This window comes from Ambystoma mexicanum, chromosome 1p (genome assembly GCF_040938575.1).
Source record: "Ambystoma mexicanum isolate Mex_15411 chromosome 1p, UKY_AmexF1_1, whole genome shotgun sequence".
Taxonomy (NCBI): domain Eukaryota; kingdom Metazoa; phylum Chordata; class Amphibia; order Caudata; family Ambystomatidae; genus Ambystoma; species Ambystoma mexicanum.
This window is the reverse complement of record NC_090921.1, coordinates 730,226,477-731,379,909: the sequence shown is the minus strand read 5'-3', so window position 1 is coordinate 731,379,909 and position 1,153,433 is coordinate 730,226,477. Positions and strand designations below refer to the sequence as shown.

The following is a 1,153,433-nucleotide window of genomic DNA, read 5'->3' as shown; positions in this document are numbered from 1 at the left end:
GATCTTATTGTGAAGTGCGGACGGGTTCTCGGACACGTCATCATGCCGCGCGCCAGCGTATAGTCATGTCGCAATGTCCAGAAGGTCCGCAATGAAGTCAGATGTTCGTAGACGTCTACGGATGCAAAACTCGTTGAAAAAGTCTATAAAAGTTTTAAAAATGATTCTAGAAGGTGGGAAATGGCAGAGTTTTAAGGTGACACTTTGTAAATTGGACACAAATATTGCTATATTGGATAAGTATGATATTAGTAAGTTGTAGGAAAATAGCTTGCACTGGTAAAAACCCATGAAATTCACTGAAAAAACTTTGTTAAAGGGACATTATGGTTAAGTTGGACTAATAAAAACTTATGAAATTCAATGAAAAAACTTTGCTAAAGGGATGTTATGGTTAAGTTGCACTAATAAAAATCTATGAAATTCAATAACATTTTTTTGTTAAAGGGACGTTATGGTTACAAGTAAAACCGGAAAACCCCAGAAATTCGCCAGTTATGGTAAGCTAAGCAACCATAACTCGCACCACCACCGTGCACTGCTAAGACTAACACCCAGGATACCAAAGATGAGATCACAAATGTCACTGATGACATCACATGTGAAATAAATTTTGATGAAAAGTCCCTACAAGGAGTTGTGTTTATATTGTTGGTAACAAGATGTCAGGGGTGATCGGGAGACCTATCATGAACTACTTAATCAATTAAAGAATGTACTCATCTAAAATCATTGTATTGGAGTGTTGTTAGAAACCTAATCATATATAAACATAGGCAATGACTGTAGCTTGCACCATAAATGTACACTATTTATAATCTTGTTATTTTGGATAGTACAATAATGAATGCTACTTTATCAGAGTTTTGAGTAATGTTAAACATGTAATAACTAGCTAACAATTCAAGACTTACAACACTTGTGCTGGTACAAACAATACATATGAAGAACCACAATGCAGAGGCACATACAGGGAAATTAAAGTAAGGAAGAAAGAAACAGCATCGTCAGAAAATGTTAATGACATTAAAGTTTATCTTCATGTATACAAATGAACTGTGTGTTTGAGGCCTGCTCATTTCCCCATGTATGTGCACAATGAGCTGAGACCAAACCCTAAGGAAAGTACTTAAAGAACATATGGCCAGATTAACGTGTAGATATATATCCCCTTTTTCAATTTTAATATTTTGACTGTCAGTGAACAAAACCACCTCGCCTATATGTGTCAGTGACCAAAAACAAATTGCCCAGATATGTGATGTCATCAGTGATGTCATCAATGATATTTGTGATACCATCTTTGATGTCCTGGGTGTTAGTCTTATTAGTGCACGGTGGTGGCGCGAGTTATGGTTGCTTAGCTTACCATAACTGGCGAATTTCTGTTTTTTTTTCGGTTTTACTTGTAACCATAATGTCCCTTTAACAAAGTCATTTCATTGAATATATATATATATATATGCATATATATATATATATATATATATATACATATATATTACACGGCCCACGGTAGCGGCCGTGTAGTCATGGTTAAGTTGCTAAACTCATAGGAACACCACTTTTTTTGCGGCTTATAACTTCGCTCCCCCTGGAGCAATCATCACCAAACATTTCATAAAATGTATATGGCCAGGTATCAATTTTATCGCCAAGTTGGGTGAGGTTTCGTGCAGGGGGGGCAAAGTTATAGGGGGGTTCCCAAATATTTTTTTTTCCATAGACTGAATGGGCAAAAACTTGAAGGGCTGGACGGATTTGCACCAAATTTGCAGCAGGAGCGGGGGCTTGGGTCAGAAAGCGTGCTTTTGTATATTTTGTGGCCATCCGATCAGTACTTTTGTTGCAAACAACTGAAATGTACGTCTCTAAAAATTAGTGATAGCTGGGTCCGCTCCGCAGACTCATTTCCCTGTTCGCTCCGCGGACAGAATTGTCATTGGCTTGCGGAACGGCGTGCTGTCTGAGAACTTTGGACGCGGCCGGTGGTTGGCTGGAGGGAAGCGTGCTGTGCGTCAACATTTTTTGGCTAACGCCTCCATAGTGTATCGGAGGACAGTGCGCCGGCAGAAGGGTCTGGAAAATATACTGTATGCCATGTGTTGGCGGGAAGAAGGGAGGGAAAGGGTAGGGGAGTGAGAAGTGGTTCATGTGACATATGTAAATAGGTGGGAGAAGACGGAGGAGTGCCTACAGTATTCGTGCGTTTTGCGCCACTTCGCGGTTACCTAGACAGGCAACTACTTTGTGTGGTGATTGGAGACAGCTGTCGTAACGGCCGATTGCTTGTGCCGTGACCTGTTTGCGTTGACCTCTTTCCGAGGTGAGTGGTGGAAGAGGAATTTCAGAAGAGGAGTGAATAGCACATGATATAGGTTGGGTGGGAGCGCGGGTGGCTGCGCTCTGTGGTGGGGTTTCCGGTAGTTGGGCACATGGGCACATGGTGGCATGCATGGGTGCATGAAGTAGCGGTGGATCTATTGAAGGATTAGACTATTGGGTGCATGGCCAAAGTCCGTAGACCGTAGGGCATGCACTCAAGAGTCTAGGGCTTCAGCACACCCACTACAGCAATAGATGTCTGACTCTGCATCCGGTGGAGGGTGGTGCTTGCAAAGTGTGGTGTGTGCAGATTGGTTGGAGTAGGGCCAATGTTGCGAACAGTATGTGGGTAGATTAGCAGTGACACAGTACTTTGTGAATGGAAGTGGCTACGCCCATAGTATGTGAATGAAAGTGCGCAGGGGTGCAGAAGACAGTGTTTTCTTTCTACATAATGGTAACTGTTGCAATTTATTGCTGCATAGCTCCACGGCGATGCACCGGTTGGGTAGGAGGGCTGGTGGCAGTGGTGTGTATGTGGATTGTCGTAGTTGGTGACATGGTGACATGCATGGTGGCATTATGTTGCGGTGGGTGTGTTCCAGGCCTAGACTATTGGGTGCATATGTGCATAGTGGTAGTTGGTGACATGCTGACATGCACGTTTGCATTACGGTGCAGAGAATGTGTGCTAGGAGCACACGCACTGCAGCAATACGTTTGACAGTGCATCAGGCACAGGGTGGTGATCTTTGGAGAATGGGTGTGGAGCACATTGTAGACATGCTACAGCAGCACAAGTAAGTTGAAAAGCAAGTCTTGTGCGTTCCATGGTTGTGATTATAGTTGCAACATGCTACAGTATTTGGTGTACGGCAGGAGATGGTGCAGTGATAAGTTGTGCAGTGTGGGCACAGGGTGCAGTGTTTATATAATGTGAGTATGGAAGAAGGTATGGTTGAAGTGCAGCTTATAGGCACAGGGTGGTGATCTTTGGAGAATGGGTGTGGAGCACATTGTAGACGTGCTACAGCAGCACAAGTGTGTTGAAAAGCGTGTATTGTTTGTTCCATGGTTGTGGTGATAGTTGCAACATGCTACAGTATTTGGTGTACGGCAGGAGATGGTGCAGTGATAAATTGTGCAGTGTGGGCACAGGGTGCAGTGTTTATATAATGTGAGTATGGAAGAAGGTCTGGTTGAAGTGCAGCTTATAGGCACAGGGTGGTGATCTTTGGAAAATGGGTGTGGAGCACATTGTAGACGTGCTACAGCAGCACAAGTGTGTTGAAAAGATTGTATTGTTCGTTCCATGGTTGTGGTGATAGTTGCAACATGCTACGGTATTTTCTGTACGGCAGGAGATGGTGCATTGAGAAGTTGTGCAGTGTGGCCACAGGGTGCAGTGTTTATATAATGTGAGTATGGAAGAGGGTATGGTCGAAGTGCAGCTTATATGTGCTTGGTTACTCTGCTGTGTGCAGATTTATTGAAGTAGGCCCAATGTTGAGAAGATGTTGTCCTTAGGTTGCCAGTGACACAATACTTTGTGAATGGTAGCGGGTAGAGGTGGTGCAGGCTTTGGTATGTTTGTGGATTCTGCTAATTGTGACACGTTTTCATGAATGGGTGTTTTATGGTGTGAAGGAGTTGGGTAGAAGTGCTGCTACGTATGTTACGTTTTTGCATAATGTTAGCTGCCCACATGGTCTAATGCATGGATCCATAGTGTTCTGGTGGGTGTGAGCAAGGGCTGCACTGTTGTGTGCATGGCCAAAGGTGTGCTGGGTGCGCCTCAGGATGTTTGTGAATGCTGTAATTGTGCATTCTTTAGCAGAGGTTTTTGGTGGAGGGGCTTTGGAATCAAATGGAACATGCTCTGAGAGTGTTTAACGGTAAATATGGAGTGGTGTACAGAAATGATAGTGTGCAATGCAGAGGTTTGGTATGTGATTGCTGCATGCGTGTTTGGAAATTTGACAGCACCCAATGAGGGAGTGCTGCAAAAATGCCAGGGGGAAGAAGTATTGTGTCTGCTTTACTGGGCCGTAGCCCTCACTGTAGATCGGAAAGCGCACGTGTCATCTCCTACCATTATGAGCATGGTGACCATGGAAATGGAATTGTGGGAAATAGACAATTAGGTGTTTAGGGTGTGGTTGATGGAAGGGGCGGTACCATTTCTTCCCAATACTGTGTCGTGAGGTTGGTCGAGATGGAGAGACGCACAGTGCTTATCGTTGGTGATACCTTTGTGCGCCATCTGCACAGGTGTTTTGTGCAAAGAGGCGTTGCTGGTAATTTCGGGTTGGAAGGAGTGGACGCTTTCTGGGGCTGTCAGGGTGACTGCAGTTTTGGCGGGATGGTCAGCCTTTGCAGATATGTGGCCTCCGTCACGAACGTAAAATTTGTCGTGATGCACTATGGAAGTCTACATTTGGGTTACATGTCGTGTGGACATTTAATCCGTCACCTGAAGAGGTTGTTGAACGCAGTGATGTGGATTTTTCCTACTGCCAAGGTAGTTTTCTCATGCATAACACCAAGAGGAGTATGGGCCCATGCCGGTGTAATTTGTCCCCAGCCAGAGGTCGGAAGATGTGTTATAAACAGAAGCATGTGTGAATTTATGCAAACTGCTGTCATGTTCTCCACCCACTATGAGATGAGGTCGCAAAATATGAAGTGGTTCCGTAGAAATGGCATTTATTTGAGCGCCATTGGCAATGCCGTTTTCCTTTACACTGTGCAAGAAGTATTGACCAGAATGTGGTAAAAATGTGAGGAGAGGCAAACAGAAACTCATATAAAGAGAAAAAACAAAAAAAGTTGCTCGCTCGCACGCACGCACGCACGCAAAAAATAATTTTAAAAAAATTAAACCTTTATACATCTACAATAGAAGACCCAATCCCCTACCCAGCTTGATATTGCTGCCAAGGTGCTTTTCTTATGTATACCACCAAGATTACTATGCACCTATTGCAATGATAGCCGTCACCAGCTAGACGTCCGAAGGGGTCTCATCAACATAAGCATGTATACTTTTTTGTCTGTTCGTGGGATGTTCTTCTGCAACAATGACCCCATCAGTTGAGGAAGTGCAGAGTTGTTCCAAGCAAATTGGATTTTGTTGTCGTCCATTGGTAATGCAGTTTTCTTTGCTCGTCTACAGGATGCACTGAAGAGTTTACTGTAATAATGTGAGCACAAAAAACACAAAATCAAATAAAATTAGATAAAAGGGTGTTTCTCTCGAAGCATCCATAAAAAAAGCTCTTTTCACAGCTGCCCCTTACAATGAACTCCCCCTACCCTGGTTGCAATTTATTCCCCCACGCCTGCACGCAGAAGGAAAGCCACATCCGAGGACTTTCAGGATGGCGGTAATGTAAATGGGACTGAGGAGGCAGAGCGATTGCTCAATAACGTTTCTGGGCATGGTGTGTATGCAGAGGACTGTTCTACAGAACTGATACTGTTACATGGGGAGCTTGTCAATGTTATTGGTGGATGCGTGTGGAACCTTTTAACAGTGCTCCATGACGGCATGCTGGAAAGAAGGCAGTAGAAAGGGAAGAAGGAATGTCTCTGTTTTATTGGGGGCATGGCCCTTGCCGTCCTTGGGGAAATGCACGTGCACACACTCCCAGTTTCAGCTTGCTACCCATGACATTGGGACAGTGGGGACTATCATACCTGCGGATGTGGGTCACAGGAAGGGCCATTCTTAATTTTCTACATTACTGTGGACACTGAGCCGGACCCACATGGTTGCAATTACTTGCAAACGCAATGTAGCACAGCCCATTTGGTCCAACATCACTTACAAGCCAAACCTATGTGGCCTTCTACTGTGTTCTGAAAAGCTGCAAACAGATCGTGGATCAGCTCCGGGCTGTGGCCTTTTGTAGGGCTGCTGTGGAAAACTTGCACCCGGAAATCAGTACTACATTGTTCAAAAATCTACATACATGTACAACGGCCCATTGTGGTGTGTTTGTAAGTGTGTACTTTCCAAAAAGACACTCCCTACGTTCCTCAACACTGTACTTTGCCGCTGTCCATGGGTCTGGATCGTGTCACTGAAATAAGGGTCCATGTGCAGCATGGGTGCGGTTACATGGTGATGTCGCCACTGAGCACCGCAACCTAATTAACGTTATTTCGCATATGCTGCACAGTAGCAGTGTTACCAGGATACAGAGGAACAGATACACATGCGTGTACTTGCACAACGAGCAAATGTCCACTCCCACACATCAACGTAGGTGGAGGACAACATGCAGACTTGCGGAGCGTGCAGGCGTTGTTCAGATGCCTCCATTGTCATTGTGTATAGGCCAGGCAACTGCTGTGTCCGTAGTACACCTACCTTTTCCTTAATTGCAGTCATTCCAACGAGGACTGTGTGCCGCTGAGTGAGAACGGCATTTCAACAACAAAAAACATATTACATATGCACGCAACAACCTTTTACTTATTAACATTTACTTGTACACATTCATACACACCATTAGCAAAGGGTTGAGGGTAGCATAAGTGGATACTTATTGTGGGGGATTGAGGAAGACATTGAGGTATCACCTTAACGTCTAGCATCACACATATTTTGAGGGGATGGCACCCTTTGACATGGGGAAGGGGTACACGTGCAGGTCTGCTAGAGCTGTTTATTTTGTCAGTAATACACCCTTGTATGCAACCTTTCAACTGGCACAATTGTTCACCAATGTTTCCATTTTGGCTACCAGCCTGTCCTTTTTGCTATGCACAGAGTTTCTTTCCTTTGCTATGGCCGTATGCTGTTGTGGAAGGGTTGCTGCTTGTGCTGCCCTGCCTTCCTTTCCAATATGTTCTCTCACAGAAAAGAAAATGTGTTTGCTGCACATATAGCAATATATATTACATAACGTACGCTTCACAGTACTGTGTGTGCCAGTGGGGTTAGTAGTGTAAGTCATTGCTACATGAGGGGAATTTTCTTCCAGCCACTCTAAGGTGCCTGCCATTGCTCCATAATAAATGAGACATTATGCTTCTCTGCTATTGTTTACTGCAGCACCTATGCAGTTAGTAGACAAACTTCAGTGTGCTTACTATATTGTAGTGACATTCTGGTCTTGGTACTTTCCAGTCCGTAGTCTCTGGAAACACGTTGTTAAAGGGACGTTATGGTTAAGTTACGCTACTAAAAAACGATTGCCTTTACTGAAAATACTATGCTAAAGCAACATTCTGGTTACAGTGCCCTACTAAAAACCTATGAAATTCACTAACTAAAAAAGTTGTTAAAGGGACGTTATGGTTAGGTTGCAGTAGCAAAAACCTATGAAATTCAATGGAAAAACGTTGTTACAGGGACATTATGGTTACAGGTAAAACCGAAACCCCCCTGAAATTCGCCAGTTATGGTAAGCTCAGCAATCATAACTCGTGCCACCAGTATGCACTGCAAGGACTAACACCAATGACATCAAAGATGCCATCACAAATTTCATTGATGACATCACTGATGACATCACATGCGCATTTAGTTTTCATGGAAAGCCTCCACAAGGGATAGTTATTGTAATGGTGACAGAAAACTATCAAAGATCATTGGAAGAACTATCATGAGATAATTTGTTCATTGCGCAATGCATTGCTATACACACCATTGTATTACAGACTTCTTTGCAGTACATGAAACAACTCATGTGGACACGTAGCCATTGTCTGCATCATGCCCTATAGAAGTGTAATCTTGAAAATCTTTCCATGTTACATAGTGAAATCATGAATGCTTTGGTTTTAGAGTTTCAGGTACTGTGAAACATGTAAGAAGTAGCTACCATTGCCTTAATAACTACATACTTGCACTACTGCACAAAAAGCATAAAGACACCACAATGCATACAAATATGCGCATATACAGTGAAATTACAGTAAGGAAAAAAGGAGCAGTATTACCAGAAACTGTTCATAACATAACTGATTTTCTTCATGCACAGAAATGATTGCTGTGTTTTACACTTTCTTCTTCCCCTATATGTATATGTATCATATGATATGAGTGAACCCTGAGGAAAATAGTGCAAGAACATATGAGAAGGGTGCTGTACACAAAGATAGAACCTTTTGAATTGTTAGTTCCTGACTGTTAGTAAAGAAAAGTACCTGGCCTACTTATGTCAGTGAACAAAAAAGGGGCAGCCACACATGTGATGTCATCAATGAGATTTGTGATGGCATCTTTGATGTCATGGGTGTTAGTCCTTGCAGTGCACACTGGTGGCACGAGTTATGGTTGCTTAGCTTACCATAACAGGCGAATTTTGTGGTTTTTTCGGTTTTACCTGTAACAATAACGTCCCTGTAACAACGTTTTTCCATTGAATTTCATAGGTTTTTGCTAGTGCAACTTAACCATAACGTCCCTTTAATGTTTTTTGTTAGTGAATATAGATATATATATGTATATATATATATATATGTATATATATATATATATATTACACGGCCCGCAGTAGCTCAACTCATAGGAAGAGCACCTTTTGGGTGGCTTATAACTTTGCTCCCCCTGGACGAATCCTCACCAAACTTTGCAGAGAAAGTATATTTTTGGGAAATTTGGTGAGGTTTGGTCCAGGGGGGGCCAAAGTTAGAGGGGGGTCCCAAAAAATGTTTTTTCCATAGACTGAATGGACAAAAACGTTGTGCACGCATATAGGCCAAACCGTTGGACGGATTTTCATAAAAGTTGCAGCAGGAGCGGCGGTTTGGTCCTGAAAGCGTGCTTTTGTAAATTTTGTGATGATCAGCCATGTACTTTTTTAAAAAGCAGGTAAAATGTACATCTCCAAAAATGTGTGATATCTGGCTCTGCACTGTGGTCCCATTTCCCTGTTCGCTCCGCGGTCAAAAGTCTGATTGGGTTGGAGTGTGGCATGATGTCAGCGGACATTGGTCGCGCCCGGTGGTTGGCTGGAGGGAAGCGTGATGAGCGTAATAAGTTTATGTAACACCGCCATACTGTAGCCACGGATACTGCGGCGCAGAAAGGTGCAGGCAAACATGCATTTCGGCATATGGTGGTGGGAAGAGGGGATGGCAAGGGTGGGGGAGTGTATGCGCTCGTACTGCACCAATTTGCAGGTACCTACTCAGGCGACTAGCTTGTATGGTGACTGCAGGCAGCCTTCGTTACGGCACGATACACTCTGAGGCGACCTGTTTTTGTGGTGAGTGCTGGCAGGCTCAATTGCAAATAGGAAGTGGATTGCACATGACATGAGCATTTTCGCATAGGGTGTATTGGTTTGTGAGTGGTAAGCCACTCGTGCCTTCGATGTATGGCTTGAACATGTCCTCATGCATTTTCGATGCGAAGTACACCAGTTACGTACAACTTCCTTGTCCACTAGTTGCAAGTAGGTTTCACATTGTTGCCTTGTGTGTGTGTGTGGTGTGTCAGCATTGGGCATATTGTTGGTTGAATGGGTGAGGAGATTGTTCCATCCTACAGTTTGCCTGGACATGATGGAGTCAACAGTCCTGCAGTGTGTGGACTGGGTGATGTGTTGGAATACAGTGTGTCTAGAAGTGCATAGGGGTCCAGTGGATGTTTTATGCAGCCGGGTTGTGGCCATTGCACAGAATACAGAGTACTGCACTGTATTATGATGTATTGGGTCTGTGTACTTAATAGACTGCTGGGAGAAGGGGCAATGTTCTGAAGATTGTGGCCATTGCATAGATTACTGATTACTGTACTGTACTATGATGTATTGGTTCTGTGTAATTAATAGACTGCTGGGAGGAGGGGCAATGTTGTGCACATTTTGTGGTTTGGTTGGCAGTAGAAAAATACTATGTGAGTGGAAGTGGGTAGATGTGCTGGAGGCTGTGTTATGTTTGTGGATTTTGCCAAGTACCTACATATTTTCATGCATGGTTGTATTATTGTGCTGGGGTTAGGTAGCAGTGCCAGTGGCTGTAATACATTTGTGGCTTCTGGTACCTGGCCACATGTTCACATGCATGGCTGCATAACGTTGCTGTGGGTGTGGCCAAGGCCTAAGTGCTTGGGTGCATGGCCAAAGGCCATAGGCGTGCTGGTGGCTGTATTACATTTGTGGGTTCTGGTACCTGGCCACATGTTCGCATGCATGGCTGAATAAAATTGCGGTTGGTGTGTCCAAAGTCTAGGCTCTTGGGTGCATGGCCAAAGACAGTAGGCCGTAGGCCATGCACCCAAGAGCACAGGCCTTGGCCACACCCACCGCAACGTTAGGTATCCATACATGCGAACACTCTGATACTGCTATATGGATTTTCTTTTTCAATTACATAGAAGCTTTACATTTGGTGCAATTCATGTGTTCCACTGAAGCCTATTTTACAATGAGCTCTTCCCCTGTTGATAGAGAGGTATGGCAGGTTTCCATTTCCTCTCACCATGCGGCTACAAAAACAAGATCAGGTGGCAACGTGTTACCATGTCATTGTGCATGTCCGATGCGAAGTACTCCAGTTACGTACAACTGCCTTGTCCACTAGTTGCAAGTAGGTTTCACATTGTTGCCTTGTATGTGTGGTGTGTCAGCATTGTATATATTGTTGGTTGAATGGGTGTGGTGATTGTTGTTCCATCCTATAGTTTTGGGTCCATGGCTGGACATGATGGAACCAACAGTTCTGCAGTGTGTCCACTGGGTGTTGTGTTGGAATACTGTGTGTATAGAAGTACATAGGGTTCCAGTGCATGTTTATGTGGTTGAGTTGTGGCCATTGCCCAGATTACAGAGTACTGCACTGTACTATGATGTGTTGGGTCTGTGTACTTCATAGAGTACTGGGAGCAGGGGCAATGTTCTGAAAGGTTTGTGGTTTGGTTGGCAGTACAAAAATACTATGTGAGTGGAAGTGGGTAGAGGTGCCGGAGGCTGTGTTATGTTTGTGGATTTTACTAACTACCTACATGTTTGCATGCATAGCTGTATTATGGTGCGGGGTTGCGTAGGAGTGCCGGTGACTGTATTACATTTATGGGTTCTGGTCCCTGGCCACATGTTCAGATGCATGGCTGCATAACCTTGCAGTGGGTGTGGCCAAGGCCTAGGCTCTTGGGTGCATGGCCAAAGGCCGTAGGCCGTAGCCCATGCACCGAAGAAGGTAGGCCTTGGCCACATCCATGGCAGTGTTATGCAGCCATGAATGCCAACACTGTGATACTGGTATATGGATTTTGTTTTTCAATTGTATGGAACCGCTGCGCAATTCATGCGTACCACTGAAGCCTATTTTACAATTACCTTTTCCCCGTGTTGATAGAGAGGTATGACAGGTTTCCATTTCTGGCCACAATGCGGCTACAAAAACAAAATCAGACGGCAATGTGTTCCCATTTCATCGTGCATTTCCTATGCTAAGCATTCCAGTTACGTAGAACCTCCTTTTACGTACATGGAGACATGTTGGTACCTTATACATGATGCAATGAATGTACAGCTGGCACAATATATACATGTACATTTATGGCCTCTATCTGCTATTTATATGTGCAGTGAGTTACGAATCAATGGTGTATGTTGGCAGACTCTGTGTGCAATGGCTGCGCATACGTGGGTGTCAGGGCCATCTTAGGCACTGTAGTGCCTTTGGGGAAGGACATTTTTGGGCCTCTCCTTCATGAAAAGAAACAAAATTATTTACAACATCTTCAAAAATTGTACGTGCTTTCTAATGTATGAAGCACAGTGACCTGAAATGGTTGTGTCGCCTGTGTGGTACATTACGGCTATTGGTGTGAACCTTTTCTTGCCAAATGACACCTGTCCATGTGTGACGGTAGTAAGGTTGCAGTTACTTTTTTCCCATCTTCATTGTACGTTGAAAGCATTTGTATTATGTATTGCCTATGCGATTGTATATGTAAGGTCGAACGGAATTGGAAGGCCTACATAATATGCTATGGTTTGCATTTTGTACCACCTGTTGAAGTGGAATGGAATCACAGATCACAGTTAGGTATACATACAGAAAGAAATTGTTCGTTAGGGACTTCTTCCTGAATGACATGATTGCAGAGAGTGCATGTATGTTTGCACATGTAGGAAATCGGAAGGATTTCATTTATGGGTATGTTTTTGATTTCCAATAACTGCAGTAAGTACATTACCACTTCCTGTGGATTTACTTGTCTATTTAATGTGCATTTTCCATTGCAGCACAATAGCCCAATCCCTGCCTTATTTCTGAGCCCCTGTAACTGTTTCCAGGATTGTGTGCAGCATTTCTGTGCAGCCCTATTACTTGTAAACGCAACTGGGGTGAGCCGTTTTAATAAATGTTTTAAACAATTAGTGCCATTTGCAATAGACCATTGCTTGCTATGCGTACATACTCATTTGCAGTACTTGTGTAGGAAAATTTGAATGGACCAGGCAGTTTTTTGTGTGAGTACTATTTGCTTAGTACACTTTGTAAACAAGATTTCTTACAGTACAAAGGTGTGTTGCTAACATTTGGAGATGGGGGAAGGTGCTTTTGCTAGCAGGTCCAGAAATGGAGGCTAACAAATGTCCTTATTCTCCTGGGTATTTGTTCACTGGACAGGAGTTCACAGTTTGTAGTATTTAACTTTTTCCGTTATTGCTGACTTTTACATGGTGCTTGAGCAACTGCTGCAACGACTTCATAGAGTTGTGGCGAGCGTTACAAATTGATGTGCAAGGCGATTTGAAGCTCCACCACATTGGTTTGGTACCATAGACAGTGGCATCTAACTTTGCTGGGGATATTTCTGAAAGCAGTGTTTCTTCTTCCATTATACTATTGTGTACCTTTTCATACCCTGGTATAGTGCTATGTATGGCAATTTACTTTCTTTGCTCTTGTTTGTATGATTTCTCATTGAAGTATGCCTCTGTGCTGGTGGTGTGCCTCCACTGACCTGTATTGATGTGAAGGTATCCATGCTGTTAATGCATTTGCTTCTACTAGTGGTGGTAGTTTACAGAGTAATTTTGTTAGTGCCTTCATTCTCATTAAATTTAACTGAAATATTTTGTGTTTTAATGGCATTGCACTGTCTACAACAGTTTACAGGATTAGTTTTGTGTGGTAAGGTTTAAGGGTTGAGCGAGATTTCTCTTCTCTACTTATAAGGGTCTGAAGGACTCTGTGGTGGAACATTTTCTGTAAAAATACTTTCTTGGAATGCTTCCTTGTGGTATCATTAGCATTTCCACATACTCCATTACCAGTAGGGACAGTTGCACTCTTTTCAGTACCTTTCAGTACCTTTATTTTCATTTCTAAATTTTGATAGAGGCATTACATTCTCCTCATTGGTAGGTGCGTTCATTTTCCTTTGTGTCTGTATTAGCTGTTCTCTTTCAACTTTATGTACAAAATCTGCTATGGGTGCATGGCTACTTTCTATGCTTTTAGGTACAGCTGGGCTATTTTTGCATTGTTTTCTACTGAGTTCCTTTTTGCTAGGCATCCTGTAGCAGTTGCTGGATACAAAAAGAAACCTGTAGGTCTGCACATTTTGTGATGTATATGTGTGCATCTCTGCATGAATGGATGAATATGAGGGTAGGGATGCAGCTAGAGGTATGTGATTGTGTAATGCTGTGTTATTGTACAGTGGGAACGTTACATTGCTATTTGGAAGTTACTATAATGCCGGCGACATGATAACACAATGTGAGCAACTGCTGAGGTGCACTTAGTAAGCATGAAGCAAATACCAGTGGGTTGATGCTATTGTGTACATTTATATACAAGAACACTGCAATGTCTTAGTAAGAGGTGCACCTCCACAATACCATTGCACTTGCTTTGTTGGCTGTTGACAGTAGACTTCCTCTGGGTTGCATTTTGAAGTTGACACACCACTGGCCTTTAGGACAGAGGTGGTTACTACAACTGTTAAAGAAGACCTTAAGACAATTTGTTTGTTAATGGCATACTGACTGCATTTGGAGAATGCGTGACATGACAGGTAGGGGTAAGTGTTGGCAGGAACAGTGTGTGTCTTTAATTGGACAGCTTTTTGTATGATTGAGGATTTGGGGGCAGTAGCGTTGTTGGTAAGGGGGTACGTGGTTGATTTGTAAGCGTACCGTATGATGTGCCATTTAGCAAGTGTGTGCATTGGAGTAGGACTATTTACTTTTCAAATGGATTAGTCCTAGTTGTTGAAGGGTGAGAAAAAGGTTGGGAAAGTTGTACAGCTTGGAAAGGACAATGTGTTTGTGTGTGAAATTCCATTAACTTTTCTGCACATATATGCTTCCTACATGTGTACAGCAATTATTAAACTTCTTGGATTTATGTATCCACATTTACGCTTGGTACTGTTGTCAATGCACACATACATTTTGTTGCCTTTCTAACTAATGTTACATTCTGTGAAGTGTGCAACGTAAGTTGCAGGCACCCTGATTTGATGCATGCAATGTATGTACTTGGTTTAGGTTGGTAGGATACATTCAGTGCTGTTTTTGTGCGATAATTTTACTAATTTTGTAGGAGATGCGTTAGTGCAGAAACAGATTTGTACCATTGTCAGAAGGAAATAAGAGAGTTCCTGTTTGGATATTGCAATGGCTGAAATGGGTAAATTAAAACTTTCAAAGCACATACCAATGAGGTGGCACTTGATGGTAGGTGATGGGAGAAATTACAGTATGCTTTTGAGAACGTTGTGGAGGTTTAGTGGCAGATAACCTGTTCAGAGGCACTTATAACATAGTTGTAAAAATACTGAAGAAACAATATTTATACCTGTAATTTGTGGTGATGTGTGCCGATGAGGTTGAATCTGGATGCAGAAATATTGGATAGTTTCACAGAACATTTAACTGTGATGACACGAGGCTTGCATTCTGAATGTTTAATGGTACATATGGAGTGTTGTACAGAGCTGCTAGTATTACATGCAGAGTGCTTGGATGTGATTGGTGGATGTGTGTGTGACTATTTAACAATACCCAATGAGGGAGTGGTGGAAAAAAGATAGTGGAAATGGAAGAAGGACTGCCACGGCTTTACTGGGGCGCGGCCCTTGTGGTACTTGGGAAAGCGCATGTGCCATATCCTGACCTTCTCAGCATGCTGGCCATGGGAATGGGACCGTGGGGATCATCCAATCAGGTGCTGAGGGTGTGCTTTACAGGAAGGGGCGGTAATACTTTATATTCCATTACATTTACATTCACATTTATTTATTTATTTATTTATTTATATAGCGCACAATGGACCCATAGGCATGATGGCGCGTAACAGAACAGACAACATACAAACAACAGGTAACATGAAACACAAGCATAATAAAGTGCATCCTAAAAAAAAGAGACTAGTGTAGCCCCGCTAGACGAAAGGAACAACAGGCTCATACTATGACCATGTACATAATAGAGATAAAAAGTGACTTAGGAATGTAAAACTAACCAGATGCTTAAAGAATTATTTTACCCTGTGTAGTGAGGGTGGCAGACATGGAGAGATGTACAGTGTTGATCGTGGGTGATGCCTTTGTGCTACATCTGCACAGGTATGCCCTTGAAAGAGACTTTGATGTCAATTTCGATTTGTAAGGCGTGGAGGTTTTGTGGTGCAGTGCCGATGTGTGCAGTTTTGGCATTGTGCTAGCAATTTGCAGAGAAGTGGCCACTTTCGTAACTGTTGATGTTGCCATGGTGCACTATGGCGGCCAGCATTTGGGTTACGTGGGTCGTTCACGTTTGTTCCATCAACTAAAGAGGTTGATGAAAGCAGTGAAGCATCTTTTTCCCACTGCCAAGGTGATTTTCTCTTCCATACCACCAAGAAGAGTATGGGACTATTCCAATATTCTTTGTTCACAGACAGAGGTCGGAAGGTGTCTTATGAACAGAAGCATGTGTGATTTTTCTGTGCACTGCTGGGATGTTCTTCTGTAACAATGACATCATTGATTCTCGAAGTGTGAACCTTTTCGATTGGAAATGGTATTTTGTTTCACCATCTATAGGATGTGTTGAAGAGGTTATTGTAAGAATGTGAGGAGGAGAAGAAAACACACAAACCCCTATAAAAACCGGAAAAAGGTGATTGTTTACAAGCACCAAAAAAAAAACATTAAAGGCTCTTTTCAGAGCCACCACTAAAGCTGAAATGCCCTATCCTGGTTGAAATGTGTTCACCCACTCCCGTACACAGCACAACGTGTCTGCGGATATTGTGATATTTGCAGGATCGCACGTGCCACAGCTGGGCCTTTTGGAAATGGGACTGTGGAGGCTAACGGATTGGCCAATAAGGTTTCCGGGTGTGGTGTGTAAGCAGAGAGAGAGTGTTGTGAAGTTGGCAACTTTCTTGCTATATTTTGTGAGAAATCACGCCCCCCCCCTAGTGACTTTGTACTGTAAAAGTGGCTAGCTCGAAATCTACCTACTTTCTTGCACTGGTTTGGAAATGTACACTTTTTTCTATTGCTTTCCAATCCAAATACAAATAGGTGCTACATTTCTTGTTAGCCGTGGGGCTAGTAGTTGACCATTGTTACTGAATAAAAACTCTGTAAAGTGCACAATTTGCATCACATTTCATCACAAACTCCCAGTTGCGTACTATTTAAAAAAGTCTGCCACAAAAAGAAGGAAGAGCCATTTGCAACTGTGGCCCACTTTTTCATTGGTACCCGAGACAATTTTATGCCCCAGTCCAACTGTGACGCTGATCTAGTAGGGATTTCTGCACATCAGAAACAGGTAAGTGAGGTGCTTTGGTGGAGCAGTGCATTGTGTCAGTACTGGAACCGTGAACGTTCGGGCGCTTTGAGGTTCCTACAGCATTGAAACCTGTGGAGCTATTTAGGAGTGAAATAGTTTCTGGTTTGGAAGCGGACAAGGGCCCTGCAGAGGAATTTTACACGTTTTTATCTTTTTCCTGCAAATCATAAAGAAGCTAAATATAGTTATTACTATTTCTAATAGGTATTTACTTCTGGCTATGACATATCGACATGCATGCTGTACTGCACTTATGCATTATGTTTTGTACTGTCATCTGTAGGTCATCAGACCATACCCCACTTATACTTGGGCAGCTAGCTGGGTGGAAAATTGAATCAGAGGCTATAACAACCATTCCCTTGGTAATTACCCATTACGCAGATGGCCAATTATGCAAATTAGTGGATCACGCTATTTAGCTACTTCTAGATACTTTTAGGACAGTAAATAGCTACTTTCCTTACTGAGGAGTTGACAAGACTGAGAGACAGAAGGTCTGTTTGTAGAGAGGAATGCAGAAGCGTATGGTTATGGTTGTCTGCTTCAGGAGGCTGAGTGTATGTGTTTTGGGGGACTCTTTGTAACGCTTACCTGATTCCCACAGAGACGCTGACCCGAACTGGACTGCTACCGTTTCTTCTATCGTGAGGCGCAGGGCCCGGAAGATGCTCTGGACGGGGCCTCCGAATTTGGATTGCCTGGTTTGTAGAGTAAGTTTTCTGCAGGTGGAAGAAAAGGGATTGATTACCAGCTGGGGTGGATATGTGTTCCCACCAATCTCCTGTTTCTCACTCTTCTTGACCCCCACATGGTTTCTGCGAGCTCTCACCTTAGGTATTGTAAAGATGAGCTCTCCATCCTGCTTCAGGTGCAGGGGTGCGTAGGATCCAGTTACGTCACTGGATGGGAAATAGTTGCGGACACTGTGTCCTTTCGTCTCTCCTGCGGTAGCCGTAAGTGTGAGTGTCTTTTCTCCACAGGAGCCAGGGCCCAGAAACCTAAAGCAGGTAAGTCTCTTGGTGAGTATTTGTTCTCTGTGCTTAGTTAGTGCTCACCATGTATTCCTCTTATGCAGGTGCTGGGATGTAGCTGGCGTCGTGGCCGCGGTGGAGGAAGGTAAGTGAAAGAAAAGCGACTGCTTACTTCTAATGATTGTCTTTTTCTGCTTACAGGTGCCGAGATGCTGCCGGCCACACAGCCGCTGTCGCGCGTGATGAAGCACATAAGTAAGGGGAAGAAATGTGGCCGCTTTAGAGCGGGCACCTCTAATGACTGTCTTTTTCTGTCTTTCAGGTGCCGAGATGCTGCTGGCGACACAGCCGCTGTCGCGCGTGATGAAGCACATAAGTAAGTGGAAGAAATGTGGCCGCTTTAGAGCGGGCACCTCTAATGACTGTCTTTTTCTGTCTTTCAGGTGCCGAGATGCTGCCGGCGTCGTGGCAGCGGTGGAGTTCGGCGAGGCCACGGATGGGTAAGGCAAGGCGGCGCGGCTGCGAGCGTTTGAGAGCGCTGCTAATCTTGTACCTTTCCTTTGCAGGATCGTCGGAGGTAGGATTGCTGAGGCCGGATTCCGGTAAGTATAATTTCTAATGCTCACCTTCTCTTTTCTTGTCTGTTTGCAGGTGTTCCGGGTGCTGGCGGGCGTGTCAGGAGCCAGGATGCAGGAGCCGACTCGGTGAGCGTCCTGCTGCTGATGCAGAATAACACGAAGCACGTGTATTCCATCGGGCGTGGTTTAAATAGCAGAGAAGTGCTTCAGGTGTGTGTTCTTCCACCGGCCCCACCCAGGTAAGAAAAGAGTTCCTGAATAGAGGAAATAGTTCCTCCCAGCCATGATGGCTGGGGACTTCAGCCAGACTGGATTGTTGTGGGTAAGTATGCAGCATGGTCTGCCTCAGGTAAGTCCACCCAAGCATTATTACACAGTTTATCAATATGAGCCCGGCGCCTATGGCGCCGGGACTGAAGTCCTTTATGAGCCTGGCGCCAAAGGCGCCAGGACATGGTCCAAAGGGCCCCTGTAGGGGTCTGCTGGGTCCGGAGATGTGGAAGAAGGGTCTGCTTCCGGGGGCGCTGGGCCAGTCCTGGCTCCTCGGGAGTAGTGCTCATGACAGCACCCCCCCTCAAGGCCCCTCCCAAAATTGTCTTCCCCGGGGGTTTTGGTTTATCCGGAAAGGTTCGGTGAAATTTCTTGATTAGATGAGGAGCATGGACGTGGTCATAGCGTTCCCATGACCTCTCTTGAGGCCCGTAACCCTTCCAGTCAATCTGGTAGAACAGCTTTGATCTGATGATCTTAGAGTCCAAAATGTTTTTAATCTCTAATTCTCCATTCACTTGAATTGGTTCTGGAGGTTTGGTAAGTCTGGTTCTAGATTGCATGGGTTTCAAAAGCGATACGTGAAAAACAGGATGTATTCGCATATGAGCTGGCAATCCTAGTTTAACGGCCACTGGGTTTATTATGGCCGTAACTGGATATGGCCCCAGATATTTGGGATTAAAAGTGCGAGGTCCTTTGAGTGATAAGTGTTTGGTGGACAACCAGACCTGGCCCCCAATCTGGTATTGAGGGGCCTCGCTTCGGTGTTGATCTGCTCCTCTCTTGTACCTTTCTTTAGCTTGTTGTAAATGTGCAGCAGCTTCTTTGAAGGCTTTGGTAATAGCAGTGTGTAACTGATCCACGGCGGTTGTTCCAAGATCTTGAGGTGGATCGAGGTTGGAAGTTCGAGGATGAATTCCATACAAAGTGTAGAAGGGGCTTTGCCCGGTTCCAGAGTGAACAGAATTATTGTATGCATACTCAGCTATCCAAAGGATGTCCTTCCAGTTACTCACTGACTGTTGTAGTATGCATCGTAAATATTGTTCGAGAGTCTGGTTAGTTCTTTCAGTTTGACCATCGGTCTGGGGGTGATGGCTGGTTGAGAGTCTTACATCGATTTGAGCCAATTGACAGCAACTACGCCGAAAATGGGAAATAAACTGGCTTCCTCTATCTGAGATTAGTACCGATGGGAATCTGTGTAACCGGACAATGTTTTCAAGGAATTCTCTGGCTAGTACCGAAGCTGAGGGTAAGCCTTTTAACGGAATGAAGTGGGCCATCTTGGAAAACAAATCCACAATAACGAGAATAGTGTTGTACCCGGAGCAGGAGGGTAAGTCTGTGATAAAATCCATAGAAAGGGTGTGCCAGGGAGACGGTGGAATGTCTAATGGTTGGAGAAGACCAGCCGGTCTTTTCTTTTGACCCTTGTTTTGAGCGCACACACCACAGGACATCACAAATTCTTTTATGTCTTTTCTCCACGAAGGCCACCAGAATTGTCTTCTCACTTTCTCTTCTGTTTTGGCAATGCCAGGGTGGCCCTCTATCAATGAATCGTGATAGCAGGAGATTACTTGCCTTTGCAAATCGGCGTGTGGTAGGAATAATCGTCCTCGGAAATAAGACAAGTCATTGTTTAAAGTGAAATCCATTCCTTTTTGTAGCCAGTTCTGCAAGTCTGTTGGGTTCAGAAATTGTTTAACTTTTGCCTCAATGTCCTCGATGGATTGTGAAGAAATCAGGCCCAAGATCCTTTGTTCAGGAATTATTGGTACAGGCTCTGGGTTGACAATGGTGTCTCCCATTCCAATCCGGGAAAGAGCATCTGTTTTGCCATTTTTGCTGCCGGGGCGGTAAGTGATCACAAAGTCAAATTCGGCAAAGAACAGGGCCCAGCAGAGCTGTCGAGAGGATTGAGCCTTGGCGGTTTTCAGATACTGTAAATTCCGATGATCGGTGATCACCGTGATGGTGTGTCTGGCCCCAAGGAGATAATGACGCCAGGCCTTAAAGGCGGATTTAATAGCTAACAGTTCCTTATCTGTGATGGCGTAGTTAACCTCAGGCGCCGAGAATTTTCGAGACCAGAACGCCACGGGATGTAACTGGTTAGTCTCTGGGTCTCTTTGTGAGAGGACCGCTCCCATTGCTAAGCTGGATGCATCGGTTTCGACGATATAAGGGAGATCTGGGCGTGGGTGCTTCAGTATTGGCGCAGAAGTAAACTTGGCTTTTAGCTCTTGGAAGGCTTGTTCAGCTTCTTCAGACCACTCAAAACGTTTATTCTTTCTTAAGAGAGCCGTGATGGGTTGTACCACTCGTGAAAACTCCGGAATGAATCTACGATAAAAATTGGCAAAGCCTAACATGCTCTGAACGCCTTTTACAGAAGTAGGTGATGGCCATTTGAGAATAGCGTCCACCTTTAGCGAGTCCATGTGGACTCCTTTGGGTGTCAGGATAAAACCCAGAAATTCGACTTCAGTGGCATGGAAAACACATTTTTCCAGTTTGGCAAATAGTTTGTGTTGGCGAAGTTTTTCAAGTACTGTTCTAACATGATTTCAGTGATCTGCTTCCGAAAGAGGAGTAAACAAGAATGTCATCTATGTAGACGACAACACAGACGTCAATGAGCTCCCTGAGGACATCATTCATAAAATATTGGAAGGCGGCCGGTGCATTACATAGTCCGAAAGGCATCACTTGGTACTCAAATAACCCATATTTAGTGCGAAACGCCGTTTTCCATTCATCGCCTTCCTTGATCCGTACCAAGTGATAAGCCCCCCGTAGGTCTAGTTTTGTATATATGCAAGCATCCTTCACCTGGTCAAGGAGTTCCGGGATCAGAGGTAAAGGGTATCTGTTTTTTACCGTTATCTGATTCAGAGCGCGGTAGTCTATACAGGTTCTGAGGTCACCTTCTTTTTTTGGCACGAAGAACAGAGCCAAGGATGCAGGGGACTTCGATGGACGAATAAAACCATTGGCCAAGTACTGGTCCAGGTACTGTCGCAGGTGAAGATTCTCGGGCTCGGTAAGGGCGTAGATCCTGCTGCAAAGAGGAGTTGCACCGGGTAGTAGATCTATCTGGCAATCGTATGACCTGTGGGGCGGTAAGGTGTTAGCCTGTTCCTTTTGGAAAACATCTTGAAACTCTCGATACTCTAGCGGTAATTGCAAACTTCGGCCGTTACTGACGCTAGGCCAATGTCTGATCGTAGATAGCAGGTTTGTGCACACTCTGGGAACGTTATCGTCTTTGCTCGCCAATCAATCTGAGGATTGTGTTTTTCCAACCAAGGGATTCCCAGAATTATTTGAAATTGCGGAGCCTTGATCACGTCGAACACTATTACCTCCCGATGCCCGTCTTGGCCTAGTAATGTCACTTCAGTAGTGGTATGGGTTACCGGCCCGGAGGCGATCTCAGTCCCATCCACAGTGGTGATGACATCTTTAACAGCTTTTGGGCAAAGAGGTAGGTTCATCCTGGAAGCCAACTCGCGGTCCACGTAATTTCCTATAGCTCCACTGTCCACGTATGCCTTAATTGCATGCAATCTTTCTGGCTGCTTCGGATTTACGAGGACCATTGGCATAATGAAGTGCGAGGTCAAAGAACTGGTTTTTAAGCTCGGCAAGCGGACCTCTACGTTTGTCGGGCAAGGTCGTTTCCCGGCTAAGACTTTTCGGACCTCCTACAGTCTTCTTAGGTGGTTTTACAGGGCAGTCTCGAAGGAAATGTCCCGAGTTCCCACAATAGAGACACAGTTGCATTTGCTGTCTTCTGTCACGCTCTTTCTGGGTTAAGGGGCCCTTTACAACCCCAATCTGCATAGGTTTGGTGCCACCGACACTTTTGGAGTTGCTCTGAGTCTAAGTGAAGATTCGGGTTTCAAACCTGGATCGATCCGCCTTCCTGTTTTGAAGCCTGTGATCTAATTGGACCACCAAATCAATATAATCCGAACAGTCCTGAGGTGGATTTACGACCTGGGCCAGGACGTCTTTGAGTTTGCCGCATAGACCACAGTGAAATAGCGTGATTCTTTTCTCCTCGGGCCATCCAGTTTCCACAACTAACCTATTGAAGGATGCAATGTAGGCTAAGAGATCCTGGTTGCCCTGTCGTAGGGAAAGGAGTTCATTGTCCAAGGCCTGCCCCTTGGAATGCCTTGCAAAAAGTCTTTCCATACTCGTCTGGAAGGCTTGGAAATTCCGAAGGATTGGATCATCTTGTGTAACCAGTGGAATTGTCCAATCGGCGGCACTGCCGCTAAGATACGAAAGTACAAATGCTACCTTGGTCTGGTCATTCGGGAAGGCCGCGGGCCTGCAGAGAAAGTGCAATCAGCATTGATTTATGAACACTGCAAATCTTTTAGGGTCTCCAGCAAAACGTTCAGGTGGTGCCAGTTGCACATTTCCAGGTAGGTTGATTTGAACAGGATTGGTTGAAGTAACTGGGGTAAAATTCCCCCCTGGATTGGGCAGAGGGGTTTGCCCAACTTGGCCCTGTAATAACTGTCTGGCAAGATCGTCAGTTCGTTCCTTTGACACTATTAACTCTCTCCTGAGGGCGTTCGTCTCCTGGCGAGCAGCATGAACTTCAGCCCTTAATTCCCCCAGTAGCTGGGCCAGTTGATCTGTATCAGAAGTTTCCATAGCGCCTGGGTAGGAGATTATTGGTAGGCTTAGCGTTCTGTAACGCTCACCTGAATCCCACAGAGACGCTGACCCGAACTGGACTGCTACCGTTTCTTCTATCGTGAGGCACAGGGCCCGGAAGATGCTCTGGACGGGGCCTCCGAATTTGGATTGCCTGGCTTGTAGAGTAAGTTTTCTGCAGGTGGAAGAAAAGGGATTGATTACCAGCTGGGGTGGATATGTGTTCCCACCAATCTCCCGTTTCTCACTCTTCTTGACCCCCAACTTGGTTTCTGCGAGCTCTCACCTTAGGTATTGTAAAGATGAGCTCTCCATCCTGCTTCAGGTGCAGGGGTGCGTAGGATCCAGTTACGTCACTGGATGGGAAATAGTTGCGGACACTGTGTCCTTTCGTCTCTCCTGCGGCAGCCGTAAGTATGAGTGTCTTTTCTCCACAGGAGCCGGGGCCCAGAAAGCTAAAGCAGGTAAGTCTCTTGGTGAGTATTTGTTCTCCGTGCTTAGTTAGTGCTCACCACGTATTCCTCTTATGCAGGTGCTGGGATGTAGCTGGCGCGTGGCCGCGGTGGAGGAAGGTAAGTGAAAGAAAAGCGACTGCTTACTTCTAATGATTGTCTTTTTCTGCTTACAGGTGCCGAGATGCTGCCGGCGACACAGCTGCTGTCGCGCGTGATGAAGCACGTAAGTAAGTGGAAGAAATGTGGCCGCTTTAGAGCGGGCACCTCTAATGACTGTCTTTTTCTGTCTTTCAGGTGCCGAGATGCTGCCGGCGTCATGGCCACGGTGGAGTTCGGCGAGGCCACGGATGGGTAAGGGAAGGCGGCGCGGCTGCGAGCGTTTGAGAGCGCTGCTAATCTTGTACCTTTCCTTTGCAGGATCGTCAGAGGTAGGAATGCTGAGGCCGGATTCCGGTAAGTATAATTTCTAATGCTCGCCTTCTCTTTTCTTGTCTGTTTGCAGGTGTTCCGGGTGCTGGCGGGCGTGTCAGGAGCCAGGATGCAGGAGCCGACTCGGTGAGCGTCCTGCTGCTGATGCAGAATAACACGAAGCATGTGTATTCCATCGGGCGTGGTTTAAATAGCAGAGAAGTGCTTCAGGTGTGTGTTCTTCCACCGGCCCCACCCAGGTAAGAAAAGAGTTCCTGAATAGAGGAAATAGTTCCTCCCAGCCCTGATGGCTGGGGACTTCAGCCAGACTTGATTGTTCTGGGTAAGTATGCAGCATGGTCTGCCTCAGGTAAGTCCACCCAAGCATTATTACACAGTTTATCAATATGAGCCTGGCGCCAATGGCGCCGGGCCTGAAGTCCTTTATGAGCCTGGCGCCAAAGGTGCCAGGACACGGTCCAAAGGGCTCCTGTAGGGGTCTGCTGGGTCCGTAGATGTGGAAGAAGGGTCTGCTTCCGGGGGCGCTGGGCCAGTCCTGGCTCCTCGGGAGTAGTGCTCATGACACTCTTAGATACATTTGTTGGAAGTGAATGCAAAACAGTGTGCAGTGGCTGCACATTTTGGATTCTATCATGTGCATGTGCACTGGTATGGAGTATGTGCAATGAAGTGGCTGATTTTGGTTCCTCTTTCTTCCACTTTGGTGATGCTCAGTCATCCAGTCATTCTTATTCTTCATTGTGGAGGAAATAGTTTAATACATGTTACCGGAATTTCTGTGCAATTTGCGATGAAAGAGGCACTTGGCTAGCTCATGGGTATGTTTCCGAACTCCTGAGTTATTTGTTTCTTGCATTGCGCAGACAGATGTGGCTGCCTTCTTCTTGCTTTGGTGCGTAAATGGAGAAGGCATAGTGCAATGTCAAGAAGGGTGTTTGTGCCTTTTTGCAAGATGTTGCCATGTTGTACTTCCACAATGCCAACATTGCGTTTAGTAGCAAAACCATTTTTCCCACAGATGGAGTTCATCTTACTGATGCTGGTAATCAGCTTTGTCTGCGAAATATGACAAATGCATTGCTACCCTTTCTGCAAGACGCCATTCTTCCAGGCGCTTCCAGGCGCTTCTTCCAGGCGCTGCACAGGTGAGTGAGGCCCCACACGAGACCCTCCAGGGCTCGTTTATTTAAGAATCCGAGGCCCGGTGTGCCTCCTGGTACCAGCGCCCCACGTGGTCCCATCTCCCTGCTCCCACCTGCTTCCCCTATGCCTCCCTCCCTCCTCCGACCTCCCAGACCGGCCCCGTCCGTTGATTGGCCCAAAGGCCATGTTTACTAGGGCCTTAGAGGCCGCAGGACCCGTGCAGACGCCATTCTTCCAGGCGCTGCACAGGTGAGTGAGGCCCTACACGAGACCCTCCAGGGCTTGTTTATTTAAGAATCCGAGGCCCAGTGTGCCTCCTGGCACCAGTGCCCCAAATGGTCCCATCTCCCTGCTCCCATCCACTTCCCCTATTCCTCCCCTCCCTCCTCCCAGACCGGCCCCGTCCCGTGATTGGCCCAAAGGCCATGTTTACTAGGGCCTTAGAGGCCGCAGGACCCGTTCAGACGCCATTCTTCCAGGCGCTGCACAGGTGAGTGAGGCCCCACATGAGATCCTCCAGGGCTCGTTTATTTAAGAATCCGAGGCCCGTTGTGCCTCCTAGTACTGGCGCCCCACGTGGTCCCATCTCCCTGCTCCCATCCGCTTCCCCTATACCTCCTCTCGCCTCCCAGACCGCCCCCGTCCCGTGATTGGCCCAAAGGCCGTGTTTACTAGGGCCTTAGAGGCCGCAGGACCCGTGCAGACGCCATTCTTCCAGGCGCTGCACAGATGAGTGAGGCCCCACACGAGACCCTCCAGGGCTCGTTTATTTAAGAATCCGAGGCCCGGTGTGCCTCTTGGTACCGGCGCCCCACGTAGTCCCATCTCCATGCTCCCATCCGCTTCCCCTATTCCTCCCCTCCCTCCTCCCACCTCCCAGACCGCCCCTGTCCCGTGATTGGCCCAAAGGCCATGTTTACTAGGGCCTTAGAGGCCACAGGACCCGTGCAGATGCCATTCTTCCAGGCGCTGCACAGGTGAGTGAGGCCCCACACGAGACCCTCCAGGGCTCATTTATTTAAGAATCCGAGGCCCGGTGTGCCTCCTGGTACCGGCGCCCCACATGGTCCCATCTCCCTGCTCCCATCCGCTTCCCCTTTTCCTCCCTCCCTCCTCCCGCCTCCCAGACCGCCCCCGTCCCGTGATTGGCCCAAAGGCCATGTTTACTAGGGCCTTAGAGGCCGCAGGACCTGTGCAGACGCCATTCTTCCAGGCGCTGCACAGGTGAGTGCGGCCCCGCACGAGACCCTCGAGGGCTCGTTTATTTAAGAATCCGAGGCCCGGTGTGCCTCCTGGTACCAGCGTCCCACGTGGTCCCATCTCCTTGTTCTCATCCGCTTCCCCTATTCCTCCCCTCCCTCCTCCCGCCTCCCAGACCACCCCCTCACCCTGATTGGCTCATTCTACACTTTTAAAGCCATCTCCCCAGGGCAGCCCTCTGCCTGGCAGCCCCCGTGGCTAAGGACCCCGAGGCAAAGGGCGGCTCCTACATTGGCGGCTCCAAAATGTGTCTGCAGGTGTCCGCAGGGGAAGCCAAGGAAGCCAGACACCAACAAAACTGTGAGTGTGGCATGGGTGGGGTGTAGAGCACTTACTCTACTCCAGAAAGCCCCTGTCACTCTACCTTACCTCCATAGCGTAGACTGCCATAGACTTAAACAATACATACTTAGGAAGACTTGTGATCACTCTAAATGGACTGTAAATTTTGCCTTGAGATGTATATGCTAGTGCCACACATGTAGGGAAATGAACTTTAGTGTGCGCCGCATCTAGATAGAAATGTGATTGTCTAGAACACACCAAATTTAGAATTCTGAACTTTCGCTTGCGCCGCAGCTAGATAAAAATGTGATTGTTAGCATGTGCCTCACTCAGGATTCTTAACTTTAGCTTGCGCTGCATCTAGATAGAAATGTGATTGTTAGCATGTGCCTCACTCAGGATTCTTAACTTTCGCTTGCGCCGCATCGAGATAGAAATGTGATGGTTAACATGTGCCTCACTCAGGATTCTTAACTTTCGCTTGCGCCGCATCTAGATAGAAATGTGATTGTCTAGAACACACCAAACAGAATTCTGAACTTTCGCTTGCGCCGCATCTAAATAGAAATGTGATTGTCTAGAACACACCAAACTTAGAATTCTGAACTTTCGCTTGCACCGCATCTAGATAGAAATTTGATTGTCTAGAACACACCAAACCTAGAATTCTGAACTTTCACTTGCGCCGCATCTAGATAGAAATATGATTGACTAGAACACACCAAACTTAGAATTCTGAACTTTCGCTTGCGCCGTATCTATATAGAAATGTGAATGTCAGCATGTACCTCACCTAGTTGGAATCCCATAATTGCAAGGACAGCAATGCTAACTAACCAACCAACTAACAATTCCATCCCTCTGCATACACCTCTCAAACTCTAACCAAACACAACCACAAGCCTAAAACGCAGCAATCCGCACAAACTTCACAACAATGCAACAACAAAACAAACTACACATAGACTTGCACAACAGCACACAACGACTACGGACCGTAAAACACCCCAAGCCCAGCCAATGGACCCACCGGGCTGAGGCTGCCAACAGCACATCACTGCTCTCTTGCACTTTTCCAGCTTATTCCCACTAACCCAACCCCTCTCCTCCCCTTTTTCAGAGCTGCCAGAGCACCAGGGGACCACTTCGGTGGTGATAGTGCGCGGTACAAATGTCCTTTAACATTAACATTAACATTAACAAGTACAGCAAGTATTGCTGTAGTAGGTGTTGCTCATTTCAACCCTTCGAAAGACACTGAAACACCAGAAAAAGCCTTTTTTTTGAGCCAGGACTTTCTCCCGGAAATGACTACAATGTTTTTGACTGAGCTACCACTCCCATTATTCATTGTGCAATCGGTAGATCTTATCGGCTGCGTGTCAGCCTGCATCGGTTCATTGGCAATTCTATTTGTGAACTTTGAAAGGTGGCTCTGAAAAGAGCTTTTGTTAACTTTTTTTCTTTTTTGGTTGTTTTGTATCTTCCTTGGTCTTGTAACACATGACACAGAAGAAAAGGAAGGGAAGGGATGGTATGGAAGGGGCACCAACCACAGGGATAAGATAAGGCACGTGCACAGAGCAGAAGATGTTGGGTGGCCCTCAGTTAGGTAGGGGACACTCATTTGCATGCTCCCAGACTGACCCCTCAAACACACTTTGAATTTGCTCCTCCTTGCAGAGTAGCGCATCACAGTACATGCACAATACAATGACCTTTGAAAGGTAAGGGTCTGCTATGGTGCATATAGCCTGCAAGGCTGATTTAGGGATGTGTTGCCCCACAGGAGTGTCCCTGGTGGTGGCAGGAGCAGATGCGGAGGATGCTGTAGTAGAAAGTAGCCTATTGTCTTGTTTGAAGGGCACTACCATCTGAATTGCTGCCTTCTGGTTCGCTTTGAGATCTTGTTGCATTGAGGTGGTGCTGTAATTGTACACGCCAGGTTTTCCCCAACTGAGTGAGTGCATCTTACTTGGTTAGCATGACATTTCGGCACGTCTCCTACGCTGCTAAACAGTTTGCACACCCAGCACTCACGCTGCCCGTAGGTATTGGGAATTTGCTCTACTTCATTCTCGTTCTCCTCTTAATGTATATGTGCAACACCACGTCTGTTCCCTTGTGCAGGCTCTTCGGAAGGAGGTGGTGGTGTTGAGGGTCAGGGTGTTCGTGCTGGTGATTTAGAGGCAGTAGCAGCAGTAATGGTTGCCATTAGTTGCAAAGGTAATATAGCACAGTAGAAATAATGAGAAAGCAATTCCAGCACAAAGCAACGTGGCCTCCTACGTCTGCTCTGTAAGGACGCAAACTGAATGCGGAGCACCTCTGGGATGTGGATTTTTGTAGGGCTGCTGTGCAGCACTTGGAGCTGGAAAGCGGGCCTAAATCATTCAAATAAATAGTTACATGCACAGTGGCACAGTGTGGGATGTTTGTAAATGTGTACTTTCACAATAGCACAATAGCACTCTTTATATTGCAGAAAACACACCTTTTCCATTTCCCGGGGGCTCCGAGTGTGTGCGGCAAATAAGGGTCTACGCGCAGCGTGGATGCGGTCACATGCTGATGCTGTGAATGTTCTCCACTGGAACTGCTGTTTGCAGGACCTGTATTGGGCAGAATACTTTGTGCGCATGTGCATAGGTGTCCTACGAACAGGCTTGGCCTCCATGGACTTATTAAAAGTGCGACACATGTCCGGGGACCCTTTTTGCAAAAGCTGGTTGCTTGTAGGCTACAGCCAGTGCAATGTTCGTGTGCACCGCTGTCCGTAGGACATGGGTGGACGCTTCGAAGTACTGAAAGTACTTCACAACTTGTTCCTACCATGCTGCACAGGGCCGGTGTTACCAGGACACCGAGGATGATATACGCAAACGCATAGCTATGGGAAGGACAGACGTGTGCTCCCACAGCTAATTAAAGGTGCATTACAAGATGTGGACATGAGGCCAGTTCTGGCGTGCTACGGATACCTGCATTGTGATTGCACATACATTGGGCAGGTGCAGTGCTTACATGCAGCCATCCCAGACAGTACTTTGCGCTACAGACTTATAATGGAATTTTAAAATAAAAGGAAAATCCACTCAAACACCCAGTAACACTTTTCATCTACACCTTTAATTTCTGACATACATAGACACTATTCAGAAAGGGAAGGGGTACCTGAAATGGATACATACACAGGGGAATTGGGGATTTGTACAAGGTCGTCATGAGGGGAGGAAAGCATTGAGGTCTCATTGTAATGTCTGTGCTCACAGGGATGTTGTTGCGGATGGTGGGCTGGGAAATGGGGAAAGGGTACATGTGCAGGTGGGGCAGTGGTATTTTAAGAAGTGCCCTTTGCGGTGCATTAATTTCATTTCCACTATGGCCTCTTAAGAATAAAAATATTTGTTAGGTATATATGAAGCAATACATATTAACTGTCTTACTTTTCAGATAGTGCTGCGTACCAATGGAGTTACTATTGTTACTCACTTTGTCATGAGGGAAATTCTCTTGTAGCCCATTCCAAGGTGCTTGGTATTGCTGAGTACAAAAGAAAACTCATGGTTTTCCACTATTGTGCACTGCACAAGCTGTGTAATCATAGAAGAAACTTCAGTGTACTTACTGCATTGTAGTGATGTTCTGCTGTCAATACTTTGCAGTCCTTACTCTGTCATTTGCTTCTTCATTCCCATGTACAGTCGCAGTGCTGTAATATTGTTCCATGCAGACGTTATTTCCCTTATTGGTACATTCCTAGTACCAACTTTGCAGATCTACTCTATTTTTCCTTGCAATGCACGCACATGGTGCTCTTTGTATATGTGTCTTGTCTTTGCTGAATGCTATTACTATGTAAGATAACCCTTGCCTTTTCCAGCAGTTTGATTGCTAACTGCTATCTGCTCACAGATGCATAGTCTGCAGTTACTCTGCCCATCGTTGTGCCGACATCCATTTGGTATGGTGTATGGTACATTTATACAAACTAAGGGTATCCTGGTAAAAAACTATGAAATTCAGTTAAAAAACGTTGTTAAAAGGGACGTTATGGTTAAGGTGCGCTACTAAAAATCTATCAAATTCAGTGAAAATGTTTGTTAAAGGGACGTTACGGTTCAGATGCTCTAAGAAAAACCTATCAAACCTGTTCACATTATGGTTACAAGTAAAACCAAAACAAAACACAAATTCGCTAAGCAACCATAACTCGCGCTACCACCATGCACTACAAGGGCTAACACTCATGACATGAAAGATGACATCACAAATGTCATTGATATCATCATTGATGACATTACATGTGCATTTAGTTTTCATGAAAAGCCTCCACAAGGGATTGTCATTATAATCTTGGCAGAAAACTATTAGAGATCATTGTAAAAACCATCATGAGATAAATAGTTCATTAAGCAATGCATTGCTATAAACACCATTGCATTACAGAGTTCTTTCCAGTACATGAACCAACTCATGTAGAATCGTAGGCATTGTCTGTTGCATGCACCACAGAGATGCAATATTCAAAATCTTCCCATGTTGGATAGTAAAATGATGAATGCTTTCGTTTCAGAGTTTTGTGTACTGTGAAACATGTACTAAGTAGCTAATACTTTCTCACTTACTACATAATTGTACTACTAAACACAAACCCTAAAGAGACCACAACACATACAAATATGACCATATACAGGGAAAGTCAAGGAAACAAAAAAACAGCAGTATTAAAACAGCAGTATTACCAGAAAGTTTTCATAAACTAACTGATTATCTTCATGCACAGAAATGATTGCTATGTTTCAGGCTTGCTTCTTCCCCTATGTTTATGTATCATATGATGTGACTGACTCCTAAAGAAAGTAGTCTAAGGACATATGAGAAGGGTACAGTCTACAAATGTAGTACCTTTTGAATTTTCAGTTCGTGACTGTCAGTAAAGAAAACCACCTGGCGTAGATATGTCAGTGCAGAAAAAAAGAGAGAGCCAGACATGTGATGTCATCAGGGATGTCATCAATGACATTTGTGATGTCATCTTTCATGTCATGGGTGTTAGTCCTTGCAGTGTACAGTGGTAGCGCGAGATATGTTTGCTTAGCTTATCATGACTGGCAAATTTCAGGTTTTTTTTGGTTTTACTTGTAACCATAATGTGGATAGGTTGTTATTAGTGCAAAGTAAGTCTGATTTCCCTTTAAAAAAGGTTTTGCACTGAATATTATTGTTTTTTTTTAGAGCAACTGAACCATAAAGTCCCTTTAACAACGGTTTTTCACTGAATTTGATAGGTTTTTAGTAGCGCAACTTAACCATAACTACCATTTAACAACGTTTTTTCACTAAATATATACATACATATATATATTCCTTTGCGCTAGCGCAAGGCATAGTTAAGGTTAAGACGAACTCTCTATGGTGTTTCAGAAAATGACTTTGCTTAATAACGTTTGAATGCTTGTATTAAAAAATCAGAAAATATTCCAGAGTAATATTTTCAGACAGCCGTTGGAACACGCAACATTTCTGATTTTTACATCAATGGCTTCATAGTTCAAAAAATGTATACTTTGATTGCGTTCTGAACAGCTTTAACATAGGGTTTTCCTTAGCAAAAAGAAATACTTTTTCGGTCCACTTATCGCAAGATTGGCTGCTTCAGTTCTCTTCATTGTTTGCAGGCCCATGATTTTATCTGGAATTGGTGAAGTGAAGAAAACTGTTGAGATTTAACATTTGAACTGTATCGATATAAGCTGCATGTGCTGAATGAATGTGCCTTTTTCATACGAGCTGTACAAAGAGTGTATGACTTTTAAGGTACATACATTATGCAATCAACATTTTGTACATTACACAATTAACTTCTCCTTAAAACTCAAATTAAAGGCAAGTCTCAATTGACGTTAATGTGAGTTTTAAGGTCATGAATAAATGTACACTTTCAATAAGAGCTGTCGACTGAGCGTATAAGTTTTACAAGACGTACATTATACAATGAACATCTCCAAAAAACTCAAATTAAAGGGAAGTCTCAGCAGAGGCTAGGAAGGTGAGCCCGCTTTGAAACACCCTCCCTAAGGGTCGAGGCAAGAGGTTCCTCACCTTTAGAGACTCCCCCTGTGGGGACACAGACTACTATGCCTGTGAGGGATTCCCTAAAGGATATCCTGAAATAACCTCCTTAGGAATACCATACAGAGACTTGTATGAAGAGAGAACGACCATATGTTACTGTCGACAAGAAACAGTGCATGTCACTTTAAATGGAAAGCTCCATTTAACTGGGACGAGGAGGATGGGGCAAGGAGAGACGCCACAAGTGGAGAGAGAGACAAACATCTGCCAAGGAAGCCCCACTGCAACGTAGTACCTGAGAGGGGAGGAGACTGTGAGACTGAGAAAACCTGTCTGTTACAAAATTGCTCCCCAAAACTACGCTGTAACCACTATACTATCAAAACAATACAACGTTCTGATCCCTGAAGAGCTAGACGTCCGTCCAGAAAGAGAATACAGAATATGGGACATTGAAGGAGTAAGAGAATTGTGCAGGCGGGGAACGGAACACACCATGAGCGAAGAGAGGCCCCAGTGATGTAATTGTGAGAATACCAGGTAACGGGGAAACCGGGAGACCCGCGAGGCAGTCGGGAGTCGTTATGGGACGGCTCATACTTGTGTCAGCTAAGTTAACAAAATTACAGTATGGAAAGCAAGAGAATTAAATGATGGGAAGGAGAAAATCCTGAAAGCATTTAAGAGAGAAAATACAACTGCAGGAGAAACGCCTGGGGAGGAAGGCAGAGTGACATATATGTCCAAAGACAAAGACTATAAAGAGAAAGAATATTATGAATTAAGCAGAAGAGAAGAGAATCTCAAGAAAGAGAATTGTAAAGGTTGGATATCACTGCCCTGAGTAGAGGGAAAAATACCCCTTTATTGTAAAAGGAAAAAGAGGAACTACAAGAAAATGGAAACATGTAATACAGAACAAGATACAAGTATAAGATCAAAGAGACTTGGTTTAAAGAAGAAACAAAAGTATAATACAATCCTGAAAGAGTTACATGAACAGACCAAAGAAGTCACAAAAGACTACTTGAAAATCACCTATTAAGAAGAAGTTTGCATGAAGCAAAGCCCAGGGGAAGGGAGTCATTATCGTGTCTTTAGCTGTCAGAACAGTGGTAGGGTCAATTAAGGTTAGTATGGACTGTGGACAGATTCTTTTGGACATTCACAGATGTCTGATGAGCACCTTAGTTAGTTTGTTAGGAAGGGAACACCCCATAACAATAGGGAAAGTTAAGTGTTATTCTTTAATAAAGAACAGCTTTGAATGTCCTCTAAGTGTCTGTGTCCATCTTCTGACCTGCCACGTATGGTGTCAGTAGCAGGATATTAGGTCCCAAAATAGAGACAACCTTTACCCCTCTAACACTATATGGCCACACCCATAGACAATCTCTCATCCATTGGGTTCTTAAGGACACAACCTTCCCTATGAAGGAAATCTGTTGTTCCCCTATTGGAAGCTATAGACCACACTGACTGGACATCCCAATTACCAGACAAGTCTGACCAGGAAGATGAGGACATACATAGTGATAGGATGGTTTCCCAAAAACAATCCAAAATGCAAAATAATCACTGCACCTCTTTGCAAGGAAAAACAAAGGTGTATAGCATGCAAAAAGGGTCTGAGATGGTTCCATAGAACGGAAATGACATGGAGCTCATCTTATCTCAAGAGGTTACAGGTTATATAGCGGAGAAACTGCAAATTAACAATACTATGCATAATAATGAGTACAGCATAATTCCTCCACCCTCACTGGCACCCACCTATAGAAAATGTTAATCTCTCCCTATAGTCCCTGGACCGATTGCCTACATCTATACTACCCCCATTTGCCTAGAAACATGGTCCCCTACATCGTCATTTCCTAATCCAAGTATGGGATTTGTTTGTTTGTTTGTTTTATTATTTCTAATGCGCGCCAGACCCAAAGGTATCAGGGTGCAGAGGCATCAAGAGGGTTGTTAAACTTAAGTTACATTACATTACTGAGCACATTTTTTTGTGAGTTACTCGAGATGTTACATCACCCAATGATAATTGTCACGAGATGTCCCGACATGCTGAATATACTAATGAAGTCAGCTCTGCAGTGATCAGACAATAGGCCTTCTCATGTTTCCAGACGCCACAGCACCCACATGCTGCACCCCGACATTGTACTAAATTTATTGGCATCACCTCTGCTCCTCTTATCCCGAATCACAAGATGTTCCAGACAAGGCTCCCCTGTATCTCCTACCAACCACAGGTGCACAGGAAAGACGTGATCAGGGCACCACTCTCAAGTCTGAATTTCGAGGATGTGTTTGCTTAGGTTATGTGTCTAGGTATAATTCATATGGGGTGATCAACCCAGGTGAGGGCTGTTGAGTTGTAAATCTTCTTCTGACTCATTGGCATCACAGCAACTTGTGCCCTATTCTCATGAATTTGTCCTTCAAAGTGTGCATCCATTTCTGCTCTTTTATGATGATATGATATGAGATGGCATTTATAACAAGCCTATAGACAAGTGTTTCAAGGCGCGATGAGGCAAGGGAGGGGGATCAGAGGGAAGACAAACAACAATCCTACTAGGCCAGGTGTCATTCATATCACGCATACCAGCTAACATTCCATTCACACCATGTTCAGGCCCCGCAGCTAGATACAATTAGTGCTTTTCTGCGCATCATGGGTGCTCTGACCTCGGCCTCTCTCCTGGGGGACGGGAAGTGTTTTGTTTGTCAGAGCTGACTAACAAAGCCACAGCGCCACATCACAGCCTGTGTGCTATTTTATTCATAGTGTTCTAGGCCTTAACATCCAAAAAGGCGATACTCCTGTCATGTTAACACACCAACCTCGCTTCTACCCTGACACCTGGATGATTCCATGTTCCACCTAATTTGGCTTTTCCCACCTATCACACTATACTACATTACTAAAAGTAAACACTCGGCCTATATACTGACCTATGTATGACCTCTGCAACTGACCTATGTATGACCTCTGCAACTGCAACAATGATACATTTTGTTTCTCCTTCGGTGTTGCTATATCTGAGCGTCTAATATGTGTCAAACCTAACTAAACAATGTGTGCTTCCGTGATAATTGAGTTTTATAGGTCTTTCTAAACCGGAATCGTCTGGCCTGACTGGAATGCTGTACGTGCATCCCAACATTCTCCCCTTTAGTTAATACTCCCTTAACTAACCCTTCTTTCCTTCCTTCTATAGGTATCATCCTCTGGGAACAATGCTGTACACACATGGTGCAAACCCTCCCCCACCTTGGGCATATGCTTCTGGGGTACCAGTCATATAACAGCATCCCCCAACACCTTCTAGATCCACCCAGCACTTAACATAATCTTTTGGGTCTGATGCTGTGTGGTCAATGTTCCCAGAGGTACCAAAGCCTGCTCTATTTTTACCATTCTTGGTGTTGCACCCCATCCCATCTATCAGTCTGGGTATACTTGTGTTTTGTGAGAGGAGGAGCAAGCAGCAAAACCACAATGGGAACAAGCATTTTTACTGTTATTTCCAACCACAATGGCGCCCAAGAAAACATGGTATCAAACCAGTGATCGCCTTCACTCCAGCTTCTTTCTCCATGGCAGTCTTCGAGTTGTGGAGGGCCCCTTTTGCATGGAATAAGGATCCATTGTCCAGGTCATTTCAGGGATGTGCGAGCAACAAGAGAGACCAATTTTCTTACAAACGGCCCCTTCCATGGTTGTTAGCAAATCCAGACCATATCTGTTCTGGGGTCATCAATCTTATGGCCCTTAATTCACTTTTGATTGAGTTATGGGCCTGTTCTCTCTGGTTCGCCGTATGAATCATCTCCCACCTGGTAATCTGCAACCACTTAGCATTGGCTGCAGTCTAGATACCTGGCACCATGAGGAAGGCAAAAAATGTTTCTGTTTTTGTAAGTGTTCAGCGAGCATATGCCCCTCCATGATGGTGGAAGGTGCATGTATGCATATTGTCCACACACCCAATACACATCCATTTACAGTGTTGTACCTTCAGTCAAATCAGGAATAAACAGAGTCTTATTACAATGGCTGTTGGTTCCTATAGGTATAGTGCCATTCCCTCCGAAAAACACAAGGAATACTCCACTGGTCTTTGTACTTTCCCTGGGATCTCATTAAACTGAATCCATGTTAGCTTCGGCACCTAGGAACCCCATATTTTGTGAGGGTTAAGGCTCATCTGAGGTTTTGATGATGGTTACCTAGATGGGCTTTGTTGGTATTTTTGCTGTAAACGGGAGTCCTGCAGAAATGGGTGATCCTCTTGGGATGCCACACCGTCCAGCGAGGTGCAACAGAGGGGTTGCGCCCAGAGCAAACCTTCAGAAAGAGAAAAAAAAACCTTCAGGGGAGAAACCTTGGTTGATATCCAGGTAAGACGGATGGACGGTCACAGGCCGTGGCTGAATGGTGTTGATTCCAGGTAAGAGAGACATGCAGTAGATTCCGTGAGAGCAGCAGGACGGTAGAATCCCAGGTTAGAGAGAGAGCAGAGAAGAGAGAGAGCACCTGCGGTAGCAACAGGACACAGAAATTCCAGGAGAGAGAGAACGAGGGGGGAAAACAGGCTAAAGAACAAGAAGGCAGGTAAGTCAACACGAGGCTAAAGTGTCCAGAGCAGAGAGAAAGGAAGCACTGAGCTAAGTATTACCGTAGCACTGAGACGCAAAGGCTCCTGTCTCGGTGATCCTTTTCAAGAAGCTGGACACTTCCGCGATCGGGTGCAGAATGATGACAGTGTTCTCAGGAGTGTTGACACAAACAAAGGACTATTGCATTGAGAGAAGACGGCGGCTATGTTGGTAGTCCCTCTGATCACATTGGTAGTACAGGAAGCCAATTCAGGACCGAATCGCCACCTACCCCAGAGGGACCTCCGTGGGAGGCTGCGCACCATTACATAATTTGCCAGTTCTGGTTCACCCATGTCACTAGTTCTTCAGGAAACCCCAGCAAGCCTCCACCTGCACAGCTCACTACTCCTGTCACCCATCTATTGTTGGAGAACAACCCTCCCTCCAACTTCAACAATGGCCATATTTTGCACCATGCTTGTTCTTTCTTCTTGGCACATTCCTCATCGTCTCTGTCCATAATCACTGCTTAGACAGTGTGCCCCTGGAAAAGATTTCCTACTCTGCACAAGGCTAGGTGTACCAGGCAGTGGGTTACATGAGGCAGCATTTATTGAGGAATAAACAACTTCGGTGCATCCATCGTGTGAAGTATCAAGGAGCATACATAGCAGCTCTCATTTGATCTCTCCCTCACCACTTTGAACATGTGATTGTACCACATGTTGTCGGATTCGGGGTGGTGCACATCTGAAACAGTAGTAAATATGACCCCCTTGTACTGTTTGTACTCCATCTCTTCCTCTGTGTTCCTCCTAATTCATGCCTAAATGTGTATATCTTTCAAAAAAGTCATCCCAGCCATCCCATAACCACACAAAATCAATTTACAACCTGCAAATAAAAACAGTTTATTTAAAATAACATACATATTACACGACGTCTGTAGTGCTGATCCTGCAGACGGAGACAAAAAACAGACATCCACGCAAACAAATGCAAATCCTTCATCATGAAAAAGGTACTGCGATTAGCTATAATATTAAAAAGAGGACCTTGTGTACTATGCACTTTAATCTCAGTCTCCAAATGTGTCAAAAGGGAATGTGGTGTATAACAAACTTCAATGGGATAATAAGTGAGCGTAAGGCAAGATGCACTTCAAAAGGTCAATGGGAAACGTGATGCAAGATACTGCTTAATCTTGGTCAACAGGTGGGTCAGTGTCACAGGAAGGTGGAATGGCGCCTGGTGCCTTCCAAACATTCGATAGATGGACCCAATACTGAAACTCCTTCACCTTAACTGCAAAGGGGGTTGAAAATACAACAGGATAGGGGCCCTGAAAGCTCTGTTGATTCCAGCGACGCACACAATAAATTCGGAATAAAATAAAATAAAAATCAAATCACCAGAGAAGAGCTGGCACGGTGGAAAATTCAGTTAATCAGTCGTTGGTGTTGCAGGTGTATCTTATCTTCTAGGAGCAATCTGGCCAGACATTACTTTAATACACCTGGTTAGTTCTCGCAAAGTATCCCTGAAACTCCTCCCACAAAACTCCTGCTGCCCTTTGAGCATCTGATGCCGCGTGTGTAGGAGTAAAAGGCATGTTCATCCTTCTCCCTGTCACTATTTCGTGTGGGGACAAGAGGTGGTCTTTGCTGGGCTGCCTTCTTAGGCTAAACAAAGCCAAAGGGAGACATTGCACCCAGTTCCTCCATAATGTTACACAAATCCTCGACAGTTTATGCTTCAAAGGCCTGTTCATCTTCTCAACAATCCTGTTGGCTTGAAGATGGTAAATTGAGCACAGTTATGATATGATATGATATTTTATTTATAGCGTGACTATACACAAGCGTTTCAAGGCGCGACGAGGCAAGGGAGGACAAGACAACAATCTTACTAGGCCCAGTAACATTGAACTCGCACAAGTGCAGGGGAGAGGGAATGGGGAGAGTGCAGGTGGAAGGGGAGGAGTGGAAAGTGCTGTACAAGGGATCAAGACAACAACAAGTAGTGCAGCCATTAGGTGGCAATTGCAAGAGTTAAGCGCGGACAACGTATGTCAATAAGTGCAGGTAAGGGGACTGTAGGGTCTCAGATACAGACCCAAGTGCAAGGGTCCAGTAGGCAGTACGGGTATGCAGCTGGGTGGGCAGGGACCTGGGCCCGATTTCAGAGAGTAACCAGGTGCCCAGTTGCAATAGCAGTCAGAGATCAGCAGGGGAGAGGAAGAAAGGAGGCAGAAGCAAAAAGGAAGGACTTGGGTTGCTTCCGGAACCAAAGATTTTTCTCCTCAAGTTTCAGAGAGGCAGGGAGGCTGTTCCAGAGGGAGGCCCCAGCCAAAGAAAGAGATCTACCGCCAACTTGTTGTTTGGAGAAGCAAATGATCCTGAGGGAGTTGGAAGTGGAGGAGCGAAGAGCTCAAGTAGGAAGGTATTTCCGAAGGGAGAGTTGAAAGTATTGTGGGCCCAGGCCCCAGAAGGCCTTGTGGACAATGCAGAGGGTCTTGAACTTAATCCTTGCAGCCCCTGGGAGATTTCAGAGCTGGAGAGATACGATCCCTGGGCTTGAGGCCAAGGACAAGTCTCGCAGTCCTGTTCTTGATGAGTTGCAGAGGGCGGAGAGTAGAAGCAGGAAGATTTGGAAAGAGGCTGTTGCAGTAGTTCAGCCTAGAGAGATCCATAGCTCTAGAGACAGTGAGCTTCTGGGGGAAGGAGAGGGAAGGACGAATACCTCTATGCTTAATCCCCAATAGGGACACTATTTCTTTAAATAGGCCATTAAAAAGTGGGTTCCGTTGTCAGATTTGAGGACCTTACACACACCCCAATGAGAAAATACCTTGCATGATACAGATTTTGCAGCTGACTTTGCATCAGGTTGTGTGCAGGGGCCAGTTAGATTGTTTTAATGGAAATTATATTTGTATGCTTTCCTTTTATCCACTTTGTACTGTGGCACAGGTTAAATTACTCCTCCTTGTGGTCAGGTAATTTTCCTTAAATCAAAGATTTTCCCTGGATGCGATTGTCCAAGCATACAAATATAATTTTCATTAAAACAATCAAATAGGACAGTTTCTCTCCTGAGGAACCATGGATATACACCTATGGAGGAACACGTGTCGAGAGACTAATTAATCAGCGAGTACACAATTGATGACTAACCAATCAAGAGAGACTTATTAATCAATGAGGACACAATTGATGACTAAACAATTAAAAGAGACTAATTAACCAATAAGGGCACAATTGATAAATGATAGTAAGGACAAACACATTTGGAAAAAACTTTGATTAATCAATGAGGATACAATTGATGACTAATTAATCAATAAGGATATAACAGACAAACAATCACAAGGACAAACAACTAACCTGAGTGTAATATGTGGAATGCTTTGTAATACATCAAAAATCAATGAGGATACAATTGATGAATGATACCAAGAACAAACAACTAAACTGAATGTGATATGTGGAATGCTTTGTAATATACACTAAATAAATAACTTAACTTAAGCAAAAACAATACATGTGAGCATGTACTTTGTGAAAGAAAATAGCCAGCGCACAGCTTGACTGGCTCAGACAAGAAGTAAGACGTTAATGTTTTGATAATCTTTTCTGAACAAGAACCTTATGTTACCCATCTATGAGGCGTACCACTGGTGCACCCATGTGTCTCTGGCCAGTCTCCTGATCAATTGTCGATGAACCACCAACAAAATGCACCTCCCCTCCTCCAGTGTGTCCTCCCGTGCCTGCACTAAATCATCTTCGGGGGCTTCATAAGTAACTCAATCATGCATGCTCTCTACTTCCTCAACAGGTATTGCAATAAACGTGGCAGGGTTTACTGTGCGGCATCTTACAATATGAATGGATGGGCTGGATGAAATCACTTCATATGCAGAGTCCCTTTGGGTAGTAAATGATGGATTTGGAATATTTGAGAATTGCATACACAGTGTGCTCTACATATAATGTCAATGAGCACCCCATAGTTATTTTTGAGGACTTCTCAATAGAAAACGCTTCAGGGGTCAGTGCTTGCTCACAAGGGAATTGCCCCTGCTTTACTGAGTCTAAGATACCACAGTAATATACTAGGGGCTTGTGCCCCAGGGTTGTTTGTTAAGCTAATACAGCAGTCATTACTTGTCCGTTAGAATGTGAAAATAAATGGGGGGCACTGTTGCGCACGTAGTGAACGGCTGCTTGAAGGGAGAGCGCCGACCCGAACAATATCCTTAAAGAAACTGATCCTTCCAGGGGCCACCCGGACATCAGGCACATCAGGGAACTAAACTCGGAAGGTCTATAGAATATCTCCTGAAAACCGCCGTTAAAATCTGCCAAATATCCACGCAGGTATTGGTCGCGGAATCCTAAGAGGTTGCGCGGCGTGCGAGAAGCCGCACGGGAGCTCCAGGAAAAAGCTACGCTAGACCGTGGGCGGAGACTGGTGGAAGGCCGTGTGGGCGAGGGGCTCTGTGGAGACATCGCAGAGCCAGCAAGCCCATGATACTGCAATAGAGGCTGAAATACTTGAAAAACAAGTTCAAAGATGGAGTAACCGTCGATACCTGCCCCACAAGAGAGCCGTGCAGACCCACACTCAGCGAGAGAAAAAACATACCGAAAGACCGGGACCGGAGACTACAGCTGCCACCCCGGCAGCGGTCCGGTGAACCCAACAAGTTGGATACGATCCTTGGGGTGCGCCCCAGGGGTGGACGGCTGCCCCTGCCAACAAACACCCAGGGACAGGCGGTGTCCAGAGGTGGGTGTGAAAAATGGTGCAGGGGCTCAAGGACCAAATGCAACCCGTATTGAGGCGCCCATGAATATGCGTGCTGAGGAAGGCACCTACCCGGCTGTGCTAATATTCTTCACCTCCCCTTCCCGCCGAGCCCCACGGGCATAGAACGCTGCTTGAGGGGGCTGCTGCCACGCACCGAGGGGTCACGTTGGAGGCCCCGTGCGGCTGGCGATGCCATCTGCTGCAGCATAGCGGCTCTACAGGCCACCAGATCCGAGCAGGAGCAGAGCAGTCACCGAGGGCAGCACCCTGTTGGGTGTGTGTGACGGCGCACAGGGAACCCCACCGGACCACATCAATGGGCAGTGCACCAGACCAAGAACCGAAACACGAAAGGGTAAATGCTGACTCACGTATATATATTTTGTAACGTGTGAGCATTTTGCAACGTGTGAGCATCTACACCCGGTGCGATCAAGGGGAGCCGCCTGAGACCTCCTAGATTCTGCCTGTTAATCACGTTGATGGAAGGGAGGGGGCAAAACAAAGCAAACGAGAAAGCTGGAAGCTGGAGACTAAGTTGTTTTGGATATTGAAGGCTCACCGGACCACATCAAGGGGCAGTGCGCCAGACCGAGAACCAAAACACGAAAGGGTAAATGCTGATTCAAGTATATATATTTTGTAACATGTGAGTGTTAGGAAAGATTTCAGAATTGTAGGTAATTTTGCTTCCATGTGGCAACCCCCAAACTTGTTGCTGTTGTTTTACACCCTGATCTAGACTTTGCCAGAGAAGCGCAGCCTTCCACCGCACTCCTCTGGGCTTTCGCTCCATTCTTACGGGGAAACTGACATGCCCTTAAGACAGTCAGTACCGGGGGACTCGTTTCCCTTAGTCCTTTCCTCATGTTGCAGCTTTTGAGCAACATGAAACAAGAGTGCACCGTAACTTACATTACCGCGCTCTTGGGTCTCTAGTCATTCCAATGGCCCTAGAAACTCTCGTTGGACTTATCATGAAATGTGCAAGTGTGTCACGGACGGGACTGGTGGCAGCTATCGTTTCTTTGTGTTTTGAACCCCTTTTTGGCATGTTAACCGCGCTGCCCGTGTTTGGCCCAAATGGGTGGCGTGGCCTCCAAAATGGCCATGCCACAAGGTTCTTTGTCCTGTCCGCTGACCGTCTTGCCCCTTCACCTTCCCCCAGGACGAGCCGACCCGGGGCAGTCCTTATTTGGTCATGCACTTTCCCGCGAAACACTACGCTTTCGCGGGCTTCTGCATGCCTTGTGTGTGCCTCCAGGATGTGGGCTGGGATGTCTGTTCCCAATACACATCCTGGGTGCCAGAGAGTCTAGAGTGTCTTGAATGCCTGGGACCACCGTGGTCCGTGATAGGTCCACGCATGGTGTGAGTGTTTTGTGAGCAGATCTCCCATTGGGTCCTCTCCGTTTTGGCACGAAGGGAACTCTGGATAAGAGGAGGCTGGAAACAACACTACCATGTTGATCTCCTGAGTTCTCACGAATGAAGGATAAAGGAGCCAAGTATCCTGCAACTAAGAAGCTGAGACGAGGAATCGCTGGTGACCCGCTGAAGGTTTGGCACCCTGCACTGCTGTCGTCCTGTGAGACCCCCTGCCTCTGATCGAACAGGAAGGCCTGTACTGGCGCTTCGACCCTTTAGAATAATGGGAACAACTATTCTCGGCATCTTCACCAAATCCTGTACGTAAGCCTTCGGAAGCGTCCCTGGGCCATCCAGTGGACTGACCAGCCTACACAGGAACCTTGCTCTGTCACCGCCGTCTGGCTTACTACTAATCCCGTGTCCTCGGCACTCTCACACGATTCGTACACTTGGAATTCGCAGGTCTGAAGTGAGACGTGTGCTTTGGGACCGGAATACCTGCGGTTGCCGAGTTGCCCTGCTGTGGTAACAAACCTGTGCGTGTTCGCTGCATTTGGGACACCCTCGACCCTGACTCCTGCTGTCGCAGAATCTACATGGCGTCGAGACATCCTGCTGATCGCATCTGAACCTGCCAGTACCGAAACGGAACCGGAGAAGCCTGGGTCTGCCTGCATCGGGGACCGGTGAGTAGTCAATACCCTAACCGGTCGCCCTCCCGCAGGAGCCTGTGGTTCTCCACTGCTGTCGTAAACAGCAACCCTTTTCCGCACTCGCGCCCTGCTTCTGCCCACAAGTGGAGGCCACACTTGAGTAGCGGGGAACTGTTCATCATCGTTTTGTTCACCTCTCTGAACTGCCTGATCTCCCTGAAGAGACTCTTCTTTGCCTGTTGGCACCCGCGTGTGCAGGTACTTTTGAGCACAAAACTCCACTCTTCGTAGGGCTCGGACTTCCTTCTAGTTAGGTCGCCTCTGATGTCGAACTGGGTCTAACGATTACTTGCACTGCCTGTTTTCTTCCCCATCTAGGTGGTCTGCATATTTCGTGCTTCTAACTCTTTAGACCCGCTGGTCTTGTATATAGATTGTATTGCTTGTGATGTGTTGGTTTACTTGAGTTTTATCGTGATTCTTTACTATGGTCGATGTTACAAAGGCCTTGTAATAAATGTGTCTATATTTTTAATATAACACCTGTCTGGAGTGATTTGTAAGCATCCTTGCTTTGTGTGCTCATTGCGGGCTTTCAGTCACCCTCACCCCTCTTGAGACCTAGTCTTGACCGCCGCCATCGCTACCCTGATTGGTGTGGCTTGTCCAGAGGTTACCCTGTTCCAGGAAACTAGGCTGGCCTTCTGAACCTCTGCCCCTCCAGGACAGAGTTCAGAAATCCATCTTAACAAATTGGCGTACAGCGGTGGGATACAACTGAAGGTATCCAGTGTTGCGCACGAGCAAGGGCATTTCAAGTTATTCCTAACAGGACATGTAGTGAATTGTCGTAGTGTAATTCTTTAAAGGCCATAGTCCTATCAAACAGTATGGAAACAGGTACCTTGTTAACTTTAAATGCTTCTAAATCCGAAACATTGAAAAAGATGTGTGCTGAAAGAGGTGTCTCCTCGCAAGGCACAAAAATGGAAATGATCCAAAGAATCATGGCGTGGCAAGAAGCTCAGCTTGATGCTATAGCTTCCGAGGACAATGCAGAAGGAGGTGAGGCTGCTCTCACTGGTAGAACTGACAATTCTGCCACTGCACTAGTCCACCACGACCATGAGGACAGGGAGGATGAAATGTCCAATGTTTCCTCTGCCAGTGTCGATGGGGAAGCCATGCTTGAATTCAAGAAGCAAGAGCTGCTGTTTAGGCAGAAGGAGCTTTAGTTCAATATGACCAAACTCCAGGAAGAGCTTGAGTTCAATAGGGTCAAGCTAAAAATCGAACAGGCAGAAAAACAGAAAGACAGGGATCACCAGTTGGAACTGGCCAAGCTTCAAGTTGCCAATGGATCCAAGGGTCCTGGACATGGGTCTGGGGCCTCCTCTCATCCACGGTCTCCAAAAGATCTGCTCAGTGTGTATGAGGAAAGGAATGACATTATGGACTGGCTGAATACATTTGAGTATGCATGTGAAGTTCAACAAGTTGACAATGCTGATAAAATTGCCTGGTTACTCAGCAGACTGCCCCATTCTGTCTGCAGTGCCATTATGGAAATGTCGAAGGCTGAACAAGCAGAATTTGCAATGTTGAAGCAAACTCTCATTTTAAGGTTTGGAAAGACTCCTGCCCAATATTTAAAACGATACCGAGAGTATAAGAACAAAGAAGGTGGTACTTGGGTATCTTATGTAACCGAATCCTTAAAAAACTTGACTGGCTGGGTCGAAGGTTATAAGGTTTCTACCTTTGAAGGTATGATAAGTCTTGTCATGCTGGAACATATTTTTGCATCTTCTTCCCCTGAGCTTAAGCAGCATTTGGCAGATTCAAAGGAGATAGATCCTAAGAAGCTTGCCATTGCAGCAGATTTATGGGTGTAACATCGAGTGCCCCATAAGGACAAAACTCATCCTGGTAAGCAGGAGGAAGGGAAAAAGTCCAAAGATAAGGAGGGTGGATAATCTGATAAATCTTCTTCTCAAAAGGGCCACAAAAAGAAAAATAAGGGCAAGACACAAGAGAACTCACAGGGTAGTGCAGGTCAGCCTCCGAAACAGAACTCTGGTTTTAGTAAGCCTCCCTGTGTAAACAGACCCAATGGATCTTGTTTTGCTTGTGGAGCAACTGACCACGTGAAGGGGGATCCCCGGTGTAAGGTTAACCCTTTGGGGGTCCACTCCGCTAATCTGGCCTTCTCCTCCTACGAGGAAGAATAGATTACAGGAGCATCCTTCTCCTCAGACTCCTTCCCCAGTGGGATAGAAGCTGAGGTAGTTTTAGTTTCCCTGGGTTCCTGGGAGCCTAAAGTCGCAGAGGCTTATGCTAGGATTCCAGATAACACCAAGCACTACTTTAAAGACAGTGTGCTGATCAATGGAGTAGATACTCCAGTTCTTAGGGATAGTGGGTGCAGTCGAACTGTAGTGGATTCTACCTTGGTAGACTCAGAGGAAGTTGCCAGAGCTACTCTGATGCCCACTAAATTGGCTGACGGCCCACCTCGCATGTTTCCGCTAATACCTGTAAATCTTACTCTCAATGGTACAGCAGTCAGGATTCCAGTGAGCATTCAGAGGAACATCCCAGGAAAGGTCTTGTTGGGCAACAATCTCAGAGCTTTAGGGCTTGTGGGAGACACTGCTGACAGACCCTGCACACGGTCTCAAACAAGGGCAGCATTGGCTAAGACCAATGCGCTGCCCCAGCCAAAGGGGAAACCCAAGGCTAAAGGAGTAACAAAACCAAAACGAGGGAAAGAAAATATTCCCCCGAACTCACCTATCACTGCGGTGGAGGAAGTTGGTCAGTCGCCCAGACCTAATGAGGAGGCAGCGATACTTGAAGTGTTTGACCCTAATGACCATCCTGAACTAAACGACTTGTTAGTAGAAGGTGGTCATGACACAGAAGAATTCAGTAAAGGCCAACATGAGTGCCCATCTCTGGAAGGCCTAAGGAGACAGGCCTGCTCCCAGCTTGAGGGTGAACCTCCTGGGAAGCATCAGATTTATTGTGAAGGTGGACTCCTGTATAGTGAGCCCACAGAGTCTACAGAAGGAGACCATAGGAGGTTGGTGGTTTCCCTTGCTGTAAGACCATTCCTCCTGCAGCTGGTGCATGAAGTGCCCCTTGCTGGTCACCTTGGTATTAAGAGGACCAAGCAAAGGTTATCCATGCACTTCTACTGGCCCAAGATGGGGGTGCAAATAGAAAGTCACTGCAGGAGTTGTGCCTCCTGCCAGTTATCTGGTAAGAGTGGCTCAACAATCCAAGCTCCATTGGTACCTCTCCCAGTTGTGGGAATGCCATTCGAAAGGGTAGGGATCGACATCGTTGGTCCCCTTGACCTGCAAACATCCTCAGGCAATAGGTTTATCCTGGTGCTGGTCGACCATGCTACCAGATATCCTGAGGCCATCCCATTAAAAACTGTAACTGCCAAGTCAGTTGCAAAAGCGTTCATTGGCATCTTTACTAGGGTTGGCTTCCCTAAAGAATTTGTGTCTGACAGAGGCAGCAACTTTATGTCAAAGTATATGCAGGCTATGTGGAAGGAATGTGGGGTCATCTACAAGTTCTCTTCCGCATACCACCCCCAGACCAATGGTCTGGTGGAACGGTTCAACAGAACGTTAAAGAGTATGATTGGGGCTCTGGAAGAACTTCAAAGAAGAAAATGGGATCTTCTTTTACCATGCTTACTGTTTACCTACCGAGAGGTACCACAGGAGGGTGTTGGCTTCAGCCCCTTCGGACTTCTGTTTGGTCACCCTGTGCGGGGACCCTTAGCCATAGTCAAGGAGGGATGAGAGATGCCCACTCCCCCTATTACTACCAACGTAGTAGACTATGTGTTAGGGCTCATAAAACGGATGGTACTTCTGATGGGTCTGGCTAGTGACAAGTTAAAGGCAGGACAAGTGCTGATGAAACATTGGTACGACCAGAAAGCTTCCCTCGTCAACTTTACACCTGGTCAGCAAGTCCTGATCATGAATCCCATAAGGCTTAGAGCTTTACAGGATAAATGGTCAGGCCCTTACACAGTGGTGGAGCCCCTGGGTGAAGTCAATTATTTAGTGGACCTTGGAAGGCCTGGACAGGCTCCAAAAGTGTTCCATGTAAATAGGCTAAAGGCTTGCGTCCCAAGAGTCGAAATTGCAGCACTGCTACTGGCTTCAGATGTTGAGGAAGAGGAGTCTGAACCTCTTCCCAACCTGTTCCAAAGCAGTCCTTCAGACAGCTCCTTTGAGGGTGTCCGAGTGGCCCCTCACCTGACTTCTGATCAGCAGGCTGAGGTGAAAGGTTTGCTTAGGCAATTTTCCCCCCTGTTTTCGCAGTCCCCTGGTTGAACACCATGGTGCAAACATAACATAGACACAGGAGACAGCGTTCCTACCAAAAGTAGAGGATACAGAATGTCAGACAAAGTACGGTCTTAGATTACGACAGAGGTCAACAAAATGTTAGATCTTGGGGTGATTGAACCCTCTAGTAGTCCTTGGTCCAGCCCTGTGGTTTTGGTTCCAAAAGCAGGCACTTCTGAACTGAGGTTCTGCGTGGATTACAGGGCTCTGAATGCTGTCACCAAGACAGATGCACACCCCTTGCCTCGAACAGATGAGCTGGTGGATACCTTGGGTGCCTCCAAGTACCTCAGCACGTTTGACCTCACTGCGGGCTATTGGCAAATAGCCTTAGCAGAACATGCCAAGGAGAAGACAGCGTTTTCCACTCCATACGGTCTTTACCAATTCAGGGTAGTGCCGTTTGGGTTGAAGAATGCACCTGCCACTTTCCAGAGGCTTGTGAATCATGTGTTGAATGGGTTGGATGAATTCTGTCTTGCATATCTGGACGATATAGCAGTTTTCTGCGCCACCTGGGAAGACCATGTGAAACACCTTGGGATTGTGATACAGACTCTTCAGAAAGCACACTTGACCAAAAAGGCTAGTAAATGCCAGATTGGACAAGGCTCAGTGGTTTACCTTGGACATGAAGTAGGTGGAGGGAGGATACAGCCTCTACCCAGTAAAGTGCAAGCAGTACAAGACTGGCCTACCCCCACTACACAGACCCAAGTGAGAGCCTTCTTAGGACTCACGGGGTGTTACCGCAACTTCATGGCAGACTATGGTACCATAGCTGCCCCTCTGACTGCTCTCACCACTCCGAAGAAAACCAAGAAGGTAACTTGGACCGACGAGTGTGAGAAGGCCTTCAACGGCTTAAAAGACTCCTTGTGCCAGGCCCCTGTTCTAAGGGCCCCTGATTACCAAAGACCTTTTATTGTGCAGACAGATGCCTCTGACACTGAGATAGGAGCTGTGCTATCACAAGTAGATGAGAAGGACAAGGAACACCCTATTGGTTTCATTAGTCGCCAGTTTACGGACAGAGAGCTCAGATGGTCCACAGTAGAGAAAGAATGTTTCTCTGTTGTGTGGGCCCTACGGAAGCTGAGGCCCTACCTCTATGGGACCCACTTCACTGTGCACACTGGCCATAAGCCCTTAAAGTGGCAAATGTACATGAAGGGAGAGAATCCAAAGTTGCTTAGGTGGTCCATAAGTCTGCAAGGCTTTGACTTCACTATTGAGCATAGGCCAGGTGTCCAACATAGCAATGCTGATGTGTTGTCCAGAGTGTTTAACCGACTTGAACAAGAAACTCATCCAGGGGTGGATTAGTTCCCCCTGTCCTTAGTCTGGGAGGGGCGAGTATTAGGAAAGATTTCATAATTGTAGGTAATTTTCCTTCCATGTGGCAACCCCCAACTTTTTGCTGTTGTTTTACACCCTGATCTAGACTTTGCCAGAGAAACGCAGCCTTCCGCGCACTCCTCTGGGCTTTCGCACCATTCTTATGGGGAAACTGACATGCCCTTAAAACAGTCAGTACCGGGGGACTCGTTTCCCTTAGTCCTTTCCTCATGTTGCAGCTTTTGAGCAACATGAAACAAGAGTGCACTGTAACTTACATTACCGCACTCTTGGGTCTCTAGTCATTCCAATGGCCCTAGAAACTCTCGTTGGACTTATCATGAAATGTGCAAGTGTGTCACGGACGGTGGCAGCTATCGTTTCTTTGTGTTTTGAACCCCTTTTTGCCATGTTAACTGCGCTTCCCGCGTTTGGCCCAAATGGGTGGCCTGGCCTCCAAAATGGCCATGCCACGAGGTTCTTTGTCCTGTCCGCTGACCGTCTTGCCCCTTCACCTTCCCCCAGGTCGAGCCAACCCGGGGCAGTCCTTATTTGTTCATGCACTTTCCCGTGAAACACAACGCTTTCGTGGGATTCTGCATGCCTTGTGTGTGCCTCCAGAATGTGGGCTGGGATGTCTGTTCCCAATACACATCCTGTGTTCCAGAGAGTCTAGAGTGTCTTGAATGCCTGGGACCACCATGGTGTGAGTGTTTTGTGAGCAGATCTCCCATTGCGTCCTCTACGTTTTGGCGCGAAGGGAACTCTGGATAAGAGGAGGCTGGAAACACCACTACCATGTCGATCTCCTGAGTTCTCACTAACGAAGGATAAAGGAGCCAAGTATCCTGCAACTAAGAAGCTAAGTCGAGGAATCGCTGGTGATCCGCTGAAGGTTTGGCACCCTGCACTGCTGTCGTCCTGTGAGACCCCTCTGCCTCTGATCGAACGGGAAGGCCTGTACTGGCGCTTCGACCCTTTAGAATAATGGGAACAACTATTCTCGGCATCTTCACCAAATCCTGTACGTAAGCCTTCGGAAGCGTCCCTGGGCCATCCAGTGGACTGACCAGCCTACACAGGAACCTTGCTCTGTCACCGCCGTCTGGTTTACTGCTAATCCCGTGTCCTCGGCACTCTTACACGATTCGTACACTTGGCATTCCCAGGTCTGAAGTGAGACGTGTGCTTTGGGACCGGAATACCTGCGGTTGCTGAGTTGCCCTGCTGTGGTAACAAACCTGTGCGTGTTCGCTGCATTTGGTACACCCTCGACCCTGACTCCTGCTGTTGCGGAATCTACACGGTGTTGAGACATCCTGCTGATCGCATCTGAACCTTCCAGCACCGAAACGGCATCGGAGAAGCCTGGGTCTGCCTGCATCGGGGACCGGTGAGTAGTCAATACCCCAACCCGTCGCCCTCCCGCAGGAGCCTGTGGTTCTCCACCGCTGTCGAAAACAGCAACCCTTTTCTGCACTCGCGCCCTGCTTCTGCCCACAAGTGGAGGCCGCGCTTGAGTAGCGGGGAACTGTTCATCATCGTTTTGTTCACCTCTCTGAACTGCCTGATTTCCCTGAAGAGACTTTCCTTTGCCCGTTGGCACCCACGTGTGCAGGTACTTTTGAGCACAAGGCTCCACTCTTCGTAGGGCTTGGACTTCCTTCTAGTTAGGTGGCCTCTGCTGTCGAACTGGGTCTAACGATTACTTGCACTGACTTTTTTCCTCCCCATCTAGGTGGTCTGCATTTCGTGCTTCTAACTCTTTAGACCCCTTGGTCTTGTATATATATTGTATTGCTTGTGATGTGTTGGTTTACTTGAGTTTTATCGTGATTCTTTACTATGGTCGATGTTACAAAGGCCTTGTAATAAATGTGTCTATATTTTTAATATAACACCTGTCTGGAGTAATTTGTAAGCATCCTTGCTTTGTGTGCTCATTGCGGGCTTTCAGTCACCCTCACCCCTCTTGAGACCTAGTCTTGACCGCCGCCATCGCTACCCTGATTGGTGTGGCTTGTCCAGAGGTTACCCTGTTCCAGGAAACTAGGCTGGCCTTCTGAACCTCTGCCCCTCCAGGACAGAGTTCAGAAATCCATCTTAACATTGAGCATTTTGCAACATGTGAACATCTACACCCGGTGCGGTCGGGGCCAGCCGTCTGAGACCTCCAAGATTCTGCCTGTTAATCACATTGATGGAAGGGATGGGGCAAAACAAAGCAAACGATAAAGGAGACTGAGTTGTTTTGGATATTGAAGGCTAGACATCGGCGCTTACTGACCCTGGGACCATACTAAAGGATAACCAAACGTTTGCATAAGGTAACTACGGCCTGCATCATATAAACCACATATACGCTTCACAAATTCTATAAGGAAACGCAGCCTCACAACCTCACCAAACGTCGTCTGCGACCATGTGTGTGTGAAACTTCATAGGACAGGACTGTGAAATACGATGTGGCAAAGGCAATAGGTGAGGAACAAGTGGTCTACACTGAACCACCACCACACACCCACAGGACTCCTACAAGGGCAATCTAGAAAGCGCACTGATACGACGGAAGCCCTATTATCAGCAGCCGCCAAAGTGATCCCTACTACAATTCTATCCCATTTTGATGTTCGGGTTTGGGGGATGACCTCCTTATAAGCAACACATAACTGTCTGGGGGACAAATTCGGCTGCTTCGTAGCTCGGGTCGCCATCCACAATGCAGCAGATCCTCTTGGGCAGGATTGAGATACACCGATATCATGTCGGAAACAACTCCAGTGAAGCCAAATCCATAATAATCCGAGAGTGCTATAAGCGTCACAACGCCATCGGAAACGGCTGGGGCGGGCTCATGGGTTGAGAGCAGAGTGTGAATCAACCACTTGATTTAATAGAACCTACCCTGTGCCAAGAACAGCAGAACGAAGTAGCCCCATACAGGTACGAATACGTGGGAGAACACAGTCCACTCTCGGGTGGAAAGCTGCACTTTATGGGCTGCCATGAGAAAAAAGGGTCAGGAGCCAAGAAAACCGGCCCAATGCATTCTTTTGCTAGCTGCCAGCCACACGGGTCGACCGCGGTGTCACCATCCACATCTGACAGTCTGGCCGAGACCCCCACCGACACAAGAGAGGATCGCCTAGTGATAATTGTACAAAACGGCTTCCTAGCAGTAAATGTCAAGCTAGATGACATAGTGGCAACCATCGGCTCCCTGAAAGCAAGGGTAGAGAAGGAGAGTGCACGTATCACAGAGGCAGAAAATAGGATTAGCACAAACAAAGACACAATAACTCAACACAGCTGTGAAATAGCGCAACTTAAAAATTACCTACACAAAACTCTAAACAAGTGCGAGGATCTCAAATTGAGATCCAGGAGAAATGATATCCAGATTGTCGTAGTCTCAGAGTCCTTCTGCAAAGGCCCGATGGAGAGGCATGTGGAAAACCTTCTGAAATCCCTTCCGGGCGCGCAATCCTTCTCAGATCACTTCCTTGCTGAGAGGGCCCACTGAACCCTAGCACCACCTCCCAGGCCTGCGCACCGCCTCGCACAATAATAGCCCGCCTCCTCAACTATAGGGATAGAGAGGCAGCCTGCATTATGAGGAAAATAGAGTGCACATATACCCAGACTTCCCGGCTAATATTCAAACACAGAGATGGTCATTTGAACTGGTCAAGAGACAACTCAGATTGTGCCACGTTCCCTGCACTCTCATCTTCCCAGCGAAGATGAGAATCCAGCACGGAGGAAGAGCACATTTTTTTGAGAATCCTGCGGAAGCCATGGCATACGTAGAGGCCTCCATCCCTTTGCCCCCCAGAGACCGGGCAGTTGATCAAAATATGCGACCACAACCAGGCGAGGCAAGAAAAGACCCTACAGACTGAGATACGTTGTGAGCTATATCCTTTATAATACCTGAGATTTTCAGTTAAGATAGGTGGTCCCAAAAGATGATTGTTAGATTCGGGGTTGTGAGCCTCCGTTGAGGGCAGCCATGTAGCTGCAACGAGTGACCCTCAGGAGATCTCCATAAGTTAAGGGGATGCCCTTTGGGAAGTTCTTGCGTAACCCTGAGGAGTTCCAAAGGTTAATGAGAGGGTCTCATCATCAGGTTGGGGTTGATGGTGTGGGTGGGGGTGGGGTAGGGCATGGAGAATGGATGTGGGTTCGGGTAGAGGGGGGTAAGTTTGCAAGTTGATGTTAATGTTTTGGGACAGGAAAAAAGAACATTGGGGATGCCAATATCTGCCTCGAGTACTGAAGTTAAGATATTTAAAGTGTGTGCTCACGTCGCCACACGCTACACCAGACCGGGAAAAATTGCTTTAATCCTTGTTTATTTGATTATACATGAATGGCACATCATACTGTATTGCCACGGGGTTGAAGCTCAAACTTCTTACTTGGTATGTCCGTGGACTCAAAAACCGATCGGAATCTAGGAAAGTCGGAGCACACATTACTAGGCACCACCCTCATATTGTTATGTTACAAGAAACACATGCACTGCACAACGTGAATACTGACAGCCTACAGCAATGGGGAAACAATAGATACTACACTGAATATTCATCACAAAACAAAGGAATGCTTACATTGATACACCCCTCGCTGAGTTTTAAGTTCGAGAAAAGCAAAATCTATCCTCAAGGCAGATATGTAATTGTGTGGGGAAGGTGGCGGGTAAGGAAATGGTCCTTGTTAACACCTATGGGCCTAATATGGATGCCCCGATTTTTATGTAAATGTAACCAACAATATAGGCCTAGTGGAAAATGCATGTATATTGTGCGGAGGGGACTTCAACACTATACTCAATGTGTCTCTGGACCGATCCTCTGTCAAACAAAGGGGCCTCACCAGGGCTGCTAGCGTACTACATCAGGTTTTGATGCAACTCTCCCTCATAGATGCCTTTAGGGCGCTGCACCCACTGGAGAGGCAATATTCATTCTATTCCTCGGTACGACACAGAGTCACGAATCGACTACTGGTTTATTTCAACCCACCTGGCCAATGTGGTAGATAATTGCGACATTTAACCCGGCACCCTGTCAGATCATTCCCCAATCACCTTAGAGGTAACACTGCGAAACATCAAGCCCCCTACCAGAAGATGGAGGATGCCACCAGACATCCCCAAAGATCCGAATGTGAGAGAATCACTACACATTGAAATCAAAGAATTTTTACAGATAAATAAAGGGTTTGTAGACAAAATCACAACACTTTGGGAAATTTTTAAAGTATGGGTGAGGGGGGCCATAATGCCGAAAACCTCGGGACTCTTGAAAGCTGGCAGATTAGAATTAGCAGATACAGAAAAAAAACACCTGAAAGACCTTGAGAATAAATATGGTGAAATGCATGAGAAGGGAACCCTTGCTGAGATCAATGGCCTTCTGCATAAATTCAATGATGAGTTAGCAGCTAGGGAGCTGCAGTACATGACATCGCCCATTAGGGCGCATAGATACGGAGAGGGTAGCAAGGCAGGACGCACCCTAGCAAATCTTTTCAAGAATGAACAGAACCATACACCGATCACTAGCATTATGGGGGAAACAGGAAGGTCATAAACGGTGAGGAGGGGATTAACAAAGAATTCACTAAATTTTACACCGATCTTTATGCAAATCATGACACACTCCTAGAAATGGAAATGAGGGGCTATTCAAACGGAATCACATTTACATCACTTTCAATAGAAAATGCCCTAATCCTGGAGCAACCAATAACATGTGAGGAAATCGCTGAAGCGATTAAATCATTAACATCTGGCAGAGCCCCGGGGACGGATGGACTAGGTGCAGAATTATATAAAGAATACTGTTCTGAACTAGCCCCAATATTGACTCTGGTATGGGAAGAAGCGATGACGCGTGGATCGCTGCCTGAAACAATGAGGGAGGCAATCATCACAGTGTTATTGAAACTCAGACGCCTCACCCATGAGATGTCCTCCTACCGGCCCCTCTTCTTGATTAATTTGGACACGTAAATATATGCTAAAGTACTTGTCACCAGACTGCTACCCAATATGACCACGTTGGTCCATCCGGACCAATGCGGCTTTATCCCCACCAGATCCACTGCGCTGAACTTACGCAGATTGTGTGGAGTCACGGCCCAGATCAAGCCGGAGGCACAAGCCGTGGTCATATCACTAGATGCCGAAAAGGCCTTCGACTCTGTATCCTGGTTATATCTATTTGCGGTACTTGAGAAATTTGGGATGGGACCATATTTTGTTCGATGTGTCAGACTACTGTACGCTTCCCCGGAGGCGATGGTCCTCACCAATCATACGGTCTCCAACTCCTTCGGCTTGGGCAGAGGCACAAGGCAGGGCTGCCCATTCTCTCCCATTCTGTTTGCCCTGACGATAGAACCGGTAGCTGCAGCTGTCAGACAAAGACAGGAGCAAAGGGAGATCAGAATGGCTGGAATTACCGAGTCCATATCTTTATAGGCAGATGATACTCTGCTGTACAGCTGCGAGCCGGACAAGAACCTCAGCCCCTTACTGGAAGTCATGCATGAATTCACAGTATACTCGGGATAAAAGATAAACACTTCTAAATACGAAATTTTCCCACTAACACCTGCTACCATTTGCCCAACCAACACTTATGGTCTCTGGTGGTCACCATCGAGTATAAGATACATGGGAATTTGTATATCCACGGATAGGATGTCCCTATATATCGATAATTATGAACAACTCCTACATACGGTCATGACCAAACTCCAACTTTGGGCTAAGCTCCCCATTTAATTGATTGGCCTGGTTGCAGTGCTTAAAATGGTGATTCTTCCTAAGCTCCTGTACGTGTTCAGTAACGTTCCAATCTGGCCGAGCAGACCGTTCTTCGATAATCTACGTTCAATGGTGACGACGAAGTGGGAGAAACTAGTTCAGCCATATGAGATTGGTGGCATTGCGGCACCGGATTTTGAGATGTATTATTTAGCAGCCTAGGCACAGTATGCCAAGTATTGGCAGGATCCAGAAGGCACTGCACCACATATCCCTGTACAGCACCACTCAGTACGTCCAACAGACCTACGCTCCATAGTATTCACAACATGTCACAAAGATACATGCAGGTTTGACCCTGTAAGCACCACGGTCAATGCATGGGCTATGATCTGTAGACGGCTAAAAATAGATACACCTTACGACTCAGAGGCCCCGTTATGGAACATCCCGGGGATCAAGCCTACATACGATGAAGGCATACAAAAGATATGAGTCCCGGATGACGAGATTAAGATGAGGGCCATGTTCCCGAATGGGAAATTTGTTACACCAGAAGACTTTGCAACTACAGTGGGGGGAGGACAGCTTGCAATACTGCAATACCACCGCATGAAGTCTGCATTCAGAGCAAAATGGCCATCGTTTCCGGATGAACCCACATCACACAAATGTTTTCAATCCCTATATTCACAAACCGGAACCGGTGTATCTAAACTATATAACATAATACAAGCACACACGCCATTGTTAAATACGATCAAAGCCTTCTGGGAAGCAGATATGGGGGTGGTCATTGATGAGGAAAAATGGAAAAGAGATTGTTTGATGTCGAAAAAAGTGTTGTTGAATGCAGGTCTTCGTTTAATACAGTTTAAAGTATTGAACAAATAGCACTACACACCGGCTAGGATGGCCAGATTCACAGGTATCTGGAGGATGTCAGAAATGTGGAAACCCTGTGGCTGATTCGTTCCATATGTACTGGGCCTGCCCAATGATTGCTGAGTTCTGGAGGGGGGTGACAGGAATACTTGAGGAAATAACACAGACACCAGCGGACCTCACACCCCAGAAATATCTGTTCGGTGATATAGGGAAAAGGGCAGAGGTGACTAGAAGGTTGTTTAATGTTACATGTGCTGTAGCTAAGAAATGCATACTCCAAAATTGGAAAAGCCCACATGCACCACGCATGGACCACTTTCTTCGAGAACTCACTTATGTAAACGAATGTGAGGAACAGTATGTACTGATGTTGCCCAGAACAAATAGGCCAAAATACACTTAGACTCTGTTAAGAATATATATGTGTGATATGCTGTCAGATGAAGACAGCCCCACGAGAACATAAATTGGTCTTGTCAAATCGGAGAGCCATGATATGTATAATATAATATGTAAGTATAATATATGTATAATAGGTAAAGTATAGTATAATACCCATCTGTATTGTATACTGATTACTATAGAACATGTGTTGTAGCTGTAACGTGATGCACAATTAATGAAGTTTTTTAAAAAAAGAATGTGGAAATAAATCAAACTCTTCTGTCTAATCAGGAGGGTTACTTATAGCATTTTTCAATTCTGCAAAACATGTCATCATTTCGCCTGTCCATGTCAATGAGCCCTTCCTCTTCTGCGTTTCTTTGAGTCCCTGCAGGAGAGGTTTTGTGTAACTCGAATAGTCAAAGATTCATGCTCTACAGTAGTTACATAAACCCCCAAAATCTTTGCATTTCCTTTACTGTAACATGTTATGGTGTATTCTGCACTGCAGATGCCCTTTCCGGAGTTACTCTTTTCCCTGCCGATAAAGGTATCTGTTCCATACACACAACTTCTTACTGACAATATTACATTTTCTCCTTATCTACTTTGTATCCTTTGTCTGCAAGCAATGTCACTAGTATAATTGAATCTGCTCTGCACATCTCTTCTGTGTTGTTGCATACTAAAAGGTCATCTACGTACTGAATGATCCTACTTGGTACATGTATGTTACCCAAATCCATGTGCAATACTCTGTTGAAAATACTAGGGGACTCTCAGTACCCCTGTGGACGTCTGGCGTGTTGGAATCTATGCACACAGTAAATAAATGAGGTCAGATATTGAGTGAGAATTAGGGTGTAATGGGATAGAAAATAACACATTTTTCAAATAAATTACAGTAAAATGTGTGGCCTCTTTTGGTATGTTGCAAAGAATCATAGTGGGATTTGGTACAATTGTAAACTCAGCCTCCACTATACTATTCGATGGCCATAAATCTTTTATGAACCTCTAACTTGACCCCTTTGCTTTTTTGACAGGGTATATCAGCATATTACACGGGGACCCTGGTGGTACTATAAGGCCCTGCTGCCATATCACAACAATTGTGTCATTTATCCCTTCATCTGCTTCTCTCGACAATGGGTTCTGTCGCACTCTGGAAACACTGCTCCCTGCTTCAACTTAATACGTACCGCTCCTACGCTCTTCAGGAGCCCAACGTCATGGGGGTTTTCCATCCATAAAGTGCTTGGGTCCTGTAAGAGGCCACCTTATAAGTGTGCAGCCATTCTTTTAGGTATAAATACTGGACATGGGACATTCCTATGCTGAATCTTTATCTGACACGGAACGCACACCTCTAGAATCCTCTCACTGTCATTATCAACATATTCAAACAGCTGCCCATCTGCCCCCCATGGTTGAGCTGGATCAATACAGACAACTGTGCGCCATTCACCTCCGTCTTCATCCGTCCCTATAAGCACACATTTATAATACACAATCAACACCCCCTCTAAATCTACCATAATAACGGTACCCGGGACATGGTCTTGGGGAACTGCTGGTCTAAACAGAAATTCTGACGGCACTCTCCATGGCTTGTTTTGGACACCCGTTTCTCAGCTCAACAACACAATTACTCCATACATAAACAAATCTCGGTTCACGGGTACCCTCTTGTAGTGCTGTCACTGAACAATGCTCTTGTTATTGCTAGGGCTCTAGCATATCCAATCCCTTGTGTGGAACACACTACCCCTTCTTCTGAGAATGAAATTGTCATATTCTATTTACTTAACAAATCTCTTCCCAACAGGTTTCCTGGTGTCCCCTTTGAAAATAATAGTGGTTACCTAGCTTTGTGGGTAAATCTTCTGTGAATGGAAGTAAATGCATTGCCCCAGAGAATTCCTGTGTGTCCATTACTCTACCTGATATGGGGGGGAAGCACCGTTCTTGTATGCATGATTTTTTTGCACCTGTGTCAATCATAAAAACAAATGATGGGTTGCCTATCTCCACACCTACCAGGGCTTCCTCTTCTGGGTTGGCAATGACTGACTGGATTGGGCACATCATTGCTCTCTGTAGGCTGTCCAAATCGGGATAGGTGCACAGTCCTGGAAATACAAAGGGGTTACCACCCACCACAATTGCCCCACGTACATTGTCACTGTGCCATGCGGCAAAGCATTGTTGTCTCAAACTTGTGGGTCTTGTTGTGTCTGCTCCTGTGCATACACTGGTGCATTATTGGGCACTGGAAGTTGCATCCGCTTGGATATGGGTGCTTGATAATGATGCTGGGACTGTTGTATCTGCTGGACACTTGCGTGGGCATCGTGCCATACAAGATGCTTGCAGGAATCATCCCATACTATTGTTGATAACTAACTGGGCTGTCGGTCCATTGAGATATGCTCTGGGATTATATGCATAAGCTTGCCTGCTCCTACATTCTTGTGCAAAATGACCAATTTTCCCACATGACCAACACGGTAATGGCCAACCAAATCTCAGCCACATCACACAAAATCCTTCTCTTCCTCCTCACCCCCCTTGAAACCCTCCTCTTACCCGCAGATATCTCTGGTGCCATTCTCGTTTCTACCGCAGCCGTCCTTTGTTCCACCTGCTGTACATGTGAACCCGTAATCACTGCTCCTTCTATGCACAATTTCACCAATTTCTTTTGTACTAACTTTGCTTCAGGCTTTTGCGCATTATCAACCACTTCCTTTTCCTTCTCCTGCTGCCTTTTGCAATGATGCACTATAATTGCCGGAATCTCTGCCAATCTCTTTGCCTCAATCCCTACTACCTTATCCGAATCCTTATGCACCTCTTTTGGCAGTCCCTTCTTCAACATGTGATAGAATATTGCTATTGTCTTGACCCATGATTCCCCTGTCTCAGCCCTCCCCATTTCCTGTGTCTGTAATATGTACTCACTGGATCTTCATCTTCCTTCATATTATGCACCATTATTGAATGTATATACAGTGTGTCAGGATATGCTGTTCTTAATGTAGCCCGACAATCATTCAAGTGTGCCCCATCATGTTTGTCATCCCCCATCCGTACCCCTGGATATCTTGCCTTTTTCCAGATGTCCTCTGCTTGATCCCCCAATACTGTGGCAAACAAGCTTTTCATATCTCCTATTGTCAATGCTGTGCCTGCAGTCTGTTTCTCGAGTGCATATATCCACTTGCTCGCTCCAGCGGCAAGCGAGGGCAATGCCTTAATCAAGTTGTTTATATCCATGTGTGCCCTGCCGGGACCTTTATGTAAAGATGGAAACCTCTTTCCCACCTGCTTCGCTGATAACTTTCTCCGTCCTCGCTTCCCTTTTACCACTCCTATGCGACCTGGTCGTGCACTTAACCTCGGGTCCACAAACTCTCCACTCTTGGTGTCACACTGGGTGGCACCTCGCCACCCTACTCCTCCTCTGTTCCCCACTCTTCCTCCTCCTCTGCAACTCTTGCATCACCATCTGATCTAATTGATTCATAATGAAAGCTACCTGCGTGTGGCCACCCTTCCCTGTATCTCTCATCATTGTGACCATCATTCCTCATTTCAACATGCACATCTCTAATCGCAGGACTGTCAATTCTAATATCGCCCGCCCTCCATTCATCGGTACCTAACGGTGCTCTTCGCCATCATCCTTGCTCCTGCATTACCCACGCAAGCTCTGCTTCTGTCCTTCGGAGCACTGTTTCCAAATATCTCTGTACCCTAGTCCCCGTTTCCATAACTAATGGGTTTCGTGTGGCACTCGCTATTGAGGGTTGCAGAACATTTTCATAGGTTGCAGGGGCATGCTGTTGCGGAGTTGCGTGGGGCACATTCTCAGGGTTAGTATACCCTGCAGCTGCTTGCATAGGGTAACACCGGTGTGGGGTCGTAGGACTCTAGGGGTTGTGTCACAAACATTATTGGTGGTTTGATGGGCCTCGACGTTACACTAGGTGCGGGAATGACACAAGACACTTGTATTACTATTTCTCCCCTTTTGGGATCCTTGGGGACATCTTCCAAATCCTCTACCATTCTTCGAAGCTCAAGAATGCCCTTCCTATTCCTCAACTTCTTCCCCTTATAATTTGCTGCCAAATGAGTATACATGTGACCCAAAACCTATCTGTTATTTGTTGCTTCTTCGGGCCAGGGTTTATACATTCCCCCTCTCTTATCAACAACCCACTCGTGATACTTCATCGTTTTTTCCAGGTACACTGCAAGTGCTGTACACATATATTCGAGTAGCGTCAAAGAATGCATGTTGTAACCAAGCCTATCCTCATAGCGTTATTTCACTTCCTGAACACGGACCCAGTAGTATCAATTTCTATTGCCCTCCCAATATTGTCCACACCTCCCGTTACCGCTCCCTCCCCTTATCGTACCACAAACCACTCACACCCACACAACTCTTCACTCAACTCAACAATCACCACTTCATACCACAACAATTCAATACATACCTTGAACCAGACATGCTCCTACCACACATGCAGGAGGATCACCTGGGTGAGGGGTCTTTGGGGAGAGGGAGTGGGACACTGGATGGTGAGATGCGGTATCCCCTTCTCTGTAACACCTTTACCCATCCTACCCAGTAGAATATTTAGGCGCTCTAGCCCGCCCCTTTTACAACACAAACACTTTCTCACTGACAGCCTTCTCTAAGGCGAAAACAGACTAACACCTGAGAGGTGTACCTGTCATGTTCCAATACTATGGTCAGGCAATTATCGTCAATCACTCACACCTGACTTCCATTACACTTCACCACACGGATAAAAGGTGGAGCACAAGAGCACACTCTGAGCGAGGCAAGGCACACGAGGAAACAGCAGTTTCAAAACGGCAGCTGAGAAAGAGGGGAAAGGTGGCAAAACCAAAGGGGATCAAAAGGAGGGAAATTTCCTTGACTTTTTCAACAAGGAACCGTTACTTTCCCAAAACCTCGAGAGAAAGCGTAAGACCAGGAAACCAGGCTGAAGAATCCTGCATTGTGTGTCAGAGATACCCAGGGCCCTGCCACATCAATAATCAAGATTGTGAGAAAAACCAGCCACTGTGGTATCGTCTTTAGCTCCAAGAACAAAACTACTTCAGTGATAGCAACAAAGCCGGTGAGTTGGGGAGACCAATACAAGACAGGTCTGTGTTGAAGCCAAGGTTGCAAGCAGCAACATTGTATGGCAAGTGCTGGAACGAACATTGTTAAAAAGCGAGTGATAAGAGATGCAAGTGAAGTTAAGCTGCTGATGAGTGATCGAACTGTAGAGAAGCAACCAAATAGCCCTGCAGGAAGTCCCACCCCCCTATCATCTGTATGCTGGAAGCCTGAAATTGTGCCATGCTTGACACAAGCGGATGTGACCATTCTGCTGCAAATCTTAGAGAGAAGGTATACACTAAGAAAACTTTATCAGATGTATGACAATCTCATGGAGGAAATCCCTGAAGAAATATAAAAAGAGCTGGTGTGTCACAAGTAATGAGCGTGAGGCACAGAGAAGACTGGCTGAAGAAAAGAGTGTATGGACCTTATAGAAACTGATGATGAAGTAAAGAATCGAGTGAAATTTCATATCCGAAAAAAAGATTGCACATGTGATGAGCACTGCAGAAAATGCAAAGTGTTCAATAACTATACAGATGCAGTAACGCAAGTAGACTAAGTGATCATATAATCTGGATATAAATAGTGGATATGTTAAAACATATCCATTTTGCATTATAATGATGGCCTAAGCACGTACACATTGGACCACGCTATCACGGCCTCCAAAAGCCATCTTGGTTTTTTTGCTCTCTTTTCTAAGTTTTCATTCTGAACGTGGTACAGATTCACATAATCACTGCTTCTGAAACTCCTCAAACATGCCCCTGCACAGGAATTCTGAAACTGCAGAGCATATTGTTTGTCTTTACCCTTGAAGTACTGGCACAAACAAATAGCTAATCTGTAAATTAGGTGCCTGCCTGTCTTCCTGAGCTCTCTTGCCCTTTCCGCAGCTAATTGTGAATGCACATTGAGACCATTAAATGAAGCACAATTCATGGCATAAGTTGTTCTGAAAGACCGAGCTACTGAGTAGAAATACAGACTGACCTTTTTAGTCCAGAAACAACGTAGATAAAGTAGCGTGAGGAATGTTACCTTGTGTTAGGGATACGATATACTCCTACACCCCACTCTGCGCTGCTTCCCAGACAGTAAATTGTCTGCAAGATGATGCTGAGTGTTCCAGCATATGTTGCTATGGTGAAATGCTCACGTTGCAGGTCATGAACCCTCATCACGGGATGAGTTCGCATGAATCCACCATGATGTTGTAGTGTATAAAGTATGCTTACTCCCCCCTGTCTTAGCTCACTTCCTCCGTGCCTGTATACATGCATTGATGAATCTGAGACCGCTTAAGCGATAATAAACGGTTGTTTATATATTTTATATATTTTTTCCTTGTGACTGGTGTATCTTCATTTCTTTGCACTAGTCTGATAGCTTTGGACTAACAAATAGATTGCAGGCAGAGCCGCCATTACATAGAAGCTAGGCATTTGTGTCACAACTTTAGTAAGTTCAAATCCATGGAGGGAAGGGCCGAAAGCTGTGTCGCAGCAAAGAATTAGCTGGGATTGTGGAAGAAGCTGTCAAGCCTGGTGACAAGGCTGGAGCAGCCAAGACTGGTTATCTATTCTTGAAGGCAGTAAACATGAGATGCTGAATCATCCCTTGTTAAGGTGCAAAGAAAGAACACCATGAGTGCCAAATTTTATTCACTTAAGACAATTAAATGCTGCGAGATGGGCCGAATTGTGGTCTCCTGTCACGTGAGCCAAGGATGGAAATAGAGTTGGGCATGCAGTACCAGACTAGGATAGCATGTGCTCGTACTCCCATATATTCTCAGAGTCAAGGATACTTGCAAGGTCAAGTTCAAAGATAATCTTCATGGCAGAAGGCATGGGTGATGAGAGATGTTGGGCTAATTGGGTGGGGAGGTACAGTCAAGTCCACCTTCTGGCACCTGGGTATGAGCTAACCTTCTGCTAGTGAGCCGAATGTTCTAGACTGGCACGAGCATGCCAATCAATTGTAGAGGGCCATACAACGAAGGGCCTTATAGTTTGAGAGCAAATAATATAGCGTGTATCTAATAATTTTTGAAGATGACTTGCACTGGGATGGGCATGAGTTGTCCACCTGACAGTAGATGTCCAATCACAACCCAACCCCTTATAGAAAGTATAATTAGATGTTTCCCTTGAACGTATCACGACCCCTGTGGGTTTCTCTTATTTTGCTACGTAGTGTGATTTTTTTATAAAATGCTTCACAACATGCTTGTGTGACGTCCTTTGATGTCCGTTGTAACTCCCTGTTTTAGACAATTGATAATAAAACAGACGAGCTTTGCCATCTTCCTGAGTTGGTTCCGTTATTTGGTGTAAGAATTACTATGCTTCCCATCCACTGCATGATACGCTACATAAAGGACCATATGTTCATAACTTTAAAGCAAGCTACAATACCTTTGACGGAGTGGTCCGGCACCACGTGGGTGCTCAATTGAAGGTCTCTGTAAGGTATTCAGCTGAGGAGTGACGAAAGTAGATAAATTTGATCCGAGCACGGCAGAGGGAGATTATGTGAAAGTGAACTAATGAATGTGAATTGAAGTGGTGCTGCGACGGATTAAGCAAAATCATGCACACAAGTGAAAGTTTGGAAAAGTATGTGAATTTGGGCTGAGCCCGGCAGAGGGAGACCAATTGGAGGTCTTTTGTTAAAGTGGGTTTGAGCCCGGAGGAGGGGGCCCTGGGGTGAACAGCAAATCACCTGAGAAGTTATATAAAGTCAAACTACTAAGAAGAAAGGAAATGCACTGTTTTGTCATGTTGCATCAGGCCCTCTGAAATAAGAGAATTTGAATGACAACAAGAATTTGGCAGAGAAGGTCCTGATGTTGAAGTCTTGAACTGCACCCTCGTGCTAGGGAAGCCAGGGACTGTGCTAAGCTCGAGTGTGCCGCCTTGTCCTGTGCTGAAAATGTGGGGAAGGGAAGCCAACGGCTTGAATATTCATACATATCATTTCTTGAACACTTTTCTTTTGCATAACATTGTTTCCCACACTATTTGAATTTTGAAGTAAGGATTGGTAATAGGTTTATTAGTATAAGCCCTTTTCTTTTGACAAGACACCACTAAGACTGCGTTATTGTTATTTGATGGTTGTAGCTTGCTCCCATCTTTATATTGAGGATTAGATCAGCGTTTTTCAAACCCAGTTGAAGTTCAATGAACACCTTTGAACTGTGATCACTTGTGTCTGTCTTAGTGTTTGATACCATGCCTTCCTTACACCATGCACCATAGCAGGATTTCTGCCCACACCCTTACATACACTTGGGCCGGCCTGCTATACGAATCTATTAGGAGATCTCAATGAGTGTAAAATTGTCATTCACAAATTACTGGAATGAGTCAATAATGTTAGGTTCCACACAGCTCGAGAATCGTGGGCAGCCCTTTACAACTGTCGACTTGGAATTTAATCTCGGTAGGGGCAAGTTACGCTAAAGATATCCAAAAATTGCAATGGGGGCTCACAAGCAGCCTCTCCCACACTCCAGCCTTGAAGGTGGGTGGGGGCTCAAGCTCATCCACTGGCTTGCAGCGTTACACCAGAGAGACCGCCGTTCCACCACAAGGCACACTCACAGCCCGGGGAGCACAACACGCACGGTCCCAGGATTCAAAAAGACCTGCACATGGATCCAAAAGCAGCACCGGAGCAACACCACTACAATCCCTAGGTCTCAGCAAGTTGTCATCTGCCTCCGAGGTAAATTATAGCTGCATTATTGTTGTTGTGCTACACCTACAAAGCAGTGGCGGCTGGTATCATAGGGCGGCCGGACGCCGCCCCCCCCAGAAAAAAAGAGAGAGGCTAAAAGAGATTCAATCAGTGTATAGGCTGGCCCGGCTTTCACAGCGGGGCGCGTCCCAATTTAGTATATTTATTTCTATAGTAGAGTGCGTGGAGCTCAGAGCTCCACGCACTCTACGTAGCCCCTTTAATTAGAAGCCTGGTGGGGCGCTTCAGTGGTGGCCCAACCAGCATAAAATGTGCGCAAACAGCATTCTTATTCCCCCCCCTGCCATGGATACAGTAATGTCATTGGCTGGCAAACAGCCAATGACATTACTGTATCTATGACTGGCGCCGCAGGGTGTGTGCGTGCGCCTGCGCTGCCTTCACACGTCTGTTGACTGTTTCTCTTTATTTTCTTTCAGCCTGACGATGAGTCAACAACAACACACGAGTGTGCTGCTGCAGAGTGACCAACCCAGCGGCACCGCGGTAAGTACCCCATTGTTTCTTCTCTGTTTGGGCCCGGGGACTCGGGAGTGTTACACTTACACTCCCCTCCCCGGGCCCAAACTATGTGGTCCACCACGGCCCACGCCCAGTCAACACTGAACGACGTGTAGGCTGCTCAGGACCAAAAGAATTGTTTGAGGCAGCCCTTGGAAATGGGGTCAGTATTGGAGCAATGACTGCATTAGTTTACCTCGCTGAAAGGGCTGCATATTGGATTGGCCAACATCTTGGCTTCGGATCCCTGTCTGAGGATATGATTGGTTATTTATACCGCACGTAATACCCAGAGGTTTCTAAGTGCGGACCTGGGGATCGAACCTGTGTCGCTCTACTCGTCTTGCTTTTAAGGCAAGCACGGTGCCCCTGAGCTATCCTCCCGAGACAACTTCTCTTGGACTTAATGAACTTGCTCCACACTGATTGGGTCCGGTTGATCAGACTGCAATAGAGATGTTGGTCGACAGGCGATTGATTCTCTGGGCAGTCTGTACCAGAGCACAGGGGAGCAGCGTAAGGGGAGCGCTTGCAAGCTTCTAGGCGCACATGCACAGAATATCTCACAAGAGCTCTGTGAGGTGGGTGAAAAATATAGGAAGTGTGAGAAATTCACTTCAGAGGTTACGTGCTTTGATGCGGTGCCCAGAGGTCTTTGCTTAGTTGCCCAAATGCGGGGGGCACGGTTTGTCACGGATGTCCTTTTCTTGTTGGTTTAATCTGTTACAGCTGGGGTGGCATGTTTCCCTACTCGGCACTTCTGAAGTCAGAGCCACGTGGCTGGCATCCCCTCAGTAATTAAGCACCAGAACAATATGCAAGTTCATAGTCCTTACAATGAACATTTGCAGTGAGAAATGTGTGATTAACATGTGGCCCAGGAATGCTTAAAACCTGTCAGTGTGTATTATTTACTGGGCTGTTTCTGTCACGATGCACTGCTGACAGATACACCTCAGACACCCCAACAATAAATTCAACCAAACATTGCCATCCTCGTGGTAGATACATCTGCTCCTGTGCGCGTGTGCATAAGCAGAGCTCCGATGTCTCCCATGGCCATGCAGCGAGAAGGCCATAGAGTCCTGTTGGAATTCTGGGACTTGTAGTTTTCGTACCTTTCAAATGGGTAAGAAAGACAATTTCCAGACTCCAAAGGGAAAACGCAAGACTGGTTGTCCTTCTCGTGCACGACCACGCGGAAGCTTGAGAGCGAAGTAGAAGAGATGCTCATCCAGTCGTTTTTTTCTGTGCATTTTTGTCTTGTGGTATGTTTTTTCCACCAACCATAAATCTGTAACTACAAGTCCCAGAATGCAGAGCAAAAGCAAGGACTAGATGAGCAACTCCAAAACAACATGGCAGATGTTGATGTGTATGTTGTAAGTGCTTGTTTGGTTGCTTGCGAGCATCCCTCTGTTACTTGAGGGCGATGTAATGCGAGGTGGGAATTTCCACACCACCACAGTGGGAGAGCATCACCCCTCAACAGTCACAGGCGACAGACTGGATCAGTTGCTTGGGGCAAACATTTTACAGCGTGCATGCATGTTTGGTTTCTTCCATAGATATTTGCGTACAATTCGTAACAGAGGCGTAGTGAGGGGAACACGAGATCCAGAAGGGGCGATTTCTCTGCCAGTGCAGGTGGCACACATTTCACTTGGGGACTCTCGTGGACTCTTTAGAGAGGATGCGTTTTGTCTGCCACGTGAAATGCTAGCAGGGAGCGGGGTACTCCCTACGAAGCGCGCGTCCTCCAATGAAAGAATGCCCTGCACTTCAGGAGCAGTGGCTGCCTGCCTCGGTACACCCTGTTTCGGCGCTGCTGGTTCTGCGCGGGCCGATTCGCCGCAGCCAGTTCGGCGCAACCAGTTGGGCGATGGGATATTTTGGTGCTGGGACGTTTTGGCGCGCCGCACACTTGATAACATAAGCGTGAAATCCATTCTACAGAAATGCAATACACACGTAGAAAGTACGCAGACCTGCAAACATTGTAGGAAACTGCAGAACGTGAAACATAGCATGCCTCACAGAACTGAAACTGTTGACACCCCCCAGATTTGTGAGTGAAATACTGCACAACTAACTGCTTTTCGGAAAAGTGGTATTACCACTCGAAACAGGAAAATTAAGAGACTGTGTTGCTTCATTTTACTTAGTGTAAAATAGTGAGCGTTGCTTTCAGTATTAAAGCAAGCAACAGGGTACCCGTGTATACACTTACATTTACATTAAAGAGAGGCTCTAATTGAGCAATGGGGTGAACACAACAAGATGAGGGTGATGGGGAGCGGAATACAAAGGATTGATGACGGAACTGTGATTGCCTGTACTTCGTTATTTTATTTAAAATGGGCTTTCTTATCACCGGGCTGTATAATTTTTATCACGTTCAGCGGGCAGGATATTTCAGTGTGGCCAGTTCGGCGTGGGCTGCCGCGCCGAACCGGCTCCTTCGCCGAACCGGCTGCACCAAATCGGCCTGCGCTGAACCGGCTGCGCCTAATCGCCCAGCTCCGGCCTGCCTGGGGCACGGAGGAATGTCATGTTTTTGTGGTACCATTAAGGGTTCAGGCAGGTACTTCCTCCAGAATTCTCCTGTAAAGAATGCCCCAGGGGGGTTGGGGCAGGGTTGTCCCTTTGGAGGCACAGCTCATCCACCATTGATGTCACATATTTTGCTGCTGAATTGTCAATTACTAGCATAACCTGAGAACAGTGGGCTAAGTCTGTGAAAAGACATACAATCTTATTGCATAAAAGTACCTCTAGGGATATTAAAAGTGACTGTGTCAGCCGCTTCTGTTTACTTAAGCCCTTGTCCTCTAGGCAATGAGAAGCAGGCCCTATAAGGATGAGACAACAGTATCAGGGCAGACATGAGTGAGCGCAAGAAGCTTAGACAATCCGCCTACCCTCCCTAACTGACAGCTGATATCATTTTTAAGGACGCTTGCTGAGAGCGGTGAGTCTGAAACGCTTGAGTAGCAGCCTGCTGCTCATGCTCTATGGTAGCTTGTGAATGCATGGGTTTTTAATGTTCTGGGAGTGTTTGAGGCACATACAGAGGAGAGCCTTAAGGTGGCTGATTAGGAGCGCACAGCGTAGACTCTGCTACTGCTATTGTAATCAACAGCCACAAACTTTCCGTCGATGGACCCCACATGCCAGGATGACGCAATGGCTGTGTAGAGTATGGATGCTACTGTCCAGGCTGGCCATTCAGTCCTACAAGAAAATCATGTTACTGCCGCCATAGTCAGCGCATCAAACACCGATCGTGCATGTGCAAAGACTTTTAGGGCCCAATTCACAGAAGCGTTTCATAATGGCAAAACCCCATTGGAAAACGTTCTGTGAATCAGGGCCTTAGAGTAATTGGCTGTGTGTGTGAATGCTTCAGATGAGTCTAGTTAGCATGTAAGTCCGTTATCTCTCTCTTTGGCACACAATGTTTAAATGGCTGCGTGCCAGAAGCAGCCTGTGATCAGGTATTTCTCTGCAATAAATAGCCTGTTTGAAATTTGATGAAACACACTTTCCATTTGCAGGCTGGCAGCCACTCCCAGTAAAAGGGCAGGGAATGTGCATACCACGTGTTGCAACTTTGAGCAACTGAAGCAATGGAAACTCAGCGAGGCAGACAGCCATTAGAGGTAGGACAAATGTCGCATTAATTAAGTGGTTAAAAACGAAAGTAATATTTTTGCTTAGTTTCCCCCTTTCAGAAAATGCCTAAAATCCTACCTTAGTAAGAGGATGAACGCGTGTGAATGCCAGTAACAGCATGACAAACATATGTTATCATCATTACTGACTATATAATGAATTTCTTTATGCATACACCATGGTACCAGCTATTCTCAATATAAGCTGCTGTAAAATACGCCATCACACTTGCACACGTAAGAATAGTGTACCACCATTAATATGTAAAACCGAATGCTTATTTCATATTTCGGTGGGTTTTTTGGACAGTAAATTGCGCATTTTCTAGGCCATTTTTCCAAAGATTTTGCGGGGGAGAACCCCCCCGCACTCCCCTTGGGGGGGGGGGTGGGCTTGCGCGCTGTGCACGCTCGCTACTAAATTCGCCCTGGGAAATTTACGCCCCACCACCTTTCAAACTCACCAGCCGCCACTGCTACACAGCAAAGGAGAATATTAAGGGCGCAGCAAAGTTCTCAGATGAAGAGACCGCCATGTTCGGTCGACCAACAGCACCACAAGCACTTTCTTTTTTCTATATTGTTAACCAACCCCCTTCCTCTTAGAGATGTCACAAAATGTATTCAACGTCAATTGTAATGCCAGGGGGGTTTTAGAAATTAAGGGCCTAATTCACAGAGCATTTTTCAATGGCACTGTGCCATTGTAAAACGTTCCTGTGAATCAGGCACTAAGGCTGCGCTGACAGCAAAAAGGAAGATTGCAAAACGTATTCTGTTAAGACGTGGAGATGAAGATTTCTTCTACTACCTCTCGACTAACCTAACCCATTCCTCTCTCTATCGGACCCACCATATTGCTTGCATTGTATTGTATTGTATTGGACTTGTCATTTGTATTGCTCCAATTTTTACCATTATTATAGTTCCAATGCGCTGTTAGTGGGAACACCGTGAACGACCAGAGTGTTAGAGGTACTGGGGCACGATGATGATGCGTGTGTACATTTGGCCGAAAAAGGCTTGGCAGGGCTGGCCAGGCTCTGGTAGAAAAGCAACCCATGCGGTCAGGCATGTGGATGAGTGCCGAGAAGTAAAAGGGTGTCAATGCTAGTGACTCACTATGTGTTCAGCGTGCCCGAAATGATCGTAGGACTGCGCTGCATTCTGCTGTCACGAGGTGTCGAGCCGTAGTCGGGTGTAGGTAGACAGAGAATTTATGTGAACAGCACGACCACATATTTGTCGTAGTCCTTGCTGTAGATGTGTGTGGTTAGCCGTGCCTGCGGCCGGTGGAGTGGTGTATTATACTTACCATTTCCTCCAATAGGAAGCGCTTTGATGTTAGGGCGCCTGCTCAGGTATTTGGCTTCTTCTGTTGGTTCTTGCGGCTTGGAATTCTGTTGAAGAACACGCAAACGGTAGCAGTGCGCGGTATAATACTCAATGAAATAACACCACTTGTGAAGACAGGCAAGAGATGTGGAGATAACACGCAGGCCTGCCTGGCTCCTATCTGCACGGGGAAGCTTCTCGAGGTTTCCCTCCTTGTTCCCATGCCACTATGGCAGAATTATCACAACATGAGTTTTGGATTGCCGTCAAAATTGCATGTCAAAAAGGCAGGTTCTTTCACAACGCCGAAGTGCCGCATTAGACTCTGTTTTTGGGTCAGCAAACGTTTTGTCTAACACCTGTGTTTTTCGGAACATGAACTTTTGCAATACAGTGTTTGACTGGAAACATACCTGCCTACATTTGAAAATAAAAATTCCTGAGATGTATGCCCCGCCCACAGACGCACAAGACTCCGCCCATTTGCACACGGCTCTGCTCACACGCCCCGCCCACCTGCCAAAAAGGTAAACTCGTTTGTTGTAGCCATCATTTTGCTTACAATAGCACTGAAAATCATTAATTCAATGCTATAGTAAGCAAAATTAAGCAGGCGCTGCAGCAGAAATAATGCTGCTTTCAATCCAATGACATGGATTGAAAGCAGAATTATTTCGGATGTGGCGCAGTCTTCATTTTGCTTACTATAGCATTGAATGAATGATTTTCAGTGCTATGGTAAGCAAAATGAACGTGGCACCGCCGCCGTAAAAATACTGCTTCCAGTCCAATGACATGGATTGAAAGCACAATTATTATAGTGGTGCAGGCACATTTCGCGCCGTTTCCGGGTCCCGTCATATTCTCCACATGACTGGCTAGCGGCGGCAGCCAATCAGGTGGAGAATATGAGGGACCCGGAAAGAATCTCAAAATTCCTGAGATTCAAGGGACTTTTTCGGAGACCCGGAGAAATGCTTAAAATTGCGGAGTTTGCAAAAAAATCCAGAGGTTAGGCTGGTATGGGGTAAAGATGTGCACATCAAGTTTAGAGCCACCACCCCATAAAGTTAGAAGTTGGCAGCCCCACTCACCGTTGCCTGCTTCCATGATGGTCAGAAAGACCACACAGTTTGGTGTATTTAAACGATCACTGGGGAGCATACCTGCCTACATTTGAAAATCAAAATTCCTGAGATGTATGCCCCGCCCACAGCCACACAAGACTCCGCCCATTTGCACATGGCTCCGCCCACACGCCCAACAGGTAAACTCGGTTGTTGTATGCTTCAGTTTGCTTACTATAGCATTGAAAATAATTCATTCAATGCTATAGTAAGCAAACTGAAGGTGCCGCCACTGCCGAAATAATGCTGCTTTTAATCCAAGTCACTGGATTGAAAGCCGCATTATTACTGCTGCGGTGCCGCCTTCATTTTGCTAACTATAGCATTGAATGAATGATTTTGGTAAGCAAAATGAACGTGGCACCGCCGCCGTAATACTGCTTTCAATCCAATTATATGGATTGAAAGCACTATTGCAGGGGTCGGGGGTCGCATTGAGCGCCGTTTCCGGGTCCCGGCCACTTCTCCACCCGATTGGCTACCGGCGGCAGCCAATCAGGTGGAGAATATGACGGGATCCGGAAAGAATCTCAAAATTCCTGAGATTCACAGGACTTTTCCGGAGACCCGGAGAAATGCTTAAAATTCCGGAGTCTCCGGAAAAATTCCGGAGGTTAGGCAGGTATGACTGGAAAGCCTGATCAACAGCACCCACCCCCTTGAAGACCCTGCTTGAAGTTACACCAGGTGTCTGACCACTCCTGTGGTGCCAAGAAACTCCTCTACGCAGCCTCTGGGAGAGCTGTCACGAGAGCGTGCTGCTGACAGAAAGGTACCCAGCCGTTCCTCCATTGGGCCCTGATTATGCGGATTATTAACCCAGCTCTCTGCTTCCAACAAAGCACTGCAGCAGTTTTGATAATGGTTTCTGCAAAGACCACACAGAGTGAAGGAGCTGCCCATTCCTCTAGCCACGGCCACTGTGAAGTGGTAATGTTGAATGGTTTCAGGTGCAAATGTGCAGAATTCTGCATGACAAGCCCGTGTCAAGTGGTGACTTCAAGCAGGTGTCTTTATCACAAAGGCTTTTCTAGGGATGGGGGTAGTAGCTAGTAGCATGATTTCAAAGTTCTGTTTGGGCATGTTTTAAAGAAACACGTGTGAATGAATTGGTGAAAAGCTCCCAGTGGTTCGTGGACATCGTTAGCTGCACTCGCCAGCAACTTTGCATGCATCGGCTTGCGGAAGAGGAAGCCTGTACTTCGGCCAGTTACGAGGGTTCTTAGCTTGGGGACATGCACACACATAGGTGTTGAGTAAACGGGCTTAAGGCCCCCCCTCCGAGGGGGACTTCTGCTGTGAATTCCGTGATTTTCCAGTATTGACCAGTGTCATGGGATGGGCATTCAATGTTGAATTCTTTGAAAGATCACTAATGAGTCCTGCACAACAAAGCCTGAAAGGCAGTGGTCAAACGGTAAGAAAAGAAGTAGTGGAACCCCTGCTGGCCTGCCCCCCGCCCCCACAATCCCTAGGGCCATGCCCCCCATCCCACGCACAACCCAAACCCCCAAATAAACACACCTGCTGTCCCAAACCCCCAAATAAACACACCTGCTGTTTAAGGGAATGTTCGGTGCAGTGCATTGGAGTGCAAGTTTAAACTTCTTCCTACACTTTTATTTTAAAACGAAACGATCCAGGAACAGTTTATTTTTCAAATTAAAGTATAGGAACAGTAAAACGTTTTTTTTTTTTAAAGCAGAGGGGCACTGCTCCCAACTGCTCCTCCCCACTTCGCCCGCTGTTGAAAGGTAGCTCGGCAGGTTGTAGCTCGGCAGGTTGAACGATTGATGTTAAGAGTCAATGTTCAGAATTACCTGTAAATCCTGTGATTTTTTTAAATTGTTCTAGAAAATACACCTTCTAGACCCATTCTTTGAAATGAAACCCCCCCCCCCCCAAAAAAATGCTGTGGGGAAGTCCTGGACTCCCTCACTTAACTCAGTCAATTTTCTATATTCAGAGGTGGACAAATGGGGTGGGGGTTTGTGGGGAGTGGAATTTCTGCTTCCATACGGGAAATTGAAAATTGGTGCCTAGGGCATCACATATGTGCAGTAGCACCCTACACATCTGACTGCACCCCATGTGCATTTGTTGGAATTCTGGCGGGGCTGTCCGGTTCTTTCATCATTATGCAGTTGATAGACTCGGAGGCCAACTACCCTACTGCCCACATTCCACTGATCTCTCACAACCACAACACATCTAGCATTAGAGTGCGGCCACCGCCGCGCAAACCGCACCGGCTGCACACATGCCGAGTGCACACAAGCACTATATGCTACCCTACTCTCTCCACTAACCTGGACTACGGTCCCCAAGGGCATTCAACCCACAGCGCTTTGAGATCATACCAGTGGTATATAAGGCGCTATACAAATGCACAATAACGTCAAATGAGTACCATTGCATTGGTGTTATGTCACCTTCTGCTGATAAAATGACTGGCACGCAGTGTGGTGCGGTAAAGTGTATACCTTGCACCAAGTTGCCGCTGGACTGTGGTGGGGGATTTGGAGTCAGCCGTGGGGGCTCAAGGACGTGACTTCACAGTTCCCACTCCATTCTTCGTCCACACATTGTGAACCCCAGATTCCCCCACAACCCAGAAAAAAAACAGCAAATTTCCCAAAGCCCCCAGTCCTGCCATGCTGCCATGCTGGGTACTACTCATATAATGCATTCAGCAGACTTTCACGCCCCCTCACCCCCACTAGAATGTAAACTGTGTATTCACATGACTTCGAAGCACTATGCATGTCAGTGACTTCGAAGCGCTGGGATTAGCACCTACTTAATCCCCACGACTCCAACGCAGAAGTACACAAGGCACACACGCATACGGCTGTCAGGCACTATACACTTTGCTTGTAGGCGTTGATGCCCTGCCATTTCCTACTCTGAAGCCCCCCTGCCTGCCCCCTCATTCCCTTATTGCTAGGATGCCCCCATGCGATACCCCATAGCCCCTTCTGCCAGCCCCATTGTTGGTCAGATGTCAGCACTCCCCCTCTCAGACAAGCCATAGCGTCTGGAGTTTTAATCAATGAATTCGCCCTCACCCCTTGGATCCCAAGTAACAAATAGGGATCGACGGCAAGCAAGAAGGGGTGGGGGTGTGCTGGGCGGGGGGCCATTAGTCTGTCCGGGGTGAGACCATAAAACAGAGTGAGGGCGGCCACTGGTACTGGGGTGGGCCGCAGAGAGATGGTCACGCAGGTCTAAGCAAGCTGACCACAGTCTTACAGAAGCAGGAAGAGAAGGAGGGGCTGAAGAGGAGGTGGGCCGGGGAGTGGAAGGAGCTGCAGCAGGAGGGTCGGCTCTCAGCAGCAGAAGGAGCAGAGTAGTCAGGCTCGCCCGCCCTACGGGCTGAGGAAGGAGAGGAGAACCAAAGTGAACAAGTACTGAAGTGCGGGGCTGCCGCGAAGAAGCACTGCGGGAGTACCGACGCGCCATAGGAGTGTCAACGAAGTGCTGCCCAAGGAGCAACATGAAGCGCCCCCGCTGTCCCACCGTGCTGAGGGGAGGCGTGGAACAGTGAGGGGCTATTAACGGTGCTCAGGACATGGAAGAATAACGGAGGACCTGACCGAGCCCCGCCCACACACCTGCGCTCCACCCAGAAGGACTTGCACTGGGACTGAGAACCTCGGAGACCTCAGGAGAGCCCCATACCCAAGGAGTGCGGAAGGACGTGTGACCCTATTCAAGGACAGCTCCCACAAGGAGGTGAGGCATGAACACGGATCCTAGCCCCTTACCCGCTTGCACTCACTTCTGAAACCGATTCCGTTATGTTATTGAAGTTTTAATAGCGCGCAACTTTCACTGAAAGACACCTTGCCGCTATGCTTCCTAAAGGAGAGCAGGTTGTTGTAATTACGCAGCTGTAGAGGTAATGAATTCCAGATCTTAGATGCCTGCACTGAAATGGATCGAGCACTTTTTTCATCGAGCCATGCTGTGTGGTGCGACCCCTCTCCCCCCCATCCCCCAACACCCCTCCCCTCACCCCCGCTCCCGCTCTGCCACTCGCTTATTTCTGTGCTTCTTGCTCTTTCTGAGTCTACTGGCCTTGCAAATGACCTCTTGACTCACTCCATGTGTACTTGTATTTATTTGAAGAACAGGGATGTCAATTTCAAGCAGAAATGACTTACAATAACTCATTATCACAGGGTGGAGGCAGTCCCTGTTGCCTGTACAAGAGCACAAGCATGAGCACTGAGCACACGCATGAGCACAAGCCGCCAGCCAGTTTATGAGGGTGCAAGGAAGGTGAGCAATAGACCAGGGACAAACCAAACAAAATAACTGGTGACTTCTAAATGTAACACTAATCTAGGGGCAAGTGCTGCAAACTAAAGAGGAGTACTGTACAAATATACACAATTACATTATTACATGCCACTTGAGGGAGTGGTCAGGCAGGTAGGATGGAGAAGGGAGTGGGGGGCTGCTGCTGCTTCTTGGCCAAGTAGGCGCAGTTGAAGCCGAGCTTTAATAGCGGTGGGATTGGGGAAAGAAAGGGCAAGTGGGGCAAGAAAGGAGAAAGAGTAGAAGTGGTGGAAAACACAGGGGGCATGTGATAGTGAGGTTGGGTGCAGAGAAAGAGAGGACGGAACGAGATGTGATTAGACAGAGATATGTTCAGCCAGGTAATGAGGAGTAAGCCCACTGATGGCTTTGTAAAGTAGAAGAAGGAACCTGAAAACCGAGCCATCCAGCATGGTGTCACCGTGTAGAAGTGGGGGGTATCTTGGTAGGTTGAAGAGTAGAAAGTGTAGGTAGCGAAGTTGAGGACCTCGTCTATAGGGAGGAAGGAGTAGAAAGGTAGGCCAAGGAGTAGGTATGAGGAGAAGTCAAGTTTGCTGAGCACGAGGGTGGAGTTTAGAATTTTCGTAGAGTGTTCAGTAAGACATTGACACATTTTCCGAATGCTGAGGAGGTTACTACGAGCGGCAGAGGAGGTGCTGTGAATTGTTGCAGTTGGAGGCCGCTATCAACGCGCACCCGAGATTGCGAGACTTGGGCAAGAAGAAATAGGAGAGGTGAGGGATGCCGTTGGAAACCAGGAAAAAGAGGACTTCTGCATTTGAAGAGTTCAGCATGAGGCAGTGAAGAGCCATCCAGTGATAGATTGCAGTGAGCCAGTTGATAATCGCTTCCAAAATGGCTGGAGTGAAAGAAGTAAAGAAGAATAAGATTTGAGTGTCATCAGCAAAGCGGTAAAAGCCAAAAGATGAGATAAGTCTTCCTATGGTGGTGGTATAGAGGGTGAGGATTAGAAGTCCAAGGGCTCATCCGTAGGGGACACAGCCAGGGTGATGGGTGTGGTCAGAGGTTTGTGAATTCCAAGAGCGAACTTCCAGGAAGCAGGCAATCCAGGCTAAAGAAGATTTGCAAATCCCAAGTTTCTGGAGAGTGAGGAAGAGAGAGGAATTCAGAGAGGTCCAAAGGGATGATTATTGAAAAGAGCTTGGAGTGGTGAGCCTCAGAAAGAAAGTTGGAGACACGCATGAGACACGCATGCGTGCAGTCTCGGTGGAGTGTTTACGGAAGGCATATTGAAGTCGATATCCAAGGCCATCATTGTCAAGATACTTAGTGAACTTAGACCACCCGCTCAAGGACTTGCGGAAGTAGGCAAACTGGGAGGCATTTCATGGGGATGTTTGGGTCAGCAGAGGGTTTCTTCAAAAGGGGTAAGACTTGAAGGAGGCAGGATAGAGGTTAAAGAGCTCAGACAGATGAGGGCAGGTGATTGGGACTAAGTGTTTGACCATTTGAGGAGCAAACGGGTTGACAAATGACAGGAGCAACAATCATGTTGGGTTGACGCTGTGAAGCACAGGTGCTAATTCAGTAGGCAGGGTAGGGGAGAAGTAGTAGAGAGTAGGGGGAGAGAGGGCAGAAGCTGTATGGGGAAGGAGAGGGAGCTGGGCTGTGAGGGTGTCTGACATTATGGAGATTGCAGAGGAAAAGTACTAAGCAAAGGCATTAGCAGAGAGGGCGGAGGCAGTGTATACTGGCTTGTGAGGTGTGAGCAAAGCGTGTAGGGTAGGTGAAAGTGTGCGGCATTCATTGGGAAGGGAGGAGATTCGGTTTGTGAAATGGGAAGATTTGGCAAAGCCCAGTGCAGAGGAGAGGGCAGCAAGGGAATATTTGTAGACTAGGAAAAGGGTCTGGGTCTGGGACTTGCACCAGCATCCTAGGTCCCAGTGCATGTTTATTTTGAGGGAGTGGATCTCAGAGGGGGTTCAGGGCTGAGGATGGGGACAGGAAGGTGTGCATGTGCGGGCAGGATAGTGTTTGTCAAAGGAAGTCATACGTAGAATGAATAGGGGAAAGAGATATGAGAGAGGTCCTCACATAATCAAGATAAGGAGCCATGAGAGTCCTGGTTGATTTGCCTCTTGATCATGGGAGAGATGAAAAGAGGAACAGAGAGTGGAGGGAGCGAGATGGTAGCAGAGGGGGTAGGCTGGCTGTGGAGGGAGTAGAGGGACTGATCACAGTTAATTTCAAGGTAGGTGGCTTCAGAGGGCTTTGGAAGGTTAAAGTCCCAAAACACGATAAGGTGGATGTCAGTGGGAAGTGACTCAACGTCAAGGTTTAGGTGTGGGAAGTAGTTGAGAAGGGCATAGGGGCATATAGAGGGTCAGAGCAGTGAGAAGAGTAGGGGGAAAGGACTTGAATAGTGGCTTATTCAAAAGAGGAGGCAGTGATGTTGAAGGGGGGGGCAGAAGAGCAGTGGTGAGGCCCTTATTGATAAATAACCCCTCTCTACTGCCTTTCCCAGCAGCTAGATAGAGAGGGAGAGGGTAGCGGAGGTAGTGTGGAGAGCTGCTAGTGTAGCAGAGTCACGAGGGAAGATCCAGGTTGTGTGACAGCGAGAAGTGAAAGTTAAGCGTGATGAGTGTCGAAGTGGTCAGTGATGCAGAAACACATGTTGCACAGGGATTGTGCATTCCAGAGGCCAAGTGAAAGAGTGATATCAGGTGGGTGAGAGGAACAGGTGTTGTGTGGTAGGTGAGGGGGATAGTTGAGGTGGGAGATTCTGGGAGAATAAAAGCGCTGGGTTTGAGGGCTGGAAGGTGGGGAGATGAGGGGGAGGTGGAACCTAGACATAGACATGGCTGATGGCTCCTAGAGAAGGGCAGAAGAAGAGTGAGCACAAGGAGGAAGGGAGCACAGTCAAGGTGCATGATGGAGAGTAAAAGAAGCGGGCAAGTGAGGACAGTGAAGGAAGGATTCCGCCCGAGAGTGTGAGGGTAGCTGAGTGAGCAGGGAGTGAAGGGGGTAGGGAGAAAAGGCTGGCTGGGAATGAGTTATATAAGTGCTGAGTTAGACTGGAATGGGGATATAGTCGACCAAAAGTCAGTTATCAGACTCAGAGCAGGGCTGTGTGTTAGTTCTTTAAGGTAATAACAGCTCCGCAGTGAATGGAGAGTCGCTGCTTTGAAGGAACCCTGTGTGTGGAAGCAGGAGTCCGGCTATCGACGAGCATGGGGCAGTCCTGGCTTCAGCAGGGGTTCTGGCCCTAGTGCCTGTCACGTCCAAAGAGGCCCAAACCGGGAGTGGCCCTGTTTGGTTACTTGGCAGTGGGATTTCTGTGATGGAGCCGTAGTTCACCTTCCTCTTGAAAGCGATATCACATTCATAACATAAAAATGGTTGCTCTCCAGTGCGATTTCTCTGGTGTATCAATAGATTACACTTTCACGTTAAAGACTACCTGGCCCCATGCTTGCACCCTGGCTCACTGCTGTGCACCGGGCTTCTTGCTGAAGGCCCTAGCTCTGTGTTTCACCCCCTGGCCCAGTGTATGTCCCCAGGCCCATTACTGTGCCCCTAGCGCCATGCTGATGCCCTTGGCCCTATGTATATCAGCTCAATGCTGGGCACCTGGCTCCTTGATTAGGTCTCTGGCCTCATGTGTGCCTGCTGTGCACCTGGCTCCTTGCTGAGGAACCAGCCCTGCGTATTGCCACAACTTCATTGGTGTGCACTTGCCTTCTTCCTCTGGCCCCCCACCTCGTGCATGCCCCTTGCACCATTCCTGGCTCCTTGCTGAGGCCTCTGGCATCATGTGTGCCCCTCTGCTCATTGCCGTCCGCCTTGCTGAGGACCATGGCTCTGTGTATGTCCACTGGCTTTTTAGTGCGCACCTGGCTGCTTGTGGAGGCCTTGTTCCTGTGTATGTTCCTAAGGTCATTGCTGTGCACCCGGCTCCTTGCCGAGGCCCCTAACCGCATGTATGCCCCTCTGAGTGTTCCTGGATCCTTGCTGAAGCCCCTGGCCCTGTGTATGTCCCTTGTCTCCTTGCCGTGCAGCTGTATCCTTGCCACTTCACTGGCTGCTTCAATGCTGTCTTCTTGGTTCCCTAGCCATTTGCCATGTTATTGGTTCTTAACTGTGCAACTTAGCTATTGCTGTTGCCCCTGGCTCCTGTTAGGTCTCCCGACTCCTTGCTGTGTCTTTCCGGGATCCTTGATGTTTTACTGGCTGCCTCGATATACCAATCTCAATGCAGTGCGCTGCCTCTGTGATGTTGTCCCTAGCTCTGACTCCTGCCTCCAATCCAGCCCCAAGGTTGTAGAACCATTAGTCCCAAAGTTGCAGCCATTGTACCATTTTTCTAGCTGCTCTACTAGTTCTGTGCTATATTTGTATTCCCTGCCTTTTTGATATGATATGTTATTTATAACGCGCTTAATACCCAGAGGTTTCTAAGTGCAGACCCGGGAATCGAACCTGTGGTGCTCCATGTCGTCTTTCTTCCCAGGCTATCACGTTGCCCCTGAGCTATCCTCCCAATTCCTTATTGCATTACTGCCTCCTTGTTGTGTTGCGGGCTTCATGCAGTGTCCCCTATTGTTTTTGCCGTGCTTTTAGCTGTTAATTGGGTTACTCTCTTTACTACTTTTTTTTGCTATGTCTTCTATTTTTGTTCACCATACTGTGTCCACTGACTCTTTGCTGTGGCGACTGGCTCCTTACTGTGTCTTCATTCCGTTTCTGTGATTCTGGCTCATTGCTGTGTTCCTGGCTCCTTGCTATGCTGCATGATTTCTTGTTGTGTCCCCTGGTGCCTGCTTGCACTCCCTGACATCTTGCAGTGTTTGAGGCTCTTTGTTATGTCCCCTTGCTGCGTTGCCTGCCTCCTTGCTGTTACTCTGCTTGCTTGCTGTGCCCCTGGCTACTTGCTATGCTGCATGACTCCTTGTTGTGTCCCCTGGTGCCTTCCTGCACTCCCTGACATCTTGCTGTGTTTCAGAGTCCTTGTTCAGTCCCCTTGTTGCATTTCCTGCCTTCTTGCTGTGACTCTGTTTGCTTGCCGTGCCCCTGGCTACTTGCTATGCTGCATGAATCCTTGTTGGGTCCCCTGGTGCCTTCTTGCATTCCCTGACATCTTGCAGTGTTTCAGGCTCCTTGTTCTGTCGCCTTGCTGTGTTTCCTGCCTCCTTGCTGTGATGCTGCTTGCTTGCTGCGCCGCTGGCTCCTTGTTGTGTCTCCTGGTGCCTTCTTCCACTCCCTGACATCTTGCAGTGCTCCAGGCTCCTTGTTCTGTCCTCTTGCTGCGTTGCCCGACTCCTTGCTGTGACTCTGCTTGCTTGCTGTGCCCCTGGCTACCTGCTATGCTGCATGACTCCTTGTTATGTCCCATGGTGCCTTCTTGCACTCCCTGACATCTTCCAGTGTTTCAGGCACCTTGTTCTGTCCCCTTGCTGCGTTGCCGGCCTACTTGCTGTGACTCTGCTTGCTTGCTGTACCCCTGGCTACCTGCTATGCTGCATGACTCCTCTTTGTGTCCCCTGGTGCCTTCTTGCACTCCTGACATATTGCAGTATTTCAGGCTCCTTGTTCTGGCCCCTTGCTGTATTGCCTGCCTCTTTGCTGTGACTCTGCTTGCTTGCTGTGCCCCTGGCTACTTGCTATGCTGCACGACTCCTTGTTGTGTCCCCTGGTGCCTTCTTGCACTCCCTGACATCTTGCTGTGTTTCAGGCTCTTTGTTCTGTCCCCTTGCTGCATTGTCTGCCTCCTTGCTGTGACCTTGCTTGCTTGCTGTGCCCCTGGCTACTTGCTGTGCTGCATGACTCCTTGTTGTGTCCCCTGGTGCCTCCTTTCACTCCCTGACATCTTGCAGTGTTTCAGGCCCCTTGTTCTGTCCCCTTACTGCATTGCCTGCCTCGTTGCTGTGACTCTGCTTGCTTGCTGTGCCCCTAGCTACTGGCTATGCTGCATGACTCCTTGTTGTTTCCTCTTGTGCCTTCTTCCACTCCCTGACTTCTTGCAGTGTTTCAGGCTGCTTGTTCTGTCCCCGTGCTGCGTTGCCTGCCTCCTTTCTGTGACTCTGCTTGCTTGCTGTGCCCCTGGCTACTTGCTATGCTGCATGACTCCTTGCTGTGTCCCCTCGTGCCGTCTTGCACTCCTTGGCATCTTGCAGTTTTTCAGGCTCCTTGTTCTGTACCCTTGCAGCGTTGCCTGCCTCCTTGTTGTGACTCTGCTTGCTTGCTCTGCCCCTGGCTACTGGCTATGCTGCATGGCTCCTTGTTGTTTCCCCTTGTGCCTTATTCCACTCCCTGGCATCTTGCTGTGTTTCGGGCTCCTTGTTCTGTCCCCTTGCTGCGTTGCCTGCCTCCTTGCTGTGACTCTGCTTGCTTGCTGTGCCCCTGGCTACTTGCTATGCTGCATGACTCCTTGTTGTGTCCCCTGGTGCCTTCTTGCACTACATCTTGCAGTGTTTCAGGCGCCTTGTTCTGTCCCCTTGCTGCGTTGCCTGCCTCCTTGCTGTGACTCTGCTTGCTTGCTGTGCCCCTATCTACTGTCTCTACGCTGTATGACTCCTTGTTGTTTCCCCTTGTGCCTTCTTCCACTCCCTGACATCTTGCAGTGTTTCGGGCTCCTTGTTCTGTCCCCTTGCTGCGTTTCCTGCCTACTTACTGTGACTCTGCTTGTGTGCTGTGCCTCTGGCCCCTTGCTATGCTGCATGACTCATTGGTGTTTCCCCTTTTGTCTTCCTGCACTCCCTGACATCTTTATGTGCTTCAGGCCCCTTGTTCTGTCCCCTTGCTGCGTTGCCTGCCTCCTTGCTGTGACTCCGCTTGTGTGCTGTGCCTCTGGCCCCTTGCTATGCTGCATGACTCATTGGTGTTTCCCCTTGTGTCTTCCTGCACTCCCTGACATCTTTGTGTGCTTCAGGCCCCTTGTTCTGTCCCCTTGCTGCGTTGCCTGCCTCCTTGCTGTGACTCTGCTTGTTTTCTGTGCCCCTGGCTACTTGATATGCTGCATGAATCCTTGTTGTGTCCCCTGGTGCCTTCTTGCACGCCCTGACATCTTGCAGTGTTTTGGGCTCCTTGTTCTGCCCCCTTGCTGCGTTGCCTGCCTCCCTGCTGTGACTCTGCGTGCTTGCTTCGCCCTGGCTACTTGTTACGCTGCATGACCCATTGTTGTGTTTCTGGTGCCTTCCTGCACTCCCTGACATCTTGCAGTGTTTCAGGCTCCTTCTTATGTCCCCATGCTGCGTTGCCTGCCTCCTTGCTGTGACTATGCTTGCTTGCTGTGCCCCTGTCTACTTGCTATGTTCCTGCTTCTTGGGATGTCTCTTGGCTCTTGCTACAGCCCCTGTTCATTTATTAGTTTTGGTTCATGGAGGTGGCACTAAGCCACCTGTCTGGAAAAAAAGAACTACTAGTGTAGAAAGTATATGTGTGAGTGGCACTTTATGTATGCCACCACACAAGTGGCAGAAAATAAGGTATTAGCATGATCAGAGGCACGTGTTTGTGCCATCTAATACTTGTCACATTAGGGTGATTTAAAACAACCCTTTCTGCCCACAAAACTGGTTTCTGAAAGGGAATGGGTTAACTCCATCTGCTTAGCTCCAAAGTATCTAAACCCCTCTCACATTAAGGTTATTTAAAACAGTGATGCATGCCTGCAAAAGCATCCGTTAGGAAGGTAATTGGGTAACCACTGCTATCAAGCAGCTCTTGCTGTAACAAAAACATCTCCCTGAGCTAGGTTTGTTCTCATTAAATACCCTAATAATAATAGTAAATAGGCAGAGACATGTTGAATGATGGTCATAGGCAGAGCGGTGGCAAATAATGTGGCTTTCATGCCCTGCCAGGAGGGCAGACATGGCCTTTAATGGCCTGCCAGACTCAGTTAAGGCAGGGCAAAGCTTGGGCCTCAGCTCAGGCTGTGGGCTGTTAAAGGCCATGTCTGCCTGATTGACAGGTCATGAAAGCCATTCACGCCCAGGGGTTCCATGTCTATGGCGGCTGCCAAATAAGAGGTGTGCCGGGACGGGAGCATAATGCTCCGGTCCGCAAGTAAGTGGAGGGGGTGATGAGGCAGCAGGGAGAGACTCCCTGTTTGCTCCACGCAGTTGAAAAATGAGAGGAGAAAAAACGGCATCACGGCCGGGAAGGGCCTCGGGTGGCTGGGACAGCGGGCATTGATTCTGTATTCTCACCCGCTGTGTGGCTGGGACAGCGGGCGTTGATTGTGTATTCTCACCCGCTGTGTGGCTGGGACAGCGGGGGACAGCGGCCGTTGATTTTGTATTCACGCCCGGTGTGTGGCTGGGACAGCGGGCGTTGATTGTGTATTCTCGCCCGCTGTGTGGCTGGGACAGCGGGCGTTGATTGTGTATTCTCGCCCGCTGTTCCAGCCACCAGATTGGTTGAGTGCCCTTTGCCAGATGCGAATGATTGTAGGCGAGAGATGGTGAACGATGGTTGTGGGCACAGAGATGGTAAATGATGGTCATAGGCCGAGAGAAGGCACATGATGGTCATAGGCCGGGAGAAGGCACATGATGGTCATAGGCCGAGAGAAGGCAAATGATGGTCATAGGCCGAGAGAAGGCACATGATGGTCATAGGCCGGGAGAAGGCACATGATGGTCATAGGCCGGGAGAAGGCAAATGATGGTCATAGGCCGAGAGAAGGCACATGATGGTCATAGGCTGAGAGATGGCAAATGATGGTCATTGGCAGAGAGAAGGCACATGATGGTCATAGGCCGAGAGATGGCAAATGATGGTCATATGCCGGGAGAAGGCACATGATGGTCATAGGCCGGGAGAGGGCACATGATGGTCATAGGCCGAGAGAAGGCACATGATGGTCATAGGCCGAGAGATGGCAAATGATGGTGATAGGCCGAGAGAAGGCACATGATGGTCATAGGCCGAGAGAAGACACATGATGGTCATAGGCCGAGAGATGGTAAATGATGGTGATAGGCCGAGAGAAGGCACATGATGGTCATAGGCCGAGAGAAGGCACATGATGGTCATAGGCCGAGAGATGGCAAATGATGGTCATAGGCCGAGAGATGGCAAATGATGGTGATAGGCCGAGAGAAGGCACATGATGGTCATAGGCCGAGAGAAGACACATGATGGTCATAGGCCGAGAGAAGGCACATGATGGTCATAGGCCGAGAGATGGCAAATGATGGTCATAAGCCGAGAGATGGCAAATGATGGTCATAGGCAGAGAGAAGGCACATGATGGTCATAGGCAGAGAGAAGGCGCATGATGGTCATAGGCCGGGAGAAGGCAAATGATGGTCATAGGCCGAGAGAAGGCACATGATGGTCATAGGCCGAGAGAAGGAAAATGATGGTCATAGGCCGAGAGATGGCAAATGATGGTCATAGGCCGAGAGAAGGCACATGGTGGTCATAGGCCGAGAGATGGCAAATGATGGTCCTAGGATGAGAGAAGGCAAATGATGGTCATAGGCAGAGAGAAGGCACATGATGGTCATAGGCCGAGAGAAGGCACATGATGGTCATAGGCCGAGAGATGGCAAATGATGGTCATAGGCCGAGAGAAGGCAAATGGTGAGATTGGGGCAAGGCGATTGTTGAGCTAGAAACAAATGCACCAGTTCCACAGGGCCAGCGCTTTTTACACTATCACAGAAAAATACTGAATGTTGGAGTGAAGCCCCTCCGGGAAGACCTTCAATGCCTTCTTGAGGGAAACAGGTGCTCCAGTTAGATTAAGGCATTTCGCGGACACTGACCACAATATGTCTTGCCCTCCCTCCCCCTTAGTATTGCATCAGGGCTGGGCTAGATTGAGATTGAATCAGGGAGAACATGGAAACACATTCTGCATTGTGTTGCATTTGAGATAATATAATGCGCCCCATCCCCTATTCTTCCTTGGTATTTGTCCCTTTTTACGGCATGCTGCCATTAGACCGAGGGAACCTGCTATGTTGGGCCTTCTACGGCATGCTGCCATTAGACCGAGGGAACCTGCTATGTTGGGCCTTCTACAGACCGAGGGAAGCTGTTATGTTGGGCCTTCTACGGCATGCTGCCATTAGACCGAGGGAACCTGCTATGTTGGGCCTTCTACAGACCGAGGGAAGCTGTTATGTTGGGCCTTCTACGGCATGCTGCCATTAGACCGAGGGAACCTGCTATGTTGGGCCTTCTACGGCATGCTGCCATTAGACCGAGGGAACCTGGTATGTTGGACCTTCTACAGCATGCTGCCATTAGACCGAGGGACCCTGTTATGTTGGGCCTTCTACGGCATGCTGCCATTAGACCGAGGGAACCTGCTATGTTGGGCCTTCTACGGCATGCTGCCATTAGACCGAGGGAACCTGCTATGTTGGGCCTTCTACAGCATGCTGCCATTAGACAGATGGAACCTGCTATGTTGGGTCTTCTATCTTGTATACGCCGCCATGGTATTGCCTTTGATTACCCATCTCTTCACATTTCATGTTTCCATTGGCGCCTTTTGTTTAGGGGTCTTCCATCCCGGAATACAGGTGCTCATGTAGGCCGGTACTCTTTGCATTGTCTCGGAAGGATAGCTCAGGGGCAACGTGCTCGCCTTGAAAGCAAGACGACAGGAGCAACACAGGTTCGATCCCCGGGACCGCCCCTAGAAACCTCTGGGTATTAAGCGCGTTATAAGTAACCTATCATATCATATCGCTGCCCTTCCTCCCTCGCTATCCTCATCCCCTGTTGGTTTACTCAGGATACAACTGGTTCTACCTCATGTTACTGTGTTTACGTGTGTTCTTCCTTCCCTCTTCATGACAAGGTATAGAAAGGTTGGTTTAGGAAACATTTCGAGCCAGGCACACTCATCCACTTTCCTCGTATGCGTGTACTCTGGCAATGTATATACTCTACCTAGTGCCGAGATAGGCCGCTGGTTTTGGAATATTAATTCAAAGCCGTCTCATTTAGGGTGTGGGGAGGCTGACGCACGTTCGGTTGAGATGAGGAGAGAGAGACCGGCCCCTCCTTGCCAAACCCATCACAATCGCTTGCAAAACACATGCACAATTGCACGTAGCAAAATGAAAAGCCTCGGCGTGCGCACTGCTTTAAGGAGAAGTTCTGCATCTTGTATTCTGCCCATTGAAGATGGCGTTTAAAATCCGCTCCCCGGGTCCCTCCCCAAAGTGTGCGCGCGAAATAAGAAGTGCGTGGCTGCCTCCCCGGGAGGTATTCAAAATAACTAGAAGCCAGAAATAAAATCACCCGTTCAAAAAAAGAACAGATGTGTCATCTTTAAGGTACTTTCACGCTTGGTTGAGCTTCTATGAAATTACTTTGGGTTGGCTAATATTTGCATATAAACATGTAAAACGTACATTGTTATTACTATTTGTCGAACGAAGCACTCTCTTCAGGCTGCTGTCCAGGTGTGTGAACATGTTGATTTCTTCTTGTATTTGTTTGGCTCAGGACAGCGCAGAAGTGACTGCCACCCAGCGCCAACCAATCGTCACATTATGGCTATTATCAATATTCATCCATACAATGGCCGATAGGTGGCGTTTAGCAAGTGACCCACCCTTCCCCCCGCCTTTAGGAAAGCCCTTTTCTATCTATCACAAAGCTGCCAAATCCATTTCCCTACACATTTCATTCACATCATGCATTACCACAAGATAAGAAGCCAGTGGTTTAAGTGGACAGGGGCTAGCCAGAGCTCAGTCCCTGCAGTGTCCAAAAATTGCCCTTGAGTCAGGGCAGTTCCAGGGCTCTGCGCCTGATTTCTCAGCGGTATCATTCAATAAAAAGTGAGGAATGAGAACACTGCTTTTTGCCAGTGGATGTCACCATCACATGTATTTACAATCACATCAGCAGTTCCAGATATTTAGAGTTAGATTATTTGTTTTGTAATACTATGAAGGAAACATATAATATAGAGAATACAGTGCTTGATATTTTCAGATTGTTATTTTGAAGTCAACAAAATAAATGAACACACAGGAATCACAGATTTCATTCAAAAGAACTGAGGAATTAGGACATGTATTGACTTATTTTGATTTGATTTCGTTTCCATATTTTAATATTTAATGTATTCGATTTTTTGACAGCTGGTTAATTACATTATATTAAACACACGTTTTAAAATATATGTTAGCCTCTTTCACGCCAGGTACCAAAATTAGACCACGTCTGTTAGGCCATTGTTACATTTACATAGGCCTCTTGTTTTTAAAAGTTCCTTAGTTACTTGTGATTCTTATGCCGTGAGAGAATCTTCCTTGTTAGGGCATCCCCTTGACTTCTTATCCCACTTAAAGCACGGCAAGCAACATACCACTGTGACAAATTGACTTCTGCCCTGGAGGAAAACAAGGGTGAGCAGAGGCTAATGAGGCCACTCAGCCCTGACACTTCTACAAACCAAAGTAAAAGAGGCACAGCTAAGAGATGTACCTCCTTTGCCTTTTGTGGCAGTGCAGGTAGAGGGAAAGCTATACTCTCAAGAGGGGTGTGAATGTGGTTCAGTAGCAACCCAAACAGCGATGGTACAACAGTCCAAAATAAAGGCATGTCCAATCAAGCTTCTATACAAATATATATATATATATATATATACATATATATATACTTTAATTACACACACCATGTACAACAATAACGAACTAGAAAACACTGTAAAAACCCATCCCTGTAGAAAGAACACAGAATATGCAAGATAGCAAAATGCAGCGCTGGGTCGCGAGGCACCGAGAGAAAATGCAAAAAACCCACAGTGTTCAAAGGATATGTTCTTGGGTTGTAAAAATGGATTAGTGTGACCTAGCCAGTCCCTACATCCCAAAATGGACAAGGCGGGTACAAAATCAATCAACAATACGTTTACAGTGTCTTCTGAGTTCGACAAGGATGAACCAGGCTTCTTTGCTGTTTGGCGGTTCCATGAGGTTTGAAATGCGGCAAGCGCAAAGGTCCAACGGTAAGCAGATTTTGAAGCAGGGTCGAATTGAAGTAGGCTGTGGTTCGATATGTTACTCAAGTGCTGTGGATCATGGAGGTCATCAGGTTCAGAACGGTAGTTGAAGTTTGACGGTGGACGGGCTGATGATGTGTTGCGCAGGTGAGCCGGTTCGATGCAGGGTCTCAAAAGAAAGAATTTGTGAAGAAAATCAGTTTTGGTTTGATTGGTAACTTGTTCAGCAATGACGAAGCTGGAGGTACAGATAGCAATTTGAGCAGTGTACTTTGTTCGAGCTGAGGCAACACATGCTTTCAGATGGTGTGGTATGGCAGTAAAAAGAGTGGAAAGTGCAGGATAGTGGTTCGTAGTACCGCAAGTTCCAAAGGCTGCTCTGGAGGGTCCTGGTGGTACGATCTGGGTCGAACACACTCAAATCATGGCTCACAGTGGTTTGGCAAAATGGCAGGAATCCTGGCTGTCTTGGCTCTCAGGAGCTGTGAGCCCCACTTCAAAGTCTCAGGGACAAGATTAGTCCTTTTCTCGTGCTCTCACACATGGGGGAGGCTGGCACACGTCTTGCAGAGGTGCTTCAACACAATGAGGTCCTGAGCAGCAGTGGGGTTGATAGAGATGCAGGTCTTGTTCCAGCAGCAGTTTCTGGGGATGGTTACAGGACAGAGCTTGCCTCTACCTTGGAACACCTGCCTTCACATCACAACTGGAGGACATTGTGAAGGACTGCGTTTCCAACAGGGTCCAACAAATTCTTCTTGTCCAGAGATGATTCAAAGAAGAGGTAAGAAACCCCTTCTTTCAAAGGAAAATGGACTATGGCATGCCCACTTTAGGTGTTCAATTCCTGTTCTTGGAACAAATAGCCTTTACCTTCTGACATCACACCCAATGTGCGTTGTGCTACAAGAAGTGGAAGGGGCATGAAGTAAAGATAGAGGCAGAGAGAAACAAGATGGTGGAACCTTCCTCCAGCCGTAAAGAGCTTCCTCTGGCTACACTTATCCCACCCACTCCCTTCTAAATTGAATCAAACGTCTTTAGATATGCAGTACCCTGGTGTGAGGCTACTCCTTTTGAGGATAGGTTTGCCCTTTGATTTCTGTTCCCAGGAAAGCTTCCTGTTGAGTGTTTCTCTCTCTCTCTCTCTCTCTCTCTCTCTCTCTCTCTCTCTCTCTCTTGCTACCCGCCCTCACAAAAGAAGGAGAGGCAATCCTCCATGGCTACGCTACAGTCTTGCTAGCATCAGAAAAGGCAGGCTGTCTGGGGAGAGTACACTTAATCCTTCCACAGCTGAACAGGCCTCACAGAGCTGGCATGTGTGTTATCAAATTAATGTGACTTGGATAACTATAAGAAATGCTGACCACCATACCCTAAACTCAGGTATGGCCGATATTTACAGTTTTAGGTGCCACCACAGCAGTATCTCTGTGGTTACTTAGTTTTGGGTAAAGGGTGCATATCTTAAATGCAGCCTGTGTGCTGTAGTGACTATGCTGTCACTGCAGCTGTCAGATGGGCACCTGTGACCGCTGAACCGGCTCTGTGCCACTGGAGAGCAGGCGCTGTGAATCAGGGTACTGGTGCAGCTGGGCACAGGAGTACATGATGCTTTTGGCATGGAGCTTATGAAAGGGAAGCTGATCTGCAGATTTCCCTTCCTGATTTGGAATTACTGGTATCATTTAATTAACTAACAGAAATTAAAAGGAGCTTCTAATCCCGTGCCAGATGGCAATTGGTAACAACCACATATCAAACAATGGCTAAGAGCAGGTGTCTTTATTATGTGAATAACCGAGAGGAGAGTTTGCAGGGGTCTCAAACTGTCCTATGTCGGGTGTGGGAAGCTTAGCTTGCCCTTGCTTTTAGACTCCGCTTATTTTGTATTCTTGTACTTGTAGCCCTGTATTTATAGTGGGAACATAAAAGTAAGTATGCAAGACTAGAGAGAGCGAGACATGATAAAAATTCCAGACATGCCTGTCATTCAAACCTGGTAGAGGACAATTGAGAGCTTTGTTTCTACATATTTTGCTTCAATATTCGTGTATATGAGCAGCACTTTCAGCGGTGTATTATTATTATTATTATTATTATTATGGTATTTATTGAGTGCGGGCCTCGCTTTGAGAAGCAATGGGGCGCTTTACAGAGGTATACACCAATACAGACGCATAACGGAGCGCTTTACAGAGGTGTGCAACATTACAGACGCATAACGGAGCGCTTTACAGAGGTGTGCAACATTACAGACGCATAACGGAGCGCTTTACAGAGGTATACACCAATACAGATACATAACGGAGCGCTTTACAGAGGTGTGCAACATTACAGATGTATAACGGAGCGCTTTACAGAGGTAACAAAAGAACAGATATACGGGGGTGGGGGAGGGGGTGGGATGCAGAAGGTCACAGAGGAGGAGCACAGCTGTACCAGGTGGTGGGGAGGAGAGGGCGGGCAGCGTCTAGCGAGTCAGGTGGTGCGAAGGGTTGCTCTGCTTAGTCTCCTTTCTTCCAGATTTTTGAGATGTTTGTAAACAAAAGGTTAGCGGCCCAGGGGGCAGCTTTAACCTGCATGAAATTAGACATTTGTATTTAGAGGACAGACACGCGCGTGCCCCCTCCCATGCCTCCATCCTGACTTGTTTGGAGCTAGGTGTCCCTTTTCCTGTGATTTCACCTCTTAAAACATCACTTCTGGCTGGGTCATGGCTAAGCCTAAAGTCTGGGTCACCACCGATGATTCAAGATGTTTCCATGAATGTGACTGATGGCACATGATGTTTTATGTTGAGACGTGGTCAGTGATGAGCACATGCCAAGAAATAATTAGTGATGTTCGGAGTCAGAGATCCCAAGTCAAGGAACTGGAAATGGTGATTGTAGACTGGTGGAGATGGCAGAGAACGGTCGTAGGCTGAGTGAATAGAGGGATAGCAAAACCTCCTGGTCAACTTTATTTCCTCAGAAGAACAGTATTCTGCAACCACCTTCCCAGTATGTTGACAGTTTTCTACAATATTTTATTTGCAAAGACATATATTTCACCAGAGTCAACCCGTTTTATGACAGAATTAGAGGCGTTGGAGCCAACAAACTTGAATATAACATTGGTTGCAGGGGACTTTGCAAGTTTATAAACAAACATTCCGCTCAATCAAGCAATTTAAGCCATCAGTGAAGCCATGGACAAAATACCACTTGCAACTGTTGATCATAGTTGCATGTTAATGGCTTAACAGTTTGTTTTCAGGAATCCTTTTTTTTTTTTACAGAAATGCGGCATCTCTACAGGCACGCGCTGCTCCCAGCAATGCAAATATTGTCATGGCTGGCCTCAATATGATCTTGACAAGTCTCATCTGGCAACAAGCAGTGTTACTGGACTACATTCATTGATAATGTTTTTCTTTTGATTTGGCAGAGTTTATTAACCGATTTGTATTCTTTTTTGGCCTGTTAATAATCAATTCACGCTACTATAAAGTTCACTATGAATTATTCAGATTCAACAATGTTTTGGACATAGACATCAATTGGCGGAACTACCATTTCAATTCCCACCATATCATGAACCATTGCATCACTGCATGTTGTTCATGGCTTCCTCTTGTTGTCCTAAAATTATGATTCAATCGGTATCATTTGGTCAATTATTACGTATCAGATGTATCGCTGCCAGTGAGTACGTTTGATAACAGCATCTGAGAGGTTTCTTCATTCCTTAATGGTAGCGGCTACTCGCATGAGTCTTTCAAGTCCGCATGGCAGAAAACCAACACTATTTCTCCTGAGACGGCTCTAAGTCCGCAAGTATAAACAGACGGGGAGGAATAGCCATTGGGATTTGTACAGACTTTTGGACCACTCAGATCCAGAGGTGTAGACAGGGTAGGCCCGAGCGGGCAAGGCCCACCCAAAATCCCAAAATCTGTAAATGCCCACTCAGCAGCTCTGTGCATTTACAGATGTCAATGTCGCTGGGGTGGACCCAACTACATTAGCTTCAGGCCCCACTTGTTAGACAATTCTAGCTACGCCTCTGCTGAGATCTCGATTTAAGGTATTCAAAAATGTGGGACAATGATGATGAAATGGCATCTATCGAGGAAAACAACAAACGGCAAATGAATGTAGTGGATTTGTTGGCGCAAGTAGATATTATTTCCCACAGAACAGTTTTTGATTGCCCTGAGAACAACTTAGGGATCCCTGTTCATCATATTGTGGATGAAGGCTCACATTATTGTCTCATCCGCAGACGGGCCAGGAGATCCAAGCACCGCCTTTCACCACACGCAGGACTGACTGTGCTCCATATTCTGTCACGTGCCCCTCGTGGCCTCGGGTACACAGTGGAAGCTACACCGTAGACCATCTTGCATCAGAATGCCCAGTGCCACCTTAGCATCGTGGAACGTGTTGCATCTCGTGCAGGGCGCTCGGACTGAGTAGCACAGGTAAGGACATGAAAAAAGGTCTCAGGCCTTTTCTTTAAAAAACTCAAACTGCCCACGGATAAAATAATAATGATTTGTTTTTTACACTGTGCTTTTGCCAAAGTGCTGTACATTTCCATGTGCAATTATTATGACCCAGCATAAGTTGGTACTCATTTAACACCCTCAGAAGGACGAGGCGACCATGCCGGGATTCGAAGCTGTGCATCACACAATGACCTCAGCAGCGAGCCCTCAACCCGCTGATACAGCTTACCAGCAGCTCTACATGGGGACTTTACCTGGGATGGATTTCTATGAGAAACTTGAGTTAAGCAGAAGTAGAATCTCTTTGTTTCAATATATATTCATGATTTAGGCACTTTAAAAGGGTGCAGCTAACATATCAGAGGACAATGCCATTTCCTGTTCGGATTAGAGCACACCAGTTTCAGGGAACAGCTTGATTGAAGGTGAAATCTGCCACTAGATATGTCAGAATTATCTATTAAAAGTTTTGAATTACAAAGTTATTTATGCTGCATTGTTTGTTTATTTTAATTTTTTATATTTATAAATTGTTATATATATATATATATATCTTTAAAGCACTGAAAAAGACGTCAGGCTGGGTGAGTAGCACTCTTCATAGTTTCGAAATAAACAAAGTCCGGACATCCAAGTTGAAAAAATAAGATATGTTCTTTATTAGTGCCTTGCAAAGTGGCAAAATATAATTAAAAAGCCATAGAAATAAGGCTCTCCCAAAGTGCAAAAATATGCGCGTTTAGGAACGTTAACGCGTTTCGCGGCTTTCCTCGCCGCTTGATCACAACAATTCGTTCCTGTTAAACCATAGAGTTTTAAACCCTTAGGCAGAGCGTGCGGCAATCTTTTGTGCCGACATAGAAAGGGGACTCCATTTCAAAACTCAGCCCATTCGAGGTCGGCTCATGGCGGCCATCTTAGTGTTATTGATCCTATGCTGATTGCATAGTTATACATGCCACATCCACCTAATTGGAGTGGTTCTCTCCTTAAGAGTGTGCAATCTGAGTATGGAACTGAGTGTAATTCAAACTCATTAATGGTCCGCCATGGTCTGCCTCTAAAGGTAAGAGCTTCCCCTTGGAGCCCCGTTGTATGCCAAATGTCTGTTGATGATCCAGTACGTGTATTGGCTACCCTCAGTTATATAAAGAGTCTTGTTGCTGTAGTACCTCTATAGAATACACAATCATTCTAAAGTGCTTAGTGCAAACAACAAAGTAGTAAAGTGCATCGATCTTTGAATGTGCAAAAGTCACTATAAGGTGCAAAGTGCAAATATGTTCAGTAATATAACGACCACTGTTAACAATCTGATTATTCTTGCTCCAGATAATCGTATATTAGATCTCATCATTGAGATAACTCGGTGAAATGCCGGGATCATTATAAAGTGCATAGTGCCCGCAACATGTAAAAATACAATACAACCAACTCTTTGAGGTACAGTAATCGCTAAAAATTGCACCAATCTCTTTAGAGTGCAACAGTCAATAAAAAATATACATTATGTGAATGTACTTGCTAACGCAAAATGCCAGACTAGGACTCATCCGATTTGTCTGAAGTACTACCGTGTTGTCTATTGCAGCATATTATCTTGACAATTATTAGTTCAGGCTCTGCTATAACGGTTATATGTCAAACTCTGGTTTATAAAAACAAGGGGGAGGGCGCAACTGCATCCCACACATGTGTAAACCAAATAAACAGAAGAGAAAGCAACCACCAAAAGGTTAAAATCGTATCCTGTACGAATTAAAACAATGTGGAATTCCAATTATTTAAGATATTTTGATAATGATCACGGGGCAAGTGTTGATGACCAGCATTCTTATCCTTTCCTTTTTCTTTACCCCTGATTCCACAAAGAGAATTTGAGAATCCTACATTTTTTCTTTTCATTACACCATAGTCAAAAACTAGAAAAAATAAATGAAAAATATAGATAGATAATAAGATATGAGAATATAGGAATATAAGAATATGAGAATTAGAATTTAAAATTTGAGATGATAAAGGACAGACACCCACATTCCAAAAAAAAGAAAAAAAAAGGGGGGGGGGGGTAAATTTGAATACATCTTTTCTGGCAATTTGTCACTGGCCTAAAAAGGTATACAGTTCCTCATCTATGTTGTGTCCATTTGGGGTTTTACTCTCGAAATCCAATATGTAGCAAGTCTCTTTCTGTCTCAGGAGTTTCTCTTTATCACCTCCTCTGGGTCCTGTCTCTGTTCTGTGCACCCCAAAAAACCCAAAGCTGTCCATCTTTTTGTCATGGAATTCTGCGAAATGTTTGGCCATTGGGTAGTTAACATCGTTATTGATGATGTCCCGTACATGCTGTTGTATCCGTGTCTTTAATTTGCATTTGGTGCTTCCTATGTACCACTTGTTACACGCACAGGTCAGCACATAGACAACGTATTCCGTTTCGCAGGTAATTTTCCCCTGTATGTTGACAGTTTGATCAGTGATTGGATGTTTAAAAAAACTCCTGGGTTTGGCATATTTGCAAATGTTGCAGTGGGTGCATTTGAAAAAACCCTCTTTTTTGTTGCTCGATAACCAATTTATGTCATTAGTCTCATTTTCCTGGGTCATGTAACTTTTCACCAAGGTATCTCTTATTGATCGGTTTTTTCTGAAGGTTATCTGTGGCCGATTTCGGAGGTTTCTGTTGAGATCTTGATCTGCCATGAGGATTCTCCAGTGATTGGTTAGAATACGCCTAATTTTTGGTGCTTGAGTGTCAAATGTTAGAATTAATCGAGTATTGTCCTTCTCCATATTCCTTCTCTCATTGTCTCCTATTCCTGCTAGGAGAGTAGAACGTTCCTTTGCTCTTGCTTTGAGGTATGCCCTTTCAACCACTCTTTTAGGGTACCTTTGTCTGGCGAAGGCTTGGGCGGTTATTCTGCTCTCTGTATCATAGGATTCCAAACTGCTGTTGTTTCTTCGTAACCGTATGAACTCTCCGTAAGGGACGCTCCATATCAAATTTTTCGGATGTCCACTGTATGCGTGGAGAGGGGCATTGGTCCCTGTGATTTTTCTGTATAGTTCGCTGGTTATTTTGTTGTTTACTATCCTTACGTTGACATCCAGGAAAGTGATCAAAGTGCGACTATGTGTTTCTGTAAATCGGAGATTGTTATTATTAGAATTGAGTCGGTTAACGAAGTCTGTCCATCCTTGCTCGGTTCCTTTCCATATGATGAAGAGGTCATCGATATATCTCAACCAGAGAATGATATTGTTGGTATACTCGAGGTTTACTTCTGTCCAGACATCTCGTTCTTCCCATGCACCCATGGTTAAATTAGCATAGGACGGCGCAAATGTGGTGCCCATGGCAGTTCCTTGCAGTTGTTTAAAATATTCGTTATTGAAGAGAAAAATGTTGTTCGTCAGACATAAGTCTATCATTGAGAGTACCATTTGTGAATGTTCCAGATAATTAAGGGATCGGGTCTGTAGAAAGTGTTGACATGCCTGTTTCCCATATTCATGGCCGATCGATGTATATAGTGAAACCACATCCATACTGGCAAGTAGGTATTCTTTCTCCCAGGGAATGTCTTCTATATATATATATATAGTGGCAGAGACTGTATTCCACATACGTTTCGTGACATATGCCTTCATTAGGGGGGAACGAAAATATATATAAACAATTACATACATTTTATATATACAACGGAATACAGTCTCTGCCAATGCAAGGTTGACCGCTCTTAATGAATACCTCAGAAATAAAAATGCAAAAATGTTGGCATGAATTGGAGCCTTTAGTTTATTAACCCTAAGCGAGCTGTCCAGGGTGTTACTTGAGTACATGAGTGCCAGAGAGGAGTTATCGGCAAGCCATGTATATTAGCAAGAGATGGTATGAGGCCAGGAGACAGCAAATGTCACAATATGACAAAAACAGCTGAGGTATGAACATCTTCTTATGTTATGCTTAGAGGTTGTTTATATTGTGCCAGTTACTACCATAGTGATCTAACAGTGCCGAGACTTGTCCGGAGAGTGGTGTATTGTGCTCCCACCAGGGGTATCCAGAGCATGGCCATGCCATCATCAGGTCTAACCCACAGCACTCCCAGATATATAAGCATTACTCCAGTAGTAATGAGATTGTTTTGCCTGCCTGTTAATGCTAAAATAAAGTTTAAGGCCCTCGCCCTAACTCTTAAGGCTTTTCATGGCCTGTCTTCATTGTATCAAGAAATAAAGCAAACGTATACTTTCCTGTCAGAGCATGTCACTCTTATAACAGATATATGTCAAGTCTTGGCAGTCCTCTCCCTTAGTCTGCTGCAAGACCTTCTGCTTGTTTGCTGGCTGTTCTCCATGTTTGCTGGATATTCTCCTTGTTTGTTGGATGATATTCTCCTTGCTTGTTGGATGTTCTCCTCATTTACTGGAAGGTGTTCTCCTTGTTTGCTGGAATGTGTTCTTATTTTCTGGAAGGTGTGCACTTGTTTGCTGGACGGACTGTTTGTTCACTGTAGCTTCTCGTTATTTTCATGGACGGTGTTGTTCTTGTTTTCTGGATGTGTTCCCTGCTAGCTCTAGGGTGTTCCCCTTGCTAGCTCAATGTTCTTCTTGTTTGCTGGATCTTCTTCTTATTTGGTGAGAGGTGTACTCCTTGTCTGCTAGAAGGTGCTCTCCTTGTTTTTTTGGGTGTTCTTCTTGATTGCTGGATGTGCTCCTTGATGGCTGGGTGTTCTTCATGTTTGCTGGTAGGTGTTTCATTTGTTGGCTGGAAGATGTTCTCCTTGTTTGCTGGATGTGCTCTTTGATTACTGGAAGGTTTTCTCCTTGTTTGCTGGATGCTTTCCTTTTTGTGTCCTGAAAGCCATTCTCCTTGTTTACTGGATTTTCTCCTTGTTTACAGTAAGGTGTTCTGTTTCTTTGCTGGATGTTCTCCTTGTTAGATGGATGTCGTGGTTGTTTGCTGGAATGTGTTATCCTGGTTTGATGGATGTTCTTCTTGATAGCTGGAAGCTATTCTCCTTGTTTACTTGATGTTCAGCCTGTCTGATTGGAGGGTGCCCTGTTTGTTTGCAGGATATTCTCTCTGTTTGCTGGAAGTAATTCTCTCTGTTTGCTGGATGCTCTCCTTGTTTACTGGAAGGTGTTCTCCTTACATACCGGATGTTATCCTTATTTGCTGGAAGGTGGTCTAGGTTGATGAATGTTATACGTATTTGCTGGAAGCTGTTCCCCTTGTTTGCTGGACGTTCTCCTTGTTTGTGTGAAGATTTTCTCCTTGTTTCTGGATGTTCTCCTTGTTTGCTAGATGTTATACTTGATTGCTGGGAAGTACTCTGCTTGTTTGCCGGAAGCCATTCTCCTTGTCTGTTGGGTGTTCTCATTGTTTGCTGGAAGGTGTTCTCCTAGTTTGCTGTAAGAAATTATCTGTGTTTGCAGGATGTTCTCCTTGTTTTTCTGAAAGGTGTTCTCTCTGTTTGCAGGATGTTTTCTCCTTGTTTGCTGGGATGTTTTCTCCTTGTTTGCTGGATGTTCTCCTTGTTTTATGGGTGTTCTTCTTGTTTGCTGAATGTTATACTTATTTGCTGTGTGGTCTTCTCCTTGTTTGTTGGATGTTCCCCTTGTTTGCTAGGAGGTGTTCTCCTTGTTTGCTGGGAGGTGTTCTCCCTGTTTGCTGAAAGGTGTGCTCCTTTTTTATAGGATGTTATTCTTGATTCCTGTATGTTCTTCTTGTTAGCAGGATTATCTCTTTGATTGTTGGATGTTCTCCTTGATGGCTGGAAGGTGTTCACCTTGTTTATTGGATGATCTCCTTGTTTGCCGGATGTTCTCCTTGTTTGCTGGATGTTCTCCATGTTTGTTGGATGTTCCCCTTGTTTGCTGGATGTTCTCCTTGATTGCTGGAAGGTGTTCACCTGATTTATTGGATGTTATTCTTGATTGCTGTATGTTCTGCTTGTTTGCAGGATGTTCTCCTTAATTGCTGTATGTTCTCCTAAATTGCTGTATATTCTCCTTGATTGCTGTATGTTCTCCTTGTTTGCAGGGTGTTCTCCTTGATTGTTGGATGTTCTCCTTGATTGCTGGAAGGTGTTCTCCCTGTTTGCAGTATGCTTCCATTCTTGTTTGCTGGAAGACATTTCTACGTGTTTGCTTTGAAGTTCTCCTTTTTTGCTTTACAGTGTTCTCTTTGTTTGCTGATTACTCTTCTTGTTTGCTGGGTGTTCTCCTTGTTTGCTGTAAGGTATTATTTTGGTTTGCTGGAAGGTGTTCTCCTTGTTTTCTGGATGTTCTCCTTGATTGATGGGGGTTCTCCTTGTGTGATGGATGTTCTCATTGTTTGATAGAAGGTGCTTTCCTTGCTTGATCGCTGTTCTTTTTGACTGCTCCAAGGTGTTCTCCTTGTTTGTAGGATGATCTCCTTGTTTGCTTGAAGCCATTCTCCCTTTTTGCTGGATGCCCTCCTTGTTTATTAGAATGCATTCTCCTTCTATACTGGATGTTCTCCTTATTTGCTGGAAGGTGTTCTAGGTTAATATATGTTCTGCTTATTGGCTGGGAGCTGGTCTTCTTGTGTGCTGGACATTGTCCTTATTTGCTATGATGTGTTCCCCTTTTTTGCTGGAAGATGTTCTCCTTGTTTTCTGGATGTTTTTGTTTGTTGGATGGTCTCCTTGATTGCTTGGAGGTATTCTCCTTATTTGCTGTAAACTGTTGTCCTTGTTTTCTGGGTGTTCTCATTGCTTGATGGAAGGGTTTCTCCCTGTTTGCTGAATGTTCTACCTATTTTGTAGGTGGCCCTCTCCTTGTGTGTTGGATGTCCCCCTTGTTTGCTGGGAGGTGTACTCTTTGTTTGCTGGTAGATGTTCTCTTTGTTTCCTGGCAGGTGTTTCCCTTGCTTGCTTAATGTTCCCCTTATTTTCTGGATGGGCACTGTAATTGTTGGAAGGTGTTCTCGTTATTTGCTGGATGTTCTGCTTGTTTGTTGGAAGGTGTTCTGCCTTATGTTCTCCTTGTTTGTTGGAAGGTGTTCTGCTTGATGTTCTCCTTGTTTGTTGGACAGTGTATGTTGGAGGGTGTTCTGCCTTATGTTCTCCTTGTTTGTTGGAAGGTGTTCTGCTTGATGTCTCCTTGTTTGTTGGAAGGTGTTTGTTGGAAGGCTTTCTGCTTGATATTCTCCTTGGTTGTTGGAAGGCGTTCTGTTTGATGTTCCCCTTATTTTCTGGATGTTCTCTGTAATTGTTGGAAGGTGTTCTCGTTATTTGCTGGATGTTCCCCTTGTTTATTGGAAGGTGTTCTGCTTAATGTTCTCCTTGTTTGTTGGAAGGTGTTCTGCTTGATGTTCTCCTTGTTTGTTGGAAGGTGTTCTACCTGATGTTCTCCTTGTTCATTGGAAGGTGTTCTGCCTGATGTTCTACTTGTTTGTTGGAAGGTGTTTTGCTTGATGTTCTCCTGGTTTGTTGGAAGGTTTTCTGCTTGATGTTCTCCTTGTTTGTTGGAAGGTGTTCTGCTTGATGTTCACTTGGTTTATTGGAAGGTGTTCTGCCTGATGTTCTCCTTGTTTGTTGGAGGGTGTTCTGCTTGATGTTCCCCTTGTTTGTTGGAGGGTGTTCTGCTTGATGTTCTCCTTGTTTGTTGGAAGGTGTTCTGCTTGATATTCTCCTTGTTTGCTGGATGTTCCCCATGTTTGCTGCTGGTAGGTGCTCTCCTTCTTTGCAGGTTGTTCTCCTTGTTTGCAAGTTGTCTACCTGAATTGTGTATCTATTTTGGGGACTGCGTACCCTCTTCATATGTTCACTTGTCTGTGTCCTGCCCCAATTCTACAGCCTGTATTCCCTTCCCTGCTGCTGCTCTTGTTAAAATGTGTCCTGTACCTGGATGGTGGCAGAACATGCATGCACTTGTTGTGGAGTGCTGGCATTTCCGCTTTAATACAACATGTTTCCTATTCTGATTCCAGCACGAATAAAGGAGGGATGGCACTTGTGGGGTGGGGGGGTTCCCGTGCTTATTTTGATGCTGCCAGGGGGGTTCCCGTGCTTATTTTGATACTGCCAGGGAAGCAAATCAAGCTACGTTTTGTGACTGGCACTAAAGATGGGGGCACGAACAGAGACTCTTGGATCACTTCAGTTATTTGGATTCGGGGGATCAAATGTATCTGTGCCCCAGTCCCCAAAACACTTAAGAGGTCAATAGTTAGAACTGAACATTTGGATCCTGCATCTAAAAATGAAACATTACATGGAAGGTACATATAACGGCACATATATTTTGAGTTAGGATTTTAGAAGCCCCGGGAGTCATGTCCCCAGGATTTGGATAGAGAACACAGATTGGGAGCCAAGAGACGGGTGCACATCCCCCGGCACACCCAAGAGGAGAGCACAATGTGGCCTCGCACAGGCGCAGCACACCGAGCCTTACATAATGTACAGCTGCTCAAGCATGAGTGAAGGAGACAGGGTGGATGCAATGGGAAAGCTGCACATGAAATCCTGCATTAGGAGATCCCAGGAAGGGGCCCATAGAGATTAAACGAAGGCCATTGTTTTAAAGTGGCCTTTGCGTGAGTAATTCAAGAAACAAATTAGATGGTGTTGTGCAATAGTGAATGGTCACTATTATCGTGTAAAGCAACACTGTAGCTAGATAAGCCACAAGTGAGAATTGTTTGAATAGCATATCATTATGATAGGTGATTTATAACATGCTTAATACCCAGAGGTTTCTAAGCGCGGAACCGGGGAGTGTTGCTTCCTGTCATCTTGCTTCCAAGGCCAGCACGTTGCCCCTGAGCTATCCTCCGAGACTGCTCCTTGTAGGCACTGATAATGCTGAAAGATTTAGGCACTGCGATTTGTGACGGGTTACGAATTATGAGATTAAACGAGTTGCCCAAGATCACTCACATTGGTTACCGGGTTGTTATTTTTGAGACCTAACAGGGAAACGAGTTGATGATCCTAGGACAACTGGCAAGATATGATGGTAGGCCCAGATGCAGAGTGTGATGACTGTCAGCCTAGTGACAGAAAATGCTCATTGGTCAAGGATGAAGGGATACGAATGATGGCAAAGGGCAGATGGCAAGTAATATTAATAGGCCAAGAGATGACAAGTGATGAGCGCAAGCTGTTAATGTGTGAGTGATGTCAATAGGGCAGGATACGGTTAATGACGAGCATATGCTAAGAAGTGGCGAGCGATGCTAGTGTTCAGGAGATGGGGAAGGTTGCAAGTCCACCGCCAGATGACGCGGCGGTCATCCTGTGATGTCCAATGACAGCGATGTTTGCTTCACTCACTGGCTCCCTTTTCTCTCTGCAGGTGAACCGCCTGTACGTGCCACCGAGGCCTGGCGCATCTTATGTTCCGCTCGCGGCGGTGGGGCCTGGTGAGACGGCTCTGGAGGCACCGCTGCACCCCCACTCCGGGCAGCCGCGGGCAGACTGAGGGCCCCGAGGAGACGCTCAATGCCCTCAAGGCTTCTGCACACAACCTCTTCAAGAGACTGAGAGATGAGGAGCTGGAGGTGCTGGTCCAGGCGCTGGCCAGCCGAGGCCGCTGGGATGTGGGCTGCATCTGGGGCTCCCGGAGCGAGCTGCGGCTCGGCAAGCAGGCGGTGGCCCCGCAGGTGCTGCTGTGCCGGCTGTACCGGTGGCCTGACCTGAGGCACGCCTGGGAGCTGAAACGGCTGTGCTTCTGCGAGGCCTTCTGGAGGAGGGCCGGCGAGGGGGCCTCGCTCTGTTGCAACCCCTACCATTACAGCAGGCTGTGCAACCCAGGTGCGTGCCAGGGGTGACTGGGGCATCACCTCCCTCCCACACACGCACCCCACCCTTCAGAGCCCTAGTGCCATGCACACTTCTCTGCAAATACACCTCACTGGTGACATGCAGCACCCTTGCAAATTCGGGGACTAATATCAGTCTCATACATGAACTGATGAGCCTTTAATTCAGCACATCTGTTTCCAAGAAACGGTCCAGTCTTTTAGCGTAGATTTTTACTAAAGGAACATTTTAAATCTGGGACTAACAGGCCGCTCTGACCATGCAGCTCAACTTTCCCTCTCGGCTCCCTAACTAATTTCTGGGACTCGCACACCCCTTTGCTGGCGCAGCTCAAGCCTGACCCGCAGCAGCCCCTGCTACCAGTGCCTTAAGTGGCACTACAAATCGAGCCGGGGCCCATCGAGGCTCTTGATGGGCCGTTAGGCCACGCCTCCTTTGCAAGCCCCGGCTCAATGGGCTACTGGCACCCCTGCCAGGCAGCCTTTTGTAGAGATTAGCACCCTCTCCCCTAAAGGGGAGAGGGTGCTGATCTCTGCATTTATTTTGTATAGGCTTGCCTGGCAGGGGACAGCGCCTCGCCTATTCAGCCTTGATGGTGTTGCTGCCCCTCGCCAGCTGGGGAGGGGCAGCGTCACCATTAAGGCTGAAAGGGTGAGGCCACTGGAAGCAGAGGCCTTTTTCCTAAAGACTGAAACTCCCGCGAATCCGCGGGAGCTTCAGTATTTAGAAAGCAAGGCTTCTGCTTCCAGCGGCCTCACGTTTCTCCATAATGGTGGCGCCGGCCCACGTGGCATCCCTTGATTAAAGGGATGCCTCGCAGGTGCGGCGCCACCATTATAGCTGAAAGGCATTTTTTTCTGAAGCCTGAAGCTCTCGCAGACGAGCGAGAGCTTCAGGCTGTAGAGAAAAATGCCTTTTCGTGTAGTGGCTGGGGCTGCCAGGGGAGATTAGTGGGCCCCGGCAGGGCCCCGCCTCAAAACGAAATTTCGGAGCCTGCCGGGGCCCAGCCCCGGCAGGCCCCGGCCCACTTAAAGCCCTGCCTGCTACTCTGTTAAAGTACACATGCCAGCAGCACATATATTGGCGGTGCATTGGCAGTACCGTGTGTGGGTCCCATCCAGTAATGGAACCCGCACACGCCGTGCCAATGCACCTCAATTGCCTGTCACTTGCTGATATTCCATCGCTGAGGCTTCAGGGACGTAATTTCACCCAACTACAAGGCGTAGAGGAAGTGACATCACATGACCCTTGACCTCTGAAGACTTCACAGGAAGTGATATCATTTGACGCCACCCCGAAGTGACATCACAGGAAGCGATGGAACACAACCTTTCACCCCTTGACAAACCAGGAAGTGGGATGACATAGCATTGTTCCTAAGTAAACTAGGATTTTTTTTTTTTACCATATTACCAAATTACTGTGAATGCAAGCAGACGTCCAAGGCCAATTGACAATCATTTGTTATTATATACCACACGTAGCGCTTTATATAGAACAAATACACATACAATATCACCCAACCTGTGTTGGTACTCATTTATCAACCTCAGGAGGATCAAAGGCTGGGTTGGCCTTGCTGGGATTCGATCCTGCGACCTGCAGATAACACACACACATTGCAGCAGCCATCATTCAACCCTCTAAGCTATCTTACCGGCTATAGTAGAATGAGCAATTACATGTCCAAATGTTCTCAAAGTCAGAAAGAAAATTACACACTCTAGTGGATACCATTAGACTGGTAACTGAGGTTTAACAGCAGGACAGTTCATCTGCAGGTCTGGTGCAAAGTTGGTCACATGTCAAGCTTGTGTGGATCTACTTTTCAGGCTTCAGAGGTTGGCAAAATACATATCATTGGGAGGGTTCATAACTGTGTATTAAAGAATTTAGAGTAGCACAGGGAAAGCAGCGCACTTGCATGTGATCCCGTACTCTGGGCACTCGTTACCTTATACATGCAAACAAACATCCTGAACAGCATGCCAGGGAGAAAGGAAAGAGAGACACATTACAACAAAGCATTCATTGTGGGACAATGAAATCAAGGGCCACTTTATGTGCTATGGTCAAACATTGCCACACTGTACACAAGCTTTTAGGCACAAGGATTTTGTCAAGTGACCGAAGACACGGAGATGGAATGTCTTGTGATGATCGTAACAAAGACAATGGCAGAAAAAAAATGCTACAACTGCAACTTGCGAAATGCAAAATACGTAGGGCCTCATCACAAGTTGGGCATAGTGGTAAAAATGTGGCAATAGCGCTATTACCGCTAGATTGCTGCTCAACCTGACTATGAGTTGGGCGGTAGAGTTGGGAATTCACCTCCATCTCTGAGCTGGGGGTAAATCCATCGACTTTCCAACCATTTTTGATGCAATTACCGCAGCACTATTAGCTGAAAATTCCCCACTGAGTTCAATGATCCCAATATAAATGGGGGCTTACACCCCACTGCAACTTGAGATCCGACGCTAATAGCGCCAGATGAATTTGCGGTAATGCTAATTGTGTTGGGCGGTATCCCGGCGGATTTACCGCCGGAATAGTGCCCAACTTGTGATGACCCCCATAGTCTGAAATGGATGCTAAATGCTTTTTGAAATTTTTGTCTGCATTACGAATTTTAGATGTTTTAAGAATAGACTAAATCAGTGATTCACCCCCTGAAGTGTGCCTGAAATAACCCTTTAATGAGTCTAGCAATTATTGTATAGAATTCCATAAAGACACATTATTTGTTATTCCTAGTCTTTCTTATTTTGGTCACTGCTCAAAGTGCTACACTTGTGGAACCCTCTGTTTTTTTTAAGAGGCCTGAACAAGAAAGCCAGCCACTTCAGAAACAACTAGCCACACGGAGTAGGCCACAGCCCAGGAGCTTCCATTTATTTTTTTACGGGTAGCGAGGGAGAACACAGGGATAGCAAGGGAGACCTCAGGGGTCGCAGCTGCGACCCCCAAATGACGTCCCTCTGAGGCTTCCATATACTTCTGATGAGGAACTGCAACCCTGGTCCTTAACCCCCCCCCCCCCCCCCCACTGGCTTTGCAATAGCCTCTGTATGATGCCCCGGGATGCTGCCCTTCATGGCGAGTCTCTCCCATGCTGAAACTGCACTGGTCACCTGGGTACCCTCTGATCTCGGGCCAGGGCCCCTCCCCCGCCAGCCGCACACCTGCACTGCCTCCCTGCGACCCCTGCACTTGGGGGCTGTATCTGTATCCCTACAGTCCCACCAGCTCTTGACACTTGATGCCTGCACTGACTCCTGCACTTGCCACTAGCTGGCCGCACTTTTACCTATTGCTTTTATTATTTTATTTATTCCTTACTGTCGATCCTATGCATTGCGCTGCCTCCTCCCCCCTCCCCTGCACTTAACCCTTCCCCCCATCCCTTCACTTGCGCGATCTCAATCTCACCTGGCCTAATAAGATCGGTTGGTCTTGTCTTTCCTTTGTTCCCCCTCCCTTGCCACATCGCGCCTTGAAACACTTGCGTATAGGCGCGTTATAAATGCTATATCATGTCATATATCATGGCTGTTTCATTTTGCTTTCAGACACCCCACCCCCTGGTTATGCCAAGGCAGCGGACCCCCCTAGGCTACAGATCCACGAAGGTGGGAACAGCGAGCACCGACATCACTCCTGGCACGGTAAGAGCTGAGAGGCGGGGAGAAAGCAGTGCTTTAAGTGGGATAAGAAATCGAGGGGGGCTCTTGCATGCTATGATGCACCATTTTGGGGGTGGGGGGTGTAGTATGCCATGTGTTCCTTTATGACGTCCTGCATGCCGCGAGGTTAGGCTAGGGAATGTTGATGTTCAAAGCATGAAACGAAACGGAGGCCAGAGAGAGAGATAAGGAGAAGACTGTGAGCGGCATGCAGGGCGCCGGCTGTGATCTATAAATAAACATACTTTGTTTATTTTAACTTGTGTGGACTGGCATACCTCATTTTGGCGACGAGGACAGCCGGCGTCCCAGAACCCACAGAAACCAGGAAGGATTTAATCCAGAGCGGAGCTCCGAGCCGCTGTGCAACACTGTGCCTGGCTTGTGCTGCATGATAAGAAGAGGGAGGAAGAGCAGATGCTCCGAACTGACGTTAATCAAACGTTGGTTTGTGCTGATATTTCATCATTGTGATGATTTTTTTTTTTCTTCTTGTCTGTCTAACTCGAGTTTGTTAGACACGATCCCATTGGCCACACCACTCCGCTTCAGAGTAAAGGACCGCCGACTGCATGACTCACCCTTTGGACTTAGGCAGAATGAGGAGTAAAGAATAGACTCCTCATCCTCTCCACAGTACATATTAAGAAGCAGATCAAAACGCAATTCAGGATAAATAGTATTCTGGTTTCCTCTCATACTGACATAATACAGAAGAAGTATGCAAGGTATTAGCATACAACCCCCGGCATGTTTTCTTCCAACACCTGGACAGCCTGTTGTAAACTGGCTAGAATGGAAAGAGTTTTGGCTAAACTATGTTCAGACCATTGATCAAGAAGGTTTGTCTGCTCATAAAAAGAAATCACTACTGCTTCATGCTTTGGGCCTAGAAGGACAGAGAAAATACAGGGAATTACCGGATTTGCCTGTGGATGAAGCTGGAGATATTGATGAACACGAAAAGGCCATAAGGCAACTAGACAAATATTATACTCCTGAGACCAATGTAGCCATAAACAGGTATAATTTCTATACCAGAACTCAAAAAGAACATGAATCTATTGAAGACTATGTATCAGCTCTAAGGGTACTATCACGCACATGCAGATTTGGCATTGGGATCACACTAGATGAACTCATACGAGATCAAATTATCATACATGCCAAAGATAGTCTGCTTCAAGACAGACTTTGGATGGTAGGAAACCCATCTCTGCCAGAAACAATGGCCATTGCCAAGCGAATAGAACACAGTCAATTGTGCTCTAAAGAGATAAAAAATAAGAAACAAGAAACTGTCATAAACATGCAATTACAGAATGATAAATTCTCATTGGAATCTGGAGATCAAAATATAGTCAATGCAATAAGAACAAAAGAACGTACGGAAAATCACCTGGTCAAGACCAATAGGACAAGAGGATTTGATAATAGAGGCCAGTCAATGAGAGGAAGAGGATGGGTGAGACCCGAAAATAAATCAGCTCCAGCACAATCTAGAGAAGCTGATAGATGCTTCAACTGTGGAAGATTAGGACATTTTGCTTATGCCAAGCATTGTCCTGCAATTGGACAAAAATGTGGCAATTGTGGAGGCAAGGGACATTTTGCTGTCGTTTGTAGACGGAAAAAGAGAATCTCGGCCATACAGGAGGAAGAGGAAGATTCGGACGAAGACAGGGTTTTTGCCATTCGTGAACCACCTGAGGGAGATTTCAAATGCCCAAGTTGTGTCATAATAATTGACAACTGGAAACTCAAAGTAAAAGTAGACAGCTGTTCACCATGGACGATCATAACGAAGAAAACATGGAACAACTTATTGGCATGTGGTCTAAAAAGTAAATTATTTGAACCTGATATTAAAAACCCGGGTGGATTTGAAGGCTCGACAATTAAGTTAATTGGTTGGTTTTCAAGCATCATAGAATTCAAAGACAGGCGAGCGGAAGTGAAGATATATGTTGCAGAAAAAGGAGTTAACGTCATTGGTTGGAGAGATCAAGCTGGTTTACGAATCAGATTGGATCCTTGTGAATCTGAACAGGTTCTGATAGTAAACTCCAGTCATAAACAGAAAGGAGAATCAAAAGCCCTAGAAGATAAAGGAAACAAGAAATTAGGACTGTTGAAAGACTTTTCACACAGAATTCGATTGAAAGATGGAGCAATACCTGTCAGACATGTCAAGTCAAGACCTATACCTTTCGCCATAGCAGACAAAGTGGAACAAGAATTAACTAAATTGGAGTCTGAAGGAGTGATCGAAAAGATTGAGTCCTCGGAGTGGTCAAGCCCCATTGTAGTTGTAATGAAAAAATGTGGGAAAGTCAGGATTTGCGTAGATCTTAGAGATGTTAACAAAAACATTATTGTTGACATCTTTCCACTTCCAGTCATATCAGAAATGCTGAATCGCATAGGTGATGCAAATGTATTTTCAACTTTAGATCTTTCCAGTGCATATCATCAGATAGCTTTAACGGAAGACTGCAGAGACATCACTGCATTTATAACTCCACATGGTTTATATAGGTACAAACGCATGCCATTTGGCTTGGCATCGGCTGCGGCTGTTTTTCAAAGGGTCATGGAACACGTTTTGAAAGGGTTGAAAGGCATTTTTGTGTATCAAGATGACATCATAGTATTTGGTAAAGGTCGAGATGAACATGACATGAGATTGAAAGATGTTTTACTAAAGTTGGAGAGTGTTGGTTTGGAAATTGAAAAGAGTAAATGTAAATTTGGCATGTATGAAGTTGATTATTTGGGACACACGGTAAATGGCAATGGTTACAAACCCAAAAGTGATGCAATGAAAGCAATCAGAGAATCGCCTAATCCCTCTAATAAGGATGAACTTAGGTCGTTTTTGGGCCTGTGTGAATACTATAACAAATTTGTCAAGAAGTTTGCTAACATAACAGAACCTTTAAGGAAATTGTTAAAGAAAGATGCCAAATTTGAATGGAATGACAAGTGTGATGAAGCAGTGAATTGCATAAAGAGAGAAATATGTGACTCCACAGAATTGGGCGGTTATGTGTTTGGGAGGTCAACCAAGGTTACAGTGGATGCGAGTGGAAATGGTTTGGGAGCGGTACTTTCTCAGATTGAAGAAGGTGGTAAGGAAAAGACAATATGTTACGCCTCCAGGGCAATTTCAGATACAGAAAGCAGGTATTCCGTAATTGAAAAAGAACTTTTGGCATGCTCATGGGCAGTAAACTATTTTAGAAAGTATTTGTGGGGTTGCAAGTTTGTTATACAAACAGATCATAAACCACTTGTAGAAGTTTTGACAGTTAAAGGCATGTGTAGGGCTTCACCTAGGTTAGCCAGATTAAGCATTAAATTACAAGATTATCATTTTGTGACAAAGTATGTTCCAGGTAAGAGGAATGTTGTTGCAGATTATTTGTCACGGCTGCCATTAAAGAGTGTGAGTGTAGAATCTGAAAGTATTGAGGAGATGGTGGCAGCCATTCTTGAAGTAACCTCGAAGGAAAAATGGTTAGATGAGATCTCTAAAGATGAGACGTTAAATAAGATTGCAAATTTTACAATGTTAGGTTGGTCTGATAAGAGATCAATTGATGGAGAATGCATGAAGTTTTGGGAAGTGAAAGATGAATTGTCCATGGAGGAAGGATTTTTGATGAGGGGGAATAAATTGATACCTCCAAAAGCATTATATAATGAGCTCATAGAAAAAGCGCATCAGGGTCATCCGGGGATTACTGGTACCAAATGCAATGTGCGATCTGTATATTGGTGGCCAGGAATGGATATTTTGATTGAAAGATTTGTTAGAAACTGCTGGCCTTGTCAAAACAGCGACAAAAGTTGTAAAAGTTTTAAGTCAGAGCCGCTTGTTATAGATAAAGGAGAAGCTCCCTGGATGAAACTTGGAATTGATATTGTCGGACCATATCAGAGACTAATTGGGGATAAAAGGTTTTTAATTGTATTGATTGATTACTATTCAAGTTGGGTAGAATTGAAAGCTGTTAAAAATATTGATTCAAGAGAAATTATTAAATTCCTTAGTGAAATCTTCGGGAGAGAGGGTTTTCCCAAATCCATTATCAGTGATAATGGTGTTCAATTCAAAAGCAAAGAAATAAGAGAGTTTGCCGTCACATCTGGGATTTTATGGAAATATTCTGCTTTGTATCATCCCCAAACAAATGGTCTAGTCGAGAGATGTAACAGAATGGTTGTAGAGACAGTAGAGTTGGCATTGAGGAATAACATGTCTGTGGAAGAGGCACTTAAAGATAGGTTATGGAGCACAAGAATGTCAGTCAAAAGAGATCTAGGAGTATCTCCGTTTGAATTGATGAGAGGCAGAGCCCCTAACACATTACTTACTCCAGAGTGGGTGAATTACAAAAGGACATCAGAGCATAGAGATAAAGGAAAGCATTGTAAATACTCTGAAAGCAAAATTAATTGGAATAATAGTTATAAATGTAAAGTTGGAATTGTACCAGGAGACATGGTAAGGATAAAACTAGGGCGTGCTGTTAGAAAGGGTGAGTCCAAATACAGCAGACCAGTTAAAGTTATACAAGTCCTAGGCAAAGCCATAAGAGTAACGGGTGGATCAGTATGGAATATGAATAGAGTAAGCAAATGGAATTGGGATTTTAAGGATAATAAAAGATTTTATCCCAGGCAAAATCACAGGCAGGATCAAAGTAATTGGTTTGGAAATGATATAGGTTTTCAATATAACATAAGAGACATATTGAATTCAGATACTAACGTCAGACCTCAAGTTAGGGAGAGACACATGCATGTAAGAGAGGACCAAGTTGCCAGAGCGGATAGTCAAATATTGAGAAGCAATGGTCAAGAAGATACTCATTTAGAGTTTGAATCTGTCCAAGAAAGTAATGGCACTGCTACTAATGATGATAGAAACATGGAGGGAAGTCAAGAAGGTTGTGTGGCTAGTGGAAGTATGTACAACCACAGAGATAGAAAATTGCCATTCTGGACAAAAGACTATGTCATGGGAAAATAATTAATTATATTGCACACTACCAATTTTGTTTTATACATAGCAGTTGGGTTAACCTACATTGTCAACATGTGTTTTTATGTTTGTTGTTTTCTTTCACACTTCTGGTTAAAAAAAAAAAAAAAAAAAAAAATTATAATAATAATAATTTAAGGGGGAAAGGATAGGTGTTAGTTTTTACCACCATCCACAGCCACACATGGTTCCCAAGTTTCTAGGTTCTTTCACACTATTTAAAATGTAATGTTTATGGATTGTTCACGGCATATTCCTAAAAATGTGTTTTTCTCTGAAAAGGGGGAGGTGGTGTAGTATGCCATGTGTTCCTTTATGACGTCCTGCATGCCGCGAGGTTAGGCTAGGGAATGTTGATGTTCAAAGCATGAAACGAAACGGAGGCCAGAGAGAGAGATAAGGAGAAGACTGTGAGCGGCATGCAGGGCGCCGGCTGTGATCTATAAATAAACATACTTTGTTTATTTTAACTTGTGTGGACTGGCATACCTCAGGGGGCTGGTGCCTAACAAAAGTTGGTGCACCCTCAACTGCCAAATCCTTTAAAAGAGGAGGGGCCTATGTGACCCAACAGACCCAATCCAGTTTTCATATGTAGTGACAGGGAGTACATTCAAATTTAAAATATATATAAATAAAATATTGACCAAAATAAATATATTGATATATAAAATAGAACTTCAAATGAAAATAGGTCACTGCGCCATCAAATTCCATAGGTCCTTTGACAGAAAACTGTATGTACTAATTTAATCATTGCATTGACAGTATTTTAATATAATGTATTGAATCATCAAATCTGTTTGAAAACAAACTAAATCAACATCTGTTTAACTGATCTTGTAACTATAAACATGAGTAATAGTGACACCTACTGGCAAAGAGCAGTATTGTCACTCAGAATCTTGCAGGGTCCTAGCTCAAGGGGAATATTTGGAGACTGCCGGGGCTAGCCCCAGCCCACTTAAAATCCCAGGGCAAGAGGGTGTAGAGGGCTTTTGCTCCAGTCATGGGCTGCATCAGCACAGGCGAGGATCACAACACACGGACACATAGCAAGAAGTTGTAAATCTATTCTCAGTGCAGGATCCCACTCTATGGAAACAGCCCTTGCTCCTTCATTTTAATCAGCACAGTTGCCGACTGTAAATCCTGCAACTGTGCAGAAGAATACCGTTTGTGGTATGGACCATGCTTTAAGTGGGCCGAGGCCAGGCAGATTCACTCCTGCACTCCAGAGCAGCTGCTGCATTTGCCGTGGGAGGGCTAAACCTGCCGTCCCTGCAGAAATTGAAACGCAAAAAGGGCGCAAATGGATACCTACGGCTTCACTAATCACTAGCAGAGTGCAGCTACCAGCAAACCCGTTGATTTGTCACATGCTTTCAAGGTTTTTCTTTTATGTGCAGTAAGTTGAAAGATACACGCTTCGGTATTGGCGGGTGGGCGGTGGGCCGGACCAATGAGAGTGGGGCCACATTTCCTCTGTTTTCGTGGAGGATCACGGCCTGCATGATACACATTGATCTCTGCAACAGGCACACGGACCTCTTTAGCTATCTTACTGGCATGGGCAGCTGTGACGTCCAGGGTAGAAGCAGACTGCTGCTAGCGGGTATTTTAACATACCCCAAGCTATCTTACAAGGGTTGTAGATTTTGTATTTTTCTTTACATTTTTTTGTTTGTTTTGACTGCAGATTTTTTTTAATGGAGTTTTCTCCATTTCAGGCAAAGTACGAACATTCAACCATGTTTTTTGGGTAATTCCTTTGTTTACAAGGGCTGCACCTCTCTCAAAGCTTCCTCGCTGGCGTGCCTTAGGTCCCTCGGGGTACTTCTTAAGTCTCATCACCACATATTGTTTAGTGACCCCTTAGGACCCTATTGATTTGCTATCAAACTTAACGCAATGGGGGACACAGACACAATGACCGCCCTCCAGTCAATGAAATCAAGCAATCCAAGAGCGTGGTGGGGGGCCAGGCCCCTCCTCTGAAATCTTGGGACCCCTCTCCCTCCTCCCCCTCACCTGCACGGTGTGCAGTGCTGTGTCAGCCTGCACAGTACATAAACACAGGGCCGCATTCAATGCTTCCGCACAACAATGAAGCACTATTCCGTCACCCTACAGCCAAGAGCAGCCCCTCCAATCCAAATGTAGCGCCTGAAACCGCTAATGATGGGTCATTAGTGACTTAATGGTTTGGTGCCTACATTCTCATGGGATGGGAGGTGAACAAAAGGGGTGTGGTAGTTGGTGTGTACAAAAGATTCTCTGCAGGAGGGCTTCTGACATCACACATTGCCCTTTTATTCTCCCAGCAAATGGGAAATAGACCCGCAAATGGAGGTGTAATGCTTTTACACTGCCTTTTCCCTCTCTGAGCCATCTTGCAGCAGTGGCAGGGCAGAGGGGGGGCACAGAGTGTAGATCGGATCAACTCAGGGCTGACTTCCATCTTGCAGCAGCAGCATGGCGGAGGAGGGGCACAGTGTTTAGATCGGATCAACGCCGCGCTGACCCCCATCTTGTAGCAGTGGCAAGGCGGAGGAAGGGCACAGAGTGTAGATCGGATCAACGCCGGGCTGACCTCCGTCTTGCAGCAGTGGCAAGGCGGAGGAGGGGCAAAGAGTCTAGATCGGATCAATGCCGCGCTGACCCCCGTCTTGCAGCAGTGGCAAGGCGGAGGAGGGGCACAGAGTGTAGATCGGATCAACTCAGGGCTGACTTCCATCTTGCAGCAGCAGCATGGCGGAGCAGGGGCACAGTGTTTAGATCGGATCAACGCCGCGCTGACCCCCATCTTGCAGCAGTGGCAGGGCAGAGGGGGGGCACAGAGTGTAGATCGCATCAACTCAGGGCTGACTTCCATCTTGCAGCAGCAGCATGGCGGAGGAGGGGCACAGTGTTTAGATCGGATCAACGCCGCGCTGACCCCCATCTTGTAGCAGTGGCAATGCGGAGGAAGGGCACAGAGTGTAGATCGGATCAACGCCGGGCTGACCTTCGTCTTGCAGCAGTGGCAAGGCGGAGGAGGGGCACAGAGTCTAGATCGGATCAACGCCGCGCTGACCCCCGTCTTGCAGCAGTGGCAAGGCGGAGGAGGGGCACAGAGTGTAGATCGGATCAACGCCATGCTGACCTCCATCTTGCAGCAGCGGCAAGGCGGAGCAGGGGAACAGAGTGTATATCAGATCAATGCTGCGCTGACCTCCATCTTGCAGCAGCGGCAAGGCGGAGGAGGGGCACAGAGTGTAGATCGGATCAACACGCTGCGCTGACCTCCATCTTGCAGCAGTGACAAGGCGGGGGAGGGGCGCAGAGTGTTGATCGGATCAATGCCGCGCTGACCCCCATCTTGCAGCAGTGGCAAGTTGGAGGAGGGGCACAGAGTGTAGATCGGATCAACGCTGCACTGACCTCCATGTTGTCAATGTGTTTCGTTTACACCTGCATGAGATTTTTTATTCAAGCATAGGACAAGTGGATTTCCATGGAATCCACCTCGGCCTTGTATCTGTTCAAGATCAGGTGGATTCCATTGGAATCCGTTAATAAAACCTGTCTCCAAAGGGAAATTCGCAGGCAGTGTTTATTTCTTCACAAGAAGGGGAGGCCGTTTCCCCATTACTGTAGAGTTTGGGGTCCAGGGCCAGACTGGGCCATAAAATTGTCTTGGGCACCAATCAAAAAGTGTCCCACAGTTGCAAATGGCAATTGATTTCTTTTGTGACACTGTTTGAATAGTACCTAAGGGGGAGTTTTTTGATAAAATGTGATGCATATTTTACATTTTAAAGTTTTCAGCAACACTGGTAAAAACTACTAGCCACAAAGTAAAGTAACTCGTCAAACTGGCCCACACTACCAGATAAGTGGCCCACTTTGACCAGAAAACTGGGCCACACCAGCATTTTGCGTTTTTGGTTCGGCCTTGGGCCTTTTGCCCTATAGGCCAGTCCCAGCCTGTTGGGGTCTCTGTCGAGGATCAGGCCTTGCCTGTGTGCATTTTAATGCAACGTGTGCCCTACTCTGCCATCTGCGATGCCCCATAGTGTTTGGCATCATGCTGCAATGACAGCGTGGCATGCCGAGGGGCTATAGGGATGCCAGGCTGTGCAGGAGTTCTGTATGCCTCGGTGGACCGTGGCGTTATGATGGCATGCCAGAATGGAGCAAGCTGCATGTTCCAAGCACTGCATTCTGTTCAACAGATACGCACCGGGATGGGTGCTCCTCTCCACGGGAACACAAGCAATGGGGGCATCGGTTGGGCGGAACGACCACGCAGGGCTACGGTGTTCCATTGGGTAGTCTCCTGATGGCCACGTAGGAAGATCTTGTTCACTGGTCGAACCATCTGGAAGAGTGTGGGACACTACTTCGGGAGCATGCGCATGCAAGGTGTGAGGAAGATATGGGCTCTCGCGGGAGGTGAGACGGTCTCTCGCTATACTCCAGTTACCAAGAAGAGCGACAGCTTGGGTGAAACTGTCAGACGAGCTTGGGAAACCCGGACATAGTGACATGTGGGTGCACTTTTGGGGGATAGCTTGGGCTTCTAATTGGTCGTCACGTGGTTTGCCATGGGTGTCATCCTAGTGGCAGTGTGCTTTGTTATCTTGTATGTTGCTTGTGTGGGCCTCCCATATATGGTACTGGGGTTTCCTTCTCCAGAGCAGGTGGAACAGATGAACACGTAGCCATCACGGGCCTGTATCGATCAATCTGTGGGTGTGTCTTTGTGCTGGTGTACTAGTGGTTCCCTTAGTTTGGTGGGTAGCTAGGTGTATTTCTAGATAGTGGGGTATTTTGTGGGAGACCTTCGGGGTCCAATGCTGGGTGAATGTGAATGTTGGTGTTCTATAGTTTGCTAGTGTGGGGGTCTCTCGTGGTTCCTTTGTGGTTGTCCGCTGATCTTGCTTTCTCTTGCACCGGCTGGTTCTTTGGCGAGGCATAGTCTGTTCTTCAGGTATCTTTCAGATTGTCTCACGGTTCCGAGTGACTTCCCGTGATTGGTGGTTGTTTGCCTCACGATTGCGAATGGCTTCCTGTGATTTGTGGTTGGTAGAGTGAGGGGGTACAAGGGTGTTTGCCCTCCAGTGTTATTGTTTGTTTCCTCAGTGGTTGTTCTCCTCTATGGTTTGGTGTGAGGTTACTTTAAGTCGTTTCTTGTGGGTCTTCTTTTATTGGTGGGGTTGCGGGGTCTTGAGCTTGTCTTTGTTCAGTGTCCATTAGCGGAAGCCACAGTATTTGTTGCAGCAGCACAGTTCACCTAGATGTGAGAAATGGCTAAGCAACACAGTTCTACTAGATGTGAGAAATGGCTAAGCAGCACAGTTCACCCAGATGTGAGAAATGGCTAAGCAACACAGTTCACCTAAATGTGGGAAATGGCTAAGCAGCACAGTTCTACTAGATGTGAGAAAAGGCTAAGCAACACAGTTCACGTGGGTGTGAGAGATGCCTAACCAACACGGTTCACCTAGATGTGAGAAAAGGCTAAGCAACACAGTTCACCTAGATGTGAGACATGTCTAAGCAACACAGTTCACCTAGATGTGAGAAAAGGCCGAGCAGCACAGTTCGCTTAGATGTGAGAAATGGCTAAGCAACACAGTTGACCTAGATGTGAGAAAAGGCTGAGCAGCTCAGTTCACTTAGATGTGAGAAATGGCTAAGCAACACAGTACACCCAGATTTGATAAATGGCTAAGCAACACAGTTCATGTGGGTGTGAGAGATGGCTAAGCAACACAGTTCACCTCGAAGTGAGAAAAGGATAAGCAACACAGTTCACCTAGATGTGAGAAAAGGCTGAGCACCACAGTTCACTTAGATGTGAGAAGAGGCTGGGTCTGCTTTGATAATTATGCACAAACACTGCCTCAGTGGCTTTGGTCTACTCTGATGGGGATCCCTAGAAGACATGCAGACATGCTGGATTGGGGTCAATTAAGCCAAAAAAGGATAGAGTTACTGCGCCTGACCTTAAAATGGTGCCAGAAGGTGAAGCATATTTACGGAATGTTTCTTGGGCCTTTTTCGGAGATATGTTGGATCCTAAGTATTACTGCCAAACATATGTGCCACTTAAAACTATCTTCTCCTAGACAGAAGTTATGTTTAAAACACGGCACAATGTACTCTCATAATGTTTCTTTCACCCAAACCGCCCCCACTGCCCCATCTCCAAATGTTGCAGTGCCGTTTTTTAAATTCTGGGTCTACTACTGTCTGAGTCTGAGGTCCTGCTATTTATTACTGTGATCAGGCATATGATCGCATATCGCTGCAACGATTTTTTAACGCACCGAGCTATTTTACAAACTAGCGTGGCCTTCAAGATTGTCAACGTGCCTTTCAACTATTTCCTGGAATGCACCACAACTTCCGGACTTCACCCTTTTCCTTCCTCCTGCGATGATCTGGGACAAAGCTTCTCAGACACCATAGGGATGTGAAGGGAGTCTCATCGAGTGGCGGGGGGGGGGGGGGCTGGGTGGGGGAGCGAGGGGGGTGGGTGGGTGTGTGTGTGTGTGTGTATGTATATATATATATATATATATATATACAGCGCATGGTTAGACAAGGGAAACGACTGTCGGGTTGCAAGTGTTCTAAGCCTGAGAGGTATCTGTGTCATTTAGAGACAGACACCACCCCTGCTGTCCTGTATCCTTCCTGCCCCACAAGACCAAATGTGACGGCAGATGATCTTCAGACATAACGCCCCCCCCCCCCCCCCCCGCCCCCAGCTAGCTATGATCACGCTGGTTTCTGGCTCTAAAACGGCCAACTAAGAACCAGGTATTTACAGTGCTATGAAACGCGCAAGCGCTTTATAAAATGTATTCTTATTATTTCGTGTTAGGTGTGAGAGGGTCAACCACAACAGTGTCTTACATACAAGACATAATAGCACTCCTCTAACCTTTGACCTAATGCTCAGAGACGCACCAGATTGGTCAGACCACTGCTAATTACGTACCTTCTGCCCTAGCCTTCTCTTACATGGCCCCAGATGATAGCTGCTGACCTCTCACCCTAATTGTGTGGTACATGACCAGATATGACTACTGCCAGTGCTTTAAGTGGGCCGGGGCCTGCCGCAAGTGGGGCTGAGCCGGGCCCGCCGGTCCCACACAACATTGGGGGATGCCTTATCCCTCGCCGGAGGGGTCACCAAAGGAAGTTACAGTCCCTTTGTTTCCCCAGGTCGACGAGGCAGCTTTCACCCTTGGCGAACCTGGGGGTTCCTGTGTTTCTGTCTTTATAAAAGATGGGTTGAAAAGTAAACGATTCACTCCATCTTGTATAAAGCTTTGCTGATGGACAAAGACGCCTCAGGCTTTGTCCGTCGTCAAATCTTTATAAAAGATGGCTTGAATTGTGTACTTTTCAAGCGATCCTTTATAAACGGAGAAATGTTTAAAAAAAGATGGTTTGAAAAGTATGCAAACCATAAGATATGCACACAAATGTATAAATGTTATATATTTGTGTGCATACCTTACTATGGTTTGTGTACTTTTCAAGCAATCTTTTATAAACATAGAAATATGTTGCATATTTCTATGTTTATAAAAGATGGCTTGCATACTACACGAACCATAGTAAGCTACGCATACAAATATATAAATGCTTACATGCATTTATATATTTGCGTGCCTTACTATGGTTTGTGTACTTTTTTAGGCGACGCCCCTCCCACAAGCCACACACCCAAACGAGGGCCCCCCTCGAGTTCTTACTCCACTTAAAGCCCTGACTACTGCTGACCTCTGACCTTCTGTCAGAACAATCTGATGTGTACGACATAACCTCCGAGCCTCTGCTCTGCCTTTACACTATATGGGCAAACATGACCACTGTGAATATAGCTTCATATATGACTTAACATGACCGTTGCCAACAAGTAACATTACATTCTGCTACATTGCTGGACATGGTTGCTACTGGCCTGGGGGCTAATTCTATAACATTAAGGGGGTGTATGGCTACTACACGCTGGCCTTCACTAGTCACAGCTTTATTTATTTTATTTTATTTGTGCATTTATGGCAGCACACGAAACCCTGAGGCATCTAGGCGCTAGTTACAGTACAAGTGCGATAGCACAGTGCACAAAGTGCAGGACCACACATAAAGGGACAACATAAGGGCAGGTTGTGAAAGCAACACAGCGGTAAGGCCTCACCTCATGATACAGGGGCTACGTCAGGTGTGGAAATAGGCATGCAAGGCAACATTTGTGTGGATGTACAATTTAGCCAAACCTCACCTAATGGTACGGGGCTAGGTCAGGTGTGTAAGTAAGCATGAAAGGAGACATTTGTGTGGGCGAACAATCTGGCACAGCCTCACCTCATGGTATGGGGGTCAGGTGTGCACATAAGCACGAAAAGCAACATTTGTGTGGGTGCACATTCTGGTCAAGTCGTGCCTCATGGTATGTGGGGTTGGGTCAGGTGTGCATGTAAGCATGCAAGCAGACATTTGTGTGTGGGTGCACAATCTGGTAAAGCCTCACCTCATGGTACGGGGCTAGGTCAGGCATGTGAGTAAGCATGTAACAAGACATTTGTGTGGGTGCACACTCTGGGAAAGCCTCACCTCATGGTATGGGGGTCAGGTATGCACACAAGCACGAAAAACAACATTTGTGTGGGTGCACATTCTGGTCAAGTCGCGCCTCATGGTATGTGGGGGTTCGGTCAGGTGTGCATGTAAGCATTCAAGGAGACATTTGTGTGTGGACGCACAATCTGGTAAAGCCTCACCTCATGGTATGGGGTCAGGTGTACACAGAAGCAAGAAAAGCAACATGTGTGTGGGTGCACATTCTGGTCAAGCCACGCCTCATGGTACGGGGGCTAGGTCAGGCATGTGAGTAAGCATGTAACAAGACATTTGTGTGGGGGCGCACTCTGGGAAAGCCTCACCTCCTGGAACGGGGGGCTAGGTCAGGTGTACACATAAGCTCAAAAAGCAACATTTGTGTGGGTGCACATTCTGGTCAAGTCGCGCCTCATGGTATGTGGGGCTGGGTCAGGTGTGCAAGTAAGCATGCAAGGAGACATTTGTGTGGGCGCGCAATCTGGTAAAGCCTCCCCTCATGGTACGGGGGCTAGGTCAGGTGTGTGAGTAAGCATGTAAGGAGACGTGTGTGGGTGCACAATCTGGTAAAGCCTCACCTCATGGTACGGGGGTCAGGTGTGCACAGAAGCATGATAAACAACATTTATGTGGGTGCACATTCTGGTCAAGTCGCGCCGCAGGGTGTGGGGGGCTAGTTCAGGTGTGCACATTAGCACGATTAGAGTCTCTAGGGAGAGAATATGCCATGGCCTGCCTGCTGGGTCCAGGTAGAATACGGTGGTATAGGGGGAACACAGCTGAGGCTAATGCAGGGAACGGTAAGCAATGACTTGAAGCATCTGGGGTGGTTACCGTGAAGATTATTTACACGATGCAGGGTGACCAGATGAAAACAAGGCGGGTCATAAGAATAACAGCAGGATCAAGCATACAAAGAGGTGCAAGGCGATATGATTAGCACCTCTGAGGAGACAGTAAGTCATGCCCTGGCTACTGGGTCCAGTTTAAATCCTTGTGGTAAAGCGGGGGCACAGTAGGCTATTATGGGAACAGAAGTGTGAGGCACATGCTGGAAGCATCCACCAGACGATTGGGGGCTACATCAGTGGTGCGCGCGATTAAAAACCAAGTCACAGGTATTTTGATGATGCGAAAGCTGTAATAATAGCAAGGTAAGGCTAAGTAACATTGGTAGATATGAGCCCTCTGACCTTCAGCAGTAATACATGACATGATATCTCCTCCGACCCTTACCATTCAGCTCCATTGGGCTATGTCTATTCAGGTTCACTTCTATATACAGTCAGCCATGGTCTTCAAACGGGGGGTGCAGGGCTGGAAATGGAAACAAACGTACACTGGTGACCCCCCCCCACCCATTCGTGCAGGGGGGATGTGAGTGGGGTGAGAGGCGGAGCCGAAGTCGAGCAGCACTTAATCTCTTCACGGAACCCTGTAAAGCGCTTTGGCTTAAGGCGCTATATAAATAACAAATCATTATCATGAACCCAATCCTGGAGATTTGCATAAAAGCAAAGAGCATTTTGGGAAGGTAAGAATGACCACAATTTACATTTGAAATATGTCTGTGATCGTGATTCTGCATGGAACCCTTTTGATCAAGTAATACAAATTGGGTTTACTGCAGTTGTCTTAATACTCACCCTAACAGAAAAATGTCTGCAAATCTAAAGACATATATATATATATATCTATATCTATATATCCCTTTGGACAGCTTGTACACAGATTTTGGGGCTTGGGCTGTTTCTGAATTAAGTGCATGAACGTTCTATCGGTTTGTGCGAGTCTGAAGCCTGCTCCAGGGTGTGAGGGTGAGAGCTCCCGCTTGGGAGCAGGGTTTGTGGACTGCTGGGCTGCCCACCCCCAGGGCAGTTGTGCCTTAGGCTGCAATGGTGCTCTGGCAAGACATACTTTGCAGGCGCTCACCTCGGTCTTTTTCCAGCCCTTTTCCTACACTGGGTGGGCAAGGGGTGCTTCTCCAATCCTCACCTTCATGCATCAGCAATCATCGGGGAACCAGATTGGTTCAGGTGTGTAATGTTAAATCCCATTTAATAGGCGCAACGAATTCTGGTCGCTTTGGTCTGTAATATCCGGACAAAACCTGAACTACAGCGATCAGGCATAATTCCTTGCACACCTGAACCAGTCTATCTCCTTGCCTGAACGGCCATGAAAACTCGCTTGTAGGAGTACATCACTGCCCTATGGAGCTGAATGAGTTGGGATCCAGAGTGCGCGCCTCACCCACCTTTTGAACTCCATAGCAGGTCATGTCCTGTGTTGACTTCTGACCTTAAAAGTTATACAAGTATAATCATTCGCAATGACCTCTGCTGAGCTGTGATCTTTCAGACTCACTTCCCTTTACATGGCCAAACATGACTGCTACCTCCCTCTGCCAAGTCTAGCTACTGACTAGAACTTCAAGTGCAGTCAGTAGTTCCATGCCCTGCATCTAACATCCAGTGCCCGCATCAATATGGCGTGCCTTTTTTTCTATACACCGGGTCATTTGCACTCTTGTGTGTTTTCAATGGGGCTTTTCCCAGAACCCAGAGATGCTGTAACTTGGCAAGAAACGTCCAACCTGCAACAATGAAAACAATAGTACAAATTAAATCATGACATTATTTACCATGAACAGTTTCACAAAACATAGTCATTAACACCCTCCTGCCTTCACTCAACTTCACTCTGAATGCCAACCTTGACATTCATTCCCGTCCATGCCCTATGCACCCTGGTACACACAAAAACTCATAAATAACAAATGCTCCATCCACAAACAAGAGAAGACATACCACAAAACCCAATGACAAGTGGACATCATAAAAATGAACACCAATTACAGACAGAGAAAAAAACAGACATTGTAGAAGCCACCAAAAAGGCAGAACCCTCTGTAAAGCTACCAGACACTGAATGAAACTGCTTTCAGTCTGACACCGGATTATTTATTCAAAACAAACACAAATGCAGTTCCTTTGACCAGTTCTTCATAGGAAACATACACACGATACAGCACCACACTGGCAGCTCCAAGCAATCCACCACCATTCCTCCCCTCCCACCTCGCGACCCTCACAGGTGAATCACCTTCTAGATGCTCAGTCACAGATGATGCCGTCCTCGAGCCCACCACTTGGCCGGCCTCATCTCATAGGCTATCCTGACATCCCTCTCACGGAAACCATTCACAAGCCTCTGCAGAATTGTCAACATCTCCCTCACTCAATACAGATCCTACTGTTACTGAAGAAACCCACAAAGACCTCCCAATTGACCAAACTATTACACACCTGCCAGTCTATCTGAAGATAATGGAGAGAGCTTTCTCCACCACCCTGCAAGTTGCAATGCACATTCTGCACAACTACCAATCCAGCTTCCGACCATGATGCGGCAAGTGACAGAAACCACATAGCACAGGCAGCAGTGACCCCCAACTTCTAATTTTGCTCGACTTTTCAGCCCTGCTGCTACTCAAATTTTATTTCAACATTGTGTCAAAACCCATGGGATACGACAACACCGTACAACAATGGTTCTCCTCCTACATCACTAACCGCCACAAACTCATCCAAATGGGCACCTGAAGATCCAAGCTGCACCGATTGACTTGTGGAGCTCCTCAAAAATCTTTCCTCTGTTAGGTGATCTTTAAGTATATGTGGAGGACTCCTCATCAATGATAGAATCAAGACTCACTGGTACACTGATGATACTCAGCTGTAGCTGAAAGCCACCCCATTCAAGGTCATCCCCCAACCTAAAAACGACTTGCCTTCCTCCAAGCCTTAATGCCACGCGCCTCTTACCACCTAAACCTGACATAGACTGCATACATCCATAATGCCAACAGTTCCAGACACAGCCTTGCCCGGGACTGGCCCATTTCATGCCCCAAGTCATATCAAGCGCAGCATCACAAGAATTACCATTAACAGCAACCTTTCCTTCTAGATGTATATCACCAGGTAAATCCAGACACATTGCTGCCAGCTCCCCCTTCTTTGCAGAATAAAACCCTACTTGTTAGACTTGAACTTCAGAACCACCTCTGAAGACTTCCTTCTTTCTCATTTGGACAGCAAAATTGCCCTATCACTGAAATCACCAAATCCACCATGGCATCACTGAACAGCACCTTCAGCGCTCCTGAAGCATCAAGGGATTGGAAACTAAACCTAATCCCCTGCCCCATGTGACGAATCAACTCCCGAGGCACCAGTGGTCCAGGGATGAATATCGGTTTCTAAACCGTCAATCAGCCCCACTCCTCTAGTACACTAGAAGGGATCCGAACAGATTGGAAACACGGGTCAATTATAAACCTTCTTGTCAAATTTTGGTAACGTGGACGGAACAGCAGGCTTATCTCCGCAAGTTCGTGGATTGCTGTTTAGTTGCAACACAGCAAAAGTAAAATTATTACCCAATGATAAAAGGGACAATCCAGTCCTGGTTGTATAAAAATATCTACTTTATTATTATCATAACAGACAGTTCTAGCACACCATGAAATACAACCCACCCTGTAAAGGAATGAAGAGGACAGACAGTTTCAAAGAAGGAAAAGGGATGCACTTTGGATACTGACAGGAAGGTAGTTGGTATAGTAAATAATCGCAACAGTTCAAGGATACTTGGTTTCAGCACATATGGAGAAATGGGTCATAGAATGTCTGTAGGGCCTTCGGAGAAGGACCAGGGGGACAGAACCACAATGTACCTGGTGTTTGCTGGTGCTCTTGGTGCTCTACAGGGTCAAGTTGGTTTCAGAGAACTTGGCAGCTTCTGCGACAGAGTTCAACACTGGAGACATATGCGGACATCGGGGGGCAGGCAGTTCGGCAAGCAAGGCTGGACAGACTGCTGCAGGTTGGCCTACACGGCGGCTCTGGGTCAGGAATCTTTGTCTCTGTGCTGGCCGGTGTTTGTGTAGCACTGGTCAAGTCATCTCGGACAGCTTTAACTACTGCGGCGTAACAACAGTCAGCAGTGCCCTCAGTTGCAGCTCGAGGGGCTCGACCGGCTCGAGAATGTCCTTTAAGGCAGATGTCAGAAGATGCTTGTCGATGCACTCCTCCTTGCTTTTTCACTTGGCTAGTGTCGTCCTTTAAGGCGGATGGCCCTAACCTGAGGAGAGTGTTGCAGGCAGCTGCCTTCTCCTTGGTTTGGTTCAGAGACTCTCTGGCATTTCCCACCTAGGAAGCTTTCTGCAGAGCCTAGCACGGCACGCTGTGTGCTGCCTGGGTACCGGTTCTGGAGCTGCTTGGAGGCTCCTCTGGATTCAGTATCTCCCTCTGTTCCCTGAGGGAGGGATCTGTTTTAAAGGCAAATGGACCACAGGTATTGGTGTAGCCTAAGCCTACCTTAATGAACCAATCCCAGGCCCCAACCAACAATCTGTTGTATGCATGAGGTCATAACCACAGTGCGTTGCAACAAAAAAAGTAAAGGGGTGAAACATTTAATAGTAAGTCCCACCCATCTTCCTGTCTGTTGTGGATCAAAGGATATCTCTGGTCAATGGAACTCTCTGTGGCTCCTGATTAAAGCAACAGATCTCCCTTGAAGCTACGGCGGGACCAGACTTTCTGTCGCTGTCAATCCACATACTGATACCTTCTGCATGGGTTGCCTCTGCAGGGATGACTTCTGTAATACACACAGACCCAGGCATTACATTTCCCTGTCAATCAATACTGAAGGCGGGAGCTGGCATCAGGTTGACACATTGCATATGAAAGTGTGTTGGGGGTTTCCTGTCTCCTTTGTTAGCCCCTTCAGCCAGCAGTGGCATCTTGCCTCACTGAAATCTCGTTCCCCCACTTGTGCCCCCCCCTCCGTCAGTGCTGCCCTGGTGTCTGCCGGCACCCACACGGCACACACAGAGCCGCAATGCTGCTGCCGGGGCTGCATATGTGCACAGCAAATGCAGTGAAGAATGCACCATAAAGGTGGACACAGGAAAGTGGCACAGGGGTGAAGGTCAGCAGGGTCCAGGTCTCTCATGCCCTCTCTCCCTCTCGGAGCACTTCCCTGTCCTTTATTTGTTTTGTGCACGCGGGCGATAATAAATACAGCACTCTTGACTGCCCAGCTGCTGTGGTTTTTGCTAGAGAGTATAGGCCCATTTTCTGGGACTATAATCCATCCCCCAAACACAACTGTCACATAGTTTGGGAACATGCAGGGGTCCTCATCTCTCAAGATCATAGTGTGAGGGTCTGGGATGTCATTGTGCATTGGTAACTAGATAATAGGTGCCGTTTTGGCCAGTGGTTATGGTGTAAGATTGTTGGCCATTATGCACTGGTTTTACGGTAAAGAACACAAAGTGTTCAGGGGAGTGAGGCGGGGCTGCTTTCTGTTATGGTGTAAGCGATATTGCGAGCTGCTTATGAAAAAAATAGATGCATCGTTTTGAATTGATTTGATTTCTGTGGGTGGCATGTGCAATAATGGAATAGCTCCAGGACTGCATTGGGGCCTCCTGCTTTTATGTGTGTGCCCATGAGATAGCCAAGCAAGCTAATCACTTGCATGAAGCCAACAAGTCCCTCCATTTGAAATCTACATTATAGCGGGCTTGAGTTGAGGCAAACAAACGCCATGTGCATTGCTACTAATCTCTGTGCTCTGGCATACATGAACTTATTAATATTATCCTGTGGAAAACTATCACCTGTTCACAACCTTGATGGCAAGTCATTCAGTATTGCTTAACAAACACGCACCACTAAAGTGCTTTGATTTGCATACATGAGTCTCTCCACATCCGAACCCAATGCTGTGCACTGCACCTTCTCCTGGGTCAATATTAAAACTGGTGTTATTTCTACTGACCTTTGATTCATGGCATTCTGCTTACAGTTTTGAATGTGCTTCCAACAAAATTGCTTGCTGGTAAATGCACGTTTATTTTTTATCTCCCCAGGTCCACTTTGGACTACTTTGCCCATCTCCAATTTGGGACACATTTCCTTTTATAGGCAGCCACCCTACTTTTGTCTGCAGCCCCCTCCTGTTTCCCCCTAAATGTGATTCCTGGAGATGCCACTGGCAGACAAGACTGTTTGAATTAAACTCTGATTAGTTTGCGCATCTGCCACCAGCAACGGTGAAACACAAAAGGACAGGGCGGATCCAAGGAGCCTTTGATAGTTAATTGGGTTGGCCATGGCACGGGGAAGGTTTTCCCCTCCCCTTTCTGAGATGACATGGTGTAATCCTGGCTGTCATATCCCAACTATGACATGGGGTCTATGTGTATGTCATGCAGTGAGCATAGGAAAATGTGTGCAGATTAGCCCCACATAATTCCAGAGGTTGATCTACCATCATTCAATTTCATTTAAAATTTCAAAAATCCCAGGTATGCGCACACCTACCGTGTGGATGGTCGAATTCCTCACATGCCACCAGCCCCAACATGTGAACCATCAACCTACTAAGGGTCTGGTTCATCTTGAAGGCGAAAGTACCGGCTGAGTCCATCTGCATTTCCTTGAGGGTGCCTAGCTTGTGTTGGATGTCCATATCTAATCCCTGCAGGGATATGGCCCAACCCAAAAGAATAGGGTTCTCCCCTTGCATGGCCATTAACCATCGAAGAGGCCAGTGGACTGCCAGGATCGTAAAGTACAACCCAAAGATGTAGGGTTTCAGCTTCTTTATGGCCCACATGACCGCATAAGCCTCCTTTTCAACGATGACCCAGTTCCTTTCCCTTTTTGTCAATCGCCTGTTAGGCAACAGGTTGCTCTACACATTGAGAGTTCAGCTGCGCCAAGACTGCTCCAATCCCAAAATCACAGGCGCCTGTCTGGATAGTGAACTCCTGACCATAGTCTGGCACCTTCAGAACTGGGACCCTGCACAATCCATCCTTTAAATCCTGAAAGGAGGTTTGATAGGCAGGGCTCCAAGTTACTTCTTTGACATTTTTCTGGAAATTACATCATGCAGGGGCATGGTAATGGTGCCATATCCCTTGGTGAATGACCGGTAGTGCCCGGTGAGACATAGAAAGGCTCTCACCTGAGTTTGGGTGGTGGGGATGTCCCAATCTTTCACAGCCTGTACCTTCGCTTTGAGAGGTAGTTTCTTGCGCCCCATGCGCTATCTGGCACTTCGTGGCTTTGATAGTCAGACCTGCATTCTGCAGCGCCTGAAGCGCTTTTCTAGTGGGATATGTGATCTTCCCAGGTGTGATGGAATACAGCAATGCCATCTAAATAGGTGACACTGAAGTTTTCCAGAACAGAAAAAACCTTGTTAACCATCTGTTGAAAGGTGGCAGGGGCATTCTTCAATCCGAAGGTTATCACAGTGAACTGGTAATATCCTTCTGGGGTTGAGAATGCTGACCTCTCTTTCGCTCTATCTGTCTAGCCAACCTGCCAATACCCTGCCGTGAGGTCCAAGCCACTCCTGTACTTGGCAGTGCTGAGCTTGTGAATGAGCTCATCTGCCTGAGAAATGGGGTGAGCATTTGTATTCATGACAGGATTGAGCCCCCTGTAGTCCACACAAAATCAGACTTTAGCCTTCCCACCACTGGTCTTTTTAGGGACCAGTACAACTGGCCTAGACATGGGAATGTGGGATGGCTCTATCGCTCCTAGGGACAAAATCTTGGAAGCTTCCTCCTTGATGGTGTACCTGACCTTATCGGACATCCGGTGAATCTTACTCTTCACCGGCTTACTTTCTCCAGTGTCCACATCATGGATGCGCCAATCTGCATGACCTGGAGTCAGTGAAAACAGACCGGCACACTGTCCCAATAACGGGCAACATTCTGTCAGTTTCTGTTCTGACAGGTCTGTTGCAAGGCTGACACCTTCAACTGACCCATCTGTGGCTTCAGTGTGTAGGAGGTCTGGGACGGGATCAGACTCCTCCTCAGTCTCTCCATCAGTTACTAATGCCATGACCACGTCATCCCAGCTATAATGGAGTTTTAGCTGGTTGACGTGAAAGACCCTGCACATCTGTTTAGGTCCTTTCACGTCAATGAGGTAATTCACCTCACTGACTTTTTCCAGCACACAGTAAGGCCCAGTCCACTTGTCCTGAACGGGCCGGGGTTTGACAGGCTCCATAATCCACACCCAGTGGCCTGGAGAATAGACTGTCACTGTAGCCGTCTGGTCGTGCCAGTGCTTCATCAGCTCCTGACTGACCTTTAGGCTTCTCGTCGACTGTTCCATGTACTTTGACATTCTAGACCGAAGGCCAAGTACATAGACCACCACATCTTCCATAGGGGATGAGGGGATGCCCTCCCATCCTTCTTTCACTAGACTGGGGGGACCTTGTTCCGGGTGTCCAAACAGAAGTTCAAAGGGGCTAAACCCTACTCCATTCTGTGGCACCTCCCTGTAGGCGAACAGAAGGCATGGCAGGAGAATATTCCATTTTCTCCTCAGGTGCTCTTCCAAGCCACCTATCATGCCTTTCAGGGTCTTGTTGAACCACTCACAAGCCACTTTGTTTGTGGATGGAAGGATGTAGAGAACCGGTAAGTAACTCCACACTCTTCCGACATAGCCTTCATATATGCTGATATGAAGTTTGATCCCCTTTCAGAAACAACTTCCTTGGGGAAAACAACACGGGAGAATATCCAAATAAGAGCCTTTGCAACCACAGGGGCTTTGATGCTCCTCAGAAGGCCAGCCTCAGGGTACCTTGTGGCGTGGTCTACTGTGAGGAATTCGACATCCGCACGGGAAGTGTGCGCTCGCCTGGGCTTTTTTGTATTTTTTGGTAATAAAATGAATGATGGGAGATAAACCTCGGAAAATGTGTGAGGCCATTCCACACACATTGTCCCTGCTCACCGCACAAAATGCATAGTCATATGTACTCCGGGAGGACACAGCCTACAGGCTCCGTCCTCCCCTGTCGTGTTCAGCTGGAATGTAACAGCCATGGGTACATGAAAGCATCTCAAGAAGGGGAAGGCACACCTTCCTCCAGTCATGGGCAGCCTAATTAAAATATCAAAGGCCCTATGGATCTGCCTCCCTATTGTCTAGTTTGGCTGGTGGCGGTGCATACTAATGATAAATAATTGAGGCAAGCCTGTTAAAGGGGTTTGGTCACAGGACAGACAACAGGAAGTTGGGGTTAACACCTCTTTGATATGCAATCTGTCAACTTGAAGCTAGTTCCTACCCCTCTGTATGAAGGGTAGTGAATGGCATGTCTGGGTCCACCAGTACCGTAGGCAACTCCTGCAGAGTGGGTCCCTTTCAGAGGGAGAAGTATGTGATTTAAGAGAGACAGGAAGTCTTCTCTCATCACAAATTTCAAGGGAGACCTGCCCTTTGATCAAGAGCCACAGAGGGCTCAGTTAAACAGAGAGACACTTTGATCTACAACAGACAGGAAGATGGGTGGAGGAGTATATGTTGTCACCCCTTACCTTTCCTGTTGCAGAGCACTCTGGTTCTGACCTCACGCATAACAGAAGATTGTTGGTGGGGACCCAGGATTGGTTCATTAAGGTAGGCTTAGCCTGCACCGATCACTGGGTCCCATTTGGCTTTAAAGGAGGGCTGAACCCCTCACTTAGCAGATCATCCCACGACTTCGAGAGGAGTAAGAAGGACTAATTTGGACTCAGGCTGAAGGCACAGTCTACCTTACATCTTGTGCCAGTGAAGGAAGAGCAGGATGTCCCAGAGGGAAGCAAGATCCCTCCCCTAAACTTCTCCCAGGGAACAGAGGGAGATACCGACTATCTAGGCAGCACACAGCATTCCCTGCTAGGTTGTGCCAGCAACCTTCCTGGGTGGAAAGTGCCAGACAGTCTCTGAACAAAGGACAAGGCCGTTGCCTGCAAACGCTTTCCTCAGCTTTGGTCCGTCCACCTTGAAAGGATGCCATGAGCCCTGTGAAGAAGCTAGGAGGAGTGCCACGCAAGGATCAACCAGCGTTCAACTTTTAAGGACATTTTCGAGGTAGTCAAGCACTCAGACCGCGACTGGCTTCGCTACTGACTGTTGTCACGCTGCAGTCACTCAAGCCCTCTGAGACGCCTCGACCATCGTTCCGGATCGGCCAACCAGCACAGAGACAATGATTCTTGATCCCGAGCTGCTGTGTAGGCCAGCCTGCAGCCGTCTGTCCAGCCTCACTTGCCGTACTGCCTGCCGCCTGATATCCCCCTGGTCCATCTCCAAAGGTCCCTAGGGACATTTACGACCCCTTGCTCCCTTGGTGCTGAAACCAAATAACCTTCACCAGTTAAGACTTATTGCTTTACCGACTACCCTCCTGTCAGTATCCAGAGTGCTTTCCTTTCCTTCGTGAAACTGTCAGTCCTCTGTGTTCCTTTACAGTGTGGGTTGTATTTTGGAGTATGCTCAAACTGTCAGTTGTAATAATAATAAAGTAGATATTTGTAGACAACCTTGACTGGACAGTCCCTTTTATCATTGGGTAATAATTGTATTTTCGCTGTGTTGCAACTAACCAATGATCAGAGGTAAGCCTGCTGTTCCGTCCATGTTACCAAAATAGGACATGGAGGGTTATAATTGACTTGTGTTCCAATCTTTTTGGATACCTTCTGGTGTACTAGAGGTGTGGGGCTGACTGATGGTTTAGAAACCGATATTCATCCCTGGACCACTGGTGCCACGGTAATTGATTCGTCACATCTACCACCACCAGGATGTATCTGTTCCCTGAGCTGGTTTGAGGATCCAAAGGATGCACAATGTCTATGCCTATTCTCACGCAAGGCCGCCCAACCACAGGTAGTGGAATTAAGGGGGCCTTTGTGGCACCATCTGACTTGCCAGAAGCTTGACAAGTGGGGCTGGATCGGACATATTCCTTAAGCTTTATGCTGAACTGTGGCTGTTTTAAGTGCACAGACAACCTGCCCGATGTCTTAGTCACTCCCAAGTGACCCGCTAAAAGAATTGGATGAGCCAAATCAAGAAGGAACTTTCTATGGCACTGGGGAATCACCAACCTTCTGGTGCCCTCACTCTGAGTCTTTTGGCTCACTGCACAGTAGTCCGCCCTCCCAGTACACTTTGAACAGGCCACGGGCCTCGCCCTTAGCCTGCTCCTCTGCCTGTTTCTGCAGGTCCACCAAAGTGGGACACTCTTTCAGGACTTCAAAGAAGTCTGTCTGATCTGGGTCCCCAGCGTATGCAAACTCGTCCAGCTTGGCCAGGCCCTTCAGATCTGAGCTCACCTGGTCCTCCACCTCTGGTTCCTGTGCTGTGCCAGGCAGCTCTGAAGTCACAGAGGAGTAGGCGACTCATCCGTCTGTGGAACTGGACTAGGGCCTACCGGCCACGCCGGTCCTTCCGACAAGCCCTCTAGAAGCACTCCAGGCCCTAAGGCTCTGAGAGTCTTCAATCTGGCGGCCTCTTGAGCCCTCCATTTCATAGCCGCCATGACTATCTCAGGATCAGGAAGAACATTACCCAACAGACATGGGACAGGGATGGAGTCTTTCACTGCTACACAGCGCTGGGTGGTTTCACCTCGCCAGCTGAACTCTACTATCAACAAGGGGCACTTTCTCTTTCCGTCAAAACTACTGACGCTATAATCAGGCCCATCAATATACTGACCTGGTTGTACCCACTGGCGGGTGACAGCAGTGAGGCTAGCAGCGGTGTCTTGGACCGCAGGAGTTCTGTGTCCATTGACATATAAATGTTCTAGATAAAGTTGAGTATTTTCGGGAACTGGGATCTCCTCCAGAGACCTGGTACCATTCCCACTCAGTGTAACCAATCCGCATTTGGCAACTCTTGGCCTAGTGGGAAGTCCTCCTCTAGGAGGCCCACACTAATGATGGCCTCTTCCACGAGTCTAAAATTAATTATGACTTGCTTGGGTGAGCCTTTGCAAGCAGGATCCCCTTTCCTATGGCCCAGCTCCTTACACACTAAACCACCTTTAGGTGGTGAGAACGTAGGTTTCTCATTTTTGGGATTTCCCATCAGTCTTTTGGGGACCTTACTTTGAATAGGAGTGTGTTGGACCTTTGTCCTTCCCATACTTGCTAACTTTTTTGTCCGAAGATTACTCTTCCGGGTTAAGGTGTACATGCCTGAGCCTTTTCATGGAATCGATTACTTACAAACCCGTCAGCAGCCTTTGCAAGCTTCCTAGGGTCTGTAATAGTCTTGTCCACAAGATGCTGGTGTAGGTCAACCTCACACTTCTTCAATACATGCTCACACACAATCAAATTGTACATCCCTTTAAATGTGTCAACTTTGTTACCAGACACCCACCCGCTCAGATATTTCAATGACAACTATGTGAATACTTCAAATGTCTACCCACTTTTCTTTCTGAGTTCTCTGATGCTCTTGAGATACTGTTCTGGGGTTTTACAGAACTTCCTGAGGAGGGCCACTTTCATGCAATCATAAATGGGCCTTTCCTTAGGAGTTACCTGAAGCTTTGCATAAGTCCCTGGTGTCGGTATGCGACTCATCAGGACTGCACCCATAGTATCTCATCGACCTCCTGTAGCTGAAAAACGAGCTTGAGCACTTCAAACCAGTCAAAAATATCTTTCTCCACTTCGTAGGGCAGCACTGAGTCTTTGGGGCTGTGCCGCCGTGGCTTATCCCGGGCACCCTGGTTTGAGTCACTACCACTGCTTTTGCTAGAGGTGGATCTGTTGGCCTCCTTCTTCTGTTCGGGCGCCTGCTTCCGCAGCTTTCTGGTGACCTTGTCTCACTGTTTGTTTCTCTAGCGCTTGTCTCCTCTCCTCCAGCAGGAGCTTTCTAGCCGCTACCTCGTTAATAACCAGAACAATTACAGGGCCACTTAGAGAACTTGCAGAGACCTGGGACCTGCGGGATGCCGCACTAGCCCCTGATCTCACTGACACTCTAGAGTGTGAGAAGCCACGCTTGCCCCCCTGCGGAATGGTTGTCGAGAAACAATGCTCATGCTGTCTTCCACGTCATCTTCCACTAGCCCTTCGGGAGGGTCTTCTTCATTCAGGTACACAGGATCTAACCCGTCCCCTGGGCTCTACTCCCCAACCACCCTCGCTTCTACCCAAGCTTCGAGGTTGGTCAGCAACGTTAGTGCTGTGGGGAAGTCCCCTTTCTTGACATAGGATGCGCAGGACATCCTGGGTCATGCCTTTCTCTATGTCAAGATCCATGATTATTACAAATACCTAGCAGTGTTCTAAACGTTGGCCGTAACAGTACTTTTATCGCTGTGTGACTAAACTGTGAGCAAGGCTCCAACTAGATCCGACCGCCTGCCACCAATGTGACGAACAACTTTCGGGGCACCAGTGGTCCAGGGATGTCCAATTCTGGTAACGTGGATGAAACAGCGGGCTTATTTCTTTCCTCAAGGTGGTGGATTGTTTGTTGCAACACAGCGAAAGTACAATTATTACCCAATGATAAAAGGGACTGTCAAGTCAAGGTTGTATAAAAAATATCTTCTTCATTATTATCACAACAAACAGTTCCAACAAACTACGCAATACAACCCACCCTGCAAAGGAATGCAGAGGACAGACAGTTTCAAAGAAAGAAAGGTGACGCACTCTGGAGACTGACTGGAGGGTAGTTGTTATAGTTAATAATCGCAACAGTTTAAGGATATTTGGTTTCAGCACATAGAGATAAATGGGTCGTAAAATATCACTAGGGGCCTTCGGAGATGTTCGTGGTGCTCGACTGGGTGGAGTCGATTTCAGGGTGCTTGGCAGCTTCTGCAATATAGTTCAGGACGGAAGACAGCTGCAGGTATCAGGCGGCAGGCAGTTCAGTGAGCGAGGCTGGATGGGTGGGTGCAGGCTGGCCTACATGGGGGCTATGGGTCAGAAATTATCTCAGTGCTGGTCGGCGTTTCTGAAACACTGTTCAAGGCATCTCAGATGGCTTTAACGACTGCAGTGTAACAAAAGTCAGCGGTACAGTCAGTTGTAGCTTGAGGGGCTCTTCAAAAATGTCCTTAGGGCGGACGTTGGAAGATGTTTGTCGATGCTCTCCTAGCTTCTTCACTGGGCTTGTGCAGGCCTTTAAGGCGGACAACCCAATGCTGAGGAGAGTGTTGCAGGCAGGTGCCGTGTCCTTGGTTTGGTTCAGAGACTCTCTGGCTCTTTCCACCTAGAAAGCTTGCTGCAGAGCCTAGCAGGGCACAGTGTGTGCTGGCTGGGTACCAGTTCTGGAGCTGCATGGATTCAGTATCGCCCTCTGTTCCCTGGGAGATGTTTAGAGGTGGGATCTTACTTCCCTCTTGGATGTCCTGCCCTTCTTTCACTGGCGGAAGATGTAAGGCAGACTGGACCTTCAGCCAGGGTCCAGTGCTGGGTTCTTCTTGTTACTCCTTGCAAACTCTTCAGATGATCTTTCCAAAAGAGTGGCTCAACCCACTTTTAAAGCCAAATGGACCACAAGGATTGGCGCAGGCTAAGCCTACCTTAATGAACCAGTCCTGGGTCCCCACCAACAATCTCCTGTATGCATGAAGTCATAACCAGAGTGCTTTGCAACAAAAAAGGTAAAGGGGTGAAAACATGTAATCCCACCCATCTTCTTGTCTGTTGTGGATCAAAGGGTATCTCTGGTCAATGGAGCTCTCTGTGGTTCCTGGTTAAAGCGGCAGGTCTCCCTTGAAGCTGCGGCGGGACCAGCCATTCTGTCGCTGTCAATCCACATATTCATCTGTACCTTCAGAATGGGGTCCCCCTGCAGGTATGGCTACTGTAATACATACAGTCACAGACATGACATTTCCCTGTCAATCGATACTCATGGAAGGAGCTGGCCTCAGGTTGACACAGTGCATACGAAAGATTGTTTGGGGTTTCCTGTCTCCTTTGTTAGTCTCTGCAGCCAGTCCCCATGTGGGCCTGCTTGAATCAAACTCTGATACAAAGCTGCCACCAGCAACAGTGCTACACAAAAGGACAGGGCGGATCCATGGAGCCTTTGATAGTTAATTAGGCTGGCCATGGCAGCAGGAAGGTTTTGCCCTCCCCCTTCTGATATGACATGGTGTAATCCCGGCTATCATATCCCAACTAAATATGACTGGGGGGACTGCACTTGTGGGCTGTGTCCACCCAGAGTACACAGGTCTATGTGTATGTCGTGCGGTGAGCATAGGACAATGTGTATGGATTAGCCCCACACATTTTCCAGAGGTTCATCTACCATCATTCAATTCCATTTAAAATTTGAAAAAAATCAGACGCCCAAACAACCAACGTGTGGGTGGTCGAATTCCTAACACTATCCCCTCCCCCCCACTGACTGAGCTGCTTTGGGTGCATAGATAGACTCACATCATCTCAGAGGCATAGCCTCTAATATAAGAATGACCAGTGCACTATCATAAAAGGCTGAGATAACGTCACAAGGAGACCAATGCAGCATATCAAGCCATGACATCATCAGGCTTGAAAACCAAAAGCACACCCAGAATCTGAAAAAACATCCCATTCATTCTGACTCTTGAATGAAGCTGCATATGCATCTCTTGGAGGGGCATCTCGCCCCGATAAGGAATGCCCCTGCTCCTTCCTACCCCGGCCTAACATCAAAGACCCTGTCCCTGCATCTCTTCAAACAGCACCGTATCTGCCCTAATAGGGATTCACAATGTCCTGCGCTGACATTGAGGGTCCTGCCCCTTCCTTTCTTTGAGGAGCACCATGCCTGCTCTGATAAGGAATCACAGTGCTCACATTGCCTTAGGCTAACATTGAAGATCCTGTTCCTACATCTCTTTGAGGAGCACCTCCCAACCCCCGACAAGGAACCGCCTGGCTCCTCCCTACCTTGGGCTGACAATGAAGAACCTGTCCCTGCATCTCTTTGAGGGACACCTAGTCTGCACCTGATAAGGAATCAAGTTGCTCCTCCCTACACTGGGCTAACATCAAAGACCCTTTCCCCTAACCCACCTACTTTACAGGCACAACCACAAATAGTTCTCCATGGCAATCGGATGCAACAAAGTCTCAGTTCTGTAGGGTAACAAATGAAAATAATCCAGTAGATGCCAGGTCACCACCAGTACACGTGAGCAGTTTCCAGCACATTTTTAGGTGGCCTGCACCCACAATATATGCCAGCATTGCAATTGTAAGTACACGCTCATTATGGCTTTGCTCATTTACCCCAGTACTGGTACTGTGAGCACACATGAATTATGGCCTTGGACAGTTCTGCTACTGTAATTACACTCTTGTGTTGGTTTTGTTCAAAAGGCCAGTCTTGCTACTCTGAGTGCCCACCTATGATATGATAGGTTATTTATAACGCGCTAAATACCCAGCGGTTTCTAAGCGCGGATCCAGGGATCAAACCGGTGTTGCTCCATGTCGCCTTGCTTCTAAGGCAAGCACGTTTCCCCTGAGCTTTCCTCCCGAGACGAGGATAGCTTTACTCAATAACCCCAGTGCTACTAATGTAAGGTTATACTTATGATGGATTTCCAGTATTGCTCCTTGTTTTACACACACTCACAAGTGTGTGTTTGGCTTGGCCAGTAAGGCCAGTAACAACTTCTACTATGTAGGTATATACTTCCTCTGGTATTGCCCAATAACAAGAATATTGTCACAGTAAACACACATGATCATGATGACGGTGTGGGTTGCCACACAAAATAAATCACGTTGCTCGGGGCTCACCTTGAGGACACTTCCAACTGCCCCACCACTCACTGTCACAGGAACTCCTCTCATGTCCCGTGCACACTGTTAAATATTCACACACACAACAGCACAAACACACACACGCACATCACACACACACATTCACCAGCACCCACACATTCACTGGTTGTATACGAATTGTTCGAACTACAATTGACCTTTTGCACAATTGACCGAATTGTGAAGGTCAATGGTTACATATATGCGGGGGGAAACCCCCCGCAACTCCCCATTATATATATATCCAAAACAGAAAACGAACTGTAAAACAGCAGTTGACAGCGGCACTTCTCCATCTCGCTTTTCAAAAAGGTGAACCACGCAGTTATTCATTTGTAAAAACGTCCTTTATTCTTTGGCGGGGACATTCAAGAGCACACCCGTGAAAAAACACAATAACGCGTTTCACCCCAAACAGGGCTTCGTCGGATTGTAACTGACACCATATTTGCAATGTATTTTATTTCATTTCCTGTTTGGCTTCAACCTCTTTCCTGTGTTTTTTGACTAGTAGACTTGTGCTTTTACCAATGTTGTTTGCCTTCTAATGGCGGCCATGTTTGGTGAGTGTATGCTCACTACCTACTTCCCAAAAATAATGGTAAGTTTATATATCACTTTGTAAGCAAAGTGGACTTCTATATATTTGTAAAGTGCATGTGCTTGGGAAAGAGTATAAAGAGAAAGAGGAGACAGGGAAAGAGAATCAATTTATTATGTGCAAATTTTGCTCAAAGATAAAGTGCTAACGTTTATCAATAAAACATGTGAGATAGATGTGTACTCCCTTAGTCGGATTTTCATATGTTGGATCATAGATGGAATATATATGTTTTCAATTAAGATGGTGATGAAGATCAAGTGATCTTAAATGTTTGGCAAAATAAGCTGTTTAGTAGATATTTTGATTGTAACCTATATTAGGCAAGCTGTATTTATTTGCCTTGGAGTATCAATACATATAGAAGTAAAGTGCCTAGTGCATTGTGCAATATTAACTTCTATATCTCTTCATTAGTATTTGCCTAGATTATAATAATACCATATACAGATATGGTAATCCAAATATGTGCATGCTTTGTACCCCAGATTCAAGGTGCAATGCCTTTTGTAATAAAGTGCGTCGTGCCTTTAGAGATTACAACATTAGTTACGCTCATGTATTATCTGATCACCTTTGTTATTTACCTTGATATTATCTATTTTAGATCCAATATGGACTATATTGCTTTTTAATATAATAACTGTAAATTAGGGCCAGCATGTTTATTTGGATTCTGATGTTTTACTGTGTGATACACAGTTTTGTTTGTCTGTCCCTCTATCTTTGCTTGGTTGTTTGATGATGAAAATAGCCTGGTGTCAGTAAAAAACATATTAAAAAGATGTGCTAAAACCTGGATATCTAAATGTGCAAGAGTGAAAAAGTGATTAAAACTGTATTAAACACAATTGAACAAACGTTAAAACTTTCACGCATAGAAAAATTACACATAGAAAAAAGCTTATTCAGTGAATCTGCTAGGTTATTGTCCAATATTGGCCATAAAGTTCTTATCTCATTTATGCTGGATCAATCATAACCTCTACTTTCTTTTTCTGGTATCCAATTAAGGACTTTGGGATTTCTCTAAGACATTGTTTTAATTCTATAATTCCCCAATAAATGTATATAATTCTTCGTCTTTATTGTGTCCACCAGGGGACTTGGTGTTGTAGTCAATTATATATCGACTTTCCAGTTGACGCAATTTGCGCTCTCTGTTTCCTCCCCTTGTATGTGGCTGTACATGATCTATACCGAAGAACTTGAGGGACTGAATGTCTCCTCCATGTATGTCAGAGAAATGTTTCGCTTAAGGGTAGGTTGGATCTGAGTTCTTAATTGCTCTAAAATGCTGCAAGATTCTGATCTTAACTTCCAACTTTGTGCTTCCGATATACCAGAGATTGCAGCTGCAAGTGATTACATAGATTACAAATTTCATACTGCAACATATAGTTTTCGTGATCTTGACATTTTTCCCTGTTCGTGGGTGAGTATATTGTTTTATGTTTTGTCCAAATTTGCACGCTTTACATTTAATGCATCTCTGAAATCCTACTGGTTTTTCTGGAAACCAGTTTTCTTTGGGTTTAGATTGAAACATACTTGGAGAAATTTTAGATTGTAAGGACTTGGCTTTCCTAAACGTAACACTTGGATTAACATTAATCACTGAGCTGATGTCTTTATCTTTCCTCAGGATATACCAGTGCTTAGCCAACATTTTCTTGATCTCCTTGGCACCATTGTCAAAAGTTGTGATAAATCTGATTATTTGTTCTCTACTAGTATGGTTCGCCTTTGTTTCTGCATTTTTCGTTGTTATTTTTGCTTAGATGTTCTTGCCTGGTTTGTTTGTTACACTCATTCTAATCTTGGTTAATGACAGATCTTCTGTAGCCTTGGGCTTGAAATCTACTTGCTGTTGTCTTGGCATTTTGTATAAAAGTTGAAGTCTCGCTACAATTTCTTTTCATACGAAGAAACTCTCCATATGGTATACTGTTCTTTAAGATTGTGGGATGGGCGCTTTTTGCATTTAGAACTGTATTTGTACTTGTTGGTTTCCTGTATACCTCGGTTGTTATTTTGTTGTCTACAATTTTCACCATAATGTCCAGGAAGATTACTTCCTTTTTGCTGTGATGTTCTGTAAAATTTAGACTTCCACTGCAAGTATTGATGATTTGGAAGAAGTCTTTCCACTCTGTTTCTGAACCTTCCCATAAGATGAATAAATCGTCAATATATCGATGCCAAAGGATAACTTTGTTGGTATACATTTTCATCGTCTCTTCTGCAAATAGCTTCTCCTCCCATGCTCCCATGAATAAATTTGCAAATGTGGGAGCTACCACTGTGCCCATCGCTGTACCACATATCTGGGTGTAGCATTGCCCATCAAACATGAAAGAATTATGTGTCAAACAAAATGCTAACATTTCAAGTAGCATTAGAGAGTGTTCTCTATAGCTTAGAGATCTTGTAGATAAGAATCTTTTTATGGCTTCCATTCCTTCATCATGTCCAATACACATGTATAATGAAACAACATCTAATGTAATCAGCAGATAGCTGGATTTCCATGGTATTTGATCTACCTGCATCAAGAAGTCTGGTGTGTCTCGTGTATACGATGGTAACGTTTCCACAAACCGAAACAAGAATCAGTCCAGGTATTTGGAAGTATTTTCCAAAAGGGAGTCAATAGTTGCAACTATTGGCCTGCTAGGCGGTCGAGTAGCAGATTTATGTAATTTCGGAATGAAATGAATAACAGGTGTTGTTGGAAAATCCTTTGTTAAATATTTTTTATCATTCCAAGAGATCAACCCTGCTTCAAACCAATTGTTTATTTTTTGTCATATTCAATATTGTAGTTCTTATATGGATCTTTTGAAAGTTTCTGATAGTTTTCATTGTTTCTTAGTTGACGTAGAGCTTCTTTTGTGTAGTCTTCTGAGTTTAGGACTACTACATTGCCTCCTTTGTCCGCCGTTGTTATTACTATGGAGTCATCCATTTGTAGATTTTTTTTTATAGCTTGTTGTTCTTCTTTTGTTACATTATGGATCATTCTCTTTGGGTGGGAGGCAAGTTGTTTAATTTCCTCTATAATTAAATCTTCAAAAGATCAATATTGGGTGTATTGTGAATTTGAGGACTGAATTTGGATTTCTTTTTCAAATTACAGAAATATATATATATGCGGTCAATTGTGCAAAGGTCAATTCGGACCCTTGACTTTCTGTCATTCGAACAATTGTGTTCGAACAATTTGGGTAATACCCATGCACTAGCACACACACCCAGACACACCTCTCCCTCATCCAGAGAGAATGACACTGGTTACCCATCCCAGCCAGGATAGTCATAAAAAATACCTTCATCAAATATAATTACGCCTGCACGCTAACCCTCCTAGCCAAAAAAATCATGCGCTCAGGTGGGATGCACTCCTCTATGAGCCAGACCATCGCAAGGCATGAGACTGAAGTGTCACGCAAAGCGAAAACCAGGAAACTGGCCCTCTCTTGCTACGTCCCCAGCCTACTGGAGCAACATCCCGGTCACAATTAGGAATGCTCCAATGCTCTTGAGCTTCAGGGACGGAACTCAAGGTACTAGTCTTCTGGGACTACCTAGGGGTCACTGAGGGCCTGCCACTCCTGGGTATATTCAACACCTGAGGTATAAGATATCCAAGCTACCTCCCCTTCCACTGGCCACTGTTAATCCCCAATGTTGTGTAATCCTCCATTGCTTCCTAGCCAGGTCTGCACTATATAAACCTAAATATAAAAAAATACAACAAATGGTGCCTGCGTAAGACAATCCGTACCAGACACCTGACCTGTACTGTCATCGTGCAACACTGTGTGTTTCGAGGAAGCAGCCAGAGTTTGGGGTATCAGTGGCACCACGTGGATAGTCAGGTAATAACAGTGGCCGAGGAAGTGTTGGGAGATGACAACAGTGCAACAGTGTAAGCCAGTGGCCAGTAAATGTATGGCATTGCTTGATGTCTTCTAGATGGCAGGCAAACACCGAGCAGCAGTGACCCCGCTCACTCCCCCACTGGAAATCAGTATATGGCATTGATACCCAGTTTCCAGTGACGGCAGTGACAGGAAAACTGTGTCCAATGTATGGTGTTAACTGAGGTCCTGAAAGGAGCAAAAACACACTGGTGTGGTGGTGCATTCAAGTGGCTAATTGCAGTATGACATTGTCTTGGAAAAGGATGCAAACAATGATACATAACTGACACCCTCTGGCCGGTGTCGTATGGGATTGCCTGAGTTCCAGGGGAAATCAGATAGACCCTGTTTTAATAATGACACTTTGTGCTCGGGCACAGCATAGCTGGCCCCAGAGTGACCAGATACAGAAGCAACAGGGATACCCAGAGCCTAATGACAGTATGGCATCGATTGAGGTATTGGAGCGGAATCCGTGCAACAGCGCACACCCAGTAGAGTATCGCGTTGGCTGATTCCCCTAAAGAATCAGAGAGAATCATGTAAAATTGTGATAACCAATAACAAGTTAAAAGATGGCTAGAGATGAAAACCTAGTCGAAGCAGAAAGAACCATATGCTTCTGTAGCCCTGAGCCACTGTACGACATTGGCAGAAATCTGGGACGCAGATGACACTAGTACAAATGACACCTGGTGATCAGTGACAGACTAGTAGCAAGCAGACACTGAAGCTGCTGGGACACAAGTGCGATAGCACAAAATGTGGGCCCCCCCCCTGTGAGCCATGCTGAGGGCACTGCAACCAAGTGCGGGTCACACCACACTGTGTGCCGGCCTGGACCACCACGCATGCGCAATGTTTATGATGATTATGCTCCTGCAGTGGCGTGCAGTGCACTGCACTAGGTGGAAGATATAAATGTGTTTTAATCAACCCTGAAATCTTTTACCAACCATAGAAGCAAGAGGCCTGTGCCCAGCTCTGGGCATCCAAATGTACCAGCCAACTCTATGTGTGGCCAGTAATATTACACACAGTAATGATAACATAAGAAAATATGTTCATGCTGGCTCTACCAGTATATGCCAGTATCCCCATGTACAAACATTCTCTTGTTGCCGTTAATACCAGTAGAAACTCTCCTGCCGCAGGAAGATAACATGGTATTGCTGGCTGCACAAATGCTTGCCCAACTCCTGCACCATCATGTAAGAATACTCTTCAGGCTGGCTTGCCCTCAACACCAGTAAAACATGCAATCCCTACAGTTATGAAACATTTCCTTGTTTGGCTACATGAATGCTCCCTTTCAGCATGTAAGAACACACATCAGTGTGGTCTTGCCCCTTATGTGAGTAAAAAGTATCATGCCACAGAAAATGCCCAGCCTGCCTGTCCCCTTGCGCTACAAAACCCTCGCCCCACAGACCACCATGTAATAACATTCATCAAATTGACTTTCCCCAAAAATGCCAGTAAAACACGTGAGAAAATGTCAATGTTCCAATGCCCCTTGCCTGGGCCCCAACCTGGCACGCACACATTCATACCCATTCACCCACCAGCCACTCACTCAGTGGCTGCTCCTGAATTTTTGTATTGAAGTTGCATAAACATTTCCCACAAATATGCCAGAGTGACCGAACATAGCAAGGGAGCCCGAAGTACCCAAAGGAGATTCCAGGGTGTTTCCCCCAAAATAAATGTTACACAATGGGTTAAAATGGTGCATTACACAGTGAACTTTCTGCAAAAAAAATGGGCAAAAATCCAGAGCATTTGCAATTTGTTGGGTAACTCCATCCGAACACCATAAAGTTGAACGTCATCAACACTGCACATGAGCATTAATGCTTTAATGAAATTAATGCTTTACCATTAAAAATGCAATGTCACAATAAGAAAACACGTCCAAACTGACAGCAAAATGTAGGTCACTCTATACCAGAGGGCTTCAAACTTTTGTGGGTTGTGCCCCTCTGAGAAAATGTGTGCATGCCACCCGAGAGCCCCAAAAATGCCAAATGGACAGTTAGTCTAAATGGCAATGAACTCGCCGCCGCCGCACCCTACTCCCAGTATAGTCCATGCGCTCCCCCACCTGCTCCCATCACTGTCTCTGGACTCCCTCATCCCACTCCTAGCCCAGTCCCTGGGCTCTCCCCACCCTACCCCACCACAGACTCTGGGCTCTCCCCATCCCGCCCCCAACAAACTCCCTGGGCTCTCCCCACAACCCCAGGGCCTGTGGCGGCTGGTGAATTTTTAAAGTGGAGGGGCACACATATTTCCCTCAGATATGTCATAGAACACCAATCAAGGTGGGTTTGGGGGGGTTCGCCCCCCCAATTTTATTTTTTAAATAATGGGTTAAAATGGTGAATTTTAGAGCACACTTTTTTAACACTTTTTTTTTTAAAGTGGGTAAAAAGCCAACCAGTTTGCAAATGGCACTGGGGGCCCAGTGGAAGGCATGGTATTTTTTTTTACCAGACATCATTGACAGCTGCTGTATTTCACTATAATCCATTCATGTTCTAGAAACTGAGAATGCCACTAACATGCAGCATGCTAAGAAACAATTGATATGATATGATGTGGCATTTATAACGCGCCTGTACACAAGTGTTTATAGGCGAGACAGGACAAGGATGGGGAAACAAGGGAGGACAACATAACAATCTTACTCGGCCTTGTGCCATTCTGATCGCGCAAGTGCGGGGAAGAGGGAAGGAGAGAAGTGCCAGGGGGAGGGGAAGGGAGAGGTACAGTTAACTCACAAGTGCAGCCAGTGGGTGGCTCATAAGTGCAGAGAGAAGGGACTGTAGGGTTGCAGATACAAACCCTTAAGTGCTGGGGAGCCCAGAGGCAGTGCGAGGGCAACTGAACATGCAAGAGCCTGGGCCCAAGTTCAGAGGGTGACCATTGTGTGGGGCAGTCAGGTGCATCAGCAGGGGAGAGGAAGAAAGAAAGGGGAAGTGAAAAGGAAAGACTTGAGTTGCTTCCAGAACCGGAGGTGGTTCTGCTCAAGTTTGAGAAAGGCAGGGAGGCTGTTCCAGAGCGAGGCCCCAGCCAAGGAGATGGATCTGCCCCCAACTCTCTGCTTGGAGAAGCGTCTGACCCTCAGAGAGTAAGAGGTGGATGAGTGTAGAGCTTGAGAAGGAAGATGTTTTGGAAGAGAACATTGGAGATAGAGCAGTCCCAGGCCCCAGAAATCCTTGTGAATAATGCAGATGGTCTTGAAGTTGATCCTTGCAGCCCCATGAAGCCAGTGAAGAGATTTCACAGCTGGAGAGATACGATCTCTGGGCTTGAGGCCTAGGAAAAGTATTTCAGTCTTGTTCTGGGTGAGTTGTAAAGGTCGAAGAGTAGAGGCAGGAAGATTTAGAAAGAGGCGATTGCAATAGTCCAGACTAGAGAGGATCAGAGCTCTGGGGACAGTAAGTTTCTGGGGGAAAGTGAGAAAAGATTACTAAAACTTAGGCTGAATGGGATGTCACATGGTGCAGGGTATGATGACCCTTTTACCCAAAGAGAAGAGTATTAAATATATACTTTTTTTAAAAGCCACATATATTTGGTAGGGTTTGGAATATCAGGAATCCGATGTGGGCAGCTGAATTCAAACACTGCAGGTTGCGTGTCTGCTAGCCGGAATCCTGCATGAGTCTGTCCGAGTCTCAGCCGCATCTTATTGAGAATCGGTTCACAATTATATCTCTGTTTGTACTTCACAGCTCAGCAAGTGTCCTTCGGAGAGCGTGAATGGTGGCATATGCCAAGGATTTTATATCAAAGTCGGTGGGAGACACATGTTTGAAGTCAGAAAGCAGGATCTAAGCACTAAACATGGTGGTTGAAAAAATAGCATTCACATCTATATATGGGGTGTGAAAATGAATATGTTCTCTGAGAGTTTCAATCTTAGCCTAAAAACAGATAGGAATTGAAATTGCTTTGGAGAGGGGTCAGAAGGTGCAGAAGACCTTAGTGAATGAAGCTCAAAAAGAATCATAACTTTGTATGTATTATTTGCCAAAGAAATCTTAGTAGAGGAATAGTCTTTATTAGGAAAAAAAAACCGATTTGATGAAATCTCAGCTTGAGCCAGTTTAGGGCAATAATTTGACCACCACCTTTGTTCACTATGTCAGCCCTATGCTTTTTCAGATCATCAATATACCATTGTTGTGAAGGATTTTAAGAAACTGTAATGGGGTTCATGAGTTTTTCCTTCTCATTTCAGCCTTTCTCATTACAGATGTCCACCTATTCTCTCTCTATTGGCATCAGAAGCGTTTGATACTTTACAGGGTTTACATTACTGTTTCTTTTGTTTTGTACTCTACATACCATTACAGCCCTTCCCATCACAAGTATATCACTCTCTCTCAGCTTCAGGAGGGGTTGATACTGTAGAGAGCTACAATACTGTATGTTGTGGCTTTGCCATTATACTATATGCTAATTCTGGTCTTCAGCTTGAAATGAATATCGTGTGTAATGGTACCATTTACCTGCATATGGACATCATTACACTACATTTCTTTCTGTCTAGAATTTTATTCAGACTGTGGGCGCATGACCCCCTTGGACAGGGGGTCATGCCCACAGTTTGTATACTGCTGGTCTAGACACATATTAACACTTATGTTTGCTTTAACCTGGATGGTGCCCAGTAAAAGAAATGGTCATTCCAAAGTGAGACCAACCTAGACTGGCTGCACCAAAATGCCAATCTAACCACTTAATAACACTTATCATGCCTACTTTGATATGGAAGCCCAGAAAAATATGCAATACAATACCACAGTAAGAAAAGGCTAGTCTGACTACACACAAATGCCAATCTAGCTAGGTAATTATACATATCATGCTGGCTTTTTCAGTGATGCCCAGAAAAATATGCCATGCCACAGTAAGAAATGGCTAGACTGTCTGCACCCAAAGGCCAATCTTGTCAGGTCATAACACTTATCATGCTTACTGTATTGTATCAGCCCAGTAAAAAATGTCATGGCATAGTAGAAAGGATTAGACTAGCTGCACCAAAATGTCAGTCTAGCCACGAATAATACATATCATGCCTATTTTATCATGGATTCCCATTAAGATTATGTTTTAGTGCACCACCGGCCCTTACACATCCCCTTTCTCTGCCACCCCTTCCTTAACCCCTACAATCACCCCCTCAGCCTAGCCGAGCACTAAACCCAATTGCCCACACATTCACTCATTCACCCACGCCCAGCCATTTCTACATCATACACTCACTCATTCACGCATTGCATAATATACACATCCCCCACACGTTTCCTCTCCCTCTCATGCCCTCCCCAAATCCTTAAAATCAGATCCTCAGCCTGGTACTAAACACAAGCACACACACATTCACTCGCTCATTTACACGTGCACCCATTCACCATACACTCACACAGTCACCCATACATCACATGCTCGCTCATTCTCACACATTAGATAATATACATATATACGCACGTAAACACATTTACAAAAAACAAAATGTCGATACCTTTTTCCATAAATCCGTTGCTCTGAGGACTCCTCTGCAGGCAGGCCTTTTGATCTGTGCTCCACGCAGACAGGAACAGTTCCTTTCATTCACAGAGCAGAGGAGCCAGAAGCCTCCATCCAGGTCGTGGGGCAGAGGGGTCTCCTCTGGACTTCAGAAAGAAACTATCTGTAACATAAATATTTTTTTCTGAAGTCAGTTACTTTAAAAATAAAAAAAATTGTGAGGCCCCCCACCTCCGAGCTAGTGCATGGGGTGATAGACATTTTGCATCATAGGTGTTTTGGGGGCCCCGCTGTGCCAGTGTAGTGACTCTAGGTAGCTAGTGACACTGCGCTCCTGGAAGGAGTAGTCCCATTCAAGTGTAACAGTGACACCAAGTGGCCAGTCGCAATATGGCATTGACAGATATCCTGGATGGATCAGACAAATACTGGTGCAGCAGTGACCCCCAGTGTCCAGTCACAGTATGACAATTAACAGACAGGCACTGGCGCAGCAGTGACACCAAATGGCCAATCAGTGTTGGTGGAGGACCTGGAGACAGCGACATAGTAATGGAACTCAGTGGCAGAGAGGCAATGGTGTAACTGTGGCACATAGTGGCCAGAGAGTATATGGCATTATTTGAGGTCTTGAAGGCACGTGGGTGCAGAAGTGATGCCCAGTTGTTAGACACAGTGTAGCTAGCTATGGTCCTGGATGCAAGAAACACGGATGCATCAGTGACACCTCAAGGATACTCAGGATACTGAGGTTCTGCGGAATGCGGGCACCAGTGGCACTCATTTGCTAGTAACATTGTGTACATTCCTCATATCTTACAATCCCTGTCCAGTGTTTGTGCTAGAGCATGAGTACCTTTCACATGGCTCCCAATCCATATCATGCATCCACACTGGGGGACATGTACCTTTCAAATGTCTCCCAATCCATATCATGCATCCACACTGGGGGACATGTACCTTTCAAATGTCTCCCAATCCGTATTATGCATCCAAACTGGGGGACATGTACTTTTCACATGGCTCCCAATTTGTATCATGCATCCACACTGGGAGACATGTAGCTTTCACATGGCTCCCAATCTGTATCATGCATCCACATTGGGAGACATGTATCTTTCACATGGCTCCCAATCCGTATCACGCATCCACACTGGGGGACATGCACCTTTCTCGTGGCTTCTTAACCCATAGCTGGGAACTCAAGCCCTGGTTATGTCCTTGTATGTGCACCTTCCTGGTTATGAGTCCTGCATCTAGTGTCCTGTACCTAGGCTACAATTCAAATACCCTCATCATGGGCTGTTAATGTCGCCCTTGCAATGCCACTTGTGTGTTCTTCTTGTTTGGATGGCGGGCCAGGGACCGCAAGAGGGTTCCCTGCTTACTGGTGTTGCCTATCAAGCTCCGGTTGCATATGGGATTAAAGGGAGGATGGTTAGCGAGGCGAACGGAGATTCTTGGATGCTGTCGTTCATTTGGTTTGGCGGAGATTTGTCTATGCCATTGGATCCCCAGCAGAGGCGTAGCCACGATTGTCTAAAAAGTGGGGCCTGAAGCTAGGGTAGTTGGGCTTACGCAGTGACATTAACAGCTGTAAATGCACGCACAGTGCTGCTGAGTTTTTGGGTGGGCCTTGCCAGCTCAGGCCCTACCCTGTCTACGCCTCTGATCCCCAGAGCTCTAAAGATGGCCCTGTTGATTAAGTATTGACAGAGAGTGACCCGTGCCACCTTCCAGCAGCCCATGGAGGAGGCACTTGTGCTGCAGTGGCTCCCGGTGACAATGCATTATGCCATTGACTGAGGTCCCCAAAAAATTAGCACACCAAGATACTCACAGTATAGCACTAATAACAAAGGTACTGCAGGGAGCAAATGCTGGTGCAGCAGTGACACCTCGTGGCTAGTCACAGTATGGCTTTGGGGGAGCTTATAAAGAGCAAAGAGAAACGGTGAGAACCAGTGGTCAGTCACAGTGCTAACATGAGCAGACACTGGGGCAGTAATGTGGTCACTCACAGAGACTCTGTATGTCTTTAATTGAGTGCAGGAACCGAGCGCAGTGTTACGAATAAACGCTCATTACAAACGCCAGGCAGCGGAACCCGGGAGTGAAAGGTGAGTCCAGTCCCGGAAGTGCGATGTCTGAGCATTTACTGGTGCAGCACCGAAGCCCAGTAGTCAGAGGTCCTGAGAAGCGTCATCTTTAAATATTTAGCGCGAGCGCTCGAGGGCTCGTGTACACAGGAAATAACACAGAAGAAGAGGAAAGCCCCTGATGGCTTCCAACTTCCTCTCCGTAAAAACAAACGTGCAGGCGGGGGGCTGGGCCCACCACTGACTCGCAAGCAGGGGTTATTTTTGGACACCCGCACCCCCCTGCCCCCGGCCGCATGTATGGAGGAAATGCAAGTCACTAGGGTGCAGGGACAATGCTATCCTGACGTAAGTTGTGTGTGTGGAGCAGACTAATGCGCCCACCATTTAATCTTTTGGCTCTCGGACTAGTCCTCATTGGTAGGCCCGGAACAGGGTCCCAGAGTTACCCCATTGCTGGTCTGCAAAAGCAGGCTTCGTTTCTCCGCTCACCAGCTCTCCCGGCACCCGCCTTGAATCCCATGACCTGTGTCTGAAGGTGGGTCTAGAGAGCCCCTCTTTGGCTGAGCGTCGTCGTCAGGATTTAAATTCCCCCTTCCCGCTTTGCCTGCCCCTTAACTCATTCCTGGCACTGACTGCTTCCCAGCTGTTCTCGTCCAGCATGAGTGTCTCTAGAGAGAAGGGCCAGAGACTGCCATATGCATATCTGTCAACCTTCTTTGGAAATGAAAATGCAGGCGAACAAGAAGATTTTCGTTTTGCCAGTGCGCTCTCCACTGACACCTATTGGCCAGCAAAGGGATTGGCGGGTGAGGGAACTAGCTGTATCGTAGGGGGTCACCTGCCAAAAGCGGGTGAGTTGACAGGTGTGCATCTGTGACCTCTCACACAATGGCTGGTGCTCCACAGTGCCACTGCCATTGTCTCACTAAGAATTGTCTCACAACTGTAAGAATGTAAGTTAGTACTGTCTGTAACTACGACGTGATACCTCAGGGTCTGGACGTATAACAAATGTAATAAATAAAATCAAATAAACTGGGACGCCGTCGCTCCCCACTCATGCACACCACAGCAGGTTCTTGTTAGCAGACTTCCCTGATTCACCAATCTCACCATGGATGGTCTTCACTGCCGTTCCCCACTACTCTGAGCTTCCATCATGGCTGATCCACAGTGCACAGGTCCGGGGCTCTGCCAGGGCCGGACTGGGCCATAACATTATCTCAGGCACCAATTAAAAAGTGGCCCTCAGTTGCAAATGGGAATTCATCCCTTTTGTGACACTGTTTGAATAGTACCCAAGAGTGAGTTTTGTGATGCAATGTGATCCTCTTAGTGAAGTTACTCATCAAACTGGCCTACATTGGCCAAGTAAGTGGCCCACTTTGACCAAAAAACTGGCCTACACCAGCATTTTGAGTTTTTGGTTCGGCCATGGGCCTATTGCACTAAAGGCCTGTCCAAGCCTGGACCCTGCCACTTCCTGACTTTCTGTGACACTAACATGGCTGAACCTCTACTGTGAGCCAGTACACACAACTTCTTGCTACTCCACGTTCTAGCCCACCACGTCTGGTCCCATAATGGCTAACATGATCCATTCCAATCTGTAGGTGCTTATCCACTCCTTCTTTTCCATTGCATTCCGGCCGTTGTAGTCCGAGTTTTATAATGAGAGAAGCAGAACTACAAGTCACAGAATGCAAAGAAAAATCCAGGACTGGATAAGCAGCTGACGATTGAAATGGATCATCTTGGCAACTGTGTGGTCCTTGCGGGGTAGGCTTAAACATGCCACTTTCCACCTTTCTTGCTCTCCAGGGTCCTATCCATGCTGACCCTGGATAGCATGCTGGCATTCACTGCTTGCCGCCTCTTCTTACTGCCAGATTACCATGGCTAACATTGAACTGTAGGCCTGAACCTCATGGCAGCTCTACCCACTGTGTCTAGTTCCCAATAGCAGCCTGTATCGACGGATTCTCACCTCTCCTCTTTCCCAAGCTCCACGATGAGTCATCTATGGTGGGTCTGGGTTGACTGCTTCACTCCTCCCCTGCCTCCCGCAGTGTACGGTCTTTGATGGATGACCTGGGCCAATGGCTTCCCTCTTCTCTTGGCTCCCATCAGGGCTGCTCCTTCACGATGGGTCTTGGACTCACTGTTTCCTGTCTCCCCTGGCAACTGTCCCACAATGGCTGGTCCTCCATGGCGGGCCTGGACTTGGCGCTTAGCAGGAAGAGAGCCTTCCGGAACCGTGGCCAAACATAGTCGCTCTGTCTGAGAGGGACAAAGAGGCACTCCATGCCAAGGCCTTTGCTCCCACCACTAGTGTATCCTCAGTCTCTCCCCCGCCTCCCTCCCAGCGTCTGTGCTCTAGCATTCTGCCTCTCTGTTTGCTTGATTTCTTTTCCTTTTTCTGTTTTTCACCTTGTTTTGCTATTTTTGATTCTTATGCTCCTAATGTTCAGTATTTTTTTAATCATGTTGTAACTCCTCTCCCTCCCCCCTGTTTCTTTTCTTATCTTTCATTCAGTTTTTCATTGTTCCTTTTTGTTAGGCACCCTCTCTTTGCTTGCCCATGCTTCTATCTCCTTCTCTTAACTCTTTTCCCAGCCTTCATTCCCATGGACTCCAAATGCTCTTCCTGTCGTTATCTGGCTCGTCTCTCACCTCTGACACGTATGCTAATTGAGGCCTCTTTTCCTTCGTATTCCGTTCTACAGTGAACCATCAATCGTTTTGCACTGTAATTCCCATGATTCCTCACCATTCACTATGCTGGGCAGGACTAATGGGAGTTGTAGTCCAAAACATCCGGAGATCCAAATGTTGCAGACCCCTAATCGGATGCTCGGTTTCACTGCATCTTTCTGCATTTTTTATTGGGGGTGGAGGGGCGGGCCTCATGGCTCCCTCTTCAGCCCGCCTCTCTCCCCTAACCCATATCTTCACACCCTACCTATTTTACCCTCTACCGGCCCCCATTCACCACATTTTACCGCTGTGAAATGTACCGCAACAAAACGCAGTGAAAGGACTGCGAGGAAATGGTGGCCCGGGGGATACTACAAAGAATATGTCACTTTCTTGCTTTCTCTTTTCTCCTATCTGCTTTCCGTTTCCAGATTCTGCCTGATGCTTGCTTGATGACATCACAGGAAGTGTCATCACACATTGTAATGATAAACACCTATAATAAGTGTACGATTAATACACTAGCAAATAGTACTAAAGGCGAATTGAATTTCCAACAGCATCTTAACTCTGTTGCTACTTCAATATGCCACGAGTGCTGCATGATATGCCAGTGGCTCACCCATAAGAATGATCCCAGTCCAGTAGCAGTACTTTCTTTTGCCAGTGCAGTCTTATATGGCCAGTTACTTCCATCTCAGATCAGCTGAACCTTTGCGTACATGGTCATAATTTGCTAAATGCGGCCGCCCCTGCTGCGGCACTGCCATCATATAATCATTACTCGTCCGTATACCCAAGTTGTGCTATTTTATGCCAGGCAAATTCCCTTATGCTGTGTATAGTTATCACATGGAAGATGAAGCCTCAGATGCCCAGGTGTTTCAGCAAAAGCTGAGTGCAGCCTCAGTTGCCCAAGTGCTGCTGTTTGGTTCCAGATGGAGTTTGGTGTGCTAGGCAGAACCATCACAAGTAAGACACAGTCTCACATGGTCAGGTGTTCCCAACACATTTCAAGTGTAGGTTCCTTCGCGCAGGCACAGCGTTGTGCCACTGGGCCTTCCATTACGCCCCAGCACTGGCAGACGTAGCACAAATGGCCTTCTAGATAAGAATGTCAAAGAGGGACAGGATAGAGAGGGTGCAGAGGCGGGCAGGAGAGTGGTTTGTCTATGACGATGGCGATTGTTGGTTGGAAAACTGAACGGAACCACTTTTACGTGATCTCAATATGAACGTGTTAAGAAATATAATACAGAGAAAATATTGGCCCAGGATCACGCAATTCGGGCAATTAGAGAAGCCATGATTTGAGAACAGCTGTCTTTTGTTTCAGAGTATCCACTTTACCAAGTAAATTAAAGCATATCCTCCGCCTTCCTGGCTTTGCATCAAAATTCTAACATTTCTAGTTTGTATTTCTTTCATAAGTAGAATCAATTGCTTGTGTTTAATTACGCTCAGGCTTTTAACTCGGGCCTGTGCCATTACCACTCGTTCCAGCCCATGGAATGGGGGTTATTGCTATTAGCACCTCGGGTTTCCAATCCGGAAACAATACTAAGAGCATTGTATTTTGATTCAATGAACGAGATGCCTCGCAGTGTCCCGTTCATTGAATCAAATACTTTCCTAAAATGGGCACCATGGATCAGGAAGGCGGGGCTCCATACAGAGCCCCTCTTTCATTTCCATGGCGGCCATGGAGCGGCAACAGCAGTTGAGCATCGCTGCCGCTGAAGAAATGAGGCACGTGGGGTTGGGGGTGGAAGGGATGGGACGTTTTTATGGCAAGGGATAGTGAGGGGAGATGAGAGGACAGGGGAAGCTGCCATCAGGTTCTATGAAAAGCGGGCTTGATATGATATGTGATACGATATGTCATTTTTAACACGCTTGTACACAAGTGTTTGTAGGCATGACAAGACAAGGCAGGGAAGACAAGACAAATTATCTCACTGGGCCTTGTGTGATTCAGATCGTGCAAGTGCGAGAACGAGAAGTGAAAGGAGAAAGGGAGGGGGGAAGCGCAAGAGAGAAGGGAGGGGGAAACAGGGCAGCAATGCTCTGAGTGAGTGCAGCCAGGGCAGCGCAGCTCTGGGTAGAGCAAGGAGAACAATGGACTGCAGGGTTATAGTTACAGCCCCTAAGTGTGTGGTAGGCCGAGGCAGTGCAAGGGTGACTGATCAAGAAAGGGCCTGCTACCCAGTGAGAATCTGAGGGTAGCCAAGCAACCAGTCCGTACAGCAGACAGGTAGGGTAGGTAGGTCAGCAGGGGAGGGAGAGAGAGAAAGCAGCGGAGAAGGGATCAGGGTTGAAAGCCAGAGATGGAAATGTTTGAGGGAGAAAAGATTGAAGATTATTTTTCCGAAATAAACTTCGGTCTTTTCTCCCCTGAACATTTCGGACTTGACCCGCCCCCACCAACACCCCGCTACTTACCTTGCTGCTGAATCAATGTGTCCCTGCAAAGCCTGTTCCCTTTCACTTCTGTGATCGGGAACCGGCGCTGCAGGATCCTTTCCTTTTTTTTCTTTTTCAGGACCAGCTGTGGGGGACACCCCGCAACCCCCACTCACAATATAGTGAGCAAGGGTCCGGGGCACACCCCTGCAGCCCCCGACATTGAATGGGAGACTTGGTCGGAGCCTTTTTCAACCGCTCGGTATTTTCAAACTGCCGAAATTCGACCAAATCTGCCATTCGGTCTTACAAACTCTGTCTTTTTGGATTATTCCGCAGAGGAGAGGAACATTTTGAGCTGGTTCCGGAACTTCAGGTAGTCCGGCTCAAGTTTGAGAGGAGCAGGGTGGCCATTTCAGAGGTAGGCACCTGCAGAGGAGAGAGATCTACCCCCCACCACTCTCTGTGTGGAGAAGCATCTAACCCTTAGTGAGTTGAAGATAGCTGAGCGAAGGGCTCAAGAAGGAAGGTATTTTGGAAGAGCGCGTTGGGTGTAGTGTAGGCCCTGGCCCCAGAAAGCCTTATGGACATGCAAAGGGTCTTGAGCCTGATCCTTGCAGCTACAGGGAGCCAGTGCAGAGATTTCAGGGCTGGAGACATACGGTCCCTTGGCTTGAGGCCAAGGATAAATCTTGCAGTCCTGTTCTGGAGTAGTTGCAGAGGGCGGAGGTACTTCTTGACGATGTCCGAGATGTGAGGAGAAAAAGAGAGAGCAGAGTTGAAGATGACACCACGTTTTTTTGCCTCACAGGAAGGCGAGGGTAGAGGGGCCCAAGGTGGGTGGCTAGAGAGAGAGAGGGAAAGCAGGGGCAGGGGTCCCAATGAGAAGAATCTCTGTCTTACTGGCATTTAGGCAGAGATCGTTGGAGATGCACCAATCCTGAATCGCGGATAGACAGGTAGGAATAAGCGAGAGAGGAGAGCAGACTGAGGGGAGCCTGAAGGAAAGCTGAGTGTCACCCGCATAACACAAAGTTAGACGAGAAGGTAGAGATCAGGTGGGCCAAAGGGGCCAAGTAGAGGTTGAAAAACCAGGGTGAGAGGATAGAGCCCTGGGGAACACCACAGGTAGAGAGGGAGGTGGCATAGAGAAAGGGACCAAGTTGGACCTGGGAGGGCGATAGGAGGAAGGAGGTCAGCCACTCCAGGTCCTGATCCATGATGCCTAGGTTCTCATGGAGTCAATTGATCAGGATGGCATGGATGAATGTGTCGAAAGCAGAGGAAAGATCAAGGAGGATCAGAATAGTAGGAATGCTGGAATCAAGAGTAGAGAGCAGATCTTCACGGGTGTTCAGTAGAGCAGTTTCTGTGCCGTGGCAGCTCTCAAGCCAGACTGATGGTCATGGAGACAACAAACAGATTCAGTGTGAAGAGTTTGCCCAGAAAAGGGGTGATGGAGATTGGGGGATAGTTTGCCGGGCTGGTAGGATTGGCAGATGACTTCTTGAGGAGGGGGTGTACAAGGGAGTGGTTAAGGGGACAGAGGAAAGTTCTAGTGGGGAAAGAGGGATTACAGAAATCGGCCAAGGATGGAGCGAGGGTGTCAATATGGTCTTTGATGGTTCTGGAGGAGTAGGGGAGTATCTGTTTGGGTAACACTTTCATAGATCGAACTAGTCTAGAAACGTCATCAGGTGTTGTCGGAGAGAAACAGTATAAAAGATGGCCTGAGTTTTAGTGGGGAAGTGAGAAGCCAGAGCCGTACAGAGGGTCTGGGAGGGACAGGAGAGGTAGGGACTCCAACAGGATTGGCCAGTTCCTTGTAGATTTTAAAGAGTTTGTTAGCGGCCGCAGAGACGCAGGTTTGAATGTGTGCTCTCTTCTTGGACAGGACAGAAAGTCTGTATTACCTTTGGAGCAGGCGGCAGGCCAGTTTGTCAGAAGATGCGCCGGAAGCCCTCCACTTCCTCTCAGTCACCCTGCACTTGCGTTTCAGGATGGCGAGGTCGAAATCATAGCAAGAGTTGCACTTGGAGATAGGCTTCAGCTGGGTTCTCTTGACAGGGGCAAGGATGTCCAGGGTGTTGGAAATAGAAAGATGCAGATTAGAAAGGGCTGTGTCAGGGTGTGAGACAGACACAGGAGTAGGCGGAGCAGAGGAAGTAGAGGCAAAAGCATCCACTGACACATGCTTCATGGGCCAAATGACCGAGAAGGTAGATGGCAGTGCTGTGGTGGGGCTTTGCCGGAGGGACAGAGTGTTTCGGATGAGAGGAGAGTAGAATGTGGTCAGTCCAAGACAGAGGAGTGGTGAGAGGGTTAGAGAGGGATATGTCTGAGGTGATGAAAACATCCAAAGTATGTTCGGCAGAGTGTGTCGAGCCAGACGGCAGAATGGAAAGAGAGAGAGTGTTGCAGAGGTTGCGTAAAAGCCCACAGGAGGGATTAGAAGCATCCAGGTGGATGATGAGATCTCTGAGAAGGAGAAGTTGAGAAGTAGAGGCAAGGAGAGAAGAGGAGAGGTCAGCTCATTCAGAGACGAAGAGGGTGACCTGGCCAGGTGTCCTGTAGATGGTGGCCACAGTTAAAGAGAGGCAGGCCAGGCATTCAAAGGAGGAGTAGGCCTGTGTAGGGATGACATAGGCCGGGAACCACTCCGGAAAGATGAGGGCTCCTGCACCTCCATGAGGGGTCCTCCAGCTCAGAGGAGGAAGATGGGGGTGCCAGAGAGGTGGCAGTAGGAGTAGCAGGAGAAGGGAGGAAGTTGATAAGATGCGGGAAACGCCTATCAAAAAGGTGGTGATTGGGCTGAGGGCCCTGAACCAAGACGGTGCCATTCAGATAGACATTAATGATGGTCTTGGAGGAGTGGAAGGGGACCAAGAAGACCTCCCACCTAGTGCCACTGTTAATGGGTGGAGGAGGGAAAAGGAGAGAGAACAGAGACTATATGAAGGATCCATGGGTCTGGAGCGGGGGTGACAATGAGGATGCCAGAGAGGGTCTGTCTGGAGGAAACACTGGATCAGTAGATTCAGCCCACAATCTAAGGAACCTGATTGGTGGCTCCCCCCGACCCGGGTGCTAATAAATCCAATTTGCAAAGCAAACAAACCATATTCTAAATTAAACTGAAAATAAAAAAATAAATGTATCAAAACATGTTGGGTAAAATAAGAATTCTCTTTTTCTCTTTCTTTACAGTGCTGGGTAACCTAATCCTTTCATTTTGTTAGCACTACAATTAATAGACATTCATTATTTACAAATAATAGTTTAAAATTGATGCCTTTTGTGACTGCAAAATGATCATATTTAGAGGCAACACTTAACTCATTGAGCAATCTCTATCCCATTCTAAATCCTGTTAAAAAGTGGCTAATTTTTAAGAACACAAAAATAAAACTGTCACATAAGACATAAAAAGTTGCACTTAAGAAAACTGTGAACCAAGACCAAACACACTTTGAAATGAAGCAGCCAAATAAGGCTCCATACACAACAATAATTCTTCATATTGTATTTGTAAGTGCCATTGTGGAAAATGTTCAGTTTCCGCATGCCACGGGACACACCTCATGACCCTGCCTGCCGGAACTCGTGTGGTGCTAGCTTCCACTGAACAAGCAGCTGTCATTTTGAAAAGCTGAAGGAGATGGCACTTGAAAAAACTGTAAAAAGTCATTATTTCAGATACATAGTACTTTTTCACTGAGTGATTTATCACTTTATAGGCCTCTATGTGTGATGGGCAATGGGCCATGGGTTGCAAGGGCAGTGCCAGGGGGAACAGGGAGAATGTCAGGGGTAGTAGCTGCTGCCCCCAAAAAACATCTATGATCATCTCTAAGTCCGCCCCTAAGGAGGAGGCCTTGAGAGCATAGGGGGAGGATGGTGCAAGAATTCGGGAACTGGCAGTGCGTTAGAAATCCACCGGACAATGAGGGCGATGCCATGGACCACTAAAAGAGCACAGGATAGCAGGAACTAGACTACGACGCTTCCCTTCGCCCTACTTCACACCGCCATACACAGTGCATGCGTAATGAACCTTGCTGCTTCTCCCTTCTCTTACTCTCGGTCCACATTTACCTGTGGGGAGGAGCCCTGGAATGAAGAGAAAGCTCGAGGGAGGGAGGCCTTGGTAGTAAGTGGGGGTGTTTACGATGCGGGCACACACACACACGTACACTCTCTGTCTCATTTTCTCTCTGTCCTTGGCACCCTCGGTTTCTGTGAGCACTGGGGCCAGCCCTAAAGATGAGGGGTTTATCAGCCACTTTTACTTCCTAAAAACAGGCAAATACTCCACAAAAATGAATACCGGGAGTGAAAAATATTCCCAACAAAAAATAGGAAATAGACACACAGCACCATGTGCCAGTGCTTTCACTCACACAGCTAGATGGGTTTATTTGGACCAGTAGTGCATGGTGTACCACAGAAAGAAACTACTGCTATGACTGCCTGATCAGAAGAAGTAAACATGTATCTTTGAATGTGTATGACTAACTAGGTGCAAGGAATAGATTATTACAAAAACAGTTATTTTTCCAGTTAAAACATTTTCCTGCTTATAAAATACTCCAATTGCGAATTGGACTAACATTTTTACTGCCTAAAAAAATCATTTTACTCCCAACATTAAAAAATAGTGAGTAAAAGACTCCTACTTCAAAATCTTATTTGGAGCTCTGATTGGGGCTCCAAGGTTTGGAGGGTAAGAACTTCCCCAGACACTTAAGGCCAACACCCTAGTACTACTGTTGCCAGCGTGGTTTCACCTCAAATTCCAGAGATCCAGACCTGACAGCCGGTCAAGTGGCACAGCGAGTAGAGTGCTTGCTTTGACATCCGTGTAGAGCTTGCTAACGCAGGTTCGAATGCCGGCAGGGCCAAAACTCAGCCTTTCATCCTTCCGTGGTCGGTAAAAATGAGCACCACACACCGTAGCGCTATATAAATGAGAAATTATTATTTTATTTAGCGCATCTGCAGGACACAGGGCACAGAATTCTGCCCGTTTTTGGACAGGTTGGCATGTTCTGTGGCACAGTAACTCAGGGATATTTTCCAGTACATGGCCTCGGGTGTTTGTATGGTCCCCACTGACGATGCAGTCATTCTCGCAATCGTGCCTTAATTGAAACACAGCTGCTCATTCTCCCAAACTACTCTCCACGCTCATAGAAATTAATCGCTCATCTTCAATCCTTTACAACTTTATAGTGCATGTACTCCTATCTCTCGGGTTTACCTTAAACGCGTGATGCATTTCGGGGTCAAGCCCCTTCTTCAGATGCAGGATTCCCATTTGCTTATAGTTGGCTCATTCTGCGTGACAGAACATTCTGTCTTTTCCCCCCAAATTTACTTTCCCTCGTAGCATATTATACCCATACATATGATTAGTATGTTTTCAATGTCTACGTTTCTTCATATTCAATTAGCGCCACCTTAAAGACAAAAGTATGCATTCCACTACAGCTAGACGGGCGAGGGTATATGATGAGGGATACAAAGCTTGTACGTGCTGTTTGGTTATTTACAAACCCATTGAATGGCAATGGCTGTGCTAATTCCTATGGCCATTCTCACGTGATTCCCGCCCCTCCACTTCCAAAACACACACTTGTGGGATTTCTTTGAGTTTGCTTTATCCAGCAATAACATCAACCATGTGCACAAGTGACTGCCAGTGTTATTTCAAAACAGTTTTCTGAGAGTTAATGGCTTAAATGGAGCTTTAAATGTGCTACTGGTGGGAGAAAAATATCTTAACCAAATGTACCTGCAACCACTTGATTTATAACCAGTATGCGTGCCCTTCACTGAAGTCCTGTTAAAAACAAGCATTGGCAAAGCCAACAGTTTTGGCTTGTGTATAGACATTTGCCAGGCACTGCTATTATATAGCCAGGCACTTGCACCATTTTCAGGTGCTACCTTTAATGGCTAGTTAGTACGGGGTGTCCGGTCAAATGGTCGAAAATAAAAGATCGAATGACCATTTCATCGAAAGTCAAATGGTCGGAAAAAAAATTGTTGAATTTTTTTATTTATTTATTTATATATATTTTTAGTTTTGTTTGGTAAAAAAAAAATAATATAGAAAAAGGGGAGTTGGGGGGGAACCCCCCCTATAAAAAAAAATTTCAAAAAAGAATTCGACCATTTTTTCGACCATTTGACCCTCGATCAAATGGCATTCGATCATTTGGTTTTCGACCAAATGACTGGTAACCTTAGTACGGTTATGGCAGTGCTTGCCTAATTCATATCCCATGTCTACACAAAAACCCAAGCTGTCAGGATTGCCAATGCCAGTTTAACTTGTATTACCTTTGCAAAATACATTGCATAGTCTACATAATGACCAAACTAATGAGCATCAACAATCAAAATATATCCTTTATTCTGAGTGAGTTGGATTGGCATATTCTGTGGCATAACTATATTGAGGGTATACGTTGGGGCAAAGTTACTCTGATAGGCCTATTTCATGGCATAATGGGGCACATTACAAGTTGGGCAGTGCGGGTAAAATGTGCCTGTATTACTGTATACTGCCACATTACCGCACCGCCCAACTATAACTTTGGCGGAAGGTTGGAGGATTCACCTCCAGCCATTAGCTGGAGGTAAATCCGCCATCTTTCTGCCAAATTTCAGTATAATTACTCATGTGGAATTACCACCGCAGAAATTCACCTGAAAATGCCACATTGAGTCCTATGGACTAAAGAAAAATTGGGCTTTACGCCGCCACTACTAATCCGACAGTAATACCGCTGGACCAAGTGGCAGTAATGTTAATAGAGTTTGGTGGTGTCTGGGCAGATTTACCGCCCAGATACCAGCCCACTCATAATAAGGCCCAGCAAATCTGGTGAGCACTTTCCACCTTACTGCTTTGTGTAATATAGCTAAGATAAGATTAAAGAAATGGAGAAGGAAAGAGGTAATTGAATACATGGAAAAATACAGGAATGGCTGGAGCGTGAAAAGGCGGCTACTTAGAAAAACAGACAGACACGTGAGCAACGCAGAGGATCCAAAGAGTAGCCCAAGAGATCATGATGCGTCTAGTTTATTATCCCAGTGTAAGTGGAAGCAAAGAAGAAAGGGGGCAAGAACATGAATAAACAACATTAAACATGAGGGCAGGAAGGCAGTGGGTTTCTGCTCCATCCGTCCTCTGCACTTTCCCATTCATCCTTGTGACATGCCACTCTAAACACTTGCTCTTCTTGGGCATTGGTCAGCTTTGCCCCGTCTCCCTACATGGAGGCCAGTGGCAACTCTTGGACCATCCCCCATTGTTCGCCCAGCCTGGGATTCTGTAGGTAGGTTCAGGTGTAGGCCATAAGCAGCAGGCAACATGTTGTCTAAGGGTTTGCTGGGATTGTTGTGGTATCATGATATGAAATGTTATTTATAACGCGCTTAATACCCAGAGGTTTCTAAGCACGGACTCGGGGATCGAACCTGTGTTGCTCTGTGTTGTCTTGCTTCCAAGCGAGCACGTTACCCCTGAGCTATCCTCCCGAGACTATCATGGCCAATATCAGAGTCCATACATTTTCTAGGCACTAAGTCACTCTTCATGGGCTTGGTTTTCTCCCTTATTCCCAAGATCTTGATGGGACCAGGTTCTCCTTGCGGTTGGCTCCAAGTCAGGCACCCGTGTTAGGGCCTTGCTAGTAAGGCTGGAGCGTTGGCAGGTGGCTGCCATAGATTGAACTCACCATCTCCGGGTCCTGCTGATGGGAAGGATGTTGCTTCGGGCCATGAAGAGACATCTTTTGATGGTTGGATCATTTGTAAATGAGGATTGTTTACAGTCTGGGAGGTTCTGCTTGGTTTGCCGTACAGTGGACACACTGATTCACTACAGGAACCTTTGTTTGACTTCGAGCTAAGAGGTGAGCTGATGGGATTGGTGATGTTGGTAAAATGAGTAGCAATTGATAACAATACCCATCTGCTATCTGTTAATAGTGCAAAGAAGCCCCCTGGTGGCAAATGTATGGTATACAGATACACTTGTTATCCTATTGTGTTATGTTCTGCCATTTTCTTTGGTACTTACATTTCTCCCTTTGCCTTCACAGACACAACCATCTCCAGAAACACCATTAAGGATGGTTACTGGTGCAAACTGGCCTACTGGGAGCACCGGGCACGGGTGGGACGCCTCTACGCCGTTCATGAGCCATCTGTCCAAATCTTCAGTGACCTACCGAAGGGTAGTGGCTTCTGCCTGGATCACCTTGACGCCGAAGTGCACAGTGATGCAGTACGACGGACCCGTGGCAAGATTGGCCAGGGCCTAATGCTGAGCCAGGAACAAGATGGCGTCTGGGCCTACAATTGTAGTGAGCACCCCATCTTCGTCAATGCTCCCACGCTGGCCTCGCCAAGTGCTCGTAGCCTGGCCGTGCACAAGGTCCCCCCTGGCTATTCCATGAAGGTCTTCGACAGCGAGAGGACCCTGGCGCAGTGCTCCCCGACACCAGGAGAAGGGCCTTGGGACCCCGACAGTGCTCGCATCAGTTTCGCCAAAGGCTGGGGCCCCCGCTACTCCAGACAGTTCATCACCTCCTGCCCCTGTTGGCTGGAGATCTTACTCAACAGACCTGGGTGAGGTGAGGAGGTGTCCGTCTTCATCAGAGGCATGGGAGTGACATCTGTGCCCCTCGCACAAGAGACCTTACAAACTATACACAGTCCTGTCAACAATGGGGCTTTGGCCCAGTCCTTCAGTGACAAAAAGACCAAAGCATTGGTATCCTATGGTATGCAAAGAGGCAGTGATCGAAGTGAGCGGGAACGGTCGGGATCGATGTTCCACTTTTATTTTTTTCTGTTTACCATTCCTCTACTTTTTACGACCATATTCACCGTACTGTACAGAGGATTTGTCCATTCAGGTCCCTGTGGAAGTGTAAAAGTTGATCAAAGCGCTGTAGTTACTAGCCACTTAGACTATTGCAATGCCCCGGCCGCAACACCTTGTCACGTGTTGCACTATGCTTCCGCCTACTCTCTACCCTGCCGAGACCACAGTTCCACTACTTTTTTCAGTACACTTCTGCCACTGCAAAGAAGACATTGGAGTTCCCAGCTCAGCCTCCTGTCAGACTCACTGAGCCATGAACCTCACTTGCAACGAGTGGACTATTGGCCCATCCCCCTCCCCAGTGGTGGCTGGGAAGCAAAAGAGGCCCTGGAAATCATGTTCAAAGTGGCCGTTTATTAGACACGTTCAGCAAGCCCAGCCCTTTTCCTATGGGAACATTTGGAAATACCACACAAGGGCTTTCTGAGTGAAAGTTTAAAAGCGCGTGCTACTGTGAGACGACAATGAGATGTCGCGTTGGCGAGGAAGAGGGAGTGGCTGAGACTATTCCACAGAAAAGGGACCAGGGCAAAGAGCTTGGCGTGTCTCACATCCAGAATTTGCTCTCCAAGGACAACAACACACAAGTACACTTCGAATGATAGAAACAACCATGGTCTCCTCCCTCTTGGCGGCAGTCAGAAAAGCAGTCTGAATTCTCTAAACGAGGGCACTCTCCACGAATCCCAGTGCACGCTTCCAGCCATCCCTCCAGACTTCCAAACAGACGCTGCTTCAGAACGATCATTTCCCTTCAGCGTGTCTGGGTAATCCGGCTCCTTTATATAAGGAAGGCAACTGGAACTCTGAGTTCATCTATTCATGAATTCATTTTACATTCTTTTACCAACTGAAGACACCTTCAATATTAGTCCATGAATGCACGGATGTGTGGGTTTAAAAGGCGTGCGCCTTTTAATGCGTTACTAGCCACGTTGTAGAGAAATCTCTCTCGCCATTTTTCTCGTATCGATGCCTCGTTTTCTAGAAGGCAAATAGACGTTTGTCGTTGTATCTTTCATTAGGAAAGGTATTTGAAGGAACTTTGCATATCTCACTTTAAATACACTTTCGCTTTCTGTGCCTGAACACTCAGCTGCCTATGATAATGGGGGTAATGAGTTCCTCCATATTTGTGACTTGCGCCCCGTGTCCTTTACTTCCCCGGTCTACAACTCCCACACTGACCATTCCTTTCCCGCTTCTCCTGGTCAAATCGTCATCCTTTGTTTCCCTTTTGCACAATTGGCGCATTAACCCTTCATGTCTCCCACTCTACCGCCTGCTGTTGCATTGCCCACGTTGCGGATAGGACACACGTCGTTTTATTGCCTGCTCTATAAAGCAAAATGAGTGATGACCCCTTTGGGCACGCAGCAGTGCAGACACCATCAAGCCCTCTTCCTGTCAGGTGAGCGGAGGGGGGACATCCCGCCTTCTCCTGGCAGCACAAACTTGCGTGCTGTAGACTTTGCAGCGGGGACAATGGCGCCATTGCCTATACCCCAGTGGACACAGGTCTTCCCGGCCTCGGACTGTGCAAGGGTGGAGGGTGGCGATAGCGAGGATTGGCAGCGCATCTCACAACATCCACAGATCAGCCTTGGCTAGGGCGGGTGGAACCAGAGGATTTCTTGAGTGCAGTGGGTGAGAGCCCATTGATTTATATGGACAGGTAGGGAGGGGGCTAGCTGTGTGGGAACTGAATCCATTGCGGGTGACACCTGCTAAATGCGTGGAGGTATGCCAACCGTTTATGTTCGGCTCAGCTAAAGGCCTACTGAAGTCTGCCATGCACCAGTGCCATGCACGCCCAGGTCACGTGAGAAGGCGGAAGTAGAATGCACCTCACAGCCAGAGACAGCGGGTAAGGCAAACGGTTGAAAAAGAAGGACCAATAATTAAGCTAGTGTGTGGCGTAGACATTACGCAAAATTTTACTCTAGAGGGCGCCAGTGCTCCATTTTTCATTGCTTCAGGACCCGCAGCAGTCCCATTTTTATATAGCCAGTTTACTCTCTGGAAGTACTCTCACGCGAGCTTTTGCAGATAATATAACCCGGTTTCATATTTGGCTTATTTCTTGCGGGCCGCTCTTGTATTGACGCAAAATAAGTTTCTTTCCCCCTGTGCTCCGTGTCCTTCGCCAGGCAGGGTAAGAGGTTCTCCACCCATTGACAATGATACAGGGGAAGTGCAATTAGACTGGTGGGATGACCCAGTGGGCGACATCCCCTGCTGCGGTGATCCATGTGTAAATTGCAGGTCACCGGTTTTAATCACTGAAAGGTCGACTCAGCCTTTCATCATTCAGGAATTGATCAAACCAATGAGTGCCATTGATCCGAGCTATAAAGATGCATGTTATGTAAGGCCTAACATGCAGTGGTCTTTGTCGTCTGCACTATTTAAATAGACCATATTATTCTTATCACCAATGACTTGGCGGCGAGGCCGCAGCAATGGCAAGTTCCAAGGGAATTACACACATGTCAATGACCAAGAGAGAAAACATGACTGATATCTAATGTACTTCTCAATATCGTAAAGCGGAAGGTATCCCATGAAAACCCCGACATACACCTGTCTAGACAAACACATAAGGAATGTCTGATATTCTATATGTGCATATTTGCAGTCACGTGTTAATGTATTTGCAGCACGAGCATACTACGGTAGGGGGGTTTAATATACCATATATCGCAATGCCGGCCCCGAGGCTCAAAGGCACTAGGGAGACTGCTTGCCGTGTAGTTTTTGTAGCCATTATATATCGAAATGTTTTTTATGCATATTTAAAATATATTACAGGAAACCACATCTCAGAGGGGAGGGCGCATGAAAAGAAAGGGCAAGGGGGAGCATGAGAGAGAAACGAAAACAGAGAGCTTAGGAGATGGAAGAAAATGTGAAGGACAGCAAAGGGGATATAGTTAGACAAAGGATGAAATGTAAAAAAAGACCTTCTAGGACAAGTGAGCAAGGATGTGCTGTGCCAAGCGATAGGGGGCGTGGGCCTGGCGGGGTAGAAAGAAAATGTGGGAAGGAAATAAGAAAGTGGGGAAAAGTCAGAAAGAGGAACAATTCGTTCAAGAGGAAATAGACAAAAAAGAGAGAACACGGATGAAAAGATAGGCATATTGAAAGAAAAAGAAAGATTAAAGTCATGAGAAAAGTACATAATTAAACGATTGCGAACACAATAAAAAATAGAGAACTGTTGAAAGCAAATAAAGAAAGGAAAAACATTGAAACAAAGAATGAAAAGAAAAGCATCGAAGTAAGGACGAAAGGGAGAGGGGAAATACATGGGTGGATTACAAGCGCCTGGATGAGAGCGAGGAAAGAAAGAACACAAGAGAAACGGGGAAAAGGAGAAAAGTCGAGCGAGTGACAGAGAAGAAGGCGGAAAAGGAAAGAGGCGTAGAGATAAGAGCAAGCACTAAAAAGAGAGGGGCATGAGAAAGTGACGGAGAGAAGGGAAGAGAAGAAAGATGGGCAGACATGGAAAAGGGAAAACAAGAGGAGATTGAACGAGGACGTGATAACCAATGAGCGACGGAATGGGAACACGTGGAAAACAAAAAAGAAAGAATGGACAGAGAGAATGAACGCAATGAAGAGAAACTGAAAAAGAGAAATAAAAGGTTCAAAGAGCCATGTCCCTGAGCAGAGTAGCCCTATATGGTCCTCAAGATTGAATGGATGGATCCCTGGGTAGCCCCGCCTTCGGTCCAACGCTGATGGGACAGCCCCCTTCCCCCAACACTTCAGGAGGGTACCCGGAGATCCTAGTCTTCAATGACCACCTCGCCACTTGCTCCACTCAACACTACCCCCCCCCCCTCTCCCGTAGAGTCGCCCTTTCCCCTGCCAACCCTGCACACGACTGTAACCCCTGGCCGCGCCCCTTTGCACAGGTGTGCGCTTTATAACTCCCAGACAGGCACGCATGCGCTCTATGTTCCCATGCTTTCTGCAAACCACAAAACCCTAGGTTTCAGGGGAGGCCAGGGACACCCTAACGTGGCTTCTCAATCCCCCCAGCAGGGCTTTGCTATGGGGGCACTAGTGGCTGGGGGTCTCCCCGAGGAAGCACCTTTGTCAGCAGGAACCTGCAATGGGAAAGGAAGGGGTGGGGGGTGAACTGTAGGATCCGTGCAGCGCCCACTGACGGGGTTTATAGGCGCTTTATGGGCCACTCAAGTCCAGAAAATAGATTGCAGTGTGGAGCAAGTAGAGCAGCAGCATTTCCTAACTTATTTCCACCAGCAATACCATAATCCATGTTGCAACCAATTTCAAGAAGAAGATTTGACATTGTTATAGGCCAGGAAACAGGATCTTTTTCTTGGCCATGGCTTTATCTGGATTTCTTTGCGATTAAGGCTGAAGGCTGGTATATGGGGGAAGAGGAAAAGACCCCACAATTCATGTAGGCATGGACTGGGTGGCTTAACATTGTGGGGTGTTGTGGAGGAGAGGTTGGGGCGAGAGGGGCAGGGGCAGTACAATGGACAGTGGAATCATGATTTCTGGGGTACTGGGCACATTGGAATATTTGCTGGCTGGCCAGTGCGTCTGCAAGGCTATGAGGGCTGATGAGAACTGAGCCTTTTGCAAGCACTTATCGACCTGAGCCTCTGACAGTCACTACACTGACAGGCCAGTGCTTCTAAAAGGCTGGGAGTGCTGGTGTAGGCTGAGCCTTTCAAGGGCACTGCCCTGACAAGCCGTTGCTTCTGAAAGGCTGGGAGGGCTGGTGTAGGCTGAGCCTTTTGCAAGCACTTGCCGACCTCAGCCACTGACAATCACTAAACTGACAGGCCAGTGCTTCTAAAAGGCTGGGAGTGCTGGTGTAGGCTGAGCCTTTCAAGGGCACTGCCCTGACAAGCCGTTGCTTCTGAAAGGCTGGGAGGGCTGGTGTAGGCTGAGCCTTTCAAGGGCACTGCCCTGACAGGCCAGTGCTTCTAAAAGGCTGGGAGTGCTGGTGTAGGCTGAGCCTTTCAAGGGCACCTCCCTGACATGCCATTGCTTCTGAAGGCTGGTTGAACGGATTCTTCTTTAAGCAGTTCCTGACAGGCCAGTGCTTATGAAAGGCTGATGTAGACTGAGCCTTTCACAATCACTAGCCTGACAGGCCAGTGCTTTTGATAGGCTAGTGCAGACTAAGCCTTTCACAGTCACTAGTCTGACAGGCCAGTGCTTCTGAAAGACTGGGAGGGCTGGTGTAGACTTTACACTAGTGCTCTCAAAGGCTGGGGAGACTGATGTGGACTGAGCCTTTCACAGGCACTAGGCTGCCAGACCAGTTCTTCTTAAAGGCTGGGAGGGCTTTACACCAGTGATTCTGAGAGACTGTGGGGTGTGGAGGCTGGTGTGGACTGAGCTTTTAGGGTTATAGGTCAAAGGATCAAATCAAAAGGATCTAAATACAATAGGGTCGAATCAAAAGGACCGAAAACAAAAGGGTCAAATGTTTTTTTTTGGGGGGGGGGTCCCCCCCAAACCCCTGTTTTTAGTGTAAAAATCACCTTTTCTTCCTATACGGAAACCCCCAAAAAAAGATACATTTAAAAAAAAAAATTCGACCCTTTTGTTTTAGGTCCTATCGACTCGACCCTATTGCAGTCAATCCTTTTGCATTCGATCCTTTGACCGGACACCAGCTTTTAGCAGGCACTAGCCTGACTGGTTAGTGCTTCTGAAATCCTGGGAGGGCTTTTATAGGTTAAGCCTTTCACAGACCCCAGCCCCTCAGGAAATCTCTCCATTTACCCATACGGAGGGTCCTATTCTGCAGGAAGCACTAGAAATCAGGGCCTTCAACATATGCCCTATCAATTCCTCACCATGTCAAAACCACAAAGGTGAGATGACGCCTGTATTTTCCAGATGGAAATGAGATGATGGAGTGGCACATTGTTCCCTGTGCAGAGTCTGAATGTGTGCCGTTGTACTACCCAATAAACGTCCTCTGTGCAAATAAATGGAATGTTTCCCTCAAATCTGGTTCTTTTGGTATTTTTTGATGGAGGGGTGATGGGATGAATATCAACCGGCCCTTCCATAATGAAGGTTTTGGCAGCAATTGCCGAATGGAAGATGTCTTCTATAGGAAATGCAGAGATGATCAGCCGAAAGGAGGCTTTGTATGTTTGAAAGAGGCCCTATTGAAACAGTCAGAACCGACATTGACTAAATGGGAAGAAAAGTGTTTGATCATTCTACATCGCTTGCAGGAAACCAGTGACACCCTGATGAATAATCCTGATAAGGTGAAAAAGAAACTTTATTTGCTAGACTGGTTTAATACCGAAGACGAAAGACGCAAATACAAGGGATATGGCAAATTATGGGAGCTCAGTCGAAGACCGTTCTCCATTCCAAACTATCTAAAAATGTTCCCGCATTGGTTTTTTTGAGACCAGTTCCTACGATTAAGACTTAACTTGATTCAAACCAAAGAAAATACCTGGTGTAAAACTCTAAAAGCAGGCACGCAGACATGTCCTTTATGTAATGAAGAAAACTCCATTGAAGACATACAACATTTGATAATGGAATGCATAGTCTTCGAGAGCCAGAGATCAGTCATAATGTGCGATGTCATTAAAAAGTATGGCCACAGATCGAAGGACCTATGGTGGAAAATGTTACTTGCCAATGAGAAAACACCAATAACTCTGGCTCTGATTAGACTGTTAATTATCATAAAGGGACAGCTCCCAGTGGCAATTTAGGTATAATCATCATATTTTTGTATTTTTCTATTCATGATATAATCATATTTAACTTTTCTTTACTCACTGAAGTGTAAATGTGTGATTAGAGGTTGTCAAACCATATAATCATGTTAAATAAATAAAAAATAAATGAAGGCTTTTTAGGGAAGCGTATGGAGACGCGTCCCTGGCAGCTGGATCTACAGCCATAGACAGAGGCGGAGGAAGGCGGGGATCCGCCAATCATTCTTGGAATAAAATATTGGTGGAAACAGGACAGAACTGGAAGTATTTGCGAAGCGAGCTTAACCGCCCGATCAATCATCTCTTGGATGGTCGCCTTTGCCCATCAAACTGTAATGTCTTTTCTACATAAATTGAAGGTTAGCTTTTTGCAGGCTAGAGGGATTAACAAGGGAGATAGGTTTGCATATCAGTCTAATTTTTTACTGCAATCATCCTCACCGGATACCAAGATGCTAATCAAAAAACAAAATTACACATTTGTTACAAACATGTACAATTCAAGATTTTTAAAAACATGACAATATTGTTAAAACATATTTGAAAAATGTGAGGAATAAAATGTCACGTAACCCTGAAAAAATAGCCGTTTTTAAAGTGTGGATTTCATATCCCATCATTTGAACACAGGCTTGATATCAGCTCTGCAACACAATGCTGACATGTTTCAGAAAACAGTTGGTGTGAATGGCCTTCATCAGGACAATTATTACAGCAAACCAAAAAAGTTTTGCAGGGAATATTATTTTCACTTACAGTTGAATACCCTTCATTCCAGCTCATTCCCAAAGGCACAAATTAGTCTTGCAGTATATAAAAAAAGAAACTTTCCTCTAGATAGGTCACCATCCACTTGTTCCTTCTTGTGATAAATGCACACTGTGTTTCTCTGCCCTCCCAGACATACTGCACCCTCCTCCTTTGATGTCAAGTTGTTTTAAACCATTGATGAAGCAGATAAGAGAAGCTTTGCTACTTTCAGGCAGATCATCACACCTTGTCATGTGGGAGTCCAGAGGAGAAGGCTGCAACAGTAATAAGTCTGGCTTTTACTAAAAGGCTGATAGGTTTGTTAATAAATGAGGACAGGCAGCAACAGGCTGGGGGCTCCGAAAGGCAGTAGGTCCACAGCAGAGTTAGTCACTTCCAAAAGGCCGGTGAGAAGGAATAACCTCTTTGGCTAACCTGATTGTAAATAGACAGTGGCACAGGAGTAGATTCTGGCCCCCTATCTGACATGTCTGCCTCTTAAAGGACAGTGGGTCTGGGAAAGTGTCTGCATCCTACCAGGCCTCACCTTCCTCAGAAAGACCAGGCAGGGCAGGCTGTGGTACAGTCATTCACAGAGCAGGGAAGGCTGATTCTGGGAGACAGCTATTGCTGAAGGCGAGGAAGGAGAGGAAAGGCAGAATACCTCTGAGGAGGTGCAGTTGGAAGTTTGACTTTTTAGAGACATCAGAGATGTGGGCAGAAAAGAAAAGCGTGGAGCCGAAAATGACCCTGACGTTCTTCGCCTCACAGGTGGCAGTAGGAGGAGTGCCAAAGAAGGCCGGCCAGAGAGTGAGAGGAAAGGAGGGTGACGGTGTGCCAATACGGAGGATCTCCATTTTACAGGCATTAAGGCAGAGCTCAATGGTGGCTTACCACTCCTGAATGGCAGACAGGCAGTCAGAGATGAGAGAAGGAGAAGAGGTGGCTGAGGGAAGCCTGAAAATGAGATGAGTGTCATCAGCATAGCACTGAAAGTTGGAGCAGAGAGAGGCAATGTGATGGGTAAGAGTTTCCAAGTATTGGTTTGAAGAGCCAGGGAGAGAGGTTAGACAACTGGGGAACACTGCAAGTAGAGAGGGAGATAGAGGAAAGGAAGGCCGCAAGTTGGACCTGGGAGGGTTGATTGAGAGGAAAAAGGTCAGCTAGGCCAGGGCTTGATCAGTGATACCCAGGTGTTCACAGAGACGCTTGAGCAGGATGGTACGGTTGACCATATCGAAGGCAGAAGAGAGATTGAGTAGTATGAGGACAGAAGGGATATTGGAGTCAAGGTTGGAGAGTAGGTCTTCACGGATGCTCAGGAGAGCAGTTTCCATGCTTCTGGCAGCTCTAAAGCATAATTGGTGGTCATGGAGATCAACCAACAGAATCAGATTGGATGTTAAGCTGCTAGATGGCCAGCTTTTCCAAGAGTTTGCCCAGAAAATGTGTGACAGAGATCGGGTGATAGTCTGCTGGGCAAGAAGGGTCAGCTGTGGGTTTCTTGAGAAGAGGGAGCACAAGAGAGTGCTTCAGGGGGGAGGGGAATGCTCTTGAGGAGAAGGAGAGGTTGCAGAAATCGGGCAGGGCAGAAGCAAGGGTGTCAATGTGCTCCTTGATGGTTTTGGAGGAACAGGGAAAACCCTGTTTTGACGAGACTTTCATACATCTGACTTGTCTGGAAACCTTGTCAGGGGAGAAAAGAGGAAAGGAGGAGAAGCATGGTGAGGGGGGACGGCTGCAGTAGAGCCAGAGTTCGCAGATGGAGAAGGGTGAAGGGGGGGAGGGGACGAGAGGGTGGACAGGAAGTACCTGGGTTTTAGAGATGAAGGGAGAGGCAAGGGCTGTGCAAAGGGCCTAGGAGGCGACATGAGTGGTAAAGACTGCAGCAGGGTTGGCCAGCTCCTTGCAGATTTTGAAGCGTTCAGCATGGTTATTAGATGCCGTAGAGACAGAGGTGTGGATGTGGGCTCTCTTCTTGGTATGGACAGAGAGCAGGTATTGCCTTTGGAGTAGGCGGGAGGCCAGTTTATCAGAGGATGAACAAGAAGCCCTCCATTTCCTCTCAGCCGCCCTGCACTTACGTTTAAGGGCAGCTAGGTCTGAGTCGTACCAAGAATTGCACTTGGCTTTGGGCTTCAAACGGATCCTCATGACAGGGGCAAGAACATCAAGAGTGTCAGAAATAGAATAGTAGAGCATGAAAAGGGCTGTGTCAGGATGTGAGTCAGCCTGAGAAGGATGGGGGAGAGAAGGTGGTGGCAAAAGCCTCAACTGATACACGCTTCATGGGCCGGATGTCCGAGAAGGTAGGTGGCAGTGTTGGGGTTGAGTTGGCCTAGTGGGTAGAGAGGATGAGATGGGACGAGAGGAGGGAGTGATCGCTCCAGGAGCGAGGAGTGGTCAGAGGCATGGAGACGGGGAGGTCAAAGGAGATCAAAGCATCAAGCGTGTGCCCTGCAGAGTGAGTCGGGCCAGAGGGGCAGATAGAAAGGGAGAGGGAATCACAGAGGTCACGAAAGAGTACAGACGAGGAACAGGTGGATATTGAGGTCACCAAGAAGGAGGAGTTGAGTGTTTCAGGCCAGGAGGGAGGAGGAGAGGTCCGCCCACTCACAGAGGAAACAGGTGATCTGACCAGGTGGCCAATAGATAGTAGCCACGGTTAGAGGGTGGCCAGGAGAGAGAGAAAGCCTTCAGATAAGGCATTCGAAAGAGGAGTAGGTCTGCGTGGGAATTATAAAAGCAGGAATCCACTCAGGAAAGAGCAGGGCTACACACCCTCCTGACCAGATGGGTCTGGGTGCGGAGATGATCTTGTAGCCACCAGGGAGGAGAGTGTCAAAGCTTGTGACAGAGCTGGCTGTGAACTGATTATCAGTGAGACTGAGGACATCAAGGTCAAGTGTTTGAAGGAGGCGGCAGATGTCAGAGGTGTGTTTAACAGCAGAACGAGAGTTGAGAGTGGCAAGGTACAGAAGGTTGCCAGCCTTAAAGGCCTTCCAAGGAGGGATACAAATCAGAGGTACACCCAGTGGAGGCTATAGAGCCTGAGGGGGGGCAGAAGAGGAGGGAAGAGAGGGCAAGGTAGCCAAGGCGGGGCAGAGGAGGGAGACAGGGAAGCAGGAGATGAGAGGGAGGGAATAGCAGGAGATGAAAGGAAATTGAGAAGGTGAGGGAAGCGCCTATCAACCTATCAAAGAGTAGGAGATTGCCCTGAGGGCCTTGGACTATGATGGTGCCATTTAGGTAGACATTAATGATGACCTTAGAGGAGTCGAAGGGGGCCATGAGAGCTTCCCAGCGGGTGCCACCATTAATGGGATAGGAGGAGATAGGAAAGAGCACAGAGATCATATGGAGAGTCCATAGATCTGGCGAAGGAACGACAACAAAGATGTCATTGAGGGTCTATCTGGAGGAAGCGCTGGAGTAAGTGTCAGAGATAGGGAGACCAGGGTTGGAGGCCAAGATATCCTTTTTGAACGTCTTCCTACCAGACCTAGTGAGAAGGGAAGGATAGTCAGTGGAGAAACAGTTGGAGAAGATAGGAGAAACAGAAAGCACCATGGGAGAGATGGAGTGACGAGTGGGGGGGAGGGAAAGCGGGTAAGAGTAGAGCAAGTAGAATGGTCCAGTCACTGGGCCAGTAGGTTACAGAGAAAGCACGTAATACAAGCAAAGTGAACTGAAAGTTAGCAAAACACAGCTTGATTTGAGTTTAACCAAATGCAAAAGCACAGCTAGATTTGAGTTTAACCACTCAAACCACTTTGAGATGAAATTCATCCGCTTTATGATGGCTGAGAAAAAGGCCTAAATGATAATAGTCCTTTTAAATTAATTGTAAATCTACATGTGGGACAAATTAGCCCTGACTCCTGCCTTCTGGCCATTTGTTTTCACTCGGTCAGCCTGTGCCCAGAGTTTTATTTTTTTATCAGTCTCCTTTGTGCTGGAAGCTTGATCTTTGAAGTAGGGGCCCCCGTTTTCACACATATTAGTCATGCTCCAGCCAAGGGTAACTTTTTCTTGAAGTCAATGCTTTCAGAGCCAGCAGGTCTTGAGAACACTGAATTTCGACACCTTTAGCAGGACATTTTCTTGCGGTTGGTCATTAGATCAGAGATGTGACATCCAGGCTGGAAATGGGAGATGTCCTTGTGAAGTTTTGCCCACAGCCAGCAAAAGGATCTGCCTTGGGCTGACATTTTCCATGAAGACAAAGTGGCTCTTCAAATGTCATTGGAGTTTTCTAGGTGAAACATAATATACATTGCTTTTGGTCAACCCACACATCATGTTTCGTTTTCCAGACATTTTCCTGTGCGAAGTGATATTTTTTTCACTTTTACTTTTTAAAACCGTTTTTATTTGCACACAACTGTGCAGGCTGTTTTTGTTTTCAATGTTTAACAATCCTGTTTTCCATGCGACAGGGGTCTTTGATTCCTCCTTCTTTTGTAAATTAAAATGCTGCTTGTCCATTGGCAATGACAGGCAGGCCCCTTTCCACATGGCTCTTTAATTTTACTTGAAAAACAACAACAAAGTCCAGGCTGTTTTTGTTTCAGTGCTTAAAATCCTACCATTTATGTGAAAGGGACTTCTGTTTGGGGCCTTTATATGCAACCCACAATGCATGTCCACATGGCTCTATGGCAAGTAATGCAATGTGAGACCACCTTGCCTACCTACCACACTGACGGACCACACCTGTAAACTCACACAGTAAAGGTGACAAGCTTATCACAGGCCACACACACACATACCCAGGCCCACCTGGTCTGGGGGCGGAGTGGCCCTGATTTTCCCTGAGTGGGTTCCAGCCACCATAATTCCCAATGAACCCTACTCCTCCTTTGGATGCCTCGTCTGCAGGCTGTCTTTCTCTCCTACCCTCTCCCTCACTCTTGCCATCATCTTCAGGCCCCCTGGACCTATCCCTCTTTTCTTCTCAGAATGGGCAGACCTCTCGTCCTCTCTCATGGCCTCCTCCCCCAAACTTCTCTTCCTTGTGGATTTCAGCAACCATCTTGACTCTCCGGATTTGGCTACTGTACTTTTTCATGACCTCTGTGACTCTCTCTCCCTCACAATTCCTCCCTCCGGTCCAACCCACTCAGCCAGACGCACCTTGGATGCTCTCATTTTAACAGATATGCCTCTCTCCAACCCTCTAACCACTCCCCTCTCCTGGTCTGATCACTCTCTCCCCTACTCCCATCTTGCGCTCCCTGGCCCCCAGACAATGCCTCTACCTGCACTGCCAGTCTCCTTCTCCATCATTCGCCCAAAGAAGCGTGTGTCAGTCATTGCATTTTCTGCCACCTTCATCCCCCCTTGCACCACTGCCTCTGACTCTTCTACCGGCTCAGCACTGGCTAATCTCCATCTCACCATCTCTAACACCCTGGACATACTTGCCCCAGCCATGAGGATCCACATTAAGCCTGTCTCCAAATGCAACTCTTAGTATGACTCTGACTTAGTAGCTTTGAAACGCAAGTGCAAAGCTGCTGAGCAGAAGTGGCAGGCCTCAAGTACATCCTCTGACAAACTGGCCTGTCTCCTCCCTTCCTCTCTCATACCTGACTGCCTGACCGGTATTCAGGTGTTGTTCTCTGCTAACAATCTCTGCCTTAATGCCAGAAAGACAGAAATCCTTCTCATTGGGACACCTGCTCCATGCCCCCCACTCTCTGCCCACCCTCCTTAGGAACCCTCCCCTTATCCTCTTGTGAGGCTAAAGACCTTGGGGTCATCTTTGACTCCTCTCACTCCTTCTCTCTGCACAACATGGACCTTGCTAAGAAGTCCAACTTTCAGCTCCACCTTCTCAGAGGAATTCTCCCTTTCGTCACCTTCCCCTGGAAGCTCAAAGTTTCCAGATCCCTTGTTCTCTCTAGGCTGGACTACTGCAACAGCCTCTTCCTTAAGCTGCCTCTTTCCTACCTTCGCCCTCTTCTAATAATTCAGAATAGGGCTGTGAGACTTATTCTTGGCCTCAAGCCCAGGGAGCGCATTTCTCTCTAGCCCTAAAATCTCTCCATTGCTCCCGGTGACCGCAAGGATCAAAGTCAAGGCCCTTTGCATCATCCGCAAGGCTGTCTGGGGCCTGGGACATCTCTACATCCAGCTTTCTCTCCCTAAATACCTCCCTGCTAGAGCCCTTCAGTCCTCTAGTTCCAACTCTCTGCAGGTCAGACGCTTCCCAAGCAGAGAGCTGGAGGTAGATTCCTTTCATCGGCGGGAGCCTCCCTCTGGAATACACTACAAACACACCCACCTCTCCTATGTATCTCCAACAACTCCCCAAATGGACACTAAAGCACACATGGTGCACATATGTGTTGCCTAAAGGGCACAACTGTGAGCATGCCACCTGGATACAGTACACACTGTCCATATCTATAGTATGCACATGTAACACAGATTCATACCAGCACACTGACCAGATGGAAGGACACATTGGACCCTGGAACCTGTCAACTGGAAACAATGAGCTGCAGAGTGTGCCATCCAACCTTGTGACATGCCTGTGCAAGAGATAATTTGACAACCATATATCGACATGCAGAATCAACCAGAACTGTGCACACATCAGTGAGAACATGGTGCACACACCACAATGCGACAGCAACATCAATACTAAATATCAGGAAGCCAAGCTGTACTCATTCACCTATAACATTATTTAAATATAAATAAAATACATGCATAAAAATAGTAAAAAATGAAGACATTTTAAACCTCCAACATTAAATAACGTAATAACAAACAACTGTATGCAAGAGTCAGCAGGTGAGTTTCTCTCAATGTCGTCCATTGCCCGGGCCAACGCTGATTGCCCCTCTCCCTCCACCTGCTGCAGACAGGCTTCTGTGGATGCCTGGAGGGCTTGCAGGGCTTCCCACATCTGGCCCTAAATATCCTCCAAAGCCCTGGGTGGCACTCCAAGACCAAAGCCCACACCTGCCATCCTCTCCTATGCCTCAACCCTGGGCCTGGCAATTGCCTCCTCCCTTGCCGGTTGCCTCTGCTCCACCTGTTGTCTCATGTTGTGGAGCTGGGCAGACACCAGGGTGTTGATCCTCCGCCTTGCCTCCTGCCTTTACCACGGGATGTTGTAGCCGAGTTGCAGTAAAACTGTCTTCTCTGGTGCTGCAACTCCTTCTGCCTAGCAATGCATTGCTGGTGCAGGTACTCCTTCCGATATGATGTATGACTTCTGAAGGGAAGTACTGCACCGTCACTGTCTTGGGGTGCTGGGTTGTCCTCCAACACATTGGGCCTCATTACAAGTGTGCTGGTCTGGAAACAACGATGCCGCTAAGCCTACCGGCACTGTTATTTCTGGAATGGCACACTACGAGTTTGGCTGCAGGAGCCGCTGTGCCCGACAGGGCTGACCCTGCCGGGCACTGTGGCCAATGTAGGCAAACCGTCATGAAAGCACCGGCACCGTTAACAACAGTCCCATAGGACTCTAAGGGTATGGGGACTTACAAATTGCCAGCGCCTGACTTCCCAGATCACTGGGGTTGTTATCCCCCGGTGTTACTGGGAAGTCAGGCGCCAGTAATTCATCCCGAGTCCGGTGGCAACCCACCGGTAGCAATGAGGCCCATTGTCTTCATAGATAGAAACTGAACACAATTGGGGCGTGGCTTGGAGCGCCATCGATGCGGCTGCTCCCTTGAGGCCACCCGTGCGAGGCCCGCCGTGTTTGTATAATTATGCAGCTTTTTGATCACTGAGTGGGGCCATGCCGACACCCTGGGCGAGCAGTACATCTGGGGCAACCATGGCTCAACTCTGAGAGTCCAACAACCCCGCTGGACCCGGCAATCCACCTTGAGTTGGCGAAACTCAGCCCGGCCCAAGATGGCGGACGCACCTTCAGTGGGGGAGCGGAATCCCCGGAGGCGGCTTGGAGGACCCTGCTAGCCCCCTGCGGACACCGTGTGGTCTGCTGTGTGCTGTGGGTTCTGGGCAGTGGGGGCCGGGGGCGCCCTTACAGCGACCGACCGGGCGGGGGCCCTGGGGCGAGGAGGAGGAGCCCCAACACCAGCCCTGACACCAGCCCCGTGCGGAGCGGCTTCCCGGAGGCGGCCGTCCCATCACCTCGCGGCGAGGCCCCGGGACGGGGAGAGACTGCGGGATCCCAAGGGGGGGCTGAGACTCTCCTGGCCGGATGAGATAGTGGTGCACACCTCGGCCGCCCCCCCCCCCCCTGAGCCCTCTGGGCGTCCCTTGAGGCTGCCCTGATCCTCTCCTCGGACTCTCCCCCTCTCCTCTCCCCGGACCCGAGTGGAGGAGCGCCGGCGGCCTTCGCGGATTGCCCCCCCACGCTTCCTAGGGCGCTCAGGCCCTCTGCATCCTCCAGCCGGCTCGGCGCCACCGATCAGCACCTGCCCGCAGACTAATATTGCGGGGGTCCTGTCTCTCCTCCCGCTGCAGACGAAAAGTGGGGGCCCGCCTTGGCTCTCTCCAACTAATAGAGGACTCCTGTCATTACCTGGCATCACCTGCTCCCTGGTCCTCCAGACACCATCGGACCCGGACCGGAGGGGGCTGGCTGAACCACGCGGCCTGTCCCCCCACCTCCTGGGGTCCCCAGGCCCTCGGCTCCACCCGCCCTGCTTGGCGCCGCCAACTGATCCCACGCTCCGCAGACAACGGAGCAGAGACCCTGCCTCTCCCTTGGCACAATTATAAAACGGAGGCCCTACTCCAGCTTCTCAGTGGGCCCTGGTCACCACTTCATATTTGCTGCACGCTGACCCACCAGAACCCCGAGGAGACCTGCGATCAGGCAGAGGAGCCTGCATTCTACGCTCGGGCTCACCCCCCAATCTGGGGATTTCACGTCCCCCATCTCCCTCATTCCTGGGGCGCCCCGGCCCACCTCATCGCCCAAGGCTTGCCCTTCTCCCCCAGAGGCACCACGCCAGTAGTCCTCGGACCCTACGCCCCAGAGCCCTAAGCGGCACCCTTGCGGAGGCGCATATAGTGGCCTCCCCACCTCATCTACAGCCTCGAGCCCGACCACCATGTCCAAGCAAACAAAAGCCGGCAAACACAGGGACATAGCCACCATGCTCACTGCCTCGGACAAAGGGAAGAAACCTGATCTCCCCGGCCCCCCAGCACAGATCCACCAGGAGGGGGGTGATCCCCCGGCCACCAGGAAGGACCTGCTAGCTTTCATGGCGGACATTAAAGCTGAATTTAGATCCTGCATGAATGAACTCTCCTCCAAATTGGAGCAAACCGACCACAGAGTAACGGGGGTGGAGCAGAGTCTGGGGGAGGTCGAAGATCGTTTCCAGGATCAGGCATCCACGCTGGGGGAGATCCAACAAGCAGTGAGAGCCCTGCAGGATAAGTGTGAAATCCTGGAGTATAAACAAGAAGACTTGGAAAATAGGGCCCGCCGCAGCAACCTTCGAATCCGGGGGGTCCCATCCTCAGTCCCGGACAAAAAGCTGGCGGAATATGTGGGGGACTTCTTCCAAGCCCTTCTTCCAGACTTGGACAAATCCCTACTACTCCATTACCGCACCCACAGGCTATGCCCACATCGGGGGGTTGCCTCGGAACTCCCTCCAGATGTTATCACCAGGGTCCACTTCTTCTCCACGAAAGAGGCCATTTCAGCCATCAGTCGCTCTCAAGACGAGATCTCCTTCCAGGGCGAGCCGCTTCAGATATATCAGGACCTCTCGCTGCTAACCCTTCAGAGGAGAAAAGCACTCCGACCCCTGGCCACCTTCCTCCAGGAGCGACAGGTTCGATATAGGTGGCTCTTCCCGACAGCCTTGCAATTCTCATATAATGGCACCCTGTGAAGGATCAGCCACATGGAAGACGCCAGCAGGATCATGCACCCGGCCAGCCCCGAGAAGGCCGCCCCAGCGAGCTCGGACGCATCCGGGACCCCGGAGGCTCCAGCGGCCCCGCGGCCTAGAGCATCATGGTCAAGAGCCTCCCGCAGCAACAAGAGGCGATGAACACCCCCTGGTCCCCCCCCCCACAGGACCCAGGGACGCACTCATGGACCAAGTGCCCACCTACCTGAAGCACCAACCCATCATGCCCGATTGATCCGTCACCTCGCTTGTTAACACGGCGGGCCTCACCCACGGCTCATGCCCATTCCAAGGTTCGTACCATCTCCATGTCCTTGGAAATCCAAGTTATCCGATTGACTCAATTGGCCCTGTTGGCCAGGGGCCCGGCTGCATACACAATGCTGCCTACACCGCTAGTTACAAAATTGGCCCCCTGTTGGGGGCCCCTGTTAAAACCCCAAGAGCAGGACAACCCACTCTTGGCTCTCACCTATGGTGACGGATCATAGCCTAACCCCCGGCCCCCTCCCGCCGGCCCATTCCACAGAAGGGACACAGGCTCCTGAGCATCAGACATTACGATGTCTTTCCCTAAACGTCAACGGGCTGAATGCCCCCCCGAAACGCAAATCGGTACTACAAAAGCTGCAAAACGATGGGGCCGGAGTGGCCTTGCTTCAGGAAACCCACCTCCTCCCAGCAGACTTTGGGCGCCTTCGCTCACACCTATTTCCTCTCCAATTCTTTGCTTCAGGAGGAACCAAGAGGGGACACAGCGATTCAGGAAAGACTTAAACCCCCAGATCCTGGACTCAATCGCATGCCCTGAAGGCCGCTTCGTAGCGGTTAAATGCATCCTAATGGGGGATCTCTTCACCTTTGTCTCGGTCTACGCCCCCAACTCGGGCCAAGCAGACTTCTACGACGCTCTGGGCGCCTCCCTCACGGGTTTCACAGTGATGGTGGGGTGGACTTCAACGGGGTGCCAGATCCCACCAAAGACAAATTCCACCCCCCACCACGGGAGATTTCACACTGGCCCTCAGCCTCCTACGTCTATTCAGAACCCTGGATGTGATAGACGCATGGCGGGTGCTCCATCCGACCGAAAGGGATTTTTTCTTCTTCTCCCATGTCCACCGTTCGTTTTCGAGGATCGACCTCCTCTTAACCTCGCCCCAGACTCTCGCATATGCAAATGAGGTCTCCATCGGCTTAAGAATTTTGTCAGACCATGCACCAATAATCTTGGAACTTCGAACCCAAAACCTTGCAGCCAATCCCGCATGCAGATGTTCACTCTACGACCCGATTCTTAACGACATGCAGGTCAGAGACAGAATCACAACCACTATCAAAAACTTCCTCGAGGAAAACCGGTCACTGACACCTCTCCCGCCAACAATTGGGATGCCATGAAAGCTGTGATCAGGGGTGCCCTGATGTCATGATCTCTGCTTCCAAAAGGTCAGGGTTTTCCCAACTCCCTTGGAAGCAGATCCATAACCCAGGTTCCGAGTGCCAACCAGTCCCAATTGGGACCTTTTGGACCCAGTCCTGGCGCCAGTGGCACCAGGCTCATAAATATGCCCAGTCCCAGCGCTGGAAGCGCCGGGCTCATAATGCTTGGGTGGACTTACCTTCAGCAGACCATGCTGCTTACTTGCCTGCCAGTTGAGCCTCTGATCCTCTTCTGTTTGGAACTACTTTTCCTGTTGGGTGGGGCTGGAGCCACTCCCTAGATTCAGAACACTGGAACTCTTCTGGAAGGCAGGAACTCTTTTCTTACCAGGAACTCTTTTCTTACTTAGGCGTGGCTGTGGAAGGAGACACCTAAGCACTACAGGAGGCTATTTAAACCACACCCGGTGGATGAATCTTGCTTTGCGTTATTCTGCAACCTCTGCAGCAGAACGCTCATCGTGTCTTCTGCATCCGGTCCTGGGCCTAAGGAAAAAGGCTTACCATCCTGAATCCAGTCTTCAGCAACACCTATAAAGACAAGAAAGAACAGGTTAGCATTCCGGCATCTGAAAGGCAAAGGCTTACCATCCTGAATCCAGTCTTCAGCAACACCTATAAAGACAAGAAAGAACAGGTTAGCATTCCGGCATCTGAAAGGCAAAATCTTACCAACTCTTCGCACGCTCCGGAGGCCTTCGGCGCTGCATCCCGCATCTGAAAGACAAAACAAGGTGCGTTTAAAGACATTGGGGAACTTTAATACTCACGTGCCATTACTCCTTTCCACATCTAATCCAGTGGGTATTCCGGCACCCTGCAGCCGCTCCGAACTCGTACCTGCAAAATAAAAAGACAGTTAGAGCGCATCGTGAAGCAGGCAACAAGCGCTTACTTACGTGCTTCCAGGCGCTTCTATTCATCACACGGGCTCCATCTTCAACTCACTTCAGCCTGTCATCCGCCATCGCCGGAACCCTGCAAAACAAGAGACATCATTACTAAAGACTTTAAAGACATTTGAATGACTCGAAACTTACCGTTCGTGCAGTAAACGACGGACAGCAGTCCTCTGAAGTCAAGAGGCCTGCGCTACCTATCCAGTGAAGAAACTGGTTACAGCACCCTGCCCCGAGGCAGATGGAGAGCTCGGCATTCACTTACCTAAGGTGAGAGCGTTAACCTTTGGGGGTCTACAGGAGAGGAGAAGAGGAAAGAGATAGGGACACCCCAATAACCCCAGTTCATTAACCCCATATTTTCTATCTGCAGACATCTTACTCTACACGTCAGGCATACAGTGCACAGAGGTCCAGCCCAAAGAGCCAACCGGGTGCTACACATCACCTTTGAGGATACGGTAGTCGCCCAGTCAAGACCGGCGCCTCTGCGAGAATCAGGTGAGCGTTACAGAACGCAAAGCCTACCGCAAAACTCTCGCCCAGGCGCTATGGAAATCTCGGATACTGACCCCCTAGCCCGGTTACTTGGGGAATTAAGGGCAGAAGTGCATGCAGCTCGTCAGGAAACGAATGCTCTAAGAAGGGAACTAATTATTTCCAAGGAGAGAACAGACAATCTTGCTAGACAAGTGCTACAGTCACAAGCCGGACAGACCCCGTTACCCGCATCAGGGGCAAATCTTCCTTCAACATCCTCTATGAATCCAGTGCAGATCAACCTACCTGGGAATGTACCTCTGGCTCCGCCCGAACGATTTTCTGGTGACCCAAAGAGGTTTGCAGTATTTATCAATCAGTGCCGGTTGCACTTCTTATGCCGGCCAGCAGCCTTTCCAACTGATCAAGCAAAAGTAGCTTTTGTACTTTCGTACCTTAGTGGCAATGCGGCAGACTGGTCGATCCCTCTAGTTAATCAAGATGATCCGGTTCTCCATGATTTTCAAGCCTTTCAGCTTAGTATGGAAAAACTGTTCGCAAGACATTCACAGGGGCAGGCCTTGGACAATGAGCTTCTTTCGTTGCGACAGGGTAATCAAGACCTTTTGGCTTATATTGCATCTTTCAATAGACTAATAGTGGAAACTCAATGGCCTGAGGACAAAAGGATTACGCTGTTTTATAGAGGTCTACGTGGAGAGCTCAAAGACGTTTTAGCCCAAGTAGTGAATCCCCCACAAGACTGTTCGGATTATATAGACTTGGTCGTTCAAATAGATCACAGGCTGCAGAACAGGAAGGCCGATCGTTCCAAGTTTGATGCTCGAGTATTTTCCAAACCGCCAACTCCTTCCAAAGGAGTAGACTCCGGGGAACCCATGCAAATAGGGGGTCTGAAAGGTCCTCTAACACAAAGGGAGCGGGAAAGGAGGAAACAGTTGCAATTATGCCTATATTGCGGAAACTCAGGGCACTTTCTTCGAGACTGTCTGGTGAAACCTGCCAAGAAGGCAGTAGGAGCTGCAGTTACCAAAGTTACAAACTCTGAGCAGGGAAACAACCTCGCCTGACAAGAATAGAGGTCCTCTTGCCGAGCGTGAAAACCAGTTCCGTGACCTCGCATTTCGTGATACCTATGGTCCTCATTAGCCCTGATAATCCGGATCGATTACATGCAATTGAAGCTTACGTCGACAGCGGTGCCATCGGCAATTATGTGGATCATGAAATGGTTTTGAGGATGAATCTAACTCTTTGTCCCAAGGCTGTAAAGGACGTCATTACTACGGTGGATGGTACGGAGATAGCCTCCGGGCCAGTAACGCATACCACTCAAGAGGTGACGCTAGTAAGTCAAGATGGACACCATGAGAAGATCGTGTTCGATGTGATCAAGGCCCCTCAGTTTCAGATTATTCTAGGAATACCTTGGTTAGAGAAACACAATCCTCTGATCGATTGGCGAGCAAGAACGGTCCAGTTTCCAGAATGTGTCTCTACTTGTCACCCTCCACCTGGTGTTGCACTGGCCGCAATTTCTTCAGAGACTCCCCAGTTACCTCCCGAATACCTAGAATACCAAGATGTTTTCCGGAAGGATCAGGCTAACTCTCTACCTCCTCATAGGTCTTATGACTGCCAGATAGACCTGATACCTGGATCTACTCCTCCTTGTAGTAGAATTTATGCCCTCACTGAGCCTGAGAACCTTCACCTTCGACAATACCTGGATCAATACCTGGCAAATGGGTTTATTCGTCCTTCCAAGTCCCCTGCTTCTTCAGCTTTGTTCTTCGTTCCAAAAAAGGAAGGAGACCTTAGAACTTGTATCGATTATCGCTCCCTGAACCAGATCACCGTTAAGAATAGATATCCGTTACCTTTGATCCCTGAACTCCTGGACCAAGTCAGAAAAGCATGCATATATACAAAGCTGGATCTTAGAGGAGCTTACCACTTGGTACGAGTAAAAGAGGGCGATGAATGGAAGACGGCCTTCCGCACCAAGTATGGGCTATTTGAATATCAGGTCATGCCCTTCGGACTTTGCAATGCCCCGGCCGCCTTTCAATATTTTATGAACGATGTCCTCAGAGAGCTCATAGATGTATGTGTTGTTGTTTACATCGACGACATCCTCGTTTATTCTTCATCGGAATCTGAACATCGGAAACACGTGAAAATGGTCCTCGAAAGATTGCGTCAACACAAACTTTTCGCTAAGTTGGAAAAATGTGTTTTCAACGTGACTGAAGTTGAATTCTTGGGATTCATATTATCACCTGGCGGAGTGCGTATGGATTCAAAGAAGGTCGATGCAGTTCTCAAATGGCCATCACCATCCTCCGTAAAAGGTGTGCAAAGCATGTTAGGCTTCGCTAACTTTTACCGCAGGTTTATCCCCGAATTCTCTCGAATAGTCCAGCCCATCACTGCCTTGTTAAAGAAAAACAAACGTTTTGAATGGTCTACCGAGGCGGAACAAGCTTTCCAGGATTTGAAGACTAAATTTATCTCTGCACCAATCTTAAAACACCCTCGCCCCGAACTCCCCTACATCATGGAAACTGATGCTTCAAGCCTTGCCATGGGGGCAGTTCTATCACAAAAGGACCCGGTAACCAATCAGTTGCATCCCGTGGCATTTTGGTCCCGCAAATTCTCGCCTCCTGAAATCAATTACACGATTACTGACAAGGAACTTCTGGCTATCAAGTCTGCCTTTAAGGCTTGGCGGCATTATCTGCTGGGTGCCCGACACACCGTTACTGTGATTACGGATCACCGAAACCTGCAATATTTGAAGACCGCAAAAGCCCAATCCTCTAGACAACTCCGTTGGGCATTATTCTTTGCCGAGTTTGACTTCATAATTACCTATCGACCTGGTACAAAGAACGGTAAAGCCGATGCCCTTTCTCAGATGGGAGTGGAAGAACACTTGGTCAACCCTAAACCTGTACCAATCATTCCCGAACAAAGAATTCTGGGTGTAATCGCCACAGAATCCATAGAGGAAGTTAAGGATAAAGCCAGGCAACTTGTAACTCCAGCAGACATACAGAATTGGCATCTGCAGGGAAAGGACTTTGCAGTAAAGGACAACTTATTGTATTTCCAAGAACGATTATACCTACCCAGCACAGATTTACAGAAAAAAGTAATCTCTTGTTATCACGACTCTTTAATGGAAGGTCATCCCGGTATAGCCAAGACCTCAGAAAAGATCAAGCGCTACTTCTGGTGGCCGTCTTGGAAAAAAGATATCAGAGACTTTATAATGTCCTGTGGAGTATGCGCCCAAAACAAGAGTCAAAAGGAAAGACCAGCAGGCCTCTTACGCCCTATTGACATCCCACCTCGCCCTTGGCATACGCTTTCTATGGACTTCATCACCGATCTACCTCCATGCTCCGGATACAATACGATTCTAGTAATCGTGGACTTATTCTCCAAGATGGCGCATTTCATTCCGCTCAAAGGCTTGCCAACAGCAGCAACTCTGGCCCGAGAATTTCTCGAAAACATCGTCCGACTGCACGGTTTTCCTTCGGTTCTAATTTCGGATCGAGGTAGTCAATTTATTTCTCATTTTTGGCGAAGTTGCTGTCGGTCGGCTCAAATTGATGTGAGACTATCGACCAGTCACCACCCTCAGACCGACGGACAAACCGAGAGGACCAATCAAACTCTGGAACAGTATTTACGCTGCATGCTGCAACAAACTGAAAAAACTTGGAAAGATATCCTTTGGATAGCCGAGTATGCCTACAATAACTCTGTCCATTCGGGAACTGGGAAAACCCCGTTTTTTCTTTTGTACGGCAGTCACCCTCGAACCTCGGAGTTGGATCCCCTCCAAGATCTTGAAACACCAGCAGTAGACTACCTGCATTCTACAATCACCCAAGCCTTTAAGGAAGCTGTTTTTCACCTTCAAAGAGCTAAAGAACAATACAAGAAAGGAGCAGATCAACATCGGAAGGAAGCCCCTCACTATCAAGTAGGGGATCAAGTCTGGTTATCCACCAAATATCTATCTCTAAAAGGGCCACGCACATTCAACCCAAGATACCTTGGTCCCTATTCCATCACTACCATAGTAAACCCAGCAGCGGTCAAGTTGGACTTGCCCCCGCACATGAAGATACATCCGGTCTTCCACGTCTCTCTATTAAAACCCGTGCAACCTCAAACCAGACTAACCAAATCTCCAAAACCTATCCTAGTGGATGGAGAACTCGAGTTTGAAGTCAAAAGCATTCTGGACTCCAAGATCTCCAAATCTAAACTATTCTACCTAATTGACTGGAAAGGCTACGGCCCCCAAGAGAGATCCTGGGAACCTGCTGAATATGTCCACGCTCCTCGCCTAATCAAAAGATTTCACCGAACATTTCCTGACAAGCCAAAACCCCCGGAGAAGCCCGGTTTGGGAGGGGCCTTGAGGGGGGGGTACTGTCATGATCTCTGCTTCCAAAAGGTCAGGGTTTTCCCAACTCCCTTGGAAGCAGATCCATAACCCAGGTTCCGAGTGCCAACCAGTCCCAATTGGGACCTTTTGGACCCAGTCCTGGCGCCAGTGGCACCAGGCTCATAAATATGCCCAGTCCCAGCGCTGGAAGCGCCGGGCTCATAATGCTTGGGTGGACTTACCTTCAGCAGACCATGCTGCTTACTTGCCTGCCAGTTGAGCCTCTGATCCTCTTCTGTTTGGAACTACTTTTCCTGTTGGGTGGGGCTGGAGCCACTCCCTAGATTCAGAACACTGGAACTCTTCTGGAAGGCAGGAACTCTTTTCTTACCAGGAACTCTTTTCTTACTTAGGCGTGGCTGTGGAAGGAGACACCTAAGCACTACAGGAGGCTATTTAAACCACACCCGGTGGATGAATCTTGCTTTGCGTTATTCTGCAACCTCTGCAGCAGAACGCTCATCGTGTCTTCTGCATCCGGTCCTGGGCCTAAGGAAAAAGGCTTACCATCCTGAATCCAGTCTTCAGCAACACCTATAAAGACAAGAAAGAACAGGTTAGCATTCCGGCATCTGAAAGGCAAAGGCTTACCATCCTGAATCCAGTCTTCAGCAACACCTATAAAGACAAGAAAGAACAGGTTAGCATTCCGGCATCTGAAAGGCAAAGGCTTACCATCCTGAATCCAGTCTTCAGCAACACCTATAAAGACAAGAAAGAACAGGTTAGCATTCCGGCATCTGAAAGGCAAAATCTTACCAACTCTTCGCACGCTCCGGAGGCCTTCGGCGCTGCATCCCGCATCTAAAAGACAAAACAAGGTGCGTTTAAAGACATTGGGGAACTTTAATACTCACGTGCCATTACTCCTTTCCACATCTAATCCAGTGGGTATTCCGGCACCCTGCAGCCGCTCCGAACTCGTACCTGCAAAATAAAAAGACAGTTAGAGCGCATCGTGAAGCAGGCAACAAGCGCTTACTTACGTGCTTCCAGGCGCTTCTATTCATCACACGGGCTCCATCTTCAACTCACTTCAGCCTGTCATCCGCCATCGCCGGAACCCTGCAAAACAAGAGACATCATTACTAAAGACTTTAAAGACATTTGAATGACTCGAAACTTACCGTTCGTGCAGTAAACGACGGACAGCAGTCCTCTGAAGTCAAGAGGCCTGCGCTACCTATCCAGTGAAGAAACTGGTTACAGCACCCTGCCCCGAGGCAGATGGAGAGCTCGGAATTCACTTACCTAAGGTGAGAGCGTTAACCTTTGGGGGTCTACAGGAGAGGAGAAGAGGAAAGAGATAGGGACACCCCAATAACCCCAGTTCATTAACCCCATATTTTCTATCTGCAGACATCTTACTCTACACGTCAGGCATACAGTGCACAGAGGTCCAGCCCAAAGAGCCAACCGGGTGCTACACATCACCTTTGAAGATACGGTAGTCGCCCAGTCAAGACCGGCGCCTCTGCGAGAATCAGGTGAGCGTTACACCTGATAGCACAAGGGGCGGCCTTCCACCGGAACCGCCGACAATCCCGGCTAGCCCTCGAGGAGGAACTGCAAGAAGCAGAGGCGACGCAGAAGAGGAAGGGGTGGTCCCCCAAAACGCAGCGTGCAATCCGCACAGCTAGCAAAAAACTTGAAGCCCACTACGCGGAACACACCGCACAACTAATGGCCAAGACCCGACACCTGTATTACGCCAAGAACAATAAAGCTAACAAATTCCTCGTAGCCAAACTGGCCAAAGCAAGGCGTTCCAATATGATTGCGGGGTTTCGCGACCCACATGGGAGGATGCACTACTCTGAGCAGGAGAAACAATAGCTGGCCACAGATCACATCACCCAAGTAATGACCGCACCCCCACGAGACCGGGCTGCACAGCGGGAATACCTGCGAGGAGCGGCCCTGCCTCAGCTACCCGCCGCAATGAGAGAGAGCCTGGAGGCCCCAATTATCGCAGAGGAGGTCGATAAACCCATCAAGTATCTTAAAGCTCGGGCCCCAGGCCCGGACAGCTTCTCCCCAAGATTTTACAAGAGCTTCAAACTCCACTTAATCCCCACCATGGTGACGCTCTTCAACTCATTCAAAGAGACAGGCACGGTGACCCCCTCCATGCAGGGGTCTACTACAATCCTCCTCCCCAAGCCAGGGAAAGACCAGAGAGACCCAGCTTCATACAGACCAATCGCTCTGATGAATATAGACGCCAACCTCTACTCGAAGATCCTGGCCAATCGCCTATCACACATTCTCCCGACTATAATTCGACCGGACCAAACGGGCTTCATTCGGAACAGAGCGGCGGGGGACAACATCAGGCGTACCCTGAACCTGGTTGAAATAGCCCACCGGCGCTCCCAGGGCCTTGCGTTGTTGGCCCTAGATGCTACTAAAGCTTTCGACAGAGTTGATTGGTCATTTATGGAGCTTACCTTGGTAGCCTTTGACTTCGGCCCAACCATCCGAGCGATGATAATGGCCAACTATAAATCACCCAAAACCCTCCTGAGGATCAATGGTGCCGTATCCTCCCCAATTCCTATGACCTGTGGGACGAGGCAGGGCTGCCCACTGTCACCCCTTCTCTTTGCGCTAACTATGGAACCCTTCGCCCAGAGAATCAGACGGAACAAGCTCATTAGAGGCCCTCAAGTAGGGCCATCCCAACACAAGATTGTGTTGTACGCCAATGACGTACTTCTGTCGCTCACAGATCCCATCATATCGGCAGAACAAGCCCTGGGCGAATTGGCAAACTTTGGGAAGGTCACAGGCTTTGTAGTTAACTTCGCTAAATCGGTGGCCCTGGGAGTCGGCCTCCAGCGGGAGGAGCGAGAAGCCCTGTCTAGGCTGGGCCCAATTGCTTGGAAGGAACGATCTATTCCCTACTTGGGAGTCCACATCACGGCGGTCCCGCGAGACACATACCAGGCCAACTTCCCCAGTCTGTTCCGGGAACTGGAGGGGGACCTAAAACGCTGGGCCACTCAGGAAATTTCGCTAATGGGTCGGATCACGGCTGCCAAGATGAACCTACTCCCAAGATTCCTCTACGCGTGCTCCTCCCTTGCAGTGGCGATCCCGAACTCAGCACTCCAGGAGCTGCAGAGGAAAATGTTGTTCATATGGAAAGGCAAAAAAGCCAGAATCCCCCATAAAACGCTTACTGGCAGCTCCAGACTAGGGGGAATGGGGGTCCCCGACCTGCGGGCCTATAGGGCAGCAGCACAGCTGGCTCACGTTCGGGCCTGGCAGATAATCTTAGACCGCCCTAGATGGGTAGAACTGGAGCAAGCGCAGCTTCCGCTCCCCCTCAGATTCCTCCCACACGTTCAGCCTGCCCGGAGAGAGCACTGGCCCAACCTCCTACTGACCACCAAGCACAACCTAACCTCCTGGGACTGGGCTCTGAAACAAAAGGGAATCCCGAGAGGCCAAAGTCCCCTCTCCCCAATCTTCCTCAACCCAAATTTCACACCAGGGATACATCCACGTAATTTCCGGAACTGGATAGAAGGCGGCCTCGAAACCCTGGAGCAACTATACGTGGGGAACACCCCCCGCACCTTTGAACAATGCAAAGCCGAGTTCCTACTCCAGGAAGAGGACAGGTTTACCTATTGCCAACTCTGCCACTGGTGCTCACAGCCCCAGACCCTCCAGGCTGCCATGCGGCCGCTCACCGCCCTAGAACTGACGCTAAAGGACCTCCCAGCCCGGGGCAGGATCTCCTCCCTATATAGACGCTTCCTAGGGGACTTCCTAATCTCCAGAACCTGTTGCATGGCCCAATGGGAGGCCGATCTGGGCCACCCGATTGACGACCAGACCTGGGTGGACATCTGGACATGCACCCACTCTGCCTCGACCTGCATCACCAATAAAGAATGCGCATACAAGCTCATGCTACGCTGGTACTTCGACCCCCTCAGACTACACCACATGAATCTGCGTCTGAACGCGGGATGCTCTCAGCCTGGCTCCTTTTTCCCCATGTGGTGGTCGTGTCCAAGGATCCGGCAATTCTGGGAGCGATGTTTGCAGATGATCGAGCAAATCACCGGGCGGACTCTCCCCCTGGAGCCCGAAACAGTTCTCTTGGGGATCCCAACCCCTGGATCCTATCCCCGCTCAGGGAACGGAGCAAAACTGATAACGCAATGCCTCCTGGCAGGTAAAACTGTCCTAGCCCGCTTCTGGAAGTCCCCGGAAGGCTCATGTATAGCCCACTGGTGGGGCAAACTATGGGACATCCTGATAGTGGAAAAAGTGACCGCGGCAAGAGCGGGTGTGCTACACCGCTTCCAGAATGTCTGGGTCCCGGTGTTGAACTACGACCAGCGCTTCCCTGCTTTGACATTCAAACCGCTTAATGCACGATGGACCCTGAAGGAGGGGGTACCTGCCTGAGCGGCAGGGGCCTCAACTGTATCCAAGGAATGGGGGAACTGGGGAAGGACTGCTGGAGGTTGGGGGGGTCTTCAGGGTGGGGGGAGAAGGGGGCGATGGGATATGATTCAAAAGTAAAACGTTATGGGTGTGTTCTTAAGCAATGTCATTGATAATTTGTCCTGTCTTGGTTTAAAATAAACATATTAAAAAAAGAAACTGAACACAATTATTGTAAACACATAGGGCCTCATTACGAGGTCGGCGGTAACCCGCCGGGTACACGGGCGGGTTGCCGGAAACCTCGTACACCGTTGCCGTTGACTGATATCCCGGTGCCACCGGGACATTACAAGTCGTGGCGGCCAGGGATGTCAGGCAGTGGGAACGGTAAGTCCCCATTCCCGTGGAGTCTGACAGGACTCCACTGGAGTGTGGACATGGAAGAACCTGCAACGTTGCTAACCATGCTGATGCTTCCATGAGAAACGTGTCTGCAGGGGCTGGTACTCCCGGCAGGTCAGACCTGCCGGGAGATCTGGCCGCCGCACGCATACTTGTAATCTAGCGGTCCGGAAAGGGTGCTGGTGTGTTGCTACTGGCACCCTTATTTTAAGACCACCGGATTTAGAATGATGCCCTATAAGAAATAACTCAATGTAGTGGGGACAACATCCTTCACCAATAGGTGTAACATGTTCGTACACAAAAACTGGATTGCAGGAATATTTTAGTCGTACATCCATTAAATAAAGCATATTAATAGCAATAAAAACATGGTTAGAAGCATCACAGAATTGGAAGTGGTGCAAACTGCATTTAGCATAAAAACTGTGGATCTACACGTGAATCTAAAGTGCAGATGTACTGTAAGTGCTAAACAAGGTTAGTGAAGTGCAAGTGCTCGTGCACAATGTGGGTGACGTGATGACGCACACACACCCAGTCACAATTGTAGCCAAAAACAAAGAGCAAACTAGTCTTCAGCAGTAACATACTACTCTTGCTACTGTGACTCCCATATACAATTCTTAAACGCTCGGCCAATATTAGACTGTCATTGCAGAGCTCCTGAGGTAAGTACACTCGTTTCGATGAACAGACGCAGTGCAGTTGTCCAGTTAATGGCTATATTATGTCAGGCAAAACAGTCACATCCAACTTTTCTGCTTGTATAACGCCACCTTTTCTGACAAATGTGGCCAGTACACCAGTAGTATCGAATAGCTTGGACTTATCCATCTTGAAAAAATATTCTTGACGGCACCAATCTGACAGGCTGCAATTGACTCTCTCCTTGTCTATGTGAGCAACACGCTGCAGCATTGATTGTACTGTCTGGATCGCATTGCTGTTGTCCTTCACAGCCTAGTCTTCTGTTGGCTTCAAGGCAGACTCTGTGACCACCTCACCTGTCCCAGTCCGGACGTCCACTACCACCAAGGACAAAGGAACATCCAAATTTTCCAATGGTGGGTCTTGTCAAACATGGATTGTCTGGGGCACAGATTTGGAGGAGAAAGGGCCATTGAGGTGGCCTGTCCAAAGAGGCACCCACTAAGCAGTGGTGAGCAAATACATGGCAGACTTGTCTGTGATTCAGTTCAAGCTGGCCACTAATAGCTTCTACTGCATCACGGCAGCTTCTTGCCACCTAAATCCAATCAACAGCAGTGGCAGCACTGTGTCGTGGATGGGCTCATCGGCTAAAACTCCAGGTCGTATCAGTGTGGAGGCATCACAGAAGGTGGGTAGTGTTGCAGCAGATGGGCCTGTAATGGGGGATGTGCTGACTCCTCCACAGCGGCCTGCTCAGCCTTCTGTCTCATGCCCAGATTTGCAGCCTGCCCATCCCCATCTCATTCCCCACCTGACACCAAGGGCAGTCCCCAATGGCCTCCTCCTCCCCCGCCACACCCAACTCTGACATCTCAAATGAGGTCCTCAGCAGCATTGCCATTGGATGATGCCGCTCCCCCAGTGGCCACTGGGTGAAAAGGAAGAGGGAGAAAGGAATCATAAATATGCGTATGCATGTGTATTTCTCTCAATTGGCAAAGTAGCATGTAGTCATCATAATCCCATTGGCGGGACAAAACACACACACACACACACACAGTTAGGGGTGTCACGGTATTAGTTTTATGGCGGTACGATAACCTTCTTGCCAAATGACGATATATCATGGTTATCGCGGTATAGCAGGTAGAGTTAACTAAGCTTAACAAATATTTTCTTAAAAGGTCATAAACAGTCAGATTTATCATCACAAACAAAACCAGTCACCCAGGGCCAGAATTGGGCTTTTCAACATACCTTCCACTGAAATGCCACCCCTTGCCTCCACCAAACAACACAAGCACACGTGTGGAGAGGAGGTGGGGGGGGGGGATCCCTGCTGCGGCTGGCAAAGCAAATGTAACAGCTTTTCCTAAGTGGTCTTTTAGGCTTTTAGCTCCCCCACTGGCTACTGGTGAAGATGATCATGTTGCCATCTTGATAATATGCATGCCACAGATCATTGGAGGCTGATGGTAGTATGTGCTTGTGCACGCACACGCACACGCACTTTCTCTCTCTTTACGTTACAGCCTTTAGTTTACTTGCAGGCCAAAAGGTGTTCAGTAATCACTGACATGTTACTCTTTGGTATGGCAGCAGGGAATACCCGCAGAGATGAGTACATTTTGCAGTGTGTCTTATTATATGGAAAGTCAATGATAGAACCAGGGAAATCCCCCATTGTCATATGTTTAGAAAACATTATCCATTATAAATATATAAACCCCAAAGCCGCCAACCCAAAGTAAATCCTTTTCCTTCTTGGCAATGTATTTATTCTTCCTATTGCTAACATACTGATTTTGTGTCAGGCACGTGTGGTTTACGGAGTGGCATTAAAAACTGCTCCAACTGAAACTCCTCATACCAAAAAAAACCCTTTTTTTACATTGCCTTTTTGCATTTGAAGTTCTTTAATTTACCATTAAGTCCATGCTTTTTAGTTAACTTACAAATACGTAGAGGCAGGATTTTCCAGCTGTAGCAAGCTAGCATTTTGAAACTTGTCTCTGCACATATTTAGCTGATCCTCCAGGAATCTAAGGCGGCTGCAGAATTGGTCTTTCATGGCGCTCACTCGTTGACTAGTGGAAGTGTTATAATGCACATTTGAGCAATGACAGTCACAGGTCATCGCTTTGAAAATTGGCCTCGACTTGCATTTTTTTGGAACCACAAGGCATGGGCATCATGACCCCTCGCTGCGACAAAGTTTGTTTTGACAACTCTTTATCCTATTAAAGGGAGAAAAGTCACTTGTGCCATCTGAAAGCCCATGTCATTGTTTTCTTTTGTCAAAATGCCATAGCCAACACAGACACATCGAAAGATTGCATAGTGATCTAATCACTATAGCTTGTTTACCATCTGCCTGGTGTATTATGAAGGTCTAATGTCAGATCACCACTGACCATGTAATCATGAAGGGACAGCATTCAGTGGGCGCTGTTGATTTCTTTCTTGATTCTTGCACTACATGTTCATTTACCTTCTTAAAGATAGTTGCAACAAAAAAAAACCTTTGAAAATGTCAAAGTTAAAATACATTTTGGCACAAATATGGCCTAGACCACCACCTCACCACAGTCCCATCATTACCGTTTCCCCCAGGTCTGAGTGCATTAGGACCCTTGTGATGCAAGTTCAGAGGGAGGAATGCTTTCATGGGTGGTGTCACACATTGAGAATAGACATAAGACATATTTCACCCCCGTTGCTCTGGATACTTCAAATTGAATGTAGAATCTGTCCTGCCTGCTTGAGTCCAGTGCCATATACAGAATGCAGGTAGGTGAAGGATCAAGCCAAGCAATAACTCTAGTGCCAATGTGGTAATCTACACAGAGGACAGTGGGGGCAGTGTATTTACTAGCAGAAAGCACTGATAGGCCCAGTGTTCACACAGAGGTAAAGTTGTTTGTGGGCATGCATCAGAAGGGCAACCAGATCGTTCCACCCTTTGAATTCTGGGATGTGTATTTCCCCATCTTTCAAATTGGTGGGAAAACTACAAATCCCAGAAATCTAAGCTAAAACAGACTGGATGGCTATCCAACCCATGACCATGAGAAACTTAAGTTCCTTGAATCTACACCTTGGGGAGAGTAATTCGATATGCATGACTTCACTGGCCGTCCTTTTTTTTAACAATTTGCACAGCCAGAGCAAGAGCTGTTCCAATGTGTGTTTTCTCAGGGCAGTTGGACCTTAACTTACTGAACTAATGGTACATGATCCGGGCCAGGCTGAATCGATACATTTCTGCTCCTGCTGGCTGAGTGGTTGCTAAGCAAAGTGCTCCTGGCTCCACTGTTTTGCAAGTGACTGAAAGTTGTATTACATTTGTTTACATACGACCAAAAGGAAAAATAAAATGCTCACTTTCAGTTCAGGCCCTCAGCTCACCCTCGTGATGTCCCTGTGGTCGTGCTAATTGTAAATTGAAAATCGGGACAATCACCATAGAAGATCTGACCTGTAGCACGGAGCAGCATGACTCTGTGAAAATGTTTAAAATCTGTATGCTGCCTTTCAAACAAATAATGCCTGAAACTAAATAACTTTGTTCTAGTTTGCCTATGAAATCCAGGCCTGGCGGAGTCTATGAACTGGAGTCTCAGGTATGCTTATAGAGCCAGTCAGTCAGCTCATCATCACCATCTTTGCATGGGGAACACAAAGTTCAGGCTCTGGGCAGCTTTCAACACAATTTATGCAAAGTCGGCTCATCTTTGACCCGACTCTACTGATCACAGAGAAAGAGCGGTCACAGCAGCAAAGCTGCATTTACTAATGTTTTCTGTCACCCATTTTACTACTCATGGCAGATTTTTTGAGCATCTATGTAAACACACGCAGGCTTGCGTTGTGCTTGCATACATTTCCCTTTCAAGCTCAGGGTACGTTTACACAAGCATTTGCATTCCCCCACGCTGCGCATTGCCGGCGGGGGGTGCAGGTCTCGAGATGAACCAATATAGGGCTCGCCTCAAACAACCTATCAGATTGAACGTACACACTGACTGACAGGAGGGTGTGTCTTCCCCATCCTATCAGCAGGTGTCACGTTGTGGAAAGGATCTACAATGGTAGCCCCAGTAGTCGTAAAATCCACCAATCACAGGGGGTTCACACACTGACTGATAAGAGGGTATGATTTCTCTACCCTATCAGGAGGTGCAACGTCACTGACCAGGAAACACTCCGGAGGATCTCACTGACCAGGAAACACTCCGGAGGATCTGACCGTTCAGCAGACCTCCCTCACAACGCAGCTTTGCAGAAACTGGACGGACATCGCAGGCTAGACTCGTGACGCTGTAGGTAAGGTATCTGCACAGCTTCCCCTTTCATGCATGACAAGCGAGACCAACAAGTTATGCTCACGGCATGATTTAATTCAGTTAACAGCAACTTAACCTCCTCGGAAATCAAACCAACCCTAATCAATTAATAGTAACTCATGGCATGACTAAATTCAATTAATAGTAATTTAACACCCTTGGAAATCAAATCAATTCTAATCAATTAACAGTTACTTAACTCTTTCGCAAAATACTAACGAGACACAACCCCTCTTTTTGAATATGACGGTGTCCTCCCTCTGTGCACCAATATTGAAAAAATAGGGAACACTCACTGCATGAGTCCATCCTTGCTTATTTTCGTTTTTTAAATAACCAATAAATAAAACCCCCCTGATATCAGCTAACACTGGGCTTTGTCATTTTAGGTCCCCAGCGGATACGTCACGGAGGCCGGCTGTATACACTGTACATCCAGTGACCAGCTGTTAACACTGCTCACACAGAGTCCCTATTGATTAACACAAGTAAGTAATTTCCTCTATGAGCTGCAATTCATTACATAACCTTGATAACCTCCATAGGAAGGTTTTTTTTGTTGCAAGACACAGAATTAATTTTAGACATGTTTTGCTTAAATAGATCAGAGACTGTGACACATTCAAGTCCGTCTTTGAAGCTGTTTCACTTCAATCAACAAGACACCACCAGGCCCCTTGTTTCTTGCCACTTTTCAACTACAAGGTACGACCCTGTCCCCTCATGCAAACTATTTTGCATCTACATCATTATATTTAAGTGACCACATTGTAATGGCATCATTAATTTACCAACATAGGAAGCAGTTGTGTGCTGTCAGAAACCCATTAAACTTGTTGCAATGCGCTCGCCCACCATGGCGGGGACCTGTGTCAAGTAATTTGAGTCTGTGAAATCCCCCAGTATCATTGGGTAAAGCACGTCCCGGACTACGATTTTCAATCAGGAGTCTTTACAACTTTTCAATTAAGTTAAATGCTTTCAGGCCCTATGGCCTTTACTTAACTAAGTTAGAGAAGTAGACGAGCGAAATAATAAAACACTAAAGACTTATTTTTTCAAACACATTTATTTTGTATCTGTCTGCTTCCACGTAGGGACTATTCCTTTTCATTCTGCCCCGAGAAAGGCGTTTTCAGATTTGGAAGGCCGACAGGTGGCCCGCCGCAACGTAATTTCGGGCCCTGGACAGTTGGAACCTTTTCCTTTTTTTGTTCCCTGAACTTAATACATCCAGGACTCTTTCCAACAGTGGTTTGGATATTTGTTACTATCGAATTTTACGTAGGCAGACCTGTTAATTGACATGTATTGTTTATTCATTGCTTGTTCCAATATTTATATACTGGCAGACTTGTTTAAATTGTCTGTTTTGTTGTTTTTCTTCCTCATGCATTGAGGCATATTCATTTAATTTGGCAAAGCATTTTCTTTTGTTGCGTCAAACTTGCAAACTGATTCATACGTATTCACTTATTATTGTGCACCTAAATTGTTTTGTGTTCTAAGTTGGTTGTGTTGATTATTTATTTACTGTCTAAACACACATTATTCTTTCATTGTTTTCATGATATTTTGTAAACCTTCAGATTGAATGAAATGCAGCATAATTTTTTTTAAACATTAGTTTTCTTTGTTTCCTTATTCACTCTCACTTCCAAGTAAGTTTTTGGCCATAACAGGGTGATTTAATTAGGATATCTTTCGATATCAACCTAGAATAAGTATGAGGATTTCATTTTCAATTTAGTATACAGCTTTTTTAGATTTCTTGTTTTTTATTATATTAGTCCCCCACCATAGCTGTACCACTTTAAAATGGGCAACCCACATTTGCAGTCGCATTTACTAATGTGGCCTCACTTTCCTATGCTCTTGTCTGCCAAACAAGGCCCCCCTGGCAGACAGCACATCCAACAGCGCAAGCCCAAGACTGCGCAGCACTTGCTTACTGCAGCCTTTCCAAATCAGACTGAAAAGCACACTTAACGGTATACCGGTATAAACAACGTGACGGTTATTATTGTTCAAATAAATTGTCCATGGTATTTTTAAAGGTATACCGTTACATCCCTAAAACAAACATTTAAGCAGTGATGCAAGTGTTTCCTGCAGGCATTTTCATGTGACCGTAGCAGCAAAGTGACAGCTCCATCCAACTATATATTGCAATATGCATCCCTGACAGTCCTACATGAAAGTGTGCAATACACACATGACATCTGTTGTATGTTGCCAGCTCTGTACACATATGTGAACCTAAATATATTTTGTGTTGCAGCAGTCTGTGTGCACAAAGGGCCCATGGAGAATCAGCTGTTTGTGAGAATTAAGCAGCAGCACTGCACGTCCAAGCACCGACATCTTTGTGTGATGAACTACAATGCATGCACCCTCGTTCAGTGGTCTCAATGGCCCGCTTGGAGAGCCAGTGTGTAATTGTGATAATATGGGCATATCAAGAAACTCCTACAAATGTGTTGGGCCCTTCTGCCTTTTAGATAGGATTTCATTTTCCTTCCCTAAATGAACATCACATAGAGGAGCTGTGCAAGTCACACTTACACTGTGCTGGGTGTTGTCATCAGGGGCAGGGGGATGCACCACTCCATGTAACAGCATGAATCCTTGCATGCTGGAAGAGGACACGAGGAGAGGCCCCATGTGATGATAGGAATATGGAGTAGCCATTTCAGGCCGCCACAGCTGGACACATGGCCTTTTTGGTAAAAGAGCTGGAGAAGGGGAGGGTTGGAAGTACATGTCAATCATTTGTAACGTTAATACCTGAACCTGTGAATGTATGGGTTGCATTGCAGGTCCAATGAGGGTGTTGTTGTCTAAGTGCCACAGACTGCTACCCTAGACGCGGTAGCATTAGGATTCGCAAATTACACTAGAATCCTACTGGTGTCATTCATGTGTTGTCCCTGGGAAGGACCTTTGCATGCTAGCTTCGTAGTACAGGCTGCACATTATTGTGATTATTTCAGAGGAGCGGCCCGCCGAACACGCGATGCATAATAGGTACACACACACACATGGTCTTCCAAAACCCAACAGGCTCTACATTTGGCTCCCTGGGTTGGCTATCTATCCACCATGACAGCAATTTTCCATTTTTTTTTAAATTGTATTTATTGTGCAGTTAGTCGCATACAGGACTTTTTACACATTTTCCATTTTCCAAGATCGGTATTAAAAATAGTCCACACGTTTTTGGGATGAAATTTCAAAGACAGGTGTGATGTAGATCTTGTCTGATGACATTCAGTTCACAAACAAAAACATTGAGCCTCATCATAACTTTGCCGGTCCAGAAACTATGGTACCGATATACTTGCCAGTGCTGTTGTTTCCGGACTGGCAAACCACGAGTCCTGTGAGTGGGTTCCTTTCAGCCCGCCAGGTCTGACGTGGCTGGCGGAACGGCACCGCTCACAGACCTTCATGGTGCCGGTGCATCCGTCCACCACATTCCCATTCAGACCAATGGGAGTCAAATGGGAATGGCGGAGTCATATTTTCCAGCGCCAGGGAATGGGCAATGCCCCGGAATTGCCCATTCCCGGGTGCCGGAAAATTCATGACGGTATTTATCAGCATGGCTACGGCCAAAGTCATAATGATCCCCATTAACTTTGAAAAGATTGAGAAACGAAGGCTTTTAAATCACAATCTGTGTTGTGTCCCTCTCTGTGGCCTTACCGCCTGCCTTTCTCATTCCATGCACTCATGGTTTTGTTGTCACCCAAAGCTGCCTGACATTACGTCTTCACTTGCCCGCTTCACCTATGTGTGCCATTATATTGTTCCATTGTGTCAATGAGGCAACGTACTACACTCCACTTTTGCAACACACTCTTGTCAAATGTGCTGGTTTGCTCACTTTGTGCATCCTCATCGAGGAAATTGTTATTCAGCTGTACTGTTCACTGTGTGAGAACTTACCAGCAGCTTGGATCCGGGCCCGCAGTACTCCTTTGACCTTCTCCAGGATCCGGAACTGAAGTGGCGCCAGGGCTTTAAGTGGGCCGGGGCCTGCCGGGGCCCTGCCGGGCCCCCCCTTCCACTGCACGCAACATTGGCGGGATGCATTATCCTGTCGCGGCGGCAGCCGCGACGAGAGATGCGCCTGCCATGAAGTCAGGCGATCTGACAGAAGTGGCAGCCAACCACAGCGATGCTGTGCCTGGCTGCCACTTCTGTAAATCATAGTAACTGCCTCTGGTGACCTCTCGCGCGAGGGGTCACCAGAGGCAGTTACTGTCCCTTTGTTTCCCCAGGTCGCCGAGGCGTCTTTAACCCTCGGCGAACCTGGGGATTCCTCGACATTTTTCGAGGTTTATGAAAGATGGCTTGAAAAGTACACAATTCAAGCCATCTTTTATAAAGCTTTGCCGACGGACAATTTTGTCCGTAGTCAAAGCTTTATAAAAGATGGCTTGAATTGTGTACTTTCAAAGCCATCTTTTATAAAACCGAAATGTTTAAAAAAAAAAAAATGGCCTGAAAAGTAGGCAAACCGTAAGCTATGCACACACACACATATATATGCATGTTATATATCTGTGTGCGTACCTTACTATGGTTTGTGTACTTTGCAAGCCATCTTTTCTAAACATAGAAATACTTCTATGTTTAGAAAAGATGGCTTGCAAAGTACACAAACTATAGTAAGGTACGCACACAGATATATAACATGCATATATATGTGTGTGCATACCTTACGATTTGCGTACGTTTTAGGCCACGCCCCCACAAGCCACGCCCCCAAATGAGGGCCCCCCCTCGATTTCTTACCCCACTTAAAGCCCTGAGTGGCGCCACTTGATGGCAGCCTGAAGGGTGCTCCTGCACAGTGGCTCCAGCCTCAATAGCCACCTTTGCCTTCATCTGTTTCTGGATTCTCATGTTGTGCCAGTGTTTCTTAGTGATCTCGACTATATAGACTATCTCCCCTTCTGCGTTGACAGCGGCTGTAATGTCTTCCCAGATCCTACGATGTTCAGAGGCCACAAGCTGCTTCTCTGGATTGAAGAGGGACTCATAATGGGTCAAGACCTGTTTACTCAGGATGCCAAATTTTGCAGCAAAAGAGTTGACAGCCCCTCAGCCTCGCAACCTTGGAGGCGCTGAATGATGTTGCTGACATGGTGCAGGGGAGGCTGACGGGGTGAAACTGGTTCCTGATTGTACAGAGGAGGTGTGATGGTACTATGGAGGTGTGGTGGACTAAATGAAGCAGATTAGGTGGTCAAAGAGTCTGCCAGGGAACACACAGAATAACAGGCTGTGGAGGACAATAAAGCACTCCCAGCACTGCCAGTGGTCAGCAACCAGTGACACAATACCAATCAGAAGGAGTTGCTGCGGAGAGCAGGCAAACAAATGCAGGGGGAGGCATAAAATGGCTGAAGGCAGGAGGACAAGTAAGGCACAGATGTCTCCAGCAGCTCGACAAGGCAACAGAGTGAGGAAAATAGAGGAAAGTTCCCTTTGTGCGTACGTTACACGCATCAGGCTGCAGGCACTGTGCATGCTCCATGCTCTGCGTATTCGCGATGCAACCCTGGAATGCTATTAATAGAGCGTGTATGCACAGATTGCAAATGCATAGTGTATTCCTAATGGGCAGGGACACTGTTACGGCCGCAGAGTGGATTACGGATAAGCCTTACAAATGCACAAATCCTATTGCACATTTTTCTTGTACAGTCCATCATGAGTGAGAGGGAATCTCAGAGAGGTGAAAGGCCAGGGAAGAAGAAGGGGCCACCAGCCAAATGTGGGAACAAGGCCCCAGTAGCCCCATGTGGGAACAGTGCCCCATTTCTAGCATTTGTGAAGCGTTATCCTTTGGTTGGCAGCCCCCTGTTGCTGACCCAGCAGGAGAAACTGTGGCAGGAGGTCACCAGCATGATAAGTGCCTGTGAGGTGGAGGGATGCGCCGCTGAAGAGGTGCACAAAAGGATGAGGGACCTCCCAAAGTGCGATGAGTCAAACCTCAGCCACAATCTGGCTTCAGCGCAGTCTACTGGTGGAGGATCCCCGCAGACTAAGGAGCGGACATCGAAAATACAGTGAAGTGTACAGTCTCGATTGCGCCAATCCAATAAACGTGTTATAAGGCTTGAGTTGGTGAGAGCCAAAATAATGTGTTTCACACTATCGATAATGCTCCTGGGTAGGGACAATCGGATCCCTCTCCCATCATACAGACTATTTCTCATCTTTTTCAACTAAACTTAAGGCCAGTGAATATTTGATGATCAAGGAGAAGGTCATTTTATTCACAAGTGATCAGTACTCTCTACACGTGTTTCACCCTTTTTTAAGATCAAAAGGGATCCTCAGGAGAGTTTCATATCTTTTGTGCTGTAAATCAAACTGCATATTTGTGCTGGTTGGGTAGTTATCCTTTTCCTAATAGAAATAAAGGAAGTACTTTAGGACCCAGTTTGAAATATTCACTGGCCTTAAGTTTAGTTGAAAAAGATGAGAAATAGTCTGTATGATGGGAGAGGGATCCGATTGTCCCTACCCAGGAGCATTATCGATAGTGTGAAACACATTATTTTGGCTCTCACCAACTCAAGCCTTATAACAAGTTTATTGGATTGGCGCAATTGAGACTGTACACTTCACTGTATTTTCAATTATCTATCTCTGGTAATCAAGATAACTGTACACACTCGATAGCTGACATTCAAACCTCAACGTCAGAGGCTTGGATATATTGATACTGAATTCGCCCAAAGAACGACGTCCTTACCCTCTGATTACCATTTACAAATACATAAGGAGCTGACATCCTCTCAGGAGGTGGCCAGTGGGCTCATCACGAGTGAGCAGGTCGTAGGGCTCGGAGGCATAGACACCTATGCTGACACGTTAGGTGAGTGGCATGTGTCCATGATGTATCGGTTGTTGTCACTACATGATATGTGTGCTTGTGTGAAAGCATGGATTCTCTGGGCTCTCACTCCTCCTGTAATGTATGTACGCCCAGTTAAATTATATGGGGTGCCGTGAACAATTTGGAGACCTGATGACCGGTTCCCTGTGACATAACCTTTTATCCACTCATGACTGTTTAGTCCAAACAACAGAAGTAGAGTGACTGATGATATACTTGTTGTTAACAGCACACATGTTACAGCACACAGTCCCTGTGTCATGCCTGTGGATAGGCCGGTGGCTCCACAACAGTTGCATGTATATAGCGCACACTTATCAGCTCTGTATTCGTGAGACATTTGTTCACTGACTCTGTTAGAGACTGCCTGAATGTGTCTGGTACAATGTGTGTTTGAAGTCGTATGTGGGTTCCTGTGTTTGGGAAAGGTCCAGTGGTCCCAGCAAAGTAATGTCAGTGTTCAGGGCCTTGAGTCATTTTGAGTGTCATGCATGTGTTGTATTTAGGTGTCCATAGTGGTTTTGCCCACTGTACAGTCATATCGGACATGCCACAGGAGCATGGGCAAGTGCTAATATGTGCATGGGTATGAAGGTGAAGGAGCAGATGAGGATGTCTGGCCCATATCTCCTTTCAATCATTCGTGTGTTGTAAGTGGGCCATGACGTCTGTGCCTCAGATGTAGCACTTAATAGAGGATAATGAGAATAATGGGCACATCATTGAAGAGCCAAACTGACATAGAGTATAGTTGCAACTGCCCTTCACACGTATGTGCTTATGGTGCAGTGCATCCCCTGTAGGTGTCTTGCTGCAGGCCCTCAAGTGCCCTCACATCATGTGAATGAGAATTCAGTTAATTGTTCATGTGTTTGGTAGATGTGGCACGTTCATGTGTCTGTGTATTGGATGATAGGCTGTACCGGGGTGATATGCCAGAGGTACGTGCTATTTACTATACACTGTTACAGGCCACACCTGACATTCATTGATGATCATGACTTGCAGATGTTCCACCAAACACATTGTGTGCTGTGCTGTTCCTCCTATGAGCTCATACCTGTCAGCTCATACCTTGCAAAGTGTGCAGAGTATCCGCACTCCGAAATGGCAGCAAAGTAGCTATTTGAATGACAATGACGTGTGTAGCACTGTTAAAGACTCCAATCAAGCAGTCCAACTAAGTCAGTGCCTTGTCTGGGATTGCTCAAGGGAAGCCCTTAATTATATATTTTTATGTCCAGTTCGTGTACTCTGGATGACAACCCTTATATAACACCCCTCTCTTAGAATCCCCCTGACCCCACTGAGCCAAGAAGTAAGTTTGTTTTGCAAATTTAAAAGGTTTATTTGAGAATTAAACAATATATATATATATCACACTGTTATAATAAATTAATAATTGATATCACACTTGTGAATATGAGCAGTAATCAGCAATAGGTAATCCTACAATAGCACAGTTCTGGTGACTTATGACTAGGAACAGGGGAATAAGGTATCAGAGAAGGCTTTATGGTTTCAAGGAGATGCAAAGATGAATAAGAGGCAGTACAGAAATAAACTTGATATGATTTCAGCAAAAGATAATGTGATCACTTTTTCTTTGACAATTCACTCCCCCCCTATGCAATGTAAGCAGATGGAAGTAATACGCACAATTCTCAGGAATACACACAAATGCAATACAAAGTTCCAGTTCCCCCCAGCGAGCTTAGAGGAAAAGAGGTATGATTTTAAACACAGGCAAAATCCTTTTAAAGGTGGTGGCAATGAAGTGAAAAATATACTCAAATTGCTTTTAATTCCCTATAGGAGGTTCAAGGTTAGTGATAGCTACTTTAAATTAGTTCAGGATCACTTTAGCAATGCTCTATGAATGATTGTCAGGTTGCAAACGAATTTCAGCAAGGGAAAGCAAGGAGCTGCTATTTTGACAAGTGAAGAAATTGAGCCAAATCGCAAATCGTGGCAATTTTTCCGAGAGCGTCGGGCGCGATTACGGAAAAACTATAGGGAGTAGCAAGTCGGTTTTAGGTTTGTTGGAAAGCTTAGAATCTTAGCTTTAAAATGACAGTTAAAACTCCTAGCGCCAATGGTTCAAGAGATACGGACAATTTAGTGGAGGTAGATTTTCAGAATTGAAATTACAGTTTCAGAATGACAGATGCGCTTTGGAAGGTTTTGAATCAACAGAATGGACACGATTTCTATGATGCAGTTCTCAATTGGTTAAAATAGTTTGAATTAGATTATTTTAAACTAAGATATTGGTTTTGCACAGGCCTGGCTGAGTACTCACACTATATGTTGGACAGGAATGCAACTTCGTCACGGATCGGGTCAGGATTGGCTGCGGTTCTCTGGTACTGGTTCCGCGCACAGCGATCTGGGTCAGCTCTCAGCACTGCACAGCGATCTGGTCTGGGTTTGGTCTCTCTGGATAATTCTGCCTTCTGGGTCTCTGGTTCTGACAAAAGTTCTTGGCAAAAATTCAAACAGCTCACCCGGCTGTTGAATAGTTTGCAAATGATTTGGAGGCCTGCTGAAAAAGGATTCAGCTTGTGGATTCAGGCCTCTCTGCTACAAGTTCTGGAGTTAATTTCTGGTCTCTGGAGGTTGATGGATTTGAAGTCTGAAGTCTGGATGTGAAGTTGTCTGTCAAAATGCTCCGCAGAAAGTGAAAAAGAAAGTCCCTGTCTGGCTTCCAGTGGCTCTTTTTATGTGTTTTGAAAATGGGTGGGTCGGCTAATTCTCCATGCCCAACCCTCTCAAGATTTGATAGGCCAAAGGATTCTTTTGGTCCCTGATTTGAGAAAGGATAGTGTGTCAGAGTGATGTCAGCCATTTACGATCTATTGAAGAAACGCCCCTTTGCTTTTACCTTAGAAATCATTTTTCATAACTACACATATTTCCCAGATACACAGTTGTTTGACATTACATGTACATATTACAGATTACTTAAGGTATATTCTGGCCCAACTCTGATCTTCCTGGGGACTTGCATTCAAAAATGACAACTTATTTTCGTTTTTTGTTGATTTACCAATATCGGACATTTACCAAAAATGGCACACATGTACACCGCCTTTCTACCCATATTCCAGTAAATGTTCATTTTTCTAGCATGAACCCCGTGTCTGCAATCTCCATAATTCATGGGGTTTTGCCTCAGAACATCGTACGGAATTGAGTTTGGACTCAAATTGTTGGTACAATTTCCATTTTAAGGATCTCCAAATTGTACATTCCTGTCATCTGGTTACAATTAGTTATCAGTGTTTTTATAAAACATATATTTGCCTTCAATTCAATTCACTTCAGTGTTTGGGTCCGCCCCCAGAAATTTGGGAGTCAGGGATCACATGTCTCTTCTTCCAGGCAGAGCTCTGTTTACAGTCAACACTCAAATCAGCATACTCCATTCAATTGAAAGAGTGTATTGTGTCGGCTGAGGGCAGCAGGCCAGGGGGCCACTCTGCATTTGGTTAGCATGTCCATGTGATCTCCTGGCTTCTTGTGTGTAGTTCTGAGGTGAGAAGGTTTCCCAGCCTCTTGCAATGTTAATTGAATCAGCCTGTCTACAGGGAACAGCAGGTGTTTAAATTTTTAATTAACCAAAAAGGCTTTGAAGTTTCCAGCTGTCTCAGGATCCTTTGGAAACTCCTGAAGTACAGTTCTACTGTCAGAGTTTAGACCGCTAGCGCTGGCTTGTGTCCAAAGCTGGTACTGCCCCCATTTTTTTAGGAGTAGTCTTGAATTTGACAGGAGGATTTTGCTTGACAGTTCTAATCCTTGCTGCCATTGTTTTGATGGGGATCCTTACAGTAGAATGGTGATGCGGAACCCCCCTCAAGAAGGTTGAATCTTTAGAGTGGTCTTGTGCCCCTGTTTTAGCAACTTGTTGACATCAATTAAAAACAGATTTTGAACAAATTGAAATGGACATTTTGAGCTTGCACTTCAGAGAAACAGCAGTGATTTCAAGGTGCTTTTGATCTAACAGGCACTGCTATTTTTCCTTTGGCACCACCTTTCACCCCTGGTGCTTCCGGTCCATCACGCTTGCACTGGTGGGTGGCAGGTTAGGGCGACCATTTTGGTGTGCGCAAAACTGCGCGGTCCTCCTGGTTCTGGGATAGAATGATGGGCGGCGACCGCTCAATCCCCACATCTACCCAATCTATTGATTTAGTTTTGTTCTGGGATAGAATGATGGGCGGCGACAGCTCATCCCCACATCTACCCAGTCTATTGATTCAGTTTTGTTCTGGGATAGAATGATGGGCGGCGACAGCTCATCCCCACATCTACCCAGTGTATTGATTCAGTTTTTGTTGTCGCCTAATAATTCAACCTGGGTCAAAAACCTTGACAAGCCCCCCTGCCCGACTGCGCTTTGATTTCGAGTCGAGGGGGAGTCGGGTGCAAAGGATGTTTTGATCCATGCGCTGGTATGTCCGCATCATCTTCTTCCAATTCCGTAGATGGCACAGTTCAGCATCTTTTCCTCCCTCCAGTTGGATTGATCGGTTCTCCTAGTCGGTCCTGATGGGAATATTGAGCGGTACCCTGAGCCTCTCGGATCTTTTCTCCCGGTCCCTGGGTCGCTCTCCTTGGTCAGTCTCTGGGTTTCATCTCTCCTAGGATGATAAAGCAAAGCGGCAATACACATTCCTAGACATTTCTCCCCCACTATTGATATAGGGGGCGGCATATACATTTTATAGTCAAAAACATGAACATATACATTTTTTTTAAATCAGGAGGCAAGAACATATTCAAGAATCATAGAATTTTATAGGCTATATGTGGAATATTTTAGGGTGGAACTGAATTACTCTGGAGTGGCCCCCTCTGGGATTCCAGAGGATTCCTCTAGTTGCTGCAGAGTGTGCCTGGGATGGCAACACTTTAGCTGATTAATATGGACCCACTTGTCTTCCCCTTCCGCCAGACTACCTTTGGGGATGCGGATCTTATAAGCTACTGGGGAGATCTTGTCTATAATTTCAAACGGTCCCTTCCATGTAGGCAAACATTTTCGCTGTTTGGCCTGGTTTCTTTGGAAATTGTATAGATAAACCCGGGCTCCCACATTATATTCCTTCCTGTTGGTCTCCAGGTCGTAGTGGGTCTTCATGCTACCAGCTGATCTTTCTAGATTCCGCTGAGCATAGGCAAAAGCATGTTGGAGGTGTTTCCTTAAATTCTCCACATACTCATGAGTTGTGGAGGCATTTATCAACGTCTGCTCTTGGGTCCTGTAGAGCAAATGCTGGGTAAGCACCATCTTGCGTCCAGTCATCAGCTCAAATGGTGACATTTTAGTTGCAGATGATGGGGTAGATCTGATGGCCATTAGGACCAGAGGTAATCGGATATCCCAACTTGGCCCAGAATCTGCCACAAAGTTTTTTAATATGCTCACAATGGTCCGTTGTAGCGTTCTACTGCCCCAGAAGAAGCTGGCCGGTAAGCAATAAGTAGCTTCCTTTTGACCCCCAGTATCTCCCACATCTTTGTCATTACTTCACTGGTGAAGTGGCTACCCCTGTCTGACTCAATCCTTTGAGGTAGACCAAAACGGGAAAAGATGTGGTTAATCATCAGGGCAGCTGCTGTTTCTGCCTTGCAGTTTGGGGCCGGGAGACATTCCACCCACTTGGTAAACAAGCATGTAACCGTCAACATGTACTTGTTTCCTCTAGACGAGCGAATCACAGGGCCTACGAAGTCGATTTGCAAATCTGACCATGGCAGTGTCATCCCCTCTTTTGGAGAGGCGCTCGGTGTGTGAGGGATGTTGGCTGAAATTGTGCACACACAAGACACCCCTTCAAGTATTGGTCGAGGTCCTGCCCCATGTGTGGCCAGTATGCAACCTCTCTTAAGATTTCCAGTGTTGTGTGAAACCCCCTATGACCGGCGGTGGCCGCTTCATGGGCGTGACTTAACATCAGGCTTCGGAATGAGGTAGGGACCACCCACTGATCATGGCCAGCTTGGGATTTTCTTACCAACAAACCGTCTTGGATTCGGAACATCTTTGGACATTTCATCAAAACTCTAAGGTCCTCCTTCCCAATGTAATCGGTATCCGTCAGGGGAAAGTTCTCAGGGTCCTCAATGTGTTGGGAAAACTTACCAATTATTGGATCCCCCTTTTGAGCCATAATTAAATCAGCATCAGGGGTCTCCTTACTCCGTTGTGCAGTTGAAAGATCATTGTGAGCATTTGTCTGGGACCTAGTGATAGCAGTGATCCGGATTTCCCCCAACAGGGACTCTATTAGACCCCCTTGGATGGCCCCGGTTTTGGCCAGCTGATCAGCTAAGTCATTTCCAGTTTTGTCTGATCCCTCTACTTTGGAATGACCCTTGATCTTCTTCCAGTAGATGGTCATCCCATTCGATGTGACCAGATCATCAATATTTTGGATCAACTTCCCATGTTTCAAGGGTTTGTTATTAGCACATAACATGCCTCTGGTTTTCCAATTAACCAGGTGCTCCACGAACCCCTTCCGTACATAATCCGAATCTGTGATTATGACCAGTTCGTGGAGTTGATGTTGGACAGCAGTGAGGATGGCCTGATGCACAGCCATCAACTCTGCCACCTGACTACTTCGGGGACCAATTTTTACCCAGCGGTGGGTTCTGGGGACTCATTCACCCATGCATTCCCTACGCCGGCCTCCAGTTCTTTTTCCCTGTTGTTGTCAACATGGTAAGAGCATCCATCCACATAGACAGTGGGCATTCCCTCACAATTGTCTTCTTCAAAGACTTTGTGTGGGGAATTAAGGCATGCCTCCATGTTGTCCTTGAGTTTGAGACTTTCGTCCTCGAGACAGTTTTCTCTGGCACAATCATGCAAGTCAGCCAGACCTTGCGCGAGGGGACTCTTCTTGTTTTGGCCATATCTGACCTCCACAGGAAAGCCTTGCATTGACAGAATCCAGGAAGTAATTCGGGAATTGCTCACATTTCCGGCCCGGATTCTGTCACTTAGGAGGTATTGCAGAGGCTGGTGTGGAGCCTCCACTATGATGTGTTCCGCCTGGATGAACGAGCGGTAATTCTTCAATGCCCACACCGTTGCCAGGAGTGCCTTCTCACAATCGTTGAATTTGTCCTCCACAGAGGATAAAGTTTTGCTCGCATAGGAGATTACTTTATTGACCTTGTCATGCTTTTGGTATAATACTGTCGTCAAGCACGTATTAGAGAACCCTGTCTCTAGGAAGAACTCCTTTTTTCTGACAGGGTAAGCTAGGCACAGCGCTTGTGAGAGGCTTCTTTTGAGTTGTCTTACTGCCTCGGATTGTTCTGGACCCTATTCCCACTTCACCCCCCCCTTCAAAAGATGAATCAGGGGTCTAGTGATCTCTGCGTAGCCCTCAATGAACTTTCTGCTGTAATTAGTCAGTCCAAGGAGGCTCCTTAGTTCCCGCAGAGTTGTGGGATCCTTTAGTTTCTGGAGTGCTTCCACTTTCTTTTCTTGGGGACGGAGACCCTGCAGAGTAATCTCATGCCCCAAGAAATTAACATGGGTTCTACACCACTGTGCTTTCTGAAAGGAAAGTTTTGCTCCGGCGGCCCTCAACTGTGTCAGAGCATAACGGATCTCCGCTATGTGTTCTTCCACAGATGAACTTTTGATGAGGACATCATCTACATAAACCAGGTTACCCCTCGCACCAGGGTCGGGCATGGCCTTATGTAGGAAAATTTTGAATTCATTGCCGGAGTTGAGGCATCCGAAGGGAGTTCGGGTCCATGTGTACTGCTGGCCCCCAAAGGTAAAAGCCAGTTTGTATTGTTCCTCCCTACTGACAGGCACGGTCCAGTATCCATTGGTCAGGTCTATTGCAGTGAATACCTGTGACCCCTAAATCTGGGCCAGCCCTTGGTCACTGCAGGGCAGAGGCCATCGGGAAGTATGGACCTGTTTGTTGGGCTCCCTAAGGTCAGCGCAGAGTCTCCACTGGCCGTTTGGCTTCAATATTCCCAGCACCGGATTATTGAAGGTGCTGTGTACTGGACGGATTATTCCCCGGGACTCAAGGTTCTTAATTATTTCAGTAAGGGACTCCATGGATGCGAGAGGCAAGCGATATTGCTTCACAAACACTGGAGTCATGCCAGGGTCCGTGGGAATTGTTGTTGTGTGGATGTCAGTGCGACCACAGTCATATGAGTCTACCGCAAAGAGATCTTGGAAATCCAAGAAAACTTGTTTCAACTTTTGCTTCTGTTCCAGAGTCACGCAGGCATCAGCTAGGTTGACTCTCTCTTCCACCATCTGCCTGAAGCCTGGAAAGACTTCTGGTTTTGCTATCTCAGCGGCCTTCTCCAGCTGGGTGGAGAAGTCCCTGGTTACAGTGCTGATTTGGACTGGAGGCTTCAGGTGGGAAAGGCAGCCCTCCTGGACCTGGAAAATCACCTCATCCCTTCTGAAGTCACAAGTCACGTCTTCCTTACCATAAGGGCAAGAAGTGTACACCAGGAAGTTCCCCCCATGCCGGGTAAAGATCCTGTCTGGTGTTGTATTGTCATCACTGTCACTGTCAAAACAGTCCTTGGGGATTGGTCCTAACAGTTCATTTCCTAAATCAATGGAGAAATGTCGGTCATCAACCACCATTCCAATAATGGTGCCTACGCTCAGAGTAATACTCTTTAAGTTGCTGTTATCCACCTCTATTTAATGGTGTCATGTTCTATGTTGACTAATGGTGTTGGGTTTACCCCTAACCCTTGCTGTTGAAGGAAAGCATTTAGATGAATATAAGCATCAGGGTTTTTCAATTTTTGTCCTCTTTTAACCTTCACTTCCAGGGAGAATTGTCGGGTCCTTTCTGGGATGGTGACTTCCTCTTTAATCTGAATTTCAACTGCATAAGGTAGCAATTGAGCTGACCTAAATGCTTTTTCTGGATCATCAAAGCCCATGGGATTATCCGCTAATCGGGACCAAGCTTTGCAGTTTATTAGGTCCAAACTAATGGCGAAGCGATTGAGAATGTCACTGCCTAAGTAAAAGGCGGCAGTGACGTCTCGCACGACCCAACAATTATGGACTATGCTCTTGTTGCCAATGGAGATTTTGAGCATACACCTGCTTGGCAGGAGATGTTTCGAATTGGGTGTTTCCAGATCCATTTCTCATTTGTCTATCAGTTTGAATGTGGGAATGGCTGGATCTTTTGGGAGTTGGCGGAACATGGCTTCGCTGATGAAGCTCTTACCGTTGTTCACACACACTTGAGCGAGTACAGAGTCCTTCCCATCATTTAACTGAACAGGGATGAACCACTGCTCTCCAGTTTGCTGAATATCAGCCAGGCTCTGAGCTGATTTCACATCTTTCTGGACTATAGGAGTGTGAGTGTCTGATTGTGGATTGGTAAAGAATTTCAGAGTATTTCCTTCCAGTGTGGAATACCACCTTGAACTGGAAGGAAGGTTGATTTTCAGAAATAGAGAGGACCCCCCATCACCAGTCTGTTGTCCTACTGCTATTACTGTCACATCTGGAATTTGGTTGTTCTGGAAGTGAAATTCGACTTGGTCAGATTTTTGTTCAACCATGTGGCAGGTGCCGTTTAAACTAACATGGTTGACACTCTGTTATAATTTTATTGGTCGGCTAGTCTGGGTCCAGAGAACCTTGTTTACGCAATCTATTAGGGGTGACAACTTCTCAGGAGGTCATTCCCTAGTAAACAAGGGGTGCCCTCTGGAGTCACTACTATGACCGGGTGTTTCACCTTGTGTCGCCCAATTTTGATGTCCAAATCTTCAGTCCCCTCGACGGGAATTTCCTTCCCGTCAAAGTTCTGGAGTTGTCCAGGAAGAGAGGTGAGAGAAATACGGTAATTCTCCCCCCTTCCTGCATTTAGTTCATCAAAGGCCCTTTTGGACAGAAGGGTAGCTTGGGATCCAGTGTCCACCAGTGCCAAAATTGTACCCTGCCCCTGTACTTGTACCGGGGCATAGTATCTTCCCTCCTTCTCCTCAAGGGGGCACAGATAATGCACATTTTTGGACAACTGGTGGACTAATTTTCTGGTTTTGGACATGGCGAGAGAAGAGATTTGGGCAGAATTCTTTGAAGAGCCTGGAAAATCTGAAAGAAAAAGTTGGCAACTGGAAATGGTTTCTGGTTCTGGGCCACCCCCCCCTTTTTGGAGGCAGTCATCAGGATGGGTTTGACCCATGGGATTTTGTTATTGTTGGTTCTGGGATAGGATGATGGGCGGCGACAGCTCAATCCCCATATCTACCCAGTCTGGATCGAAATCCCTTGGGACCCATTTTTCCTTGGGAGGAGTTCCCCCATCTCTGAAGGAGAAGATCCTTTCCCCAGGATCCTCTTGGGATCCCTCTCCCTCAAATTGGAAGACCCGTACCTTCTCCACAAAATGGGTCTGTTTGGGTCCTTTGTTTCTCCTACCTCCTCTCTGCTCCTTGGGTGGCAGACTTTCAGGTGTAGGAGATTTTGTTTCCGGTTCCTGGTTTTCCAGGGGCTGTTTACAAGTTGGGAAGGAAGCTTCCTCCAAGGCTTTACACCCCCCTTGCCCTCGTGCCTCCTCCCTGGGAACCGGTGGGTTATCGGGGTGCTGCCCCTGTCATTGTTCTGGAGCACCAGGCCCAGGGTTTGGGGCATTCTGCGGTGGCATGCTCAACTGAGGGTTCTGTTGAGCCCTCAGTATGTGACCCAGATCCCGTGCCATATTTTGAACCTGGCGCTCTAACTGTGAAACCCGCTCAGGCTGATACGGGGTCCTGTTTTCTCCCCTGGGCTGATCCCGGGAAGGGTAGCTATCCCTTCTCTGGTAATACCCTGGGTTGGGGAGATTTCGGTACCCCTCCACCTTTGGCCTCCCCTCTTCCGGATTAGGTTGTCTGGGCTCGGGAAAGTGGGGAAAGAAGGATGGATGATTTTGTGGCTGGAAATTGGGTGGATACCTGGGGAAAAAGTTCTGCCCAGGATTTGGTGAATTTCTGCCCTCCTGGGGGAAGTTAGGAGGGAAGTTCCCCAGGTTAGGCGCTTGGCTGGATCCCCCCCCCCCTGGGCTGGAGGAGTCCACACATAACCCAGGATGGGTCTGTTTCCCTTGTAGCGGGGACTTACATAGTCAGGGGAGCGAGGGACCCCATTTGTGGGACTACCTCCTTGACTCCCTGTCTGTGACTGGCCCGAGGGCCTTCTGGGCTTAGAATTATTTGGTGTAGGCAGGTTTTTAGGTCCCCCATCTCCAAATCTAAAATGGGGGCAACCTTTACCTCTGCCACCTTGGCAGCAGCAGGAGTGCTGTTGGTTTTGGGGTTTTTGGGCTGATTCTTATTTTCCACCGGTTTCTGCACCTCATAGATGCGGGTGGCTTGCTCAATGACCCAGTCTAAAGATCTTTTCTCGTGAAAATCTCTCACAAGCTGGGTCATTATGTATTTGGGGAGTGCATGTAAAAATGTGTTGATGAATTCTCTGCTGTCCGTGCGCACCCATCTGGTGGTCTGCGCAAAGGCACACTTCAATTCTTGCATGAATTCTTGTGGGGCCTGATCCTCCCCACATTGCAAAATTTAGGCTGCCTTGTGAGCCTCTTGGGGATTTCTATGCACAGAAAAGTGTTTCAAGATGGCCGCCCTATAGGTGGACCATCTTGAATGATTTTGGTCCTCTAGCCCCGCAAAGAAACTGGAGTATTCTGGGGAGAATGTCCATTTCACGTACTGGTTGCAGCTACTGCTGTCCTTCAAATGGAAGGTCTCCATCATTTGCTCAAAGAGCTCCAAGTGTTCCCACACAGAATACTTGCAGTTCTTGTGATAAGGTGTGATGACACTCCTTATTGCCTTGATCTGCTTTAAGGGGTCCTTAAGCAAGGCCCTTTTTGCCTTATTGGCCTTTTTGGTTCGGCTAACCCTGGTCCACTTATCCTCTGACTCAGAGGCACTGCTCCCAGAGGTGCCCGTCTGATCTTCCAGGTTTTCCCGGATTCTGCTAGCCTGGGAATGGCTGGCAGAATGTGGGGACATGGTCTCCTGTGTCCTGGGCCGCTCAGAGTAGTCTACAGATCCCTCCTTGCTGCCAGGATTTGCTGGGTGCCCCCCACCCTCCACTGACCTAACTGGGCAGAGGTTTTCAGGATGCCCTTAGTGGGCCTACTCTCCTGGGGTTCCCCACTAAATTGCACTGTGCTTGGGTGCCCATACCCGGATGCCCGCCCATCCATTCCTGGGTGGTACTGGCCTATGAGCCCCATCCTTTTGGCTGGATAGTAATCTGCCATCCCTGTGGCCCTGTGCTCATGTGCGCCAGGGGGCATGAGGGTGGCAGAGTCCAGGGACTGGGGGAGATGAAGGCCTCTGGTACTAGGGCTCCTGAGGTTATGCTCAGGTGTTTCCCTTTCCCAGCGAACTTCATCTCTATCAGCCCCTGCTCCTTGTTTCAATGCAAGAGCCTGGGCTTTCAGTTCCTCAACCAAGGCCTTACTAGACTCTATCAGTCTCTCCTGCATGGCTACCTGGTGCTGGAGCCTATCATTGTGCTGACAGAGAGCCTCATTCTCTCTCTGTGCCTCCTGATTGGTCCTGGAGTACTGGGTCAGTCTTTGCTGCAGGAGGGTTACCTCCTGAGTCCCATCCCTACTGGCCTGCTCCTTTCTTGCCAGAGCATCTTCCACCCTCCTGGTGTGCTCTAGCAAGTCCTGGTGCTCTTATTTGGAGGTCATCCAGCCCCTGGAGGGCCAGGTGATTTTCTTCAATTTTTTCTTTTAATTGGCAGACTTCCTGGCCTAAGGTGTCCCTTTCCTGACTAAGAGCCTGCATCTGTGCCGCCAAGTCGTCCCTCTGCCTTTGAAAGGCACCAGCTTTCTGGTGTTCTTGATCAAACTCTGCCTGGCTATCCAGGTCTTTCAAATCAATTTATTGCTTTCCTCTTTCTCTCTGTCTAGTCGAATTTGCAGGGTGGCTACCTGCTCTGTGCATGCCCTGTTAAAGTCTTGTTGTTGCTCCAGCTTTTTCTGGCTCTGCAGTAGGGAGTCCAACCCTTCTTGGTACTCCTTCTGCAAGGCCAGAAATCTGGTATCCTGGTCCGCCATTTCCTGTTGCAGGATATCCATATCCTCCTTCATTTTAATGATGTATTGTCTACTCTCGTTTTCTGACTCCTGGCTTCTGTGCAGCCTCTGCTCAGAAGAGACCAGGTCAGATTGGGCCTTTTCTAACGCCATCTGTTGCCTATTTGCCAGATCTTGGCCTTCAGCACATTTGTCCTGCATGGCTCCCATATATAGATACAAATATGCTGCTATCCTGGCAATCTTATTCTGTAAGAGACTGCTGCAGAGTCTTTTGGTTGCAGTTGTGAGAAGACTCTACAGCGTTTGCTCCTGTACCTGTGAGGAACTGTGACCTGTTTCTAGTCCTCTTTTTGTTTCAACTGGTGCTTCCTTTAAAACACCCAGAAAGCCGGGGAGCGGCCGCGGAGTCTGCTGCAGAGTGTTTTGATTGTGGTTGTGAGAAGACTCTACACTGTTTGCTCCTGTACCTGTGAGGAACTGTGACCTGCTTCTAGTCCTCTTTTTGTTTCAACTGGTGCTTCCTTTAAAACACCCAGAAAGCCGCGGAGCGCCCGCGGAGTCTGCTGCAGAGTCTTTTGGTCTTTAGGCTCTGCAGGCTCCGCGGCACCCGCCAAACCCTGCCTCTGGGCTCGCTGGAAACCCGTGCAGATTGACTGCCTTTTACTGCTGGCTGTAACGCCTTGACTGCCTTCCCGGTGAGACACACTCCCCCCCCCCCGGGGGTGATATCCCCTTCCTCATCCCTCCCCCTCATCCCTATCCTCCTTTCTACCATTCTCTCCTTTCCTCCGTTTCCTCCCTCTTCTCTCGCGCTTCTGCGCATTCCCACCCTCCCATCTGTTTAGTTCAACTCTTCGTTCCCCTTTCCTTCCTTCCACCCTTCTTCTACGCTACTCCACCCAGACCCCCTCCTCTCGCCCTTCTTTCCCGGCTTTCACCCCTCCGGAGGTTACTTTATGCTCCGACATCGGCAGAGACCGCCCCCTTTTACCAACCCCATTGTTTGTTCTCCCTGCGGGCCCCTTGGATTCCACTCTCCCCCTCTCTGCACTGCTCCACCTCAGCAATCTTACCTGCTCATCTCCGACGCCCACAGCCTCGCTGTTCTCCAACGTCCGACTGCCAAAACCCACCTGCTTAACTCCACCGCCCACAGCCTCGCTGTTCTCCAGCATCCGACTGTCTCCTGCTCGACTGCAGAGCGGACGGCGGGCCTGCGTTTGCACTGCTCCGGCTCACCGCTCTTGACTGCTGATCCTCGGCGCCTACGGCCTCGCCGCCTTACAACGTTTGTTTGCCGCTGTGCTGCCCTGCCTCAGCACCTTTGCCTGTCGATCTCTGACGTCCACAGCCTTGCTGTCTTCCCGCGTCTGCCTTCCTGCTGAGCAAATGCCTAGCGGACAGCGAGCTCACGCTGCCACCTCACCTCCACGGATCAGGATTCGTTTCTTCACCTAGATTGGCAATCATCACCTTCCTAAAAACGTTTTAAGAAAAATAACAAAAAAAAAAAGATTAAAACAAAAAAAAACATTGGAATAGAAGGAAAGAATCAATGAAGGACGTCCGCCCCTAAAGCACTCACTGGGCCAGTCTTCTATTGTGCCCACAAAACACCGAACTTCCAACATCTGCCTCCCTGCTGACATCTACCCCGAAACAAAAGCCATCTTTAACATCCTACTTTCAAATTGAAGAAAGCGGCGATCAGTGTGAAATACAAACAGGAGACCGAAAGGGTTTACCCCTTGGATCCTGCACCACTGACCATTCCCAATATAAAAGCGAAACCAGTAGAAGATCCCAAAGCTTCATCTTACTGAGCTGAAACAACGAAAACCGACATCTACACGCCAACACCGGCCAGGAGACCGAAAGGGTTCGTCCCTTGGATCCTGAATACCACAACATCTATACCATACCTTCAATTACTGCTACAAGACCAAAAGGAACACATCCTTGGTTCCTGTCGCTGTCCAGTAGACCGAAAGGGTTCGCCCCTTGGATCCTGAACGCGACACCATCTAAATCCTACCCTCAACTACTGCTGGGAGACTGAAAGGAATCACATGCTTGGATCCCAAAACACTCTGATTTTACCATTGCTCAGAGGACCGAAAGGGCTCACCCCCTTGAACCTGAATTCTACATCAATAAAACCCTATCTGCAAAAAAGTTTGGGAGACCGAAAGGACAATTTCCTTGGTTCCCAACTGAATACATAGTGACCCAACGATGATGACGACAACTCGACCCACCAAGCAACATCCCATCCAACGTTCAAAAACAAAGCAAACAATCAAACTAGCAACAGCTAGTACTACGGAGCAAGATCTATCACAGCTAACAATGGAACAATCTTTTAACAAAGCAGCAACCCTTAAAGGAAACATAAAACCTCTGCTACTAAACCCTCAACCCACACAAGAATCTCAATTCATCACAGAAATAGACTCAGAAAATGACAACTTTATCCAGGAAATTCCCCCACCTCCGCCTGAGACACAAATTACTGTAGACAGCCAACAACTCAACTCAACAGAGCTGCTACCTCTGGAAATTAAAGCACAAGTTCACAATCCATGTTCTGAATTTCAACAAGACACTTCACCCGCTGCACCCTCGTGCACTTCGCGACCCGGATCTGAAAGGCCTGAAAATGATCCTTCTGCCAGCCTTAGCAGAAAAGAGCGACCTACAAATCACAATTCCCTTGGTAGCAAGACACATGAACATACACCAAATCCTCCAACCAACAATGAAGACCATACAAAAACGGCATCTGAACAAATCCAAGCAAGTGCAACAAATGGCCAAACTCCTGAAACTAGTGTCACATCATACGAAATGAGCACCAAACAAAAAGCAAAAGATATCCCCAATCACCCTGTTGGTAAAGACACCGCACAACACCATCCAACTGAACTGCGAGAAGACACAAATACCCAACACTTAGCACCGATAACATCCCAACAGACAAAGAAAGAAAAAGCAAGACTTGCAAGACTCGCGTGGCTTCATACCCACAACTCTATCAAATCCACACTTTCAGTGGACTCTACAATCCCTAAACCAAGAACCAAAGTGGCAAGATTATCAATGGACATTACAGAAATCGAGTCAATAATGACAACCAAAGAAAAAAGAAAAGAAATATTTGGAAACACAGAACCAAATCAAATTCAACTAACATCGACACCGTGCATCTTGCACGGCACTCAAAACAAACCGGTGAAATAAGAACCGCAATCTGATCTCGCTGAAGGAAAAACAACTCATACACGCTTCAACTATGACTCAGATGACTCTTATTACACCCCAGATCCCATAACCAAGAACTCAAAATCAAACAATCCCCAACAAAAGAATGTCAGCGCCACGCAAAATCATGATCCTTCTGAAGAAAACATAAACCCGAGGATTCCTACAACAATGCTAGATTTGCAAAATATGATCATCGCAATACTCTCCCAAGCGATGATCCCTTCCTTGAAATTACACGAAGATATGCAAGACACTATGAAGGATCAAGCAACTCTCCTAGCTTTAATTCACTCAAAACAGATTCACATGGAACACTTTGTTTCAACAGTTGAAACCCGCCTGTCAGTCGAATCAGACGAAACACACCGATGGCAACAAAGACTGGCTGAAATAGCGAGAGATGACCGGCAAGAAAAAACAAAGCTCACAGCTGAATTACTACAGATGCTTAAAGTACATCACCAGCAACAATCGAACATACCAAATGACCAAGGAAGCACAAGCCTCCTTCATCCAAACCCAGCACAATATCCAACGGAAACAAGTGCGTTTGGTAAACCACAGGCACCAAATGAACCAGACAAAACTACTACCACTCAAAAGCCAGAGGCAACCAACTTAAATAAAACAACTAAGAAACCAACAGAAGCCTACCAGATCTTTGCAAAGGAAAAAACAATAAATGATGCAAAACCCACACAGCAGAAAAATATCAAAAAACGACAAACGGGATCGCGAGCATTTCTAAGAACCGTGAATCAGAATACTCAACCTCCACAACCACCAAAGCAAAAAACCACAACCCGTACAATACTACCACCTACCAGTACACAGAGAGATCAGGAGCCCACAATTCAGATACACTCTCAAGTATCGCAACTGATCCCACCGCAATCACCCATTGACGAAGAACTGCTCAACCTATCCACTCATGAAGAACAAGCATTAGAAAACAACCCATACTGCTTTCAACCAATAAACCAGGCGGGCTTCATAATAATTGATGAATACTCTTCAGCTTATGAACAACAGCCAAATAAAAAGCAAGACAAAACTACAGATCTCTCATTAGAAGAAATCTGAGACATTTCGATGGAAAACGAGACAATAGAAGAAATGAGAGATGAAACCTATGATCAAATCTCATCGGTCTCGCTTATGAGAACACTGCAAGATTCTACTGAGCATAACCACATCCTCCCAATATTTGTCAATCCACTACGACGGAATGAAATATGTGAAATCCACATTGAAAATTAAATCAAAAGACTGGAACCAATAATCCTAAATAGAACCAATTTACTTCGTCTCTTTGGCGCAATACCTCATCTGAATAAACTAACAACAAAAGACATCGATCTCATAAGCTTCAAAGACGACTCAAATTTAGATAAAATTGTTATAGAGATACCTGATCGTGACAATCAAGACCTCATTCTATCAATGCGAGCCCAATTACAAAAACTTGGTTTCACATGTTGGGCTTCAACATATACAAGACTACCCAATAAACCGAAGAACAAAGAAACCACAAGGAGCGAGAAAAAGAACTACTACCAAACAAAATCAGATACGGTAAATCAGTTACCCGAGCATAATAGACTTGACAGATGCCTAAGTAACCTGCCACAAACACGTCAGTCACGCAGAAATGATCTACTGAGTAGAAGAAACTACGACTTCGACACCTCTTTCACAGACACTGTATCTATGGAAGACTTAATATGAACACGTCAACCTCTCAGAGCCGAATAAGCGATCAGAAGAACCTATGATTCTGAAACTTCGTCCACAGATACCGCATCTACAAATGACTCTACAATGTCCAATTCATAACAACTAATTAAGCTCGGGTTCATGTGGTCCCTCTGCTCGTGGAACACTAGAGGGAACCTACACCTTTTTACAAACACATCTACTGATCTTGACCAATACCAAATCATATGCCTTCAGGAAACCTGGCTCAGTGACCCACCAGCATGCAACGGTTTTATCACATTTCTCAATCCGGCTATTGTGCAAAAACAAGGAAGACCTGCATCTGGACTCCTCACCTTAATCAAGATAAACCCCTACAGCACAGTAATGACCTCTGAAAACATAAATCCTTGGACCCAACTCACTATACAGACCTGTACAAAGATTGATCAAAACGGAGAAAGTAAAAATAACTCAATACTCTCAATCCTAAACCTCTATTGGAACCCAGCAGCAATAACAACAATGCTTTCCTAGATGGAGTGTTCCTGTCAATTGACAAAGCTACAACAAAATATCAAATACTGGAAATAATAATCTGTGGTGACTTGAACATCAAGCTGCACAACAAGAATGGCTGCCTGCTAACCCTCTCAGAACTCTCCCCAAAAGCAAGGAGATGGATTAAAGAAATCACAACACAAAATCTGACTCTCTTGAACCATGCAACTACCTCTACACCCTACACCCCAACATGGACCAGAGGATCATCTCATGCAATTATTGATTATATATTTCTATCTGACAGCCTACAGCAATCAGTCACAAAAGTACGAACGGTACCCACCGACAAAAGCGATCATAATCAACTCACTGTTCACTCTCAACCTTTCACCCAATTAAGTGAACCAGCAATATCACCGGTGCTCGAGCTAAATGGTACAACATCAAGACTAAGGATTCCACAACCAACTCTAGCCACTCTGCCAAAATAATTTCAAGATGCCAACTTGAGAGACCATGAAAAACTCAACTATGAATGGATCTTACTTCCTTTCCGACAAACCATCAAAAACCGTCTTCACAAAGACCACCGTCACACATACAATCAAGAAATTGCTGCAAGAAAGAAATGTCTGAACCGAACAATACGACAGCTAAAGAAAACCTCACCTGCACAGAGTAGGAACCAGATCAAATCCTTTAAACAGAACCATTCCAATTGGATCAAATCCCAAAAAATCGTCATCCAACAAGCAGACGCAGAAAACATACTGAAACTCCATAAGACTCACAATACCAGAGAGCTCTGGAACTTGCTCAATGACAACCACCAAAAACAACATAAATTTACAGCTAACGTACCACAAGAAACTTGGATAACCCACTTTGCGAACATCTATGCATCACGAAGAACAGACCCTCAGAACACACTGGCCCTCATTACGACCCTGGCGGAAATCGCGGTGCAAAATGCACCATGGAGCACGGCGGAAAGCTGCCGATAGCGCCATGGGGGTTGGCGGATTTTCCGCCCCATTCCGACCTTGGCGGGGCGGTAAATCCCCATCCCCCATTTTACCCTTCCCCATTCCCATTTTTGCCCCATAGGGTATAATGGGAGTGGGGAAGGCGTTAATTACGCCACCTCAAAATACGGTGGCGTAATTAACGACAAGGTCCCGTAGCGCCATGGATTTCTCCGCCCGGAAAAACCAGGCGGAAAACGCTCCATGGCGCTACGGAAACTCGTAGTAGGGCGGACGGGTCCGCCGCGAATAACGCTGGCGTAAACCCACTCCGCCAGGGTCGTAATGAGGCCCACTGTCTGTAATAGAACCAACATGGAAAGTACATGTGGAATTCGAAGACATCATGCAACTGATTAAAAATTTGAACACCTCCAGAGCACCGGGCCCTGACGGCCTATCCAATGCTGTCATTAAACAAGACCCAACTGCCTCGGCGAACTTCTTGTGCCACATTACAATTTTGATCAACACACTTCACCGAATACCCAACTCTTGGAGGTCGGCAATAATTGTACCAATTCACAAGCAATGACCAAGGGAAGATCCTCAAAATTTCCGTCCAATTGCCCTCCTCGATCCGTTAGGAAAACTATTTGCAGCAGTACTCTTAAAACAACTAACCACATGTGCTATAAAAACCAACAAATTCTCAACTAGGCAAACAGGATTCACGGCCAACGTTGGAGCAAATCTCAATTTGATATTATTACAACTAATCAAACATGAAGCCATCAATTCTAACACCAAAATATATGCAGAATTCATTGACCTAAAGATGGCCTTTGATGCAATCTCACGTGAAAAACTATGGGCGAAACTTAGAGCATGGAACTGCCTGCCGAATATCCTTGAACCGATCATCCTACTGTACTCAGAAACAACCATAAAAGTAAGATTATCGAAACAAGGAGCCACAACTTCTGCTATACCAACAGCAAATGGACTAAAACAAGGATGCCCTCTGGCAGCAACACTTTACAACCTGTACACTGCTGACATTGAAGAACATCTAACATCCAACAAAACCAACCCTCCAAAAATCAACTCGATACCAGTTCCGGCAATGGCATATGCAGACGATATCGTTCTGCTAGACAAAACACCAACTGGACTACAAGCCTCTCTGACAGCCTTGAGTCAATATATGGGAACGAACGAATTAACAATCAACACTGGGAAAAGCAAGACAATGATTCTCACGAAACCACCCACAACAAAATCATACCAACTGATTTTTACCATCAACGACTCCAAAATTGAAAACGTGACATCCTTTAAATACCTTGGCATTCCAATAAATCAATCGAAATCAGAAGACCAATGGATAGACAAAATTGATCAAACAGCCCAAACCCTATCAAGACAAGGATGTATACTTCATAGAAAATATGGCAAGTTTTCTTTCAATCCTATCATCGCCTATTACAGACAGAAGTACATACCGATATTAACATATGGAACAGAGGCAATGTTGAATGCCCACACAATTAACTGGACGAAATACGAATCAATATTTTGGCGAAAAATCCTTCGGCTTCCACAAACATACCCAATGCCAAGAATACGCTACGAACTGGCAACCCAGTCAATCGACTCCTTTGTACAATGGAAAAGATTAGACATTTACCGCAAAATACTCACAGATGAAAAAACACTAGCTATCCAAATTCTACGAGCAAAAGAAAACACCTTTAATACTACAATACTACAAAAATGGAAATCCTCAATGAGAATTGAAATGGAAAACGAAGATATATCAGAAGAACTCCTCACGCTTCGCCCACAACATGCAAAAATAAAACTCTTGCATAACGACTGGATAAAGACCATTCAAAAAAAGAATACCTACAAACAGAATCTTCAATGCACAAAAGACAATAGAAAAATTCATGAACCACCAGCCTACTTGCAAATCTTCCCAGACCAAACCATTCGTACAATGTTTCTAAAAGTACGTCTGAACATTCTTCCCACAAATTCATACTTATCTACAACAAGACAGATTGATGCTGTAAACAACTACTGCCGATTCTGCAAAGACAAAGAAATAGCTGAAACTATTTTCCACTTGGTCATGGAATGCAAAGAACTCTCCCCTCAACGTAAACAATTTGGAATGTTCTTTCAACTGTCAGCCAAACAAATGACCACCCAAGAAAGGTGGGCCACACTCCTTAGCGGCAATAATAACAAATACACCTACACAATTGCTCTTTTTCTAAGCTCTATACTCGAATTAAAAAAAAAAAATAAAATAAACAACAATAATTGCATTTTAAAACACTAAGCTTACATACGAACGAAATCTGGGAAATGATGAAAAAGTTTACAAATAAACTATAGCATAAAAAAAAATAAAAATTGTGTTCATCTTTGGCTTTAGGAGCCATATATAGTTCACTCAGGGCCACAGGTAAGGGACCCTGATCTCTCCACATATCTGACCCAGTTGTAGTGACCTGTTGTGTGATCGCCTGCAACCATTCATTTTGGTCCTGTTCAGACCATTCACCTCTCACAAACAGTTTATGAAAGAGGTGCTCCCTAGCTATCTTCATATCTACCAAGGTCGTCATTCTGGAGATTGATTTCCTTTCTGACTTACAGACGTTTGTATTTTAATTTGCAAAACAGACCGTTTCCTTAGAGCGTTCCTTTGAGGAGTGCTTTACAGCGTAACACAGCGTGGTGATCTAACCGGATATGTATCCTGTCAGCTGGCACACTGTATTAATCTGCACAAGTGATAGATCTAATCCAGAATCCCCGGCTACGAGCCCCCACTGTGTTAAAGACTCCAATCAAGTAGTCCCACTAAGTCAGTGCCTTGTCTGGGATTGCTCAAGGGAAGCCCTTATTTATATATTTTTATGTCCAGTTCATGTACTCTGGACAACCCTTATATAACACCCCTCTCTTAGAATCCCCCTGACCCCACTGAGCCAAGAAGTAAGTTTGTTTTGCAAATTTAAAAGTTTTATTTGAGAATTAAACAATATATATATATATATCGCACTTCTATAATAAATTAATAATTGATATCACACTTGTGAATATGAGCAGTAATCAGCAATAGGTAATCCTACAATAGCAGAGTTCTGGTGACTTATGACTAGGAACAGGGGAATAAGGTATCAGAGAAGGCTTTATGGTTTCAAGGAGATGCAAAGATGAATAAGAGGCAGTACAGAAATAAACTTGATATGATTTCAGCAAAAGATAATGTGATCACTTTTTCTTTGACAATTCACTTCCCCCCTATGCAATGTAAGGAGATGGAAGTAACACTCACAATTCTCAGGAATACACACAAATGCAATACAAAGTTCCAGTTCGCCCCAGCGAGGTTAAGAGGAAAACAGGTATGATTTTAAACACAGGCTAAATCCTTTTAAAGGTGGTGGCAATGAAGTGAAAAATATACTCAAATTGCTTTTAATTCACTATAGGAGGTTCAGGGTGAGTGATAGCTACTTTAAATTAGTTCAGGATCACTTTAGCAATGCTCTATGAATGATTGTCAGGTTGCAAACGAATTTCAGGAAAGGAAAGCAAGGAGCTGCTATTTTGACAAGTGAAGAAATTGAGCCAAATCGCAAATCGCTGCAATTTTTTTCCAAGTGCGTCGGGCGCGATTATGGAAAAACTATAGGGAGTAGCAAGTCGGTTTTAGGTTCGTTGGAAAGCTTAGAATCTTAGCTTTAAAATGACAGTTAAAACTCGCTCCTACGGTTCAAGAGATATGGACGATTTAGTGGAGGTAGATTTTCAGAATTGAAATTACAGTTTCAGAATGACAGATGCGCTTTGGAAGGTTTTGAATCAACAGGATGGACACAATTTCTATGATGCAGTTCTCAATAGGTTAAAATAGTTTGAATTAGATTATTGTAAACTAAGATATTGGTTTTGCACAGGCCTGGCTGAGTACTCACGCTATATGTTGGACAGGAATGCGACTTCGTCACGGATCGGGTCAGGATTGGCTCCGGTTCTCTGGTACTGGTTCTGCGCACAGCAATCTGGGTCAGCTCTCAGCACTGCTCAGCGATCTGGTCTGGGCTTGGTCTCTTTGGATAATTCTGCCTTCTGGGTCTCTGGTTCTGGCAAAAGTTCTTGGCAAAAATTCAAACAGCTCGCCCGGCTGTTGAATAGTTTGCAAATGATTTGGAGGCCTGCTGAAAAAGGATTCAGCTTGTGGATTCAGGCCTCTCTGCTACAAGTTCTGGAGTTAATTTCTGGTCTTTGGAGATTGATGGATTTGAAGTCTGAAGTCTGGATGTGAAGTTGTCTGTCAAAATGCTCCGCAGAAAGTGAAAAAGAAAGTCCCTTTCTGGCTTCCAGTGGCTCTTTTTATGTGTTTTGAAAATGGGTGGGTGGGCTAATTCTGCATGCCCAACCCTCTCAAGATTTGATAGGCCAAAGGATTCTTTTGGTCCCTGATTTGAGAAAGGATAGTGTGTCAGAGTGATGTCAGCCATTTACGATGTATTGAAGAAACGCCCCTTTGCTTTTACCTTAGAAATTATTTTTCATAACTGCACATATTTCCCAGATACACAGTTGTTTGACATTACATGTACATATTACAGATTACTTAAGGTACATTCTGGCCCAACTCTGATCTTCCTGGGGACTTGCATTCAAAAATGACAACTTATTTTCGTTTTTAGTTGATTTACTAATATCGGACGTTTACCAAATATGGCACACATGTACACCGCCTTTCTACCCATATTCCAATAAATTTTCATTTTTCTAGCATGAACCCGTGTCTGCAATCTCCATAATTCATGGTGTTTTGCCTCAGAATATAGTACGGAATTGAGTTTGGACTCAAATTTCCATTTTAAGGATCTCCAAATTGTACATTCCTGTCATCTGGTTACAATTAGTTATCAGTGTTTTTATAAAACATATATTTGCCTTCAATTCAATTCACTTCAGTGTTTGGGTCCGCCCCCAGAAACTTGGGAGTTGTTATGATGTAAGTGTAAGTTAAAACAAGTTCATAAAAATGTATTACCAGATCCTAGTTAAACATTGAACTGCACTATGAGCTCATTAAGTTCTAAGAATGTTATTCTAAGAATGTGGATGAGAGACAGTAGAGACTGCAGGGAGAGAGCCATGTTGGCACTCGGCTCTCATAGGCCGCTGTCGCTGTAATGAAATAAATTTCTGTTTCTTCATCACTGCTGCCTGGAGCCCTTATTTCCTCATTGGTGACGAGGATGGCTCTCAGCAGTGTCTCCCTACTCCTTTGCGTCCCCTGGGGGGTAATCTTGCCTTCCCCATTACTGTATTGACTCTGTCTCAAAGCAACAGTGTTTACTTTCAAGGATCCCTAGCATTGACATTATCGTTGCTGAGCAACCTGCCCATGCAGTTCTGGCAAGTTTCAGGAGCCAGCCATTATGACATGTATCCATTCTGTGGATGAGCAGCCATCATGTTCCAATTCAGACTGATGTAAGGAGGATTGTGGCATCATACACAAGGGATTGTACTCATACAAGACTGATCTGTTTGTCTGCATAGCACAGCACTGTCACTGCTCAGTCTGTGCATCCACTGGGCATACTTGAACTGATCCAGAGTCTATTGGTTGCATCCAGCAAGCCCACTCTTTACCACCTTTTTACCGCTTAAGACATGGCAGCTTCAATACCTCCGCCAATGTCATTTTTGAATGAACCTGGACGCCCCCAAGTTAGGTGGGACAGGTGGAAAGACATGTTTGAAAACTACCTGGTGGCAATGGGAGGAGAGAGATTCAGCTCAACTCGCAAAAAGGCATTATTACTTCACAATCTTGGTGTGGAAGGCCGTGCAGTGTTTGATGGGTTAGGCAGTGCACAAGCTGGTGAAGTGGAGGACACAGATGAATATGCCCTTGCGATTAAACAACTCAAGGATAATTTTGAGCCTAAGAAAATGTTACATTCGAGAGGCACAAGTTCTTTCAGCGTACGCAGGAGTCCTCAGAATCCGTGGAATCGTACATAGCCTCATTAAGAACATTAAGCCACTCCTGTGAATTCGAACATCTATCTGACTCGTTAATTAGAGATCAGTTAGTGAGGTGCACAAATAATATTAGGATACAGGAGAAATTGTTGGCAAAAGACATGAAGTTGGATGAAGCAGTGGACCTAGCCAGAAGCATAGAACAAACCTCACAATATGTCAAAGAACTGAAGTCCGACAAACAGAGTACCCAAGCTGTGTGCGCAGTTGATCACAGGAAGAGACTTAATGTCAATACAAGCAGGAAAGGAACATGGGGTGCGAAGTGTACCAGATGTGGCAGTGTCAAGCATGGTCCGAATTACCCTTCGTGCCCAGCAAGGAATGCTGAATGTTTCAAGTGTAGGACCAGAGGACATTTTGCTAATGTATGCAAGAGGTCATCAATAAATCTCTTAGAAACCAGAGACAACCAAGAAGAAGGTGCTCACTCAGCTTACAACATACAGGAGGTGTACTCCTCGCAAGACAACCCCAGACATGTCTTCGAGATTTTGACCATTGGAGGAGGAGACAGCAAAGGTCCAACAGATGTTTTTGTAATTGATTGTCAAGAAATACTCATGAAAGTTGACACATGTTCCCCATGGACCATCATTTCTAAAGAGACATTTAAAGATGTTCTAAAAAAAGATGAATCAATGCTGGATCCACCAAGAATTCGGCCCTGCGGCTATGCGGAATCCCCTATTGAGATGCTGGGACAGTTTACTGCAAGTGTGCAATACAGAGGTGGAGAATGCATAGCTGACATTTTGGTTGCAAGAAAGGGATCCTCCCTTTTAGGTTGGGAGGAACAAAGAAAGTTGAGAGTCAGGGTGCAAGCTAGCGCCACTGAGCCTGTCACCATTGCCGAGATTGATGATATGTGGTCAAGAGAGTTCCCAGAGGTCTTCACCGAAGGTCTGGGCAGACTCAAGAACTTTGAACACCATATTAGACTAAAGAAAGAATCTCAGCCTATTGTTCATAAAGTGAGACATGTGCCGTTAAACATGAGAGCGCAACTACGCAGTGAACTCAATAACTTAGTAGATAAGGGTGTCATTGAACCTGTTGAGGCCACAGAGTGGTTGTCCCCCATTGTTTTAGTGGCCAAAAATAATGGTAAATTAAGAGTGTGTGTAGCTTTGCGCAGTCTTAATCACAATATTCTGGTGGAGAGCATCCCCTGCCCAACATTTCCGAGACACTCTCCACTCTTGGCGAACCCAAATTGTTCTCTGTCATTGATCTCTCTGCTGCCTATCACCAAGTTCCCCTTTCCCAAGAATCGCAACATCTCACTGCCTTTATCACACCTGAAGGCACTTATAAATACAATCGCATGCCATTTGGGTTGGCCTCGGCCGCATCTGAGTTCCAAAAGGTGATGGAGGAAGTGTTAAAAGGGTTGGAAAATGTTAAGGGGTTTATGACATTCTGATTTTTGCAAGTAATGAGCATGACAGAGTACTTAGGGCAGTACTATGCAGACTGAAAGAGGCTGGGTTAACGGTCCAAAGAAGCAAATGTAAAATAAGTGTTGAGGAAGTGGAGTATCTGGGACACAAAGTTTCGAAAGAAGGTAGTTCTCCTAAAAAGTCACTCATAGAAAGCATTAGTAATACTCCTCAGCCCCAAGACAAGGACCAACTAAGTTCTTTCATGGGACTAGCGGAATATTACCATAAATTTGTGAATGGCTTTGCATCCATCTCATCTCCATTGAGGGAGTTACTAAAAAAGAACGTGAAGTACACATGGTCCAAAGAGTGTCAGGAAGCATTCTTGCAAATCAAAGATTGTATAGTCAAGGCCCCATCCTTAAGTGGATTCATGTTTGGCGGGAAAACGTTGCTTTCAGTTGATGCTAGTTCCCTTGGTTTAGGAGCAGTTTTGACTCAGTTTGACTTAGGTAAAACCGAATACACAATTGCATTTGCATCCAAGCCACTTAGAGGAGCAGAAAAAAATTACTCGGTCATTGAAAGAGAGGCACTAGCAGTATTTTGGGCAGTCACGCACTTCAAGTTCTTTCTATGGGGTCGACCTTTTATTGTCAGATCAGATCACAAGCCTTTGGTTCAATTGATGAACGGTTCTGAGTGGGCCAAAGGGTCTCCAAGAGTTTCCATGTGGATGGTAGAACTCTTGGGTTATAATTTCAAGGTGTGTTACATTCCCGGGAGGGAGAATGTGGTACCAGATTGTTTATCCAGATTACCTGTGTGTGATGGTGAATTGGGGGGAGCACCTGAATTTCAAGATGTGAGCATTGCAGAAATTGAGCATGATGCCATTGATAAAGAGATGTGGATAAGAGCTGGTGAGGAGGATTTAATATTGAATCAAGTTATGATTTGGACCAGAGAAGGATGGCCTCACAAGAATATTGTGGGAAAAGAGTTTGACAGATATTTTGGTGTGAAGGACGAGTTAAGTATGTCTGAGGACGGATGTAAACTTAGAAAAGGAAATAGGATAATACTCCCCAGTGGAGTCAGATCTCATTTAGTGAATATAGCACATCAAGGTCACCTGGGCATGGGAGGAACAAAGAGATATTTGCGGCAATATTTCTGGTGGCCTGGAATTGACAGCGATGCAGAGAAGTGTGCTAGGGGTTGTAGAGAGTGTGGTAAGAGTGACAAGACCAAGATGGTTAGAGAAGTACCAATAAATCCTGTCAAAGTACTGAGTAAACCATGGCAAAAAGTTGCAGTTGATTTGATGGGACCATTACAAAACCTTGACAATGGGTATAAATACATTGTTGTGTTAGTAGACTACCATTCCAAATGGATTGAATGGAAGGCTTTGCGTGAGGCAACCACTGCAGAGATGGTGTTATTCTTTGAGGAAGTGTTTTACTGGGAGGGTTTTCCGACAGAATTAATCACTGATAACGGAGTACAATTCTGTTCTGAAAGGATGTTAACTTTCTTGAAGAAATTTTGCATCAAACACACTAGAACTGCTTTATATCATCCAAGGGCCAACAGCCTCGTTGAGAGAGCCAATAGGTTCATAAAGGGTGGTTTGCAATTGGCCATGGCTTCTAATATAAGATGGTTTGGTGTAGTAAGAGAAATGATATGGAACTACTGTACCACACCACACTCAGTTACAAATGTATCTCCGTTCATGTCATTGAAAGGGAGACAACCTGGAACAAAACTATGTCCAGGGTGGATGGATTTAGCCAAGAGTTCCAACATAGATCGCGAGAGAATTAGGACTCTCATCAAAGAAGCACAGGATGTGTACAAAGAAAGATTTGATGAGGACAAGAGTGTCAAAAGTAATACCTGGAAAGTGGGAGATTGTATTCTCAAAAAGAACCCTAGATTCACTCCCAAATGTGTAGAAAGCAAATACATTGGTCCCAAGAAAATATCTGCGGTAAGAAACAATGTAGTAATTGTAGAAGGGGGGAGTGTTGGTCAATGTCCAGAATTGTGAAATGTCCAGAATGCATGAAGGACAATGCACATGATAAACATAACAATGGTGAACATGACAATGGTGAATTTGCTAATAAAAGTATCAGAGACTCTAGTGTCATAGATAAGTGCTCCAAGGATGACAACAATTCAAGGTCTGCAGCAGAGACACATTCAAATAGTGTCAAGAACAAACCCGGCTGGTTTAAGGATTATTATGTGGAGTAAACAGCTGTATGCACATAAGGGATGAGATGTGTTATGATGTAAGTGTAAGTTAAAACAAGTTCATAAAAATGTATTACCAGATCCTAGTTAAACATTGAGCTGCACTGTGAGCTCATTAAGTTCTAAGAATGTTATTCTAAGAATGTGGATGAGAGACAGTAGAGACTGCAGGGAGAGAGCCATGTTGGCACTCGGCTCTCATAGGCCGCTGTCGCTGTAATGAAATAAATTACTGTTTCTTCATCACTGCTGCCTGGAGCCCTTATTTCCTCAGGAGTCAGGGATCATATGTCTCTTCTTCGAGGCAGAGCTCTGTTTACAGTCAACACTCAAATCAGCATACTCCATTCAATTGAAAGAGTGTATTGTGTCGGCTGAGGTCAGCAGGCCAAGGGGCCACTCTGCATTTTGTTAGCATGTCCATGTGATCTCCTGGCTTCTTGTGTGTAGTTCTGAGGTGAGAAGGTTTCCCAGCCTCCTGCAATGTTAATTGAATCAGCCTGTCTTCAGGGAACAGCAGGTGTTTAAATTTCTAATTAACCAAAAAGGCTTTGAAATTTCCAGCTGTCTCAGGATCCTTTGGAAACTCCTGAAGTACAGTTCTACTGTCAGAGTTTAGACCGCTAGCGCCGGCTTGTGTCCAAAGCTGGTACTGCCCCCATTTTTTTAGGAGTTGTCTTGAATTTGACAGGAGGATTTGGCTTGACAGCTCTAATCCTTGCTGCCATTGTTTTGATGGGCATCCTTACAGTAGAGTGGTGATGTGGAACCCCCCTCAAGAAGGTTGAATCTTTAGAGTGGTCTTGTGCCTGATTTTAGCAACTTTTTGACATCAATTAAAAACGAATTTTGAACAAATTGAAATGGACATTTTGAGCTTGAGAAACAGCAGTGATTTCAAGGTGCTTTTGATCTAACAGGCACTGCTATTTTTCCTTTGGCACCACCTTTCACCCCTGGCGCTTCCGGTCCATCACGCTTGCACTGGTGGGTGGCAGATTAGGCGACCATTTTGGTGTGCGCAAAACTGCGCAGTCCTCCTGGTTCTGGGATAGAATGATGGGCGGCGACCGCTCAATCCCCACATCTACCCAATCTATTGATTTAGTTTTGTTCTGGGATAGAATGATGGGCGGCGACAGCTCATCCCCACATCTACCCAGTCTATTGAATTAGTTTTGTTCTGGGATAGAATGATGGGCGGCGACAGCTCATCCCAATATCTACCCAGTCTATTGATTCAGTTTTGTTCTGGGATAGAATGATGGGTGGCGACAGCTCATCCCCGCATCTACCCAGTCTATTGATTCAGTTTTTGTTGTCGCCTAATAATTCAACCTGGGTCAAAACCCTTGACAGCACGCATCATGCCACCTGGGTTACACTGTATGATCTTGCAGTAATGCGTGCCAATGGCCAATGCACACAGTACAACACACCCATTCTGACGTTCAACAAGGACAATCAGGCAAATGCCATATTTCAGGCACCAGGGAGCAGTTGTTGGCTTTTCTGTTCAGTTTTTGTCCTTGAATGTCAAATTTTCAGACTTTGGGCCTCATTACAAGTCTGGCGGTCCATTAGTGCAGGTAGCAATGTACCAGCACCCTTTCTGGACTGCCAGACTATGAGCATGCCTGCAGAGGCCTGTTCTCCCGGCAGGTCTGACCTGCCGGGAGTACCAGGAAACTGCAGGATAGTTTTTCACGGAAGTAACGGCACTGTTGTTAACGGTGCCGTTGTTTATATGTCCCCATTCCCGTGGAGTCATATGGGACTCCACGGCAATGGGGACTTATAGCTTCCACTGCCTGACATCCCGGGCCTCAGGGACTCGTAATATCTTAGTGGCACCGGGATCTCAGGCGGCGGAATGGTGTATTGAGATCAGCAGCAATCCTCCGGTACCGCCGGCGGGTTATCAGCGACCTTGTAATGAGGCCAAAAGACTGAAGATGGATGGTGCGCGCGATCTGTAAAATAAGGTTACATTACATGTTCCATCTTTGATGGTGAGTTAGGCAAGTGCTGTGTGAAATGGTCAAATAGGACAGTTAGAAGTGGCCAGTTGCCTCTCCAGACGCACGTACACCATGGCCATTGTGGGTGTATGAATGGAAAATCCTTCATACATGCAAGACTGTACAGGCATCTGATTGTTGTTGTCTGTCATCGAGCAGGTGATGAGGCAGGGGAGGAGGTCGAGACAGAACTATCCACCAATGCAGGCCGGGCTGCTGGGACTGCTGCAAATCCCCTGTGCTTGCAGGCCATCAAGAGCAGGCCCGACCGACTCATCAACAGATGATAGCGGTGAGTCAGATGTGAAGGGATTCCTCCAGGACATAGTGGCTGGGCCTACACTGAGTAGCCCGGATGACCAGGAACTCCTCTGGTTCCTTGGGTGTGCGTTGTTGTAGGTGGGGAGCCTGGACACCATCCCCATGTCAGCTGGGGACACCACAGAATCGGTATCTTCCCTGTCTGCACTGTTGCCATCCCCATCTTGGAGACCGCAGGAGTGGGTGAGGCCAGTGTGTCAGGTGTGGGAAGGCACACATTGACAATGCGCTCCCTGAGAGAGGGCCGGTCTTCTGCCTCCTGCATGGGTAGGCTGCGCACCTGTGGGGGCCGTTTGCCTGTGGCACCCTTGGAGTGGGAGGATGCGGTGCTACAATGAAACACCAGGAAGGCCTAGGTCCCGCAGGGAATATCTAGGGGCATATATCAAATGGCCACTGGTGTGATTGCCTCAAATTCTTGCTGAGATATATGTTTTGCGGGAGGAGAGGAGAGAGGGCATGCAGTTATTGAGGTAGGCCATTTGGGAGGAGATGTCTCCTCAAGGGAGACACTCCACCAGGATATGGCAGCCTGGAGGGAAAGCCTGAACATGCCGATGATCGCCTCAAGAGACAGCATGCACGTGGACATGATGACCTCGCACGACTATATGCACCAGGACATAGCTGATTTTGGAGGCAAAATGCACGCCTAACTGTCCCGAGCGGTACTGGCCAATGAGGACCCTGCATTGGTCATGCATGGTCAGGGTCCCCCAAAGGGTGGGTGATCCCAGTGAAAAGCAGCAATGGTGCCATTGGCCATACCCTCACTCACACGCTTTGTAGTGGACACCCACCCACCCAATTTGATCCCTGAAATATTTTTGGGTGAAGTGTGACCTTCTTATTCCCCCCATGATCAAGAGGATCTACCGGATTGGCCTTTTTTAATTTTATTTTTCCAAGGTGGAATTTTCTTTTCTTTTTTTATGAATGAACCATTGTGCTCCCTTGCCCAGTGGGGCAACTGGGTGTAGGACTGTGTGGCAGCAGCATCTGGGATAATTGTATTCAGTGGCTTCAACTGATGTTGTGATGTTCATTGCTACAGGCTCACACATCCAGGCAAACATTGGGTTGGCCAACAATGGGTATATTATTTGTTGTTGTAATGATAATGATATATAGTGCCTTAATCCAAAGCGCTTTACAGAGCACATATTTACATACAATATCACTCAACTGAAATTGGTAATCATTTATCGACCTTGGAAGGATGAAAGGCTGAGTTGACCATGCCGGGATTCGAACCTGCGACCTGCAGATCACGCTCAGATCGCAGCAGCGAGTGCTCAACCCGCTGAGCTATCTTACCGGCCGGCAGTTGTACAGTAGGTATTCTAACCAAATATACACTTTAGGTTCTGTTCTAACGCCACATCTGGGAAAAACCACCAACCCACCCGTAGAGGGAAAACCCTGAGCCGTCTGAATCCCCTCCTCTACCCATTCCCGCTTTTGGACACGACCCTCTTAGTACCATTGAGGAGGGGCAGTGTTTGTTGGAGGTGGTGAGGGATTAACAACACATCATCTGTACAGCAAATATTGAACACATGTTGCACACACAGGGGTGTGGATATATGTTTTTGGCATGTTCATTTTGGGTGATGGGCACTGTCACCAACGAAGGGAGTTGTCCTACAGCATTAAGAGTGATCATGTGTTTTGTGACCCGTGTTCATGTGCTTGGTGTTTTGGGGTACACCTCTGCAACATGTTCTTTGCTGTGTGTCTCCTCGTGATGTATCTGTGTGACTGTTGTTAGTACAGGTTGTTGACACAGTAGGTTAATTTGTGGGTGTAATATAATGTTCACTCTGTGAGGTCATGCTTGCATGCCATAACCTTGCATATGGCATAGTAGGTGGGCCCTGTATGATGCATGTGCATCCAACACAACATTCTCTCAGGAGCCATGCAAGGGAATCAGCTTGATGCATGCAGCACTAACACTATCCCAGTGAATCTTGGTGTCCTTGGCAGGGGAGGTGATGATGGAGAAGGCCACAGTGTTCATTTAGGTGGATAGGTGTTATGCGGCATGGGTGTGGCTTCTTATAGAAACTAAGTACATTGCTAAGGGTGTGACTCCTGTATTATATATGAGATGTTAGAGTGTTTCCTGAGGGGCCACCTTGCTTCTGGGAACCTATGGTGCGCTCTAGTGTAAGACTGAAGCAGACCCTTCTGCTGCAGGCTGATGATGGTATCAGAAGTACAGATGTGTTCTCCTCTTTCACCCAGAGGAGGAACATGGATGGGATTGTGAAAGGAGGGAGGGCATACAGGAGGCCAGAGAGGGCCACTTGATGGACAGTGCATCTGGCCCGCAAGGTCTAGGTTACTGGTCCCCTGAACAGTAAGTGTGAAGAAGGTGAGATTGGCCGAGAATCTCAAGCAGAGGGCACAAAAGACTTCTAGCATCAGTGACACTGCCTTTGGGCGCTGCATGACCTGGCCAGCAGTATGCAGATGGCCGAGGGAATGCCCCAGGGAAATTAATGCATGGATGGGGAATCAAAGATCAGAAAGAAAGAGTCAGACTGACCCTTGGTGCTCTTGAGTCCTAGCAGATAGCTTGGTGAGCTGCGCAACTGGAACCTTGAGGTTCTGCTCTCAACCTCAGACAGATCAGTGGTACTAGCAGGTTGGTTTCTGTTGCCTGCGCTTTCCCGGGTAATAAGTAGGATTCCAGTGATCATATGGGTTGTTCAACAGAAACGTTTGACTTATTGTTATTTAATGAGTAGTGTGGTTCAGCGTGGAAAACAGGAACCAACCCGCTAGTACCACGTGGATGGGAATGTTCGAAAACAGTCGCTGATTAGAGACCCGCTGCCAGTACCTTTGCTAACTTGGTGCGTTGGGGGGGAGGGGGCTCGGTGCCATAAGGGGCCCTGAGGGAGCAGGAGCACCGTCGTCGCACAGGAGGGGGCAGCAGTCGGAAAGTGCTCAGCAGAGCACAGGCTACTGCTGCCAAGTGGCCGCCCAAGAAGGAGGAACGTGGTATCCGGCCAGAACTATTGGAACCATGGCCATGGTGCAGCAAGAAGGATAGGGCAGCAGGGGTGGGGTGCAGACGTCAAGGTGTACTGTGGGCCCGGTTGTGGTGGATAGAGGGGGTGGCAGAGCTATCATGAGCGGCACGGGGCATGCACACAGTGCAGCAACACCGCCCGTAGGCGGTGAGGGAGATGACACGCTATGTGCCACCCTCTAGCGTTTGCTGGAGGGCAGAGGGGCACGTAGCAGGACAGGGTGATATGCCAGTGCCATGCCAGACCCTCCCAGAAGGGGACAGTAGTAGCAGTTGATGAGGGGCTACGGGAGAGTGGTTGTCCGGACCTGGAGGGTGTAGTCTCCTGTTTTGGGCATTGAGGCGTGATCCATCTTCCACTAGTTTTTGGGTTGGGTGGTGGTGTGCTGCCCTGTGTTTTGGGGACAAAATAGGGAGTGGAAATAAAATTCTTAGGAGGGCTTAGGGGTGTGTTAGGTGATTGGATCCTGGGGTGTAAGTCTTTGAGAGGGAATTACTGAGATTTGTAAACTGGTCAATAGGGCCCAGCCTTGAACGTTGGTCAGTGAGGGGTGGGGGGACGAGAGAGGGATACTTTAAGGCGGGAATACCAGTAGAGGAAGTGGAGTAAGGCTATAGTGGGGAAGTGGGAGGAGTGGGGTGGGAAAAGCGCTTAGGGTTTGGTGGCCCAATCCACAGGGGTCGAGCTACAGAGGCTGGACGGGATGGAACCAGGGCTGTGGGGGGTGAGGTGGGGGTGGTGGGACGCCAGTGCACAGCACTGTTTGTGTGAGGTAAAGGTCGGGTCTGCACCCTTGAGATGTGAATGGCACAAGTGGGTGGCAGGGCAACACCCACCTACTTAGCATGGTGCAAGGTGAGGGGGAGAGGGAGGGTGACCCTTACCCAGGGGAGCAGCGGGAGGAGGCCAGGGCAGCTCCCCATAGGACAGCCTCAAGGCAAAGGGCTTGGACACCCCCCAATGGAGGAGGACACCTCGTGGACCAGCAGAAGGTACGGAGCAAGAGGGGTGAGGGGTTGGGTATGGAGGTGGGGGAAGGGATGATGGGTGGGTCGTGCAAAAGGGACATAGTAGAGAACATGTGCAGGGGGAGAAGAGTATGTTGTCATGGCCACACGTCGTGGGTGCGAGTTGGGGACTGGTAGGGTCCAGAAGATTGGCAGCGTGAAGGCAGAACAGCATGTGACGGTGTATGTTCCCACTTTTTTGAAAATGGGGGGATAGTGGGTTACCGACTTGGCAATAGGAAGGAGAACTTTAATATGGATAGCTGGGGGTCACAGATGTTGTAAGGGGTGGCTTGCGAGTGATGACATGGCCCCAAGGATGACATATGTGTCGTGCTGGAGCAGGGGAGGTGGAGGGAGGTGGGAGGTAGTGTTGAATAGGATGGTCTGGAGTAAAAGGAGGGGCATAGGGCAGGCTTTGGAGTTACAGAGGATACGCTTTGTGTGTCACCTTTTAGGTGAGAGTGTGCGGGGGTGCAACGTGTACGGATCTTGCGTGGTGGGGAGGTGAGCATCTACAGTAATGAAACGTAAAACATAGGAAGAGGTAGGAAGAAAAGGGGCGTCTTCCATGACAGTATAACAGTGCATTCAGGGGCACACGCGTGGTCAGGAGGTCTATTGTTAGCAAGGGGGTGTTTGTGCTTTCTTCTGTCTACAGTGGGTCGTAGGGACACGAGGAGGTGGTAAGGTTTTCAGGTGAAGCTGTACATTGAGGACGCTGCCAGGGTGGAGCGCGCTGGGTCAGTTGAGAAGGGGGGGGGGCTGAGGTTTAGGGCATGCTTTATGTTTTGGGGTTCATTTTGGAGTTTCAGGGTCAGGCGGGGGTTTGTCAGAATGGAGCATGGGTTGTTGACTTGTGGCAAGATGATGGGGACTTCCCTTGACACTTTGCAGGAGTCGGGTAGGGGAGCATGGTTTATGGTCACTGTGCTTGCAATTCTTTGGGTTACAGTGCAGGCTGAAGAGCAGGGGGGAACTGTGCAGAGTGCATGTAGACAGCAATGTGCTAACAGGGAGAATTGTTGGAGGATAACAATCAGATATGGGACCAAGTTCCGGAGGGTGGATGCCTGTACAGAGGAGGACTGTTTGGGTCCTCTCTTTGGGGACCATTCTGGTTGTGGCACATGGCAGGTGTGTTTCAATCGCACTATGATCTGGTGATTTCTCTTGAAAACCCTGAAGAGGCAACATCTCGACCAAATAGCCATATCTTTTAACTCTTTGAGCAGGATGTTGCAAATGCTGCAGACAGTGGGCGGTCCATGGGCATCTGTGGGCACATAGCGGCTGTAGGAATCCTGTGTCTCTGGTGGAGGAGAGGCATGGCCCTTGAAATCCATCAGATCCAAGTTGGTCAGCAAATGTGTACTGAGCTCCTGAGTGACATCCCTTTTCCTAGGTTTTCCCACCCTTCTTCATCCGCTAGGTCAGCCATCACAGGGCCAGCGACTCTCTGAGGGGCCGGGGGCTGGGGCCGCGGCTGCATCAGACATCAGAAGAGATGAGAGAGGTCTCTGTGGATTATTAGTACAACTCCTGTCAATGGCCTCCTCCAACTTGTTCACAATTAGTGTTTTGATTTAATCAATCGCCATGGATACCTGAGCACGAGCCTCTTTGGGTAGAGGGGCATGCCGTAAATTAGATCGAACCCATTTGTGAGTCGCATATGCTATGGCTCACATGCCTCTCGCAACATGTACACTCGATGTGCCGGGAGGGGGACCATGGCCAGGATCCCCTGGAGAACTGGGGCTGCATTTGAACAATGACAGCAATTTCACAAGACAAGTTGTAACTACCTGTCTGGAGTCCACAACAACTTAAGCATTTCATGCAGCTAGTCACAGCTTGCTGGTCCATTCAGTGGGACTCTCAGGTAGGCATTGAAGATGAAAGACCAATGCGGTGGACACAACAGGAACGTCTTATGCTGCATCTGCCATTGAGGCGAGGGTCCACCCTGAGCCATGTGAGCTCCAGCAACTCCTACATGCCTGTATTGCCAGATACAGGAACTAAAACAGGACAAGTGTTGGGTGTAGCGTCACTCGTATCCAGCCATACTCCCATTTTGTGTGGTAACTTGAATTGGCACTTATGTGTTTTTTTTTATTTTACATGGTATGAAACCTGTGGCAGTGTTGGAGCCTCATTTGTAGTTTGGTACTGAGCGAGGAAGTGTAACAAGGGAGTAAATGAAGATGGAACACTATAGATGGAAGGTGAATTGTGGCATACTCACAATGGGTGTCTCTTGCACTAGGGGGGGGGCTTGCAGGTGAATGAAGGAGTAAAGGTGCATGCTGACAGGGCCAGGAACTTTGTGTAGACAGTGGTGGGGGAGAAGACGGTCACAGTTGTGTGTTTAACCTGCACCTTAGAAATGTGGAGTGATGCCCCATGTCCAGACAAAGGTTTACTAAACAAGGGACAGGTCAGGGAAATCCAGAAATAGCCAGGGTACATTGCTGTGGCTCTTATGAGTTGTGGTTCCCTCGGGATGGCTCGTAAGGGATTGCCATATGGCCACCGGGTATATGTTCCTAGACACACGGGGTCTCCTGTAGCTGGACGGTTTGACCTCAGCCATTGCATGGTATTTGCTGCACAACAGCGAGGAAGTTGGAGAAAGGATGCTTGCACACATGTTGGCGGTGCTGTCAAAGGAGGAATATCTGGTGGAGGAACTGTGAGTGGATGGCCTGGGAAATACCCCAAACATGGCTGTGGTGCGCTGGAATGAGCCTGTGGCCAGGAAATCAAAGGCAGATAGCACTGTGACATGAGGTGCTTCTTCCTGTGGTCACATGGTGGGTGACGCCATTCTCCCACTACCTGACCAGATCAAGTATGACATGTGGGGGGGGGGGTATGTGCCATACACCTCCTCATCAGGCATCCCAAATATTGTTGTGTGGGTATTAGGAAAGTTTTCTCGCAGAGCAAATTTTGTCCCATGTTCTATGGACCTCCAAACATGCTGCTTCTGTTTTTTCACCTTGTCCTGGCTTTTTACAGTGAAAAGAAGCCTTCAGCCTCACTCCACTGGACTTTTGCTAATTTGTTATAGGGAAACTGACTAATCCTTCAGAATGTCAGTACTGGGGAACTTTGTTTCCCTTTTTCTTTTTACCTGTTATCTATTTTGGGTAACTTTTTCATATTGCACAATGCATCTTTCAATGCAGTGCAATAGGGATACGTTTGTATCACCCTAGACCTACAATCAAAGGATTTTTTTGTTACTTTTAAATATGCCTAAAGACAATCTGGTGGCGGGCATGGCCAACTTCCATGGAGGGAGGTCATGCTGCGTCAGAGCTCCCCTTGATCCTGGCATTTAATATCGTATTCCGAAAAGGGGCCATTGCAAAAACACATTTCTTGTACTGGAAGAGACTCTGGCAGCGCAGGGACCACTTTGGAGCATGAAAAGAGAGTCCCTGCTCCGTGGAGGTGGACTCAAAGCTGCGGGGTCCCGAGGAGACGAGCTGATCCAAGACGGAGGCCGTGGAGTCGTGGCAAGCCATGCCCATGACCGACCCCAGCCCACTAGCGGGGGTGGGGGGAGTGGTGGCCATATAGGATCACTGGCACTTGGAGGGGAGATATGGCCAGTGCCCCATCATGGCTCAGTAAGAATACGCACAGGGGAGTGAGTCTGCAGGACCAGGGCTGGATGAAGACAGGGAGAGGCTGGAGCCTGACAGAAGAGGAGGGACTGTGCCAGGGGCGTTCATAGCCTTTGGCGGTGCCCACGATGTCCCCAAGTCAGAAGAGACATCTGGGCTCGGCCGTGGTGGAATCGGAGCGGGGTGGTTTGTCTGGAGTGGACCCGGAGACCCTAGCCGAGTAGAGAGGACCGGAGCGGGGAGACATGAAGAATTTTCATACCCCCGGCGTGTGCAACCTGGTGCAGGGTCTGAGTACCGGTTGAGGAGGCATGGCGGCTGAGGAGGCGTCCTGGCTGAGGAGCAGGAAAGACCCTTGGCCCAGGGAGGCAAGCAGCAGCCAAAGGGGAGGAGAAGCCCCTCACGATTGGGTGCTGCGTGTCGCAGGGTCGGGCACACAGTGGAAACACCAAAATATATTTGGGTGGTACAGGGGAAGTATCACGGCAAACCGGGTACTTGGGATCACTGGGGGTGCTTCTGGGCATAAGGAGAGTCTGACAGTGCCTGTGGTAAGGAGTCTACATCGAGTTGCGGGCAGAAGGAGGCCTGGCCCAATGGCAGCATCTGGAGGCAACCAGTGATTACACAGGGCAGGGGCAAGGAGCTTTCAGTGTGCTGGCACCAGGCAGACCGAGGTGGAGGCATTCGCTCATAAGAAGGAAAGTTTGGCGGAACCCCCAGATGTATGGTAAGGGAACAAAGAGGGAGCCCTGCAGGACAGATGGGAGCTGATGAGAAAATCCTGTAGGCAATAGCAGCTCGGGAGGATAGCTCAGGGGCAACGTGCTTGCCTTGGAAACAAGACGGCACGGAGCAACACAGGTTCGATCCCCGGGTCCAGGCTTAGAAACCTCTGCGTATTAAGCGTGTTATAAATAACCTATCACATCATAGCGCTGAGAGCCTCAATGGAAGCGAAAGATAGGCGAAGTGAAAATAGATGTGGGGCTGCTTCGACAAGATGTGCGATCTTTGGATGAGAAGGTTAGTACGGCAGAAGCTGAGGTGGGAGAAGCTGTTGAAGCCACTAAAGAAGTCAGAACTAAAATCCAGGAGCTGACCTTGAAAGTGTGGGTGGTGGAGGATAGAGCGGAAGATGTGGAAGGCAGGGCTATACGGAATAACTCTAGGATTCTTGGCCTGCGTGAGGGAGAGGAAGGCACAGACCCTACAGCCTATGCTGAAAATTTGCTGCTGAAGGAGATTGGTCCGGGAGCCCTGTCAGAAGGATTTACGGTGGAAAGGGCACATAGATCTCGGGCTAAAAAAACACCCCATGAGGTGCCGCCAAGACCCATTATTGCAAGGATATTGAGTGTTAAGGACAGGGAAAAGATTCTGTCTTTTTCACGTGAGGGTGGTGAAACAAGAAGAGCATCTTCAACATTGGCAATATACCCAGATTATACGATGCAGGTTCAGAGACGCAGGAGCCCTTTTGTCCCAACGAAGGGGAGGCTACGGAGGCAGGGCCTGAAATACATGTTGTTGTACCCAGCCAAGCTGAAGGTGCTGCATACTGGGAAAGCACACTTCTTTGACAGCCCAGAAGAGGTGCACCAGTGGATGGATATTAACAAGATGGTGGCCATGGGTGAAAAAAGGGGACAAGAAACGCTGAAGACTCATTGTGTTAGAGACATGTTGGATCCTGTGGTGGCAGTGGGATTGTTGTGGGAAACTACAGTAGAACGGGATGAGGGATATTTATTAGGAGCTTGTGAGGCTGGCGCTGGCCTAAGGGATCACAATTTACCAAGTGGGATTAGGACCTGATTGGAGGAAGGCCACCCCACACGGACATGTTAGCGTTTCGGACACCTCTTTTAGGTGTCCAACTATCAAGTGCCACTGGGTCTCTGTGGGACGAATTACAGGGAGGCCTAAATAGTATGGTACTGTTGGGCTGACTAGTTATAGTTTTATGGTTGCAGTTAATGTTGGTGGGCAACTTGCGAACATATCAGTGTGCGGGATGGAGGGGTTATATGGTGGTTAGCACTGATGATTCACAGCGCCACAGGGAGAAAGCGGAGTTCTGCACGGAAGCGGTCAGACACTGCACATTCTGGGGGATGGCACACAAGCGGCAGTCAACACTCACAGTGGAACCTGGCTCACTGGGTGCAAGGCAGGGAGTGGGAAGGGTGGGCATATGTCCAAATGGCAGAGTTAGTTAGAACAGTCACCAGGAACGTGCATAGATTGAATAGTTATATTAAACGTAATAGGGTTCTTACATACCTGTGCAGGAAGAAAGGGGGGATTGCCATGCTGCAGGAAACGCACCTCATGGAGGAGAGACAAGCATGTATGGTGAAGAGGTAGGGAGGAGAGGGATACGGAGCAACATTCTCAAACTATGCTAGAGGAGTGCTAATTTGGGTGATGCCCTCAATCCCCTTCAGTTTGAAGGAAATGCAGATGGATGATGAAGGGCAGACAGTCCTGGTATATGGCTATATGGGTAGTAGGGAGGTCTGCATTATAAATATGCATGCCCCTACCCATGATGCCTCAAGTTTCTTTCGCTCCCTGTACACCAGACAGGCCCATATAAGGGAGGTCATGTGGATTTTGGGGGGGGGGGGCTTTCATCTGTACTCTAGACCCTAGGATGGACAGATCTGATGGTAAATATAGTAAACCGGCACCGCTGGCTAAGGTGCTCAGGAGATTGCTTGAGGAATTGCAGTTGGTGAATGTTTGGAGAAGGATGCATGTACACGATAGAGAATATTCGCAGTAGTCAGGCCTTCATAAAGTTTATACATGTATTGATTACTTGTTCATGGGGGCCAACAAGGTTGGGGAATTCTCAGCAGTGGTGTTGGAGGGTAGGGTGCTGTCGAATCATGTGCCGCTGTTTGTCAGCTGGTGCCTGCATATTGGCATCCCACCGGTGCCTACCTGGAGGCTCAGAGCTGAGGCGCTACAAGATGGCCCTTTCAAGTAACATATGGCAGAAAGGATTGAGGAGTATTTTGAGAAGAAAACAGGTAGTGTGGAGGGGAGCGACACTCTGTGGGAAGCCTTAAAGTGGTGATGAGCGGGGAAGCAATCGCCAAGGCGGGAGGGTCAGGCGAGAGTTCCTAGTGTGACTATTTGAATCAGAAGCAGAGATTGAACGCTTAGAACGATCATGATCGGCACAGGGTGAGGTGGAAGGCGACCTCCTTAAGCTTTTCTCAGAGTTGTATTGAAAACTGGGAGTGGCTGGCCAGATACAACTATCGCTATACAGAAAAGCTGCATGGGGACAAGCTTGGCAGGATGCTGGCTTGGCTATGCCGGAGGGAGGAGCCACGGGCTGTGATTACTGAGATAATGGATGAATGCGAAGAACTGTGAAGGTCACAGGAGGAGATAAATAAAATCTTTCAGAGGTTTTATGAGAACCTCTACAGTGTGAATACGGTAGTGGACATGAAGGATATAGAAGATGCACTGCCCAGATAGATTTACCTAGATTGGAGGCAGAACAGGGAGAAGCTTTGGGAGTGCTGCTCATGATAGAGGAGCTGTGGGAGGTAATTCTTGCTTCGCCTACCAGGAAGACACCGGGGAGCGATGGTCTGCCAGCAGAACTTTATAGAGAATTCATGGGGGAACTGGCTCTGCAGCTGCTACAGAGTTTAGATGGCGCATATGAGCAGGGCATGCCTCCACCCAGTATGAGGGAATCTATCATTGCCCTGGTATTGAAACAGGGTAAGGCGAAGGGAAAATGTGAATCATTATAGACCATTGTCCATGGTTAATCAGGATTGTAAAATGCACACTTCTCTCCTGGCGGGGAGGCTGAAAAAGTTGATTGGAGGGTTAATGTACTCGGACCAGACAAGGTATGTTCCAGGCAGATCCACCCCATGGAACCTGAGAAGATTGCATTCTGTCATAGAGAGGATGAGGCTCTGGGAGGATGCCTGTGCGGTGATCTTGTTGGATGTCATTAAGGCTTTCGACTCGGTCAGATGGGATTGGCTCTATGCCACGTTGGAACGCTTTGGGGTGGGTGATGGGTTCATCAAATGGGTTAAGCTGATATATATGAGACTGACTGCGTGGGTGAAGATGGGCAGGCACATATCTGAGAGTTAGGATATACAGAGGGGCACGAAGCAAGGGTGTCCGTTGTCACCCATGCTCATCATATTGGCGCTTGAACCTCTGGAAGTGTTCTTGAGAATAGTGTTCAGAGACGCTGGGATGATGGTAGATGGGATGAATCATGTCTCATTGTATGACGTTGACATGCCCAGAACCTCAAAGACAATTTGGCATATATCCTTGAGGTCCTCAACAACTTCTCAGCGATCTGTGAAATTACGGTCAGCAGAGACAAATCATGCATGTTTCCTGGTGGGATGTGCTAGTCTTGACGAGGCACGATTTTCAGATCTGGGACTGCAATGGGTGACGAGAACATTATTTGGGGGTGCAAATAGGTCACATTGTTAAGTTGTAGCATGTGCTAACTACGTTCAGCGCGAGGGAGGGTACTGAATGCTCGATGGTTTTTGGAAAAAGCTGGCACTTTCAGTGATGAGGCGGGTAGCACTCGTGAAAATGGTGCTCCTCCCTTGACTACTGTACCATTTCATAATGTGCCTTTTGATATCCCGAGGTCCTTCTTCAAAGCGTTGAACACTACGTTGAGTGGGTTCATATGGGGTTCTGGGAGGCGTGGGATTGCTTTGAGCACTTTGTGCTGGGACTATTTGCAGGGTGGCGTGAGAGTACCGCACATGGAGTTTTACTATTTAGCAGGCAAGATATTGGATGTTGCGGAGTGGCCCCCGAATGAGGTGATGTTGGAAACCAAGTTACTGCAGAGATACTCTGGTTGGACAACAATGGAATCCCTGAGACCCCACATATTGTACAGCTGAGTAGGAGAATTTGGTTGAGGACTAAGTAGCTGCTGGGTCTGGGAGATCCTTACTCTCACAATATACCCCTTGCGGCCACTTATGGCATAGATGTGAGTGATATTAGGATCATTACAGACCAGTGGGAAGGTAGAGGGGTGGCAGTTTGGGGGGACTTATTCGTCGAAGGGGGCTTTTGGAATTTCAAGCTGTGGGGAGGCGGTGGGAGTACATAAGGGGCAGTTCCTAACGTATACAAGATTGAATTATCAAGCTAGGAATAGGTGGTGGGGGATCCCGGACACACTTGAAGAGGACCCAATGATTGGGTTATTATATGACATTTCAGAGGGGCAGCACAGGGTTTCTAGGTTATACGAGAGATTACTATTAGGTTGGCAGCCGGGGATACTGAGTGTTAAATCTAATTGGGAGGCTGTCTTGGGCAGGAGCTTTGATGAACAAGAATGGGCACATATACTACTGTACAACAAGAAGGTGTCTAGGAATGCCAGATTTAAGTGTACACTGTTATATGTCCTGCATATGGTGTATCAGACACTGCACAGGACTGCACAGTTTCCGGGTGCGTCAGATGGGGGGAGTGCCCCAGATGCGATGCAGATGGGGCAGAAATTATACATATTTTTTGGGAGTGCATGGTAATTAAGCAATTTTGGTGGTATGTTGGGGCAAGGATGAGGCGGGTGGCCACAAGATTTAGGGGGTCACCGCAGGCAGGCCTACTTGGACTTCTTCCAAGACCAAAGGGGAACAAACCACACTTCAGGAAGCTGGATATGGCTTGCAAAAAACGATAGCCATGGCCTGGAAGACATCAAAGGGCCCACTAATAGTAGGTTGGTTGAATGATTTGAGGTGCTGGGCCATGACAGATTTGGTGGTATGGCACAGGACGCTACAAAGGGCGTCAACATAAGGGTGTGATAATGTGTTAGCCTGGAATGCGCTGGTGCAGGAGCTGTTCCGCTTGCCGGATGATAAATCCCCTTTAGAGACAGTATCACACTGGGGGATGGGGTCAGGCAGCGATCTGAGCAAAGTCTATCAATTGTACGGGTGGTGGGAGGAGGAGGACAGCAGGATGGCGATCGCTGGTGGAGCCGCCTGATACAAATTGGTCATGGATGCCCTAACCGGATGCTTCGCAAGCTGTCAGTTAAAATATATTTGGGGGGGTTTGGGTGATGGGTAGTTGTTGTTAGGTAGTTGTTGTTAACAAGCTGTTTATTTGTGCTGTACTGGCTGGGAGGACGCATAGCCGCAGGCTATATTTATGTGATGATAACATGATGGGTGTACTAAACTGAATAAAAATTCAAAATTTTAAGACAAGTTGGTGGCAGCACTTACATTTTTGCCAATTTTACTGTATTTTTTGTTGGCTCTCTCGTGTTTACTGCATTTGGCTACTAACAGTGGCTAGTGTCCCACATGGCCTTGCTATGAGGTTTTTCGATTGTTCTTTGGTCATTTTGTTCTTTGGTCTTCTTCCTGCCTTGCCAGGTCAGGAATTTACTTTATGCTCATGCATTTGCCTGCGAAAGCAGTGCTTTTGGCGGGCTAGTGCAGGCCATGTGTGTTGGAAACCAGGAAGTGGGCTGGGACTATCTGGTTCCAAGCCGCATACTGGTTTCAGTGTGTCTAGATTGTATGAATGAGTTTGCCCACAGTGGTTACGGATTGGACCACTGTTGGGGTGTGTGTGTGTGGGGAAGGTCTTTCTATTGTTTGGGCTGAGTTTCTGTGCTCGCCTGAATTTAGAATAAGAAGAGGAGTCCTGCAGCCATTCCAACAGATCTGAAGAGGAGCCAAGCATCCTGTGTAGCTGTGCAGACGAAGGAAGGCCTGTGGACCCGTTCTGAAGAGGCCTGATGACCAACTCCTGCTGCTGTCCCGGTGGACCCCTGTCTGGCTACTGATCTCAAAAGACCCTCGTTGGTGCTCCGACCCTTTGGACTGGTGGGACCAACCAGTCGCAATGTCTTCTCGTGGCCCTGCAGTTTGGAGTCTTCAGAAGTGTCCCTGGACAGCCCGGTGGACTGATAAATCCATTTTGGGCTACCACGCCAGAAGCGTTGCTGTTCCGCATTTTCACCCGAAACTTCGATGGTCTCCAGCTAGTCCCACAAGTCGCTTGTCTGCAAAGTTTCAATGTCCCAGCAATGTCCCAGCATCAAGGGGTCCGGAACTGGAAGGCTCTCTTTCACTGCGACTAATGAAACGCCTGCTGTCACTATGCGCACCAACACTTGCTGAGACCAGCCTTCCCCCATCTGCTAGCATGTTCATAAGAGTCCTGCATTGGTGCCTGCTTCATTCGTCCACTGGAAAGGGTTGCATTCTACTCCTGACCCCGACCAGAAACTTTGCTTCCTCCAACAGGTCCTGGGCATCTACTAATGGATCCAATGGTGGGAAAACCTACCTCAAGCGATTCTCCTTCGACCTGCCAAGTCTGAAGAAAAATCAGAGTACGGGTGGTGAGTAGTAATGGTACTTACTAGTGCCCCTATCTCCACCCTTTAAACGTTTGTGAAGCACTTTGATTTATTTTACAACTCTTGGCTTTGGAAACACTTGTTCAAAAGCCCTCTAAAGATCGAAACATATTTTACTCACCAGCAAACTCCTTGGACATTCTTCTGGACCAATATCCACACCCACAGGACCCTTTTCCTAACTTTTTCCCCAACTCCTACAACTATTTGAGAACTTTTTGAACTTTTGGGCACAAGGCCCCAATCAATTTAGGATTGGACTTTTCAAGTTAGGGTTCCTATTCTTGTGGACTGTTGGTGCAATTGTTAATTACCTCCCTTTTTACTTTACATTGACTAACAGTGACTGTATATATAATTTACATTAGTAGTATTGTGTAATAGTATTACCTGCTCTGTTCATTTTTATAGTGTGTTCTTTGGCCAATAATAAATATAGTATGTGTATACTTACTGTCTAATTGTAATCCGTGACTACTTCACTGTGTGGACTCATTGTGGACCCCTGACCCCACTCACCTCTCTTGCGACTAGGCCTAGACCACTATCCATGCTACCTTGTTTGGTTTGGCTAAACTCCCAGAGTTTCACTTGTTCATTATAACTAGGATGGCCTCCTAAACTATGTCCTCCATGCCCGAGTTTAGGAATCCATTTTAACAGAGGATATGGAATATTCTTGCCCTTCTACCCCTATTTACTTGTAGTAACACAAGTGCCAACATTGTGTCATCTGCCATTGTCACGAATAACCCGCCCCCCTTCTGAGCCTTTGTGCCGCCCTTTAACTCGTGCTGACCTGACACGAGTGGAAAGTTTTCGCCAGGGCGTGAAGCGGGAAAAATGCACGCGCAAAGTCATATCTGTGAATCGATGGTAGGTGTTTGTGCCTCGAAAGTGCACTTTTCTGGTGTAAAGTGTACTTTGCGCAGTGCCAAACTGCAGTCACACAAACGTGATCGGCCATTGACTCTTATGCATTTGATATTTACTATTCTAACTCCACTCCTGCTTGGTTAGTAGGGAAAGGGATTGCATCAGATAAAAGCAAATCTTTCTGCACTTATATATTTTGATGCAGTTGATCGTTGGTCTAAATATGTTTCAGCACTATGTGGACCAGTGAGTAACATTCTGTTATCAAAGATGATGCAACAACGAACCATTGGGCCCCATTCAGAGTGGGGCAATCGCTACCACCAAACTGAAATGGTGTTACTGCATGCAGCAACCATGCGGTAAAGGCAAGGGTCCCCATGATTCTGAGTCATTGCAACCATTAGATATTTCCCATCTTGGAGTCCCACGGGACCCCATGGGGGGAAATGTCATATTAATACATGTGGTAATATCGCATTTGGTACTACTTTTGTGTGGAGGTAATCGCCTTCACAAGAAAGCAGCAAGAATATAAGTGTGTTGGAAACTAAGCTCATAATTTGGTGAATGGTAAAACATGGTATTTCCAAAGACTGGATGTTTTACCACTATCACTAAACTCCATGTTATCGCTACATTCTAACTCTAATTGCTTGTCATCTAATTGAATTTGTTGCTTAATTTTTTTAATAAAAATTGTGCATCTTTTTTAAAACAATTAGCAAGCTATAACCCCTTTTTTCATTTGCCACCACTTCAGCTAGGTCATAGTTGGCTGGCAAAATATCAGCCCTCAATTACCTGTGTGTGCATAAAACATAGGGCCCGATTCATAGAATCAGGCGCTGAAAAGGGGCAAGCGTCAAATGCTGAGAAGGAGGCTGCACGAGCCATGTTGCAGAGAAATCTTTGCGCTGCACGCTTATTCATGGATGCCCAGAGGCATCAGTAGCCCTTGCACAAGTGACAGCAAGCTTCGCGAGTAATGCCCCCAACACGTCCCCACGCACAGTAAAAAGCAAGTCAAATGCCCAACACAGCACCATCCTCTGCGACATCCCAGAGCCAGCATACACTCCAGGCAAATTGCGCGAAAACACCCCGCAATACCCGATTGCACCCCAGTGTAATCACGCAAAAACACCTTGCAATCCTCGGCCGCACCCCAGCGTAATCACATGAAAACACCCCGCGACCCCCGGCCGCAACCCAGCGTAATCGTGTGAAAACACCTTGCAACCCGCTGCCGCACACCAGCGTAATTGCGTGAAAATACCCTGCAATCCCTGCCCGCACCCCAGCGTAATAGGATGAAAACAGCCCGCCAACCCTGTGCCCCCCCTCGAAAATGCATGCCCTCCCACGCAAGGCCTTGCCCACCACCAGCCAAATTGCACCCCAACACCTCGCAATCTGCGATATGCAGTCCCTTCCAGATGGGACACCCCCACCCCAACCCCCATCATCCGTGACCCCAGCCTGTAGGCAGCCCCCTCCACATGGGATACCCCAGCCCCCATGACCCCACCCTACAGGCAGCCCCCTCCACCTGGGATACCCCAGCCCCCGTGACCCCACCCTGCTGGCAGACCTCTCCACATGGGATACCCCAGGCCCCGTGACCCCACCCTGCAGGCAGCCCCCTCCACATGGGGTACCCCAGCCCCATGACCCCACCTTATAGGCAGCCCACACCACATGGGATAACCCAACCCCTGTGACCCCACCCTGCAGGCGGCCCCCTCGACATGGGATACCCCAGCCCCCATCATCCCACCCTGCAGGCAGCCCCCTTCACATGGGATACCCCAGCCCCTGTGACCCCACCCTGCAGGCAGCCCCCTCCACATGGGATACCCGATCACCCATGACCCCACCCTGCAGGCAGCCCCCTCTACATGGAATAACCAGCCCTGTGACCCCACCCTGCAGAAGGCCCATCCACATGGGATACCCCAGCACCTGTGACCCCACCCTGCAGGCAACCCCCTCCACATGGGATACCCCAGCCCCATGACCCCACCCTGATGGCAGCCCCCTCCACATTGGATACTCCAGCTCCCGTGACCCCACCCTGAAGGCAGACCCCTCCACATGGGATACCCCAACCCATGGAATCCCACCCTGCAGGTAGCCCCCTCCACATGGGATACCCCAGCCCCGTGACCCCACCCTGCAGGCAGCCTCCTCCACATGGGATACCCCAGCCCTGTGACCCCACCCTGCAGGCAGCCCCCTCCACATGGGATACCCCAGCCCCCGTGACCCGACCCTGCAGGCAGCCCCCTCCACATGGGATACTCCAGCCCCCGTGACCCCACCCTGAAGGCAGACCCCTCCACATGGGATACCCCAACCCATGGAATCCCACCCTGCAGGTAGCCCCCTCCACATTGGATACCCCAGACCCTGTGACTCCACCCTGCAGGCAGCTGCCTCCACATGGGATACCCCAGCCCTGTGACCCCACCCTGCAGGCAGCTGCCTCCACATGGGATACCCCAGCCCTGTGACCCCACCCTGCAGGCAGCCCCCTCCACATGGGATACCCCAGCCCCTGTGACCCGACCCTGCAGGCAGCCCCCTCCACATGGGATACTCCAGCCCCCGTGACCCCACCCTGAAGGCAGACCCCTCCACATGGAATCCCACCCTGCAGGTAGCCCCCTCCACATGGGATACCCCAGCCCCGTGACCCCACCCTGCAGGAAGCCTCCTCCACATGGGATACTCCATCCCCTGTGACCCCACCCTGCAGACAGCCCCCTGCACATGGGACATCACCTGAATGATGTACCCTGACATAGTGACACATCATCACTGCATCGATTGTGTGTTGTGCACCTTGACTGCCGTGTTGTGACACCAGCCACAATATCCACTGGCACATGTATCCTGAAAAACAAAATGAATGCATTCACCAGGGCCACATTCATGACTGTGGCAGCTGGCCAAACAGAATTGCAGTCCGCAACCATCTCCCAAAATCCACATGTAACAAGTTAATGTCAAAGTGAGACCCTGCTGGCCATGTGACAATGTCATGGCATCAATCCCCAGGGACAGGTTGTTCATCAATGGCAGTATCAAACCCACCCTCAATGTGTGGCACATGAACAAACATTGACCAGGTGTCTCACAGCATGAGCCTCATTGAGCTGCTATTCCTAGAAGAGAATCCCTAATAAACACATCACTGTTTCGCCCATGAGTGAAGGACATGGCAATCAGACAGTGCACCATGCACAGAGAAAGCTGCATTGGGCAGACAATGTGTAAATAATAATAAATTGGCATTTATATAGCGCTATGAACCCTCAGGTATCTGAGCGCTGCTTATTATTACCCACGGTGTGTGGTGCTCATTTATCGACCTTGGAAGGATGAAAGGCTGAGTTTGGCCCTGCTGGGATTCAAACCTGCATTAGCAGGCTCTGCACGGATGTCAAAGCGAGCTCTCTACTCGCTGTGCCACTTGACCGGCTATACAACGAATACAAAGAAATACAAAGAAATGCCAATATTGTATCCCAGTGCAAGAGGTTGACCAACACCAGAGATAATGATAACTGTACAAACACATGCTAGCAAAGGGGAAAGAACCCCCTGTGTGTTACACAGCATCAAGCAAATCATGTGCAAATGTCCTGAACATGTAACACTCCCACAGTCACCCCACCCACCTCATGCACAAACATGGTGATGGCAAATACACAGTCATGCTGCACATATGAAAGGAAATGCCATTTGCCCATGCACACACACCACTACTGTTCCGACCCATGTGTATACTCACCCCGCAAAAAAACCCACAAACATTACACATGCAAGTAAGCAACCACAAACATGACCAAAAATGGGCAGGATCAGGCCTACTAAATGGACTACTAAACAGGCACAATGCAAAAATATCTGTGAGGAACAATGACGGTGAGAGTAAAAAATAAATACCTTAAACTGTTCTATTGTCCGCATACACACAGTAGATGAAATCATAAAATATGTCCATGTCAAAATATAAAAATAAAAATGTCCATGTGTATAAAAATATTTACACAAAAAAAGTCTAAAAATACATATAAAACAAGTTTACCAGGAACCCACAAACACACTACAAACTATGTACAAGAAAACATGGATGATAGTCCAGAGTCCACTTTATAAATAAATAAATAAAAGGAAACTTACATCTACAGAACTATGTACAAAACAATTGAGTAATGTCCATGATCCAAGCTCCAAATAATAAGGAAACATTAAAGAAAACATATATCTATAAAACTATGTACACAGACAGTGGGCTTGTCCTCCTTGTCATCAATGTCACTCAATGTCTGGGTCAGGGCATCATCGAGCACTGCGTCCACTTCCCCTAGGCGGGCCTTCGTACTCTCCTCGAGGGCTTGCAGGGCCAACAGCATGGACCTCTCCATCCCCTCCGACTACCCGTAAGTATCCTCGAGGATGGCAGCCCGCCTCTCTGCCCGACGCAGTACAATCTCCGTCCTGGCCATGGTGACTCTCGGCTCCCGAGCCGGATGCCTCTCTGACCTGATTCGCTGCCCGTATCGCAACAACACAGAAGACATCCTCGATCTGAGGTCCACATTTGCATCCTGCCTGACGCCGGATATCTGCCCCCTTGGGATGGTTTGCCCTGAGTACATAAGCCTCCTCCTCTGAGCCTACTGCTGCCATAGCGCCCGGTGCCTGCTTTGTATGGACACACACTGGCCTGATGACACTTGCCGGGGGTGTCTGGCCCGTGCCCTGCTCCTGGGTGCCTGCTCTCCCTCCATTGCCATATCTACTATCGTAGCCTGGTTCGGCATGAGGACCACCTCAGCTGATCCACTGTCGACTCCTAACTCATGCAGGGATGTTAACTCCACCAGACGGGCTGACATAATTGGGACTGGTGCACAGGGGGCCCTGGTGGTATCTGGGCCGGAAGGAGCCTGGGAGGTTGACTGACGCACAGAGGAGCAAGACAAGGAGGGGGTTGCATTAGTGGCCAGCCCACGCAGCATATTCAAGATCAGGAATGGTACTAGCCAGTTCAGTAGATACCGGACGTCATTGTGATGATGTGCAAGCTCACGAGTGCAAGGATGCACATCTTCATGAATGACACCGGTATGCTTCCCGATACCGACTAGTAGGGGTACCACTCTGTCCTGAATGGCAACATCTGCAGGCATTGGAGTGTTGGTCTTGGTGGAAACATCCGACACCTGCAGACGGCTCCGGCCTGGGGCATGCTGGCAGGTGCATACTGCTGCAGGCGCTGAACCAGGGACAGGACTTTGCACAGAACCCACAAACCCTGGGTCAGGACTGCAGCAGTCACACCAATGTAACCACCCACCCCGGGCCACATCGACAGGGCTAATACGGCACCGTCCTCCTCCTCCTCCCCAGCCAACCTGGATGCCTCCACAGCGTCTTCCGCAGTGGATTGCCCCTGTGTCTGCTCATCTGCCCCACGTCCTCCCCTGCTGCCGAGGAGTCCACGTCCAACTTTGCCCTCTTGGACCTCCCCTCAGTAGCTGTAGCAAACGGTTGAAATGCGGCACCAGCCTCATCACTCCTCGATGATGTCATGTCCAGGGGGCGTGACTGGGCTTTGCGTCTCTGCCTGGTGGAGACTTCCCTGCTGCCTTGCTCCACGGCACTTTCTCCGCCCTCTTCTTCCAACGCAACTGCGGATAAGGGGACATAGAACACAAACATCAGGGTACTGCACTGATGTGTATTTGGTACAAAAAATATGCACATGAACTACACTGCTAAAAGGTACAACCATCATCTCCCTCCACAACACACAGGTACATGCTATTTATATACATACACATACATGTCTGTCCTTCACAACAAACACAACCTGGGACATGGCACTGTCACAACTGATAAATTGTGCATACTACACACACATGCATCATGTGCTCATACACATGACATGCACACACATCACTGGGCAGTCCTTAAGCAGTGCACTGAGCGATCACATCAGACTGGGCAATGCACACAGACATCCTTACAAGAGACATACTTGCAGTAAGCCCAAGATGCACACTCCCACCATACATTAACATGCACACGCACTGTGAAGCACAGCAACACATGGACACTCACCCGACGACTCCAGACGTTGCTGCATATCACTGACCTGGGTGTGCAGCGCCAGGGAGCATTTCTCCAGGACCCGCATGTTGGGGTTGTTCAACCGGCCCCTGCGCCCCCCATGATTGGCACCAGCCTGGAGGAAGCGCAGGGCCCTGTTGTGGGTCCTGGATTTCAGGTCCTCCCAGCGCTTGTGCACGTGGTGGTAGTCACAGGATGCCACCCCCTCTGTGTTGATGACATCCATGATCCGATCCCAGATCAGCGTCCGTCCTTCCTTGCTGACTTGCGTTGGGGCATTGAAGAGGGCATCATAATGCCCCAAGACATGCCCCACTGGCATGTCAACTTCCCTGGCTGTGAAGTTAACAGCTCTCTGCCTCGCTGCCACGGGGTTGCCACTTACCGCCGAAGATTTTGGTTGAGATATGGTAACCCCTGAGGCAGGTGTGGGTGGGCAAGGTGGTCCTTGGGCTGGGCTGTAGAGCGGTGGTGATGTTCTGGCACTTTGGGAGTCTTCTGAATCAGCTGAAGTGGTCACAGGGCCAAGGACAGGAGCACTGGCAATGGCTAGACAGCAGGCACTCAAATTGCAGGGCAGGTGGGCAGGCAGCAGCATATGGCTCGTAGAAGGCAGCTCAGGGCAGTAGAAGGCAGGTAAAAAGGCTTGCATGCAGGAGGTGGGTCTTCCGTGTCTCTCATGTGGGGAGCCAAAAACAGAGTGACGGTTACTCTGCGCATTCAAAATTAGCACGTACATGTGAAATCAGAGGAAAGGGCCTCATCATGTAAGTTACGTGACAAGCGCTGGGCGTTGGGTGTTGGCGTTCACATTCGGGATAAAGGAGTGCATAGGAGACCATTAAACCGCATGTGAGAATTGGAGCAGTCGGACGTGTGGACTTCGGAGATATTTGGGGTGCCACGCAATTTGTTCAGTACTGTGGCAGTGCAAGCTTCTTATTTTAGTGGGGGATTTGCCTCTGCGCACACTCGCGTGCACTTTTCTCTTTTTCTGAGGTGAGTTGCATACAAATTATTCATACTCTGGGTGCCCCTGTGTATCGCTTACCCCCATTCTTAACATCACAGTAGCTTTCCTGGGCTTTGCGTATGCATTGTTTTTGTTGCTGGGTACCACAGTGTACCGCGTAATGCTTTTTCATTTCACAGGAGCTACCAAGGGGTCACAGCAGTAGCTCCCCCACCCAGGTACACGGACATGGTGCGGCAGATGCTATCCATCCCTCAAAGAGGTGAGGGGACATCCATGCAAAACACCTGTGCCCAACACCCAGGGTCAGGGGGATGAAGAGTCATCTGCTCTCCCCACCACACAGGGAGAGGGAGCTTCAGGGGCAGCTGCTGTCCCCAACACCCAGGGTCAGGAAGCTGCAGGGGCAGCTGCTGTCCCCAACACCCAGGGTCAGGGATCAGCAGCGATAGCTGTAGTCATCCCAGCCCAGGTACACGGAGACACAGGGGCAGAGACTGTCCCTGTGTCCAAGGGGAAGGGACGTTCAGTTAAAGGTCCTGGCTCCAGCACCCAGGTACGGAGACCTGCAGGGGCAACTACTGTCCCAGCATCAGTGGGTGACGGCATGTCCCAGGCCACCAGTGGTCCAGCCCCTACTGCCCTGAGTGTTCCCAACCACACAGGGTCTGCACGACCTTCCAGGAAGGCTAAGCGTGTAGAACCGGAACAGGCTCAATCCCAATGCACGGCACAGGACACCACTACGTTGAGGAAGAGGTGCTTCAATGATTCCAGAAATCAAGATCCTCATGGACTAAGTGTGCGAAAACCACTCACGCAGCCAGGGACCACACATACGCCTGCATAGCATATGGTCCACTGGCAGCGAGTCACGGATGACATCAACGCCATGGGGAATGGGAGGCGCACCGCTCAGGACCTCCACCGTCAAACCAAACAGAAGCTGGGTGCCAATTTCACCTCTTCTCTGGTGACTGGAGGTGGGTCACCACAGGAGGAGGAGTTCACACCACATGAAGAGGCTATGAGCAAGTTGATTCATGTGGATCACCTGATACCTATGAGGCGTGGGAGGCCTTCCAAATTACGAGGAAACATCCAGTGAGTGATGAAGCATGTGCATCCTGAATATGTGTATGTAGATTGAATTAATTTGTATGATTGTGTAGCATATTGTGAAATATTTGTCAGGAGTCATCCCTGTTGACCTGCCACACTGAAAACACAATCCATGGGTCAATGGACCGGCCCTCTTGTGTGTCACTATCCCCTCTTCCTATCTCCCAGCGCATGTCATTACTCTCTACATCACACACCTGGGACTCCACACACGGGGCATTTCCACATTGTGTGCACTCCCTGTGCCAGTTGTACACTGGTGTTGCATGTAATTGTAGTGGACTTGGCTGTGATAATGTGTGCACATGTTCGCATGAACGTTAATTACATGTTGCATATCCACTTTATGAGTCACAATTTGCATGTTTTATTTTACTGTTTGCAATGCCAGGGGACAGGATGTGCGTCCACAGATACCTGTCTGTTGGCAATGTGTGCAGTGCTTACATGGTCAGGGACATGGGATGTGGTGGCAAGCCTGCATACGTCATGATCGGTGTGCTTTTTGAACATAGTGTGTATGCACATTATGGCATGGTAACATGCATGTCAATGTGTTGCAGGACAGCAATGTAATACCTATATATGTAGTCGATGCAATTAACATGATTGTTCATGTCTTCATGTGTCCATGTGCAGGTGATGAGCCACTAGATGCAGGGGAGGTGGAACGGGAGCCAGAGCCACAACAGAGCACCAGTGCAGGATGTGTTGTGGCAGCCCATGAAAATCCACTGGTGCTACAGGCCATCTGGAGTATGTCAGAGTACGTAACCCACTCTGATGAAACCAGTAGCTCTGGTGGTGAACCGGATGTAGATTCCTCTTTGCTCAGGTCAGGCAGTTGTGGGGAACACACACGTGGTAGACATGTGGCTGCTGGGGAGACAGCGTGGGAGCAGTCCATGCATACTGTTGCACAACAACGGAGTACTTGCTATGAGATGTTGGCTCAGGGCATGGTTAGGGTGGCCAATTCCATGATACCCCCAGAAATACAGGTAGAGCACCAGCTTCAAGCATTGCGGTCCACATGCCGCTCACACAGGCTGCACATGGAGGCCAGCAGCAGAAGCCGACGGGCCGAATGGAGGTCTCTGCAGGCATCCCTGCTTGCAGATGGTCAGGCACACAGGGAAGCCCTGAGGCAAGAGTTCCTGGCTCTCAGCGCTTCAATGGAAGTGCTGGAGGCAGCCCACAGTACACATTAGCATCAGGAGATGCAACTGTTGAGGCAAACCATCTCAGAGGAAATCCATGCATCCTGTGAGGTGTTGCATGAGGACCTCTGAGGCTTCATGTTGCAGATGCATTCATCTGAGTCCCGCCTGGCCGCTGCCACTGAGGACCTGGCCAGGGCTATACGTGGTCAATCTCCCTTACCACTACCACCTTCAGATTCTAAACAGAAAGGTGGCCACAGCAGCGACAGGCCTCCCAATCCTAGATAGCCGTGCGGTCCATGAGCCCATAGAGGGAATCGTTTTTTCAACATCCACTCATGTGGGAGTTGGCGTGCACCCTGGACATTTTTATTGTTTTTTCCTAAAACAATATTCACCTCCCTGGCCAGATGTCAGCATATCAGATTTTGTTTTGCCATTTCCTGGTTGTGTTCTTTGTTCAGTTCTGGATTCATTGCCCTTGAGGTGTGCCATTAACTCCTCATGGACTACATGTGCAGGCATGCATAGTGTAGTAATATGGCATGTTTGCATGGGGTGGCATGTGCAGGTAATTATAGGTTTGTTGTTCTGTAGTATGTGTGTGCTGTGTCAATGGTAATGCAGAATGACTGTTTTAATATGTTCTCCCATGTCGTTCCAGTAATCCATGATATGGTGGTGACTGCTTTCCCGGATGAGATACCCGGCAACATTCTAAGTCCACGCTCCTCTTGCCCTCCACCAGACACTGTCCTTCCTTTGTCGAATTAGGGAACACACTTACTGGTGAGGGTCATGTGGGATTTACAACAAACAGACACAGTAATTCAGTAAGCTTTTGCACTGTCTTGCATGTCGGGCATGGTTCATTGTTGGGCATCTTTGCTGCATGTGTTGGTTGTCTTATCTGTCCTTTGCATGCTCACATGGTGGTATGATTCGATTATGGCTCTTGTCACTGTGTGACCTACCTATGTGGATACCTCAATGGGTGCACAGACTGTGCTGTGCATCATGTCATGGTACATCTGGGAACCATGCCATGGACTCCTTCATCTGTCATTTCCTTGTTATTCACTCTCTGTGTGATTCTCTCTCTCCCTCTCTATTGTGTGGTAGACTGTGCTCCTGTACAGATCTATATCAATGACCATTCACCCTGTATCACCATCACCCTGTGTTGCTCATGCACTTTGTGTTCTATGCATATTTACTTTCAGTTTTCAACTATGACCATGTATGTGCATGTAGTTTGTGCTGTTACTCTGCATTGCATTCCATTTAGGTGAAGTGTCTCCCAATGGTGTGCATCGAATGCAAGGCAGGTGAGTTCCACGTACAGGTGAGTGCATGGCATTTGCTAACACTTTGGCGGTATTTGCGTGGATGCAGGGCACTGTGTGTGTTCGCTCTGGATTTACTTGCATTTGCCTCAATCCCCATTGTTGGAGGGTGGCATTCATCACCCAGGGGTGCAATGTTACACGTGCTGTGGTACTCTACAATCTGCAGTACTGCTACTGCCTATTGCACGAACTCTATGCTTCTAATCCACACCCTGTGTAATTCATTCGAAACAAGACGGCAAGTATTATTCTTGACATCAAGGCCAGGCACCACATCTGTCTGCCACTGATTGCCCTCCACTAGCTAGCCGTGTCATAGGAAGTATGCGTTGTGCACTGTGATTTGTGAGGCCTGCTTACTCCTTGTCTGCAAATGTTCATTCCTCATTGCTGTCGCTCCAGAGCCACTCCATCATGTTACTCCGACCTTCTTCAGGTTAGCCAGTTATTAATGGAGAATTTTTCAAGGTGATCTTTATCGTCAGCAGGGGCCAACCTCTGGGTTATCCATCCTGCCGCCCTCTGTTTGGGGACTAATTTCCTTAATTTTCAGGTACTACCCATGTGTTTCATCTACTACTCTTCCTTCTCTCTCCCACGTCCCTGCTAAGCATTCCCTCTGCTCTTTCACTTTCTCCATTCTCTTTGTCCTTGCTGCTTGATGACTGTCTGCATGATGTACCTCAAGGTCTCACACGCGCCTGTCAATCCCAGCAATTTGTGGGGCTGTTGCCTCCATGACCTGCAGTAGTGTCATCATCACTGCACTTGGGGAATGACCCGAGAGAGTTGCATCTCTCTGCAATTACCCGAGCATCCACTGGAATGGCTGCACTTGAACCACCCCTGAACTTACCACCCTCGGAATACCACACCCCACTAAACATCTGTACACTTGCTACTTTTGATTGCACCATGCAGGTACAGTGTCTGTTCCATCCTGTCCTCGCTCCCTGCATGATGGCACATTGAGGCACTTGTGAAAATATGATGAAACACATTCCTGCAGATGTTAAATCCACTGTTAATAGTATAGTATATTATACTATTACTGTTCCTGTCACCAATATTATGGATATCTATGAGCGGGTGTTATTTTTGTACTTGTTCCATACATCGTTGAGCGCTTTGAGACACTAGTATTATGTATTGTCCATTTATCTATCTCCTTTGACATTACATACCATAGCACAGTCTGGTGATAATTGTACATGACGTATGGGACGGTTTATGTGACACACAGGCAATTTGATGTCTAGTTTGGCATGGTAGTAGTGGCATACTCGCTCTTCGATGTGTTTCTTCTGGAAACATCAAATTGAATTAATTTTAGTTCTAAGTGATGCACACAATGTTGCACTTACAAGGACACATTCTCAGGGTGGTTTGGTGGACACAGATGATTGGCCCTTTGTCATCATTGAATGACACCTGGAATGTGCCAGGCGTGTGTGCACTCCACAGGGGTTAGAGTTTAGGTGAAAAGGGTAGCCACAAGCTGGGTACGGGCAGCAAGAATATAAGCAGCAAGAATATAAGTGTGTTACCTGCTCTTTGACCTACCATGTGCAAGCAGCGGGCATGTGGTTGGGGATGTGGGGGCACCACCATGTCCACCGGTACGCCACGCCGTGTTGCAACATTGTGCAGGACACATGCTGCCACAATGATCCTGCACACTACTGGTGTTGCATATAGCAACTCACCACCAGAGGGGTCAAGGGAGCGGAAACGTGACTTCAGCACTCCGAATATGTGCTCCACTATGGCCCGAGTTGTAATATGGGCTGTGTTGTATCTTACCTGTGGTGGTGTGGCAGAGTTCCATATTGGTGTCATCATGTAGGTGCTCAGAAGGTAGGCACTGTCCCCTGTAGAGGTGGAAATGTTTGTCATTGGTGTGTATTTGTCTGTGTGTGACATGCATGCATGTGCACGGGCATTTATACTCACCAATGAGCCATGTGTTGCCATGCCTCCCAGCTTCCAGGACCCGGTGTAGGGGTGACATTCTGAATATGAATCTATCATGGGTGGACCCTGGATAGTTTGCATATACAGAAGTAATATTTCCCTTGGCATCACATAGAACCTGCACGTTGATGGAATGCCAGTGCTTGCGATTGGGATATATGTGCTCTGTCACCCTAGGTGAACGTAGAGCCACATGGGTGTAATCGATGGACCCAGCACTTTAGGGAAGTGTGCCACCCCATAAAAGTCCTGGACCACAGCCTGCCTTTCTGCAGGTGTTCTGGGCATATAGATGTGCCTGCAGACTGAGGAGCGTTCAGTCAGTATTGCCAACATCTGGTGTAGGCAGTGTGACTACGTGGGCTGTGAAATGCCCCCAACTATGGCAGTTGTCCGCTGAACCAGTGGGCAAAAAATGCAGTACATTGAGCACCTTTTCCAAGGGGCTCAGTGCTTGGGAGCACAGGGTGGGTGATGTAAGGTCATCTTCCCACTCAGTGACCAGGTCTAATATGATATGAGGTGGAAACCTGTACCTGCCATAGACCTGGCCATCAGGCATCCCAAAAAGGCTGGTCCTGGGTAGAGAAATCCGGGCCCTGGCCAACCTCTTCATCCTGCGGTGTCCCCTATCACTGCTGCGAGAAATGGTACATTCATCGTAGTTGTATACGTGCGTTTGTTGGTCGCGCTGGCTTTTTATGCATTTGTTTTAGTGCACAGTGACGCTTACGCCAGCTATCACGTGGCATACGTGTTTCAGGATGTGCACGTCATTTACCACGTGCCGGTGAGCCCTGTTCAATTCCATGAATATGGGTTTTTAGCGTGCTTTTGGGCGTTGCAAGGATTTTACTGTGGGACTTCCCTCGTTACACTCACATTTTTGCTTGTTGTTCCCCATTCCACGTGTTGCACCCCGTTTTTAGGTGACTGCGCAGAGCCGCAGGCCCCTTCACTAGAAGTCTCGCGCAAGGCATTCGTAGTGTCGCAGTGACGTGTTGGACCGGCGCGGATTCCTCACAAGTGCCTGGTAAGTCCTGCGCATTGTGTTCCATGAATCGACAAACTGGAGCTTGTGCGGAATTTCGTGCACAATTCCCCTTTTTTCTACACAAATATCTCCATGGATCGGGCTCATAATTGGAACACGACTTTTCCCGAGTCCTGGATCTGTGAGGTGGACACTTCATTGAGTGGTAAGATAGCTCAGCGAGTTAAAGTGCCTGCAGTCATCTAAGTCCAATACACACACTTCTCTTTGTGTGATGCTCTACCTTGAATTTCGCCTGGGAAATCTAGTTAAGTAGTCCACACTACTATGGTCTTTTCCCTTGTGATGCAAGGCTAGGAACCAGAGCGTTACTCTAGCATTTGAATCCTTATGTTGGGATAGCAATACTAGTGCAGCATGATCAGTAATTAAGTTAATTTAACGTGAATTGAGTGCCATAAATGTGTTCCCTTGGAAAAAATGTTCTCCTACTCCTATACAAGTTCATGTGTCAGGTTTAAGATGTAGGCCATTACAGTGGCCGATGTAGCGTGCATCCTTAAGTTGCTAAAATGATTTCCATGGAGTTGGTTATAAGTAGTAGTAAAACCTGATAGTCAAAGATCTGCTAAACTGAAAATGCTTGGCACCAAGCGTGTTATATTAGAAAAGCTATCGTTATTATTAAAAGACTGATAGGAATCATAAAAAAGAATAACCTTTTGTTTATATAGCACTTTCATCAAAGCTCTCACATTACCACGAGGAAGAGATGTGCATGATTAGCCGACACGCCCAATGGAATTCGGGAGATGTTGGTCCAAAGCGTTTTTTTTCCTGATTTTTCCCCAATGAAAATTCAGGACTACAAGTTCCAGAATGCAAAGCAGGAGCAGGGCTGCATGAGCATCTCCTGGATGATAGAGATGTCTTCTAGCCTGTATGGATTCGTTAGTTACCACTGTGTACATGGGGTGGAAGTTTGGGTGTGGGTTGGAATGAGTGATTGAAAACTGTGACATTAAAATAAAATCACACATACCGATGATCCCCTGAACAAAGCTTAAAAGAGGAGCGCGCATGGACGGAGAGTGTCATTACAGTCCTGCTGATTTCAGGGTACGATGCGTGTTGGCTCTCGGGAGTCAGAAGCACTTGGGGGCTGGTTTGGTGCGGTCTGTTAGGCGCGACCAGTCCGGCGCTGGGATCTTTTGGCAACAGGATGTTTCCGCACCACAGTTCAATTTTTTAAATAAAATAAAATGATCAAGAATTGATGCTGTCTCGCACCCTGGTCTGCAGGGCTTCGAGACCAAGGAGCTACACACTGGGCTATTGTGATCTTGTACTATTCAAGTGCACCAGTTACTTATATCAACGTGGGTCATGATGAAGGCTTGTACTGCTTCATATAAGTAACTAGTGCATATATATTCGATAAGGGCTCTAGGGCCTTGCGGTTAATTGTTCAGGCTCGAAGCAATGCTGGCCTGCGTCCGCGTCGAGCCTAATTGTATATATGAATATATTTTTTAATTAAAAGTGCAATGCTCATAGTTGAATGTTAATTCAAATTGCGCCAAACAGGCCGAGCCGCACCGCACTGGCCGTGCCAAACCAGTTCCTGCGGCCAAACATCTGCGCCAAATCGGCCCGCATTGAACTGGCGGTGCCGAACTGGCGGTGCCAAAATGTCCTGCTCCGCCCTCACACATGGAAGCCTTCACAGCATAGAGGGGGCAGTGGGGTGATTGGGGATGGTGACCCTGCTTTTCAGAGAAAGGCACCTCTGCTTCAGCTTGCTGGATTGCGTCATGTTCTCTTTTTTAAGCAGGAAGATTTGGTAGAAGGGAGACTGGCAAGAAGACAGCACTTTAGGGGACCATTCTCCCTCTGGTGGCTCTTTGGGACTGGGGATGGCTTTTAATGAATGCTTCACCTTTGGACGTGTTTCCACTGCCTCTGCAAATTACCCTAAGGCATCCATCAGATGTTGATATCCTGGGTTACTATATTCTCCCACTCCATTCTAGGTCCTTCATAGAGTCCCAGTTCTTGTTTAAACATTTCTGCCTTTGTCACTCTGACTCAGTCTCTTTCTGTTTCTCTGTGCCCCTGTTTCTCTCTCTAGCTTCACTTTATCTCTGTCTTCGTTTACATGTGCATATATTCCTCTGTCTTTGATTGGTCCTTTCATGGACACATGCCCTGATGCGGTTCCTTGCTGTTTTCCAGATTCATTTATGAGCTATGTTGTGAGGCGCAGGCCAGGCCTTATGCAGCAGGCCGTGCCACGAAAGAACCACACACACACTGGTTATGCTCTCATGGGCACTGGTCCTGTTTTGGCAGGCCAGGCCCCTTTTTATTCATTTGCTTGAGCCATGATGTGCATGGTCATGACGCCTCACTGTTCGCTCCACAACTTAGATAAGAAACAAAACAAAGTTCAGCTTACAGTTTGCTGGTAAAATCCATGCAGGACAAAACCCCTCAGCTGCGTCGACGGCTGAGGCAGTTCTCTCAGTGAGTATCGTGACCTGCTCTCTCATGGGATCTCATGTGTCTCATATCGGACCGCTTCAACTCGCAGGCCTGGGCTTGGAGTGCTCTGGACCGGACTCAGTGAGTTGTCCATGGCCTTACTGTTAAAGCAAAATGAAATATCCAGGCTAAGTACCACAAATTGAAATACACCAAACATGGGCTGTAAAGATTCACAGACCTTTTATTATGCACAGTTCACAAAGAAACATAGAAACAGATAGCTATCTGGCTCTCAACACCAAACAATGAGTACCAGCCCGTTAAGGAGAGGAGAGAGAGTGCTGGACATCTGAACATTCATGTTTTTATACATTTCTGAATAATATTGTCCAGCCCCTCTTCGTGTTAATAATCTGCAGACTAGAGTTTGTGCCGAGTTCACATACAGCTTATACAATAATATGCAGAAGGATTGCATGAGTTTGCATTTCCATCAAGTTACAATGGCGATGTATATTCTTGGATCCCACAGTAAGCCTTAGTCTATATCCCAACACAATGTAGTTCAGCCTGCGTCCACGCTTGGCGTTTGCACATCATTGTCGCCGATGTGTATTCGTGGACGAGGCTTGTTAGCGTAGACAATACTAAGACGACAGTTCATTCGTAGTACAAGGTCTCTTTACCTAGTCTAAGCAGTCGGCCGCAGACAGTCTAACCATTAACAGAACTCAAAGGTCGGGAGGCTTGGTTGCAAGTTAGAAACACAGTCCACCATTTTAGAACAGAGAATCATACCAACAGAGATCAAAATGGCGGATGATTCTAAAATGGCGGCGAAGTCGATCAGAAATCGGAACTTTGCAACGTGGTTTTCTTCATAGATCGACTAGGCTTAAGCCAATATAAATCAAAAGGAGTCATAATATGATTTCCGTTTAAAAAAACCCTCCTTTTGGCATAAGCCAAGTGCTAAATTAAAACCTAGTCACTTTACGAGTAACTCCATGTCTCAATGTCCATACAACCTGAATCACATTCATCAGATATATCAATCACCATAAGATCTGCGGCGAAAATGTCCTTCATCACAAATTCGTTGGTCATTCTTTCCGGTGCGTGTACCTTTGGTCCTAACGTTCCCACAATCTGTGCACAACATCCCCCTAACATTGAACATACGGCAGGAAGACATTGTATACAGCAACAACAAAACAACAGAATACCCAGAATAATCAATAAGACTGAGAAAAGCTTCCATCCCCAAGATGGTAAGAAGTCCCAAAACCAAGCACTAAGATCCCAGTTTCCCTCAGGAACATGCATTTCAGAGCTTAGGACATGCAGATTTTGTATTGCCTTAAAGATGGTTGGGGTGGAATCTGGTACGAAAACGCAGCAAGCAGACCCCACTAATTTGCATACTCCACCACGCTCAGCCAAGATGATGTCTAATACCATCTGGTTTTGTAGCACCACTAACCTGATTGCCTTTTGCTCTAGAGTCATGTTATAGAGTATGTCAGTGGTCCGGTTGATGGTTTTCTGCAGTACTCTTGCTAGTCTCCTAATATCCTCAGAATTCATAATCTGCCCCCAAAATGGTACAAAAGATTTTGCTACATCACCCAGAATTTGTGGAGGAGTATCACCGCTCTCGTTCCGCCTTGGACGAGCCCTAGAGATTTCTGTGGTACTAGCTATAAATACCCCTGGCAGCAGAATTCCTAAATAACAAGTTCTCTGCCAATCCCTAGGTAGCCATGGGAAAGCTTTATTACCGCAAACAAAGTAGACAGGTTCACCTACATACAAAGGTCTGTCCTCACTGGTCAAGTTTGCAACATTGATACAACCCTCGAAATCACCCATTGACTGAGTATCATTCCTTTGTATGCAGAAAGAAACAGAGTTGGGGCTATGGTTGACAGTATAGGAAGGTGGCGTGGCATCCCTATTACCCATAGGAGCCATCTTAAAAGAAATCAAGGATTGAAAAGGTTGGGACAGTCTATCAGAAGGCATAATAGAAGCAACAATAATCTTGCTCCTATTTGCGAAGAGTGAGCACCACAGAGGTGTTAGAAATCGCCTTTCAAACTCGTTCAAATTTGTTCCATCAATTTTCCCCGAGATGCTATCATTCCATCGGCCAAAGAATAGTGCCCGTAGAGATGCATAACATGCAGTAATTAGAGGCAAAGGATGAATATACCAGCCCAACCCTTTTCCCCATGTTGCAGTAAATGAGAGCAAACCCAACAGTCTGTCTTATTCAAAATGGCATGGGTTGCGTTCATTATTAACAGTAATGTATTATTATGATAGCTCTGTGTATGTTGAGAGTCTCTAGGAGATAGAGTGTGCAGGTGCACGAAAGGTGTAGATACAGTTGGAACATTCTCAGTAGGCAAGAATGTTTGAAGTGGGCGTACTTCTTCCATATACCAAAATCCTAAGGCAACTAATACTATGAAACCAGTTAAAATAATTACAAGGAAACAATACGTCTTGAAAGACCATGTATTTGATTGTCCATTAATTGTTGGCCACACAGTAAATTATTTGTTCCGTACGGGTAGGGGTGATAACAGGCATTGTTCCTTTGAAGCAAAATAACTCTGTAGTCAGTTTGATGGTGATCTCCTGATCACGCATTTTCTTAGTCTTCCCCTATCCGCAGCCACCTACTTTCCTAAAGATGGGGCGAAGGACAAGCCCTATGGTTACTTTCCTTGTGGGCACAGCCAAACCGTGCAGTAAGTCTAGCTCCGTGGACGCAGATTGTACCTTGTGACTCCTGGTACAGTGTGGTCTGCGAACAATGCGTCGTTGCTTCCTGATGGAAGTGGTGAATTAGCAGCAGAACCAGACAAAGATGCAAAAGGATCTGCAGGAGTGCTTGGAGATGAAGCAGCTGTTTCCCCAGGCCCCGTGGGCTCAGGGAGTGTCTCCGAAGCACTCTCAGTACTGCTCAATGCTGAATGATCATTGGGAACAGAGCAAGTAAGTTTCTCCTTATCTTCTTCGTCGTGTGGCAAAGGGAAAGGTATCCGCTTGAAATGCGAAGCGTGGATCAAGTGTTTCTTTCCAGCTACTCGTACAGCAGTCTGTGTGGCCAATAGGACCTGGTAGGGCCCTCTCCACCTCAGTGCCAGACGGGATGCTCTCTAAAATGCTTTAGTTACCACCCACTCGTCAGGTCGGATGCTATGACCTGGCCCCTCATATTTAGCTGGGAGGGCTTCTCGCACCTGTTGATGAATCAAATACAGATTTTTAGTCAACTGTCCACAGTATTCAGAAAGAAGTACATGCTCTATATCCCTCAACACCCTAGGTTTAGGAAGATTCCAAATGTTATCTGGCCTACCCATTACCACCTCGTACGGGGAGAGCCCAGTCCTAGTCTGTGGGGTCGTTCGCATCGAGAGTAACACTATCGGTAAGGCATCCGGCCATTTCAAATTGGTGCCGGCACACGTCTTAGCAAGCTTGTTCTTCAAGATTCCATTGTGTCTCTCTACCAATCCAGCACTCTGTGCGTGTCTGGCCAAATGGAATCGTTTACCAATCTGTAATCCCGCACATATTTTGAGAATTACAGCAGCGATAAAATGTGGACCATTGTCAAACCAGATGACCCTCGGTAAACCAAACCTAGGAAAATATTCCTTAAACATGGTTTTCGCTGTTGTCATTGCTGTGGCATCTTTTACAGGAAAGGCTTCAACCCATTTACTAAAAGCACAAATAACAACCAAAACAAATTTGAAATTATTACAACTCTCCATTTCAATAAAGTCAAAGTGAATCACCTCGAAAGGGACAGAAGGTGGACCAAAACTACCCCTTGGTGTTGATGTACCCTTCCCCATATTGTGCTGTAAATAGACCATACAACTCTGGACAAAACGCTTAGCAGTTTTCGGGATGTTGACATTTACCCAGACAGGTTCTAACATTTTACACATTTTCCTAGCGCATATGTGAGTGGGACCATGAGCCATTGAAACCATCATAGTGATGTACGCGTCTGGCAGCATCCATTTTTCCTCTAAGTTATCCACCCAACACCCATCATCATCCAACCTCGCCAAGCCCTCAGCCCATTGCTTAGTTTCTTCTAGAGTGGCATCGGCTGGGATATTCTTTATAGACTCAATTCCTTCGTCTATGGTACAGATATGTGTGGCTTCCCTTGTAGTGTACATATCTGAATACAGATCAGTAGTAGTCTGTTTAGCTATCTGGTCAGCAAAAGCGTTCCCATTTCCTACATCGTTTATGATTTTCTGATGTGCCACGCATTTCATAATTGCGAGCTGAATGTGAAGTGCAAGCGCTGAGAGTAGCCGAACTATCAAAGTGCCATATTGAATCTTCGTTCCATGTGAGGTCAAGAAACCTCGTTCTGCCCAAAGTCTACCGAAGTTGTGAACTACCCCAAAGGCATACTGACTATCAGTATATATATTTACTCTAAGCCCTCCGGAAAGTTCACAAGCTCGAGTCAATGCAATAATCTCTGTGGCCTGCGCAGAGTTATGCAAAATCTTTTTGGTTTTCACAACCGTGCTTCGTGTAGTGATGGCATACGCAGCAGTGGATGTACCATCTGGAAGTTTGAAAGAATAGCCATCACAAAACAGCTCTCCTTGTGGACCGTTCAAAGGTGTGTCTTTCAAATCAATCCTGCCTTTAGTTTCTTGTTCTGTGGCATAAAGGCAGTCATGTGACATTTCGTCACTGCAAGCAGTATCTTGCGGGAGAGGTAATAATTCAGCTGGATTCAGCACACAACACCTCTTAATTTTAATATGCGGTGCAAACAAGATCAATTTGTATCTCGTTAATCGTGCGGAGGTGAGGTATTGTGTTTGCGTTCTATTTAATAGAACGTCTACAGAGTGAGGTACCAACAAGGTTAAAGCATGGCCTAGGACCATCCCCTCTCTCTGTTTTACAGTCTGTTTTACAGACGCAGAAGCTGCGACAGCTCTCAGACATCTCGGCAAAGCGCATGCAACAAGATCAAGGGTGGAGGAAAAGTAGCCGCACAGTCTATTCTTCCCCCCATGTTCCTGCGTTAACACAGCCAAAGCACATCCATCACGTGCATGCACATACAACTCAAAGGCCTTTTCATAATTTGGTGTGCCCAAAACTGGTGCTGAACACAGTGCAGTCTTGAGCAAATCAAAAGCTTTCTGGTATTCCACGTAGAATGGCAATGGCAAAGAAATGCCCTTCTTTGTCAAAGCCAACATTGGTTTAAGCACTAACGAAAAGTTTGGGATCCACTGCCTACAGTAAGAAGCAATTCCTATCAGGGCTCTGACTTACTTCTACGTATTTGGGACAGACATGCCAGAAATCATTTTAATCCGCTCAGGCGTCAATCTTCTTCCGTCCTTTGACAGGAGATAAACTAAATAGGCGACCTCCTGTCGACAATACTGAAAGTTTTTCAGTGAAGCTTTATGTCCATGCTTTGCTAGGTGAATAAGCAATAACACGGTGCCCTCCTTGCAGGCACTTTCTGAATCTGCAGCTAAAAGAAGGTCGTTGACATACTGGAGCAATGTACAAGTAACAGGCAACTCGAGTGTATCAAGCTGCTCTTTCAAAGCCCTACTGTAAATGCTTGGACTTTCTGTGTACCCCTGTGGCGCACGGGTGAATGTAAACGCGCGTCCCCCTAGAGTGAACGCGAACAAGTATCTGCTATCTTTGTGTATAGGGATGCTAAAGAAAGCATTCTTAAGATCTACGGCACTAAAATGAGTAGCAGAAGCTGGAATCATCGTTAATATCGTTGTCACATCAGGCACAATAGGAAATTGTGGAGCGACGATCTTATTGATAGCGCATAAATCGATAATGAAACGAAAAGGAATTGCATTATCCCCTTTCTTATTCACTGGTAAAATTGGACTTTTGCACAAACTTCCTGCAATTTCTTCAATTACCCCACGGTGTACAAAATCGGAAACTATACACTTCAAAGCTTGCTCACCATCAATCAAAATCTTATACTGAGGAATACGTGGCAACTTTACTCCTTGTTTCAAGATGATTTTAACAGGCTCAATTTGTAAAAGACCAACATCATTGTCATCCATCGCCCACAAACACTCCGGAACGTCACTAAATTCCGGCGGCAAAGTTCTAGTCAGAAACTGTGAAACAGAAGATTGTTGTGGTGAAATCGTCAAACGCACTCCATCTGGAGAACAATGAATTACCGCATTTAATTCCTTCAACAGATTCAATCCCAGCAAATTCTCACCACAGTTTGATGTCAAAAGTAATGGACAGGTATCCATAAATGGACCCAGTGAAATCGGTACTGGCTAAGAAACCGGACTAACCACTGGCGTACCAGAAAACCCTACAGAAACATTAGTTTGCCCTGACAGTGGAATGTCTGGAACCCGTGAATGGTCAATGGAACACTTCTGTGCACCTTTATCTATCAAAAATAGATGTTTCCTATTTCCCACCATCATCTCAACGTAGGGACCTTTCTGATTAACGGGAATAGGTATAGGTTCCAAACCCTGCTTCGGGCAATCCTAGCGAAACAATATATCATCGAAAGGAAGGTCTTCAGAGAGATATGAAGTAGAAGGATGATCAAAAATATTTCTATTATCCACACTCAGTGGCGGATTGTCTTGCGAAAAACACTGAGAATTCTGAGAAAATTGGCTTCTACCAGGACCCCCTGCCTCAGGGCGGCCTCTAGATTATCTACCCATGATACCAAATGTGGCATTCGACCTCTGCTGGAGGATCGGGCATTGTGCTCGTCAATGACCCTCTTGTCTGCAATAAGCACATTGGTTCGTGTATACAGGACCCAACGGCATATTACTTTGTGGAACATACTGTACCCTAAACTGTGTTCTACCCCTTCTAGGTCCTCTAACAATCTGTTGCAACAACACCTTAGTTTTCAAGTTTCCCTTTTTCTTTTCGATCCTTTCTTTCTCATTATTGACTCGGTTTTCATAATACTGAGTCATATGCAACACTTCAGACTGAGACTTAGCTTGCCATGCGCTCTCAGAAGTCATAATTTGCGACTGGATGTCGGGTAGCAACCCACGCACAAATTTGCCCACAAATAATCTTTTTCCAGACTCTGTGCTTAAATCTTGCCCACTGAAATCTGAAAATACTTGTTCAACCCAATTAAAGAATTCGGTAACACCCTCAGATTTTACTTGGATACAAGCAGTAAGTTTGTCCCAGACAATCCTTCTCTCGGGAATTGAGGCTTTCAATTTTGTCACTATTCTATCAGGCAAAGTCAGCATTACTTGCGGTGGTCTCTCACCAGCTGGTCTATCTCTATCTTGTCTAGCCAAATTATCCCATGTGTTCCCTAAGCCTGGTACATCGTCTACTGTCCTAATCTGTTTCCACAAATCGGCAGGTAAGAGCACAGGAAATAACAAATCTATATCACCCAAAGTGAATACTGACGACTGCAAGACAGATTCTATCTCTTTATAGAACCTTGTCGGATTCTTTCTAATATCTGGGATGGATTGTATGATGGTGTTCACTTCCTGTCTTGAGAATGGGACGTGAACAAACTGTGATACATAATGTGCATCAATTGCATGGATGGCTACACCCATTACGGCATTAGCCGGAACCTCAACTTTAGGGACAAATGTCAGAGGAACCTCTCTAATGGGTAACTGCGAAGTAGGCAACTCTGAACGCTTACTGAGCAACAGAGCCAACTCGAGCGCTAAAGCAGCTGAAGGAGTGTCAGACGAAAAAGCTCTCTTGTAGATATTCAATAATTCTGCGGGACAAAAAATCTTTCCTTTTATACATTCATCCTGCAGGTACTCTACCATTACCTGTATCACTTTCCTCTGCATTTCTGGCGTATACTGACTATATGTGTCATATACTTCTACGGGAGATATCGACATGTCTGAAATCCATCTAAGTGCATCTCTCGTGCAAATTCGCGTTTCTTCACTCATTGACTTACTAAGAGGAAGGAAACGTTTCTGTACAAAAATAGCGCTCAAACTATCACCATCTATTTCTTTATTCTGTAAGTTTTCTAACTCCCTTCTATACTCAAAAACCCTCTCGACGTGCTCATATACTTTCTCCACAGTATCTCTTGAATATGCTAAAACATTCAGATCCCTTAACCCTTGTGGGATATCTACATCATTCAGTCTGTTCCATATTACGTATAAATGGATTCCTATCCCTTCGATAAAGACAGTTTTCTCAGGATAATTATCCAAATTAGAGAGTGTAGCAAAGACATCAGATTGTTCACCATTCTCCATGCACTGTCTAGCCCTTGCATTCAGATCTTGCTTTCTTTCCTTAGAAACTGTATTACGAGTTACAATCTTTGATTCCGCTCCCTTATCAACTACAAGCGGAGCAGAACCACTTGTAAGAGAATGAGTAGATAAGCCTTGTACAATACGTAAAGAAGGTGCTATTACTGGTGCAAGAGACAAATCTACCAAACCCACGGCAGCAGGCAAAGGTAGAGGTACAGGTGGAGGAGCGACAATAGGAAGTGGAGCAAAAGCTAGTAGTGGAAGAGCAATAGGAGGAGTAATAAGAGGTGCAGGAATTACTGCCGGAGGAGGAATAACAGCAGGAAGAGGTAAAGCAGCAGGAATAGGTACATACGGAGGTGGCGCAGTGGCACCAGGCCTTTGTTCATTTAAAAGCCTGTCAATCAGTTCATCTGATACATGAAAATCTTTAGACGGATATATTTTCTGAATGCCAAGTTGAAAAGCCCTATCCAAGTTTCTAACTGACTCTGACTGTTTTTGTTGATCATACAATAACGCTTTCAAAACGTTAAACATATGTCGGCGCGCATGTTTCTCTCTACTTTTAACCTGCTGCATGGCTTCTTTTTTCCAATTTTGTAATACATCAAATGCTGCAGGTCTAGCTTTTTTAAAAAATAATATAGATTCTAAACATTCTATATAAGAAATCTCAAAGCTACCATTGATTGGCCACTGAAGTTCGGAAGCATGTCTGGTTTGTCTGTGCCAAATATCATTAAACACTATACTACCAATGCCGTACTTACAGTACATAGTACACGCCGGCGACCCCTCCTGTGGTGCCGGATGGCCATATTCCAAAGATTGTCTGTCTCTGTGGAATAATGCCCTGAAACAGGCAGACACTTTCTCAGGCATATCAGATTTCTGGTGTTGCCTGGTCAATAATTGTGCTTGCGAGGACAATATGCCTAATTAAATATAAGGATACTTAGGAATCGGGGCACGACTCACCTGATCAAAGAACTAAGGGATGTCCGATCGGATTACTAAGGACAACAAAGGACCCTTGTGGTTGGTGATTTCGGCAAAACTGCCCACCTCGATATAGGGACCCTCGTCAAAATGCCGTCTCGGATCACATGCTCACTGTCCGGGGATCGGGTCGTGCAGTACTGTTGAGGTGTCGTGTCTCATCCAAGAAGGGGCCCCCTTTCTCACCGTCCGATCCCGGTCCAATAGACACGTCAACTTTTCAACGAGATGGCATCAATCTTGAGGGTCCCTATTCGGGTGCCATCTGTCAAAGCAAAAGGAAATATCGAGGCTGAGTACCACAAATTGAAATACACCAAACACGAGCTATAAAGATTCACAGATCTTTTATTCTGCGCAGTTCACAAAGAAACATAGAAACAGATAGCTATCTGGCTCTCAACACCCCACAATGAGTACCAGCCCATTGAAGAGAGGAGAGAGAATGCTGGACATCTGAACATTCATGTTTTTATACATTTCTGAATAATATTGTCCTGCCTCTCTTCGTGTCAACCTGCGGTCTAGAGTTTGTGCCGAGTTCACATACAGCTTATACAATAATATGCAGAAGGATTACATGAGTTTGCATTTCCATCAAGTTACAATGGCGATGTATATTCTTGGATCCTACAGTAAGCCTTAGTCTATATCCCAACACAATGTAGTTCAGCCTGTGTCCACGCTTGGCGTTTGCACATCATTGTCACCAATGTGTTTTCGTGGATGAGGCTTGTTAGCGTAGACAATACTAAGATGACAGTTCATTCGTAGTACAAGGTCTCTTTACCTAGTCTAAACAGTCGGCCCGCTGCAAGTCTAACCATTAACAGAACTCAAAGGTCGGGAGGCTTGGTTGCAAGTTAGAAACACAGTCCACCATTTTAGAACAGAGAATCATACGAACAGAAATCAAAATGGCAGCTGATTCTAAAATGGTGGCGAAGTCGATCAGAAATCGGAACTTTGCAACATGGTTTTCTTCATAGAGCGACTAGGCTTAGGCCAATATAAAACTAAAGGAGGCATAATATGATTTCCATTTAACATTATTGCGGTCATCTTCACACTCTGTTTCTGTCACCTCGGGGCAGGGGGGACTGCCCCTCCAGGGAGTCATCTCCGGATTCAGTGCCAGTGTTCCCTTCCAGATGGTGGGTGGTACTTTCCGAAAATGTGACGCATTCTTTGTTACAGTTTCTTGGCCTCTCATCCCTGTCATTATGCCATCCTCATTGTTCTTGATTGTCCAGGGTTGGGACTCTTATGACAGGGCCAGCTTTGTTTGAGGCGATCTCTTCTTCAATTCCACCATGTCCCCTCGGTTCAGGTTGCTGGGATGAGCTCTTCGCGTCCAGCAGCTTCCCTGTTCAGATCTCTGAGATCTATACACAAGCGAACCTGCACATTTGGGTTCCACACCACAACGATTGGAGAAACCCACTTAGAGGACTCTACAGGTTTCATTCTATAGCATCTGTATCTCCAAGGCAACTTCGTTCTTCATGTACGGTCCAGACCTTTGCCACTGTTGGCCTTGCAACCTCTTTCAATTTGATGTGGTGATGGTGTCCTTTCAGACATTCCAAACCTTCTCTAAAAACCACCTTGTACACTTCTTCTGACATACAGGTTATTTTCTTGTTTACCAATGAAATGTGACATGGGATACTAGGGTCCACCACAATTGCGATTTCACTCTGCTCCTACCACCACAGTGGACTTCCTGCTCTCTTTGAGACATAAACCTCAGCCACCGTCACCTTTCCCTTGCACTTCAACCCCTAATATTTCTATGTGCGCACCACCATAGCTATTTGCCTTCACCAAGGGATGCTTCATCTGGGTACATTTGAATTTCTCTTCCCACACACGGCTGTCCATAATGGTATAATCAGAACTGGTGTCTACCAACATTGACACTCTGGTCTTCATTACGACCCGGGCGGGAAGGGATTACCGGTACCGGTAAGGGCACCGGTGCCGGTAATCCCTTACCGCCCTATTCCGAGGTCCCTTTGCGGGTCCTCCCTTAACGGCTGGTAAAACCAGCCATTAAGGACGGGACCCGCAAAAGGACTTTAGAGGTAATAACGGTACCGCAATTTGCAGTACCATTATTAACGCCTTCTCCATTCCCATTGAGCCCTATGGGGGCTAAAATGTGAATGGGGAAGGGCCTTGGTGAATGAGGAATTACCGCCCCCGCCAACCTTGGAATGGGGCAGTAATTGCTCCATTCACCATGGCGGAATCGGTAAGGTTTAGGAGGCAACCATGGCGCTAACAGTGCCATGGTTAGCTCCAGGGTCGTAATGAGGCCCTCTGACTCCATTCACAATGACCATGACATGTGGATTCTCCTCCCTCTTTGGCCTTGAGCCCACCAGACCTACTGACCAGCTCACACCCTCAACACATTTGTCATCATCATCTATGTCATGTTCATTTTCTACATTAATATCCCTAACACCAGCTTTAGAGACATTCTCACAACATCTGGCAAAATTCCCTTGCTTCCCACGCTTGTGGCACAGTGCCTTGATTCCTGGACACGCTGCATTGCTTGCAAAGTGGAAGGTGCTACCACACCTGAAACATCTTTTTAATCCCAACTTCTTCCCTTTGTGAGCTTTGGAAGCAGCATCAGATGCTACCCTTTTAACCCCTTCTTTCCTTAAGGCAGCTCCATGTTCATGCATAACCTTCTTTTGTCCCCCCTTTCCCTTAACAAAGGCACACAATTTGTCCTCCACCCAATGATCCTTTTTGTTCCGCTCCTTCACAAATGCCATCATGCGCTCCATTTTCTTTGTCAGATATAGTACCTCATCGAGGCTGGGGTCACCTTGGCCCATATCTCTTCATGAATCTTCGCTCTCCCTCACCTTTGACATGAATTGTCCTGCAAGCACTCCTTATGTGATGTCCCAAAGTTGAATTTGTTGGCCAGTTCCCTCACTTCCGTTATCAAATCCTCCAAGGATTCCCAAGCTCCCTGCTATCTTTTTCTGAAATACTACCTCTCCAGTATGATGCTTGACTTCTTTTCAAAGTGAACGTTACGTTTCCTCAATATGGTTTCATATGGATTAAGTACCTCTCCACTACTACCTTCGTCCCCATCCACTCCTGACCTAACGTGGGTGGGTTCCAGAAGGCTGTTTAAAATTCTTCTACGCTCAAAACCCAGGCAGTGCATGAGGAGAGCACGACATTGGTCAGTGCTGTAAGAGCAACCATGTATGGCAAGCACGTCATTCTCCATGTTTCCGACTTCATCATGGGTGTCCCTGCAGTGGGCAGAAATGGAGCAGGCAAGTTGCTCATTGCTCTGCCTGTGATTGCAGAGTCACTGTCCAGTGAGCGCCCAAATCTGTGCAGTGCTGTGAAAATTCCTTGGAGAGACACTACCCTGCAAGGATGCAGCCACCAATGTACACACTCCCTTGACACCTGTTCAACCAGTCCCAGTTGTATAGCTACGATATCTGAGGATCCATTCGTCAGGAGCAAGCTCGAAGCTTAAGTATGGAGGCTGTAGCGTCCTTGCCTCCTCACTGATCACAGTGTCCTTGCTGCTTGGCAACCCGGGTTACCACAATCCCAGTGAGCTGAGGTACGAGGGCGGCTCAGCGGCTGGCCCTTGCGCAGCATATGGACAAAATTCACAGGTCCTCGATGCCCACGGCACTACGGCAGGCACGTTTTCTACAATGCCGCATTCGGGATGCCTTTGCGGCACCCTGGTACACTCTCACTCAATGGAGCCGTGCCAATGGGCCTTGCTTATAGTTGTGAGCAGCCAACAGTCCAGATAGGTAGTTCACACTCACGGGTGCCGCTCCTATATCCTGCAGACAGCAGCACCACGGCTCCTTGCAGCAAGCAGAGGAAAGCTAGATCCTTCAGAATCTGCAGGGAGGCCCAGGAGAAGCGTGCAAGCCGTGGGAGCTTAACCAGCTCATTGCCACTAATATAAGGTAGGCCACAGCCAGGAAGATTTGCACTGAAGATTTTAACATTCAAGTAACATATAAGTAATGGTGCCCACCTTCATCGCCCTGCCAGCACTCCTTTCTCCAACTGTGTCTCCAGCATTCTCATGAAAGCCCCTTTCATCGTAGAACTAAGAACTCTGTTTAACCATATACAAGTTGGGGGGGCGTGGCTTAACAAGCCATGGGAAAAGACGTCTCTTGGGTCGTCTCCTGCCGATCCTGGAATGATCCTGAAGCTACGGATACTTATACTGCTTCATTCGTCTAGAAAATATAACTGGTGCATTCTAAAACTATGCAGCACACGTGGATTACCCTACGAAGTTGAGCGGACCTGTAACTTGGCAGTTATGAGGAGTAAGGCGTGTGGAGCGAGACGCGGCGACTAGAAAAGAAAATGGCGTTGGACCCCGGCCAGGGAACAAAGGACTACATGAATTCTCGTATAAACTGGCTGCAGCGAGAAAGAGAGGGGAAGTGCGAGTCATGGTCACTGATGTGACACATTCCGACGGATTTACAAAACCGCATGCCCCAGAGACTTTAACGCACACTGGAAAGTGAAGCTCATAAAGACTGAGCACCGTACGAGTGTTCCGATGCAAGGTGGCATTGAACACTGGACCGCGGTGTGTTATGTATCAGTGGTCCGGCATTGTAACAACGGAAACCAAGAGGCAGGTGCGAGCACGCGATGCAGCCAAAACTTCAGAGCTCGGCAGAGAAGCACCTACATAGTGCAGCAACCCAAGCACTCCCCCCCCAAATGATAAACATTGCAGTGAGGCCAATATCCGAGACACTGAAAGGAGGAGGAGCTCTGGACCAAACTGGTAAAACAGAGCGTATTCGACCCAAAAACTGTTATTTAACTGGAGGGCTAGTTGCAGGGGCAGACGGTTTACTGTGCCCGAACAAAGGGCGCAGTGCGGCGCACAGTGCTGGTAGAGGATCGAGAGCGACGGACAAGACCTGCAGTGGAGACAATAGCCACAAACTGGAGAGCCTGCTGATGTAGGGCAACAGTGAGAAGAAGCACCTGGGGACAGAACGGACTGCTCCCCACACAGGAATAGAGACCAACTGCAGAGCAGCGGCTGACACGACAGCCGCTATACGTCTGACGATGGCATATCGATTGCCCAAGGTCAAGGGGAAACAACCAACCCTGGAGGAGTTCGTCCAGTCATCACCAGCAGTGGAAGGGGCTAGACCTAAAGGACAGCATGCGCAACAGGATGAAACCACAGCCTGCAACGACAAACAGATACTAGATGCCATAGCGGAATTAAAAGTATCTTGGGATAGCAAGAGGGGGGCCGCCATCTTGGAATTGAAGACCTCACTTGAGTTCAAAATTGACGCAGTAAGTGTGGACGTTAATCTACTACGATAAGATGTCTGAGCGCTAGCTGTGCGCACGGGGAACTTGGAAAAGGAGGTGAAAGCCAACACAAGCACGTGCTCGACTAATGCCAAGGAGATCCACACGCTGCAACAACAAGTGCATAACCTCGAAAGCAGAGCCGATGAAGCAGAAGGGCGTACACGCAGGAACAATGTACGCATTGTGGGGCTTCTAGAAGGCGAGGAAGGATCGGACCCGACAAGTTACGTCAAGAACATGTTGTTGCAAGAGATAACCGGCAGAGCACTCAGCCAGGGGTTTGCTGTGGAATTAGCGCACAGGGCCCTGGCCAGGAAACCGCCACCGGGAGCCCCCACTCGGCTGATCATTGCCAAGATACTAAACTATAAAGACAGGGAGAAGGTCCTGGATCATTTCCGCAAAGGGGGTGCGATAATCAGAGCATCAGCAACCATGATGGCATACCTGGACTACACCCTCCTGGTACAGAGACAGCGAATGAACTATATGGTGGTCAAACGGAGGCTGCGAGAGGCGGGCTACAGATACATGCTGCTGTATCCGGCGAAGATGAAAGTGCTCCATAAAAACAAAGCCCTTTTTTTTGACTCACCAGAGGATGTGATGGCATGGCTGGATGCAAGGAATTGCCCGACAGGGCCAGGAGACCAGGCAGAGCGGGAGAAGGAAAAGTGAATCGGCACCTTCACAGGGCCAGATGAGTGGACATACGGTCCCATGAAGATAAGTATGGCACATATATAGACCTAGGGACTAGACTATAACTGTGCATCAGCTCCGAACCCCTGATTTAGAATATACATAGACATTAGTTGGCATGGGTTGCGGAAGTACTGCAGTGCTTACATATAGGAATGTATCACAAACTGTAGCTTAAATGCAGGAACGGAGGATACTCTCCTTTACCCCCAGTAGGTAGATTAGTTAGGATATTAGTAGTATAGTATCCCCCTGCTGGGTTCTGAGTATCGGCTGATAGGGATGTAACGGTATAATGGTATACCGTTAAAGATACCGTGAACCACTTAAGTGAACAATAATAACCGTCACATTGTTTATACTGGTACACCGTTTATACCGTTAAGTGTGCTTTTCAATCTGATTTGGAAAGGCTGCAGTAAGCAAGTGCTGCACAGTCTTGGTCTTGCACTGTTGGATGTGCCGTCTGCCAAGTAGTTTCAGTTGGAGCAGTTTTTAATGCCATTCTATAAACCACGCGTCCCTGACATAAAATCAAATGTTAGCAATAGGAAAAATAAATACAGTGCCAAGAAGGAAAAGGGTTTACTTTGGGATGGCGGCTTTGGGGTTTATATATCTATAAAGGATAATGTTTGCTAAACATATGACAATGGGGGATTTCCCTGGTTCCATCATTGAATTTACATATAATAAGTCACACTGCAAAATTCACTCAGCTCTGTGGGTATTCCCTGCTGCCATACCAAAGGATAACATGTCCGTGATTACTGAACACTTTTTGGCCCGCAAGTAAACTAAAGGCTGTAACGTAAAGAGATAGAGTGTGTGTGTGTGTATGCGCACAAGCGTATACTACCATCAGCCTCCATTGATCTGTGGCATGCAGGTTATCAAGATGGCAACATGTTCATCTTCACCAGTAGCCAGTTGGGGAGCTAAAAGCCTAAATGACCACTTAAGAAAAGCTATTCAGTTTGCTTTGCCAGTCGCAGCAGGGCTCCCTCCCTCCTCCTCCTCTCCACATGTGTGTTTGGTGGAAGCAAGGGGTGGCATTTCAGTGGAAAGTATGTTGAAAAGCCAAATTCTGGCCCTGGGTGCATGGTTTTGTTTGTGATGATAAATCTGACAATTTATGACCTTTTAGAAAATATTTGTTAAGATTAGTTAACTCCACGTGCTATACCGCGATAACCATGATATACCGTCATTTGGCAAGAAGGTTATCGTACCGTCATAAAACTAATACCGTGACACCCCTATCGGCTAAGCCATAGAAAGGGACTAGATGCGGGGTAGCCTGAGATCCAGGGATGGAGCTAGGCAATTGGGGGGAGTTGGGGCATTTGGGGGCGGGAGGGGTGGGGTGGGAGGGGAGGTGGGGAGTTGCAGTGTTAATTGTTAAGTGGGGGAGGGAGGGATCATTTAAGATGACACAAGAGCTCAACACGGAAGGTCCACAAACACAACTAAATCTGTACAGGAAAAGGTTGGGAAGGAGGGTGGGTGGAGTAGGATATAGCTGAAATGAGGGACCTTAGAATTGTGACCTGGAATGTACACGGGTTAAACACCTATATTAAGCGTAACAAAGTTATGATGTATTTACGCCGGCAAAAGATAGATATAGCAATGCTACAGGAAACCCACTTAACCAAAGAGAAACTAGAGTTGATGAATAGGAAGTGGAAAGGGACCATAATGGGGGCCACATACTCAGTATATGCTAGGGGGGTCCTTATATGGATAGCGCCCCACGTCCCGTTCAAACTGTTGCAACAGGAGGCAAGAGAAGATGGGAGAATGGTGCTAGTAAAGGGGATAGTGGGCAATAAAGTGGTCAACCTGATTAATATCTATGCCCCGAACAATGATACTGCACCTTATTTTAGAAAACTGTATGCCACTGTTAGCCCATACATGGAGGGAGAGGTCTTAATAGGAGGGGACCTTAACTGTACACTAGACCCCAAGATGGATAGGTCAGATGACAAAATAACCAAGCCTAGCCCGGCTGCAAAGGCCCTGACCACACTCATTCGAGAATTCCAGCTCACTGAAATATGGAGGAAGCTTCACCCCAAATGTAGGGGGTATTCACATTATGCAGCTCCACATGATTTATACACCAGGTTAGACTACATACTAGTGTCGAGTTCCATGGTGGAAGAGATTAAGGAGGCGGAGCACAAGGCAGCAGTACTATCACACCACATGCCACTGCTGGTGACATGGCAGATCTCGCTGCCCAGGCCTAGGATTCCGACATGGAAACTTCGTGCAGAAGCACTGAAGGATACCATGTTCAGGGAAGACTTAAGAAAAGCAATACAGGAATACTTTGAATTAAATGCTGGGAGTGTCACGTCAGCTGACACACTCTGGGAAGCATTCAAGGTAGAAATAAGGGGGGCAGCGATAGCAAAAATGACTGGGCTGCTGGGGGGCATAACGGCAGATCTGCAAACCACAGAAAGGGAGATTGAGGCTAAAATGCAAGAAGGTCCAGACTCCCCAGAAAAGACTGAGGCGATAAAACACCTAACCGAAAAATGTAAATCCCACTGGGAGACATTATGTAACCTCAACTATAGGAAATATATAGAGAGACAGCATGCAGAAGGAGATAAACCAGGCAGATTATTAGCCTGGTTGTGTAAAAGTGAGACCCCCAGACAGGTGATCCGGGAGATGCGCCGCGAAGATGGTGCGCTCGAGGACACACAAGAAGGAGTAAATGAGTGCTTTCAGAGATACTATCGTAAATTGTACACCGATAAAACAGAAGCAGAAGAAATTGACATAAACGATGTGCTGGAGGACATCATCCTACCCAGGCTAGAGGTAGCCGATAGAGAACGGCTTGAGGCGCCACTGGAGTTGGAGGAACTGGAATATGTAATCCGTAACCTACCCACCAATAAGGCGCCGGGGGCCGATGGCCTCCCAAGTGAATTTTATCAGACATATATGGCAGACCTGCTTCCACCACTGTTGGCCATGTTAAATGAGGTGTTCGAACGGGGCAGGCTGCCGGAGACTGAGGGAAGCGGTCATCATTCCGCTCCTCAAACCGGGCAAGATAGACACCGATTGCGTATCCTACAGACCGTTCTCAATGTTAAATCAGGACAGTAAAATCCTTACCACGGTGATGGCAAACAGGTTGAAACCACTTATAAGTGCCCTGATACACCATGACCAGACAGGATATGTCCCTCAGCGGAGCATTTCTGATAATCTCAGGAGATTGCACCATGTCATAGACCAGACCGCTGGAAGCTCCCAAGGATTGGCGATAGTCTCATTAGACGCAGTCAAGGCTTTTGACTCCGTTAAATGGTCCTGGCTACTAGCGGTCCTAAAGAAGTTTGGGATATGACCGGTGTATCTACAATGTGTGAAAATATTGTATAGTGCGCCAATTGCTAGAGTCCGGACAGGGTCAGTGATATCGGAACGGTGGACGCTAGGCAGGGGAACTAGACAGGGCTGCCCTTGGTCCCCAATGCTGTTTATTCTAGCGCTGGAGCCCCTGGCGGCATACCTCAGATATCAATGTGGAGAGGTGGGCATCACAACAAAAGGTGGACAGCACTTGATATCACTGTATGCGGACGATATGCTGTTGTATCTAAGGTACCCCGAAGAAAACTTACAATATATACTAGAGGTACTAGATCGGTATGCACTAATATCGGGCATAACGGTAAACCAACGGAAGTCCATGATATTCCCACTAGGGAGCTATATAGGAACGCCTCAAGATAGGCTACCGGTGTTACAGATTGAATGGGCGGTAGACACCTTCAGATACCTAGGGATAAATGTATATCACAAGGTGGAAGATGAACATAGGAATAATACAGAGCAAGCAGTAGAAGGGATTCAATGCAGTATGACATTCTGGACTAGGTTGCCCCTAACCATGATGGGGAGAACGGCATTGCTTAAAATGATGGTATTGCCTAGGCTGCTACACAACTTTGCAAATGTCCCGCACCTGATACCTAAACGCTTTTTTAACAAACTCCACAACATGTGTAGAGGGTTCATCTGGCATAATACTAGGAATCGGGTAGCCCTATGGAAATTACAAAATCCACACGATCGGACGGGTATTAAACTACCCAATTTTGAGGTGTTTTACGTAGCGGGCCAATTACAATATGTAGCTAGATGGCTCTCTGAAGACACCACTTCAGAGTTCACACTATTGAGGGCGGAATGTACACCATATTTCTTAAATGAATGGATGAGAGTAACGGAGCCACCGAAAAGTAGGAGAGCGGCACTACTGACCCTGGGAAGGAAGATATGGCATAGGACCTGTGTAATGTTGGGAAGCCAGACACCGTTCTCCCCGCAGGTCCCTTTGGTGACATTAAGGGGGATAGATGATCAATTGTGACGCGCCATAAGGGAACACTGTAAGCCGGTAGGGTAACAACAGTAGGGGATGTGGGGCAAGGAGATGGCAGAATAGAGTTTGATAGCTTAAGTGAGGACACAGGCCTACATAGCGGGCAGTATTTCACGTGTGTGAGGTTGATGGCAACGCTAAAAAAGACGTAGTCAGAGGTAGAACTGACCCAGCAGCCAGACGAGGCTATAGAAATGTTCCAAACGGTGTCAGACGGGGGTCATGAGGTCTCCAGAATTTACGAAATACTGATGTCTAAAGTGGGAAAGGAGGTGGTTCAGACGAGGCGGGACTGGGAAGAGGAAAGTGGGGAAACAATAAGCGATGGGCTATGGGAAAGGGCGCAAGGGTACCACAAAACAATGTGGAGGAACACCTGATTACAGCATATTCAATATTATATTACTCATAGAGCATATATGACCCCCAAGTGAATTGCTAAATTCACGAATGTGGCTACACAGCGATGCTCGAAATGTGGGGTAGAAAATGCCAGGATGGTAAACATGTTCTGGGCTTGCCCCGAAATTGTGAGATATTGGAGGGAAATAGCGTATCGACTGGCTTCCAAAGGTATTGAACTAGTGGTAGACTCCTTGTGGGCATGCATGATGGGGGGCTTCCCTAGACCGTGAAAACTCAAGCATGTGTGCAAACTCAAAGACCTGGCCTGTATTTTAGCAAAAAGAAGGATAGTCATGAGATGGAAAGCTCAGTAGAGACCCTATGTAAATACCTGGTGGAGGTACCTTCTGCAATTGGCTGAGGCGGAAACAGTGGTCTGGAGGGAGGCAGCATGTAGAGGGGTTGAAGAGGAAACAGAATCGCTGATGGCGTGGCAGCACCTGATCGCATCTCTGACGGGTCTGGGACCTGAAGAATTGGACACGGATAGCTCCCTGGATTATGGAGAAGAAGAGACAGTGGTGAACTAGTGGACCGTGCAGGCCTTTTTATAGTGACTTTAAAGAGGGAGAGGGGAAGGAAAAAGCAGGGTGTTGGGGTTTGAGTAAGCTTATGCACCATGTTAAGGTGCACTGTTCGTTTGTTATGAAACTAATACAATGTTTACAACAAAAAAAACTATATACAAGTTGTGTATGCACAACCCCAAACAGTGAGGCTGTTTCATAAACAAGCAACAACTGTAGTAAATTACTATATAACAACTACCCATTACACCCCAAACGATTTGAGTTGTGTGGGTGAGTGAGGCTAAATAGACCTCACTCACCCACACATTCAGCTGCAGTCCAGATCCAAAACAGACATGGTCCCACTGACGTCATTAGAGGAAAGTTAAAAAAAAAGAGAAATCTTAGCTAACGCCTACCCCATCACCCTCAGACTACAGACACAGAGATCTAATCCACCACTGGATGGATTTCTTCTTCCATTTGGTTACACTTTCTGGACAGGCCATCTGGATTACAATGTTGGTACAAGGGTCGCTGCTCAATGCTAAAGTCAAAGCCTTGCAGGCTTATGGACTACCCCAACTGCTTAGGATCGTTGCTCTTCACTTCAATTTGCCAGTTGAGGGGATTGTTTGTCAGTTTGTATTGTGAAGGTAGACCCCACACAATGGCTTAACACTCCTTCTCAACAGTGACCCATCTAAATTCCCTACCGTTCAACTGTATGCTGCTGAAACATACATGGTGTTCTCTGCCTTTCCCATCAGTTTATAATAGTACTGCACTAATGACTGCTTCTCAAGCATCATTCTGAACAATGAAAAAGGTCATGAGAACAGGAGCTTGGCAAATGGTATCCTTTAGTCTCTGAAAGGGCTTCTCACATTCCTCAGTCCAAGTAAATATTTTAGGGTGCTTGCAAGAGGTAATGGGATTTAGGGGGGCTGCGTTGGTCGCATAATCAGCCATTAAGTTTCTGTAGTACCTAGTGAGACCCAAGTAGGCTCTCCCCTGAGTCTGAGTAGTGGGGCCCCAGAGTCTTATACAGCGTGTACCTTACCTGGTAGAGGTTGTATCTCACCCTCTCATACCTCATGCCCAAGATAGACTACTGAGGGTTGACCAGTTTGACACTTGGATGTCTTTACTGTCAGCTGAGTGAGTTGAATGGCCTGCAATGATCTTTGGAGTTGTGAAACATGCTCTTCCCAAGTGGAGTTGAAGACGCAATTTCATATATATATGACATGAAAAGGTCATCAAGCCCATTCAGAACGGTATTCACCATCCTCTGGAAAGGGCCAGTCGCATTCTTTTAGCCAAAAGGCCTTACCCTGAATTGATAAAGTCCTTCTGGGGTGGTGAATTCAGTCTTCTACTTGGCACAGTCAGTTAAGTTTATTTTCCAAAAACCACTGATGAGGTCAAATTTGCTAAAGTACTTACAGCACCCAGCTTGTCCACTAAATCTTCAGTTCATGGAAGAGTGTGAGCATCTATCCCAGTGACATCATTTGGAGCTCTCTAGTCAGCACAAAATCTCAAGTCTTTTGAGACTGCGTTTTGTACCAATACCGCTGGACTGGGCGAAGAGGGAATATGGCTTGATGTCCCTAACGTCCACCATTTGATTATCCCATCCTTGATGTAGACCTAAACCATGTCTGTCATTCTATAGCTCCATCTGTTATTGGGCACCATATCTCCCATGTCAATGTCATGGTGATGCCAGGGGATCAGCCTTGTGGAGATTGAGAACTGGGGAGTGAACCGCCTATGCAAAGATCTGCATTCCTATTGCCCCCGAAGAGTCAGTTGTGGGGAGATTATCTCACCCCTCACTGAGCTATCAAAAGGGCTACTTTGGAGCAGGTTTGGAAGAGGTTCACTTTCCTCTTACTCTTTGTCAGAAACCAACTTTAGGGCTTCCATTTTAATACTAGGAACGAAAGTCTTCAGTCTATTTATGTGGAAGACTCTTGGGGCATCCGTGGGATTGCTTGCACACTAAATAGTTCACCTCACCATATTTACAGAGAGCTACGTAAGACACAGAGCACTTTCCTATAAGGTATGTGGTCATGTAGGCTTCATGGCCAGCAATTCCTGCCGAGAAGCAAAATTGACCAGTGAAGATGGCAGGCCATAACAATGCTTGACCTGTCCAGAGATTGTCATTTGCCTATTACATCCTTCTTTTAAGGCCTAGCAGATAGTCTAATACATTTAAGACCAGTGTAGGATAGGAGGATTCCCAACCTTCTTTCACTGAGGCCAAAGGAGTTGGCCGCCAATTATTTACTCAAGGGGCTGAAACCAAAGCCCTCCTGAGGTACCTTGTTACAGGAAAATAAGAGATATTGCAGAAGGCGATCCCACTCCTTCTCAGGGGATACTCCAAAGCAACCATAACGCTCTTTAGGTTTCTGTTGAATCTTGTAACTAACCCATTTGTTTGTGGATGGTATGCAGTAGAAAATGTGTAAGTCACACTACATTCCTTTCATATGGCCTTCGCGTAATTGGACATAAATTTGATCCCCCTATCAGAGACAACTTCTTTGTGAAAACCAACATTGGTAAAATAAACAGGAGAACTTTGGCAAGTGACTTTCCAGGTACTTTTCAACTTCAGGTTATCTTGGGTTGTGATCAACTACCACCAAGATAAATCATTTTCCTAAGTAAGTTAAAGGGTAAAGGGGCCAACAATGTCAATCCCTACCTTTCAAACAGGAATCTCTACTATAGGGAGAGACACCAAAGGTGCCTGGATCTTGGCACATGACTTGCAAGACAACTGATAAGTAGTACAACTCCGACAGTGGCCTTCTATCTGTACCCCCCCCCCCCCCAGCCCCCACATCCCCCATCTTGGACCAGCAGATGTAAACAATCTCTCATTGGTCTTCTTTACCCCAACATGTCCAGCTAAGGGCACCTCATGGGCCAACTGCAACCGGAAGGGCATGACTGAATGGGGCACCACCAACTTCTTGTAGTCTCCAATAGTATACTGTGTGGGTCCCTGCATAGGAGGCAATCTTCCCAGTAGATCCTATTTGTCCTAGGGAGCTCACCCTCCAAATGGGAACAATCCTGCCTTCTAAGGCCTTCAAGGGAGAGACCCCCATTTGACCCTGCCAGAGGACTGCTCTAGAGAGTCCAACATCTGCCAGTAAGGTCAGCATTCCAAGATGGTCTCTAGGGTTGAGCTCATTGAATGAAGTAGTCACCCCCTCTTCCTCTCCATCAAGAGTAGGTTCAGGGGTAGGGTCAGGGACCTCAGGCTAAGCTCGATGTGCTGAATGAATAGAACTCTTCTTTCTCTCTTGGATCTTTGCTGTAGGCTTAGCCTGAGACTTGGATACAGCCAGTGCTTTTTTAGTTGGAGACTTGGTTCTGGGAGGAGGGTCAGAAGTATCTTTTATTCCTAAGGTCAGTGCTAAAAGTAACCTTCCTGGAACATCTTCCAGAAAGCTCCCAGGTATGGTGACAGTCATCCAATTCACAATAAGAGTGACATGCAAACTGAGAACCTCAAGAAGTGGCATCAACCAGTTTGGTCAGCTTCAGAGAAGCCATAGCTACTGCCTCTTGGTCTACCATAGTGGTGGACTCCACTGCAGTGAAATCTTCCTTTGTCATGCTGCCCCAGCGTCTCTAATGTCACTGGACTCCTGGACATTAGAGTAGACGACTACCTTAAAGTAAGATTTTTTTTACTGTAGAGGAGCAGGTGAATGCCTCCTCACTAGTCCCCGCCCCCTGATCACTGTCATATTGGAACAGCAGATGAAGGGCTATGGTTGGGACCCCTTGTGTAATCCTCCTACCACATCAAGTGTATGAGAGACGTTATGCACTCAGACAGCCATATAGAATGTACCCTTGCACTGAAAAGTGTGGAAGGATGCCGTATAGAAGGATGCTAGCATGCACTATGGACATCATGGAGCGCTAAGTGAAATCTGACAAGGGCAGAGTGATGACATGAAGAAGATACATGAACCTAAGCTAAAACGATATGAAAATACTTAAGAGTGACGATGTAACTGAAACACTAAGAGTAATATGTACCTAAAGCTAAGGTAATCATGTATATAAACAAGAATGAAGTAAGTTACTGGTCAATAACTGTAAATGCACAGTAATGCAAGCTAGATGAGACATATAGAGGATTGCTATAGAGGAATATATAGAGGGGCAGAGACGGTCATGATAGGAAAATGGACACTGGCGTATGTCGAATTCAACCAAGCTACCTCAGAGACAGACCAAGGCTGCAGAATCAGGAGACGCTGGAAATACAGCTTGTGTGCAAAACAGCAATGAGTCGAGCTTGGCCTAGGATCAAGGATACTATTTTAAGGAATAATTGCAAGTCACAAGGGGAGTTACACGGATACGCCCTGAAAGTGAGACATTCCTCTTAGATTACGGAAGATGAAAACATCTGCAACAGCCAAAGTATTGGACAATTAAAAGAGTATAAAGTCTATACAAGATAGAGTGAGCACGTCTCTAGAGGCCAAAAAGTGCAACAGCACCCAGCATAATTGAATAGTAGTAAATAGAAGGTTGAAATGGATAAGTTTGTGGTCTCTTCACATGAGATTCAGAAGTCGAAGACAAGGGCTATTCATTAGAGCCTCATATGAAGATAGTGGTGTGCTCACACTCCCTCAAATGTCCCAGGACAGTGAGCAGGCTACATGGTCAACTACAGATTGAAGACTTTGGTTTATGGCTGACCGATGAGGGATGATGGATTAATTGGGAGAGCAGGGCGTAATCTGATGCAATTCAAGGTACCTAGGTTTCATTTCACGTACTTGCTGTTAAAGAGCCAAAAGTCCAAGGTTGGGATAGTATGCCAACCAATCAGTGGGTCTAAGGGGCAACCTGCTATATAATGTTGCATAGACCAATTTGCTGCTATTTTGTCCACTATAATCAGTGCTAAACATATTTAGAGGTAGTTTCTCAGTGTGTCCTAAAGATAAGGAGCAGCCAATGAGGTACTAATCTTTATATGTTCCACAAGTAGATATGTTCCCCTAAGCAATCCCTCCCCTCGATAGTTTTTATGATTTGCCACATAAGATGACATCATAGATGGAGTACATCAGGGTATAAAACCCCTGAATGAACACGTTTGTGTGTGAGTGTGAATGCATCAGTTCGATGCCTGTCAGCTCTCCCTGTTTTTTTTAATGAGAATAAAGTAGTACTTTGCCATATTCCTTGAGTCTGTCCGGTTATTTGGTCTGAGATCTTTATTTGTAATTTCATCTAGCAAAAGAGACGCTTCAAGACGCTAGAGCACATTTTGGTAGCAGAGGATGTTTGCAATCTAATCGACCTAGGCCTAGATCCAGACCTCCAGACGCTTACCTGTTCCCACCAGTAGCCAGAAGACCGCAGAGCTTCCTGTGGAGCTCAGCACGAAGAGTCATGTGCAAGAAGATACGATTGGCAGGTTCGCCTTTGACGAAATTCCTGTCCGGTCCCTGCATGGACAGAAGGCAAACTGGTCAGTTGACGGAGAGTCGATGCAGAGGGACTCGAGCTGAGTCATGGATGTAAGTAGAACAACAAAGGTGGCAAAAATAGGGGCAGGGATTGTGTTATAAATAATATGTACAAAAGTAACCAGATTTTTGGGGGGATTATAAAGAGAAGAAGTAGATACCTCGATTCCTGGTTCCAATGGGTGCAGAAGGGTACGCACTAGAAGAAAGACTCCAAATAGAGGTGTTAAGGATTCCTGAGGCAAGACCCTCAGAAGAGTGTGTATCAAACTCCAAAGTGGAGTAAAGTTGAGAAGCGATACATTTACTAAAGATAGTAAAGGAAGGCATACACAGTAAAATTGGAATACTGCACATGTGTGGGGTTATACATATATCAATATAAAGCTTTTATTGTGTCTAGACTGATACATATAAAGCAATAGTAAAAGATTAAGGAGATTGGTGAACATTTGGACCAAGAGATTGACGTCACTCAGGTGGGTAAAAATCATAGGAAATAAACATATAAATAAGGAAGAGACTCTTAAAATACCAATATTAGAAGAATGAGATAACAAGAATGTATAGAAAAGTGTAAATGAAGGAGCAAACAGAACATCATTGTATAGATTATTTTTTAAAGTGGTTAAAATATTTTTGGGATTATAAAAGCTGATTGATGGTGCCTGCGCCAATTGATTGGTGTGCTATATTTGATAAAATAAAGAATCAAATAAAAGGACGGGTAAGTATTGACAGTCAAAACTGATTCGTCATCATGGTGGACATTCCTCTTTTACATCCGTGAAGGACATTGTCGAGATACACAGCGAAGATAAGGACATATAATTCAGAATGGGTCCGAGGCACGACTAATAAGACACTCATGCCCTGGCCTCAGGAGAGTTCGCTGTCAAAAACCATACTGTGGCATATTTGCATGCCACATATAAGGGGAAAATGTTACAGAAAAGGCTGACCATTGTACAACTATGGAAGATGTACCAGAGTGAGAAAGAAGATCCAGCTGAGAGGGAGTGGATGCTTAATCAGCATAAAGGGGGGGATAAAACTCCTTTCGGCTTCCCCTTCCCCTCTTGAAGATAAGAGCATAGATACAGAGAAAAAGGGATCTTATCCTTTAAAGGAATTAAACGCAGCAGCGGGGTATGTTAATCTGACATATGAACCCCCCGCTTATAGCAGCAAGGATTGCTTGATCACCAGATATGACATGGAGAAACACTGTTCTTCTTAAGGCATGCCCATAGTGCCGACAGATAGGACCTACGGGTGTCCAATTTGCAGTCTGAAGCCGCCAGGCTCAAGCTATAAGAAAGTATATAATTTAAAGATGTCGATAATTGGTCATTTTGCCTGTCAAGACACCAGTGACAAAATCGGAGCCACTTACTTTTTTACTGACACTTGGTAGAGTCTTTCCATTCTGCTTGAAGAATTCTCATGTTCTCGTCCGCGAGGCCCTGATGACCAAGAGCCAGGGTCGGACTGGGACACGAAATAGTACCGGTCACCCAAAAGAAGTGGCCCACCCCTCGCCTCAAAAAAGTGGCCCGCCCTTTGCCTCACGACCCTTGACCTCTGATGACATCACCGGAAGTGGTGTCATTTGACCTCACCCCAAAGTGACATCCGGGGAGCGATGAAACACCACCTTTCACCCCTTCAAAAAACAGGAAGTTGCATCAAATAGCATTGTTCCGAAGTAGACTAAATTACTGTGAATCCAAGTAGACGTCCAAGGCCAAATGATAATATGTTATTGTATAGCACTTACGCTTAAGCTCTTTTTTATAGAACAAATATGCATACAATATCACCCAATCTGTGTTGGTACTCATTTATCGACCAAAGAAGGATGAAAGGCATTTTGAAAAAGAAAAAAAAATTGAAAAAAATATATTCTTTTTTTCAATTTTCTTTTCTTCCCAAGCGGCCCAGGCATGGCCAAAAACAGGCCCCCATTCACCAGGGACGATTTCGGCCCGGCCACGTGCCGAAAGGCCGAGGGGCCAATCTGACCCTGCCAAGAGCTCTGACTTCTGCAACCACACTGCCAAGTTCAACGATTGTGGGGAGGGGTGAAGGACCCTCCCCTCATCCAGATACAGCAGGATGATGGGAGCCACATCCCATTACTGACAGCCCATTCCAATATCCGCAGGGCGAGATGGACCGGAGGAGATTGGGTCCCTCCTGTTTGTTGATGTAAAAAGTCAAGACAGAATTGCCAGTTCTGATGGAAACTGCCTTGCCCTGGATATTGGGGAGAAAGGTTATCAATGCTAGAAAGATGGCTTTCAGCTCCAGATAATTGATGTGCTGACCTTCGTCTTCCCCCAACCACCAGTTTAAAATTTGAAGATGGTTCATTGTTGCCCCCCAGCCTGACTGGAAAGAATCTGTGGTGATAGTCGCCTGCGGAGAGGGGTCTTGGAGGAGAACCCCATGCAACGGATTCTGAGGATTGGACCACCATGCAAAATACTGAAACTAAACCAAATGTTGAGGAATCCATATAAGGTGCGACTGCGGGTCCCGCACTCGCGACTATGAACTTTGGAGGGCTTAGCTGAGCTCTATGCATCTTCAATCTGGCTACAGGCCTCGCCTGGACATATAAAGCCATTAGACCCAGCAATCTCTGCATCCTCCAAGCACTGATGCAATTTGTGGAAAGGAACAGGGAACAGATGCTCTGAATATCTGTCACTCTTTCTAATGTTGGAAAAATCTTGGCCTGCTGGGTGTCCCACAGGAAGCCTATGAAGATCAGGTGCTGGGACACCGTCAAATGAGACTTCTCCCAGTTCACTGACAGGCCAAAGTCAAAAAGCAAATCCAGCAGATAACGCTTTTATGCCTCCACAGTCTCTGGGGAGCGAGCCCATAACAGCCAGTAATCCAAGTACGGATAAATGTGGATGCTTTGAAGGTGGAGAAAGGAGGCAGCGCTGCCATCATTTTTTTATAATCCTTGGTTGCAGTGTTTAAACCGAAGGGGAGGCTTCAGTACTGGTAATGGGACTGCCCCACCGAAAACCTCAGAAACTTGTGATGATGGGGTCTGATAGTGATGTGTAAGTGCGCATCCTTCAGATCCACTGCACAGATCCAATCTCCCTGCTGTAGAGCAGACTGGATCGTAGCCATCATGATGGTATGCAGGCGTGCATGGTTCAACTTTGGCACTGTATACAGGCCAGAATAAAAACCCCACCTGACTTCTGAACTTGGCACCTCCTCTTTGGCTTTCATCTGCAAAAGCTTCATGATTTCTAGCCTTAGAGAGGAAGACCAAACCTCCTTTATAGGAGGGCGGGAAGAAGGGAGGGGAGGTAAAGGAAGTCTCTATCCCCTGCTGGTTGCTGACAAAACCCAAGAGTCTGAAGGTAAGGCCCTTCAGGCCTCTAAGTGAAGGGTGATTCTGCCCCCCACCATGGTACTGGACAAATCCATCACTGTAATGACATATCAGCAGGTAGAGACGAAGTGCTGGTTGATGAGGCAGGGAGGGAGAAAAAAACCCTGTGAGAGGTCTTTTATTGTTTCTCCTGCTGAGTGCTGGGTGACCTGTCTTGCTGTCTCGCTTTGCACACTTGGAAGCCTCAGAAACCTGAGTAGGATATGGACCTACATTTCTCGCTAAAGGTCATTAATGGTTTGACTGACCATGATTTGGCCGTAAGCATACTGGCCATCTTCTTGGCCTTGGAACTATGAAAAAGGTCCTTCCCATCAAAGGGAACACCTTATCCTGGATCTCCTTCGTGAATTGCGTGACATGGAGCCATGCCTGTTTGTATGTGTTTGCTTCAATAACAACTCCTGTGGAAGTGTCAACATGATGTGCGGCTGCCTCCAGAAGATCCTGAGGGATCATTCGGCCATTAGCCAGGCACAAAGGGATATCGTCCTCTTTCTCCAGTGGGTCATCGGTGCTTTTGGGCGCATCCCCTAGTTGTGGAACTGTCACCTGGGGCTGTGGCATCAAGGCATCCCAGAAGGCTGAGAAAGAGGTGGAGTTACTTCCGGTGACCTGGGGGATGAAGGGGTGGTTAATTGGCTCCACCGCCCTGAGGGATCCTGAGGTTTTGGAATAAGCTTCCGAATTAGGTCTCGAAAATAGTTCTTAATAGGATCAGAATGCCTTAATGTCTGAAACCTACTGAAGAAAGCATCCTCTGCTGATCTGTAATGCTGCTGATCTGGCAGTCCCTGAGAAGGAGTAGGCCTCACTCATGAACCTGTCGAGATTGGCTGCCAAGTAAGTCTCGAAAACTATGGATTCACATAATGAAGTGTAGAAGAAGTTATAGGCAGGGACAGAGTAGGCAGCAGAGACATACGTGTAGGAGCCAACGACTCCACTCTGGGAGCAGAAGGTTTGCGTATCAAATGGAACATTACATAGCGGTGCAAACGGATTGCGGCCCAAAGATGCAGCAGGTGTGGACTTTGGCTGAGTTTCAACTGCTGTAACTGCTGGCTCCATTTTACGAGAGAGAGCATTAGAACCCTTAGTGGTCTTAGACCTTTGAAACTGTGTCAGTTCTGGAACCAGACTGCAGAGGCCTTGACCCAGATGGCGGACCCAATAACGGAGGTGATAGGTTCTTGCCAGTATCAGCCCTGACATAGGGAACCCCTGCAATGCCGGTACAAGATTTAGCCCTCACTGACAGATCCCCTGTGTTCGACCCAGTGAATTTAGCCCCTGACATGGGAACCTCAGCCAAGCCGGTGACTGGATTATCCCTTCATGAAGGAACCTCAGAGCGAACTTTGGTAGTTTTAGCCCCCAGCGGGTGGAACGTCGGCTTTGCTGGTACAAGAATTAGCCCCTAGAAGAGGAACCTCTGAGAAAACTCTGGTAGTTGTTTTAGCCCCTGAATGGGGATGCTTGGAGCATGCTCTGGTATAAAAAATAGCGGGACTGCCTTGGAACAAGTCCCAGTAGTGCTAAGATCTTAGTGTGATCCCTCCTGAGGCCGGAGGTGTCTGACGAAAAACCTCCGACCCAGGGTAACCTGCAAACAAAATCACTTACTGGTCACTGCTTCTTACTTGAGACGAAATGTCAAATGTGCCTGGGCACTGACTGATGGAAGATTTCTGCAGGAAAGCCCCTAGACGCTCACACCAGAAAGAATACAACCCACTAGGGAAACAGGCCCAACACACCTCTTGCAAGGATAAAAGGGTTTCTTTCCACACAAAAATGAAAGGTTCAACAAAGAACTCTGCTGCCACGGAATGTTCTGGAAAGAATGTGCATGAGCGGCACGTTAAGAAGGCACACAGCGTCATCAGTGACATCATTACATACAGTAGAAACTCATGTGGCTGGTTGGTGAGACCCTACACATAGGTCACCTGCTCCATAGGGGATGCCAGGCCATTGGTCCCAGCCCTGTCCGTCCATCTTCTTCCACGTGGGTGATGCTGTATTCGTCACAAGCCGGCTAATTGGCAATTAGTTGCAAACTGTCACACTCACCTGGACTCTGCCAGAATGACAGGTACCCCCTTCTTCTCTCCGGTTGGCTTGGGTGGGCTAGGGCTGGATAGAGCAATGCTGGGCCTGCCAAAACAGAACTGAAGTTTAGCGTCACTGTTCCCATGTGTCCCCCAGAATCTCCCCCTCCCAGAATCCCAGAAGACCCTATGTATATGACTCTCTAGGAGATAGTGCACTGCTCATCTTTATGGCAAGTATGGTGGGCTCTCCATCCGGCGAGGCCCAAGGCTGCTAAATCTTGGATGAGTGCGGGTACCAGTTGCTTCACTGGATCCTTGGTTGTCCACGTAGGTATCAGGTATGTTCTGCTTGATGAGCACACAGTCTGTCCACAGAAAAAAAATAGGTAAGTTCCTTCCCCTACAGTGACAGTTCCTCAGGGGTTAACAAGTGTCTTGTCTGTAGTGAATGCAGAGTGTATAGGGTTAATCTCCCCTTTCCATTCTCTGTTTGTTCTTTCCTTTTGCAGGCATCCGCGCTGTGCGCTGAAGAGCGACGTTGGTGACACTCGCGTGAAACAGTGCATGGGATGAGTGTCGTCGCAATCCTGATGTCAGCAGAGCCTCGCAAGCAAATTCGGAAAGCGTGGAGAGCTGCGTGAGTAAGTGTCTTTCAACTGCTGTGCCATGTTAAGGTTGCGGTCGCTGCGCTTCGTTTAACTGTTTGAATGCGCGGCGAAGTTTTATTGACACAATCTTACTTGCTTTCTTTTCCTTTCTTCTCCGCAGGTGCTGGAGCTGCCAAATGGGAGTGAGAGATTCCAATGTCGGAATGCATGAAGGAGTTCAGGGTGCTGCTGTCCAGCGGGGCTGCTGAGTGGTGACTGGTAAGTTGCAAGTACAATTTAGTAACAGGTTCTTGGAGCGTTGCACTAATCCGGGTTTGTCTTCTTATTTCAGATTGAAACGGAGCTGCATTGAGCGTGTAGTTGAAGAACAGAAACTACACGAAGCACAGACTGGTTTCTGGGTGTGGCTTATATAGGCAGCCACGCTCATAGACTAGAACGTGTTGATTAGTTCTACAAGGGCCCTTGGGCCAACCATTTTGAATGACCAGGAAGTGTTCATTCCTTAATGGAATGTGATGACTGTAACTGTTGGAAGCGCCTAGCATGCCAGACCATTACCCACTTAGCCCCTGCATGCCTGTTCTGTGACCCTCTACAATCCACAGGGGAGGAATGCCCTGCTGGCAGTGCAGTGCCCATGACACAAACCTAACAACACATCTATATCTATGTAGCAGTGCACCTGGTATAAGCAGATAGGGGCCCGGGGGAAACCGAGGTCATACTAACTCACACACTTCACTTCGCTCCCAGACAGGCCGGCAACCAAGGTCTCCCACCCTCGTTGTGGGCTATAATTTCATCCCTCCCTGCACCTCGCAGCACAAACCACGTGACCTAGAAGTGAAGGCAGGAAAGCCCTGCTTTCTGATCTTTTTGATTGAGCGGGGCTCTAACAGGTTTAGGATCCGTGCTCTGGGGCTGGCTGGTAAATTCGAATTTGAAGGTCCTAATGCCAGGGCATTTGGGTGCTATAACTTAGAATTGGGATTGATGGGGGTCGGAGGCCCGTGCCCTCCTCCCATGGCCTTGCAGGGTACATTCCTCCCAGAGGGCAAAGGTTGGCAACATTTTAGAACAATGAAGGGTTTATGGATCTGTGTAGCTCTGGCCTTTCTGATCAGTGCCCGGGATATAACCTATTCCTTTACTGATGCTCATGGCCTAGGCCTGGGATGCTGGCTGCTACGCTGTATTTAAGCTTTGTGTTCCAATATGGCTGCTAATATCTAAAATGGTTGCTATTCTCGCATGTGCACTACATCTATGAAGCATACAATGACGTAATTGTGTAGAAGCCTTTTAAGGGCACACCCCTCCCTCCTCGTCTCTTACATTACCTGTTATGGTCTTTGCCTTATTCTGAAGTGCTTGGGGGTGCGGGAAGGTCGTGTTCCCTTACCAACACTTCCTCCCAACGCTGAAGCCGTGGAGTGAGGGCCCATGAAGAAAGTGCGTCATAGGCAAAGCAAGCGTCCCACTTCTGATCCGGACTGAGGCATTCAGTGTGTGAGGATCCTACGCTGAGTAGTTCCTACCACACGATGAACAGGATGCAAATCCTTTTTGTGCCAGCATAGGTGAGCGAAAAAGAACTGCGATGACAGAGACAAGAAAAAAATCCTTACAGGAAAAAACAGCTGTAAATAACACTGCTGGTGCTAGATGCATCCAGCTGCGACCGCGCAGAGAAAATGACCCAGGTATGAGGCGGGGCTTGAGCAGGCGGAGGCTGTGGCCGTTCATGTGCCGGGCCCGCGTGAACTCAAACTGTCTGACCATTTTTATATGGTGCTAGAAAAAGCTCTGCTCCCGTACGGTGGAATGTCCTACAAATATGGAGAATAGGGGACAGGACTACGGAGTGTGCAAAACCTCACTATCAGTTCACTGTTCACATTCTGGTCACACTCGAGACTTTTCACACTCTGTTAACACTTGGTTTACACAATCCACACTCTATGCCAATTACAATAGCCACACTTTTTCCACAAAACCACAATATATCATTATCAGTTCCCTGTCTGCCCTTCGTTCTCTATCTACAGATTTGTTTTTTTTACCAAATTAAAGGTTTGTCATGCTCTACCGGTCATCGTTGTGACCAACAGCATCAGAAGTGGTGGTAGTTTGCTGTGGGTTTCAGGGCAGCAGGTCTGGATCTCTGACCCACGGTGTTGGGGACAGATCGTAACAGTGTGCAGTATTGTGTCATGTAGAGTGAACTGAATTATGCAATGGTGACTGGTGTCTGGCCCTTGGTTTAGCAGTAGGTTTGTTCACCATTCGAGATGTCTGCCATATTTATAGTTGAGCCTTCTTATTGTGTTTAGAGCCACTTCAAGATGTCTGCCATATTTATACTTTACCCTTCTTATCATGTTTATATCAGTGAAGATGAAGTGCAACTGTTCCTGTTTTTGCCTCCATGATTGCCATTGTTTTGGTATTCTATGCAGACGTGATCCTTGAAGTCAGAGATTATGTGACTGATTTCCATTTTTTTTTATCAACAAGGGGGACTCACCCATGTGCCATTCCACTTACATCTTTGCGTATTCCAAAGTGCTCATTCTGACGGTTAGTGGGCCCATATATTGCACCTTGAGCGAGAGTAGAGTGGATTGCTGGACCAATCCAGACATACATTCTGTTTAAAACCTATTCTCTTGCCATCCCACAAAACTACCGTACGCCCTATCTATTCACTAGGTTCGCTAAATCCATGCGCTGTACACAATATGCGCACTCCTTATATAATCCACACTATCTGTACACTATCCACACTATCTGTACACTATCCACACTGTAGGGTTAACGGTCACCAGTAATGGGTGACCGTTAACCCTTACCGCCTTACTACAAGGTCCCTTTGCGGGTTGGTACTTTAACGCCTGCTTTTTAGCAACCCGCAAAGGGACCAGGTTGCTAATTACGGTACCGCAATTTGCGGTACCGTAATTAGCACCTTCCCCATTCCCATTATGCCCTATGGGGCAAACATGGGAATGGGGAAGGGCAATGGGGGAAGGGGGAATTACCGTCCCGCCAACCTTGGAATAGGGCGGTAATTCCCTTTTCCTCCAAGGCGGTGCCGGTATTTTACCGGCATGGACCAAGGTGCAAATAGCACCTTGGTCCACCGCCTACTGTGTAATGAGGCTGTACACTATCCACACTCTCTATACACTATCCACACTCTGTTTCACAAACATACAGTCCACCGCTACCCGTTCACTATTTACACTGTAGTCATTACTAATACATTTCTTTTTCCTAAAATACTGCTGTTCAAAAACTATCCACACTCCATTCAATCGACCCACACTTTTGTCCCACAAAAGTGCAGTGTGCCACTTTCTGTTTACTGTCAACACTCAGTTCATACTCCTGGCTGCACTGCCCACACATGCTTATTTATATATTTAGGTGTTATGTAGAGGGCTCGATGTTGTCTTGTGTCCACTTCTAATTGCTTGGCTGCTTTGTGGACGTGCCAGCGTGGAAGTTCGGACTTGCATTGAACGGTTGTCATGACAGTCTGCTAGGTTACTTCCTCTGAAGTTTGAAGGAGAGGGTCAAGCAGAATAGTTTCCAATTGGTGGCGCTCGGTCCATCGGCCAAAGCTGAAGGCCCGGGACCGGTTTGATGTACATATTGAAGCGGTGCTGGACCTTCCATCAGTCATCTGATCATACAGGCAGCAAAGAATTACTCAGTTTCTCACATCAGCAAATGTATTACACACTGTATGCCGTCCAGCATTATCTAGATGCAGCCATCATGGATGACGTCATGCACACCCTGCAACATGACCACATTGATGCCAATGTAGAATCATTTCATCAACATCAGGTGAGTCAGTATCTAAAAGACACTTGAACATACTTGGATGGGTAGCTCAGTGACTTAAACAACTGCTGTGGAGCTCCATTTTCCACCTGTTGGTAACAGCGAACATCCAAGCTCAGCCGTCCCTTTTCCGAGTTTAATACATTGAGTGCCATTAAACAACGCAGTATTAACTTATAATGGGGGTCCATCCCCCCAATTTCCCCCTTCCACTCCCGCCCCTCTTCTATTGCCCCTGTTCCCCATGCCCCCTTTCTCTATAAAATCCGGATGCTCATTATTACTCGACCAAGCTTTACACTATTAAAATGATGTAGGTGAAATCACTGCCGACAGTCTTCAGAGAGCGAGTGACAAGGTTTATATAGCGCACAGTTACAGAGAGAGCCCCATTTAGGCACTAACATAGGGCATGATGTCGCACTGGCACAATCATTTTGGTACAGTATAATCACTTGTGTAACCTCTACCGTCTCCTCTAATATACATATCTCTTTCTATTGTTTTGTTTTTCTCTGCCGCACTTTCTCCGCATCTCCCCGTTTGTCTGTGCGCCTTTTGTTCTGGTGTTCCACTTCCTGCTCCCCCCCTCACCTCCCTTCTTGGGGTCTGCGGTTTTGAGGCTGTGCCATCCCAGAATAGCTCTGTGCTTATAAATAGCGCCCGCCCTACCACCTGCAGGAAGACTGCTCTGTTGACGGCAGCAGGGCCTCAAAGGAACCCTTTGATGGCGCTGGTGGTCTCGGGTGGGTTTCCAGGTGGGCGTTCGGTGTAGTGATTGGGGGGAGCTCAGGGGTTTGATGTCAGGCTGTCAGGAGGGACTGCGGTTCGTGCAGACCTGCCAACGTATGAAAATCAAAAAGACTGAGATTTCTGCAGCCTCGCAGCGCCTATAAATACTATACACTCGGCACTTCTCTCATCATAGGTTACCAAAGGGGATGTATAAACAGAGAGAGAGAGAGAGAGAGAGACACACACACACACACACACACACACTCTGATTTATTTCCATCTGAGTAAATATCAATATTCCCGCTTTGTTAACACAACTACACCCATGTGTTCTCTTTAATTAATACTTCACCATTTATTCATTGCAAAAACAGGACTTGCATAGTTTGCTTTGAAACGCCATAGAAAGCCATTGTGAGATCAAATCATTTACCCCGGATCACGCGCTTTAGTTAGGTGGCAAAGCCAGGGTTTGAGACTAGTTTGCAAGAATACTTTGCTTTGTAAAGATGGCAGGAAAATTCTAGATATCATGATGAAACATTCTGACAAATATTCAAATCCTTATAGAAATATGTTAAGCAAAAAGAGTATAATTGTAGCTCCCCATGATCTGGAAGGAGGGATATAAGTTCCAGAGTGCACAGTCTTTCAAGAATAAAAAATTGCCTTTTGGTTTTGTCAATTTACTTTTAAAACTTGAAGCTACACCACGAAATGAACCGTGGTAAAATCGCCTGCTTATCGATTGATATAGGTATCCTGTTTATTTATATATCGTGTGAAGACAATATTAAACTTGTATTTTTTATTTTATTGTTTAATGTTCAGACTTAGCTCGAGAGCAGTGCAACGCTGCAAAGGGTGCAGGTAGCCAGCGTTTGGGCTGGTTCCTTTCAACAGTAGCGCAGTACTGTGACTCGCGGTCTGCGTGAAAGGCTGCACATCCATTGGTATGAGTCCTAGGGTCCGGTATTGTTGCATAAAGCATATTTTGAGAGCTTTGTGGAAGTGCAGAATTTCGGGGGCATTATGAACTGATAAAGGGATTGAGTTGCAGACGGTGGGTAAGTGACAAGAGACGGACTGTTTGCAAGTCCTCTTGTTGTGGGTGAGTTGTGATTCCTGCGGGTTGGTCAATTTGCTGCGCAAGGAGCTTAGTCGCCTGGTACACTTGTGTGCTACTCATGATACATACAGTCGTGAACAGTATCCAGGCCTGCAGAGGAAGCCAGTGTGATTCATGTAGGATGGGGGAGTCCGTCATATTTGTATGCACTCCTAATGAGGCATGCTGTGGCATGGTGGACTGTTTTTAGGGAAGTCAGGTGAGTGGCTGGGAAGCCTGTCAGGGGGGCGTTTCCCACATCGAAGCTCAAGACGACAATGGCCTGCACTACAGTCTGTAAATCCTGCGGCGGGAAGAAGGGTTTGATGTTGTGAAGGGTGGAGGTTTGGTGTCGGGCCGTTTGGGCCTTTTAATCTGAAAGAACATGCTGTTGTCGATGGTGAAGCCTAAGGATTTTTCTGGATCCGAGAGTTGAGGAACAAATCCTGCTGGGTGCAGATCAATGAGTCACTGATGGATGTGTTGTTGTCCGATGGGCAGGGATGGGGGGCAGATGAGGATGAATTTGGTCTTGGATGGGTTGGGTTTGAGGTAGGGATCCGACATCCAGCACTAGATGATGGCTAAGGAATCGCAGAGAACACTGAAGTCCTGTGGACTTTTTATTCTCATTTACAACGATCAGTCTTGTATTGGTAGATGGCTTTATCTGGATCTTAAAGTATGATGCCCAGAGGCTCCATGTAGAGGTTACAGAGGATCAGTGACAGGATGGAGCCTTGGGGGACTCAGCAGGAGACTTTGAGTTGGTTAGAATGCACCATATTCATCTGGACAGCCTGGTGCCTGCCCGAGAGGTAGGAGGTAAACCAAATCCAGGACGGTGCCAGTGAATCCCACCCTGTCGGTGAGGAGGGAGAGGTGGATGTGATGGTGGACTGTGTCAAATTCAGCACAGCGGTTAAGCAGGAAGAGGAGGCATAAATTGCCTGTATCCATGATTTTGAGGGCAGTGTCTACCACCAGTATGAGCTCGATGCTACAAATTCCACATACAAGCAAACTTTTTTTGTGTGTTGAACATGAATACATAATGAAAACGAGAGACAGTTTCACTTTTTTAGTCTTGGAATAAGGCACAGAATTGGCTATTTATTTGGAACTTTAGGCTTTCTTAGGGGTCAAGACCTACAAATAAGTGTAGGAACTCATTAACGTACTAATTGAATGTGGCGCCACCAGAAATTAGCCTACCAAGAAGCCCTCTGAAAAAAGTGGGGGACTCTGCCCACCCAAGCGTATCTGGAAGACTAGGGGTTATATTTTCCAGTTAGTTCAGTGCCTTTGTGTATAAGATATACTTTATGGGAGTTACTAAACTCAGCACAGAGATGTCGAGCAGAAGAACTGTGTGTGTCAAGCCTGGCCAGGCACATGCGCACGCCTATACAACAGGTTTACCCAATCTTTTTCTTTTAACGAGGGGTCTGTGTTACAACTGGGTTATAAAACCATTGAGGAAAAAGTGGGGGGAACACAGACTATCTCCTACTCCTGCGTTATGTGTGTAGAAACATGAATTACTTGTTTCCCAACCAAACTTATCCCCGCAAGTTTGCAAGCAGAATCCACTTCTTACAAAAAAACAGACCTTATTCAAACGGTAATTTTGGCAACCAACAGGATACAATATTTTATTACCTGTTTATTTTTAGTTCCTATTCATCATGTTATAAAAGTAATTCACTATCTAAAACATATCATCACACAAGGACTAAAACATATCATCACACAAGGACAAGTGTAACATACAACATCATTTTGTCAAACACATACCTATGTATACACATTCTAAAACATATCACAGCAGTGAGTGGTATAGAGAACACAGTACCACATTATTCACAATTCATTATTTTTTGCATCAAATTGTTTTTGACACCTCTAAAGTTTGATGTGTTGGGTTGTTCACACCCTATCATCTTTCGGAGTAATACTGAGCAGTGGATGAAAGTGCAGAGTTATTGTGTCAACACGGTGCATTTCGGCCCCTACGGCAGGAGATAGACCGCATCCATCCTAGGTCTTCTCCTTTAGTAGTGCCGGGCCTTCATCAGGACGGGACGGGGGATTAATGGTATACTGGGCTCATTTGACTTCTGGCCCACGTGATACTTTTCTTCCTTTTCAATGTGATGAGCAGGGCAGGGACAGGAAAAAGTCACTCAAATGCTTGGGCCTCATTACGACGTAGGTGGAAATACACAGGTAAATCATCAAAAAAATCCCCCTGAGGAATTACTGTTACCGCCAATTGAACAATCAGATTTTTTGCCTGATTTCAAGTGTTGATGGCAGTGTAATTCCCCATTTATTTTGAGTCCATTGGACCCAATGGGCTTTTTTTGCTGAAATTACTGCGGTAATTCCACCAATTCTACTGATTTTTCAGCTTTGAGTGGGAAAATTTACCTCCAGGGTTTCGCTGGAGCTAAATCCTCCACTCAAAACCAAAACACATAATTTGGCATAGTGGTAAAATTGGCAGATACTCAGTTACAGGGCCTCATTACACGGATGGCGGTAAGGATTTACCGGTACCGGTAAAATACCGGTACCGGTAAATCCTTACCACCTTACTACGAGGTCCCTTTGCGGGTTGGGGGATTTAACGCCTGCTTTTTGCCATGGTTCTCCGCCATCCGTGTAATGAGGCCCACAGCCAATTTTAGCACTTGCCTCCTAACACGCAATGAGGCCGATTGTGCTCTACGGGGCCTTTTGGCCGAATTACTCCCGACCGAATTACCGATATTTGGCAGAAAGTGGGAGGATTTACCTACATCATAATGTTGGCGGTAAATCCCCCACTCCAGGGACTTGTAGTATGACAGTGCGGGGAAAGTGACGGCAAGCCATCCTAGTGATGAGCCCCACTATTTTGAGAGTATTACCGTAGGCAATAGTGCCACATTCACAATGACCCCATGCTTACCTATGTCTCCCCATGCATTGTCCACATGCTTAAGAGGAAAAGTAGGAGACTGCAGTGAACGCAAGTGCTGAAATCTAGGAGCCCTCCTGCTCTGCGCAGAAAGCCGAGAATGACCCCCTCCCCCAGACCCCCACTTATTCCGAGACACTGACATTTTGCACCTGCTAACCCGCACCTTATCATTTCCCCAAACAGACAAAAATAGATGCTTGCACTGAGATGTGTGAAGCGCGCTCTAATTTTCACGTGTGCCAACAAAGTGAACCTTTGAGACACATTTTCAGCCCCCACTTAGCCTTTGAAGTGGTTTGACGGTGACGAAGGGCGAGGTGTTCTATTCCCCGAAGTCCCCCGTGTGGCAGGCCCTGAAATTGTGCGCGTGGGCTGCTCTGCTGCCAGGTTGTACTGTATTTTTATCTTAAGGCCGGTACTAAAATTGGAAGAGAGGGGGTATTGTTCACTTTTTAAACATGAACTAAAGCATGAAAAATAAATAGGAAACACTCCAGGGCCCATTTTCATGGTAGCCATAACGTGAATGGAAGGCATAAAAGAGTAAGGCTTCAATGCCTTCCATTCACGCCACAGCTCATTTTCAAGCATTTGTGTGGTGGGGAGGAGGGGCGGAATGCAACTTGCTTTTTCCATTGCTCCCTTCCTCTCCGCCATACAACTGCTCCAGAAGTTGCGCCGGCATAGTTTTGCGTGCCGGGGCAAATGCTGGAGATCCCTATGCTCCCATTCCCTGCCCCTTCTACTGCCGCACCAGCCACCCCCACTCCCCAGTGACCCATTACCCAACCCACCCCCCCACCATGCAAACACCATACCTTCCTTTTCTCCGCTACACCCCGCACAGTACTATTAAGACAGAGAACAAAAAGACAGAAGATTCAGCATTTAAATAACAACCGTTAGTTTGTCATTTTATGTCAAAACTGGAGGCTGCAGAATATGGAAGACTGGAACGGCAGAGCCATATTCGGAGACACGCCAGACTTGGTAGTCAGTCAGATGCGAGCAGAGCAGGATGGGGAACAAGATCCAGCCCCTTAGAAACAGGAGGAAAATGGAGTTCACAAGAACTACAGCTTTATATAAAATGTTGAAAGCTTCTAATCGGGTCTTTCGGAGTGAAAGCCTTTTCCAAGGGGAGAGCAAATTGCTGCATACTTCTGAAGATGGCCAACATCTCAGCAGTCAGGCATGTAAATCATTTGGGGGGCACGAGGTTGATGCTCCTGGCAGAACTAGCAAAAGACTTCTGGCAGCACTGCCTGGAGTCAGAGATCTAATTCGCAGCAGAATATCTCCTGAGGGCGCTCAGCGTGATTGCAGGCTGGAATTTTCAGTATCTGACGGATTCCAGCGACTGGAGGTTAGGCACAAACATATTTGCACGAGTGGAACAACTGTGTGGGCCTTTCCACACAGACCTGTTCGCCTCGAGGGTCAATGCCCAGAAGGAGAGCTAGTACAGCTGGAGAGGGCTGCTACATTACACGTTCCCCCCCTTTGCGATGATCAGCCGAGTACTAGCAAAGTTTCGCAGGGAAGGAGCGAACATAGTCATAATACCATCTATGTGGAAATCACAAGTGTTGTTTCCAGCCCTGATGGATCTCTCTTCGGACTTCCTGAGGATCCTCCCATCGGAAGATCGACTACTCACTGACCCAGTTGGGTCATCTCACCCTCTGAGAGTGACTGGGACTCTTCCCCTCATAGCGTGCAAGGTATCAGGTACAGATGGACCCTGCCAGGTATTTCTAAGTAGGCTGCAGGGCTCATCGCAAACTCCCGGGCCCCATCCACCAGAAGGAGTTCCGACAAGGCTTGGAGCAAATGGGCCGCCCGGTGCAAGAGGGAGGATTTCCTTCTGTCTCAGCCCCTATAGTAGAGGTCCTGAACTTTCTGGCGGACCTGCTCAAGGACGGCAGAGCCTTCAGAACAATGGGAGCATAGAGATCTGCCATCTCCTCGGGTCTCATGCAGGTGGACGGGACAACAGTAGGAGAACACCCTGCAGTTATTAGGCTTATGAGAGGGGTCCGACTGAGGACCCCCCCCTGAACCTAAATACTAATCCTTGTGGGACATGAATATAGTGCTGAGATTCCTAGCAAGCTGGCCAGTGAAGAAATACCTGTCGCTAGTGCAGATATCAGGCAAGCTAGCTATGTTATTGTGCCTGGTGTCATGCAAGAGAGTATGGGATGTAAGAGTGCTAGAGGTGGATAGGAAATGTTACGGACCAGAAGGTGTTACATTCACTCTGGGAAGAAGAAAAAAAATGAATTTGTCGCTCATCTCATATCCGTACCTTCCGGGACAGCGCCGCTTGTGCGTAGCAAAATGTATTCACGAATACGAGCTCAGGACAGCTGAGATCCGGCCAGCTGGAGTGGCGCAGTTGCTAATAGCACGCAGGAAGCTGCACAAGGCAGTGGCCACAATTGCCATATGGGTCAGAGAGATTATGCAGCTAACGGGGATCGACCTGGCACAGTTTGGGGCACACTCTTTGAGAGGGGCTATGGCATCCAAGGCATATTCATCAGGCGTAGCATTGAGCGACATACTTAAAGCAGCAAACTGGGCTAGTGATAGCGCATTTAAGACATTCTATTTCACGCCAGTGCCTTCAGTAGTGCAAGCAGTATTGGGGAGCTTTGAACAAGCATAATGCTTGCCTCTGGTATTTACATAGAGTGAAGATTATCTCTGCATACTGCAAAAGGAGTCTTGATTCTATTAAAGACACGAAGGTGAGCGTTCCTCTCCCACCCAATGTGTACACTGTACATTTAATATGCATAACTCAGTTGATTTGTTACAAAGGGCAGTGTACTCTCCTCCCTAAGGACATCCTTCTATCTTGACAGAGGGAGATCAGAAGAGCGGCTCAGTTGAGTATTAAGCTAAGGACCTCCAGGGAGGCTGGACGAGCGGCCCAGTAGGACTCGACAGGAGACAGAAGTTTAAGATTTGATGAGTAACCATTTGGTTCGGATGGAAAGTTACCAGATAGAAGTTTGGAACGTTTATCAGTACAAGTTCAGGGTGCAGTTCAGAGAATCGAAAGAAGAGGAGGAGTTGAGGACAGGAAGTGACTCACACAGGGTCGGGAAGGACAATGAACTACAGAAGAGACAGTGTTAAGAGGGAAATATAGTTCAGAGGAAAAATAAAGAAAATGGGAAGTTGAAGGTTCATTTTCAGTTATTTGTTGAAACTGCTGAAGTGTAAGATTAAAGACGTTGAAGCATAATGCTTGCCTCCGTGTCTTTAATAGAATCAAGATTCCCTGCGCAGTATGCTGGGGTAATCCTCTTTGTCCCCCACACAGCATGCAGCTTTAAGCAGCCTCCCTCTTCCAATCACCCACCATTCCCACCTCTTAAAGGGACACAACTAGGGCTATAGCCACACACACCTGCCCATTATATGTACAGATACTGGGCCTGATTTACATTGAAAGTGTATGGGCCTCATTACGATTTTGACGGTAGCCATGCTGCTATTGGCGGCATGGCTGCTACCACAAACGGGTCCGGGTTCCCAGAATGGGGAATTACTGGGCCATTCCGAGTTTGGAGGACCCGGTAATTCCTTCCTCCAGGAACCCGGGCCGGACCTTCCCCATTCCCATTTCAGCCCTCATAGGGCTGAATGGGAATGGGGGAGGGAGCTAACAACGGGCTGATTACGACCGGCCCATTGTTAGCTCCCTCTTCCCCTTGCAGGACCCGCTCTGAAAGTCTGGTTTCACCAGACGTGCAGAGCGGGTCCCGCGAGGGGACCTCGTAATGTAGCGGAATGGTGTTAACAGGTCTGCATCCTTTTGCGGCACCCTTTAACCCATTCCGCCACACTTGTAATGAGGCCCTATGACTTTTGCACTTGGGCAGTTTTTGCCATGGTGCTAATACCAAAAATAATTGCCCTTGTTATGGTGCAAAGGTTTTCATTTTTTTTTAAATCACTTTATTTATCATTTTGAAAGTAAAACATACAAAGGAAAGGTAAAATGTACATATCCATTACACCAGAGATATGCATTGAAATTGTATAATACATATAATAACTAAATAACCAATCCTAACAAAACTTTAATTTACATGATGCAAAGGTTTTCTAATATGTCCCAGATGTGTTTTGCACTAGTGCTAATAACGTACAAAATTGCACTAGCATCGGTGCAAAGTTTCTCCAATCTGGCCCCAGGTGCTTTCTAACTACTAGCATTCAAAGCTTAAAGAAGCAGAGCATACAAAGAAATGAAATCTTTCTTTTAAAACATTTGGGTGTACCGAATGTAAGCGCATGGCAGAGGATGGTCCAACGATTTTCCTGGACACTGTAGCGCAGATGTACTCTGGGGAACCACAGTGCAAAGCGGAGGCTGGCAGAATTGCCAAAAGCTTTGATGGCCCCTGGCCTGGGACCAAGGTTTACGGGAGCATGCACTCTAAGGTTCTTGGGCCAGGATTGCAAGAGGCTTGTAAGGCAGTGAATCGCAGGCAATAGGAGTGGCAAATGTGCCGTCACATAGATTGGGCCTGTGGCGTGACATAGGCATGCTCTGCAGGAGGCTCTGGGAATCTTAGAAGGACAAGGAGCTCAGCTGGGACCTGGAGTGCAGAGCTGGCATGGAGAGGTGGTGCAGTGAGGCCCTCAGTAAATGAGATAGAATGCAGGGGTGGACTGGTCATTAAACTAGTTGGGCATTCGCCTGGTGTGCCGCAGCACCAAATACTCCAGGGATGGCCCTTTGCTGGTTTAGGGCTGCCTCCCTGCATGTGTTCACCACACTCCCCCCCTTTCCCTCTCAAGCCAAGGGCTGCCAAAATGGAGGAGAACACCATTAAAACCAAACACGCATTAGCATTGCTAACGGACCTGCCAGACTTTCTGCATCATCTTACTCCTACAGTCATCAGTGTAAACAGAGGGCTGGCCACTAACCTGCCACATCTACACAGCTCATGTTTACATGCAGGACATGTAACTCACGGTGTTATGTACTTGCTGCTAAGACCGATGCTCACAGCGTAGACAAAATCTTCAAGATCAAAAATTACCACATCCGTTTCTCTTTGTGGTGTGCATTATCACCAATGTTGTGACGCATGGTAAGAAGCACTAAATAAAGCAAACTATGAACCTTTATTTTTATATTTATCATGGCCTGTGTACACTGCCTATGTACACTGATTCAGAGAAAAAGTGTTTGAGAGACATCAATTATTTGCCTGGTGACACATCCTATTAGCAATGGATTTGCAAGACTTCTTATTTGTGGCAGTGCGTCTCAGTATAGGAGCATTCTTAGTGGTGTATGCAAGGGACTAGGTTACAATTTCTTTTGACTGGGCTGGAGTCTCATACTGCTAGGGCTGCTGGTGGTGTCGCAGCAGGGTTCAAAATTGCCAGGATCTGGGAGCTGTTTAGCTCCTGGTTATAGCCAAGGAGAGCCTGGTTAGCTTGACACCAACAGCTACCAGGAGCTAAACTTGACTCCTCTGGCCAGTGGTGACAACACACATAGCTATGTGATATTAACTGTATAGTTTTGTGAATGTGTTTACAGGAGGATATAGGATATGCCTAAGGGATATTTAAAGCATCTCTATATATAAAACACTTAGGTATGTTTCGGTACTGAGCTGATGCAATTCATCAGTGTTAGGTTGCCCTCTGCTGTCAAAATAGCAAAGTGCATCTCTGTGTGCCCTTTCCACTTCAACAACAACTATTACTTTAACAAACAGAATTAGCATGGCTGTACACGGTCACCTTCACCTTCCACTATAGAAAATATTTGGAATAATTTCAAGTTGCTTCTTTCCACCCCACATCTCTTTGCACAGGGCGCAGCAGTTCCAGTGTCAATGAACAGTCAATTACCAGCTCAACGTTGCAGTCTCTAAAGAGCGAAACACTGTAGGACGAATGCCTCCTCACAAGCTAAAACTGAAAGTAGGTGCTGTAATTATTCTACTATGCAATCTTATGCCATCACAGGGACTCCCCAATGGAACAAAGTTAACAATTACACATCTACAAAGACACATCATAGAGGCGCGTACCTCTTATTCCATCTGATACAACTATGCCTTTCAGATTCAAAAGAAGACAGTTACTTATATGTTTAGCTTATTCAATGACCATTAATCAATCACAGGGAGCTACCCCTTCCTGAAAGCAATCAGTGATAATTTCGATATTTAAGAAGGGGGACAGAAGTGACCCTATAAATTACAGACCGATATTGACCTTTAAGATATTCTAGAATGGCATATGTCACACCCACCGAGAACTGCTAGTATTGTATAAAATTCGATGGACAACAAGTTAAAGTTTGCATCTTGCGCTCATGTTACATTTGCTGCTCGCTATTTAATTTATTTTTATAATGTAATTTATTTTGGCATTTTTAAAGCGCTCACACAGCCTGCGGGCATCAAGGTGCTGTTATAGGAATTGTATTTGTTGTGTAATAGTTTTTTTTGTCTTAGTTGCGTATTTATAATGCGCTTAAACACCCAGAGGTTTCTAAGCGCGAACCTGGGGATCGAACCTGTGTTGCTTCATGTTGTCTTGCTTCCAAGGCGTGCACGTTGCCGCTGAGCTATCCCTCCGGGCCAACTCCTGGTGCCTCAGAGGTAGCTCTGGCCTAACAGGTGATGGCTGATTAACAGGAGCTGCATTTTGCTCCTGGGCAACAAATCCCAATAATTCTGACCCCTGTGTATCCAGCCTGTAGTCTATCAAGATCAGGTTTATGTGTGAAACACAACAGATGTCACGCTGGACTGCATTGGTCTATTTCATCTGCAAGGTGGTCACATTCACTGTCTTCACATTCATTTCATATTCCTACTACATCAAGTCATTGTTCAGTAGATTTTAAGCTTCAAACTAAATCCTACTTTTCTTGGTGTGGATATATTAAACACAAATTCAAGTTTATGCCATTCCAGCACTTGCATTTGAACGTCAATGCTTGAGCTATCTGCATGACACCTTCCATAACTTCAGTTAAAATCTTGTTCCTGAAACAGATAATAAAAACTTGATAATTGAAAGAATGAAGAACTGAACATATCATCAGTGCTGCAAATGCTCAAATGTACTATGAATCTGGACATATTTCAGACACCACTGACTTCAGAGTAAGTTATGTTAGGACCGTAAAAACCTAGACATTAAAATTGTTCATAAATTATAGATATGTTGAAGAATGTATGTATTTCGTTGGTGGTCCTCTTGATGACATCAATATTACAACCTTTGCACTATGGACATTATTCATTTATGGCTAGTATCTGATGACACAGAACCAGATAATGGCATCTATTGGGTGTTTCTTCATCCCAGTCTTAGTATTTCACAGTTTCTGGTATTTGTGAGCATCCCATGTAGGTCACAGTATGCACAGCTTTAGGGAGTTCCTCACAGGAACAGGAGTGCTTGTCCCCTAAGGGGGAGTCTTTCCCGGTGAGGTCCCACTTGCCTATATACCTAGGGATGTTACTCCAGAGTGGCTCACCGCCTTAGCCTCAAGGAGGGGAGGCTTCCTGTTAGGGAGATGGGACAAATTCCTCCATTTGTCACAGATACCAATCAGTGCATTAAGGTTATTACCCTCACCCTCTTCTAATCCATAAAGATGTGTTAGGGGTCAAAACTGAGTTGAGCCTTATTTTTGAGCAGCCACCTAACATTGAATACTGGGCGGGAGGAGCTGTTTCTGTGTAGCCAATGGGTCAAGCAGATCAATTTCCATTTGATTTTCAAGTTTGGGTTATTCCATATAGAGCTGTGCCTTTTCTATTTTAGTTAATTATCCTTTACATTTCCTGAACATTGAGGAGAGAGCCAAAAGCTGAAATGGGATAATTGATAGTGTGAGAAACCAGACGGTGTCTCACCCGCTAGTCCTCGGGGGTCTGTCATCCAGGTGGGCAGGACATAGCCATTGCTTTTGGATCCAGCTCCTAGGGGTGGACCAGTGTGGCAGGATCACCTGCGTGAGGGGTCTTTGGGGAGTGGGAGTGGGACACCTGATGGGAAGACGCAGTATCCCCCTTCCTGTAATACCTTCACCCCCATCCTATCCGGAAGAATATTTAGGAACTCTATCAAAGTTTCCCCCTCCCCTTTCCCTCCATGAACACTTTCACATGGACAGCCAGCTCTGGGAGAAAACAGACTCACACCCGAGCATTGTACCTGACATGTCCCACTACTATGGTCAGGCAAGGTCAGGCAATTACTGGTAATCACTCACACCTGACTTCCATTAAACCTCCCCACATGGATAAAAGGCGGAGCACGAGAGCACCCTCTGAGCGAGGGAAAGCACACAAAGGAACAGTATTTTCCAAAGGACAGCTGAACGAGAGGAGAAAGACGGCAAACCAAGAAGGGTGTGCAAGGAGAGAGATACCATTGACCTTTCCAGCAACAAACCATTAGTTTCCAGAACCCTTCAGATTAGAAAGTGTAAGGTCAGGAAACCAGACTGAACACTCCGGTATTGTGTGTCGGAGATACCCAGGGCCCTCCTGCACAGCTGACTGAGTCAGGGAGGAACAGCAGCCACCATGGTACCGTCCTTACCTCCAAGATCAAAGCAGCGCCAGAGAGATCGACACAGCCGGTGAGTTGGGGAGACTGATGAAAGACCGGTCTGTGTTGAAGTCAAGACTGCAAGTGGCAACATTGTTTAAAGAGCGCAAGGACAAAGAATGGTAATGTGTGTGATGAAAGACACAAGGAAAGCTTAATAGCTGACGGATGTTGGAACATTTATGGGAAAAGATACAATCCCAGTGACATAGTGGTCCGGCACCACAAGGGTGCTCAATCAAAGGTCTCTGTAAGGTATCTAGCTGAGAAATGGCAGAAAAGAATGTGGAAGATTTGTAAGAACATAGTGTGAAGTGAATTGAAGTGGTCCTGCGATGGTTTAAGCAAAACCCATCGCACATTCGAAAGTTTTGGATTTTTTATATAAAGAGGAAAACGTAGAAAGTGAGAATACATGGTGCGAGCCCGAAGGAGGGAGACCAATTGTGAACATTGTGCTAAAGGGGTCCGAGCCTGAAGGAGGGAGACCCATGATGAACACTGGAAGCAAGAACTAATGAATGTGAAAATTCTGATAAGAAAGGAACTTTGGTGTTTGTTTGTTATGACAGGCCCTCTGCAGTAAGAGACTGTCATTGGGAAAAAGGCTCTGGCAGAAGTTCCTGTTACCTATGCTTTGAACTGTATCCTCATGGCAGAGAAGCCAGAGTGTGTACGAAGCTTGAACGTGCCGCCTTACTCAGTGCTGAAAACATGGTTAAGGGAAGCTAACTGCTCAACTATCCTGACTTATTATTTCTTGAACACTTTTCTTTTTGAATACACTATTGTCCCGGACAATTTGTAGTTAGAAATAAGGATTAGCAATAGGTTTATTATAATAGGCCCTGTTATTCTGACAGAGACTCGACTAGGACTGTGTTATTATTATTTGATGGTCGTAGCTTGCTCCCATCCTTAGATTTAGGCTTAGATAGGCTTTCAACCAACCCATTGAAGTTCAATAAACGCCCTTGAACAGTGATCACTTGTGTCTGTCTTCACTGTTTGATACCATGCCTTCCTTACATGTGGTCTCAGAAGTGGGATATGATTCAATTGACAAAAATTGAAAATCCATGCTGGTAATCGTCATACCACCAGAAGGGAAAATAGGATTATTGAGCTCCTTGAGTCTGAAAGAATATCCACTCTAAAAGAAGTCTTGTTTTCCCAGCTTCATGTCCCAATTGGCCAACAAGATTTGTTTTTCAAAACCCAGGAATTGTTAGATATACTTCCAATCTCCCACTATAACATCCAACAATGGGATCGGATAGTCTAAAAAATAAGACCCTCACACATCTTCATCAGTCCTAGCACCCTGAATCTGCCTTTTCCCGAACCTTTCCTCTTTGGTACCAGGCTAGTTCCCGTACCTGGTCCATCTGGTTTAGAGATCAACATACCTAGATCTTGCCCTCCGTCAGGATGAAGCTCGGAGGAGTCAGACAACTCAGAGACCCTCTCTGAAGAAGTTGAGACCCTTTTTTTCTCTGACTCAGAAAGTCTCACAGAGGGAACCCTTACTCCCCCGGAAGACTTGGCTAACCTTGAAGCTATCATGGCCCAACTGGCCACCCATCAGATTCAGGCCAAAGCCTGTCTTCAAGAAAACGTAAAGAAATTAGTCGAGTTACAGGCAAGACCCTTACTACCTCAAGGGATACTAAAATCTTATCAGAAGGGCGAAGATCTAGGTAATTTCTTTTTGAATATTCGGGCACTTAGCTGAGCAATTGGGATGGGAAGAAAACCTAATAAAATGTTGTTTGGGACACAGATTGAAAGGTGAACGACAGACCAGCTACCCGATTCTTAACTTCATATCCATAAAAGAGGGACCTCTTAAAAGGGTATGCCAAACCTGTAACTTCTATTGACAGGAATTAAGGGCCAACAGATGAAACTCTGGTGAAACCCCTCGTGAATTGGAGTAAAAAATTAAGAACACGGTATACCTTTGGATTAACAAGATCATGGAAGAATTGGTAGAAATGATCACTCTGCAACAATTCACCAATTCGTTGCCTCCCTTTTTACAGAAAGCAGTATTTCAGCTAAACCGACCCACCCTATTCATGGCTATTGAGACTGCCCAAAACCATTCAGATGCAGTAAAACACTTTCACTCTGTACACAGAAGCGAGAAGCGGAAAGTTAAACAAAACCACTTATTGCTCCCAATCCCAGGTACTAGATAGAGGGGGAGGACTTCCTAAACCCAAAGAGCGGATCACGAAAGAGAGACTAGAAGTTAGAAGACCGGACCCGAAGGGTGGCGAGGACTGCAGAAGAGAGGAACTTAAAGGAAATAAACCATCACCTCCTATTTGTTTTTCGTGTATAGAAACGGGCCATTTAGGCCTGACATTTCCCTACAAATCTAAAAGAACAACCTGTTGAAATAGCGTGCCTAGGAGGGGGTGAGTGAGAGGAAACAGAGGCAGATTTAGAAACCTTCAACATATGTCTATGCCAGTCTTCAACTTACTTTACATATGAAAAAGCCCTTGCAAATGGAAGACCAGTAAAGGCGCTAATTGATTCAGGCAGCAGGCAGACCGCCATAAGGGACGATTTGGTTACAACAACAGACCTAGAAAAAGCACACAGAGATAAAGAAGTCTATCCCAAGATACCTGTGTACATTAACATTAGGGGAGAATCACAGATGGTGTCATCAGCCATTAATCCTGGGCTCCCAGAAGAAGTCATTGTGGGAAGGGATTTCCCTTGCGTTCCCTACTCTCTTACAAGAACCTCCAAAGCCCCAAAGGGAATTTATGCCCCAAGATTGTTGGCAATTTGACTGTTACTCCAAGACATCTCCAGTGTGGAAGTGTCATCCCCCTTTTCTGGAGAGGAGCTTGGTGCGTGAGGGAACTTGGCTGAAATTGCGCACACACAAGACACCTCTTCAGGTATTGGTCAAGGTCCTGCCCCATGGGTGGCCAGTATGTGACCTCTCGCAAGATTTCCAAAGTGGTATGAAACCCCCGATGACCGTCTGTGGTCGCGTCATGGCTGTGACTTAACATCAGGCTTCAGAATGAGATAGGTACCATACAATGGTCACATCCAGAGATGGATATCCATACCAACAAACAGTCTTGGATTCAGAACATTTTGGGAAACTTCATCAACACCCGGAGATCCTCTTCCCCAATGTAATCAGTTTCAGTCAGAGGAAAATTCACGGGGTCTTCGATGTGCTGATAATATTTCCCAATAACTGGATCCCCTTTTTGTGCCATATTCAGATCAGCATCTGTGGTCTCCTTACTCCACTGGGCAGTTGAGAGTTCAATTCGGCCAAGTGTTTGGGATCTGGTGACAGCAGCAACTTGGATTTCCCCCAACAGGGACTCGATCTCAATGAGATCCCCATGGGTGCCTCCGGTTTTGTCCAACTGGTCAACCAGGTAATTTCCGGTTTTGTCTGGACCCTCTATTCTGGAATGACCCCTGATCTTCTTCAATTAGATGGTCATCTCATTAGATCGTCAATGGATTGTATTAGTTTGCCATGCTTGAGGGGTTTGTTATTTGCACACAGCATGCCTCAGTTTTTCCACTTGATCAGGTGCTCCTTGAACCCATTCCGGACATAATCTGAATCAGTGATTATGACCAGTTTGTGGAGTCGGTGTTGCACGGCAGCGAGGATGGCCTGATGAACCACCATCAACTCCGCCACCTGACTACTTTGCGGACTGATCTTGTACCCAGCGGAGGGCTCCCATGCATCATTCACCCAGGCATTCCCAACGCCAGCCACCAGTTCCTTTTCCCCGTTGTTATCAACATGGTAGGAGCACATGTCCACATAAACTGTGGGCATCCCCTGGCATGTGTCTTCCTCATAGACTTTGTGCGGGGAAGTCAGGTACGCCTCCATGTTGTCTTGTGTTTTTAGACTTTCGTCCTTGAGACAGTTTTCTCTAGCACAGTCATGCAAGTCAGCCATACCTTGCGCGAGGGGACTCTTCTTGTTTTGGCAATATTTGACCTCCACAGGAAAGCCTTCCATGGACAAAGTCCAGGAAGTAATTCTAGAATTACTCACTTTCCCCGCCCGGATTTTGTCACTTTGGAGATATTACAAAGGCTGGTGAGGAGTCTCGACAATGATGTGCTCCCCAATGGATGAACAGGCAGTAATTTTTCAATGCTGACACCATTGCCAGGAGTGCCTTCTCACAACCATTGAATTTTTCCTCAAAGGAGGACAAAGTCTTGCTCGCATAGGAGATGACTTTGTTGCCCTAGTCATGCTTCTGGTATAATACGGCTGTGAAGCAAGTATTTGAGAACCCTGTCTCCAAGAAGAACTCCTTGTTTTGGATGGGGTAAGCTAGACAAGGCACTTGTGAGAGGCTTCTCTTCAGTTGTTTCACTGCCTCTGCTTGCTCTGGACCCCACTCCCACTTGACCCCACCCTTTAATAAATGGACCAGGGGTCTCCTGACCTCTGCGTAGTCTGCTATGAACATTCTACTATAATTAGTAAGTCCTAGAAGGCTTCTTAGTTCACGCAGAGTCATGGGGTATTTCAATTTTAGTAAGCTTCCACCTTTTTCACCTGGGGACAGAGACCCTCAGGAGTGATTTCATGCCCTAGGAAGTTCACGCGGTCTTACACCACTGCGCCTTCTGGAAGGACAGCTTCTCTCTGGCTTCCTTCAACTGGGTCAGAACATAGCGTATTTCCGCTATATGTTCCTCCACTGTTGAGCTTTTAATTAGAACATCATCCACATAGGCCAGGTTTCATCTTTCACCCAAGTTGGGCATGGTCTTGTGCATAAAATGTTTAATTCGTTTCTGGAGTTTATATATCCAAAGGGGGCTTGGGTCCACGTGTACTGCTGCCCTCCAAAGGTAAAGGCCAGCATGTACTGGTCTTCCCTATTCACGGGTACTGTCCAGTATCCATTGGTCAGGTCAATGGCGGTATACACCTTTGACCCTTGGATCTCGGCCAGTCCTTGATCAATGTAGGGAAGAGGTCATCGGGACATGTGGACCTGTTTATTTAACACCCTAAGGTGTGTGCATAGTCTCCATTGGCCCTTGGGTTTTAGTGTCCCCAGTACCGGATTATTAAAGGTACTGTGGATTGGACAAATTATCCCACGGGACTCTAAGTTCTTATGATCTCCGTTAGTGACTGCATAGATGCGAGAGGCAACCGATATTGCTTCACGAATACGGGAGCCATCCCAGATCCGTGAGTATTGATGTAGAATGTATCTCACTGTGACCACAGTCGTACGAGTCCACTGCAAAGATTTTTTGAAAATCCAGAAACAACTGCTTCAGCTTCTGCTTTTGCTCCTCTGTCTCACAGGCATCAGCGAGGTTGATTTGTTCCTCCACCATCTGCCTGAAGCCTGGAAAGACCTCGGGTTTGGCGATTTTCGCAGTATCTTTCAGCTGCGTGGAGAGATCTCTCCTTATGGTGTTGGCCTGGACAGTAGGTTTCAGGTAGGAGAGGCAGTTCATTTTGACCTGAAATACCACTTTATCCTTCCTGATGTCGCAGGCAGGAAGAGTACACCAAGAAATCCCCCCCTTGCCGGGTGAAAATCTTTTCTGGAGGTAAGTCATCATCCCAGTCGTAGCAGTCATTGGGGATCCGTCCCATGATTTAATTCCCTAAGTCAATGGAGAAATGTTGGGCATAAACCGCCATTCCAATAAAGGTGTCTGCTCCCAGAGGGATACTCATAGGGTCGCTGTTATCCACCAATATTCGAATGGTGTCGTGTTCTAAGTCAACTAATGGTGCTGGGTTAAATACAACCCCTGCTGTTGGAGGTAATGATTAAATTTACTTAAGCGTCCGGGTTTTGGTGTTTCTGTCTTATCTTAATGTTTAGGGGGATGGTGAATTGTCGGACCAGTCCTGGGATGGTGACCTCTTCTCCAGTTTGAATTTCAACTACATATGGCAGCAATTGAGGTGACTGAAATGCTTTTTCAGGATTGTCAAAGCCCATGGGGTTACCCCCCAGTCGGGACCAGACTTTGTCATTAATTAGGTCCAAATTAATTGCAAATCAATTGAGAATGTCACTGCCTAAGAAGAAGGCATAGGGGACATCTTGCGCAACCCAAAAATTATGCTCTATGCTTTTATCACCAATGGAATAGCATGCACCTGCTAGGCAGGAGATGTTTGTAATTGGGAGTTTCCAGGCCCATTTACCACTTATCTACCAAATTAAATGTGGGAATGGTCTGATCTTTTGTGAGTTTCCTGACTAACGCTTCACTGATGAAGCTTTTTCCATTATTCAGTCATACTCTGGCGAGAACAGGCCCCACCCCTCATTTACCTGAATGGGGAGGAACAGCTGTTCACCCTTTTTCTGAATGTCAGCCAAGATTTGAGCTGGTTTTTCATCAGCTTTGATCATGGGATTTGGGTTTTCTTCAAATTGTGAATCAGTATAATATTTCTGGGTATTTCCTTCCAGTGTGGAATGCCACTTAAAACTTGGAGGAAGGTTGATTTTAAAAAATGGAGTAGGGTTCCCATCACCAGTTTGTTCTCCTATAGAGATTACATTTATTTCAGGGACTTGATTGTTCCTAAAGTGGAATTGAATGTTGTCAGACCGCTGCTCGACCATATGGCATGTGCCATTTAGACTTACATAGTTGGTGCTCTGTTTTAATTTTATTGGCCAGTTAGTCTGGGTCAAGAGGACCTTGTTCACACAGTCTATTAGGGGTGACAACCTCTGAAGGAGGTCATTCCCTAGGAGACAGGGGGTGCCCTCTGGAGTGACGACTATGACCGGGTGGTTCACCTTATGTCACCCAATTTTGATCTCCAGATCCGCAGTCCCCCTTGACAGGAATGTCATTTCCGTCAAAGTTCTGGAGTTGTCCAGGAAGAGGTGTGATGGGAATTTGGTGACTCTCCCCTCTTCCTGGATTGATTTGATCAAATGCCTCTTTGGATAGAAGGGTAGCTTGGGATCCTGTATCCACCAGCGCTGAAAATGCACATTGGCCTTGTACCCTGATGGGTGCATATAATCTATCTTCTCTCTCCTCCAGGGGACAAAGGAATTGTGCATTTAGGGCCAGCTGGGCAGTTAAGTGCTTTATTTTGAACTCTGACACTGTGGGCTTTGGACAGTTTTCTGTGCCGTAGTTCGGGAATCTGTAAAGAAAATTTGGCATCCTGCTATTTGGGGGTGAATCCCCTTTTTCCCTTGATTCTGTGCAGTGACCCTTTTCCTGGAGAAAGTCACTTGAACCGGTTTGGGGGAGGATCCCTCATTTATTTCTGAGTTCTCTGGATGACATTTTTGTGGTTCAGGGATTTGTGGTTCTGGGTCAGTCCCCAGTCTAAGTTAGGGTCTTTTGGAACCCATTTTTCTTTGGGAGGAATCTCCCCGTCCTTGAAAGAGAGGACTTTCTTCCCAGAATCCTCCAGGGATTCTTCCCCTTCAAACTGGAGGACACAGACTTCCTCCACAAAATGGGTCTTCTTTGTCCCTTGGTTTCTCCTACTTACCCTATGTTCCCTAGGTTGCAGAGATTTGGGTTCAGGTTCAGAGGGTTCTAGGGGCTTTTCACGGGTGAGGAAGGAAGCTTCCTCTAGGGCTTTGCAACCTCCTTGCCCCCGGGCCTCCTCCTCTGGAACCTGTTGGTTGTCAGGGTTTTCTACCCATCATTCTTCCGGGGTGCCAGATCCTGGATTCGAGCTGTTCTGGTCAGCCATGTTCATTTGAGGGCTCTGGTGATCCCTTAACATGTGACTCAGGTCATAGGTCAAGCTCTGGACCTGGCGCTCCAGTTGTGACACCCTCTCTGGTTGATATGGGGGTCTAGGATCAAATCGTTGTGGCTCCCTGGAGGACTAACTGTCCCTTCTCCCAGAGTAGCTTGGGCATTAAGGGCTTGCTCCCCTTGTACCTCGGGCTGATGTAAATGGCACAGTCAGGTGACATATTTGCGGGGTACCCTGCCTGGCTACCACCTACTTGGGCCTGGTCAGAGGGTCTCCTCTGCCTCTAATTTGGTTTGTTAGCGGGAGGTGTATTTTTAGGACCCCCATTTCTTGGTCCAGAATGGGCTTATTCTTCACCTCCGCCTCCTTGGCAGCAGCGGGGTGTTGGCTGGCTTGGGATTATTGGGAGAATTTTTGTTTTACACAGGTTTTGGACTTCATAGATCCTAGTAGCCTGTCCTATTACCCAATACAGAGTCCTTTCCATGTGGAAGTCCCTAACCAGTTGTGTCATTATGTACTTATTGAGGGCATGAAAATAGGTATTAATGAACTCCCTACTTTTAGTGCGCACCCGTCTAGAGGTTAGGGCAAATCCCTGATTCAATTCTAGTACAAACTCTCTCGGTGCCTGATCCTCTCCACACTGCAGGTTGTAGGCCGTCTTCCGAGCCTCCTGGGGTTTCCGGTGCAGAGAGAAGTGTTTCAGGATGGCCACCTTGTAGGTAGACCATCTTAAATGGAAATGGTTTAAATCCTCCAGCTCAGCAAAGAAGCTGTATTCTGGGGAGAATGTCCACTTAACAAACTCCATGGAATTCTGGAATTTTTTTATGCCAAATGATGTCACCATCTGGTCATACAGCTGCAGATGCTCCCAGATTGAATACTTGCCATTTTTTGGTAAAGGGCCATGAAGTTTCTAATGTTGTTTTTATTTGTTGAATGGGGTCTTTTACCAGAGTTCCCTTTTGTTTCAAAGCCTTCTTTTTACACTGCACCTGAGTCCATTTGCCCTCAGACTCAGATCTGCTACTATTTGTGTTTCCATCCCTATCCTCTAGGCGCTCCCTGATTCTTTGACACTGGGAGTCTCTCCCAGAATGACAGGACCTAGTCTCATCTCCCCTGCTGTATTGTGGGCTCTCTGGGTCACTTCCCTTGGACTCCCTTTTTCGCACCGTGGAGTACTCATCTGACTCTTCCCTTCTTCTAGGGCTCGGGGAGAACTCCCCCCACCTCCCTGAAAGGGTGGAGGTTTTCAGGATGCTTTTTTGGGGCCTAAACTCTGACTCTTCTTTATCTGCAAAGTGGACCAGATGGTCCCTTTGTAACCTGTGTCTCTGCCAGTCTAGCTCCCCGATCTTCCCTTCATAGGAGTCCTCCTGGTCAGATGTGTTTGTCAAAATATTTTTGAACCTAAGCAATGATGCGCGTCCACCAATCTCTGATGGAGGCTGGCCTGCCGGCTCAATCATGCTAGGCCTACTTACATCCAGCTGCCTCGTATTCCCCTGCTCTTGAGAACTCATAGGCAGGAAGTTAGCAGCGCCTTGCGCATGCCAGGTGGTGGGTTGGCTTGATGGCCCCGGGTACAGAGGACATCACACCATGATCAGGGGTTTCCCTACCATCCCCTAATAGTTCCTCAATGCCTGATTAAACCTAGGCCGCTCCTTCTCTAATCTCTCTAATTTAGTTTTCTCAGCCCCTATTTCCTGGTAGTATGCTGAGGCCTGAGCTTTGTGCTCTGCTATCAGGGCTTCACTGGCTTCTATGACCTTACCTTGTGCTACTACCTGACTCAAGATTCCCCTGTTCTCTTCACAAAGAGCCTCATTTCCTTTCTGTGCGTCTTGTATTGTCTGGGAATACTCATACCATTTCTTTTGCAGGAGACTAATGTCCTCACTCTGCACATTTTGGTCTGTATTGTCTGCTCTAGGTCACATTCTATTTGTCTCATATGCCCCATTAATTTTTCATTCTCTAATTTTATGTCAGTCATTTCCTGAAAACATGACTCGCCTTTCTCCAGGTCTACATTCAACTGCCACTCTTCCTGGCATAGGGGATCTTTTTCCTGATACAGGGTGCCATTCTGTTCACTAAGGTTATCTCTCTGCTGTTTCATAGCGCTCAATATCTGGCGCTCCTGGTCAAATTCCCCTTGGGAATGGACCTCTTTAATAATCAACTGGTTATTTTCCTCTTCCAATTGCTTAATCACATTTTTCAAAACACACAAGTCCTCTAAGCAGATGCTATTGTACGCCACTTGTTAATTCAATTTTAGCTGACTCTCTTTTAGGTTCTCAACCCCTTCTTGGCACTCCTCTTTCAGTGCAGAGAATTGGGACTGTGCTGCCAACTCATCATTTAGCTGCTGAATGATATTTCCTAATTCTAACTCCGAATTCTCACTCTGTAGCACTTCCTCCTCTACATGCCTTAACTCTCCCTGTGCTTGTTCTAAAAGTTCAGATGGATTTAGCTCAGAGGCTACACTCTCCTGGTACCTTTCTTCCATGATCATCATGTTAAAGTATGTGTATGCAGTGAGCTGAACCATTTTAGTTTGCTCATCTTTGGTGGTCTGCGTCATGTAAAAATCTGCCAGGGCTTGATGCAACAGGCCACTGTCTTGCCATACATCCATAGTTATAGAGGTCACCTGTTGCATCATTCTAGATTGCCAGGCATCATGTCCTTGTTCTGCCCATTCCCCATTATTGAACAATTTGGACAGAAGGTGCTTCCTAGCCATGTTAATTTCCATGGTGCTCATTGTGAAAAGTGTTCTGCACCTGATGGGTTATCTATGCAAGGGCAAAATCTACACCATGCTCCTGCCTAGTTGATGCTTACACTATTTTATTCAGACACACAGCTCTGACACCTATAGTACATGTTTGGCTGGCGCCTTCACAATATAACACAGCTTACCATCCACTAAATGTAACAATACTTCAATGTGCTAGTCTGCTGTGCTACACTCTCACTGGTAGAAACAACTCTCTTAATCCCAAACTCGAGCCCCCAAGTTTGTCACAATATATTATTGTGCAGTCCAAGCCAGTCAGGGATCTCTTTCCCCTGCAAGGAGTGTGGCGCACGATAAAACCGCTTTTAATTTTACAATCCCAATTCATTGTTTAAGGATGCCTCCAACCGGTCTTGCACCCAACCTCCACATGCACCCTAAGTCACATGGGGCCAGGAACCAGTCCGGTGTGTTATCAATGAATATTTATTAATTTGTGATTGAACAGAAAAATATAATGAACAGTTACAAGAACCACCACAGTGTGGTAGTACAGACTTCAGAGTATTTGTGATCAATTAGCAGAGCAAGAAAGCTCAAACATGTAACACCAGGTTAAACTCTGATTTTTAATGTGGTTTTCAAAAACACTCTGAAGTCAGCAATGAATGGGATAATTATTTTCTACACCAGGTAAAATGGGTTTTCACTTTATTTGGACAACTGCTATGGGATAGCTCACAAAGGTTCACACTTGGGGGTTCACAGCAAAGAAATAAAATTAGGATGTTGGCCTACCTAGGCTCCAAGCATTTTACATTTAACTCAACTCTTAAAATTACACACTTTCCCATGGTGAACCCTCGCACAGTGGTTACCTGCAAAACAGTGATTACTGAAGGGCAACATAATTGGCCTCATTACGAGTCACCTGGTATGGAAATAACGGTGGCGTTAAATCCGCCACCACCGTTGTTTCCATATCGGGGATCTCGAGTCATGCAGGCGGAGGTGTCATTCCTGCCAGGTCTGACCTGGCGGGTTTAACACCGCCCACCTGCAGGCGGACGTGGAAACACCGGCACCATCACGAGATGGTGCCGGTGTTTCTATGGTCCCCATTCCCATTGAGTCCTAATGGGGATTTACCGAATTCCGCCTCCAGAATTCCCGGGTCACCGGGGTTGTAATGCCCTGTGTGCTCAACCAGGTGCTAGATGCCCTCCTGAAGCATGGAAGGGACCACATATATTAACCACAGACTGTGGAGGAGGTGAATGCATCGAAAATCGCATTATATGCGCTGGCAGGCATGCCAAACATAATCGGTGCCATCGACTGCACCCATGTGGAGCTGGTAGTCCGGCATGGCGAGGAGGTAGTGTACCGCAACAGGAAGCTCTACCATTCCTTGAATGTCCAGATGGTGTGCAATGCAAGTCCATTGATTACGCATTGCTGTGCAAGATACCCGGGATCCACACATGATGCCATGGTTCTGTGCAACTACACGCTTCCCTGCTACATGGCACGATGTACTGAAAAACGTACCTGGCTGCTGGGTAAGTCCAACAACAGGGCAATGAGGGGTGTTGCCTGGGGGGAGGCACAAGCATAGGCAACCTGTCTGCTGGCTGGGGTATGAGGGGTGTAGCCTGGGGAGGCAGAAGCATAGGTAACCTGTTGGCTTGCTGGGGTATGAGGGTGTTGCTTTGGGGGGAACACAAGCATAGGCAACCTGTCTGCTGGCTGGGGTATGTGGGATATTTTGACCCATTCCTATAAGCCCCACTGCATCACTTTACAAATGGTGAAAGAAACAGCCTAAAATGGATGCGCTGACTCCTGTGCACACCAAAATCTGCAAAACTGCATTGGTTCACAATCTAAAAAAGGCTGCACCCGCTGCCACACAAGCAAGGGATGGGTGAAACCAGAGTTATCATTGCAGATGCATGCCGGTGGGCTCTGTTACCTTCAACATGGAGCAAAACCACAGAATTGTGCTGAAAACCGAAATTGCCTTCCAAATGTTAGATTTGCAACCTTAAAAAGGGCTGTTTCTGGTGCTAGATCCATTCAATTCCATAGAATCATTGAGAGTAAAAGGATATTGCAATGCCCAGAATCATCCAGTGTGGCTCAGAGGAACCGGGACTCACTGACTTACAGCTTTAGAAAATGTATCTAAGGAAAAAGCAGTCCAGGAACATTTCTCAGGAAAGGCTAATTACTTTGGGGAGGCCTCACATACTCACAACAAAGGCCCTCATTAGACATTTGTCTTTGCCTCAAGCACAGACAATAGAAGGCTTGGACCAGCATCCTCCCAGAGGAGGGGTAGGATGCTGGGAGAGGCTTTACAGTGAACTTCAAAGGACTGACCAGTTGCTTACACTTGGGAAAAGACATTTGGTGTTTAAAATGCTTATTTTGCCACAGAACTTCATGACATTTAACTTGGTGGCAAGAATATGTAAATGAGTGAAAAGTACATACATGCACATTTGAACTTCTGCTAGCCATTTGAAGACTTGTTAGGATTTCTTACTGCATAAGAAACAAAAGTTATGCAAAAAGACTAATTGCACAGAAACTGTTAAGGCTGCAAATCTAATATTGTGTACCCATGTACTAGGGGTGATTGCACATATATGTACCAAATTAGGAAATGTTAGGCCAAATCTTTATGGTTGAAATTGCCAAAATTCCATAGAAAGGCGACACCAGGTCCAATCGACTTGGGAATTAGATGTAAATATGAACCACGAAATATGTAATATATGTGTCCGATTTTATTAGAGGGCATAATTATATGAATATGTATTCATGGGAAAGTTAAATTCTGTCCAAAAAACTGTGGGAGTTTCCCAAGTCACATCATAAAATATGACAACCCTTTCTGCCATCCAACCAGCAAAAAGCGAGGCGGAAACTGCCTTTGACCAATCATAGCCTTGTGGGTATGGGTTGTAAGTCTGCCCCCACCATAAACTTAGTGATGTCACTTGGCATGATAAATAAAGGAACCTCACCACACACAAAAGACGCTGATTCCTGACTCCATCCTGATTTTCGCATGGCGGCCTGTTCCAGAATTCTCCATCTTGTTCTTGATCCAGATTACTTCACAAAACCAAAGCCTCAGCATTTTCTGAACTCTTTTTCAGCTAGGCCTCAATCTTGAAACCATCCCAAACTTAAGGGAAATTTGATCCAGTTTGGCTTGCTACCATTCATGCTTGCCTGCGGAAACTCGCCATCCCGCTGATCTACAGTGTTCAGCAGCCAGAAGGGCCTATCCAATTCAGTCCAGTCTGAGGTGCCAGTCCAGTCCGAGGTGCCAGTCCGCTGATCCAATCCTGCCAGAAATGCCCTGCTGCCTGTAGACCCAATCGGATGACCAGAACCCTGACGGTCCAATCCTAATTTAAAGAGGACTGTAAGTATCAATAGGAATCATAGTAATCCATAGCATATCTTGCCTTACTTGTCCCATCCCCATCTCTCAACCATCCTATCTTTAACTTAAGACCCTATAATATTGTCAGAACCCTTCTTGAACATAAGCCATCAGTGATTTGGATTAAATAAATTAATTCCCATAAAGAAAACAGAGTATCCGCCACATGAAGGGTTACAATCGGCCGTGCATTAACTGTGGAGATTCACGGGTGGCATTCTTCTTTTTCTTAGCCTTAATCTAGTTTAAGTAAACTCAACCTGTCATTTTAAAACTGATTTTCTGTTTTTCTGTTCTATTTTTCCAAAAACGCCTCTCATTCAAACTTGCATAACTTCCTCAATTTTATATCTAGAGACGTACTTTCAACTCTGACTTAAACCTAAGACCTGTAGCTACATCCCTACCCTAAAACAGTGTCTTTGACCCGTTGTTCTTAAAATTTGCATAGGGAAAATTAGGCGGGAATTTGCATTTGCGCAAAAGTTTTACACATGTGATTTCCAACTCAAAGTATTTCCAAACTTCCATTCTGATTCAAAATGTGTACTGTGGCTCATCTTGTAGCTTATGTTTGTTAGGACCTTTTCAGTGTTGCTCCCACAAGAATTAATATCAATTTAAGGATTTTTGCACACTTTTCATTGTTTCAGACAGCCATTTTTCAACTGTCATTTTAAAAGTGTAAATTTTGAAAACATTTTTCTCTCTTGTTTGGGGAGGGAAGATTGTATTCAAACCCTGTACGCTGCTCTACATTCCTGAATACCTGATACTTACTTACATCTATGAAGAATTGCTTCTTTGTGAGTTGAGAAAGTTGCAGGGGGCAATCTTAACTTAAGCACTATCCTTTCCACAAGCCAAAACTGTTCTTTTCTCTGTGTTTTATATTCTGTGTAGTCATAAGTGAATTCAACTGCCTTACCTACTTTCGGATTTGTATTTGTCACCACATTGATGATTGCTGCTATATATATATATATATATATATATATATATATATATATATATATATATATATATATTAAAACGGCCGGTAAGATAGTTCAGCGGGTTGAGCACTCGCTGCTGCGATATGAGCGTGATCTGCAGGTCGCAGTTTCGAATCCCAGCAAGGCCAACACAGCCTTTCATTCTTCCGAGGTCGATAAATGAGTACCAATTTCGGTTGGGTGATATTGTATGTAAATATGTGCTCTGTAAAGCGCTTTGGATTAAGGCGCTATATAAATAATACATCATTATCATTCAAACCTATGTTTGATTTGAATTTTATATAAATAATACATTTTACCTTTACCAACCAGTCTGATTCCTGGTCCATCGTGACCTGGGGTATTTTGAGAAGGGGTGTGATATGAGTGGTATATCACTCAGAATATTGAACCTATAGACACAATAAATGGGTATTTCATTAGTGCATTGCATGCTGGGTTGAGACCCGGGTGTATTGCCTGATTGAAATCCTTAACAGGCAGGAGGGGTGTTGCCCTGGGGGGGAACAGGTATAGGCAATCTGTCTGCTGGCTGGGGTATGAGGGGTGTTGCCTGGGGGGTACAGTATAAGTGATTTCAATCTGACGCTTCACCTAAGTCAATGCCTAGTGTGGGATGCACAACTGAAACCCTTAATCCTTAATTAATTATTTGAGTCTATAAGTTCTTTTATTCTGAATGATGTACCACTTATATCACGCCCCTCTCTTTTAATCCCCCCCCCCCCCCGCCCCCGGTCACACTGAACCAGGAATCAGGCTGGTTGCAAAGTTAAACTATTTATTTAGGTATTTTCACAAGATAAACTATTTTAATGTGTATACAATGATCACCAATGGGGTGATGTCACAGTAAACAATCTCTTTAATCACAAGGTATAATGATGGGCAAAACAAAATAGGATTAATACTTTTGGGTATGTTCAGTCAAATGGCAGTGTGGTTACTATTTCCCCTGCACACCCCTCAATCCCCACAATATGCAATATAAAGAGATGGAAGGAGAGAAAACAGGTTTCAGGAATGCAGAATTCAAATACAATGTCAATCCCAATTTCCCCCAGCAAACACAAGAGAGAAACAGGAATGATTGCAAACTTGTCAAAAATGGTTTTAAAGTTGGCTTTGAATGAAATGGGGATACCACTGAAAATGGATTAATTCACTGAAAGTGTTGAAATTCTAATGGGAGCCACTTTATCCGGTTTCAGACAGCCATTTTTCAACTGTCATTTTAAAAGTGTAAATTTTGAAAACATTTTTCTCTCTTGTTTGGGGAGGGAAGATTGTATTCAAACCCTGTACGCTGCTCTACATTCCTGAATACCTGATACTTACTTACATCTATGAAGAATTGCTTCTTTGTGAGTTGAGAAAGTTGTAGGGGGCAATCTTAACTTAAGCACTATCCTTTCCACAAGCCAAAACTGTTCTTTTCTCTGTGTTTTATATTCTGTGTAGTCATAAGTGAATTCAACTGCCTTACCTACTTTCGGATTTGTATTTGTCACCACATTGATGATTGCTGCCATATATATATATATATATATATATATATATATATATATATATATATATATATATATATATTAAAACGGCCGGTAAGATAGTTCAGCGGGTTGAGCACTCGCTGCTGCGATATGAGCGTGATCTCCAGGTCGCAGTTTCGAATCCCAGCAAGGCCAACACAGCCTTTCATTCTTCCGAGGTCGATAAATGAGTACCAATTTCGGTTGGGTGATATTGTATGTAAATATGTGCTCTGTAAAGCGCTTTGGATTAAGGCGCTATATAAATAATACATCATTATCATTCAAACCTATGTTTGATTTGAATTTTATATAAATAATACATTTTACCTTTACCAACCAGTCTGATTCCTGGTCCATCGTGACCTGGGGTATTTTGAGAAGGGGTGTGATATGAGTGGTATATCACTCAGAATATTGAACCTATAGACACAATAAATAAGTATTTCATTAGTGCATTGCATGCTGGGTTGAGACCCGGGTGTATTGCCTGATTGAAATCCTTAACAGGCAGGAGGGGTGTTGCCCTGGGGGGGAACAGGTATAGGCAATCTGTCTTCTGGCTGGGGTATGAGGGGTGTTGCCTGGGGGGTACAGTATAAGTGATTTCAATCTGACGCTTCACCTAAGTCAATGCCTAGTGTGGGATGCACAACTGAAACCCTTAATCCTTAATTAATTATTTGAGTCTATAAGTTCTTTTATTCTGAATGATGTACCACTTATATCACGCCCCTCTCTTTTAATCCCCCCCCCCCGCCCCCGGTCACACTGAACCAGGAATCAGGCTGGTTGCAAAGTTAAACTATTTATTTAGGTATTTTCACAAGATAAACTATTTTAATGTGTATACAATGATCACCAATGGGGTGATGTCACAGTAAACAATCTCTTTAATCACAAGGAATAATGATGGGCAAAACAAAATAGCAATAAAACTTTTGGGTTTGTTCAGTCAAATGGCAGTGTGGTTACTATTTCCCCTGCAAACCCCTCAACCCCCCCCCCCCTCAATATGCAATATAATGAGATGGAAGGAGAGAAAACAAGTTTCAGGAATGCAGAATTCAAATACAATGTCAATCCCAATTTCCCCCAGCAAACACAAGCGAGGAACAGGAATGATTGCAAACTTGTCAAAAATGGTTTTAAAGTTGGCTTTGAATGAAATGGGGAAAACACTGAAAATGTCTTAATTCACTGAAAGGGTTGAAATTCTAATGGGAGCCGCTTTATCTGGTTTCAGACAATCACTAGCAATGATTTGAGAGCAATGAGCAAGTTAAAAACTTAATTTTGAGGTCGGGTGCAATGAAAAGCTATTTTACACGTTATGGATTTTGGCCAAATGAAAAATTTCCGGCAAACTTTTCTGCGCGTGGTAAGCGTGATTGCGGAATAACTATAGGGTTTTGGGTTCTTTAGAAAGCTTAGGATGTTAGCTACCAGTAGACACTTAGATTTCGTTTCTAGCAAAAAGTATGAAGGAGTTATGAACTTTGTCGTGGAGGTCGTTTTTTTCAGAAAGAGGCAAAATTATAAAACAAGGATGCGCTTTTAAAATACAAACAAGGTTTCTTTACACTAGGGATGGACTATGAAAAAACAAACTACACGGATGCTCAGCCACTTGATCAAGGCAACTGCCAGCCGAGACGCTTGGCTTCTTCAGATGCAATATATCAGCGCAAAGATGATTTTAACAATATTATTGCAGAAGGACTATAGGATAAGAGTGAGGGTTCAGGCAAGACAAACAGGATTTCTAACAATACAGTTCTGGATATAAGATAGGATTTGATTTGGATAGGGATGACTCTGGACAGTACATAGGCTAGTGACAATCCTATACTATGGATACTCACTACCAATGTTTTGAATGGAATCGTCAGGGATCTGGTTCTGGTCAAAGATTTCTGGGACAGACTGCTGGGCACACTGGACTGGACGGGTCAGCGATCAGCAAGGCGCTCTGGACACCGCACGGCAGGACTGGACAGCAATGCACTCTGGTCTACACTGCACAGCATGATTGGACTGGATCTGCAATGGCTCTCTGGTCTGCATAGCACAGCACAGCACCAGATGAGGTTTAATCTGCCCTTGGTTATGAAGATGATTCTTTGGCAGGCAAGCAGTTATAGCACAGCCTGGCTGCTTCTTTGGTTTCCCCTTTAAGTTGAGGAATGGGTTCTGGAAGTTAGGCCCAGCTGAAAGTGGTTCAGCTATGCTCTGAGCCTTTCTGCTTGCAAAGTTTCTGTATTCTGGAACAAGGAGTATGGATGGATCTCTGTCAGAGTGCTTCACCAAATTTGAGATGGTGGGTGGATCTGTGTCCTTTTCTAGGTCCTCAGCTGTCTCTATTTATGTGTTTGATAAAGGGGTGGGTATACTGAATTATCCTAGGTGCCCCCCGTAGGTAGTCTATTGGCTAAAGTCTGCTCTCTCACTTGATTGGAGGAGAACACAGAGTGTCATCATGATGATGTGGTTTATGAGGCAAAACATCCTCCCCTTTGCCATTTGCACATAAAATCAATTTTTGATTAAATACATCTTTACATGTGTACAATCTTTATACCAATAAGATACATAGATCACATATTTTGTGGAGCACACCCTCTTCCAAGCCTCGTTGCTGTGAGACCTTGAGTCTGGATTTGACAAATTTTCGCACTTTATGTCTGGGACACACCATCTAAATTGTCCAAAGTTCTGTACATATGTGCGCACGATATCTGGGCATAATCATATGAAGTTTCATGCTTCTGACATAAATACAATTGCTAAAAAAACAGAATTTTCACTGCACCTTCTCAGAACTTTGCAGAGTTCTGGGTCCTCTTAGAATGTGCTAAAAAAAATCACATTAACAATGCTATTCATTCTATAATTTTTACAAATTCACAGTCCTTTAGACTATATAATATGCTTTCTGTGCATTGTGAATCAACAAACATGTCTGTCTCCGCCTCCATCTCCATCTTGCAGCTCAAGAGCAATCTCCACCCTCTACCTCCTGGCAGAGGTCACTTTGACACTTTACAATCTGCATATCCTTCAGCCAAGGAAGGTCCATTGTCTCTCCTAGGAGCAGCCCAACATCTCCTCCCCTGATTTAATCAACACAAATGTGTAAGTTCCTGACTTTTGTGGGAAGCAGGAGAAATGCTTTTTGTTGGGGGAAGCTGGAGGGAACTAGTTTGGTGCCTCTGAGTTCAGCTAAATTGACTGTCAATTTATAACATTTTTGTTAATTTAAAATAAAACTTGCAATTTTTAATCAAGCAGCTAGAACTCTGATTCCCGTCTCTAAATCATGGAGATTAAATAGTTACAACCTATGTTCCTCTTAATGACAGGTCACGTAATTCCAAACATTTGATTTCAATTGCACAAGTTTAAGCTTCTGATGCAATTGCTGGCAGCTGTCATACAAGCACAGGCAAGCACACTTTTTACTGTGGATATTTTGATGATAGATTCCTCTTTTCCTGACATTGTGTGTTCATATTGATTCCTTAAATGAAGTGGCGGGTAACACCCAGCAAAGATATTGGATGTTTTGTGGTGTTTTGGTCCGGTATTTTGTATTTTCAGCAACCAAGAAAAAGGGATTTAAGAGCAATTTCTGGGTTTCTTTCAATAAAGCACTGCCTTTCATGTAGTTTCCATTTTTCCTTGGTGGGCAGACCAGTAACATGTTTCAGCAGTGAGGTTTCCATTTCACCACTGACAACAGGCAAAATAGATTTGGCAGCCATCTTTTCCGGTTTCAAAGCGCAATTTTCATAGGTTTTGGCGTGCATGGGGTTTTTGCGGCCATTTTGCCGATTCTGGTGCTACCAGCACACAGGGATGTCGCAGGGCAGAGCCTAGTGGGTTAAAACATCCCACAAGCCCCCCCTCGCAATTTGACTTTTTACCACCGGTCAAGGGGAAGTCGCAAGATTGGGATGTTCCGTTTTTTTCTTTGTGGTCCAAATGGCAAAGTTTGTCTGCTTCTCCCATCAGTGCTGGATTGACAGGATCTCCTCGCCGGTTTCGGATGAGAGCATGGGGTGATAACCCGGGCCCCTTGGGTCTTTCCTTCTGGTCCCCGAGTGGTCCTCCTTAGTGCTCAGGATCCCTGGTTTCAAATTCTAGGATGACAAAACAGAGCATATTTGTAGAAATCTCCCCACCACTATTCATGTAGTGGGGCAGACACATACATTTGACATAGAATGACAATCTTTTCTGTTGGCAATTATTACTGATTATAACAGATGGAATAGTTTTATAGCTGGGATTTCTAGGGATCGTGAATGTCCCCCTCTGGGTTTCCAGATGAATCCTCTAGTTGCTGCAGAGTGTGCCTAGGATGGCAACACTTCAGCTGGTTGATGTGGACCCACTTATCTTCCCCTTCTGCCAAACTGCCTTTGAGGATACAGATTTTGTAGGCGACTGGTGAGATTTTGTCTATAATGTTAGAAGGGCACCGCCAGCAAGGAAGAAATTTGCGCTGTTTGGCCTGGTTCCTTGGGAGATTGTATAAGTAGACCCGGTCTCCTACTTGGTATTCTTTTTTAGTAGTCTTAAGGTCATAGTGGGTTTTCATACTGTCTGCAGATCTTTCTAGATTTCGCTAAGCATAGGCAAAATCAGGTTGAAGGTGTTTTCTCAGATTTTCAACATACTCATGAGTTGTGGAGGCATTTATCAAGGTCTGCTCTTGGTTTCTGTAGAGCAGATGCTGGGGAAGTACCATCCTTTGTCCAGTCATCAGCTCAAACGGCGACATTTTAGTTGCAGATGAAGGAGTAGATCTGATGGCCATTAGGACAAGAGGTAGTCGAATGTCCCAACTTGGCCCAGAATCTGCTACAAACTTTTTTAATATGCTCACAATTGTCTTGTTGTATCTCTTCACTGAACCAGTAGAGGCTAGCCGGTAGGCAATGTGTAGTTTCCTTTTGACCCCAAGTATTTCCCACATCTTTGTCCTCACTTTGCTTGTGAAGTGGCTACCTCGGTCTGACTCAATCCTTTGGGGTAGTCCAAAACGCAAAAAGATGTGGTTGATCATCAGGGCAGCTGCTGTTTCTGCCTTGCAATTTGGGGCCGTGAGACATTCCACCCATTTAGTGAACAAGCAAGTCACGGTCAACATGTACTTGTTCCCCCTAGAGGAGTGAATCACGGGCCTGATAAAATCGACTTGTAAATCTGACCAAGGCAGTGTCATCCCCCTCTTTTGGAGAGGCGCACAGTGTATGAGGGATGTTGGCTGAAATTGTGCACACACACAAGACACCCCTTCAAGTATTGGTCGAGGTCCTGCCCCATGTGTGGCCAGTATGCAACCTTTCTTAAGATTTCAAGTGTTGTATAAAACCCCCTATGACCAGCTGTGGCCGCATTTTGGGCGTGACTTAGCATCAGGCTTCGGAATGAGGTAGGGACCACCCACTGATCATGGCCAGCTAGGGATCTCCTCACCAACAAACCGTCTTGGATTCGGAACATTTCTGGACATTTCATCAACACTCTGAGGTCCTCTTTCCCTATGTAATCGGTATCCATCAGGGGAAAGTTCTCAGGGTCCTCAATGTGTTGATAAAACCTACCAATTATTGTATCTCCTTTTTGAGCCGTAATCAAATCAGCATATGGGGTCTCCTTACTCCATTGTGCAGTTGAGAGTTCATTGTGAGCATTTGTCTGGCACCTAGTGATAGCAGTGACCTGGATTTCCCCCAATAGGGACTCAATCTCAAGTAGATCCCCCTTGGATGGCTCCGGTTTTGGCCAGCTGATCAGCTAGGTCATTTCCAGTTTTGGTTGGTCCCTCTACTTTAGAATGACTCTTGATCTTTTGCCAGTAGATGGTCATCCCATTCGAGGTGACCAGATCATCAATATTTTGGATTAATTTTCCATGTTTCAATGGTTTATTATTAGCACATAGCATGCCTCTGGTTTTCCAATTAACCAGGTGCTCCACAAACCCCTTCGGTACATAATCCAAATCTGTGATTATGACCAGTTTGTGGAGTTGGTGTTGGACAGCAGTGAGGATGGCTTGATGCACAGCCATCAACTCTGCCACTTGACTACTTTGGGGACCGATTTTGTACCAAGCGGAGGGTTCTTGGGCATCATTCACCCATGCATTCCATACGCCGGCCAGTAGTTCTTTTGGTGAAAATGGTAAGAACATCCATCCACATAGACAGTGGGCATTCCCTCACACTGGTCTTCTTCAGAGACTTTGTGTGGTGAACTAAGGTATGCCTCCATGTTATCCTTGATTTTAAGGCTTTCGTCCTCGAGACAGTTTTCTCTGGCACAATCATGCAAGTCAGCCAGACCTTGCGCTAGAGGACTCTTCTTGTTTTGGCCATATCTGACCTCCACAGGAAAGCCTTGCATTGACAGAATCCAGGAAGTAATTCGGGAATTACTCAAATTTCCGGCCCAGATTATGTCATTTTGGAGAAATTGCAGAGGCTGGTGAGGAGTCTCCACTATGATGTGTTCCCCCTGGATAAACGGGCGGTAATTCTTCAATGCCCACACCGTTGCCAGGAGTGCCTTCTCACAATCGTTGAATTTTTCCTCCACGGAGTATAAAGTTTTACTCGCATAGGAGATTACTTTATTGACCTTGTCATGCTTTTGATATAATACTGCAGTCAAGCATGTATTTGAGAACCTTGGGCCTCATTACAAATCGCCCGGTATGGAAACAACGGTGGTGGTAAACCCGCCGCCACCGTTGTTTCCATGCCGGACGATCACAACTCCTGCAGGCGGGAGGTGATGTTCCCGCCAGGGTTTAACACCGCCCACCTGCAGGCGGACGAGGAAACAGCATTACAAGATGCTCCCGGTGTTTCCATGATCCCCATTCCCATCGAGTCCCATAGGACCCAATGGGAATGGGGATTAACACCATTCCGCCTCCGTGATTCCTGGAAAACCGGGGTTGTAATGCCCCGGTAATTCCGGGAATCACGGAGGCGGAATGGTAATACGAGTCCGGCGGTAGCCAGGCAGTTTTACCGCCGCGGTTACCACCAGACTCGTAATGAGGCCCCCTGTCTCCAAGAAGAACTCCTTGTTTTTGACAGGGTAAGCTAGGCAAGGCGCTTGTGAGAGGCTTCTTTTGAGTTGTCTTACTGCCTCAGCTTGTTCTGGACCCAACTCCCACTTGACCCCCCCTTCAAAAGATGGATCAGGGGTCTTGTGATCTCTGCAAAGTCCTCAATGAACTTTCTGCTGTAATTAGTCAGTCAAAGGAGGCTCCTTAGTTCCTGCAGAGTTGTGGGGTCTTTTAATTTAGGGAGTGCTTCTACTATCTTTGCCTGGGGACAGAGACCCTGAGGAGTAATCTCATGCCCCAAGAAATTGACACGGGTTCTACACCACTGTGCCTTTTGAAAGGAGAGTTTTGCTCCAGCAGCCCTCAACTGTGTCAGAACATAATGGATCTCCGCTATGTGTTCCTCCACAGTTGAGCTTTTGATTAAAACATCATCTACATAGGCCACGTTACCCCTTTCACCCAGGTCGGGCATGGCCTTATGTAGAAAGATGTTAAATTCATTGCCAGAGTTGATGTATCCGAAGGGAGTCCGGGTCCATGTGTACTGCTGCCCCCGAAGGAGAAAGCCAGCTTGTATTGGTCCTCCCTACTGACAGGTACAGTCCAGTACCCATTGGTCAGGTCTATTGCAGTGAATACCTGTCACCCCTGGATCTGGGCCGGCCCTTGGTCAATGTAGGGAAGTGGCCATCGGGAAGTATGGACTCATTTGTTGAGCTCCCTTAGGTCTGGCCATTGGGCTTCAAAATCCCCAGCACCGGATTATTGAAGGTGCTGTGGACCCGACGAATTATCCCACGGGACTCAAGGTTCTTAATTATTTCCGTAAGAGTCTCCATTGATGCGAGAGGCAAGCAATATTGCTTCACAAACACTGGAGTCATGCCAGGGTCCATGGGAATTGTTGTTGTGTGGATGACGGTGCGACCACAGTCATATGAGTCCACTGCAAAGAGATCTTGAGAATCTAAGAAAACTTGTTTCAATTTTTGCTTTTGCTCCAGAGTCTCACAGGCATCGGCTAGGTTGACTCTCTCTTCAACCATCTGCCTGAAGCCTGCAAAGACTTCCGGTTTAGCTATCTCAGCGGCCTCCTCCAGCTGGGTGGAGAAGTCCCTGGTCAAAGTGCTGATTTGGACTGTTGGCTTCAGGTGAGGAAGGCAGTCCTCGCGGACTTGGAAAATCACCTCATCCCTCCTAAAGTCACAGGTCACATCTTCCTTACCATAAGGGCAGGAGGTGTACACCAGGAAATTCCCCCCATGCCGGGTGAAGATCCTGTATGGTGTTGCATCATCGTCACTATCACTATCAAAACAGTCCTTGGGGATGGGTCCTAAGAGTTCATTTCCTAAATCTTTGGAAAAATGTCGGTCATCAACCGACATTCCAATAATGGTGCCTGCGGCTAGAGTGATACTCTTTAAGTCGCTTTTATCCACCTCTATTGGAATGTTGTCATGTTTTTTTTGTTGACTAGTGGTGTTGGGTTTACCCCCAACCCTTGCTGTTGGAAGTGAGCATTAAGATGAATATATGCATTAGGGTTTTTCAGTTTCTGTCCTCTTTTAACTTTCCCATTCAGGGAGAATTGTCAGGACCGTTCTGGGATGGTGACTTCTTCTCCAATCTGAATTTCAACTGTATAAGGCAGCAGTTGAGCTGACCTACATTATTTCTCTGGGTCATCAAAGTCCATGGGATTACCTGCTAATCGGGACCAAGCTTTGAAGTTTATTAGGTCCAAACTAATCGCAAAGTGATTGAGAATGTCACTGCCTAAGTAAAATGCAACAGGGACGTCTCGCATGACCCAACAATTATGGACTATGCTCTTGTTGCCTATGGAAATTCTGAGCATGCACCTGCTAGGCAGGATATGTTTGGAATTGGGTGTTTCCAGATCCATTTCCCATTTGTCTATAAGTTTAAATGTGGGAATGGCTGGGTCTTTTGGGAGTTTGCGGAACATGGCTTTGCTGATGAAGATCTTACCGTTGTTCACACACACTCGAGTAAGAATAGAGTCCTTTCCTTCATTTAACTGAATAGGGATGAACAACTGCTCTCCAATTTTCTGAATATCAGCCAGGCTTTGAGCTGTTTTTCATCTTTCTGGACTATAGGAGTGGGATTTTCTGATTGTGAATTTGTAAAGAATTTCAGCGTGTTTTCTTCCAGTGTGGAATGCCACCTTAGACTGGAAGGAAGGTCGATTTTCAGAAATAGAGAGGACCCCCGATCACCAGTTTGTTGTCCTACTGCAATTACTGTCTCGTCTGGGATTTGATTGTTCTGGAAGTGAAATTCTATTTGGTCAGGTTTTTGTTCAACCATGTGGCATGTGCCATTTAAACTAACATGGTTGACACTCTGTTTCAATTTTATTGGTCGGGTAGTCTGGGTCCTGAGGACCTTGTTTACACAATCTATGAGGGGTGACAACCTACGCAGGATGTCATTCCCTAGTAAACAAGGTGTGCCCTCTGGAGTCACAAATATGACTGGGTGCTTCACCTTGTGTCGCCCAATTTTAATGTCCAAATCCGCAGTCCCCTCAACGGGAATTTCCTTCCCGTCGAAGTTCTGAAGTTGTCCAGGAAGAGAGGTGAGCGAAATTTGGTATTTCTCCCCCTTCCCGAATTCAGTTGCTCAAAGGACCTTTTTGACAGGAGGGGAGCTTGGGATCCAGTCTCCACCAGTGCCAAAATTGTACACTGCCCCTGTATTTGGACCAGGGCATAGAATCAGTCCTCCTTCTCCTCAAGGGCGCAGAGATAATGTACATTTTTGGACAACTGGTGGGTTAGTTTCTTGGTTTTGGACACTGACAAGAAGGTGATTTGGGCAGGATCCTGTTTGCTGTCTTAGGAATCTGAAAGAAAAAGGTGACAGTTAAATATGGGGGAAGTTTTGGGTTCTCCTGGTTCTGATTCTGGGCTACCCCTCGAACCAACTTTTTGGAGGCAGTCACCAGGATGGGTTTGAACCAGGGGATTTTCATGCTGGTGATTCTGGGGTTTGATGATGGGCGGTGCTAACTCAGTCCCCACATCTCCCCAGTCTGGATTTGGATCCTTTGGGACACATTTTTCTTTGGGAGGAGTTCCCCCATCCCTGAAGGAGAAGATCCTTTTCCCAGGATCCTCTGAGGATCCCTCTCCTTCAAACTGGAAGATTTGTACCTCCTCCTCAAAATGAGTCTTTTTGGGCTCTTTATTTCTCCTACCCCTTCTCTGCTCCTTGGGTGGCAGACTGGTGGGGGCAGGAGATTTTGGCTCTGGTTCCTTGGTTTCCAGGGGCTTTTTACAAATGGGGAAGGAAGCTTCCTCCAAGGCTTTACACCCCCCTTCCCCTTGTGCCTCCTCCCTGGGAACCGGTGGGTTGTTGGGGTTCTTCCCCCGTCTTTGCTCTGGAGCACCAGGTCCTGAATTTGAGGCATTCTGCGCCGCCATGCTCATCTCAGGGTTCTGTTGAGCCCTCAGCATGTGACCCAGATCCTGTGCTATGTTCTGGACCTGGTGCTCTAGTTGGGATACCCGCTCCGGCTGGTACGGGGTCCTCATGTCTCCCCTGGGCTGTTCCCGGGAAGGGTAGCTATCCCTTCTCCCAAAATACCCCGGGTTAGGAAAGTTTGGGTACCCCTCCACCCTTGGCCTCACCTCTCCCGGATTGGGTTGTATGGGCTCAGGAAAGTGGGGAAAGGAGGATGGATTGTTTTGGGGGTTGACATTTTGCGGGTACCTTGGGAAGAAATTTTGTCCAGTATTTGGTAGATTACTGCCCTCGTGGGGGAAGTGATGAGGGAAGTTCCCTGGGCTAGCTACTGTCTGGTTGGACCTCCCCCCTTGGGCTGGAGGAGTCCACACATAACGCAGGATGGGTCTATTGCCCTTGTAGCGGGGGCTGATGTAGTCAGGGGAGTTAGGGGTCCCATTTGTGGGTTTGCCTTCCTGGCTCCCTGTTTGCGATTGGCCTGAGGGCCTTCTGGGTTTGGGATTGTTTTGATTCTGTGCGGGCACATTTTTAGGCCCCCCCATCTCTAAATTTAAAATGGGGGCAACCTTCACCTCCGCCACTTTAGCAGCAGCAGGGGTGTTGGTTGTTTTGGGGCTTTTGGGATTATTTTTATTTTCCACTGGCTTTTGCACCTCATGAATGGGCGTGGCTTGTTCGATGACCCAGTCTAGTGATCTTTTCTCGTGAAAGTCCCTCACTAGCTGGGTCATGATGTACTTAGGGAGAGCGTGGAAGAAAGTATTTACAAACTCTTTGCGGTCAGTGCGCACCCTTATAGTGGTCTGCGCAAAGGCACGCTTTAACTCTTGCACAAATTCTTGTGGGGCCTGATCTTCCCCACATTGCAACTTATAGGCTGCCTTGCGAGCCTCCTAAGGATTCCTGTGCACAGAAAAGTGTTTCAAGATGGCCGCCCTATAGGTGGACCATCTGGAATAATTCTGATCCTCCAGCCCCGGAAAGAAGCTGGAGTACTCGGGAGAGAAGGTCCACTTTACATATTAAATACAGCTTTGGCTGTCCTTCAAATGGAAAGTTTCCATCATTTGTTCAAAGAGCTCAAGGTGCCCCCAAACCAAATATTTTGCGTTCTTATGATAGGGCGTGATGACGCTCCTAATGGCTTTTATTTGTTTTAGGGGATCCTTGAGCAAGACCCTCTTGACCTTGTTGGCTTTCTTGGTTCGGGTGACCCTGGTCCCCTCATCCTCTGACTCAGAGGCACTGCTACCAGAGGTGCCTGTTGTCTGGTCTTCTAGGCTCTCCCGGATTCTGCGAGTTTGGGAATGGCTGGTAGAACGTGGGGGCCTAGTTTCTTGAGTCCTGGGGCGCTCAGAGGAGTCTTCTGATTCCTTCTTGCTCCCAGGATTTGATGAGTACCCCCTCCCCACTGTCCTAGCTGGGCAGAGGTTTTCAGGATGTCCTTAGTGGGCCTACTCTCATGGAGTTCCCCACTAAATTTTACCATTTGGTCAACTGGGTAAATTGTATTTTTGATGATCCATTTCTCTGACCCTCCCCTCATTGGAGTCTCCCTGATCAGAGAATATGGCCCTAGCACTTGGGAAACCATACACAGATGCCTGCCCATCCATTCCTGGGAGGTGCTGATCTATGAGCCCCATATTCCTCATTGGATTGAAGTCTGCCTACCCCGTGACCCTTGGCTCACGTGTGCCAGTGGACACGGGGGTGGCAGAGTCCATGGAGTGGGAGAGATGAAGGCCTCTGGTACTAGGGTTCCTGAGGTTATGCTCAGGTGTTTCCCTTTCCCAGCGAACCTCATCTCTCTCAGCCCCTGCTCCCTGTTGCCATGCAAGAACCTGACCTTTTTGCTCCTCTATCAAGGCCTTACTAGTCTCTGTCAGTTGTTCCTGCATAGCTACCTGTCTGTGGAGCCTGTCATTTTTCTCACAGAGAGCCTCATAGTCTCTCTGTGCTTCTTGTGTCATTTTAGAGTACAGGTCCAGTTTTTTCTGCAGGAGGGTTACCTCCCGAGTCCTGTCCTTACGGGCCTGTCACTCTTTGCCAGAGCATCTTCCATCCTCCTGGAGTGCTCGAACAGTTTTGTGTAATCTTTTTGGAGTTCACCCAGTCCCTGAAGGGCCGGGTGATTTTCTTCCATCTTATCTTTTAAATAACGGACCTCCTGGCCTAAGGTGTCCCTTTCCTGAATGAGAGTACCCCTCTGTACAGCCAGGTTGTCCCTTTGTTTTTGGAGTGCACCAGCTTTCTGGCGCTCCTCATCAAATTCTGTCTGGGTGCCAAGGTCTTTGAGAATTAATTTATTATTTTCTTCTTTTTCTTGGTCTAGGCGGTTTTGCAGGGTGACTACCTGCTCTGCGCAGGCCCTATTAAAATTGATTTGCTGTTCCAGCTTTTACTGGCTCTGCAGTAAAGAGTCCAAACTTTCTTGGCACTCCTTCTGCAGCACCAGTAATTTGGTATCCTGCTCTACCTTATCCTGCTGCAGGATATCCATATCTTCTTTTATTTTTATCAGGTACTGCCTGGTTTCATTTTCTAATTCATGGCTCTTTTGTAGCCTTTGCCCTGCAGAGTTCAAATCAGTTTGGGCTTCTTCTAATGATTGTAGTTGCTTGTTTGACAGATCTAGGTTTTCGGCATATTTGTCCTGTATTGCTCCAATGTGGAGGTACAGATATGCCGCTATTTTGGCAATCTTACTTTGCTCTTCTTTTACCTTAGGGGCCATATACAGTTCACTCAGTGCCATATGTAATGGACCCTGATCCTGCCATATATTTAATCCTGTCGCAGTGGCCTGTTCTTTGATTTCCTGCAACCAAACATTCTGATTCTGTTCTGTCCATTCACCCCTGACAAATAATTTGTGCAGTAGGTGTTCTTTTGCCATATTGATTTCTACAAAGGTCGCCATTCCGGAAATAGTAATTTCCTTTGTGACTTACAGGAGTTATTTTATTTTTGCAAAACAGACTAAATTCCTTAGAGCATTCCTGTTGAGGGGTGCTTTTCACAGTGTAACACAGTGTGGTAGCCCAACAGGGTTTATGTACCCTGTTAGTTAGTACCCTGTATTAGACTGTCACAAGTGGTATGTCTAATTCAGAAATCCTGGCACGAGCCCCCAATCTGTAAGTGATTTCAATCCGGCACTTCACCTAAGTCAATGCCTAGCGTGGGATGCACAACTGAAACCCTTAATTAATTATTTGTGTCTATAAGTTCTTTTATTCTGAACGATGTACCACTTATATCACGCCCCTCTCTTTTAACCCTCCCCCCCGGTCACACTGAACCAGGAATCAGGCTGGTTTGCAAAGTTAAAATATTTATTTAGGTATTTTCATAAGATAATCAAACTATTTTTAATGGGTATACAATGGTCACCAATAGGGTGATGTCACGATGAACAATCTCTTTAATCACAAGGTATGATGATGGGCAAAACAAAATAGGATTAATACTTTTGGGTATGTTCAGTCAAATGGCAGTGTGGTTACTATTTCCCCTGCACACCCCTCAATCCCCCCAATATGCAATATAAAGAGATGGAAGGAGAGAAAACAGGTTTCAGGAATGCAGAATTCAAATACAATGTCAATCCCAATTTCCCCCAGCAAACACAAGAGAGAAACAGGAATGATTGCAAACTTGTCAAAAATGGTTTTAAAGTTGGCTTTGAATGAAATGGGGATACCACTGAAAATGGATTAATTCACTGAAAGTGTTGAAATTCTAATGGGAGCCACTTTATCCGGTTTCAGACAAACACAAGCAATGATTTGAGAGCAATGAGCAAGTTGAAAACTTAATTTTGAGGTCGGTGCAATGAAAAGCTATTTGACACGTTATGGATTTTGGCCAAATGAAAGATTTGCGGCAAACTTTTCCACGCGTGGTAAGCGCGATTGTGGGAAACTATAAGGTTTTGGGTTCTTTAGAAAGTTTAGGATGTTAGCTACAAGTAGACACTTGGATTTCATTTCTAGCAAAAAGTATGAAGAAGTTATGAACGTTTTCGTGGAGGTCGTTTTTTTTCAGAAAGAGGCACAATTGTAAAACAATGATGCGCTTTTAAAATACAAACAAGGTAACTGTACACTAGGGATGGACTATGAAGAAACAAACTACACGGATGCTCAGCCACTTGATCAAGGCAACTGCCAGCCAAGACGCTTGCCTTCTTCAGATGCAATATATCAGCACAAAGATGATTTTAACAATATTATTACAGAAGGACTATAGGATAAGAGAGAGAGTTCAGGCAAGACAAACAGGATTTCTAACAATACAGTTCTGGATATAAGATAGGATTTGATTTGGATAGGGATGACTCTGGACAGTACATATGCTAGTAACAATTCTATACTATGGATACTCACTACCAATGTTTTGAATGGAATCGTCAGGGATCTGGTTCTGGTCAAAGATTTGTGGGACAGACTGCTGGGCACACCGGACTGGATGGGTCAGCGATCAGCAAGGCGCTCTGGACACCGCACGGCAAGACTGGACAGCAAGGCTCTCTAGTCTACATGGCACAGCACGACTGGACTGGATCTGCAATGGCTCTCTGGTCTGCACAGCACAGAAGGGCACCAGATGGGGTTTAATCTGCCCTTGGTTATGAAGATGATTCTTTGGCAGGCAAGCAGTTACAGCACAGCCTGGCTGCTTCTTTGGTTCCCCTTTAAGTTGAGGGATGGGTTCTGGAAGTTAGACCCAGCTGAAAGTGGTTCAGCCATGCTCTGAGCCTTTCTGCTTGCAAAGTTTCTGTAGTATGGATGGATCTCCGTCAGAGTGCTTTGCCAAATTCGAGATGGTGGGTGAAATCTGTGTCCTTTTTTAGGTCCTCAGCTGTTTCAATTTATGTGTTTGATAAAGGGGTGGGTATACTGAATTATCCTAGGTGCACCCCTTAGGTAGTCTATTGGCTAAAGTCTGCTCTCTCCCTTGATTGGAGGAGAACACAGAGTGTCATCATGATGATGTGGTTTATGAGGCAAAACATCCTTCCCTTTGCCTTTTGCACATACAATCTATTTTTGATATAATACATCTTTACATGTGTACAATCTTTATACCAATAACATACATAGATCACATATTTTGTGGAGCACACCCTCTTCCAAGCCTCGTTGCTGTGAGATCTTGGGTCTGGATTTGACAAATTTCTGCACTTTTTGTCCAATCATTTGTACATATGTGCGCATGATATCTGGGCATAATCGTATGAAGTTTTATGCTTTTGACTTAAACACAATTGCTACAAAACCAGAATCTTCACTGCACCTTCTCAGAACATCGCACACAGTTCTGGGTCCTCTTAAAATGTGCAAAAAAATTCACATTAACAATGCTATTAATTCTATAATTTTTACAAATTCGCACAGTCTTTATCAGTCTTTTTAGAAATATGCTTTCTGTGCATTGTGAATCAACAAAAATGCCTGTCTCCATCTCCATCTCCATCTTGCAGCTCAAGAGCAATCTCCACCCTCTACCTCCTGGCAGAGGTCACTTTGACACTTTACAATTTGCATATCCTTTCAGCCAAGGAAGGTCCATAGTCTCTCTCAGGAGTAGCCCAAAATCTCCTCCCCTGATTTAATGAACACAAATCTGTACGTTTCTGACTTTTGTGGGAAGCAGGAGAGATGCCTTTTGTTGGGGGAAGCTGGGGGGAACTAGTTTGGTGCCTCTGAGTTCAGCTAAATTCACTGTCAATTTATAACATTTTTCTTAATTTAAAATAAAACTTGCAATTGTTAATCAAGCAGCTAGAACTCTGATTCCAGTCTCTAAATCATGGAGATTAAATAGTTACAACCTATGCTCCTCTTAATAAAAGGTCACTTAATTCAAATCATTTGATTTCAATTGCACAAGTTTAAGCTTCTGATGCAATTGCTGACAGCTGTTATACAGGCGGCCGTTGGTACTGTGCCCATATTTTGACAGATTTTCACAAGCAAGCACACTTTTTACTGTGGATATTTTGATGATAGATTCCGCTTTTCCTGACATTGTGTGTTCATATTGATTCCTTAAATGAAGTGGCGGGTAACACCCAGCAAAAATATTGGATGTTTTGTGGTGTTTTGGTCCGGTATTTTGTATTTTCAGCAACCAAGAAAAAGGGATTTAAGAGCAATTTCTGGGTTTCTTTCAATAAAGCACTGCCTTTCATGTAGTTTCCATTTTTCCTTGGTGGGCAGCCCAGTAACATGTTTCAGCAGTGAGGTCTCCATTTCACCACTGACAACAGGCAAAGTAGATTTGGCAGCCATCTTTTCCATTTTCAAAGCAGAATCTTCATAGGTTTTGGCGTGCATGGGGTTTTCGCGGCGATTTTGCTGATTCTGGTGCCACCAGCACACAGGGATGTCGCAGGGCAGATCCTAGTGGGTTAAAACATTCCACAACAACGACCTGGGTGGCAAAACTGTGACCCCAATCACCTCGACAGAATGTTCGGCACAGTCAATGGATGCAGATGTGACATACACAGCACCCACCCTAGCACATGCACCTTGAACACCATCAGACATGAACCACAGGTACCATGATGCACCAGGCACAATGCCTGAAATACATGAGCGGAGCAAAGTCCATCACTGGACATTCAGCCATGCCTGGGGCAAATCCAACTGCCACACATGGAAATCTCTGTCACTGCACCCACCCCACAGGTACACCGCAGACCAGCATACCGGCCCAGGCACCTCAAGGGACACTTACAATTGTAATTGTACAAGCAAGGAAACTAATGTAATCACTGATCAGTCACCACCACTAACATATGAGCGATTGGCATAGGACCCATCCACAGTACCTCTGCCCCACTATGCCAGTACACACCCAGCCCCGTCACAGAAATGTTTGCCATCGCTGGCAGACCATACCACCATTGCCATTGGGTCTTGGTCACATGGGGGAAGGTAGGGAAGGATAACTACATGGTTACATCAAGTAGTCGGAAACACGATTAGCAAACCATTGTGTATCATGAAGCACATCAGGCATATATGTGTCATGATCACTGCTTCCAAGGAGCCAGGACCAGCCCAACGTCCTTGGAAGCAGGGCCCTAACCCTAATCCTAGGCACCAGCCGGTCCCCACTGGGACCTTTTGGACCTTGTCCTGGCGCCGGTGGCACCAGGCTCATCAAAACCATCGGTCCCGGCACTGGAAGCGCCGGGCTCATAATATGTGTGAAGATGCTTGGGTGGACTTACCTGCAGCAGACCATGCTGCTTACTTACCAGCCACTTAGAAGTCCTCTGTGAACAGGAACTACTTTCTTACCTGGGTGGGGCAAGCTCCACTCCCTGGATACAGCACTGGAACTCTTCTGGAACTGGAACTCTTTTCTTACCTAGGCGGGGCCGTGGAGGAAGACGCCTCATCACTCCAAGGCTATTTAAACCACACCCGATAGATGAAACGTGCTTTGCGTTACTCTGCATCTGCAGCAGAACGCTCACCGAGTCTGTTCCAGCCTTTCTTCTTTCGATCCTGAACCTGCAAGAATTATACTTACCATTCCTGTATCCAGTCAACAGCAGCACCTGCAAAGACAAGAAACACCAGGTTAGCAAGGCAACCTTTACTCGTAGTGCTTACTCACCTGATCCATCGGCTGCAGCCATTTCTTCACGCTGCACCTCCGCCTGTGAAGACAAAAGCATTGTTATTACTTACCGGCACTCCGCGAATTCCGGATTTCTTCACGCTGCATCGCCGCCTGTGAAGACAAAAGCATTGTTATTACTTACGGGCATTCCGCGGACTCCGGTGCTGCAACCCAACTTCTGAAAGACAAAAGAAGAGACATTAGACAGGTATTTACTTACGCCCATCGCGCTCATCGCAATAGAACGCCTGCAAATACTCTGGCGTCTCTTCAGCATGAATTAAGCTGCAAGGGAAAAAGACAGTTAGAGCGCTTGCATTTACTTACGCATTTCCAGTTGCTCACTCCATCTTCCATCTCAAGAGTCCTGCAAGACAAAAAGGGAAAAGCATTATACAGAGTCCTGTTCAATATTAACGTGCCACGCACCTAAAGACTATAAAGACTAAAAAGGTGTCTGGAAACTCACCGCTCGTGCAGTTAACGACGGTAACGATCCTCTGAGTTCAAGAGTCGTATGTTTCACCAGTGAAGGAACTGGCAACGGCACCCTGCACCAGACGCAGATGGAGAGTCCAGCATTCACCTATCTAAGGTGAGCACGTTGACCTGGGGGCTCTACGGAGAAGCTAGGAAGAGAGAGAGAGAGAGGGACGTTCAACAACCCAGACCATTAACCCCCATATTCTTTCACCTGCAGAAACCTCACCCTACGAGTTCGACACACAGTGCGAAGAGGTTCGACCCCCAGAAGCCAATCGAGTCCTGCACATCACTTTTCGAGTCACAGACACCTTCCTGCCAAGACCAGCGCCTCCGTGGGAATCAGGTGAGCGTTACAATATGTCATGATGCACTCCACATGTATAGTACACATTTCAAATGCAACACGCCCATCAGATGTCAGCAGATCGTGGTCATTATCATTTGTGTGAGTGCTGTACCTGATGGAAAGGTCCCTAAGACGTGAACGGTACACATACTCCCCAAGCATGGACCATCCCTATGTACACTTACCTGGGTATTACTATGAGGAAATGGCAAGTGCAGTCATGATAAATATGTGGCATGTGACCATTAACGCTGCACTGGCATTGCACACAAGGAATGACAACATTTTTCACAAATACACCTTCCATTGCTCCCGTGCAGGTGATGCCGGATATCCCCTGAAGCCGTGGCTCCTGACCCCCATCAGGCAACCAGTCAACAGGCACGAAGAGGACTACAACCGTGCACATGCATGTGCTTGTGTCATGATTGAGCATACCTTTGGCCTGTTGAAGGCCTGTTTTCGCTCCCTCGGCAGGTCGGGTGGGGCACTCATATAACAGCCTGAAAAGGTGGGCAAGATAGTGTTGGCATGTGCCATGCTGCACAAAATGTGTGTGTGTGCATGCAGATGGTGCATGTGTCTGCTATTGGGGACTCATGTGGTTTGTGTCAGTGGGGTTTGTCATATGTTGACATAGCAGGTATTTTGAGGTTTTGTAGGGGCTGACTTTAGGTCGGTGGTGATGGGCCATGTATTTGCTCTCATCTACTTGCCATTTTGACTCCACCATTGTACTTGGGGTATTGGGTGTGTGTAGTGACTTTTGTATTATGCTAAGGGTCACTCAGCGTCATCGCCCGATGATGGGACTCCCATCTCGGAATGGCCAACACCCTCGATAGCCTCCATGTTTATGACTGAGCTGCAGGTTTCCTCCCAATATGCCAGCTTTGTAGGGGATGATGCTCTGCCTCCTGTTGCCTGGGCCTGGCTGCTGTTTGCTGAGAGGATGTTGAGGACACGCAGCCGCAGATCGTCCCAGCACTTCCTGCAGTCCTTCACGGTGCGTGGGGTTGTCCCTACCAAAGAGCCCTTCTGCGCCACCTCCTCCCAGATGTGTTTTATTTCGTATTTGTGCCGCACGGCACAGGTCTGGGCAGAACACGACATCTTCATGCTTGACCAGTGTGTCGACGAGTTCTTCATCACTAAAACGTGCCTTCCGCAGCCGCACTGTGCCTTTTTGGGTTGCCTTACCCATTTCCTTGCTGACACAATCCACAGTTTGCCAATCCAGGTTCTGTAGGCAGAGGATTGCAATGGATTGTGTTTTTAAAGATGGCCACCGGTGCATTTCCTGTTCCGGCACGATGATGTTGCTTCCGGTAATGGCACTTCCGGTACCTGTATTTACGATACCAGTATCAACTGTACCGTTCATTATGGCATCTAGGATGCCGGTGCCTGTGTCTGCGGCATTGATGATGCCACTATCGGGAGATTGGGGGGCCTTACCGGCATGCCGGTGCAGCCGTTACCTGCATGCTGGTATGCGCATGCGTGCTGACTCGGAATCAACCGTTGACACAGACACAGTTGCACCAGCATGCCGGTAATTTCAATTTTTTACTGCCGAACTCGTAATGAGGCCCCATGCCTTTAATATAAAGGGAAAAATAGATTTTCGCATTTCCTTTCATATTTCTGCTGGAGGGTATAATTTCAGCATTCTCCTACTTTGGCAAATTATGCTATTTGCCTTTCCCTTCAATGAGGCAATGAACATTTTTATGCATCTTCAATTTAAGATGCCAAATTTAGCTCCTTTTCACTTTAAAATCGCAAGGCCTTATTTTCATGCTAATTGAAAGCAGGCCTTTTACTGAGGGGCATGTGCCCCCCCCCACCCTGACTCCGGCGTTCAGTTATGGCATTTTAGGGCTATTTAAACCCACAAATCATCTGGCGATATTGTAGCCTGTGTAGGAATGTGTAATGGTGTTCCCTTTAATCACATTATCACAGTTATTGCAATTGTTGCATGGTAAAGTACCTTTAAAGTTGCAAGTTTCGTCCTTTTTTTGTTGCAATGTCTGCTTTGATGAGATAGTCGCGTATGGATTTACTCTTGCAATTTTCAAAGAGAGGGGGAGTTGGAAATAGACTTGCAAGTGTGGGATCCAATAATGAGGTTTTCCAGTTGTGTTTAATTATCTTCTTGATCTTGGGACTTTGCTGAGAGTTTGTGGTCACATACACCCGTTTTTTGTTTGGTGTGCAAATTTTGGGCCTTAAGGCCTCTCTTCTTGTAATGTTCTTGGCTTTCTGGGCACAATCTTGAACGGAATCTGGATTATAACCACGGTTGAGGAATTTGTCTGTGAGCTGCCTTGCTCTATTGGAATAATCTTGGTCATCTGAAATGGTGTGCCGATACCATAGGAATTGACATTACAGGATAATTTCAATAGTTCTTTTTGGATGAAAGCTTGCAGCATGAAGCAAACTGTTCCTCTCGCTGTCTTCTTCTTAGTGATAGATTTTATCCATCAGCAGTGATTTTTGGATACCGAGGCTTGAGCCTCATTACTCCATCTTCTTGGGTTGAGTATGTAGTCATGGGTTAGGATTCTTCTTGGTCTGTGTGGACTTGTCACAGTAGGGTTGGTTTCACAGGGTCTTCGCCATGATAGTCGGCGGGTAGCGGTCGAAAGCAAAGTGTTCCTGTCTGTAGGTTTAGTATATATTGTGGTTTGGAGTTTACCTAGTTTAACGTATACTAGTACGTCTAGAAACTCAATCAATGCTAGACTGGATTTGCTGCTGAACTTAATTCTTGGTGCTAGTGAATCCATGAATGTAAAAAACATATTCTTCCTGTGAACTGCTCCAGATGCCAAATAGGTCATCTATGTATCTGAAAAAACATTTCAGGTTGTTGGTAATGTGAGTTTCTTCTAAGTAGGCCATGTCTGTATTGGTGTAACTCGGGCCATTGCTGCTCCCATCGAGGAACCAGAGGTCTGTACAAAGTACCTGTTCTCAAACATGAAACAATTGTTGCTGAGAACTATTTTGCGCAATTTCAGAATCAGTAGTTGGTCAGTTTTACAGATTTCAATTGTGGTGAGCAGCAGCCGTTCCATGGCTTCAAACCCAGCATGGTGTGTTATGTTCATGTGAAGCCTGGATACATCCATTGCAAACAGATTGTCTTCATTTTCTACAAACGGTATGACATGAAGTTTGTTCAAGAAGTCATTTGTGTTTTAATGTAAGTTTTGAATGAATGCAGGAGGGGTTGGATTGCTTGGTCTATATATTGTGCTAGTGGTTAGAGTAGGATGTTAGCCACAATTATAGGACGTCCAGGGGGATTGAATAAGTTCTTATGAACTTTGGGAAGAGTGTACATCACAGGCATTGATAGATATAGGTTCATCAGGAATGCTTTGGTGCGGAGACTGACATGATCATTGGCTTCTACTTCATCTAGCGCAGATTTTATATTATCACATACTCACAAGACCACAAAGTGACTAGAGAGCCTCGACAGGAGAGGGGCAGGTGTGCGGATGTTCAAACTGGCTCAAACAAAGGACAACCCGACGAGTGAATACTGAACAGGAGAACAGTCTTAAACCTCATGCACTGCACACGAACCCTAAGATCACTAAGGACAGAAGACCTCGTACTAGTAGAGCCTTATCACGAGGGCCACACAGCGAAATCTTATCTAGACATAAACTCCTGGGCTATGAAACCTCTGACCCAAGACGCAGTGGAAAATATGTTGCGTTTGGACTTTGTTTTGAAAGAGGTGAGAAACACACCACCGGGAAAACCTTGGCCCCAAACCTAAAATGCATTACATATCAAGAGTAACCGACCAACACAGAAACAGTAATTGGGGGACCAAGGACTGGAACAACCTTAGCCCGGAAAATTTGAAAACAAAATGGAGTACACAAAGCTGACACACGGAAACCGAATGCCAACTTGATCACAGGCACCGACTGGAAAACGTGTCTGCTAGCCCCTGGGTGGCCGACACGATTCCTTCGAAAGAGAACCCAGCAAAAGACAGATTTACAAGTAGCCCGACGTCTAAAACAAATCTCAACACTGCACAAGACATCCAACTTATCTCTTCAAATCCAACGGAAAAGGCTGACACTCCTGCCCGACCAAACCAACTATGGGCATGGATGACAAAGGCTTTAACTTCACACCTGAAAAAATAGCAATCCATCCACCTTCCTCGACAACTACATAATGCAGATGACACTACAATTTTTGAACCCCAATTCACGGCGCTGAGTCTCGGATCTTGGGACACGAGAGGTCATCAACACCTTACGGCAGCCGCTGAGGTAGACTTGGGAGCTTTTGACATCCTATGCCTCCAGGAAACCTGGCTGACTGAAAAACCAACGGTAGACGGATATGCCCTGGAAATATCACCTGCCTTGAAAGGGTCAAAAGGACGACCAACTTCGAGTCTCATAACGGCTGTCCATTCAGGGAGCGGAATCCACATCCAAGAGACGCTCACAGTGAACAGTTCCATACTGGTAGCCCTAGTACACTGGGATCAGAAAACTAGACATTCAAAAAAGGAACAGGCCATGATCGTTATCATAAACACTTACTGGAATCCCCAAGCAATAACAAATACAAACTTTCTCTTGATGATAGACAACACACTTGACAAAGCCTATGTCTAACATCAAGCCTCACACATAATAAAATGTGGCGATTTAAATTCTACATGTACGCTAGAGGACCGGGTGAACAGGAAAAAGTCACCATCAGAAGAGCAAGGCTCTCTCTGGATCGACTTAATGGAATCCAGAAACCTTTTCGATACAGGGAAACTATTTAACCAACTCCACCGAAATCCAACATGGGAAAAGGCGGGCACCTTGGCTTCTATCGATTACATCTTCATATCAAGATCAATGCTACCACTAATAACTTCCTTAGAGGTGATTAAGACTAAATATAGTGATCATAACCTCCTGATGGTAACATGGGTGAAGGTGAACGCCCCGAAACTCAAAACAAGTACTGAAATTGAATCCACCTCGCAGGGAAATAGAGTTAGACTAAGTGCAAGAAACATCAAAGAACTAACGAGAAAGTATAGGGATGGTGCTGTAAACTCCCCACAAACGGACTATCATCCTCTGTTAACAGTCTACAAATTGGTGGGGAAAAAGTCCATCTATCAACTACAGAAGAAAAAACACAATTTTGACAAACTGTTGGTAGACAAAAGAAGCAAGATGCAAAAAATCAAAAGACTGGCGTCTAAATACAAGTCCAAACTCTACTTAAAAATGCTGCAGGAAGAAACGTAAAAATATAAGTCCTGGCTCAAAAGCTACCGGATTACTTTATACCAACAAGATTCAGAAGCAATGCTGAGGCTGGTGGGGGGCCATAACTCCCGTGAATTCTGGTCACTGATTTCATCAACAGAACCTCAACTGGAAAACACTATCGCAAACAGTGTAGGGGAAGCATTCCAAATCTCTATTCTATTCACCATCGGAAAACTTCTTGCGAAATAAAGACGAAAAGTCCTTTCCCTGGCCCGATTTTCAAGGCAGAGACACAATTGAATCGATTCGTATGTTAAAAACATCAAGAGCCCCAGGCCCTCACGGGATAACAAACAACGATCTAAAGACAGATCCGGTGGAGTGGTCAGCCTTCATCAGTACAGTCTTCAAAAGGTGTGCAGAGACCACGCCCATACCATTTTCTTGGACATCATCGGTAGCGGTGCCCATCTTCCAAAAGGGAAGTAAAGAAGATCCCAGAAGAACCGCCAAAGGTTTTCCTCGTTTTCATCGACCTGGCTCAAACATTTGACAAGGTCGATCGTGGGAAACTATGGGCAAAACTTTCAGCGCGGAATTGTCCAACGACGATCTTGGACCCGATAAAATCTCTTTACTCCAGAACTAAAATGAAAGTCCGTTTGAGCCAGCAGGGGTTACTATTAGAAGAAATTTCCATCACAAGAGGGGTAAAACAGGGTTGGCCCCTTGCCCTGGCTCTTTTCTTAGCATACCTCAGAGACTTCAAAGAAACAGAGAAGAACGTGAGATAATTTCCGCCGAAAATTGGCCAAACATCAATATCCTGCTTGTTGTACGTGGATGACATGATTCTCCTTGACTATACAGCAATCGGGCTCCAAAGGCAACTTGACAACCTCTCAAAGTACATCAGTTGTAACAACCTAGAAATCAACAAGGGAAAAACAAAAGTGATGTCGCTCAAAAAATCACGAAAAAGAAGAGAAAACCTAAGATGGTTCTTGGAGGGGTCACAGATTGAATCACCTCCAACAATTTAAGTACTTGAAAATACTATGCTGCATGCTCTTTGGGAGAAAACAAGGAAACTCATGTCGCAAATTTGAGCTGTGGATAAAAAATTCTGACGCTTCTCTCTTCTACCAGCAATTATTTATTTATTCGGATTTGTAGAGCGCACGTCAGCCCAGGGGCATCGTGGCGCTTGTTACAGACATATCTTAGTTGCATATATATGAGTGATACATAATTTACAGGAGCAAGTATGACATTTGTACATATTTACAGTGCAGTATATTTACAAAGTTAGCCAGTGTCACGTTATTGCGCAAGGAAAGAGGTCTTCAGTTTTCTACGAAAAATCGGGAGTGAGTTCTCTGCTCTAATGTCAGTAGGTAGAGCGTTCCAGGACTTGGCAGCAATGTAGGGGAAGCTTAGGCCACCGGCTTTGGCTTTTTTGATGTGTGGGATATGGAGTAGGTTGGTGTATTGCGTCCTGGTGGGACGTAAGGAGGAGGGTTTGGAGATGGTCTCTGATAGGTAGGACTGGGCGGAAAGAGAGAGGCATTTGTGTATGAGGGTGAGGATTTTGAGTGTGATTCGCTATTTAATCAGGAGCCATTGGGCTGAGTGTCTGGCGTGGGAGATATGCTCTCTTTTTGGGATGCTAAGAGCGGCCCGGAGAGCATTGTTCTGAGTGACTTGTAGTCTGTTTAGGTTTTTTTGCCCATGTGCCTGCTAGGAGGGCATTGCAGTAGTCCAGTTTGGCTCCAATGGTTGCTCTGGCTATTGTAAGGCAATTAGGTTTTGAGAGGTATGGCTTGATGGCGTTTATAAGTTTGGTGGTATGCGCAGATGAGGAAGTGATTGAGCTGACTTGTCTGGTCATTGATAGTGAGGAGTCTAGGTATGCCCCCAGTGTCTTGACAGCTGTGGATACGGGGATGTTTGAGTTGTCAATGGAGAAGTTGGCGTATGTTTTGTCCAGTTTGTCTAGGGTGCTCTGTTGTCCTAGTATCATGATTTCAGTCTTGTCTCCATTAAGGCAGAGGCCATTGACTGCCATCCAAGCCTGAATGATGGAGTAGATTGTGTGAAGTGCCTTGACGTCTTCGTGGTATGAGCCTGAGAGAGGTAGAAGTACTTGTGTGTCATCCGAGTAGTTCGTGTATGTGATGCCATGTGAGTCAAGCTTGTCAAAGAGAGGCTTAGTGAACAGGTTGTAAAGTGTGGGTGCAGTGCAGGATCCTTGAGGGACCCCGCAATGGATTGTTGTGGGTGTGGCGTTAGCAGTGTCTGAGAAGACTTTCATGGCTCTTTGCTCGAGGAAGATGGTGATCCAGCTAGCTGATTCTTTAGAGAAATTGGCTGAGTGTGTGAGGTGAGGGTCTTGTGATCAACCAGATCGAATGCGGCTGAAAGATCTAGGAGGAGCAGTGGGGCTGGCTTTCCCTTATCCATGATTTGGGAGATCTGATTCTTCAGATCCACCAGGGCTGTTTCAGTGCTGTGTCCTTTCCGGAAGCCTGATTGCCTGGTCCCAAGGATGGAGTGGGTTTCCAGAAAGTGTTGGATTTGGCAATGTGCAGCTTTGTCCAACAATTTCAAGAGGAATGGCACTGTGGTTATCAGTCTGTAGTTGTTGGATTGTAGGGGGTCGAGGGTGGTTTTTTTTTTAGGAGGGGGAGGACCCAGGCCTCTTTGAGGCTGGCTGGGATAATGCCTGATCTAAAGGACGCATTGATAAAGGCCGTGAAAAGCGGGGCAAATCAGTCTGCGCAGTCTTTGATGAGCTTTAGCGGGTATATATCGCCTTTACAAGGAGAGAGTTTGAGATTTTTTAGTAAGTTGATAACTTCTGGTTCAGTGACGTCTCTGAAAGAGAAGTCAGGTATGGTGGGCTTAGAGGAGGTGGTTGTGGAGTTGGTAGGCTTGGTTCCTGTATTTAGAGGTAATGCTTTGCAGTGGTCTTTGATTTTCTTTTGGAGAAGGTCAATTTTGTGTAGCATGGCAGCTTGGATGCTAGCACACCAGGCTTCATCTTTGATTATTTCATCAGGTGTATTGGGGGGGGGATGAGCTCATTAAATATGGCAAAGATTTCTTTGGAGTGTGATTTGGCACTGGAGATTCGTGTGTTGAAGGCGTTGGCTTTGGCAGCAGTGATGGCTGTTTTGTATTGGTGGGAGATTGAGGTGAATTTGTTTTTGGCACTGCTGCAGGGGTTACTTTGCCAGGTTTTCTGTGCTGTTCCTTTGCGGGAGCACATTGAGTGCAGTTCTTCAGTGAACCAGGAGTTTGTGTGTAGTGATGTTTTAGTCTTTTTTCCATTCGAGTGGTGCTATTTCATTAATAGCTTTAGTGATGACATCAATCCAATTCTACAGAGCCAAGATGATTCCAACTTTAACTTATGGAGTAGAGGCGGTGCCGAACATCCCGAAAAACATCTGGCAGAAACTGGAAGCCCATGTATGGAGATGGGTCCTAAATTTGCCCAAGTCAACCCCCAGGTCCTCGATCAGACGCAAACTGGGTCTACTTTCCCTAAAAGCAACGACCGAGATTAACAGCATGATGTTATTCAGAAAAACCCTGCTTGTGGACAGTCCAAAGATCTACAACTTGATAGCCGCAGAGATCAAAGGAGCATAGTGCAAAATGCTAAACTCATGGGCGCACGAAAACAAAGAGAAGTTGTCCACAGTACAATGTACGGAAGAAGACTTGTTACAAATCCTGCAAATGGTAAAAAAGAAAATGGAAGCGCTGGACTGGATCCATACATTAGAAATGGCAGCCAAACACAAGCTGACAACTCACCTCCCACTGAACACCAAGAAGCTAAACGAAACGCAAGATTTCTTGAAGAAATTTCCAAATAAGGCTGCAAGAAATACGTTCCTCAGGGCTCAGCTAAACCATCTGGATATGAACGAACTCCGGGCGCCGAGAAACCTCTCCACCACAAACAAAGGTAGACTGTGCAAAAACCCAGACCGGATTGAATCATTAAGACATCTCCTGTTGTCATGCCCAGAAACACAAGACATAAGAAAAACCTACTTAAGCCATTTATGCTCCCCGCTCCTTTTGGGCAAGGAAGACCCTGGTGGGGTTGTCTTATCAACAGAGAAAAAACTGCATGGATAATTACAACGATGAAAATATTTTTGACTGCACGGAAGAACATTGAACGAGAAATCGATCTCCCAGACCAACATACAGTAGTTTAACTTGACGACATAACTACGTTTAACCATTTTTCCATCATCTGTTGGCGCCTTCTACTTTTTAATTTTTACTTTTAGACTTTCTACTTTTGGACTTTTTGAGAAGAAAAGTTCATAAAATGTATCATTTTGTAGAAATCACTAATGTGATTCAAACAAATAATTTTTTATTAAAGAATTATCACATACTGGTTCTGTTGGGTCATTAAAGATTTCCAGATAGGTGCCTTGGTCTGCCAGTTTGGTTTCAGTCTCTAGTTTGTATTTATCCATTGTTTGCAATGTGTAAAATTAGAGCGAGAACGTTTCAAAAGTTGAGTTTCAGAAAGTCTTTAAGGACTTGTTTTTGAAAGACAACCAAAGGGGAGTTCTGAATTGGAGGCATAAACATACTTTTGGACTTCATTTCTAGGAATCCAGGCTCTTCTATTGCTTCAGAGTTTCAATTTCATCTTCCTGGTGAGTTTGAAGAAGTAGATTTTTTCTTTCAGCAGGTAACTGCTGTGATGTGGTACAAATGAGATCCCATTTTGTAAAGTCACTCTTTTGAAGTCAGTTAGTTTATAACTTGAGATGTTAATTACTAGGTCTTCTTTGGCGGGAAGTTGACGTTCCTTGTTGGATTTTTTCTTCTTGTTTCTTCTTGTCGGACGCCGTCTAAAAGAGAAGTTGGAGAGGAGGAGGACAATGGAAAAGACCAAGTGTATCCTATCACATAGGGGAAGTTTATGTGAGAAACCAGAAGGTGTCTCATCCGCTAGTCCTCAGGGATCTCTCATCCAGGTGGCCAGGACACGACCATCACTTTTGGATCCAGTTCCTGGGGGTGGACCAGTGTGGGAGGATCTCCTGGGTGAGGGGTCTTTGGAGAGTACCAGTGGCAAAACTGATGATGAGACATGGTATTCCACCCCCTGAAACACCTTACCCGATTCTACCCAGTAGGATATCTAGCAACTCTACCCCCCCTTTCCCTTCATGAACACTTTCACATGGACAGCCCAGTCTGGGAGAAAACAAACTCACAATCCAGCATTGTACCTGACATGTCCCACTACTATGGTCAGGCAATTACTTGTAATCACTCACACCAGACTTCCATTAAACTTCCCCACATGGATAAAAGGCAAAGCATTAGAGCACGCTCTGTGCAAGGCAAAGCACGCGAAAAAACAGTATTTTCCTGACGGCAGTTGAACAAGGGTAAAAATATTTCAAACCAAGAAGAGTGCACAAGGAGGACGGTACCCTTGCCCTTTCTGGTGAGAAACGGTTGCTTTCCAGAACCCTTCAGATTAGAAAGCATAAGGCCAGGAAACCAGACTGAAGAATCCTGTATTGTGTGTCAGAGATACCCTGGGCCCTCGTGCACGGCTCTGACCGAGTCGGGAAGGAACAGCAGCCACTGTGGTACCGTCCATGGCACCACGATCAAAGCAGTGCCAGAGAGATCAACAGAGCCGGTGAGTTGGGGAGACCGATGCAAGAACGGTCTGTGTTGAAGTCAAGTTTGCAAGCAGCAACATTGTATAAAGAATGCAAGAATTAAGATTGGTAATGTGTGTGATGAAAGACAACATTTACGGGAAAAGATACAATACCAGTGACTGAGTGGCCCGGCACCACAAGGGTGCTCAATCGAAGGTCTCTGTAAGATATACAGACGAGAAGTGGCAGAAACTAAAGTGGAAGATTTGTAAGAACATTGTGGGAAGTGAATCGTAGTGGTCCTGTGACGGTTTAAGCAAAACCCATCGCATATTCAAAAGTCTTTGATTTTTGATATAAAGAGGAAAAAGTAGAAAGTGAGAATACATGGTCCGAGCCTGAACGAGGGAGACCAATTGTGAACATTCTGCTAAAGGGGTCCAAGCCCAAACGAGAGGGATCTATGGGTTTAGCCCGATCGAGGGAGATCAATTGTGAACATTGTGGTAAAAAGGGGTCCGAGCCTGAAGGAGGGAGACCCATGATGAACACTGGAAGCAAGAACTTGTGAATGTGAACATTCTGATAAGAAAGGAACTTGGATGCTTGTTTGTTATAACAGGCACTCTGCAGTAAGAGACTGTCATTGGGGGAAAAAGCTTTGGCAGAAGGCCTAGTTGCCTATGCTTTGAACTGTATCCTCATGGCAGAGAAGGCAGAGTGTATGCAAAGCTCGAACGTGCACCTTACCCCGTGCTGAAAACGTGGGGAAGGGAAGCCAACTGCTCAACTATCCTGACATATTATTTCTTGAACACTTTGCTTTTTTAATACACTATTGTCCCACACCATTTGTATTTAGAAGTAAGGATTGCCAATTGGTGTATTAGAATAGGCTGTTTTATTTTGAAAGAGACTCGATGTAACGCTCACCTGATTCCCACGGAGGCGCTGATCCCGGCTGGGCTGCTATCTTTTCTTCAATTGAGAAGCGTAGAGCTGGACGACTCTCAGGACTGGGCTTCCTTTTATCGAATGTCTGACTTGCAGGGTAAGTTTTCTGCAGGTGGAAGAAAAAGGGTTAATCACCGTTTGATGGGATTCCTTCTCCCACCAATCGCCAGTTTCTCCCACAGCCTAGCTTTCTACTTGTCTCGGCGAGCTCTCACCTTAGGCGTATAAATGCTGAGCTCTCCATCCTGCGTCTGGTGCAGGGGTGCGTGGATTCCAGTTACGTCACTGGATGAGTTCAGTGTTGAGGCTCAAGTCTTTTGCGGCCTTAGTTGTGGAACTGGTGCTGGGATGCTGAAGAGCGATGCCGCCGTTAATGCACGAGCGGATGCCTGTAAGTATACTGTAGTCTTTAGGCTTTAAAAGATGGGCACCTCAATAATGTCCCTTTTCCCTTGTTTCAGGCCTCGGGATGCTGTGGGCGTAGTTTTCCGTTGCCGCTGCACATGCCGATGCACGTAAGTATAATGTTCGTTGGCTGCTTTTAATGGCACCTCTAATAATGTCCTTTTTCTAGTTTTCAGGTGCCGGGATGCTGCGGGCTTTATATCCGTTGCCACTGCACGTGCCGATGCACGTAAGTATAATGATCGTTGGCCGCTTTTAATGGCACCTCTAATAATGTCCTTTTTCTAGTTTTCAGGTGCCGGGATGCTGCGGTTGATTCGGCCGCTTCTGCGCGTGCAAAAACTGGTAAGTTAAGATGAATGCGACTGCCTTCACCCGAACCCCTTTTTAATTATGTCCTTTGCCTTTTAGGTGCAGAGAAGCTGCCGAAGAGAAGGCCGCAGTTAGCTCTGTTGCAATCACGGATGGATCAGGTAAGCGGGCGCGGCTGCGAGCGAGTTGCACTTTTCTAACCTTATGTTTATTCTTTGCAGGTTTTGCCGGAGACTGGATTCCAGGATCTGGTAAGTATTGTTCTGTGTCTTTCTTCATCCACAGGTTGCTGCGCGGAAGCTGAAGATGACTCTGGACCTGGAATGCAGGAGCCGACTCGGTGAGCGTCCTGCTGCTGCTGCAGAATAACGCAAAGCACGTGTTTTCCATCGGGCGTGGTTTAAATAGCAGAGAAGAGCTTCCAGTGTGTGTTCTTCCACCGGTTCCACCCAGGTAAGAAAAGAGTTCCTGAATGGAGGGAATAGTTCCTCCCAGCCCTGATGGCTGGGGACTTCAACCAGACTGGATTGTTCTGGGTAAATATGCAGCATGGTCTGCCTCAGGTAAGTCCACCCAAGCATTATTACACTGTTTATCAATATGAGCCCGGCGGAAACCCTTCATGGGCCTGGCGCCAAAGGCGCCAGGACACGGTCCAAAGGGCCCCTGTACGGGTCTGCTGGGTCCGGAGTAGTGGAAGACAGGTCTGCTTCCGAGGGCGCTGGGCCAGTCCTGGCCCCTCGGGAGTAGCGCCCATGACACTCGACTAGGACTGCGTCATTATCATTTCATGGTCGTAGCTTGCTCCCATCCTTAGATTTAGGCGTAGATAAGCATTCAACCAACCCATTGAAGGTAAATAAACACCCTTGAACTGTGATCACTTGTGTCTGCCTTCGCTGTTTGATACCATGCCTTCCGTACAATTGCTTGTTCCAGGTCTAGCCAATCTGGTGCAGATATGCTAAGGGATGGCTAAACCAGTGGAGTATGTGCCTGCTCTTGAAAACAAGCTTGCATTCTTCAAAGTTTTGCAGATTGAGCCTTAACTTGTTAATTCTTGAAACTCACTCTTTTTTGTTCCATGTTTATTTCTTTTATTTTTTTTATTGGGTACCTATAAAGCGCATATGCAGCAAATTGTGTTTCTTGGCACCACAAGACAAATAAGGGGGGGGAAGAAAAACCAATAACTGTCCTACAAGCCTTGTGTCATTCAGAATGTGCAACTGCAGTAACAAGTAGTGCAAGGGAGAGGGCAGAGAGGAGAGAGTGCAAGTGAACTGGAGGGGGGTGAACAATTGTGAGCAAAGTAACTATAGGCACTCTGCAAATTGAGTGAACATCAGTTCTACAATCATGTCATTCTGTGCAGACGACCATAGTATGCTTGCTTTGTAGTAAATCACCCCTTGCTTCGCACATACACATTTATACTTGAAACAGGCCATGAGTGGAAATAACCCAGATAGCAGCTGCACTAATAGTAGCCTGAGACCCTGACTCTATGTTCATATTCAGCTTGTGATTTAATGACCTTCGATGAAGACATGTAACATCAAGTGTATACAAGTTGTTTGTTTGCAGAATAACCTCAGAGTTACGGACAAAGCTTTGATGTCATTTTGCTCTCTGTTTAAACACATTCTGAATGAATGAACCTTTGACTGCCACACAGCGCTGTGTCGGTATCTCATTCTCTTGGTGTGCGTGCATCCACAAGCAGGCATTATAACTGGATTATTTCCCAAAAAATGTCACCCTGAGTTGGGACCTCAACTCAGATAGGATCCAGTTGGACAGTGTGCCAAGGTTGCGGAACAAGCAGTGCATGGACAAAAGACATGGGGCCCACTGCAAGAGGTGGAAAGAGGTTTCCTGCAGTCATGGATTTCGCCCGCCAGCTGATTTCCTCGACACGCTGATCCTCCGTGACTGAGGTCCCTGTCTGTGGGACAGAGGGAAGCCAGCACAGACAACGGAATTGGGTGCAGTATGTGTATGATGTGATGATGAGCATGCTGTGATGTATTATGGATGAATCATGACATGAGCATGTAGTGTTGTATTTTCTGTGGGAGCATTGTGTTAAATGAGCAATGGAGAAATACACCTTGTGTACACTAACTGAAACCATGGGTAGTTCATGCACTAAAATTAAGTGTTTTGGGCTGAAATGTTGTAAAGCTTGTCCCAGTGCTCTGGAGCAGCATGTTCTGACTCCCTCAAACAATACGTCACAGTGGGAATTGATGATTAAAAAAAGGTTTGGGGGTGGTGTTGTTCTTGCAAGAATGGCATAAATACACTGACACAAAATCCAAGTTACAGTTTCCTGTGCATGGATCTTTTGTCCTGGAGGACATAGGGTACCTAAGAGAAGCATTAGCCGCTAAAGGCGATAAAGCAATTAGATCCTTGTAATGGGAAACATATAGACAATGGGAAGATTTTTCTAGAGTAAAATCTATGAAAGAAGCAAGATTAAAAAACGTAAACCGCAACATAAAAAAGATAAAGCACTTGCATATGATCATAAAGAGATGAAAAAGGACTGGGAAGAGGGAGACAGTGAAGATATAATGAGAATTAAGTGTGTGTATGTAGGCAAGCCTTGCCCTCAGCCCAGGCAACTGAATCAGGAGTGACCTTAGAGGATGAGACAGACCCATTGCTAGAATGTTTAATGGTTAACAGGACTCCTCACCCCCTTATCGGGTACCTGGTGATAAGGCGCTCTCCTGGCCACCTCGTTCCCACAGGATTACAACCCACGACACAGAAACCGCAGAAAGGGTAGTGTTCGCATGGATCAAAAATGTGGTAGAAGGAATAGAACAAGCCAAAGTATATGTACCCCAGAAACGAGATATGCTTATATTCGCAGTAGTAGTTGAACTAACTAGGCGAATGTGGCTGTTACATAAAAAGGGGAATGTGGAAGATGAAGTTTACCCCTCACCGAGTTATTAAAAAGACATAGAGCAAGCAATCGAAGAGTGTAATCTTGATTCAGACTCCTGTCCAAAAGTTGTGTTTAAATTCCTATTTTGGATCATAAATGCCCCAACAAAGTCCATGGTAACTCAAACGTTTCCTATAGGAGAAGTGCCTGGGTTTGCTACTAATAAACCCACACACCAGGTTCACATACCCTGGAACAGAATGGGATTACTATCTTTTACTAAAGATTACACAGATATCAGGCAACCTCCTGAGCATTGGTATACCCAGACTGACAGTGTCTTAAAGACAGGTCTGCTAATGCTTGGTGATATAGATCAACTGTTCTCATGCATACTGCCTGAAGACATATGGCGCCAATAAAGAATGCAAGACAGTTTAAATTCTGTCATAAAGTGGGATGCACTGACCTTGGCAGTGAGCGAAAAAGGGAGAAGACTGGGGAATTGTCCAAAGAAATAACAGCTCTTCCAGCACTGCTGATAATGCGTATCCAGCAAGCGGTTCCCTGCAAGCAAACGAATTGGGATAAGCTAACCGCTTGCAGGCATGATGAAGGGGAGTCAGTTGAAAAATATTTAGCATGAAATGAAGAAGCTTTTACCTCATTTAGTGGGATGGATATGTCTACCCTGGAGGGGCAACAGGCCTTCTGTTCCCACTTTGTTGAAGGGTTGTTACCTGACATATAAAATGACATTCAGGCATATGAGTCCACCTGGTCAACCCAAAGTGCTGCTCAAATATTGACCATGGCTAGGTATTATGCAAATCGCCATGCTAAAGACAAAGGGGAAAAGGAAAAGAAAATGAGAGAGTTAAACGCCAGAGCATTAATGCAGCACGCTTTTCCCGGAAGAGATAGGAGAAACATTTGCATTCAGAGAGGAAGAGGCATGATCACAGGAAGAGGAGAAAGCACACCACCAGGTGGTGATACACTAGTGGACACCGGTTCTCACTATTGTAAGGCTGAGGATCATTGGATCCGAGAATGTACGCTAAGGAGAAGAGGTCGTGGACAATCATGGAGACACAGCATGTCAAAGGGAGCAATTATAAAGGCTGATAGCAGCATTCAAATGAATAGTGGGGCATCTGAATAGCTTGACCCATGACAAGGACAGCAGTATTCGGCTAGGGAATATTATGTGGACAACTATGCAGTGGGTGACTATGTGGAATAGGGCTGCCCAGGTGAGGGAAAGGGACGCGTGTGTATCCCTGTAGATACAAAGGGACCATTTGTTGAAATGGCGGTACACGGCAAGCGAGCTACATTCCTGCTAGACACTGGTGCCTCCAACACATCGATGTACCACAAACTAGTGTCTTCCATTCCCCTTTGTTGTGGGAATATTAATACATCAGTGGGTTTCTCAAATTAACCTATTCAAAGTCCAATATAGGAACCAGTGTTAATCACCATTGGTCCTATCTCTTGTAAGGCTGCGCTGGTGGTCACAGACAAATGTGCTTTGAACTTGTCGGGCATGGATCTACTTAAGCGCTTGCATGCTAACATTTATTGCTCGCTTGATCGAGTATATTTGACGTGTCACACAGAGTCCTTCTCTAAGTGCTTTGTTGTTGCCACTAACGAATTACCTCAAGCATTAAAACAAATGAACCGTTATTTGGGCCACTGGCTCTAATGATGTAGGCTACATGGTAGTGGAGCCCATTAAAATCAGAGTAAAACCATGGGCATTGTTACCCAGAGTACCCCAAAATAAGATAGCAAAGGAAGGGTCAGAAGGAATCAATTTATTTATTTATTTATTTGTATTTTTAAAGCACTCATGCAGCCCGGGGACATTGAGGCGCTGTAACAGGAATATGTCTTAGTTGCGTATTTATAATGCGCTTAATACCCAGAGGTATGGAACACATCTAGCTGAGCCCAAGACCCGCTCACCATATAGCTGGAACAAATAAGAAAGTTCTGCATGAAATGCAGGACCTAGGGCAGGGGTCTGCAACCTGTGGCTCTGCAGATGCTTTGGACTACAACTCCCATGGTCCCTCGCCATTGGCTATGTTGGCTAGGGCCGATGGAAGTTGCAGTCCAAAACGTCTGTAGAGCCAAAGGTGGCAGACCCCTGACCTAGGGATTGATTGAATAAGCCCATTGGACACCCGAAGGTATCCTCTTAACCTTCAAAGACTTGAAGATCGCATGTAGAATACTACAATCAGAAGTATTCATCCTGAAGAAAGCGGCTAAAAACTAATCCCGCTGAAACCGGTTGACTTTTACTTAAGTAGTACTGGATTGATAACCCACACTCTGATACCCCACATACTTAGATGAAAGGGCTCGTACAAGGAAACTATCATAGCTACTAGTCTCTAACAAATTGTTATGTGAACAGAAAAGTAGCTTTTTAAATACTCTTTGACCAGTTGGTCACAGTACTATCTTTGATAAGACACACAAACTGGAGGCGGCACCATTAAAGACTAATACCGACCCCCACCATGTGTGCACTTACTTTTAGAATTTAGGAAAGTAGTGAGAGAGGAAAGGGTCAGTACCTCCACACCTCATTTGTAGGCAGCACGGACATCCCTGTCAAACAGCTGGACAGTACTTTGTTTGTAGATTGGTCTTGTTTTAAATTACCAGATAGCACCTCAACAGCAGCATATGCCATAACAACCTTAAAAATAATAGTTGATACCTGTAGGAGTCCTCAGCATTCAGCCCAGGCAGCTGAAATTATTGCCCTTAACAGTTATGTAAACTCAGTGCAGGATGTATGGTAAACATTTACACAGATAGCCAGTATGCTTTTGGAGTAGCACACAATTGTGGTCGCCTATAGCCTGAAAGAGGGTTCCTGACTTCACATGGCAAAAAAATAGAATGTAGAGGAGCAGGTAAATGTTTTCTTGGCAGTTCATGTCCCCTCACCCCCATCATATTGGAACAGTCGAAGAAAGGCCATAGATGGGACCCCCAGCATCATTCCTACACTGCACTGAGTGTATGAGAGACGTTATGCAGTGAGACAGCCTTACAGATTGTACCCTCGCACTGAAAGTGTGGAAGGATGTCACCTGGAAGAAAGCTACACGGAAGGATGTCGCTTGCCAAGATGTCAGAATGCATCAATGAATATCATGGACGGACGTTAAAGCAAAATCTGACAAGGACAAAGTGGTGTCATGAAGAAGATATATCAACCTACGTTGAAACAATATGAAAATATTAAGTAACAATGTAACTGAAACACTGAGGGTAACATGAACCTAAAGCTAAAGTAATCATGGATCTAAAAAAGATGGAGTAACTTACTGACCAATAACTGTAAATAAGCAGTAACGTATGGTAGAAAGAAAACATATAGAAGATGTAAGGACGGCCATATTAGGAAAATCGACGACGGCTCACATTGAATTTAACTAAGCTACCTCAGAGAAAGGCAGAGGCTGTAAGAATCAGGAGATGTGGAAAACCAGCCCTATGAGCAGACACAACGATGAATCAAGGTTGGACCAGAGCAAAGATGCTATTTTGTGGGATAAACGCAAAGCACAAGGGGGGTACAAGGATAAGCTCTGAATGTGGAACATTCTTTATAAATGAAGGATTACAAAAACATCTGTGAGAGCCAAACTGCTGGTCAATTAAAAGTGTGCAAAGTTCATATGAGATAGAGTGCGCAAGTCTCTAGATGGCAAAAGGAGCAACAGCCCCCTGCATAATTAAATAAAATAGCAGTAAATGGAAGGCTGAAATTGACACATTTGTGATCTTTTCCCATATGACTCAGAAGTCAAAAACTAAGGCTATTCATTAGAGCCTCAAGTTAAGTTAGTGGTGTCCTCACACTCCCTTGATTGTTCCTGGAGAGTTAGCAGCAAAAAGGTCAACTACAAATGGAAGACTTTGGCTGATGGCCTACCAATGACAGATGATAGACCACTGGAAAAATTGGGAGTAGTCTGACGGGATTCAAACACATAGGTTTCATTCACGTACAAGTCCAAGGTTGAGATATTATGCCAACCAATCAGTGGGGTTGGGGGACAACCTAACATACAATGTTGCAGGAACCAATCCACTGATGTTTTGTTGGCTATAATCAGTACTATATGTGTTTAGAGGTAGTTCAAGGCGTCCCCTACAGACAACAGGTGGCCAATGAAGCACTAATTCTTATATGTTCCATAAGTAGATATGTTCCCTTCACCAATCCGTACCCTTGACAGGTTTTGTATTCTGCCACATAGAATGAAGTCATAGATGATATATATTGAGCTATAAAACCTCTATGTAATCAAACTTGGGTATGAGTGTACATGCATCAGTTCGATGTTTGTCAGGTCTCACTACATTATTGAATTGATAACTAAGTAGTACTTTTCCATATTCTTTGAGTCTGTCCGGTTATTTGGTTTGTGACCATTATTGTAATTCCATATAGTACAGAAGATGCTAGAGGACAACATGGCTTTTTGATCTTGAAATTACTGAATGCCCTTAACACTACCAATAAATTGGCCATCATTAAATGCAGTGCACACAAAACAATTGTAGATGATACAGGAAAAGGCAATGCTTTTGCTGATCAGGTTACCAAAGCAACTGCTCAGTGTTCTGTATCGCTTTTGTATGTCTACCACGCATGAAAAGAAGACACTGTGACATTTGACAACACTGTAGAAGGTAAAACTCATTCAGTCTAAGGCTACTGCCCACAAATTAGAGGAATGGAAACAGACTGGGAAATATGCACATGGATGTTGGCTAGACACTCAAGATGAGGGGAAATGGAAATTAGCACATATGTATTTACCTTTAATTTTGTCCTATGCTCATGGCCTTTCTCATGAAGGTGATATGATATGAAATGGCATTTATAACGTGCCTATACACAAGTATTTCAAAGCGCAATGAGGCAAGGGAGGGGGAACAGAGGAGAGACAGAAGACAATGATCTTAATAGGCCAGGTGACATTGAGATTGCGCATGTGCAGGGGAGGGGGGAAAGGGAAAGTGTGGGGGAGGGTTAGGGGGCAGTGCAATACATAGAATCAACAGTAAAAAATAAAATTAAAAAAATAGTGGGTAAAAGTGTGGCCAGCTAGTGGCAAGTGCAGGAGTAGGTGCAGATATTAAGTGTCAAGAGCTGGTGGGGACTGTAGGGATACAGAAACAGCCCTCAAGTGCAGACGTTGCCCGGGAGGCAGTGCAGGCGTGCAGCTGGTGGGGGAGGGGACGTGGGCCCTAGATCAGAGGGTAGCCAGGGGACCAGAGCAGTTTTGGTCAGGAGTTCAGCAGGGGAGAGGAGGAAAGAAAGCAGAAGCAAAGAGGAAGGACTTGCGGTGCTTCCGGAAATGAAGATGTTTCTCCTCGAGTTTCAGGGAGGCAGGGAGGCTGTTCCAGAGGGAGGCCCCAGGCGAAGAAAGAGATTTACCACCAACTCATTGCTTGTAGAAGCAAATGACCCTGAGGGAGTTGGAGGCGGATGAGTGAAGAGCTTGAGAAGGAAGATATTTAGGAAGAGAGAGTTGGAGGTATTGAGGCCCCAGGCCCCAAATGGCCTTGTGGACAATGCAGAGGGTTTTGAACTTAATCCTTGCAGCCACTAGGAGCCAGTGCAGAGATTTCAGTCCTGGAGAGATACGATCCCTGGGCTTGAGGCCAAGGACAAATCGTACAGTCCTGTTCTGGATAGTTGCAAAGGTCGTAGAGTAGAAACAGGCAGATTTAGAAAGAGGCTGTTGCAGTAGTCCAGCCTAGAGAGAACCAGAGCTCTGAAGAGAGTGAGCTTCTGGGAGATGGAGAGGAAAGGAATACTACCTCTGAGGAGGTGCATCTGGTAGTGTGACTTCTCAGAGACGTCAGAGATGTGAGGAGAGAAGGATAGAGTGGAGTCGAAGATGACCCAGAGGTTTATAGCCTCAAAGGTGGGAGAAGAAGGGCCAAGAGAGTCCAGTCAGAGAGCGACAGGAAAGGAGGGAGCAGGTGTGCCGATGAGGAGAATCTCAGTCTTACTGGCATTAAGGCAGAGATCCTTGGGACACCACTCCTGGATAGCGGACAGGCAGTCAGAGATGAGCGAAGGAGAAGAAGTGGCAGAAGGGAGCCTGAAAATGAGCTGAGTGTTGTCCGCATAGCAGTGAAAGTTGGGGCAGAGAGTAGCAATGCGGTGGGCAAGAGGTGCCAGGTATTGGTTGAATGGCCAGGGATAGAAGTTAGACCCCTCGGGAACACCACAGGTAGAGATAGAGATAGAGGAGAGGAAGGACCCAAGTTGGGCCTGGGAGCATCAATCTGAGAGGAAAGAGGGCAGCCAAGCCAGGGCCTGATTGGTGATACCCAGGTTATCACAGAGATGGTTGAGCAGGATGGCGTGGTTGACCGTGTCAAAGGCAGAGGAGAGATCAAGTAAGATGAGGATACAGGGTGTATTGGAGTCAAGGTTGGAGAGCAGGTCTTCACGGATTTTCATGAGAGCAGTTTCCGTGCTTCTGGCATCCCGGCGGCCAGATTGATGGTCATGGAGACAACCAACCAATTCATTAAATGTGAAGATTAAGCTGGGAGAGGGGCAGCTTTTCCAGGAGTTTGCCCAGAAAAGGAGTGATGGAGATTGGGTGGTAGTTAGCAGGGCAGGAGGGGTCGGCTGTGGGTTTCTTAAGAAGAGGATGCACAAGGGAATGCTTCGGGGGAAGGGAAGACTCCAGTGGTGAAGGAGTGTTTGCAGAAGCCAGCCAAAGCAGGTGCCAGGGTGTCAATGTGGTCCTTGATGGTTTTAGAGGAACAGGGGAGAACCTGTTTTGACGAGACTTTCATGGATCTGACTTGTCTAGAAACCGTGTCTGGGGGGAACAGGGGTGTAAAGCACCAGAGGGGGGTGTCTGTACTCCTGCTCTCTATATGGCAGAGGAGAGGCACAGAGAACCCCAGCCAAGATTCTCTATTGTTGGTAGCAATGGACTAGCAATAAAGGATTAGCTCTCAGGAGGTGATGCCGGCTGGTCCTTAAGTATAGTGTAGTCCCCAAGCGGCCACAAAGGAATGTCCACACACTGTATTAGTGAAAACACAGTCTTTATATAAATAAGGTTCAAGGTTATATACACAATCACGATAACACACTTTGTGCTCCGACAATTCTAAAATGGTAAACATATACAGTTCTAGGCGGTACCACGATTACTCTGATTCCATTAAAATGCATCAACTGTACTCAGTTCAAATAGCATACTAATCAACACAGCACAACCGTATCAACCATCGATTTAGGAGGAAAACAAGTTGGTTAAACAATTGGCAGAATACTGAGCCCCTACCGTCAGGCACAGTTCTGTATGAGGATCCCCCCACCTGGGCAACCTTTAAATGAAGATGCACTACAAGCCCAGTCCATGTATTGACTATTAGAATCTTATCTCGTTCTATAAAAGTTCTACTGCCCTAATGTACCTGGTTTCATAGAGTTCTGCTGTGAGTCGTTGACAGGCCCTTCTTGAGCGCACCCCCTTTAAGGCAGGAGCCGCGGTTCGTCGACATTCGGTGAAGAAAGAAGTAAACATTGTCGAGGAGGAAGCAGCTTTGATCTTCACAGTGCTCGCTGATGAAAGCTTGTGAACGTCCTGTGAAGAAGAGGCATGCGGTGCATCTCGACGACGAGTGTTCATTGCCACAAAGAGTCAATGAAGAACTTTGGCTCAGCAAGGGAGTCGAGGCGTCAGCGCCTGGGACGTGACAACGGCTGGCTTCAGTAGCTTTGTCAGCGTCTCTGAGGTCTTTGGGTGGCGGGAAACAGACTGGTGGATTCTCCTCGGTCATCAGCAGCCTTGACTTTCTCCGGCAGGACGAAAGCAGTCGACGAGGGTGAACAAGGGAGTCCTTGGATCAAATGTTCTTAGGCAAAGGGAGCACTGCGACTCCGGGCGGCGACGGTGGACGGCTGTCTGGTGCTTCTGTTTGTCTTCCTCTGCGATCTCCTTCTCCGGTCGGCAGCCTTTCATAGGTCTGTCTACCAGAGAGCTTTTGCAAAGATCAGCTGGTGCACGATGGTTCCTCGTAGCTTGGGAAGAGGTCTCCTAGCCAGGTCCTCTCTTGGGTCAGTTCCTTGAAGGCAAAGCAGCTTTCAGATTAGCAAAGGACAGCAGCAGCAGTTCTCTTCCAGTGGGCTTCAAAGTTAAGCATCAGTTTCAACTTCAGCTTCTGAATGATTTCTAGCAGTGAGAGGCCCCCAGATATACTGTTGATCTCCCATTCACACTGCTGGGTCACACTCAGGCAACCAATCATTCAGAAGGGCATTCAGGCAGTCAGTCAGCCAATCGGCTCACAGTGCATTCAGGCCATAGTTACCATCCAGACACTCACAACACGGGATGTGGATTCGGACAAGCACTCTGACATTCAGCACTACACACTGCATTCATACCAGTTTCGGGCAAGGCTGTTTCAGTCATTGTGTCAAACACCACATACTAGACACTCATAACACGGAATGCATATTCGTCACAGACTCCATTCACCCAGGTCCCACCCCACAGACGTACCCACAACATACAGTCATTGGGAAGGCTCCAGTCCCTCTGGCGTGGACTTCCCCACAACACCATATATGGAACATCCACCCAACAGACTGTCATGGGGGAAGGGACAGAGTCAGGGCTTCCCAGGACTTCTGGAAAAGTAAGGTAACAGGCAATAGAAAGCAAGAGGCCACATCGGTCATCTTGTTTCCTATCAGGAATCAACTGATTCCAATGACAGGGCTTGGGCATCCCAAAATGGAGAATGCGCAGGGAATCTGTTGATTCAGCATGGATCTGCCACCAGCCCGTACCCTGCTCTGTGGGCCACACACAGGTGCCCAAAAACATACACTAGGAGTACAGGGCTGTACTCCTACCCGTGGGTGCCATAAGGGTATCCCAAGGGTCTGTTCACCACGACCAAAAAGAGGAAGAGCCCCACTGCCAGGAGTCCCACATGAACTCCTGCGCGGAAAACAAGACAGAACATACAATATTCTTGATAAGGCAATAAAGGACAAGGATTCAGAGGCCCTGTCCCTCTGATGCATTTCCAGCATCACAAGGGGAAAGGCAGAGAATGAGGGAGGAGAGGTGGCCACAGAAGGGCCAGAGGAAGAGAGGGGAGTAGAGGTAGGAGAAGAGGAAGCGAGAGGGGACAGGATGTCCTAAGTTTTAGAGAGGAAATGAGAAGCCGGGGCCGTGCAGAGGGCCTGGGATGGCACAGGTGAGGTAGAGCCCACAGCAGGATTGGCCAGCTCCTTGCAGATTTTAAAGAGTTCGGCCGAGTTGTTGGATGCTGCAGAGAAGCAGGCTTGGATGAGGGCTCTCTTCTTAGTGAAGACAGAGAGCCGGTACTGCCTTTGGAGCATGCTGCAGGCCAGTTTGTCAGAGGATGTACAGGAGGCACGCCATTTCCTCTCAGCCAAGAGTATCAGATATAGCAGAGTGGAGCATAGAAAGGGCTGTGTCAGTGTGTGAGTCAGCCAAAGGGGAAGTAGGGGGTGAGAAATTGCCAGCGAAAGCCTCAACCGACACACGCTTCATGGGTCAGATAACTCAGAAGATAGGTGGCAGTGCTGGAGTTGGCTTGGTCTGAGGGGTGGAGAGAGTCCACTGGGAGGAAAGGAGAAAGGGATCACTCCAGGAGAGAGAAGTGGTGAGAGGGATAGAAAGGGGAAGGTCTGTAGAGATCAGAACATCCAGAGTGTGCCCTGCAGAGTGAATTGGGCCATAGGGGAGGATAGAGAGTGAGAGAGAGTTGCAGAGGTCATGTCCAGAAGAAGGACATGAGGCATCCAGGCAAAGTCTCTGAGAAAGAGGAGTTGAGTGGTCAAGACCAGGAGGAAAGAGGAGAGGTCCACCCACTCAGAGAGGAAGGAGGAGATCTGACCAGGTGGCAGATAGATGGTAGCCACAATAAGGGAATGGCTTGAAGAGAGAGAGAGAGCCTGCAGCCGAGGCATTCGAAAGAAGAGTAGGCCTGTGTAGGAATGACAGAGGCAGGAATCCACTCAGGGAAGATCAGGGCTACACCTCCTCTGGAACAATTGGACCTGGGTGTGGAGAGGATATTATAGCCATCTGGGAGGAGAGTGTCAAAGCTTGTGACAAAGCTGGCAGTGAGCCATGTCTCAGTGAGACCGAGGACATCAAGGTCAAGTTCTTTGAGGAGGCAGCAGATGTCAGAGAAGTGTTTGACTGCTGAGCGAGAGTTTAGAGTGGCAATATGGAGAAGGTTGCCATCCTTGAAAGACTTGTACTATTTGCTATCTGCCTGCACACTGCATTTTGCCCTATCGCCAGATTCTTGAACCTAGGTAGGTTGCACTAGCTGCTACTATCTGCCTACACACTGCATTTTACCCATTATATGACCTCAAGCGAATCAACAAAATGTTCCTCCCAGGCATTTACTCAATACTATTGAGAATTATTCTCCACTTTATCAAATCCGCATGCCCACCTAGCTCTGCCTTCAACACGGTCAGCCTAGGCACCACTTCAGCCCTCCTCATAGAGCCTAGCATCACAATCATGCTTCCCCAAGTCGCTCCTCCATGCCTCTCGGATAGGCTTACTAGACTACGGTCCAGACTACCCAAACTACATGAGCCCCGAGCCAGGGACTCCACCCAATCCAAACTAACCAACCGAACTTCCATTACCATCTGCGCTAACCTCACGTTAAAAAAATTCAAACCCAACTCTCTCAATACTACGGCAACCAAAAACAAAGCGCTCAATACAGCGACCACCACCACCCCTACCAAAACCACCGGCCCACCCATAAAAGGTGCCCTCATTAACGCACGTTCCATAATTGCCCATGCCACGGACATCGCAGACCTCATCTCAGCTGAAGACCTAGACTTCTTAGCCATAACTGAGTCCTGGCTCCATGCAGCCGCAGGCCCAGCCCTCTTGCTAGCCATCCCCAACGACTACACCATCATCCAAGTGGATAGAACTGAATCTAGAGGCGGAGGCCTGGCCATCATTGCCAAAACTCACCTCAACATCAGACTCGATTCCGCTACACACCTCTCATCATGTGAATCACTCACAGCTAAGCTGCCCACTACCAACTCCCAAACGATATATCCATTCATCTACTCTACAGACCGCCCGGTCCCCTGGGATCTTTCGAGGAAGACCTTAGTGCCATCCTTACCGACAACCTAAAAAACTCCTCACAATGCCTCCTCCTAGGAGACTTCAACCTAGGCTACAAAGACCCCAAAGACCACCAGGCCACCCTCATCAATAATACTTTGTCTGAGCTAGGCTTCACGCAAAAAGTATCCAGTCCTACCCATAACAAAGGGAGAACCTTGGACTGGATTGCAGACTACAACTGCGCTGCATCCATCACCAATAATACTGCTCAACCCTGGTCTGACCACCATCTCCTCTCCTACTCCCTCGCAGCTTCGATCCCCATAACCAACATGGCTCTAGCCGCAGCCATCCCTACGAGAAGCAAGAAAAACATTACAGTGGAAAAACTGATCCCTCTCATCCTTCCCACGCTCAACCAACTCCCTGCTTCCAACCCCTTTGACCTCGTAGAAGGTTATAACACCACCATGCGCACAGCCTTAGACGCCATTGCACCACTAAAACTTAGAAAATGCAAACTAAAAAAGCACCTCAACCAATGGTTCTCCAGCCACCTTAAAGCACTTAGATTGGAAAAACGCAAACTTGAACAAGTCTGGAGACAATCTCCTAGAGACCACAACAAGTTATTGCTCGATAAAATAACGGCCAATTACAAAAAGGAAATCATAGCTGCCAAACAGAAATGTTATAACCAGAGAATTGCACAATCCAACTCCAGTACCAAAGAGCTGTTTACAATCATCTAAGAATTGGAAACACTGGTGCTAATTCCAGATACCTGCGTGAAGAACAAACAATGGTGCACTAGTGTCCAAAATGCACTAAACAACAAAATCTCAGGTCTTCAAACCAAAATTTAAAACAAGAAAGATTCCCTCACCAAACCAACCAACCCCACTAACACCCCCCCATCCCCTCCGAGCCCTTCACCTACACCTAACACCGCTCGCTTCAGCTTCTCCAAAGTCTCTACTCTTGAAGTGGAAAAAATCATTCTCAGCCTTAAACCATCCAACTGTAAGGGTGACCTTTGCCCCCCACAAATCATTAAAGATGCGGCAAGAGACCTCTCGCCATTTATCACCAGACTCATCAATGCCTCATTCTCCTCAGGAACAGTCCCCAGTAACCTCAAAGAGTCCTGGGTCCTCCCCCTCCTCAAAAAACCTTCCCTTGACCCTTCCATCCTGACCAACTACAGACCCATTACCACCGTCCCATTCCTGCTCAAGATACTAGACAAGACAGCATACCAATAAATCCAAAAATACCTTGAAATAAACCACCTCCTAGGTATGCGACAATCAGGCTTCAGACCCCAACATGGGACTGAAATGGCCCTAATTGATCTGAAAGCCCAAATAGACACCCTTAGAGACAACGGGAAAACTGCACTACTACTCCTACTAGACCTCTCTGCCGCGTTTGATCTAGTTGATCACAAAATCCTATGCAATCATTTAGACTCAGCTGCCCACTTTTCCCAAGAAGCCATCGGCTGGATTGAGTCATTCCTCAGCAACAGATCCATGCATGTCTTCTCCACCTCTGCCACTGCCCATCCCCATCACATGCGGAGTCCCACAGGGCTCCTGCATCTCCCCTACCCTGTACAACGTGTTCATGAAGCCCCTGTTTGATGATCTAGATGGCCTGGGTATCACCTACACCAATTACGCTGATGATACACAGATACTCATCCCGCTGACGGGAGATTACAACCAGGATTTGGCCTTGGTGAACAAGGTGTACCTCATCATTCAGGCATGGATGGCTTCGCACAGTCTATGACTGAATGATGACAAGACTGAACTCATCATCCTTAGTTCCACCTCAAACCTAAACAAACTAGACCACAACTACACCAACTTCATCATAGACGGGAACCGGATCAAGGTAGCCAAAGAAGTGAAAACTTTAGGAATATATCTCGACTCCGCCCTAACCTTCCACAAACAGGTTAGCTCTATGGCATCCTCCACGGCCTACACATGTAAGCTTATAAGAGCAGCCAAACCCTTCTTATCCACCCAGAGCTGCATTACACTAGCCAGAGCCCTGGTATTATCCAAACTGGACTACTGTAATGCCCTCTACGTAGGAGCCAGCAAGCAAATTACCAACAAAATTCAGACGCTGCAAAACAACGCTCTCAGAGCAGCGCTTAGCATTCCCAGGAGAGAACACATCTCAAACATCAGGAAATCCCATAACTGGCTCAACACCTCGGACAAAATCCTGCTTAAAGTAGCATCGCTAACTCACAAATGCCTGAACAACGCTGCCCCACGCTACCTGGTAGACAGAATATGCAAATACACCCCCAACGGACCCACCAGAACCTCCAACGCAATCCTGCTCATAGTTCCTAGGTTCAAAAGCACCAAAATGGGCGGCAACAGCTTCCAGGTGAAAGCACCCCAACACTGGAACGCCCTACCACCATCCCTCAGGACACCCCAAACCTATACACAGTTTAGACGCAAATATATCCACTGGATAAAGAACAAGGACCACTAATACTTCTAACCGCTAACACCACACTGCCACAATCCTGCAATGTATGTTTATCTGTAAATTTATAAAATATTTGTATTGTATATCCTTCTGGTAAAACTGTACACATTGTCCTTCATTTCATTGTCACATTGTAATACTGTAATGCAATGTATAAGCAACCTGTAACCAAGCTTTGAATAACCATGCTGCTCATGCGCCCCCATACCCTCAGGTCTGGTGCCAATACAAAATGAATAAACTAAACTAAACTTCCTCCGGGGAGGGGTACAGATCAGAGGGAATGAACAAGTTGCTCACTATAGTGTGGAATAACACTAAGCTAAGACCAGCCACAGTTGCTTTTTGTAAAAACGGTTTACTATGTGGGTCCTACAATATTGGGAAGATTGAGAGAGCCCTAAAAGGCCACCTGACTTTTCCTTGGAAGAGTTACAAATAGATTTAATTTAATTGCCTCCCTGTCAAGGGAAAACATGTGTATTAGTGATAGTATGCATGTTTAGCAAATGGGTAGAAGCATTCCCCTTAAAAGACAATACTATATTAAGTACTCTTAAAATACTCATAAAGGAGTATTTACCTCGATGTGAACTGCCTCACACTGTCTGGAGCGACAATGGTGTCCATTTTCTTAATACCACAATGGAATTAGTGTGTAAAGCAATGGGCATACGCCACAGATTCCATACAATGTATCATCCCCAAGCAGCAGGATTGGTAGAGAGGACTAACTCTACATGAAAAACTAATTATCCAAAGTATGTGCTAGCAGTTCTCTGGGTTGGGTGGATGCGCTCCCACTAGCACTATTTTATATAAGGACTGTTATGCACTCAGTTGTTGGATTGTCTCCTTACAAAGTAGTCATAAGCCACCCAGCAAATGCATGGGGTGTGCCAAATCCAAAGATACTAAAATATTTGCCATATTCGCTGTTAATCGACTGCTGTAAAGAGTTAACTACAAACCTGTCCATTCTGCAAACAGGTTGCTGATTGTCTACCAACACCACATGGCATCCAGGCAGGTGACTGTCTTTACAAAGAACTTTCCGCGAGCATCAGGACTGCAGTCCAAGTGAAAAGGGCCACTGCAGGTATTGCTCGCCACTCAGACAGCTGTGAAACGTCATGGCTGCAAACATTGGGTCCACGGTTCACATATAAAGTGAGCACCATCTTCGCTGTTACCCGCACCATTGCCTGCCATGTCTGGTGTTGAAAGCACCCCTTCTGCTGAGACATTTGACACTTGCATTGTTGCTGCTAGCCCCAAAGACATTGCTGGAACAGTAGAGGGGACAAGGTACAATCTTCGACCAAGAAAACTAAAGGAAATCCCTTTCCGCAAGGGACAACTGTGAGGCAGTCAAAACTGCCAACTTTAATGGACTACTTAAGGGTGCAGTAGGACAAAGAGAAACTCCAAATAGCAATTAAGCTATGTGAAACCTGTCTTGTTTTGCTGTTTTGTTTTGCTCCATGCACAAGCTATGGCAAACCATGAGTGTATGGCTATTTCACCCCAAAGGGGGTATGTGCATCTCTATGCTCCTGTCAGAGAAAATAACAGGAAAAGGTATTGTTCCAAGGGGGTCATATATGCAGTACTGTTGGGATTGATTGTGTTTTCGGCGGGTGGTTATTACTGGAATATTAAGTAGTGCCATCCTTGTTTGGTACAGTAATCAGTGTTTCCAATGCCACCCTCTCTCCGATCCAGCAGTATCACAAGGAAAGGATTATAGAGACAAATACCTTTGTTTCACTGTTACATAACACACATGAAATCATAAATAGAAGCAACTCTTTTATCTGTCTGTATTACCCAGCCTATGTTGGCGAAGGCCTCCTGTTGCAGCAGCTCTCTTTACCATTCTCCACATCCTGTCATGCGCTACATATAGCTGTGGCTAGAGGAGGACCCCCATTATATATGCAAAAATAGGTACCACCAAGCGCAACTCAACAGGGATCCCGTATCAGTATCTTTATGAAAATGTTCGAAACAAAGAGGGTTGTGAGGGTGTCGCTATGCCTAATGGAACCTTCCTGCTATTGAATCTGTTCCCTAGAGAATGGTAGGAATGGTCCTTCCTTATGAATGTGTCATCATACAGCAATCAAGCCTCTCAACTGCCTTGCCATGCACCAACTCTCCATATAAAGAACAATACTGTCTTGGGTAGTGTGTGCATCTCCAGCAATGGTACAAAGGATATACGCTTTACCTTGAACTGTAACTATACATTGCACCTACCGGCCAAGGTGTTCAAATGACCTCTCTATGTCAGGGATTCAGTATATTTTATTTGTGCTACCAATGCATAATCTTGGTTACCTTCAACTGGGTAGGGCGGTGCCACATGGCATTTGTGCTGCCTGCTATCATGGTAAAAGAGAGCCCTTGGTCTACACTCTTATGACAAAAGCGCCATGTAATACAGGATGATACTGGACCTCAGGTAATGGGAGATATCCATAAAGCATCTCCTGAAGGTGTCTCACCTGCTAGTCCCCGGGGATCTGTCATCCAGGTGGCCAAGGCAAGGCCATCGCTATTGGATCCAGTCCTGGGGATGAACCAGTGCGGGAGGATCACCTGGATGGAAGGTCTTTGAGGAGTGGAAGTGGGACACCGAAGCATGAGACGCAGTAACCCTTTCCTTATAACACCTTTCCTCATCCTGCCCAGTAGGATATTTAGAAACTCCACCCATTTTCCAACAAGCACACTTTCTCACACAGTGAGCGACAACAGACTAATACCAGAGCCGTTTACCTGACATGTCCCAAAACAAGAGTCAGGCAATTGCTGACAACTACACACACCTGACTACCCTTTCTGTTCCCCATAGGGATAAAGGGCAGAGACCGAGAGCACACTCTGAAAAAAGCCTAACACACGAGGAAGCAGCTATTCCGGGACAGCAGTTCACATGGAGGAGAAAAGCGGTGAAACCCAAAACACCATCAAGGAGGGAATTGCCCTTGCCCTTTTCAACCCGGACCCACAAAGCCTCCAGCAAAGGAACCATAAGACCTGGAATTGAAGCTGTTGGATGGTGTGACGGATGTCAGCGGTACATGGGACCCTCCTGCACTGACGGGGAGATGCGGTTGCAATCGTGGTACCGTCCTTGATTCCAGAGGCAAAAGAAATGCCAACGAGTTCAGCACAGCTGTTGAGTCGAAGAACCTGAGAAACTGATAGTGGACTGGACTGTGTTAGGCACAAGGTTGCCGTGGCAACATTAAAAATGAAGGAAGAAGATTAATAGACAGGTCTTTTTGTGAACGAACTTGGTACCAGAGATAGAGTGGTGCAGCACCACGTGGGCGCTCATTCGAAGGTCTCTGGCTAGTGCCCCTCTCCTGAACAAAGAGAATGTATTGAGCTAAAAAGGGTTGAAAGTACAAGTACCAAGAGACCCTATGGGAGGCTGGTTTGAGGTGTCAAGGTGGTCATACAGGGTCAAGCCAAACCCCTTGTACAATTGAAAGACCATTATACGTTGCAGAGTCTTTGACAGTTGTGAAATTGTGAAACAGGCGTTTGGCGCCCGGTTGAAGAGGAACACTGTGCAAACTGTGATTCTGTGAAGCACACACTTGCAAAAGGCTAACAGAGTAACCAACCGAGATATGATCACCCTTTGGAAGTCTCTGTTTAAATTGGCAAGTGCTTTTCGAGACTAGCGCTGAAAGAAGGATCAGAGCCTGGCTGAGGGGGATCCTAGGGTGAAGAGTAATCGCTCGACGTGGAGATAGCAGAAGGAACTTTTGTTTTGTTGTTTTTGCAGATCAGGCCCTCTGTAGCAAGAGACTTTGCATAAGAAGATACTTTGGCTCAGAAGGCCCTGATGTAGAAAAAAGGAACTGTAAGCTTGTGCCGGAGAAGCCCAGGAGTGTGCTGTGCTCAAGAGTCCCATCTTGTCCCCTGCTAAAAATGTGGGGCAGGGAGACCCCCGCCATAATATCCTCATTTTGTGAACACTTCTTTCTTTTCTTGTGAACATTATCCCACACTATTTTGTAGCATAGCGGTAAGGATTGGCAATAGTTCTTTTTAGTATAGGCCCTATTTATTTGACTAGACTTTACTAGGACTGTATTATTATAATTTGATGGTCGTAGCGTGCTCCCATCTTAGATTTAGGTTTAGATTAGGCATTTATCTGACCCATTTTACAGTTTCATAAACACCCTTGAACTGTTATCACTTGTGTCTGTCTTACTTTGATACCATGCTTCCTTACAAATGGTGTCAGCAGTGTGATCTGACTCAATTGAAACTAATTGGGGAACCCTACAATTTCAAAAACGTAGTCATATAGCTTCTAGTCACTCTGTTGCCAGAAAGAAATTGATAGGTTTCGATATCTGTAGCAGTAGGGAGGCTGTTATCCCCCCTGGGAAAAGAGGAATGATTTGTACCGACTGGTTTTGATACCCCTTCTGCGGTCTTACGTAGGGATGGCCCCAAAATCTGGACTAGCATGGAAGTTCGGTATAGACATTTTAGCAGGTGTCATGGATCCCAACGACGGGGAGACGTAAAGGTTCTCTTACAGAATCATGATGAAATCCCATTTGATGTAAGTCGTGGGGATCAAATTGCTCAAGGAATTTTTGAAAGAGCTCTAGTTCCTCAGTTCAAAGAAAGTGAACCAGACGAAACAGAAAGAGGTAGATTAGGCTTTGGGGAAGCTGATGAACTGGTTAACATTGAGGAAAGGAGAAGAGCCTACCATCTATCCCGAACTAGCCTTTGCCCAGCGAAAGGATCCAGCTGTTGCTGAAGCTTTCTTACAAGTTATTCTGGAAGGAGAACATAAAGGGAACAGAAGCCCCTTTTTATTCTTAAAGTAGGGGTTGCTATATAAAAGAGAAACATCAACAGAAGGCTTAGTGAAGATGCAGTTAGTAATCCCCAAGACTCACCGAATGATTGTACTAGAGATTACACATTTCCATATTAGCGGGGGCACTTAGGACCATCCAAAGCCCAGATCAGTCAGAGGTTTTAGTGGTCAAATATCCATGCTGATATGAAAACCTTTGTTCAAACATGTGAAGTATGTCGGAAAACCAGCACACGTATCCCATTACCTGCACCTCTGAATCCCTTACCAATCATAGAAGTCCCTTTTTGAAGAATCGGGATGGGCATCATTGAACCTTTAGAAACATCCAGATTAGGACAACATGGCTTTTTGATCTTGAAATTACTGAATGCCCTTAACACTACCAATAAATTGGCCATCATTAAATGCAGTGCACACAAAACAATGGTAGATGATACAGGAAAAGGCAATGCTTTTGCTGATCAGGTTACCAAAGCAACTGCTCAGTGTTCTGTATCGCTTTTGTATGTCTACCACGCATGAAAAGAAGACACTGTGACATTTGACAACACTGTAGAGAAGGAAAAACTCATTCAGTCTAAGGCTACTGCCCACAAATTAGAGGAATGGAAACAGACTGGGAAATATGCACATGGTTGTTGGCTAGACACTCAAGATGAAGGAAAATGGAAATTACCACATATGTATTTACCTTTAATTTTGTCCTATGCTCATGGCCTTTCTCGTGAAGGTGATATGATATGATATGGCATTTATAACATGCCTATACACAAGTATTTCAAAGCGCAATGAGGCAAGGGAGGGGGAACAGAGGGATGTCAGAAGACAATGATCTTACTAGGCCAGGTGACATTGAGATTGCACCTGTGCAGGGGAGGGGGGAAAGGGAAAGTGTGGGGGGGTTTAGGGGGCAGTGCAATACATAGAATCAACAGTAAAAAATAAAATTAAAAAAATAGTGGGTAAAAGTGTGGCCAGCTAGTGGCAAGTGCAGGAGTAAGAGCAGATATTAAGTGTCAAGAGCTGGTGGGGACTGTAGGGATATAGAAACAGCCCTCAAGTGCAGAAGTTGCCCCGGGAGGTAGTGCAGGCGTGCAGCTGGCGGGGGAGAGGACGTGGGACCTAGATCAGAGGGTAGCCAGGTGACCAGAGCAGTTTTGGTCAGGAGTTCAGCAGGGGAGAGGAGGAGAGAAAGCAGAAGCAAAGAGGAAGGTCTTGCGTTGCTTCCGGAAACGAAGATGGTTCTCCTCGAGTTTCAGGGAGGCAGGGAAACTGTTCCAGAGGGAGGCCCCAGGCGAAGAAAGAGATCTACCACCAACTCGTTGCTTGTAGAAGCAAATGACCCTGAGGGAGTTGGAGGCGGATAAGTGAAGAGCTTGAGAAGGAAGATATTTAGGAAGAGAGAGTTGGAGGTATTGAGGCCCCAGGCCCCAAATGGCCTTGTGGACAATGCAGAGGGTTTTGAACTTAATCCTCGCAGCCACTAGGAGCCAGTACAGAGATTTCAGTCCTGGAGAGATACGATCCCTGGGCTTGAGGCCAAGGACAAATCGTACAGTCCTGTTCTGGATAGTTGCAAAGGTTGTAGAGTAGAAACAGGCAGATTTACAAAGAGGCTGTTGCAGTAGTCCAGCCTAGAGAGAACCAGAGCTCTGGAGAGGGTGAGCTTCTGGGAGATGGAGAGGAAAGGAATACTACCTCTGAGGAGGTGCATCTGGTAGTGTGACTTCTTAGAGACATCAGAGATGTGAGGAGAGAAGGAGAGAGTGGAGTCGAAGATGACCCCGAGGATTATAGCCTCATAGGTGGCAGAAGGAGGGCCAAGAGAGTCCAGCCAGAGAGCAACAGGAAAGGAGGGAGCAGGTGTGCCGATGAGGAGAATCTCAGTCTTACTGGCATTAAGGCAGAGATCCTTGGGACACCACTCCTGGATAGCGGACAGGCAGTAAGAGATGAGCAAAGGAGAAGAAGTGGCAGAAGGGAGCCTGAAAATGGGCTGAGTGTTGTCCGCATAGCAGTGAATGTTGGGGCAGAGAGTAACAATGCGGTGGGCAAGAGGTGCCAGGTATTGGTTGAATGGCCAGAGAGAGAAGTTAGACCCCTCGGGAACACCACAGGTAGAGATAGAGATGGAGGAGAGGAAGGACCCAAGTTGGACCTGGGAGCATCGATCTGAGAGGAAAGAGGGCAGCCAAGCCAGGGCCTGATTGGTGATACCCAGGTTATCACAGAGATGGTTGAGCAGGATGGCGTGGTGGACCGTGTCAAAGGCAGAGGAGAGATCAAGTAAGATGAGGACACAGGGTGTATTGGAGTCAAGGTTGGGGAGCTGGTCTTCACGGATTTTCATGAGAGCAGTTTCCGTGCTTCTGGCATCTCGGCAGCCAGACTGATGGTCATGGAGACAACCAACCAATTCATTAAATGTGAACATTAAGCTGGGAGAGGGGCAGCTTTTCCAGGAGTTTGCCCAGAAAAGGAGTGATGGAGATTGGGTGGTAGTTAGCAGGGCAGGAGGGGTCGGCTGTGGGTTTCTTAAGTAGAGGGTGCACAAGGGAGTGCTTCGGGGGAAGGGAAAACTCCAGTGGTGAAGGAGTGTTTGCAGAAGCCAGACAAAGCAGGTGCCAGGGTGTCAATGTGGTCCTTGATGGTTTTAGAGGAACAGGGGAGAACCTGTTTTGACGAGACTTTCATAGATCAGACTTGTCTAGAAACCTTGTCTGGGGAGAACAGGGGTGTAAAGCACCAGAGGGGGGTGTCTGTACTCCGGCTCTCTATATGGCAGAGGTGAGGCACAGAGAACCCCAGCCAAGATTCTCTATGGTTGGTAGCAATGGACTAGCAATCAAGGATTAGCTCTCAGGAGGTGATGCCGGCTGGTCCTTAAATATAGTGTAGTCCCAAGCGCCCACAAAGGAATGCCCACACACTGTATTAGTGAAAACACAGTCTTTATATAAATAAGGTTCAAGGTTATATACACAATCACGATAACACACTTTGTGCTCCGACAATTCTAAAATGGTAAACATATACAGTTCTAGGCGGTACCACGATTACTCTGATTCCATTAAAATGCATCAACTGTACTCAGTTCAAATAGCATACTAATCAACACAGCATAACTGTATCAACCATCGAATTAGGAGGAAAACAAGTTGGTTAAACAATTGGCAGAATACTGAGCCCCTACCGTCAGGCACAGTTCTGTATAAGGATCCCCCCACCTGGGCAACCTTTAAACGAAGATGCACTACAAGCCCAGTCCATGTATTGACTATTAGAGTCTTATCTCGTTCTATAAAAGTTCTACTGCCCCAATGTACCTGGTTTCATAGAGTTCTGCTGTGAGTCGTTGAGAGGCCCTTCTTGAGCGCACCCCCTTTAAGGTAGGAGCTGCGGTTCGCCGTCATTCGGTGAAGAAAGAGGCAAACATTGTCGAGGAGGAAGCAGCTTTGATCTTCACGGTGCTCGCTGATGAAAGCTTGTGAACGTCCTGTGAAGAAGAGGCATGCGGTGCATCTCGACGACGAGTGTTCATTGCCACAAAGAGTCAATGAAGAACTTTGGCCCAGCAAGGGAGTCGAGTCGTCAGCATCTGGGACGTGACAGCGGCTGGCTTCAGTAACTTTGTCAGCGTCTCTGAGGTCTTTTGGGTGGCGGGAATCCCACTGGTGAATTCTCCTCGGTCATCGGCAGCCTTGACTTTCTCCGGCATGACGAAAGCAGTCGACGAGGGTGAACAAGGGAGTCCTTGGATCAAATGTTCTTAGGCAAAGGGAGCACTGCGACTCCGGTCGGCAACGGTGGACGGCTGTCTGGTGCTTCTCTGTCTTCCTCTGCGATCTGCTTCTCTGGTCGGCAGCCTTTCATAGGTCTGTCTACCAGAGAGCTTTGGCAAAGATCAGCTGGTGCACGATGGTCCCTTGTAGCTTGGGAAGAGGTCTCCTAGCCAGGTCCTCTCTTGGATCAGTTCCTTGAAGGCACAGCAGCTTTCAGATTAGCAAAGGACAGCAGCAGCAGTTCTCTTCCAGTGGGCTTCAAAGTTAAGCGTCAGTTTCAACTTCAGCTTCTGAATGATTTCTAGCAGTGAGAGGCCCCCAGAGATACTGTTGATCTCCCATTCACTCTGCTGGGTCACACTCAGGCAACCAATCATTCAGAAGGGCATTCAGGCAGTCAGTCAGCCAATCGGCTCACAGTGCATTCAGGCCATAGTTACCATCCAGACACTCACAACACGGGATGTGGATTCGGACAAGCACTCTGACATTCAGCACTACACACTGCATTCAGACCAGTTTCGGGCAAGTCTGTTTCAGTCATTGTGTCAAACACCACATACTAGACACCCATAATACGGAATGCATATTCGTCACACACTCCATTCACCCAGGTCCCACCCCACAGATGTACCCACAACATACAGTCATTGGGAAGGCTCCAGCCAGTCTGGCCTGGACTTCCCCACAACACCATATATGGAACATCCACCCAACAGACCGTCAGGGGGAAGGGACAGAGTCAGGGCTTCCCAGGACTTCTGTAAAAGTAAGGTAACAGGCAATAGAAAGCAAGAGGCCACATCGGCCATCTTGTTTCCTATCAGGAATCAACTGATTCCAATGACAGGGCTTGGGTATCCCAAAATGGAGAATGCGCAGGGAATCTGTCGATTCAGCATGGATCTGCCACCAGCCCGTACCCTGCTCTGTGGGCCACAAAAACATACACTAGGAGTACAGGGCTGTACACCTACCCGTGGGTGCCATAAGGGTATCCCAATGGTCTGTTTTACCACGACCAAAAAGAGGAAGAGCCACACTGCCAGGAGTCCCACATGAACTCCTGCACGGAAAACAAGACAGAACATACATTATTCTTGATAAGGCAATAAAGGACAAGGATTCAGAGGCCCTGTCCCTCTGATGCATTTCCAGCATCACAAGGGGAAAGGCAGAGAAGGAGGGAGGAGAGGTGGCCACAGAAGGGCCAGAGGAAGAGAGGGGAGTAGAGGTAGTAGGAGAGGAAGTGAGAGAGGACAGGATGTCCTGAGTTTTAGAGAGGAAATGAGAAGCTGGGGCCGTGCAGAGGGCCTGGGATGGCACAGGTGAGGTAGAGCCCACAGCACGATTGGCCAGCTCCTTGCAGATTTTAAAGAGCTCGGCTGAGTTGTTGGATGCTGCAGAGATGCAGGCTTGGATGAGGGCTCTCTTCTTAGTGCAGACAGAGAGCCGGTATTGCCTTCGAAGCATGCTGCAGGCCAGTTTGTTAGCGGATGTACAGGAGGCACAGCATTTCCTCTCAGCCAAGAATATCAGCTATAGCAGAGTGGAGCATAGAAAGAGCTGTGTCAGTGTGTGAGTCAGCCAAAGGGGAAGTAGGGGGTGAGAAATTGCCAGCGAAAGCCTCAACTGACACATGCTTCATGGGTCAGATAACTGAGAAGATAGGTGGCAGTGCTGGAGTTGGCTTGGTCTGAGGGGTGGAGAGAGTGCGCTGGGAGGAAAGGAGAAAGGGATCACTCCAGGAGAGAGAAGTGGTGAGAGGGATAGAAAGGGGAAGGTCTGTAGAGATCAGAACATCCAGAGTGTGCCCTGCAGAGTGAGTTGGGCCATAGGGGAGGATAGAGAGTGAGAGAGAGTTGCAGAGGTCGTGTCCAGAAGAAGGATATGAGGCATCCAGGCAAAGTCACTGAGAAGGAGGAGTTGAGTGGTCGAGACCAGGAGGAAAGAGGAGAGGTCCGCCCACTCAGAGAGGAAGGAGGAGATCTGACCAGGTAGCAGATAGATGGTAGCCACAATAAGGGAATGGCTTGAAGAGAGAGAGAGAGCCTGCAGCCGAGGCATTCGAAAGAAGAGTAGGCCTGTGTAGGAATGACAGAGGCAGGAATCCACTCAGGGAAGATCAGGGCTATACCTCCTCTGGAACGATTGGACCTGGGTGTGGAGAGGATATTGTAGCCATCTGGGAGGAGAGTGTCAAAGCTCGTGACAAAGCTGCCCGTGAGCCATGTCTCAGTGAGACCGAGGACATCAAGGTCAAGTTCTTTGAGGAGTCAGCAGATGTCAGAGGAGTGTTTGACTGCTGAGCGAGAGTTTAGAGTGGCAATATGAAGAAGGTTGCCATCCTTGAAAGACTTCCTCCAGGGAGGGGTACAGATCAGAGGGAATGTACAAGCTGCTCACTATAGTGTGGAATAACACTAAGCTAAGACCAGCCACAGTTGCTTTTTGTAAAAACGGTTTACTATGTGGGTCCTATAATATTGGGAAGATTGAGAGAGCCCCAAAAGGCCACCTGACTTTTCCTTGGAAGAGTTACAAATAGATTTAATTGAGTTGCCTCCCTGTCAAGGGAAAACATGTGTATTAGTGATAGTATGCATGTTTCGCAAATGGGTAGAAGCATTCCCCTTAAAAGACAATACTATATTAAGTACTGTTAAAATACTCATAAAGGAGTATTTACCTCGATCTGAACTGCCTCACAATGTCTGGAGCGAGAATGGTGTCCATGTTCTCAATACCACAATGGAATTAGTGTGTAAAGCATTGGGCATACACCACAAATTCCATACAATGTATCATCCCCAAGCAGCAGGATTGGTAGAGAGGACTAACTCTACATGAAAAACTAATTATCCAAAGTATGTGCTGTAAGTTCTCTGGGTTGGGTGGATGCGCTCCCACTAGCACTATTTTATATAAGGATTGTTATGCACTCAGGTGTTGGATTGTCTCCTTACAAAGTAGTCATAAGCCACCCAGCAAATGCATGGGGTGTGCCAAATCCAAAGATACTAAAATATTTGCCATATTCGCTGTTAATCGACTGCTTTAAAGAGTTAACTACAAACCTGTCCATTCTGCAAACAGGTTGCTGATTGTCTACCAACACCATTGGAGGGGCGAGAACATGGCATTCAGGCAGGTGACTGTGTCTTTACAAAGAACTTTCAGCGAGCATCAGGACTGCAGCCCAAGTGAAAAGGGCCAGTGCAGGTATTGCTGGCCACTCAGACAGCTGTGAAACATCATGGCTGCAAACATTGGTCCCCGGTTCACATATAAAGTGAGCACCATCTTCGCTGTTACCCACACCGTTGCCTGCCATGTCTGGTGTTGAAAGCACCCCTTCTGCTGCGACATTTGACACTTGCATTGTTGCTGCTAGCCCCAAAGACATTGATGGAACAGTAGAGGGGACAAGGTACAATCTTCGACCAAGGAAACTAAAAGAAATCCCTTTCCGCAAGGGACAACTGCCAGGCAGTCAAAACTGCCAACTTTAATGGACTACTTAAGGGTGCAGTAGCACAAAGAGAAACTCCAAATAGCATTAAGCTATGTGAAACCTGTCTTGTTTTGCTGTTTTGTTTTGCTCCATGCACAAGCTATGGCAAACCATGAGTGTATGGCTATTTCACCCCAGAGGGGGTATGTGCATCTCTATGCTCCTGTCAGAGAAAAAAACAGGAAAAGGTATTGTTCCAAGGGGGTCATATATGCAGTACTGTTGGGATTGATTGTGTTTTAGGCGGGTGGTTATTACTGGAATATTAAGTAGTGCCATCCTTGTTTGGCACAGTAATCAGTGTTTCCAATGCCACCCTCTCTTCAATCCAGCAGTATCACAAGGAAAGGATTATAGAGACGAATACCTTTGTTTCACTGTTACATAACACATATGAAATCATAAATAGAAGCAACTGTTTTATCAGTCTGTATTACCCAGCCTATGTTGGCGATGGCCTCCTGTTGCAGCAGCTCTCTTTACCATTCTCCATATCCTGTCATGCGCTACATATGGCTGTGGCTAGAGGAGGACCCCCTTTATATATGCTAAAATAGGTAGCACCAAGCTCAACTCACCAGGGATGCCGTATCAGTATCTTTATGAAAATGTTTGAAACAAAGAGGGTTGTGAGGGTGTCGCTATGCCTAATGGAACCTTCCCGCTATTGAATCTGTTCCCTAAAAAATGGTAGGAATGGTCCTTCCTTATGAATGTGTCATGATCCAGCAATCAAGCCTCTCAACCGCCTTGGCATGCACCAACTCTCCATAAAGGAACAATACTGTCCTGGGTAGTGTGTGCATCTCCAGCAATGGTACAAAGGATATACGCTTTACCTTGAACTGTAACTATACATTGTACCTACCGGCCAAGGTGTTCAAATGACCTCTCTATGTCAGGGATTCAGTATATTTTATTTGTGCTACCAATGCATAATCTTGGCTACCTTCAACTGGGCAGGGCGGTGCCACATGGCATTTGTGCTGCCTGCTATCATGGTAAAAGAGAGCCCTTGGTCTACACTCTTATGACAAAAGCGCCATGTAATACAGGATGACACTGGACCTCAGGTAATGGGAGATATCCATAAAGCATCTCCTGAAGGTGTCTCACCTGCTAGTCCCCGGGGATCTGTCATCCAGGTGGCCAAGGCAAGGCCATCGCTATTGGATCCAGTCCTGGGGATGAACCAGTGCGGGAGGATCACCTGGATGGAAGGTCTTTGAGGAGTGGAAGTGGGACACCGAAGCATGAGACGCAGTAACCCCTTCCTTATGACACCTTTCCCCATCCTGCCCAGTAGGATATTTAGAAACTCCACCCATTTTCCAACATGCACACTTTCTCACACAGTGAGCGACAACAGACTAATACCAGAGCCGTTTACCTGACATGTCCCAACACAAGAGTCAGGCAGAGTCAGGCAATTGCTGTCTACACACACCTGACTGCCCTTTCTGGTCCCCATAGGGATAAAAGGCAGAGACCGAGAGGACACTCTGAAAAAAGCTGAACACACGAGGAAGCAGCTATTCCCGGGAAAGCAGTTCAAATGGAGGAGAAAGGCGGTGAAACCCGAAACAACATCAAGGAGGGAATTGACCTTGCCCTTTTCAACCCGGACCCACAAAGCCTCCAGCAAAGGAACAATAAGACCTGGAATTGAAGCGGTTGAATGGTGTGACGGATGTCAGCGGTACATGGGACCCTCCTTCACTGATAGCCAAGGCGGGGATATGTGGTTGCAATCGTGGTACCGTCCTTGATTCCAGAGGCAAAAGAAATGCCAACGAGTTCAGCACAGCTGTTGAGTCAGAAGAACCTGAGAACCTGATAGTGGACTGCACTGTGTTAGGCACAAGGTTGCAGTGGCAACATTACAAATGAAGGAAGAAGATTAATAGACAGGTCTTTTTGTGAACTAACTTGGTACCAGAGATAGAGTGGTCCAGCGCCACGTGGGCGCTCATTCGAAGGTCTCTGGCTAGTACCCCTCTCCTGAACAAAGAGAATGTATTGAGGGTTGAAAGTACAAGTACCAAGAGACCCTAAGTGAGGCCGGTTTGAGGTGTCAAGGTGGTCATACAGGGTCAAGCCAAACCCCTTGTACAATTGAAAGACCATTACACGCTGCAGAAGTCCGGTTGAGCGGAACACTGTGCAAACTGTGATTTTGTGAAGCACACACTTGCAATAGGCTAACAGAGTAACCAACCGAGATATTATCACCCTTTGGAAGTCTCTGTTTAAATTGGCAAGTGCTTTTCGAGACTAGCGCTGAAAGAAGGATCAGAGCCCGGCTGAGGGGGATCCTAGGGTGAAGAGTAATCGCCTGACGTGGAGATAGCAGAAGGAACTTTTGTTTTGTTGTTTTTGCAGCTCAGGTCCTCTGTAGCAAGAGACTTTGCATTAGAAGATACTTTGGCTCAGAAGGCCCTGATATAGAGAAAAGGAACTGTAAGCTTGTGCCGGAGAAGCCCAGGAGTGTGCTGTGCTCAAGAGTCCCATCTTGTCCCGTGCTAAAAATGTGGGGCAGGGAGACCCCCGCCATAACATCCTCATTTTGTGAACACTTCTTTCTTTTCTTGTGAACATTATCCCACACTATTTTGTAGCATAGCGGTAAGGATTGGCAATAGTTTTTTTTAGTATAGGCCCTATTTATTTGACTAAACTTTACTAGGACTGTATTATTATTATTTGATGGTCTTAGCGTGCGCCCATCTTAGATTTAGGTTTAGATTAGGCATTTATCTGACCCAGTTTACAGTTTCATAAACACCCTTGAACTATTATCACTTGTGTCTGTCTTACTTTGAGACCATGCTTCCTTACAAATGGTGTCAGCAGTGTGATCTGACTCAATTGAAACTAATTGGGGAACCCTACAATTTCAAAAACGTAGTCATATAGCTTCTAGTCACTCTGTTGCGAGAAAGAAATTGATAGGTTTCGATATCTGTAGCAGTAGGGAGGCTGTTATCCCCCCTGGGAAAAGAGGAATGATTTGTACCGACTGGTTTTGATACCCCTTCTACGGTCTTACGTAGGGATGGCCCCAAAATCTGGTCTAGCATGAAAGTTCGGTATAGACATTTTAGCAGGTGTCATGGATCCCAACGACGGGGAGACGTAAAAGTTCTCTTACAGAATCATGATGAAATCCCATTTGATGTAAGTCGTGGGGATCAAATTGCTCAAGGAATTTTTGAAAGAGCTCTAGTTCCTCAGTTCAAAGAAAGTGAACCAGACGAAACAGAAAGAGGTAGATTAAGCTTTGGGGAAGCTGATGAACTGGTTAACATTGAGGAAAGGAGAAGAGCCTAGCATCTATCCCGAACTAGCCTTTTCCCAGCGAAAGGATCCAGCTCTTGCTGAAGCTTTCTTACAAGCTATTCTGGAAGGAGAACATAAAGAGCACGGAAGCCACTTTTTATTCTTAAAGTAAGGGTTGTTATATAAAAGAGAAACATCAACAGAAGGCTTAGTGAAGATGCAGTTACTAATCCCCAAGACCCACCGAATGGTTCTACTAGAGATTACACATTTCCATCTTATCGGGGGCACTTAGGACAATCCAAAACACATATCAGTCAGAGGTTTTACTGGTCAAATATCCATGCTGATATGAAAACCTTTGTTCAATCATGTGAAGTATGTCGGAAAACCAGCACACGCATCCCATTACCTGCACTTCTGAATCCCTTACCAATCATAGAATTCCCTTTTTGAAGAATCGGGATGGGCATCATTGAACCTTTTGAAACATCCAGATTAGGCAACAAATATGTCCTGGTGATTGTTGACTATGCAACCAGATACCCTGAAGCATTCCCAATGCGAAACCATACCACACAATAAATCCTTAACCACCTCTTACTGTAATTTTCCAGGGTGGGCTTTCCCAAAGAAATACTAATCGATCAAGGTTCAAATTTTATGAGCAAGTTTATGGCAGAAGTCAAAGAGCAGCTCCATAATACCACCTTACAAACTTCTGTGTACCACCCCCAAACCGATGGCTTGGTATAACGATTCAATAAAACACTGAAATGAATCCTACGGAAACTGGTACATAAGTATAGGAAAGACTGGGACCGAATGATCTCTTTTTGGGCACTATTTGCAGTAAGGCAAACCCCTCAGGACTCTACAGGATTCTCTCCTTTCGAACTACTTTATGGTAGAAAGCCTAGAGATGTCCTGGATATGCTCTAGGAAACCTGGGAAGAACGAGAAGAGGCACTCATTCCCATCTCGCAAATGGCTACTAGAATGCAAGAGCATATGAGACTTGTTCGAGATCTAGTCTGTACTCATATGGAAAAAGCCCAGAGTCAGCAAAAATCCACTTATGACAGGAAGGTGAGCTTAAGGTCATTTTCCAAAGGACAGAAAGTACTGTTCCTCTTACCCACCTCAGAAAACAAGCTTGTTTCTAAGTGGCATGGGCCCTACAAAATATTCAAACAAACAGGAGCCTGTACTTATAAAGTAGCCCAACCGGACAGGAAACGTATATCTCTTAAAAGAGTGGAATGAGAACCCGTCAGCTACCCATGCCAAAGTACTATCCTGTTTGGTTCCAGAAGAAATAGACAGCTTTGAATGCCTTCTTCCAGCCCATGATCCCCCCCTATCGTGTTGGTCTATTGAATTGATAACTAAGTAGTACTTTACCATATTCTTTGAGTCTGTCCGGTTATTTGGTTTGTGACCATTATTGTAATTCCATCTAGTACAAAAGATGCTAGAGGACAACATGGCTTTTTGATCTTGAAATTACTGCATGCCCTTAACACTACCAATAAATTGGCCATCATTAAATGCAGTGCACACAAAACAATTGTAGATGATACAGGAAAAGGCAATGCTTTTGCAGATCAGGTTACCAAAGCAACTGCTCAGTGTTCTGTATCGCTTTTGTATGTCTTCCACGCATGAAAAGAAGACACTGACATTTGACAACATTGTAGAGAAGGTAAAACTCATTCAGTCTAAGGCTACTGCCCACAAATTAGAGGAATGGAAACAAACTGGGAAATATGCACATGGTTGTTGGCTAGACACTCAAGATGAGGGAAAATGGAAATTACCACATATGTATTTACCTTTAATTTTGTCCTATGCTCTTGGCCTTTCTCATGAAGGTTATATGATATGATATGGCATTTATAACGTGCCTATACACAATGGTTTCAAAGCGCAATGAGGCAAGGGAGGGGGAACAGAGGGAAGACAGAAGACAATGATCTTACTAGGCCAGGTGACATTGAGATTGCAAATGTGCAGGGGAGGGGGGAAATGGAAAGTGTGGGGGGGTTTAGGGGGCAGTGCAATACATAGAATCAACAGTAAAAAATTAAATTACAAAAATAGCGGGTAAAGGTGTGGCCAGCTAGTGGCAAGTGCAGGAGTAAGTGCAGATATTAAGTGTCAAGAGCTGGTGGGGACTGTAGGGATACAGAAACAGCCCTCAAGTGCAGAAGTTGCCCGGGAGGCAGTGCAGGTGTGCAGCTGGTGGGGGAGGGGACGTGGGCCCTAGATCAGAGGGTAGCCAGGTGACCAGAGCAGTTTTGGTCAGGAGTTCAGCAGGGGAGAGGAGGAGAGAAAGCAGAAGCAAAGAGGAAGGTCTTGCGGTGCTTCCGGAAACGAAGATGGTTCTCCTCGAGTTTCAGGGAGGCAGGGAGGCTGTTCCAGAGGGAGGCCCCAGGCGAAGAAAGAGATCTACCACCAACTCGTTGCTTGTAGAAGCAAATGACCCTGAGGTAGTTGGAGGCGGATGAGTGAAGAGCTTGAGAAGGAAGATATTTAGGAAGAGAGAGTTGGATGTATTGAGGCCCCAGGCCCCAAATGGCCTTGTGGACAATGCAGAGGGTTTTGAACTTAATCCTCGCAGCCACTAGGAGCCAGTGCAGAGATTTCAGTCCTGGAGAGATACGATCCCTGGGCTTGAGGCCAAGGACAAATCGTACAGTCCTGTTCTGGATAGTTGCAAAGGTTGTAGAGTAGAAACAGGCAGATTTAGAAAGAGGTTGTTGCAGTAGTCCAGCCTAGAGAGAACCAGAGCTCTGGAGAGAGTGAGCTTCTGGGTGATGGAGAGGAAAGGAATACTACCTCTGAGGAGGTGCATCTGGTAGTGTGACTTCTTAGAGATGTCAGAGATGTGAGGAGAGAAGGAGAGAGTGGAGTCGAAGATGACCCAGAGGTTTATAGCCTCACAGGTGGGAGAAGGAGGGCCAAGAGAGTCCAGCCAGAGAGCGACAGGAAAGGAGGGAGCAGGTGTGCCGATGAGGAGAATCTCAGTCTTACTGGCATTAAGGCAGAGATCCTTGGGACACCACTCCTGGATAGTGGACAGGCAGTCAGAGATGAGCGAAGGAGAAGAAGTGGCAGAAGGGAGCCTGAAAATGAGCTGAGTGTTGTCCGCATCCACTGAAAGTTGGGGCAGAGAGTAGCAATGCGGTGCCAGGTATTGGTTGAATGGCCAGGAAGAGAGGTTAGACCCCTCGGGAACACCACAGGTAGAGATAGAGATAGAGGAGAGGAAGGACCCAAGTTGGACCTGGGAGCATCAATCTGAGAGGAAAGAGGGCAGCCAAGCCAGGGCCTGATTGGTGATACCCAGGTTATCACAGAGATGGTTGAGCAGGATGGCATGGTTGACCGTGTGAAAGGCAAAGGATAGATCAAGTAAGATGAGGACACAGGGTGTATTGGGGTCAAGGTTGGAGAACTGGTCTTCACGGATTTTCATGAGAGCAGTTTCCGTGCTTCTGGCATCTCGGCGGCCAGACTGATGGTCATGGAGACAACCAACCAATTCATTCAATGCGAAGATTAAGCTGGGAGAGGGGCAGCTTTTCCAGGAGTTTGCCCAGAAAAGGAGTGATGGAGATTGGGTGGTAGTTAGCAGGGCAGGAGGGGTCGGGTGTGGGTTTCTTAAGAAGAGGGTGCACAAGGGAGTGCTTCGGGGGGAAGTGAAGACTCCAGTTGTGAAGGAGTGTTTTCAGAAGCCAGACAAAGGAGGTGCCAGGGTGTCAATGTGGTCCTTGATGGTTTTAGGGGAACAGGGGAGAACCTGTTTTGACCAGACTTTCATAGATCGGACTTGTCTAGAAACCTTGTCTGGGGAGAACAGGGCTGTAAAGCACCAGAGGGGGGTGTCTGTACTCCTGCTCTCTATATGGCAGAAGAGAGGCACAGAGAACCCCAGCCAAGATTCTCTATTGTTGGTAGCAATGGACTAGCAATCAAGGATTAGCTCTCAGGAGGTGAAGCCGGCTGGTCCTTAAGTATAGTGTAGTCCCCAAGCGGCCACAAAGGAATGTCCACACACTGTATTAGTGAAAACACAGTCTTTATATAAATAAGGTTCAAGGTTATATACACAATCACGATAACACACTTTGTGCTCCGACAATTCTAAAATGGTAAACATATGTAGTTCTAGGCGGTACCACGATTAATCTGATTCCATTAAAATGCATCAACTGTACTCAGTTCAAATAGCATATGAATCAACACAGCACAACCGTATCAACCATCGATTTAGGAGGAACACAAGTTGGTTAAACAATTGGCAGAATACTGAGCCCCTACCGTCAGGCACAGTTCTGTATAAGTTTCCCCCCACCTGGTCAACCTTTAAATGAAGATGCACTACAAGCCCAGTCCATGTATTGACTATTAGAGTCTTATCTCATTCTATAAAAGTTCTACTGCCCCAATGTACCTGGTTTCGTAGAGTTCTGCTGTGAGTCGTTGACAGGCCCTTCTTGAGCGCACCCCCTTTAATGCAGGAGCCGCGGTTCGTCGACATTCGGTGAAGAAAGAGGCAAACATTGTCGAGGAGGAAGCAGCTTTGATCTTCACGGTGCTCGCTGACGAAAGCTTGTGAACGTCCTTTGAAGAAGAGGCATGCGGTGCCTCTCGACGACGAGTGTTCATTGCCGCAAAGAGTCAATGAAGAACTTTGGCCCAGCAAGGGAGTCGAGTCGTCAGCGTCTGGGACGTGACGACGGCTGGCTTCAGTAGCTTCAGTAGCTTTGTCAGCGTCTCTGAGGTTTTTGGGTGGCGGGAAACCCACTGGTGGATTCTCCTCGGTCATCGGCAGCCTTGACTTTCTCCGGCAGGACAAAAGCAGTCGACGAGGATGAACAAGGGTGTCCTTGGATCAAATGTTCTTAGGCAAAGGGAGCACTGCGACTCCGGTCGGCGAGGGTGGACAGCTGTCCGGGCTTCTCTTTGTCTTCCTCTGCGTTCTCCTTCTCCGGTCGGCAGTCTTTCATAGGTCTGTCTACCAGAGAGCTTTGGCAAAGATCAGCTGGTGCACGATGGTCACTCGTAGCTTGGGAAGAGGTCTCCTAGCCAGGGCCTCTCTTGGATCAGTTCCTTGAAGGCACAGCAGCTTTCAGATTAGCAAAGGACAGCAGCAGCAGTTCTCTTCCAGTGGGCTTCAAAGTTAAGCATCAGTTACAACTTCAGCTTCTGAATGATTTCTAGCAGTGAGAGGCCCCCAGATATACTGTTGATCTCCCATTCACTCTGCTGGGTCACACTCAGGCAACCAATCATTCAGAAGGGCATTCAGGCAGTCAGTCAGCCAATCGGCTCACAGTGCATTCAGGCCATAGTTACCATCCAGAAACTCACAACACTGGATGTGGATTCGGACAAGCACTCTGACATTTAGCACTACACTGCATTCATACCAGTTTCGGGCAAGGCTGTTTCAGTCATTGTGTCAAACACCAGATACTAGACACCCATAACACGGAATACATATTCGTCACACTCTCCATTAACCCAGGTCCCACCCACAGGCGTACCCACAACATACATTCATTGGGAAGGCTCCAGCCAGTCTGGCCTTGACTTCCCCACAACACCATATATGGAACATCCACCCAACAGACTGTCAGGGGTGAAGGGACAGAGTCAGGGCTTCCCAGGACTTCTGGAAAAGTAAGGTAACAGGCAATAGAAAGCAAGAGGCCACATCGGCCATCTTGTTTCCTATCAGGAATCAACTGATTCCAATGACAGGGCTTGGGCATCCCAAAATGGAGAATGCGCAAGGAATCTGTCGATTCATCATGGATCTGCCACCAGCCCGTACCCTGCTCTGTGGGCCACACACAGGCACCCAAAAACATACACTAGGAGTACAGGGCTGTACTCCTACCCGTGGGTGCCATAAGGGTATCCCAAGGGTCTGTTCACCATGACCAAAAAGAGGAAGAGCCCCACTGCCAGGAGTCCCACATGAACTCCTGCGCGGAAAACAAGACAGAACATACATTATTCTTGATAAGGCAATAAAGGACAAGGATTCGGAGGCCCTGTTCCTCTGATGCATTTCCAGCACCACAAGGGGAAAGGCAGAGAAGGAGGGAGGAGAGGTGGCCACAGAAGGGCCAGAGGAAGAGAGGGGAGTAGAGGTAGGAGGAGAGGAAGCGAGAGAGGACAGGATGTCTTGAGTTTTAGAGAGGAAATGAGAAGCCGGGGCCGTGCAGAGGGCCTGGGATGGCACAGGTAAGGTAGAGCTCACAGCAGGATTGGCCAGCTCCTTGCAGATTTTAAAGAGTTCGGCCAAGTTGTTGGATGCTGCAGAGACGCAGGCTTGGATGAGGGCTCTCTTCTTAGTGCAGACAGAGAGCCGGCATTGCCTTTGGAGCATGCTGCAGGCCAGTTTGTCAGAGGATGTACAGGAGGCACGCCATTTCCTCTCAGCCAAGAGTATCAGATATAGCAGAGTGGAGCATAGAAAGGGCTGTGTCAGTGTGTGAGTCAGCCAAAGGGGAAGTAGGGGGTGAGAAATTGCCAGCGAAAGCCTCAACTGACACACGCTTCATGGGTCAGATAACTCAGAAGATAGGTGGCAGTGCTGGAGTTGGCTTGGTCTGAGGGGTGGAGAGAGTGCACTGGGAGGAAAGGAGAAAGGGATCACTCCAGGAGAGAGAAGTGGTGAGAGGGATAGAAAGGGGAAGGTCTGTAGAGATCAGAACATCCAGAGTGTGCCCTGCAGAGTGAGTTGGGCCATAGGGGAGGATAGAGAGTGAGAGAGAATTGCAGAGGTCATGTCCAGAAGAAGGACATGAGGCATCCAGGCAAAGTCTCTGAGAAAGAGGAGTTGAGTGGTCGAGACCAGGAGGAAAGAGGAGAGGTCTGCCCACTCAGAGAGGAAGGAGGAGATCTGACCAGGTGGCAGATAGATGGTAGCCACAATAAGGGAATGGCTTGAAGAGAGAGAGAGAGCCTGCAGCCGAGGCCTTCGAAAGAGGAGTAGGCCTGTGTATGAATGACAGAGGCAGGAATCCACTCAGGGAAGATCAGGGCTACACCTCCTCTGGAACGATTGGACCTGGGTTTGGAGAGGATATTGTAGCCATCTGGGAGGAGAGTGTCAAAGCTCGTGACAAAGCTGGCCGTGAGCCATGTCTCAGTGAGACCGAAGACATCAAGGTCAAGTTCTTTGAGGAGGCAGCAGATGTCAGAGGAGTGTTTGACTGCTGAGCGAGAGTTTAGAGTGGCAATATGGAGAAGGTTGCCATCCTTGAAAGACTTCCTCCGGGGAGGGGTTCAGATCAGAGGGAATGTACAAGTTGCTCACTATAGTGTGGAATAACACTAAGCTAAGACCAGCCACAGTTGCTTTTTGTAAAAACGGTTTACTATGTGGGTCCTATAATATTGGGAAGATTGAGAGAGCCCCAAAAGGCCACCTGACTTTTCCTTGGAAGAGTTACAAATAGATTTAATTGAATTGCCTCCCTGTCAAGGGAAAACATGTGTATTAGTGATAGTATGCCTGTTTAGCAAATGGGTAGAAGCATTCCCCTTAAAAGACAATTCTATATTAAGTACTGTTAAAATACTCATAAAGGAGTATTTACCTCGATGTGAACTGCCTCACGCTGTCTGGAGCGACACTGGTGTCCATTTTCTTAATACCACAATGGAATTAGTGTGTAAAGCATTGAGCATACGCCACAAATTCCATACAATATATCATCCCCAAGCAGCAGGATTGGTAGAGAGGACTAACTCTACATGAAAAACTAATTATCCAAAGTATGTGCTAGCAGTTCTCTGGGTTGGGTGGAAGCGCCCCCACTAACACTATTTTATATAAGGACTGTTATGCACTCAGGTGTTGGATTGTCTCCTTACAAAGTAGTCATAAGCCACCCAGCAAATGCATGGGGTGTGCCAAATCCAAAGATACTAAAATATTTGCCATATTCGCTGTTAATTGACTGCTGTAAAGAGTTAACTACAAACCTGTCCATTCTGCAAACAGGTTGCTGATTGTCTACCGACACCATTGGAGGGGCCAGAACATGGCATCCAGGCAGGTGACTGTGTCTTTAAAAAGAACTTTCAGCAAGCATCAGGACTGCAGCCCAAGTGAAAAGGGCCAGTGCAGGTATTGCTCGCCACTCAGACAGCAGTGAAACGTCATGGCTGCAAACATTGGGTCCACGGTTCACATATAAAGTAAGCACCATCTTCGCTGTTACCCACACCATTGCCTGCCATGTCTGGTGTTGAAAGCACCCCTTCTGCGGAGACATTTGACACTTGCATTGTTGCTGCTAGCCCCAAAGACATTGCTGGAACAGTAGAGGGGACAAGGTACAATCTTCGACCAAGGAAACTAAAAGAAATCCCTTTCTGCAAGGGACAACTGCCAGGCAGTCAAAACTGAGAACTTTAATGGACTACTTAAGGGTGCAGTAGAACAAAGAGAAACTCCAAATAGCAATTAAGCTATGTGAAACCTGTCTTGTTTTGCTGTTTTGTTTTGCTCCGTGCACAAGCTATGGCAAACCATGAGTGTATGGCTATTTCACCCAAGAGGGGGTATGTGCATCTCTATGTTTCTGTCAGAGAAAATAACAGGAAAAGGTATTGTTCCAAGGGGGTCATACATGCAGTACTGTTGGGATTGATTGTGTTTTAGGCGGTGGTTATTACTGGAATATTAAGTAGTGCCATCCTTGTTTGGTACAGTAATCAGTGTTTCCAATGCCACCCTCTCTCCGATCCAGCAGTATCACAAGGAAAGGATTATAGAGACGAATACCTTTGTTCCACTGTTACATAACACACATGAAATCATAAATAGAAGCAACTCTTTTATCTGTCTGTATTACCCAGCCTATGTTGGCGAAGGCCTCCTGTTGCAGCAGCTCTCTTTACCATTCTCCACATCCTGTCATGCGCTACATATAGCTGTGGCTAGAGGAGGACCCCCATTATATATGCTAAAATAGGTAGCACCAAGCTCAATTCACCAGGGATCCCGTATCAGTATCTTTATGAAAATGTTTGAAACAAAGAGGGTTGTGAGGGTGTCGCTATGCCTAATGGAACCTTCCCCCTATTGAATCTGTTCCATAGAGAATGTAAGGAATGGTCCTTCCTTATGAATGTGTCATCATACAGCAATCGAGCCTCTCAACTGCCTTGCCATGCACCAACTCTCCATATAAGGAACAATACTGTCCTGGGTAGTATGTGCATCTCCAGCAATGGTACAAAGGATATACACTTTACCTTGAACTGTAACTATACATTGCACCTACCGGCCAAGGTGTTCAAATGACCTCTCTATGTCAGGGATTCAGTATATTTTATTTGTGCTACCAATGCATATTCTTGGTTACCTTCAACTGGGTAGGGCGGTGCCACATGGCATTTGTGCTGCCTGCTATCATGGTAAAAGAGAGCCCTTGGTCTACACTCTTATGACAAAAGCGCCATGTAATACAGGATGACACTGGACCTCAGGTAATGGGAGATATCCATAAAGCATCTCCTGAAGGTGTCTCACCTGCTAGTCCCCGGGGATCTGTCATCCAGGTGGCCAAGGCATGGCCATCGCTATTGGATCCAGTCCTGGGGATGAACCAGTGCGGGAGGATCACCTGGATGGGAGGTCCTTGAGGAGTGGAAGTGGGACACCAAAGCGTGAGACGCAGTAACCCCTTCCTTATGACACCTTTCCCCATCCTGCCCAGTAGGATATTTAGAAACTCCACCCATTTTCCAATATGCACACTTTCTCACACAGTGAGCGACAACAGACTAATACCAGAGCCGTTTACCTGACATGTCCCAACACAAGAGGCCTTTAGAGACTTCCTCACTCCACCTCACATAGGCTTTTGTCTGTGTATTTGTACAACACTTGGCATCTGTAAATGTCCTTGTCCATCCTAATCTTAGCAGAAATATATCTGACACACATGGACTGTTCATTCGACTCACTTTGTGCCTTGTACCCATCTCTCGAAATAGCCTCCTCGACTTCAGACCAACGTACTCCGTTATTCTGCACATGAAAACAGCTTCTTCATTAATGCTCAATTTACAATCCTAGGCTCATATTTTGAGGTAGCTGGGTTGATTCTTTAGCACAGGTCATCGTCCATTTTCTTCCAATGGCTGCCCTAAACTTTATGTATATACCTCTTTTTAGCAAGCTTCTATATTCTTTTTCTACCTTGCTTTACAGCGTATTTACAGTTATTAGTCAGCAAGTTACTTCGTCTTATTTGCATGATTACTTAATTTTTAGGTACATGTTTCTCTTTGTGCTTCAGTTACATTTTCAGTCTTAAGTATTTTTATATCGTTTCAACATAGGTTTATATATCCTCTTTATGACATCATTCTGTTGTCGTCAGACTTTTACTTAGCATTCATCCATGATTCCCATAGCTGCAATCTGGCACTTTGGCAGTGGGCATCCTTCTTGGTAACTTTCTTCCACTGTCTCAACGTGAGGGTATCTTCTAAATGGCTTTATGAGTGCATATCGTCTTTCATACTATCGACGCAGTACGGACATGTTGCATAAACTCGTGCATGGGTTCCCAACTGTAGCTCTTCATCTGCAACTCCAATAAGATGATGGGAAGGGGGCAGGCCCTAGCAAAGGGGCATCAACCAGCTCCTCTACACCTCTCACACTCTGGGCGCCCTCCTTAGGCCCTCTACCCTCGCCTTCCTGAGGCGAAAAACCTTGGTGTTATCTTCGAATCCACTCTCTCCTTCTTTCCTCACATCACAGACCTTACCAAAAAGGCCCACTTTCAGCAGCACCTCCTCAGAGGTATTCTACCTTTTATCACTTTCCCCCAGAAGCTCACTGTTTCAAGAGCCCTGGTTCTCCCCAGGCTGGACTACTGCAACAACCTCTTTCTCAATCTATCTGCCTCTATCTACGGCCTCTGCAGCTAATACAGAACAGGACTGAAAGACTTATCCTTGGCCTCAAGCCCAGGGACCGTATCTCTCCAGCCCTGAAATCTATGCACTGACTCCCAGTGGCTGCAAGGATCAAGTTCAAGACCATCTGCATCGTCCAGAAGGCTCTCTGGGGCCAGGGACAGCACTACATCCTACTCTCTCTGCTGAAATACCTTCATTCTAAAGCCCTTCGCTCAGCTTCCGCCAACTGGATGATGGTCAGACTCTTCTCTAGACAGTGAGTGGGTGTTAGATCTCTCTCTTCTGCAGGTGCCTCCCTGTCTGCTGCACCGACTGGTTGCCTGGTACCCTGAGAGCCTCAATGGGTAACAGGCTCCTTCTAGACCAGTTTTCCTTGCACTGCCTCCTGGCCTACTGCAAGCTGTTACCCCTACAGCACCCCTGCTTCCTAGCACTTACCTAGAACCACACTGCCCTGGCTGCACTCCCTCAGAGTCAAGCTGCCCTGTTTGCACTTCCCCCTTCCACTCTCCCTTGCAGTTCCCCTCTCCCTTCCAGTGGTCGAAGTGAGCGGGAGCGGTGTTCCTCTACTTTTTTTAATGATCTTTTAAAGCTCCCATACTTTTATTTTAAAAAGGAACCGTACCGGAATGACCGTGTAGGAAGATGTTGAAACTTGCACTTTCAGTGCACTGCACTGAACGTTCCCTTGAACAGCAGGTGCATGTGTTTGGGGGGGTGTATTGTGTGGGAGGGGACATGGTGATGGGGTTTGTGGGGAGCGGGGGCAGGCCAGCAGGGAACATAGTTCCACTACTTCATTTCGTACACATCGACCACTGCTCCCTTCCCCTTGCACTTCTCATTGGTGCACTTGCACAATCCGAATGACACAAGGCATATTGGAGCATTTGTCTTGTCTTCTTTCCCTTGTCTTGGGTCGCCTAGAAACACTTGTGTGCAGGCACGATACAAATGCCATATCATATCATTTCACATGTAACCAGAGGCAGACTCAGTGAACTGGCTCTGCGGTTTGCTGGTCCGACACCTTCCCACCTCAGCCACAAGACACACACCTTCCTCCCTCCTTGCTGGCAGTCAGGCATATTGGAATAACAAAGAGCAGCTTTAAGCGCTCGCTCACAGGGCCCGGCTAAACATTTGTCAGGGCTTGTGGGGGCCATTTCAATATGATTGGGCTCCCTCCTTGCCTACAGTTAGGAAGGGTGGCCACAGACTGTGGCACCCATGGGTTGCTTAAATAAGAATGGACATAAAGGAATGCCCTTTAATCTCATGGGGTAGGCAGCTAAACTGCCACTCACATGTTAGTAAGTGCTCTGTCAGCAAGGTGCTAACGCAGATAAAACCAGAGTAAAAGGCAAAGAGGTGTAAACACTGCTGGGTGCTATCAAAAGCAATCTATAACCTGCTGCCAAGCACACATTTAAAGTCTTCAGTTACGGGCAGTGGTCTTCAAACTAGCGGGCCCAAAGGATTTCAAGGAGAGGGCCCAGACTCATTAAAATAAGATTAAGATGAATGTTTTTAATATAAAAAAGGATTAAGGTGACTGCTTTTAATAAAAAATATAAACTGTAGAAAATCTGCTTATATTTTAAAGAACCTGGGCCGCCCTGGACATCCTCGGGGGGACCAACGCTTATTTAAAGGGATTCAGAAACATTTTTTACTAGGGGCAAGGCGGCTCAGTATGAACACGTTTGAATTCCACTGAGTTAAGGTGACAGCAGCCAGAAAACACAGCCTGTAACATGAACACAAGGCAAAAGGCACGTTTAATGCCATGAAAGAAATATGTTGCTGTGCATGGGCCACCCTCCCTGAGGCTCTTGAACACATACACAGCACAACAAATTCACAGCACTATGAAACTGTTACGCATACAAGGCACCAATATGTTCTAATTTGTCTTTTGGGCCTGTTCAGCAAAAGATATGTAGAACCCTAAATTGCACACTATGGATTGACATGATCAGTAGTGACATCCCAGTAAATAACACTACAAGCAGTGACATCAGTCTTCAATACTCTAGGATAACTTTGGTAAAGACATTAAAAGAAGTTTTCACATGTAAAACAAGTGAATAATATGCTGTGCAGTGTATAAAAATGCACTATTATAAATATACAACTCATTAGTTTAGTAAACCATGAGGGTTTTTCTTATAGCAACAATTGCAAACTAAATCACTTCTAGCAACACACAATGTCAGCAGATCAAGCACAGTGAGATTAAATGATTTGCCCAGGATCACACATTTTGTTTAAGTGGTGAAATCAGCATTTGGTCCCATGCTGTTATTTAAGCTCTTGACTACATATCCTCCCTGTTTAAATGGTTTGGGTTTCCAAAAACAATATAATTCGTTTTTCTACAATTGCCTTGAAAAGTACACAAATCACACAAGAAACCAACCTGACATTACATACAATGTTATAGAAATAGGTCAAGGAAAAAGACACGTATAGCTTTATTTTCACCACCTTGAATGCACAATGCAATAACAACTTGCAGAAGAATGTGGACCTAAAAACAATATCATTTGTTTTGGAAAAAAAAGGTATTGACAGTAAAGGAGAATTCAATATACTGTAATCTGCTTGAGCCATTGTTTTACATAGCATGCAGCATTATACGCTCCACCAATTTATTATCACCCACCAATCACATCTTTTAAGGGACAACAGTCCTTACCCAGGCGCCTCTGTGTCGGGATCATCAACCTCTAATCTGTTTATTGAAATGATGTTGCCACAAAACTGAAACTGGACGTGCTGGTGGAGCATGCATTATTATATAAGTGGGTTCATTTTAAATGTTTCCCTGTTCATTTATCTATTGCAGCTGTGACTGCGTATAGATGGGCAGCTAGGGCAGTCATTTGCCCTCCTCGCATCACAAATATGCGCCCCTTTTACTCCTTTCCCTCCTGCTTCCTTTTTCTCCTATACAGCAGTCTTTTTGCCCTCCTTTTTTCTTACTAGCAATTCCCTCTCTACTATCCCGCTCTTTCCTGCTCTTCTTGAACACTATGGGCCTCATTACAACCAGGGTGGTAAGTGACTAACGATGCCGGTAATGGATTACCGGCATCGCTTACCGCTCCGCACGATTATGACACGCCAACCCGCTATTAGCGGCACCGTAATTAACAGTGACGCTAATAGCGGCTGAAGAGCGGGCACGCGACCCTTAATGCCGCAAATATCGGCATGGCGTAAATAGGGGAACATCACAAGTCAGGCGGCCATGCAAATAACGGCCCACTGAAGGCCGAAAAGTACCTTACCGGCATGGAGCAAATACCGGCATCGCGGACCACCCATAAATGGCCATGTGCAGTGTTCCCAACTGCCACAGGTGCACACAATCAGCACAGGTAGAGGAAATATAGACTGGGCCAGCACAAAAGGAGCACACCACACACCTTCCCACACCCAGTCACACACCAAAATGATTCCCATACTACTAGCATTGCTGGGGCTGGAGGACATGATTGCAGTGGAACTCCAGCTACAACAGCAACAACAATAACAACAACAACAACAGGCAGCACAGAGGAGACGCAGGAGGAGAATAAGGGTTAGGCAGGCCCAGCATGCCCCACCAGTGCAGCCAGTGGTACCACGCAGGCAGCCCCCAATCCCTTGCACCAGAGCCAGTCCATAGAACCTAACCCCTGAGCAGATCCACACCCTGTACCGTCTGGACCAGGACACCATCACCACCATTGTGGACATGATACATGACAACATTGTCAGCCTGATTGAAACATGCACTGCCATCCCACCCCTACTAAAGGTAGTGTCTGTGCTCCACTTCCTGGCCACAGGCACTTCCCAGCACACAGTGGGGCACATGCATGGCATATCACAACCATTTTTCTCACATACGCTGAACCAAGTGCTTGATGCCCTCCTGAAGCACACAGGCGACCACATTTACTTACCACGGACTGCCCAGGAGATCTCAAACACCAAAGTTGGTTTCCATTCACTGGCCGGCATCCCTGGTTGCATTGGCGACATCGACTGCACCCATGTGGAATTGGTGGTCCCACATGCCATGGAGGTAGCGTACCACAACCATAAGTTATACCACTCCATCAACGTGCAAATGGTATGTGACTCAAACAAGATCATCACACATTGTTTCCCGATTCCCCGGATCAACCCATGATTCAATGGTCCTGCGGAACTCCACGATACCACGCTACATGGAGCGACATGCAGGGCAGAGATCCTGGCTTCTCGATGAGTTGCATGTTAGGCTCATGGAAATGCGATGTGGGTAGGTGATTGGGGGAGAGATGCATACTTCACCTGGCTGAGATGGGGGGAGATGCATACTTCACCTGGCTGAGATGGGGGGGAGAGATTCATACTTTAGCTGGCTGAGATGGGAGGGGAGAGATACATACTTCACCTGGCTGATGGGGGGAGAGATGCATACTTCACCTGGCTGAGATGGGGGGGGAGAGATGCACACTTCACCTGGCTGAGATGGGGGGGAGAGATGCATACTTCACCTGGCTGAGATGGGGGTGGGGGAGATTCATACTTCACCTGGCTGAGATGGGGGGGGGATGCATACTTCACCTGGCTGCGAGTGCCTGAGAGTATGGACCATGCTCATACCCCAAAGCAGGCCAGACCGGACCTGACACCTGACCACATAATGCATGATGTAAGCTGCCCTACCATGTGAATGATGCAGTGTCACAACCATTCCATAGCCATCTACATGTGAACTGTAGTCAATCAGACCGTATCCCTGCAACACAATGCAGCTACAAGAAATTAGTATGGCCAATACACAGCACCAAATACCATCAACAGAAAGGACCGTCCTCCATTACTGCGTATAAAGGAGTTACATGAGGGTCAAATACATTAATACGCTGCTACACTGACACAGAGGTGCAGGAAAACTGCATGTCACCATTTGTTGTGCATAGTGAGATCATCATGAGGCTGCCATCAACGGTGACAGGATGAAAGCATACAAATGACTGCACATCAGCCAGATCCTGGTAACAACCGGAGTGGACGAACACGGTGCATGAGCACTCACAAGGAACAGGACCCCCCTGCGCCCACTAGATGATAGCACGCACACCTATCCATAAGTGCAATACACACATAGCAGTCACATCGTGTGTATCCATTCATGCATGGAAATGTGGTTGCAATCAAGAAATAAATGCATGCTATGGTGTCATTGATACAGGTCCCATATGATGTGATGACTTACACATATACATTGTTGCCCATATGCAGGTGATGCAGGCTATCCCCTGAAGAGGTGGCTCCTTACTCCAGTCTGGAACCCACAGAACAGGCACGAGGAGGACTACAATCGTGCGCACACACGTACCCATATGGTGATTGAGCCGACATTTGGCCTCTTGAAGGCACGGTTTTGCTGCCTCAGCAGGTCTGGTGGTGCACTCCTGTATCACCATGAGAAGGTGGCCAAGATCGTCATGGCATGTGTCATGTTACACAATATGTGCATCAAACGGAATGTGCCTATGCCCCTGACGCTGAACTGCAACCACCTGACGATGAGGATGAGGAGGGAGGAGATGGGGCTGCACTTCAGGGAGGCAGCGATGCATGCACAGGAGGGACGTGCCATGCGTCAGACTCTGATCAACCAATGTTTCTAGCACACATGGAGGGGGAGTGTGACATGGAGGTGGCACTCATGGGAATGGGTGTGTCAGGGACATGGACACTGTAGACTGTTCACCAATAAAGCACACGTACACAATAAGCAATGTCCGCACATGTGAATTATGATTTCCCAACAGGTGTATTAAAGGAATATAACAAAGTGCACAAGCCCTCCACCCCACACACCCTCTCCCCCCTCTGCCCTTGTCTACCCCACACATGGTGTGCAGTAGCATGCAACATTAGTCCACATGGCACCAGTATGCCTGGCTGTACCTACAGCCCTCCCCCTCCTCCAGCATCAGGCGCACCTCTGTCCGATCTGCGCAGGTTCCGGACAGACCTACGCACGGGGCTGGTCCTGGTAGAACTTGCATTCGAAGATGTCCCAGGTTGTTCTAACAACTGTGGTGGACGCATGGCTTGCATTGCTGCCACCATTTCGGAGAGGACGTGCCGCACTGCTGCCAATTCGGCGCAAATGTCCTTCGAGGTGGTCTCGATTGCTGTTTTCAGGGATGCAGCACATTCCCTAATATCATTCCTTGCCCAGCCACATTCCGTTATATGCTGCGTCAACAGCCCTGTGAGCTCCTCCTTGTGCCTCTGAATAGCCCTGATCCCCTCTCGGCTAGTTGGAACTGGGGTGGATGTGAGAGGGGTTTCCACTATGCTTTGTTCATCATGCACAGTTGGCCTTGGGGCTGGCACTTGTGGGCCATGAATCACCAGGTGACAGCCCGTGCATCCTGCTGTTTTGCAAGCTGCATGGGGATAGTTGTGGTGAGTGCAGGGGACCTGTGGCAGGTGTTGCGCCATGCATCTGAACGTCTGCCTCATTGTCCGATACGGCTGCTGTGGCAGCTGTTTCACCCACTGTGCTGCTGGCAGCCGATGCTGTGCATTCAGCCACTGCCTCCTGGGTGATGGTGGCTGGTGCGGGTGATGTTGTGGGGGCCGTAGTGCACATTGGTGCTGTGGCCTCTGGGGTTTTCTTGGCATTCCGCAGTGGTGCAGGTTGGCCTCTACCCCTTGAAGTCGAGGGGCGGTGTTCTCCCTCCTCGCCCCTGGCCTTCTTTTGTGGTGTGGCATCTTCCCCCCTGGTGTCCTTGTCACCGCTGTCTGAATGCGTGCCTGTGGGGGACCAATAGAGGGAGAGGGTTAGTGATGGGTCTACAGGCATCAGGCATGCATTGGGGTGGCTGCATTCATATGGAATGGCAGATGATTGACATTGGGGGAGTGACATACGGGTTGCTTGGCTTTTGGGTGGGTGATGCATGGAGGTGTCTGGGTTGAAACACATATGGGGTGCATTATGCATGTGGACAAGATAATGCTGTGCACTGCCTGTAGGCAGTCTTGTACATATGTGTCTGGTGGACCATGCTCTACATCATTGCACTGTCAGTTCAGGTGCACATCATCGTAGTGGTATTAGCATTGTTTCATTTGGGACAACTACCTGCATCGGCTGATGACGGGGCTCCTCGCTCCATGTCCCCCACTCCCTCAATTGCCTCCGTCCCAATGGTGCTGGCACATATATCCTCCCATGGTTGCAACTTGATGGGGGACTCTGCACCTCCGCCTGTCGCCATCGCCAGGTTGCGGTTGGCGGAGAAGATGCTCTGCACACGTAAACGCAGATTGTCCCAGCACTTACGGCAATCTTTTGGAGTGTGGGGTGTGGTGCCAACGGCACTTACTTTCTGGGCGACCTCCGCCCATATCTGTTTTTTGCACTGCAGGGTGGGACATGTTGGAGGAAAACACAACATCGGCATGTTCCTGCAGCGTCTCCATATATCATATACAGGGGTAGCCGCCTGACAATAGTTAGAGCATACTCTTGGTACTGTATGCCTTTATTCAAAAAGGAGGTTGTGGTGTTTGCAAAGGTCATCACTAATCTAAACTTGTGTCAAAGTCTAAAGGACCCCAAGGGGGTGAAAGCTACACGCTCATTCATTCGTACATGTGAGCACAAAAGTTATACAAGATGTACATTTATTACAACAAGCTCATCGACCAACAACACTCAAGGTATGGCAACTTGATGCTTTCGAGAACAATCAGGTAGCATTTTAGAGACATGGATCCTAAAGACCTTCTGCAGCAGAAAGTTTACAGAAGTGTAGGTTGTTCGCATGTACTTGTACTTCATCAAGAAAACACATTAGTTATAGACTGATGAATAATAAATGCAGAAAAAACATAAAATTAATTTACAACAATTTACTGCATTGAAGCATGGTGATAGACTGTAGTGAGGCATAAGCATGTCTAGTAGGCAGTATTCTCTAGTGCAAACGCAAATGTATAGACAAGGTGTTTGTCCTTATAGAGTCAAGACAAGACCTATTTGTATTAGACATTAGTCTGTTAACTATAGGTGACCAACCCTTGGTCTACGTCGGGAACAAAGAAAAATTCCCAAAGGTGTAGCTGGGGCCAGCACGAGTGGAGCTGGACCCTTGGACGTTTCGGCTTCCAGAATATGGTGCCTTCTTCCGGGCCAAAGGATTGTGTCTCCCTATGGGTGGTAAGCACAAGGTGAGGGAGTGTTAGACTGAGCACAAAGTGAAGGGTGTCACAGGTAGTGCCAATGCACAAACCTGTGTGGTTAAAAAGAGTAAGTATTAAAGTTAAAAACAACACAAAAGCAAGCCAACCTTGAGCTTGAGTCCAGGGGGAGTGGGTGGGGAACTCAGTAGTAGAGTACACTGCTGGGTCCTAATTCGTGCATCAATGAAGGAATGGATGCATCATGAGTCAAGGGACCCAGGTTGCGAGCGTCTCTTCCTGGGACCAGCTAAAGCCAGAGATAAAAAGGGACGGGGGAGAGGATCCTCCTGTCATTACTCAAAGTAGACTTAACAGCACTGTGGTAACTCCGATTGCAAAAAATGGCGGAAGATGGATTCCTTACCTATAGGTCCTGATTATATATAGGGAGCCTTGACAGGGTGCAGCTGCTTGTGGCGGCCAGGAGCTAGGCATGCGATGCCTCCATGGATGATTGCCTAAGGAGACGCCGTGTGGTAAAAAAGCACAGCTGATGCCAGGGGCCCTGGTCGTACAGTAGTAGGCGCGGTGTTGTGGATGGAAATCACAAAGTGTGGACATTAGCAGAATCCACATCGGGAGCGCCTGTGAGGACGTCCCATAAAGAAGGGAATGAGGAGATGCTAGAATTTGGGCAGAGTGAATCGGTCGGGATTGTGGCAGGGAGCCAGAGGCCGCTCTGCTGCTTACCTCTCAAAGGCATGTCCTGCGAGTGATGAGCCGTATATGCCGGCAGAGGGATTGCATAGCGCATGCTCGACACCCGAGTACTGCTCCCCGGCGCATGCGCGTTGAAAGCCTGAATGGTGTCGGGTGTGGGCGAAGCAACAGCGCGTTGTCAGGGTAACGTGGCGGTAAGCCCTGTGATCCCTAGTGTGTGAAGGCTGATTCAAAAGGTAGAACCTGAAACAGCATGTCAATATAGAGATTATGCTGGGAGACTGGCAGGTGATTGTGTGGACAGGCAGGGGTCTGGCTGACTGCTAGGACCAAGGGGAAAGATAAAAGGGAAACATATGCAAGCAAATGGCCAGATACTGGAAAGGATGTGTAGTATTCCACCTTCACTTTGTTGATGTTCGTTTCCTAGCTACGGCATCCCTGCCTGCTGCGAGGTTAGGAATGTTTAGGTTTAAAAGAGGTTCGATAGAGAGTGAGAGGAGAGGGAGACTTAGAGACTAGAGTGTGAGCGGCAGTGCAGGGCGCCGGATCCATATTAATAAATAAACACTTTATTTATTGCAACCTTTGTTTCCCTGGCATACCTCATTTGGCGACGAGGATTGCCGGCGTCCTGAGGACCCACGAAGGAGTCGGAGAACAATAATCAAGAGCGGACGCTCCGAGCCTTCCCACAGCGCTGTGCTTGGCTTGTGCTGCTTTGGAGGAGAGAGAGCGGACGCTCCGAACTAACGTGATTAACACGTTGGTTTGTGCTGTTGTACACGATACCGTGTACAGGAGAGAGAGTGGATGCTCCGAATCGACGCGCAAGCCCGCGTTGGTTTGTGCCATGTTTGTTTTTTTTTTTGTAGCTCTAGGCTAATCTGATTGGCTGCAGGGCTGACTGCAACCCTGATAAATACCGCGGCTCTGGTGTATTGAAGGAGGGGACCCGCCCCACGGATGCAGATCACGTGATCCGTTCCTCCTGAGTCAGGCAAAATGAGGAGTTAACGATAGTCTCTTCATCCTCTTCACAGTACTTCTGACACTCAGCAATTGTTTATTTAAAAATAAAAAGGGAGTGGAATTTAAAGTATTAAAGGCAGTTTGAACACTGAAATTGGAGCAATTTCATTGAAGTCTCATCTATCACGAACATAGCCATACAAGGCAATGCAAGACATTAGCATACAACCCCCAACGAGTTTCCTTCCAACTGCAGGACAACCCATGGTCAATTGGTTGGAATGGAAGGAATTTTGGCTAAACTATGTGCAAACAGTTGACCAGGAAGGTCTAACCCCTCACAAGAAGAAATCACTGCTGCTTCACGCTCTGGGGTTGGAAGGACAAAGAAAATACAGGGAGTTACCAGAGTTGCCAATAGATGAAGCTGGGGATACTGATGAACACGAAAAAGCCATAAGACAGCTAGACAAATATTATACCCCTGAGACTAATGTAGCTATAAACAGGTATAATTTCTACATCAGGACTCAAAAGGAGCATGAATCTATCGAAGATTATGTATCGGCTTTAAGAGTGTTGTCACGCACATGTCGCTTTGGCAATGGGATAACCCTGGATGAACTCATAAGAGATCAGGTTATCATACATGCAAAGGACAGTTTGGTTCAAGACAGAGTTAACATCATTGGCTGGAGAGATCAAGCTGGTCTGCGGATCAGGTCAGATCCCTGTGAAAATGAGCAAGTCTTGATTGTCAACACTAGTGACAAGCAGAAAGAAGAAGTTAAGATTGTGAACGGTACGCACCAGAAGAAAATGGGACTACTAAAAGACTTTTCGCACAGAATTCGTTTGAAGGAAGGAGCTGTGCCTGTCAGACATGTGAAGTCCAGACCTATACCCTTTGCCATAGCGGACAAGGTTGAACAAGAACTGGCGAAGTTGGAAGCAGAAGGAGTGATAGAAAAGATTGAATCGTCGGAGTGGGCAAGCCCCATTGTGGTCGTGATGAAGAAAAATGGGAAAGTTAGAATTTGTGTGGACCTCAGAGATGTAAATAAGAACGTCATAGTTGACATATTTCTGCTTCCCATAATATCGGAAATGCTGAATCGCATGGGTAGTGCAAACGTGTTTTCTACTCTGGATCTCTCTAGCGCATACCATCAAATATCTCTGACAGAAGACTGTAGAGACATCACAGCATTTGTTACCCCTCATGGATTGTACAGATACAAGCGCATGCCGTTTGGGTTAGCGTCTGCAGCAGCCGTATTTCAACGGGTCATGGAACATGTGTTGAAGTGGTTGAAGGGGATATTTGTATATCAAGACGACATCATTGTATTTGGCAAAGGTCGAGAAGAGCATGACATGAGGCTAAAAGATGTTTTGTTGAAGTTGGAGAGCGTGGGCTTGAAGATTGAAAAGAGTAAATGCAAGTTTGGCATGAATGAAGTTGATTATTTGGGACACACAGTTAATGGTAAGGGATATAAACCAAAGAGTGATGCTATGAAAGCTATTAGGGAATCTCCCAATCCCAGTAATAAGGATGATCTTAGATCATTTCTAGTGCTCTGCGAATATTATAACAAGTTTGTTGAGAAGTTTGCAAATGTAACAGAACCATTAAGGAAACTGTTAAAAAAGGAGGCCAAATTTGTGTGGAGTAAGGAGTGTGATGAAGCGGTGAATTACATAAAGAGGCAAATCTGCAATTCCACAGAATTGGGTGTATATGTTTTTGGCAGTGTGACCAAAGTTACAGTGGATGCTAGTGGAAATGTTCTAGGAGCAGTGTTATCCCAAATTGATGAAGATGGCAAGAAGAAGACAATGTGTTATGCTTCTAGAGCGATTTCAGACACAGAAAGCAGGTATTCTGTGATTGAAAAGGAGCTATTGGCATGTTCATGGGCTGTAAACTATTTTAGGAAGTATCTATGGGGTTACAAGTTTATTATACAAACAGACCACAAGCCACTCATTGAGGTTTTGACTGTGAAAGGAATGTGTAAAGCATCACCTAGATTGGCTAGATTAAGCATCAAATTACAGGACTATCATTTTGTGACAAGGTATGTACCAGGTAAGAGAAATGTGGTTGCAGATTACTTGTCAAGGTTACCGTTAAAGAATATGGATTTAGAGTCAGAAAGTTATGAAGAGATGGTGGCGGTTGTTCTTAAAGTGGCCTCTAAGGAAAAATGGCTGGATGAGATCTCTAAAGATGTAGTACTACAAAAAATTGCAGATTTTACAATGTTGGGTTGGCCAGAGAAGAGAGCAGTTGATGGAGAATGTATGAAGTTTTGGGAAGTGAAGGATGAGTTGTCCATGGAAGAAGGATTTTTGATGAGAGGGAGTAAGTTGATACCTCCGAAAGTGTTGTATGATGAGCTCCATAGAGAAAGCACATCAAGGTCATCCGGGTATCACAGGGACTAAAAGTAATGTACGGTCTGCATACTGGTGGCCAGGAATGGATATTTTGATTGAGAGGTTTGTTAGAAACTGCTGGCCATGCCAGAACAGAGATAAAAGTTGTAAAAGTTTCAAGTCAGACCCTGTTGTCATAGATAAAGGAGAGGCTCCCTGGATGAAGTTAGGTATTGACTTTGTTGGACCATATGCAAGACTAATAGGAGTGAAAAGGTTTTTGGTAGTTATGATTGATTATTACTCAAGTTGGGTGGAATTGAAAGCTGTCAAAAAAGTTGATTCGGGAGAAATTATCAAATTTCTTAAAGAAATTTTCAGGAGAGAGGGTTTTCCCAAAACCATTATCAATGACAATGGTGTTCAATTTAAAAGCAAGAAAATTAGAGAGTTTGCCTCGACATCTGGGATTGATTGGAAGTATTCTGCTTTGTACCACCCCCAACCAACGGTTTAGCTGAGAGGTGTAACAGGAGGGTGGTGGAGACAGTGGAGTTGGCGTTGAGAAACAACATGCCTGTGGATGAAGCCCTCGTGGAAAGACTGCGGAGTGTAAGAATGTCAGTCAAAAGGGGTTTGGAGTTGTCTCCTTTTGAAATGATGAGGGGCAGAGCCCCCAACACTCTGCTCACTCCAGAGTGGGTAAATTGCAAAAGAGCATCAGGACCCAGGGAAGTGAGAAATAATAATTGCCATGAAGTCAAGAATAAGATGTCAATGGGATACAAGCGCAAGGTTGAAATTTCACCAGGTGATATGGTAAGGATAAAACTAGGTCACAGTGTTAGAAAGGGTGATTCCAAATACAGCAAACCGGTTGAAGTTTTACAAGTTCTCGGTAAAGCTATAAGAGTAAGTGGTGGGTCAGTATGGAATATTGACAGAGTAAGCAAATGGAATTGGGAGATGGAGCATGGTAGAGGGAGTCATCTTAGAAAAGATCAAGGATTTAGTGAATGGATGAGAAATGATATAGGATTTCAGAGTGGTAGTGAGGAGAATTTGAATGTGGAGTCTGACGTTATATCCCGAGATGTGGAGGAAGAGGTACGTGTGAGAGAGAGAACTGCGATACCATAGCTGGCAACCGAGCCTTGGGAGGTAATCATCAGGAAGATGATTCTGGGGAAGACGGTATAATTCAGAGAGGAAATGCTAGCACAAGTGATGGAAGCAGAAGTGTTGATGAATGTGAGATTTCGCGCAACTCTAGAGAAAGAAGGTTACCATTCTGGTCTGGAGACTATGTCATGGAGAAATAGAGACATACAATTTCCATTCTTGCATATTTGGTTGTGTAATTTTTTTTTCTGTTTTTTTTTTCTTTCATAAAAGGGGAGATGGTGTAAGTGTAGTACTTTATTGTTAATTGGTTCTGTATCATTCTCTTTTAAAAAATTAAAAAGGGGGAGGTGATGTAGTATTCCACCTTCACTTTGTTGATGTTCGTTTCCTAGCTACGGCGTCCCTGCCTGCTGCGAGGTTAGGAATGTTTAGGTTTAAAAGCGGTTCGATAGCGAGTGAGAGGAGAGGGAGACTTAGAGACTAGAGTGTGAGCGGCAGTGCAGGGCGCCGGATCCATATTAATAAATAAACGCTTTATTTATTGCTACCTTTGTTTCCCTGGCATACCTCAGGATGGTGTGTCATAGTGTGCAATGGGCACAAGAGAGCAGGACCTGGGCTGAGGGGCCAGGTGGATGCCAAAAGATAATCCATTGGCAGAACTCATACCTAAACAGGAGCCAGAGCTGGCTACAAAATGAATTGAAATGCAGGAAGAAAATGCACGAACATGAGGTCAGAGGGGGATTCAATAATGGCGATTGTCCAGAGGCATAGCTTCATTCACATCACACCAGTTGCCTTTACATTGCTGCCTCTCTGTTGTATATAGGTTCTGTGTATAAATGTTTTGCTTGTTGCTGTGGTAACATCTGCAGCCTATGTCAGTGCTGGCAAAGACACTATGTTGTTCCATAATGGATCTTGCTCATGTCATAGCTTTTGGAATGTTATTACATCACAGTGTTATTTCTTAACTTATGTTAGTTGGACCCTGGATGCTGCCTGGGTTGGGGGTCTTTTGGTGAGCTGCTTAGTATGAGACAATAAATATGTCTTATACTTACCTGGTCGCTTGTCATTATTTCACACCCTCCACTGCTCATTCCTCACTCACTTGCCTCCTTTCTCTTCCTCTCCCTCACTCTTCATTTCTCCCTGACTCTTCAGACCACCATTATTCCCCATTCTCTTTGCACTCCGGAACCCCCTGCTCTCTATTTCCCCACCCTTTAGTCCTCTTCACCCTGTATTTCCCTTCACCTGTGTGCCTTATTGACTATTGCTGCATTCTCCTGCCCTTGTTCACTCTCTGTACCCATTCACTTTTTTACCGTCACCTGTGCCTGTTCAATCACTTCATCTCCTGCCTTCCGTCACTCTCAATGTCTCCCTTACGCTTATGCCCTACTTCATTCTCCACTCTCCTGTCCCATCAGTGTTCATGTTACCTGCCCCTTCTCTACTTTTCTTGCTCACTATCCTGCCCTTATTTCCTCTCCATTTATATTCACTGCCCTGCAGCAGGGCCCTGGTGCATCCGGAAGAGATATGGGATCTGGTGTGTTCGAGTTAAGGGGTCTTTCAAGTGCCACAAGCAGCACCCACAAAAAGGTAATCCCTGGTATTTTGAGATTAAAAGGTGATGTTCAATGACATTGCAAGTGTGTTGGGTAAGAACACTGGGGAAATGCGCAAAATGGTTCTGCGTGCTGTAGGAATTACACTGTGATATCACCTCCTGTAATGTCCCCTCCCATTGCCCATTGCCTTGAGCCCTATAATTTCCAACATTAGTTTCAGGCCTGATCTTTCAATATTACCACCATTGGCAGCAAAGCCTGGTGAGGAGGCCCAGCTGTCTCTAGCCAGAGTCAGACCCCCAACACAGAAAACTGTAAAATACACCACTTAAAAAGAAAATGTGTCCTTAAAGTTCATCATTGTGCAGCCCCGCACCCTCTAGGCTCCACCTCCACCTCCATGACCCGCCCACCTGGGGCGCTATCAGTTTTGCCCACTGTGCCATTTGCCTTAAATCTGCCACTGTGTGTAACATATTCTATATAACAGTGCCATACCTGCCAAAACAGAGAAGCCATAAAAGTTATTTTCAGAGTGTACAGCAAAAAAATGGTTAAAAAGACAATAGCGTGACTCCATATATCACTTCATGAGATGGATCCTGAGGTGGTGCGCAAGCCTGCTCGGCCGTGGGATGGACAAAACTCGTGTTATGGGGAGTGGGTGGTTGGAGATGTGCCAGCAGTCCTTGTAACCACACTCTTGCAGCACCGTCCCAGAAGGGGATTTTTGATGGGTTTCCCCAGCGAGGATGGCGTTTTATTTGGTAAACGCCTCACATGGAGGAGCGGAAGGTTTAGTGGACTGAACAAGGGAAAAATGCAGCTCTCTAATAGGAGATTTCCCGGCGGATTATGAGGCCTCTAAAAGGTTGTTATATCAGGCTCCAACCGCGGGCGCGATGCTCCCTGCCCTTAATTCCATACTGTCCTTTCAGGATGTTACGCTGCTCAACTTTTATATTGCGCCAGTCTCCACGGAAGGGGCACGCTGCGAATCGTATCCTATTTTCGTACAGGCACATGTTACATTCCTACCAACTAACAACAGCCTCTACTTGCCAGCGGTGGTGGCGGAACCTCTACGGTAGGCCGCGCTTTGTTCCGCATGTAGACCCCCTCTGATATCCGTGAGAGCTGTTGCTACACTGCGGGGGCGTAAGTACAACGCCTACCGCCACACCGCCGGGGCCACCTGCATCACCATCGGCCATGACCTACTAAATTTGGCAGTCAAATCAGCGCCGGGCGGCCTCCCATTCTGCAATGAACTAGGCCGCTGAATTGCCTGTCCCGCGCCGCCACGCCCTCTCCGGGGGCCTACCTGCTTTCCGCACTAAGACCCAACGGGGTGAATTGAGGTGAGGGATAAGGAGAGAACGTTACCACCCTGCCTCCCCTGGCATCTTTTTCTGTCTAACCGGTTAAGCCGGATAACCTTTCCAGGTGCTGGGAAACCGAGCAGGGGGGCGCAGGAGGGGTTGGGTGTTTAACAAATGCAAAGCACCCGGAGGGGTTCCGAGTGGAGGGAGGTGGTTGGGGGTGGGGGGGCATAGGGCGGCGGGCATAGGCGGGACAGAGGAGAGCCCATTACCTCTCACTCTAAAGCCAAAAACATAAGTGTCATCTTTCTCTACTTACCCACCCCTGCCACCCACGGACCATCATCTCCCTCGCCCTCCCGCACACCCATAGTGACGTGTGTGAGGTTAAGGTTCAGCTGCAGTGTTTCAAGCTGCTCCGAAGACTGTACTTAGGTGTCCTTGCACTTTCTCCCCAAGGTGGCGCCAGCTGGGGTTCCTTGCAGGAATCAATTCGATTGGTTATGTCTCCAGCATACAAACAATAGCTAGCAGTTTACTGACCGAAACTGACTAACGTAGCTATACCCCCCAGATGCAGTGGTCCAATCCAACTGGCAGAGTGGACTTGTTGCCTCCTTGGTAACATAGAGCATCTGCTCGTGTGACGGAGAGTGATTGTCTCCACCTGGAAGTGTAGCGCCTTCCTATACACGAAGACTGCATGGGCGTGCGGGAGATTCAGCACCTCCTACAGGGAACAGCTGGTTTACGTATCTCCTCCACGTGCTCCCTGGTCATTAACTGAGTTGATGAATCGTTGCCTTATAATCATAATCAGTGGAGCCAAGAGGCAGCGGCTGTTCCCACTGTTATGGTTACCCAATGATGACTGAAACATTGCGAAGGTGTTTGGGGTGGTTTTATTGCACATAATTGTAAAAACGTAATTTGTAAAGTATCTTTAACAAATTCACATATAATGAAACAATGTACACTTTTGGGCACCAGGTCCAGTGTTGTGTCCCTGCGCCGTGCAGTCATCTTGTTCCCACGACGTCGTGGGCTTTGTTCCTTGCCCTGTTTTCCCTTTCTTCTCCCTTCTTCTTTTCTCAGGCGGTTGGGTTATGGGAAAGTAAAGTTTTCTGCGTACACAGAATAACTATGGTGCTCTGTCTGGAGTACCAGTGAACTGATGCCTCTCTCCATAGTGCCTCCTTTTATCCCTGAAGCTTTGCCTTAAGCCATGCATGTGTTTGTGAGGGATTTTGTTGTCTCCTGGCCGGCTGGCGCCGGCGGCCATTCGCACCTTGTTGTGCACCTTTGTTGGCCATTTGCCTTCTTTCTGCCTTCTTCCAGTCTGTGTGTGCAGCACTTGCTAGTGCCTTGGCACCCTGGTGTGAAACCTTGAGCCCACCTAAGCTATGAGCTGGTGGCAGGGGCGGGCGGAGCGCAGTGCTTTTGCAGCCTCATGTTGTTAATGCTGCTTATGGCAGCGTGTGTTCTAGCACTGGCCAGGAAGAGAGTAAGGGTTGTCTCATCCGGGAAGCTAGTTATCACGATTCTAGAGGCTACCCACATGTGATGGAAAGAGTTATTGTCTCCTTCAGGTTGATCCAATGGTATTACCCAAATTGACCTTTTACAATTGACCTTTTGCACCATTGACCTAATTATAGTGGTCCTAATTGACCTTCTGCACAATTGACCTTTATATTATTTTAGTTATTTTATAAATGTATTGAGTTAGTTTTGGATTATAAATAATATAAGGGGATTGGGTGGACTGTTGTAGGGGGATTCCCCTGCATATATGTCCTAATTGACCTTCTAAATTAGGTCAATTCTCCCGAGGTCAATTGTGAAAAGGTCAATTAGTATACAACCGATCCAATGCCTTGCTAGAGTGGATGTGGTGTGTTTTACAGGTGAGGAGCAAGTTCTTTGCTTAGCTCCGGGAGACGACTATGGTGTAAATGGGCACACAATAGCTGTTGCGTTACAGTGAATGTGATACAATGCCTTCTAACAGAAGACTGTTGCAGTATTTTTCTCGGCAATGATAGGCAACACCGTCTGGCAGGCGTTGTTATGGGTCTGGTCAGTCCGGCCCCCAGGGTGTGAGGTTTCCCTGGGAGGCAGGCCGGGTCGCCGGGCCCATCGCGTGGACACTGACACAGGTGGTGTGGCTGCAACTGCTGAGCGGGGGACCGCTCAGCTCTTTTATTAGAACTGGTCACCTGGTCACACGTGACCTACAATACCACATGTGGCTCGTTGAGTACTTCACAACATTCCATGCCTAGGGTGAAGACAAATAAACAACACAATAATGACAGCATCGCACAGCATGCATTATTCTAACCAATGAGAAACTCCTGTTGGACTCAAAGATCATTTTAGGCCATTACCGTATACACAATTTGGAGGGCATCCACTATCAACATTTGGCGGTACAGAAATATAGCTTGTGAGTGACGGTGGTAACTACTTGACACACAGGTAGTTCTGGCAAACACCAGGGGCGTAGGAGACAGACAAAATCTGGGGGAGGGCAGGGGACACCTTTGGGACTTTGCTAAAGATGCAACATAACCCAATCCAAACCGCCAGAGGGTCGAGTGCCAGTCCTTATAGCGCTTTAAATATATCTGTTCTTTGTTCTTAAAAAAAGAAAATGAAATAATGGCAGTTTTCAAAACACAGTCACACTTTAAGTTGCAGATTTCTCATCAACAGCACAAAAGCTCATTATATACACATTTTCAGCAACACAGTGTTAGAAATAAAGCATTTGTGGACTACTAAAACTAACTTTCAAGCATTTGCGATCTTACAGCAGGAATTTTAACTAAGCAAAGTACTATTCATCTTTTGAAGCTCTCAGTGTAACTGTTGTAAGGGGGCTTTGATATTTCTTTTTGATTTTTTGCATCCTTTAGATTCCCAAGCAAATTTTGATGCTATTCCTTGTATTTCTACCAGATGCATGATATCTTTATGTGTTTCAGAACAATATAATTCAGTCTTTTATGAGATGTAGTTCAACGCAGTCAGTTTTTCAGTAATCGCAAAACACACTGACGCTTCTCTCAGCCTCAGAGAAAGAAACTGGAACAGTTAGGAGGACGTGCATTAGCTTTACCTGTGCAAAGGAAGCTCTTGGTCTGCGAAGAATCCTTCGAAACATATCTACCCGTTTTTGGGACTGAAGAATACTTGTGGATGCTTGATAAGATGGCGAATTGTATAGAGAGTAGGGCATATTTGATTTCCAGGTATTTAACTATCATTTCAGTGGTTCTCCCTGAAGTGAAAGAGTTCAGAAGCAGAAGTGGGGGAGGGTGAAATAAGGGAGTAGTGGACAGGTGGATAGTTGCTGAGAGTGGTGGAAAAAAGATGATTAGGGAAGAGGAGCATTTAAGAGGGTGAGAGCGGTACAGATACTGTCCAAAAAAAGGGTCGATAGATGGCTATTACCATGCCTGCTGCAACATTTTAGATTCCAGTTAGAGCAAGCACTGCCAAAGCAAATAGTGTTGGCCTGACGTATAAGCATTTGACATGCTAATTACCAGCTATTCCATCATAGGCCCATAAAGTACCACCGTTTGTCAGGTATGGGCATGATGTGCTCTGGTACTCACACCATGCACCATATACGTTTACCATATACCAAGTAATGCAATAAAAAGCCCAAGTACTTACAATTTCACTGTTGTATGATCAAAATCCAAGGTACTCATACCGTCAGCAGGTATTGGCATACATCAGGTTCGGGCACAATTACCATCCAATGCCCAGGTACTCAATCGATTATCAAGGCTATGCAAAATTAGCATAGGAGAGCCAGTGTCCACGATGCCTAGTTAGGAGGCGGTGCCAGATTCCATTATGTCCATTTAGCAAAGATGTTCCTGGCGATATTATGCCCATTTAGCATAGCAGTGCAAGGTTCTGTTTCACTCAGTTATTATGTGAATGCAAGGTTCCATTATATCCACTTAGCATAAAAAGGCCAAATGCCAGTATGCCAAGTTATCATATGCAATGGCAGATTCAAATATGCCCAACTAGCACAGTGATGCCACAGTCAATTATTTGTAGTTGTCACATTAGTGCAAGATAGCATTATGAACACCAGCACTGTACGCACAGACTTCCGTATGCTTGGATAGCACTGCACTTACATATTCTATAGGGGGGTGTATGTGTGTGGTGTTGGGGGCAGTGGGAGTGTGCGGTGCAGTGCTCTGGTACAGCATGCACAGTGGGGTGAAGTATGTGCATTGCTATGCTGGGGCAGTGTGAAATGTTGTGTTGGAATGCGCAGTGTGGTGATGTATATGTGCAAGGTTGGGTGGTGTGGGCATACAGTGTGGTGAGGTGGGGTGTATGCACAGTGTTGCATTGGGTATATACTCAGTGGTGTGAGTGTGCAGTAGGGTGTATACTCGATGATGGGTAGTGCTGCCTATGCAATTCTGGCATGTTTATTGCCAAAGAGTACTTGGGCATATGCAGTGCCTGCTTCATACTTAACAATTAAAGGAGTTTCTTAATGTTGACCACATCTCAGAATGCATGTCCTTTCAATGTACCTAATTAACAAAAAAGAAATGCATTCAACTGCTATTCTCACACTTTTTAAAGATGTTCTGATTTTCCAACTTTCAGCCAAAATGAAAAACAAGCATTGGCAAATGGCAACAGTTTGGGCATTTGTGTAGGCATTGGAAAGGCACTTGCCAGGCTCGGCTGTAGTGGTATTAACTGGCCATTGATGACCACCTGGGCATCTAATAGCAGTGCTTGACAGATGTTAAATGTTAAAGGTATTTGTACCGCGCACCGTCACCAACGGAATTGGTCCCCAGGCGCTCTGGCTGATCTGCAAACGATAAGGTGGGATGGGTTAGTAAGGTGAAGAGGGAGTAGGATAGTGAGAGGAGTGGTGTTCTGTTGGCAGCTTCAACTCGGTATACACCGGGTGCTGAGCTTTGGTGCAGTTATTGGATCGGTGTCAGTCTGCGTGTGCTGTTGCTCCGGCTTATGTGTTGTTACAGTGTTGTGAAGTGCGTGCGGCTTGTGGTGCGAGAGATGGTTGTGTGAGTTTTTGGGTGAGATAGGTATGCAGAGTTTGAGGTTATATTGGTTATTGGGTTACATGACCTTTAGAATGCTAACATTCACAGTTTTGTCTAAGTGTGGCACTTGTTGGCCTTCACATACCTATCTAGATGAGGCGCCGGCTGGTGTTCACAGTTCTAAGTGTGGCACATGTTAACATTCAAGTTTCATCTAGGCGCGGGCATGCTTTCCTTCAATCAAAGTCCTATCTAGATGCGACGCAGGCTAACGTTCACAATTCTATCTAAGTGTGGACATGCTAATATTCACAATTCCATCTAGATGCGACACAGGCTAATGTTCACAATTGCACCTAGATGCGACGCAGGCTAATGTTCAGAATTCTATCTAGGTGTGGACATGCTAATATTTACAATTCTATCTAAGTGTGGACATGCTAATATTCACAATTCCATCTAGATGCGACACAGGCTAATGTTCACAATTCAATCTAAGTGTGGACATGCTAATATTCATAATTCCATCTAGATGCGACGCAGGCTAATGTTCACAATTCTATCTAAGTGTGGACATGCTAATATTATGGCACTCTATGTTATTGGGAGGTAAGATAGAGTGGCAGGGGTTTTCTGGAGTAGAGTGATTGCTCCACTCCCCACCCATGCCACATTCACAGTTTTTGTTGGTGTCTGTTAGCTGCTGGCTTCCTTGGCGTCCCCTGCGGACACCTGCAGACACATCTTGGAGCCACCAATGTCGGAGCCGCCCTTGGCCTTGGGGCCCTTAGCCACAGGGGCTGCCGGGCAGAGGGCTGCCCTGGGGGTTTCAGATTTGTCCATCAGGTAGCCAATCACATTTAGGAGGCAGGAGGAGGAGGGAAAGCAACAAGGGAAGCTGGTCGGGAGGGGGAGAAGGGGACAAGGCAGCAGGCGCCCAGCGGCTGCCAATATTTATTTATTTATTTATTTTAAAGGTCCCAAAGCGGTCCCGTGCACATTCCACTCACATGGCCTCCAGAGTTGGAAATGGCGAGGTGGCCGGTGGCTGGCCTTTACTCGCTGATCAGCGGTAGCCAATCACGGGGGGGTGGGCGGGTTGAGGCGGGAAAGCAACAAGGGAAGCTGGTCGGGAGGGGGAGAAGGGGACAAGGCAGTGCACGCCCAGCTGCTGCCAATATATATATATATTTTTTTAAAGGGCCCAAAGCGGTCCCGTGCACATTCCACTCACCTGGCCTCCAGAGTTGGAGGAAGTGTTGCAGAAAGGAAGCTCTCTGCATTGCTCACTGTGACTGTAAGTGCTGGTAAAGAAAGAGGCCTGCATGGCCCACTGTGATGGTAAGTGCTGCTAAAGGAAGCGGCCTGCATGACCCACTGCGACAGTAAGTGCTGCTAAAGGGAGCCACTTGCATGACCCACTGTGATGGTAAGTGCTGCTAAATGAAGCAGCCTGCATGATCCACAGTGATGGTAAGTGATTTAAAAGGATGCATCCAGCATAGCCCACTGTGAGGGTAAGTGCTGGCAAAGGAAGGTCCCTGCATGGCCCACTCTAAGGGTAAGTGCTGGCACAGGAAGCGGCCTGCATGGCCCACTTTGATGGTAAGTGCTGCTAAAGCAAGCAGCCTGCATGGCCCATTATGATGGTAAATTCTGCTAAACGAAACTGCCTGCATGACCCACTGTGATGGTAAGCTCTGCTAAAGGAAGTGGCCTGCATGGCAACTGTGATGGTAAGTGTTGCTTAAGGAAGTGGCCTGCATGGCCACTGTGACGGGAAGTGCTGCTTAAGGAAGTGGCCTGCATGGCCCACTGCGACGGTAAGTGCTGCTAAAAGAAGATGCCTACATGGCCCACTTTAACGGTAAGTGCTCCTAAAGGAAGGAGCCTGCATGACCTTTGGTGATGGTAAGTGCTGCTAAACGGAGCGGCCTGCATGACCGACTGTGATGGTAAGTGCTGCTAAAGGAAGCTGCCTCCATGACCCACTGTGCTGGTAAGTGCTGCTAAAGGAAGCGGCCTGCATGACCCACTATGTTGGTACGTGCTGCTAAAGGAAGCTGCCTCCATGGCCCACTGTGATGGTAGGTGCTGCTAAAAGAAGCTGCCTGCATGGCCCACTGTGATGGTAAGTGCTGCTAAAAGAAGCTGCCTCCCTGACCCACTGTGCTGGTAAGTGCTGCTAAAGTAAGCGGCCTGCATGACCCACTATGTTGGTACGTGTTGCTAAAGGAAGCTGCCTCCATGGCCCACTGTGATGGTAAGTGCTGCTAAAGGAAGCTCTCTGCATTGCCGACTGTGACAGTAAGTGCTGGTAAAGGGAGCGGCCTGCATGGCCCACTGTGATGGTAAGTGCTGCTAAAGGAAGCGGCCTGCATGACCCACTGTGATGGTAAGTGCTGCTAAAAGAAGCTGCCTGCATGGCCACTGTGATGGTAAGTGCTACTAAAGGAAGCTCTCTGCATGGCCCACTATGACGGTAGGTGCTGCAGAAAGGAAGCTGCCTGCATGGCCCACTGTGATGGTAAGTACTGCAGAAAGGAAGCTCTCTGCATTGCTCACTGTGACTGTAAGTGCTGGTAAAGGAAGTGGCCTGCATGGCCCACTGTGATGGTAAGTGCTGCTAAAGGAAGCAGCCTGCATGACCCACTGTGATGGTAAACTCTGCTAAAGGAAGTGGCCTGCATGGCAACTGTGATGGTAAGTGCTGCTAAATGAAGTGGCCTGCCTGGCAACTGTGATGGTAAGTGCTGCTAAAGGAAGCTGTCTCCATGGCCCACTGTGATGGTAAGTGCTGCTAAAGGAAGCAGCCTGCATGGCCCACTGTGATGGTAAGTGCTGCTAAAGGAAGCAGCCTGCATGACCCACTGTGATGGTAAGTGCTGCTAAAGGAAGCAGCCTGCATGATCCACTGTGATGGTAAGTGCTTTTAAAGGATGCGTCCAGCATAGCACACTGTGAGGGTAAGTGCTGGCAAAGGAAGCGGCCTGCATGGCCCACTGTGATGGTAACTGCTGCTAAAGGAAGCGTCCAGCATGGCCCACTGTAAGGGTAGGTGCTGACACAGGAAGCGGCCTGCATGGCCCACTGTAATGGTAAGCTCTGCTAAAGGAAGTGGCCTGCATGGCAACTGTGATGGTAAGTGCTGCTAAAGGAAGTGGCCTGCATGGCCACTGTGACGGGAAGTGCTGCTAAAGGAAGCGGCCTGCATGGCCCACTGTGATGGTACGTGCTGCTAAAGGAAGCTGCCTCCATGGCCTACTGTGATGGTAAGTGCTGCTAAAGGGAGCGGCCTGCATGGCCCACTGTGATGGTAAGTGCAGCTAACGGGAGTGGCCTTCAAGACCCACTGTGATGTTAAGTGCTGCTAAAGGGAGTGGCCTGCATGGCCCACTTTGATGGTAAGTGCTGCTAAAGGGAGTGGCCTTCAAGACCCACTGTGATGGTAAGTGCTTCTAAAGGAAGCAGCTGTCACGCTCACCTGATTCCCACGGGGGCGCAGGTCTGGTTTCGAATGCTGATGCTTCTTCAATGGTGAAGCGCAGGACTCTGAAGATGGACAGGAAGGGCCCCTCTATTCTGGCTTTTCTGGTTCGCAGGAATATTCCCCTGTGCGTGAAAAGGGAGTATTACCTACTGACGGAATAATGCTCAAGCCTCCCACTCCCTTCCAACCCTCCACGATACCCTTCCACGATTCCCCGTGAAGTCTCACCTTAGGGTCTGGAAGGATGAGTTCTCCATCCTGCTTCTGATGCAGGGGCGCGTTGAAACCCAGTTACTTCACTGGATTGAGGTTTGATGGGAGTTCAAAATAAGCTTGACTATTCAGGTGAGGCGCTGTAAGAGTTCTGTTGCAAGTTCAAAAGTTCAATCTTGATAATGTTCATTGTCTTATTGCAGCAAGCGCTTATGCTTATGTCTTTTTCCCCTTAGGGGCCGGGGTTCGGAATGCCGGAGATATGGCGCCGACCCGAAGTGAAACGTGCAGTTCCAGTAAATGACAGGTAAGTTCTGGATGAGCGTTCAGGTAATGTCTTTGCATTCGCTCATTCAAAGTCTTTGTCTTTTTTCCCCATAGGGGCCGGGGTCCGGAATGCCAGGAAGCGGCAGGACCCGAAATGAAATGGGATGACCCAACAGGTAAGTCTTAGAAGGAAACTGAGCCTTTCCTATTCCCTTCCTTCTCTCACCTCTTTTTCTCTCTAGGCTCTGAGAAGTGGGTGCGGATCCGGATGATCGCTGCTGAAGATGGAGGTGCCCAGGAAAGGTGAGTGAAATGCAGCGCTGCAGCGATCGAAGCGAAATGCTTTTAAAATGATGTCTTCCCTTTCAGGATCGTCGGTGTGATGTCTCCGTGATGCAGCTTTAGCTGGTAAGGTCTTCTTTCTCCCCAATTCTCTCTTATCTCCCTTTGCAGGCGACCCAGGATGCTGACAGGCGTGGCTGAAGTCCAGGTGCAGGAGCTGACACGGTGAGCGTCCAGCTGCGAGGAGCAGAACAACGCGAAGCGTGAGTTGCTGATCGGGCGTGGTTTAAATAGGTTTGGAAGAAGTTCCAGGTATGTATCCTTCCACCGATCAGGTATGTATCCTTCCCCGACCACACCCAGGTGGAAAGTAGTCCCACAGGTAAAGTAGTTCCATTCAGGCCTCAAGAGGGCCTGGATGTAGCAGCATGGTCTGCATCAGGTAAGTGCACATTAAAACACTTGAACACATGTCTAGCTTTATGAGCCTGGCGCCTAAGGCGCCAGGACAGGGGTCTAACATGAGCCTGGCGCCTAAGGCGCCAGGACTGTGTCCAAAGGGCCCCAGCTTGGGCCCGCTGGCACTTCCCTGGGGGGAATGATGCCTGCCTCTGGGGTTGCTGGGTCGGACCTGGCTCCTTGGAGGTAGGCATCATGACAGTACCCCCCCTCAAGGCCCCTCCCAAGGTTGTTCTCTCCGGGGGTTTTGGCTTGTTCGGAAATCTCCGGTGGAACCTTTGTATTAATCGAGGTGCGTGAACATGGTTACTAGGCTCCCACGACCTCTCCTGAGGTCCATATCCCTTCCAGTCAACAAGATAGAAGAGGTTTGACTAACACCTTGGAGTCTAAAATGTCTTTAACTTCGAATTCTAATTCCCCTTCAATTTGAACTGGGTCTGGAGGCTTGGACAGTCGGGTCCCTGGTTGTACTGGCTTCAAAAGTGATGCATGAAAAACTGGATGAATACGCATGTTAGATGGTAAATCCAGTTTAAAGGCCACGGGATTGATTATAGCCTTGATGGGATAAGGTCCTATGAATCTGGGATTGAAGGTTCGCGGGCCCTTGAGGGGTAAATGTTTCGTTGCTAGCCATACCTGGTCTCCTACTTGGTAAGGAGGAGTTTTACTTTGGTGCAAATCAGCATTTTCTTTATACTTTTTCTTGGCTTGCTGTAAATAAGTTGCAGCTTCTTTGAAGGCTCGGGTTATTGTGGAATGCAGATGATTTACTGCGGGCATTTCCAGGGTCAGAGGTGGATCTAGGTCAGAGGTCCGAGGATGGTGACCATACAAAGTATAAAAAGGAGTATGTCCGGTTCCAGAATGCACTGAATTGTTGTATGCATATTCTGCGATCAAAAGGATGTCTTTCCAATTTAACTCGGATTGGTGTAACATGCACCGAAGATATTGCTCGAGAGTCTGATTGGTTCTCTCGGTTTGTCCGTCGGTCTGGGGGTGGTGGCTGGTGGATAACCGCACATCTATTTGTGCTAGTTGGCAACACTTCTTCCAAAAATGGGAGATAAATTGACTTCCACGATCCGAGACTAATATGGAAGGGAAACCATGTATGCGAACTATATTCTCCAGAAATTCCTTGGCCAAGGTGGAAGCTGAAGGCAAGCCTTTTAAAGGGATAAAGTGGGCCATTTTGGAGAATAGATCCACAATTACAAGGATAGTGTTGTAACCAGCACAAGGAGGCAGGTCAGTTATAAAGTCCATTGACAAGGTGTGCCATGGTGCCGGTGGAATATCCAAGGGTTGAAGTAGGCCGGCTGGCCTTTTCTTTTGACCCTTGTTTTGGGCGCAAATTCCGCAAGACAATACAAAAGACTTTATGTCTTTTCTCCAAGAAGGCCACCAGAAGTGGCGTTTGATTTTTTCCTCCATTTTAGCGATACAAGGGTGTCCTTCCATTAATGATTCATGATGATGGGCAATAACAAGTTCTTGCAATTCTTTGCTTGGCAGAAACAACCGCTCCTGGAAGTAGGGTAAATCATCCTTAACTGTGTAATGAGGACCCTTTTGACTCCATTCCAGTAAGGCTGAAGAGTCTAGAAGTTGTTTTACTTGCGTTCTGATGTCCTCAATTGTTTGCAAAGAAGTTAGGCCTAAGATTCTTTGTTCAGGTATGATTGGCACAGGTTCTAAACTCGAATTGGGTTCTTCCATGCCAATCCGGGATAAGGCGTCCGCTTTACCATTCTTGCAGCCAGGGCGATAGGTAATTACAAAATCAAATTCCGCAAAGAATAGAGCCCATCGGAGTTGTCGTGAAGATTGAGCTTTGGCCGTCTTTAAATACTGTAAATTTCTGTGGTCCGTAATTACGGTGATGGTTTGTCTTGCCCCGAGAAGGTAGTGACGCCAAGCCTTGAAAGCAGATTTAATAGCCAGTAACTCTTTGTCGGTAATTGCGTAGTTGATTTCAGGAGGAGAAAATTTCCTGGACCAAAAGGCCACAGGGTGTAGTTGGTTAGTTTCTGGGTCTCTTTGCGACAGGACAGCTCCCATGGCCGAACTGGATGCGTCGGTTTCCACAATGTAAGGGAGATCTGGGTGCGGGTGCTTCAATACAGGTGCAGAGGTGAATTTGGTTTTCAGGTCTTGAAAGGCTTGTTCGGCCTCAAGAGTCCATTCAAAGCGTTTGTTTTTCTTTAGGAGAGCTGTGATGGGTTGGACTGTTCGGGAAAATTCCGGGATGAATCTTCGATAGAAATTGGCGAAGCCGAGCATGCTCTGAACTCCCTTCACCGAGCTAGGAGATGGCCATTTGAGGATGGCGTCCACCTTTCGCGAGTCCATTTGGACTCCTTGAGGTGTCAGGATGAATCCGAGAAACTCAACTTCTGTGGTATGAAAAACGCATTTTTCGAGCTTTGCAAATAGTCTGTGCTGGCGCAATCTCTCAAGAACTGCCCTAACATGTTTTCTGTGATCGGATTCTGAAGAAGAGTACACCAGGATGTCGTCAATATAAACAATGACACAGACATCGATAAGTTCCCGAAGAACATCATTCATAAAGTACTGAAAGGCGGCAGGTGCATTGCACAACCCGAAGGGCATCACCTGATATTCGAAGAGCCCAAATTTGGTGCGGAATGCAGTCTTCCATTCGTCGCCTTCTTTTATACTCACCAGGCGATAAGCTCCTCGGAGATCTAACTTGGTGTACACACAAGCGTCTTTCATCTGGTCGATAAGCTCAGGGATCAGGGGCAGAGGATAACGATTCTTAATCGTTATTTGATTTAGGGCGCGATAGTCTATACATGTTCTAAGGTCGCCCTCTTTTTTCGGCACGAAGAACAGAGCTGAGGAGACAGGAGACTTGGACGGGCGAATAAAACCCTTGGCTAGGTACTGATCTAAATACTGACGCAAATGCAGGTTCTCAGGTTCCGTAAGAGCATAAATCCTACTACAAGGTAGTTGAGCATTGGGTACCAGATCGATTTGGCAATCATAAGACCGATGGGGAGGTAACGTGTTAGCCTGTTCCTTCTGAAAAACGTCTTGGAATTCTTGGTATTCTGACGGTAGCTGTATAGGGGTGGAAGTTGCTGAGGCTAGACCCATAACTGGATTTCTTGGATAACAAGTTGATTCACAATCAGGAAAACTTATCTTCTTTGCTCGCCAGTCAATTCTGGGATTATGTGTTTCTAACCAAGGAATTCCAAGAATTACTTGAAATTGTGGGGCCTTGATCACATCAAACACAATTGCTTCCCGATGTCCATCCTGACCCACCAGTGTCATTTCAACAGTGGAATGCGTTACAGACCCTGAGGCTATTTCGGTTCCATCTACTGTAGTAATGACATCTTGGGTTACTTTCGGGCGGAGAGGGAGCTTAATCCTAGAAGCCAATTCACGGTCTATGTAATTTCCAATAGCTCCACTGTCGATGTATGCTTTTATAGCATGCAACTGCTGAGGCTGTTTTGGGTCCACGAGCACCATTGGCATGACAAAATGCGAGGTCAAAGAGTTTGTTTTCAAGCTCGGCAAGCGGACCCCTACGCTTGTCGGGCTAGGTCGTTTCCCGAATCAGGTGTCAATAAATCGTTATCAATGGCTCCAACCACCTTCTTAGTTGGTTTAACCGGACAATTTCGAAGAAAGTGACCGGAAGTCCCGCAATACAGACAAAGTTGCATTTGCCGCCTTCTCTCTCGTTCCTTCTGCGTTAATGGTCCTTTAACACCGCCGATTTGCATAGGTTCGGATACGTCGGGACTCTTGGAGTTAGCGTGGGTTTTGATCGGTACTCGGGTTTCGTACTTCAACCGATCTGCTTTTCTATTTTGAAGTCTGTGATCAAGTTGAACCACCAAGTCTATGTAGTCTGCGCAGACCTGGGGTAGATTTACAATCTGAGCTAGAACATCCTTAAACTCTCCGTGCAGGCCTCGATGAAACAATGTGATCCTTTTGTTTTCTGGCCATCCAGTTTCCACAACCAGTCTATTAAAGGTGGCAACGTAGGACAGGAGATCCTGATTACCTTGTTGTAAGGATAGCAGTTCGTTATCAAGGGCCTGTCCTTGAGAGTGTCGAGCAAACAGTCTTTCCATGCTGGCCTGGAAGCCCTGAAAATCCTGGAGAATGGGATCATCCTGATTTACCAATGGAATAGACCAATCGGCAGCACTGCCACTGAGGTAAGATAGTATAAAGGCTACCTTGGTCTGGTCGTTTGGGAAGGCCCCGGGTCTGCATAGAAAGTGTAAACGACATTGGTTCATAAAGACGGCATATTTCTTGGGATCCCCCGCAAAACGTTCAGGCGGGGCCAAAGGCATGTGTCCAGGTAGATTGATTTGTACCGGGTTATTCAAACCCATTGATGTGGAAGTACCTCCGGGATTAGGTAAAGGAGTGTGCCCTGCCTGGGCCTGCAGTAACTTTTTGGCCAGGTCATCTGTTCTTTCCTTTGATAGGATCAGTTCTCTTTTGAGAGCGTTAGTCTCCTGGCGGGCTGAGTTCACTTCTGCCCGTAATTCCCCCAAAAGCTGGGCCAGCTGATCTGTCTCGAAAGTCTCCATAGCGCCCGGGTGGGAAATTGTGGGTAGGCTTCGCGTTCTGTCACGCTCACCTGATTCCCACGGCGGCGCAGGTCTGGCTTTGAGTGCTGATGCTTCTTCAATGGTGAAGCGCAGGACTCTGAAGATGGACAGGAAGGGCCCCTCTACTCTGGCTTTTCTGGTTCGCAGGAATATTCCCCTGTGCGTGAAAAGGGAGTATTACCTACTGACGGAATAATGCTCAAGCCTCCCACTCCCTTCCAACCCTCCACGATACTCTTCTACGATTCCCCGTGAAGTCTTACCTTAGGGTCTGGAAGGATGAGTTCTCCATCCTGCTTCTGATGCAGGGGCGCGTTGAAACCCAGTTACTTCACTGGATTGAGGTTTGATGGGAGTTCAAAATAAGCTTGACTATTCAGGTGAGGCGCTGTAAGAGTTCTGTTGCAAGTTCAAAAGTTCAAGCTTGATAATAATGTTCATTGTCTTATTGCAGCAAGCGCTAATGCTTATGTCTTTTTCCCGTTAGGGGCCGGGGTTCGGAATGCCGGAGATATGGCGCCGACCCGAAGTGAAACGTGCAGTTCCAGTAAATGACAGGTAAGTTCTGGATGAGCGTTCAGGTAATGTCTTTGCATTCGCTCATATGACCCAACAGGTAAGTCTTAGAAGGAAACTGAGCCTTTCCTATTCCCTTCCTTCTCTCACCTTGTTTTCTTGTCTTTTTCTCTCTAGGCTCTGAGAAGTGGGTGCGGATCCGGATGATCACTGCTGAAGATGGAGGCGCCCAGGAAAGGTGAGTGAAATGCAGAGCTGCAGCGATCGAAGCGAAATGCTTTTAAAATGATGTCTTCCCTTTCAGGATCGTCGGTGTGATGTCTCCGTGATGCAGCTTTAGCTGGTAAGGTCTTCTTTCTCTCCAATTCTCTCTTATCTCCCTTTGCAGGCGACCCAGGATGCTGACAGGCGTGGCTGAAGTCCAGATGCAGGAGCTGACACGGTGAGCGTCCAGCTGCGAGGAGCAGAACAACGCGAAGCGTGAGTTGCTGATCGGGCGTGGTTTAAATAGCTTTGGAAGAAGTTCCAGGTATGTATCCTTCCACCGATCAGGTATGTATCCTTCCCTGACCACACCCAGGTGGAAAGTAGTCCCACAGGTAAAGTAGTTCCATTCAGGCCTCAAGAGGGCCTGGATGTAGCAGCATGGTCTGCATCAGGTAAGTGCACATTAAAACACTTGAACACATGTCTAGATTTATGAGCCTGGCGCCTAAGGCGCCAGGACAGGGGTCCAACATGAGCCTGGCGCCTAAGGTGCCAGGACTGTGTCCAAAGGGCCCCAGCTTGGGCCCGCTGGCACTTCCCTGGGGGGGAATGATGCCTGCCTCTGGGGTTGCTGGGTCGGACCTGGCTCCTTGGAGGTAGGCATCATGACAGCAGCATGCATGACCCACTGTGATGGTAAGTGCTGCTAAAGGGAGTGGCCTTCATGACCCACTGTGATTGTAAGTGCTGCTAAAGGGAGTGGCCTTCATGACCCACTGTGATATTAAGTGCTGCGGAAGGAAACCTGCCAGCATGACCCACTGTATCAGAAAGTGCTGCTAAAGAAACTTGCCAGCATGACCCACTGTATCAGAAAGTGCTGATAAAGAAACCTGCCAGCATGACCCACTGTATCAGAAAGTGCTGATGAAGAAACCTGCCAGCATGACCCACTGTATCAGAAAGTGCTGATGAAGAAACCTGCCAGCATGACCCACTGTATCAGAAAGTGCTGATAAAGAAACTTGCCAGCATGACCCACTGTATCAGAAAGTGCTGATAAAGAAACCTGCCAGCATGACCCACCATGACAATTGTTATTTGGCCCATTAGAACCACATGAAGCAGTCTCTATTAGGAGTGTCCAACACTCCCTTTCACTCCACAAGTCATCATAAACTCCAGACGGTCCAGCTTTTTAGGGGCAGACTATTCTCCAGCAATTAAATGCATGATGGGAAACATGAAATGCCCTCCAAGCCTTAAGGGCAAAGTCACAGCACGCTTTATAGTTTCCATGACAACTTGCTATGCCCCAGATCACCCTCATAAAACCTAACAGCCCACTTCTCTGCCCTCCCAGTGTGTCCATATCCCTCAAGTTTAGGCACTGCATCATCATATAAGGCTGGGACACCAGGTGCCCCCCCCTGCTCTCATAGAGCCCAGCACCCTGGTCCCATTCCCCAGAGCATATGTACAGCTGTTCACACACCCACTGCACAACTAACACTAGTTACTATTAACTCCTTACCCTACTGCACCGCTCAAACTCTCTCAACCAATCAGACTTCTGCCAATGTGGCATGCCTGAAATGCAGCTCCGCCACAACTGTAAAATGCAAGTATGTAAATATAAGTGCATGATTGTGAACCTTGTAACAAGTGGAATATTTCAATGCAAGCAAGCGCAGAAAGGATTTGGGGCTTGGCGCACTATACAAGCAACAAAAATAAAAATAAATAAATAATACACACTCACCTGCAACCCACTGCGTCTCCTCTGTTGGCTTTCCCTGAGCCTGAGCTCATAGGTCTCAACTCACACGCTTTTGGCGGGTGTCACCCGCCTTGTAAACAGCTGACTCACCCGCCAAGCCTCCTGCACGCCCATTCGTTTCAATGGGCCTCTCACCCGCCAAAAATAAAATCAGGTGTTTTCACTCGCCTTTGCGACACAAATGGTTGAGAGCTATGTGAGCTCAATGCGTCCTTTCCTCTCCTGAAGCCCGCCCAAATACTGGATGCCAAATACTTATACAGAAGCCAAAATTGGTGGCTTTGCCAATGCTTGTGTTTCATAGGACTTCAATGAAGGACATCCATAGTGCTTGAAAATCAAGTGGCTAAAGGCAGACTAGGTTAAGACATTTTTATTACACTAGTTGTCTGTTTAAAGCTCCAATTAAGTAATTAACTCTCAGAATACTGCTTTGGAAAAGCATTGGCAGGCACTTTGAGTGGAAAGGTTTGATAGTAAGGCTTGATTAAAGCAAGCTCAAAGAGTTTCCATGAGGAGGTGTTTCGGGTGGGGAGGAGCAGGAACTGGAGGAAATGGCCATAGAGATTAGAGTGGCCATGGGCAGTCAATGGGTGGGCAAATAACCAAACAGCACCTACAACCTTTGTGTCCCTCCTCATATGCCATTTCTCTCTAGCTGTACTCTAATACAATAGCTGTCGCGTATAGGTGGTGCAAGGCCAAGGGGGGATCATTAGAAAAATTCAATGGGTCAGATTCTCAAAACCTTTTTCACGCAAGTTAGATGTGATAGCGCATCTCCTCACTTGAGCCAAAAAAAGGAGAAGCGCTATTCACAAGGGTCATCTGAATGAGTGCAACCTAGGTGCCCTCCTTCAGATGTCCTTTTTCCTCCTTTGCGCATTTGTGCAAATAACAGAGAATTTCAGGGTACTTAAATGCCCTGAAATGAGGGTCATCCCCTCCGCCTTTGGAAGAAGGCGCAGTGGGGAGGCGCAAGCCATGACAGACTCATTTCTCACTCTCTCATGATTGTTTATTTTAAATGTGACAGCCCTGGAACTCCTCAACAAAGACACAGAGGATCTAGACAAACACAAAGAAACAACCAACCCCAGCAAACTGGTAAACAACCCACACACCTCACCCCCACTGGACCGCGAGGAATAGCAGCCAACAAAGAGTCATCCAAAGCACACATGCTACACTGCAGCCTGCTTAACGTATGATCTATGGCAAAACACCAAACAGAAATGTACGACCTTGTTAGCGAAGGCGGCATTGACGTCCTCTTACTCACAGAGACATGGCTATCAGACAACTATAAAGTAATCGCTCATGGAGCCATACCCAGCAACTATAAACTAATACAATCAAACAGAGAAGGCAGATGAGGAGGAGGAATTGCATGGTAAACAAAAACCAAATAAGCTCCACATATTTACCTACAACAGACATATAAAACTGAGAATCACTCTTAGTCAACCTCAAACTCAGTAAACAATCCGACCTATTCTTCCTTCTTATCTAGAGACTGCCCACCTACAACCCTAACTTAGTCCCCAAAATCCACTGATGCCATAGCCAGCATAGCCATAAATCATGGCAACATAATCATTCTGGGAGATTTCTACATTTGGGTTGAAAAAGAAAACGAAACCAAAAATAACTTTATCAGCGCACTCCTGGAAATTCTCCATCTCAAACAAATGGTGAATGGACTCACCCACAGAGCTGGACACATCTTTGATGCAATATTCTTTATGGATGGTGCCCCACTGGTACCAATCATCTGGAGGGACCATCATATGATCCCTTTCACCGTTAGAACACCAACCCGTAAATTACCCACAAACATAAAGGAATCGATGACAAACAAAAGAAACTGGAAAAAGCTTGATGTAGGAACACTAACCCAACTACTAGAAACCACCAAACCTGATTCCTCTCAACTACATGAAACAACACCAGACACTGTTGAAAAGAACCTCCACACCTCGATCACAGATGGAGTAGACCATTTGGCACCCTTAAAAACTTTCAAACTGACACTGAAAAAATGTAGTGGCCAGATGGTTCACAGAGGAACTGTGAGAACTCAAGAAAATAACCCATAAACTAGAAAAGACATGAAAAAAACTGCAAACAACTGGACAAAAATAACTACCAAATACAAATGTATCTATACACATTGGCAGTCTTCAAAGCCACAAATGCACATTACGCTGCATGAGTCAAATCGTAAACAAACCCCCGAATGGAAATGTACAGAATTACCAAGGATATATAAATCCCATCCTCGTGCAGTAACAGCACCGTACCCTTGCAAATGTTATGTGAGCGTTTTCCAGACCACCTTAGAGTAAAAATACGCTAAATCCAGCAAGCCATAGAGGCATCCAGGAGGAACACTAACAACACCCTCCCAGAAACCAGATCTCCAAAAACCACTGGCATAGCGGGGGCCCCCACAGTCACAGTCTCCATCGTGCTGTAGGGGGTCCGCTGCCACATGTACTGGGGGGCACTTGGATTTAAAAAAGAAATCTTTATTTTTTACTTTATTTTTTATTAGGCATTTGTCATTGAGCAATACTTTGTAATTCAATACAAAACCACCAAAAACTTCAACAGGTTTACCCCTCCCTCCCCTCCCCCAAAACCCCAAGCCCTACCGCGCTATAGCTACCAGGCATGACCATACGGCAGGGGATAAACACAAGTGCAGGGTTGAGACCCCGCATTCAGGGGTGAAGGTACCATGCATGTAAGAGTTTGCAATTATGTTCCATCGCAGAAGTATAGATGCACCCAGCTAACATAATTTTACATATTGTACCCCAGGTTTCCTCTCCAATCTCCTCACCCACTTTTTCCACCCAAAAGCATTTGAAGTTCTGTCTCCCTTCATGGTCTGCCATAATCAGGGATCTATAGATTCTGGAGAGTGCTCCCCTTCTGCTGGTGGACTCTGCAAAAATCCTCTCAAAGGGGGTAAGGGGTCGGGAGAGGCCACTACCCCACTTGGGTTCAGTCATGATGCCCTTGATACAGAGGTATTCAAATATTGAGATGGTTCGGTCCCATGGCTTCTGCTAGTGTCTCGTAGTCAATGAAGCTATTGTTTCTGGAGAACTGCGCTGCTCTCTCAAGGCCCATGTCCGACCATTGCTGTGTGTTGCGAATCCCTACCTTACCCAGGTCTATTGGTGTGCCCCACAGTGAGGTTAGGGGGGAAAGCCAACTAGAGAGGAGTAAATTAGCGCTGTTACGTTTTCACAGGTCCCAGAGGACCGCTTACGTGGGGTGGGACCTGAGATGGGGGGATATCCTTGGATGGTGACCACAGGAGGTCACACACTTTGCTGGGATGTGTGTGGGTGTCCTCAATATACGTCCAGCAGGTGCTCATGTCATCCCTCTGGTGCTCCATCATCACCTGGAGCTGCTCTGCTTTATAGTACAACCTAAAGTCAGGGAAGCCAAAAATCCCTATGTCTCTCGGGAGGGTCAGATGGGCGAATTTAACCCTTGGCTTTTTCCCCTTCCAGATAAACTGCTGGACCATGCCCTGGAGTGTAGAGAAGAAGGAGTCCGGCAGAGGAACGGTGAAAGCTGAGAATAGATATAGGAGAATGGGGAGAATGTTCATTTTAATTGATACCATTCGGCCAAACCACGATAAGGTGAGTGGGCTCCAGTGCCGGAGATCAGATTTGATTCTACCCAGGGTTGGGGCATAGTTGAGGGCAAAGAGGGATTTCAGGTTCCTGGGGAGTATGACGCCTAGGTACCGGGTGGATTCATCTTCGACTTTCAGACCACCAATTGTTTTCTTACCAACCGTGTCCTGATTCTCTCCTCCCACTTGACGTGGAGAGGTTTCTTTTCAGGCCTGAGAATTTTTCAAATGTTCGAATCTGACAGTAGACGCAGGAGGGATTTCACTAGATTCGTCAAGTAGCAGAGAATGTTGTTGGCAATGAGCCATGGTTTAAATACTTGTTCCCCACATTCAATGCCCTTGATTTCTTGGTCGTGTCTAATAGCAATATCTAGGGGCTCCATGGCCAGGGTGTATAGAAGAGGGGAGATGGTACAGCCCTGCCTAGTCCCTCTCGTGAGGTGGATGGGGGATGAGGTAAGGCCGTTGACTGCCACCTTCGCCATTGGGCCATTGTATAGGGAAGCAATCCATCCTCTGAACTTCTCTCCCAGTCCCATCTTCTGTAGGACTTTGTGCATGTAAAGCCATTCGACCCGATCAAAAGCTTTTTCCGAGTTTATTGATATGAGATGGGCTGCCATTTCTCTCTGTGTTGCTTCGTGGAAGAGGTCTGTGGACCTCCTTATATTATCTGCTCCCTTCCTACCAGGAATAAACTCCACCTGATCCCTGTGCAGTAGTAGGGGCAAATTCTGCACCAGTCTATTGGCAAGGAGTTTCGCTAGGATTTTCACTTCGGTATTCAAAAGCGAAATAGGCCTGTAGGAGAAGCATTGAGCTGGGTCCTTACCCTCCTTGGGAATAACCACTATGAGGGCAGCTAGCATAGACTGGGGAAGGACGCCGGACTCGAGGGCTCCATTGAACAACCTTGTAAAATGCTACCGTAAACCCATCATCACCCGGCATGGTCCGACTTTTCATTCCTTTGATGGTATCTATTATTTACTGGGGGGTGATGGGAGCCTCCATTGGGTCCGTCTTTCCAGGAGGAGGCATGGAATCGTGAGGGAATCAAGGAAACTGTCAGCATCCAACCCATCTCCATTGTATTCCGAGGTGTACGGGGTGTCGTAATAGTGACAGAATTCATCCGCTATTTGGGGGTCTTCGAGGATGTCACGCCCAACAGAGGGGCACAAAACGTCTACTCTACGACTATTCCTGAGTTCTCTCAACTTCCATGGTAAGATCTTATCAGCTTTCTCTCCCTTCTCCATATATTTCTGTTTCAGAAGCGCCAGCTTCTGTTCCGTTTGGCCGGTCATTAGTGCCCTCAGTTTTTTTTTGAGTAGTTGGAGCTCTGTCCATTTCCCGGGGGAACATTTGGGAGTTCAATTTACCCACTGGTTGGATGGCCTCAATTTTCTCCCTCAGGAGCTTCTCCTGGTTCACTCTCTCCCTCTTTCTCTTTTCACCCATTCCAATGATGACCCCCGTCATCGTGGCCTTAAAGGCATCCCAGACCCCCACCAAGCCAACTTCCCCATTATCGTTGAGTTTGAAGTATTCCTTTATCGCGGTGAGGAGGTCTTGGGACAGTAGTTAATCACTCAGAAGGTGGTCATTACAGGACCACCTCGTTTTGCCTTTGGAAACCGGGGGGACCCCTATCAACACTCTCACCAGGTTGTGGTCCGACCATGGGATCGTTTCCACCGAGAATTCGGCTACCCTCTCTTGTAGTGAGGAATCTACCAGAATGTGATAGATTCTAGAGAATATAGCATGCACATTAGAAAAATATGTGAATAGGGGTACGTGACCCTGGACTCTTTTGTGTGTGTCCACAAGCCCTAGTTCTTCGTGAACTTTCTGGAAGTTGGCGGTAAACCTTTGTTGTGGAGGGGTGTGTGAGTAGGAACCTTCACTTTGTCTATCTTCCTCGGGATACAATACCATATTAAAGTCTCCCCCTACGATCAGGGCCCCCTTAGCAAATTCCACGAGTTTAGGTTTAACTCCTTCCCAGTAATGATCCTGGGCCTCGGGGCAGTAGATGGAGATTACCGTGACCTTGGCACCCCTGATTTCGACTTTGACCATTAAAAATGTTCCCCTCTGGGTCCTTACGAACCGCTTGGTGTTTAAAGAGCACGCCCCTGAATACCACAATGGCAACACCCTTTTTTTAACGGTCCCGAGGCGTGAAATACCTCCTGTATTGATCTTGCCCTTAGGGGCGGCTCCCCTCCCCTCATCCAGTGCGTCGCCTGAAGGAACATAAAGTGCAACTTTAGGTGATTTAATTCCCTTACCACTAGGGAGCGTTTGTGGGGAGAGTTTAAGCCTTGTACGTTCAGTGAGCCCAGTGCCAGTGTTTGCTTTGTGTCAAACATCTGGAAAGCGAAACAGAGCCTCAAACCTTTCTATGTGACGTGACTTGTGGTTTCCCCTCCCAGGGTTTGGAACAGACGGGCCTGTCGAGCCCATGTCCGTCTTCCCGCGGGCCAGTGTTGAGGCTGGTAGCTTGTCTAAAGTGAACAACAATGAAAATAGAAACAAACCCCTAACCATAAACCCCCCCTCCCAGAGCTCCTGGATTATCTGCGACCTAGGAATAGCTACTGGGCCAGGCCACCAGTCCCTACCTTGCTGGAATTTCACATGTAATCACACAAATCATCTGCCCCCCCCCCCTATATTGGTCAGACAAGGAGAAAATCAACTCACAAACCCCCCCCCGCCACCACCCCCAACAGAGCACCAAAATGTCACCTCTTCCAGTGAACCCACCATGTCCCGCATCTCAAGCCATGTTTACTTTCAACTCATGGGTGGCTTGTGGTGTTCTGAAGGATTTGATGTGCCAACGGAGCCGAAGGGGAGGCCGGGGCTACTCTTCTGAATTTCCTGTTGCTTCTGACCCGACTCCTCACAGTGAAGCTCTCTGGCTTTTGTGATTCTGTCAACTCCATTTCACGCTTTTCTGGAACGGTAAATGCTGGGGCGGAGTCTCCTAGTAGTTCCTGCGTGACACGGCGGATGTCGTCTTCCGTGACTATGGAATATTTGTATCCCTTGTATTCGAAGGGGAGCGAGAATGGGAAGCCCCACCTGTAGGGGGACCCTTTTGATTGCGGCCCTTTTGTTAGGGGGGCACACAGGTGTCTTCTGGCTAGGGTAAAAGATGAAAGATCCTGATATATGGTAATACGAGCGTCTCCCCATTCAATCGGGCCTTTCCTTCTCGCTTACTCTAGGATCTTTGTCTTCTCCGCAAAGTAGTGAAACCATGCCAGCACTGATCTAGGCCCGCTGTAGCTTGGACCCGCTCTGTGAGCTCTGTCAATCGTAGGTACACTTATACTTTCCTCGTCGAACAACCTACTGACCACTGCATTGATGGATTTCAAAATGTCCACCTGGGTCTCACCGTCGTGTTCCGATAAACCAAGGAATCTCAAGTTATTGTGGCCCTCCCGGTTTTCCAAGTCATCCATCTTGAGGGTAAATTTTTCTTCCCACCTTTCCAGCTCCAAAAGTCTCATGTCGCATTGGGTTTCGAGGATGTCCACTGATGTCTGGTTCCATGCCCTGGATGCGTTCGTCCAGGTTATCGACTTTCTTGTCCAGGCCTTCCAATCTCTTACCAATGTCTGCCCTGAAACCTCTAATTTCCTCCAGTGGGGCCGCCATACCCCGACTCACTGACTGTGCTCCATCCGGTCCGGGGTTGACAAAGTGGCCGTCTTTGCTTGCGGCGTTGGAGGGGGTTGGTCACGCCGAAATTGATGTAAAGCGTCGGACCAAGTCATGGGCGAGTACCGCTGCAGAGGATCACACGGCTCTAGATAGCGTTTGGGCTTGTGGTGGGAAAGGGCCCCTTGGCTTCCTTGGGGGGCGTTCTTTAGGTTTACTCACAGAGAAGGGTGGCGGAGGCAACGGGGACAGCCGTCGCTTTGTTGGCGTTCGGTAGACAAAAATCGGGGTCAGCTCCTGGGTTGCCAGGGGATGGAGACCTTTCAATGCCCCGGTTGTGGCCTACAAGTCAGAGTATTGTAAGGGAAATACGCGGCGTGGCTGTTGTTTGTAGTTGTTAGTGTGTCCGACCGCCTTGGCCTGGGACCTGCATTTGGAATGTGGTCTCCTGGCGATCTGGCAGACAGGGGTACGGTGGGAGGTGCAAGGGAGACCAGGCGTTGCAGTGTGGATAGGAGGCCAGGGCTGTGGGTAGCCTCTTGGAGTTCCTACCGGTGTGGATGCCGCAGGAGATCAGTGGTGTCTGGCCGCCCTCAGTCCAGTGCATGGAGAGGCCCCCTCCTCAAGAAATCGGTTCAGGTAGACGGTGGGTCGTTGTATGCAGCGGGGTGGCCAGCTATCTTCCCCTACAACCGGGTAGCTTAGGCAAGCTGACATATGGCAGGAGCAACAGGATCACCACAGAGAACTGAGCCAAAATGGCACTTTGAGGCCTCAAGAAACACTGGGTAAGCCTGGTGTGGGGAGGCTTCGCAGATTGCAGGGGTGTTAATCATCCAATTGTCAATACCAAGATTTTCTCAAGGGACACTAATTGTCAATGCCAAGAGAAGGGTCCGCCCGAAACGGGGCACTTGATCCGCTTACTGTGTTCTCCGAAGGTTGGAGGGTCAGTCATTCGCCACTGGGGCCTCAGGGGCGAAGGGACAGGCCTCTGCTTTGTTGACTTGGGCCAGGGTCTACTGCTGCCCCCCGGGTGATCCTCCCTGGTCTTTTACCCCATTATGGGGGTAAGATAGCTAAAGGAATAGCTGTTGAACGCTGCACCGCTGGGTCACCAGGTCAGGGGCGGCTGAGTGGGGTTCGCCGGAGCAGGGCGCTCCTAGAAGGCACAGAGCTAGGGCCCAGGGCCGGCCGGAGATGGCTTATCCTCAGCTTATCCTCAAGCCTGGGGGAAGTTGTGGTGGTCGCAGGCTGAGTTCGGGAGGGTTTGGCAGCTGGTGAGGCTCTTCACTCTGGCTACTCCAAAGGGGGGAGGGCCCTACTGTGGGCTCCGACTGGGGCCTGGGCTAGACAATTTGTTTGGGAAAGGATGGAAGGTGCACACTCTAAGATTTAGAGTAATTGCTTACATATACCAATTTAACAACAATTAAGGATTTTTAGGGTGCGGGGGAGGAAAAGCAGCCCTGGCACAGGGATACTGAAAATACAAAAGAAGAGAAAAGAGGATCCAAAACGGAACCCTCCCGTCCCCTGCACACCTTTGGGTTGCGTCAGTATGACGCCTTGAAGTTCAGTTTCATACAATAGTCAATTAGATATATATTCAAAAAAATAATTTTAATAGTAGCGCAAATTTGAGTAAATGCAGTAATGACATCCAGTATAAAGAGGAAAAGATTCTGTATTCCAAACGCAAAGTCCAGGGGGGATTCAATTCATTTGATAGTGGCTGACGCGTTTCGAGAAATTCATTCTCTTCATCAAAAGCCCAGAACAATGAATCAATCACTGAAAATAGAAAAATATATACAATCAGATATTTTAGAGCTCTCCAGTTATTTGCATCATACATTTGGAGTTAATGTTGAGTTAATAGTGTGTTCCCAGAGAAATCTGATCAACAAAATCTTCAAACTTTTTTGATAGGAAAACAAAGTTGAGGTAACTACAATAGGTCAACATGACCAGAAGTTATGATTCAATTGTATCCAGAGTCACAAACAATCGAAACGAGGGATGGCCGATAATCCAAAGATCTATTAGGAATACATAATAAATTACAAGGGCACTGGTATACTACCAGAAAAAATATAAAGTAAAGTATGTTGCTTACCAAGACTAGAAAAGTCCCGTACTTCAATGGATAAAGAAAACCGCTTCGTATGTGCGGGGAAAGAACTCTGAGTGGAATTCAAACGAGATTCATCCAACGGAGAGTAAGGAAGTCAGGTACACTATGGAAGATAAATAATAAGTGCAACGATAAGTGTAAAATGTCATAAGCGCACGTCAAGGAGAGTGAAACAGTAAAAGGGCAAACACTCACCGCTGAGGGATGCCCAGCAGGCTCACACCATGACCAGTGATTTCGCGTGGCGATGCACGAGTGGCTCGTAGTCTAACCTTTAAAGTTCTAGGCAGTCTGGTGTCCGGGCCTATAAGGGAAATAGCGGCCGCTGTAAATTGGTGTCTGTGTGACACGTATGCAGACAGCACTGCATTAACACGGCGAAAATCACCTTGTATTATTAAATGTTGCTTACTTGTGTTTGTAGTTAGTGTGCCATCGGGAGACGAAACGTAGAGTGCGGAGTGAATGGAGGTCGTCCAAGCCCATCCAAGAGAAAAGACATCCCCGGAGATTGTTTCTATGCGTGAGACGCTCATACGCCAATGCAGGACCCTCAGTGCAGCGACGGTCCGTGAAGCGTGGCCGATGTGCGTAACAATAGTTGTAGGACTATTGGAGTGAATCTAAATAGTAGACTGTTGGTAAAAAGAGGTGGCCATCTTAGAAGATGAACAATGTATGAATGTAGATGAAGACATACCTAGTGTAGGTGCAGACTGAAAGGGTCTAAAGTTGGACAAATTGGAATAAATTAATTCGGAAGGGAAACCAGCCATCTGGGTTACGATGTGGTGACTCTGGATTTACAGTATTTAATGAACAAATAAGTGTACTTGGGATAGTACTTAATTCACATATGATGACAGTATTTTTCCAAAATGGACACCATGTGATATCGAATGGGGGAAGTACAATCATGTAATGATGCAGGGAGAACAAAGGGCAATGTTAAATGTTAGTACTGAAACAATGTAAAGAGATCCATGAGGTGCATACAGAACTGAGGTATATTGAGAGACAACAGTACAACATATCAGATAAAGCATTTCAAAGAAAATTCATCATTAAGACCCTTTGGTAATAATGTGTTGAGTGTGTGAATCCAATATTTCTCTCTCCGTGAGAGCATTGATACATAGTCACCTCCCCTGTACAGTTTTTTGACTATTTCAAGGATTTGAAATTTTAGTTGTGCAATTGTATGATTGTTTTCCATGAAATGTCTGGAGAGGGGGGATTTAGTGTTTTTGCATCTAATGTTCGATTTGTGTTCCGCAATGCGTTCTTTGACAGGTCTTGTGGTTTGACCAACATATACTTTGCCACAAGGACATTTAATCGCATAAATTACCCCAGATGACATGCAAGTGGCATAGTGTCATAACTTAATGTTCTTTCCAGTATATGGGTGAACAATCTTGTCACCTTTTATGACGTTGTTACAGTGAGTACAACAGAGGCATGGGAAGGTACCCATTTTTTTGGTTTGTAGGACCCTCTGTTTGTCTTTTGGTGGTATTTCTGCTCTGACCAAAGTGTCTCTAAGGTTCCTACCACGTCTGAAGGCCATCATGGGAGCTTTAGGGAAAAGTTCCTTCAAAGTCCGGTCATTATGGAGAATATTCCAATGTTTCCTGATGGATTTGCTTATCTGGAAGCTTTGTCTGGAAGATTTGCTGATATGAAGTAATGGTGTATCCTTTGATTTGGGTTTAGGTACCAGTAGTTGTTCTTTATTAATTAGTCCAGATCTTTCTTTGGCTTCCTCTGGGATGGTGTTGGGATAGCCTCTGGCTGAAAATGTTTCCAATAGTGTCTTGCTTTCTGTGTCTAAACCTGCTGGGCCCGAGATTATGCATTTTAGTCTCAGGACTTGACTGTACGGTAGACTTTTAAGCATAGATTTAGGGTGATGGCTTGTGAAGTGTAGCATGTTGTTTGCGTCAGTAGGTTTGTGGAAAACCGTGGTCCAGATCCGGTGTTCTTTAATTTCCATATCCACATCTAAGAAGTGTAGGCGGGGTTCACCTATCTCCATGGTGAACTTGATGGTGTTATGAATAGAATTCATATAGGTGAGGAAAGCGTCCAGTTCTTCGCGTGTCCCACACCAAATGGCAAAAATGTCATCTATGTAGCGTTTCCATACAATATCTTGTATGACCATTCCGGGTGGTCCAGTACATGTCGGTGTTCAAATCTGTACATGAATGTATTTGCGTAGACTGGGGCCATGGATGAGCCCATAGAAGTGCCAGTAGTTTGTAGGTAGAATTTCCCTTTGAATCTGAAATAACTGTTAAAGAGTATAATTTCAAGAAATTTCATGACCAGATTGTTGTTGGACCTACTGTTGTTACCATTGGAAATGAGCCATTGGACTGCATCTAGGCCTTCGGTGTGGGGGATGGAGGTGTATAGACTACATACATCCATACTGAAAATTATGCACTCTGTGCTTAGAGCCGTGATGTCGTTAATACAGTTCAGGAAATCTGTTGTATCTCTCAGATAAGTGGGGGTATCCTGTACCAATTTCTGAAGGGATTTATCCATGTAGATAGCAAGAGGCTCGAAAATGCTGTCAGTGCCAGCTACTATGGGTCGTAGTGGAGGATTGGAAGGGTCCTTGTGGATTTTCGGAAGACCATAGAATACGGGGGTAATGGGATGTAAATTCAGTAGAAATTCACTTGTCTTAACATCAATCATGTTAAGATCTAATGCTTCTTCAATGGTCTTCTTGATAAGAATCTTAATTGTGTTGATAGGATCACCATCCAGTTTGGAATAAGTGTTGGTATCATCTAACAGTGTAAGGCATTTAGTAGTGTAGTCTTTTGTGTCCATTATGACAATTGCACCCCCTTTGTCGGCGGGTTTAATGGTTAGAGCTTCGTCTTTAGCCAGTGTTTCAATATGTTCCAATTGACACCGCTTCACATTGCTTGGTGTATTCTTCTGATAGTTGATCCTTTCCAGATCCTTCATTACCATTTTTTCGAATAGGTTAAGCATGGAATTTTGTGTGAATGGGTCAAAGTAGCTTTTCGGGCGAAATTCAAGAGTATCGGTGTCCAGTGGTGGTATTTCCCCATCCATATCAGAGTTGAAGAAGAGTTTGAGTCTGAATTTTCGCAATAACCTATGGAAAGACACTTTTTCCACAAAAAGTGTGGTATTGCTGGTGGGTACGAATGTTAGTCCACGGTTAAGCATGTCCAATTGCCCACTCGTGAGGTTTTTGCTGGATAGGTTCACCACTAGGTTTTCAGTCATTTGTTTTTTCTTTTGTTTTGACCCTTTGCCTCTCCTCGTTTTTCTTGTTGTTTGTCTCTTAATCCTAAAAAAGGACCGCGCGAAATCACTGGTCATGGTGTGAGCCTGCTGGGCATCCCTCAGCAGTGAGTGTTTGCCCTTTTACTGTTTCACTCTCCTTGACGTGCCGCTTATGGCATTTTACACTTATCGTTGCACTTATTATTTATCTTCCATAGTGTACCTGACTTCCTTACTCTCCGTTGGATGAATCTCGTTTGAATTCCACTCAGAGTTCTTTCCCCGCACTTACGAAGCGGTTTTCTTTATCCATTGAAGTACAGGACTTTTCTAGTCTTGGTAAGCAACATACTTTACTTTATATTTTTTCTGGTACTATACCAGCGCCCTTGTCATTTATTATGTATTCCTAATAGATCTTTGGATTAGCGGCCATCCCTTGTTTCGGTTGTTTGTGACTCTGGATACAATTGAATCATAACTTCTGGTCATGTTGACCTATTGTAGTTACCTCAGCTTTGTTTTCCTATCAAAAAAGTTTGAAGATTTTGTTGATCAGATTACTCTGGGAACACACTATTAACTCAACATTAACTCCAAATGTATGATGCAAATAACTGGAGAGCTCTAAAATATCTGATTGTATATATTTCTCTATTTTCAGTGATTGATTCATTGTTCTGGGCTCTTGATGAAGAGAAAGAATTTCTCGAAACGCGTCAGCCACTATCAAATGAATTGAATCCCCCCTGGACTTTGCGTTTGGAATACAGAATCTTTTTCTCTTTATACTGGATGTCATTACTGCATTTACTCAAATTTGCGTTACTATTAAAATTATTTTTTTGAATATATATCTAATTGACTATTGTATGAAACTGAACTTCAAGGCGTCACACTGATGCAACCCAAAGGTGTGCAGGGGATGGGAGGGTTCCGTTTTGGATCCTCTTTTCTCTTCTTTTGTATTTTCAGTATCCCTGTGCCAGGGCTGCTTTTCCTCCCCCGCACCCTAAAAATCCTTAATTGTTGTTAAATTGGTAAATGTAAGCAATTACTCTAAATCTTAGAGTGTGCACCTTCCATTCTTTCCCTTGTTGTTGTTTCCACTATTCAGTAGTGTGGCACTAAATGAAGGTAGCACCCATTTCCCTAATTTTTTGACTAATATGTCTTTCTCACGCATCAATGACATTACCGACAAACGCGCCACCACATTAGCTTTTGATGCATCTGAAGCTAAGCGTATTCTATCTCTCATTAAAGACACAGAGAAATCACTGCAATGCAGAGCTATCCCAGAGAGACTAGTCTTTCAGTTGGAAAAACTAATTCGACGTGAAATTGCACAGAAATTACATGCAACAACATTGGTTGAATATTACAAATTGCAGAAAATACCGCGTGGTCTGAGGGTATATCTACGCCTTACTCTATGCAGTGAAAGCAAATCCTTCGTCGAAAAATGGGATCAAATTCTAAATAAATGTTCACTTGACCTCATACTCTTGACAATTGAAGAATTATCCAAATCTCTCACATCCATCGACACAGAAATCACCACCCTGAAAACTCAGTTAAGTGAATTTAAATCAACTGAAGAACTCGCTACCCTACTTACTGACATCAATTCAAAACTAACGGGCTACAAACAGGATATTGAACAAAGAAAACTGAGGAAATTCAAAAGAGATACCTTTGATTACCTTAACAACATAGTCTATACGTGGCAAGAATTTTACAATCATCGTGACCAACAACGTAAATCTCGTTTCCAGAATAAAGCCAACTCTGGCAGTGATAGCAGCAGCAGTAGCATTGGGGACCCAATTCAACCGGAAGAAAGAGGACACCACCCTATTAAAGAAACAACAATTCCCGACACAGATTCTAGAGACCAACCTGCCGCTAACTCATCAATCCCTGTGACACCACCCAGCCCTGGAACATCGAGTGGTCCTTTTTTAGGATTAAGAGACAAACAAAAAGAAAAACGAGGAAAGGCAAAGGGTCAAAACAAAAGAAAAAACAAATGACTGAAAACCTAGTGGTGAACCTATCCAGGAAAAACCTCACGAGTGGGCAATTGGACATGCTTAACCGTGGACTATCATTCGTACCCACCAGCAATACCACACTTTTTGTGGAAAAAGCTTGTTTCCATAGGTTATTGCGAAAATTGAGACTCAAACTCTTCTTCAACTCTGATATGGATGGGGAAATACCACGACTGGACACCGATACTCTTGAATTTCGCCCGAAAAGATACTTTGACCCATTCACACAAAATTCCATGCTTAACCTATTCGAAAAAATGGTAATGAAGGATCTGGAAAGGATCAACTATCAGAAGAATACACCAAGCAATGTGAAGCGGTGTCAATTGGAACATATTGAAACACTGGCTAAGGACGAAGATCTAACCATCAAACCCGCCGACAAAGGGAGTGCAACTGTCATAATGGACACAAAAGACTACACTACTAAATGCCTTACACTGTTAGATGATACCAACACTTATTCCAAACTGGATGGTGATCCTATCAACACAATTAAGATTCTTATCAAGAAGACCATTGAAGAAGCATTAGATCTTAACATGATTGATGTTAAGACAGGTGAATTTCTACTGAATTTACATCCCATTACCCCCTTATTCTATGGTCTTCCGAAAATCCACAAGGACCCTTCCAATCCTCCACTACGACCCATAGTAGCTGGCACTGACAGCATTTCCGAGCCTCTTGCTATCTACGTGGATAAATCCCTACAGAAATTGGTACAGGATACCCCCACTTATCTGAGAGATACAACAGATTTCCTGAACTGTATTAACGACATCACGGCTCTAAGCACAGAGTGCATAATTTTCAGTATGGATGTATGTAGTCTATACACCTCCATCCCCCACACCGAAGGCCTAAATGCAGTCCAATGGCTCATTTCCAATGGTAACAACAGTAGGTCCAACAACAATCTGGTCATGAAATTTCTTGAAATTATACTCTTTAACACTTATTTCAGATTCAAAGGGAAGTTCTACCTACAAACTACTGGCACTTCTATGGGCTCATCCATGGCCCCAGTCTACACAAATACATTCATGTACAGATTTGAACACCGACATGTACTGGACCACCCGGAATGGTCATACAAGATACTGTATGGAAACGCTACATAGATGACATTTTTGCCATTTGGTGTGGGACACGCGAAGAACTGGACGCTTTCCTCACCTATATGAATTCTATTCATAACACCATCAAGTTCACCATGGAGATAGGTGAACCCCGCCTACACTTCTTAGATGTGGACATGGAAATTAAAGAACACCGGATCTGGACCACGGTTTTCCACAAACCTAATGACGCAAACAACCTGCTACACTTCACAAGCCATCACCCTAAATCTATGCTTAAAAGTCTACCGTACAGTCAAGTCCTGAGACTAAAACGGATAATCTCGGACCCAGCAGGTTTAGACACAGAAAGCAACACACTATTGGAAACATGTTCATCCAGAGGCTATCCCAACACCATCCTAGAGGAAGCCAAAGAAAGATCTGGACTAATTAATAAAGAACAACTACTGATACCTAAAACCAAATCAAAGGATACACCATTACTTCATATCAGCAAATATTCCAGACAAAGCTTCCAGATAAGCAAATCCATCAGGAAACATTGGAATATTCGCGATAATGACCAGACTTTGAAGGAACTTTTCCCTAAAGCTCCCATGATGGCCTTCAGACGTGGTAGGAACCTTAGAGACACTTTGGTCAGAGCAGAAATACCACCAAAAGACAAACAGAGGGTCCAACAAACCAAAAAAATGGGTACCTTCCCATGCCTCTGCTGTACTCACTGTAACAACGTCATAAAAGGTGACAAGATTGTTCACCCATATACTGGAAAGAACATTAAGTTACGACACTATGCCACTTGCATTCAATCTGGGGTAATTTATGCGATTAAATGTCCTTGTGGCAAAGTATATGTTGGTCAAACCACAAGACCTGTCAAAGAACGCATTGCGGAACACAAATCGAACATTAGATGCAAAAACACTAAATCCCCCCTCTCCAGACATTTCATGGAAAACAATCATACAATTGCACAACTAAAATTTCAAATCCTTGAAATAGTCAAAAAACCCTACAGGGGAGGTGACTATGTATCAAAGCTCTCACGGAGAGAGAAATATTGGATTCACACACTCAACACATTATTACCAAAGGGTCTTAATGATGAATTTTCTTTGAAATGCTTTATCTGATATGTTGTACTGTTGTCTCTCAATATACCTCAGTTCTGTATGCACCTCATGGATCTCTTTACATTGTTTCAGTACTAACATTTAACATTGACCTTTGTTCTCCCTGCATCATTACATGATTGTACTTCCCCCATTCGATATCACATGGTGTCCATTTTGGAAAAATACTGTCATCATATGTGAATTAAGTACTATCACAAGTACACTTATTTGTTCATTAAATACTGTAAATGCAGAGTCACCACATCGTAAACCAGAAGGCTGGTTTCCATTCCGAATTGATTTATTCCAATTTGTCCAACTTTAGACCATTTCAGTCTGCACCTACACTAAGTATGTCTTCATCTACATTCATACATTGTTCATCTTCTAAGATGGCCGCCTCTTTTTACCAACAGTCTACTATTTAGATTCACTCCAATAGTCCTACAACTATTGTTACGCACATTGGCCACGCTTCACGGACCGTCGCTGCACTGAGGGTCCTGCATTGGCGTATGAGCGTCTCACGCATAGCAACAATCTCCGGGGACGTCTTTTCTCTTGGATGGGCTTGGACGACCTCCAATCACTCCGCACTCCATGTTTCGTCTCCCGATGGCACACTAACTACAAACACAAGTAAGCAACATTTAATAACACGAGGCGATTTTCGCCGTGTTAATGCAGTGCTGTCTGCATACGTGTCACACAGACACCAATTTACAGCGGCCACTATTTCCCTTATAGGCCCGGACACCAGACTGCCTAGAACTTTAAAAGTTAGACTACTAGCCACTCGTGCATCGCCACGCGAAATCACTGGTCATGGTGTGAGCCTGCTGGGCATCCCTCAGCGGTGAGTGTTTGCCCTTTTTACTGTTTCACTCTCCTTGATGTGCCGCTTATGGCATTTTACACTTATCGTTGCACTTATCATTTATCTTCCATAGTGTACCTGACTTCCTTACTCTCCGTTGGATGAATCTCGTTTGAATTCCACTCAGAGTTCTTTCCCCGCACATACGAAGCGGTTTTCTTTATCCACTGAAGTACGGGACTTTTCTAGTCTTGGTAAGCAACATACTTTATATTTATTCTGGTAGTATACCAGTGCCCTTGTAATTTATTATGTATTCCTAATAGATCTTTGGATTAGCGGCCATCCCTCGTTTCGATTGTTTGTGACTCTGGATACAATTGAATCATAACTTCTGGTCATGTTGACCTATTGTAGTTATCTCAACTTTGTTTTCCTATCAAAGAAGTTTGAAGATTTTGTTGATCAGATTTCTCTGGGAACACACTATTAACTCAACATTAACTCCAAATGTATGATGCAAATAACTGGAGAGCTCTAAAATATCTGATTGTATATATTTCTCTATTTTCAGTGATTGATTCATTGTTCTGGGCTCTTGATGAAGAGAATGAATTTCTCGAAACGCGTCAGCCACTATCAAATGAATTGAATCCCCCCTGGACTTTGCGTTTGGAATAAAGAATCTTTTTCTCTTTATACTGGATGTCATTACTGCATTTACTCAAATTTGCGTTACTATTAAAATTATTTTTTTGAATATATATCTAATTGACTATTGTATGAAATTGAACTTCAAGGCGTCACACTGACGCAACCCAAAGGTGTGCAGTGGATGGGAGGGTTCCGTTTTGGATCCTCTTTTCTCTTCTAGACAATTTGTTTCCCTAAGGTCGTCATTGAAGCTCCTCTTCTGTGGTGAGGAAGGGCCTTCTCACACTCTCCCCGGGGGTGCCCACCATGTTAAGGCTCAGTTTGCCCCCCCCCCCCGGGGATGGATGTGCTGCTCTCCCTCAGTCAGAGTCTCCGATGTGCGCAGGGAGAAGGGGGGAAGAGCCCCCGACAAACTAAAGGGTTCTGCAGGGTGGGCCGTGGGGCACTACACCCAAATGACTCCCTCAGTGCGCCGACCACCTCACCTTCCGTATGAGTGCGCGGGGGTGTAGGGGTGAGGCTGCACTCCACGCCGGCGAAATCCATGCCGGCACCTTGATTGAGGGAGACGCCATACTGCTTCCTCACGGTGCGGCTGGAGCGCTCAATGCGCAGGGCGGGTCTTCTCCCCCACAGCTCCAGGGCGCAGTGTTGGGGACTTGAACCGCGCCATCCTGCTGGGGAGCCAAGCCAAGCTCCCTATATCCCTGCTGCAATGGAGCTGCCCACGCTCCTCTATTTTGCCTGGACCTGGCGGGCGTCTCGCGTTACTTCCGAACCCCGCCTCCTCTTCACAGACCATATCTCCACTGTTGATGGGGCTACAGCGCTAATTCCCGCCCCTCCAGAATGTGTAGGGACTCGACTCAGCTTCGTCAGGGGGGTGGTAGGGTCAGGGGTGGTTGGTTAAGCTCCCTGGGCTCATCTCCCTTTTTTAGTCGCTGGGGAGAAACAGATGCAGATGTGTTAGCTCATCTCTGCTCCCCTTGGTGGTCTCCCAATAGTTTCTTTTTTAAGTCACTCTGCCATTATAAAGCAATTATTTCCGAACAGAAATCATTTCTTCATAAAGGCAGGGTGACTTCAAAAAGAAGCTATTTCTCTTTGAAGTTTGATGGCTCCCCCACCACATGACATGGAAGCCTCAATGCAAAAATCACCCAATACCAATCCAGAAGAACCTTAAATTCTAGCATTGACCTCCAAAAAGAAACAAGACACTATGAGAAAACTAAACTCAGAGTAACTGTTTTCTGCATTCTTAAATCCAAACTATGGAACTCGATCCCAAAGGAAATGAGGATGACGGAAGACCACCTAATCTTCTGGAAATGGCTTAAAACCTAGTTATTCAACTCGCCGAAATAAAAACAGATCAACAACAACTATACAATGATCACCCTCATGGGCTGGCCATTTCAACCTCATACAATGTCCAAACCACATCCACAAAGGCATTGAAACTCTAGCCTCAAGGAACAGAATCGCAAGGACCCCTACAACCGAACACTACTCAATTCTCGGCCCAATGTTTCAAGAAACGCGCACACAAGTTTGCATAACGGGTCAGGAGGACCCAGGAAACCAAATATCGCCTCTAGATAATTACCCACCCCAGTGACAGCTAATAGTCCCCTACACAATACTTTCTACCATTTTAATCTATTTCCTTCTCTCGTCCCACCAATTTAATTCTAACCTCAAGCCAATGCAAAGGTGAATGCCTTGCAAAAAGAAAACAATAGCATAGCTGCACACTATCCAGATACCACCCAACATCCTACTAACCACTTCCTCCTCTCTACTACCGGTGTCACCAGACACTTACCACCCATACCGAGATGGCTAACGATCCATCCTGCTAAACACCCAAAACTGCACATCACTCTCAAACCAACTCACAAACCCCAATAGTTCTCCAACACTCAACAACACAAACACTGGACCCTGCCCATCTGGGAACAATAAGCATGCAGTGTACACACCCAGAAAGCACACATTCACAGACTCTAGTTACTCCTGGTTCTGCATGCATCAACCCACCCCACTTTACCTTACAGATTCACGAGAGCTCCTGGAGACCATGGAAAGGGCAGCGGTGCACAGTATAAATAACTTAACATAACATACCTTTTCATTCCCCCAACCAGGAATGACAGGCTCTTTTTCCTCAGGGCATTTCACAGAGATGGGCCCTTTAATGGCACGTCTTGGTGAAATGCGCATGCAGCAATCACATGGTTGCTGGGAACCTGTCATACATTAGTGTCAGGAGCGCGCTAATGTATGCAAGGGGGCTCAACAAAATGCTCAGGTCACTTTGTGAATAAGGTGCTCTGGGCAATTCTGAAAGCAGCACAATGAAATTGATGGCCTTTGCTGCTCTCTTTTCATTTGCGCTGCTTTTTGAGAATCTGGCCCAATGTCTGACTATACTAACCCATGAGCAAATACTGATTCAATATTTCTCCTTGTTGAAGAAGGAAACCTCAATGGTTGAATTCTCTGCTAAACTCTCTTATTAGAAGGTGACATTTGCATAGAAATATTGAATTACAAAGGCTTTAATAAATGACACAGTTACACACATTGTATATGTATATTAATACTTGTTTTACTCTGATCTATACCAGGTAAATGTTACTTTGTGGACTTAATACTCAAATCCTTTCACTGGGCCTCATTACAAGGTTGGAGGTAGCCTTGCCAGTAAAACCGGCAAGGCTACCTCCAAACTTGCAAGAAAGTACGGCACCGGCGAATGGGCAATTACCGGGGTATTCTGGCCCCGCCGGAGCCGGTAATTGCCCTTTCGCAGTTGCCGTAATCGGGGGATCCCAATTCCCATTGAGCCCTATAGGGCCCTATAGGGCTCAATGGGAATGGGGATGGGGATGCCTGTAGCACCGGCACGGTTCATTACCGTGCGGTGCTACAGGCAAGCTGTTCTTGTGGGTGCCTTTCATTCCACCAGGTCAGACCTGGCGGAATGAAAGGCACCTGCAACCACAACTCGGAGTTTGCCGGTCTGGATATAACGGTACGGGTAAGCTTACCGGTACCGTTGTATCCGGACGGCAAACCCATAATGAGGGCCACTGTCTTTGAAAATCATATTGTATCCCCCCTGCTTAAAATTGTGGGGCGGATTTATCACCCCTGTACCCCCCATTTCCTATGCCCATGCAAACACTGATGACATGCCATTTTACTGGGCCTACTTTAAGCAGGCGAGTCATACATGGGATCACAGCTTCAAATATACATTACTAGGGAGTCCACCTTAAGCATAGCACGTTTGTGGGGTCACAGCTTCTTAAATATGCCTCATTGCTCGTTGTCATGTTAGGAGCCTAAGAACATATACATTTGTTTAAACTAGACACATTTAGAACTGAACACTTCAAATACTTTATTAGTCCAGAAAACAGTAGAGAGCGCCCCACTAGCCGGCAAAGCCGCACAAGGGACACCAGGGCCACATCAGCAGTTTGATCATGGGGACAGTCCTTCATTCTGAGTCCACAAAAACAGTAGGGATCACCCCACTAGCCGGCAAAGTCGCAGCAGGGACACAACAGCAGTATGGCCATGAAAACGGTCCATCTTTATTAGTTATGAAAATGGTGGAGAGCGATCAACTAGCTGTCAAAGCCAGAGCCAGGGGTACCGGGAACAACATCAGCTGTCGTCTCACCAGCAAGTCAATGCTCAGTCTGGGCCGAGTTCGCAGGCCACCGTTCATCGGCCGGTAGACAGTCTTCGGGGCCCCCGTTCCTACGGTACCTTATGCAGCTGGATGATGCTAGTCTCATGACGAACCGCCGCTTCTTCAAATAATCAACCACCACATTGGACTTGAACTGCACACCAGTTTCGGTGAATAGGACTGAAGGGAACCCTTCCACTCTGAAAATGGCATCAAGAAACTCCACCACAGACTTTGCAGTGGTGTCATCTGACCACCCTACACAAGGCCACTTGGAATGATAGTCCATGAGTATAAACATACATCTCTTGGAACACAATGGAGGATGTGTCACCACATGCAACTTATCACTAGAGGCACATGGTACACAATGCCTAACTAAGTGCTCCACCTCAGCATCCATGTTTCGCTTCCAATATGCTTCTCTCATATTCTTTTTAATCATATTCCTTCCTAAATGTCCTTTGTGAGCGATCTCAAGAGTTAGGCTCCTCATGCCTTTCGGAGGAACAACTTTCTCCCCTCTGCACAAAACCTCACCATCCATCCATAGTTCTTCTTTAACCTGCTCGAACTGCGTAAATACTCCAACAACGCATTTTGGCCAACTGACCTCCAAAAACCGACAGACCATAGCCATTTTTTCATCTGCTTCACTCTCCACACGCCATTTGGCCAGATCCAACACTCCATACTGACCAATAGCTAGCTGCCATCATGGACCATCCTTCCTCACTCATCGCCCCCCTCCCGTCTAGGGCAAGACAGGAAAGACAATCTGCTACAACGTTCTTGGAGCCTGGAACATAGAAAACAGAAAAATGATACTCTTGTTGGAAGGTTACAGCTCAATGATTAATTCTCGGGGAGCCCCGCACATTCTTTCCACTCAGTGCATGAACCAATGGCTCATGATCAGTTTTCAAGATGAATGGCACACCTCACACAATAAACCTAAAGTGGTTGGCGGCCTAATAACAAGCCAGCGCCTCCCACTCCACAGTGGAATAGTTCCTCTCTGTTCCCTTGCAAGGCTCTGGAGGCAAACGTAATTACGCATTCCCTGCCCTCCTGGATCTGAATAAGAGCAGCTCCAAGGCCCACCATTCTGGCATCCGTCATTAGGATGTCTTACAACATGGACTAAACATGCTTAGAGTTTGGGCACTAGGAATACTGCTCTTCACATGGGAGAATGCTCCCTCATATTCCGTGCCCCATGTAAACCTAGTATTCTTCTTTAGCAGTTCCCTCAAAGGCAAAAAAATATTAACAAAGCCTTCTATAAAATTCAAATAGTACTCAGCTAAGCCCAAGAACGCTTTCAAAGTGTCCTTGTTCTGAAGTGCTGGGGCCATCAGTATTGCCTCTACCAAATTAACCTTTGGCCTGATGCCTTGCCAGTCAATAACATGCCCCAGGTACGACACTTCCGTCATCCTGAACTTATACTTTTCTTTTTTGACAGTAAGACTAGGTTGGTCCAAAATCCTCAACACCTCACATTCATACTCCTCATAACGCTCAGGATCAGGAGCGAACAACAGAATGTCATCCTGAAAACACTTAACATAAGACAACCCTTTAAACAATCTCTCCCAAAACGCTTTGAAAAACTGCTGCAGTGGACCCAACCTGAACGGTAACCTCTTAAACGGTATTAGCCTACTTGTTCGAAAAACATTTGACCTTTTACTTTTGGCCGAAATTGTTTGGATCGTTTTCTGAGTTGAAATGCAGTCATATTTAAGGGTGCTGCAGGGGGCCCCCTCACTATCCACAATGGCAATGAGTAAATCACTCACACCCTCTTGAACACGTAATCCTCCTCAATGCATCTCACATCTCCCCTGCTCCTACACACTCTTGCCATGTTGAGCCATGGCTCAACATTGGTTTGACGAGGATATCCTTTCCCTTAGACATCGTAGGAGGTCAGACAAGCACACATGGCAGAAGCATCTGTCCCCAGCCCTCTTGGCCACCCACAAACTCGCTGTCAAAATCTCAAAGCTGCAGTAACTTTGGCTAAGTCCGTTTATTATAAGAACAGGATAAGTCAGGATGAATCAAGTTCCAAGGAGCTGTTCGCCATTCTTTGGCAATTTAATACTGAGACTCATTCTAGGACCAACATTTTTCAGGACTCTGCTTGGTGTCAGACCATCCACGATGCCTTTGCAGCTAAGATTGCACAACACCTAGAGTCCAGTGTCGCACCAAATTCGGTATCACAGGAACCTATCAGTCCCGCCTCCACTCTGGGAGCCATACCCACCAGCCAGCATTCTATTCCCAAATCCACTTTCTTCTTCGCCCCTTGCACAGTAGCAGAGGTAAAAAAGATCATCATGGACATGAAACCCACCACATGCAGGGGTGACGTCTGTCCCTCTAGACTTTTGGTTGGGTCTATTGACGCCATCTGTCCCTGGATTACGAAACTCATAAATCAATCTTTCGCTGAAGGACAGGTACCCACCGACCTCAAGGAAGCCTGGATCACCCCATTGCTTAAAAAAGAAACTCTTGATCCTCTTCAGCCGAAACATTATCGTCCCATCACTAAGGTGCCCTTTTTCTTAAAGTAATGGATCGTGTGGCGTACCTTCAGTTCCAAAAATACATTGAGGACAATTGTACCCTAGGCCCCCCCAATCAGGCTATCAGGAACGTCACAGGACCGAGATTGCCATGCTCGATCTGAAGGCAAATCTGGCGCCTATTGTCGATTGAGGCCATCCTGCACTGCTCATGCTGCTCGATCTGTCAGCCGCATTCAACTTGGTCGACCATGAGCTTTTGGCTACCAGGTTACAATCTTTGGTGGGCTGCTCTGATCTAGCAACACAATGGCTTGTCTCCTTTCTAGGTCCATGTATCGCTAGAGTTGCACTTCATGATGCCTCCTCTTGTCCCACTCTTCTCACACGAGGTGTTCCACAGGGTTCCTCTTTGTCACCTACTATCTTTACTATTTATATTCTTCCTTTTCTTCTGTTACTTGATGACCTGGATGTCTTGTATACCAACTATGCTGATGACACCCAGGTCTTCATGGAACTCTCTGGTACTTATACTCGGGATTCACAGGCCATTAATGACATCTATTCCACCATCCAATCTTGGATGGTGGAAAATTCCATGGCCCTTAACACGGACAAGACCGAGCTACTCATAGCGGCTTTGAGTCATATGCAAAGAAATCTCTCTCCAGAGTATGTTTCCTTCGCAATCTCCAACGTTTCTGTTCCTGTGGCTAAGACTGTCAAGACTTTGGATGTCACATTGGACTCTGAGTTGACGATGAGGCCACATGTTGCCAAGACGCAGGCTTCATGTGGCTGTCAAAAACATGTCCATTCTTGCATCTGACCTAGTCAATTCGAGGCTAGACTATTGCAATAGTCTGCTGGCAGGATCTGCCCAATCTAGCCTTTCAGCACTACAGGTTAAGCAAAATGGGGCAGTCAGAGCAGTATTGGGCATCTCCAATAGGCAGTCTATTACTGCTGCCAGGGAGAATCTGCACTGGCTGCCAGTCAAGCATCGTGTTCCCTTTAAAATCCTTACACTCACTTTTAAGTGCCTTACCCAGATGGCGCCCAGCTATATTAGTGAACGCATCCACAGGTACGTTCCTACACAATCCCTGAGGTCCTTAGATCAGGTCAAACTGTGTCAACCTAGGTTTCGATCAGTCAAGTTTGAAAAACAACTTTTGACGTCTTAGCTCCTGCCACTTGGAATCCAATTCCTTTGGGTCTCAAAACCGCCACATCACTGGCCGATTTTAAAAAGAAACAAAAAGCCTGCCTGTTTGTCTATCTAAGCCTGTTCATTGATTTCCTGCCAGTTCCATTGCCTTTTTGAGGCTCTGTTGTTTGTTTGTTCGTTGTATGTTGTTTTTTGTTTCCTGTGCACCTTGAGGCCTACGGGCGATGTGGCATGTTTTTAAGAATTGAAATAAATAAATAAATACATAAATGTGGCCCCTCCTATTGCACTTAATGCATATCACTTTCCTAGTGGAGCAACGCACAGTAGTCAAAATGTGGTCTCCCTCACCACAAGCAAAATACATATCATTCACTCTTGAAACTTGTGGCCGGGATCCTTGAGCTGAACTAGACCTGGCCTGGCCGCGAGCGGAAGGACACGGCTGCGAGAGCTTAGTGAGCTTGCTGCCCATACTGTTTACTTCTCCACTGAAAGAGTTCAAAGTCATGGAATACGCTGAAGACTGATGCTCAGCAATTTTGTGCCATGGTAATGGCTTGGTCCAAGCAAATGTCCCTTACCCAGACTCTCAGTAAGCATTCCAAACATGCAATTTTTCGTCAAACTTTGCAGAGCAGCCACCACCATGTTCACTTTTTCACCTGGCTGTTGTGAGTGCAAGAATAAAAGATGGTGCTCCATGACAACATTTATGCAAGAACCAAACTGGGCAAGTAGGGCACGCTCCATTGCCTGATCGAGACCTGGAGCATTCCCCTAGCCATCTCCAACTGGAATCACAGGCAGAGTCTCAACGATTCTCCACCCCAGCACTCCCAGACCGATGAGACAAATGACTTGCTTCCTCTCCGGGTCAAATCCTTTGCAACCATTAGCAATAAGGTAGGTATCAAAAATGTTTTTCCATTGAATCCAAACAGTGGAAGTTTCAGCAGACGTAGGCTGAAAATCAGGCGGCATCTTTATGGTTGCTTCCATCCTCCCAATTCTCTTGGCACGGCTCCCTACTTACGGGACTAAATCCCTGAAGGCACTCAAGGCTCTCCCAGTAGTCCACAATCCACAAGATGAAGGTAACCGTCTCTGCAGCTACAGAAAAGCTCTGGGTATTCCTCTGGGTATTACTGCCAGTATTCACAAAATGGCCAGCATACCAAAGCAATATCCTCGAAATGGCCAGCACACCAAAGCAACCTGATTCTCACTGATTCCTGGAAATGTGCTTGAATTTACCAGAATGCCAAACAAACTTGATCTCTGCTCACCGTTATGTGGGCTACAGTTGCAACACGTAACTATCTCCTCTAGGCCATACAGTACTTTTCAATAGGCAAGTGCAGGCGAGGCCTGCAGTAGTTCTCAAGATGATAAGAAGCTTTCTTCGAGGTGAGTGTTGGAGGGGTTGTCTTGACAGCTGATGTAGTGGGTTACATGTGGGAGCTAAAGGCGTGTCTTCCCCTTGTGGGGCAATGCCTTCTGACAGCAGAGAATTGGAAAGTGTGCCGCCTCTGTGTGATGTAACCCCTTTTTACAGGCAAGCCCTGAAGGGGTTGTCTCATCCAGGGAATAAAAATCCTTCCCAAAGACAAGGGCTGGAGTGGTTGCTTCTTCCAGGTCATTCACTGACCATGTCATAAACTGCAGAACCGCTATCCCTATGGGTCTTATAAACCATACAGTATATACATAAAACAAATACGCTGAAACTAATAAAAAGGCTATGGCTTTTTATTAAACACAATACTAATAAAAAAAAATGAGTATTATGGGTATTTCCCAGCAAACAGGTGTGCAATGTTATATTAGTTCTGTACCTTTTGGTACTTGGGCCAGGAACTGGAAGTTGCCCTTCTTTGCTCACAGGGTGCTCCCCAGCGTGGGATCCCAACTCTGTGTGTTTGGGACCTGTACATTGGGCGTCATTACAAGTCCGCCGGTCTGGAATTAAGGTTGCCGATAGCAACGTGCCGGCACCCATTCCGAACCGACAGACTACAACTGTGCCTGCCGGGGCCTCTACTCACGGCCAGGTCTGACCTACCGGGTGCATCGGCCCCGGTAGACACAGTTTTCACAGAAGCACCATTAGCAACAATGCCGGTGCTTCCGTCTCCCCACTCCCATATGGGAATGGGGACTTACCGTTTCTGCCGCCTGAGATTCTGTGCCACTGGGACTTGTAATATCCTGGTAGCACCGGGATCTCAGGCGGCAGAAACGGTGTTACAGGGTTGGTGGCAACCAGCATTGTTACCACCACCCTCGTAATGAGGCCCATTGTCTGGTGAGCACTCCTGTGCCTGCTAGCAGATTCCTTCCATGCCCATACTGTCTTTTCTGTTCTTCTGTTCCACGACTTTCAGACAACGAGAAGCTGGGTCTGCGAATGCAGAGTACAGGTATATTCAGGTCAGAGTGTTCATTCTGCAGGGCTGCTCCCGTGCCCTGCCTAAATAGGGCAAATATGCCCTGTGGCCAGGCCATGTCTATGGCTCCTGGACACCCAAAAGGCTGGCCTGTGCCAACAGCCACTTAGCACTATGTGTGTGGCTTCCTTCCTCTTCTCTCACCTTTTGTTATATTGTTTTATCCCCCTTTGAAGAGGGGGGAGAGACAGTGGGGTTTATTCATTCATCTATTGTTCGCTTGTTAGGAGCTTATACTGCAAGTAAATTCTGTTTCAAAGCATCCACAGGGCAACAGGGAGGGAACATGGGAATGAAACACATTAAAATACACACAAATATTAAATACAGTGGAGGGAAAAAAGGACGAACCTACTATGCCTTGTGAGTATTCAGAACGTACAAGTGCATCAAGAAAGAGGGGGCATTGGCGGTAGGTGCTGGGGTGTCCGTGCTCGTGGGTGAGCCACATATGAAGTGCAAGGTATGGTAAGTGCTACACGGCCTGGAGCCGTGTTGGGTGCAAGTGCGAGCCTCCAGGGCGGAGGGTGTTTCGGGGCAAGTGCTGAAGGTAGTCAGAAGCTGGGGCGATTAGGTGTGGGAGGTCAAGGGCCCCGAGGATGCATAAGTGCCCAGGACACCAATCACAGCAACTGTGAGATTAGCAGAGGAGAGAAGATGGGAAGAAGGCAGGGATGTCATTTAGGGGTTTGCCAGGGGCTGCACGTGCAACCCCTGAGGTCTCCCTTGCTACCCCTGTGGTCTCCCTTGCTACCCCTAAAACATTTTTATTTAAAGTAAAACACTTTTTTGTTCTTTTTTTTTAAATTACAAATTGAAGCTCCTGGGCTGTGGCCGATGCCATGTGGCTCTTTGTTTCTAGAGGGCTGGTTTCTTGTGCAGGCTTCTTAAAAAAACAGGGGGTTACGCAAGTGTAACACTTTGAGCAGTGACCCTAAATAAGAAAGAATAGGAATAACGAATAATTTGTCTTTCTGGAATTCTATACAATAATTGCTAGACTCATTAACAGTTTATTTCAGGTACACTTGATGGGGTGGAGTCACTGATTTAGTCTGTTCTTAAACACCTCAAATTCACAATGCAGACAAAATACTCCAAAAAGCATTTAGAGTATAATAAGCATCCATTTCGGTCTATGTATTTTGCTTTTTGCAAGTTGCAGTTATAGCATGTTTTTTTCTGCCGATACATATGGTGATCCATTCTTGTATTAAATGTTTATCACGTTACAGTGATATTGTAACCATATTTTTCATAGTGTACTTAGGAACAATGCAATGTGATGCCACTTCCTGTTTTGTCAAGGGGTAAAAGGTTGTGTTCCATCGCTTCCCATGATGTCACTTCAGGGTGGGGTCAAATGACATTACTTCCTCTGATGTCATCAGAGGTTAAGGTTCATGTGATTTCACTTCTGTTACCCCTGGCATTTTGGTGAAATGACATCCCTGGAAGAAGGAGGTAAAGAGGAAAGTCTTGAGGAGCTTCCGGAATTTAAGAAAGTCCTGCTCAAGAGGGAGGAGGAGGCTGTTCAATAGGAGGGAACCTGCTGAAGAAAGCGATCAACCACCTGCCCTCTGTTTAGCGAAATGCTTTACACACAAAGAGTTGGTGCCAGAGGAATCAGTGTTAGGTAAGAATTTGGAGAGTCCAACTGGTGCTGGCACCCGCCACCAGTTAGCACCTTTTTATTGTGTGTTTTGTTCTGACTGGGTCTCCTACCTGCCAGGCTCTTCTTGGGATGCCTGAAGCAAGAGAGGACGGGGGGCGGGCAGGGTGCCTTATGGCCGCCTTTCTTTCCCCCCTTTTTCTTCTGTACACCTGTGGGCAGCTCCCCAAGCTTAAGAGCATGTGCCCTTTAGCTACATGGGGTGCCCCCTCATTCCGAGGCCCTCGACGTTTTAAGCGCATTTTTGACATAGGAGACCCGCAGCACGTTCATATAGGCAAATAGAATGGTTATCTCCTCGGGGTGAGCAATGGTGGACTGGCATACAGGGAACACAGGAGATGTCTCGATTATTTTATTTCCACATTTTCTCATAGGAAAATGGCTGGGCTTGCGGAAAATGTATAATATGGGGCCACTTTGAAAATTATGTCTTGTGTGTGTGTGTTTGTGTGTGTGCAACCTCAACATGATAAAAAAGCCTTCTTACAGGAAATAGTGGTGCAGCTTTATCCTCATCGGGTGGCATTGCAGCATCTTCATACAGGTACATTCTGCCAAGTGAAGGGTGAAATAATGTTCTACTCCGGGGTGTGACGTCACAATCACGAACGACGCATGCGTGAGCCTCACTCTGGGTCGCGCATGCGCGTTTGTAATAAAGAACGTACGTGCGGCAGTTGCCGCCGGGACTCCGGAAGACACACACGCATGTCCCGTGTCTCCTTGTATGAATATGTGTGCATGTGCTAGTATGGGGCAGCCCGAGGCACGGGCTCGCCCACAACGTCTGGCAACGAGGCGGGACGCGAACGGAGCGTTTCGTCGACACAATGCTACGTGTCAACCGTTGCAACGTTATACCGTTGCGTTCCCAGAATCAACGCGAGCAAAACGGATGTTTCCATTAAAAGTGTGTGGCAGTAGCGGCCTGGAAAGGTGCTTGTGCACTGCCCACATTTTAAAGGAACAGCACCACACACATTTATGGAACCCTGGTAGTCTTCAGCAAGAGGACTGCACTTTAATAAGTGACCACGGCATGAGTGGTGACAAGATGGACACAGAAGCATAGAGGAACACCAAACAACCGGAAGGTCCTACGGCTACGTTACTCCTCACGGCGCAGTGGGTTGAGGTACGTCTATTTGTCTGTCCAAGTCAGGTTTGCAGCCTCTGACCCCGGTAGGAGGTGCCTGTGCAACCTGCGAACATGGCGGAAAGTGAAGGAGAAGCAGAGGCAGCGCAGGTGGTGGTGCGGAGACAACAGGGGTCTTTGTTACCCATGCAAGAATTTGACACATCGGGTCCCCCCTCAAAGTTGGGCCCAAAATCGTTGTTGTGGATAAAAAAATTGGACATGTACTTTACTGCGACAGGAGAAACCAACAACGACGCAAAAAGGGCGACTCTGCTATATTCTGCTGGTATGGACGTCCTGCACATTTATGAATCTCTTGCAAGTGGCAACCTATGACGCAGTCAAAACTGCCTTAAAGAATCATTTCATTCCATTGTCCAATGTAGACTATGAGAGATTCCTTTTCTGTGGTGAAAAACAGCGGGAAGAGGAGTCACTTGACCATTCTGTGCGTGCCTACGACAAATGGCCACGACCTGTAGATGGGACAACGATGAGGCCATGATCAGAAATCAAGTGATCCAGGGTTGCAGCTCAGGCAAGCTCCGCAGACAGGTGTCGAGGGAGCCGGGCTGGACTCTTGTACAGATCCTGGACAGTGGGAGAACATATGAACTGGCTGAATCAAGGGGTGCAAAAATGGACCCGGCGGTGCGTCCCGGCAGGTCAGAAGAGGCATTTGCAATTGGGAAGCAGTCGTCGTTGAAGGCGAGGTGGAGCCAGAAATGCCAGGAGGTGGGTCCAACGCAAGGGGCCGCGTCCATATGTCAATACTGCGGGTATGATTTACCACACTCTGAGGACTGTCCCGCCAAATCGAAATCCTGTGGCAGATGCAACGGTCCAGGACACTATGCCCGGATGTGTCGCGCTCCAGCACCAATAGCTATACAAAGGGGACCGGCCAGGTTGATAGGTGCCAGTTCAAGGAGGCAAAGGAGCATTGCGACATTGGAACAGGATGTGCAAAACCTAAACATCACCGAAGAAGAAGAGGAGGAAGATGAGGTGTTCTTTATTTCGAACATAGCAACAGGGGCAAAGAAAAAGAGGCAGCCCAAGTGTGTCGTGGACATTCAAGGGGTGCCGACACAAGTGCTGATTGACACGGGAGCCTCGGTGTGCGTGCTTGCCTCCGATCACTATCAGTCAATCCCGGGGCTACCTCCATTGGACACTTCCAAGGCGAAGATTTTCACTTTTGGCGGAGACACACCACTCCCCATTCAGGGCGTGTTCGTGGCACCTGTGTCCAAGGGCAACAGGACCATAAAAGCCTGTTTTTTCGTCACTGACGTTAGCCCCCACTCTCTGCTCAGTTGTGCGGCGTCAGAGGCACTGGACCTTGTACATTTTGCGTTTGAAGTTTATCAAGTAGATATCGAGCAGTTGTTGGCCAGATTCTCAGGCATTTTTAAAGGAGTGGGAAAGTTGAAAGCTCCTCCTGTACGTCTGCACATTGACGGTACCATAAGGCCTACAGCTCTCAAACATCGACGGATCCCGTATCATCTCCGGGATCAGGTGGAGGAAGAACTCCGTTCACTGATCCAAATGGACATCATTGAAAGGGTGGAAGGTCTGACGCCCTGGGTCTCGTCCATAGTGGTGGCCCCCAAGCCAAAACAGCCAGGAGCGGTGCGCATTTGTGTTGATATGCGCCTCCCGAATGCGGCTATCAAAAGGGAGAGACATATAACACCCACTCTTGATGACATTATAAGGGAGCTGCAAGGGGCGAGAGTGTTCTCGAAGTTGGATCTGGGGTCGGGCTACCACCAGCTTGAGCTCCACCCAGATTCACGTTATATCACAACTTTTACGACGCATGATGGCCTCTATCAGTTTAAGCGCCTGAGCTTCGGCATTTCATCTGCTGCGGAAGTTTTCCAAAATACAATCAGGGGGGCACTAGCGGGACTGAAAGGTGTATTAAATATGAGCGATGACATCTTGGTCTTTGCCGAATCTGAGGCAGAACACATGAGAAGATTAGAACTCACCCTGAAGAGACTGGAGGAGTTGGGTCTTACCCTTCACCGTAAAAAGTGTGAGTTTTTCAAGGACAAAATTTGCTTCTTTGGTTTCATCTTTCATGCCAGCGGCGTGTCACCCGATCCTGCAAAGGTCAAGGACATTCGTGAGGCCGCAGCACCCAAGTCCCCCACGGAGGTAAGGAGCTTCTTGGGGATGGTCAACTACTGTGGGCGTTTTATCACGGGCCTGGCTTCCTTGTCGGAACCCCTCAGGGCGCTAACCAAGAATGACGCTGTGTGGGTGTGGGACAGGAAGGAGCAGGAGGCCTTTCAGGTCATCAAAAATGCCCTGTCGGATGGGGATACCATGGCGTACTTTGATCCCACCGCAGAGTCCGAGATTGTTGTTGACGCCAGCCCAGTGGGTGTAGGGGCGGTCCTGATGAAAGCGGACAACAGAGGGGATATGCGACCCATCGCTTACGCGAGCAAGGCGCTCACGGACACGGAAAGGCGATATTCGCAAATAGAAAGAGAGGCCTTGGCGATTCTTTGGGGCTGTCGTCATTTTCGTCTATACATGTTGGGCAAGCCTGTCGTGGTCGTGACTGATCACAAGCCCCTGCTGCCCATCCTGGCGGGAGTGTCATCAAAGCCGCCGCCCAGAATAGAACGATGGATGTTGGCTCTTATGGAATATGGGGTCAAGCTTGTGTACAGACTGGGGACCAATAATCCGGTGCACTATCTGTCTCGCCACCCAAACCATGAGAAGGCGGAACAGACCAAGGAGGCATCTGACTGTCAAGGGCTGCTATGTCACGTGGTGGAGAGTGCGTTGCCGGTGGCACTGTCCCGGCTCACCATAGCGAAAGAATCGTCCAAGGATGAAGTGTTTCACATTATCAGAACGGCAAGAAGCGGTGATTGGAGAGAGGTGCTTCAGAACAACTCTAGGCGGCAGGCAAATGCCCAAAGAGATCTTCAGGCACTTTGGAGGGTGAGGGACGAACTGTCCATTTCAGACGACGGACTACTGCTGAGAGGGAAGCAAATTGTGATCCCACAGGTACTGAGAATTCGTGTAATGGAACTAGCCCACATAGGGCATCAAGGGGTCGCCAAGACCAAGGCGAGACTCCAACCCAAAGTTTGGTTCACCGGCCTAGAGGGAATGGTTGAGCTCTTTGTGAGAAGGTGCTTACCATGCCAATCAGCGAGTCCGGGGGAGAGAGCCCCACCTATTAGCTCGATGGAACGGAGCGAAAAGCCCTGGGGAACTGTCCACGTGGATTTTGGATCGACGGGGCGAGGCATGTATTTTTTGGCGGTGGTAGACCAATGGTCAAGATATCCCGAGGTGGAGGTAGTGGAAGGCACGGCTACTTTGTACACCACTAGGGCCATGGACAGAATGTTCGCAACACATGGTTTCCCTGAACTACTATGCTCGGACAATGGCCCTCCATTTACGGGCAGCCAATTTGCTCAGTACCTAACAGAGAGGGGCATCCAGCACAAGAGGGTGTCGCCTCTGTGGCCTCGTGCAAATGGGGAAGCCGAGAGGCTCATGCGCACTTTGAACAAGGTGCTGAGGATATCTGAAAGTGGAGTGGAGGACCTACAGAAGAAGCTAGTGGAGTTCCTGAGAGAGTATAGGACCACGCCTCATCAGTCAACTGGTGTCGCCCCCGCTGAAGCGCTCTTCGGGCGCTGCCCCCGCGGAATGATAACTGAAATAGAAGGCCAGGGACCGGGGGTCATTGACAATGAGAAAGTAAGGGAAGAGCGAGCAGCACGCAACCAGAGGGAGAGCGAAAGAAGGGGTCTACAAGACAAGGAAGTAGCCGTAGGCGATTCCGTGCTAGTACGGAAGCGCCGCCCGAAAGGCAAACTGTCCCTTCCCTATGAACCTCACCCATGGACAGTCACACACGTGAAGGGAACAATGGTCACGGCGGCATGTGCACGAGGGGCTGTAACTCGCAATAGGTCCTTCTTTAAGAAGGTGGACACTTCAACTGACGCGATTGATCCTGACGAAGGCACCTCCTCCGAAACCGTCCAAGACAATCCAGTGGAGGACGCAGTGTAGGGCGCCGTTCCGCTAGCAGAGGGTCCCAGCGTAGTTCCCTCGAGTACCCCGTGGTATCCTGTGCAACGAGACCGCAGACTGCCTGCTCGCCTCAAGGACTACGTCCTGGACTCTGGAGACTGAGCCGAGGTTACAGCCGTTCTACAACCCATGTTGGGTCACATGTTCTGTATTCACAGTTTGCACTGTTTTTGCATTGGCAATATTTATGTTGTTTTGATTAAAGAAAAAAAGGGATGTGACGTCGCAATCACGAACGACGCATGCGCGAGCCTCGCTCTGGGTCGCGCATGCGCGTTTGTAATAAAGAACGTCCGTGCGGCAGTTGCCGCCGGGACTCCGGAAGACACACACGCATGTCCCGTGTCTCCTTGTATGAATGTGTGTGCGTGTGTGCTAGTACGGGGCGGCCCGAGGCACGGGCTCGCCCACAACACGGGGGAAACCGTTTCTTAGTTCAGGAATTCGTGGTTCCCCCAGGAAGTCAATATACACTGGGCCTCATTAGAAGGTTGGAGGTAACCATGCCGCTTTTAGCGGCATGGTTGCCTCCATACCGCAATCCGGGCCCGGGTTCCTCGAATGAGGAATTACCGGGCCATCGCAACCTTGGCGGACCCAGAAATTCCCCGTCCGAGGAACCCGGACCCGGTCCATCCCCATTCGAGCCCCCATAGGGCTCAATGGGCATGGGGATGGAGCTAACAACGGGCCCGTTAATGACGGGCTCGTTGTTAGCTCTCTGGTCCCCTCGCGGGACCCGGTAAGGACGCCTGGTTTTTCCAGGCGCGCATTGCAGGTCCCGCGAGGAGACCTTGTAATAGGGCGGAACGGGTTTACCTGCTCCAGAAACCCTATCCACCCTCCTGCAGGTCCCCAAGCGCCAAGAGACTAAGGGCCTGATTCAGAGAAGCGTTTTAAAATGGCGCAATCCCATAGGAAAACGTTCTGTGAATCAGGCCCATGACAGTTGCGTAATTTAAAAGCAAATCAGAACAGAACATTAGTTGTCTCCGGACGAGATATAGCGCCCTCTTCCTGCAGAGAACCAGAATGCAAGTCAGCTCCTGTTCAGCCAGTAACCTTGTTCAATAGTACAGTGGGTTAATGCACCTGCAGACCTGTGAGTTACCTGCAGAGTATAAGCTCAAACCATAACAACACAATCACCAAGTGCTCCCAAATCGTGCAGGATTGCTTGATTGGCAATAATCTGTGCTTTAGCATTGGGAACAATTAAGTAATCTTATTCAGACTAGCTGCCCTTATGATCCTTCCATTCAATTGGCCAGAGTCTATGGGCAAGGCCCCAGCTCCATCTGCTAAGGAAAATAATGCTGTACTCGTAGGTGCTCAAAGGATTGACCTGGTTAGAGCATTAGCCCCGTCCAACCTGGAAAATCAAAGGTAGGATTCACAGGCTGTGCACAATATTCACGACTAATTGTTAGCCTTGTTGTGCTTTCATGTAATTATTTCTCTGTTCTTATGATAGCAATCAGGATCAAAGCAAAACGCTTGAGCTTGAAAGACGTTTGAATAACCAGTTATCAAGCAATTCAGTGGGCCATATAGACGTGTTTCATGGCATACAGTTGCACTTGTTCAGGACTGTCATTTAGTGCTTGCAATTTCAAATAGAAAGGAAAATGGAGGCTACTGTGGGGGTTGTGAATAAGGGGGTAACAGCGACCGGGTGCTGCCACCCATCATGGGATGCTTAGACCAACAGAGGTACAAGGGGATCCCCCAGACTACTGCACCATGCCCCCGGTCTAAAGCAGACTACTGTCACCAGCGGTGCTCCTACCATACTCGGGCCTCTTTAAGAGTTCCCCCAAGATTATTTGGGGAACGCTATCCTAATAACCCAGCCAGGTATGGGTCCCCTAGGTGTTCGCTGAAAGATGAAAACACACCATACAGCCCCATGGAAACAGGCAATACTCGCCATAGCATGCCGGAAGCATCCGGAGCAGAATTCGTACAGCCGCGGTCTTTTTGTGGGAGAGTGCACAAAGGTGGTGTGCTTGGCTTCGTCAGAATGCACATAGGTAAACCAAAATGGCGAGCATGTCTGAAATTGGCTTGGTACGGTGCTGCACACTGCTGCAGGAATGGAGCATAGACAGGTGATGGCTTTATTGTTGTGCCACAGCTACAATCAGTGGCGACCCAACAATATTTATGGTGGGCATCCCTCAGCTGAGTTGTATGTAGCACAGTTCCGGTGTGCTTTATTTGCATGGGGGACTGTGCTGCCTGCCTCTGAGCAGGTGTACCAAACCCCTACCCTCTGTGCATTTTGTCTATTTGCAATCAGAGCCCTTTGGGCTCCACATGAAATAATAAGAGGTAGGTGGGGCATCAGAAGTCCTCTCCTGTCTGTCAGCATGTTCATGTTGCAAGTTGGAGGACTGTCCAGTCCTCCATGGTGCGCAGCGTGTGTGAAGGGTGAGTCAGAGCAGGTAAGGCAAGTGTTTTTTTATGTATGCATGTACATGCGCGTGTATGTTGGTGTGTCTGTTTTTATGAATGCGTGCATGCAAGGAGTTGTTTGAATGATGTGTGAATGCACAGATAAAAGTGTTGTTTGTCTTTGTGTTTGTATCAGCCCCCACCTCTAAATGTAGTGGCCCCCTCAGCAGGGTCCCTTAATGTAGGGGTGGGGCTTGTAGGGGAGTAGCATTTTTTTGCTTTACCCTTAATGCACTTTTCGATGCATCAAGGGTAAGTGTTATTACATGGCTATACTGGCCTACCTTGAATGGCTAGCCATGTAATACTTATCACTTATCATGTTTGTTTTACCTTTGATGTACAGCAACTGCATCAAGGATAAACAAAACTTAAATATTATTGAATGTAGGCCAGTCTAGGCACGTAATAAAACATATCATGTTTGCTTTACCCTTGATCCCAAGTAAGAACTGTCATGCCACATTCAGAAAGTAAATGCAGACTGGCATGCCTAATGTAGGCCAGTCCAGCCACACAGTAATACTTATCATGTTTGCTTTACCTTGATGCACAGTTACTGTTACAGCTCCCTTCACTGAATGTAGGCCAGTCTCACGCCATAATAACACTTATGTTTGCTTTACGCTCGATGCACAGTTACTGTTACAGCCCCCTACATTGGATGTAGGCTAGTCAAGCCACGTAATAACATGTATGTTTGCTTTACCATTGATGCACAGTAACTTCCACACAGTAACTGCACAACAATGGCAAAGCAAACACGATACATATTATAATGTGGCTAGACTGGCCTACATTACTAGAGGCAGACTGCTTTCCCTTTCTCAATGTGGTATGGCATGCTTTACTTGCCATCAAGGGTAAAGCAAACATGATAATTGTTAAAATGTTCCTAGACTGGCCTACATTATTAATGCCAGTCTCCATATACTTTTTTACTGTGGCATTGCATTTTTTTATTTGGCACTAAGGGTCAAGCAAACATGATAAGTGTTATTATGTGGTTAGCCTGGCCTATGGTGTAAGTGTCCATTTGCTTTCTTACTGTGGCATGGCATTTGTTACTTTATACTTGGCATCAAGGGGAAAGCAAACATGATGAGTGTTATTACATGACTAGGCTAGCTTACATTGGTGGCTCCAGTCTGACCATATATTCTGTATGTGCCATGGCATTTTTGTACTTTGCCTTAATGTTAAAAGTAATCATGAGTATGATTACGTGGTACACCAGCCTATGTTGGTATCTGTGGCATTATTTACTGGCTGTGAGTCCTTATATGGTAATACTGGCACATATTGGTGCAGCCTACATGGACATGTATGGGCACAGCCAGCATGAACATGTTTTATATACTGGTATATGTTGTGGCCAAAGACATAATGAAAATGAATTTGAAAATGGTCCTGTCACTGCTGGTGACTTGTATCTATTGGGTTTTTTCATGTACTACCATACAAACCGATTAACTGTGTGGCTTTCTGCACAAAATGCACCATAATTTTAAGCCATTATTTAAAACATTTTCTCGTGGGGAGAACTCATCCGAACCACCCTTTTTGCTTCGGCCTCCATCGCTGCACTCGATCACTCATGCGTATAAGGTGCATACATTTACATCTGTCCCAACTCCAACAAGCATCAGCAGGTGTTCCAACTCCCAAACAGGAAAGTCCGGACAGAGGGGCTAGGTCCTTATAAAAGGAATGGACATGGAAAAGGAGGGTGGGTGTGAGGAGTTGGCAAATGAGTGCTGGAGGTTGCTGGAGGCAAATAAATTTGGGGAAAGACATATGGAATTAGGAGGCTGGGTATATTGAAGAGAAGGAAGAGGCTGGCATGTACAAGAGAGCCATTGGGGGAGGAGGTGAAGAGAGCCACTGGGGAAGAGATGGAATAATGCACTGATGAGGAGAAAGAGAATGGCTTTGAAAGGGAAGTATGAGCATTATCTAGAACGGTTGGCGAGACAATAGGGAGAAGGACAGCTGGTAACGAGAATATCAGGAAATAGGCCGTTTGGAGGGACCAGAGAGTAACAAGAGAAAGAAAAGAGAGCCAGAGAGATTGAGAGCCAATATGGGAGAAGAGACTGTCGAGGAGGAGAACCCTAACACTGCTAAGGGTGAACTAGGGAAGGTTGGAGCCTGTGGTAAGCGAACAAGGGGGTTCAGGAGGAGAAACAGCCTGTAGTGGGGAGGACATAAGGTACATATGTACGACAATGTGGCACACTGTCAAAGAGGAAGGAAAGGAGGGGCCTTTGGGGAACAAAGCCAAGGCCCCATGCATCAAAAACAAACCTTGGAGGTCCCAGGTAACTTTGTGCCTTCCTGAACACTTACTAGTAGGCAGACTACTTAGAAATGACTTGGTGGACAATCCTTCACCACGACTGCACCTAATCTCTGGAACAACATACTGAAAGATTTAAGATTGGAGGAAAAAAGACCTTCAGTTCAAGAAACACTGCAAGGTCTGGCTACATAAGAAGGTTTTGCGTGTTAAGCTTGTGATGAAAAACTAGCAAGCTCCATCCTGATCTTGGACACTGTAATCTATACTGCATCACCTCTGATACAAGTCCGGACAACCATTACCAAATAAAAGCCATGGTATGTATTCAATATGTATGTACCCATGAAACCACAGCAACTTTATCTATGTCAGATATTTTGTAGTTACTTTATTTGTACTGTGATTGTATATGGTACTACTCTTTGCCTTTGGTTCCTTCCTGGACCTCCTTACATAGCTCCTATCCTATTTCTCCCATTGTCAGATTGCTTCCACGCCAATCCCTTTGGTTACGATGGTGGCGTTTGGCACCCATATTAACATGGTGGCCATGTCATGCCATGTTGCCCATCTCAAGATGGCCACTGCTATGCACCATGCATCCAGGAACGTCACTGCCACATTGACGAGCTGTACAAAAGCAGCAGGGCTCCGGTAAGCCTTGCGTTGCAACTTCTTTCTGTTGCGCCTTCGCGTCTTTGCCTTTTCCTTGTTCTTCCATTTTCTACACCTTGCCTTGCCTTCTGGGCCCTCTGGTCCTCACTGCCTCATTCCCACTCCTCCTGAGTTCCGCTTTTCATGTTTTTCTCTTGCTCGTTTGAATGCAGCCCTATTTTGCCTTGAAATACTGAAGAATCCAGCCGCCCATCTTCTGGATTCAGTTTAAAAATCTACTGGGGTTATTTAATCTTTATTGGATTATTTCCCCTGCTCTGGGATCTGTCCTTAGGAACAGCCTCTCTCTCCCTCTGTACCTCTAGGGTAGGGGTCGAGGTGGCTGCCCGAAAGGACCAACACTGCCTCTTCTTGAACAAACTAGGTAAGTGACCCAGGTAAGGTCTGCATCTGATACCCATGACACCTCCCTTTCCCTCGTCCATCAGCCCCACAATGGCTAATCCCCCTCACTATCGAGAGTGGGGGTTTAGATTCTATTAAAGACACAGAGGCAAGTATTATGCACTTACTTCTTTATCTACTCATCCAGCAGCAAAGAAAAATTACAATTTAAGTTAAAAGTTTGTAAAACAAATTAAACAGTTTTGTGAGAGCATGTTATTGAGTTCCATAACAAGCTAGGTCCATGACCTCAGTAACAGCCAATCACAGCCAGACCCACTCCATAAAAGGCTGTACCATTAGGCCCTCTTCCTTCTTCTTTAGTGCTCAGAATGAAAACATGTTCTTGAAACAATCTCCACATCAAAGATTCAAACAAGATGTAACCCAGTATCACTGTCCCGCAACGTTGTGCTTGAATATGAAAGCTCTCCAAGAACCTTCAACTTGTTCATCCCTGATAGTCCAGGAAGCTTTGTTAGATCCATGGCGTCCGGTCCTACATTGGCATCTGAGGGAAGATACAAGAAAATCCAGTGGGTGGCAGGTAATAATGACACTACAAACTTTATTCTCCTGACATCCAAACTGCAGTGGTTCCATGTAATAATGTCGCCACAAAAATATCGCCATGCAAAAATATCGCCGAAAAATGGTCGTTTTTTGTGGCGACATTATTGCATGGAACATGCAGGGGGACACCCCCGCAACCCCCAAATGTTATTTTTAATTTTTTTTTGCCCCTGTCGCCATATATATGGTCACCCAAATAATATCGCCACGACATTTTCCCGGCGATATTATTTATGGAAACCATATATGTGGCGATATTATTACCTGATACCACTGCAGTAGGTAACCATAGCAACTACATGTATATTGTAGCACTCTCGGGTACCCTGAGAAGGAAGAAACAGTATGGCCCACTGGAGAGTGGAATCTACATCAGCTATATGGAAAAACAACGGCCCTGTTTAAACAAGAAACAACACTACAGGAGCATTAGCTCCCTGAAGGTGTTGCGTGTTCCTAGGAAGGATTTACAGAACGGCAGACCCAGGTATGATCGACGATATTCTTGAGAATGAAAAGTTATTCTCATTGGTAGAAGAAAATAAGGGTTGTAGGCTCTTCATCTTTACAGGAACCAAGTGTACCTCCCCCACCTACCTGTCTATGTTCATTCATGGAACCTTTAACCAATAGGGCACCATTCACATCCCCTCATAATAATTAAGATAACCATGTGTAACAAATAGATACTTGACGGACACACACACTCAAAGGCCGGGCATAACAGAAAATAAATTACCCTAACCTGGAAGGCCACTAGGACCCAGGTAGATCTTTTACAAGAATGTTGAGCTACCATCATCAAAACCAATTAATGTTGAAACAAACATGAATAAAAGGGGGCTATGGGGTGGATTCAAAAATGAGCATTCTGGGAGGAACAACAGGCCATTGCAACAAACCTATCAATAGGAGTATTTCTCATAGCATCATAGAATTATACCTTTCATTCAATTATTAATCATTGAGAGGAAACAATATTTTCCTGAACCCTAAAATGAGCGAAATTAGTTAAACTGAAGCATGCCAACCTGAGAATCAAGAAAACACCTTGCACAAGCTGATCTTCACACCACCCCTTATTATCATCTTACATCCCTGCTAATTAACATACCCATAGATGTTCCAAGTATCTCTTGACAGGACAGCTAGTCAAAGTTAACACATCCCATATTGCTAAACAATCCCAGGAACAAGGGCCACTTGATGACGTGAGCACAACTGTATTCAGAGAAAAAGAAAAAGAAAACCTATGCATTGTGTTCACTACAATGAAAAGGAAGCGAAGCAAACTCCTGGGAGAATACACACAGAAGCCGAAGTGCGGACAAGTTCCTAGGCATACAGGGTGAGAAACTAACCATCTACCTCCCGACACAATATGCTGCAAATCAGGTAGGTGTGAAAAATTGCAAACCTGGAAAGGAAATACCTTTGCAACCACATTCCTTTAATTCAACATATCCCAGGAGTGAACATAACTCCCATTAATCTGGGAGGGAGGGATAATACTCTCCTCTGTGTCTTTAATAGAATTGAAACCCCCATTCACGATAGTGAGGGGGATTAGCCATTCTATGTCAAGACCAGAGGCTTCATGTTATGCAAGTTTAAAGCTATCTTGCAGGAATTGGAATACATTTTCCACTAGCAGGAGCTGAAAGAAGCTCCTGGGTGTTTGGCATCACTTAGGGAACAGGAGCTACCTTTGAAAAAAACAGGAGCTGTTGCATAGCGTTCTGCAAATGTAATACCCATATGAGATGCAGACTATAACTGTCAGTTATATACACCCAATTATGTTTTAAATTTCTCCTAGATGTGTCATAATGTTCATTTACACCCATTCCCAAATCACAGAATTAATGCGAAACACATAAACCAGACAGGATGAAATACATGGGAAAGTATATATTGACAGAAATAGAACTCTAGCAAGGTGACAAGAGTATCGCCAGATAAGTCCTATCAGCAACCACAGGGAGGTGACTGAAGTGTAATAGACCCATCTATATGCACACCTTCACTGAATCAATCCAGAGAAGCTAAATGGAAGAGATAACAAAACCTCCCACCGCCAAAGCAGATGAACAATCAGCAAAAGAGTAGACAGAGAAAAGTACCCAAAACCCTGTCCGCTAGGCACCTGGACCACGAAAATATAAAAATGGTAAACACCTCCACTGCACGTAATATCCTCCCAGTGGAAAGTTGAATTTAGAAGTGTACCTAATATCCTCCCTTGCAAAGTTGAACTTAGTAACCGAATATCCTCTCTGCACAAAATCGATTTTGGTTACCTAATATCCTCCCTGTACAAAGTTGAACTAATAAGTGTGCCTTATATCCTCTCTGTGCAAAACTGAACTTGGTTACTGTGACGTTTTGATCTCTGCAGTATCTTAAATAAATACTCTGAGACTGAAAGTAGGTTTTTTAACTGTTTCAGAAACAACTTTTATTAACATTAACTTTCTTTTCTTTTTTTTTTAGGTTAAATGATACGTCTTGGTTCTTGCAGGCTGTTCTTTACTTGAGGAATGTTTTCATTCAACTATTAACAAAATCTCTCCAGGTAAGTCTCTCTGCCAATTGGTTTCATCTTCTCTTTAACCCATATGGTTTGTATATCGATCATTTATGTTATACAATTCAGTTCAAGTCTTAAAAACTGTTCTTTAGTTTTGCTCTATTAACCTCTTTTGGGAACTAGCATAAGCTTACAGCCTTTGCTTCCTTTTTGCTCCTTTTATACGTTTTCTATCTTGTCTTTCTCTCTGGTATGTTTATGGTCACTCGTGACCTTTCTCTCCCTTGCTGCCACCTTCACTTTATGTCTTTGTTATGGTCTGTTTTACTTCCAATATCCTCTATAGTAACTCCCTTCTTTCTGCTTAGTTATTCTCCAGCTTTGTTTAGTCTTCTCTCTTCCTTCTTAATTAACACCTTCTCACCTCACTCAGTCTCTCTATAAATTTCCTCATGTAATCTTCTTTCTGTTCTTATCGTATTTCTTTGTTTCACACTTCTCTTTCTTCAGTCTGTGACCCTTCTTTCACCTCGCTCTCATTTCTCTCTCTCACTTTCACATACCTTCTTCTGCTTCAGCGTCGTGGTTTACCTCCTTGGCAGTCTGCCGTAAACAGATGGGTTGCTGTTTACCTAATCAGCTGTTCTCTCATGTACAGCGTCTCTTCTCCTCACCCTCTCAGCGACATGATGCACTACCGTTGACCGGCACAGGCTCCGCCCCTCTTATACGCGCTTCGCTCCCGATGTGATCGTACATACACACTGCTTCTTCTGTCACCTTCATGTGAAGCGAAACGCTGTTCGGGCATTTATAAAGTCATCAAAATGGTGTTCTCTCACTCAGGGCTCACTTTATACACGCCAGCGATGCGTCTTCTCAATACGTTCGCCTCTTCGCGATCAGTTTGTCAGAAATTAATACTTCGGTTTCCGAGTTTTATACTTCAATCTAAACAACGATTTCAGCAACCAGTCGCCATAATAACAGGGTATTAGCGCAACAGCGCAACGGGATATACTTTAAGTAAACATTATATTCTTCTTCCTTTCAGCTGCTCAATAAGCCCACTCGTAACTGTCAGACTTCAAATCCTCTGGCCCCGTTTCCTGGCAACACAGTACAGAACAAAAACAATCATTTGTTGACAATGTTCATATGAGCTGCTCTCTGATTGGTGCACTACCTTGTCCATTATTCACTCCTCTTTGACAGCCGGATTAACCCTTCATATGGACTTTATGCCTGGTATTGTCAGAGCCTGTCCCAGCTGGCACCTTTATTTGTGATATGCTATCTCATTTTTATCACAGTTACCTGATATACTCTCTGTACAAAATCGAATTTGGTTACCTAATATCCGCCGTGTTCAATGTGCAGTGTGTACAAAGTGTCTTGAATCTAGAAATGTGCCTAATAACCAGGCCTGGTTGACTTTAGAAGTGTGCCTAATATCCTCTCTGTGCAAAATCGAATCTGGTTACCTAATATCCTCTCCTCTCCGTGCAAATCTGAACTTAGAAGTGGCCCTAATATCCTCCGTGTGCAAATCTGAACTTAGAAGTGCGCCGAATATCCTCTCTGTGCAAAGTCTAACTCAAAAATGTGTTTAACAGCCTGCCCTGATAGAATTTAGAAATGTGCTTAATCAACCTCCAGGTGCAAAGTTGAACTTAGATTTGTGCCTAATATCCTCTCTGTACTAAACTGAATTTTAGAAGTGCACCTAATATCCTCTCTGTGGAAAGTTGAATATTAGAAGTGTGATTAATATCCTCCCCGTGCAAATTTGAATTTAGAAGTGTGCCTAATCGCGTGCCCTGGCTGATCTTTGAAGTATACCTATTAATTTGAACCCAGAAACCCTCACTAATTTAACAGTTACTTACCATGAGTGCATCCGATCCACAGAGGAACAGCGGAATCGCCCGCCGTGCACCGCCTTCCCCCTCCTGCCAACCCTCCCTCCCAACCCAACCTTCCCAAATCATCCCAGCCTCCACCACATCCCCCTCCCTACCCCTTTCCAAACACCAAGCCAGAGGGGCACGATGGTGAGCCAACCACCCTAAGACCACTGCTCCCCTGATCCTCTCCACCGAACAGCCTGCTATGAGCATAACCGCTCGCCTCACTAGCCTCACAGGCACCCCCTGCCCAGCAATCATGCACCCCACGCTTCTCCCATCTACCCCCACCATCATCCCACACCGACCACACTCCTTCCCCTCCTTTAAAACTGCACACAGAGCCCTAGCAAGAACCGAAGCATCATCCCTCTCCCCCTCTAACCCCCTACCCTCTCACACACACCAGTCACAACAAAGACACTAAAGAGGAAACGTACCTGGTCCCCCTCAATCTCTCAGCACTCATCATCTCCCCTGTCTCGACCCTCCACCTCATCCCCCCTCTCACTACCCTCCCCCCACGCCTCACCTTACCTAAAACCCCTCGCCCTTGACTTCTCACCGACCACAACTGAAACTCCTACCCCCACACTCCCCACCTCCAAATCCCCCATGCCAAACCCAATCATCCCAACACACGCATCCAACCACTCCCACCCGAAACCCTCAAACTCTACTGCACGCCCACTCTACCCATCAGCCATCACCCACCCTCCCCTCTCGCTCTCCAGTCTCCACCCTCTCCCACCCACCCCCATCTCTGCAGCTCTGACATCAACCTCTTCTACCAAAATGGACTCCATCCTATCTAATGCTCAATCCGTAGCAAAATACAGACACAGCATCTTTGACCTCCTCGCCTCCGACAAACCAGACCTCGTCTTCATCACCGAAACCTGGTTCTCTGACGACTTCGCCCCTATTGCCAATGAAGCTTTCCCCCCTGACTACTCCCTCATCCCATTGAACCGTCCCTCTAGAGGAGGAGGAATAGCTTTCGCCTTCAAGTCTCATTTCTACACCTCAATCATCGACAACCAACCTTCCATTCCTTCCTTCGAGTCCCTCCTCGTTAAACTATCTCTTTCCCCTTCGTTCTCGCACAGTTTCCTTACAGACTGCTAGACGCTCCTCTGCACACCAGAACACTGCTAACATCTCCACAACACCTTCCCCGGGTTCCCACACTACTCCCTCCAGGGTTCGAGACTCACGTGATGTGGTTATCCCAAAGGACCGAAAGCTCCGTACCAGGTACAATGTACGTGCCCGGTTGCAGCCCTTCCTGCATTGGCAGTTGCCATGAAGAACATACAGCAGAAGGGGCGGCGGAACACCTCCGCATAGATCATTCATTTGCTCACGTGATTCAGAGCGGCGTTTCCCACATGACCATGGTGGACGTCACATGACTCGGAAGCGCACAGTATATAAAGCTTGATGCACGGAGCACTCACCGCTTCTCAGCTGTCTTTCGACTCTGTTTGGCGCTACGTTTGATATACTGTGTTGGTTTACCTTGATCTTGGATCTTTCACCTGGACTCCTTCGGACTACACTTTTGTACCTTTGCTTGGAACTGTTTACCCATTGCTGAACCTCGACCCGTCCCTCACCTGTCTTCGGATCATCCCTTGGTACTTTGTTGGACTTCTACGCCATTGCCCTTTGGGAGCTCAAGCTACGTCTTCAGCTCTACAGGTGGGCTATCCTGTGTCCACGCTTGACTCCGTTCCCTGTTGTTCTGGGGACCGCCTCTCATCTGAGTCTCGAACCTCCTTCACTAGGTTTCCCGGGCTTTCCAATCACCGGATAGGTAAGATTATTCAGATCCTCTGATTCTTGTGTTATATTGTATTTGCCTGGTACTTAACCTCGTTCTTTCTGCAGCAGCATCGGTGTTCAAAAGGTTCCGTGGATCCGGGAAGTAACATCTCCCACCTGTGGCTCCAAAGGTCGCACAGCGGGGTTCTTTTGGTTCCCCTGTGCGTCACTTGGGGACGGAGGTCTCAACGGTCTACACGACACTCAAGTCAGAACAGACTGAGAAGCCATATAGTCTTCCATGGAAGAACCCATAGCTGCTTTAGTTCAGGCAATTACAGTATAAAGGGCAGATATGGCCGCCGCAAACACGGTGATTCACCAAAGGCTAGATTCCGTACAGAGTGTCCAACATTCCCTCCCTGCAGACTCTGAATTCGGGGATGCTGCCACTCCAGCCACACCTCCTCCATTAGCAAGTACTCCAGCTCCAACCCCGGTGGTCCTTCCAGCCCCTTCTCCCTTAGCCGCTCCAGAACGTTATCAAGGCGACCCCAAGAAGTTCAGGACCTTCATCAATCAGTGCAAGTTACACTTCCTGTGTAGACCCCTGGCCTTTCCTAATTCCACTGCTAAAGCAGCCTTTACCCTTTCCCACCTGGCCGGAACGGCTGCCGCTTGGGCTAATCCTTTACTGGAGAACAATAGCCCGGTTCTCTATGATTTTGATTTGTTAGTTATCGAGATGTCCCGAGTCTTCGACACCCGACACAAGGCACAATCTAGGGATCTGGAGTTGTTAGAACTAACCCAGGGTAGAGGGACCTTGATAGACTACATCACCCGCTTCAACCAATTGGTCGCCGAGACATCATGGCCAGAAAGCAAGCGGGCGGTCATATTCTATAGAGGGTTGAATAATCCAATGAAAGATGCCTTAGCTGTGATCCCTTCCGTGCCCACTCAGTATCAAGAACTAGTGGATCTTGCCCTGCAGGTAGATGCACGTCGCTCAGAGCGCAGGGCTGAGTTGGGTTTTTCTCATCCTACAGCTGTCAGTACTCCCGCCTCCAGCACTGAGGAACCTATGCAAGTGGGAGGTTTACATAGTCCTATCACGACATCTGAGAGAGAACGTAGGAGGGTGGATAATGCATGCTTTTATTGTGGCACCACGGGACATTATGTTAAGGAATGCCCTCGACGTCCCAAGAAGTCCCAGGTTTTTTGGACAGCTCGACCTTAGATCCGGAGACCAAGTCGAGCTTCCAGTCCTCATCTCCGGGTGCCACTCCTGCTTTCGCTCGTGTCCAGCCCATCTTTGTACAGGCCACTCTTTGTCCTTCTGCAGGTATCTCTCACGCAGTCACGATCATCATTGATTCTGGTGCCACGGGGAACTACATAGACATTGCTTTAGCCCATTCTCTCAATCTACCTTTAGTGGTGAAAACACGACCTGAACCGGTTCAGGCCGTAGATGGCACTGCCCTAGTCTCTGGTCCCATTAGACACCAAACTGCTCCTCTTTTATTAACTATACAAGACATTCACACAGAGACGCTAAGTTTTGACTTGATCACCACACCCCAGTTCGGTATCATATTAGGAATACCATGGTTGCGTGAACACAATCCTCTGATTGATTGGCAAACAGGCACGGTTCTCTTTGAGTCGGATATCTGCCAGAACTTTTGTCTCCCAACCCATCTAGAAACAGATACTCCGTCACGGGCTTTGGGAGCTCTCACTCAGCTCACATTGAATGATGGTGGATCAGCGGTTGTGAATTCCCATACCGTCGGAGGGGTAGTTACCGGGATTCCCTCTGAGTACAAAGCATTCGAGTCAGTTTTCGATCGCGGTTCTTCCGAGGTGCTTCCTCCACACAGACCATATGACTGCCCGATTGAACTAATCCCGGACTCTACCGTTCCTTCGGGCAGGATCTATTCTCTGTCCCCCTCGGAAGAACAAGCTCTGAAACAGTATGTCCAGAACGCCCTACGACTAGGACACATCCGCCCCTCTACTTTATCAGCTGCAAGCCCTATTTTTTTTGTACCCAAGAAAGAGGGGGACTTACGTCCTTGTGTGGATTACCGATGCCTTAACGCCATCACGAAAAAGGACAGGTATCCAATCCCTTTGATCACCCCCCTCCTGGACCGCTTATCCCATGCCTCTGTTTTTACCAAGCTGGATCTTCGGGGCGCATACAATCTAGTGCGCGTCCGCGAGGGCAATGAGTGGAAAACTGCCTTTTGCACCCGTTACGGGTTGTATGAATATCTAGTCATGCCCTTCGGCCTATGCAACGCCCCGGCAACATTCCAGCGTTTTATGAATAACACATTCAGGGACATTCTGGACGTATACATGGTTGTTTATCTGGACGACATCTTGATCTTTTCACGGAATCTTGATGACCATGTACAGCATGTTCGGGAGGTCTTATCCCGTCTGAGGGAACATTTGCTGTTTGCTAAACCCGAGAAATGTCAGTTCCATAAAACGTCTGTTGAGTTTCTGGGCTTCCACATTACCCCTGGGGCACTATCCATGAACGAATCCAAGGTTAAGGCGGTCTTAGATTGGCCGATTCCTCAGACACTCAAGGCCTTGCAGGCCTTTCTGGGCTTCTCTACTTTTACAGGCGCTTTATTTCGTCCTTTTCTACAATTGTGGCCCCACTTACGGCTCTGAGTAGCCCTCAAGTACCCTATCAGTGGAAAAAGGAACATCAGGAATCCTTTGAGGCTCTGAAGACCGCTTTCACCACCGCACCGATTCTTCAGCACCCCAATCCCGAACTTCCATTCATAGTTGAGGCGGACGCCTCTTCTTTTGCCCTTGGTGCGGTGTTGTCTCAGACATGTCCTACGACGGGCAAGTTGCACCCGGTGGCATACCACTCCCGTAAGTTTTCCAGTACTGAGACCCGTTATACTGTAACGGAGAAGGAACTTCTGGCTGTCATGGACGCCTTTCGTGTCTGGCGCCATCATCTCCTGGGGGCTAAGCATCCAATCACTGTCTACTCCGATCATCAGAACCTACAGTATCTGGCCTCCCTAAGGTGCATCAACAGCAGACAGGTCCGGTGGCATCTCTTCTTTTCCGCCTTTGATTTTCACATCACTCATCGTCCTGGGATCACTCATGGAAAAGCGGACGCCTTGTCACGCTCTCCGGGTGGAGTCTCGTTGCCAACCTTCCCCTATACCGTTCTAGGTAAGAGTCACGTGATTTGTCTCTGCACTACCTCTCTATCATTGTTGGATTCTGTGCGAGCATGGACGAGCAGTCATTCTGACCAACTGCGGGATTGGGATCCCGTGTATTGTGATGGTTTACCTTTCGTGCATGATCGCTTGTTTCTCCCCACGCCTGACACCCGTAACCTGGCCCTTGAATGGTCTCATGATGTCCCCTTTAATGCCCATCCCGGCCAGGAGCGTACCATGGATCTCCTAAAGCGCTGGTGCTGGTGGCCCTCTATGAAGCGCAACGTGGAATGCTATGTCAACTCTTGCTCTGTCTGCGCTCAGGCCAAACATCGAAGAGGTCGTCCAATCGGCCTGCTGCTTCCGCTACCGGTACCCCCAAGACCTTGGCACACACTGACTATGGATTTCGTGACCGATCTCCCCAAGGTGCGGGGTTTTGATACCATCTGGGTGGTGGTGGATACATTCACAAAAATGGCTCGCTTTGTTCCTTGTAAGGGGATCCCTTTGGCACCGGTCCTGGCTGAGTTGTTTTTTGAATCTGTGTTCACGTTGCTTGGGCTTCCTTCTGTCATTATCTCCGATCGTGGGTCGAAGTTCACCTCTCGTTTTTGAAGAGCTTTGACTAAGCTGCTTGGCATCGATACCAGGTATTCCTCGGCCTATCACCCCGAGACTGATGGGCAGACTGAAAGGACAAATCAATCTATGGAGCAGTATCTCCGGTGCCTTATCTTGCAGCAGCAGAACTCCTGGCTGAATGCTTTCCGGCTTGCCGAGTTTCGCATACAATACACTCTGCTACAGGTTTTTCTCCTTTCTACGCCCTCTATGGCCAACACCCCTGACGCCTCTGTTTCTTTGAATCCTGCGGCAACGGCTTGTCTTAGGGATCTGTCTGCTGTTCATGCTCGTACTCTGGTCCACCTTACTGAAGCAAAGGCCTCTATGAAGTCCCGTGCTGATGGCAAGCGCTTGGCTGTTCCTCCCCTTGCGGTGGGTTCTAAGGTGTGGTTGTCTTCTCGTCACCTTCGTCTGGTTGGTTGTCGGAAACTTCTGCCTCGCTTTGTTGGCCCGTATGTGATCTCTCAGGTTGTGAATCCAGTGGCTTTTCGTCTGGTTCTCCCGAACTCTTGGCGTATCCATCCTGTTTTTCATGTCTCTCTCCTCAAGCCCTGTCCTGATTCCTCCCGTCTTCGGGCCCCAGCAGCCCCGGTGTCCCTGGCCTCCCCTGATGTCTTTGAAGTGTCAGCTATTTTGGGTTCCCGTTGGTTTAGGGGTAGGCTCCAGTATTTGGTGGATTGGAAAGGTTATGGCCCGGAGGAGCGCTCTTGGGTTTCCGCCCTGGACGTTAATGCTCCTCGGTTGGTGGCCCGGTTCCATAGGGATCACCCGTCCTGCCCACGGGGTCGTGGGCCGTTGGGGGGGGGCTATGTTAGACGCTCATCTGCACACCAGAACACTGCTAACATCTCCACAACACCTTCCCCGGGTTCCCACACTACTCCCTCCAGGGTTCGAGACTCACGTGATGTGGTTATCCCAAAGGACCGAAAGCTCCGTACCAGGTACAATGTACGTGCCCGGTTGCAGCCCTTCCTGCATTGGCAGTTGCCATGGAGAACATACAGCAGAAGGGGCGGCGGAACACCTCCGCATAGATCATTCATTTGCTCACGTGGACGTCACATGACTCGGAAGCGCACAGTATATAAAGCTTGATGCACGGAGCACTCACCGCTTCTCAGCTGTCTTTCGACTCTGTTTGGCGCTACGTTTGATATACTGTGTTGGTTTACCTTGATCTTGGATCTTTCACCTGGACTCCTTCGGATTACCCTTTTGTACCTTTGCTTGGAACTGTTTACCCATTGCTGAACCTCGACCCGTCCCTCACCTGTCTTTGGATCATCCCTTGGTACTTTGTTGGACTTCTATGCCATTGCCCTTTGGGAACTCAAGCTACGTCTTCAGCTCTACAGGTGGGCTATCCTGTGTCCACGCTTGACTCCGTTCCCTGTTGTTCTGGGGACCGCCTCTCATCTGAGTCTCAAACCTCCTTCACTAGGTTTCCCGGGCTTTCCAATCACCGGATAGGTAAGATTATTCAGATCCTCTGATTCTTGTGTTATATTGTATTTGCCTGGTACTTAACCTCGTTCTTTCTGCAGCAGCATCGGTGTTTCAGAGGTTCCGTGGATCCGGGAAGTAACATCTCCCACCTGTGGCTCCAAAGGTCGCACAGCGGGGTTCTTTTGGTTCCCCTGTGCGTCACTTGGGGACGGAGGTCTCAACGGTCTACACGACACTCAAGTCAGAACACAGACCACCTGGCTACGATAGACAATTCTCAAACAACCTCTGCGACTCTATTGCCACCCTCCAACTAAACCATCCCAACATCACCCTTCTAGGTGATTTCAACATATGGCTGGACATTCCCACCAACCCTATGACACACTCGCTAGTTGACGGCCTAGACGCAATTAACCTCCAACCCCACAAAAATGGCCCGACTCACTATAAAGGACACACTCTTGATGCCACCTTCAGCTCCACAACCTAATACAGCTAAACCCCCGCACCCCTATCATCTGGTCCGACCATTTCATTGTTTCTTTCGCCATTCGCTCACCCAACCCGCTTCCCGTACCTGAACCTGCACCTCAAAAAATCTGCGCAAATGCTGGAAGAAACTAACAATCATTCCGGACCTCACCAAAGCACTCCTCCAGTCTCCCCTGCCTACTTGCCTACCCAATAATCAATTAACCCCCAACGCCTTTGACTCATGGCTCAGCACGGCACTAATGCAGCTCACACCCTCTTGTAAATCATCAGCCTGCCGTGGCATATTTCCGAGATGGTTCACTCCAGAGCTGAAGTCCAGTAAACAACTATATAAAAACCTAGAGCGCAAATGGCAGAAGGACAAAACTCCCCTGAGCAGATCCACCTTAGCACGGCACCTTCATCAGTACAAGGCCAAAATCTGAAAAGCAAAAAAAGCCTATTACAACTCCCGAATCCTAAACTGTAAAAACCCAGCAAAGAACTTCACAAAATCATCACTGAATTCACGAAACCATCTTGCATCACGACCGCCGCGACCATCTCACAAACTCTGTGCGACGCACTCTCTCTCCACTTTTACACTACAGCTCTCGAAAGAACAAACGCTCTAACCAACAAACTAGCTCTCTTACACCCACCAGGCAACCCACCCTCCTTACCGGCCAACTGTTACGCTCACCTGGCTCCGACAGGGGCGTCGATCGGACCCAGACAGCTGCAACCTCCTCCAACGTGAAGCGTAGTGCAGAGATGACAGACTGGACAGGACCGCCTAATCTCGTCTGCTTGACCCGTAGAAGTATTCTCCTGCAAGTGGAGAAAGGGATCTAGCCACCCGTGGATTTTAGTTATGGCACCCCACTGTTCTCCCCAATAATCAACACCGATATTCACTTTCTATTCTGAAGTCGGTGGTCTAACTGGACCACTAAGTCTATATATTCTGCGCAATCCTGAGCTGGGTTCACAACTTGAGCCAAAACATCTTTGAGTTCTCCCCGAAGCCCACGATGAAATAATGTAATTCGTATCTCCTCAGGCCATCCGGCTTCCACCACCAACCTATTGAAGGTTGCGATATAGGTTAGCAGATCCTAATTACCCTGTCGAAGGGATAAAAGTTCGTTATCCAGGGCCTGTCCCTGTGAATGTCTGGCGAATAGTCTTTCCATGCTTCTTTGAAAACCCTGAAAATCCCGAAGAAGAGGGTCATCCTGGTTGACTAGTGGAATTGACCAGTCAGCTGCGCTGCCACTAAGATATGATAGTACAAAGGCTACTTTGGCTTGGTCATTTGGAAAAGCTCCAGGTCTGCATAAAAAGTGCAAGCGGCATTGATTCATAAACACTGCAAACCTTTTTGGGTCCCCAGCAAAGCGTTCAGGTGGAGCTAAAGGAATAGCCCCTGGTAGGATTACTTGCACAGGATTGCTCGATGAAACAGGAGCTGGGTTTCCCCCGAGTCCAGGTAGGGGTGTTTGCCCTGCTTGATTTTGCAGCAATTGTCTAGCAAGAACATCTGTGCGTTCCTTTGACACAATCAGTTCTCTCCTGAGGGCATTAGTCTCTTGGCGCGCAGAGTGCACTTCAGCCCTAAGTTCCCCTAATAATTGAGCTAGTTGGACTGTTTCGGAGGTTTCCATAACGCCCGGGTGGGAATTTGTAGATAGGCTTCGCGTTCTGTTATGCTCACCTGGCTCCCACAGGGGCGTCGATCGGACCCGGACAGCTGTGACCTCCTCCAACGTGAAGCGTAGTGCAGAGATGACAGACTGGACTGGACCGCCTAATCTAGTCTGCTTGACCCGTGGAAGTATTCTCCTGAAAGTGGAGAAAGGGATTTAGCCACCTGTGGATTTTAGTTATGGCACCCCACTGTTCTCTCCAATAATCACCACCGATATTCACTTTCAGTAAGCTCACCTTATGTTTGTAAATGATGAGCTCTCCATCCTGTGTGAATTGCAGGGGCGCATAGATACCAGTTAATTCACTGGTTTGAAGGCGTTAGAAGAGATCCGGATGAATATTGACTCCGAGGTTCCAGGTGAGAACCGTAAGTATAAAGTTCAAAGAGTTCAATATGTCCGATGTTCACTCTTGTACATTCCTTTCTTGTGTTGCAGCTGGGTCCAAGGGAAGATTGTCTTGTGGCAGCTGATGGTGTTCAGGTAAGAGTCTGGATTACCCAACACTGCCCGGCCAAAGATGCGTGTGTTTAAATTTCTGGTTTCTCTCTCCTTACAGGTGCGGCGTAAGAAGTTGCGGTTTGTTACAGAATAATGCCTCCGGTTGTTAATCAGGTAAGTCTATGGTGGAGAGGTTGTATTTGTTGGCTCTCTCGCTCACCTTATGTTTCTTTTGTCCCCTAGATGGTGGAATTTGGCGGAGAAAATGAAGGAGGCTGCGCCGGATCGAAAAATGCTGTGAGGACTGGTGAGTATGGCGCGGTGCTGCAGCTGGCGATTGCGACGCGTGTAGAATAATGTCTTTTTCAGTTCGAAGACGTGATGGATCCGGAATTTAGGTAAGGATTGAAATAATATCTGTTTTCTAACCTTTCCTTCTTCTTTCTTCTATTGCTAGGAGCTCTGGATTCGAGACGGGCGTAGCTGAAGACTGGATGCTGACTGCAGGCACGGTGAGCGTTACGCTGCTGGATGCAGAATAACGCAAAGCATGTGCTGCTGTTCGGGCGTGGTTTAAATAGCCTCCAAAGTAGTTCCAGGTAAGAAGTCCCTAGAACCACACCCGAGTAAAAAATAGTCCCTGTAGTAAAATAGTCCCATCCAGGCCTCACGTTGGCTTGGATTCATTTGCAGCATGGTCTGCATGAGGTGAGTAAAGTCTATGAGCCTGGCGCCTATGGCGCCAGGACTGATTTCTATTATGAGCCTGGCGCCTAAGGCGCCAGGACTGAACCCAGACATCCCCCAGCCGGGGCTGCTGGGGTTTTATTAAATATCTGGATGCCTGTTCCCGGGGCTGATGGGCTTGATCCGGATGCCCGAGGGTAGGCATCATGACACCAACCCACCACCTGTGACCACTACCCAACCAACGTTTGACTCCTTTAGTCCAATATCTGCCGACCAATTTCTCAAACTTCTCGCTGCCTGCAAACCATCCCGCTCTCCGCTAGACCCTTGCCCAGCCACAATCCTCAAAGAAATCTTCGCTTTGAACTGCGCAGGAGAACACACGAGAACCATCATAAATGACTCCCTTTCCTCAGGAATTTTTCCCGACGCATTCAAAACAGTAAATGTCAAAGCTCTAATAAAAAAAACCTTCCCTCAATGCCCTCAAACCCAAAAACTACCGGCCCATCTCTAACACCAGGTTCCTTGCAAAACTCATCGACCGAACCGCCTACTCCCAACTAAATGCATTTGTCGAAGCCAATAATCTCCTAGACCCCGCTCAATCAGGTTTTAGAGCGCGACATGGAACTGAAACCACCCTAACCTCAATCTGGGATGACCTTAATAACACAGCAGACTCTGCGGGTTGCGCCGCTCTAATCCTCCTCGATCTAGCCGCCGCTTTCGACACAATCAATCACTCAATCCTTCTTGACCGCCTCCACTCACTAGGAATTCCTGGAACTGCCCTCAAATGGATAGCATCCTTCCTCAAAAACAGGAATCAAATAACCCTACTCTCAACCTATTCCTCCCAAGCCCGACCAGTCGACACCGGAGTTCCACAAGGAGCATGCCTATCAGCCCTCCTGTTCAATCTCTACATGGCCACCCTCCCACGAATAATTCGCATGCACAACATCCTGTGCTACAACTACGCCGATGACACTCAGCTAATTCTGAAACTCCTGAACTCAAAACCCAACTGCCGACCTGACCTCGCTAACTGCCTCCTCGACATAGAGCTCTGGATGACTACAAAGCACCTCTTGCTAAAACACTCCAAAACCGAAATCATGGTATGTGGCAACACCGAACTTCTTCCGCACCCACTACCCTGGCCATCTGCCATGGGCAACTCACTGACCCCCTCTAAATCAGTAAAAAACCTTGGATGCGTCTTAGATTCTGACCTAACACTCTCGCACCAAGTCAACAACGTCTCAAAGTCCTGCCACTACCACCTTAAAACTCTTAAGCGCATTTTTCCGTACCTCTCCTTTCCAAACAGACTCCCCGCTGTCCAATCAATTGTTATATCAAGACTTGACTACGCTAACCCCCTCTACCTCGGAGTCCACGCATACCAACTGACTAAACTACAAAGGGCACAAAACGCTGCAGCCAAACTGCTACTAGCGCTTGGCCCGAGAGACCACATTTCCTCAGCCCTCTAAACTCTGCACTGGCTTCCGGTCGCCCAAAGGGTGACCTTCAAAACCTTATGCATTTCTCACCGAGCACTTCACAAAACCGGACCACAATATCTTCAAGACAAACCTTATCACCCTGCACATACTCTAAGATCTATCTCAGCAGGCCTCCTAGTCATACCAAAAACAAACTCAGTCAGGTTAGGCAGATCATCATTCTTAGCCTTAGCCCCCACGCTGTGGAACGCACTCCCGCCCCACATCCGTCTCACTGAAGACCTTATGTCTTTCTGCAAATTCCTGAAAACTTGGCTTTTCCCCTAAAACCGAACCCAAACTCAATCTAACTCAAACGGTATAACACCATCTCAATGACGCTGCCAAAAAAATTGATCATAAATATCAATGCAGTATCACGATTCCGAGCAAGAAATCGTAAACTTATAACCTCCTCCGATTAGCTGAAAACGACAAACAAAATAGATTAAGAACGATCAGAGCTGTGAAGTAAATAAAAAGAATAAGTTGTATGAAGACAGTAATGCGGCTGAAATTAATGAAATAAACAAATAAAAGTAATTAACAAAAGGATCAATGTGGACGTGAGGAATAAAGTAGATAACTTGTCAACTAACCCAAACGACTAGCTATTAATTAACATTAAAACAAATAGCAATACAACATCATGAACCAACGGAGAATTTCAGAAACTAATAACCTCTAATGTAATCTAAAAAGAACAGACAGAATGGAATGAACAAACCAGATCAAAGCAATGAAAAGGAGGAGTGTATAGAGCGGATGAGTGTGCAGAGCGGATGAGTGTGTAGAGCGGAGCGGATGAGTGTGTAGAGCGGATGAGTGTGTAGAGTAGAGCGGATGAGTGTGCAGAGCGGATGAGTGTGCAGAGCGGACGAGTGTGTAGAGCAGACGAGTGTATAGAGCAGACGAGTGTATAGAGTGGATGAGTGTGTAGAGCAGGTGAGTGCCAGAGCGGATGGGTGCCTAGAGCAAATGAGTGCGTAGATCTAATGAATGCATAGAGGTGATGTGTGCGTAGAGGTGATGTGTGTGTAGAGGTGATGTGTGTGTAGAGGTGATGTGTGCGTAGAGCGGATGTTTGCGTAGAGCAGATGAGTATGTAGAGCGAATGAGTGCGTAGAACAGGTGAATGCGTAGAACAGATGAATCTGTAAAGCAGATGCATTCCTAGAACGGATGAGTGCGTAGAGCGGCCAAGTTCGTAGAGAGGATGAGTACGCAAAAAAGGTTTAAGCGCCTAGAATAGATGAGTGCGTTGAGCAGATGACTGCGTAAAAATGGATGAATGCATAGTGCGGAGGATTGTATAGATCAGATAATTTCATAGAGCGGATAAGCGCATAGAACAGTTGATTGCGTAAGAGCGGGGGAATGTGTAGAGTAAATGAGTCCCTAGAACGGATAAGTGCGGAGAGCAGACGAGTGCATCGTGCGGATGAATGCGTAAAGCGGATGAGCGCGAAAAATGGATGATTGCATAGAGCGGATGATTGTGTAGAACCGATAATTGCGCAGAGCGGATGAATGCATAAAACAGATGATTGGGTGGAGCCGGTGAATGTGTAGAGCGTATAAGTCCCTAGAACGGATTAATCCTGAGAGCGGTCGAGTGCGGAGAGCAGGCTAGTATGTAGAGAGGGTGAGTGTGTAGAGCTGGCGAATGCGTAGAACGGTTGAATGTTTAGAGTTTATGAGCGCCTAGAGCGGATAAGTGCGTAGAGCCAACGAGTTCGCCGAGCCGACGAGTGCGCAGAGTGGATCTATGAACAGAGTGTATGTGTGAACAGAGTGGATGAGTGAACAGAGTGGATGAGTGAACAGAGTGGATGAATGCAAAGAGTGGATAAGTGTACAGAGTGGGAGAGCGCGTAGAGCGGATGAGTGCGTAGAGCGGATGGTTACGTAAGAACAGACAATTGCGCAGAGCAGACAAACGCATAGAGTGAGTGGATGAATGCCTAGAGTGGATGAGTGCCTAGAGTGGATGAGTGCCTTAAGCGGATGAGTGCCCAGATTGAATGAGTGCCCAGACTGAATGAGTGCCCAGATCGGATGAGTGCTCAGAGCGGATGAGTGCCTAGAGCGGATGAGTGCCTAGAGCGGATGAGGGCCTAGAGCGGATGAGGGCCTAGAGCAGATGAGTGCGTTGAACGGATGAATGCGCTGAACGGATGAGTGCGTAGAGTAGATGAGTAGGTAAAATGGATGAGTGTGTAGAGCGGATGAGTGTGTAGAGCGGATGAGTGTGTAGAGCAGATGAGTGCCTTGATCGGATGAGTGCGTAGAGTAGATGAGTACGTAAAATGGATGAGTGTGTAGAGCGGATGAGTGTGTAGAGCGGATGAGTGTGTAGAGTGGATGAGTGTGTTGAGCGGATGAGTGCGTTGATCAGATGAGTGTGTTGATCGGATGAGTGCGCTGAACGGAGTGTGCTGAATGGATGAGTGCGCAGAGCGGATGAGTACGTAGAGCGGGTTAATGTGTAGATAGGATGAACGCATTGTACCGGTGTAGTGCGCAAAGCGCGGTGAGTAAGTAGAGCAGATGAGTAAATGGAGCACGCGAGTAAATAGAGCAGGTCAGTCCGTAGAGCAGGTGAATACGAAGAACGGGTGACTGCGTAGAGCGTGTGACTGCGTAGAGCGGGTGACTTCGTAGAGCATATGAATGTGTAAAACAGATGAGTGCATAGAGCGAACCATTATATAGAGCGGATGAGTAGGTAGAGCGGACGAGTGTGTAATGCAGATGAGTGTATAGTCCGAATGAGCGCGGAGCGCGGATGGCTGATACGAATGGCTTTGAGTGCCTGAAACAGTCATAAATGCGTAGAACTGTCTGATTACATGGAACGGACAGCGTACATGGAACCCTTGAAGTGAACTCGACCGCAAGCACCTAAGATAAACCACCATATCACTCCACACTTACTCTCTTCCTTACACCACCACTCATCTAGAACACAGCAATACTATGACACCATTCGGTATAGCTGTTCTCATACCATCATTCTGCCGCATACTTCCCATCACCCTATCTAAACACTGCTGGTTATACTCCCTCCAGCCTAGGCGTTCTCCTCAGGCCTGACGCAGCCACTATCGGTCTGGATAAAAACCTGCCAGAACGAACACATACTATTGATCTCTCAACCACCACACCTACCGCTAAGAAGCAGCTATCACATGAATACCCACCAGCTGCAGACATATCTGGCGCTCACACGCGCCTTAGACTCCCTCTACCTCCCTCTACTGACTTGAACTTCGGTTCCCGAGGGCGTTCAACCTACCAGCGCCTTGAGACGATACCAATGGTACATAAGGCGCTATATAAATGCAAAATAACATAACATAACATATACATCTCCCACCATGGGTAAGCACATCGATTATGGCATAAATGTCCCCCATTAATGGAAGAAGACACCAGACTGTTCTAGACAGTGTTGTATGCACCCATCACCATGTAACTTAACAGGGCTGATGAGGTGCGCAGTCTCAAATAGGTAATCCTTATGTTAGCATTCACCATTACCTGAATTTGTCCAAGTAAGTTAAAAGGCCATGACAAAGGGTAAGCAAAATTATCCCATGAGGCTAGAGGAGACATTCTTACTCACCTTGGCAGTGCTCAGAGCACTTCAGACATAAAACAGTATATAAACGTGTGACTGTCACTTCTAGAACAGAGCAAGCAGTTGCTTATCTTAATGCTGTCAATTGCGAACCTCAAATAGTATGTCATTTTTATTTAAAGCTAATGAAAACAATATTCTTTGATCTCCATACAACGGGACCTGAAAGCCTATGAGCTGATTACGCTCCAGAAGACTTGAAGGCAATACATGGGGTAGTCATCACCAACACTCTGCAAGAAAAAAAAGTTGCAGATCACCTGAACCAAAAGTGAAAACGCGGAGTAGACAATATGATAACTTTATCAATTTAGCTACTAATACTCATCAATATATCACAATATAGACATCCAAAACCAACACTAGATTGCCCTTTAGACCACATTAAGCATTGCCCAAAGTTAAGCTTTCTATTATTGAGGTGCTGCTTGGGGACAATAGAACTCCTCTTCCGGGAGCACCTGGCTCTGCAGAGACTGTCAAAAGCATAGTAAAACAACCCAAGCACTGCCCATCATATCAACAGCTGTTATCTGCCGAGCAGGCAGAAGGTGCAACATCACCAGTACCAGCCACATGGGCCCATTATCAGCGTGGGTCAATCTGCCGAACAGGCATGAGGGATCCACTGTAAGGGCAAAGAGTTTGTTTCTGGTATAGGTGATTTAAAGGTTATTCAGACACAGCACAGATGTTATATAACTCCCAAAATGACACACCCACAAATGGATGCAGTGTTATGTACCTGAGCAGAGGGATGAACAAGAACTGGGGTTGTGGGCCCCAATGGTCCAAAGACCATTTAATACTTTCCTATGTATTTCGTCAGCGTAATGCACCCGAGCAGAGTGTAGGCCCCGAGTTGGACCTGAATGATTTTTAGTCTATATCGTATTTGTCCTTGAATGCATTCAGCGTAATGCACCCAAGCAGAATGCAGGTCCCGAGCTGGGCCTGTAGACCCCACTGTTCCTTAGTCCATATAATATTTGAGTCTTAAATGCATTCAGTATAATCACCCAAGCTGTGTGCAGGTCCCAAGCTGGGCCTGTTGACCCCACTGCTCCTTAGTCCATATAATATTTGCCCTTGAATTCATTCAGCGTATTGCACCCGAGCAGAGCGCTGGTCCCGAGCTGGGCCCATGGATCCCACAGCTCCTTAGACCATATAATATTCCCCCATCGTATTTGTAGTATTTCCAAGCAGCAAATAGATGACTGAAAATACAGCTTCTGTTTTCAAGGGTCAAAGACAACTCACCAAGCTGGTGGACAGGTCATGTAGCCATTGCATGCAATCCCCCTTATTGCTTTTAGTAAAATAAATGGTAAAATATCATGCTGAGCTAAGTAAACAACTAGCTATAACCCGTCTAGAACCCACAATGCCCAGTAGTGTCCTGTTTACAAGTCAGGAACGTTACCTTTGAACTACTATCATATCTTGCACAACATCCAAAAGGAACAATAGAGGGGCTTAGAGGGGAAGGCGTTCAGGGAACTGGTAACAGCAAAAAAATACTTCAGCAGTGCAAAGTGTGTGCCAGTTTAAATGGCTCGTTGGGGAATATTTGTTCAAATTAAGGGACAATGTTATATTAAATGGCTCTGTAGAGCAGGCAGGGACGTAATTTCACCAAAATGCCAGAGGTAGCGGAAGTGACACCACACAACCCTTGACCTCGGATGTCATCACAGGACGTGATGTTATTTGACCTCACCCCCAAGTGACATCACGAGAAGTGATGGCACATGACCTACAGATGCGTCTAACACCTGTATTTCCACCCAGAACATTCAAACACACACAATCACATTCCTGTTCATTCATCCACCAGTCACTCACTCATACACCTTCTCTTACATCCACTCTCAATGCATTCTCCACAGGCACACACCCACCCAGGGCATTCAAACACACACACACAATCATATTTCTTCTCATTCACCCACCACTCACTGACCCATAGCACATACATACATACATCTGACAAACATTTCACACATGCAAAATGCACATCACATTTATAAAAAATTAAAAAAGCCCTCTTACCTGTTTTTTCAGCTTTGGTCCATCACTGCAGGCCACCTTTGGCTTCTCCGTGCTGCCCACAAACATGAACAAGGAAGCTGGGAGAAGGGGTTGGAGCTGAACGTGGCATGTGACAGGTGCCATATGTCATGGTGAGCTCACCCTACTGAGGACTTCCGCCTCGCGCTGCAGTGCCCAGGGGCTCCCATTTGTGTACCCTTTTTTTAGTACAGGGGTAGCAAGGGAGACCACAGGGTTTCGCGGCTGCGACCCCCAAATGACGTCCCTGAGAGCAGGAGCTGGGTATGAACCCACGACCTTACGTTTGAAAGTCACAATTGTACCAGCTGTATCACAGAAAGATAACTGTGAAAATAGAGGCTTATTAAACGGTCCCAGAACGACGCAACTCAGTTACATTTCCCTCGGCGTTCCCAGCTACTGAGAATCCAAACACTCTGCGCTGGAAAAACAAGACATGATGCGCAGTTAAACTCTGCTTGATCCTCAGTGAGGCCAGGTCCCACCGGTGTCTGCTCTAGCTAGAGAGGGGCTCCGAACACAGCGGTCAGACGGACAAAGAAACCTGTGCACAAATTAAAGTTAAAATGCCTCATGAATGAAAGCAAACGTGGCGCAGTGAACTGTGTGAGTGTAGCGTTCTTTGTGCTGGTCGGGTGCCCCGACTTCATCTGTGGCCCGCCCTGTGGGCGGGCCACCACATTGACGACGAGGGTGGTCCGGGCATTGTGTGTGCGAATCACACAGGCCGTGGGAGGCCCGTTCAGGAGCTGAGGCGGCAGTGGGCCGCATGAGTGGAGGAGGAGGTGGCCGCAGCCGCGTAACATCTGTGCCGCTGGTGGCCATGGGACCTCGTTTACGGGTCGCCTGGTGCCAGCACGTGTGGCTGGGCATCTGGCTTTCGTGTGCGGCATCGGCTGCGTGTGCGCCTGTGTAGGCAGGCGGAAGTGCTGGCCGCGTGGTCCAGACGTCAAGGGGGGAGTCTGCTCCAAACCCAACCAAAGGAGGGGCAGAGCCAGCCCCCATCTGGCCCGCAGCGGCCAAGGAGAGCAGAGACACCCCTCTGCAACCAGGGCAGGCAGCGGTCCCTGGGAGGTGTGACACTGAACAGGACCGCCAGGTGAAGATTCAGTACGGTCCCGTGGGCTTCAGGCCTGGCCCACGGTGCAGCCTGCAGGGGGTTGTGGTCTCATTGCGAACCCCATGGACAAAGAAAAGGGGTGGAGTCTGATTGCCCGGGCCCGCGGCAGTGAGTAATCCCAACATTCCGCCTGAGTGAGGGATGTGAGCACACCCCATAAAGACCCGGGCTGCAATAGGGTGGAAAGAACAAAGGAGTGGGACCGTCAAGATCACATTGTGTCTTGCCCGCACTATGGCCTGCAGGGGCACCGGACTGGCTATTCAGAGGCTATTCAAGACACTAAGGCCCGCAAATCAGTCCTATGCACAGCCATCGCAGCCCTGAACGAATATTTCCGACCCATGGTCAACAGGAACTATGAACGATTCAGGATGAGGTGTGCGACGCAGGAGGAAGGGGACAGCCTCAATGCATTTCACGGGAAGCTGAGCGGCATCGCACTGTCCTGCGACCTGGGAAACTTCGAGGAGGACGAGATCAGGGCGCAGATCATATACGGCTGCAGCTCTTCGAAGCTACGCAGGCAAGTCCTGAGGGACCCAGCGCTAACCCTCGACAGGATACTAGACCTTGGCCATGCCCAGGAACTGGCAGAGGTGCGGGCCTCAGTCATGGACTCATCCAGACACCACCTCAAGCTGGAGGCCCCCATGCAGCGGGTCAAGCTGGAGGAGGTGTCAGCTGTCAGCAAGTGGCAAGGAGGAAAGCCGATGCAGAGGGGAGACTGGCCCAGGAGAGACCCCAATGCCACAATATGCCATCAGTGCGGGTGGGATCTTCCACAACCGCAGGACTGCCCTGCGAAAGGACACATCTGTGGGAGGTGCGGGAAGGTGGATCACTTCGCACGGGTGTGCCTCGCCCCGACACCAGCCAGCATGGCAGGGACATCGGGGGGAGTGAGTCGAAGGGGAGAAAGAACCCCAGAGTGGCTGCGGTCCAAGTGGCAGAAGACCAAAGGAGAACGCAGTATGATGTGGGAGAGGAGGAAGATGAAGAAAATGTATTCTTCTTGTGCTGCAGCAACGCCACTGACCAGTTTGATCCCGGAATCTTCTGAGTTGAAACAGCCCGCTGTCAGGCCCCGTGGTGTGCGGACTGGAACACACCTGTTTGTTTGCAGTGTTGAACGTTCAAGGTTTTGAGCTAGTAGGTGGTGCGCGGACTAGAACGCACCAAGTCAGACCCAGAACTGGGTCGCGGTTATGCAGTGGTGCATGATTTTTGTTGTTTATAAAAAAGGAGTGATGTTATGTGTGGGGGTCTAGTGTTTGATACGAGAGAGCGTCATGACAGCGTCATGATGCCTCTCTAATAAAAGGGGATCTGCTGGCACGCCCAGGGCAGTGCAGCAGAGCCCCAGGAAGTGGCAACTCGTGTCTGTGTGTCCTCATTTCGGTGGGGCTGCCACGTGGTTGTGGCCTGGCTCGCTAGCTGGTCCTGCTTGGGCGCCCCCACGGCCAGGACCGACGAGGGCTGGTTGCACCCAGCTGGGGAAGGAATCCCTCCAGTGAGCTGGAGGTAACCGGGAGATCCCGGCGGTCCATTCGTTGCGTGAGCGCAGCATCCTTTGTGCTTGTCGGGTGCCCCGACTTCATCTGTGGCCCGTCCCGGTGACCGGGGGCGGGCCACCACAGGTCTGGCTGCGATTGGCTGTTACTGAGGTCATGGACCTAGCTTGTTATGGAACTCATAACATGCTCTCACAAAACGGTTTAATTTTTTTGTTGCTGCTGGATGAGTAGATAAAGAAGTAAATCCAAAATAGGAAGCCTTCCTGTTTTGACATAGAATCACCTTTCCCTCCCAATCTCTTGGTGCTCTATCAAGTGACTTGTTGCCATAGGTGCCTAATAAAACAACAATACAATTTAAAAAAAAGGGAAAAAAATAGTACTTCTTTTAGGGTGCTCACAGGCAATCCATGTGTGTAAGGACAGTGCATAGGAAGTTTCGTGAGACAGAACCCGCCAAGACCTGTGTGGGTGACACAGTGTCAAGCTGGCATTCCAGATTTCTTAATACCCATAAACAGGTTTCCACACCCGCCAACTCACTTCTCTGGTATCATTCCAAACCTGTTGAGCACCTCAAAGTCACCCATTCCTATGATGCCAATTTTGGCCTGTCCATGTTGCAATCACTGGCACGGAAAGTAGAGCAATAGTAAATGGTCGCTTTAGATGGTGACAGAGGCTAGGAGGAAGTCTCATTAGTTTGGTATAGATGCTACCAAGTGTGTTTGTTAGATGACACAGGTTATTCAATGGCCTTGGTAGATGATATAGCTATGGATTCAAGTGTAATATTTCAATATTTCAATAGTTACTCTTTGACATCAGCAGTGACATTAATGTCACAGGGAAGGAACAAAAAACACTACCTTTTACTTTTGGAAAATTTCCTCATGGCACTTTTCAGTTGCCCCATAGCTCAGGATTTGGTGCTGACTTTCCTGGTCTCTTTTTATTGATCTGTTACGAATGGTTAATCCAGTAAGTGTGTGAGAGGGTGTGCGAGAGTGTGTGGGAGTGCGCAAGAGATCTTTGAGGAACATCCACAGAAGAAAGGGGTGCTGAAGAGGAGGTGCTGCTGTCCCATGATATGTATACGCAGCAGGACATCCTGTCAAGAATGGTGTACTTGAAGCCAAGGAGGGAAAGGGTTTGAGGGAAGCAAGGATGGTCCACAGTGCAAAATGCTGTAGAAAGGTCTAGAAGGATAAGAATGGAGTAGAAGTGAGAGCAGTGGGCAGTGGTGAGAGAATTAGAGATATGAATTAGTGCAGTCTCAGTGGAGTGTTTGGACCGGATGCCGATTGGACCAGTACGTGAGTGTATCTCAAGGTAGTTGACTATGCAGTTGAAAACATCTCTCTTAAGGATTTTAAAGTGACAGGGAAGGTGAGAGACAGGCCTGTAAATGAGGGGTTGTTGGGGTCAGCACTTGATTTCCTTATGTGAAGAATGATTGTGGCTATTTGGTAATATGCTGGCAAGATGCCAGTTGAGTGAGATAGGTTGAGTAAGACAGAGAGTGGAGGTGACCAGTGCAAGTTCCTTAACAGTTTGTAGTATAAAGGGGTCAATAGGATCACAAGATGGGTTATGGATGGGTTATCAGAGGGAAGATTGGGTAACAGTTTAGTGGGGGAGGTAGGGAGAAGAGAAATGGAGAGCAGAGTGTGGGGAAGATGGGATGGGATGATGGAAGGGATGGGAGAGATGGCGTAGGACAATGTGCACCGAATTTGGTGGTTTTAGGGGAGAAGTAGGAGGCAAAGTCCCTGGCAGAGAGAGAGGAGGAGCGGTTCATGATGGTAGGGGGAGCATGGTATGAGGGGTCATGAACAGTTTTCAAGGGTGCAAGCAGAGAGAGGATACTAGTGTAATTGGAGGATTTGGCTGTTTCAAGTGTGTGCTCTAGCACCTCGAAGCGTCTTCTTTGTGCTAGATGGGATTACAAATAATTATAACAGACCAAAGGAAGATGGTAAAATACTGCTTTAAACTCAATGGAAGAAAGCAGGGAGAAATACAGCTAGCAAATAGATGCTCGATATGTTCACACCTAACTTTGCTTGGACAGAGTTTATATACTGTTACATACATCATTTATGACGTCATCCTATGTGACATTTTATGAAAGCCTAACACCGGGAGGAATTGGATTAGGGGAACATGTTTACATATAGAATTATATAAATGTTAATATCTCATTGGTGGCCCCTTGTCTGTAGGGCACGCCCTGAGCTACTTTCTACGTACGTCACATACTGATTATAGCAGAGAATATGGCAGTGGCCTAATAACTGCAATATTGTATATGAAAGAGCTTGGAAAACCTTTTGATTGGTTGGCAACCCTATCTAACCTTGGATTTTTAGCTTGTTTTAGCAGCATGTGAACAGAACGAAAGCTAGGTGTTTGAACTGCGTCAACTTGCTCTCTGTTTTCTCAATTAGTCCATCGTATGTCATCGACCTAATCTTTAGCCGAGGTCTATCATTTGTAGTTGACCTTGTAGTCTGCTCACTGTTTTGGGACATTCAAGAGAGTGCAAGCACACCATTATCTTAGCTCAAAGCTCTAATGAATAGCCTTTGTTTTGAGGTTTTCATCACGTGTTAGGAGGCCACTATTTTGTCAATTTCAGCCTCTCCATTACTGCTATTTGATTTAATTAAACAGGGTAATTACCCTCTCTGGTCTTTAGAGACTTGCTCACTCCACCTCACACGGGCCTTTGCCTTACTGATTGTTCAATACTTGGCATCAGCAAATATCCTTGCCCTACTAATCTTAGCAGAAATATGTCTCATGCACATGGTCTGTTCATTCAACTCCCTTTGTGCCTTGCACCGATCTCTTGTCTTGACTTCAGGCCAACGTACTCCCTTATTCAGCACACGAAAAGAGCTTAATTAGTTCTTAAATTTGCAATCCAAGGATCGTTTTTGGATAGCTGGGTTGATTCTTTAACACAGAGCGTTGTTCATTTTCTTCCAATGGCTGTCCTAGACATTATAAATAATCCTCTTTTTAGCAAGTTTCTATATGCTTTATCTAACTTGCGTTACAGCTTATTTACAATTATTGGTCAACAAGTTACTTCATCTTGTTATTTTCACAATAACTTCATCTTTTGGGACATGTTTCTCTTAGTACTACTGTTACATCGTCAGTCTTTAATTTTTTCATATCATTTCAGATTAGCTTTATATATCTTCTTCATGACATCATGTTTCTGTCGTCAGACCTTTGTTTAGAGTTCATCCATGATTCCCATAGCTGCATTCTGGCACTTCGGAAATGGACATCCTTCTTGGTAACTTCTTCCATTGCCTCAACGTGAGGGTATCTTCTGAATGGCTGTCTGAGTGCATATAATTTTTCATACAATCGGCGCTGTATGGACATGTCACATAAACATGTGCATGAATCCCCAACTGTAGCCCTTCTTCTGCTGCTCCAATAGGACTGTGGTGAAGAGGCAGGGGCTAGAGAAGAGGCCCCTATCTGCTCCTCTACATTCCCCCTCTGGTCAAAAATGTGACCATGCTCTTCTTTTTCTCTTCTTCTGCAATTCTTGCTTCATCTTCGTCCACCATCTCATCATATTTTCTTTTCTTTGGAACCCACATTTTCGTCACCCCCGTTCAGGTGGCCCGCATTTTCTATGTGTTCATTCACACTCTGGGTCATGTAGCGACAATCCCCTTTGGTGAACAGAATATCCACTGGCCCACATATCTCTTCTGCTCTTTTGGGATAGTAGAACCTTGTTCCTGGAGGTGCAAGCAAACTCTTCTTGATATTTGCTCGAGTACTTTCTTTCATCTGCATCTTCTCTCCAGTGCCACTGTTAACGTCAATCATTATCTTCATTCTAATAGCTTTCTTGGCTGTTTTCTGGCATTGTCCCAAGATGATCCTTAAGAGACAGAATCCTAGCAATACCAACACTAGTATTGCTCCAAGAAATTTGAAAGCATTTGCCAACCAAGAACCAATTGTCCCGTGCCATTTCATCAGCTTCATCTTCCATTTTTGTGTGCAGGGTAGTTAACATCGTTATTGCCTCTGTCACAGTTACATTTTCTCCATCATGAGATGGTGTAAATGTACAGCAAAAGACCCAACCTTGGCGCAGATGCCTCCCTCCATTGCTGTTATTAGATCCAGAACATACTTGTTCTGTAGAGTCATCAGCCTGATGGCTCTCAATTCTTCATTAATTGCATTGCAAACTGCATGTAAGCTCTGGATCCGCAGGCCTAATATTGATCCATCAGAACTGCAGTTCCTACGTTCATTCCTTTTACTTCAATTATTTCTCTGCAACCTTTGCTCCTCCCAACATAGACCTTGCCATCATTCTTGAAACAAGTTGTTGTGTTCTTCTATTGTAATATATGCACTGGTCCTGCTTCATTGTCAACCCAGGTTAATAGCTTTGCATACTTTGCCCATGATTCCAGCCACTCATCGTTCACCTTTTGCACTCTGTGGACTGCGTCTTTCTTCAATAAATATGCAGGTCATGATATTAGTCCATTTTCCCATCCATTTCCGATTGCTACATGTCCATACACCAACAGCTGTGCTCTCTCCCAGCATCCTGGCTCTCCTGATTTTTCAGTCATGTCTGAGAACGTTCATTCTTTTTATATCAATAGTTTGTATCCTTTCTCCAAATTGGGATGGATATATGAGTTTTTTGTTTGTCCACCCTAGTCCGGTTTCCATTCTTTTTGTCTTCACATACGTATCTTCGTATGGAAAAGTCTCTCTTGATCGCCACTCTAAAGTTGCCCATTTTCCTTCTAATTGTCCTCTGGTGGTACATGTTGCCAGATGACTGGGACATTTTGCATCGTGTGGGGACATTTCTCTTGCAATTAATGTTCTTGCCGCATTCATGGCATACAGTATTAATGAGCACACATAACATCTCTCTTTGGATGTTCTCTCTTCCACCTTTTTCATGTGCTGGTACCATATATTATTTTCTAAATGAGCTGATTTGTCTAGGTATGTGTTTACACACTTTCATTGTCTTCCTCAGCATCTCTTTTTGCTCAGGAAAAGAGTTTTTTAATTTCAGAATGTAGTGGGGTTTTTGGATTCTTAATAGGGACAATGGGTATAATGGGAATAGTGGGGGAAGTCTAGTTTTCCGGCTCCTCACTGCTTATAACATGTGAATGCCAACATAATAAGGATAATCGTGAAAATCAAAAAGCTCCAATAATTATCCTAAGTTTGGCTTATCTTTTTTGTGGAGCTGCAGTTCTTACCTCTTGGAACATTTCCATCTCTCTGATTATGTTTGGCATATACCAAATGTGTCAGTTTATTGATTATTTATGATTTTATAGCAAAAACATCAAATGAATCGCCATTATAATTCTAGGACTATTGTATTATTTTTTACGGTTTCCAAGAAACATCACTATTTCTGCGTGTCTTCTTATCAATGCTGGGTAAGGCTGCAATATATATGAAAAAACTGCAAGCAAGAATGCGTGTGCAATGGGTATCATAACAAAATAAAGTATTCTTCTTTTCTTCTTACTTCTACTGCTTCTGTACCATTGTCTCTTGAACCTAATCTAGGGAAGGTGTTCCAGGATCACTGCAAGTCCATCAGTCCTTAAGAAACAGTAATCTAAAAATGTTGTTTGTTCTTCCTTTTTTCTTGTCTTGGCTTTTGGTCCTGTATCAGGTTTGTATTCGGTGAGTTTCTTAACTTGCTTCGTAGGGTAGCTGCATCAGAGGTCAAGGTTTCTCCTTTGTAGGGTTTAACATCATGGAGGTGAATCCACGCTCACCTGTCTTGTAATTTCACAGCAGTAGGGCTCACTTCCTCCACTTCATGGACACTGTCAAAATGAGAGGTGCTCCAGGTACGCAGAAACATACGCTCTAGTACCTGGTCCCCTTGGTACAGGCTGAGCAGTTTGAGCCTCTCTTCCAAATCAATGGGCTTATTATCTTTCTTATTTCCCTCTGACCCCTCCCATTGCTTATGGAGCTGCTGGGACATAAAAGAAACACTTTCAGTCATTGTTTTCAAATAATCATGCATTTCATTGCCTAGAGCCCTCACTACACTGTGGGTATCTGTATTTTCCCTTTTTGGGGAGGGAGAAGAGTTCTCATGCGGCGTCCATTTACCAATGCATGGGGTATCAGATGTTGATCTGAGCCTGGCTGGTTCCACAGCGCATATGTGTGCTTTGAAATACAATTTACTTGATGTATAAGCGCCTTACAAATGCACAATAAATAAATAAATAGCACAAGGAGTAGGCAATGAAGCCATCCCTTCTTTAAAGTTGCTTTTAATTTTGTTATCCTTTCTTTCAAAATGCCATTTAGGGCCCGATTCATAGAATCGGGCGCATAAAAGGTGCAAGGGCCACACGCCGAGAAGGAGCCTGGCGTAGTGAAATCTTTGCGCGGTACGTGTATTCATGGATTCCAAGTGGTGCCAGTAGCCGCTGCACAAGTAACAGCAAGCTGCGTGAGTAATGCTCCCAACACGCCCCCATGCACAGTAAAAAGCAAGTGAAATGCCCAACACGGCGCAAGCCTCTGCACCATCCCAAGGCCAGCATACAGACCCCCCAGGCCAAATTGCATGCCAACACCTCGCAATCCCCGGCCGTACCCCTGCGTAATTGCGTGAAAAACACCCTGTGATCTCTGGCCGCACCCCAGCGTAATCACGCGAAAACACCCTACGGTCCATGTCCACACGCTAACATAATTGCATGAAAAAAGGTAGCCCCCTCCACATGGGATACCTCAACCGCCATCACCCGTGACCCTACCCTGCAGGCAACCCCCTCCACATGGGATACCCCAACCCCCATCACCCGTGATCCCACCCTGGAGGCAGCCCCCTCCACATGGGATACCCTAGCCCCATCACCTGTGACCCCACCCTGCAGGTAGCCCCATCCACATGGGATACCCCAGCCCCCATCACCCTTGACCCCACCCTGCAGGCAGCCCCCTCCACATGGGATACCCCAGCCCCCATCACCCTTGACCCCACCCTGCAGGCAGCCCCCTCCACATGGGATGCTTCAGCACCCGTGACCCCACCCTGCAGGCAGCCCCCTCCACATGGGATACCCCACCCCCATCACCCGTGATCCCACCCTGCAGGCAGCCCCCTCCACACGGGATACCCCAGCACCCGTGACCCCACCCTGCAGGCAGCCCCCTCCACATGGGATACTGCAGCCCCCTTCAACCATGACCCCACCCTGCAGGCAGCCCCCTCCACATGGGATACCCCAACCCCATCACCTGTGACCCCACCCTGAAGGCAGCCCCCTCCACATGGGATACCCCTGCCCCATCAACCGTGACCCCACCCTGCAGGCAACCCCTCCACATGGGATACCCTAGGCCCCATCACCCGTGACCCCACCCTGCAGGCAGCCCCCTTCCCATGGGATACCCCAGCCCCCATCACCTGTGACCACACCCTGCATGCAGCCCCCTACACATGGGATACCCCCATCCTATCACCCGTGACCCCACCCTGCAGGCAGCCTCCTCCACATGGGATACCCAGCCCCCATCACTAGTGACCCCACCCTGTAGGCAGCCCCCTCCACATGGGATACCCCAGCCCCCATCACCCATGACCCCACCCTGCAGGCAGCCCTCTCCACATGGGAAACACCCACCCCATCACCCTTGACCCCACCCTGCAGGCAGCCCCCTCCACATGGGATACCCCAGCCCCCATCACCCATGAGCCCACCCTCCTGGCAGCCCTCTCCACATGGGATACCCCCACCCCATCACCCGTGACCCCACCCTGCAGGCAACCCCCTCTACATGGGATACTCCAGCCCCCATCACCCGTGACCCCACCCTGCAGGCAGCCCCCTCCACATGGGATAACCCAGCCCTCCATATCCCGTGATCCCACCCGGCAGGCAACCCCCTCCACATGGGATACCCCCAGCCCATCACCCGTGACCCAACCATGCAGGCAGCCCCCTCCACATGGGATACCCCAACCCCATCACCTGTGACCCCACCCTGAAGGCAGCCCCCGCCACATGGGATACCCCAGCCCCCATCACCCATGACCACACCCGGCAGGCAACCCCTCCACATGGGATACCCCAGGCCCCATCACCGTGACCCCACCCTGCAGGCAGCCCCCTCCCCATGGGATACCCCAGCCCCCATCATCTGTGACCACACCCTGCAGGCAGCCCCCTACACATGGGATACCCCCATCCCATCACCCGTTACCCCACCCTACAGGCATTCCCCTCCACATGGGATACCCCAGCCCATCACCCGTGACCCCACCCTGCAGGCGGCTGCCTCCACATGGGATACCCCGGCCCATCACCCGTGACCCCCCCTGCAGGCAGCCCCCTCCACATGGAAAACCCCAGCCCCCATCACCTGTGACCCCACCCTGCATGCAGCCCCCTCAACATGGAAAACCCCAGCCCCATCACCTGTGACCACACCCTGCAGGGAGCCCCCTACACATGGGATACCCCCATCCCATCACCCGTGACTCCACCCTGCAGGCAGCCCCCTCCACATGGGATACCGCAGCCCCTATCACCCATGACCACACCCTGCAGGTGGCTGCCTCCACATGGGATACCTCAACCCCCATCACCCATTATTTTGTATAGCGCGCCAAACCCATGACCCCACCCTGCAGGCAGCCCCTCCACATGGGATACCCCAGCCCCCATCACCCGTGACCCCACCCTGCAGGTGGCTGCCTCCACATGGGATACCCCAGCCCATCACCCTTGACCCCCCCACAGGCAGCCCACTCCACATGGAAAACCCCAGCCCCTATTACCTGTGACCCCACCCTGCATGCAGCCCCCTCCACATGGGATACCCCAGCCCCCATCACCCGTGACACCACCCTGCAGGAAGCCCCCTCCACATGGGATACCCCAGCCCCCATCACCCGTGACCCCACCCTGCAGGAAGCCCCCTTCTACATGAGACATCACCTGCAGGATGTACCCTGACATAGTGACACATCATCACTCCATTGATGGTGTGTCATGCACCTTGACTGCCGTGTTGTGACACCAGCCAGAATACTAACCGGAATATCTATCTTGCAAACCAAAACAAATGCATTAACCCAGGCCACATCCATGAGTGTGGCAGCTGGCCAAACAGAATTACTGCCCACAACCATCTCCCAACATACACATGCAACAAGTTAATGTAAAAGTGAGGCCCTGATGGCCATATGACAATGTCATGGCATCCATCCCCAGAGAGAAATTGTTCACCAATGACAGAATCAAAACCACCCTCAATGTGTGCCACATGAACAAACACTGGCCAGGTGCCTCACAGCCTGAGCCTCATTGAGCTGCTACTCCTAGAAGAGAATCTCTAACAAACACATCACTGGTTCGCCCATGTGTGAACGACATGGCAATCAGACAGTGCACCACGCACTGAGACAGCTTCAATGGGCAGCCAATGTGTAAATACAAAGAAATGCCAATAGTGTTTCCCAGTGCAAGAGGTTGACCAACACCAGAGATGATGATAACTGTGCAAACAAATGCTGGTGAAAGGGAAAGCACCACCTGTGAGTTACACAGCATCAAGCAAATCATGTGCAAATGCCCTGAACATGTAACATTCCCACAGTCACCCCACCGACCACACTCACAAACACAGTGAGGGCAAATACACAGTGATGCTGCACATGTGAAAGGAAATGCTATTTGCCTGTGCACACACAAAATCCCACTTCACACACCACCACCGGTCTGCCCCATGTGTATATTCACTCCGCAAATAGACCCTGAACATAACAAATGCAAGTAAGCAACCACACACATGATTAACAATGGCCAGGATCAGAGCTACTAAATGGACTACTAAACAGGCACACTGCAAAAATAACTGGGACAGACAATGACTGTGAGAGTAAAAAATAAATATATTCAACAGTTGTATTTTCCGCATACAGACTGTAAATAAAATCATAAAAGATGTACATGTAAAAATATTTTTTTTAAAAATGTCCATGTGTATAAAACTATTTACACAAAGAAATTACAAAAAATACAAATTAAACATGGTTACCAGGAACCCCTAAACACACAAACAAAACAATGTACAAGAAAACATGGAGGATAGTCCAGAGTCCACTCCAAATAAAAACATTAAAAAAATGAAACTTACACCTACAGAACTATGTACAAAAAAGGAGTAATGTCTGTGATCCAAGCTCCAAATAATAAAATAATAAGGAAACTTTTATCTACAAAACTATGTACACAGGCAGCGGGCTAGTCCTCCTCTGGACCAGGGCATCATCGAACATTGCGTCCACTTCCCCCCAGCAGGCCTCTGTTCCCACCACAAGGGCTTGCAGGGACACCAGCATGGACCTCCATCCCCTCCCACTCCCTGCAAGTATCCTCGAGGATGGCAGCCCGCCTCCTTGCCCGACGCAGTGCAATCTCCACCCTGGCCATGGTGACTTTCACCTCCCATGCCCGCTGCCTCTCTGCCCCATTTCGCTGCCGGTATCACACGAATACGGAAGACATCCTTGATCTGAGGTCCACATTTGTGTCCTGCCTGACTCTGGATACCTGCCCCCTTGGGATAGAATGCCCTGACTACCTAAGCCTCCTCCTCAGAGCCTGCAGCTGCCATAGTGCCAGGTGCCTGCTTTGTATGGACACCCTCTGGCCTGATGACACAAGACGGGGGTGTCTGGCCCGTGCCCTGCTCCTGTGTGCCTGCTCTCCCTCCATTGCCATTGCTCCTGTCGTTGCCTGGTGACCACCTCAGCTGATCCACTGTCGACTCCCAACTCATGCAGGTATGTTTGCCCCACTAGACGGGCCAACATGGGTGGGACTGGTGCACAGGGGGCCCTGGTGGTATCTTGGCCAGAAGGCGCCCCGGAGGATGACTGGAGCACAGAGGAGCAAGACGAGGAAGGGGTCGCAATAGTGGTCAGCCCATGCAGCGCACTTGAGACCAGGAAGGCTGCTAGCCAGTTCAGGAGATGCCAGACCTCATTGTGATGATGTGCAAGCACACGAGTGCAAGCCTGCACATCATCACGAATGACGCAGGTACGCTTCCCGATACCAACTAGCAGGGGTACCACTCTGTCCCAAATGGCAACATCCGCAGGCATTGGGATGTCAGTCTGGGAGGAAACATCCGACACCTGCGGATGGGTTCGGCCTGGGGCATACCGGCAGTTGCATACTGCTGCAGGCGCTGACACAGAGACACGATTTAGCACAAGCACCTCCACAGCGACATGCACAGCCTCATGCCCCTGGGTCAGGACTGCAGCAGTCACAACCACCTCACCACACCGGTCTCACCCCATGGACTGGGTTGCTACGGCCCGCTTCTCTTCCTCTTCCCCCACCATCCCGGATGCCTCCCAAGCGTCTTCCGCAGTGGAAGGCCCCTGTGTCTGCTCACATGTCCCCCCCGCTGCTGAGGAGTCCACGTCCACTTTCGCCCTCTTGGACTTCCCCTCAGCAGCTTTGGCCAATGGTACAGGCGCGGCACCAGCCCCCTCGCTCCACGATGATGTTGTGTCCAGGGAGCGTGACTGGGCCTTGGTCCTATGCCTGGTGGGGGTATCCCTGCTTCCTTGCTCCACAGCACCGTCTCCACCCTGTTCTTCCAACGCAACTGCAGATAAGGAGACATAGAACACAAACATCAAGGTACTGCACCAATGTGTGCTTGGCGCAACATGTATTCGCTTGACGTACACTGCTAAAGGGTACAACCATCATCACCCTCCACAACACAAACAATCCCATCCGGGGACATGGCATTGTCACAACCTATCAATTGTGCATTCTACACACACATGCATCATGGGCGCATACACATGTCATGCACATACATCACCTGACAGTCCTCAAGCAGTGCACTGAGAAATCACATCCAAGTCCCCTCAACAGCAATCACGCAACATGACTAGGTCACACATTGAAATGCACCGGTTACATCCCTCCAGGAGTGATGGCCAGTCACACAATCACATCTTAGACAAATAAATATTAACATCATGCATGCACATGAGGTTGCCAACATCACCTCATCTGTCACACTTCTCACACGGGCACGTCTCAGACACATGTAACAAACCATGTGCACGTAGTGAAATGCTGCAGTACAACACACAATGCAAATGTAAGACCATTGAAATCACACATGGTTCACTGAACACAAGTAGAGCACTGTTTGGGACATGCACACATACATCTGTACAAGAGGCATACTTGCTGTAAGCCCAAGGTGCACACTCACACCATACATGAACATGCACATGCACTGTGGAGTCCAGCAACACATGGTGTTATGACTGGCCTCAGGGGCAGACCTTTGTGGCATTGTTGACGTTTCCCACATAGGGTAAGGATTCATTACTCCAATATGGTGCCCGATGCGAAGGGTAACGTTCCAGCCCTTCGGAAGAGAGCGAAGCCCCACCTCTCAGCCCGGAAGCAGTACTTGTTTCAGCAGTTCCCGTGCAACGACACGTTGCTACTGTCTCCAGTGCCTATGCTCCAAGAGTTACCGTCTACAGACCTGAGTTTCGGAACCCGTTGTCTTGCTTCTACTAACCTTTCCTTTCTCATTCTCCATTCACACATAGGAGGGCTCCGTCCTGCATTCACCCTTCACGTAGATTGCAGTCCGTTACCCTTTCCCCGATACGAGTCAGAGTCTCTGCAATCCACGTAAGTCAGTGACACTTTCCCATCTCCCTCGATTCTTAAAGAGAACCTCCAACCTCCCTTGGCCTAACATTCTACCTTTCCTAAATCCAGATTCAGACAGGAACTCTCAAACCTCCTGCCACCAATACAGCCGTGATATCTCTGGAACTTCCACATCAGGTTCCCCGTCTTGAACCTGTATCGGTAGGTGCCCCTTTCCAAATCCCCTTTGTTGTTCCTCCCTTCCGGATTTAGGCCAACACTCTCTTCTTTCTGTGTTTCCCTAATCCAGATTGAACAATCCTCTCAACTACCTTTCAACAATAAACCGCTCTGGTTTACTTACCAGGTATATCCACCACATAAGAATTGGTAGAAGAATAAACTAACCTCGCGCTAACCCGTTCCTATTTTTTACCCTACAGTAGTCCACACGGCGACACACCCTGCACACTACTCTCCCGTATGCGAGGGCGTCACAGCGTCCAGTGATTCCAGGTGGATCCAAACTCCTTCAACGCACTCGAAAACCATCACTGGGTTTTCTTCCCCTCGAGGGTTTCCCAAAGTCTTTTCTCTCCGTACCTGTGCTTGAAGGTGCGGACAGAACGATACTGGGGGATCACTTCTTTCCTCGCTACTCATTCGAAGACCAGGTAGGAAGTCTTGCCTTTGTTGATTGTTTACTATACTGTCTGGTGGAGCTCCCTGAGGTATTTATCTAATATTGAACAGGCATAACACATGGCCACTTACCTGACGGCTCCAGACATTGCTGCAAATCGCTGACCTGGGTGTGCAGCGCCGGGTAGAACTTCTGCAGGACCCGCATGTCGGTGGTGTTCATCCGGCCCCTGCGCCCCCCTTGGTTGGCACCAGCCTGGAGGAAGCGCAGGGCAGGGCCTTGCTGTGGGTCCTGGATTTCAGGTCCTCCCAGTGCTTGTGCCTGTGGTGGAAGTCACAGGATACCACCCCTTGCAACCTCCTCCGTGTTGATGCCATCCACGATCCAGTTCCAGATCAGCTTCCTTGGTGACTTGCGTTGGGGCGTTCATAATGCCCCAGGACATGCTCCACCAGGATGTCAACTTCCCTGACAGTGAAGTTGCCACCCCTCTGCCTCGCTGCCACAGGGTTGCCACTTACCTCTGGAGATGTTGGTTGAGACATGGCAACACCTGAGGCAGGTGTGGGTGGGCAAGGTGGTCTTGGGGCTGTGCTGTGGAGCGGTGGTGATGTTCTGGCACGTTGGGAGTCTTCTGAATCGGCTGAGGTGGTCCCAGGGCCAAGGCAGGAGCACTGGCAATGGCTGGACAGCAGGCACTCAAATTGCAGGGCAGGTGGGCAGCAGGCACACACAGTGGGCAGGCAGCAGCAGATGGCTTGTAGGAGGCAGCTCAGGGCAGTAGGAGGCAGGTAAAAAGGCCGCTGACAGGAGCATGGGTCTTCTGTGTTTCTCGCGTGGGCAGCCGGAAACAGAGTAACGGTTAATTTGCGTGTTCGAAATTAGCACGTACAAGTGAAATTAGAGGAAAGGGCCTCATCGCATAAGTTACGTGACATGCTCTGGGCGTTGGGCATTGGCATTCAGATTCGGGATAAAGGAGTGCATAGGAGAACATTAAACCGCACGTGCGAATCGGAGCGGACGGACGTGTGGACTTCAAAGATTTTTGGGGTGTCATGCAATTTGTTCACTACTGTGACAGTGTGAACTTCTTATGTTGGTGGGGGATTTGCCTATGTGTACACGCGCGTGTATTTTTCTTTTTTCTGAGGCTTACAGTGAGTCGAGTACGCATTATTCATACTCTGGGAGCCCCTGTGTATTGCGTACCCCCATTTTTAACATCACAGTAGCTTTCCTGTGCTTTGCATATGCATTTCTTGTGTTGCTGGGTGCCACAGCGTACCACATAATGCTTTTTCTTTTCACAGGAGGAGCTACAGAGGGGTCGCATACACACATTTTTGATATTTGGGGTGCCTGTGCATTATGCGTCCCGTTAATTTTTTCACCAGGGGTAATCTTGAGCCTTGTTGGACCACACTCGTATGTTTTACATCACGTACCCTGCCCCCTCACTCTGATTGCCCAGGACAATTGCTTGGTGTGCCTTCCATTGTACAAATCCATGTGTACCATGAGTGGGAAGGCCACAAGAGGGAAAGGTGGCAGAAGTGCCCGGTGTCAGGGATATGCAGAGGGAGCTGTGCCCCACTCCTAACAGGGTCAGGGAGCTTCTGGGTCATCTGCTCTCCCCACCACCCAGGGTCAGGAAGCTGCAAGGGCAGCTGCTGTCCCCAACACCCAGGGTCAGGGAGCTGCAGCGAAAGCTGTAGTCATCCTAGCCCAGGTACACAGACATGCAGGGGCAGATGCTGTCCATGCGTCTAAGGGGAAGGGACGTCCACGCAGAACACCTTTCCCCAGCACCCAAGGTCAGGAAGCTGCAGGGGCAGCTGATGTCTCCAAAAACCAGAGTCAGGGAGCTGCAGCGATAGCTTTAGTCGTCCCAGCCCAGGTACACAGACATGCAGGGGCAGATGCTGTCCGTGCATCCAAGGGGAAGGGACATGCAGTTAAAGGTCCTGGCCCCAGCACCCAGGTACGGGCACCTTCAGGGGCAACTACTGTCCCAGCATCAGTGGGTGATGTCATGGCCCAGGCCACTAGTGGTCCAGCATCTGGTGCCCTGAGTGGACCAGCCACACAGGGTCTGCACCACATGACAAGAAGCAAAAGCGTGCAGAACAGTGAAAGGCTCAATCCCAAAGCATGGCAAAGGACACTGCCACGTCGAGGAAGAGGAGCTTCAATGATGAAGTACTCCAGATCCTTGTGGACTGCGTGCGCAAACACCACTGTGACATGTGCACTCAGCCAGGGAGAACACATACGTCTGCTCAGTGTATTGTCCACTGACAGTGAGTCACGGATGGCATCAACGCCTTGGGGAATGAGAGGCGCACTGCTCGTGAGGTCATGTTGCATCTGCTCTGGTGACTGGAGGTGGGTCACCACAGGAGCAGGAGCTCACACCACATGAAAAGGCCATGAGCAGGTTGATTCATTTGGATTAGCTGCAAGGCGTGGGAGGCCTGCCAGATTATGAGGAAACGTCCGGTGAGTGATGAAGCGTGTACATCCTGAATATGTGTATGTAGATAAAATAAATGTGTATGATTGTGTAGCACTTCTGCCTGCATTTGTATGACTGCCATGGGTGAACCATGTCATGGTGTACTGACCAGTGCTTAGTGTAATTGAGAGTGCATGCAACTCATGTGCTGCACTTCGGTTGAACATGGCTTTGGGACAGTAGTCATCACCAACCGTCAGATACTAAAAGACATTTCCGGCATGCCAACACAACGTGGCATCTGGGTATTTACATCAAAGTGATGTTAGTGACTCAGCAATGCCAGTCAAGTGCTTGTGTCTGAAGTACGTGCTACACATCATGCACTGCATGTAGTAGAAAGTCCATCCACACATGTCCATAGGTGGTTTCATGATACCCATACCTTCCATGAATACTGGCAGTGGGCGGGAAATTGTGCCATGACTGACATAGCATTTTACTACACTGTGCAAATCGCAGCCGCAGCTATGGAACTGACCCCCTTATAAAATATTTGTCTGCAGTCATCCATGTTGACCTGCCACACTCAACACACCCCCCACCCCCATGGGTGCATGGCCCTGTCCCTCTTGTGTGTCACTGTCCCATCTTCCTATCTCCCAGCACGTCATCACTCTCTCCACATCACACTACTGGGACACCATACTCGGGGCATTTCCACATTGTGTGCACTCCCTGTGCCAGTGGTACACTGGTGTTTTATGTAATTGTGGTGGACTTGGCTTTGCATATCCATTTTTTTAGTCAGAATCAGCATATTTCAGTCTACTGGTTGCTTTGCCTTGGGACAGGATTTGCATACACTGATACATGTGTGTTGGCAATGTGTGCAGTGCTTACATGGTCAGGGACAAGGATGTAGTGGCAAGTCTGCATACGGCATGATCTGTGAGCTTTTTGTATATAGTGTGTGTATGCAAATAATGTCATGGTAACATGCATGGTAATGTGTTGCAGCACAGCATTGTGATGCAATTTACATGAATCTTCATGCCTTTATATGTCCATGTGCAGGAAGATGAGCCACTAGATGTAGGGGAGGAGGTTGAGGGGGAACGGGATCCTGAGCCGGCACAGACCACCATTGGAGGACATGTTGTGGCAGCCCATGAACATCCGCTGTGCTACAGGCCATGCGGGGCATGACTGAGTATGAGTCTGACTCCAATGAAACCAGTAGCTCTGGTGGTGAACTGGATGACAATTCCTCTATGCTGTTGGAGGTGAGTGCATCAAGTGTTGCAGCTGTTGTAGCCCGTGAATCTGCAGGGGGTCACGTCCCCTCACAGGGCCAGTCAGTGTTGTCACATCCATCTGTGGTGTTTACGGGTGCAGGGTCACACTCCACAGTATTGGTTTCTGGTCTTGGGACAGATGATTAAGGGATGGATGCAGTCCTGCAGCCACAGACAGCGGCATTACATCAAGGGTCTTGCTCCCTTGGGTCAGACAGGCGTGGGGCCCGCACACGTGGTGGATGTGTGATGGCTGGGGAGACAGTGTGGGAGCAGTCCATGTATAGTATTGCACAACAACAGGGTGCTTCCTATGAGATGTTGGCTCAGGGCATGGATAGGGTGGCCATTTCCATGATCCCCCCCAGCAACAGAGGTTGAGCATCAGTTGCAGGCATTGCAGTCCACATGCCGCTCAAACAGGCTGCACATGGAGGCCACCAACAGGAGCCGATGGGCCAAACTGAGGTCTCTACAGGCATCCCTGCTTTCAGAGGGTCTGGCCCATGTTGAAGCCCTGAGGCAAGAGTTTTTGGCCCTCAGAGCTTCAATAGAAGTGCTAGAGGCAGCCCGCAGTGCACAGTACCAACAGCAGATGCAACTGTTGAGTCATACCATCTTGGAGGAACTCTGTGCATCCCGTGACGTGTTGCGTGCGGACCTCTGAGGCTTCATGTTGCAGATGCATTAATCTGAGTCCCGCCTGACCGCTGCCATGGAGGACCAGGCCAGGGCTCAACGTGGGCAACCTCCCTTACCACTACCACCTTTGTATTCTACACAGGAAGGTGGCCACAGCAGCAACAGGCCTCCAAATCCAAGATAGCTGTGCAGTCCATGAACCCATGGAAGGAATAGTTTTTGTCAACATCCACCCATGTGGGTGTTGACGTGCACCCTGCCCCTACCCCCTCCTGGGTGAATCCCCTTGGTCCAAGATGGGAAAAGAAAATCCACCCCCTGGCCAGATATAGCATGTCATATTTTGTTTTGCCCTTTCCTGGTTGTTGTCTTTGTTAATTTTTGTATTGATTTCCCTTGAGGTGTGCCATTAACTCCTCATGGACTATACATGTGCAGTGGTGTACGTGCAGGCATGCCTAGTGAAGTCATCTAGCATGTTTGCATGGGGGTGCACAGGATGGCATGTGCAGAGGTAATTATAGCTTTGTTGTTCCATGGCACGTGTGCTCTGTCAATGATACCACACAATGGGTGTTTTAATATGTTCTCCCATGTTGTTCCAATAATCCGTGATGTGGCAATGACTGCTGTCGTGGGTGAGACATCCTGCTCCATTTGAAGTCCACACTCCTCAAGCCCTCCACCAGACACTGTCCTTCCTTTGACAAATTAGGAAATACACTTACTGGTGAAGGTCATGTGGGATTTACAACATGCAGACACAGTAATTTGGTAAGGGTTTGCACTGTTTTGCATGTTGGGCATGCTTTATTGTTGGGCATCTTTGCTGCATGTATTGGTTGTCTTATATGTCCTTTACATGCTCACATTGCGTTGTGGTAATTCGATTAGAGCTCATGTCACTGTGTAAGCTACCTATGTGGATACTTCAATGGGCGCACCGACTGTGCAGTGCAGCATGTCATTGTACATCAGTAAACCAGGCCATGGACTCCTTGGTCTGTCATTTCCTTATTATTCACTCTCTGTGTCACTCTCTCTCTCCCTCTATCTGGTGTGGTACATTTTACTCCTGTACAAATCAATATCAACGGCCATTCACCCTGTGTTGCTCCTGCACTCTGTGTTGTATGCATATTTTCTTTCTGTTGTTAATTGTGATCATGTATGTGCATGTACTTTGTGCTGTTACTCTGCATTGCATTCCATTTGAAGCGTCTCCCGATGGTGTGCATAGTATGCAAGGCAGGTGAGTTCTACGGACAGGTGAGTGCATGGGAGTGGGGCACTGTGTGTGTTCACTCTGGATTTACTAACCTTTAGCTCTATCACAATTGCTCGATGGTTGAATTATTCCCCCAGGGGTGATTCCAATGATGGTTATGGTCTCGTTGATCTGATGGATTGCTGGGGCCACTGTTCACTGATTATGATAACTGTGCTTTCTAACTGCGTGTCCGACTTTCATGGTTGTTGGTGAGTCTGTAGCATGATCAACAGTTTGTGGACTGTGGCAGGGGCAGATGTTTGAGCTGAGGCCTTCCTCATTCAACTTTTATCAGATCTAATGAGTGGCACATCTGATCCCTATCAGGGTTTGTGGGATTAGGGATGTTTCTCAGATTTGCCGGGTCGAATTCATGGTTCAACCTTTAGTGCGTGCAACAGCATCGTGAATCCACAAACATGTTGCTATGTCTGCTGGTATGTGGGCTATTTGGTCTTTACAGCACATCAGGTTTTGTATTGTTAGTGTGTTTTCTTCCTTTTCTCAGGCACGTGGCAACATGGTGTATGCAGCTTCTAGTGCAACACATCTGGGTGCATGGTGGTGAGGCATTCAAATAGATGCAGCATTACACAATAGGTATGCAGTGACAATAAAGCCTGCATTGACCATGTTCTGGTGGTTTACAGCGTACTTTTACCATTATTTTAATCTTTAGGATTTTATATGCTTGCTTGTTGTTGTTGGCTTATGTCTTCCCTTGACGCACCATCAGTGTGCAGGAGTACTTTGTACCATCAGCAGGGTTCTGGCGGAGGAGCAAGAGGTGAGTGGCTTATTTATTGTGAAGATATCCACTGTGTATTCTCCTAGGCCACCTTCACAGTACCTTTTTTATGCGCTCGCACCACATATGTCTTGATAATACACGTGACTGAATGAACCAACTACTGAGAGACACTTCATACACAACCCTCCGCACCTCAACGCACCCTGACACTCACCATCATCATTATTCATTCTCCTCATTCACTCATGTCTCCCCTGAAGTACTCAACCAATTTGACAAGTACATGAAGGTGTCAACCCTATTGGTGTACAGCTGCTCCTACAGAACCATCATTGAACATTTCGCCTCTAGGTCTAATGCTCTTGCTGATCTATGCATACTCTCCTTTACTAGTGTTTTGTTTCAATCCTCCATCAGGCACTCACATCTGCACAACATTGCTAATATGACATATGCACAGCCTTCCTGACCAAGAACATATGGGTGAATAGCTTGATAGCCTTCCGGGAGAAACTGCTAGCAAAGTTGGTCCACACACAAATGTACACCCATTAGGGCATTCTTGTGGATGTACGTGAACACCAGTGTGCATTGTAACAGTCCGGAGCAACAGTTACTAGGGTCACATGATAAATGGTGGCACCCCTCCATTCATAATGTCCTGCTGTCCTCATCATCCTTGATGTCTCGTTTGCTTTTCACAGTGATGCATTCCATCCTCATTTTGATGATCCATGAACGGACATTGGACTTGCTTATGTCATTCCTGAAAATATATTGCATGAACCCCCCATACTGTGTCCTTTCTTCTGCCCTACTTCAGCCGCCACCTTTGGCATCATGCAGGTGTCCATTCCTTTACCATGCATCTTTACATATACATTTGCCTGCTGCTACGCATATTTGGAACATTTTCATTATGATTAATGTGCTATGATGAGGACAGAATACTCTTCAGGACAGTTCCAAGTGACACACTGGCACCATTAACCCTCATTCACCATGTCTGCCACACAACCATCCTGGGCTGGTGCTCTCAAAATGACCTTGCCTTGTGCGCCATTTATAAAATTGCATGTCCCTATTGACTCCACTGCAGCCTACTTGTGCCATTGACTCAGTCCTTTCTACATATTCTCACTCCCTGCACACTCATTCCAAGGCAGGAATGTTGCCTTAATGTTCAACTACCCCCTTCCATTACTGCCACATATTCATGTGATTGTGAAGGAGTCCGACTTGAAGGTCTTGATGAGCACAGTTAATGTACACTTCCACAACATCACGCAGAGGTGCAATGTTACACGTGCTGTGTTACTCTCCAGGCTACACTAAAGCTACTGCCTATTGCATCAACTCCATGCTTCTAATCCACAACCTGTGTAATTCATTCGGGACAAGAGCGCAAGTATTATTCTTGACATCAAGCCCAGGGACCACAACTGTCTGCCACTGATTGCCCTCCACTAACTAGCCGTGTCAGACAGCGTTGAGTCATAGGAATTATTCATTGTGCACTGTGATTTGTGAGGCCTGCTTATTCCCTATCTGCTAATGTTCATTCCTCAATGCTGTCCCTCCAGAACCATTTCATCATCTTACGCTGACCTTCTTCAGGTGAGGCAGTTATTGGTAGAGATTTTTTGCAGTGGATCTTTATCATCAGCAGGGGCCAACCCCTGGGGTACCGATCCTGCCACCCTCTGTTTGGGGGCTCATTTCCTTACTTTCCATGAACTACCCATGTGTTTCATCTTCTACTTTTCCTTCTCTCTCCCTCTTCCCTCCTAAGTAATCCCTTTACTCTCTCACTCTCTCCATTCCTTTTGCCCTTGCTTCTTGGTGACTGTCTGCTTTATGTGCCTCAAGATCTCACATGCCCCTGTCAACCCCAGCAATTTGTGGGGGAGTTGCCTCTGTGACATGGACTAGTGTCATCATCACTACACTTGGGGAATGATCTGAGAGAGTTGCATCTCTCTGCATTTACCCAAGCATCCACTGTCTGGTTGCACTTGAACCACCCCTGAACTTGTTACCACCCTCCGAATACCACACCCCTCTGAACATCTGTGCACTTGCTCCTTCTGATTGCACCATGCAGATACGGTGTCTGTCTGCTCCACCCTGTCCTTGGTCCCTGGATGATGGCACTTTGATGCACTTGTGAAAATATGATGGATCAATGTCCGACAGATTCACTGTTACATCCACTGTTGATAGTATACTATACTATAGGATTTTACTGTGGTACTTCCCTCGTTATGCACATATTTTCGCTTGTTGTTCCCCATTGCACGTGTTTCACCCCCTTTTTAGGTGACTGCGCAGACACGGGTGGGCCTTTGCATGAAGTCTCGCGCAAGGCGTTCGTAGTATCGCAGTAACGTGTTGGACACGCGTGGATTCCTCAGAAGTTCCTGGTAACCCCCGTGCATTGTGTTCTATGAATCGACAAACAGGCGCTTGCGCACGATTTCACGTGCAAGCCCCCTATTTTCTGTGCAAATAATTCCATGAATGGGCCCTAGTTTCTCACAAATTCTGTTTGCTTGCGGATGATAAGCAGAAGCAAACTTGTGCCTAATATCTAATAGCGGAACTATATTTTCAAAAAGCACATTTACGACGTGCGCTCCATTGTCAGATCCCAAAAATGTGCACACACCCCATCTTGGAAATACTTCGTGCATGAGGAACTTGGCGCACACAGCATCAGGGTGCATGCATGGACCTGCTTCAATCCATCTTGAAAAGGGACATACTACAACTAACATATGTCTATATCCATTGCAAGTCTGCAGCATATCTGCATAATCTATGTGCAGATGCTGGAATGGTCAATTTGGTATAGGACTTACTCCTCTCACTGTTCGCAGAGTGTGTCTTGCAGTAAATTTCTGGCACACAATATAGTTTATAATGAATTGCGCCACATGTTCACATAGGTTTGGTACGAACCATTCTTCTGCAATAGTAGTAGCTAGACTCTTGAGTCACATGCAGTGGGTAGTGAAGCTGCTCCAACGCCACCCTCAATAATGCTAGAGGCATAAGTGGCTTTCCAGTGCTATCCTGTCTCCAAATTGCCTTGGTAGGTGAGAGAGTACATCCCTGTTTTTTCTTTAACTCTTTTTACTTTACTTTTACTTTACTTTATTTAATTTATATAGCGCGCCATGGGACCCAAAGGCGTAAGGGCGCTTACAAGACAAAACAAAACATCAATACATTCAAGAGCCTAAACAAGGGATAAAACAATGCAGGTAATTCCAAAGGAGAGTCTTAGGAAGTTTCAACAAACCAGGTAGCCGACATACGTCAAATAATCAAATTACAGGAGGAGGGCCCTCTGGGAAAATATTTACAGCGATTGAGAAACGCAGGTAGGGTACTATCCCCACAACCCACTAAAACACAGTCACTGTTAGGTTGTGAACACCAGTCACTCTGGTCCATTCTACGCAGAATTTTTAACCAGTCACTCTGGTCCATTCTACGCAGAATTTTTAAGTCAGTGCATCTAACCACACCAGGTCCAGTTCTTTGCCGCAACCAAGCCAGGACCTTATTGCGCAGACCTTCTCTGGTCTCTTTTCCATCTATTTTCCGAATGTTATTTATAACAAAGTTTCTTTGGTCCATGATGAAATCGTACATGTTCGTATCCTTTATTATTGGCATTTGTGCCTTTTTTAGACGAGCATTCCATGCGGGTAGAGCCTCACTTTTAACCTTCATCATTGTGGGAGGTTTGACCTCCTTATGGTCAAATTTCTGGTTGGGAATCAAAAGGGGGAGCAATGTTTCATAAGTTAGACTATTAGACGCCACGATGGAGTTTGTTATATTCTCCCTACTGTCCAATCGTGACAAGGTGGAATTAGGCGGCGCCTCGCTCCAGGAGTTAGTTTGTGTAGCTTGATCTTTTGTCTCCTTAGGTAATAGAACTTGACAGGTGTGGTTAACCTTCGATATCTGTGGTAGGGCGATAGGACTGGACAGCCCATCTGTCTGTGAAGTATTATTTACTTTAGGTGGTCGCAAGTCCGCCACCCAATCATTAAGAGCATCAGCCAGAAGACCAAGGTCAAAAGGATCTTTACATAGGAGTAACTCTTTGGCTATGCTGGCCATAAGAGCAGACCATTGCGAAGAATTGATGTGCTCAAATTGAGCTAGATTAGGCATAGCCACGCCTTGGGGAACCTGGAATATTAAGCTAGAGTGGGTTATATTACTCTCTGTGTGGTTGAAGAATTCTTCCAGCCTTTTTTCCGGATATGGGGATTTGACTGGAATTGGTACAGGCGCCATGATCTCAACAGTGTCAAATTTTGGGATACTGTCTGGAAGTACGGGTTCTGGGGTACCAGTCTTCAAAAGAGGGCTATATGATTCCTGTCTTGGTCTTATTTTGCATAGAGGCATTGTTGTAACAGGAGGTTTATTGCGTAATCTCAGTCTCCTAGGAGTATTGAGTGCCAGGACCTCTGAAACGTGATCTCTATTGATCAGAGGGGATAAGGCTGCAGAGCCCTGCAAGGCCCCTACAGCCAGTTCCTGGTGTCCATTCAACAGACCTGCAGTATTGCTGTTTTTGTTAACGGCCATGATAAACCCAGCCTGCGCAGGCCGAGAACTAAAAGAGGCAGATTAAAGAATAAGGAGGAGGGACAGTTATCTGGGACCCCGCATCTCGCGTGGTACAGGACTGTCCTGCCTATCCTTAGATGATTTATGACTCGGGGGCGCTTACCGCAGCGGGAATGGACGAGATTCCCAAAAAATCCCCAGGTACTCGCCTTCCATGAATCTTTGAGGCCCCTTAGCACCGGTCCACCGATCCGTGGGACCGCAGAGCCGCCGAGCCCTGCGGTCCTCTGGTGATGCTCGTCCTTGTTGTTCAATTAACTGTACAATGGATGTCATATTGAATCCTTCCTTAATCAGCATGCATCGCCCTGTTGACTGCCTTATATTTCATAGCTCACTCTCAGATATAGTTAGATAATAGGCTGCTTTTTTGGCCTATAAAACTGCGGCTCGTTTTCCGCAAGAGATTAAGTCTGTTTGTTTTGAATTAGCTGTGCATTTCACGATTGCTATAGTCTCTGGGAAACTCAACGCTTCAATAAGCTTTTCTAGTAATTCCGCATGTTGCACTGGAGTGCCATCTGGGCGGTGGAAACCCCTCCTTTTCCAATGCGACAGGCCTGCATGTACAGTTGACGTCACATAGGCGGAGTCAGAGTAAACCGTCACTTCCTCATCGTCAAAGCTTTGCAATGCATCAATAAGTGCAGCTAATTCTGCAGCCTGTGCTGAGTAATTTGGGGGCAATCTTCTACTGATCATTACCCCAAATTTATCATCTTGGTTCAGTTTTACCACTGCCGATCCAGTATGTCTCACACCACCCATTTGGTCAATTCTCAATGACCCGTCAATGAAAACCACTCCTCCCCACGCCCTCGACAGCATTCTCTCTAACTTGGGGAATATCATCATAACACTCGGTATACGTTGTACAATCATGCATATCATCATCTTCTGCCACTGGTTCAGCTATAAACATTGCTGGATTCACTACACTACATCCAACAATTTTGATCGCAGGGTTTGAGATAATTACCTCATATCCTGATGCTCTCTGTGTAGTCAATGTACTTTTAGGCTTTTCCAAAATTGCAAATATTGCATGTTCTACGAACAACGTTACTGAACACCTCATGGTCACACTTGGGACCTTTTCAATTGCGAAGGCAGCTGCTGGCAAAGATTGCTCACAAGGATAATGTCCTTTCATGACTGGATCGAAGACCCCACTGTAATAAGCCAATGGTTCATGACCATGTAATAATGTTGTTTTCTGTGTGAGCACTGCCGTCATGACATTTAAATTAGAAGATAAGTAGAATTATTCTCTATAATTTGAAATCCCTAACACAGTGGCTGTGATGATTGCCTTTTTTAATTCCTGAAATCCTTCAGTCATCTCTTCTGACCATATTAGTTTATTATTAGCCATCTGTGCTTCTTTGAATCCTTTTAAAAGTGGTTGAATATACGTACTATAAATGAAAGCCCAGGCCCTGCAGTAATTGCATAGGCCTTAAAATTGTTGCATTTGCCTCACTATTTTTGGCTGTTCAGTCCTCATAATGGCCTCTGCCCTTTCAGGTGTCACTTTTCTCCCTTTGTGTGAAATCAATTGCTCTATAGAAAACTTCTTCTTGGCAATATTGTAACTTGTCCTTATCCACTTTGCATCCATTCTCTGCCAAAATAGTCATACACGTGACAGAGTCTTCTCAGCATCTTTCTTCTGTCTCACTGCACACTAAAATGGCGTCAACATATTGCGTTATGGTACTTTCAAGTTGAACATTACCCGAGTCCATCTGAAGTACTCTGTTAAAAATTGAGGGGGACTCACAGTACCCCTGAGGCAAGCAAGTATGTATCAAACTAATTGTTCTAAATTAAAAGGAAGTTAGATCTTGTGAGTCTTCATGAAGGGGAATTGAGAAAAATGAATCTTTTTAAATCTACAACAGTGAAATACCTTGCTTTTGACAGGATATTGAACAATAGTGTCGCAGGTTTCAGAACTGAAGGATATTCTGCTTTAACTATATTGTTTAGGGTTCTCAAATCCTGGATAAATCTCCACGACCCCCCTGTTGATTTTTTGACAGGGTACATGGCCGTGTTACACTGAGAATTAGATGGTACCAAAATGCCTATCTTCATTAAAGTGGATATGGTTTCGAATATACCTTCATTCGCTTTTCTAGACATGCAATACGGTTTTGCACGTGGCAAAATTAATCCTGGTTTAAGCTTACTTTTCACTGATCCTACTCTTTCAATAGACCCACATCAAATGGACTTGTAGTCTATAGAATATTTGGCACCTTTCCCAAGTCTTCCCTAAAACAATGTTGGTTTCTTTTTCACCAATGCTATTCTATGCAGCATTTCTAATCTTTCTATTTCAATCCAATAAGTATGATTTATGAAAAATACCATGTCCTCACTTGAACAGTCAATCCTTAATAGTTTCTCATCTGTCAAATCTGTCAACTTGTATCCTTCATCGAGGGCTATAACCGTTCTCCATCCCCTTCCCTCATTGTCTGTCCCATGAAACATTACCATTTCTACTCTCACTATTGCTGCTTCTAGTTCTAAATCTAAAGGGATAACATGCCCTTCCTCATCATCCATAGGTGCCCTTCCTCATCATCCATAGGAATCTCTGGCCTGAACAAAAACGTATCAGGTATCCTCATTATCTTGGCGATCAATTTAGGCAACCATGATAATAAGATGGTTACTCCATACAAAAACACTTCCTGATCTAGAGGTACTGCTCATAGAGCTTTTTTCCCTGTAAATGGTAATATGAGCTCCCTCACATTTACATAATGTATTCCTGGAGTGGAACACACTATTCCTTCATCAGTAAAATATATCGTCATGTTACGTTTCGTCATTAAGTCGCGTCCTAGTATGTTTACTGGCGTTTGTTTAGAATATAATAATGGCATACACATGTTGTGTTCACCTATAGAAATTGGTAATTCACCTGTATATGGAACTACACTTTTGCCCGAGAAAATCCCTGCCCATTCATGACAATGTCTGACATTGGATATTTTCCCTCACGGACACAGGAACGAGTTGCTCCAGTGTCCAGAAGAAATGAAAACGTCTTGCATCCTATTGTCCCCTTGACCTTGGTCCCTCTCTGAGGTCTGGTGTTAAAGAAAGCACTGAACACATCAGGTCCTTCTGTGGGCTGTCCTATTGTGGATATACATTCATCCCCGTACCTGTGAAAGGATTTCCTTCCACCACAGTCACACTCCCCAATTTGGGTGTATCTACTTGCGTGGCTTCCGTATCCATGGGACATTGTGATGTACCTGTCTGTTGCATAGGAATATATAGTACTGGTTGTATCAGTGCCTGTAGCGTATGCATACTCACTTGCTGTTGTTGCCCTTGTGGTGGCTGCATCTGCATTGGAACTTGTTGTATTTGCTGTACTTGCGGTGCATACATCTGAGTTTGCGTGTGATGTTGGGCATAATATCCTTGAGAATCTGTATTATACTGTGGAGCATATCCCACTCCCCCTCTTTGAGATTGCCAATTCTGTTTGTGCATGCCTCCCCTGCTTCTGCATACTCTAGCTAAATGTCCTAATTTACCACAGCTCCAACATTGCTGTCTGCCATTCAATCCTCCCCTTCCTTCAGGGTTTTGAAACCTGCCTTGTCCTCCTCCTGGAGACCATTCTCTTTACCTCTCATCTTAAAATGATATCCGTTCTGATCCATCACATATGCTGCATTATTCTGCTGTGGCAACTGCACTGTTTGTGTCGTCGCTCCCTCATTGTTTATCAATATCGCTCCTTCTATAGCGTACTTTGATAATTTGTTCATCACCAACTTTGCCTCTTCCTGTCATCTACCCTCTGCTTTCTCCGCCTCATATGGGCTTTTGCCTTAGTGATTGTTCAATACTTGGTATCAGCAAATGTCCTCGCCCTCCTAATCTTAGCAGAAATATGTCTCATGTACATGGTCTGTTCATTTGGTACATGTTTCTCTTAGTGCTTCTGTTACATCGTCAGTCTTGATTTTTTTCATATCGTTTCAGTTTAGGCTTATATATCTTCTTCATGACATCATGTTACTCACGTCAGACGTTTGTTTTGAGTTCATCCATGATTCCCATAGCCGCATTCTGGCACTTCGGCATTGGCCATCCTTCTTGGTAACTTCCTTCCATTGCCTCAATGTGAGGGTATCTTCTGAAGGGCTGGCTGAGTGCATATCGTCTTTCATACAATCAGCGCGGTATGGACATGTCACAAAAACATGTCACAAAAACCTGTGTATGAATTCCCAATTGCAGCCCTTCATCTGCTATACCAATAGGACGATGGTGAAAGGGCGGGGACTAGAGAAGAGGCCTCTATCTGCTCCTCTACAAGAGCTATGGTCTGGGTAAGTAGAGTAATTTTGTGGGCAGTGAGAAAAGTGGGGGTTTGGTCTTTACACCTGCATGGTAAGCATCAATGCATTGTTATCCTTATCAGCTGGATGGCTGGGGAGATCTATGGTTAAGGAAGCAGGAGGGTGGGAGTGAAGAAGCCGTCAGGGAAGTGATGATTGAAGGTAGTGTCATGATGCCTACCCCCGGGCATCCGGATCAAGCCCATCAGCCCCGGGAGCAGGCATCCAGACATTTACAAAAACCCCAGCAGCCCCAGCTAGGGGCTGTCTGGGTTCAGTCCTGGCGCCGTAGGCACCAGCCTCATAATAATAATCAGTCCTGGTGCCATAGGCGCCAGGCTCATAGACATTATTTACCTCATGCAGACCATGCTGCAAATAAATCCAAGCCAACGTGAGGCCTGGATGGGACTATTTTACTACAGGGACTATTTTTTACTCGGGTGTGGTCCTGGGGAACTTCTTTCCTGGGACTACTTTGGAGGCTATTTAAACCACGCCCGAACAGCAGCACATGCTTCGTGTTATTCTGCATCCAGCAGCGTGACTCTCACCGTGCCTGCAGCCAGCATCCAGTCTTCTGCCACGCCCGCGTGCCTGCAGCCAGCATCCAGTCTTCTGCCACGCCCGCCTCGAATCCGGAACTCCTAGAATAAAGAGGAAGAAAAGGACAAAGTTAGAAAACGAACTTATTTCAAATTCCTCACCTGATTCCGGATCCATTTCATCTCCCGACCTGGAAAGTACATCAATCCTGCACGTGTCGCTCCGCCAGCTCCAGCACGGCGCCATACTCACCAGTTCTCACAGCATCTTTCGATCCGGCACTGTCTCCATCATTTCTTCGCCGTACTCCGGCACCTAGGGGCACAAGAATAACAAGGTGAGCCAAGGGAATCAACAAATACCTCTTACCACCATAGACTAACCTAATTTACCACCGGCGGTATTATTCTCCATATCTTCATTTGCCGCATCTGTAAAGAGGGAGAAAAACAACACGTTAACGCATGCAATAGTTACCGGACAGCGTTGGGTAACACAGACTCTTACCTGAACGCCAGCAGCAGCTACGAGACCTTCTTCTCACGAACTCAGTTGCAACTTAAGGAAGGAAGGGGACAAGAGTGAACATCGGGCACATTGAACTCTTTGAACTTGATACTTACCAATCCCGCCTGGGACTTCAGAGTCAATGCTTACCGGAACTCTCCCAACACCTTCAAACCAGTGAAGTAACTGGTATCTACGCGCCCCTGCAAGACACGCAGGATGGAGAGCTCATCTTTTACAAACACAAGGTGAGGTTACTAGAGGATATCGTAGGTGATTAGTGGGGGAGAGCGAGAACAGTTGGGAGGCCCTCACTAAAACCCACAGGTGGCTAATCCCTGTCTCCACTTGCAGGAAAATACTTCTTCGGGTCCAGCATACAAGACTAGGCGGGCCAGTCCAGACAGTCATATCTGCACTACGCATCACGTTGATGGAGACCGCAGCTGTCCAGGTCCGATCGACACCCCTGTGGGGTCCAGGTGAGCGTAACAGAACACGAAGCCTTTCTAAAAAATACCCACCCGGGTGTTATGGAAACCTCAGAAACCGACCAACTGGCCCAATTATTGGGGGAACTTAGGGCGGAAGTACATGCCGCTCACCAAGAGACTAATGCCCTCAGGAGAGAACTGATTGTCTCTAAGGAGCGCACTGATGATCTGGCTAGGCAACCACTGCAAAACCAAGCTGGGCAAACGCCCCTACCTGGATATGGGGGAAAAACAACCCCCGTTTCATCATGCGATCCTGTGCAAGTGGTTTTACCAGGAAATATTCCGTTAGCTCCACCTGAACGCTTTGCTGGGGACCCCAAAAGGTTTGCCGTGTTTATGAACCAATACCGCTTGCACTTTTTATGCAGACCAGGAGCCTTTCCAAATGACCAAGCCAAAGTAGCCTTTGTATTGTCATATCTTAGTGGCAGCGCAGCGGATTGGTCCATTCCGTTAGTCAACCAGGATGATCCTCTTCCCCGGGATTTTCAGGGTTTTCAAAGGAGCATGGAAAAACTATTCGCCAGACACTCACAGGGTCAAGCCCTGGACAACGAACTTTTATCCTTACGACAGGGTAACCAGTATCTGCTAACCTATATTGCAACCTTCAATAGGTTGGTGGTGGAAACCGGGTGGTCGGAGGAAAAACGAATTACATTGTTTCATCGTGGACTTCGGGGAGAACTCAAAGACGTCTTGGCTCAAGTTGTGAACCCACCTCAGGATTGCACAGAATTTATAGACTTAGTGGTCCAGCTAGACCACCGACTTCAGAACCAAAAGACTGATCGAGCTAAATTCGAGAATCGGGTATTGGTTAAACCCAACGTTGCCCCCAAAGGAACAGATGCATCTGAACCTATGCAGATCAGGGAGGTTAAAGGACCCTTAACTCAAAAGGAAAGAGAAAGAAGATGACAGATGCAGTTGTGTCTGTACTGTGGAACCTCAGGACATTTTCTACGGGATTGCCCTACAAAACCACCCAAGAAGGTGGTAGGAGTTGCTGATAAAAGCCACATAGATTCTGATTCGGGAAACGACCATGCCCGACAAGCATAGAGGTCCACTTGCCGAGCTTAAAGAAGGACACTCAGACCTCGCATCTGATCATCCCAATGGTCCTACTTGATCCCAGACAGCCATCACGTATGCACGCAGTAAGGGCATACATAGATAGCGGGGCCGTAGGAAACTATATGCCCACAAATTGGTGTCAAGGATGAATCTACCTCTTTGCAAAAAGACCAATTCGGATGTCATCACCACAGTTGATGGAACTGAGATTGCCTCGGGGCCTGAAACTCATTCCACTACAGAGATGACACTGTTGAGTCAAGATGGGCATCGAGAGAATATTGTGTTTGATCTAATCAAAGCCCCACAGTTCCAGATAATACTGGGGATGCCATGGTTGGAAACACATAATCCTTGTAGAGAATGGCGAGAGAAGAGAATAACCTTCCCGGATTGTGCACACACCTGTTACCCGGAGAAAACTTTGAACAAAGGCCTGGCTACAGTCGTTAACCCATTCGTGCAGTTAGCTCAGGAATACCAAGAATTTCTGGATGTTTTTCAAAAAGAACAGGCCAATACATTACCTCCTCACAGATCATACGATTGTCAAATTGACCTCCTACCCGGTGCACAACCCCCATGCAGTAGAATCTACGCCCTCACGGAACCTGAAAATCTTCACCTACGGCAATACTTGGACCAATACCTTGCTAATGGCTTTATTCGTCCTTCCAAGTCTCCTGCATCCTCAGCTTTATTCTTCGTGCCAAAAAAGGAAGGTGACCTTAGAACGTGCATAGATTACCGCGCATTAAATCAGATTACGGTAATAAACCGATACCCATTGCCTCTGATCCCCGAATTACTAGACCAAGTAAAGGATGCTTGTATCTACACTAAGTTAGATCTCCGAGGGGCATATCATCTGGTACGTGTCAAGAAAGGCGACGAATGGAAGACTGCCTTTCGCACCAAGTACGGATTATTCGAATATCAGGTGATGCCCTTCGGTTTGTGCAATGCACCAGTAGCCTTCCAGTATTTTATGAACGATGTCCTTCGTGAACTCATTGACGTCTGTGTCGTCATATACATAGATGATATTCTAGTGTACTCTTCCTCAGAATCAGACCATGTTAAGCACGTGCGTGCAGTCCTTGAGAAACTACGCCAGCACAAGTTATATGCAAAATTGGAAAAATGTGTTTTTCATGCTACGGAAGTTGAATTTCTTGGATTTATCCTGACTCCAAAGCGAGTCCGAATGGACTCTCGAAAGGTGGACGCAATTCTCAAGTGGCCATCACCCAGTTCAGTCAAAGGGGTACAAAGCATGCTCGGATTTGCTAATTTCTACCGCAGATTCATTCCGGACTTCTCCCATGTTGTACTCCCCATCACAGCACTTTTGCGAAAAAACAAACGCTTCTTGTGGACCGAAGAGGCTAAAAAGGCCTTCCAAGAGCTGAAAGCGAAATTCACATCAGCACCTGTCTTAAAGCATCCACGCCCTGAGCTTCCATATATAGTAGAAACTGATGCATCCAGTTTAGCCATGGGAGCTGTCCTGTCCCAGAAGGATCCTGAAACCGGTCAACTTCACCCAGTAGCGTTTTGGTGCAGAAAGTTCTCAGCACCTGAATTAAACTATGCGATTACCGATAAAGAGCTATTAGCTATCAAATTCGCCTTTAAGGCTTGGCGGCACTACCTTCTTGGTGCCAGGCATACCATTACCGTAATCACTGATCACCAGAACCTACAGTATTTAAAAACAGCCAAAGCCCAATCATCGTGACAACTTCGATGGGCATTGTTCTTTGCCGAATTCGATTTCGTGATCACTTATCGACCAGGCCGCAAAAATGGCAAAGCAGATGCCTTATCCCGAATAGGGATGGGAGAAGCATATGCAAACCCGGAACCGGTGCCAATAATTCCCGAGCAAAGAATTTTTGGCATAACTACTCAACAGACACGAGGAGATATTCATTCAAAAATCCAACAACTCTTCGATCCAGCAACCCTGCAGGACTGGGTAAAGAAAGGCCCGGACTACTCAGTCGTCAATGACCTACCTTACTATCAAGGATGACTATTTCTACCACACAAGGAAATACAAGAACTAGTCATCTCCAATTACCATGACACCCTGATGGAAGGGCACCCAGGTATCGCAAAAACTGAAGCGAAAATTAAGAGACAGTTCTGGTGGCCCACTTGGCGAAAAGACGTAAAGTCATTTGTGATGTCTTGTGGCATTCGCGCCCAAAACAAAAGCCAGAAGAAAAAACCTGCTGGCCTTTTACAACCTTTGGATATTCCACCTACACTATGGCACACCTTGTCTTTAGACTTTATTACAGATCTACCTCCATGTAATGGATTTAACACCATCCTAGTTATTGTGCATCTTTTTTCCAAGATGGCCCACTTTATTCCTTTAAAAGGATACCTTCCGCTTCAATTTTGGCCAAGGAGTTCCTCGAAAACATTGTTCGAATACACGGATTTCCTTCCGTATTGGTCTCTGACCGAGGCAGTCAATTCATTTCACAATTTTGGAAGAAATGTTGTCAATTGGCGCAAATCGACGTGAGGTTATCAACCAGTCACCATCCCCAGACCGATGGTCAGACGGAGAGGACCAACCAGACCCTTGAACAGTACCTACGTTGCATGCTGCACCAGACCGAAAGCAATTGGAAGGATATTTTATGGATTTCCGAATATGCATACAATAACTCAGTACATTCTGCATTCTGGAACCGGACAAAGCCCCTTCTATACCATATACGGACATCACCCTCGAACCTCAGAACTCGATTCGCCTCAGCACTTAGAAATGCCTGCAGTTAGTCATTTACACTCTACTATTACACAAGCCTTTAAGGAGGCAACAGAACATTTGAAACAAGCGAAAGAGAAATATAAGAAAAATGCTGATCAACATAGAAGCGATGCTCCACGATATCAGATTGGGGATCAAGTTTGGCTGGCTACAAAACACATACCTCTAAAAGGAACTCAGACTTTTAATCCTAGGTATTTGGGACCTTACACTATTAAGGCCATTATCAACCCGGTGGCCGTCAAGTTGGAATTACCCTCTAATATGCGGATCCATCCTGTCTTTCATGTTTCACTTCTGAAACCAGTTCAACCCGGGACAAGACTTGGCAAACCACCTGACCCCATCCTAATAGATGGAGAACCTGAATCCGAGGTAAAGAATATCCTGGACTCTAAGTTGGTTAAATCAAGACTTTTTTATTTAATCGACTAGAAAGGTTACGGACCACAGGAAAGGTCATGGGAGCCTAGTGACCACGTTCATGCACCTCGGTTGGTGAAGAAATTCCATCGGAACTTCCCAGACAAACCAGGGCCAAGGGGAAGAACAACTTTAGGAGGGGCCTTGGGGGGGAGTGCTGTCATGATGCCTACCCCCGGGCATCAGGATCAAGCCCATCAGCCCCGGGAGCAGGCATCCAGACATTTACAAAAACCCCAGCAGCCCCTGCTAGGGGCTATCTGGGTTCAGTCCTGGCGCCGTAGGCACCAGGCTCATAATAAAAATCAGTCCTGGCGCCATAGGCGCCAGGCTCATAGACATTACTTACCTCATGCAGACCATGCTGCAAATAAATCCAAGCCAACGTGAGGCCTGGATGGGACTATTTTACTACAGGGACTTATTTTTACTCGGGTGTGGTCCTGAGGAACTTCTTTCCTGGGACTACTTTGGAGGCTATTTAAACCACGCCCGAACAGCAGCACATGCTTCGTGTTATTCTGCATCCAGCAGCGTGACTCTCACCGTGCCTGCAGCCAGCATCCAGTCTTCTGCCATGCCCGCGTGCCTGCAGCCAGCATCCAGTCTTCTGCCACGCCCGCCTCGAATCCGGAGCTCCTAGAATAAAGAGGAAGAAAAGGACAAGGTTAGAAAACAAACTTATTTCAAATTCCTCACCTGATTCCGGATCCATTTCATCTCCCGACCTGGAAAGTACATCAATCCTGCACGCGTCGCTTCGCCAGCTCCAGCACGGCGCCATACTCACCAGTTCTCACAGCATCTTTCGATCCGGCACTGTCTCCATCATTTCTTCGCCTTACTCCGGCACCTAGGGGCACAAGAATAACAAGGTGAGCCAAGGGAATCAACAAATACCTCTTACCACCATAGACTTACCTGATTTACCACTGGCGGTATTATTCTCCATATCTTCATATGCCGCATCTGTAAAGAGGGAGAAAAACAACACCTTAACGCATGCAATAGTTACCGGACAGCGTTGGGTAACACAGACTCTTACCTGAACGCCAGCAGCAGCTACGAGACCTTCTTCTCACGAACTCAGTTGCAACTTAAGGAAGATAGGGGACAAGAGTGAACATCGGGCACATTGAACTCTTTGAACTTGATACTTACCAATCCCGCCTGGGACTTCAGAGTCAATGCTTACCGGAACTCTCCCAACGCCTTCAAACCAGTGAAGTAACTGGTATCTACGCGCCCCTGCAAGACACGCAGGATGGAGAGCTCATCTTTTACAAACATAAGGTGAGGTTACTAGGGGATATCGGAAGTGATTAGTGGGGAGAGCGAGAACAGTTGGGAGGCCATCACTAAAACCCACAGGTGGCTAATCCCTGTCTCCACTTGCAGGAAAATACTTCGGGTCCAGCAGACAAGACTAGGCGGGCCAGTCCAGACAGTCATCTCTGCACTATGCATCACGTTGACGGAGACTGCAGCTGTCTGGGTCCGATCGACACCCCTGTGGGGTCCAGGTGAGCGTAACAGGTAGTAGACCATGACCATACAGAGTTAAATTCGGTAAAGGCGAGTTTAATGGTGTGAGCAAGTGGAGGAAAGGGAGCATGGAGACAGATGTTGACTTGATCGAGATGGTGACCATGCAGTCAGGCTTGAATGTATGTTTGATGATAGATGAGGGGGGATGGGAGGGTGGTGGAGGAATAGGGAAGGTGAAGTGAATTAGTGGTCAGAGGGGGGTTCTATTGTGGGAGCAGAGATGACCAGGATGGAAGACAGAAATATGAGATTGAGAGCGTGTTGCTTTGGGTGTAGGTTGGAAGATTACGTAGGTTGGCTAGTGATCTATCAGAGATAGTGGAGTCAAATTGGAGCTGATGGTCCTTAGTCATATTGGAGAGGTTTTGCTCACTCATTATGATTGCTGGGATATCAACGGGAAGCATTTCTAGGAAGAGGTCAAGATCAGTGAAGAGGTTGTGTATGCTTAGTGGAGGGTAGATCTGGAAGATAATAAGAGGGGTGGAAGTGAGGAGTTGGACCATGATATCCTCAAAGGAGGAGGGAGAGTACTAAGAGAGGAGAGGGGGTGACAATGGTGTGTCCTGGCTGATGATGAGGAGACCAACACCACTGCCGTTTGTGGAGAGTCAATGGGAGTGAGAGAAAGAGGCAAGGTTATTGCATAGGGCTGCCAGGGTGGCAGTATCATGGGTTGGAATCAAGGTTTTGGTGATAGCTATCACTGAGACTTTGGGGATGGGAACGAAACTGATTTGTAAGAAAGGAGTTTTTGGCAGAAGGATTGGGCATTCAAGAGAACCAGTGTGAGGTTAATAAAGGGAGAAGAGGTTGAGTAGTAAGTTGCTAGAGTAGATGAAGGCAAGCATGCATATAAAGTATATAATACATATACTATAGTATATAAATATGTAGTATATGTTATATAGTATAGTATCCGTACTATACTATATAATACATATATATATATTTACTACATGATAAATATATAGTAAATACATTTGTAGAGGGTGGGGTGGGTGGAGTTTGGGAGGAGCGTGAAGAATGGAGATGGGGATACCGGGGGAGGGCAGCAGGGGGAATTGAGGGGTGAGAGGGGTGGTGGGTGGGGGTGATGGAGGATAGAGAGAGGGAAAGAAAAGTATGGAAGAAGAGCAAGATTAATAGAAGCATGGTAAGCAAGGAGTAATACAGAGAACCAAGTCATAAATGCCTATGTCAGAGAGGATGAGAAGGTGGGGGGGTGGTTGAGAGTTTCAAAATTGTCACATACAACAAGCAGGATGATTAGTGGATGGTAGAGAGGAAGCTAGCACTGTGTGTTAGTGTGGTCTGTAGTGAAATCTAGATTGGAGGGCTCTACATACATCACTGGTCTCCAGATGGTCTGTGATTAGCTTGAGCCCCAAGTTGCCAAGACTTTAGAGTAGTGGGTGAGGAGAAAGAAATACTGAAAGCTGATCGAGTTGTTTTGGTCTCGAAAAGTCTATTAACTAGGATAGGTGAAACATTGTAACATGAAGAAAAGATCCAAATTGCAAGAGAGCTGTTGAAGAGAGAGAGTGAGAGGGAAAAGCAATTATCTGTGCAAATCAATGGCTGTGGTGAGGGCAGACAAGACTCCTTGCAGGTGATAAGACAAAGGACAGAATGGGTCTTGTGCCATCAGTGGAGTATAACTGCATGGCCATCTTCTCCCATCTGACGAGCAGGGGGAGCCACGAATGGTGGGGTGGATGAGAAGGGGTAATGGTATAAAGGGGAAGCATAGGATAAAGGGAGAGATCAGAGCAGAGTTGAAGTCAAGGACATATTGATTGATTGAGATGGGCTGAAGTTGAGACAGACTAAATATAGGATGAACTTCAGTTATATAGGTATGGAGCGAGTCGAGTTTAAATTTGTGTTTAGTAATGGGACAGGTGAGTGGACAGGAGAGTGAAAGAGCGTCGGAAACAGTGATCTGGAAAATTTACTGGTCGCTGGAGAGGGGTCAGTGGTGAGGTCTGGTGGAGGTGAGGATATAAGAGAGAAAGATAAAGTTCAGGAGTTGCCTCTGTAATGCATGGCAGGTTATGAAGGGCAAGATAGGAGTGGTCAAAAAGGGTAGAGTCCTGTTAGAGGTGATGGGCAAAGAAGATGTTTGTGAGGTTGAAGTCTCCCCTTAACATAATAGGGGCAGAGGCGAAGTCAGGATTGTCTAACATGCGGGGCATGAAGCTTATGTATTGTAGTTTGTGGAAACAAATTCCCCTAAGTGGGAATGCGCACACCTAAGAGAAGATAAGGTCTGGTGATTGAAGAATAGCTGTAGCTATATGGTAAGTTAGGCGATTTTCCACTATCGCCTATATAGTAGACATGTTTTGAAGGTACTAACCCCACAGACTGCGCTCTAACAACCTGTTGTGATTATTTTGTTTTGCCACACAAGTGATTCGTGGTTCAATGTTATCTTTTGACAACTCAAAATGATAGTGAAAGAAAAACGTGAGTCAGAGTGAATAGATATACTCATGTATTATCAATCAGGTATATTTACATTGCATATTCAAATAATTTCTGGTGCCATGAATAATGTAAGCATTTAGCATGAGAACAGTTTTTATCACAGCGGTGTAACAGATACCATCAATGTGATATTGGTCACAAACTAGTTGTATTCATACACATTAGGTCAATACTCATATTAATATATGAAGAAAACACATTCGACACGCCAACAGGTGTTTCAACCAAACAAGCTCGTCCTCAGGGCGTAAGAACAAATTGTGTTACTCCAAAAATTATACTTAAGTCATTATTAAATGGCTTTATGTGAATTTTTTTCTATAATAGAGAGTGAGGGGGAGGAGACGAAAACCAGAGAGGGGAATGAAAAAAACAAACACAGAGGCAAAAACAAAGAAAACATTGTTAGATGGATCTAATTTGTAGACGCAAGATACTCAGACTGTGAATGCACATCATGAAATGGAGAATTGGCCTAGCCAGAAATGTCTATGCAATATTATATGCTACAAGTAGTCCTCCATCAAATTCAACTACTGCTAAAACAGAGACAAATTATTGGTCATTTAGTCTCACGGATTCTACTCCAGTATGTTAGTTAAACACTCAGTACACAGCAAGTTCTGGTTAAGTGCAAGGGTAAAAACCTATTAGTACCTATGAGTTCAATCGGTTCCAGTCTATCCTGTTGTTGTTTTTTCAAAACGAAAAGTAGTTGGAGGTTAGCACTTAACTCCCAAAAATGTAAACCTTTTTTTAAAATGGCTCAAGAAGTGTCTGTTGTTTTAAACATCTGCAATGGAACAAACACATGATACCAAAGCTAATTTAAAGGAATGTATATGTTTTATTCAATAGATTATATGCTAGAACTTGTAAGGTGGGTTTTACCTGAGGTATGTTAGCCGTTCCGTATAGTGAAAAAGCGGCCGCTGTACATGTGCAGCGGTTTAGGCAGATTTCTTCTTTTAGTTATATCGTCGTAATCTAGAAGGATTCGGTAAAAGAAGAATGGAGGAGAGCTAGTCATTCCCAAGGCTACTCATGTCTACGTGCAATGCTTTCTGTGCATGGTTTTAAACCATTATATTCATCCAAACATTATGGGTTTGTATTTCACTCACCAGCAAGAATCCTAGTATGGAGTGTGCAATGGCGAATGCCGTCGGGCAGCACAACTGCATCGGCAGACCAAACTCGTTCCTATAGCAACGGAAATGAGTACCCGGTCAGGTGACTCATCACGTGACCCTCGTTGCTCGGAAACCAAAGTGTTTTCCGTAAATGGTAAAGTAGACGAATTTAAAGTGGTTTTAATGTGATTGGAGTGCTTGACAATGTTGATATATTTGAAATGTATTAAGGTCTTGAAATAAGCATGCCTGTTAATATGTCATTGGCGCTCTTTGCAAAATGTACGGCGGCATAAAATTATTTACTGGCACTCGACTCCATTAGAAACTGTTGCTTAAATAGCTAAAGCGACTTGCAACCAAAATATCGCCTTGTAAACCAGTTATATAGGCATATATTTATTAGGTTTATAATCACTACATCTTTTCGGATGTACTACATAGAGGGCCTGTGTCCGGCAAAGCATTTGACAACGTATCCTTGCTGTAAATACACAAAACTGTTGTCTCTGAGTGGAATTCATTAGTATGTTGATACCAGTTGAGAGCATACAAATGCAACGTTTGCTCAACTACTCATGTCCACGTTTGGATTTTAATTTTATATCCATGAGTCATATAGGCTCGTTAAATATCATGCTAAGGCTACTCCACGTTTATCATTGGTTGGAAGTTAGGGATTATTTAATGTGTCTATTGACAGTGGTGCTTAGTATCTACTAAAGATATATGCCTCGGAAACTTTATGTACACTCATGAATCATCGATATCTATCATGCAATGGATAACTATTATACGTTAGAGCATACAAGGGTGAAAATCGTACTTGTTACTTATAAAAAGGCATTGAGCTCATGTTCCTGGTTTAAGCCAAGTGAGAGACAACGTAATTTACATATCATTCTTGCTTCTTGTTGTCGTAGCATCAGCTCCCTGTCGCCACCTCTCAAATGTGGTTTTATCTGTTGGAGTCCAATATATTTGATATCTTTAGCCTTGTCCATTTGATGATGTTTTTGCCAATGGCAGGCTAGCGGTAGTCTAATATCTTGGCTGCTGAGGTTGTTCAAGTGTTCACGAATTTGAAAACTTTTCTCGAATATACATTTTCTTACACACACACTGAATACGGTAAATTACATATTTAGAGTGACAGTTGATAAAATCTTTGATAGTGATTTTAAGGCCTCCATGGCAGCTAAACCCCTTGGTTGGTGAAATGCATACTGACAGAAGTTACATGAAGCACATTTATTAAAAACGTTCTGGCTTAGAGCTTGCCGTTAGCCAGTTGTCCTGTCTGATTGGTTCAGGTTTGAGAAAGGAGGGACTCAAAAGGTTCTTCAAGGTAGTAGCTTTCGTAAAAATTATATTAGGACGCTCCGAAAGGTAAGTAGACAAATCCAGATCTAGGAGCAGTATATGCCAATGTTTTTGTAATATATAATACAAGTATTTAATGTCTTGTGAGTACTTGGTAATAAAGCTGACATGTGTAGGATAAGTAGTTTAGTCCAATTTAATCTTGTCTTCCAGTAGCTTAGGCCTTTCAACCGTTTTCAAAGATTCTGTAGTTTGCCTGATTAGTTTTTTTGGGTACCCTCTTTCCTGAAATCTGTTGCCAATTGACTTACATTCTATGTTAAAAGTATCTTCTTGACTACAGTTTCTTTTGGATCTGAGGAATTCACCTCTAGGTATATTTCGAATGACACTTCGTCTGTGGCTGCTGGTAGCATGAAGAATGAAGTTAACTGCAGTAGCCTTCCTGTAAGTGCAGGTCTGAATTGTGTTAGAAACAATGTTAATTTGCAAATCCAAAAACATGATTTCATCTGCATCCATATGTCCTGTGAATTGGATGTCAAAAGTATTATCATTAAGATAGAGCATAAATGCCTCAAACTCTTCCCTGCTGCCTTCACAAATAGCTAAAACGTCATCAACATATCTTTTCCAGGTAATAATGTGACGTTTGAAAGGATTTATTTTATTTATTTTATTTTTTATTTATAACGCACAATCCATCAGGCCCGGAGGCATCAGGGCGCAATTTGTACAAGATTACAGAAATGCAAATATACAGAAAACATTACATAAATTTACACAGAGGATCTATATACATATATTACAGTGGTTTCGGTGCCGCTAAGTAATAGCATAGGTCAGCAGGTCAGAGTATGTCAGACAGAGGCGCAGAGCCGGCCTTAAAGCTGGTTGAAGAGCCAAGATCTAGTATTGGCTTTGAAAGTGTTAAATGAGTCTTCAGCTCTGATTGTAGCAGGGAGGGAGTTCCATAACTTGGAGGCTAGGACAGGGAAACTTGAACCCCCTGCTTTTTGCAGTTTAAATCTAGGGATCGCTAGACAGTGGGACTGGGCAGTTCTAAGAGGTCGGGAGGATGAGTGGCGCGACAGTCGACTACCGAGGTAGATCGGGGCTTTATTGGCCAGGCATTTATGCGTAATGGCGAGTGTTTTGAGTGAAATTCTCCGCTTAACAGGTAGCCACTTTAACTTAGTTCTGGTTTCTGTGATATGGTGGTTGCGGGAAATGTTTAGGGCGGCACGAATAGCATTGTTTTGGGTGGTTTGGAGTTTATTCAGGTTCTCTTGGCTAGTGCCTAGGTAAAGAGCACTACAGTAATCAATTTTTGCCATGATAAGGATTCTCGCTAGAGTGACACTGTTAGCCGTGGTGAGGAATGGTCTGCAAGCTGCAATGAGTTTGCACGTGTATGCAGACGCAGATCTGACAGCATTTGTTTGTCGGGTTAGTGATAGGGTGGCGTCAAGGTAGAAACCTAACGTTTTAGTATCTTTTGAGACTCGAATGTTATTACCGTCTATAGTGAATGACCGATAGGACGGTTCTAGTCTGCTCAGGCGTTGTGCAGTGCCCAAGATCAGGAGCTCCGTCTTGTCGTCATTTGGACACAACTGGTGTTGGGCCATCCAAGCTTGGATGACCAGGTAGACGTCATTAAGGGCCTTGGTGTCAGCTAGATAATCACCAGTGATGGGAATGAGTATCTGGGTGTCGTCCGCATAGTTAGTGTAGGAGACACCCAGATAGTCAAGCACATCAAAGAGTGGTTTCGTGAAAATGTTATAGAGTGTAGGTGACACACAGGATCCCTGAGGTACGCCACAGTGAATTGGGGAAGGGTCAGCGGCTGCGGATGGGGCAAAGACTCTCATCGATCTATTGCTCAAAAAAGATTTGATCCAGGCCGCAGCCGAGGATGAGAAGTTGGCAGCGTAGTGGAGGTGCTTGCAAAGGATCTGGTGGTTGACCAAATCAAATGCGGCTGAAAGGTCAGGAAGTAGTAGCATTGCTAGTTTACCCTGATCCTTTAATACCTCAATTTGGGTTTTAAGGTCAATTAAAGCAGTCTCCGTCCCGTGTCTGGGGCGGAATCCGGATTGTCGTAGACCTAGCAAGTTGTTGGTTTCCAAATAGTTTTGGATCTGAAGGTATGCATCACGGTCTAAGATCTTAAGCAGAAATGGGACAGTGGTGATAGGTCGGAAGTTAGTGGGTGTGCTTGGGTCTAGGGATGGTTTTTTAAGCAATGGGATCACCCAAGCGTCCTTCAGATTGTCCGGTACAATACCTGTTTTAAAGGAAGAGTTGATGAAGGCTGTGATGAATGGGGCCAACTCATGCACTGAGTCCTTGATAATAGGGGCTGGGGAGGCCACCAGGGGGTGCACAGGCAATGGCTGCCTGACTGCGGTGTTCCTGCTGATGTCGGGCCTATTTTTGGGGATTGAGCCCCCCGAGACCCCCCCGAACAAGCATACCGTGAGGCAGGTGCATCTAACCCCCCCGTGACGCCCCCGCTCGAAGGAACGGGCTCCTAACTCCACGTGGAACCGGAGTTCAGGAAGCGTAGGAGCGCGACTCCACAGACACCGTGCTCGGCGACTCCAGAAGCGGAGAAGGCCTCCGCAGCGAGAAGGCTGCAGCGACGGATCGCGCCCCCGCTGGCCCCAGGGGTGCGAGGTGAGTGCCGGTGAAAGGAAGCTCCCCGGAGGGAGACCGGCGGGGGCCCCCCCTCCCGACTACACACAGAGGGATAGGCTGTCCCTCCGGCCCAGCCCCGAGTCCCCAGACCCCGCCGGATGAGAGGCACACACAAGGATCGGAGCCCGGGGGGGCGGAGGACCGCGACCCCACAGAGGAGGCCTCTGCGCTGAGAGGGCTGCGAGGACGGCCCGTGCCTCCCCGGGTCCCGGGGGTGAGAAGCGAGTGCTGGGGGAGAGACGCTCCCCGGAGGGGGTCCGGTGACGGCCCCACCCGACCACAAACAGAAGGATCTGCCTTCCCTCCGACCCGGCCCGAGTCCCGCTGTACGGCGGCCCAGGGGGGGGGGGGGGTTAGGAAAAAAAAAAAAAAAAAAAAGAGGAAAACAACGCCGGGGGCTGGACCCCGCTGGAGAAGGCCCAGGAAAGGAATCTCGCAACACCGCAGCGCCCCGGGTGAGTGGCGGACCGGCCCTCCCGCCACGGGGGCGGAGAACATCGACGTAGCCACCTCACACAGGGCTACCCCAGAGGCACACAGGGAGTGCACGGCCCCGGCAAGGATCCCATCTTGACTCCACACAGTGCTTCGTGGACAAGGCAGGGCTAGGCCCAGCTACGCAGCAGAGGACCACAGGGGGGACAACAACTCTACGGCCCAGGTGAGAGGCCCCCGCCGGCGGTCGGAGGGGCGTGTGCCTGCCTGGGGGGCCTACCCCATCCCCATTGGGAGTTATAGCCTGATCCTGTAAGCCCCACCCGAGCAACACACATTAGCACGTCCCCGGGATAGCGGAACACACCTACAAAGACCATCCAAATCTGGACATACCGCGCAGCTGGGCGGAGGGAGAGTGGGGTTTTACCCATTGCTTCTTCCAGCAGGTGGAGGCCCCCGTGCTAACCCGTGGGGCGTGTGCCCGTCTGCAGTCTGCCAGGACCTAACCAACCAAGGAGGTACACCATTGGTGTGTGGCCCCCACCAGGACCCGGTGGGGCGTGTGCCCGCCCGGAGGCCTCCTCCCGCTCATCAGGCCCAATTGGGGGGCTGCCCCACCTTTAATTAGGACCAGAGCCCACGCCCCGGAGACCCACAACAACTCGACCCCGGATCAGCGCAGCACAACCTCAGGGGCCCACTGGGCCACGATCCACCAAGCAGCTGGGGGGCAATAAGCACCATAGCCCCGAAGGGAGACCCCACGATCACTCCGCCCAAGAGAACTGGCACACACCTCCGGCGTCCTTCGCATCATCGCACCCCCGGCCCACCCTGAACTCGCAGGCTGCCCGCGACCCAGGTGAGAGGCCCCCGTCCTCAGTTGGCGGGGCGAGTGCCCGCCTGGGGGGCCGCCCCACCCCCCCGCAGGGGACAATCCATCGGCTACAAACCCCACTGGTGCGACGCACTACGGACTGGTCCTGGGGTGGCACGGCATTCCCCCCTAGGGCCCCCGGACTGTAGCGGACCCCGCGGCAAGGGATCAACGACACCCCATGAGCTGGAAGAGGTCCCTACAAACGTTTCGCTTCCAAGAAACAGCAAACATGACCGAGGTCCCCACTGTCTCCGGAGCCATGGCCCACACGGAACCCGCAGGCCAACCCGCAATGACGATGGAAAAGGGCTTCGCCTCCATCCTTCAGGAGATCAGAGAAATGAGATCTGACATTGCCCAGAAGTTCGAGAAACTGGACCAAAAGGTAGACAAAATTGAGGATAGAGTCTTACAAGTGGAAAACTATCAATTGTCCTCTACATCTCAGGAAATCCAATTTGACACATGGATTGCGGCTTTGGAGAAGAGGGATGAAGAGAGAGCCAGGATTATGGACGGCTATGAAAACAGGGGAAGGCGGAACAATCGGAGGTTCTTTGTGATCCCGGAGACGGAGGGTGAGACGGAGAGAGAGCTGACTCGAGTGGTGAGAGACATCATCACCCTCTTGTTTGCTGAAGAAATGACGACGGAACTCACGTTTGACCGGGTGCACAGGGCCGGGGGAAGATCGGGGGGCCCCAGAACGGTTCTGGCCCGCTTCCACTATTACACTGAGAAAGCCAAAGTTCAGGAGGCTGCGAGGAAGACGGGGGCGATAAACTATAACGGTGCACAGATCGCCATTTTTCAAGATCTTTCAGCTTACACCCTAGCCAAACGGAGGATGTGCCGCCCTCTGACACAACAACTGAAAGAGAAGGGTGTCCGTTACAGATGGGGATATCCCTTCTCCCTGTCCTTTGAATATTCAGGCCAACGCACAACGCTGGTAACCGAAGAAGACATTAAGGGCGCTATTCAAGATTATGTGGGCGAATCCGCCCCCCGGAGGGAACCAGTGGGTCCGGAGGCGCTCAGCGGGGGTACCCCCGGGCAGCCCAACCCCAGAAGGAGAAAAACCGGCGCGAGGAAGTTCAAGAAATTGAACACACCACCAACACCAACGGAGGAAGACAGGGCCGACTCAGAGGGGTGACACCAGCGACCCCACGGAGATCATCGGGTCTAGAAAACAGAAGGACACTGGAGATGTCTGGTTTGCTGCACCCCCTTGAACTGCAAGTATAAGGAGGCATAGGGGGGATCACAACTGTTGGAACCGAGAGATGCATCACCCAAGGCCCGGGAGAGTAACCAAACTGAGAGGTTCGGGGGAGCAACGAGATGGGGGGAGGGGGGAGCTCACGGTAGCAAGCTTTGGATCTGACGCCTGGTCGAGGGGAACGGGCTGGTGGTCCAGCCAACAATCCAGGAATGGAAGAACTACATGGCTGGACGCCGGGGAGGGGGGTGGGGGTTTGTTTACAAGTTGACAGGGAGGGAGCGTCCATGCGACACCGGTGACCAAGGGGAAAGGCGACGGCGACTATGGCTGACGACCGACCGGCCCTAGGGGTGGGAACCCTGAATGTGCGGGGCTTGAATACCCCCACGAAAAGATCCCTAATCAGTAGGGAGTTTAGGAGGGCTAAGCTGGACCTACTCTTTGTGCAGGAAACACACAGGGCGAGGGGGGAGGGAGCCCAGGTTGCGGGGTGGCGGAATTGAGGAGATATTCTATGCATCCCACAAGGGAAAGAAAAGAGGGGTTGCAATTCTGATCGCTAGGGGGTTGGGTTTTGAGAAAGACTCCATCCTAAGGGACCCCGAAGGCCGCTACCTCTTCGTACGAGGCTCCCTACAGGGATCGCCCATAACCCTGGCGGTTGTATACGCCTTGAATGAGGGCCAGGCCCAATTTTGGGAGGGAGTGGGGGAAAGGATGAAAACCTTTGTCCAAGGCCCATTGGTGGTGGGAGGCGACTTCAATATGGTCCTAGACCCATCCAGAGATAGACAACGGGTAGGTGCACCAAACTCCAGACCCGCTGGTGACGTCACGTCACGCTGCTTCCAAAGGGTGAATGATGACCTGAATTTGGTGGACACGTTACCCACCCCCCGAGTGGGGACTCCCTCTTTCTCGTACTACTCCTCCACCCACAAAGCCTTCTCCAGAATAGACTATATCCTTGTGGACGAGGTACTCCGACCACACATAGCGGGTTACAGGATAGACCCCATCCCCTGCTCAGACCACGACTTGGTTAGGGTCACCTTGGCAGGGGACTGGTGCAGAGAACGGAGGGGACGCTGGAGATGTAACGATGCCATTTTGAGAGACGAGGTCCATGCCCAGACTGTACTGGAGGCCATCACAGAGTTCTTCGAGCTCAACGATAAAGGGGAGGTGGGCACGCACACTCTCTGGGACGCCTTCAAGGCGACACTAAGAGGAGTGCTCATAAAAATTGGTTCCCGACAGAAGAGGGAAAGTGAGACCCAGGAGAGGATTCTGAGGGAAAAAATAGCACGCCTCCAACCGGGAGGCTCCCCAGTACAGACCCTAGAGCGAGACTGCGTGGTCACCCTGGAGGACTACAGGCTCCAATTGAAAGACCTACTACTCCACAAAACGGAGAAAAGCCTTCAAATGGTCAAACAGAAATACTACGAGAAGGGGGACAGAGCGGATAGGATCCTGGCCTGGAAATTGAGAGAGGTCCAGAGAAGCAGAATGGTGAAGGGAGTGAGGGACAGCGGGGGTACATTGGGTTATGACACCCCCCATATAAGCGAAGCCTTCCGTCAATACTATGAGACACTATATGCCTCCGAATATGATGGCGGCGATGCCCATATCGAAGAGTTCCTTGACTCCATACAGATACCTTCCCTCTCACGGGATCAGGCAGAGGGGCGGGAGGGTCGGGTGACCGAGGAAGAGGTGGAGAAGGTGATCAGCGGGATGAAGGTGGGGACTTCCCCGGGGGAGGATGGCTTTTCGGTGTATTTCAATAAAAGGTTGCGATCCACCCTGTCTCCATACCTGGCGAAAGTTTTCAACTCGGTATTGGAAGGGGGCACTCTCCCCGACACCATGATGGGAGCCATCATAGTGGTCCTTCCCAAGGAAGGTAAAGACCTGAGGGAGTGTTCGTCCTACCAACCCATATCATTGCTCAACATCGATGTCAAAATCTTGGCCAAGGTGGTGGGTAGGCAGATGGAGGGGATAATGCAGAAGCTAGTCCATGGGACCAGGTGGGTTTCATTAGGGGCAGACAGGGATCGGATAATATCCGCAAAACGATAGACTTGGTTCATTTCGCCCAAAACTCAAATCTCGAAGCATGCATCCTGTCCCTGGACTCGGAAAAAGCTTTCGAAAGAGTAGAATGGAGATACATGACCCTCCTCCTCCAACGAATGGGCTTTGGGACGCACATCCTGAGCTGGGTTGCCACCCTCTACAGAGCCCCTACCGCAAGGGTCCAGGTGAACGGAGTGCTGTCAGAATCCTTCCCTCTTACCCGAGGGACTAGACAGGGCTGCCCTCTTTCCCCCCTTCTGTATGTCCTCACGATGGAGGCTTTGGCCATAGCGATTAGGTCCCACCCAGATATCAGGGGTATTGGAAGGAGAGAGGTGGAATTCAAGATATCCCTGTTTGTGGATGATATCCTAGCATACCTAGTGGACCCAGGCTCTTTGATCCCTCCCCTCCTGTCCCTGGTCAGCTCTTTCGGGAGGTTCTCAGGCCTGAAAATAAATACCGCCACGTCTGTCCTCCTTCCGATGCGCCTGGTGGACCCGGTACTAGACCCCCTGACTAGGTTTTATGGGATAGCAGTGGGCAAGAACACCATAAAATACCTGGGGGTTCTCCTCACTAGGGACTTAACAAAACTAGAGTCTTCCAACTATGAGCCCATGCTAACTGAGATCGCCTCTGACTTGAGGAGATGGGGAGGAATGATCCTCTCATGGTATGGTCGGATGACGGCAGTCAAAATGAACATACTGACTCGGCTCTTATACCTCTTTACAGCCCTCCCTACCCGGGTACCCGCTCAAACATTTATAGATTTACACAAGGGGGTCTGAGACTTCATTTGGCAGGGGAAAACCCTGCGGATTGGTAGGGCCACCTTGACGCTTCCGAGAGAGGAGGGGGGTTTTGGTCTCCCAGATTTCCAATTGTATTATCACGCAGCACAACTGCGGGTCCTTCTAGAACACATGAAGGAAGGTTTACGGACATATTGGTCATACCTAGAGGACATGGATGTCCACCCCCTAAAAGTCTGTGACCTCCTGTGGGCCCCTCGCAGGTCTATCCCGAAACAAGTACTGTCCCACCCGACCCTGGGTGTTCTCTGGGACATTTGGAGGGAATGCCCCCGGACAGCACATCTTTCTTCATGGCCGTCCCCCATGACCTCCTTGTGGAATTGGGCAGCAGAGGGTTTAGACAATCCCAGCGTTGTTCTGATGCGGGACTGGAATGGGCGGGCCAGCTGTTCAGGGAGGAAGAATTGTTGAGTTATGAGGACCTCTGGGAGGTGGGACCCTCTCCATTTTCGAATACCTCCGTCTCAAGGGCATCCTCAATGACCCTGCTTGGGGCCCTAACCTGCGGAGACAACTAACTCCCTTCGAGAAACTCCTTGACTCAGCAACCTCTAGAAAGGGAGCGGTCTCCTGTATGTACACTGTCCTAAACACCCATGACCTCCAGGCTAGGTGAGGTTTCCGTGGTTTTTGGAGTGATCTGGCGGGGAGGAGATATCAGAGGACGCCTGGGCTCGTAATTTCAGGATATCGTTTCATGGCAATCTTTTCACCTCGGATATGGAACACAACTTTAAAATCCTGCAGGGGTGGCACAGGGACCCGGCAAAACTCTCGAAAATGTTCACAGGGGTATCACCTGAATGCCCGAGGGGCTGTGGCCAGATAGGGACTAGAGGTCACATGTGGTGGCTATGCCCGAAGGTACAGACCTATTGGGAATCGGTGAGAGATTGGATAGCGGAGGTAGCGGAGGACCCTCTACCCCTCAACCCGCTGACCATGCTGCTGGGCCTCCCCCCGGAGGAAGCGGAAATACACCGGTACCCAAGGATGTGGGAAACCATGTTGAGAGCAGGCAGAGTGGCCCTAGCCCAGAGGTGGAAGAGCCCGGAAACACCTTCCAAAGAAGATTGGACAAAAAAACTTAAGAACATGTTCTTGATGGACAAACTGACTGCCTTGGTGAACAATGACTCATGCTCATTCCTCGCTGAATGGTATGGGGTCCAGCAGACATGGGGATGGGATGTTCACTAGTTCCGAAATCGTGCCCCCGGATGGTCAGGGCGTGACCATCGCTGTGAAGGACAATACCCAAATGGAGGGTCCCCACGACCTGGGGCGACGTCGGCTTCAAGCCAGCAACTGAATCGGTCACATGTTGCGGCGCTTCAAAGACCTAGGAAAAGATGTGAAAGTTTGGTCTCTTTACTGCTGTTATGTTTGGATTGGACACAGAGGGGGGGAGGGAGGGGGAGGGTCATGAAAGGGGGGGATGGGGGCTTCAGTTAGGCCCCGTTTTCTGTTTTTATGTTTTACAAAATGCTAATAAAAACCAAAGTTTAAAAAAAAAATAATAGGGGCTGGGCACGGGTCACCTTGGCAGTTGGATGGCTTAATTCTCAGAATTATATTTTCTACCTCTGCAACGGTAAGCAGAGAGAATGCGAATGGCATGGTATTGGCAGTGTCTAGAAGGGGGGCCTTGGCAGGTGAATGAGCGCGGTCGTCACGCTTCAGGCTATCCTGCTTATCTTTAATTTTTGCTTGTAGTGTGGAAATGTTATTTAGTAAGGCTGCTTGGATGTTGGCACACCATTTACTATCTTTCAAGCACATGTCAGGGGGGGCAGCTGGAGTTTCAAGCTCTTTTAGGATTTTGAAGAGTTCCTTTGAGTTCGAGTCAGCTTGCATAATACGGTTGTTAAGAGTTTCCTTTTTTGCAGTGATGATAGCATCTTTATAAGAGAGTGAGGCTAGAAGGAAACCATCTTTATGCTTGTCTGAAGGGTGGCTTTTCCATCGATTTTCGGCACAACGTTTAGCTTTGCGGAGCATTCTTAACTGTGGAGTGAACCATGAATTAAGATGAGCTTGTGGTTTAGCCTTCCTGAGTTTGATAGGTGCTATGGAGTCAATGGCCGTTAGCATTGTTTGGTTGTAGGTGTCTGCTAAGGAAGTCGGATCAGAGCATGTGTTGGTGGCTGCATTAAGGGTCGGGAGTAACAATGGGAGGAGTTTCTCCTTAGTTATGTCTTTTTTGCTTCTAGTCGGGAGTGCTGGGGCTAATGGTGACGGAATTTGTGGGGTTGCTTCAATGTTGAAGGTTATGATGTGATGGTCAGACCATAAACAGGGGGTATTGTTAAGAACCTTAATATTGCAATTGGAGCCAGCTAACCAGTCAAGTGCTCTACCTTTGGTATGGGTAGGTTCTTGAATGTACAAGGTAAGGTCGAGGTCAGTTAGTACGTTCTCCAGGTCAGTTGCTACAGGATCTTTTAGGTCACCAAGACCTAAGTTAAAGTCGCCTAGGATGATTGTTTGTGAGTTGTTTTTGGTATTGTCGAGGAGGAGCGTGGAGATTTCACTGACAAAGGTCAATTATTATTGAAGATATATTTAGCTTCAAAAAAGGCCATGAACAAGTTTGCCAATGAGGGGGCATATTTTGCCCCCATGGCTATGCCTTTAATTTGGGAATAGTAATCTCCGTTGAAGATAAACTGGTTGTGTGTTAAGGTGAAGTCTAAAAAGTTTTTAAGCATTTGTACATGTGTATAATGGGAGGCTGAAAAGGTTCTGAAACTAAAATCCATTGTTTCCAAGGCCAAATTATGGGGAATAAATGTATATAGTGCTGTAACATCAAGAGTGACCAAGAAATATGTTGGTTTCCAGATAACATCTTTTAAGATTTGCAGGGTATGTGTAGTATCTTTTAGATACGTTGGAATAGCAGGTACTAGGTTTTTGATACTGCTATCAATATAATCAGCTAGTGCTTCTGTGGCCTCTCCTTGCCCACTCATTATCAGTCTTACAGCTGGAAGTTCAAGGAAAGGTTTATGAACCTTCGGCAAGAAGTAGATCGTCGGTATTAATGGTTTAGACACCATTAAGAAAGCCTTTTCATTATCAGATAATAAGCCCTGATTGTACCAATGTTGTAACATTGACTGAAGCTCCTGCAATGTTTAGGCTGTCAGATTAGTTGTAAGTTTCTTGCAACCCTTTGTCCGCTTCCTTGATAATAATCGTGCTATCTTCACATATTTCTTGTAGTGCACATCGTTCCATTTTTGTACGGTTATTATTTTTACTGCTGCAACTTGGTTGAGAGCCATCAAGGTGTTTGTGGATTTCCTTAGTGATAGTTTTGTAGAACATCTCAATCACGTTGTCTCCGCTAATTGGGGGCACACATTTGGACCTGTTTCTGTGTTCTTTTATATCCAGGTTACGCTGGTGGATCCCAAGTTCCTTTTCTATCTCACTTAGGGTTTTGGATTCTTCTCCCGATAGGCTAGAAAATAAATGTATATTTTCAATTTCTTGAATACGTTTTGAGCTGATTGGTGGCAGGTTTTCTGATGGTCTAACGGTAGTTGGTTTATTGTGAAAGAATTTCTTAAGTTTAAGTTTTCTGGTGAATTTATAAAGATCAATTTGGACTTCTGTCATATCTGATGTTGCACTTGGTGCAAAAGAGAGGCCATAGTTAAGCACCGATAGTTGCTTTTGTGAGAGGTGTTTGTCAGACAAGTTGATGACTATGCTTTTAGTATTGGTTTTGGTCTGGCATTCTTGAGGCTGGACCTGGTGAATCTTTTGTTTGTATCTCTCCCGTCCTCTCCTCCTTGCTCCTCTTCCTCCTCTGAAGTTGTTGGAGTAGTTATTGTTTTTGGTCCTAAAGGGATTTTTTTTTTAAAACGTACTTGCTTGTTAAGAGGATTATAGGTGGTTTGGTTGCCCTTCTTGTACCTCTTTATTTCAGCATGAAAGCCTCTTCTATGGTGTCGTGATGATTCTGCTGCAGATATTGGTTCTTGATCACTGGGATTTTCTTTTATTTCAGATTCTGAATCTGCATCCGATGTGACAGGTGTCACCGTCGGTGTAATAATTTGCGATATATCACCATCATATTTAGGTTGGTAGGTATACACTCTATCATTTAGATAATCTTTTTCGTCTCTATATAATTTTCTAAATTTCCGAAGCTTAATCTCGTCCTGGTATTCTCCTAAAATCTGGTGCATTTTGGCAGAGTTCTTTTCTTTAGTACTGGTTGGGTTTTTCATTTCCATTATTTCTGTCTTGATTCGATCAATTTCTATTGTGACTCTGGCATGTTCCCGTTCAGCATGAGTGACTAATATTTTCATCATATTTTCAGAACTGACTGTAATGTTAGCTTTCCAGTCTGCTGCTAGGTCTTGATCGTCCTTATGGGTAAAATCTGGGAAAATTAAGCTTCTCAGGCTGTCACACCTATCAACCCAGTCACCCAGAGAAACCCCATTCAGCTTGCCTCCAGACAGGGGGCTGTCTCTACACACAGCCCAGAGAACAGCCAGGCCTTTTTATACCCATTGGATGCTGTTTAGTAGACTTCCTGGAAAGTGTGCACGCTAAGCCCCAAACTTTGCATACTGTAATACAGCGCATATTACATGTTCATTTTCTTACTTCCTGTGAATTTATCTCTCCACCTCCTATGCGTGTCATAGATTAATTAATGGTTTGTGTCATGTCACATGATTTTCTTGATTCCTGTCACGTGATGGTATTACGCGATACGCGAGTATCACGTGACCGGTATTTAACGCATTGCGTTCTGAGACACGGTGCTTCTGATTGTATTGTGGCATTCCCACGTTCCGAAGCTCGGAGTTTGAATCCAAACACCCGCGCCTCATCGCGTTGCTTATTTACCCACACATCAGCTGTTCCAGCCTAGTTCGGAGCAGCCGGACTTTACCCGCCTTCCTCGGCGGTGTTCATTCCAGCGTCAAGCTGTTCCTTGTCTCCCGGAGCAGCAGAAAGTACGGAGCTAGTTACAGTCCGCTCCATCTTCATTTTCGTGTCTATTCGTGACGCCGAGCACCGGCATTTCACCGCCGCGTGTGTTCACTGTGCCCTCAGCGGAGCCATTCACTCTGCATAATCAAGGTCAAGGCGATTTGGGTACTGATACCACTCCACTATATATTTATCTCTAGATCCAATAACACCAGCTTCTTCTTCCCTACTAAGGATCTCTGCCAATACTGTTTCTGGACATTTTTGAAATACGAACTAAAACAAGGGCCTTCCATCTGGTCTTCACCTGGACGTCGGTTATCACCTCTACTTCCTTGGTCTACAACGCAGGATTCAGTGCACAAGACTTTATGGACACTGCCCTGCGTGCACCAACCCGTACCTAGTGTGGCCCTTGTTCCGCTCGGGTTAGTTTCCCTACTAACTTCCTTTCCCTGTCGTTTCTAGTACTCCTTTGGATTTCACAAGCAACTGTCCTGTGGAACAGTTTGGTGGTTATTCTATACAACGCCCTTTCCACTAATTACTCCCTTTGGCTGTGACTTGTGCTAGTCAGAGAGGGACATTAGTTGGAAGGTCTGAACTTGACAGACTTCGTTCTACCCTGGGTCAGCGTTACAGATTCCTTGTGTATCCTTTCACTGGTGTGCTAGTACTTTCCCTGAATTGCAACAGAATAAGAAGCCTAAATGTTGGGCACCGACCTTTTGGCTGTACTCACGCAGCTAGTGACAGATTTGAGGCAGGAGATGATAACTGCCCAGGATACACTACGCCATCGCATGGACGTGCTGCAAGATGCCATGCACGCGTCCCCTCAAGGGACGATGGCTCCAGTACCAACAGCCTCTGGTTCCGGTCTCTTAGCGACTCCAATGGAATCGGTACAAGTGCTAATGCCAATCCAGTTTCCCTTAGCTCCTCCTGAGAGGTTCACGGGAGACCCTAAAACCTATTGTACTTTCGTGAACCAGTGTCGTCTTCATTTCTTATGCAGACACAGTTCTTTCCCAGATTTGACTACAAAAGCTGCGTTTGTGTTATCGCATTTGGGGGGCACTGCCGCAGCCTGGGCAAACCTATTACTGGAGTCAAACAGTCCCCTATTGTATGACTGCGACGACCTGTTCTCAGCTATGAGCAGGGTATTTGATATGAGATATGCTACCCAGGCCACTGATCTGGAACTGTTAAATTTACAGCAGGGTAATCAAACTTTGCTGGCCTATCTTGCTCTATTTAATCAACTTACTGCCGAAACCCTATGGCCAGAAGGCAAGAAAACAGCTGTCTTCTACAAAGGATTGTCAGAGGATCTCAAAGACGCCCTGTCCACAGTCCCAGTAGTCCTGGCAGGGTTCACGGAACTACTAGACCTCGTCCTTCAGATAGACGCATGGCGGTCTGCCAGGAAGGGGGAAAAGAAACTCATTTTATCCACCCCTGGTCATTCCGAGGTTCCTCAGCCTGTTTCTAGTAAACCCGAACCCATGCAGATCAGCGCTATTCGTGGTCGCTTATCAGCTGCAGAACATGAAAACCGTCGCAAAAACAATTTGTGTATGTACTGCGGTTCTGCGGAACACCTGATGGTTTCTTGTCCCAAGAAACCGGTTCGAAGGACGGAAAACGCCAAAGCTCGGCAATAGTAGAGGTCCCTCTGTCGAGTACCAATTCGGACCTCACACAATGTTTGGCGTCTTCGATAGCAGTGGCCGTTTCCTTAGAGTACAAAGGGACCAACATTCACTCCCAGGCGATGGTAGATTCTGGTGCGACCAATTGTTACATTGATATCACCTTTGCTAAACAATCAAGTATTCCGGTGGTATGCAAATAGGTTCCCGAATCAGTAATGACCATTGATGTTTCAGTATTGTCCTCTGGTCTGGTAACGGAAAAAAACTTACCCATTAAGGTGTCTTTGCCTGATGGTCACACTGAGCATCTGGTTTCTGACGTGATCGCGGCACCCCAGTATCCAGTGATATTGGGCCTATCTTGGCTCAAGTTACACAATCCTGTTATAGACTGGGTCAACGGTCACGTGCAATACCCCTCAACATATTGTAACAAGGATTGCTTTCCTGTACCAAAAGTGTTAAACTCTCCTGTCTTGGCTTTTATAGACGGAATCCCTCGAGTAGGGGCAGTTTGTCCAAACAATGTTTCGGTCCCTAGAGAGTAAACCGACTATGCAGACGTACTCGATAAGGGCAAGGCAGAGCTGTTACCGCTACATAGGCCTTATGATTGTCCTATCGATCTAGTCACGGGTGCACATCGATAAGGTCCTCAAAAATGGCTTCATACGTCCTTCACAGTCTCCAGCGGCCTCTCCTTTGTTTTTTGTTCCCAAAAAGGAGGGGGACTTAAGGCCCTGTATCGATTACAGAGCTCTTAACGCCATAACTGTGAAGAATCAGTATCCTCTACCATTAATCAACGTGCTGTTGGATCAGTTGGGTACGTCGGTCATTTACACAAAACTGGACTTGCGTGGGGCATACAATCTTGTACGCGTTCGGCAAGGGGACCAATGGAAGACCGCATTCAAAGCCAGGTATGGGCTATTCGAATACCTTGTTATGCCTTTTGGCTTGTCCAACGCCCGCGCGACTTTCCAGTATTTTATGAATGACATCTTTAGTGATTACATCGACCAAATGGTAGTCATCTATCTTGACGACATACTGGTTTATTCAGCCTCCGTTGAGGAACACATCACGCATGTCACCAAAGTCCTTCAAAGGTTGCGAGAGAACCATCTGTTCGTAAAAGCGGAAAAATGCATCTTCCACACCCAAGACGTGGAGTTCCTGTGGTATGACATTACCAGTCATGGGGTTCGAATGAGCCGCTCTAAGGTCAAAGCCATCCTGGATTGGCCAGTGCCTACCTCTGTTAAGGCATTGCAATCGTTTCTGGGGTTTGTGAACTTTTATCTGAGGTTTATCCGCTCTTTTTCACAAGTAGTAGCACCCCTCACGGCATTAACAAGTCCAAAAACTCAGTTTCACTGGACACAGGAGGCCCAAAGGGCTTTTGATCTGCTAAAGGAGAGCTTTACAACAGTCCCTGTCTTGCGACATCCCGATCCTAATATTCCTTACATAGTTGAAGCCGATGCTTCTAGTTTGTTTATTGGGGCTATCCTTTCCCAGGAATGCGCAGACACAGGGATGGAACACCCGGTGGCTTTCTTCTCTCGCAAGGTGACCCCCTATGAACGTAAATACAAAGTTACGGAGGAGTTATTGGCCGTTAAGGATGCCTTCCTAACTTGGCGACACCATCTCCTTGGGGCAAAACACACTGTGTGTGTCTATTCGGATCACTGAAATCTACAAACCATCAAAACCATGAAATGTCTGACTGCACGACAAGCCCGGTGGCATTCGTTCTTTGCCCATTTTGATTTTCTTATTACATATCGGCCTGCCAGGGACCACACCAAAGCAGACGCTTTACCTCGTCTTCATACAGGTTTGGTGGAAACTGACTCAAAGAAACCACCGTTGTTGGCAGACAACGTCATATGTAGCTGCTTCACTCAACCTTCTTTGAAACAAGAAATAATGGAATGGCTTTCACGGAATTCCCAAGAGGTGGTTACCCTCAATCTGAACTTCAAAGGTGGACTACCTTACTACAATGTGGGTTTTTACTTACCCACAGAGAAAACACATTCCAAAGCGTTGAGTTGGGGTCATGACTCATTGGTAGCAGCTCACCCTGGCCAGAAAAAAACACTGGACTTAATTCAAAGATGGTGTTGGTGGCCAAAAATAATAAGAGATGTGATTGAGTATGTCTCCTCCTGCTCCCTTTGCACCCAATGCAAAGGATCATCAAACAAACCTATGGGGCTTTTGCAACCACTACCTGTGCCTCAAACGCTGATACATGGTGTCCATGGACTTCGGTGTCGAGTTGCCTCTTGTTCACGGATACGACACAGTGTGGTTAGTGATCGATTGCTTCACTAAAATGGCACTATTTATTCCATGTCAAGGCATCCCTACTGCCAGTATCCTGGCTGATCTGTTCTTGATGCATGTTTTTCGTTTCTTCGGCTTGCCATCTGTGGTAATTACCAATAGAGGGCCGCAGTTTGCATCCCGTTTCTGGAAGGCATTAACATCGGCCCTTCTGATGGGCGAACGCCTGTCCAGTTCCTATCACCCTCAGACAGATGGTCAAACGGAATGGGTTAACGGGACTATGAAGCAATTCCTAAGGTGCCTGTCTTTACAGTATCAATCCTCTTGGCTTTCGGTACTACCTGCAGCCGAATTTGCGTATAACAACTCTGTTCACTTCTCGACTGGTACCTCACCGTTCTATGCCTTGTGCGGTCAACATCCTAGGTCCATACCACTGGACTTGGAACTGCCCAGGGTATTCCCTGGGGCCGCTGACAAACTAACGGCAATTGCAAAATTGCATGCCAGGATTAAGAAGAACCTGGAAAAGGCAAAGACACAATCCAAATACTATGCAGACAATCATAGATGCGAGGCTCCACTCTACAAAACAAGCATGTCCGTCTGACTATCCACCAGAAACCTTAAAATACCGGGGAAACGAAAGCTCCTACCATGTTTTGTAGGGCCGTATAAGATTTCCAAAGTGCTTAATCCCGTGGTGGTTCGTTTGGAACTACCCACACTTTGGAGAGTGCATCCAGTGTTTCACGTCTCCCTGGTTAAACCTGTTATAGCCGGAACCCGGTTGCCTGTCCGTCCTCTGGCGGTTTCTGTGAAAGGCTCCAATGAGTATGAGGTGCAGGCAATCCTGGACATGAAAATGCATGCGGGTGTTCCCCACTATCTTGTTCACTGGAAGGGGTATGGCCCTGAAGACCGCTCCTGGGAGCCTTTGGCTAACATGCATGCACCTTTGCTGTTGCGCCGTTTCCACAATTCAAGGGGTGTGGGGTGCCCTTTGGGGGATGGCACTGTCACACCTATCAACCCAGCCACCCAGAGAAACCCCACTCAGCTTGCCTCCAGAGAGGGGGCTGTCTCTACACACACAGCCCAGAGAACAGCCAGGCCTTTTTATACCCGTTGGAGGCTATTTAGTAGACTTCCTGGCAAGTGTGCACGTTAAGCCCTAAACGTTGCATACTGTAATACAGCGCATATTACATGTTCATTTTCTTACTTCCTGTGAACTTATTTCTCCACCTCCTATGCGCGTCATAGATTCATTCATGGTTCGTGTCACATCACGTGATTTTCTTGATTCATGTCATGTGATGGTATTACGCGATACGCGAGGATCACGTGACCGGTATTTAACGCATTGCATTCTGAGACACGGTGCTTCTAATTGTATTGTGGCCTTCCCACGTTCCGAAGCTCGGAGTTTGAATCCAAACCCCTGCGCCTCATCGCGTTGCTTATTTACTCACACCTCAGCTGTTCCAACCTAGTTCGGAGCAGCCGGACTTTACCCGCCTTCCTCGGCGTTGTTCATTCCAGTGTCAAGCTGTTCCTTGTCACCCGGAGCAGCAGAAAGCACGGAGCTAGTTACAGTCCACTCCATCTTCATTTTTGCGTCTACTTGTGACGCCGAGCACCGGCATGACACCGCGCCGCATGTGTTCACTGTGCCCTCAGCGGAGCCAATCACTCTGCATCATCAAGGTCAAGGTCATTTGGGTACTGATACCACTCCGCTATATATTTATCTCTAGATCCAATAACACCAGCCTCTTCTTCCCTACTAAGGATCTCCGCCAATACTGTTTCTGGACATTTTTGAATTACGAACTAAAACAAGGGCCTTCCATCTGGTCTTCACCTGGACGTCGGTTATCAATTCTACTTCCTTGGTCTACAACACAGGATTCAGTGCACAAGACTTTATGGATGCTGCCCTGCGTGCACCAACCCGTACCTAGTGTGGCCCTCGTTCCGCTAGGGTTAGTTTCCCTACTAACTTCCTTTCCCTGTTGTTTCTAGTACTCCTTTGTCCTTTGGATTTCACAAGCAACTGTCCTGTGGAACAGTTTGGTGGTTATTCTATACAACGCCCTTTCCACTAATTACTCCCTTTGGCTGTGACTTGTGCTAGTCAGAGAGGGACATTAGTTGGAAGGTCTGAACTTGATAGCCTTCGTTCTACCCTGGGTCAGCGTTACAGATTCCTTGTGTATCCTTTTTGAATACAACGTGTATCATTTCACTGGTGTGCTAGTACTTTCCCTGAATTGCAACACAGGTCTCTAGGTATGATGTTTTGTTGAATTTAGTTTTTGAGTGAAACTTGCTCCCAATATTTGTTACTTTCCTTTTTGCATAGTCTCTCGAGTTTGATACATTTTTGTGCCAGAGTTTCTGTGACATTCAATCGATTTTTAAGAGGATTGGTATCAGTGCCTCTTGGTGCAAAAATGGTATTTGTTACACCGGTGATAAAAACTTTTCTCATGCTAAATGCTTACATTATTCATTGCACCAGAAATTATTTGAATATGCAATGTAAATATGCCTGAATGATAATACAGGAGTATATCTATTCACTCTGACTCACGTTTTTCTTTCACTAACATTTTTAGTTGCCAAAAATAAAATTGAACCACAAATCACTTGTGTGGCGAAACAAAATAATCACAACAGGTTGTTAGAGCGCAGTCTGTGAGGTTAGTACCTTCAAAACATATGAATCTAATGTAGTTGGGCCCAGCGCAGTGACATTAGCATCTGTAAATGCCCACACAGCGCTGCTGAGTGAGCATTTACAGATTTTGGGTGGGCCTTGCCCGCTCAGGCCAACCCATTTATGCCTCTGAATAGGGGCCACAATGCTTAAAGAGTTCATGAGGAGGTCAAGGTCTGGAAAGAAAGAGTTGAGTAGATGACAAGAATAGGCAAAGTGGTAGAAGCAAAGAGTTACATAGCTTTGTGTTCAAAGCAAAGGGAAAGAAAGTTGGATGACAGTTGAGGGCAAATGAGTAGGCCATGCTGATAATGAGGTCTACCCCTCCAACTTTGTTTCGCCAGTTGAAGTGAGTGAGGGAAGGTGGTTTGATCACTGTGGAGAACAGGAAGTGTGGCAGTGTCATAAGGGAGGATACACATTTTTGTGATAGTTATAACTAACAGACGAGGGTGAAGAGCCATGTGCATACACCAGTTTCAGATTGATTTTAAATTCAGATTATAACAAAGATCACATAATGGTACGTTGCCCAGCATGTCATGGCTTAGTATAGCATAGAGGAGCAGGTAGACGCCATCCTGCCAGTCCCCGTCCCTCGCCACAGTCATATTGGAACAGTCGGAGAATAGCTATAGATTAGGGCCCCTGCATCGTTCCTATACCGCATTGGGTGCATGAGAGACGTTATGCACCCAGACAGCCATAAAGAACGTACCCTTGAACTGAAGGTGTGGCAGGATATTGTATGGAAGGGAGTTACATGGAAGGATGTCACCTGCCAAGATGTCAGAATGTGTCAATGAATATCATGGATGGATGTTAAAATGAAATCTGACGAAGACTAAGTGATGTCATGAAGAAGATATATGAACTGTGAGAAAACAAAGGCTGTCTCACTTTCTAGTTCCCGGGGATCGCTCTTTCAGGTGGCCAGAGCAGGACCATTGCCTTTGGATCCAGACCCTTGGGGTGGACCAGTGGGGGAGGATCACCTGGGGACCAGTGCGGGAGGATCACCTGGTTGAGTGGTCTTCAGGGAGTGATGATGAGGTAGCCGATGGTGAAACGCGGTATTCCCTCCTTTCTCGTACCTATGCACTAACCTATTTTATAGGATCCTCCAACGTCCCAACTCCCCCCTTTCTACACAAACACTGGGCTGGGGAAAGGGCGACTGAAGGTAAAGAGACTACCACCTACATATCTCATTGGACATGTGCCGCTAATCGGGTCAGGCAAAGTCAGGCATTTGACTTTAATCACATACATCTGCTACCCATTAGCTCTCCCCACATGGATAAAAGGCAGAACATAGACACTCGGAGCAAGGTAGAGCACGAGAAGGAGCAGATCTTCTGGGGCGAAGGCAAACCACCTGGAGCCGGATGACCGATTTAGGGACGAGAGCGAAGGGTAAAGAAACACAGAATTTCCCTGCAGGAGGTTGTTGCCTCCGGGAAGCAGTGAAGGATATGCAGAGAAAGCCAAATCCCAGACAAGAAGAAACCTGCATTGTGTTTCAGGGATGCCAACGACCCTTCCGGGTGCATGACAGAGTTGGGGAGGTGAGGCCAAGCCTGTGGTATTAACCTTGACTCGTGAATCAAAGCCGCAGGGACAAGAAAGGAACGCGCACAACTGGTGAGTTAGTGAAAGACATGAAAGGCCCATTTATGTCAAGTAAAGATTGAAGCAGCAACAGTGTATCTCACAACTGAAGGTTGTGCATATGCTGATGAGACGCGAAAGAAAGCTAGCCAGTGATGAACTTTTAAGTGGCTGATAACTGTGAATCCAGTGATACAGTGTAACAGAGTGGTCCGGCAAAAGGAAGTAGCCCACTGGAAAGTCTCTGCGAAAAGTGAAATGTTTTGTTAGAAATCGGTAAAGTGAACAATCTCAAATGCGTAATGGTCAAGATTAACGCTGGCAAAGGGGGAAGTGAAAAGGTGAATGCTAAAAGAGAAAGATTTCTTTGAACTTTTGTGCTTATGGTATTGAACTACCAAGACCAAGAGACACTGGGGCAAATAACATAAGAGTGTGAGCTGAAGAGAAAGTGAAAGTGGTCCTGCGGAGGTCTATGGTAAAAGCTTTGCACTTTCAAAAGTCTTCGATATCAGTAAAAGGTCTGAGTCCGACTGAGGGAGACCGGAAGTGTTATAGGTTAGGGGAAGGGAACCCCAAACAAATGTGCATTAAGCTTGGGGAAGGGAAGCCCTGCAAGTGCTGTGTTTGTGAGGTCCGAGCCTGGCTGAGGGAGATCTGCTTTGAATCAGGTACTTGTTGATTGAGAGGTCCAAGCCTGGTCAAGGGAGACCTATGTGAACTGTTAAAGCTTTGAGAGGTCCGAGTCTGACGGGGAGAGACCTACGTGAACTTTTTGTTGAACTGTGAAAGAACTTTTGCAATGCTGGAAAAGTGACTTTAACGTGGAAGGCCAGGCGGGCCTCGATCCACGTTTTGAACTGCCTTTGTTTTGAGAACCTGATCCAGAGTGTGCCATCCTGTCTATAGGGGCCGCCTTTCTCTGTGCTGTCCAACGTGGGGAGGAGAGCTGACTAAGCCACTTTGATCCTTTATGTTATACACTGGGCCTCATTACGAGTTTGGCGCTAAGAATCTCCCTTTACCAGCATGCCGGTAATAACATGTCCATGTAGGGTTGATCCCGCAAACAACGGGTGATCACGAGTGTGCGAGCATGTGCACCCCTGCATGCCGGTAATGACCCTCAAACCCCCAGAGAGCGGCATCATCGAATGCGCACATAACACCTTCGTCATCGGCAACCCCTAAATAGCGGTACCGGTATTAACATAGTGGTAAGAACGGGCCCATCATTACCGGTCCCGGAAGTAACGTCATCGCGTCAGAACGGGAAATGCATTGGTGGCCATCTGCAAAAACACAATCCATTGCTATCCTCCACATACTGGACCTTCCCAGGCAAAACTCCAAGCACACCAAGGACAAAATGGAAAAGGCTACCCAGAAAGGCACTGCCCGCCTGCAGAAACCACGATTTAAAGACGAGGAGCTGAATATGCTAGCCGATACTTAGTAGAGAATGCGGATGTGGTTTTCTGCAGTGACCTCAGGCGTCCAGCACAGCTGAGAAAGAAGACCATCTGGGAGGAAGTGGCAAGGAAAGTAAGTGCAGTCGGCACCACCGCACACACAGTACGCAAATGCAAAAAGCGCTGGGATGACCCGAGGCTGAGAGTGAGGAACATCTTGTCGGCCAATCAGAGCCAGGGGCTGGCAACAGGTGGCAGGCCTCACTCACCTATCAAATTGGCTAGAGGGGAGGAAACTTGCAGCTCAGTGATAGATGTGGAGTCCATTGAAGGAGTCGGTGGAGCGGAGTTCGGAGTGCCAACATCGGCAGATGAAGGTGAGTGTCCCTACAAACACACGAAAACCAATCATCACAGTTGACCACCAAATGTGACAGCGATGACAGCCAAGACATGGCCCATCATACACATCTACACATATCCATTTACACATGCTGGGCCCACCACTTTCACAATCAAATGCTTGCTGCATGCCGCTCCGATATACGAATACACAACCGACACACAGATGACCTGCACGTGTCACACACCACGCAAGTCACAATACACCTCAAGGCCCCACAGCAGACACCATGGTGAACATGTGAACACCTGCGTGATTGCATAACACACACCCCAACCTTGCACGTACCCATGCATGATGCAAGCACCACCATCACTGATGCCCTGCCACTCTCTGTCCCCCACAGATACGGATGCAGACACCGAAGAACCTCATGGAAGTGCACAAGCCACAACACCAGCCAAAAGGCCTAAGGGCCAAGATGATGGCACCAGGCCATGTACGTCGAGGGGACCAAGAATGGGCCAAGCGGCATGCAAGACAACAACCAGTGCCCAACCAGCCACGCTGCCACCTACACAGGACCAGCAGACATCTGCCCCTGCACCTCTGGACACACAACCTACACAGGGCGAGGACACATATGCTGGTACGGAGAATGATGGCACGCTGCCGCAAGCTCTATATGGGAGACGGCTGCATCGGCACAGCATAGTGGCGATGAGGAAGGTGGCCCTGATGAATACATCAATGCAGGAGTCCTCCACTCAGAGCCTGTAGGTCAAACCCCAAGCCTGCAGGTCACCCCACAGGACACCCCTCACCAGGATTCATCAGGACAGGGCAGCCATGGAGAGTGGTCTCCAACATTGCACAGCCCCGTATTGGCTGCAGTAACACCACCTAACCCACCATCCACCACCAACACTTCTATACGGGACCTTGAAGGATGTCTGTCCAGGATGGAGGGCTGGCAGGAGGAGATGCATGGCTATGTCAAACAGTACCTTGCAGAAGGCGAGCCAACACGCAGTGTCATCTGTGACAGCACTGCGGCCGTAATCCAGGCCATCAACTCCAACATTCAGCAAGTCCGGGATGGATTCAATGCTTTGGGCCAGATCCTCACCAGGATTGCAGACAGCATGGAGTAGCGCCAAACTGCGGCTTTGGGGACACAACCATCTACCTCATCTGCATCTCCCACGCCAGCAAGTTCTGCACAGACCACCCCCATGCGCATGTCCCTGCGAAGTTTGCGGCATTCAGAGATGCAACCACCACCTCCGAAGGGGGCTCCACAGTAGCAGGGCCACCCTGCATGTTCTCTTTAGCACCGCATCCAAACACATGTTGTGCCATTGTTGACTTTGGGTGTTAGGGGTAGGGTGGAGGGTGGTGGTGGGGTGTGTAGTACTAGGGGTCTGGGGGGGTTTGGGGGGGTGTCAGGGGAGGGGGAGGGGTGTTTGGGGGTGTGGAGTGTTAAATCATGTTGTACAAACCATCACTTGAATACACCTGTTGTGTACAAAACCTCACATGAGTGGACATTGCTTCTTTGGTGTGTGTCAATTTATTGCTTCATAGTGCACTGTGCCCATATACCCCCACACCCAGTGCCCACAGTTCCCAATACATGGCATCCTCTGCATCCCAGTACATCAGAATGATTGGTCTATGACCGACTGGCGCACTGCGCGACCCTCAAGTGTATCGCGTCGTGGCCTATGTATAACATGTACTCCTTCCTCTCCTTCTACTTCACCAGGTGGTGGCAGCTCCATGTCAGGTGGCAGGGGTACATTCCGCCGGATGCACATGTTATGCAGCATTGCACATACCATGATGATCTTGCCCACCTTCTCAGGCCCGTATATGAGGGCGCCACCCAACCTGCTGAGGCAGCAAAACATTGCCTTCAACAGGCCAAAGGTCTGCTCAATGACCACACGTGTGCGTGTATGTGCACGATTGAAGTCCTCTTCGTGCCTGTTCTGCAGATTTTTCACAGGGGTGAGGAGCCACGCCTTCAGAGGATAGCCAGCATCACCTGCATGGGAGCAGAAGGAGGTATGTGTAAGGATACTAATCATTTGCCATATGTGCTCAGCCTGTACATCTTTCATGTCCACATGCACTAGCCCGTCGATGGCAGCCACATCCACATAACTATTTGTCATGTATAGGGCCTAGACATTGGAACCACAAGGCACCCTGATGCATTGTCAAGGTCCATTATGTACGCACATGTGAGGGCTGTGTGGCAGGGAATTACTCAAGATGCTTTTAGGCCCCCCCAACCCTCTCCTCCCATGGCCCAGGGGGCATTCCCCTTGCATATGCATGTAGGCCCTCCAACCCTCTCCTCCCATGGCCCAGAGGGCATTCCCCTTGCATATGCATGTAAGCCCCCCCAACCCTCTCCTCCCATGGGCCAGTGCGCAGACTCACCCAACAGCCAGCCATGTCGTACGACGTCTCCGTCCATGTAGCGGGGTAGTGAGGAGTTCCGCAGCACTATGGAATCATGCGTGGATCCCGGGTATCTGGCACAGCAATGTGTTATCTGGCTGGCATCACACACTATCTGCACATTGATGGAGTGATATAGCTTCTGATTGCGGTACACCACCTCCACGGCATGTGGGACTACCAACTCTACGTGGGTGCAGTCGAGGGCACCAATTACATTGGGCATGCCTGCCAGTGCATGGAATGCTATTTTGGTGGCATTCGCCTTGGTAGGGATATGTAGGCCCTTGCGTGCTTTAGTAGTGCATCCAGAACTTGGTTTAGCACAACAGAGAAGCATGATTGCGACATGTCATGCATTTGGCCCACTGTGTGTTGGTAAGTGCCTGTGGCCAGGAAGTGGAGCCCAGGTGCCACCTTCAGCAGAGGGGGGATGGCTGTGCGGATGTTGATCAGGCTGACCAAGTCTTCCTGTATTAATTCCACTATGGTGGTGATGGTGTCCCTGTCCAGGCGGTACAGGGTGTGGATCCGTGCTGGGGTTAAGTCAAATGGATTGGCCCTTATACGTGGAATTGATGGCTGTCTGCGGGGAACAACTGCACGCACTGGTGGGATTTGCTGGGCCGGTCTCACCCTCCTTCTCCTCCTGAGTCTCCTCTGTGTTGCCTGTTGTACTGCCTGCTCAAGGAGTAGCAGTGCAGGCATGTCCTCCAGCCCCATTATGGCAAGTGCAAGTAGTATCATTTTGGTGTGGGAAGGGGTGTGGTGTGGTGGTGTGCTCCTTTTGTGCTGGGCCTGATTCCATTGCCTCCACCTGTGCTGATTGTGTGCACCTGTGGCAGTTGGTTACACAGCAGATTGCTGTTAATGGGTGATCCGCGATGCTGGTATTGCCGGCATCATGGTGGCCCTCCTTACCGGCATCTCAATGCCGATATGCGCATGTCCGTGCGACTCGTGATGTCCTCTTCCTTGCGGCATGCCGGTATTACTGGCACGGCCCGCGCGCGTGCCCGCATGCCGGTACGGTGGTGCACGGCCACAGCGGATCCTTGTCGGTGCCGGTAGGACAGGCGTCTAGGATCGTAATACTACGGACCGGTAATGGATGCCGGTATTGCCTTAACGGCTCCGTTATTACCGGACCGCCAACCTCGTAATGAGGCCCACTGATTTTCCTTTGCATACATATTTCCCTTTACACACTTTCTGTATGAGAGATAGGGCAGGCATTATGTTTTGTTAGTATAGGCCATTTTGATTTGACAAAGACTGTCTAGAACTGTGTTTTCTTTATTATTTGATGGTAGAGACTACTCCCGTCACAGCTATAGGGCAAAGTAGGAGTTTCGCCAAACTCCAAGAATCTAATAAAGGTTTTGAAACTTGTAACTCTTGTGTCAGTGTCAAACTTGTGATACCATGCCTCCCTTACAGAACATATGCTGAAACGATATCAAAATACTAAGTAACGAAAGAAACTGAAGAACTAAGAATAACATGAACCGGAAGTCGAAGTAATCATGGATCTAAAAGATGAAGTAACTTACTCACCAATAACTGTACGCAGTAACGCAAGGTAACGCAAGGTAGAAAGAAAACATATAGAAGCTTGCTAGAAGAGGAATATATAATGTGGCAACAACGGCTATATCAGGAAAAATGGACAACAGTTCATGTGAATGTAACCAAGCTACCTCAGAGACAGACCGAGGCTGCAAGAATCAGGAGATGTGGAACATGAGCCCTGTGAGCAGAGTCAATGATGAGTCAAGGTTTGCCTAGAATGAGGATGCTATTTCGAGGGATAAGTGCAAAGCACAAAGGGAGTTCATGGATAAGCTCTGAATGTAGAACATTCTTCATAGACGAAGGAAGGCGAAGACATATGTGAGAGCCAAACTGATGGTCAATTAAACACGTACAAAGTTCATGTGAGATACAGTGAGCAAGTCTCTAGTGGCCAGAAAGAACAATAGCACCCTGTATAATTAAATCCAATAGCAGTGAATGGAAGGCTGAAATTGACACATTCGTGGTCAGTTTAGGCATGACTCAGTAGTCGAAAACAAAGACTATTCATTAGAGCCTCAAGTTAAGATAGTGGTGTGCCCACACTCCTTTGAATGTTCCAGGTCAGTGAGCAGCAACAAGGTCAAACCACAAACAAGAGGCTTTGGCTTGTGGCCTACCGATGAGAGATAATGGACTAATTGGGAAAATGGAGAGTAGACTGATGGGATTCAAGCACCTAAGTTTCATTTCACATACATGCTGCTAAGGAGCCGAAAGTTCAAGGCTGGTAAGTATCAATGGAGTTGAGGGACAACCTAGCACACAAAGTTGCAGGAATCAATTCTCTGATGTTTTGTCCATCCATTATGATCAGTACTGTATACATTTAGATGTAGTTCAAGGCGTGCCCTACAGACAAGAGGTAGCCAATGAAGCACCAGCACTTATATGCTCTATAAGTAGATATGTTCATTTCACCAAACCCTACCATTCATAGGTTTTGTATTTTGCCACGTAGAATTATGTCATAGATGATGTATATTGAGGTATAAGACCTCGGTGCAATCAAACTTTGTCGTGAGTGCATGCATCAGTCTGATGTCTGTCAGCTCTCCTATCTTTATTAAACTGAAAATAAAATAGTACTTTGCCATATTCCTTGAGTCTGTCTGGTTATTGGGTTGTGACCATTATTGTAATTCCATCTTGCACAAAAGACGCTTCAAGGTGCTACAGTACAATTTGATAGCGGTGCAGATGGTTATAGTCTAGTCGACCTAGTCCATATCCAGGCCCCCGGATTTCGGTTGCTTCTGCCATTAGCCAGAAGACTGCAGAGCTTCCTGTGGAGAGCGGTATATAGAGTCATGTGTGAAGACGATTCGGTTGACAGGTCCCTCTTTGACGAAATTCCTGTCCGGTCCCCACAGGTACCCTGTGGATGGAAGGTGAACTGGTCAGATGAGGGGAGAGTCGAGCCAAGAAAACTAGAATCGAGTCACGCATGTAAGTAGAACAATGAGCATGGCAAAAATGGGGGGAGAGATTGAGGTGTAAATAATAAATGTAAAAGGTAACAGTATTTTTTGGGATCATTATAAAGAGAAAAGATACCCCGATTCCTGATCCCAAGGGGACTAACTTATTAAAGATTCCTGAGGCAAAGCCCGCAGAAGAGTGTGTATCAAACTCCGAAAACGAGTGAAACAGAGACGGGATACATTTACTAAAATAGTAAAGGAAGCAGTACGCAGTAAAATATTTTTTAAAGTGTGCATGTGTGGGGTTATACAATTGTTAAAATAAATCTTTTGTTGTGTCTAGACTGATGAATATAAAACGACAGTAAAAAAATTAAGAGAATAATGAACATCTTGACCAAGAGATTGATGTCAGTCAGGAAGGAAAAAATTAAAGGAAAGTAATATATAAGTAAAGAAGAGACTCTCAATATACTAATAATACAAGAACGATATAATAAAAATGTATAGAACGTTTAAACAAAGGAGGAAACAAAATACCATTGCATGCATTTTTCATTACATAAAAACTGGTCAAATATATATTTTGATTGGGATAATAAACAATGATTGATGGTGCCTGCGCTAATTGATCAGTGTGGTATATATGATAAAATAAAGAATCGAATAAAACAACGGTTAATTATCAACGATCGAAAACCGATCTGTCATCATAGGGGGGACACCCCTTTTACATAAACATTTATGTAGCACATTTCCTGAGATACACAGTGAAAATTAGGAAACATCATTCAGAATGGGTTTGAGGCACGACTAATATTTGTATTTTGTATTTGTATTTTATTTATTTGTATTGCGCATCGGGCCCTGGGGCAGCTGAGCGCATATCTTGCATACATGTTATGCATACATTGACATTGTACATAATGATATTTACAATTTACAGTTTACAGTATTGTCTGGCCAGACTGGCAGCAGTTAAAACGTAGAACATTTGCATATATACAGTTGTGTAAACAGGCGCCACGAGGACGAAGGCTAGGTGTGAATTTGGTTCCAGAAGCCTGACTTGACTTTGTTCCTAAAGATCATGAAGGAAGGCTCAGCTCTGATGTTAAGGGGGAGTGCGTTCCATTTTTTTGCCGCAAGGACAGGGAAGCTGACTCCGCCCGCACTTTGTAGATTGACTCTAGGAGTGTTTATGCAATGGGTTTGGGCTGTTCTGATAGGTCTGGCTGAAGTGTGCCTAGTAAAGGTGTCACAAAGGTAGGAGGGCGCTTGATTGTGTAGGGATTTATGTGTTAGTGATAGGGCTTTAAGGTCGATTCTTTGGTTGATGTTTGGCCATTTAAGGTTTTGTCTAATGGTGGAAATATGTTGATTCCTTGGGATATTGCAGGCTGATCTGATGGCATTATTCTGCATTACTTGCATTTTGTTTAGGTTTTGTTTATAGGTGCCTAGGTAAAGTGCGCTACAATAGTCTAATTTGGATAGCACTAATGCTCTTGCGACAGATACGCAATTGTTTGTGGATAGGTAAGGGCGACAGGCTGTGATCAGCTTGCAGGTATAAGCTGCAGCTGAGGCAAGTGCATTGGTTTGTTTCTTGAAGCATAATGCAGCGTCAATATGAATACCCAGTGTTTTCATATTAATGTAGCAGCATTAATGGTGTTACCATCGATAATAAAAGTTTTGAAGGCAGTGTCAAGTTTTAATTTGTTGGGGAAACCGAGTAGTAGGAGTTCAGTTTTGTCGTCGTTTAGATATAATCCGTGGTTAGCCATCCAGGTTTGTATTATGCTGTAGATATTGTTCAGGGTATTGCTGTCTGCTGTGTAGTCCCCAGTGATGGGGATAAGGATCTGGGTGTCATCAGCATAGTTTGTATACGAGACACCCAGATGGTCCAAGATATCGAATAGAGGCTTGGTAAAAACGTTATAGAGTGTGGGTGATACACATGATCCCTGAGGGACTACATGCCATGGCCTCAGGAGGGTTTGCTGTCCAAAGATGTATCGTGACATATGACGACATATTTGCATGCCACATATAAAGGGAAAAAGCTTCAGAAAAGGTCAGCCATTTTAGAGGTATGGAAAGTGTATCAGCGTAGGAAGGTAGCACTAATTTATAGGGAGTGGATGCTCAACCAGCATAAAGGGGAGGATAAAACCCCTTCGGCTCCTCTTTCCCCTCCTGAAGAGAAGAGCGCAGATACAGAGGAGAAGGGATTTTATCCTTTAAAGGAATTTAAGCAGCAGCGGGGTATGTTAATCCAATGAAGGTGCCCCTCGCTTACAGTAGTAAGGATGATGCTGAAGAGAGCAAGAACAGAGAACGAAAAAAATATATTAGCATGCAATGAAAGTAAAGCGCATGATGAAAGAAAGGACAGACAAGATAGACGAGTCTACATTGAGGAAGAAGCAGGGAAACAGATGGAAGTAAAGGACAAAGCTAAGGAAATAACAATAGTACAGAATGAATGGATGGGAGGACAAATATTGCTTAAGCTAGATGATAAGGGCATTGATAGGGTTCCAGCAAGAGAGGAAAGAGAAGAGCGGGAACATAAAGAGAAGGAATAAATAAGAGAGTGCGTACAAGTAAGAGAGAGATAAAGAGTGCAAGCAAAGGGGAGAACAGAGAAGATATGAGGCAAAAAAGAAAAGGAGAGACTAGAAGAGAAGACATAAGAAGCCCAAACAATGAAAGTATGTAGGTTGCCACGAAAGGTGAGAGGAAGATGAATTGAGGGAGATGGGGAGAAGAGAAGAAGAAATGAACAGTAGGGGATTAAAAGATGATGAAATAGAATATTAATGCCATAGGAGCATAATGCCAATTGAGGCACAAGACAATTGGAAGTAGAGAGAGGGTCACAAAGGCCCCGAAGGGAACTGCAAGGAATGCCACAATCAGCATGGGCTGGTGGGCAGGACACAGAAGACATAGAACAGAGGCTTGGGAAACTATATAGGCAAATGAGGGACAGTGGAAGGTATGGAACTCAAGAGAATACTGAAAGCTCCCAATTAAAGGGAACTGATGGTAGATCAGGGGACGTCATAACAGACGAGTACAGAACATTGGGCCTCATTCCGAGATTGGAGGTAGTCATGGCGCTATTTGCGCAACAATGTTGGAGTTGTGGAAGAATGAGACATATAGCTAGGACATGTAGAAGCAGAGAAGGCATACAACAGAATTGGCAAGCTCCAAGAGCCGGGATGGGTTATGTTCTACAATATAATGCAGAACCACAAGAATATTGTGCCCAAGTTTACACGTATGCTCAGACATATGTGCTGCAACCTCAAAACATGCACCAGTACTCCTGTAAGTGCAATCAATGCAAGGACAACCACAGCAGGCACCCATGCAAACACAACAAGCACAAATGCAACAAGCACAGACACAGCAGGCTATGGTACCACAATGGAGCATGACATCAGGAATACAACAGGCACCCACACCCAAAATGGGGAGTGTGACTGTGATAGGAGGAAATCCTTTCACAGGAACGGGGATAAAATTATATACACAATAGGACAGCTAACAGAGTGACTTGATGTGTTTAGTATTATCAGTGACACCAGAACCTGAAGAGGAACCAAGGGTCAAGGTAATGATAGGAGGCAAGCCTTTTTCATTTCTAGTAGACACTGGAGCCACTCATTCCTGTGTCCATGAGGAAAAATATCCAATGTCAGGTAATACCATGAATGCTCAAGGATTCTTTGGGGTGATGAATTTAGTTCCTTTTACAGACAAACTACCAATTTCTAAAGGAGAACATGACATGTCAATGCCAGTATTATATTCGGGGCAGACGCCAGTCAACATTTTGGGACATGACTTAATGACGAAACCTAACATGACAATATCTTTTACTGATGAAGGAATAGTGTGCTCTACTCCAGGAATACACTATATGAATGTGGGAGTGTTTATATTAGCTTTTACAGGCCAGAAGGCATTATGAGTAAAACATTTAGATCCAGAGGTATGTTTGTATGGAGTGACTATTTTATTATCCTCGTTACCAATGTTTGAAGTAAAATATCGGGAATACCTGATGAATTTTGTTCAGACCAGAAATTCCCATGGACAATAAGAAAGGGCAGATCATTCCCTTAGAACTAGAAGCAGCAGTGGTCAGAGACAAAAGAGTGATGCTGCATGGAACAGACGATGAGGGAAGGGGATGGAGAACAGTGATAGCCCTTGGTGCAGGGTATAGGTTGAAAGATTTGACAGATGAAGAGCTATTTAGGGATGATTATTCTGATGATGAACTGGTGTTTTTCTAAGTATCACTTATTGGATTAAAGTGAAGACTATAGAAAATCCTCAGAGAATGGCATCAGTAAACAGAAAGCCGATATTTTTCCAGGAAGACATGGGTAAAAGTGCCAAGAATCTATATGACGTGGGTATATTGAAAGGAGCGAGAGCAGTAAAAATTAAGCTTAAACCAGGAGCAATTTTGCCACATGCAAAACAGTATCCCATGTCCAGAGAAGCGGATGAAGGTATATTGGAAACCATATCCGCTTTAATGAAGCAAGGCATTTTGGTACCCTTTGATTCTCTGTGTAACACAGGCATGTAACCTGTCACAAAATCAACGGGGTGTCCAGCACTTGAGACCCCTAAACAATATAGTTGAAGCAGAATTTCCTTTAGTTCCTAACCCTGTGACAATATAGTGCAATAACCGTCAAAAGCAAGGTATTTCACTGTTGTAGATTTAAAAAATACATTTTTTCTTAATTCCCATTCATGAAGACTCACAAGATCTAACTTCCTTTTCATATAGAACGGTTCGTCGGAAACATACTCGCTTGCCTCAAGGGTACAGTGAGCCCGCTTAATTTTTAACAGAACACTTCAGATGGACTTGGGTAATGTTAAACTTGAAAGTAGCATAACTCAATATGTTAATGATATTTTAGTGTGTAGTGAGACAAAAGAAAGATGCAGAGAAGACTCCGTCAAACGTATGACTATATTGGCAGAGAAAGGGTACAAAGTGGATAAGGACAAGTTACAATATTGCCAAGAAGAAGTACTGTATATTGGACAGTTGATTTCACACGAAGGGAGAACAGTGACACCTGACAGGGCAGCAGCCATTATGAGGACTGAACAGCCAAGACTAGTGAGACAAATGCAACAATTTGTAGGCCTATGCAACTATTGCAGGGCCTGGATCACCAATTACAGTACATATATATTCAACCACTTTTTAAAGGGCTCAGAGAGTCACAGATGGCTACAAATAAACTAATATGGACAGAAGAGACGACTGTAGCATTTCAGGAACTAAAATAGGTGATCAGCACAGCCACTGTGTTAGGGATTCCAAATTATAGTGAAGAATTTTACTTATTCTCTAATTCAAATAGAAAAGTCATGATGGCAGTGCTCACACAGAAAACGACATTAGGACATGGTCATTAATCGTTGGCTTATTACAGTGGGATCTAAAATGCAGTCATGAAAGGACATTATCCTTGTGAGCAATCTTTGGCATTCAAAGGGTGATGCTGCATGGAACAGACGATGAGGGAAGGGGATGGAGAACAGTGCTAACTGTTACGCTCACCTGGCTCCCACAGAGGCGTCGATCTGAACTGGACAGCTGCGGTCTCCACCAATGTGACGCGTAGGGCCGAGATGACAGACTGGACTAGCCCCCCGAACTTCGTTTGCTTGGCCCGTAGGAATATTCTTCTGCAAATGGAGAAAGGGAATTAACCACCCGTGGAGTTGAGCGTAAATTCCCCCACCCCCGCTGTTCTCCCCACTGATCACCTTTGATGTCCCCTCTTATAGTCTCACCTGATGGTTTGAAAAGATGAGCTCTCCATCCTGCATTGAGCGCAGGGGCGCGTAGATAACCAGTTGCTTCCCTGGCTCGAAGGAATTGGTGAGTTCCAGAACAATATTGACTCTGAGATTCCCGGCAATACGCCGTAAGTATGTAGTTCATAAGAGTTCAAATGCCTGACTTTCACTCTTGTCGATTCCTTGCAGGTTGCAGCTTGACCCTAGTGAAGAGTTCCTCATGGCAACCGGTAATATTCTGGTAAAGATTTGTATTATCCAACACAGTTCGATAAAATAATGTCAATATGTAACCTGTTGCTTTCTCCCTTATTCAGGCGCTGAGAGAAAGTATGAAGTCTTGGGGAATAATAACAACGGCGGTAAAATCAGGTAAGTCTATTGTGGTGAGGACTTGTTAGTCCCTTTGTTTCACCTTGCTGTCCTTTTGTTTCCCTTAGGGGCCGGGGTTCGGCAAAGATGCAGTGGAAGCTGCGCCGACCCGTGAAGAGGAATAGTACCCCTGGTGGTAAAATCAGGTAAGTCTATGGGGGGTAACTAATATTCCTCTGTGTATTCCCTTGGCTCACCTTGTCTTCTCCTTAGGTGCCGGAGTGCGGCGGGAACATGCCGGAGGATGCGGTGGAATGTGAAGATGCTGCGAAGGCCGGTGAGTTCAGCGCGGCGCTGCAGCAGGCGAGGCGACGCGCATAAAATAACTTCTTTCTTCCAGCTCGAAGGCGCGATGGATCAGGAATTCAGGTAAGGATCAAAGGTATTGCTCTTGTTTTAACCTTTTCTCCTTCTTTCTCCCTTTTTCTAGGAGCTCCAAACTCGAGGCGGGCGTGGCAGAAGGCTGGATGCAGACTTGCAGGCACGGTGAGCGTTACGCTGCTGGATGCAGAATAACGCGAAGCGTGTGCTGCTCTTCGGGCGTGGTTTAAATAGCCTCCAAAGTAGTCCCAGGTAAGTATTCCTCCCCTGCCCCACCCGAGTAAAAAAATAGTCCCTAGGTAAAGTAGTCCCTTCCAAGCCTCTTTTGGCTTGGAGCTCTTGCAGCATGGTCTGCATCAGGTAAGTTTGCAGCATGGTCTGCATCAGGTAAGTTTTAATCTATGAGCCTGGTGCCTATGGCGCCAGGACTGACTCTCCATATGAGCCTGGCACCATAGGCGCCAGGACTACACCCAAATAGCCCCTAGCAGGGGTTGTTGGGCTTGCTTGGGATAACTTGATGCCTGCTTCGGGGTTGCTGGACTTGGTCTGGGTCCCCGGGGGTAGGCATCATGACAATAACCCTCAGTGAAGGGTATAGGTTGACAGATTTGACAAAGAGCTATTTAGGGATGATTATCGTGACGATGAACTGGTGTTTTTATAAGTATCACTTATTGGATTAAAGTGAAGAATATAGAAATACCTAAGTGAATGGCATTAGTAAACAGAAAGCTGACATTCTTTCAGGAAGACTTAGAGAAAGCGCTTGAGATTTTATGGACCAAAAGCCCATATGATGTGAGGCTATTAAAAGGGATAGGTGCTGTTAAAATGACATTAAAACCAGGAGCTCTTTTACCACAAGCAAAACAGTACCCTATGTCCAGAGAGGCGGATGAAGGCATATATGAGACCATCTTCCACATTCATGAAGCAATGCATATTAGTGCCATCAGACTCATCATGTAACACAGCTTTGTCCCTGACAGAAAATCAAAGGGGGGGGTCGTGGAGATTTATCCAGGACCTTCGCCCCTAAACTATATAGTCGAAGCTGACTTTCCTTTGGTTCCAAACCCTACAACGATATTATGTAATATCTCATCCAAGGCCAAGTATTTTACAGTTGTCAATTAAAAAAAATAATTTTTCTCAGTTCCAGTTCATGAAGACTCACAAGACTTGACCTCCTTTTCGTATAGAAATACGCACCTGAAACATACTGGGCTGTCTCAGGGGTACTCTGAGTCCTCTTCAATATTTAACAGAGTTCTCCAGATGGACTTGGGTAATGTCCCACTCGAAAGTGCAATAAATCAGTATGTAGATGACATTTTGGTGCATAGTGATACAGAGGAAAAATGGGCAAGAGAAGACCCAGTTAAACTCATGGCTATACTCGCAAAGAAAGAAAATAAGGTAGACAAGGAGAAACTACAATATTGTCAGGAAGAAGTCTTATACATAGGACAGTTGATCTCTCAAGCGGGGAGAAAAGTGATACCTGAAAGAGCAGAGGTGATCACAAAAACTGTAGCAACAAAGACAGTGAGGGAAATGCAGCAGTTTCAAGGATTATGGAATTATTGCAGAGCCTGGGTGTTCGATTACAGTACATATATTCGACCACTTTTAAAAGGGCTTAAAGAAGCACAGGTATATAAGAGCAGAATAGCATGGACAGATGAGATGACTGATGGGTTTGAAGAATTCAAAAGAGTGATCAGTACAGCCCCTGTGTTGGGAATCCCAGATTACAATGAAGAGTTTTATTTATTCTCCCATTCAAATGGAGAAGTCATGACAGCAGTTCTTACACAGAAGATGACAATAGGGCATGGACATAAACCATTGGCATATTATAGTGGAATTCTAGATCCTGTAATGAAGGGACACTATCCCTGTGAGCAATCTTTAGCTGCTGCTACATTTGCAATTGAAAAAGCTTCAAGTATAACGATGGGGTGCCCAATAACGATATTCCTGGAGCATGCATTATTTGCAATTTTAGAGAAGCCCAAAAGTACAATGACCACACAAAGAGCATCAGGGTACAAGGTGATTATTTCTAACCCCACAGTTTTGTTAGATGTGAGTCAGTGAATCCACCAATGTTTATGGAAGACCCAGTAGGAGAGGATGATTATGTACATGATTTCACAATATATGTTGAGAATTACAATAAAATCCCCCAAGTTAGAGAGGATGCCATTGGGAGGGGAGAAGTTGTTTTTATTGATGGTTCTTCAAAAATTGACCAGACAACTGGGGAAAGGCATACGGGATCAGCAGTAGTGAAACTGAAAAGAGAAGGTGAATTTGAGGTTGTAACAAGCATGAGGTTGACTTTGAGTTATTCAGCAAAGGCTGCAAAATGAGTGGCGCTCATCGAAGCCCTGCAAAGCTTTGAGGATGAGGAAGTGGCGGGGTACTCTGACTCCGCCTATGTGATGTCAACTGTACATGCAGGCCTGTCACGTTGGAAAAGGAGGAGCTTCCTCCGTACAGCCGGCACTCCAGTGCAACATGCAGCCCTATAAGCATTGAGTCTCCCACTAACTCTAGCAGCAGTAAAATGCTCAGCACATTCTAAACAAGCAGATTTAATTTCACGCAGAAACGGAGCCGCAGAAGTAGAGGCCAAAAAAGCAGCCTATTATCCATTCACGTTTAGTTTAGAGAAATAAAATGTTAATCAAATGACAGGACGATGCCTGTTGGTAAAGGAGGGCTTTAACATGCTGTCTATTGTTCAGTCAATTGAAATACAAGGTCGAGCTCCACAAGAAGAACAGGATGTATGGAGAAAGCAGGGGTGTTCTTTATTCCCCCAATGAGGCAATTTGGAGGCAGGATAGTACTGCAAAGCCAGTTATACCTCTAGCATTATGGAGAGTAGCGCTCGAGCAGCTTCACTACCCAGCACATACGACTCGAGGGAGTCTAGCTGCAACAATTGCAGAAGAATGGTTCTCACCCAATCTCCTGGAACATGTGGCACAGTTCATTGTACATTGCATAGTGTGCCAGAAATGTGCTGCAGGGCACACTTTGCGAATAGTGCGAGGAGTAATCCCTAGACCCAATAGCCCATTTCAGCATCTACATAGAGATTATGTAGCTATGCTACAGATATGTAATGGCTACAGATATATGTTAGTTGTAGAATGTCCATTTCCTATATGGATCGAGGCAGGTTCATGCACACACCGTGATGCCTCCTGCACTGCCAAGTTCCTGTTATGGGAGGTGTTCCCCAGGTGGGGGGTGTGCGGAGTCTTGCAGTCTGACAATGGACCACATTTTGTAAAGGAACTCTTCGAACAGATCACTTTTATTAGGTATAAAACACACATTTTAATCTGCTTATCATCCACAGGCCAATGGCATTTGTGAGAGGCTAAACAGACTTCTTAAAGAGAGAATAGCCAAGATTAAGATCACTCTGAAAGGGGTGGCTGCATTGTCTTCCCCTTGCGGTATATGCCTTGAGAAAGCAGCCTGGTTCAGATCCCCATTTGACTCCTCATGAGTTGGTGACTGGGCCCTGTATGAGAACCCCATTGACTCTCCCAACTAGGGTAAGAACGGATGCCGACAGTGCAGGAAGGGCATTAGGTGATGAGATGCATGATTATTTAAATGATTGCAAGTGTTTCTTTTATGTCTCAACAGATCAAAAACAGAAGGGAGGGGTAAACAATAAGCAATAAAAACAATCAGTCTCATGAAACAGAAGATCTGCTGAAACCTCCAAAACTGTATCCAGGAGACCAAGTGCTAGTGTGAAAAGTCATATGCACCTGCAGCGCACCCTGTTTTGAGGGTCCACATGATGTCGAGGAAGCTAGCCCTACTGATGTCAAATTTAAGGAGCGAAGAGCGTGGCTGCATCTGTACAACGTCAAACCACATAAAAGTGAAACATCGGCCCCTCCCGAAGACATCCCAAGAAAAGCAAAAGAAGTAGTTCTGCTTGTGCTGATACATCTAAACGAAGCAAAAGAAGTAGTTTCACTCATGCAGACCCACCAAATGGCTAGAAATGTGAATAAGGAGAATGAATGGCGCACAAGCAATATCGAATAGGATTTAACATCTTTTCTAATCAATTGAAGATTGTTGGTTTTCATTTCATAAGGAGAAAATAGACTTGCAGTGACGTTGAAACACTCCTTTTAGTCAGATTTCAAAGGACAATGTGAGAAGAGTCCGGACTTTGAAGAAGAAAGAAGAGTATCCACCATGGTTTATGATACCTATGATCACACTCATCTGCACATTGTTATCTGTTCTTTTTTCCTACATACTGCAGATTTATCCAGTCTTAATATGAAGAGGCATAAATCTCATCGCCTTCTTGGAAGACCCTAAAAACAACTGTATGGTCTGGAGAGTGATAATTGCAGTAATACCTCAGTTTCTGATATAGAAGTGATTAAAAAGGATATATTAAATTTAAATATTAAAGTGAACATAAAATGGAGAGAGTTCAACATTTTAGAGGCTCATTGCCATCCAGAAAGTCAATAGGTTTTCATGGAATATTGATGATGATTTCAATTGGTCTTATGATATGTATTTTTCTACTATTTATTATTGCAATTCGAAATGTGGCATGAGGTAGTACTGATATAGAGGGTATTAATGAAACATCCTTTATTGTTCCTACCAGAGGCACCGACAGCATGTTTTTCAATATAACTAGCAGATTATTTTGATTTAAAAGAGATATTGAGGAAGATCATGAAGATATAAACACATACCTTAATAATTCAGCTCATATAAAAAAAATATTTATGGTACCAGCACATGAAAGAGGTGGTAGAGAGAACATCTGATGAAAGCTGCTACGTCTGTTCCTTAATACTGTATTCTATCAATACCGCCAGGACCTTCATTTCAAAAGAAATACCTGCACAAGATGCAAGATGTCTCAGTCACTTAGCAGCATCTACAACAAGAGGACAATTTGAAGAAAAATGGGCAACCCTGATGTGGAGGTCAAGAAACCCATTTCCATATGAAGATGAATATATAGAAACACAGAAAATGGAAAAAAACCCAGGCTGGAAGAATGGGATGCTCCTGTGTTCAAGAGGAGAGGAAATTACTGACGGGCCCATTGGTCAGTACTCAACCCCCGAGAACTTGTAATACTGGATAGCTGTACCGAGTGAGGACAGGGTGCAGGATTCACATACTCCAGCACATCTCAAAAATCAAGACTCAGTAAATTGGCAATGGGAAGTCCGTTTAATGATACATACATCAGCATATGGAAATCAGCAGCACTGCGAACATCTGTCTCGTTCCGACTTCCCAGAACTTCAGTCGAACAGCCGTTTTTATAGGCTAAACTCATCATCATTGACGTCTAATTCTACAAAAAATCATCACGCAATATAATTGGTTGGGAAAGGTAACTTAAGTATAGGTGTTATATCTGTATATGACAACAGAGCATGCAGATTGGTTAATTCTTATCTGGTGGGCATCTGCACCCATCCCTCTACATCACACGTGATGGACGTCACTATAAGTACGACGTCCTATTGGTTACAGTGTCTATAAGACCCTACATTACATGGTCCATTGTGATTGGGCAAGTTACACCCCTACCCATAAAACTCCACTTTAATAAGCAGCATGCAGGATGGACACCCAGGTGCCTAGTGTCCCAAGATTCACCCTGCCTCCCTTCCATCAATCAGTGGTTTTAGGGCGATGTGTCAATTAGTTGGCTAAGGAAAGCCTCGAAACTGTAGTCTCTTATCAGGAAAGGTTATGGCACCCCTTGGATCTGGGTGACATCAGACGGTGGTACGTCTTCGCGCCTGGCTAGTCACGTGTTGGTTCACCATGAATCTGCTTCAGTTTCCAGCTTTTCGTGTATTTAATTCTCCATGTAGCTCCACCACCTGCCCGGGCCTCCTTATCTTGACCTTCACAGGGCAGGCTGGTATGCTCTGAAGTTTTGATTCTCCTTAGCTGAAGCTCGCCTCCCTCTCATGGGTTGACCTCGATTTCCCAGGCCTGGGCCATCCTTTGTTGAGTTTCGATTCCGCTCTTTCCCCTGGCTTGGGGTTGGATATGAAACCCGACCAGTTAGGCCTTGGTCACCTGGGCATACTTCTGCTTTTACAAAATGGGGTCACATGTGTACATTGTGCCTTCTTGAGGTAGATATATGGTTGGCACTTGCCGCGCTATCTTCTACTAAGCATTGCAAGCAGTATCGATTTCTTAGCATCTTGCGTTTCAAGCCTATTTACACACGTTTAACGGGTTCGATTCTTTCATCTTGGTTCTTTTGCTATGACGTTTCTTAGGTTTTAACATTGTGTTGTCCTTTGTGTCTCTTGCACCTGTTTTCGTGGATACACACGTTCGCGTGTCACCTTTTCTCATGCGTTAGTCTGTCCAGGCCCTCTTCTCATCATTGTTTGCCTTCCATCAGAGCTCTTTGTGTCTCCTCATGGACAGTCTGTAAATACTCATTGTTTCGTATCAGAGGCTGGTATGGTTGTCTGATTGGGTACCGTGTTGCCCTACGGCTGACTGCTAATTGGCATTTCAACAGGTACTGATCTCCTAATGTACACAGGGCAGAGGCCCAATGTGGCTCTCAGTACGTCACATACTTTGGCAAGTATTTTACTGGCAACTCGCAATGGGGGCAGGGGTGCAGGCCATATCTGGGACCTCCTCTACACTCCCCCCTCTGGTCGGTTCATCAACCACTTCTGCTTCCTCCTTTATATTTAGTTTCTTTGTTTCTTCAATGTCTTGTTCATCGTCTTCCGGAGTTATACAAGATGGCGTGAATGCATGCACTTTTGGTGTCCATATCTTTATCACCCCTTTCAAACTTCCTGCTGTTTTCACATGCTCATCTTTGTTCCAGGTCATCAGCTGGCATTGTCCATTTGGACTGCAATAAATACATTTTCCTTCATAGCTTCTTCATTTCTTGGGATAAGTGAATTGTGTTCCCTCTGGTGCAAATTCACTGGCCTTCACAAAGTCCTTTATCTCTTCGTCTGTCAGGTCTCTGGGCTTCCAACCTGGCTCGATATCGACCATAATTTTCATCCCAATGGCCTTCTTTGCAGTTTTCTGGCACTGTGTGATGATTATCTTGATAACACAGAATCCTAGCAGCACCATAGCTAGTAAGGCTCCCAGAAACTTGAATATGTCAGCCATCCATTGCGGGTCCCATGAGAATAAGGTCCCAAACCAGCTGTCATCGTCCACTTCATCTGTTTCCTCAGTCATTTGGTTCTTTAGGCTTGTCAGCATGCCTATGGCCTCGGTGAGGGTTCCATTTTCCTCATCGTGTGATGGTATAAATGTGCAACACGATTCTCCAATTTTTGCACAAACACCTCCATCCATCGCTGTAATCTTGTCAAGCACATATCTGTTCTGGAGAGTCATATGGCGGACTGCTCTTAGTTCTTCTTTAATCGCGTTGAATCCTTTTATGGTGGTATTGATGGTCTGCAGTAATTCCCATCTGGTTATCTGCAACCATTTGGTATTTGCACTAACTTAGATATGCGGCAAGAGTATTGTTGTGATTATGGAGGAGGTTAGGCTAAACAGCCTGTGTTCGTAGGGAATGGCATGAAATGCGTCCTCTGATTTGGTGGAGAAGTAATTTTCTCTCTTCATCCTCGACATTAACTTCACAGATCTCATTTTCCTTAGGTGAGTATCTGATTTTGGGAAGCTGTCCAAATTCAATTTATTTTTTGGAATCACCAGTGCCGGAATGTGGACGTTCACCAGTGTGCATATGCCTCCCCAGTTCCTTGGTAGCCTTATGTAAGCCTAGGATCCACATGCCCAGTAATGGTCCATCAGGACTGAGGTTCCTTGCAACATCCTTGGGGCTTCATATATTTGTCCGCAGTTTTGATTCTCCCCCAATTTTCCTTGTGCCATTACGTCTGAAGCACAGTTTCGGGTTTTCCAGTGGTACTAGTTGCAGGGGTCCTCCTCTGTCTTTGACCCATGTTAGCAGCTTTACCAATTTTGGCCACAATGGTTTGCATAGTCTTTGTGAATTCTCTATTGCTTCTTGGCAGGCTCCAAGGACCTTCCAGGCTCGGCAGATCACGACCCCTTCTTTCCATCCGTTTGGGGACACTACTGACCCCCAGATTTGCATTTGGCCTCGGTTCTTCCAGATTTGAGCTTCTTCAGCTGTTTTCCCTTGGACATTCAGTCTCGGGTTTATTTCCCATCTTATTCCTGATCCTTTGACGTCTGGGTTCTCATATCTAATCACATGATTCTTCGTGTGCGCCCTGTTTCCTGTTTTGATGTCCTGAACAAAACTGTCTTCATCAGGGAAATCCTTTTCGTTGGCCCATATCAGGGAGGCGTCTCTCCCCATGAACTGCCCTCTGGTGTTGCACATTGCTACGTGTGACATGCAGTGTTCAGTGGGGACATCAACTTCTATCGCCACAAAGATTGTAGACTTGCCCATGCTGTATGGCAGGAGTGCACAGATGAAACATTCCCCTTCTGATATCTCCTTCCAACTTCCTTCATGTGTTGGTACCAAATGTTGTTTCCTGGATGGGCTGTGCTGTCTAAGTAATCGTTTAGTTCATTGTCAGTTTCATATGGGCTTCTCTTGATTCTTAATGTTTTTCTGTAATTGGCTATCACTATGTCTCTGAATGCGTCTGTACTGCTCTTCCGTTCGGGTAGGCTGTCTGGTATTATCCTTGGTGGGACAGGGTTCATTTCCTGCCCTGCAGTAATAGGGGGATGTTTTGCATTTTTCCTTCCCTCATGCATTCTTTTGTAGACCTCCTCCCACCACGATTGGCTCGTCATCTTCCCAACGCGTGGCGGCATTGTAGGCCTGATGCTTATTTCTGGCGTTGGAGCAGGCGTGCTCGTTATTGCAGTTTCTGTGGTTTTCTCGCTCAGCTCCTCATGTAGCTTCTTTGCTCTATGTATGAGCGGGAACACATATTCAACCAACACATGTGTTTTCTCAGTAAGTTCCTACGTGGCTTCTTCAGGTTCTTTGAGAGCTTCTGTTATGCCCCCTCTGCTTGGGTTCCCACCTGGCTCCTCTTGTTTACTTCCACTATTTTCTGGAGCTGGTCGTTCCTTAGGCAGTTTTTCTTTTACTGTTGATTTGGTCTGAGGTCCCGTAGCCATTGACACTTGCCCTTGTTCATGTGCACTCAGTGTGTGGGTGCGTGCCGTGGACAGTGCTATGTTATCATTCATTCCGAGCTGACCCTGTCTCCAGCTTTCTCATCATTCATAACCTCAACCGTGTAGCTGTCACTATTTATTACATTCAGTTTCAGTCGTTTGCTTTACCACCAGCTTTTCTAGGAACAAGGATGACGAGATATGGTCTGGGTGCTTTTGTGGGACCCAGATATGCGTTATCTGGTGGATACACAGACAATGGGTCACTCTGTGCACCGATAAAAAATGCAGTTCTGATAGTTAGAGACAAAAACACAATAATAATCACTATGCATATACATTTAATGGCTTTAAACGATAGCTTGCAGCATCTCCTTCCAGGGAAGCGGGGGCGCCCCTCCGCGTGTGGCAAAACTAGGTTACTGTTCTGGGCCCCCATGCTGATCAAGTCCATAGTCAATAGTTTATTTCCTTTCTTACTTTGATCTTGTTGCTCAAAAGGTTCAGCAAATACTAAAGTGACGAGTATTATTCAAATGTCCCCCTTATGGGTGTAACCAGAAGTTGCGAGATATGCGGCACAGTACCGTTTAGCTAGACTATGGAGAAAGGTTAGACTACCGTCTTTATCATATCATTTTCATTTTGCATTTTTACAATGAACACAGTCCCAGGGCACCTCTCCAATGCACCATGGCCCTGAGGACATGTAGGAATCTGTTCGCAATGACACCATGAAGAGATGGATTCGCTACAGATCACGATAAAAATAAAATGTCAAAAAAATAAAAATAAAAGTGAACATATGAGAAAGTAGGAAGAAATAAGAAAGATGTCGAAAATGAAAAACGCGATGGTAAAATTCTTGTGTCCGTTCCTTTCAATTGGTCGTTCGTTGACACGTTGGAGAGTAGTGTCTCTCTCCTCCATCTGCGCCACGGCAGAAAGATGATGAAAAATAGAAGAAAAATACAAAAATAAAACAACAATAAAAATAAAATACGAACACGATGTGGTTATCCTTGTTTCCGCTCTTCTCAATCTGTCCTATTTTAACAGAATGGAGAACTTTGTCCTTGTTTTCTTACTCTGTCCTCGGCGGAAGGATGATGAAAAGTTTTATCGTGGTTCTCCCCCCCCAAGGCTCTCCTCAGCCATGGACGTCCATAATTGCTTCTCAGCTGCAAGATGATAGCTCTCAGGAGCCTGTTCAGTTGCGCGTTCTTTGCTGGGTCGCTGAGGAAGGTGGGCACGTCGACAGTAATGGGTCTACACACTAGTTCTGGAAAGTTCTCAATGAGGTGGAAGAAGACTCGGAATGCGTATCTGCTGTCTTCTGGTGTCAACGACATTCGCTCTTACTTTCTGGCTTCTAGATAAGAGGCCCTTTTTGTGCCATGAACAGTCTTTGTACTTCCCTCGATCTGTCCCTCGGCGAACAGTCTCACAGGAATCTCCTTAGGAATTCTCGCTGGAAGTTGGACAGTTCCACTTGGAGCATGATCCCGTGGAGATTATGCTCCAAGTGTCTTCATGTGTAGGAAATTGACTGGATCTCTGAGGAAAGTGACAACATCAGCAGGCCTTCCCACCATTTCTGGATAGTCTGTTACTAGTCTAATCAGGACATTGTGGGCTAGCTGCGTGTCTGCAGAGGACAGGGACATTTGCTTTGTTTTGCTGGGTCCCGATCACAAGTCTTTCTTTTGTCGTGAGCAGTTTTTGCACTTTCCTGCTGCATGGATTTGCTACCACATGGTTCAGTTTATACCACACTTGGTTCAAAAAGTCATTGTTTCGGGGATCTCTGATGAAAGTCAGTGTATCTGTGGTTCTCCCGACAAGTCCTGGGCACTTCTCTATTATTCGGAAGAATAATGTATACGGTATTTCATCAATGATCACTTTGGGTGGGAGCATTAGTCTCTTGTTCACTGTGCTCGGGCAACTCGACGAAGACCTCTGTGCTGACAGTCAGTAGTTGCCTGATTACCTTCTTATTTTCTGGATCTTGAATGTATTCTGTGACACTTGTTCCTCTCCCTATGAGTGTCGGATATGTTAGGAGCATGAGCTGAAAATAGGTGAGTACATCCCACATGAGACTTCTGCCGGGATGTACCATAGGTTCTGTGCACAAAGCCTTGGTACTGGATGCTTTAGAATAACGTTTTTTGGTTTCTCAGGAATGTCTTATTTTACTACTTATCAGAGTCTTAGAGTTCATGTTCAATGCTTCGTGTGGTTCAACGTGTTCGAGTTACTAGTGTCACTGTGGTTTCGGAATATATGATTCTCCTTTTTTACCCTGCACTTTTGGCTGCACAGAGTGTTTGTTTGCTTGGTTTTGTCTCTTTCTGTGCATAAAGAAAAAGTTCAGTGTGGACACGATTTTCACAAACGGGCTCTTTTCTTTTCTTCTCTGCTCATGCGTCCTTCTTCCTCGCCATAGATCTTGTCTGCACGTGCTGAGGTCCTTCCCTGTTGATTCCTCGGAGGTGGATACGGTAGGAGTGTTCTCTCCTATAAACGTTTTAATGTCGTTTAGGAAGATCCAGGCTCTTCTGCCCTCGAGCTTGACGGCAGACGGGGTGCAGTCCTCTACGATGAAAAGGCCATTAAACCTTGGCTCGTCCCATTTCTTCCTTGTAAAATTCAGTACAAGGACGCTGTCGCCAGGGAAGACAAGGGGCGCACGAAGGCTGTGAGCTGCGCCAGTATCAGCACTGTCTGTTGTGGTTTGTGCTGCGCTGTTCCCTTTACGCCGTCGCTGCAGCTGGCCTGAAATGACAGTGGTGCTGGATGTGAGACAGTCAAGGTAATCCTTCATCTCTGCTCCCAGAACCTCCCTAGCAGGCTGGGCATCACATCTAGCCCTGTCTCGAGCGGTAAGAGGGGTCCTCATCCTTCTACCAGTGACAATTTCATGCGTGGTAAGATGATGGTCGGAGCCTGGTTGGTTCCGAAGAGCATACAATGCCAGTGGTAGACAGTGCATCCATCCCTTCTTTAATGTGAGCTTCAACGTGGCTATTATCTCTTTTAATAGGCCGTTGAGCTGCTCACATATCCCATTTGGGTGATACGCCGACGAGAACTTGTGCTTTATACCAAGCAACAAGCTAATCTGCTCAAACACTGTGTTTACAAAATGGGGCCCATTATCTGATCTCATTACCTCGCACACCCCCTACCTAGGGAACACTTCCCTCACCAGAAATTTTGCGGCACAGGCTGCATCGGGGTGTCTACAGGGACCTGCTTCGATCCATCTCGAGAATGGACACACCACCACAATTAAATACCTGTACCAATTAAACACCTGAATCATAATCGATACGTAGGTGCTGGAATGGTCCATTAGGTCTGGGAATGATTCCTCTCACTACTTTTAATGTGTGCCCAGAGGTGAATTGCTGACAAATTATGCAGTTGACCATAAAAAATGCAACATGCTCTGCTAAATTCGGCGTGAACCAGTCTTCTGCAAGCGTTGCAGCAAGATTTTCTTTTGACATGTGTAAGGGGTAGTGGAGCTGTTCTAACGCTACCTTTAGAAGAGCGACAGGCATTACTGGTTTACCAGTGCTGTCTTGCCTCCACAATCCGTCAGAGGGGTTTAAAGAACACCCTCGATGCTTCCATACATTTTTCTCCTCCTGAGGTGCCTCCCCTTGGAGCTCCATTAACTGAGTCTGCCCCATATTGCTATAGGCTTCTGGTGTGGCTCGTGCTACCATCATTCGTTCATGGGTACATGCCACCTCCACGTCCATGATTGTTTCATTCTTGGATGCCATGCGCTTGGCTTCCGTGTCCACTTCATGGTTTCCACGTGACACGAAATCTGTCCCCTTGGTGTGAGCGGAGCATTTCACGACCGCTATGCACACTGGGAGCTGTAGTGCTTTTATCAGCCTATCCAATAAGGCTGCATGTTGCACTGGTGTACCGTCTGCTCGGAGGTAACCCCTCCTTTTCCATCGTGCAAAGCCTGCGTGCACGGTCGAAGTCAAATAGGCGGAATCACTGTACACCGTCACTTCCTGATCCGCATGATTTTCGACGGCGGGTATCAGTGCCACCGGTTCTGCAGCTTGGGCAGAATAGTGAGAGGGTATTCGCGCACTGACGAATACCTGAAACTCTCCATTCGCCTGGTGTCTCACCACGGCTACGCCTGTATACCTTTGTCCGTCTTCTTGGTCGATTCTAGAAGACGTATCAATGAAGACGACCTCCCCATCTGGCAGGGCATTTTCCTTTACCCTTGGGATTTCATCGTAGAATTCTTCATAGTTTGCACAGTTATGGACTGGTTCACCCTCGGTTACTGGTTCTATTATAGGCGTTGCAGGGTTCACCGTTTTACATCGAACTATTTTGATCGATGGTTTAGATATGATCACCTCATAGGCAGATGCTCTCTGTGATGTCAATGTGCCTTTTGGCTTTTCCAATATGGCGAACAGTGAGTGCTCGACATACAATGTCATGGAGCACCCCATCACAATGGAAGATGCCTTCTCGATGGCAAACGCGGCGGCGGCCAGATTTTGTTCGCATGGGAAGTGGCCCCTCATAACCGGGTCCAGACTCCCGCTGTAATGCGCTAGAGGTTTGCACTCCAGCGATGTTCATTGAGCAAGTACTGCCATCATAAAATTGCTATCGTATGTGAGAACAGATAGAATTCTTCTGCATAATTAGGGATCCCGAGAACTGGGGCCTTACAAATTGCCCCCTTGAGTTCTGAAAATCCCTTTTCCATTGCCTCAGTCCACTCGATTTCCTTCTTTGTCGCTTGGGCCTTCTTCAGGGCCTGAAGCAAGGGCTTGGTGTACGAGCTGTAGTCAAAGACCCAGGCTTGGACATAATTGCACAGGCCTAAAAAGCTTTGCATTTGCTTGATCGTGCATGGCTTCGCCGTGTTCATGATGGCTTCAGCCCTTTCTGGGGTTATCTTTTTCCCATCATGAGAGATTAGTTGCCCTATGTACAGCACTTCCCGCTGACAGTATTGCAACTTTTCTTTATGAACTTTGTACCCCTTCTCAGCTAGTATCGTTAGTAGCCGGACAGAGTCACTCCTGCATTGCTCTTCAGTGGTGCTGCAGATCAGAATGTCATCTACATACTGCAAAACAACACTGTCTACCGCAATATTGCTTAAGTCCATTTGCAGGACTCTGTTAAAGATGGATGGGGACTCACAATACCCCTTGTGGCAGCCTCGTGCTTTTCAGGCGCATTTGCCTGAACGTAAATGATGTCAAGTCTTGCAAGTCACGGTGCAACGGAATTGAGAAAAATGCCTTTTTCAAGTCGGTCACCATGAAATATTTTTCCTCAGTGGGTATGTTACACAAAATTGTAGACGGGTTAGGGACTAGAGGGAACTCAGCTTCAACAATATCGTTTAATGGCCTTAAATCCTGGATTAAACGCCAAGACCCGCCCTTCGATTTCTTGATGGGATAGATCACAGTGTTACAGGGTGATTCTGATGTCACTAGGATGCCCTGTTCCATCATGGCGGAAATTGTCTTTGCAATCCCTTCATCCGCTTCTCTGGACATGGGATACTGTCACGCTCTTGGTAGGATCGCTCCTGGCTTTAGTTTGATTTTCACCTCTCCTGCCCCCTTCAGGAGTCCTATGTCATAAGGCCCTGTTGTCCATACTGCGACAGGCACCTGGGCCATGTCCTCCTCAAAGTATTCTGGACGTACCATCGCCAACATCATTCTCTGTGGCACTTCTCGTTTGATCATTTTGACCCAGAATATGAGACTTACTTCCACTCTTGTCTCTTCTAAGTCAGGGTGTTCTTCGAACAGATCGTCATCCGTGACGTCAGTCACTCGATACCCTTCTTCAATGGCGATAATAGCGCACCATTGCCTTCCTTCGTCATCATATCCTTCTGCCAGGACCACCTTCCCCTTTACTGCGGCAGATTGTATTTCCAAGGGAAATATTTGTCCCTTTTCCTCATGCATGGGTATTCTTGGTCTAAATAGAAATTCGTCAGGGGTTCTCATAGGTTTGTCTGCGAGGCCTGGCAATCCCGCCATAAGCACTTGTACGCCATATGCGAAAACTTCTGGCTCCAGCGGTATAGCTCTCATGGCTGCACGTCCAGAGTAGGCTCTGATCATTTCGCACACATTAGAATAGTGCATTCCTGGCATGGAGCATACTATACCATCCTCAGTAAACGAGATTGTCATATTCAACTTTGTCATCAAATCTCGACCCATGATGTTTACTGGGCACGGACGAGAGTACAATAAGGGCACATTCATTTCACGCTCTCCCACTGAGACTGGGAGTGTGTCTGTAAAGGGAACTCTGCTATGAGCTCCAGTGAAACTCTGAGTATCTATAGCCTCGCCGGACAAGGAAAACTTGACTTCTCATATGCACGAACGTGTCGCACCCGTGTCAACTAAGAAGGAATATTCTTTAACCCCTATGGTGACATTTACCCTGGGTTCCCTTTTAGGGTCTGGTGTCACCGATAGGATAGAGCACATCAGGGTTTCCCGTGAGCTGTCCTATTTTATGTATAGGTTCGGCCCACTGTAAGTTTGTGCAATACCCCCATTCCCGGGGTTGGTTCCTACTCCATTGTTCTTTCCTTGTGGCACCGGCAGGTGGTGCCTGTTGGGGCTGCCCCTGTTGCAAGTTCCCCATGCTTGAGGGTTGAAACCATTGTTGTGCACCTTGCTGCAAGCTTGCTGTCTGCTGCTGCACTATGTGACCCTGCGCACTGTCTTGTTGCGGGGCGGCAGGCTGATATACCATACCTGCTCCCATTCCTTGGCCATTTTGCCACATGCCTTGGTTTCTGCACATGCGTGCCACATGTCCTGTCATTCTGCACAGCCAGCATACTGGCGGTGGTCGGACCATCTGCCCATCCGGCATGGCTTGACCACTCATCTGTTCATTCTGAAATCCGCCTTGGTTATTTTGAAAACCTCCCTGATTACCATGGAAACCTCCCTGGCCGCCTTGCCATCCTCTTCCTCTAAATCCTCTACCCCACGAGTAATATCCCATATTTGCTTGGTTATTTACTTGCTGCGTGCTGGCTTGGCTGGGCTGGTCAACATGGCTCCCTCGAGAGTATACTTCAAGAGATTCTTTTGTACCAGCTTCGCTTCTTCCCCCTTTTGGGTTGCTTCCTTTTTTCGGTTCTTTTCTTGTAACAATCTGCAGTAGTGTGCAATTGTCAATAGAATTTCGGCCCACAGTTTGGCTTCGATCCCTACCGATTTCTTGAGCTGTTTTTGCACCGGTTCAGCCAACCCTTGACACAGTTGACCTCATTACACGGTAGGCGGTAGGGATTTAACGTTACCGGTAATGGAATACCGGTAACGTTAAATCCACAAATCCACATGCCAATTACGACCCGGAACAATGCTATTAGCGGCACCGCTAAGTACGGTGCCACTAATAGCGGCCAGTCCGTGTGCGCACGACCCTCCATCCCGTAGATAACGCCATGCCGCTAATAGCACAGCATCACAAGGCAAGCGGACATGCCAATAGCGGCATGGTAAAGCCCCCAAAACCCCTTACCGCCATGGCGCTAATACTGGCATCGCAAACCACCCGTTAAGAGAACTGAGCAGAGTTCACACCTGCCACAGGTGGACACAATCAGCACAGGTGGAGGCAATGGAGACTGGCAGCACAAAAGGAGCACACCACACCCCTTCACACACCAAGATGGTCCCAATACTAGCAGCATTACACGGGCGGGAGGACATGATTGCAGCGCAGCAGCAACAACAACAGGCAGCACAGAGGAGACGCAGGAGGAGGAGGAGGGCAAGACAGGCACAGCAAGCACCACCACGGCACCTAATCATACCACAGAGGCACCCACCAATCCCCAGGATCAGAGCCAGTCCATTTAACCTAACCCCTGAGCAGATACACACCCTGTACCATCTGGACCGGGATACCATCACCAGCATCGTGGACATGATACACAACGACATTGTGAGCCTCATAGACATCCGAACTGCCATCCCCCCTCTACTCAAGGTGGTGACTGTGCTCCACTTCCTGGCCACAGGCACCTACCAGTATACAGTGGGGCAGATGCATGGCATCTCACAACCAGTATTCTCACGCACGCTGAACCAGGTACTCGATGCCCTCATGAAGCATGCACCTGAACACATATTCATGCCACGGACTGCCCAGATTGCAAACACCAAAGTTGGGTTCTATTCACTGGCAGGCATCCCAAGTTGCATTGGGGCCATCGACTGCACCCATGTGGAATTGGTGGTCCCACATCACAATGAAGTAGTCTACCGAAACAGGAAGCAATTCCACTCCATCAATGACCAAATGGTATGTGACGCCAACAAGATAATCACACATTGCTGTGCCCGATTTCCCGGATCAACCCATGATTCCATGGTCTTGCGGAACTCAACTATCCCACGATACATGGAGCGACAAGCCAGACAACGTTCTTGGCTACTTGGTGAGTAGCAGGGCAAGCACATGGCAGTGTGATTGGGGGGGGAGAGATACTTACTCCAACTGGGTGTGATTGGGGGGGAGAGATACTTACTCCAACTGGGTGTGATCGGGGGGGAGAGATACTTACTCCAACTGGGTGTGATTGGGGGGGAGAGATACTTACTCCAACTGGGTGTGATTGGGGGGGGGGAGATACATACTCCAACTGGGTGTGATTGGGGGGGAGAGATACTTACTCCAACTGGGTGTGATTGGGGGGAGATACTTACTCCAACTGGGTGTGATTGGGGGGGAGATACCTACTCCAACTGGGTGTGATTGGGGGGAGATACTTACTCCAACTGGGTGTGATTGGGGGGAGATACTTACTCCAAATGGGTGTGATTGGGGGGGAGATACTTACTCCAACTGGATGTGATTGGGGGGGGATAATTATACTCGAAATGGGTGTGATTGGGGGGAGAGATACTTACTCCAACTGGGTGTGATTGGGGGGAGATATACATACTCGAAATGGGTGTAGCTTGTCGTCCGTCGGACAAATGCACATACAGATGTACGCCAATGTCCATCTGGGTAGGCCGCAACGTACTTGAGATGAACGGACATGCAAGTATAAGCTACACAACATAGATGACAATCCAGGTCTAGAAACATTAAACATCCATCCACATCCACATTGCACAACATTCCACGCCACAAAATACACAAATCTCATACATGTCGTCAAGATAGTCATACAGAATTAGCGCAGCACAACATCAATAATGCAATGTGCCCTTGAATGCATGCAAAGGGATCACCCCTAGCCATAGCATTGCACCACGCACCTATAGCACCACTGAAGTGATGCCTCTCAGCATGGCAACATCAATGTTGGAATGGCAGTACACCAGCAGTGTGGTACCACATTTGCCTGGGCCCAGGGACACCTAAAACCTGGCCTCACCCAGGACATGTCAATTACTGTTGGAGCCATTAATGGGGCATGTCTACTTGCAGGGTCGAGCTCACCTTTGCACATTGCAGTCACACAGACCGTCTGCATGTAGGCTGTTAATTGTGTACCTCAATCACAATGCAAAGTCAATTTGTGTGATATGAACAGGCCGCTCTTGAGGTGAACAGTAACAGGACCCCATTCGTCCCCCCATACACGTGATGCCGGCTATCCCCTGAAGAGGTGGCTCCTCACCCCTGTACGGAACCCACAGAACAGGCACGAAGAGGAATACAATCGTGCACATACCCGTACCCGCATCGTGATCGAGCAGACTTTTGGCCTTTTGAAGACACGGTTTAGGTGCATTAGCAGGTCTGGTGGCGCTCTCCTGTATGGCCATGAGAAGGTGGCCAAGATCACCATGGCATGTGTCATGCTGCACAATATGTGTATCAGACGGAATGTGCCACGGCCCCCTGACGTTGAAATAGAAGCACCTGATGAGGATGATGATGGTGATGAGGACGGAGGTGAAGGGGATGCAGGTCATGCAAGAGGGGATGGCCAGGAGGGATGTGCTGTGAGATAGCATCTGATCAACCAAATATTCTGAGTAACATGGTTTCTTACTGTCACATGGATATGGGTAGTAATGCACTGGTGTCTGTTTGGAAGCGCACAATGGACCCTGTCGTCAATAAAGTACACATACACAATGAAGAAGTCCAAGCCTGTGTTTTGATCAAACACCAGTGTATTAAGGAACGTAAAGATGAAAATGTGCATGTCCCCAAACATCCCACCACCCTTCCCCCCGACCCCCACAACAGTCCCATAACACCCTTCCCCCCACCCCCCAAAACAGTCCCATAACACCCTTCCCCCCACCCCCACAACAGTCCCATAACACCCTTCCCCCCACAACAGTCCCATAACATCCTTCCACCCACTCCCACAACAGTCCCATAACACCCTTCCACCCACCCCCACAACAGTTCCTCATGTGTCTGCCACAATGTTTCCATCCAGCCATGCACGCGGAAGCTTCACCATGCACTCCCTATTGGCCATTGCCAACACCAGCATTGGGAGGCTGCCTAGACGTGCGCCTGGTGGTGCATGAGGAGCGGCGGAGGGGGCTTGTCTGCCTCGAACTGGCAGATGAGGAAGTGGCTAACTGTCCTGGTGGTGGGAAGTGGCGGTCCATTGCGTCCGCTATCCGTGTGAGGACCTCCCTAATTCGGACAATCTCCCCACACAGCCTGTCTGTACAGGCCTCCATCCCCTCCCTGGAGTGCCTTGCTGTCTCCGTAATCTCCGCACTGAGACGGGCAGCCTCCTCCACATGCTGCCCAACCAGCACAGTTATTTCCTGTTGCCGCTGGCTGATGCTGGCCAGGTCGAGGGCAGTGTTGGGTTCGGGTGGTGTGGCTGCTGTGCCCTATGATGCAACCAGGTCAACAGGTGAAGCCACCGGGGGGCTACTAAAACCTCCCATGTTGTCCTCGCCAGTGACATTAGACCCAGGTGTCTGCTGTGGTGATGGCTCGGGTGTTCCAGGGGGGGTTGGGGTGTGCATCTCCATGTGGAAATCGGTTGTATCCTCCACATCTGATAGTGGTGCAGTGGCTGCCGCCTCTCCTGCGGAACTAGCTGCAGCTGAGGGTGGGCCCTCCGTGGCTGGGATCGGTGGTGGTGGGTTCACCTCCGGAGGTGGGGCAGTTGTTGGTGGTGTGGCAACTTGTGTCTTGGCAGTGGCGCTCCACCGTTGTTTGACACTCTGCATCTGGACCCTTCTACCTTTGCCCCTTGATGTTGTGGGGGTGTCCCCTGTGTCGTGTGCCCTTGTTTTCTTACTCGCAGGGGGTGCCTGAGATGCATTGCCAGCATCCTCACTGTCTGTATGTGAGCCTGTCGGGGACAAGAAGGGGGATGGCATTGGTTACGGTTCTATGTACTTACTGCAGTATACATCAATAATGCAGTTGTGGGCATTTGGACTTCATTGTTAAGGATGCAGGTGATGTGTCAGTTCAGTGGCTCATCCATGCATGGTTGTGTGTGGCACTTGTCTCTGGTGATGTGTGCATGTGTGTGTGTTTGGGTCTGACACTGACATGGCCAGGGTTGGATGCATGTGTGGATGTTTGGCCATCCATGAGGTGATTCTGGGCTCACATTTGGGGGGACCAGTAGATTCACATTGCATGCTTTCATGTGTACACTCACCTCTATTAGAAGTGGTTGCCATGCCATGCTCCATTGTCCCGACTCCCTCTATTGATTCCACTCCAATGAGGTTGGCGCAGGTCTCCTCCCATTCCTTCAGTTTTATGGGCAGACCATATCCACCTGCTGTGGCAATGTTGTGGTTTTCTGCAAGGATGTTTCTCACCCGGAGTCTGAGATAATCCCACCTCTTTCTGCACTCACGCACATTGCGGGTGGTGGTGGTGGTGCCCACAGCACTGACTTTCAACGCGACCTCAGCCCAGATTGCCTTCTTTTTGATGAGTGTCTCCCGCCGCATGTCGCTGGCAAAGACCACGGCGGCATTGTCAGCTAGGATCTGGGTGAGCATTAATAGCTCCTCTGTGGTCAATTTTTCCTTCCGCTGCCAGTCGGTGTTTTTTTTTACAGCCTTAGGCATGTCGAGGGTGTCCCTGTGGATTTCCTATTGCAAACTACTCAGAACAGGTCCAGGGGGCAGAGGATGGCAATGGATTGTGTTTTTAAAGATGGCCGCCGTGCTCTTTCCCGTTCCTGTGCGATGACGATGTTTCCGGTTCTGCAATTTAACGGTCACCGCTAATAGCAGGGCGGAGGTGCTATCTGCACTTTCGTCAAAGCCCGTAAGAGACTTTTTGGGGACTTTAGCGGCATGGCGGTAGGGTCATTACCGGCATGGCACTATGCTCGTGTCCGCGTACTCTTAATGGTACGCTATTAGCGCCCTCTTGCGAGGGCGGACACGTTAAGAGCGCCATGCCGGTAATTTGAGATTTTTAGCGCACAACGTGTAATGAGGCCCAGTATGTGGTAGAAGACAGGGATAGACTGACCAAGACTCATGCGTTATGAGCACCCACGCGTCTTGAAAATTTTGGATATAAATCAACGGATCCTCTGACTCTTTCATTTTCCGAGTCATTATAGATCCCATGTCTTATGTGTCTGGGTATAGCGTTCGCAGCGCTTTCCACACTGCTGCTCTACAATTATTAAAAGGTGCTCCATCATGGGTAGTGTTAGTTATCATTACCCTTGGATACCCAGCCCGTTTCCATACATCGTCAGCCCTTTCACCGAGTATGGCGATCAGGAGGCCCTTGATGTCCCCTATAGCTAAGGTGACTCCTCCGGTCATCTTTTCTAACTCGTGTATCCATTTCACAGCCCACTATGTCAGCATTGGAAGCTTATTTTTTAAGTTTTCTTGGTCCATGTGTGGCTATGGAATGTATTGTGGCCTCACTCCCCCTTTTTCTAGCAGCGGGAATTGAAAGGCACAATCTTCCTTTTCTTTTCCCCCACTCCTCCTGTCTACTGGCGGGCAGTATTACCACCTTGCCGTCTACTCGGCAATGCCCTTAATCTGTCTGTATAGGTGGATGCTGGCTCCCCCCTCTGATCGCGGGGTGTTCCCTCACATTTGCCATGTGCCTAGGTAGGCTTCGATGTCCTAGGTTCAGATTCACTGGCGTCGGACCATCGTACCCCTTGGCCTTGAGGGAGCGGATTTTCACATCGCCTCTCTTCCTCCTATGCCTCGTCCTCCGTATCCCCACCGGAGTCAGACTCTGAATATTCCCAGTTTACACAACTTCTTGCATCATCTTCGTTCTGTCCAATTTCTAATCTATCTAGGGAGTGTCCCCTACTCCCACTACTTCGAGTGACATCCTCAGTATCATATAGCTGAGTGCTCTCTAAGCGCTCGTCTTCCCTTTCCCCTTGGGAAATTAGTTCCAGCCCCATTTCATCATAGATTTTATCAATCATTTCCCCGATGCTTCTGGTATCGAACTCATCATAAATTTTTATCTCGCTTGTACCTGGTACCGCTTCGCTTGCAGGAAAGAATTCTTCTATGTCTTCCCATTCTGTTGTAAAATTGGGTTTAACGACTACTCGCTCCAAATACTCAAGATCTCGTGCCCTTTGTTTGCGTTTCCATTCCAATTCCTCATCTATCTCCTTTCGTTTTTTCGCTTCTTCTCTAGCCTTATCTACTTCTATCATTCGTTCATTTCTATGTTCCTTTGCCCTTCTGCTCTCCTCGTCTTCCTGCTTTTTCACCTTCCTTTCGTGCACTCTCCTTTCTTCCTCCAACTTCAAAATGTTCAGCCTGTATTTTTCATTGGCTGCGTACCCTGTGCGACTGAGCGGTATTCCTTGCTCTTCGCGACATAGTTGTTCTCACCTTAATCTATCCTTCTTTCTCGTCCTTTCATCCCTTGCTTCTTTCTCCTTTCTTTGCTCTTTGTTGTGCCTTCCTCTCGTCTGTACATCATCACTTCCCTTTCCATCTAGCTTTAATAGTATCTGTCCTCCCATCCATTCGTCTTTCGCGAATGCTGTCTCATCACTTCCTTTCCGCTTCTTTCCCTCTCTCTCTTTATCGAGAGGTGCACTGGTCTGTGCCCGATCCTTACTACTATGGCCGCACCTCTCCTTGTCCCTCGGGACTGTGGAGGCCAAATCAATTTCCTGCTCCTGTTTTTAGTTTCATCACTACTACATGTAGGTGACTCATATGCGGGGTTACTGTACCCTGTGGCTGCTTTGAGTTCTCGTAACGGGTAGAGACCCTCTGATTTGCTTCCCTCAATGACTGGTTCTGGCGGGGCAGGTGGCGCGGTAGGCGTCTCACTCCCCTCCGTACATACATTTAATATCCAGTCTGCAGGTGATTCTTCTTCCCTCTTTTGCTCAAACATCTTCCAAAGCTCGAGAACAGCAAGGTGTTTCTCAAGCTTCTTGGCTGTATATCTGGCATGTAGGAAAGGTTGTCATGTGCTGTAAAACAGCCTTAGACAAGGACCAATTCTGGGGCCACGGCATAAACATCTTATTGGCAGTACCCTTGACCCACTCCTGGCTATAATTCTTCAATTTTATTGCATGCTTGGGCAGTTGCTTGCACAAGTGCGCAAGTGGGGTAATCTCTTCCATTTTTTTTTTAACTTCGACACCAACAATATTCACACAATCTTTTAATCTTCCCACTAGTATGAGCGAGCACCACAACCGCAAGCTCCAATCCACTTCTTCCCGCCAAAATGTAACTATCAATTAACTCAAAAGAAACCATCAATTCACTGGGGATTCCCTCTTAGTTACAGAATCGCGTAAGGCCAAAATGCATTTCAATCAATCACCAATACAACTGTTGTACATTTAACATGCAGTAAGACACATAAGACGGACACTTGACAGACTAGACAGACACCAGCTGGTCATACATGTACCTGCCTTCTAATTAATACCCCACCATGGGATTTGAACGAACCCCGTTAATTCCGTCTTTAAACGTAATCGTAGCCTAAATTGTCCCCCCTCTGTGGGCTCTGCGTTCAGGTTCCTTCTGACCACTCTTTAAAGCGCAGGAACAAGGCGAAATCTCGTTTTTCTCTCGGGTGTCCCCCCCCGGTATTCTTTTATGTTTTAGCTCAGGTGCCCCCCTGGTATTCTCTTACGTTTTAGCTCAGGTGCCCCCCTGTGATTCTTTTATGTTTTAGCTCAGGTGCCCCCCTGGTATTCCTCTTTATATATATTTTTCTTTTTATACTCGAGTCATTAACCCTTTAAATATATACCGTCTACTCTACCTCTAGCTAATTTATTTTTTCTCCGCCACCCTCCGTTACCTTTCCCCTACTTACTCTAATGCCTATGGGACATTTGCCAAGGTAATGGGTTTCGTTGTTTCACTCACAGATCGCCTCTTTTCCTCTCTGGAACGTCAGGATCACCGCCCCTTCCTCTTCCCGCTTTTAACGTTTACGTCCGATCCTCTGCCCGTGGGAATGAGAAGGGTTATGCTTGGAAAGGCAGGTTCCTTCAGAGCCACTGCAGATTTTTTGAAATTCTTCACTCTATCATTGTCCACGGGGAGCTTCTCGGCCTACTTAGCCGGAATGGCGAAAGGACTCGTGATGTAACCGAAGGCTCAGAGTTACTTTGTGCCATCGGTTTAAGGGTGTCTTATAACTATATTAATCGATTATCAATAATCGATGGCCGAAACCATCCTCACGCTACCAAGTGTTCAAGAGGAGAGGAAATTACTGACGGGCCCATTGGTCAGTACTCAACCCCCGAGAACTTGTAATACTGGATGGCTGCACCGAGTGAGGACAGGGTGCAGGATTCACACACTCCAGCACATCTAAAAAATCAAGACTCAGTATGTTGGCAAAGGGAAGTCCGTTTAATGATACATACATCAGCATATGGAAATCAGCAGCAATGCGAACTCCTGTCTCGTTCCGACTTCTCCAAACTTCAGTGGAACAGCTGTTTTTATAGGCTAAACTCGTCATCATTGACGTCTAATTCTGCAAAAAATCATCACGCAATATAATTGGTTGGGAAAGGTAACTTAAGTATAGGTGTTATATCTGTATATGACAATAGAGCATGCAGATTGGTTAATTCTTATCTGGTGGGCGTCTACGCCCATCCCTCTACATCACACGTGATGGATGTCACTATAAGTACAACGTCCTATTGGTTACAGTGTCTATAGGACCCTAGATTACATGGTCCATTGTGATTGGGTAAATTACACCCCTAACCATAAATCTCCACTTTAATTAGCAGCATGCAGGATGGACACCCAGGTGCCTAGTGTCCCAAGATTCACCCTGCCTCCCTTCCATCAATCAGTGGTTTTAGGGCAATGTGTCAATTAGTTGGCTAAGGAAAGCCTTGAAACTGTAGTCTCTTATCAGGAAAAGTTATGGCACCCCTTGGATCTGGGTGACATCAGACGGTGGTACATCTTCGCGCCTGGCTGGTCACGTGTTGGTTCACCGTGAATCTGCTTCAGTTTCCAGCTTTTCGTGTATTTATTTCTCCATGTAGCTCCACCACCTGCCTGGGCCTCCTTATCTTGACCTTCACAGGGCAGGCTGGTATGCTCTGAAGTTTAGATTCTCCTTAGCTGAAGCTCGCCTCCCTCTCATGGGTTGACCTCGATTTCCCAGGCCTGAGCCATCCTTTGTTGGGTTTCGATTCCGCTATTTCCCCAGGCTTGGGCTTGGATATGAAACCTGACCAGTTAGGCCTCTGCCGCCTGGGCGTACTTCTGCTTTTACAAAATGGAGTTGCACGTGTACATTGTGCCTTCTTGAGGTAGATATATGGTTGGCGCTTGCCGCTCTATCTTCTACTAAGCATTGCAAGCAGTATCGATTTCTTAGCATCTTGCGTTTCAAGCCTATTTACACATGTTTAATGGGTTTGATTCTTTCATCTTGGTTCTTTTGCCATGACGTTTCTTACGTTTTAACATTGCGTTGTCTTTCGTGTCTCTTGCACCTGTTTTCGTAAACATAATGCAACAAATAAAGTTTTCTCATGCGTTAGTCTGTCCAGGCCCTCTTCTCATCATTGTTTGCCTTCCATCAGGGCTCTTTGTGTCTCCTCATGGACAGTCTGTAAATACTCATCGTTTCGTATCAGCGGCTGGTATGGTTGTCTGATTGGGTCCCGTGCTGCCCAGGGCTGTCTGCTTATTGGCATTTCAACAGGTACTGATCTCCTAATGTACACAGGGCAGAGGCCCAATGCAGCTCTCTGTTGGTTCAGTTGCTCCTCATACGTCACATACGTTGGCGAGTATTTTACTGGCAACTCGCAATGGGGGCAGGGGTGCAGGCCATATCTGGGACCTCCTCTACACCTGTATTCCCTTAGTGGGATGACTGAGACCAAATAAGGACTGTTGAGCAAAATAGGCTAGGATGTGCAGATACACAGGAAACACCAGGACTACCAAGATGTTGGGAAATACCTCAGCTATTAGAATATGGACGAGTAGCAACCGGCACAGGATGGGAAGATGGAATGGTGGCTTGTAGTGCACATTTATTGATGACAGCACCAGTACAGATAGTGCAAGTGGTGAATGATGAATGTCTGAAATATTGGGCCAAGTATGCAAAACTACTAACATGGATTAAGAATGAAGCAGGACCTGTGTCCATAGTACCAATGAATAATGCCACATTATGCTTCAGAAATACAGGACCGATTAAAATGGGAGAAAATGAGAAATGCAAACCGATAATCGAAGTTACAGGAATGAATGAAGGAACTGCTGTACTGATGGATCAATATTGGGCTTGTGGATCCAGACCTTGCATGCAGATGCCTACAAATTGGTGAGGAATATATTCAATCGTGGTCATTTGTTAGGATTGATTTTCTATACTCTGGCCTGGTGGACAGATGCATAGAAGGCCAACCTATATTGTGACAGGAACAACTCTGGAAAGCTGTAGCCAAACCAGTTTAGGTAGCAGTGACAGGCAGTCTAGTCTAAGTTCTTCAGAAGGGTCCACAATGAGGTCACGCAATGGGAATCACAGATTACACTTAGACAGGATGTATAAAAATAGAGTTATTTATCGCCAAAACACACTATAAAACAATCACTACTAGCAGGTAGACATATCACACAACACTATCAAACTAAATACATATATACATTCACTTTGGTTTATAGCATAATACACATCAGAAACTCCTGCAAAGGAAAGGTTAGACAAGTAGTATGCACTTATGGTCCACAGAGATGATCCCTAACTAAAATTGGACACTTTATTAATGCAGTGCACTTCCAATCTAATAGTAGGTAAAGGAGTCTAGTCTTAATTTCAAGAACAATAATTAGATGGAACTCAAGTTACCGGGGAGAAATATTGATCCTGGCACATGGACCAAAAAAACATAATGCAACAAATAAAGTTCCCAAAAGTTAGGGAACTCCCATCCTCTGCACTCTATCACTAGCTTATCAAAAAGCCAAACAATTGAGAATAACTTTGTATCAAATATGTGTAAACTTCTGAAATTATTTAAAGTGGAAACTGCTTTGTATGCATATACCAGATACATGTTACACAATTCGTTTTGCATAAAATCATTTAGACTATGCAAGAAGCTTGACTCCATAGAAACATTGAAACACTTGGTGATGGAATGCGTCAACATGAAGGATTCAAGAAACCTATATCTCCCTGCCCTTGATGAGAACTTATGGAGATTCCAAACAGACGAGTTGTGGAACAGACTGATTGCCGGCGAAAACAACAAATGGTCGCAAGCCTTTGCTAAACTCATAGACCGGGTGTTTGACCAAATTAGACGATTAGACCTCCAAGATGGCCCGCCACAGCAGTAGGCGGGTGGCTAGTGACCATTGTTATTGTAATTGATATTGTACTCAAGGAACATCTGTACTTTCCACTACTGTCAATTTTGACAAAACTTGGTTTTTACCGAGTAAAGTTCAAATAAATAAATAAAAAAAAAAAAAAAAAAATTTATTGAGACCCACGAAGAAACCTGAGACCTGAATGAAGGAGGCTGACAGCTGGACAGGATACTTTGCTGCTTCAGGTTTCTCCAGGATCTTTCAAGAATGGGTGCAGGGTTCCTCTTCTTATCCTAAAAGCCAGGTAAGAGCTGAAACTCCCACTAGCCAATAGCAGGACTAGCCCACACACACACCCCAGCAATGGTCCAATCAGGACCACTGGCAGGACCATTCATACATACCACTCAGACACACTGAAACCAGTTTGTGGATTGGGGTCAGACAGATCCATCCCACATCCAGCCAGCAAACACGCACAGCTCTCAGTAGCCCGCCAAAAGCTGCTCCTGCTTTTCCAGGCACTGGAAATCCTTATACGAATTTTCCTGGCCTCTAAGGCCAGGAAGAAGGCTAAAGGACAAGATGGCAAAAGTACAGGCGAAAAGTCTTATGGCACGGCCATGTTTGACTAGTAGCCGCAGTTAGTAGCCAAACACAGTAAACGCAGTACAGCTAAAATGAAAATCCCCAAAAAGTGGGGAAAAGCCACTGCTGCCACAAGCCTATCCATTTAGCCCACCTAGAGTAACCAACAATCCTCTGAGTGTTAGTCTAGGGCAAAGCAAAAGTGTACCACATTGTACTGCAGTGTGAGCTGCATTGTACAATGATAAAAAGTTACCACAAGTGATACAAAAGTAACCACAAGTAATAACACAGTAACATGACTAAGGGAAACAATGCTTCCCAGTACTGACAGCCTGAATGATATATTAGTTTCCCCATAACATATAAGCAAAGGCCAGTGCAGTGAAGCTTAACACTTCACTGTACTGCAAAATGCACAGGTCAGATTAAAAAATAAAAGCAACAAGTTTGAGGGTTCCATAAAGATGGAAGGAAAGGTGCAGTAAAGAGAAATCTTTCCTAACATCATACATGTTCCAGCATTAATGATTCACCGAAGTGACCTCCATATCGATGAATTTCCAAAAATGGATGCACACGTGAGAAAGAAGAGATTGCTTAACCTCTATCATAAGAAGAGAGAATTACTTTTCAGCAAAATCAGAAGAGCATACTATGACATTCCAGATGAACATAACCTGTTTAGCAAAACAGCAGTGATATTTTCTGCCAGGACTTCAGGCTACAACAAATGCCAAATGATAAACACAACAATAAAAAGATTTATTGCAATTGGAGAAGAAATGAGGGCAATCAGGCTGATGACCCTCCAGAACAGATACGTTAGTCAGCAACCCCGCTGTGGGAGAAGAGATCACACCATGAGGGAGGGCTCAAGCACCGCGAGTCTCTAAATAATCCAATATACCTTCGGTAGTACTGAAATTACCTCCGTTCAGTAGAATCGGGTGATGGGTGGAGGAAGATTCCCTTGGTGTCTCTGTGTGCAGTGTGAAATGCAAGCGTTCCCATAGCTATGGTGATCTTAGTCTTGTTCTCAGTCGAGTCCACTCTTGTGCTTTTCCCTCTGCTCCTTCATCACTCTCAAAATACTGAATTTTGCTACTCATACCCTCTATTACAGGAAGTCAGCAACCTTCAGTTCTAAAGATGTTTTCGACGAAAATCCCATCATCCCAAGCAAGTATAGTCATTGGGGAGGGATCATAGGAATTTTTGTGTGTAACATCTAATGAGCTGCAGGTTGCAGATACTTGCTGTATAAACTCCATCTATCCCCTCATATAGCTTTACCATCACCCACATGCTGAATGGCTGTCCATGGGCTGTCCATCACTTTCAAAACTCCTCTTTTTGGTCTATAAATCTTCCCACAGATGTGTCCTCCTCCCTCACTCCCCACTGATGGGCTAACTTAGTCTACTGCTACTCTCCCTCACACACTCTGCCCTATTAAGCACTACTCACTGTATATGTCCCTCGTCCACCTGTGCCTCGTTTCTGCTCCTTTTCATTCCTGTCCCCCTTACACTAGACCTACTTACCCCCACAAATCAAAAGCCAGAGTCCAGTGATTTAAGTTTGCTATCAAGAGACACGCTTTCACAACCTGGAAGGGACTGGTCCCGTGGCTTTGTTTCCTCATCTTGATCCCACCTGCTTCCGCTTTAGATCACTTTAAATATTGTACATTCCTGTACATTACTACTCAATATTGTATCTCATGCAGGCGTGTTGCTAGGTCTGGAAAAGATCTGGGGCTATGCTAATGTCGAAACTGTCAGGACTCAGGGCTAGCTATCATTTTGGCTATAGCCCCTGAGCTTCTAACCGGGGCTACAATCAGAATACCTGGGGCTAGAGCCCCCTCAGTCCCTCAGACCCACCCCTAGCAACACCTTTGATCTTATAGTTTGTAAGCTCTAATGGGAATGTACCTGTGAGAGATTCCATTCTTCCTCTGTGTTTCCCCAGGACATGTTTACGTAATATTGTGCACTCTGATGGGACCCCACTGGGGAGCTGTGACCTCATGGGACTGGTATCCTATCCTCTGTGTTTCTGTATACTGGCAATTCCTGACTTTAGAGCCGATATAATGGGTACTGTGACAAAGTTCCCAGTCTGATTATGGGGTCTTTTAGGGGTTGTCAAGGGAGCTGGGTACCTCCCCAAGCTAGAGGATGATGGAGGCCGGGGTGGCATGAGAATGTACCCATAGCCCCAATCAACTAGCTCCTGCCCTAGGGTGTGGGCAGTTACAGAAGATGTACTGCAATGAACACTGGCCCTTTAAGCGCCTCCAAGAGGTGCACAGGCTCAGGACATTTCAGCTACCTACCCCTTACCAGCAAACCTTTCATTGAAGGACCATTCAGCTGTCCATGGGGGAAAAAAAGAGTAGGCAGCACAAAGAATAACTATCTCATGCTGCAGTCTGCACAGACATTTGCGGCCTTCTGCAGATTATTGCGCAAGCTTGCTTGTGGTCTTGCTTCAACCACAGGAGTCCATGAAAAACTCCTGCATGACCCACATAGTGAGATCACAGGAGCCCACAGAGCCCACTGACAGTGCTGACAGCTCTACCTCAGTGAACAGAGCAATTACTAGGCAAGTATGAGATATTAAAACATGAACACTGCGCTTCCTGGCATTTTCAAATACCAGACTCAGTGAAATAGATCAACACAGCTTCTACAGCTTCCTGTAGACCCCAGTCAATGAGTGAGCCCAGTTGAACTCATTAACCGCAGCCAAGTCTCAGTCCCTCACAGACTTGCCATCACAGGTGCAGATCCTCACAGAGAGTCTGGATAAGAGCAAGTGGTTACAGGATGAAATAAGTCTGGGCTCCCAGTCAGAGAATGTGGGTGTTTGGAGAAGGAGCGAATGAAGAGAGTTTGGAGACAGTTAAGAGTAAGGAGTATGGGAGGAGAGAGGAGGGGAGCCTGGAGTGAAGAAAGATGAGCTTGGAAAGTTATATGAGGTTGGGAGAGGGGGTTGGAGATTAGAAGGAGAGAAAGGGGTTGAAGAAGGAATTTGGGAGGATGGTGGTTAACTTCAGAAGGTGTTGGAAGAAAGAATTCAGGAGGAGGGTGGTATAAGGAAGGCATGCTATCAAACAGTGAAGACAGACACAAGTGATGAGAGTTCAAGGGTGTTTATTGAACATCAATGGGTTAGTAGAACACCTATCTAATTCTAAAGATGGGACGCTATGACCATCAAATAATAATAATGCAGTCTTAGTGGAGTCTGTCAAAATAAAAGGACCTATACTAACAAACTATTGCCAATCCTTACTTCTAAATACAAAATAGTGTGGGATAACAATGTATGCAAAAGAAAAGTGTTCAAGAAATTATATGTCAGGATAGCGGATCAGTTGGCTTCCGTTCCCCACGTTTTCAGCACTGCGCAAGGTGGCACGTGCGGGGTTTCATACCCACTCTGGCTTCTTGGCCAGGAGGTAACAGTTCAACACATAGGCATCAGGACCTTCCGCCAAAATCTCTCTAACAATGACAGTCTCTTATTGCAGAGGGCCTGATGTAACAAACAAAACACAGAAGTTCCTCTCCTTTGTTAGGGGTTTCACTTACACAAATTCAACAGTGGTCTCCCTCCTTTGGGCTCAGACAACAAGTCTCCCTCGTCCAGCCTAAGACCCCCTTTCTACAATATTCACAGGTTGGTCTCCCTTGTTCGGGCTCGGACCATGGATCCCCCTGGGCCAGGCTCAGCTCCTCTTTTGACACCAGAATCGAAGACTTTCGAATGTGCGATGGGTTTTGCTTAAACCGTTGCAGGGCTACTTCGATTCACTTCCCGCAATTTACGCTTCACATCAATGTTCTATTTTTGTTTCTCTTGTAAGGATACCTTACAGAGACCTTCAACTGAGCACCTCCACAGTGCTGGACTACTCTGTCAACGGTATCAGATCTTTCCCTTTAATGTTCAAATATTCACCAGCAATTTAGGTTCACTCGCGTCTTTCATCAGATGCGTTTAACAATGTTCGTTGCAGTGCTCTTTCTATAATGTTGCCGCTTGCAACCTTCTCTTCAACACAGACCGGTCCGGCATCGATCTCCCCAACTCACCAGCTGTTTTGTTTTCTGTCGTTTCCTTTGTTCTTGGAGCCAAGGACGATACTACGGCATCTGCTATTCCTACCTGCATTGCTCAGTAACGAGGGAGGACCCTCGTTATCTCTGTCACACAATGCAAAATTCTTCATCCTGGTTTCCTGGTCTTATGCGTTCTGCCTTTAAGGTTTCTTTAAAATAACAGCTTCCTGCCAATAAAGTCAAGGGTGATGTTCCTCTCATGCCTTACCATCTTTCTCTCTTCATTCAGCTGCCAAATCAAAAACACTGTACCTTTGTGTGTTTTGCCTTGCTCAGAGTGTGCTGTCGTGCTCGACCTTTTATCCCTGTGGGGAAGTGTAATCAAAGTAAGGTGTGAGTGATTGTCGATAATTACCTGACCTCGCCTGACCATAGTATTGGGATATGTCAGGTTCACGGCTCAGTGTGAGTCTGTCTTCTCCCAGAGCGGGCTGTCCATGTAAAAGTGTTTGTGCAGGAAAAGGGGGTGAGTGGTTGAGTTTATAAATATCCCATCGAGTAGGATGTGATAAATGTGTTACAGGGACAAGAGGAATACCACGTCTCACCATCCAATGTCCCACTCACACTTCCTGAGGGCCCCTTACACAGGTGATCCTCCCACACTGGTCCACCCCCAGGAACTGGATCCAAAAGCGATGGCTGTGTCCGGGCCACCTGGATGACAGGTCCCCGGGGACTAGAGGGTGAGACATCTTCTGTTTTTTCACATACCCTTGCCCTATACGAGGTGGATATGCAGGACCGTGGAAAGAGCAAAGAAAATATGTATACAGGTACTCTTGCATATTCCGTGAGTTTTGTTTCCTCTGGTCTGGTAGAGGTGGGGTGTTCGTGTTTGTCTCTCAAAGATATCCTACAGACTGAGATTGAGGTGGTGATTTTGTCATTAGATAATTTTGAGGTTTAAAAGGTACCTCTTGGCTGATGGTAGGTTCCTGAAATGTGGTTTCTGTCCACTCTCCCACCGGAGAGGTTTGGGAGCAACAGTCAGGCTGTCAACAAGTCTGGGGTACAAACTCTCTAGGTGAATTTGGCAGATCTGGTAATACAGTAGAAAATGCAGGTAAGTCTCTTCCCATGATGACTTCTTCTGGGAGTCCAGGAATAATGGCAGATGACACCAGCCGTGATTCTCCCTTGATGTTAATATATACAGGTATCGTGGGATAGATTTCATTACCTCCGTGTACACATGTGACTCTAACTAGACTTGCATATTCTAGGTCTGCTGTTGTCACCAAATCCGCCCTTATAGTGGTCTGTTTGCTGCCTGGATCAATTAGCGCCTTTACTGGCCTTCCATTTAAAAGGGCTTTTTCATATGTAAAGTCAGTTGAAGACTGGCATTGACATATGTTGAAGGTTTCTAGATCAGCCTCTGTTCCTTCCCATCTGTTCCCTCTGAGGCACCCCTAGTTCTTCTTTTAGATTTTTAGGGCAATGTCGAGCCAGATGGCCCCTTTCTTTACACGAAAAAAGAAATGGGGATGATGGTTTTATTCCTTTAACTTCTTCTCTCCTGCTTTCCTCTCTACCCTTCGGGTCTGGTCTTCTGATTTCTATTCTTTCTTTCAGGGTCCATTCTTTTGTTTAAGGGAGCCCTCCATCTAGTACCTGGGTTCGAGAATGGTATGTGGGTTTGTGATCTTTCCGTTCTTCACCTCTGTGTACAGAGTGAAAATGTTTTGCTGTGTCTGAGTGATTTTGGGCAGTTTTGAAACTGCACAAAATCACTCAGACACAGCAAAAGAATTTCCCTGGGGTGGTCGGTTTAGCTGTAATACTACTTTCTGTAAAAAGGGAGGTAGATAATTGGTGAATTGCTCCAGAATGATCCTTTCGACCAATTCTTCCATGGTCTTGTTGTTAATCCATAGAGCTACAGTGTTCTTAATTAATTCCCCCACTTTGTGGGGGGGTTTCCCCGAAATTTAATCTAAGCCCTTAGTTTCTGTCAATAAAAGTTACAGGTTTGGCCTACTCTTTTAAGAAGTCCCTCTTTTATGGATATAAAGGTAGCTACCTGGGAAATGTTAAGTAGCTCCTAGGCGGCCTGTAGCTCACCTTTCAATAGGGGTCCAAAGAAAAAAAACAATTTTCTTCCCATCCCAGTTGCTCAACTAATCGCTTGAAATTCAAAAAGAAATTCCCTAGATCTTCGCTCTCTTGATAAGGTAATAGACTAATTTTGTTGGTTTTGTAGGCCATGACATCTTCAAGGTCAGCCATATATTCCGGGGGAGTAAGGTTTCCCTCTGTGACACTTTCTGAATCAGAAAACAAGGGTCTCTACCTCCAAAAGGGTTTTAAAGTGATCCGACTCCTCTGAATTGGATCCTGATGCTGTAGAATATCTGGGTGGGTTGATCTCTACACCTGATGGGACAGGAACTGAAACTAGTCCAGTACCAAAGGAAAAAGGTTCAGGGAAAGGTGGATTCAGACACTAGGTCTTATGAAGCTGTGCACAGGCCTTATTTTGAAGACTATTCCATCCCATCGTTGGATATTATAGTGGGAGAGCTGAAGAGTATCTAACAATACCTGGGTTTTGAAAACAAATCTTGTTGGCCAATTGAGATTTGAAGCTGGGACCACACTCTGGCTTCTTGGTCACGAGGTAACAGTTCAACACATAGGCATCAGGGCCTTCTGCCAAAGTCTCTCTCACAATAACAGTCTCTTATTGCAGAGGGCCTGATGTAACAAACAAAACACAAATGTCCCTTTCCTTTGTCAGGGTTTTCACTTTCACATATTCAAGACTGGTCTCCCACATTCGAGCTCGGACCATGGATCCCCCTCGGCCAGGCTCAGATTTGCTTTTGGCACCAGAATCGAAGACTTTTGAATGTGCAATGGGTTTTGCTTAAACCGTCGCAGGACCACTTTGATTCACTTCACACAATGTACGCTTCACATCAATTTACTTTCGTTTCTCCTGTCAGGATACCGTACAGAGACCTTCGACTGAGCACGTTCACAGTACCGGACCACTCTGTCAACAGTATCGGATCTTTCCCTATAATGTTCAAATATTTACCAGCAATTTAGCTTCACTCACGTCTTTCATCACACACGTTTAACAATGTTCGTTCCAGCCCTCTTTTTCCAATGTTGCGGCTTGCAACCTTGACTTCAACACAGACCAGTTTTGGCATTGGTCTCTGAAACTCACCAGCTGTGTTGTTCTCTGTCATTTCCTTTGCTCTTGGAGCCAAGGACGATACCACAGAGTCTGCTGCTCCTCCCAGCCTTGGTCAGTAGCACAGGAGGACCCTCAATATTTCCGACACACAATGCAAGATTCTTCAGCCTTGTTTCCTGGTCTTATTCTTTCTGCCTTCAAGGTTTCTTTAAAGTAATGGCTTCCTACCGAAAAGGTCAAGGGTTTTGTTCTTTTCACGAGCCACTCGTGCCTCGCCGTCTTTCTCCCTGCGTTCAGCTGCAAACTCGAAAACGGTGTATCTTTGTGTGTTTTGCCTCGCTCAGAGTGTGCTCTCTTGGTCCACCGTTTATCAGTGTGGGAAGTGTAATGGAAGTCAGGCATGTCAGGTGCATGGCTTGGGTGTGAGTCTGTTTTCTTCCAGAACGAAGGGAAGAGAGGGATACCGCTTCTCACCATTCGATGTCACACTCCCTGAGGACCCCTCACCTAGGTGATCCTCCCGCACTGGTCTGTCCCCAGAAACTGGATCCAAAAGCAATGGCCGTTGTCTGGCCACCTGGATGACCTGTCCCTGGGGACTAGCGGGCACTAGTGGGTGAGGCACCTTCTGGTTTCTCATCAGAAGTAGATGGAAGTAGGAACTGAGGAGAAGGGTGGTCAGTGTTATGAGGAGTTGAAAGGAATTGAGGAGGAGGGTACTTAACATTAGGAGGAGGAAAAAGATAAGGAGACTGGCTGAAACATGCTGGTGGTGGAAAAAAATGAGATTGAAGGGCATCAGAAGGAAGTGGTAGAGAAGGAGATTGTTGGTGTGGAGGTGGAAGGGAATGACGGGGCGGTTGATAAACATCAGGAGGAGGTGGACAAGGGAATAAGGAAAGCCGTGGATTTTAGAAGCCCAAATGTATCACCATTTAATCAGGCAGCAAAGGTAGAGACAGGATTTATTTTCAGGCAGCTGTGCAGAAATTGACAGGGAAACTGACATAGTATCCCCGTTTGAAAAATGTGACTACCAAGCACAGGGAGTTCCATGTGTTAATATCCCGCACAAATATCACCATACAAAAATATCGCCATATTTTTGCGGTGATATTAAGCCGTGGAACTTGCGGGGGACACCCCTGCAACCCCCATAATTATTTTAATGGAGCAGGGACACCCCCGCAACCCCGGTCCCAATAATCCCATAAATTATCCCCACTAATAATATTGCCTATGGCCTTACCCCACGACCATATATATGGCGCTATTATTGGTGGGGAAAATATTACTTGATACCGCAAAGGGAGTGGTTTATAGGGCTTAACATAATGATCCCTACATAGAAAGAGTGCATAAGACACATGTGGTGTGTTACATTAACAATGAACTTCCTAACAGAGGATCCTCCATACCTTGGAGGGAATTACTTTACAGCACACCATTCGAGATATGTACACTTCCACTTAGCGCACCCACTTGTAGAGGAGCAGGTGGATGCCTCTTCTCTAGTCACGGCCCCCTCACCACCATCTTATTGGAGTAGCAGACGAAGAACTACAATTGGGAACCCATGCGTGAGTTTATGTGACATGTCCATAACATGTAGATTGTATGAAAGACGATATGCACTCAGACATCCATCCAGAAGACACCCTGACGTTGAGGCAATGGAAGGAAGTTACCAAGAAGGATGCCCATTGCTGAAGTGCCAGGATGTGGCTTTAGGAATCATGGACAAACTCTTAAAGAAAGTCTGACGACAGCAACGTGATGTCATGAAGAAGATATATAAGCCTAAGCCGAAACAATATGAAATACTTAAGATTGACAATGTGACAGAAGCACTAAGAGAAACATGTCCCAAAAAATGAAGTAATCGTGAGAATAAGAAGATGAAGTAACTTGTTGACTAACAACTGTAAATACGCTGTGAAGCGAGGTATAAAAAGCCTATAGAAGCTTGCCAAAAGAGGTATATATAAAATGTTTACAATGGTCATTAGAAGAAAATGGACAACAGCCCATGTTCAAGAATCAACCCAGCTATTGTAATGGAAAAATTACAATTACAAACCCAGCTACCTCAAAATACAAACCTAGGGCTGCAAATTGAAGAATTAATGAAGAAGCTGCTTTCATGTGCCGACAAAGGGAGTTTGTTGGCCTGACGTCAAGGAAGTTATTTCGAGAGATGGGTGCAAGACACAAAGGGAGTCGAATGAACAGACCATGTGCATGAGACATATTTCTGTTAAAATTAGGAGGGCAAGGACATTTACTGATGTCAAGCATTGGACAACCATGAAGGCAAAATCCTATGTGAGGTGGAGTGAGCAAGTCTCTAAAGGCCAGAGAGGGGAATAGCACCCTGTTTTATTAAATCAAATAGCAGTAATTGAGAGTCTGAAATGGACAAAACTATGGTCTCCTAACACATGATGAAGAACTCAAAACAAAGACTATTAATTAGAGCTTTGAGTTAAGATAGTGGTGTGCTCAAACTCCCTTGCATGTCCCAGAACAGTGATCCGACTATGAGCTCAACTACAATCGATAGATCTTGGCTGAGGATCAGGTTGATGACATATGATGGACTAATTTGAAAAACATAGAACAAGTGACGCAGTTTGAACACCTAGGTTTCGTTCTGTTCACTTGCTGCCATGATTATTTCAAAAAGGTTCAAGGTTGGCTAGGGTTGCCAACCAATCAAAAAGGCCTGCCACGCACGTACATTATTGCAGTTATTAGCTTGCTGACATATTCTCTGCTATAATCAGTATGTGACATGCGTAGAGGTAGCAAAGGGTGTGCCCTACAGACAAGGGGCAGCCAATGAGATATTAATACATATAATTCTATAACCATACATGTTCTTCTAAACCAATCCCTCCCAGCGTTAGGTTTTTATAAAATGCCATGTAGGATGACATCATGAATGACGTATGCAAAAGTAAATTAACTCTGTGCAAGCAAACTTAGGTGGGAATATATTGAGCATCTACTTGATAGCTGTATTTCTCCCTTCCTTCTTTCATTGAGATTAAAGCAGTATTTTACCATCTTCCTTTGGTCTGTCTGATTTTTTGGCCTCTGATAATTACTGGCAATTCCATCTAGCACAAAGAAGACAATTCAAGGTGCTAGAACACATTTGGTAGCAGTGCAGATAGTTCGAGTCTACCGACTTAGATCTAGGCCCAGATCCAGACCCCGGAAAGATCACGTGATCAAGATCCAGTTTTGCAGGACCCCCTTTGATGAAATTCCTGTCCGGTCCCCGCAGGCACCCCGCGGACTGAAGAGAAACTTGTTGATTGTGGCAGAGTTGATGCCGAGGGACTCGAGCTGAATAGCGGATGTGAGCAGACCATCGAACATGGTGAAAAGCAAAAGAGGGAGGAATTGTGTTGTGGTGTGTTGAATATATATATATATATATATATAAAGTAACTGGAGTTTTGGGGATTATAGAGAAAAGAAGGATACCTCGATTTCACGGTCCCATGAGGGAGGTAGAGAATGCATGCCATAACTCCATATACGAGTTACAAGGGATTCCTGAGGCTTAAAGTCAATAAGAAGGGTGTGTATTAAGTTCTGAGTCAATAAAATATGAGATACATTTTCTGAGAATAGTACAGGAAGAGGTACGGAGGGGAATAAATGAAAGGGTACAAATGTATGGGGTATAATATGTTTCCATAAAGTCTTCTGCCTGTTTAAACTGATAGATATAAAACGACAGCAAAAATAAATAAATACAAGTGATTTTTTTGATACACTTTTTAAACAAAGGATTGACGTCAATCAGAAGGTTAAAATCATATTAAATTAATATATAAATAAAGAAGGGAACGTAAGATACTTAAAAAACCAAGAACTATATAAAAATAATTGATAGAAAGTGTAAACAAAGTAGCGAGAAGAGTAGTGGTGCAAAAGGTTTTCAAAATATTTTGATTCATGGATAGTGAGCAGCGATTGATGGTGGTTGCTCATAAAGATTAAAACAACATATTTAATAAACCTAGAAAGAAGAATACTAGACTGGGTAAGTATTGACAATCTGAATTGACTTGTCACTATGGAAAACAGACCACTTTTACACCTATGCAGAACATTGCAGAGACATACAGACAAAATTAGGAAATATCATTCCGAATGGGTCAAGGGCACAATTGGTAAACACTTATGTCATGGCCTCAAGAGGGTTCATTATCAAAATCGATATTGTGTCACATGATGACATACTTACATGCCAATCAGAATGCAAAAAAAAATTGAGGAAAGGTTGGCAGTTTTAGAACTCTGGAAAATGTGAGTGAGAAAGAAGATTCAGTTGAGAGCGAGTGGATGCTTAATCAGAATAAAGCAGAAGATTTAATACCTTCAGCTTGTATTTTACCTCCTGAATAGCAAGATGTGAAAGTCGAAGAAAAGGGTTTTTATCCTTTAAAGGAATTAAAGGCAGCAGCGGGATATGCTAATCCAAAATATGAGCCCCACTGCTTATAACAGTGAAGACAAAACGGAAAGAGAGCGGGAATAGAGAATGGCAAAATAGATCAACATGTGATGAAAATAAACAGCATGATAAGAGAAAATAAAGACAAGGCAAACTGAGGGAGATAGAGGAAAAGACAGAAAGACAGACGGGAACAAAGGATACAGCTAAGGGCATAACAATAGTACATAATGAATAGATGGGAGGACAAATATTGCTCAAACTAGATGATAAGGGCATTGATGGAGCACAGCAAAGAGAGGAAAGAGAGGAATGAGAAAAGAGAGAAAGAGAGAGAGAGAGAGGGAGAGAGAATGAGAAAGACGAGATAATACACAAAGAAGAAAGGGACAAAGAATGTAAGTGAAGAGAGGAACAGAAAAGGAGTGAGATGAGAAAAGAGAAGGAGAGATTGGAAGAGGAGGAACAAAAAGAGGTAGAAGGCCAAAGAATGAAAGTATGTAGGTTGCAATGAACGCGAGAGGAAGGGGAGTTAAGGGAATTAAGGAGGAAGAAATGGACAGGAGTAGGGGATTAAAAGACCAAGAAAGAGAATACTTATGCCACAGAAGCATAGTGCCCATAGATGCACAAGAACGATTGGAAGAAGAAAGAGAGTCACAACAGCCCGAAGGGATTTGCAAGCAATGCCATGATCAGCATGGGCTGATGGGCAGGACACCGAAAACATAGAGCAGAGGCTTGGGAAATTAGAAAGGCAAATGAGGGACAGAGAAAGATATGAGACTCAGGAGAATATTAAAAGTTCCTGATTAAAGGGAACTGAAGGTAAATCAGGGGACGTCATGACAGACGATCATAGAACAATGTCCTTAAGTAGGTTAGATGAGTTGGGGGATAATGATGTCAGACGAAGGAAGAGTGGAGAAGGAGAGGGCGCAGAAAGAGGGCGCATGCAGATTTTCAAGGGAACCGAGCATAAAGGGGTAAAATGGTCAGATTTAGAAGACCCATAGAATAAATACCAGAATCAACACCATATGTTGAACGACTGCAAGCAGGGTCACGTAGCGTGGGAATTTAGCCCCACCTTATAAAAGCAGGTTAATGAGGTTAAGGGCATTGTCAGGATGGAGACAAACCGCTGAGAACAACGCTGCTTGGAAAACAAGGAGTGTGGGTGGGTATGATTATGAACCAAGATTGTCACAATTCCCACTATTAGAGAAATGGCGGTACGACCACAATATATTCCATGGCCCTAGATGGATAAAGAGAATTTAAAGTGCACACTATCAAGTTTAACTTCGGGTGTGGGAAAATGGATTTCTGGGCTAGAGAAAAGGACATCAGGAGCGACTTTAGCTATAGGCGATATTAAAGGCCTATTATCAGCCATCCTAGGGGAGTGAGCTGACGACATGTGGAAAACAGCAGGGTATCCGGAAGTCATTGCACAAAACACGGTGAACGATGGAGCGCCATTTCATAATTTTAGAGCAGGTGTATGGCGATACATCAGATATTGGGGCAATAATGACTAGGAAACTGGGAGAGACTGAAAACCCCACTGCCTTTATGCAGAAGATGCAGAACAGATGGAATTTGGAAATGCATGAGCCATGGGCTAAGACAGTAGCATTATTTAATCATATTTTATGTCAAGGGCTGACAGAGCCGGTGCAACGTCAGCTAAAGAAACAGGAAGGAATGGAAGCGAAGCCATGGCCAGAGATACAACTGGCAATTGTGTATTACTGTAGTATCTTAAGGGAGAAATATATATCACATCTCCTTGATTCCTTATTCAATCTGTGTTTTTCCCATATTTGTATACCACACATTCATATATGGCTGGTCCTTATTTGTAATACGCCTTCTTGGCTATTAATTAGTCAGTTTATTGTGTCTCTTTCTCTGGTTTTACTGGTTACGGTTTGTACTTGGCGCAATCGCTTAAACGCCCCGGGGTGCCCACTATACTTGGGCTGGCTCACCAGCTTTGCTTGGCCTTCTCATTCCCATTCGCGCTTAAATGCTGCCTGCTTCCCACTCTGGTCTGCTCTTGCGTCGTTTCCGGTCTCTCTCTCGGCTTCGCCTCTGCATGCCTGCTTTCATCCAGGTCCCAGTAGGTGAAACACTGCCTTCTCCCGAAGGCACAGGAGTCTTCCACTGGCTCCTGCCATGACTGCAGAGCATCCTGTCCTCGCAGCGTTTCTCTGCTTCCTCTCTGGCGAGCCACTCGGCACCGCCACAATGGTTCATGCTTCCAAGCTCTGCAAGCCTTGCATAGAGGTACGCGACTTCTCCAAAATGGCAGCAGCAGCCCCTAAGAGTTTGCTTTCGAACTTTAAATGTCCCACGCACAGGTGCATTCCGAAAACAACTAGAACATTAATTGAGCTTAAGGCTCCCTCTGCTCTGCATTTTCCTTTCCTTCTTCCTCATCCCAGTAATTGGGTGATTGTGGGAAGAGTAGTCCATTAATGTCGATTGATAGAGGTTACTTGGAAAATCACTTTCAACAGTTCTGGATGAGCCAGTTCTATAAGTCGGATAATTAGAACTGGAAAAGGTAGTTTGGGAGTTTTTAAATTTCAGACCAGGGATGGAAGTTTGGCCTACATGGTTTTGAGAAAAAGTTTCTCTATGTTCCCTAAAGCGTATGTAGATGTATGGCAATAGGCCATTACGGTATTGGGTATCAAGGGATTTTCTTCATGGGCAAATGGCCGATGCCATGTCTCATTCAATGAAGTCATGACATCTCCCTAGAGGCAGTCTCCTCCCATGTGATCCTCCCTCATATAGTTACCCACAGGGTCAGGATCAAGTAGTGGCTGGTGTCCCCTGGCCACATGGGAGAAGGTTGCAGCTGGTGAATCAGTGATGACTCCATTGGAGTAATCACATACCCTTCCCCTAATGCTTCTGGTTCACTCAGCAACTACTGGAAAACGGAAAAGGAAGTCCACATTGCCCTGTTCTCTTCCTTTTCTGTGTTCCAATGTAAAACAATAGGGCTGTAAATCTAAGAACCAGCGCATGATTCTTGCATTTGTGCCATTGCGGATGCTCATCCATGTTAATGGAGCGTGATCAGTAACCAGCCTAAACTTCCTACATGTCAGATAGTATTCAAAGTGGGTTGTTGCCCACTTTATGGCCAGAGCCTCTAATTCAATAGTGGCATAGTTTTTCTCTCGTGGAAAGAATGTGATACTGATGTAAAGGATAGGGTGTTCAATGCCATTGTGATCTTGTGAAAGAACTGCCCCCATGCGAATGTGTGAAGCATCTGTCTGTAGAATTAATTCCCTGTTGAAATCTGGTACTTTCAACATGGGTTCACTACATAGAATGTGCTTGAGCTTATCAAAACACAATTGGTCTTCTTCTTTCCACTTTACATTTTGCGGTTCAGCTTTTTTCTTTAGTTTATCAGTAAGGCAAGACGTGCTGGATGAGTAACTAGGGATGAAACATCTGTAATATCGTGCTAAACCCAAAAAGGCACTTAGGTCTTTCTTTGTCTTGGGTATTGGGGTTTCTTTGACTGATTTGACTTTCTCAGTTTGGGTTTGAACCAGCCCATTGCCTATGAACAATCCAAGATACTTGACTGCTGATTGACTGCTGATTGTGCCAAATGACATTTCTTTGGATTTGCTGGGAGCCCAGCTTTTCTTAATGCTCTGGTAACTCGATACAGATGGTGTAAATGTTCTGCCCAGGATCTATTGTGGATGTTTATATCATCAATGTATGCCCCACAGAAAGGCGCAGAGGGCCGGAGTTCTTGGTCCATTAACCTTTGAAAGGTTGGTCAGTGTCTGTGCAACCCAAAAAATAATATCTCAAACTGAAAAAGCCCCATAGCAGTGGAACATACTATTTTCTCCTTATCCTCAGGATTAACAGGGACTTGCCAGTACCCTTTTGTCAGATCGATCGATCAATCAGATCATCAATTCTAGGCATTGGGTAGCTGTCAAATTGGGAGACCTTGCTTACCTTTATAAAGTCAATGCAGAACCTGCATGATTGATCTGGCTTGGCAACGAGTACTTTTGGAGAGGAACAAGGATTATGGGATGGGTTGATGATATCACAGGTATGATCCCGGGTCCGCACTTAGAAACCCCTGGGCATTAAGTGTATTATAAATAACCAATTATAAATTATACATTATTTTTCACCTCCTCTTTAATGATGCCTTTTCTAGTTCCGGGTATCCAGTAAGGTGTTAAATTAACTACCTTCCATAGAGTGTACGAATATTGTGGTAGACCCCTTTTACCCAGCCTGGTTCCATGCTAAATAAATCAGGGAACTGTTCTAGGAGGTCCATTAAATCTTACTTCTGGTTTTGAGGTAGGTGTCAAGCTCCCCTTCCTTCTCCTCACCTGAGTCTCCAGAAGAGGTGTGTTGTGAACAGTCTGTCAGGATTGGCTTCTTGTTCTTCAATGTCTTGCGTTCTTTGTAGAGGTATCGCCTGCCATGAAGAGTAGCCACTATGCCATGCCTGCCTGACAATAGTCCGGGCAAGAGGTTGACTCCCCGGAACACCCAAACAAGGGGAAAAACCCAAAGGCACAACAAAAAAACAAAAGAAACCTGAGAGACTCCTCTGATGTTATAGCAGAAAGCTTGGGACTGCTGGTAGCTGAGAGTGCTGGTGGATCCATAGGATGGTGTGACAGGTAGCACTGTTATAATATTGTCCAGAAAAAAGACTGTAAGTAAGCATAGGCAGGAGGAAACGTCCTATGAGAAGTGAATAGCGGTACGCAAAATGCAGGTAGACAGGAACAGCAGATGAAAGCATCAAAGGTAGGCATGGAGCAGACACGGACCAAGAGGATGCGATGAAGCAGTAAGTCCAGCATGAAGTAGAGAGTGGCAAGGCAAGAATAACAGGCAAAGGGTATAAAGGGCTGCAGGAAGAACAAGAAGGCTGTGATCATGTAAGAGGGCAGTAACAACGCGGGAGCATCTTACCCTGAGAGGGAAGAAAACGGGTTGCAACGCACCGCCGGTGTGATCCGAAAACAGAATTGTACCGTAGTTGGCGGGCATCTTGCAGGAAGACTAGAGCGGTCCATATGTTCGCGGAATGAACGTGGCGGCACAACAATGGCATCCAGTTCTGCTCTTCCACAAACGCCAAACGGCGAAGATGTGACAGTAGGTCGCAAGGGATCAGGGTATGTCTATTTGATTCGTCAGATAACAAATTGGTTAGCACGGCTGTGGTGTTTGACAGAATTTTCCCACCATTCTTTAGAAGATTTATATGAGAAGTATGAGTCTTGATTTTCCGGTCAGGTTGTGGGACTCGGTAATCATAGAGGCCAGTGTCATGAATCCTGCAGAGTCATCACTGATTCCCCGGTGGTGGTCCCCTCCGATATGGCCAGGCAAGGGACGCTGCTACCTGATCCTGAGGTGGTATCATGAGGGAGGATCATATGGTAGGAGATGGCTGTCGGGCAGAGGCAGTGGCTCCAACAGGAGGGGCGCAGTATTCTTCTCCTTCCTGTGAAGAAGACCCTCTAATTCCAGAGTTCCTGATGGCATGTTGTCATTATTCACATCCCTTCATAGGTAAAACCCTGAAACCCCCTTTTGCCAAAAATTCCAAACAGAATACTATTTACTCTTCATGTTAATGTTAAAGGTCATTTGTACCGCGCACTATCACCACCGGAGTGGTCCCCTGGCGCTCTGGCGGCTCTGAAAGAGGGAGGGAGAGGTGGGTTAGTGGGTGGAGGCTGGAAAAGTGCAAGATTGCAGTGATGTGCTGTTGGCAGCCTCAGCCCGGTGGTTCCGTCGGCTGGGCCTGGGGTGTATGCGGCCGGTAGTCGTCGTGTGCTGATGTGCGAGTCTATGTGTGTTTTTTGTTTTGTTGTTGCAGTGTAGTGAAGTTTGAGCGGTTTGCTGTGCTGGAGGTTTGTGGTTGTGTTTGGTTTGGAGTTTGAGAGGTGTATGCAGAGAAGGAAATTGTTAGTGGTATTGGTTAGTTGGTATCTCTATCCTGGATTGAATCAGTTGGGCTCGTGTAATCTTACACGACGGGATGCTTGTGCACCCTGTGCCTCAGGAGGTGCGTGCCCGTTTTTGCATTCGAGGCCGTTTGAGGATTTAGCTGTCCCCTCAGCCCGCTCCCTTAATAACTTTGCATGCTCCTCACCCCCACCCACATGACTAGCGCACCTGCTAGTGTCTATACTTCCGATTGTGTGGTGATTGGTGGTATCTCGTCCGTTCCACAACCCTGTGGTATCTAGTTGTGGCTGTACGGGTGGTCGGGGATGGTGAGGGTTGGCTGGAGTTGTTGCCTCCGTCTCCCTAGGTCTCGCAGGTGGACCCCTGTGTCCAGCGTCAGCCCTACCGGTGCTCAGAGTACTTCTGTAGGTTCTAGGGGCTTGTCAACGTCTTTTTCTGTTGAGTCATTTGTCTTATTGTTGTTTCGGTTTTAGTCTCTGGTGTTGAAGAGCCAGGTTTTTAGTAATTTTCTGAATTTAAGGTGATTTTTAGTGTTCCTTATTACTTTTGGGATGTTGTTCCAGGTTTTTGCGGCTGCCGGACCCGGTATTTGCCCATTCCCGGGCGCTGGTAAAGAATGCTCCCCATTCCCATTGAGCCCCATACGTGCCGGTACATCCAACATGCTCTGCTGACCCGGTGGGCAAAAAGTCTCAGAAAGCCTCAAGAACTGAGATGAAGAAGAGGAGTAAGGAGTTAATGTGGATTGAAAGTAACATCAAGTTCAACGTGCAGTCTAGTTTTCAGGTTCACAATCAGCTGTGCGCGACATTTATTTTTTTATTGTGTTCTACAGTACCACAGTACTTTTAACACATATACATACAAAATCCACAAAATACACAATCCAACGTACATATATCCAGCATTTATAAAATTACTGCAGCTTTCCTTAAAAATTCTAAAACATGTATGGTCAAACTTAATTCATTACAGTTCAATATCCTCCTCCATAATTCATTCTCGGAGGAGAAAACCAAGCCTGCTGAAAAACAAGACCGCAAATCAACCAGCTTAGGGCAAGTCACACACAAGTGCTTTAACGTCTCAATGTTTTTGTTACAATGCCGACATAATCTCTGTTCTTGTGGAATTTCCACACGACGGCACAATACTTCTTTGGTTTGTAACAAATTCAACCTAAGTCTTAGCACTTGTGTCCTAAAGGATCTCGACAGATGTTTTTCAAGGTAAGATGCTGGAGTATTAAAACTTTTACATGACCAAAGAAAGTGATCCCCAAAGCATTTATACTCCATTATGTCGGTTCTCAAGTTAGACCATACATATCTACACCATCTTAACTTGGCAACCTTCGGTGTCAGCTCCAATTCCTCCATTGGAATATTTGCCTGTTGAAGCATCAGTTGACAATTCAAAACCCAGTCCCCAAGAACCCTACAGCCACCCTGAACTCTTACCAGGTTTAACTGTTCATATATTGACACCCCTGGTGGGTTCAGTATTTTTACCAACAACTGAAGCTTACCCCAATCCACCTTAGTCTTTATAGGTAACAGACCTAATTCAAACAAGATCCCTGCTAACGGAACTGACTGCGGGAGTTGAAGCAGGCCTTTCCATAATGCCCCCTCTAATTGTGACCAGTTAATCAGCTGACTCCGAGTTTGGGCCCCATAAATTAGTTTTGGGATTAATTGCTGTTTGTATAACTTTAGGACTGGTAAAAGAGAGTATCTACCGAATTTTCCATCGAAAATGCTGTGCGGGACATTTAAACCCGTAGATCACTGGCAAACAGAGAGAGGAGAGGAAAACTGACCCAAATTAGGAGGCAGACACACAGAGACGAGCCATGTTAGAAGAGCCAAACGCTAACAGGCAACCGCCTGAAGGCTTACCTTACTGGAGGAGTGGGAGTCCGGTAAACCCACAGCGAGTGCCCTGGAGCGACTGCAGGAAGAAAGACTGCCCCCACGAGACCGATGAAGACGCTGTCCTGTGGGGTTGGCCGTGGTTCCATTGGTGAGTAGGTGGAAAGCCGATGCAGAAAACGAATGAGAGTTTGCCTGCCAGGGGAAGCCTGCCCAAGAGTAAACCTTCGCTGCAGCTGCACGTTACACCACTGAGTCGACCTAAAGAAGTTGGAGGCTCCGGTACGTGCCAACAAACTCATGAACATTTGGGTAATTACTTTGAATAATGACTAAGTAGAATTGAAGGGCAAACGTGGTACAAATCTCCTTATATGACATGTCAATTTGGGGAAACCTAACATGCATTGCCATAAACCAAGAGACTCTATTGAAGAAGTTGAAGGGAAAAAGTTGTAAAAATCTCTTTATATGAGATGCCAATTTGGTGAAACTTGGAACAAGTATTGCCATAAGCCAACAGAAACTAATGAAGAAGTTGAAAGGTTAAATTTGTACAAGTCTGCTTATATGAAACATCAATTTCAGGAACATTTTAACAAGCATTGCCAAAAGCCAAGAGATACTACGAAAGAATATGGCATACAAAACTTGAGCAAACCACCATATATGGGATGTCAATACAGGGGAAGTTGGAACAAGTAATATCTGAAGTCAATGAGGTACAAAGAGTGAAGAAGTGGAACTGTGTTATAATTGAAAGAAAGTGAACATTGTAGAAAGACCTGGTGAAAGATACACATCAAGTAGTGAACCCTTTTTGGAAAGAGATACCTTGCAGGAGAGTACACCAGGTCTGCAAGGGCCAAAAGGGGGGAATTCCTGGCAAGGAGGTAAACCAGGATATCTAAAGATTCAGTTGAGAAAGTCCTGGCAGTAGAGTACACCAGGAAATCATTTTGGAGCAGGTGTGTGAAAGAGAAAATTTGACATTTCAATCAGTTGGTGAAAGTAAACATTTTGTCATCCTGTAAAGTAGAAAATACTTCCTTTTTGCTGTACTCCAAACAGTGTTGTGGAAAAGAATTTTGTTTTGCCATCCTGAGGAAAGTATTATGTGAAAGAGATATTTTCATTACCTTTAACAGAACATTGTTGGAATATAACATTTTCAATGGTTCTCCTGAAACAGTTCGGGGGAAGGGAGACAACCTCTGGATACAAGGATTGTTTTGTTGGAATTATACAATTGGATTTGTACAAACTTTTGTTGAATTGAAAATAGAGACAATTACCTTGCACCTTGTGTGTATGTTAGTGTGAGGGTCAGATATATTTTGAACACATGGTCAGCTTGCTTTAGTTTTAGTTTCACAGGCGGGCACACTCTCATTAGGATCGGGACAGATAGGCCTTTATCCAAACTCCTTTTGAACTCTGACACCTGTCTGTTCTATTATTTCATAGTGGCCACAGCTTTTTCCCATTCCTCCCAGGTCTCTCGCAACATGTCAAGGACATCTCATGGTTCTCTACAATATAAGAGCAAGTCTGCTTCAACTAGTTTTTTAAAGATATATTTCAAAGTCTTGTTGAACCGCTATACTAAACCATCAGTCTGAGAGTGACAAATGTTATCTGAAGGATTTCCTTTACCTCTAAGGAGGATCCCTGATCTGTTAAAATCTCCTTTTGAAGACAAACTTTTGACAAGCATGTAATTAAATGTTTGAGCATTTTGTTGTATTATTATATAAAGGAAAGGCGTTGGGGTAAAGGGTTGCATAATCCAGTATCGCCAGTATGTATCGGTTTCCCAGTTTTTATTGTTCAAGGGGCCCAAATAAATCCATACCTATATGCGAAAAAGGGCACATCAATGATTGGCAAAGGTTGTAATGGAGCTTGGGTGGGGGTGGGGGTGTTTGGAAACTCGTCTTCTGACATATGAAGCAAGTAAAAGCACAATTTGTCACATCAGCATTGATCCCTGTCCAAATGAATCAGTTCAGGATCTGTGCTTGAGTTTTGCCTATTCCTAAATGACCGCCTGCCAAATGGGAATGGGCGATTTCCGGTACTATTTTGTTGAGACTTTTGGGCACCATTATTTGTTATCTAAGATTGCCATCAGGCCCAACATCTCCCCTGTACAATAGTCCAGCTTTGAGGAAGAAAAATGGTCCCCCCCTTTTTACTAGAGAGAAAAGGAAATGAGGTGAAATCACCTCATAGTTTCTGACGCTCTCAGTTTGCTCAATCAGAGCATAAAAATACTGTTGCATTCAAATCTTATATTTCTTTAAATTTCTTTTTTCTTTTTTCTATTTGAGTAAAATGTAGTGTTTCAAAAAGGAAGCAGAAATACTGATGAAAAATGCAGATAATGTTTAATTCACATTCCTGTCATATAGTTACAAAAGGTGGCATTTTTAAAGGCAGAAATTGAATAAAATGGTCAATCCAGTGCAAAAAGCCAATGCATTTCGGTATGATACACCATCTTCAGGGCTATCTTTGGTAGTGACATGTATGAACATGACTGGCATAACATGGTACGTACACAATGCATAACGGCATATTTTTCTGTTTACATGAATTTTCTCTATGTATGGCTCATTCTCTTCTATTTATGATTTATTTAAGTTTGCATAGCCCTGAAGATGGTGTATCACACTGAAATGCATTGGCTTTTTGCACTGGATTGGCCATTGTATTTAATTTCTGCCTTTAAAAACGCCCCCTTTTGTAACTATATGACAGGAATGTGAATTAAACGTTACCTGCAATTTTCAGAAGTATTTCTGCTTCCTTTTTGAAACACTACATTTTACTCAAATAGAAAAAAGAAATGTAAAGAAATATAAGATTTGAACGCAACAGTATTTTTATGCTCTGATTGAGCTAACTGAGAGCGTCAGAAGCTATGAGGTGATTTCACCTAATTTCCTTTTCTCTCTGAATTATTTATGATCCATGTTTCATGGGATCATTGCGTTCTGACAGCCCCAGGCTAAAGTTGTAACTAAGAATTATAAAAAATTTAAAGAACCGGAAATATTGAGAACATTTGAATCATACACGTAGTGCCCACCCCTGCTCTACCTATACCCCCCTTTTTCCTACCCTCCTCTTTGGGTAAGACATGAAGGAAAGGTTCAGCAAGTAAGAGATCCTTCCTCTGGGCAAATGCCAGGTCAGGAATAATTTTTGGAACTTCTCCTGTGATTTGAGGTGGGACTGCCTGAGATGTGGTGTGGGAATCTATGTCTGCCTCCCCAAAGCCCTTGTTTCCCCTTTCAGTTTTGTCAGAATTTCTAATTTCCATGATCTTAGGAAATAGAGCCCTTTCCAGAATCCTCTGGGCTATTCTTTCTCCTGCCTTTACTTGATATGCCTCTTTTCTGTTATTTTGCACCAAGATTTTTATGTCACTTCTATAGTCGCGGTCTATGGCTGCTGTGTTAAGGTGAAGCCTGGGCATAATTTCTCATGTTACGAAGGCCTTTTGTGGCCGTAGCCACCAATCGTGTGCTAATAAGCCCTGGAGGTGCTTGGTGCTGGGACCCCAGACCATTCTGTCTAAAAGACTACAAGGCTAACAAGGCTTTGAGGCAGGTGGCATGCGGACGCACGCACATGTGCGCCTTAGGATTTTTAAGGTAGCTGCTTGCCGTGCAAGGTGCTGATGATGCAAGGGTGAGCGGCGAGTAAGGAATAGGCATCCATTATCCCAGGGGCAGCGGCGGTGAGAGCAGTGACCTTGACAAACTATCCTGGGTTGCAGCAGTGAATGTAGGACCACAAGCTACATGTGCGGTCAGCGCGGTGACCCTGAAGAGCTTGGGGTACCTGCAGATATCCTCCTAACACATCCAGTATATGGCAGAGAACCGCCATGACACCGGAGCAGGGACCACTATTCACCTGTAATCTTACTCTTGGGGTGGCCAGCGGTGCCCCAAGCATAAGATAAGTAGCCATTTGTGTGTGTGAATTCAGTGTTACGAGGATTAAGGGAAGTGCCTGCTGAGACTTTCACAATATGTGGAACGTGTATTAGTCATACAGTAGCTTGTCCTTTGAAGCAACAGGCTGTTGGGCGAATGACTAATCACAAAGCTGTCTAGCAGCTCTTGGAACTGGAAGATATGATGTTTGTTGGTGCATTCAGGAAGACATGTACCAGTCCCTCGAACTAAGAGAGTTGGAATAAGGGGCAGTCACATTTAGGCAGGCTTTTTTCATGTTGAGACATGTTCAGTTATAAGAGTCACTTGTGTTTATGTTCGCTTCTTTCATGCTGCTTGTAGGTCGAAGTTCCACCTTTCATGCTTTCATTTTATGTGCACCATTATGTTTGTTACCTCATCTGTATTTGTGATGTATGTGTGTGACATGTCAGAGTTACAGGGTTTACATGTAGGGTCTGAGACATCTAATAAAACAGGAGCAGGGAGAAGGAAGCAAAGATTCTAGGAGATACTTGTATGTTGTTTGTACCTTCTCTATCTTCCACCTTACCCATCCACACACGTACCTTCAACCTCTTACCGGTTTCCCTAACTTCCCCCATACCCATCCACAACCTCTCCCTAACCCTCTTGCTTCCCATTGACTGCCACGCAGTGTCCTGTTAGTCTCACATCACCATCCCATGTCAACCACAGTGGGAGGGTGTTACTCCATTCAGCTTCTGTGGTTCTGGAGGAGTTGTCTAACTTCCACCACAAGCTTGACAGCCTGCTAAAATGTCTAGGCCATGTTACCAGGCTAGGCCCGACTTAGAGGTGAGTCTAATGTAAGTTCCAGGTGGGGGAACGAGAACCAAATCTATGGGTATTGAAACTCGATCCCCAGGTTAGATCAACTCTCCCCTGCTACTGCATAAGTCAAGCCCACTAGAATGTTCTGTGGCAATTAATGAATTGGAAGCTCTGAGGTTCTCAAATATAAGGGTCCCCTCGTTTATGGCAACTGAGCATGAGCCCGATCATACCTCTGACAATATATGTGAGGAGTAAGGAATGAAAGTGGGACACAGGTTTACCATGTTTTTGGTTAAAGACTTTTATTGAAAACAAAAGGTTTGGGAAAAGGCTTCTCTGACCCTGCTCTTAGAAGAGTTTCCCTACCTAAAACTATGGATCTGTCTGTGTCAAGATGTCAAAATTTGAACTGTCTTTGTGTCCAAACGTTCTATTCTGACCCTCACACTATAAAATAAACTTTAAGGTGAAAATGGGAAATGTCTTTAACCTTTGGTGATTTCCAAAAAGAGTTAATAAAGGAACATTAAACAGATCCAACATAAAAGATCTCCAAGGTCAAAGAGCCTTGGTTCCAGAGGGTGGTTCCCTTCCCCTGGATTTCTCCTTGATACAAATGATTCTTGGTGTAACAGTTCTTTGTGTCTTTATTGGTCCAGAATAATACTGTTATTTACAAAGTTGCTTCTTGTTTATGTGAAGGCATCATGAAGTAGACACTGACGACTGAATAAGATTTTGGATATAAACTTGTATTAACTAAAAGGAGGTTGAAAAAAAGGCCTAACTTTCCCTATGCTAATGTGGGATTTCCCTTCCTGAATAAAACTAATGATAGTATGTTTCAGGATGTCCAACGTAAATATCTGTCTGTGTCCAAAACGTATACTTGCCCTCACATCTAATTGTATACAATGTGTAGGGATGTCAGCACCAAAGAAGAAGTGTTCAAATAAAAGTTCAGAGTTTGGTCCAGTTCTTGGATGGAAAGAGGGATTCTCTTCCCCAAGGTTCAAACAGTTCACTTTACAGCAGAAGGGTTTGCTTCCTCTGGCTTTCAGGTCTGGCAATGTTCCAAAACAGCACAATTCCTTAGGATATTCAATGTTCCAAAATAAGACAATTCCTTGGGACACTTCCCAGTTCTTCGCTTCCGGTTACTTTTCACCAGCAGAGAAAGGTCAGTTCTCAGTTTCAATTCACTCAGGTTTTCCTCTATTCAATTACCAAGTTTTCATTGGGTGGGTGTATTTGGTTTAGGCACAGTTGTTGGACCTCACAGTCCACCTATTACAGGTCATGCAACCAACACACCTTAGTGTCTGCTTCATAAGTATTTTGCCACCGTCTCAGCTTCATAATAAGGTTTAACTTGCTCTCCTTCCAAGTGCCTTTGAAGCTTTATTTTATCACCATTCACTTGTTTAAAAGCTTCCACTTGCAATAACCAACAAAGGCTTCCCAGAACACTCTCCTGCTAGGAACCTCAGTTGAAAGTTCTTTTGCACCAGTTATCGTCAGCTTCTCAGTACACTATCCTTCTAGGGAACCTATTCACTGCTTCATTCGTTTCTCTTGCATACAGGTTTTCTGCTTTCAACCATTCGTGTCTTTCAGTAATGCACAATAATATCTGCTTGACTCTTGGCAATGCTCACTTGACTCTTGACAGTGCTTGTTTGCCTCTTGACAAATGTTTATCTCCAATATTCACTCGTGCTTGCTTATTTGGCTTTCTTGATTAGCATTGCTTTTCATGTCAGTTCATAACCAATTTACTGGTTTTATCACAGTTCATTACTTCGTTGTTGTCCTTATTCTGTATTTTCAACAAATTAACTTGTTTCAGGAAATTCAAATAATTAATGTTTCTTTCTTTTATCCGTTTGTCGATACAGTAATTAACCCATTGAAACCCATGACGGTATGCCCCGGGACTCTCAGCGCTCTTGCGCAGACTCACCGGTGTTGCTTGGTGTGTCCGACATCGGGTGTGAGGCTGTAGCACTTGTGTCTCCGGGAAGCGCTCTCTGTCCTGCTGGTCCTCCCATGGCTTTGTGGACAGCTTCTCTCTCGCCCGCCGATCTGTCCGATGCACCTCTCTGCCTCTGTGACTCTGCCAGCTCCTTCTCTGCTGCGGTTCCTTCGGTGGTGCTTCTCTGGTTCTCACCCGGCCTCTTCAGTTGCTTCTCCAGTTCAGAGCGAAGCAGAAGCTTTCCTCTGCAGAGCTTTCTGACGCTGACTTGCTTTCCACCTGGCTTCCTGCTGTGCTTTCTCTGCATCTCTCTCTGAATTTCTCTGGACTTCTCGGGCTGTAGCTCCCACACGACTGGTATTTACTGGGAGATACTTTATGTAACAAATAGGGATGGGATTGGTAATAACCTAAAAAGGTTCATTAGAAAAAGGAAATGGGGGATACCATTTTTCGCCCAAGGGTACCTCATCCCCACTCCCCTAGTCTCCCATAGGACTCTATTGGAGTGGGGACCACGGAAACACCAGCACCGTTAATAACGGTGCCAGTGCTTCCGTGAAACTCTGCAGGTGGGTGCTGTTCCACCCAGGTGATCCTCCTTCACATATCCACCCCCAGGGTCGGGATCCGATAGCGACAGCCTTTCCCTGACCCCCTGGGAGGAGGATATTTGGAGAAAGAAGTGAGGACGCCATCAGATTCCTCACATTTAGCAAACACAGTTATATATCTTTTGCTGTGCTTTCTGCAGATTTGCAATTGCCTGGTATACTCCTCTGCCGGGACTTCCTATGCACTTGTGATTGCCTGCTATACTCTTCTGCCAGGGTTTTTTGAATTCACACTTATGATTGCCTGGTATACTCTTCTGCCAGGGCTTCTTGTAATCACACACACACTGGTAGCTATCTGTTTACTCGCCTGCCAGGGCCTCTTATATTCAAACGTGGTTCCAATTTTACTTCCACTGATGCACATACCGCTCTTGGCATATCACATCTCCTTGATTCATCATTCGATTAGGGTTTTCCCCATATTTGCATACCACACATTCATATATGGCTGGGGTCCTTATTTGCAATATGCCTTTTTGGCTTTTAATCAGTCTCTTTATTGTCTCTGTTTCTCTGGCTTTACTTGTTATAGTTTGCACTTGGTGCAGTCGCCGAAATGCCCCGGTGTCCCCATTATGCCTAGGTTGACTCACCGGCTTTGCCTGGTGTTCTCGGTCCCGTTCGTGCTTATGCAGCAAACCAGGGGTGTTGCTAGGTCTTGAAAAGATCCAGGGCTACACTAATGTAGGGACTGGCGGGACGCAGGGCTAGCTAGCCTTTTGTTTGTAGTCTCTGAGCTTCTATCTGGGGCTACAACCAAAAGACCAGGGGATATAACCCCCCTAAACCTCCAGCAATGCCTTTGCGGCAAACCATTGATGCCGATTGGTACAGGTTACTTGGAAAATCAATTTCAACAGTTCTCAATGAGCCAGTTCTATAAGGTGGATAATTAGAACTGAAAAAGGTAGTTTTTGGAGTTTTTACATTTTAAGTTTGGCCTATAGAGTTTTGGGAAAAGGTTTCTAATTTTTCCCTAAAGGCGGTGTAGATGTATGGCAATAGGCGATTAGGGTATTAGGTATCAAGGGAGTTTCTTCATGGGCAAATGGGGGATACCATGTCTCATCCAATGAAGTCATGACATCTCCCCGGAGGCTGTCTCCTCCCATGCGATCCTCCCTAATATAGCCACCCCCAGGGTCAGGATCAGGTAGCGGCTGCTTTCCTCTGGCTACATGGGAGTAGGTTATCGCTGGGGAATCAGTGATGACTCCATTGGATTCATCACAGATTCTATGAGCACTGGAGAACTCTCATACTTACCTCTGGGTGCAACTATGGCAGTGGAGTTACCACAGGATGGGATGAATATTATCATTAGGGAAGGGGATGATTCGATTTTGGGAGAGATTGATTGATGGGGTGTGCTGGGGGAGGGATATCATCAAGTCTGGGGGTGTAGATACTATCTTGGAACAAAGCAGGTCTTAATTGGAACTTGGATGAGAAGGCGTGGGTCCATTTTATACGCATGCATGCTGCCATTGGCTTCCAGGAAATCTGGGGGTTGGCAGCCCAAATATGCAGGGATACATTTCATTTTCTGTTCCGGCAGTACAGGTAAAACGTGGTAGGCGTAGTGGGGGTTTGCTTTTTAGGATTGGTACATCTGTGTATAGGGATATTCGGGCTATTGAAGTAGGCCTGCTGGACTTTCTGGAACTCCATATGAGCTGCTTCAATGGCACATATATGCTATTAATTAATATCTGTAATTGCGAGGCAGTTCATGGAGGGACATGCCTCTTTGCGCATTTGCATGATCGTGTTGACGAGTGAATTCTCAAACATGGAAAGTCCTCAAAGATCATAGTCATGGGCAACTTCAACCTGCAGTATGAGCCGATAGAGATTGCGGCTGACATTTTAGAAGAAGAGAATGGAGTCTAGGGCTTTGGGGAGCTGGTGGTTCCCAAACTAAGGAGGAAGTATAAGAACTCAGAGGAAGTAGCAAGTCTGGTGATGTCTGCTAGCCTGAGGGCCTGCAATGGCAGGTTCCCAGGTGACTCCCCAGCCAACAAAACGCTTCACTCTACAAACCACTCGAGTTTTATAGATTGTGGGCCTCATTAAGGGTCCTGCGGTAAAACCAGCAGGTTGCTGCCGGACCTATAAATATTTACCAGCGCCTGACTTGCCGGTAACACCAGGGGATTACAACCCTGGCGGATGGGAATTCAGGCGCCGGTAAAATGTTGTTCCCCAATCCCACAGAGTCCCATAGGACTCTATTGGAGTGGGGACCACGGAAACACCAGCACCGTTAATAACGGTGCCAGTGCTTCCGTGAAACTCTGCAGGTGGGTGCTGTTCCGCACGGCAAGCTAGACCTGGCCGGCGGGAGGGCACCCGCTCAGCAAACTTGTACTTTGCCGGTCCGGAAAAAACAGTGCAGGTAAACTTACCAGCACCGTTGTTTCTGGACCGGCAAGGTTATAATGAGGCCCTATGTCTTGTTGAACCTGGAGGTTTGGTCGTCTATTACTGACTTTAAGGTCCAACCCAGGGTTGAGAGTGACAGCTACCCCCTAATTCTAACGTTACTGGGGTATATGGAGGAGCTGGAAAATAGTCCTGCGGCTGGTTTATATATTAGTGGGCACTCCAGACGTGCATTCATGTGGGTGAAAATGAATCAGGAAGTTGTTCTCCCAGAGATATATAAGTCCATCCGACCAATACTCACGAGTTTCCTTGGTATGCAAGACATACAAAAAGATGCTATCGTGTAGACCCATGTTGAGGGGGAGGGGATTCTTCTCTAAGACAAGGAAGGCCATTTAGGCCCAAAATCTCTGTAGAACTCCGTGGTATGGTGGTGATTGCCGATGGGAGTGCAACCACGAGTGCTGTTCTGAGGAGAGAGACTGCTACAAACGTGATCGGGATCTCACTAACCTGTGGACATTATTTGGACGTTATTCCTTGATTTTATAAAGTGGTCTTCAAGCCCTGCCCCCAGCTGACCTAAAACGTTTAAAATCACCTAGCCGCGTGCAATCACGAGTGCTGTTCTGCTGTTCAGCGGAGCAGTGGTCACTGGGCCTGCAATTATTTACTTGATGTTCTGCTCAGCTTAATACTTTTTGTGTCTGTTTCCTGAAGCTTGGTATTTTCTTCCGGGGTAAAGTAATCGAGGGAGACGAGCTTACTTACAATTTAAACAGAGGATGGCAATCTTATAAGAGCTGCAATATTGTTATTTTGCATTGCGCAGTGATATATATATATATATATCGCTTGCTACTAATAGCAACTCGAGTGATGGCATATTCTTATGCGTTAAAGTCAACAATGCTGCAAAGGGAACATCAGTGGTCTGTGAAAGCAAAACATGAAAAAGCTTTGCCGGCATTTTTGTGCCCAGCAGGGAACCAATTGACGCTGCAACCTAAAGCAGGAATACTAAAACGAAGAAGCAAATCTCTAGCTTCTGATATTACAGCATTTTTGCCAAAGACATGTGGAGGCGGGGGGGGAGTGGGGGGGTAAAGGAAATAACATGGGGAATCTTGCACCCCCACAAGCTTGGTACAACATATACATAGGGAAGCTAATGTAAAGGAGCTCTTGATACATTTTAAAGGAATACCCGATTCAGCACTGGTTGCTGAAGCAAGGGAAATGGAAGAATGGGTCCAAGCAAGTGAAATCAACAAGAGTATAATGGATAATAGGGTGGACCGACCAAAAATCTTCTAAATGATAAAATACCACAAAAGGAGATGGCCACACACGTACTACGGGCTCCTTTACTTACTGGTTCATTTTATGGGACACAGTGACTCAAGTGCACAGAATAATGTGCAGTGGCACAGAAAAGGCAACAACAAAGCTATAAAGTGAACCAATACGTTATACCATGCTAAAAAAATCAAACACACTCCAAATTATTTAAAGAAAAATATGAACTAGCAGTTCACTGGAAACCTTTAAGACTGAGAGACTCACTTACATGAAAGAAAGACTACAAACATAAAGTCAAACTTTCTTTTAAAACATCTGTGGGTTGGCCCTAATCTTTGTGGCGGAGTTGCCACTTTTATGCAATTGGTATTTTGACATCTGCCTCGGAATAGAGCAGATGTGTGCTGTCTTTTCCTCCAATGCTTGAGAAGTCTGGGACGCCAACAACAAGCATGTACTGTTTAAATTAAATGTCTCTTTCTTCGATGCTTGCAGAGTAGGGGATGCCAGCATGCGATATGTGTTTGAGGGTCAGGTACATCGGATTGTGCTGGCCGTGTTGCTGCATTTTTTGCAACATTTGTTTATTCAAGGTTCTCCCTCACATGCTCCCTCACCCATCCTCCTCCCTCCCACAACCCTACAAATAATTGTATTTTTCAATGCACCCATACCCCGACCCACAAACAAACAAGTGAAAATGTGGCAAAATGGCAGTTTCGTCAAATGCTGTGAAATGGCTGCGACAAGATGGCCCAATACTGTTTGCCAATTGTTTTTTTTGAGGTGCTTGAGGAGTAGGGGACCCCTTAATACACCACCATTCGTTATGCAATTGTCGAGTGTCTCTGTATCAGATGCTTGAGGAGTACACGACTCCTGAATTCAGCATACCATAGGCTTGTCAAGAGTATTTTTCTTAGATGCATAAAATATATTTTCACTCAATTCATTTATCATTATAATTGGTTATTAATAACGCGCTTAATACTAGAGGTTTCTAAGCGCAGACCAGGGGATGGAACAAGTGTTGCTCCGAGACCCCAGAGCTATCCTCTGGTTTCTCTTAGTTGTCTGTGGGAGTTGGACTTGACATCCCAGCATGCATTGGTGCCACTCAATAAACATTTCCTCTCAGTTTGCTGTAGGAGTGGGGCTCTCTTTCTCAGTGTACAGTGTTGTTACACAGTACAGAACGTTTTAAAACGTTTCCTTGTCATGGTGCTTGGGGCCTCTTATCCCACCTCCCGAGGCCGTGTTTATTATTGTACTTTGAAGTACACACAGCCGGTTAGTATGATTTATGCTCCTTCAATCATTAACCGAACGACCCTGCGCTCCCTCGCCATCCACCATCAACCGTCTTTCTCACGAGCCCTCTACACTCATCCCATCATTTCACACACAAACATTCCATATCACGCACACTCCACATTCTAACACAACACTCACACTGGAGCAGAGCACAGGTAATTGACAAAGGGCACTACACATCCCCCCTCCAAACTTAACAATAACCAACAACAAAGCATTTAGGACAAAAATAATGAACAATTCATAAAACGTTAAAAAAAATTCTTAAACTTACTGAGAGTCAATTCTTCGCCATTACTTCATGAAATAGTCTTTTGACCACACCCGGGGTCTCCTGATTATTCCTCCTGAGGCACCTATCTCACTGGCTGTGTTATTATCCTCTTGTGCACTAGAACTATTACCATCCTCTCCTCTCCTCCAGCACTCTTCCATCACATCCCGATCAAACAATGAATTACCATTGCGCTCCACTTCGCCACAATCCTCAACACCCATACTCACTCCTTTCCATCTCCATCTACTCACTCAATCCAAATTCCATATGGTTCCATCTTGAATCCTAACAGTGTCTTTGAAAACCTCTTTAATTCTAACAGGCTTGGTGTACTTCAATTCCCCCTTTCTCACCACTCTTCCCTTCTTTATCCTGACAATGGGCCTCATTCCGAGTTCGGAGGTAACCACGCCGCTATTTGCGGCATGGCTGCCTCCGAACTCGTCCAAACTCCGGCCTGGTGAATGGAGTAATTACCGGTCCATTCCGAGGTCGGAGGGACTGGTAATTCCCCATTCACCAGGGCCATTCCCCATTCCCATTTGAGCCCCCATAGGGCTCAATGGGAAGGGGATGGTGGCAATAACGGTACCGCAAATTGCGGTACCGTTATTGACCCCGTAGTTCCTTTGCTGGTCGCGTCCTTAACGCCTGCTAAAAGCAGGCATTAAGGTAGGACCCGCAAAGGGAACTCGTAGTACCGGTGACCGTTAACCCTTACCGCCCTACTTGTAATGAGGCCCAATATCACCAGGTGCCACCCGTACTTGCAACGGATGGGTAGACCTCATATACTCCAACTCCCTACCACATTCAACCCTTGGTTTCCTCCGATTCCACCATACACGATTTAACACTGTGTTAGGCTCTCTGCCTGTCATCAACTCAAATTGAGACTTCCCCAAACCAGCTCTAACAGATGTCCTACAACTCCACATTTTTCTCTAAAAGCTTAGACATATTGTTTCTAATGGCTTGCTCAACAGCTTCTACAACCACCCTATTGCACCTTTCTACTAATCCTGTGGATGATAATTAGCTGAAAATCAATTCCAATGTCAATTCCAATTTGTTCCCATGGTTGTTTTGGCTTACGCATGACAATGTGTTCAGATCTCTCCACCTTACATCTTTTGTCCGAATTCTGACAAAGCCAACAAAATCTCAGAAACCTTTCCACCTTAAGATCCACATCAGACCACCAATATTTAGACCGAACATTTTGTTTGGTGCCCGTAGATCATGGATGCCCCTGATGTGCCCTCTTGATCAACCCTTCCCTAAGGCTCTGGGGTGGTATCAACTTGTCTCCCCTCAGCAACAACTCATCCTCAATAGAACACTCATCCTTAACTTCCCAAAACAGAAGACATCTCTCATCCACCAATCTCTTATTGGGCCGACCTCTCACTGTATTCTCCATGACCTTGCACAATACCACATCATCCTGTATCTCCCGAATCCACATTTCCCTAGGAATCACCTCCAAAACTACAGCAAAAGCCTCCACTGCTATAACCTGCCCAACTTCCTCAACACTAAGAGGCAATCTTGAAAGAAAATCAGCAACTAGATTCTTCTTCCCAGGCACATACTTCACTTCAAAATGATAATCTTGTAACCTTAAGCTCGACCTAGCAAGTCTGGGTGTTGCTCTACAATACCTTGCACAGACAAAACCTCTACCAGGGGTTTATGATCAGTACAGACCGTAAAATTATTCCCCCACACATATTTCCTGAAGTAGTTTGTTGCCCAAACACAAGCCAACAATTCCCTCTCAATTACAAAGTAACTACCCTCTACTTCAGTCACTGCCCTAGATGCATGGCAGATGATTCTTTCACTCCCATTCTCCACCACTTGGGATAACACTGCTCCCAATCCAACCACACTTGCAGCAACAGTGAGTTTGGTTTGGTTTTCAAACACAAATCCTCCCAGATTCATTAACTCACACAAACTATTCCTTATGCATTCCACTGACTTTATGCACTATGCATCCCATTCAAATCTGACCTCCTTTTTGAGTAACTTCCTCATAGGTTCTGTTAAGCTTGCAAAATTCCGCACAAACATGTTATAAAATTCACAAAGTCCCAAAAATGATCTAAGCTCCTCTTTACTTGTGGGAACTGGTGCATTTTTGATAGCTCTCATGGCATTGACCATGGGTTTATAACCCTTCCCACTGACTACATGGCCTAAGTACTCCACTTCAAGTTCCTTAAACATACACTTACTCTTTTCCTCCTTCCAACCATTCTCATTCAATCTCAATATAATTTTCTGCAACCTTTCGTCAGGCTCACACTCCCCCTTTCCAAATACAATGATATCATCCTGATAAATTAATGTCCCCTTTAGTCCTTTCAGGACTTGAGTAATGACCCTTTGTAACACCGCAGCAGAAGCTAAACCAAACGGCATTCTCTTAAAGCGGTGTTGCTGAACGGCATAATGAAGGCAGTTAAATCTCTGCAATCTTCTGTGAGACTGATCTGATGGTATGCATTGGCCAAATCTAGCATGGTAAATATGTCCGCTCCTTCAGTGCAGTTCAACATCTCTGATATTATAGGTAACGGATATTTGTCCACCAATATGTTCTTATTTAAATCCCTGAGATCTATACACATTCTCAGCTTCCTGTTCTTCTTTACAGCAACATCAATGGGGCTCACCCATTGAGACAATTCAATCCTTTCTATGACTTCTTCCTTCTCAAGTCCGTTCAGCTCTTGTTCTACCTTTTCTACCAAGGCGAACAGAATCGGTCTGGTCTTAGTATGCACAACTGAATTTGCTCCAGGTTTCAAAACCATCTTACGAGCATAATTCTAACAACCCTAACTCTTGCTGAAACACATCACCAGGATCCTTTTTCAAACTCTTTTCCATAAATGGACTGTTGTTCTTCACTAACAGCCCCAGCTCTTCCTCACATAGATCCAATCTTATCTTTAATGCAGCTTGATCTCTCCAGCCAAGAACATATACACCCTTCCTTGTAACATAAACTTTGATTTCCACTTGAAGACCCTTGAACTGTACAACACTTTTGAACCAGCCTGTGATGTGAATCCTGGAACCCTCGAATCCTCCAGGGTTCTTAATGTCCGGTGGATGAACCTTTGCTTTCAAACCTTTGTATCTTAATTTCTCCCATGTCTTGGCTGTAAATATGGTGTATGGATTGGGGAGCAACTATCCACCATGACTGAGAGCTTCCAATTGTCTATTAAAATGTCACATCTGGGGCATTTTAATTCTCCACCAGCTGGTTCACGAACCACTACCACACGTTCCTCTTCTGAATCTGTGTTTTCTTGTGCAACCAACACCTTTTTCTTATTTCTACAGATCACTGCAAAATCCCCTCTCATTCTACAAATTGCACATGCCTGACTAATGGCCGTAGAGTTTCTTGAATTGGCATAATGTCCTGCTTTGACACACTTAAAGCATCTATCTTTATCTCTGCTCTCACTCTTGACCCACATTTTCTTCATGCCCCTCTTGTTTTCTCTATGATCCTGATCTTTCAACTTATAACGTCTTCCACTTGCTTCATCAGCCTCTTTTTTTTCTCTCTTGTTCCTCACAACATTAACAGTGGAATGTTCTCCACACTCTTGAGCTGGCTTGGTTTGACTGTGAATAACAGTTTGAGCTTCTATAACTTCCATCTTCTTATTCTTAATCTCCTTCGAACAGAGGTGTGTGTGCTCAACCCTCTTTGCAATTGCCACAGCCTCTGACAATGAGGGCTTACCCACCATCCACAACCTGTCCTGAACCAAAGGGTCTTTGGTGTGGATGATAATCTGATCTCAAATCAGTGCATTCATCGTGATGCCTGCACCTGTTACTCACTGAACGGTGAACACCCGAAACCACCGACCACAACAGGGTAGTTTGGGAGTTTGATTGTAGAGCTTGGGTTGGAGCCTCCAACCCAAGCCTCCTCTCTGTGAGGGAAAAAAGGACCTTTTCAATGATATAGCCCTCTACTGAATGAACAGTAAAAAAGGACCCGATCACTTAAAAGAGCAGGGAGAACACACCGCCACGGAAACAGCTGCAAAGAAAGAAAAGATGATAAACATCAAATGACAAGTAAATATATATGACCCAATGGTTCTCTGTGATATACCTGATATGTCCTCCCCAAGGCTGGCTACAGGGAACCTATAGATGACCTTCCTACCTAGACTACAAAGCAGTGCTATAAGGTGCGACCGGGAAACCCAGGGTGTGTAAATAGAGAATGAAGCTGTGTCTTACCACTGGAGATACTGGATTCTCTTCAAGGGAAGCAACGGCAGGTGTAAAATAATACAGAGGATGATTAGTAGGGGTACTAGTCCCGGGCGGCATGAGGAGCGCTCTAGTTACGGGTTGGTGCAGTAATCAGCGCAGCGTCCTTTATGCACAGCAGAAAAATGGAAGGAGTTCCTGTACACGTTGGTAGAGTATGGTATGAGGCAGTTATGGAAGGTCCCAGTAGCAGGTTGTTGTAGGGGAAAAATGGGTTGTATACACCCCAATTCGGAGGAAAGGAAATAACTCACCAGCAACGTAGTTTGCACTGGCAACGTGCTGTTGAAGAGAATGGTTCTGCAGGTGTTGTTGATTAGATGTAAATCCAATGGTCCTGACAGTGAATGCATGCACGACTGGCACAGGGGAGGAAAATAACCAAAGCGAAAGGTAGTGTTTGAAATTCAGGCGAGCAGTGTCAGAATTGTAGACACAAGAGCAACATAGTCCAAATGGAGATGTCCTGGTACATGGAAATGGAGACATAAGGCAGGGCAGTCCAGATGAGAAGCAAAGTTCCTGGTACACGGGCGGGCCGCATCGGCAGCAGAGACAAACAGCAGGGCAATCCAGATTAGGTAAGCAAACGTTCCAGGTACACAGGCGGGCAGGATGATTGTTATGACAATAAACAGAGCAATCCGTGGGAAAAATCCAGGGTCCTGATACACGGGTGAAACGAAAGTTGACACAGTCAGCTGCAGAGTGGAACTTCTGCGAGGAGACGGAATCCGGATAACAAGAGGACCATGAAGACGAAGCTTCAAACTGTCAGCAACTTCAAACAGAAGCAGCATGGCACTATTCAAAGCTTCTTATGAAGGCATAAGCAATCAAGAGGAACGTGCAATTAGGACGTAATAGTCATCGGATAAGCAACCAAGCAGCATGGGATTTGTAGTCCCTTTATGACACACGCTGCTTTGATGATTTCCCCTGCAGTTTCCATTGGGCAAAAAACAGCGCAATGAAACGTCTGACCCCACAATGAAGGGTGATAACTCTGCGCCTTGCTCCAGGTATTTTCTGGGTCCGCACATTGCATGGCACAGTGGAACCGTGCAAGTGCTTGCACGCACCACGAAGTGTAACAGCACCAAAACGGCAAGTATGAGCTAGCGTCTTTAGTGCGGATACATACTCCTCTACCGTTTCATCCTCTCTTTACAACCGAGTGTAGAAGTTGTATCTATTAATTGCAACATTCACTTATGGGGCATAATATGTATCCAATTGCCTTAAACCCTGTTTATATTCATCTACGTCACCAGCTTCATCCCGTGTTAATTCTGGCAATCCCCTATATTTTCGCTGGCCTTCAAGCTCTAATGCATGCAATAACAGTAGCTTCCTCTTCTGTCTTCTGTGGAGACAATCCATCCTGTTCAACAGTCTTTATATAGTTTTTCCAATATTCCCTCCATTCTGGCCACAAAACACTAGGCTGAACAGGATTCAGCAAAAAACCTTCTGGTGGGTGCACTGTTATTCCTTGCATTTCTGTATTGTAAGTTCTTTACGACAGTTGCCTCACAAAAGTGAGAGAAAAAAGATTGTTTTTAGTTGAAAACTTTCCTCTAGCACTGTGTTGTTTGTGGTAAAACAGTAATTTCTTCTTTTTTGTCTTTTTTTAATGTTTTCTGATGAAGAAGAACTTCAGGATGAATGCTGATCTCTGCCTAGTCTGGAGTTGCTTTTAATAGATTCAAAATGGCGGCACATTTTCTGATTTCTTTTAAGGTCCATTCTTCTGATCTTTTCCTGATCGCGTCACAGCTGTGCTTCAATAGTAGGACACTTTGCCTGCACACCAGCGATCAATTACAAACTCATAAAAGCTGCTGCTGCCCTACGGAACGCTGCACCTTACTTGAGCTCCTCTTTGTTAGAAGATCAGCCCAGAAGGAGCTTCAAACAACACCAGCCTGGTGAGCCTGTTGCACGGGTCCAGTGACAGTCGTTGGCCTTGTCGCCAAAATGTAGTATCCTACTTTCAAGTACACATGTAGCCAGTTAGTATGATTTATGCTTCTTTAATCATTAACCCAATGACCCTGCGCTCCCTCCGGCATCCACCATCAGCCCAACTATAGCTAGGAACTTACGCCTTAGAGCTAGATTAGCCAAAATCTATGAGCCTCCCATCAGCTGTATTCCTATCACAACAGGACTAAGGACTACGTTAACTCGGCCTTCCCAAACAAACATAAACCTGAACCTAGTTCGCAACTCTGACCGTAGGCCTATAAGTAGCCTAGCCAAGCATAGCAAACCTAAACCGTCCCAAGACCACCACTCGACAACTACAATCGCCTTGAATTCTCAGATCAAGGGAGCTCCAATTAACTCCAGATCTCTAGTAGCACATGCTACAGAAATTGCTGACCTGATCCAAAGAGAGGACTTAGATTTCCTCGCCATCACCGAGACTTGGCTACACCCTGCAGTAGGCCCCATGCTCATGCTAGCAGTCTCGGATGGCTATTCCATACTGAGACAAGACAGACTAAAATCTAGAGGAGGTGGTACCGCTATCATCTACAAATGTAGCCTCTCTATGAGATTAGCCATCCCTATTGATGTCCACTCATGTGAACTTCTATCTGTTACAGTACCACTCACCAATGCCCAAACCCTTAACATCCACCTGATGTACCGCCCCCCGGGCCCTCCCGGAACATTTGAGGATGATATTAACACCTTCTTGTCCAGTAACCTCAAAAGCTCTACACAAGTACCTGTACTTGGGGACCACAATATGGGCTTTAATCACCCATCAGACCAGCTTGCCCTAACTACATTCAACACCCTCTCAGAAATAGGCTTCACCCAAAGATGTAATGCACCTACCCACAATAAAGGTAGAATACTTGACTGGGTGGCAGACTATAACTGTCAAGCTAATATCCTTTCTATCTCACCACTAGCTTGGACTGACCACCACCTTGTGTCATTCATGCTTTCTACCAATAGACCCCCACCAGCCATCAGGTCTCCACCCACACTAACCAGAAACAAAAAGAGTATTACTGTGGATAGGCTTATCCCGGCCTTACTCCCGACCCTCAACCTGCTCCCAGACAACACGGATCCTGAGATCCTGGTCGAAGAATACAACAAAGTTATGACCACCTCCTTCGACCTGATCACCCCCCTCAAACTTAGACCAAGCAAGCCTAAAACTCACATGAATAAATGGTTTACGCCTTTCCTAAAAAACCTAAGGCAACAAAAAAGAAACTGCGAGGCCGCCTGGAAGAAACTACCCCCAGCAGCCAACAAACTCAAACTCTCTAAACTATCCTCCCTCTATAAAAAAAGAAATATGTCTAGCAAAACGAATTTCCTTTGACACGCGCATATCCCAAGCCAAATCTAATATGAAGGAACTATTCACCATTCTCAACGAAATAGAGACCCCCATAGCATCACCTGACACATGCACTAAAGATAAAAAATGGTGCTCAGAGATCCAAAATGCACTAGCCAATAAATTATCCACCTTACTAAACAAAATTGCCAGTAAAAGAGCTTCCTTAAATGACCCTCCCCATCTAAAATAACTGAGAGTATTACTGTTAATGAATCCACCCGATTCAACTTCACAAATGTTTCTATTCTTGAAGTGGAAAGAATCATCTTGTCCCTAAAACCTTCTAACTGTCAGGGCAATCTCTGCCCTGCACAGCTTATAAAGGATGCAGCCCGAGACCTTTCTCCTTCATAACGAAGCTCATCAACGCGTCCTTCTCTACTGGTACCATCCCTACCAATCTCAAACAATCCTGGGTACTCCCACTCTTAAAAACCAACTACAGGCCAATCACGACAGTACCCTTTCTCCTAAAAATTCTGGATAAGGTTGCTTTTGTACAAATCCAAAAACACCTGGAAGTACATCACCTACTAGGAGCTAGACAATCAGGCTTCCGTCCTCAACACGGAACAGAGACAGCCCTCATCGACCTCAAGACCCAAGTTGACAAGCTTAGAGATAACGGCAAAGCTGCCCTACTTCTCCTCCTAGATCTCTCGTCTGCATTCGACTTGGTTGATCACACTACTCTATGCAACCACCTTAACACAGCTGCACACTTTTCTGATAAAGCAGTTACCTGGATTCCTTCCTAAATGGTAGAACCATGAGGGTTTTCTCGCCTACAGCAGCTGCCGACCCTATACCAATCACATGTGGCGTGCCTCAGGGTTCTTGTGTCTCGCCTACACTGTACAATATTTTTACCAAGCCCCTTTTCGATGATCTGGATCATCTCGGTATCACCTACACTAACTTTGCAGATGATACCCAGAGCCTCCTCCCGCTTTCTGGGGATTATGAAATGGATTTGGCTTTGGTGAATAGAGTGTACATCATCATCCAGGCATGGATGGCCACGCATGGACTATGCCTGAATGATGATAAAACCAAACTCATCATCATGGGAACCCCCTTTAGCCTAAAAAAATTAGGACCTGACTATTCCTCATTTATAATTGATGGTAACAGTAGCAAAGTAGGACATGAGGTAAAACACTAGGCTTTTACCTTGATTCAAACCTTTCATTTGTCAAACAAGTCAACTCTTTAGCGTACTCCACGGCCTACACGTGCAAACTCATCCGAACAGCTAAGACATTTCTCTCTGACACTAGTTGCACCATCCTGGCCACAGCCCTCATCCTGTCTCGCCTGGACTACTGCAACACCCTCTATCTAGGGTCAACCAAAGCCACTATCAGAAATATCAAAATTTTACAAAACAATGCCCTAAGAGCAGCGTTAGGTATTTCTAGAAGAGACCACATTTCTGAGAGCATCCGACAGAATAACTGGCTCCTAACCAATGACAAAATCCTCATTAAAAACGTTGTCACTCACCCACAAATCCCTCAACAATGCTGCCCCCATCTACCTGGTCGACAGATTCCATAAACAGATCCCCCTGAGACCTACTAGAACAGTTTACAAAGATCGCCTCTCCATTCCTAGTTTCAATCGTTCCACAATCGGAGACAACAGCTTCCCAGTGAAAGCAGCCAAACTGTGGAACTCCCAACCTCCCACACTGAGAACTGACCAACCTTACCACAATTTCAGGACCAACACTATCCTGTGGCTGAAATCGAATGATCATTAAATGCAGCAAGCAGCCAGGATTCACTGCTGTTAGTAGTCACAACTACCGCTCCTACCAAATGTACACTTGTACTCCACAAACACCTATACCTGCATATATTGCTGATGTAAGCTGTATGTATCATTTGTATACTTGCTCTTGTACCACCCACCTGTAAATATGTACCATTTGTATATACCCTATGTATTTAATACCTGTATGTAAATGTTGACTCTGTTGTAACTAAGCTTTGCATATACATGTAACTGCTGCGCCCTGTTACCTTAGGGTATATTGCACATTATAAATAATAAAACAAACAAACAAACCGTCTCTCTCACAAGCCCTCTAGACTCATCCCATCACATCACACAGCAACATTCCTTATCACTTATCATTCCTTATCACACGCACTCCACATTCTAAAACAACACTCACACAGGAGCGGAGAGCAGGTAATTGACAAAGGACACGTATAAAACCCTCCCCTTCGGGGCCTGTCCAGGTAATCGCAGGTTCCTTCTTTCTCACTCTGCTCTCTCCTGGCTCCACAGGTCAGAGTTCAATTTTCTAGAATGCTTTGCTCAGCTACTGCAGTGCAGCGTTCTCTCTCTTTTGACCGAGTTCACTAGCCATCGGCATTCTTGTGGATTCTTCCCATTTGGTAAGGGTGCTCCCCTCATCCTCCTCAGTGATTACAGATATGGGAATCAGACATACAGCAGGCATTCAGGCACTGGCTTCACTTTGTCAATGTGTTTACGTAGGTCAGACAGCAGGATATTTGTTGTATTTCTTCTCTGGTTGCTGATAATGTACCTGCCAGCTTCTCCACAGCAGGTTGGTGACTATGCCCTTTCCTGTCCTCTGGGCCTTTCTAGCAACTGCAGCGCTGCAGGTAGCATCACCTCACCATAGCCAGGGACAAAAGACTTCCAAGATTGTTTGCATACATTGGAACATAACCTTGACAAGACTTTGTTTGCTTTTAAAAAGGTGAGAAGTCTCAAACAACATCTGGTCAGACCAACTAGAAATACAGGCAGCCGCATTATCATACTGGATGTGGCAAATAACCCAGTGGTAGGATACTTTCCATGCAACACTTGCACTGCCTGTACATTTTCAAAAAAAGTTAAATCATTTGATGGTGCAGGCAGGACGCGGCAGTTGAGATCATTCATGACATGTAGGAGCACCAATGTGGTGTATGATATTATGTGCCCCTGTGAGAAAAACCTACATTGGCAAGACAAGCCGCCAAGTACACCTACGAATAATGGAGCACCGCTCAAATATACAGACTAGAACCTTATATGCACCATAGGTACCCCTCTATATTGAGCAGGGACAATATGTAGTTGACATTGGCTCCCTATTGGTCGATGCACTACCTTTAAAGCCATGTGCATCACCCACCGGCCATCCACTGAACACTGACCCGGAATGCCTTCAAGACAAAATCACTTGCTACCACCCCTCAAGGACTCTCAGATTTTGCACAACACCTCTCCTAGTGGTCCCACATCACAACTCCTCCAGACTGAGCGGATCCTCTTTCTCCATCCAAGCGCTGATCATTTGGAACTCCCTACCCCAGCACATTCTCAATATTGACAATCACCTGGCATTCACAAAATTCCTCAAAACCTGGCTTTTCCCTCCCTCCTCTTGAAACCCTCCCCTAATCTACACTCACGATAGGCTCAGAGAAACGCTGACCCAAACACAACACTCCGGCTCACCAATACCCCATGGATGCCGGCAGCGTTCGCAGAGACACACCATAACCAACTGTCGCCCTCCCAAAAAACACAACAGCACTCTTACCCACCAATACCCCACAGATGGCGGGAGCGTTCACAGACGCACACCGTAACAAACTACAGTCCTTCCCTCATCCCCCACCCCCTCTTCCCTCTGGGCGCCTTCCCACTGCTCAGACTTTCGTTCCAGAGAGACCATGAATAGCGAGACCAGCCAATCACATTGACCAAGAAAAACAACACTGCAGTCGGACTCCATCCAAGCATACGATACGTATACCTTACACAACATCTGTGGACACAGGCCACAGGCATGGCCACCCATCCATGCAGCCTAGAATACAGCTATGGCTATGCTATTCCGGTCTAGCAGCACACATAGCCGTCCACACTGAAACCCCTGGCGTACCTCAACACCCCTGCTATTCGTATAGAGTGACAACCAACAAAACAATTCGGTCTAGCTTGGCACACATGAAATCGTCAGCCCTATCCTATCCTAAACCACCAACGGCGCCCACCCATGTGCCTGGCTTCCATGCTGCCTACTGGAGCCTAGCCAGCCCACCTAAGTTCTAACCTGGCAAAGGTGCACACAAGCATCTTTCAATTTAAACTCTTAGAACCTCCTACACATGGACCGGGGTCACTGAGGGCGTTCCAACCGCAAAGCTCTTTGAGGCCATACAAATGGGGATGGGCGCTATATAAATAACGAATACAATACAATACAACATAATATGGTTCTGTGTGGATATGACTAGTGGGAGAAATGCAGAAGGAACCACTCAACAACTCATGTACAAAGAGCAAGTGTGGATCTTCAATTTAAAAAAAATTGAGTATTGACACTCAATCTACTCGAAGGATGATAATGGTCTGCTTTTTAGATCTTGAAAATACTGGTTACCCAGGACACTTGTTATTTGGTCATTTTTGATACACATTGATTGAGATAAGGCACTTCTGATAAGTCCCTGCTATGTGCATATAATTGACTTGAGGAGTGGTTTGGCCACTTCTGTACATTGGTTGACCCACTGGTAGAGCCACATATGAATAACTATACCATTGTTATGATATGATATGATATGGCATTTATAACGTGCCTATACACAAGTGTTTCAAGGTGCGACGAGGCAAGGAAGGGGGATCAAAGGGAAGACAGACAACAATCCTAATAGGCTAGGTGTCATTCAGACCGTGCAAGTGCATGGGGAGGGGGAAAGGGAAAAGTGCGTGGGGGGAGGGAGGTAACCCTCCAGTATGGCTCAATATCTGTTTTTGATGTGGAGGAGCTACGGTGGGAGGGCAATATCAATTCTGTGTACAGTCAACAATATACCGGCACCAATGTGGCCTACTGTGAATTGGCACGGCCGCAATTTACTGTGGCACATTACAGGGTTGGCTGGCATGCCGGCGCCTGGTACAAAGTGGTGATACTGTGCATGTGCAGTTATGAGGGGCATTGTTTGAACTGCAACTTTGGACCTTCCAACATGGCCGCCGTCATGGCTAATATTTGGAGGCCGACTATAAAAGGCCCACGCTGTAAGTGTGACCAAGTATAGCAGCCGTATCACGTGACCACTTCCCAGGCAGCCTTGATGTCATACTGAGGGGAACTCCGGCCCTGTGTGTGACATTGGATGCTGCATCATGTTACTCCTGATAAGTGTAGATGCGTAGTGTTGGGAGTACGGCATGACCTTGCAGAGATAGTTGCAAACTTTGTGCTAGAGCAGCCACATACAAGCTTACCATGGGGTGGCTATAATGGTGTACCACTAATTCTGTCCAATCATTCCCTTTAGAGTACATTGCGGGATAATAAGCAAGGCACTCCACATATTTCGGCCCTAGTATTAAACACCTTTGCGGGTCGATCAAGTTACTTACAGGTAAGCTGCAATGCCCGAGTGTGCTGGAGCAGACAATTCCTGTACAGTTTACTAGCCACTGGATATTTGGATTAGTGTGACTAATGATGCCCACATCTATTCAGTTTCATGCTCCGAAACCTGGCGGGCAGAGTGGCACCCGCGAGCACAGCATGTCGGATGCTGTATAACAGTTCTGGTGCATCCGACCTCCCGATCCCCATTGAGCCATATGGGGCACGAATGGGGAGCATTCCGTTCCGGCGCCTGCGAATGAGCAATTACCGGGTCCGCAGCAGGGCCGTAACGACCGGGTAATTACCCATTCGCGGGCGCCGGAAATGTTCTGAAGTTTGGCGGCAGTCTGCCGGTTTTACCGGCAAGGCTACCGCCAAACTTCTAATGAGGCCCACTGTTTGTATGATTCTTTGAGTTTTCTTCCAGAGACGCACACACCCTCCCGGTAGGGTGACCATCCATCATTATTTTTGACAGACAGTCTTGAACTCAGGCCCTCTCTCCTTTATTAATTTTAAAACCCTTTATGGACACCTTTTTCCCCAGTCATTTTAGTATAGGATCTATTCACAATGAAATAAGGGCCCTGGTTGGACAACAGAAAACGAAAGTCTGCCCTGTGTGGAAAGCCAGAGATATGAGACAGACCAGTGTACATCTTATAGCAGGGTATTTTTAAAAAGAAAAGAGGAATTCCTATTCTAACCCTACTACCTATGATGATGTGCTTGTTTCCTTCACTAAAAAGTTTTTAAAAAGAAATAAAACTAGTGCTCGTCCGTAGATCTTACCACGGTTCTGTCCTTCTACCCAAACCTAATCTATCCTGTACTCTCCCTACCACTGATGATCTAAATAACAGAAATTCTATCTAAATTAGTTGCATTCACTAATTTACGGCTAGGTGGCTGGTCCCTGACCCCACCCAAGAATGTCTTGGGAGTCTCTTTCCTTGCTTCAGGCTTCTGCCTGCTCAATAGTTCAAAGATCAGACAAAGTTCCTGTGATGATCACGGTGTCCGGTGAAAAACTCAAACAGTTTGTGCCCCTCACAAAGTTCTGCTTCATCTATGAAAATGTATGATATGATATGGCATATATAACGCACCTATACAGAAGTGTTTTAAGGCGAGACGAGGCAAGGGAGGGGGACAGAGGGAGGACAGAGACAAACGATCTTATTAGGCCAAGGTACATTGTGATTGTGCAAGTGCAAGGGAGAGGGGAAGGGAAAAGTACCAGGGTATGGGGAGGAAGGGCAAGTGCCGTACACAGGTTCAAACAACAACAGAAGTGCGGCCAGAAGGTGTCAAGTGCAAGGGTTAAGTGCAGACAGCAGGTGTCAAATAAGTGCATTAAAGGGGACTGTAGGGTAGCAGATAGGGCCTCAAGTGCAAAGGTTGACAGGAGGCAATGCGGGTGTGCAACTGGGCGGGCAGGGATCTGGGCCCGAATTCAGAGGGTAGCCATGTGAACAGTGCAGTATCAGATAGGAGATCAGCAGGGGAGAGGAAGAGAGAAGGCAGAAGCAAAGAGGAAGGTCTTGAGGTGCTTCCGGAACCGGAGCTGGTTCTGCTCAAGTTTCAGAGAGGCAGGGAGGCTGTTCTAGAGGAAGGCCCCAGCCGAAGAAAGAGATCTACCACCAACTCGTTGCTTGGAAAAGCGAATGACCCTGAGGGAGTTGGACGTGGAGGAGCGAAGAGCTTGAGTAGGAAGATATTTCCGAGGAGAGAGTTGGAGGTAAAGAGGACCCAGGCCCCAGTAGGCCTTGCGGACAATTCAGAGGGTCTTGAACTTGATCCTTGCAGCCACTGGGAGCCAGTGAAGAGATTTCAGGACTGGAGAGATACGATCCCTGGGTTTGAAGCAAAGGACATGTCTCGCAGTCCTGTTCTGGATGAGTTGCAGAGGGCGGAGAGCAGAAGAAGGCAGATTTAAAAAGAGGATGTTGCAGTAGTCCAGACTAGAGAGAACCATTTATTCTGGTATTATTTCAGAAACTTGTATTCCTCAGCTCGGTACAAGCTGTCTGACCCTACAGGCCTTATCGTTGTGGGTTTTGATTCACCCCTTTGTACGATATTCTCTATTCCGGCACCTGTGAGACTTTGGCCCTCCAGGCCTTAGGAATCTTTCGTGAGGTTCACTACCCTGTAAGATAGTTTCTGTTTCAACTCCTCCTGGGTTACACAGCCTTCTAGGCTTCAAGATTCTCAGGTTCGTTTCACCTATTCGGTCGGTATTCTTTTGTTTTGCCCGTCTAGCCCTCTGTGCCTGCTGATTCTTTGGTGCAATTTACTGCTCTCTAGGGTAAGTTCTGGTTCAACCCCTTTTTGGTTGTTTAGCTTTATGCTTCTTTAATCTGCCTTACCCCTTCGCTCGGTGCTCTCCAGTTTCTTCCTTCTTGGGATATTTGGCCGTCCAGGCCTACAAGTTTTCAGGTGCAGTTCACTCCTTTGTTGGGCGTTTCCAGGGTCTAGCTCTCCTCCCGCTTCTCACCCTCGGCAGGCTACCTGCTTTCCAGTGGTGTGGCATGACAGGGGAGGTGCTGCCTTCTGCACCCCTGCTCTCTTTGAGGCTGAGTCTTGTGCGTTGGTTCTTCCCGCCTCTGTTCGGCAGGACTTTGCCGTTGGAATAGCTGGACACCGGTGTGTGGCTGCGGTAGTACTCAGACACCCATCCCCTCAACCCCCCTCTACCCCACCTCTATGTGTGGCGGCTCTATGCTTCTCAGACTCTCTGCCCACCTGTAATTGGCAGCATTCCGCAGGCTTGGTATTCTCTCTGGCACCATGTTTGTGCGTGGTCCTGTCTCCAGGTTCCTCGCTGAACGGAAGGGTCCCTTCCAACAACGCTTTTCACAGGCTGCGCGCCCTCGGTGGTTTCTCTCTCTTTGGCTATTTGTGGGCTTCCTTATAGTCCTGCTGGAACTAGAGAAGACAGACCATTGGTTACATTCTGTAGGAAAAGGAGCCAATAACATTGGATCAGAGACCAAGCCACAAGCTTTAAAAGGGCCCTGTTTGTTTTGACTCTGAACGTGTGGGACTATGAATGAATGTAGGATCTGGTCGCTGCTTGGCTTGGGGTGTCCTTGTCCCCTAAGAAGGCCCCTCCCCCCACCCTCCCAGTGAGATCCTACTTTCCCAGTCCCCTAGGGAGCCTGTTATGTAGCAGGCTCACCTCTCTAGTCCCAAAGGGAGAAAGAATGGCAATCATCCTCCCAGATTCTTACACCTTTCCTCCTACTCGCTTCTTGCCACTTACTCACCCTACCAACTCCCGTGCTCCCACTGTGTTCAGTGAACCAAAGCCCATGTCTTGCCTTAGCCAACCTGGTCTTCCAGAGCACTACATTCAAACCTATGCCCAATGGCCCTAGCCAACTGTGCCCACATGGAACCTCAGACTCCTGTCTTGACTAGTTACAGCCCTAACTCGACAGCAAACAATTATTCCCTCATTCACATGGAGAACAGCACACCTCAACTCAAGAACCTTAAACCCTACTACCAGGAGATTTCATCAACTCCCCTCCTAACTACCCATCGCAACCCAAAGGTCTCTACCCTGGACTCAAACTGTATCAGACTGAACCCGAATAATTCCACACAACTCCACCAACACTACCAATACCCGTGTATCCTCCACTACCGAGAGCACCCCACACCTACCTCCACACTCAAGGGCACACTCATTAATGCAAGGCCACTCCCAGCACAGATATCGCTGTCCACATTACTACGAATAACCTAGATTTCATAGCCATTATCGAAACATGGCTCCATGTAGCAGCCGGTCCTTCACTATCCCTTGCCATTCGTGAAAGCTACACTATCTTCAGAACAGATAGGCAGGGCACCAAAGGAGGAGGAGTAGCAAGTATTGCTAAAAACCAACTCCTCATAAGGGAAATCCCTAACCAATCATTCCAGGGGAATTACTCTCCATAAAATTGTCCTTAACCCATTCTACCACCTTAACCCTCCACCTTATTTACAGACCCCCCGGCCCAATCATCTCCTTTGAAGAAGACGTGGCCCAACTCCTCTCTGTGAGCACCCAGCCATCCTCCCAAATTATTCTGATGGGCGATTTAAACCTGGGTCTCAATGATCCCAATGATAACAAAGCCCGTACCCTTGCCAGCACTATTGAAGCGCTAGGCTTCGCACACTGGATTACTACCCTACTCATTTCCAAGGTCGAACACTTGACTGGCTGGCAGACTTTAACTGCAATATTAAGATCCTCTTCAACACACCATGTCCCTGGTCTGACCATCACCTCATATCATTCACTATACCAAAAAACAAGACTACAGACACACCTCCTACCCAAGCCCCAGCTGCCCTATCCAGAAACTCTCACAACACAACGCCAGAGAAACTACTACCCCTGATGCTTCACATCATAGAACATCAGAACAACACTGGCAACAACTCATCCACGGTGGTGGAGCTTTACAGCCAAACCCTCATAGCTGCCATCGACAAAGTAGCACCACTGAGTTTGTGCAAAGCCATACCTCATGCTCACCTAGTCTCATGGTACAAACCAAATCTCAAAACTCTACGCATTACTAAGAGAACAGCTGAGACCAATTGGAAAACATTCCCTACCGAACCGAACCAAGGCATCTTTACTAGCACCTCTAAAAATGACAGAAAGGCCATCCTCCAAACCAAAAGTTCCACATACAATAAAAGAATCACCAAAGCCAACTCTGGCACTAAAGAATTATTTACTATCCTATGCGAGCTTGAGTCACCAGTGCCTCCCCAAAAATCATGCCTTAAAGACATTGCATGGTGCACTGACATACAAAAAGCTCTTCTAGACAAAATTACCCTTCTCCAATCAAAACTTGAACAATAAAAGCAGAACCTTTATCCCCGTCAATCCTTGCAGATCCCCATATACACAGTGCAGAACCTTAACACTTATTTTGACTTTGCCCCAATTTCGACAAATGAAGTGTGGAAAATGATCACAAGTCTCAAACCTTCCAGATGCCAAGGTGACATATGCCCAACCTCATTCATTAAAGAATGCGCGACCAAACTCACCCCTTTGATTACACACAACATTAATCAACACCTCCTTTGAAACAAGCACCATCCCTACCAACCTCAAAGACGTGTGGGTTCTCCCACTACTGAAGAAACCTACACTAGACCCTAACATACCCACAAACTACGTCCCATAACAACTTCCTCCTCAAAATACTGGACAGAGCAGCCTATCTGCAAATCAAAAATCACCTGGAAATCAACAACCTCTTAGGCCTCGGCCAATCAGGCTTCTGCCCAGGACATGGCACAGAGTCAGCCTTGTTGGATCTAAAAATACAAATGCATGAGATCAAAGACAACTGTTATCTAGCACTCCTACTTCTGCTCGACCTATCAGCGGCCTTTGATTTAGTCAACCATAACATACTGTGCAAACACCTCGCCTCAGCGGTTCACTTCTCTACTAATGCCATACATTGGATACAGTCCTTCTTAACCAATAGAACCATGAGAGTCTTCTCACCCACTGCAGCAGCACTGCCAGCCCCTGTCACCTGCGGAGTGCCGCAAGGATCCTGCGTCCCCCTTACACTTTACAACATTTTCACAAAACCACTATTCGACCTTCTTGATGACTTGGATGTTACCTAAACTAACTACGCGGATGACACCCAAATCCTCATACCCATAACTGGCACCTATGACCAAGACACTAAATCACTAAATAATATCTATCAAATGATCCAGGCGTGGATGGCCCAACATGGCCTCTGCCTAAAAGATGAAAAGACAGAATTACTCCTCATTGGCTCACAACACTGCCTAAACAAACTTGACAATGCCTTCAAATACTTTACGATTGATGGCATCACCACCAACATCTCTAAGGAAGTACAAATCTTGGGCATTTACCTTGATTCTGCTCTCACATTAACTAGACAAGTCAATGCCACAGCTACAGTGGCAGCCTACATATCTAAGCTCATTAACACTTGCAGACCTTTCTTGTCCTCAGTTAGTTGCATTACCTTGGCTAGAGCTCTCATCATATCTAGATTACACTACTGCAATGCCCTCTATAGTGGCACTGACCTTATACTTAAGGTATCTGACAAGATTGCCACCAATCAACTACAGGCATTTGTTGAAGCCAATGACATCCTGCACAGTCAACAATCAGGCTTTCGTGCGGCACATAGTACCGAAACAGCAATGCTAGATCTTCAATCCCACATGTTGAACATAGTGCAAAATGGGAGTGCAGGGTTTCTGGTACTTTTGGACCTAAGCGCAGCATTTGATCTGCTGGACCATAACCAACTTAAACATGCACTTGAAAAAGGTGCCAACTGTTCAAAGGAGGCCATCAAATGGCTCTCCTCTTTTCTGTCAGACAGGAAATCAAGGGTACACTGGGGGATAATTTCTCCTTTGAGGAAATTATCAGCTGCAGAGTTCCGCAGGGAGCCAGCTTATCCCCACTCCTTTTCAACCTGTATATCAGGTTCCTGTGTAGAAACCTGGAGAAACTCTGCGTATGTTTTACAAATGATGCCGATGATACTCATCTGGTAATCGAACTTAGTGGTACCAACACTCAGGACAGTGCTAAATTGCAAAGACTCTATAAATCCATCGAGCACTGGATGACCAACAATTGGTTATGATTTTAGGAACCAACACAACCGGGGCCAAATTGAATCATCTATATGAGCCTTTCCATATTAACGAGTCCCAAATAAAGGTTGTACAGAAGGTCAGAATCCTGGGGATGTACATGGACGCAACCCTAAGTGCAGAAACACAAGTTTTGCAACTGAACAAGAATTGCTCCTATTACCTGAGATTATTACACAAAATACATCCCTATCTAAGTGAGGTGAACTGTGCCAATGTTGCCAGAGCAACTATTTTGTCCAGGTTAGAATACGGCAATGCCCTGTTAGTAGGAGCCAACAAAGGATACATTGCAAAATGTCAAAAAATACAAAACAGGGCTGTGAGAAACATTAAAGAGAAAAGGAAAACGGAACACATCAGTGAAGATAGGTGAGACCTACACTGGCTTACCATTGAAGACAGAATTAATTGCAAGGCCCTTACCTTAACACACAGGTGCGTGCACTGGAAAGCCGCAGCGTATCTAAAAACGAAACTGGTTGCTTATGCACCGGGCCGTGCCCTCAGATCTGCCACCCAAGGTCAACTTGCTATCACCAGATTCAGAAAAACAAACAGACTAGGCAAAGCATTCCACATCAGGGCGGCTGCTCTATGGAACAAGCTTCCATTACTAGTCAGATTAGAGCCCTCATACAGCATCTTTTGCAGAAAACTCAAGACCCCCAACTCTTCAGATAAATCCCCCAATTTACATTAGACCTTATAAAAACTTCTTGTTTTATGTTGTCTCGTAACAAGTATGTATAGGTTCCACATGTGTTAGTGTTGGTGCCCCGGTGCTTGTGGGCTCTGGCAAAATAGAAATAAATAAATAAATGAACAGACGGAATATTAAAAAACTACAGTTGATCCAAAATAACGCTCGACGAGAAGCGCTCAGCATCGCAAATAACAATCATATTAGTGCGGCATGACGGAAATCCCATTGGCTGCTGGTCCATGATCAAATCCTCTTCAAAACCCTTTCCCTGATACACAAATGTATCTCAAATTCAGCCCCCAAGTACTTATCCAACGGATTCGCAAAGAGCAAATCCAACAGACCTACGCACATAGTCTACACGCATCTACTTACCATTCCCAAATACAAAATACAGAAAGCAGGGGGTTACAGCTTCCCAGTGGTAGCTGCTAAACACTGGAACACACTACCATCTTCATTAAGATCTGAATCCTCCGTCTGGGCCTTCCACAAAAGTCTAAAAACCTGGCTATTCACACAAGAGCAGTCTAATTAACCCAAACCTCCTTCATACCACTCTGTATATTTATGCTTCCCAATACTACTTCAGCTATATGCTATCAGCCAAAATTGAACTGCTAAATGATACCTTTGTATGTATGCATTAATATGTGTTGTACTACTAAACTCAACTTCAACTGTTAAGTTATATATCATTACTCTGTATGTACTTTCAAAAGAAAACGAGCGCCCAGATGCCCTAGGGTTAGGTGCGCTTTACAAATGTCAAAATAAATATATAATTAAATAACCACATCATTGTGAACCTTACCCAAGTGTGTATTGTGAGAAATCTGAAGGTGTCTCACCCGCTAGTCCCCGGGATCTGTTATCCAGGGGGCCAGGACACGGTCCTCGCTATTGGATCCAGTTCCTGGGGCTGGACCAGAGCGGGAGGATCACCTGGATGAGGGGTCTTTGAGGGAGTGGAATTGGGACACCGAAGGGTGAGACGCGGTATCCGCTTCCCTGTAACACTTTTGCCCCATCCTACCAGGTAGGATACCTGGAAGCTCAGCCCCCACTTTCCCGACACAAAGACTTTCTCATAGACAGTTCATTGTGAGCGACAATGGACTAACACCAGGGCCGTATACCTGACATTTCCCAACACTCTGGTCAGGCAATCACTGATCATTACACACACCTGACTCTCATCACACTTCTCCAAATGGATAAAAGGCGGAGCACGAAAGCACAATCTGAGCGAGGAAAAGCACACGAGGTAGCAGCAGTTCCAAGGTGCCGATTTAACACAAGAAGAAAGGCAGCGAGACCGGAGAGGGTTGCAGAAGGGGTAGTACCCTTGACCTCTACAAACCGCTATTTTTATGAGCCTTGGAACGTGAGAAGCTTAAGACAAGGAACTGAAGCTGAACAGACCTACGCTGTGCGTCAAAGGTATACGTGGGCACTCATGTGTCAATAACCCAGGCCGCGAGGAGCGATTGCTGCCATGGTAGTGTGCTTGGCTCCTACAAGAAAGCCGCCCCAGTAAAAGCAGCACATGCGGTAAGAGAAACCGATACAAACTCATCCTATGTTTGAACCCAGGTCGCAAGCGGCAACGTTGTAGGAAGAATTTCACAGAGAACTGTGTATGAAGCGCATGTGATAAGAGGCGCAAAGAATTGGAAACTAAAGGAGTGAATTAACTGTTGAAAGCTAATTCAGATACCATATACAGAGTGGTTCGCCGCCCTGGGGGTGCTCATTCGAAGGTCTCTCTTGGGTCTCTAACTGAAGGGGAACTACATTGTCAGTCAGAAACTTTGAATCAAAGTGGTCCTGCGACGGGTCCAGCAAAAACTTGTGCACAATCGAAAGTCTTTGATAAGTATAAAGTGAACTGCAATTGGTCCGAGTCCGGCTGAGGGAGACTAGTTGAATGTCAAGATGGATTTTAGACCGACTGAGGGGGATCCAGGTTGAACCGTGAGTCACCCGAAAAGGAATAGTTTTGGAAATACAAGAAAAAGGGATATGAGCCCGGCTGAGGGGGATCCAGGAAGAAACATGCAAAATCGTTTAGGTACAAGAAGAAACAAACTTTCTATTTTTGTTTTATACATCAGGCCCTCCGAAACAAGAGACTTTGAAGGAAAAGAGACTTGAGTACAGAAGGCCCTGATCCTGGAACTGCCATTGCTTCCTCGTACCGCAAACGCCAGAGTGCGCACTTTGCTCAAATAGAACCACCTTGCTGTGCTGAAAACATGGGCGTGAGAGCCCAGCGGCCCAAGTATCCTGATTATCATTTTGCGAACACTTCTTTCTTTTTCATGAACTGCACCCCAAACTATTTGTAACTTGTGTTAAGGATTGGCAATAGTTTCTTTAGTATAGGCCCTTTTTATTTGACAAGACTCCACTAGGACTGCATTCTTTATTATTTGAGGGTCGTAGTTTGCTCCCATCTTAGATTTAGGTTTAGATAGGCATTCATCATACCTTTTTGAAAGTTCAATTAACACCCTTGAACTGTGATCACTTGTGTCTGTCTTACTTTGATACCATGCCTTCCTTACAGTATCCATGCAACAAGTTGGACTGTGATTGTTTCTATGTGGAAAGCTACTTACTGGGATATATCGCCCCGAAACACATTGTGTGTAGGCGCATAATAAAGACCCAATAAATAAATAAAATAAATTAATTCAGACAAGACATTTTATATCGTAGAAACTAATTGTCATAAGCAACCAGTCTCTAAAAAGAATTCCTAAACTTGCGGGTGAACGGCTGTCTCCCGTCTACGTCAACTGCTCTCCACTGCACTAGCTTTCTTTAAAATAAAATGTGCTTCAGTTATGTTATCTCATCTCCCACAATTGTAAGATAGTAATGTTTGGAAAACATCTACAAAATGCATCACTTAAAAACCAGATCAGACCATTGCATATCTACTATATAACCTCAATTTGATAATGGACGAGAGGCGGTGTATTTGTAATGTACAATTATATTAAGTCCCTGCATTCTATGATCTGTATTTCTCATTCAAATCAGTAATTTTTCTCTGACTGCTTACTGAGAAGACTGAAACCATTTTGGATAATGCGTAACCTCAGAAAAAAAAAATAATGTTCAGATCAAAGGTCACAATGAGTTGTACATATATGAAGGACTTGCGTTGATAAGGTCTTTTAACTGGATTTCTAACAGCATCTTCTTACACATCATGTCTGTTATGCTTTCATGCTAAATCATCTGATTACACTGGGAGTGCTCCTGTGCAGAAGATTTACTTTTTAAAGAGATGTTAAGAGCCTGGCATTGCGGACAGCATAACAATGTTTTACAGTGACAATTCTGGTGGCACATTTTGAGCACATAAAAGTTTTAGTTTGCAGGTTAACGTTAAAAAGGACATTGCTAACATATATTGGCATAGCCAGCATGTAATCCTCTACTTACAGTCATAGTGTTGGCATTATTAGGCTCAGCAAACATGTGTTCTTACAGTGGTAATACTGGCACATTGACACAATGAGCACAACAGTGTCTTCTAACAGAGACCGTGGAAATACTGACACATATTTGCACAGCCAACAAGAACAAAATCTTACAGTGGCAATATTGGCATGATTAGGAAGAACCAACATGAGTATGTTCTTACAGTGGCAGTACTAGCATTTACTGTGAAAAACGACATCATGGACATGTGATTGGCAGTGTCAGCATACATTGTGGATACAAGCACCCAATTTTTGTGGCAAAGACTTCAAAGAGTTCTGACAGGATTGATTTGAACCACACGGGCCGGAATCCGCTAAACTGAATAACATACAGGAATCCAACCACACAGGTGGAAAAATCAGCAGACCCCCTGGCTCTGCTTGGTTGAATCAACACAGCAACAGAGACCATGCTCGGCATAGACAGGCTGATGGGCCTCCACCCGTGGAGTCTAAATACATTAAAATCTTCGAAAGTTGCCCCACCGACTCTAGCCCCTTCCTAAACCGCACGTGGCTGTTCCAACACTTCAGCTTAATCCTAGCGCTAAAGAACTTGACCAACACTGACATGTCATTCATGGAACTGCGCAGAGCTGGTAGCCCTACCAACTGGGTCCTGGCACCGATGGCTTCCAGCAAAGCAGCGGAGATGATTTGCCAGCATACCGAGGACTTAAAGGAACCTGGTTTCGAGGTAGCAATTTTTAGACCTTTTAAAGCAATCGATGCTGAACTTGACTTGAGGCCAAAGGGCCTTCGCAGTCCCCGCCACACAGCCACTGCAAATAAGACACAGATATTGAATGACAGTCGAGTAGCCAGCACAGGGTTAAACATTTCTCTGAATACATACTGATATAAATCTTCTCTTTCTACAATGCGTGTCAGCTCCTGGAACTCGTGAGGCCATCGCTCCATTTTGTTGCACAGCGATGGCCAGGCTCAATTGTTGAATGTAAAAGTGTTTTTCCTACAGGAGGCCTGGCTGACATGAACGTTTGACTTAGATGGCTTTACGCTGCTTATCAGCCTGTCAAAGACACCGCTCACAGGGCGCCCCAAAGGCGGCCTTTACATGGGCATCAAGGCTACCTATTACTTGAAACCCCATAAGGGTAGGTGGACACATAGAAACCTTCTTTGCCGGGTCATTTATAACTCCCCATTTCACACACGCCCCGCATAGCTGATGACTATGAGCCTCGGGTGGAGACTGCACCACCTCTCTCAAGTCTACTGTTACAAACATCCTACGGGAGTGGAAAGCCTCAAACTGCAGGGGTCCCATTATTTTGGTTAGCGACTTTAACGTAGATTGCTCGGGTGACTCAGCCATGCAATGGTGAAGGCCGCCAAGCCCTAGCGGGGCAACCTGGGAGGGGCCTGGTGTGACGTACTTGCTGAATTTCGATATGGCCATCATGCTTACCAAGGAAGGGGACTACAGACCCACCTGGTCCAATGGACCCTACAAAAGCAGAATTTATTTTGTTTTTATCAATGTCGCCATGTGGAATTTTAACCCGACCCTTGACGTATTCCCTACTAAACTCAGTGATCATGCAATGCTTTCCATGGAGATAGACTGTACTTCTAAACCGAAGGCCAAAATAACCTCCAACCCTGTGATCAATCTCCAGGGCAATCGCATTGACTGGACGGCGGCCAGCATTACAAATTTCAATAGTATGGTGGCCAATAACAACAAACCACTAGAGGAGAAGCTGGAGGCACATGACAGGCAACTTGATTGGTTGGTCAGTATGCACAGCTATGCCCAGGGCAGACATCTCTTGCGGTGGAGACCTAGACCCACTTTTGGAGCAATCTACGATGTGGAAATAGAAAGAATGAAGAGGGAAAAAAACAAAGCCTTGGTGGCCATTTGCCGTAATATCAACCTAGAAGCTGAATCCCGCCACAAGTAATGGCTGCGCCACCATCGTCGTGGCACCTCAAACGCAAACTGGTCCTTCATCAACAGACTGATTCTCAGCAATGATTCCAAGAAATGTTGGTATGTGATCAATTCTGCCTAGGCTGGTGTCACTACGAGGGAAATATTACCCATCTATGAGGGGGCCTGGGCTTCCCATATAAAAAAGATCTACTGGCACCCCAACAAAGTCGCTGAAACAGCTCCAAAAAAATCTATGACTGGATCTCTGGTATGGCACCACTGTAAAGAAACCGATTATCTGTGACTTATTGGTAAAATTAAATCATCCTGCACCATAGGGCCTGATGGCATGAACAACATGGTCAATAAGTCTGACCCTGCTCTTTGGGCCAACCTATTCCTCTCCCTGTTTGTCCATATCTGTGACACAGGAATAATCCCCAAGACTTGGCTTCATTCTATCTTGGTCCCGGTCCATAAATCGGACCCCCATGAAAATGTTTGCAAGCCTTTTGCTGGAACTCCTGTCTTCCTGTGTCACTGAAAAGGGACTTCTTCACCTCTCTCAAACGGGGTTTAGAAAGAATGATCGTACTTCCCACCCGATCCGGGTTATACAGACACTTATTTCTGACTCCTGGCAATATCCTGACTCCCAACTGTACATATGTTTTGTGGATTACTCTGGGGCATTCGATTGTGTCATACACAGCCGACTCTGAGAGATACTAGTTTATTGGGGCATTGACCCCTCCCTTCTATATTTTCTCAAATTGTTATATGCGGATACAAAAAATCAAATACGTTTATCCCAGGAGGGGGAGCTATCCGATTCGTACCCTAAAAATAAGGGACTGAAGCAGGGTTTTGCCTTAGCACTCTTGCTGTACAATTTGTATGTTGCAGATTTTCACAAACATCTTGAATGGCTCTGAGATAATCATCCTCCCACCTATGGTAATATGGGCCTGCACTGCCTCACATATGCGGATGACATAGCGATACTGGACAGAACTCCGATTGGCTTACAACGCTCTCTGGCTGCTCTATCGCTATACACCAAAAGGAATGGCCTCGTGATTAACGCCCATAAAACCAAAATCGTTATTTTTGGGAAGAAGGTTACAAAAAATGTAAACTTCACCTGGCGGGTGGGCGACTGCCCGATTGAGCGCGAGTACAAATACTTGGGAGTCTACTTATGGAATAATTGTTTTGCCACACATTTATCAAATAAAATCCAGACCAGGGCCTGGAAGAAGTGGCTGGTACTTAGGAGGACTATAAACAAAATCGGGGGAGGCTCCATTGAGGCATTGGTCCGAGCCTACAGGGTGTCTTCATACCCATTATACTTTATGGCCTACAGAACTATCTGGAATGTTCCGTTAAGTGGTTGGTGTCATTAGAGGACAAAATACTGCGTTCTCTTCTGGGCTTACCCTGTGCCTCCGCAGTGGACTTTATCAAACTGGAGTTGGGAATTCCATCACTACTGGCCGGTTGGAAAATCTCTGCTTGTAGACTTTGGTCAAATAGCACCTACCCTGAGAGGAATGGCAACCCTTTGTTGAGGCTAGTTAAGGCCCACCAGGAGAGGCATTCTCGCAGCTGTTGGTTCATTGGGTTGGATTGCATAGTTAGAAGCCACCTCTTTGAAATGGGGTGGGTAACCCCCCCGGCCACCTTTATTCATTTCCATCTTTCTCGTCATGTGAAAAGAACGATGGAATGGGATAGAATCCAGTCCCTTACCTATCTGACGGGCAAAGCCAAGTATGTGAAATAAACTCACCAAGGTAATTTCCTTAATGAACCTCGTAGTTACCTTATTAAGTGCTATTTGCCCCCACTTATACCATTTAATCTATACCTGCGTGGCAAACAGCTGCCAGTCTTTGCCAACATAGGTGCCTGGACTGGGGTTCCCAGGGGGAACCGACTATGCAGGATATGTAATCAAGATATTGAAACCACTCGACGTGTGCTCACCAATTGTAGCCTCTTGATCAATTTCTACTCTAAAAGCTATGTGAAATTTGGTGATTATGGATCTGACCAATTTTGGAGTGCCATCTATTGTGCCGAATCCCTGGTTATTATGGCAGCTACAAACCACATCTGGAACCGTATCCAGGAAAAGCCTATCTGATTATCAAACCATTTTCAATAATTTGGCATACAGCCCCTCTCCTCTTTCCCACCCTCGATGAACCCACATTGATGTACCTTTTATACCCCCCTTTTTTTTATCATGGTGTTTAAACGTTGACGTCTTTCTTTTATTATTACGTGGTTTTATCATTATGTGATGGCAGTTTTTATCCATTGACTGTTATAGTCTCATGTGATATTCTTGTTTGTACGTGTCACTCTATCCGTTGTTTTTTTAGATTTCTTCGTGTGTAAAAGGTTGAATTACCAAATGCTTAATAAAGTATTAAAAAAAAATTACACTAAAACTGTGCTGCAAAAAGATCAATTTTAAAAGAAATCTCCTTGATCTTCTTGGGGACTTCCTCGTATGCTTGTTTGGTCGTGCTCATCAGTTCTGGAAATGGAAATTATTTACTGCGGGATCCAACAAGCAATAGGATTCGGACAGGTGGGTTCTCGGCCCCATATACAAATAAATAAACATTTGCCTTTCTGGAGTTTAATCACGAACAGATGGAAAATAATGCAAAGAGGAAGAGTATGTTCTATAATGTTGCAAGCAAAGTATAAAGGTGCACCTCTGGAACTCGAACCCAGTGTCGGCTCGGAATTACCCCACAGTTCTCCAATTTCGCAAATCTCTCAGCACATGGCTCCTTCAACAACACCTGACCAAGGACTTATTCCAATTGACGCACATACCGATGCACAGACCTCACACTACTGCGCTACTTTTAAAAGATGCTTTCAGAAATGCCGGCTACCCACACTCTGTACAGCGCTTTGTTGCTCTCGAGCTAGGTCCACGCTTTAAACAATAAAAATCAAAATTAAAAAATCTTAACTTATATATTTTCTGAAGAGTGCAATCCCGACAAGCACTTTAACAGGCTTCCTTAACCAGATATCAAGCGGCCGGTGTGGGTTCAAATCCTGGCTTTGGCAATGTTTAAAACAGATCAAAAACCAAATCACTAAAACGCTTAAATGATACAAATCATACATCCCACCATTTTTCAGCACTTGGAATTGAGCTTTTGGTACCTAAAGCAAGAGAATTGAGTTTTCCCATTGGGTTGCATCGTGGTTAGAATTATTTTAAGAGGCAGAAAATAAAAAATAGCAACATTTTTAAAGAAAAAAATCGGGAGTATCCAACCTAAAATCAGGAGGGTTGGCATGTATGTACAAATGGATTTGGAAAAATTTGGCACAGCGACCAGCACTGCGGCTCATTACTGGTAAATATTTACACCCTTTGACTTACAAAAATGTACCTACTGGCATTAGAGTTCTTTAGTGTCTGTTTTACATTTTTAAACGGTTAAGGAGCTTTTCTTTTAAAGGGGATTAATGCTTCATGTGCATATTTGCTTCACTGCATACAATTCGATGTATTTTTGACTTGTGAGCTTCACCCAGAATGTGTCTGTAAATTTGACAATTTGACCAGAATCTGGGTCTGGAAGTTGGTGTTTCGAACAGAATTTCTAGCGACTGTTCAGAATGTGTATGGTTGGTGTTTTGTACAGAATTTCTACCGATTGTTCAGAATGTGTAAGGTGTCAAGCGGTCTCAGTTACCATACTCCAGGACTAAATATCCATCAGAGGCCCTATATACACGCCTTGTCTCAATGGACTTTTATTTCAAGGTGGGCTCCATCCTTAATGATAAGGCATTTCCCCTTTAACTCTAATTTTCCTACCTGCCTCGCATTCCCAGTACCAAAGTACACCTGCCTGCCCCGTCTTTTCCTCCTCCCCCTCATCTATTCCCTGAGGGTAGTACGGCTTTAAGAACCATGGAGGCGTGCATTGTAACCGACCGAGCTGTCAGAGTAGTAATTAAACCAATCGCGGGGAGCAAGCTTACCTGTCCGGCACCGCCCAGTGAGGGAGCAAGCGGCGAGGGAAAGGAAATCCGCTTCCTGGTTCCCAGAGTCGGGTTGCCCTGGAAGCATAGGCATAAACACAGAAGATGTATTATGTCGCGAATACACACATAGGTAAATTCGGCAACGCATGAAATGGACGGTTACTTATATCTATATAGCGTATATTCATTAAAATACGTGCAAGAATGAGCTGGAAAGCACTTATGTTAAATCCTGGAAAATCTACGGTGGTTAAGTATGAACATTTCTATACATTTTATTTTCTTTTAAGTAATATATTAGCACAATAAATTGAATTAGAACATGTATTCTTTAACAATTGCTATTAATTTTGTTTTCATTCATTAACAATGTTTAAGTCTGTGTAGTCGGAAGTTTAAAATTGCACTATTCCAATATGGTCGTCTCTTTCTCTAGGCAAGAGTGTATGGTTCATAGGCTCACGGTGCGTAGACATAGAAGAAGGGCCTGCTGTCTTCGCTAACCCAAAATGGGTGGTGCAGGGAGAGGGAGGGGCCAAAGGGACAGGCTTGGCAACCTGTGCCAGGTAATGGGGGAGGGGGGCGGCAGGGACCCTGGGGGTGGGAGGACACGATCCTCTGATTGGCAGAAAGGGAGCCGTAGAGGGGGGGATCCAGGAAGTGGCCGTTTGGGTGTTCCCTGTTGCTAAGTGGGAGAGAGAGGGGAAGGCTGGAGGTGCAGGTGAGGGCAAGGGAAGAGGCAGCCGCGGCAGCCCTGCAGGGACAGAAGTCAGCCCACCAAGGACCGCCAGCCGCCGCCAAAGGAGACGGAGGGTAGTGCACAAATGGGAGTTACGGGAATGGTCCAACATAGGGAGAAAGCACTTAAGGTTTGGGAAGCCTGAGGGACAAAATAGCGAGAGGGCAATACAGGGAGAGGAGAAGCAGAAAACTCGATACAAACAGAAAAGACTCTATGTGGACGTACAGGCAATCGGCACTACATAAGGTGGAGATAGTGGGTACTGCAGGTACAGGGAAAGGTCAGTCAGGCAGTGGAAAGAGACTGTAGCCAGAAGGAAACAAGAAATTGCAAAGCTGGGTGTCAACATGTTCGCTCCAGAGCTGGACTGACAAAGCTTTTGAACTCCTTGGAACCGAAATCCAAAAGCGAAGATATGTCAAGCACCCCTTGAAGATCTTGAACAGATAACCTTTGCATAAAGAAGCCAAGGCTCTACCTGACATTATCAGCTGGACATATGAAACCAAATAAGCCGCGAACAACTCGAGTTCATGACAAACCTCTGAGAAAACCATGCTTCACTTTGTGCCACAGAGGAAACACAATCCACCCCAGCTTCAAATCGTTGGTTTATGGACCATGAATTAATTGAGGGCAAGTTCCCTGAAGAGTCTCAGACAATCTGCATCTGAGGAAATCGAGCCGGCCGTGCAAATACTCAGACCATTACCTGATCAGAGAATCCACTCAAGTCATGCTGTAAAGGCTTTGAGATTAATCTGACCCAGTGGAATAGAACAACTCACTAGAGATCTATAGATCTGCCTTTTAAAGAAGCTAAGCAAACCTCAAAGACCATAAACTCAAAGTCAAAGAAGATGACGAGTCCACCTTGAAAATACAGAGACTGCAGTTACAATCTCTGTAAACTGACCTCACCTTGAAGCAACTGAGGCTATACATTCTACCCCTGAGGGTTCTAGGTCTTCCCTAAAGCTCATGCAAACGTAACATGACCTTGACAATGCCAGCCTTGTCAATCCAGTGACCATATTATGGCACTGAAGAGAATAGAACTTGAACGGCCTGAGACTTCCTTATCGCCCATATAAAAATCAACCTTCTGCAGGAGATCCCAAGACCCTTCATTGCCCATCACTGAAGAAGACTATCACATGCTGGAGAACCTTACACCATCACCTGCCTTTGATCTAGTGATTCCTGGTACTCCGGGGCCATAATGTGTCCCAAATAGTTGGGTGTCACCATAACCATGCCCCAAAGAATGTGAACTTGCTCCGAGACGTGTCCCAAAACTAAGACAGTCACCAAAGAAGCCACATTAGTGACCCAGGAAAAACAAGTCCTTGTTGATCCTTCAACACAGTAACCAAAGACTTTTGGGATAAATTGTGATCACCATTGTGCCTCTATGAAGAAACAGAGCTCACCCCTGGTGTCCACTGAGACCATCTGAAGAAGGTGAGTCCACAATGTATCCCCAATTCTCTTTTCTCTCCTTAAGCAGTCTGATCCAGAGGCATAGACTGGGTAGGGCCTGAGAGGGCAAGGCCCACCCAAGATGTGTAAATGCCCACTCAGGAGTGCTGTGTGGACATTTACAAGATGTGAATGTCACTGTGTTGGGCTCAACTACATTCACTTCAGGCCCCACTTGTTAAACAATTCTGTCTATGCCTCTGATCCCACACTTCATTGGGAAGACTTTTGAGTGCCCATGTTGGAGATAATGCCATATCTCATCTTGAAGAACTTTGCTTGCTCATGAAGTATGTGATCCATATGTTGTCGTTGTGCCCTGAATTAGCTGGATGCCTTGCCCCTTCCCAAATAAGGAAAATTATGTTTGATCCTAAATTTTCTTGTGCCCTCTTTCCCCCAAGAATTGGGATTAACCCTGGCAACGCCTGGTGAGAACCCCATGTCTCAAATACCATTGATCCCAGTCTTGCTAATTTGAAACGTTTTGAGTTTCTTGACAGGTGCCTTCTTGGCCCACAGGCATGTTCTATCATAAGCGCTTTGATTGTGGCGTGGGCACGACATACCTTTTTTTTTTTTTTTTTTTTGTTTTACTCCACCTCCTCTACGGTTTCCTGGCCATTACTGTATTGTGCTCCAAAGTCCCCTGCCCCTACCTTACCTATCTACTTATGAGGGACTCTGGCCTGATCCCATCCCAGTGACGCTGATCCCACCCAGTCTCGCCCCGCACAAGCAACGCCCACACCTATCCCTGGGAGATGCCGATCCCACCCATATCTCTTCCCTGAGACGCAGAGCCCACACCTGTCCCCGGGAGAGCTGGTTGCGCACACCTGTCAGCCAGCTCCAAAGGTGACTGCCAGCCCTCCAGGTGCATCGCGCAGAGGATAAGAGACAATTGACAGGTGAGTTGTCCTTGAACATCAAGGGTGCACAGTAATGTGATTGGGGGGGGGCAAGGTGGCCAAAGGGCTTCTTGGCCACGAAGTGGTAGCTAAGTGATCGTTCAAGGTTTGTGTGTGCCAGACATTGGATCGCTTAGCCATACGTTACCAGTCTTGTTGACATTTCTAAACATTATCTTGAAAAAGGTGGCGTACAGAATATTTAAATTGGTATAGAGCGTGAAAAAATATTGTTGGCGCAAAACTGAGCTGTCTCCGACTAGCATACGTTGCGATTGTTTTTTTTCCGTCTCGTATTTCGACGGTACAACTTGCCCCCACTTCCCTTTTCCAGCCGACCAGCGTCATGCGATCCTTGGTTTTGGTGCGATTGATAATAAAACATAATTTTATATGTAGGTCTGTCCAGGATCCAAAGCAATCTTAAGGCCTGACTGAGCACGTTAAAGGTAGCTTGCGACGGCTGTCGTCTTCGCCATACGCTGGTGGCGCTCCAAGTCTTGGAAATACGCGAAGAGACAGACATATGGTTCTGCGAAATAAGTAAAGTATATGTGCCCCCCACCCCGTTTTGCGAATGCGGAGATGTACCATTGGCATCCGGGTTTGGCCATGGGTGGAAGAGCTCGAATGGCGCGTTTCGCCCTTTCGGTGGCAAGGCGGGTTCCCTCGGGTACTCCGCACGGGGCGTGTCTGTACCCTGCCCAACCTGTTACCTGTCACAAGGCCTTCCTCCTTTTATTTTTTTTTTCTTCTCCTACCAATTTTCCCTTCCTGCATTACCGATGCCAAGCCGGACCTCTCGCGGCGCAATTCTATAGTGGCCGGCCCAGCTGCGGATGCGTGACTTTGATTATGTATATATTTACGTTTTGAATGGATCTGGTGGCCCCCGCTTTTGAATCCATGTGAGCGATGCATGTTGTCCGTTTTGGCGTCGAGCGAGGGAGCGCATTTTTTTTTTTTTGTATTTTATTTTTATTTAAGATTTATTTACAGGGCCTCACGCAGCGATTTTGCCTTTTAAATTATCGGTAAGTAAAATAAAACTAGAATTCTTGAACGCATTTGTTAATTATTACTGCACCTTACTCACTGAAATGTGTTTAGGCACTGGTAATGTTTTACGATTCTGAGAAGGGTTACAGACTGATTTGCCCCATCAAGGATGATTTGAACCAGTTAACTTATAGTTACGCTCTCATATATATACCATCAGTGCATTAAGCAAATGAGCTCTCTCAAAGCTGTAGTCCCCCTGAAAGTCTTGCACCTTAACAGTGCTGTGACAACGGGTGTTAGTTTTAATTTTAAGCAAGTCATTTCTAATTGTATCCACCTTGGGTGAAAGGCTGAGCCATTAAAAATGTGATCTGCACTCAAAAAAAAAAATCGGGTCAGTGAGCGCCTTAACCCTCTCAGCTATCTCTAGGCAAATCAAATAGAGTAACAACCCAAGTACTAATTGTGTGTCCCATGCCAGTTGTAGTGCGCTGCAAAGGTTAAAGGTGAATGCAGTTTTGGGGTATGTATGAGGCAGGGGCTGGAGGGGGGGGTGTCTCGCAGTTCTCTTGGACACGTTACTCATATCACCATAAAACCGAAAACAATTTTAGAAGGCACTATACTAAATTGCAATTATGATTCTTCTTTTTATTATGATCACCGTTTTCCAGAGGTTAACGACAAACGTGCAACTCATGCACGCATATGCTTAGACTTGTTGAAAGAATCGCAGTAAAGTACTTGTGTGACTCCCCCCGGTTCATTTTCACCTCTTCTGAGTGTTTTTTTTTTTTTTTTTTTTTTTTTGGTTTGCGGCTCCGTGTCCCACTGACGCGCTGAGTGACTTGGGGCACTTCCTCATTGAGTGACCGTCCGCCTTCCCGGTCCGCCGCCCCCAAACTAATGCTGGGGGCCTACGCGTTGCACACACACACACACACGGTTGCGTTCCTCACCGAAGAACCCCGTGTGTGCTGATCTGTAGGAGACTTGGTCAAGATCCATCGTTGTCGGTAAGGGCGAATGTCTTTTAAAATGTTGAGTTTCCCCTTTTTGGAGCAGGGAGGGGGTTGCGGGCTGGCAGAGGGAAGTTGTCACTGCCTGCCCAGCCCATGCTGAATCAGCACGGCAGGTCCTGCTGCGGGCAAAAGGCCGGGGTGCTTTTGCATCGGACGTGGGTGTTGGGGGCATTATTTTATACATGTGAGCAAATACGTGTAGCATTGGTTGCACCCAATGCCAGCGTTCAGACTCTGTTCCATTGCTGCCTCGTTAAGCTGTAGCCTGGATCGCCCACTGCCTGTGCACGTTTAATGTCCGGTTCCTCCAGCTTAAAATCATATCTGGGGGGTTTTCTCCAATGTTTTTCTCTCACTGTTCAGATTGTGGGGGGTTTGCCCTGAGTGCTGGTTGCATACAGATCTCTGAAGCAAGCGCTTAACTCCTTGAACTGTCATACCCCGCTATTGATGGTTGGTCCATTCCCTTTTATAGATCTGCCCAGTGAATCTGATCCTAGTGTTGATTGGTTAAGCACGGTGAGCATGCCACTTCTTCCGGGTGTTGTTGGCGGGCACAGAAGCACACACACTCTGTACTGGGGGGTTCCTGCCTGCTGTGTTAAGGTGGTGTGCACCCGGCCTTCTTGTACTAAGATTAAAACAGAGTGCATGTTTTCGTGTAGCGATTATTCCCCATTCTAAATCTAAGCGAAATCCATGTGTAGTCCTCCTGTCGATGTTTGTCATTTGTGTATTTGATAACGCGATCACTTCGCATATGGCGCATCGTTGCCAATCTCCCCCCCCCCCCGTGTTGCAATAACTAGGAATGGTATTCCCATGCCATTAGAGGTGTAATCACGCTTCCCGACAGCTGCACGCGAAGCACCTAGGCCTGTTACAGCTGAAGAGATGCACCTGAGTGGGGCGCCTATCCTCGCTTCTGTTTACAAAGGGTAGGGGTTTCAAACAAAAAAAATTGATCTGCGGGCTCATGCGCCTGCTGCCGAGGTCTCCGTGTAATCTACCGGACACACGTGATTTCTGCCGAGCCGACTCTTCCTTTCCCGCGGCCCGTCCCAGGGAATGAAATCAGTAGCATTGTTCATGGTAACCATTGTTATTTAGACGGTTGCTAACCAGCCACACCAGGTCCCAGGCACAGCATGCACGACTTTTATGCCTTATGCATTTCAGTTGTATGACGTCACACCACAAAATAGGGGGTAGTGTATGGTTGTCCCCGAGGTGATACTTAGATGCCGTTGGTGAAGATTGCTTGGGTGGGGGCTTTTGAAGCGGAGGTAGCCCACCCTAGCTCTAGGCGCCGGCCGTAGGGCCAACCAGAACAATGTGATTTTCGCAGGGTCCGTGGCGGCGGAATGGGAGGCACCTCTCGCCGCCCCACCCCTCTCCAAGGATGTCTGGCCTGGGCGCGCGTAATCTCGTGCCGAATATCGTCCATATGGCCGAGCGTGCGATCTTTCAGCGAATTCAGTGCCCCCTTTGAAAGGTGTGGTTTTAATCGCGGTGGGTCCTACTGACTCGCCCTTTCACCCTTCAGAGGTCTATTTATTAAGTATCATTCAAATCATGTTAAATGCCCATATTTGGACGCTCTTAGAAGCGGACATCGTTCTTTTTCTATCGTACACATATGAATTACTTCTACTTATGATTTTGACCGAGGTGTCCACGTATGTGTTGGAAAGATGGGCGTGCTACCAGTGCAGTAACTTTGCTGAAAAAGTTGGGGGGACATGACAATTGAAGAAAAGGTGCCCCAGCCAAATGAATTGGGACAAAATGGTGTGCCATGAAAGTTGGGGGGGGACAAACGCCCCTGTCCCCCCCCCCTAAAATTACGCCCTTGCTTGCTACCAAATCTTACTTGTTTTTTATTTTTTCTATAGCTCTCGGGGCCACAGCCTGTAGGTTCCAAGCGCCGTGAATGACAGTTTAAACTATTACCTAACTAATGTTTAGTCAGTTTCTCAACCTGGGAAAAATTCAAGGATTGGATTTCTGGCCCTTCCAGTTGCAACGCACCAACCCATTGAGCTATCCTATCCTATGTGTGTGTTTTATATATCCATTTGAGCCAAGTCAAACATTCCGCAACGTCACCTGAACCATAAGTTATGGCTTTAAACCCCAGATGCTCGTGAGGCCGGGGCCGCTGTTTGAAGGCTTGGTCTCATGCCTTCGACTGAACGTGGGGACCCCGGAACACCCCACCTCCCATTCCACTGGCCTTGCCATTTCAGAAGATCCCCAGCTGCGAAGGCCTGCTTAGTTCAGCATTCCCCGTATTACTTGAGGTCTGTACTTCATTGAGGCAATGATTTGGTTCTGGTTTGGGGCCGAGGTGTGGGTTTTGTTGACATCACAAATGATGTCGGGCTAATTGCTGACATAGTTGTGATGTTATCAGTCGATTGTCCCCGTGTTGTGTTTGGGGCAGAAACTTTTGACAATGAGGACCCCAGCCAGACGTTAACAAGGGCTTGGCACCACAACAGAGACTAGTGTTGTTGGTCACTAGAAGGGTAGCTCTGTGAGGCAGGTGACCAGCGCTGAGAGGAGAGGGGGAGAAGGGGCATCCCCTTTCCAGTCTAAGGCAGAACGGGAGAGGTTTCGCCTCTAAAATCAGGAGCAGGACGTGCGAGTGGCGCTATGTCAAGGGATACCGTTTTTCCACTACTGGCATTTCAGTTAATTTACTAATGCATTCTGGAGGCAGTAGTCTCCCTTAAGTAAAATGGGACACATCCAATGTAAGTAGTGCTGTACCATTCATTTTACGGCACACTTGCAAACCTTGCTCCATGAAGTATTTTCTTTCGGGACAGTCAGCGCAATTTACAACCCTCTTCTTTCGCCCCTCCGCCTTTCATACAAGAGCACATCTGCAAACTTGGATGCACACCTGTATATTTCGAAATCGCGTATTTGCCTTTGCAGTTGAGGAGTTTTGTGGACCAAGCACTGGCCTGTGCAAGGAGCAGGCAGACTAGTAAACTGAGCCGCTCCCCTATGATTTCTGAATTCACCGGGTTGACCGTGGCAACTGCCGCACAAGGATAACATTTGGGAAGGTGTGGCGTATAGGCAGAATGTTCCCAGTGGTACCCAGCAATGGCTTAAGAGGGGCCCAGTCCCCACTAAGTCGCAAGCACAGAGAGGTTGCTGGCAGGGCTCCAGTAGCTGTAGACTGTTACAAGTCGCCGCTGTGCCCCTCTGCCCCCCATGAGCCCCCTAGCCACAGAGCACACTGCACGCAATGCTTGCTGTCTGGGCTCCACGGTCACACTGCTGTGATCGTGGCAACGCCCGTTTATCACAAACACGCAGTGGAGTTGCGTCACTCTGCCGCGTGTGGGCATTAAAGGGGCAGGCACCAGCTCCTCCTTTTTCATAACAAACGCAAGGATATAGATGCAGACACTTCAAAATCATTACACTGCACACAAAATAACACCCCTTTTATTTGCTTCCCTCCCAGCCTGCCCATCTCTCTCGGCCTGAGAGATGGGCAGGCTTCCCCCTCCCGAACCTTTGGGGATACCTCCTGCCTGCCTCCCAGATCGGGCCCTTCTCACATACTACCTCTCAACCTAGGGGACTCGGTGGATGGGCCAGGCCACCGCTCTCGTCCGGTACCTCGACAGTGTCTCTTCTCAAGATTGGCTCTGGCCTGTCTCACCCACTTCTTAAAAAAAAATGGCATTTTGGGTAACAGTGACAGTACCATCCAATGCAGTCACAATCAATCCACGCAATGCCACCACGTCCATCCTACCAGGCTCATAAGTCAGTGAGAGCTTGCCTTGTGGATACCGGTTCTTCATCACAAGCACTTCATCCCCGGGAATCAGCTGCTGGGGCCAGAGCCCTCTCCTGACATTCTCTCCCTCCGTCCCGAGTCTCCTTTTGTGCTCCACCTGAGCATCATCAATCAGGGCCAGTTCTCGTTCCCTCACTTCAGGGATTAGACTCGGACACCGCCGAAACATGGTTTCCGCTGGTGCCACTCAAGTTGACACAAGAGGGGTGGCCCCATATTCCCTAAGGAACTGGTAGAGCGCCCGTTGCAGGCAGTGGTCCTGGCCATGAGCGAGGCAAAACACCTTGCTCAGAGTCCTCATGAACCTCTCAGCTTCGCCAGTGGCACGGGGCCAGACTGGTGTAATTTTCCAGTTTTGTTTGCCGTACTCTTCCGATCAACTAGGCAAAGCTCTCCCCCTGGAACGGAGGTCCGTTGTCTGAGCACAGGGCCTGAAGCAGTCCGTGAGTGGCAAAGATCTTTTCTAGGGCAACAGCCACCTTGTCAAAAGTCACTGACTCGAACTCTGGGTACCGTGACCACTCATCCCCCACCCCCCACCACCAGGAAGTGAAAGTCCCGGCCCGTGGACCCAAAGTCAGCATGGGCGTTCTCCCAGGGCCTCATACCTCGGGGCATCGTCTCAATAAGGGGCTCTTTCTGTGCTGGGGCAGCTGCCTGGCACCACACACAGGCCGACACAAACTGCTCCACCTGTCTCTCAAGGTCAGGGGACCATACTTTATGTTGTAGCCTTGCTTTCGTCTTGACAGTTGCTTGATGGCCCTGGTGCTCTAGCTCAATGACTTCGGGAATGTTGCACATCAGTATCACTGTGCGGCCACCCCTGAGCAATAGCCCGACTCAACGAATGTCCGCTCCTCCTTTACTCTCCACTGCTGTTCCAGCGCCGACCGCACCTCCTGGGTCCTTTGTGCCAGCATGTCCACCACATACCTCCACGACCCTTGCTGAATGGCTGCCTTTAGTATTCGGAAGCACTCCTTCTCGATCGCCGAACTTTCCAGCTCTTGGAGAGGCACTGAGTTTGGGGTCACCGCGTCCACTATGAGCCTCACGTGCTAGTTAGCCTCCTCCCCACTGATGTCTCCACGTCCTTCCGCCTTGCCACTGGGATGCCTAGACAGATAGTCTGCTGCGTTTTTACTGCCGGCCGATACACTGAGACCCCATATTCCAGTAGCGCCAGTATCCACCTTTCAATCCGGGCTGGAGGTTTGGATAATGAGCCAGCCATGATCGGCAGCAGGGGCTTGTGGTCAGTCACCAATGTCACCGGCCATCCCAGCACGTACAGGCGACAATGCTGATACACCCGCAAGACAGCCAGGGCCTCCCTCTCGATTGAGACAGTGCCTTGGTCGCCAAGGCAATTAGCCTGATCTCCCCATTGGCGTCGTTTGAGTGAGAACTGCATCCAGACCAAATGAGCTGGCGCCCACCACGATCTCTGAAGTTAAGGACGGATCGAAAAAAACACCATGGTGTGTTCTGCCGTCAGCACTCCCTTCACATCTTCGAACGCAGCCTGTTCAGCGGACCCCACTGCCACGTTGCCTCTTTCTTGGTGAGACTTCTCAGGGGCTCAGACCTATAGTTTAGGTTCCGGATGAACTGGCCACATTAGGTGACCATCCCCAGGAATCTTAGGACTTCAGATCCATTCTCTGGGGGCCTCACCTCCACAATGTCTTTGACCTTTTGGGGGTCAGGTGACATGCCTCCCTCCTTGATTACCAACCCAAAAAACTAATGTTTCTCTTGAGGAATTCGCATTTTTCCTTATGCAAGGTTGGCCCCAATGCCTGGAGCCGTTCCAGAGTCCTCAGCAGCAGCTCAATGTGTTCCGCTTGCGTCTTTGCATATACCAGGATGTCGTTGCTGATGTTGAGGACACCCTTTAGATCCGCCAGGGCCCCACGGATGATGTTTTGGAACACTTCCGCCGCTGATGATACCCCTTCGCTCAGGCGCTTGTATCTGTAGAGACCTCAGTGGGTGGTAAAGTTGGTGATGTATCTTGAGTCTGGGTACAGTGCCACTTGATGGTACCCCGCCCGTAGGTCAAGCTTTGAAAAGGACCGCGCCCCGTGCAGTTATGCAATTATGTCATTGGGCGTGAGGTGTCTTTCACGCTTCATGGCCTAGTTCGGGAGCTTCATGTCCACACAAACCTTCACTTTGTTCTCAGGGTTGACTGCCATACTGAAGGCCACAATCGCGTAAGGGTGCCTTGAGGAGTTAATTCTGCTATCGAACGGGGTGTTTGTGGGCGTTTAGGATAAAGGGGCCGACAGTGCAGCCTTTTGGCACACTGGTGCTTACTTTGTTATGCTGCGTCATCCACTACTTCCCGCCTCCCCGTACAGCGCTGTGAGATAGCATTACTGTGGTGTAAAGCACTATTCAATCAAACATTATGTTGCATCCTTCCACTTTCCCCTTACTCTTCTACTTGTCCAAAGCTCTCATCTTCACCATCCAAGCTCTGAAACCTCCTGAGCGTAGTGCACAGCGCTAAAGGAGTAACGCACACATTGCATACACACCCAACTCCAGTCTTCCAAGTGAAAACGAAGGTTGAAAAAATAACTTCCTAGCAGCATGCAGTGATCAGGCAACCGTACTCTAACCATAAGGCTACATTTAACCATTTCTCTTCATTGTGAGATAACAAGGAAGTTAGTAATGGCAAGCAACTGTTAAACTATATTTAGACTTAAGTCAGATCCTAATATTGAGATCCCATCTGCAGTCTCTGTTAACGTACTTTGTGATGACGGAGCAATACCATATATCGGCCTCATTCAACTTTGGCGTGTTTTGTGTTAAGTGAGAGCTGAGACATTACTTCTAGGGAGACATGTTCTATGAGAGACATCAGTAATTTGTGATGTCTCCTGTCGGGTCAGTTATTTTGAGTTGCGAGACTTCCATAATGTCATTTTGTACAATCTGTAAAGTGTTTGCTGTGAGACCTCCCTGTACAGGCTGTGCTTGTAGTCACTCCATGTGTGCTCATTATGAGACCTCCCTAAAGAGATTTCACTCACAGAACTTACTAACTTCCTCATTGAGGTGCAACACCCGTATGACAAAATGTATTTCGTAAAATTTCACTTTTTTACTATGCAAGCCTTCTTGTGGTATCTTGCAATATGTCCATCATGTGATGAGACTATAGGTGAGGCCTGATCAATTGATGTATACCGTCGGGACAGATGCATATATTTCCTGCCCTCTGCACCCCAACACCATGATACCCTCTCCTGTGTGATGCCCTTTTAATACTCTCTCCCCAAAGATTGCTTTCCTGTGGTATTGCCACCTGTCTACTCTCCACTCGGATACTCTTTTATTTGATAGCTTCCAGTACACTCTACCATCAGAATCCCTTCCCTTTGTGAATTCTCCCGGTACACTTTTCCATCAAGATCCCTTCCCTGTGTGTTGGAATTCAGTACAGTCTTTCTTATGCCCTCTTAATGTAAGCCCTCTTTTGTGCTAATGCCACCAACACCACATCACTCCTGTGTACTTCCTGTACCTCTCCTAAGTGAGGCTCTCCAGTACCTTCTTTCCTAAGATCCTCTTTGTGATGGACCCCAGTAGCCACTCCTGTGTGATGTCTTCCGTAGTACCATCTTCTCTAAGATCCGGTTCCGTTTCCTGGCCATCAGTGCTCACTCCTGTGAGATGCACACCAGTACCTGCTCCTGTGTGATCGCCTATGGTACCCACTCCTGTGTGAACTCACTTGGGTGGGAATGCCTGCACCTTCTCATATGCGGTGAAATCCAGAAGTCCTTCCATGCACATCTTCTCCTGTGTTATGGCCTCCTGTGCGCTCTTCCCCTGATGATCTTCTTCTGTGGCCACCAATGCCCTGACTGCAATGACCTCCAGTGCTTGCTTAGCAAATACTTCTCTGCTGGGTGATTTCCTCCTCGGCTCTCGCCAGACTTCCCATTCTCTGGTAACACTGCCACTACCTCTCCTGTGGGTTGCGCTCCAGTTCTCTCGCCTCCAAGGGCTCGTTTCGGTTTTGTTGCCTTCAGTACTCTATCCTCATAATCCTTCACCTCTGTAGTGACCTCCTGACCCCCCCGCAGTATATGTGTTCAGTACTTTTTTCACATGTCCTGTTCTCATTAATAACACCCAGTAAGATCCCTCGCCTCAATAGCGCCCTGTACACTGCCTGCAATGACCTCCAACACATCCTACCACAATAATCGTCTGCCCCTGTTTGATGCCTTACAGTACTTTGTCATCAGTTCAGCGTCTGTGCCCCGCTCGTTCTATAGCTTCCAATATTGAAATGCACAAGTCTCTGGTATTTGACACATAAGTCAAAAGTTGAAATTCTAAAAGGGCCTTGGCATGCCTTCCACCCTGCTTCTGTAGCCAATGTGTCCACATTGCATTCTGCTGAGCGGGAGCAGATGGGACTGTTGGTGTTTCTGGTGATTGAAATATGGACCACGGTTCTTTTTTAATTTTTTAATTTTATTTGAATTTTTCTTTGCATATTCATTCTCCATCACTGTAACAATGTATAAGCCCCATGCACTGCCTGGTCACTATACGAGTTAGAAAATCTGATGGCAACTTGTCTGCTGTATCTCATCTGATGGATGATTGTTTTAAGCAGCAACAGACCAGGGGCACAGGGATTGATCAGAGTCTTTGGGCAATGCCAAACGGGCCCAGATCAGGACAGAGGTGCAGGGGTGCTCCCACACACCATCTGGGGAGATTACACAAGCCCAGCACTTCAATTGAGGATAGGGAGGCCAACTAACCAATTCCACTAACAATTTCCCCTTCTGCATACACCTCTCCAAACCAAACACAACCACAGACCTACAGCACAACAAACCGCACAAACTTCACTACATTGCAACAACAAAATAAAAACACACATAGACTCGCACAACAGTACACTACGACTACCGGCCGCAAACCCCCAGGCCCAGCCAACAGACCCACTGGGCTGAGGCCGCCAACAGCACATCACTGCTCTCTTGCACTTTTCTAGCTTCCTCCCACTACTAACTCACCCTCCCTTCCTCTTTGAGAGCCGCAAGAGTGCCAGGGGACCACTCCGGTGGTGATAGTGCGCGGTACAAATGTCCTTTAACATTAACACACTAACTGCGCCCCTGAGCCTCACCCTACCTGGGTGCAGAGTTTCCTTGTTTTGGGCTCCCTGTGCAACCCTTTTTTTCACCTTTAGCATGGGTGAGCGAAAGCCTGCAGCCATAAATCTGGTGGGTTCTGATAATTCAAAGTAGTGTGCCACAATATTTTTATACTTTAAAATAGGTAAAACAATGCCCACCTGGATCATTATATTTGATACGATGCCTGATTATATTCAATAACATTAAAATCTTTATGGGCGTAGTTTGGGATCATAACATTTCCTATGAACATAGTGAAATTGATGAATATCACATAGTAGTTCATGAGGAGGTAGAAAATCCATGATTTGTTTGCCTATTATCTGTTTATTTACAATTAGTGCCTGAGAACGAACTACAAAGTGTTAAAAAGCAAATCTGCCTACATTTGGACAGGACATGGATCGGCCTGTTGTTTGGTCTGGTGTGCAGGGTCACCTCCAGTGTTTCAGACGGGTACCAGTGAGCATCTTCTCTTATGGACACATGTGCCACCTGTCTATGTTGAGAGCTGCATAGCGCTCCAACTTCTTATAGTTGGTTACAACGAAGTTTGATGGCTCTGCAGGCTCTTTAGAACACTAATCTTGCAGGGTTCAACTCTTCCCTAGAACAATCTCCTTGGTTCCCATTTCCAGTGGGCTGTCTGGCATGGACTGTGACTGTCAGTGGTGTGCACCGTACAGTGAAGCTGTAGCATCCTGTACATGATGAAATAATGGGAACCAACCATGTTCAACATGTTTTATTGGATTTCAGTTAATACATAAGAATCACTGTTGTAGAGCAGTATACAGACCAGGGGAGCACAGCCAAACGCATAATATAGCACAAGAATCAAGCATATAAACCAACTGGATATGGCAACTTGAGTAATAAATGTTAAGAATTCCATTCTATGTTAGTAACAGCTTTGACTGTTTACATCTGTATAAAAAGAGAATCCCAACATGGTCCTAGATGGACAAACTCTTGAAATCAACAGTATTGAGTGTACGGTCTGTTGAACTTTGACTAGGTAGTACCATATTTATCATGCAATGACCACTTGTAATACAACATCCCTTGCCTTGCTGACAGCACAACTACACCTTGGGTCCTTTAATTGGAAGATGGTTTTCTGTTTGTCTTCCAACATTTTATATGAATTGCATACCGTACTGACGTTCTGTCCATGTTGGTAGATGTAGCGAGCAAGAGAGGTTTCCTAGTATAAGCAAGCAACAGGGATTTCTATGTAGTTTGAAAGAAGAGGCCAATCCCGGGTATGTTAATCTTATCCCGCAAGAAAGTATGTTAAAATTTGTATGCTGCAGTTCTAGAACATTGTCAGATAAGAGCCCGTCTTTAGAGAAATCCTGCAAGGGCCATACTTGGTAGTTTACACTGGAACCACCTTTCTGGCGACAAGTGCATCAGATAAATCATCCCATCTTAATTGTAAAAAATGTTTTTTAAAAAATCTAGCTCTACTTCACTTTAATCCTATTCCCAGAAAACCTGTTCCCTAATGGTTTAATAGCTAGACCCAGTTCCTATTTCCACAATGTACAGTTATCCTCATTTCCCCTGCAACAGATCTTCCAAGAGATGCAGAGGATAAATCGCCACTTGTGATCAAAGGTCAGGACTGCCCAGGAAACCAAATGAGCCAGGGCCATATGCTTTACTTGTGAAATTGTTAAAACTTCAGTAACTTTTTCATGTTCTTCTTGAAAGATTGATGCAATGAAGTCTCTGAAGAGGGTTATGATTTCAGACTGTATGACTTCTACAGAGATCATTCGCTCTAAAATTGGGCCGACCACATACCGATAGTGCTGTGAATATTTTTACCTGATGACCTTGCTCAATGTGGATGTGAGGCTATGGGCTAAGATGTTTACCATGAGATGGGTCCAAATCATGCCCACTTTCATTCAGAGGTATTGAACCAGTTTAATTTGGAACAGATAAGGTGACATTATGTGTGAATGTATTGGTTTGTTCCATCTCCATAAGAGCAGTCCATTTCCACCACACCATATTCTTTACTGATGCAGAAAAACTATTTTGGTCGGATGGAATGGGTTTTTATTTTTTTCTCACACAGGAAGTTCTATTTGGTCCTAAATTCATCTATTTAAAGGATTGCATGGTGGTGCTACTGATAATATCAGTGAACAGGATAATGTAAAAGGAATTCCATACTGGTTGGGGAGCAAAAGAAGGTTGTCTGTTTTCTTCTAGACCTTCCCATCTGGCTGTGGAACCATTGGCCTAAATACTGTGCAGACGAAGGGGGTTCTGCTTTTGTGATCATGATTTAAAGTCTGTCTAACCCCAAAATACTCTGCCAGATGTTTTTGTGAACTACTGAAGTGTTTCCTCAGAATCCTAAGCTTCTAAATTGATACCCTGAAAATAAGAAAGTTTTAACTCTTTTTCGCTTTCATGTCATACGGGTGCATTTTGTTGAGTTTGATATCAAACAGATCAAATATAGCTTGACCTGCCTCTGAATTTGAATCAATAGAAACAACAAACACATCTTTCAATCAAACATAGTACTAGTGTTACGAACATGCTTATTGGACTGTAATTATTAGGTGATGCTTAATTTGACAGTAAGGGGGGGGAGCGGTACAATTGGAAAAAATGACTTTGCAAGCTTACTGTATGCTTTTGGAATTGTTACACTCCTTTTAAATAACCTAGCTTGTTTGCAGAAAGATCTGCCTTGACAGAAAGTACCTTAACGTTGTACCCGAATAAATAATTAGTAAGAATTCACCAAGGGTGTTTTATCAGCACAAAACGCAATAATTCATTGTAGTTTTAGGTTTTGAAAGTGTTCGTTGGTTCATAGACAGAAACTATTCTTATACATTCCATTTGTTTTCACTTAATGTTTTTGAGATTTAAACATGAATAGCTTGATTTAATCTCAATAATTGGCGTTTATGTACTTGTAATGTCATTTGTATAGCACCTTTTACCATTACTATAGTCTCCATGTGCTTGTGGTGGGAACTCCCTCTGGGACCTCATTCCAGGGTATGGGTAATTCTCATAGAGGTTTAGAATGCGTGTGTGTATACGGCCAAGATTAGGGATTGGGTGGGCTGACTATGCTCCGCTAAACTACCCACAAGATCGGGCATGTGGGTGGATGCTGAAGGGGGGGGGAGGGTCATAATTGTGTGTGAGTGCAAGAGACTTGTGCGTCAAGCTAAACCAGAATTTTGTCGTAAGTCGTCTCTGTAATCCGGTGGAAGAGGTGTTGAGGAAAGTCTGGAGTGAGTAGTCTTAAAACCGTTGTGTCCTGCTAGACAGAATTATGTCGTAGATCGTAGCTGCATTCTAATGTGCTTGGATTGTAAGCCGTGCCTGCAGCAGATATCCACCGAAGTGGTGCGTTTATAGGTAACTGGAGCACTGATGGAGCTTATCGTTGATGTCGCTTTGTCATGAGATCTTCTGTGGGGATAAAAAGCCAGCTAACTTTGTAGACTCTTCTAAATGCTAAGGAGAGGTTACCCCCCCCCCCCCCCAAGTCTTCTAGGTTCCGTAGACAGACTGTCTTAGTCCCTCTTCTAAGTGTGACAGCTAGCTTACCATGGGATCAAGGGTATAGGATTCTGAAAGCGTCATAGTCCGTCTACCTTGAAAATCTTACTGAAATACCTTCCCAGTTCCATAAAGACTACTAGCAGCCCTCTATTAGCTGCGGTATTGGAATACCAATGCTGATTTAGGATCTATAGGTGCAATGAAGGTTATCAGCAAAGATCTCGAGTGGCGGGCTAACCTTACATGCTGTCTGATGATGTTTTAGAATACACTATACTGGTCTAGCGTGCCGACCTATTCCAAACCATGTAATTCCAATGTTCTTTATTTAGATAGTTATTAGTTAACCTTTTGGGCAGTTAGCTTGCTACACCTCTTCTCTTCAGAGTTTCGAAGCCTGCAAAAGAAGATCATCCTGCATATGCTTATGGGTACACGATTGTTTTGTTAGGAATATGGGTTTGGGGAAATGGTGAGGGGAGGGAATATGGGTATTGTGTTGTTGAAAAGTTGCTGCGATACGTTGGGAACCAATCTGATAAAAATGTGAGGGGACTCATTGAGGGTAGGTGCTGAAAGGGTGGCACGCTTAAGTGAGAAATGTCGAGTACACCTAGTGATGGGAAGTTAAGCGAGATCCGGTTAGTCATGTGGAATGATCAGGGATTGAATTCTCCCGTGGAGAGGAGATCTATTCTGCAGAGACTGGTAGACCTATCCTCTGTGATTGTCAACGCATCTGTTGAAGATGGGGAAGCGCAGGCTGCTCCATAGTGTACCAGTGCCTTTTCTTTTTGATCTTTGATTGAACTGATGAAAACATGATTGATGTTTAAAGAACCAAGGAAGGTACTCTTATCAAGGTTACGAATGCCATTTCTCCACTAAGATCTATCTGGCTATGTTGGAGTAGTTGGTGTCTATAGGCTAGAAAGTACTAATTGTTTGATTTTCCCAATGTTGGCATATTATTACTATTATTTCCCGAGGAGGTTATTATCGTCTTGCATACTACCATCCCTGTGTTGCATGTGTTGAAGGAGCAGGGACAAGCTGGTATTGAAATGGGGAATAGCTACTTGTTTTCAGATGAGGCATCATTATGGAGTAATGCAACACATAATTGATATTTTGGCAGGCTTGAATTTTGGCGGAAAGCCATAATTTCCAGTCTTTTGGAAGATGGAGCCATGGTATCCTTTGAGTTTCTCAAATTGAAAATAAGCTTCAGGAAAAGGAATTGACTGTGTAGAGTAAAATCTCTGACCTCTGTTCCAGAGTCCAATCTGTCCTTTTCTTTTCCCATGCGTGAGACTACTAGTTAGCCTTGCCTAAATTCAACTGCCTCTACGTGATTTACGATGCCAGTGAGGCAATGTTTATTTCTTTTTTAGCAGGCAAGACGGCATTCTGGAGCACAGGGGAGGCAGGTGGTTGTTTGAAAGTGACACTTCCTACAGAAAACCTGCCCTGCTAGGAATTTGAATTCACTCATCCCTTGTCATTTTTCAAAAATCAAAACTTTGGAATGAAAACGGTGCTCTGAAGACCTTACAGTGAGACGTGCACTCTGTGGATGGAAACGAAAGGGTTGACAGTTGAGGCAGTTTTGCACAGTCATTTTAGCATCTTGCAGAAAAAATTGTGTTTTATGGCATTCTGAGTTATAAATGCAGTCTAAAGGCCTAATTCACAGAAGCGTTTTATAATGGCACAACCCCATTGGGAAAGTGTTGTGTGAATTAGGCCCCAAGTGTGTGTGTGTGTGTTTTATTTTTTATTTTTATTTTTTTAAAGTGCATTGCTTGTCACAAACCTTGCGACAGGCCGGACTGTTGCACTCCTCACCACCTATGGTGTTGGGAGTGATTGCAATGAGTCAAAGAAAGAAAGCATTACCAAGGCCAACAGTTTTGCATACAATGGGGATAGGCAGTTGCCAGGCACTACCACAAAGGAACGACCAGGCCCTCAGAAGGCAGTAGCTGGAACATGGTATGGGTACATGGCATATAATGTCAAATGCCTTTCTAATACCTATAAGCAGCCCAAAGCTGTTGGCTTTGCCATTGTTTATTTTTAACATGACTTCTGTGCAAAGAAAGAATACGAGGACACACATTACTTGTAAATCAATTAGCAGAAGGTACATTTGGCAAAGACACTTTTATTACCCCCTGAGCTAATTTACATCTACACTTAAGCCCTTGACTTTGAGAAACTGCTTAGAAATGGCACTGGCATACCCTACACAGGACAACGTTTGATGTTTCTATATGATCGTCCTAGTTGAGAGATCTCAGGAGGGTGTGTTTTAGTCCAGGCAGGTAATGGCCATAGAGATTAGCACAGCCGTTGTTGTCACTGAGTGGTACAAATCTAAAGGCAGGCAAGTTGTGTGTCCCTCCTCGCATACCATCTCCCTCCTATCTGTACTCCAATACAGTCGTTTTGGTTTATAGGTGGCGTTTTCATGCAACCTAATAGCCAAAACAAAAAGGTGTAGGGCATCTACATCCTTACTACAATGATATGAGGAGCCATATCTGAGTGATTATCAATATGAGGAGCAGGTATGATCTGGCTCAGAAGTGGGGTGTGCTTGGTAAAATTCATTGGACCCTGGGAGCAGGATGCAGGCGGCCCCTGAGGTTTGTCTCAACCATAGTATTCTGTGGCTGCCTCCCACCCCGTGTGTCCGGATCTGGGCCTTATATTTTCTGTGAAATTCTCTTAGTGACGCTGTGTTCTCTCTCGGGAAAGCCAGGAAGCTTGGGCTCACAACCTGCATGGCTTGGGTCAATCCTTGACCCCTGTCTGTGGAATATGCTGCATGGTGATGCCTATCAGAAGACTTCAACCAGCCCGACCTACATACCTTGCACCCAGGGCCGCCTTCCACATGTACATTAGTTCAGGGGTCTGCAAACTTTGTTGCTGCAGATATTTTGGACTACAGCCCTTCTCAACCCTAGCCGGGATACGCATTGGTTGAGTGATCATGTCGTAGTCCAGAGCAGTCGGAGGCCAGAGGTTGCAGACGAGTTCTTTGCCCAGTGTGCCTTCAGCTACTTGATTTATAAACAGTATGTGGGCAGACCTCTGCACTAGACTATTCCACTGAGGGACCCAGGGGGACTCTGGTAAAGGGTATGAGGGGCTCTCAGGGACATTTCTTCTCTAGTGAAGGAACACGGTTTTCTCTGGAGAGAGATGTGCTTTAGTGAGGGATTGAGGGGTGCTTGAGTGCTAGAAGAACCGGTGCCCTTTTGAGAGAACTGTAGTGACTTTAAAAGTGGCACTCTGATGAGCGTTGCCTCGACCAGTGGTGCTCGGTGAGAGAGGAATTCTCAATGCATAAGATTATTTTTAAAAGTGCTTATATTAAACATGGCCCCACACTGTGGGGTGTATATGTAATTAATTTTTTTATTTTTATTTATTTTTTTATTTGTGTTTAATTGTATTTACAATTTTTACAAAATCTGTCCATATCTTCAGGCATATTTCCTTTTTCCCTTTGTAGTCGTTGTGCGGTTTTCTATTTGTTTTTTCTCAAGAATATGTATTAATCCGTGCATCCAGCACAGTAAAATGTTCTGCTCAGTTCATGCTGGATAGCATATCAAGTTAAACGGGAAAGGATCGGTGTTAGCCAAAACAACACGAATATTTCCAATGTCTTGATCTATTCTCTATTGGCATGAAACCTTTCAGAGTGAAATTGATGTACTGTCCAACATGAATTCAAGAGCCAATGTTTTGGGGCAGGATCCATTGAATGATAGGCATACATCACACAACTTGTGATCATGATACATTTTGTCACTTTACCTCTTTTTGGAAGATTGTATTTTTGATGTAACTCTCTGAAGCATGAGAACACTGGGGGGTGGGGGTACTCCTGATTGTGATGTGTGGTAAAATGAGAGCCGTAGTGTATGAACAATTAGTCCCCCCGGTTAGAGAGATGTGCTAGTCTATGCAGGGTCCTCTGTGAGAGAATAAGGATAATGGGCGATGCATGCTGTCGTCAATGAAGATCCATCATATAGACCAAGGTGTTCTGTGGTGAGAGAGTAACTGTAGTGTACAAGTGGTTCTCTGGTGACATAGGAGCCATACTTTAGAAGATGTGCTCTAGTGGTAGAAGAGCCACAGTGTACGAGGGGGGGCTCTGGTGAGAGCGTAGTGCGTTGGTGTCCACTTGATTCTCTGGCGAAAGAAGAGCCATAGAGTCCCGACAGGTTCTTAGGCGATGGACAAGCCATAGTGTATGAGGGGTTGCCCTGGTGTAAGCGGTGCTATATAGTATTCAACGTGCTCTGTTGAGGAAAGAGGCAGACTAGACCAGGCATGCTCTTGTGGTATGATGGGTGCGCTGCTGAGGGAATATCCATAGGGTCCAACAGGTTTTCTTGTGATAGGAGTTATAGCGTATTCTTGGTGCTCTGATGAGAGAAGAGCAGTGTTCGAAGTGTACGAAAAGAAGTAGTGGGACTATGTTCCTTGCTGGCCTGCCCCCGCTCCCTTCAAACTACATCGCCATGCCCTCTCCCACGCACAGTCCAAACCCCTAAACAAATGCGCATGCTGGAACGTTCAGTGCCGTGCACTGAAGTGCACGTTTCAACTTGTTCCTACACTCTAATTTTAAAACGAAACCATTCCAGAACGGTTTATTTTTAAAATAAAAGTATAGGAACTGTAAAACTTGATTTTAAAAAAAGTAGAGGAGCACCGCTCCCACCCACTCCGAACACCGGGGAAGAGCCATTGTGAACAAATTCCCCTCTGTTGATGGAATAGTGGCATGAGTGGTTCTCTGGTGAGAGAGGACGTTTAGTATATAGGGGGTACTCCTTGAGAAAGGAGCCATAGTGTACACGAAGTGCTCTGATGGGAGAGGAGTTCTAGTAAACCAGGGTTGCTCTGGTGATAGAAGACTCTTACTATGAAATGGGTTCTCAAGTGAGCTATGTGACGCATGGGATCAGAGGTGCTGTAGTGGGAGAGGAGCCATAGTATACAAATAGGGCTCTTTAGAGAGCGAGAGGCACTATTGTGTAAGGGGGTGCTGTGGCTAGAGAAAGCTTTGGATTTATAAGGGGGTATGTTATGTTTTTGTACCAAGCACCGCTACCACCCAAGGGCAATCTCCAGGAGCTCACATGGCTCTGCAAGAGAACAGGGTAGTGTGTGTTAGTGGGAACATGATGATTGGATAGGTTCAGAACCAAGAGGAACTGGCGTCTGTGAGCGTTTGTCTTGCGTGTGGGAGTTAGTTTGAGAGGCCCTGCGTGTTGTAACTGTATTGGTAGGACTCAGTGTCTCGGATATATGCAAGTGTTTGTGCCGTATGATGTTGGGGTGGGGTTTTCCATCATGTGCACTGGTTATCTGTATCCAAAAGGGGTCCAAAGTCACGGATGACTGTTGGGTGTATGATTGTATTGTGTTGATGTGCATAAGTGTAGTGTCGATGGATTTATGGACTAAGGGCAAGGGTGTTTCCACTAATGTTGTTTCCAGAGTCTTGGAGAGTTGGTTGGGTGCGAGCATTAGCATTAGATTAGTGTGTCTGTGTAGTGTGGCTAGCCCCTAGTCGTGAATCATGGCGTAGGTTGTGTTGGAGGAGCAGGAAAGGGGGAAATATGTTAGTAAATCGGTTAGTTTGATGATGCCTCAGCGTGAGCTTTTGGTTGCTACTCGATGTTACCTTCCAACGTTCTTGGTTGTGGTCTGTCGGCCAACCCGGCCTACTTTCTGAGCATAGAGGCTTACTTCCCCTATGGGTTTGAGGGCAGAGGGTTGGTTGTACTTAGTGTGTTCCTGGTTACTCAGCTTGGTTTAGTCATAGCAGTTGGGATTGGACCTGTTGTGCGTTTGGCTGCGGAATGGCTGCACAGCTGGTTCTATAATTGAGAATGTGGTGCTCGACCGGGCAGCTCTAGTTATGTGGGTGGGAAAATGTTAGCGAGATGCTTGGGGTTTAATGCTTTACTTGTCTGGGCTTTCTTGGGTGCATATGTTGTGTGTGGGTGTTTGTAGTATGTATGTTGATTGGGCAGCCTTCTTTTTGTCGATCACTCTACTCGGGGGAGGGGGGGAATGTGGGCAGTGGGGTATTCTGGTCCTCCTTGATTTGACAGCGTTATCTGTGACTCCGTCCCTTAGTGTGTTTCTTTTGATCTGAAATGTTTTTGCTGTCGATGTCCCTTTGCGCTTGTCATTCTTTATTGAATAACCAGGTTGTAAGTTATTTCCTGAAGGTGATGTGATCTTCTGTTGTTAATTTCTTTGGGCATGGTGTTACTCTAAATTTCCTCTTTTTGCATTGTTTTGTCTCAGTTTGTAGGTCTCCGATTGATCTTAGCTCCCTTATTGGCTGTAGCGGCTGATCTTGGCTTGGAGGAATTTAGCTCCTTGTCTCTGTAAGGCTTGGTGGACAATGCATAGGGCTTTGAATTTTATGCTTTTTTTACTGGTAGCCAATGAAGGCTTTTCAAAGCTGGAGTGATGTGGTCTCTTCTTTTTAATGTTAGTGGAATCCTGGCTGCTGTGTTTTGGACCCTTTGGAGCTACCGGGTGAGTCTTCCTCGCATTCCTAGGTATAGGCTGATTGCTTAGTCAATTATTGTTAGCATCGGGGATATGATTGTAAGGGTTCTGTGATGAAAGGAGGTGTGGGAGCAATTTCCCTGAGTAGTCTTAGGAGGTAGAAGCACTTTGTAGTGATTGCGTTGACTTGCGGTTCCAGGGATAGTCCGTTGTCTGAGTGTTCCTAGGTTATTTACGTTGGAAGTCTCCTGTTGTGTTCCCATGCCAGCCGGCCAGTCCAGTTGTGGGTTGGTTACATAGTTTTCTGTGGGTGAGAACATTATTTACATTTTTGCCATGTGCAGTGTGAGATTTTTCCTTGTCATCCATTTGTAGATGTCTGTGAGACAGTTGTTTGTGAAGATAACCATGACCCAGGAACCAATCGGTTGTGTGTCGTCTGCGTAGTTACAGGCGGTTAGTCTGTGTGTTCGAATGATTTTCATCAGTGGGCACATGTGGATGTTGAAGAGCAGGGGTGAGAGGTTGGATCCCTGTGGAGCTCCGCAGGAGATTGAGATGAAAGGTGGGTAAGTAGGGTTTTTTTCAGTTCGATTTGTGAGGACTAAATTAAACCACCTTAGTGTGGATTCCTGAACGCCAAATTTCATTAGTCTTTTTATTAGTGTTGCGTGGCTAATTGTGTCGAAAGCCGCAGATATGTCCAATAGTATGATGGTGGATTGGGCACTGTTGTCTGCATTTATTTTCAGGCGTCCCATATCGATAGGAGTGCTGATTCTGTTCCTCTCATTGGTCTGAAGCCAACTTGTGAGTGGTCAAGTATTCTGTTTATTTCAACATATTTAAGTAGGATCTTGTGTACATGGATCTTCGCTGGGTAGGGTAAGTTGGATATTGGTTTGTAGTTGCTTGGGTCTTGTGCACTTTCTGATTCCTTTTTTTACCAGTGGTTTGATGTATGCTGATTTGATGGTGGTGTGTACGATTCATGTTTTGAATGACCGGATCATTAGCTTCCGGCAGTGTTGCTGGGATTCTGTGGTTGAGGATTTCTTTGAAGATGTCCAGGGGGCAAGGGTCCCTTGGAGATCCTGCAAGGTTGGTGCCCTTGATCAGTGTGGAGAAGGTTTCTTCCCAGGGGGCAAGGGTCCCTTGGAGATCCTGCAAGGTTGGTGCCCTTGATCAGTGTGGAGAAGGTTTCTTCAATGATTGTTTCTAGGCAGGTGAGTGTTGCTGTAGACGTTGTTCCGTCCCCGTTGTCTGTGGTTCAGTGGTTGTAGTTGTATTAACGTGGGTTTGGTTTGGTATCTGGTGAGAGAGAAGCTCCGTGTACAAGGGTGTTATCAGATGGGATAGAAGACTATTCATTTACTACATTTTTCCATCAACTGGAAACCCTTTGTTCAATAGTGCCGGAAAAGAACCATAGTGAGCTGTGCCAAAGTGCTCTGCCTAGTTATGGGAATCACCAGGACAGTGATTCATTGTACCAGGTGCAGCACCAAATCATTGGATCTTGGACACAATGAGTTTTGGGGAGGATCCTGAGATCACTTTGGTCTGATTCTCGGCACATGGCAGTGGACAGTCGCATTGCCTCGCAACAGGTCAGTCCCAAGGGTCCAGTCCTTTGCCACCCTACTGGTCAACAGCGCAAACCACCCCTGGAAGCTTACATCTTGGTAAAAGTGTGCAAGCTAATGAAAGGTTTGTCTCCCTTCAAATTAGAAAGAACCTTTCCTCAATCACCCACACTGAAAGGAAGACCTCCATGTAAGCAACAAAACTAGTCTGTTCAATGCTGTTATTGCTTTTTCGACTGGCACATCAAAGGTGTTGTTTGAAGCTCTGTGGTATCCCCGATGATTTCCGAGGTTCTGTGAGTACCCAAACTTGGAGAAACTGATGTGGAAGGCACTGTTAAAACGCCTTCATTCCCTGGCAACAAAACCGTAAACTGGGGAAATTAAGTATCACTCTCCCTGCTCTCACGATGCTACTGGTAATTATGAACATATAGAAAACCTAACCACCTTGGTTTCAGCCTGTAATTCCCACACTGAAAACATCACATGTCTGAAGTCAGTGCAGGAAGCCTTCGGGAGGGTCAGAGGAACAAATCTGAAGATGGCAGACGGGCCATATATAGCTTTGGTCCAAACCACTCAACCCAAAGTAGCCTCATGTGCACTCCAGGAAGCTAACCAATCCCATATCTTGCCCAGTCAACACTCAACGTGGGCTGACCCTGAGAGTAAGGCCCGCCCCTGGAAATAGTCAAAACTGCATAAATGCAACTTGTGCCAGGTGCTGAGTGTGGGGTTACAGGTGCAGTAGGGTAGTGTTTGGGGAATGCTGGAGAGCAGTGGAATACGGGGGGAGGAGGAGGAGGAAGAGCCCAGAAGTGACACATAGCCATCACATCAGGCAAAGGGAGTGGTAAGGAAAGGCTAGGAGAAGACCAAAGTTTGAGGCAGCCTATAATACAGATGGCGAGAATAGGAAGTATCCAGTGGGCCAGGTCAGCCCTAGGTAGGAGCAGATAGTGGGAGGAGGAACCCGATGGGGACAGGGTGGTTATGGGCAAATCAAAGACATGAAGTAAAAGAAATCCATGGCACGATTAGCCCTGTCGACCATGACCGTGGAGCCGCCTGCTTGCAGGCCTTGGTGCCAGAGTCAGTCGTGGGGTATGGGACCCCGGAAAGCTTGCGATTCAGCTGTATGAGACAAGGGGGGTTTGAAACGGCTGTAAACCACAATGCCAGTAGAGGGAAGGTGAAGCAACCTCCTAAGAAATACATAGACTCAGACAGTGGCTCCCTAGGATCAATACCCCCATCTGCCGAAAGACACATCTGGAGAAGAAATTCCTGATTTTTATTTCTTCTGGGTAGATCGCACTTTTGCATTTCAGTTGTATGTAGTCCCCAAATAAAAATACTCAACCGTCAATACTGGTTATTGTCCTCCTTCTTGATCCCGGGTGACGCAGTAAACATGGAATGTGGGGGAACAGTGAGGGCCTTCGCCACGTGATGAAGGGTTCTCTGGTGATTTGTTTCTTTTTTTGTTTGTTGCTAGAATGTGCCGTGAAAAGGTTGTGTGTCTTTCGCTTTCTGTATAATGCATGTATAATGCTTCTAACCCTAGGCCTTCAAAAACTAGTGTCTAATTTGGTCTTTTTTTTGTATTTGGTGAAGATTTGTGAGTGGGACTGTTTTGTTTAGTTCGTGCTGGGGGCACGTGCATTAACTTTGCTTGCATTGAATAATGGTAATATTTTAATTGTATTAAATAATCTCCTAATGCTTACATTTTATGTTATTACCCAACTCAATGGAACTCGTTTTATAGTCTGCCCTGCAGGAATGTGAACCTTTGAGAAACGCACACACCCCCCCTCCATTGTCCCTGTTGATGATCATGGCCCTGCCCCACCACCCCATGCTCCTTCAATTTGGGCAACGAATGACTGCCATGATTGTGTCGCTTCTGGTGTTCTTATACCTCTCTTGGGTTTAAGTCAACATGCCAACTTTTCATTACTGCCTTTTTTTTTGAAGCGGTTATACTTCTTTTTGAAGCGGTTATACATATGTGCAGTGATATGTGACACATGTCATGATGAACTGTGGATTATACGATTCATGGCGCCATGCCGACTCCCTCTTTCTACAGTAGCAAGTGGCCATTAGAAAGAAAACCTGGAACCCCCAACCTAGCATGACTTCCTCTTTCCATGACACAATCTCATCTGGCATCAGAGGAAACCACTAAACCATTTTTAATTATAACGTGCTTCTTTCTGGGCTCCAGCCTCTAAGCGTGGGGCCGGGTATCGAATCCCTGCTGCTCGGCGCTATCTTGTTTCCAAGGCGCGCCCGTTATTCCTGAGCTATAACCGCTGTCCTATAACTGCAAAGCAACACCGTGTTAGAGGGTACCCTGTGGCCCGGCAAGCTCCCTGAGACAATCTTCTACTATCTCACTCTTCCTAACCCGTTCACACCATTACAATCTATCTGCATCCCACCTGCACTGCAGCATATTACCTGCTAGTACGTCTCATCCTGTTCGCTCAGCCACCATGCAAATGCTCCCTCTCCCATCAACCCCATACATTCTCGCCTTTGATGACAGACGTCGTTGGTAGTGAACCAAGCAGGATTCCTAAACCTGGGGGCCTTTCTAGCTACAGCTTTCTGCACCCCAAAGTGCCTGGACTAAATACGACTCAAATATTGCTGGCACACTGAAAATCTATTACAAATACATGGTAGTACACGCCATCTATATTTAAACAATCCACGCTAATAAAGGTTACACACCAATATTTTCATTTTTTGATGCAAACAAAGAAGTTGTTGTGCGTGTATGTCGAGGATCTTCAACCTGCCGCTCTCCAGAAGATTTGGACCATGACTCCCACGATCTCTCACCATTGAGTACGATGGCTAGGGATGATGGGAGTTGTAGTCCAAACATGGTTGCAGACTCCTGGCCTACCCCTTTTGTCCAGCGGGTTTGGAAAGCCTTGCTTTTTAGTCTGATGAATTGCTAGTCTCGTCACATTGTACACAAGCAGGGTTTTACCAATAGTCGCTTGCTGTCCATGATACTTGGCGGTCATTTTGGTTTTCAGAGTAGTGTACTGGGATTGTGTGTAAATAGGGATGTTAATGGGGATGTCAAACTTGGTAGCTAGATGGGAATGACTGGCATACTGGTAATGCCATGTCCTATGCCGTGCATTAGCCGGGCATATCGTGACTTAAGATACCTTGATGTGACATACCATCACCCATCATGACGTGAACGTGTATTCTGAGTACGGTTTCAACGGTAAGTGGGCATAAGGTAATTTACGTAGCTTGGCATACTGTAATGATGTGCTGGAAACTGGCAATGATGTGCTAAACGGGCAAAATGTAAACTGGCAATATCTGCCAGCTAGGCTCAAACACATTCATAACAATACTTTGTCACAATGTTTGGCACCTCATGCTTTGCCACTTTGATTGATTTACTGGTGGTTGTGATCCACTTCTGGGGAAAAGTGTGGCCTAATCGTTACGCTACTGATAAGAAGACATGAGATCCAGTCGTGAACCGAATGGGAGGTACTGCAGAGTCTCCCTGGCTCCATATCATCGGTATAGGTTGTGAACGTGCATTGGCGTTTTAAATCGATCCCAGCCTCCCAGGCCTATCTCTAGGATGCATATTGTCCATGCTGTTCCTGGAAACGCACTGTGCAGAACTCCAGAATGTTTATGGGCTATAACGCTTCTTTTCCCTTCCTGCCAGCGTTTCCCGGCCTGTGCCATTCTGTGTACTCCGATTTCTTTACCCAGTCTGTCTTCATTCGGACTGGAGGTTACCTTTTCCGGCCTGTGTTCAGCCGTGTTGCACTGCCTGCCCGTGGCAGTCTCAATTCGAACATGCGTTCTGCTCCGATTTCATTTCCCTGCCTGGGCTCAAGTGCATGCAGCTCAGACGACCTCTCCCTACCTGTCTCTTGCTCGGATTACCGCTGCCTGGCTCACTCTGACTCACATTACTGGCCCTCCCCCCACCTGTGCTCGCCTGCACTTGTATTTTAAGTGCCCGTATTTAGAATGTCGCACCCTGGACGCGCTCCACGTATGGTGTCATTTCGTTATAATACTGCACAGGCAGCACCCGAGTGGCTGCACCTGCGGCCTAGCCTTTGCAAGCTGAACAGTGACAAGCCCACAACTCTTTCTTGAGCTGAGTTACTGGGTGAGTGCACGCGGCCTAAGACCCTCCCAGGGAATCTGATCAACTCTAAATGACCTAGAGTGGTTTCAAATTCCTTTCTTTGCCACCGTGTGTATGTAGTGCGTACTCCACCAGTGCCGAACCAGCATCACTTGGGCCCAGCAACACTTGGTCATGTGCCCCCACCTAGCACGTGACAACCGTCGGATGATGAAACTGCTGTGAAATGTAGCCGCCCATCGCTCCCCGACTCCCGGCAGGGGGATCTGGGGACCTCCCGCATGCCCACGCCCGCCTGTGCCCAGTAACACTGCAAGGTACAGGCAGTGCTGCAACATTACAGGGTGTTACATGACCAGTGGCTGCTAATGAGTACAGCCGCATAACGCATATATGAATCCTTCCACACCATATCTGGTATTCCAGAATTATTTGCTATAAACTCTGTGTTTTTATATGTCTGCAAAATTCATGAAGTATTCCATGGTGCTCTTCCAACTTTAAAGAATTATTTGGGCCATTAGTACCTCACATAAAATGTGTTTCGAGTGATGATGGTGGCAAACGTTTCAGGTGCAACTCTTGCATTGTTCTCTGAATGTAAACATTAGAATAACTAAAACCATAACAAACGAACTAGATGCAAGATATGGGGCACCCTTCCTGTAAATGGGAATCACAACTATCGTCACTGTTCGGTTATAGGCCTTCCCTCTTCAGTTCACATTTCATTCTGTACCATCATGCACCTATCCATAGAACTAAAAAACAGACTGCCTGTCCTAATTGATCACTGTCCAAAAGAAAGTTACACATTGTTTTTCGTGCAGTTTTTTCATTCCAAAAACATTTATAAAAATATATTAACATTTAATCAATTCACAAATGGCAAGATACATCAGAGGGTTTTTAGTTGTTTGATATGATAGGCCATCAGTCCGAAACCCTTGTCAATCGGATGGCAGTTAGCTATGCTGTTTTACAGAAAGTTCTTTTGATTGGGCCCCGCATCTTGCAGTTGGCATTTTGCATCCTCCGCTTGCAGCTCTTCCGCTATCTTGTCTACCACAGCCGTGCTCTTTAGGAAAGAAGAGCAATATCTTGATACATAGTAGTATGTAAATGAAGCAACTCCCAAACGTGCACGCCTGTAACATTGCATACTATCTCTACGAACAAGAAGTTCAGGCTTTGATGCCAAAAAGGATCTTGATTCACCTTTCCCACCCCAAGCGTTGCAAATCTAGCACAATTATCATTTCTATTTCTAATGGGAAGCCAGAGAGCCTTTAGGAAAACCTGCTTTAAAAAAAAATAAATAACAAAAAAATAAAAAATAAAAAAAAGTTTAATCCCAGTGTTGTAGGGGGCCCGACAACCCCCAGAGGAACCTATATAATATTTCTATAGTTTAATTATTTTTTTGTTAGTCCAGGCAGACCCCTTTGACATACAACAAATCCTATTTTAATGGGGTCCCAGGAGGTCCTTTTTTTAAAGTTGTAATCACTTTTCAACATTTGTTCACCTTGTTTTAAGGCCCCACATGGGCCCTGTTGGAAATAGGAAAACATTTCTAACGGTGACCGGATTGGCACTAAGAAAGAATAACACTAATAATGCATGAAAAAATTTGCTCATACCCCTGCGGGGGACTGATTTCTCACACCGGATACTTAATTAAAAAAAATTAAAACCATTTTTAAAAAAAATGATCTGGGTGGTACTCGTCGGTCTGATAGTGACATACAGTGACACCAACACTTCAACAGTTTACAGATCATCCCAGATCACCACAACCTCTCCTGTCTGTCCAACTGACCAATGAACAATTGCACACAAAGCCATCCACTCCCTAAACCAGACACATGGCCACAAACCTGTCCATTTGTCCATCCAGCCGTCGGGCATTTCACACACTGAACAATCTATCCAGTCATCCACACACTAACCAATCTGTCCAGCACTTGCCCACTAACTCAAATGCGCTCTGTGTCTGGGGCCTTCAAACACTGCAAAACCGGTGTAACATTTTTAAGTTCAAAAGCCAAGAGCTGAAGAGGGTGAAGGCATTCAACTACTGGACGCACTGGCCCCGAACCAGGAAAATAAAATAGAAAAGAACCAGAAAAGAACATAGATAGCAATGACTACATCCAAAGCAGATGTAAAACAAATGGGATTCAGTAATTTGAAAAAAGATTCGGCTCCCCCATGTGGAGCAGATTTCCTAATCAAAATCTCGATGTACTGAAAAAGTCTGGGGTCTGCAGGCAGAAAAAGAACCCCCAAAAAGGGTCTGACTTTGCTTTTGGAATGGAGTAATTCAGCTACTCCCGTCAGGCATTGAATATTATTCAGAAAGCTTTTGTGGTTTCACTCCAATGTCTTATCGGGCTGAGCCGGTATCCCTAAGTCAAGAGATCATGCTCCGTGGACGAACAACTTCTTGGCATCTGGACAGTTTAAATGCAAGCAGAAGATCCAACCATTCGAAGATGTGATACAGGACGAAGCTACTGTTCTGTGGTCCTCCTTGAACACCACCTTCCAGTCACACGCAGCATGCCAAAACTCGATACTAAACCAGCAAAAGAAGCCGCAAAGGAAGGAGGCCCGGCCACCCTGTTCATGTCACTGGATGCCATGATGATTGTCCCTTGGACCGATATATTCCAGGCAGACGGCCATCAGTATACTGCCACACATTTAGCACTTTTTGTTGTGTGCTTTTTAGCACTGACATAGCACTATATGACGGTTTGCACAAAAAACGTTTCCATTAACCATGACTGCAGCAGGGTCATATGTAATTAGGCTTAGCTAGCAATTCATGCTTCTTTATATATGTATTCTCTATTCATATAGATCAACTATCTTAGCTTTAGGCAGTATTACATTTATATGCCTTTTATAATGTATTATCATTAGTTTTATGATCAATTATGTGTTTTTCTTTTTATTATTTTTTTATTTATTGTGCATTAGCCAAATCAATTTTGACTTTGTACACATCCATCAACATATATATAACATCATCAAATATTATAAAACTTTACATCATTAAATTACATAATACAATGAAAGCAGAAAAAAGAAAAATAAGAAATACTTTTACATATAACAGTCATAATTTAACAATTGCCACTTCCGAAAGTAACCCACTGAGCACTCTGAATATGAGTACGAAATTCCAACTACTTCGATCGCCTGTGTCTGCGCCCAGAGCATTTCTTTGACATAGTTTACCGGCTGCAAACTCATTATTTTAACTCTCCATTATTTACAGTGGTAACCTATTTTATCGAGAGATTTAAGGCTCTCAAAATATGCACCACTTCTGTTGTTAAGAATACTTCATTACCGGAGTTGAATCTTTCCCAGAACATGCCGGTTTTAAGAAAGCCGATATTATGCACAAATCTACTCAGTCTGCTAACTCTTAAAGCCCAAGTACTTTGGCAATCAGTCAATACATGGATTGACTGCTTGCCATTCAAATCACAGCCCTGGCAGATATCCGTTGGATAAGCTACTCTGTCCCTCATGTGCTGGATCTCCAAAGTTGGAAGAATATTCAGCCTAAGTCTGAGGAAATCCGCCCTCACACTAGGATCTGGGGACCTCCTCAGATAAGTAGGCAGAAATGATCTTGGTTTATCCAGCAACGACATCGAGGAGGAGAACTTCGACATGGAGGACGAGAACTTCAATGTCCTCATTCGGTCGATGGTTCTAATCCAGTCTCCTTTTTTCATATTATCTTTAGATTTTAACGGATTCTGCACCACAGTGGATACATCTGTATCCATTTTAGTAAGTATCTCAGTAGATTTTTCCTTTAACAAGTTTAAAAAAGTTATCTTTTTTTTTTTTTTGGAGCTGGGCAGCAATATCCTCATAGCAGGATAAAGGAGGAGGAGCAAGGGTAAGTCTATAGGCAGAGACCTGCCTCCACTCCATCAGAGTCAGAAGGGAAGTCAAGCTCAACTCATAACGAATGGCCACCATACGGACAGAGTTTGGCAAATGAAGCGCGCTCTTCCACAGTTTGGATTCCAGTTTTTCCCATTCAAACTCCATTCCAAACCAAACAGTAGGGAGGGGACTACCTTTCCTACATAATATTTAACTAAGGGAGCAATGGAAAACCTGCATAATTTTATTATGTATTTTAATCATCTGCGCCCCCAAATTCAGAATCTTAATATCCAAATTATGAAGGAGGGCCCCTTTAGTTGGATATGCACTAATTCGAGAGCCAATATGTGTAATCTCACTGCAAATTGGGACTACTTGGCTATCCAATTACCATTTAAAAGTCTTTAACTTCTTCTGTGGTCTTTTCAAAATTACGATATTTGATTTTGGGGGATTTATCATCAAATGGTTGACTTTGCCATAATTAGCGAGAGCATTTAGAAGATGCTGAAGGCCAATTTGCGTACAGTCCAAAATGACGATATCGTCCGCATAAGCTAACCACGATATCTCTCATTCCCAATTTAGGGCTAGCCAGGAGAAAATTATGAAACCTATTGAAAAGATCTGCCAAGAACAAGTTGAATAGAAAGGGGGCAACCAAACAACCCTGGTATACTTCTTGATTCTCTCGATGTCTCTGGATAGATCCCCAGATTTAGAGATTCTCACCTGAAGAGTTGAGTTATGATGTAGTTCGATCGGTATTGCCAACAGGCTGTCGAGCAGACCCCAACTCCTCAATTTTGCCCAAAGTCGATCTCTGTTGATGGTATCGAATGCCTGGGTTAAGTCCACCTAGGCCCCAAAAAACAGTTTCCCCTCCTTCCCAAAGCAACCTGCTGTTACACAACTTAGGACCAGGCCGTTGAGAGAAGTAGAAGGGCCTTTCCTAAATCCCGTTTGGGATTTGGAGATTATCCCATTTTCTTTAGCCCAGCCTTCTAGATCTCTCAACACGACTCCTGCAAATATTTTGCCGTCTGCATCCAATAATGAGATTGGACGGTAGTTGGCTGCAGCTAGACGGTCACCTTGCTTATAAATCGGGACAATGATCAAACTTTTCCACGAAACCGGGATGTTTCTAGTTTCCATTATATGGTCGAAAAAGGCCCTTAAGCAGTCTCGACCAGACTCTGGGATTTGACTTTAAAATGGCGCTGGTTAGGCCATTGGGACCAGCAGCGTGGGACACTGAGGCTTTAGTGTTTAGATTTACAATTTCCTCCAAGGAGGAGCTAAGGGCTCAAGGAGTTGCGGAATCAATACATGAACCTGTATGCTCTGACCTAGCATATACTTTAGCGAAATGGTCAACCCAGGCCTGTTCTTGAATTATCATATCCTATGATTGACTAGCCTTAAGGTTAAGTAATGGCCAGAAACTCTGGGAATTCTTAAGGCATACCACCCTTAACATTTCCTCCCCTTTTTGAAGTCTCAGGGCTCTATGAGAGCGCAACCAATTTCTATTTGAGTTGTTAATTTCTCTGTTATTCCTACAATAGATCTCATTACTGTTACTTTTCCTCTTTACAAGCCTCAATAGTTTTCTCCTCTCTCTCTTTTTCTCCAAGATTTGTACGTCTTAGTAATGTCTGTGTGGAGTGGTACGCTATGGCGGAACAGAACTCTGAGGGTTAAGATTCCACAACAGTTCAACAAAAGTATCAGGTGCACAGTGTAGGAACTGTTCCTGCTCCAAGAGATTGCTAATATAATTCTCCAGATTATCATTTAGAGTTCGTCCCCCATTACTAAATCCTATTAGTCTATTTGCTGCTGAGTTAAGGACTAGTTTATCTGAATACCTGGGGGCGCCTGCTTCTGCTTAACCCCAAAAGTGACCTCCAAGATGTCATGATCACTCAGATCATCCTCCATGATGATAAAATATTTACAATTCTCAAACGGGGATCTGGAGACAAAAACATAATCAATCGTTGAATGGAGGGAGCCGCGCCTCCAAGTCGGCGCAGCAGGGATATCGCCACTCTCATTACCATTGAGGGCCCTAGGTTCCCACTCCTCCATTAATTGCTGCCAGACACACCCATCCTGAATCTTTTGATTATCCCTACTCAAACTCATGAGGGAAGTTTCAAGGCAGTATTAATTAAAATCTTCCCATAATGATGATGTCATCCATTGGGTACTGAATTGTAACCATAATCGGCAAGTCCCCAAGATTCTGCACAAACATCGGAGGCATAACGGCAGGGTTCCAATAAACATTGATCAACCATCCCAGTGTGCCACAATTACCCTTCAGCCAGGCTCTGATGATCATAATGCCCGAATTCTCTTCAGAGAGTAAGTAGGACTGAGTCGTTGAAGATTGCATTTCTACATAGAATACTTAGACCACCAACAGGGCGCCCCACTCCCCCTCTGGTAGCAAGCTGGTGATAAGAGGAGAAACCATCAATATCAAAAGCCGATCTCACCCAGGATTCCTGTAAAAATATTAAATCAAAAGATCCAAACAAATAAGATTTCATGGGATCAGAGAGTTATAACCTCTCGAGTTCCAAGACTGAGTCCTTACAGACCCTGTAGTTGGAGATTCTTCTCCCCCCAACCCAAGTTTCAGAAGATCTGAGCAACAAGATCAGGGACGAGATCTAATATTGTTGATGACGTTGCACCTGCACTGAGGTCGAGAGCGATGGGGCCTCCAGAGAACTAAGAGTTGGATCTTGCGTGAGTCGTGGCTCTTTCGTTATGGACAAACCCCTCTGGTCCCATACTGCACTGGCCCCTAATATCGATTCATACCCCAATCTGGATGTCAATAATAATTCTGCAGAGTCTGTGTTAGGTAGATACGAGAAGCCAACCTGCTGAATATCCGCCGTAGTAATGTAATTTAAGGAAGGAATAGTTTTCATATCGGCCAGAATTACGTAATATACAGAGAGGGAGCGAGAGAGCAAGCAAGAGGTTCTATCGCTAGCTGCCCAACCCAAATACAGAGGTGAAACTCTGATGCTATAACGCCCATAAGGAAGTTATGCTTTACCTGCTGAGCAGTCAATTCCCAGAGGTTACAAAATCAAGGTGTGTCTTTGTAAAAAAAAAGAGCAGATAATGACAGAAAGACGACCAACAGCCAAGTATAGGGTGGCACAGGAGCAATTGCCTCAGGATGCAAAGACAACTCAAGGAGAACCTCTGTATCCTGGAGCCAAAGATTGGGAGAGCCCAAAAATCAACACCAGAGGAAGAAGGGCTCTCTCCTGTGGACACAAAGTCCTGGCGCTAGAGCAGGGGATAAGAATGGCGGGTCAAATTCCATAACTAAGTGTGTGGACTTGGGTACTAGGCAGTCTCGTCTGTCTCCTCTCCTTCCCCACAAATTAAGGCCCTTTGAATCCTGCAGGAAGATGACACAATCTGGGAGGGTCAATGAATGACTGTTCTTAGCGGAAAGTGCTGGGGAGCAGCCCCCTGTTTTCAATATAGAGGTACACCCGCCTCCCTGCCACTCTTACCACCTCCCTTCGCGGCATCGTTGAAGGGTCTCACTATGCCGCTTTTCTTGACCTAACTTGTATTTAACATGACCATTTTTTTCTAGCTTATTGAGGCCTATTGCAATACTATACTGGTGAATCCACTTAATAATGTTAGTGTTAAAAGTATTTGTACCGCACACCGTCGCCACCGGAGTGGTCCCCAGGCACTCTCTCACAAGTGAACAGAACTTCACCAGCACACAAATCCATCCACATAAACAAAAAACACACGCACACACTGATAGTGTCATTAATAAATACACGCTGATCTATACAAGAAACCGATCGCGACCCCTAAACGTTCACATTTGTGTTTAGTGACTTCTTTATGTTCTATTTTTAGTGGTCACAATGTGCCACCATCCCAACAATTGTTGTCCTCACTTTAGGCATATCTTTTCTTTTTACACAAAATATAATTGGAAAAGCTAGTTAACCTATTTACTAATTGTGAATAGTAAGACATATTTTACCATAATATATGCTTGTGATATACACTATTTTAGAAAATGAGTATAACATTTTCATAATATATTTCACATTAACTTTTGAAGTTAAGTGTGTATACTTATGTATTTCAATTGGCTTTAACACATTACCCCATTTTCCCAGGGGCGTAATGTTAGTCCAGGGTTTCTTTTTTCAAACCAGTAAAATCTGCTCTAGAACCGTTTTCTCAAATGAAGTAAAGCAGGACTGCAATTCCCATAACGAAACGTGGTAATACCTTAATGCCGTGGACTGGATCATGTTGTGCCTGGTGATGAGAAGTCCTCTGGAAATCCTAATGCATACACAAACAGACACAACATGTACTATGCTGCTGTATAGTTAAGTGGAATACAAATTTGCATTCACTTTCTCCAAAAGTCTGCTACTACTATCTTTTGACTCGCTAGACCGAGAGGGATGAAATTGTATAAAAGAACCATCAAACAATTCAAAAATTATTAAGCACATGGAAAAAAGCAGTTTTCAGCCTACTCCTTCATTTTCCTATAGAGTAAAAGGCACATCCACTGACCATGCACAAGCGAATCTGCTGCATGGATTTGCACCAAATGAGTAACAGGTTGGGCACACAGTGCTGCAGATATTCTTTTTTTGGGGGGGAGGTTTAGTCTCTGTAGTACTTTAAAAAAAATGTAAAAACTTGACGGAGAAGGCAGGGCACCTGGTCCAAAAAACCTTTATATCTGCCATGGTGCATTACAGCACTGACTTTTTTGGTTAAATGTGAGTGATTCCATGGTAATCCCAGGGTTGGGGTGAGGACGATTAAAGAAGACAAGCTGTTTAATATAGCAGTTTGTGGGGGTGGGAGGAGCTGAAGCGCCTGTTTGGAGATTGCCCTTGCCTTACCGTGGGGAAAGGCAAACAGTGTGACAGGAACAAGTGTGGAAAAGAGGATGATTAAAGGAGGTCAGGATGGATTTACACAGGGAGGAGATGCTTGGAGGGGACCTACAATGGAGAACAGAGCACATGTAGAGTGCCAGTGTGGATGGAGAAGACTTTAATTTCCACACGCGCTTGTGCATTACTGTGGTTATCTGAAAATGCTGCGTATCCACAGGAATGATTTTCACTGCAATATCAGGCGGCGCCATGGTCATCGCAGTTATTCTTTCTGCAATACATTTTTGAGGTAAAATATTCCTGGAATCAAGAGTGTAAAAGGTTCCCGGCTTTTAACCTAACTGTTGCTAGCTCATGGCTGGTGGAACCTGGTTACCTACTAGTGGGGGAGATGTGGGCCGAAGGCTATGGCCAGTGGGGACACAGTGTTTTAGCCTAATTATTACAATGTGGACAGTTGCTCCGGCAATAAGCCATTGCCTGTGGGAGCTGGTTATGTACCAGTGAGGGGAATCTGGGCCTTGGCCATGGTCTTTTATCCTCATTGTTGCAATGTGGGCAGTGGCCAAGCCCAAAGGCCATGGTCAGGGTCTTTTATACTAATTGTGGCTGGAGGACAATGGCAATGGCGGAAGGCCATGGCTAGTGGGTCGTGGATAAGATATTGCATAATGAAACCAATTAAATGTAGTGAATAAACAAACTTTAGTTGAGAGAGTGATGATTGGCCGATGAATCTCAACAAAACCCTTGAAATTTAGTGTGGGGGTTGGGAATCCACTCTGTTGTGCTCAGCCTATGAGCACATATGAGATCACACCAGGGATCGACTATGAAATGAAAAATCACATTGAGCGTTATCTATGGGGTGAGGGGAGGCCTTAAGATTGCAGCCCCTTACTGCACCTGCCAAATTTTATGAATTTCGATGCAATAAATTGCATGTTATATATGTATCATATATAACAATGTGTCTATATAGTATATTTCAGAATCATTGAGGTTACATCACACTTTACCCAAGAACATGTAAAAAAAATGCATCTGTAACCGTTGTTCTCATTCATGAAATGTCATCAAATTTGGCATGCAATTGATTTGTTCAAATCTGAATATCTGCAAAATTTGGCGAAACGTCATCAGTGTTTTCATGCCAAAAATGATTGCTGAAAGACATGTTCAAGGAGAAATTACTCTTCCCACATTTTTCTCCATGCATAAGTCACCTTAGTAACTTGCTTTTGTCTGTTGATGGATCACCAGTTGAGTCCTTTGGTGAATATTTGGAAAGGAATCTCAAATGTTTGTTATGGTAGCAAGAGGCCTTGTATGTGGACTTGCCATGCACTGGACTGTAGCACACACAAATGAAGGAGCATGGAACTGACATTAGACCAGTATATACAGGAATCGGGTCGACTGTCTATCCCTGTATCTGTGGCACGTGGAGCGGAAATCGCCATGTCTGGTCTGGGTGCATCACAGGGAAAGCCTCTAGGCAGGGCAGTGCTGAAGCGGCCATTGCGGAATCTGAATATGGTCCTTGTGGGTGTTAACCAGACTAGGAAGAAGTGCAAGGGACTCAGTAAGGATGTTCCAAACATTCTGCAGTGGAAGCTCATCACCATGAACCATCTGCTAGAGAAGCTGAGTTTCAAATAAATATTTCCAACAAGATCGGCAGGGACTAGAGAAACGCACCAAGCAAGGGAAGGCCAGGGCAGCAGGATACGTTTAAACAAATAAAAAATAAATAAACATGAAGGCAAAGGGCAGAAATAATCGGTGGCACTCCCTGCATCTTCAGACTGCTGGGCATATAGTCTGGAGAGGTTGGTTGCAGCTGGCTGATGAATTTGTGCAGTCCTTTCCATCTTGTGGAAGGCGTTTCAATATCAGGCCCAGTTGAAACATAAAATCCAATCGCGAGTTCATTGAGGGGGTGGGAAGGAACTAAGCTGGTGCTGGTGTTTGGGAGTCATCCCTAAGTGACAGAAGCCAATCCCCCGACCCCCAGTGGTGTGCTTCTTTCTAGCTCCTGCTATCTTCGTGCTGGCTTGGCGAGCTGAAGGAGCCTGAAACTGGCGCAGTGAGAGACTTGGGAGACCAGGGGCCACAGCCGCCGCGCAGGCCTAGTTTCTTGGGCACAGGGATCCTGATTTGCAAGTGCTTACTCTTTATACTTTTGGAGGTTGGGTGTGAAAGGATTTTTCAGACAGTAAAAAAGCCGTTCTCGTTTTCGCCTGGCGTTTAAGAGCAGGTTTTTGTTGAAACGCATACTTTTTGTTCTCATTATGTAGCATAAAGGAGGGAATGTTTTTGTTGTTGTCTAGTTCAGATAGCGGGACAGTAGAGCTTCTCTTTGTAGCATGTGCTGCTGATACCGACCAGAAGTGCACGAGGCAACATGGGACACGCACCTGCTTATCTGTTGCTCCCTAGGTTCGTTTGCTTGGTGTATTTGCCTAATTTTAGACGGTAAACCAAACCCGTGTGTCACTTTCATATGGAGGAATGTTTTAATAACTAGTAGAAGGGGCCCATCACTCCCCGATTGCCACCTCCACCCTGCCATACAACCCCGAACACCCACTCAAATCTCCTCCACTCACTCAGACAGGTAGGAGGTGTGGGGGGCGGGGGGATGACCACAGTGGTCTGATCGCTGCCCCTGTCGATACAGCCGCAACACGACATCCCTATCACAGTCCAGCACATCAAAGATCACTTGAGATGGTGATTGGCACCACATGGTCATGAAATGGCAGAGGTGTGCTTTAAAACCAACACCACGTAATGTGCTATACAGTCTTTATAGCGAAAATGTTATGTAGACCTGCACATATACCAAAACGTTTACAACTACAAAACGTAATGAAAATGTATGTGGGGTAGGAGTAAAGGGTTAAATATAGTGAGGAAATGGTTGGGGTGGTTTTTAGTGGTGGTTAACGGGCGTGGGGGGACCCCCGCCCCCAAAAAAATGAAGAAAAAAAGTGTTTTTCGTTGTAAAATGTTCTGTGCAAGTGCATTCTACATAAAATGTGTCGTTATAAAAACATGTAACCATAGGCCTGGATAGGTAAGGGGGAGTGCTATTTACACGTGGATAGTTAATGGCACAGAAAGATTTGGCCCAGAACAAGACCTGAGCTGTGCTCGGCAAGAATTGTCTAGCTTGAGCGCCATTCTGTGGAGATGCGAGCAAAAAGCGCACAGGTTAAGAAACCTCTTTGCACCCAACTGTCTCGCGTCTCCTGCGCGCTGTGCGGCAATATGTGACCGATTTAGTCATTTGCTCACCTGGCCAGAGCAAGCCGTATATTAAAATGCTCCAAGGCTGAATATGTGTCTCCTACTTTGCAAACATTTCGCTGTAAAGGGGAGTAATCTGATAGTCATTTCATATATCATACTTGCAGAGAAGGTATGTATGCTTGAATAACTATCGGAGACGTGTTTGATAAATTCGGTATAATTTTTATGTTCCCAAAATGCACTTTGTTTTTATCCAAAGCAGCCAGCAGCCGACATTCAGGGCACCCGCATCATTCAAGACCTAGCTCTGATCCTCAGTCGCAGCCTTCCCTGCCCCCTCCACACTGTGAAAGGCGGGATAGAGGGTTATCCCTGTACATTTTGCCCATTTCCAGCGCCGGTTAAGGGACGGGCCAGCAAGGCCTGGAGAGGAAAGTGAGTGAGAGCGCGCGATGGCGTGGTAAGGGGGCATGGAGACGCAAACGATAAAGAAGCTGGTGAGGGCTGGAGAGGTTATGAGGAAGGAAAAGTGAGCAGTAGTGTGATGGCAGAGTACGAAGAAGGGTAGAACGTTACAGTAAGGGTGACGATCGTGTAAGGGGACACATGCTTCTGTTCACGAGCCCTGCTCAGTGACAGACTTGTGCTAAGGACCAAGAAGACTGGCAAGGGGAGGGAAGAGGATTGAGATATTATTGTGTTTGAGGTGGAGTGGTGGTGAAGTCTGGATTCTGTTTGTCTCACGAAGTGGGGTGTAATGCACATGCGATTGTGACCCAGGCAGGGGCGGCGAGGTGCTTCCCTCTAGTCCGACATCTTGTTGTTCGCTGTGCGCTTCTCATGGGGGACTTGGAGCCTTGCTTTTGCCTTTAGCCAGGGGGTGGAGTGCCTGGGGGAGGGGAGGGGGAAGCTTGAAGTCGGAATGCTTCGACTTTTGCTGGGTCAGGTAGGTGTGGTGTACATGGAGGGGGCTCCCACCCCCTCACCTAGTGCCTTATTGCAGTCGGTGGCCTGCAGGGATTAAGGGCACGCCACGGTGGAGGAAACCTGTCTGACTGCTGACAGCACCCTGCTGACGAGGGGCCTTCAGGTGTGGTTAATTAATGCCTGCTGCACGCAAACCTGTCCCCAGTATGTCCTGCTTTCTTGTTGCCTAGGGTGCTTACTCCTTCAGTATCGTTTGTTGTCAGAACACGGTCTCCAGCACTGTTTTAGCTAGTGGTTTTTATCTACTTTTTATATACTGAGAGATCCCCTGTTTTTAAGCACTTGCAATGCTTTCATATGCGGAACTGAGACACAGGCACAGCAAATGAATACCCTAGAGATCACACTTTGTGCTTGGAAACCAGACCCCTGGTTTTCTAGTCCTCTGCTTAGCCTCTAGGCCGCAACGCATTCAAGCTGCTCTCACATTGTCGCCTCCATCGCTACTTCAGGCCAACTCATTGGGTGGACCAGGCTGTGAAGGTGATAGACTCGCCCTGGTGGACTGAGGATGTACTTTGATGTTTCCATGGGGAACAGATGAGCACTCTTGTCACCAGGATGGGCCCTCTTAAAAAAAAAAAAAAAAAAAAAAAAAAACCTCCCGAAAAGTAGGCAGTTACGCAAATGTATGGGCAGACTGGGCCTTTAGGGAATTGGAAATACGAGCAATTTCCTAGTGTGCCTGTAACTATAAAAGGCTTTTGTGATTGGGGCAGTGCCTGTCACATATCAGACTTCCCTAATGTGATTGAGTGACCCAGTTTCGCCAGCCTTTCTTAGAAATTGTCCCTTTAGGCCACTTCACCTTTGCTCCTGTCCAAAGTGGTTGATTTAATCTACACATTTACATAATTTTGAATGTATGAAAACCTTTATAAAACCTCTACCTAAGTACTTATTTTACACGAGGGAGGCTTGAACAGGCCCATACTTCCCTGAAGTCACTTGGAAGCACTGCACCATGTAAATCGCCAAAACGGGAAGCTGCAGAGGGAAACCCGTTTAACACCATTTACCTGCTTCACCGTGGCTAATATGTCCCAATAAGAGGACCTCTGCAACTTGTGGGCACCCCTGTCAAAACACAGCAACAAATCAATTCTCCATTAGATTGCTTTGCATTAAAATTACCCAATTTTGGGGAATCTTTTTGTGGTTGTGAGACAAACGTTTGCAGAAAGGGCTTCAGTTGCACAAGTCAGCCGATGGCTTTGTAAATTACGTCTTGATTGGGAAGACATAAGCGAATGGGCTTTTGTTAGACAGCCATCAGGCAATGGGTTTGAGGAGAGGGTTGGACAAACCTCTCCTATGGGATAATAGACAAAGTTTGAGATGGACAGACATGAATGAGTCTGAAGGTTTGTAGCATGATTTTGGACGGATATCACTCGACCGGAATGACATAGCCATCTGTCGACCCATCACATATCTCCCCTTCCTCAGAAAGGTGATTGTGAAGACCACCGCCATCCAGCCGCATGAAAGGATCACTCTGGACAATCTCCTACTGGCAATGTCCTCCGACAGGACTACCACCCGGGATTCCGCCCCAATGCAGCACAGAGATCACCATCCAAGTTATAGATGATGCTTTCCAAATCCTCTACAATGGGACCATGCCTATTCATCCTACTCGACCTGTCACTTCCTTCTTTATCTGGACCATGAAAACGCCCTCAACAACCTCACCAGGAGTATGGGCTACAATGGAACGGTTCTGCAGGGGTTTGCCCTATATCTTTCCGTAAGACACCAACTTGTCCAGATGGGCACCTACAAATTCCAACACCATCTGTTAACCTGCAAAAGGCCCCATCCTGTCCCCTGTCGTCTTCAACCTCTATGCAGAACTGCTGGGAGAACTCCTGCTGGCATAGACGTCCTTTTCCATTGTGCTTCAAAGTCATCTTCATCCTTAAAAAGTCATCAGCTGACCTGGACAATCCTGCCAATTACCAGACAGATCTCTTCTCCTTCAGTACTTTAAATTCCTCATATTGAACAGAATCTACAATTACCTAGACTCTATCAACCTTCAGGACCCCCTACAATCTGGCCTTTATAGCTAGCGCTCCACTGACTGCCCTTACCCATGTCTCTAAAGTCCTCGACTCTGCTCTACTCCAGGCTATCTTCAATCTGAATCCTACTTGACTTTCAGCTGCCTTTCACAGTCAACCAAACCTTTCTTCTCCCGACTGTGGAGGACACTGGCGTCCATGGTAGGGCACTGAAATAGTTGACCTAGTAACTTTCTTTTCATCACTTGGAATATGGACACCTCTGATCCTACCCCTCTCCCAGTTGGCAGCGGTAGAGCTCTTACTTTGTCCCTCATCCTATTCTCCCTCTGCACCCCACCCCCCCTCCGACAACTCCTCTCCTCTTTTGTGCTCTCCTATCGCCTCTGTGCTGATTATACCCACATTTTTATTTCCTTCCCTAAACTCGCACCTGACTGCACTTGTCACGTTTTTATCTGCTATCCTGCACAGGATGGCACTTTGCTGTCTGATGCTGAACTACTTTAAGACCAACATAATCTACCTTCCTGCCTCCATTGTCCCTTCTCTCCTTCCTTCACCCATCTGCTTTTCATCTGACCTCCACTGTTCACAAGGCCTGCAACCTTTGGGTCCTCTTTGACAGTGATTTCAATCTTCATCTCTTCATTGCCAACACAGTGACTGTAGTCGGTATTGACCTCTTGAACATTCCAAAGATTCCGTTGCTTCTGTTCCTTCAGCTCCACAAAAACCCACATTTACACCTTGCTCCTTAGCTGCCTGAGCTATTGTGTCCACATTCTTCTTGGCCTCCATCTTTACACATCCTAGACAAAGGAGACTCCCGATTACTCATCCTTCCTGCTGCTACCATTGACCATGAAGCCCCCCTCCACATCCTTGCCAAGTGTAGAGGCTTTGACGGTACTGCCCTGCAGTGATTAGCCTCCTACTTCCTAACAGAGACCATCTCGTCCAGGTGGGCCACAACAGACCTGAGTGCCACCTAGTAACCTGCAGAGCCCCTTAAGGCTCCATACCATACCCTATCATCTACAACATCTATATATGAACCTCTGGGAGAACTCCTCGTCAGCATCAAGATACACAAATATGCAGACAACATGCAGTTTTACCCAAAGATCAATTGTAACAACATCCATTGACTCAAGCAATGTCTGTCACTTATTGAAGCTTGGATGTCAATCACCTACTGAGACTAAATCCTACAAAGACAAAATGAATTATCCTCGGAAACTCCACCAACCATGCCATAGTCCAGAAATGCCTGCCTATAGTAAAGCTTGATGGATTTACACATCTGTCACAATGATGCAACAATTCACAGCGTTGCCATAGACTGTGGCCTCGCAATCAAAACACACCTTGCAAGAAGACCCAATCAGCATGGTACCAGCTTGTGCTCCTCCACTTTCATCCCTGCCCCGAGTTTCAAAGCATTTTTCCAAGCCCATGTCATTATCTACCTTCACAGTGGCTATGCCGCCACTTGATAGGAGTCCCAGGTGCCACCTTGACCGCTCTGAAAACTGTCCAGCACACTGCTGCATGACTCATCACAGGACAAAGAAATTTGACCACATCACCCCCAGGAGCTGCCTTGGCTACTTCTTCAAGAATGCATCATGTTCAAGTCGGCCTACGTTGCCTATAAAGCACTCGCAACCAAACCACCCCTCTACCTGGCCAAGTAATTTATCATCTCTAGAGGCCAGCGCTCTACCAGAAGTGATAACATTGCTAGGCTAGAAACAAAGAAATACTGGAGGGGAAAAAGCAGTAAACAGACCTTTTCCTGCTTCACAGCCTATCTATGGAACAACTTACCAATGAAAATAAGACTGGTCCTCCATCCCCTGCCATCCCTCCATTCTGCACTTTAAGAAGGACCTGAAAACCCTACTCTACAAAGCAATGTCGCCAATTGTTGATAGCTCAACCCTAATTCTCCCTTCTAATTTCCCCCCCACTCCTGTGGGCCTTTCCATCACAGCTCTTCTGCTACCCATCCAACCTCACTTGTAGCCCTGTGGGTGCATCCCCTATGTACTGCACTCTGTTGCTTATGAGCTAGCTTTGCTATTTGTAAACTCCATAGATATATATGACACACAGAATTACCGAAGGATTAATTGCACAACATCATTGATTCACAAACTACCTGTCCCTCATCCAACCCTGGATGTCAAGATCCTACCTGAAGCTCATCAAAACAAAGACCACATTCTCATTGGAAAGGACACCAAGCATTCCAAACTGCTGAATTTCCTCACGGGAATTCAGCGCAATGGGTTTGCGCATTGACTCTCACCTAGTGCAAAGTAGCCCCACCATCGACTAAGAGTTCTCGTTAAAAACACTCACTGTTCAGATAGATTTCTAAACTCTGACCTGGTGGGCAGAGGTTTAGGAGGCCACCTTTGGTTTAGGGAAACGGGGGAACCTTCTGGATAAGCCAGACCAATCTAGGTAGCATGGCAGGCGGTCAAGACTAAGTCTCAGGAGTGGTGAGAGTGGTCGGAAGCCCACAATAAACACACACAGCAACAAACCACACATTTCTCTTAGACAAGTGTATATGAAAAATATCTATACGTTTGTCGGCCGGACCAGTACACAAGTAAACTTAAGTTATGCAAAAACAATCACCACACACAATACTCTACTATACAACATATATACAATACGTTTCCTAATGCGTCAAATGAGGGAACACAGCCACAACCTGTAAAGAGAAGGGTGGGTTAACGCGCTAGGCGCATTAGACAATTCTTTGGAGCGGTTCTTAACTTTCGAGTCCAGACCTAAGAAGTGGGGAGCCTTGTGTTCAACAGTACAGTTGTGCATAAAAGCGCACGATCGTGCAGGTGAAGCAAAACACGGGTCTTCTTGGGAGGGCTGTAGCAAGTCAGGATGGGGCTTGAGGCGATGAAGAATTGGTTTCCCCCTATTCGAGTAGGATCTGCCCTTGGTGGCAGAGTACTTTTCAAAAGGTGAGAATAGCTAGGGAGCGCAGGCTAGCCCAGCCAAGAATGAATGCCTTTATGGGACATTTGTGCATAAAAGGGAGTGGTTGTGCCTGCGGCCCACCGGTAAGTGATGCAAGTACTCACTGACCCTCGGCACAGTTCAGACCAAACTTTGCCAGTTTAGTCAAAGTCGCTAGTAGGTTCGAGTCCTGCAGTTTTGCGGCACTCTGGCTCTCGGCAGCTGTGGGAGAGAATGATCGTCTGTGACGGGACAGTTGCCTTTTCTCAGCTTCCGAAGGAGGTATGAGGGAAGTTCCAGTTCAGCAGGCTTCAAGGCACATGAGAGCAGAACAGCAAGGCATCTACAGTGACCGTCACCTACAGGTAGTGACGCGGGAATCACAGATGTGGGCATCATTGCACACTCTTCTAATTCGGGACTTGGAGAAGCTAGGCCTGCGAAATTTGGCGGGAGAGGGCACAGGACCAGAAGCAAGCGATGTCCCACGCCTTGGGCTTCAACTCAAGACTGAGGCGATTCTGCAAGATACCCTGAGGTAGAGCTAGACAGTTCACTGGATGGCCCATGATCACTTCCAAAGGTGCTCGTCCGGTGGGTAAGCAGGGGGCATCGAGAGTAGTTGTTCCCACTACTCCAAAGGGGCGAAGCACCTTGGTAGGCCTTCTTGATCAAAGAAGAAAACAGTGGTCTGTCGGGACAGCAGAGGGTGAAGGGTGCCCAAACCTTCCAAAGCATCTCCTGCGGTTTCACAAGTCTGTTTCTTCATGCAGGAGGCTTGGCTCCTTCTGTAGTTTGGTGAGAACACAGGTGATCGATCTGGAATGGTTGCAGAGCCCCTTCTCTCATCCAATATTGGCTTTGCGCCAAAATCGAGGACTTCCAATTGAAGATCTGCTCTCATGCAGGCATCCCAGTCGTGGTCCAATCACGGTCCACGGTTGTCTGTCATTCAGGCACTGTAGCCATCCTGACACCAGTAGTGTAGATTAGGACCAGACAGTCCCAACCCGTTTCCTGGGCACACACACGTGACGGGCAGAAGCCCGCAAAAGAGTTGGTTTTCGCAGGAGGCTGCATTCCCAACTAAGGAAAACCCGGGTTACTCGACCTGGGTGAAGGTAAGGGACAAAATGGCCATGGGACAGAACAAAAGACTTTGTGGCTCTGCCTTTTTTTTCGGACCTGGCCAGTCTTGAACCAAGCACAAAAAACGCAGTGTTATTCAGTAAAACAAAGTAAAACCTTGGTAAAAGTAACTGCTGCCACCAGTTCGTCCTAGGCACACTCATACAATCGCCAAACAATTCTTTGAGGGTGTCTAGGGCCATAAAACAAAAAGAACCCAAGTGCATGGTACTGGAAGGTACATTGTGCACTGTTAAAGTTACCAAGAAACGTCAACATAGTCAAAGACTAAGGGAAACTTCCCAGTACCGCCAGTCTGAAGGATGTGTCAGTTTCTCCATAACAAGTGAGCAAAAGCTTGGGGGAGCACAGCTGAAGGCTGGGTTCAACTGGTAAATGTTCAGGATATGATAGCCAAACAAAAGCAAAAAGTTTGGGGGTCCACAAATGGAGGGAAAATTACACATAAATGAAATCTTTCCTAAGACTCGCCTCAAAGGAAATTTAAACGGAACACACCCTCAAAGTCAGGCCCTTCCTCCCTCCCACAAGTTAATAAGTTGTTTAAGCCTTGATCATCTCCCACATGGACTATGTCAACGCTCTACTTGCAGAAGTTTCAGATGCTACCTTGTGCAGCACGTCTCCGCGCAAGACCACGAAAATTCAACTGCTTTCTAAAGTTGCACTGGCTGACCCTTTAAATCATGCATTGCATTCAAGAGAGCCTCTATCCCCCTACAAAACAGTAACAACCAAAAGCTCACTCTGCATTGCTGAGAAACACACCATCTCTGCATGCTTACACACCACCAGAAAACCACAAGATCGCCTGCCTGGAAACGAAGGACTCCCAAGAGGGAAGTACACTAGAAAAGGGGTCTTTTCGTGCAACACATCCTGTCTCTTAGAGAAGTTACCAACAAAGATCAGATTGGCCCTCTTTGTCTTACACTCAGGAAGGACCTAAAGACCCTACTCTTCAAAGAACATCTAATCAATTGCTGATCGCTTCACTCCACCGTACTTCTCCCCTTCTGCAGCTTCCAGCCCACTTCCACATCTATCCCAGCTACCTCTGCTACCCCTGTACCCTACCTGTAACTCCCTGCAGCTGCTGCTTATGTACAGAGTGCTGTTGTTTCCCATCTTGGTTCATACTATAAATACCATACATTCATAGATGTGCAGATGTGTTTACAGAAAGAGGTTATGTTGGACAAACCTCTGTTGTGGGATTATAGACATGTTTTGAGATGGACAGACTTGAGGCAATGGGTTTGTAGAAGAGGTTTGCGTTGGACAGATGACGGACTTTGGGTTTGAGACTTCTTTCTGTTGGTAGCAGGCACCTCACTGACTTTCTGGTGCGCTCGTATAATTGGATTTGATTCTGAACATAATGCTGCCAAACCAGTTATGCAAGCAAAGCCGTGATACTTTCAATGTTCAGGGATTTGAAAAAGTGTTTTATAACAGCCTTCTTCTAACCATATTTACAACAGAACCATCACACTAGAAATATGCAAACTCTAGTAACCAGTGTGCAACTATTTAACGTAATGTGATTTAAAAAGTTTCTAAGGAAAGCAAAGTGATTGAAGCATGTACTCCCAGTCTTCTAATTTCCTTTCGTCTCCTCTTGTGTGAGCCCTGAATATTCCTATTCATCTGCTAGCATGTCTTTCTTAGCTGTACTATCTCAGCCTGCAGTATTCTTGCACCCAACAAAGCTCTTCGCCGGGCCTGTTTCAAAATGATGTTTGGGGGCCCTCTTACTGTGGCGGGTTGAAAGGAGGAGTCGGACACTTTAGAGTTCTTTTTATTTAAACTATAAGAAAAAGGCCTATCCTTCCCTATCCCTAAAGGGATTACCCGGTTTATGTAAATAACTAAAGGTGCTCCTCTGTTGCCAGGATGCCATAAACAGATGTTCTCGATTCAAACCTAATACTACCTGACCCTACCACTAGTATGAAAAACTCAAAGTAGGACAAAAGAATGTCTCTCTTCTCTTGGTCTTTTCTTGTCTCCTCGTAGTCTCTTTATGGAAACATCTGTCTTTCAAACATTTGTTTCTTAAGACGATCTTCTTCCAAAACATTCCTGAATCTGGTTTAGTGATAAGCTTATGACTGCTTTCCTTGAGACACACTCACATTCTTGTCTTTGGTCGTTATCTCAGTCTTTAAATTCAACCTCTCCTAGGTTTGATATGACCCTATCCAATTTTAGTCTCCCGCTCTCCTGGTTTCTCTGTGTTGGATTATTACTTTTCTTATACTGTTCACTTGACAGTTTTATCCCACAACACGTGTTGCACATTTTTGTGGCGTGTTCTTTGCACTTTCACCCTGTACTCATGGGGCCTTTACTCCTCTTCCCAGGGTATTAGTTTTCAGTCTCTTTACTTCTCATACAGGGTTATTCGTTATGTTTTCTTATTGGCTTCTCAACTTCAGTTAGGCTGGTTTATTGTTCGCATACCGTCTTTATGACTAGGGCAAATTTCTCCACTTACATACTGTTGCCACGCCGGTCCCCGCTTTTCCCGTTCTTCACGGTACCTTTGTGTATGCAGGGGACCCTTGCAGGTCTCAGCACTTGCTCGGGTAATTGACTTAATTGTCTGACATTTCTGTCTTTTAGTTTCACCTGCGTTAGTTCTCCGCTTCCCTACAGGCTGCTGCTGTGTATGGATGCTGGCAGTAGGAAGATGCTAAAGCTCCCCATTAATGATGGTCTTGGCGTCGTTAGCCGGACTTCTCACCCACCACGGTCATGGTCACACCACCACCTTGCACAGGATTCCTCTTCTCCTTCTGCCAACTGCTTCCCTGTTGTTGGACTCGCTGACCTTCCAGCATCATAAATTGGTGTTCCTTGCCTTTCTGAAAGTCAGTCTCTGTGGCTTGCTTCTGCTCCACCTCTTCAAGGCACTCTTAGGTCAGGGGGCTTCCCCTGCGCCCCATACATTCTCTCTCCTCGTAATCCACTCGTCCCAGTTAAATAAATGTCTCTTCTTAAAAAGACCTCTTCTTTTCCTTTTGATGACTGGGTCGCTTCAGCATTGCCTGCAGCAAAATGTAAGGAGCACATATTATTCTTCATAGCACGCAGTCCCATATATGCTCATATGGTGCACGGTCCAGGGAGTTCCTCATGTAAATTAGAGATGTTGTCCCCTAAGGTGGAGTCACTCCTAGTGATGTCTCACTTTCCCAGACCCCTATCCCAGACCCCATGGGATGGTCTTGCAGAGCTGGCTAACCTCCCTAGCCTAAAATAGGGTGGCTCCCCCTTGGGGAGAAGGGACGAATACCCTTGATTCGTCACATTACCTTCAGCTGTGACATTCCGCCTCCACATGTCGGCAGCAAAATGTATTGTTTTGGGACAGGTTATAGTTTTCAAATGCAAAAGGGCAATGGAAAGACGTTAAGCATGCTTTTGTGGCACATGCAGTTTCATTTGGTGCAATTTTGTATCCCAGCTTCACTTGTCTTATCACACAATTGGTAAAGTATGTTTTGTTGCTCATGATTAACATTTTAAAGTATAGATCTGCTCTCCAAACTCCCCATCAGGTCGAGCCCTTGACCACCTCAATTGTTCCTACATCCCGGTATTTTCTCTTGAAGTGTTTCTTGGGTGTCCATATCTTCATCACTCCCCTCAACATTCCTGCTGATTTGACATGTTGATCTACACTCTAGTTAAATTGTCCATTCGGGGTACAATAGACCCATCGTCCTACGTACTTCTTATGATTCTTTGGATCAGAAACTTTGTTCCCTCAGGTACTACGATGCTAGCCTCTATGTATTTTCTGACTGCGTCATCAGTGGCTCCTTGACGTTTGGTTCATTTTTTCACATCAATCATGACTTTCATTCCTACCCCTTATTTTTTTTTTGTTGCTGTTCTTGCATTTCTTGCATTGGACAATCACCGTCCTGACTATACAGAATCCAACCATTGCTGGCACCAGTAACCAGTATTACTCCAAGAACCTTGAATAGATTGGTCAACCACTGAGGAATCCATGCAAATAAGGCGGTAAACCAACTAATCTTCAATGTCATCTGTCTCATCTTCCATCTTGGCATGCAGGTCTGTCAACATCATTATGACTTGTCAAGGTGTCATTCTGGCCATCGCCAGAAGATATGAATGTGCAACATGATGGCCCGATTTTTGCCGCAAACTCCTTCCATTGCGGTGATCATGTCAAGGACATATCTATTCTGGAGCGTCATCAGTCGTATGGTCCTCCGCTCTTCTTTAATGGTGTTAAATCCCTTTATGGTAGCATTGATGTCTGCAGAAGCTCCCATCTGGTGGTTTGCAACCACTTAGCATTCGCCACTGTTTGAATTCCAGGCATGAATATAGCTGTCATTATCATAGCAGTCTTGTTCTCCTCAGGAATTGTATCATACGCCGTTATTGACTTGGCTGAGAAATAATGTTCTCTTTTCATCTGTTGGAGGAGTTCAACCGATCTTCTTTTTCTTCAATAGTAATCCACTTTTGGAAATTCACTAATGTTTACATCACTCTGAGGAATCACTAATGCTGGAACATGGATGAGCACCAGGGAACACACTCCACCTCATTCTTTGGGCAACGTCATATAGGTTCTAGATCCACAAGCCCAATATCGATCCATCAGGACAGCTTTCCCTTCTCTCATTCCAGGAACATCAGTTGTGGCCTTGCATTGTTTGTTATATCCCATGTGGTTCTTTCCATGATTTCGAAAACACTGTTGAGAGGTGTTCACTGGGCACCTCTATCGCTGCGCTCGCATGTTATTCGCGAGCCTTTGTTCTGTTGGTCATCACCCTCCTCACCTGTCTCGCTCGAGGAGGATGGCAATGCTCCAATCGCGTCTATGACAGAAATGACTTTCCTGCCGGTCATTCGCAAAGCTAGGTTTGCATGACTCCCTCCAACTCAGCAGCTGGAGCTCTAGAAGACCAGCCACTCCCCAGCCATCCAGCAATCTCAAGTGGCCGCTGCAGATTCGATTTGGCAGTGATCGGTCATCCAGACCCAGCAAACGCGGACAGTGATAGGCGATTTTGTTGTCACAAGGATAAAGAAGCGTTGCTGCTTCTGTTATCTGTTTATATGCCCGTAGAAGGGATCTGGAAGGAGGAATTGAATGGATGGTGAGTACCTCGCACAAAACTGTAAAGACTCATGTCTTTAACATTCAGCTGCCGGCCATGCCCCTTGGGCACCATTTCCTAACTCCAAGTTAAACGACTATCATCCATCTTCTCTTTTGTGGTCCAAAACATTCATCTCCTTGGGGTGCCTCACTTCTAGTTCTCTTGAAAAGGTGAAAGTCAATCTCGAACTTAGCTCCTGATTCTGGAACAATCCCCATTTGAATATTGGATAGACTAACAACATGTCGGCCTTCCATTGGTTTAAAACTTTACATTTCCCTTGTTAGCTGGATTTCTAATGCTGTATTCCCCTTCAATCCGTACCCTGGTGCCATTGGTGTGCTTTTAGATATCCTTTAACAACTGTCCCTTCTGTGCGACATCAAAACTGTGGTAAAGGTATTGGTTCTCTAACCTGGATGGTGACAGCACTCTGTTCACTGCAATGCCAGGCAGTGCACTATTCCGCCCCGCCATTTAAACTTGGCATACTACATTCAACAGGTAGAGTAAACAAATTACTCAGAACCTATAACTGCATCGCACCATACTGGTTTACCTGAACTGGCTCCATCTCCAGGCATTTACGATCTCCAAGGCCTACTGTATTGCCTATAAAATCCTTACAACCAAAGTACCACACACCTGGCAGACAAACTCTGCATCTTCAGTGATCAATGCAGTAATAAGTCCTGCAATATTGTGATTGGCTACCAGGAGAAACATGGAAACCAACTTTCTCCTGCAAGGATTAAAGATGACCGTAAAGAGGTGAAGGCTTTCCTCTTTGGGGAGAGCCTTAACAAGCTATACTTGACCGTTACTCCATCTAGGTCCCACCCAGGATTGCCAAATCCTCAACACGCTTTCCATGATGACACCCTTTCACCCCTCCTTTTTTCACCTTGTCTAGTGTGCAGTATTGAATCCTCCTTTTGTTGCACAGCTCTCCTTTCCTTTAGGACCTTTAAGTCCTGAGGTAAATCTAGCTGTAGTGTTGAATCCAAATGATAGACAAACACATTGTACGGTTCTTAGATTAATGTCCCGTGTGGGGAAAACCCAACTACCACACCCCACTGCACCTCCCCTCCTCTCGCATCCCCTCCCCATCAGAATGTAGGCACAAAACCATTAAGTCACTAATGACCCACCATTAGTGGTTTTGTGTGCTACATGTTGATTGGAAGGGCTGCTCTTGGCTGAAGGGTGACTTAACAGCTCTTCATTATGTGCGACCGCATTGATTGCAGCCCTGTGTGTGTACGCTGTGCTGGCGGACACAGCACTGCAGACAGTGCAGAGAAAGCCCAGCTGAGGTGGGGAGCAAAAGGGGGGGGGCAGGATTTCAGAGGAGGGGGCATATCCCCCTACCCCCCGCCCCCCTTGGTGATGCCACTGCTGTAAACTAACTTGGCTGTTGATAGCCCACTGATCCAGCCGTTGCGGTGGACACCAATAACGCATCTCAAATATGAATATCAGTCTTACTTGTTTCCACCCGATCGGCTGATTGCAGTTATAATGCTGGAAAAGAAATGTTCCATTTTTTTTAACAGACTATTGAAAGCTTTAAAAGGAAGCAGCAGGGGTTATTCCAATGTGTAAGACTGTTGGACCCGCCTCAATGAAATGAGCATATTTTTAAAGTAAAACTATTTTTAAAGTAAAACTGCTGCTTCAAGACTGTTCCCTTGCCTTCAGACAATGATGGTTCTTTTCTGAGCATATAGTATGACAAGGTCTTCTTGGAGTAGAAAACATTAGTAACGAATCACTTTGTTTAGATAGTGATATTTTAGCTTAAGCTCAACCCCCTATGACTTCACATGCCCTTTAGTGATGGCTATACACCTAAATGTGTCTGCTTCCCATAGGGGACCATCTATCAGACTATCATTGCCTTTGATAATCATACAGTGGGGCATATACTGGTTGATTCGAGTAAGAGAGGGGCTATAGGTTTCATACGTTTCTCTTGACCGCCCCCAACATGGGGCCACCTCCCAAAGTGACACAAACACCTCCTTGAAGGACTCTTAGCTCACTTAGATGTTGCAGAAGCAAAACTCAAGAATTAATGCCACAAGAGGCGCTAGGGGATGTAAGGTTCACAATAGCAGTGTATTTCAGAAATGGAGAGCAAACAATCCGAGCAGGAATATGTTGGATATTTGGGGACTTCGAAGAACTAGAAATATAAATGATCTGGAGATGTGGAAAGTGGAAAAATAAGTTAAAAGTAGCCATAACATGTATCTATTGGTAGTCCGTCGGGACCACAGTACACCATGCAGGTTTATGGTGAGCAGGCTGAGAAGGTTGCGCCCTCTTTGCATCAATTTCATATCTTTTGGATGGATCTGTGATCACTGCATTTTTTTTTTCTGCAAATTCTGAAAATGTCGATTTTCTTTTTGTATTTTTTTTTTTTTTAAATGTATTCAAAAGTTTGCAATTTTTCTCGCAAATAAATGCGGGGTGATTCCCCCGTAGCCCATTCACCCCCATGCCTAATTAATACCCGTGCCCGTCAACCATCTATATTTGAAAGAAAAAGTGTACAAAAAAATCTTATGTTTTCGGGTTTGCAGTGATATGGGATTCGACATTTTCGTCCTATCCCATTTTGATCTGTTCTCTTGCCACCCAGGAAGCCCACAGTGTCTTTTGGAGAGTTTTGTTATGGAAAATTCTGTGTTTAGGAACTGCTCTTTGTTTTTTTTTTTGCTACACAATGCCATATAATTGATTGGGGCCAACGATTGGATGGCACCAACAAAGTACCAATGATGCAGTCACAAGACAATCGGGGCATGGCCTAGCCTTGTTGAATCCGCAGGTTACAGGGCCAAAATCAGAGGCTGGAGACTTAATGTAGCCCTAACCTGCAGTTGCTTCCTCCCAGGGTCCGTGGCTACAGCAAGACTGGCATTCAGACTGGTGCGTGAGAATAATGCGCTTTTGAACAGTCTCATTGTCAACCATGGTTGTCCGCTTATTAAAAGCTTGCCGGCTTAACCGTTTCACTTCTTTGTGAATGGCCATTATTAAGCCGGGGTTCCAACTCAGCCCGAGTCTCCACCTATACACGTGCTCCCTCTTCCATTATTTAACTGGATGGCTTAACCTGTTTTATACTGGTTCCGTTCAGTAAATGCTACTCTAATATTTTCCGTTTTCTAGCTCCCAATCCTCCTTACTGGCTTATACCTGCGCGATTCTCTTCAGAGCACCTTATGCACATGTGCGTTCTGTCTGCAGGATCCCTGGCAAGCTTGTCAAGACAATTTCAGTTTATTTCGGATTTACAGAGTCCATGAAATATTACAATAAAAGAAGCTTGTTTTACAGTGCTGTGTTTTCATGTATTTATAAAACCTGATATCCTTTAATGGCACCCCATTAAATGTGCATACGCGTTTTCATCTTGCATTGCAATGATGGGCCACCTGAGGCTGAGAGATGGTGGTGTATTTAGTTGCAGTATGATTTAAGCGGTCGAAGGTGCACATAATGCACGGTGGGCTTTGTCTGCTGTCAAATACTGATATTGAGCGAGTGACTTCATGCAGTGACGTACACAGTTGACGTCAGTCAGTAGAGACATTGTAAAATACATGTGCTCGAACTGGCCTATATTAATTGAAGCTACAAATATGGGAATTGCCATCCTGTGCGGAGAGGCTCTTTGGTTCTTAAAGAAGTCCCTGTGCCAAGGGCGTCTAAGGGCGTTGTTGCCTTGCACTCTTGTTTCCCTGAATTCCGTTTTCCTTACCCAGACGCGCAGGAGGCCCACCTTTTGGTTGTGTTGACTTTTGAAAGTATGTGCCTGGTCGGGCTGCACCTGGTCTTCTTATCGTAGACTCCTGTTTGCTTTGTGCTCATACTGCAGTACGTGCACGAGCGCCGCAGCACATTGTTTGGTTCCAGTGGTCTCCTTGGCCAAGATGGGCTGACATTTAATGCTGAGACGAGTCCTCTTCAGACCTTTCCAGAACCCCCACTGGCAGGGAATTCGTCCCGCCACAGGAGATGCACACATCCTTGTGCAAACCCCCGATCTATGCTTCGGTGTCTCCTCTTGGAAAAGCACGTTGATGTCTTCATTAGGGGAAGGCCTGATAATGTAACTATTTATTGCTAAGTTGTAGTTACTTTCTCTGATATAAGTGAGTGGGGGCTGTTGAAGGGACTTTTAGAACACAGCCCACCACTTTGCCTATGACTCCTATGCCCAGAAATGGCCATGACATCACTTTACAACTGCAACATTTCTCCCACCTCGGCACCTTCCTTTCCAACGCTCCGACCCTAGCGCCCCTACTCCCATCATTAAAACCTCAGAAATCTCCCTCTCTTCACACAGCATTACAACAGTAACCCTGTTAACCTTTTGAGTTGCCAATGGGGTTGAAAAAAGAGGATTTTGTTTTAACGTGTGAAAGCACCATTGACACCTATGAACGGTCAAGGGGATTGACTGGCGAGCCAACTGACTATTGTGGGTGTCATCCGCCAAAAGCTTGAGAGGTGACTGGTATGGAATAGGTGTAGTTTGGGGGATTGTCCCCTTAACAGAGGTTTGTGGGCCCCAGCATTAACGCCCACCCGTCACTTTTGTAACCTTTAATTCTTCATTTGGACACTAGACCTGGCGTGCAGATGGGTGCAGGTGTCTCTCGGACTGTTCCGCTAAAGCTCATCTTCCTTATGGGAATACGGCTAGGAAATCTGTTTTCCTGCTCCGGAATCTTTAAGGAGTGCTTCCTTGGTGGCCTTCCCGCATTCTGAAAATGTATATGTGGCAGGTGCTTTTCCTCTTTGGGCTTAACGTATTTTTTCTTTAAAGCGGATTAAATCAAAAACTATTTTATTGAGGATGATTTAAAAATAAATATATCAAAATAAAAAATGTTCAACCGTCCAGGCCGGCGAGGTGGTTTAATCTGTAGTTTCAGAATGCTTGGGGTGGCCTTACCTAGAAAAATACTGCTGCAGATCAGGAACATTTCCTTTCTGCAGTCAACCCCCATTTTCTCTCCTTTCTCCTCGCAAGAGAAAACATGATATTGATTGTGGTTTTCTTCCGTCTAAAAGGAGGATCCAGTACACTGCAAAGCTTTTCTGTTGCTAAATAATCCAATGCCTAGGCCTCTGTGGTAGGCAGTCTTTATAACGAATCATTTATGTAGACCTGCTTTTATATCGAAACTTTTATAACGAAAACACATATTGAGAATAAATGTGTGGGGGGAATAAAGGGTAAAATGTCTTCGGAAAACAGTGGGGGTGGGATTTTAGGGGTGAGGAAACAGGTGTGGGGGCCACCCCCCCCACCCCCCAACTCCCCCAAGAAAGGTGTGCTTTTTCATTATAAAGGTTTCGGTATAAAAGCATTCTATATAAAAGTGTTTGTTATAAAGACATGTAACCGGCCTCCCCACAGTAACCAGTTTTCGAAGATGCCTGTCTCTCAAGTGCTGGAGTTCTCTGGGTCATGCTCTGAACTAATACTGAGCTGTGCTTGTGTTTGGGCTCGGAATGGCCGGTTCAGGGGCAACATGCTAGTGTGGGCCAGTTTTTTGGCCCGCATTTTGAGGAGTGCCTTCACCCTGCAGCAAGTAGTATTGACGAGTCTGCTGGAAAAAAATAACACTCTCCCCATGGCAGTGGTCGAAGTGTACAAAAAGCAGTGCAACTATGTTCCCTGCTGGCCTGCCCTTGCTCCCCACAAACCCCATAACCACGCCCCCTCCCATGCACAATACAAAACTCCAAACAAATGTGCCGGCTGTTTTAGGGAACGTTCAGTGCACTGCCCTGAAGTGCAAGTTTTAACTTCCTCCTACACATTTATTTTAAAAAAAGTAGAGGGACACCACTCGCAACCACTCCCGGCCACTTCGACCACTGCCCCGTGGGCACCACTTGGGACTGATTCTTATTTACGACTGTGTGCTACTTTCTCATAGGCGCCTGAGCCAGTGTTATGCCCCAGTCGGACACTGGCTGTGTTTTAGGCTTTTGCTTAACCGATTCTTTTTTAGCAGTCTTTCTGTCATGTAAGTAAGGTCTCTCTCACCCGATGTCAGGATTGTCTGATATAACAGACACAGCTGGCACAGAGAAGGAAAAAAACCCAAAGGAGTAAAAACCTTGTAGTGGCTAGCAGAGTGGCAGAAGCGTAGTCCAGGTTAAAGGTACATGTAGGTAAACGTGAAGTTCTCATGAACACCAGAGCGAAGCACAATCCTGCAGACCATGAAGGTAGGGAAATGGACGAAGCCCAATGCAGGTAGTGACCCACAAATTATGGAGAAACGGGAGGAATGAAGAAGAAGGGAAGGCAAAAAGCAAGAGGATTTGCCAGGCACAAAGGCATGAGAACAAGGTAAGCAAGAGAACTCAATGGGCAAATACCAAAGGAACGTTACTGCAACGGAGTGAATTTGCAATGCAACGTGCTGTTTTGTAAGTCCGCGCCCTGAAGCTCCTCCTCTGAAAGCTCCAGACCGGCGTTCCGTCGCCATGTTTTGGTTGGTGGAATCGATCCCTGTTTGGAATCTGATGCAAGGCAACATGTTGTGGTTGGAAAATCAGTTTTGCTTCAATGGATGGCAATATACATGAAACACCATGTCTTGTTTGGCAGAAAACATGCCACCTATCGAGTAGAGACCAGGGCCTAAATTGGGTCCTAACATCATGCCCCCCTGCAAGCCTAGTCTTACCCGGTTTCCAGGGATGTTGATGAAACCGGTGCAACAGTGCAGGGGCATGAACATGACCCGATGGTTCCCAGGTCCTTTCTGAGGGTGGATAACCTTTCCGCTGGATAAGGTATTGAAGTTTTCCTCGATGGAACCGGGAATCGCATATCGGTTCCACTTCGTATTCCTGTTGTTGATCACGGAATCCAGGAAGAGGTGGACGAGTCCAATGGTATGAAGACGCATCTGGATAGAAGGGTTTGAAGAGGGATGAATGAAATACTAGATGTATGTGATGCCAGGAGGGAGGTAGTAGCAGTTTGAAGGCCACAGGGTTTATTTATTTTAGATATTTTGAAGGGTCTAAAGAATCTGGGTGCAAATTTACCTTTATGAAGGTGAGATGGTAAATCTTTGCTGGACAGCCAGACTTGAGCACCTGGTTTTATAGAAAGGGCAGGGTTGTGATGCTGATCAGTATGTCTTTTTGCTTGTTCTCGTGCCGTGGTCAAGAATGACAAAGCCTTTTTCTGGGTTTCATGTAGTATCATAATGGTTTCTTCAACAGCCAGTACCAGTGAACTATTGGTTGGAAGAGACGGAATCCATGAAGGAGGAAACCCATAGTTACAATAGAAATGTGTAATTCCTATGGAACTGTGCAGGGAATTATTGTAAGAAAATTCTGTGCATGCTAGAAAGTCAACCCAATCGTCTTGTATGGCTGAAACAAAACATCTAAGATATTGCTCTAACGTTTCATTGGTACGTTGCGTGATCCCGTTCGTTTGGGGATGGAAACCTGAAGAAACAAAAAGATGGGTCCTAAGCTTTTACACAGTGTTTTCCAGAAGGCTGAAGTATACTGAACTCCTCTGTCTGAAACGATAAATGTAGGCAATCCATGTAGTTTGAAGATCTGTTGTGAAAATCCTACTAATTTCCATCGCGGAAGGTATCTTCGGGCAGGGAGTTGAAATGAGCCATCTTGGAATATGTGTCTACCATAATGGTGGTATAGTCTCTGGAAGGAGGTAGGTCAACTAAGAAGTCTGTGGCTATGATTTCCCACAGTCTTGAAGGTAACGTAGGTTGTAAATGTTTGCCATCAGGTCTCTTCCAGGGTATCTTGACTTGAGCACAGACCAAGCACGATTCACAATATTTCTCTACTTGAAGACGTAGTTTCGGCCACCAAAAATGTTGACATCAATTGTAGAATTGATTTGAAGCCTCTATGACCTGCAAGTCTAGAACTGTGACACCTTGCGCTGTAATGGCTCTGTGTATGAACAAGGCAGATTCATGAAACCAGAGTTCTTAGTCTGATGTTAATTGGGTGAGAGTAGTGTCAGAAGGAGAATATGCTCGTTTGATTTCTTGTAGAAACGTTTGAATGACTCCCACAAAGGGGTTGTATGGAAACATTTTCTCACACAAATCGGATTTTTCAAGAGACCCGAAATCTCTTCTTGATAATGCGTCTGCTATTGTGTTTTCTGAGCCTGGGATGAAAGTGAGATGAAACTGAAACTGCGATACAAAGTATGGCCACTAAGCTTGACGACTGGTTCTACATTCAAATGATTGTTACAGGGCAAGGTTGCGGTGATCTGTCCGTAGTTCTGTTTTTTGTTTGACTCCCAATAAATGATACCTCCATTCTCTGCAAGCCAGTTTTAGAGCCAGGGTTTCTTTTTTTCGAGGACAGAATAATTCCTTTCGGATCAAAGAGTCCTGGAGTAATAACCTAAAGCAGGGGTGCACAACTGATTTTGACAGAGGGCCGAAAGTACCTTACATGAGGGCTAAAGTGGGCCGAAAAGTAAATGTGGGCGGGGCGGTAGGCGGGGCATGGCAGGAGGATTTTTAAACCCCCAATTTGTACTAAACACATGGAAAAAGAATATTTTTTAGGGGTAACTATTTTTATTTGCATTTCAAACTTACATTTTGTACTACACATTTTCCATTCTATTTAGTTATTGTATCTCGCCTGTTCAATTAACTTATATATATTTTATTGACCCTAGATTGGACATGCCGTTATTTTGGATTGCTACAGTTTGCTATTTGGGTTGCCCAAGAGGAATATGGCCTTCGTTGAGTCAGGTTTCCTCAAAAAGCCAAAGATGAACATCTCCTAACTGTGCCTGTTTTAGCTTTATTATTGGGTTCACTCTTGGAGTGCAACACTATGCCCCATGGCCCCCTCACCCCCAACCAAACACTATGCCCCATGTCCCTCACCCCCAACCAAACACTATGACCCATGGCCCCCTCACACCCAACCAAACACAATGCCCTATGGCCCCCTCACAACCAACCAAACATTATGCCCCATGGCCCCCTCACCCCCAACCAAACACTATGCCCCATGGCCCCCTCACACCCAACCAAACACTATGACCCATGGCCCCCTCACACTCAACCAAACACAATGCCCTATGGACCCCTGACCCCCAACCAAACACTATGCCCTATGGACCCCTGACCCCCAACCAAACACTATGCCCGATGTCCCTCACCCCCAACCAAACACTATGCCCCATGGCCCCCTCACACCCAACCAAACACTATGCCCCATGTCACCCTCACCCCCAACCAAACACTATGCCCCATGGCCCCCTCACCCCCAACCAAACACTATGCCCTATGGCCCCCTCACCCCCAACCGAACACAATGCCCCATGGCCCCCTCACCCCCAACCAAACACTATGCCTCATGGCCCCCTCACACCCAACCAAACACTATGCCCCATGGCCCCGTCACCCCCAACCGAACACAATGCCCCATGGCCCCCTCACCCCCAACCAAACACTATGCCTCATGGCCCCCTCACACCCAACCAAACACTATGCCCCATGGCCTCCTCACCCCCAACCAAACCCCCTCACCCTATGGCCCCCTCACCCCCAACCAAACCCCACCCCCCAAATCAGCACACACAAACCAGCACCAATACAGACCCGTACCCCCACCCCCCAACTCGGCACACACACAAACATGCACCCATAAAGACCCGAACCCCCAACTCCAAACCCCCACCCCCCAACTCAGCACACACACTCAAGCATGCACCCATACAGACCCGAACCCCCACCCCCCAACTCAGCACACACACAAACATGCACCCATTCAGACCCGAACCCCCCACCCCCCCAAATCAGCACACTCAAACAAGCACCCATACAGACCCGAACCCCCACCCCCAACTCGGCACACACACAAACATGCACCCATAAAGACCCGAACCCCCCCACAACCCGCAACTCCAAACCCCCCACCCCCAACTCAGCACACACACTCTCAAGCATGCACCCAGACAGACCCGAACCCCCGCCACCCCCCAACTCAGCACACACACAAACATGCACCCTTACAGACCCGAACCCCCAGCCCCCAACTCAGCACACAAAAAACATTCAAATCAAAACATTCATACACATCCGACAACCCACCCACCCCCGCATCTCAACATACACACAAAAAACATTCAAATCCAAACATTCATACACATCCGACACACTCCCCACCCCCCCCATTGCAACATACACACACAAACATAAAGCAAAACAAACCTGACACACAGACCACTTACCGGAGACGTGCTGGAAGGCAGGTAAGCGGCAGGTAAGCTGGAACGCTGGAATCGTACTACGGCTGGCGTGGTCCAAGGCTGAAATGCCTTCCGGCATCAAGCCTTATGGACCACGCCAGCCGTAGTGCTGGCACTCCATTGGTGCAGCACACATGCATTACGTGGCTCGTAGGAGCGACGTGGTGTGTGTGCTGAGCCAATGAGGGCCAGTGTTTTGTCCGGCCCGGAAGACAACAAAGACTTTCCTAATGGAGGGCGGGCCGCCCTCCATTAGGAAAGTCTTTGTGCCTCGCGGGCCGGACAAAAGAGCATGGCGGGCTGCAACTGGCCCGCGGGCCGTATGTTGTGCACCCATGACCTAAAGGATGTTCTTCCTGATCAGCAACTTTTTACTTAAGAACTGCTCCTATAGCACTGTCTGACGCATCAGCCTTGACAATGAACTTCCTTTCTGGATAAAGAGGGACCAGGAAGAGTGCTGAGGTGAATTTCTTCTTTAAAGAAGCAAAGGCTTCTTCTGCCTTAGGATGCCAGATAAAAGGGGTGTTCTTTTTTAAGAGTGATGTGATGGGTAGCACCTCCTGGCCTGGGGAAAATGATGGAATTAATTTCCTATAAAAATTTGCCAGGCTTAGAAATCTTTGGATTTCTTTCACATTCCTCGGGCTGTTCCACTGAAGAATTGCAGAGACCTTGTGTGGATCCATTGATACTCCTTCTGAAGACAAAATGTACCCCAAGTGTAGCAGAGTAGAGGAGTCAAAATGGAATTTTTCAGGTTTCACCTGTAGATGGTTCTGTTGCAGTCGATGATGGACTGCCTTTACATGAGACATGTTCCGTAAATGAGTTGGAAAAAGCAATGTCATCCAAGTACACTATGACACTGTGAAACAAAAGGTCAGAGAAGAGATGATCCACGTTTGAAAGACCACAAGAGCAATCGCAAGAATGAATGGCATTACTGCGTACTCATAGTGGCCAAAGGTGTCCTCAAAGTGGGCTTCCACTCGTCGCCAGGTTTAATGCGGAAAAAATGGTAGGCCCCCTTAAGATCTAGTTTGGTGAAGATCTTAGCCTTTTGTACTGCATCTATAATGTCAGGGATAGGTGGAAGAGGATAATTGTCTTTTACAGTGACTGAATTCAAGCTTCGATAATCCAGGCAAGGTCTCAATGCAGAAGAAGTTCTTTTAGGAATAAAAAATAAAAGCGAGGCACCTGCTGGAGACGCTGACTCCCGGATTAAGCCATTCTCCAAATTCTGCTGAAGATACGTTTTTAGAGCCTCCTTCTCCAGAGTTGTAACACGGAGCATCCGATTAAATGGCACTGAAGTGCCTGGCATGAGGTTTATGGCACAGTCTTCTGACCTGTTGGGTGGTAACAACGGAACTGAGTTTATTTTTTGGAAGACCTGATTAAATTCCTGACAATGAAGCAGTATGGTAGTACACAAAACCGGTAACTTATAACTAGACTGTGCAGTTGTAACTGCCACCACTGATACTGGACATGCATTCTGGACACAATGTTGCATACAGTGTTTCGACCCCAGAAAGACAGTGTGAGCCTTGCAGTCAATGCAGGGATTGTGGAGCATTAGCCGAGGAATACCCAAAATCAATGGGAAATGAGCGGTCTGTATAATGTCAAAGATTATGATCTCAGAGTGGTGATTGACCCACATGTGAAGGGGAGTGGAATTGTGGATGATAGGACCACTAATAATTCTCTGCCGTCCACTCCTTCCGTGGGTACTGGAATGGTTTTGGTGGAGAGCGGTATGTTGTTTTTTGAAGCCCAATTGAGATCCATAAACCGACATGCCGCCCCGCGATTTTACTAGTGCAAGAAATGTAATGGTGCGGTCTGTTGGTAATTGTAGTGATACCATGAGGACTAACAACTGCTTAGGTTCCATATTGACAGTTTGAACTGTGACAAATGTGTATACCTGGGGACTGGTTGATTGCTCCCGGATCTGGGGCCCTTCTAAGTCCGGGAGTTGAAGTTTTCCTTTCTTCGAGGAGGAGCCAAGAGCAATAGCGAAGATGATGTTGTGAAGAGGCACAGTACATACAGAGTCCTTGCAGACGACATCTGTTTGTTTCTTCAGAGGACAGCGGACCCCGAGCAGCACAGATCTGTATAGGTTCTGGGGCTTCTCGGTTGGTATCACAGGATGTCTGCGGAGAGAACAGTTCTGGCAGTCATCTACCTATTTTTTCGCCTCTCCACTTTACGTTCGTGTAGGCGGAAGTCTATCTGAATGACTAAAAGAATCAGAGCTTCGAGATCAGGAGGCCCAGGAACTCGAGGAAACTTCATCCTTCAACTCGTCAGATAATACTCTATGGTATAAAGTCATACAAGCCTCATTTGACCAAGAAGCTTGAGTAGCCAGTTGTTTGAATTTAGTGGTATAGGACATAACCTATATATATTGCCCTGTTGAAAGTCAAGGAGATCTTCATGTACCATGTAAACCAGATCAGGGTGATCAAACATCACTTTGAAAGCTTGTATAAAGGTATCCCATGATTTAGAACAGGATCATCATTGACGATCAATGCAATAGCCCAGGTTAGTGCACTTCCCGACAGGTGGGTTATGATGATTCCCACTTTAGCCCGATCAGTCTGGAATGATACCTGACGGAATGAGAACTGAACTGTACCGGCATCCAAAAATTCTTTGACATTTTGGGTCGATATGGTATTTATAAACTGATGGTGTGGATGGTGGCTGAGAAGGAATTGCATCCTGGAATTGAAGGGCTTCTTTTAAGACCAGGTTTTCATTTTTCAATGTTTGAACTTTCAGAGATAAATTCTGGACTGCAGCCACCAGCTCTTGGAGCTGAAACATTCTGGTGTCTAAAGATGGGTGTTGCAAGCTTTTAGGGTTTTGCTTACCCACGTCTTTTGTAGTATTTCTGTCGTGTAAGTAAGGTCTCTCCTCACCTGATGCCAGGATAGTCTGATATAACACAGACCTGGCTGGCACAGAGAAGGAAAAACCCCCAAAGGAGTCAAAACCTTATTGTGGCTAGCAGTGGCAGAAGCTGAAGTGTAGTTCAGGTTGAAGGTACATGTAGGTAAACCAGAATTTCCCATAAACGCCCTAGCGAAGCACAATCCAGGAGACCAGGAAGCAAGGGAAATGGACGGAGCCCATTGCAGGTCGTAACCCACGAATTATGGATAAAACAGGAAGAATGAGAAAGAAGGAATGTAGAAGCAAGAGGTGCGAAGGCAGCAGAACAAGGTAAGCAAGAGAACTCAATAGGCAGGTACCAAAGGAGCGTTACCGCAACAGAGTAAAGTTGCAACGCGATACACTATTTACAGGCGTTTGTTTAGTAGATCTGCGGCAGGAAGCTCCTCCTCCTCTTAAAGCTCTGAACCAGACCGGCATTCCGGCGCCATGTTTTGGTTGGCGGAATCAATCCCTGTTGCTGGTGCTAGAACTGTGCTTGGAGAGACCTGTATTTAGCAGTTCACATGTAACACAAAATTGGCAAGCGTTCAAGAAGTGGGCAGCTGAGGTCGTCCTACCCTGCAACAGCTACCATTCTGGGTCTGCAGGCCCATGCAACACATGCTGCTTCCTTCACCTGCTGCCGCCATTGCTCTTTGCCAGCATCGCTGCTTTCATTCTGACCTCGGCTCTAAACTGCGCCCTATGACACATTTAATGCCTCAATGTCCCAGCTGCTGTTCCCCTACTCCTGCTGTGCTCTGCAGTTGTCATCTGGCTTCTGCACTGCCCCTTTAATTTCCTGCTCCACTCCCATCCCCAATGCCCCATGTCTTGTCTGCTGGACACATGCCCAAATGCTGCTCTTCTGGCTCATCCGCTTTCACCATCCCCCAGGCTCACAAGAAGCCCATGGCCCTCTTTCTACCACCATGGTTCACATGCTCGCGTGACTCAACTGTTGCCTGCCTACCCCCCACTTCTCCCAGGGTTCATGCTGGTCTTGGCAAGACTGATCCTACACCATCAAGGCGTATCTACAGTCCCCTGGGCTTACCACTTCTGCTTCGCTGCCACCTCACTTAGCTGGTTTGCTGCCAGATGAAATCTGAAAACCCCATGGCTCACCTGGTGTCCCATCGCTCCCATGTGTCCTCCATGGGCTATTTTAGAGGGGGATAATGGTCTTTGTCCTCCCTCCCCTCCAAGCTTTTGTGGCACACCATTTTGTCTCACTGATTTGGCATGGCCCTCGTTCATTTAGATGTCGGGTCCCCCAACAACCCAAAATTTTCAGCAAAGTTACTCCACTGACGTCCTCCATATCCTCCTATGTTCCCCTGCTTCCCCCAAAGCCCACCTGCTGCCTTCCTAGTTTGCCTGTTTCCCCCTTGGCTCACCTGTAAACGTACGGCTGATCTGCAGCCCCTGCTGCACCCTTCTTTAAAAATTGTATTCAGATTTCTCCATTAGCATAATACATAAGCAACCATAGTACTCAAACATTTTTAAAGATCAGTTCAATATGACATAGTCCAGATAAAAAAATCATCCTTTGCGGCTTAATCTAAATCGCCTTCAAACCTTCCCTCACAAACCTGTTTTAAAGTGTATGATGCCAAGCCTCTTCTTTAAAGACTGATCTAGATATTCAATCAGGTCAAAAAGAAATTTTGAGTTGGTACAGTTAAAAAAACATTGCCTCCTTACAGGATCTGACATTTGTTTCGAGAAAATTAGGTCTTACCAATCTTATTCTTTCCCTTTTAAAAAATTGACACAGCAGGATAAAGTGCACCCAATCTTGATCTACACCCATATCGCAGTGGCATTTAGTTGGAGCCTTTAGCCAGGTGGTTCTTTTCACCAATGGCATCAAGTTAAGTCTGGCTTTAAGAGGGATCTTTTGTCCCTCCAGGGATTCTAGATCTAGTATTGGACTTGGGGCCCTCTTATACTGAGCATAAGATGCAAGGGACAGTAGAGCACGCATTTTCTTCCCATCCACCCGCAGCAAATTTTCTCTGGATTAGATTTGTGTTTCTTCCTTAGCCTGGTCATAATTAATTCTTCCTCTTCCAGCCAGGAACCTTTCCCAAAGCCTACTTCCAGGCTTGTACCAATCTGGCTTAAATATGTCCAGGCGGCTTTCCATGACTGAGAGTCCTAGCTGGAGATTCATGTTGATGTTTTCACTTAAAAAATAGTCCTAGGCGCCCCTCTGCAAGAACAAACACGGCTAAATGGCATGTTCTTTGGGAAGGTACCCACTCCAGTCCGCAGCCACACTTTAGATTACTGTACCTTTCACAGAAGGGAAATATCCATTTGCACATTAGTCTTTGTCCCGCTCACAAGGGCAGTCCTGCACCGAAATGCTATGGCAATTCTCTTCTGAACAAGAGTACCTACAGCAACCACAGACACGTGTTTCAGCCTTGTTGAGCCACATCAGCGACGTGGAGCTGTGCCTCTGAGCACAGTGAGCAAACGGTCCACGTCTGGATGACTCTAGGACACTTAGGGTGACTAAAGGCCCAGTCCCCCACAGTGGCTCGGGCTCCCAACTCTCAGCAGGATAGCTCAGGGGTAACATGCTTGCCTTGGAAGCAAGACGAAGCAGAGCAACACAGGTTTGATCCCCGGGTCTGTGCTTAGAAACCTCTGGCTATTAAGCGCGTTATAAATAACCAATTACAATTAAACCAAAGTCCCTTAAATAATAGTCATAGGCTCGCCTCTGCGAGAACAAACACGGCTAAAGGACCTGTTCTTTGGGAAGGTACCCACTCGAGAGTCCGGAGCCACACTTCAGCTCACTGAACTATTCACAGAAGGGAAATATCCATTTGCATATCAGTCTCTGTCCAGTCCAGCACCAAAATGCTATGGCAATTCTCCTCTGAACATAAAAAAGTAGCGTGAATTTGTCAGGCTTGGTATTCTGGGCCTAGTAGTGTTCCAATGAAGAAGTGGAAAATACAGTTACAATGGTACCCTTGACTTAATAGGTTTATGTACGGATGTACTTTGTCAGGTTGTTTAATTATGTGAGGTGTGGACTTTGAAAGTGAGTTCTACAAGACGCTATTATTTCTTGAAAGCCAACCCTTAAATATGTATACCTACAAAAGCTAGGTAGCGTTATGCGTAAAGCCAACATGAGTTTTCTAACTTGGGTGGGGGTGGGAGGGTACTGCCTATATAGGCACAGCGATCATGTATATGTTGTTACAGTGCCAGGGCATCTTTCAGGCAATATGGGCAAAGCCCATATCCGTGTTCTTATATGAGGATACTGACCTATATTGGCACAGCCAGCATGGACATGTTTTCTTATAGTACCGTTACTGGTATTGTGGGGTAAAGCAAACCTGAGTATATCCTTACGTGGGAATACTGGCATATATTTTTGACGTAGCTAGCATGGCCATACTTGAAAAATACCACCATGAAAATATTTTTTTTATACTGGCATATATTGTGGGCAACAGTATCTTGGAAATGGTCCTGTGCATTGGTGGAGACCTGGCATCTCCTGGATTTTTTTCACTTGGTACTCTGCAAAACAGACGGTAAACTGTGGATAATTGGGTAAATTCACACAACGTCTTTTGTAAAATGCACAATTTTAACCCATTCTTTTAAAACGTTTGCCTCCCAAATTCCTCTTGGTTAGTTGCTGCACTTGATTGCTTGTGCACATTGATGGACAAGGTTGGCGTTCCTCCGTCTAGAATAATTCATCTACCACCACTGGATTCAGTGCATGCACAACAAAAATGTTCCCCTGTAGTAAAAATCTAAATTTAGCACAAATATGCCTGTCCTCACTGACTCAGGGGATATCCTTCCTTATCTTGCCTGACAACGATAGAGTGGCACGCCCGGTCCTATGTCATTGGACTTGGTTTATGCACGGAGTCCACATTCTGGGCAATGGTTTTTATAGCACACAATGTTGATGTGCTAAGTCAAAGGGCATTTCAGCTTGCCACTACACTGTCCACGTCTCTAGTGCAGATCGTCTCCAATGTCCGCCCATGTGCTGAACCAGCCACCAGTACACGTACAAAATCACCTACCTATCACCATTAACAGCCCAGGTGAACATGGTGTTGCCAGACTTCGTGTCTGGCCCTAATCGAAGTCTGTGACTCACCCTGACTGTAGGGCCCTTTGCTCATACTTCGTGCAAGCCCATGTAACACTCCAGTGCCAGACCACAATTTTTTTTCCGGAGTTCTACCGCTCTTGCATTTCCCAAGTGCCTACTGACCTGCCCATCCCCAGTGCCACATTTCTGCATCCTGACTTGAGAGTGCAATAACCAAGCGTTGTGCAAGGCTTTGCACACAACCTGCACTCTCTTGACTTTATTGAATACTCAGAGTGTTGTAAAACCTTTACTTGTATGTAGGTCGGAGGTGGCATGGCAGTCTCCTTCAGGCCTTTAGCTCCCCTTCCTTCGAGGGCTGCTGTGCCCGTCTCCTCTGAGAAATAGCTGAGTGGTTAGCGTCTCATCCTGGCGATGGGTAAATTCCCGAGAAGAGTCTGTCCAACTACTGAGCTACAATCTCTAGTGTGCAACTCTAATCCCTGACAAAGCAGAGGTACTGTGTTCTTTATTAGTACCCAGCGGGGGTTGCAGCCTCTCAGCCAAAGAGGAGGCTCGGAGCAGGGGCATTACCAGCGATAACCCCCCCCCCTGTAGTACACGTAGTCACTTCTTCCTTTCCATGGCGCCCATTTTGTTTTTTTTTCTAATTTTTTCAATTGCTTTGTTTTCCCTTCACATGCTGCCATTTTTTTTTTTTAACATGTTTAAAAAAAATATCAGAACAGAAATAATATACCTTTTTGTACCCCGGTTATATGGTCCGAGGTACTAATAGCAATAGGCCCTGAGCAAGGGGGGGGGGCATTACCTGAAGTGGTAATACCCCCCCTACTTGGGGCCTATTGCTTAGATTCCTTCAAGTTATTCTCCCCTCTCGTTTTTCAAAGGATCTCTTGGGACGAAGGTTACCCATTAAGAAGTGACCACTGCAAATGTGAAACACAATATAACAATATACATCTTTGCCGTTAAAGGTAAAGTTGAAAAGCAGTGTTCCACAACGAACTATCAGAGTGGGACATGCTCTCGCCTTGTGTGCTGGGGAGTTTGCGGAAAGCACATTCCAAAACAGGTTGAGAAAGTGATGTCACATTCTGACATTTGAGCAAAAAATGAAGGGTGATCTAAGTGTACAACTGGGTGAAGTCATGGAATTGATCAGATTTTCTCAAATTGGCAATTGATGTATTATTTTGTCATTTTGTATATGCAAATGACAGACTCCCAGTAAATTCATATAGTAATCTTACTTGAGAGTCAGGAACAGTTGCTTGCAACAAAGGACCAGGGATAAGCATGTGCGTTGATAGTTTTCAATCTCTCCGAAGAGTTGGATACTGTAGAACCATGTGTCCTCCCCCATCAATCTATTTATTGGCCAGCACATCTGCTGCTCCTTTAGAGTGACACTTGGCATGCTTTCGCTCCCAAGCATTAAGTTTGCATTTTCAATTAAGATTCAGTGCCAAACTATAATTTCTGCCTCAACAAACAGTTATCAAGGCTGCATTTTTCCACCTGTCTCCTGCAAGCGATCCTGCGCCTTTTAGGGGCAACCTTTAGAATCGCCTTCACCCCCATTGAACTGGGATATGTACTGGGCCCCGAGCCACAACCAACCACCACTTGCAGTGGATGTGGAAATTTGCCGATCTTCGTATTGAAGCTCCATCTCTCGGGCGCTCAAGTACTGCATTGGTTGCTGTTGGCTTTTGAAATATGTACTTTACCAGTCACATTGCCATGGCAGCACGACAGAGCATTATCTCTATTATTATGGAGCCCGTCGAGCATTATCCTGCACTAAAAGCCACCCAGACTCCCACATTCATGCCCTAAACCTTTTGGCCACTGAAAGGTCTTGATGGAAGAACCCTCCATTAGCCAGCCGTAGTCCTCTCGAACTCCTTTCCCTGCTACCCTGAAGCTGACTGTTGAAGTTTAGGGGGTAGGCAGGACGATGTGCCTGTTCAGAACAACCTAATGCGCTCGTCACCTTACTTGGAGCCAGGGGCGTTGCTGGGGGGGGGGGGAGTGGGCTAAGGGGGCTATAGCCCCTGATCTTTTGGTTGTAGCCCCGGATAGAATCTCGGGAGCTACAGCCAAAAGATTAGCTAGCCCCCAGTCCCAACAGTGCCGACATCAGCTTAGCCCCAGGTCTTTTCCAGACTTAGCAACTCCCCTGCTTGGGGCCACTGCTTTTCTCAGTCAATTTTACCCTTCGCATCTCGTGCTTTGAAGCATGCTTTTTAAGGGCAAATGGCGTGTTGGAAAAATAAATAAAATGGCGCCATTTTGACGCCGCCTCCATTGGTTACACATGAAGGTTCATTTATGCTGATCACTGGCATCTGGCTGTAGTTTTAAGGCTGAACGTTGGATCGTGCTCTGAAGTCTCCCGAGACCTAAGCCTCTGCCCTCCTTTTTGGAACAGAAATGTTGGGCTTTCATATTGCCCAAATGCTGCCTCATCCTCTGTCCTCTACCCACAATACAAGTTCACTCTTGAAGTTGGATGCTTTATCCATTCCGCAAAAGGTTCTGAGCACCTGGCCGTGAAAAGGTTGTACTACTGTATATACTCCATGGAACATGTCTCCTGTTAGAAATCCCTCCTCTGCCTCTCCCCATACACAGTGCTCCTTGTCCGTGTCCTGGTTGGAACCTGTTTGTGTTTTTCTAGATTCCAAGTTCGGGCTGTGGGGGGATGGTGGGCGGTTGGAAGGGGAGAAACAAGGTCTGCGAGATCATGTGAGTGCTGCCAACTTTGGAACAAATGGGCCGATATATATATTTTATTGTTGAAGGAGCAGTGGCTCGCGCCCTGTGCCAGCATCCTGGTAGGCCTTGCCAACAGGGTGTGTAGCCTTTACTTAGGCTGCCGAACACTCCCAGCCAGCCAGTGCAGGAGGATTCTCCAGGGGAGGGGGGCATTTGAAAAAGTGCAGAGAGTAATACATTCGCACAGCACCATGATGACGCCCCGTGCCTCTAGGCAAACGCGGGGCCGCCAGCTTCCTTCTGTCACAAGCGTGCTTCCTAGACCGGATTACCCCAAATAGGTTTGTGTTTTTGTTACATCAACATCATTACACCTACATCTACTCTTGCTCGTCCCAGTCTTTAACTCAACTAATGACTTCGTACCTTCTCCCAGAACTTTTCCACTGAAAGGCCTCTTTTCTTCTTTTTTTTTTTTTTTAAAGTCCCTCATCCAAAGAGGCCCAGATTGCACAAAATGGACACTGTCCCCTAGAATGTCCTGTTTGTCCTACTGCGTTCTGGGTAGCTCTTTCACTTGAGGAAGTCTGCCAGGCTTGTCCTCCTTGCATCTTGTTCTTTAAGGCATTGTATCGGCTTAGGCGGAGTAGGCAGGATTCCTGGGCCACACTCTAAGATGTGGGACGGCTTTCCCATGCAGACCCATGGTTAGGCCCTGGCAGGGCCTGCTTGGGCAGGACCTGGTGATCGGGAAGGAGGTTCAGTGGTGGGAAGGCAGCATCACACCTCCACTGGCTAAACCTGCTTTGGCAGACATGCAGCTCCCTAAGATGGCGTAGAAGCATTCAGTACACTAACTTAAGGTAATTTGCCAGCAACCAACTGGAGATGGGGATGTCGCCCACCCCAGCAACGTCATAGGCCATTTTGTGTTTTGTGACCAAGGGCTCTCACAAATGAGAGCCACTCCACAGACCCAGGGATCCTTCCTCCTCTGGCTCGTGCATCTCCTCGTCATATGCATCTTCCAGTAGGAAAAAGAAGCACAGCTCCTGACAAATTGAAAGCATTAGTCAGACGGACTTTAAGAGAGGAAGAGAGATAATTTACTTTTATGGGAAATACCAGGGCTCACCAGGTCAGGGACTCTGCTTACGGACCTTCATCTTCTTCATCCTGCCTCACCTTAATCTTCGCTGTCTTCAGCCTTTCCCTCCCACCATCAAGATAAGAATCCAGAGATGATCACAGGGGAAAATACAGGTGCCAGGAGTGTGTGGGCAAAGTGCTCGGGTGCGTGGTGACCCACATGCAATTCTTTGATGATGATGCCCCCGACCCATATGCGAAACGTACAGCAAAGTCATTTATAACGATTCTTTTAGGAGGAATTTACCACTGATTGGCAATATTAAATACAAGGTCCTCCATGAATAGGAAGAGTCGGACTGCATCCCGGTGCCAAGGTTTATGGGGACACCCTATACTGTCGGGAGAGAAGGTGGGTGCTTGCTCACCTCCTTGGAAGTAATTTCACTGCTTTCGAGCCGGACTGGACACTCCTATGCCACCAGAAGAAGCTGCAGTGTGCAACAAAGTGGACGCAGCACTGCGCAAGACCTGTGCAGTTGCACATCTGTGACTCTGTACCTCAGTATTCGCTTCTTGCACAGCCCACTCTTTGCTTTTTGACTTCCATGATCTGTATGCTAACTTTGAGGAGTGTCTTAAAAGTTCTGCTATCCTGGAATCCACGCATCACCAGGCAGAACTCTTGTGAGGCTTGGACTACAATGGGGTTCATGCTGCTTCTCTCACCATGCATACCTCGGTTGTAGCCCGGGGGCATATCCACGCCCGAGACGAGCAAACTGAGGCCTCCCAGAAGAAAGTGGCCCTCAAACTACCTTTTCAGGGCTCCAGATAATTTGGTGACGAATTGGAAGAAAAGGTGTGTTTGGTCCATAGGGTGGAAAATACGTGTGGGGTTCCTCAGAAAACAGACCAGCAGACCCTCCTTCTCCTCCCTCACCAGGACTCTGTCCTCGACCTCTAGGGGTAGGTCAAGATTCAGGGGCTGGCAGCCAGCGCAGAAGATCAGAGCCCCTCCTCCCCCCCGAAACATTTAATTCCTGAGTTGTAGTGCTGCTGTAAGGGAACACTCCTTCTCTTCAGGGATACTTGAGTCTCTGATCAGATCATTAGGTCTTCGAGGTCATCAAGAGGGACTACGTTGTGAATTCATCTTGTGTTCCCCGGTCACAGAAACTCTGTATATCCCTTGACCTTTGGATCCACTAAAGAAAGCATGCATGCAGAAAGAGATCCAGGAACTGCAGAAGAATGCGATTTGTCTCGGACATCAGAGAACAGGGTTTCTACTCTGGAGTCCTTTTGGTCCCTGAGGTCTCAAGCTTACAGAATGGTTAACGACCTAAAAGGGGTTATAAAGTATGTGGTCAACCTTACATTAAACATGGAGGCCTTACAGTGTATTAATACACTTATAGCAACAGGGGCCTCCCTTGACCACAGAGACGCCTACCAATCCATCCAGACCTAGCAGATTCCCGAGGATCGTACGGGAGGGGGGGTTCTCCATTTTCAGTTCACTGTTTCTGCAACAAGGGTGTTTACCAAGATCCTGGAAGCAGGAAGGCCTGAGGGTGTACCCTTACCTGGACAATCTGCTATCCAAGTAAACACCAATTGAAAAGTCGCAAGGACAGCGACCAGAGTCTGTCCCTTCCTATCCAGGAACATCTTTCTGATAAAAAAGATGTCCCACCGGGCACTCAGGATCTCCTGTTCATCAGAGCATCCCTTCAGACCAACCTGGGCATGGTAAGCCTTCCAGAAGTAAGCTGTGGGCCTTAGCCAGAAGATGTCTACGAAGCTAGGGTATAATCACATCCTCTGTGTTCCTCACACGTTGGGCACATCTGCATACCCAACTTTGACATGTAAGTCGTAATTAGACTGCAAAATATTTGGGCTTTGATATATCCATTCCAATTTCTCCACAAGTGGTGGCCTCCTTCTAGTGGTGGTTCAACCCCGCCTTTCTTCTTGATGGATTTCCCCAGAGTCCTCCATTGCCTGCACTCTTCACCACAGATGCCAGTGCTCAGCATTGGATATCTTTCTTGAAGACCATAACTATGCAGAGGTTGTGGTCCCCCCGCATCCCTGGAGTCTCACCGATCTTCCACGTGGAGAGAACCGGAAGCCTTCCTGCGTGCTTCTTTATGGTTTCCTCTCATATCGGGACCCGGTTAGTGAGGGTTTTAATGGAGAGCACTACAGCAGTATCCTATCTAAACAACGGGGGGTAGGTAGGTAGGCCGGTGGGTGGGTGGCCTCTGCCTCCCTTGCTGCTGTCTCACGTCAGCTGAGTTCTTGGGCAGCAAAGCACTTGTTGTCCTTAGAAGCCTCTCGTATTGGGGATGGGGGTCAACAACATCCTGGTAGACCTCAGCAGGAGCTCTCAGAAGATGTCCATCAGTTCAGTGCCATTCGGGTTAATTTCTTTCCACTTTGGACAGCTCGATGCAGACCTGTGTTTCTGCCAGGTTCAACCAAAGACTGCCCCTTTTGCTCCAGGATACCAGGGGAGGGTGCATGGTAAGTTGATGGACTCGCCATTCCATTCCTCTGTTTCTGCCCATTTCCCTGATTCACAAGATCCTCGGAAGGTTCAGGCTTAGCCAGACTGGAGTACTCATAACACTTTTCTTTACTCTGAGAACTTGGTTTTCCCTTCCCCACCTCCTGGTGATTGCTCCTTCTATTCTGTTTCCTGGAACCCTCTGATCCTGATAGAGGACTCGATGCTAATCTAAAGCTGGCAACGGACACCTTGGACATTGAGAGGGGGGCTCAGACGGTGGGGTATTCCCACCTGTCCATAACTATTGAGGCTTCTAGGACACCCCTTTGCTCTTACGACCAGCACTGGGGTACATATGTGGCTTAGAGTTGCAAAATCTGTATTTTGCTTCTGTCTTGTGCATGCCCACAAATGAGCAGATTTCTTGAAGACCGCTTCAGTCTGGATTTATTTCTGAAAAAAAACAAAGGGCTGAGTAGGTGGCCATCATACCTTCTGGGACCCGTGGGAGGAGACTTGTGCAACATACCTCTATGTCTCCAGGCTCCTGCAGAATTCCTCGATTGCCAGACCCAAGGTTAATTCTCTGGCTTCTCCATGGGACCTGTCTCTGGTGCTCTGAACCCTGCAAGGTCATCTGTTAAACCCTTGTGGCTTGCGGGCCTGAAACATCTGACTTTGAAAAATTCATTTTAGGTCACCATCATCTTGGCGCTCGGTAAAAAGAGAGCGCTTCCTTTATTACTTTCATTGAGCCCAAAGCTTGGTTTGTTTTTTCATCTCTCTCCGGGGATTGTGTTCCCTGATCTTTCTCTAGAGGACCAGGCCCAGTTATTGTCTCTTTATGTATATCCGGTCATCGTGACGTATCTGGGCGGGACTTCTCAATTCTGCTCGTCTAACAGTGTTTCAGCTTGTCTAAAAGTCTTTGTGACCTTTGGTGGCCAGATCAAGTGTTATTCTGCCTCTGTTTTCTTTTCATCCTTGCCAGATGGACACCATTTCCCTAGCCAACTTTATCTTTTGCTCTCCTCCTCCCTGAAACTTGCTCGGCAGATCTGCTAGAGGGGTTGTTGCATCGTGGGCAGAAGCCAGGAGAGTCTCCTTTTTGGGCCCCGGCAGGGTTACCACCTGGGCTTCACCAAATACATTTGGTCATCACTACAGGTTGTTAGTTTCTCGTCTTTCGGATCATTGGTTTGACTATGGCACTCCTGTCGTCTGCTCTCCCATAAAGGCTGTGTGTGTTGCCTGCAATGGTCATTAAAAGAGCACTGGGTTTTTAGTACTCTTGGATCACTCGTTTTTTTTTTCTGCCCTCGGGGATCAATCTGTGCATTTTGAATCCTTCATTAGTTGTGTGCTGGGACGAAGCTGTAATCCCCGGATTACTTTGTGGTATTCTTCATTACACCTAGTACTACTCTTGCTCGTCGTAGTCTTGACATCTCCTTGGGTGCTGCATCGCCCCGTCTTGATGGGTATGAATGGTACAGTACCTCTTGAGGGCGCAGTGGACATTTTGTAACTCCCAGGCATGTGGGCGGAATTTGTTTTAAAGTCGAAATCAAAGAGGCTTTTTAGTGGGGAAGGCAGATGGCTTTCACTAGGGCTGTGACGAGGAAGATTATGGCTCGGTGTTATGATGATCACTGGTAAATAATACGAACATTGCCTTGGGCTTTCATGCACCAGCTATGTTAAGCAGTATGCCGCCATGCTTAAAATGGACTGGCATGTCTTTGCAGAGTAATTCAGATAACAAGGGGGATCCTGGGAGACTCTTCCAGACATGAGTCCTGGTTACAAGAGCCTTACCCAGAGTCTTTAGTTCGCTGTCTTTCACAGAGGAAATATCCCAAACACATCAGTCTTTGTCCTGCCCTGGGGCTGTCCAGCACCGAAATGCTAGGCAATTCTCCTCTGAACAAGAATATCAACAGCAACTCCAGACACGTGTTTCGGTCTGGTTGAACCTTATCAGTAGAGTGTAGCTGTGCCTCTCTAAGAATAGTGAGCAAGGGGTCCACATCTGGATTCCTTGTAACGCTTTTGTAACCAGGACTCATGTCTGGCAGAGAGTCTCCCAGGACCCCCCCGCCTCCCCTTTTGTTGTTTGCAGAGTAATTTGGCGTGGTGGCATGGGCGGTAGAGCAGTTTTTTTCCATCAAGGTTAACAATGCAAATTAAAGCTTTACACAATAAATGGCACTATAAATGAGCAATAGTGCTACAAAGGTTGAGTATGGGATGAGCGGTCTGTTGCGGGAAAGTTCCAACTTAAAGGGGCACCAGCCTCAGTCTGTGTTGCGTGATCCTCCACGTTTAGGGCAGAAGTTGGGCTGTCTCTCTGCCCCAGTATACCTTGGGCGTCTGTATAATGTCGGAAAGTCACGTCAAGTCATGGAAAACTAAGTGGGCCAAGGTCAGCCAGGGGCATTGAAGCCCTGGCTTATTCCCGGTTGGTCAGAGAATCCTTGGTATCTGCTATGATGCCCAATTGAGTAGAACTTCTTTCCGGAATTCTTGGTATCTGCTATGATGCCCAATTGAGTAGAACTTCTTTCCGGAATTCTTGGTATCTGCTATGATGCCCAATTGAGTAGAACTTCTTTCCGGAAAGCTCGGAATCTATCTTGTTAGCGGACGACTTTTAATTAAAAACGTGCCAACTGGGCCCCAATCAGGTGACAGCCCCGCCTCCCTGCTGACCCCCCGCTACGGACCGACCCTGGCAGAAGACATTACTCCCTGGATAGCCAGGGGTTGATGCATCTGGCATCACTGAAATGTTCCATAAGGCTGACGTGTAGTTGTTACGCAGCAAAAAGTAGACGGGCGGGTCACGGGGACCATTGGTTTGTCCCCTGCTTTAGCCTTGCTGGAAGAAGGTCCGTGTCGAGCTTTGCCACCTGTAGGGATCGGTGTAACCTCAACGAAAGGTCTGTCGCCGACGGGCTGCTCTTTTAAGACGTATGTAATCAGAGTGACAGTTCTGCTATACATGGCCTTGCATGCAAGTCAACCGAGGCCCTGCTCCACGTTCTTGGGCCTGTGAATGTCAGACCCCTTACCTGAGGTATAGCCCACTGCCCCAGAACGGCCCTGTGCAGTGTGAGTAAGCTGAGGGCTAATGGCGGCGTCTAGGCCTCAGCCCACTGGTGCTGTAAGGCGCACCCGACCACTGTTTCTATGCGTTGGTCCAAGGAGGGCAGGAGCAGCAATGTCTAATTATGACAGACTTTAATTACAGGTGGCGGGTGTGCCACTTGGCGTCTCTCGGTTGGTGACGTGTATATGTTGATGGCATGTGCGAGTTGGTACCATGTATTATTAATGTAATTACAGTGTCCCTGCTGCTTTGTCCCCACCCTGTGGCATCGGGTACAGGGTCGCCCAACGTGCACTGTGCCAAACGTAGGCGTCCTGGTTCCATGAAAATGTAATTCATAACAAAATGTGTCTATGAATTCAAACCGGTTCAACTGCCTCCCGTGCCAGCCTCCCCCCCGCCCCACTTCGCATCAGGCATCTCCCTCACCCCACCAGCCTCCCTGGCTGCTGATACATGGATGCAAGAATGGAACCTTTATGGCAAAGGCCCTTGCCCAGTATAAGGCAGCGGCCGGGTCCTATCACAATGCCATTGTATATCCGTCCCCAATGGTATGCCCGCCCGTCTCCTGTCTCTGTGCTCCCTCACCCCCACTTCTGCCAGTCGTCCTGCGCTTCGCTTCTGTAATCGACCCTGCTCTTACTCTCTGCATCATTCCTTTCCACACTGTGCTCGCGCCCCATCTCTGCATTCCCTGTGACCCCTTTGCCAACTCCATCCTCCTCTCCCCGCCCCGCTGTCCAGTCATTCATTCAGGGCACGCATGACCCTGGCCGCTTGAATTTGACTGTCCTTGTACTCCAGTTGTTGCAGAATAAAGAATGTGTTCTCTAAGAAATTACAAAGTTATTAAATCCTGCCCATCTTCCACATCCCCCTCCTCTCTCACTTCTGTTCTTCCTCCGCCCCCCCCCCCCCTGTGTTTCTAGTCTTTCTGTGCTTCTCATCCCCACCAGCCTTCCATGGGGTCCCTCTGCTTTCTGGCATGAAGGGGGGAAATGGACCATGCCACTGCCCCTCTGCTCTCCCGCCCCTACTCGCTGTTTGGCTGGCAACATAACTTGCCCGCACTAGGAACTTGGGAAGACGGAAGCACCTGTGCGACGCACTTTGAAGAGGCTGCACCTTATGCCCAATTTAAAATAGTCCGCACCCAAGCTTACATTTATAGATGGCGATCAGACTTGGCGCAGAAAAGCCCCAACACCGTTTTGCGTTCTCTGCCAAGACCAGGGGCCCCCATTGTAAATGTATGGGGGGTGGGGTGTCTACTGCCCACAATGCTCTTGCTAACCCTCGACCATGTTGATGCATTAGCCTGTCCTTTGACTCCAGGGCCTTGGCAAACTTTGCCCTTTTCTAGCCACCAATGTCCCCTCTGGTTGGGGGCACAGCTCACACGGTATTAATCCACGTTGGATATCCAGTGATCGATCATGTGCCTAGCTATTGTTCCAAAGAGGAGCTACTCCCATGGCATAATACTGGCGCAATATCCACCTGCTAGGTGCTTGACTACTTAGAAGCATTCTTCATTGCACAATTACATTGTCCCTTAAGGAGCAGCAATTATATGTGCCGTGTGACGTTGTGGTATGAAAACAATAAGAAATAGGCTAAGTTATCCCGATTATTCCACCTATGTACTTAGTTAAACAGGAAGTCTTACGTTTTTTTCCTTCAAACTGTCTTCACTTTCTGAATTTTAAGTCTTTAAGTGTCCTTTAACTCGTTTATAGACTAAGCTTCAATACATCAAATGGACCAGCTGACGTGATTGTATCCTTGCATCCAAATCGTGATCACTGTTGGGGGTGTTTTAATGAAGAGTAGGGTGACCAGATATCGAAAAAAAAATAAATAACCGGGACAGGCCACTAAGTGGGACTACAGCTTCAGTGGTGAAACTGTAGTCTTGCTTCTATGTGGGTGGCATGTCACGTGTCATGTTGCAGCGCCCGGGTCCTGAGGCTATTTTCAGTTTAAAAAACCCATCCGGAATTTGGGGATGGGGGGGGGGGGTGAGGGGGAGGGGGGGATGCCATTCTGGTTTTTGGCTAACTGGTGGAAAAATCATGATATCCCGCCAAAAACCGATATGGTATCCACCCGATCCTCAAATCTCGGGACAGGGTTTTTTAAACTTAAAAAAGTCTCGGGACGCAGGTGCAAATTCCCGAACAGTCACGGCAAAACCGGGACATCTTGTCACCCTAGCGAATGCTGTGAAAAATAAAATGAGCTCCAAACGCAGTTCATCATGCACTTATTGTTTCAAACATACCCTATTATCGCATAGATATTAGTTAAATGTAAACATCTGCGGTAATTATGTCTCCCAAAATATTATTTGATTTTATGCAAAGCAGGCTGGAACCCTCACTGGTGCGATTTGCACCCATGCCCTTTCTCATTAGTGTATGTCAAGAGTACAATGGGACTGCCCATCTTGCAATGACAACCTTTTGTCGGAACATTATTTGTGTGGTTTTTCAGGTTTTGATAATGTCTTTGCTCCATAACAAAAGTGAAACATTTTGTAGGACCAAAATAAACATTGTAAAAGTTTAAAAAGAGCCAGTTTGCAATGTTGGCACTAAAGTATTTTTTCTTTGTTTTTAATAGACGCACAAAGAAGCGTGTGCCTCCAGCAGCAATATGTTTCTCCCCTTTGGTTGCACACGTCAGCAACACCTGGGGTGGTTCTAGCAAACGGGGACCTGATTATGAATTTTATGTTTAGTTGTCCACAACTCTTTCTCAAAATAAAATACATAAACAAAAAGTCAGATCAGGTAATGAATGGGCTAAACGATACCCCCAGCATTTGAGAAGACCACCTTTTCAAGGAAGACAGTACAGTAAAGTTATTTATAAACCTGCACAAAATCCTTTCGGTTGTACAAAAAAGCAAATAAATGTTTGTGCCAAGTGAGCAAATCTTAAATTATGCTTGCCAGAGGCCTGCGATAGGACGCCCTTCCACTGACATGACCCACATAAAAGGTCAGATCGGGTAATGAATGGGCTAAACAATACCCCCAGCATGTGAGAAGCCAATGTTTTCAAGGAAGACAGTAAAGTAATGCCAGTGAAATAAGATGATTTGTCCAGGATCACTGTATCATCTGCTGGGGAAACCAGGATAGAAGCATATGCGTGTCAAGGATTTCCGAGTGCATACCTGATCAGATGAATCCCTTGTCCTTTGACTCGATGATGAGAACCAGGAGAGCTGGGAAGTACAGGTATCGCAGGAATGCCGCCCGGGAGGCAGAAACTAGGATGGTTCTCCCTTTACCATGGATGGGTACCCCAGATTAACGTGGTACAAGGGCAGTGCCAGGCACTGTACCAGGGCACCACTGGATAGGAGTAGAAGGAATGACCTAAGCCGGATCACAGCTGGGTATAGGCAGCAAGGAAGAAATGGCAGACCAAAAGCAAGACCGGGCTACAAAGAGCAGGAGAGAGCAGGAGCCAATGCAGAAAAGTGGATTGGCAGCAGGACTGCCCAGGAAAGGTGAACCGAGAACACAGGAAAAAAAGAGAGCAAAGTAGATAAGCAACAAGAAAGGTTGAGATGCTGCGAACAGCGCGGCTGCCGTGCTCTTATCCTTGCGTGACCATAACAATGTTGTTGGCGGAAGGTTGCCTAGCAACTTTACAATGAGGCGTGGAAGTCGGCACTGCCTCAGAGACTGATGTAACCCCACCATTCATGACGGGCAAGGAGCAGCGATGCCGAACCCCTGGGGCGGTGAATGCAGTTGGAAAATGCGGGTGCTACGGGAACCGTAGGCAGAAGGTAAGCAGAGGCCTGGGTGGGTACGGCAGCTAAGGGTCGCTGCTGCAACAACACAGAGGGCAGCCGCCCGCGGGGATAGAGACGCCAGGTTTGTACGCTCAGTTCTGGAGAACTGGGCACCGGGCGGTTGCGTGACAGAACGCTTTGGTGCCACAGTCTTGAATTTGCATACCTAATCACTTCTCGGACTAACACTTTATAGTCTTCATTTGAGGTGGCTGCTTAGGTCTTACAAGCCTCCATCTGGAGAAACCAATTTCTATTCCTTCATACTGATGCTATATGCGTTATTTCTGTTTTTTATCGCTACCACTTTTACAGGTACAGTGCTGATAATAGCACCTCTTGCGCTACAAAACGGTGCGCATACCTGCAGATTTATCAACTTCAAACCTAGGAAAGGTTGAGTTGACCTTGCTGGAATTCAGCATTGTAATCTTCCATAAGAACACAAATCGCTGCAATTTAACACACTGAGCTAGCTTATGAACCAGCACAGCACTCACATTTATAAGTATGCATTTCAACTTTGGCTATTGAACATGATTAATATAATTCCCATAGAAAGGTGAGAATGCTACAGGAGTTGTTGTAGTGATCGCACACATTATGTGTAGTACAGTGAACACAGAAAGCATCATGGAATTTAATTGTTACAGCAGACGGGCTATGGGTTAAGAGCCTTCGCAAAACGCCATAAAATATCTTGACGTGTGCTAAGTTTTGTAAACAATTGGCTACTAACTTCTTTAGATTAGGCAGCCTTGTGGGGCCCCCCTCCAAGGTCTGGGACCTGGGCATGTGCCCCTTTTGCCCTCCCATAAAGACCTCCCTGAAGTATGCACATGTGTTTTCCTGCAACACTTACCTTGCTCACCAGCTGCAGAAACTACCAACTTAACTGAATGGGACTCCATAGAATGTTGGAAAGCAGTGTGCAGGTCTCCTGCTTCCATGGACTATGGTTTGGCTGGAGAGGGAATATTGAAAAATATAACAGTTAGAAAAAAAGGTTGGAGGGCGGGGGGTAAGATGAGGAGTTGGCAAGATGGTCATCTGCCTGGAGGCCTGCAGCCGCAATCGGATCCCCAGGCATGTCTTCAAATTGCCAAACCACCTATGTCAAGAGCAGCCCATCTGAGACTGAGTTCAGGCTGCGTGTTGGCGCCGCCTGGAGAGGCCAGTGAGGTGAGCCGGCGGCTGCCCTGGAGCCAGTTGGGGCAGGCCCAAAGATTCCATCATCCCACGCTTTGTGCGTGGTGCTGCCTGGGGGAACAAGAAGATGGTTGATGCAGCAAAGCCACCTGCCCCGGGATGGATGCAGGTAGTAGTGCCCCTTTCCTGCTGTGGAAAGTCGGGGGCCTGAATGGGGAGGCGAGTGCTGTGGCTGCAAAAGACCCAAGCTGCATGCATGGTGTGGCCTGGGCAAAAAAGTGGTTTGCAGCCATTTCCGCCGAGCTCTGGGCCAGTCGGGGTGGTCTCAGAAGATCCAGAAGATCTGTGCTGTCAGCCATGTGGCCCAGGTGAAGATCTCCCTGGGATGTCCTAAGCTGGGGATGGGGCAACAGCCTGTGGTGTGTAGCACAACCTGCCCTGGGGTCAGACAAGGGTGTGCACATGTTCCACCAGCTCACATAGGAGTGGGGTTTTCCTGCCCACCATCCGCGCTGATCAGATGCACAATGAGCAGGCAGTGGATTCCAATAAAGTGCCTTCTCTGATGGGGGACTGAGGACATCTGTGGTGAGGTCCCTTTAAGAGACTGAAGCTGTGATACAGCACGGCATGTTCCAGATAAATGGAGCATCGCACACAGCACCAGTTAGTGCACGAGTGGAGTCTGAAGCTAATAACAGTATGCCCCATGTCTGTTGTTGTGTGGCGTGGCTTCGGTTTTCCAGAGGCCTTGCAGCCTCCTAATGTTGGCGATGAGGTGGTCACTTGATGCAGAGAGGACTTATCTCCCGACTAACCCAGCGTTGTGTCTCCAGTGATGCTGCCCTTCTGTTAACTGCACGTGGGGCACTGTGAACACACTTCGCTTGCTCCCAGTGGTGCCGCAGTATCCTGTGCTCAGCGGTGAGTGAAACCACTGCGTGTGGAAGCTCTGGCTTAATTTGGGGCACATGTTGGGCTGCCCTTTCCTTTTCCCATTTCCAAGAGGTTGCGGCTCCCTCTATCTCATCTGCTATCACCCCTGTGTGGGTATGGCAGACTTGGAAGTAAATGCCCTTCACCCTGAGGTGCAGCTCCTATAGGGGTGCTTGTGCACCGAGTGGACGGAGACAGTGTATGGTGAAGCACTGAGTGGGTACAGCGATTTTACCATTGGTAAGAGTTCAAGATGGTTGATATGATGGACTGGCACCAGTGACTGCACTGGCACCTAGAAAACCTGAATATGAAGACGATTAAACTAGAAGACATGTGTGCTTTTGGCCAACCATTCAGGCCCATTTGGAAATACACATGGCCTAGGAGAGAAAAAGGGGCTGAGGCGCCACCAATGTGCCCGCCGTGTGGAGATGGCTTATCGTCCTCCATGGACTGTCCTGTTAAAGGACATACGTGCCTAACGTGCAGTTAGGCAATTTGCGAGAGTGTTGTGCTCCTATGCCAGCTAAGCAGTTTAGGGGCCCAGCCAGACCTCGGTCATTGAACCCAAAGCAGCCACAGAAGGTAGCCCATGCAGGATGTGTTTTTCGTATCCAGCGTGAATGCAATTAACCAGAAGAGGTAACGCCAGCCTAGGGCTGTGGTGTGCGTGAATGGGACCAATATCCCTGGCCTAATTGATAGTAAGTATTGCATTATGTTAAGAAGGATTTCTGAACTCTTTCCAGGAGGGGCAGAGGTTCAGAAGGCCAACCTAGGTTCTTGGAACAGTGTAACCTCTGGACAAGTCAGACCAATCGGGGTAGCTATGGCAGGCGGTCAAGACTAAGTGTCAGGAGGGGTGAGGGTGACTGAAGGGCCTCAATGAGCATACAGAGCAAGGACGCTTACACATTACTCCAGACAGGTGTATATTAAAAATACACATTTATTACAAGGTCTTTGTAACACAGACTATAGCAAAGAATCACAGTAACACTAAGTAAACCAATACATCATACTCAACACAATATATATATTGTCCCCTCTAGGTTCTCAACATATTTCGTGCAGTCATCCCTTTTGACCCTCCTGGATATATATATATATATATATATATATATATATATATATATATATATATGTTGGGCAAAAACAAGCAGTGCAGTTAATCTTTAGACCCAATTCAACATCAGTTATTCACCTAACTAAGAGGCAGTCCAAGCCCTAAGAAGAGTGGATCCTTGTGCTCAATAGTACATGTGTGCCAATGCACGCGGTTGTTCCAATGGACAAAGCAGGGTCTCTAGGGGTCCCTAGCAGCTCGGAAAGGTCGATAAGGCGATCAAGAATAAGTTCCCACTATTCAAGAAGGACCTCCACTTGAAGGCAGGGGCCGTTCAAGAGTTTGGAATGGAGTCGCTATTTCGCAATAGTAGTGGACAGGAGAGGGGCCCCCAGGGGCCACTTGTGCGTAAAGTTGGGCTCTGGCACTAGGGGGCCCCCAGTTGGGGTAATGATTACCAGGGTCATCCCTGAGGCAAGGAGCCAGACCACCTATTTGTGCCTAACGCGGTAGGAAAGGGTTACAAATAATGCGATGATAGCTGCCACCAGTCCTGTCCATGACGCACCTGCACAGTTCATAAAAAGACCAGCGAGAGTATCTAGGGCCTTTGGAAATGACTATAGACCCAAGTGTGCTGTATGGTAAAATGCATTGCACACTTGTTACATGTTCACAAAAGTTGCAACATGAGAAAAGGACTACGCGAAACAAAGTCTGCCAGTACTGACTGTCTGAAGGGCATGTCAGTTTCCCCATAAATAGTGAGCGAAGGCCCATAGGAGTACAGCTGAGGGCTGTGCTTCTCTGGAAAAGTCAATCAGTGGTGTCTAAACGGCAGCAACAAGTTTGGGGGTTGACACATGGAGGGAAAATTACATACACATATGAAATCTTTCCTAACACATTATGAGAAGATAGATGATCCTCTGGTGTTGGTGACTCCATTGTGCGCATATTTGTGTTTGGGGGCAAGACTCCTCTGCTGCTGGAGGGTATGTTTGTCTCAGACGTTGTTCATGAAGGGAAGACAAAGTCAAGGATCTTTGTCACAAAAGTCAATGAGGGCATGCTCCTGAGTTGCGTCGCTGCTGAAGCCCTAAACATAGTAAGAGTTGCATTTGGGGTATATATATTGAGGACGTACAGTCACTGGTGACAAAGTTTGCAGAGGTGTTTTTGATGAGGTGAACCAATTTTCCTACATATACATGAATCCGTACAGCCTGTGGTTATAAAACATCAGGGAATTCCTTTCCACTTGAGGAAACGGGTTGAAAGATAAGTGGACAATCTGGTCAAGCTAGATATTATCGACCCAGTGAACGGTACCACCCCATGGGTCTCCCTTATCTTGGTGGCTCGGAAACCCAAGCAACCCGACTATGTACGCATCTGTGTAGATATGCACCTACCAAATAAAGACTTCAAGCGGCTGAGGCATTTAACATCTACCATAGATGACATTGTGGCAGACTCAACGGGCAGTGTTATTCTCCAAACCTTACCTCAGAGCGGGCTACCACCAGCTCGTCTTGCACCCGGAAAGTCATTGCATACAACTTTCACCAACCACAGAGGATTCTGCAGGTACATGAGGCTCAGTATTGGGGTGTCCTCTGCAGTTGAGGTGTTTTCAAACTCAAATAGGGGCACATTGACTGGCAGTGTTGAACATTAGTGATGACCTTCTGGTGTTTGCAAGGTCAGAAAGGAAACATCTGGAGAGGCTGGAGAAGATGCTGGAGCGTTTCTACCCCCTTGGACTATACCCTTCAAAAGGGAACATGTGAGTTTATGAAGAGTGTTTTGGTTTTATCTTCCAGGAAGGAGGCATCTTGGCTGGTCTGGCCAAGGCGAAAGATGTCCAAGATGCAAGGCCTTTAGAGAATGTCTCAGAAGTACAGAGCTTCCTCGGGATGGTGAACTATTGTGGTTGTTTCATTAAAGATCTTGCTACAATCTCTGAGCCATTGCATAGCCTAATGAAGGACACTCCCTGACAATGGACACTGTTAGAGCAGTCTGTGTTTGCAGAGATCAAGAAGGCCCTCACTGCCCATGGCACAATGGTGTTTTTCGACCCGAAGAAGACCTCTGAGTTGATTGTGGATGCGAGCCTGTTTGGACTGGGGGCTTTGCTAACCCAAACTGATAATTGAAGTATGCGCCCAATGGAATTTTCAAGTAGGGCTTTAATGGCAGCAAAAAAGCAGTACTCTGCGATTGAGGGAGGCACTGGCGATATTGTGGGGTTGATGGTATTTTCACCTGTCCTATGGATGACCTCCAACCATAAACATTGGCCATAAGCCCCTGATTCCGATAATGGCTGGTTCTTCATCAAAGCCACCAGCAATGATTGAGAAGTGGATGCTGGCATTATTGGAGTACGAGGTACAGTTGGTATATTGTCCAGGCAACGACAATGCCACGGACTACCTGTTGAGGCACCCTGCCAGCTAGTGTTCCACCTTGGAGCAGAACACAGCAGAGACTGAGGTTTTTATGTCCGATAACTGAAGCTGCAAGGCCCAACTCGATGTCAATGGAAGAACTGAAAGAGGCGTCCGGGGGTGATGATTGCTTGAGGATTTTACATGATGCAGTCAAAAAGGGTGACTGGAAATGGGCATTAGCAGGTCTGGAAAAGTGAACAAATTTTGCCCAAGTGGTATTGGAACAGTTGCTGAGGGTCAGGAGTGAGCTGATATTCACGGAAGATGGTATGGTACTAAGAGGCTCGAGGATGGTCATTCCCTCCAAGCTCGTCCTGAGAGTGATCAAGTTCACCCACTATGGACACCAAGCGGCCACCCAAATCAAGTTGTGCCTACGGATGAAAGAATGGTTTCCAGGGCTGGAAGACTGGGTCGACTACTTTGTGAAGAACTCCACCTGGTGTCAAGCCTCAGCTCCAGTACAAAGGGAGCCACAGATTTAGTCTGTGCAGAGAGTTGCAAACCGTGGGCTATAGTACATGTGGACTCTGAATCAACCAACCAGGACACACATTTCCTGGTGGTAGTCGACCAGTGGTCAAGGTATCCAGAGATAGTTTGTGCCATCTACTGCGTTAAGCGATATAGTACTGGTTTGGAAAAGATCTTTGCATCCCATGATCTACCAGAGGCGGTATGGTTGGACAATGGGCTGCCATTCCAAAGCAAAGGTTTTGAAATATTCATTTCATGCAGGAGTGTGGTATTAATCATCGGAAGATATCTCCCATTTGGCCACAAGCAAATATTGACAGAGTGCTTCATACAAACTTTGAATAAAGTATTCCAAATTGTCCATGGACAGGGACTATGTTTCAGACAAGCCCTTTATTGATTTCTTCGTGAATATCGCACCACACCTCGCTGTTCCACAGGAGTTCCCCCAACAGAGGCGTTGTTAAGCATATGTCCCAGATGTCTGAACCCAGAGAAGGGCCCCTCATGTGATAGATAATGAAAAGGTGTTGGAAGAAAGGAGAGAGGAACGAAGATGAAAGTGTCTGAAGAGAATTGCAGGACTATGATCTGGGTGACACTGTGCTGGTGAGATGCCATCACCCTGAAGGCAAACTATCTCTCACATACAAATCAAGGCCGTTGGAGGTGGTGGATGTCAAAGGGTCTGTGGTCACGGTAACCAATGGTCGTGCCACTATTATCAGGAACTCTTAATTTTTCAAGATTATGGATGCATGGGGGTCCCATGCACGAAGTGGATGATCCACACTGCCCAGGTGCTGAAGGTGCCGATGATACTCATGGATCCCCTGGTGGAGATGAAGTGTGGTACCCAGAGGGGACTGGTGACCGGGAGCCGGCTCCCGATATTCCCCCCCCTCCCGAGTCTGAAGAATGGAGGAGGTATCCTCCGAGAGAATCGAGAAGTCAGCCAGCACGTTGAAAGACCATGTGGTAGATGTCTTATGTGAACATCGTTTTCTCTGTTCTTGGGTTTTATGATCGTGTTTTGAATTGTTAAGTTATTGTGATTTGTTCAGCTTTATGAAAAAGGAGGAGTGTGGTGATGTCCCTTTAAGAGACCGAAGCCGTGATGCGCCTCGGCATGTTCGTGAATAATTGGGGCGTCACACACCGCACCAGTTAGTGCATGAGTGGAGGACACATCTGATAACTGTCCCCTGTGTCCGTTATTGTGTGGTGTGGTTCCTGTTTTCCTGAGGCCCTCTATAGCCTCATAACTTCAAGATGCAGCTCCTGGCTGCGGTGGTGAGAGTAGCACCCCATTAGACACTGGGCACCACAAAGAGCAGTTGCTTTGCGGGCCCATGCAGCAGTTTGGCAGCTCTCTGCTACGGGCCCGTGGTGCCACAGAGGCATTGTTTCCCAGACCAAGTTGCAGTGATCCATTCACAGGGGGCTGGTTTGGCCGGTTCAGCAGCAGTTAATTTAAAGATCAGGAAAACACGGAAGCACACAAGCCAGCCACAAGGGGCGGGCGGTCGAATAAAATCATAAAGTACTCGGCATTGGGTTGTTAGAGGCTTCTTTGAAAGGCTATAATCGTGGTTTTCAGTACCATCAGAGCTGGCTGTAGAAGCCAATCCTAACATATATGTATATAGTGCATTGCTTCATGGATAAATGATTGTAAATAATTACATAACTGTATCTAGTTAGAAGTATACAAATGTTAGGGGCAATAGCATTATGTTGTATATCACACTAAGTAGGAGGAAAATGTGGCTTGGGGTAGACCCTAAATGTATTAGGAAAGTCTTTGCGAAGCAACCTGGCTGGATTAATAATGGCCTGGCAAAGGCCATTTGGTTATATGAAGGGGTCACCCAAAGGAACTACCCCTTAGTGCTGCATGTGCATGGGTGATAAAGGAGCAGGGAAACGGGGGGACTGTTCCGATTTCCCCACCCTGGGGGTCTCCCCAAGGCACTGTTGATACCGGAATAGGCAGGAGGAACAGACCCCAAGAGATTCCTAGGCCTATATATATATATATATATATATATCTATCAAGGGCACTGACACTTTGAGGACATGGTTCACAATATTTTATTAAAGTAAAGTGTAAAACCTTCCTTTCCCTAGGTGGTCCCTGCCCATTTTACTTTTTGAAGTGCTTGTCAGTCATTCGTGACTGGTCAAAAGGAATATATCCGCTGTCCAAAACTAACGTAACTGACCCTACCACTATGAAAACTGACTTGTGTCTGGAGAATGACTCCCTTCTCCAGAGAGTACTTCTAGTACCAGTCTGTAGGATTCTTCATTAATAAATAATCCTCAAGTAGTCTCTAGTGATTTCTTGGATCAGTCTGTGTGAGTCCACAAATGGACGATTGATTTTTGCCTCTTCTTTGGTAGTGCTTTTTGAGGATCTTTTATAAGATCTATATTCCTTGCTGTTGGTCTCAGCATATCTTTGGCAGGTATTATTGCTCTGGTAGGCTTCCCCTCTCGCGCAATTATAGTTCAGTTGGTCTTGGTCTGTTTGACTTTGAATATGGTTCAATTGACTATTTCCTCTAAACTCTGCCTCATAGCATTCTTTCTATTTTGATGTTATGTTCTTCTTTTGCATAATATCAAATTTCTTTCCCCTTTTTCCAACGTATCGTTATGCACTGGTTTTTTTTTTCTCAGTGTTCAGATTTTCAATCTTTCTTTCTCTTGTATCATCGTGTTTTAAGTAATTTGTTTCAAGGTTAACTTTGTCTTATGATTTCTACTGAGACGAGTAGCTTGTACGGTACGATTTCTCTCCTCGGGTGCTCCTATGATTCCTGTTCTCCCTGTTATGAGAACATATTCACAAGTAATGTTCTTCAGGGACCTTTACTCTTGTCCCTGATCGCAGTCGCCTTCTCTTCATTGGAATTTCCCTCCTTGCAGTCTCTCGTCTTCTCGCAGAGTCCTGGTGCTCTGATGAGTAACAAGACACCATGTGGCTCTCTCCTTGCAGTGCTATTGGCGATGGTTTGTGTCCCAACTCGCCACCAACGATCCTCATTCATGGTCTTGCCCCCACCTTATTCCGAGCTTTGGCTTCTTGAGCTTTGTGTTGGCTGTAGCTTTGGCATCATGCTTTTCAGTCGTGAGCAAGTTTGAAACTCGCAGGCTTCATGGCTTACGCCTTCTCCAGATGTTACGCAGCTCAGGGACTTCCCTGCCCTCTCTCCTCTCCCTCTCTCCTCTTTGAGTGCACGCTAGTCAAGGTACTCATTCCAGTGGATTTGATATTTTGATTTAAATGGACATGTTCTTTTTCTGTAAGATAATGGCATCTATTGGGAGTTTCTTCGTACCAGCCTTGTGTTTACATGTTGCTGGTATTTAGAGCATCCCATGTAGGCCACATTGTGTACAGCTTTTGGGAGTTCCTCACAGGAACAGGAGTCCTTGACCCCTAAGGTGGAGTCTCTCCCAGTGAGGTCCCACTTGCCGCGTCCCTCTGGGGTGGGATGGTGTTGCGGAGTGGGCTCACCTCCCTAGCATCACAGTGGTGTGCTCCACCTTGGGGAGCTGGTATGAATTCCCTTGATTAGTCAGTCACATAGCCCATCTCCTGTTTACTTGTACAAAAGCTTTCATGTTGCAGGTTGCATAGCATGCTTTTCTCTTTCAGGTGGCTTGGGGGACAAAGTGTGGCTACATTGGGCCCTGCCTGGCATGGGAGCAGTGTGCCCATATGCTGCCAGGCCAGAGCATAAACACTAGAGCTACACTTATCTTTTTGGATTTGCCACATATCCTAAACAGCAATATATTGTCTCTGAAACCAGTTGGTCTCCAGTTGTATTACATTACCTCTGAAGGTGCTCAACATCTTTTGGGTTTCTATGGCTGAGGTTCTCAGCAACTCTCAACTTAGTGTCTCTTGGTGTAATCAATAATTCTGTGTTTTAAGTGCCTTTAAAATGTGATCATCTCCTTTTCAAGCGCTACACAGGTTCTTCAACAACACTTAAGGGTAAGCCTTTTGCTGGCTTGTAGAATCCAGCGCTTTTACGGGCTTCTCAGCCCTTTTTACGGTCAAGTGCTTCTCCATCTTTCTCAGCACTTGTAAGGGTCAAATGTTTCTCTGGCTTTTTCAGCAACTGATGCTGCTTTTATCTGTTTGTACTGAGACCTTTGGCTTTGCAGGATTCTGCAGGGTCTGAAAGCGATTGGACGCAGTATTAAAGAGGCACCTCTGCACTATATAAGACACTAAAACGAACAAATCACCCCGTTTTCATGATCATTGACAAACCAAAGCCAACTCAGGGAAAGACATGGATGACCATGGATGTATTTCTCATCTTTTTTGTATGGGCAACAAATGATAAACTCTAACAATACATGAACAGAACAACTGAAAAGAAAATGCGTATTATGAGGAGCCAGGAATAAGACGGACACAGAGGAGACATGTTTGTTGCTACAAACTTTTAATAAAACAAATGGGGGTTGGAAAATCCCTCAGTATCCCTAATCTTGGAGGTATTTCTCTACCTCAACCCAAAACGAATGGGTCTGTCAGTGTCAAGCTGTCCAAACAATCAGTCCGGTGTTCTTAATCCTACGCTGGGCCTCACACTTTAAAGTAACTTCAATGTGGAAAGGGCACTGTCTCTCGTTTTCTTAGTGTTCAACATAAAAGTTCAATTGCAACCAAGGTTTTTACACTGACAGAATTTTCACTTCCTTTGGGGAAATCGCTCCCTTCCCCAAGCTTTCTCTTCACCTCCAAACCTTAAGGTATGCTTCTTCGTAAGGATTTTTGGTTTCCTTTGTGTACCTAATTCACAGTTCACAATTACAATGATTGTGTCTTTTTACAATTCTTCTCTTACAGTTTGCAATTCTTAAGGTCATGAACTTTCCTTGAGATTCATCACAATTTCCATCCACGCTTAGCTTCCCCTTGTATACTCTCCTGCTAGGACTTTGCTACACAACCCATTAACTTGACTTCACCTGGTATACTCTTTCCAGGACTTTGCTACACAAAACATTAACTTAACTTCTTCCGTTAGGATTTTAATTGACCTATTCACAACTTGGTCAACATAAGTGCTTTTATTTGTTTAATGACTTCCAGTTTGTTTTCTCGCTTTGTTTCTATGAAGCGGCATAACCTGCTAATCCATCTGGCATACCCCTTATGCAATTTGGCTTCTTCGGTAGTCCCTGGGTACCGCTCGCTTCCATTACTTTCTCTCTCTAGGGTTTCTAAGTAATGACTTCTGTACGCCGGCAACCCTTTTACTTTCCCTGGGTTTACCGGTTGACTTTGCTCCGTCTACTTAATTGATTTGGCTCGGTGTGCGCCCCGTTAAGCCCAGACCTACTACTGTGCCTCTTTCATTGGTGTGTGGTTCCTGCTATTCCCTCTTTCTTCGGGGTGAACCGCCGGCACCTGTTTCTTGCCTACCTGACGTCTGGTTCGCCTCCCTGCCGTCCGCCGCAATGTACCTTCCCTTAGAGTGACGCTTGGCTTTGCTACTGGCCCCCTGGCAGACCTGCATCTCCGGCTCTCTCCTCTCCTTCCTATTACTAGCTATGGCCCACTTGCTTTTAAAGTTCTTGGTTATTCCTTTTCCAACAACTAGACTATTGCATTGGCTAACCGGTCCTAGTAATCATTTATTCTTTTATTGTTTCTCGTGTCAGTGGCTGTGGTTCCTCCTCTTGAATGGCATTGACGAAGTGGATACCTCGCTACCCCCGACCTCTCCTCGCTTCAGTAGTCCGTATCTGGTCCCTAATGGGATTTTGGGAGGAAACTAAAGTAGATCTACTCTGGAGTTGGGGAGGAGCAGGATACTACGCCATTAAAGTCTTGCAAACAGAGAAAACCTCCCTAGAAAGGAATGAGGGAATGTGACTTTCCCCAATGATGTCATCCTATCTCACTGCAGGTTACCTCTCCCTTCTAGCCACCACCAGAGTCCGGATCAGGTAGCGGCTGCCGTCACCTGGCCACATGGGGAGAGGTTAACTCGGGGAAAGGAGTGATGACATCATCTAATTCGTCTCTGTATCCATTACTGAGGAAAGAGTGCTGAAACTCATTAATGGGAAAATACAAAACCTTGATAATTCTGTTGGAAAGGTTTAAAATATTCCCACTATAAACCAAGGCATTCTAAGACTTGACTTGGCTATCTGGAAATAAAGACTGTGTCTTTAAAGACTGACTGAATTCTAGTGGTGCCTGCATGCAGCCTCCTTGACTGTGCTCAGTATACAACAAACACTGCTTCCTCAGACTGTGTCTCTTCAACGATTTTCCTTTTGGATCAACCCTCCGTGTCGACTGCTTCAGTTGAAGAATCTTGGGACACATCTAGAGAAGGTGGATGGGATTTAATCCACACACCAACCTAGTCAGGAACTTCGAGGCTGATCGGCATAAGCCATACAATGAGGTTCCAATGTAAAGGGCCATGGTCTTAATTTGGCTTTCCCTGGTCTTGCGCTATTGATAACTTGTGTTAACTTGAAGACTGTTGCCCAGGCAGTTGGAATGGCAGGTACACAAACGTTAGATGTTGGTATTTGTAAGGTTTGATCCTGGCTGTGGTGTTGTGGCCTGGAGCTTGCCTCTATATAATTCTCCACTGGTTAAAGAAGGTATGGGACTCAAATTGAAGCATGTGTTACATTGCTTTATTACTAGCAGCTGCTCAACACCTTTGGGCTTTAGACCACCCGGTCCTACAAAATTGCAGGCTCTTGCTAAAGGGACCTAGTCTGCTTTCGAGCTGTTAACAGGACAAACATGGGAAACCGCACCCAGGGCTCCATGTTTAGCACCTTTAAATGACCTGCAGTTAATTTTGTAGCCTATTACAGGTGGGGTGGGGAACTAATGTAGAAGTAGGGGGAGCAGGTGAAGGCTACTTTGCCGAAATGTTGGTATGTGCAGATGTGAAAAGATAGGGTTCTCTGGGGTATGCAATCTGTAGATATTTTATGATTTGTCCTGAGCAGCGGTCAATGTACACACCATGTTGCTAATGTGATTGTTCGTTTGGTTGTATGTGTGGTGTTTAATGAATGTGGAGTTGGTGTTTCGGTGATGTTAGTGTGCTGTATTGGGAACAAGTGGTGTAGATGGGTGGTGTATGTTCCATTGTGTAACCTCTGTTGTTTTGGTGCTGTAGTTGTGTATGACGATGCATTGTAGCTTAGGGTGGGAGTAGAATGATTTTGAGGTGGCTATTGTAACCATACTTGGGCCAAATGACCACCTAATTACAAACGGGGACAACTGTTTTTAGTTTGGAAACATCAGAGCTGGTTGCATTAATTTTTTTATATCCATGCAAAAGATTAGTTCTCCAGCTTTTGTGCCTTGTTGAGCCCAGTTATCCGATGCTAGTCTAAGTGATGCTACGTTATTTTACACTATGCCACGGCACCAATTCAAGGCACACAGGTTGCCACGGACCTCCCTTATGGCTGCTCCATGACACCTCAGAGACACTCCAACTGAAGCACACTTCAGGCTGCTTCAGTCTTGAACTGGCTTCTGACCAAGCCAAACATTCACCATATCACAACTACAGCATTAGCTTGCTACCGGGTACCATAGAAAATGTGCATTTTTTATTTAAATCCGATCAGGTTTTTGGGCGGTGTCCCTAGCTCAGTGTGCTTTAAACTGAACCTTTTGCTGCAAATGTGTTACTACTTTCCATAACCCTTCCTGGGGAGAACAGGAGGAAGGCCCCATACAAGCAAGTTTGCCCACTCACACTTTATATTTGTGGGTTACCTCCTCAACTTTATTTGCACCCCTGATTGATAATGCATTCCCACGATCCATCAGAACATTTGCAGCAACAGTGGCAGAGAAATCCAACTAACACTAACTCTGGTTGTCCGTCGGTCGAAGTTCTGTGGGTTGGCTGTTGCAAATCTGTATGATAAATCAATTGCGGAGCAGCTGCAAATTCACAAACGTATTGGTCCACTTGATATGCCCGCCCTCTATCATTGGCGACTGCTACAGTGTGCAGTATATTTGACTTGGCCCAATATGCCGTGAACTACAAATCGTTTGCTAGTGCATGCGGTAAAGTCCTGCGTGTATATGGCAGTGGCAGCTTCAATCTGGGGCAGGTGCTGGGTTGTGATGGCTTTAGGTGGAATTCCCAGTTAAACAGCGATACTGTGGTGTAGCCAGCCTATCGGACAACGTTCTCCATGTTCACGGTAGGTTTGTCATTCTCAGCCGGGTCATTGGTTTATCAGAAATAGATTGAGGGGGTGGTCTGAAATGACCACGCTTGGGAGGCTCTTCATTAAAGGTGAGGTTTATTATTATTTTACAGAGACTGCGCTTATCACTCCACCACCTCTGCTCCCACCCGCCCTCCTCCCCATTCCATGTTCCACATTGCAAGGTTACTTGACATCGCAACATGCTACACACCTTTCCCCTTACAAACAAAAACAAGTATATTATTGAGAAAACAGTGGCACTATTGTAATGCCTTTTGAACAATACAGAACACATTCCTAAAGAGCACACTAATATAGCAGCAAGAAGAACTCTGAACCTATAAAGATCATATGAACTAGAACTTGTTATGTTAGTGGTCCTCTGGCAGATTGGAAAGGAGAGAGGGTAGGGTAAGTTAGTAGGATAGAGTGGGAGAGAGAGCAAGAGAGCTGTGATGTGCTGTTGGCAGCTTCAGTTCGGTTAACAATGTTCGCTGAGCTTAGGTGTGTTTTTCAGTCTGTGGCCGTCATGTGCTGTTGTGCAGGGCTATGTGTGGTCTGTTTTGTTGTTGAAGTGAATGAAGTGAATGTGGTTTGTTGTGCTTTCAGAGGTATAGTTGTGTTTAGTCAGAGTTTGAGAGGTTTATGCAGAGAGGTGAGATTTTTTTAGTAGGGTTGGCTAGTGGCATAAATATCTCAATGAGAAGCATGGTTATATTCCCAGTTCTGTCCAGATGTGTAACGCAAGGCTAATTTTCACAATTCTATCTCGATGTGACGCAAGCTATTCTCCACAATTCTGACTAGATGTGACGCACGTTAACGCAATTCTATTCCATTCCTACTAGCTCAAATGCAAAATGTGGCTGAAATAACACAATTGGTATGGTGTAGTCTGGTCACTTGACACAATGAGGCTGATTTCAAGATGGCTACCCTGTATAAAGGAGGTAAATGCTAACTATGGGTGATGAGCATGGGTATGAGGCCGACAGAGTGGTGTACATGAGAGTTGCTGTAGCCATATCACAGCGGGTATGTGCATTCGACTATAAATATAAAAATGAGAGAGGTGAGGCTGTTTAGTGGGGTACAGTGGTGGCTACACCCCTTCTGCATCACCCGGGTTGAGATGGTTAAGGTCGTGGGTTGCTCTTTGGTCGTAAGTGGGCTCTGCCTGCATCGCCTCCCTGAGCTCCTAGGGTGCAGTGCTCTCCTTGTGAATTCTAAGCACTCCCTTTTCTGTTGGGTGCTAGTTAGTGATTAATGCTCCTACATCTCCAGCTACGGTTCCTGTTCTAGGCCTTTGGGGGGTGATTTAATCGGTTTTTTTTTTGTTGGTTCTATCTGGTTCTGAGTTGAAGAGTAATTGCCTGAATTTTAGGCAGTCATTTGTATTTTGTATTTCTTTCAGGAGGGTGTTCCAAGTTTTTGCTGCTAGGTGAGAGAAAGAGGATCCCACCATTTTTTTTCTTGCGTATGCTTTTGATTGCAGGTAGATGTTGTTGCTTGATCTGAGTGTTTGGTTGGTAAATGGTTATTTTCTCTCTACTCTGCCGTGTGCACCTCTCCTTCTCCTAAACGCTGCATTCCCTGCTGGCCTGCTCCACCCACCCCCTTTTCTAGCTCTTCCCCTGATCTATTGTGTACTGTTCTTGAGGTTTTTGCTCTCCACTGTTGCTGGCTTACATTGCATTGCATTTCCTGAATCCCTGCTGGGTTCATTCTTTTCTTCTAGGCTCCTTTGGTGATTGCTCGGTTTTTGTCATTTTTTTGTTTCTCCACGGTTGTTTGCTTACATTGTTGATCGGAAGCCGCTGTACATTTTTTGCACTGGGGTGATGTGGTCTCTTCGTGTGTGAATATTATCTTCTACGATCATCTATAAACTTGATGGGACTTCTTCTGTTCCATCTAGGTTTCGACACATTTTTTTACTCCACCTCTTATCTCTTTGACATGAGACCAGCTCTCCCAGATTGGTTTCAACATTAACTTCCACATTACTCTTTTCCTGTATAGTTTGTTCTTCCCGCATAAACATCTTGAAGAAAACCTCCACCAGTATTTTAATCTCTCACACCTCCCTTCATCATTGGTGACACCCGCAGTGGGGGTGTAGCCTTGATTTTCCCAGAGTGGATCCCTGCTTGTATCATTCCAATGCAGCACTACTCCTCCTATGAATGGCTGGTCTGCAGGCTCTTCATCTGTCCTGTCCCCTCTCTCACACTCTGTGCACTCTCTACAGGCCGCATGGCCAGGTCACCCTCTTCCTCTCTGTGGGCTGACCCCTCCTCCTTGCTCCATGCCTCTACCTCCCAACTTCTGCTCCTCGGAGACTGGATCATCCACCTGGATGCTACCAGCCCTTCTTCCGGACTCTTTAGCAACCACTGCGATTCTTGCACACTCTATTCTTCCCTCTGGCCTGACTCGCTCTGCAGAGCACCCCTGGATGTTCTGATCTCCTCAGACATCCCTTTCTCTAACCATCTCACCACTCCCCTCACTTGGAGTGATCACTTTTTCCTTTCTTCCCACCTCTCTCTTCCCCCGTAGGTCAAGCCGATTCCAGCACTGCCACCTACCTTCTCAGTCATCCGACTCATGAAGCGTGTGTCAGTTGAGGGTTTTGCTTCTACTTTCTCCTCCTCCTGCACCTTTGGCTGACTCACACCCTGACACAGCCCTCTCTAACCTCCATCTCTCTATCTCTAACACTCTGGAGGCCCTTGACCCTGTCATGAGGATCTGCTTGAAACCCAAATCCAAGTGCAACTTTTGGTACGATTCGGACCTTGCCGCCCTTAAACGCAAGTGTAGGGCAGCAGAGAGGAAGTGGTGGGCCTCGGGCGCACCCCCTGACAAACTGGCCTGTCGCCTGCTCCAAAGGCAGTACAGACTCTGTCCTCTCTAAGAAGAGAGCCTACATCCAAGCCCGCATCTCTGAGGCATCTAACAACTCCGCCAAACTTTTAAAAATCTGCAAGGATCTGGCCAATCCTGCTGCAGTCTCTATCCTGTTCACTGCCAGACCCTCTGCATGGCCTTGGCCTCTCATTTCACTACTAAAACTCAGGACATCCTGTCCACCCTCTCTTACTCTACCTCCTCTTATACCACTCCTGGCCCATCTGAGGCATTCTCTCTTCCTCCTTTCCCCTGTTCACCCCTGACAATGTTTCTAGACAAGTCCAATCTATGAAAGTCTCATCAAAGCAGGTTCAGCCCTGCTCACCCAGAACTATCAAGGACCACATCGACACCCTTGCTCCAGCTTTGGACGATTTCTGCAATCACTCCTTTGCCACTGGAACCTCCCCTCCCCCTTAAGCACTCTCTTGTGCACCCCGTTCTAAAGAAGCCCTCGGCCAATCCTTCCTCTCTGGCTATCTATCGCCTGATCACCATCACTACTTTACTTTCCTGGGCAAACTCTTGGAAAGGCTGGTCATCTCCCAGCTTCATCTACATACTGAACTGTTGGTTGCCTCCATGACCACCAATCTGCCTTCAGAGCTGCCAGAAGCACAGAAACTTCTCTCCTGAACACCCGTGAAGACTTGCTCTCCAATCATGACTCTAATCTCCCATCTGTACTCCTTCTCCTTGATCTATCCTCTGCTTTTGACAGTCAACCATGCCATTCAGCTCAATCGTCTCCAGGACAACCTTGGTATTACTGATCAGCCCCTGGCCTGGTTGACCTCCTTTTATACCAACTGGGGTCTTTCCTCTCGTCTATCCCTCTCTCTACTTGTGGTGTTCCCCTTGGGTCTAACCTTTCTCCCTGGATCTTCAACCACTACCTGGCACCTCTTAACCACCACATAGCTACTTTCTGCTCCAATTTTCAATGTTATGCAGACACTCTGCTCTCGTTCAGGCTCCCCTCAGGTACCTTTGCTTCTTCTCTCATACCACACTGTCTGGCCTCATTTCAGGAATGCTGTGCCACCAGTGATCTCTGCCTTAATGCCAGTAAGACTGAGATCCTCCTCTTTGGGACACCTGCTCCCCATCCCTCTCCCTGGCCGCCCACTATGGGCCCTCTTCCTGCTCCTTTCTGTGAGGCTAAGAACCTTGGTGTCATCTTCGACTCCACCCTCTCCTTCTCTCATCATATCTCTGATGTCTCTAAGAAGTTAAACTATCAGCTGCACCTCCTCAGAGGCATTCTTCCTTTTCTCACTTTCCCCTAGAAGCTCACTGTCTCCAGAGCCCTGGTCCTCTCTAGGCTGGGCTATTGCAACAGCCTCTTTCTAAATCTTCCTGCCTCTACTCTTTGACCTTTACAACTTATCCAGAACAGGACTGGGAGACTTGTCCTTGGCCTCAAGCCCAAGGATCGTATCACAAAGGCTTTCTGGGGCCTGTTACCGCTCTCCCAACTTTCTCTTCTAAAACATCTTCCTTCTCGAGTTCAACGCTCATCCCCCTTCAACTCTCCGAGGGTCAGACTCTTCTCCAAGCAGAGAGTTTGGGGCAGATCTATCTCCTCGACTGGGTATCCCTCTGGAACAGCCTCCCTGCTTCCGCTTTCTCTCTTCCTCTGCCGTGCTGATGCACCTGACTGCTCCGCGCAGCGGTCCCTCTCTGAACTCGCACCCAGGCTCCTGCATGTCAAGTTGTCCTTGCACTGTCTCCAGGCTCCCTAGCACGTAAGGGTTTGTATCTGCAACCCTACAGTCCCTTCTCTCTGCACTTATGAGCCACCCACTGGCTGCACTTGTGAGTTAACTGCACTTCCCCTTTTCACCTCCCCCTGGCACTTCTCCCCTTCCCTCTTTCCTGCACTTACGTGATCTGAAGATCGTTATTTTGTCCTCCCTTGATTCCCCCTCCTTGTCTTGTCACGCCTTAAAACACTTGTGTACAGGCACGTTCTAAATGCCACATCATATTCTGCTCCACAGAGAAACATCTGCCAATCTCACTGTATTCGGTAGCACTTATTACCTTCTTAAGATCAGAAAATGTGGAATCCCTTTTCTTCTCTGCAGTACCTATCCTCACTCTGACCCACGCGCCCTGAACATAATTCCACTCTCACTTCCCTTTTTCTACGCTTCTATCATAATTCTTCTTGTAAACGCTTTTCCTTCTTCAGCAACCTACCTCAAACTCATTTTTCTTCCTTTTCCATAATTTCTTTAACCAACTAGGGTTCAGGTCATTATTGATTTCCCTTTCTTGCATTAAGAGGAAGGAAGAAACCCCTGTAACACCTTCAGATGCTACTCGGATACTCCATATTAATTTCTTCAATGCTGTCTCTTGTGTTCATGTTTGCTCTCTTAGCCTGCTCAATTGCTCTCACAATCCCTTTGTTAAAACGTTGTACCAATGCATTTGTTTGAGGGTGGTAGTATGAGGTGAATTTCTAATGTATGCCTCTTTTTCTTGCGTAATTAGCCAAATTGGTGCATTTGATTTGTCGATCATTCTCATTTATTACTTCGATTGGGCACACTTCTCGTTTATTGTATAATCTCCTCACCAGCGATCCATTTAACTAGCTTAATCGCAGGACATTTTGAAAAATAATTCATTGTCACAATTCTAAAATTAGCATTCTTGCAAAGATTGCGATACAGTCCAAATATATTTATTTCCAAACGCTCCACCTCCTGGAGGTTGTTGGAGGCACTGATCCCTGTTTGTGTCGCCATGCTTTTATCTGAATTTTGGCATGGCCAGCATTCCCTTACTTTCCTCTCCACCATCATGCCTATTCCTGACAAGTAGTATTTTATCTGTACCTAGCGCATATTGCCCGTGATCCCAGGATGCTCTTTGCAGGCTTCCTTGACCAATTTTTCTCTAGTACTTGTGGGAGATACCAATTATCATCCCCTCAATAATAGTCTCCTTTCTATCGTTAATTGTTCTCTTACTTCCCAAAAGGGGACCTGTTCAACCGTGATCTCCTTTTCTATAGGCCACCCTTCTTGTGTCAGTTTCATTACCTTCACTAAAGTAACATCCATCAGCAATTCTTTCCCATTCCTATCCAGAAATGAACAGACTGTGTTTATCATTAAATGTGTCTGTAAAGATTGCTATCACGTTCCTCCACTTTATGGATGTTATGGTTTTCCTTCTTCAATGGTAACCTAGACAGGAAATCTGTAAGTCTATTCTGCACCTATGGAACATATTCTACCTTGAAGTCCTATTCTTGCAAACAGAGACTTAATCTAGCAAATATAGGTGTGGCTCTTAACCTACCTTTTGACGTGATCAGTTTGCACTATGAATTGCCATACCCAGACATATTTCCTAATGTGCACACCTCACACACATGCTAATAATTTTCCTGCGAGTACAGCACCTAATCCTTCCATGCTTCCTTTCACTGTAACAACGTATCACTTCTTTGCATGATATTCCCTAGATTCTCAGCTCTACATATTCCTTCTTTGATGCCTTAATCTGCTTTTTTGCATTTATCATATCCATCAAACTCTACATACTTTTTAAATAGTATACAGATCGGATGACATCTCTCTGCAAAATTATTGATAGATTGGTTGTATAATTCTGCCATCCCTACGAGTCCTTCTACAGCGTCCTTAGTGGTCGGTTTTGGTGCCTCTTTAATAGCTCACATTGTGGCCTCTCTTGGCCTATATCCTTCACTATTCACGGGCCCAAGGTACTCCACTTCCTTCGCTCTAAACCTACTTGCTTCTATTGTCAATCCTTTACTTCTCAAATACCTAATACTGAGTATAACCATCATGTTCTGTTTTTTATCGTTCCAATGAACTAGGATATCATATTGATAGACTAAGCTGCCAGGCATGCCCTTCAGTACATGACTCATGATCTTTGGAAAAACCGCTGCAGAGGATGCTAATCCAAAGGGCAGCCTACAATATCGAAATGGTCCATATGGCGTGATGAACAACGTCAAGGCTTGACCGTCTTCAGTTAATGGTATCTGGTGGTATCCAGCAAATAAATGCAATGATGTGAACAATTTTGCATCACTTGCACAATTCAGCATTTCATTTATAATTGACATTGGATATTTGTCAACCACAATGATATTATTCAAGTCTCTTAAATCCATGCACACTTTTATCTTCCCATCCTTCTTTTTTGCAGTCAGAAGGGGAATCATCCGTTCAGCGGGTTCTATTATTTTTTTCATCCTCTAGACGCTCTGATTCTTTCTCCCCTTCATCTCTCCCGTTAATAGGAATTCGCTTCACTTCACGGCTGTGGGGGTTGGGCCCCTTCCTTTAATATGATAATATTGGGCTACCCCTTCAAACATCTTATTTTATTAAAAATGTCCAGAAACCGTTCTTCTGATCGTTGGTCCTGAGTAAACATATCAGGTTCACTCTGATTAAGATCAAGGCAGATTTTCAAGCAGCTTGGTCTCTCTAGCATAAGACTTCTACAGCCTTATCGGCCATAAATGCATTTGTCACTGGCATCTGATCCTTGAGTTCGACCATCGTTTGAAACATTCCTAACATGCTAGTACTTGTTGGAGTTAGTCCGTTTGAAGACATCATCCACTGGATTGTTTTGAGGGGGCGAGGCCACAATCACGCCACGCCTATGTCCTGAAGGTTGGGTTAATTCAAGGCTACAGTAGAAGTCACCCCTGCCGACTGAAACACGTGTAGTAGACCATGTTAACAAGCTATTCTACGCTGTTAAACATAAACACATACTGGTAGTCTATTTGGATGTGAGAAATCGAAGAATTGTGAAAAGTTTTTCGTCTAGGGTTTGATTTAATTGCTTACCTAGACCATTGTGAGTGATCCTTGGATGTACACGTGTAGCTATGTATACATGGTGGAATGACTGTGACGATGTCAAATGAGTAGTGAACTGGTGTTTTTTTTTTAAATAAATGAAAAAATTTTGATACTATATTTGTCCATTTTTTTGAAAAGTAAAAAAATGTTTATGAATTTGTCCAACCTCACAGCCCAGGATCCATTTGTTTATATTTCTATATTACTTGCCTGGAGGACCTCTGGTATTACAGATACCCTTATTATATAACTGATTTGTGAAGTTGCACCCCTCGGCAACATAAGCCAAGAGACAGTCTTGCAGATTTGCCTTCATTTCTTCTCCTTTTAATTAAGGTTCACCTCTTGAAAGCCATAACAATGAAATACATATGTCAACTGATTTTAGATTGGCAGATGCTATAACTTGGTGCTGTTCTGTCTGTTGGGCATGGTGGATGTGTCTTCACTTGTCATACACCACAGTGTAGCCAAGAAAGTCAGAGGCTTGGCCAAAACAATGCTCAGGCCACCATCCTGAGTTAGAGCCTCTGAGCTACTGCTCGCCAGATGTTTTGCACTACGACTCACAGAATCTACGACTGTTGAGTATGTTTGTCAGGGCTGATGGGAGTTGTAGTGCGACTCGTAGCAAGCCTTGGCTGAGGCAGTCGGTGGCTAGTGTCCACTGGGCTTAATGATGCAAGCTAGTTAATTACTCTTGTCTCCAGGGTTGTTGCTAGGTCTGGAAAAGATCCAGGGCTAGCTAGCCTTTTGGTTGTAGCCCCCGAGATTCTATCCGGGGCTACAGCCAAAAGACCCGGGACTATAGCCCCCCCTCTAGCCCTCCTACTGAGATGCACAGATGCTACTGAATGTGATACTGTGCGTTTCCCCATAGTACCCACCTAGGCATGTGACTGGCCTCCCCTGTCCTGCGAGCCATCCGGATGAAGGTTTGACGATGCCCGATGTTGTGCCGTTTTTCCCCCGAGACCAGCTGCTAACGCTGCTCGGGAGAGCCCAGTCCCTATCATAAGCCCGTGGGGGCAACAGATCCCCTACAGGGTAGGTTTGTGTGTGGTGGTTCGTCGGCCTCATTTAGCCCTATATGATCGATGGAACAATGGCTAGAATGGGGAAGCTCTCCAGGTTCAGTACACCTCCAGGTTAGACGATGGTGCACATGTGCGGCAGTGTTTCCCCACATCCTATTATTTAAAGATCCTAATACGAAACCGTGAATCATGGGCGTAGACGGGGCCCAACCCAAAATCTGGGCATTTACAGATGTCACTGCAGTGGGCTCAACTGCATAAGCTTCAGGCCCCACTTAGACAATCCTGGCTATGTGGGCGTGAATACGTAAGTGGAGCCATCGGGTTTTGTTGTTGCTGACTAGAATACCCAGGCTGCAGGCAGCCCTCCTGGTTTATGCACATGTTGGTGGTGGTACCCAGGAAGGTATGAACACGGCAGAGGCATGGGAAACGCATGGGAATGTATTTGAAGTGCACCCCGTCGGGGAGCGGAAAGTCGCCCTTCCAACTGTTGTGAAAGCATGTGCATGATATAACCAGAAGGCTTTATATGCGCTATTCATCCTGTCTGTTCCACTGAGACACTGCCTTTTTTTGTGCTTTTGGAATACCCATACTCCTACGTCCCGTCCCCTTTCCTCCATACTTATGGGACATTCCTCTGTCCTGTGGGACGGGACCAGAGCACTTTGAAAAAGCATCCAAATTTTGCAAACATTTTAGTCCTTCCTCTCTTTCTACGCAGGATATGGCACGCGGCCGTAACCCCACCCATCTTAGCTCTGCATCGCCCATCAGTCTTTTTCTGTGCTCGTTCGAGACTGGACGCACTTAGCATCTGCGGAAGTTTTCTTCCTCTCTTCCTCTCTGGCTCTCGCTAGCGATCGCATGGTAGTCTGTCTATGCCTTTTAAGCTAGACTTCCCGAATTGTTCTTTGTGTCAGCGGCGCTTCGCAAGGGCGGGTCTCCATCCTCTTTGTTTAGAGTGTTTGGGTCCCGATCACTGTTGGGACTCCTGTTTCTATTGCGATTCCCTTTCAGTCCGGGCGCTTCAAAGTCGATTGGAGCGGTGGGAGGAGGTGTTCCAACGCGCTCCCCCATTGCATTTTCTTACGTTCATTGAGGAAAAGAAGAAACGCCTGGTGAGCTCTTTTCTTTTTAGGGCACCCCAGCTGGGGGACTCCTTCCCAGGGTCGTCCCAGTCCGGGAGGAGCATCGACTGCTCTGTCATCAGGGCTTGCCCTGATGTGCCTTCTGGGCCTAAAAAGTGTACCAGAGTTTTCTCCGAGGGTCTCCGTAAGGGGCCTGTGGACACCGGAGTGCAATCCGAGGCCCCTCCTGTGGGGGCTGCTTGCAGACCTAGTTCTACTGAATCGTGGGGTACCGGAGCTTGCTCCGAGGCCTCCTTAATTGTAGCTTCCCTCAAAAGTACCGGGGTGTGCCCCGAGGCCTCGGCTGGGCTTGGTGATACCGAATGTATGTTTGAGGCCTGCCGTGAAGAGGCTTCTACCGGACTTGGGTCCGAGGTCCATCGTACAGAGGCTAAGGTAACCAACAGTTCTGAGAGGCCTGACATGGCCTTATCCGTGAAGGGTGTTTCCCACCGTTCCCGCTCTTGCGGTGATGCCAGAACTGTTGAGGGGGCAAGGAGTGAGGTTTATACCCGTAATTCCTCCTTTAACGGCAGTGCCGAGGTCCTTCCTGTGAAGGCTAGTTTGGCTATTGGTATGTCGCAGAAACATCCCAGGCCGCATAGTACCGGCTCGGCTGAGGTTCCTTGTGTAAAGGCTAAGATGAAGACCCCGTAACCCACCGGTGGGGACCCCTGCCTCACTTCCCCAGGCGTCGCAGTTCTCCTCAGGTGTCGACAAAATGGCAGCCATTCCCGCCAAGACCACAGTGGCCGTTTTGGGCGCTTCCCCTACAACTACGCCATCGGCCTCAGGTGTAGGGATTGGTTATGTTGGTGAACATAGGGTTCTTTGTGCGCATCCGTTTTGCCTGGTTTACGACTGGAATGCTCGGATGCCCCTTCCGCACAACATCTCGCTGCCTGCGGGTTTGGCACCCTTGATTTATGTGGACACTTCTGGGGATGGCCCTACTTGGAAACCCTCCCCTCTGCATCCCTGGTATTATTCCCCTCATGAGAGGCCTTCTCCGGTAGCTCCAAAGCTTTCTCCGGAGGACGCTTTTTTCAGCAAATTTCAGGTACTTGTGCGTACCGACCCCATGAGGGAGTATTTCAAGGGTCTCTTTAGGGAGATATGCCCTCCTGTGCCACCGGTTCCACCTGCGCCTCCGGTGGTTCCGGCGCCGCCTTTGCCTGCGGGGCCCCCCCCCCCACCCTTCCGCCCTTGCCTCCATTGTCCCCAGTGGACCAGGTTGTGCCTGGCGTGGCTCAGCAGGATCCTGACCTGTCGGATGATGCGCAGGGCGATCAGGACAGCGAAGACCAGCCCTGCTCTATCAGAGCTTTTCATGACCGGGTACTGGACATGTGTGTCTTGGATGTCCCAGTGCCTGAGGCACTCACTCCTCAGGAGGGTGTGCTTTTGGGGGCGTTCACCTTGTCTACTTTGGAGCGTACCAGCCTGTTCTTGCCGAAGAAGTTTTGGCCGAGGTCTGTAGAGTCTGGGAGAAGACACACTCTGGACTTTTCATCAATAAGAAAATTGACGTTCTCAAAGGAGGTGCAGGACAAGGTGTTGGATCTGCCGTTTGATGGCAAGGAGCGTTTTCATTCCTCAACCGATGTGGAGCTGACCAAAATGAAGGACAGCACCCAGACTGCCAAGTCCTTGTCTGTCCTGGTTAAACCCCCTTTTAGGACTCTGAGACCGCTGTCACAAAGCCGGCCCTCCTCTGGCTTCAGGGAATTCCCGCCAGAGACAGCAACGGACTCCGGTTTTTCTCCCTCCCCTCAGGTGGTAACACCACCGAAAAACATGCCAAATGAGGGTTCTCCGCGCTCGCACGAGACCCTGGTGGGAGGACACATTGCGTCTCATTGGGAGGCGTGGCAGACCATCACCGAAGACCGGTGGATCTTGTCAGTCGCTCGGGATCTTGTCAGTCGCTCGGGCAGGCTTCCATGTACCTCTACCCCACCCTTCAACCCTCCTTTCCAGCAGTCGGGGTCGCCCTCCCTCAGGGCCGAGATTCAGAAATTGCTGGACCTCGGAGCAGTGCAACCCGTTACCCTAGGAGAACGAGGGGAGGGCTTCTACTCCTGACTGTTTACGGTGCCCAAACCCATCCAGGCTGGCCTGCGCAACATCCTAGACCTTTCGCAGTTCAATCTTTTCCTACCCCAAGAGAAATTCAAGATGATCACACCCGGCCCGATTTGGTCCTCTTTGCAGATGGGCGATTGGCTGAGCGTGGTGGACTTTCAGGATGCATATATGCATATACTCATCTGGAATCCACACAGGAGATACCTCCGTTTCTCTGTGGGAGAGGAGCATTTCCAGTTTCGACTGTTCCCTTTTGGCCTCAGCTCGGCGCTGCGTGTCTTCACGAAGATGATGTCGGTGATTGCAACTTTTCTTCGTCTGCAGGGTATCCATGTGTATCCGTATTTGGACGATTGGCTCTTAAGCAGCCCTTGCCCGGTGAAGGCCACGTGCAATCTGCAGTCTCTCCAGCTCCTGTTCCATCTCAGGCTGTTGGTGAACTGGCGGAAATCTTTCATGACGGTCTCTCAGGTCTTCATTTTCCTGGGTTTTCGCTGGAACACGATGGACTGCAGAGTTTACCTGACCGGGGACAGAATGGTGGATCTGTTGGCCATGTGTCAGATTTATGCGCAGTGGAGGGCATGTCAGCATGGTGGTTCCAGAGGCTTCTGGGCCTCATGGCTTCCTGTGTCTTGGCCTTACCTCTCGCTCGTTTCAAGATGAGGCGGACTCAGATGGCTCTTCAGAGTTCTTGGCGGCAGGCTGTGGATCAGGACTCCATGTTGGTATTGATTCTGGCTTCAATGAGAGCAGACCTGGAGTGGTGGTCGTCTCTCAGCAACCTTTCGGTGGGTGCAGGCTTTCAGGACCCAACACCGATGGTGATGGTCATGACGGACTCCTCCCTTCTGGGGTGGGGTGCGACGTTGGATTTTCTTCAGGTCTTGGACCTCTCGTTGCCTCAGGACATGCTCCTTCATATAAATCTGGAGCTCCTGCCGATTTTCCTAGCGTTCAAAGCGTTTAGGCCGGTCATTGCCAACAAAGTGGTCCGTATCCGCACGGACAATGTGGTGTCAATGTATTACATCAACAAGCAAGGGGCCACCAAGTCTCCCCCTCTTGTGGACCTGTCCATCCAGTTTTGGGAGTGGGCGGTTTGTCATGGTATCTGGCTGGTAGCAGTACACATCCCGGGCCAGCTGAACATTACGGCAGACGCCCTCAGTCGGCGGACAATGGTCAGCTACGAATGGGAGCAGAAGATGGAGATCCTCTCGTGGATTTTCCGGCGTTGGGGCACGCCAGAGGTGGGGAGCCTCCTCTCTGGGGGATGCTCTCAAGATTCCTTGGCACAAAATGAGAGCCTATGCTTTCCCGCCTCCTGCCTCTGATTTATGGGACGATTTGCAAGCTAAAGAACACAGTGAATTGTTCTCTTCTGCTCATGGCCCTGTGGTGGCAGGCCAGGTTCTGGTTCTCAGAACTTCAACACATGTCCGTGTATGCACCGATCAGGCTACCGGTGAGTCCCGATCTGCTTCACCAGGGCGACCAGCAGCTGTGGCACCCCTCCCCACAATCGTTCAGCTTGCCGGCATGGTGCCGGAGTTCAGGTCCTTCGAACATCTCAACCTGTCTGCTGATAACATGCGCATTATTCAAGCAGCCAGAAAACCCTCGACCAGGTCTCAGTATAGGAACAAATGGCTTAGGTTCTGTCATTGGTGCTTAGACAAACAGCTGGACCCAAGGGCGGCTCCGATTGATACTGTGCTGTCCTTCATATCCCACCTAGCAGAGTCGGGCATTCACGTTCTATCATGCAGGACTTATCGTTCGGCGGTATCCACCTACCTATCAATGGACCAATGCTCTTATTCTCTGGCTAATCCAGTGATTAGGAGACATTTTGCGGGTTTGTCGCGCCTTTACTCCTCGGTTCGTAAACCGCACCCGTCGTGGGATCTGAACGTGGTCCTTACGGCGTTGTGCCATAAAACCTTCGAACCAATGGCCATGGTGGACCTTAAGCACCTTTCGTGGAAGGTCTCTTTTGGTCGCTGTTACTTAAGTGAGGCGTGTGAGTGAGCTCCAAACTTTGTCAGTGGAGCATCCCTTTTTGGTTTTCCACAAGGATAAGGTGGTCCTACGGACAAATCCTTCCTTCCTGCCGAAGGTGGTTTCAGATTTCCATCTAAATCAGTCAATTTCCCTGCCGGCCTTCTTTCCGAACCCTGCTTCAGACGCGGAAAGGGTTCTGCATTGTTTGGATGTTAGAAGGGCTCTTAAGTTCTATTTAGACAGAACTGAATTTAGCTATTGGTGACCTTCGGTAATCCACAAGGTAGACAGGCCTCTAAGGCTATCGCCGGATGGATCGTGGCTTGCATTACAGAGTCTTACACTGTCCAAGGGTTGCAGCCTCCCAAAGGTATTCATGCACACCTGGTGCGGGGCAAGGTAGCTGCAGTTGCCTTTCAGAAATATGTCTCCTGGGAGAACATTGCAAAAGCGCTACATGGGCCTCCCCATCGGCTTTTTGTAAGCATTATTGTCTTAACCTGAGCTCCAGATCTGATGCTCAGTTTGGCCAGGCTGTGTGGAAGAACCTTTTTCAGTAAGGGTTTTTTTTCATCCACCCGTAGTTCCTGTAAGAAGTGCTTGGGAATTTCCCATAAGTAATTAGGAAAGGGGACGGGACGTAGGAGTATAACCAGGTTACTCACCGTAGTGACCACCTTACTCCTAGTCCATAGTCCCCTTTCCTCCATACGCCCCCCCGCCGTCCCCTCTAATAAGGTTCCTCTGTTATTGCTTAAAGGTCTCTGACCTGGTGATAGAAAAGGACTGGGGCGATGCTCGGGGCAGAGCTAAAATGGGTGGGATTACAGCCGCGTGCTGTACCCCGTGTAGAAAGAGAGGAAGGACTAACATTTTTGCAAAATGTTGATGCTTTTTCAAAGTGCTCCGGTCCGTCCCACAGGACAGAGGAATGTCCCATAAGTATGGAGGAAAGGGGACTATGGACTAGGAGTAAGGTGGTCACTACGGTGAGTAACTTGGTTAGTGATGTTTTACGGTATGCAACATGCATGCGGCGGACCGCAAGATCCTATCGTCCGTCTATATTGCGCATTCCACAGTGACCTAAAAATACTGACCGTAACCACTGTGCAAGCATCAAATTCTATTAGAACTCCAATAATCGCCGTTATTAACCCTCGATAGTGCTCGCTTTATCACCTCTCAAGAATGAAAGGCTGAGTTAGTGTCAAATGGGATTCGACCATGTGGCCTTTATGTTGAGAACAGGTCGCTTCCGCAGGTGCTTGGACCAACCAATCCATCTGACTGGAATTTGAACCCGCGATCTGCAGGCCACACTGTTCTTTTAGCAGGCACGTTAACCCAATGATCTATCTTGTTGGTATTTGTGCTGTGCAGATCAAACGCACGCCTCCCCCTGCACAGGAGACCAATTAACACCGCCAACCCGCTCTCCTGCCCAGAAGAAGAACCCTGTCCTTCATTTCCGGCCTCTCACGTGGCATCGAGCGGGGACCTCCGCGCCCCCTCCATGTCCATACCCCACGAAGCCTTGATGTAATCGCACGGGACCGCCTCGCCCTTGCTGCTTCCGTATAAATCCCCCTTTGTTCATGTCTGGGCGGAGGCCAGGTTGGGTGGGCGAGCCAGGTACGCTGCGTCCTTGAGCCGCGCCCGCCCACTCGGCCGCGCCCTGCGGGCCCCACCTCCAACTGCACACCGAGTCGCCAGGCGACCCTTGAGCTACACAATGAAGACCTTGACAGAGGGCATTGGCACCAACGTCGCCACGCACGCCCTGGGTCGGTTGATCCGGAAACTGATTTAAAGGACCAGGCTCGTTCAGCGTCGCAATAGCTCAGCAAGTTAGTGCGAGTGTTGCAGAGATCTGTGTGTAACATGTAGGTCATGTATTCCAACATAAGTAAATAGCACCGTTTATTAACCGATGTGTATGCGCTTACCCCGTCGTGGTGTAATATGACATTCGCTATTTGCGTCGCGGTGTGGTGTGTGTTGGTGGGGGCGGCGGTTCGGCCGTAGACTAGTTGACGGGCACAAAACCGGATTTGAAAACGAGACTGTGGCTGCTGCATACCTCATCTCTTACTGGTGGTGCATATATTGGTTGTGGGCAGATCGATAGCATGACTTGTCTGAAACGTAGCATAGCGGCAGTGCCAAGCAGTGATGTATAGGCGCTGCACAGCACGGCATGCACGGGGCAAGGGAACCAACTCGCCCTATAGTTCACATTGTGAGCTGTACCGCTCGCCCTTAAATCGGGTGCGTGTTCCATTGGATTCAGTGGTTGCCCACTTTACTTTAACTGTTTATTGCACTTAAACGTTTGAAAAGTGAAATGGTGCCTGGAAAGGGGGTTGGAAGGGCGCGCCACGCCGCCACCCAAATACCACTTTCCTCTCGAAATCCCCTGCACTCATTGTGTTGGCAACGGACGCTGTGTCAGAACACAACAGGGTCACAAGGTGAGGGCCAGAGCAGCTAAACCTTTCCCGCCATGCTTGTCTGCCAGCTTCCCGAAGGCACGGCTGATGACTGTCAACTTGTAAAGACGGGCGGGGCAAGGCTTGCCAATCTTAAGTTATGGCATGCTGTATACCACATGTGGCCTCAATCTTACAGCACAGCGCAAGCCTTCAAAGCATGTGAGAAGGGCGAGAAGGGTGGCTCTACTGGTACAGTCAAGTTGCTGTAAGACTATGCGTGTGAGCCTATGTTACGCAGTGCAAGACGGTCATGCCGCTCTGTGCTTTGCTAGGCTATGTTGTGGGATGCTATGCCATGCCATCTTCTCAGTCCTTTCGTTGACGGGTTGCTATGCTAGGCCGTGTTTTACTTGGATAAACTATTGTGTGGTATTCTGTGTTTTAAATTACATTATTCTACGAGAGGTTGTTTTATTCTGTGCTATGCCATGTTCTGTTTTATTCGAACACATTTTATGTTTTGAATATACAGTGCTGTTCACTGAAGTTGTCTATTCTGAACTGTGGCTGTCGCACCTCAGGTGGAACCGAGACGGGGGAGCGCATGGGCGGCCATTTTTTTCTGGAATCGTAGATGAATTTCCGCGTACAGTTGGATTGGTCCGGGCGATGGCGCCAAAAATTCAGGACGCACGCTCTCCAGGCTTCCCTTTAGCATGTGGGCCTGCCACTTGGTGGCCTTGTGACTGGAATTTATTTAACGGTTTGATGGATCCAGACAGTCCCTGGAGTTCTCTGTGGGAGCCTGCCGGGATCATAGTGTACAGTGGACCTATCAATCGCTGGATTTGCTCAGGTGTTTAGTTTGTAGCTTTTTGTTGTTGCAGATTTTCTTTTTCGCCAAATCCGGTTTCCTGTAAATGAGCTACCCTAGTGCGGTCTCGACATTCGGGTCTTGCTCGGACGTATGCGCAGTGCTGGCAATTGAACACATTTACTAGGCAATTGGCATGACAGTGAAGCGCATTATGGGATCATAAGAATGGCCACAATTTTACATTTTAAACTTGTTTTATAGTGAGTGATTCAGTAAGAAACCCCTTTGAGAGAATAATGGAAATTGGGCTCTGTTTTGATTGGTCACACTACACACCCTAAGAATATCTGTACACTGCAGGACATACATACCAGTTTGGACAGCTGCAACTGGTTTGAGGGGCTTTGGCTGCTCCTGTATTCAGTTTCCTGTGTGTTGTTTATGCATGTGATAACTTGGCTTTCAGGGAGGATCTTGTTCTGAAGCTGAGTTATCACACGCACAAGCAACCCGCGTTTCAACAAGCAGACCGGACCGCTTTCAGAAGACTTGGCATTGCTGCAGAGTCGTCTGAAAGCTGCCTTCTTGTTGAAGTGTGGGTTGCACGTCCGTGCGATAAGGCAGCTTGAGAGCAGATCTGCGAGTGTCGTGGGCAAGCCCCATGGTCTGTGGACGGAGCACCGCTGTCTTGTTCCTGCCCATTCCCTGCCCTGCTTGTGTGCCAGTGTTGGGTGGACGTTGGAATTGAATGTTTTTGAAGCTTGACAGTTGTAAATGTGTGCCATTTGGCAATTTTGGAGGACGAGCTTAAGGTTGCTATCAAATATTGCCTTCCCCTCCCACAGCTTGGTTCCTTCCTGCTTTCATTCAAGCCAGAATAGCCGGCTGAGCAAGCAGAATTGCTTTGCTTGAGGTTTCAGGTGTTGCTTCCCTGCTCCAGTGTGTTGGGTCACTAGTTGGATATTGGTTGGCATAGAAGTGTGAATTGATGTTCTACCTCAGTACAACTTCTGCCAGTTACCTCAATTAGAAGTTGCCAAGCAAGGCCAAGGTTAAGACCCAGCCTAGCACCGGTGACCTGGATGGCCAGTGATCTACATTTCTACATGCTGGTGTTTGTCTGACGAGACCATCCTCATCCACTCCAGGACCTTTTATGCAATTCCCATCAAATGCACGAAATCCAGGTGAATGAAGACCGCTCTCTGACTCACGCCAGTAACCTTCATTAGGTGCTCCTTTCGTCTAGCAGAGCCAGTTGCAACCCGATACGGCCCTGATGTGCATATGGAGTTGACCTCTGCAGGATTGAGGTTGTCCGTTACCAGTCCTGTTGGCCTACGTTCCTGTGGTGCAGTGAAAATGATATATGAACCCTTTGAAGATGTTTGCGGGCTATAATTCCCGCAGCCAACTAGATGAACCAGTGGACAAGGTGGCCTGCTGTTTCCAAAGCTGGACGTTTTGGCATGGCACTCTTGACACTGCATGTGTTGGTGCAGCTCTTTTGCCACAGGTACCTTGTCGGTGGGCCCTGTTGGCCGTGGCTATCGGATGCAAGGATCTATCGGCTCCAGCCACATGGGTGCATAAACCTATTCTATGTTAAAGAAATGTGCACCTGTATTTGGTGACATCCGAAACCGGGTCTCTCGTCTTCAAGGCCCAGTAGTTAGCCAGAAAACCAAACTGAGCTCATAACTTTGCGATGCACAACTTTTACACTTGCATTGCATATAAAGCGCTCTATAAATCAATACATCAAATCAATATATGCATAATTGCATATTAAGTATGGAAGAAGTGCCCCCCGCCTATATGCCCTGCTTGGTCATGTGGCTAATTGCTGTGCCTAGAAGACATGCAACCCGGCTCAAATGCCACATAGTGCATTTAGATTCTTTTTTTATAAATGTCAGAATTATTGCCCGTTTGGTGCAGTGGCTATTTCTGCACAGCTAGTAAATGTCAGCAGCTACACCTAAATCACACTCATGCCGAATGGACGGTGTCGAATTGGCTGTTGCGCCACTCTGGCCGTGCCGAAGGGGCTATGCGGCCAAAGTGCTGCAGCAAAAAGGCCCGCGCCTGTTAGTGCTTGAGCACCACCTTGTGGTCTTAAATCTGCAAAGAGGAGTAAAAAGGCAAGGAGTGTTGAGGAGGAGAATATTTGATTGGCATGGCAACTGACAATGCTATTGGCATGCATAAAATAGACAGGCTTATTTTTTTTGTCCTGCTGCTCACCATTCTTTCTTTTGCTGGCATGTCTTGCAGCAGACACATGTAAACGAAAGAAAACCACACAGCCCTGTAATGTATGGATTCTAAGTCAGTCCCTTGTCACAGTCTCTCGTCGTAATCCCTCACCCTAGTCTCTCACTCTCATTTTAGTCCCCAATCCTCAACCTTTAGCATAGTGGTACCTCATCCAAGTTGTAGACCATTATCTGTCATCCAGCTCTCTAGGCCTAGTCTCTCCCCTTTGTCCTAGACACTTGTGATAGGCTCTCTTCATAGTCCCCAGTTCCTTCCCTAGTCCCTCACACGAATCCATCATCCTAGACTCGTATTCTAGTCTGAATCTCTCATCCTGTTTGTCCATACTAGTTCATTTCCCTCATCCTCCTCCCTCATTTGAGTCTCCCATCTCGCTCTCCATAGTCCTAGTCTCTTATCCTAGTCGTAGTTTCTCCTGCAAGTCTCTCAACCTAGTTCCTTATCCCTTGGCCTGCATCCTAGATTGTCTTCCTAGCTCTAGACTCTCATCTGAGTCCTTGTCCTTGGCCCTAGTTGCTCATCCTAGTCCTAGTCTCTAGTTTTCAGTGGACCCCAGTGTGAAGTGAGTTTTAGTTTTATGAGTTTTGCCCTTCTTTTGAGCATTGGTAATGTAACAGTGGTTTTTGTAAAGCCACTTCAGCCATTGTGTTTGGAAGCCTATAGGCGCCTGGTCCTAAAAGAGAGGCAAGGCAGGAAGCCAGTGTTGAGGGAGAGGAAGATACGAAACCTGAGTTGTTGATGGGTCCAGACCATAAATAGTCTTGTGCTACCGATATGTTTCCAAATGTTTTTACTTTCTGGTGATTCTTTTTCTCTACAAGTTAGTTTTTTTTCGGCGAAATGTCAATTGTTTGCTGCTGTAAATGCATAGATTTGTCCATTTCCCACTTCCCTCAAGAGTGGGACTCAATGCATATATGATTTTAAGAGCGCTCTATGCAAGGGGCTTTAATGACCCCCCCCCCTTCCTCCCACCCAGGACCGGCCAATGAATGATGCTTCCACAAAGGCTTTTGAGTGGGGAGGAGTGGGTCATTCCATGGCTCTCTCACTTCTGCAACTCTGTGCCCAATGCTTATTTTCTTAAACAGTGTTGCACAAGACCTGGAAGAGTTTGTGGTCCCTCTCAACCGTTCACATCCCACTTGAATGTTTTCAAGGTGACCAGAGCCCAATCAGTTGCATAGCACAATATTTAAGGGCCCCCCTGCGAGGCATGCTCATGCCCACCCCCCTCCCCAAGCTCCTTAACAAAGCACAGGGTACGCCACATCCCGGACCGGCCCGAACCCACCACATGTGCGCAATGTCCATTATGATTATGTCGCTGCAGGGGCATGCACTACTCCAAGTGAATGAAGTAAATATGTTTTTTAATCAAAGCTTAAATGTTGCACCTAGCGTAGAAAGGGGGCGGTGCCTGGTCCAAAAATGTGAGTTGTTTTATTGGAGGGTGTAAATATTTGCCACAAGTATGCTATTGCGACCGAGCATAGCGAGGAGGCCCGAACTGACGAATACGGATGTGGGGGAGGGAGAGTGGGGTAGTCTTCACCCTCCCATGAGAAAATGTTAAGAATAATGGGTTAAAATAGTGCACTACACAGCATGCTTTCTGTGAACATTTGGGGCTAAGGCCATACAGTTTGCAATCGATTTTGTAGGGTCTAGGGTAACTCATGGAAAAAAGTACAAGTCGGTCAAGTGGCACAGCGAGTTGAGCGCTCGCTTTGACATCCGAGGTCGATAAATAAGCACCACACACCGTCGGTAATAATAAGCAGCGCTCAGATACCTGAGGGTTCGTAGCGCTATATAAATGCCAAATTATTATTATTATTATTATTATAATAGATGCAAGTCACCAAAAGTGCACAAGTGCATTTGCCAATGCATTGTCATGTCGGTCCCTTCAATATGTGCCTGTATAAAAAACATTTTCATGCTGGCTGTGCCCATACATTTCCATGCTAACTCCACCAACATATGCTAGTATTCCTATATAAGAACATACTCATTTGAGCTTTTAGATTTTTTTTTTTTATAGTATCATTACTGTCACTAGGCACAAATCTGGCTCTTCCAATGTATGTAAGAAAATACTCCTGTTGGTTTGCCCATTAAAAGTGGCATGTCACAATAAGAAAACATGTCCAAACCGATTCCAATGAAAGCCAGTCTAGACCCATAAGAACACTTGACATCCTTGCTTCATCATAGATACTTCGTTAATAAAAAGTTATGGTGCAGTAAGAAATATACAGACTGCTTGCTTTATCAAAGATGCCGAGTAATGAATGTCATGCCACAGTAAGCAATTGCTAGACTGGCTGTACCAAAATTCCAGTCTAGCCAGGTACACACACGGACTTGGCTTTTCCCGAAAATACCAGTAAAACATGCAAAGTCAATGAAGGATGTGTCAAAAATGCTCTAGTGATCCCCAGTCTCCCATGGCTTTACACGCATCCCCTCACCCACCCATACATCTCCACACACACCACTCACTGACCCATACAACTTCTTGCACTGCAATCTCAACACAGACTCGTACCTATCTAGAGCAATGAAAAACGCCATCACATTCATACTCGTTCACCCACCAGTCACTCACTCATACACCGTCTCTTACATCCACTCACACTGCATTCTCCACACAGACACATACCTATCCACCCAGAACATTCAAATTCACCTATCACATTTCATCTCATTTACCCATGGCTCAGACCCGTAGCACATACAGACATCTCGGACGCACTTCATACATGCAAAATATAAATCATTTAAAAAAAGCCTTATTACCTGTTTTTCAAGCTTCGTTCTGTTACGTTAGGCCACCCTCGGCTCCTCTGTGCTGCTCACAAACATGAACCAGGAAACTGGGAGAGCTTCCTGGCTCCTGTAAATGAGCCGCCAAGAAGCCAGAGAAGGGGTTGGAGCTGAACGTGGCGTGTGACACATGTTGCATGTCATGGTCCGCTCCAACCCCCACTGAGCGCTTCCTTCTCGCCCTGCAAGCCCCGGCACAACATTCACCCTGATGGGTGAGGGCTGTGCCGTGGCACTCCCAGACCTGGTGATCTTTGCGTTCTCTGCTCTTGTTCTCTTCCGCATTATCCTCACTGGTATAAGTGGGGGGCGCATATGTTTAACATATACCCCACTGCTCCCTTTAATGCCTTTCATGGGTAAAATCCCTTGCCTACTTTATCTGCATTCTTCTCTTCAGGAGCGGGAAGGGTAGCCCTAGGTATTTTATCTCCCCCTTTATGCTGACTTAGGATCCACTCCCTATAGGATGGATCTTCTTTCTCACTCTGGTACATTTTCCATCAATCTTAGTTCACATTTTTCACCAATCTCTTCGATTTTGTAATATCATTTTATATTCGGCCTAAACACAACAAAAAAAAGTTTCAAAAACCGCACACGTGCACTTTTAAAATGTTACTGCGTATGCATTCCTTTACTATATTAGTAAATGTATCTCTTCTCTGTTTCATTCCTTGGAGTTCGATACACACTCTAGTGCGGGCCTTGCCTCAGGAATCCTTAATACCCTTTACTTTAGTGCGTACCCTTCTGTCCCCTTGGAACCAGGAATCGAGGTATTTATTTCTCTTTATAATTTCCCCAAAAAATTCAGTTACTTTTTACACTTAATATTTATAACCCAGCCACTCCCCCTATTTTTGCCACTTTTGTTGTTCTACTTACATCTGTGACTCAGCTCGAGTCCCCCGGCATTGACTCTCCCTCAACCGTCCAGTTCGCCTTCTGTCTACGGGGCACCTGCGCAGGGGTATACTGGGAACCAAAAGAGGCCCAACCATTTTTCCTATGGAAAAATGTAGAAATACCACAGAAAAGCAGCCCAGGGTGCAGCGGCCTACTGGGAAATCTCCAGAGTTCCCCATAGGCCAGTCTACCCTTGCACCTGCGGGGACCGGACAGGAACTTCATCAACTCTTCTGCCGACCAATTATTCTTACATGTGACTGTGCGGCAATCTCCACAGGAAGCTCTGCGGTCTTCTGGCTAGTGGCGGGAGTAGCCAAGCATCCGGGGTCTGGATCTGGCCTAGGTTGACTCGACTGGAACCATCCGCACTGCTACCAAATATGCTCTAGCACCCTGAAGCATCTGTTTGTGCTAGATGGAATTACAATAATGATCTCAAAAATAGAAAGGGTGATCTTATGTAGGAGCAAGAAAAGGTACCTTTACGAAGGAATATGGGATAGATTCCTGGATTTGACCCATTTTCTTTAACTGGCTTGTGCAGCTGTATTTTCATCTGCTGTGAATTCAATGTATAGTTATGTGTAAAATGTGATGTAATACTGAATGTTATTTGTCAAAATGATAATAAATATGTACATACAAAAAATAAATAATCTCAAACCAAACAATTGGACAGACTCAATGAATATGGCAAAGTACTACTTTATTATCAGGGCAGGGCAAACTAGCAGACATCGGACTGATGCATGTACACTCACATAGACGCTTGATTACATGGAGGTCTTATATCCCAATATGCATCCTCTATGACATCATTCTGCGTGCCAAAATACAAAACCTATCAAGGGAAGGGAAGGGAATAGTTAAGGGAACATTTACTTATAGAAAGTATAAGGGTTAGTACCTCTTTGGCCACCCCTTATCTGTAGGGCACACCTTGAACTACCTCTAAATAAGTATAGTACTGATTATAGAGGACAAAACAGTGGATTGGTCTATGCTACATTTCATGTTAGGTTGTCCCTCATACCCACTGATTGGTTGGCATGCTATCCCAACCTTGGACCTTTGGCTGCTTAGCTGCACGTACGTGAAACAAAACTTAGATGTTTGAATCCCATCAGACTGCTCCCCATTCTCCCAATTAGTCCATCATCTCTCATCTGTAGGCCACAATCCAAAGTCTTCCGTTTGTAGTTGGCCTTGTTGCCTGCTCGCTGTCCTTGAACATTCAAGGGAGAATGAGCACACCACTATCTTAGATTAAGGCTCTAATCAATAGCCCTTGTTTTCGACTTCTGAGTCACGTGTGATGAGACCTCAAGTGTGTCCAGTTCAGCCTTCTATTTACTGCTATTTGATTTAATTATTCCAGATGCTGTTGCTTCTCTCGGCCTCTAGAGACCTGCTCCCTCTGTCTCATATGAACTTTGTATACTTTTAAATGACCTGCAGTTTGGCTCTCACAGATGTTTTCATCTTCGATCTATGAAGAATGTCCCATATTCAGAGCTTATCCATGTACTCCCTTTGTGCTCTGTGCTTATCTTTTAAAAATAGTATCCTTAACTCTAGAACAACCTTGACTCATCATCAGCTCTGCACACATAGCTGTTTTTGTGCGTCTCCTGATTCTGCAGCCTCTGCCTGTCTGAGGTAGCTTGGTTAAGTTTGACATGAGTCAGCGTCCCTTTTCCTACTATAGCCGTCCTTGCCATGTTATTCCTCAATAGTAAGCTTCTATATGTTTTCTTTCTACCATGCGTTACTGCGGATTTAGTTATTGGTCAGCAAATGACTTGATCTTCATTAGATCCATGATTACTTTTAGCTTTAGCTACATGTTACTCTTAGTACTTTAATTATATCATTACTACTTAGTATTTTCATATCGTTTCAGCATAGGTTCATATATCTTCTTTATGACATCGCTTTGTCTTTGTCCGATTTCACTTTAACGTCTGTCCATAATATTCATTGATGCATTCTGACCTCTTGGCTGGTGACATCCTTCCATGTAATATTCTTCCGTACGACATGTTCCTACACTTTCAGTGCAAGGGTAGATTCTTTATGGCTGTCTGAGTGCATATCATCTCTCATGCACTCAATGCGGTATGGGAACATTGCAGGAGGTCCCATTTATTGCTTTTGTCCGACTGTTCCAGTATGACGGTGGTGAGGGGCGGGAGCCGGCGAGATAGCGTCTACCTGCTCCTCTACAGGTGCACAGTACTTCCCACCAAGGTTGCTACATTTTACGACATGTCATGTGGGGATCTCTGCTTTATAGGTATTTTGTGCCATTTGGCACGCACCAGATGAAAGCACTACATCTCCAACAATGCATTGTGCTGAGCTGTAGGAAGACTTGAACACATAATATGCATTTTTAATTGTTCTTGTGCTGTTATCCCACCAAAACACAGAGCCAGAAACTATGCTTTGTTGATGGAAGAAAGACTAAAACCAGAACTTTCCAGACTACCTTAGAAAGTGGATACTGTAAGGGAGTCATGGTATCAAAGTAAGACGGACACAAGTGTCCACAGTTCATTGGTGTTTATTGAACCTTATCAAGGGTGTGATAAACACCTATCTAAGATGGGAGCACACTACAACCATCAAATAATAATTATGCAGTCCTAGTGGAGTCTTGTCAAAATAAAAGGGCCTATACTAAAAAAAGATTGCCAATACTTACCGCTAATTTACTAATAGTGTGAGGAAGTGTTCATGAAAAAGAGTTCACAAAATGATGTCGGGCCGTTGGCCTCCCTTCCCAACATTTTCAGCATGGGACAAGGTGGTTCACTAGAGCATAGCACACTCCTGGGCTTCTTTGGCATGAGGACACAGTTCTATTACAAGCACCAGGGCCTTCTGTGCCCAAGTCTCTTAAATTATCAATGTCTCTTGATCCAGAGGGCCTGATGTATCAAACAAACGAAAAGGTTCCTTTCCAAGTATTCAAATAGGGCGATTCACTCTTCACCCCGGATCCCTCTCAGTCGGGCTCAGATCCCCTTTTCACAATGGTCTCCCTCAGAATTACAATTCTTATTTACTATCAAAGACTTTCGAATGTGCACAGGGTTTGGATTGACCCGTTGCAGGACCACTTTGATTTCACAGTTTACAATTTTACCCTCTCAGTTGGATATCTAACAGAGACATTTTGAATGAGCACCCTCGTGGCACCGGCCAACTCTGTATATGGCTTCCACCTTGGTTTCAAAAAGTTCAGTCACTCCTTGGATATTCAATTATATTTGCATCGCTTATCACATACCCATTAAACTCTGTTCTTTGCAGATTTCTTCAGACAATGTCGCTGCTTGCAACCTTGGTTCTAACACAGACCGGTCTGCTATCAGTCTCCCAGACTCACCGGCTTGGCTGATTTAACAGAGCGGCTTTGTTGTCGGAGCCAAGGACAGCACCACGGCGGCAATTGCTCTTCCCCGCTTCGGCTATTGATGCGGGAGAGCCCTGGGTACCTTCGACACACAATGCACCTTTCTTCAGCTTTAATTCCCGGTCTTAAGTTTCTTAATCTCAGGGGCTCATGAAGTAACAGTTTTCTTCCTCTGAAAAGGCCAAGGGCAGTTCCCTCCTTGCAACCCTTTCTGGTCTTGCTGTCTTTCTCCTCGTATTCGCCTGCCATCTCGGAACTGCTGCTTCCTCAGGTGTTTTGCCTCGCTCAGAGTGTGCTTTGGTGCTCCGCTCTTTATCCGGGTGGGGAAGTGTGAAGGAAATCAGGTGTGTAATTATCAGCAATTGCCTGACCCTTGTGTTGGGACATGTCAGGAATAGCTCTGATGTTATTCTGTTGTCGCTCACAGTGAACTGTCTGTGAGAACTAGTTTGTGTCGGGAAAGGGGAGGGTTGAGTTCCTACGTATCCTACCTGGTAGGATGGGAAAAGGTGTTATTGGAAAGGGGATACCGCATCTCACCCTCCAGCATCCCACTTCCACTCCCCGAGGACCACTCATCCATGTGATCCTCCCGCACAAGTCCACCCCCAGGAACTGGATCCAAAAGCGATGGCCGTGTCACGGCCAACCGGATGATAGATCCCTGGGGACTAGCGTGTGGGACACCTTTAGGTTTCTCATAATACGTAGCAGCCAGAAACCTCATCTCCCACGATGCACTCTGATGAACGACTCAAATACCTGGAACTGGAGATGTGAATTATTACTTTTTAACCTTCCTGCTGCTGAATACTACGATGCCAAAAACTGCATCTGCCGTTGTGCATTTTACTAGTGTGCTTTGGAAAGCCACATAGCTAAAATGATCTCTTAAATTTTTCAAAAGCCAAGCAAGTAACACAGCATCCACTGGGCGGTGGAAGTGGGCATTCTCCTAAGACTTTTCTAAAAGTGTAGTTGAATTTTTTTTACTGTTAGCCATTGGTTCTGGAATTATTTCTTATGTTAAATGCTTGGATCTTTTAGGTTTTTTTTAGATTTCTTTATTGACATATTGCATTGCGTGTGGAACTGACACTGCATTGAAAACGAAGATCATTGCAGCCTTGCAGCCAATTGGTAGCAAGACCGTGTACCCACCTCGGGTTTTTTTATGTGCCTGCATTGCTGAACGTAGTTCATGATGTCGAAACCCTGTACCTGGGTTACCTCTAGTAGTCTCGGAGTCAGAGTGGGCCTGCAAGTACGAGTGAAAGGATCGCCAAAAGTGCTGGAGTGTTGTCCCTGGGAGTAATTTCTTGCACGCTGCTCCTAGAGAACTCCTTGAACCGTGCTTTAGATTTTATGGGGCTCATGCCTCATCTGGGCCACCCGCAGCCTTTGGTGCCCTAGCAAATAACACAGTTGCCTCACATTTGCATGCTCTCGTTCCATCATTATTATGCACAGACCCTTATGGCACAGTAACTGGGGTTTCTCCATTTCGGCTATTCTCCTCGCAAACCCCTCCTAAAAGTACACACTTGCGGGCTTGTCTGTGCTAGATACATAGTATCTGCTTGTTTTCTTCAGATACTGTCCGATCAAACTTTTGGATTTTTAATTGAGGTGCAAGCGCTAAGGGCGAGTGTTCTCGTTCTGAATTCCCATAAGGAATCCCTGTAGGCTCTGCCCACTTCCGCGGTTCATTCCCTAAAGCGTCATAGCCTCAGACTTCATTATCTGGTCAACACTTGTGTTGCCTCTCAGTGCCCACACGTCCTCGTCTGACCTGGATAGCTAGCATTGTATTATTTCAGGTTCCCGTGCTTCAAAGTGGCACAGATGAAATCAGGCTTGTGAATCTTTTTTCCATATCCGATTATACTTCATGGATAAACGAATTCTTGGGTTTAAAGGGTGTGGACTTTTTGTACTTTGCCAGCCCTCGTTCTAGAAAAATCTCGTTATTGGGTAATTTTTCAAGCAATGAGGCCTAATTATCTGTCACAGAAATGCTAATTTGTCCTGTGCAGGTTCGTCGATTTGGAAATGCCAAAGCAATAAACTTTGTATATTTCACTTTAAAATGTGTTGACTGTGTAGCCTCTTCCCGTCTGTGTTTAACGGGGGCAATGCTACATGGTCTAGACCCGTGAGCTACCTCCTATAATATCAATGCCCGCAACAAGCAGACCTGCCTGAATAACGTTTCTAAGGTTTCAAGAGGCTCATCTGTGAACCCAGGTGCTTAAGGTTTGCAACGACTCTTCTAGGACATTTGAGAAATTCCTTCCTAAGATCCTCTTTTCAGTCTGAAAATTTTATATCGGCCCCATCCCTAATAGTACAGTACAGAATATAAAATACAACTGCAGTCCGCATCACTTCAAGTGGAGTATTGTTCATTACAAAAAACCTAATATTAAAAGGTAAAAAAGTAAAATGCTTCTTAAACATATGCTAAGTCATTTATAATGCACAGAACACAACTATTTCTAGGTGCAACAAGACAAGGGAGGGAAAACTGAGGGAGGACAAGACAAACGATCTTACTAGGCCTTATGTCATTCAGATAGTGCAAGAACGAGAAGTGCAAAGGGAAAGGGAGGGAGGGGAAGTGCAAGGGAGAGGGGAGTGGAAAACAGGGTAGCAATGCTCTGAGTAAGTGCAGCCAGGGAAGCTCGGCTCTGGGTAGTGCAGGCAGAAAAAGGGACTGTAGGGTTACAGTTACAGCCCCTACGTGCGTCCTAGGCCCGGAGGCAGTGCAAGGGTGACTGATCAATAAAGAGCCTGGTACCCAGTGAGACTCTGAGGGTAGCCAAGCAACAGTCTGTACAGCAGACAGGAAGGTCAGCAGAGAAAGGTGAGAGAGAAAGCAGAGGAGAAGGGGAATGTTTTGAGCTTCTTCCGGAGCTTCAGGTGGTCCAGCGCCAGTTTGAGAGGGGCAGAGAGGCCATTCCAGAGGGAGGCACCTGCAGAGAAGAGTGATCTACACCCCACTCTCTGCCTGGAGAACCCTTAGAGAGTTGGAGGTAGCTGAGCAAAGGGCTCGAGAAGGAAGGTATTTTGGAAGAGCTTTGGATATAGTGCAGGCCCTGGCCCCAGAAAGCCTTGTGGACAATGCAGAGGGTCTTGAACTTGATCCTTGCTGCCACCGGGAGACGGTGGATAGATTTCAGGGCTGGAGAGATACGGTCCCTGAGCTTGAGGCCAAGGATAAGTCTTGCAGTCCTGTTCCGGATTAGTTCCAGAGTGTGGAGAGTAGAGGAAGGCAGATTGAGAAAGAGGCTGTTGCAGTATTCCAGCCTTTGAGAACCAGGGCTCTGGAGACCGTGAGCTTCTGGGGGAAAGTGAGAAAGGGAAGAGCCTCTTTGCGGAGGTGCAGCTTGTAGTGGGACTTGTTGGTGACGCCCGAGATGGGAGGAGAGAAAGAGAGATTGGAGTTGAAGATGCCAGCAAGGTTTTCTGCCTCGCAGGAAGGCTAAGGAAGAGGGCCCAATGCGGATGGCTAGAGTGAGAGAGAGGGAAAGCAGGGGCAGGGGTCTCCTTCTTACTAGTATTAAGGCAGAGATCGTTGCAGGCGCACCAATCCTGAATCTCTGATAGACTATCTGGAATGAGCGAGCGAGGAGGCTGAGGGGAGCCTGAAGGAAAGCTGAGTGTTATCCGCATAACACTAAGAGTTAGAGGAGAAGGTAGATATCAGGTGGACAAAAAGGAGCCAAGTAGAGGTTGAAAAACCAGGGTGGAAAGAATAGATCCCTGGGGAATGCCACAAGTAGAGGGAGAGAGGTGGTGAGACATAGGGCCCCCTATATCCCCACAGACCTCAGCTCTACCACAACATTGTTAATCAAATTAATTATTGCGGGGTCATAACAAAACATGATTGTTTGGCCCTTTTTATAGATGGGTATTCAACTAAGTAAAGTGCATAGTGCCAACGCAATCAACCTATCAAATAATTCTACTAAGGGGCTTGTACTTGATAAAGATGGTGTAGTAATATATTAATGGAAATTCCCTTAACATGAGCAAGGGCCTCTATAGATTTATTATGTCAAGTTCCGCTTAAGGTGTTTTGATCTGCTGGTCCATGCCCTGTGCAAATGATCAGAAACAGTACATGTCACTAGGTCCCATTCAGTAGATTTGCATAAATCCAATGCATCACTTATCTGGCGTTTTGAACACAGATGCTATAATGGTTTTACATATCATGCCCTCACTCTATTATACATTGGACATATGAAAAGGAAGTGTACAATGTCTTCCCTAATATTCAAACAAATAGGACAAACCTCAGTACTACTGTCCCAAATTAGCTGGCGGTGAAACCGTGGCAAGAGTCCTAGTCAGAACTTTACTAAGGGGGAATGTGCGAAACTAGGAGATTTTATCAAGATCATTTTCATATCCAAATTCCCTCTTGCTGATCCAGTACTGAGTGCCGAGTGTAGCAAGCCACAGCCTCCCTATTCCGAAGCATTATTTCATGCCTACAAGCTAGAATTGACTTCATGGGATGGGTCATTTGCAGTCCGAGCTGGTACAGCATTGATCGAACATGCATACACCATTTGAATTCCTTCACACCATTTAAATGGCAACGGTTATTGCCTCTCTGTATTTACCCAAGTGTAGGGAAGACCATAACCAAAGCCAGTGGAGTAACTTTGCTGAAAATGTTGGGGGGCGGGGGGACATGACATCTGAAGAAAAGGTTCCCCAGCCAAATGAATGGGGACAAAATGGTGTGCCATGAAGTTGTCACAAACAACCCTGTCCCGCCCTAAAATTACGCCCATGATCGAAGCCAATAGCGGGCTGGATTCCTTGCTATTGCATCAGAGATTCACTGATGATTCATCTCTAAGCGTAATCTGGTGTTGGGAGGGCAAGTTGGTAAATATAATGGCCCTCATTACAAGCATGGCAGTAAGGCAACAACGGCACCGGTATTGCTACTGGCACTGTTGCTACCGTACCTGCATACTAGGAGTTCTGCTCCCGGGTGCCCTTGCAGCCACCAGGTATGACCTGGTGGCTGTACCGGCACCCACGAGCTGAACATGATGGTAGCACCGGTACCGTTACTAACGGTACCGGTGCTACCACCCTCCCCATTCCCATTGAGCCCTACGGGGCTCAAATGGTAATGGGGATGCACTGGGCCCGGAACACGCGAAAGGGCAATTACCGGGTGTGACTGGACCGGAATAGACCGGTAATTGCCCATTCGCGGGTGCCGGTCCCAGATGAGTTTGGAGATAGCCTTGCCGGTAAAACCAGCAAGGCTACCTCCAAGCTCGTAATGAGGCCCAATGTCTTTGTTAGGTGACAGTGCACGTGAATCCCCAAACATAGCAGATGTTCGTGCACAAAGATCATACAAGTAACGCAGGTGGAAACTCCCCATTGCCATGCTTCACTACGAAGTTCTGTATTACATTGCTCTGCCGCTCCTGAGTTCCCCTTGCCTTCTTGGCCTGGTTGACCCTCTTTTCCTCTGCACCGTGGCCACATCACGCAAGCATTGTTGTGGCTTTCTAAATCATGCATTTTCTCCTCGCAAAGGAGCATCCGACAGTTCTTTAAAGACATTCCCATTGCAAAAAGTTATATTTTCCCCTAGAGGCCGCGTGAAAATGTATATATTTTTCCTGACGTATTAACCAGAGAGTTTAGACCCAAAGCCTCGTGGAAAGGCCGGTCTTAAGAGATCCCACCAGTTCCTTTGTCATCCAACAATTTGTCATTTCGAAGCCAAACTTTAAATGGCCAAGAAGGTTCCACTTGGATGCTTGACGTTTCAAATATGTTTAAGAAACTCCAGTCCAGTTGGTTTGCAGTGCATATAACATGAGAATCCTGACCGCTGGGTGGCACTGCTACACCACTGGCTGCACCCGCTGAGCCCTTAGCCATGGCCACACTGTGACTGGTCAGTAGGTGTCACCACTGCTGCTTGTGCTAGACTAGTTCTGTGTGCGATGGAAGCTTGCACTGCCCCTTCCTGTGTTGCAGGGTTAACGTGTGTGAGCGAAGCTTGCACTAAGGAAAACCATAGTAAATCAGAACGATCGATGGTCATCCATGCCCACCATGAGATACCGGAGCTCTTTGCTGCCCTGATGCAAAATAAATGGGGTGTTTAAATTGGTTGTCAGTTAAGCCAGGATACCTGACTTGAAAGTGGTGCTGAAGAGGCGAGAGTGGCTTTTGGGTGCTATTTTGCAGGCCTTCTTGGAATCTTGCACTGCATGTCGCGTGTGTGTGGAGCCTAGACTATTGCTGCGGCGTGCACTAGCCTTGCCGATACTGTAGCTTCTGGGCTGTGTGCGGGAGAGCATTCGCTACTTTTGCCTGTCTTCTGCCGGGGGTGTGTGTACAGAAATGGCGGACTGCTGCTGGTTTGTGTTTGAGGAAGTGCTTGCTCTGCTGCGCCTTTTATCTGTCTGAGGGAAGTTTTCACTGCGACTGCCTGACTGTGCCGTTCTCTTTCTGAGAGCTACGTGTGCCCCGCTTCTGTCGCTGCCATACACTGCATGTGCAGCGCCCCGGGTTTCTTTCTGGGAGAGACGCTCGCTCTGGACCTGCTTCTTCTCCACCGTTTACCTTCTGTGATCGAAGCTTGCTTTGCTTTTAGCGGGTTTGCACCTCTTCTCTTTCTGCAGGGGAAGCTTGCACTGACTCGGCTCTCCCTGTGTATGTTATCTGATTGGCTCACATCACAGGTCAAAAGGTGAAGAGCAGTCCTAGACTAAGTGGAATAGTTCACACGGGCATCGCTGGAATACACTGGGAACTGTGCACGATGTCTTTTCTTTTGAAAAATGATTTGCTTGGTGTTCTTTTTGCACAAGGGCTCCTGGCATTTGTGCAAGGGCCACTTTTGCTGCGATTTTGAAGCTTAGCAGTGGAAACTTGCAGTGCCACAGACTGACTCCTCATCCGCTGCTCATGCAAGCCACATCTAAATCCCCACCCCTCCGATCCTCCTGTCTAGAGTTGTCCTCCAGCCAACCCCCCCCACCCCAGCTCCTCCCACTGCACCATCAGAGCAAAGTGTTCAGAGTTTTTTTCTCTTGTCTCTTCATAGTTCTCCGAAACCTGGCCCAGAAGGTGTCTGACCTCAGGTGTAGGCGTCGGCGCAGAAGAAGCGTTTCGAGGCGGGATCCGGAGCAGCAAGAGGCCCAACCGTGTGCCAACCGGGGAAGTCCGGGCCAGTCGGCAAGCCTCGCCCCTTCAGCGGCGAAGGCAAACACACCAAACAGGCTGCTGAACCGGACCCATCAGCTGGGGAACCGACAACCGGGGTAAGAAGACTGTAAAAATATGGCTGTCGGGCAGTGAGAGTGGGCCTATCGCCTTATGGGCTGCAAAAGTGGGAAAGCTTGGAAGGTTGCTGTGGCATAAGCCTAAAAAAGTTGGTGGTGATATAGGAGGTCAAGTGTTTTGGGGTTGCAGTTTGGAGGATCACCAACACTTATCAAGCAGAAGTCGGTGTAGCACTAATGAAAGTAGAATGATCCTCCAGCAAGTACGAGGGTCTTCATGCATGTACTTACTAGCATGTAATGTTGCCACCGATGGGCTGTGGCTTCCCTCTGCCAGTTTGAGCTAGCGTGGCAAGTGCACTTTTGCCTTGGCTGGTTAAGCAGCAGTGACTAAGGCTTCCTGGCTGTGGGTGATGGTCTCTTGCATGAATGTGTGCTGTGTCTGCACATACCTGATGCTTGAAGGCTACAGGAACAGCTGATCAAAGTTACAGGGTTGATGTAGGTTCATAATGACAACAGCAGTACTTTCATGGTGTATGATAACCAACCCAAAGCATGGGGCGTATCGCAGAAAATGCGACCAAAACAGTTTACTTGACTGCAGAAGTCAGTGGTCAATATCATTGCAGGACCGAATAGCTTGACCTTTGTTACTGCAGTACACACTGCTACTATTGGCACCCTTAATTAAAAGTCTAGATGTAGTATCATGGGTGAGGTTGGCACAGCAGTGCCTTGTCCATAGTCCACTCCCCTTAACTGCTAATAGTAATCCCTCACCCTGTGTTCTCACCTTGTGTGCCTAACGTGGCTATCTCGTGTCACCACCTATAATCCTTCTCTCGATCATTTGATGTCAGTCAGTAAAGGCTTCCTGGTAAAGACCCGGGGCTACTCTGCAGGTCATTGGTATGAATCACAGTATGGCCAGGTCGGTCATTCATCCTTCCACAGTCTGAGATTGGCAGCCTGGTCCCGCAACAATCCAATAGGGGCCTAGCCTTCTGCCCAATCACCACCAGCATCCGCCCTCCCTGCATCTGCCATCTAAGCCCCCACCTGCCAGTTGGATGGTCTGTCTCAGCCAAGCACTTACTTACCTGAGGGGTGTTAGATCTCCCTCTTGCTTGGGATGTCTCTGCCCATGCACTTACCTGTTGCCCCTCAAACATGCACCTCTGGCACTCCCCCCTGGCCACCCTCTCTCCGGGGCCCCCCTTTAGCACTTACCCCACTGCCCCTATCGCCTTTTTTCTTTTTGTACTCTCTGCACTTGCACAGTCTGAATGTCACAAGGCCTAGTAGGACCGTTGTTTGCTCTTATTTATTCGTTGTCATTTCCATTGTTTACTTGTTCCCTTCTTCCCTGTGGCGCTTTGAAATACTGCCTTGTGTATACGCGCCATATAAATCACCAATAAATACATCCATCCACAGTCAATAACAGGAACACCAAGCCTGTTGAATAGTAGAAGTTCTATCTGCTTTGCAAAGTTCTAGGCGATGTGGAGGGAGTAGTCTGCTCTTCATACGTGTGCTATTGCTGCGCGTTGCATGGGTGTTGTAGTCGTGGCATTTTTCTGTAGCTCTGACTACTAGTGGTCTTTTCAAGGGAATTGCGGGATTGGGCATGGGTTATGGCCTAGCCTGAAGACTGCTGACTGTGGTTTTTGGAAACCCCCATTCTAATACCCTCACCATCTGTCTACGCTGCTTGCTTGCTAATTGTTGTCTCTGCTTGTGCCTCTGGGAGCTTTTACAAGTGGTCTGCATTATGGACTGCTCCAAAAATTGGACCCCTGACTTTTTTTTAACATGTGTTGTGGCGTCCTTTTGTTCACCCGAGGTACCCCGCTAAGGAAGGCACAGTCCTGGGGGCACCCCCACGCCCAGACAGGTTTATACTGATACTGACCAGGTGTGCGCCTAGGCTAACATTTCGGGGGGGGGGCGGGAGCGCTAACCCTTACAATATTGCTAGAGGGGCTAACTTCAGACTTCTGTGGAGGAGGGGCAAAGTTATTTCCATGTGGGCATCTAACTTTACATATTGTAACGTGATACGTGCAGCTTCAATCTTTCAAGTGGTTAACTTTCTGCTTCACGTCTAAGAGCTGCAGCGAGCGAGGTGTCTCCTGTCCCCACCTCCGTTCCATCACTCCCCTCACACGCAAGTACCAACACACCATCATCTTTTCAACTGCCTAAAAATGTGTGCATACGAATGCAGGTGCTAACAGTGACTGTTCATTGTGTCCTGTTCTGTCGGCTAGGGCTCTGTTTGGGCGCCAGGTCGAGTAAACAATGCCCACATTTCTGGGCTGGTGGGGATTAAAGAGCGATCTGCCCAATGGCCGCTGTGCCACGGTTACTGACTGCCTGTCTCAACTGAATTCATTTTCTAGGGTTGTTATTCCCTGAACCCTCACCACCTCCACCCATGAAGTGTGTCTATTTACACCCTCCTTTGTTTATCGAGTACCCAGGTTACAGAACTCCTCTCTCTGTGTATCACCCTGACTTCCTGTTCCACTCTACCCACTGTACACCCCAAATGTGTCCTGTAAGGTTCTTGCTCGTACCTCGGCACGGGTGGCTTCTGTTCGGGTTTCTGGTGGATACAAGATGTCTTTGCCATAGATGCATAGTTCTGACAGTCCCAGTGATCAGTGTCCTGGATCCATCAGTGTAGGCTGGGCTGGTCAGCCACTGTCTGTGATGCCAGTACTGAGAATCCAGAGACCCCCGTATTTGGTCAATGACCGGAAATATGTATTGACCAATATGATTTCTTACCAATTACACCTATAAAAATCGGGGCAATAGTTCCATTGATGTTTTTTAATGTTCACTTGTGTTTTTCTTGGGGCTGTTTAGGGGGTATAGGTCTGAAGGTATCCCCTCCGCCCTTGCTCCATACCTGGATGGAGAGCTATTGATCATCATGAATTAGTAGGTGTTCTCTTCATCACCCGCTGCGATCTTAAGGGCAGCAGGGCTTTCTATTGTGTACCCACCTTCAGTTACCAGAGTGCACTTGGCGCAATGCTTGGTTTTAACCTCTCCAAACGTAGCACCATAGGATCGTCTTCCTTAGCGAGTGTAACCCCATTGTGAACTCTCCAAAATCTTCCTAAAAGATGGAAACTGGCAATCCCCCACATTTAACAAGAGTTTAGTGTGCAGCCACCCCAGATTTTGTTTTCTCAATCCCCTGAATCGATACCACAATTTTTTTGTTTGAGCTGTTAGGTGGCTCTAAAGCACCACCTATAGGCCAGAACTATTGCATTCGAATACAGCTAGGGAGAACTGGCATATGAGGGATGCAAAGCTTGTGGATGTTGTTTGGCTATCCACCCACCCATTGATTGCCCAGCCCATGGCCAAAACACATCCTCCTGAGATCTCTTTGAGCTTCCTTTATCAAGCCTCATGCCTGAACTTTGAGCTTGAAGTGCCTGCTGGTGTTTTTTTTTTTAAAGCAGTTTTCTGAAAGTGAATGACCTAATAGTAGATGTACACCTGCTACTTGTGTAATAAAAATGTCTCAACCAGGTCTGCCTTCAGCCACTTTATTTATAAGCACTATGCCTGTTCTTCACTGAAGTCCTGTTAAAAACAAGAATTGGCAAAACCAACAGCTCTGGGTGCTAAGTATTTTCCTGTTTCCAGACAGGTGAGTGCTGCGTCCATCCTGGCCCATTTTAGCCCAATAGTGTATTTTTTTTTAAGTATTGTTCCCCTGCCCCCGGCCTGCTTCGCCCTCGAGTCTCTGTCCTTCCTCCTCCCTCTACCTCCCGCCTCCCATCCCGCCCACTGCCCGTGATTGGATACTGTCCCCATGCGTTTTGGGTCTAGCGACCCGATCGAGCGTGCACCCCACCATTTTCCTGTTTCCAGACAGGTGAGTGCTGCGCCCATCCTGGCCCATTTTAGCCCAATAGTGTACTTTTTTAGTGTTTAGTTTATTTCAATAGTGTATTGCTCCCCTGCCCCCAGCCCGCTTCGCCCTCGAGTCTCTGTCCTTCCTCCTGCCTCCCAATCCTCCCCCTGCACCATGATTGGTGTCTTGGCCACATATCATGAACCCTCCCAGGGCAGCCCTCTGTCCGGCAGCCCCTGTGGCTAAGGGCCCCAAGGCCAAGGGCGGCTCCGACATCGGCAGCTCCAAGATGTGTCTGCAGGTGTCAGCAGGGGAAGCCAAGGAAGCCAACAGACACCAACAAAACTGTGAGCGTGGCATGGGTGGGGTGTAGAGCAATTACTCTACTCCAGAAAGCCCCCATCACTCTACCTTAACTTCCATAGCGTAGAATGCCATAGACTTAAACAAAACAGACATTGGAAGACTTGTGACCACTGTAAATGGATTATTAATGTTGCCCTGTGATGCATATTAACTTACTTGCAAATTTTAGCCAGTGCCACACATGTAGGGAACAGAACTTTAGCTTGCGCTGCATCTAGATAGAAATGTGATTGTTAGAACCTAAACCACTGTAAAAAATCTCCGTACGGTGGTAGCCTAACACCTTGAAGTACGCATTACAGCATGTCTGTGACATTGTTGAATTTTCGAAGCAGGAACTCTCCGTTGAATTTAGAAATGTCCCTGGTAGCCTCACTGTGCAAAGTTGAATCTAGAAGTGTCCCTGTGCAAAGTTGAATCTAGAAGTGTGTCAAGTATCCTCACTGTGTAAAGTTGAATTTAGAAGTGTCCCTGATAGCCTCCCTGTACAAAGTTGAATGTAGAAGTTTCCCTGATAGCCTCCCTGTGCAATGGCGTGCCCGGGCTGAATTTAGAAGTGTGCTTAATAAGCATCTCTGTGCTAAGTTGAATCTAGAAGTGTGCCAAGTATCCTTTCCGTACAAAGTTGAATTTAGAAGTGTGCCAAGTATCCTCTCCGTACAAAGTTGAATTTAGAAGTGTGCCAAGTATCCTCACTGTGCAAAGTTGCATTTAGAATGTAGAAGTGTGCCTGATATCCCCTCTGTGTAAAGTTGCATTTAGAATGTAGAAGTGTGCCTGATATCCCCTCTGTGTAAAGTTGCATTTAGAAGTGAGCCTAATAGCGTGCCCTACCTGAATTTAGACGTGTGCCTAATAAGCCTCTCTGTGCAAAGTTGAATTTAGAAGTGTCCCTGATAGTGTGCTTAGTTGAACTGACTAGTGTCCCTAATAGTCTCTCTGTTCATAGTTTAATTTGAAGGTGCGCCTGATGGCGTGCCCGGGCTGAATTTAGAAGTGTGCCTAATAAGCATCTCTGTGCTAAGTTGAATCTAGAAGTGTGCCAAGTATCCTCTCCGTACAAAGTTGAATTTAGAACATTGAAGAACATGTAACCCATCACCACGCTTACTCTCTTCTTTACACCACCACTCAGCTAGAACACAGAGATACTATGACACCATTCGGTATAACTGTTCTCATACCAACATCTGCCGCATACTCCCCATCACTCTATCTAAACACTGCTGGTTACACACCCCTAGCCAGGCGTTCTCCTCAGGCCTAACACAGCCACAATCGGTCTGGATAAATCCTGCCAGAACGAACACATACTCCTGATATCTCAACCACCACACCTACCGCTAAGAAGCAGCTATTATACGAATACCACATCAGCTGCACACATATCCGGTGCTCACACGCACCTTTAACTCTCTCTACTGACCTGAACTTCGGTTCCCAAGGGCGTTCAACCTACCAGCGCCTTCAGACCATACCAATGGTATATAAGGCGCTATATAAATGCAAAATAACATAACATAACATTTGCCAGGCGGTGCTATTGTATGCTCAGGTTCTCACACCATTCTGCAGCTGCTACCATCAATGGTCAGTTATTACCACTAAGGCAGTGTCTGGCAAATGCCTCCCCCATGCCTACACCAAAGCCAAATCTGTTGGCATTGCCAATACTTGCCCATCATTAGAGATAGCCTCTTCAAGATGTTCTGACATTGAACCTTCTAGCCTCTGGCTATCTCTGTATCTTTTCCGTAGGCACGTTTACCCACTGAGCGTCCTCTGCAGCACCCAGCTTTCCACGGGTACCCGATTTGGCCTCTTGTCTGAAACCATAATCTCATTCTTACTGCTGTTTGGTAGGTTAACCTCTCATGTTTTCAGTCCTTCTTTATCGACCAGCCCCTAAGGGGGGCTGTGCACTCCTGCAGTTCTCTGTTCTACTTCCTAAAAATGTAGTGCACAAGCATTCTGTCTGTTGTCTTCCTGTTCACACTATTGCAAAAGGTTTAGGCCGTTACTGTACTTCATTGTGTTTCATGTAGGTCTACGAGCGCCGTATGAACATTGAAAAATAATGTTCACATCTGTTTCAGCTTGGAGCGAGTTAACCGGCTTCCACTCCACGCTCTTGCCGAGCAAACTCCCTCAAGACAGACGAATTCTGACAGTGTCAAGACTTTCCTAAGGAACTGCTGGTTACTTTAACACGTAGCTCTGGCAGCACGTGACTTTCTTACAAATCCACGTAGCCCTGTTTTTTTCCCTGCTTAGATTTTTGGCACTTGTAGTTTTGTCTCTTCCATTTTAAATTTAGGACTACAAATCCTGGGAAAATACGGGACCGGGTGGTTTTCTCCCACATGAGATTGGAAAGTGAGGGCTTTTTTACAGTGGCTCCTGCACCCTAACACCTCGTGCCAATAAGTCCTAGTGCTGTAGGGGAAATCTCTTCATTACAGAGGACGTGGACATGCACATCCTACCAGATCCCTATGCGGGTGTGCACCTCGGCAGACTAGCGTCCCACTATATATCACTGGACCGCACCGTGGCAGTGATGCCCGTCACAGGTCAGCGGTTACTCTGATGCCCTTGGAAATTCCCAGCTTGGGTGGTAGCACTCATCAGTGGTTGGATTGTTTAGAGTCCCACAAACCCGGGAATTCGAACCAAGTCTCAGATTCTGATCGCTGGGGTTAAGATGGCAGGTAGAGGTTCTGTTCCGGATATGTGGCCTGCCGAAAAGATCACCTCAGTCATGCCAAGGTTCACCTGCAACCAATTCCATCTAATCTTTTCACAGCTGATGGGCAGTTGGATAATGCCTCTGGTGGGGCAGAACCACTATTAGCTGAGGCAGAGAGCTAAGTGTTGGACCAGACCATAGGATGTGATCCGCTGGAGAATCAACTATATGAACAAAATGGATGAAAGTTTTGAGTCTTTCGGGACCCCACCCTCAGTCTGTCTAGGAGAAATTCACCTTGCTTGACTAATAATGTTCCTCCAAGATTTCTATAAACCACTGGAGGGAACCGTAATGAATTTGGCAGCCATGAAAGAATATGGGTGTCGAAGGCACCGAGTAGTCCAAAGCAAGCTGAGATGTTCCCTATACCATGGGCTGGTCAGTGCCCCGACTGGTTGAGAAGTTGACACAAGACCTCAATATTTTTAAACTACATCTTTCATTTAAAAAATCGAGCTGCCAGCATTTCTTTATTTTGTGTCGATTGCTACCAGAGCTTTTTGCTTTTAGCAAAGCCGCTCCTTCTCTACCAGCAATGCAAAGGAGGGTCAAGATATCAGTTCTTTGCTTGGACTGGTATTTCATCAATGTGTGGGCTGATCCCCCTTTTTATAGGGCACCCTGTGGTGATTTAATTGCAAAATATTCACTGCACACATTTGTTCAGTGCATATTATTCATCTCAAATAAATTCACGCAAAATATATAATTGGGGGAAAAAATTGACAGATCGCAAGTCTGGAAAAAGAGGCAGGGTTTTTCGGGGGGGGGGAGTGGCGGGGTTGGAGGCAAATGGGGCGCTCCTTTTACACTCTCCTCCTGCACAGAGCTGAACTGAAAATCAGTGAAAATTAAACATTCTCTAATTAAAAAAAAAAAAAACTCATGTAAAGACATTTGGAACTCCTCCATAAAAGTCAACAGGTTTTTTCCGCTGCACATTGCTGGTGTTTTATTCTCACCCACTTGAGTAGTTATCATTTTATTAATCACAGAAGGATGAAATGCAGAGCAGCTATCTTGGGACTTGCAGGTTGTACACAGATCTCGGCAACAAGGATATTAACTCTGACATGGTTTAACAGTATAATATTGTGTCTTGAAGTATAATCGCAGCTGGATAGTTTTTTTTGTTTACTTTTTTGTTTCCCATTAGCAGAGACCTTGCTTTTAGAAAAGCATTTTTAGTGCATTCACATCCTGCTAAACATTATACGTTTGTTCCTCTAGACTGGGCTTGTATTAGTCTAACGACAACGACAACCCCTTGAGCGATGTGATCAAATTGTTGCACTTTATTGGTGGAATGGTCGGTTTTTGAGCAAAGCTTTTTTGGAATTGAACATGCTGCAGTGTGTGTGAACTGGCTGAGCGGGCGGCATAGGTAAGTTGCATTGTTGAGGGATGGGATAGGTGGAGGGCCTGTGGTGGTGTGATGTCAATATCTGATGTCTGCTTCCTGGAACCGTGTTGAGTGTTGTCCGGAGTAACGCCACATGCTGAAGCCCTTCTTGGAGCCCTAACATTCTTTTGTTTTTTTGATAGCAAAGGTGTTGCCATTACTCACTGTAATTTTACTCTGCGTTATCAACCTTGAGAAATGAAAGGTTGAGGCGGTCCTGCTGAGATCCAATGCTTAACCGGAATCTCTGAAGCGAGCATTGAACTCCCTAACTTGTAGGAATGTCACTGCTTGCTGCGAGATGGTAGGATTACCTGCGGCGGTGTCAGTCTTACACCACCGTTCTGGGGTGATGTCGCAGTCTGCTCTCTTGCCTTGGCCAGGTGGAGGGGCCCGAACGTGCCATCCATCATGGAATCTGCCTGACATGTACAGGTCCCCAGAGAATCTAGTTCGGCCGTGTTTTAGAAGCCGTGTCTTGCACGAAATGTGGCACGTACTTCTGGAGAGCTTGACGCTCACAGCATATCCTGTAATGAGCCAGTGCGGCAATGGGACATGCGAGGAAGGGCCGCCTTGCTCACCTCCATGGCGCTGGCTGCACTCGCCAGTCCAGCAGCAGACTGCTTCCCCGAGTTCCTCCTTCCTGGAAGTTTGTCATCGACGTTTCGGGGAATCTTTTTCTTTTTCTAGCCCTGGTCCTGGGGCCCACGCGTGTGGTGCAGTGCGCGGATCTTTTTTTGCACACGGGAGAGGAAATGTTTGTGTCTTTGGCGGCGCTCTCGCCACTTGAAACACTGCCGACGCGGTTCAGCCTGGCGCTCTTTTTCCATCTAGCCGCCGTCTTTCTCATCGCTGCCAGCTCCTCGTTCCCCTGGGTGCGGCACAAAGAGGCGCCTCAGATCGCAGTGTCTCGTGCGTGTGTTTGTGTGACCGAAATCAAAGCACACCATGTGATTGTTTTGCAAGCGCATTTAATGAGAAGTGGCTAGCCGGCAGGTTAGTGGTCCTAGTTACCTTAAGAGTGCTTTCGTCAAGTATACCCAAACACCCAACCAACCTATATGCTCCAAGTTAACCTTTAATGCTCAGGTGATTCATTTTGCAGGTCTGAAAAATACTTTTTTCAATTTCATATGGAGAAAAAAAAGTCAATACAATAAAATCAATGATGTTAAAATGCATCATGCAAATTGTCAGTGTATCATTTCAATCAGTTCAATTAATTATAGAACATAACCAAATCTGTATATCCAGAACAGAACCCAAACATATAATATACATGCTTAGATCACTGGCTTAAGGGCCTAACAAAAGCGTCACTGCCTCTGTCCACACATAAAAACCTGCTCCAGTGATAACCATTGAATACGCTCAATCTAGTGAGCTCCAAAATTGGTCCTCCTGTACATTCTCCGGCTTACTAACAAACTGCGGGTGTCCCTTTTAAATATGGCATTGCGTTAGTTTGACATAATCTGCATAGTCTTTCTTTATACAGTATTCCATACCATCCCTCAGTATATTCATAAGTACTGAGGATATTCAAGTGCAGATGGATGATAAATTCCCTTTTTTTCCATCACCTGTTTAAGTAAATATGGACATTGGTCATCCATGCTAAATCTATTCAACCTATCGCATTTTGTTATTTAGTTCTATCGCAAGCCCAGGTCTTTTAAAAAAAGTTTTATTACATACTCCGACATTTCAGATATTCTATCAACTGGAAAATGAATATCATCACAGTGATAGAGAACCATGTCTGACAGTGCCTGAAGGAAAGGGTTGGGGAAAGTTGCATCTAGTCTTGATGCTACAAGGCCCATTAATGTGTTATGGTCCAACGCCCTATCTGCTAAAGAAAAATATAACTTGCATTGTTTAACAAGCCAATGGTGCTTGAAGTGAGCTCTGGCCCAATTCGCACCTTAGGCCCTCCACTGGTGTTGACTTGGGTAGATTTAAGATGGATTTTAGGATTTTCCCCTTAAACCTCTCCAGCCAACCTACGTATGCTTCTGACAATAATTCAAGGCCAAAAGTCAGCCCTGGGATGATGCTAGTTTGGTATATTTTTATTGGGCCTTCCAAGTTCTAACCCCCTGCACTAGCTACAAATCGAATCAGAAGCCATTTATTTAGCATACGGGTTGAGAAATAGTTGCCATAATAGGCGTAGTCTGGTGAGGCGCAGAAAGGAAATCCCAAATGCATCTAACAATCTACAACCTCCAAGTTGGTGTCATTTAATTTCCATGCTATTTAGTTTTGTTGCCCAAAACCATGAATTTAATTTTATGAGAGTTAATTCTCAATTTATTAGGCCTGGCATATGAAATGAAGGCGTTTATGGAACGCTGAAGTCCGACTGACGTGTGGTCTATAAGGACCATATCATCCGCATACATCAGCCATGGCAGTGACTGACTGCGTGGAGGAACATTTTGCACACCAGTCAAACACCCATCTAAGACAGAAAGGTACAACATTTTATAAAAGGGGTGCTAAAACGCACCCCTGCTTTAGGCCAACATTTGTTTTAATTTGGTGCACAATCCCTCCCTCTTGTGTTAGACAGATAGACCCCACCATGTCACTATATAAATGCTTTATATAGTGTAATAAGACAGGATCAAGACCCCATTGCGACAGTTTATACAAAAGCTTCTGCCAAGAGACTGTATCGAAAGCTTTGGAAAAATCCACGAAGCATAAATCCAGCTTGCGTTTTCCAGAGATTGTATCGTGGAACAAATACTCTGTGCGCAATTATTATGACCTGTACTATGGGCTCTACGAAAACCAGTTAGGGATTTGTTTAGCTGGCCAGTCTCTTCTGCCCATTTATTTAATTTTTTTTAACAATACCGAGGCAAAAATGTTTGCACTAGTGTCATTCATTGCGAGGAGCCTGTATTTGGAGGAATCCATTTTAATAGACGGGAATTAATATAGATTCGCTCCAACTATTGGGAACTATCATACCAAGAGGCCAGTGTCTTGCCAGTGTCATTGTTCCAAAATGTGGATTTACTTTGACCACCACGTTAGGTATGGCATCAGGTCCAGGGGCCCTGGAAGTTTTTAATCCCTTGATTATCATTTCTACATCTTCTTCCTCAAATCCCTTGAGCCTCCAAGTTTTTTGGATAAGAAAAGGCCCAAGAGTGCATTATTGATGTATCATCACACGGGGGTCCCAAACCTTTTGTGCACAATGAGCAAAGTGTGCATGTCAAATCAAATGGTGAGCAACATCAACTTTTCCAACATAACATATCAGCACTGAGTTGGTGGAAAAATTATTGCAACACAAATTAGAAATGTAATAAACTTAAGACTACTAATGGAACATTTTAATTTACAGTACTTGGTTATCCAGACAATCTGCAATTCTCGTAGAGGGAATTTGTAAGGCCTTTAACTTCATTTGACATTAAGTGGTTGTTTACAGGAAATGTTGAGGAAACAGAGTGGTCAGTAGGTCATTTTTAGACAGTACCAGTCAAGTTGTTGAAATATAGTAGGGTTAAATAAACATGCAGGACTGCTTTAGGTTCTCAAGCTAAATATTAGAAATGTAGTGCAAATGTTTGGACAGTAAAATTGATCACAAATGGAGCACTGGTTTTCAGGTGAACCTTGGGGTTCTGCCTGGGGATTTTCCAGGATCTTTAGTGGCAAATGGTGCATTTCTAAGCATTCAAGACCAGCAATACTTTTCCTTAGTCCTTGATTATTCGATTGTGGCCCTTTTCTTTCTTCAGAAATGTATACATGTTTGCATTTCTGATTGAACAGAGAGTGATCACTATCCTTTTGAGTTAATTTTCCAATGGCCAGTGGTAGACATCACAAATAAAATGTCTGACAGCCAGAGGTGCTGGTTAGCGACAAGGAAGCATAGGAAAGAATTACTAATTCCTTACAATTAAGATGTTTTCTTAAAACTGCTGCAGTTCATATGCCCCAAAGGAAAGTGCCAGTTTGAGTTTTTGGTTCAAACTATCCAGGACAGAGCTATTGGCAAACAGCGTCCACAAGTTGGGGAGGTCCAGGTCATGGAAAGGGATGCCCCATGGTTCCATGCAGAATGTAGAATCTCAAAAACATCATTGAACCATTAATTAAGGAGTTATGTGTACACGGCTGGTCAGATTTAAAGTTTCAAAAGGGTATAAAAAATGTCTAAAAGACAAAAAAACTATTATTGAGAAACAATGGGAGATTTTTTTTTGCGAAGGATACCAAATAGTTTTATTTTTTGTGTAATTGCTGAGATGGCCATCTCATTCGACAAGTAGTCCTTGGACTACCAGCCGCCCCCCACCCCCCACGGTTATAGGCCAATTTCCTTACTGGATATTGCCAGCAAGATATTTTCCAAATGTTTGTTGCTCACACCGAGGAGTGGGCTTAAAGTAACAATATCTTGAAGCCTTACCAAATGGGTTTCATGGGAGGGCTTAGTACAGTGGACCACTGCTTCACTGAGCACCATCATGGAGAAATCCGGTAAGGTTAAGGGAGGGAGATTATTTGTGTCTTTTTTCAGATCTGGAGACCGTATTTGATTTGATTGATAGAAACATTTTGTGACATAATTTAAATGTTTTTGGGTTCCCTAATGGTTTATTAAATCTTATCCAACTGTGATGCGCAGATATCTGAGCGTCTGTCCCGTATACAAGAACGGGGAATTATACATTGTTTTTCCCCACCAATAAAGGTGAAAAGCGGGGATGTCAGTTGGCCGGAATGTATTCCTTTCTGACTTTGGTTCTAGTACTTCTCTTAGGAAAGTTAGTCCACTCTTTCTTACTTTTCATGGCATGCTTCTTTATGCCGATGACACAGCAATTTTGGACTTGACCGCAGCAGGTCTACAACAGGGCAAACTATACATAAATGACGAGTTTGAAATTAAATATGATAAAAACTAAAATTATGTTGATAAAAACTAAAATTTTGTTGTCCATGAAAAGAATGAAACCATGTAGCTAGTTTTTAAATGAATGTTCCTATGAGGTGGTAGTCTCATTTTTATTTGAGCCTACTCTTCTCAAATAGCGGTGCTTGGGGCAATAATTTTGAGAAGACAGCAGAAAGGGCACCATTAAGGATTAAATGGCTTTTTAAATTTTTATTTCAAGCGTGGGGTATTCAAATTGGATAAGTGCCTGGATGTTTATATGACAAAGGTCTGTTCCGTGATTTTTTATGACAGCAAAATCTGGGGTGGTTCGAACTATCATCTGGAGGGGTTATAAAATACATTCCTGTGCCAAATAGCAGGTGACCCTCTAGGTAAACCTGGTAGCACCTCATGAGCTGAATTGGGGGTGTTCAGTTTGAAGCTGACCAGTTAAGATTTGTAACTTATTTTTTAAAAGGACATCTGGAATGTTCTGCCCATCTTAAAGTGAATTTCAGTGCAAGTGTGATTGCAGCCTCCCCGGTAAAGAAAAATACCTGTGGTACAGGGGGTTATAGGGCAGTGTTCATTTGGGTGGGGGTTGGGATAGAACTTCATTTGGACCATTAAGTTAACTTAAAGTAGCTCTTAAAGCGAGAGCTTGTCTGATGGAGAGAGAGGCAGATGTCCAAAATATACATAAACTGCCCTCTTTAGCTTTATAGGCACAAGATGACAAAAAGAACTCTGTGAAATCAGATCCCCAGAATGCAGGAGGCGATGGTAATGGTACGTTTAAATGTACCCACCCTTCAATAAATAAAGAAGGTGTGCAGGCGGAAGCACAAGTGTGCCTGCAAAATGGGAGTCAATGAAGATTTGATTCATTTTCTGTTCATTTATCGTTGTTTCTCTGTTATGAGTAAGCGTGGACATGCATGGAAGCTATGTTTTATATGATAAATTGTAATTATCAGGTTTTTATATATATAGCTTGTTTTGTGTTAAAGCTGCTTTATTATTTTGGGCGTGTTCTACATTAATTTTATGAAATATGATACATGTTTTTAAATTGGAGAAATATGATTAAATACATTTTGAGTAATACTGGTCATTACATGGTAGTCTTATAAATCCCTTCACTGGGGCTTTGGAGGGCACCTCCTAAGAATTATCTTGGCATGTAATGGCCAATACTGCATTTTAAAGCACCTGGGCCTGTTACATTGGTGAACAAGTGGTTAGGAATATTTAAAAAACTGAACGTTTTGGAGCCTCTTTCTCTTCTGCCCAAAAAGGGATTTTATACAAAACTTAGTGGGAAACATTGGTCAAAATTTTGAGCATTTGACGACTATTTCATAGAAGAGTGTGGTGGTGGTGTTGGGTATTTTGATTCATTAATTGGTTTGTTAATTTGAACGTATTAACAGTAACCTCATTGGATTTGAATATAGGACCAATTAGTTAAGAAAAATGTGGCATGCCTTTTTACTTATCTGCCCGTTATCCAGGTGCCAGATGGCCAGAGTATCGAACTATGACAATTTTTCCACTGGGACCCTGTAATAATAACTATAGGTGACACAAAAAGCAATATTTCCGATAAATGTAATGCATGGTGGCATCAAACACAAACCTTACTTGTGCAAAAATGAGAGCATGCAAATTATTAAATAAAGGAACTTTGGGTATGCATGCCACTTACTTGTCCATTATGCTCCTACTAGCTGTACAAAGGAACAGAATATGACCATTTTCTCCTGGACACACACATGATTCAATTATTTTGCTCATTAATACATTTGGCAGCTGGGTGAAGTATCTGAATATGACAGGGTTTGAACAATGACACTGCTATAATAAGAAAGGACATTTACAAAAAAATAATTTGCACAGCGGCAACAACCTCAAATCTTGCACGTACAAAAAAAAGCCATCTGGAACCACGGCTGGCTCATTGGCCAACATTCTTGCGCAGTCCAGGACTGTGTCCTGGCTATACTGCTGAGGTCTCACCCCTTCAGCATCTCAGAGCAACTTGCGAGCACCAATTAAGGGTGTTGCAAGCAACATGTTGCTCCAGAAGCTAAATGTTGGGGCCCACTGTCATAATACAGTGAACTCGTGTAAGAAAACAGATGGAATTCAGGTCTTGTGCGGAATGACCAGCAAGATGGGTCCTAAAAAAAAAAAAAACAAAACTTCCTGTTGTCATTCTTGTGAACTAAATTAAACCTATTTTGCCACTTCGCATTATGAAGTGAACTGTTGGTGTTGATGTACCCAGTTCTTATACTTGGTCGCTAATGAGACCAGAAGTGCTGCACGGGAAGTGCTCGAGAATTCTTGATGTTTCATAAACTTTGCTCGATCTCTTTGGTATTCTTTCTTTCTTTGATGGATAGCTATATCAAAAGGACTATGTACTGGCCTCCGCTGCCCTTCTTTAGTTCTACATAATTTCATTTGATCAAAAAGATTAAATGGTGTTCTCCCCATGTCCCAATTATAATAGGGCAACCTGCTCTCAATCCATATAGGGTCTTTGGAGAGAAAGGAATGAAGTTTCTCTATATTAGTCTCTGACAAACAAATGTGGGTGCCCTGGTTATTAACCAAGACTTTTGGACAAGGCCTTCTAAGTGGCCATTTATACATTCTATCAAATAAACATACCCAAGTCAATATTAGATGGTCACTAAAATTTGCTATAACATGAGATGGGACTAAGACAAGCCCATAGTTCTTGGTTTCCCATTTGTCCAAGTATTTTCTAAGGGTATATCCCCTCTCCCCTTTGTATTGAGGGATACCAGATATAAGTTTCCAGAGATTGGCTCCATCCATTAGTTTTCGATGATCTAACTATGGGACACGACACTGAGTTTGCTGAGTTATTCAGAAGAATTTTCTCATTAAAATCTCCTGCTACTACTACCATCCCCAAAGGATTATCGATTTGTACCAGGAGATAAGTAGCTCATCAACTTTCCCATGTATGGAGCAATTGTGTTTGTCATCAGTGGGTTATATATATTAATAATTGAAACTAGTGAATGAAAATATGGCCTTTCCTGTAAAACTGATAACCCATAAGGATAAGGTAAACCAATTAAAATGGTTTTATGTGGAAAGAACTCTCGCACCTATCGCTAAACCACCCATAGGTCGGCCTCTAACACTCTGCTTTGCAGTCGTGCAAACACTATTGTATCCAACAATGTGGAAATTATCAATCCGCCAGGTCTCTTGAAGTAAGAATATATCATTTGATTTTATGATTTCTAGACCTAGAGGATTTTTCAGAAAGGAATTGAAGCCATGCGAGTTTCAAGAGGCCCAACTAATTTGGACCAGACTCTCGGGAATTCATGCAGTGTGGGTATTGACTGTATACTTCAATTAATCCAATACCCAAAGATTTGTCATTTTCTGTTTAACATATGGTGCCCTGAATTTGGAAGAAGTACCTGGTATATTTGAATAATCTGATATGAATACATCTGGTGCACAGGTAACCAGTATTGCAACTTGCTTCCGACAGACAATACGTTGATATCTCATCTTCAACTCTTATTGTTGTAAGTTTACAAGTGCCGTGATAGCCGATGAAATGAATTCTACTATGACCCAGTTAGTATTGCTATATACATCAGGTAGAATAATTCTTGTAATGTCCTGCATATTGATGTTCCCAAGAGAGGGTATACGCTGAAACAATTCCATTAAAAAGCTTCTGTTCATAAATGGGCTGGTCGACAAGGGGAATGACTCTTCCAATTTGATCCCCCTCCCCAGCAATGGGTCTTTCTCCTTATATTGACCAGTCCTTGAGTTGAACAAATCTTTGCTTACCCTTTTTAGTACACTAAGTATTATATATTGATGAGCTAGGATGTGCTCGTTACCTTTGTGAATTGGCATCCTCATTGGGTTGGCAATTCATAACTGAGGCTCTCTCCACAATTAAATCAGCACTAGCCTGAGAGGTTAAATGTATTGTGTGAAAGTTCACTTCCATTCACAGTTTGCTTTTTCTTGCATTCAGGTTGCAACCATCTTTCGAGGTGGCCCGAAGATCGGCTTCCCTTATTGTCCCATCTTGTAAGGTGTTGGAAATTGTGCTCATGGGCCTGCTTGCAGAGTCTTGAACTGTCCTAGTTGGCCCCAGTGATACTACATCACAGATTGAACTGTTGAAGACTTATGATAGATGTGATGTATTTAGGGCTTTACATTGGTGCCCAACTGAGCAGGTTTTCCTCGCAGCATAGGGTAGTTCAAATCCTTGCCTCTTTTTCTTTTTCGTCCCATTCTTGAAATTAAGTGGATGTACATTATTATTGTTATTCCTGAAACTTTGTTACTCATTGTCCAGCAGGGGCAGGTTATCCAAAGCACTATCCACATACTCTGATGCAGCTGTCAACTGTGTTTGACTAGGGAGATCAATAGTCAGACACTGAGTTCCTGCAATCTGATTATCGGAAGTTACTGATTGTATTTCTGTGATCTGATCATTCGTTCGTTAACACAGATGTAATATCCACACCCTGATTATCCGGAACATCATTCTTCTCTTGGGAATCAAGGATAACATCTGCAACTTTAGGCAGGATTTTTTTCATCTCATACTGCTCTCTGCTCTTATTTGTACACAGAGCAAATATGAATTTGATGGATGCAGCGATCGCGTTCAATGAGGACTGCGTGCTGCCCCCTAACCTGCTCTGAACATTAGTAATGAGTGGGGTCCTGTCTCAGCAGCCGTGCTATGGACTTCATCAGTCTCACTATCGCTATCAAAAGTCAACATAGGTTGAGCTGGGATTTATTGTCAATAGGAGGGGACAACAAGTCAATTTGCTCATTCAGCACTTGAGTTGACGGTACCGAGCTCATATTAAGCCTATTCTCAGGCTGCTGCTCAACTGCGTGGTCCTTCAGTGCTGCCTGGGGAGCTCGTCCATTCTTAATAGTGGTTACCGCTGATTACAGAGTTGGTAACAACCCTGCTTTATGGGGAAGTAATACTCGTAGAGAGGCTGCTTCGTTAACGGCTGCTACAATCTCTCCCACCTCTTCCGTAGATGACACTCTAAAGTAGCCTGCGATTTTACTCTGAGCTGCCATATCGATTGCTTTGCCTTTCTTTTGATAGACCACATTATTGGACTGAACATGGGATTCACTTAACGGAGGGCTGTTCGTTTTTACCACCACCAATGAGCGTGCTCTACAGAGACCTGACTTCCGTCCCCTGTTTGCCTTCATTATGGTTGTTCACAATAGTAGTTCTGATAACAATTTAACTGCCACTTCAAGACGGTCCTAAAAAGCAAACTCAGTAAGTAAGTGACGGGGCAACCTTATCCAGCGGTGCTATTAATGTAATGTTTATTACACAAGCCCTGCCTCCTCGGGCCAGCAGCACATTAATGGGCTGAATGAGACAGGTTAATTGAAGGCACTCTTCAAGCTAGGCAAGTTAGATAAGTTCACCTTACCTAGCCCCTTGCGGTCCCTTCACAACCTGAAATCCAGCCTGCAACCAATGTTTTGCCACCAGCGGTAAGGAGCAGCGAGAGGACACAGAGATTCAGACACCCTGTGCCCCCACACCGCACTCAGCAACCCGGCATGTTGTTCTCTGATTTGCACCGGTCCGAGTGGGGCATGGATCTCACGTCTCGGATCTCAGCAGCTCTTCCTCATTCTTCCCAGCCTTGGTTAGTTAGAGGAAAGGTCCTCTGGGCGTCAAGCCGCTCCGTTTGTGAGACCGGTAGTGTCAAGCGAAAACAACGGCCGCTTCCGACACCTCACTCCTGGTCAAGGTCAGTGAACATGTTGTACAGTAGAATCCTGCTGATTTTGCTGAATTCCCCTCTCGCTGCACTAATCATGAAACACACAGGTCTAGCAAGCACTTTTAGTTATGTAGGAAAACATCCACCTGGATAAATTGTATATGGGACAAAGTAGTCAATACCGTACCTTATAAGTATATTGCAAGTTCATTTTAGAAGGCCACGGAACTCAGAGATGACTTGCAATACCTTTTTTACGTATGTTAGGGGGTATTTTATTCCTTTTAATACATGGCATCACACTGTCACCCCCTTTATTATCTGGCCTCTTTTTTAGTCTAATGTAAGATCTTACATTTGCTGATTCATATAATCCGTGAAGAATCTGTTTGGATTTTAAGAAGCTAATATGCTACTTCTAATGTAGAGCACAAAACTAGTTTCAGCAGTTTAATAAAATACATCGAACATATGTTTTCGTTTTCTGCTTCAAAATCATGTTGATTCTTGCTCTCTTGTGTTTAAACCTCAGCAGTGCACGAATTAAACATTCTATCAAACAATTCCTTGTCAATTAATCACTATAAAGTCTCAAAGAGAACTATTTTACAAGCATGGAATTTTAAAAGCTTCTCACAGCTTCAAATGAATTCTGCAGTGACAGATGGAACTCTGCCTTTTGCTGGCTCAAGCAGCAGGCTTTGTGACGTCACAACAGAAGGGTAATAACTGATTACAGAGGAGTTGTGATGTAGCAACTAACCTGTAATAAGAACATTTCCAGGCTTTTATACTAATGTTGCCGGCTGCTGTGTATGAAATGTACATTATTAAGAGATGAATCACTAAATATGGGTATTGATTACAATTGATCAACCTAAGCACTACTCTGCCACTGTAATTGATAATACACATATTCTCCAAAAGAGTCTTAATCATGATGGCGAATGAACTGGAACTCCTAAACATTTTCGTTTAATTAACATGAAAAAATGAACACGAAAAAAGCGAATACACATGTTTTTTGTAATTTCTTCTCAATATACCAAAATGAATAACATACAAATACTTTTGATCAAATAACATTCATATCCAACATTAAAACACAACATAACTTGATTAATAACATACATATTTAAACAGCACTAACTTCAGTAACATTGCCAGTTGCCAACTAGTAAACAATTAGATAAAAATGCACTTTCACCCGGACGTTATGGCATACTTGCGGTAGCACTCACTGCCTTTGAAACATTCGTGGATAAATGCAAAGTGTGGACCACTCACACATACCTGGAGGACAGACTGAGAAGAAATAATTTTCATGCACTAAGGCTGCCTGAAAAATCCAAGCTCTAGATAAGATTGTAGCATAGGGTTCTGCAGCTGTCGGAGATGCAGGCCCCTATGCTAATGTGCTTATTACTTGGATGGAGCTGGAGACAAAGTAAAATGTAGGCTACTGCACCAAGAATGGAAATGGCCTTCCTTGATGGGCCTGTCGCATTTGACCTGCCTACAATGGCTTCATATCAATTGCACTAAATGTCTTTTAGAGACACGTTTTTGTGAGAGTTGGGACACTATTGTTCTTCTCTTTGGCTGTAAGTGCAATAATGGGTTCCGAGGGGATCCTGTGATATAGTGAAACTGCAGAGGAAGGAAGCGACTTGCAGAAGTGTGCTCTCCCACTGGCGTCTGGTCAGGTTAAATCTTCTTTGTTTGTTTGCCTCCTCCTTGTGCACTTGGTGGTGTTGCTATGGGACAGGTTTATAGGAGGATTTTGATCACGTGAAAGATTTGATGACTTGTCATGAGCCAAAGATCTAATGAGCGCCTCAACTGGTTCAGAAAAGAAATCAAAATCCCCTTTTTACACTGTAAAAGGTAAGTGGCTGGCATGGTGGGTGTATTGCACAATACAAACTGAAGCAACATCTAGGTGCAGGAGGGCATGGCAGATAACAGTCACTGCCGCGCTTGGGGAGAGGCCTATGGGGAAAGAGAATAATCTCCTCTGCAGTAGGGCAGGAAATGGGTCGGAACAAGACAGAGCAGAGCTCTGGCAAATTTTGTTTTTATCAGAGAGCTGTCTGAGCTCTGCTGCGTCCCGAGGCCCATGGGCTAATCCAGGAGACTCCCAGATATGCTCTTAAACCGAGCTGTAGACTGCCCTCGGAAATGGCCAAAGCATCACATATTGTTTACCATCTATCCAAATTGGTATATCTGTCTTGCAGACACTTGTTTGCTAGTTTGAGTATTGTGAAAAGAGCAGAGTCCAACTGCCATTACTCGGTCAGGGTTCCTTGCTGAATCGCTATCAGGCAGGTTTGAAATGTAAAATGTTGGACATTCTGATGTTCCCATAATGCTCTTGGCTTTTATGCAAACGGCCAGGCGTGCGTTATATGTTGAGATACTGTGGTGTTAGCTGGCCTGGAGCATGCCCCTTGGCCCACCTCCAAGGAGTAGAGGGTTCCCCTCAGCACATTGTCATTTTCCAGCACTGCTCTGCAGGCCATTTCCTCTGTAATGGCAGCATTGCTGGGGAAAACAAAGTCCAAATGGAGAGTGCCTGACCCATCGCAGACTCTGCCCCATTCCTACCACTGGCTTTTTACAGGCTCCAACCTGTGGGAAAAATCTCAACTTTCCTATAAATAAGTCGTGCACTGTGGAATTGACATGCACCATCTCACTATCGCCACATCCTGGATTTTGTTAACAAGCACCGAAAAAGTTGTACACAGCACCATTTCTGTTTTATGTTAACCATATAATCGGGTGCAAATTCTGTTGACAATTAAATGGAGCCTGAGGTGGGTAATTGTCACTGTGTTGTGGCGCTTCAACGCTGGCAACTCTGCATGCCTCGGGCTTTGCCACAACTTCCAATGGCACAAGTGGGTTTGGGGGCTGTGGTATGCAACCCATTTTGTAATACGAGAGGTAATTACCTACATCTTGTTCCTATACTTATATTTTTAAAATAAACCGTTCTTGAGTGGTTTGAAAATAAGTGTAGGAAGAAGTTGAAACTTGCACTTAATGTTCACTTAAACAGCAGGCCCATGAGTTTGAGGGTTTGTATTGTGCGTTGGAGGGGGTGTGCTGATGGGGTTTGTGGGAGGCGGGGGCTGGCCAGTAGGGAACGTAGCGCCACTACTTCTTTTCATGCACTTCGACCACTGATCAGATGTGATCTTAACATGTGGGAGAGACATTCAACTTGATCTTCACTATTCAGGGTCTTTTATGCATCAGTCTGTTGACCGTAACATTGGGACTTGCAACCAAGTGGTGAGTAATCAACAGAGACGCACTTATCTTCATTTGTTGGAGCCTACATCTGGTGCCTCCTTGCACACATGGTTTAGTCTTATATGTAGGGGGTCATTTTGACCCTGTATAGAAGGTTGATTTGCTATGATTGGGCCATAAGCAGAAAATATTGTAACGGTATAAACAGGACTTCTCTCAAACTAAATGACAATGCTGATGGGCAACGACATTGGCTTGATAAAGAGGTTAGTAAACGCTCCAATCAAAAAGCTCCATTCCAGCGTAAATGGAAGCTAAATAACGTGAACCGAAAGACCATAGCTTTTTTGGAGGAGTGTGCGGATGGGCCTTTAATCACCTTACCCTAAACAGGCCCACCACTTAAGAATTGAGTACACGGTTGTACATAAAGCACATTTATTGTATAATTATCTGGGGAGCAGTTAGATGGTGTTGCAGGACCAAACTAACCCAAGTCTCAAACTACATCACTTGCCCTCTTTTATATTTTTGCAAAGGTTAAGTCTCCCAGATACTTTATTGCAATCCACCCACCAAAACATGAATGGACAAAAAAACTCTTCAAAGAAATCCCATCTTTTCCCTGTTCCTACATTTTCATTGGCCAGTTTTATCTTAATAGTCCTCTTCAGATCATATTCATAACACACACTTCTTCTTAGGATTCATCCATAGTAGGTCATGCCGTCATCACATGGTTAAACATTGGTATTGAAACATTCATTACTAACAATAAATGGCCTTAACCGTTTAACCCCTAACTCTTCATTTGTACATGGTTCGCATTAATATTCCGGGTGATATAAGGAAGGCTGGGTAAATGATTTCAATTTGAGTTAGTGATGCTATGTCATTGCCCAGGTCATTAGTTTAAATGGAAAATTCTAATCTAAATACCCTGCCGCTTTATAGCACATAGCACATCTGACAATACAATTGTAACTCTTCATTACTTATAAGTTTAGCCTTGGGCATTGGCTCACCCCATGTTTGACTGCTAGCTAAAACAAATCATGAAAACACCTTCTATCACACCCCCATTCATCAGGAGATTACCTTCTGCTGTCTGACACATTGATGAAACCATAAAACCTGTGGCCAGTTTGTGCAGCGCTGATCACAAAGGTTGTGGGGTTACTTATTAACCCCTCCGCTGGCTTCTAAAACCTCACAGAATCAGTTACTTAAGTCAATGTTCACCTTGCATACCATCCCAACTACTGTGGGTGTGATTCATTTGTAAAAGCACACTATACTGAGATTCATGAATTAGCCATGTATTTGTATTAATGCGCATGTATGTTTTTACATTTGGTGGGGTTGACATTTTGTCTTTCTACGCACGTGCCAGCTAATATGTATCAATTTCTAGACAAACAGTAAAGCTAAAGTAACATATCCCATCCGTAATTAACTATGCTTTGATACATATGAAAATTGCAACATTGCGCCCAGTTTGTCACCACCCCCAGTAAGCAATACGGTGCATGCAACATGAACCCCTCGTAATCGTGTGGACCTTTCCTGACCATCCCAATAGGACACTACCTGTGAAGTGGAGTGAGCATCCTTGGATTGGAGGTCAAAGTCTGACCATTGGATCGAAACTAGTGCCACAAAGCTTTGAGGCAGGACCTGGGCATCTAGCCGTTGAACAGGGCTCACGTCCTAAATAAATTAAAGGTCAGGGGCTCTTTAGAGTTGAAGGAAGTGAACATATTCTGAAGTGAAATATGCTTGTTTTCATTCAATTTCTTTTTGACAATTGAAGAAATTGCACAGGATAAATGATCAAACCTAGGAATCTGTATCGAAATGTCCTTTATAGCAAAATGCCAATAGAAGACATTTTAAAGCGTTGTGATCAAAGCTTCATGTGGTCTTGTGGAAGTGCCTGGCCTCAAAGCCTCACAGGCTAGTCCCAACCCTTGCATGGTTTAGTTCAAAGGAGTGCAAAAAAACATTTTTTGTTCATTCCCACTGAACAGACGGAGAAGGGCGGGAGGGAGTGCAGCGTCAAAGTGGGTAGATGCTGTGTACTCTCATGTTCTCTCGACTTCTGCCCTGCCCTTGAGCAAGAGTTGAGCAAGGATCATTCCAATTATCGCTCTTTGAAAATCGGCTAGAGTTCCCCCATGCAAGAGCACCAAATACCATGGTACTTTGTGGAACCAGAGAACTGGGAAACAATCATCTACTGTCTGTTACTGCAGAGGGCCCCTTATTGAGGCAGCAAAATGGAGGAGGGGCCACAGCAGTCCCCCCTGCACCTGCCTTCTTCCACTGCTGTAGGTCACCCCAATGACTGACAGCAAGGTTTTCTTTCTGTGAACCCTGCAACTGAAACTGACCATGAGTGCTCTGGAAGAAGAGGGGACAGGTGTGCAATCCCTGTTAATGGTTTGGGCACGAGTGGCCTCTGACCAAAGGAGGGTTGGGTGTGGGAAAGCATGCACCAGAGATCTTTCGGATCCGGTCACCTCTGCATCCTGATGATCCCATTGTCCTCTGTGGCATGCCGTTTCTATCACTGTTGCCCCTGTCCCAGAACTGCATGTGACTTACCCTGGAGGCCTTTCCCATATACCTGACTGTTAAGAAAACACTTCCAAATGTTCCTGCAGGTAATTCCACCTCTTCCAACCAATCAATGAGGAGATGACCACCTCTGCTTTCAAATCTGGGCCAAATGCCTTCTCGCAGTGGTAATTGGAACAGAGCTTTTAAAATTCTCATCTGGGTGAAGCCAATAGTTAACACGTGATGCAGATATGTTGTTCTGCACCGTTTGTGTTTTATTTGCATCCATAGAAGCACCTTCTCACATTTGGCTATTATGAAAATGTAACCGTAGAATGCTAGTTTATACAGAAAAATGTATGGTCATGGGAAAAGGAATAGGGAGCAATTTTTAAATAACCAGAAGGACAAACATAGGCGCATCGTAAGCAAAAGATGGTGGCTATGATGTGATTTCGCTATTAGCTACCTGGCTCACCGGGCCTACTATGGCTCAGGAGTGTTGTTTCTCCAGGAAAAGTTCATTAAATATGCCCCATCACCAAATCTCTGCTTGGCTGATCGTCTGCTTCTTCACGTCCCCCGGTTGTCTAGAAGCACAATTGGTGGACGGGCTTTCTCAGTGGTGGCTGCACTTCTTTAGAACTCTATCCCTTTTGTTTGTTTTAATATTTGTAATGCGCACTAGACCCGAGGGTATCAGGGCGCAATAGGCATCAAGAGGGTTGTTCAGCTTCGGTTACATTGCTGTATGCGGTCAAGCATTTTATACATTTTATGCAATTTGTATAATTTATACAGTAAATTGAAGAACGGCAATATGTACAGTATACAGGTATAAGAAAGGTAGGCTACACGAGAGGCAAATACAACATAGACAGTTTTAGAATATGTACAATCGGAACAAGAATGGCAATGTGGAAGTAGAGGTGGTCCTAGTTCATTTTCCTTAATCCAGTGGATGAGGTTGGTCCTGAAGTGTGGGTAAGGTAGGTCTTCTCTCAAGGGTGGGGGGGGAGGGAGTTCCAGTATTGGGCAGCTTTGACCAGGAAGCTGCTACCACCAGTCTTTGTGTGTTTAAATCTAGGCACCGTTAGAAGGTTGCCGTTTGTAGTTCTCGTGGGACGGTTGGAAGGTTGTCTCGTAAATCTCGCTATGAGGTATTGAGGGGCAGTATTATGGAGACATTTGTGTGTCAGTGAGGCTGTTTTGAGGAGGATTTTATCTTTCGTGGAAAGCCAGTTGTTAGATCTTCTAAGGTTAGAGCTGTGAGCTTTCTTCAGCATTCTTAGCGCTGCTCTCAATGCGTTGTTTTGTCAAATCTGGATCTTGTTGATGAGGTATTTGTTACTCCCTACGTATAAGGCATTACAATAATACAATTTGGATAAGACGAGGGCTCTTGCTAAGGTGATGCAATTGTTAGCGGAGAGGAAAGGCTTGGCTGCTCTGATTAACTTTACAGGTGTAAGCAGTAGATGAGGTCATGGAGTTGACTTGTTTTTTAAAGGTTAGTGTGGAGTCTAAGTAGAATCCAAGGATTGTGACCTCCTTGGCTACTGTGATGTTGCCGTCTATTTTGAAAGTAGAGTAGTTGTGGCCTAGTTTGTTGAGGTTCGCAGGGGTACCAAGAATGAGAAGTTCCGTTTTGTCATCATTCAGGCATAGACCATGAGAAGCCATCCATGCCTGGATGATAAGGTACACTCTATTCACAAAGGCCAAATCCTTGTTGTAATCGCCCGTCAACGGGATGAGGATCTGTGTATCATCGGCATAATTAGTGTAGGTGATACCCAGGCCGTCTAGATCATCAAAAAGGGGCTTTGTGAAGATGTTGTACAAGGTAGGGGACACGGAGGAGCCCTGAGACACTCCGCAAGTCATGGTTATAGGGTGAGCGGCTGCTAAAGCCGAAAAGACGCGCATTGTTCTACTGTCCAGGAAGGATTGGATCCATCCAATCGCTTCTTGTGAGAAATGGGCGGCAGAATCCAAATGGTTGCATAGGATCTTATGGTCCACTAAGTTGAACGCTGCTGAAAGATCGAGCCGCAGCAGCAGTGCTGTCTTGCCGTCTCTAAGTGCGTCTATTTGAGCCTTAAGGTCGATAAGCGCAGTCTCAGTTCCGTGTTGTGGTCTGAAACCTGACTGACGTACTCCTAAGAGGTGGTTGCATTCCAAATATTGTTGGATTTGTATGTAAGCCACCTGATCTAGAATTTTAAGCAGAAACGGGACTGTGGTGATAGGGCGATAGTTTGTAGGTATTGACGGGTCAAGAGTTGTTTTTTAAGAAGTGGGAGGACTCAAGACTGTTTTAGGTTATTCAGTATGGAACCAGTGGAGAAGGAGGCATTGATCAGTTTGGAGATGTGAAAGGGGAGAGGTCACGAGCAGCATCTTTTATAATCTGGGCTGGGCAAGGGTCGCCGTGGCAGTTGGACGGTTTAAGGGTGAGAATGACTTTCAACAGCTAGGATGGATACTTTTTTGAAGCAGGGTGTTGGTAAATTAGGAAGTGGCGGATTAGATTGTGGTTGAGGCATCAGTATTTTGTTAGGTTTAGCGGCAAGAAGGAGGGTTTCTTTTTTATTGTTGATCTTAGCTTGGAGTGTCGTCACTTTGTTAGATAGGGCACCCTGAATGCTAGTGCACCATGTTTTGTTCTTGAGACGGGTGTCCGGGGCTTGGATAGGCGTTTCTATCTCTTTAAGGATAGTAAAAAGTTCTTTAATGTTTGAGTTGGCTTGAGAGGTGCGGAGGTTGTAGGAAAATTGTTTGGCGAGGATAATTTCTTTTTTGTAAAGAGTGGCAATTTTACTAAGGTTCTTTTTGTTGGTGTCAGAGGGATCTTGTCTCCAGGTTTGTGCGCTTGTGCATTTTTCTCATCTAATTGTTTTCAGGTGGGGAGAGAACCAAGTATTCACATGTTTTTTAGATTTGCTCTTTATAGTTTTCAGAGGTGCTATGATGTCTAATGAAGATAGCATTATTTTGTTGTATTCCTCAACCATAGTGAAGGGATTGGTGTGGTCAGGCAACGAATTCAGAGCGGGAAGAATCGGGGGAATGAGTTTTTCAGCTGTGATATTTCTTTTGTTTCGGGTAAGGGTGGCAGTAGCTATACTATTGGCAGGTAAGGGAGGTGTAGCTCCTAAAGAGAAGGGCATCAGGTGGTGATCAGACCAAGGCTGTGGTCTGCTATCCAGTCGAGGGTCCTGCCTTTAGTGTGGGTGGCACCTGTCACTTTTTGGGTAAAACCCAATTATCAAGTGAGGCATGGAAATGCAAGGCATTTTGATCTAGTTGGTCGTTGAAGCCTAGGTTGAGGTCTCCTAGGAGAAGGCATTGTGAGGAGTTTTTAAGTTTGTCCGATACGAATATTAGTTAAATCTTCTTCGAAGGAGCCTAGAGGGCCCAGGGGGTCTGTGTATGAGGTGTATAGACAAGGTATGGGTGTCAGATGGTTAGCTTGGCGGTGAGGGATTCACACAAGTCTACGTTTAGAGGCATGGTAAGTCTCAAAGCAAGACTGGCTTTGGCAATTATGGCAAGGCTACCGCCTCTGGATGTGGTACGATCTATTCTAAGGAGAGTGTAATCCTCGGGTGGGTAGCATGATCGCTGGACCTGCTGCTGGATGAAGCCAGGATTCAGTAATGGCGAGGAAGTGCATTTTGTCTGTCTGCAGTAGGTCTGCTATTTCAGTGGCGTGGGCCACCATCGATCAGGCGTTTTATAAGGGCACCTTTTATGCTAGTCTGAGTTGTTTGGTAGTTAGTAGTGCTGGTGGAATTCTGGTTATTATAGTGGAGCTTCAGGTGGGTGTTGGGAACTCTGGTGTGCCGGCTGTTGAGCTGGAGTGCGTGCTGGGTGGAGTTTTTAGTATTGGGCTGTGAACCACAGGGGGTGCTGGTCTTATTATTTATGAGGAGGTGTGATGCTTTAGCTGAAGGTTCATATATTTTAGGAAGTCTGGCACAGAGTTTGCGGTTTCTCTGGAGGAGAAACCTTTGCCTTTACGGGTTACCCCAGACCATTTGTCTTTTAAGAAAAAACATAGGACGTTTTTATTCGTTCAGTAATCATGAGTGGGTTGTGCGTCCTCGCTTTGTGGCCTCCTTCTGGTTAACATTGGACTTCCAGCGCCATGATACCCCTGGGTCTTTACTACAAAATCATCTAACATAACATAACTGCTGGAGGCAGAGTATCTGCTCTGTTCAAACGGAGAAACAAAGGTAAAGTTATACTTATTTCAAAACTGCTTGTTGGCAGGAATTGGATGCCAAATTGAAACAAAAAATATTTGGAAGAGCATAATACCTAGCCTATGATGGTGACTTTTTGAGTCGGACAATGCCCATACCTTAGTATTAATATTAGGAAAGAAAATATCAAACCCTTTTACGGCGTACCGAAAAATGGGTGGGTTTTTGTGTCGAATTGTTGCACTTTCATGCACAAATACACATGGTAAATGGAGTAGGGGTATTAATTGGGAATTTGGGGGTTTGCAGGAGTCGCCCCTGCATTTATTTGAGCAAAATAAAGTCTGGATTTTCAGGGTGTGCAGTAAAGATTTGGTATTTTTACATAGCTCCGTCAAGACATGGCACAGAATAGCAAACCCTGGTTGCTCCAAGTTCTCGGGCACTGTGAATAACACCAGGGAAATACCCAGAGAGATTTTTGGAGAGACTTGATAGTTTCTCCAAAAGTCTCTCGGGGTATTTCCCTGGTGTTATTCAGTCTATGCCAAGTTTGCATACTCCATCCATTGGAAAATAAGGCCCTGCTTCCAGCTTTCACAGTGGGTGGGCTAGAAGTTTCACAGGGTCCACATTCTCCACCAAACCTCTCTACCCAGGGCTCCTGGGTAGAGAGGTTGGTCTGTGGTCCTCCAGCACAGCCTCAATTTACTTCTTGCCACTCCAACATAAACTTTCCTCTGAGATTTCTCTGGCATCTGTCACTCGTGCTCTCCATCACCTATCTCCTGGCGTGCCTCCGCTATGCATTGCCAAATGCTTGTTCCTTCTCCAACCTCACTTGTGCACCCTGTAGGCATGGTGTATGTTTCCACCACTGTTCTCTTTCTGGCCCTTCTAATCTTATCTGGACCTCCTCCTCTTCAGTTCGACCTCTCGTCACCTACTCCTTAAATCTTAATGCCACCTCCTCCTCTGTTCCTCTCCTCCCTGGCACATCCAGTGCTCCTCTGACTGTATCCTCCCTATCACCTCTTCGCTCTTCCTGGCATGTCCTCTACACTCCCTTTCACCACCTCCTCTTTCTTTACTTCTATCACCACCTGCATCTCCTCGGCTCTTCACTCACTACTTCACTGTCCCTCCCCCTGTCACCTCCAAACGTCTCTCTGACTCTAGCCACTCCGGCATTTTTTAATATTTGTATGTCCCCTCTCTTGGGTTGGCCTCCCATCGAGGGTCTGGCATTACACATGCAAGCTATTGCTAGATCTCTGCTGGCTGAGCAGAAGCTGCTATACCCTCTTCTTTGTTGGTAAATAATGTTGCTACTCGTGTTCTACTAAGTTTGTCAATAGAAATCAGAATGCAAAATGTCCTCGTGCCTCGTGGCTTGTTTTTAAGGGTCCATGGTGTCTTCTTCGTTCCTCATCTAGCATTGTGCTCCAATGAATCTTTTATGGCGTGCTCAATACCGGAGACCAGTCTCTAAGCGCGGGACCGGGATTTGAACCTGTGTGGTTCTGCGTGGTCTTGCTTCCAAGACAAACGCTTTGCCCCCGAGTTACCCTCCCGGCTCTACATTCTTAATTGGGTGTTCATGTACTACCAATATGACGAGCTGCTGCCCCCTGACTTGCTGTTTTGGGGGTGACCAGTGGATCCTCCCCACACCACCCCTTGGGCCCTAAATCATGGAGCAGGTGGTGGCACCCCTTGACCCCTACTTACTCTTTTTGTCAAATAGGTGACATCTTTGCATATGCCAGCGGGTTTACTCATCTACGCGGATACATTATGATTTGTGATGCAGAGTTTAGGACATTGAACACCCCGATGCAGTGTCATTCCGTGTGTCCTCGGAATGTAATTCGCTGAAATCTTACAAGTGTGACAATTTTCGGACATTTGAAGAAAATTCAGTGTTTTGGTCTTTGGCAGGCGGTGCTGTGGATTCACGTGGTTCAAATCTGTAGAGAATGGAAACGCATAACAATCTGCAGATGACATTTACTCTATTTGCTCTAAATGGGGATCACCAGTGTAAGTGGGTGCTTCGATCAGCAGTATCCAACAAGGACTGGGCTATGTTCAAACCGGGCTATAAGGGTTTATGGTTATTCTCTTGGTATTTTTGCAGGCTTACTTGATGAAGAACCATATTTTTGGGGAGTGCGGAGGGGAGGGGGTTGAACAGTCAGTAATCCTTTGGCTTCTAAAAAAGTGTTTGTGTACACAAAACACTCTATTTACCAGCATGAGCAAAGCCAAATTACTGCACGGCCAAGCCATACCACGATACTCATTCGAACTGGCTAGCAAGGGTGGCTGGGCACATTGTTAGCAAGGGTGGCTGGGCACATTGTTAGCAAGGGTGGCTGGGCACATTGTTAGCAAGCGCTGGCTGTGTGCGACTCTTACATGTATATTTCGGGCTGTTATTTGATGTGGTTTGGCCAGATTTCTGTATTAATAATTGAAGGGGCCTGGCTTATATCATTAAGGTTTTCAGACATTGTTGGCGAATTGGGTATTACTGGCCTCGGCGAACATTTATTTGAATCCTATTGTACTGCTTTTTCCACAATTATTAGCCGTGCAAAAATATTGTTAAATAATTTGTTTGATTCAAGAGTTCGAACCTGTAAAGAAGCATGAGTACATATGATTTGCAGATTAAAAACGCTCTCAGTTGCCAAGGAATAATGTAGGCGACTGTGGTATGCAAGAGAAATGGTTTAACATGCTATATATTTTATTTCATTTTGAATCGGTATATGTCAAATACGAGAGATGTTGCTTACAGGTGTGTGTGTGTGTGTTTCATCTATTTTCCTAATGACCTCACAGCTTGATGTAACATTTAAGAGTATGAATAGTATTTTTTTTTTAATCAAATGGTACTAATGAGTAATTGGGTAAATTAAACCAGCTGCTCATCCAAACATGACAGCGAGCTAATATAGTCCAAAGTGAAGCCTGCGTGGCGTACACGGCGCGTATGAGGACACTTGCAGCTTCGCACCTTTGTAAATGAAAAGTGATGGTATAAGCTCTGTAGTACTCACTTTATCGACTGTTGAGGGATTCTTGGCCTGGATCGACTCTGATAACCTAGATCATGCAGCAGGTGCTCAACTCTCCTAGCTATCCATCTGCACCATCGGGCCTTGTCATTAAGGTGGAACCTGCTTAGCCGGGCTTGCGGTGCCAGTGTCGCCCTGCGCCTTGCCGTGTTTGAAAAGCCGCTGCATTTCCTGTTTGTTCACATTTGCTGCACAGGTGGAAATGGTTGGCTCGGCATCAGGATTAGAACTTGGCGACTGCAAACTCTGCCTCTGAACTGCGCCAAGCAGAGACTATAGGAAAGGTGTGCAATGCCATAAGAGACTAAGGTTGCGCCTCGTCAAAGAAGCCAACCGTGCAACCAACTGACCCAAAGGTCTATGCCTGGCTCCTCCACTTGAGAAAGCTGTGTGATCTTCTCCCTCTGTCTCGGTTCAATGATCAGCCAACATTAGAAAGGCACCCATAGGCTGCGCTGCTTTTTTAAGCGTTTAATGTAAAGAAAAACAAGTCCCCCTTCTATTCCATTTCTCTTACAGGAACATTGGAGACTGGGACCGAAGACATTGTCGATGTCAAGAACTGTTTCTGCTGTTGGCACCCTAAGGGGGCCTGCCTCCGTATCTTGTTTGAATAACCAACCCTGGTAGGGGGTGACAAACAAGGTAACAGTCCTAGAATCTCTGCTGTTCCAAGCAAGGAGGTCTCAAAGACCGACAGCTATGCCCAGAATTTCCAACAGGCGAATTTAGGACTTTTCATATCTGTTCGGGAGGCCCCGTTGGTAGACTCGCTCTGGTTCCTTTGCAATGTCAGCAGTACAGTCGCTGGGGCCAGAGGCCGAGACTAACCACTTCAAGTCACACCACACAGTAAAGGGGCAGCGGGGGCTCCCATGGTTTCTGCAAGGACTTCTGTGGGTATGCTTCCTGGCAGCAGTTATAGGATTTTGCAGCTGTCCCCGCTTCGATACATGTCCTTGTCCAATGGAAGAGCCCATGGCTGGTATGTCCGTAATGCAGTCCATGTGGAGATGGGGGAACAGCACAGTCTTACTAGTCCCTTCAGTTCTAGAGCAAAGCCAGACACAATCATGCTCTCCCAAAATTGGTCCCATGAATTTTATTTATTCAAACTTTACATAGTGCCTAGATGCCAGGTAATTAGGGGCTCCAGGTTACTGTTGGCCACCTTAGGCAGCCTCCACCAACTTCCATTACTTTCACATCTGCCAGATCACCTGGAGATCATGTAACTGGCATTGGAGCATAGTATAAATCCCACTAATACAAGATCTCTGGCACCCTGTTTCCAGCTGGGTACAGCCATTCAAAGCCAGAAAAACCAGGTGGCACCAAGTAGAAGCTGTTTCTACCTTGTAATGTTGACATCTGGACCGCTAATCACGCCGCTCAGAATGCGGTCCCTATCTACTGGTGCCACCCCCAGCTGGAGCTCAGAATAGACCAACTGGCAAAGGTGCTGCAGCTAGGGCGTGTTGACAGTGATGCCACATTCATGTGCTCCTTAATGATTTACCTCTGACTCGAGCAAATAACAGTGCTCATTACCCACTACATTCCTCCTATGGCTTGGCCTTACACCACCCATGCATTTAGGTCATGGCCAATTACGAGCATTCTTGACCAGTTCTCTGACCAGTAATGCTTGACTTTGAGTGGGGTAGTCTTTCAATAAAAAATCTTCTTAATGCTTTATTAGCATGGAACTAGTGAACAGCACGGCGACCGCTCATGCGCTCTGGTATTAGTCCATTGGATTCACCGGTCCATTGTGATACAATCGCGGACCCAGGAATAGGCTGGACTTTGGTGGAAGGGGGCGGCGTCATCGTTCTGTAGAAACAGATCACCTTTCTAGGAAATGTCGCGATCACAAAATATATTGATGACGTTTCTATGACAAAAGGCTTTAAATGCTGGTTCACTTCGCTCTTATACAGTTGTATGGGGATTAAATTAAGTAGTACTGAGGATTTGTAGTTTGTAGGTGTTTCTGCTAATGTATTCGTACGTTTTGTGACAAGGTGCGGTTGATTGTTTTTGCCATATTTACTGCAGCTTCTTTTGGATCCGTGTAGCAGCGGGAGACTGCCCCCCCCCCCCACCCATGGGAGAAGACACAGGTTTATGGGCGCGCTTCCGACAATGTGTGGTGAGACTGTTGCAGTTTTACATTCTTCCCAGATCAGTATTTTGTCGTCTTGCCAAAGCGGAATGAGACCCTCCCTAGCGTCTTGGTCAATGGTTTGACTTCTTAGGCGTGGAAAGAGAAGTCTTTCTCCACAGTTTTATCGGCTGATGGAGAGGGGGTTGCAAAGATTTCTTTCATTTCTTGGGTCTGTAATCCAGACTACCTTTTGGTTAGCTGTTGGAGACACCAAGCCAAGTGTTCTATTCAAAGGCAAAACCTTGCCTTTACGGGGTTGCCGGATTGGGCGGCCAGGGGTGAGGAAGGGCAGACGGATGCCTGGTTTAAACCGGCTCCCCAACGTGGGGCCAGTGGGGTGGTTTTTCGCGGGCTCTGGCGGCATGGGGTGTGCACGGCAGCGCCAGTTTTGTGGCTTACATAGAGCCTTAGGAGGACGAGGAGAACCTATGCCTCGGCCTTGTCCGGCCTGACTCTCTCCGTGCCTGCGCCACCGCCTGGAGCCCTCGAAGCCAGCTGGAAGTCTGTATCTCATCCCATCCGGGGGACTCTGGAGCTGGAATGGGGCACAGGGACTGGAGGCTGCCGGCAGGGGAGGGGGCAGTAGGGCCAGAAAGAAAGGGGGACTGCTTTCCGGTGACAGCTCCCCTGTAGGGCATGGTGGGGAGGGGGGCAGGTCCTCACCACCATGCGACGCCACAGCGGGGCGGAGAGCCATGAATACCCTTGGATCACTTGCCAGTAGGAAGTGTTATTTATGGATATAATGCATTATATATGTACAGTCCATTTTTTTTTTGTGCATTTATGGTTTGCTGTGAGATTAAAAATATGGCTGGTTTGGCATCCAAGGAGTGACGTGTCTCGTGCGACTCTTCCTAGGCATGCCCCCTTGCTCAGCCCACATCAATGGCCGGCGTTACATGCGTGTGGGTTCTTACTCATTGGAAGATTCCCACTTCACACCTGCAAAAGACGATGCGAGTCTTGTAAAGTACTCTTCAGCATGTGATCCCTGGGGAGTCCTAGGATGAAATGAATTCTACATGCAAAGATACCCATTTTTCGTCGAGGGCAGATGCAAAGCTTTGCAATCTATCTGCTGGTGTGATGCTGGCCTTGTTAGTCTGTGATTGTATTCTCTCTAATGCCCGTAACAGTTTGGGGGAAGTTTTGGCGATTGGCAACTATGCTAGGTTTTATTCTAGCCGCCTTATCCATCTACATATCCCCTTGTGCGCGTTGGCGGCCCCCACCAGATGTCCCAGATTTTAGTTGTTGCCCCATGCCAAGCCCCGCCCTTACCTCGCTGTACATTTGGAGCGTACTAGGTCTGCTTTTGTGGTGCCTAGGGTCTGGTCCTCTAATACGTGAGAGCTCCCCTAGCATGGTCTGCAGAACTTAAGGTTCATTTCTTAAGGGTGCCATGCGAGCACCACTAGCGCCTTAATTATTGAGGTGCAATCTGGTTGTCTGATTTCCCTTTCTGCCATGGGCCTGGGCCTTGTTCTGACACTACGACCCCAGATGTGTTTCTGCAACCTCCAATGCTAGCGAGCCCCTTGCCTGCTGGCCTTGCCCCAGCCGCTATGCATTCAGCCACACCCGAGTCAGAAGCCTCATGCTTGGCATCTGCGGTTTGCGTCTTCGCTTGACCTTTTGGGTTCTGCTGAGCATTCTTGCTGTCACTTGCTTTTCCGCAGCCCTGGGATGGAAAGTTGCTCATTGACTAAGTAGTTGTACCAAAGTTGCTAGGAAGAGGGGGAAACTTATGACCGTGTAAACCCCCTTTCTCCCCACCAAGCCATCAAAGATATAAAGACGCCTTTGCGGCAAAGTGTTGTTATGTGAAAACTGGAAATGATAGCAGGGTTTTGTACTCTGAGAAACCACAGGCTGCCTCCCATGCGTCCCCAGTGCATCTTTGTTTTGTTCACTATTAGAATTTGATTTTTTGAGACTTTAAGTAAGAATCCAAAATACCTTGAGCAAGAGCTTTAGGCTTTGCAAAAATAAATCCACGGCTTCTGTCGGCCTTGCTTTTTTTTCCCCCATAATGGTGGAGCCGGCCACCATGCATCGCTTAATTAAAGGGATGCTTTCCATGTGCACCTGCCACCATTCTGGAAGAAAAGGCCTTTTTATGGCTGAAATTCTCGTGCATGAGAAAGAGCTTCAGGCTTTAGAAAAAAATTGGCCTCCTCGGCCAGGGCTACCTGGGGACTTTAGGGAGCCCCAGCAGCACCCTGTCGCTGACACTTTTTTCGGAGACTGCTGGTGACTCTGCCTCATCTAGCTCCTGCTCACTTAAAGCCCTGGCCCTGCCTCTTGCATTCCATCTAGCCCCCACCACCCCTTACTTGGATCCTTGGTTGTCCTGTCTCTTGCCTTCGTCTACCCCCTCTTAGCTGCTTGGATATGTGTGCTCAGTGGTTGTCCTGCCTCTTGCACTCCATCTAGCCCCCTAACCCCTTGTTTGGATCTGTGTGCTCAGTGGTTATTTCTGCCTCTTGCATTTCATCTTGTCCCCATCACCCCATGCTCGGATCCGTGAGCTCAGTAGCAGTGGCGTAACACCATTGAGCTGACCAGGCTCCAGGCAGTGGCGTAGCCAGGATTGTCTAACAAGTGGTGCCTGAAGATAATAGATTTGGGCCCAAAACAGTGCCATTAACATCTGTAAATGCCCACATAGTGCTGCTGAGTCGGCATTTGCAGATTTTGGCTGAGCCTTCCCTGCTCAGACCCTACCCAGTCAACGCCTCTGGCTTCAGTCCTTCCCCAACATTTTGGGCTATGTTAATTCGACCTGGCTGACCAGATCAGGACACAGAGGTTAAACGGCGCCTGGGCTTTGCTGTAAACAACAGACCTGCAATTACTAACGTAAAGCATTTCACTGTTAGCACCTGCATTCATATGCATAATTTTTTAGACAATTGAAATCGTGATGTGGGTTTTGTACTTGCATGTCAGGGGAGCAATTGGAAAGGTAGAGAGGGGCAGGAGACTGCTCATTCTCACATCAGTCTTTAAGTGTGTGGTTACATATGTGAAGAGAGAGTTAACTGCTTGTAACATTGAAGCTGCACTAGAATAGTCTCATTAGTACGTGTAAAGAAGTTAGGTGCCCTCCACACAAGTAGGTTTGCCCCTCCCCCACATTCTCTGAAGTTAGAGGTTCCCCCAACATTTGAAGGGATGTCCTCGTCCCCCTAAAAATAGGTTTTGTTGCGCCCCTTCACAATGGTTGTTCTGCTTCTTGCATTCCATCAAGCCCCCATCACCCCATGCTCGAATTCCCCATCCTCTTGCATTCATTCCATCAATCCCCCATCACCCCATACTCAGATCCGTGTGCTCAGTGGTTGTTCTGCCTCTTGCATTCCATCTATGCCCATCACCCCATGCTCAGATCCCTCAGCCTCTTGCATTGCATCAAGCCCCCATTACCCCATCTATCCCCCATCACCCCATGCTCGGATCCGCATGCTCAGTGGTTGCTCAGCCTCTTGCACCCCATCTATCCCCCAACCCCATCACCCCATCTATCCCCCATCACCCCATCTATCCCCCACCACCCCATGCTCGGATCTGCGTGCTCAGTGGTTGATCTGCCTCTTGCATTCCATCAAGCCCCCATCACCCCATCTATCCCAATCACCCCATCTATCCCCCATCACCCCATGCTCGGATCTGCGTGCTCAGTGGTTGATCTGCCTCTTGCATACCATCAAGCCCCCATCACCATGTGTTCCGTCTATCGCCCATCCCCCCTGCTCGGATCCGTGTGCTCAGTGGTTGTTCTGCCTCTTGCATTCCATCTATCCCCCATCACCCCATCTATCCCCCATTACCCCATGCTCGGATCTGCGTGCTCAGTGGTTGGTCTGCCTCTTGCATACCATCAAGTCCCCATCACCACATGCTCCATCTATCCCCCATCACCCCATCTATCCTCCATCGCCATATGCTCCTTCTATCCCCCATCACCCCATCCATCCCCCATCACCCCACGCTCGGATCTCGGCTGGTCCTTACTCATCCCGTTTGCTGTCCTGCTCATCCACATTCCAGATAATCATCATTACCCCTTGCTCTTCCAGTCTTGGGATCTGCACTTAATGTCTGCCCCCACTCCCCACTCCCCACCTATGAACTCTTGCTCGTCCAGTTTTTGAGCCTTAGAAGCTCACACGCTCCCTTCTTGCTATGGGCTGCAGTGTTGCACGTGTCCTTGTTCCGCAGTCGGAGATGTCTGGCCTTGATCCGCGGTGTGGTTTGCTGACCCCCCCCCTTCCTCCGTTGCACCACGCGCCGCCAGTTCCCGGGGTGTTGCAATAGCTGGTAACCATTGGTTCTCATTCATCCGGGTGCTCAGGGAATCCCACATCCCTCATCCTTCTGCTGCTCATTCTTACATCACGCTCCAGCTGCTGAATGTGCTGCCGTCCCGTAGCGAACACCCCTCCCCCCAGGGGTCTGGTATACCCTGATCGCTGTACCTTTCCGTTCCCAGCCCTTGTAAATATTTCCCATCTTAATATGTTTTATTTTTACAAAAGGTAAAATTCCACCTGCTAAGGTTAAGAAGAGCACAACTCTCTCGCTACTCCCTGGGAACATGTTGGCAAAGTGCTGATGCCACGTTAAGCACCCGATAATTTAGGGTATCCTCCTACCTCTGGTGTTAAGCACGTGATCTTTAACAATACAAATGACATCCATTTTGTGTACAGCGCTTCATGCCGGATTGCGCCTGTTTCTAGGAGCTGTAATAGCAGTTTTGCCTTACTATCCAATTTGATGAAACTCAATTTGTCGACTCCAGAAGGATGCATGGCCGAGTCTATGGTTTCGGCATTCAAGCTCGCCAAGTGCAGGCTTGTCCTATGTCGGAGGCGAGGGTTTAACTTATGACTGGGTCGTACACTTGGATATAGTTAATGTGTTCTCGTTAAAACATCATATTTTGCCCACTAAATTGTATAGTTTTTGTTCGTTCCCTCCAGCTGCATATTTTCTTTAGTAAACCTATACAATCTAAAGAACGTATGTAAAGAATTTGCTCTGACGAATGATCATAATGACTCATTTCAGATTGGTTATATAGTGCTTTATGGCTGATTCCGATTGCTTCCAAGTGCTGTACTGATAGGTGTTCTAACCCAAGATGATGGTTTGTGCACCTAGGAGGGATGAAAGGCTGAACACCGATGTGCGAAGCGAGCGTCCAGCACTCGGTCCTTTTTGGCCAGTACCCGCTTTTGAAAGTAGTACTGGTGGATAACCATTCTGCTTCATCTCCCCATATTTAACCCCTTAGGGGAAAGAACCGGAACATATGCACGTACTACCTATATTCACACCAAATGCACATGGAAACCCACGAAATAAACATGAATGGGAGGATCCATATTTTTTTATGTGGGCTGATTAACTCTAGAAATGGGGAACTGGTGCTCTAGAAATAAGTAACTTTATTGACCCCGCCGAGGGGAACCAGCGTGTGCTTGCAGCCATGTGTGAACACGGTCTCTGAGGCCACGGTGGGCGTGTTTTGTAGGGAATCTTTATTGACCCCGCCGAGGGGAACCAGCGTGTGCTTGGAGCCATGTGTGAACACGGTCTCTGAGGCCACGGTGGGCGTGTTTTGTAGGGAATCTTTATTGACCCCGCCTAGAGGGGAACCAGCGTGTGCTTACAGCCATGTGTGAACACGGTCTCTGAGGCCACGGTGGGCGTGTTTTGTAGGGAATCTTTATTGACCCCGCCGAGGGGAACCAGCGTGTGCTTGGAGCCATGTGTGAACACAGTCGCTGAGGCCACGGTGGGCGCGTTTGGTAGGGAATCTTTATTGACCCCGCCGAGGGGAACCAGCGTGTGCTTGGAGCCATGTGTGAACACGGTCTCTGAGGCCACGGTGGGCGTGTTTTGTAGGGAATCTTTATTGACCCCGCCTAGAGGGGAACCAGCGTGTGCTTACAGCCATGTGTGAACACGGTCTCTGAGGCCACGGTGGGCGTGTTTTGTAGGGAATCTTTATTGACCCCGCCGAGGGGAACCAGCGTGTGCTTGGAGCCATGTGTGAACACAGTCGCTGAGGCCACGGTGGGCGCGTTTGGTAGGGAATCTTTATTGACCCCGCCGAGGGGAACCAGCGTGTGCTTGGAGCCATGTGTGAACACAGTCGCTGAGGCCACAGTGGGTGTGTTTTGTAGGGAATCTTTATTGACCCCGCCGAGGGGAACCAGCGTGTGCTTGCAGCCATGTGTGAACACGGTCTCTGAGGCCACGGTGGGCGTGTTTTGTAGGGAATCTTTATTGACCCCGCCTAGAGGGGAACCAGCGTGTGCTTACAGCCATGTGTGAACACGGTCTCTGAGGCCACAGTGGGCGTGTTTTGTAGGGAATCTTTATTGACCCCGCCGAGGGGAACCAGCGTGTGCTTGGAGCCATGTGTGAACACAGTCGCTGAGGCCACGGTGGGCGTGTTTGGTAGGGAATATTTATTGACCCAGACTAGGTGAACCAGCATGTGCTTGGAGCCATGTGTGAACACTGTCGCTTAGGCCACGGTGGGCGTGTTTTGTAGGGAATCTTTATTGACCCTGCCAAGGGGAACCAGCGTGTGCTTGGAGCCATGTGTGAACATTGTCGCTGAGGCCACGGTGGGCGTGTTTTGTAGGGAATCTTTATTGACCCCGCCTAGGGTAACCAGCATGTGCTTGGAGCCATGTGTGAACACTGTCGCGCGGCATGTTTTGTAGAGAATCTTGACCCCGCCGAGGGGAACCAGTGTGTGCTTGGAGCCATGTATGACCACTGTCGCTGAGGCCACGGTGGGCGTGTTTTGTAGGGAATCTTTATTGACCCCGCCCAGGGGAACCAGCGTGTGCTTGGAGCCATGTGTGAACACAGTCGCTGAGGCCACGGTGGGCGCGTTTGGTAGGGAATCTTTATTGACCCCGCCTAGGGGAACCAGCGTGTGCTTGGAGCCATGTGTGAACACTGTTGCGTGGCATGTTTTGTAGGGAATCTTGACACCGCCGAGGGGAACCAGCGTGTGCTTGGAGCCATGTGTGAACGCGGTGCCTGAGGTCATGGTGGGCGCTTTTGGTAGGGAATATTTATTGACCCCGCCTAGGGGAACCAGCGTGTGCTTGGAGCCATGTGTGGACACGGTCGCTGAATCCACGGTGGGCGTGTTTTGTAGGGAATCTTTATTGACCCCGCCGAGGGGAACCAGCGTGTGCTTGGAGCCCTGTGTGAACACAGTCGCTGAGGCCACGGTGGGCGCGTTTGGTAGGGAATCTTTATTGACCCCGCCTAGGGGAACCAGCGTGTGCTTGGAGCCATGTGTGAACACTGTTGCGTGGCATGTTTTGTAGGGAATCTTGACACCGCTGAGGGGAACCAGCGTGTGCTTGGAGCCATGTGTGGACACGGTCGCTGAATCCACGGTGGGCGTGTTTTGTAGGGAATCTTTATTGACCCCGCTGAGGGGAATCGGCATGTACTTCGAGCCATGTGTGAACGCGGTGCCTGAGGCCATGGTGGGCGCTTTTGGTAGGGAATATTTATTGACCCCGACTAGGTGAACCAGCATGTGCTTGGAGCCATGTGTGAACACTGTTGCTTAGGCCACTGTGGGCGTGTTTTGTAGGGAATCTTTATTGACCCTGCCGAGGGGAACCAGCGTGTGCTTGGATCCATGTGTGAACATTGTCGCTGAGGCCACGGTGGGCGTGTTTTGTAGGGAATCTTTATTGACCCCGCCTAGGGTAACCAGCATGTGCTTGGAGCCATGTGTGAACACTGTCGCGTGCCATGTTTTGTAGAGAATCTTGACCCCGCCGAGGGGAACCAGCGTGTGCTTGGAGCCATGTGTGAACACAGTCGCTGAGGCCACGGTGGGCGCGTTTGGTAGGGAATCTTTATTGACCCCGCCGAGGGGAACCAGCGTGTGCTTGGAGCCATGTGTGAACACTGTCGCTGAGGCCACAGTGGGTGTGTTTTGTAGGGAATCTTTATTGACCCCGCCTAGGGGAACCAGCGTGTGCTTGGAGCCATGTGTGAACACTGTTGCTAAGGCCACGGTGGGCGTGTTTTGTAGGGAATCTTTACTGACCCTGCCTAGGGGAACCAGCGTGTGCTTGGAGCCATGTGTGAACACTGTCACGTGGCATGTTTTGTAGAGAATCTTGACCCCGCCGAGGGGAAACAGCATGTGCTTGGAGCCATGTGTGAACACTGTCTCTGAGGCCACGGTGGGCGTGTTTTGTAGGGAATCTTTATTGACCCCGCCGAGGGGAACCAGCGTGTGCTTGGAGCCATATGTGAACACTGTTGTGTGGCATGTTTTGTAGGGAATCTTGACACCGCCGAGGGGAACCAGCGTGTGCTTGGAGCCATGTGTGAACACAGTCGCTGAGGCCACGGTGGGCGCGTTTGGTAGGGAATCTTTATTGACCCCGCCTAGGGGGAACCAGCGTGTGCTTGGAGCCGTGTGTGAACACAGTCGCTGAGGCCACGGTGGGCACGTTTGGTAGGGAATATTTATTGACCCCGCCTAGGGGAACCAGCGTGTGCTTGGAGCCATGTGTGGACACGGTCGCTGAATCCACGGTGGGCGTGTTTTGTAGGGAATCTTTATTGACCCCGCCTAGGGGAATTGTGCTTGGAGCCATGTGTGAACACTGTCGCTGAGGCCACGGTGGGCGTGTTTTGTAGGGAAAATTTATTGACCCCGCCGAGGGTAACCAGCGTGTGCTTGGAGCCATGTGTGAACACTGTCGCTGAATCTACGGTGGGCGTGTTTTGTAGGGAATCTTTATTGACCCCGTCGAGGGGAACCAGCATGTGCTTCGAGCCATGTGTGAACACTGTGCCTGAGGCCACGGTGGGCGCGTTTGGTAGGGAATATTTATTGACCCCGCCTAGGGGAACCAGCGTGTGCTTGGAACCATGTGTGGACACTGTCGCTGAGGCCACGGTGGGCGTGTTTTGTATGGAATCTTTATTGACCCTGCAGAGGGAAACCAGCATGTGCTTGGAGCCATGTGTGAGCACTGTCGCTGAGGCCACAGGGGGCACGTTTGGTAGGGAATCTTTATTGCATTGCTAACAACGATGTTCCTGTTGCCCAAACAATCTCATTGCAGCGAAGAAGGTAACATTAAAGCAGCCGGTATTTCACAAATACCACCTGTTTTTCCACCGCCATAGAACAGCCCGTTGAAAGAATATTTCCGCCCGTACTCTGGATTACTAGGTGCAAAATTCAGCTAAACGACCTACCATGAAAGTCTACCATAATTGAAATGACGGCTCAAATGGTATTAAAAAGGGCAGGTTGGGCCTTTGGGGAAGTGAGGGTGGGCCTCGCCCTCGTACCACAGCTGATATATAACGCGGCTTACCCTCGAGACCCGTGGGCCCCTGTCTCTTGGTTCTTTATGAACAACGTGTCTGCATTGTGCATTCATTTTCTGTAACATTCGTTTTTTTAAATAAAAAAAGTTTAGCTTCATACCCTGGCGCACTACTCGCTCTGCACCTGCTGAACTTGTAATTTCACAGACAGACAGATCGTCTATTCGTAATCATCCTTCATACTTCCCCTTTCTCAAGTACGCTTTCCAAAACGTTGCTGTCGCTGCCTAAGCGGCCTTGCATAGATCAAACTTCCTTGTATATGACTGACGCTGCCCCAGCCCAGCCAGGTCTTTCAGGGGCAGGTGAGGTTAAGGTGTTTATTGGCAAGTTGAATCTTTTTGTGTCACTTCAGAAGTCGGATATCCTGAGACCACTACTAGTCCCTTTTTGCTAAGGCGATTAAATAAAGTAAATAATAAAAATAGTAATATATAAAAAAACCCGTTTTGGTGTGTCAAATAGAGACATGAAAATAGTTTAAAACTTGTTTGTGTGTCATTTTAATTCTCTTTGAAGAATGCATGGGTTTGCTCAGCTAACTGATACTTGTGCAGGCCAGGTGAAAAAAATGCCCCATATTCAGTTCTTAACAGGCACAAGGTGTGTGACGCTAAGCATTTCACTTCGTTTGCATATTCCAAACGCATCGCAATCGTCCACAAGTCTGCAGAGAGCAGCCAGCCAACAACACAGAGGAGCGCCCACGGCACAGAGCAGGCTGCTAAATCTTTTGTGCGGCAAAAATCAGACTTGGCTTTCTGGGTGGGTCCGTTACTGCGCCCCCCCTCCTGAGCTATTTAGCTCTGCTCCATGGGCCAAGAAACAGGGCTGTGTGTACCCATCCTATCCCGCTCATCTTTCCTCTGCATTTCCGGGCAATCTCCCATCGCAAAGTCTCATCGTGACTCGCCCACTCCAAGCATGTAGGCTTGACAGTCCCAGTATGGCTCTTCTGGAACTTGGTGGGGCGGAGAAACTAAATGCATTCCCTGACCACAAAAAGCCTCCACACTTCAACTGGTTCACTGTAATTATTAATACGTAGGCATGTTTCTTAAAACTGCCTTTAAGTAAATACTCCCTGCTCCTAGACAGAAAGTTTCTGCACTCTAAATCCACCCTTCGAGGGGATTGGGTCCTCCGACGTATTCCATATCTATGACAGTAATCACCACAGCTGTGCTGCTTCGGAAATCTTTCTGCGTCCTGCGTCGATGTCGTTGATACGCCGTGCTCGAGGACCTCCTCCGACGGCCGACGTCACCAGATGTTATAAGTAGGACGCACGACGCTCGTAGCCTCAGTTGTAGTTTTTTCCCAGAACGTGTGGCACCAATCGTTTGCTAGTATGACCACAGAAAGCCTTGCGGAAACGTAAGCTGCAATCGCATAAGAAATTCTGTAGCGGGGAAGGCAGGGAGGGAGCGATATGGAATACGTCGTCGGACCATCCCATCGAAAGAACGTTACCAGGTAAGAGAGTAACTTGTTCTTCTGGTTGTCTGGATCAATGTGTACCGAATTGCCACAAGCACCACACGTTTCCCTTGAACCCTCCTCACTTCTGCTTGAGAGCCTGCTGGTGTTGCCTTCATCCCCTTCCCACAGTCCTGCACCTTGGACTTTTCTGCTGCAGACTGTGAACGGTCTGAATATCCCTGGCAGTGCCAATATATCAACTTCCAGACAAGTCATGCCATTCTGAGACCACTCGGAGTAGTAGAACAACTTTTTATCCGATTCCACTAATTTCCAAACGCTGCAATTATTATACGTCCTAGTGTTACCCAATGTAATGACATTGAATGTATCCATCTGGAAAGGATGAAGGGCTGAATGTGTCCTGTAGGCGAAGCACAGATTTCTGGAGCTTCACACTTAATGGTATCTTGCCAGGCAAATGCATTCTGGAAAGTAAAACCCAAGAAAGAGCTGGTCTGAATGTTGTAAGGGCGCAAGGGTAGGAGTGGTCATTGGAATCACCACTCCGTGGAGAAATCGTCCCTGTGAGTCTGCTTATCTCCATAGTCTTCCTTTCACTACCTGGAGACCACCAACTCCGGTCACGCAGGCATTTAGGAGATTTCCTCTGGGCTCTTAGCTTGTAGATTAAAACAAAGGGAAACTCTGGTCGCTGGGCCACCAAAAGTCGGTCAATGGCTTGCCTAAGGCCACTTCCTTGTTTAAAGGTTTGTTAGGATAGATTCTGAACTTTACTTTCAAAGTGCTTGGAAGAAAAGTAAGGCACACACATTCTTTAAAGTCCGCCTGTGTGTGATGATGCATAAGTAGCGCTTGCATCCTTTTTCACTCTGCATAGTCTGCCCCTGAGATACGAAAGAGGATGCCTGGTTAGCGCAGTTAGTCATCTCTGCCTGTAAATGGGGGCGATTCTTGAAATGTACTCCCACAAGAAGAAGTTGTGAAAAGGTGGGCAGAGTGGATAGATGATATGCAAAACTGAAACGAACCAATAAAAATCTAGGCAGTAAATAGATGAGAATGTTATATTCGTCTATATATGCCACTTCTTATCTTGGAAAAGGACCACTGATTCTGTTTTTTAAACATTTCACATTTTTCTACCCTCCAGTGTACTTACATTTTTGGTATCGCTTTATAAAGGGGTTCAGTAACCATGCACGAATGAATATATAGTTAAGCGCTTCATGGAAAGGGCCCCACGTTCATCCAAGCATAACTGAACAGATACATTTCCAATCGAACCCGTGGGTCAGCCTCACTCATGACATTGCTGCTGCCCACCTATTCAAAGAATACATTGGAAGGATCCTTCTTTTCAACTCTCCCACCTCAATTTTGGTACACTCTTCCCAAAGAGATTAGAACCACCCATCAGTTCCCTCAATTTAAAAAGCCTTCAAAACATGGCTGTCCCCTATCGACAGCTTTTGACAAATCTCCAGACCATCTCATCTCCTAGACAGCCGGCTAACTGTCCACTGGGAAGTGTGACCTCGCATTCAGTTTGCATGTTGCCTTTTACTGCACATATGTTTACTTTTACCCTACAACACCAATGATGTACCTTCTCCATCACTGCTTTCCTTTCTCATGTTCGTTTTATGACACTACTCGGGTTGATACTTTATTTTTTCACATAAAGCAGGCATTGTCTTAATACATAATTAACTTTCTGCTTGCATTCTAATGTTTTACAATGTAATATTTGATTAAGGCTTACCCTATTAGATTTGCCTCCTAACACTTCTGTTTTACTCCTATCCTTCATTATACTGTGCATTCATGGTTTTGATTTTAGTTCCCAAAACATGCATAGTTACCTACATCCCTTTCTTTGAATACGTTTTATTGCTTGTACTCGGTCTACATTGTCTCTAGATTGCTTAAGGAACTGACTTCCACACCTTAGTAATGCCTTTTGGATAAACAGCGTCTGCACCCTCAATCTATGAAGGGTAATTAATCAAACTAAGGACCCTGTCCTTTAAAAATAGAGATTGCAGACTGGAGGCCTTTTCATTTTGGCTTGGTGATGGTAAAGCCTTTTTTGTCTCACGTTCCTGTTTTATCACTTGGGGTTAGGGGTTAAGTTAAGATTTTGGTTAGAAGTTGAGTAAGGATTAGGGTGAGGGTGGTGTGAGAGTTGGTGATGTTGGGGTTTTGGGTAGATGTAGTGTAAGAGTAAGTGCTACGGTGGTGATTATGGAAGGCTGCAGCTAATGGAGTAATGGTTTGGGTAAGCATTGAAGAAATGGATAGGGTGGTTAGAGAGGGCTGGTGATCTTGGTCTAGGGTCGGGGTTAGAATAAACCCATAGGTTGGCGTAGAGTCAGTGTTAGAGCTGCAGTTAAGGTAAGGCTAAGGCTGTGATTGGAGCATGGGTTTGAGTTAGGGCAATGGCTATGGGATTTATAGCGAGCTGGTGATGGGTTGGTGCTAGGTTTACTGTTTATTTTCTATTCATCTGGTGTTTTGTATTGAGCCACGTGCAAATAAAATGCTCTAGCACACTGAAGGGTTAATGTTGGGTAAGGATTCAGGGTAGACTATGGATTGTAATTTGAGTAAGGGTTAGTAATGTGTGATTTTAGAGGTTTTATTACAGGTTTGGCCCATTGTTTGGGTTACAGCCTTGTACTTTTGTGTTTTAAAAATATAAATTTTTGGCAACTATATTGGTGGCAACGCTTTTTAACACTTTGTATTGCATGCATTAAAGGACTACATTTTTTTAAACGACTTTTTGCTGTCTACGTTTCCACATGGAACCACCCACTCTTGGCTCTGAGACGCTGCTGTCAGCTCGGCATTCCTTACCAACCTGCTGGAACTCCTATCGGAGGAGAGTTTTGACAGTACCAGCTGGTATTATAGCCACTAAAACTATCTGGAAAATTCTGCACATCTTGGGGGCCATCACGTATTAATAAATCTCCTCCACACCTAAGCTTTCTTGAACCACTTAAAGCTGGGTTTGCCCTTCAGGTCATCTCTTTCGTTCACCTGATGGACCCATCCTTTCCGAAGAAACGGCTGCATCCCTTCTTGCATGTTAATTCTACCTTGTGTTCATTTACCCTGTGTGTTGCCCTACTTTGTTTCATTCTGTCCCCATGTTATGGACCAGCTTGCCCTTTCCTTCTTTTGCTTTCTCTTCTTCCTCTCCTCCCGCAGCCTACGGTCTGCTTTAACACCTTGGGCTGGTCACAATTCACTCACCCACGGAAAAGGACTTTGCACTTTAAGACTGCTACGGTAGTGGCTTGCGTAGTATAAAGGCCAACTAACATAGCATAACATGCTTACGGGCTGTTGAGACACCCACTGATTCTGCTTTCAGTTATCTTGGGGGTGGGGGTGTAACTATTTGGCTACTTCCCTCAACAGACTGCAAGTGAGGTGAATCTTCAAACTTCTGTAACCACTTCCTCCACCTCTTTACACTGGGCCCCAAATATCCTGAGTTCACTGTGCCCACGTTTCAAGACCTAGCTGACAGAGACAGGAGTGCTGGTGATTGACAGAGTGGCGCATAAACACATACGCGTACTGGTTATTGCTGCCAAAGAACGTCATTTTCAACAATTGCAATGTACAAGTTTATTATTTAATGTCTTTCTCCTGCAATGCATTGTACTGTTTTACCATGTAATGTTCACAGTATGGTCTGATGACTCACAGGCAACCTTAAGTGCTTTGAGGCCATGACCTTGGCAGTCGGGCGCTATACAAATTGTCACATAACATAACTGAAACCTAAACAGAGCTATAGTTGATACAGAGTAAAAGGCGTGATACTGCATTTTGATAGGGAAATGGACTATTTTCTGCCCTGTATATTATCATTTCTGGTATGCGACATGTGTGCCCTTCTGACTTAGCTATCAAAACGTTTTGAAGAGGAAGTGAACTTTTCATTTCTGAATTGTACATCCATTTATGTAGTGGGATAAATTAATTGGTGCAAATTCTTCATAGGCAGTGTAATTGTTCCACTTTCTCTGTGTTGAATATGACATTCCTGTCTCCTGCACCATATTGCGGTGCTTGCACGTTACCTTCACTCCCATGCCTTCACTTTTAAAACTGATCTTCGACACCCTGAATCAGTATCTATGCATCACAAGCAATGTTCCAGATGAGATTTGAAAGTGAGAGATATTTTACTCCCTACTTTTTAATGTTGGGAGTAAACAAATTTATTTAGGAAGTAAAAAGAAGTCCCATTCCTTCTGGGAATATTTTATAAATCGGTAAACCTGTTTCAATTGCAAAACAGAAATGTTTGTAATAAATATTTATTTGCACCTAGTTGTGACAAATCTGAGGATGTCTTCCCTTCTTCTGTGGGTGGAGGCGTGCTTTTCCCATGGGGCCAGTGTGGTGCATCCACAGTACAATAGTCTTCCTGGGGTTTAACGTCGGAGGATCACATGGGGAGGGGTGCCCCCTATGGAATTGGGGACGATTATTCTCAGGGAATGCAGCCTTTATCTGCTGTGAGACCCCCAACCCCTTCTCAAATACCAAACCCCCTCCCACCTTCCTTGTAGGGAGAAATATACTTTGTTGTAAGATTTACCATTTTGATAGTCTTGACAAATCTGAAGTATCCTGCTTCCGGTGGAAAAACTAGTACTGGGACCAGAAAGAGCACTTCAAAGAAACAAAGTGAGTGGTCTAGTTTATGACTTGTCAATTTCCGGAATGGAAGCAACTGGCTGGCACCGGAGTTTAAAAAGGAACTTGGCTGCCAAACAGCTGAGAGTGACGAGCCTGAGGGAGACGAGCCTCCCGAGAACGAGATCCGAGAGAACGGGTCTCCGAGAGGGCACAGTGGGTTCCCTGCACAAAGTGAGCAGAGGGAAGCCGAACGGGAAGCCACGGAGCAAGGTAGAGGAAAGGCTGATGAAGATCCCAGTTCGAAGGACCAAATGCTTTGGTGCCGGTACTTACCTCGAGGCTACTTGAGCTTTGGTGAACCACTTGCAGCTCAGGACACGCATCTGGGATGGGAGAAGTGCTGCAGAACCTGCCTCTCTCCGAAAAGCTGTTGGAACCTCAGCGAGCAACACAGTGACTGGGGAAACGTTGGTACCGTTCATGAAGAAGGGAACAGGTACGCAGGTTTACCAGAAGCTGTTAGAGGTCCGGGGCGACGCGAGGGAATAATCCATAGAGACAAAATAGATTGTCTGGCAGTTGCCTACTTGGCAGAAGAGTGAACTGAGGAGGAGTAATGCCCCTGTGGGAGTCTGGGACCCGTACACAAAAGAGAAGGTCTATGACCCGGAAGAGAACCAAAACCAGTTTCTAACTTTGCAGGAGAATAAACCAAGAGGGTGTAACGCCACTGTGGAATTCTAGGACCTACACCCAAAAGAGTGTGTCTGGGACCCAAAAGACCACGAAAACCAGTTGCTCACTTGCCAGAAGAGTAAACCAAGGGTGAGTGACGCCGCTGTGCGAGTCTGGGACCTACAACCACCTCAGAAACCAAGGTCTAAAGACGAGAGGTTCTGGGATCGTGTGAAAGAGAGATTTATTGAGAATTACCTAGTTTGGCAAGAGAAGATGCCAAACTATCGTTTTGAGTTTCACACTCCCACCTACATAGAAAATTGGAAACCAGGGAGTCCCTGGGAATGATAACTTGAAATCTAAACCTGGCAGAGAAGCACCTGGAGACAATAGGATATAAAGACTGGAAATATAGAGACTTTACCTTATCTGGGATCCAGCTAATTGATGGAAGAATGCCTAGGGGAAAGGATCTATACCCCAGTCTTGGAACTTTGTGGCTTTTGAACATTTCTTATCACTTTACTACTAGCTAATCTGGGATATTTTCTGTTTATTGTGAACATCAAGAACATTGTTTCGAGGGGATTGGGTCCTCCGACGTATTCCATATCTATGACAGTAATCACCACAGCTGTGCTGCTTCGGAAAATCTTTCGGCTCCTGCATCGATGACGTCGATACGCAGTCCTCGAGGACCTCGTCCGACGGCACCAGATGTTATAAGTAGGACGCACGACGCCCGTAGCCACAGTTGCGTTTTTTCCGCGATCGTGTTCGCTTCGGAGATCTCGACTCTTTGGAGTTTGTTGTTTCTGTTGTTTCTCGGTTCTTCGAACCTGTTCTTTTGGTGAAGTTTCTTCTTCGTGAAGGATGTTTACCTCTTCTTCCACCCCGCGTCCAGGCTTTAAGAAGTGCGGGGATTGTGGGTCCAAGATGTCGGTGACGGACTCGCACAACGCCTGCCTCTGGTGCCTCGGGGAGGCCCATGACGCAGATAACTGGGTCGACTGCCAGTCGCTCACGTCCAAAGCCTTGTGGGAGCGCAAGAAGAAGTTGTCGGTAGGTAGGGTGTCCAAGCCACGGAAGTCGAGGTCTGCGGGGCTTTCGACAGACGATTCGAGGGGCGACTCTCCGCATTGTCGTCAGAAGTCCAGTGGGTCTCGGTCCCTGAGTCAGTCCCGCCACTGCTCTGCCTCTTCAAGGCACTCCCGGAAGCGCTGTCATCGGTCGCCTATCCCCGTTATCATCCGAGGACTCTGCCCGTCGGGGGCTCGCTTATCCCACCATGCATGCGACGCCAGAGGAATGGGCTTCCTTCGGGAAGAAAATGTTAGCGATTCTCGTATCGCAGGGCACCGGTCCGTCCGCGCCTCTGAATGGGGTCGGTCGTGATCGGTCGAGAGACACCGCTCGCACGCCTTCGGGCTGGAGTGGTCGGCATGATTCGCGGGAGAGGTCCCGCTCGGACACGGGGAATCGTTCTCGTCATGCCCGGTCCAGGTCCCGGTCCTCGACGCGCTCGAGACCGTGTGAACCTGTGGTGTCTTTGAGGAAGACGTCGACGCCGGTGGCGCTGAGGTCGTCGACTGACTCTTTCGAGGCCCCGCCTCCGAAGAAGTCGTCGGCGCCCAGGCTGTCGAGGGACACGCTCGGGGCTCCGGCCTCGAGTCCTGTGTCGACGCCATCGATGCTGTCGGCGCCGCGTTCGGCGTCAACGCCGATTCACTCGACGCCTTTCGAGGCTGTGTCAACGGGGGTACCCCGGGGCTCGGTGGAACCCCCTAGAACGGCTCTGGCCAAGGTCAAGCATGGCTTTGGTTCACATTCTGTGCCTTCTTACCGCCATCTTGAGTTTATTTCAGAGGTGGATGAGGGCTCTGATGATGGCATGGTTCCTGATACGGTGCCAGACGAGATTCTCTTGGGCCATAGCCAATTTGAGGACCTGAGGAAGTCCATGCACGATGCGAGTGGGCTGGACACCTCTCCGGAGGTGGAGTTTTGTAGACCTGAGTCTGGCACTCATGCCGACTCCTCATATCGGCGCCTTATGTCTAGGGTCACCGAGTACTTGGGATGGTCTGCTCCCCCAGGGGAGTTTCTTCAGGATGACCTTATGGATATCCTTGACCTTGGTCCACCAACTGACCCGGTACTGCCGTTTCATATGGCTCTACAGAGGAGGGTGGCGGCGGCTTGGACTGCTCCGGAGAGTCTCCCGGCAGTGGGCAAGTCTTTGCTGTGAAAATAGCGCCCAGCCAGTAGTGACCCCTCCTACTTGTCCAAGCACCCCATTCTGGAGAGTTTGGTGGTGCAGGCGGCTACGGCCCCGGCAAAGCAGGCGTCGTATCCTACCATCCGTCCTGATAGGGACAACAAGCGTTTTGACGGCTGGGCGAAGAAAGTATTTTCTTCAGGGGGTATGGCGCTTCAGGCGGCCAATTCCGTATGTGCTTTGTCACGTTTCACGCACACTCCGTGGAACTGTGTTTCCTTAGCGGCTGAGCATATTCCCGAAGGAGACGAACGGGATGGTTTCTTTGCCATGGTTCAGGATGGCAAGGATGCCATGTGTGAGGCCGTTCGTCGGGTTTGGACATTGCAGATTGCGTCAGCCGGTCCATGGCGGCGAGCACCGTGATACGCAGGTTTGCGTGGTTGTGGAAGTCGGGGTTTGCTCCTGATGTGCAGGCCCGGCTCCTCAACATGCCCTTTGACGGGGAACATCTTTTTGGCAGAAAGGCTTACGAGAGCCTTGAGAGGTTGCAGACCTCAAAAGCTGCAGCAAAGTCGTTGGGCGCTGCAGTTCGACAACCTCCGCCTTTTCGTCCTAGGGGACAGCAATGGAGGGGAGGTTCCTTTCGTTATTACTCATCCTTTGGTAAAGTGAGAGGAGCTGCTAGTCAAAGGGGCCACCGTAGGAGTGCCAGAGGTGGAAAACAAGGTACTCGAGGTGCCAAGGCCACTCGGGGAGTTGCCTCTTTGCCCTCAGGCAACGCCGCAGCCGCTTCAGCTCAGTCATGAGGCCATGTCCCATGGTTCGCCGGTTGGGGGAAGGCTGGCGCAGCATCTTGCAGAGTGGCGCGCCATTACTTCAGATGTGTGGGTTCTGGAGATCATAACCCACGGCTACCGTCTTCCTTTCCGGCAGAGGCCTCAAGACAATCCACCGGGGAATCTCTTTGAAGAGTCCGGATCCGCTCCTTGCGCAGGAAATTCAATCCCTGCTGGAGAAAGGCACCATAGAACTGGTGCCTGTAGCGGAGAGGAACAAGGGATGGTATTCCCCTTATTTTTTTATTTCAAAGAAAGACAGGGGATTGAGACCCATCACGGACTTGCCCGGTTGGAACAAACTCCTCAGGAAGGACAAGTTCAAGATGGTTACTCTCTTTCAAGTCCTCCAGGCCCTTCAACTTCAGGACTGGTTGGTGTCTCTCAACCCCAAGGATGCTTATTTTCATGTGCCGATACATCCAAAGCACAAGAAGTTCCTGAGGTTCGCGGTTGGCGACTCGCACTTTCAGTTTCGGGTCCTGCTGTTCGGATTGACCTCCGCCCCGAGGGTCTTCACCAAGCTCATGGTAGTGGTGGTAGCGCACCTCAGGAAAGGGGGATTCACGTCTACCCCTACCTGGACGATTGGTTGATCAGGGCGCGCTCGCCCGAGCAAGTCCTGGATCATCTGTCCGTCACCTGCCACTCCCTCCACAAGCTGGGCTTCTCCCTCAACTTAAAGAAGTCCCATTTGACACCCGACTCAGAGGCTCCAGTACATCGGAGCAGTGCTCGACACGTCCCCGGGGCATTGTTTTCCTCCCCAGGTGAGGGATCATCACATTCAGCAGATGGTGCACAAGTTTCAGCTTGCCCAGAGTCTCCCAGCGTTCAAGTTCTTGAGATTGCTCGGCCTTATAGCATCCTGCATTCTTCTGGTGCCAGAGGCCAGGTTGCGGATGAGATCTTTGCTATGGGCACTCAAGCTCCAGTGGTCTCAGTCCTCCGGCAGGATGTCGGACCCTGTTCAGGTGCTGTCCTCGGTCGCCCAGGACCTTCTGTGGTGGGCCGACGAAGGCAATCTGATGAGGGGGGCTCCATCTTGGCTACCCTGGCCGGAGGTGACGATCGTGATGGACTCATCCCTCACGGGATGGGGAGCTCATGCCAACGAGTTGACAGTCCGCAGTCATTTGTCTCCGTCGGAGTCCAGACTCAATATCAATCTGTTGGAGCTGAGGGGCGTCAGGCTAGCCCTGAAGGCTTTTCTGCCGACTATGCGAGGAAAGGATGTCCTGATCCTGACGGACAACACGGTGGCCATGCACTACTTCAACAAAAAGGGGGGGGGCAGGGTCACTTCCTCTGTGCAGGGAGGCGATGCAGTTCTGGTTCTGGGCAATCCAGCGAGAAGTTTCGATCTCGGCAGTTCATATGGCCGGAGACGAAAACGAGACGGCGGACGCTCTGGGCAGGCAGAGCGCGATCTCTCACGAGTGGGAGTTGGCTCAGGAGATTCTCCTGGAGATCTTCACCCTTTGGGGGACCCCTCAAGTGGATCTCTTCGCCTCCAGTGTCAACCGGAAGTGTGAGAGGTTCTGCTCGCGGGAATTTCCTCCAAAAGGAGCCTTAGGAGACGTGTTCGTGGTGGAGTGGTCATTCCCACTGCTGTATGCGTTTCCTCCAGTCCCCGTCATCCCCCAAGTACTGCAGAGGTTACGGAGGTTCGGTTCCCGGATGATCCTCATTGCTCCGGCGTGGGCCCGGAGGATGTGGTACCCCGACCTTCTCGACTTGTCCATCTGCCCTCCACATCGTCTTCCCTACCGAGACGATCTGCTCTCACGGGGGGGGGGGGGAGGTCAGGTTCTCCATCCAGTGGTCAGATCCCTCAACCTTCACGCTTTGTTTCTGAAAGGTTGAGGTATAAGGATTGGGACCTCCCAGAAGACGTGATGGAGGTGTTGCTCGGCCAGACGGCCAGCAACAAAGTCCCTGTACCGTTGCCGTTGGCGTAAGTTCTGCGTCGGGTGCAGGGTTAAGAATGTGGATCCTTTTGCATGTGACATTCCCATGGTTCTGTCTTTTTTGCTTTCTTTGGCCCACAGGGGCTTGCAAGTGGGTACCGTTAAAGGTTACCTGGCAGCGCTGTCCATATTTAAGCGCTCGTCTGAAGAGTGTTCCTATTTTAAAATTCCTTTAATTTCTCAGTTTCTGAAAGGGCTCACTAATGTGTTCCCTCCGTCACCTTTCCAGGTTCCCGGTTGAGATTTGAACCTTGTTCTCAAGTTTCTGATGGGTGCTCCGTTTGAGCCTTTGCATTCATGCCCTTTGAGACTGTTAACTCTTAAAGCTGTATTTTTGGTTGCGGTCACTTCTGCTTGCAGAGTGAGTGATTTACAGGCACTTTCAGTTAAGCCACCCTTCACTGTGTTTCATAAGGACAGGGTTGTCCCTAGAGTTCGTCCTTCCTTTCTTCCGAAGGTGGTTTTGGAATTTCATTTAGGCCAGAAGGTGGTTCTTCCGGCGTTTTACCCTCCTCCACATCCTGGTAAGGAAGAGGAGAGGCTCCATAGGCTTGATCCTAGGAGACCGTTAAGCTTTTTTATTGCACGCATGTCCCGGGTCAGAGTGTACGATCAACTCTTCATTGGTTATGCTGGAAAGCGTTTGGGACTAGCTGTGACGAAACAGACTTTGTCTCGCTGGATAATTTTGGTTATCTCTGAGTGTTACCGCTTGGCGGGTAAGGACCCACTCGTCAGCTTACGGGCCCATTCTACCAGGGGTATGGCTGCCTCTACTGCCCTGCAGAGGGGGGTGTTCCTTTTCGTAACATCTGAGATGCAGCCACCTGGGCTTCGGTACATACTATTGTACGTCACTACTCCCTCGATTCCATCCGGGAGCAGGATCTGGCCTTTTGGCAAGGCGGTCCTTTACTCTGCAATTTGATTGGGCATTCTAAATTTCTGTTTTCTAAATTCTTTTCCCACCTCCTTGCATTGGTACTGCTTTGGGAGTCTGTCATAGATATGGAATACGTCGGAGGACCCAATCCCCTCGAACAAGTTACACTCTTACCTGGTAACGTTCTTTCGATGGGATGGTCCGACGACGTATTCCATATCGCTCCCTCCCTGCCTTCCCCGTTACAGAATTTCTTATGCGATTGCAGCTTACGTTTCCGCAAGGCTTTGTGTGTCAGACTGGCAGAAGACTGGTGCCACACGTTCTGGGAAAAAAACTACAACTGAGGCTACAGGCGTCGTGTGTCCTACTTATAACATCTGGTGACGTCGGCCGTCGGAGGAGGTCCTCGAGGACGGCGTATCGAGGTCATCGACGCAGACGCCGAAAGATTTTCCGAAGCAGCACAGCTGTGGTGATTACCGTCATAGATATGGAATACGTCGTCGGACCATCCCATCGAAAGAACGTTACCAGGTAAGAGAGTAACTTGTTCTTTTATTTAGTAAAGAATACCCTTGCACAGTTACCTTTAGAGTGTAAGTGTTGGGGGCAGGAGTAGGTTTTTGACACAACGGTGACAGGCTGTTTGTTTTTGGACTTCCTGGCATGTGCATTAGTTTACTTTGAGGCGGGAAACCCCTCACCGTGTTAAGGCAAAACAAGGCTTTTTTTTCAACCTTTGTTTGTGTTAATAAGTCTTTGCCCAAAAATATGCCACCCGTGTCTGACTCATACTTCTGAATCCTTACACTAGTTATTTGTGAACATTAAGATATATTTCTTTCTTTTCAGATATGGCAGGAACTGTAGTTTATTCCTGTGGCACCACGTGTACTACTGGCCCAAGCATATACATGGAGTTGTATGGGTTAAGACACAAGGAGGGGCCCGATGTGTCCGTTTCCTATTTTTGTTGAGAGTATTTTTCATCATATTCCCTGCCTAGTGGTATCTGATGCATTGCCTTTTTGGCCTCCTTCTACAGACCTCTAAAAACCTGCCCCTCTTAACTCCCCTTTCCTTGTTTTCTGCCTCCACCCCCTTCATGGATATGCATTCCCTGAAACCAGCTTCCAGAGGCAGTCTACAAAGAGAAGGTTGTGCACTATACGTAGAATCCTCTCATATCCACCTGCTCGTATTGTGCTTTAGCTCCCTTCTGCTCATAGCCCCCTTCTCTCTTTTTAAAGTCACCTCAAGGCTCCACGCGATCTCCTCTTCTATTCAATACTTGCAACTAACCACTCATGTTGGCCTGATCCTCTGAACGATGAAGAACTCTGATATGCCAAAAAGCAACACATTGACTGACCCCCATCTTTTGCCAGAAACCTGAGCAAATGCCTTATCACAATGAATTGATGGATGACACCATCCCATCTAAAACGAAACTCTCACATAACCAAGACCGTGGTCTGCGGCAGAGATGCCTGCCTCCTCGTAGATCATTTTCACCGGCACCTTGGGTTAGATATCACACCAGGCCCCTTCAAGGCTGTGCAAAGATCTAGTAGTCACCCTGGTAGCACATGAGTTCAGTAGTCGAGGCATCTTTTCCACCTCAACAGTTGCTCCTTTCTTTTGTCTTCTCCCTTCTTGTTCTCTTGGCAGCCGTGGCAATAGGACTCTCCTGCATCGACTGTGCGATTGGGCCGTGCTTGGCATCTCCGCATGGTGACACTGGCGTGTTGGGAACGCAGAGGCCGGGCTCTGGTTCTATCTTGCTATTTAGAGCCCACATCTCCCCAGCACTCGACGTTCTGAACTGGCTCCAGGTGTCCCTCCAGCCACCAGTTCTTACGCAGTAAGGCCCCGGATTTCGGAGTGCCAAGTTGTTCAACATGGTGCAGGGCATTTCATGAGGACTGTTTTCGCTGTGTAGAGAGGGACCCTTTGCATCTTAGTGGTGCATCTGGTCTTCAGTAACCCCTTACAAAGCGTTCCCATTTCTTCTACAGAGCAGCTAGCAGCCCCAGTAGGCGGGTTTCTTACTTTGCGTACTTGGAGTGCTTCCAGTATAGAGCGCAGAGGACAGATAATTTCCTGCCACGTCTGGTTATTGATCTGCTTCTTCACCTGGAGTGCTTGAGCTTGCACAGGTTCGGTTCCCAGGCAGCCACTGTCTGATTCGACTTCAGAAGATACACCGGGCCAGATACGCCTCCAGGTACGACTCCGACTTCATGCCTGGATGACCTCCATCACTTTGATAAATGGGGGCACGATTAGAGGCAGCCGCATGGACCTTGTGATTTCTTCCATTATGGCTCAGACTTTACCTTCCCAAACGGGCACCTGCCCCAAGCTTTGCCAGAAGACTGGACATCCTCCTCTAGGAGACCTTACGAGTGCCATACAAGTAACCTAATGTACCATAACACCGACGTCTCTAGGGTGCCCTACCATTTCATGGTCCCCCTCGATGTCTGCGATTGGCCTGCAGACCATCCAGAATGTTGCGTGGTTATGTTTGACTCACGTTTGATCACTATGCACTGGACCAGCCGTAGTCAAAAATCTAGGCCCAAGAAGTGCTTGAATGTTGTCTTCCAGATGTCCCGTACACCTCACAAACCCAGCCAGCGTATCTTGCCTTTGCCCTCAACGAATGATTGTTTGCAATAGAGATATGCCTATACACCCTGGAGCATTGGGATAGGACCTGTTATTCAGAGTCTGGTGTAATAATGCAGTTGTTAATCACATTTTTTTGTTTTTAAATGGTGCTTCATGCTGTGTTCCTCTCACTATTATCACTGTAATAACTGGTGCTATTGTTACCTCATTTTATGGTAAGTATGTAAAATACTTTGCAACACATGTTGGCAATGGGCACAACATCACGGACAACGTTCAGACACTTCCTCCTTATAGCAGTAAATGAACAAAGGTGGAGCTGTAAACTAAATAGTGTCCACTCCAGCGCTATAACTCTGTCCTGAGTAGCTGCACTGGTGGGGCTGTGGGAGAGGGGGCTGTTTGCTGGGTCTCGTGCCTAGACACACGTGCTCTGCTTCTCATGGTCTCTGTTCCCCTAGTTCAACAGGTTACGCCAGTTCTCTAAAGAACATACCCCTCATACCTGAGGAAGGCGAGGTCACAATAGCTAGACCACATTCCCAGCAGGGCAAAATCACCTTGAATTGCACTGTACCTCAACTTGCTCCTTTCAGGGAGGCAGTGGGATCCTATAGCCAGGTTGTCCCTCCACCCTCTGTGCTCAACCAAGGGCTTTAAGTGGGCCAGGGCTAGTCGGTGCTCATCCCTGGCATACTCCAAATATTGCTCTTGAGCCAGGGCTCTCCGAACTGACCTCCCTTACCAAATTTCTTTAAAAATGAGTGGCAATACTACTCTCTGCCAGTAGACGTCACCTCCAGTCATGATTAAAATCACATCCTTTAAAGAAACTTGAAATGAGGTACTTTTCAAATAGGAAAGGGAAATTATATGAGAATACATTTTTGATTTTTGCCACACATAGTATTAAATTAAAGCATTATCATTAGAATGCTTTTAATTAGTATTTGTGAATAATGTATTTCTTTTAGAAAAACTGTGGAATTGCATAGTGTACTAACCCCTTTTAATTTGATGTTTTGTTTCCCATTTGAATATATTTATGTTGGTAAAATCTTTCAATACATCTTTAAAACAGAATGTGTGCCCTTTCGTTGCACATATGTAAACTTGATTGGCTCTGTTAGGTCACTCTTTCAATTACACGGCCACTCCTCTTTTAAAACTGTATTAGCTCTTTGGGATTGGAGACTGTGCAAGCCCCTTTTTAGGCCCCACCCTCAAATATTGAATCACAATAGAGCCTCCCTTCGATTTCTTTCCCCACTTAAAGCACTGGCTCAACCACACTCAATAGCTTACACATGCACAGAAATTTGGACATAGAAATACTCTTGGACAAAGAAACACTACAATTTGGCTTGGTTTTAAAAGGCTGCAACCGGGTCATTCTTTTTAATGTTCGAGTGTCAAATTAATAGTGGGGGAAGAACCCGCCTTAGAAGAATGCACGTGCCTCCGATGGTGGCCACCAGAAGGGGGTTCCTTGGGGTTTGGCATTATTTTGGCGCACATCCAAATTCTTCATGGGTACAGAATCCTTCTACCAGGCCTATCTCGGGTTCACTTTCTGATATTTGTAAATTGGCTTTCTTTGCTCAACTGGTTCATTCCATGATGCAAGGAGAGGATACCAACCTATTTCGGTTCTGTATGGCTCTACAGGCAGACCATGGTAGGTGGCACAATAAGACCTGCAGAAACCGGTTGATAGCATGGGTTGGCCCCTGGTAGCCCTCCTGCCTATCCTGGTAGGCATCCAACCAAGAGCCTACCAACTCCAGAGAAGACGGTGTCTCCGAACGCCTTAGTGGCGACTTTGCCAGCACATTTAACCAAGTTAAGGATTCCTTTCCTCTTGATAACAGGGAGGGGGCAGCACAGCAGGCATATGTTAGTGGTTAAGCTGTTCTTGCTCCTTCCGACCCTCCACCCACCCCAACAGTAGCATCTAGGGCATGGGGAACTTGGTGGGGGAGGAGTGTACATCAAATGGCCCAAGGCCTAGACCACCTCCAGCAGTAAGCAACGGGGAACCTTTTGGGCTGGCCTGATGCCATAACGGCCTCACACAGGCCTAGAATATTAGAGTGTGCTGCCCGCCAACAGGTTCTATTTAGAAATGCACGGCGAGGACTGTGCACACAGCAAGGGCCTTGGTCTTGATTCACTGCACTCTTGGGGAATAGGCGGTGTTCTCTGGGTCTCAGGCAGGGCAGTTTCTAGCCAACTTGGTGCCCAGGGTGAAACACCAGAATGCGCCCTGCCCCCGACTGCCAGACGTCACTCCCAAACTACACCTCTGTGTCGTGCAACAAAACCCTTCCTCAATATAAATAAATAATTGCTATACACATGAAGCTGGTTTCATTACGTTGTAATTAAAGTACTTTACAGAAGAATTATAATGTGAAAACACAGCTGTTGCTGCCAAAGTAAATGGTTTTTCTATCACCCTCTCTTAAGGAAGGTGTTGCCTGGCCATACTGGCACACTGCAGTGACACCAGCATCCTGGGGTCTGAGGCCCCACTGGCCCTGTGTTGTAGGTGTTCTGTTCGTATCACCTCACCTGTATTTCGTAAGGGGCAATACTAAACTCGGCATATAAATTATTTTCTGATGGAAGGTTATCATCCCAAGATGGACAGTCTGGTACACTCTTATTGTACTCTTTCAAAATACCTCCGAGCGGGAAAGAGGACAAATGGCACCAGTGAGGGTTCCTGTATGCTTTGCATTAGATCGGAGCATTTCAGGATTATGCGCGTGATCAGGGATCTCTATTTTGGATAAGCAAGTCTATGATAAAAGGATTGTAGTTGTGAATCTCTAATTTCATAATGGCTCACATCGCTGTTAACACTCACCCTAACATTAAAAGGTTTGTAACCATTAACCATACATGCTCGTTTTGAACAGCTTAAGTTTTTGGATGCGAGTTTAAAATGGCTGCATCATCAGCCACTCAAATGGGGTACAAGGGCGCTTTTGCTTCTTGTTTCTGAAGAATTTTAGACGAGGAAGGGCTGGGTAGAGTGTGATCATGTCCCGTCCCCAATACAGAAACATCTTTTGGGAATTATATCTATAGACGGGACAGGATACTGTAGAAGAGACACAATAAACAATGCACAGAAAGGCTACACAGAAAGGATTGTTCCTCCTTAAAAACTTCAGCCTGACCAGTAATGAGCTAATGAAGCGTTTTATGTGGACCTTTTAACATGCTTCGAATGCATGCTAAAGGATCCACAAGCCCTCAGCCACTACCTCCTCACTTTTACGCAAGCCTCAGGGGTTATAGCGGCAAAAAAGAGCAGTCAAATGCTTTATCTAACACAGCTGGCATTAGCATCTCTCATTAGTGCTGGCCTGCGGCTAGTGAACATATGGGTCTGGCAGTGTAGAAGGGCGTTTGGCCTAGTGGATATACAATTTGATGCAACTTCTTTCATTGCTTTATGGATTTAAGTGTGGGCACAGTATGGCATGCTCGTCAGAGACACATGCACAGTGTTCCAGTATGCTATTGTATGGACATTGGACACATCATCCAAGAACAGTATATGTGCTGTTACATACCGGAGCGCTGCATAGACACCATTAACCAACATGGTGGTGGCTTGTGCAGTGCACAAATCATTGTTGCACACATCACTGCATTGATGTGCCATGGACTACTGTCTGCATGGTGACACACAATGAACTCTACTTTCCTGATCAAGGTACCAAGTGACATTGAGATTGCATCTGGTGTACGCGCTAGGCTGCGGTTGGCTTGTTTAGAAAATTAAAAGACCTTTTATGCTGAGCAGATGTATTTAAGCCATGTGCCAAAGCAGCCACTAGAATACTTAAGCAAGAAAATGACAGTAAACCTTCCCAGGGATGCTCCATATGTAACTAAAAAGTAATACACAAAAAAACAAAAAACATTTTGGTGTGTCAAATAAAAGACTTGAAAATAAAAAAAGAATGTACAACATTTTGTGTGTCGCATTTTAATTCTCTTTGAAGAATGCATAGGTTTGGTCAGCTGATACTTGTGCTGGCCTGGTGAATAAAAATGCCCATGTTCAGTTCTTAACACTGAAATGTTAAGCACATACTGTGTAAAAACAATGGCTTGTTTAATGAGCCATCACTTATAAATTGTCCCACTTGAAAAGCCGTCAACACAAAGAATGCGGGGCTCAGAGTGCATAACTCCAGAGCATCTCACACACTGTGTTTAGAATATGCATTCCTTTGTTTACATATTCCGAACACATTGCAGTGATCCACGAGTCGGCAGAAAGCAGCCAGCCGAACATCTCAGAGGAGCACCGACCGGAGGTTGCTTAATCCTTGGACCGGCAAGATCAGAGTCGGCTTTCTGGGTGGGCCGGGTTGGGCCCCTTACTGAGCCCCCCTCCTGAGCTATTTAGCTCTGCACCCCGGGCCGTCACCCGCTCCCCCTGGGCCAAGAAACAGGGCTGCTCTCAGCCTACAAACTGTTGCTCCGCTTCCTGTGGTCTTGGTTTCCCCTTGTTCAACAGGTTAGGCCAGCTCTCTAAAGAGCATGCCCACTCATTCCAGAGATGGGTGAGGCCGCCCTTGCTACACCGTTCACCGCCACTTCCAGAGGGTCGAAACCGCTTTGATTTGCACCATACCCCACATTGTTTCTTGGAGGACATCTTAACCTCTATCGAGTGCGCTCTGTCCCTTCCCAGTTATCAAGAGGTAAGTCCTCCTTAACCTGTTTTGTGTGCCAATACTTTCCCAGAATAAAGAGAACCTCTCCACAACATTATTTTCTGTGAATTTAGGCATATGTGTAGGAGGACCGGGGAATCCTTGGACCACACACTGTTCCCTGTGCCCCATTCAACAGTTAGCGTGCAGAGTGTTGGCCTCATTCCCTTTACCAGACAGTGTTGATTGACCTGCACTGCATTCCGATCTTCATTCCTGCTAGGTGCAAGGACGCCTTATGAAGCTGCGGCTACCTCCCTTAATTCCCGAATGGCTGGAATCACCATGACCAAAGAACCCTCCCAACCCTAATGGAGGAGACCACGTGCACTACTTAATTACTTAGGGAGGTGTGCATATCTGAAACTGCTACACTGCATGTTGTTCTGTGTGCCTCCCCCCTCCACCCCATTTAGAAACATTGGGCCAAAATAACCTGCAATATGTGTCCTTCTACTCTAATTCCAGATAGGAGCTGTCTGGGGGAGCGAAAGGGTACGGTGTTACTCTATTTTATTGAAAAATCGGCCATCGTTCCCTTCTTGGACGGCAGGCGAAGGGCACTTTTGTTCTGTTACAGCCCCTGCAGGGATTTGAACCTGTGTCCTGCTGTAAATGTACTAACGGCATAGCTGGCTATCTTGGAAATGCAGATCTGCTTCTGTTTATTTACATTGTTTGCCCCGGGCTCTAAAGCCAGGGATGGCATTTCACCAAAATGCCTGGGGTAGCATAAGTGACATCACACGACACTTGACCTCTGATGACATCACAGGAAGAGTTATTTGACCCCACACCAAAGTGACATCACGGGAAGCGATGGATCACAACCTTTCACCCCTTGACAAAACAGGAAGTTGCATCAGTGCATTGTTCCTAAGTACACTGATGGTTCTGATATCACTGTAATGAGATATACATTTCATACAAGAATGATCGCCATTTGTATCTTTAATATCAGTGTATATAGGCCCTTATTACCAAATTACTATGGATGCAAACAGACGTCCAAAGCCAAATGATAATGATGTGTTATTATATAGTACTTACTCTTAAGCGCTTTATATAGACGAAATATATATTCAATATCACCTAACCTCTGTTGGCACTCATTTATCAACCTCAGAAAGATGCAAGGCTTAGTTGGCCTTGCCGGGATTCGAACCTGCAACCTGCAGATCCCACGCAATGCAGAAGTGAGCGCTCAACCCACTGAGCTATCTTACCGCTATAGCTATTTTACCGGCTTTAGTAAAACGAACAATTGCATGTCTGAATGTTCTCAAACTTTGAAAGAAAATCGCACTCTGTAGTGGATACCATTAAACGGCTAACTGAGATTTAGTAGCAGGCCTGCGCTCTAGCACCATGAAGTTTCTCTTGTGCTAGATGGAATTACCAATAAAAATCTCAGACCAAATAACTGGGTAGACTCCAAGAATATGGCAAAGTACTACTTTATTCTCAATTTAATAAAGCAGGGTCAATTGGCAAACATCAGACGGATGCTTGTACACTCGCACTCAAACGTGATTACACAGATGTCTTATACCGCAATATACGTCCTCTGGCTTCCTCCTATGTGGCACACCATACAACATTTTAGCGGGAGGGATTGGTTAGGGGGAACATGTCTACTTATAGAATGTATACGGGTTAGTTCTTAATTGGCCATCTCTGATCTGTAAGGCACACCTCAACTTACCTTTAAATACGTACAATACCGATTATAGATAACAAAATGGCAGCAGATTGGTCTATGCAACATTGTATAGCAGGTTTCCCCATAGACCCACTGACTGGGTGTCAGTCTCACCCAACCTTGGACTTTCGGCTCTGCTAGCAGCACATAATGAGACCCAGGTGCTTCAATCACGTCAGATTACTCCCTACTTTCCCAATAAATCCATCTCTCATCGGTCCGGCCATGAGCCAAAGTTTTTTGTCTGTAGTTGACCTTGTAACCTGCTCTCTATTCTAGAACATTCAATGGAGTGTAAGCAAATCAGTATCGTCAGCCGAGGTTTAATGAATAGCCCTTGTTTTCGACATCTGACTCGCATGTGAAGAGACCACTCATTTGTTCATTTCAGCCTTTTGTTTACTGCTATTTAATATAATTATACTGAGTGTCATTGCTCCTCTTGGCCTCTAGAGAATTGCCCACCCTACTTTGTATAGACTTTGTACACTTTTAATTGTCCAATACTTGGCTCTTGCAGATGTGCTCTTCTTTAATCTAAGAGAAATATGTCTCGTCCATGACTTATCCGTCTGCCTCCCTTTTGTGCTTTGCAGCTATTCCTTAAAAATAGCATCCTTGATACCAAGCGAACACAGACTCCTCTTTGTTTTGCACACAAAGCTGTTCTTCCAGTGTCTCCTGACTCTGCAACCCTGATCTGTTTCTGAGGTAGTTGAATTGAATATTCACAGGAGCCGCCGTCCATTTTCCAGCTATGGCCGTCCTACCACGTTATATATTCCTCCTATATGTGTGTCTGGTAAGCAATGTGGTTGAAATCTGATACTGGGACTGGTTGACGAAACCATTCACCTTCACCAATCACAGAAGACATCTGAGAAGTTGTCAGTAGGAACCGAGATTTTCTTTCGGCTCCGCCAGAAGATCTGCTGGATTCAGTTCCATATGGCTTGCAGGCTTTGATTGGTTGACATTTAGGAGTAGGATGGCCATTACAGTGGGTTCCTCGATTTTACCACAGTTTTAGACAGCTCATGTGGTACACCTGACTGATCTTGCATTGGGCCCTTTGCTGGATTCTGTAGTTGTGGTCACTGAGCACCTGAGTGACTTTTTTACAGAGATTGACATTTGGATGTCAACCTGTTTTCAGAGTTTGGTAACACGAGGGGTACCAGGTCCCCAACCTTGAAGCGCCTCAAATGTACTCAACTGTTATATAGTCATTTTGATTCTCTTGGCTAAATCATTCTTCTTGAGCTAGGTGCTGGATCGTCTTCAATCACTCCAGGATTGCCTGGATGAACGCTCCTGTCTTACTTCCTTAACCATTGCATCCTTCCCAACCTTTCAGGATATCCATCCATCAGTGGCGTCGCCAGGAATCAAATTTAGGAGGGGCACAGATAGGGTGACCAGACGTCCGGGTTTTCCCGAGACAGTCTGGGGAAATCACCCCCTGTCCCGGGGTCCCGGGAGTTTTTTCATTTTGCAAACCCCATCTGGGGTTTGCAAGGGTGGGTGCCCAAGGTCCCCGTTTGTGCCGGGACCCGATTTCGAAATCCCGAAATCGGGTCCCGGCGCAACTTTAAATGCGCGAATGGGGGCGTGAAAAGCATTTCACGCCCCCATTTCCTCTCCCTTGACCTCCCCGGCCACTTTCCTCAAATAAGAGGGGTGTGCATGTGAGCACACCCCCTCCGCGCACCCCCCAGCCCTGCAACAGGCCAGCAACATCGAAGCAGGACTATATTTTTTTTGTTATGTCAGTCCTACTTTTATGTCTATTGCCTGTCCATTTTTTTTTTTTGAAAAATCTGGTCACCCTAGGCACAGAGGGGGCCAAAGACAAATGTAAGGGGAGAACATGGTCACTGCTCGTCTTAGGCAGGGGGGGGGGAACAAGGTGGGGCACATGGTTTCACAGGGGGGCCCAGGCCCCACCAGGTCCCCCCCTAGCGACGCCACTGCCGTCCATAGATCACGTCTATCTGAATGGCACTGTCTTGGTCCAGGGCCCTCAGCCCAATCTCCTCCTTTTTCGATAGGCGTCTCCCGAATCTTATAAACTTTACTTCTTCTCCTGCTACTCCTACTATTTTTATTTTTATTTATTTTACTGTCCATTTATAACACGCTTAATACCAGCGAGTGGTTTAAGCGTGGGATTGGGATTCAAACCGGTGTTGTGCCTCTGAGCTATCCTTCCTCCCATAGCAGTAGCATCTCTCTGGCTCCTAAGCCACCTCCTTTTTCCGCTGCCTCTCTGGCACCACCACCACCACCACCACCATCCTCCTCCTCTCTGCCTACTATGCCACCTCCTTCTACTACCTCTGCCCACTCTCCGGCCCCTCTGCCACTTTCGCTGGGTGAACCTCAAGCTTGTACTCCAACACTGAAGTCTTTCAAATGTGGCAACCTGCTCCACTTCGCTACCCTCAACTCTCACTCTGCTGTCACACTCTGACATCTGCCACCTCCTCAAAGAACTTGACCTGGATATCCTCGCTCTAACCGAGATGTGGTTCACGGCCAGCTCTGTCACGAGTTTTGACACACTCCTTCCTGATGGCTACAAGATCTTTTCCGAACCCAGAACCAACCGTTCTGGAGGTGGAGTAGCGCTCAACTTTACGGAGTGGGTGCCTGCTTCTGTCATTCCTGCGCAGGCCTACTCCTCCTTTGAATGCCTGATCTGTAGGCTTTCTATCTCTCCTGCCCTCTCTCTGACTGTGGCCACCATCTACAGGCTACCTGGCCAGGTCACCCTCTTCCTCTCAGAGTGGGCTGACCTGGCCTCTTCTCTCTGTGCCTCTACCTCTCACCTTCTCCTCAGAGATCTCAACATCCACCTGGATGCTTCTAATCCATCCTCTTGGCTCTTCTGCAACCTCTGCGACACTCTCTCTCTTTCCATTCCACCCTCTGGTCCGACGCACTCTGCCGGGCACACCTTGGATGTTCTCATCTCTGCAGACATCGCCCGCTCGAAGCCCTCTCACCACTCCTCTCTCTTGGAATGACCACTTTCTGCTCTCCTCTCACCTGAAACGCTGTCCCTCAGGCTAAGCCAATCCCTGCACTGCCACCTGCCTTCTCGGTCATTCGGCCCATGAAGCGTGTGTCAGTGGATGCCTTTGCCGCTACTTTTTCTGCTCCTGCTATGCCCGTGGCTGATTTACACTCTGACACAGCCGTCTCTAACCTGCATTTTTCTATCTCCAACACTGAGGACGTCCATGCCCATGTTATGAGAATCTGTCTGAAGCCTACCTCCAAGTGCAACTCTTGGTATGACTCCGACCTCACTGCCCTGAAACGCAAGTGCAGGGTGGCTGATAGGGAGTACAGGGGATCGGACGCATCCTCTGACACACTGGCCTGCTGCCTGCTCGAAAGGCAATACAGACACTGTCCTGTCCAAGAAGAGAGTCCACATCCAAGCTTGGTCTCTGTGGCCTCGGGAGTCACCACCTCTCCTGTTCCCTCTCAGGCCTTCTGTACAGCACTGGCTTCTCACTTCACCATTAAAACTGAGGACATCATTTCCCCTCTCTCCTCTTCCTCTCCCTCTATATCGGCACCCTCTGGTCGCCTTTCCCTCTTCTCCTCTTTCTCTCTGACTTCCCCTAATGATTCTAAACAAGTCTGATCTGTAATTGTCGTCCAAAAAGGTTCTCCGCTGTTCCTCCCGAACGATAAAGGACCACATTGACACCCTCGCTCTGATTTTTGAAATCGCTCTTTTGCCCCTGGAACTTTACTCTCTCTCTCTCCTCAAGCACTCCCTTGTGCACCCCTCCTTAAAAGCCGTCTGCCGATCCTACCTGTCTGGCAAACTATCGCCCGATCGCTATAACTCCTTTCCTGGGCAAACTCCTGGAAAAGCTAGCCATCCCCCAGCTTAATCGCCACACTGAATCTGTTGGTTGTCTCCATGACCATCCGTCTGGCTTCTGAGCAGCGGCACGGAAACTGCTCTCCTGACTACCTGTGAAGATCTGCTCATTAATCTTGATTCAAGCCTTCCTTCTGTCCTCATCCTTCTTTACCTTTCCTTTGCTTTTGACATGGTTAATCACGCCATTTTGATCAATCGACTGTGGGAACCTGGGCATCGCCTATCAGGCCCTGAAGTGGTTGACTACCTTCCTCCTTGAACAACCCTCCCAGGTCCAAATTGGGTCCTCACGCCCCTCATGTGGTGTTCCCCAGGGCTCTAACCTCTCAGCCTGGCTCATGTCTACTGGCCCCTTTGACCCACCTGATCTATAACTTCTCCTCTAACTTTGTGTTATGGAAATGAGACTCTGCTCTTTCATGCTCCACTCAGCCTCCTCTCTCGCTCATTCCTGGCTGCCTTTCTGCTATTCAGGATTGGCACTCCTCCAACGATCGATACCTTAATGCCACTAAGACTAAGATCCTTCTTATTGAGACCCATGCTCCTGCTTTCACTCTGGCTGCCCTCCTTGAGCCCTCTGCCTTTGCCTTCCTGTGAGGCAAAAAACCTTGGTATCATTCTCTCTCTCTCTCTGTCTCTCTCTCTCGGTCTCTCTCTGTCTCTCCTTCTCTGTCTCTCCTTCTCTCTCTCCCTCTCTCTCCCCTTCTCTCTCCTTATCCTTCTCTCTTTCTCTCTCTCTCCCCTTCTCTCTCCTTCTCCTTCTCTCTCTCCTTCTCCTTCTCTCTCTCTCCTTCTCTCTCTCTCTCCTTCTCTCTTCCTCTCTCCTTCTCTCTCCTCACATCACGGTCCTTGACAAGAAGGCCCACTACCAGCTGCACCTCCTCAGAGGTATTCTTCCGTTTCTCACTTTTCCCCAGAAGTTCACTGTCTCCAGAGCCCTGGTTCTCTCTAGGCTGGATTACTGCAGCAGCCTCCTTCTCAATCTGCCTTCCTCTACTCTCCTCCATCTGCAACTATTCCAGAACAGGACTGCGAGACTTGTTCATGGCCTCAAGCCCAGGGAATGTATCGCTCCACCTCTGAAATCCCTCGACTGGCTCCTGGTGGCTGCAAGGATCAGGTTCAAGACCCTCTGCGCCATCCACAAGACTTTCTGGCGGCGGGGCCTGCACTAAATCTAACTCTCTTCCAAAATACCTTCCTTTTCAAGCCCTTTGCCCAGCCACCTTCAACACTGTGGGGTAGATGCTTCTCCAGGCAGAGAGTGGGGGGTAAAACTCTCTCCTCTGTGAAGGTGCCTCCCTCTGGAATGGCCTCCCTGCCCCTCTCAAACTTTAGCCGGATCTCTCTCCCTCTCCCTCCCCCCAGTCTGCTGTGCTGACTGGTTGCCTGGCTTTTATTTATTTGATTACTTGTTTTGTACATGTTTCTCTTATTGCTTCAGTCACATCGTCACTGTTCTTTATTTTCATATAGTTTCAGTCTGGCTTTGTATAGCTTCTTTATAACATCACCCTGCCCACATCAGATTTCACTCAGCGCTCCATGGTGTCCAATAATGCGTGCTGACCTCCTTCCACACTTTCAGTGTGAGGGTACGTTCGATACAGCGGAGTGCTCATCGTCTCTCATATACTCAATGTGGTAAAGGCATAACACCTGGAGTCTCACATGGGGCCCTTCTCCTGCTTTTCCAGTAGGATGGCGGTGAGGAGACAGGAGTTAGGGAAAATGCATCCAACTGCTCCTATAAAGGCCAGTTCATCTGCAGGTCTGGGGCAAAGTTGACGACATGTCAAGCCTTCGTTTATTTACTTCTTGGGCTTCAGAGGTTGCCAAAATACATACCATTGGGAGGGTTTGGAACTGTGCATTAAAGAATTGAGTAGCGCAGGGAAAGCAGCACGCTTAGACGGCATCCCGTACTCTGGGCACTCGTTACCTCTTACATGCACATTACAACAAAGCATTCATTGTGGCACAATGAAATCAAGGGCCACTTTGTGTTATGGTCAAAAATGTCTACACTGTACACAAACATTTAGGCACAAGGATTTTGTTAAGTGACTGAGGATACTGAGATGGAATGTCTTGTGATGATCCTAACAGACAACGGCAGAAAAAAACATGCTATAAGTGCAACATGCGAAAAGCAAAATACATACAGCCTCATCACGAGTTTGGCCTTAGCCCTTAAATGTGGCGGTAAATGAGTTTGGTGGAAAGTTTACCTCCAGCTTTTTGCTTGAAACACTCCACTTTCTGCCCGTTTTTTTTCTGCTGCTATTAGCGCCCACAACCCCAATGGACCCAATAGGGAATGGGAACTTACTGCTGCACCACTACTCGTAATCCGGCGCTAATAGTGCTCCACCAAGTAGCGGTAACGCCATTTGCGTTGGTGGTCTCCCGGCGGTATTACCGCCAAGACTCTGATGGAGCCCATACTCTGAAATGGATGTTTATTCTACTCTAAATGCTATTTGGAAGTTTTTGTATGCATTGTGAATTTGAGGTGTTTAAGAACAGACCCCTGAAGTGTGCCTGAAATAAACCTTTAATGAGTCTAGCAATTATTGTATAGAATTCCAGAAAGACAAATGTGTTATTCCTATTCTTTCTTAATTAGGGTCATTGCTCAGTGTTACGTGTGGAACCCCTGAACAAGAAAGTCAGCCAATCCAGAAACAAAGAGCCGCATGGCGTGGTCCAGGAGCTTCAATTGACCCTTTTTTAAAACAAATTTTAAAATTATTTTTTTAGGGGTTGCAAGGGAGACTGCTGGGGTCGCAGGTGCGACTATCCGCATAAGTGCTGCCACTCCCGAGCGGCCATGTTACCATGTACTCTGTAATCAGACTGTCATTCAGGGGGGCGAGCCCACCTTATTATCACTGTGTGAAAGGGGATGGGGGTGGATGGGGCCACCTTTATCATTTCTCCTAGGTGAAGCGGACACCACAACTATAACGTGCCCTGTGCACACCCTCCCCACCTAGGAGTGGCGAGGCACTTGACCAAACATTGTGTACCCCCTCCATTACGCGCAGCACCCTTCCCAGAAGGGGCGAGGCTGCCATTTCCTGCGGTGTTCCACCCACGAAAGGCCAGCCGTGTGAACTCCTTCCCTACTTTCCAGGAGGCCCGAGCCCACCTTATCATGGTCTTTGTAGCCCCCCCTAAGTGTCAGGCAAAGGAGGTTTCATGCTGCACGAGTGCGCCGCCTATTCCATTCCCATAAGGGGCGCGAACACACCTTCCCTGTACTGTGCGCCCAAACAGGCCACCATGCTCTGCCCCCCACCCACCTCACCCCCGCCCGCCCCTCCGCTTATCGCCGCTTTGTGGCGCCACTAATTCGTAGACGGGAATGGCTGCCAACAGTGCAGGGTGTGGCAGTTTGGCCATGCCGAGAGCATACAGGGCGACACCCACCTCTCGTTCCCCAAATTCCTCCAGTGAATTGGGGGCGCGAGGTAGAGGGGCACACACAGTTCAAAGCAACCATTCCCGCCGGATCTGTCTTTTCGTCTGAACGACCCGCTGAAATGCGGCCACTTCGTTCTCACGGTGTTCTTTTTTCAATTGAATAACATTTTTTAAAAAAAGTGAAACATTGCAAATCTTGGGTGTACTTCCTACTTCCACACTCCTTACCTTTGTGCTTTTAATGTGCCAAGTCCCTCCTATAGTAATGGTTACTGCTCACTTGCCGTACCTTCTCGCTCTTCTAGCCTGTTGCATCGCTCCCTTTCACTTAAATGCTTTTCGTTTTTCCTTGCGTTTTCTTTTTTTTTATTGAAATGTCCCCATATCATTTTGCATTTTTAAAACATTATTTTAATGTGCGCCTTATGGATTGATTTATTTTTGGTATTTTCAGTTACATCGGTGTCTTGTGTGCAACTCAATTATTGCATTTTCGTGAGTGTTTTTATAATTTATTTAATTGGAATGAATTTAAAAGAAATGCGACCAAATGGTATTATACCGTTTGCTACACCCATGCCACCGTATCTGTGTTCCCCTAATCATGCCTTCGAAGAATGGGGCACCTGACCTTACCCGAAAATGTGGGTTCCCTAACCCGCCCCCTCACCCCCCTCCCAAATCCTTGCCTCCTATATTCCGAGAAGGTGTGAGGCCACATTCCAGTCTTCCGCAGCCACTATATTGAAATGGGGGACGCGTCAGTGGGTCACCCACTCCGTCCCAAAGTCCACCTCGATGGGCACTGTGTTGCCCCTTCCCGCCCCCCACTACCCTCCACACAACCTCAACCTGCACCAAGTGCCCCTCTCATTCCCAGGAGGGAAGAGGCAATCATGACCTATAATGGGTCCTTAAGCAGTCCTTAAGCAGCCCTGTTTCCCCAGATTGGAGAGGATGTGTCTGCGCCCGATAAATAGTGTGCTGCCTAGCCACTTGCCACACCCTCCGGGTGCTAGGCAGCAGACTATTTATCGGGCCACAACCCAGGGTGCTAGGCAGCACACGGTTTATCTGGCACAGACGCATCCGCTTCAATGGAATGAAATCAGAGTTGTTTTCGTTTATGGTAATTGTATTTATGATGTTGGTTTATTTTTGGTGTTTTGTACAGCGCCTTATGCTTCAGATCATAACGAGAAGGCGGAAAACTGAATGGGTGTGAATCGCACCTTGTGATGAGTGATAGGGCGCGAATAGTTCGACTCAAAGCAAACCCAGAGGCCACATTCCAAGAGGTCTTGACTACCCAAGGGGGTTAAGTGTCTGCACAGGTCTTCCCAAAAGCCCACTGTGGGACTGAGATGGAGAAAGCATGAAGTGCCCGCCGAGCTACCTATTCCGGTTGCGTAGCCTGCAGAGCAGGTTTGCAGGCAATTTAAGAGGGTACCATTTATGACGGTCCTCTGCCTGATAATGGGGACTTCTAGTGGGGTGACTGGGGGTGGCCACACCTCCCTATGCCTGGGATGTTATGTGGACAATTCCTGTATAACCCCCATTTACAGGGAACTTCACGAGGACACTAGCCCTTTAAGCACCCTCCAAGTGGCGCTACACTTCAGGAAGGGACCGCAACTCGCACCTTTACAGCAGACCCATGATATCAGGGCCAAGAACCTCTCCATCAGCAAAGTACTGTATCAGTGGCACCATCTCTTTAAGGAAAGGGGACTCGAAGGGGTCCTCGGACAACGCGGAGCACATGCCATAAATAATCCCTGTCCCTGTGCTGGAGCCTGAACGGACATTGGAGGCTCCCTGCAAACGCCTGTCCAACCTCACTCATGGGATCAAGCAGATCACAAGAGTTATTGAAAAATGCCTGTATTAGCCTGTAAAGCGTGTTCTCAGAAGACCACAGATCCCTCGGACGGTGCCACCCGTTCTCGTTCTTTGACTGAAGCCTTGCCAAAGAAGAAGCGTTTAAAACATGTACCTCATGTTTAGTGACCTTGCCAGATACCCGACTCAGTGGGGCAGCAAATGACAGCTTCTGCGGCTCTCTGCAGACCACACCGATGACCTTTATGAAATCCAAGATGGTGCACCAGTTATTTATTCACCTCCCCAATCTGTTAACGAGCCCAGATGACCCATTAAGCATTAATCGCCCAGTAATCACACCCAATCCCAGTTCCTCGCTAATTTGCCCTCACAGTTTAATAACCTCAGACAGAAGCTGTCCCAGGGAGAGGCGTTACAGGGCTGCATAAACCCAGGCTCTCGGTTAGATAGGGTGGCTACCTGGAGAAGGAGATACTGGCAGGAGAAAGAGTTGCAAGAGAAGGAGCAGGTTTGGCCAGAGGGGGGTAATGGTTGGCAGCTACAGGGGGAGACGGAGGTGGCATGATGAAATTAGATGGGAGAGCATCGGCAGGGGGTTGAAGGAGAAGATGAGGAGGTTGGTGAACAGCAATAGGAGGGGGCAGGAGGTGATGATGACGAGGTGTAGATGGAAGAACTTCAGGGAGGTTGGTACAGACCAGGAGGAAGTAATGGAGAAAGACGAGGTGGACGTTTGGAAACATCAGAATGAGGTGGTGAGAAGACCAGTGGTGACCAGGAGGTGGTTGGGGAATATGAAGAAGAGCAACACCAAGTAGACCAAGTACTTATGAAGTTTCGAGGGGGCTGGTTGGGTCCTTGGTACAAGGTAAGGGCAGCATCTCAATCCAAAGTGTTCACACCCACAGTGGGTGGAGGTACTGGAGAATGGTGAGGCCACGAGGTAGGCCAGGGCTAGCATAGAGAGACCATTAGGGCTGTAGGAAATCAGCAAATGTTCCTTGGGTCCCTGGGAAGGGTGAGGATAATGCAGATTCCTTGACTTTTCGTATTGCTCCTGGGGGAAGCCGTTGCAGATTGCACAGAATCTGAAGGCCATTACTTCATCTCCCACGGGAACTCTTGTTTGTAAAGGTCGACCCAGGACCTAAGAGACCAGTAGAGAGCAAAGAGGGTGCTGGAGACCCTGACGCCGGAGAGACTGGCAGAGTGCGTGGGAAACATCTAAAGCCAGAGACGCTGAAACCCCGAGGACCAAGGCTGTGGATGAGGGTGAGCAATGCAGACTGGGAGGAAGAAGCAGTTTCCTGAAGCCTGACCTAAGTTAGCGAGAAGGCCTCATAAGGAAGTCCAATGAAAGTGAGTTTGGGGACATGTATGGCAGGTTTGGGACCCGACATCTTGAGTTAACCATCCTGAATGTATTGTACATTTGTTTTTATGTTCATCCTGCAAGAAAAGCCTCACAAATGTAATTTTCTGAGCATGAGTCTTGTTCCGATACCAGTCACCATCATGACAGATTAGATACCGCTTCTTTCATGGAACAGGTACAAGTGTTTTTCTAGTTGAAGACTAGCCCATGCACTAGTTAATATTGGTCAATAAAGGTAGACGTCTGGAGTCGAGTTGGCAGCAGGCAGGGGACTCTCCTCCGTGTGCCAGGGATGATTTCTTCCTCTGGATCCGGGACTGGCATCCCCACATTGGAGGAAGACCTTGCTACACCGCGCTTCGCTGGAAGCGGCAATCTAGCGTCCACTCCAGGGGTTTGGTATAGTGCAGTGGAGAGCATTCATTACACAGCGCATTTTTATGATGGGTAACAGCATGCTCCGTTTCCATTGGAACGGAGACCCGCCCTCTACTACAGTGAACTCTGCCAAGTGGAATGTGTGCTCACACGAGTTGTGGAGCTGGGCTCTAGCAGAAGGTGAGATTTGTTTTAGCAGTAACTGGATGGAATGTCCTTCCAAACATGTAGTAAATGGTGCATACACTCCAGCTAGACCATGAGATGTGGTGGCAGGGGGGAGTCCAAACCGGTGCTACAGTTATTTTGTTTTGTTCATAGTCACTGCAACCAAATGTGGTGACGTTATTCCTTACGAAAGAAGCGATATCAAAAATTCTCTGCAATCCTTTTATGTAATCACTCCCACCCGCCCGCGGCATTTTTTGATGTTCAGGGGGCTGCACTCTTAGAGCAAGACCTGCTGTACGTCTTGCTCTACGCAGCTCTGGCATGAAGCGGAATCTCCGAAAAGCATAGCAGAACTACACTACAATGATAACATGTCCAAAACATGGGGAGGACATCTAGAGCTAACGGGACGGAAGCTTTGCCAGCCTAACACTGGCACCTTTCAGTTACGGGCCACTGGGAGGAAGGAGAGCATCCTCAATAGGGAGCAGATTGGCAGTGCCTGCAAAGGCTAATGGGCTGAGTGGACGCAACTTGAAGGCTCCATGACCATGTGTGTGTGGCATTCCAGAGGCTCTGGGCTGTGAGGGTATCGCCCACGATCTAGACCAGGGGTCTGAAACCTGTGGCTCTGAATCACCACTGATTATGCTAGCATGGGCTGATGGGAGTTGTAGTCTAAAACATCTGCAGAGCCAAAACTTGCCGATCCCTGATATAGATTGTGGGGACGTCTTCAAAAGTTGAAGCCGTGGGGTGAGATCCTGCAAAGCATGCGCATTCGGCCCACTGATGTCCCATAGCATGTTCCCCACTTGGGCCCACTGAGATGTTATGATAATGGGAAGTTTTATGAGAAGCCAAAAAGCCAGGAGGCCTTATGAGAAGTCGGTTACAAATGATACTTCCCTTCCTCTGAAGGGCTAATGGCAATGGGGCAGAGTTAATCACATTCTTGGCTATTTCTCAGAGGCTGGTAGCACTATTGGGTCTCACCAGTCTTTCGGGGGTGCCACCCTGCTAAGTGTCATCGATTTTCTGTGTAGGCCAGTATGCTTCGGGCTGTCTCACTGTGATCTCGCACCCCCTTACCAATCTGTTTTGACCCCCACCCTCGTTGACTCACTTGGATGTTTGACCACAAGGACTACCTTCCTCTTTTTGTAATCAGGCCGGTCCCACAGGTGCTGGGAGCCCTCGTGTATGTCTTCCTGCACGGCACATCCTTCCTCACCCCTCCAGTGAGTCATGTGGCTGTTGGAAAAACAGGAGGGTTCAAACTGCAAAAAAACGACGAAAAATGGCAACGAATGCAAAGCAGTATGTTTGTGCAATGAGTGGCGGCGTAGAGCATCAAAGGACAGCAAGTCATGTCATGAGGATGAGGTGCTTCAAAGCACCTCTGAAGACGAACTTCGATGAGCTTTTAGACCAACCGTCTGACTCACCACAAGATCTGCGCTTCAGTGACCCTCCATAGATGAGCCTGCATGTACCGCTGGAGACGAGCCTGCATAGACTACTGGAGTCGAACTTGGACGCACTCCTGGAGTGGAGGCTTGATGGCCTTCTGGAAACGATCTTGAATCCAGCCCCGTCCCCAGAACAGAGCTGGAATCCAAACATCTTTTTCCCACCACCCAGAACCGAGTTTGGATGCATTTTAGGAACCAACTTCGTTGCAGCTTTGATACAGCTTTGGAGCCAAGCTGTGGAGTCGGGCTTTCCCCCTTGGAGCAGGGCTTTGTTTCAGCTTTGGAGCCGGGATTTGTTGCCCCTCCATAGCTGAGCTGAGATGCATTTTCAGAGGCTTACCTTAATAGACCACCAGAGATCAGCTTCGGTGCCCCCCACTGCTGTAGTTCTGCATCTGGGGTCCACTACTGCTGGCCGCGTGCGTGCCTGCCAAACTGCTCTTAATGTAATTTGTTTGCTAGTGCTTTAACAGCATCGCAGGAGTTGCACAACGCAGATGGCTCTGCTCCAGGAGCGTTTTTGCAATCCGGTAGCTTGTTGTATGATTCTGAATCCTTCGATATTTACTGTACACTCAAAGGCCACAAAACAATTGTTACAAACCGAACATCTGCATTAAGGGACAGCAAGGAAAGCGGGTTCAGCGAGTCCATGAAAGTAAAGCCAAGTCTGACCATGGTCTCCCATTGGCTGCAAGTAGTGCCACCCAAGGGCCTAAAACTAAACACAGCCTTGGCGTTGAAACTGCAGTTTTCCATGCAGGACCTGGCACATTCCCATTTATCCCAACCCCAGATGGTCATCTCTGCACGTGTTCCATCTTCAGACCTCCGAGAGCTGGTGCTGGTGGGTATCATGTGGCCAACGTTTTTTAAAGGATCCCGCTATGCTCTCAGTAGACCTGTTAATAAGGGCCACCTTCTGCTTTCTCTGTAGCATAGCATATACACTGCAGAGGTTAGTCTTTCTTCTAAGCGAATTACCGTGGTCTATTTCTGCTTTCCTTCTACTGTGTCAGTCTAGTGCAGGCTGACGACTCTGTGAACAGAGTAGAAGGACTATGCTCATCTTCTGCTGCACCTATTGACCACAGAAGGCTTCTAGGCTGACTTCTGCTGTGTATGCTATTTAACTACCACCTGCTACAATAGGCAGGGGCAGGAGATTTCTTTTTTTTCTTTTTGTTTTAAAACCTGCGCCCCCTCCTCCCCCCGAGCCATTTAACAGGTTCTTTAAAAAGCATCAGGCATAATCGTGCATACTACAATTCTAACACCCTGACCCAAAAAGCAATGTTTGGAAAATTGTGTCTGACCCACCTACTGTGCTTTTGGTGTAATCTGGAAACCACAATGACCCACAAACGTTGGATTTCCTTGGGCCACTTGGATATTTTGACTGGTCACGTTAAAGCGATTTGGCCAGGACCATTCAGAAACCCAGAGTAGGGCATGTGTGGCACGGTGCTGTCATTCGGCTGTGTTGCACTTTTACTGGCCTGATAGTGGATCTCTGAATCAAGGCTAAGGAGAAGGCTCCACAATCTGGACCCATCAAGGGGCGGTAAGCACAAGCATCTAACGGGCATCTAGCTCGGTTTGGACCAGTGGGCCAATCACTCTGGTCCAGTAATATCTGTACACACGGCTCCTAATAAGAAAAATCCCATATACAGTATGGAGTCGAGGATTAAAACGAGCCTTAATGTTTCATGTACTCGCCTAGAAGGCATCTAACCTCAAGCAAAAAAAGGTGCCTTATTTAGTGTGGTCCAATACATTTTCTACCAGTGGTCACCGTGGCCTTGCAGCTTTTAGAGTGAACCGGTACAAAGACAGCATATAGTCTTGTAAACCCTAGCAATACTTGCCAAGAAACGGAAATAAGACTTCTGTTTGGAGCGCGGTGTAGGCGGCTGCCCTGCCGTTGAGGCAAGAACAAGTTCTGCTCTTATTTGTGGATGATGCTGACCTCCCTGGCAGGACGCGGAGCTCACCAGGCAAGGCTACGAAGGTCTTTGAGTCATACTGTAGAGCAGGAATTTGGGGAACACCGCGATTAATGGAATTGGGTTACCGGCATGGTTCAAGGGAGCCAGCCTAAGATTAAAGCAGGATTGCTGATGGGAGTCATGATAGTCTCAGGGAAGGGATTTTACTATTATGGTGTAAGATTTTCAAGAAATGTGGGATGTGGTCTCCTCATCCGAAAGAACTGCCTACCACTGGATCATAGCTCGGCTATGCTTATGGTTCTGTCCTTTTTCTGTGCCACCTTGACAAGTATATAATGCCAATCCGGGGTAGCGGCTCTGTATGATTCAGAGATTTAAGCAAAACACAATGGGGGGTATTTTTGAATAGACCTGCTCTGCAACTATCACAATGACCACAATCGGGGCCATTATGTAAAAAAAAAAAAAACTATGTTCGTTGCATGCTGGTGGCCAACCCTTAGCAGTTGCGTGCTGTGATCTCCCCTGCAGGTCATTTTAAACGTTCAGGAAGAGGGAAAATGGAAAGAGTAGAAGCTAAGCAAACCAAGTGTCATGCAAGTGTAAACTAAATGCAGAGCAATGCCAGAGGTTAAGATAAATTCTAAACCTTCCAGCCATTGCAACCTTTGTTTTGCCTTAGTCGCCCCAAGTGGGACCGGTATGCCCAGTCATGTCTTCCCCCTAGAGACCAGGTTGCTCCTCACTGATTAGGCCCAACGAAGCTGAAACATGCCTGGAGAAACTTGTGGTCTCATGCAGAAGGGATGTGACCTAGCAGTTCGGTCTGGACTGCCCATTTGGGGGTGGGACCAAGCCTGATTTGCATATGGTCTTTTCCCTTTTTTAATGGCTTGGCAGGTGAAGAACGATGGTCTGGAGCGTTGCCCACAGCAATGCCAAAGGTTAAGATTACTTTTAAGCCTTTCAGCCATCAACTCTTTTGTTTTGCTGTAAACTAAACGCAGTGACAAGACGGTGGAGCAAAGTACAGCAGAAATCTTACCTTTGCTCCATTCACCCTCCCCCATCCTGTCTGTGCTCTGAAAAGAGGCAGAGTGGTAAATCAAGGCGTAAAAGTAGGTAAAACCTCTTGCTGATTTCTGTGAAGTACCCACTGGACCCATAGATGTGGGTCTTAAAAGCAACGACTTGTGGGCAGTTTACATGCCCAATGGTTATGGGCTCCTTTATGGACCAACCTGAATGTGGTGCTGCTAAGAACGCTCACTTGTGAACTAATGACATTGGACGGGGCAACAAATGAAGCTGGTTGAAGCATGTATGTCATGTATTGCCCTGCCTAGGGAAAGTGGGTCACAGCGTGGGGATCTTTAGAGAGGATAAATTGCTGCTAAGCATGGGGCATAATAAATGGCACCCATAGTGCCAGGGCCGATATGGAGAAAAATTGAAAAGTGGGTCAGGAATTAATTTTAAAACAATGAAGTAATTAGATTTTAGGAATGTATAGCTGCGATTAAGAGGGTGGTGCAGTCACATTTAAGGAGCTAACTTCCAGGTGTGCCCTTGTATGAATTAGAGCAGTCCCTCGCTTTGTTTCGGTGGCTGCTCTATTATGAGAAAAGGGTTCTTTGGCTGAAGGGTGTGCCTAATGGAATGGGGGTTGGGTGCGCTTAAGAAGCCCTTCTGGTAGCCTGTAATGCAAACTGCAATTTATTCCATCACAGAATTCCGCCATTCTTGAGGATAGCGTGAAGGAAGATGAGGTCTATTAAGCCAAGACAAGGGCACTCCCTAGGGGTGGGCAGTTCTGGCCAAGTTATTTTTGCTGTTTAGTTGCCGTCATGTTGGTTAGGCCATTTCTATCGATTTTTATGTTTCAATCTCACAGGGTTTCGCAGTTCCTGTATCAGATTTTGATTAACTGCATCAGCATTTTGGATCAAACAAAGGGTATTGTAAAACATAGCGCTGTTTAAGATGAGCTACTGAAATTGAGAGTGGGATGGTGATGGGAGGTGGGAAAGGGGACCATACAGCATCAGTGGGACCACATTGTGTGACTTAAGCAGCAGATGTTTCCCATACAGCTTGCGTGTAGATGATGTATTTGTCAAGATCTGTATCGTTGTCGAACTCCTCTTCGCAGCGTGGCCATCATTGGTGCATCTTTACCAAAGTTTGTTAATCAGCGTCTCTTAGCCGAGGCATAGTCGTCCATATATCTTAGAGGAGGTATCATGTTAGGCGGGGCAGCTCTCCTTGGAAGGCATCCGATACGAGGTGGGTCATGTTAAGTCAAACATCCTTCATTGCTGCTTGGTTGAGGGTTTGCATTTTTTCATACAAGAGCATCGGAGTCCATCATGGCTATCTCTCTCCCTCAAACTGCTATAGATTCCCAGGGATGGAACGATCTAAAGACCTGATTATTGCACCTGTTGCTCACCAATAATGGAAGTTGTGTCTTCTTTCAACGAACCCATGTTACCATGCAATGAATCATCGGACACCCAATCCTACTCCTAGGTGTCTCTATCCTTCTAAAATACACCATGATGCAGGGGAATTTGCTGTCTCAGTCTGCGGAGGGGTGGTTTTAGTGGTCCCTTAAGATTTGGGGGGGGGAGGTGCTTCGTATTAAACCTGGTCAGTGGCTCTTCTAATTTTCTGCAGCTATGGAACCAGAGAGCTGTCTTCTCAAGGTTATATAGTCCCTGTCACATTTTCATGAAATATGGAAGCTGTTGTTCGAGCCAAGATCTCTTGATTCCATACATGACCACTTAGCATACTGCTCCTCTCGCCCTGTGCCACAGTAGTCGCCACCTCTTAACAAGACTACCTGTTTGGCCTGGGAGGCAGGCCTACTTTCATATTTGAGCAATCGCTGGGACTTACCAACACATTGCCTGCCAAGAAAGGGTTTCCAGTGTGTGCCAGCTGCATATGATTCACCCATGCTAGATTAAAAATGGCCACCACGCCCTTTATTTCTCAGTTTATTGTAAGACGATGGAGGAAAACGAAACCTTGTTCAGTGCATAATATCGGCATGTAAAATCTTATTTTTTTAAATTGGATTATTTACCCCTGTTTATTCCCAAATTGACGTACCTGTATTCAGCACGACAGTGTTGTGGTGTCTGGTAAACTCGCACTCTAGATGTTTCAGTGTGGGTGGACCGGCCTCACTGGATGACTTCACAAAGTACAAGGGGTGTGGCTGCCTTATTACTGGAAAATGTTTACTATATGGGACACAAGGAATTAAGAAATCATGTTCTTGGAGCAGCCGAGGATTGGATGGTGTGCCACCGATTTAAGGTGTCAATCTGGGCATAAAGGCCTTTGAAGGAATTAATTTAAATATAGGCAAACTTCAGATGCGGTTTTCCAGACTCGCCTGTCCGATCCTCTTCCCTGTGTCCAAAGATAGGGTAACCAGACATCCGGTTTTTCCAGGACAGTCCCAGATTTGGGATCTCTTTCCCGCGTCGCGAGAGATTTTTGTATTTAAAAACCCATCCCGGTTTTGGGGAAATGGAGGGTGAGCACTTACATCTGTACAATGGACCAACTGTTAAACATAACATTTATGCATCTAACAAACATTTCAGTAGTTTTATGCCACAACTACGGCATCCTGCGACTGATTCGAACCCCCAACCTTTCAGGTAACAACCCTATGCATTAACTCATCGTGCCTCGTGCCACGGGAGACTGATTTTATTGCTTTTACATGTGTGTGTATATATATATATATATAATATTATATGGTTCTCAGCAGTCAGCAGTTTTTTTTTAATGCATACATTTACAGGTAAAACAGCACAGTTTGTATCCAGGAGCAGTGCTGGCATTGAACATTTTTGATTTACTGCATGATCCCACAAGTGAAGCGGTTGGTGTGTGGCGGGTGGGGAGATGGTGTTGTAGTCAGACATGTTTGTAGCTGTCCGTTTTTTATTTTGAAATTCTGGTCACCCTACCAAAGATCACAAGGCCCATCCATTCTGCCCGCTTTCGTCTGAGAAGGATTTCTCCTCGGTGAAGACCACGAATGCCATAAAGTCTGCAGCGTCCCCAGAAAAGGACAGTGATGACACCAGGCACTGCCACTTCTTATCTGTAAAAAGAGCTAGGATCATGTAGTCTGTACACACCCCCGGCAGGTTGGTTAGCAGGGCCAGATCTACAGTAAGCAATTTGAAGGTGTTGCCTTAAACTAGGACCCCACCTGGAGATGGGCACCCGAAGCACCATTTGGACATAAGCACATTACATTTGTCCCCATTCTAAAAGATGGGGTGGCAACACGTCAGTATGCCTGGTGGGTGAAGGCATAGATCCTTGCACCAGACTTCTTGTTAGAGGCTCGGTGTGGTCTATCAGAGCTCCAGCTGCATCCTATCCAACTATTCAGCACCCCCTGCAATCTGTTTGATCTTATTTATAAATGGTGTGGCCTGAGCTCAAGACTTCACTCCAGTGAAGATGCAGGAGGATGCTGGTAGCAAAAGATCCTTAAGGCTAGTTCCATAATCCTAACTCCCCGAGGGCCTCTGGTGAACACGCATATCTGTCACAAACTGCCTTTTGAGTTTTCCGCCTTTTAGTTTTTCGCTGTTCTCTAGTTACAGCTGTTGGACTTTTATCTTTTAATTTTCTAATTAGTAAAGATTTTTTAGAAGCAGCCAAAGCATTTTTATATAGTCTCCTTTTCATCCTATTTTTTTTTGTCATGGCGAGTGTGACGTATCACTTTTTATTTTAGATTTTTTTTTTTAGCCTCTCTATTTGGGCATTACATTCTTCCGTGCAATCGACTGTATTGCAACTCTGGGGGAGTCCGACGGCCACAGGTGGGACTAGCGGCTCACGTTGAAAGACACTTCCTTCCTTGTTATTGAGCCCCCACTGGACATCCAGCCTGGGCGACCATAGCTAAAGAACAAAAGGAGAAAGGGCAACTCCCTGTTAGGGCCTTTTAGGGCCACAAAGAGCACCGGGCTGGCCCTGCTCCTGTTAACTGTCTTTTGGCTAGCTCGACTCAAAACTTAACCTACTCCTTACCAGCCAACCTTTTTTCCCCTTCACACACTGCCACCCACATATCTCCTCCCTCTTTAGCTGCAATCTTCCTTTCCTGTCTTTACTTGGCTTTTTACCCTCTATCATGCACCTTGACTTCGCTCCTCTTTTACCCTCTTCTCCTGACCTTCAGCTACAATTTGGTGCAACTTCTACCTCCTCTGGCCTCGCCATCTCCCAACCCCCATCGTCCACCCTGCCGCACCCCTCAAACCAATTGCACCTGTTCTCCCAGAATCCCGAAACCCATTTATCCCCCTAGCCTAGCGGACAACACCTGCTCCTCTCCCCACCTCTTGCCACTCTTTCACTTGACCAATGGAATGCCATCCAAAAAGTCTTCCTACATCACTGACCACTTCAACTCTCATCACCCTCAACTTTCACTTCTTCCTATCACAGAAACCTGATCTTTATTATTATTCCATATTTGTATTGCGCAAACCTAGCTCAGGAGCAACAAAGTGCTCTACAGATCATCGAGTAAACAATTTGTAGCAATAATTTAACAAGTCATCAAGTAAGCCTTAGTAATAATGATCACAGTACAATATACGGATGCAGGTGTGCCCATGATAGCCGGAATCTAGTTTACACCAAGGTGCGGTTGTAAGAGTCAGGTCTTCAGGTCTTTCCTAAACTGAAGTAGGCTTGGAGCAGTCTGGATTTACGCCGGGATAGAGTTGGAATGAGAGGACGGTTGCCTAGTTTTCTTCTGAGCCAATCTGGTCTCTAGTCTGGTGATGGTCTTACTATGAGATGAGCATTTGCCACCCAATGTTTTTACTGTTGCTGTCAGGTGGATTGTCGTACTGGTGATGGTTGCCTTGTAGGTAAGGCATGCAGTTTTAAACTAGAGCCTAGCTGGGATGGGGAGCCAATAAAATGTGCGCAAGGTGTGGGTGATTTCCTAGTTCCGGTGATGAGATGAGCAGCGGCGTAGTAGGTTGCTTTGAGATGGGGCCGATCGGCATCATGTAGTCCTGCAATGAGGGTGTTACCCATCGATGGGTGAAAATGCTGGTGCCCTGAACCACTGTTGGGAAGTCCCGGGGTAGGAGGACGGAGGATGGCTTGATTTCCAGAGTAGAGAGAACTGATGCAAAGCTGTTTGAGGCTTGTTCACAATGTAGTGTTAGTATTTATTGCTATCCACAATAAATCATAGGAATTTTTCTGAGTGGGTGAGTTGTGGGTTGACTGTGACCAAGCGCTTTTCATCCAGCTACCTTTTTGAGTGGGGTTCCTATTTGGAGGGGTGGCCCAGTTCAGCTTTAATTAGGGTTTGAAGGGTTTCTAGGCATGTGCAAAGGGGATCAGTATCTTGTGGGTCCTTGACCTTTAGGTTCAAATGTGTCATTTGCATACTGGTGTATCGTGAAGTTGGAGTCCTCTAGGATCTCCCTTCATGACTCTGCAACACTAATGGCTCTTCATGGTGACTGTCTTCTCCTACTCTCCCTCGATTGCTGGAAAGGATTGTGAAGTGGGGTTCCTTATCAATAATCTAGAAGTCCCTCACCTTTGCCTCCTCTGCCATCCCCTTTTCCTCTGTTGAATATGCCACTATACAACTGCACCCTCCTACTCCTCTCACTGTTCTGGCTCTCTACCGACCGGCTGATCCTTTGAACCCCTTCCCTGACCTGAACCGCCTTCTTTAGTCACTTCCCACCATCTCGTGCATTGTCATGCTGCAGGACTTTAACTTTCCCAAGTCCTTTGCAGCCACACCTAATCACTCTGGTGGAAATCCTCTTGACCTTGTCTTTATCTCTTCTTTGCTCTCCTACTCGGACCCCTCTCCCTCTGATCACCCCATTGTTCACTTTAACATCACTGTCATTTCCACCTTTTACTCATCCTACACTATTTAATGGCAAGAGGAAATTAAGTCAAGTAATATTTAATTTCGGCAACTAAGCCATTAAAGTGTAGATGAAAAGACTCACCAATATGGATTGCAGATACAACAGACCCACATGATGGCATGGAAATTCTGCAAATCTAATATTTAAAGTTCCAGCAGTGCATAGATACTGCAGCAAGTAATGACAATTCATAAAAGCTTCTATGCCATAAATGTTTACCTCGATGAAAACACAAATGTAAAACTTGCAAGCAAAACGTTAATACTAAGAGGCGTGCAAATAATTGAAATCGTTTATTATTAAAGTGCTAACTGTGTGTGGATATGATGGCAGGGAAATAACAATTCTTATAAACGTTTCTTCACCATTAAAAGATTTCCTTAGAAAAAGAAAATGGGTTTAAAACTTGTGAGAAAGGCCCAGATGCACAATGGCATGCTAATTCTGTGATGCCAATATTAATACGGTGCTAATAGTGCAACTCTATAGCAGCAAATAATCGCTGCTCATGGAGCTGCCAGGCGGATCTTTCTCTTCTTATTTGCACGTTCCAGAAAAGTTAACAATGTCCATCCTGTCATTGGGGTGTCCACCATTAATAGGTAGAAAAGGGAAAAATGACATTGAGTTAAACCCTTGTTTCCAAGAGGAGGAATACGAGTAGTAGCTCTAGTGTGGGCATATGCAAATTCAAGCAACACTCTGTTGACCCTTACCTTGACGATCTGTGGATCCCTCTCCGGTCTCCCTTATTCATGTCTCTTTCTTTGAATATGCCTTTTCCTACTTTCATCATGAATTTATGAGTCCCTTTGTCTCCTACGTCCCTTTGAGTAACACTATGCTGCATGCACATTCACTCTTTCTGGCTCCAACCTTTGTGCTGGATCACCTCTAAGTTCCAGACCCTCAAAACCAGCTCTGTTCGTCATTACCTTTGTTGCTGGTGCAAATCTCAGACCCCCACCTTACTCCTAACCTTCAAAAAGGTCTTTGCTGCTCTCTTGTTGGCACTGGACTCTGTCAAATCTTCCTCCTTCACAAACCTAATCTCCCTTTGCAATCAGCCCTATGACCTTTCCTCTACTCTCCACGCTTTGGTCACCTTTTCCACACCAATATGCATTACCTCTGCCCTTTGACGAGGAGAAAATATCACTCAATTCCAGTGGATTGGTGCACACTTTCTTAGTAAAAAGCAGTGACGGCACGAACCCAACAGCAATACGAGACACAAAGTTCATAATGTCACCTTCCCTCCGAAACCCCCAGCCTTTATACTCACCAGGGCTCATACTTTCCATTGTAAGGGTGGTCCCAACAGGTCATGGTTGCACACTAAATTCATCCTGCTAGCAAAGAACAAAGCCTCATTATTTAAGCCTTTGACACCAGCTGCGCTCTTTCTTGTAAGCCAATGTCATCAGTGAGGTCACCCTGTTGTAACTCAAGTTAGTCAAGGCACCTATAATCCTTAAAGATTCCCATATGCTTTGAGGCAAGCGAGAGCATTAGCGATGTGACGACTTCTGCTCCCATGTGCCACCTTTCTTAACAAAGCAAGAGTTTAGATCCGGCTGGCCTGTGCCAAAAGGGAAACACGTCAGAAGTGAGAGATGAGAAAGTGCGCATTCCAACAAGCTAGCCGCGAGGCTTTCATTTCAGAGACATGCACAGTACATCCTACAGTGTCTGCCATGTGTAAGCAAGAAACGTTGTTTAAAATGGCAGATTTACCGGCCTAGTCACTATAATAATGTAGTACCAGGCGTGGGGAGTACATACAATTTTTATTTCCCACTTTTCTTTCACACCTCTTTGCTAAAGACTTTGCTCACTACCTTTCCTCTAACATCTCTGAAACTCACACAGCCCTTCTCTCTCTCTCCCCAGTTCGGTTTACCACCTATTTACCCCTACCCTTTCTACTTTTGATCTGTTTGCTACTGAAATAGTCAAAGACTTAGGGCCTCATTACACGGTAGGCGGTAACCATGGCGCTATTAGCGCCATTGTTGCCGCCGGTATCTTACTGTGTCCGCCTTGGTGGATGGCGGAATTACCGCCCTACTCCAAGGTGAGCGGGGGCGTAATTCCCCATTCACCAAGGCTCTTCCCCATTCCCATTTTTGCCCCCATAGGGCATAATGGGAATGGGGAAGGTGCTAACTACGGTACCGCAAATTGCGGTACCGTAATTAGCTCCAAGGTCCCTTTGCGGCACCCAACTTTAACGGCTGGTAAAAACCAGCCGTTAAAGTCGGGTCCCGCAAAGGGAACTCGTAGTAAGGCGGTAGGGGTTTACCAGTACAAGTGCCCTTACCGGTACCGGTAAACCCCTACCGTGTAATGAGGCCCTTAGTCTCAATCACCAGCCCTTATCACTCAGAGCTCTTTAATACCCCCCTCAGTTCAGTGGGCTCTTCCCCGCCACCTTCAATTCTTCAACAGTCCTCCCTTTTTGAAGTAACCCTCTGCTGACACAATTGCCCCAGCAAACTATCACCCACTTCTCCATTATTCAGATGTCCTGAGGATAATGACTTTGGTCATCCACTTCACTCTGGCATCTGTAGTAAACACTCCACCACGAATGAACTTGTGCATGTCTCCAACTTTATTTCTGATGCTCACCACGCCATACTGTCCTCTATAATCCTCCTTTTGGACCAGGTTGTCTACATTGATCACTCCTATCCTCAGTCTATAGGACCTTGGGTGTTGTACGTTTGCTCCCGCTTGGATGCCCTCCTACTTGGAACATTGATACTTTAAAATCTCCTGTAATTTGCAAACCTCTGACCCTCTCCTTTTGACCTCTTCTCTTTACCCTTTATGCCTTGGCCCTAAGACTTCTTATCTCATCCACTGCCACCTCTTTGCTGATGACACTCTGCTCCTTTTTCTCATTCCCCACTTCACTGCTGCCATCTCAGTCCAGATTACCAACTGACTCACTGCAACCTGTCACTCGATGGCTCTGTGTTTTCTCATTCTGAACTCTTTAAATACAGAAGTCCTCTTTTTCCTTCTTCCAACGCCATCCCTAAACTCCCCTCTCCTTCTCACCTAACCTTTTTGCTCCCTCGCCTAAAGTTCTCATCCTTGGGGTCCTCTTTGATAGCGACATTCAACTTCAACAGTTATCTTTGCTGCCTCTGCTGCTGGTATTATCAGTCTCAGCATCTACGAAGACTGTAATCACCACCCTTGTGTTCAGCAAGCGCAACTACTGCTCATGCCTACTCCATGCTTGAAATGGGAACACAGAAATGCAAGTACTCCCTAGCCAAGAGTACCTGCTTCCCTCTGAGAAGTGTTGGCAATTTCTTTTTTTAAGTGCGGGTTCTCAGGACTGTCAAGTACCTGCCTATTTAAAGAAAGGACTGTGCCTACCCCTTGGCCTTCATCTCTAGAACACGTCCTCAACTTTTCCACCCACACTCTACAACCTACCTATCTGATTCCCCCACTACTTACCATGTACAGTCGCTCCCTTTTCAAGTTCCTTCTCCTAGTCAATCGATCAATGATCTTGCTCCCGAGTATCTGTCCGATTGTATCTCAGTGTATGAACCGTCTCATTCCTCCTCTGTGCTTAATCTGTGCCCCAAGACCCCGTGCATCCTCTCATTGCCAAAATGTCTCCCGAGTCGACTCTGTATCTCTTCTTAACTCAGCTTAAACTTCCCTTACTTGCCACCCGTTACCCCTCCTCCGTCCTCCCTCCCTGACCCCACCACCCCTACTGTGACTCGTAATAATATATTTTTGTATATTTATATAGTACTCTTCTTTGGTTTGAAGCACCTGTCCCCTTAGGTTAAGATGACCTTTGTAAGTCACCAGTTTTTAAAAAATATTTTTCTGTTTGTGTTGTCCCTGTTTTATGTCCCACTTTTTTCCACCCTCATAAACTGGCTCACCAGATGTTATTATCTTTGGCCTATTGTACAGGCACCCTTTGTGGGAATGCCTCCCCCAGCTGTAAATGTGTTATTGTAAGTAATTTCTGATCGAAATTTACATTCCTGTTTTTTCAAATAAATGTAAAAAACAAATACATACAAGTATTCATGTTTTTGAGTCTGACAATCGAATGTTTTTCAAACAGTACAGGTCTTTTTTGCAGCTCAGTCTTTTGCCGGCTTTGCAACCCACAGTTCTCAAAATTCTTCCACCTCTGCTGGCAGATGAGTGCTGGCACTGTGTTTGTCCAGCATCAATGGCTGTGCTGCCCTGGCCATCATCTGCAAAGTGCTGTTTTCATTTGCTGCCTCCATTAATTTCTTTCGTCGTGATACCATCTTGAAGAACGGGGTAGCACAGCTTTCAGGCTTTGCTCACAGGCACATAAAGGCAGAAGCTTCCAAATGGCACCAGCGATGTCTCGAGACGCGCCGTGCTGTGCTTTGTGAACGTCCCTTTAGCCCAGCCCAGCCCAGCAACAGCACAGGCGCCCTTGAGCTTGGCAGCAAATCGGATGGTGGGGACGGGGCGGCAGTGGGGACTACGAATGTGGAGTTCTATGGAGGAAGTGAGTCTTATGAAAGGTGTTGGTGCTTCCTGGTGGCTGCTGCTTGAACTACCTATGAATCAGTCGTTATCCTGTTTCACAGCGACACGCTCCCCTTTCCCCCCACTTCTCGGGAACCATCCCATTTCGGAGATGAGACAAGCGCGTTGACAAAGCCAGTAAAATTGGTGTTTGTAGATTGAAGAAATATTCTGTGCCCACGCACTGATTGAATACATTGGGGGCGGGGAGGGAGGTGCAACAGTAGAGGAACGATGGCCCCGCAGCACTGGGCTGGTAGGTAGAGAGGTGTGTCTGAGATGAAGAAGTCAAGAAATAGACATGTCCCCGCGGGGCCACATAAAAAACTATGCAGGGCTAACTTGAAGGCTCCACTGTGAAGGGTCGTCTGGTGTGGGACCAAAGTGCAATATGCCAGTAAGAATAAACATGTTATTGGATTAAAGAAGACAAACACATTAGGTTGCTTTGATCATTTTTATATACCATGGACTGCAAATATTCATGAGGAAAAAAAGTACATTGTACACCATAACACTATCAGGCCATGCCACAGCGATGCATGACTAGACTGGCTGCATCGAAATGCTAGTGGAGCCTTGTAATAACAGATGTCATGCCTACTTTATTATAGATGCCCATTAAAAAAACAGTAAACCTGTATAAGGTTATGCCACAGTTAAGTGACTAAATGCTATTCTCGCCACATAACACACATGCCGAAGAAAAAGGCAGTGCCCACATAAACCCCCTACCCTCGGATGTGAAAGTACACATAATGTGGGTATAAATTGGCTCGCATCCGTGAGAGCATTTGATTTTTGCTGCGGCAGATGGGCGATGGAAGTCTTGAAAGTTGCAGCTTTAAAGTTTCACTGCGTTTGTGCAAGTACATTTTTTTGATTCTGCACAAACACAGAAGGTCGCCGGTTTCAGGAAAGGCTTCCCTCCTCACCTCTCTGCCAATAGCAAGGGCGCACATCAGCCTCTAACAGGGGTGCATCTAGGTAACAATGTTGGGGGTCGGGGGGACTAACCCTACAAATGTTGGGCTGGTTGCTAACTTCAGAGAATGTGGTGGAGTGGCAAACTTGTGTAAAGAAGTTAAATGCCCCCACACAATTCAATGACACTATTCTGGTGAAGCTTCAGTGTTAAAAGCAGCACACTCTTTCCTTTACCTCTGAAAGCACCAATTTAAGGACTGCTGTGAGACCACATCACCATTTCAATTGTCTAAAAATGTATGCATGTGAGTGCAGGTGCTGTCAGTGACAGGCTTTAGGTTAGTAATTGTAGGGCCTTTGTTAACAGTGAAGCCTAGGCGCCGTTTAGTGTGTGTGTCCTGGTCTGTCTGGCCACTGCTCTGTAGGTCAGCCAGGTCCAGTCAACATAGAACACAATTTCAGGGGGATGTGGGAGTAGGGCTAGAGCTCGATCAGCTCAATGGTGTTGCGCCACTGACCGCAGGGGTCGCTTCAGTATAAAGTTGGTATCTTGACATTTCGGAACCGAACCATAGCATGGAAAGGTTGATCTTTGGGTAGAAACAGGCTGTCAGGTGAGCCTGGGTTTTAATGGGCACCTTACATGTTACGAGCTACTGGCATTACTGGGGCCGAATTTCTTACATTTTCCATCTGCCTTTCTGGGTTTTATACAAAAATGTCACTCACTGCGACTTTGGAGGCGCACAAAATGAGGGTGACATTTACTGCACCCAAGCAGAGCTGAGGTTGCAGGGGTGTCCCCCACTCTACCTGGGCGCAGTAACGGGGGTCCGGGGTTGCAGGGGTGTCCCCTGCTTGCCATTTCAGAAAGTGGGGGGACACGTAAGAAGGAAAAAAAAGCAACTAAAAAAAGCAACTAAAAAAAACACCCTGCAGTGGCAGCTCTAATCCACGTTAGTGGGAAGAGCTGACGCTGCAGGGATCGCAGGGGGCGGGCGGCACACTTCTGTAGGCCGGGGGAAGCAGGCACAGTGATCCAAATGATCACTGCGCCGCGCCGTAACTGGTGTCGGCATTTTCGGCCGTCGCAGTTACGGGGGTGCAGTGATCACATAGATCCCCTTACTGCACTTTTATCCATCTGGGGGCGATCAGATGAGCACCATTGTGTTGGGTAATATAAAGTTAGGAGATGTGTTGGGTGCAGACGGCAGTCGCATGTCGGGTGTGCTTGAGTGATCCATTCTTCCGTCAGATGGGAATGAAAACATGCATGGAGTTGAAATGAATTATGTGGTACCACAGAGAAAAGGCCAATTAGATTAACGCAAAGTAATTTGGAAAATATCGTGGGCGGGCAGAACCCCTGAAAGGCCATGACGGTTGCTGTTGCGTTAGGCACATGCCGGATGTTCCTGGCTCTGCCTTTCATGCTTCTGAATGTGAGCTATTGCTATATAAAGAATGCTGAAAAGGGCGTTTTCTGCCCAGCCAGGTGGGGCTGAAATGGCACCAGTCATGAATCTGGTAGGCCATGTCAGCCCTTCATCTTTGGGGGGCGAGGTGTCATGAGAGGTGGGCTGCGAACCAAAAGAGGTCCTGGAAATCCTTTTCAAAGTCGTCCCATGTTACACAATTTCTGCAAGCCCAACCCTTTTCGTAGGGGAACATTTGGAAATGCCTCAGAAACCAGGCCCAGTCTGCAGAGGCCCACCGGGAGACCGCCAGAGTTCCATATAGGCCAGTCTACCCCTGGGGGTGATGGTGTTTCATGATTGTGTGGTACCTCTGCACCTCCCACCGCGTCTACAGAGCAGCGCCATTTTTGATTTGAGCCAATTCTTGTCACTACATTTACGAGAGCTTTAGTAAAGAACACAGGCGAGCAAGAACCCCCACCCACCTCCGGATGTTGTGAAAAGCCGAGGGATTACAATACATGTTGACACTCGGAAGTCACATATTATAATGGGACTAGTTAGAAAGATGTAACGTTTCCAACTATAGATATAAATTGCTTCTGCAGTGAGTTCCAGAAAAATCCAATCCATAATCCCGTGTACCGGTGCTCTACTTTTTATACTAAGAGGGCATGCTGCCACTTAATCCCATATTGGCATGTTTATATGATGGGTCTTTCCAATGGACAAGCCTGTCCTATCCGTGTCCTCTCAAAGCGCAGAGGGATCATGGGAATTGTAGTACAAACCCACTGGAGAGTCACAGGTTGCAGAGCATGGTGGTAGGTAGAAGGTAATGCGATGTTAATGGTTGTGCAGGGAGTGGATGTGAAAGGGGATGGGTTTTAATTTCGTTAGGTGTCAGCAATACTGCCAATCCATCGGCCCGCACACCCTCATTTCCTTCCTGTCCTCACACTATCTTCCCCTGCTGGTGGGGGTCCGGCTGCATAAGCCATCACCGGCGCGTTCCACCGTGATTGTTCGCCATCCGCAATTCTTGGAATGTGGGGTATTGGCACAGGGTGCAAAAACCGACAGTCTATCAAATACATTATGAGAATAGTGTTGTTTATGGCGCTGCCTTGTCACTTGGAGAGGGATCTGTTTGTAAAATTAGTTGGTGTTGCCTATGAATTATGATCTGAGGTGGGCTACGTCACGTGGACATGAGAGCAATAACTCGAGTGACTTCCGGGGGGCGGGGCTAACTGGTGACGCTTCATCCCCCACTTCCCCCCTTTTATTTAGAAGTGAGTAATCTGTCAGATGTATGTATCAATATAGTTCACTGTCGGGCCAGCAACATAAGTGCACCAATGGGATACACGTTAGAGCAGCTTTCTAGACTAACCGCCAGACTCGTATTCAGAGGAGACTATTCTATTCTTTCCAGTGGTGGAAATGGAAAAAAATTACTGGGGGATCCCACAAGGGCCGGGGTGGGGGCGGTGCCCGAGGAGGCAGGGTTTAGGGGCGGAGCTGGCAGTTGACCTCCAATCAAAGGAAATGTCCAAAATAATAGTTCATGCCGCTTCTTTTCCAAACTGTATATCAATTACACTTTAAACCACTTCCATGGCATAGGTGATGAGTTACTTCACTATGCGGATAATAGTTTTGGCCAGTGTTGCTGGGTAAATATTCTTTAAAATACACAATTTGCATTCCATTTTATTTTTTAAAAAATCCTTCCCCTTGGGTATTTAGGTCGATTTCTGTTGCCATAAGCAACTTTTACTTGAACCCCACCCGGCACAGCTCCTTTAGCTCCCCACTGAAAGCAGTTGGGTGGCTGCATCCTGTGGGATAGATCCAATGTTAACGGCGGTATTTTTTTTTTATTCATGCAATGTTTGTCGGATACCTGTATGTTTATGTATTTATGCAATGTGTGTCGGATACCTGTACCTGTATCCGACAAACATTGCATAAATAAATAATCTGGGTCCATGTATCCGACAAACATTGCATAAATAAATAAACCGTGTGTGGCTGAGGACCGGGTTGTGGCTGAGGACTGTAACTTCCTCTTGTGACTCCTTGCACAGGGTCACCAGAGGAAGTTGGTGTGCTCGTGTGTGCTTTTTTTTTCAGCGCTGAATCTGACCGGATCCCATGATCCGGCTACACATCTGGTGCCTGATCTCAGATCCGGCCCAATCGCCAGCACGGATTCTTTCACTCCCTTCTGCCTCAGTTGATCAGCAGAGAGGGGGTATTCAGTGCTGTAAGTGGGTTAAGAAATCTCGGGTCGGGGGCTTTAGCCCGACGTGATTCACATATTTGGGGGATGAGGCCTAAAAAAGGTCTGGCGCACAGTGATCAAATAAACCCAATCGAGTTTTCATACGGCAATGAAAGGGTGTACATTGCCCTTTAAATGTACGTTATATGTAATGAATGTGCTTAAAAATATTGACTAAGATATATTCATATATGAAATAGTTCTCCAATAGGTCACAGCATGCAATCCCATAGACCCCTTGAATGTAATCTGTGATTCTTATGAACTAGTTAACATCATTGTAATGACAAAACATTTATATAATGTGTTGCCATAATCAAACCTGTTTGAAAAGAACCTAATTCAAAATGTATTTTAATTGACGTTTTTTAATTATAAACATGACTGATAGTGACATCTACTGGTGAAGAGCAGTATTGTCACTCGGCTTTGAATTTACATTATGGCAAGGAAGTGATTGGTCGGGAAATTTAGTTTGGAAAGATCCACACAATGGCACTCTTCAGAGACTGCTGGGGCTGATCCCTGGCTAGCCCCGGCCCACTTAAAAGCCGGGCTACGTTAATCAGTCCAGGTTCCCATTTCTTCATTCAGCAACAGTTGGGTGACAGGGAGAGGCAAGGGTACGTGCAGTATAACCAAGTAGATGCTGTACAAAATGCAGGTGTAAATAAATAAGTGCAGCAGTACAACTAACTGTCCAGATAACGCCAAGACCAACATGTCTGCGTGGCTCTGAGAATCGACAGTGTCCATATCCTGTTGCATGTGGATTGATCCTCCTCCCCAATCGCACGACGAATGGCGCAGAGAGTTTTAAAGGCTTCTCCACAGGAAGCCAGTGCAAGTACCATAGGGTTGGCGCAATATGGTCTCTAGGTTTCAAACCCATAGTCGGCCTAGTGGCCTTGTTCTTGATTACTTGCAATTAATGTGTTAAGCCTTTGGAGAGAGACAGATGCCAGCCATTACATTAATTGATGCAAGCGAGGGCCATCCATGACCCTCGTCACCTCCACTTTGTATTTCAGCATGCAGCAGCAATAGTGGGATTTCCTGATCTTGTTCTGTATTTGAAGGACAGAGGAAAGTGAGCAATTCAAGGTAGTACAAACTATTTCTTTGCAACTCGCACAAGTGTGGGGGCAGCACCCATAGGGCGTGGTCAAGTGAAAGGCACTACATGGTGGGTGGGAGAGCCAAAGCAAATCTCTGTTTTTGAGAGGTTAAAATACAAACGATTCATCAAGACATTGATACTTGGGGGCGTGGCTAACCGCGGGATGCAGTAGACGTGCGTCTGCTCGACTCCCGCAGCCGCACTAACATCCTGTTATAAAAAAGCCTGTTTTCGGGGGTAAAAAGAGCTGGAAATACTCTGATGTGACGGCGAACATCCTTGGGAACACCCGGAGCGAAGATCGAAGAGAACCGCGGTCGGATTCCCCCGGAGACGACCGTGTGAAGTTTCGTGGCAACAGCCACCAGCCCGTCTTCAGAATGGCCGCAGGTGCACGCAGATGAACGTGCTGTGCATACCCAGCGAGGCCGCGCTGAGATGGTGTCCAAACCGCAACGGACTGGTCGATCACAGCGGAAGAAAGGTGCAGACCCAGCAGAGTCCCGGGGAGGCCCCGATCGGCGGACACGCTCTTGCAGGACAGCACAGACAAGAAAGCAGCGGGAGAGCCTGCCGAAAAGTGGAGCCTAGGCCTCCCGCGCTGGCTCCCGCCCTTCTGGGGCCCTGCCGCAGCACCATCACTGGCCCGGAAGTCAAGAAGGCCTGCAAGGGGAGAAAGGATCGTGCACCCGTGTGAGCCCTGCCCTCCGATAATAAGGGAGCGGGGAGGCCCGGAGAGACAGGCCCTTCCGCCTGGCCGCCCCTGCGGGAGCCGCTGCCCCGGTAGCATACGCGCTGGTGCGAGAGCGAGGGATACGCCTTGCCCCGGGAAGCATGCTGCTGCTGGGCGACGGGCGGTGTCGTTGGCCCTGGAGTGAGGGCATATCCCCGGAGCACAGCAGCAACAAAGGGTGCGATTTGCCAAAAAGGTAAGAGACAAGAGGCACACCCGGTAGTGTGGTGCTCGGGGGGAAAAAGCTGGCTGGACGGGCGCCCACATCGGCCCATATAGCGTACAAGGTGGTCTGGGTGCCATGGGGAAAGACAGGCCGAGGAAGCTTCATGCCCAAAGCAAAATGGACCAGTACACCATCCCTCCACCCCAGCCCACTGAACACCACCCGCAATTATCAGACGTTATGGAGACGGACCAGGGAATATCACTCAAAGACATCATGGCCGCCATTACCGACTCCCGCACGTCCATGGAGCAGAAAATGGACGGAATTAGCATGGATGTTTCCCTCCTCTGGCCCGACCTCCAAAAACTGACTGCACATACCGGGGAGGCCGAGCAGCGCATTTCCAACACGAAGGACGGGATGAACACCGTGCAACAGCAGCTCCATAACACAATGTCTAAATTGAAGGTGCTAGAAGACAGAATTGAAGAGGGAGAGGGCAGGTCCAGATGCAGCAATGTGCGCATCCTGGGTATACCCGAAAGGGCAGAGGGAGCCTGCATGAAACTCTTTCTAGAACAATGGCTTTCCGACCTGTACGAGCCCGATGCCTTTCCAAGTTCTTTTCCATAGACAGGGCACATAGGGTGCCCACGGGCAGACCACCACCTGGCGCCCCTCCACAAACTGTGATAGCAAGATTCTTAAATTACAGAGACCGCGACGCCCTGCTGCAACATGCGCGCGCGCCAAAGGAGCCTTTTTCCCGGATTACACGAGGGAAGTGCAAAGGGCAAGGCAATCCTTAGACTCCCTGAAAAGGCAGCTACACACGATGGGCGTGAAATACGGCCTGCTCTTCCCTGCACAGCTCGATTTATCACAAGGGCACAACAGTCCATTTTAGTGATCCTAAGGAGGCCTGGTGTTGGGCCGAACAAAACATAGAGGGAGACTGGTCCGCCCCCGCAAAAATAGGGGAAGAAATCGAAGACCTCCGCCAGACCAACGGCGAGAACCTTGCCGACCACCACCGCAGGACCTGGGGGGTGATAACCCCCCACCCCCTCACCACGGCTGACAAATCCTGTGACCACACTGAGGTACTCAAATCAGGTGTGTGTGTGTGTGTGTGTGTGTGTGTGTGTGTGTGTGTGTGTGTGTGTGTGTGTGTGTGTGTGTGTGTGTGTGTGTGTGTGTGTGTGTGTGTGTGTGTGTGTGTGTGTGTGTGTGTGTGTGTGTGTGTGTGTGTGTGTGTGTGTGTGTGTGTGTGTGTGTGTGTGTGTGTGTGTGTGTGTGTGTGTGTGTGTGTGTGTGTGTGTGTGTGTGTGTGTGTGTGTGTGTGTGTGTGTGTGTGTGTGTGTGTGTGTGTGTGTGTGTGTGTGTGTGTGTGTGTGTGTGTGTGTGTGTGTGTGTGTGTGTGTGTGTGTGTCCACCTGTGTGTCCACACAGGTGGACACACCCTACCCCCCTGAGAGTGAAATTAATTCCAGGCGTAGTACACGCATGGACTCCCTCCGGGATCACCTTTAGAGGAGTACTACCTTCCCCCCGGGTTCCTCTTAGGGGAAGGCCACTTTTATTTGATATTAAGTTCAGTGCATGTTAGGTGTCCAGTTGACACCATAGATTATTTGTTTGGGCGACCGATGCTTCTAGTTGGGAGGATTATGGGGTTTTGGGTTTAAGCACAGCTTCATCAGGGACCTGTCGAACCAATAGAGGAACATGGCCAGAAAGGTTGTCAGTACACCACGGGCATATTCCCAACAAGCGCATAACGCTGCCGGTGACAATCCGGGCAGCCACCAACACATGCTCACATGGCAGAGTATCATAATAATGTCGATACACTCAGAACACTGAGGCTCATGTCGTGGAACGTCAATGGCCTGGGCAATGCAATAAAGCACCGCCTGGTGCACCAATTTTTGAATAGACGGGGGGCTGACGTAGTGTTCCTGTCCGAGACACACCTTGCAGGTACAGAATGCACCCTATTTAGGTGTACAAACTATAAGCTGATATTTCACTCAGGCTTCAAGATGGGCTCAAGAGGCGTCATGATCTTGATACACAACCTGCCCCTCCACCTCTACACGGTGGCCCATGATACAGGAGGCAGATATATATATATATGTGACGGGCGACTTATGGGGGCAATCCATTTCACTGATAGCTATCTATGCACCACCGACCCTTCTAGAATCACTGCTCACTGACATTACCCTGTTAATCGCTAATGATACCTCCGACTGCCTGATACTAGGCGGTGACTTCAATGAAGTCATGAATGTTACCCTGGATAGATCCCACATACGAAATAGGAACCCCAAAGTCCCCACTAGGCTTGCTACGTTCGCCAACGCACTCGACCTGTGCGATGTGTGGAGGGAACTTCACCCAGATGCTAGACCGTACTCTTTTCACTCGGGGGCCCATGCCTCGCTCTCCAGACTGGACTATTTCTTCACTCCCGCAACTGACCTATATAGGGCACAGGAAATAAAAATGCTGCCTAGAGGCATCTCTGATCACTCTCCGCTAGAAATGCTACTTATAACATCCCGGAGGGTCCCACCGCCATGTTGGCGCCTGAACACTTACTATCTGGGAGATCCTGAGCTGGTACACAAACTACAGGAGACCACCAACACATACTTTGAATTAAACACACAGACGGCAACAAACCCTGAAATGCTATGGGAAGCCTATAAAACGGTGCTAAGGGGCGAACTAATATCATGGACGGCGGCCAAAAGGAGGCTGCACATGAGCAAGATTCTTGAAGCGGAGCTCCAGGTCAAGCAGGCAGAGGAGAGGCACGTAAACAAAAATACGCCGGCCTCTAACCGGACGTTGCTACTAGCACAAAAAAGATTGCAAAGCATAGCGATGGACAATGCGCGCCAAGCGCACACTGCAATGAGAGCAAGGATCTATGAAACGGGTGACAAGGCTGGCAAGATGCTGGCATGGCTGGAAAGGAAGGAGCAGGGACGCAGCCATGTCCGGAGACTTGAAGCAGACGGATCGAACGCAAGGGTGACGGACCAGGAAATAACCCAGGGCTTCGTGGAATATTACGCAGAGCTATAGAGTGAATCCGCAACCCCGATGGACGCTACGATTATGGACCGAATTCAAACCCCTACCCTGAATGAGGCGCAGCGGCAACGACTGGAGCGGGAGGTCACTGAGGATGAGATCCTAGCCGCCATTTCTGGGCTCCAGACCGGTAAGACTCCTGGTCCAAACGGCTTCCCGGTAGAGCTATGGCGAAGGGGGGGTACCAACGTGATAGCCCCCCAGATCCTGCAAATGTACCTCCATGCATGTGAAAAGGGCATTCTCCCTCCAGATCGCCGAGAAGCAACAATAGTAGTGATCCCTAAGCCGGACAAACCTCGGGAAAGATGTAGCTCGTACAGGCCCATTTCACTCATCAACTCTGAGACTAAAATACTGTCGAAGCTTCTAGCGGACCGCCTACAAGAGGTAATTCCCTCCTTGATCCACCCGGACCAGTGCGGTTTCATGCCACAAAGATCAACTCGCATGAACCTCCGCAGACTATTCGCGGCTTTGGAAAGAGCCGACAGCATACAGGGACCACTGGCCCTGTTAGCAATTGACTTTGAAAAGGCCTTCGATTCGGTGAGATGGGAGGCTGTCTGGACCATAATGCGCCGCATGGGCTTCGGCGAGAACTTCATGAGTTGGGTGAGGCTGCTATACGAATCCCCGATTGCTAGGACCAGGGTCAACGGTTGGCGATCAGAACTGTGTGGTCTGGGAAGGGGTACAAGGCAGGGCTGCCAACTATCGGCCATGATTTTTGCTATTGCGATCGAACCCCTGGCGATCCTGCTGCGAAACGACTTAACCTGGGAGGGTTTCCGGTGGTCCGATACCTGGGAAGACAGAATATCCCTCTACGCGGATGACCTACTCATCTACCTGAAGGACCCAAACACCTCCTGCCCCAGAGTCGTGCAACTGTTGGGCCAATATGAGGCATTCTGTGGACTACGCGTGAACTGGTCCAAGTCCATCCTCTTCCCTATAGGGAACACCCCATTGGTGAGTCTGGCTACCAGCCCCTACCAGATCGAGAAGGAACAGTTCAAATACCTGGGGATACACATTACAATGCACCTTACTGAATATACTGCCCTGAACCTTTTCCCCCTTGGTGGCAAAATTTGCGGACGACACTCGCCATTGGATCTCCTTGCCACTGACACTGATGGGTAGGGCAGCATTTTTTAAAATGATCGCCCTCCCTAAATTTCTATACATCCTGCAAAATGCGCCATTGTATATCGACCAACGGGACTTCCACAAAATCTAATGCACCCTCCGGAAACTGCTCTGGAAAGGAGGCCACCCGAGAATTGCTCTTGCCACCCTTCAGAGGTCCGTCTGGGAGGGGGGGGAAATCGGGCTGCCCACGATGCAATCATACTACTGGGCCAGCCAGATGGAGGTGGTAAACGACATGCTTCATGGTGACGGGAGCCTCCCGCACATCAAGGGCCTCCACTGTAACACTACAAATAAGCCAATAGAGCACCTCTACAGAGTCTTGGACCGCCCTCCGAAATCTGACATGGCATCCCACATAACAAGAATTTGGAAGGAAGCGCTTCGGTTCTTGGGGTGGGGCGGGAAAATAACACTGGCCCCACCGTTGTGCAACAATTGCAACCTACCCGAAGTACGAAAACTGCCGAAATGGCCCGAGTGGACCCAGCGTGGAATCTCTACCGTTGGAGATGTGGTACAGGAAGACAACCTGGCAACATTCGAGATGATGCAAGAGAGGTTTTCCCTGCCGGACACAGAAAGGTTCCACCACATGCAGCTAAATCCCGCCTGGACAACCCACCGACGGACCACACAAGACCTGCCCGAAAGCTCCCCGCTTGAACGAAACATAGGCCTGGATCGGGTAGAGCGGAAGGTCACCTCCACCATGTACACTGTAATAACTTCCATCGCAACATCAGAACTATCCAGCCTGAAATCAAAATGGGAACGAGACGTGGGCCCACTCCTCCTGGAAGACTGGACGGAGGCCCTGATGTACCCGCGTGAAACCACCATCTCTTCGAGACTCCGACTCGTCCAGTTGAAGATCCTGCATCGCACTTACTACCCGAGAGTAGAACTCTTCCGATGGGGCAGGGCCGCAGACACAAGGTGCCTACGCTGCAAGCGAGAGGAAGGTACCTTTTTTTCATATCCTGTGGGAATGTAGTAATATTCAGTTGCTCTGGCAGAAATGCTGTGATAAACTGTCTAACATTCTGGGAAAGACGATACAGAGGTGCCCGAAACAATTGCTCCTGGGGGTGTCCGGGGAAACAGACTTATCTCGCTATGAGAAACTGCTGTGGTCAACCGCGTTTGCAGTCCTTAGGCGGACATTGCACAACTGTGGGGCTCGGAGCGCACACCCAGCTATGATCAGTGAGTGGGTCACGGACGTGGACATATGTGCGGTAATGGAGCACCGGGTGTACAAAGCCCCCAAAAGGCAGGGAAAATATGGAGAAGATGGGAAGAGGATGGCTGAAGGCCAAGGGCAAACCTGTAGCCGCTGAGGCTGTGTGAGACCCACCGAAAGGGAAATATTGACTGTTAAGAGCACCCTGTGTCATGAAGTCATCCTATGTTGAATTTGACGGTCTGTTGGACCAAGGTCCCTGAAGCTGTGTTCGTAACTGTTATTGTTGTTTCTTTTGAATACTTTGCTCTCTTCCCACCACACCCCTTCCTTGGCACTTCGCCCTCCCTCCCTTCTCCCTCTCTGCCCCCTCTTTCTCCCCCCTCCGTCACCCCCCCCCCTCCCATGTCCCCTCCTGGGAATGTTGAGAGATGTTTGTAATGGTGTTTTAACCTTGAAAACCAATAAAATGTTTGATAAAAAAAAAAAGACATTGATACTTGCCAAGCAGGTTCATCCAGAAGCAGTGTTTTAAGTGGGGTTGCCCAGATTTACAGCAATCTAGGGATCATTGGCGTAGGTCTGTAAGGAGTATGGGTAGGGACCCACAGTCTGCAAATGGCTCGAAGTCGCCACTAAAAAGCCACAGTGACGGGACGGTCTCGGGGAACACCACATGTCAGTGCAGATGGCCTGGAGAAGAATGGAACTGACATCACTTGCAACTTCCTGTCCTGGCGGTAGAAGACAATCCAGTCAAGGATCTGACCATTAAACCCAAAATAGTCCTTTAGGCACATTGATAGATGATTAATGGTGTGAAATCCTGCGGATGACGATTGCATTAGTGCCCTTGTCCAGCTGAGTGCAGTTCCTAGTCCCTCATGAAGAGTAAGGTGGATCCTGTCCCGTTGGCCTGTCTGAAGCCGGATTGATTGTCATGCAATATGTTTTTTGTCTCAGTGTAGCATAACAGTTGTTGGGCAGCCATTTTCTCCCAATTTGTCCCAAGAAGGGGATATTTGCAATTGGCCAGTAAATGGGTCAGGGTTTTGGAATCATCAAATGGCTTCTTTAGGAGAGGAGTGATGTGGCTTTTCTTTAAGGCCCGAAGGAAGCAGCCTGAGCTCAGTGTGTCCCTCCAATCTGAATAGTTTAGATAGGAGGGGCGCTCAGACCCGGTACACCTCAGGTTTATTCTTGAAATACACTAGGGTTGGAGTAAGGCTCCAAACCCACCCCAATTAACCTGCCGATCCATGCACTCTGGGGCTCACCCAACTTCATCTCCCGCATCCACCTGGGTTCTCCCTTCCAGCCGGACTCTTCATGCTGAATCTGCCCATGCTTTGTCTCTTGGAAAGGCTGGCCCTGGCATTATGGCTGCCTGCATGCTGATTTCATAATCTAGTGGCAGTCTATGAACTTGGCTGGATGTTGGGGGAAGGGGCTGTATGGAACCAGCCCACTTCCCTTCCAGGTGTCTGTGACCAGAGTTTGTCCAGGATTGCCCAGCCTCTACCAGTTTGAATGGTGCAGATCCTTGGAATTGGTGATCTGGAGGCAACTCCAGCCCAAATCCTGGGGAAAAGGACTCCTGCAATTGCTCTTCACATCATGGTTGGAGCCAAGACCTCTGCTGTACACCCAAAACTCATTTTTGAAAGATCAGCAGCAGCCTTTTCTTCACTTGCCCAGCCAAGCCCCATTTCTCTGCAGATCTCAAGAAGACCTTCATTGATACTTCGATACCTGGACCAGTGGAAACCACCACTCCTCGACTTGTGTTCGAAGATCCAGCCACTGCAAGCACTCTGAACAGTTCCTGTGGGCTAGCCAGACGTCATCCTGATCTACCTTGCTGCAATGGTCCCTGTTCCAATTTGAGACTTTGGACTTCTCAGATGCTCATTTTATTGAACAAGAAGCATTTCCATGAAGTTGCAGCTCTCCACCACGAAGAGGGGCCTTGCAGGACCAGTTTCTTTGTTCTTGCCACAAGGGTCATCTTCTGCTATTTTTTAAAAGTGACCGTCGCTGGAGTGGTGGTCTCAAAGCCGGTTTGTCCTGTGTGCCCAGCTATCCAGAATCTGGTCAACGGACATTGGAACTGTGAACTTGCCAGACCCAAGAACTAGACGCCTGAAGTGACCTTCATCCACGCCCCTTGGGCTTCCTCAATGGAAGCAAGGAACGAATATTGAAGTGATTTCAGGAATTTCCACTGTTTTTGAGTGAAACGGAGTGTAGAGGTGAGTAAACATACCTGTTTTGCCCTGTCTCTATAGGGTTGTATAGTCTTAAAGTTCTAGCCCCATCCCGCCCTCGTTTAGCCTTGAACAGTGGTGTTCTGGCCTATTTCCTCCCCAGGGTCTTCCCTAAGGGGGGGGCTTACATTCAGAGATGTTCGTTTTTTTTAACACATTTGTATTGCTTTCTTATAGTACAATACAAGAATATCAATCCAACAGGCACCTCCCCTCTTGCCCCCCGCCGCACTCCCTTGCCAGAAATATAGTCCATCCATCAGGTAGTATGTGCTCTTTTAGGTTCCCAAAATGTCCTATGTCCTGATCTTGTGAGGGCACCATTGGGCCATGTAGTCGCTTTGTAGGTAGCTCAGTACTGACCCCCAGTCTTTTTTAAATTCCTCTTGGTCTCCCTGAATTCTATGTTACCCACTCAAATGATATACAATTCCAAACTTTCTGTAACCAGTCTTGGAGTGTGGGTAGTGTTTGCTGTTTCCATTGTTGCGCTATCACCAACCAAGCTGCTATTAATAGGATTATGAATCCCTGTTTTTGTTGGTGTTTTCAACCCCGGTTCCCACATCCCACACATCCAGATCTTGTCCTCCAACAGTCACACTCCCTGGAACATCCCTTGCATTTGGGTTTTCACCCCCTCCCAGAATGGTTATAGCACCGGGCACTTCCTTCAAATGTGTTTCCAGTCCCCCACTGCCTTGCGTCCCCTCCAACATCGATAAGAAGCCTGGGGAATATAGCATGGATCCTCTCAGTGGTGTAGTGCCATTGTAAAAGGATCTGAATCCACATTTCACTCGCCTGAGTGGAACAAGTTAGTTTTGGTATGTCTCTCCACAGGTACTACCACTGTTTCTTTAAAATTGTCTCCAATAGGGTTTTTTCCAATTTCTTCATGTTGTTCCATTGAATAAGTTCTTCCTGCTCATTCAGGTATCTATAGAGGTTTGAAACTGAACTCGTTGATCCATTGTGGGTCGTTATATAGTTTTCAAATGGTGTCTGTTGTCTCGTAGCTGCTTCATTAATGGTTAGGGTAGTCAGCCAGTGTTTCAGTTGGTTGTATTTAAACCGGTCGTTTTCCGTCAGACCAAGTTCTTGAACACAATCCTCCAAGGTCCTAAGAGTATGTCCCTGGAACATGTCTCGTATCTTTTTGGAGCCTGCTCTTTCCCATTTCTTGAATGCCCCTTTTTCCATCCCTGGCCAAAATTCCAGGTTCCCGAACATCGGGTAAAATGGGCTGGTTTTGCCATGAGCACCCCTCGTTCTATTGCTGAATCCCATGATTCCACCTCTACCCCTATTATTTCACTAATCTTAACATTAGTGTCTGTTTTTGTTTATTTAGCCACATGAGCCCCGGGAGGGGTGATCCCGCTACCGCCCTATCTTGTCGTGCCCATATTTTGTGTAAACCTTCAACTGACCATTCTCTCATGACCCATCTCTGAGCTGCCTCATAATATTTATAGCAATGTGGGAGGACTAGGCCCCCCCATTGTTTTTTGGAGCTGTTAGTGTGGACATTGCTACTCTGGGAGGTCTTTTCTTCCAGATATGACGATATTGCCTTGTTGAGAGATTTAAAGAAGGTTTTCAGGACCCTGATTGCAGTGCCTGCAAGTAATACAGTAGCCTCGCTAAAACCATCATTTTTACCGTTGCCAGTCTCCCCCATCATGACAACTGTGAGGGGGTTCCATTTCACAAGATAGTTTGATTCTGTCTAATTGCTGCAGGTAATTTGCACTATACAGTTGCCTTATCTCTTTTGTGAGGGTTATCCTTAAGTATGTTATACCCTTTTCTGCGTTTTTTAGTTTCATTTTTGTTCCCAGCCTATCCATCTCTTCCAGCGTCTTCCGAAAGGTTCAAGATTTCGGATTTTTGCCCATTTATTTTTAATCTTGATATTGCGCCATATTTTTCGAGTTCCTTCATTAATACTGGGAGTGATTGATCTGGGTCTGTCAATGTTACTAGCATATCGTCTGTGAATGCGATTGCTTTGTGTGTTTCCTACGGCATTTGTATTCCCCTGCGCTAGTCTGTCTCCTGAATCCTAACCAGTAAAGGTTCTAAGTAGGTGCATAAAGCAGCAGAGGTAGAGGGCAGCCTTGTTTAGTGCCCCATCCCTATGTTACCTTCTCTGTAACTATTTCATTAAGGGCGATGCAGATCCCAGGTGAGTTATAAGTAGCCCACACCATTTGAGTGAATTTGTCCCTGAAGCCCATCTGCTCTGACAGTGTCGAATGGGCCCTACTGATCCGCATATTAAACGTTTATTCTGCATCTAATGACACTAAGATTGCTGGATGTTGTGTCACTCCTATTTTCTCTATTAGGTGGGCTATTCTGCGCATATTATTGAATGTTTTCCTAGAAGGTATGAAGCCCAATTGGTTGTGTCCTATTAATTTTGGTAGCACGTGAATAAGTCTGTTTGCTAGTATCTGTGCTTATAGTCTTGTGTCAAGGTTTGTTAACGCTATTGGACGATATGACTCGGAGTATCGGATCTTTGTCCTGTTTGTGGAACACCACCAATTTGGCTTCATTCGTTGATGGGGTAGTGGCACATTTAGCCTTGAATGTGTTAAACCATTTCTTAAGGATGGGGGTAGGATATCCTGATATTTTCTATAAAAGATCGCAGTGTATCCATCGGGGCCCAGAGCTTTGTTTAATGAAAGGTCTGTAATGTTTTTTTTTACCTCTTCTCCGTTATTTCTTCTACTAAGAGTCCCTTTTCTTCTTCTGATATCTGTGGCAGCATTAGCTTCATCAGATATACCTCCTGCTCATGTTCTGATGGGTAGTCCGATGTGTAAAGCGCTTGATAATATTGCCTAAAGATTTCCACTATATCCTCATTTGCCGTCTTTACCTGCCCTTGGTTGTTCTGTAGTTTTATGATGGTGTGCGCTTTTTGTCCCGTAGCTGCCTAGCCAGCTGTCTGTCCACTTTGTTGGCTTTGACATGGTGCCATTGTTTCAGATACAGTAGGCCCTTCTCGGCCCGCTTCATTCGGAGTGCTTCCAGTTGACCCTGAATGTCTTAATGCCTTTCTTAATTTATTGCTTGGGTTTTTTGACATTTCATCCTGGATCTCACTCCGTTTTCCCTCGAGTTCCTTTTCCCACTGGCCTCTTTGTTTATCCCTCCTTGCCTTGAGTGCTATCATGTCCCTCCTCATTACTGCCTTGAATGCATCCCATACTGTTTCTTGTGGCACCTGCGCTGTCTCGTCTTCTCTAAAGTATTGCTCGATCTTTTCTCTAATGTTTTCTACCTGGATCGGGTCATCTAGGAGCTCTGTGGGGAATTTCCATTTCCAGAGCCCCGTTTTCCTATTATTCATGGTAATGCGCATCCATAGTGGGCCGTGGTCTGATAATGAGATTGATCCCAGTTCTATGTCTCACACCTTCCCAGTAGCACTGTGGAGGTCCAAATGTAATCTATTCTAGACATGGAGGAATGTACATGGGAATAGTGTGTAAAACCCTGCTCCTGTCCCCTTGATACTCTCCAAATATCGTGGAGGGTTAATGTGTCAATTTTCCGCTGTAATGCCTTGGATGGGGCCCAGTACTCCCTGTGACGTATTCCCGCTTCTATCCTGTGTGGGAACCATGTTGAGATCCCCCGCTAATATAATATCTCCCCCCTGAAATTCTCTAGTTTTGATAGGACTTCTCTCAAAAATCCATCTTGGCCTGTGTTCAGGGCGTACCCTGAGGCCAGTGTGACCATGTGGCCTTCCCATTGCTACATTAAAGAATATATAACGCCCCTCTTTATCCACCATATAGTCCTGGATTTGTGCTCCTAGCCCATCCTGGAATGCTATCGATACATTCGCCTTTCTTTCTCCCGCATTTGCCTGATGCAGTTGAGCATACCCTCTAATTCGTGCTTTCCCTTTATCTTTTTTGCATATGTGTGTCTCCTGAAACATGAGAATATCGAATTTTTCTCCCTGCAGAACAATTTCCATCTTTTTACTCTTAACCAGGGTATTCAGTGCCTTTACATTGTATGTAAGTACCTTAAGATCTTTCATTTGAGTGCTCTCCATCTTTTCTCCCCCTGCTTCTCGAATCCTTACCCCTCCTGGCATCCCCCCATGATCTCCCTATCCCCCCTTCTTCCCCAATTCTCACCAACAACCCCCAACTTGGTGCCCACCACCCTTTCTCTTCCCTGAGGAGGGCCCAGGTTCTTATGACCGCTTGGATGGTGTCTGTCGGGCCTGGCCCTCCGGACAACCCAGAGAAGTCATCGTGGGGAATGCTAAACCCCACTAAGGTTTCCAAGTTGTGCACCCCTTGTACCCCTCGTCAGCATGCGTATGAATATGTGTTAGTCTTCCCCCCTTCATGGGGTGTAGCTTGTGTCCACTTTCCCCTCTGCTCTTGTCTATTGTACTGTTATTCTTGGTCGTGTGTCCTCGTTTCATTTTTCATTCCTTGTGACCAGTTTTTCCCTTTTTCGTAAAGGTTTTCCATTCCCACAGTTTTCTGCGTCCTCTGTTGCAGCCTTCTTCTCTCTCCTCTTGTAGGTTAAAAATCTGTGCTCCCTCCTCACATGTCGTGATTCTATGTTGTCCTTCCCATGTGAACAGTATGCCAAACGGAAATGTCCATTTATACCTTACTTGCTTTGTCGCCAAATATGTCACCACTGGGCCCATCTCCCCCCGCCCCCCTCCTCTTTTGAAGCGGGGACTTTGCAAGGTGTTGGTATAGTTGTATTTCCCCCCCATTTATTCGAACTTGACCCTCCGTCCTCGCTTTCTGCAGAATTTGTTCTTTGTGGCTGTAGGAGGCTATTGCCACTAAAACGTCCCTTGGCCGTGCCCCCGGGTCTCCCGCTCTCAGCAGGCCTTCTCCGTGTAAACGATCCAACTGAATCACTTCTCTACACTGTTTGCCAAGATGTCTGTAAAAACGTGTTGAACCGTACCTCTCAGATCTGTCTTCCACTGTTTCCGCAAGGTTTTTAATCCTGATGTTGGATCTTCGTGACACATTTTCCAGGTCTTTGCACTGGATCTCGAGATTATGTGAAAGGCGCGCTAGATGTCCCAGGGCTTCCTCTCTTTTTTGTGTCTTTTTCCATATTTTGTACCATCTTTTTCAGTGTATCAGTTCTTTTTTCCAGCTTGGCCACATCCACTTTCAATTCTTGTACCAATCGTTTTATTTCTTCTTTCAATGTCTCAAACTGCGTTTGAAAGGAGGCCATAAACTGATCTTGGAACTCCTTGAACCAGGTTTGCATGTCTTCTTTGCATATCGCCATTTCTCCTTTTGGTCTTGTATCTGATGTTTGCGTTTTTTGACTGGTTCCTCCACTTCTCGAATCTATTGTGTTTTCTGAGCTCCACAGCTGTTTAATGCTCGGTTCTTGTCTTACTTGAGGAGTCAGTTGAGTTGCCGGCACCGCCTTCCCCCTTGTCTTGGACATGTGGGCACTGTTGTGGTTATCGCTGGCGTGCCCCTGCTAATTTATTTCGTGAACCTATTCTGGGCTGATGATGGTATTCTCTCCCTGTGACTGCCCCCAGTTATTGCCTCGCTCTCCGTCCCCTTTCAGTTTCTGGGTGGCACTTGTCGTCTGAATATCCACAGCCTTTCTTGAGTCCTGGTCCGTCGGGGTTCACTGCTGTTCTGAGAGGGGGATCCACCCTTGTGTTCCATCTGCTCCGCGACTTTCCTGGCTTTCTTCCTTATGGTCTCAGTCCTACGGTTGGGTCCTCCCTCTCCTTGTCTGATCCTCCAAGTTATGGCCTTTTCTTGCTATTGCAGGGCGGGTTTCCGCTCTAAATCTGCTGGTCCCCTTATTTGGTTTCCTGGGCCTGTTTGCTGGAGTTTCTCTCCTTGATCACCTTCCCCTTCTCAGTGGGGTTCTGCACATTGGGAGGGATACTTCCTTGTTTCCCTCTTTGCCTGCCCGCAGCCTCTCACTCTGGATCTCCCAGTGCCTGACTCACCGCTGTGCGGCGCTCTCTCTGTGTTCGGGCGAGGGTTTCTCCTCCCACCTCAGACCCGGCTCCTGAGGCTTCCCTGCCTGCCTTCCCTGCACAGGGAGTCTTGGAAGTTTTCTCGTGGCTGCTCTCCATTCATGTCAAGCATCTGATCTCGTCCACCGTTCGCCTCTTCGTCTTAGTTCCGCAGGGAAATTTTTTATACCGCTCCACGTAGCTTATTTATTTGCTGCTAATGCGGCCCGGTGGGGAGAGACTCTCATACATGTCCTCTACCGGCTGCCATCTTGGAATACAGAGATTTTCTACTAAAGACATTCCTCTTGCTTTTACTCAACTTCAAAACCCTACAGCTTCAACATTTGTGCAACTTCTCAAAGCAGACTCTTCGCCTCCTGGAGAAACGTTTATTGGGACTGGTGACTCAAAGGGCCATAAGCCCATTCTTTTCTAGATATGGAGGGACATAAGTTTAGAACCTGCTTCTAAGGTTTTGTATGGTGTTTGCTACTTGGTATGGTGTTTGCGAAATTCTTTCTTGTCATCCTATTGGTTCTCAAAACCTTGATTACTTACCTGGCTCTATTTATTTGTGCTCGCTTTATTATACTTACAGCCTATTGAAAAGTATTTCTAACTGTAAAAGGGAAGTGTTGGGGCTCTTAGCAGAGCACATCATGGTGAATGTGTATATTGTAGTAGTGAATGTTCTGGTGTAGTTCTTACCTGCTGTTTTTAATTGAAGAGTTGTCCAAGGCCTAAATAAATAACTCTAATTGTATATTTTCGGCCAAACATGTTCTTATTAAGAAAGCTCTGTGTGTTCTTAACTTAACCCTTCCCCACTCTCACACTTTGAAAGTCTAAGCCTTGCTGTCCAGTCACACTACCCAGTTAGTTTGGGTAGACATTAGTGTTTGTCCCTGTTCATCTGAATAGGGTGGTATCTCAGAATCTGTCCAGATGGCTGATTCTGAAAATCCATCTTAACGGGGACAAAAGGCAGGGGTGCAATAAGAAGTGGGGGGATGAGGTTGGAAGAGGTAAGCGTGATAGACAAGGACGAAAAGACCTGGAGGGAGGGAGGGAGGGAGGGAGTGAGAGAAGAGAGCAGTGTTTTAACAATAGGAAGAGTGGAAAGTACAGTGAGGGGGAGACGTGCCAATGTAGTGTGACTGGATGGAGCACTGTAGGTGGCAGGGTGAGAGCGATTAGTTGGTGACCAAAGTTCAGTTCAAACAAGTAATCCAGGGTCACTGGAAACCAATGTGCAGTAATGAAGGGCCTCAAGCGATCAGGATGCATTAAAATTGCAGTAATACAGGGCCATCCTCAACCAAGATGCATTAAATAGACGTCCATGGCCACAACGGCCAGGATGCATTAAACAGGCTATACTGGGCCACTCGCAGCCAAAATGCAGCAATCAAGGACCACTAGCGACCCCTATATATTGACTAGGCGATTCAGAGTCACAAGCAACCAAGATGCGTTAAATGGCCAATTGAGGGTCACTAGCAACCAAGATGCAATACTCCAGGGCCACTAAGTGACCAAGATTCAATAAACCAGTATAAAGCCCTTAGTGATTAGGATGCATTAAAAAAAGCATTCCAGGGCCACTAGCAGCCCATATGCAATAATACACGGCCACTAGTGACCAAGATGCATTAAGTCACCAGTATAGAGCTACTAGTAACAGTAATCTGGGCAATCCAAGGCCACATGTAATGCAGGGTGACTTGCATCCACAACCCAGTGATACACGGTCACTAGTGACCAAGATCTATTAAACAGACCCTAAAGAGCCTCGAAGCACCAAGCTGCATTACAAATCCAGGGCAAATAGCGACCAGGATGATATGGCTTTTATAACGCACCTGTACACAAGTGTTTTTAGGTGCGACAAGACGAGGGGGGAAACAAAGAGAGGACACAATTACGATCTTACTAGGCCTTGTCATTCAGATCGGGCAAGTGTGGGGAAGAGGGAAGGAGAGAAATGCCAGGGGGTAGAGGGAAAGTGCAGTTACCTCAGCAGTGCAACCTGTGGGTGGCTGATGAGTACAGAGAGAAGGGTTGCAGATACAGACCCTTAAGTGCTGGGGAGCCTGGAGGCAGTGCAAGGGCAACTGGGCATGCAGGAGCCTGAGTTCAGAGGTTGACCAGGTGAACCAGTGTGCGGAGCAGTCTGGTGCATCAGCAGGGGAGAGGAAGTGAGAAAGCGGAAGCGAAAAGAAAGGTCTTCAGTTGCTTTCAAACTGGAGGTGGTTCTGCCAAGTTTGAGAGGGGCAGGGAGGCTGGTCCAACGGAAGGCCCCAGCCGAGGAGATAGATCTGCCCCCAACTCTCTACTTGGAGAAGCTTATTACCCTCAGAGAGCTGGAGCTGGATGAGTGGAGAGCTCGAGAAGGAAGATGCTTTTCAAGAGAAAGTTTGAGGTAGAGCAGTCCCAGGTCCCAGAAAACCTTGTGGATGATGCAGAGGGTCTTGAAGTTGATCCTTGCAGCCACCGGGAGCCAGTGAAGAGATTTCAGGGCTGGAGAGAGACAATCCCTGGCCTTGAGGCCAAGAACAAGTCTTACAGTCCTGTTCTGGATAAGTTGTAAAGGTCGGAGATTAGAAGCAGGAAGATTTAGAAAGAGGCAGTTGGAATAGTACAGCCTCCAGAGGATCTGAGCTCTGGAGATGGTGAGTTTCTGGGGGAAAGTGAGAAAAGGAAGAATACCTCTGAGGAGGTGCAGCTGATAGTTTGACTTCTTAGAGACGTCAGAGATGTGAGGAGAGAAGGAGAAGGAGAGGGTGGAGTCGAAGATGACGCCAAGGTTCTTCGTCTCACAGGAAGGAGCAGGAAGAGGGCCCAGAGTGGGCGGCCAGAGAGTGAGAGAGCGGAAAGGAGGAGCAGGTGTCCTAATGAGGAGGATTTGAGTCTTACTGGCATTAAGGTAGAGATCATTGGTGGCACACCATTCATGAATTGCGTCCAGGCAGTATGGTATGAGAGAAGAAGAGGTGGCTGAGGGGAGCATGAAAGAGAGCTGAATGTCATCCGCATAGAATTGGAGCAGTAAGTAGCAATGCAGTGGGCAAGAGGTGCCAGGTAGTGGTTGAAGAGCCAGGGAGAGAGGTTAGACATCTGGTGAACACCACAAGTAGAGAGAGAGAGAGGAGAGGAAAGACCCCAGTTGACCTGAGGGTGTCGGTTGCTGAGAAAGGGGGTCAACCAGGCCATGTCCTGATCAGTAATACCAAGGTTGTCGCAGAGACGATTGAGCAGGATGACATGGTTGACCGTGTCAAAAGCAGCGGATAGATCGAGGAGAATGAGGACAGACGGGAGATTAGAGTCAAGATTGGAGAGCGAGTCTTCATGAGTGTTCAGGAGAGCACTTTCCGTGCTTCAGGTGCATTAAACAGACAATTTAGGACACTAGCCAACAAGATGCATTAAACAGGAAATCCTGGGCCGTCAGCAGGTGGACTGGCTGTGCTGAATATGGCTGCCCCAATAGACCGAGTGAGACAGGTGAATCGGTACCATCATGGGGGCTATTTCAGTGGTTCCATCTGGAGGAGGGAGCAAACGGTGGCCGCTGCTGTGTGCTATCTAGCCACCTATGTAAGGACTTGTAAAGCACAGGATCCAGGGCACATCATTCTCCTCTGCACTAGGTAAATAACAGACTGAAAGGTGAGCAGTTGAAAGCTTATAGTTTGGGGTGGATAAGCTTTTCCGAAGGAACAGTTCTGGAGTATCTTCTGAATCGTAGATAATTCGTTTCTCGTGAGAATTAGAGATATATCAGTCTCTCATCAGTTTACTTTGTGTCCTTAATGATCTACCTTTTGGTGTTGTTGAGTTTCTTTCATGGTGTCATTTGCTTATCTGTTTTGTACTTGACTATTTCTCTCAAATGTTATTCATTCACCTTTTGTGCACATGAGTTTTGTCAGTGATATAGGTGTTCACTCAAATATATTTGCTTTCCCTTTCTTTAGGTGACGATGGGCAGCCCGGAGGACGAGTTGATAGGCATCCCCTTCCCAGAGCATAGCAGTGACTTGCTGAGTGGATTAAATGAGCAGCGGCACCGAGGAATTTTCTGTGATATCACTCTCAAGACGCAGGGTCTGGAGTACCGCACACACCGGGCTGTTTTGGCTGCCTGTAGCCACTATTTCAAGAAACTCTTCACCTCTGGATCATCTGGGATCCCACATAGTGTGTGCGAGCTGGACTTTCTACAGCCAGATGCCTTGGGTGCTCTCTTGGAATTTGCCTACACTGCCACATTGACCATCAGCAACTCAAACATGCGTGATGTGCTACGTGCTGCCAAGCTTCTGGAGATTCCCTGTGTAGTGGAGGCCTGTGCTGAGATCCTGCAGTGCAGCATTGACCAGCCTGGCACTGAGGCTTCCGCTGATGCAGATGGAGTAGACTATGAAAAGGCAGAGCGGTACCTGGTTGAGTTTGCAGCGAGGCAAAATGGCACCGTTGGACGGGCTAGTCCATCCCCGGTGCCATTGTCCCCCCGGCTACAAGAACCGTTGAGGAGTATCATCCCCCGTCGCAAGAAGCAGCACAAGTTCCTGCAGGTTAAAAGATCCCGGCCGAATAACCACATCTTGCACAACGCACCGTATCTGAGCCGACATTTTCCAATCCCAATGTTTGATGAAGATGGAGAGGATGATCGCAGTCCTCCCCAAGAGGATCGAGAGCCCTCCCCGCTGAACTTGGTCAGCAGTGAAAACAGCCTGAGCTACGATGTGGAGCGGGCCTTTGATGACCGACCAACGCCACCCCCATTGTCCCAGCCACCACTACCACCTCTTTCCCCACCAGATGAGATGTCTGATGAAGACCCGATGGACTTAGATGCAGCAGGATATATCAACCCCCTGCATGATCCATCACTTGCTGCAGAGTTGTTGGACGACAAGCTGGTGCGGAAGAGGCGATCGCAGGTGCCACAGGAGTGCCCTGTGTGCCACAAGATTATCCACGGCGCTGGCAAAATGCCACGGCACATGCGGACGCACACAGGGGAAAAACCATTTGAATGTGAGGTGTGCGGTGTACGCTTCACCAGGTAAGGTGCAGCTCTTCTTTCTTTTAACTTCATTTAACATCAGATATTGAGATCCTTTTTACTTGAGACTAGCAACCGCAAGCGCATATGTCGATGTCAAAGGCAGGCCTCCAAAATGTGCCCTCACCACTAGCCATTGGCGAGTAAGACATTTTGAGCTGTTTGTATGTGGAGACCTGAGGTAACGGGTAACTTTTTATGCTTGGCTACAAAGGCATATTTATGTCGAGAAGTCATTCTTTATAACTAGAAACAGTGATTGGAGTAGTGCAAAGTAAAGTCTATGGTGAAACGAAGTAATTCCAAAACTGTCAAAGACGTATCAAATGCGATAGATGGTGATAAGCAATTCTATTCAAGGTTAAACCGTCAAAATCATTTTAGGTTTGTGGTAAAGCAGAATATTTTCTTAGCTTAACTCTGCTTGAAGGTATACACATTCATGCTTGCTATGAACCAAAGGTTATCTGTGCGCACTGAACACTGAAGAGAAACCAAATTGATCCTTGTTGGGGTCAGTATGTTCCCCTTAAAAGGCTACCTGAGAGTCTGCATGCCAAACCATGATTCTAAATAGTTTTGGACTTACCGAAAGCAAGGTGGGTGTATGTGACATATCTGTGATAGTATGACATTAAAGACAAAGAAAGATAGTTAACCCTGAGTAAACCAATAACTGCTCCAAGAAAGACCTGGTGAATTGGTGGAGCTGCTTTTTATTACAAGTATTTGGGGCTCCAGCGGATTCATGGAAGCCTCCTAGATGCATTATGAAGTGACTACTGCGATCCTGCATCCAACACATCCCCCTGTGGATGTGTTGGATGCACCATGGGGAAATTCAGGGGTGGCTTCGAAGTCACTGACAAGTATAGAGAAGCCATGTGAAGGCGATCAAAGAGCCAATTCAAGCAATGTCTTGGATTCGACAGTAGACAGAAAGGGCCAGAGGAGTCCATCACGTGAAACTATACTCAGTTATGTTTAAGTTGCTCATCTCATAGGAAGAGCACCTTTTGGGCGGCTTATAACATTGCTCCCCCTGGACGAATCCTCACCAAACTTTGCATATATGGCCCGCTCTGAATGTATTTGTTAAGTTTGGTGAGGTTTCGTCAAGGGGGGCCAGAAGTTGTAGGGGGGGTCCCAATTTTTTTTTCCATAGACTGAATGGAGAACAACTTTGCTCATGCCTACAGCCCAAACCGCTGGACGGATTTTCACCAAATTTGCAGCAGGAGCAGTGGCCCGGTCCCGAAAGCGTGCTAATTTGGTAGAAATCCATCCAGTAGTTTTTTTTTTAAACGACAAAAAAGTAGATCCCAAAAAATTAGTGATATCTGGGTTCGGTCCGCAGACCCATATCCCTGTTTGGTCCGCGGACAGGCATCCGATTGGCTTAGAGGCTGGCGTGATGTCTGCGGACATTGGACGCGTCCACTGATTGGATGGTGAAGAGCGTAAAGTGCGTCAGAATTTTGGAAATGCTCGCCATGTTGGATTTGTGGACATCCGCCGATGTCTGCAGACAGTGCGGTAAAAACATATAAATAAAACACATTACACTTGTCAAATGTATCAATCTCTGTGGAGGTGAGGGATCATGTGGATGGGATGGGATTTGCCCATCAGAAGCCAAAAAATTGTTTTTTTTTTCAAAGTCTGCAAACGGTCCGGATGTTCGCAAACAGTCCTGTGATGTTCGAGGACACTTCAGATGTTCGGGAGCAGTTCTTGGATGGCTTATAACTTTGGCACCACTAAATGAAACTGCATGAAATCCTGGAATTCTATTCTAGACCTGGTACTGAAAGGCTTTCCAAAGTTTGGTGGGATTCTGTAAAGTGGGGGCAAAATTAGAGGGGGTCCCAAAATAATGTAAAGGCTTATAGATGTGGTGCCATTTGACGAATCTGCTCAAAAGTTTGCAAAATGATTTCAAATCTAGATATAAATGTTTTTGTAAAGTATGGTGGGATTTTCTCAAGAGGGGGCTAAATTAGAGGGGGTCTCAACAATTTTAGATGGCTTATAACTTTGTTGCCATTTGACGAACGTGGACAAATCTTTTGGTTCAGAAAGATTATAGACCCAACCTTGAATGTTTGTGTAAAGTCTGAATGGATTTTGTCAACTGTGGGCTAAGTTATATCACTATTGTATGTACAAACATTTTAACACTTTTGGAAAAAAAAAAACATGGGCGGATTTCAAGCAAACTCATGTAAGGAGAATTGGCAAGGACCTGAAAGCATGGTTTTGCAAACGTGCCTGCGTTTTATTTTTTGACAAGTGTCATAATGTAGGTACAAAAAATAGTGATATACCTTTGGTGACTGAGGTATAGCCTGTGGCCATGGGCAGTGGCTAGATTGTCCGGGTAATGGTATAAGGTCATGACTGGGACAATCTGGCTACTGGCCTTGACCGCGAGGGATGAAAAATGGTGCTAAAGTGGCCATGTCCACCTTGGACCGGCTATGTGATAGTTATTCAAAAGTGGGATAGGTTTGAAAGGGAAAATAATGTGCTTGTGGTAATATGGTCATAGGGTTCCGACTTCGCTTTCTGCAGGCTGCCATGGAAAGGGAAGAGGGGCTATGTACTGATCCCCGCCTGCTTTTTCCATGGTGGCCATCTTGGAAAAGGATTTTCCTTCCTACAGCGTGACGCTGCAGGCTTCCCGCGGTAGGAAGAAAAATCAATTTATTAGCACCCCAGGTTCCCGCTTTGGGAACCAGGAGTACTAATGGCCTTTATCTCCCATTGCAGGGGCTGCATTGGAGGATAATGGTCCGGAGCCTTCGTTATCTATTTATAACGCGCCAAAGCCCGCGGGCATCAGGGCGCACACATACACTTCACTTTATTTTTTGACAAGTGTCATAATGTAGGTACAAAAAATATTTGGTGCCTGAGGTATAGCCTGTAGCCATGGGCAGTGGCCATATTGTCTGGGTCATGGTATAAGGTCATGACCTGGACAATCTGGCTACTGGCCTAGACTGCGAGGGATGAAATATGGTGTAAGAGTGGCCATGTCCACCTGGGACCGGCTATGCTATAAAATTATTCGAATGTAGGATAAGTCTTAAAGGGAAAAGTATGTGCTTGTGGTAATATGGTCAGAGGGTTCTGACTTCGCCTTCTGCAGGCTGCCCTGGAAAGGGAAGAGGGTCTCTTACTGGATGGAGAATAATGATCCGGAGCCCTCGTTATTTATTTATTACGCGCTGAAGCCCGCAGGCATCATGGCGCACACACAATTCGTTTGGGCCGATAACTTGGGCTGCTGGGCTGTTATCCCCCGTTCCAGTCCCTGGAATGGGGGATGAACGCCACATTATTACCATTAGCATAACACAAAATGCTAATGAAAATGTTGGAATTGAGTCTATGTATGGTCACGTGGCACTGTCCGGAAGGTCCACAGTGACGTCAGACATTCGTGTATGTCGATGGAAGAAAAAACAGAAAAAGTATAGAAGTGTTAATGATGCTAGAAGTTGGGAAATGGAAGTGTTTTAAGGTGAAATGTTGTAAATTGGACACAAACGTTGCTATATTGGGTTAATTATGATAATAGTAAGTTGTAGGAAAATAGCATGCACTGGTAAAAACCCAGGGAATTCTCTGAAAAAAACATTGTTAAGCAGACGTTATGGTTAAGTTGCGCCAATACAAATCTATACAATTCAAAGGAAAAAAGTTGTTACAGGAACGTTATGGTTACAGGTAAAACCGAAAGCCCCCAGAAATTCGCCAGTTATGGTAAGCTAAGCAACCAGAACTCACTCCACCACCATGCACTGCGAAGACTAACACCCAGGCCATCAAAGATGACATCACAAATGTCTTTGATGACATCACATGGGAAATTAATTTTGATGAAAAGTCCCTACAAGGGGTTGTGTTTATAATGTTGGTAACAAGATGGTCATTGGTTAATGTTAAACATGTATAACTAGCTAACAATTCAAGACTTACTACACACTTGTGCTAGTACAAACAATACTACTGACTTCTGCGATTGTATTCGCTCTCCACTCTTGCTTCTCCACTCTTTTTGACTGCTTACTCTCCGTTCTCTCCTCCTTTCCCTTCTCCCTTTTCCTATCTCCTCCCCTTACTTTCTTCTATGCACTTACTCTATCAGAATTGTCCCTGGACCTAATATGATAGCAACCTCTCTGTTTCCTCCACCCTCCCATTACTGTTTTTTTTTTTTTACTCCCCACCTCCCCTCCAGCACTATCTGAAATGTCGTCAGGCCTAGTATGATAGTTGCTTGTTTTGTTCCTCCTCTCCCTTTCTGCACCCCTCTCCCTCACCTTTTGTTTTTCTCTGGCTCTACCTGAAATGTCGTCAGGCCTAGTACAGTAGTCGCCTGTCTGTTTCCATTTCCTTCCCACTCTCCCCTCCCTTCCTTATCTATGTCTTAGCTCTTGCACTATCCGAAATGTCGTCAGGCCGAGTACGATAGTTAATTTCACATCCTTACTGCTCATGGCCTGTAGGAATGTCATTATATTTTCCCTGTTCCCTCCCTTGCCTTGAAGCGCTTTGAAACACCGTTTATTTATGTAGCGCCTATACACAATCATATCATATATGAAGACCCACAATGCATACAAATCAGAGGCACATACAGGGAAACTAAAGTAAGGAAGAAAGAAACCGCATCATCAGAAAATGTTACTAGCATTAAAGCATTAAAGTGTATCTTCATATATACAAATGATTTGTGTTTGAGGCCTGCTATTGCCCCATGTATGTGCACCATGAGCTGAGACCAAACCCTAAGGAAAATACTTTAAAAATATATGACAAGGTAAACGTAACAAGGTAAACCTAACCATAACGTCCATGTAACATTTTGTCCATTGAATTTCATTGGTTTTTGTTAGTTAAGGGGACGTTATGGTTAAGTTGCACTAAGGACTTTCATTGAATTTCATAGTTTTTTTACTGGTGCAAATTAACCATAATGTCCTTTTAACAAAGTTTTTTCATTGAATATATATATTAATATTACACGGCCACAGTAGTGGCTGTGTAGTTATGGTTAAGTTGCTGTTTCCATAGGAAGAGCACTTTTTGGGCGGCTTATAACTCCGCTCCCCCTGGACGAATCCTCACCAAACTTTGCAAAAAAAAGTGTATGGCCCACTCTGAATTTTTATGCAAAGTTTGGTGAGGTGTGGTCCGGGAGGGGCAAAGTTGTAGGGGGGGTCCCAAAACTTAATTTTCTTCCCATAGATAATAATGGGAAAAAATTTGCTCACGCCTACAGCCCAAACCGCTTGATGGATTTTCACCAAATTTGCAGCAGGAGCAGCGGCTTGGTCCTGAAAGCGTGCGTTTGTTAATTTGGTGTAAATCCGTGCAGTAGTTTTGTTTTTAAATGACCAAAACATAAGGCAAACAAAATTTGTAATATCTATGTCCGCTCCGCGGACACACTTCCCTGTTCGCTCCACGGACAGGGCACGGAACCATAACGTCCCTTTAACAAAAAAACTTTGTTAAAGGGACGATATGGTTCAAAGTAAAACCGAAAACCCCCTGAAATTCCCTGTTTATGGTAAGCTAAGCAACCATAACTCGCGCCACCACCATGCATTGCTAAGACTAACACCCAGGACATCAAAAATGAAATCACAAATGTCATTGATGACATCACTGATGACATCACATGTCTGACTCGCTCTTTTTTCCTTTAGTGATATATCTTGGCCAGTAATAGTTAGGAAGAAAAAATTCAAAAAGTACTATATTTGTACACTTATACTTCTAATATGGTCTTACAATAATTCACTTAGGGTGCACTCACAGCATATGAAACATATACATAAGGAAAATACACACTGAAAGACAGCAATACTTTCTGTGTATGAAGAGAATCAGTAAGGTTATCAACACTTATTGTTTTGCTGTTTTTTTTATTACTGTACTTTCTCGGGATATGGTCATATTTGTATTCGCATTACTTTCTTTAGGGTGCAGTCAGATCATGTGATAGTTATTGTAACGCTCACCTGGTTCCCACGGAGGCGCGGCGTCGAAGGCGCAGAACTCTGAAGATGGACAGGAAGGGCCCCTCTATTCTGGCTTCCCTGGCTCGTTGGATACCCTCCTGTGCGTGAAAAGGGAGTATTACCAACTGTGGAACAATGCTCAAGCCTCCCACTCCCTTCCAACCCTCCACGATACCTCCTCCACGATTCCCCGTGAAGCCTCACTTTAGGGTTTGGAGCTCTCCATCCTGCTTCTGATGCAGGGGCGCGTTGAAACCCAGTTACTTCACTGGATTGAGGATTGATGGGAGTTCAGGTAAGCTTGACTGTTCAGGTAAGGCGCTGTAAAAGTTCTGTTCAAAAGTTCAAGCTTAATAATAATGTTCGTTGTCTAATTGCAGCAAGCGCTAATGCTTCTGTCTTTTTCCCCTTAGGGGCCGGGGTTCGGAGTGCCGGAGATATGGCGCCGACCCGAAGTGAAACAGTTCTGGATGAGCGCTCAGGTAATGTCTTTGCATTCGCTCATTCAATGTCTTTGTCTTTTTTCCCCATAGGGGCCGGGGTCCGGAGATGCCAGGAAGCGGCAGGACCCGAAATGCAGTGGGAATAATCCAACAGGTAAGACTTAAAAGGAAACTGAGCTTTCCTTATTCCTTTTCTCCCTCTCACCTTTGTTCTTGTCTTTTTTCCTCTAGGCGCCGGGGCGTAGCTGAATCCGGAAGATCGCTGCTGAAGATGGAAGCGCCTTGCAAAGGAGAGTAAAATGCAGCGCTGCAGCGATCGAAACAAAATGCCTTTAAAATGATGTCTTCCTTTTCAGGGCCGTTGGAGAAATGACTCCGGGATGCAGATTTAGCAGGTAAGGGCTTTTCTTCTCCTATTCTCTTCCTTTCTCCCCTTGCAGGTGTTCCAGGGTGCTGGCAGGCGTGGCTGAAGTCAGGATGCAGGAGCTGACACGGTGAGCGTCCAGCTGCTAGGTGCAGAACAACGCGAAGCACGTGTGGCTGTTCGGGTGGGGTTTAAATAGCCTTGGAAGAAGTTCCTGGTATGTATCCTTCCACCAATCGGGTATGTATCCTTCCCCGACCACACCCGGGTGGTGAAGTAGTCCTACAGGTAAAGTAGTCCCATTCAGGCCTCAAGAGGGCCTGGATGAAGCAGCAAGGTCTGCATCAGGTAAGTGTGCACCCAAGCACTTAAACACACATCCTTTTCTATGAGCCTGGCGCCTGAGGCGCCAGGACTGGGGTCCGCTATGAGCCTGGCGCCTAAGGCACCAGGACTGAGTCCAAAGGGCCCCGACTTGGGCCCGCTGAGACTTCCCTGGGGAAAATGATGTCTGCCTCTGGGGTTGCTTGGCCCGGCCTGGCTCCTTGGAGGTAGGCATCATGACAGTACCCCCCCCTCAAGGCCTTTTCCTCCGGGGGTTTTGGTTTGTGCGGGAATCTTCGATGGAATCTTTGTATTAATCGTGGTGCGTGAACATAGTTACTGGGTTCCCAAGATCTTTCCTGAGATCCATATCCTTTCCAATCAACAAGATAGAAGAGTTTCCACTTAACTATCTTGGAATCTAAAATGTCTTTCACTTCGAATTCTAATTCTCCATCAATTTGGACAGGGCCTGGGGGCTCAGACAGTCTGGTTCCAGGTTGTACTGGTTTTAGAAGAGATGCGTGGAAAACGGGATGAATCCGCATGTTGGATGGTAAATCGAGTTTAAAGGCCACTGGGTTGATAATAGCTTTGATGGGGTAAGGCCCAATGAATCTGGGATTAAAAGTTCGCTGACCCTTGAGGGGTAGATGTTTAGTTGCTAGCCTTACCTGATCTCCTACCGTCCCCACCGTCCCCACCTTTCATTCTTAGCTCTCCTGCCCAAAAAAATCCATCCAAAAACAAAATAAATGTTCCTTTAGGAACCACCTTTCACAGTTAAAAAATAGAAGTAAAAGAAAAAATGCATAGACTCATCTACTATTTCTCAGTAAAATATATAGACGCAATATTTTCCAACATTTCCATTTGCATGTTTTGTTATAGTAATGTGACTATTGTAGCGTTCATGCGCCGTTCCAGGGACCGGTCCGGTGGATAACTGCCCAGTAGCCCTAGTAATCAGCCCAAGCGAAGCGAGGGTAGATAACGAGGTCTCTGGACCATTATCCCCCATTTCAGCCCCTAAAATGGGGGATGAACGCCATTACCAGCCTAGGTTTCCAAAGCGGTAACCCGTGCTACTAAAAAATAGGATTTCTCGTCCTATATCGGGACGTGGCATCCCAGTTTAGAAATAAAATCCTTTTCCAAGATGGCCACCATGGAAAGGGAAAGTGCCAGTTCCATACAGGGCCCATCTTCCCTTTCCATGGCAGCCTCCAAAAGGCAAAAAGAAATCCTCTAACCATAGTAACATAAGCACATTTTTCTTCCCTTTCAAAGGTATCCTAATTGCGAATAATTGTATGACAAAGCCAGTCCCAGGTGGACATGACCACTTGTTTTGTCCCTTCTGGTCATGGCAGTAGCCACATTGTCCGGATTAGGACCTTATACCATGACCCCGACATTCGGGCCACTGCCCATGACTACAGCCTACCCCTCAGGCACTAAAAAAAACATGCTTCTCGATCCTTGCCAATGAGCCTTACGCAAATTTGCTGTAAATCCACCCACGTTTTATTTTTTCAAAACTGTCAAAATAATACACAAATCATTTGTCATATAAGCTGTGTAGAAAATTCCAACAAACTTTGTAAAGTCATTCGAAATTACGTCTGAAATATTCCAACCATGATCCTCACCTCCCCAAACATTATTGCACAAGTTTCACAAGTGCAATGCTCACAAAATATTATTGTCCCGAGGATTTGACCATGTATTTTTGTACATACGTTGATTTATCGCAAACATTTCCACATCAGCTTACCGCATTTCTCCTCTTTGAGAAACGTACGAATCTGGCAACAGGGCGCGTCCATCTTGTGCTATTGTTAACCATTGCTGCATCGGCCTAAGGTAAACTGGCCGGACGTCACTAAATCATATGCCCCACCCCTGTCCCTCACATAACCAACCCTAGTGATAATAAACACCTTTTTCGGTTATGTTCCTCTTCAGCGTAGCCAAATGCGCCCATAACCACCTACGTGACGTGACGCAGAACCCAAAAATCAACACACAGCGACTAACAACATACCCCGTCACAATTCAAATTATTAAACCACTCTTTAAAAGAAACCAATAACGGTATACAATTTGTAAAATACTTTTATTTCACAATAAACTCTCCAAGAACATCCGACTGTTCCCATATTCAATCAAATTTGCTCGTGATCGAAAATGTTAATTGTGAGACACACGTTCTTCTTTTTCCATACACAAAGTGTTCGTTTTTGATGAAGGAACCGCTTGGGTCCCACAGTGAATTCCAGGGCGTCTGCATCAATTTAGGCTTAGACCACCATAAAAGATGTTATGTTACTCCTAATCGCTAGTGCAGCTTACGGACACATGGGCCCTGGCCGATCGTCCCACAAAACAGTCACAGTAATCCAGCCGTTGACGACTACGTGCACCTGACGAATGAAGAACCATCAGTTGGCATCTGGAATCCATGGCAATTGCAGTAAGGCAGCATGTAGCTATTTGGAAAACATAACAGAAAATATGTATCAATACCTGACCTTTATTACACTTTATTGCAATATATGTAGTATTTTCTTAATTCGTCATATAGTTTAAACTAACGATTAGCACACACATCAAACAATCTCAAAAAAGACAAAAAGAACCTAGAAACTGATACACAATTCCATATAGTCATACATGACATTTTAAAGAAATATTAGCGTTGAACCTGGGTGAATCTAGTTATAGTGGACATACCACATAAAAAAGACAACCACACAGAAAAATAGTAATTGTTACATTGCCAAAATTCATCTTCAGATAATAATAGGTTAAAGCTTGTTCCGGTATACAGTTGTTAAAAACAAACGTACATAATATTCACTGTCTCCATTGTATTTGCGAAACTCAGTCCATAATGCTCAATCCGCTTGCATCAAAGAATCTTCACAAACTAAATTCACATGTTCCATAGACACTTTTGGAATGCATAACCTTATCAAATGTTCTTTATTACAAACCTCCTCTCACTGACACTTCACGAAAAAATCCCTTTCTCTCAAGGTAAAAAAACAATTGACCCTTCTACTTTCTGTCCCATGTGTGGGCTCCCTTAGTTTGCAACCAAAAAAATCAAAGTTGCTGACCTTCACTCAGAATCTAAATACATTCTCACTTTGCAACACGGCTCAATGCACCCATGAGATCTCGTATTGTGATACACGTTCACGGCCGCTGTTTCCATCAAACACTGCAGGTGGCTGCCTCAGATGCCAAACTCTAGGGGGCACCAATCTGACTCCAATATTATTTTACATATATTGTAACAGACACATTACTCCTTCACAGGTTTTTTACGCACAATATATTAAGGAATACTTCCAAATACGGTGGCCAAATTTGTCCCATCCCTTTGCGGGACAAAAGGTGGTGATGACGTCACGGCATCATTCACCTGGCAGAATCTATGCATTGCACCCAAAGCTACTGACATGACCGGCCTGCAAGCCTGTCACGTCAGTAGCTGCGGTTGCAATGCAATACAATAGGACTCTTATTTACAGATTAGCTGCCACTTGCCAGCCACTGTTATTCCATTCGCGGGAAATGTATGTATATGACCCCCTCCCCGCTCTGCCCCAAGCCCCAGCATGACTAATTGTGACTCCTAACTTACTCTGTTAGATCACAAATGGTGCTCGAACAGAGCAAGTCGGGACAACCCGCGTCCCGCAGAGCCACTCGGCAAACTGCGCAACACAGGCGCCAATTGCGGGACCATCCCGCAAATTACGGGACATTTGCCCACCCTACCTCCAAATATACCGTATGACTTTCGTGACAAAAAAACACCACTTTTTTGCTTCTTGCTGCCACATCCCGTCACATTCTCATCAACCCTCGCCTCCCCAGACAGTATTTGATAAGTTTAACAAGTGCAATGTTGTGTTTTTTTATATGTTTTTGCAGCGATGTCCGCTGACGCCAAAACACGGATCAAAGATGGCGGACGCATCGGAACAATCTGACGCACTTGATGTCCTTCACCATCCAATGAGCGAACGCGTCACATGTCCGCGGACATGACACGCCTGACTACCCAATGGGTGTCCTGCCTGTGGAGCGAACAGGGAAGTGTGTCCGCGGAGTGGACATAGATATCACACATTTTTTTAGACCTACTTTTTGATTGTTTAAAAAAAAAAGTACTGGAAGGATTTTCACCAAATTTACAAAAGCACCCTTTCGGGACCAAACTGCTGCTCCTGTCGCAAATTTGGTGAAAATCCATCCAGCGGTTTGATCTGTAGCCGTGCGCAGTTTTTTCCCCCATTCAGTCTATGGGAAGGACGCCCCCTATAACTTTACCCCCCCCCCCGAACCAAACCTCACCAACCTTTGCAAAAACAATCAGAGTGGGCCATATACTTTCTTTGCAAAGTTTGGTGAGGATTCGTCCAGGGGGAGCGGAGTTATAAGCGTTACTCTGTATATAGTAGTGGCCATGTAGTTATGGTTAAGTTGCTGTTTCCATAGGAAGAGCACTTTTTGGGCGGCTTATAACTCCGCTCCCCCTGGACGAATCCTCACCAAACTTTGCTAAAAAAGTATATGACCCACTCTGAATTCTTTTGCAAAGTTTGGTGAGGTTTGGTCCAGGGGGCAAAATTATAGGGGGGGTCCCATAGACTGAATGGGGAAAAAACTTTGCTCACGCCTACAGCCCAAACCGCTGGATGGATTTTCACCAAATTTGCGGCAGGAGCAGCAGCTTGGTCCCGAAAGCCTGCTTTTGTAAATTTGGTGAAAATCGTCCAGTCGTTTTTAAAAAAAATGACCAAAAAGTAGGTCACAAAAAATGAGTGATATCTATGTCCACTCCGTGGACACACTTCCCTGTTCGCTTCGCGAAAAGTGTCCTGATTGGCTAATCGGCTTGCGGCATGTGCGCGGACATGTGACGTGTTCGCTGATTGGATGGTGAAGAGCGGGAAGTGCGTCAGATTTTTGGAAACGCCCGCCATCTTGGATTCGCGAACGTCTGCCGGTGTCCGCGAACATCGCGGTAAAAACATAAAAAAACACAACATTGCACTTGTCAAACTTATCAAATAATCTCTGGGGAGGTGAGGGGTGATGAGGATGGGATGGGATATGGCTGCAAGAAGCAGAAAAATTGGTGTTTTTTGCCGCGAAAGTCCACGAACAGTTCGGATGTTCGTGGAAAGTCCTGAAAAGTTTGCGTACACCTCAGCATTACAGGGTTGGTGAAATGCAGTTCTTGAATGGCTTATAACTTTGGCGCCACTTAATAGAACTGCATGAAATTTTGCATGTATATTTCTGACCTGATTCCGAATGAGTGTACTAAGTTTGGTGGGATTCTGTCATGAGGGGGCAAAATAATGTAAAGGTTAATAAATGAGGTGCCATTTGACGAATCTACGCTTCATTTGGCAAACTGATAATAGATCTAGATATAAAGTTGTTGCAAAGTTTGGTGGGATTCTGTCAAGGGGAAGCAAAATTAGAGGGGGGGGGTCCCAAAATATTGTAGAGGCTTATAAATGTGGTGCTATTTGCCAAATCTACACAAAGGTTTGCAAAAAGATTATAGATCTAGATATAAATGTTTTCGTAAAGTCTGAATGGATTTTGTCAATTGTGGGCTAGGGTATATGACGATTGTGTGTGCATACATTTGACACTTTTGAAAAAATAAAAAATGGGTGGATTTCCAGCAAACTTGCGTAAGGAGCATTGGCAAGGACCTACAAGCATGGTTTTGGAAATGTGCCAGTGATTTATTTTTTGACAAGTGTCATAATGTAGCTCCAAAGAATAGAGGTATACCTTTAGTGACTGAGGGGTAGCCTGTGGCCATGGGCAGTGGCCAGATTGTCTGGGTCAGGGAATAAGGTCATTATCCGGGCAATCTGGCTACTGGCCATGACTACAAGGGACAAAACATAGGATTAAAGTGGCCATGTCCACCTGGGACTGGCTTTGTGGTAAAGTTATTCGGAATTGGGATAGATTTGAAAGGGAAGAAAAATGTGCTTGTGGTAATATGGTCATAGAGTTCTCTTTTTGCCTTCTGCAGGCTGCCATGGAAAGTGAAGAGGGGCCCTGTATGGAACCCCCGCCTTCCCTTTCCATGGTGGCCATCTTGGAAAAGGATTTTCCTTCCCACACCGGGACGCCACAGGCGTCCCGGTGTAGGAAGAAAAATCCTCTTTTTTTTAGTACCCCCATGTTCCCGCTTTGGGAACATAGGCTGCTAATGGCCTTCATCCCCCCCATTTCAGAGGCTGGAATGGGGGGGGATAATGTTCCAGAGACCTTGTTATCTACCCTCGCTTCGCTTGGACTGATAACTTGGGCTGCTGCACCGTTCCAGTCCCTGGAACAGAGGATGAACGCCAGAATATTCCCATTAGCATAACACAAAATGCAAATGGAATGTTGGAAAATCTTATTGAGTCTATGTACTTTACTGAGAAATATAAAGTAGATGGAGTCTATACTTTTTTTTTAACTGTGAAAGGTGGGTCCTAAAGGAACATTAATTTCGTTTTTGGATGCATTTGTTTTGGCAGGAGAGCTTAGAACGAAATGTGGGGAGGGAAATGAGAGAAGAGCCACCAAACACTAATATGGAGGTGGACAAGGGAAAAGGTTGCGCGTGTGCTATTTCTAAGGTAGGGGGCAGTGTTTCTCATGCTTATTGATTACAGCAGTGGTGGTGTCTCTGAGGGAGGAGGGATGGCATTAGCTGTTTCTATTTTAAGATAAATAGCAGTTTTGCTAAAAGTATGTGTGTGTGTGTGTGTGTGTGTGTGTATATATATATGTATATATATATTTGTGTATATATATATATTGTGTACTAGATTGTTAACGGATGAGTAGGAATAGGTGTTGGAGCTGTGCAAGGGAAATTTTGAAGTTGAAAGTTCCTGGATCAGTAGAAAATGCAGTTCCAAACTGTCCGCGAAGCACAGATCTTATCGTAAAGTGCGTACGGGTTCTCGGACACGTCATCGTGCCGCGCGCCAGCATATCTTCATGTGGCACTCTCCGGAAGGTCTGCAATGAAGTCAGATGTTCGTAGACATTATGGTTAAGTTGGACTCGTACAAACCTATGAAATTCAATGAAAAAACTTTGTTAAACGGATGTTATTGTTCCAAGTAAAACTGAAAAGCTCCTGAAATTTGCCAGTTATGGTAAGCTAAGCAACCATAACTCGCACCACCACCGTGCACTGCTAAGACCAACACCCAGGACATCAAAGATGACATCACATGTCTGGCTCACTCTTTTTTTCCTTTACTGATATATGTAGGCCAGTAACAGCCAGGAACTAAAAATTCACTATACTATAGTACAAAGTACTATATTTGTAGACTTCTACTTCAAATATGTTCTTGCAGTAATTCACGTAGGGTCCACTCAAAGCATATGAAACATATACAAAGGGGAAAACACAGACTTGGAAGACAGCAATGCTTTCTATGTATAAAGATGATTAGTACGGTTATTAACACTTTCTTATAGTTCTGTTGTTTTTTTATTACTGTACGTTCCCTGGATATGCTCATATTTGTACACATTGCACTTACACTACTTTCCTTAGGGTCTAGTCACAATATGTCATAGTTATACATAGGGAAGTAGTAGTCTTGAAGCAGAGCAATCATTTCTGTGCATGAAGATAATCAGTTAGGTTATAAGATTGTCGGGTAATACTGCTGTTTTTTTGTTTACTTCACATTCCCTGTATATGCTCTATTTGTATGTGTTGTTGTCTGTTTGTGTTTTGTGTGCAGTAATGCAATAATGTAGTAAGTGGGTTTGATTAGGTATTTATTAAATGTTTCACAGTATGCAAGACTCTAATAAGAAAGCATTTATAATTTTAGTATTTAACATGGCATGGTTATTAATATTGCATCTCCATCATGTCTGCTGCACACTATGCCCATGTTACTCCATGTGTACCTTAGTATATTGGAAAAAACGTATAATACAGTGCTATTTGGATTAATGCACTACATACCTCATGATATTTATTCCAATGATCCTTGACACTTTTTTTATTAACATTACAATAAGAATCCCTTATACAGACTTTTCATGAAAAGTAAATGCATGTGCTGGGTGTTAGTCTTAGCAGTGCATGGTGGTGGCGCGAGTTATGGTTGCTTAGCTTACCATAACTGGCAAATTTCAGGGGGTTTTCAGTTTTACTTGGAACCATAACATCTCTTTAACAAAGTTTTTTCACTGAATATATATATATATGTATATGTATATATAATCTTATTACAAATCTTTCTCATTTCCAATTATACCTGATCCTCTAAAAATAGCATCTATAAGCATTTGTCTCCATGAGAACCAAAGAAAACTAAGGACAGGAAAAAGTTATGTCCACATACGGTATAAAATGTCATCCAACAAATCTCATTACTGCAACAATAGTGTATGGAATCCCTCCAATTATAAAGCTAGAGCAACATTCATTCATTGTCAGAGTTTCTAGGTTTGTTCAGGTATCAGCCAGAAATTTCGTTTTAAACAATGTCGGAGCACTACATTCTACCAGTAGGTGCTACAGATTCTGTAAGGTCTTCCTTTTTACAGAATCTACAGTGCGACTCCGATTTAGGAAGTTGTCTCTGTACACTTTATACCTCTAGTTTAATCGTAGTCTCAGAAATAGATCTCGCAATCGGGGGCAAGAAAATGTAACTAAATATTTCAGAATGGTGACTAATGGATCTCCTTTCATGGGTCAAATTCAATGAGACTATAAGGAGCCCGTTTTTCTTGTGTGGCAATCCAGTCCAGAGTTCGGATCTTATTTTTAACCTTGTCCGTGCATAGTATCTTAGGTAGACACTAGACTTTAGTGGTGTTTTTGGAGTGAGAGGTGAGAGTCCAGGGAGATGGCTAGCTAGCTCTTTTATTTGACCATGAATTTGGAGTTCCAGCTTCCCCACAGAAAACATGAACAATTCCATAGTTGTTGTAAGGGTGTCCCTGATTACGCTCATACCAGAATAAAAAACCTCTCTAGGGTAATAAGGCCAAAAGTCTATCTTGTGAGGATAACAAGTTTAATCTTACAAAAATGAGCATGGTAGCAAAGGACTCCGCTGCCTGAACGGTTTTCTCCTGTCCCTCGCTGGTACCCTTCTCCTACCATAATGGTCCAATGCAGGAGTTTATATACTATGGTCTTGCTGTAGTAGAGTCACTGGATATGGGCTATGGCTTTATCCCAATCCATGCTTCTTCCATTTAAGGGATGCTTCAAAGCCTTCCTTTCTTCATTGTCAGCGGTTTCTGCCAGAACATGCTGCTGTACATTTTGCTACCTTACATAGAAACACACTGCAGCTCAGTAGACTTTTACAAACCTTGAGGCCTAGCCCCAGGAAAACATAAACATTTTATAAACAATTTTCATTAATTCTATCCTTATTTCACTCCTCCTGCCAATGTTATCTGGGCCCTGTAATCTCATTCACAATTTATGTTCATAATCTGTCCCCTTCTGCATTTTGTCGTACGGAACATACAAATCCCATTTTTAGCCTGCATGGACTCTTGACAGACCATAGACAGCTGATGAGTCACTTTGTGTGCCAGTGCGAGCGAACACCGCAGAAGCCTGTAGTTCAATTTTAGCACAAGCCACATTCTTGGGAAGGAAGCAGAGTTTTGCATCTACGGTACTAGGATTTTTACAAATGCATAGGATCTGACATTACAAATGTATTCAGCTAATAGTTAATTGCACCTCATATTTAAACAATAACTGCCGCCTTCAGTGTCTGCCCATGTTCTTCTTCAGTACCTGCCCATGTCTATGTATGTGATTATAGCTGCATGAGATCCTTCCCGCTGCCCCTCCTTCCCCCTAATCCATTGTAGCGCCTAAAAGAAGTCTTGCCTAATTCTAAAGTGCTTGGGGGTGCGGGAGGACCCTGGTTCCTTCCCAACATTGTCCTCTCGCTTTTGCCAGACGATCGTTCCATGTCTACCCACGCCAAAAGCAAAATGTTTGGAAAATGTTGCATTCTGATTTTTTCCAACTATGCCATTGTTAATTACATTCATTTCTGTTTCGTCGCCGGTGACTTTTTGATTGTTTTTAGCTTGTGCTATTAGGTGGTGATGATGGTGCTTAAGTGCCAGCTCTAAGCCAAAACTATTGCATTGGAGAACAAGTAGGAGGGTTATGAAATGTGAGTAGGGACACACAGCATGTGGGTGTTTTTTGGTTATTTACCCACCCATTGCCTTCCCTTGGCCATTCTTATCCCTATGGCCATTCTCACCCACCAGCTGCCCATCCACACCCTAAACACATCTTCCTGGGATTTCTTTGAACACGCCATATCATTTTGTAACAACAGAATTTGGCCTGGAAGTGTTTTTCTAAGCTGTCTGCTGAGCGAATGGCTTAACTGTTGCTGTAAATGTCTACTGGTGCAATAAACATGTCTTAACCAAGTTTGCCATCAGCCACTTCATAAACCCAGCATTGCCAAAGCCAGTAAATAGGGCTTATTTATAGGTATTGGATATGGTTTTTGCAATCATTGCTGTCGTATGTCCAGCTAATCCCACCATTTTCCAGGTGTGGCAATTTTATGGCTAGGCCATCACATATCAATGCCTAGTTTTCTTTTGCAGTCTGTCCTTTTTTTCGGTCAGCAGAAAGCAAGTTGCACGCTATAATATTTAATTCGTTACTGCCATCTTGTGGTTACATTGCACTACGCTTTTTTTCTTAAACGTCCTCTGTAACATGGTACGTGAACAGAGGCTTCCTGTAGTTCACCAAACCACAGACATTTATTTTGCCAAAAAACGTTTCCCCACCAGGAACTATTATGTTTTTATTTATATTTGAGATTGTATAGCGCGACCCAGGCCCCAGTGGAATCTGAGCACTGTTCAATAGTTCTTTAATAACAGGAGATCTAGACGTTTGGATTTGAGGTGAAACATCGAGACAGCATGTATACAGACAATCAAGGAATGAGAAGGGGTGCAACAAAGGTAAATGAGATCAGAAGGCCATCATTTTTGTAGTACGCGGGAGCACATGATAAACATATAAAATGTCGGTGTTCAAAGAATGAAAAGTAACTAATGGAAGGGTGGTAGGCAGGAAGAAAGCACCCCACATCATACAGGAAGTCTACTGGAACAATTGGAGGGTAGCAAGAACTAGAGGTGTGTAGAGGTCAGGGCTCAAGTCGAGGGTACGCGCGTGGGGGACGGAGTCCCCCCACTTTATACAGAGGGTGGACTCAGTCCCCCCAGCTAAAAAATCGCAGTAGTCGGGTTTGTAGGCCGGACACTTAACCACTGCACAATGTAACCTGATGAAGAATAAACAACTAAAGTTGTAATGTCCCATTTCGTTACAGCAAGTCCCATGGAAAACATTTGTATTGGTTCTTGGAGTTTAAAACAGTCACACCTTTTAACGTTTTCAAAAACACTATTGGAAGAAAATATCCTCTCTTGGTTTTGTGTGTGTGTTATGAAAGGCAAATGCCATTCGTCCTGTGCAATTTGGGTGGTTATGCAAAACCAATTTAATGAAATGTGCATATTTGACCTTCATATAATTTCTGGCTACATCCCATTCGTTTGTTGATGAGTCCCCCCACTTACATTTTTAGGACTTGACCCCTGGTACAGGTGAGGGGGTGCAAGTGGCAACAAAAACATGGCAATGAGTTTTAGGGCCCCGTTGCAGCAGAGAACATGCTAACAGATGCTGTCTGGCAAATACTACCCATTTTAGCACCCGCCTTATTGCAGCCATGGGGGTATTTACCTCCTGTGGGAATAACTGGCAGTACATTTCAACATATTGCAAGGTGGTTTTTTCATCTTGAAGATCCACCTGTTTCTGGCTCCACTCTGTAAGTGGTGGTAAAAATGATAAAGTCTGCATAAGATCTTATTTAACACTGTATTTTTTTTTTTTAGCCATGACCAGAATACATCCATATAATGTCACCATTAAGCAGTTAGATGATCTCCCCCTCTCACTGAAAAACCATCGCTATTGCTTAGCAATCAATAAAGTATGATCAATTACAAGTTCATAGAGTTCTGTTTCATGTCCATAAGGGAAAGAGTGGGATGGAAGGACTGCGAGCTAATGCCAAGAGTGTCCAATGGAGGGGCGGGGGTCCATACAGCGGAGAATAATAAAGCAACACTATAGAGAGTAAATCATGGGTAACCGAGAAACGGGGGTTAAATGTGAGGTGGGAAATGGCGTCATCGTGAGCTGTGGGGCCGACTGGTGACCCCTCACCCCCCAGTGGGGGTGTGACTAAGAGCAGGTGACTTCTATCACACATTTATATTACAGCTCAAGGGGGCACGCGTGTGGGATTCTCGGCAGTCATTGCTTTCGGGCTCCAATTGCATTGGTTTCTGGTATGTTTGTTCCTGCATTGGAAAATTAGCTACACGTGTAGTACACTAATGGTACAGTGATACGAACTAAAAAACGCATATCTTGCAAAGCATCGCACCCCTTCCACATGACAAACTTGATGGCTTTGTTTCTACACATATACCGATACAGATTAATGTAGATCTGCTGCACTTCCAGTGTGTCCGTCATTCGTTTCCCTTGCATCATACCAATGCGATATTTGGGACTAGCAGCCTGGAGGACCACAGAGCATGTGTGTGTGCGCAGTCTAAACCAGACTGAATTTGAAACCCAGCTCCCTCCTCGCACTTCCTACTTCCTTTTGACACTCCTTCTGGCTCAGCCATAGATTGCATCAGCACATTCTCCCAGCGTGGGATATCTAGAAGTCTGCCCCGGCGCCCACAGTATAGTTTAACTCTTGCCGGACTGCTATGCTGACAACGTTGCACGTTGCTCCCAAACTGCAGCTGCAACAAGATAATATGCACTTTGAAACCTACGAATTTGCAAACTGTGCACCCAAAAAGCCTAGGCTGCTTGCCCGCTTTACCAATCTGTGATCCAGAGCAGGTCACTGTGCCCAATGGCTCCTATTTACTTTGGATGCCAACATGGGGATCATCTAGAAGCGATTCCTGTAAAATGTGCATTCCACTAAAGGCCTCGCTCATGCATGGCATAATCGGCTATGAAACGTGCACCATATGTAATAATGCATGATGTAATGATAGTTTATATAGGACACGTCACAGGCTGAATGCTCCTATAGCTTTACCATTGTTAATGACCTTGTCCCCTTGACTCTTTGTTCTTCCCCAACAGGAAAGTGAAATACACGATGCCCCGACATGTTTGGCAGGTGCGGGAGTTTACCTAGGGCATGGGTCTTGACTGTGTAAGGAGTCAATTAGCGCAATTACTTTTCTTTTCTTCCTTGCCCTAAGCCTAGGGTCTTCGTCTACTACACGGGCTTTGGCATGGGGGATTCTTTGCTAGACCTGACACGCATTTTCTTTAGTTTTTCTCCCTTCTCTTCCACGACCAAGGACAGGTGGGAGCTGCCTACTCCTCCTGCTACCTGCTGTGGGCCTTGGGAAAGCTTCCCCGGAGCTAACGCCTGCTAGCAGCTCTGGTTTCTTCTTCCCAGCCCCTCCAATGAGTAACTGCTTTTTCAGCTCACCCAGGATACAAACTTGTGTGTGACCTGCAGCTCGCACACAGATGACTGTGGCAGGTGCATTAACCAATTGAAGTAGCATACACATTGATATTCAATTAATCTATTCTCTGAAAAATCGATAGGTGCTCCATAAAACATTTATTTATGGAGAGAAAGTGAGTAAAATAAAAAGTGCCTCTTTCAAATGCCATTTGGGTGGCTACTTGGCACTAGAAAAGTGATGAATGCATGCCTTTGAATTAATTATAACCACTATCATTGTTGTTGGCAGCCTTCCAGGCTATCATTTGTTTTAGCCCACCGGCACCATTACAAAAGGGCACCAGATATAGGAAATCAGCTTTGGTCCTGCCATCAAAATGAATAGTCCAGTATTATGTTATTTATTTATAAAGCGCCTTAGCCACCAGGGCGTTACATATACACAACCGACCAAAAAACGGGATGGCACTAAGAGTTAAAAGTGACTAGGAAGGAGAGGGGGCTGAAAAGTCAGTGTCTTAAGCTGCTTCCTAAAAGCTGGCTATTTGGTTTCCAGTCTCAGCTTTATTGGTAAAGAGTTCCAGGCTTGGGTCGAGAATGTCGAAAGATCTGCCTAGACGCTTTGTACTTCTAGGTACAATCAGCATGACCGTATTGCTGGAACATAGTTGTCTGGATGGTATGTAGGGTTTGATTTTGGGCTTGAGATATGTTGGAGCGTTTCCGTGATTGCCATTCATGTATCAGGGTAAGTACTTTGTATTAACTGGTGGACTGTGTCCCCTCTGCATGGAAATACAAGCAACACCAGCAATGTTCCGGCCTTCTAGTGTAGAGTTGGACTGGACTGCTCTCATTGGTGGGAAGACCACAACTGATTTGCATAATGTGATATGGAAGGCTGCCCAGGGCAGTACAATTTGCTTATGGTTGATTCAAAACCTTCCATCATGTTTTACTTCTAGTTTGTCTCCCTAAGTAAGACTATGGGCCTAAACTAAGAGTTCTGCTCGCAGGTGCTGTTTTGCCCGCCAGGCGGACCGGCACCCGCGATCAGACCATGCTGGATGCACCTCTGGCCTACCCATTCCCATTGAGCCCTATGGGGCTCGAATGGAATGGGGAGCATTTTATACCGGTGCCCTGGAATGGGCAATTACCGGGTCCGGCAAGGCCGTAATGCCCCAGTAATTGTCCATTCCCGGGCACCGGTAAAATTCGCAAGTTCGGTGGCAGCCTGCCGGTTTTACCAGCAAGGCTACCGCCAAACTTGTAATGAGGTCCTATGTATGCAGCATGCTCCAACATGGGTCACTTGATTGCTACACCTACGCAATCAAGCTTCACCTCACTAATTCCCTAATTGGGTGCAACAAGGCTGAAACACGTCTGGCATTACTTACGTTCCTGTGCAGAAGGGATATGGCCCAGCAGTTCTGACTGGTCTTCTCCCCTTACGCAATTTAAATGCCTATTATTGTATGGTAGTGGCAGGACCTAGGCTGGTTTGGAAATGGCTGGCTGGCCACAGGCATAATTTATTATGATATGGATGGTGGCCCAGAGGAATTAAAGAGGTGCGGGAGGGTTAAATGTAACATGAGCACTATTACTTTTTTTTATTTTTGGTGGAAAATGGAGGGTCATTATATATCTGCTAGAGGCCTTTGGGGTCAATTCTCATGATATCACTTGTGAAAGTTTGTGCAATAAGGTTAGCTCTCAGCATCTTCCCAAAACACGAGGATTTGCTTGCTAGGTATTTCTGAGAGTTTTGATGAATGATGGTCTTATAGGCTAGGTACGCAGTCTTCCTTCTCCATGTGGGCCCAGCAGCGTTCTGCACATGCAGAATGTCACACTTAATGTGCCAACGTAAACTGGAAACATTGTAAGACGACTAATTGCCAAGAAGTCACAAAATGCCTGGCTCTAAATGTCCACCCTTTGCCGTAGGACTTCTGGACTGTCGTACAAACCCTTGTTGTCTTGCACATCGATGGGGGGAAAATGTCCTCCTGGTGGACCTTCGAGCTGCTTACTAGGTCCCCAAAAAGCACTGCACCACGCTTCAGCACGTCTTCTCAAGAGTATTCAGAAATTTGACTGAATCACCCCTAGGCAAACTAAATTGGCTTCCTCCCCAGGCCATGCTACTGTTCAAGACTGCATGCATCATCTACAAAGCAGTCACGAGTAGCACACCAGCATACCTGGTGGCTGAACTCCACATATCTCGTTGCGCATTTGCCTCATGCAGCAAACCGATCAACTGCCTCAAATCACAACAAAAAGAGTACTTGCAATCCATCATTTTGTCACACCCCCACTATATTGAACTTAATCCTAGTATCTGCTATGAATGCCTCCATATTTCCCCAATTTAAGAAATCTCTCAAAATCTGGCTTTTTCAACACCTGACCATGGATTAATCCTGTTGGACGCACAGACTGCAACTCAGAGTACTGCATTATTGTTAAGATGCCAGCCCAATTGCTGGCTTTCCACACCCTGTACCCTGTGCTCTCATGCTAAGTCCATGCTTGTAGATGAAACATGCAGTCTTGAACAGTATCCTGCCCTGGATATAGGATGCAAATGTAGTTTGCGTAGGACTGGGTTGATTCGGTCAAATTTCTGCACACCCATATTAAAACATTCTGCAGCATGGTCGACTACTTTTAGGGCAGACAAGTCAAAGGCTGGCAGCTTTATCAGCAGGGCATTTCCCCCATCGATGTGTGATACCCAAGGGCATGCACTATGGTCGGGAAGTCCTGCATTGGGATGAAGGATTTGATTTTTGTGAAGGGTTGAGTTTTGGAGCCTGGACGTTTGGCCCTTTTTGATTGTGTTTCTGGTTTATAGTGAAGCCTAAAGGTTTTGCTGAATCCGAGAGCTAGGGACCAAATCCTTGTAGGTGCAGATCATTGAGCCATTGTTGGACAATTTGTTTAACAGGGGGACTGATGAGGACAAATTCAGTCTGTTATCCTGTAGGCTGTTTGCTCTCATGTATAACTATCATCTTCGTGGGGGAGCGTGGCTACATGGCCGCGTGAGTGGACGTGTTCTTGGACGGCTCCCGCAGATCCGACATTGATCCTTGGATGTGAACATGCTTCACCTTTGCCACATGTGCCTGCCGCACACCTATGGATGCATGAACATCGGGGGCACGAATGAAGTGCAGTGAGGGCCCGATCCGTGGTGTGACGGGCGTGGAACGGATGCTGGAAGATTTGGAGAGCCCGAGTCTCAGGGCTGAAGAAAATGGCGGACGGCGAACAAAGGGCCATATAAACTGACCGCTGCGTCGCAGGGAAAGGTGGCAGGCGAGGCGCAGCGGAGACCGAGCCCGCCGTGTCCTGGCGGGACAGGTGGAGCCCGGCGTGTGTGCCAGCAAAGGAGGACCTTTGCGAATGGGATGAGACCCTGCCAAGTCAGGATGTTGGCGACTGGGCCCACGGAGCGTGGAGGTGCAGTGTGAGATTGCGGGCGGCACTGTATACAGCCCACTCCAGGAGCAATACAGGCAGTTTAAGGACGCCCCTGACAAGGCCCGCTTGGGCCCTAACACTAATATGGTGGGGCTTGCCCGCACTTCTCTGCCACAACACGATGACCAATAAACCTTTGACAACAAAGGGCAAGCAACCCACGCTCGATGAATACGCCAGAACATCGCCGGGTACAGAAGGAGCCAGGAGCAAAGACAAAACCCCTGTGGGGGGTACCGCCACTATGGGCACGAACCAGGAGATTCTTGCTGCGATTGCCGATCTGAAAGTGGCCTGGGAGGCCAAACTGGGACTGGCTATGACCGAATTGAAAGCAGCACTAGAGCTTAAAGTCGGGGCGGTGCAGGAGGAGGTGAATCTTGTCTGGCAAGATGTCGGGTCACTGGCGGAACCCACAGGGAACCTAGAAAAAGAGGTGGCCCCGCACACAGTGGACTGTGCAACCCACAAATCGGAACTTCACGCCCTAGTGCAACGTGTGGGGAACCTGGAAAGTAGGGAGGAGGAGGCAGGACGCGCCCGAAGAAATAATATCCGTATTGTTGGATTGCCGGAAGGAGCTGAGGGACCCAACCCCACAGAGTACTTGAATCTATGCTGATGCAGGAGATAACCCGGGGTGTGTTGTCCCAGGGGTTTGCTGTGGAAACGGCGCATAGGGCCCTGACGAGGAGACCGCTGCCGGGGAACCCCCTAGGCCAGTGATAGCCAAGATCCTGAATTACCGGGATCGCAAACGAATTCTTGAACACTTTCGGAAAGGCGGAACAATACAAAAGGGGTCGGCAAACATAACTGCATACCCGGATTACACCTTGTAGGTGCAGCGCAGATGCATGAACTTTGGGACTGTGAAAAGAAGATTGCGTGAAGCGGGCCACGGGTATATGCTGATCTACCCGGCAAAACTGAAGGTGTTCCATAAGAACAGAACCTTGTTTTTTTAAACCCCGGAGGACGCTATGGGGTGCCTGGACATGCAGAGCTGCCCCCAAGAATCAGGTATCCAGACAGGAGTGTCACAGCCTAAGACAATGGGACTTGAATATAGTATAAGACCGTCTTTGGGCGGGTGTTGCTAGGGCCATACAAGTATGCATGATCCGTTGGCACCGAGAAACCTTGATAATAGAGTGGGAGCCTGCCCTCATACCCCCACAACGAGAAGTTTAGTTAGGCCACCGGTAGTCCGGTGACACCCTGCCGGGTTCCTTTCCTCGGCATTCTGAGGCAGGACCAAACGCGGGGGAGCCTGAGATCCAGGGATGGAGCTGGGCACTTGTTGAGGGAGGGAAGGGGTTGTGTGCAGTGGTTTAAAGTTGGGAAAAGGGGGAGGGGGAGTTTGTTGGAAGTGGGAAGGGAGCAAGCCAAATTTTGTGTCATATCAGGCGGGAGGGGAAACTGGGAGGGCAAGCAGGATTCTTAATAAATGGCGTCGGGTAGCCTTAAGAGTGGTCACCTGGAATGTGACGTGCCTTAATAGCTATCTGAAGTGTAACAAAGTAATGATGTACCTAAGAAGAAGGATGAGGATTGACATAGCACTACTACAGGAAACCCACCTTACTAGGGAGAAACTGGAGGTGGTCAAGAGAAAGGGGAAAGGGAGCACCACGGGAGCTACATACTCGGCTTATGGAAGGGGAGTTATCATATGGGTGGCACCGCATGTACCATTTCAACTGATTCAGTCTACGGGGGATCCGGAAGGCAGAATGATAGTAGAGTGGGGAATGCTGGAAAACCGGGAAGTGAGCATTATAAACTTATACGCCCTTAACCAAGTTACAGCGGCCTATTTTAGGACTTTATACGGCAAAATTAGCCCCCTATTGGGTGGCACAATCCTATGGGGGGGACTTTAACTGTACATTCAATCCTAAAGTGGACAGGTCAGACGGTAAACTAAACAAACCCACCCCGGCCGCAAAGGCGTTACAGGCCCTGCTGAGAGATTTTGGACTCGTAGACGTCTGAAGGCAGCTGCACCCGGCGGACAGGCAGTACTCGCACTACGCGGCACCACATGACCTGCACATAAGGATGGAATATGTGTTTGCTGCTGCTGAGTTAGTAAGGGAAATGGTGGGCGTGGAATATAAGGCCAGAGTGCTTTCGAATCACTCCCCCTTAGTCCTGGAGTGGCGACACCAACCCCCTAAAGCGCGAATCCCGACGTGGAAGCTCAGAGCTGAGGCCCTGCAGGACTCTGGATTCTGGGAGGACCTGAGGGAGGCCCAATCACAGAGTACTTCAATTTTAATACCGGAAGCGTCCAATCTGTGGGAACCGTATGGGAGGCATTCAAAGTTGTGGTGCGGGGCATAGCCATATCAAAATCCAGAGGGCTTCAAGGGGGGAGGGTATAGAACGGGAGCTGCAAGAAACAGAGAGGGAGTTGGAAGACATAATGCATAAGGGGGGCACCTCTCGGGAGGATGGGGCAAGGATGAGACTGCTACAACAAACCAGCAGTGAGCACTGGGATAGATTATACAAGTTGAGCTATAAGAAGTATGTCGAAAGGCAGCATGCGGGGGGAGACAGCCTGGTAGATTTCTGGCCTGGTTATATAAAATCGAAACATCATAACCAGTGATCAGGGAAATTAGGGGGTGCGGAGGCCAGATCTGGGATACCCAAGAGGGAGTAAACGAAGAGTTCCTTAGATACTATAAACGCCTTTATGAGGACACAGGTGAAGTAAGGGACCAAGAGATCCATGACACACTAGAAGACATAGGCTTGCCCACTCTAGACGATCAGGAACGGGCAGACCTGGACGCCCCAATCACCTCAGAAGAACTAGATACAGTGATCCAGCACCTGCCCACATTCAAAGCTCCGGGGTCAGACGGGCTCCCCAGCGAATTCTACAAAACATACAATCAAGAGCTACTCCCCCCGCTGCTGGCCATGCTTAATGAGGCATTTGAGCGCGCTAGGCTGCCAGAGTCCCTACGGGAGGCGGTGATCATCCCGCTCTTAAAACCAGGTAAGCCAAGCACAGACTGTGGGTCATATAGACGCCTATCGATGCTTAATCGGGACAGCAAAATCCTCACGGCAGTGCTGGCAAACGGGCTTGAGCGAGTCATCGGCAGCCTGATACACCCCGACCAAACAGGCTACGTCCCTGGTAGGAATATAACTGATAATCATAGGAGACTTCACCATATTATTGACCACGCAGAGAAGGACCCTGGCGAATTGGCAATCGTCTCGCTGGAAGCGGTCATGGCCTTTGACTCAGTGAGATGGCCTTGGTTGCTAGCGACTCTGAGAGATTATGGAATGGGGCCAGGGTACCTAAGGTGGGTTAAAATGTTATATAGTTCTCCAATCGCAAGGGTCAAAACGGGCGCTTCCATCTCAGATAAATGGCAACTCAGCAGGGGCACTAGACATGGCTGCCCTTTTCGCCTAATATATCCTAGTGTTGGAACCATTGGCAGTATGCCTCAGACAACAATATGGGGAGATAGGGATCCACACTGCGGGAGGCTTGCATCTCGTATCATTGTATGCCGATGACATACTTTTATATCTGCACTTCCCAGAGGAGAACCTACAATATGTCCTGGAGGTGATGGAACGATACGCTACCCTCTCGGGCATAGCAGTGAACCCCAAGAAATCCAACATGTTCCCCCTGGGGAGATAGACGTGCCCTACCGAGGAGCCTACCGCTATTGCCAATACCGTGGCAAACTGAGACGTTCCGATACCTGGGCATTGGCATATACCACACGATAGGAGAAGAACACAAACACAACACGGAAAAGGCAGTTGCAGGCATTAAAAACAGCATGGGTTTTTGGTCCAGACTACCCCTGGCTATGATGGGGAGAGCGGCTCTGATGAAGATGGTAGTCATGCCCAGACTGTTACTTTTTTTGTAAACATCCCGTATGTGATCCCCAAGCGCTTCTTTGCCAGGCTCCACAGCCTGTGCAGGGGTTTTATATGGCATAACTCCATGAACAGGGTGGCCCTCTAGAAATTACAAAACTCGTGTGATAGGGGTGGTATAAACCTGCCAAATTTTGACTTGTATTACTTGGCCGGACAGCTGCAAAATGTGGCCAGGTGGTTGTCTGAAGAAGAAACGGCTGAAACCAGGCTGTTATGTAAGGATCCTGCTCCCTACTTCCTTAGAGAGACACTGTGGTTACCTAAAACAAAGGTATTGGGAATGGCGAGGCTGCTGGCGCTTGGCTGGGAGGTGTGGCATAGAGCATGGCAGACTGTGGGATACCCAGCTCCGTTCTCCATGCAGGTGCCGTCAGTGGCGCGATGTGGAGAGGACTCCCAAATGATAAAAGGGGTCCGCAGATGCTGGGAACCGATGGGCCTGGCTACCCTTCGAAATATATGGCAGGAGGGGGAGGCATTGGACTTTCAGAGGCTAATAGAAGACACCGGGGTGCATAAGGGCCAACATATCACCTATTCTAGAATCATTAAACGAGTGCGAGAAAGGTGGCCTGCGGCAGTGCTTGCGGAACAACCTGATGCTACCATCGAGACGATGTATGACATCTTGGAGGGTGGGCATGAAATATCCCGCATATATGAGCTACTGGGGACCAGAGTGGGGAAGGAGTTGCTCCAACTGAGGCGAGATTGGGAAGAAGAGGTGGGTGAACCCATGTCGGATGGGCAATGGGATAGAGCCCAAAGGTATCATAAGAAGGTGTCCCGAAATGCGAGGCTCCAGCAGATTCAATTATATGTCACTCATAGAGCATATTTGACCCCCAGTAAAATTGCCAGATTTGGTGGCCCGTTTACACAGAAATGCCCTAGATGTGTGGAGGAGGAAGCTAGGATGCTACACATGTTTTGGGCTTGCCCGGAGGTGGAAAGGTATTGGACAGAACTGAAGGTACGCTTGGCAGGAAAAGGGATTATGCTGGAGGTGGAGTCAGCTTGGGCATGTATGCTTGGGGGCTTTCCCAGACCACGTAACCGGAGGCACATTAGTAAGATGAAGGACCTGGCCTACATCCTGGCCAAACAGAGAATTGCAATGTGCTGGAAAGCAGCCAATAGACCTAGAATAGAGGTGTGGTGGGCTGACCTCATGAAGTGGGCAGAGGCAGAAACGGCTGCCTGGTACGAAGTGGTCAGCAGGGGGGGGTAGAGGAGGAGGTGGGACCCCTAATAGCATGGAGACAATTGGTGGCCTCAATGGTGGGCCACTCCCAGGCTGACCATAGGTATGATGAGACTGAAGAGATATTGGCAGCTGACATGCCTGAAGATGAACAGGCTGATGACATGGACACAGGGGCTCAAGTTAAATGGGTGGGAGGGGGGAGGACAGAAGAGTGTATTCTGTAATGTAACATTGTGAAACTTAAACACGGAAGTCCTAATTGTTTGTAATGTTTGGAGTGTTATAAAATAATAAAAATCTTTAAAAAAAAAAAATCATCTCCGTATTGGTGATTGGCTATATCAGGATCTTTGAGGAGTGTGTGTGTGCGCCCACCGGCTCCATGTAAAGGTTAAACCGGATCGGTGAGAGGATGGAGCCTTGTGGAACTCTGCAGAAGACTGGGATTATGTTAGAAATCAGCATGTTCATCTGGACAGCCTGGTGCCTGCCTGAGGGATAGGAGGTTAACCAATTTAGGACAGTGCCAGAGAATCCCATCCTGTCCGCGATCAATGGTATCAAATGCAGCCGAGAGGTCAAGGAGGATGAGGAGGCACAAGTCGCCCTTATCTATGATTAGGAGGGCCTCCTCCACCACCTGTAGTGTAGCCATCTCGATGCTACACTTGGGACAGAACACAAACTGATAGCTGTTCGATTATGGCGAGTAGTTGTGTAGTGACAACTTTTTCAAAGATTTTGTCAATAGACAGGAGGTTCGTAATGGGTCAGTAGTTGGCCCGGTCATCCGGGTTCAGGGTCGGTTCTTTCACAAGAGATTTACTTCTGTTAGAGGCTGTGGTGATGGTGGTGGAGTAGTAGGCAGCTTTGGCCTCGGTAATCAGAATACTGCAGTTGGTGCAGAGAGATTTGAGGTTGGTCAAGATCTCTAGGGTTACGTTTTTTGCGCCACCATTTCTCCAGGGGTCTGATTGAGCATTGTTGGATGTGAACTCTGGCTGTACCAAGAGGCAGGTTGTTGGATCTCAATGTTGATGATGTTAGTCATCATCATTGAAGACAGATTTCCTGGCTGAAGGTACTGTGCTGCGTCTGGCGCAAGATAAAGGGTATGTTTTCCTTTTTAAAAAAAAAACAATTTTTAACAAAAAGAAAAACATTAGCACCTGTGTCTATCTACACGGGTCCTAATGGCGATATGCCCCTCGGTGGCTGAGCCTGCGCTCAAGCCCTTAACTTGAGCGGCGGGCAGTAACCTAAAGCGTTGGCCCCCCACCTCTGGTCATATCGCCTCAGTAGTGCACATACCACCACAGGAAGAAACTGCTATTATTACTTCTTGATTGGAAGTAAAATGTATCTCTTTATGTGTATGAATAACTAGGTGCAAAGGAACACTTATTACAAAAACATTTTCAGTTTATTCACTTATAAAATACTCACATTGGGAATTGGGCTTACATTTGTACTCCCTAAAAAAATCATTTTACTCCCAAATTTAAAAAATAGGGCATACAATAAAAATCTCATCTGGAGCACTGCTGGGAAGGTTTTGAATGAGCGACACCAAGTATGGGGGCGTTTAGCCTAAACCTTGTGAGCCATGAGTAATCAATAGCGGGATGGTGGCATCAGCCCTACAGATAAGGGGTGTATCAGCCACTTTTACCCCCTAAAATTGGTAAATACTCCTAAATAAAAATAAGCAGTAAAAATACTCCAAGAAAAAATAGGAAACGGATATGTAGGAACTTGTGCCCCTGCTTACACACACACACACACACACACACACACACACACACGCAACTGATGTTTGGACCAGTAGTGCACGTAGTACCACAAAAATAAACTACTATTATAACTGCCTGATCAGAAGAAGTAAACATGTATCTTTTAATATGCATGAATAACTAGGTTCAAAGAAATATATATTACAAAAACATTTCTAGTTTCCAGCTGGGATTTTGACTTACATTTTTACTCCCTAAAAAAAAAATCATTTACTCCCAACATTAAAAAATAGGTAGTAAAATACTCCAACTTTCAAATCTTATCTGGAGCACTGAATGGCGTCAGCAGACCAGTCCAGTTGGATAGGGCTTGCACAGGTGATGATGCAGGATGATGTAAAGACTAAGGGGCAGATTCTGAGGTGCGTGGAAATGTAAGAGTATTCCTATGCTAAGGAGGAACACTTTACAAACACCATATTCTGATGAAGGAAGAATATGGTGCAGGGACATGAAAGCTTTGACTTTTGCATGTGCCTGATGTATGGCTTGACAAGAGCCCCAACAATGCAGGGCAGCCACATAGAGGGGATTGTCCTCCCAGCAGCACTGGTTTTGCACATAAAAAAGGATAAACATACAGTACCTTTTGAGGTGCCGTTAAACTCCACTGCACACTTTTTCCCTTTATGAAAAATACACTGCAGCACCACTTTCCTAGTTTAATGAAAGTTTATGAAAACTTTCTTAAATTAGAAAAGTGGCATTCTATTAAGAAATGCTTGAATGCCACTGGAGCACATGTTTCCGCCACAGCGTGTGATTTTAGCAGCTTTTGCTGCTGGAAAGCACATCTTCCCTCCAATATTTCCACCCACCTCAGAATGATGGTGCTGGAAACTGAAGGGGAGAATGTCGTATTTTCCACAAACCTTTTATCACAAGCTCAGAATCAAGACCTCAGTCCAGGGTGTTGCCTTTATTATGCGTGGGGGAGAGCACAATTTGCTTAAGGTCCATGGATCCGGTCAGTGACCGTGAAAAAAGGCTGCTTCAAGTGTGGTTGTCGGGATGAGACTCTGGGATATTAAAATCTCAGAGAAAGACATTATTAGTTTATACTAATTTGACAGAGAAGAGTACGATTTAGATATAGGCAATGCAAGAGTCTCTCCTGTGAGGTGGTCTATAGATGAGGTGGAAGGTAATGGATTCCTTGTGAGATGAAGGGAAATGGCAGGCAAGTGATTTGAATGACCTTTTTGTGGGAGCGGTGATGACAAAGCATGGCCAATCACTCCTATGGAGGATTGCCACTCCGCCTCCTGCCCTTCGGGCTGGTCATCATGTTAGATGCAGTAGCCTAGAGTTAGGAGGATATCAAAAACATGGGGGAAGGATGGGGTAAACCATGGTTCGGTGAAGGTTATTGTAAAAGCTGAGGTCCGTGATCTGTGCGGCATGGGAGACAGCTGAGCGATCATTGGTCAGCTTGAGGGGGCATGTGCATGTTGTCCAGTGTTGGATGATGGCAAGGGGCGCTATTGATGAGGTTTGCTACGGTAGCTTGCTGGGGCTGCACAGGGCGCTTGGTCATTCCAACCCTAGCGAGGGTGGGGATAGGTTGTGGAGGGAGAAGACACATGGGTATGTCTTTTGGTAAGTAGTAGTAGTAGCAGCGACTACTTTGTAGGTGAAATCCAGGATAGCAGGTCTGGCCCTTGGCCTCATCAGGCCCAAACAGACATAAACAAGTGAGCTCCTTGTCTTAGTCAGTCATTTCTTGATGACACCAGTGACGAGGACGCCTAAGTAGTACAGGTTAAATAGGTGGTGGGAGGAGCAACTGAGAGGCAGGACCTTGTCACATGACCAGCAGCCTCCCCAATGCATTCTACCTGGAGATGAGCTGGAATTCCTTAAGTAGTTGTCTGGATGGTGTGAAAACTGGTGGTGGGCGGAGCAACTGAGTGACGGCCCATGGTCATCTGACCAGCAGCCGCCTTAATGCAGTCTGCTACTTAGTAGTTTGCAACACAGCAGTAATCTGCATGCGAAATAGCATAACGTAATGGCTGACATTCAAAAGCTTGTACTGCCAACAAACCACTGCCCACTTATCTGCCATAACTGCACTGGTGGGAAACCCTAGTGATAAAATGTCTTACAGATACGCTTGTAAGATGCATTTTGCAGTTCTATTTTTTGTTGTTGTGCGCATGTCCTTTTGCAGTCTTGTACAGTTTCTTTACATTGTACAGGCAGAACTAAAAGTACAAGAATGCAACATGAGGTGAGCCTCTTAGCCAGGACTGGCTGATTAATTCACACTTTCTATAGAACAACTTGCAATTGTGATGGACTGCTGTTTGAGTTATTCTACTTTTAAGATATATATACACAACCCAGAAGGTTGTGTGTTATTGTCATCTGCTGTTGGTCATTGTTTGACACTGGCTTGTCGCTGTGTTGCTGCCTGTGATGTGATCGTCATAAAAAGATGCGCGCGTTTTTGTGGATTTCACATGCAAACATGAACTGTTTCGTTTTCCAAAATTTAAAACGGAGGTTTACTTTGTGATTCGATTAACTTAGAAGAAAGCAAACATTGAAAAGGCTACCGAGGGCTTTGAAATGCATATGTGGGATCATACTGATTATGAGCAAGTACTAATACTTACCAAAGGCTGTGACCTGTTGGAGACAAAGGGCCTCTCCCCTACTTCATTCATCAATCCTTGAGGGGTCTGCTTTGGTCATTTTCAGTGAGATACGCCACAGGAGCAGGTTTGGGACATCTTTCCATGGCTCTTTCTGAGGCTCGTTTATCATACTTTTTTTCAAGTTTTGGGAGGGCTCGAGCCCCCCAACCCTGAGACCGCCCCTACTTTATCAGCAGAGACATTTGCTATTTATTCACCTGAGAACTCTTATAAATTGCCACTATGTGTTACTGTGCACCAGTGTATGTCTTCTCCCTCCAGGGCTATAGCCAAAGTTGTACAGTGACCGGCCACTTGGGGGTCACTGCTGCAACAGTATCTTTTTGCTTCCCGAGGACATATGTAGATCCGTACTAATGACTGTCTGCCTCCCCCTTCAGAAGGTCTGCTAACCCTCTAGTCGTATTGGCCACTACCAAAACCTATTCTCTGCTCCCTTTCCAAGTGGAGAATGCGTCTGAACAAAAACGCACCAGTTTAGCCTGCAGCACATACTTCCATACTTAAAATAAAGCCCCTCAGGTCTAGGTTGCTAATTAAATGCAAACTTGTGGTCTCTTTTTGTTTCTTTCGTAGGTCATTCAGGGGCAGTGGAGGAGTCTTAATTTCTACTTTTTGAAAAAGCATGTTCCTAGCTGTGGATGGGTCTCAGTAAATACGAGTGTTGCCAATTAGGAAGCATGTATCCTAATTGGAGGAGGGCTAGTAGTAGTTAAGGGATCTGCTTCATAGATGGGGAGGGGGGCGGGTTGTTCTGCAGTTGCAGTGATTGTTCCTTAGTTGCAGTGATTGTTCCTTAGTTTGGAGTCATTGTCCCAGGTTGTGTGAGATGGGGTGCCTTATTTGTTTTTGGATGTTCACCTCCCGGGTGTGGTGTCAGAATTTTCATTGAACTGTCATCCTCTTAGTCAGGGGGCCTGGCTCCTTGGTAATTTCCTTTCTTAGTGGGAGTCTCTGGTCCCAAATTGGGTCATGTGAGGGAGGAGGCATTCCAATTCTTGGTAAGGGGGAGCTTGGTTCTCCGTTTCCTAGCCAGATTGAATATGTTTACTAGTCTGTTTCTAGAACATAGGAGGGATATCTCGTCCTTCATCTGGGGGACTGTTTCTTAACTTTGGAATAGGTGTTGGGCAGGGGTCTTCTTCTTAGTTTGAGTTTCTTCCTTGTTGTGCATCTACCCACTGTTGTGATGTATTTTTACTTGATGGAGTGTTATTGGCCTGATTGCTGTGTCTGTTCTGTCGTTTGTTATTAGACTTTTATACTGTGCACATCACCACCATACTGGTCTTAAAGTGTTGCACCCTGGTAGAGGCAAATTGTGTCTCCTCCGAGGGTGGCAGCCAGACCATAGTCTGTGGGATGAATCGGAACCCGAGTAAAGGAGAGTGGGAAAAGGGAAGAATGAGAAATGTTCGGTGGGTGAGACAAAAATGGACAAACGTAACTCCCAACTCCTAGGTCAATTATTAAGACTGAATGTTGAGTGATGGCGATCGTTGGAATAAATGCATGATTTTAGTCTTTTCACAGAATAAAATGTAATTTAAAAAAATCCCATATTGGACAGCAGAATTTGCACGGAGGCGATTAGTAGTGTGGTGTTGGTATTATGTTAAGTCGTGTTGTGAATTGGTGATGGCCTTGATATGTTCTCAAGAGTGTTTGAGGGTTGTGAGGGTACTACCCAGATAATATTGGATTCCCTCTGGTTCTTGCAAAGCTGAGCTGGCTGACAGAAGTGTCTGAGCTAGGAACCGAATGTGTGTGGAATGAGTGATGGGCCTTGGATGGAGAAGAGCATACACGTGTTCCCTTCTATGCTATGATTTGGTAATTAAGCCACTATAATACAGTCTGATAGAATTAAATTGGAGGCAAGGTTGTAAAATAATATATGCCATGCTTGCTTGGTCGAAGGAGACGTCATTAAGGACAATATTCTGCACGCAGATGCTGTCTGGCTCCTTAGGAACAGGCTATGAGGCCTTCCTCCATTGCCTAGGTGTGTCCAAGAGATGCGCCAGGGAACAGGAGAGCACACACTCTTCTACTTATTCCATAGTCCACGAATGGCCCGGAACAGATTTGTTCTATAGATAGGAAAGCTGGGAGGAGCTATGGGCACTCGTATGAGGGTGGGTTTTGACCTGTGACTCTTCTATGGGAAAAATACCCTATATTGGGCTACCTGGAAGTTCTTGAGACCTGCAGGGAGCTTTATGGGGATAATGGTGTCGGGAAAAGGTTGGAATCTTCATGGCCTGAGGCTGGGCTCTTTGGGGAGTTGATATGCATGATCCAGCCTTGTGAACCCTTCTCGGTCTGGACAGAAGTTACCTTGCCTTGTTAATAGAGGGTAGCAAGCAGGGTCCTTTTTAGGTTCAAAGGGCTTTAGTCTGCTTAGCAGCTTATAGTTGCAGGTATACATTGGGCGCTGTGGCTAACATGCATTATGTAATTATTTGTCTGCAAGATGCTACCTGTTACCTGTGAACTGCTTCACTGCCCATGTCGACCTTGTACAAAGTGACACAGTATTACAAATGCAACATGACGTAAAACATGACATAATGTAGCAGGACCAAACATGAATTTGTATAACATGGTAGTTTAACAGAACCGCCACTATGTCCAAAAATTGAAGCATGGGGCTGGTGGTGGATCAAATGTGAAAATAGATCAAACTAAAATTGAGCAAAACGCCAGTGGAAGGCTAAATGTATGGATATCTAATTTCTAAGTAGGTTGTCTGTTGTATAGCTGGGGTTCTCTTCCCCCATGCTGGAGTGCTTGTTGCCATCAAAGTTCCACGTTTTTTAGTGTTGTCACATAACCATTTCCACTCCCTTTTCTTTTTACAGAAACGACAAGTTGAAGATCCACATGCGCAAGCACACTGGTGAACGACCCTACTGCTGCGGGCACTGCAGTGCCCGCTTCCTGCACAGCTATGACCTGAAGAACCATATGCATCTGCACACAGGCGACCGACCCTTTGAGTGCTCCTTGTGCCACAAGGCTTTTGCCAAGGAGGACCACTTGCAGCGCCACTTGAAGGGGCAGAACTGTCTGGAGGTGCGCACCCGTCGGCGTCGTAAAGAGGAGCCTACTGAGGTCCGCCGCCAGCCCACTGCGGGCCTAGACCTATCCAATGGCCGAATAGAGGACTTCAGGATGTCCATGGTGCGCTACTGGGGACTTCCCCGGCCTGATTCAGCTGAAGGGAGTCCAGAAGGAGCAGTTCCAACTGAACCTCCAGACTCCATCCTGGCGCGACCGGAGAATGGTGGACTGGTGGGTGTTGCTCCTTAATCTTTGCTCTCTTCATGTTACCACTAGACTGGTACCACCTCCACAAAGCATCTTCAAGGATTCCTCAGGGACTGGTCAGAAGATGTATGGTCTTTTTGCTCTAAAGCCATGCGAGTTATAAGTGCACTATTAACTTAAGACTGGTCCTGCACTTGGAGCCAATACAGCTTCCACTGGATGCCTAAGAGTGGTGAAGGGGATGATAGGTGTATGGTGCCCTCACCATTTAAGACATGGTAGACATTGCACCCAGTTGTTGCTTTTGGACTCCTCTTGTTTTAGACTTTGATGCAGTGCCGGTCCACATTCCCAACCTCAGGCTAACTTGTGGAACTTTGACAGTGGCTGGCTCAAGATTGCTGCAGACTGTTTTCACCAGGGATGGAAAAAGTATATTTGCCATCTCGCCTTAATGTTCTCTCTAGGTAGCTGTGTATTGGGACAAATAGGGGACCAGTGTCCTCTTTGGTTTATTATTGAGATGGAGAGATGTAGTGTGTGTGTGTGTGGGGGGGAGGGGGGGGGGAATAGGGCAGGTGAAATTGGTGCTCCTGGTTTCAGGGTTTATTTTATGGACCAATCACTCCTAATCAATGTGAGCGGCACAGCAGAGATGAATGCAAATAAGTGGGTGGGATGGGGGAGGATTAGTGGGTTAGAAGTACTGTGGCATCATTAGGGTAGGTACAGCAGAAATCCTGCACAGTTCTAAAAGAATCGCCAGGTTTGCTGCTTCTTTGTAAATTAATTCTTCAAAGCTTCTTAGGAAAATCTGAACATATTTTTATTGAATATTAAAAAATTAATAATATATTCCCTACATGTATACAGATAAAGATGACTATACATACATATATTTATATAAATATATATATGCAGAAGTTTTATGTATGTGTCTGTGTGTATAGATACACAAGCCCACACAAATATATGATAAATGTTGGTGGCAGGAAGAGAAGCAATAATGTTTTTTACTCTTGTCTTCGGTAATGCGGGTTTACACGAGGCACTAACACTTGGCAAGGGGTCAGCTCCTTTGTAGCGAAGAGTTAGTATGTGCCAATTCAAGGGTTCTAGCTGCTCCTTCCTGCAATGGTTGGACTGCAGATTAGGGAGGGGGCATTGAAACTGGGTAGATTCCTTTCCCCAATCCCATGGGGAAAAAGCTGTGATATGGGTGCCCTGTTTCTGCCCACTTGACTAGAAATGAGTTTCCGCACAGGCTCCTGGCTGAGGAGATCTTGCCGGCGGCGAGCAGCCCTGCAAGCTCATGTTGGAGAAGCACCTGTAAGCTAAATCAATGGCCTCAAGTGCTCAGTGCAGCATTGAACCTGCACAATGGACCACTATGTGGAGGAGCGCAAGCGCCTCTGTGCCCCGCCTCTTTATTATGATTGTTGCTCCCTTTCCTCTCATGCTTTTCAGGTGCAAAGATGTCCTGTGTACCAGATCATGTGTACTTCATTTCCTTTCTCTGTGTCCTTAATCTCCCATTTACCTCCAACTCCACATGACTTGCCCAATACCAGGCATCACCCAGGCCTCTGGAGGGTGACTTGGACAATAAGTACTCAAATCAGTGTTGTGTATACTAGTCCTCTCTCACTCCCATTCCCCCTTACCAAAATGACCCTCTTCCCTGCAGATGCATGTTGGGTCTCGTTGGTGAAGTCTGGAGGGATTGCCTCTTTCAGGTCTCCTGAATGCCAAGGCTGCAGTGATTTTCATCTCTCAGCCAAGTTGCTCTGCCCAGTTATGACCCGTCTGAATGATGTCTCTTCTGGGAGAGGCTGTGTCTGACTGCCCTAGGTTTTGCAGCCTTACAGAGGCTGACTCGCCTAACATTAGACTTTCTCTTTCCAAGACTTAGCAGCCGTCAGAGGTTGGCTCATCTATGTGACTGCCTTTGCCCCTCTTACTGGTCTCTAAGGAGCACGGCTAATTTGTGCTCAACTGTGTCCCAGCCCTATCACACTTTCGAGGACGGGTAAGTCTAACATGACACTGACTATGTCCAAGCATTATAGACCTTTCTGTGATCAGTTGGTGCTTGCTTGTGACTGGCCTGCTTAGTCCTACAGGCATTTAGAAGGCAGATGGGCCTGGCATGTAATTGACCTCAAAGGAGCTCCCCTAACCTTTCAGATGCACTAACATTTACTAATTCTCCAATAGGCCAGTCTACCCCCAAGTTGAAGACCTTTTCCCATAAGAAACATTCCTGTCCTAGGACACTCCTTTCCTGTAGCAGTTATTCCGCAGGTTTTAGCGCTTCTGAGAGCACTCTCGCATAAACATTTTGTCTGGAATAAATCATCATTGCAGTTGAAGTGTCTCAGGGAGACATCCTGAAAGATGTTGGGGATACTGAGGTGGACAGCCCTCAATCCGTCCACTACACCTCCCCTATTTCATGAAGTGTTGCTTGGGTCACAGGAAAGCACCTTGATTCATCACGTTTACATTCACTATTGTTTTATAAGGCCCTGAGGCACAGTGTCGCAGGCCAGCACCCCTACTTGATAAGGGGTCTCATTTAGACCCGCTGCCACCTAGAAAACCTGTTTATTATATATTATATATTATTATAATATATGGCATCGATTGGCCTATTGTGAATCCCAGTAAACTATTCTGTGTACAAATATTGGATGAAGAATTTACCTTTAAATTTGACCCAAAATGCAGAAATAAACGCATTAATTTATATGGTATAATTGTCCTTTCTTGAGTACACACTTGACGGTTTGCATGCATACACATTTGATCCAATTGGATAGGTTTTATTTTTCTGAGCGATCTTAAGGTGTGTTAGTGACATTTTCAGCTGTTGTATGAAACTTTGTCAAGCTGCCACTGGACTCCCCTATTACCTGGCTGATGTCACAAGAGACCGGACATACACCCCCGCTTAGGGAGAGAAAAGATGTGCAACTGTGTGTCTTGTTGGACTTTTCCTCGTATCTTTTAAGATGGGTCTACACTCAAAATAAGGCAAACCCGTCCAAAGACTTATTATATCAACACAGGTATTTTTTTTATTTCTCAAGGAAGAGAACCTTTACATGTGTATAATACCATAGATTATTCCCAGCTGCAGGTCAGAATGCAGACAGCTGTATTTATTTATCTAAATTATTTATGCAGGTAATCCGTTGTTTCCAAAACTATTCTGTTAGGGGGTCGTTTAGATGAGCAACCTGGAGCTTGCTCTCAGCAGGGGTTAATACAGAGGCCAAGAAAATAAGGGGGAGTGCCTCTCACCAGCACATCAAAGTTACATTTTTTAGGACCATATTTCTAGAAATTCTACAACGATAACAATAAACTGCATGTTCAACTGTCTGATGTAGACACATTTGTAATACTTTAAAATTGTTGAGAAACTTTGGGAATGGTTGACCTGGTGCTCTGATGACCCCCAGTGCCTGTAAAGGGGAACCTAGTTTGATCCAATAGCTTAAAAATACCATCACTCGCAAGATCTAGGCAGATACTGTCAACCATTGATATGCACCTTGAAACATTTGTGTATAGGCACGTTATAAATGCCATATCATATCATGCAAATGCTTCCCACACATGAAAGTCAAGAGTTGTAGGCTTAAGTGACAAGAGTGAAGGCAATTAATTCCCTAGACTGGCTCAGGCCTTCCAATAACATTGCTATGCTAGATAGACTAAAGTGCCCATGGAGATGACTCCGATCAGTCAGTGGAGAAGATCCTGCTGGAAACATGACTAAGTCAAATTCCAGGGTGAACATGAAAAGCAGTCAATAGGGTAGGGAAATGGATTGGCCTCTGAGGGAATTTGATCTCTAGACAATTGGGAATGTTTTGTGTTTTGGATGACATTTTCTCTGAGTGATAATGATTAGACGAACCTGATTTTCAAGTTGGCCAAGTAGGAGTGGGAGGGTTGGTCATCCACAGGGAAGTTTGTGGTGTGGTTGCTGTTCCAGTTAAGGCCGGAGATGCCAGTTAGGGCCCCTGAAAGAGATTTGCTTCAAATACTAGAGTGCAGCCATGGTCGAGTAGAAGAAACACAAAGGCTGCTGGAAACGACTTGGATGACAGCAGAGGAGCAGCAGTGAATTCTAATACATGGGAGCGTGATGAGTGACCTTTGCTTTCCCCCATCTTTACACATACAAAGTGTCATTTAATACTAGCCTTAAGGCTAGTTTGAAAGTTGTGCCCTAGCCTTGCCCCAGTCCCTTTTTATATTTTTTAAATCATTTTTGTTAGTGTTTTGCAATGAAAATGAGGTCATGCAATTCCATCTAATAGAGGTCTGATTACATATCACTCTGAGCAACTCCTGGAACATTTCTACCTCATCATCACTCCTAAATCTATTCAAATAAAAATATAAAATATATATATAGACATGCCACATATGAAGGTGAAGACTGACACAGCTCTACACGAAAGGAGAGGGGGAGACCAGACTATCGGAAAACTACAGGGGGATAACAAGGCACTTAATGCTAGACAAGACAATTCACCTGCTTGGATTCTATGTGTGTAGCTATATGAACACCAGCCGGAGGCCATAATATTTCACACCATCGCCAGACCTTTCAAACATTCTCTCTTCATACTTACCAGCCTCAGTATATCTTCCACCCTCTATTCCATGCTCTGTTTGTAATGGGTCTTCCCCAGGTCTGTTATTTAGCCAACAGTGTTCTTGAGAGCCACTGCCAAGTTCTTTCTCTCCTTTATTGGTGCCTCCGTCTACTGCAGGATCCACCATCGCAGGCGTGCACAAGGTCTCTTTTCCCAATACCGAGCCAACACGATCTAGTATTTCCTGCCAAGAACTTTCTATCCTAGACCAACTTTAGAACATGCAATACATCATGGCTTTCTCTAGGTGGTAGCCCCATCATCTATCCATTTCCAACTGCCCAAGGGATTGAATTCTGGCCAGTATCAAATATTGTCTTTATACCACTTTCTGATGATTTAACCACACTTGGAGATCTACATTACTATGAAACCTTATGCCAAGTAGCCTTGTCCACTGTTCCCATGACACTTCTGTGTCTAGTTAGCACACCCAAACTACGGAAGTCCTGTCTAGCTCGACATCACCCACTGGTGAGGGGAGAGGTTCAGTATATCATCAGCCTAATCTGTTTCAACAAATGACCCATCTTTGGTTCATTACCCAGGGCCACCAATTGCATACCCATTTCCTTCCAGAGCAGATCATGTAACATTACAGATTTGCACCTTTTGATTTCAGTGGTTGTATTTGTCCCTGAGGGATTCGAATTGACACATTGAGCCTCACTCCACACATCCAATATGCAGTGGTAACCTGCCATAACCCATCGTTTTTGCTTCAGCTTGCAGTTGCCCAACTGGAGCATTGGCTTGCTCCACAGGGATGCCTAATCATGTACAATTCAAATGATCCTCATTGCAGATGATCCAGTCGCAAAGCGTTTCTATTGTGTACTTAAGGAATTATGGCATCTCCCTTGAGTTTACAAGCATGTTCTTCAAAAGCAGTATTCAGACATGCTTTTCCAACCCAAATTGGCATCTCTCCGCTCTTGTCTTACAAGAGATGATGGGCTTGGAAGGGTTGGTGGTAATGTTCAAGACTAGGGAACACGTAACAAAGTCCCTTGCTCCAGCCTGAGGACCTTTAGTGGTGTGACTGAGGGGCGGGTACCTCCCCAAGCTAGAGGATGAGTCTGGGGCTGGAATAGGGAGAATCCCCATATCACCTTTACTTGGTCCTCTTTTATGGCAAAATCGAGTAGCAACGTGTTAACTAGGAACCAGGGTCCCTTTAGCTTCCGTGGAAACTGGTGGTTCTCTAGTTACTGCCCCTTTAAGGGAATGGAGGCACCGGGGGCCCACAGAACAGGCACCTGCCCCCTTCGGTACCATTGCGCAGGTGCAGGAATTATTTATAAATCTACTGCAGGAAAGATAGGGACCTGAATCGGGACAGGACATTCTGCAGTCAGCCAGCCGTTCACTTCACAAGGTGTCCACTCTCATACAGTTAACAGATAGGCCAAGGGACTCACTCCCTGGGGAACGGTAGGGTGTGACAACGAAGGCGAGGACTGCTCAAGAAGAGGGGCTAGCCATCCCCAATCACACACAAGCGAAGGTCATCCACGGGAGTGGGGCCCACCAGCCAATCCCTACACCAGCTGCATGAAGAGAAACACCCAAGCTCCCATACCTGGGAGAGGCTACCCAAGAGAATGGTGTGTCAGGCAGACAGAGGACTGCTCAAGGGCATTGGCAAGCCAATCTCATTTCCCTCAATTGGAGTGTAGGCAGTCGCCAGCGGCAAAGCCTGGCATTGAACCCCCATCCCAGCTAACGCACCAGAGTCCCTTTTCACCAGAGAAAGGGCAGAAGGTGAGCCCAAAGCCCACAAACTGAGTGTCAGTGTAGGAGCTGGAGACCAGAGAGTGGTGACAGAAGCTGTTTTGGAGAAGGGGTAGGGTAGAGCAGGAGGACCTGGAGTCGGAACAGAAACTAGAAGGTTGGGCCAAGCTGGAGTCTGTAAACTGGAGGAGATACGAAACTGAAGAGCCAAGAAAACTAGAGCTGCTGGTAAGGAGCAAGCGATTGGTGGCCAAAGATAGTAAGGGTTACCTGAGCAAGGGAGGCCTTGAGTGGAAAATAGAGTATGAAGTGCTTGAGGGTTAGTGTAATACTGTGAAGGGTGATGCTCAGAGAAGCAAAGCAGGGGTCAGGTGTAAAGAGCTTGAGGGTGAGAGTGATACAGTAAAGAATGGTCCACAGAGGAGAGAATAAGTTAACCAAATCAGTGTAGAAGGTAGAATAGGGACGGCAATCCCAAAAAGGGTGAGTAAAATGAGAATGAGCAGAGATTTGGAGGACGGCAACAGTAGTGCCCAAAGGTATGAAGGTTAGGATAGTAGCAGTAGTGCTCAAAGGAGCGAAGAACGTGACGTTCAAAAGAGGAAGTGAGCAGACCGAAGGTGGTTACAAAAGAGAGCAAAGGAAAAAAGGGACATTGTGGCATTGATAGTGGAGAAGTGTAACATCGAAGAGTGGGAACAGTAGTATGCAGATCAAACGTGGTTACTATAAGGAACTCATGGTGGCAACAGTAAAGACGGACACAAGAGATCACAGTTGAAGGGTGTTTTTTAAATTGTAAATGCAGGGTGGAAAAATGCCTAATCTAAATCTAAGATGGGAGCAAGCGTTGACCGTGAAATGAAAAATAAGGCGGTCCTTGTGGCGTCATGTCAAAATAAAAGGGTCTATACTAAGAAAAACCTATTGCCAATTCCTTACAACCAATTACAAAAAGAGTTTGGGATAAGCTTTGAATAAACAAAGAAGTGTTCACAAATAAGTCGGAATGTGATTGCCAGGGCTCTCCCTTCCCCATGTTTCTGCACGGGACAAGGTGGGACCTTGGAGCACTGCACACACTCAAGCATTCGCAGCACGAGCTAATAGTTCTGTTCCAGCTATCAGGTTCATAAGTCTCTTTTTAATAAAAAAGTATCTTGCCTTCACGGCCTGATGCTCTCAACAAACAAACACAAAAGCTCTGTTCTATGAATATTTTGGGTGATGGCTTTGCCCCTGGATCGGGTAACACAACAAAAGCGGTTTTATAGGAAGGTAGGTATTCAAGGTGCATCAAAGGATTGCAAAACAAATGAATCAATTAGAGTGCTCACACTCAACACACATGAAAAGGGGGGAGGACCACCCGACTCGGCGTACCTGACCCTAAGGAAGAACACCCTGAACCTGGCAGGGGTGCCTGTCCCTGGGTGGCGTGTGGTGTATCGCCTACTAAAAAGATATAGAGGAGAGTACTATCCCTCAGCCTTCTATACTAATGGCAATGTCTGGAAACAGACACGGGTCGTCCAACAAAAGCATTTAAAACAGTGGTAGACTCCAGAGGGTTAAGCAGCGTGCAACAAGACAATGAATTGGGTCTTGAGGCTGCTTGATCTTGAATGTGGATCCAACCTGTAAATCAGGTCAACTGCTTATATTCCATCCAGAGTGTGCAACTTTAATGATACCCGTAGGTCACTGTGGTTGGGGTATGTAAGAGTACTGGTGGAGTGACCACTGGTGGATAAGTAAAATGACCAGCCAGGGGGCTGGGGGGCTAGAAAAGGCTCTTATAAAAATGTGTGGCTCACTCAGTGGTAATGAGTGTGCTACAGTAGATAGTTTTTAGAGGATTGTGTCTCTTTAGTAGGTGTATAAGAGATCAAGCGTGGGTCATGAGAGCCCTCATGACCGAAAGGGGTCGACCGGTTTCGATGGCGTAGGAGATTCAGGCCATCTTCTTCAGGACCGTGATTTAGAATGCAAACGAGTTTGCCAAGTGTTCAGTGGGGTGCTGAACAGGAAGGAAGATGCTGGTGTCTCCTGGAGGGAGACAAAAAGGGAGGGGGAGAGAAAAGGAGAACAATCAATGAGGGAGGGAACGGGAAAAATGGGACATAGGAAGGGGGGTGTGTTTGGGGGCACCAGGGAGTTGGTGCAAAGCGCTAAGGGGTGGTGCTTTAAACATGCCTTGAGTGGAGCATGTGGGAGCAAGACCGATAATTGGTCAGAAATTACAGGAATAGTGAGGGTGCCTGTGCACCAGTGGTTGAACTCGTCGCCAAAAGGTGGGGGAGAGGAAGGGGGTGCCAGACAAAGTCTCTAAAGGTGACTGGTGGGCTGCTACCAGGGAGTGAGAGGCGCTGGTGTGCCCCTGGATCTCCCTCGGCTGGGCTCGGATCCCAAATGACAAGGGGGAAACTTCCCTTCCCCTTGTCTTACAATACTTCACAAATATAAATATCCTTTTTAAACAATTCTTCACACTTTTTCTCTGATTGTCGTCTTCACTCTACCGGGTTCACTCTCGCCAACTTTTACAGACCGTTCACCGTAGTCTCCCCTTGGTCGGGTTCACTTTGTTTAACATGCTATTCTGGTTGTCTGCTTCCCTCTGCCTGGTTCACTCTCGCCAACTTTACCAGACAGTTCACTATGGGACTTTAGACTTCGCCCCGTCTCATTAGCATCCCTCTGTCTGGTTCACTCTTGCCAACTTTTTATTAGTTTTCACCAGGCAGGATTCATTTCCTTTTCTTTCACAATCATTGTTCAGTCAAAGACTCAACGGTACAGAGAATTTTACAAGACCCTTGTGTGACCACTTTGACTTCTCTTCACCTCTTCCCAAGGCCTTCTGCTTATGGTAGTCTCTTATCAGGTAATCGCTCAGAGTTTCCTGTGTGAGTACCCACGTAGTGCCGGTCATCTCTGTTACGGGTTTTCCCCCTCTTTTCTGAATAGTTCCTTTCAAAGTTCAAATCCGCTCTTGCTACTTTTCGTTCAACACAGTTCGGTTTCTTATCGACTCTCCCCTCGACTCACTGGCTGTAATGAACCGCTTGGCTTTCTTCTCCTTCGAGTCAAGGTGTGTACCACCGAGACAAGCATCTCTCCCTGACTTGGTTATCTGCGAAGGAGGGTCTTGTGTACCATAGACATCTGCTGCAACACACGCTGGCCTTTGTCTGTGGTCTTATGTTTCCGATTGCGGAGGTTTCATGGGCCTGGATCGCAAAGGGCAAGGTTACATCTCTTGTTATCACCCTCTGGGTATTCACCGTCTTTCGCCTCCTCTTGAACTGCAGTTCTGAGTTAGCCCTCACGTCGTACGGTCTGCTTTGCTCTTTTTGTGCTCCACCTTTTATCCCTTTGGGTAAAGGAAAGGGCAGTCAGGTGTGTGTGATTCAGGTTAATTGCCTGACTCTGCCTGACCTTTTTGTCGGGACATGTCGGGTAAACACCTCTGGGGTTAGTCAGCCATTTTCCATGGGGTAAGAAAGTATTTGTGTCAAAAAGAAAGGGTTGGCTATGAGCAATTATATTCTTCGTCCTAGAGGTGTTGGTAAAGTCAGAAGGGTGAGATTGCTAGGGTTTGTAAAGCAAACGGGAATAACCAGGATTAATATCCTGAAATAAACAAGGGTGATTGTGGGAACGGTAGTGTTTCATCTGAGTAAACTGTGTGTTTAGGAAAGAATAACCAGAGGAATGGGGAAAAGAATGTTCTGGAGTGTTCGGGTAAGAATAATCGGAGGGACACTGAGAAGGACGATTGGGAGCATTCGGGCAGGGAACGGACTAACAGGGATTCTGGGAGAAATTGTTTGTAGGTGCGATGGGGTTTGGCATCCTAGGGGATTTGTTATATACGCCAGAGGTTTGATGTGAGGAAGGGGGGGTAGATGGTATTACAGCCTATGAAGGCATTAGGTATCTCGTCGTCCGCTCCTCTTTCGGTATGATACCACGTCTCACCTAGGGTATTCCTCCAAACCCAACCTCTGGCTCCCCTACCCAGGTGATCCTCCCTCGCTTGTCCACCCCCAGGGTTGGGACCTGAGAGAAGCCAGCCCTTCCCTGGCCACCTGAATAAGGGATTATCGAGGTCTACTCTGGAGAATAACCTCAGGTTTCTCACACTACAGAAGGAGAAAAAACTGGAGGAGAGACAATTAAAAGAGTTTGTGAAATTACTAAAGAAATAGATGCTGTGAACATAGTAAAAAGAGGCAAGTTGATAGATTGATCAAGGGACGGGTATAGGAGGTGGAGCCTGGACGGGAGGGGGGTGGGGCTTGCTTATCCTACTGAGGTGTAGAAGTTGAAGAACCACATACACTAGTCACGGCTGCTGGCAACCCTCCCATCCTAGCAGTGCTCCCTGGCCCACATTCTGTAATCTGGGAACTGCCACCACCCGTCTTAATGATAAACCGGGACCTCCACAATTCCACAGAGTATAATTACCTTAAAGAGCAGAGCATGGGTGCCCCTCGGGAAAACTATTAACATTGAAACTGCGAACCCAAGGGGAAGAAAGGAAAGTAGGAAAGGTGAGAAGTCCATGTGAAACTGGCACTCGCCGAGATTCAATATAAAGAGGCACATAGTAAATACTGGAATAGGCACATTCTTCTTTACGATTTTGTTACTTGTTGCACATTATCGTCCAGGAATGGAACACTGCAACAATTTGAGGCCGGAGAGAAGTTTTTACAAACGTTTGTAGTTTTCCACCATTGCTACTTAGTTACAGACACTGGACCTAGCCCGGCACCGATTTCTAGAGTTTACACCAACCCCATTTATTGTTTTACCCATCCACTGTACAAGTCCTCAAATATAACACTTTCATTCTAATCTAATCTGGGTTCATCTGACCCCTTTTGGTCCCTGTTTCAGAAGTGAAATGACGCCAAAACCGCTCAATTTTAACATCCATGATCCGGACATGTTACCCGAGGCCTTTTGCCCTCACCCCACAGAAGCCTAGAGTAAATGTTTACAGAGATGTATATGCTTTAGCACACAGAACTAGTAGCATCTGCAGAGGATAAACTGTTTTAGGCATCCTCCATAAAACAAGTGTTTTACCCCCACCCTGCAACCATCTAATCCCCCAACTTTGAAAATGAGTCATGAAATAGATTTACCCCAGTTGATTATTCAACCCCTCTTTTTTTCCCCTAACTTCTCCATCACTTACAATAGCACTGAACCTAAGACATCTGGACTGGAAAGTAACGCACCATTACCAGCATACAAATTCTTAAAATCTGCAAGGAACTAGCCAACCCTGATGCAGTCTCTACCTCTCCTGTACCTTCCCAGGCCCTCTGCACGGCACTGGCTTCTCACTTCATCTCTAAAACCCAGGACATCCTGTCCTCACTCTCCTATCGCCTCCCTCCCTCCATTCCCTGCTCTTCCTCTGGCCCTTCAACAGCCACCCCCCTACTCTGCCTTTTCCCTTTTCTCTGCAGACGAGGTTTCTAGACAAGTCCGATCTATGAAAGTCCAGTCAAAACAGGTTCATCCCTGTTCCTCCAAAACCATCAAGGACCACATCGACTCCCTGGTTCCTGCCCTGGCTGATTTCTGCATTCACTCCTTCGCCACTGGAGTCTTCCCATCACCTCTGAAGCACTACCTTGTGCACCCTCTTAAGAAACCCTCTGCCAACCCCTCCTGCCCAGCTAGCTATCGCCCAATCTCCATCAATCCCTTCCTGGGCAAGCTCCTGGAGAAACTGGCCATCTCCCAGCTCAATCTTCACACTGAATCTGTTGGTTGTCTTCATGATCATCAGTCTGGCTTCAGAGCTGCCAGAAGCACAGAACTGCTCTGCTGAACATCCGTGAAGACCTGTTCTCCAACCTTGACTCCAACACCCGATGTGTCCTCATCTTGCTTGATCTCTCTTCTGCCTTTGATACTGTCAACCATGCCATCCTGCTCAACCGTCTCCGTGATAACCTGGGTATCACTGGTCAGGCTCTGGCGTGGCTGACCTCTTTCCTCTCCGACCGACCCTCCCAGGTCCAACTTGGGTCTTTCCTCTCCAATTTCTTTTTCTCTACCTGTGGTGTCCCCCAGGGATCTAACCACTCTCCCTGGCTGTTCAACCAATACCTGGCACTCCTTGCCCACCGCATCGCCATTCTCTGCCCCACTTTTCAGTGCTATGCGGATGATACCCAGCTCATTTTCAGGCTACCCTCGGCCTCCTCCTTGCCTTCCCTCATCTCTGACTGCTATCCAGGAGTGGTGTGCCGCCAATGACCTCTGCCTTAATGCCAGTAAGACTGAGATTTTACTCATCGGCACACCCACTCCCTCCTTCCTTCCCTGCAGCTCTCTGGCCGCCTCTCTTGGCCCTCTTCCTGCTCCCACCTGCAAGGCTAAAAACCTTGGGGTCATCTTAGACTCCACACACTCCTTCTCTCCTCACATTTCCAACGTCTCTAAGAAGTCACACTACCAGCTACACCTCCTCAGAGGTATTCTTCTTTCCTCTCCTTCCCTCAGAAGCTCACTGTCTCCAGAGCCCTGGTTTTCTCCAGGCTGGACTACTGTAACAGCCTCCATCTAAATCTACCTGCCTCTACTCTCCGCCCTCTTGAACTTATCCAGAACAGGACTGCAAGACTTGCCCTTGGCCTCAAGCCCAGGGATCGTATCTCTCCAGGACTGAAATCTCTGCACTGGCTCCCAGTGGCTGCGAGGATTAAGTTCAAAACCCTCTGCATTGTCCACAAGGTCTTCTGGGGCCTGGAGCCGCAATACATTCAACTCTCTCTTCCCAAATATCTTCCTCCTCGAGCTCTTCGCTCATCAGCCTCCAACTCCCTCAGGATCAGTCGCTTCTCCAAGCAACGAGTTGGTGGTAGATCTCTCTCTTCGGCAGGGGTCTCCATCTGGAACAGCCTTCCCACCTCCCTGAAACTTGAGGAGAACCATCTCCGGTTCCGGAGGCACCTCCAAACCTTCCTCTTTGCTTCTGCTTTCTCTCCCCCTCTCCCCTGTTGAACTCCTGGCTGAAACTGCACTGGTTACCTTGCCACCCTTTCTGATCTCTGACCCAGGCCCCGCCAATTGCACACCTGCACTGCCTCCCTGGCAACCCCCGCACCTGAGGACTGTTATTCTGTATCCCTACAGGCCCCTACCAGCACTTATGCCTGCTCTTACCTTGCATTTGCCATCATCCGGCCATTTTATTTATCTTATTCTACTATCCCATGTACTGCACTCCCACTCTTCCCCCTCGCACTTTTCCCTTTCCCCCTTCCCCTGCACTTGCGCGATCTAATGACACACGGCCTAGTAAGATCGTTGTCTCTCTTCCCCCTGTTTTCCCCTCCCTTGCCTCGTCGCGCCTCAAAACACTTGTGGATAGGCGCGTTATAAATGCCATATATATCATACCTCCCATCGAATTGTGATACTGGATATTATCCCTATCTTTTGGATTGCTGTGGCCAGCAGCTCGCTCACCAGATTTTAAAAAAAGAAATGGAGAGAGCAGCACCCCAGTCACTTTCCTTTCTCCTCTAAACTCAATGAGCCTGACTTTGTACCATTGTTTAATATTGTAACTGGAACCTCCTCCTATTATGTGTTAAACATCCCTATGAATTTTCCTCCAAAGCCACATTTCTTTAGGGTGACGGTTGTGTGTGTCCAAGCAACAAAGTCCAACACATTCTGCACTGAGGAAGATTGCAGCAGATGGCTCTGGCCTCCCCTCCATATGTAATATATTTAAGATGGTTCCAACATTATCCGCTCCCCATCTACCTTCCAGGAATCCAGACTGCAATGTGTGAGTATGTTCGCCCATGCACATATTCAGGCTCTGGGCGAGGACCTTTGTTAGGATCCTTCACATGGATGTTTAGGAGCGAGATTAGTCTATAGTTTTACGGTGTCCAGTCAACTGGTCGACTGCAAACTGGTCGACTGCAAACTGGTCGACTGCAAACTGGTCGACTGCAATTTGGTCGACACCATTTGGTCGAATGCCAAATGGTCGAATTTTTTTTTTTTTAATATATATGTGTTTTGTGGGTTTTCGTGTGGGAAGAAAAAAGAACAAAAAGGGGGTTGGGGGGGGGGGGGGGGGACCCCCCCCCAAAAAACCAAAAAATGGGTAAAAAAACAAAAAAAAAAAAAATTTGGCCATTTGGCATTCGACCAAATGGTGTCGACCAAATTGTCTGTCGACCAAATGTTTTCGACCATTTGACTGGTAACCATAGTTTACACAACTCGTGGGGTTCCTGACTTGGGTATAAGTAAGATGAGGGCCTGCTTCATCTATTCCCAAAGATGTCTCGTGTCAATACAGGAGTTGAAGAGTTCACATAGTACTCTTGCCTGTATCCCTTACAATTCTTTTTCGAACTCCACAGGAAATACATCCACAACCAGTTTTACCCAAGCAAATCGCTTGTATGGCATCGCTCCCTTCCTGAACTGAGATCACAGTTTCTATGGTTGGCTTCTTATCCTGCTGCAGCTTTGGTAAATCCTGGCCTGCAGAATAATTGTAAGTCATTTGAATGAAGTTAATTATCTGATATCAGATGTTCATAAAACTCCAAAAAGAAGTTACTTATGTCTTTAGGGACTATGCTAATCTTATTTGTCTGTCTTAATTGCCACAGTAGTCTTCTTTAACACTTATTTTCTTAATCCTCTCCACCAGCAACATTCTGTCTTTTTCAATTGTTTCCAAAAAGATTGCCTGATTGCACGGATCACCCTTCCGACTTGTCTGTCAAGTTGGGGAGTTTATCTCTTCTAGAACACTGATACGTTAGTTCTCCAGCATGGGGTCTGGCATGGATTCACATGCTCATGAATATTCCCCATCGTCAGGCTTGGAATCCTTGGTAAAAGAAAAAACAGTTTCAGTTTCACTTACAAACTGTATTTCTCCTTTAAACCAATCCCTGTCCGCTGGGTCATACTGCCCCCATGCAATGACAGTCCTCCTCCGGCAGCCATCTTCATATATTTACTGCACGCTTCAGTGTTGGGAGTCCTGGAGTATGCTCAGTGAGCTACTTCTACCTTTTTATGTGTTTTCAATGGATAAAGGTTCTGTTTTTGTTCCAAAAGAGCCCATGTGCTCTCTTCTTCATCTGCCGACAGTCGGGGATCCGTTGTCGGTGAATTTCAGCGCCCCTCAAGGGTGAAGATAGTCGAAGATTCTAGAAGGGCATCAGCCCTACTTCTTGCACTCCGACAACGGAGTCGGACTGGGACAAGAAATGGGACCGTCACCCAAAAAAAAGTAGCCCACCCCTCACCTCAAAAAAGTGGCCCTCCCCTCGTCTCACGACCCTTGACCTCGACCCCACCCCACCCCAAAGTGGCATCCCAGAAAGCGATGAAACACAATCTTTCACCCCTTGACAAAACAGGAAGTGGCAACAAATAGCATTGCTCCTAAGTACACTAAATTACTGTGAATACAAGCAGACCTCCAAGGCCAAATGATATGTTATTGTATAACACTTACGCTTAAGCTCTTTCTTTTTTTTATAGAACAAGCATGCATACAATATCACCCAACCTGTGTTAGTACTCATTTATCAACCTCAGAAGGATGAAAGGCTTTTTGAAGAAAAAAAAAAATTGAATAAAAACTTACATGGCCAGAAACCTGCCCCCACACCCCAGGGACGATTTCAGCCCAGCCACGGGCCGAAAGGCCGAGGGGCCAATCCGACCCTTTTCGACAATGACGGAGGAGGAGAGAAGGCCCCTCTTCAAGCCCTGCACCAAATGTGGGCCTACGGAATGTGTTTGTGGAAGACAAGCACCTGCAATGCCTCTACTACCTGCATCAGGACCATAAGAAGGTGGAGTGTGATATATGCCATGGGTTCTCCAAGAAGACAAGGGACAGGCACAGTAGACTGGCGGCGTGGCTTAATGCCAGGGCCTCTGCCCTGTGCTCCGGGCAGGGTCATGCCTTATCCAGGACTGGCTGGTCCGAGGAGCGGTCTTTCTAAATCCTTTCAGGGTGCCTCATCCGTGAGGGCCCAAGAGAAGGCCAAGAACTGCAAGTCTGTGTTCACCGCAGAAGCAGGTCCCAAGGTGGATGGGGGCAATCGACATCACCCTCCGCCTCCATTGCCAGCCGGCAATCGAGCTCCTCCTTGAAGGAAATTTACCTCCCAGACCGTGGCCTAAGTCATGGAGGTCTCGTCCATGGACGACGACGATGACCAGGACTCCTTGCACACAGTACATGGGACGTGGAAAAGGACGACACCCACGATGCAGGGCCTAGTTTTCTGATCCCGCCAGCTCAGCCGAGGGATGTTTCTCTGGACATTCTGTCAACCCTGCACACCTTGGTGTCAGAGATCCAGAGGAGGATGCCCCCAGACCCAGCTCTGGTGGTCCCCCAGGTCCCTGATCAGCCTCCAGCAAAGAGGAAGCATCATCGGATGCTCCCATTTCAGCCATCACGTCAGGCCCCTTATCCCCCAGCAGAATGAGACACCGGGACGGATGTGGCCACGACTATGGATTACAATGAAAATATTGTCGCAGCGGGCAAAAAGTCATGACCCAGGATCACTAAACCTGAGGGCTTGGCTCCTGCAGATCTAGAGCTGGGAGGATATGAGTAGCCAGGGAACTGCAGGTCCTTGCCAAGGCGAGGACGTTGTCTACCCTGAAGTGCTACAGTCGCAAGTGGACGCGTTTCGCTACATGGTGCCGGTCACAGACGATTAACCCTTTTGAGGTTGACGGCCCCACAGATCCTGCCCTAATTGATATCCTTGGCCAAGGCCGGACTGGCCCATGCCTCCATCAAGGTACATCTGGCGGCTATCTCCCACTAAGCCAGGTCACCATGGAGATCCTCATTTTGGTAGCAGCGACTCGTCAAGGAGTTTCTAAAAGGACTTTTCAGATCTTTCCCGCCAGTGAAGGCTCCCATCCCGCTGTGGCAATTCAATGTGGTTCTGACTAGGCTCATGGGGGGGGCATCTACGAGCCTCTGCACCAGGCTACGCATAAGTTATTCTTATGGAAAACTGCTTTCCTTGTGGTCATCACCTCTGCCAGGTGGGTAGGTGAGATCCATGTCCTATCCTGCAAGCAGCCTTACCTGATTTTACCCAGATCGAGGGTGGTTGCCACCCCTCCTTCATCCCAAAGGTTCCATCAGAGTTCCACCTCAACAAGCCTTTGGTGTTTCCTGTTTTTTCCGAAACCTTCACCTCCGGCGGAAAGGGCCTTGCACTCGCTGGACGTTGTTCGTACCATGAAGTTCTATGTGACACGCACAAAGAGTTTTCGGAAGACTTCATAGCTGTTTGTGAACTTTGGTCCTGTGAACCATGGGGAAGGCCTTGTCCAAGGCTTCCATTTCAAGATCTCTCTCTGGCTGCATCACACACTGTCATCGGTTGGCTAGCCGACCGCTGCCCAGCCGTCCGAAAGCCCACTCCACCATAGCGATCGCTGCAATGACGGCGTTCCTGTCTAGTGTGCCCCTCCTCGACATTTGCAGTGCTGCAACGTTAAGGTCCACACACACACCTTCACAAAATTCTACTGCATCGACACGGATTCCAGAGAGGAGTCCAGAGTCAGCCAAGCAGTGCTATGCAACCAGTTTGCTTGAGGTGAGTCTGTTCCAGGGGTATGCTTAATTGCTTCTATTGAGCCTTACCATGATTGTGTAATGTTGTACTGCTATGTATTAGTTATTCATGAGCATGTGAATCCATGCCAGACCCCATGCTGTAGAAGGTTGAAGTTACTTACGTGTAACTATTCTCCAGCATGGGTCTGGCATGGATTGACATGCGAACCCTCCCTCTGTCCCCTCTGCGGCTCTTCTTGGTTATACTGCCACTTTATGTGCTTACCAAATCTGAAGATGGCTGCCAGAGGAGGGCCTTAGGGAGTGGACTGTCATTGGATGGGGCCAGTATGACCCAGCGGACAGTGATTGGTTTAAAGAGAAATACAGTTTGTAAGTGAAAATGAAACTTGTTTTTTCTTTTACCGATGATTCCCAGCCTGACGGGAAATCCATGCCAGAACCATGCTGGAGACCAATAGTTACAGGTAAGTAACTTACACCTTTTCACCTGTTTTATCAGAGGCATAAACCATCACTGATTCTCCAGATCTCTTTCCAGGTTGCCCAGCTCCAATCCTACCTTATTCGGGAAAGTCAGGCTGTTGTTTATAAGCTTAACCCTTATCACTTCAAAGCAATCTCAGAAGGACTACATTTGCTCCACCTCACTCTGTTAGTGACTTTAATCCACGTGACAAGATCATTCAGGCCATTAACACTCCATGAAAGGGTTATGCGAGCCTTCCCCATCCCATCGTGTGTCGTTACTTGCAGGCACATCCGTATTGGTCAGGAATTGCCAGACCAAATTCTCATCTGGCAGCTGTCTGACCCTTCCTTCCACCAGCAAACCTAGTTTATTTAGGTTCTTACAAGCTGTCCTGATGGGTCACTTGCTACAAATCTAAGCCTAAAAAATGTACAAACCAAACATATGCGAGCATGGTTAAAACCTGTGAACATAAGGAAATGTACATCTTTGGCCAATAAGAGTATCAACACCACCCATCCCTCTCAATATATGGGGTCCCATGATTAAGGTTGGTTCGCTTATACACTTTTCTAGAATCTACCTGAACAGAAACAATGCCACCCCCTGCCCAACCTTCACTAATTTAGCAAGTGCATTACATCAGGACCCATCATATTACCCCCCACCCACATAGGCCTGCCTGACTTGTTTTTCTACTCTAACAGTGAAAAGTAATTTAAAGGCTCTTTAGGGCTGATCAGACCCACGGTAAAGGTGGGGGTGATGCTTATGTGCAAGGAAACCTTGAATTGTCACATTATCCCCCACTTCTCCCAAAGAGTGTGAATCCTTTGGGTCAAAATAAAAACCTCACCCAAGACTTATTTTAATATACAGACCCTCTACAGACCTCCTAAGGCAATGCCTCAATTTGAAGAACAGTTGTTTGAATTAATTGCTCTCATAACTAAATCCAGGAACCCACTTATTATAAATGGGGACTTTCATTACTGGGCCAATGACCCCCTTGACAAGCAGGTAGTCTTACTCTTAGACTCTCTCATATCCACAGGACTTGGGCAATGGCTCGAACTACTCACTCAAAAAAGCAAGCACACATTAGACTGGCTAATTTCTCAAAATCTAGCAGTCTCTCAATTACATGTGGTCCCATATGCATGGTCTGATCATGCTTTGATCCAAGCAATCATTACCTTACCTGACCCTCCATCTAAACTGTGTTCATTGCCTTGTATTTGCAAATTCATTCGCAATCTAAAAAATATCACTGCTGCAAATTTCTCCGCCCTACTATCCTCACGACTACAGCCTATTGCCAGTTTCTCGGACTCGTCTTCTCTCGTGGAACATTTATCCGCCTCCAGTAATGAAGCTATCTCTCACTTAGCTCCATTGAAAGTGAAAACGATCAAACCTAAAATGCATCAGAACATCTGGTTCTCAGAGGATATTATCTCTGCCAGGTAGGCCAAAAGAGCCTTAGAGAGAGCTTGTTGTAACAATCCCAATGAAGCTAGCCTTACTGCATATAAACAATCCATTCAGAAATGTAAGGCTATGATAATATCTTCCAAAACCACCTATTATAAGAGAATTATAAACGCCAACTCGAATGTCAGGGAACTCTTCAAAATTATAGCTGAATTCCAGGACTCTCCTCCCACTAATGTCAGTCTTGTTAAAGACTCTGCCTGGTGTCAAGAGATTCATTATGGTTTCATGACTAAAATTGATTCTCACAAAGAAACCATCAGGAATATTCAAACTTCTTCCCTTGAACCTGAAGTTTTGGTAAACACTCTGCATGGGCTTGTTGCTAATACCAATAATATCCCATGCTTTTCGTTTTGCCACTACTCTGAAGAGCAATGCATAAGACCATTCGAGATTTAAATACCACCTCTTGGCCCGGGGATGATTGCCACACTGATATTTTAAAGGATTCCCTCGAACTTCTGGTGCCTTGGTTGACGAAAATCAACCTCTCGTTTGATGAGGGTGTAGTTCCATCCTCCCTCAAGGTTGCTCGGGTAACAACCTTGCTCAAGAAGGCCAATTTGGATCCATTGGTTACTGACAACTACATGCCCATCACTTATATGCCATTTATCCTAGAAATCTTGGATAAATTGGCCTATCTTCAATTTCAAAAACACATTGAAAAACATAAGATCTTGGGCCTGCGACAGTCTGGCTACAGAGCACAGCATGGGACAGAAACCGCCATGCTAGACCTTAAATCTACTCTGGCCGGCATGGCGGACAAAGGTCATCCTGCCCTGCTGATGCTTCTGGACCTCTCTGCGGCCTTGGATCTAGTAGACCACGCTCTACTGGTGACTAGGCTCCACTTTAGCATCGAGTTGGATATCCTCCTTTTTGGGTCCTAGGACTGTCCAGGTATTTGCTGGGGATGATCACTCTTCACCTGTCATCCAAACGTGCGGTGTCCCCTAGTGCTCCTGCTTGTCTCCGATTCTATTTAACATATACATCCAGCCCCTGCTTCACTTGTTAGATGCCCTTGGTGTCCGGTATACCAACTACGCAGATGACACTCGGGTTGTTCTTCAGCTCAATGGTAATTATGAGCAGGACTTTTGTGCTATAAATAACATCTACAATGCCATCCAAGCCTGGATTGCATGTAATTCATATGCACTCCACTGCAAGAAAACATAATTCTTGATTGTTTGCTTCTAAAGCAGGTTTGAGTAAGTTGGTGCCGGAGTATTCTAATATTTGGATTTCTGGCAATATTATTGCTGTTTCGAAGAAAGTCAAGACCTTGGGGGTAGTTCTTGACGAGGAACTATCCATGAGGCCTCATGTTTCTTACATTCGCTCCACATGTGGTCCCATCACCAAACTCATAAATTACATTTGTCCTTTTACCACTGTTGAAAACTGTGCCTTCTAGCCACTGCTCTTGTCAATTCAAGACTTGACTATTGTAACAGCCTGTTGGCGGGTACTCCAGCTCCCAACATTCGGGCCCTGCAAGTAACCCAGAATAATGCGTTCCGAGCAACTTTGGGTCTTTTTCGATATGCACACATCAACGTCACAAGGAAAACATTGCATTGGCTTCCTATTAAACAAAGGATCAATGACAAAATCCTGAACCTGCCTTTTAAATGCCACTCTCAATCATGCCCGGTTTATCTCTGAGATCGTGTAAAGCCTAATCTCAATACTAGGAACCTTCGTTCCTCTATGGCGCCTACCTTTATCCAGACAAGATTCAAACTGGCCTGCCTTGGAGGGACTAGCTTTGACCTTCAGGCACCTCTCTTTTGTGGAATCTTCTTCCTGCCTCTATGCGTCAAGCTAATAATCTCACCTCTTTCAAGAAAGCAATTAAAACTCTAACCTCAGCCTGGACTAATCTAGTTGTCCTCTGCTGCTGCCTGCTCCTGTTATGAATTTATTTTTCCCTTGCTTCTTGGGTGTTTGTCTTGTTAGATTTTCTGTGCACTCTGAGGCCAGCGGGCATGTGGCACTCTATAAAAATAAAGGTCAAAGGATGCTCCATAGGTCACAGCATGCACTGCTGTGACCCCAAATCACACACTCATCTGCAACATTGTATTTCACAGTGTTATGGGTGTCAGCCTCACATACACACACTACCACATTACAATACTGCATACATTGGCAGTCCCAGGTACCCATGTGGCTGCGCTGTTCAAGCTGTCCTGGTAGGTATAACCCACTATCCTAAAAATGAGGGGTCCACAGTCCAAACCACAGCCACACAACCCCTTAAGCTCTGCTGCAGCCCTGCAAGTTCACTTATTCGTGCTGTGGGCTTTAGGGTCAAAGGCAAAATTGTGTGAGCCCTCCCCAACCCCCTGCTCACCCTTGCAAACCAGTGAAAAGTCTCATGTGATTGCCATTTTAGATTTGTTTGTATTCCTTGCATTAAGCTGTAGGTTCGGAGCAGCGGGGACAGTGGCTACCAGGAGACAGGGGATACCAGGATACAGCAGCCTGTGAACCCGCACCGGCGCTTCCCTCACCTGTGACCCAATTCATGACCAAGCACATCCATCCTGTTCACAAAGGCATTTTCCCCCACAGAAAATGAAAGAAATAACTTGAATTGCTGACTCATAACCATGGGGACAAGGGGGTGCACCACTTCCTCCTAACTGATGGACAAGTGTGCAGTGGGGTCCTGCTTGCCTATGTGACTGGGGTCCTGGTGCGTCTCTCCTTCTTTTTTGTCATCCATCTCCCCTTCTGCCCAATCTCCTATTACCATGTCGTGGGCATAGCGAACATGACCAGCGGATGACCAGATGGTTGTTTCCGGCATGAGACAACATGGAGCTTTGTCTAGAACCAGGCAGCGAACTATAATGTAAAGAAAGAGATACCCAACCATTAATGGTGCCCGCAACACCACAATGGAGAGGCATCGGATTTATTGTTCATCTAACAGTACATTTCAATACACATAAAGAAGAATACTGTCAAGATGCTTAAGCAAATACCGATCATGGCAGACAGCCTTTCAAAACGGCCATCCACTATGGGATTTTTCTGTGTTAAGAGATTTTAATTTGGCATTACACAGCAGGCAGCGCAAGTACAGTTGTAAGAAATATATCTGGCTTCAAATACAGATATTATTAAAAGTAGGGTGCAAGCACGAAACAATTCAGAAAGGTTGTTCTAATATAATCTTGGAAATAGGCTGAGCACCCCTTGAATCTATTTTTCACCGTTGTATCCAAACATAGCACTGGTGACATGGGCACCTGTTATAATGGTGAAAGAGTATTGCATCCAAATAAGGTTTGAGTAATGTATGAAACCTGATGGTATTCTCCTAAGCAGACCTTGGGAATCCCTTATTCGGGTGGCCAGGGAAAGGCTAGCTCTCTCAAATCCCAACCCTGGGAGCAGACAAACGAGGGAGGATCACCTGTGAAGGTGAGCCTGGGCTCATGCTCTGGGGAAGGCCCCGATGAGACGCAGTATTATACCGGGGAAAAGGGACGAGGAAGACTAGGGCTTTGAAGTTTTTATTGGCTGTACTAACTTGAACTCCCTAACACCTAAAGAATCTCTTATGCCAATCCAACCACCCCTCCATATCTGACAAATCCCCTCAGAGCCCAAACCCTTTTGCACTTGAAAGCCACATCTCCCAGAATCCCGGTTTTCGTATTTCCTACCCAAATACTCCCAGTCATTCCTCTCCACGTCCCTCTGATTACTATTTCCCGAACTCGGTCTACCTTGATAGATCCCTACCGTTTCCACAATCTCCCCTATTCAATTCACAAACCCTACAAAACTCACCTTTCTAAATTAACCAACCACCCCCTTCCTTGTGACACCTTTTCCCCATCCTACCCTTTAGGATGTTTAGAAAATCTACCTCCTCCTTTTTCCTACACAAACACGTTATTAAACCGTAAAAGACAATGGACTACCACAAGACCCGTTTACCTGACATGTTCCAACACATGGGTCAGGCAGACAGGCAATTGACAATAACCATGCACACCTGATGGCCCTTTACCTTCCCCAAAGGGATAAAAGGTAGAGCACGAGAGCACACTATGAGCAAGGCCAAACGCACAAGGAAACGGCAACACCGAACTGGCAGTTCAAGCGGAGGAGAAAGGTGGCGAGACTTGGACGAAAGGGGAACTGCCCTTGCTCTTTTCAACTCAGACCTGCGAAACCTCTGAAAAGGGAATTCTAAAACCGGGTAGTACAGCTGACGAGTGGAGTGACCAATGGCAACAGTCACAGGGGCCTCCCACATTGATAACACAGGTGGGGAGGAATGCTGGCTACCGGTGTACCGTCCTTGACTGCAGAGGCAAGCCAAGCCAGCGGGCTCAGTGCAATCAGTGAGTCAGAGGAATCTCACATTGATGCAAACTATATTGCAAGTGGCAACATTAGATGAGCGCAAGAACTTGAGAACAAAGAGCTTGTGTGTGTTATGAACTTCTGAGAAAGCCCATGGAAGGGCGAGCTGCAGAGTGGTCAGGCGCGACAGGAGTGCTCATTCGAAGGACTCTCGCTGGCCCCTTTTGTGGAAACTACAAGTACCAGAAGGCCCTAGGAAAAGGGCGGCGTGAGGTGTCAGAGTGGTCCTACAAGGGTCACGTCAAATCCCTTGTACACTTGAAAGTCTGACCCACTGCCAACAGAAAGCTACGCCAACGGAGACCCCGCTTTCTGAAGAGAACGTTTGGCGAACTAAGGCAAGTGTGAACCGGACAACGGGATGCAGAATGAAAGCTATAACCCAGCTTTGTGATGAGATTAGTAAACCATGAACTGTGTTAAAGTTGGCTATATGAACCTGACGGAGGGAGGCCAAAGGGAAAACTAAGGCAAGTAAATCCTGTATCGTCATAAAGCAAAGTGAACTGTGAAATTGGCAAATGTGAACCTGGCAGAGGGATTCCTGCGAGTTGGGGTGAAGAGTAATACACGTGTGAACGTTGTGTTGACAAAAGTGAACACAGTTGAAGGTTGTCCGCAGTGGGAAGTGGTTTGAAAAGTCATTTAAGGCTCTTGAATATTGTGAGCTGCCTTGTGTGAAAGGGCCGTACGGAACCCGATGGAGGGAGGCCCAAGTTGCAAAAAGGATCCGAGCCCTGCAGAGGGAGATCCAAGGGGCAAAGAGCCATCGGCCAAGGTGCAATATTACAAAAGGATCTTCTGTTTGTTGTTTTGAACCAGCAGGCCTTTTAGGGCAAGACACCTTGTAGGAAAGAGAGTGGGCCCCTGAAGATCCTGGTATCGTTGAACTTGAATTGTGAACTTCGTGCTGGAGAGGCCCAGGAGTGTGCTTTGCTCAGAAGTCCTGCCTATCTTGTGCTAAAAAAACATAGGGAAGGGAGATCCAGCCATACCACTCAGACTTATCATTTTGTGAACACCTCTTTTTTTTTTTGGTGAACATTATCCCACACTCTTTTCTTTGTCAACGTAGTGGTAAGGATTGTCAAGCTTTGTTTTAGTTTAGGCACTTTTTATTTGACAAGATGCCACTAGGACTGCCTTACTATTTGATGGTTGTAGCTTGGTCTCATCTTAGATGTGTTTATCTCACCCATTATAAAGATCAATAAACAATCACTTGTCTGTCTTTACTGTTGCCATCATGAGTACCTTACAGTAAAGACAAGTTAATTTTAAGGACCCCACTGAATGAGCGTCCTACAAGTCTGCTGTCTGCTCCTCTCGTTCAAATCCACACAATCCTAACTGACCTGTCCAGAACTCACAGAGGGATAGATGTATTTATTTGTGCATTTATAGGGCATGCAAAGCCCAAAGGCATCTCGGCGCTAATGCTTAAGGAGAGGCTTACAAGTATTTTAAAACTTACATAGCAAGAGCAAACACAAAGCCAATGGAATTGGCAAAGTCCATTACATTACAAAGGAAATGGTATAACACAGTCCAGTACGTTACAGATCAGAGATGCACAATCAAAAGATGGACATAATTACATTGGTTAAGTTTGAATAGAGTTTTTTTTGGACGGTGGCTCTGAAGTCGTCTGTACAGGGTTTGGGGCTAATTGTCCCTGGTGTGGTATCTATCCTAAATAATTTCCCTGAATGACCAGAATGAAGAGTTGTTTCTTAGATGCGTAGGGAGTGCATTCCAAAGTTTAGGTGCAATTACTGGGAAGCTTGCACCTCCGGCTTTCTGTCTTCTGCATCTGGGAGTGATGAGCAAGTTAGTGTAGTGGGAGAGAGTAGGTCTGTTGAAATGGGTTTTTCTAATCAAGTTTTTAAGATAGTCAGGTGCTTTGTTTGAAAGAAATTTGTGAGTGTCAATATTTTAAATTTGATCCAGTCGTGGACTGGGAGCCAGTGGATGTTCCTCCTAGTGGCAGAGATTTGTTCATTGATGGGGATATTTAAGGCTGCTCTGATGGTGTTATTTTGAACAATTTGTAATTTTTTGAGGTTTCTGCTGCTGGTTCCTGCATATAGAGAGTTGCAGTAGTCAATCCAGGAGAGTATCAATGCTTTGACCATAGTGATGGAGTTGCCCGGTTAGAGGAATGGTCCACTGGCTCTTATAAGTTTATCTGTGCAGGCGGCAGCGGAGACCATGGCGCTCACTTGTCTATTTAAGGTGAGGGAGGAATCAATGTAGACTCCAAGGGTTTTTATTTTATTGGCAACCATAATGGTATTGCCATCAATATTGAAAGTTTTATACTCTTGTGGTAGGTTGTTTAATTTAGTTTGGTTGCTGATTAGGATTAGCTCGGTTTTGTCATCATTCAGGCACAATTCTTTAATCGCCATCCATGCCTGGATTGCGAGGTAGATTTTGTTTGTTTTTTGAATCTATGTCATAACATCCAGTGATAGGAATGAGTATTTGTGTATCATCTGCATAGTTTGTATACGTGATACCCATTTTGTCAAGCTTGTCGAATAATAGCTTAGTGAATGCATTATATAGAGTTGGAGACACGTAAGATCCTTGTGGGATGCCACAGGTCATAGCGACAGGTGAGGCAGCAGAGGTATCTGAAAAAACTCTCATGGTCCGATTGGCGAGAAAGGATTTGATCCATTTAATAGCGTCAGGGGAGAAGTGAGCGTCAGTTTCCAGCTGTTGGCACATGATATCATGGTTTTAACAAATTGAATGCTGTCCAGAGGTATACTAATGAGGATGCATAGATCCCCTTTAGCTTTATATTGGTCCATTTGTGCTTTCAGATCTAATGGAGCTGTTTCTGTTCCGTGGCCTGGTCCAAAGCCTGATTGTCTTGTTAAGGATTTCAATCGGGGCGACATACCTTGTTCTTGGACTAGGATGTAGCACACAATTGTTATGCTTTCTCTTTATTTTCTACAAATTCAATTTGAGATGGCACATAACCCGTCTCACATCCCCTTTTACAAATACCCCGGGTCACATTGGACCATGAACCAGGCTGGTTGGTGGGAATGCGATAGTTATTTATTTTAAAATTGAAAGGATATCATACAATTTTAATATTGGGCAGCGATCACCAATGGGGTGATAATTACAATGAAAACCACTGAAATACACGTGGGTAACCTTCTACAAGAACCTATTCAAAGCACAAATTAATAGTAGCACTTTTTCAATTAGGATAGATGGCACCCAAGCTAAGGGTTCCCCCTGCAATGTTCCCTCAACCCACAATTACTCAAACTCTGAGTGGATAGAAAGAAGCAGCAGGTAGTTGGGGAAACAGAATCAGAATCTGACCTTCCCTCACAAAATAAGAGGCAACAAAACCCTTTGCAATGGCCTAAAATGACACTTGGATTTTAACAAATAATTAATTATATATCTAAATAAATAATGATGTAAATATGTTTTCTTACAGTCTCAGGGATGTCACATCACTAGCCACTATGAGGTATTACAAAGGCGTACAGTTCACAAAGCAGGTTTGAAACCACAGTGCAGTCAAATCACACATGGAAAAGTTGCATTTTACACATTTGCAGTTTTAAATGTCAAAATGTTTTATTTTAAAAACAGGTTAAAACACAGAATCGGAATGCGGTTTTTGGGCTGGGGAATAGAGGCACACCACAGGCACAATATAGAAGTGAAAGGATGGCTGTAGCTGAAGAATTTAATGAGATTTTCAAGGTGGGGTGAGGTTCCATTTTAGGAAAATAAAGCAGTTAAAAAATGAAAATCGTTTTGGAAGGAAAGGAAAAGTTTAATTATACTAGTTTATCAAGAATATAGAGCTGGCCATGAAACAGGTCAAGTCAGCTGAATTAACCCGCTCCAGCCGTGTCTCTTTATGTGGAAATTCATTAAATTATTCAAAATATTGCTAAGGAGTTAGAAGATGAGGTGAATGAAAGAATGGCGCTAACATTAGGAAATCCCAAACAAGATGCACAGAGAATTCTGACAGTTGTACAAATTACCAAGGCATGGATACGGTTGCTTAGAGAGTGGAAAAAGACAAAGGGTCAAGATGACGTAGGCTATATTGCTATGGGATGGGGAAATACTCACAGTCCACGCTTGAGTTTGGGATTTTAGGACAGTCAACCAGGTTCTTGTCACCACATGGCGGGTGCCCCTTATAGCAAACAGCTGGGCAAGTCTGGTCGCTGGATGGCAAAGGTACCGCGGGCATGCAGGTAGTGGACACAAAAAGCCGGTCTGGTCACAGGATACTACCCAAAAGGGGTACCATAGCTTTCCCACTGGTTATTGGGATATTTAGTGGTATTGCTGGATCAAGGCCTTGCTGGAATAGGGTCAGCTATGCTTTTGCCTTGCAGTGGAATCTGGAATCTGGCAAGATGAATGTAGAATATCTGGGTACGCAGGCGCTGGAAATTCAGGAGAGAGTGTGTCCAGAGTTCGGTCAGGCTCCCTTATTCATAAGGCATGGTGACATCATAGGATTATATGGTGGGGCAGGCATAGGCCTGCCATGCCTATAACAACTAGATTGGCAAGGGGTTATTGTTACCGCCTTGCTGTCAGCTAGTTGGACTTTCAGAGACATGACACCAGCTTTATGATGTGGCTTTACAATGCCTAGGATCATCCCACAGTTACTTTAGCTAAAATCCAGTTTTGACATAAATGGCATCTTAACAAATTACATAGACAGATTACATATTTTATGCAGAGCATGGCAGTCCAATTCTATAACCAAACCGGAGACGAGCATTATGCTTATTCTCCTTTAACACTGCTTAACTACAGCAATTCAAATTTAACTTCATTTTTTTAAAAAAAGGTAAACCACTGAGATAAAAAAGAACTTTCACCATACATGAATCTGTAAGTAAATTGAAGGTAGTGAACCCACTACAACTCCCATGAGGCCTCAGATGGCCAGTAGTCCTAGCCTCAGTCTCATCCTCCAGTGAGGATTCCCCTGACAATATAATTCCCTCCAGCTCAAGGTGCCATCCTCTTCTTTTTTGCTGCTTACTCAACTAAGTACTCTCCTTGCCATTGTTTATTTACATAACTAGATTTAAGTATTGTTTTTAATTAAGATTAATACACGTATATTATGTTTAATCACTTTGTAAGTACCTTGTATGAGATGCGCAGCGTGTAATTAGGCACACATGAGGTGATTTTTCTTTGTGCGCGTATATTCTATATTTATACCCCATTGACATGTTAGAAAGAGGCACAGAGGAGAGAAACAGCCTGCAAGCGTTATCGCTCGCACTAGGGCTCGTTTCACCCTCCATTCGAGCGAACGCATATTTTCTTTTCACCAGAGCTACGAGCCCCTGAAGAGGGCTGTGGCGCCAGCCCATTACGATCTGCGCATGCGCGATAAACCTCTCCTTTCTCCAACGGTCACAGATTTCGGAAAGCAGAGCAGCTCAGTTGCAGAGCACATATGCCTGCAGGACACACCATTTTAGGGCGTTTAGGCTCAGATTCAGAGGCACAATATAACATTTTTTTTTAAAAAGGATGTATATTTCGAAGCACATTATTATTTCAATGCTTCTGACCAAGCTTGCTGATTCAGCACAGCTCGAGTTGTGCAATCCTCCAGAAACCCGTTAATCAGTCCCCTGAGAGTTCAAACAGCCATGACATGTGACAGGGGTGAGGAGTATTGGGAGGAATACGAGGAGCAGGACACAGCTGCAGGAGGAGGAGATGGACCTGTCACTCAGTTTCAAGAGAGTGTTGGGTGATTCCCTGGTGAGAGCAGTGGCCTATGGAGTGCAACCTATACAGGAGAGACTTCAAGTTCTAGAGAATTTACTCGGCACCAAAGCTGACTTGCAGGACGATCTATGTGAGGGAACCTCCACTAAGGTTCTGGAAAATGCTAATGGGGGGGTGTAAAGTGGCCCGGAAGAGAAAGCACTCTTCTACCGCCCCCGTCCCCCTGGACTCTATTAAGGGGATAAGAGAGAAGCCCTAGGATCAGCTGGTGCTTTCAACAGACTGAAATATGCTTTTCTAGCAAAATCAGTAGTGCCCTGCCTCATACCCCCTGCCCCAGGGGTGGATAACATAGGGGATGCCATTTCATCATCCGAGGAGTATGGACAAGAGGAGGAAGAGGATGATGGAAGTTTGAGCAATGTGAAGGTAACAGAGCAACCCAAGACAGCCTGTACCAATAAAGCCAGCACAGTAGAGAGTACCCCAGAGGATGGCAAATCCGATATGTTCGAGCCAGAAGCAATTTGGAACCCTACGTCTACAGAATGGACCCAGTCGCCAAGGATAGCAATGTACATGGCGCAAAAGATTAGAAAGCCATTGGAGAAAGAAACAAGATTTTGCCTTAAATCTGAGTGTCCCAGACCAGAGCTTAGCGGGAAAGTCTCAGACTCCGGAGCTAGACCCTAAGATGCTCACTTTCGTCACCAAGGCAGGCAAAGATGCCAGGAAAGGTATGGACCACGCTTGGAGATCTTACCAAGACAAGATTCTAGACTTAACAGGGTCCATAGCAAAGATCATGTACCTACTGGAGAGAGCCAAGGACACGGGAGAACCAGTGAATCCATTCATCCTAGCAGGCTGGGCGCAGCGAGCCGTATGCTTGCTAGGGAACGCAAACTCCGCCATAACAGCAGAATGGAGGAGATCCATGCTGCTGAAGATAGGCACTAAACTAGGTGACTTGGCTTCGTATGATGCTGGAGAAGGTGATCAGGGTCTACTCTTCGGAGACACCTTTGTCAAGGAGAGGAGCCGGTTTGTAGGAACTTATACGGCCGTGGAAAAAGCACAAGCTTCAATAAAGAATTTTTTCCCCGGGTGGGTTTTTGCCAGGGCAGGTCGATATTTGAAAACAAAGTCAAAATATCGAGGCTGAGTACCCCAAAAGGAAATGCACCGAACACGAGTTACAAAGGAACATACAAAGATCTTTATTTTATACTGAACAGTTTTCCAGGAAAAGTAACAGATAGCTATCGGCCCTCAGTACAACACAACAAACTCAGGCGTGGTTCAGTGTGCTTAGTGAGTGACGCTGTAAATTAGAATTCGTTGCTCTTTTATACCATTTGCGAACATGATGTCCAACTCTACTTCAGGTTAATATTCCTCTAATACATTACTGATCTAGGGTTCATGCCGAGTTTGCACCACTATATGCGTAGGGATTGCCTTTAATACATTCGCCAGCAAGCCTACACGGTAACAGTGTATTTTAGGATTTCTATTAAAGGTCTTCTCAAACATTAATACAATGTAGTTAAACAAGTGTTCTTAGTTTAGTATTTGGATGCATTGTTCTTAACATATGCTCGCGGATTAGTTTCATTGGCACGAGTAATCCTTTACACACAGGTCAGCGAAGGACAAGGTCTCAGTTCACAACCCCAACAACTGGCCTGCAGGCAAGTTACATATTGATTACACACAGAGGTCAAGACGGCAATGTTGTATTTCGGAATGACATTGTCCACCATTTTGACTCACATGGTGACTTTACAGAGAGAACCTAAAATGGCGGATTGACCTAAAATGGCGGCTTACATTGATTCTAAGGTCAGGAAGTTGCAACATGGATTTCTTCGCAAGTTGCTTATAAGCAGCTTGGCGTAGGCCAATATACATGTATTCGCTGCAATAGGAGGTACGATATAATTTCCCGTTTGACAAACCCTCCTTTTGGCCTATGCCAAGTGCTAAACTACTTCTGATCTCCTTGCAAATAACTCCATGCATCATTGTCCATGCACCCTGAATCGCTGTCAGAAATATCTATTGCCATCAGATCATTCGCTAAAATATCCTTTAACACGTCTTCCTTGGAGGTTTTATCCAGGGCATACACTTTATGTCCTATCGTTTGTGCGCAACATCTCCCTAGCATCAAACATATACTAGGTAGACACTGGATACAACAACAAAGGAACAACAGAAATCCCAAAATGATCAGTAAGACCAAAAAGTACCTTCCAACCCCAAGATTGCAAGAAGTCCCAGAACCAAGCGCTAAGATCCCAGTTTCCCTCGGGAACATGCACTTCTGAACTAAGGACGTGCAGATTCTGTATTGCCTTGAAGATAGGTGGGGGGAATCTGGCACGAAAACACAGCATGCGGACCCCACTAATTTACACACTCCACCACGTTCAGCCAGAATGACATCTAATGCCATCCGGTTCTGGAGCGCTACTAACGCTTTCTGGTCTAATTTCATATTATAGAGTATGTCCGTGGTCACGGTTGATGGTTCTCTCCAGTACTCTCGCTAGTCTTCTTATATCTTCGGAATTTGCTATCTGCCCCCAAAATGGCACAAATGATTTTGCTACATCTCCCAAGACCTGTGCTGGAGTGTCACCGTTCTCGTCCCGCCGTGGACAAGCCTTTGAAACCTCTACTGTACTAGCTATAAACACCCCAGGTAACCGGATCCCTGAATAAAAGGTTCCCCGGCAATCCCTGGGCAACCATGGAAATGCTACATTACTGCAAACAAAGTAGACGGGTTCGCCTACATTCCTGGTACTGGTTGATCCGGAAACAATGTGTCATCACTTCCCGTTGGAAGCAACGTATCAGAAACAAGTGAAGATGCCGAATTCGAAACAGCAGTTTCCAGAAGCAAAACGTTTGGAGAGTGTGGAGACAAAATGGCAGGTTTCCCAAGCCTCACAGGCTCAGAAAGATTCTCCGATACACTCTCAGCACTATCTACTGCTGCTTTGGGATCGTTGGTTGCAGCGTTAGTGAGGGGTTCTGTTTCTTCTGTATCGTGTGGCACTGGGTGAGGAAGTTTCTTGACGTGCGACACGTGGATCCAGTTCTTTCTGCCAGAAACCCGCAGCGCCGTCTGTGTGACCAACAGGACCTGTAATGGGCCCCGCCAGCGAGGTGCAAGGCAGGAAGAACGCTCAAATGCCTTGATTAGCAGCCTGCTCCGAGGCCGTATGCTGTGGCCCGGGCCCTCGTATCGCACAGGTAAAGCATCTCGCACCTGGTGATAAATCAAATACAGGTTTTTAGTCAACTGGCTGCAATAATCTGAAAAAAGTACATTTTCAACATTTTTCAAGGATCTACATTTAGGAAGATTCATGATATTGGTAGGTCTCCCCATTACCACCTCAAATGGAGAGAGCTCAGTCTTAGTTTGAGGGGTTGTACGCATGGCTAATAACATGATCGGTAAGGCATCCGGCCATTTTAATTTAGTGCTGGCACACATCTTAGCGAGCTTGTTCTTGATGATACCATTGTGTCTTTCTATTAGTCCGGCGCTCTGAGCGTGTCTGGCCGAATGGAACCGTTTGTCGATCTGTAATGCCGCACATATCTGTAGAATTACAGCAGCGACAAAATGTGGACTCTTGGTAGCCCGAACCGAGGATAATACTCCTTTAACATGGTTTTGGCAGTAGTCCTGGCTGTAGCATCTTTGACAGGGAAAGCCTTGACCCATTCACTAAAAGCTCAGATGACAACTAATACATACTTCATATTATTGCACCGTTCCATTTCAATAAAACCAAAGTGAATGACTTTGAAGGGGACAGAGGGTGGCCCAAAACTTCCCCTTGGAGTTGATGTCCCCTTTCCCACATTGTGTTGCAGGCAAATCATGCAGTCCTGAACATAGCGCTGGGCAATTTTTGAAATTTTGTCATTTGCCCAAACTTTCTCTAATATTTTCGTCACTTTCTGGGCACATATATGCATAGGACCATGGGCCATGATGACCATCATCATTACATATGCGTCAGGGAGTAGCCATTTTCCTTCAACTATGTCTACCCAACACCCATCATCGAGTTTCCCAAAGCCTTCAGCCCACCTCTTGCATTCTTCTAACGTGGCATTGGCTTGGATATCCTGTACAGACCCAAAACCCTCATCCATTGCATAGGCATTTGCAGTCTCCCTTGAAACATACATCTCCGTAAAGAGATCGGTAGCAGTTTGTCTAGCTATCTGATCAGCGAAAGCATTCCCTTTTCCTATGTCATCTGTAATCTTTCAATGTGCTGCACATTTTATGACAGCTGAGTAGGGAGCGCAAGCGCTGAGAGCAGTTGTACTAATAGGGAGCCATGTTGGATCTTGGTACCATGTGAAGTTAACCCTCTCTCTGACCAAAGTCTCCCAAAGTTGTGAACCACCCAAAGGCATACTGACTATCAGTATATATGTTTACTGTAAACCCTTCGGAAAGTTCACAAGCTCGGGTGAATGCTATAATCTCTGCGGCCTGCGCAGAGTTATGCATGATTCTCTTGGTTTCCACGACCGTGCTTAATGTGGTGATTGCATAAGCAGCTGTGGATGTACCATCCGGAAGTTTGAAGCAGCAACCGTCACATAACAGCTCTCCTTGCGGATTATTCAAAGGAGTGTCTTTCAAATCAATTCTACCCTCTGTCTCTTGTTCAGTAGTATATAGACAGTCATGTGACTCTTCGTCGCCGCAAGAAGTACCTTGCGGGAAAGGTAGGAGTTCAGCCGGATTAAGAACACAACACCTCTTAATTTGGATGTGAGGAGCAAACAAGATCAATTCATATCTCGCCAACCGTGCGGAAGTGTGGTGTTGCGTTTGGGTTCGGTTCAGTAGAACATCTACAGAGTGAGGCACCATCAGGGTTAGATCATGGCCTAGGACCATTCCCTTACTCCGTTTTACAGACGCAGTAACAGCAGCGACAGCTTGCAAACATCTTGGCGAAGCGCATGCTATAGGATCAAGGGCGGAAGAAAACTAACCGCACGGCCTATTCTTCCCTCCATGTTCCTGCGTTAATACAGCCAAAGCACATCCATCACATTCATGCACAAACAACACAAAGGCCTTTTCATAGTTTGGTGTGCCCAAAACTGGTGCCGAGCATAATGCAGTCTTGAGCAAGTCAAACGATTGCTGGTGTTCCGCGTTCCACGGCAATGGCTAAGAAATTCCCTTCTTTGTCAAAGCCAACATCGGTTTGATCACTAGTGAGAAATTTGGGATCCACAACCTACAGTAAGAAGCCATTCCTATCAAGGCTCTAACTTCCTTCTGTGTATTTGGGACAGACATGCCAGAAATGTGTTTTATTCTTTCAGGTGTCAATCTTCTTCCCTGCTTTGACAGGAGATAGCCTAAATAGGCGACCTCCTGGCAACAATATTGAACCTTTTTAAGCGAAGCTTTGTGACCATGTTTAGCTAGATGAATAAGCAACAACACAGTGCCCTCCTTACAGGTGCTCTCAGAGTCAGCAGCTAAAAGCAGGTCATCAACATACTGAATCAATGCACAAGTAGAGAGCAGTTCAAGGGTATCAAGCTGTTCTTTCAAAGCCCTACTGTAGATGCTAGGACTCTCTGTGTAACCTTGAGGTCCACGAGTAAATGTGAACGAGCGTCCCCCTAAGGTGAACGCAACAAGTATCTACTATCCTTGTGTATAGGAATACTAAAGAAAGCATTCTTCAGGTCCACAACACTAAAGTAAGTAGCTGTAGCTGGAATCATTGTCAATATTTTTGTCACATCAGGCACAATTGGAAATTGCGGAGCAACGACTTTATTAATGGCACGTATATCAATTATGAAACTGAATGAAATTGCATTATCGCCTTTCTTGTACACGGGTAAAATTGGACTATTGCACAAACTTCCTGAAATTTCCTCAATCACCCCGTGATGCACAAAATCGGAAACAATGCATTTCAAAGCTCGCTCGCCCTCAACTGAAATCCTATACTGGGGAATGCGTGGCAGCTCAATTCCATGTTTCAAGACTATTTTAACAGGCTCAATCTGAAAAAACACTGACATCATTGTCGTCAACAGCCCACAAGCACTCTGGTACATCACTGAATTCTGGCGGCAAAGGTCTAGTTAAGAATTGAGAGACAGAAAGTTGCTGTGGTGAAATCGTCAGTCGCACTCCATCAGAAAAACAATACATCATTGCATTTAATTCTTTCAATAGATTTAAACCCAGCAGATTCTCTCCACAATTTGAAGTCAAAAGGAATGGACAGTGGTCGTAAAGGGACCCAAAGAAATAGGTACCGGAGAAGAAACTGGACAAACAACTGGTGTGCCAGAAAACCCTACATAAACATTAGTTTGCCCTGACAGTGGAATGTTTGGAACCCGTGAATGATCAATGGAACACTTCTGTGCTCCAGTATCTATCAAAAACTGATGTTTCCTATTTCCTACTACCATTTCAATGTAGGGACCTTTCTGATTGACGGGAATAGGTGTAGGTTCCAAACCCTGCTTCGGGCAATCCTAACGAAACAGAATATCATCAAAAGGAAGCTCTTCAGATAGATATGCAGCAGAAGGATGATCAAATATGTTCCTAGTATCCACACTTGGAGTCTGATTATCCTGTGAGAAAGGTTGCTGAGGATCCTGCGCAAACTGACCTCTACCAAGTCCCCCTACACCCGGGCGACCTCTGGATCGTCTAACCATATTCCCAAATGTGTTATTCGACCTCTGTCAAAGGACGGGGCATTGTGCACACCAATGACCCTCTTGTCGACAATAGGCACATTGGTTAATGTTCACAGGACCCAAGGGCACATTCCCTTGTGGAACATACTGATCTTTAATCTGCGAACTACCCCCTCTGGGGCCTCTAACAATTTGCTGTAATAATACTTTAGTCTTTAAATCACCTTTCTCTTCTCGACTGAGAAGACATCATTTGTGACTGGATGTCAGGCAGAAATCCACGCACAAATTTGTCCACAAATAATCTTTTCCCAGATTCTGTGCCTAGTCTTGTCCGCTGAAATCCGAGAATACCTGTTCGAACCGATTAAAGAACTCGTTAGCACCCTCATACTTCCCTTGGAGACAGGCCGTAAGTTTGTTCCAAATAATTCTTTTCTCAGGAATTATGGTTTTCAATTTTGCAATGATTCTATCAGGCAAAGTTAGTATCACCTGGGGCGGTCTTTCACCAGCTGGCCTTTCTCCATCGAGTCTAGTTATGTTAGCCCATGTATCTCCCAACCCTGGTACGTCGTCTATAGTCCTAACTTGTTTCCACAAATCTACGGGCAGGAGTACAGGAAACAACAAATCAATATCAACTAGGGTGAATACTGAGAACTGCAAGACAGACTCTATTTCTTTATAGAATCCTGTCGGATTTTTCCTAATATCAGGGATAGATTGTCTAATAGTATTCACTTCCTGTCTTGAGAACGAGACATGAACAAACTGTGATACATAATGCGCAGGAATGCTCACAGCAACTGCATTTGTTGCAGGATGAGCCGCAATCTCAACCCTCGGGACAAATGTCGGAGGAACCTCTCTCATAGGCAACTGAGAAGTAGGCAACTCCGAACGCTTACTAAGCAACAGAGCTAAGTCGAGCGCTAAAGCAGTCAAAGAAGTGTCAAGTGAAAAAGCTCTCTTATAAATACTCAATAACTCTGTGGGACAACTAATCTTTCTCTTTACACAATCATCCTGTAGGTACTCTATCATTACCTGTATCACTTTCCTCTGCATTTCTGGCATATACTGACTGTGTCATATACCTCAACTGGCGTTATCGACATATCTGAAATCATCTAAGTGCGTCTTTCGTACAAATGCGAGCTTCCTCAGATATCGATTTTCGACAAGGAAGAAACCGTTTCTGTACATACACACTTTCCCCCTCGTCATTCTCATTCTGTAACCTTTCCAACTCCTTTCTATGCTCAAATAACCGCTCGACATGCTCATTAACTTTCTCCACAGTGTCTCTTGAAAATGCTAAAGTGTTTAGATCCCTTAACCCTTGCTGGAGATCTGTATTATTTAATTTGCCCCACATTACACATACATGAATCCCTAAACCTTCAATAAAAACATTTTTCTCAGGAAAATTATCCATATCAAAAAGTGTGGCAAAAACATTAGCTTGATCATCTCTCTCCATACAATGCTTAGCCCATGCAATCAAATCCCGTTTCTTCTCTGGCGGTACAGTATTGTGGGTGACAACCCTCGACCCCGCACCCTGATCGGCTATAAGCGGTACAGGACCACTTGGAAGAGGGGGAGCAGGCAAATTCAATGGAGTTACTGTTACTGGTGCAATAGGAAGGGGTGGAGGAACAGGTGGAAGAACAACGACTGGAAGAAGAGGAACATTAGGAGGAGCAGGAAAACAACAGCAACAACAGCAGGAAGAGCAAGAATAACGGCAGGAAGAGGCAAAGCAGCAGGAAGAGGAACATACGGAGGTGGCGCAGAGGCACCAGGCCTTCGTTCATTTAACAATTTGTCAATAAATTCATCAGAAGCATGAAGATCTTTAGAAGGATACATTTTCTGAATGCCAAATGTGAAAGCGCTATCCATATTCCTAGCTGACTCAGACTGTTTATCTTGGTCATACAACAGTGCTTTTTCGGCATTCATCTTATGACGGCGCACATGTTTTTCCCTACCCTTAAGCTGCTGTAACGCTTCTTTTTTCCAATTCTGCAAAACATCGAATGCTGCAGGTCTAGCCTTTTTCTTTAATAGAATTGACTCTAAATACTCAATACGAGGGATTTCAAAACTACCATTGATTGGCCACTGAAATTCGGAGGCATGTCTGGTTTGTCTGTGCCAAATATCATTAAACACTATACTTCCAATGCCATGCTTACAGTACATAGTACATGCCGGCGACCCCTCCTGTGGTGCTGGACGGCTAAATTCCAAAGATTGTCTATCGCTGCGGAATAACACCCTGAAGCAGATAAACAATTTCCCAGGCATATCAAATTATTGGTGTTACCTGGTCAATAATTGTGTCTGCAGATACAATACGCCAAAATCAAATTATCAGGATATTTAAGAATCGGGTCACGACTCACCTGATCAGTCCTAAGGAGGTTCAATCGGATTACAAAGAATCTTACTTAACCAATCTAACCTCGTGTTTGGTGATTTTGGCAAATCTGCCCGCCTCGATAAGTGGACCCTCGTCAAGATGCCGTCTCGGACCACAAGCTAATCGTCCAGGGATCGGGTCGTGCAGCGCTGCTGAGGTGCCGCGTCTCGTTCAAAAGGGGCCCCTTATTTTGTCACACCGTCCGATCCCGGTGAAATAGCGTGTGTCAACCTTCGACAATCCAGCATCAATCTTGAGGGTCCCTATTCAGGCGCCAACTGTGAAAACAAAGTCAAAATATCGAGGCGGAGTACCCCAAAAGGAAATACACCGAACACGGGTTACAAAGGAACATACAAAGATCTTTATTTTATACTGAACAGTTTTATACCATTTGCGAACATGATGTCCAACCCTACTTCGGGTTAATATTCCTCTAATACATTACTGATCTAGGGTTCATGCTGAGTTCGCACCACTATATGCATAGGGATTGCCTTTAATACATTCGCCAACAAGCCTACACGGTAACAGTGTATTTTAGGATTTATATTAAAGGTCTTCTCAAACATGAATACAATGTAGTTAAACACGTGTTCTTAGTTTAGTATTTGGATACATTGTTCTTAACATATGCTCGCGGATTAGTTTCATTGGCACGAGTAACCCTTTACACACAGGTCAGCGAAGGACAAGGTCTCAGTTCACGACCCCAACAAGTGGCCTGCAGGCAAGTTACATATTGAATACACACAGAGGTCAAGACTGCCATGTTGTATTTCGGAATGACATCGTCCACCATTTTGACTCACAGGGTGACTTTACAGAGAGAACCTAAAATGGCGGATTGACCTAAAATGTCGGCTTACATTGATTCTAAGGTCAGGACCTTGCAACACGGATTTCTTCGCAAGTGGCTTGTAAGCAGCTTGGCGTAGGCCAATATACATATGTTCGCTGCAATAGGAGGTACGATATAATTTCCCATTTGACAGATAGAGGCCGCTCGACTGGCTGCTTTAACTCCAATAGAAGGCCCCAAGGACTCGGAGCCCAATACTGGGAATCACGTCAACAAGACGCCTTCTTTCCAAACAGAAGCAGAAGCTTCAGAGGAAGAAGAGGCAGAGGATACTTCAGACACAAGAATAACAACTCAGTTGAAAGAGTGCAATGCGTCATATCCGCCAGTGGGAGGCAGGACCTTGCAATTTTTGCACAAATGGCGCAAGCTTTTGGCAGACGCTTGGGTACTACAGACAGCGCAGGGCTATCGGCTAGATTTCCTTTGCCCTCCCATACAACGAATTCCCCTGCCGCGCATGCACTGCTCAGAAGCGGAAGGAGAGTTATTAGACAAGGAAATCCAGGAAAAACGGGCGATAGAAAGTGCTCATCCTCACTCAGTAGGTTTCTTGAGCAACATGTTTTTAATGCACAGAAAAGACAAAGTGTGGTCTGTTATCAATCTGAAAGAATTAAACAGTTGGCTAGTTTACAGGCATTTCAAGATGGAAGGAATCAATCTACTAGCAGATCGTCTCAGGAAAGGCGATTGGCTAGCACGCTTAGAACTGAAGGATGCGTATCTGACAGTGCCCATCACACCTCAATGCCGCCACTTCCTACAATTCATGTGGAAGGAGCAAAGATGGCAATTCAAGACCCTGCCGTTCGGCCTCGCATCCGTCCCAAGTTACGGAGACCCCTTGCAGCAGCTTTAAGAGACAAGGGGTTTTGAATGATCATCTATTTAGACGTCGTTCTTTTTATGGCCGAAGACAGAGCGGTTGCAGAAGCAAGTCCAATAGCAATTTCCTTGATTTTAGGGCTGGGATTTCTGATCAAGACAGAGAAGTCAGCATTAAGGCCGTGAAAAAGAATAGAGTTTCTAGGTTTCATGATAGACACAAAGAAAGCCATGCTAGTGCTCCCTGTATCCAAGATCAGAGCAATAAAGAGAGATCTGAAGTCTGCTCTGAAGAGACCAGTTATATCGCTTAAGAATCTAGCCAGGATAGTTGGTCTTCTGGCAGCCTCTATCCAGGCGATATTCCCAGGACCTCTACATTATCGAGCTCTTCAGAGGCTCAAGATAAAATACTTGCAAAAAGGGTGGAGATATCATCACCTAGTTCCCCTAGATGAAGACAGCAGGACAGAGATCCAGTGGTGGCTCAGCAACATGGAGGCCTGGAATGGTCGAGCCATATTCGGAGACCTACCAGAGATCATTCTAGAATCAGATGCCAGCAGGTTGGGCTGGGGTGCAAGATGCAGTCTCGTAGAGACAGGGGGAAAATGGTTGCAGGGAGAGCTTGAGCTACACATCAACTGCCTAGAGCTCCTAGCAGGATCATTCGCAGTCCAAGCATTTACCAGAGATCGGGCGAAGTGCTGTATCCTGTTAAGGATGGACAATATTTCAGCAGTACGATATATCAACAGACTGGGGGGGCACAAGGTCCAAGATGTTAGCAGAACTTCCCAAGGATTTCTGGCATTTCTGTCTAGAGAGAGAGAGAGCAGTCAAAGCAGAATATCTTCCGGGAGCGAAGAACACAGTAGCAGACTGAAACTCCCGGTACTTAACAGACTCTAGTGACTGGAAACTGCACAGATCAGCCTTCGAGAGGTTTAATAGCAGAAATGGGGTCCTTTCAATACAGATCTCTTTGCTTCGAGACTGAATACTCAACTGCCAAGATACTTCAGTTGGAGGCTGGATCCAGGAGCGGCAGGGACGGATGCGTTCCTGCACAGCTGGAAGGATCGTATTAATAATGCCTTGCCCCCCTTAGCGATGCTGGCGAGGGCTCTAGCAAAGATCCGCAGAGATAGAGAGCGGATCTAGTTTTAGTGACACCAGAGTGAAAATCGCAAGCCTGGTTTCCAGTTCTGATGGAACCTTCCATGGATTTCCTGCAGAGGATTGCCCACAGGGAGGATCTCCTAGTTGATCTGAGAGGCACTCCTCATCCTCTGATACAGAACAACACTCTGAACCTAATAGCCTGCGAATTACAGACACAGAAGGTGCTTGTCAGGTCTTTCTTAAGAAGCTACAGAGCTTATCAAAGTATCATGGACCCCGTCCACAATTCGGCAAGCCTGGGAGATATGGTGCAGGGTGAGGGGTATTTCTCCCGTTTCAGCCCCTCTAGAGCATATTTTGAATTTCTTAGCATCTCTGACTTCTAGCGGAAAGGCCTTCAGGACAGTGGGGGTGTATAGATCAGCCATTTCAGCAGGTCATGATCTAATAGATGGAGCGCCAGTCGGAGAACACCCAGCAGTATCACGGCTGCTTAAGGGAGTTAAAGTGAGCAAACCCCCATTACCCAGATATTCAGTTCTTTGGGACGTCAACAAAGTTTTGTAGTTGTTTGAACAATGGGCAAGAAACAACCTCTTGTCGGGTAGACAGTTATCTGGAAAGCTAGCTACCTTAGTCTGTTTAGTTTCATGCAGAAGAGTATCGGATGTTAAAGCACTAGAGATTGACAGAAAGATTTTCTATTGGGAAGGTGTAGCTTTTAACCTACCGCAGCGTGCTAAGGCTAATTCTAAGGTAATCACTTATCCCTATTTCCCTGATAACAGAAAACTCTGTGTAGCACAATGCATTAAATGTTATGAGGCAACGACCACAGCAGTAAGGCCGCAGAATGTGATGCAGCTTCTCATAGCACACAGGAAAACTTTCAAAGCAGTGGCTCCAGCTACTATAGCGAGATGGGTGAAAGAAGTTATGGAAAAGGCGGGCATAGACATTTCTGTATTCGGAGCTCATTCAACCAGAGGATCTATGTCTTCTGGAGCATTTGCAGCCGGCGTTCTGCTGCAGGAGATCTTGAAGGCAGCAGACTGGTCCGGTGACTCGGTTTTCAGAACCTTCTATTTTAAGCCTGTATCGAATATTGCATTAGCAGTAGTACAGAGCTTTGAACAAGCATAATGCTCGCCTCCGGTCTTGTCATATAATGAAGATTGCCAAAGCGCACAGTGCAGGAAGTCTCCATTCTATGAAAGACAGAGGCGAGCATTATCTCTCCCTGGAGAAAGGTCGCTGTTGAAGAAAGTTTGACTTGCATTGTTTTGTATAAATCTGTTGATGAAAACAGCAAATTCCCCTCTCTAACAATCTCACTCTCTTTTTATTTAAGGGGAAGACCAGACAGATTTGCAAGAGTAATTAAGTAGCAAAGTCGAGAGATATTAAAAGGCCTTTGCAGAATGACGAGGACAGAGGGGGATCATCTGCATTTGTGGCATAGACTATGACATGGAGGAGAGTCAGTTCTTCAAAAAGAAGAGCAAGGCACCTTGAGCTGGAGGGACTTATATTGTCAGTGGAATCCTCATTGGAGGATGAGACTGAGGCTAGGACTACTGGCCATCTGAGGCCTCATGGGAGTTGTAGTGGGTTCACTACCTTCATTTTACTTACAGATTCTTGTATGATGAAAGTTCTTTTTTTATGTCAGTTGTTTACCTTTTAAAAAAGAAATTAAGTTAAATTTGAATTGCTGTAGTAAAGCAGTATTAAAGGAGAAGAAGCATAATGCTCGCCTCCGTGCCTTTAATAGAATCAAGACTTCCTGCGCTGTGCCCTTTGGCAATCTTCATTCTCACGTTTGTACGCCAGTGTTTCGCCCTTCTAAAAGTTTTTCACGATTTTAGTGAGAACCGCTTCACCTAAAATCCCACACTTTTTTAGGTGTGTGTGCATATTATCATAGGACACATTTCTATTAATTTTTAACGTTCCACCGTATGTACTTTCCCCATGATTTACTTTCTCCTGGAGTTTGTGTCCCATATATGCTATGGACGGCTGCAATATCTTTCTAGAAGCCACGAAAATCACATTTAAACTGTACGACTTTGACATTTCTGCGCTGTCCGGTTACAGAATTAACAGTCTTAAAAGGTTATTCCTACAATAGTATTTTGGGACAGATGGTCAGCCTTTGTCCTTCAACTGGAACAATTTTTTTCTTCAGCTACCACCAACTGTCAGTTTCAGCCCAGGGTGCCCATGGGGGTCTCCCAGTTTGATTGAATGTTTGTCACTTCCCCCACTTCACACATCAGTGACCCAGATATATTGTCTCAAACTGAAGCCCAGACAAATGTCTGACGAGCGTGTGGCATTTTTGTCTTGGTCCATTTAAAATGGTAATTAACAGACCAGTGTCCTAGAATCTAATTGGCTTCTTTTGGGGGGGGGGAGGCCTCTCCTGTTAGCAACCCTCCAGCAGAAAACCTGTTCGTGCAGATTTCCCCAGTGTAGCCAATGCCATTGTTTCTTGATTTTATTTTGTTTTGCATCCGAAGCAAGCCTGTTGAATAAAACATCCCATATGTGTTTCCCAGCACAAACCTCTTTACATTTTTAGAAAAGGGCAGGGCCTTATGCAACATACACTTTTAAAACATGTATTTTTCTTATTTGCAAAAGTACATTTAAACATGGTGTGAGGCCTGCTGGCATGGCCCTTTCAAAAGATTCCATCTGAATTTCCCACATTGTTCTGCAGCCATAGTCAGTTTCTTGTATACAGCAATTTGTTTAAAACAGAGATGCACTGAAATTGACATGGGCCCAGAGAGCCAGGGCCTCTTTGAAGCATTAATTTTTGACATTTTGTAGCCCAAAAGTCAAGCATTTTCCCGCACGGCTGAAAGTAAAACTTCTTTTGATTTCCCAGTTCTGAACAACAGCCTGTCATTCATGGATACTGCTCTCTTCTGCTGGAGCACAATGTGAAATGGATGGGCATGGCAGAGTCTCACTGATAAAAATAGTGTGATGATGAACAAGGCGTCAGGGCAGCAACCTTTTTCATGTAGAATATTCCCTTTTCAATGGGAACTTTTTAGCAAGCAGCAGAGCAGCGCTGCTTTGCAATTCGCTTCTTTTGGTGCACACAAGAACACCCACTGGCACCTTTCTCAGTGTGCTTCCTGTTCCAACTCGCCCAATAGGTGTTTGGCAAGATGGTGCAGCCATCATTTTGCAGCTGGCAAATGCATTTTTGAATCAGTCGTACTCCAAGGAGCCAGCGCAGCCATTTTGCTGTTGACTGCGGAAGTGCAGCTTGGTTATGGATGGGAATGCTGCTGAATGAATCCATATAGTCCATAGTCTTAGACCCAGGAGGTTATTACATTCCAGAAAATATTGGCTCTGCAGGTAGGCAACGCGATCCAAGTTTTTTAGAAGGAACGTTACTGTCGTGATGGGGTGGAAATTAGTAGGGATGTTAGGGTCTAATGTGGGTTTTCTGAGTAAAGGTAGGACTTGTGCTGTTTTTAATTCTTCAGAGATGGTGTTGGTGGCAAAAGAGCTATTAATAAGGTTACTGATGACTGGTGCCAGTTCAGTTGCATATTCTTTAACCTGGGTTGCGGGACAAATGTCGCCCTTACATCTAGACGGTTTAAGGCCTTTGATAATATTGATGGTGTCTGAGCTAGCCAGAGGTGTAAAGGCAAATGTATTGGCCTTACAGGGTTCCATTGAAGGAAGTGTCATAGAGGGAGAGGGATTGAGATTGAGTTTGGTTTTTGTAGAGCTTTTTTAGTTGTTGTAGTTGTTGTATAATTCCCTGGTATTAGACTGAGCATTTGAAATGTTTTGATTGTAGACCTCACTCTTCGCTTTAATAATTTGTTTTTTTGTAATTATTTGCTAGAGTCTGGAATAGTTCTTTATTACCCGGTGTTGGCGATTTTAGCCAGTTGTTTTCAGCAGATCTTTTGGTTGTACACAGAGTATGGAGTTCTGCAGTATAACAAGAGTTCACATAGGCAGTGGGTTTGACTTTTTAATTTTTCAAAGGAGGTACTTTTTCAATAGCTGCGAGCATGACTTTGTAGTAAGTACTGACCAGGGTTGAGGGGTCTTTGTCAATTGATGTTGGGTCTAGTAACGGTGCTTAGAGGCGGAGCATGTTATCTGTAAGTGATTTCAATCTGGCACACACCCAAGTCAAAGCTCAGCATGTAGTGCACAACTGAAATCCTTATTTATTTTTGTCTAAAAGTTCAATATTCTGAACGATATACCACTCGTATCACACCCTTCTCCTGGAACACCCCGGTCACACTGAACCAGGAATCAGGCTGGTTTGCAAAGGTAAATATGTATTTAAGATTTAATCACAATATGTTTTAATAGATAAACATCAATCACCAACGGGTGACAGAACACAATAATATCTTGAATGCACAAGGAATAGATAATAAGCAAAACAAATGCAGCACAGAAAATAATACTTTTGTGTTGGTTCAAATCAGCTAGCACTGTGGTTACCAGTTCCCCCTGTAACACTCCTCAACCCCCCAGTAGGCAATGTAAGGATATGGGAGGAGAGAGCAGGTATTCAATAATGGCACCAATCAAACAGAATATCAACCCCACTTTCCTCCCAGCAAACTCAAGAGAAAAACAGAATTGACTGTCTAGCTGTCAGAATGGCTTTTAAAATTGTCTTTAGAATTGACTGGGCAAAAACACCAAATGTGATCAAAAACACTTAAATTTCTCTAAATTCTTATGTGAGCCGCTTTGAATAGTTGCGCACAAGCAACGGTTTGGCCAGCAGAAAACAATGGAAATCTTAAGGTCCAAGTCGGAAGCAGTTTAGCACAATTTTACACGTGTAAAACTTTCAGATTTTTAAATTTGCGGCAAACTTTTCACTGCAAGATATTCACGATAACGGGAGAATCACAATGAGGGTTATATTGATAGCTATGGATGTTGGCTGCAAGTAGGAGTTGAAATTGTGTTTCTATCACAAAAACTGAGGGAGTTAGAGGTTTCAGTAAAGGTCATTTTTTTCGAGAGAGGCGCGAGAATGGAAAACGGGAATGCACTTTGAATTGAAAGAGAGGTTTTCTTATGCTATATTAAAGACTACCAAAAAGTAGAATGCTACACAGGAAGGTCATTCACGGCCGCTCATAACAGTTCAGCTGTGATACTCTACTTTCTGTTTGGTTTGGGAATTACTTTCTTAATCAATCAATAGGAAGTAAGGGTTTAGGAACACATATGAGAGAAGAGTCTGTGCAAAGATAGTTCTAACAATACTGGTTCTAGATGGAAAAATAGGATGGGTATAAGCTAGGGACAAGACTATACAAAATACATACGTTATGGGACACATTTCTTCCTATTTATACTCACTGGATAAGTTTTTAAATGGGACCGTCAGTCAGCTCTGGTCAGGATTGGGTCTGGTCTAGGAAAAACAGCACATCAGGCACGGGACTGGATCCTCCATGCCGGTTGCCAGATTGGCACAGGATCTGCTCTCCTAGTCTATGGGTATTTGGATCAGCTGGATGGCGAGTTCCTCAGGCAAGCCTAGTGGTGGCAAGCCAGAGAATTTCTGGATACTGATTCAAAAGGCCTTCTCACACCACACAGCACTTTACTGAGTGGAGAGAATAAATTTGAGGATTGGGGTCTTGCTGGAAATAAATAGTCTCTATTGCTGGCAAGAGATTTGGCATCTGGATCTGGAAGAATATTTAAAGCTGGATGTAGAAAGCTGGATCACAGTGCTTCGCCGGAATCAGGAAAGTGGCTGGATCAGAAAGTGCCTATCTGCTGTCAGCTGTTTCTATTTCTGCCTTAAACATGACATCACAAAAGGGTGTATAGGCCGGCTTAGGTAAGCTTGCCCCTGTGAAAGGTGATTGGGTCAGAGTCTACTCTCTGCCTTGATAGGAGGAGAGAAACAGAGTGTCATCTTTATGGTGTAATTTTATGATGCCGAGAATCCACCCCTAGCCACTGGGACACAGTCTAATTTTGACAAAATACATATTTACACATGTGCAACCTCTAAAAAATAGCAGCTATTCCTCAAAACCCCATAGATGTGGGATCTTGTCTTCGCTTTCTACTGAGGAACTCACTTTCCTATTTTTCTGCAAATTTCCACAAATGTGCGTGTTTAACATATGGATATTCGTGTAGATTTTCACAATTCTAACAGGAATACATTTTGCGTAAAATCACATATTTTGCCATTCCTGTGCAGAACATGTCGCACAGTCCTGCCACCTCTTCACACGTGCAGACAGAAATTAAATGAACAACTGTCATTTTTATATTTTTCACCATTTTGAATAGCAAGTTATAAGTCTTTTAAAAAGTGTTCTTTGTTCATTTTCAGCAACAGATGGTCTCTTGGCTCTGCTTCTTTTTGTCTCCATGCAGTCCCGAAGTATGCTCCTCCTTGTTTGTTCCTTCCAGAGGCCATTAACGACCCGCTTCACACTTCCAATTTCCTGTGCTGCAGCTTGGTCATTGTTCCTTTGCTCTGTGTAGACCAGATTCTGTACTACCCTTCAATTCACACCTCCACATGAGTTTCTGCTGAGGGGAAGGCCCTCCTTCTGGGAAGAAATGTGCTTTCCCAGTTTTTTTCAACTTCAGCCAAGCTAATTACTGCTTAAACTTTACAAAAGCCACATTTGTAGCATCTGATACAAATACATTTCTTCCTTGGCCTTACAATCTGTGGAATCAAAAACAACTAAAATCTGTATTCCTTTTTGGCAACAATCCTGTTTGTTTGTTAATTCAGCAGACTTTTGAGTTTTAGATCATTTTAAAGCTGCCTTAGTACTCCTCTGACAGCTGTCATTCAGGCAGCCCCGGGTGTACTGCACCCAGATTTTGGCATAGAGGCTGTCAGTTTCCAGACTTTGTATGTTTCACAATGTTTTATATGATACATGGATTTTAGCACCAGGCAAGATTGTGAATGTTGAAAGGGTTGTGTTATAGGCATTTTGGAATTCTTGGCAACACAGCCAATGTCATTTGTAGGCACATTTTTGGGTTTCATTTGGGTTTCATTTGCAAAGTGCCGCTTGCGGTGTGTGGCACAGTGTGTCTGGTGAGGACAGAGGGCAGACCGCTGCGCGTTTCTCTCGGTGGACTCTGTGACTTTGCAGCAGCGAGCAACGTGTAACGAAGTCTCTCTTCAATTTCAATTTCAGCTGGGACCTTTGAACTTTCTACAAAAGCACCGCGCAGGCGCGGAGCGCGGCACAGTGTGCCAGGAGACAGGAGGTAAGACGAGAAGCCCCGTGCAGGGGCAGGAGCCGTACCTCCTCCTCCCGGGCCCCGGGAGAGACGAGCGAGAGCAGCCTGGCTCACGCATCCAACATCCCCCCACAATGCACAGCTGAACACGCAGCACCAAACGCCCCGTGGATGTCAAACCAGCACGGAACGGAAGGGGACAAACAGAAAGGGAAAGCAGCCTCATATGATATACCTAACAGCACCAGCAGTCCAGAGCGGACAACGCCTCCTACCGCTACATCTCAAACCCCCCGCCAGCTCACCGTCTCGATGAGTGACATCCGGCCAGAGGCCGTCAGAGGACGGCCCCGGCAGGGGTCTTCATGGCGGGGGGAGAGGTCAGCGACCAGCGACCCCTGCGTCGCCAGCTTCAACCTACGCTGCCACAAAAGCAACTGGCAGCTGTGGGAAATTGCGGTAGCTGGTCTGGGCATCAAGCGCCTGGCTCTGGAAACGGCCGGGCGATTGGAGCCACATTACACAACGGCAACTTCATCCAAAATGCCCAGACAATAGGCCATGAAAAGACTCCTACAGCGACGATGCACAGTCCATCTGAAGCCTGTGCTTCAGGAACCCAAGACGTGGGGGACTCGCCTTCCAAGGGAGATAACGACGACTCGGTCTTCGAAGTATCAGAGGGATCGAACGCATCCTTCCAAGCTCCTACCATAGAAACAACAGAGACCGGTAAATTTACCACAGAAGACCGGCGAGCAAAGAGTCCGGAATGCAATGGAAATGCAAGGGTAAAGAGCACCGAGGGCAGGGATCTCGTGGTACCATCTACAAACCACGAGTCCATCTCATCCGCGGAGTCATGCTCCTCCCAGGAGGGGGAACACAAAAAAGGTAAAGAAGCTGCTACGAGGCCAAAAATCTTCAAAAAAATCACGAAAGGCAGGGCGAAAGTAAAGGCTACGGACGGCAAGGCACCAGCAAAAAAAAAGCTGGAAAGCAGGCCCAAAGCATCAGGAGGCACAAAGGGTCTATCAGCGCCGCTGCTATCGGCGTCCTTGAGGGACTACTTCATAAAACACAACAAGAGGAAATTGTGTTCAGACCATGAGATGTCGGATGCCGAAATACTGGAGGTGATTCAGGACCCACATCCTCTGAACAAAGCCCGTAAAACCGACCTAAACCAGGAAAATCCATCATCAAGAATTAAATGGCATGCACGCAACACACCCACGTGGACCGGGACTCTGAAGTAGCAAGGGCCGAGTTCCACCCTGCAACGACCGTTAAAGTCTCCATACCACTATCAGAAATAGCAAAGCCTGCATCATCCCTGAAACCAAGCGAAGGGCCTAACACTGAAGCAATGAGCTCCGTGCCCCTCCCTACAGATGAACCATCACAAATATCAAGCCAACAAGATCCTAACCACCCGCAGAAGGGTTCTAGGAATAGCAACCGGACACCAGAGATCGAGAAAGAATCACCTGCTCAATCACAGGACCACGTGCCTGCGCCCAGTGCCATCGTAGAGGCGCGGGACAGATCGAAAGTCAGCACTAGACATTCGCAGGGGGAAGACCCCTACGCATGGACCCGTCTACCCATCCAGGCCAACAGTAACAGAACATGGGCGGAAACACCAGTAAACACCCAAGAGACACCAGCAGTAGTGGAAAAAAGACTTTCAGAGAGATTTTCCCAGCATCATAACGAAAGAGGTCTACACACACCAAACAGAATGAGAAGGCAAAGTGACATCTCGGGTGTGCCTGATAAAGAAACGCCATCATTAAAAAAAAAAGACAGACCTCTTATCCATCATGTCGGCTCTCGCAATAGCGTTAAATCCTTTCAGTAAACTCTATGAGTCGATCCACGAGGCACTAAAGGACAATACATCTATGATAGCCTCACTCAAGGACAAACTGACATTCATAGAAGGTTATGTAACAGCTGTCGAACGGAACTCTAAAAATATGCAATTGAGCCTCGAAGAGAGAGTAACAAAACTTGGGAGCGATCTGTTAAGCTCCAGCCCACGATCTTGGTATACTAATACATCAACCACTCGAAGTACCCAGACGGAAGACGCTGAAATAAAAGAGGAGGACCTGGCTCCAATCTTCGCAAAAGGACTGGCAAAATCGCCAGTATCCCGACCTGGCTCTAAACGAGTTCCGAAAACGTCAACCGGCGCTAAAAACCCGACAGAGGGTCCGCTACTGTGCGTTTCTATGAAGGGGCCTCAGGACCACATAGCAAGAGCACCAATAGTTCCCAAGTAGAGCGAGGGAACTCCTCAGACGTCAGGCCAGCTAAAGTAAGCATAAACAAGGAACACAGTGGTCCAGACACGGCCAGCAACCAACAATGGCAAGATCAGTTGGGCGTCTCTCAAGGCTCCCTCGTCCTGAGCCCCGGCTTAGACTCACTGAACCTTTCCCATCACTCGGATTGTGTGGAAATGATCTCGACAACCATAACCCAGCAAACCGAAGAACCAAAGAAGAAACTGACAGACGCCCGGAAAAAAGTGGGTCAGCCTCTGCCAGCAAAAGAGCCCTATGAAGGACCGGATCTGACAAGTCGACCTGAAAGACCCTGCTCGAGCACGCCCAGTACCGGATTAGAGGCTATAAAAGCCATAACTAAATTAGAACGGAACCAGAAACAGAGCAGAGAACCTGAAAGGCAATCATGGCAGTCGCAACGACATGACTTAAGAAAGCACAGAAGACACTCCCACAAGGAAGACCGCAGACAAACAAAATCTACAGTAAAAAACGACCTAAAACTCGCCGGAACGTCCTTATTCAAACTGGAGCAAATCTCAGCCAAAGACAGTTACATGGTGCTGAACAGAAGGACAGTTCTAAAAATAACAGGGAAAATCGACAAACTACGACACCTCTCGACCAACGACCTGGTACTGGTGGAACCATATCATAGGGACCACAGAGCCAAAGCATACCTACATATAAAATCAAAGGCCCTAAAAGACTGGCCCCTCGAATTATCAAAAGATCTTCAGCGCCGGGGCATGAAATTATAAAAATTGCAGAACGCGAGAAAGGAGCGAGAAGACGGGGAAAGAACAGAATGGAACCCTTTAGCAAAACATGATGATGAAACAAAATCAATATCCACCACAGAGGAAAACAGAAGACTAGGCGCCTCGCCGGAACGAGAAAAAGAAGAGAGGGGAAAACAGGGCGATTACCCCCCCAAAGGGCCTAGAACGAACTACACATCAACTATTCAAGACGACGAGAGGGAAGTCCAAGGAGCTACCGCTCAAAGAAAGAACAGACAGCCTACTCTAAACCAGCTCCAACCACATCGACATCATCAAAATCTTGGAAATGGATCTCCAATACCTTTAGTCGCATGAAGAAGGACTAGCAGTTAACCCATGACGCCGTCACCTTGAAAAATCAGACAACAAACACGGAACAAGACTTGAAAGAAACCGTATTACAGATGGCGTCATGGAACACAAGAGGACACCAGCACCTAACCAAACCCGGCAAAATAAATTGGAGCCAATTCGACCTAATCTGTTTTCAAGAAACATGGCTAGCGGATAAACCATCACTCGAGGGATTCACAATCGAAGTCTCTCCAGCCCAGAAGCCCACTTCGGGAAGACCCTCAGCGAGACTACACACCGCAGTACGATTGGGATCAGGAATCGTACCGAAGAGCAAAATTAGTGAGGAGTACGGCATGTTAGCAACCCTGACGAGATGGCACCACTAAGACCAGGAAAAAATGGGCGGACTAGCTCTGATCTCGCCATAATAAACCTATATTGGAACCCTGACAAAACAACAAAAGATTTCTGCGAACAAGTGGCAAATACCATCGATGAGATCAGAGTCAACTACGACATCCCGAACATCATCATATGTGGTGACTTGAACGCAAAATGTGGATCCCACCTGGCAGACAAGACGGTTCCCCTGAGCCTGAGGAAAACGGATGAGAGAGGCCAAGCATGGCTGACCTTGATGAAGTCTAGACAACTCTACAACGTCTCAACACTCCAAGATGGCGGCGTTCAAATCCCCACATGGAAAAGAGAGCCTTCATTCGCCAACTTGGACTACATCTTCATCTCAGAAGGTCTAATCCCCTACTTTGAGGAATTCAAAGTACAAAGAACTAGTGAAAGCGATCATAACCTCCTACGCTTATCATGGAGGGGAGAAGTGAAAGATCGACTATCCTACCCCTTTGAACTTGATGCCAGCAAACAGCAAAACCGAATCCGCCTCACATCGGGAAACATTAACGCATTGGAGGCAAAACTAAGCAGGAAACAAGCCATCTCGGGTAATGGCTCAGAAGATCCTCGGCCAGAATGTGTCGCTACTGGTACCTCACAAAGTGAACTTTGGGGGGATAAATCGGCACCGACCCACCTACAGCCACATGTTCAACGCAACACTAGTAGCCAAGCGCAAAGAAGTTAGAAAACTGAAATGAGTGGCGACCAAAAGCAACATCGAAGAAGCTTGGACAGCCTACCAAAGGGGGAAAGCAATCTACATAACATGGCTCAAGCAAGAACGGCTAAACTTATACCAGAACGACGCAGAGGCCATGCTAAAAATTTGGGCCTCAAAGAGCAGCCATGACTTCTGGTCCCTATTAAAATCATCTAATGGCCAGAATTCCTTCCAGATCCTCAACAACGTCACAGAACAACAGTGGATCGTACACTTTACGGAACTCTATGCCCTACCATCCCCCGGTACCTCGCCGTTCACACCACTCCAACTCCCTGGGGGCGAAAACGATTGCTGGACCAATGTGACAGTTCTGGAAGACATCTTGAGTGCAATCTCACGCCTAAAATCCTCTAGGGCCCTGGGACCGGATGGACTGACCAACATAGACCTGAAACAGCATCCTAAAGCCTGGGCGAGTATGATCAGAGAGTTGTTCGACCAATGTGTAAAACGAAAACAGATCCCGAAGACCTGGACGGAGGCAGTCCTCGTATCAATCTACAAAAAGGGGATCAGAACCGACCCGTCCAACTATAGACCAATTGTCTTACTAGACATCATCTGAAAAATATTTGCCTCACTGATACTCAGCCATTTCAAAGAGTGGGCCAAGAAATCACCGGCCCTAGACATTCTCCAGACCGGCTTTCAAAAGGGAGCGGGAACAGCAATAAACCTTCTGATCCTTAACACCATGAAGGCCAAAGTGAAGGGAGGCGCCCCAAACGTCCACATGGCCATGATTGACTTATCGCAGGCCTTCGATACAGTGGACCGAGACAAACTATGGTCCAAACTAGCAAATTGGGAATGTCCATGGTCAATTCTCGACCCGATCAAGGCCCTGCACACGAAAACATCACTCTGAGTTCGACTAAGCCAACCGGGAACCCTATCAGACAGGATTTACACAAAAAGAGGCGTCAAACAAGGCTGCCCGCTGGCACCTGCACTTTTCATAGCTTTTATCAGCGACTTTCAAACAGAAGATCAGGTGCGAGCCTTCCCTCCGATGCTGGGAGAAGTAAAAATATCAAGACTGTGGTATGCGGATGACTTGATCCTACTGGATCAAACGGCCATTGGCCTCCAAAGACAGATTGACAACCTATCCACATATATGGAACATAACAACCTAAAGATCAACTCAAAGAAAACCAAAATCATTTCTTTCTGCAAAACCACTAAAGAATCACAGACGGCACACTCATGGTATCGGAACAAGTCAAAAATCGAATCAGTGAAAGAATTCAAATACCTGGGCATTGTGATTGACAACACATTGAAAGATAACTCCCTCTTGAACTCTCTGTGGGAAAAAATCCGAAGCCTAACAACCCAAACTCGTGCTGTAGATAACAAATTTGGAAAATTCTCGTGGTCACCAGCGCTCCAGTTTTACAAATCCAAAGTAATACCAGCACTAACCTACGGAATGGTGGCGAATCTGAACCTACCACCGGAAACCTGGACTAAGCTCGAAGGTTACCTATGGAAGTCAGTCCTGGCTTTGCCAAAATCTGCACCTATGCCAGCCATACGACGTGACTTAGGCTTACCATCTGTAGCCTCAGTGGTAACCCAAAGTTCTGTACAACTGTACAGGAAAATTGTGTCTCCCAGCTCGCCGCCGATTTTTCGACTCATGGAAACCGATATCTCCAAGGGAACCTGTAAACCTCTACGAGAATGGGTCAAACAAATACACGAAAAACTGGACAAAGTGGCATGCTCGACTGAAACGCTCCTAAGTAATCCTGGGAGAGTAAAGAGGAAATTGGAAAACCATGACTGGATCAACACCAGTGAAAGGATCCTGCAGTACAAATCCCTAGAGCACCTTCCTCCTACCCACAATCGTCTGAGGATCCCTTTAAAATACTGCGAGAGATTCCCAGAGAAGAAGCTGAGGAAAATGTTTGAGAGCGCGACTAAATTTACTGAACACAAAGGAAATCTTGGCTTCACGAGCTTGTGTCCCTGATTCCCACTGTTGCCTATGTGAAGATACAGTTCAAGCTGAAACCATCTACCATCTTCTTATGTCGTGCCCAGCCTTAGAAGCAGAAAGGCAAAAATACTTGTCACCACTTACATCAGATGAAACTACACTGGACGAAGAAACTCGCTGGTATCGGCTAATCGCAGGAGACTCCCCCAGATGGTCCAGGATGACAGCTAAATTCTTGGACATTGCACTCAGAAGGGCCAATACTCCTGTCACAAGTGGCCTACCAGCACGCATGGAGTAGAAGTGCTTGCGAGCTCGACAGGGAAGTCTGCTCACCGGACAAAAGTGGTGTCCCAAGTTGGAAGATGGATTTTTGATTTTTGTAAAAACCAAAGAGGTTAAAACAAATAAATTTAAAAAAATAAAAATTAAAAAAAAAGTGCCGCTTTTCTCTGCACTCTGCTTGCTGGTCCTGGAACCCACTGGCACATTTCTGCAGGGTGTGCTCTATTCCGCTGCACATGCACCATGGGTGGCAGGTTGTGCATCCCTCTTTTTGTGTGCTGAATCACACGGTTTTTGTGGGTTTTTGTAGGTTTTTGGCGTGCACAGGGTTTTGCTGCCATTGTTGCTGTTTCTTTCCCCACAACTGGCAGGGTGATGCCGCATAGCATAGCGGAGTGGGTCAATACATCCCACATATCTCTGTTGATATTTTTCATGCTTTTAGATGGATCGCTAGGATAGGATGTCTGGCCATTTCTGGTGGCGATGGTAGTGGTGAAGATTATAGTATTGTGATCAGAACAAGGTTTAGGGGTATTAGAAAGGATGTTTGTAATGCAGTTGGTGTCTGCAATCCAATGTAAGAGGCATCCTTTGTTGTGCGTAGGTGTGCAGGTTCTTTGTATGAAGCCTTGGGCTTTCATCGAGTTGGCCAGATGGCTGGCATGGGTATCCGCTGGGTCCTCCAGGCCCATGTTGAAGTCTCCCATGATGACTTCGGAGTGAGGTTTCATATTGTGTGCCAAGAGGGATGTAATGTCGTCTTCAAATGTGGGTGGGGGACCTGGGGACCTATAGATGATATGTATTGTGAGCATGCAGGTGTGCGTGAGTGAAATTTTTAATGAGATGATTTCACCTGCACTAAAAGGGAGTTCGGCCGAGATTCTTATGTTTAGGGTTTGCTTGGCAAATAGTGTTACTCCGCTTCCTTTTGATGTTGTTGTTTCCTTCCTGAATATGGTATACCCATCCGGTATGGCTAAGGAGAGATGTGGGCCTGAAGCTGTATGTAGCCATATTTCGGTGACTGCTAGGTAGTCGAGATCGTTGGATTTGATGACATCTGCAATGTCCAGAGCATGGGCAGTGATGGATGTAGCATTGATCAGCACACCTTTTCAGTTGTATCTCATTAGTATTTGCTGAAACTTTGGTGACTGAGGGAATCTCTGTCGGGAATTCTGAGATGTCAAGTGTAAGTGCCGCGTGTAGGCGAGGCGTGGTAGTGGTGAGGTGTTTGGCTGACGCAAGATTGTTATTGTAATGAGGAGCTAGTGCTGAGCTCGAACCGCTGAGAGGTTTAGAATTTTCTTGATTGTGAATACCTGGTGTTAGTGGCCTCTTGAGTTGGAAGTAGCAGCGAGAGTATAAACAAAGTCTTCTGTCAAGTCCTGTAACGGGACGAGAATTGGGGGGTGATGTGGGTGGAGAGGTGTATGGCAGCTTTTTGGCAATAAGGCTGACCAGTGGTGAGTGGTATAGGAGCATCTGTAGGCTGTCCGCGCTGATAGGCGGAGTGTTCTAGTCTGTCTGTTTGGGGCAGATGTATTTAGAAGGGGACTGTTGGCATGAGTGTGTGGCCTTATCAGGTCCTTTGTGCGAGAGATGTTATTGGAAAGGACGGTTGTGTCTGGGAATGGTGCCCTTTAGTTGAGGAAGGGCATTGGACAAGGGAGAGAGTAATGGCGCTCACACTGTAGACCGGCTAATCGAGTTCCTAGTTATAAGTAAGCACCAGCTGTGCATGGAGTGTTCTTTCTAATTAAGTTATCCATGGTAAGAGAGGGGTGAAGTTGTTTCTTCTGATAGTGGCTCTGTTGGTATAGCTGTTGTATTATTGATAATAACACTACTAGTGAGAGGCCTATGGGGACTTTCATAGCAGCAAAGACTACTTTAGATAGTGTATTGGTGGCAACTAGAATCATGGGCTGTGTGTACATAATTATCAGTTGTAACAGAACAGTCCAATCAGTACATTAGTTCAATGCATGCCTTGTCCTAGCTATGTTCATGACAATATGAACAATAGTAATCAACAAAGGAACAGCCATTTAAATACTCAGTATGAAGGTGCATCACAGTGCTACGCAGTGCGTTATTTCAGTACATTCTTTAGCTGGATCCAGAAGTACGTGCAGCAGTAATCAGCAAGGGGCAACTGGTTAAGTGCACAGTATATATATTTGGTTGTTGCTATGACTCAGGGATACGGACACTAAATAGGCGACGGGGAATGTGTACCTACGAGTAGTGAAGGTTGGTATTGCGCTAGGCTGATGGGACCATCAGATTTTACGTACACTGTGGGATGCGATTCGGGATTGGTTGAAATAATGGGTATCGCTTTATAAAAGGTAAGTAACGCGCATATTAAATTGACATGCACATATGACTATGTGGAGAAATGCCGTCAAAGATTGTTAGCATTGCTGTGGTTAGGCTTGCTATTTCAGGTATCAACATGTCTTACGCTGGATTACAATTACATGTGTGATATTAAGTCATTTAAACATTAGAACGCTCATAGCCAAGGAGTACCACACATAGTCATAATGCGGATATATTGGCTGCAAGAGCAGGCACGATAGAGGTATCTCGGGCGAAGAGATGCTGGGTTTCAAGGGTTAAAGTACTTACAGAGATTGATGAGTGGTCAGTGTTGGCGACGAACACGCGATAGGCAGTGGGATTGGGCAGAGTAGGTGTGCCCACGGCCCTTCCGCCCAGACAGGCCAAGACAGAGTTTAGCCTTATGTGGGGGGCCTTGGGAGGGTGGGCCGGCTTGCGCCTTTCCGGTGGTGCAGGTCGGGAGAAGATTTCTTCGGCCAATCACAACGGCGGTAGTTCAGCTGAAATGGTTGCTTAGCAACTAGTATACACAAATAAGACGTAACCATTTTATGGGGCAGGCCTTGTGCCAATGCACAAAGGCTTTGTGGAAATATGTTGCAGAGAGCCCAAATTTGCACCCACAAGCATATGTGGGGCACAATTCAGGTAAGTGCACACAGGCACACAGCACAGCAGTATGTAGCAGAACATGGTTACAGACAGAATAGCATATGTCAAATATATCAGTAATATATAAAGTCATTTTTAACATTCGTATTATTCTTCTGCTTCTTCTCGATTCTCTGTTCCCACACATGGTATCAACTCTGTTTTGAAAACCTCCTATTCTAGAAACTCCATTAGTATTTTCAATCAAACCATTCCCATTTATATCCAACTTGTCATTTGATCGGTAACGTTTTTGAGTTTCACAATGTCATTCATAGAGCACTTTTCACCATTTCTCAAAATCACACTCTTCTCTCCTACTTTTATGACTTTTTGTGGATCTTTATGTATAGACAGCACTTTTAGTGTTCTACGGGGATTCTTTACACTGACCCAATCCCTTTCTTTTATTACTAAGTTTGATGTTTCATTTCTGCAATCATAGCATTCTTTGTGTCTAAATTGTCTCGCTTTTACTCTTCTTAAAACTTCATCCATATTCACCTCTGTTGTTTTATTTCCCATTGTCCATGATGGATTTAGACGATTACGTGCTACTCTGTCGCTCACCAAGAACGGTTCAATGTCTTTGACCGAGTGCAAGGTGACTCTGTATGCATTTCATGTTTCTTTTAACAAATCTCTCCATGATAAAGTATTAGCCACAGCCAGCTGAATAGTGCCCTTAATCTATGTCCCACTAAACTTTTGGCCATTGGATGATACAATGATGTACACATGTGTCTGATTCCTTTGCCATCTCTGTTAAGTACTGTGTCCAAGAACTTGATCACCTTCCTGGTCATCACTGTGTCCTGAACAAGTTCCAATTCCACCTATCTGGATGTGTAGTCAATCAATACAATTCTAAAAAATGCACAAAGCTCCAATGTTTCGAACGTGCCCATAATGTCCATGGCTAACATCTTCCTTTCTGTCTCAAGAACGTGTACAGGTTGTAATGGGACAGTGTATGATTATTTTGACCTGTCACTGTTTGCACATGCACAGCAGTCTTTTACTAGATTCTCTACATCAGTCAGTATTTACAGCATCCAGTATCTTTCTGTAAGGTGACGTTTTGTCAGGTTCCTGCTCAATGGCGTTCATGTGCCAGTTGGAATTGTATACCTCAGGGCTTGTGGTGGGATGATTTTTTCTCATAATGCAGCCTTAATTTTCTACAATTTCACGGTGAACCTGTGAGGATTCAGAAATCTTATATTTTACTCTCTCCCAGCCATCTTGTAGACCATGGTGTAGCAATCCACCTCTTGTTCCTTTATAAAGGCTTTAATTCATTGTTCTTTAGATATTCTAGGTCGAATTCTGGCTCTTATACACTCTTCATTACCATCATTGTCTTCACTCATTGATGTTGTGTCCTCTTATGGTGCCTCCCATGGTTGTCTAGAAGAGCAATTTGCTCTCATGATTTTGCTTCTAGGTGTGTAAACTATTCTTGCATTTTAGTGCATGATTTCAATCATCCACCTACCAATCCTTTGTGGCTCATAATGTGGATCAGGGGTTTATGAGTAGTTTTTATCACTGTGCCTTGACACTTTATTCATGTCTTAAAATGTCTTAGCATTCACTGTATTCCAAGGGCCCATTTTCTAAAGTGGAGTAATTTAACTTTGACTCTTCCTACATCCTTGATGCAAACGAGATTGTTACTTCTTCCCCATCCTTGATTGAGTACTCCTCCTAAACTCACATTTACTGTGAATGTATTTGTGGCAGTGGCTATGAACATCTTGAGTACTCCCAGTTAATTTGATCTCATCCATCTCTTTTTGGCATCTATCTATCCATTCAAAATATTTTTTATTCATGAGTTCACTTATTGCTAGTGTTTTGTCTGTAGAGTGTGAAATGAACTTCGAGTAATATTCTTCCATCCCCAAGAAGGATCAAAGTTGTTCCCGATTACTTGGAGCTGGTATCTTTACTATGGGTCTCTACTAATTCTAGTTTGCGTTTAATACCTTCACTGTTAATGGTGTGACCAAGGTATACTTCTTCTGTGACTCTGATTTTGCACTTTTCTATCTTTAAGGTCAATCCTCTTTATCACTTGCAAAACTCCTAACACCTTGGCATCATGTTCCTCTTCAGGTGTTCCTGAGATTAAGATGTCATCTTGAAAGTAATACATGCCTCCTAATCCTCCAAGCAATTGTTCCATAAGCCTCTGGAAAACAGCAGCTGCCGATGATGACCCGAATGGTATTCGCTTGAACCTAAACGTCCCCAACAGTGTCACAAATGATGTCAAAGGTTTTGAATTCACATCCAATACAATCTGGTGATAGTCTGAGGATGGGTCCAAGCTTGTAAATAGCTTTGCTGGATTAATTGTTAGCTTCAGTCCAATGTTTGATGGATGGTGTCTGTCAATCCAAATGTTTGCATTCAAGTTTCTAAGATCTACACACATTCTAATTGTTATTCGGTTTATGAACAAAAACAGCTGGTGCTAACCACTCAGAATATTCCATTAGCTCTGTGATGTTCTCTTTGCATAATTTATGAAGTTTGTTTTGTAGGTCATGCCGAGTACGTATAGGTATGTTTCTTACTTTATGTACCACTGACTTGATCCCTTTTATTCTCCCAATTTTACCATTAAACACATCAGATATGCCCTTACTAGATCTTCTTTAGTGGAAAGGTGCTGTGTGTTTATGCATAATATCGAATCCACCTTGCCAGGGTGTATCTTGGTCTGAAGTTCAGCTTGTTCTTCTTACCCAATGACCATGACCGTTTTCGGCCACAAACGGCTTTCAATATGTATCTCTATCGTAAAACTTTAAACTGAGATGCACCCACTTGTATCCTCTAATTACGATAGGGCTTTTCCCATATCCTGTTGCTCTTATATTGGTCGGTCTTAACATATCTTCACTATCCTTCAATTCATTGAAGAATGTATGGACCTATACAATTGTGTAAGGGGATCCAATGTCTACCATCATTAGTTACCAAGGCCATCCTTTTAATTTGTTATGGTCAGTAGGCAGTTGGGCTTGCCAATTTCTTTTAGAGCTCTGATGCTGGTTCTGTTCTTGCTATTATTATCCCTGCAGGCCCTTCCATAGTGTCCTACCATCCCACGTTTAAAACATTCGGCGTGAGTGGCCTGACATACCTTTCCCCATTGAGCACCCACATCTGTAGTTCAGACTGATTTTGTTTCTTTGCCTTTGATTATACCCTTTTTCAATTTGAGCTATTTCTACACTATCTTTTTCAAATCATCACTAAATTTGGTACTTCCAATTACTCATGAAAAAACTTGGAAGGTGTCCGTCCATTGTTCCGACAGCACGGGGGAGTTTTCAGGGGTTGCCAATAATGGGCATAGGGGCTGGTGTGTTCTACCTATTGCCCTCTGTTGTATGTTGGATTTATTTAATTTTTTGTAAATATTTTTTTCCACTTGTATATGTCTTCAGTTGTTAAAACTGACTTTTTACACATAGTAATGCACTCAATATTTCCATTACATAAAAACGAGTCATTAAAAAACAGATTTACAGAATACAATGAGTAAGAGAAAGTTTAAAATAACAAAACTAAACATGAAAGAAAGACCAAGATAAATATTAACCAAAATCTCAGGCACTTTTCAGGTGACACTGAGGTCCAGCTCCCTTTTTCCTATTAAGTTCAATTCTTGAAGGAAGCGTACCACCTCAATCGTAAGGAAAGTTTCATTTCCTGAGGAGAGTCTTTGCCAAAAGATAAATGAGTCCAGTAGTCGGGCGTCGTGTGTACATTTCAAAGATTGCTCTCTGATTTAGTGTCCCTGTGCATTCAGACAACAGATGAAAGACTGACTGTATTTCCAGTTCATTGCACCTATCGCATATATTCAATGGGTTCTTTTCTTTGTCTCTGATATGCTGGATTTGCAGAGTAGGTAAGGTATTTAGTCTAAATCTCAAGAAGTTTGATCGCGTAAGGGGGTCAGGAAATGTCTTCAGGTATGCTGGTAACGAGGACCTAGGTTTTTCTGTTAAAGTGAGAGAGGAGGATAATTTTGCCGTTGTCATTTTCCCTATGGTCCTAATCCAGTCCATACGTTTCATTCCCTCCTTTACTTTTGATGGATTTTGCAACAGGAGCTCAGTGGAACTGTCTGAGTCAGATAATATATCCTCACATTTAGATCTTAACTTGTTCAGGAACAAATTATTTGGATTAGAAATGGAAATTTTCACCTCCTCATATAGGGATAATTTTGGTGGATCTAGAATTGACCTATATCCAGAGACCCATTTTCACTACATCCATGCTAGCAGTGAAGTGAGACCCATGTCATACCTTATGCATGCAACAGGAATGCAGTTCGGAAGTGCAAGAGTTATGCGCCAAATCTTGCCTTCGACTTTCTCCCAGTCGATCTCAAAGACTTGGAGGTTAGATTCCATACCAAACATAATCGGAACCACCTTTCCGATATATAGAATTCTATGACTGGGAGAATTGAGAGTTTGCAATATTGGGAATAGATATTAATTTGGGAGCCTAGATTCATGATTTTGACATTAATGGACGTAAGTAGGAGGGCTCTGGTTGGATAAGCAACGAGTTGGGATCCCAGATAAATTACTTTTTTTATTTGATTTCTCTAAGTGGATGCTTAAATATGATTATTTTTGATTTGTTGGGATTGATTTTCAAATCATTTATTGATGCATATTTAGAAAGGGCGGTTAGTAAATGCTGCAATCCAAATTGTGTGTAGTCCAAGACTACAATATCAACCGCATAGGCTAACCAATTTATTTTCATGCTGCTGATCTTGGGGCTAGCCATGCCAATCTCACTCAACCACTGGGATAGATCTGATAGGTAAAGAAAAGGGGCAATTAGACAGCCCTGGCGTACTCCTCTCTCGATTGCAACCAGCTGGTACAAGGACCCAGATCTAGACAATCAAACTCTCTTTGATGACCTTTGATGTAATTCTGTTAAAATGGACAGTTGGTTGTCCCCAAAGCCCAATCTTTCAACTTTTTCCATAGCCGGTTTCTATTGATGGTGTTGAAAGCCTGGGAAAGATCCTCCCAGGCTCCGAATAGAGGCATCCCACCCTCTACTAGGGACTCAATAATGAGACTTTTTAGGATTAAAGTATTCAGGGTGGTTGATAGACTCCTCCTAAAGCGTGTCTGTTTGGGTACGATTCCTTTCCCCTCAGCCCATCTCTCTAACTCACCTACTATTAAACCTGAAAAGATTTTCCCGTCCGCATCAAGGAGTGAGATAGGTCTATAATTTGATGCGGCCAACCTATCCCCTTTTTATAGATGGGATTATGGTGGAGGTTCTCCATGACTCTGGGATTATCTTGGTGGTGAGTATGTTGTCAAAGAGGATTTTTAGAACTCTAGCCCACAGGGTTGGATTTAACTTCAGGATTGTAGTACTGAGACCATTTGGTCCCACTGGCCTGGATGCAGACGATTTTTTAAATTAAAGTTTCAACCTCTTTGGCTGTATATTTTAAAGGCCAGTTTGAGTTGGTTTCTATTTTAGGCTCTTGAGTATCTGATGAGCCATATACCTTGGAAAAATGATCAATCCAAGTCTGCTCCTGTATTACAGAGTCTTGAACGTGCCTTCTAGAGTACTTCATGTAACCAAGAATAGACCAAACGTTTCTGGAATTCCTCTGGCATAAAACTTTTAACATCTCTCCCACCCCTCTCTTTGTTTTAACCCAAACTTCTGGGATCTGATCCAATTACGATGCGAGTTTCTAAGAGCTCTAGCCATTTCTTCATACTCTTATGTTTCTTTTGTGTTTTAATGATCCTTCCTTTTATTGAGATCACAAAGGTATATAGGACCATGACATGCACAGACCTGCAATTGAAGTTTGTGGGTGTAGTTCCCTTCTTCCACATCACTCACTGCGACATCACAATGGATGTCCTGGCTCTTGGAGACCTACAGCATGGGCCTTCGTATCCAAAAGTCCTTTTCTCTAAAGAACGTGTTAGACATCGGAGGGTTCTTTATTCTAATGCTGCACGCAATCGTACGTGCACTCCTTCCTTGCACCTTGTTGCCATGCGCTCTCAGCTCTCCATGGGAGCAGCTCTTGTTCAGCTTCACCATTCTGCACTTTGGGAGTGCTGTGCCACAGAAGGGGCCTTGGATGGGCCCTTTGATGCAGACTCTTGCATGGCCACCACTGACATGCAGCTGGTCACCTCTCTTACTGGCTTTCCAGCATCAACGAAGCCTGCACAGCGGGGTTTCGGAACTAGCCTCTCATTGCCAATGGTATAATGGTCAAAGAGTACCAGATCCAAATAAGGTTTGAGTAAAGACAAGTTTATTTCAAGGACCCCACTGGACGAGCATCGTACAAGTCTGCGCTTAGCTCCTCTAATACAAATCTACACAATCCTAATCGACCTGTTCTGGAACTCAACCAAGGTTGGATGGGTTCTAGAACATGGTTACAGACAGGATAACATATATTCATAACCACACATCTGCTGATTCCCCCTCATTTGTTTAAACAGCCAGTGGCCAAGCCATTCGTCTCTCCAAAAGCTGTCTGGGTAGTGTACAGCAGCTTTGTTAGTCCAATGTAGTTTTTGCTGAGCCTTGAATAGGTAGTTCCACTCAATCTTGTCAAAGGAATTTTCAGCATCTAGGGATGACTGTGCCACCAATTCTTTGCATTGTCTACCCTTCAGCATAACTTGCAGCAGCCACTGCATGTTTTCTTTCACATTTATGCCTTTGATGCTGCATTGATCATCGATCAGCTTATGCAATATCCTCTCCAACTGTTGAGCTAGTATCTACTCAGCACCTGGTTATCTGTGTTTAGTAGGCTGATTGGCCTATAGGGTCCACATTCTGGTGGTCGTTTGCTAGGTGTCAACAGGAGGCTTATGTTTATGTAGTGGGTTGTGCACGGTAGGATTCCACAGAAGGCAGACTCTGGCAGCATGGTGTGTAGTATATCAATTGTTTTTCTCCCAGTTCTTTGTAAAACGTGGTCGGTAGACAATCAGGCCGTGGTCTCTTTTCAAAGTTGCAATGAGCTCCTGAATCTCGTTTCGACTGATTGGTGTCTCCAGCATTCCAACTTCCTCTTTAAGGACCTGAGGCAAGCTCAGACTGTGCAAAAAATCATGTATAATCAGTGTTGTAAGTGTAGTCCGATGTATACAGTTTATTGTATACATTTTAAAACTTTGTTGATGCTTGACGGGATGTTAGTGACAATCCCTTGGCAACCTCATATTGTTACTATCATTTGCTCACCTTCCACGCCATTTATTTTATTCCCTTAAGCAAAATAATTAAATCTGTGCCAGAATAGGTTATATTCCACCATTTTGCCTAGCAGCTTGTCCAAATTAAAATTAGTTTGTTCCAGTTCTCTCAGGGAAACTGATGAACCGTTGTTTCTTAGCAGGCTTTCTGCATGTTTTGCATCCTTCTGTAATCTCTCAAGTTCCCTCTGCCTCTTCTTACTCCTACGTCCTGTCTCCTTTCCTCCATACTTTCAAGGACATTCTGTCCTGTGGGACGGGATCGGAGCACTTTTGTAAAAAAGCATCAAATTAAAAATGTGTCCTTTTTACGCAGGGTACTGCATGTGGCCTTAACCCCGCCCTCCTTAGCTCTGCCCCACGCATCGCCCTTAGTCTTTTTCTCCGCGTGGTCGGGGCTAAACGCACTAGCATCACCGGGAAGACCTTTTTTTCCTTCCAGTTGTCCTTCTCTCCTGCTCCGGTTCTGCGGTCACGTAGTCCTCCGTCTATGCCGGAGCGTCTGGGATTTTCCACTTGTTCCTCTTGCGAGCGTCTCTTCGCTAGGGCGGATCACCATTCTCTCTTCTTGGAGTGTCTGGGACCGGATCACCGTTGGGACTCGTGTTTCTTCTGCAACTCCCTTTCGCTCCGGGCACTTCAGCGTCGTCTTCGTAGGTGGGAGGAAATCTTCCAGAAGGTTCCTCCATCGCATTTCCAACTCTTCATTGACGGAAAGAAGATACGCCCAGTAAGTTCTTTACATTTCAAGGAACCCCCGCTAAGGGGACTCCTTCCCGGGGTCCTGCAGGTCCGGGGGGGGCTTCATAAATTCTGCCACTGGGTTTATCCCTGAGGTGCTTCTCAGTCCTAATAGGCGTACCAGGGTTTTTTCCGAGGGTCTCCGCGAGGGGCCTCCCTGTATTGGATCATGGTCCGAGGTTCACCGATCGGGTGCTTATAGCCAGCCTAGTTGTGCTGAGGCATTGGGTACCAGAGTTCGCTCCGAGGTCTCCTTGTTAGGAGCTTCCTGCACAGACACCGGGGTGCGCCTTGGGGCCTCTGTTGAGGCTTTCTGTACTGACCATGGTTCGAGGCCCCTCTCGAGGGAGGTATTCAGACCGGACTCTGTTCTGAGGCTCCTCTTCACGAGGCTAAGGTGTGTACCAACAGAACTGAGAGACCTGTTAAGGTCTTGTCTGTGAGGTGGATTCCTCATCTTTTCCGTGCTCGCAGTGTTACCGGTTCTGTTGAGGGGGCACAGGGAGAGGTCGTCGACCGTAACTCCTCTGTTACCGGCTTTGCTGAGGTTCCTCCTTTTGGAGGCTAATTTGAGGGACAGGATGTCCAGTAAACATCCAAGCCCACATAGTACCGGCTCTGCCGAGCTTCCTTGTGTCAAGGCTAAAATTTCAGTCAAGTCCCCTGACCAGTCTGTGGAGTCAACTGCCTCATGTATGTGACGCAGTTCTCCTCAGATTTTCACAAAATGGTGGGCGTTCCCGCGTGGTCTACGGTGGCCATTTTGGATTCTTCCCTCACACCCACGCTATTGTCAGCGGGTGCTGGGAACCTTCTTTTTGGTGGACAATCTTTTCCACGTGGCAGTGTGAATCCATTCCACCCTTCCTATGACTGGCATGCTTGGATGCCACTACCGCATTCGGTCTCGCTTCCTCTTACATCTGCCCCATTGGCCTATGTAGGCCCGGTGGGTGGCTGTCTCTCTTGGCAGCCCTTTTCACTGCATTCGTGGGGTTATGATCCTCATGAGAGGCCTCTGCCCTCTCCAGCACCTAAGGTCTCAGCAGAGGATGCCTTTTTTGGGAAAGTTCAGAGTCTAATACACTCTCATCCCATGAGAGAGTACATTAAGGGCCTATTTAGAGAAATCTGCCCTCCAACTCCATTGCCTGCCCAACAGTCCCTGTCACGGTGCCTGTTGCTCCGGCAGCAGCACCTCGTCTGCCTCCCGGCTCTTCCGCCTCTTCCGCCTCTTCTGCCCTTGTCACTGGTGGACAAGTCCTCAGCAGAGGGCAATGTCATCTGATGCCTGTGGCGTCGCAGTCAGGGGATCCAGATCCTTTACAAGACCCCTTGGCAGATCAGGATAGTGAAGACCAGCCCCGCTCTGTCAGAGCATTTCAGGACCAGGTACTGGACATGTCATTTCTGGATATACCAATGCCTGAGGCACCCGCTCCGCAGGAAAGGGTGCTATCGGGGCGCTAACCTTGTCTCCACAGGAACGCACTGGCCTGCCTGTTCCTCCAGAGGGACGTCCTAGCCGAGGCCCGCAAGGTCTGGGATAAGCCCCACACCGGGCTACACATAAATAAAAAGATTGACGCTCGTTACAGGCTTCAAACCTCCGAGGAACTAGCCTTGGCGTCATGTCTGCTCCCATCCTCCACGGTGGTAGCGGCCGCCACTCTGCAATCTAATCTGGCCCCTGCGACTTCCACAGCTTCGGCCCAGGTTCTGTCCAACGAGGACAAATTGCTCGAATCCTTGGGCAAGAAGATTTTTGCCAACTCAGCGCTGCAGTTGCGTCAGGCTAACACAGAGCTCATTTTAGTGGCGGCAAATATGAAACTATGGAGAGATTTGCCTGACTTCCAAGAGTTCATTCCGGCAGACAAATTGGAAGACTTCAAGGGCTGTCTGTCAGACACCAAGATGTTGGCACAGGATATGCTGGAGGCTGCTGCGCACCATGTCGACACTTTGACTCGAGGCATCATGCTGGGGGTGGACACCTCTAGTCAAGCTTGGTTTCATGCAACCAAGTTTTTGAAGTATGTCCAAGATAAAGTTCTGGACCTGCCTTTTGATGGCAAAGAGCTGTTTCATTCTTCGACTGATGATGAGCTCACCAAGTCTAAGGCCAGCACGCAAACTGCCAAGTCTCTTAGTGAAAGCCCCAGTCAACGCTCAGAGATCTGGCTCCCAGCCTCGGCCTCCTCAGGCTTCAGAGGGTTCCAGGACCGCAGGTCTCGTAGGACTGACCCACCGAGAGGTAACTCCCATCAGAGACAGCAACAAGGTCAGTTTTTCTCTCGGTCTTCAGCCTCCACTTCAGGGACAGGTAGTCTCTCAGCCGAAAAAAGTCTGCAAAATTATATTTTTTGCTGCTCGCACCAGACTCCGGCAGGAGGATGAATCTCATCTCATTTGGAGGCGTGGCAAACCGTCACTGACGACCGGTGGGTTTGGTCCATCGCTCAGGTGGGCTTTTGCTTGCCCTTCCCTCCTACCCCACCCTTCAATCCTCCCTTTCAGCAGTTGGGGACGACCCTCCCTCAGAGCAGAGGTCTAGAAACTTCTGGATCTCAGGGCGATAGAACCCGTTCCCCTAGGGTAACAAGGGGAGGGCTTCTACTCTCGTCTGTTCATGGTGCCAAAACCCAACCAGGCTGGCCTGCGCACCATTCTAGACCTTTCCCAGTTCAACCTTTCTCTTCCCCAAGAGAATTTCAAGATGATTACGCCCTGCCAAATAAGTCCTCTCTTCAGAAGGGACACTGGCTCAGCATTGTGGACCTTCAGGATGCTTATATGCATATCATGATTTGGGGGGCGCATCGGAAATAGCTGCGGTTCTCCCTGGGAGGGGAGCACTATCAGTTTCGAGTCCTGCCTTTTGGTCTCAGCTCTGCGCTGCGTGTCTTCACAAAGTAGATGTCAGTCATTGCTACTTTTTTAAGGCTACAGGCTATTCATGTGTATCCATATTTGGAAGACTGGCTTCTGCTCAGTCCTTGTCCAGTGAAAGCCTCGAGCAATCTTCAGTCCCTCCTTCAGCTCCTGTTCAGTCTTGGGCTGTCAGTGAACTGGCGGAAATCCTTCATGACGATCTCTCAGGACCTGATATTCCTGGGTTTCCATTGGAACACAATCGACTGCAGAGTGTACTTGACGGTGGGCAGGATGGAGGCTCTGTTAACGTGTCAACTCTTCATTCAGTCAGAAAGCATGTCCGCCTGGTGGTTGCAAAGGCTTCTGGGCCTCATAGCCTTTTGCGTGCTTGCTCTTCTCCTGGCATGTATCAAGATGCGACTTACACAGTTGGCTCTTCGGAGCTCCTGGCTCAAGGCGGTGTACCCGGACATCAAAAGGATCCCGGTTCCACCCTACTTGATGACGTATCTCCTTTGCTAGTCTTCTTCCAGCAATCTGTTGGTGGGTGTGACCTTTTAGGAGCCCCTGCCCTCCGGTGACCATTACGACGGACTCCTCCCTTATTGGGTGGGGCGTGACGATGGATCATCTTCAGGTTTTCGACCTGTGGTCCCCGCAGGACAGACAATTTCACATAAATTATCTGGAACTTTTGGCGATTTTTCTGGTGCGCAAATCTTTCAAGCCAGGAATTGTGAACAGGTTGGTCCGCATCTGCACGGACAATGCGGTATCCATGTTTTACGACAACAAGCAGGGGGGTACCATGTCACCTCCCCTTGTAGATCTAGCCATTCAGATCTGGGAATGGGCCATTCAGCATGGTGTTTGGCTGTTGGCAGCACACATTCCGGGCCAGCTGAATGTAAAGGCAAACTCTCTCAGCCGGCGAGCGGTGGTCAGCTATGAGTGGGAGCTGAACACAGAGATTCTCTCTGAACTTTTTTGCCATTTGGGCACTCCAGAAGTAGACTTCTTTGCGACGTCATTGAGCAAGAAACTTCCTCTTTATGCTTCCAGGAACGGACTCGGAGGCTCTTCCCTGGGGGATGCTCTTGGAATTCCGTGCACAACACGAGGGCTTACACCTTCCCGCCTCTTCCTCTGCTTCACCGGGTGCTATGCAAGCTCAGGAACACGTTGAATTGCACTCTCCTGTTCATAGCCCCGTGGTGGCCAGCCAGACTCTGGTTTTCGGATCTTCAGCATCTGTCAGTCTGCTCATCTATCAGGCTTCAGCTGATTCCCGACCTGCTTCATCAGAGAGATCAGCAGATGTGGCACCCCTTCCCACCTTCATTCTGATTGGCGCCCTGGTGCCTGAGTTCAAATCTTTAGAGATTTTCAATCTGTCCGCTGATAATATGCGTTTTATCCAAGCGGCTTGAAAACCTTCAACCAGGTCTCAGTATAAGAGCAAATGGCTCTGTTTTTGTCCCTGGTGTTTAGCTAAAGAGCTGGACCCCAGAAAAGCTGTCATTGATACAGTCCAGTCTTTCATTTTTCATCTGGCGGCTTCGGGCATGCATGTCTTGTCCTTTAGGACTTACTTGTCGGCTGCTGCCGCTTACCTGTCCACGGACTCCTGCTCTTTTTCATTGATAAATCCTGTCATTAAAAAGTATTTGCAGGTCTTTTGCATCTATATCCACCTGTGCGTAACCCGTATCCCAGGTGGGATCTGAACGTGGTACTTACTGCTCCGTCATAAACCCATTCGAGCCCATGGCTACGGCACACTTGAAATTCATTTAATGGAAAATGGCTTTTCTGATTGCGGTGACTTCGGCAAGGCGGGTAAGCGAACTTCAGGCCTTGTCGGTAGAGCACCCATTTCTCACCTTTCATGAGGATAAGGTTGTCCCCCGGACCAATCCTTCTTTCCTTCCGAATGTGTTATCCGATTTTCATCTGAACCAGTCTATTTCCTTGCCTGTCTTTTTACCAGAACTGGCTTCAGATGCCGAGAGGGTTCTACATAATTTGGATGTAAGCCGAGCTCTTAGGTTTTATTTGGAAAGAACATCTATTCTTCAGAGCTCTTCCTAGCTCTTGGTGACCTTCGGAGACCCGAAAGGAAAGCCGGCCTCGAAGGCAACTATCTCCCGATGGATTGCTTCATGTATCTCTGAGGCTTATACCGTTCAGGGCCTTCAGTCTCCGAAGGGAATTCATGCCCATCTTGTGCGGGGCAAGGCAGCTGCCATTGCCTTCCAAAAATATGTTCCCTGAGAAACCATTGCCAAAGCAGCTACATGAGCTTCCCCATCAGCTTTTGTGAAACATTACTGCCTAGATCTGAGCTCCAGGCCTGATGCTCAGTTCGGGCAGGCTGTTCTAGAAACCTCTTTCAATAAAGAAGTTCCATCCACCCGTTATTCTGTAAGGAGTGCTTGGTAATCTCCCTAAAGTATAGAGGAAAGGGGACAGGACATAGGAGTATAATAAAGTTACTCACCGTAGTGACTACCTTACTCCTAGTCCCCTTTCCTCCATACGCCCACCCGCCGTCCCCCCTAAGTATCCTCTATTATTGCTTTAATGGTCTCAGACCTGGCAATGGTAAAGGACTAAAGGGCGATGCGTGGGGTGGAGCTAAGGAGGGCGGGGAGAAGGACACATTTTCAATTTGATGCTTTTTTACAAAAGTGTTCCCGTCCCATCTCACAAGACGGAATGTCCCTAAAAGCATGGAGGAAAGGGGACTATGGACTAGGAGTAAGGCAGTCACTTTGGTGAGTAACTTTATTATTCTCTTCCATCCTGTTAGACATCTGAAAGACCATGCACGTAACCCTTACATGTTTTCCAGGTGGTTAAAATACTAAATCTGCGGGATTCCAAGATGGGGGCCGTGGCAAGGAGACTTGTGCGAGTGTCTCTCCCGGCGGGCCACAATTATAAAAGATCTAAAATAGTTTTGGAACCTGAAAGCAACCAGAGTATACTGCCGGAAAGGTCCAGCTGGGGTGCTGGCCCAGAAACATAGGCACGCTGAGCCTCGGGCAAAGAGAAGCAGGGGAACGTGGCAGTGTGGGGACACTCCACCACCAGAAGATACCGTTGGCCGGCAGATACCGGCCTAAAACATAGAGAACGTGGCAGGGTGCGGGGGTGACAGTGAGAGGCACAGGCCCACTTCAGCATCCAGGCAGAACGTAAGAGCATCAGAGCCATAGGAGTGGTGACTACTTAGTGCGCAGGGAATCGAGGAAAGCAGCTGGCAGAAAGTGAGGTTGCACAGCGAGGGCACACTTTGAGGAGGGACCGCACCAATCCCTGATGGCCGGCCAGCGTGGGCGCCCTTCCTTGAGCAGCGAATAAAAAGAGTACGACCGAGCCCAGGGAAACAGGGCGAGTGGGGGGTCGATACCAGCCGTTCAGAGGAATAATAGAGGCCAGCCCCCCTTACCCATAACACTGAGCAGGACATCTGAATGCCACATTGTCTCCCGCAGAGGAAGAGGAACGCTTCCACACCCCCCTCCGATATAAGGGTGCCACGGGTTGCGGATACACAACGATGAGGGAGAAATACCTGGACAGGCAGGAACAGTCAATGCGACCCCAATCGAAAGGAAGGGGGCCGCAACGAAAAGCAAAGTTGCTCACCAGATCACCAGAGAGGTGACACACGCTCCCCCAGACTAGAAGAGGGAACCAGCAGCAGTAGAACCACAGACACAATTGAGCCGGCGCCCGGGGATACCACCTGGAGGCTGCCACAGAATCCTGAGCTGCACTATGGTAAGGGTGGAGTGGGAGTAAAGGTAAAGGGATAGCTCCACTAATATATGAAGTGGACTCAAAGGGGACAACGCTCACAATCCACAACTACTACCCACCATCCGCAAGTGCTATAACCAGCGTGGATTATGGCAAATATTTAAAGAAAATAAAGAAAATAATTAGAGGGCAGAAATCACTGCGCCCCCCCCTCCCCCTTGAGGCAGAACACTCAACCACTCAACTCCCCTGCCCAGAAAGAGAACCCCCCTGCTGAGAAGTTACAAGGGAATGCATGTGAAGAGTGGGCAGAGAGCCAGGGAGAGCACCAATAGAGGTGGGGTGTGGATTAATGAATACTTAGACGGCCAGGACCGAGTGGAAAAGACGCTTGTAGAGTGGACCTGGACCCACAATGCCACAAACCCACGGCATACTCATCGGGTACAAAGCAGAGGGATGTATGAAACCAGCAGGGGTGCAAAGGACACTACGGCCCTCATTACGACCCTGGCGGAGGACCATGGTGCAATTTGCACCATGGTCCATGGCGCTAAGCTGCCAACTCCGCCATGGGGGTTGGCGGATTTACCGCCCCATTCCGACCTTGGCGGGGCGGTAAGTCCCCAATCCCCATTTACCCTTCCCCATTCCCATTTTTGCCCCATAGGGTATAATGGGAGTGGGGAAGGCGTTAATTACGCCACCGTAAATTATGGTGGCGTAATTAACAACAAGTCCCGTAGCGCCATGGATTTTTCCGCCTGCAAAAAGCAGGCGTAAAAATCAACGGGACGCTACGGGAACTCGTAGTCAGGCGGAAAGGTGCGCCATGGTTTACGCTGGCGTAAACACCTTTCCGCCAGGGTCGTAATGAGGGCCTACATCCATAACACTGCGGTGGGTAAGCCGCTCCAGTCTTCCAGGAGAGAGCAAGAGCTTGCCCCCCTCATAAGACCCACAAGGAAATGTAAAGTGAACCCACTAACACCATATGTAGGATCTGTGCTTCCACAACATCGTCAGTACATAACGTATTCCAACAGGCATAGACCCACTTGCACCTCCATCGAGGGATAGGCTGCAGAATAAGGGGAAGATCCGACCTCCCCCTATTACTCTAAAACAAGGCAGCACCGAAGAGGGGGAACTTCATTAGATCAAAAGGGTGCAGCACTCGACCTGCAAGAATATACCGGACGTTATCATAGGGGTTGGACCAGGAATAAAGCACACGACTCACCAGAAGAGGGGTGTTACAAATGGAAAGGGTCAAGCGTCATTAATAAAGCGGACAGATGTCCAAATCAAGAGGGAAAGGGGCTCAGGCCACACCTCAACACCAGGCTCCTAGACAGGACTCAAGCCTGATCCAGGTGTGGACCAACGATAATTGTACCACGAGCAAGGGAAGAACCCAAGAGGAAACGCAGATGGACCAGGATCAGACCCCCACACAATCAGCGGCTGCCACGAAAGAGGATATGCATGTCTGGCTCAAGGATCTCCAGGAGAAATTCATGACCACGGTACAGGATCAATTTAATTCAATCAAAGATGATATGAAACAAGTGGTCCACGAACACTAAGGTTGGATGTTGCTAAAATAGAAGAACGCAGCGACACCCTGGATAGAGTGGTCCAAAACATGGATGAAGAAGCACCACAAAGCAATGAGTCCGAAGAACATCTGGTATGCCTCACACACAACCTAGTACTCCAGTGTGAGGACCTGGAAAACCGCTCACGCAGGTCCGACATCCGAATCAAGATTGTGGTTGAGTCGGTAGAGGACAAAGACCTCAAGGAGGCCGTTCAGCAAGTGTTTAAAGACATTCTGGCGAATGTGGACGAAGAGGAAATCTTGATAGACAGGATACATAGGGTGGGCCCGTGAAGAATGGGAGAACCTAGCGCACACCCCTGAGATGTGCTGGCCACCCTCACCTCCTATCTACAGAAGCAACGGATATTACGGAATGCTAGAGTAATGGACCACATCAGAATGAATGGAGTTGAAATTCAGCTCTTCCAGGACCTGGTACAAGTAAGCTTCAAAAAAGGAGTGATGGCCCCCATGGTGAAGGAATTGGTGGCTAAAAAGATAAGATATAAGTGGACCTTTCCATTCGGCCTTCTCTTCGCATGGGAGGGCAAACAGCAAAGCGTGGCTATATGTGAGGAAAGGTTCCATAACCTACATCCACGAGAAGAAGAGAGAGATACGGAGAAGCTCACAGCAAGGGAAGGACCGTGAAGAAGACTGTTGGAATGGAAGACGATGTACCCCAACCAGAAACACCATGGACACAAGTAATGAGGGATACGAAATGGGGGCCAGCTTATCCGCCCCCCCGAACCCCCCTAGCAGACAGGGGTTATCCCTCCTGATGGGAGATCAGAAGCAACGTACCAAAGGGGCAGAAGAGAATACTGTTCCAAGAACCAGTCGGCACCCGCGGCTCGGCCGGGACTTCCACCAGAATCTGGGTGAGAACACAAGGGTTAATGTGGGCTTTAGGATTCCCCGTTGAGTATGCAGAGGGCCAGGAGTGTAGGGCAACTCACCCATGCAACCTTAAGTACCTGGGTCCTGCTTGGATCAGTTTGTGGAGAGTTGAAGAGTTCACAAGTTGGGGGTGGGAGGGGAGAGGGGAAAAGAGTTATGCAAGGAGGGAGTGCCGGAAGAGAAGTATGGGTACTGGGTCGGGATTCCAAGAAGGAACTCTAATACGGGAAAACAGAGATGGGAGGGCTGAAAATTCTAACATTTAACGTGAGGGGTCTAAACACCCAGGTAAAAAGAAAAACGGTGGAAAATTGTCTTCATAGAGATGGGTACGATATTGTAATGCTACAAGAAACGCATATCAGGATGAAAGATAAGGCAAAACTATACCTAAAGGGGTATAGACAAGTCATACAATCTAACGCGACAGAGAAAAAGGCGGGGGTCCTCATGGCATTCCGCAACACCTTGAAGATACAAGTACATGACACTAGAACAGACGAGGTGGGAAGATTTGATTTCGTAAATGTGACTCTCGAAGGACACCCACTGACACTAGTATCTATATATGCACTAAACATGGGACAGGACGGTTTCATGAGGGATGTCCTGGGGAAACTCAAAGAGTTCGCGAAAGGAGAGATGGTGCTGGGAGGGGATCTGAATATAGAATGGCTACCCAACATAGATAGGAGTGGTGGAACCCAACAGAGCCAGGAGACGCCCATGAACAACCTCCGCCAGATGTTGGGAAATCTAGCGCTATGCGTTGTATGGGGGGAGGGGAAAGGCCAACAAAAAGGGTTCTCACACTTTTCCCATGTGTACAACACGATGTCCAGAATAGGCTACTTTTGGGTATCATTGGGGCTGCTAGGGAAGGTCAAAGAAATGGACATAGGGCCCATCTCGATTTCAGATCGCGCCCCCCTGTGGTTAGAGATCACATTTCCAGGTAGAAACAAGGGACTGTGGAGGTGGAGACTTTTGCAAGACCTGCTTCTAGATCCCATACTGGAAAACCATATCGGAGAAAGGATCAAGGAGTATTTCAAGCTTAATGACACGGAGAAGGTGTTGCTGGGGACAGTGTGGGATGCCTTCAAGGCAGTGGTGAGGGGCCATATGATTGCCCTAAAGGCAGCCAGGGATAATCGGAGGCTTCAATGGGAAAGAGAATTAGAAGGGAACCTTAGCGACATTCAGAGGGAAATTATTCAGAACCCCAGTAACAAGTTGAAGAGAGCCCTAAGACACGTGCAGGGCCAACTTGAAACAATGTGTACAAAACGAGCGGAAACGAGCCTACTACACCTAAAACATAGATTTGATATGAAGGCTAATAAGGAGGGCAAGCTTTTAGCTAGACAACTGAGAGCCAAACAGAATAATGGAACGATCAAAACCATACAAAATAAATTGGGGGAGGTGCAGACACGTATTGGGGAGGTCTTTCAAGATTACTATCAATCTCTATACAAGTCAGACAACCTGGATAGTGTAGAACAAGAATCATACTTAAACACAGTGACCATACCACACATTCCGGACACAGATAAACAATCCCTGGAGAGGGAAATCAGTGAAGAGGAGGTAAAAAAAGGCCATAGCAGGACTACTGTTAAATAAAGCCCCAGGCCCTGACGGCTATACAGCCATCTTCTAGAGGAAATATAAAGATGTACTAACAACATTCCTGATGAGGCTATTTAACTTCAAAGAGGTAGGGAACATCACAGCATCCATGAATGAGGCCATGGTCCAGGTATTTCACACACCGGGGAAGGATCCAACACACCCGGGATCTTACAGCCCGATGGCCCTTATATGCCTCGACGCGAAATTGTACACAAAAGTCCTGGCAGATAGATTGTCACACCTTCTCCCAGACTTGCTTGATTTAGACCAATAAGGCTTCATTCCGGGCAGACAAAGCCATGAGAACACAAGACAAATTATTCATTTGCTGGAGAAGATTGGCATAACTAAGACCCCTGCAATATTGCTCTTGGTGGACACCGAAAAAGCATTCGACCGAGTAGAATGGTCACTACTCTTCCGAATTCTAAAACATAAGGGGATAGGGAAGCGGTTCATAATAATGGTTTAAGCAAACTACAACTCACCATCCATCAGAATAGTGATAAATGGAGAGGTCTCTGGGGAAGTCAAGATTTCCAGGGGGAACAAACACGGTTTCCCGTTGTCCCTGCTGATGTATGCCATTTTCCTAGAACCCCTACTAATCAGATTTGGAGAATCAACCATACTGAAAGGGATAGAAATGGCAGGTAGGTCAAATAAAGTGGTGGTGTACGCAGATGATATGTTACTGGCCCTCACAGACCCATTACAATCCCTACCGGAGGCGATACAGCAGCTAGACAGCTTCCGAGGAGTCGGAAATCTGAGCTCTTAATATTAGCGGGGGACCAAGATGAGATGAGGAAAGATGCGAGGTCCCTACAACTGTGGATTGCAAAAAAGGATTACATATTTGGGCATAACCCTCACAGACCGGTGGGGCACCTATATTGGGGGAACTACCCTCAACTATTAAAAGAATTGAGCGGGACCTGGGAAGATGGAACCCCCTAATGAGTTTGAGTTGGGTTAGAATGGTATCGATAAAAATGAACACCCTCCCCAAATTGCTATATTACTTTCAGGCTATCCTGATTAAAGTCCACAAATCATTCTTTAAGGCCATCACACTATATATATATGTATATATATATATATATATATATATATATATATATTACATGGCCACAGTAGTGGCCATGTAGTTATGGTTAAGTTGCTGTTTCCATAGGAAGAGCACTTTTTGGGCGGCTTATAACTTCGCTCTCCGTGGACGAATCCTCACTAAACTTTGCAAAAAAAGTATTTGGGTCACTCTGAATTTTTTTGCAAAGTTTGGTGAGGACTCGTCCAGGGGGGGCAAAGTTATAGGGGGGGTCCCAAAACTTTTTTTTTTCCCATAGACTGAATGGGAAAAAACTTTGCTCGCGCCTACAGCCCAAACCGTTGGACGGATTTACACCAAATTTGCGACAGGAGCGGCGGCTTGGTCCCGAAAGCGTGCTTTGCTTTATTTGGTGTAAATCCGTCTAGTAGTTTTTAAAAAAATTACAAAAATGTAAGTGAAAAAAATTAGTGATATCTGTGTTCGCTTCGCAGACACACTTCCCTGTTCACTCCGCGGACAGGACGGTGATTGGGCAAGCAGCTTGCAAGATGTCTGCGGACATCTGACGTGCTCTCTCCTTGGATGCGTGAAAGCGTGCAGTGCGTCTGGCTTCAGAGACGCCCGGCATCTTTGTTCCTCGCATGAGAGGCTTTGTATCCCGCCTGCACAGTAAGTCCCCCACCCCCGCTCATGCCCGTGTCTGTCTCCTGTTCCTTCCACCCCTCGCTCATGTCCGTGTGTCTTTCTCCCTCCCGCCCACCCCCCGCTCATGCCCCGCTCGTCTCTCCCACCCGCCCACCCCCTGCTCATGCCCTGTGTGTCTCTCCCACCCCCGCTCATGTCCGTGTGTCTCTCCCCACCCGCCGCCCACCCCCCGCTCATATCCGTGTGTCTCTCCCCACCCGCCGCCCACTCCCCGCTCATGTCCGTGTGTCTCTCCCCGCCCGCCGACCACCCCCCCGCTCATGTCCGTGTGTCTCTCCCCGCCCACCCCCCGCTCATGTCCGTGTGTCTCTCCCCACCCGCCGCCCACCCCCCGCTCATGCCCCGTGTCTCTCTCCCTCCCCCACCCCCTCTCATGCCCCGTGTGTCTCTCCCCCGCCCGCCCACCCCCGCTCATGCCCCGTGTGTCTCTCTCCCCTTCCCCCCACCCCCCGCTCATGCCCCGTGTCTCTCTCCCTCCCCCCACCCCCGCTCATGCCCGTGTCTCTCCCCCTCCCGCCCACCCCCCGCTCATGCCCCATGTGTGTCTCCCCCTCCCGCCCACCCCCCGCTCATGCCCCGTGTGTCTCTCCCCCTCCCGCCCATGCCCCGTGTGTTTCTCTCCCTCCCTCCACCCCCGCTCATGCCCCGTGTGTCTCTTTCCCCTCCACCCCCGCTCATGCCCCGTGTCTCTCTCCCCTTCCCCTCACCCCCCGCTCATGCCCCGTGTGTCTCTCTCCCTCCCCCACCCCCTCTCATGCCCCGTGTGTCTCTCCCCCGCCCACCCCCGCTCATGCCCCGTGTGTCTCTCTCCCCTTTCCCCCACCCCCCGCTCATGCCCCGTGTGTCTCTCTCCCTCCCCCACCCCCTCTCATGCCCCATGTGTCTCTCACCCTCCCGCCCACCCCCCGCTCATGCCCCGTGTGTCTCTCCCCCTCCCGCCCATGCCCCGTGTGTTTCTCTCCCTCCCTCCACCCCCGCTCATGCCCCGTGTGTCTCTTTCCCCTCCACCCCCGCTCATGCCCCGTGTATCTCTCCCCTTCCCCTCACCCCCCGCTCATGCCTCGTGTCTCTCTCCCCCCACCCCCGCTCTTGCCCCGTGTGTCTTTCCGCCTCCCGCCAACCCCGCTCTTGCCCTGTGTCTCTTCCCCCCTCCCGCCCAGCCCCACTCATGCCCCCTCCCGCCCACCCCCGCTCTTGCCCCGTGTCTCTTTGCCCCTCCCTCCCACCCCCGCTCTTGCCCCGTGTCTCATTCCCCCTCCCGCCCACCCCAGCTCTTGCCCCGTGTCTCTTTGCCCCTTCCGCCCACCCCCGCTCTTGCCCCGTGTCTTTCCCCCTCCTGCCCACCACCGCTCTTGCCCCGTGTCTTTCCCCCTCCCGCCCACCCCCGCTCTTGCCCTGTGTCTTTCCCCCTCCCGTCCACCCCCGCTCATGCCCTGTGTCTCTCCCCCTCCCACCCACACCCCACTCATGTCCCGTGTGTCTCTCCCCCTCCCGCTCATGCCCCGTGTGTCTCTTTCCCTCCCCCACCCCCCGCTCATGCCCCGTGTCTCTCTCTCCCTCCCCCCGCTCATGCCCCGTGTCTCTCTCCCTCCTCCCCCACCCCCGCTCATGCCCCGTGTGTCTCTCTCTCCTTCCCCCCACCCCCCGCTCATGCCCTGTGTGTGTCTCTCCCCGTCCCCCCACCCCCCGCTCATGCCCCGTGTGTCTCTATCCCTCCCCACCCCCGCTCATGCCCCGTGTCTCTCTCTCTCTCCCTCCCGCCCACCCCCCGCTCATGCCCCGTGTGTCTCTCTCCCTCCCGCCCACCCCCGCTCATGCCCCGTGTCTCTCTCTCTCTCCCTCCCGCCCACCCCCCGCTCATGCCCCGTGTGTCTCTCTAACTCCCGCCCACCCCCGCTCATGCCCTGTGTCTCTCTCCCTCCCGCCCACCCCCCCGCTCATGCCCAGTGTCTGTCTCCTGTTCCCCCCACCCGCTCATGCTCCGTGTCTGTCTCCTGTTCCCCCCACCCGCTCATGTCCCGTGTCTCTCTCCTGTTGCCCCCCAACCCCCGCTCATCCCCTGTGTCTGTCTCCTGTGTCTCCCTCGTGTTCCCCCCACCCCCCGCTCATGCCCCGTGTTTCCCTCGTGTTACCCCCCCCACCACCCCCGCTCATGCCCTGTGTCTCCCTCGTGTTCCTCCCCACCCCCCGCTCATGCCCCGTGTCTCCCACATGTTCCTCCCCACCCGCTGCTCATGCCCCATGTCTCTCTCGTGTTCCCCCCACCACCGCTCATGCCCCGTGTCTGTCTCTGTCTCCTGTTCCTCCCACCCCCCGCTCATGCCCCGTGTCTGTCTCATGTTGGCACCCACGCCCCCGCTCATGCCCCGTGTCTGTTCTCCCCACCTCCCGCTCATGCCCCGTGTCTGTCTCCTGTTCCCCCCACCCCCCGCTCATGCCCCGTGTCTGTCTCCTGTTCCCCCCCCGCTCATGCCCTGTGTCTCTTCTGTTGCCCCCCCACCCCCTGCTCATGCCCCGTGTCTGTCTCCTGTACCCCCACCCCCCGCTCATGCCCCGTTTCTGTCTCCTGTTGTCCCCACCCATGCCCCGTGTCTCTCTCCTGTTGCCCCCACGCCCCCCGCTCATGCCCCGTGTCTCTCTCCTGTTGCCCCCATGCCCCCCGCTCATGCCCCGTGTCTCTCTCCTGTTCCCCCACCCCCCCGCTCTTGCCCCGTGTCTGTCTCTGATGTTCCCCCCACTCCCCCGCTCTCTCTCTTGTTTCCCCCCACTCCCCCGCTCATGCCCGTGTCTGTCTCCTGTACCCCCCACCCCCGGCTCATGCACCGTGTCTGTCTCCTGTTGTCCCCACCCATGCCCCGTGTCTCTCTCCTGTTGCCCCCACGCCCCCCGCTCATGCCCCGTGTCTCTCTCCTGTTCCCCCCAACCCCCGCTCATGCCCCGTGTCTCTCTCCTGTTCCCCCCACCCCCCGCTCATGCCCCGTGTCTGTCTCCTGTTCCGCCCACCCCCGCTCATGCCCCGTGTCTGTCTCCTGTTCCCCCCACCCCCTGCTCATGCCCCGTGTGTCTCTCTCCCCTTCACCCCACCCCCCGCTCTTGCCCCGTGTCTTTCCCCCTCCCGCCCACCCCCGCTCTTGCCCTGTGTCTTTCCCCCTCCCGTCCACCCCCGCTCATGCCCTGTGTCTCTCCCCCTCCCACCCACACCCCACTCATGTCCCGTGTGTCTCTCCCCCTCCCGCTCATGCCCCGTGTGTCTCTTTCCCTCCCCCCACCCCCCGCTCATGCCCCGTGTCTCTCTCTCCCTCCCCCGCTCATGCCCCGTGTCTCTCTCCCTCCCCCCCACCCCCGCTCATGCCTCGTGTGTCTCTCTCTCCTTCCCCCCACACCCCGCTCATGCCCTGTGTGTGTCTCTCTCCGTCCCCCCACCCCCCGCTCATGCCCCGTGTGTCTCTATCCCTCCCCCCCACCCCCGCTCATGCCCCGTGTCTCTCTCTCTCTCCCTCCCGCCCACCCCCCGCTCATGCCCCGTGTGTCTCTCTCCCTCCCGCCCACCCCCGCTCATGCCCCGTGTCTCTCTCTCTCTCCCTCCCGCCCACCCCCCGCTCATGCCCCGTGTGTCTCTCTAACTCCCGCCCACCCCTGCTCATGCCCTGTGTCTCTCTCCCTCCCGCCCACCCCCCTGCTCATGCCCCGTGTGTCTCTCTCCCTCCCGCCCACCCCCCGCTCAAGCCCTGTGTGTCTCTCCCCCTCCCGCCCACCCCCCGCTCATGCCCCGTGTATCTCCCTCCCGCCCACCCCCCGCTCATGCCCCGTGTGTGTCTCTCCCTCCCGCCCACCCCCCGCTCATGCCCCGTGTGTCTCTCTCCCCTTCACCCCACCCCCCGCTCATGCCCCGTGTCTGTCTTCTGTTCCCCCAGCTCATGCCCCATGTCTGTCTCCTGTTCGCCCCACCCCGCGCTCATGCCCCGTGTCTGTCCTGTTCCCCCCACCCCCCGCTCATGCCCCGTGTCTATCTCCTGTTCCCCCCCGCTCATGCCCAGTGTCTGTCTCCTGTTCCCCCCACCCGCTCATGCTACGTGTCTGTCTCCTGTTCCCCCCACCCGCTCATGTCCCGTGTCTCTCTCCTGTTGCCCCCCAACCCCCGCTCATCCCCTGTGTCTGTCTCCTGTGTCTCCCTCGTGTTCCCCCCACCCCCCGCTCATGCCCCGTGTTTCCCTGGTGTTACCCCCCCCACCACCCCCGCTCATGCCCTGTGTCTCCCTCGTGTTCCTCCCCACCCCCGCTCATGCCCCGTGTCTCCCACATGTTCCTCCCCACCCGCTGCTCATGCCCCATGTCTCTCTCGTGTTCCCCCCACCACCGCTCATGCCCCGTGTCTGTCTCTGTCTCCTGTTCCTCCCACCCCCCGCTCATGCCCCGTGTCTGTCTCATGTTGGCACCCACGCCCCCGCCCCGTGTCTGTTCTCCCCACCTCCCGCTCATGCCCCGTGTCTGTCTCCTGTTCCCCCCACCCCCCGCTCATGCCCCGTGTCTGTCTCCTGTTCCCCCCCCGCTCATGCCCTGTGTCTCTTCTGTTGCCCCCCCACCCCCTGCTCATGCCCCGTGTCTGTCTCCTGTACCCCCACCCCCCGCTCATGCCCCGTTTCTGTCTCCTGTTGTCCCCACCCATGCCCCGTGTCTCTCTCCTGTTGCCCCCACGCCCCCCGCTCATGCCCCGTGTCTCTCTCCTGTTGCCCCCACGCCCCCCGCTCATGCCCCGTGTCTCTCTCCTGTTCCCCCCACCCCCCCCGCTCTTGCCCCGTGTCTGTCTCTGATGTTCCCCCCCACTCCCCCGCTCTCTCTTGTTTCCCCCCACTCCCCCGCTCATGCCCGTGTCTGTCTCCTGTACCCCCCACCCCCCGCTCATGCACCGTGTCTGTCTCCTGTTGTCCCCACCCATGCCCCGTGTCTCTCTCCTGTTGCCCCCACGCCCCCCGCTCATGCCCCGTGTCTCTCTCCTGTTCCCCCCAACCCCCGCTCATGCCCCGTGTCTCTCTCCTGTTCCCCCCACCCCCCGCTCATGCCCCGTGTCTGTCTCCTGTTCCGCCCACCCCCCGCTCATGCCCCGTGTCTGTCTCCTGTTCCCCCCACCCCCCGCTCATGCCCCGTGTGTCTCTCTCACCTTCACCCCACCCCCCGCTCATGCCCCGTGTCTGTCTCCTGTTCGCCCCACCCCCGCTCATGCCCCGTGTCTATCTCCTGTTTCCCCCCAAACCCCTGCTCATGCCCCGTGTCTGTCTCCTGTTCCCCCCACCCGCTCATGCCCCGTGTCTGTCTCCTGTTGCCCCGCCGCTCATGCCCCGTGTCTGTCTCCTGTTCCCCCCCCGCTCATGTCCCGTGTCTCTCTCCTGTTGCCCCCCAACCCCCGCTCATCCCCTGTGTCTGTCTCCTGTACCCCCCCATCCCCCGCTCATGCCCCGTGTCTCTCTCCTGTTGCCCCCCACCCCCTGCTCATGCTCCGTGTCTCTCCTGTACCCCCCAACCCCCGCTCATGCCCCGTGTCTCTCTCCTGTTGCCCCCCACTCTCTCTCCTGTTGCCCCCCACTCCCCCGCTCATGCCCCGTGTCTGTCTCTGTTGTTCCCCCCCACCCCCGCTCATGCCCCGTGTCTGTCTCCTGTTGCCCCCCACCCCCCGCTCATGCCCCGTGTCTGTGTCCTGTACCCCTGTCTCCTGTACCCCCCCACCCCCCGCTCATGCCCTGTGTCTGCCTTCTGTTCCCCCCACCCCCCGCTCATGCCCCGTGTCTGTCTCCTGTTCCCCCACCCCCTGCTCATGCCCTATGTCTGTCTCCTGTTGCCCCCACCCATGCCCCGTTTCTGTGTCCTGTACCCCTGTCTCCTGTACCCCCCACTCCGCGCTCATGCCCCGTGTCTCTCTCCTGTTGCCCCCCACCCCCCACTCATGTCCCGTGTCTGTCTCCTGTTCCCCCCACCCCCCACTCATGTCCCGTGTCTGTCTCCTGTACCCCCCCACTCCGCGCTCATGCCCCGTGTCTCTCTCCTGTTGCCCCCCACCCCCCACTCATGTCCCGTGTCTGTCTCCTGTTGCCCCCCACCCCCCGCTCATGCCCTGTGTCTCCCTCGTGTTCCCCCCACCCCCCGCTCATGCCCCGTGTTTCCCTGGTGTTACCCCCCCCACCACTCCCGCTCATGCCCCGTGTCTCCCTCGTGTTCCTCCCCACCCCCCGCTCATGCCCCGTGTCTCCCTCATGTTCCTCCCCACCCGCTGCTCATGCCCCATGTCTCTCTCGTGTTCCCCCCACCACCGCTCATGCCCCGTGTCTGTCTCCTGTTCCTCCCACCCCCCGCTCATGCCCCGTGTCTGTCTCCTGTTGGCACCCACGCCCCCGCTCATGCCCCGTGTCTGTTCTCCCCACCTCCCGCTCATGCCCCGTGTCTGTCTCCTGTTTCCCCCACCCCCCTCATGCCCCGTGTCTGTCTCCTGTTCCCCCCACCCCCGCTCATGCCCTGTGTCTCTTCTGTTGCCCCCCCACCCCCTGCTCATGCCCCGTGTCTGTCTCCTGTACCCCCCACCCCGCTCATGCCCCGTGTCTGTCTCCTGTTGTCCCCACCCATGCCCCGTGTCTCTCTCCTGTTGCCCCCACGCCCCCCGCTCATGCCCCGTGTCTCTCTCCTGTTCCCCCCACCCCCCCGCTCTTGCCTCGTGTCTGTCTCTGATGTTCCCCCCACTCCCCCGCTCTCTCTCCTGTTTCCCCCCACTCCCCCGCTCATGCCCGTGTCTTTCTCCTGTACCCCCCACCCCCGCTCATGCCCCGTGTCTGTCTCCTGTTGTCCCCACCCATGCCCCGTGTCTCTCTCCTGTTGCCCCCACGCCCCCCGCTCATGCCCAGTGTCTCTCTCCTGTTCCTCCCACCCCCCCGCTCATGCCCCGTTTCTCTCTCCTGTTCCCCCCACCCCCCGCTCATGCCCCGTGTCTGTCTCCTGTTCCCCCCACCCCCCGCTCATGCCCCGTGTCTCTTCTGTTGCCCCCCACCCCCCGCTCATGCCCCGTGTCTGTCTCCTGTTGCCCCCCACCCCCCGCTCATGCCCCGTGTCTGTCTCCTGTTCCCCCCACCCCCCGCTCATGCCCCGTGTCTCTTCTGTTGCCCCCCACCCCCGCTCATGCCCCGTGTCTCTCCTGTTGCCCCCCACCCCCCGCTCATGCCCCGTGTCTCTCCTGTACCCCCACCCCCCGCTCATGCTCCGTGTCTGTCTCCTGTTCCCCCCACCCCCCGCTCATGCTCCGTGTCTGTCTCCTGTACCCCCCACCCCCCGCTCATGCCCCGTGTCTGTCTCCTGTTGCCCCCGCCCCCCGCTCATGCCCCGTGTCTGTCTCTGTTGTTCCCCCCACCCCCCGCTCATGCCCCGTGTCTGTCTCCTGTACCCCCCACCCCCACCCATGCCCCGTGTCTGTCTCCTGTTGCCCCCCCGCTCATGCCCCGTGTCTCTCTCCTGTTGCCCCCCACCCCCCGCTCATGCCCCGTGTCTCTCTCCTGTTGCCCCGACCCCCCCCGTTCATGCCCCCTGTCTGTCTCCTGTTGCCCCCCACCCCCGCTCATGCCCTGTGTCTCCCTCGTGTTCCCCGCACCCCCCTCTCATGCCCCGTGTCTGTCTCCTGTTCCCCCCACCCCCCGCTCATGCCCCGTGTCTATTCTGTTGCCCCCCACCCCCGCTCATGCCCTGTCTCTCCTGTTGCCCCCCACCCCCCGCTCATGCCCCGTGTCTAATCTGTTGCCCCCCACCCCCCGCTCATGCCCCGTGTTGCCCCCACCCCCCGCTCATGCCCCGTGTTTCCCTCGTGTTACCCCCCACCCCCCCGCTCATGCCCCGTGTTTCCCTCGTGTTACCCCCCAGCCCCCACTCATGCCCCTTGTCTCTCTCCTTTCCCCCCCACCCCCGCTCATGTCCCGTGTGTGCCCTGTACCCACCCGCTCATGCCCCGTGTCTGTCTCCTGTTCCCCCCACCCCCCGCTCATGCCCCCTGTCTGTCTCCTGTTCCCCCACCCCCCGCTCATGCCCCGTGTCTCTTCTGTTGCCCCCCACCTCCCGCTCATGCCCCGTGTCTGTCTCCTATTGCCCCCCACCCCCTCGCTCATGCCCCATGTCTGTCTCCTGTTCCCCCCACCCCCCGCTCATGCCCGGTGTCTGTCTCCTGTTCCCCCACCCCCCGCTCATGCCCCGTGTCTCTTCTGTTGCCCCCCACCCCCGCTCATGCCCCTGTCTCTTCTGTTGCCCCCCACCCCCGCTCATGCCCGTGTCTCTCCTGTTGCCCCCCACCCCCGCTCATGCTCCGTGTCTGTCTCCTGTTCCCCCCACCCCCTGCTCATGCCCCGTGTCTGTTCTCCCCACCCCTCGCTCATGCCCCGTGTCTCTTCTGTTGCCCCCCAACCCCCGCTCATGCCCAGTGTCTCTTCTGTTGCCCCCCACCCCCTGCTCATGCCGCGTGTCTGTCTCCTGTTGCCCCCCACCCCCCACTCATGCCCTGTGTCTGTCTCCTGTTGCCCCCACCCCCCACTCATGCCCCGTGTCTGTCTCCTGTACCCCCACCCCCGCTCATGCCCCGTGTCTGTCTCCTGTTGCCCCCACCCCCCACTCATGCCCTGTGTCTGTCTCCTGTTGCCCCCCACCCCCCACTCATGCCCCGTGTCTGTCTCCTGTACCCCCACCCCCGCTCATGCCCCGTGTCTGTCTCCTGTTGCCCCCACCCCCCACTCATGCCCTGTGTCTGTCTCCTGTACCCCCCACCCCCCACCCCCCACTCATGCTCCGTGTCTGTCTCCTGTTGCCCCCCACCCCCGCTCATGCCCCGTGTCACTCTCGTGTTCCCCCACCACCGCTCATGCTCCATGTCTTTTCTGTTGCCCCCCACCCCCCGCTCATGCCCCGTGTCTGTCTCCAGTTCCCCCCACCCCATCTCATGCCCCCTGTCTGTCTTCTGTTGCCCCCCTGCTCATGCCCCGTGTCTCTCTCCTGTTGCCCCCCACCCCCTGCTCATGCCCCGTGTCTGTCTCCAGTTCCCCCCACCCCCCGCTCATGCCCCGTGTCTGTCTCCTGTTGCCCCCCTGCTCATGCCCCGTGTCTCTCTCCTGTTGCCCCCCACCCCCCGCTCATGCCCCGTGTCTCCCTCGTGTTCCCCCCCACCCCCGCTCTTGCCCCGTGTCTCCCTCGTGTTCCCCCACCCCCCGCTCATGCCCCGTGTGTGCCCTGTTGCCCCCCACCCCCCGCTCATCCCCTGTGTCTCCCTCGTGTTCCCCCCATCCCCGCTCATGCCCCGTGTCTCCCTCGTGTTCCCCCACCCCCCGCTCATGCCCCGTGTCTCCCTCGTGTTCCCCCACCCCCCGCTCATGCCCCGTGTCTCCCTCGTGTTCCCCCACCCCCCGCTCATGCCCCGTGTCTCCCTCGTGTTCCCCCACCCCCCGCTCATGCCCCTTGTCTCTCTCCTTTCCCCCCACCCCCCGCTCATGCCCCGTGTGTGCCCTGTTTCCCCCCACCCCCCGCTCATGCCCCGTGTGTGCCCTGTTTCCCCCCCACCCCCCACTCATGCCCCGTGTCTGTCTCCTGTTCCCCCCACCCCCTGCTCATGCCCCGTGTCTGTCTCCTGTTGCCCCCACCCCCTGCTCATGCCCAGTGTGTCTCTCCTGTTGCCCCCCGCCCCCCGCTCATGCCCCGTGTCTGTCTCCTGTACCCCTGTCTCCTGTACCCCCCACCCCCCGCTCATGCCCCGTGTCTGTCTCCTGTTGCCCCCCGCTCATGCCCCGTGTCTGTCTCCTGTTCCTCCCACCCCCACGCTCATGCCCCGTGTCTGTCTCCTGTTCTCCCCACCCCCCGCTCATGCCCCGTGTCTGTTCTCCCCACCCCCCGCTCATGCCCTGTGTCTGTCTCCTGTTCCCCCCACTCCCCGCTCATGCCCCGTGTCTGTCTCCTGTTCCCCCCACTCCCTGCTCATGCCCCGTGTCTCTCCTGTTGCCCCCCACCCCCCGCTCATGCCCCGTGTCTGTCTCCTGTTCCCCCCACTCCCCGCTCATGCCCCGTGTCTGTCTCCTGTTCCCCCCACTCCCTGCTCATGTCCCGTTTCTCTCCTGTTGCCCCCAACCCCCCTCATGCTACGTGTCTGTCTCCTGTTCTCCCCACCCCCGCTCATGCTCCGTGTCTGTCTCCTGCCCCCCCACTCATGCCCCGTGTCTGTGTTATGTACCCCCCACACCCCGCTCATGCCCTGTGTCTCTCTCCTGTTGCCCCCCACCCCCTGCTTATGCCCCATGTCTGTCTCCTGTACCCCCCACCCCCCGCTCATGCCCCGTGTCTCTCTCCTGTTGCCCCCCACTCCCCCACTCTCACTCCTATTGCCCCCCACTCCCCCGCTCATGCCCCGTGTCTGTCTTCTGTTCCCCCACCCCCCGCTCATGCTTCGTGTCTGTCTCCTGTTGCCCCCCATCCCCCGCTCATGCCCCATGTCTGTCTCCTGTTGCCCCACCCATGCCACGTGTCTGTCTATGGTACCCCCCCACTCCGTGCTCCTGCCCCGTATCTGTCTCCTGTTCCCCCATCCCCCGCTCATGCCCCGTGTCTCTCTCCTGTTCTCCCCACCCCCCCGCTCCTGCCCCGTGTCTGTCTCCTGTTCTCCCCACCCCCCGCTCATGCTCCGTGTCTGTCTCCTGTTCCCCCCACCCCCCACTCATGCCCCGTGTCTGTCTCCTGTACCCCCACCCCCCGCTCATGCCCCGTGTCTGTCTCCTGTTGCCCCCTACCCCCCGCTTATGCCCCTTTCTGTCTCTGTTGTTCCCCCACCCCCCGCTCATGCCCCGTGTCTGTCTCCTGTTGCCCCCCCGCTCATGCCCCGTGTCTGTCTCCTGTTCCCCACACCCCCCGCTCATGCCCCGTGTCTGTCTCCTGTACCCCTGTCTCCTGTACCCCCTCACCCCCCGCTCATGCCCCGTGTCTGTCTCCTGTTGCCCCCGCTCATGCCCCGTGTCTCCCTCGTTCCTCACCACCTGCTGCTCATGCCCCGTGTCTGTCTCCTGTTCCTCCCACCCCCCGCTCATGCCCCGTGTCTGTCTCCTGTTGCCCCCCACACCCCACTCATGCCCCGTGTCTGTCTCCTGTTCCTCCCACCCCCCCGCTCATGCCTCGTGTCTGTCTCCTGTTGCCCCCCACCCCCCGCTCATGCCCCGTGTCTGTCTCCTGTTCCCCCCACCCCCCGCTCATGCCCCGTGTCTCTTCTGTTGCCCCCCACCCCCGCTCATGCCCTGTATCTCTCCTGTTGCCCCCACCCCCCGCTCATGCCCAGTGTCTGTCTCCTGTTGCCCCCAACCCCCCGCTCATGCTCCGTGTCTGTCTCCTGTTCTCCCCACCGCCCGCTCATGCCCCGTGTCTGTCTCCTGTTCCCCCCACCCCCCGCTCATGCCTCGTGTCTCTTCTGTTGCCCCCCACCCCCCGCTCATGCCCTGTGTCTCTCCTGTTGCCCCCACCCCCCGCTCATGCCCAGTGTCTGTCTCCTGTTGCCCCCAACCCCCCGCTCATGCTCCGTGTCTGTCTCCTGTTCTCCCCACCCCCCGCTCATGCCTCGTGTCTCTTCTGTTGCCCCCCACCCCCCGCTCATGCCCTGTGTCTCTCCTGTTGCCCCCACCCCCCGCTCATGCCCAGTGTCTGTCTCCTGTTGCCCCCAACCCCCCGCTCATGCTCCGTGTCTGTCTCCTGTTCTCCCCACCCCCCGCTCATGCCCCGTGTCTGTCTCCTGTACCCCCCACCCCCTGCTCATGCCCTGTGTCTGTCTCCTGTACCCCCCACCCCCTGCTCATGCCCCGTGTCTCTCTGTTGTTCCCCCCACCCACTGCTCATGCCCCGTGTCTGTCTCCTGTTGCCCCCCCGCTCATGCCCGTGTCTGTCTCCTGTTGCCCCCCCGCTCATGCGCCGTGTCTGTCTCCTGTTCCCCCCACCCGCTCATGTCCCGTGTCTCACTCCTGTTGCCCCCCACCCCCCAGCTCATGCCCCGTGTCTGTCTCCTGTACCCCCCACACCCTACTCATGCCCCGTGTCTCTCTCCTGTTGCCCCCCACCCCCTGCTCATGCCCAGTGTCTGTCTCCTGTACCCCCCACCCCCAGCTCATGCCCCGTGTCTGTCTCCTGTACCCCCCACACCCCGCTCATGCCCCGTGTCTCTCTCCTGTTGCCCCCCACCCCCTGCTCATGCCCCGTGTCTGTCTCCTGTACCCCCCACCCCCTGCTCATGCCCCGTGTCTGTCTCTGTTGTTCCCCCCACCCCCGCTCATGCCCCGTGTCTCTCTCCTGTTGCCCCCCACCCCCCGCTCATGCCCCGTGTCTGTCTCCTGTTGCCCCCCCGCTCATGCCCCGTGTCTGTCTCCTGTTCCCCCCACCCGCTCATGTCCCGTGTCTCACTCCTGTTGCCCCCCACCCCCCAGCTCATGCCCCGTGTCTGTCTCCTGTACCCCCCCACACTCCGCTCATGCCCCGTGTCTCTCTCCTGTTCCCCCCACCCCCCGCTCATGCCCCATGTCTGTCTCCTGTTGCCCCCACCCATGCCCCGTGTCTGTCTCCTGTACCCCCCCACTCCGCGCTCATGCCCCGTATCTGTCTCCTGTTCCCCCATCCCCCGCTCATGCCCCGTGTCTCTCCTGTTCTCCCCACCCACCGCTCATGCCCCGTGTCTGTCTCCTATTGCCCCCCACCCCCCGCTCATGCCCTGTGTCTCCCTCGTGTTCCCCCATCCCCCGCTCATGCCTGTGTTTCCCTCGTGTTACCCCCCACCCCCCCTGCTCATGCTCCGTTTCTCCCTCGTGTTCCCCCCACCCCCCGCTCATGCCCCGTGTCTGTCTCCTGTTGCCCCCCACCCCCCGCTCATGCCCTGTGTCTCCCTCGTGTTCCCCCATCCCCCGCTCATGCCCCGTGTTTCCCTCGTGTTACCCCCACCCCCCGCTCATGCTCCTTTCTCCCTCGTGTTCCCCCCACCCCACGCTCATGCCCCGTGTCTGTCTCTTGTTCCCCCCACCCCCCGCTCATGCCCCGTGTCTGTCTCCTGTTGCCCCCCACCCCCCGCTCATGCCCCGTGTCTATTCTGTTGCCCCCCACCCCCCGCTCACGCCCTGTCTCTCCTTTTGCCTCCCACCCCCCGCTCATGCCCGTGTCTGTCTCCTGTTGCCCCCCACCCCCTGCTCATGCCCCGTGTCTATTCTGTTGCCCCCCACCCCCTGCTCATGCCCCGTGTCTCCCTCGTGTTGCCCCACCCCCCGCTCATGCCCCGTGTTTCCCTCGTGTTACCCCCCACCCCCCGCTCATGCCCCGTGTTTCCCTCGTGTTACCCCCCACCCCCCCGCTCATGCCCCTTGTCTCTCTCCTTTCCCCCCACCCCCGCTCATGTCCCGTGTGTGTCCTGTATCCCCCCGCTCATGCCCCGTGTCTGTCTCCTGTTCCCCCACCCCCGCTCATGCCCCGTGTCTGTCTCCTGTTGCCCCCCACCCCCTCGCTCATGCCCCGTGTCTGTCTCCTGTTCCCCCCACCCCCCGCTCATGCCCTGTGTCTCCCTCGTGTTCCCCCATCCCCGCTCATGCCCCGTGTTACCCCCACCCCCCGCTCATGCTCCGTTTCTCCCTCGTGTTCCCCCCACCCCCTGCTCATGCCCCGTGTCTGTCTCCTGTTGCCCCCCACCCCCCCGCTCATGCCCTGTGTCTCCCTCGTGTTCCCCCATCCCCCGCTCATGCCCCGTGTTTCCCTCGTGTTACCCCCCACCCCCCGCTCATGCTCCGTTTCTCCCTCGTGTTCCCCCCACCCCCCGCTCATGCCCCGTGTCTATTCTGTTGCCCCCCACCCCCCGCTCATGCCCTGTCTCTCCTGTTGCCCCCCAGCCCCCGCTCATGCCCCGTGTTTCCCTCGTGTTACCCCCCACCCCCCGCTCATGCCCCGTGTCACCCCCCACCCCCCTGCTCATGCCCCTTGTCTCTCTCCTTTCCCCCCCGCTCATGTCCCGTGTGTGCCCTGTACCCCCCGCTCATGCCCCGTGTCTGTCTCCTGTTCCCCCACCCCCGCTCATGCCCCGTGTCTGTCTCATGTTGCCCCCCACCCCCTCGCTCATGCCCCGTGTCTGTCTCCTGTTCCCACCACCCCCCGCTCATGCCCCGTGTCTGTCTCCTGTTCCCTCACCCCCGCTCATGCCCTGTGTCTCTTCTGTTGCCCCCCACCCCGCTCATGCCCGTGTCTCTCCTGTTGCCCCCCACCCCCGCTCATGCCCCGTGTCTCTCCTGTTGCCCCCCACCCCCCGCTCATGCTCTGTGTCTGTCTCCTGTTCCCCCCACCCCCCGCTCATGCTCCGTGTCTGTCTCCTGTTCCCCCCCACCCCCCACTCATGCCCCGTGTCTGTCTCCTGTACCCCCCACCACCTGGTCATGCCCCGTGTCTGTCTCCTGTTGCCCCCCACCCCCCTGCTCATGCCCCGTGTCTGTTCTCCCCACCCCTCGCTCATGCCCCGTGTCTCTTCTGTTGCCCCACACCCCCCGCTCATGCCCCGTGTCTCTTCTGTTGCCCCCCACCCCCCGCTCATGCCCCGTGTCTCTCCTGTTGCCCCCCACCCCCGCTCATGCCCCGTGTCTCTCCTGTTCCCCCCACCCCCACTCATGCCCCGTGTCTGTCTCCTGTACCCCCCACCCCCCGCTCATGCCCCGTGTCTGTCTCCTGATGCCCCCCACCCCCCACTCATGCCCCGTGTCTGTCTCCTGTACCCCGCACCCCCCACTCATGCTCCGTGTCTGTCTCCTGTTGCCCCCCACCCCCCGCTCATGCCCCGTGTCTCTCTCGTGTTCCCCCCACCACCGCTCATGCTCCATGTCTTTTCTGTTGCCCCCCACCCCCCGTTCATGCCCCGTGTCTCTCCTGTTGCCCCCCACCCCCCGCTCATGCCCCATGTCTGTCTCCAGTTCCCCCCACCCCCCGCTCATGCCCCGTGTCTGTCTCCTGTTGCCCCCCTGCTCATGCCCCGTGTCTCTCTCCTGTTGCCCCCCACCCCCCGCTCATGCCCCGTGTCTGTCTCCTGTTCTCCCCACCCCCGCCATGCCCCGTATCTGTCTCCTCTTCCCCCCCATCCCCCGCTCATGCCCCGTGTCTGTCTCCTGTTGCCCCCAACCCCCCCTCATGCTACGTGTCTGTCTCCTGTTCTCCCCACCCCCCGCTCATGCTCCATGTCTGTCTCCTGCCCCCCCACTCATGCCCCGTGTCTGTCTCCTATACCCCCCACCCCACGCTCATGCCCCGTGTCTGTCTCCTGTTCCCCCCACCCCCCGCTCATGCCCGTGTCTGTCTCCTGTTGCCCCCCCGCTCATGCCCCGTGTCTGTCTCCTGTTCCCCCCACCCGCTCATGTCCCGTGTCTCTCTCCTGTTGCCCCCACCCCCCAGCTCATGCCCCGTGTCTGTCTCCTGTACCCCCCACACCCTGCTCATGCCCCTTGTCTCTCTCCTTCCCCCCCCACCCCCGCTCATGTCCCGTGTGTGCCCTGTACCCCCCGCTCATGCCCCGTGTCTGTCTCCTGTTCCCCCACCCCCCGCTCATGCCCCGTGTCTGTCTCATGTTGCCCCCCACCCCCTCGCTCATGCCCCGTGTCTGTCTCCTGTTCCCACCACCCCCCGCTCATGCCCCGTGTCTGTCTCCTGTTCCCCCACCAACCGCTCATGCCCTGTGTCTCTTCTGTTGCCCCCCACCCCGCTCATGCCCGTGTCTCTCCTGTTGCCCCCCACCCCCGCTCATGCCCCGTGTCTCTCCTGTTGCCCCCCACCCCCCGCTCATGCTCCTTGTCTGTCTCCTGTTCCCCCCACCCCCCGCTCATGCTCCGTGTCTGTCTCCTGTACCCCCCACCACCTGGTCATGCCCCGTGTCTGTCTCCTGTTGCCCACCACCCCCCTGCTCATGCCCCGTGTCTGTTCTCCCCACCCCTCGCTCATGCCCCGTGTCTCTTCTGTTGCCCCCCACCCCCCGCTCATGCCCCGTGTCTCTCCTGTTGCCCCCCACCCCCGCTCATGCCCCGTGTCTCTCCTGTTCCCCCCCCACCCCCACTCATGCCCCGTGTCTGTCTCCTGTACCCCCCACCCCCCGCTCATGCCCCGTGTCTGTCTCCTGATGCCCCCCACCCCCCACTCATGCCCCGTGTCTGTCTCCTGTACCCCCCACCCCCCACTCATGCTCCGTGTCTGTCTCCTGTTGCCCCCCACCCCCCGCTCATGCCCCGTGTCTCTCTCGTGTTCCCCCCACCACCGCTCATGCGCCATGTCTTTTCTGTTGCCCCCCCACCCCCCGTTCATGCCCCGTGTCTCTCCTGTTGCCCCCCACCCCCCGCTCATGCCCCATGTCTGTCTCCAGTTCCCCCCACCCCCCGCTCATGCCCCGTGTCTGTCTCCTGTTGCCCCCCTGCTCATGCCCCGTGTCTCTCTCCTGTTGCCCCCCACCCCCCGCTCATGCCCCGTGTCTGTCTCCTGTTCTCCCCACCCCCGCCATGCCCCGTATCTGTCTCCTCTTCCCCCCATCCCCCGCTCATGCCCCGTGTCTGTCTCCTGTTGCCCCAACCCCCCCTCATGCTACGTGTCTGTCTCCTGTTCTCCCCACCCCCCGCTCATGCTCCGTGTCTGTCTTCTGTTCCCCCCACCCCCCGCTCATGCCCGTGTCTGTCTCCTATACCCCCCACCCCACGCTCATGCCCCGTGTCTGTCTCCTGTTCCCCCCACCCCCCGCTCATGCCCGTGTCTGTCTCCTGTTGCCCCCCCGCTCATGCCCCGTGTCTGTCTCCTGTTCCCCCCACCCGCTCATGTCCCGTGTCTCTCTCCTGTTGCCCCCACCCCCCAGCTCATGCCCCGTGTCTGTCTCCTGTACCCCCCACACCCTGCTCATGCCCCTTGTCTCTCTCCTGTTGCCCCCACCCCCTGCTCATGCCCCGTGTCTGTCTCCTGTACCCCCCACCCCCCGCTCATGCCCCGTGTCTCTCTCCTGTTGCCCCCCACTCCCCCGCTCTCTCTCCTATTGCCCCCCACTCCCCCGCTCATGCCCCGTGTCTGTCTTCTGTTCCCCCCACCCCCCGCTCATGCCTCGTGTCTGTCTCCTGTTGCCCCCCACTCCCCGCTCATGCCCCATGTCTGTCTCCTGTTGCCCCCACCCATGCCACGTGTCTGTCTATGGTACCCCCCCACTCCGCGCTCCTGCCCCGTATCTGTCTCCTGTTCCCCCATCCCCCGCTCATGCCCCGTGTCTGTCTCCTGTTCTCCCCACCCCCGTGTCTGTCTCCTGTTCCCCCCACTCATGCCCCGTGTCTGTCTCCTGTACCCCCCACCCCCCGCTCATGCCCCGTGTCTGTCTCCTGTTGCCCCCTACCCCCCGCTCATGCCCCTGTCTGTCTCTGTTGTTCCCCCACCCCCCACTCATGCCCCGTGTCTGTCTCCTGTTCCCCCCACACCCCGCTCATGCCCCGTGTCTGTCCCCTGTTCCCCACACCCCCCGCTCATGCCCCGTTTCTGTCTCCTGTACCCCTGTCTCCTGTACCCCCCCACCCCCCGCTCATGCCCCGTGTCTGTCTCCTGTTGCCCCCGCTCATGCCCCGTGTCTCCCTCGTGTTCCTCCCCACCCGCTGCTCATGCCCCGTGTCTGTCTCCTGTTCCTCCCACCCCCCGCTCATGCCCCGTGTCTGTCTCCTGTTCCTCCCACCCCCCCGCTCATGCCCCGTGTCTGTCTCCTGTTGCCCCCCACCCCCCGCTCATGCCCCGTGTCTGTCTCCTGTTCCCCCCACCCCCCGCTCATGTCCCGTGTCTGTCTCCTGTTCCCCTCACCCCCGCTCATGCCTCGTGTCTCTTCTGTTGCCCCCCACCCCCGCTCATGCCCTGTCTCTCCTGTTGCCCCCACCCCCCGTTCATGCCCCGTGTCTGTCTCCTGTTCCCCCCACCCCCCGCTCATGTCCCGTGTCTGTCTCCTGTTCCCCCCACCCCCGCTCATGCCTCGTGTCTCTTCTGTTGCCCCCCACCCCCCGCTCATGTCCCATGTCTGTCTCCTGCTCCCCCCACCCCCTGCTCATGCCCCTTGTCTCTCTCCTTTCCCACCCACCCCCGCTCATGTCCCGTGTGTGCCCTGTACCCCCCCGCTCATGCCCCGTGTCTCCCTCGTGTTCCTCACCACCCCCGCTCATACCTCGTGTCTCCCTCATCTTCCTCCCCACCCGCTGCTCATGCCCCGTGTCTCTCTCGTGTTCCCCCCACCACCGCTCATGCCCAGTGTTTCCTTCCTTTCCCCCCCACCCCCTGCTCATGCCCCCTTTGTACCCTGTTCCCTCTCACCCCCCGCTCATGCCCATGTGTCTCCCCTGTTCCCCCCCACCCCCCGCTCATGCCCTGTTGTGTTCTTTATACACCCCGCCTTCCCTTTCCATGGTGGCCATCTTGGTAAAAGATTTTCCTTCTTACACGGCGTCCCGGTTTAGGAAGGAAAATCTTTGTTTTTTTTACCACCCGGCATTCCCACTTTGAGGACATAAGATGTTGGTGGTCTTCATCTATTGAAAAGGATGTTATGGTGACGTTGTACTAATAAAAACCTTTAAAATTTAGTTAAGCATTTTTGTTACAGGGACGTTATGGTTAAGTTGCGCTACTAAAAACCTATGAAATTCAGTGAAAAAACTTTGTTAAAGGGACGTTATGGTTCCAAGTAAAACAGAAAAACCCTTGAAATTCGCCAGTTATGGTAAGCTAAGCAACCATAACTCGGGCCACCACGTGCACTGCTAAGGTTAACACCCACTAACACCCAGGACATCAAAGATGAAATCACAAATCGGGGTACATGACCAAGCGGCGAAACTGTGGGTTCGAAAGGAATGGACATCGGAAGTCCCTCACAAAATTTGGCTCATACAAGATAGGGCGGTGGCGGGCGCACCATTGGCAGAAACCCTATGGAAAGAGAAACCATATAGACACCCTAACGTACATATTAGCGAAATAATGAGAGCATTGTTGGGCACATGGGATGCGCTTACCAGAAAGGGCATCCTCAGAGATGCCCAAGCCCCATTTAAACACAGGAATGGAGAGGGGGTGGGCTTCAGGAAGTGGGAAGCAGTGTGCTGTAATAAACTAGGGGATATATTCCACAAACAGACAGTCATATCTTTTGAGGAATGCAAATCTTTACTAGGCCTGGGGGATGCTGATAGATTTAAATATGAACAGCTCAGGCACTGGCGAGCGTCACCGGTCATTGCACAAGCTGCAACGAGAGATCTCGCCCCCTTTGAAACATTTACACTGGCCAACACAGACGCAGTGAAACTGGCCTGAAATCTATATAAATTCATAAACGCACAGAAAGAGGAGACACAGTGGAGATATATGAAAAAATAGGAGGAAACATTAGGGGGGAATATACCCACGGATCAGTGGGTAGTCCTTTGGACAAGCATTCCCAAGCTGACATGGGCTATCCAGATGAGGGAAATGTGGGTAAAAATAGTGGTGCAATGGCACTACACACCCGAGAGGCTGAAGGCAATGTACCTGCAGGTATCAAATCTTTGCTGGAGAGGCTGTACAGAGGTAGGAACCTGAAGGCACATATGGTGGGACTGTTAAGGGATACAGGGCTTCTGGGTTGGGGTCAGGACCCAGATACAGGGGTTGATACCGGATACGGCCCACTTAGAGGAAAATGTTTGGCTATGCAGGTTGTAGGACCCGAAGGCAAAGACTCACACAAAGTTACTAAAAAGATGCTTCATGGGCCTACTGATAGCCGCATGGCTTGCGATATCCCAGACCTGGAAGCAACGGGCACCGCCAATGACCCACGATTGGCTAAGGAAGGTTTGGACATTAGTTACTATGGAATGGATAACGCATAAACTTCAGGGAACAGAGTTATTCCAGAAGAATGGGGATTAGTACTGGCATTCTTACAAACTGATTATATGGCACAATAGTGCCCACACAAAATAAAACTATTGGACCTTATCTCTGCATGAACGGAATCCTGAGACGAGAAAGGGAAAGATACTCGTCCGGCGGGAGTGAGGGAGGGATGAGATGGGGACAGGGGGGGCGAAGTCGGGCGGGAGGTGGGGATTTGCGATGTTGTTCTTGTTGATATGTCATGCAGAAAACACAATAAAAATGTTTTAAAAAAATACTCAATTTGCAATTCCTGTTGTTCTTGATTAATTCATGAACATCTGCTGCCATGTGTTCCTTGACCGTCTCATCTTGAAGGTACAAACTATTAAGTCAACAGTTGAAGGACCAAGTCTGAGGGTGTTGCAAGGCTAAGAATAGGCTCACTGGAGTGTGGTAAGAAATGAAGATATTCCAAATCGGGTTATTCGTCAAGTTTAAAGTTTAATCAAGTCTTGAATATGCGCTTTGAACAGAAGTATAGCATGTGTAGTATCTACTGTTGGGATGTTGATGCCTCTGTCAGATAGTCCATGCTCATGAATTAGTCTCTTGCATGCCACAACTGCTGTACTTTGCCATTGCAGCTGACCTTTTGCCAAGGATCTGTCAAAGCAATGATCGAGAATCTCATTTAAAAGTTCAGCATTTGACTCAATGCCTGATGCGTGATGTGGGGCAAGAACGTCTGCAGAAGCAACAAGGCCTTTAGGCCTGGTCACATCAGTAGAGGCAGTGAGTTTAAGTGAAAGACTGGTATCCAGAGCAGGAACTGGAGAAGCTCACGAAAACGTCTCATCTGGACCCTGGTCAGAAACCAGATCAGACACAAGAGTATTTTGACCAGTATTGCCAACAGGGAGAGTGAATTCTTTAGCAACTTTACCACAGTCTGAAGTAAATGAAGTAACAAATTAACGCTGTCTACAGTACTATCCAAAATTGGTTGGCCACCCACAACCTATGTCCGAATGATGGCAAAACGGAGCTCCTCATCATCGGTTCTCGACATCGAATCAGACATCTTGACTCCACTGACTCATCTTTCAGCATAGACGGCGCCTCATCCCAGTCTCGAAGCAAATAAAAACTTTGGGGTCTACCTCAAAGCCGACCTAACTATGACCAGACAGATTTATGCCCTTTCCTCCTCCACTGCCTCCACTGCTAGACTAATTTCACTGAGTAGACAGCTCCTCTCTCCAAGCAACTGCATCACACTTGCTCGAGGACTAACCTTGAAACACTTGTGTATAGGCGCGTTACAAATGCCATATCATATCATATCAATCCTCTCTTAACTCGATTATTGCAATGTCCTTCTCATGGGCTCCTCCAACATGTTAAAATTGCAACCACTCCAAAACAAAGCACTGCATCCTGCACTCTGCCTCAAACGCTCGGACCACTTTTCTGCTGCCAGATGCAATGCCCATTGGCACGCTGTCAAAGCACGTGTAGAATTTAAAACTTTATCCATCACACACCACTGTGTCCACAAGAATGCACCCAAATACCTTCATAATTCCATCACCCAAATCACACCTGTTGGCAAACTTCGATCCAACCTGAGCATCTCTCTGTTCACCGCGCGCTTTAAGAGAAAAAGGGCTGGTGGAGTCAGCGTCTGTGTAACGGCACCCACGCTCTGGAACGCTCTACCTGCTCACATCCGCAATGAACACAGTCGTTACTTGCCTTTAAAAAAAAAAATTACCAAAACCTGGCTGTTCGATAAATACATGGAACTGTTCTCTTGTACTATCCTGTCCTGATGCCCTTGTGTCTCTGCTTTCTCACCTTTATGCTGTACTAACCTCATGATACCCTTGGGTCTGGGCATTGTCAAAAATGTAAAAATAATAATAATAACTTGATTAGTGCAGGAATCTGAACACGCAGAACAATCCCCTTTAAGCTTTGTATAAGCCTGAGTCTGTTTATTAGTTTCTATTCTTGGCCTTATGCTATTTATGAACAGAATGTCAGGTTCTGGGCACAATGAATCATGGTTTGGCAAACGCAACCTTTTGCACTGTTTTGCCAATGCAAATGGGTTTACTTCTCATAGAGGTCTTAAGTTTGACTGCTTATAATTAAGAGCTGCTCCTGCAATCTTGCAAACTGCATAATATTACCCTTGCCCAAATAGTCAGCCTCTGCTTTAGCAGGGGTGATAGGTGTTGCAACAGGGAGGCTAACCTTTGGGTTAACGTGGTCAGTAGGCATTAGGGTAGAGCCAATAAAACCTAAAGTGAGTATTCGCCTGTTACATTTAGGACGAACTACAATAACCTCTGGACACAAAAGGGTTTGCACTTTGGCTGAAGTGTCAGTGACAAGCTTGGGGGCCTGTGCAGATAGCCAACATCATCTAGAGCAAACCGCCTTTGCTGCAGGGATCCTATTCCTATGTTCCCTTGGCATATCTCCTAATATGTGAGAAGTGTCATTGGAAGGAGTATCAAATACATTTACATGGGAATTATTAGTTTCTGAGGAAGGCACAGGAATGGCCTCAGTATGTGTTGGGCAGTGTGGTAAATCTGTTACTGTTACTTTTTTGCTGCTAATAGATTTGCTTCTGTTTTTTACCTCACTGCCGAATTCCGATTTTTTAGAGGAAAAACTGAGGATTTACCTCCAGCAAGGACCTGTGTGCAAATCCTCCATCAAAAATCGGCAGAAGTGCTGCAGCCGAATAACCGCTCACAGTAATTATGCCAAATTCACATGGAGTTTGATGGACTCCAAAAATGGGGATTTACACCACCCTACCACCACTTGTAATCCCACAGTAAATGCCGAAATACTGCCAGACTCGTAATGAGGCCCACGGTTCTAAATGGGTGTTTGTGTTACTGCCTGCACTAAAGTTCCTATGGGGCTTTTCTATAGGATTAAACCTTTTTATTGGTATAACAATACATAAACATAAAGTAACAAGGAAGGAAATAACAGGTCAACGCAACACTCAAAAACTTTGAAAAGTACAATTTGTAAGGAGAAGAAAACAGTGAAAAGAAAAAAACAATGGTGTATATTAATCTTCGTATTTAGAGATTACTCAAAAATGCAGCAGGCAACTGGGAGGATTAATATGATAAATTTAGTGTATTGCATGAAGAGTCTAGATCAGAGGGCCACATTCGGATGATGCAAATCTTTTCAGCGGGTTGTATACAACTTAGCTATATGTCTCCTAGGAGGGACCCCAGATTGCCTAGAATGTATCAAGGTCCTCACGGCATTTGTATATGATCCTTTCAAAAGTAGTCAGTAGGTCATGGATCCAATCCTGTATGCTCACATAGTTTGTTGACTTCCAAGCATGCAGAATTCTTTCCTTCACCAGCATTTATCCTCTGAACAGCCAAGCTTTGCTTTTGGTAGCTCACGCACCAATTTGTCATCACCAATAATACAAATATAGGCCTTCATCAGAATATTAGTTTCCAATAGTAGGTTAATTCTCTCCGACACTTATTTCCAAAAAATTCATTGGGCTTCGGACATGACCAAATCCTGTGAGTCACTGTACCTTTTTCTTTATTGCATTTCCAACACTGGTCACTATCACATGGGTTCCTTGTAAACATCCAATCCGGTGTCCAGTACACCCGGTGTAGTAATTTAATCTGGCTAGCCTCTAGTGATGCAAGTCGAATATGATTAAGCACCTTTCAGGACCCAAGTTTTCACCAAGTTCTTGGGTCCACAGTGGTAAGACATCTGGGTTTTTTCTACATGCTATCGCTAGAAGGATGTAGCCAGGTGAGTACCAGACATGCATTTTTCCTTTTTCATCCAGGCATCACTCTTGGAGAGCAAACTGGGCGTAGTTTCCAGAGTTTCGGTCAAAACCTATTCCGAGTAGGTGAAGCCATTCAGGTTATATTGCTGACATAGACAGCCATAGAGGATCCATTGCCAATTTTCAAATGGGTCTCTAATGTAGTGAACCCCACCCAGGTACCAGTTTAGCCAAAATATACTATTGCCTTGAAGTCTGACTTTGGGGCTTTGCCAGATTAATAAATCAAGGAAAGCCTAAGGGTCAGCACTGAGTATCCATGACATAGAGTGGGGTTCTTCTGAGATGACCTTCGGGACTTGGTATTTACTCATTAATGAGAGTGGTTCCAATGTTGAGGTTCTGCTAGATTGAACCTGTGCACAGATCTCTGTGTGGTATCTTTCCTGAGTGGATTCCTGCCTCTATCATTCCCACTCAGACCTACTTTTCTTTTGAATGCCTTGTCTGTAGGATTTCTCTCTCGCCTACCCATTCTCTTACTGTGGTTACCATCTACCGGCCGCCTCGTCAAATCACCTAATTTCTCTCTGAGTGGGCAGACCTCTCCTCCTCCTTCCTGGCCTCTACCACTCAACTCCTCCTCCTCTGTGACCTAAATATACAATTAGACTCTCCTTGCTCCTCCTCTGTACTCTTCCGTGACCTCTGCGACTCCCTCTCCCTGTCCATCCTCCCCTCTGGCCCGACTCACTCTGCAGGGCACACACTGGATGTCTTGATCTCCTCTGACCTCCCCCTCTCCATCCCTCTGACCACTCCTCTCTCCTGGAGCGATCACTCCCTCCTCTCATCTCATCTCTCCCTCTCTTCTCCCCAAGCCAAGCCTACCCCAACACTGCCACCTACCTTCTCGGACATCCGTCCCATGAAGCGTGTGTCAGTTGAGGCTTTTGCCGCCACTTTCTCCCCCCCCCTCCACCTTTGGCTGTCTCTCATCCTGATACAGCCCTGTCTCTGCTCTGCTCTTCAATTTCTGATACGCTTGATGCTCTTGTCCCTGTCATGAGGATCTGTTTGAAGTCCAAAGCCAAGTGCAATTCCTGGTATGACTCTGACCTAGCTACACTTAAACATAAGTGTAGGGCAGTTGAGAGGAAATGGAGGACTTCCTGTTCATCCTCTGACAAACTGGCCTGTCACCTGTTACAAAGGCAATACCGACTCTCTGTCCTCACCAAGAAGAGAGTCCATATTCAAGCTCGTGCCTCTGCGGCATCTAACAACTCGGCCGAACTCTTTAAAATCTGCAAGGAGCTGGCCAACCCTGCTGCAGTCTCTACCCCTCCTGTTGCCTCCCAGGCGCTTTGCAATGCCCTTGCCTCTCACTTCATTAAAAAAAACCAGGACATCCTGTCCACCCTCCCCACCCACACTCCTCCTCTTCCCTCTCCATCTGTGCTTGATGACCCTCCTTTAGCCACCCTCCCACCATCCTTCTCGTCCTTTCCTCTTTTCACCCCTGACGAGGTTGCTAGACAAGTCCGATCTATGAAAGCCTCTTCAAAACAGGTTCATCCCTGTTCCTCTAAAACCATCAAGGACCACATTGACACCCTCTCTCCGGCCCTTGATGATTTTTGCAACCACTCCTTTGCCTCTGGATCCTTCCCCTCCCCTCTGAAGCACTCCTTTGTGCATCCTCTTCTCAAGAAACCCACAGCTGATCCTTCTTGTCCAGCTAACTATCGCCCAATTTCCATTACTCCCTTTCTTGGCAAACTCCTGGAAAAGTTGGCCATCTCTCAGCTTAACCTTCATTCCAATTCTGTTGGCTGTCTCCATGACCACCAGTCTGGCTTCAGAGCTGCCAGAAGCATGGAAACTGCTCTCCTAAACATCCGTGAAGATCTGCTCACCAGCCTTAACTCTAACATTCCCTCTGTCCTCATCCTCCTGGATCTCTCTTCTGCCTTCGACACGGTCAACCATACCATCCTGCTCAACCGTCTCCGTGAAAACCTGGGTATCACTGATCAGGCTCTGGCCTGGCTGACCTCTTTCCTCTCAGATCGACCCTCCCAGGTCCAACTTGGGTCCTTCCTTTCATCTATCTTCCACTCTACCTGTGGTGTTCCCCAGGGGTCTAACCTCTCGCCCTGGCTTTTCAACCAATACCTGGCAACTATTTCCCACTGCATTGCCATTTTCTGCTCAAATTTCCAGTGCTACGCTGACGACACTCAACTCATTTTCAGGCTGCCCTCTGCCACTTTCTCTCATCTCTGATTGCCTAACTGCCATTCAAGATTGGTGTGCCACCAATGATCTTTGTCTGAATGCCAGCAAGACGGAGATCCTCCTCATCGGCACACCTTCACCATCCTTTCCCCTCACTCTCTGGCCGGCCTCCCTTGGCCCTCCTCCTACCCCCACCTGCGAGGCTAAGAACCTCTGGGTCATCTTTGACTCCACTCTTTCCTTCTCCGCCCACATCTCTGAGGTCTCTAAAAGTCACATTTCCGACTGCACCTCCTCAGAGGTACTCTGCATTTCCTCTCCTTCCCCCAGAAGCTCATCGTATCCCAAGCGCTGGTTCTCTCTAGCTTGGACTATTGTAACAGCCTCTATCTAAATCTACCTGCCTCTACTCTCCACCCTCTGCAACTAATCCAGAACAGGACTGCGAGACTTGTCCTTGGCCTCAAGCCCTAGGATCGTATCTCTCCAGCTCTGAAATCTCTCCACTGGCTGCCAGTGGATGCAAGGATTAAATTCAAAACCCTCTGCATTGTCCACAGGGCTTTATGGGGCCTGGGTCCAAAATACCTTCAGCTATCCCTCCACAAATACTTCCCCTCTCGAGCTCTTCGCTCCTCTACTTCCAACTCACTCAGGGTCAGTCGTTTTTCTAAGAAACGAGCCGGGGGTAGATCTCTGTCTTCGGCTGGGGCCTCCCTCTGGAACAGCCTCCCTGCCACTCTAAAACCTGAGGAGAACCATCTCCGGTTCCGGAAGCACCTCAAGACCTTCCTCTTTTCTTCTGCCTTCGCTCCCCCTCTCCCCTGCTGATCTGTTCTCTCTTGGCACCGTGCACCTGGCCACCCTCTGTCTTTTGGGCCCAGGTACCTGCTCATCCTGCCACCCTCCCACACTGCCTCCGGGCCACCCCTTGCACTGTGGTCTATCTGTACCCATACAGCCCCCCTTTTTTCTTCCTGCACTTATCAGACCTACCCTGTCTGCTGCCTTAAACCTAGCACTTGCAAATTGCTGGCTGCATTACCACGGTTTGTTGCCTTTATTATTTATTTATTGTTATTTATCCTTTTCTCCTCTCCTCCGCATTTTCCACCTCTCCCCCTTCCATGCACTTCTCCCCTCCCCCTCTCTGATGCACTTGCGCGTTCTCAATGTCACTGGGGCTAGTAAGATCGCTGTTTTGTTCTCCCCTGTTCCCCTCCCTTGCCTTGTCGCGCTCTGAAACACTTGGGTACGAGCGCGATAGAAATACAATATCAATCAATCAATCAATATCTCATCTTGTCATTTTGTAGATGTCTCACCGGAAAAGCTAGAATATAGTTTATCTCTAGGCTGTGCTAGTAACCCTTGTGGAAAGGTTACTCATCCTGTAATTCCCCTGAAGATGGTATCTGAGGGTCATAAGCATGTGAATCATAATTAGGGTTGAGTGTTTTCAGTGTTTGTGTTCCATTTGCGGTGGTGTTTTCAAAATTTGTATTTATCAGCGCTTACCCACCGTTTCCCTCAAAAACGTCGCCTAGAACTGTGTTTTTCCAGTATAAACAAAATTGTAGCTTTTACTGCTTCATGTATATTATGTGTAATTCTTTTAAAACAAAACAAAAATCGGATTATGCTGATGCAGCCCTCGTTACCGCTGTTTTCTTGGACCTGAAGTCCTTTATTTATAATGGGAACTGAAATCTATTCACACGCAAAGAATCAATTAAGGACTTTATGGGTTCCAGATTACTGATAGGGGTCAAAATAAGAGCTACAATACATTTTTCAGTCAACCCTAAGACAAGCACTACCCAAAGTTAAAATTGGGAGAGGTAGGTGAATATGTATAATCATTTTTAAATCTGTCCGAAGGACAAAGAACTGAACTTTTTTTTAAAAAACCCGTGTGTGAAAGTAACCTTTTTCACCCTTATTACCTCAGTAATCCAATAATTAACTCCAAATTGCTACTTTTAAAATATACATGGTCCATACAAAAAAATATGAAGGGAAATATCAGATGACCTATTACAGTTTAGATCATATTGACATACGAAAATGCTTAAAAATGACCGTTAGATGGCAGCAATGACCATGCTTTTAATTTGGGAATCCATGTGTAGAAAGGCCAGCGCTGCCATCTAGTGGATATTTTCGGATAAATACCACAAAAATTGAAAATTATTTCTGAGGCTATGGAACAAATTTGATTTTACTGGAAACCAAAAAGCCAAACCATTATCTGACCATGTTGGATCACAGAGCCTCGTTGTGTACAAATTAGCAAGTCAAACATCATTCTCATGATCTAAGCGGTTTCTTGGCTGTTTGCAGTGAACCTAAAGTCTCAATTATGGGCATCTTACTTGTATAAAGATACCTTAGGCTTCTGCATGCCCGTCCTCACTGGACAAGCAGATCAAGTTTCTTGCATTATGTTAGATGTTCAAGGGGCTGCTGTTACCTTACAACTAAGACAAACACAGAATGGTCACAGGGTTTCCCACAGTCTCAGCAGAAACATGTGCCTTCTGAGCAAGTCACCATTTCAGTGTCTCACTCTCAGTGCAAGAAGAAGCCAGAGTGCACTTCTGTGTCTGGACCTGAAGGTACAACCAAGGAAACAATACTCATGAGACAGTAGTATGCATGAGGTCAGCAGGAAAAGAACAGCGAGTGCCTCCTGAAACAGGAACCAGCACATTGTCTGCAAATATGACCCAAGGCACAATAGAGATGTGATGAAAGAAAGGGGTGGAGATTGCTTGCTGGAAAATCTGGCAGCCAAATTCTGGACAAAGGAATAACATAAGCACAAGTGAGGACAAGAACAGTAATGCCTGCCTTCAAAGAATAAGGTTAAAGACAGAGAACAAGGACAAGAGAACCAGCAAGAGCATTGCAGACTAAGAACAAGGCAACTGAGGACCGGAAACTATGCACTGGCCTCAAAGAACCTCAGTGTAAATTACCCACTAGGGTTGAGGAAACAGACAAACAACGGACTGAAACTATGGACTTGAATCAAGGAAACTAGACAACGACTGCGGAGTAGACTCAAGTACTTCGGTAAGCGAGCAAAGGACTGCAGATTATGGACAGGGAACTGTGGACAGAGAGCCAGGGGCGCCAGACCGAGCAAGGAGTTCCAGGTAGAGGAGCACAAGACTGCAATGAGAGAGAAAACCCTTCAGGGCACGGAGGATAGGGCTGCAGACAGGCAACACAGGCACTGTTACAGGAACAAGTTCTATCAACACGGTGCTCAGGAGTAACTCACGGTTCAAAGCAAGAGGATCTGGAAACACATTAAATGCAAGAACAAAGCGAGTCTATGGTGTGGTGTTTAAGGACTGAAACACCTGAGCTGAAGCAGGTGCCTGGAGCACCACACTTGGGAGTAATCTGCCCCCTCCCTCTCGGAACATGGGAAAGTGAAAGCAAAGTAGGCCAATTGGACTTCTGAGGATTGCAGTTCTCAAGCTCTTATTCAGGATGAAGTGTGACGATGTACTGTGAGCCCTAGCTAGTCACAGAGGGATCCTCCTGGTGTTCAAGTGGCAGAATAACGACAAAATTAGCAGAAAATGAAGGAGCCATCTTGTCCCCGCTAAACCAGACCACCCCTTTCCCTACACCATCAGCCAACCCACTAGAACTTCAGGTGTATAGAAGTCTAAGTCCCCCATTCTACCAGTTTACACCTTGAAATGGGGATGCCTGCTATGAAACTGCATGCCGTGCTTCACAGTGGCAAGGGACTGCCCTCCATCCTTAAACTTCTGCATGGCCTTAGATAGTTGCCTCCAATGTTCCACAGCGGCCTAGTCTCGCTTTCCCTTCTAGCAAGCAATGATTGTGAGACGCTGTCTGTAATGGGATCATTCATGACAAAGACACCAAGGGGGTGGAAGACTGCTGCTTCACCAATCTCATTAAATGAAGTAAGCACTGGTTAACATGTGTCTAATCCTTGGGCTTCTGCATTTCTGGCAGCAGATTGGTCTCTTGACTACGGGCAGCCATTTGTGGGGATACCCAGGGTCCCTTAGCAAGCAGTAAATTGACTCCGGTCAGCCTCCCAGCTGTTTTGTTCCCGCCCTATGTAGACTTTATTATATGGGTCAGGTTCTAAGGAAGCCGGGGGTTTGTTGCCAGCTATGTAAAGCAATGATCCTCACTGAGCCTTAAACTACATTTCAGTGTTGTACATCTGCCAGCTACACTATATTATACATGTAATGATAGGGCAGGCCTAGAAAAAAGGGCTAGTCTGCATCTGGTTCCCCATATAGCCTGTCATTGAGTGTATGATCACATTTCTCAGGGCTGTATCCAGGGATTGGAGAAATGGTCTCCCACAAAGCTTAGGCAACAGGTTCTGCAAGGCAAACCAATTGCTACCTTGTCGCCTCCGGTCCTTTGAACTCTAGGGGATTTGAGCAATCATGACATAAAACTTGTAAAGCTATAATTCCTTTAGACCATGAAAAAGCCACATAAGCGGATCAAAGCAGTCTGTGAAGACCAGCAAGCGAGGACACATGCAATCATGGACTGGTAAACTATCCCGTTCATGCAGCACCATTTTCTTCTAAAAAATAAATATTAGAGCAATAAGAAAACATGGGGTACGGGGGTGGTCATACAATTAAAGTAGGAGATAGGGCAAATGTGGGTCAACGGGTGAGTGGATACTGGAGGGATAAGTAGTCCACACAGCCATTTGTTTCACCAACCCAAGTGATCACTCGGAGAGTAGAGCTTCAAAGGGCGGGCAGGGAGGTACACAACACACTACAGTATGTAATGGCATGCACATACCTTAATATATAGGCTGATGAAACCCAGAAGATGTTTAAGGACGAGCATCATTCCTCCCTCTGTCAGCCTATTGTCACAGCCAGGCCACATATGGTTTAGGCTCTACAGTGGCCCTTGTGCGCATCATGTCAGGAGGCCTTCAATGCCGCTGACTTGGTCAATATCACTCGTTTTGATCACCCTTGAAATCGGGTATCCTCCCCAAACACCTTGCTTCTTTCTAGCACTGCCTCGGGGGTAGTCTGGCTAGAAGAGAAGTTGCTGTCCACTCAATGTAGCTTTCCCCTTCTATCTGGATTCTTTTAGGATCACTTCTTTAATGGACATGCTGGTGAAAACCATAGTGATCTGTCTGGGCATTTCCTTGATCTGATGCTCAACACTAAAAGCATAGTCAATGTCTAATTTTCTGGTAATCCATGGGTGGAAGAATTCATGGGTAAGTTTGAAGACCAACGCAGGTACTGATAAGTTTGTGCCCACTTCTTCACTGACACCCAGGATCCATAAGTCACAATTACGGCTCTTAATGTCCAATTCTGTGTTCAGGTTCCATAGTTTCCTGACTTTTCACTGCATTTCGTGTGCTTTGAAGGTGGGTGCAATTACTACCTGCAATTGTGAGGGGTCAGAAATGAGAGGCAGACACAAAATGGTAGTGTTTTCAACGTAAGACATCTTTATTAATACAAAAGGGTTGGATAAAGGCCTATCTGTCCCTATACTAAGGAGTGTTTCCCTAGCTAGGAAACAAAAACTAAAGATCATTGTGTCTTGTTGTTAAAATATATATACACTGGGGATCCAAGATGGCCGCCGGGGTGAGGAGTCGCAGCTAAACCGCGCTCCGCCCGGGCCGCCGAAAGTAGCACGACCGAAGCCGTGACGGGCCGTCCCTCGGCCCCCCCCCCCGACTACCAAGCTGCCCCCATACACCCCCCCCCAGCGAGGAAGCAGGCGCTGTGAATAGACGTGCGCCGCCGAACACACGAGGAGCGAGGCAACCGCCCCCTCCCCCATCGGGACCGAAAGAGTTTCTCCCGCGTCGCAGGGGGCCCTCCGGCGCGGTGCCGGGAGATTGGGAGGCATCGACCAGCGAGTGAGCGGGATCGAGGAACGGAGCCGCCCTCGCGCCGCCCCGAGGTGAGGGGAGAGCGGCGTGCAGCGGAGCAGCTGCGGCGCCGGGAGAAAGCAGCGCGAGCAGGGCGGACCGCGGGAGAGGGGCCGCGGGGGCCGCCCTGCACGGAGCGCACAGGAGGACACAGAGGCAAAGGTGAGCAGGCCCGGGGGGGGGCCAGGAATTAAGCGCCAGCCCAGGCGCACATACCCCAGGGGGGGGGGACTCACAGGAAGAAAAAAAAAAAAAACCTCTCCCCGGCACCAACCAGATTCCCAAGGACACAAGGACTCACCTCACAAGTCCCCCAACAAGACAGGGGGTGGAAAGGGGGAAACCCAGGAAGGTGAAACATAATACAGCAGGACCCCCAACAGTGAAGAACACCGCGGAGGACAAGAAAGCGAGAGGCCCCAACGAAGGGTTACAAGAGGGCGAAGGAACCATATAGTCTACTAGACGGAGCGCCCTATCATGTCTAGGGCAAAAGGAAAGGGGAACCCCATCCAGCAAACTCCCCAAACAGCGAAACAAGGGGCCGACATTCTGCAGATGTGGTCAACAGAGGGGACACCACAACCGAGAGGAAGAACCCAGGGAGACCCCACGGGAGAAGCAGAATCACTATCCCAACAACAGCAACCACTGACCAGGGAGGACATGCAAACCTGGTTCATGGACCTGCAGGAAAAATTCATGTCCACTGTTCAGGAACAATTTACATCCATGAAGAACGAAATGAAACAAGCGGTACAAGACATGAGAACAGACATAAACAACCTAGAAGAAAGAACAGATATTGTGGAAAAAACGGTGCAAAGTCTTGAAGAAGACACGAGACAAACAAGCGAAACGCAAGAACACCTGGTGACACTCACTCACAACTTGGAACTACAATGTGAGGATTTAGAGAACCGCTCTAGACGCTCCAACGTCCGAATCAAGAACATGGTGGAATCAGTGCTGGACAAAGATCTGAAGGAGGCGGTGAAGGAGGTGTTCAGAGACATCCTGGGAACACAAGATATCGAGGATATCGGAATCGACAGAATCCACAGGGTGGGACCGAAAAGAGCGGGGGCCCCAGGGGAAAGACCACGTGATGTTCTGGTGGCGCTATCCTCCTACCTGCAGAAAGAACAGATCCTCAGGAGAGCCAGGGAATTGGAACATATTAAAATGAATGGGCAAGACATCCAACTGTATCAGGACCTAGCACTAATAACCCTCCAAAAAAGAAGAGCAATGGCCCCACTGGTGAAAGTGCTAATAGGAAAACAAATCCGCTACAAATGGACCTTCCCGTTTGGGCTGCTGTTCACATGGGAAGGAAAACAGAAAAGAGTGACCACGCTGGAAGAAGGCCTCAGCACGATGGGACTACAAGATGAAGAGATGGAGCAGATGGAGCAGGGGGAGGCCACAAACAGGAGAGAACGAACGAGAAAACCTATGGGCTGGGAATCCAGCAAGCAGAAGAAGGCAAATCCAGGGAGAGACACCCGGAGAAAGGTACCATGAGGAGTATAAGAAAAACACATGCCTGGGGAACAGACATGGATACGTTGCCACTGAAGACCCAGTCGGGGGGGAACATGGGAACGGACCGGAACGGACAATTCAATGAGGGCGGCCTGGTCGAGACCCAACGGTCGGGAACCAGGTAAAGACAAATGGATCAGTGGGGTTTAGGAATCCCCATAACATACCCCCCGAGGGTATGGAGGGCAGGGAGCGAAGGGCGCAACGCCCTAGCGTCAATAGGAACCCTCGCCCTACTCGGGGGGGAAAGTTTGGTTGGTTTAAAGTTCAAAGTTGGGGGGGAAGGGAAGTTCAAGGGAAGGGAAGGGATCGGAAGAAACAAAGAGCTAAATCAGGAACAGGAGGGGACAAGAGGCAATGGCATACAAACAAAATAGAATGGGGATGATACGCTTTATGACCTACAATATCAGGGGCATGAACCACCCAACAAAAAGAACGAAACTGGAGAAACAATTCAAAAGGGAGAAGGCGGATGTACTACTCCTCCAGGAAACCCATATCAAAACTAAAGATAAGCACAAAATGCGGATAAAAGGATATAAAATATGGGCACAGGCAACGACAACAGAAAAAAAAGCAGGAGCCCTGATAGCGATAAAAGAAGGAAAGGACATAAAACCAATAGACACTATGACTGATAAGGAAGGAAGGTACGCCTTTGCCAACGTAGAGATCGAAGGATGGCGCATAACGCTCGCCTCAATATATGCACCCAATCAGGGTCAGGATGGCTTTCTCAGAAACGCACTATCGAAACTGGAAGATTTCGCTAGAGGGGAGGTGATACTGGGGGGGGACTTTAATTTGGCGTGGAACCCAAAGCTAGATAGGAGCACAGGAAACACACATGGACAGGGGGCGCCATCAAAACGTTTGAAACAGCAAATGGACCAAATGGCTCTGAATGATGTCTGGAAGGAACTGAAGGGTGAACAAAGGGGGTACACCTATTTCTCACATGTTCACAGCTCTATGTCCAGGATCGACTATCTATGGGTGTCAGTGGGACTACTGGGAAAGATACAAGGACTAGATAAGGGCTCTATAGCCCTCTCGGACCATGCCCCTCTATGGTTGGACGTGACTCTCCCAGGGAGGAAGAGCGGGCTATGGAAATGGAGGTTACCGCAGGAGTTGATCCATGACCCAGTGGCAGGGGAGGCCATAAGGGAAATGATAGCGGAATACTTCTTACAAAATGACACGGGGGAGGTCGCAATGAGCGCAGTCTGGGACGCGTTTAAAGCAGTCTTGAGGGGGAAGATGATAGCGATGAAAATCACGAGAGATAAACAAAGGGATCGGTGGGAAAAAGAGCTGGAAAAAACAATTGAGGAGATCCAAGAGAAATTGACGACTCAACCCACAAAGATATTGAAAAAATCTCTGAAACATACACAAGGCCAACTAGAGATGTTACGTACAAAGGGCGCAGAAAGGAATCTACTCTATCTGAAACAGAGATATTATATAAGAGCGAACAAAGCAGACAGACTCCTGGCGCGACAACTAAGGGCGAAACAAAAAGAAACAACAATTAAGGCCATATGCGATACGAAAGGTGCCACTCAAACCTCTACGCACGACATGGGGGAAACAATGAGGCAATTTTATCAAACGCTCTACTCCACAGAGCACCCCGATACAAACGCCCAAACTTCATACTTAGAGGCCCTAAAGATCCCGAAAATCTCAGAAGAAGACAAACAGTCACTAGAGACCCCTATCAGTGAAGAAGAAGTCAATAAAGCCATAAAAGAACTCCCAAGTAACAAAGCTCCAGGCCCGGATGGGTTTACGGCACCATTTTATAAAAAATATGCAGACATACTAACCCCGATCCTAACAAGACTCCTAAACTCATTCAAAGACACCGGTAATGTGACCCCCACAATGAAAGAAGCGAAGGTGCTGGTGTTTCACAAACCAGGCAAAGATCCAACTAACCCCGCATCATACAGACCAATCTCCCTAATCAACCTAGATGCAAAAATATATACCAAAATCCTGGCAACAAGGCTATCCCCGCTCCTCCCTAAATTGATTAGCGAGGATCAATCAGGCTTCATTCCAGGCAGGCAAACCCACGATAATACTAGGAGGCTAGCCCACCTGATCAAAAAAATAGGGATAACCCGCACCCCAGCGATACTACTGTCAGTAGATGCCGAGAAGGCTTTCGATAGAGTGGAGTGGTCCATACTGTTTAGGGTTCTGGAATTCATGGGGTTTGGGGAAAAATATATCGCGAGTATTAGAGCAAACTACAATTCCCCATCCAGTAGAATAGCAATTAATGGCGAACTCACTGGCAAGGTAACGATAACTAGAGGAACGAAACAGGGTTGCCCCCTATCACCACTACTATACGCTCTTTTCTTAGAACCCCTCCTAATTAAAATACGGGAATCAATACACATCAAAGGGATAGAAATGGCGGGTCAGCAACACAAAGTAATTGCGTATGCAGATGATATGCTAATAACCTTAGAGGACCCTGAATCCACTTTATCGGCCACAGTTAGAGAACTAGAAAACTATGGGACCATCTCTGGCCTAAAAATAAATAGAAAAAAATCAGAGATCCTCATCCTGGCAGGGGATAGAACGAACATAGAAAGGCAGGCAAAAATACTGGACCTCAAGTTAGTACAGAAAGGCATTAAATATCTAGGAATAAATGTACCCCCAAAAATAGAACAATTCTACGGGGAAAACTACCCGTCGCTAATTATAAACATCCGAAGGGAATTAAACAGATGGAACCCACTACAGATATCCTGGTGGGGTAGAATACAATCAATCAAGATGACCATCCTCCCAAAGGTACTATATTATTTTCAGGCTCTCCCAGTGGGGGTCCCAGACACGTTCTTCAAAACCTTAACAAAACTGGTATCGTCCTTCATATGGAAAGGGAAAACACCGAGAATAGCCAGGAAGGTCCTCACGGCCCCAACCAGAGAAGGAGGAATGGCGCTACCCCACTTTAGAAAATACTACCAGGCAGCACAGCTTAAAGTTCTAAGGGAGTGGGTGGGGGAGGATCCGCAACAGATATGGGCCAAACAAGACAGAGCAGTAGCAAGGACCCCACTGGTAGAACTTCTCTGGAAACAGAGGCAGCACAGGCACGAAAATCTAAGGTTAAGCGAAATTATGAAGACCACGTTAGAAGCATGGGATAGCCAAACAAAAAAAGGCATAATGACCACAGCGATTGGACCCTTTACACCCATCTGTAGAAATCCACTATTTCCACCGGGGATGGAACAAGGGGCATATGACACCTGGGAGAAGGCGGGCATTACTAAAATAGGAGAGATGTTTATGGACAAGGAAATCATCCCCCTGGAGTCGTGCGTGGCTGGCACGAGAATCCCTAAAAGTGATAGATACAGATATGAACAGCTAAAGCACTGGCTAAACTCTCCGATAATCAACGAGGCAGCAACCAGGGACCTTACAGGGTTCGAAACATACATCACATCCAACACGGGGGAGAGAAAATGGGTATCAACTTTATACAAATACATAAACTCACAAGGGGAAAGCATTAAATGGTCATACAGAATAAAATGGGGCAGAACATTGGGGGAGGAACCAACGGATAAACAATGGGAGGACCTATGGAAACAGATCCCCAGAATGACCCGCTCGGCACAAACTAGGGAGATGTGGGTCAAAATAATGACACAGTGGCACTACACCCCAGAGAGGCTCCACTCAATGTACCCCAACACGTCCAACCACTGCTGGAGAGGATGTGACGAAGTGGGAACATGGAGACACATATGGCATGACTGTAAAGGCATCAGACCCTTTTGGGAAGAAGTGAAAAACGAGATGGGCAAAATATTCCCGGATGTGGGGCTGATGGGGGAGGAGGTGTGGCTCTGTGGAATCAAAGACGACACAGCAAGGCAATACACCAAAACGCAATGGAGATCATTCATGGGACTACTCATTGCAGCCTGGACCACCATTGCACAGAACTGGAAAAATAAAAATACCCCATTGACCTACACCTGGCTACAGAAAGTATGGGCCCATATAACAATGGAGAAAATTACCCACAAACTTCAAGGAACAGGAGACAAATTTGTAAAGGAATGGGAAGGGACCCTGCAATACCTCCAGTCAGACTTTATGGAACAATGGTGCCCCCATAACATAAAAATCTCAGATATATTCAACGCATAAAAGGATCCCTGGACAAAAGACTCCATCCGTCCCGTGGGGAGGGAGGGGGGAGGGGGAAGGGAATGTTATAAGATTCAATGTTAACTTCTTCATGTATTATTTATGTAAAACTAATAAATACAAGTTAAAAAAAAAATATATATATATACACTGTCCTTATGTCCAAAACATTAATCTGACCCTCACATTAAAAATGTACTAAGAGTGTAAGGGAAACGTCTCTGATTCATGCTTGGCAAAAGTGTTTAAAAACAAGTAAATTCAACAAAATAATTTTTGGATCCAAAGGGCAATTCCCTTCTCCTGGATATCTCAAGTAGGATAGCAAAAGTCTCTCTTTCAAACAACCACTTCTCAAGGATGGGAAAATTGTCACTTTTCAATATCCACTTCTTAAGGATGGCAAAAATGTCTTTTTAAGCAGCCACTTCCTAAGCATAGCAACACTGTCTCCTTCAAGCAATCACTTCCCAAGGATGGCAAAAGTGTATTTTTCTAACAATAGTTCTGCGGATGGTGAAAGTAGTTCCTTAAGAATGGTGAAAGTGTCTCTTTCAAAACAATAACTTCTTACGGAGAACCATCTGCTATACTCTCCTGCCAGGAAGCCTTTAGTAGGTTTATCAGATCCCCTGGTATACTCTCCTGCCAGGTATCTTCCCACAATGGCAATATATCTATTCAACTTCAACCTGTCTGGTGTTTGGTCTGCCAGGACTTCTTTTCATCTGATTTTTACACATAACCATGTATACTCTCTTGCCAGGTATCTGTCTACAATATCTGTATCCGCTCTGTATTTTAAATGGATTACCTGGTAAACCCCCATGCCAGTTATCCCTTTTTGGGGTCTGCAGATCCCCTGTTATACTCTCCTGTCAGGTACCATCTCCCCAAATGTTTACTGCCTGATGTGCTCCCTTCAACGGGGCTTCTTTTTAATGTTCTCACTGTCTTTCAGCATAGAACAGTTGTATTCCTTCACTGTATATACTTTTTTGGCTTGAGGTACTACTTGCTTCAACTTTCCCCACATTTACATCTCATATATGGAGACTTGTTCAATTTCGACCTTTTAACTTCAATGGTATTCACCTGCTTTTGGTAACACTTGCTCCAACTTTCCCCATATTGAAATCTTGTATATGGAGATTTGTTACAGTTCTGTCTTTTAACTCCTTCTTTAGCATTCATTGACTTGTGGCAATGCTTGCTCCAATCTTCCCCATATTGACATCTAATCCATGAGGATTTGGGCAAATTCTGTCCGGTATTAAGTTCTTTATGGTTCACATGCCTATCTCAATGCCCCGGGGTCCCCACCATCTCTGGACACGCTCACCGGTTTCTGACCGTGCGTCCAACCTGTGGCACTTTGCTGCAGTGAAGCTTTCACCTCAGGAGGGCAATGTCCACTGTGCAGACCTTCGCTGCAGTTCTTGCACCGACTCTGCACTCGTCTGCCGGTAAGTCTGCTGCTTCTGGGCTCGACTGCACCGCCGGTAGCTTGGCTGTTGCTGCCGGTTCCCCAGTGGTCCTCTCAAGGTGTCTTCAGTGTCTTCTGTGGCCTCGCATCACTCCGATACGCACTGCCTGCAAGCGGCAGTATGAGAACACCTGCTCCCCACCAGCACGGTTCGTTCCTGTGCTTCTGCCTTTTCCTGTGGTTCTGCTTCCTTGTTCCGTTTGGCTTCTCTCTTGTAAATGCGGACACCATTTTTAAATGTCCTGCACAATTTGCCTGCATATTCTATTTAGTGTTTTGTTTGATCCACATGAACTCCTTCCTCTTCCCCATATTTGAGATTTTGTAGGAGTTGGAGTCCATAGGATTTATAAGACTTCTGAGGTGATTTTGTTTGGGACTTTTGGTTACCGCAAAAACATCAGAGACAGAGGTGTTATGTGTGTGTTGTGTACATATGAGGTGTAAATGATATTCTGTCTAGGCTGTCTGTCAGGAAAAGGTTTTAGGGTTTTGCAACTGTAGGGATCTGTATAGTGACAACAGGCCATCAGGAATTAAGGGATTATGGGGTCTTCTTTATTTTGAAGGTAAGAATACCACATCTCTCCTGATGGGGTCACCACATCTCCCCGACAGCCAACTCCTAGCATGCGATCCTCTGACATAATACCGCCTCCAGGGTGAGGATCAGGTAATGGCTTCTGTGCCCTGACCACATGGGAGGAGATCTCAGGCTGGCGATTAGTGATGACTCCACAGGATTAATCACACAATCCCCTGCCTCTCTTTTCTACGTTGCACATCTTGGCTTCAAGGCGACCATAATCCCAGAAAGGTCTGCCAGAGTGGTTTTCATCTCATCTACATTGGAGAGCACAGAGTAGATCTCAGCAGCTCTTGGAATGTCATTGGCCATTTTAGCATCTGTAGTTGGGGGTCACTGGCCGGGAAGTCATTGAAGCTGGATTATCCGTATTCTCTATCTTCTCCCTATGCTGTGGCATCACAGCCACTCCAGAGCGAAAGGTCTTCTCTTTGTAGTTTTAAATCTAAGGCAAATCAGTGACAGAAGGGGAACAGCAGCAAGCACCTTCCAGATAGGTGCAACCAGCACAAGCCTTTCTCCCAGCCGTCGGGGTTCTCGAATGTACGTCTTGCCAAAACCTTGCTTCAAGTTCCACTTGTGTAGGTCTCACCAAGACTGTGATTGTAAGTGTGGTGTCTATCCAAACACGTAAGCACTGGACACTTTATCCTTTATTTCAGGTTCTCTACCGGTCCCCCTCCATTGCTTGCATCAGACTGGTTCTCATAGCTTCACAGGGGTATTTAAATGCTTCTCAGGCATTATAACATGTCACAATGAGATATACTGAGCGACTGCCCGCTCACTCAGGAGATACAAATGTAAATAAACAAGAGAGTCCCCATGCAGTATTTTCCTTTTTAAATTTGCTTTATTTACTACTTGTCTTTTACTGTCACCCTCCCTTTATTCAAGACTCTACCATTTTCTAACAGCATCCCTTAATGCTCTCATTACCCACTAAGGACTGTAGGGAAGACATGGTATAACAAGTATGGACACTGACACAATGGATACAATTTGCAAAACCTTTATTGAGAATGCTGGGGTTAGAGAAACTCCTATTCTGCCCTATAAGTAAGATGGCAATAGTCTCGACCATCAAACGATAAACAAAACAGTCCTAGTGGAGTCTGTCAAATGAAAATGGCCTATACTAACAAAAACCTAATGCCTGCCCTATCTCTTCTACACAAAGTATAAAAAGGAGTAAATGTATAAATCTAAAATTTAAAAAAAAGCAAAAGTCTGTGTTCAAATAATGTGGCTGAACCAGCTCTCCTCCCTATGTTAGGACTCACGGGGTAAGGCGACCCTTGCAGGCAGGATGACGCACTCTGGCCAGGCTTCCAACACAGTGCACAGTTCACAACCGTGGATCAAGGCCTGTCTGGCCTTCCACGCTCAGTTCCTTTTCTCTAATTTCCAAAATAATGTTTCAAGCAACACGTTCACAAGGTCCCCCTCTGCCGGGCTCAGACCTTTCACCATGCAGTTATTGTAGGTACCCCGCTGCTTGGCTCGGGTCTCTCTCAATCGGTCTTGGACCACTTTCGGCATTCGAAGTCTACTGAATGTGTGTGGGTTTTGCTTACTGACCAGAGCAGGACCACTCAGACTCAACATTCACTATTTACTTTCACTCTTGCTGTTTGTTCGTCTTTCGCTTTAAACAATGCACCTTACACAGAGACTTTTGAATGGGCTACTTCCTTTCACCGGACCACTCCGTTCCTTAGCATTTCTTATCTTGCAGCTGTATTTCACTTTAAAGTTAATTCATGGGTCTGCCTTTCTTTGTGCTTCAACCACATGCATGCAGCCTTCACTTGTGATATGATGTTGCTTCTTCATTAACTTTAACACATACCAGTCTCTCAAGTCGCTTGCCAACTCACCGGCTGTGTGTCCTTCTTTCTTGTTTACTGCTTTCTGATTTTCAAGTCAAGGTTAGTACCACAGGCTTGAGCTCGCCTTCCCAACTCTGCCGTTCACCCGGGAGGGTCGCTGGCGTTCTTGAAACACAATGCAATCTTCACTTGTGGCATCTGGCCTTCTCCACGCATCTTTCACAGCCTGTCAGAGGCAACAACCTCCAATAGGGAAGCCTTAGAATTTTCGGCCCGCTACTCTCACCCCCTGGTCTGTTGCTCTGCTGCAGTAGGTGTGCTTCCATCCCAGAAGTTCTGCTCGTTCTCGTGTTCCGCCTTGCTCAGAGTGTCTTTAGGTGTTGCCTTTTATTCGTGTGAGTAGAGCTAATTGGTATCCAATGTATGCTTAGGGCAAAGTGCCCGACATTGCGTGATCCAGTTAACGGGACAAGTCCAGTTTGATGTGTGAGAGTTAGTCTGGTTACTCTGTCACCCTCTGCCTTGGCCCAGTGTTTGTGTAAAAAAAAAAAAGGGGGGGGGGGAAAGTTGGCACTGGAGAGAGAGAGAGAGAGAGAGAGAGAGAGAGAGAGAGAGAGAGAGAGAGAGAGAGAGAGAGAGAGAGAGAGAGAGAGAGAGAGAGAGAGAGAGAGAGAGAGAGAGAGATATATATATATATATATATATATATATATATATATATATCTTTATCTTTGGGGACTAGCAGGTGAGAATACCCTCTGGTTTCTCACAGGACCGACACATTTTCCCTGACCCTTTGACACAAATCCTGGTCTGTGTACACACACCTTGTCACCATCTGAGACTCTTGTGAGCCTTGCCTATGTTTGCCTGACAAATCTCTCCTTCATTCCTACTCTCTCTCAGCAGCTCATCTTCCCACTCCACAAACCGCATTTTTCCCAACCAAACCGGACACAATGTGGTGCCTACCTTCCTCCTCTTACGAATGTGGCATGCAGGGCAAATCTGTATGCACAAAACTGTTTCTCTATTTCTTCTTCGCATACCCTCCCCTCCTTTATTGCAATGGGAACTCCCTGTAAATGGTGTGGTTACATTTTGCAACAATGCCAGTGGTGTCGGGCTGAAACAAAGCTGACTTGTGATGAACAACCCCAATTCTCAATATGAATTCCTCAATGATGCGCAAAGTAAACTGCACTTCATTGTCTGTGAGTAGCCTATTGGGAAAACCCTCCCTCTGAAGAACCTGATAAAAAAAACTATTGCACTGCTTTGGAGTCCACTTCCTGTACTACCTTTACTTCCACCCATTTGGAATTCATGTCCACAAGCACAGTTGCATATTTCCTCACACTCCCCGGCTCCCGACAACTTGCCCCAGAATGTCCATAGCAATATGCTGCCACTGCATCCCTGGAAACTCTAATGTCCGCATCAGCTGGATATGACATTTAAATTCCTTCTCCGAGTTTCTGCATTCATTGCAGTTTTTCAGTAACTCCTCAACTTGTTTATCCAACCCAGGCCACCAGTAGTCGGCTCTCAAACGACCTTTGGTCTTTGTCATTCCAAGGTGCCCTTCATTGGCTGCCTCCAACAATGTCGTCCTAATACCATGAAGCATTATAATCCACCATAATCTGAGAACATACCCTTCCTCCACACTCAATTCATCTTTCACTCTGTGAAAGACACCTAAGCCATCCTCACCTGACTAGTTGGACAATTTAAGAATTGTTTGTTCAACGTTGGCCAAACTTCATCTTCCCTTTCAATCTTGTTCCTTGATAGAGTAGCCACATGTGGGAAAAGTCTCCACCATGTCCTCACTGTCCATTTCACTCTTCGCACAGTTGTTTTGTGCACTTGATAAGAAATCAACTATTATGTTATCCTTTCCAGGGACGTGCACCACTACAAACTGATGACCTTGTAGCAAACTAATACACTTAATAACCCTAAGTGACACACCATCCAAACCCTTCGATGTGAATATGCTGACCAATGGTTTGTGGTCTTTGAGTATTCCAAACTCTCTCCCCCATACAAATGCTCTGAATCTTTTAATGGACCACACAACACAAAAGGCTTCCTTTTCAATTCCATAGTACCAGACATCTGCCCCTTTGAGTACCCTGGAAGCAAAGGGCATCACCCTTTCAACTCCTTCTTGTTTCTGTAACGGCACTGCACCAAGTCCAGTGTTGCTGGCATATGTCATCACATAAGTTTAACTACAGCGTCGATGTTGCCTAAAACAGGAGCACTCGCTATAGTTTTTTTGAGGTCAGCAAATTCCCTATTGTATTGTAGTGACCATACGAAAATGAATCTTTGTCACGCAATTGTTTGATGTCCCTACAGTGATCTAAACATTTGACACATTTTGCATAATACTCTACTACTCCCAAGAAGGTCATCACTCCATGTTTGTCCTTAGGAGGCTCCACACCTAATATAACAGAAACCAAACTTCTCTTTGGCCCAATTCCCTGCCCCCTCAACTTGTAACCTAAATACTCAATTTCTGATAACCTAATAAGACATTTCTTTGTATGCAGTGTAAAACCCACCTCACTGAGTTTCCTCAAAACTTCTGCCATTCTGCGGTCATGTTCCCCCTCTGTCTTACCCGTGATGAGAATATCATCCTGTAAACAGTATGCATCAAACGTTGGAAACATTCTGCAGCTGATACTAAGCCAAAAGACATATGCTTGAACCTGAATGTGCAACCCTGTGTTGGGAAGGTGGTGTAAATCTATATTCAGGATGAATCGCAATCTGGTGGTATGCTGAGGCTAGGTCTAAAGTGTTAAAACACTTTGCACCCACAGTCATATCAATCACCTCTCCTATATTGGGGAGGGAAAATGTATCCACCACGACACCATTCATTTAAGCCATAAAGGTCTACGCACAGTCTGACACTTCCATTGCTTTTTCTCACTACAAAAACTGGCTCACCCCATTCTGAAGCTTCCACTGGTTCAATCATCCCTTCTTTCTCCAATCTATTAATTTCTTTGGTAACCTCTTCCCTCAAAGCTTTCGGGACGTACCTGGCCTTTGCTGCTATGGGTATGGTATCACTGTTTAACTTAATTCATTGGAGGATTCCTTTCAGGCAACCAGAATTATCGCTAAACACTTCCTCAAATGAGGTTTGTTCCCCTTGCCAGTAATAGTAGTCACATGCAGTGGTACTTTGGAATTGATGATTATTCCTAAATCAAACTGATTATACCACCCAACAAGGCTGCTGGCTTTCTTTAGACACACAAACTTTGATCTGTAGACCTCCCCATGCATTCTATAATAGGCTGAAAGTGTCCCCCTTCTATGCACTTTCCCTGATTCTTGGAGACTGCAGTGTCACACATTTGCAGTGTCATAACTTTGAAATTTTCTTTCAAATATTGTAATCGTGTAATGTGACCCCGAGTCGACTAACATGTGGATTACTTTCCCATTTATCAAAACATTGGCATGATGTTTGTCTTAATACCTACTTCACTCACTGGCCAGCGAACACCATCATACTGCTCCACATTCACATCCTCACCATTTTCATCCTCCAGTTCTAAGGTAATTTCTTTGATACCTTTTAGAGTGAAGTTCTGGCAACATCTAGCATAGACCCCTTCTTTCCACTGCGTAGACACACAGCATTTAAACCAATTTGGGTTTGAATGACTGAGGTAAAAATGTTCGAGGGAGAAATGGCCAAAGGTTATTTGTTCGAAATAACCTTTAGTCTTTTCTCCCCTGAACATTTCACACTTGACCAAACCCCCACCCCCTATGCCCCTACTTACCTTTCATTCTGACGTGATGTGTACCTGCAACGCCTGTTCCCTTTCACTTTCTTGATCGGGAATGGGTGCCGCAGGGTCCTTTTCTTTTTTTCTTTTCTTCCCGTAACTGCGGGACAGCTGCTGTATAGTGAGTGGAGGTTGCGGGGGACACCCCTGCAGCTCTTTCTTTTTTCTTTTTTTTTTTTGGGACTGCAGGACAGCTGCAGGGGTGTACCCAGCAACCCCCACTCACTATACTGTGAGCTGTATAGTATAGTGAGCGGGACGCTGTGGGGGACAACCCTGCAGCCTTTTTTTTGGGATGGCTGCTGGGTACACCCCCACATCCCCTGCTCACAATATAGTGAGAAAGCTTGCACGGGACACCCTCGCAGTCCGCAGCACTGAATGCGTGATCTGGTCAAACTTTTCGGCTGTTTGGAATTTTTGACCGGCTGAAAATCGGCCAAATCACGCAATCAGAACATTTTTTGTCACCATTTTTGCCCAAACGTGAGAAGATATGGTTGGCAGGTCCCCCTTTGATGAAATTCCTGTCCAGTCCCCGCAGGTGCCCCGTGGGCGGAAAGGTGAACTGGCCGGTTGAGGGAGAGTCGATGCCGAGGGACTCAAGCAGAGCCACGGATGTAGGAAGAACATCAAGAGAGGCAAAAATAGGGGGATAGACTGGGTTGTAAATAATATATATATATATATATATATATATCTCAGTAACAGGATTATTGGGGAATATATAGAAGAGAAGTAGATACCTCGATTCGCAGTTCCAAGGTGACAGAAGTGTATGCGCTAAAAAGACTCCAAATAGGGGTGTTAAGGATACCTGAGGCAAAGCCAACAAGAAGAGTGTGTTAAAGCTCCAAAATGGAGTAAAAAGGGTACGGGGTACATTTACTAAAGATATTAAAAGAAGGCGTATGCAGGGGTACATTTATTGAAGTGCACATGTGTGGGGTTATAAATATGTCAGTATAAAGCTTTCGTTGTGTTTAAACTAATAGATATAAAACTATAGTAAAAAATGAAGGTGATTTTTAGATGTTTTAATTATGATATTGACGTCAATCAGAAGGATAAAAAAGATACTAGTAGTTGATAGAAAGTGTAAACGAAGGAAAAAAAGAACATTGTTGCATAGAGTTTTAAAAGCGGACAAAATATTTAGATTTTCGGATAATTAAGCGGCAATTGATGGTGCCTGCTCAAATTGATCAGTGTGGTATAGTTGATAAAATAAAGAACAGAATTAAAAGGCAGGTAGGTATAAACAGTTGAGATCTACCTGTCACCATGGGGGATACTCCTCTTGTACACTTATACAGGACATTGCCAAGATACACATCTAAGGTAAGGAAATATCATTCGGAATGGGTCTGAGGCACGACTGATAAGACACTCATGCCATTGCCACAGGAGGGTTTGTTGTCCAAAACAGTATTGTGACACATAACCGCGTATGTGCATGCCACTTATAAGGGAAAGAAGTTACAGAAAAGGTTAGCTGTTTTTTGAGCTATTGAAGATGTACCAGAGTGAGAAAGAAGATCCTGCGGAGAAGGAGTGGATGCTTAATCATCATAAAGGGGGGATAAAAAGCCTGTGGCTTCCTTTTCCCCTCCTGGAAAAAAGAGCATAGACAGAGTGGAAAGGGGATTTTATCCCTTAAAGGAACTAAAAGCAGGGGCGGGGTATATTAATCCGGCATATGAGTCTGCCGCTTACAGCATTGAGGACAAAGTGGAAGAGAGCAAAAGCAGAGAATGCAAATATATCTTGACACGCAATGAAAGTAAACGGTGTGAGGAGAGGAAGGATAGACGGAGATAGAGGAAGAAGGAAAGAAACAAAGGAAAAACTAAGGAAATAACAATAGTACAGAACAAATGGATGGCAGGACAGATATTGCTCAAGCTGGATGATAAGAGCATCAATGCGGTTCGAGAGAGAGAAGAGTGCGAAAAGAAGCAAAGGAAGAAGCGGGAGAGCATATAAAGAAGAGAAAGAAAGAGAATGCATGCAAAGAGGAACAAAGAAGTTACGAGGAAAAGAAAAGGAAAGGCTAGAAGAGACGAGAGGAGGTAGAAGTGCAAAGAATGAAAGAACGTAGGTTGGAAAAAGGCGAGAGGAAGATGAATTAAGGCAAATGGGAAGGGAAGAAGCAATGAACAGAAGTATAGCACTAAAAGATGATGAGATAGAGTATCTGTGTCATAGAAGCATACTGTCGATCGAAGCACAAGACAAAGAGAGAGGGTCGCAACAGACATGCCTGGAGCTCCAAGGAATACATAGAATACAAACATAGGCTGATATGCGAGATACAGAAGACATAGGGAAAAGAATTGGGGATTTATATAGGCAAATAAGGGATAAAGAAGGCCATAAAACTGGAGTTCGTAGAAGGATCTCTTTCGAGGGAAGCCAGACGAAGATTAGATGACACCATGACAGACAAGCACAGAATGCTGTCTTTAAGTAGACACAATCTTGATGATGCGGAAAAAGATAAAAGTCATACAAGCTGGGACATAATGATGTCGGATGAAGAAAGAGCAGAAAATGAAAGAGCACGAAGGGAGGGCGCATACATATTTTCAAAACACTCGAGTGTAGAAAAAGGGGTAAAATGGTCAGATTTAGAGGAACCCAAGGAGAGAACACCAGAATCAACACTATATACATAGCGATTACAAGCAGGATTGCGTAGTACAGGGGATGCATCCCCCCTTACGTAAGCAGATTAAGGGCATTACCAAGACGAAGACAAACGGATAAGACTAGCCCCACCTTGAAGATGAGGAGTGTAGGCAGGTATGATCATGGACCAGGATTTTCACAATTCCCATTATCAGAGAAAGGGGGAAGACAACCACAGTATATACCATGGCCACAAATGGATAAAGAAAATGTAAGATGCAAGTTACTGAGTTTAATTTCTGGTGCAGGAAAATGGATTTATGAGCTAGCGAGAATGACATCAGGAATGACATTAGCCATAGGTGACATAAAAGGCTTGCTGGCAGCCATTATAGGGGAGAGAGCTGACAATTGGGAGCGATCAGGATATGCAGGTGTGCCTGCACAACACACGACACATGATGGAGCACCATTTAATAATTGTAGAGCAGACGTATGGTGGGCGCTCAGAATACAATACCTCGATACATCTGACATTGGTGCAATTATGACTAGGAAAATTGGGGAGAATGAAGACCCTGTAGCTTATATTAAAGATGTTCAAGAGAAATGGCACCAGGAGACGCGTGCACCATGGGATAAAACTGTAGCATTATTTTACCACATTTTGTGTCTGGTACTGCCCGAGCCAGTGTAACAGCAATTGAAGAAACAGTTGGGAATGGAAGTGAAACCATGGCCAGAAATACAATTGACAATCGTGCATCACTGCGATTAATACAGGAGAAAAATAAGAAGAAAGAGCAGGAAGAGCCGAAGTTGGTTCTGAAGAAGTTGTCCAAAATAGCCATAGAGGGAGCGGTATTGGCAAGCAATCAAGGTAGGGTGACACAGGAGATGCAATCAGCACAGCACGGTAAGGTAATGTATCCCACAGATCAGAGTGGCTTCAATTTTTAGCCCAGAGGAAGGGGAAATCGGCCTAGAGGAGGAGGACGAGGTGGATTTCAAAACCCTCAGGGAAGAGAATTTAATGGTGAACAGCTGCACAATGCTGGAATTACAGGAGAATCGGACACATAGCATGAACATGTAGAAACAGAGGGTGCATGCAACAAAATTGGAAGGCTCCAAGAGGGGATGGGGTGGGCTATGTGCCGCAATATAATACAAAACTACAGTAATATTATGCACAAGAACACACACAGGTTCAGACATATGCGCTGCAACCACAGCAAATGCAGTAAGCTCCATGAAGAATGTAATCGCCACAAGGACAATCGCAGCAGGTACCCGTGCAAACACAACAGGACCAACCCCAGCAAGCACAGACACAGATGTGGCCATGGTACCACAATGGAAAAAGAACAAAGGAGTTCAGCAAGCACCCGCACCCAAATTAGGGTGTGTGACTGTGGTGCGAGGAAATCCTTTCACAGGTACAGGGAAGGATTTATATCCACAGTAGGACTGCCCACAGGGTGACCTGATATGTTCAGTACTATCTGTGACACCAGACCCCCAAGAGGAACCACGTGTCAAGATGACAGCAGGAGGCAAAACATTCTTATTTTTTGTAGACACTGGAGCAACTCGTTTGTGTGTCCGTGAGGGAAAATATCCAATATCGGCTTTTGCCACGAATGCACAGAGTTTCTCTGGGTCAATGAGTTTAGTTCCTTTTACAAATGAATTACCAATCTCTATAGGAGAACATGATGTGTCGATGCCATTATTATATTGTAGGCAGACGCGTAACTTAATGATGAAACTTAACCTGACGATATCTTCTACTGATGAAGGAATAGTGTGTTCCATTAATGGGATACATTATATGAATGTGAGAGAGCTTATACTAATCTTTACAGGCCAGACAGCATTACGAGGAGTTCCCTTAGATACAGACGTATTCCTGTATTGATTGTCTGTTTTATTATCATGGTTGCCCAGTATGATAGATAAGCTATTAAGAATACCTGATGAATTTCTGTTCAGACCAGAAATCCTTATGGATGATGAAGAAGGGCAGATTATCACCTTAGAGTTAGGAGCAGCAGTTGTTAGAGAGGAATGGGTGGTTCTTAATGGGACATATGATTTGGGAAGAGGATGGAGAATAATGATAGCCCTCAGCGAAGGATACAGGTTGAAAGTTTTGACAGACAAAAAACTGTGGATTTCGAATGTTGAACACTGGCTGATGAGCAGTTACATATTTTTACGGTTAAATGTTTTGGCAAACTTAAAAATAGGAGGTCTATAGATAGGTTTTATGCATTATAAAGGATTAGCATTATTTATGCAATTAAATTGCACTATGCACTTTACACTGCCTTACACTTTACTACATGCCTTTGATCAGCGTTTTTGCCCTATATGCCAAAAAAATCTGAATATAAGATTTTCCACTTCTGATATTTTATTACATAGATATTGTTAAATTATGATGGGTATATATAAATAAAATATGCTATTTGCACAGAATGTTTCTACCTTGATTGTTAGTCTACTGTGCAAACCCTTTCAGCCAAATAAATTGTTTAAAAGTATTTGATTTATGAAACACCATCACTGTAGTATTTACTATGATTATTCCCCATCTGTCTATGATATAGGGGAACAACCATACATAGTTTAGATTCTACAAAATGATAAAGTAATCATGTATGCAAAAATAAGACAAAGTAACTTGGTGCCCAAAAGTGTAAATACTCAGTAATGCAAGGTAGAAAAGACATATAGAAGCTTGTTATAGAGGAATATACAACATGGCTAGCACGGCCATAATTGGAAAATGACACCGGCTTGTGTAAAGATTCAACTCAGCTACCTCAAAAACAGACCAGGGTTGCAAAAGTCAGGAGATGCTGGAAGAACAGCTTCATGTGCAAATGAAGAGGAGTCTATGTTGGGTTGGGATCAAGCATGCTGTTTTAGGGAATAGCTGCAGAGCACAAAGGGAGGCAGATGGATGAGACATACTTCTCTTAGATTAAAGAAGAAGAAAACATCTGCAAAAGCCAAGTTTTGGACAATTAAAAGTGTATAAAGTCTATACAAGATGGAGTGAGCAAGTGTCTAGAGGGCAAGTAGAGCAATGACTCTGCATAATTGAATCAAATAGCATTAAAAAAGAGGTTGAAATGGACAAATTCGTGGTCTCTTCACATGTGACTCAGAAGCCAAAAACAAGGGCTATTCATTAGGCCTTGCTTGAAATTAGTGATGTGCTCATATACTCCCTTGAATGTCCCCGAACAGAGAGCAACTACAAGGTCAACTACAGAAGGGGCACTTTGGCTCATGGTCAAGCTGATGAGAGATGATGGGCTAATTGGGAAAGAGGGGCGGGGAGTAATCTGACGTGATTCAAGCACCTGGGTTTCAGTTTCCTTACATTCTGCTACCCAAGCCGAAGTCTAAGGTTGGGTGAGAATGCCAATTGATGTAAAGCAGCCTCTGTACACTTTGCAGGTGCAACACTTAAGGTATATTCTTAGTTACATCAAGTACGATCTTACATTAGAGGATACCACTGGGTCCCATCACCCAGTTAGGCCCAGCTCCAACTGACATGAGCTGGAACCTTCACACACACTCGGGGGCAACATTCTACAACAGGACTCCAACATTCTCACAGCTCATGCATTCACAGACAAGCACTTTACAACATATCTCCCTCTCTTACTTCAGACACACAGACATAAACAAATCTACTTTACAACATTTCTCCTTTTCTCACGAAAACACAGCGCACATTCACACAACACTTTGCACCATTTAAAGATGGTATGCTATTCTAAAAACAACATGGGATTGACCCCTCTGCCAACTTAGAAACACTGATGGCTCAGGCGCGACCCAACCATCATCCAAAGGAGGCGTGACCTCTAACTTCACCTCTGTGTAAATCACTTTTCCACCTAGGATACATGGCGGTAGACACTACCTCCCCATGACAGCTTTCAGGGAACCCTCCCTCTTCTAATAAATGGTTCTTGGCGCAACCTAACCATTACCACCTTGTAGAGGCGTGACCTCTTACTAAATACATTGGGAAACTTACTACTCCCAGATATATATCAGAGTGCAGGCATGACCTCACCCCCTTAACCATTGCTGAGGCATGACCTCGTATAACATCTTCTTTGGGCATGACCCCTTCTTCACATCCCTACTTTAATTTGACACCCAGATTCTCAATGTGGGAGGCACAACCTCCCTTTATTTAAGTATATTAGGCAAAACCTCAACATTCGAGGGTACATGACTCTTGCACATTTGCTGACATAATCACTCTGATCACTCTTTCATCCTTGGTACATTTCAGATCACTTAGCGCTATACTTCCATCCTTACCAAGAATGATCTACACGTTCAAATGATTACAATTTGGTTTGGTTTTGCTAGGACCAAACTAAAACATGCATGGTGAAAAGTTATGTTGTAGTGCTAAAAGTATTTGTTGTATTGCACAACATAAACCCTGCAATGCCTCAAAAATAATTACCTTTAGCCCACTTACTGGCTCAAACATCTTGCCGTACCAGGCATACATCACGCACATACAATTGTCTAGCAAGACAATAACTCATTTCTATAAAGTCCATAAATGTCCATTAGTAATCTACAGATACCTGCAAAGCCTCAAAATCATTATCACTACCACACACACAGGCTCTTCCATTTCGCCACTCCTGGCATACTTCATGCTCTTCACTTAAACACACTTAACACAATGACTGTATTTCTAAAAAGTCCATAAAAGTCCATACATGCCTGCAAATCCTTAAAAAGTTATATCCTTTATTGCAGCATACTTTAATCATCAATTTAGCCAACTACTTGAACATGCCGCTCTAGCACACATACCTTACCATGCATGACAATTCTAACCAGAACAGTGACATCTCATAAACCATGTCATACTTTGAAAAAACGAATTTTTAAACAAAAGGATACTGCAGACGTAATATCACCCAATAACTTCATTTTCTTCTTCAGAATTATGCTCCTTTAATGTGCACATCACTTCACTGCTTTATATCACCTCTCGCAAAAAAATTGCTTCTGTTCACCAACAATTTCTCTATGCTCCTGACGCTGTCCTGCTAGCCCCTTGTGGCTGGCATACAACTCCCAGCATACCCTGAAATGCCGCTCCAGGGTCTCTTTGCCAGGCGCAGCTCCATTAAATGCACCGGCTGGTATGTGTCTTTTGTATTCCTATATTCACCATACCAAGGAACTGCCCAAGAACACAACGCCCAGTGCCTTTACGGGCCATATGCGCCGGGACTATCTTTTCTTCCTGCTTTAACACTTGATGCTGCATCCACCCTTGCACTGGGCTTTACTCTCCTTCATATTCACTATTGCTCTTTAGAGGCTGCGCTGGGGAAACCTTTGTTCAGCAACACCTTTGATACTTCTCTGAAGTGCGTCTTCTTCACTGGTGCCCTGGGCAAGTGCTGCGGCCTTCTTTCACTACACTCCCCCCTGCATTTTTCCCCTGCTTATAATTCTCCACTTTGGGGCTTGCTACGCTATTGGGGCATCAATTCACCATTGGGGCTTAACTTTACTTCCCCCCAGTGTTATTTTACAGCTCTCCTGCAAACATTCTTCTGAGCCTAGCTTTAACTTCTTTCTTCTTGGGCGCTTAACACTCAACTTGTTTCCTTTTAATGTCTCTTTCCCATTGCAAGTGCACACTCTTATGTTTTCTCAGTTAACATGATGCACAGGAGACATCTATGATCACTCCCCCATTTATTACTGCGCCTTTCTATGCTGGCATTTCTCTTGGGTTCTGCGCAGGACACTAACTAATGGGGTTCTGCATTTGTTAAGTTGGGTTTTTCCTCCCACTGAATATTGCACTGGGTGATTACTACCCCCACTTTGGGCTTTTCTTTCTCATCTTTGTTCCCTGGTTGATGGGACTTACTTAATTTCTTTGGGGGGCAGTGGTTCTTCTTCTCATCCTGCTGCTCCCCCCTCAACAGACTGTTTCTGCTTTACTTTCAGCACGCTTGCTCTTTGTTTCAGTTTTCCTTGTCGCCATTGATGTAAAGCAGCCTTGGTACGCTTTGCAGGTGAAATAGGTAAGGTTTATTCCTAGTTACATCAAGATCTTACATTAGAGGATACCAATCCGCTACTATTTTGTCTGCTATAATCAGTATTGTACGTATTTAGAGGTAGTTTGACGTGTGTCTTACAGATAAGAGACAGCAAATTAAGTACTAACCGGTATACATTCTATTAGTAGATATGATCCCCTAACCAATCCCTCCCGCCAATAGGTTTTACAGTTTGCCACGTAGGATGATGTCATAGATGATGCATATTGGGGTAAAAGACCTCTGTGTAATCAAGTTTGTGAGTGTGTGTGTGTGTTGAAGCATGACTCCGATGTCTGCTGGTGTACACTGCTTTATTAGATTGAGAATAATTTAGTACTTTGCCAATTCTTTGAGTCTGTCTGGTTATTTGGTCTGGGATCTTTGTTGGTAATTCCATCTAGCACAAGAGAGGCTTCAAGGTGCTAGTGCACAGGAGCCACTCTTCTGGACCAAGAAGATCCACTATCTCTTAAATTGTAAGTGTAAAGGACAGAAGTAGGCTTTTGACACATGATGGTGGACTCTTGATTTACATGGACATCCTGATTGAATCCTTAGTACTTTAGTAGAGGTAGGGAAACCCCTCTTAGAGTTAAGGAGAAGTAGGTTTTCTCTTTTATTTCTGGTACAATAAAAGTATATGTCAACAACCATGGCACCTGTGTGTCCGTCTTCTCCTCCTGCACCCTTACACCATGTTATATTCAAACTTTCGTCAATTTCACTGGTACGAGTTCCTTTTGAATTATAACGAATGCACTGCAGCCTCCCGTTGTCCCTGTTAACTCTGTCCTTAAAGGGGAATGTCTCTGGGGCCTGCAGTCGCTCGGGACCATTTCTTCTCCCACTTCCTTGCTCCTCGTTCTGGGCAGCGTGCTTCTCTCACTGCGCTCCGCGTCACAGTATCGCTTCTGATACCAGAACAGGTTGCTGCACTCTGAGCTTGGTAGTGGCAGCACTGTTGATGGGGCATCCTGCCCACCACGAAGGATCCGCGGTTGCACCACCACCGGAATCCGGGTAATATTCCTCTTGGTTTCTATCCACCTGCATACGCTGGTTCTTCATCCTCTCTCTCTCTCTCTCTCTCTCTCTCTCTCTCTCTCTAGTGCAAAGCAGTTCTGAACTTCGCAGGCTCTGGGTCTCTGCTTTGCTCCACCTCTGTCAGGTGTTTTGTTTCCTGCGAGCCTCCCCTGCTTGTGTACGCGTCTATCACCTTCTGTTCTGCATGGGTTGTATTTTCAGCCTCCTCGTTGTAATCAGTTGGAGGTTTTATCATACAGTGACCGTTTCCTTCTCCTGAGGATAATGGCATACTTTATTTTAGTCTTCAACCGTCTTCTAAATACAGCTGTTTTTTGCAACCCGGTTTGTCTCATGTATGCTATCACAGGCAGGGAATGGCTTAGGGAGTCCTCAGTGGAACAGGAGTCCTTGTCTCCAAAGGGGGAGTCTCTCCCATTGAGGTCCAACTTGCCCAGACACCTAGGGAGGGTCTTGTGAAGTGGGCTCACCTGCCTAGACTCAAAAGGGGAGGCTCACCCTTGGGGAGAAGGGACGAATTCCCTAGATTTGTCACAGTTGGTGTTTACACTTCTTCTTCATCTTTTTATCATAGTATTTATTGAACGCTGACCTAGATTCGAGAAGCAATGGAGTGCTTTGTTTCTTCCTGACCTTTAGAAAAGCTGCCAAATAAATAGCTCCCAGAAGGTAAGCAGTAAACCGTGCCAGGATTGTTATCACATCAACGATACTGTTGGTTGCATAGCAGTGAGTCCACCCAAAGGCAAGGGCACATTTCTTCTTGTAGTTATGTTGTGTAGCATACAACATAATGCGCAATCCGGGACCCTTTTGCTGCTGAATATAGAAGAGCACCACTGATTAATTGCAAGCACTGTAATCTGTTTTGCAACAAACGGAAGAAAGGTACGTTCAATGGTGTTTCTTGTGGGAATGTGTGTTGCATTATAATGTGGTTCAGCAGCACTCGTTAGATGTAAAATCGGGGGCGTCACCCAGATATTTAGAGAATAGGCATTCTCATTAGCATGTATAAAGATAAACACCAGTGCAACCTTTCATGCTGTTAACAATGACATTTCACAACCTCTAGTTGTGCTCTAATACATAGATGCATGGAATATATTTATTTTAATTTTGTCCATCAGTTTAAAAACGTGTACAGTTGTGCATTTGTTTTCTGTAAATAGACATACAAGAGCTAATTTTTTAGTTTTTCATTTAATTAATTTGACGGTGGGGACCCGTTATGTGTGCACCTTCACGTACATGGGTCCCGCTGCCAAAAGGGGAGGCGAAAAGGCTCTCCCCTTCTGCACTATGGAGTTTGTGTGCTTTTTGCTGATACAAAAGGCCAGCTGGTACCATAGGAATCCCCAGCATTTGTGCTGGCATGAAAATCTACGCTGGTGCAAATGCTGGAGTATTTGCATGGCGGAGAGGAAGGGAAAGGCTGAAACGGAAGTTACGTAAAAAAACGAATAGCTTTACTCAAGGCTTTTACCAATTGTTCTTGGGTTATGCAGAGCTCAAAATGAGCACCAAAGTGATACAATTCTGTGTACAGTACCAACACTGTCATTACGTTATGCACCAAATGCTGTACCATTGAACTAAGACCCAGAACAAACCACCTTTGTGAATATCATGATAGTGGACTACAATGGGACAAGCCCCTCCACCACCACAGGCAGTTTAGTGTTCCTGCATTGGTTTACATGAACCACATTCATGTAAAGACTTTCCAAGCAAGTTGTTTCTTTCACATGGCACATTACTCATAATGTCAGGGACACTACTGCCTTACACTGTGAAAGCATAGTTTTATTTGTATTGCTTATAATATGAACCTAGCTCAAGAGCAGCCGAGCGCTTTACAACAGGATTGTGCCCGAGTTGGGCTTGGCCATCATGGGTGGGTCCTGGCACGTTTGCAGTAAAATGAGTAACAATGAGATAGTCGTACAGGCCATTTGTATGTTAATGCAATAAGTCATTTTTTCTGTCACTGAAAATTAGTTTGCGGGGTCCTTTGTGGCACTATGCAAACATGTATGTAACAAGGTCCTGTTGTAACTCAGCCCTCTGGCAAGCAATCCTTTTTACCTCTGATAGACAGCATTGTGCTGCTTCCTGAAGCTAGGACCATGCTCAATAAATACTAAAAATAAAATTAAATGTGTACCTTCAACGGCTTCAAATACATTAGAGAACACATCTGCAGCTGGATGAAACTCACACAGGTGCCCACTTCCCATATTGGTAACTGGGAACTCTGCAAGGCAGCTCCAAGGAAATATAGATGGACACTTCGGCTCATTTTATGCTAGCGATACACATGGAGAGAAGTCATTACCGCCACTCTCAGATGCCTTCAAAATCATATGAACCAATCAAAAGTTGACACTTGCATTATTTAGAAACTATTTTCAGTGATTAATGTTTCAGTGCCTGAAAATAAATTCCAAAAGTAGCTTCATGGATTTAGGGTTTTTATCCTCTAGTTTCAAAAGACGTATGTAGTTGAAATCCATCCCTGGACTCAATTTCAGATGATGTTAGTTCATCCAATCGTTATTAGCAGCACTGCAGGAAAACACAGACTGAATCAGCAGTGACATGCTCTTCATGTACAATTCTAATCCATGATTCCCCTGCCCTCTTAAAAAATCCTCTCTTCTTCATCACTCCAATAGTTACAATACAGTAAGTGGAATTATACCATGTGTGAGGAGTCAGAAATGAGACTAGCTATAACAAGAATGAGAAAAATATGCCAATAAGGGTGCGGTTGGGTGATGATCTATACTAAAACACACAACGTGATTGTCACATTAAATTGACACATAATTTCAACACAATTTAGTTTTTCTGCTCCACAACATTCTACACATTATGTTTGAACCATATATCTTAACCACTCTAATATGTACTTCATGAACAATTTTATTAAATATCAAAAATCTAAAACGAATTCACAGTATTTTTCACACACATTTTTATAAAAACAGTATTGTCTGTGCCGGGGTCGATTGTAATGGATACAACAAAATACATTAAATTGTAAATGTTTAACGATAGACTTCAGTTATTTTTTAGTCAATTACAAATAGTCGACATGTTTCGGCCCTTAGGTAGAATTAGGCACTATCTCTAGTGTCTGTTGAACCATTCATTTCATGGCCTTCCAAAAAATCAAAAAGGGTTACATAAGATAGTGGTTCTAACCAGTCTATGCTGGCCTATTACATTTCTAATTATTATACAGGTGCATCTATCATTTAAAATACAAGTTCAATATTTCACAATGTTTACGAATTATGCATGTTGTGAAAAAGCAGTTTGATTACATGCGCTCAAGAGCAGGACAAACAACAACAAGAAAACATCACCAAACCGTTACTTACATCCAGTAAAGGCATGAGTAGAACTACCGGCTCACTTGTAGCCAGTAAAGTTAGTAATTTCAATTGAAAACTGTCTCACAGAATAGCCAGTACGATTTTTAGTTTAGATTGGATATAAAATATTCCATCCACGATATGTCTTTCGTCGCCTTCCTTAAATATATTGGAAGCCTAAAAACAACGTGGAGAGTGAGGAGACATTAGCTACATAGTGGGTAATCTATATCTGCTAAATTATGCCCCAGAACATTTTCCTTAATTAAGGTCTTCCACTCTCTATTTGATTTGTGGCCTCAACACCCTATCTATATAGGAAACAACTCAAAGGCAGCGTCAAGGAACAATAGATATGTAGCTGTATACTCGGTAGTTTAGTTTAGTTTATTATTCATAGGGCGCGCCATACCCTGGGGCATCAGGGCGCACAAGACAGGAATATGCTCAACTTAGTTACAGGTACATGTTAAGTAGGGACAATACAGGGTCATCATACAATTTACAGTAGGCGGATATATACAAGGCCAGAAACAAAGTTTTACAGGTGCAGGTATTCTTGACGGGAATATAAAATAATAATATATACAATAATAATAAACAGGCACCAGGAACATTCCAGTGCAGGAAGAGAGTGGCGGATTCAAATATCCTGGTAAAGGGGTGCAAGTAGAACTTCAGGTTAGTTTGCCAGTGGATACAGTCAAGTCAAGCAAGCCAGGGTAGTTAAGTGTCATTTGCTCTCAACCAATTGGTCAAGTTCCTACTGAATTTCGCAAAGGGCTGGGGTTCTCCAATGCCATGGGGTAGTGAGTTCCACAACTGCGAAGCCTTGACTGGGAAGCTGTACCCTCCTATAGTAGCAAGTTTAAATCGCGGGACTTGTAGGCGTTAGCGTTCAAGTCTGGTCGAGGTTCTTAGATGTAGCCTGTCCTTGAGGTAGGGTGGTGCTTTGTTGTTGAGGCACTTGTGGGTAAGGGAGGCAGTTTTGAGTTGAATTTTATCAGAAGTGGATAGCCATTTATATTCTCTTCTTACCAAAGATATATGCTCCTTTCTGTTAATCTTGAGAGCTGCTCTCAGGGCATTGTTCTGGAAGACCTGGATTTTATGGATAGTCTGTTTATTAGCCCCAATGTATAGTCCATTACAATAATCCAATTTGGATAGTATAAGGGCTCTGGCAAGCGTGATGCAACTGTCTGTAGAGAGGAATTGTTTGCTGGCTCTGATGAGTTTGCATGTGTATGCAGTAGCTGAGGCTAGAGAGTTAACTTGTTTAGCAAAGTTCAAGGTGGCATCTAGGTAGAAGCCTAGGGTCTTCACTTCCTTCACTACTTTTATGTTATTACCATCGATAATGAAGTTGGCATAGTCGGGGCTGAGTTTGGATATGTATGTCGGGGTGCCTAGGATAATGAGCTCAGTTTTGTCATCGTTCAGGTATAAGCCGTGTGTGGCCATCCATGCCTGAACGATGATGTAGATTTTATTCACTAAGGCCAGATTCTTGACGTAATCTCCTGAAAGCGGAAGGAGGATCTGGGTATCGTCTGCGTAATTGGTGTAGGCGATACCCAGATGATCCATTTTGTCAAAGAGCGGCTTTGTGAATACATTGTAGAGGGTGGGTGACACACAAGATCCTTGAGGTACACCACATGTTATGGGGATCGGGTCTGCTGAGGCTGATGGAGAGAAGACTCTCATAATTCGGTTACTCAAGAAAGACTTGATCCATATTATGGCCTCTTTAGAGAAGTGGGCTGCAGAGTCTAGGTGGCTACATAAGACTGCATGGTCGACCAAATCAAATGCCGCTGAGAGGTCTAACAGGAGGAGTAGGGCTGCTTGGCCATTGTCTCTGCATTGATCTATTTGGGCCTTGAGAATCGATTAAGGCTGTCTCGGTCCCATGTTGTGGGCGGAATCCGGATTGGCGGGTTCTGAGTAGGTGGTTGGATTCAAGGAAGTTTTGTATTTGCATGTATGCCACTTTGTCTAAGATTTTTAGAAGAAAGGGCACGGTCGTGATGGGCCTGAAGTTAGTGGGAATGGCCGGGTCAAGGGTTTGCTTCTTTAAAAGTAGCAGTACCCAGGACTTTTAAGTTATTCGGTACAGTACCTGTGGTAAAGGATGAGTTAATGAGTTTAGTTATGAATGGCGATAATTCTCTCGCAGCATCCTTAATCAGTTGGGCAGGGCATTGATCGCCTTTTACAGTTGGACGGTTTAAGTCCCAGGATAACTTTTTCTACCTAACCAGTCATCTGTATTTATAGTCACTGTTAAAAGTCCCATCTCTTCATGTGGGAATGTTATTAATTCAATCTTCACCTGCAATCTCTGGGTTCTATATTCATTTTAGTTTTTGTTTTGGTGTCCGAAAACACAAGTCCCTCTTACCTTTGTTCAGAAAAGTAGACCGAGAAATTTCTGCAGATCAATCATTTCAGATCGCCAAAAATTGCACTGAGAAGTAGAGGCTTGCTAGCAAACGAGTCAAACACTCCTTGCCTGCAGAATAAACAAACGCGAAACAGAGGCTGATGTAATTGACTTATTGTATCATGACATTCACTTTGATATACATCGCGTCAGATACCAGATGGACGTGACCGCAAAATCGTCTTGCCCCAAAACGAAGAAGAACAGAAGAAACACTTGGTCACTGCTGAATCTAACTAGCACACTAGAAAATCCTGCATGCCGTTAAATTTTTCATCTTACACTAAGGGCAGGCTTACTTGTCAGCACGAGCCGACGAAAGTTCATAAACAACAGTGCCGCCATGTATAACACAGGTACAGCCGTCCCGCAAGCGAAACAGTCTAGCGGGGAGGGTTCACTTACCTTTTCCATATATATTCTTGTGGCGCTCAGTCATGGCTTCGCGAATCCTGTGATGTGTCAAAGAGATGGGCAGAGAACGGCTACGTCTATTTGTACTGCACGTACTGACGTGTTGTGGTCACATGATGGTTAACTCGAGCCGGGATTCTTAAAGGAGAAACAACCCCCTCAGCAAGCCACACAGGGATAACGAGTGGCGAAGAAATTCGCAAGAACTTCTCAGGATTGCAGCGAAATAGCCCTCTGTCTCTGACTCTCTCTAAAACGTACAAAATCTATTTCCAAATCTTCCTCCACTGTACAATATTTCGAATATTCAGAGAAGGGGAAACGGAATGTAATGCAAACTATGAGGGCACGGTCCCAACAGATGCACATGAGAGGAAACTGTCATGTCAATAGCGTATTCCGCTCTACGGCCAAATTTAAGCCGCAATTGGCAGTGTTCAGGGAATAAATCCAGCGTTGTTCACTCATACTGAGTAGCATTTCTCTATTCCCACTTCTTTCTGTTAATGGAATAAGTTGGAGAACAAACCAAAAAAAAATCTGTATATTTGTGTTTTAAAGCTTCGTAGTGTGCTACTAATGGTTTGTTGGACACTTTGTTTTTCAGACATGATTTATGTTCACTGATGCGTTGTTTCACGCATCTTTTTGTTTTACCTATATATAATAGGCTACACAGGCATTTAATCCCATAGATCAACCACGAAGATGCCCAATTCGAGAAATCTCAAAAAACCCTGTTTTTTCCATTTAGTTCGATACATTTCAGATTACTAGTTAACGGACATGCTGTACAATGGCCATACTTTTTTTTTTAATTTGGTTTCGAAAAAAAACCTTTAAAAATGTTTCTTTCTCAGTCACATTACATATCATTTTACAATCCCACACGCTCACGCTATACGTTTCTCATTCATCTTCCGCCATATTCATAGGTTCATTTAGGCTAGATTAATTGCGAAGCAGATGTGGGATTTGCCTCAGTTAAGCAAGTTTTTAGATCCTTTAAAAACATTACCAGTCCAAACATGATTTTTCGGTTTGAGCCATCGAACATGGTTTTCCACCAGTCCATTGCACTATAAGTTTGACATTCTTTGAAGAGTGGTCCGAACAGTTTAGTTCGTAATGATCTGAACTTTTTACAGAATAGAGTCAGATATTTTAGAGTCTCCACTGAGGGATTACAAAAAACGACATGTTGCATTTGCACTTTCGTTCTGCTTCCAAGATTTTGTGCAGTCTTTGGTCTGAAACAGATTCAGTCGAAATTGCAAAAATAATAATCTGGTGTTTTGATCAGGTGATTGAGTTAAGTAAGACTGTAGTTTATCATACTCGCGGGCTTCTGGTGGAACATCCTTCATCAAACGTGAGCTTTCTCGCTCCATAGAGTTTCGATGCCAATCTGATCTCCATAGCGTCAGTTTTGCTTTATCAAGGTTTTTTATCAGAGTTTCGGTTTGTATGTTATTTGTGTCCATTAACCCTATACAAAGATTACTCCACTCTGATAGTACCGTGTGTTGTAGGTCAGAGGCTGGGTTTTGAAGGATTTTGAATTGTGGAACTGGATTGTCTAACAAAATCTTCCTGTACAGGGTAAGTGCGTTCCAACTCACCCTCGCTTTTATTGATATCAACCCCAGTTCGTATCGTATGTTACTTGTAGGACAGCCCTTTGGTAGATGTAATGCTCTAGTCCAGAAAATGTTCTCCAGTGTGTCCCATAATTCATATGGACAACCAAACATGTTTTCAGCACCGTATATTAAAGCTGGGACAGCTTTTTGTCGACAAAAGTCGGTCATTGGTTTTGCTGAAAATGTTCTGTACTTTTTATTTATAATCGCGGCTTGACAGGCTAACTGTTTGCATTTTCTTTTTGTTTCTTCCACCCATGGTCCGTCGTTTATGTTCGAACTTATCAAGGATCCAATGTATTTGATGTGGGATGATGTTCTGAGAGGTGTTTTTTCTAGATACCAAACAAATTGTTTGGTTCCTCTTTTTTGGTTTGACAAATTTCGTAGTGTCAGTACTTCACATTTTTGTTTATTTATGCAGAGATCATTTTCGTTGACGAACTTTTCAAGGGCGTCTAACCTTCGTTGTAGCCTTATCGGAGTGACATCTAAGAGTATTAAGTCATCTGCATATATTAACCATCCTATATGAGAACCATGGATTTTTGGTGGAAAAGTTGCTACCCTGTTAAGGGTATCTCCTATATCCGATATAAATAGGTTAAATATGATGGCCGCCAAAGGACACCCCTGTTTCATGCCTTTGTATGTTTTTACTGGTTTAGATAGTGTGCCACCTCGGTCTAGTCTAATCTGTATGGTTGTATCTGAGTGCAGTTCTTTTATTGCAGCGAGTAGACTTGCCGGGCACCCCCAAGCTTCAAGTTTAGCCCATAAGATATGTCGGTTGACACTATCAAAGGCATGCGAGAAGTCAATTGAAGCCACATAGATTGGGGCGTTGGTCCTAATTGATTCCATTTTCAATAGATTCAGTAGTAGAGTGTTTAAACTACAACCAACTCCTTTGGCAAAGCCAGCTTGTCGGATATCAATGTGATTTGTTTCTATCGACCATGCTGACAGCATTTTTTGCAATTGACGTGCGTAGATCTTACCCAGCACGTCAAGCAAAGCGATTGGCCGATAATTCTTTGGGTTGGTTCAGTCACCTTTTTTAAATATTGGTACTATGATGGCATTTTTCCATGTTTTCGGTGTCATACATTTGGTTTTTATTCTTTCGAACAACATGCTGCAGAATTTGGCCCATGCTTCAGGATTTTGTTTTAGCATATAGTTTGTCAGCCCGTCTGGACCTGGGGCTCTTGAGGCGCTTGAGTTTGTGATTGAGCTCAAGATGTCATTTTTGTCAAAGGACAAATCCCACAACGTTAAGGTTTTAGCATTTGTTTTACCTTTTGCTTTTGAGCTACTGAACATTTCTGTGTAATGTTTTACCCAAGTTTCCTCTAAGACTAGTGACGTTTGGATTGCGTCTTCTGGTGCAGCCATGTTATTTATTAAGGACCAAAATTCAGAGGAGTTATTTTTTAGTTTTTTGAGCATCTCTTCAGAGTCGTTTCGGAGCAGTGTTGCGTTATAAACCTTTCTCCAATTATGATATTTTTGGGTTTCAAGTTTTGTCCCTGCAAGAAAAAGACTTTTATCCTTACACGATAGCCTTCGGATTTCTCTAGGCATCATACATTTTCGTTGTGATATGTGGATATCAAACTTGTGCTTGTGTTGCAGTCGCCGCTGTTTAAGCCCTTGTTTATGTTCTGCAAATTGCATAAGTATGTGCTGATATTCAATCGCATCAGATGTTAGTGCCATAATGGATGTGATCTGATTTACGTCACTAGTTTTCAGATTTAACCTTATCCTTCCTGAGCGATATGAGATGTCATGTGTCCATAATTTTTGTGTAAGTTTTTTGCTAGAAGTGAAGGTCATTTTTAGGAGATTATGATCACTGTGTTCCATCTTACATACTTTCAGTTCACAAGCTTTTGGTAAAAAGAATTCTGATACAAAGAAGTAGTCAAGTGTTGAGTACTGGTTTTCTCTACTCCATGTTGGGTTTGCCGGTGTGTCACCGGGCAAGTTTCCATTGAGAATTGTCACTTTTCGAGAGTCCATTTCGAGGCACCATAAACGGGTCACTTCCTCGTATGCTTTTTTTCTAACTGTTTTCAATACGTTCTTTGTATCTATGTTCACACAGTCGATATTCAAATCGCCACAGATTATTATTTGAGCAACGCTTGAGTTTTTGAGAATTTCGTCTAGAGTTGCAGTCACTTGGTCAATAAATGTTATCGTTCCCGTTGCGGTCTGGTTCCAGTAAAGATTGATAATATAAAGGAACTCAGACCTGCAAGTGCCTAGTATCTTTATTTTGGCAGTTTGTATATAGGGTGTAACATTCTTGGACTCAATAATCCTAAGGCCAGATTCTTTTTTTGCGGCTATTAATAGTCCAGCCATTGGTCTACCCTTTCTCTGTTGGATAGCAGGATTTAGGACTATTTCAAATTCGGAAGAGAGTGGGCATTCCCTTAACCATGTTTCCTGAAGGCAAATCAGGTCTAAACTCTGCGACCATTGTGTGTGGAACAAATGGATAAATCCGCGCGTGTTCCACGATCCAACATTCAGTGTCTGGTTTTCCCAATGGTTCTGGCATTACTTTCGCTGTTTATTATTTAGAGTGGAGGCCAACCAAGCCCCGTTTTCGTCTTCATTGTGTTTTGCATTTTCGTTTTCGCCGATCGATTTGTCAAGTTTTGTAGTATTGCCTTCGATCGTTATTTCGATTTGCTCCTCTAGTTTTTGTCGACCTATTTCTTTTGTTTTAGGTTTTGTTTCTGTGAGCGTAGGTGACAGATTTGCCCTGCTTACCGGTGACTTTTCATTTGTGTTACCATTTTCTACGTTCTTTGAGGTTTCGTTGGTCATGCCCTTGATCAGGCGTTCTTGTACAGCATCGTTGTGTGGCCTGAAGTACAAGTCAAAGCCCAATAATAGTAATGCAGGTACTTCATCTAGTAATAGGTCTCTTATCCTTCTTGAGGCAAGATGTAAGGTTACTATATCATTTCTTTGCTCACAGTGGAATTCTACAATTTGTAGGTCTTCTGGGATTATGGTTCGCAAGCTAGGCACAAGATGGAAAAGCCTGGTTATATAGTACCTGTTTAGAATAAAGTTTTCCATCGCCTCGACCTTTTCTAAGATCAGTCTTTCAATTGTTGAGTTTTTATTCGTTATTTTATGATTTGTCTTATTACACCGGGCAATAGTTTTTGTTTCGTTTTTAAATTGTGGTAGTGAATCTAATGTATTTTGAGTTGGATGCGATTTCTGTATTTTATTTATTTTTTCCAGTGCGTTTTCCATCTTTAGTGACTCAGATGCGTAGTCATTTGCTTCCAGACTAGAGGCCATTTGTTTTGCGCGCTTTTCCTCCATTGTCAGAAATGGAGTACCCGGCTCTTCATTAGTGTTTAGATCTGTATTTTTCGTCATCAATTTGCAGATTCTATGTTGTTTCAGTTGTTTTACAGCACTCTGGAGATGGGCAGTGGAAGGCTCGTTTATATCTGCAATATCGACGTTTAGGATCATAGGACCTACTGTTGATTTGTTTGGTTCCTTTTTTTCGGGACACTCCAGCTCTGTTTGAGGGATTTCCTCGACATCATCATATGTGGATATGTTAATCAGGTCGTTTTCATCATTTTGTGATTTTTCATCATTTTGTGATCCATCCAGAGACTTGGGATTTTCAAAACCCGTGATTTTTTGTTTCAGTGTTGTTTTCTTTAGATTTTGTTCTTTAGTCTCAGTGTTATTATGGACCGTTAAATTGACAGTTTTTATATTTCGTAAGAATTTTCTTGATCCGTTTCCTCGTCTCAACCTGTTTGTTAGTTAATTTTTAGTTTTTTTGCCCTGGGTTTTTGTTTGTCCAAGGGTAAAGGTTTTAATTTGCCTCATGGGGCAGTTCACTCCTTTAAAGATGTCGAAAGTGGGTAGATTTTTATTGGATTTTGTCTCCGGTTTTTCTGTAGTTCCCGATTTTCCTTCTGTGCTTTCGTTAGATGCCTCAGAAACAGTTTTGAATGATGAAGGAGTTTGTGGGTCCAGTATTGCTAGGTTACACACTTTGCGGCTGTCTTCCAACGCTTCCTCAAAGGAAGTCAAATCTTGAGTTGCTAGATCTGTGCCTGTGTCTCTCAATACTGGTTGATCCACATTTGTGGATCATTATTGTCTATCATTATTGCCTCTTTTGTTTTAGAGCATAGAGTGTCGCAGCTTTTCGTATTAGGTACGGTATTCTTTGTTATTAAATCAAGTTTAGAGATTCCAAATCTGCCATTTGTTGCTATATGGCTATAGGTTTCTATTGAGATGGCTGGTTGTCTACATCTTAATAGATTTGGAATATCAGTGCCTTTTGATGTCACGGGAATTTCTGCAGGCACTTTCTCAATGTTGGTGTTTTCCATATATTGCTCAGGATTATGTCTGAATAATTTTAGGGCTTCTTTAGCTACTTCCGCGCGAAGTTTTTTTTCTTCCTTATTGTTTTGCATCTGCGCCGAGACTGTTTCTAACAGGAGATCCATTTTACTGCTAATGGTAGAGAGATCCTTTTTATAGCTCGTGATTTTTCTTTCAGCTTCCATTTGTTTTGTGTTTTGAAGAGCCGATAGAGTTGTGAGATCTTTGATGTTTTCATTTAGGTTTTCGTAAAGCTTAATAAATGGGGCAATGGACATGCCCATAGCTGCCATAATGATTGCCTGTAAATCTTTGCCTGACGAAATGTTTTGCTCAGGCTTTGTGTGCCGATCTTTTCTATCCTGTTTTTGTTGAATATGTCTTCTAGAGTTCCTAATTTTGGGGAAGGGACGCTCCATTAGTGAGGTGTCAGATGATGTGCTATCGGATGTTTGAGATTGACAAGAGTGTCGTTCCATGTTTCTTGGGGGTTGTGTGTCATGCTCAGATGTCGTAGATTCTGGCCTTGTTTTAGGATTGCTCTTTGTTTCTTTTTCACCGAGTTTAAGCTTTTTTTGCTGTGAGCATTGCAGTGTTGGAGAACTACTAACATGAGTTTGTCTGCGTTTGAGGATGGATTTGTCTCTTGATATAGTATTTAACTTAGTATTTGGGAGGGAGGCTTGTGTTGGTTTTTTCGCTCTTTCAGGTGTACGTATGGAAAATACTTGGGCAGTGTGTGCGTTTTGCTGGTCATGCCGGACTTTGTTGATCCGAGCCAGGTCGGCTATTAGTTTCTCTGCAATGCCAATAGAACCCCGACAGTTTTCCAAGCTTTGTGCAGTTGGCGGTGAGCACATCATTTTTAATGCAGTTTTGGATAGGTGTGTATTTTGAAAATCGTTAGGGGAGTTTGTTTTTTCTTCGTTAGTCAGTGTTCCGTTATACAAAACGTCATCAATCAGGTTCCCGGCGACTTTTCCACACATATAAGCTGGAGAAGTTGATGCACTTTCGTAGATTGAAAGGCTTCGTTTCTTGTTCTGCAGAGTGTTTATTTGCTCTGTTGTGGATAAGCATGTGTAGTTTTCAAAACCTCCCATTTTTGGCGAATGTGGTGAAAGCGGCTTAATCAGTGGTCTCACCTGCTGTTGGGTCAGAGTGGTGGTGCTATTTATCACTGCGTCACTATTAAATTCAGGCGTTTCTACCTCAAAGGGTGCCACAGAGGGCGTTGTTTCTACGCCAGCGTTCTCTTTTTGTTTGTAATTCCCGGGTTTCTCTAAAGTGAGGTTTGAATTTGTCTGCAGCGCTTCAATCTGGGCACATTCAAAGTGCCTGCTATGAATGTCTGTCATGTTTTCCACAGAAAGCGGTAATGTCTTGCTATTCCCATTTGCACTTTCACTTTCGGTTTGATTGTCTGGTATAGTTTCTGCGCAGTGCACCCCACCAGACATCATCATGACCGTGTCGTTTGGTTCATCTGAGTCATACGAAACATGCGAGTCATCCGAGTGAGATATACTTACTTGCCCTGTTTGAACTCTACGTCGCGGAGATGGAGGAAATTCTGTGGAGTCTTGCTGGGGTTCCGATTGCATCTCTTTTCTCGTTTGGGCTCTCGTTTTCTGTAGCTTTGGTGGTGGAGCAACAGATCCATCTGTGCGCCAACTCATTTCTGTTCCTTTCTATCAGCAGTGCTATGTGAAAGGCAAGCAACAGATATGGTGAGCCAGGAGCTCTGACCTCGCAAAACCACGCAAAACAGCACAACAGCAAAAGCTCGCCCTTTCTCCGAGGGCTTATGCCGCAAGGGCGTCGAGGCGGCCTTTTTATGGTCAGCTGACACAGCCGACCTTGGTCCTCTTAAGGGCACACGCACCTCTTTGAGCTATTACTGCGATTGCAGTTCAAATGAATAAATGAATGGATTCCGTATCTCGTGTCTCGTATCTCGTAGGCTCTCTTTCCCCACGTAATGCAGCACAACAGCAAAAGCTCGCCCTTTCTCCGAGGGCTTACCATATTTAAAATGGCCCACAACTGGCGGAAGGTGCCACAGTGTATTTTGACTTGATGTTACGTCTTTTTTAGGATATGTATGAACTAACATATCTCTAAAATTCTTTTGGCGTTTGAAAGCAAAGCGTGGGGCAATGGGTTTAAAATCAGCAGTTTGTAGAATACGCCAGTTTTTCTTGATGCTCTTTCTCAACTTATTACTAATGGGACTAAAAGTCGTCACACATGTTATTTTGTCTTCCTTCGTTTTGGGTTCGGGATGTAAGCAACGTTCTCTGTTAGAATGTTGGGCCCGTTTGTAGGCAGAATTGATAACTCTTTTTGGATATCCTTGTTTTCTAAGTTGTGATTTCAGGTCCTTTCCTTCATTAATATAATCTGCCACATACATTCTGATCCTTAGAAATTGCCCGATAGGGAGGTTATCGCGTAGGGCCAAAGAGTGGAAACTGTTATATTTTAAAAGGGTGTTTTTATCTGTAGGCTTCTGGTACAGCCTTGTGAATAAATGGCCTGTGTCTGATTTACAGATCAGGAGGTCAAGGAAAGTGATGGCTGTAGAATCAAAAGACATTGTGAATTTAATGTATTCATTTTGGCTATTAAGCCACTCTAGGAAACTAGTAAGTGTAGTACTGTCTCCCTTCCACACCATAAACACGTCATCGATGTATCGATACCATTGACCAATTTGTTCTTTAAAAGGATTATTCATATGGTAAATGGATAGATTTTCATAATTATCCATAAAAAGATTTGCTAAGTCCGGGGCAAACGTGGCCCCCATGCTGGTTCCATGGATTTGACGATAAAAATGCCCTCACACAGAAAAAAGTTCCCAGTCAATGCAACTCTAATGCATTCCAATATAAATGCAGTAGGGACTTTTTCTAATGTCGTGGTTCGCTTATTCAGATATTGTTCGACCACTTTTAGACATTCCTCTTGTGGTATGCTGGTGTATAGAGCAGTGACATCTAATGTTACAAGTAAGATGTTATTTTCAAATACTTGATTGTGGATAATATTTACCATACTAGTAGTATCTTTCACAAAAGATTTCATGGTTCTTACAAAAGGTCTCAAAAACCAGTCCGAATACACTGACAAGGGTTCAAGGATGGAATTGATTGCTGAGACGATTGGTCTACCAGGCGGCGTGGTCGAGTTTATATGTACTTTGGGAAGTAAATAAAAAGCAGGGATAGTCGGATTGGTTTTGACTAGATATTGACTAGATATTGATGTTCTTCTGGTTCAATCCACGACTCATTTAGAGCATGATCCATGAGACTTTTAATTTCATCTCTAAGGCGAGATGTTGGGTCTCGGTCCAGTTTTTGATAGAAAACTGGACTTTGCAGTTGCACAGTAACCATGTTGTCATAAAGTTGTTTGTCCCAGAGCACAATACCTCCACCCTTTTCTGCTGGTTTAATATGGAAAGTATGATTATTCTGTAATGCTACTAGAGCATCTCTTTCTTATCGAGACATATCATCTTTGTGTCGATTATTGTGTTGTAGAAGTTTCTTGCTCTCATCGATGATCTTATTTTCAAAGGCCACTATTGCAGGTTAAACCTACTGTTTATTGGTGTAAAACTCAACAGTGTTTTTAGGCCAGTCACGCTTTTCCTATTCCTAGAGTTCGGTGTATCTTTGAAAAAATATTTTAATCGGAATAGTCCAAAGAATCTCAATCTACGTTTCAAAATCTCTCGCCTTCGGGGTGGGAACAAAGCTAAGTTCGTTTATTAACCCTTGTGTTTCAGAGTATATGAGGGAATGGCTGGACAAATTGAAGACAGGAATTACCATTTCGGCGGGGGGCCTCTCCAGTTGCGAGTTTGCATTCTGGGGGGCCCCTGGTGCCAATTGTGCTGTCTCCTCCCCCTGCCTCGTTGAAAATGGGGCTGGTTGTTAGGGTTAATGTTGGTGGCAGAAGGCGTGCTATCGGAGTCACTGCTTGTAGCGTTCGAGGTTTTGGAGAAACTCACATATTTGTTCCTCTGTCTATTTACATTTCTCCCTTTATTTTTGGGATAGTTTATTTTGATCTTGATAATAGGTCTCTACCAAATATGAATAAGTATTGGTCTCTTTGTACGTTACTGCATCTCTTTTATATTTCCAAATCTTCTTGTCCAATGTTGATTTTTTAGATTTCAATATTGCCGCATCTATTTTTTCTAGTTTCTCTTTAATGTCCTTTATAAGTTCATCTCCTTTGAGTTTGATTTCAAGAGTCTCATTATCATTTTTTTCTGTTTTGTTGTCTCCTCTGCTGCTGTATCAATAATCAAAATAATAAAATCTCTTGAACGTTTGTTGCCGACTGCACTAACTGCCTTTAAATTTCGGATTGTCTGTAAAGACACAGGGGATGTTTTTTATTTGCAGGCCCTCTGGGATTATTCCTGCTTTTAAATATGCCAGCATCATCTGACCATGTGACTCTGTTCTTATTAGTTTTTTTCTTTTTCTGGGTCAGTAAGTCAAGTTCATTAGTTTGTATGGGTACATTTATTCCTATTGAGTCTGCTGCCACAATGGACGGCAGACCCATTATGTCAACTATTTGTAAAAAACTAAAAAATAACTGAAGTCTGTCGTTAAACATTTACAATTTAATGTATTTAGTTGCATCCATTACAATCAACCCCGGCACAGACAATGCTGTTTTTATAAAAATGTGTGTGAAAAATACTGTGAATTCTTTTTAGATTTTTGATATTTAATAAATTGTTCATGAAGTACATATTAGAGTGGTTAATAAGATATATGGTTCAAACATAATGTGTAGAATGTTGTGGAGCAGAAAAACGAAATCGTGTTAAAATTATGTCAATTTAATGAGACAATCACGTTGTGTGTTTTAGTATAGAACATCACCCAACCGCACCCTTATCGGCATAGAGAGGGGTAAACTTTTTCTCATTTTTTTTCTCATTCTTGTTATAGCTAGTCTGTTATTCTCCCCTTCCAAGAATTTGATCCCCCGTTACAAACATTTTTTGGGAGATTACCTTTGTTGAGGTTACAAGTCAGAAATGATAGACAGACACATATTTGCTATGTTTTTGATTAAAGACTTTTATTTGGAAAAGAAGGGGTTCGGAGAAGGCCTTTTTGGCCGTGCTCTAGTGTAATGTCTCTACCAGAGCAAAAACTAAGGCTATGTCCATGTCAGGATGTCAAAAACAAAACTGTCCCCAGTCCAATGTTCTATTCTGATCCTCACACTACAAACTTAACTCTAAAATGAAAAAGGGAAGTGTCTTTAACCTTGAGGGGTTTGGAAACATTTTCATAAAAGGAAGGATAAATGACTTAAACAAAAGTTTTTTTCAAGTATAAAGTTCTTGGTTCCAGAGGGTAGCTCACTTCCCATGGATTCTTCTTTATTCCTTGAGGTTTTCATACACCAGTGTTATCTGGACCCCTTTAGGATAAAGGTCTTTGTTCCAGAGGGTTGTTCCCTTTCCTGATTCCTCTTTACTTTGTGAGTGCTTATTCACCACAGTTACTTGGACCTCTCTGGGCCAAGTACAACACTTGCACCACAACTGTTTAACATCACCATTTTTTATCTATTTCAAGAACAAATCTTTGGGCCTTTCTTGACAAAGTGCAACACTTGGACATAAAACTTGTTTAACACAGTCCTCTTCAATTGCCTGGTGTACTCTCCTATAAAGCAAGAGACAAGAGTCAGCAGCTACCCCTGTTTAAAGACAAAGGTCAGGGTTGCAGCAGAGAACTAGGTTTAGCAAATACTAGTCATTAGGCCACGGTCAGAAAAAGTATATAGAAAATGTATTATTGGAACACACATTTAAAGGTTAGTAGGCCACTAAATCACATCGGGCCTTAAAAATGACATATTAATTAACCCATTAGGGCAAAGGTATACAATAATATGCAAGACTCTGCATTGTAGTGAGGGTTAGTAGTAATACTTTTTGTGCAAAAATGTTGTATTAATTAGAGATAATAGTACACCAGTATTGTCGACACATTAAATAGTAAGTGTTTCTGGTTCGGTGAAAATTGAACCTCAGCAAGTGTTGTCTTGTCAGTTTTTTCTTGAGGGACCGAACTGTCATCAGGACGAGGGTGTTTACGAACTGGGTACTGGACAGTACCTAGAAAAATGGATGACATAATGTGTGTTATTGTTGAAAGGACAATGGGTAGAGTGATTAAAAAGGGGGGGAGGTGCTGCGAACCAAGGACCTACCTTCAATTAGTCTTGTAAACTCAAATAAATGGACGACTGCATGCTTGGTACTGGCCACAATTTGTTCTTTGTTGTCTAAAACAAAGGGCGGGTAGTAAGTTACCTATGGTGTCCTTATCTATAACTCAGTAAGACGAATCAGTAACAGGTAAAAGGTTAAAGTACCTGGCAGGATGGATGGATGGTACCAGGTAGCAAAAAGGGGGTAATTTGGCGATGCCACGATGCACGCTGTACAGGTGGGCTGAATCTCCTAGGAAGTCAAATAAAAGCTATCCGAAAAAAGGCTATTATGTTGGTGCTATTTTGGAGACATAACTTGATGTGACCCCAGTGACTGGAACCGTGTGTTTATTGGAGAAGTGGAGTGCAGTTTTTCTTTTTTTAAACAGTGATCCTGTTAGCTGTGGCGTGACTAATTGGCCACAATAGCTGGGTTTTTCCAATATCAAAGTACGGCCGTGCAAAAGCAAGTGTTAACTGGAATTGCATGCAGTAAAAGAGCGTTGTTGATAGCGGCACATGTACAGTGTGGGCTGGAATTGAATTACTGGCTGTTAATGCGTGCACGAATGCAGAAGGTGAAATTGTAACTGAAGCTGCATGTAGTGAAACAAACATCGGCACATGTACGGAGTGAAATAAACAATTCAGGCTAAATAAATGTTTATTTAGCGCCGTATTCCGAGTTTAAACGCTTGCAGAAATGAGCGTGAGAAAAGGTAAGGAGTAAGACTCTGCAAATTTGTATCCTCTGCCTTCCTGTGGTTAATTTACACTGACACAAGTGGTCATCCTGTTTTGTGTTTACTCTTGTCCTAACCAATGTAGAGGCATCATCTAGCCCATGGGTGCACAACATACGGCCCGCGGGCCAGTTGCGGCCCGCCATGCTGTTTTTTCCGGCCCGCGAGGCACAAAGACTTTCCTAATGGAGGGCGGCCCGCAAGCAGCATCGGCCGCCCTCCATATGAAAGTCTTTGTTGTCTTCCGGGCCAGACAAAACACTGGCCGTCATTGGCTCAGCACACACGCACCACGTCACTCCTACGAGCCATGTAGTGCGTGTGCGCTGCACCAATGGAGTGCCAGCATTACGGCTGGCGTGGCCAGTAAGGCTTGATGCCGGAAGACATTTCAGCCTTGCTTGCCACCCCAGCCGTAGTACGATTCCACTCACCTCGCCAGCGTTCCAGCTTACCTGCCTTCCAGCACGTCTCCGGTAAGTGGTCTGTGTGTATGTGTTTGTGTGTCGGGTCTGTTTTGCTGTATGTTTGTGTTGTGTATGTTGAGATGGGGGTGGAGGGGCGTGTTGGATGTGTATGAATGTTTGTTTTTGAGTGTTTGCGTTGTTTATGTTGAGATGGAGGTGGGGGGGCGTGTCGGATGTGTATGAATGTTTGTTTTTGAGTGCTTGTGTTGTGTATGTTGAGATGGGGAGGGCGTGTCGGATGTGTATGAATGTTTGTTTTTGAATGTTTGTGTTGTGTATGTTGAGATTCATGTATGGGTGCATGCTTCAGAGTTTGTGTGCTGAGTTGGGGGGTTTGAGTCTGTATGGGTGCATGCTTGAGAGTGTGTGCGCTGAGTTGGGGGTGGGGGGTTCGGGTCTGTATGGGTTCATGGTGTATGCTTGAGAGTGTGTGCTGAGTTGGGGGGGTGGGGGGTTCGGGTCTGTATGGGTGCATGTTTGAGAGTGTGTGTGCTGTGTTGGGGGCTGGGGGTTCGGGTCTGTATATGTGCATGTTTGAGAGTGTGCTGATTTGGGGGGTGGGGGGTTCGGGTCTGTATGGGTGCATATTTGAGAGTGTGTGTGCTGAGTTGGGGAGTGGGGGTTCGGGTCTGTATGGGTGCATGGTGTATGCTTGAGAGTGTGTGCTGAGTTGGGGGGTGGGGGGTCCGGGTCTGTATGGGTGCATGTTTGAAAGTGTGCTGAGTTGGGGGTTCGGGGGTTCGGGTCTGTATGGGTGCATGTTTGAGAGTGTGTGTGCTGATTTGGGGGGTGGGGGGTTCGTGTCTGTATGGGTGCATGTTTGAGAGTGTGTGTGTGTCAGAATTCTCCCTCACAAACTTGACCCCGTAGTGTAGAAGAAGAATTCTTTCTACCAATATATCTCTCTGAATGAATGTACAAAGGAACATACAGAGAAATTGATTAATCGAAAGACTGGATTCCCTGGAGACCTCGTGGCTGTGAAGAAAGACACGATAGATAAATAATCTGAATCAAAACTGTAGAAGAATTGAGCAAGACAAACTATAACACTAACCTGTGAGGCTAATGACAAAAACCCAAAACATAGGCAAAGGAATCTAGTCAGGAGTCTTGGAATTTCCTGTAACAGAAACCACAAAGTGAAAATTGCATAGGACTAGATAATCTGTGATACAAGACAATTGCAGACAAGCCTAGGCTGACCAATAGTATGGGGAGCAAAAATTTCCCTGGAATTAACGGAAAATGGGAGAGTAGATTATTTCCAGAATTCCTAATTAACCTGTATAACTTAGTAACAACCCCCTTTCCTGAACCAAAAATGAAGTAACAAATAAGGCACAAGTTACCGTACGGAATAGTTCCACTGGATCTCTCCCACGTTGCAGCGGAGGCTGAGTCTGGATCCTAACCTTCCACGGACGGTGTTCGAATCCTACAGGGCGGCTGAGGTAGAGAAAAACCACTCCCACGTTGCAGCGGAGGCTGACAGAATCCCGCGGTGCAGCTGAGGCTGAAACTACTACCACGTTGCAGCGGAGGCTGGCAGTATCCCGCGGTGCAGCTGAGGCTGAAAACTGTAGGGGTGCAAAGGTAAGTGAAAAATAAAAATAAAAAGGTAAGTGAAAAATAAAAATAAAAATAAATCTGGAACTCAAGGAGGAATCCTAATTTTCCCTAAAGGTGTCAAAATACAAGGGGTTAAGCAAGAGCAAGCCAAAAAACAGTCTGAGTCCAAAATATACAAACTGGCGGCGTCAGAACCAGGGAGCAGGCAGAAAGAGAGTCCAGGGATGAGCGCCGTAAGTCAAAAAATACCGGAAGTTCGAGTTACCAAAGCAGACTAGGGAAATCCAAAAGCAGGTCAGGAAACATTAGCTAGAGTCACGAAGATACACAAGCAGAAGCAAGAGTATGAAAAAAGGCTCAATCAGAAGCACCGATCCTTGGACAGGGCGGAGTTTAAAAAGAGCATGTCACATGACTAGCGTTTACTTCCTGGACGCCGGCTCCCTCCCCTTGACAACGGCTTCCACGGTTACCAAGGTAACCTCCAACCCCTTCTGTATGAACCAGATCGGAAACACAGGTATTTCTTGCCGTGTCTCCGTGCTACGTGTGTTTTAGCGAGACACTTGGCAAACCGGGGACTTCTTGAAGCTAGTCTCGAGCCCCGTGGCATGACAGTACCCTCCCCAAAAGATAGACCCCCTCTCCGAGAGGCCCAGAATTCGGCAATCAACCGTGGGGCATGGATATGATCTCTGGGTTCCCAAGTACGGTCTTCCGGACCATAACCCTTCCAATCCACAAAATACCATCTAACACCCCTGGAAACTTTAGTAGCGAGGAGCTTGCAAACCTCATATTCCTCCTCACCCTGTACCTGCAGGGGTAGAGGACGCAAAGGGAGAATTGTGTTCGGGTAGAAAGGTTTCAGAAGGGAAACATGAAATACAGGATGTATACGCAATTTCAGAGGAAGACGCAGACGCACCGTCACTGGGTTGATTAATGCAGTGATCTCGTAAGGGCCCACAAATCGGGGTAAGAGTGCCCTTCTTCCTGGTAGGTGTAGATTCTTAGTGGATAACTATACCCTCCCACCCACAGTATAGCTAGGGGCTGGAGAACGATGAGCATCAGCAAAGTGTTTGGCACCTTCCTGAGCCAATTCTAAATGTCGCTAAACCTGGCTACGGATAGACACCAAACTTTCCACGCAAGAAGCAGCTGCGGGATGATTAGCAGGACAAACAGGAGACATGGGCAATGATCTAGGATGACGCCCATATAAGGCAAAAAAAGGCGAGGATTGAGTAGAGGAATGCAGAGAATTATTATACGCGAATTCCGCCATAGTAAGAACCGAGAGCCAGTCGTCCTGATATTGATGGGTCAGACATCTCAGGTATTGTTCCATGGTAGAATTCAAACATTCCATCTGCCCATCCGTTTGAGGATGATATGAGCTAGAATACCTATCATCTATACCAAAAGAAGCAGTCAAAGATTTCCAAAAATGTGAGGTGAACTGCGAACCCCTATCCGAGACAATAACCGAGGGAAGACCAAAGAAACGGAACACATTCTTCAGGAACAGATCTGCCAAAACAGGAGCAGTTGGTAACCCTCGACAAGGTACGAACAAGGCCAATTTGGTTAAATAATCAATGATGACTCAAATGGTATCAAAACTGGATACAGAAGGCAGTTCTACTACGAAGTCCATAGATATCATATACCAAGGCTGTTCTGGTATGGGCATGGATTGTAGCAAACCTACTACTGGTTTTGCATGGGAACTCTTACACTGGGCGCAAACATAACAGCGAGCAATGTATTCAGCCACATCTTTGCCCATGGATGGCCACCAACACCAACAATGTAATAGATCCATGGTTTTCTTAGTACCAGGATGTGCTGCCACCCTAGAATCATGACACCAACTCATGGCTTTCTTTCGAGTATCATCATCTGGCAAATATAACAGACCTTTAACATAAGGAAGACCCCGGATGATATCAAGGTTCAATTGTTTAACCTCATCTGGGTTACTCCGTACCCAACCCAACAGTTCAGAATGAAGCGTGGGTTTCAAAGTACAGGCACAAACTACCTGATGGGGTAGAAGCAACTGACTATCGGTTCGGATCAAAGAAAGAACACCATGCATTCATGACAGTGCATCAGCTTTAGTGTGCAAAGATCCAGGTCTGTATGTTATGGTAAAATTAAACATTGAAAAGAATTCATGCCACCTGGCATGTCGAGCCGTGGAACTCTTTATGGACTGCAAGGCTAGTAAGTTCTTGTGATCCGTAAATACCTGAACTGGAACAGCTGACCCCAAAAAATGATGTTGCCACGTCATAAAGGCATCTCTGACAGCCAACAACTCATTCACTGTTATGGTATAGTTGCTTTCATAAGATGTTAAATTCCGGGAATGAAAAGCAACCGGGTGTAACCCATGGGTTTCTGGGCATTCCTGGGACACCCAGAGCTATGTCAGAAGCATCGGCTTCTACCACAAAAGGAAGAGAGGGATTTGGGTGTTGAAGAATAGGAGCGGTTGTAAATTTCGTTTTGAGATTGACAAAGGCATTCGTACAATCCTCTCCCCATACAAAATACTTTTTACTGCTTGTGAGAGCAGTTAAAGGAGCTGCCACTGCAGAGAAGTCCCTAATGAATCTCCTATAAAAGTTTGCAAATCCCAAAAAGGGCTGGAGAGCTTTCAACGATGTAGGTATCGGCCAATCTAAAACTGCTTTGACCTTTGATTGACTCATTTGGATTCCCTTGCACGTGATATCATACCCAAGAAATTCCACTTCAGTGGCATGGAAGATACATTTCTCCAATTTAGCAAATAGGTGGCTCTCTCGAAGCCGTTGTAAAACCTGGGTGACGTGTTGTACATGAAGTTCATAAGTAGCTGAGTAAACCAAAATATCATCCAAGTAGATAACAAGGAATTGATCGATCATATCATGAAAGACATCATTTATGAAATATTGGAAGGTAGCAGGGGCATTACAGAGTCCGAATGGCATAACCCTGTATTCAAACAGACCATGGGGGTCATTACGACCCAGGCGGTAAGTACGCCAACTTTACCACCATGGTGTAAACTACGTTTACACCATGGTGGATGGCGGATTTACCGCCCCATTCCAAGGTGAGTGGGGCAGTAAATCCCCATTTCCCATTTACCCTTCCCCATTCCCATTTTTTCCCCATAGGGCATAATGGGAGTGGGGAAGGCGCTAATTACGGCACCGTAAATTACAGTGCCGTAATTAGCACCAAGGCTGGTTAGCGCCATGGGTTTTAACGGCTGCTAAAAGCAGCCGTTAAAATTGGAATCAGGCGTTAAGGGTTATCGACGGCGTTAACCCTTAACGCCTGAGTTGTAATGAGGCCCCATATTTAGTTTTGAATGCGGTCTTCCATTCATCCCCGCTACGAATCCTGACCAGATTGTAGGCCCCTCGGAGGTCTAACTTGGTAAAGATGGCTGAAGAACCAAGCTGATCCAACAATACAGAGATTAGAGGAATAGGGTATTGATTCCGAATAGTAATTAGATTCAGAGCCCTGTAGTCAATACATGGACGCAGATCCCCTTCTTTTTTAGGAACAAAAAATAAAGGGGAAGCCGCAGGAGATCGAGAAGGACAAATAAACCCAGATTTAAGAGACTGATCAATGTAATCTTTGAGAACCTGGTCTTCCTTATGTGTCAATGAATAAATCCTCCCAGATGGGATCTTGGAACCAGGGATGAGATCAATGGGGCAATCATAGGGTCTATGAGGTGGTAAGACCATGGCACTTCCTTCATCAAATACGTCTTGAAATTCAACATACTCTTTAGGTAATTCCCCTGTGATCACTGCTCCGATTGTGGATGCAACATCCAGCAAAGGACGACATGGATTGTCTACGGGAGGTTTTGACCACCAACACTGGTTCTCACAGTGTTCCGACAGAAATTCTATAGTATTTGTGAACCAATCAATGGTTGGATTGTGGGCTCTAAGCCAGGGAATCCCTAAGATCAACTTGAACTGTGGAGCTGAAATGAGATCAAACCCAATGATCTCAGTATGCCCATGAATAGTTTCCATAACCAGGTCAACTGTTTGATGGGTAACCATGCCAGACAATAAAGAAGAACCATCTACTGCATTAACCGCCACAGGTGTATCCTTCGCAATGATAGGTAAGGCTAACTCCTTGGCATATTGTGAATCAATATAGTTTCCTGTCGCACCTGAATCGAGAACCGCAGTAGCTGGAACTAAATTCCCAGGAGGGAACATGAACATAACTATCATAGTGAATGGATTTACCAAAGTGGAGTCCACTAACATGGAAGGACTCGACAACCGGACTCCTGTTATTGTCGAGCTTTCAAGTTTCCCTGTTTCTTCATGGGTTTCTTATTACACTCCTTCAGGAGATGATCGGAAGCACCACAATAGAAACACAAATGATTCTTTTCCCTATTGTCTCTCTCCTCTGGAGAAAGGGGTCCCCGTGTAGCTGCCCCTATCTGCATGGGTTCTGGTCCTCCTGCAGTCGGAGTAGGGTTGATTGATACTTGAGGAGGTAACCCCCTCTTCTCACCCTTTCTAGCGGCCTTGCGGGCGTCAATCTGCAGCACCAGTTCCAATAATCCTAGAAACGTGCTTGGGACGACAGATACCAAAGCAAGGGTATCCTTTAATGTATCAGATAAACCCTTATAAAAAAGCAAAGTTTTTTATCACCCGGCCACCCTGTTTCAGCAGCCAACTGATTAAATCTGGCCAGATAAGTCAGAAGAGTTGAATCCCCCTGTTGTAAACTTAACTCCAATTCCATGACCTGAGCCTTGTATCGAGTATCGAAAACCTTGGCCATGGCTGCAATCAAAGCATTACAATCGAACAGCAGTGGGCTACCCTCTTCCAATAAAGGGTTAGCCCAAGCTGCTGCAGTACCCCCAAGATGGGATAATAGGAAAGCGGCCTTGGTTGCGGAATCGGGGAAAGATCCTGGTCGACATAAGTAGTGCAATCGGCATTGATTTAGAAATGTCCTAAAATGTTTAGGATCCCCATGAAACCTCTCAGGAGGAGCTAATGGAAACTGTGAAGTAATGTATACCGGCCCAGCCTTGGCCTGTGCGGCTGCAACACCCACACCCGAAGATGACGGAGGTGAATGAACCAGAAGGGAAGGGGGATGCATGGCCGTTTGTAGCTGCAAAATTTGTTGTTGGGTAGTGGCATGAGCATTAGCCATGTCGGTGCGCAAATCTGCCACTAACTGAAGCAAATTAGCCAGGGTCTCATTAGGATCCATTTATGAGGCTTCTGATTATGTCAGAATTCTCCCTCACAAACTTGATCCCGTAGTGTAGAAGAAGAATTATTTCTACCAATATATCTCTCTGCATGTACAAAGGAACATGCAGAGAAATTGATTAATCGAAAGACTGGATTCCCTGGAGACTTTGTGGCTGTGAAGAAAGACACGATAGATAAATAATCTGAATCAAAACTGTAGAAGAATTGAGCAAGACCAACTATAACACTAACCTGTGAGGCTAATGACAAAAACCCAAAACATAGGCAAAGGAATCTAGTCAGGAGTCTTGGAATTTCCTGTAACAGAAACCACAAAGTGAAAATTGCAAAGGACTAGATAATCTGTGATACAAGACAATTGCAGACAAGCCTAGGCTGACCAATAGTATGCGGAGCAACAATTTCCCTGGAATTAACGGAAAATGGGAGAGTAGATTATTTCCAGAATTCCTAATTAACCCGTATAATTTAGTAACAACCCCATTTCCTGAACCAAAAATGAAGTAACAAATAAGGCACAGGTTACCGTACGGAATAGTTCCACTGGATCTCTCCCACGTTGCAGCGGAGGCTGAGTCTGGATCCTAACCTTCCACGGACGGTGTTCGAATCCTACGAGGCGGCTGAGGTAGAGAAAAACCACTCCCACGTTGCAGCGGAGGCTGACAGAATCCCGCGGTGCAGCTGAGGCTGAAACTACTCCCACGTTGCAGCAGAGTCTGGCAGTATCCCGCGGTGCAGCTGAGGCTGAAAACTGTAGCGGTACAAAGGTAAGTGAAAAATAAAAATAAAAATAAATCTGAAACTCAAGGAGGAATCCTAATTTTCCCTAAAGGCGTCAAAATACAAGGGGTTAAGCAAGAGCAAGACAAAAAACAGTCTGAGTTCAAAATACACAAGCTGGCGGCGTCAGAACCAGGGAGCAGGCAGAAAGAGAGTCCAGGGACGAGCGGCGTAAGTCAAAAAATACTGGAAGTTCGAGTTACCAAAGCAGACTAGGGAAATCCAAAAGCAGGTCAGGAAACGTTAGCTAGAGTCACGAAGATACACAAGCAGAAACAAGAGTATGAAAAAAGGCTCAATCAAAAGCACCGATCCTTAGACAGGGCGGAGTTTAAAAAGAGCATGTCACATGACTAGCGTTTACTTCCTGGATGCCGGCTCCCTCCCCTTGACAACAGCTTCCACAGTTGCCAAGGTAACCTCCAACCCCTTCTGTACGAACCAGATCGGAAACGCAGGTATTTCTTGCCGTGTCTCTGTGCTACGTGTGTTTTAGCGAGACACTTGGCAAACCGGGGACTTCTTGAAGCTAGTCTCGAGACCAGTGGCATGACAGTGTGCTGAGTTGGGGGGTGGGGGGTTCGGGTCTGTATGGGTGCATGTTTGAGAGTGTGCTGATTTGGGGGTGGGGGGTTCAGGTCTGTATGGGTGCATGTTTGAGAGTGTGCGGATTTGGGGGGTGGGGGGTTTGTGTCTGTATGGGTGCATGTTTGAGAGTGTGTGTGCTGAGTTGGGGGTGGGGATTCGGGTCTGTATGGGTGCATGTTTGAGAGTGTGCTGATTTGGGGGGTGGGGGTTCGGGTCTGTATGGGTGCATGTTTGAGAGTGTGTGTGCAGAGTTGGAGGTGTGGGGGGTTCGGGTGTGCATGAATGTTTGTTTTTGTATGTTTGTGTTGTGTATGTTGAGATGCATGTATGGGTGCATGCTTCAGAGTTTGTGTGCTGATTTGGGGGGTTTCGGTCTGTATGGGTGCATGCTTGAGTGTGTTTGGGGCATAGTGTTTGGTTGGCGGTGAGGGGGCCATGGGGCATAGTGTTTGGTTGGGGGTGAGGGGGCCATGGGGCATAGTGTTTGGTTGGGGTGAGGGACAGGGGGCATAGTTTTTGGTTGGGGGTGGGAGCCATGGGGCATAGTGTTTGGTTGGGGGTGAGGGGGCCATGGGGCATAGTGTTTGGTTGGGGGTGAGGGGGCCATGGGGCATAGTGTTTGGTAGGGGGTGGGAGCCATGGGGCATAGTGTTGCACTCCAAGAGTGAACTCAATAGTAAAGCTAAAACAGGCACAGTTAGGAGATGTACATCCTTTGCTTTTTTGAGGAAACCTGACTCAACGAAGGCCATACTCCTCTTGGGCAACCCAAACAGCAAACTATAACAGTCCAAAATAACGGAATGTCCAATCAAGGGTCAATAAAATATATATAATTTAATTAAACAGATGATATACAATAACTGCATTGAAATAAATCATATCAATGGAAAATGTGTAGTACAAAATGTAAGTTTTTCCATGTGTTTAATACAAATTGGGGGTTGAAAAAGCCTCCTGACATGTCCCGCCTCTCGCCCCGCCCACTTTTACTTTTCGGCCCACTATAGCCCTCATGTAAGGGACTTTCGGCCCTCTGTCAAAATCAGTTGTGCACCCATGATCTAGCCCCTCCCTGAACACCCCCATGCCTTTTGATTGTGGGGGGTGCAAGATATCATGGCCTGAATGCACCTATGGTAATTTGAATCCCCTATTTCTCTTGGGGTAATTCACACTAGCGCAAGTGGTCATCCTGTTTTATATTTACTCTGGTCCTAACCAATGTAGAGGCATCACCTAGCCCCTCCCGGAACACCCCCATACCTTTTATTTGTGGGGGGTGCAAGATGTCATGGCCTGAATGCACCCATGGTAATTCGCCTCCCCTACCTCCCTGGGGTTAACTCACACTGACGCAAGTGGTCGTCCTGTTTTATGTTTAATCTGGTCCCAATCAATGTAGATGCACCATCTAACCCCTCCTTGGAGTCCCCCATGCCTTTTGATTGTGGGGGGTGCAAGATATCATGGCCTGAATGCACCTATGGTAATTTGCATCCTCTATTTATCTTGGGGTAATTCAGCCTAGCGCAAGTGGTCATCCTGTTTTATGTTTACTCTGGCCCAACCAATGTAGAGGCATCACCTAGCCCCTCCCGGAACACCCCCATACCTTTTGATTGTGGGGGGTGCAAGATATCATGGCCTGAATGCACCTATGGTAATTTGCATCCCCTACCTCCCTGGGGTTAAGTCACAGTAGCGCACGTGGTCATCCTGTTTTATGTTTAATCTGGTCCCAACAAATGTAGAGGCACCATCTAACCTCTCCCTGGACACCCCCATACCTTTTGATTGTGGGGGGTGCAAGATATCATGGCCTGAACACACCTATGGTAATTTGCATCCCCTACCTCCCTGGGGTTAACTCACACTAGCGCATGTGGTCATCCTGTTTTATGTTTAATCTGGTCCCAACCAATGTAGATGGACCATCTAACCCCTCCCTGGAGACCACCATGCCTTTTGATTGTGGGGGGTGCAAGATATCATGGCCTGAACACACCTATGGTAATTCGCATCCCCTACCTCCCTTGGGTTAACTCACACTAACGCAAGTGATCATCCTGTGTTATGTTTAATCTGTTCCCAATCAATGTAGATGCACCATCTAACCCCTCTCTGGACACCGGGATACCTTTTGATAGTGGGGGTGCAAGATATCATGGCCCAAACACACCTATTGCAAATTTAATTCTATCGGCCGCTCCCCACAGGAAACCCTGTGATCTTCCGGCTAATGGCGGACGATGCCTGATCGTCCGAAACTCTGGAGACAAACTAGTTTGGATCTTTTTCAACCATCCGCACCGCTACCACGTGAGCATATGGCTCTTTAGTAACGTGCATGCAATGGATGGGGTTGCAGAATAATTCTGAGTCCAAATAATGGAACCAACTCGGGAAGATGGCAAAGGTACTGTTTTATTAACAATTATCCAAAATAGGGAGGTTACAACGGACATCAACGGACGTTCGCTCAGGCTCTTGATGATTTTCTCATAAAAACATCCTTATATGCAAAGAATACGTCAGACGTGATGTCATACTGCATGGCAAATAATAGGAAACCTATCAAAGGCTGTGATAGGCTTAAGGGGAACAACTAAGTACACATTGCATAGAGACTAGGATTGTGATTTGCTGCCCACTGTCAGGTGGACAACTTATGCCTACCTCTTAAAACCTGTAAAGTGCACAGTTTATCATTGGTTTTCAAACTATAAGGCCCTTCACTATATGGCCCTCTACAATTGGTTGGCACGCTCGTGCCATGTCTGGAACATTCGGTTCACTTAGCAGCACGTAAACTCAAACCCAGGTGCCAGGAGGTGGACTGGACATTACCTCCCCACCTAATTAGCCCAGTATCTCTCATCAACCATGGCTTCTGCCATGAAGATTGTTTTAGAAATTGGCCTTGCAAAGTCTCCTTGTCTGTGGGAATATATGGGAGTGCAGGCTCTCACTATCGTTGTTCTAGGACTCCAAGCTGAACTCTATTTCCACCCTAGGCTCACGTGACAGGAGACATGAATTGGCCCATTTTGCAGCAGCCAACATGACCTCTGACCCTTTCAGAACAACTCACACAAATGGAACTGATGTATGTGTTATTATTGTGTTACAATGCAATAATACTATTATGTCTGTGACACTAAATCATAGATATGTACTGCGAATCATTTAAAATTCCAAGCTGAAGCATATGTGATTGTGCACTTCTAACAGGCAGGGGACCGGGGTAATTGGTGTGCAGGCCAATGGTGGTATGTGGGTGGGAGCATATGTATTCTCTGTCTTTGCATCAGGTGGTGTGGGTTTTCTTGACTGCATTTTTGCTTCTTTTTGTCACTTGTGTGGTGCATTCTGGTACATGTAGTGATTTTCGTATTGGTGTACGGAATGGATGATGTTACGCATGCACTGGATAATTTTCTTCAATTGAGGCACACCTGTCAAGCCCTTGCACTCACATATGCTATTACTGTGTTGCACCTTGATTTCCCCCTCTACACTTGCACGTTCAATGCACTCACTAGCAATAGTAGGTTTGTCTCCCCTTACCTTTTCTTTATCATTACTTGTTGTACTATTGTAGCAATTATTGATCCTTGCTCTAATTCATGGTCTACCTTCCCCTTTACCCACCCTGTCTGCCCTCTGTGCGCTTTCAGGGTGTTTTGCTAATTGCATGAGCGCAGAATAGTTGAACAACAAATAAAGGAATGCATACACTGCGCACAGCCACTGCTGATCGGTGTTATACGTGCCCATAATTCAACAGTGCACATGCCCTTGTAGTTACATTCACCCAGCAGCCATTTACGCAGTCCACTGTGACGTGCCATGTACCCAGGCAGTGTGGAGTTGCGCAGCACCATGGAGTCGTGGGTTGAACCAGGAAATCTGGCGCAGCAGTGGGTGATGAGGTGGCGGGCATCACACACCATCTGCATGTTCAGTGAGTGATAGAGTTTTCTGTTCCGGTAGACTGCCTCCACAGCATGTCTGGCCACCAGCTCCACGTGTTCCGTCCAATACACCTATGATATAATATGGGATTTATAACGCGCCTATGCACAAGTGTTTCAAGGCGCGATGAGGCAAGGGAGGGGAAACAAAGGGAAGACAAAGACAACGGTCTTACTAGGCCAGGCGACATTGAGATCGCGCAAGTGCAGGGGTTGGGGGAAAGGGAAAAGTGCGGGGGAGGAGGTGGCTGTGCAATACATAGGATCAACAGTAAAAAATAAATTAAATAGAAACCATAGGTAAAAGTGCAGCCAGCTTGCGGCAAGTGCAGGGGTAAGTGCAGACATCAAGTGTCAAGAGCTGGTAGGGGACTGTAGGGATACTGAAACAGCCCCCAAGTGCAGGGGTTGCCCGGGAGGCAGTGCAGGTGAGCAACTGGCGGGGGAGGGGACCTGGGCCCGAGATCAGAGGGTAGCCAGGTGACCAATGCAGTTTCAGTCAGGAGTTCAGCAGGGTGAAAGGGGGAGAGAAGAAGCAAAGAGGAAGGTCTTGAAGTGCTTCCGGAACCGGAGATCGTTCTCCTCAAGTTTCAGGGAGGCTGTTCCAGAGGGAGATCCCAGCCGAAGAAAGAGATCTACCACAAACTCGTTGCTTGGAGAAGCGACTGACCCTGAGGGAGTTCGAGGCGGATGAGCGAAGAGCTCGACAAGGAAGATATTTAGGAAGAGAGAGTTGAAGGTATTGAGGCCCCAAGCCTCAGAAGGCCTTGTGGACAATGCACGCAGCCACTGGGAGCCATTGCAGAGATTTCAGTCCTGGAGAGATACGATCCCTGGGCTTGAGGCCAAAGACAAGTCTTGCAGTCCTGTTCTGGATGAGTTGCAGAGGGCGCAGAGTAGAAGCAGCCAGATTAAGAAAGAGGCAGTAGTGCAGCCTGCAGAGAACCAGAGCTCTCGAGACAGTGAACTTCTGGAGGAAGGAGACGAAAGGAAGAATAACTCTGAGGAGGTGCAGCTGGTAGTGTGACTTCTTAGAGATGTCAGAGATGTCAGGAGAGAAGGAGAGTGTGGAGTCGAAGATGACCCCGAGGTTTTTAGCCTCACAGGTGGGAGCAGAAAGAGGGCCAAGATAGGCTGGCCAGAGAGCGACAGTAAAGGAGGGAGCAGGTGTGCCGATGAGGAGAATCTCTGTCTTACTGGCATTAAGGCAGATGTCGTTGGCGATGCACCACACCTGGATAGCGGACAGACAGTCAGAGATGAGAGAGGGAGAAGAGGTGGCAGAAGGGAGCCTCAAATGAGTTTCATCCGCATAGCACTGAAAGTTGGGGCAGAGAGCAGCAATGCGGTGGGCAAGAAGTGCCAGGTATTAATTGAACAACCAGGGAGAGAGGTTAGACCCCTGGGAAACACCACAGGTAGAGATAGAGGAGAGCAAGGATCCAAGTTAGACATGGGAGTGTCGATCGGAGAGTAAAGAGGTCAGCCAAGCCAGGGCCTGATCAGTGATACCCAGGTTATCACGGAGACGGTTGAGCAGGATGGCATGGTTGACCATGTCAAAGGCAGAAGAGAGATCCAGTCATGCCTGCAAGGGCATGGAAGGCAATTTTAGTGGCATTGACCTGGTCAGCAGTCCTGGGTAGGATGATGTGGTCTCCAACGTGACGCAGGAGTGCATCGATGACCTGAAACAGGACACACGAAAAACAGGGTTGCAATATCCCATGCAGTTCACCCACAGTGTATTGGTATGTGCCCGTGGCTATGAAGTGTAGCACAGACACTACCTTGAGCAATTAGGGGGTATGGCTGTACGGATATGGATCAGGCTGACCAAGTCGTCATGGATCAGGTTCGCTATGGAAGTGATGTGTCCTTGTCTAGCCGGTACAGGGTGTGGATCTGGCTTTGGCTCAGGTTGAAAGGTGTGGCACTTATGCATGGAATTGGTGGCTGCTTCAGCTTCCTGCAGCGTATTTCATTCCCGTCACAGGGGGTGATTCCAAGGAGCGCAGTCCAACCCTTGTCACCAACAGATTGTGGTTGCTGCAGTCCAGTGGTAGGTGCACAAAACACAAGAATTCCCAACAAGTAAATCTGGAGAAAAGCGCTTGGGTACTACTAGGGACTCTATTTTTGTTAAAAACTCTTTCTCCGTTTGGCACAGGCTTGAAAAGTCTGCCTGCGGAATTTCATTTGGATCTCCCTGGTCTTGGTTAACTAATAAGCCCAATGTATGCGGTTCTTGCAGGTTCTCAATGTTCTCAAAAGCAAAGAAAGTAGTTATCTTTGCATACAACGCCGTCACAGTTCCTGCGATTGGTGTCCTGGGCCCTTATGCATCCTCGGGGCCCTGACCTCCCACAGCAATCTGCCAAGCTCCTGTCTCTCCACAGCCCTTGCATCTGCACACGAGGTTTGCACTCCTGCGGCCCCATTCCGTGTAGCACTCAACATGCCTAGCACTTCATTGGTGGCTCACTCATGAGCCCAGACTTCCCAGCACTTAAATCCCTTTTCCCTCTTCCTTGCTGCACTTGCACATTCTGAATACTCACAAGGCATAGTAGGTTTGTTCTTTCTACCTCCCCCTGCTCTTAAATACTGTGTTTTTTTTTATTGTATTTACCACCCTTGCTCCCTCCCTGCCCTGTGGGCGCTTTGAAACAGTATTTCCTTATTGTATAAACACCTAACAGTCAGAAAATAAATAAATAAGTCACTGTCACAGTGACAGTTAATGAGGCAAGTCTCTTAGCACGGGTAGGACAAGCCTGTTTGGCTGCCATGGCGTTACTCAGCAATTTTGGAGTCAATACTGTAAGGGGTGTGGAAATCTTGGTCTTCCCCCCCATTCCCGGGGGATTTTCTTTACAGGTGGCGAGAGAAGGGCCTTCACTGTTGGACCCCGACCTGGGGGGTGGACGAGCGAGGGTGGATCACCTGGGTGGAGGGTCCTTTGGGATTGGGGAGGATTCCCTGAGGGCGAGACATGGTGCACCCTTTTTTCCAATGGCCCCCTAACCGACATTCCCTGCTATTACATGACCGCAGACTTTTCCCTTTGACAAAACTCCCCGCTCTGCTAGAACACAGCAAAAACCAACCGAGGCACTTTTTAATTTCTATCCATGTCCCATTAAGAAGGACAGGCAAGGTCAGGCACTGAATACAGAACAAGCACACCTGAGAACTGTTAGTATACCACAGGTGTATAAAAGGAGTGAGCCAAAGAAACAGAATGAGTGAGCTGGGGCCTGAGCTACAGGAGTCTGAGTAGGAGAGCACAGGCGAACTGGGATGCCCAGAGAACCCGAGACCTGCTGAGAAAGAACTCAGGGCCGATACGCTGGGAGCCTATGATGTAAAAGAGCTAACTAAAGCATGGCGAGGGAGCCGGATCTTCAAGGAGCCAGGAGGGGGTTGAGTGCAACGCTGTTCTCCAGAGTGAAATCTGTGATGGGTGTTCGTTTTCTTTCGCCAGCTAAGCCATCTGGGCCTGAGGAATACTGGGCGTTGTCAAAAGGCTCTGATACCCCAATACGCCAACCTGTTCTGAACTAAAAAAAGTTTTGTGAATTAATGAGAAGTAGCAGACTTCCTGAGGAGAGGTGACACAGAGGAATTGTTGCCTAAATGAACTTTGAACTTGTGCGACCAAAACTGTTTTACCTTTGTAAAAGGAACTTTATGCAGTGCTTTTGAAAGCCAAGAGGCGCATGCTGAATCCCAAGTGGCTCAAGATCTGGGGAAGGGAGCTTTGGACCAGCTCCACTACTATCTTGACCTTTACTTTGAAGCACCCTTTTTATTTAGTCCAATCCCATGCACATTATTGTATTAAAGAGTGTGAGGGCAAGCATAGGTTTAACACAGACACTTTTTGTTTTGACTAACTTGACTGCCTTTGGACTTATATTTTAGTTGATGGTTGAGACTACTCCCATTATAGACATAGGGCTAGTAAGCAGTCTCCAAACCCCTTTCTTTACAAAATAAATGTTTTCATAAACTTGAATCTTTGTGTCTGTGTTTCTCTCATGAGACCATGCCTGTCTCACAGAGGTCAGAAATGAAAACCAGGCACAACGTTTCTTTTTTAAAACAATTTTAATAAATGTTTCCAAACAAAATAACATAAAGACTTTATTAATAGCTTCCGATGATACGTCACATTGTTCTCTGTTCAACCACCCCACACCCTTCCTCCCTCACCTCCGCCTATTACACTTGCAATGTCTGTCAAGGTATATAGTTGCTTGCTTGAACTTCTCTCCATATCTCTATTCCCCCCTTTGTGTGTTGGTGCGGTTGTCTGAGTCTGAGTATCTTTCTGTGCAGAGTGCATCAATTCCTTTATCATATGTTTCCAGGCCGTTAAATCCCTGTTCTGCTCTTCCTGACCCTGACGTGGACGCCTCTTGCCACACCGTTGTTTCTGCCAGTGACCATTTCAGGAGGTCCCTCAACCACAATGACTAGGCCGCTGTGTGCTTTCCACCCTATTGCAATTTTATGCTTCGCCAAGATGTACGCTAGATCTCTCAGTTTGCTGACGTGTCTTGCCTGCTTTGGTCTCTGAAACATACCCAGCAGGCACGCCCCTGGGGAAACCGAGTCTGACGATAGGCCAATCCTGGTTAAGGTCTGGGCCACTTCATCCCAAAATCAGTGTATTTCCTCGCAGGCCCAGAACATTTGTACCAGATCTGCATTGATCAGGCCACATTTCGGACAAGTTTGTTCTGTTGCCTTACTAAATTTTCGATTTCCTTCGGAGTTAAATATGCTCTGTGTGTAACATATAATTGGATCAACTGTAGTTTCGCATTTCTGGATACTTTCTTATACCACCTCATGGTTCTACTCCAGGCTGCGTCTGACAGTGGCTCTTGCAAGTCTGCTTCCCAGCCCTGCCTAATCTGTATCGAAATCAGACACAAAGTTGTCATGTTTTTGGTTAAAGACTTGTATTTAAAGGAAAATGGGTTGGGAAAATGCCTCGCTGGCCCTATTCTAAAGATGAGTTTCCCTACCTAAAGACCACAAACTGTGTGTGTCAGAAACTAAAAAGCTGCCCTTGTTCCCAAAACGTCCTATCCTGACTCTCACACTATAAACAAAATAACAAAGTGAGAAAGGAAATGTCTTCAACCTGATATTGGCAAAAAGAGTTAATGAATGAAAATTAAAATAGCGCCAGCAAAAATGTTTTCCAAGGTGAAAAGAACTTTGATCCAGAAGGTGGTTTCCTTCCCCTGGGATGGCAATGTCTCTTTACTGACAGTTCCTTTGTGTCTTTCCTTGATTAACAAAACTCCTGTTGGGCAACAAGTTCTGTAACCGACTTTCTTTAACACAAGTTTCTAACTTGTCTAACAAACACTGCCCTTCTTTAGCATTTCTTGTAGCTTTGCAAATCACCTGGTATGCTCCCCTGCCAGGACTCTTTATGCACTTCCAACTGTGTGGTATACTCCCCTGCCAGGACTCCTCTTGTGTTTCAATTGCCTGGTATCCTTCCCTTGCCAGGATTTCTTAAGTGTTTTTCAAGTGCCTGGTTTGCTTCTCTTGCCAGGACTTCTAATGTGTTTTCAAGTGCCTAGTATCCTTTTCTTGCCAGAACCTCTTGTGGGATCTAGTGATTATTGCAGCGTGGCAAATTTCGAATCCGAAAATTCTAAATTCGAAAACTGCATGTCGCAATAATCACATAGATCACCCTTGCCAGCATTCCCTCTACCCACCACCCCTAAACCCCTATGTAAGCTGGGGATTACTTACCTTTTTTACTTACCTGCGTCCGTTTCTTCCATCTGCGTGAGTTCCGCCTCCCCATTGTGGGGCGGAACTTCTGCTGCAGAGTTTTACTTTGATTTTCCTCCGCTTTCCTTGTTAGGGAAGCGGGGGACACCCTCACAATCCCCTGTCTCCTTGTTCGACATTATGGAAATTCGTTATTTTTCCCATGCCAAATGTGCCTTAACCACGCATTCAGCATTTTCTTTCGGTTTTTTTTGCCAAAAGGCTTCTCATGTGTTTCTACAGTTCCTCTGTATCACCAAAACTGCATATATCGTTCTTGGCTCGGTATATGTGTCTGCTTCAATGTTCATTCAAACTTTGCCCTACACTTGCATCTCATGCATTCGTATCTTATTGGGGTTTGGATCTGTACTTTGCCTTTTCTGCTGTCAAACAATCTTCTTGTGGTTTCTGTATTGGCAATCTCATAACATTCAAATTGTCGTTGGTGCGGTCGCCGGAATGCCCTAGGGTCCCCACTTGCTTTGGGCTGACTCACCGGTTCCCTACGGCATCTCTGGTCTTGTTCAGGCTTCTGCTGATTCTCTGCAGTGGCTCCGGTTTTGTTAGATTTTTCTGCGGCGTGGCTCCCCCACTTGCTTCCGACTCTGGGCTGTGCAGACGTCCTTCTGGCTTCCTTCACGGCTCCACTGTCACACACCTGCTTCTCTTCAGGTGTCAGTATGGAGCATGCTGCCTCTTTGAGCTGCCAAGCACCCAGGAACTCTCTTGCGTCTCCGCAGCACATCCTGCTCGTGAACTGCATCCCTCCTTCTGTCCTGGTGGACAACACTGCTCCGCCACACCAGTTCGTGTCTCCAGCATTCACAAGCCTCGGCGGAAGGTCTCACGCCTTCTCCTGAACTGCCACACACCATTGTGCAGTTGCCATCTTTAAATGTCACACACAGGTGTTTTGTTAAATATACATTGAGCTTCAGGCTCCTGTTACCTTGTACCAACTCCTTCATCATCCTCGTCCCAGTACTTAGGTGATTATGGGAGTTGAAGTCCATGGTTGTTATTGGACATACAGGGCCTCATTACGAGTATGGAGGCAGCCATGCCCTTAATAAGGGGTTTCTTCAATAAGGAATTACCGGGTCATTCCAACCTTGGAGGACCCGGTAATTCCTCATTGAAAAAACCCATCCCCATTTGAGCCCCCATAGGACTCAATGGGAATAGGGAGGGAGCTAATAACGGGCCCGTTAAAAACGGGCCCATTATTAGCTCCCTGGTCCCCTCGCGGGACCCGCTAAGGATGCCTAGTTTTACCAGGTGTCTTTACTGGGTCCCACAAAGGGAACCTCGTAATAGGGCGTCCCGTAATGTACGGTCCCGTACTGGCACCCTTCATTTCTGGAGCGCCAGCCTCGTAAAGAGGCCCACAGTATTTGGATAGAGTCTCAATGGTTTTACATGAAAGAGCAGTCTCACATAAAGGTGCACCAGAGGCAAAAGGGGTTTTGTTCGGGCTTTTATTCTTCAGGTCATAGGTAGGAGTTTGACATCAAGAATATTGGGAATAGGTTTCTTTACTTCCTCTACAAGGGCGAACAAACATATGGCAATAGGCCATTAAGGTCTTGGGCATTAGAAGGTCTTTCTCCTGTGAACAACCCACGTCTCCAATTAAGTCATGATATCTCCCTGGTTGTTCTCCTCACACGTGATCCTCCCTCATATAGCCGCCCCCAGGGTCAGGATCAGGTAGCGGCTGTCGTCCCCTGGCTACATGGGAGGAGTACATCGCTGGGTAAACAGTGATGACTCCATCGGATTCATCACAATACACATTGCCCGTTTGGTGCTTGGATAGGATCCAGGTTGCCCAGACTTGGGTCTTTAGCGCAGGTAAGGCAAGCCAGTTTGGCTGCCACGTTCTTGCTTGTTAATATTGGAGTCAAAACACTTTCCCTGTTTAGTGCTTGGGGAGAATCCAGGTTGCCCAGATCTGGCTCATTAAGCTTTGCGTCTCTAATTACAGAGTCCTTGTTAGACAGAGTTCCTAACGTCTTGCTTCGAAGATCATATGATCATGGCACGCATTCACCACAATTCTGGTCCAGCGCTGACTCATCTACTGGCTGCTTCTCGCTACGGACTGCAGCAGACTGCACTCTAACGCACTCCAGCACAGGACTCAGCGACACGAGAAGTTTTCAAAGGATGGTGCGACTCCAAAACCACCCCTCCAGCAACCAGGTCCCAGGGAAACAGACAGTCACAATACTGCAGTAGACTGCACTCTAGCGCACTCCCAGAAATAATTTGGATTAGATTGGTTTCCCCTCTTCATTGTAATTGGCCAGCCCTCTCTCATCAGCAAGACACAGTATACTATTCCTAGTGTTGGCCACCCGTAGTTTATAGGCCAGCATTATGTTCCCTTTATTCACTTGGGTGCAGTAATATTGTCTGGTTCTCATAATAGCCTGAGCGGTATCCGCCAGCTGGGCTTTTGGCTTGGATGTGGCTATTCTAAGATCTCTTAAAGCTTTCAGTGATGTTTATGTTCCTGTTCTTTTTGTTGTTCCTCTTCTTTCAGGAAAGGTTTAAGTGCCTTGCCTTTTTTTTCCTTCATGACTCTTTTTCCTTAATCCCTTCTACCTCATACTCAGTTGTTTTCGACCTTGGAATAGTTGTTTAATGTGGTGAGCGTTTCTGTGTTGATTTCTTTCTAAAATGTGAAACTGGTATAGTCACTGTATGGATTAGCAACGTTGGGTGGCATAGTTGATGCTTGGAGAGGTTTTTTTCTTCTGATCTTTGCTGTCTTTAAAGGTGGGTAAGAGCCAAAGGTGAAATTCTCTATTTCTGTAGCAGACCTTGAACCAATAATAAGATTCTATGCAAAATAAAAAAGATGCGTATTGGTACAAATTTACAATCATTTAAATATCCATTGTGAAACATGTTTAAAAGTTATCGAGGGGCGGTGTGGCTTGGGAAGCCCACGCACGGATGCCTCCTTAACAGTCTCCGGACATCGCCAGGCCTTCAGTGTTAATGGCGCCGTCATAAGTGTCGCCAGAGCCTAGAAATCCCCACTCTGGCTAAGTGAAGCCTCGAGGGATGCAGGGACTGAGATTTGGCACCCGCAGCCCTCGCTGGACAGGCTTGGGAATCCTGGAATCAGCGGAGCGGGGACCGCACCAACTCCAACATGGCGCCTGCAACCCTTGCTCGCCATAAACTGAGCAGCTGACCTTCTTCTCCAGGGCAGAGATGCGTGGGTCTGGGACTGTAACTTGCACTAATCTGTCTGACCAGAGCTTTTCCTTTGGGGTACCTGTTGTTTTTTCTCTGCATCTTTCTCCGCTCTTCCTTTGGGAGCTGCCTTGAATTACATGCTTTCTGCCCAGCTGGTGAGTGCTTTGGCAGTTGGAGGCTTCGCGCGAGGACTTGCCAGATGCCTGACTCATTGCTTGATGCATACGGAGCATCTCCATGAGGGCCTTGATTGGTCCTAGGTTTGTGGTGTTTTTGGGTGTGTTGTGACTCCTACTACATGGGTGATAGTGGTATCTGTTGGAGTCCCTGTGCACATATCACATACTGCCTGATCTCTCTTTATTGGTGCTGGGGCTACCTCCGGTCCCTGGATTTGTTACCTGGAGGCTGTGATGGCAAAGAGGGGAAAGACCCCTACAGGTGGTGGTATTGCGTGCTTGGTACATGCCTGTGAAGGACCTAAGAAGATTGACAACGCTGTCCTGCTGGTGCAGTGTCCCCAGGAGAGGGTAGAGGACATGGCTCTACCGGCTACCAAACCGGATCTGGCTAACCTGCTGAGGGAACTGAAGCGGGCACTCCGAAACAGTGTTGCCGAGCTCTCCTCTAAAGTTGTGACAATTGACAAACGTGTGACGGAGGAACAGTGTATTAGGGACATTGAGGACTCTTTCTGAGCACACCTTGGGAGTATTGCAATGCTTCCCAATGCCTTCCGAGGTGTGAGGCCCTGGAACACAAGCAGGAGGACATCGACAATCATTCACGATGTAACAATGTCAGGCTACGCAGCATACATAAACTGTAAGTGACTCAGATTTGCGCCCTCTTCCAGTCTCTTCTCTGACTGTCTGAGGATGCCAAGGTGGAACTGGACCATACCCATAGTCTTTGAGGGTTTCTGTGAGACGGATCAAGCCAGCCACCTGATGTTCCCAGTAGAGTCAATTTCCTCACCTTTAAGCAGCGCATCATGGAAGCGGCACGTGCAGACCAGCCTTCACTTTTCGGGGCACTGACCTTCAGATATCCCAGGATCTGGCGACTTTCACAATCCAGAGGCGCAGGATGCTTTGTCCACTTACTGTGTGGCTCAGGGAGGATGGTATTCACTACAGATGGGGCTTCTCCACTGCTCTGTTCTTCACTTTGGAGGGGAAACATTGGTCAATAACATCACATCCGGAGGCTTAGGCACTACTGTCATCATGGTCAACTGGCCCTCATGAGGTTGGGTCCCTAAACCACAGAGGGGATTGTGGTCAAGAGCTGGTAAGGCGCGAAACCCTGGTGGCCCCTCAGCAGTAAAATGAAGGTGATTGGCCCCACGCAGGTGAAGTAGTTCTGGGTGCTTTTTTAAAACTTATTTCTATAGGTTCTGGTTCACTTTAACTGTTTGGACGATCTAGAGTTTGTGAGCGGATGGACTTGGCGATAGCATGAATATTCTCTCTATTGATTTGCAACTGTGTTTTGGCCTGGCGACGGCAGGCAATAGCCCTGGTCTGTGATAATAGCTCCTTTACTGAGCCGGTTTTATTTTTATACAAGTCTTTTTTGTTGGTGGTGTGGGATGGGCTTTTTTGGAAGGGTTCTCGTAAATGTTGAGGTAAAATTGGATGCGGGATGGCAAGAGTCATGTTCAGTTTGCTACTTGTAGAGTGCGACAGCTGCTTATTTTAAGCTTATCTCTTATTTCCACTTAGCACTGTGGTCGTGTTAACGGACTCTCCCTTGGGCCAGAGATAAAGAACTTGCTCTTAATGTGCACAGATTGAACTCCCCCTTAAATCTGTGTTGCAGAGATTGAGGGACAAGGAATGTTCCATAGCCTTGTTACAGGAGACACACATGTGTCACTCTGATTTTCATAGACTGCGCAATCGACACTTTGCTAAACAATATCTGGCCTATTTTAGTACTAATAAAGGTGGAACAGGGATATTATTCTCCCGGGGAATTCTCTTTGTTGAGTTGGGAGGGAAGAATGACCCGGGGGGTCGGTTTATAGGGGTCAAGGGCTTGTTAGGCGGTCATCTGTTTACTGTCATATCTCTTTATTCCGCCAGTGAAAAGCAGGGTGGATTCCTGGTGGACTTTCTGTCGGAAAGGACTGCTTTTGCAGATGGACAAGTGATCTTGGTGGTGGGGGTAGAGGGATTATAATGTAGTACCTGACCCCATGATTAATCACACCCACCCTCTGCTACAGACTTTAAACTGGCCCAGTCTTTAATTAAAGTTCTGAGGGAAATGAATCTGGTTTACTTGTGGAGGCTATTGCACAAGGGAGAACTTGATAACACACATTTTACACGTCTATAGGACTTTCTCAAGGATCAATCTCTGGCTCACATCTCCCTTTCTCCAGCATGGGGTCTGGCATGGATTCACACGCTTGTGATTATTCCCACGTTGTCAGGCCGGGAATCCTCGGTAAAAGAATAAACTGTTTTCTTGCACTTACAAACTGTCTTTCTCCTATAAACCAATCACTGAGCTCTGGGTCATACTGCCCCCAGCCAATGACTGCCCTCTCCCTCAGCCCCTCCACTGGCAGCCATCTTCACATTTCTACCGCACGTTCAAGTGTTGGGAGTCCGCGTGTTGTGCTCAGAGAGCTTTTCTACGTTTTTGCGCTTTTTTGATAAAAAGTTTGTATTTTTGTCAAATAGAACCTGTGTGTTCTTTTGTTCCTTTGCCCGGCAAGCAGGGATCCGTTTGTCGGCGTCTTTCAACGCCCCTTAAGGGCAAGAATCGTCAAGAGTTTCATGAAACATTCCACAACGCCATCAGGCCTACATCGCACGCCGGACCATGTCGGAGTAGAAGAAAGAGGGAGGCTCCCTCTTCAAGATCTGCTCCAGCTGCGGATTGAGGAACGTGTTTGTGGAGAACAAACACTCTCAGTGCCTCTACTGTCTCCATCCGGACCACAGGGAAGCATATTGTGAAATCTGCCTTGGGTTCTCCATGCGAACCGTCAAGGACAGTCACAGTAGGTTGGCGGCATGGCTCAATGTCAAGGCCTCTACCCTGTGCGGCAGGCAGGGGCATGCCTTACCCAGGACCGGCCGGTCCGAAGTGCTGGCTTCTAAGTCCTTTGAGGGTGCTCGATCTGCGGGGGCCCAAGACAAGGCCAAGTACTGCAAGTCTGTTTCCATCTGGGTTTCTGCACAAGTGGGTCCCACGATGCGCAGTGCAGATCATCTTCACCATCTGCCTCCATCTCCAGTCATTGCTCCAGCTCCTCCTTGAAGAGGAAATCGGTTAACCCAGGGAAGCTGCGGGAGAAGCCGGAGAAGACCAAGGCGCAGGGAAAGGTGTCCCACCTGCCCTTGAAGGCCCAGGTGGTCCAGACTAAGTCATCCTTGAGGAACCAGCTGGTGGCGGCCGCCCTCTCGAAGGCAAAAGGGGCTGACCTGGTCCAGCGAGTGGTAAAAGATCTCCACCGACCGATGGGTGCTGGACGCTCCCGCTCACGGACACTCTAGAGTTACATCAGAAGTTTCCGCGGATACCACTGGTGGCCCGGCAGGAGCAGCACATCCCTCTGCTCCTGCGGGAAGTAGGGGCCATATTAAAAAAGGGGGCGATAGAGCTGGTTCCAATGTGACTGTGGGCTCCGGAGTCTACTGCAGATGCTTCTTGGTGAAGAAGAGGACTGGTGGCTGGAGGCCCATTCTAGACCTGCGGCGCCTTAACAAATACCTCAAGTCCCAAAAATTCAGGATGTTCACGTTGCAGTACGTGCTCGGCCAACTGGAGGAAGGGGACTTCTTGTCGTCACTGGATCTGGAGGATGCATACTTCCACATCCCCATTCACGAGAAGCATCGGAAGGTCCTGTGCTTCGTAGTACAGGGAAGGCACTACCAGTTCAAGGCCCTTCCCTTCAGACTGAATTCGGCACCCAGGGTGTTCACGAAGTGCCTGGCGCCAGCGGCGGCCCTTCTGCGCCTACAAGGGATACATGTGTACGCGTACCTTGATGACTGGCTCATCCGCACCAAGTCCAGGGAAGTAGCAGTTCAACAGACGGAGAGGACCGTCCAGCTGCTGACAGATCTGGGGTTCTCTGTCAACTATCCAAAATCCTGCTTGATACCATCGCAGAACGCGCTATTTCTGGGGGCCAGGCTCAACTTGGTCTCTTGCCTGACCACCCCCCCTGGAAGAGAGGATAGTGGCCATGCTGGGCAAGGTGCAATGGCTGTTGACACTGAAGACTGCCACGGTGCGGACCATCAAGTCAGATGGGGCATGCTTGTATTCAGTGTTCTCCAAATAAAACTATAAAAATTCTCTTTGGGTATCGACCTCCTGGCCCAGCACAGGATTTCCTGGAGAAATTAGAATTATTTCTGGCAGACATGGGGAATAAGCATGACAAGCTGTTATGTTTGGGGGACTTCAATATATGGGCTGAGGAAGTGACATCTGGGGATGGGAGAGGATTAAAGGAGACCCTGGAAGCCCATGCTTTGGAACTTCTAGCATCATCCCCCTCACATTGCCAGGGCCATTGTCTTGATGTCCTGCTATATCGAGGGAAGATAATTTGTTATGTTGAGACAATCGCAATATCATGGACGGACCACTATGCCATAGTATTTGAACTGAGAGTGCATAAGAAAACTCTGGAAGTGCACACGGGAAATTGGAAGGGGCAGTTCAGCAAGCCAAAAGATTTATTGAAAATCTCAGGGGAAACTCTGAAACATGTTTTGGCACAGATTGAAGAGGCTCTTCCATGTGAGGAGTTCTTCAATAAAGGCATGGAAATCACAGCTATGCTATGTAATGAACAGGCCCCTCTCCAACAAAACAAAGCCATGCAACCCCTGGTTTTCGCCAGATTTGGCCAAGAAAAGGGGACAGGTGAGATCTTTAGAGAAAAAAATGGAGAAGACATCGTACAGAGAGAATTTTAGAACACGTAAAGAGCACACGAAAAGAATATGGAAAAGCCATTTTTGAAGCCAAAGCTAAATTTATAACGGGGAAAATTGACAAAGTCATGAACAGGCCACGGGAATTGTACGCTGCTATTTCCCAGTTAGCAAATCCTGGGTGTGCGTCAGCAGCACCTGAATCATCACAAGCACAGGCGGATGCTTTTAATAATTACTTTATAAATAAAATAGAGCTAATACAAGGAAAGATTATGGAAATTAAACCATTAAATCCCCAAGAGGATCTGGAAGTAACAGAGGAGATTAGCCCAGAATGCAAATCTCATGATGAAGACACTGGGGCGGATCAGAAGCTATTTATGTTTACGGAAGTATCTGAGGAAAGGGTCTGCACCTTGCTCTCTGCTTTGAAGGCTACTAATGATGTACTCTTCGTTATTCCATCTTCAGTAGCTAAACGAATAGCTCCAGATATAACCCCATTTATCACAAAATGTGTTAACAAATCTCTTACATCAGGGGTAGTACTGATGATTCTGAAGAAATCTGTGGTCACGCCACTGCTAAAAAAAACTAATTTAGACCCTAAGGATTTCCAGAATTACAGGCCAGTGGCAGGATTGTCATGGCCATCGAAAATTCTGGAAAAAATTGTGACAGCTCAGCTGCAGGAACATCTGGATCAGGAGAATCTGCTGGACCCACTGCAATCCGGCTTCCGACCAGGTTTTGGGACGGAGATGGCGTTGCTGACAGTCTGGGACGATCTATTGGAGACGGCGGATCAGGGGGGCGTGTCCCTGTTGGTCATGTTGGACCTGTCTGCCGTCTTTGATAGGGTTGTCCATGGGACCCTGCTGAAATGCCTGAGAGAAGTGGGTGGAGTAGGGAAACAAGCTCTTCCATGGTTTGAATCTTTTCTCTCTAGAAGAGAACAAAGAGTTCGACTTGGAGATTTCTTGTCAGATTCAGGATTACAAAGCTGTGGAGTCCCGCAGGGATTGTCCCTCTCTCCACTGCTTTTTAATTTATATGTTAAACTACTCATGGACATTCTGAGGAAGCATGGCATACAGTTTCACTCGTACGCAGGTGTTCTTGAGGATACAGAATCTAGAGGAGACGGAACAAGTTACTTACCTGTAACTGTTCTGCAGCATGGGTATGGCATGGATTCACATGCTCATGAATATTCCCCGTCGTCAGGCTGGGAATCCTCGGTAAAGAAAAAATCAGTTTCAGTTTTGTTTCTGAACTGTCTTTCTTAGTAGTAACCAATCACTGGTCTCTGGGTCATACTGCCCCCAGCCAATGACTGCCCTCTTCCTAAGCCCCTCCCCTGGCAGCCATCCTCAGATTTGGTAGCATGTAAAGTGGCAGTAGGACCAAGTGAAGAGCCGCAGAGGGGTAGGAGGGAGGGTTTGCATGTGAATCCACACCAGACCCATGCTGGAGAACAACAGTTACAGGTAAGTAACGTGTTCCTTCTCCAGCATGGGGTCTGGCATGGATTCACATGCTCATGAATATAAGAATACATAGCAGTACACACATGCACAACCACGGGAGGTGGCAAGGCTCAACATTAAGCATTTCATCAACTCAACATTAAGCATCTCTTACCTCCTCACCAGGCCCACCTTCAGGCGAACAGGTTGCACAGCACTACCTGGCCGACTCTGGACTCCTCCCTGGAATCCCAGTCAACGCAGTAGAATCTCGTGATGGTGTGTGTCGACCTCCATGTAGCAGCCCTGCAGATGTCCAGCAGGGGCACACCAGATAACGCCGTGGTAGCAGCGATCGCTCTGGTCGAATGGGCTCTCGGACGGCCAGGCAACGGTCGGTTTACCAACCGGTGACAGTGCATGATGCAGCCGGAGAGCCATCTGGAAATGGAAGCCTTCGAGAGGGCCTTCCCTTGTTTCACTGGTCCAAAGTTCACAAATAGCTGTGATGCCTTCCGAAAACTCTTCATGCGGTCCACGTAGAACTTCGCTCTAGCTACATCCAGCGAGTGCAAAGTCCTCTCGGCCGGCGACGAAGCCGATGGGAAGAAAACAGGTAACACCAAGGGCTTGTTGAGATGGAAGTCCGACGGCACCTTGGGCATAAAGGAGGGATGCGTCTTCAGCACCACCCTCGTCTCGTGGAATGTCAGGTATGGAGGTTTAAAGGAGAGGGCTTGGATCTCTCCCACTCGTTGTGCAGAGGTGATGGCCACAAGAAACACTGCCTTCCACGACAGGAACTTCAACGGTGCTGAATGCAACGGCTCGAATGGCAGCCCCATGAGCCTGGTCAGCACCACGTTGAGCTCCCAAGCCGGGGCCGGAGCCTTCACCGGCGGGAACGATCGGAACAGTCCCTTCATGAACTCCTTCACCAGGCGATGGGACCACAGGGATGAGCGCCCCAGAGTTCTGGTATAGCGGGAGATAGCCGCCAGGTGAATCTTGATGGAGGCATGGGCCAGCCCCGCCTTGGCCAGCGACAATAAGTACGGCAGCACTTGAGGGGCCGTAATCCGTAGAGGGTTAATCTTCTGTGCCCGGCACCAGACAGAGAACCTCTTCCATTTGTGTCCATAGCACTTGAGAGTTGAGGACGCCCTGGCCTTTGCAAGCGCCTCCTTGCAGTCCACCGGGATATCGTACCCTCCAAACTCTAGTGCTGCAGGAGCCAGGCCTGCAAGTTCAGCGACCCCGGGTCGTGATGGAGGATGGTGCCTCCTTCTCTGGCGAGAATATCCGTGTCCGTCGGCAGTTTGACTGGAGGGGACACTGACAAGTCCAGAAGGTCTGGGAACCAGATCTGTCTCGGCCACGCCGGTGCAACGAGGATCATCCTGCACCGGGACCGCTTGAGTTGGTTGATGAGTCGCAGCAGCAACGGCAACGGCGGGAATGCATACAGGAACAGGCCATCCCAGGGGAATGAGAAGGCATCGCCCATGCTCCCCGGCTGGGGAAACCTGCTGGCGAACCTCTGGCACTTGGTGTTTGCCGCTGTCGCGAATAGGTCGATCTGGGGGTTGCCCCATCGTTGGAACAGCCGGTCTACTTGATCCTACCACAGTTCCCACTCGTGGCACGAGCGCAGCTCCCTGCTGAGTGAGTCGGCAATGGTGTTCTTGATTCCTGCCAGGTGGAAGGGCACCAGAAACATCCCCTGGGTGACGGGCCAGTGCCACAGATCCTGGGCCTCCTTGGAGAGGGCCGGGGATCTGGTGTCTCCCTGCTTCCAGATGTAGAACATCGTGGTGGTGTTGTCGGTGAAGATCCTCACCACCTTGTCCTTGAGGGACAGAAGGAACGACCTGAGGGCCCAGAACACGGCTCGGAGCTCCAGGACGTTGATGTGTAGTGACCTCTCCTCCGGGAGCCAAAGGCCTCTTGCGTGGAGATCTCCGGTGTGCGCTCCACATCCCTCCGGGAGGCATCCGTCGTCACCGTCTCCTGATGTGCCGGGGACTGGAAGTCCGTGCCCGCCGCCAGATGCGTGCGGGTGCCCCACCACCGGGTCGCTTGGCGGAAAGCCTCGTTGAGCGGGATCCTGTCTTCGAAGCTGCCCGCCGCTTGCATCCAACGGGTGTCGAGGAACTCTTGCAGTGGACACATCCGCAGCCTGCATAGGCGCACTAGGTAGATGCATGAGGACATCATGCCAAGAAGGGACTTGATGGACCTCACCCTGGCCACGTCCATGACCAACAGGCGCTGCTCCTTGCCCAGGATGGCCTTCGTCCTTTCCACCAACGGAGAGGCAAATCGCGCTACTGTGTCACGCTTGGCTCCCAGAAAGAGTGCGACCTGCGACGGGACCAAGTGGGATTTCGAGAAGTTGATGGAGAATCCCAGATCCGTGAGCAGTTGGACAGTCTTCGCTGTGTGCCCGACGGCGAGTTCTCTTGTCTTTGCTCGGATGAGCCAGTCATCCAGGTAGGGGTAAACGTGGATCCCCTGCAGGTGCCGCCACGCCGCCACTGGTGCTAGGCACTTGGTGAACACCCTGGGCGCCGACTTCAATCGGAACGGAAGGGCATTGAACTGGTAGTGCCGCCCTTGGACTACGAATCTGAGAAACCTTCGATGTTCTTTTAGAATGGGGATGTGAAAGTAGGCATCCTCCAAGTCCAGCGACGATAGGAAGTCGCCTTCCTCCAGCTGTCCCAGCACATGCTGGACGGTGACCATCCGGAACTTCTGGGCCTTGATGTACTTGTTTAAATGACGCAGGTCCAGGATGGGTCGCCAACCGCCGGTCTTCTTTCTTACGAGGAAGTATCGTGAGTAAACTCCGGAGCCCCGGAGCCTCTTTGGGACAAGCTCGATGGCTCCTTTCTTCAGCATCGCCCTTACTTCCAACAGCAGTTGAGGGACGTGGTTTTCCTTCCTGGCCACGGGTGGAATGCGGGGGCACTTGTTTAGGAACTCGAGTGTGTGTCCGCGGGCCAGGGCATCCAGCACCCAACGGTCAGTGGAGATGGACTCCCACACGCTGAAGTACTTCGCCAGCCGGCCTCCCACTGGGGTGCTCAGGTGGGGGCCCGACGCTACGGCCGGTTCAGTGCTGCTTGGCAGCAGCCTTGCCGCCTTGGCCTCCTTGGCGATGACGACAAGATCCTCCTGATTTGCCGTGTCCTCTGTAGGCCTCTTGCGACGAGTAGCGGGCCACCTGCCGGTAGGTCGAGGAGCCGCCGCCGAATCCTTTGGAGGCACCTTGCTTGCCTCCGGAGTTCCGAAAGGGTGCCCGTCGTTGCTGCAAAACTCCCAAGGCCCGAGCCGTCTCCGTGTCGGCCTTGATGGCCTGCAGTGACTC

General features: G+C 46.8%; 2 protein-coding genes and 1 long non-coding RNA gene across 8 annotated transcripts; 2 read left to right on the top strand and 1 right to left on the bottom strand.

Annotated features, from left to right (window-relative positions):
- Nucleotides 1-77,249: 77,249 nt before the first annotated feature.
- Nucleotides 77,250-172,849, top strand: LOC138579959 (mothers against decapentaplegic homolog 6-like). 2 transcript variants are annotated; one of them, XM_069650193.1, is made up of 5 exons: nucleotides 77,250-77,769; nucleotides 95,570-95,768; nucleotides 105,129-105,586; nucleotides 109,174-109,269; nucleotides 166,054-172,849. In XM_069650193.1, exons 3-5 carry the CDS (start codon nucleotides 105,169-105,171, stop codon nucleotides 166,584-166,586), a joined length of 1,047 nt encoding a protein of 348 aa, XP_069506294.1. In that variant the 5' UTR covers nucleotides 77,250-77,769; nucleotides 95,570-95,768; nucleotides 105,129-105,168; the 3' UTR covers nucleotides 166,587-172,849. The 2 variants fall into 2 exon arrangements, with proteins under 2 accessions (XP_069506294.1, XP_069506288.1); XM_069650187.1 differs by lacking the exon at nucleotides 95,570-95,768 and having other exon boundaries at nucleotides 77,251-77,769.
- A 314,568-nt stretch (nucleotides 172,850-487,417) lies between these two features.
- Nucleotides 487,418-683,611, bottom strand: LOC138579953 (uncharacterized). Its single transcript, XR_011304164.1, has 3 exons — nucleotides 683,529-683,611; nucleotides 679,800-679,877; nucleotides 487,418-487,812 (listed from the first exon to the last, which is right to left on the bottom strand). It is a non-coding gene; the product is annotated as an uncharacterized lncRNA (long non-coding RNA).
- Nucleotides 680,402-970,427, top strand: ZBTB7B (zinc finger and BTB domain containing 7B). Of its 5 annotated transcripts, none has more exons than XM_069650171.1 (4): nucleotides 680,402-682,008; nucleotides 813,150-813,366; nucleotides 929,402-930,498; nucleotides 967,260-970,427. In XM_069650171.1, the coding sequence occupies exons 3-4, from the start codon at nucleotides 929,408-929,410 to the stop codon at nucleotides 967,708-967,710; spliced, it is 1,542 nt and encodes a 513-aa protein (XP_069506272.1). In that variant the 5' UTR covers nucleotides 680,402-682,008; nucleotides 813,150-813,366; nucleotides 929,402-929,407; the 3' UTR covers nucleotides 967,711-970,427. The 5 variants fall into 5 exon arrangements, with proteins under 5 accessions (XP_069506272.1, XP_069506271.1, XP_069506274.1 ...); XM_069650170.1 differs by lacking the exon at nucleotides 680,402-682,008 and adding an exon at nucleotides 682,727-682,937; XM_069650173.1 differs by lacking the exon at nucleotides 680,402-682,008 and adding an exon at nucleotides 683,709-683,971.
- Nucleotides 970,428-1,153,433: the final 183,006 nt, after the last annotated feature.

Excerpts from the sequence above, each read along its gene's own strand:
- LOC138579959 (XM_069650193.1), top strand. The coding sequence starts at position 105,169 with ATGTTCCGCTCGCGGCGGTGGGGCCTGGTGAGACGGCTCTGGAGGCAC. Across the intron at positions 105,587-109,173 it reads CAGCAGGCTGTGCAACCCAG|ACACCCCACCCCCTGGTTAT; the intron begins GTGCGTGCCAGG and ends TTTTGCTTTCAG. Across the intron at positions 109,270-166,053 it reads CCGACATCACTCCTGGCACG|ACACAACCATCTCCAGAAAC; the intron begins GTAAGAGCTGAG and ends TTGCCTTCACAG.
- ZBTB7B (XM_069650171.1), top strand. The coding sequence starts at position 929,408 with ATGGGCAGCCCGGAGGACGAGTTGATAGGCATCCCCTTCCCAGAGCAT. Across the intron at positions 930,499-967,259 it reads TGCGGTGTACGCTTCACCAG|AAACGACAAGTTGAAGATCC; the intron begins GTAAGGTGCAGC and ends TTCTTTTTACAG.